This window comes from Anthonomus grandis, chromosome 22, assembly GCF_022605725.1.
Source record: "Anthonomus grandis grandis chromosome 22, icAntGran1.3, whole genome shotgun sequence".
Classification (NCBI taxonomy): domain Eukaryota; kingdom Metazoa; phylum Arthropoda; class Insecta; order Coleoptera; family Curculionidae; genus Anthonomus; species Anthonomus grandis.
The window spans coordinates 14306930-15322307 of NC_065567.1; the positions used below are offsets into that span (position 1 = coordinate 14306930).

Sequence of the window (1015378 nt, forward strand, 5' to 3'; positions counted from 1 at the left end):
CTCTCACTTTGTACCGTCGAGTCACGTATGTCCTACCCAAACTTTAAATAATTTCCTGTTACTATTACTTGGTCTTCGATAGCCACAAGAAACCCTTCAGTATTTTTTACATTTTTCAGGGAAAAGCTGATGAAGTCAACCAGTAGTTCGATGCCGCTATGTCGACATACTCTTGTTGAACTTCGTGAACAGGCCTTAAAAATTATTATCCTTAAAAGTTTCTAAAAAGTAGTTTAACTGCCATAACAACCCTCGTTATAAACTGTTAAACTGTTAAAACGAAATAAACTATTCCGCTAAAACGTAGGTTTAGCAATGACCCTTTGCAGCTGAACTGTATATTTTCAATGTCTTTGTGTAGGTCGTAAAAATCAATATACTCTTAATCTCTAAGCCTAACAACGAGCTTTCTATTTGTGAACCCAATAACCGCAAAAATAATCCAGCTTCGTAATTTAATTTATGGAAAAAAATCAGCTTGTGGGATAATCTGATTAATTTGTAAGACTCAAAAATACTTGAGAGTTATTAGAGGCTGTTATTTTATTCGACGCATATACTCTGGATTTTATCGACCTCAAGAGCCCCGGTTAGAGCCGAGCTGGGCAACGCTTGCGCTGCACACCTATTTGCTCTGTTTAGAGGTTTTAAATTCCAGATATCAGTAATACCCTGGTTCATTCATGATACTGTAAGCAGGGTAAGTTACAGCCTTTTAATTAATAGTTAGCTTTTACGCATTAGATTTTATTAGTGGAATTTATGTTCTTTCTACACATTATGAACATTTTAAAATATTTTAATTCTTGAACCTAAATAGGTCATTTAAGTTAAGTCTGCCACACCTTATTAATGCCAAATTTTTACATCTGCGACTGTTTATGATTAATAGTGAGCAATTTTAGGATTAAAAAAAACTCTATAATATGCAACAGGTAACATTTAATTTGTTTACAAAGTCGATGTTTTTTTTGTCCTGGAGCCATAATATTTTATCAATCAATAACTTGCTTAATATGCTAATTTATTGCTAAAAGTGTAGACTTATTCTAAGTTGCATAATTTTAGGCTAGATCCCGCTAGCGATTCAATATGGCGGTTATCCGCGCCATACTTTTTTGCACAATCACGATTTTCTTGTACGGTAGCAGCGTTTGCCAAAGCGACCTTCGAAGTGCTTTAGCAGCTGTAGATCGTCGCCAAAAGGAAATGGCTAAGCTTGAACAGCAAGAACAGTATGGGTTAAATCTGTATGACCAACCTGAGGAAATAGCATTCCTTAACAATCCTGCAGGTACATTCTAAAGTAAACATAAGATTTTTCATTTAAGCCTAGGTTGTCAGCCCTTTATACGTTTTAAATTATATTGAGGAGGACGTCATCGTAAGGGTCGAGCTCAAGAAAATAGTTATAATTTGAAAAATTCTTCTACTTTACTTCCTTTAAAAAAGAATGTCAAAATAAGATAAATAATTGCCGGGAGAGAAACTAAATAAAATAAATAATATTTTAATGATTTATTTTTATTTACTAGTTGCAAAGTTTTGAACAATCTACCCACTAGACCGCCCGTAGATGCTGAAGTGTGCATTTACAATCCTGCTTTGGTCGTATAAAACATTTGTCCACATTTATGTTGATTTTTTGTTAGGCTACATTTCTACATAAATTTCACATACACAATTCACAGTCCTAAGGCTGTGTAATGTAAGTGAATTCCTATTCAATAATTGAAAGTCAACGTGAAACAATTTTATTTGCCAATCATGTTGATCGCATTATATTATTTTACATATTTACTTTCATACAATTGGCAAGTAGAAAATCTTAAATCAATTCTATATTCACAATTCTTCCAGTATCTAATCAATTCAGATCTCAATAGGTGAAAATCGAGTTAATCTTCGTCATAGTATTTTCCGCCCTTAATATTTCCAGGTATACTGATATCTATAGTTTTCTAAACGATCTACGATTAGACCAACATTGATAGTGGAAATGATTCAGGTTTCTATTACGTAAAAACGTTTACGCGGTCAAAAAACAAATATCATAATTAGGATGCCGATTAATATTAACTTCTGCTAAGCGTTTTACAAAATTGTATTCGTAATTTAAAGTATCGTAGTTTTTCTTAATATTATACTTATCGCCAATTATCTGGCAATAAGATTCCTAGATAGATTAGCTTTGTAAATTATATCTACATAATATGATAAATAAATATCAAATTACCCTAAATTCAGTATCCGTTGTGATTTGATGTTCCACACCCTACCGAGAACGTCTTCTAATTGGCGTGACATCAAAAGTTAGTTCGAGACATTTGGATTCAAAAATAACGGAAACTATATAGCTGGCATTTGTGTTAGGAGAATTTTAGTGATTGGGGAGTATCTAATTCAAGTTATTTATTTAATTTAAATTGAGCTAATTTATTTTAATTGCTAAAGTGGCAGTTCTGAACAATGTAAAAGCAAGATCTGTAATGATTGAAACCACCAAAATCTTTGACGGATTTTTTTAACAGTTGACATATATGTTAATATGTAAAATGTAAAAAATTATAATCGTAAATATTTAATAGAGAAAAAAGAAATTTATTATTTTTATTCGGCTTAAAAAATTTTAACTCTATAATCCCTGAAATAGCCTGAAATATAACCATAGGTTAAAATGAAAAATGAAATGATTACTGATTTATTTTGTCATTTGATACTACTTATACAATAGAATAAGACAAGTCAGGAGAAAGAAACTGATAATCTTAATTAACTTGTTTAAAAGAGTAAAACTATTATAAAAAAAACCTAATTACACCCATCTAAAACTAAGAAACTATAATAACCACAAAAATACCAACAAACAGTACAAACAAAGTACAGACACTGATTAGGCAGGAGTGACAACAGAACTTATAATAAGACGTTTTAGTCTATTTTTAAATATGTTGAAGTTATCTAGTTGTTTTAACGAAGCAGGGAGTTGATTAAACAAGCTAGTTCCTTCTAAAACGGAGTCTTTTTAAAATAAACAAAGCTAAATTTTGGCTAATAAAGAGCATCCTGACATTTAACAATATATTTATTAAAATCACTTACTTTGGAGAAATGTTCTTGATTTTTAAATATGTATAACAATAATTTAAATATATAAATCCCGGGCATTGTTAAAATATTATATTTTTTAAATGTTTCACGGCAGCTCTCATTATATTTCAAACCAAAAATCAGTCTCATAAGTCTTTTCTGAAATACAAATACCCTTTGTGCCTCTGACCCCAAACAGCAACATGTGAGGTGAAAAGAGGGTACACTATACCATAGTATACACTCAGAAGACCCTTCATTCCTAGATGCCTTTTAAGGGTAAACAATGAAAAATATAGTCTAGATTGTTTGCTGCATATCTCGTCAATTTGAGCAAGAACAGATAGGTGTTGGTCTATTATGTATCCCAGAAATTTAACTGATGATTTGCAGACTATTAAAACAGTATCCAAAACCACCGAAAAACTCTGAGCCTCCAACACATTCTTTTAGAAACTTATGCATTTAGTCTTTTCCAAATTTATTATAAGGTGATTTCCCTCATACCGATCGTTAAACTTTTTTATAATAGAGCAGGCTTTGAATTCGATTTCCTCCATACTTTCTCCTGTAACTACAATGGTAGTATCGTCTGCGTACATGAACAATTTAACATCGCCAATGAATTCTGAGAGATCGTTAACATATAGTAGGAAAAGCAACGGCCCCAAAGTGCCACCCTGTGGCGTTCCAAGTTCGCAGTTATACTGACTTGAGAAATCATCACCCACTTTTACAACTAAGGATCTGTCGGTCATATACAGGGATCGGCATAAGTCAGTTAACTTCAAAAATAGTGCGAAGGCGGCAACGGTGCTTGCCTTACCGAATTTGTGCGATTTTTCTGTATCGTTTTTTTTTTTCTTTTTGATTGGTATCCAAATTGGTTAACTGACTTATGCCGACCTCTGTATGATATAACCCAATTCAGTACTCTACCTGGCACTCCTAATCTCTCTAATTTATGCTTAATAAAAATCGGGTTAATCGTTTCAAAAAAAGCTCGAGATAGGTCAAACAGAAAAGCCACCACACACAATTTTTTTTCAATATTATCCCAGACATACTGAATTCATTCAAGAGAAGCTGTTTCAGTAGACATATTTTTTCGAAAACCATGTTGCGAAGAATGTAGAATATTATATTTATTAACAAACCGTACTAATCTATCATGCATAAGCTTCTCAAATATTTTGGAGAAGCTAGTTAAAACGCAAATGGACCTGTAGTTCTCAATTCTATTAGGATCACCTTTTTTAAACATCGGAAAAACTTTCGAACACTTAAACTGTGTGGGAAGTATTCCCTCTGCCACAGAATTGTTCATTAATAACGCCAGGTATGGCGAAATTAAATCACAACACTGTTCTAAAATTCCTTTGGAAAATTTATTTCTTAAACCTTTTACAACCAAAGAGATTTTGTCTAAGCTTACAGGCTTAAAATAAAAAGTATTTGGTATATATTGTTGTGGGACACTATAATTTTTATTACTTAATTTTGAATTATCTAATCTGTTTTTTACTGAATTGGCGAAATAGTCCCGAGAAAATCTCCGAGAAACTCTGCGGTTTTTTTTATTATCTGTAATGGCAATAATAGAATCTTTGTTATTTTTTCTTTGTCTGCCCAACTTTTCATTTGTAATGTTCCAAAGCATTTTTGTTCATAAAATTATGAGATTCATAAAATTATTTTTTATAGAATGTAAAAATGTACGTACTATTGTATAAACACCCTATATAATATATAAATAACTTGTTACATTAAAAAAAAATTTAACTAGATAGTTTTTAAGCTTTAAGGTGATTTTATAAACTAATTACATGAATTATGTTTAATGAATTTATTTATTTAAAATATATTGCCTATATCTTGTTTATGTCCGGCAAAACTAACCGGTTTACAGGGGATATTTCTAGAGAGTTAAGTTTATTAGACATTCTTGGTTTTAAAATTTTAAACGACATTATACAACTCCCTAAATCTGATAGGTTACATAATCCGTGTTAAATTAATTGATGAAAAAAAAAACCTATCAGGCCGGCTTCGTGGTTTCTCTGGATGGTCAGTTGTCGCAGTCATAAACCCGTGGAATTTACATGGCAAAATGCTGCACCGCCAGGCAGGATATAGGAAATCCCATGTAATTTTTAATAGGGCCAATACATTCTTTCTCTAAAATAATTAGGGGAGCCAATATTTGACCCTATTAAAAATTACATGGAATTTCCTATGTCACGCCTGGAGGAGCAACACCCTATATGTAAATATACGTTTTATATTAATACGTTTGTTACTTATTAACTTTGTAAATTATTTTTGAAAAGACCACAATTGTCGATCATTCAGAGTTAATACGGACAGCAAAAATGTCGGTTAACTATCAAGTGACGTCACGCGCTGTATAGCTCTGCGAGCGAAGTTTGGACGCGAAATTTCAAATTGAAAAATGATTTTGGGTTTGGTTATCGGACAGGCTATTGAAAATTATGTTTTACGGTTTTTATGCAAAATTTCCTTTATATCTGGTTTGGCTTGAATTTGACCTATTTTCGATCGGTTACTTGCATCGCCCCATTTATTTACAACAGCATGATAAATCTAACGCTTTTTATTTAGCACACAGTTTTTCTAAATTTAACTATTAATTCGAGCACACATTGTCGATTGGCGTGTTTATCTGGATAAATACACACATAGTTTCTACGTATTCTGTAAATACTTCTCTAGTAAAATAGGATAGCAACAACACTGCCATGAAAGCACATACGTTTACTTTACTACAATATCTTGACTTAAATTTTACATGTGAAAATCAGTACGGTAAAGTCCAGTTCAGAGATCTATTAGAATCTCTGATGTGTCGCAGATGCCGCACTAACTAGTCCGTACGCCTATGTCGTATTTGTTGTCGCATGATATACATGTTTAAATGGCAAAATTTTATATTGTTTATCTATGAAATCATTTTAAATATACGTAAAACCGCATGTTTTACACTATTTTTTATTTTTCTTTCGAAAATGTCCATTTTTAGAAAGAAAATAATATCACAAGATTGATCGCGGACTAAAATCCAAGCATCTTACAAAATATTTTAAATACTTCCAGCACTCACAGACTTGTCACCTCTTTTTAGCCAGTCTATTCAACAAAGATAAAACACCTGCGTTCTGGCGATTCCTACTTTAGGCTGTGCAAGTGATTGTGTATCTCTCTCTATCCCACTGATTTTGAGAATTACGGGGCCGTACCCAGATAAATTTATGAGCTGTTTTTGTATTACTTTTGACGTGTTTTTAAAGAAATCTTTAAGGATGGGTATATCACCTTTAATAGTTGGGAGGGGAGGTCATGTGAGGTTATTATTATTTGATGGGTTTTGTCGGTTTTGCTTTTTACACGTTTATGAAAGTGGAGAATTTAAAATTTGGCCTGTATTCGTCTAAATTTTTTGCAGTTTTTACTGTGAGTAGGTGTGTTTTTTTTTATTTGTGTTTGTGCATTTGTTTTGGTATTATACCTAAAGACCTTAAAATGTTTCGACCCTGGGAAAATAGGTAGGAAAGTTTGGCAAATGAAGAGGAAAGTGTTTGTGCGGGCTTATGGAGACTGTGGGTGCACAAGAAAGATAATAACATTTGTGATGAAAACAATAAGAGTGATCTGGATAGTAATTTAGTTCTGATAGTTTATTTTCTGGTATTGAGGAAGCAAAAAGAAGCAAGCAAAGTACAAGCTACAGGGGAAAATCAAGCAGTTTTTAAACGTTATTGTTAAGTACAGACGCCATACAAATTTATCTAAATGTCTATAATAATCTAAGGAATGATCCTCAGTTCACAAACGATTGAAGTGCTTTGCAAAAAACAGCGTTTTTAACAGGGGTTCCCTATAGTACAATATGCCTGTAAAAAAAGGGATTAAAGACAGAATAAAAAGGAAAGATGCAGGACAATCAAAGGGACTTGACACGGATATTGCCAAATTGCTAAGAAAAGGTGTGTATTCTGAATACAAAAACAATGAAGTTCTGACCATAGAGATGGTTAAGGACACCTTATCAGCAAGGGACAAACATTTTTCAGTCTCAACCTTGCGGAGATCCCTGATAAAACTTAGATTTAAGCTTAAGATGGTTAACAAAAGAGCTGCTGTAATGGAATTGTCAGGTGGTGTATAGAATATTTGAAAAAAATTTTGGGAGGAAGGAAGATCCATATATTATTTAGCCGAAACATGGTATGATACTGACCCTGAAGTCCCTTTTTTCCCATAGTAAGAAAACCGTATTTTTATTAATTAAACAAGTTTAAAGTTTTGTTTTTTTCCGCTTACTGTCCACATGCTGATGTGCGAGATGAAGTTGAAATCCATAGCGGCAACAGAGAAACTCTTTCCTCCCTAATGGAAGAAACTGCTAAAGAACAAAGGCAAAAAACCAGAATTTAATTTTAATCTAATCTCTCCTATTATGCACAATAACTAAATATGAGGCAAACAAATTAATAAATATTACATTCAGGATGTAAAGTGTGTTTTTTTATAAGTAAAATTTGTGTCTTTTACATGCATAAGATATAGACAGCTAGATGTTTTTTTCTGACTACATATTTTTATCAAAAGAAGTTGGTACTAAATATAGAGATGGGGGTTTTCATGAGTATATTATTATATAATAATATGTCATAATATGTATTAATTAAAAAAAAACAATAATAAAGGACATTGAATATGGCAGCTAAAATCCTCATTAATAATTACCACCAAGTTAAAAGAAATCTCAATACCCAAAAAAAGGAAATATATAAAATTTGAAGACAAACCAAAACATTTTACCCTTTTGTGTCAAAAAGTAAATATTTAATGCCTTAATCCACAAAATAAATGGACCTAAGTAATTGGTACTACCTATTCTCTCATCATTTGGTATAAACACCCCACTGATGGCGCTAAAAACTAAACTTATTAAATTAAAATTTTTGGTTAAACTCATTTTACGTACTTAAATCTTATATTCAAATTAAATATTATTTTGCTATCAACTATCCTGAATTTCTAACTTAATAAAAATAAACCCAAAAATCCCGAATAATAAAGTTTTAAATACAAATAAATTTTAAGGCCGGACCTGTGCAACTTTTCACGCTTGAGTGCCTGTGACTCAGGTCAGACGTCTAACAAAATAGTACGTGGGCGCATGTAGTCAAATTTTACGAATCAAATGTATAAATTCTTTAAAAAATGCTTAAAACATTTATTTATTTAATGAAATGATTAAATATCGCTTAGAATATTACTTTATGACTCTTTCCACATAAAATTTTGCGATTTAAACATGCATGTCATGTGACAATACAAGTAACACCGGCACACGGACTATTCGCGGCACATCAATGATTCTAATAGATCTCTGAACTGAACTATATAAATCTAATTATTGCTTTTTCATATAAGTAAAGAGATTAGGTATATGGGGACTTATTAAATTCTCGACTACTGATATCAAATTAAATATAAAATTTAATAATATTTTTTATGTTATTGTTATTTTTACATTTTATCAATGAGCAAATGAACAAATAAGGGCGCCAACTTTAACTTCTAGAGAGCGGCTATCAAAACCATCACATCCCTGCGTGAGTCATGTTTGAGGCACTACTTCAATAAAAAAAAACGATCTAGCATGTTGTCTCTTAAAAATGTAATAAATTTTAACTTTTTAGATGGTCGCATTTATGATAAAGATTATATGGATGATGATGAATCTCTTAATAAAAGATTAAGGTCTGCTTTTAGAGAAAGGATGGATGAAGACCGTGAAAACAAACTGGAAGAATTTGCAAGAAACTTGTATAATAACGTTGAAAGTAACCGACTACCTAGTAAGAAGAATGGAATATTTAACAACAAAATATTTAGCTACTAAAATAATACATATTTTAGGTGGTTTGGACACGGGATACCTTCGTGAACTCTATAATCGTTATTATGGAAACGACGTCAACTATCCAGTTGAAAACTTGGCTAAAAGATATTATCCGATTTATGGTATGCAGAATGTTGGTTTAAGAAAGCGTGGAAGATTTGTCGAAAATAACGAAGAGTCCAGTTATGCAGTAAGTCTTATTAACTATACCTTCGAAGATTATCTTCCTTTTAATTTCAGATTCATCATCACATTCCCCGTCAAGATGACGACTCAGATTATCATATGGGAGGATATGCTCAAGATTGCGAGTCTGGTCATGAAAATCCATATGGCAATACAAAAAGATTTCTAGTTGCTAAAAGAAGTAGTGCTTCCAAGATCAACAAGGACCAAAAAAGGTCTGTTAAGAAGCAAACCGATCCAAAAGTTGAAAAAGACCTAAGCAATATTTTCGGCGCTGAAAAAAATACTGAAATTGAGCATAATAAGTTAGAGGATGTTGCTGCTACTACTCCCAAGACTGAAGCAAAGACCAATGAAGGCACATTACCTCCAAGAAAAATTGAGAAAAAAGACAAGCCCAAGATGGACCCTAAAGATGACTTAAATAAGGAGATTTTTGAACCAGTCGCTCCAATGAACGATAGATCTCTGACGTTAAGAAAGAAATCGATCGATTGGTCCGATTACTTTGGTTTAGATCGTCGTAAGAAGTCTGACCCATCAAAACAGTTAGACAAAGAATGGTATAGAAAAGTGAAAGTTTAGCTTCTTTTATTTCATATTTATTTATTAATAGGTTGATGGAGAGGTATCACAAAGCTGTTGCTCTAGCTCCAAAAAAACGAAATATGGAACTTCCCTTTGATTCTTTTCATAACCATGAATCGACTCCTATGAAAAAAGATAGTCTTCCTGATCTAGCAGAAGCAAAAATTGCTGAAATGGATAAGAAACTTGGTAAGCTGGAAGATGAAATTGTTGAAGATGCATTAAAATATACTGGAGCGCATCATGAAGAAGCTGATTCAAAAGAGGTTTAAGAAAATAAGAATTAAAAAAATTAATATGCTATTAAATTTATCTTAATTTTAGGTTCAACAAGTTAAGGATAATATTATTTCCCGCCTCGCTCAAGCCTATAATATTGAAAAGATGAGGAATGCCTTGGAAGAGTATAAAATGGAGGTGGAGAAAGCTCGTAAGGAGATTGACTTGCAATCAAAGGTCAACCGAGGGATATTTGCTGAGAATATCTCCGAGGAGAAAAGAGTGGCTGTGCCAAGAAAGGAGGCCATTGATGATACCAGGGATACTTTAGATGGTGACAATAATATTAAATGCACTCAGGGAGACGATTGTCATGAACAGACCTATCCTACACCAACTGATATTTTGGAAAATCATTTTGGCAATTTAGGTAAGGTTTTAAGCCAAACCAGATTTTTTTTTAATTGCTCAATTTGACAGAATGCCCCGCAATCCAGAGAGCTTGTAATGATGTTGCGTCGTTAGTCGGACATTATGGACATGTATTTGAGGCCGCCTGTAATATGCACCAGATGTGTTTAATTTGTGTAAGTTAAGCTCTAATTATTTTTATGTAGTTTTTTTTTAATTTCCTGTTCAAATTGATCTAACTAGAAAAATATTATCTGAGCAGGTTTTAAAAAAAGATTCTTTCAACTTGAACATTCTGTATTTATAAAATAAAAAAATTATTGCTAAAACTGGTATTTCATCATAACCTACATGGATGCAACATTTTATATCCTTTTACGTATTATGGATAGTATTAGTGGATAATTAATAATATTCATATAGATGCAAATACCTTGAATTAAGTAATATCATTCTTTTCATTACGATTTTAGAGCAACAACAGCTGGTTTTCACCCACTCGTCAGTGCAATATGTTATTTTTGACTAAGGCATTTGAACTCTGTTTGGGCAAAGAGGAATGCAAAAAAGAAGCTCGACGGTCACTGAAGTACCTGATGGATATCAACAAGTCCTTACAGGCTCAAGCTACTTTAACTGAAGAATGCGAAGTTCAATGCCCTGAAATTGATGTTTTCTCCAAATAAATCCCAAGTCAAGTAGCGTTTTACTAAATGTACACGGTTACTAAATAGTACATCTCAATCTTTTAAATCCCCTTCCACAATTGGTTTACACTGGGTAATGCTTTTATCGGCCAAATATTCATTATTATCTATCTAGGTGTTTAAACCCGCATAAATCATTTCAGTAACAACTTATAGAAATCTAAAAAGGCTCCTTCTCCAGATGAACTTAGCAGTTGTTGCTTTTAATTAAAAGAGAATATTCTAACCTTGTTGATCGTTATTTTTTTATGTTTAAAGTTTATTGTCTTGATAAATAGTATTACTGATTATATATAGAAAATAAATAAAAAAAATATATATTATATCAATGTAACCCTAATCGAGCTCATATCAAGCGTTAATATAGCATATTTGGTATGAGCGAAGATAACCTTAAATGTATAATTGTATAACTTAAAATTACATATTAGATTAAGGCAAAAAATACAGATTGTCGTAAGAGAGATAACTATTTTAAGATAAAGTTAAGAAAAAACGATCTCGCTGTCCTGATGTAACTGTATGACAATAATTTATATCAATCTTTATCGACTAATATCACAACATACAGGAACATTTTCGAATTCTTACAAAGAGATCGTTTTAAAGACGAATTTTATGAACGGAGATGGAATGGACTTTATTAGACTATATTACTAACTATTTCAATATATTTTAAATGTAGTGATGAGTTTTATTTCTGCTTGGGAGTCCATAAATCATATGTTGTAAAATTCCTATATTGTTACATTTTTCAGTGACCGAATATTAGGCATTTAAAGAGGAAAGTGTAATTTATTAGACTAAAAATATATTTAATTATCAGAATTATTACTGTATAAAAATTTTTATCTACATTACAAGAGTAACAATACACTACAATAATTTTTAACTTCGTATACAATTTACATCGTAGAATTAAAAAACCTGAAAGGGAATATTCGCTATACATATTTTCTAAATAAACCTAATATTATTATGTATTTTGGCCTAAATAATCTAGTTTTTATAAATAAATGTAATCTAAATTAAATTGTTGTCGCCAATTTGGGCCAGACAAATTCGAGAAGAGAACTGAAAGAATTACGAAAGCCCCTACAGGAGGAGTAACGATTTAGGATGAATTCAGACTAGGTAGTGAAATTCTTTTTCTCAATAGAACTTGCTGGATAGAAGGATAGGAAAGCTTTCTGTTCCTCCAATGAACAAAAGCTACTTAATGCTTTACGGCATAATTTTATGAAACTAATAAAAAGTGTCCAGTCACTAATGATAATTTTTTTAGCAAATCGATAAGCATCTTTTCCGAGTCATTCTCATTTTTCAAAGTATGCTAGTTAAATTGTTTGACAGATTGGTAGCGGATGAAATGCATACAACATTATCGTATAGAGGGCTGGTAGATGATCAACAGCCTTTGTTTTTTATCGAAGCCATTCTTCTGCAGAGAATCTTGCCGCATATAAGGTGGCTCTTCTGATGCCTAATTAGAGCAAAGTTGCAAAGAAGATGCCATTTATTGTGATTTTGCAATGACCTTTGATATGGTGAAAATTCTTTTCTTTAAATTGAGTGATTTTAAATATTTAGATACCTTATGATTTGGATTACTCATTTGGTTGGACTATCCAAAGGTAAGACGTAGGGTGCAAAATTTAACAATTTAACTTAAATGATTCATTTCTGCTGCCTACTATTTGCTTATGATGCTAAATACAAGATTTTCAAAATTTTGTATGTCACTGTAATGTATTTTGATTCTCTGTGGATATGAACTCAATTTTTTTTAAATATTTATAAGTGTTGTTTTATCGGGTTTTGTTGATTAGCTAGGATTTGCACAATGCTTTTTTTTAATCAATTTTGCTGTTAAAGTAAACCTTACATAGATTTATTATTCTACATTTAGTAATAATTTAGAATTAAAGTATAACTTTTTTGTAAAATGGAGTTTCTCGTTAATTTTTTAATAAATAAATTAACATACATATTTTATTTTAATATATATTGTTGATTTTTTATTATTACTTATTTAGTGAATTAAACATAGTTTATTCATTTTGTAATGGAATGTATTGTAAGATTATTTACCTAAATATAAAAGTACCCATAAGCGTAATATTTTCTACCCTTTCCTCTAACTCTTCTTAAAGTTTAACCCTCCATTAGTCGCGTGGATATTTGTAACGCTAAGAGTTGCGCGGATGACAGTTGTCATCCAGTTATTATTTTTCAAAAAATGATTTACTAACGAAAAGTTTAGTGGAAAAATTTTTTATTTTTAAAATAATGTTGGATAATATAAACTAATGAATCAACCTGATACACTGATTTGGATTTTAATAGAACTAAAATTAATTCTAAATAAGTAACCAAAAGTACTGTACTAAATTTAAGTATTTACTGATTCTCAACACAACTGGTACAAATATTTTTAAGGTGGTCTAGACAGGCCCAATTATTAAATTTCTAACACCATTTTCTGCTCATTTTGTTACGTTGCCTCCCACACTGATAGCAACGTCCTCGTGAACCGGTTTTATCAAGTTGTTGCACTGCGTCCTCCTGGATCCCAACAAGTAACTTAGCTCTTCTGCGAACCTCCCTTGGGAGGGTTTCGATGCTCGCCCTCCGTTCTATTTGTGGTTTTATTAGAGCCCAACTTAGATTTTCTAGAAATTCAGCTTTTGGTATTTGTTGTTGAAGCTGCACAATGGTGCCTATAGATACAAAACGAATTTATTGCCGCTATGTTCAGAAAATCATAAAACAGTACCATGGGCCATCGTTTTATACTGCGTTGCACGTTATTTTTTTGACACGATTGATCCAAAAGGTCAACCCCAACTTTTGTCATATTATAAAAAGTGACCATTTCTGGCTTTCGTGCTTCGCCTGTTGAAGCATCTATGGCTCCATCAAAATGCATTGTAGATAATATTAGAACTGCTTTACCTTTTTTGAGGCAGTAGGATACCAGACTACAATCTTTCTGAAATCCAAAGATTGACGAATTTATTTGTCGGCTCTTGTTTGGTAAAAAGTCTTTGGGTATTTGTCATCCTGTTGTACTGTCATCCACGCGACTCTTAGCATTACAAATATCCACGCGACTAATGGAGGGTTAAATGATCAAATACAACTTTGTGGAAAAAGTTAAAAAAAAATCGTACATGAAATAAATATTTTATTTTTTAACAGTATATATCTTGCTACAACCATCAGCTTTACCTTTTCTAGTGTTCCCAAACATTGACTTTTTGTTTAAAATACATATCTTACCAACAAAGTACGATAGATCGTTACTCGAATAACTAAAGCATTTCGAACTCCAAATAGTACTTTATCTAACTAAATTTGTCATTAACATATTTAATTTAAATGAAACTGGTAAAACGACATCTTTAGATTTTCTCAAGACTATGAGTTTCCAAATTAGGTTATCGTTTAAACTGTTTTATTTCGAAGAAAAAGCAAATCAAATTTCTCTTTACTTACTGCCTTTCGGACATTGTTGGTGATGTGTATATAGAAGTTTCCTAAAGCCTTAGCCTCCAATGAAAAAATATTGCTAATAATTTGAGCTAAAATAAAAGTACTATTTATTATACACGGTCATTCAAAAATTTTTCTTTTAATTAAATATTTATTCAATGACAGAAAACATTTTACGAAGTAGCACCAAAATGATTTTGTTGAATTACTTTTCTTTAAAATAACCATGTATAATTATTCGGATTATTTAATAATCTAATACGAAACTATGTTTATCTATTCTAAACTCTTTCTAGACAGGGCATACATTCTTTTATCTTCTTAAGCAAAAATAATAAACTGTTTTGAACTATATTTTGCGATATATAGAATGGGTCGTTTTAATATATCCACCCAAATAGCTTCGAAAGTAAGCGAGATACAGAAAAATGTTTTACACCAAAGTTGTTGAGAACAGAGGGGGTAATGTACCTGTGAAGGTAATTTTTCAAGGTCAGAGCAATTCTTATAAATAACAATCCTTATTTTTGATACAAGATTCGAAAATTATACGTCTACCACAACTTACTAAAAACGACCTTGATAATTGACTTCAAGATCGAGATGGTTAAGATTATTTGACCATTTCTGCTTGATCCATATGTTAAACTATTTTTAAAATAAACAGCTAAAACGATCTCAAGGTCAAAACGACCGTCACAGATTCATGTCTTCATTTATCCTTAGCAACTTTTGTCTTAAACATTTTTCTGTATCTCGCTTTCTTTCGGAGCAATTTTGGTGCATATATTAAAATGGACCATTCTGTATAATTTACCTAAATGACCTGAGTTAACGATTAACATCACTAAAGAAATCTATAATATCAACAAATTCCATACGTAATCTATAAAATATTGAATACAAAAAAAAATTATTGCCTTTTCTGATATACATATTTTGGTATGTTAATATCTATACATCTACATTTTAAGCTTTTTGATACCTATTCCTTTTAATTTACACACGGACTGCTAATATTTCGAAAAACTAATATTGAGGCGCAAAACTTTTTCAGCAATTTCATTACTCCTTAAAAAGCTATTGAAAATATATATATGGAAATATGTCAAAATAAGAAACAGGTTAAAATTAAATTAGCTTTTGTGAAAATTATCTACATTTTTATCAAATATTGTCTTATATAGTGATCTTATATTATTTATTAAAGTGATAAAATGAGGAAATATTGCACGAATCAGTCTTTTTTAGGCTTTTTAATTATAGAATATTATAACTTAAATATATGTAATTACAAGTAATGCTAATAAATCAAATAAGTCGGCTCCTATTAATATTCTATTAAAATGTCTTTAAATTTGTTATTAATAAAAAATCAAATTTAAACCCGTTAAAAATTATACAGAATAACAATTAAAGTAAAAGATCACTATATATAATAGGATAATATACCGTAGCGACTAATATTTGCGTCTAGAAATCATAATATTATTTGATTCTCTTGAACTGTCCGATATTTTTGCAAACCAAAGTTTGTTATTTGCAAAAAAATCCTTTTATGCTTAATCATTAAGTTTCGTTGTTAAATTAAAATATCTAGTGACATTTATTAATGGTAAAACTTACTATTTGTTAAAATATTCCTTCTATGCCAACTTCTTGATCATCACTTACTTCTTAAATGTCTAATTTTTTATTTATTTTTTGTTACTCATTTTGTTTAGTGAAATTTTGAATTCTTTCAGTTTTGTGGAAATTTAGCTGGCTTTAATATTGATTTATAAAAAAAAAATTATTTAAGAGTTTCTAAATTATTCAACAGCAAATAAAATGATATAATTTTAATACGATGTAACGATAATAATTTTTTAGGTAATATTATGATTTCTTTAGATTAGCCAACATCATATTATCGAATGAAATATAAAAGTTTAATTTTTTGTTTTATAATACTCATACATGGAAGCACATATAGCTGCTTAACCAACTTTTTGTCAAGTTTGACACAAACTACCAATTTTGCAATACTCATTTCTAAATGTGAGTGGCTGAGATCCTATAAACGATATTATTTACTTTAAAATCAACTAATACAAATTCTTTCTAGCAAATAACTATTAATTTAATTGACCAATTTTTGTTCTACAACGCACAAGATATTTTATTACGAAAAACAGCATGTAAAAAATAAAATTGTATAATATATGAATTTAAAAATAAAAGATAAATTAATATTCATTTTTAGTAATATCACAAGAAATTCAGTAAAGGTTGCTGTAAAAATAGTTTTAGATAATTAAGAGTTGGTGGTTCAGAATCCTTTCTAATTATATACCGGCAATTCTAGTATAATTTTGCCTACAAAATACTACAATATTTCTGAACAATTTACTTCTACTTTAATAATAGGTGCTTTTATTATTTTAGGGCTTAGAAAATATCTAAATCTTCTGGATATTGTCTTTTCCAGTAGTTACCATTTGAGATCCAATCTTCTTGTTGAGTATATGGGTTTATGCCCTGCTTAAACCATCTAAAATATTTATATAATGACATCAGCTAATCAAAAATTCAATTTTTCCTAACCTTGGTGACCACTGAGTAGCATTTTTGCTTTTTCTGCTTTTATTAGCATCTCTCTGCTTCTCCTCTAATCTAGTTTTTTCTATGGCAGCTCCATCAATATCTCCTTGCTCTAATTTTCTAATGTCAGGCCTCAATCTGGAGTCGGTTGGACAAATTACTTTTTCCATTCCTTGCTCTATTTCATTTAACGACATTGCGAATTCCGTAAATTGATAATACTAAAATAATTTAAAAATGTTCATTTTTTTATCAAATATTTAAAAGCAATAAATCTTAATACTTGTATAAAAAGCATATTCTTACATCTCCGCTTTGTGGAGGCCTTGGCGCTACTTGCCAAAGAGTTGTAGAGTTGGCTATCTCAATATTTATATTAGCATCACCTTTCGGCAGTTCTTCAGGGTCACAGTCATCAGCCTGCAAGAACAGAATTAAGTATTATTAAGTCATACTACCTATTGATATTGGAAGTTACTTCTTGCGTAGAATTTTGAGATTTAAATGTTGCTACTTTCAAGCTGTTGAATTTTTGCAGCATCTTTTTGGATGTGTGGGAGGGAGACTCATTGGGGCTCTTACTCCTCTGATCATTCTTCAGCTTTTGTTCTTTTGTATACTCCTCATATGAATTGTAGTCAACACATTTAATATACTCAGTCCATTTACCATAAATATGAAAGAGTTTTTGTTTACTAAATATTTAATAATTAGTATATTTTTTTATGATTCATAAATTACTTAATTACCTTTTGTCTGATATATATCCCTCAACCCTATGTAGGTTTTTTGAGCTACCGCCAGCTTGTTTGAATGTTAAATTGGCTTTATAGGTTGAACCATGGCTTATAATTTCCATATTTCCGCATTGCTCCATCCACATTTTGCCCATGATGATATTGTGAACGCAACAAGTGACATTTGTCCAGGTGTATGCTTCTTTCAGCCTATAAATTTACCTATTTAAAGATCTATTTGTAGTTTTTCTATATATTTTTTACATAGTATAAAGATAACACTAAGCTCAATCCACTTATTAAGTTCTTAATTAATTTCACTGAAGTTCCTATTAGAAAAAAACTAATATATTTTAAATAAACCAATAATATTCTTGGAATAAATTATGCAGAAAATTAGATCTACAACAGATATGACCAAAATATAAAAGTTAGGGTTAGTCTTTAAAAGTGGAAAGAATATTATAATAGAAGTATATAAATGAACTGAAATTGGAGTTCATTGAGTTACATTACATTAAGTATGATGATGACAAACTTTCAAGAAAGTATCAATTCTTTAATTACACAATCTTTACATTTACATGTGTATTAGTAAATCTATTACAAATATTCTGTAAAAGGATTAAGAATTATAAACAGAAGGTTGTTATAAAACACTGTGGATATAGGGTAGGTTAGATTAGATTACTTAATCCAGCATATCAACGCTACAGAAGGAAATAATTTTAAAAGTAGTAGATCTTTCTTATGCTTCAACTCAATCTGTTTTACAAAAGGGCAAGGTGTCAACTGAATAATTAAGTAAGGTGCTTGAAAATGTCCGTTTTTGTATTTAAAATTAGAACATGCATTTTACTAATATAAAATCGGAATAATAACCGAAATATTTTAGTCATATTTTCATGCCCACATAAGAAACATAAATGAGTTATTTCTAATGTGGGATTTATTAGGGTAAAGTACGAAGTAACTTACTTTGGAAATTCAACAGTTATGGTGCCTTTAGGTTGAATCTCGACGCTTTTACCCCAAAATTTTAATTTGGGGTGAATCGATCCATGAAAAACCCAATCATCTCCCCCCTCAGCATGAAATGCTGAGACAGGTGGATGGTGACTAACTTGCTCACAGACGATCCTAAAATCTTCCCTTTCTAACTCATAGGTTTCACCCAATAAGGGATTAAATGGTTTTCCCAAGCGCTCCCAATTAGATGCCAAGGCACTTACAGCAAAACCTATACAATATTTAAGGATTACGTTTTTAATTAAAATGTTGAAACATTCTTACCAATAACATATTGCAATCTTTTTAGTGGATCTTCTTGTTGAGAAGCGACTTTGAGTAGATGAGCATACTCCATGTATTCAGCCATCCGTTGGAGGAAACTCAATGGCTCGTTAAATACAACAGGCATGGTAATTTTACTTAGTTCTTTTCCTATGCAGTTTTTTAATACAGCCCAGATGTTGTAATCAGTGTGAAACATTGGTACAGGTAAAATAAGCCTAAAAAATATTAATATCAATTTTATAAAAATACATACTGCACCCTCAAGCAGAGGACAAGATCGGGTTAAAATTACATCTCAGCTTGTTAAAGGCAATTGAAGTGATACCTGATTAAATTCCTTTTCACTTTTTGAAGTATCTCCTTTATTACTCCCAGCATGGCACCTTGAAACCCGAGTTATAATTTAATTAAATCTAAGAGCTAACGAGGAACTTATAGTAAACAACTCAGAATTACTTTTTTTTACTGTAATGGTTACTACAGAACCTGATTTAAGTAACTTAAAAAACTTGTTTAAGTTTGTAGGTTAATATTAATACCTGTCTAATACTTAATTTTACTGTGCCTTTCTAAACTTCTGTGTTTCTCTAAACCAGCCAAGCACAGCAAAATGAAAAAAAAACTCCCTAGTTCACAAATTTAGGTCATTATTATTATGTGTGATTCAATTTAGTTTGGTTCTGAAGAGTTTCTTTTCTTAAAAAAGAGTATATATTAGACGGGATATATCTATAAGAGTATAAAAGAGAAAGGTAGAGATATTTTAGAATCCAATAAGTGGGTTAGGCTGCACAGTGAAACTATGGGATCTTCGCAACTACCATGGGATGAAATCGATAAAAAAATCTGAACTAGAAAGCTCTGCTTTCCTTTATTAGAAGGAAAGGTTGCCTGGCTAGGGTTTTAGAGGACGGTCAGCAATGACGACGGGGTCACTAGGGTTTGCGCAAAGGAACTTACTACCGACAACTACAAATTCTACTATGGCCCGCAAATGCACGTATTATTGTAGACTTGTATATATGTTATAGTGGTGACAGGGTGAATATAAAAAAAGGGTTGCTTTGACGAATGGTGATGATGTTAAGAAAATATATAATATATTATATCGGTGTAATATGGATGTAAATATGTTTATAAAATTACATATAACAAACCAAATTCAATTCAGAAAAAAAAAAAAAAAAATATATATATATATATATATATATATATATATATATATATATATATAGAAAAAATTCAACAATTCAGAAAAAAATATATATATATATATATATATATATATATATGTATATATATCCCGATTACAAGCTGAGATCCATTTTTGTTATACGATCAAAAACCCGAGATCCGATTTTCAAGATGAGATCCGTTTTCGGATCTCGCCTTGTAACACGTGTATATAGGTCGCATTTGAATGCTAAAGGTCTAAAACGACTTTTTTTAAAAAATTGTCCGGATCTCGTTTGGCACGATTATGTATATTATATACTAACATGTGTTCCGTCCTAAATCTCTAGGTGGCGCTCGAGCCGCCTTCCCCTGTGTGCTGTATTTCAGTTAAGACGAGATCCGTCAATCGCGGCAACGTTGATGAATTATTTTTTAACTGCAGGCGCGGATTTTTATGGGGCATTAGAAAATGAGCTTTGTCTTGAACTTGATGATTTGCAATATATAGGGACATAAATTATTATTTTTAGTTGCCAGCGTTTTCTAAAGTATATTACGACTAAGACGAGATCCATCAGACCAGCATGACTAATGTCTTTAAGCAGGTGATAAAAGTATAAATAGAGGAAATAAACTTTGATTCTCTAGAACTAGAACTTCTTTGCATAACGTCAAAAAAATTAACTGTTAAAACATTTTTAACTTATACGCTGCAGCTTTTATTAGAATCCGCCAACAAACAACTGCAGAGAAAGAAAATAACAAAATTTGAAATGTCAAATTGTATGTAGGTACCGACCCAAATTTAACATTTTTAGCTTATTTATAGCGCTCTTTTCCAAAATTAAAAATTTATTTTTTTTATGGTATGTTTAAAATTAGAAAATTTAAATAAAACAAAGTCAATTTACCACTAGATGGGTTGTGATAGAAATCAAGTAAATACGTCAAAAAATGAACACTTATGTTAAAATATTCTCGTTTTCTTTTTAACACTTCTTTAAAAAATAACACACATCAATCTTGATATAGAGGGTTGTCGTTTAATTTTATATTTGACAAAGTTCTGTCAATTACCTCCTCACCTCCAGCTAACCTCCCTTTGATACATCAATAATATATTTAAACGATATATTGTATTTTCACAAAAATGGACTTAATGAACAGTTTATTATCATACATTTTTACTAGTAAATCGCTTCAACTTGCATCCAATTTTTTTTTTGGTGAAATAAAATGGAAAAGTTTTTGCCATTTAAAATAATGTGTGACATAATGAGAGTAACCATTTGGCCTACTAAAGTTTAAGTTGATAAAATGTCTTTTATTACCACACATTTTTTTTGGACACTGTTGAATAAACATTTTACATGCTGCTTACAATGATGTGTCACACGATGGAGGTTCCCATATCATGGGGAGTATGACATATCAAAGTGAGGTTAACTGGAAGTGAGGTGTTTGACAGAGTTTAGCAATTTTTGAAGTTTAAAATATTTCTTGAAGCAATCTAAAATGTTGCCTATTGACCACTACGCTGACTCATCACAGTGGAAATTTAAAATGAGTATATTTTCTCCACAAGCTGAGATCTCGAATCTGTTTGTTTGCCCAGTTGCATTTCTGACGATATTCGATTCTCACGATATTTGTATACGTAGCAAGAAAGAGATAAGTCCTTTTAAAATAAAGATATTAAGTCTTTTAAAAAATACAAAACATAAACATCAATATCCATCTGATTCAACTTATTATTAAGTTTGTAAGTTGATAAACAAAAATATAAAAATCCTATAATTCTTTTAGGTAACGTGAATTATATTTTGGAATCAGATATATTTTGAACAAGTTTGAGATATTTTTTTTCTTAAATGAAACCTCTTGTATATTTTTGCATTGTCAAATTCACGGAATAATTTTGTACATATTTTATAAATAATATCCTTTACCTATCTTCAACTGTTTACGAAATAATTATGTTTAACTAATAATTATAATACTTTATTGCAATAGAAATTAATAAATTATATTAAAATTCAGGTATTTTTTCTTTATTTTATTTTTCGGACACGTTGATTAGCATTGTCGCTTGCGCGTTTTTTACAATAAAAATTTTCTATACGGGGTACCTCAAGTAGAAACTATGGCGTCAACATTAATTTTTTTAAATGGATTACCCTGTATATGATATTTTACAATTCTACGATATACCCTGAATACTTTTTGCATAGCACACCATAAAAGTCAGCGGTTTGTGAAATTTGACGTAATAGACTAGTGAAACATACCTATTAAAAAATAAAACTTTATACAATATTTATTTCAACTGATGTTCAATTTTTTGTCAATTCAATGCATTTTTGATGGACAAGTTTAATTTCTTGTTAAATTCTTGGCTTTAAATCATCAATATTATTTGGTCTATTCACATTAAGTTGGGATTTCAAATATCTCTATTAAAAAAATATAATCGGGTTACATCGGGTGGCCACCATTTGTTAGAAAAAGTTGCATTCAGAAATTGTCGAACAGCAATGGCAAAGTGAGGAGGTCTGTTAAAACCATATCTCGCTCGTTACTAGGTATGTCAGGCTCTTGTGGATCAAGGAATAAAACAACTAAAGCAGGGATAAGTCCAAACTATAGAAAGTCTAAATAGCGCTTTCCGTTGTGTTGTATCTTCAAAAAAAAAAACGGTCCAAAGATTCGATATTTCACAATACTTGCCCACATATTAAATTTATGATGTGGTATTGTTGGGTCAAATGAGGACTTTCGGTTGCCCAATATCTGCAATTTTCCCTGTTAACGTGAGTTGGGTTAACGTGTTAACTTGAGACCCCTGTAACTAAAATTTTCATTGCAGAGGACGTATTGAATCAAATGGACAACAAATTAAATATTACAAGTACAAATCGTTTATTTGTGAAAAGAAAAAAAAGAATACACTTTATGAAAACAGAAGACAGCATGACAAAAAGGACGGTTCATCGATTATAAAAAAAAACCGCTTCACATGCTCCTTATATTAAGGAAAGCATATGTAAACTATCCTATACATAACAAACAAAACAGCTAAATATTTCTAAATAATTCTAAATAATCATTAGTATTTAGTCTATGAAAGATTTATAACGAGCAGTAGTCGCAATAAATCTAGAATTAATTTTTATTTTCTAATGTCTTATGTTTCTTTAGATATATGGTATGCTATACAAAAAGTATTCAAAATATATCATAGAATTGTAAAATATCATGATATTCCATTTAGAAAAATGAAGGGTAACGCCTTCGTTTCTACTTGGCACCTTGTATAAAATTTCATTTATTTCCTTAAAATTTTTATTTAAAAAATGCCCAAGTGACAATACTAATCGATGTATCCAAATAAAAAAAGAAGAAAAAAATATCTTAATATAAAATTAATATGTTTTTTTCATCGTAAATGCACTATATAACCAATCATTTTAATTACCTGTCTCTGTAAATATTTGTATATATAATCTTTAAATAAGTGTTAATTATTTAAAAGTTTCAACTGGATTGTTAATTTAAAATATTTACAATACACTAAACTTCTGAGTTTTCGATTCTCTAAGTCTGCTTAGAGAATCGAAACAATAACTATCCTGTGATGAGGAAACTAGAACACACAACGAAGTTTGAATAATCTTGATGTCTAAATATTTGAATAGAGAACCTGTAAGTCAGTAGCAATGTAATTAATATGAATATCTTTCTTGTATTTTGTAATTTAATTAAAAATAACAACCTCCATTTTGCTCGGCCGGCAGAAGGTAGTCTTTCAAAGCACACATAGTATAAATCCATTGAAAATAAGTAGACTGAAGTTTTGAAATAAAAAATTGATTTAAAAAACTCTTAAAAGTGTTAAAATTAATTAAAATAATAAAAATACAAACATTTGAAAGGAACTCATTCAGATTATTGTAAACACTTCCAAGGAGAAAATTGCAGACCTTCTCCCGAAATAGCTTAAAGAAAAGAGAAAAGCGCTGTTCAATGTGTTCCAGTAAACGATTACAGATTTTAATTTTATACATTATTGATTTGTTAATCAACGTAGAATGGGGCATTTGCAATACTAAATTAGCAGCATTATACAAAATCTTCTCCTTAAAACTAACACACTTTTGAAAAGCCAAGAAGAGAGTGCTGACTACACAAACCCCAAAATCTTATGCCGTTTAATAATCTCGACTCGACCGGACTGAAAATACACCTAAGTCGATAATCTCAAATTGCATTCTGTGACGTCATCAAAATCGTGACAAAATACTTCTTCAAATGACTTAAATGTTGAATAACGCCTATTATTATAATGTTATGAATTAATCAGAAAAGTACATATTTTCTCGAAGACGGTGGGATAATAAAAGACCAACTTCAATTTTAATTCGATAATTCGAAAACGTGTAAAAAAGTATTGTTAGAGTAGAACATTGATCGCCCTGAATCCCGGCTATTACTTAAAATGCAAACATTTCAAACGATTGTGACAATTCCTTTTTTCTATTACTTTACAATTAATAGGTATTTTTATATTTTGCACATGTAATTATCAAAACATTTAATAACTAATATCAGCAATAATTAAAATATTTAAACTTCCAGTACGTAATTTCCAATATATAACATTTCTAAAACAAGAGTACTCAGGATTCGATATCATTTACTCTGATTGATCAATTTTTTTTGTGAGAAAAAGATTATTTTTAGAGTATAATTTTTTAAAAAATTAATCTAAAATCTTGCAAATAACTTATTACCAGAAAAAAATTCTAAAGAAGTCAATTTACGAGTAATAAATACAATGAAAAATCAAGCTACGTCAATAAATGAGTCGCCATATAAATTTACTTCATATTTAAGCCAATAATATTCCTTATTTTCACGGTAATCCTTAATTACCATAAAGAATTATACCTAATATTCTATGAAAGAAATGAACCAATAACCAAATTATCACAGATTTACGAGATTAATATATTTAACTAATTAAAAAAAAAAAGAAATTAGTAGTTTGTTTAGTTCGCCTTCATTAAGAAAAAAAATTCATCAATCCGAACACATAGACTTTTATGGGATCCGACCTCTTCCCTTAATATTATGGCACACCTATCTGATACATATAGCCGTAATGAAATATAAAATATTAGCGGAAGATTTTAAAAATATAGTCCCTGTTTAAATTACTTAATTATCGTCAGCTGCATTATCGTCACAGTATAGACCTCTTTGATTACTTCTTAATTTTTTGTTGTTACTCTACGTTCTTCTATAGTTTCCATTTGTATTAATACAAAAATAGTTTATAGTTAAACATAAAAGATTAACAAAACCTAATTTTGTTTTGCAAAATGGCAATAATTGATCTGGCAACATCGGTGGATCTCGCGTTATGCGGTGACTTTAATTATATACAAGGTCGGATCTCGAGTTTCGCCATATATTTAGTGGATCTCGGGTTGATATATATACATGGTATATATAAAGGGGTTGAAAAAATCTACCCCCCTCATGATCCCATTAATTGAACCACCTTGTTAAATATATAAACAAATTATTGCTTCCATATATTAAGGGCTTCAGGTGGATCTCAGGTAGTCCACGATATGATCGGATCTCGACTTGATAGAAAGAAGTGTATATATATATATTTATTCTAATTTATGGTGCCCAAAATCAATGCGCTCGGCAAACTGCTGTCACGTTTAACGCCAGTCATCCGGAGAAGATAACTTCGCACACGTATGTTTTGGACCTTGTTACTAAGTTTACTGAAACTAGATCTGTTGCAAATAAAAAACGTGATCATCGGCGAATTTTGGATGAAGCCGCTCAAGTTGAAGTTTTGGGTCATTTTGGAATAAATCCTAATACTTCATTACGCAAAATTGTTGCTGCCACTGGTATTTCATTAGGCTCTGTTCACACAGTTACCAAACTTCATAAATTTCATCCATTCAAAATGAAAATATTGCAAGAGTTAACCGAAGACGATTTCGATAGACGAGTTGAGTTTTGTGAAAAAAATGACTGAAGCGATTAATGATAATACTATTTATGTAGAGAATATCTGCTTCAGCGATGAATGCACATTTTATCTAAATGGATTTGTTAATAAGCATAACTGTAGATATTGGAGCAATGAAAATCCTCATGCATTTGTAGAAGGGCATACCCAGTACCCTCAAAAAATTAATGTATGGGCAGGCATTTTAGGAAATAGAGTGATTGGGCCATTATTTATTAACGGAAATTTAAATGGAGACATTTATTTGGATATGTTGGAAAATACCATCAATCCGCTTATCATTAAATCCATTCAAAACCAAATCGATGATGATGGAAACCCTATACTTGATAAGGCTGAAATATATTTCCAGCAAGACGGCGCTCCTCCTCACTATGTTCTTCCCGTTCGGCAATGGCTAGACGACGAGTTTCCAGATAAATGTATAGGGCGAAGGGGGCCTATAGAATGGCCTGCTAGATCTCCTGATATAACGCCGTTAGACTTTTTTTTATGGGGTCATTTAAAATCTATTGTGTTTACTCCCCAACCTGAAAGTTTGGATGAACTTCGTCAACGCATCATCGACAGCTGGCATGATATCCCACAACATGTTTTTGAAAATGTCCGTCAGGAATTTGAACATCGCCTATATCATTGTTTGGCCAAAAACGGGCAATATTTTGAACACTTATTGAAATAAAAACTGATATTCTCAGGTTTTTGTTTTCTATCTGAAAATTAAGATAAACAAAGATTTTTCTAATAGATCGTCAAAATAAAAGACTTTGAAAGACCTTTTAAACAAGCTATTATTCGATACCCCTTACCATTTGAAATTTTTAAGGGGATGACCCTGGGGGACAGAGGGTGAAAGGGGGGAAGTAATTTTAGATTAGAAAGTTGTCCCCCTTGACAAACCTTTTGACGTATTTCGGCGTTTTTTTTTTTTTTTTAAACAGTGGTTTTCGATAAATCCGTGGTGGGAAGTTTTCACATAAAAACCCTGTATAGTAATGAGTATTAATTAGCAAAAATGTAATGTATGTAAATGAGTAGAGTTATAGATATTGTAATAGATATATATGCATTATTGCTTAGTTTAAAATTTATTTCCTTGTTACCAGTACATGTATAAATTTATATATGCAAATTGTAAATAATATTTCTTAATAAATGTTTCCAAAAAAGATCGCGACTAAAAATATTACATATTCTTAGTCGAAATCTGTTACGGAACATATGATATATGGTGACTGCAAGAAGGCAATTGGTTCTGGACAGTTCAACTACAAGATGAAAAGGCGTAAAATTTGGTAAATTACCTTGTAGAAGAAATTACTTATAAAGGCGTAAGGGCGAATTTGAAGATAACAAATAATCGTTTGGATAAAAAAAACTTTGCTGGATTTAACCAAGGTCTTGGGTATAGAAATCAATATATTAATTTGAAATAATAAGTCTAGTCTAGTAACAGTCTTCCACTTAAATCTTGGCTATGAATTTTTATTGCATGAGCATTTTGGCCTCCATAAAAGAGACATGCCGGTTGACATACATGTCTGGCCAACGAAGGACTTACCTTAGTCATTGCAAGTCACTACAGCCTTGTAAGTCACTACTTACAAGGAGAATGATATACATCATTGACAAATTATTATTACAGATATCAGATTAGTGCATAAGAAAAGAAAGTTTATAGCAGTGTATACCCAACTACATTACGTTTGACAAAGGACCAAAGAACATTTCGGATGTTCTGCTTCAAATTCAGTTGATTTGATGCCATAGATATTGTGGAAGTGATATTATAGCTTACGCAAGTAGTTCGTCACCAAAAAGGCCCCCTGACACCAATGCTAATTAGATGCTAGTTTTAGTGTGTCTTTCAAAATATATACTGAAAGTTTGGTCAAAGAAAAGTAGGAAAAAACCTTAAGGCTTTTAGAATAAACGCCTCTATAGCCAATAAATAGTATCTATCAGTCGCATTCGAGTCTCCCGAAAATCTCACTATAGGTGGAGTCATCGGGTCCATATTTAGCCTCGTCATTCATGTTTTTATATCATTTTCTAGAATTGCGGATGTACAAGCAATTATGGCCTTCTTATAGGAACCAATCATAACAATCTTAATCTCCCTGGTTTACACTTATTGAATTAGAGTGTAGTAGTGAGCTTTGGCTCTCAAATACTAGCACTTGAATGAAATTGCAGAACAAAACATAACATTTTTGTTAAAGAAGTAAGGGTCATCAATCATGAACATCTGCAATGCTGTTAGCAATCAAGTAAAAAAAATTATTAAAGATTGTCATGGATTTATTTGGAAGAGAGATTCCTAGAAATTGCGTGCATAAGTTGAAAATGTTGTTTCTGAAAAACTGTTTCCTCAAGTTAAAAAGGGGGAACGACTAAAGAAAGATAAAGGATATTAGTATAATGACAAAAAAGTACATATCACGGGGTAAGCTTATACCAGCCTGGTGCGCTGGACTTAAGGGATATACTCATAGATAACATACCGCAAGGCATTACAGAAAGAAAAAGAACTGTTCGGCAAAATATAGAATACGTCAAGTTTGTTTCTGAGAGAAACAAGTTTTGGCGCAAAAAATATGATTAAAAGGTGCTTTTAATTTTTTATACGTTCGTGCTCACTCTTTTGTAAAATATGAAGCTTTGAAATTCCAGTAATACGTTTGACAGAAAATCAAAACTGACTTTAGAACATTGAAAGGCCTTTCATTGTTCTAAGAAACTAACAGTATTATTTAAGTAAATTCTCAAACTGCTATGCGGCAACCTCCATACAGTGATACAGGTTATCTTTAAGCCATTATCGTACAATCTGGAATATTTTCGGTATGACGTACGAATTCCGAATCATACGTCAATGATTTGGAATTAACTACTGCAAATTTTGCTTCTTATGTGCCTGCAGAAAAAAATTCAAAAAAGTTAAGTCTAGTAACTAAAGGGGACACTTAATTGAATCTTTTCTTCCAATCTAGCGTCCTGAAAACGTATGATTCAAATAGTTTTTATAATAGCACCTTTAGTGAAAAACGCGGAGTAGCTTCATCTTATTGGAAAATAAGTTCTTGTTCATGCAGGATCGCTTTTTACGATATTTGTTAAAGATGGTTTGCATTTTGTAATAAATCCAAATACGTTTCCTTTAAATTTCCAGGAAGGCAAAAACTACCTACGATGAAATTTCCAACAATAATACTATACCTTTTAAGGTGTTGTTGGTGGGTTTTGTGCACCACTCTTTCTAATCCTGTATAATAAAAATCTGTCTTTTTTGTTAGAAACAGGACCAATATTTAGCCACTAATTCGCCAACAATTTTTTAGAAACATGTTTGTCAGTAAGCCATTGGCTGTATAGCTCCACGACCCGATTACCACTTTTATTGTTTGGAAAAAGCTCACTAGTTTCTACTGTTTCTGCAATTGTCAAAACGGACAAATTTGAAAGGTTCACCAATTCCCAATCACTCCAATTATTAGTCATAGAAGAACTAACTGGCCTCTCTAAATGTCAAGTATGAATCCGAGAATTGTTTTCTTACTAAATCGATTTTTACAAACTATTAACCTACAGATCCATCTTTTTTTTAGAAAAAAAATTATGATGAGAGATGAGAGAGTTGGTGTTTTTGTTATATTTTCTTCGTCAAAACTTTCCCCTTAGAAACAAATTTGAGCTGTTTTTGGATCTAGCTGAAAATCTTTCTCACCCTGTATGTCCTTGGGGTACGTTTTCGGTGGGCCACCCTATATATATATATTGAATTTACAATTGCTTTTTATATTGAGATTGTATGTGACAATTTTTAATATATAGTTGATATCTTAATATTTAGCAATTGTGAAAATATAATAAAAGTAAAAAAAGAAATTAGAAATCTTAACTGAAACGGAATCTTTGTGATAAAAGGTAACATCTTAACGTAAATCTAAATAAGTGTTATTAATCATAGAATTTTATATGACTATTTTCTTAAAATTTTATAATAAAAAGATAATTGAGCATTATAATACTATAAGTGGCTTGGTACCTACTTCATATATTCGTAATTATATAATTTATTTAAATAAAGTCACCGAATTTAATTTTAAATCTAAAAACAAGCTCCTAGTATAAATGAACTTAAATGATTCCAGTTTTAAAGGTAATCATTTTTGTTGTCAAGGACTGCACTTAAACAAATCATTGAACTAATTAAAAAAATAATTAAATGTAATACAGGTAATTTTATACGGGTACTCTATAATATATTACATATAGTTAGACAAACTTACCATAAATGGTGCGTAGTGAAAATCATTAAAAGGGCGTTAATAAAAATTAACTCAAGGTCAAACTAATATTACAACTAACCTGTGCTCCTTTTTGCAGTTTTCCATCCTTCTTAGTATTAAGCCTTCCCAAAATCTTGCAATTGTACCTGGGCATTCGATTTAACTGTTGAATAGCTGAAAACACATATAAAATAATTATTATATCTTGATAAAACACGACTGTCTAAAGTACAATCATACTAGCAATTATTATTCATACATTAAATGCTGAGAGCTTTAAGTGTGATAAATATTAATTTATTGCTTTAATAAAAAATTATTAAATATTATAGTAACCAAATTTATTAAGGGTATGATATGCATCATCGTGATATATTGTGTAACCGTGAACAGAGCAGTAGCCCGCGCGCCGGAAGGGCATTGACAAAAACATGGTATTGATTTAAGAAGGCTAAATTAAATTTCTTTTTCTCACAGACTTACCCAATAAAAAATACAGCTCTTATCTTAACGGCTATTAAGTGAAATCGATAATTTTCCTATGCTGCAGGTTAGTAAGAAAAACAGGGTGTGATATATTATTTTAAGCAGGCAAAGTGTCAATTGATACTATCCGCCATTCTATAAAATCTGGGAAGGATAATAGGGAATAAACAAGAACGGATATAGGACTAACTTTGCTCGCCCTGGACCGAACAAAGCGACTGCGCGGTTTGCGTGAAATATTATTTTAAAATATTTTCTTTTCGTTTTTTCATGTAATGAAATAAACAAAATAACTAGGTAACATTTATTTAAGTAGATAATAGTGAAAATTATTAGTTCTTTACCCGTTAGGAATTAAATTAAACATACAGATTAAAAGATATTATTAAATCAATTGAAATGAAAATAATTTTAAAAGCAGATTGTTATAAGAAACTAATTTTACTCCCTGTACAGAATTCAGATTTAATACCATGATAATAAACAACAAAAGTTAATTGCGATTTTAGCATAGTGCATTCATCAACATTACTACAATCTGACAAAAACTACTGATCAAATCGTGAACAACAGGCCAAAACAGAGTAATGAGCTCTGTAACTTCTCAAAAATTGCCACAAAATTACAAAATTACTTGATTGAGTCACTCACTTGTCATAGGCTGGCTTTTGTCGATGATTTGAAGCTATATTTAAATGTATATGGTTTGGAGGATTGTGCTTTTTTTCAGAACTGCCTAAATACATTGGAGGTATGGTGCGCTGTTAACAGGTTAGGCTTGAATGCGGCTAAATGTAGTTTGGTCAGTTACTCTAGATCAAAAACACCCTTAAATTTTGATTACTTTATTAATGATACTATTTTGAGTAGATTAGAGCAAATTACTGATCACCGGTATCACCTTTGACTATGAATTTACATTCGTTCTAGTCTTTAACAACATACTCAAGTCAGCTCTAAGAAGGCTTGGATTCATAATTAGAAGTTCTCAGAGTTTTATTTTGGAATCTACGTTAAGACTGCTTTTCTGTTGCTTTGTGAGATCAGAACTGGAGTTTGGCTGCATTATATGGAACCCGCTCTATCAGAAGCATGTTGGTCTCCTTGAATCTGTTTAGCGTAGATTTGCTTTTTGGCCTTTAGGCAGGATGGCATATATCCAGTTAGAGGGTTTGATCATCGGCAACTATTGGAACGCTTTAATCTACATCCATTACATCTCAGAAGAATGATCTTCTCTGTAAAATTCCTGCATGGGTTACTGAATGGATTTATTGATAGTCCTGTACTTCTTTCTGGTGTACGTTTCATGGTGCCTAGGCTTAATGCTAGACATCCCCTTTCTGCCAAGGCCTCATACTAACATCCTGTTGAAATCAATATACAATATACAATATGCGCTATATTTAATCGGATCTGTCACATGTGTGATATAAATTTCTCTCCGGTTCATGTGATTGTTGATATCTTGGTGAATCATTACTCTTGAGATTAAGACCCATGTGTTTAAGTTATAATTGGTAGGTATATTATAGTTAATTTAATTTTGTTGAATATGTGATTATCTTGTTAAACTTTTATGATTGGGTTTTTGTATCATATATAATAGGTATTTGTTCTAATTTTTTGGATAACTTTTGAGATTGTGGCTTTACTTTTTTTTTTTTTTTTCGTTCTTTTAGGTTTGTTTTGTGACTTTTTTTTTACTTTAAACTACATTTTTTATTGTTTTGTAACTGTTTCCTGTTATTGGGCAAGTTGCCTGTTGGAAATAAAGGCTATTTATTACTAAAATCTCGTTGGATCGATCTAATTTCATATTTATAGTGTCTTATTAACACTTTCGCATCTCCAGCAAACTTTTCTTGGAAGTGAGGTTTGCTGGAGCTTTAGCGTTTTTACCGGGCGGGATATACGCGATACACACAGCAGCATAACCGGATTCACATAATTTTTTTTTAATTTAGGTAGTTAGAGACATTGACACAGAAACAATATCATGATTACTAATAATTATTTGTAAAGTTAGTTACTACATGAAACATCCGTCTTTTGAGAGCCATAAAGTGGAAAATGTTAGATTAAACTAAATACAATAAAATTATTGCTAGACAAATCATTTCAAAAGAAATACAAGTTGCCACGAGAAATCGGTGGATGTGGATCCTAGATTTAATGAACTTCTCAAAAAGTGCCTGGTTTCTGGAGAGGCAATAATAAAGCCTGTATTGATATTTAAAAACGCATATTGGCGTGGAGCTTTACCTTTCTGAAAATACCACGAAAAGGAGCATTTTCATCCACTGATATTCGAAATATTGATTTATTCAATTCAAAATTTAACTGGAGAACTGTTTAGATATAGTTTTATTGCGAGGCGAATGGTGTAAATATTTTGTTTCTATAAGCATTTCTAGAAAATGAGTAAGACTTTTGTTAAAATAATATAGAGTTGTATTGTTCCAAACTGTCCAATTATTTCTGTTAACTAATCCATTTAAGAAGAAAGTCAGTAAAGCCGATCCTGTTGATCAAATATTCTTGGCAATTCGCTGACCCATTGATTCGTAATATTGTATTGTATTGTCAATTGTATTGTATCATCTTTATAGCAATCCCCTTATACAAGTATTTTTATTGGAATATTCTTTTTTCATTTCACAAAGAAAAGATTTTCCCAATAATTTTTGGCAACCTCTGGAGATTGTTACTGGGATATTCGATAGGAAAAAAACTGACCTAACGGGTATGAAGAAGCCGATGATCAGCTGAACTAATTCACGCCTACAACAAAGTTATATATGATGCCAATTGTATTCTATGAGAAGAAGACGACCATGCCTGAAATTATCAATTGAACGTGTTTGCCTGATTTCTTTTATGTACTTTCTATATTATAGCAGAAACACACTGAAGGTAATTAATAATGTTATGGCACAATATAAGTCTCTCCTAGTCAGTTTTAAATATAAATCTGAATTTTATTTATTATTTTAAGTCACTTAAATCCTGTATTCTACACTTCTCTGGTATATTTTTATATAACATGTTTTTCTCCATAGGTAATATGTAACTATGAGGTACCTGTCTATCTGCAGGCCTCAACAAACAAAGTTGTCGTTTGTTGTCTTGCACATTGCTTAAAATGTTTTTTATCGAATTGGAAAAAAACTACAGAAATATAGAACTATCCATATCAACTACTTTACTTTCAAAAGATATATTACATATCCGTTCTCGTTTAAAAAAATAAGAGTTAATGCCGCCCTTGTTAAGGGGTTAAAAATGAGTGCTGGTATTTATGTGTAAATATGTCCCCTGACATATTTATTGACATTTAAAGTCGTTAATATTGCTGAACTCGTCTCTATGGACCACCGTATATATTTTCCAAACATGATACTATATGTCAATTATTAGTATGATGTTGACTCCTCTATCATGTTTACTAGTGGCGTATTAAATACGCAAAAGAAACATGGCTGTAATGTTAACAACAAAGAAAACCAATGCTTGTAAATGTTTTTAGTTGACAGATTGACAGTTGTCACAAGAAACTTTGCATCGTAACTATCGTAACTATGGTAATCCTAAAAAAATTGAAGCTCTGTACTAATACTCGCAATTTACGTCTCATTTTATCGCAGGAGTATTATTTAATTTAAATAATTATTATATAATGTCTTTTAAACATAAAAATAAACTTTTTAAAGACCCGATAATAAATTATTTCCAGTTGAATATAAAAATAGTTTTTCCTTAATCCATGCAATTATTAACATTCGAAAACAAAAATAACTTTAAGTAAAGTCTATAATATTTACCTTCAAATTCGTATTGTATAATATAAAGAAATAAACACCCTGTATATGATTGATTGTTCGTTATCGCTTTATGTCCACGTTAAGTCATTACCTGTAAAAGTAGACATAACAACCACATTATTGAAGTCTGCCGTAATAATCGCAACCCCCTACCATAACAACCTATTGTTAAAAAATAATCAGGCAATCGGTATGTACCTTAATGCCAAGTACATCTTAGTAGCAAATATAAACAATAAATGGTAGGATAACTAACGAAAATTGATTCAGTTAACCGCCAGATAAGCCCGAGTTTATCACTGGCAGTGGTCACAGTTCATACGGGATTGTCTTTCAAGCTTTAGGCTTTCAATAAATAGAAAATGCGTGACAAAAATCAAGAAATGTCAAGAAATTTAGTGCTTTCCGTGTTTACACTTTCTGGATTCTTTGTGCTTGGTCTTGTGTGTTTCTACAATACTTATAATATTTATTTACTTGAACAGGAGTTGTTAGCATTAAAAGTGGAACGTGCTATATATAAAAGTCCTTCATTAGTGGAAGGTCTTCATTCTGTAAGTATTTTTGTATGACTAAATATTTACTAAGCTAAAATATGGATGTTGATTTTTGGCAAAAAAATATTGAATGCAATTTTTTTGTGTGATTTTTTTATTTACTTTCATGCACTTACATACACTGGGTGAGGTTAAAAAATATATTTGATATGAAAGTTATTTTGAATCAAATTATAAATATATAATATACATATCTTTAAAGTTTAAAAAAATATAGCATCCCTTATTAAATAAATATATATATATATATATATATATATATATATATATATATATTTAATTTAAAAAAAATATTTCTATAATAAAAATGTCAATTATTCACTTTTTAATTAACTCAGTAGTATTTTTACTAATTCATTTTGTTTCATTTCTATGGTTTTTCCTTGCACACTATTTACTTTAAGTAACCCCAAAGGAAAAAAATCATGGTTCATGACCCGTCCTGTTGTCCAATCTAAAGGCCCCCCTTACCAATAGAAATTTGAGTGTTATAATACTTTTTGAATACCTCATCTACATTCGAAAAAACTTGGTAGAAATTTTGTTTTGAGACATATATTTTACAATATACAGGGTTGCTTAAGATTCGTGATTTTACCGTTAGCTACAAAAAACGCAACAAAGTTTATTTATAACCAAATGATGAAATTATTTAATATAATAGCATATATTATAATATGACCGAATAATAGCAAGAACATGCAGAAGGATGTCAATGAAATATTGAATAAAAACAAGAAGAACTAACTAATGAACAAGAGAGCAGTTGCATGATAACAAAATAAAATTCAATGAAATACTAGTATAATACAATAAAATATTCAAGGTTTTTTAAATGAATATTCAAAATGTCGACCTTGGAATTCCAAATATTTTTTAATCCATATACTGGGAGATTCAGTTGAGGCGTTTAATTTTAAGGCATCTTGCAGGATTTAACAATTCATCGTGAATGTTAAATCCTCAGCCATAATCGCACTTTGTATTATATCCTTCACAACATGTAAATTTTGTTCAGTTAAGTATTGCTCGTTTAGATAAAAGAGTAAAACATTCATGATATTATCTTGATCAGAAGCAGTATTTTCCGATTTCAGTTTTGAGCCATAATTAATACAATTCTCTTGTTTATTGGTTGTTCATCGGGAAACACTTTACTGGACCTTCAATTATTAAGTCACATTGTCCATAAATAATAAAGAACTTCATTAAGACATTATTTGATAGTTATTTCTTTCCATTTTAAATATTATTAAACTTTTTTTATCAACAAGACTAATTGTCAAATATTTATGTCATTTTTAATTATGATATTTCATGCCTATTTGCGTTAAATACTTATACTTAATTTCTATTTTTGGAATGCATCCAAAATTTCACATTTTTACGAATGCAGCTAGAGTATTAAAAATATTAATTTAGAGGTACATATGTTTCGAAGAAGTAATGGAAAATAATCATTAAATCGAAAGCCCTTAGAAAAAATGATACTTTTTTTTGTATAAGTGGCAACGCTGCACTTCTCAAAATATTTCAACTTATTAGATGACTAGCAAATACATGTTACCAAATGTTCAAATCCAGCGTCCCGATTTCTTCAAACGTCTATCCTACCTTTGACCATGATACACCTTGTATAATTGCGTTAAAAATATTAAGAAAAAGATAAGTTTCGATTGCGATTAAGCTCAGAAATCTCACAAAAAGCTCACAGAATTTATATAAATGACAAAACGCAACTAAAAAATTAAAATTGGCAAATACAGAGCAATATGTCATTTGTCACCCACAGAATCAGTGGCCGGAAATGTATGTGACTACTACACTATAATATATATATACTCTCAATGTAACCTCGCCACGACAAAAATGTATGCGGTTAAGAACTAAATTACGTCACACCTGACATCATCGAAGTTTTAAAGTTATCAAAGGATATAAACTATAGTGTTTTAGTGAAAGAAAGCTTGTTTCACTTTAAATCTACTTTTGGTGATTAACAAATAAATCAATACCCGATTTTTAAATTCATACATTGGAGACTGATATAAAGACGCGACATTAATCGTCATTTAATAACTTCTATCAGTATTAACTTGACTTAAGCTTGAAAAAACATATATAGAAAAATTATAGAGGATAATATAGCTTAAATATTTCTTATACATGAATATAACTTGAATGCTTTTTATATTTTGAATGGTTCTTTGTTGTCATGTGAGAATATTTTAATGCATGTTTAAGACTAAAAAAATCGGAAAACTCGTACCATATTTGTTACATACATATGCAACTTTCTTCCAAGAAACATTAACTGCTAAATTAGTCCAACTTGACTCCTATATGAATTGAATTAACCTCTCTTACATTGTTAATTTTTACTTTATGAATAACTATCAATCTATATTAGCGGTTTAGGAATTTTTAATTGACTTACTATAAAAAATGTGATTATTTTTGAACCCCTGGCAAACAAATAATTTATTAATATAAAAATATTTACTTGAAAAGTATATAATCTCACTAAAAAACTATATCCATTTTGTAATCCCAAGATTTTAAGATATATTGCTAAAAATATATGAATCAATATATAAGTTGGTTTGCTTTGTCTTTATTTTAAAATTTAAATATACACTGAGATTAAACTATAGATAAAAAAATTTTCAGCGTGCTTCAGAAATGTACCGTAATTGGGATTGTGATAACCTGACTTTTCTTGATAACGAGCTTGCTTTGTGATATAAAGCCATGAATTACACAATTAATAAAAAGTCCGTACTAACTGACTGTACTCAGAAAATAAATATAAAAAGGCATCAGACATTTTTGCTAGTCTATTAAATAGATAATATGCGAGCAATCATCAAATGGTGAAAAATTCTTCAGATATAAATTATAAAGGCAAGAGAAAAAGAAATTGTAAAGAAGAAAAAGAGCACCCATTTTACTATTATATGATAAAAAAATTATTAACGTGAAAAAAAGATCTGAACATTGGACAAATATAGAACCACGCACATTGATATTTGGCACAAAAATTTGCCTTATTGGTGATCGTACTTAATCTAATTGTTGTACAGGACGGATAAAAGAACAAAGTAGAACGATTTTCCACATAATTATGTTGTAACTGCACACATCTGCAAACATAATTTTAGTGCCTGGAAACTTTAGTTTCATAAAATACATTTTGCCATTATTTAACTAAATTAATAAAATGTAGTTAATGCACTTTACTTTATGTTGATTTGATCTCTGACCTACAATATATTCAAATTATCTAAATTTAGATAATAAAAGACATAAGATGAATACATTTTACAAAACGGCATCGTTAGTAATTAGTAAAATATACACAATAATTGCTATAAACAAAAAAAAATGTATTCTTTGACATCAGTGTAAATGACCTTCTTCTCAAACAAATTAATTAAGACTAATAAAACCAGTGTTATACTCACGCTTGTACTCGCACACTTGTCACGCACAAGTAAACAGATTTCTTAGAAATAGTTAATACGAAACAATAAATTGTAATAATTACTAACCATTATTTCTGGAAAAGATAAAGTCACAACATTCTTCGTTTTTGAAATTGTCCAATGTCGTTTGTTATAAATATTGATAACAATGCTGTATTTGTAAAGATACATAAATACGAAATAATTTAATTTCTTTCGGGTTGATGATAATAACTAGTTATATACAGGGCAAGTATAGTGGCAAGAAATATTTAAAAGGTATTGGCAGAACCACCCTGTTTATTTCTATTTATTTAAATATAATATTTTCAAGAAATCTATAAGACTGTGCGTAGGTTTATTAAGTTGCCTTAGCAATTAGCAAATTTTAAGTAGCTGGTCGGTCAACTCCTAAGCCTAAGGTAAAACGTAACGAACAAAAAAACCTTGAAATACCCTATTTAACGCTCATTATCGTATCTTATTCAAGAATCTAAAATAAATAGGTAATTTATTTTATAATTTGTTTTTCAGATAAACTTATTTTAAAAATTGAAGTTGTTGAACTTTAAGATATAGATAATCATCGAAAGACCAATTAAGGTAATAACTTATTAAAGTACCTCAAATTGGTCTGACCCAAATGTAGTATCTCGATACCTCTATTTTTGCTATATCTACTATTTACGTTTTAGATGAGGGATGTTTTGTGCGATGGTTACTTTAGTACCAGAAATAGCCATATTTGGCATGATGAAAATCCACACGCTGTGGCCCCTAAAAGATATCAACAACAATTTTCTGTAAACATCTGGGCTGGTATTTTTGGAGATAATATATTTGTTTATTTGTTGCCTGCCCGTTTGCATGCAGATATTTACCTCCATTTTCTACAAAATATTTTGCCTCGATTATTGCGAATCATTCCTATAAACATTACAAATAACATGTTGTTTCGATATGACGGGGGACCTCGACATTTTGGTGCAAATGTGCAACGGTGTTTAGATCAGCGTTCTCCTGATCCTATACCCCTATATGTTTCTTTGAGGTTATCTGAAAAGTTCGGTCTATGAAACGCCTATTCCTAATGAGGAAGATCTGCTAGCAAGCATAATGGCCGGCTGTACCTATGTAAAACCTATTCAATCAATCAATCAATCAATGCTTTATTGTCAAGAAATTGTTACAATTTGTAGACAAAGCTGTAAAACAAAAAAGACAAAAATACAAACAAAATACAATTAAAGAAAAGATAAACAAAACAAAATTAAAAAAAAATAAATAAATAAATAGAATAGAATATCTACAATATATACAGATTAATACAATTTAAAAATTGTAAGTAGTCAAAAATATTATTATAAAATATACAATTTAATGTATACAATGTCAAAAAAAAAAATCATTAAAAAATCTCTCTATGTTAAAAAAAAAATGTAAAAAATGTTTAAAAAAGTAAAAAATTATAAAAAATCCTAAAATAGCTACACAAAGCAGTATACCTAAACATGTACAGATAGTAAAAATACATAATCAGCTAGTGCGAAATTTCAAATCAATGATTACAAAAAAAAATCATTAACTGTGTAAAAAGCTCTCTCCAGTCAGAATGCTTTTAATGCTTTGCGAAATGCAAAAAAAATGTGATGGATTTAATTTCCAATGACAGATGATTGTGCATTTTGTTTGCATTATATAATATGGAACTTTTGATCAACTCTGAATGTGGGATAGGCAGGTATAGATCATGTTCCGTGTTTCTAAGTGGATAACTATGGGAAGGCCTATCAGGTGCGGAACCGTGTTTGCGTATTAGACAAACGGACTAAAATATGAATAAAGATGGAAGAGTTAATATTTGAAATTTTTTGAAAAAATGCTGGCATTGATTTCTGTATTTAAGTCTCAGTGTATAACGTAAAGCTCTCTTTTGTAGTCTCTTTTGTATGTACCCCAGAATGGAAGGGCGTATCGAAGGTGCGATTCAAAAAGGGCAACATAAACTGTTCTAGAAGGAGACAGGCTAAGCTCCTTAGAAATTGTTCTTAACGCAAAACAAGCGGAACTTAATTTTCTTGATAAAGAGTCAATATGTGTGTCCCATTTTAACGAGTTGTTAAGCCCTAAAAACTTTACAGAATCAACTTCGTCAATTATTGTTGCGTTACCAAGTACAAAAGATTGCAAGGTCTTTTTATAGGACAACATTTTAGTTTTGGAAATGTTGAGACAAAGGAGATTAGAGTCGCACCATGATTTGATAGTAGTTAAATCACTTGATACGGTTCTATGAAGTGTAGAAATATCCGGATTACTCCAGGTAAAACTAGTATCATCAGCAAATAGACAGACTTTACCGTTAATATTTAGATTAGCAATGTCATTGATGAAGATAAGAAACAAAATAGGGCCAAGTACGGAACCTTGAGGCGCTCCACTTTATATTGGCTTGCAAGAAGACATAGTCGAATCAATTCTCACAGCTTGACTTCTGTTATTGAGATACGACTTAAACCATTCAAAAGCCGCTCCTCTGAACCCGTAATATTGCAACTTTTTTAATAAGATATCATGATTAACACAATCAAAGGCTTTAGAAAAATCACAGAAAATTGTTGCTGTAGGGTGTTGGTTGTTTAAGCTGGAGTACACATTATTAAAAAGAGAAAACATAGCATCATTTGTGCATTTGTTATTTAAAAATCCAAATTGATGGGAAGTAAGTATTTTATATTTTAGCAAAAATGATAGAAGTTTTTTTTTACCAATCTTTCAATAATTTTTGAAAGTATGAGAAGAAGAGCGATAGGGCGATAGTTGGAAGACTGATCTTTGTCTCCTCCTTTATGTAGTGGAATTATTATCGCCAACTTAAGGCAGTTAGGAAAAACACCTTTTTGAAAAGACTGATTAATTAGAGTAATAAGATGACATAGTGTACATTCGGGCAGATTTGAAAACATTTTGAGAGTAAGTTCATCAATTCCAGAAGAGCCTTTGTTTTTGATTTCCCTAATTGAACTGCAAAGCTCTGGTAACACTACGGGCGTAAAGAAAAAACTGTGGAAATTCTCATTTGCAATAGGAAGATATGAAAGTGGATCATGGGAAGGAGTTATGGTACTCATTTAATTATTTGCCACATTTACAAAATAGTCTTACGTATTTATGAAAAAAAGCGCCCGGAATGTTCCAAAGAATTCGCGATTCAATGACCCAACGGTGCAATCTTTGCGTTGAAATAAATATTCGACATTTTGAGTAACTACTGTAAACAATAATTTATTTGTTAACAAATAAATAATGATTAAACTGCACTGCAAACAGCTATTCAATGAATGACCAAAATAATAGTATCAAAAACATTTTTTTTGGTCTAGTGCCCAAACGGTCATTTCCGGACATATATTTACTCAACAAAAATTATTGGTTTTGATGTCACCTACCACGGCTTGAAGTTTGTCGGTATATTTTTGGGACACCCTGTATAGTTCATTAAAAAAAATAGATCTTGTAAGTCTTCTTTAGACGTTAACATGGTTGGCAAAAAAGATAGATAGATAGTAAAATTAAAATCTGAATTCTAGTGAAGTTATATAAAAAGTTTCAGTCATTCGAAACTATCAGCGATCACGCATCTTTTTAACCATGTGAATGCTACCAACCAATAAGAGTGGTATTTACATCCTAAAGGTGATCTCCAAGAGAAGTTGGTATGGATGTTGCGGTTGGTAGATTCGCTTTTTGAAGAAATTTGTTGTTTTTTCTTATTGAGTATATTACTTGATGTTTTGGGTAAAAATAATCAAAACATAAGCATAGTAATCGGAGGTTCCCGTTTATATGGAGTAAAACTCACATATACATTTAACAGTTACGTATATCCATAATTAAATAGCAGTGTATAGAAGGATTGAGTTTTACATAATCAATCACCAAATTATGTTTAAACGGGTTTGAAACAATTTAAAATATTTAATTATAACTAATAAAGCATTGTCTTCTGTAGTTAAACGGTCGAGATTTTACAAATTTGCTAAGTGTAAATTACTGTTTAACTTAAGTTACCAGATTCAAAAATGTTTTCCAACATTTATGGGTTAAATTTTGCTCTCTTTTATCTAATTTAGATAATAGGATAAAAAGCGAATAATTAAAATCACTATATAATAAATCTTGAAAATGACTATTAAATTATTATGCATGAAATGCACCGGAAAAATAAACATCGAAGAAACAAGTCATATATGTAATTAGTTTATAGGAAATTGATAAAAATCAAGTATGTCTAAACTATTTTATTCAAACATTTGTTTTAATTAAACACTAGACCCCCAGATGAAACTCAACATTATGCGTTTCTGCTTAATCAGAAATATTTATTAGCTTTGTCAAGAGAAGAGAAGGAAAATGCATGACCATAAGAATTACTGAAACCATTAGAATCTGAACCATAGAGCAATTTGATGAGATGGGCTATCATTGCTTGCATTTTCCAATATCTTAGACCTGTATATTTTTTTTTTTTGAAAATGCAATCTATTGTATCCAAGTACAAAAGACTTAATAAATACAGTATTATTTATAAACAGTGCTTTTAAAATTTTAACCTATATTACAGTGCCCCATAATTATAAACAAAAAAAAAATTCTAAACAGATTTTAATTTCTGTTGAAAATTTTTGAAATCTTTTGATATTTCAGATTTTTGCTGAAATTTCATTATATATTTCACATGCTTGACATAAAGGATTCCTTAGACCTATATTAGTTTTTACTGTACTTTGGTATAAATTAAGTTTAGCTCTAATATTGTAACTATGCACACCTTTTATAATGTCTACATTAGATCTTAACTATTTAAAATTTTATATACTACTTTATTTTGCCAAATTTAAGCCGTATTATATTTTAATTTACCCCAAGTACCTTAAATTGGTTTTACATATTTAAAGTGCGAAAGAAAAAAAGCGTTATCAGTATTGTATTTTGTTTTGTTACTTAGATAGTGTCTGATTTGCATAAAAGTGAAATGATTGGTAGGATTTTATTTGAAAGGTGTTGAATATGTTATCCACAACTTAAATTTGTCTATTATTAAACCTAAGATTTAATGGTATATATCTTTTCCGAAGAGACATTATTAATTTTAATGCTAAAATCTTCTCTTATTGCTTTTTTTGTTTAAATATCAGATATCTAGTTTTAGCTCCATTGGCCATGTATTATGGTAAGGCCATTTAATGTATACATTTAAATCATCATTAACTAAGTTAAATAAATAATTTTCATTTGTTTCTGTATACGAAAACACAGTATCGTCAGCAAAACTAAAGTATCGCGCTTTTTGGAAAACTCCATACTCACTAGTAAAAAGATTATTATTAATTTTATCTAAGCAAACATACGGAGTTCTCTCGGATAAATATGACTTTATTAAATTATATGCCACTTCTCTAAATCTTATGTTATGTATTTTTCTGAACAATATGCATATATCCATTACATCGAAAGATTTACTCAGGTCCACAAACACAGCCGCAATTATCTTTCTATCATCCAGAGCTTTTGATATATAATCTACTCAATCTACCGTTGCACTTAAGGTACTACTATGCTCTAGAAAACCATATTGAACCTTAATAAATTTGTTAAATAACTAATAAATCATTCTTTTTTTTTGAGTCTTTTTCAACAATTTTGGAAAACATTCTTATGATAGATATCGACTTATTTATATCCTTTTTAGAGCCAGTTTTAAATATACTTTCGGAATTTTCAATTCCTTAGGAAACTCGCATTCATATATAACTTTATTTACCAAATTAATAACCACTTTTATTATAGAATTGATATCAGAAATAATGATAATAGAAATCTTGAAAAATCCAATATATATAGAATATTTCTTACGATACTAGATTTGTATATGTAATTCATCAATTAAAACTAAGATTTATCCTGCTTTGTCCCTAACATAAGTGATAAAATCCACTACCAACCAATGCCCTGCCTCCGCCACATTACCAAAAATCTCAATTATTATGCATACATTCAGATATGGATAAAGACTTATTTGTTTACAGATGCAGTCAGATGAAATCCAAGTCGCTCACAATTTATCGACTCAATCAACGACTAGGAAAAAGCGAAATATTCAGTAAGTTTCTATCTGTGAAGCCTTGCCTATACTATTTCAGTTTACAATCTATAGTAAATCGTATACTTACAAATGCAAACGTTTAGATCCACAGGAATGGGCAGATCCAAACCTCTACCCTCAATTCACTTAAATGGCGATACCTCTAATTATATCTTAGGAACCCATACTAACTTTAATGGAAATGGTCATCTTAGACATTTACATGAGGTTTTTGTCGACTGGAGACTTAGCCATTGGGTGGAGAAAACTGATATGCTTTCCCATTTTGGTTACCATTCTGGATATTTAACCATAAAGGAGCCGGGACTATATTTGGTATATGCACAGGTACAATAAATATTTCCTGTAATAATTTTATTATTTATTTTTATTTTCATTTTTATATTCTAGTAAATAAATTACTGAATTGCTGAATTACTAAATTGCACAATATTCATTTTTTTTAAAGTTTGGACATTTGGTATTACTTTATTTGAATATTATATAATAACTTTACATAAATACATTTATATCAAATGTAGAAATTAAAATAATATTTTTAATTTTTTATCATAACTTTTGCTTTTCCAACTCTGAACAAGCAATTCGTTTCGCAGAGTGGAATTAGAAATGTTTTACAATAGGTATAAGATAGTTATCCATGAAATTTAACTGAAACTTCTTTGAAGTTTATATACGATCTTGACCGATTTGGCTTATCTTGGATTCAGTCTCATTTAATACACCTGGCAGCTAGCACATTCCCTTACATCCAATTATCTCTTAAGTAAATGGCTTTCTATAATTAATTCCCAAGTAATCCTAACGATGATCTTAATGAAAGTTACTACAAGAAACCGCTGAAACTGAATGATCGAGAGTTTTTTTTAATACGTATTTAAGTCTATATTCTTACAAAAATTGGCTCGTTGGGTAGCTAATTGCGCATCTAACCCTTTCTGAACAATTTAATATTATTCCTTTTGTGATGTTCTTAGCAAATTCATCATGTATGTTTGGAGATACTTTTAGTGGCCGTTTCTGTATGTATTTAAAAGTACTTGTATTTGAAAAAAAATAGCATTAATATCAGCAATATATAACTTGTGGTAATCTGCATTATAAAGTTTTCTGACGAGAATCTCTGTATTACCGATCTTAACGTATTTGATATCAATGGACGTCTATTATTAATATGTTTATACTTTTAGAGCTTTTTTTTGCAATAAAATATATTTTACCGTGTAGTTTCTCCTTCCAGGCTTGTGGCTTTATAGGCTTCCGGCAAATTATACCTGAATTTATCAGTACATTATATTAAATGTCTTTTTTTATTGTGGTAGAGGTTACCGTTCCTTTTACCCAGATTTCTATAAATTTTATTAGGAATAACAATGTAATAATTCAGAATAAATGATCGTCTTTTATTGAATAAATATTACCTATTTAATTTTTTAGATATACTATTTAGATGTGCATGATCAGAATGGATACAAAGTCTTCAAGAACAGTGAAGGAATTCTTCAATGTACTGTCCAAATCCATTCACGAAACCAGAAGTTAAAAGGCAATACTTGCTTTACTATGGGAGTGGAACACATGTCAAGAGGAGACAGAATCAGCATTAAAGATATTACACAGGATCACTACTCCTGCTTTCAACCAGGAAAGTCATTCTTTGGTGCTGTTAAATTAGGAGATTTTGAAATTGAAAGTAATAGAGAGTTCTAGTCTTAAGATATGTATTTTATAAGTATTTATTGTTAATTGATCATTAGATATAGCATTTAGAAAAATCAGTTATTGTGGCTAGTATTTAGTGACATTCGGTGAGCAGAAGCCTGCCTAAAATAGAATTTCTAGATAATATATTATTATATTCTCATGCTACATAGTGCTACAATTTTTTCTTTTTTGGTATACTTGTCAAGTCGATAATACAAGAAATTTAAAATAGGTTGGTTTATACGATGTCATAATAATTTTGTAATAAAACATATAAAGCACATATATTCCCATATATTTTTAATAAATACAAAAAGACAGATAATATTAGACATAGCTATAATAACCAACAAAAAGCAGAACAAATAACATTAAAACGCAGATCTCCATAGAGAATATAGTAAAATACGACATTATTTGTACTATCTTTAATTATTATACTGGGGGTTAGCTTTTTGATAAAGCTAAATTAATAATTTCGAAAATGCCTAATAAAACTAAACTAAATAAAACAATAAATTCTACTAAAGGTACTATAGCTGTTAACAACAAAACAATAATAAAACAAACAATATATTGCACAAAATAATCTAAAGGGATTAAATAATGCCTATGTATTAGTTTATTCGTATATTTTATAAAATATATGATGACTTTTGTATCGCCGAACATTTAACTATGTTTTTAGTATGCTACAATAATAAAATATATTTTAAATATTCGGTAATACTAATAATTTAAAAGAGCTTTATCTTCATTCAACTTTATTTGAAAGGTCACTTTTTGATCAATTATTTTATTCAGTACTCCAAAAAAACATACTATGTATTACGAAATGTCTAAATTGAAGAGCTTCTGACGTAGATTAACAATAAAATATTCAAAGAACGTTTTTAGAGAAGAAAAATGGTGACTTGTTTAGGTATTTTGTTCCTCATCTACCTATTTAATTCTATCTACCTAAATAAATATTAAAAATAATTAAAATACCCTGCCTTAAACAATTTTCAAAAATTATGCACAAAAATAAATATAAGGCTGATAGTGAAAAAATATTGAATCTCTCTATCTCTCTCAACATTGTCAGCACTTAATTCGGTTGGAAACCTGGAATAATAATGGGCATATGATTATTAACAACATTATTTTGAATAAAAGAATGGTCAAAAAATGACATCCCAAGTTTGTGGGCGTTTGACATAGCATCAGGTACAGCAATATTATGTGAACTATTAAAAAAATTGGTAAAAGAGTTTAAATCCGTGGCAGAGACATTTTCTAAAGAAATATGTGTAGGCTCTTTAATTTGTGGCAATTGAACGGTAAGGTTACTTATTACATTAATTTTATTAGAGTGTGGAGGTACTGGCGGGGGTAATACTTGTGGAGTTACTGGTTGCTCAGTATGAACCCTACTTGAATGTAAAATAGTTTGATATCGATGCTTAAATGTCATATTACAATGTTCACAAGGAAATCTTCTTCTAGAATGCTTCCAATAATGATGCAATGTTAAAGAAGCTTTCGTATGGTATCGACTTATACCAGCATTTCGGCAAATCTTACATGTCAAACCTCTGCGGGTTACTAATTGTGCCATATATTTATCTACAAGTTTACTTATTCCACCAGAATTTTCAGTTGAGAGATACCCCTTCCACTTTCGTAGCTTACCACTAAGATGTCTTAGGACCTCTACTTCATCAGATTCCCAGTAGGGCACTACTACCTTCTTAGGCTTGCTTTGCTTTCTACTTCTCTTAGAGTAGCTTATAGGGGTTGGCAGAACCACAGGTTTCGTTGCTAAATTAGTATGTACTGCCATATGTGCAATAATACTATTTTGACTTTCAAATGAGGCGTCGCAAAGCTTACAAGAATATTTTCTATAGGGATCTACATTTTCCTTGATATCTTCACTTTTCACGGGAGATGTGGCGACGTGACGATGAGTAATTTGATGTGTCTCTAACGAGAGATCATCTTCAAATTCACAACCACACGACTGGCAGACGAACAAAGGGAGCTCCGTTTCTTCACTAACTATTTGTTCTTCTGCTTCTTGTTGACTTTGATCCACACCTCCCGCCTCAAGAAAATCCGATTGGATACGGTGAGTTAGGTTGACCCTAGTTGTCATATTTGCAGGTGTTGTATTGCTTCTTGCTTGAGCTTCAGATTCTTGATCAGAACCATCACTGGCTTCCATATAACTAAAGAGTCGCGCTGCTCCATGTTGCTTTGGAAGTGGACTTTTCCAAGATTTAACCTCAGTCTGGAGAAAACGGTTGTGATGAAGAATTTGAGCGGCCGCAGTGGTCAGATCTGTAGACTTCAGAATGCTTTGAGGTTGCCTTAAATAAAATAGTTGTTAAAATTAGGTGACAGTACAACATTTACATAGTAAGGTAATATTACCATGCAAGTAGGGAGTTCATTGTTAACATTTTTGAGTATAAATTTATATTTCTACAGGATTCTTTAATAAAAGAGTTAAATTTTTTTTAAAATGAAAAACTATTTAAAACTCTCGGTATTTCATTAATTTTATTTTGGCTACTGTACAAAGAAAGGTTGGATAAATCAAATCCGACCAAAATGAACAGTAAATTATGATATAATCATTTAAATTATTAATACTTACGTATTGTTTATGGATGTACCGCTACTACTACTAGAATTACTAGCAGCAGAGCTAGATGTTATGGTAGCTGATGGTGGAGATGAACCCCTGTTAAAACCATTAGCCCGGAGTATATTACTTGTGTTGGTAGGTATGCTCGATGTTACCGAACCAGAAGGCATGCCCGTTAGAGCTCTATTTCTTGACTCCAGTGGACTAAAAAGAAATGATAAAATATATACTTTTATAAATACTAACTAATATTCGTATTTTAAGAACAATGATAAATTGAACTAAATAATATAGCATATTTAATGTGGTTTCAACAGCAGCCACCTTTACTATGGATCTCATTCGTTTTGGGTACTTCGTACAATTAATAAATTGTATGACTCGATTAAAATATCATTATTACATCCAAGTTTTGATTACCTGTCAAAACTCCCGTCTTTTAACCTGCTATTTATATTATTTCGGATCCATGTCGGTTCTTTGACAGGTGACCAAAATAAATTATGTCTGTCGGAACGACCTCTACTTACTACTCAGCTATATTTACTTTAATAATAATTAATTTATTGAATGTTCTGTGCAATATTTATGTGATTATTTTTACAGAACACTAGATTATCTATTTACATTAATTCTATTTATGCGTAAAAAGGACTTGCCTTCATATATAAGGTATATCTGGTTGCGTGAACCATAACGACCTCGCACATGACCACATGACCTTGCTTTACTCAAAGGCAAAATGTCTGATATATGATGTAAAAGATAATTTCTTAAATAAAAACTTACTGTTGCTCCTGTTGGTGTGCTGTCATTTGTGCTAAATCATCAGCTAAGAAGTTACATTTTCCACATGCTCTTTTATTATGGACCTTTAGGACGTGTGTGGCGAGCCTTTCAGATCTTGCAGCTTTATAGTCACAAAGAACACAAATAAATGGTTTTAAATGAGTGTTCATATGTCTCTTTAGACACCAGTTATCAACTCCCGACCATGAACAATAGCAACAGCTAAATCGTTTTTCTCCCTTTTTTTTGCCGGATTTAGAAGTTACAGTTGCTGGTTTCCCTGCGATTGGTATTGTCTTTACCTCTGGAGGCTTAATAGCAGGTACTGTGGGGGTTCGCGGAATACCGCTAAAACCAGAAATACCTAGGGTGCTTATAGTAGATAAAGTATTGATTGCCTCCTGTTGTGCAGATACTACAGTAGAGTTTGAGTTATATTTTTGATAATAGCTCATGCCTGAAGCATTCTTAGGTGGATGTCGCCTAATTCTATTAAGATCATAAGGATGATCTCGATGCATTCTTAAAAAATGTTTTTTTACGTGATCAGCTCTATTAAACTGTTTTTGACAAACATAACACTGAAATGGTTTTTCTTCTCTATGAATATTTTCATGTCTCGTAAATAAATCCCTGCGATCAGTCGCATAGGGACAATAGGTGCAGCTGTATCGCTTACTAGTAGCACTGGAACCATCTGAAGAATTTCCTGATATTGCACTAGTACTTGGCTGACTTAAGTTACCTTGACTTGTACTGGATCCCGCCATATTTTGAAATTCGTCACTTGTTACTGTTTGGTTGCTTCCAGGCGCAGAACTCGCCTTAGTTGACCCGCTGCTGTTATCAATTTTTGATTTTAGCCTATGAAGAAACTTAACAATATCCTGCAGCACAGGGTTATCTTTGGTCAATGCATCACAAGATTCGTCGATGTTTATGTTATGTTGTCTTCCTAGATGTATTCTAACGCATCTTGCCCATGCACTTTCATATGAGCACTGAGGGCAGTGAAAAGCTCTTAAATTAGAATGAGTGCCAAGCCAATGCTCAGCCACTCTATTTAGATAACCTACGGACTCACAGTCTGCACATCTAAAAAGTTTTTGAGACGGGTTATATGTTGCAACTTTGGATTGGGTCCACTGAAGAGACTCTTCACTACTAATCCACTTATCTTCTTCCTGCGGAGCATTTGCCAGGGCTAGGCTCATAGTAGACTTATGAGTGGGAAACGTGGAATTCAAAATACCTGTTGCAGGAAAACCATTTTGCATTAAAGCAGCAAGTCCAAAAGCAGTTAAGTGTTCTTCTGGTTTAAGCATAGGAGGATCAACTTCATAATCAATGGGAGTTAGACCTCGATCAGTACCAGTTGAAGGTATTCTCTCTGTAGTAGATAAATCCGGCAAGGTCTCTTCGCCATACAACTTTCTAGTAATTTCTTTAAACATATCTTCGTAACAGTCTATGGCGCTGCCGGCCATTGGCATTGCAACTTCCATATTAGTTATAGCGTTTAGCTATAGGGCTTTAATCTAGCGAAATCAGCACACCTAAAAATGAAAAAAAAACAATATTTATTTTCGATAATACAAATGCTTCTATAGCTAAAGATTGACTTGAAAGAAATTTCAATGAAAATTATATGTGAAGATATAATTGGAAAATATACCTCACATTTATAAATAAATTATTTTACAACTGATTAAAAGTTCAAAAATTTTTTAGTCTCAACGAAACAAGGAAGATTTATATTTATCTATAAATATTGCTTAAGGAGAAAGATGCCTTTGAAAAGGCTTGGCATCTATTTTGAATTAATAGACTACAGACTAATATAACACTGGCGCCAACAAACCAAAAAAATATTAATAACTTAGAACCATATTTTACGCAGAATTTAAATTTATCTTAAACCTTTTGGCTTTACAAATGAAGACACTGAATCAATTCATGAAACTTAATTTAAAGATTTTGCGTTTTTTATATGCCATCTACTATAATACAAATCAGGGTTGAAGTTGGGAGTAAGAAGCCCTTGTATTTAACTTTTGCGCATCAAAAGCTCAATTGACAGAACATCACAGTAAATATCTAAAGTTAAAATTTTCTAATTTATAATTTTAACTGATTCGCTCCACTTACAACTAAACCTTATCACTATTAAATTTATCATCAGTAACTATCATCAGTCCTAGAGTGATATCAGACTGAAGTTAAAAATCTGGAAACATTCTAATAAATAGTTTCTGGAATTAATTGCAAAACTTAATTTATCATTAAGAATCGATCGTGCCAATTCCGAGTAAGGAGTTTCTTCTATTGGTAGTTTATTCCTATTTACTTTCTACGAAAAGCTGCTTAAATAAAACATTCTGCACATTTTTGTATAAAGTGAGACTCTTAGCCATCACATAAAGGCTATTTCATGCATCAAATAGCATGAGGATGAAGTACACAAAGCAATTGAAAAGCTTTTAGATTAGAGTATGTACCAGCCAACTCTCAGCCACTCTTACTCACACTTATATGTTGCAAATTTAAATTGGGCCCACTAAGGAGACTCTTCATTACTACTCAATTGATCTTCTTTCTGCGGAGTACCTACCAAATACTCCGATCGATCTCGAGTCACAGTAGACTAACGAGTGGAAAATGTGAAATTCAAAAAGCAGCAAGTCCAAAAGCACGTTAAAAGGGATTACCGCTTTTTTTCTGGAAATGCTCTATGATTTAAGGTCAGGAACGACATAATATATACTAAGCCCCAATGATCAAGTAAAACCATACCTGACCAGAAGGTCTGTAGACATATTCTGATAATGCCGAACAGAACATATTTTTATCAAAGACTGACATTATACCTACATTCAGGGCTGTATAAAACTGTTCGCTTAGGTGAAATAAAAGTGAGTAATAAAATGTTTCAGATATGGAAATCACACTTCACTTGAATGGATCAAGGCAAAATACGGGCTAGCAAAGACAGAAGTGAAGACAACTTTAGCCTAAATCCTCATTGGTACGTAATTACGGATATGTGAGGCTGTCAAACCTATCCGTTACTTTTATCTCATGCACTAGAGCCATGCGTATCCGTAAAATGACGTTATATTTTTACTCGAGTTTTTGGTGTTTACAGTTTTGACCTTCCACAATTGCTTCAACCTTTTTATGCCTTGATTCTAAAGGGGTTCTCGGATCCTATAGAGTTTTCCTGACATAAATGAATGAAACCAACATTTCGTCATCTAGTTTGCTGTGCTTTTGTCCACTAAAATTAAAATATTGTCCTCATTGGCGAAAAGCTCGGGGGTAAAACCCAGGTTCTCCTCCATATATACTTGGAAACTTTGGTGTTAATTTTGGGACTGACTATTAATTAAAAAGCCGCAATAGTCACATGTAAAATATGTAGAACCTGGTGTCGAACCCAAACTCGGCATTCTAAAAAGAATGGTACAAAATAACCAAAATAAGTTCGAATTAACCAACTTCAATCCGTGTTTTCCTTCACGTAGGTGCGTGAAACCTTTTGGACCTCTTATTAGCTGATAGCAATCACGTGGTCCCAACGGATCGGTAATTACCTATCAATGTGGATTCAAGCTTAGACATTATTTACAATATATCAATGCTCTCTATCGAAAGAAAGGAAAACCAAACAATGCTGCCACGGAGTAAGTGAGCCTTAATAGGATGCGTCTCAATAATAATATATATGTGACACTATTATAAATGTGAAAAAGAATATATAAATGTTGATTTTTTTCATAATCATTTGGACATTTGAGTGTAATATTTAGATTTAAAAACATGTGAGGGAACATTATGAGTATTTAAAATAAGTCATTAATCGTAAACACATACATCTGCCCAATAAATCCTAGTTGACAAGAACAAAGCACAAGGATCGCTTTTCCCCTCTTAGTGTAATCGATATATTGCAACAGGAATTATCATACATAGATATTAAGCCTTGTATAAACTATTGGTTGCTTAAAATAGATCTCGGGAAAGGAAAGACAGCTATGTTTTCACGAAGATAATAATGAAAATTTGGAAAATTTATATGCAAAATTGTTTTTGTTAAGACATGCATTGTTTATCTAACTTCCGAAAAGTCTTTCTTACGATTAACTAAAACTATTTATCTATTTTTTATACCCGAAAAGTAAAAAGCAAGTTAAAGGCAGAGAAACTTTTTTTGAGCAAGCATTTTTGGATTTATAACTAAAATTAAAAAGGCTTTAAACGGCAAGTACTGTTTAACTTAAATAATGGTTAGTGCTTTCTAAAGCATTGTATATTTTTTCAATGTATTATACAATATTGATGGATTTAAACATTAGAAATGACGTTAAGATATTCGGGAAGATCCATTAGAATTTCTAACGTATTTGTGCCATGTAACTTTAAATCAGCTTATTCATTTATATTGCTAATTTACTTTTCAATATGATATAGGACAAATACATAACATATTTTAAATAAAAGTCATTTTGAAACTTTACAAAAGTCTAAAATTGCTCTCAAAAACTAAAAGATATATTTTTAAAAGTAATTTTGTAGCTATACTTAATACAAAAGAAACATTTTAAAATGTAAAAAAATAAAATAATGTTTTTTAATTCATCATATGGTGGATCATACAATACATTAATTCAAATGCAGCTTATTTACGTATAAGCCAAATTATAAAATTTGCTGTTAAAAATTTGAAGTTTTAGGGTTAAGCGAGTTTTCTTCCAATATTTGCTATAGGTAGATTATATTGCATAAGAATAATTAAAATTTTATACGGTATAATAAAACAACTTTGAATAATAAAAAAAAACATAAAATATCAAAAGACAGTTATTTTTAACAAACGGCTTGTCAAAATTCGAGCTAGCGTCGGCACGTGACTTAAAATACACAGCGCGTCAATACAGTCAAACAAATAATATAAACAGTCTGACACTACAAACTAAGAGAGTTGCTTGCAACTTACATGGTTTTAAATTACGCTCCTAGAGCTCCAGAGGCTAAAATGACAGCTACATTCCGCCTTCTTACCAGCATTCCAAGAAAGAAAGGACGCTCTCAATTGTTGTAATACTAATAATTAGTCACGAACTTATTCGAGTTATTTACAATTCAGAGATATTAGATAGGCACTTTAAACACCGCTGTGTAGTGTATATTTGTCTTATCCACTTAATTAGGAAAAAATCAATTAAATTTTATGCGTGAAGGGTGCGTTTGGGGGTGCATGCAGGGCCTTGTGGCCCTGTACAGGATCGTTGCGTTGTCTGACCCACCCAATACTGCGGCACCCGTTGCCCGCGACCCGACGGGGTGGATGGCCCCCCTTCCCCACCCCCACCCCCCAAACTCTCCCCCTCCTCCAACCCGACCCGCCTGCCTACTTGCCTGCTTACTACAGGCCTGCAACCGTCCCCGGCGCGGCTTCTTCTGCTCATACAGGAGCGTCGGGGGTGGCGATCGCATGGATCAGGTCCACGCTAAATTACTGCTGAACTGCGAGGGGTGATTTACAATGAGGGTTTAAAGTATTGAACGAAATTAAAAATTCCGATCATTTATGATTAAACTTATTAATTCAAAACTGACAATTAAACCACAAGTTTGGAAAAATGCCTTGCTGATTTTTTTTCTAAAATGGTAATTAATTTTCATGACTTGCATTGTAAAATTTTGCCTTTAGTTACGTCTTAAGTAATGCCAAATAGGTATATTTGTAATGTACTTTTTAGAATGAAGAGTAATTATCAAAATAAAAATAAAATTGAGCGTTGACAATGTATCTTTAAATACGTTTGGAAAGAAATGAAGAAATGCCATTTTAATAAAAACAAACTAAATATATAGTATGACAAATCGAAAAACTCGAGATTTATTTAAAAAAAAACCTAGAACTACGAGATAAACAAATTTGCCTTTAATGTAGTCTCTTAGATCAAAAAAGTAAACGTAGACAATGTCGCTTTTATTAACAAAAACACTTCTGAAGGTAAAAATAAGGCATTAGATTTTCGTCCGATGCAATTAAAATAACAATGTCCAACTTATTCAGAATAAAGTAATTATAGGTATGTGATAAACCGAAAAATTCAACTCTTCATTGTTGCAACATCTATACATTTTCCTATACCGATTATAGGTTCGGCGCCTACCAGTTATTTCCACTAATTCGCTTCCTCGTTTCCTGCGCAGCCTAAGTAGGCGGCTGAAGCTTGCAGCACACCTTCATTAGTTCATCCAGGACCTTTATGCTTTCCAGATTATGAAGATCTGTATACTAGAGTGTTCTACAGAGTACAGGAAGGGACGGCTTAGAGTCTCCAACGCATTAATTGGAGTCTTGCGCCTGGAACTCGTTATGCTTAGGCATGCTAAACGTCTCACTGTATATATAAGGGTAGCGTGCAATATCTTAAAGGAATCTAAACCGTATTCTAAGCATACTTGTCGAAAAATTAAAATATAATGTGTGGATAGTTAAAACCATATTCTTAGTTCCATTATTAAGATATAGTATTTAAATTTCAAATTAATAAATATTTATTATAATTCGAACTGTGTTTTAGAATTACTTATCGAGGGTGTCAATTTGAAAACTCTTGAATTGGCTATATATTAGGAACGAAATTCTAAATAGAAAAACGCTAAAAACATTTTGTATAAAACTAAGGGGAAAGAAAAACGAGCATATTATCTCACCCTTTACCTCAGGACAGGGTACTCCCCTGTTGAAGCTCTTAAAAAATACTTTTCAAAGATACCATAGAAAATTACATTTCAGAAGATAAACTCTGTTTATCAAGAAAATTAATAAATGAAGACACAATTCTGAAATGTTTATTATTATTTAATTAAATTTTGAAAACTATTTCCGTTATTTTGAAGACAATAATAAAACTTACTTTCAAATTCTTCACCTACATTTACAAATGGTTCTCTCAATATAGCACGGCGTTCCTGAACTATTCTATACTGGAGTTGCTTAAGTCAATCAGCGTTTAAAATCTACAGATTTTAGGTGATCCCACAAAAAAAAGTCAAGAGGTCTTAAGTCCGGGGATCTAGGTGGCGATTTAATAGGATCTCTTCTTCCAGTCCACTGGTTATCTAACTATTTCATAACAGGAACTACATAATGAGGAAATGATCCATCCTGTCGGAATTATAGTAAGTGTTCTTCTAAAGATAAAGTTCCGTGTATCTGATCTCTGATTTTTTAATTCCCGCACTATTAGTGGTTCGCTAGGCCTCTAGTATTTCAGCATACATATTGCCATTTAAGCTTTCTGGTATAAATATTAGGTCGATAATACCATCTACCCTCTCTAAATACGTGTGGGTTCTCGTCATTTCAATAACAAGAGTTTTGCTTATTAATATATCCATTTAAATAAAAGGTACACTCATTACTGAAGCCAATCTTTTTAACTGGTCGAGGTTCACAAACTATAGTATTTCACAAACTGGATTCTTCTGTCCGGGTCATCGTCATCAAGTTCTTGCAGTATTTATGGTTTAAAGCGATGAAAGTTATAATATTTAAGTACTTTTCCTATTGATTCACTAGATAATCCAGTTGTTACAGCTGCTTGACTAGTTAAAAAAGTTGAATCAATTACAAACTGACCCAGAATTTCAATTTGCGCTATTTCGTCGACTAATTTCGGTTGTTTTCTCTTTTTATTCGTGAAAGAACCAGTTTCTTTAAATTTGGCTGGTAGTCGAAGGATAGCTTACATTTTGACATGGATGCTTTAAAACGTGGAGCTATCCTCAAGAAGCATTTATCCTGGGAACTATAATTGAAAAGAATGTCTACAAGTTCAGAACGTCTAGAAGTATTATATTTACAAATAATGTTTTTCTTTCAGCAAAAAAAAACCATAGCAAATAAACTAATATAAAATACTTACGTAGCCATAATTCTGAACATTTAATTTGAACAAAAAATAAAAAGGTTAAAAATGTGTTTTTATTTATTTTTATTTTTTGATAAACAGAGAAGAATTATTTGAAATGTGGCTTTCTATGGTATAATTATCTATATTGAACTCCCTTTCTTTTTAAGATTTCAGAGGTGTATTTCACCCTGTCCGAAGGGTTGCAGTAAGGCTGAGATAATATGCTTGTTTTTATTCTTCCTTCCTTCGTTTTATAGAAACTGTTTTCAGCGTTTTTTTATTCAGTTTTTCCTTTCTAATACTCGTATATAGCCATTTCAAGTTTTTAAATTGTGTAAATTCTCAGTTAGGATATAAACACTTCAACTTTGTTGAAAAAGAAGTAGTTTTCTTATTCGTGTGAGAATATTTGGATCGGACGTTTCCAGGACGATGGATTGGAAGAAGAGGTGCTATTGAATGGCCTCCACGATCGCCGGATTTATCACCTCTAGACTTTTTTCTTTGGGGTCACTTAAGAAGCAAAGTTTATGAGACTGAACTCACTTCGTTAAAAGATTTACAAGGCAGAATTGTAAATGAGTGTCTTCAAATCACGCCTGAAGTATTGCAGAACGTGCGATAACGCTTTGAGCACAATCTTTTTTATTGTATGGAGAATGGAGGTGGCCATCTTGAACATTTATTATAAGCTAACACTTAAGCAAATTCTTTTTAAATCTATTTTTGCGATAATTTTTTGAATGACAAGACTTAAAGTCAAAATATTCTGTAATATGATAGAGCTATCTCATTTTTTGTCTCATAATTTCATAATACTTGATGGTTTTGTCCTACTGCCTGGCATTGTTTTTCTTAAAAGTACCTTTAGTAGTCTATGATAAAGTAAATATATTTAAAATTACCTTTTAAGGTTTAAATGTGAAAATTTTAAAAAGTAGTTACTTGAATTACGTCAGACCAAGTACCCTTGTAAAGAGAATTAAAAGACCTTTCCAACGAGGTATCACTCGATCCCCCTTCCCATTTAAGATTTTAGGGGTAGTGCCACCCCCGCTTAGGGGGTTGTGGGTGGGAAAGTGATTTTGTGATTATTAAGTGTCTCCCTCGAAAATAAAATCGACGGGTCCGAGCGTTTTTTTTTAAAGTTAATGGACTGCCCGTAATTGGTTCTGTTTAGTCTCGTTTTCGATGCGCCACCCGGTATGTAAGTGTAACATTTCTAAAGTGATATAAGTCAAATATAACTGTAACCTTTTTTGACCGTTTTGTAAACCGTTTGACCATTTTATTACAAATTTCAAAGAAACCTAGTGTGATTTGTACATTTTCTTATTTATAGTTTTAACACAAAAAGACTTTCTTTCTTCATTTTTTTCAGTTTTTTATAAATTTAACTAATGACGTAATTTAATTGATAGTAAGAAAACTGGTATAAACTATGACCACTTATTTCGTGTTTTGGTAATCGTATATTTTTTATGCAATTTTGAAATGTTGTACCTTATGCTTAAGAAAATATTATTTTAAATAACTTTTCGCCATGACGCCGTCACTGTGACACAGCGTTGTTACCGTTCGCCTCCACTCTCCCACTCCTCCCCCACATCACCCTCCACGCAACCCCTGCCTCCCGATCCCTATCAAGAAACTAGCAACGGAGTGCTACTCTGCCTCCCCCTGCCTAACCCAAACTTCCCCCTTTCAACCTTCCCCTTGTCGATATCCCCCCACTTTTCGTTAGCGACAAAAATAATAGAGTGACACATTTCAGGAATATAGATGGTTTCGTTTGATTTTATTATCCTATGATTGTTCTATGATATATTTTTACAATAATTATGTTGATAGATATAATTACTGACGAATGTACGGTGGTAAATGCCATTTTAGAATTTTTATTGCAACGGTTGGGGAGTAACTTATCCCAAGTAACAATTTGCAGTCACCTAAGTTGACATTACTCTTTTTTTCACTAGTTGCAACGTTGTTTTTAGTGCAAAATTTAGTTGGTTTTGCAACGACGTTTATTTTTGACCACAAACTTCGACTGCATACTGCACATGTATCGCAACTGTTGTAAAACTCTGCTGTTTTTACAACGTATTTTTTTACTATAGATGGTAGCAGTAGTAATTTACACTTAAAACAACGACGTGCAGACGTGTACAATTTTTCGAATCAAAAACTCAGTAAGAAAGTAAGAACAACATTACCTCATCGTTAGCGAATAGGTATTACATTGCCTGATCGTCTGTGTTGAGCATTCTTTTCGCTATAGAGGGAGCTTTTTGACATGTTAAGAGTTTTAGGAAGAAGATGAAAAACAAAGGTAGAGAGAATAAGAGGAAGAAAAAATATTCAATTCTACATAACCTACTTAATCTATATTTTTATTTTTATAATTCATTTTTTGCTTGGAATTATTGTGATTAATTAAGGGCTCCTATATCTTACTTTACAGCCTTTCTTTACACAAGAGACTAACCAGTTTGAAAACAATGGTAAATTTTATAAAGTTTTATTTTTTAGAATTTATATAGCAGCAGCAGCAATGAGAACTCAGAATGTAATGTTAACATTACATTCTGAGTTTATATTTTTCGTAGACCTTATGAATTTTTTTATAATAGTTAAAGTTTTTGTTTATTAAAGTTTGTAAAAAAACGTGCTGCATACGCGCAACAAACTGCAAAGAATAACTGAAATATTAAAATTTTAGGTTAGGTTAGGTCCATCCGTTCTTCCTCTTGCTTCAAGCCAACCAGGGACAACGACAGCGGGTTTCTTATGTTCCGTTTATAAATTAAGTGCTTGTAAATCTTTCAAAACGGGTATTTTACCGTATAATTGGAGTATTTTTGGAGTAGCTGCTCACTGGAGTTCTATGGATCTATTAGTTTATTGGTTAAAAAGTAATTAATTTTTCTGTCGTTATGGCGTCCAGCCGTCCAAAGATCAGTAACTCTAAAAACGTTGCAAAAGCGTTTAGAAAGTTAGCGGGTAGTCGCTGCGTAACGTTGAAACCACAAAAAAAAATCTCTTTCAAATAGGTGTAAAACGGAGTTGTCTACGATTAAGACAACGTAACAATACAACGTTGCGTTGCGAATTTGCAACGTTGTCGCATCGAAAAATTGCTAACTGGGATATCATATTTTATCAACTGGTATTTTCTCCCAGAGTAAAAAATTTTAGATCCTTGGATGATTCTATTAACTTTACTTTCATAACTTTCTCTTTAAAGTTTACGGTGGAATGTTAAGTGATTTTTGTCTATATTTATAATATGGTTTTAGCATGAAATGAATTGTATTGGATTGTTGAACCTTAAAAATCACTGGCATTAACATTATTTATTAATTGTTATGAAATGAATTTAAATAAACATTCAGAAATATATTTTCATTGCACCCGAGTGGGAAGACTTTTTCACTGGTTTCTGATTTTTTAACCATTTTTGTTACTGCGGAAATAAATACTTTATCACAACTGATAAGGAGTTATTATATAGTTTTATTTTTTATAGTTTAAAGTAGTGATAATCTTTTTCTCAGATTAAGTTTTTTCTTGAGGTTATGCCTTCCTCAACAGTTTTAACCAGAAAAGATACTTCTATTAAATAAAATCCCGTAAATTTTTGGAATCAAATATTTGGTCGTTTTTTGTCGATGCTATATGGGAAGATTCAAATTTTTTTATAATATTACATTTTGGTGTTACCTAAACTGAAAATAGCTTTAGATTTATTTTTTCCAGACTATAATGTTAAATTATTTAATTTATGGTTTGTCAAAATTGCTGAAAGATGCAGTTCTGCTGAAGTGGTGGATATAGGATTAGTTTTTGGATATTATGAAGGAAATGGCAGCAAAAGTGTTAGGGGCATACTAAGCTACAAAATATTGAGACACACTGCCAATTATAAAAGGCAATATACAATATGGACTCATCACTTTAACAAATAAATTTAGGACGAATTATTAACCTAAGAGGTTTAGAACCAGGAGTATCTAAGGACCTTTATAAAATCTTAAAAATAGTAGACTTATCTGTATCATATCCATAAGGTTTTTTTTTTCTAGATTTTGATCAATGGTTGGGCATCCATTTTCAATTTTATTTATTAGCGAAGCATATTTTACTCGTCATGTGTTAGATCAATTAAAACTGTTCTCTTATTATATTGCCTAGAACCTATTCTCTACCTATTAGCACGCATTTTTTGACCCATTTTGACAAAATTGGTTGTTTTAGCAAAAATAGGTAGATAAATAAAAGACTTTATAAACAAAAGTCTTATGTTACTGCAACCTGTAGAGACTTATTACCTTCGAACTCTCTTAGAGCTCTTTATCTAAGTCTATCTTTTCGATTACACTCTAAAGGCGTGACACTTTCTCCTTCATGTATCTGCCCGATTCTATCTTGGGGTCTCCTAAAGTCTTAATTGTAAGCCTAAATAATGCTTTACAGTTATATTATAATTATTGTCTGTGATTTTTAAGGTTGTAAGGTATTTAATTTTCACTGTCCTGTAAATAGACTCACTATTATGTGGATTAAGTAACTAACTAAATGTGGATGTGTAGGTTTTTATGTATCTTTTAGCCTACCTTTTTCCTGGTATTTGAAATCACCAGCCTTGAGTTTGTTTTATCACCTAGTTTTTGACCTTAACCCAAAAGAGTCCTGCGGCAAAGTGTGCCCGCCTATTAATTTGTGGCTTTCCGGTTTAACCTAAACAGGAATCTGGTATAGTGCTAGAGTGAGTATATTGAACATAGACAGGACCTATACTATCCAGGGTACTCAGTCTTTTACTACCCTGGATCTGACCCTGTAAGAACTGATTGCTTTTAAGAGCGCTTAGATATCTGAATATACAAGTATAACTGTATATTTTTATGTGTATTGAGGTTTGAGGAAGACATTATGAACAATTGTTGTGATGGTATCATATACAAAAGGTAAAAATAAATGCAGCAGATCCTATTTAGGTAATTAATGTTTTTTATAAATTTTAACGCGTCTTAGGCCCGTAGTGGCGTAGTGACGCATTTCCGGACATGGGTTCCTATACTCAAATGGATTCTTCTGTTGCACTGAACAACCCCCAGAAGTTTTATCCCATAGTTCTGAAACACCCTGTATATCGTTACAATGTTAGTCGCTCTAGCTCTTTCTTTGGAAATGTACTACAAAAATAAAACAAAACACCCTTTAAACTATAAATCGGACACAAACCAACTAAGTTGTCTATCTGGAAATATTTCCAACTCCAAATTGGTAAACAAATTATGCCTAGGCATTACTTGAAATGATTAAACTAAAGAGGAAAACTTTTTCACTCGTTTTAAAAGTTTTATATGACATTCAAAAAGTTTGACACAAATAATACAAACACTTGTCTCCAACGCCAACTGCTAAAGATGCGATTTAAATAAATATTATTTTAAAAATTTTTTTGAAAAATGGTGATTATGTCGAAAATAGTTCCTTCTAGCGATTTTAATAAGTTTAATAACCTATTACTCATGAGGATGAAGTTTGCGACACGAGCCGCAGGCGAGTGCTGTACGAGTGAGTAACATCTTATTACATGCGTGTAGAATACTTTTCTACAACCTTTATAAAGAAACTAACTTCCCTTTAACGTACTCCAGGACAACAAACTTTTCTAAATTTTAATACTCAAATAATTTCTATTAATAGTATAATTTGTTAAATTATCAAGTAATGCGTCAACACATCTAACTGGCAATTATTTTAGTCATGGCCCTCTTTATAATATTTTTGTTTGGCTTTCTGCCTTTTTTTTAATAACATATATTAATAAATGTATAATAAAATTAATGTCAATGTTATGTTTATTAAAAAAGATAAACGCATATGATAAAACTGCCTTTGAGAAATATGCATATAAAATTATAAACGGGAATGAATATATCAAATTCCTGTGCCCGATTGTCAGATTTTCACACCCATATTGCAGTACATATTGGCAGTTTTATGGAAGTTTCAGGATTAGTAGGCATGAGTTGATAGTAAAGGCGTTATGCATCGTGTTTATTACCGACTGCTGTTATAAGTAGCTTGCTAACGCTGGTGCTCAGTAAAGGTGCTAATATGCAGGTAAATAAACATTTTTACTTAAAGATTGTTGATTTTTTTTGGATAGTGTTCTTACGTTGTTTAGATTATAAAGAAGGATTGAAATTGTAAAATAAAGAAGAATTAACCGGGAATCTACTGCCAAGTAAAAATGATTGTATCACAGAAGAATTTTAGTAAAATAAATTTCTTATCAGGATTATCAAATTATTAAATAGTTGAAAATAATACTAATATTATAATTAAATTAAAAAATGAATGATACTTCATAGTCAAATCACAAAAGCAAAAATTGTTTTGGACTTATAATAGTACCTACTTAAACAGTATATTTTAATAAATACGTATTTGTTTGTAAGACAAGTCAATAATGTGTTTCCTCTCCATCTAAGCAAATACATTATGCGGTTGGCTTGGACATACTCTTGATAAGGTGATTTGGTGAATCATGAGGTAGGTCACCTCAGGCAACCTGTGGAACATCATATTGTCGCCTTAGAGCAACAGTTAGATATGTAAAAAAACTGGTTTCGAGAGAAACGCAAATAAAGATGTATTGGAAATTCACTTATTAATATCTTTTTTATTCTTTACTTTCTTCCATAGTTTTTTAGCTTCATATTTGTATACCGGTCAACAAAAAATAAAGAGAAATAATTAAGGAAAAATAACTTGTTCTACCCTTGCACAAAAACATATTTAACACAGAAATTTTTACAAATATTACTCAGCTGATGTCCTGGTGGATCACTAAATTTGTGTTCCCTTTTATGATCAGTGATATTAAAACATACAAAATAATGCAAATTCAGCTGTTACAAGTTTGTAATTAAAAAAAAAATAATTTTTGGTTGTTAGTTGAAAAATATATTATACAAAGTTAACAATTTTAGCTTTTAATTAAAAAACGAAAAACATTACTTTAGAGGAAAAAACACACTACCTAACTCAAAAAAAAATAGCAAGAAGAATACTATAAATACAAAATTTACAATATAATTAAATATAAAATACGTCGATCAGGCATTCTCGATTAAATCATGGTACAAATAAAACTACACTGACCGAAATAGCAAAAATATTTTCTTCTTTCGGTATTATTCGCTTTTAAAGGTATTGGTAAACCAAATAAGTTTTTGTGTGGAACAGTAACTTTTATGATAATATTGTGACATTGTCATTGACAAAAAATACAAACAACAACACACCTACAAATAAATTACACCTGAACAGGTGTAGTAAAGAAAATGAAAATAAATAAAAATGCGAAAAATAGGATCTTGAAAGGCTGCCACTTCGATATGGGTAGAAGTAATTACTTAATATTCTAAAAACAGCATTCAGTGGGAGCTTTCAAATGATGTGTCGAAGACCCCCCTTTCTATTTAATTTTATTTTTCAAAATGGCGTCCCACCACCATTTTGAAGTTTTGCAAACTGACCTAAGAACCAAAATATAAGAGGGGGGAGGGGGACAATTAAGAGCCGCACTGTATATATACAGGGTGTCCCAACAGTAATGGGACATAGAACAACAGTACATTCCTTACGTCAAAATAATGTGATTGAGGTCATCTTCCCTTATCCTAACTTTAATAGTAACTGAAATACAGGGTGTCAGTAATATTTGATTTATCGTTTTTTTCTCATAGGTCCCCCACCAATTGACATACTGACATGAAATTTTAAACACACGAGTCTTTTAGAAAGAAAAATAAAATGTCGTCTACAGTTTTTGTATTTTCGGTAAAGGGCGCTCGTTGCGTTAGTTTTTACTTTCTTAGAACCCTAACTATTTTTCAGCCTCGTATATCGGTTTAAAAAGTATCAAAATAAATTCCGTTTTTAATTTTACATAAAAAATTGATACTTTATTAAAGTCGCTAGGAGCAACCATTAGCAAAAACACGAAAACTGTATGCAAAATTTTATTTTTCTTTTTAAAAGACTAAAAGACTCGTATGTTCTAAATTTCATGTCAGCATGTCATTTGGTTTAGGACCTATGAGAAAAAAACGATAAATCAAATAATACTTTGACACCCTGTATTTCAGTTACAATTGAAGTTAGGATAAGGCAAGTTGACCTCAATCACATTATTTTGACGTTTCTACTGTTATTTTATGTCCCATTACTTTCGGGACATCCTGTATAGTAAGTAAAATAGATAGTGACGTAATCCCTAACAAAGTTATCTCAAAAACTATCTATATATTATTGAAACTATGCTAGCTAACGTATTATGTATATATTGGTGAATATAAAGAGAAAACTGGCGAAGCTTTATAATCGATAAGGTTATATGTAGATCTCGATTTTAGATTTCCAATATTTTATTTTTAATGCTGATAGCGTTGATTGAATATTTGGGAAGATGCGCAACCTTATGGACGAAAATGTACCTTCAAATGTACCCGACAACGAGATGGCGACAGCGCTGCGTCGCTCTCGGTGAGCCTGAAAATTTTGCCAAAGGCGTGTGCCAACAGTTCAGTTCCTGCCTGCTTTGCATCATTCGCCCTGAAACATGCAAACAACATAAGTTTCTTTAAATCCCAGGGTCGAAATTAAATACTTTTTGAGTGGATTCATACCCGTGGAAATATGAACATTTTTTAATATTTAATAACACACTGCTAAAAAAATTAAGAAATATGCGAAAATAGTTTTTTGAAAAATGATATTTACATACAGAACAAAACTACTCAGAAGAAATTGTACGGAAATCTTGGAATGGTTTATATGTATAATTCTTATATTTTTTGTTCACTAAATAAAGAGAATTTTTACAAAATATGTAGTTATAAATATTGAATCAAACCTAACCTATTAATATAAGCTATTTTGTTTCCATTTTTCTCTTAGATATCTCAAATATTCATTTAACGGTTATAGTTACAAAATCATTTCAAAACTGTAATGCAGTTAAAATTGCCATTTAATAGGTAATTTTATCGATTTTTTAAGTCCTGAAGTTTTTTATTATGCATTTGAAAAAAATATAAACTTATTTATACAAAGAATTTTTTAATATACCTTTATTATTTCTACTTTGCATTATCCTACCTTACTCTATGCTTTCATATACTAAATAAAATAACTTTAACCAACGTTTTGATAGCCAAATCTAGAACCATTTTTAAGATTTAAACATGAAATAAAAACTAATGTAAGTAAAAAAAATAATATGTCAAAAAGTACTACTTAGCCACAGCTGTTTGTAGATCTCAATCTTTTTTATAATACTCATACATATAATACATATACACTCATCAACAGTTTGGTTTTTAATAAAGAATTTGTTTAATTTTGATAAATTATTTAAAAGTGACAAAGTACGTATATACATAAGTCATAACGTAAAACGATAACCGCTAGTCCAAAGACTGGACTAATGGCTAAACACTGTTTTAAATTGGGTTATCTTAGCATCATTCAAAACGATCATATTTTATTAATTTAATCATCATATTTTATTAATTTAATCATTTAACATCTATATTAAAATATTCTACAAATAGTATTACAATAATTACTTGACTATTTTATGTCAACAATGACGATTTTAACCACATTAAATAGAAATCAAAGGCTGAAAATTATTTTCGACTCGTCGAAGAATAAAATATTATATTATATGTATTATAAAATATAATATTTTATTCAATTATATAAATAAAATATTATATTATACAAATATTAATTTGTTTCCTTTCTTTTACGAGTTTGATAAATTGCTAAGAGAAATGTCATTTTGTTTCTTCATCTTCTTCTATTCATAATTGTTTTGCCCCAGCTAGCTTTAATTTAAAGTTTATCAATTGGAAGTAATTAATTTTGCTAACTCTTGGACAAAAAGCATAAAGCTTTAGGCCTATGATGATTTAAATATATTTGATTTGAACATTTTTTATCAACAATATTCGCAATACATGACTTTTTTATTGTATTAAAATTTATTGGATCTTCTCTGTACACACTGAATAATTTATTATTATCTTTAAATATGAGAAATGCCTTTGATGTAAAAAAACTCTAAAAAACTGAACGATAATTATTGTATAGCAGTCCTTGCCTCAATTCTTTAGTTTGACTTTTGTTTCCGTCACCAAATATCATAAGAAGTGAACCATATTGTCAATATATTAATGTATGCGAAGTTTTAAATCTTTATCTACCAAAAAATGGGAAGGAAACTACATTATGCTTACAAACAGTTACAATAGGGATTGTGAATAATATATGTTCATATAATTATTATGTGTTTAGCTTCAGGCATATAAGGTATTTCGTCCATGAATGCTTTCCCAGTATAATTAGGTATACAAATTTATTGGACTTATTTCTACAATAGGCTATCTTTATTCAAAAATGTAACTAGATGCTTATGTCGAAAATTGATAAAAATAAATACATATGCAAACAAATTTGTTGTACTTACCGAAAGAACCCGATAAAAAGGATTCTTTTGCGGAATATATTCTTAAAAAATAAAATTGCAGATATATGAAAGGAATGTGCATATACAAACTAACATAATTGTACAATAATTGTACCTATTTACACCGGCTTAATTTAAAAACAATTAATATACAGCTTTGATAATAAAATATAATCATATACCCTAAATGGACTCTGGGGCCGTCTGCGTCACCTCACAAGCAACTCGACTCGACTCGTCGCTGTGATGATTGCAGATTGACCAATCCTCGCGCCAATCAATACGCTCAATAACGCGTCGTTCGACTTTCGAGGGAAGAAGCACTTGTAAAGTATTTTTTTAAATCTGAATTCATTAGTTTTCCTTTTTATTTGTTTTTTAAAAAAATTTTAAAAACTTTTTTAAAAACATTGGATTACCCAAAATTATTATAATCCATAGACATTTCAGCTTAGTATGGACCAATTGTGCACCTCTATTGGGGGATGTGTGCTGTCTGGGTACGAAGAACATACAGGTGTCAAAACAGAATGAGTGATGTGTTAAATAGGTTTTGGCTTATATATATTCCAAAAATTAGTAGAGGAAAAATCATCAAAAAAGTCTCTTGATAAATATAACTTCAATTTCAATAATATTTCTATTCGTTATACGTGCACACATGAAAATGTAACTTCACCTTTCACCGATGAAGAAATGATAAATCATCACCCAGTCGGAGGAAGCGCTACGAAAGATGAAAACTACTTTCATCCCATAAGGTAAAAAATAAAACGTCAACAATATTACTTTGCTTGTAAACTGTATTAAGTCAGAAATGACAGTTATTGTCAATGCCGAACTTTTCAATATAAAAATTGGTATAACGTTCCTAGGACCGCCGCTGGATTAGATACGCTGCTGGATGAATACAGGGGGAAGTCCTGCGTGAGTCTCCCACAACAGCGTCAAATAATCAATATAAAATCCAGATGTTGAGGTTAGGCAGTAGTTTACAAAGTAGTCGAGCGAAGTGACGCCTGCATGTTATAGCATCTTAGCGCAGTTATTAGGTTGCGGCGCACCGTAAGCAAACGGGGACGTCAGCGCCACCGACGGACGTCAAATAAATCGTTAAGCGACGCGTCCGAGACCTTTTGACGCTACCGGATTCGTAAAATATGGGGCCCAGGCGCCCCATTCGGTCCCCAGTGAGTGAGTGTCAGTGCAGAGGACTAATGGCTGTCCGCTAAAACCGACACCAGGCACCCCCAGTGGCATGGGCTTAAGCGCGGCGCCCACGTGTGCCAGCCGCTCTCTTCATGGCCATTGATAAAGGTAACCGAACAAGTGACGTCACCGCCCAACCTAACTCTGCTTAGCGCTTTCTACTATCAGTCTTACTATATTATATTGTTTCCATTCAATCATCGTTATTTTTTTCGAACTGATTTACCATAAACTACAACTATTTCTTTATATCAAAAGCCATTAAATCCATAAAATATAAAACAGACGAATTATTCATTGGCGTCATAATGTAATAATTTAATAATTTTTTTCTTTATTACATTTTATTTATTAAAAGCAAATTTCCCAGCGCTGTAAATTGCTTGGATAACTTTGATGTTAAATGAAAATTTCAAAAATTTAACTTCCATTTTTACTTGTTTTGATTTAAACATTTACTTGCTTATGATAAAAATCGAGAACTCTCGCCTAAAGGATTTTTCCATTTATACCATACGTGATTTTTGTATAGCAATACATATTAAAATATTATACATCTAATATAAGTACATAAACTTAAAATAGACAATTATCAAATATAAGAATCATAAAATATATGGATGATGCGCTATGATGATATTAAACTGATTCCCCTCCTGGTTTTCTTTTCATTGCGATAAAGAGATTTAAACCTGACCTATATTATATACACTGTTACCCACAGTATGCAAATACTTCGTTAAACAGTTGCTTAGCTGGCTCTAATTTGTTTACTTAAATGGTTGATGTAACATCTGCTTTTACGCATTTCATACAGGGTATCTCGCGAGGTAAAGGACAAAATTTCACTACATGTTCTTTAACTAACTTTGAGTTGAAAATATCCTGTAAACATGGGTCCAGCAAATGCTTCCTTACCAAGATAGGATTTTTTAAATGTAAATGTGTTATTGTACCGAAAACTACAACGCCGAAAAATTATTAATACTAATGTAAAAATACTAATTGCAATAATTGTCCAAAGGGTCTGATCGCTTTTTCAATAACATACTGGTTATTACTTGCTCATTAGCGATATTATTAGTTTTACGAAGCAGTTCAAAAGTAATTTATTTGCCATAAAGAGTCAATACATTGCTAGAAACAAAATAAAGATACCTTTTCTACCTACCCTACCTCTTCTACTACTATGGTGCGGAGCCACTGTAACCACATTGTCTTCTTTAAATTGAAATATCCTCTATAATATAATATTAATATATTAATTATAATAACACTCTAATTATAGTAACTCATCGTAAGAACTAAAGGTAAATGAGTAAAACTAAGTGCAAATAAAAAAACACATAAGGGTCGACTAACTGATCTCCTAAAGAACCACACCAAACATTATCCGAATAATGGTGTTGCAAAATCCGTTTGATTGTTGCATGGGGATTTTTAAGCTGCCAAGAGTGAGTATTCCTTAAATTATTGACCCCGTGTCGGGAAATATCACCTTTTTAGTGAATTAAATATTATTAACCAAATTACGACGTGCAATGAGCCAAAGGCAGAATTGCATATGAGCGCCCAGATCAGTGAGCTGGCAGAACATAGACTGATTGCAAATGAAATGAATTGCAGATGAAACACACCAAATTTATGTATTATTCTCCATACTGACTGTATGTGCTCTGTTCTAGTAAAACTAGGGCAACGTAATACTTTGCGATCACTAGTTGGTGACCGTTCAACACTATCTAGTATAAGATATTGGACAGCTGCTGATGAACATATGAGAAAAACATTTAGAAATGATCATGTTGCTCTCAGTTGATTAAAAACCCTCGCAACCATCAAGTATTCTTCGATTTGGATGCCGGCGGTGGTATTTAACCACTGCTGCTTTACCTCTTTCAATATCCGTATACTAGCAGCATGTCTGCGTATTCTTCATTTGTATAAACAAACATGATCCTAATTTGTGAAAATTTTTATTAACCTGTGGCAACTACTGTAACAGCATAATAAACAAAAAAAGTATCCATGACAACAAATTAAAAAAAAGACATACATGGAACTCGGCCTCCTTGATGACTGATGTTAATAGAACATTTGCGGACATATATTCATAGGACATTGTCGACTCGAATTTACCGAAAGAACACGTAGTGAAATTCTGTTCCTTACCTCGCGAGGCACCCTGTATATGTTTATTGATAGCTTTATATGTTCTTTGGTCCTAAGTCAAAACTGGTTCTCAGAGTATTTTGATAGAAAGTTTATGGTATCGACTTAAATATTTATTTGGATAAAAATCTCTATTGCTATTTACGTTAGTTTCTCGATGCTAAAAATACATTAATTGTTGAAGATTTTATTCATGTGAGTCTTAATGTGTAACAAAAATTAATGGAAATGTATTTTAAATTTTATCTAGAATATAATATCGTCATTAAAATTATACAGCTGAGTTGTAACAGTCATTTTATTAAAACGTAATATATTCATATCAGTAGTAGATTATATCAAGAATAATTTCATGACAAGTTAGAGAATATAATTATAGTTATTATAGGCACTTAATTATTTTATCTTTTCACATGTTACAGTAGTATATTAACACACTAGAAGATATGTTAATTATTAATCATATTACCAAAAGGAAATGATCTCTATTACAAAAAGAATAATTTTGTAAGAGAGACCGAATAAAAAGATCACACAGGAATGTAATCGTAGATCGTTTTCTGATATATTGACCCGGATCGCAACTAAAGTAAATTTTATTTCCGAATAAAATAGCATATACTTCTCAGCGTTCATTCGAAAGGTGCGTGACCAAAAATCCAGTAAGACTAACTAAATTTTGTGTTGATCGATATAGAGTGTCGCATAGACTTACCGCAAAAGTAGCGTTATTAGGGAATATTGATATTGGATAAATAATTCCATTTATTTAAACACCGTCCAACAACCTTTCAAGCAAGATGTAAGTTGATTTAATCGAAAAACCCAACCGCAAATATTTTTGTGAGCATTTTCGATCGGTGTTACTCTATCTGATCGCTTTCATCCTATTCCATACCCGATGAATAAGCGACAGTTCACAACAGCAAATTCGAAAGCTCTTGAGACTAAGCTGTTTAATGAAAAATTATTTTAGCAGATATCGAAAATGTTGGTCGACAATGGGAGTGTTGTTTTTGTTGCTTTTTCTACTCATGGGTACCAAGGCACATGGCTGAATATAAAGTTACAGACAAACGGTTCACAATATATTTTACTGGCTTCAGGAAATTTTGAAGCATTTTCAACTTGAATTATATTAAGCATCTTCTCGTATTAATCAGAAAACGAGACAAAATTAACTTCCTAAATCAATAAAGCTAAAAAAAACGGTTCTTCCATATGCAGGTTTCCTCTAGGTTTATTAGCTTGTAATTCGTTTTTGACAAAACATTTTTAAAGTTGTGGTTATATCTTGGTTATTTTAAATCTCTCACGACAAAATCTTAAAACTGGAGGTTTTTCTCTTGGATATATTTGAGTTTCTTATTTTAAGTTTTTATTTCAGTTTTCTGTTAGTCTCTAGTATTACTTTACAGCCACACTTATTAATATATTCTTTATTTCACTTATTTAGCATAAATTTTAACTATATTGCCCGAAATTATTCGATTTAAATATTATAAGTTTTGTTTGGCAACCAAAAAGGTAACAACGGTCCATAAAATATTTAGTCTACATTTTATTATTAATCATAATAATAATAATAATTATCTATTACTTATTCATAATATTCCTGAGTTAATGAGTTAAATATTTGCATTTCGTTAAATTGTAATATTTAACTATTTGGTGAATGCAATAAAATAAACAATATCTATATTCTAAAAATAAATATACACCGATCTATTCCTGCGTTAATAGAAACTTTAAATTTTGTAGGTGAAGCCACGGGTTTTCAATAGTTTAATTTATTTCTTTCAAATAATGTAACATAATTACAATGTGGCAGTAGCTAAGATCCAGTTTATTGAACCTTTAACCTTGTCTGTGCGGACCGAATGAAAAAATAGGGTTACTTATTTAAAGATAAACAATATAATGACTATTTTTTCTATTTTCTTTTCTATTTTTATTATTTACCTTACCAGATAAATATTCTACCGTTAGTTGCTTTATTTTTACTAATGTAATTATTGTTATACATTATTTAATTATATTATATAATATGGTATAATATCTGGTGCCGTGTTAATATCTTATTATTTACTTAAATTTTACGGAACAGAGTGGCAAGTAAAATTAAACAAAACTACGAAGAAGTTATTCCTTCTTTCAACAAAAAGATTTTGAGCCAAATTTAATATTAATTTGGTACAATATGGCGACACTTTTTAGAAACTCTGTTATATTTTATGTTAATAATATGTAGTTCCAATAATTAACTTTCTACCCAAAAACTCTTAAGGAAAGTCACTAGAATCGAGTAAAAATCAAAATCAATTATTTGCGAATAAATTTCATTCACAGATCGCAAAGGAATGTGTAAAAATTATACTATGTATCTTTATTCTTACCATTTACCGACGTATGTTTATACAAACTCTTTTAAATGTTTTAAAAAGTTCCATCTATTTTTAAAGTCGATTAAAGCCTGACTCACCTGTATCTGTTTTAGCTTTGGAAATTCCACAGCTTATGTCTTCTTGTAGTTTCAACTTTTTAAAGTTGCTTTGTAAAAGTTTTAGTAAGCACGCGGAACTTAAATCAATTGTTCCAAAATATTAATATCAAAACCAGTTTGTGATTAAATTACAAAAAATATTTCTAAAAAAGTTTTTAAAACTATAGAAGCAAATATTCAAATCCAGACAATACCCCTCAATCAAACGTTGCATCCTAATTATTGGGTTGTATTGTCTATATTTATTTATACTAAAAAGTAACATAAAAAATTGTGTAAATCTTACACAGAAAGAAAATCTTACTCTGAAAGCTTACACAGAAGATAATAACAATATATTTTTACAAAGTTATTATTATTTTATTCACGATTATTCTAATCGGTTTATATTCGTTTATATTTGTACTTGAATAACATTCTGTTAAAATTCTAGGAATTAGTAGGAGAATCTTACTGGGTATATAGGGACCTGATTCGATCAGGTCGATCAGGTATGTTTATAGTTATGATTTGAGTACGCTAAATACTCAGTAAGTGATTAAAAATAGTAAGTGAAATTATAAATAAAAGGTTAGTGTTAAGTGTTCAAGTGTGCTTATTTATTGAACCCACGGGAAATCCGTAACAATCAGTGTCCGAAGTGGGATAAGAAAGGGTATTTTGCAACAAGGAGTATTTGGAGAGCGGAAATTAAAGGGGATCAGGAAAACGAATTTTCAAATATTTTTTTTTTAAATACGAGAAAGCAAAGTGCCGAAGATGGACCAAATAAATAGATTCATGATCGCATTTATGGATAAAATGGAAGAGCAATGACGACAGGATGAGGAAACAAGATAAGAGAAGCATGAACAACAGAAAAGATCCCAGAAATTAATAAAAGCTGCTTTTATAGGCGAACAAGCAGAAAAAAAAGAACAACAGAAAATAGAAAAAAACGGGATGAGGACATAAGAGACTGTGTAAACAACTTACGGTTTGCAATTACCCGGATAAATAAGCAACCTTTGGTGGATTGATTGATTTCTCATTGATCTGACTTCATAGCGTTTAACAGAATATAAAGCCTCAGAGACATTAGCCTAGAGAGAAAATTTGGCGACCAACATCAAAGGTAGGTATACCAATCTCAAGTAAAACCTCGACATGTCGGGAAAACTTTACAAGAGTCCGATGTAAGGCGCCTTATTCATCTGGCCTATCCAGGAGCCTCTAAGGAATTTCAGGATAAATTTGCTGCACAATATTTTGTAGGTGGCATTAGAGATCAAGAAATCTAACGAATGCTATGCATCACCAAATTTGTTCAGAGCGATTTTCATCGTAGAGAATAAGAGTGATGGTCTACAAAATCTATTTAAAGAGATATTTAAGGTAATAAGGCAGGAATTGATGAAGAAATTCAGCAACCTCCTTATCCGCCAAGGTAAGGGGTGGGTGTTGGCTTGTGAAGATTTAGGCCCCGGAATCATCTCCATCCTGAGAAGATCTGCCGAATGCCTGACCGTCGAAGGACAAGTTAATGAAAGACCGGTTGACACGGAGCGGTGTCCCTAATAAGATTAATCATTGTACGTTTAAAGATTGTGTTCTTATCTCGGAGAGTGATACTCCGAACTGGAGACTCGACGAACGTTACTGGGGAGATAAATGTTATTATCCGACTGGGAAGTCTCACTTTAAGTCACGAGGTATTGGTGGCTGATATGAGATGAGTTTATTTTCGGAATGGATCTTATTAAATATCACGGATTCTCATTTGACAAGAAGCTAAATATTCTTAGATTCGGTTCGGAAGAATTTATTTCGTTCAGTATAAGTCAAGGCGGAGCTGCTATGAGGATTGGGGCAGTAGATTCTGTTCAAGTGGGTGAGGATAGTGAGAAGATCATTTTTGGAAGCTAAAAGAAAAATTCTGGGAGCCGCATTGAATTGATACAAGGACAAGAGAATGCCTGTATATGCCTTGTGGCAAAGCCACTCGTAACATCAGAAGGTGATATTACTCCCCAATAGCCTTAAGCAAAAGTGACTTAGTTGCTTTATACCAATTAGTACGATCTGTGTCCAGATGCGAAGAAGGTTGCGCGATTTCCTTATCCAGGATTGGAAACTTTCTCTGGACGAATTGATGAAGCCAAGCAGTTCATCACCACCTGAAGGCACAATTCGTTATAATCAACATGCCTATGTTATACCATACTCTCCGTTATAATCATCAGGGAGTCAAACAGTCCATGGTCATCTCCAGGCATCTTAGTGATGATAAAGGGTGGATGAACTAGATTCTATGTGGACTATATGACGTCACGAAGAAAGATAGCTACCCACTTTCTATAATTAACGATGCGCTTTCCACTCTTGTAGGAACAAGGAGAGACAGGGAGAAAATTGCGTTTTCTACTGGAAATGGAAATTTGGTCTATGTAGTGCTTCCGTTACATTTGAAAAGGTTAATAGAATTTGTACTGCGAGGACTTCCACGCAAGATATGTCTTGTTTACCTTGACTATATTGTCGTAATGGGAAAAACACCTCGAAAATCTAAAATTAGAAACAAAAGCCCAGTTTAGATTCAACCCAAAGAAGTACTCGCTCTTTCAACAGATAGTGAATTTTCTTGAGCATGTGGTATCATCCGAAGGAATACAAACTGAACCGGGAAAAATTGAAAGCATAAAGGATTGGCCACGATCTCGTGATAAACTTGAGAAAAAGTTTTCTTGGATACTGTATATACTACCGAAGATTTGTCGAAGGATTTGAAAATATTGCTGCCCCTTTGTATGAATGAACATAAATCCAATTTGCAATGGAACATGGAGTGCCATCTTGCTTTTTAAAGGGTAAAGCTGCTCTGTTCCATTTCCATATTAGGATACCCGCAACAACAATGGAAGTTTATTTTGGATATAGATGCGAGCAATATTGGTATCGGAGGGAGATGCGCTAACACAAGTCCAGAATGGCGAGGAACGAGTCATCAAGTATTTTAGCAGTATATTGTAGCAGAGATTAATTCCCCCAAATACCTATGCGGACAAGAAATTCTGATTAGGGCAGACCATGCAGCCCAAAAATGGTTGTCGCACTTGAAGCAACCAGAAAGACCAATCACAGGATGATTAGAGAAGTTGCAGCCGTATAACTTTAACATTAAATATCGTTTAGGTAAACTGCATATATATAAAGTCTCTAAATTTGAGGTTAGTGAAGGATGGAGTACTGCTGGGTTAATAAAATACGGACGTGAAGATGATTGTATATATTAGCAATTCTTTAGAAGAAGGTAGGAGGGCAGACCAAGACTAAGATGGAGCAACATTTCGGATAGAGAGTTGACATTTGAGGCACTATGGGCACAGTGCGACTCACTAGTTGTCGAGGATGGAACTTTTTTAACTGCTTGGTATTCCCAAAACATGGACAACAGCCTTATATCCGCAATCCAATGGCATAGTGGAGAGATTCAATAAGACAATCGAAGAACATTTTTCCAAGGTGGTGGATAAACATCAAAACTATTGGGATCCCTACTTGCCACTGTTTATGCTGGTCTACAAATCTGCAGTTCATGATACGAACGGGTTAACACTAGCCCAGGTTTTGTTCGGAAAAGAACTTCGTTTACTATGTAATTTGGTGTTTAGTACCTCAAGCTAGGAGAAAGTTAGAGTGGAGCAAGGTGACACAGTAAGGACTCAAAGAATAAAAGAGAAAGCATCAAAGATGAGGCCAGCCTGGGAAAATCCATCTGTGTTAGTAAAGAGGATTAATGTTGTCGTCTATAGAATCCAGTGCAGCCCTTAGCGAAGATAAAGGTAGTTCATTTAAATAGCCTTGATTTATATGTATGTCAGGCTGATTGGGACGATGGATATTCTCTGTGGATATCCATTCTCTGTGGATATGGATATAGTCTGGTATCATTTCCTTGGCCTGTTTACATCTTCCTCTCCTCAAATTCTTTTTTGTTTTTTCCTAGGACCATTTATTAAATGCCTGGGAGATTTTTTTTTGTTAAGACCGAGACAAGGTTCGGGGCCTACGAATGGATTAACGGAATCTTGTCTTGCCAGTTCGTCGGCCCGCTTATTGCCCCCCTCGACATCCTGGTGTCCTCGGACTCACCTCAGTCTCACTTCCCTGTATGCTTCAAGCCTTTCCAATGCGTCTGCATTCCTGGACTAGCGCTGAGCGCCCCTGGGTTTCTGAATCGCCTTGAGGGCAGCATGACTATCAGACTAGATGCAAATCCTCCCGTTACCTTCCAATGCCTCTCGTTTGTTTGCTACTTCGAGTATAGCAAACACCCCCGCTTGGAAAACTGTGGTGTGTTTCCCTAGCGGAAAGGATTCTCCTGTGTTCGTTTTCATCCTGTACACTCTGGCTCCGACAGAATTGGTGTTTTTCATCATGCACCAATTCTGTCTCCTGACACCACTGTTTCAATCTCCCGCACGCGGCTTGCATCCGCTCATAGACTGTATTCACGCATTTAATAGTAAGTTAAGTAGTGAATAAAAGTTTAGTCTTAAGTGTTTAAGTGTGCCTATTTATTGAACCGACGGGAAATCCATAACAATATTATAACACTCAGTAATTTCAAAATAAAACTAATATATGAGTCATTTCTAAACTCAAAACTAACTCAGATTTAACTGAATATTATTACTGCAATACTGCTCACTCGCAATTTTGCATGGCTCTCAAAGCTTATTTGACAAGTTGGCACTGTCTAAATCAGATATGTTGTGGAATATCCCATTTACGTAAGTAGGAACACTAAGACCGATAAATATAAGTATCTTAGAACTGATTAAATCTATTTATATCACTAATAGTATTTTTACTTAACAATATACAGGTCGTGCCAGCTCAAGTCCTGGGTGCGAAAATCAATATATGAATTAATAATCAATTTAAGTCACAAGTTAAGATGTGAACAATAGTGATTTTGCTAATATCCTACTGCAGTACTACCTACTAATAGTACCAACCAAATTACCACAGAAATTGAACGGAGAGAAGGCCGACGGGAAAACATCGGATCGATGCCGAGTTGTGTAGTTCACTACGCAAAAATTTTCCCTCGGAGTGGACAGCGCAAGTGGGGATCGGGAAATATTTATTCTCTAACTTAAGGCCTTGAGTTTGCTTGTCAAGCTCTAAGGGTGAATTAATGCGGTTAGTTTAACTTATTTTCAATGATTCAGCCTAAACAAGTACTCTCCAAAACTATTTGAAAACATGAAAATAAACAAATGAAAAATTATAAGTTCATCATCTTAAAAATTAAGGTTTAATTAACCCCGTATGAAGGAAGTTTTGCTCCTCAAAAATTACCTGCAACGTTTCAGTTTGCAAAACAGCAAACTGAGACGTTGTTTATACATTTAAACAAAACCCTCCCGAAGCTAATTAGGAAATTTATAACATCAATTAAAATTTTGTATACAAATATACGTACATATATTATTATAACTAGAATTATTCTTTTGAACCAGGTTGTTTCAAACCTTTCAGAGGTGAGAATTAAAATAATTAAGATAATTTGATGCTCTACATCAGAATTAAAAATCCAAATTAGTAGAGTAATCAATATCAATAAAGCTAAATTCAAAAATTAATGATAATATAAATAAAACAGATAAATATTATCACTTGCAACGTCATAAATGAACGTTTGTTCAAATGAATTGTAATAACTTTTAATTGTAATAATTACTTGAAAGATGACCTCTTTAGAAAAATGTACTAACTAAAAATATATCAGAAAACTAGATTAGCGTAAATAGAAAGAAAAATACGAAGGAGGTTTTTGAGAATATCCACTAAGTAAAGCAGAATAAATTAAAAGATGGTAAATCTCAGACACGTGCTTCTGCTTATTGCCCTAATCGGCACAATTTAACCATGACACGAGGAAGAAAAAAGAAGGAAAAGCAATATGCAGACACGTTTATTTTTTTATTTCATAATATTTTTTAATTGAAATACTTTTGCTTCCGTGTGCGTATGCCTATTTCTGATAATTCTTCCAAAATTAGGCATGAAGGGGTAAAACCTTAAGTCGTGAACCATTTTATCATCCGTATTTGTGTAAAAGCATAAAGAACTTTTTACTAAATTTGGATTTTAAAAAGTTTATGTTTCGAATCACCCATTTAAAACTTGAAAACATTAATCAAGCGCGCTTGGGGCAACAGGAAAGAGGACATCTGCACAGCGTATCAGTCAGCAAAAATTTTCAGATACTATACTGTGTGTAAATTGAAAAGTTAACATTCCTATTATCTTGCTATCACAAAACATTTCAGGAAATACGAAATATTAATATTGAGCGAGTTTATTTGTTTTGGAAAATATTACACCTTATTATACTATCACTTAAATGTCAAATGAGGTCCCTCTTCAAATGGACACTGAAATCAAGACCTTTAAATCTGAATATTCTAATCATACTTAAAAACAAATCGGCAAAATATAAGAAATAACACTGCAAAATATAAGGGATCAAAAAAAAATTAAAAATGTAAAGATTTCTGTTTTCTGCAATATATAACAATTTCAAAATCCTAAAACAGAAGTTTTTTGTATTTAAGAAATATATAAAATAAATTTTTTGGTTACTATTCAAATATGGATAAATTAGGGTACAAATTTTTCCTGCAATTTTGTTAATTTTCGTATTGCCAAAATGGCGATATTTATTCTTCAAAACATGATAGGCTTTAATCAGTTTATTCATATAATAAAGTTTATTATATAAAGACAGTTGAACTTTCACCTTTACTAGGATAGAATAGATGACAGTAAATAGAATATAATAAGCTTTACTAGCGAAAAATATTCTATTTGATCAACAACTTTATTATATAGGGTGTCCCACAATCAACGTCACAGGCTATAACTTCTTTATTCTTGAATATATTTTTTTTTAATATAATGTATTTTTAATAATTATAGGACCACTACCCAAAATTACTCAAAAAAACTATCCCTGACAAATTCATCCCCTAAAAACCACCCCAACTTTTTTTTTCAAATAGCCGCACCAATATTTCTTCTAATGTTTAGAATGATTGTAAAATGTAGGAATTCAATTTCATAAAAAAATCATGTGTACCAAAATCAACGCAAAGCACAGAATATCTTTACAAATTTATTTTTTTCTCTATACGGGTAGCTATTGACAACTTCCAGTAAACTGGGAATGACCCAGACCGTGAACATTATCATTTAGATACAACAATCTAGCTCCCGTAACTTCAAAAGATAATTTTAAAATGTTTGCATCTATGCCATCTGTGTTTTTTAAGTTCTTAACTATTGATCGAAGTTCACCCATTGCCAGAGTTTGAATAAGTTTGTATGTTTTTTACAGGATCTTCATAGCTTTTCTTTCTTTGCATTCTCATTGAATTTTGTTGACGTATTAGATACTACTATGTTTCTTTCGGTTTTGCTTTTTTGTACGAGTATTTATTTCAGATCCAATTTCTGGCATCCACCAAAATTTATTGGCCCATTTTGTGTTGACAAATTTTTCCTGAACACGAGCATGCGCAGGAGCGTTTGTTTAAGGTACTCATAATGATGTCTGTCAAATCATTAGCTAAAATATTAATGTTAAGTGAATTTTTATACATCCAATTCATGTGGCTATAAGTTATATATATTTTTTACGAGGTTAAATTAGGCCCTATCATCTAGTGTTCTCATTATCATGTGATGGTTCCTTATTTTTGGAATAGTGAAAACTTCATGTGTGCCTTATGGTTTGTCAGTTACCAATAAATCCGATATGGATACTGAATCTTTGGTTACCTTTGTAAATACAATAATCTGTTGATATAGGCCTTGACAGAGTTTTGAATGGCCTTGTTGCCTTTGGTGGACTTCAAACATGCATCCTGTCTATTATTGCCTGATTCAGTTCGATGTCCAAATTTCCAACATTTAAAGCACTAAATGACATTTATAGGTCATCAAAACTACAAGACCTCCAATCTACATACGTTGACGTCATATTGTATATGTGACTTATCCTATAATCGAATATATTTTATGTTTTTATATTAATTTCTAAAATACCTGTATAGTTTCCACATCCTATGATGATACTTCCATTTAAAACGTGTTTGACTCGGGAAAACTCTAGTCCAAAAAGAACTGGGGTCTTTTTTTGTTTTTGTACCTGTTCTGTTAGATTGGGTTTGGTTTTTGCGTTAAATGATCACTACTTGTTCTTTCTTTTGCATTAAAACTTGGCTATAGGATTTCGTTTGGTCGCTAATCGATATTTAAACTTTTCTATTTTTTTCTCTTTTTATGTCCTCTTGTTTAAGCATCTCAATAATTAATGATTTATCTAGAATTGTGTTGTATTTACTTTTAATTAAGGCATCTTTTGTTGCTATTACCTCTCTTATATGATCTAGTGACTGATGTGAGAGACATTCACGGCTGTACAGAATTTCGTAACTTTTGCAACTACAACTAGTAGTAGTAGAAGTCAAATCTCAGTAGTTTTTACATATTTTATTTTTGCACATATCGCAATTAGATACTTCCGTTTTATCTCCACCTTTCTTTACTAATATCACATTTGATTGAGGTTATGTTACATCAAAAACAAAATTGTATGCTACTTTCAGCTTAGTATTTTTAATATTTAGCACATAGACCTTTTGATAATTTTTATTAATTTAAATATATTAAAAAATAAAATTTAGTATTTTGTTTTTACTAGGGTTAACATTAACTATGAAAGCTACAGCTCGACAGAGAACTTTGTGTGAACCCATTATCTTTTTGACTACAAGGAGAAAACGTATATTCGTTCTATATTGTTTCTACCTACTTGGATATTTTTTAGAATAATTAATAAAAAACTCTTTTCGGCATAAAATTTTAGGCCCTTTTTTTCCTTGGCAATATTCCAGGTAATCTTAATTGAGACTGGAGGAAGGAGGAGGACAATAGCTCTACAGTAAAAGCTTATCTATTCATAGAAGAGAGAACGCTTGTTAAATTAATAGATACGTCAGTTGGGTGTCCCCATTGAAAGCCAACTACGTCATTTTCAAAAGCCTTTGCACTTGCGGCACATACGTACCTATAAATTAAATGACGCGATATCCTCTGGTGTTCATCATTATTAGAAGCGGTTGTTTTTATGATGCTATTTTTAGACGCATGTGGCCCCAAGACAAAATAAGAACAAATTGCAACAAAGTATTCATTTAAAACTCGATAAATATTGAGTTAATAAAATTAACAAAATGCAAACCGTAATTTTGAAAATTTTTATTATACGTATTATAAGGTAAATTCAAGAAGTCGAGACTAGAGAAACTAAGAAAAATTTATTTTCTATATTTCTTTGAGTCTTTTGGCATATTTATTTTAAAAAAATCCAATACGAAAGTAAGACTACTGAATCCACCGGCGTCGCTTGTAGTAGCCTTAAGGTAATTCAGTCTTTGGTACGCTTAGGTTTACTAACAGATCATTTTAATATTTGCAGTTGTATGACAAATAACCTAAAACTTAATCTAATCTTTAGTTAGATCATTTCCGAAAAGAATATAGACATGGAAGAGTGTATCAAGGAGTTTTGTGGAATTATCTTAATTATTTCATCAGAAGAAGGGATCAAGTTTTGACGCAGAAACATCAACCCTCTAAGAGGGGATTATCTCCCAATGTTTTTTTTATGGAAATAAGGGTCAAACGATATGTTATTAAAAAGTGTTTTTAATTCGCTATACGTTGCTGTTTAGCTTTTAAAAATCGATCCATTCTCTTACAACATATGCAAACATTGTTTAAATTTTACTTAGTAAAAACTTTCCATAGTAGTCAAATGTATGCTCGATTGAGCATTACTTGCACTTGCTGCTCGCCAACCTCCATAGAGTGATACAGGTTATCTTCGTTGTCGTCCACTTTCCACTTATCCTGTCGTCCACTGGAACATTTATGACCTGACTTCGCGACATACCTCAATGGTTTGCGTTTGCAGAACTTTCAATGGGGCAGATGGAATACTGTAAACATTGCTTTTTATATGCTCCCACAAAAAAAATCAACTTTTAAAGGTGTTTAGTGTTTGCTTTGTGAAAAACCCTTGGATTGGTATCAGCCCAGTAACGACAATTGTCACGATTTACTAAAGCATTTAAGGAGAAACGACCCATCCGAAAAAGACCTATTAAATAGGAAATTATTATTGGTTGCTCATTTATTCAACATTTTGTAAGTGATTGACTTGCACTAACCGAATCTAATAAAGATAGAACTTATAATTTTTTAATATTCGTTGGACACTTTTATGAGTCACGCGACTGGTAACGAAAAATTGTATTTTACTTAACTTATCTTCATCGCAATTTTCTCTAATACTACATGGTAGGGTTACTTGTTATAGGCTTTCCTTTTTTTGGTATAAACAGAACCTGTTTCGCGAAACTTAGCCAACCATTCGCGAACACAGAACAATTTTCCCCAAAACCAGGTTTGTCAGCTGGTTAAACAGCTCTGCAACCCTATTTCCATGTTTTTGAGTGTTTTTGAAAAAAAGCTTAATATTTATTTTTTTTGCAATTGAGTATAACATGACAAATTTAAAAGGACAATAATTTTCAAATACTTAATACTATATTTTTAAGTGTCTTAATTAACACACATAATTTTTATAAACGACGCCATAATATGTCGGGTTATTATGTACTTTTTATTTAAAAAATTTTAAATCACCAAACAGTTTTACCACTAACCAAAACTCGTTATTTTACTCTCGACATGTGTTTCGCTAACGATGTTAGCATCTTCGGGAGAAGATTAAAACTTTGATTACACTACATTTAGAAAAAGTTTTAATATTCTCCCGAAGATGCTAACACCGTTAACGAAACAGATGTCGAGAGTAAAATATAAAGAGTTTTGGTTAGTGGTAAAACTGTCTCGTGATTTGAGTGTCACACCAAAGGTGCCAACCATAAGAAACATGACCGATGACTTAGAGGGTTGAAGGATTTGCTATAGAAAATGCATCAAAACTGCAACCCCTTGACTTGAAAATAAACTTGACTTGTTTTGGATCTTGCCGAAAAGAGCTTTCCAACCCTCTAATGCCTCATGATGTGCCATACTGTATGTATATAAATTTAGGGTGTTCGCTAATTGATAATACATGGAAAAAATCACAGCCTGCTTATGCAAAAATATGACGATTTAACTACTCTTACTATATTCAAAAGTTGATATATAACTAAAAACTAGGCCTATCAAAAATACAATGCAAAAAATGACCTTCTGATTTAAAACTGATTTAAAAGATAGCTGTTCGTTTTGTAACGTACGCGTGCACCATTTGTAAATATCTGCCGTAATTATTCTCTAATGGTGGAGGGTAAAATAGGTGTCTAGGTACTCGAACATTTCTGAAAAAGTGTGCTGGCGCTCCATCTAACATAAACAATATATCTTGACTTATATCCAGAGGAATTTTATCGTGAAAATTTGGTAATTGAGTTTGTAAAAATCCAAGCGTTCGCTTAAATTAATAAGTAGTTACCCTATAAATTGTTACTGATAACACAGATGTATTCGAATATTAAAAAAGACTTTTCTTATACCCACCATGTTTATAACGGTTTTTTTTTAATCGGAAATTATATTTTGTTTAAAAATAGTGGATATGTATCTCTTCGGCAACGACAGAAACGTACAAATTCCAACCTGAGTGCCAAATCTATTTCTAATAAATTTTGCACAGGTGTGAAATGATACGAATACAGACTATCTTCCTGAAAAATGTTACAAAATATATGACTTGCCTACTCCAGTTGTCGCGGCAATACGTCTTACGCTTATTCCCTGATTTTTCTCTATAAGGACCAGAAAGTCTTCTTTTTGACCAGAGTTTTAGGTTATCGGAATAACCAGGCGCCTTGTGTTACTCCGATAAGAACGAAAGGTATATTTTTCTCCTAATCTGACGTAAATATTATTTTTTCATTTAAGTGATATTTGAATACTTGCTACATTTTTGAATATCGTGTAAGGATACATATTTCTAATTTCTGCGATTTAAAACTTATTGTATCTGGATATTGTTGCAAACAAACGAAAAAGTTCAATTTATCCAACAATAACTAACAACCAAATAACAGTGAATACAATAACTCCAAAATGGTAACTTTGAGCTACTTTAATATAGTTTTTTATGACTTTTTTGTTTGATTTTCTTGAAGTTATCAAAAAAACTGTCCTATCTTCGTTAATATCACAACCACAATAATAAGCTTTGGTTATTGGATAAGTATTATTAAGTCGTATTAAGTATTTTTGTATAAGGATTTTATAACGCATTTAGTATCAATAATTAGCGGATACCCTGTATATATTGTAACCAATTAATTAGTTATTGCCAGGCTTATTTGCAATAATTGATTTCCGTAGCGTATATCTAAATTTAAATTAATGACATATCCAATAAATTTATTCGACATAAGTCGTTTCAATTATTAAATTGTTTCTCACTTTTTTTGCCTATCCCATTGGACATTTTGACGTTTTCATATTTTGACAAGATTTTTTAATTTTTCCTTTTGAAAAAGCCAATTTTTTAATAAGTTCCTTAGGATAGCATGGTTCAGAACTAATTAATTTACTTTTCTAAATTCGTTGAATATAACTTAGAATTATTCTTCAGTTTAATTAAAACTGCTTTACCATAATTATTCTACAAAAGTAACTATGCTAACAAGTATCTTTTGACGTCTTTGTTCAGAGACTATTTCAAGATTTATTGTAGGTAGTGAATATCTGTATCATAGCAACTTTTTTCATGTTGTTCTTTTTCTTGTATCAGAAAAATACGTTTAAATCAATTTTAGTTGATAACTTAAACGAAAAAAATTGTAACTAGAAAGCTGAACCTAGAAATTTATGATTTATTTAATAATTAGATGCAAATCTTGCATATCGCAAAGATTTAATTATTTCATTTATAATAAATGGTTGGTAATTAGTTTCCCTACTTACTTGCCTAATATCCAACTTTGTCTAAATGAGTCTTATCAAACACGAAATATAAGCTGCATTAAGTATTAGTACGAAACTCTGATCTACTAAACTCTATCTAAAAAATTTTCTATTAATCATCTAATCTCTTATATCGCTCTACTATAGATCGTACCGCAGCCGGATTTTGTACGTATAGTTAGTTATAAATTAAATGCATATACGACGAAGTTTTTGAGCTGTTACAGCAAACGAGACAGGATGTGTTAACATTAAAGCAGGATTTAGCAGGATGCAAGGAAAAAAATAATACCCTAAAAAATGCCGTGGAAGTCTTGAAATCAGGAAATCGAGTGCTTAGTTGTACTTGCTGCTGTATGCGACAAGATTCATCAGTTAAATGAGCATTTCCTACTATTCTTTCCAAATGAAATGTTGCTGATTAAGCATTTGTCCTCCAAAAATGAGACCATATTATAGTGGTGCGAAATGCCATGCAGTCTGATTATGCTCTAAAAAATTCTTTGAAGCTAGAAGTACATAATATAATATTAACTGTTAGCTTAAGTTCGCGTTCAGCACCCACAAAGTTATCAGTCAATATATTGGCGTAAATGCCTCTTCGTGAAATGATCTCTTCAGGCAGCTAAGAAATTCCTCTGAGGACAAATCTACTGCCAGTTCGAAATGGGCTGCCTTAGTGGTGAGCCATACAGGCATACATCTGTGTATATTACACCGATAATAATTAACCACAGTTCTGTTTTTAGCCTTTCCATTCTTCACAATAAAGGGTCAAGCGAATTCGATGCAATCTTACACAAAATGATTGCTGCATCTGTTAGTTCCTGTCTAATTAAAATAGTGGCAATACTAACTAATTCCTTTTTTCTCAAACTTTTAATGAATCTTAAACAAAAGGCAATCAACCTTTGTATTCATGTATATGAAGAAAAACAGTTTATTAGTTAGATCTTGTGTAAATGTGGTTAAGAGTACTAGAGAATGTTGTTTGATTTCCAGAGGATTTGTTATTTTAGAAGGCGCACATGGCCATTCCTGTTTATCACATTTTAAGAATTCAGGACCAAACGACCAAAGATCGCAATGATTTAATTTGTCGAGAAATGTCGGTTAGACTATTTCCAAATCCTTGAGTGGAATTATGAATATTAGACCTAAATATATAACTTAAGTTTATTTTATTTATTTATTTACCAAACATTGTCTAACAGGAATTTACCAATACTATGACAACAGTATTGGCGGTGATGGGAGCATCTTCACTGAGTTGTAATGAAAAATCTTCCCATTTCCCCCTTGTGGCAATATTAAGTTATCCACTGATCAACAGGTAAGCCCAATAAGCTTAGAGCTCTCAAGCGAAGATTTACAGTGTCCTCTAAGTGCAACATGAGATTCTTTATTGATTCATCAAATTGATTTATCTGAATATCAAAAAATGCTTTCATATGGGCCTGGATAATGACCCTTTTATTTTCCTATATTTCGCATCGGATATCCTAAACTACGGTATAATTTGAGTCAACTACTTGACTACTATATACTTGACTACTTGACAACTACCAAAGAAAAAAAAGTTTGGCAATTTAAGCATGATTTAAGATACGAGAACTTTTTAAAATATTACTAAGTGATGCATTGTAGCCACAGTTCATATGAACCATAAAATTCAGGCAACTTAATTTTGGGTAAACTAGAATTATGTAAAGGTACATACTGTAATTGTCAAAAAACGTATTTACAAAATTAGTAAAAGGTGAAAGTGCATCAAATATTTTTTTGGGTGCTAAGAAAAGACCTTTAATTTTATTTGAAATATCCTCTGGTAAAGATAAATTTTTTTTGTCTTGCGTTTCATTAGCCATTCTGATAAATTGCAATAAAAATTGTTAATCCAAAATTGCTATTAAATATTTGAATAGCTAATTACCGTCAGTATAATTAACATAAATTAAATTATGTTGCATGATCTAAATATTCCCATGAATATTCCAGATAAATAATAAAAGTGCAAAAATGGTTAAAATGTACGATGAATGAAAGTGTAGCATCAACAGCAAGTAAACATATGACACTATAATGCTAGGGTAAACAAAATATTCCTTTTGATTTAAACTTGTAAACTTAAATAAAATGATTTAAATACATAAAAATCGAAAATAAATCTATAATCGATCCACGAAGATGGCTCGATGATTCTCGTGGCGATTGTTGCATTGGCGATTGTTGGCATCCCTCATGCGATTGCTGGCTTTTGGCAAAATTGCTTCCTGTATGTTGATAATATGATTAAAATCTACCTTGATTGCTGCTTGTGTATAGTACGAAGAACCTGTTTATATTTTCTATTCATCTAACCAAGATTATATGTGATCCAGTCGGTCCAACGTTTTGCCGTGGGCTTTTTAAGGACCAGTTTTCTGGTTTTCTTGTTTCTTGCTCTCCTCAATAAAACAGAGTTTTTTAATGCAATTACATATTTTAATGAAGATGTAAAAATAATTTATATTCTAAGATTCAAGTGCAACGTGCACATACGACTTGCGTAAAAAAAAGTGACTTCGGACAAGAATGACAGACAGGCTAAGTGGCGGGGTTATTAAAATTATAGTTTACGTAAATGCATTGGCGGACTAATAAAATAATAAGGAAAGTCTAAACAGAACGTTTAAAAAAGTTTTGTATTTGAGAATAACAGATTTGTTTACAGAGTTTATGATGGCGCGCATAAAAAAAGTAAATTAGACAATTACATGGACTAACTTTTTTACATATGTATGAAAAATAAATGTCTGTCATGTGAAATAATAAATGTTGTTCATTATTATCATTAATATAAGTACTATTTTCTTATTATTAAACGCTAAAAGACGAAACGTTTTATCATCCATTTTAAATGACCATAAAAGTGGCAATAAAAACTGTTATTTTGCTCTATGTCTTTAAATCACTTTTTTTTTTAATTTCCGGCTTTTTAGATCCTAAAATATATGCAATATTATAATTTTTTAAACATTTTAACTAGCAAATCGCAAAATAGTTTTAAACTTCTCCCGAAGATGCAACATTAGAGTGAAAAAAAGTGTTTTGGATAGTGGTAATATAGTTTTGTGATTTGAGTATCAATTCAAAGGTTCTAGCCACAGGATTATTCTAATTAGCATAGAATTACGCAATTTTGCGATAATTTAACAAACCCTCGATATTGGGAAATTCTGCACATGACGTGACAATGTACGAAATAAATCAATATTCCTCAAAATGACACGTGTTGCTAAACACTTCTTACTAATCAAGGCTGAATGTTTCAACAAACAGAAAAATTTGGGTGCATTAATCCGAAGATCGCGAGTTCGAATTGCACCAATTTTCATTTCAATTACCCACGAAAATTGTCAGTTTCAAATTACACCTACAAATTTTGTTTTTAATTATTATTACAGTTCTTTTAAAGTACTAAAAATATTTTGTTTTCAGATGTCTTATAGCGTACCTGAGAGGGGCAATGTTCACTCTCCACCAACTTCGCTCCATTTAGCTGAGTGTGGCCCAACAGCAGGCCCCTCCTCTTCAAAGATCTCAGGAACTACACGAGTGCAGCTGCATACAATTTCGCGCGGCTGTAAAGGGCGCAAAGACGAAAAATTGGTATCGGCTCTAGCCACGTCCCTAAGCTCACGGACACCGGCACCAGGGGCCGGAACCCCGCCTGGGGCAACTGGCCCCCCGCAAAATGGACCTCAGTCTGGGAGCCCTCAAGGGTCGCAAACCAGATCTAAGCACTGCAGCAGTATGTTGTTTTGCTGCTGCTGCAAATGCCCTTGGTAAGTTCTTGAAAATAGATACACACATATCTATTAAATCACTTCCCTTAAATAAAATATCACAACTATTTCCTTATCAGTGAACATTAAAAATATTTCAACAAATGTTTGTGAAATTATTATATTTCTTACCACTTATAATTTACTAGGTTCTGTATATAAAATTGTGATACTTCATAAATTTGATTTCTATGACATGAAAATATGTTTGGAGGCGAACTAAAGGCGATTTTGATGAAACGATAATTTTTTTATCATACCAGATGATTAGACCATTGATTACAAATCAAAACCTAATTGGGAAACTCAATAGGGATATATAATCTTTATTTGGTAAAGCCAGATTTAATTATTAACAAGAAGCATCTCCTCACTATGTTCTTTTAGTCGGACAATGGTTAGAAATTATATTTCTAGATAGGTAAATAGAACGAGAAGGACCTATAACAACTTAAATAGATGGCGAACTTTATCTGGATATATTGGAAAATACTATCGATTCTCTATTCATCAAAGCTGCTTAATATCGTCTCAATATTTCTGATTAATCCGTATGTAATTAGGCCAGAGTATATTCTCGATAAGAAGCAGCTCATCAATTCACTAAGTACTTTCTGAGAACTTTAGATTCTGAGAACTTGCGGCTGTCGTTGGTTTGGCGGACTTAAATGTGGAAATAAGTGTGCTATCGTCCGCAAAGCTGTAGATTGGATTGACAGTGGTTTCTAGCAAATCGTTGATATATATCAAGAAAAGGCTGGGGGATAGAATGCATCCTTGAGGGACTCCAGCGTTAATGTTAAATTTGTCGGAGAGGTATCCATCGACGGCTACTTGGATTTTTCGTTGTTCAAGGAAACTTTTGATCCAATTCAATAATGAGTTTTGTATGCCGATTGAGGAGAGCTTGGTTCCTCCTGCCACACTCTGTCAAATGCCCTGGAAATGTCAAGAGCGACTGAGCGGGACTCGCCGTGCTTCTCCATGGCCTCCGTCCACAAGACGTGTGTGACGTAAGCGAGAAGATCGCCGGTGGATCTAAGGTTTCGGAAGCCGTATTGATGATCGCTGATTAGTCCAGATGATTCCAGATATCTTAACAGTTGTTGGTTGACTGCTTTCTCCATAATCTTCGATATTACTGGAACTAGTGCAATGGGGCGGTAATTGGAGGGCATCGTCTTCTTACCCTTTTTGGGTACAGCTTGCGCTCGAGCAGTTTTTCAGCTTGTTGGAAATTAGTCCTGCTTATACGATGCCGTGAACAGTCTACATAAGGGAGGAGTCAATTCGTCTGCACAACGTTTTAGTATTAGGGCTGGAATTCCATCGGGTCCAGAAGCTTTGTTGGTGTTTACGCTTTTAAGAATTTTATTTATAATTCGTTAGGGAAACGAAATTTCTCCCATCGATGAATTCACCCTTGGCAAATATGGCGGTGTTTTGCCTTGCGAGTGCAGAGTAGAATTGGACGCGAAGAGTTTACCCAGTAAGTTGGCTTTTTCCCTTGCTGTTACCGCGATAGAACCATCATCTGCTGTTAGGGGTGGCAAGGCCGACTTAGCAAATCCTTGACTAATGGCTTTCGATACCGACCAGAAAGATCTTGTTCCATTGGGGCAGTTTAGCAGTTTGTTTTTGATCCTGTTGTTGTGACTCTCTTTGCATTCATCAATAATCCGCTTGCAGCTATTTCTGGAGGCTAAAAAGTTCCTCCGATTTTCGATGGAAGGATGTTGACGCCATTTGCGTTATGCTGCGTTTTTAGTGTTTACTGCCTTTTTGCAATTCAGATTGAACCATTGCTTGTTGTTTGATCCGCATTTAGTAGAAAAAGGGATATAAGCTTCCATTCCTGCCAAGATCGTCTTTGTAATTTGGTTTGCACATTCTGAGATGTTATTGGTTCTAAAGCAGACTTCTTTCCAAGGGAATAAGCGATAAAATTCCCGAAGATGGTTCCACTCTGCTGATTTATAGTGCCATACCTTCCGCGGCATCGGAGGATCCTGCGTTTTAACCTCCAACTGGCAAGAGACTGTTATCAATTTGTGGTCCGATGTTCCTAGGGGGGCATGTACTTATACAGTGTACGAGTCAGGGTCTGAAGCTAAGACTAGATCTAGGAGACTTGCGAACTCGCCGTCTCGATCGGGGATTCTGGTAGGTTCCTCCACAAGCTGCGTAAGCCCGCATATGGTGGCAAATAGCTCAGCTTCTCGTCCTTCATCGTCGTTCTTGTTGCAGAAGCGCAGCCAGTTGATATTGTGAACGTTAAAATCACCCATGACGATGATTTCTGCGCTTGGTAGTCAATTTGCAGATGGTTAATGCAATCAACCAGGTTCAAAAAGAGCTGTCTATATTGGGTGTCGCTTGGTGGTCTGTAGATACAGCAGATAAATTTCGTGGCACCACTGGCTATTATTTTGAACCACATGACGTCGAAGTCCGCAAGTTCAAGCGTTTCCTCCCGCTGGCAACTCAAATCGTTCTTGACAAATACTGCCAATCCAAAGTTTAGTCGAAATCGGGTGTGTAGATCGTATCCAGGATAAATGAGGTGAACATTTGTTGTTGAAGGTTTTACCTTTGTTTCTGCCAATGCCAGAATGTGAGGCTTATTTGATTGCAGGTGTTGGTGTACTGCATTAATATTGGTGTTTAGGCCTCTGATTTTGCAGAAATTGATTTTTAGGCTTTTTGATCCGCCTGATGGACCCCCCTGACCAGCCTCCCGGAGATCCGAATGGGAGGCGAGTTTACCTCCGGAAAGTTTTGGTCGTGAGGGCGCCATAGATAGCAATAGATAGATAAAGAAATTCTAGTTCTTTTATTTGAGCTTATTTAATTTCTTTTCACTCGTTAACGTCAAAATTTAAAACCGGCTCCTAGAGCTATTTTTGAATAGTCGGAACAATAACTGTACCAATATTTGAACGACATTTTGAATATTTATAAAATTTGTATAGCAAAAGAATATTTATTTTATAAAATATTTTTTTGCTGCAGATAATTTTTTTTTAATTTAATTCATGGGAAAATTGATTCTTTCTATATAAATGACTTCTTAGTAACCTACTAAGAATTTGGAAGTTTGAGATGACTTTTGTTGAACAAAAATTGCATTTTTAATGTTTTAAACTTTTGAATGATTAAACGCTTGAATTAATAATTTTTAAATAATCGTCCACTCTCTCAATTCGAAATGATAATTTGTAGCTCCTCAAAGCATTGGGTAAAACAAAACGAAAATATGTTATTTGATTCTTATTCAAGAATTGGGCACTAAAATTGATCAATGTGACTTTACTACGATGGTTTTGTTATTATTATTTTTTTTTAATCTTAACACAATAATACACAAATACAACTAAAACTTGAAACGTATCTACAAAAATTAAATTTTATGTATAAAACCACCCTGTTGTTTAATGTAAAACTACATTAAATTATACGCAAAATAAGATAAAAAAAATCATTTAGAATGTTCAAAGAAGTTGGTAGAAAATTTGGTTTAAAGGGATTTAAATTGTTTCATTCTTTGCTCTTATTTCATTACATTTAAATTTATTTAATGAACATTGTTATTGCTATTTTTGACAACTTGTCAAAAAGCAATGAAGTTTTAACCAGCGTTTCATCGTAAAAAAGATGATGCCACTATTTTCAAATGCTGAGTATGCAGATATTAATTCTATTAGGAATATTGTGATGGTAATGGAAGAGCGGTGTTTCAGAAATATTAAAAATGTTTTCCAAGCCGACGAATACCAAATTACCAAAGTTTTCAAAGGAAGAACCTTTGGAACAAAACGTTTTAGACATTGTGCGTAAAAATCCTAAGAAAAGTATTAAAATAGATTCGAGAATAGTGGTAAAAGAATGGGAGCTCTATTAAGATTACCACGTGCTTCATAAAGAAAATTTATATCCGTATCATATCCAACATATCGAAAATCCACCTTCATGTCATTTCCAACAAAAATTTGCAGTCAGTGTTTGATGTGGCCTTATTGATAATTCCCTACTCGGTCCCTATGTATTTCAGCTACACTGAAATAGTTCTGTTTATTTTGACTTTTTACGAAATCTTTTGCCTGCCTTTGGAATGGTTGGGATGAATTTCCAACATGATCGTAATTATATTTATAACATTTTGGTATGGATGTACGGGAATACCAAGACAATCAATTTCTAAATCGTTGGATGATGGGGCGGTTTCTTGGTCGCTATAAGAGCCCCTGACCTAAATCCAGTAGACTATTTTTCGTATTGTTATTTAAGAGAAGCTTTATAGTGTTCCAATACAAAAAAATCAGCAATTAATTAATAAAAATTAAATATAAATAAGGGGTTAATACCTATTGCGCTGAAGTTAGCTTTAACACGTTTGTTAAAAGTTCAATTTCCAATTTGCATATACCTGAAAAAAGTAAATAAATTTTAGTGTCCTACATTTTAAAAATTTACTATAAACAATGTTTAATGTTTTTGTTTACTTCTATGGTATTCGTATTGTTTATTTCATTTGTTTAAATTTACTAGATACTTAAGTGTTTGTCTTTTTAAAAATTCAAAATTTGTTAAAAGAAAGTTATCAAGCCTTATAAAGCCACTTTTTTTCTATTTTAACAATTTAATTTATTGAAAACGTCACTAGTATGCATGTAAAATATACATTTACATATATACATAAAAATTATATACAATATAAATTAAATGCAAAAAAAGTGTAAACATAAATAATGAGTAACAAAAATTACATAACACTCAATTTATATTTTTTTTACCTATTTCTGTGGGCGTGCCAAATTATTTTTTTATGTTACTTTCTTCATAATTTATTGAAGTTTTATAAACAAGTATCAATATTAAATTTACAGGATGTTTTTTTTCAAGGGAAATAAATATTTAAATATTCTAGTTCGATTTGGAATTAACTTTTTGTAGATATACTTCTACCTTTAGTTTTACTGGTGTACTATGCCAGGAAAATTTAAAAAAAAAAATAATAAATATTGACGAAGTTAAAAGGTCTCTTATTCATGCAAAAATACCCAAAAGTACCCTTTATATTCGAAATAAAGTCGTATTGACTAATTTAAGCCCTCAACTCTTCTCAACACCTAAGTGTTCTTTAAGTATTTACATCACATACAAGCAAAGGTATGCCTTTTTTTTAGTTGGAAAACACAAAACATTTTCTCACTAATTCGTGTGCATTCGTGCGTTTTTTATTATATTTGAATTTCTTATAACTTATGTTTTCTTCTATAAGTTTTTTTTGTTTAACTTCGTGAAAAGAAAAAACACAAATTTAATTTCGTGTACTGAACAAGTTGTCCATTCCGAATACCAGCAGCAAAACTGCAATTTTCAATTCAATTTTCCTTTTAGGTGTCTTCTCGCAATGACACCGTATATGCATGTTTTAGAAAAGAAAAATAAACAACTTTTAATATAATCACCATATTGAGATATCGGTCATGCACTCTCGTGGTAGATATACGAAGTAATGCCAATACAATCCTGGCATATTCTAAAAATATATTTGCATTAATTATTTAAAATTTCATTCACTCGCGGTAATACGATGTTTAGTAGATACAGCCTAGAGGCAAGGATGATACTCGTTGTTTATTTATTATATTAGATTTGTGGCTATCTTCTCAATGGAAAGGTGTTTTTACAAGTATTTATTGTACTGCGCTACAGAAACAATATTTGTTTTAACGTGTTTATTAGACTCGATGTGAGTTTACCTGTGTTTTGTTTTTTAAGCTCTAAAGTGAAGAAAATCAACTAGATAATTAAACAAATTACTAATTCCATAGCATATATTTAATATCATCGATAAAATAGTGAGTATCTATAAATCAAGTAATTTATTTTTTTAGGACTACCTCAACAACCGAAAACAGGAATGACGAAAACGGAACTGCTAAAAATTCTACATCGGATTTGGACACGTGCGTTTCTCCGTAAGATTTTATGAATTTACAATCATAAACTTATATAAAAAAAAATAAGACGGAAAAAAATTTCTAGGGGGGCGATGGAGGAAATCCGTGTCACCATGGACGATCTTCGATGCTGGTCGAAATCTTTTGATAAGCTGATGAACAGCAACGGTACGTACTTCCTAACGTGTAAAAAAATAAACTTTAATTACATTTTTCTATATGTTTTCATAGCTGGGAGAAAAGTGTTTCGAAACTTCTTAAAAGGGGAATACTCCGAAGAGAACATTTTATTCTGGCTGGCTTGTGAAGATTTCAAGAAGCATAATGATCGAAGTTACATCGAGAGATGGTCCAGGCTTATTTATATGCATTATATTCATCCTGATTCATCTACTGAGGTAAATTTTAAATTTTTAATGGCATATATAAAAAGTTTGTAAAGCGGCGTTATTAATTAAAAGGAGTTTGACTTGGAGATAATACATTGGAGTCCAGGTTAAACATAATAAATTTTAAAATTAAACATTCAAACAAGAGAAGATGTTGAATGAACTGTTACAATTGTTGTATCACATAAACTTTGTAAAAATCTGAAAGGTTTTTATACAAAAAATCGTTTAAACTGTTAATGCCTTCTTGATTTTTTAATTGCAAACGATGATGATTTTTTTAAATTATATTTAGTTTATAATAGAAATATTAATTTTTTTAAGCGGATTTTAAAAATAATTATTCCAAAATGTAGGATGTTTTGAAGATTTATTATAACTAAGTATATAAATATACAAATTATATTAAAATTAACATTTTTTTTTGAAAATAAATCGCGTTTAAGCAAAGATATTTGGCAAGGAATGCTTGATTCTTTCAATTCTGTATAGAAAATAATAAAAAAATCACAAATTCATTTCAAGGTTGGGGTTAAGTGACTATTTTAACTGCCTGGAAGGAAAAAATTAATTAAATAAGGAGCTTGAAATGGCCTCAACTGCCTGGAAATTTAAAAAAACTGCCTAATTAATAGTTCCAACTGCCTAGAATTAGAAAGAGAAATAATGCCTACTGCCTAGTCTTAGAGCGAAGAAGTGTTTTAATTTTTCCATAAGAGAATGTTCTTCCAGGAACTACATGAAAACTCACTTCACCTGCTTGGAAAAACTTGAAAATTAACCTAAAATTTCTGGAAAAACGATTTTTTTTCCAAAAACTTCGAGAAACTGGAAAGTCGCTTCAACCGCCTGAAAATGTTAAAAAGTGACATTAACTGCCAGGAAGAAATAAATAATTATTCCAGGATCTTGAAACATATGAAAACTCACTTTAATTGCTTGTAGAAACTTTGAAAAGTTACTCCGATAAACGGAAAGCAACGAAACGTATAAACTTTCTTTAACTGCCTGGAAATGTTGAAAAAATTGATCCAAGTGCTCCTGGAAGAAACAAAATATTCTTCCAAGAACTTGAAATACTTAACAATTCACTTTACCTGATATGAAAAACTTGACAATTTCTATAGAAACTTGGAGCACATATAAACTTCCTTTAAGTGCCTTGAAATGTTGAAAAATTGACTTGAGTACTTGGAAGAAAGAAAACATTCTTCCAGAAACTTGGAGTGCATGAAAACTCACTTCACCTGCTTGGAAAAAGTTAAAAATTAACCTCAAATTCCTGGAAGAAACGATTTTTTTCCAAAAACTTGGAGCGCACGAAAAACCGCTTTAACTGACTGACAATGTGGAAAAGTAACCTCAAATACCTTGAAAAAATTAACAATTATTCCAGGATGTACATATCCATATGAAAACCCAATTTAATTGTCAGGAAAAACTTTGCAAAGTTACTCCGATAACCTGGAAGCCACGGAACATTTCTGTAGAAACTTGGGAGTACAAATAAACTTCCTTTAACTGGCTGGAAATGTTAAAAAATTGACCCAAGTGCCTGGAACAAACAAAACATTCTTTCAGGAACTTGGAGTACATAAAAACTCACTTCACACGCTTGGAAAAAGTTAAAAAATAACCTCAAATTCCTAGAAGAAACATTTTTTTTTCATAAAAACTTGGAACGCACGAGAAAAGTCGCTTCAACTGCCTGGAAATATTGAAAAGTGATCTCAACTGTCTGGAAAAAATTATTAAAAACAATTATTTCAGGATCTTGAAACATATGGAAACTCAATTTAATTTAATGGAGAAACTTGGAAAAGTGACTCCGACAACCTGGAGGATCTTAGAGTGCATAAAAACTCACTTCACACGCTTGGAAGAAGTTGAAAAATAACCTCAAATTCCTAGAAGCAACGTTTTTTTTCATAAAAACTTGCATCGCACGAGAAAAGTCGCCTTAACTGCCTGGAAATATTGAAAAGTGACCTCAAGGAAGAAATGAATAATTAAAAGACAACTAACCCGAACTACCAGATATTTAGGGTAGATTACGGTCCTGTTGTTTTTGCAAGCCTAATATTATCTATACTACCTTAGATATACAATAATACAAAAAATTGGGCCCCCTGGATTTATTTACGCATGCCGTCAAAACACTTCGTGGCTTAAGCAATTTAAGACTCTAAGACTAAGATTTTTTTTAAAAAGTTTTGTTTACAGAAAGGGTACATTAAACAAAAAAATTTTTGGATGAACCATATTCTGCACTAAAAAATTACAAAAAGGTCTTACTAAATGTCATTTTCAAAAAATTGCTATTCGAGAACTCTCCAATATGTCAGTATTGGTCCTCCTCAATGGGTTGTGTGTCAATGATTTGACAGTAAATTATAAACGTCCACGTGCTTAAATTAATGGAGGCAATTTGGGAAACAACTTTAAAAAAGTGTTTTTAATCGTTATATTTTTTATTTGATATAGGAATATAATAAAAGTAATTTAAAACAATATAAAAAAGATTAAGATTAGTTCGCGATAATACTATAGTACATTTTTAATATTTGTGTCTGTAAGTAAAAAGAAGCATAGGAAAATCGTGATATTCTTTTTTTTTTTGTTAAAAATTGGTTCATCCAAATTCTTTTTTGTTATAATTTAATGGATTTAAGATAAGTCTACTAAACAAAAAAATCTGAAAATCGTTCGGTTGCAAATTGCTCAACAGATAACATATTTTTCTAATTTTAATTTTAGAGATATCAGCATAAGAACCGATGTCTTTGAAGCTCTATATGACCCCGTTTTTGCGCTTTACTTAACCCTTATTAACTTCTTTATTTCGTTTCCCTTGCCTTGTCTTTCCGATTATTTTAGCACTTCTGTAACAAGCATTATGAGTACTTCCTATAAATGTTTCATGAGAAAAAAAAGGAAAAATTATAGGAAATTCCTTAAGGATTTATTTAAAATTTATCATCACGTAGTATTCCGTGTATGAGAAACAGTATAAAAATTCTCTATTCCTCATGTAGAGCTGTAAAATTATAAATAAAATTGAGTTTTTAATATGTCTGAAAAAGTGGGCGCGGGTATATACAGGATCTTAATCTAGGATTACTTACTAATTTACTAATTTCACTTTATATAGTATATAATGTATATTATAAAGTATAGAAAATAGCATATTTCTTAAATAAAGACTGTTTGGCTATTGCTACGAGGTGTTTGTTTGTACTCACTATGTTATACCTGTTGATAATTCCATATATAAATAGAAATATAAACGATGCTTTCGACATTTTTAAAGTTACTTATTAATGAAATAGGTCGAAAGTTGTTAACATTAAGCTAATCGCTCTTTGAGTCAATCGATAGATTTTATTAATAAAATGTTCTCCTGCCTGGAAATATACCAGTTCATCAAGCCTTATTAACTAAATGAGTCAAAGATTAAAGAGTTTCATCGATACCTAATTAAAGTCAAAGAAATCAAAAGGGCTTTAATTATTTGGAAAATTAATTACCATTTGTTTCAATTTCCAAGCATTTAATTTTGTAAAAGGAATTTAGCATGGTTTAGTTGGAAACAGAACGTAGTGCTTAATTGGCTTCAGATACAATAGAAGGTTTATCACTTACAATAATATATGTTTTTTTATTACGAGAATTGGTAAAACATTAAAAGTGTTTAGAAATAAAATTATTTTAATTTTCACAAGTATTTTTATTCATTATACTTTACAAGTCTTTTGAAATTTATTTGACAAATAGCTGATTTGTTTATAAGTGTGCAAGTTTTTCTTAGTTAATTTTGGAATTATGAATATAATTAATGTATTCGGTTTTTGTTTTGTTTCCTGATCATAAACTACTATTTAGCCAGATAAGGTTCGATTTAGTAAAAAAGCGTAATTTTAATTTTTTTTTGCAATTAGTTAGTGCCCAGCGCATCCCTGCACTCTTGGACCAGTTTGAAACTAATCCTGGGTGCTTGGATGGCCTTTAAGGCAACCTGGCTGTCAAAGTAAATGAATATTTCACTTGAAACATCGTCCAATATCTTCCAAGTGAAAATGTCCCAAACTGTATCGCTACAAAACACTCCAGGTCCTGAAGGCCATTCTTGAATTGTTTGCGTACCATGTACCAAACCCTTTCAAGATCTGGCCTTTGTATTAAAGCCGTTTTATTGGGCCATTCTCCCTTGCTTGCGATGTCGACCTTAAAGGAACCTTTAGCCATACAATCATGCTCCACCAATTTGGTGATAGACGTATGCCACGCTACCCCGGGTTCATGCTGCAATATAGCGCTATCCTTCATCCTTACATATAATGCCAGTGCCTCCCTCTGAATCCACTTTGGAATTTCCGGCAAACTCACGAGGTTTACCTGGAGTGTTCAGCACATCACCTGATGTGCTTCTCATCGGCCAGCCTTTGCAGTCTAGCCAGTTTTTTGCTGGGCATTATTTATTGATCAAGGCGGTACATAGCCAGTGTAGGATGTTGGACTTTATGCCCCAATTCCTACCAACTACCCTTTGAACTTGCCACAGAATGCTTTGTGGATTGCCTCGGTAATGTGTTTGTTCCATGTTAGCTTGCTCTCCAGGTACACGCCTAAGTTTTGCTTGATCTAAAGAGGTTTCTGATACATTAGTATCGGCCTGAGTCCTGCAAGCCTGTCTCGTTTTCGTAAAAAGTATCTGTTCTGTCGGGATTAACAAAGAGGCTCGTTTCCACGCATAACCTTTGCATGCTCTTACATGGGCTCTCCATGGGATCACTCACTACCTCACCAACCTATAGAGTATCATCAATTAATGATGCATAGCGTAATTATTTTTTATATTTTTAGTAGAATTTTCTTGTTTAATTTTTTATAGTAGTCATGTGTAAAATATCCTTTTTTTATGTCAAAGTCAATTTTTTTTCGTGGTATCCTGTGACCGTCTTCTAGATCTTTTCTACTGAAATGTTTAAGGAAACTAGTACTAAATCACCAAGTGTAAATCACGCACCAAAAAAAGTCAAAAGTGTCTTTATTATTGACTGCTATGCATCTATACATCAGTATAATATGCATCAATAAAAGTTTATTAACAACTGCATTATTTTTAAATAGTAAATGGACTTTGATATGTCCCTGCTATATTATAATTTATGTGTATTCGTTTTTTAGCATTATTTATTTCATTTTTGTAAAGTAATGACTTCATATACTTCCAGATATAAGAAAGTTGACTAAAATTTGAGCTTCTTTCTCGCCAAAGTAATGTTACGACTACTGATCTAGAAATATGTTATCTATTTAGATAATCTTTAACAGTTTTTGCGAAGTGCGCTGCCCCTTTATCCTGCATGAACACTATTTTATTAAGAAAGTTAAGTTTGCAAAATATATAATTTTTAAAATTCACGGTTCATATTAGATAGAAATTCGACTAACCCTAAAAAATTATTGCTTATGAAGCGGCAGGAAATGTTTATTTTAAACTCGCGTTGAAATGCTTGACTGTTTCTAAAGTTAAAGGCTTTCCTACGGGTAAACGTCGCCTCATCTGTAAATAACATTTTGTTTACAAATGTCGGATGCTCAGCTCTTCTAGTATGGTGGAAACGGGTAAATACTACTCCGGCTTTAAAATCATCCCGCAGTAAATTCTGAGCCGCTTTTAAAAACAGCAACTAAAAATCGGAATTTTCCTGTACCAGTTGTTAAAGAACAACTAGTATAAATAAGAGCTAATTCAGGATTTTCATCAATGCTATCTAAAAAAATTCTTGAGAATTAGAAAAAGTAAAATCAAAGTCAGAATATTTATTGGGCTCAACGTTTCATACGGGCAAACTAAATTTAAGAGTTCTTTAATTGAAAATAAGATATACCAAGAATAATTACAAATAACACTTTATTATTATTGGCAATTAACAATTGCATTACTATGTTTGTATTAAATAGTGCTTTCCTAAATACACTGTTTATTTTGACCACAACTGTTTACACTCTAATTACTTATAAGTCTATAATTGACAGATTGGTGCTTCCGAATTCCTGCTACAGCGTTCTTTTAGAGTTCTATTAATGTTGAACAGAAGACACTTGAAAAGTAATTCAAACCTGTTTTTGGTCATTACGCAGAAATACATTTTTCTATAACTTCTATTATAACTGAAAATTGCCTTAAAGTATTGCATTTCAAGAAAGGTTTTCAATTCAGCTACATCTAGATTATGAGCAAATGTTTATTTCTAGAAAGCTCGATTAATTCTAATATATTCATTTCTGGTTTACTATCTGTTCTAATATGCCTTATCTATGAAACAAGCATAAATCAAGAGAATTTCGATTCTTACCAGTGGTTTTTATGCCTTGCTAGAAAAACATAATCTTTAGGATATTAATCTTCCATTGATAGTATGCCGTCATTTTTATATGCATTATTTTTATCAAGATAGTTGCGGCAAGGAAAAAAATACATCGACCCTCTGTTGCGTCACATATCTAGTAACCTTTATTGTGAGGCTGTTAATTATAACGTATACGACATTTTTCACTGATTGATAATATGTATTAATGATCAATAAACTGTCATTGCTGTTTACAAAGCAGAATAAAGCAAAATAAAGTAATATTAAATAATAAACGACTTTACTTCCTGAAATCATCTACAATGTAACAGATAAAAGAAAAAAAACAAAATTCCTTACATTTACATCCAACAAACTCTAAAGAAGTAGTACAGGAAAAAAAGTAGAACTGGGAGTTATCGGCATAAAAATGAGTAGCAGTATTATTATTATTATTATTATTAGCAGTAGTATTATCAATCATCTGATATGTCATATAAAATGCTGAAATTTTTTGCTTGTAGAGGCTTTCTTTTTAGAAGAATATCTACATCCAAGCCAAGCCAAAACAAAAACATGAAAAATCTTTTCAGACAGTAGTGCATGGCTCTAATAACGTCTCAAAGATGAAGAAATGGAACGTTTATAAAACTGACATTTTATTGTTAAGGTTAACTTGATGGTTAAAGTTAAAGTTAACGTTTTAAATTTTTTTATAATACCGGCCCTAAGACCGATCCCTGTGGTACGTCTGATAAAACCCTTCGAGAAAGAGACACCTTATTGTTAAGCTTGACGCTTGTGATTTTTATGATATATTGATGTATACAATATTTCAGCAGCTTATTACTAATTACTTAATGAAAATTCTTGCAAACACTCATAACATACCAATATTCACAAAAGTCCTATTTGGTGCTGTTTTTAGAATTACCTGACCACCAAAAATAGTGAAATTAATCAATTAAAGTTTAGTGCAATTAAAAATTAGAAATTTGGTTTCGCGCGACGTTGCCACTTGCCACCCCTGTAATTAGGTTTTGTTTGTTGATACTGAAGTTGGACCAAGTTAATTTCTTCCTTTCTTCTTTTATTTATAAGCCCATTTCTTCTTTTATTCATTATAGATAAGTTTTATTTGAGATATATATGATATATGAGATATAATATATGAAATATGGTTTTATATGTTGCTTTATACAGGGTAATTTTTACGTTGATACTTTTTTTTAACTGTGTATAGAACTCGGTAAAATATACATTTTTTTCAAATAACTTTTTCGATACAGTCAAAAACAAGGGACATACAGAATAAAGAAAGTGAATATATGTTTGTTTTTCATCGTCTGTTTATGTTTAGTTTTTGCTCGAATTTTTGTATTATCGATCACGCATTGTACCGATCAGTTAGTCTTAGACACTTTTGATTTATTGTTGTTAATTTTAAATTTATAAATCCTAAAAATGGCACATCGTTGAAACAATGAACTTGTGGATATATTTCTTATTTATGGAGAGTGTCTTCAAAGTGCTGCTGCTGCTTCGGTATTATACGCAGACCGCTTTCCTTTGCGAAATCATCCTACACCCAGAAGTTTCATAATTCTTATTCAATGGGCTAGGGATACCGGCGATTTACGGGAACATCGTGGAGGGCATGCAGGAAGAGGAAGGAGACCTGAAAATGTTCATAGGGAAGAACAAATTTTAGGCAACATTCACCCGAAACGGAATTAACAATTTTCGATATACGCATGTTTGGTCTGTTGATAATCCCCATGCAATTCGCAGAACCAATTTTCAACACCGCTTTTCTGCTAATGTGTGGGCAGGAATTGTGAATGGGATACTTGTTGGACTATTTATCTTACCAGACCGTTTGACGGCCGATGTTTATTTGGACTTTTTGCAAAATAATCTGCCTGTTCTGTTAAAAGATGTGCCACTGAATATCAGGCAAGTTATGTGGCTCCTGCAGGATGGAGCACCTGCCCATTTTAGACAAGAAGTGAGCGAATTTTTGGATATAAGTTACCCAAATCGGTGGATTGACCGAAATGGACCAGTTGCATGGCCACCAAGGTCGCCAGACCTAAATCCATGTGACTTTTTCTATTGCGTGCCGTTACGGAACAGTGGTTACGTCGAGCAAATCGTTGTGTTGAAGTTAATGGTGACAACTTTGAACAACTTATTTAAATTAGAGAAGACCTTATTGGACTCATTTTATAACATTTTGGCAATGCAATTTTTTTGTTTTTCGGGTTTTTGAATAAAGTTATTTGAAAAAAATGTTTATTTTACCGAGTTCTATACACAGTTAAAAAAAAAGTATCAACTTTAAAATCACCCTGTATATGAGTTTTGAAGTTTCCGCTGGGGCGCGTTTTAATGGTACAGTAAGTTTGTTATAGTTATTAAATTAACGTTTCCTTTACTATAAGAGGTACAGTTATCGCATTGCTACTTTGGATGTTTTAATTTTATATTTACTACTTGTCATTGTAAAATTAAAACATCAAAATAAAAGTATTGGCTGATAAATTCTCGTGTTTACGTTTACCATCTGGATTAGATTAAATAAAGTTGAGCTTCCTTACAAATATCCATATATACCCGCAGTTAATGAAATTCTTTTGCTTTCTGGATTATCAAAGTTCTCGAGTAGCCGTCGCGTTTGCCATCGGATTTAAAAATAGAATAATTTTGCCAATAATTTATATACGGTTGGGAATCAAAAATATTTTACCAATACTAACGTGTTGCTGAAATATTTTCAACGGTTAGAGTTCAGATTTATTTAGAGAAATTAGAAATGTAAAGACTTAGGGCAGCTATAAGTTTAGACATTTAATTACTTTTAAAATAATAAATGATTATAAATTCGAAAGTGAATTATCCATATTAAATTACATGTGTCTCATATATAAAGTTTTAATTTTGAAATACATACACAATTACTACATAAAGGGAATTAAAAATATAAATATACGAGGCAACGACGGAACCATTGGTCAGGTTGTTACTCATTTATTTTTTAACGAAGAAATTGGAAATTTCGGTTGTCGATATAGTTTTCTAAAACTTACATGTAAAAAAAACATTGGCTCTGGTTTTACCGGAAATAGACTTAAGTCGATCATTTTAAACGGAACTCTGTATATTTTATTACGCCGGTTCGATGAGTAAAACATTCTCTTTTCAATGACGATAACAAATAAAATTGATAAAATAAAATAAATAGGGAACAATAATGATGAAACAATATGTTAAAATAGTATTTTTTTGTCATTCAATATGCCTGAGAAAATACTTATAGTTGCTTTTTTCAATTTTATCACAAGGAAATTGTCAAAATGTTCTCACCGAGGGTTTGAATAAACCATCTTTGATTAAACTATTTCATACAACAATAAAAAAAAAAAGTTTATTAATTAATCCAATTTCATTTTATTCTTTAATATACGATATTAATATTTTAACTTTTACCTTAATAATGTCAAATTTTGTACGGGAAATACGAGTTAAATTATTTACAAATTTATGTAAAGAGTAGAAAAAAGTGTAAGTATAATGCAAGTTTATTTTTGGAGAATAATTCTTAAAGAATCAGCATCAGCTCTGCGTCATTGTTCCTGACACGTTATTGTGTCAATCAAGAAATTAATGAGGTATCGGTATAACGATTAGAGCTTATCGGCTAATTTATATATTTTTAGCTTTCCAGGGCATAGAAAACGTTTTCTTCTTTAATTGTCATTTGTCAAGCCATACTTGCTATCTTATAACTTATTTAATTGGGTATTAAACTAGCTAGATAATTACTAAACTTATCTCATGCTAAATTATTGAAAAGAAAAAAAAATAAGGTTTAATTTTCGTTAATAGATGTCGTAGTATAATTTATGATTTAAAAATAGTATATATATTAAATTTTTTTGAATTTTTTTTATCATATAAAGCAGTTCTAAATGGTAAAATAACATGTGTTGTCGAAAGTGTTCTATTTTGTTTTATACTCGGATTATCAAACTTTTTTTACAAACAATTTTTTCAAAATTCTTTTGACTAGTTGTTTTGTATCAAGATATTTTTAATAATATTTTTTTAGTTACTAAATTTTAACTCTTTAAAAAAATTAGTCTTTTTCTAAATAGTTTTTGGGAAATTAAAATTAGCTTGCCTATTTAAAAGAAAAAAGAAGCTCATAGGCTCAAAGGCTCCAGAAACCGCATCGATTGATTCTGGAGAAAACTGAGTTTTCTCAGACTATCGATGTTGTTCCTGGCTCCTGGATATACAAAGAGATCTATAACACCACAAGTAAATTACTGTATTTATGAATTATTGGACTTAAAATTGAATTACATATAACGAAAAGTCTCATTAAAGGTTTAAGTTTATAATTCTTATAAGTACGTGAATAGGTTTATTTTCTTCTTCTTTTTAATATTTGAGCGTATGAGACAGTATTTATCAAACTGGTGACATAGTACCCTAAAATAGATAACTAGTTTATTGAATTGGTCACAGCAATATAGATATTATACTTTATATACGTTTGTGAGTTAAAATAGAATTTGATTTTTAAAGATTCCAGACCTTTATTCCTAATTTATAATAATATGAGCAGAATAAGAATGCAAATAAATTAGAATTATATTTTGTCTGCATGATTTGTTTGTATTTATATGTAAATTTTGTACATCTTTCGTTGTGCAAATGTCAATTTAAACGTATTACTCGAAAGGAATTAATATTAAAGGTTATAAAACTTCATATTTGCCATTGTATAAATATTTTTCTTTCATTGATTCTTTATTAACTGGGAAATGTACGTAGTAAACAAAAATATTCCAGATTTATTAAGTAAGGGTACGTTCTTCAATTATTAAGGGGATCTAGGTTTTGTTTACAAAAAGTTTTTAATGCGCTTATTAAAATTAAAATATTTTCCGCAGAATAAAAGAGAAACAAAAATTATAAAAAAGGGTTTAACAAACTTTAGATAAGAAAATGTTGTTTGTAAAATCAAATTTTATAATTTCACATCGTTATGCATTAAATTTATTATTTAATTTTAATGCAAGACTAATTTTATCAATTTGACTGCAATTTGCTAAATATCTTTATATAAGTTACTTACTACAATTTCTTAAAAATAACAGATAAATTTGCGATCTTTATTTGCAGGGTACATAAATAACATAAAATGAATTACAATCTATATGGAAAAAATATTAAAAAACACAAGATAATTAGGTGTGCACACGCGCATTGTCACTTTTTCATTGATTTCCTTACTTAACCGGTGCAAAAAAGACGTATAGTACGCCCCTGTTAATCAATAAAAAAAGGTTTGTTCTCACAGCAGTAAGAAACAACTTTTCGACAAATAAACATACGCAATAGAGTAAAATGCGTTTACACAGAAACTTATCGGTTTCAAATACAAAGTTTCTCATCTCATAGTCAGACTTGTTTTCGGATTTATTTTAAGCAAAGTGTCAGCGTATTCGTGTTTCCAGTCAACGCCGATCTTCTACATATGAACATAACATGTAATTTGTTGTTTGTGTTTTCACGTTTTGTATAATCTCTGACATTCATTTTGAAATTGTATTTTAAATTGTTGGAATGACCTAAACATACTCACTAAGGAAATGAGTGAATCGTCGGAAGAATCTGAACTATCAGAATATTCTGATTTCTGATTTTTTCTTACTTAACCGATGCAAAAAAGACGTATAGTACGCCCCTGTTACTCAATAAAAATAGGTTTGTTCTCACAGTAGTAAGAAACAACTTTTCGACAAATAAACATGCGCAATAGAGTGTCAGACAATCTCATAGTCAGACTTGTTTTCGGATGTATTTTAAGCAAAGTGTCAGCGTATTTGTGTATCCAGTCAACGCCGATCTTCTAAATATGAACATAACATGTAATTTGTTGTTTGTGTTTTCACGTTTTGTATAATCTCTGACATTCATTTTGAAATTGTATTTTAAATTCTTAGAATGACCTAAACATACTCACTAAGGAAATGAGTGAATCGTCGGAAGAATCTGAACTATCAGAATTTTCTGATTTCGACACAGACTTGAAGATCTACGTGAAGAACAGATAAGACCCAAAATCGAAAATATTTAGATTAAATTTTTTCCCAATTTATTATAATAGAATTTTCCAACCATTTTAGAGTAAGCCCAAAGGTAGCAAAGGTAACAAAACCAATTACAGAATTTTAAACTCTGTTAATACAATACACCTGATATAGGGTTGTATTGTAAATTTGTTTTTGTTTATGTTTTATTTATTTTTCCATTTCCCACTGGCATAAAAAACTAATATTATTTTAATTGTCTTCTTCTTTTAAATTGGACTTCACTCAACACGTGTTTCATGTTCGCACAGACGGTTTCAAATCGATCAGAAGTTATATTTTACGCACGTTAAGAATGTTTTGGAAACAAAGTTTTTTAAACTTGTTAGAAATTTGTACTGAGAACAAACCTAATGATGCCGCATCCATTCCAAAATACTGTGATTACATCATTCTTGTCTTGTTTGGAGCCCATTTGTTTCGAATTTTTCCGTTGACTGTCTTTTCGTCTCTGCAAAGTTAAGCCATGTTTCATCCCCAGTCATATACATATCTCCGAAGAAACTTCGCAATGGAAGAGCGCTAGAATTTCATTTAGTCCACCCACGATTGCACTTATTGTACTCATCAGCAAACGCTACATCCAATTTGCCGAAATGTTTTTCCACGGATAATTTTTCGCGCAAAATTAAGGCGGACAGTCGCTGATTAGCCGACGGCCTCAACTATTTCGCGCATTTTAATTCAGCACGTAAAATCAGATCCAGTTTTTTGTCAATATTTTCGGAAGTACTCACTTCCACTGGGCGCCCCGAACAAACTTGATCTTTTGTGGAATAACGGCTGACCACAAGCACAGAAGCAGATGTGCCATGAACTATATCCAACTGTATTACTCTATACAAAATAAAAATATTTAATCATTTTTCGAAATTTCCTTTTTTATTACTTGATGAATGAATTTTCCTTACATTATTATAAGCAGACAAAAGTTTTTAACTTTAATCGACAATAGAAATGGCATTACGTAACAGATGAACTGAAACTTCGACAGCTTTCTAGTTAATAGTACTGCCACATTAAGAAACACTTATTTTTCAACGCTACGTATGCCATCTTTTTGATTTTCTAAGATTCGATACTTAATGTAAAGTGTAAAGTTTATACACTATCGGACAAAAGCAGAGAAACTTTTAAAAATTAGGTATTTTATTTGAATATACCGAAAGTAATGCAGTTCTATACGTAGTAAAGATTAAAAATATTTTTAGAGAGTTTATTTCGATAAAGTAATAAACTATATAATGAAAACCAAGGTTATTTAGCAAATACTTTAAATACATACACATTAATAAAGGCGTCCCTTAGCAGTTATAGTATTATTTCCAAATGTAACTTTCCAAGATATTTGACAACACCTTTCTTCAGATTTCTAGTGAATCATGGTAATTTTAATAAATATTTACATAAATAAGGAATAAATGACTCATATATATGTAACTGTGGCAACCAGTCAATTGATGATTTGAACCATATTTTATTTGAATGTAAAAATAATATTGACGCAGCGATGTTTCTGCATAATAAATTGAAAGAGCTTGGCTTGCTTCCCATGTGTCATACTTCAATTATGGCAAATGTAATTGCCGACGATAGAATGGAGTCTATTTTCCTAAAATTTTTGAAATTGTCGAAAAGGAAAATTTAACTTGAACGTATATGCACTAGTTAATAATTTTAGTTACTTGGAGATTCCTTTGTTTTTTCCCTATTGTTTACCTACCTATCCAAGCCCCTCTATGTTTTGTCTTTTAAAAAATGTCCTGCATTGGCTCCAGAACGAGAAGCGTGTGACCCTGTCTAAAATCCCTAGTATTAATATTTCTTGCACTATTCCTTTTTTTATACTCTTTTTAGTAGATATAATGTCATACTACCCAATAGTATATTTTTTTAAATACTATATTAGCAACCTGTTCTATTATGAATGAGTTCCTATATTGGAACACGTGGCTAAATGTGCCAAGCACAAGGCCAAAAAACGGAAAAAATACCAAAGTTTATTTAAATAAACAAAATACTCTAGGGAGAAAAGTAGAAAAACCAATCTGTTTTACTAAATATTTTAAAATAATACTTGTTTCTAAACTAATAAGCAATAGTAGTTAGAGTATCCCTTATTGGCAATAACCTCGCGACATCGTTTGGCATGGATTCCAAAAGTTTCATAATGGTTTCTTCTCCAATAGAATTCCAGAATTCTTGCAAAACTTATTAGATCATTTTATTGCTGGTCTGATGTCTTAAACGCCGATCTAGTTCCTCCTAGACGTTTTTAATAACATTAATATCCGAACTTTGTGCAGGAGTCCACAACCCTAATCTTTTCTGATAAAAACCAATCTTGAATTCCCTTTGATATATGTTTAGGGTCATTATCCTGCTGATATATCTAGGTGAATAGTAAATTATCCTCAGCAAATGGTAGCATTACATTTTTTAGAATATCTAAATACACAAGTCGATTCAAAATACCCTTAATAACACGTAATGGTCCTATACCGTACCAAGAAAAGCAACCCCATATCATGCAGGATCCACCATCATGCTGTACAGTAGACTTTGTTTACTTTGGATCAAATATTTTGCCTTCTGGGCGATGTATCCACGATATTCCATCAGACCCAAATAAATTAAATTGACTTTCATCAGTGAAAAGAACTTTTGCAGTCATTGGCTCTCCAATGCACATATTTTTTCGAAAAGTTGACTTGGGCCTTCTGGTTCTTCCTGATGATTAGCGTTTTTTAGCGGCTCTTCTACTAAATAATCCTGCTTTCCTTAGACGTCCTTATATGGTCTTAGAACTAACGTTACCACCAGGCAATTTACTTAAAATTTAATTTGTTATTTGTAGGGATCAGACTGGGCAAATTTTTGTATGATCTTTTCATTTTTTTTGGTTTTTCTCGGGCGGCAATTTTTTTTATTGCTCTTTAATAAATTGCGTGTTTTAAACTTAAACATATTCTTGCTTATAACAGATTTACGCAAAGTAAGCATTTTACTCATGTCCACTTGTCTTACACCACTCTTTTGTGTATCAACTATTTTTGTACAAAGATCTTCCGCGAGGCATATTCACTAAAAAGCTATTAACAGATCTCACGTAAAGCGAAATAAACACTAAATTTGCTTAGTTCTTATGTGAGTTTTTTTATTTATGTCCAACTTAAAATATTCATACTATAAATAAACAACTGATAAAAGGAATGTGGAAAGTGATGAATAAAAATGTCATTATTAAGAGCGACAATATTTTTAGGAAATTTACATAATGAAGGTTTTTACAATGTTAGGAATCTGAAAAAGTTTCTCTACTTATGTCCCATAGTGTATTTTATAAGAAGCTTTGTTTTATTTTTCATAAATTTACTTAGATCAATGAAGCAACCAATGACCATACATTTCAAATACATTAAGTAAAAATTCCAACCAATAAAAAAAGAAAACTGTAGGATTTATGAAAAATGAGAGTGTCATCAAGTAATATGAAGAGTCTTTAACAAAAGTATTATACAGTGCATTCAGGATGAAAGGAACAAATTCATTTAAAATTCAGATGTTTTTTGTCTTCCATTTTTCGATTAGCATTACCACTTACGCATTATTTGTAATAAAAATTTTCTATAAAGGGTAACTCAAGTAGAAACTAAGGCATTAACATTAATTTTTTTAATTTGAAATACCCTATATATCATGACATTTTACAATTCTACGATATATTTTAAATACTTTTTATATAGCATACCATATGTCTAAAGTCAGTGGTTTGTCAAATTTGACATAATAAATATAAGATATTAAAAGATAAAATATTATACAATATTTATTGCAACTGGTGTTCAATTTCTTGTCCATTTACTTTAATGCATTTTTGTAGTCGGTAAATAACTTCCAATTGCACATTTTCAATCACTTGCGGATCGATATTCTAATCTTTTGTCTAATCTTTGCTTCAACATTATTAAATAATGAACATGATTTGGTCTATTCGCATAAACTTTGGACTTTGGAGAAAAAATACCGAAGTTTTTTGTGAATGAATTTATATCTTTTATCGTGAATCCAATGTATCATATTTCATATATTGTATATATTTCAAAGAAGATGTTTTCTGACTGGTTTGAAGTGTACAATCTGATTAAAGTAAGGAAATGCCTATACAAAATGCGATTTGATCCGTGAAATTTAATAATGACAACTAAGATTATTATTTAGCACTTTATAAGTCACAAAGGTAAAGTAGAAGAAAAGTGGAATTGGCTTTTTCTTTAATTTTGGGACCTCTCGGTAGCTGATTCCTAGTCGACTGATAAAGAAATCTCCATTTTGAAAGAAATTACAGGTAAGGAAAGTGAAAGTTTCCACGCGTGTATTATACTAAATATGAATATAAGCTTTTGGAAACGTGAGGTAGAAGTTTGCCTAAACTGCTATATTCAGTCGCAGCTCATGGTTTGCTCGAAAAGTGCAAGAGCATCACTAGAAAATAGTCGATATTTGGACACCTATAATTCCAATAATTACTATTTTCTAAATAGACAAAATAAATACTTCTATTTAATTGTACCTATTTCAAACGCGAGTTTATTATTATACATTTACTATATTTTTTTTTTAATTTTGATTAATACTATCTTAAAACCATGAGAAAATTATTAATAGCAATATTAAACGTTCATTATAAATTTTCAATTTAAATTATATCTCGTTAATTTCACTAGAAGACATTTAAATATAGAAATCACAAAATATTTAGTTTTCGTGTACATTTTAGTAGTTCGTGCTGTTATATCTTCTGGGTAATTTGAATTCATTTTCCATTCTAATCCAAGAATTTGAAGCGATTATTTCAGGCTATTTCTAGGTACTAAAAAATATATCTTATATTAGCATATTAATCTAATTATCTTATTGAAGAGCTTGCGCAGCACTGTAAATCTGGATTATTAAATAAATAAATAAATAAGTTATTATAAAATATTTCATTAAATTACGCTATTAGGAAAAAGTGATGTAAATACTGCCATGGCATTTTATAATTACTGTCATAAGCCGCTGCCAATTTATGGTAATTAAATTGTTTGGACATATTGATTATAAACCTCATACAAATTTTTATCAAGAAAATGAGCAAAAAACATAAAATATAGCTACTCAGTAATCTAGAGCACTCTCTGTTTTAAATTAAAAGTTACAATTAAGATAAATTATTTTTTATCTTTAATAACTCCATTTACCTAAATTAATAAATGTATAAGTAATTTTTGAAATAATTTAAAACAGAAAACTTATAATTTTATCAACATTCATTATCTTAGATAAACTATTTCATTTTTCTTAACAGCTATACGATACTACAGTGCATACTTATGGTGGCTTGGAAAGTTATCGAAAAACAAAAAAAAAGCATTATTACCACACTAATTAACTAAAAAGTTTATTACCATTTGGGCGGCCATATTTCTATTTAAATTAACTTGATTTATATGGTAGGTATCTTTGGATTCGCGCGTACGGGAGATAGTGAAGAAACAGCTGCAGAATCCGCATGCCGAAATGTACGACGAAGCTCAATTACAAATCTATACTCTAATGCAAAGGGACAGCTATCCCCGCTTCATCAATTCACAGATGTTTAAAAATTTGGTTCAACAAACGGAAAAGAAAGGCAAGGATAAGGTATCGGTAAGTCTTTTAATAAATTTTAAGGGGAAACTAGCCCTTGAGCTTATAACACGCATGCATATTTTCCTACTTCGAAGTATAAAAAAATAGATATAAGTAGATTCATGCGAATATAGAGCTTGGAATGTTATTAATGGGGTTTTATGTGTCATTATTAAAAGGATTACTGCGATTTTTTTTGTCAACTAAATTTCTAATTATTTTGTAAGATAATATGGGTCTATATTTAGTTCTGGATTCAGCCACAAAAAACTCCGTCATTACATACAATCGACCTACACTCAGTGGACACTCTGATGGGTGGAGAGCCTGGTCAGGCAAATCAATCTACACCTCTTTTAACTGCTGTTCTTCCTTCTGTTACCACACCGGTATCTGATTATTCAGAAAGGGACCAGGATACTAATTAAATTTTATTTTTTGTCTTGCCAGGTAAGGTTTGTAGAAATATTTAAAACGTATGTACAGGGCATTCAGAACCTATGTTGACAGAAAACATTTGGACGGTATTAAAGTTTTATTTGAATTCATGTTTTTTTTCTTAATAACTTCCTAAATAATATGAGTATTTAAGTCCATAGTCTGTAGTATTCCTTGGAGCGCAACCTTTGTGGCTTTTTACTATGTTAAGAGGTTATACCTTTTTTGTATGTGCTACTATTACATTTTCAAGTAGAAATTTGTTAGTATGTCAAGGTCGATACGAGCTAGCAAAAAAATCATTATGAAAGAGCCAATATAATAAACAGTTTTAGTGAACAAAGACAGTAAACCTTGTAAACAGTTAGCAATAACTGCCAATAAGCATTTTTATTTTGGCACTGTCAGTTGTCTATTGTATTTTTCGGCGAAGCGTTGGTGATTGGAATACCACAAATTGAAGAATCAGTTTTGATTGAAATAGAAAATCATTCGGTATATACAAGACTTTGGTATATGCTAAAAGAGTGGATTGGTTTTTAAAAACTACGCAGTAACGTAGAAATATAGTTTCTAAAGAGGGTCACTTAACCCCCATTTCTCTTTGAATAAAAAACTGAGGGATAACAACCTTACTTAAAGGGTTGAAGGTTTTGCCCATCAGTAATAAACTTGACGTGTTTTTGAATCTTGCTAAAAAATTCTTTTCCATCCTGTAATGTCTGGCAGTATGTTTTCGATGAGACACCTTGTAGGTATACGGGGTGATTTTTTAATATTACGACAAAATAAAAAAAAAAATCTATACCCGGTACTTCTATAAAGATTTTGAGAAGACGTTTATATAAACTAAACGTTTGCTCATAAAAGCTCTTTTGTTTGATTTATTTTAAGGCACATGTCTCTAAATTTTCGTCGCAATATTTAAAAAAACCCTGTATACTTATGTATGATAACTTTAATCTTTGTTATGTGTTTATATTAATTCTGTTAACTTAATATTGATTTATATTTTTACTAGGTACAAAACACAAATTTTGCTGTAAATATTTTGAATGAAACATAAATGTCTGAAACTTCCCACATAAGAGTATCATAGAAATATAAAAAAAACATGTTAGATTAGGTTTGTTCTGACTGGCGCACCTCCACTGCGACAGATCTATTGTGGCTCACTCGTAAGGGGTTTATACTTCCCCAAGTCTACCCTCTTTAAGAGTTTGATAATTTGATTGGGAGAAGCCTTCTTAATGTATCCTTCTTAGGTAAGGCATTACCGAAGGTTGCCTGCCTGATTCTCTCTAGTGCCGGACATCTGCATAGGATGTGCTCTGCAGTCTTGTCTTCCTCCATGCATAGTCTGCATTCGGCGATTTCCCCCAAACCAATCCTATTCATGAGGTAACGCAGTTTGCAGTGCATACGAAAGCCTTCACATGGTTGTGTCCTCGTAATCTCTCCCAGTAGCAATTATGTTTGGCAATTATGTAGGTTGTGTTTTGCCGTGTTGTAGCCAATGCCTGGACCTATCACGTCGGATTCTGCTCCTTTTTTGGATAGCTTGTCAACCGCCTCTTTTCCTGTAAGCCCAGCATTTCCCGGAATCATTTACATGTTTGTACCAAACATGTACACTACCAGAAACATTTCTGGTTCTTTTGTACGGTCATTCCTGAAGTGTTTCTAGTGCCTCAAGCAGATTTGTCAGACATGTTTTTAACATAACCTTTAAATGTTTCTGTGTTGTCAGGGTTCTCACGTAAAAACTGTGAAAAAAAATTATCACTGAAGAATGTATAAGAACATACAAAAAAATATGATACCTCAAACTGAAAAGCCACGAATTTAGTGCGAAACATGTTTACATAGAAATATAGATACTATTCCAAGAACTATGGAATAAAACTTAAAAAAAGACTTTTTTTAAAATTGATATAAATTTAATATCCTGTATTTAAATATACTATATGAGTTTTGCTCAGTCAAACAAAAAAATTATTCTTAAATCATACGTCCTAATATCAAAGATGTTTCAAGTAAATAGACATCAGAAGTATACTGAAATGCACAGGAGGTTATAGGAATTCAAATTAATTGTCCAGTTGATCTTCTTCCAAAACAGATATGCTATCTAATAAATAAAAACGCGTAGAATTTATAATATACAAACAAAATTATCATTTTATTATCAATAAAAATGAAATGGAAGCACTCAAATGAAATCAGTCTTAAAAATACAGTTTTCTTATTGGTTAATTTATCCCTAATTCTTAAAATCGTGAAAAATATTATTTTTTAAATTTTTAGTCGTTTGAATATACATTTTTAAGGTAATATAAAAAATTCAAAATTTTTCGATAAGACAGATAATCTAAGACATATAAAATTTTTTTAGCGTTTATCTACTACTTAACTTATATTGCTAATAGGTACTACTGAAGATCTCCCTATACTCCACCAATTTGGGATATACTGTAAAATATATTATACGATTTTCATAAATATCATTAAATTTAATATAAAATACTCAGGTATTTAAGTATGTATTTGGATTAGTGGCTTTGGCTATTAATTTTTTTAGGTAACTTTGTTAATTAAAACCTTAAACCACAGCGATTTATAGTTCTCAAAAAAATATATCTTTCAAAGATAATAGAAGGATAATAGGAATAAGAGTAAATGTATTTATTTCTTTTAATATTTATTTATACAGAATATTTTTCTATAAATGACTCGTCAAATTATTTTTCCTTTTTATTTGTACTGAATTGCTAAACAAGAAAACTTAAATGATTTTTATTTATTTACAAATTTCTTTAGTGTATGTATTTATTATTTTTTAATATATTTTACAGCGGCCTAACAGCAGATTTGGTTGTCGACAATAAATTGTATTGTGGACCATGGCTGGCATCCCCATTCATTAAATGGCTGCAATGGAACCCCTTGTATATATAATATTATTCTAAATTTCCTCTAGACCGGTTCTGGGATTACCAAGAATGCTTTTGCAACAAAACTGTATTTTTTTTTTTGAAGCATGTAATATAGGCTTAATTTTGATTTGTTATAACTTGGTAACGTGATTTCTTGGAACATAAAGTCCTATCAAAGGTCAAGCCTTGTAAAGAATATTTTTATTAGTTTTTGGTTAGTTTAAATAGCAAATGTCAGAATGAGGTATGTTAATGAAGTATGAACTTAATAGCAAAAACAGTCGGCCCTACAAATCGTAATGTATATTTTTTTTATTTAAAGAAAATGCGTTCATATAAAGAAAAGAGATTCTTTCAAAACTTTCTCACCTCATCCGCCTGCACCATTTTTTTAATTAATAGTTAAAAAACTGTATTGCATTTAATATTTTAAAGCCTAAAGTCTGTCACATTTCTTCAAAGAGACTGCTTATAGGTTACTTTAGTTGTAAAGAAAATTTAGTTTAATTTATTTATTTATATCTTTAAAACATACAATAAAGTATACCAGTTTTGATAGAGCTTCCCAGGCAACTGAAGTTCTTAATAAAATGTTTCTGGATTCATCCTGTGTCAGGTATCGCAATTTAAATAGCATGCTCCAGATATTTTGGATAAGCCCAGAAGTATTTCAACAATAACTATATTATCTTATTTTCATTTTATAAGTAGAATTTTAAAAGAAATACCAAGAAACTAAAAATAATTTAAGTCTCTAACAAATATCGATTAACTAAAATAAAAAGCAATTTAGCCAGCTTTGAAATTGCATAAACTAATAGTCAAAAGGCTTTAAAATCATTTACACTCGACCCCCTTTTCTATTTAAATATTTTTATCAGCGATAGGATGAAGTGATAAATATGTCCTTGAGCGAATTTGGCTCGTAGTTTAAAATATATATGAAAATTTTAGGACGATTACTTGATTGATTCTTGTGGGACACTTGGTTTATATATACAATATTTATTTAAAGTATTTTATCTTACTTACAAGAACTGAGAGAATATTCTGCCAATTTAACTTATAATAGATTATAAAAAATTTTTGACTTCTATTAGTATGCTTTATGAACCCCAAGATACTGAATTGAATATGACTGTAATGCATTTATAGTATAGTTAATTTTACAACAAGGTTAATTTTAAATGCGTTCTTAGTAATATTTTTTTTTAATTTAGTTACGTGTAGGTATTATCGAAACCAAAGGACTGTTGTATTTTTTTTATTTAGGGATATTCTTGTAGGTAGATAATAACATAATCGGAAAAGCAGGAATGAATATAGATTGTGACAATTAAAGTAGCATAAGAACAAATAGTAAAATGTTGTATTTATTTATTTGAATATTTATTTATAGTTTTAGGGTTTTGGCATGCACATAAAGTGCTTTACTTCTATTACTAGTGCCACACATTCCTTTGTATCAATAATAAATATCGATACAGCTTAACCAGCTCTAGTCAGAATTTACTTTCCGCGATAGAGAGCGAAGCAATACGGGGATAGCTCAGGATCAGTTTTTAAGTAAAAAACCTAGTCATTTAAAGTAAAAAAAGTGTATAACCTTATATTGCTCGCTCCTTATCCTTAGAAAATTCTATAGGCTATATGTATTATTAAGGTATATAAGCACATCTTCATTCTGGCAGTTTTCTATTTGCACTAACGATTTTCACAGGCTTAAACTTTAACGCTAACGGCGCCAATAATAATCTCTCTCTATTATATTTTTTCTAACAAGATGTCCCGAATAGAAATGATAAACACATATGCAAAAAGAAAACTGTTGTTTAGAAGTTTTAGTAATTTTTAGTTATAAAGTTGTTGGTGCCTTTGGCCAAAAAAAAACATAAATATTGAAATATTAGTAATTAACGGACCAAATGACTTACATTATTTTTTTTTAAATATTTTATATGTTATGTTCTTCAAAAACATGGGCTTCTGTAATGTTAATAATTTGAACACAGCAACCAAACTATAATTATTAAATAATAATTTTATTGTATCTTACACGGGTATGTAATTGTTTTTTCCTTACTACTTTAAATATAATTTTTAAAATAGTTTTCTATATAATAAATAACTTGCGATTATGTAAACTATTGACACTATTATAAGAGTTTTACCTGCTCAATTTTTTAGTAGGCCCTGTCTATCTGAGAAAAACATTATCGTGCACTGCAATATTCCAAAACAATCAGAGTTGTTTAAAATTACATATAAGTTTTTTCAAGTATTAATACACTTTATCCTGTATAGGATCTCGAATTAAAGTATTTTTGAAAATTTTAATGTGCATAGATATATACCTAGCGAAATAAAAATTAATAATATTATTTTCTGAATGTTTTGCGTAGAAACTCGAAGTGAATCTGTAATTTAGAATAAATTTAATAATTATTATCTTTTTAAACTTTTTAAAATTTTGAAAGTTGCAACATAATTTTTACTACTGTATTTGCTAAATGAAACCAAGCAAATCTATGGTCAATTAGCTTAAAAGCTATTAATTAATATGTTTAAAACTTTGCTGTCATGCACATTATAACAACAAAATATTTTCAAATTTCTAAAAACATTTATAGTTTTTTATAATATAGCATACAGGATTTGCAATAGAAACAGGAAAATTAGACATTTTAGAAAACGACAAGTTTCATCATTGATTTAATAAAAGTATTTATTAAATAGTAAATGATTGTATAGTTGATAATTTGTATAAATACTTTTATTTTGGCGTCGAATAATATGTTAAAATTTACTTATACTTTATTTACTTTTTACTTACATTATTTCTATAGAAAAGTTAGGAACTTTCCTAGCCGTAGCCTTTAAGTTTAAATATGAGGGGAAAAAGTAGAAGAAAAAAAAGTTGTAGAATGAGAAATAGGAAGAAGATGTAGTGAAATTTCCTCTGTTCTGACAATAGTAGCCCAATTTTTTTACAGTGGCCAGTAAAAAGTTGGACTCACATAAAAAATATTGTATTATTAATATTAATGTAGCCTTCTTTATCCTGCACCACCAACTAAAAAAATATTTAAACAGATGTCATAATGTTTCTAATATAACAGCCATTATTAAATGTGTAGAGTTGGATGACAAAATATTAAGAAAAAATATTCTAATTTCAATTTAACAGTAGTTACATTTAATAGACTTAATTTCGATAATTATCTATGAATTTTCAAGAAAATATAAAAAGGGTTGTTTTTAAGAATATAGTAATATAAATTTAATCGCTTAAAACCGCTATAAGAAAATGTTTTGTTTTGGCTTAAAATAGGATGTTTTATCTATTTTGCATTTAAAACGGTCAAACTACGTTACATTAAATATATGCGCATTAGTAGCGGCTAAAATGTCAACAAAAGAATTATAAATAAGACGATCTAACAACGTCAAGAAAGTCAAATTCAAACCCAGTTTTTGATAAATTTTTATCTTAGCATAGAGGAACACTAAAATACTTACATTAATTATACAGGGTGTCCGAAAAGTCGACGATAATACTGAAGGGGCTGATGGAGCAACTTATGAGCACCCAGAAAAACATAAAATAACCTTAGTAAAAAATCTATGGTTTTCGAGATATTGGCACTTTAGTGGAAGTCACCAAAATCCTACTCTTGGATCAGATTTTCGATTGTCACGCCTTAAAAATAGATATTTTTTAGAATCTCTTTTTAGCTATGCAACACTGAATAGCCATTTTACCGATAAAAGACAAACATTAAACTAAACGGCAAAAAAATTTAATAAAAAATCTATTCTAAAATAATGTATTACTTATTGTTATTTTTTAACTTTGAATTTGACCGCTCATACTGGACCAAAAAAATTGTACGGCAACCTGGCTAATACCTTAAAAACTTTGCTCATTTAATCTACTTTTTAAAATGACCTATGTTTTTTTAACAGTTTACTATTATTGTGTTATAATAAAAAATAACCCTAATTCACCTTATGATATCATTGTAAAAAAATTAAACAAATTTTTAAGTTATGTTTAAAATATTTTTATTTTACTTAAAAATTAAAAAAATCAAGAGCGAAGGTAATTCTTATCACCATAGCAATAAACAACAAACATTTTTGGAATTTAGTTTGTTGACAGTATTCCGTGAACTAACTACTCTTTTGCTTGTATCCTAACGTTTCTGTTACCTTTTGCTTTGGATTTGTTTTTGAGTTCATTTTCCTGCGGACTGTGTTCTTTGAGCTGTTTGTTTTATTGGTTAATCATTTATTATGCCCTTGCCGTATGCCGCCCAAGAATATGCAAACATGCATCTCATTTATGGTGAATGCAGAGGAAATGCTCTAGCAGCATCTAATCTTTATCAAGAAAGATATCCAAATTTGGCCCGATATCCTGACTATCGTGTATTTATTAATGTTCACCGCTCATATTCCGAAGGCAGAATACCTCATGCTCCTGTTCGAGAGGGAAGACCTCGTATTGATTATGTTGATCAAGTTTTAGAAGAAATTGAAAATGATCCGATTACTTCGGCACGAGCAATCGAAAGAAGAACAGAGATACCGAAATTGGTAGTAAACGACATCACTAGGCGATTTCAATATTACCCTTATCACGTTCAACGAGTGCAAAGCCACTGCCTCAAGACTACGAACCACGCCTACAATTTTGCCGCAGAATGTTGCAAAAAAATCAAGAGGATCCGAATTTTTTAAATAATATACTGTGGTCGGATGAGAGTACATTTAAAAACGGATGGCTTTATGAACATGCACAATTTGTACACTTATGCATTGGAAAATCCCCACTCTATTCGAGAAGAAAGGTCACAGTACCGATTTAAAGTAAACTTGTGGACCGGTATCTTGAACGGACGTGTAATTGGCCCATTCGAATTACCAGAAAATTTGAACTGGCAGGCTTATTTAGATTTTTGTCGAAACAATCTACCAATCCTTTTAGAAGATGTTCCTTTGGCCAGTCGCCGAATAATGTGGTTTCAAAATGATGGTTGCCCGGCACATTATGCCCATGAAGTTCGTCGGTATTTAAACCAAACATACCCCAACAGATGGATCGACCGACTTGGTCCAATTTTATGGCCTCCCAGGTCTCCAGACCTAAACCCCCTCGATTTTTTTTACTGGGGTTGCATAAAAGAAAAGGTTTATGCAAGACCAATAAATAATATTGCTGAATTACGGCAGCGAATAAATGATGCAGCCCAAGATCTTAACGCTGCCAGGAATGCAAGATGGATCAATAGGTCATTTATTAAAAGATGCCACGCCTGTATTCGCGTTGGTGGTTGACAGTTCGAACATATTATTTGAATTTTAATTTTTTTTAAGTTAAATAAAAATATTTTTTGAACATAACATAATTATAAATTTGTTTTATTTTTTTTCATAAGGTAGATTAGGTTTATTTTTCACTCCATCACAATAACAGTAAAGCTTTTTTTAAAACATATTGGTTAATTTTAAAATTAAATTAAATGAGCAAACTTATTAAGGTATTAGCCGGGTTGCCGTACAATTTTTCGGTCCAGTATGAGCGGTCCAATTCAATTTCAAAGTTTAAAAAATAAAAATAAGTAATACTTTATTTTAGAATAGATTTCTTATTAAATTTTTTGGCCGTTTAGTTTAATGTTTGTCTTTGATCAGTAAAATGGCTATTCAGTGTTGCCAATATCTCGAAAACCATCGATTTTTTACTAAGGTCATTTTATGTTTTTTTGGGTGCTTATGAGTTGCTCCATCAGCCCCTTCAGTATTATCGTTGACTTTCCGGACACTCTGTATAAATAATTTAGTTCTAAGCAAATTAAGCAGTTAAACATTATATAATATATATTTCCTTGATAATTTTTATGAAATGTTAATTAGCGAATCGAACCTAAATTCTGTACCTATTTCAAATAAATATTTGATATTGTATCTTTGCATATAGCCTTTCAAAAATGCAAAAATATAGAGATTCAGGATCGATCCGTAATGTTAAAAAAAAAAACTTTATATGTATGAGTCCAATTTTTTTATGGTTACTGTTTAACATGTATGTGCCTACATGTAGTTGAGAATTATTTTACCTTGTTGTCTATACATATAAATTAATGTTTCTTACCTTATCTGAACAGGGTGCCAATAGGTAGTTTCTTTGTTATATTATGTGTACAACTTGCATCTTATAAAATAAAATATAAGTGTTTTTATAGACGGACTTTTTGATACTACATTTACTATATTATATTTTCAGCAGTATCTAAAAGACAGAACAGGGTATAATTAAATATGTTTAATTGACGCCCATTTTCTACGTATTTGTACTTCTACCGATTTAGACCTTGTCGTTATCCATAGCTTCTAATATTCCATACTTTAAGATACCACGAATCGTATTCAGGGCTTTTATGGAAATATTATAATAGGATGCACATTTCGGATAATTTAAACAAGTGTGTTAATTATTGTTTAATAACATCAGCCTAGCGCTTTGTTTAACAATGTTAGGCAACTTTTTCAAGAGAAAAAGAAAAAAATTGCTGGTTCATGTTATAAAGATTTAAATTATTATGTTTGACGTAAGCCTTTAAAAAGGAATTTAAACGCCATGGTTATCATTGAATAATTTATTCCAAATTCTAGCTATAAGGATATACCAGAAAACAAAATGATAATATCTAAACCATAAAGAACTGAACCTCAGAAAATCATTTGAAGTTTCCATGAGTGGTTATATCGACATAATATGATAAATAAACACCAAATAATCCTAAATTCACCGTTGGTTTAAGTTGTATAAAGAGACGATCTAAATCATCTTTTGAAAAACAGATTACCACGCGCGGCCGAGAACGTCCCCTATCCTGACATCAAAACTTACTTGAGCCGTTCGGCTGCTGAAATAATGCATGGAAACCACAGAACTCGCGTTTGTGTTAGTCGTTTTTTAATAATTGAAGGGTATGGTATTCTTATTTTTCTGGTGATTTATTTGATTTAGATTGTGTTGATTTTTAATACTATCAAGACTGATCAGGGCTATGTGAACGCGCAATCATATAAAATGAAAAATGGTATGAGATAGATCAAGTTGTTTTATATGAAATGTAAAAAAGTAATAATATACAGGGTACTTTAACCGAAAATGCTATAACTGTTAAAATATATTTGTTGTATGTCCCCCAATTACACTGCCAAGTTGCCAATTCTTTGTATTAAAAGTTTTCCTATAATCCATAGATAATACTTCCCCAGGAAGTCCCTGTATAATTTTTTAATTATTTAAAAAATTTAATTTCGTTCTATTATCTTGCTTTTTTACTTATTATAATTTTAAAGTTTTGTAATCCACTCTAATGATCAAATATTATATAATATATATTATATCATATAATATTTAAATTTGTTGTATAACAATAATTAATACAATAAGGTTAAATTATCTTGTAAAAAAATTTAATACTTTCGAAATGTGATTTATTTTATTAATGATTTTTAGTCAGTTTTTTGACCTTTTGATTTTATTGAATTAAATTGTATAAAGAAATGCACATTAAAATACCTACGTTTGCAGTCTTTTATCCGCGTCATTAAAAAAAGAGGTTAATAAAAAACGTGCTTGCCTATTAAATATCTAATTAAGAATCTCTTTTTTTACTTGTCTTTAAAAACTTCTTCGGTTCTCATTAAGCTTTTTCAAACCATTTTTTTTTTGGGATCCTTCGGAACTTAAATAAACGTTTTAGCTATCGTCCTTATAGACGTACTGTTAGATTGAGGTGCTATACACTAATAATGCTTAGATGACACTCTTTTTGTCTAATGGCTCATCCATCGGAAAGTTTGAACAATATATATTTTAAATATTTAAAACATGTAAATTGTGGTAAAAACTTAATGCCCGCAGCATATGTTTCAGTTAACTAACAAGTGACGTCACCCCTTATCTACGGACGCCGTTTGAAGTCTAATTTTATGAATTAAAACTTTATTGTATTATTTTTTATTGCATGAAAATAGATACTTATAATAAAAAATAGTACTTTTCTTAGGATTCTATTAATGATGAAATACAAAAAATCAATTTTTTGCATTGTTGGTTGGTTATAGCAATGTGAATTTTGTGATAAATATTAAATTCATCATTTTGCTAAAAAAGTTTTAATCGAGAGCTACCGTTTTTGCGAATAATAAAACATAAAAATATTTTGATTTACTTAACTTCCTATAAATTATTTATATCAAAATTGGATTTCATATAAAAAAATACTTTTTAAATTAAATTTAGAACACATACAAAATAGTTTCCAAGTAGTATATAGGTTCCTAAAAATTTAACTTAATTGACATAGGGTAGGATTTTGTGTATCGCAAATAGCTTCTTGTGGCGAGCATGAATGATCCACAACTAAACCTCAATATGTAAAATCCAATTCTTTATTGGTTATGATTGAATGTTCTGGAACTGATACACAAGTTTAATTATAGTAGAAGAACGTATCAGTAGTATGAAGTGAAGTGAAACGCAATAAATATACTGAATATCCTCTTTAGAAAAAATAAGTACATGTTGTTTTTACTTTTTAAGGGCATTTTCCGGTCATAATGTCCAAATCCCCAACATATTTTTTTAAGCTAGAATTTTAATATAAAAATTAGCTTAAATATATAAGAGCAAACAAATAAAAGACTAAACATGGCCAAGGCATTAAAAATTAAATGATGAGTATCATACCAATGACAATCACTTTTCTATGGACTAGTATATAATATACTAAATATCCGCTATATATTTAAAATAGTTGCTCTAAAGATTAACATTTTTTGGAGAGTAAATTTTTTTTTAATAGAAAATATTATAGATCCAACTAGTTTACAGCAGGAAAAAGTTTAAATATCCAAATGATATAAATTTGTATGCTAATGCCATTTGACGGTTTTTTGCTTTAAGGAGCTTTTAGATTTCTTTGTTGGAATACAGCTAAACAATAAATCAACCCTAAAAAGGAAATATGAGGTATTTTCAATTTAAAAAAATAAACAATGTAACTATTATAATAGTTCAAAGCTAGGGTCAAGATTTGTAATCATTTCTCAAGCATGTGACAAGTTGCAGTAGCTGAAAGTTATTTCTTCATTTTCATCTGTTTTAAAGAAAGTTCACACTTCAGTAAATTTTGTTATTCAGTTGTATTTGTTTAATACAGTGCAAAATTACAACTTGACGCAGAGTACAGGGCACATGGTCTTTAAACCGAAAACAAATAGCGTGTATAAATGATAAATAAAAGAGGACTAAGGACCACTGAAGCATAATATATTTCACAATAGAGGATAGTATATAGTCTTTACTTCATTACATGTCTTCAATTCTGTAGTTTTCAAAACGCCTTAAAATTCCCTAAAAACCAATAATTACTTTACATTAATGATTGACGGTTTATATCAGCAACATTTAAAAAGACCATGGTCTGTAACTGGTATATAAGAATATTTTTCTCCTATATCCATATCAGTCCTTCTTCAAAAACATCAGGGCTAGTACCATTATTTATTGATTTAATATAATAAATTTAAATTTGGATATTTTTTTAAATATTTTAAGACCGTGATTTTAATACCTTAATAGTTTTATCGCTTATAAGCTAATAACCGCTAAACTGCATTGACCAAAGTCTGCTCAATAAGGATGCAGTAATGGAGATGTTTTTATTTTCGGTTCTTACATGCGAAGCAAATAAGAATTAAGTCGATGCAACTTTTGTCGATGATATTTTCTAATTCACCACCATACGCAGAATTCAAAAAAGCTTATTCTCAATGAATAATAATTCTATTTAATTTGACGAGGTCTTCTCTCCCAGATACTTGCAAGTTTTTGCTCCGTATGTACCTTTATCTTTTAGTTACTTTTTTTAAGAAGGTGTCCATTGCCAAAAAGCAAAACTAAAACTTTTGAAGAATCGCCCTGTACTGGATGTCCCAAATTTGAGAACGATCATTCTAATTTACCATAAAAGATACAAGGTCGGTTAAAACAAAGGCTTGAAAAATGTGTTAATGGTATATTTTGTTTCTTAAAAAAGTAGCAACGGTTTGCAAAAACTGCATATCGCTTAATTTGAAAATAACTAGATGTTTCGCAATTACAACGAAATTCGGACACCCCGTACACTGTTTATGCTGTTAAGTCCTTCACTGAAAATAACTTTTGTATGTAATTTCTGTACCATTTATACGCGGTATATAAGTTGTAACAGATTAAGGTTGTCTAAGAAAAATATTGGCAATAACAGTTAATAAGATTTAGAATATAATTGGAAATTAAGTAAAAATAAACCTCACATCACTAGTATTTCATATTTAATTAGTCCATATCATCAAACATAGCTTTTAAAATCTAGATCCTGTTATTTCTTGAATTCTTTTCTTTATTAACTACAGACTAAAATATTATTACAATTACATTTTATATGGTATATTCTAAGTAAAAAATCAGCCACGATCTTTCATATATATAAGAATAAAAATAAATGATCCCAATAAACAGGGTATTCTTGCAATTGCAAGGTAGCTAATACATTGTTTAATAAAAATTTATTAGAAACATTCACTTCTTAGAATAAATTTTATATTAACATCTAAAAACCCTAATAATAAATATATTTATTATCTTTAGATCTTATAATTGAAAGCAAACTATAAGCACCTACAGGGCGATAAAAGCTTGGCCTACTAAACTTTTATAGTTAACCTAAAGTGATTCTTTTTCATGGTGAACTTTACTTAACAACGAATTAAAGAAATGTAAATTTATGGGAGTGGCTGAAACCAAAAGTCCCAAAATGTAGGTTTGAATTATGTTATTATATTGTTTACTTTCAATAATTAAAAAAGAAAATTCTAAACTATTATTTTCCTCTGCAGTATAAGTTGTATTTATACATATGAAGGACAATGTTATAGCCTAAATTTGTAAAATATTTTACTATTTTAGGTTAAGTATTTGTTAATGTAGAGACATCAAGCACATTTCAAATCATCACTTATCGCTATCCGTAGAACCATGTGCGCTTTACACCGCGTAGAAATTAGTTTTATATTACGTAAAATATATCTTTATGAAACACTTAATATATCGTAAGTCCATAAAATTTTACGACACTCAGACAAAAAAACCGAAGTTCGTTTACGAATTAAGGCCCTCGCAGAGTCGCCGTACTGTAGGCTGCAACCATCAGTCCATAATTTGGTAACCAGTATTTTAACACATTAACGGCGATTTGATTCATAGTATCGACTGGTTAATGACGTTGATCTAACCTTTTCTTCCTTTCTTAGTAGTTCATATGTGTTTTATTCATAATCGTTTTTTTTGTGTTTTTATGGTCAGTGAAGTATCAGTAAAAGCCGCACTTAAAGTAGTGATAAAATTTAGTATTTTTTTTTAATATTAATCGCTAAGAAAAGAAATGGAGCAAATAAATATAATTGGAAATGTTCAATCTTATAGAGGATTTTTGTAAGGATAATATAAAAATCCTTGAATTTCAGCCTATGCAACGACCAATAGAATTATCCATATCAACCGTGTTTTCTCTTAAATTTTATATTATATGATTGGTGCAGTGGTCTGTTTATTATAATAGTCAAAACTTTAAAAAAACTCGTAGAAGTCAAATAGTAGAGGAAAAACCTATGGCATTAGTCAACTCCTAGACATTTGAGCAAATTATTAATATCTTTATTTAATACCGATGGTTTTACTATAAGCGGCCATTCTCTTAACTAAAAAATAAATAAATGCACTTAACATTCTAAATTTTTAATATTTTCTGTTAAAGAGATGGGACACCTCCCTAAAGCTAAAATTTACGCACCTTCCTTTTTTTGATCATTCGACGATATTATAAGAAAATATAAAATCAAATGGATTCGCTGGTTAATACAATGGCTGGCTATTAACAATATAGAAAAATTCAGTGCTAAGAACCCAACTTAACCCAAATTGATTGAAGAAAATAAAACTGTCCGTACAAAGTTATTTGTCTGAAAAACTTTTTCTATAGAAATAATTAAAACTAGAAACTTCAAAGTTTTTGGATATATCTGAAGAAGCAAGATAGCACACAAGAAAGTAATAAACGTAAATTGCCTCTTTAGAGGTTCTTTGGTTAACACGCCTTAATGAAAAGTCAGTACAACTGGACGCGGGGTAGCTGCTCACCAAATCGCCGTTACATTTCCATCAAATAAATCACCTATTCTTAATATTTGGCTAAAAATACCCGAATCAATAAGTCTGGCTGCAAGAAGTAGAAACAAGCCATTTTTTGGCGTCCTGAATAACTTTTACGTGTCTTACGACATGCGGTTAACCCACTCTAATTATTTTATCGGTATTGCTTTACGGTAAGTCTCGGCAGGGCCTTAAATATTTTATGACTAGCCCAGTCTCGGCAGGGCCTTAAATATTTTATCATTAGCCTTTACTACATTTTGAATTTTTTATTGGCCTACTCCAATTTATACATATGTTTATATTTCTCACTGGTATGCGACATACGTTGCGCTATATCTGAGAGAACCTTTACTTTTCTTGGAATAGATGTGATCTTATTACACAAAATCAATTTATTGCGCATGTTCGTCAATTGTCAAGTTGTACATTGTATTCAGGTACTGCATTATCTTGGCTTTTATGTTATTATAAATAAGAATTCCATAATTCGTAAAAACTGCAAAAAAAAACTTATGACCATTATTAACAAGTTAAGACCAAAAAGAAAATAAATAAATATTGATCAAATACAGAGTATAATATATGCCTGCCTGTTTGATCTTTCTATTAGTCATGGATCTTCTTTGCTACCTATCAGATTAGGTACATGTGTGCAATCTTTAATGATGTTGCAATGCAATGCAATTTTATAGACGTAACGTAGTACCAAATGATACCATCACGAAACGCCATTTTATGGGATAATAGCCAAAGTGGGAAAAAACGACTGCTATAGAAAACCAAATAAATAGCTAAGGGTGCCAAGGCATACATTATTAAGAACATCATGGGCTGAAATCCTGTATAACATTAGATACTATTTTTTTAATTTCAAACTATAATCTCTAATTTAAAAAAATCAAAATCGATATTGACATTTTATTTATGAAATTCTTAAAAAATTTAACGGTACGGCTCTATAATTCTACTAATAGTCCTAATTCTTAAATCTTATTCCATATACTAGTCTACGTATTTGCCCAAACATTAAAAAAAATCATATTTACCGCAGAAAATTTACAGACTGCTTTGTAAAAAAGATATATATCATTAAACAAAATTCTACTAACAAAAACGTAGTATAATCTTGTAGTGAAGTTATAAGAGAAGGTTAATAAAAAAAATCCTAAATCCTGAAGTCTCCACCACTCATAATTTTATTGAGAGACATGAATATTTTTAAATTCAGGCATTCAAAGTGTCAGTTTATAAATGTAATCGCTCAACTAGAAGAAGGAATGTCGAACGAACCAAATTAATCAGCGTTGGGTTCAAGAGCAATGTTCATCGAAATTAAAAATAAAAATTGATGCATTAGAATTATAAGTATTAAGTAGATAGTAAAAAATGGTGAGGAGAAAAGTGTCAAATGTAAAAAACAAGGAATTAAAAACCTAGTGAATTGACATGATTCTTATATAGGTATGCATATTTCATTCAAAAACTAACAAAAAAACTGAAAACATAAAGGAGCCTTCTGGTAGCAAGCCAAGATTTTTAACCAAAAATAAGATCAGTATTTAATTGTTCCTGGCTTTGTTATATATTATAGAAAGTACACCTATATACTTTCGAGTAATTAGGGCTGTTAAAAATTATATTTGTTCTTAAACTCTGTGTTTAAATAGAATACTTGTATTTAATATTAGCTTGTGAATATTTTATTTGTATGCTTAAAATATATAATATTCTTTTCTCACAGAGTAAATAATTTTCTTATGTGTAAGTGTAAATTACCGGAATATAACATTTAAATATGTAATATACTATCATTTAAAATATAAATGTACAAGTAAAATTCGTCATTTAAGCTACGTTAAAAACTACTTAAACCCCATTTAAAAAGAGCATATATAACCCCAAACATAAAACAGATGTCAGATGCCTAAATGACGTTTTTCACTTTAAGATTACGGCATATACATAGATAAGGTATATTTAAGGAATGGTTCAACATTTTTAATATACATGTAGATATATAAACTAACAAAGAATTCACAAAAGGAAGTTGATTCAACGGCAATAATTCTAAGCCTACTAAAAAAGTAAAAGGGTAATTATCATTCCCTTATTATAATTTTTCCATTACTTGAAAGAAAGCCAAAAATGATCGTGTCATAAAAAATTTGATAAAATAATTTTTATCTTAGCTGATAAAAAAAATTTTTTTAATTGGTATTTCTTTCGTTTGATAAATTAATAAAAAAAACTATATTGTTTTTGTTTTTACTGTGATTTCTTTTAAGCTTAGATTAAGTATAAGTATAAATTCATGTGAAAAAAAGTATTTAAACACTAAATGTACATAAGAATATAAGAACAGAACCTTCTTTTAGAAAGGCTAAATTGGCTTGAATGTGGTATGTATGAGTGAGAGAGAATATGCGAATAAATCTTTTTATTTAATGTTGTTATTAATTTTATATATATAAACCTTAATATATATATCTTTTCCATACTATAGTTCCTTTCACAGTTCTTTGGATATGATCTGGCTGTGAGCTAGAAGGATCTGTGAAGAACTATACCACATTTCTTCCCTTACCTACCAGCTTTTAACCAATGATTGTCAACATTGGTCTAAATTTTTTTTATTATGAAAAACTGTTAAATAGCCTAGAATATTAATTTAATTATATTGCCGAAAATATGGACGGTGGTAAACTGGTGCCGATAAGAATTAAATTAACTTTATTTAAAAGTAAAATAGCAAGCTTCATATAAAATAAAACTTTTTTTCTAATATTTTTTTTACATTTTCAATTACATAAATTAATTGATGACGAAACTTTAAAGCCACCCTATTGACGAAATGTGTTTTTCGTTCTCCATATCTTATAATATATACTGGTATTTCTATATTCATATGTTATATGCTGTTAGCAAATCTGTTTGAGCCAATTTACCGCCTCCATAAAATATATTTCAAAATGTGATAAACCACAAAAGTTGTATCTACTTGCAAGCAGACTATATTAGATATTACTCTCATATTTACATCTAGTCAAACACCCACTCTGATAGCACTATTACACAATAATTATAGTATTACACTAATAATCGATACACTATTGTAAGGCATTTAAATAAATATGAAATAAATACTAAAACTGTAGTTTTTAATTTAACCCTTATTTAGGTCGATTATTACAGCAGACTCTTTAAAATGACAAGTTTAATATAGAGTATATATGAAATCCCATACCAAGTTCAAGATGGTCATATTACGTGGTATGTCCAATTAATCATACGTCAAGTTACAGACGACACCGTTGAAGATATCAATTATATTAAAGAATTTCAATCAGCCTAAATGATATATTGATTTTGTATTTTTGTTGATTAAATTTTAAAAAAGTTAATGCTTTTAAACGGTATATTAACAGGTAATGAAATTAACCATCTTTGATCATTCGATCTTTTTTACTAGTTTGAGAATTACAAGCACCGTGTCTAATTAACAAGTTGTATCTTATCACTATAAAATTCATTAGTATAGACATAGATTTGATTTACACATTGCTATATTCACGTAGTATTCAGTATTATAGTCGGATCAATATAACAGGTTTCGATCCTTATAGGTTATTGGTATCGGATTTTGGATATTGGGGTTAAGATATTATATTATTTTATAAAAGTTTTTACCTTTTATAAAATTGTATGACCAGCATCTTTGGGATAATGGATGAATTTTTCGAGCTAAGATATATTAGGTTTAAAGTTATTAGTTAGGTCAAAGAGCCCTCTACAGAGACCCAATTTTTTAATAATAATGCTACTTAGGTTTCATTTTGGTGATTTTTTTTCTAGGTGAACAACGCCTTCTCCTCCTGACTGAGCGATGTACATCTTTTCAACCGCGGAGTTTGGGTGAAACATTTTATATTTTGTGAACGTTGTACGAATCTTACGATCAAGCGCTTGCAGTTCTGTCTTGGCCATGATTTTGTTTTTAGAATTTAACTTGGTTTTTAGCACGGTTTTAGTTCAGCGCATGAACAATTTTTTCCTTATTCCACCTTCCCTCCCGAAATCCAAGATACTTTTAAGTGTTTTCTGGTTGCCTTGTGGGTATTATTATTATTTGGTCTATCTGCCTAAATAACTTTGCCTTTCTCTGTGTGAACCACTTCACATTTGTCTATTGGGTTTGACCAAGTTACCTACGCAATTGCTCGGGAGTTTTAGCGTATAGTTTTAGAGGTTATTATCCGTATAAACTAAGTGAATGAGCTTTATTTGATCGTCCGATGCGTATGCGTGGGAACGCATACGCATCTGATTCTTCTGATCTGATCATCTGATACTTCTGATTGAATCAAACTGTCGCCCTAAAAGATGCCCCTCATAATTTTTATTTCTTGGGTTTTGTAGTTACTTGTTAAAAATGTGGTTGTCCAAGACTGCATAAATACTTTGAGAAGGTTGTTTTTTTACACCTATTCTGTTCCCCAGATAGGATTTCATAGTTTTTAAGGTGTTGGCCGATCTTTGTTGTCAAAATCCAGGCTAGAAATTTATTTGTTTTTGAAGGTGGTAGACAATGGTACAGTGAAAACATCTTGTCGGACTTGCATTGTCTTGTTTATTTATTGTAACACGACGTTTCGGTTGGTAAGTATCTCCAACCGTTACAAAATAATATAAATATAAAAAACTGACGTGTCAGTTTACCCTTGATAACGGTTGGAGATACTTACCAACCGAAACGTCGTGTTACAATAAATAAATAAGACAATGCAAGTCCGACAAGATGTTTTCACAGAAATTTATTTGACGGTAGTTCTTAGCTTCTTTCAGTTCTAGTGATTATACGTGAAATTTCCACAGTCCGATAAGGTGGAGCAGGGGTGAGGTCATTTATTTTTAAGTTTAGTTGGTTAGCTAGGACATCATAAGCAGAAGTTTTCACTTTCCAACAATAATTGTGTATCCAATTTTTAAGTTTGCGGACTGGACTGTCTCTGCAATGTCTCGAGCCCATTTGATATATTCCCTCGGCCATGGCTTACTGTTCGTTTAATCAGAATGAATTGGCATTGTGACTCATTCATGTGGATCAAATTTTTGGACCAGAATGCTGTAATTTGATCCTCAGTTGCTGTTTCTATTTGCATTTGCTCCGTTTATTAGAGCTGCCGATAAAATGGCTTTTGATTGCCAGAAAATAAAAGGTTTAGTTGGTATTTGTTATCTCGTGTGTGATATCGATGGATGCGGGTTCCTAAGGCCTTGTAAGGCCTAATCTTTTCTTTTAGTTGATGTAAATGGACAGCAAGATTTTTACGCTGGCGAGGATCCATACTCTTCAGCTTAACCCCTTTCGAGATCTGTTTCACCTTTCGCTTAGGCCTGTTGATCGGTTTTTCTGAGTGAAGGAATGCATGAATGATGGAATCTCGTCCCTGATTCTGTTTATTTTATCCTTCAGCCTTTTCTGCCATGCTGGGATTTGAGGTGTTTTTGCCCTTGGCTTATCAAATTTATACCTTTCCTACGTTCAGTGATTTTCCGAAAGAGCGCTGGCAGCGTAGTAAATAATATGGCTGGTTTCTAGAAGATTTTTACTAGGATGAAGCACGTTAGTGGAATAAATTTACCTTTCATATGGTGTCTTTTATCTCGGTGTTAAGGGTAATTTTGGATAGTGCAGGACGGTTTTGTAGTGGCAAGCCTCTGAATTTGGTTTCTTGTTTAGTTAGAAGTTCTTGTATATGATTTAATTCATCATCTGATTCTTGTATCGGGGTTACTACAGCATCCTGATTTTCTAATTGCGGTTGAATTTGATCCTGTTCCGGATGTATGCTGTCAAGTTTCTGCCTCTGGATTGACATACGGAGAGACCTTTGAATGGTTCTTCTGCATTGTCTGTTTAAGATGGAGTGTTCCAGGTCGAGGATATAGTATGGAATATTGTTCAAGGAACTACTGGATGGTTACAGGTAATTTTCGTATACGTTAAAAAATAAGGATTTAATTCTGTTTCTGAGACAATTATTTATAAAAAGCTCAACATTGATATTTCTAGATGTAAACGTTTTTTGAAAGATCACACAGACCTCTTGTTATTAAGAGATGATAAAGGTAATGTTTCTGTACTTATGACTAGGGACTAGTCGTCGTCCAAAATGAAAACTTCCTAGCGATGTAAAAACTTATAAATGTCATACTAATGAACCATTAAAATTAATAAGGTAGAATGGGGCTATATATTTTGAATAGTTCACATTGAATTTTAAGATGTGACTTTGCTTATTAATTTAACAAATTGCTTATTATAGCATTGAATCTGGAGATACTTAAGCTATATTAAGCTATAGATACCGTATATAAAAAAGTTTTTTATGATAATTAATCAACGTGATTTTCTTGCTCCTCTTTGGGGCAAATGTAACAAATTTTCCTAATGTGGTGATAACGATATATAAAAGAACTATTCGGGAAATTTAAAAAATATTTATTCAATTAAAATACGTTGTAAATTTTTTATAACTTTATTTCAATGAACAAAAAAAAATTAAAGCACATCAGTAAATTAAATTAAAAATGTAAATTAATACGATAAACGCTCACAACTAAAACAAAGCAAAATCATATAAAAAATGAACAGAAAAGGTAAGATTTATAACCAAATATCTCAAAGTGGGTATACTAAAATTAATACATACACACAAACTGGTTGGAGCAGAATTCTTAATATGTCTGCAAAAGAGATTTATCCTCAATTGTTGGCGAAATAAATTTTTTCTAAGTCTTCTTAACCATTTGTCGGTTTCCTCACTTTTCTCCATAAGTTTTCCAACATAACGGACAATTTTGTAGGAAATTGAACTAGAACCCATTTATTTTTCTCAAGAACTGAATATTCAAAAGAATGCTCTTCTTAAAATGAATTGTTCAGTTCTTCTAAAAAGGCTTCTTCATCTGATGATTCTGCATAAGTTGTAATCTCATCATCAGATTCACTTGAAGAGAAAGGTGTACGCGTGGCACTAAATTTACGTTTTTTAACTTGCAGTTTGTTTGGCTGCTCCCGTTCAGTAATTATCTCCGCACCAACCAGCCACTCTCCGTTCTGGTACCTTGGTCGACACTTGATTCTGTTTTACACATTGTAATAAAAGGTTTTAAATGTAACAATTGCCAATGAAGGCTCCGATTGACCATTAACAGCCCACTCGAACCAGGTTCATAGAATAAATAAATAACTGTGTCATTATCTTGAAGGTATTATTAGATTAAACATTTTGTTTCATCGCTTTAATGCCCCAGCGTCGAATTTTTCCTTTGGTATTACTTTGTCATCAAATAGCAAGATTCCAGCCTTTTTAAATCCATTTGCTCCGGGATCCCATCCGATCCTTTTCTTACCACTCCTTTATAACTTATATTATAATTTGTTGAATTTATGTTGTGTGCTCATGTTAATGTCAGATCACTTCTTAATAACTTTGATATTCTTAAGAATCATGTGGCGGGCCGGGACTACGGTGTTATTGGCATAACGGAGAGCTGGTTGTTTCAGGGCATTGACGATCAGGCTACTTTCATTGAAAACTACAACTTTGAAAGGCAAGATCGATACACTAGAGGTGGTGGGGTTGGTTTATATATCCACAACACATTAAATTACTCAATTATATATCGCGAGTGCGCTGATGCAATCGAGCATTTATGGGTTAAAGTAAAGATTGAGAATGAAATAATTATAGTTGGAGTTATTTATAGGCCGCCAAGGGGAAATTATAATGAATTTTTGTCAATGTTTGAGGACACTTTAATAAATCTTAACACATTATGTGATAAAATTTTATGTTTTGGTGACTTTAACGTAGACATGCTTAAGTTGGAGTCGAGTAGGGTTGATGACTTAAATGGGATTCTTGATACTTTTGATTTAAAACAGTATATTTCTGAACCAACGAGAGTCTCTAATGGTTCGTTAACTCTCCTCGATCTAATATGCTATAATTCGGATAATTTAGTTGACTCTGGTATTATAAATATACATATATCGGATCATTGTTTAACATACTGTAATCTACAACTAAATAAATTAAATAAGGAAAACAATATGTTTTCTTACAGACCTTTGACACGAATTAACTTTGATAATTTTCAGATTGATCTGGAAGGTGCACCCTGGCATCAAATTTATGATACTGAAGATATTGATGAAAAGGTGTCTATACTTACTAATCATATGCTTAATATACTAGATATTCACGCACCTCTTACTGTTAAAACTTGTAAAAATAGACCTTACTGTCCATGGATTACTGATAATATAAAAATAATGAAGCAACACAGAAATCGGGCTTTAATGCGCTTTCGAAAAACAAGAAATTTGGAACATTGGAACTATTATAAGCAGATAAGAAATTTTACCACCACCGCCGTACGTAATGAAAAAAAGGCTTATTTAAATAACAAATTTCAAAACTGCACTACTCGAGACAAATGGAAGGAGCTTTATAAACTGAATATAATAAATTACAAATCTAGACAAATTCCCGAACATCTAAAAAAAGTCGATGAACTTAACGACTGGTTCAGTCATTTAACTTCTAATATTACTCCTCCGACAAAAGAAACCTTCAATTTCTATAAATCTAATCAGAAGTTTCCACCATTATTTTCTTTTACACCAGTGGATGAAAATTTAGTATCAAATTTAATTATTAAACTTAAATCTAAGGCGTTTGGGCCTGATAATTTAAACACAACATTAATAATTCTTTTTTGTCCATTTATAATACCATTTATTACCCATATTATAAATAGTTGTTTGTTAAACTCGTACTTTCCAAAATCTTGGAAATCTGCTTTTATTTTGCCACTTCCTAAAAAAAATAATCCCTTAAATTATGGCGAACTTAGATCAATTTCAATTTTACCAGCCCTTTCAAAAATCTTGGAAAAAGTGATGGAAAAACAAATTACCGCCTATGTTACTGATAAGAATATTATATTACAAAAACAGTCGGGATTTCGAAAGGGATTTAGCTGTGTTACCGCTCTTACTGACGTCACTGATGAGGTTGTCGCCAGTTTGGACAGGGGTGATGCAATGATTTTAATACAGCTTGATTACTCTAAAGCATTTGATATGCTAAATCACGAACTTTTGATTAATATTTTACATTATTTCGGTTTTAATACTACAGCTACTAAATTAATTTTATCTTTTTTAAGTGATAGGATACAACGAGTTTTAATTGGAGAAGATAAGTCTAGGGTGGCTAGAGTAAGGTCTGGCGTCCCACAGGGTAGCATTCTGGGTCCTTTGTTGTATAGCATTTTTACGTCGGCTTTTATGGATAAATTGCAATTCTGTAAATACCATCTCTACGCCGACGACACACAATTATATTTGTCATTTAATGCTAGTAATATTGAAAGAGCTAATTTATGTTTGAATGCTGACCTTGCTCTAGTAAATAGAGTCTCGACAGATCATTCTCTTAAATTGAATCCAGCCAAGAGCGTGGCAATGTTATTTTGTGGTGATAATAGCAGAAGGGCGGTTTTGGATCATGTCCAGCTAATTCTTAATGGAGAACTTATCCCTTTTCATGTCTCAACTAAAGCTCTAGGCCTAATCATAGACGTCAAGCTGAAGTTCACAGATCACATTACAAGTTGTCTTAAGAAAGGATTTTCAATGCTAAAAAAACTTTACAAGCATAGATCTTATTTGTCAAAAGAAACAAAAAAAAATTTATGCGACTCATTAATTCTATCCCATTTTAATTATGCAGATACAGTATATGGACCATTTTTAGACTGCGCTAACTCTGCAAGAATTCAAAAATTACAGAACTCGTGCATAAGGTTTATTTGTGGAATTAGACGTAGGGAAAGGGTATCACATAAATTAGTCGATCTTAAATGGCTTAATATGTTAAATCGCCGAGAGTTGCACTCCATATGTTTTTTTTATAAAATAATAAAATTTAAAGCACCACCATATCTCTATAATAAGCTCAGATACCGTACTGACGTTCACAATATAAATATTCGCAGACATGACCTTTTGTCTATACCTTTACATAAGAAAGAAATCTTTAAAAAGTCATTTTCTTACAATATTGTGTCCAAAATTAATAAATACAAAATTTGGGATTTTTCTAAATCTACATCGGCTTTTAAAAAATCAATAAAAATGGTTCTTTCATCTAAACAAAATAATATTTAATGCATTGAAATAATTTATGTTATTTCTTTTTAATACTGACATCAGTATATCAGTCAGTAAATCAGTCGCCCTGGTTTTGCTCTCTTTTGTGTCGGGATTCCGTGTTTGGATCTGGCGCGCGTGTGGCAATATAAATTTTTATATGTATATTTTTCTCCACTATAAGAGTCTACAACAGAAATATAGTTAATATACCTGTACCCCTCGTTCCTCCTTTCCTGCCTCCTATTAGTAAATAATAAGTAAGCTAGGATAATTTAGATTTCTTTTCTTTTCGGTTAGTTATGGATGTAGGGTATGCATGCTACTCGTACAGTTTATAATGCGGTTCGCGATATTTTTTTTTTTAAATTATAAGTGTAATATTCAAGGTCTTAACAGCTCCTTCTTCTGAGGGTAGCTGAAACATGACCTTTATTTCCTCTTTACAGTTACATGTTGAATTAATATACACTGATGGATTTCTTTTTCTTTGTATTTATATTGTAAACTTATTTATATCTATGTGAGCATATGTAATATCTTATGAGGAAATATAAACAGTCTATTATTATTATTATTATTATTATTATAATACTTGGTTTAGTTTCTCCCCAAACTTCTGCGATAAATCTAGAAAAGATGTTTTTTGAGCAACTTTCTACCTATATTATGGCGTTGCACTTCGCTTTAACCGATCTAAAAACTACAATATCAAGTGATTGCAATAAGTGTGTTGTGTGAGGTGGCAACTTTACGTTTGAGATGTTTTCTTGGTTGCTAGTTAAACTATATACAGATGGTGCAAAATGTTAGGCGTGACCATCATAAAATAAAAGAACTGGTCTTGTCGCCCCTAACGCTGGAATAACTGTATTTTTAAAATAATTACAAAATATGTCACTGTCCATTCACCCTTATTTACTTGCTGTATAAGATTGGCCTGAAAAAATGGACTCAGGTGTTTGCCATTGGTCCCAAAGGCAGAAGCCTTTAAATATTACTAACGGAGGTGCCTTCTGCCCATTAGCACTTAAAAAAACAATGTAAACATAAGCTGCGAATGCTATTCGTAAATATTTCATTCAATAGTGTCGGATCAACGGTTACTTTTTTAAAAAATTGTACAATCAACGCCGAATGAAATGAGAATAGTCAACGCTACGCACTACATATTAAAAAAAAAACATTTGTTCATCTTTTCTGTGCGGCCGACCCAATCGACACAAGTTTGGAACTTTGACGGCTATGTATTTATGGTACCTACTCTATGAAGGTTCCTTTTGATGGTACTCGATATTTTATGCGACTTTGGTGACAAATTCAATATTACACATTTTGGTGGTATATAGGACTACACTTATTTCTTTTGGTCTCACACTCCTTTTGATGGTAATTTTCTACTATTTTTGACATTTTAATATACCTACTTTATTAATATTTTACACATGACTTACCCACAATGGCAAGTAGATCTTTTGGTGCTACTTACGAACTTACATACATTTGCTTACTTACATGCATTTTAATCAAGTATTCTGAGAAACCTAATTAAATTACATTGTTTTATTACCTTGCCTCTACTTTTAACAAATCTTTGACATTACTTATCTTTTGATTTTAACTATTTAAAATGACTAATTGCTTAAATGCAGCGGCAGGTTTTAACGCCAAACGTAGAAACTAATTTAGCATCTAATTCTAATAATGCTGAGTTAGCCAATATTAGACTCCCTCCAATAAACCTTCCCAAGTTTGACAGTTGACAGTATTTCGGAATTCTAGCTATTCTGAGTATTTGACAAATTAATTGGTTGTCTTCCCATGATTAGAAGATATTATAATAACAGTTTAAACATTAATATATATAATATTATATAATTATATAATAACAGTTTTAACAGTAATAAAGGTGTGTCTCCACGCAACAAAACGCTGCGCGTCGCTCGCACTCTGGACAGACCTTTACTTTATCTGCCTTAGGCTACGGTTACAGTGTAAGAGACTTCGCGCGAACAATTCTTCTACGCACGAGTTTGCGCGAAGGAAACAACCACACAAAAACAACTGAAGGTGGTTACAGTAGAAGCAAATTATTATCTATATCTTTTTTTTAAACAGATTTTAAGTTTGATATAAAATGGTGGCGCCTATACATCTCCATTTGGTGGGTATCTTTAATATTCGCGCCACGATTTAACATACTTAAAAATATATAATATGCCATTAACGCTATTGTTAAATCTAGACCGTAGTAAGCAGACATCTGTTAAATTATTTTTTAGTTTTTAGTGTAACTTTTTATTAAAACTTATAGAAAAAACATTAATTTTTTTCACTAGTAAAATGAATAAACATTTAAAAGTGACATATTACCATAATATACAAAAAAAATAACCCCCGTTTGCTTGATACAATATATTACAATATGTAGGTATGGTCTATATATATTAGCATATTGCTGAGGTATGGCACCTCCTTCACTATTAAAATATCCTTTAAAAGTTTCTCGTACACCATATACTAGTTAGTAGATCTATCGTTTCCACGCGTTTTGCAGTTATCTTGACGAGAATGTGACAGGTCAGATTGTAATATATTAGCTTGGCAGATACCTTGCCTGTCTATAATAATATTATGTAATAATCAAATAGTTTTCACTATTAAATCGACTTTATCAGGACGACATTCTATTGGTTTGTTTAGTAGTCTCCATTTTGATGTCAGTATTCCAAATGAACATTCTATAACTCTGCGACACCACGACAGTCTATAATTAAATATTTCATTTAAATATTACTTTTACGGGTACGCATCATCTCTTAATAAAATGCAGGGTAGCATCACATCAAAATTTGGAAGTTTCTGTTTTTCTGGTAATAAAAATCCGGTCTCTAACTGCTACCCTAATGTTGAAGATGCAAAAGTTCCACCATCGCTTTACTTTCCATAACCGCCCACATCAATGCAGACAAATTTGTAATTTGCATCCCCTTGTAGCACTATAGAAAAGTATTGCTTATAATTATAAAACATAGCACCTGACTTTTTAATAACATGATAATAATACCATAATTAATAACATGATAAGTGGAATTGAATTTGTACTAGAATTGAATGAGTAAAATGATAATAGAAAACGATTCCTTTGTAGGAGGTGGCAAGTGCTGTCGTTGTAACTTATCCCATATAGCTGTATAGGTTTCGTATATGATTTTTCTTATCGTACTATCGGACATTGGAAAAGAATAAGCTGTAGAACGAAATCCGAGTCCAGTTGAGAGAAATCTGAAACAAATTAAAATACATATAAGTTATGCTAGTTATTACAATACAATATTAATACTAATTATTATTTATTAAGCGAGAAAAGCAATATAGATGCTTAAATTAGTCTGTAATTTTTGTAATTTTTAAATACATTATAATACCCATTAGAGTGTTTTTTACTTTCAGGTGAAGTGGTAAAGTCAAAATGGAAAGGACTTCGACACATTGCGGCGAGAATATCAGAAAGTTGAGAAACATAAACGATTCGGTGCTGCAGGGGGCGTAAAAACCGATTACTCTTGGCCTTATTTTAAAAGTGAATATTTTTTGGCCGACCAAATAACCCCCAGACAATCTTCAGGAAATATTCCATTGTCTATTTAAAGCCAAGAAAATTCTTTATTGGAAGACAGTGAGGAAGAACCATCAGTTAACCTGTCTGAAAAACCGACTTCCATCGATGATCACCAGGATGATGTAATACAAGGTCTCCCTGCAAGGAATCTATAGAAGAGGAATTACCATCAAAAAAGTGTTGGCAAGAATGATTGTCAAGCAAGAAGCAGCCGACACGCTGTAATAAACAAGCCAGTAACTTCCAAAATAGAATGTTAGAACTGGAAGCAAAGAAGTTTTTTAAGCAAAAAAGAGTGGAAACGGTTGAACAAAAGGACTATGATTATCACTTTTTAATGGGCTTATTACCCTATCTTAGAATTGTGAAACCAGAAAGAAATCTTTTAGTGCAGTCACAGTTGCAACAAGTATTAATTAATGAGGTTATCATTAACTCAACCATTACAGCTCGCGTTTTTAAACAATTCGTCGTCTACCATTAATTCCTCAAGGCATTCAAGCCAAGTTTCATACGCTCCTCAACCTACCCCATCTCCGGCATTATAACAATCTACCCACTCATCTGATCCTTCTTCACTTTCGCCATTCTCTCCGCCTTCAACATCCCGCTATACCAATCCACCGTGAAACCCAGTTTGTAAAACCCAGGTTTATACCATGGAAAATCCGGCGTCGCAAGAATCGCAACAAAAAGTTTACGGTGTAGCAACATATATCACAAATTTCCAACTTTAAAATTTAGGTTGTGTAAGTACATATATGCCTACCTTAATGTTACTGTTAGCTTCTCAGATGGAGAAATACATTTTCTGAAGTTACATTGTTTCGTTATTTGCTCTTCTATTGCCTTCAATATATAGGAGAACGTTTCATAAGTCATATGGTAATACTCAAAAAATTGTTTTGGCTGGTTCTTCAATTTCGTTTCCCCATATCTGCCTCTTTCTCGGTCCAAAAAGGGACAGCATCCAAAACGGGCTTTTACTTAAATAGAACTCGTCCTCAGCATTCATATTAATTTTTTACCCGACTTTACCGTCGAGCCAAATAAATTCGCTTTAAATCGCGCGAAAATAGATGAAATAGAAACCACTTAGGCCCGGTTGTACAATGGGCGGTCAACAACAGTTCATAAAGATCTCCAGTTCAGCGGAATTAATCCGTTGTACAATGTCGGTTCAAACGATAACCTGCGGTTCATCTTGATCGTCCAATTTGGAGCGTTCAAAGGGAGTTCAAGCAAATTTTTGAGATTGAATCAATATTTAGTATATCATTTTGATATTTTTTATTTATGTAAATACAGCTGCCTTTCAATAATTATTGTGTTTGGTGTGGTGCTAATTTATTAGTTACTAGGTACCCTAGGTTTAATTTACAAACCATAAATATAAAAATGGATCCTATTTGGGAAGATATTACAGATGACGAAAATTTTCTGGAATTAGTAATTGTACACCCTAGATCATCACAGGTGTACAGTGTACATTTGGGATGATAAAGAATTTAAGACTAGATTTAGGTTGGAAAAGCAAGCTGTAAGATTCATAGTAGATAGAATTTCTGAACAAATTTTATCTGTTACGGACAAGTATGATGATTTGTATTAGTTCAATTACACTATTTATAGACTTTAAAAATACTTTTAGATCTTAGATAGAATATCGTCAGCATTTTTGCTTTCAATCTGAATAGCAATTGATTCTAAAAAATTTACAATATTTAGATTGAAAAACATTTAAAACAAATTAAAAAAACCTGCAGTAGCATCAATGTCATATTTTGATGTTACTCCTGTAAGTTGGCTCCCTAATATTTCATGGATCTCACTCTCGCTTGCAGTTATTGTTATAAATTTTTGCTTGGCCCTTTTTTTATATTCTCATACTTATTTTTTAGAAAAGTAACAGTTCTAAGGGGTTCTCCGAGAACACTGTTAAATTCCTGACAAACTTTCTCCAAGACCTCTGCTTTAATTTCATTATTGTTGTGATTCGTTTTCTATGCTTTCCTTGTATTTCTTTACTAAATTAATATGAACATTTTCTTCTCTTACAGAGAAATTGCTTGCCCTAATTTTTTTCTCCATGTCAGATAAGCAGACCCAAACGATTTGGCAAGCATCAAGGCGGCACGAAACACTTTTAAACAAATAACACTTCGGAATTTACGATACTTTTTGTGTTCAAAAAATCGGCAACAGACAAAAAACAAATAAGTAAATTAAATAAATTAATTTTAATGAATAGGAAACTTTTTTTTATGTGGCCATTGCAGACTTGAAATAGAACCTAATTTAACTAAACTTGTACTGAAACAACACACGAACTTCTGAACTACGTTCAACGAAGAACTGCAGTTTAGTAGAACTTACTGCTTGTACTGCTTGTACAACCGGGCCGCGTAATTCCAAAATATACTTAACTACAACGCTAGACGCCCTGCATTGGCTAGGCGAAAATATACTCACGCAGAACATCCCCGTCAAAAGCATACACGCCTATAACGCTAGTCTAGCTTAAGCTAACGCTAGTGAGAGTTCGTAGGTAGGTATACTTAACGTGACCATTTTTTTTGGGTGGAAGCTGGACGGTTATGGAATTTTTTAATTAAATTTAAAAAATTAATAGAGTAGTCAGCGGGTTTCGGACAAAATAAAAGGCCAGTTTTATTAAAAATTCGCCGACGTTTCGTATGTTTTTAGTCTTTTTCAAGGCTGTTTTAAAAAATTCCTGACCCATATGTTAAAATATACATATATAAAAATCGATTTCATTTTACCGTACTGTTTAAATACTTCAAAAAACAAACTGAATATCAACAACACGAAAAAAATTTCGAACGCGAAGAAAATTTTTTTATTATATATATACAAAATTCCGTAAATGAAAAAGTAGTCGTCATCAAAATCGACGGCTAAGGCGTGAAAACTTAACAGAGAATAAGACAGAATGACAGAGTTACTTTCGCATTTATAAAATAGTCAGGAATTAGAATTGGGCTGCTCAAGATTAGAATATTATTTTGAAATAAAAACATAGTTAATAGATGTATTAACTATTAATAATTATGATAAAAAGAAGAAACTTATTTAAGTGTTTGTTTAGATACAAGGACAATCTTATTATTTATTTATTGGATAACTAACTACAAAAATACTTATACAACTAAATAAAAAACATAAAACTAAAAACAGTTTCCAGTACCTTATTGAAATTACTATGGTGGCAAACATAAAACTTCCGGTAAATTAACTTCTTCAAGTTAGGCCACGAATTCCTCACTATCCACTGAGCTTTTGTAGCACTACAAAATTTTTGAATCCATTCAGTACAATGGCGACTGAAGTCCTTATCTTCCTCGTTAGCGAGTTTTAAACGCAACACAGCTTCATAATTCTTTTTTCGACTAGAGTTTGGAGTAATACTTTTAGGCTTTCCATGACCAGTAGCGCACTACACAAACGCGAAAAGTCGCTAACTACTAATTTTCACATAACATTAGAGCAACCCAATATAGTGCCTCGTGCGGCGCGTTGTCACCTTATATGTTTTTAACGGAGGTGTTCTACTAGAGCAGTGCTGCCCACGAGTAAAAAAAAATGAATTCGTATAATCTACGAGTACGAGTCCTCAAATAATGTATTTGTAAGTATTTTACTCGTAAGTAACTTTACACACGCAGTCTACGGGTACGGGTAGTACTCGTAAAAGTACGAGTAAAGAGTACGAATACTATTAAAAAACTGGAAAATGTAAAAAGATTTTGAAAAATAAACAAAATAAAAAAATATCTTTATTTGCCATAGTACAAACAGCTTTTTTTTTTTACACAGCACATAGTTTTTTTGATAAACATTATAATTTAACAAAAATAAAAGACACATTTTTTCTCTAAAAAAACTAAATAACGTTTATTTCTTAAATAACAAAAATATCACAACTTTTTGGGAAAGTTAGAAACTTGAAAACTAAACATAAATTCTTAAAATTAAACATTCGTAGAAAATAAGCACACTTTTGTATAATAGATTGCACAAACAAGTTATTCTTAAAACTAAACTAAACTTTTTAGTATCTTTATAAAAAAAAAAAAAATATCAAAACGCTTTTTGGCAATACAACTACCTAAAAAACTAAAAACCAAACATAAAATCCAAGCTAAACATAGTTCTTTAAAACGACGAGTTTTTCAAAATTGCCATCAGATAAAGCATGCCTCCTTGGACTATTAATTATTGTGGCAAACGCAAATAGTCTCTCAACGGGTGCGGAAGAGATAAGTGGAGTATTCAATTTAAATTTTTTTTTATTGTCGGGTAATCTTCAAGCACATTTAAATTTGTTCGCGAATCACTAATATACCTTAAATACTCTAATTCGGCTTGGTTTTTAATTAAATTTGCTTTTTTCGAAAAACTGGATTCAGTCTGAGGATAACTTGTCCCCGGAACGTTCTCATCAGCATCAGGTGCTTCAGAATGATCAAAATCAAAAAAATTATGTACAGACTCACAAGCAATCCTTTTAGAATTTTCACCTATATTTTTTTTATTATCAATAAAATGTTTTGCTTGGATTACCACCATTTTTTCTATTGATGTTAAACTTGGAGACAAAGGGTATGTTTTACTAATAACATTATATCAGTGTAACTTAAATTGAGGGTGTAAAACCGAAGCTATTATAGCGCTATGTACTTGTTCGCCTATTGTAAAAAAAAGTTTAAAGCTACTTTGCAATCCATCGAGGCATGCTTTAACTAACGGCGATGCGAATTTAAAATTGTTTTTTGATAGCTTGTCTAGTTTATTTTTTAGTGAAGCTTAACATGGTAGCAAAAGACCATAACACGCATTACTTTCACCTTGCAACACATCTAAAGCAGCTGCTAATGGTTCCATCACTTGACAATATTCTTCCAAATATTTCGTTCGTAAAAAGCTCGTTTTCAAAAAAAAACAATTCTTTAAATTTAACCGTTTAAACAAATCAATCATTTTGTTTTTGCCGTTTACAATTTTTTTAATGGAATCATAGTACGAATTCCAACGTGTGGCTCCAGGAAAAGAAAGTGTATGTCCCAGAATTTCTAAAATAACCTCTGAAGATTTCGGAAATGTCGGTTTCTTCCATAATGAATTGCATTTGGTCAGTGCCTGCGAGTGTCTTAATTTTAAAACAGAGTTGCCATTTATAGCTTTATTGCAGTCAGTAGTGCAAATTAAACTAATAGTGTGACTTGCACAGCGTAAATGATGGGGTAGTCTATGTTGTTGATAACTTTACCGTCATCTCCAATGATTTCAAATGTTATTTCCTCAGCCTCTTGATCATCAAAGTTCTCTTTATCGGACCCACTTCCACTACCTTCATTAATTTCGGTAATATCAAAAAAACTATCAGTAATAAGCATACCAGGTAGTGTAACTCCAGATTCTTTAAAAGACTTAACAAAATTTGACCCGTTATTGGTGACAGTTGCAACGATTTTATTTGTGTCTAATCCGTATCTTATATGTATATCTTCTAAAATACTAGCGATTCGATCGTATGAATGAGTACCTTTAAATCTCTGACAGGCCAGGGTCACTAATTGACGGCTAAAGTCGTCATTTATCCAATGGCAGGTAACCTCAATAAAACCTCTTTTTTCTCCTGATCATATGTCAGCCGTTGTACAAACATATTGAATATTCAATAATTCGGATTTTAATTTTGCTTGCCTTTCTTTGAATAGTTCTGAGATACGTCGAGTCAAAGTGTTTCTGCTAACCAATTCAAGATTAAATCCATCAAATAACTGTCTAAAACTTGGATTTTCTACTATTGATAATGGACTCATGGTGTTAATTACAAATCTAATCAGTCTATTTTCGAATTCTGTTTGATTTATTGTTTTTGGCCCTTGTTGTCTTGCAAAATATTTTTGCAAAATAGTTTACTGCTCAGCTGCAGAACTAGTTATTGCATTTTTTAATTTATTTTCCTTTTTAGCAGTTTCTTTTTTTTTTCATTTTTATATTTAATATACTCTGTATAGCCATTCTGATGAGTTGTTCTTAAGTGTTTGACGAAGTTGGTTGTGGTTATTACGGAACCCTTTATTTCTTTAATTTTTAGTTGGCAACTTTTACAAATCGTCAGAATATGGTTAAAATCTATAATTTGTTTGACCTAGAGAATATTTTTTACTTACAATCATAAAGCTCAAAAATAAAAGTAGTTCTTACCTCAAAAAATTTCCCGTCCAGAATGGCATTTTTTGCAATTCTTTTTCGGATGTTTTGCAGATTCTCATCATCGTCACCATCGGAGATATTGGGAGTTTCAGTAATATTCTCAGCCTCAGCTATATTTTTACAATTATTACGCTTGCGTTTTTTTTGTTGAAGTACTAGGTGTTACGCGTGTTACAGTTACAACACTCTCACTGTCAGAGCTACTGTAGTCGGCACTACTTCCACTTTCCATTTTTGTACTTAAACCTAATCTAATATAATACCTAAAAAGGTAAGTACCTTTTATTTAAATTGTTTTCAAAACATAAAAACAAAAACAACCAACCTTCTTCGTTACAAGTGTAGTGCTAAATAGGTATGATACGAATTTTATGATAATAGCTAGCCACAACACAATATCCTATGCCACCAGGTACAAAGCCAATATTATGTACTGTATGTAATTATACATAATATTCCAAAAAAAAAACGAAAAAATTGAACCGATAAAAACAGAATCATAAAAAGCGAAATTAAAGACTGAATCCATCTCCAGAATTGCCACCGTCCCCTCTACTCAAATAAATAAAAGTATATTAATTATTATTATTATTAGTATATTATTATTAAGTAATAAAAAAATAACAGAGACAACCAGTTGGTTGTCTCTGTAAATAACTCGGCACGGCCGCTAAAAAGTCAAAGCGCACCGCCACTATAGCGGAAAATTTCTTTGACGGGCGCCGCGCGATATTCGGCGGTAAACATAAACGAAATACTCGTATAAAATACTTGTATTCTACGAGTAGAATTTTACGAATACATTTAAATTTACTTAAAAGTACGAGTACGAGTATTTTTAAATAAAAATACTTGTAAGTAAAAGTCACGAGTAGTATTTTTTATCCGTAACCCAAATACGAGTAAAAGTATTCGAGTACTTGGGCAGCACTGTACTAGAGTATGTTTTCACTAGTGGCGCCCTTGCAACAATGGCGCGTTGTAGCCAAGTATGTTTTAGGCGGAGGTGTTCTGCGTGAGTATATTTTCGTCTGGCCAATGGGGTGGCATGCTATGGTGTCCAGCGCTGTGGTTAAGTATATTCTGGAAATACGCAACCGGGCCTAATAGTTCGCGCGAAGGATAGTTCGCGCAAAGTCGGTTGTGCTGTAACCGTAGCTTAATGTAACCGCTGACCTCCACTCCCATTTACGTTACGTGAAGAAGCACTGTTAGCTCTGGTGCGAGCAGCGCTCCCACAATCTAAGTTCACCATGCTATATGCAAGTGTCAAAACTTCAACTCCTTGTGATTAAACTCTATGGTGAGATCAGAACCATCAAATGTCAGACGCAGTTTTCCGAATCGTACAAATCCGATAATGGTCCGACCCTCAAGGAAACGTCATTTGAGTCATTTTTTTATATAAATTTTCATCCTACTTCTTTAGTGGGCTTTTCCGAGTATTCCGGCTATTTTTCCAATATTATTTGTATATGAATGCTGGGGTGAGGAAAATTCATTCTCTAACCTAAACAGTACATCAAGCAAAAAAAACATCCATAGTTGGAAGCTCAAGAGCACAGAGGAGCTAAATTTGGGTTTTCCCGGAAAATTCAGAACACGTAAGTTAATTAAATTACAAATGTGTTTTCCTGGGATATATTATACCTGGGAGTTACTAAAACCTCTAGAGACCCAATGTTTATCATGTTTTTTCGTGGAAAACAACATAATTTAATATACTTGCCTATGTTTCTATAATGATTATCACAAATCCCTTATACTTTGTACTTAGTTTTACCTATGTTTATTCCAAAATCCGTTAATTACAGCTTGGGCTTTGACCTCAAAGATACAATCTTTACTATGATCTGAAGAGAGTTTTTAAAATATAAGTTATCAAGCTATTTATTTATTTACTCAATTGCACACCATTTATAAATATTTATAAAATGCCATCCAAAAATAGTACAGGGGAGTTTATTTAAAGTATAATGAAACAAAATAACTAATAATATCCTTCCAAAAAAATGTGCAATGCAGACTATGGAATCGGAAAAAATGTTTTACTAAAATTAAAATAAATGATAGGTATAGTACTTATTTATTAATATTTACTTATCAAATTAAACATATAAATTATATTGAGATTCCCTACTAACACAGAAACATCATCTTGTAACAATTGAAACATCCAAGTAATAAAAAGTCAAATTTTACCCTTAGGAAATTTTGCTAGTAGGAAATATTAGGAACAAAACAAATATAAATATGAAAACAAGACATAACATAACATAAACATAACAAGAATTGTTATTTTAAAACTGACTACATAGGACTATCCAAAGCAGGTATTGAACCCAAATTTAATATTCAAGTCAAATTATTGTTAATAATTAGGTATTACAGTTTTATTTACTTAAATCATGCCTTGTGTCATCTTTATGCAATTTTTTGGTGTTATTGGAGATTTTTTTAGCCAGCGTTCTATTTTAAGCTCAGTTTTCCTTTTGCTTTTTCAAATGCTCAATTGGCCATCTAAAATGGAAATAGCTACATTCACAATTTGTGTATCAAATATTTAATACTTGGATCAAATGACATCATGAGGACTATTTTTTTTGCAGAGCACTAAATTTGATACCCGAATTTGATGCATTCCAAACAGGGTAGATTAATTTTTTTTTTGCTGTAAACTATAGTCAGATTACCGAATAGATGGAGTAAATGATGTGTGCGAAATATAGGCCCGCCCATCGATGTAACCTTGGCAGATTTAGATGAGAATTATGCCTACTTATTTTAAATTATTTTACCATACAGCTTTACTTTGTAACCAGCTTTTTTAAAAATATAATACGGTCACCTGTAAAATGGGTCCAAACCGATTTTGAGGTTGTGCCAGGTAATGATATAATAATCCCTTTTAAGCATAAGCCTTAAAAAAAATTATTAGCTTATTTTTATTAACTTTAAAAACACTAACACTTTGAAAGATTTAAGGTTATGTCCTATATTTCTTCGTCTAACTGATAAACTCCCTTCAACTGATATTTTGATCCTAGAGATAATCCTGCACTAATTTAACCCTCCAAATCAATCCATCCTGTAATCAGGGCTGTACTAAATAAAAATAGTCTATCATTAGCTCAGGTGGTCAATGTTGCCAAAGCCCATACCCCCACAACCTTCATACCAAACAGTTATGAACATGACCATTTCAATACTCTTAAATTTATAGGCTAAAATGTGGCGGTTCTCTGTAATGCATGACTCAATATTTGCCATCATAAAATATCTGGTGGATTATTTTCTGGTTCACCTCCTTGCTAAGACAAATGGTCCAATTAAATGCTGCTTGATGATTCCGGCCCAAATGTTACTGGATTCAAACTAAAATTGGTGATGATAACACAATAAACCCATATAGACATTTCCAAAATTATGCACTGCATTTATTTTCTAATTAAGAAAAATATTATTATAATTTTTACCAGTTATCATCAGGCGACAATAAACCCGTTCCAACGTTTTTTTATAAGGAATTCTGGAATTCAGACATTCTTCCTTGTAAAGCCTTTTAGCTTCCAGGGCATTACATTAAGTCTATATATTAGAAACATTTCACCATATTCAGAAAGTGGAAATTCTATTATGTCAAATAAATTAAATTAAGATTATAATAAAAAATAAATAAAAGAAAAATTACTGCAAATAAGTTTTTAAGTACACATTCTATGGCTAGAGATTTTAACTAAAAATATTTATGGGAGATTATAAATATATTGAAATCTTTCTTAAAAACTATAACACCAAATACCAACCCATCGCAATGATAACAAAAATCCATTACAGTAAAAGCTCTTTATTCGCGGGGTATACGTTCCGTAAATATGCCGCGAATAAAGAAACCGTGAATATGGAATGGTAATTTATATGGGATTATAAGAGATACATTCCTAGGTGACAAAATAACAAACAAGTACATACATACATATATAAAAAATTCATTTAATTGAAGTTTTTGACCATATTGATTAATTATCACCTTCAGGCTTCGGCAATGGCTTAAAGAAATTTGTAATTTTTTCTTACTTGGCATTTTTTAAAAGCTCTTTCAATTCATACTGATATTCAGCAGTGGCATTAGCAATTTGCCTCTTAAAAATAAGACTTTGTTCTATAGATAGATTAATTTTCATAAAAAAATCACAAAGTTCATTTGCCATTCTTAAACCTTTGCTAAGATTTTTTGAATTAAATTTCACATTTTCCAGTGCTTGTTGAAGCCTCTTCTTCAATACAACAATTTCCTCCAAGTCCGTTTCAGTCAAATCTTCATCTTGCCAAGCAACGCCTGAGTGTCACTTGATTCTATCTGTTCGAACCCATCTCGTCCTATTTCATTCGCAATTTCGGCTATGTTTGCAGTCAAAGTTTGAATTTGCACAGATTCTTTGTCATTTCCTGTAGTCCGAGCGGCCTGTGTCAAAGAAACCAATACGGCGGCGATATCATTTAACAATATACTTTGGGTATGTTGTAATAAGGTCAATTTTACTTTTTTATTAGTCCATTTGACGATGCGTTTACAAAGGATATTCCGTTGAATACTTTTTATCAATATATATGCACCGACGTACTGATTCGATAATAAAGAAATTTTTAGCCGCGAATATAGGAATTGGGTCGCATTTTTTTAATCCGCGAATAGTGAAAACGCGAATGAAGGAATCGCGAATAAAGAGCTTTTACTGTATTATTAAAATACACTGTAGTCCACCAAGTTATTTCTAATTTCAAAACCCCTTAGAATTCAATTAATTTTGGTGAAACTTTTTGTGGACAAATGAAACTTTTTTACGAATATATCTTTTACTTGATCCTCTGTACATTCTGATGAGAATGTACAGGGGGTTCAAGCAAAATGCAGATCTCATCACCATACTAAAAATTCATGCCATAGCTCTAAAACCTTTTAGAAACATGGTATAGTTATTTTTTGCCATCAATATTGTATAGTATAGTATATTGTATAGATGATATCTGGTACCTAAATGCATAAATGTCTAACTTAAATGCAGAGGATCTAAATTTGCATAAAGCATATCTAAGTTACCATTATTATATATCCTAAATAGCTTTATGATAGAGTTTTAAGCTTTTTAAAATTTTTTATTGTCATTTCTTCTTAACTTTCTAAAATCATAATTACTTATAGTCTAAAGGTTTAAAGCAAAGGGTTGGCCAATTTAAGTATAATTTAATAATCTCTTAGTGCATTAATATGATTTCATGCTTGGAAGTTTCCAATATATATATATCTATACAGGTAACGTTAAAGCAAATATAATATGCATTACCCAAAGAATTACATTACTGAATATGATGAACTAGGTTAAAGTATAGACATTCTAATGCCAGGGTTATAATTTTATATTTTTTGTACTGGATGACCCTTTTTTAATACTAATAGAATTTACACTAAGCCATTTGATTTTGTTGAGAATTTATTTAAATCTCTATTTTCTTATTTATTAGAATGTAAAAATGAGTATGGAAAAGTGAATTTGAATTCACATTTTCAAATTGTCATTTTGAATAAGTATATACAGGTTACTATGAGTTAAAAAAAAATATTTTCACGAGTACAATACTCACCTGGAGTTACTCTCCGTCCTATTTATTCTAACTCTTCTATTTTAAGATACTTTACAAATTATTAGCATGATTAGCTGAAAATGTCATTTACACTATATAAAATACTAGACTAATAGAGAGCACTCGACTTTTCTCTTAAATATGGGTTAATGGGTCAAGAAATAAGTATTTTAGAAATTGCAATGGGATAAGTAATTCTCAAATGTTTAAAAGTTAATGAAATCTTTTAGTCCCTAATTTAACAATTTTAAGTGTAGGTAGGAATAACAATGAATTATTAGTATTTACATTTGGACCCTATTTTTGTTTTCGTTATTTGTTAATTTTAGTTTTATTTAGAGTTTTAGTTTCTTTATAAATTAGCAAAAACCACATTTTAACCTATTTTTGGATGAATATCAATAATCTCGAATTTTAAGAAAATATTATATGGGCTTTATAAATTCGCCAGATTATGTCCAGTTTATTTTCGCGTTTATTCTTTCTACAGGTTGTCACCAATCATATATTTGACGAGTGAATTGAATTTCAGAGTAGAATGCTTTAGTATTTATTATAAAGGGTGGCTAAGCGAAAATGAAATGGTGGCCATGTCCGTCTCGTAAAGATTTTAAAAAGAAAACGCTCGGACATGTCAATTTAGATTACCAGGGGGAAACATTTTTGGAGTATAATATACCACCCCCATCTGGCATCCCTGAGCCAGGGTGGAACTAACCTCAAAAATTTTAAATGGAATAGTGGGTGAAGTTATACCTTGTTTGAAAGGTCTTTCGATTCTCTTTACGACTATACCTAGTTTAAAGGATTTTACTTTAGCGGTTCTCAAACTATTAATTATTTTAACATTTAACAGCATTTTTTGGAAAATAATCGCAATTCTTTGTCAAACTAATAACTTATAACAATCATACATAAATACTAAACAATGCTGAAAATGGCTACCGTTAACCTCCATGCAATAATACAGATTTTGTTCAAATCGGCGTCGCAGGAGTTATCTGTTGGCATTTATGTACTCCTTTCGCGCAATTCTTCAGTTGAAGATTGTTGGGTAGCATAGATTTTACTCTTAAAGTGACCCCACAGAAAAAAATCCAGAGGTGAAAGATCAAGCGACCGCGCGGGCCATTCAACAGAGCCTCTCCGTCCAATCCAGCGATCAGGATAGTTCTCATTTAAATAATTTCGAATAGCTATTGCGTAATAAGGGAGCGTACCATCCTGCTGAAACATCACCTCGCCTTCAACGCATTGATTGTTATTGTCATTTTCACTAATGTTCGTTATTGCCGGATCGATAGCTTACCTAAATAAGGAAGATTACCGGGTATAAAGTCCAATAATATGATCGCCGTAAATGCCACACCAAACGTTTAATTTTTGGGGATGTCGAGTATGTGCTTCGTGATAAATGTGTGGATTGTGGTCTAACCAATAATGGCAATTATGACGGTTTACAGTGCCGTTTAAGAAAAACGAACATTCATCTGAGAAGAAAATGAAAGAAAAACACATAATTGGGATTATTTAATGCTCTTTTACTAGGTATTTAACAGAACTCCAAGTGCCGATCCTCATCGTCTTTACGTCATGTAGGTACCAGCTTTATTTTATACAAGTGGAAATCATGAGTTTTAGAATCCCTTGTATACTTCCCTGATAGAGTGCTTAGTGTAAGATTCATATTAACATGTCCCAAAACCGCAACCTCTACAGCTTCGTTCCTTGCCGGTTTCTCAACATTCCTTTTTTTATTGACCACCGATCTTGTTTCTATGATATACTTTTTTTGCATGTTTCTATTTCCTTCACGTTCATTGAAAAGTTGATTGTTAGCAAAAATAACTATCTCTATTCTCTCTTGTAGGTTATAAACCATTTTGACTATTACTTTGTAACACGATAAACTAAAAATCAATGATCCTATTTCACCTTGACCAAGTTGAACTGTCCTCTAAGTGACATTATTATTTATTGTTTATTTGTAGTTTGACATTCTTATTTTTTTCCCTCCTAAATGTTGATTTGAACAAAATCTGGATTATTGCATAGAAGTTAATGGTGGCCATTTTTAACATTTGTGGGACTAGTGTTTATGTATGATTGTTATAAATTAATAGTTTGACAAAAAATTGCGATTTAATAATAAGGGTTTTTCCAAAAACCCAACATTTAATACATTTTTCTCAAGAATCTCTATTAAATGTTAAAATAGTCAATAGTTTGAGAACCGCTGAAGTAAAATCCTTTTAACTAGAAAGACCATTAAAACAAGGTATAACTGGATCTACTATTCCATTAAAGATTTTTGAGGTTAGTTCAACCCTGGCTAAGGGATGACAGGTGGGGGTGGTATTTTACTCTGAAAATGTTTGCCCCTGGTAATCTAAATTGACGTGTCCGAGCGATCTTTACGAGTTTTAACATGACCGCTATTTCGTTTTCGTTTAGCCGCCCTGTATATATAATTGGTATATCAGATGTGATAATAGTGATAATATTACCATTTTCTTTTAATGTACAATAATATATCATATTTCTATTAACGGACATTCAATCCAATAAAACGGTTTAGCAAAAACTTTAGATCTATATCGGGATTGATATTTTGAGTGCGATATACCGTATTGATAACTTATTCATGTTTTGCATTACCTAATTATGTTATGCTAGATTCGAGGCATTTTGCTGATATGTATCAAATGATGGTTCATTAAATCCTATTATTGTGCCTGGGTTTATTCCAGAATTATTTATTGTTTCATTTTATGGGCGGTTTTTGTGCTGCACATAATGCACTAGTGTCCAAATTTTTATAATCATATTGTCAAATCCCACCTTTATTCTTGTATTAAGTTATCTAGCGGTAACTTGTAACTAAGAGGAAGAAGTTTGTCTTTTTTAGTTGTTGACCAAATGATCCTCTATCCACAATGTTTTTTTTTTTTAATATAACATATACTTTAAAAATAAACTGCATATGCCTTCACCCATTCATAACAACTTATTAGAAGCATTAATTATATTTAAATCCTATTTTAAGGTCTATTCCTAGTCAGTTAATAACTTAGGTTAAAACCCGTCAGACAAAAGAAAGGTTATAAGCTAGACAAGCTATTTTAACTAGCAAAGGTTCACTTTAAATTACAAGGAATCTCATTAATTATTTTTGATTTAGCTCCGATGTTTAAGCTGTCAGCAAATTTTAACGACAATATTTGAGATATAATTTTCTTTATGGAATAAATGGCAACAGAGTGATAAACTGTGAAAAAAAAAGATTTTTTTTTTCAATTTATATCATATAATTTTGTATAAGGGGTTTTATATAAGAAGCTGTTATTACGACCCGTTATGATCATAGGATGTAGTTTAGAAGTCAAATATTCTTGATTTCATCATGGGGAGAACAGTTGGTTTGTAAAATTGTTTTTCGCATATGGCTTTTTTTGGCTGAAGTTGTTTCAAGGGAACAAAATATTTTATAGTTTTACTGATTTTCCTTCTTTTAAATGGTAATAAATTTCTCAAATCTTCTTATTTTAATTATCTCTGATCGGTCAGAAATTTATGAAATAAATGCGAAATAATAGATGCGTAATATTCTCCTACAATAATCATTTTTTTGCAAAATAGTCTTATAGTTTTCGCTTTATTCAAGTTTTTTCATAAAAAACAGGACATTTTAATTGAGTTGCTTATTCTATTGAATTTTAAATAGACGATACAATGTGACATGACGCGTTACCAAACATGCATACAAAGTACATATTTATAGGTAGGCTTTTATGGAAATACGATTTCAGGTGGATTGAGGTTATGGTTAGTACCAAAATTATCTAGATTTTGTTAGGGATTTTCTTTAGTTTTATGCTTTTCCTTTCAAATAGGTATTTTAAGGCATCGGATTGGTGCTAGAGTTGAATGTTTTTTCTGAATTTCGGCTCTGCTCCTTCATCATAACTTTAGCAACTAATTGATACGAGGTCCAGAAGTATCGCCTTCAGAACTAGTGGCATATGACAGCTATGTGGGATAACTTATATTTATCCGAAATTATTTTTCTCATTTGCAGTTGGTCCTGATACCGGCAGATGTGAAATTTAAAAGCAATGGTGTAACTTAATATTGATATTAACAAAGCCACCGCGAAGACTAATTTGAATAAATTTTCCAATAAAGTAATACTCATTTAAATATATAGTCACAGGAAGCTAATAGTGACGACAGTCGGATGTGCAAAATATAATTTGTTGTTAGCATATAGTATTATTTTTAAAAAATGACTAATATTAACAATGTGATTTATAAAAATACCTAATTTATTCAACTCGTATGTCTTTTTCAATTGACTCTAATTTTAGAGAGAGAGATTTTGACAGTTGTAGCCGCATCTCTTGAGTGAGATCAAGGCACTTGGAAGATGATATAAGCTGTTTCAAACTCAAAAAATGTTTTATTTTCAATATAAACATAGAAGTTGTAGACAATAAGAAAGACGTTCTCATTGCATAGCCAATACACTGGTTTGTCATGATATATTCCTATTCTATGCAGGTGTTTCCTTATACTTCCGTTTCAGTTTAACATTGCTTTTCAGAGTTAATTACTGAGATGTTTTAGTATTTTTCAAGTCAGTGACGAGAACACTTATATTTTTGGCGTGGTGGTTACTCGATATTTCATTGTTTCACTTACTTATGATTAATCTAAAATGATATACTTTAGTAAAAGTGATCTAAGAGGGAGAATTGTCGCAATAAAAAAAACACCCTGTATATAATTATATTTGGCTTATTAACTTTTAAGGACAGTAGCAAAAAAACTGCGGTATCACTTGGTTCGCGTCAGAAACAAATAAAATTTAATTTCGGTTGAGTTCCCAGTAAAAAAAAAATTCGAAGCTTACCAATTAAATTTACATAATTCTTTATGCAGTATCAAATCTCAACAGTTCAAGGATTTGCATAATATAAAAATTAATTATCGTTATACCGACACGTACGTTCATTTAGAGGATTTCGAAACAATTAAAACCTATCCTATTCAACTTTGAAAATTAATCGGATGGAGAGCGGATCAGTTGACGACTCTATGTCTGTGAAACAAATATGAGACTTTGCTGAATGTCGCCATGGTCACTAGCTGTTACCCACCTGAATGATAAACTAAAGTTGAGCTGGAATAAAATTAAATTTCCTTGGTAGGATCGTTTTAGCATTTGATTAATATCATGCGAATCCGAATTGCGTTAAACATTATTAACAGATCATTAAAAATTATTATAAAAGCATCACACCCAAATTAGTAATCATATTAAAATGCATACTAGACATATCAAACAATGTTTTAAGATTTTTTAGTTTCCATAGCAAAAATACTCATGAAAAGAATCCTGACCTCGATTTTAAACAAACATTTATGCAATAACACACATCATTTGTCGGTGACTCCGACTGCTATACGTATACTCAACTGGATATAAAATTGTTATTCCAAAAAACTTAAATATACCCTTTTTTGTGCCTAAAATGCCAACATAAATGTGTATGAAAGATATAACAAATAAAAATGTTGAACAGTTAAGATTCTATTTCATAAACGAGAAACATTTTATAACATTTATGGATTAAAGTGTAAAGCTAAGGTCCATGATCTATAGTATACCGCTAAATACGGATGAATTATATCAGTCAATTTGATTTTAATTCACGATCGCTATCCAATTTGTCCATGTGCCCCCGGAGTAAAGGCAAAATAATAAGACTTGCGCAAAATGTAATGTTTAGGAGGATTTCCGCCAGAGAATGCCATTTCAATGCCTTGCAAAGCACAGTATTAATTGTCATAGGCAAATAGGCAGATTGACTTGTTGCATAGCATGGCGTTGCGCCATTTTTTGAACGAGGGTATATATTTTTACCGTTTTTTCTTCTAAGCTTGGTTCAAATTTTGGACTTTATGATTAATTTTCTTAGAATTAGGCTTTATTCACGCAATTTCCGCCGGCTTGATAGAGACGAGACTATGGTAAAGTTTGATGTTTTAACCGGAATATATTTCTTTATAAACTTTTTTTTATCCTCATACATTGCATGATTTCATTTCTAACTTTGTTCGTTGATATTTTTTTTATAAAATAGTATCTGATTGAATTGTCTAGTAGACTGTTAAGCTTTTTATACAGTTTGAATTTACGGATAGCAGTTAAAAGCTTATTTAACTGTTGCATGCATTATTCATGAAATTTTGGAGGATGACGCGATTTGAATTTTCGCAACAAACTTTCTATTTTAAAAAGTTTTGAACAAAGTAGGGATTTACTTTTTTATAGTAAAAAAATAGCAGTATTCTTCGTTTTAGGTTTATTTGGAAAAAAAAATTAAATAAATATTCTTTTTGCGTTTGTGGTCAACATACCGGGTGATAATTTAAAAACTTGAAATGACCATATATTAGGAACGAAAAACTAAATAAAAAAATGCTGTTTCTATAAAACGAAGGGGAAACAAAAACAAGCATATTGTCTCACCCTTTTCTGCAACCTCTTGGACAGGGTGAGATACGAGTTTAAAATCTTAAATAGAAAGGGGGATTAAGTGATATTATATTGATGCCCTTGAAAAATGCTTTCCATATATCATAATATCATAGAAAGCCAGATTTCAGAACGTTTTTCTTTGTTTATCAAGGAAAATAATAAATAAAAACACCTTTGAAATTTTTATTAATATTTAGTTTAGTGTCGAAAATGAAATTTCGTTATTTTGAAGACAATATTAAAGCCTATTTTCGAATTATTCTGAATTATGTACATTTACAAATGTTTCTCCGGATATAGCAGGGCATTCCTGAACTACTTTATGCTGGAATTGCTCTAAGGACTTGGGTTGAGTTTTGAAAAAACATAGATTTTAGGTGACCCTATAAAAAGAAACAAAGAGGTGTTAGGTCTAGGCATATAGTCCATTCAATAGGATCTCTCTTCGTCCAATCCACTGGTTAGGATGATGATCATCCAACGAGGAGGTGCTCTATCCTGGTAAAATTGTAGTAAGAGTTCTTCTAAAGATACATTTCTATGTATATCCCTCTGATTTTCTAATTCACGCACTATTAGTTATTCAGTAGACCTCTGTAGTATTTTAGCATACACGTCGGCAATTAAATTTTCTGCTATAAATATGGGGCCGATAATATCATCTCCCAAAATACATTCATTTTCTAGGGGTACCCTTCTCTAAATACGTGTGTTCTCAGTCATTTCAGTAACGAAAGTTTTGGTTATTAACATGCCTATTTAAATAATACACATCACTGATCAAATATTTATAATCGAGGTTCTGCCGTAACTCTATCTTATTATTTCACAGAACTGGATTTTTCTGTGCGAATCGTCGTCACCAAGTTCTTGCAGTATTTTCAGTTTATATGGATAAAATGTATGAAATGTAAGTACCTTTCTTATTGTTTCACGAGATAATCCAGTTGCTACAGCTGATGACAAGTTGATAAAGTGGAATTCATTGCAGACTAATCCAGAATTTTAGTTTGCGCTATTTCATCGACTAATCTCTAGTCTCGGATTTCTCTTTTTATTTGTGACAGAAACAGTTTCTTCAAATTTGGCTGCTAGTTGGCAAACATACTCCGAGCTTATGCCTTTCTTTAAAACCTTGACTTAAGAAACATTCATTCTGGGAAGCATAAGTTAATATAATAAAAAAAGTGAATACACTTTTACGTATGCGGTACTTACTTTACTATTGTTACTTGTTGGTCTGTAAGTGCAATGCGATCCCAATACAATGTGTTGTTCGTTTTCAAGAACTGGTTCCGGCTTATCATATTATTAAGAAACCCTTCAGTTTTAGTCATCTTATAATACCGAAAGAGTAAGTTAATGAACTGACTCCATACGTATTAATAGCTTTAAATAAGTTTCTGCTTTTAAGACTTGTTTTAAGGAGTCGTCGCATTCTTGAAGTAAACTTAGTAGTCAGCTCATTCTTTATACTTCTATGGCCTATTCTTTGCGCCTGCTTCATTCCTAGCTACAATTTGTAGGATTCTTCTTCGTCCATAGAATTAATTATCTGACCGTTTTCTGTTTGAAAGTCAGCTGGTTGTAGTTTACCATTAATAATGTTCACAGTTCGGCACTTATCCAGTCCAAAGGTCATTCCTATATCATCAGAGAATTTTTCCACTATTTAAAGCATCTGATCTAGTTGATTTCGTGTTGTCGCCAAAATTTTTAAGTTAATCCATATAAAGTAAATGGTTTATTCTTGTTAGTTCTCTATTATCCTTTTTTAGGCCAAATCCGTACCTAGTTGAATTGAGTTGGCTAGCAGGCTGCATTCATAGCAAGGCAGAACCAAAGTGGACCGAAGGAATTCCCCTGAAATATACCCCTACGAATAGGAATCATATTAGTTCCAATGCAGTTTGGCACCTGAAGTTTTCTTGATGTTGTGAAATGTAGTGAAATCTAAAAAGGAAATTGTGGTTATCTATTTTGTACAATTTAAGTACATTAATAAGTCATTTATGTGGAACTGCATCAAAAGCTTTTCGGTAGTTAATATATGCCGCGAAAAGGTTTTTCTTGTTGTTAAATCCCTGATTGCAAACTACGGAGTCGATAATTAGCTGTTGTTTACACCCCATGGCACCTCTGGTACATCCTGTCTGTTGAGCTGCTATGATGCTATTTTGGTCACAATGTCTGTAAATACGTTATTTAATGCAAGATATAAATAATTAATTTATAGAGTGTAGGTAACCAAGTTACTAGCCGATATTTAGCCGGAAAATGGGCAAATTCTGAGGATTCATAAGCACGTCGTTAAGAGGGTCGGTCAGTTTTTGATGTGTTGACTACAGTTTCTTAATCCACAATTTTGGACGTGATCTGGGCCTGGAACTTTCCAATATATTCTGCAGTACAGTTTTCTATGTCCTGCGGTGTATATTATTAAGTCTGACGCATTATTTCCTCTACTCTTTATTGTACTTTTATGGTTCTGATACCTCCGATAGATTTATCCCTTAGCCGGCCAATGTCTTTCCTAATATCTTTTATCTTCAAACTTATTTATTATTTTCAATCCCAAGGTTTTAACAATAGCGGTAGCCGCACAGTAAATTATTAGATGAAGCTGTGAGTCTGAAGTGTCGAAACTGTAAGAATATAATCAGGTTATTATTATGAATTAAGGGAAAATATTTGTCGTTGATGTAGTTTTAATCATAAGGGGTAATAAATTAACAAGCATGCTGCAAATAAAAGACCAACAATATTGCTTTTTACATTTTTTTGTGAATAACAAAACTTTGTCAACAACTGTGAGGAATTGACCTTTTAATATCATTAAATGAATATTGTTTTTATCAGACAGAAGTACTTTTCTTCAGTTTGGACCATTATTTATGAAACAGCCTTTATATTAGAGTTATTATATAAAGGCTGAATATATGAATACAGGATTTGACGAATTTTCTTGGTATATGTCACAGTATCCTTTTGATTTTTTTGCCCTTACCGAAACCTGGCTAGATAAAAACTGTGAAACCCAATGTTTCAATTTGCCAGGATATAAGTTAATAAGACAAGACAGAGAGGGCCGTGGTGGAGGAATTGCACTATATATAAAAAATTCTGTAACATTTAACAACTTAAATTTGGCTTTTAATAATTTGGAAGTATTGGGCATATCATTCTCAATTAAAAAACGATCTTTCGCCCTTATTACGATATATCGTGCACCTGCCAATAGCATACCAGCTTTTTTAGATAACTTGGAGGATCTTTTTAGGTTAACTTTAAGTTTCGATTACGTAATTATAACAGGCGACTTCAATATTGATTTTTTAAAACAAAATACATATTCAAATAGATTAAAATTTATTTTAGAATATTTCAATGTTTCACAGCGTATTACAGAACCAACAAGAATTAACATGAACACTGGTCATGGTACCCTTATTGATTATATAATTTGCAGTAATGATTTGGTGTCATTAAACTCAGAGTCGCTTGCCATAGCAGAAACAATCACGGATCATAATCTGATTTATTCAATATTTCAATATGATAACATAAAGGTTAAAAAAAAATCAATGACTTTCAGAGTTTATAACAATATAAATATGGAAAATTTTATAAACGATGGTTTGCTTATAAATTGGGATCAGATGTACCGCCTTATAGATATTAATGACAAAGTGCAGTTTTTTAATGAACATATTTTACAGCTTTTAAATACACATGCTCCGACTAAAAATAAAATTATTAAAGAGAAAATATACTGTCCATGGATAACCGAAAATATAAAAACTCTTATCAAATTACGTGATCGTGCTCATAAAAAATATCTGAAAAGTAAATCTCAGCCTCATTTTGAATATTATAAACAGCTAAGAAACTACACAAAACATGCTATAATACGAGAAAAAATAACATTTTTTAATCAATTATCAAACAAAAAAGGACAAGAATTTTGGAGAATAGCAGATAAACTATTCTTAACTAAAGGAAAAAGATATCAAAACGAGCTACCTACTAACATATCAAATCCAACAGATATTGGCAATTTTTTAATACTGTTTCTACCCTACCTGATACTACAAGTAAAGAATGTATTGAATTTTATCAAAATAATACCATAAATAATATAAAACTTAATTTCCAGCTTTTGGACCAAGACAATATGATTAAAATAATCTCGACTATTAAATCAAATGCAACGGGAATCGATGGTATTTCTATAAAAGATATAAAATTGTGTTTGCCTTTTTGCTTAAGTCCTTTATTGCATATTATTAACGAATGTATTCTTCAACAAAAGTGTCCAAATGTGTGGAAAAGGGCAATTATTAAACCGATTCCAAAAAATTCAAATCCAAAAGAGCATAAAGATCTCAGACCAATTAGTATTCTACCAGCATCATCTAAAATTCTGGAAAAACATATTTTTAATCAAATTTCAAATTTTGTTGATAAACATAAAATTATCCCCGATTGTCAATCCGGTTTCAGAAAAAACTTTAGCACGTCTACAAGTTTGGTGGGTATTTTAAATGATATTAGGGTAAATGAGGAGAATGGTCAGCCAACATGTATGGCCTTATTGGACTTTAGTAGGGCTTTTGACACGATTAACCATGATATGTTATTGGCAAAATTAAAATATATTGGTATTTCAGAGAGCGGTGTAAATTTTTTCAAGGATTATTTGCGTAATAGAGACAGTTGTGTTATGGTGGTTCGGCAGTCTGAAAAGCATTACTCAGAATTTACACCTTTTAACCAGGGAGTACCTCAAGGCTCTATAGTATCGCCGTTACTTTTCTCTATTTACGTGGCTGATATGTACAAAGTAATAAAACACGCCACTTTGCAACAATATGCCGATGATTCCCAAGTTTATATTCCAATTCACCTTAATAATATAAATCTATTCTATCAAAATTTTAATAGTGATTTAATTAGTCTACATAAATACGCAGAAAATCATAATCTTAAGCTTAATGCCACAAAATCTAAAATTCTTATTATGTGCTCCAACTTTAATATAAGGCAAAGGCTCGAACACAACTTATCCTTAAATCCTATATCTATTGATAATACTTCAATTCCTGTTGTTTCCGAGGCAAAAAATTTAGGCGTTATATTTGACAGCTCTCTCTCTTTTGAATTACACATAAAAAATAAAACGAAAACTGCTTATTTACGTTTAAAAAAACTTTTTAAGTTTAAGCGAAATTTATCGGCAAAACAAAAGTACTTATTGTGCGATAGTCTTATTTTGTCATTGTTTGATTATGGTGACGTAGTCTATGGAAATTCTTTATCTTCACAAAATAAAAAAATTATACAAAAAGTCCAAAATTCCTGTATGAGATTCTCTTATAGTATCCCCTACAGAAACCATATATCGCCTTATCTCAATAATAATAAAATATTAAATATGAACAATAGAAGAAAGCTACATATGTATAATTTTGTATATCGCATAGTAAATAATAATCAACCATTTAATTTAAGAAGTCAGTTTCAAGAATTCGAACATGCGCATGCCACACGAAATAACGTTTTTATCGTACCATTGCATAGAAGCGCAGCATTTCAACGTTCTTTTAAGTATGTAGCTGTTCAAATGTGGAATAGCTTAAACAATGACATAAAGCAAATGCCCTTGGGAGCTTTCTCTGGTCAAATAAAATCTAAACTACTTATGGAACAAATAATTGGCAATTAATTCAAGTAGGGTAATATATAAAATGTGATAATGCGTATAATAACATAATACAAGAAATAGTAACATGTAACAGAAGATATACATGTGTATATAATATGCTAATTTTCAGTGGAATGTTCGGAGATTATATTTTAAAATCCCGTTTTTAGTTTTATTCTTTCTTTTTCCGCAACATACATACGTATATTTTTTAATAACCTAGGCCGATGCACGCATCTTGGGGTTATTTTTTGGGGTCTTTTTTCGCCTCGTCTGTCCTCTCTCCTTGCGCTCGTCCGTTGTCGCACTGCCGCTGCCTGTCTTAAAATCTTAGGTTAATTAATTCTATATCTTACTTTGCATTCCTATATACAAAAGTTATTTTTATTTTTGTAAAATTGTTTCTGTAAATTGTAAAGGGCTTTTTCATCCCTTCTTTGCTTGTGCTAACAAGGGAAAACGGTTTATAATCGAGAGAATAGTCCTATTTGTCAATGTAATTTTTTTTCTTTGTAATTTTTATTGACCTATAAAACTGTACATTTTGACAAATAAACCATTTTTGATTTGATTTGATTTGATTTGATTTGATTAGACAATTGGACAAGCAATTTTGTTCAGCTTCTTATCAGTTAAAGTCGTTATAAAATTATTCTCCATGGAAAAATCTCTTCGGAAATTTAGTATTCCTTCTATTCGTTGGGATCCGACAGTCTCCATATGTTTTCAATATTTCGTTAATAACTGCACAATCACTAATACTAACCCTAACTTAAAACTTTCTGCACTTTCTCCAAAGTACTTTTTTCAGATTCAAAAAATAATTATGTGTTTTCTACTTATAATTTGTATAAAATATTTATCTATATAATTAATAAAAACTCATTATTCCTTTAGATAAATTTTTTTTTTTCAGAAAATCATTTAGGAGCATTTAATATCAAGTTTAATGGTTTATGTAACAAATGTAAAAGGTATTTCTTTAGCAGATTACATAATTAATTATTCTCTTTTAAAATAGGAGCTGATCATACTGGAGGCGCCAGACGTGCCTTCGATAGCATCAACGTCAGACGCAGGCACAGCTACGCTGGCTCCGAGTACCTGCAGCCCCGATATGGATGACGTCAGTAGTAAGCGCCAGGCTACGAGGTAAGTGTATTATTTATGCTATCAAAGACTAAATTGCTGTTTTTTTTTAAATATTATATATATTCTTATATTTAAGACGGCGGTTTAATTTATTGTCAGGATCCACTATAGTTCTCTGATAAGTATGACTACTAATAGGAATACATGAAGCAAAAATGTTTCTTATTAAGGGTGGTAGATGATTAATTGCTTGTAACTTTTTTGCTTTTCAAGTATTGTCAGTAGACTTTGCCAGTATTATTAGTTATTTTTAAAGTGTATCTAACCCGCTCCGTAATTAAACATTTCGCAAATGAAGGTAATTCAAACTTAATGATTAGTTCGGTATTGTTAAATGTTTTGTTGATGTTAGTGACCGTTTTACCCATTGTTTAAATAGCTTACTAATAGTTTGAAAAATCATGACTAACACTATTTAGATTTACTTTTCCTAAAAAAAATTATACTTTTCTGATAGTATATAGTTTGGTTTGATTAAGTTGAGTTGTTTGCCGTTTTTATTTCTGCGTAAGAAACATGGCTGGATTTAATCAAGCCTGTTTGGATTTAATTGAGTATGTATTTAGGCACAAGCGTTGTTTCTAAAACATAATTTTACTACTTTATAAAGCTAAAACATACACATTGTTTTAAATCTATTTTTAGGATAAGTAGTTAGTATCCATTCAAAAATATGATTTGTAGTTTAGACCTAAATCATAATAAATAATTTAAAAATAGAATTATATATACCTTTGTACTGTTATAATAAAAAAGCGTTTTCTTTTGTAAATGAATTATTGAAATATAAACTAATCTGAATATCGGTCTTTTTAGGATATAATCACACTTTTTGTGCGTTATTAATTAATTCAAATTATCCGCTTTACACACAATAACGTTCTCTCAATAAAGATTTAGATATACGGACATATGGCAAAAAATATACTGAACCACCGGTGGTTTAGCGTGTTTAATTGAATAGCAAATAATTTTCGATTGACATAATTAAAAGTTGATCTGCTAAGGTTAAGTGTTGAAATGGAGCGAAAACTGTATTTTATATTATGTAAATAACAAAATAGTTTCTATTAAATTTACCTTGGATATAAAGTGCATACTGTTAATCTTCTTGGCAAACGTTAATTGTATTGTTTTTCTTTACGGATATTTAAAATAGAATTTTGACATATATATACTTACAATAATATATTCTTTTTTCTTTTTTAGGGTGTTTAAGAAAAGTTCCCCAAATGGAAAGGTAAGTACTCAGATTATGTTCATATTATTGAAAAAAATTAATACTCATTTTATTAAAATATTTTTTTTGCATATACATATTTATTCTAATATTCTATTCCATCTCTTAGCTTTAAGTTCTTGTACTATGTTGACGATATTCAAATCGTTATAATAGCAAATAGTTTTATTGGAAATGTTGTTAACATTCCTGACCTCTGTAATAGATTTGTTTCAATATTGGGAATATCAGACAAATAAATAGCAACTTAAGTATGGTACAGTGAAAATTACAATGATTGGCGACGACTATATAATGCTTACATTCTTAGACAATGCATCCATAATTAAAATATGAATGTTCAACATTAATATCACGAAAAGTAAGTTCCCATTGAGCTTTCAAAGCGTACACAACCTGTTAAATCAAAGTGTGTCCACAAAACAGAGTCGTACTAAGAACTTAAAATATTCTTCATACTGAGAACCCAACAACAGAGTAATAGAACCTTCAATTTTAATCGGTATCTCATCATTGCCAAGTAGTTTTGGTCTTTCGTCCATTACTAAACTGACTAAAGCTGAACACTTCTGGAATGTCTGCAGTATTTCATGTAGATACATTCAATTATTAAGGTATTTGCTAAATTCATATTTACTAAAACAGTAACGTAATACCCAACAAAAATAGGTACCTAATTATGAATTCGTTACAAAAATATAGATTTTACTTAAATATGTTCAGGTTATCCATGCTTTTTCAAGACGAAAATGGAACCAACAAGAAATAAGTGAACCTTTTAACAAAATCCTGAACTACTCGCTTAATATTCACTTACGTGATCAGTCCACTTCCTATAATGTTTAATGTACATATCTTAGTAAACACATTGTGTATTTAAAAACTATAAATACAGTCTTAAAAACGCGGAAATTAAACTGGAAAATCGCCTGTAAAGAAATAGGAAAAACACGCTAGTATAAACGTCAAATTGAATTAAAAAAATAACAAAAGGAAAGCATTTTTATTATCCCGAAGTATTATAGACTCTCGTCTTGTACAGACAAAGCGCATTCCTCTCCCCGCTATCCTCACTGAACTTGATTGCTGCAGCCTCACAAAAAATTGCTGTGAAAATAATAGAATTCAATAGCTGGGAATAAAAAACTAAACTGTGTAGTTAGCCTGATACAGTCATGAAATTAAACGCATAACACTAAAATTCAATATAAAACTTTTAGAGTATCTTGTTTAGAACGAGAATACGTAACATGTTATTTTTTATATCAAATTAATAACAATACAAAAAAGACAAAATTACCACTAAATAACATATTATCTGTTGAGATCAATAAAGGTCTTCTTTTTTGGATTTTACGTAATATCGATTAAAATGTATATTCTAGTTAAGTATAATACTAACCATGTGACAATTACAGTTTGCTACTCTGATACTCTATATACAGGATGACAATTTAAAAACTTTAAATGGCCTTATATTAGGAACGAAAAAATGCTAAAACAGTTTCTATAAATCGAAGGAGGAACAAAAACAAGCTCATTATCTCAATGCAACCTCTTGGACAGGGTGAGATATTCCCTAAAATCTTAAATAGAAAGATACATAGTCAAGTGATTCATCATCTTGAAGCTCTTGAAAAATGCTTTCCAATGATACCATAGAAAGCCATATTTCAGAAAATTATTTTCTGCTCATCAAGGTAAACGATAAATAAAAACTGATTTCAGTTATTTTGAAGACAATAATAAAGCCTACTATACATACATTTACAAATGTTTCTCTGGATATAGCACGGCATTCCTGAACTACTCTAAGCTGAAATTGCTCTAGTGACTCTAGTGACAGATTTTAGATATTGGGTTATCTAAAATCTGTGGTCAGAAAGAAGTCAGGAGGTTTTGATTTAGGTCTGGAGATCTAGGGGGGCATTTAATAAGGACCTCTTCTTCCAATCCAGTGCTTAGGATAATGATCATCCAATCATTGCCTATCGAAACGTACATAATGCGCAAGAATACATTCTCCATCCTGTTGGAATTGTAGTAATCGTTCTTCTAATGTTAAATTTGCGTGCATGTCCTTCTGATTTTACAATTCCTGCACTATTAGTGGTTCGATAGACCTCTGTAGCATTGCAGCATACATATAGTCATTTAAATATCTTGGTATGAATATTCTGCTGAAATCCAAGCGTATTCTGCGTTATTCCAAGGACAGTTTTGCTTATTAACAGGCCCATTTAAATCAAAGGTACACTCGTCACTGCAGCAAATATTTTTTCTAGTGGAGTTTCTGTCGTAATTCTATCTGTCATTATTTCACAATACTGCATTCTTCTGTCCGGGTCGTCACCAAGGTTTTGCAGTATTTGCATTTTATAGGGATAAAACCTATGAAATTTAAGTAACTTTCTTATTGATTCACGAGATAATCCAGTTCCTACAGCTGCTTGACGAGTTGAATTCATTGCAAACTTCCCCAGAATTTCAATTTGCACTGTTTCTTCTTATCGGAAACACAGTTTCTTTTTATTCGTGACAGAACCAGTTTTTTCAAATTTGGCTACTAGTTTTAACATTACATACATATTGACCTGGATGCCTTTCGTTAAAACGTTGACTTAAGAAACATTTATCCTGGTAAGCATAAATGAATACTAATATATTTAAAAAAAAATGAATACATGTTTAGGTATGCTGTACACCATTGTTCATAAGAAGTGCTGCTTTTCGTTTAAACCAAACAGAAAGTCAACTGTTCTTAAATTATTAATACAGTATAAGTTACTTTTAAAGTAAATTATGGGATAATAAAATGCGAATATTCATAAACAACGCTTTTTTTCGGAAAAAAAGCATAGCAAATAGACCAATACAAAATACCTATGGGTTTGACATATTTAGAATTCTTAAGAAATATGCTAGTATATAGGTAGCCATTATTTTGAACATTTAATTTAACAAAAAAAAATTTCGAAAATAGGTTTTCATTTATTGCTTTCCTTGATAAACAGACAATTTCCTGAAATCTGGCCTTTTATGGTATCTTTCTAAAGCATTTTTCAAGAGCTTCAATATAATGTATCCTCGACCTTCCCGTTCTGTTTAAGATTTTAGGTTAAGATTTATGATATAGCCCTGTCCAACTGGTTGCACATAAGAGTGAGATAATATACTTATTTTTGTTCCCCCTTCGTTTTATAGAAACTATTTTTTAACGTTCTTTTATTCATTTTTTCATTCCTAATATATGGCCATTCCAAGTTTTTAAGTTGTTACCCAGTATACATAGATGATAAATTTTTATGGGCAATATTTTATATATTTTTTTTAATTTATGAAATGTGCTATATCATAAGTCAAGTTTAAAAACATTGTTTTCTTTTAATTTTTATAAGTGACCGGAAGCGGACATCTGTGGCTTGTTTTAACCATGACAGCATTTTAATAATCGATCATTCAGGGAGGCAACACTTGGGGTTGGAAATTATACCCTTTTTTTATATCGGCAAAAGCTTTCCTGTTGCTTTGATTTATTAAAAGAATAAAAACACACAAACACGTGTCTGGTTTAAAGGTTTTACTACTTTTCAGTTTATAATATAATATGAAAATTGTCCCTTATAGCTTGTCGTCAATTTCAAAATATATTCTATGGAAATATTCTGGTGTTCAAATAATAAGTCTGACCCATATTATAGTCAGATAGGAAAAAAGAAAATTTGTATGGCAAATAGTTAATTCTGCCTATTGTTTAATACAGGGACAGTATTTTAATAAGTTTGTAGTTTTTTTTTTAAGTTTATTAAAGTAGAAACACTGCAGATCCTCTCTTAGGATGTTCATATTTTTCTGAAATCTTACTGTGTTTCAAATCTCATGTTAGAGCCGCGTAGCCCAGGCACTTTTATTGCCCAGCAGACAGCAGCGGCTGAGTTCCTCTATCATCGTGTTAAATACCCTAACTCTATCTTCTGCAGGCTCAGTCTCCTGTTGCTAGACGTTCTTGCTGCATATTCTTTCTAAGGTATTCAAAGTTTTTTTTTCGAGTTACTTTACTTATCTTTCGACCTAACATATTCTTAGCGAAAATGTTGTTTTTTTTGTGACCTGATCCATCTAACTGGGTAAAGAGATGAAGAAAAGCTGAGTTTATCAAAGATCGACATGACCATTATTTGCTTTCTAAGCTGGCATTACCAGTCACACTTACCACAATCAGTCATTTGATCTATGTAAGTAATTCCGAAAATGAAGTTATCTTTTTCTGCCTTAGTATTACATAAAGAATATATGTTATTAAGAACAGAAACAATAATGCACAGGACCACATAATTCAAAAATCAATAGAAGCTCTTTCCTTAGAATACTATTTTTGGTAAGTTACTTGTGCATTATTACTTTTGAAAAACATTAAAATTAGAACGTTTGGAAAAAGTAATAGTCCTAAATAAATTTATATGTATAAATTCACTCATATTAACTCAAAATATTTACCATATTTAAAGAGAAGTTTATAGTATTTAATTTCCGTTTCAGATAACGGTTTACTTGGGAAAGAGAGACTTCGTGGATCATATATCCCATGTGGATCCTATTGGTAAGTAGGGTTTTATTTAATTTTTAATGGCTCAAAATGAAATATAAAAATAGTAACTTCTCTTGTACTTAAAAAAAATACCAACAAATTAATTTAAATTGAATTATGAATATTCAAAATCGTTTTGAATGAACAGTGCCTTCATTTTAAAATTAACCACCCATAACTGTCTTAAAAAAAAACACATAAATTTAGATTTTCATAGAAAAGTTTAAATATCTTTAAACTGTAAAGAATATTTTATCAGTTTAATGCCTCAAGGCAGTCCCATAGTGTCACGAATCATTTTAATCTTACTTTGCCAAAAAAATTAATGCTGGTAAAAGTAATTTACAATTACAAATATGTTTGTTAAGTCCTTATAAAGTCAATGACCGCTTTTTACTTAATTTTTTTTTAAATGGTTGTAGGGTTACACATTGTAAGGGTTGCCCTATAGTAAACTAAACTTACTTGTAAATTTAAATTAACGTGTTTCTTTTTTAAATTATTAAGTTATCTGTGGTGGTTCGTTTTAAAATGCAAGCATTGTATAATAATACTGAATTTAGTTGAAGTTTTAAATGATGAATACAAAAAAGAAGCTACAGGTCAATCATTGATATACATATACATATCATAACATTTGATACCACTGTTGAGGGCAGTCCAACTAAATGTCAGTTTAATTTAAAAATATGATATTACCTTACTTTGGGCCAGGTAGCAAAAGCTATGAAAACGGATTTTATGGTCACTTTGCCTCCAGTTGAGCCATTTTTAAACAAGTTAGTAAACAACATAAAGATTTGGTAATTACCAATTATTTTTTACATTTAAAATTAAAAAAACTATTAAACTTGATGAAAAAAAATACAAAATAATAAGTGAACATAGGAGCATTTAAAATCATCAGCAAGTCCATATACTTAATATACATATTTGTAAATCGTTTTGGTTGTTTTTTTTCCTATTATCCTAGAATTTTTTTCAGACGGAGTAGTTTTAATAGACCCCGAGTATGTTAAAAATCGCAAGGTTTTTGGTCACGTGTTAGCTGCTTTCCGATACGGCCGTGAAGATCTCGACGTTTTGGGCCTTACTTTTAGAAAAGACTTGTATTTGGCGTCCGCGCAGATTTATCCGCAAGACGGATCAGCTTCGAATGCACCGCAATTGACTAGACTGCAGGTATCTAAATTATTTAAAATTCTGAATTAGAATTGGCATACTTCTAGAACTTTATTGAGTTTAATTAAATATGTTACAGTACAATAATGTAATACTGCTCTGACAAATAATTACATAATTATTACTTTAATAAAATAAAACGAACTATTGCGATATATATTAATGAATTTTTTACTGCTGCACTTATTTAAATTCGTACTAATGTAGTTCTTCGTTTAAAAGTAGTCAATACAATAATTTATGATAAGTAAAACAAAAAAATTAACTGCTGGCTAATGTAATAAATTCGTCGGTAATGTAAAAATATGTACTTAAATTAGATAAAACTATTAAAAAAAAATTACCAATTTTAATTAATAATAATTATTCAAATTATTTTAGTAACAGGCTATTAGTTTAGGCTTTTAGAACAATTAAACAAAAATATTAGTGTCTGAACTCTGTTGAAGCCTAGGATTTATTAATAAAATTAATTAAGAAAGGAAACATTTAAAAATGGAATAAAATCAAAAAATTATAAAATTTGTTACAATTACTTTGTTTTAAACTACAATTAAGGAGCCCTGTTTAAATTACTAAAATCATAACAATTAAAATGTTCCTCGTTATATGTATTTTATTTAACTTTTATTAATGTTACAATTCTGTGATGTTTTTTGCATTAAAAAAACCTTAAATGATACAAGAGTTTTCGAGCGTATGTAGGCTATTAACTTTTCAATTCGCGTGTTTATATCAAACTAGTTGCATATTACTCATGTTGAAATGGTGGTCGATGTTTAGTGTGAATAATGGTATTATCGTCAATAATACGCATAATGGAATCATTACAAATAATAATTATTAACTGAAAAATGTGGCTGTGACTATTAATGACTTAAATCGATGTTTTAAGTTGAATAAATATACATTTTTGTTACCGATTTAGTTATAAAGTATATTAAAATATAAGAATTCAAATAGACTTTTGTTAAAAATAATGTATGTTTAAATTATATTTTTTAAGGAATCACTATTTCGCTGGATAGCCCATATTGATATTGATTTTTAGGAACGATTAATAAAAAAACTGGGCCAAAACGCTTACCCGTTTTATTTCGAATTACCCCCCCATTGCCCAGCTTCTGTAACTCTTCAGCCGGCTCCTGGTGATACCGGCAAGCCATGCGGTGTGGACTATGAACTAAAGGCTTTCGTTGGTGAATCACAAGATTATAAACCTCATAAAAGGAATTCTGTTCGGTAAGCTTTACTACATTTTAATCCATGTTTTTTAACGAAAGAAGTTTATGAGTATTTATTTAAGTACGTTGCAGTACAATATATTGTAAAATTAAATTTAATGAATGCAGTCACTTTGAAAAATCTTATGTAGTTTTTGCTCATATTAGTAGTTATAGAATATAGTAGGTAGAGAATATGTTACTTATCTAATAGTTTTCGATGAAATAAATAATTATTAATACATTGACTTTCTTACCTAGATTAATTTAACAGAGTTTAGAAATTTTAATTGCTGAGTAGTAAACTTTTTTCAATATTTTTTAGACTGGCTATACGAAAAATTATGTATGCGCCCAGCAAACAGGGAGAACAACCGTCAGTAGAGGTCAGCAAAGAATTCATGATGAGTCCCAACAAACTTTACTTAGAGGCTTCTTTGGACAAAGAACTTTACCATCATGGCGAGAATATCGCTGTCAACGTTCATATTGCTAACAACTCCAACCGAACAGTCAAGAAGATCAAAGTTTCTGTTAGGCAATTTGCTGATATTTGCCTGTTTTCTACTGCTCAATATAAATGCACTGTTGCGGAAACTGAGAGCGAGTAAGTATATTTGAGAAGATTTTGATTATTATTGACCCGTTTGATTTATCATCTTGTTTGGTTAATTTTGGATCGGTTTAAAAGAGAACGAATAGCTAAGAATAAATGCTGATCATTATAGGTAATTAGCTGAATAACCAAGTGCATAGATTTATAAATTGTGAAGCTTCAATTTTTTTTTCATTTGTTCTTTGTAGTCGAAGAGCGAGCTACGCTGGGATTCAGTTTTGGTGCAGTACATTTTATGCTTAAAATGGGTTGAGCCCACTTTTACATTGAAAAAGTAAATATTTCAAGATAGATTGATGTTTCATTACTTTAAAATACAATGCAACACAGGCAAGTTGCAATGTCATTAAACGACAAATGAAGTAGCTTCAGGCCTTTACAGGGGTTAAAGCGGATGTTCTTTGAAGTGAAAAAGCGGAAGTTACAGTTCAGTTTTAGATTTAACAATATTGCTACAGTCATTTCCTCGCTTTGTTCTTCACGTGCATCAAACGAATATTACTCTTTCAATAAACTGCGAGTCTCTAAAATTAGAAACTTGGATTTTGGTGCAAATTTAACTGCAATTTTACACATAATTTCCGCGATAGACATACAATTTTATTTATTTCTGTTATCTATTACAATTAATTGGGAAGTTTATATTATCTGCGAGATATAAATACAAAAAAGCGAATTGATTATATTCGAAATTTTGATCCTACATCGTTCACAAGTGCCTGTACCAGACAGGCAAGTTCGTAGCCCATGAAATTTCCATTCAGTAAAGGCGAACTTGATTTCAGAACTTCAGTGTTTAAAATAATAACTGATTACGATATTGATTTCATAATATACACAACCTGAAACGTTTTTGAGATATGAACATAAACTATAGCATATATCTTTTCGACATAAAAACGCTTTTTCTTCTCTTTGAAAACTCAAAAAGTATTACATTTGATCAGAAATGGATTTCTGGTTCTAAATACATCAAATTTCATGTCTTTTTTTTCCTTAGTTTAATTTTTTTTGCTTCACGACCGATAAAAATCGAAATTTTAGAAAATAACTAAATTATCTAAGAAACAGAAATCCCATAATGTGTGTCTGTGTTCAAATTTACAAACAAATGTAGATTTCTTATATTAAAAATACTTTTGTAATATCACATTTGGTTGGAACTGACTTTGTACCAAGAAATATGGTTTAAAAACCTCCGTCATATTAAAAATAATAAGTTATTGAATATAAGTTTATTTTTCTTTTTGGGGTATTTTAAGCGTTGCACGATAATCAGGTTTTTAATATCCTTTCTCATATCCGCATACAACTTTATCCAGTTCAGGTTGCCCGATACCTCAGGGCTATACCTTGAATAAGGTATTCTACGTAAGGCCACTATTGGCTAACAATAAGGACAAAAGGGGCCTTGCCCTGGATGGTCAACTAAAGCATGAGGATACCAATTTAGCCTCATCTACTATGTGAGTCCAAAATTGTGGCAAATGGAATTGTATTATACGTTTGGCTAGACTTTGGTAACCCCAGTGTGAAGGTTTTGCATGATTATTTTTAAAAGGTTTTCAAGCAAATTTTATGTTTGCATTAATGAAATGTTGGATTTAATGCTTTTCAATTACAAGGTCATTTTTTAATAATATGTTGTTTAAATATTTTAGATTTGTTAATAAATTATTCTGATTTCTTCGTGAATGTGAAAATAATTGCGAAGAAATTAGAACTTTATGAATTCTTTTTTCGGTTTTTTTACCACAGGAAGAAGACTTAAAACATTTCTTAATATTTAGAAGCACTATTTTTTGATAATTTTATACATTTAAATGAAACAAATTATATTGAAATGAAACATTTTGATACAAAAATATAAGGGCAAACGAATACATCAGTAATGGAACCGATCATCTTAGTCAATACTATAGTCATCGCGGCGAACAGATAGAATAATAAAAGTGCGTGAATAACCCGTATTTCGATCCACCAGGTATAATCCGGTGAAAGGATTAGACTAACGGAGTTATTCTTGTATTTAGCACTGCCTAAATATTTTTTTAGATAAAAGACCAATTGCGGCAGTCGAAAATTATTGTTGATTTAAAGTACCTTTAAATTTTCGGCGTCATATAAACAGATAGTTCATTAAATTGATAATTACAGATCAAAAGGTAATTTGGCTTTAAAACAGAAGGTACCTGGTAAATAATTTTTTCTAGCCCTTGTGATGCGATTACCTAACTTCTGTTTAATTCCTACCAGGAATTCAGCAGCAGTAAAATGCTTACGAGAACGATTTCTGGGGGGGTGTTTACGCAGTATTGCAAGGAACATCGTTATTTTAAAATAATTCTTCCCAAATAACTCACAATTAACTGCAAAATTATGAACTGAAGTAACCCTTATTGGACTGTGAATCACCGGCTAGCAGGACTGCTCTGGCCTATATTTTGATTTTTCCTCTGGGTGGGAAATAATGGGTTTATTTTCTTGGACGATCTGAAATAATTCATTCCGTTCGACTAAATATATAAAGATCCCAGGCCAAAAGGTACCTCCCTTTGTGCATAAATCAAGCGTGAGCACTCTATCTGTTGGGCGCGATGACTATAGTTTGAAATAAAAAAGTGGCCTTGTTATTAGCAATATTCTGCGAGCTGATACTAAAATGTGTGTGTTTTTTTTGTGTGCGCATAGAGAGGGTTGCCCCATTGGTCCCGGCTTCACACTAAGCAAAGTATTTACTCTCACTCCGTTGTTGGCCAACAACAAGGATAAGTGGGGTCTAGCCCTCGACGGTCAGCTGAAACACGAAGACACTAATCTTGCATCCAGCACTTTGTAAGTTATTTTTATTTAGCTTTATGCCTCAAACTCTACTAAGACTTCAATACGGATATGTTTGGAATTTTTCCTACTTGTTTGGATGGGAGATGATCAGTTTTACCCAAAATGCTCTTTTACATGGATACTTACATTTTGGCTTGCTGCAAGTAAAAGAATCATTAGTTGACCAGCCTAGCAGTATTTAATTTTAGGTTTATACTTGAAAGTTTTAGATCAGCGCTGGGATCAAAGCATATTTCAATGTAAGTTGTAAAAAACCTTACCTTATAAAAAAACCTATTTCTAATTTATCGTTGTGTGTTTTTTTCTGCATCAATAGTCTGACAAACCCTTAGCACTTACTTTATGACTGATATATTATTGAAATGTAATTTAGGAACTTCAATAAAATTAGGAGCTTTGACCAAGAACCAATACTTTCTATTGAGTTTAAAACCTGAAATTTCTGCTGAAAACAAATATTAATTTTTACATATGTAAGTTTTGTTGTAATTTTGTTGGTTTTTAGTAGAGTTTGAGGCCTGCTTAGTAATTATTAGGTGTCAGTGGCTGTTTTGCACAGCTTTCTGATGTTATAGAATAGTTAATGTTTATTGTGTAAGCGTTAGCGTGAGTATGAGCTTTTAATATGTAGAAGAAAACATTACCAATATGTATATAGACATATGAGATAAAAGTGTTTTTATTATAAGGTTCGTTGCTGTATTTAAGAAAAGTTGTTCATTATTGAAATGTTTGTACGTTTAGAAAAGAATTGTGCATTAAAATTTTGGCATTCTCTCAATCTAATCAAAATGAGTTAACATTGTATATTTTTCTTTTCGATTTTATCGTAAAAGATTCCAAAAGGTATCATTAGAATCACATCCTCGATTCTCTTCAAACTGTATGTTTTCTCTACAATATTGTTTGTTTATTAATTTTAATATAATGACATTTTTTAATGTATAAGACCCATATGAAATGTTTTTTAAATTTCATTAAAAACTTTAGGACAGCAAAACTATTTAATATGCCTAAATGTGTGGATCTAATTCCAAAATTTAAAAGGAATTAGTATTAAAAGTTTTGTTTTTGAAGGAATTTGTTGCCTTTCCTTCTTTCGTACCTGCTGTCTTCATTCGCATTTGCTATTTTGCTCAGATAACTAACAAATCAAATTATTATAATTAATAAAGTTTGGGCTAATTTATACGATCGCGCACAAACACTCCCTCTTAACATATCAATAAACCATCCGTTAACGTAACAACTAAAACTGCAAATATAAAAATAGCTGAGAGACGCCAACTTTAAATTGTCGTGATAAGAAAAATAAGTAGCATCAAAAGTTAATGAGAAATTGGTACCTGCCTCGATTATATCTTCTAATATTTCTTATTTCTTAATGAGATAAAAATACTATTTTGTAGAGGAAAATCAATGGTATTCTATTAAAATATATATATCTTTTTAATTAAATCAGTAAATAATAATGCGTTGGATAAATATTAAACAAATCGACACATTTTGATTATTGAAACAGTAATTTGATAGATTTCCATTTATTCGCCTCTTGAAAACGGATTCTTAAATTTTTTGTTTGCTTAAAACTATTTTTCTATTCTATTGAAAACCAAGAGGCCAAACATAAACAAATGAAAGGAGTGGAGGGAGGCTGTGTAATTTTTAGGTTACCTTAACCTACGATTCCACTGCAAGTATGGACTATTTCTTCAGGTTCATTAATTTAAAGCGACGGAGTTTGCATACAGGATATTTATGTCTGACGTCTTGGTTTTTGAATGGACTATACTTACAAATCAAAATTGCTATTTTTGTGGTTATGCCTAAACTGAAAAACGAAGACCTGTAATAAATTATTTTCCAATGCTCTAAACATTTTAGAGTTGCCGACCCGTCACAACGAGAGAACCTGGGCATCATTGTTCAGTATAAAGTAAAGGTTAAACTGTGCCTTGGAGCTCTTGGAGGGTAAGTTAGTAACTATATGCCGGGTGACACAGGAAAAAGGGAACATTTACTCATAGAAAAACCCGATTTTTTTAAATTTTGAAATAGGGTGCCATGAAGGCGTTGAAAGTTTTAATTTTTAATCAAGTAATCACGGAAAAATATTATTCATTGTATTTTTTACTTGAATTTTTTACACGCCTATTTAAAATTTTCAAACCATATTAGTAAACACTAACATTTCACTTGACCACATGTCATGTATTATGTAATGTGTCAAAACGCAGCCTCATATTCAAGATATCAAAGCCTTCTATGCTATTTTTATTAATTAAATGCGTTTATTTATATGATTCAGTTTTTTTTTTCTTGTGGGCTTATTTATCAATTGATTTAAAAAATAATCATATCAAATTATACAGAAAAAAATTTCCATTTCAAAAGTGGTTGTTCCCAATAACGTGGTATTTAAAAAAATTAAGTAGCATTATTGTTCTCAGAATATGATTTTTTTGTATCGAAATACGTAATAGCATACCAAGTGTTTCATTTAAAATAAGAAAGTGTCAGGTTAAAACGGAAGTGACGGAAAACAACTGAATATGTAAAAAGATGCTCTTTGATAACAATTTCAATATACCAAATTTCATTTGTTTGTCTTGAAAAGTAAAATAGTTATTAAGTGTTCCCTTTTTCCTGTGTCATCCGGTATATCTTTAGGTTTTTATCTTCTTATGATATGGTTATTCATGCATATTTTGATCATTTACCTAATACCAAATACATAAAGATATTTATAGAATTTATAAACCTAGGGATCTGGTTGCTGAATTGCCGTTTATATTAATGCACCCCAAGCCTGAGGAAGAGACTATTCCAGCCTCTCTTACCCCATCTAGGCGGGTTAGTCGTGACGGTGAACACAATGTTCCCGTGGACACTAACTTAATACAGCTAGATACGTAAGTATTTATAATAGTAAGAATAACTAAAGGCATTTATTTGTTTAGAGAATTTCATCATTCATTCATTAAATCATATTGTTAACTGTGATTATTAATTATATTTAATTCTTTAGTGATGATAATCAACTCCAGGATCACGACGACGATATCATATTCGAGGACTTCGCCAGATTAAGGCTAAAAGGTGGCGAGACCGATGCATGAGCGGTTTCGTAATGGCAGGTACGGGCTAGCCTAACGTCTACCGTCATAACTATAAGTACTGAAGTACATATAACCTGCAAGTAGCAAGTTTTGAAAAATTTATCATCCGTATGTGTGTGTACCCCTAGTCATTGGCTGTTACCAGCCCTAACCAAAAAAAAACTCTTTGTTGTAATTGTTTCACGTAAAAAGTAATGCTTGTGGTACCCGGTGTCTCAGATTTATTTCTTTATTAAGGTGCATTGAGTTGAAACAAGAGAGAAACCTATTGTTCCCCTACATGTTCACTGATTCCAATAAAACATAATTTTACCACTAACGTCATGAGAGGTATTAATTGTTTTTTCATGTTTATCTATAAGGAATTACACTTTCTAAAACAACCTCTTAAAACTCTAATAGGTGGATTTAAATACAATTTGTAGATTTAAGATGGTGATGTTTTTATAGATGAAAGTAATAAGGCAAGTACAAAGATAAAATGTAAAAAGTTATTTTTTGTCATTGTGTACAGTATGTTAAGGTACGATCCGGGACACCCGGCCAAAAAGCATGTTATTGAATGTTTAAGATAATGCTGTCATATATAAATGTATTTTTCGGATTTTATTTTGTCCCAAGTAGCTCCTCAGTTGGTTCATTGTATGTTTGTATTTTATCTGAAAACAGCCCACTCCTTATCGCGTGGTACCGAAGGCCTAACCATCATCAACTTAATAAAAAAGGCACTTGACCATTAATATTAATGAAGTGATTGTGTTTGGTTTTTGGCATCGTTGTGCATAACTTCTTGAATTCAGATATTAATTAGCGTTATAATGTGTTGCTTTTTTATTGCTCATTTTAAATTTAGACCTAAGCAAAGCATACAATATACCATCTGAATATTTGTTAGATAGATTTACTTAAAAGTTACCCTACAAGATTTATATAACATATAGTCGTTTTTCTATTATAGTTCTATATGAAGTCAAAGCACCCGCTTCAATATTTAAGAAAAAAAGACTGAAAAAGAGATTGTACCAGGGTAAAGGAAGACGGAACATATTGACTTGTGTTCCTGACAAGATGGTATTTTATACTAAGAGCATTGTTTTACGTAGTAGATCTAACTAACCTTACTTACGAAGAGTAATTTTATTTTGAATTCATAGTGGGTTAGATTAGAATAATATCCTTCCTGATCGAACAATTTTCTAATGACATCAACGAATTTTTTCATACAAGTACCTGGAGTATGTAAATAGCGAGACAATTGATCGGTAAATCTAAATAATAAATAAGTATATTTATTACAGCTTCAAACGCTAGTTTTTAGTAGCTACAGAGCGCTTGCAGCATTGTCTATTGCTTTTTGCAATTTACAATGTTAAGAATTTGAAGAAGAAACTCATGTATATTTAAAGTACAAGATGAAAAATATAGAAATTTGGGGTATTTTGAGAGTAAGTATTTTTTCAATCATAATAAATATATTATGCTTATTTAATCTTTTAATTATTTTTGTTCTTAACGTATTATAACAATATATATTGCAATCACATTTGTTAAATTGTTGTTAATGTTGTTTGATTGTTGTAAATATTTAAATAAAGAAATTTGGACGATAGCAGTTAGTTAAAACGAACTGCAGAAGTTAATAAAACTGAAATTATATGATTACTGTTAGTATAGTTGGTTTTACTAAAACAGCGGAAAGTTCGACTTTTTTTATTTCTTACTTACAAAATATTTTCAGAATCCTGCATGACATCTCTCATACTGGTAACATCTTATATAAATAATTACATTATCTGCGTTTAATGGAATATGCTTGTATATTGGTTGAATATACTTTTTGGTATACTTACTCTGGGTGAAGCTGGTGTACAAAAATGTCTTACATGTTTGAAGTTTAAAGAGCTATTATGTAATGGTACGGGAGTGAGGTGATGTGCAGGTCTTCATATAAAAATATTAATGTGTTTTCGCAATATCAACAAGCAACTGTTTACTATTTTTTTTAATATGTGTATTTACATATAATTTTGTATTGGATAATTTTTTTTCTGGCGTAAATTAAAATAGTTTATGATTTTTTTAATGTTCTGTTAAAGAATACGTTATTCTGGCTATCAAATCCAAATAGTATGAGATAACATTTTGAATGTTAAAAATCGATTTGGGCGCTTGATTACAGATATGAGTTTGAATGGTTTTGCTGGTTAAGACTTGGGATTTTTTTCCTAAAAAACTTGTTCCTTAAGCAAGTGCATTTATATTTATAAGTAGTTTTTGTTCTTTTATACCAGTTTAAACCGTCCAGGATATTTTTGAAGAACAATGCATTAATAATTATCGTGCTTTTTATATCAATTTATATGAAGATATGTATTTTTAAAATGTTCTAAATGGGTTAGATGCAATGGTTTTTTTTTTGGTTATCTTTTTGATTTACTCGTCAAATAATTATCTTTGTGGTTGAGCAAATACTTTGTGCAGCCTATTTATAAATACGAAATAAAAAGCACGCTAACAATATCTTACAATGAATTAGGCAAAAATATGTAAATTATATTTCTATTCTTCGTATATGGTTCTTATGAATTTGAAAACGGTGCTTTGAACTTTAATCTAAAATATGAAGAATAAGTATCATCTTTAGTTACTTCTGGCCAGATATTTTCTAACATTGTATTTTCAAGACTTTATGACATAAATAGTTGACTGTAAGTTTTTAGATAAATCTTTTATTTTATGTAGTGCAACAATATATGTTTAGAATGATGTCTGCTTAGGATTTTTTGTCTGGTGTAGCCAAATGCGCTTTTTTTTTATTGGTTTTTGTTATGAAGTCTTGACTCAAATAATGCTTTTGTGTGCGAGTTGAAAAATGTTTGTACTGAATTTTTTTACAAGTATTTTTTATTACTTTTTTAAATGTTGCACTTTTATACTCGGCAAAAATTACTGTAACCATAACTTTATGAACTGTTTTTTAGATTTTTATTAGATTTATATACGTGAGAGGTCAAGATTGATCGTATTTTTGGGCTCTTGAGAACCTTAAGAACAGGGTGCATTTAACAACAATCGAGTTTTTATATTTACACGGGTTTTTTTTAACAACATTATATTTCTGAAAGTATAAGTTTTACTTATTTTACTGCCAATAGATTGCTTTGTAGTAGTTAGAACAAAATATAGTTTTATTGTATAGCATAAACTCTAAAGTTTCGTAAATTAGGAGGGTCGCAGGTAGCCCAAACCGACAAACTAATAGGTGTGATGCATTCACAATAAAAACGCATTTCTTGTAAATTCAAATTTGGTTTTTATCTAACTTTTTATCCTATTGGGAGAAAATGTTTATCACCAGGCAAAGATTACGCTTATTATATTTTAAGTGTCGTTTTACAGGTCAACGCCCACGATTCCGGGCTGTGATGAAACCTGTAACCATTTTTTTTGCACAGTATCTGTACGACTTCGAGGCTTCATTTTAACTAATTCTTATTAAATATAATTTTGATTGACATGTTCATATCTATTATTAGTTTGTTAGAAACTTGGAGCCTACTTAGGTTTAACAATAAAGGTTTTTATATATTTCTTATTTTATAGCAATGATCGTATGTTGTGGTCTATGATATGAAGGCTATTTTCTTTAAACAAAAATTTGAAAACTTAATGAGAAGTATATTGTTAGTTCAACATATCACACATTAGAATGAACAAAGGAAAAAATTAGGAATGAAAATGGTCTACATACTAAGTACTACCCAGTTTTTTGTAATTTTTTATTGTGATATTTAAAAAAAAATTATACACAATTAAGTAATTGATATTTTTATAATAATTGTAATATTTTTTGGACCGAGTGCCTTTGTGATAAAGTATTTTCTTCAGATCGTCTATTCGTAACTGTAATTTAATATATTGTTTTATCACAGTTAAGGTTTAAGGAAACTTTATAATTAAGCAATTCAGCAAAACTTCTTTCAATAAAAAATGTCCAGGCTCTTCACTGTTACTTTGCCTCTTTTTACATGTTAACTTTTGTTGAGAAAAGAAAAGCTGTATAATACATGAAACCTAGTATCTTCTGCGCTATTATTACTTTAAGCAAATATTTGGAAATATGTTCGACATTAATATGTATCCCTATACCCTAATTATATACCTACTAGTCTTATACTTATTGATAATTTAAGAAAAATTCATCACACTATTGTCAATTCGGAAGTCCATTTTATAAGTTTAGTCTTTCTTTTTATAGAAAATTAATAGTATACTGTTCTTATATTATATAGAAATCTTATTTATTATTTTTAATAATAAAATGTGTAACTATCCTGTATTGACGTTTTTTAATTTGCTTAACTTACTCAAATAAACTTAGCTCAACAGCGCGTTATCGTAAATATTTTTGCACCCTGAAAATAAGTAACAATAATTAAATCTAATAGGCTTAATCTCAAAAGCAGAATGGTAAGTTTTCTTGCAATGATTGTCGCAATTACTGAAAAGATGTAAGGGGATATTAATAAAATGCATATGTGATTTTTAGCATAAATACATAAAATTACATTATTAAATAATACGCGAGTTTCCACTGTCTCGTCTTATGATTTTCTAGCTTTATTGAAAAATGTTGCATTTCCATGAAGATCCCTCTTGATAATTTCATTTTTTACTGTTCAAAGAAAAAATAAACAAGATAAGTTTTTATCTTTAATATCAACGACTATTACCTATTGGTTTATGAGATAAATAAGAAATTAAATAGTTTAGTGGTCCTGACATTTATTCATCCGAGGCTGCATCTTTTTGAGAATGATTTTTACCATTAGGTAGATTATGTATAAAACTGATATGACTATGCAGGAAAAGGAAGACAAAAGCGTATTTGAAATTCAAACATTGATTTGATGCATTATATTGCTAAGCAAATTTATATTCCCACTCCAGCACTTAACTAAATTTTCTATGACTTGTAAAGGAATTAAGTGATAACACAATATAAATAAAATATTTTTTCCTCTTGAACACCTGGCTTATTAGTAAAACACATGGTTATAAGTAAACGCTAGTTTATTAAGACAAATTACACTATTTATATATAATAAGGTATTTACAAGAGTTGGCAATTAAAAATAATGACTTTCTTACCAAATTTCCTATATGCAATATAATTAAAGCATTTTTTTTCTGAATGAGTTTATAGAATTGATCACTACATATTATAGTGTTAAACTGGGACAATATTGTGCATTTATAAGAAATGCTAATTAGCATAGCCTTCACTGATTTGCATATTTTAATAATGATTGCTCGCAGAATGCAGTCTGCTTTATAATAATTAATAATACTAACTGTATCTACATGGAGATACAACCCTTACTGTAACTTAATGTAAGGGAAATAAACTAGAAATAATTCAACTAACATTAACAATAACCAAATTAAATGCTTTGTAACATGGTTTGATAATAGAATTAATGAATGGAAATGTAAACAATGATATACAATAGTTTATTATCACATACAATATATACAGAGAGGTTATATGGGAACTGAGATATTATTGTAAGTTACATACTTAACATACAAGGCACACTCTCCTTTGAAAAATATTAAGAAATTTAACTGACTGATGTTGTTTCCCATTTTAAAAAGCTAGCAACAGTCAATTAAATTCTTAAAATAGGCATCTTGTTTATATGTGGTTAAGTATTAACTAATCAGGCTTATGAATTGGTACTTTAGGCAAAAATTCTATCAGAATAACATATTCCATCATAGATGAAGAATCACATTGTTGCTTGCTTAATCTCCAATGGAGCCCCAGTTTGTTATATAAATAGCTGTTCTCCCACTCTAATAGCTTATTTAGGGAATGTTGTGTCTACAATAAAAGCAAAACAAATATATTTTAAAAAATCACTAGCAGAGAAGGTTTGCATAGTGACTGTAAGTGAGTTGATCAAGTTTATGTATAAATATGGATTTTCCTAGGTTACTAAAATAGCATGCCCAGTAGATAAAAAAATATAGGATAAAGTAGGAAATTAGTTGCACATAATAAAATGAAGCACTTACCCTTTTACTAAGACATATAACAGGCCATAATGAACAACCTAGGGTGCAACAACAACAAAGACATCCACAAAAAAGCCACTTAACATTAACTGGTAAGCTCTTCTTAAGTACTCCATTTATTCTAACAATGGTTTCCTTAAATTCTTCAGGAGCAACCCGTGAAACCAAACCACTGGGGAATTCTGTGCTGAATCGGTTACTTAGACCAAATCTACATCAAGATTTAAAAAAAAAAATTGAACTTTATACTTTTTTTCGTGCCATAGTGCAATTGATGAAAAGGTACTCTAAAATATTTAAAACTATTACTTACACTGTCATATTTCCTGCTCCTCGAATAACAACAGGATCAGGCACCAAGGATATATCAGCGGCTTCTGTCTCTTCATTATTTTCTATTTCTTCCTCATAGTAGATTGCATCAAAGCCTTCCATGTAGCTAAGAATTAGAATGAAACCATGTAAAAAGAATACTTTGTTACAGACAAAGTAATTGTTATATTGGTTACAAACAACAAAAAGAAAAGAAAATCAGTAAAAGGTTAGCAATATGAGAGTGAAGGCTAAATTTATTAATACCTTACCTACAGCTGGTGATATATATAAATTAAAATTATATTGGGTTTTCAATATACACTTTAGTAGGGATTAACGTTGTGATTGTTTGGAGATTACGACAGTCTATCGAAGTATTTGTTTTGCTTTTAGAATTTTTCACTACGCGGTTCGTAGTCAGTGACAAATATAATGAAAGAATAATAATAAATAATATTTATAAAATTCTTTTTGTTTATTGGCCAAAACATACACCAAGAGATGGCGCTTATTGTGACATTACGTACTCCGAAGGGGCTCTTAAGGCGTAAACACAAGCGTGCAGCGCCGTTTTATATCCCTTAACGGATCGAAAGAACGCATTCGTAATTACGTTACACCGCCAACCTTTATTAAAAAAGGGTTTAACGAAAAATTCATTCAGTCAGAAACCAAAAAAAAACAAGGATCATATACATCTAATGCTTAGTATATACATAAATATGAATAAGGGATTCAGCTGCATCATAATGAGCTTTCCCCAAAAGCAATACTTTTACTCTTATTCTAAACCCCTTGCACATATTCGAAAACCTAATACCCAAGATGGTTAAAGGCCATTTTAGCAAATTAAATCAAAGACTTTTTCATCAAAGTGCTCCTAGGAATCGTTAATCAAATATTATTTACTTGCCTTGTACCATATTGTCGAGTAGGGACAAGTAAATTGGAATGCTTCTTATAGACTGGGTTAAGATATTTTGTGAGATAAAAATTGGCTTATAGGACTGCCTATAAGATATTCTTTCGGAATCGTTTCGTACCCCTTGCCGTTGGTAGCTGAATCTATTCTCGTCGGTAGCCACGCCCGATGCATCTTAGGAGAGATATCAATGTGATTTAAAAATTAAATTTTAAAAGGTATCGATTTGAAAAATAGGTACATACCCGACGGTTTTCCTAAATCTCCAAATCGTATTGTAAAAGAGTCCTAAAATTAAAAACAAAAGCAGAAGAAAACTAAAATTAACCTGTATTCGAAGTTTTATACTGTTATGGCAAAAATAATAGTCCGGCAAGACTAACCGGTTTACAGGGACTATTTCTAGGGAGTTGAGTTTATTCGGCAGTCTTGATTTAAAAGTTTTAAACAACAAGAACAACTCCCTAGACCTGATAGGTTCCAGAAACCCTGTTAAATTTAAATGATAAAACAAAGAACTTATCTTCGTGGGTTTTCTGTATGGTCAGTTGTCTCAGTCACACTCACTCACTCAGTAGTAAAACACCTTAATTTAATTTAAATAGGGTGTTTATTAAAGTTGTAAGGCAAACAAAATCTACATGGAAAGTAAATATACATGATGGTATTAAAAATGTAAGCAAAAATAAATAAAAGATATATAATATAAGTTTATAAACTAAAGGTACCTAAATTCGTCAGTGATCACTTCAATAGCATTACATAATAAAGCGTAACATTGAATTGTTTTAATTTACATAATTATAAAATAAATATAACTTAAGTTTTAAAGTTAAAATGAGAAGGTGATAAAAATAATAAATTCATGTTAAATCATACGACAAAGAAATCAAAAGAATATGGTTAAGATCAATTAAAGAGGAAAAGAAAAAGACTAGTAAGCTTACGGGTAAAGTTCCATGGTGTTCTTCTTTCGGGGGCGAGAGCCCGCGATGGGTTATTTCTCACCACATAGGGCTTAAGGCATCATGTGGGTGGACGGGGCTAAGGGCGGCGAAATTATCTGCTTTTTTAGCTTCAGGGCGAAATCCTCATCACTGCTGGGTAATGGCTGGCGGTTTACAAATGCATATTCAAGGAGCCCTAAGAGATTTCTCAATGGAAACACGGTACACCAAATAAAATGTCACCAACGGTGAAAACTACTTACGAAGTTTCAAGAGGCATCGAACCACTAAGAACCATCCTGCTTCAAAAAATATTTGATTGAAAAGAAGAAACACTAATGAATTTTAGTTTTTAGTATTAATTTAGCTAAAAACGTGCTGGCGGAAAGAGATGATACTAGATTTATTTCACCTCACGATTAATCTCGTACTTGTAAAGTTTTGAAAGAAAGATTTATAACAAGGTCATTTTTAAATATTTTAACCAAATGAATAAAAGTTAGGATTCTCCAGATCCCGTCTAAAGCGTAATTAATCCTGTAACAATACTACGACTGATGGTACTTCGCAACATTAGCTGCAATTTGCTCCCAGTTATGTTAATGCTGCGGCGTTTATCTAATACAAAACCCAGAAAGGTGTTTTACTATTCTGAGCCATCAAAAACTTAAGATCATACATAATAGTTAGATGATTAAGCTGGCTTCCGCCATCATGTGGTAATAGAACACAAGTGTGGTAATAGAACCCCTCGCTCAGAATACATATCTATTAGAGATACAGTATACATACTAGAGACGAGAACATAAAAAGTGGTTTGAACATAGCAGCTTAAAGCGTAATCGTTCGCTAAGGGAACTCTGGGGACTGAAGGAAAAAGAAGAAAACTAATTTTGAGGTATTTATTGGCGGGGTTTCTATGTCGTTCAGTGTTCTTTTAACTTTTTATGTTTAGGATTCTATTATCCTGAATATACAGAGTGTCCCGGAAAATGTGGGAAATCTCGCGTATTTAAATAAAAGATAATCTTATTCATTATCAATAAAATGAACCGTTTTGGAGAAAAAAAATAATTAAGGAATCACTGTTTTATGTTAATTAGTTGATGCTTCTAGAATGTTGGCCCATTTGCTATTTTTTGTGGGTGTTTACAAAAAGGAAAGGCAGTGATAGCAAGTATGAGACAAGGACGGAAATAGAGTCGAGAGTCGAGTATTTTCTATGTATTTCTGGAGCAGGAATATTTGATATATCTTTATCTTCATTTTCCGTATTTTCGTCCTATGCCTTAACACCGTAAGAGTAATTTTTTGTATGGACAACACGCGAAAAAAGAAATAAAAGGTCGGGAAAGTAGCAGTGGAAGCGGAAGTGATGAAAATGACAACCATTATAAAACTACTCATGTAATGCCAAGATCATTGCATGCTAACATTGGACAAGCGTCACATTCTCCAGCAGAACCTGTAAATATGTATGTTGCCGACTATTCTTCTCCATCGACGTCCCAACAAACTTATGACATCAACATCGGTCCTGAAATTATAGTGGACGATGGCTATCATGAAAATGATCTGGGTCGTTATGTTGGGTTGGCTACCCAGCTATCTACGGAAAAGAAGAGGGAGTTGTTATAAAATCCTTGGATCCGGCCCAGAAATTACGATTTTGAAAATGATGCAACCCATTTGAAAAAAACATTTAATCATGCTTGGTTTGATCAATATGCACCATGGCTAGTATATTCCAAGCGACTAAAAGGTGCTCTTTGTAAGCATTGTATTTTGTTCCCTCCGCCCATCAGCACTATGAGAGGAATTTGGGATCATTTATGGTCAGGCCATATAGTTCAAAAATATGCATGACCTGCCTAAAGCATGCAACGATCAACCTTCACCTAACAGCGACTTTCTTGAAAATGTTCCTGTAGACATCCAACTGCAAAGTGGACACCAAAAAACAATCGATGAAAACAGACAAATGTTGTCATCAATTATTTCTTGTATAGTATTTTGCGGTACACATGATATGCCTCTTAGGGGAAAACAAACATATGTGGGTGTTTTACTAGATTTATTGAATTTGAGAATTAATTCAGGGGATGACAAATTAAAGAGTCACATGGAAAATTGCCATCGCAATGCAGTTTTCACATTGCCAAAAATACAAAACGAATTGATAAATTTATGTGGCGAAGTTAATAAGAAGAATATAATAAATGAGGTTTACAAGACCATGGCTACTTCTACGACGAAAGCAAAAGGAAAATCAGAGAAGAATTTGTAGGGTTCGTTGAACTAAAAGCACAAAATGCTTCAGCAATTGACAATTTCTTGATTAGTTCTAACCTCCCAACCGAAGATTGCGTAGGGTTTGGATTCGATGGCTGTTCTACAATGGCAGAGAAAGAGGGTGGCGTACAAGCCATTTTGAGAAAAAATATCCTCGTGCTTTATATTTTCATTGTTCAAGTCACAAATTCAACCTTGTTATGAATAATACGCAGTGCCATAATTTGGAAATACTGTAGAGGATGTTATAACGTTTTTCAGTGAAGTCGAGTACACGTCTAAACCTATCACGATTGTGTGAGACGAGATGGTCCGAAAGTCCATCAGAAAGTTTTCTCGAAATTTCCCAGAGCTTGTGAAATCTCTAGAAACGTCAATGGTTATCCGTAGAGGGAAATTATTCCACCAGAAAATCTGCATATCAGTTGCATTCAGCCATTACAAAACCAGTGTTTATTATTGATCTACAAACAATAGCCAAATATTCAGCAGTTTTAGAACCAGTAGATAGCGCACTGCAAGCTAAATCGATCGACATGATCTCGGTGGGGAAACACATCAAAAATATCAAGAACATTCTTAGAAATGACCACGAGTTTCCTGATGGAACAAGCAATGAAATGCTTCAAAAAAAGGGCGAGCTTTTGCAATGGATTTGAACATAGAAATTTCGGTTTTACGTCTTGCTCACAAGCAAACAGATAGAGGTCATCCGCCATCAGACAATGATAACGAATATTGGCTGCGTTCCCTGCAAATACCATACATTGATTCACTCATTTCATCATTGAATATTCGATTTTCCCAAGTAAATACTCCGGCGTTTGCTTTAAGTAAGCTACATCCCTTGTATATGACCAAGACCAAAACCAGCATTACAGACTTACACAAAAACGCAGAATCATTCCAAGAATTTTATAACCTGGATATCACCGGAGAACTGAACCTTAGCATAATTTATGGGTGAAGAAGGCTTTGTCAGATGATCAATTAAGGGACATAGAAGTAGCTGATCTGTTCAACGCAGTCAACATTTTTTACCATTTTACCCTGCTGTCAGAAAGGCATTCATTATTTTAAGCACTATCTCATGCACCACGGCGACCGTAGAACGCTTATTCAGTACGCTGCGAAGAGTTAAATAGAAGCACCATGGGTGAAGAAAAACTTAAGGTTTATGTCTGATGAACATACATCGCAATTATTTAAAAGAAAGCAGTGACTTTATTGAAGAGACTGTCATAAACAAATTTTTGCAAATCCGAGAAGATTACTGTTAATTTAATATACATATACCGGGTGGTGCGTCGCCGAGCGGAACACAGGAAAACCCATGTAAATTTTAAGGGGGTCAATTATTGGCTTCCTGTACATTTTATAGAAAAAATGTAAGATAACTTTTTGAAGAGACCAATCTGGCAAACCCTTGTGCCAAATTTCAAAAAATTTTAATAAGCGAATCTTGAATTATTCAATCGACGAAAAAATAGCCATAATTAAGTGGCATTATGCGGGAAACAGTTTTAGAGCAGTGTCTGAAATGTTTTCAGTTTATTTCCCCACCAAGCCCATTTCGTCCATTTCAACTATTAAACATATTGTCAATAAGTTCGAGTCCAAAGGTACCGTAGTAAATAATTGTAAATGTTCAACTCAGGATATCGAAAATAGAGCCGAAGAAAGAGAGAACAGAGATCTTAATATTCTACTGAGTGTGGAGGAAAACAAGATGGTTAGTACGAGTGTTCTTGGGCAAGAGGTAAATAAACATCATACAACGGTATTGCGCACTTTAAAAAAACACAAATATTATTCGTATAAATTCGAAAAACACCAAGAGCTGCAGGAAGGAGATGAAGAGCGAAGAATGGCATTTTGTTTTGAAATGATGGAAAGAACAAATAATGATACGAATTTTTGAATAAATATTTGTTTCACCGATGAATGTACATTTACCCTCAACAATGAACCAAATGTTCAGAATTGCCGGTATTGCAGCCAAGAAAATGAACATCGCTTTGTTCATATTCGGACACAATATCCCCAAAAAACAAATGTATTGGGGGAATTATCGGACACCATATCATTGGACCCTTTTTTATGGACTATAACCTAACAGCTGAAATCTATTTGGACTTATTTCAAAATCAAATTGGATCCGCCTTGGAAGAAGTTGTTCAGGAAGATCAAATGATCTGGTACCAAATGGATAGTTGCCCGGCTCATAATGCCCCTATGGTTAGAGAGTGCTTGGAAAATGCTTTTAACGACAATATTGGTCCGCGGTACTGGATACTTTGGCCAGCCAGGTCACCTGATCTTTCACCGAATGACTTCTCTTTGTGGGGTCATTTAAAAAGTTTAATTTATAAAAGTGTAAAATTTAAGAATCTAAACCAGTTACAAAACGCTATTTCGTTAGAATGTAATAAAATTTCCTAATATCAACTTAGTAACGTTAGAAATGAATTTTATGATCGGTTAGGATATTGTTTAGCTGTTAATGGGGAGTTGTTTGAACAATTGATGTTTTTATGTAATTCTGTATTTTTTTTAAAAAGTTATTGTATTTTATTTTATTTTTCCACACTTAGTAAAATATTAAGAGTTCTGTTCTCTCTTTTTTCGGATCTATTTTCGATCTTCTGAGTTAAACATTTACAATTATTTATTGCAATGTCTTTGGACTCGAATTTACTAACAATAGGTTTAATGGTTGAAATGGACCAGATAGGCTTGATGGGAAAATAAATTGAAAATATTTCAGATACTGCTATTGGTTTAATTAAATTCTAAGTATAATAAAATTATTTTTTTAATAATCGATAATAATAATTGTTATTGGTTTAACTTCATCGTTATTTTAAATATAAGTTTAGATAAAAAAGTAATGTTAACGTATCTTACTTTGAATGTATGGTTGTGAGATTGATAAAACGAAAAAAAAACATTTCTTGTATTTGGCTGTACGTCAGATTTTACAAAGCCTTATAACAAATTCAAGATTCGCTTATTAAAATTTTTTGAAACTTTGCACGAGGGTTTGCCAGATTGGTCTCTTCAAAAAGATATCCTACATTTTTTCTGTAAAATATACAGGGAAGCCAATAATTGACCCCCTTAAAATTTACCTGGGATTTCCTATGTTCCGCTCGGCGACGCACCACCCGGTAAATTATGATTATTATATATACAATATTTTGTTTTGTCAATCAGACTAATTAATAAAGGTCAATTTTCATGATTTTTTTGTTTTAATATACCCGACTGACCATCTTCTCGAAACAGGTATGAGCGTCCTCCTCCTCCTAGCAGAAATCCTGGGTGTGCCCTTGCATTCAGCATTTGTGAAGTTCTGTGTTTTTTCTTTAGTTTCTGGTAGAAAAAGGAAAAAGGCGATTTAGGTCGATCTTTTTACATGTAAATACCGATATTGACATAACATCATATCAAGGGGCAACCGTCATCATAAACGTAGAATAATAAAAACTCATTAAGAAAGCCTTGCGATGTGGTTGCCTTTTGCTCTAATATAGGGATGTTATCAATATTCATTTAACTTTGAATGTTGACTTCTTTAATGGAAAAAATGATTCATATTTTATTAAAGGGGAATAATATTATTTTGCGCCTGTCAAAACAAGTGACAAATTTTTATGATATTATAAAGTGTTTTTGCCATTTCTACATAAGCATTTGGCATTATTGCATCAGAGATGTTGCAATCAACTAAACGGCCCATAATTCCACGGCAATGCTAATTCAGTCATTCTAGCCTCTTAATGTTCTAAGGTTTCAGCAAACTTGCCTGATGTTTTTTGTACGGAAATTCACGGTCTGACGGTTGGGTTCATTCCACTGTATTTTTGTAGGTTAAGATTTAACAGGTTTGTTAGATATTCCTTTTATGTTCTGGTGTTAGCCCAATTCTTCTCGTGTTCTCTGTTGTTTATTTGGGTATTCCATCATCTATTTCGTTTACTTTATTAGATGTTGCACAACTAGAGGATTCATAACTCGGAGGTCCAGAGTTGATTAGAATTAGGTAGGTTCTCAGTTGTTTTAATGCTTTCAGTGCTGGGTTCAAAAGCTTTATTGTTTCCCGATCTGGGACTTCTTATACTACTCTATCTATTTGGTCTAGAGTTTTTTTAGGACATACTTGTTTCTCACTACGGCTCTCCGTTGCGTAGCCGCGTTGTTCTAATAGAACGAGTTGAATATTAGGGCATTATGTGGTGAACCTCCGTGAAGGTTTTTCCGAAATGCTATTTCTGTGAATCTGTGTCAAATCTTGTAATACAGTTTTAAATACGCATGTTGATATTACCTCTATTTAATTCATACCCTTGTTTTTCCTGTTTAGGTGGTGTCGGGTAATATAGGTTTTTTCCACCAAGAAGGCATTCCTACTGATCACAATTCTTTTGATAGACTTTGACTGTTTTCCAATGGTAAGGCATTAACCTATTCGGGTTGCTAGGCCGTAGTCTGCCATCTTATAAAATACTCAAAATGTATTACAGTATGTCTGCTGTCGCACCTCTGGCATTGATTATGTCATTCTTTTTCTTCTTTTCACATTCATTCAGTTAAGTTTGTCTTAAAAAATAACTCATATTTACAAAACTACGCTCCTCGAAAAATTGTCCACGAGCCACCACTTTTATGTATATCACGCATTACAATGTCATTAAACGAGTAGCATGGTTTAGTATGTAAACATAACAGGGCACGCAGTGTTAAATCACTGCGTTAGAATTAGAGCATCCGCCATTCGTCTGCATACGAACTGGGCTTTATCTTTTCAGCAATCCCACGAGGCGTTCCGACCGGATTTTCTTTTCACTTGACAGTTGACACTTGACAAATCATGATTACGAATTAACCTCCAAGGAGTAAAAATAAAATCCAAAGCCGGTGATTGTTTTAACCCGATTTTCATAATTCTTTTTCTCTTACATACAGACACAGAGAATATTCAGGTATAAACCGTTTGTTCAAAAGTGCAGATATGGCTCTAACAAAACCAAAATCTGAAATGACTGCAGAGGAGCTTCAAGCTAGAGAGGAAGAAGAGTTTAACACTGGTCCTCTTTCTGTACTTACACAGTCTGTAAAGAATAATACACAAGTACTTATTAACTGCAGAAATAACAAAAAATTGCTTGGAAGAATTAAGGCTTTTGATAGGCATTGTAACATGGTTCTTGAGAATGTCAAGGAAATGTGGACTGAACTTCCAAGACCTGGCAAGGGTAAGAAGAAATCAAAGCCTGTAAATAAGGACCGCTTTATTTCAAAGATGTTCCTACGAGGAGATGCTGTTATTATGGTTGTAAGAAACCCTCTCGCAAGTGGTAGTTAAGCTTTACTGACCCAAGTAATATTCACTCGGGATGAGGCAGACCTGGAGAATATTTGCCACATAGTTAATTTATGTTCCCTTACTGTTAAGAGATTTTAGTTTTAGTTTCACTTGTCTAAACCACTTTAGGCTTAAAATGATTTTTGATAAGTCTTTGATAAATAAATTTTTCTTTTTCTTCTTGTTTTTTTAATTATATGTTACATTGACATATTTTCCTGTAATTATAAGTTAATTGGACTATAGAAATATTTATGAAATAGTAGAATACTTTTGGGATGTGTGGGAAGCTAGCGTCCGATCGTATCCAGTAACCAAATCGAGAACGCAGCATATGTCGGCAGCAGCATTATAGTTCGCGCTTCCTGTTGTTTAATCAATAAAATGCCCGTATCTCCTGAAATTCCCAAGATATTTTAATAATTCTTTGACGAGATATTAACAATGAATACCTAAATCGAATTATGGTGCTCCCAAACCTCTTCAAACTAAGGTTTCGTTGTGAAAATTACTTTGAAAGTCAAATGTTAAAGAGATGAAAAAGGCTCTAACTCCCATATGATTTGGATAACACTTTTTTCTACAATAGATCATAAATATCTAAACCGACTTTACTTGGTTGCAAACCTCTACAAACGAAAGTTTTTTTGTAATATTGTGATCAACATCGGATATCGAAAGGAAAACGTCGATAAAAACATAGTCCAGCTCTAAATTCTATATTAAGCAGGTTATGTTTGTGATTTTTGTAAATAGAAACAAAATACAAACAGCATTCGGCTTGCGATCGCGAGACAGCTACATTACATTTTTGGAGGCTGTGTTTCCATCTTGTTCTACTAATTTATTTTCTGTTTGTGCGCGTGTAAAAGGTAAGTTGAGCTTACTCTAAGTGGTTAAAGCTTTCTACATACTAGCTTGCTTTTATTTGCTTTTTGGCTTAAAAATTTCCATTTTGTGCATGCTTATTTCCAATTACATTGCTTAAAGTTAAAGTATTATGAGTGAAGCAGGGGTGGCGGCCCCCCCCAGCCCATGGCATTAATGCCAAAAGAATGTGACCCTATAGATAATGGCAATGTTGATGTTTGTAGTATTTCAATAGAGGCTTCAAATACTAAAAAAAACAACCTTGAAAAAGAACCAGTTTTTTATTCTAAAAATGATACTGGCCCATTTCTTGTCTATTTAGAATCCACCGAAAAGAACCGAAAGTGGGTTTTAATGTAGGCAAATTTAATAATATTAAAATTGCTAGAGACATTTTTAACCTAAATCTGACAGACGTTGAAAAAATTAAAAATAAAGGCTTAAACAGAATCTCTGTAGAATTCATTAATTTTCTGTCTGCAAATAATTTTGTTAAAAACAAAACCCTGTTAAATAAGGGCTATAAAATCTATATTCCATTTAACTTTGTGACTTGTAAAGGGTTAGTCAGGCAAATCGACATAGAAATAGGCGAAAAAGAAATATTAGAATGTTCTAAAACTGATACCGGCATAGAAATTCTAGAGGTTAAAAGATTAAACCGAAAAATAATTAAAGACAAAGATATAACATATGAACCCACTGGCTCAGTTCTTATTACATTTAAAGGTGTTTGTCTTCCCAAATCCCTAAATATCTACAGACTGGAAAGACCCATTTCTATATACATCTCCCCTGTAATGCAGTGCTTTAGATGTTTATGGTATGGTCATACTCGCACTAACTGTAAAGGCAAAGAAAGGTGCTTCACAGACAAAAGCTGCCCCGAATATACTAGGCAAAAAAACATAAAAGAGTTAATGGCATTCGAAAATATTCCCTTTTTTGATGCAAGCGAAATTGTTAAAAAGACCTATTTGACACATAATGAATTTGTATATCATCCTTCTGACTTCCCTAATATTAAAAACCTAAATAGTCCTGAAAAGAACAATCTAAAAGAGAATGTAATCCAACCATCACAAAGACGAACCCAACATGCAAAAACTGACCCTATTAAAAGGTCATACCAACAAGTAGTCTCTGAAAATAATAAAAAGAAAAGAATAATTCATAAAGGTTATGATGTAAAGGCACATAATGATAACTTAATTTCCCCTAACTCTAGACCCCAAAAAGAAACTGCAGTTCATAGTTTTAATTCTCATGAATCTTCTTGGTACCCAGATGAAGTTAAAAGCATCATCGATGCATTTTTAAACATGTCAGAAAACAATAAAAGAACAATAAAAACCTTTTTATTCAATCAAAATTTTGATATGGATATTGATCCCGGCTCTCAGTCAGATTCATTTAACTAAAAACAATTTTCAAATTCAAATTTTTTCAAATTCAAATATGCTTTATTGTTTGAACAAAATATTGTTATAAACAAAGCTTCACCTAATCCTAAGGAGACAGAGTTACAAGGTTAAAATTATATTTAAAAATACAAGTTACAATGACAAAACAAAGTTAAACAGTTAAAATTTACATTTTTTTTTTTTTGAATTAACAAAATCAACTATATCTAACTTTTCTTAACTAAGTACAGCTCAACATTTAGGGATAAAAAAAAGAAAAACATTTAAAACAAACAGGTTAGGAAAAGAGCTAGGTCTCCCTTAATTAATTAAAATCTGATTGTCGTTCAAATATTCAGCCACAGAGTAATAAGCTCGACCACTCAGAAATCTCCTCAAGAGAAACTTAAATTTGATGAGAAATTTTGCCCCTCTAATGTCCTCTGGTAGGTGGTTAAAGATTTTTATACCTTCATAAAAAATTGATCTCTTTACCAAGGCAGATGTTGGAATGGGAAGCCGCAAATTATTCCGCTGGCGAGTGACATATCGTGGATTCTGTAGGACAAACCTGTATTGATGGGAGAAAATAAGGCATGCCACCTCCTGTATGTATAGGCAGTAGATTGTAAGAATGCCCTCCCTGATAAAATATGGTCGGCATGATTCCCTAGGTGATATCCCGCATATATAACGCACAGCACGTTTCTGTAGAATAAACAACATCTGTAGAAGATAGTTGCTTGCACTACCCCAAAAGCAGACACCATACCTGAAATGGGACTTTAATGATAGTAAATTTGCCCTGAACCACTCATATATAAGTTGAAGATCAGCCAACATGGCTATTCTCAAAGAGTCGGTATCATACCCATGCCAGAGAGGTGGTGTCGTCAGTAAAGAGCGTGAATTTTCCCTGGATATTAAGTCGGATGAGGTCATTAATATATAGGAGAAAAAGTATTGGACAGAAGACAGAAGGGATATTGGTCTAAAGTTTGATGGTTCAGCGAGGCTGCCCGTCTTATGAATTGGGATAACCTTAGCAGATTTTAGGCAAGCGGGAAAGGTGCCCATAACCCATGATGTGTTATAGCTTCAACAAGGACACTCAGAGAGAAGTCTGGCATGTTCAGGAGTATTTTGGCAGATAGGCCATCCTCCCCGGCTGAGTTTTTGTTTTTTATATAAGTCAATACCTCCTTAAGCTCAACCAAGTCTGTAGGTATAAAGAAAAATGATCCCTGAATACTGGTGCTTGATAAATAAGTAAGTGGATCTGTTGTTGGGAAACCCAAATCTTTATGGATTTTATCAGCAATTCCAATAAAAAAGTCACTTATATGACTAGCAGAACATTCAGGGACTGCCATGGAATAATTGCTGTATGATTGATGGATATCATTAACAATCTTCCAGCATTCTTTAGACTTGTTTGTGGCCTTATTTAGGCAATTTGAGTAGAAGGATTTTTTGGCGATTTTTATTAGTCGCCGATACAAAGACCTATAAGAGTTAAAATATTGATGAAAAGCTGGGCAATTCGTGAACTTTCTTGATGTGTGAAGGGATCTCAAATTTCTACATGAGTTTTAAGTCCCCTAGTTAACCATGACTTCTTTTTCTTTTTTGGTCTAATTTTCACCATGGGAAAAGAGATATCAAAGACGTTTATCAATTTCCAGTGGAAACACGACAATGGATCCGTCGAATTCAACACGCTTTCCCATCCAGCAGCCACACACGAGTCATGGAATCTGTCGTAGTACCGCCTGCTGAAAATTCGACCGTAGGAGCACTCAGCAGTTTTGGGGCATTTCCCTTCACTGATTTCACAGATCACTGCCTCGTGGTCCGACATGCCAGAATTCACAACAGTGCAATCCACCATATGTTCGGGATAATTAGTGCAAACATAGTCAATGGTGCTGGACTTTCTCTTCACATTAATGTCAGGAGTAAATAATTTAAAGATCATCTTTTGGAATCTAAGAAGTATAAACTCTAACAGGGGCAACTTAATAAACCTAATTTACAATGAAATCCCTGACATTTTTTTAATAAATGAATCATGGCTGAAAACCTCTGATAACTTTAAACTAAATTCTTACAACATAGTTAGGCAGGATAGAAATGATGGTTATGGCGGAGTGCTCACATGTATCAAAAATAATCTTATCTTTAAGACAATTAAATCTTTTTCTTCCGATCACGTACAATATATTATAATTGAGATAGGTAAATTGCAAGTGGTTAACTTTTATTATAACTCACATAATCACATTAATGAGGACATCCTTAATGATCTAATATCTTTTAACCCTAAAAATATTATTATAATGGGAGATTTTAACTCTCATTCTCCCTTGTGGGATAAAGCTACACCCAATAAAGGAGGCAGAATAATAAATGATTTTATTTCAAACAATGGACTTGTAATCATGAATGATGGTTCACCAACACTTTTTCAACTGTCCCTGTCATTGCCAAGTGCTGTAGACTTAACTATGGTAAGCGGAAATTTAGCTTTACAAGCAACCTGGAACACTATCAGGGATTGTGGAAACAGTGACCACTTTCTTATACGTTTTATACTTAACAACCATGACAATAATGATTTACACATCATTAGGCCCTATAATATTAGAAACTTCAAAAAAGTGGATTGGGAAAGTTTTCATGATAAAGTGTTAATAACCCTTTCAGATTTGAATTACAACCTGTCTTATAACGAATTAATTGGTCATATAAACATGGTAGCCGATCAGGTAATCCCAATTAAAACAGTTGGCACGTTTAAAAAAAGGGGTAATCCGTGGTGGGATGTTGATTGTACATCCTGGATCAGGGAAAGCAAAACGGCCATAGCAACTTTTAATAATAACCCATCAATAGAAAATTATATTGCAGCCAAAGGCCATAGCCATACTAGAAAAAAATTAAATGATAAAAAAAAGAAAAAATTTATGAAAGACTATTTTGTGAAACTTTAAATAGAAATTCTAGTATTAAATATGTTTGGAACAAGGTCAAAAAATTTAACAACAACTCTAAAGTAAACCGATTTAATGTTACAATTTCAGACAACTTTAAACAATTGATTCTTAATAATATGACAGTTGTAAATGTAGACCCCAACTTTAACTTTGTTCGGGACAATGATACTGAGAACATAAAGCATGTCACTAGTTTCTTAAAGCCAGAGAGGGATCCATCAAATCCCGAAAATTATAGACCAATTGTGTTATCTTCATGCGGAGCCAAAATCTTAGAAATTATGGTTAAAAATCGTCTAGACTGGCAATTGGAACATAACTTAGAATTTTCACATAAACAGACAGGTTTTCGCAAGGGAAAGGGTATATACAATAATATTGCATATATCACTTCATACATTACCCTTGCTTTTCAATCCTCCGAATCAGTTATTGCCGTTTTTTTAGATATCAAGGCAGCATACGATAACGTAAATATATACAAACTTTAGGACAAAATTAATAAGTATATATATTAAATTTATTTAAGTATATATAAAGCAGAAATAATTGCAATATATGATGCCATTAAAACTGCTATTAACCAAAAAATTAAAAATGCGATAGTCTTTTCAGATTCAAAGGAGCCATAACAAAACTCTGCAACCCTTCCTTTGCAGCTAACTCCGAACATTGGGTTTTGTCTACAAAAAGGCTGATTGTCACAACTAACAAAAATGATTATAACATCAAATTATCCTGGATTCCAGGACACTCTGGTATAACCGGAAATACGGAGGCAGATACTCTGGCCAAGATTGGGACAGACTTAAATATTCCTAGAAAAATGTTATATGACATAAAAGATATTTTTAATCCTCTTAAGCAAGAAATTTCAAACGTCTTGAAAAATAAATGGAAAGCTTTGGTTACATCGAAACATCACGGCTATGCTGGGGTTCAATCTACTTTTAACAGTAAAAAATGGTAGCCAATTTGACCTATAGGGATAGAAAACACGTTACAACAATAATTAGAATGCGCACAGGTCATTGCCTGACTAATGCCCATCTATATAAGATTAAAATGAAAGATAGCCCTTATTGCGACTGCGGTATGTTTGATAACCTAAACCACATATTTTTTGAATGCCCTATTAATAATATACCCGATCTAGACTTGTATAAAATCTTTGTATTGAAAAAGAAAATATCACCATTATCCATAACTCAAATTCTGTCTGCCCCCGACGACGAATCAATAGAAATAATCATGCGATTTATAAACATCAATAAGATTAAACTTTGAAGCTCAACTATCCAATACCACTCTTGTATCCTACAATCCCGCTTGTTTTAGTGCTTGGTGTGGTCCGTCATTCCGTTTGTTGTAATACTAACGTTTTCCTCCCGTATTATAGCCACAAACCATAAAGACAAAGCTATAGTCACAAGCTAAACAGAACGAGCAAAGTTGTAATATAAGAAGATATTTCGGAGATTCCTGCATGGTCCAGAGCCAGACATAGAAGGAGTCTCCCCCAAATCGGGCTGGCAATTGCCTTGCAGCAAAGCCATCAACTAAACAAGACAAGACAACAAGACAAAATACAAACAGAACATCTGTATTCCTTTCTTAAAAATCTTAAAATTAACACACGCAATGGCAAGTTCAAGCAAAGGTCTCAATAACTTCCAGGGCTTTAAAAAAGTTTTGGATCAGGCAAAAAATATTATAGTTCTCAGTGGCGCAGGAATTTCAGCGGAATCTGGTATTCCTGTGTTTAGGGGTTTAACAGGTATATGGAGAAATCACAAACCTACATCACTGGCTACACCAGAAGCCTTTACGGCTAATCCAGCCTTAGTATGGGAATTTTACCATTACAGGAGGTGTGTGGCATTTAATGCACCACCAAACAATGTAGATACCTTTTTTACAATTTTTTCTTTTAAATTTAAATTAAAGGTTTTTAGGCTCATCTTGCATTAGCTAAATTTGAGCAAGATTGCAAAACTCAGAATAAAAATTTTCATATTATCACTCAAAATGTTGATGGTTTACATCATAGAGCTGGATCAAAAAATGTGCTAGAACTACATGGGGCTCTGAGCAAAATCCGATGTACCCACTGTGAACAAGTAGAAGAAAACTGGGAAAATCCTATCTGTGAAGCTCTCAAAGACAGAGGGTAAGCTTTGTAAATGTTTAATAGACCTGTTAACTTAGTTAGTAAGTAACACATTTCTTACATCAGCCAATGCAAAGATTTTTATGTTTTAGTCTTTAGATCCCATACTTTAGTATTTTTTTTTAAGATGTACTAATTATATATTTATATGTAGGTGGATTCTTCATCTTTGCTATCATGTTAGTTGAATGATTATGCTTCTGCACCACTCATATTAGAGGTAGTTTCAAGTTGGTATTTCTATTTTGTCAACAATATTCCAAATTATGTTATCGAAAAAATTAGTTTAATTTTCATGTGTCTTTAAAACCTTTAAAAAATTAAATTAAATTTTTGCCGCCCAATGTCATTCTTCCAGTAAGTTTTTTCAAAAACATAGCGAAAAAGTGGTATAACTTGGAGAGTTATATCATTTTTCCTCGTAAAAGTTAACCAAATTTCACAAAACTGATGAACCAAAGAAAAATAATAGCTGTAGTATGCTTACTATGATATCTATTACTGATAAAAGTGTTCAAAAAATATAGAGCTTGGAGAGCAAAACATCACTACTACTTATCTTACATACTAAACTTACAGTAAGGAGAGTAAGAACAAGTTATTAAACAAATTAATCTTTATCAGCATCGGACAATGGAACACTGTCAACAGCATCTTCTTTTGTCAGTAAGTCCAGGAAGAACTGATGCTGAATCGGGGGAATCCACTGAAGAAGTTCTATCATATCTTATTTCATAGCTACAGTAACTGATCTAGGAGTATCATACAGTGGTTGTAAGCTTGCAGAAGAAAAGGAAGTACGGGGTCTTCCCTTGGCTGATTTTTTTAGATCCAAACTACTAAACTCCACATCATTATTCAATGTTTCCTTATACAAGAGTTCGTAAGGAATGCTGTCAAACTGTAGCCACTGGACTTGCAACCACTTGAAAGGCACTTTATTATTGTTTGTTTTACTTTTCGTGACTGACTGTTCCAAATTCTTAGTCAAAAAAAAATTATTTTGTTGCATTTCGTACACCTGAAACTTGGATTTTCTTGCATTGCGAATTACTTGAATCCAGTCATCTTTACTGTAGATTGAGGCCGGCTTGGCTGCCCTTTCGATGGAGTGACCAGACACCATAAACTTGTGATCAATCTTACTAACGTTATTATTAGGACTCTGAACTATCGCTTTCCAAATCAGTGACAACTTTAGGTTTCTGTTTTAACCAGTGCATCCATCACTGTAGGCAATGATATGGTCAAACACAGTGAAGTTCGATGTGTTTCGTGAGGCATGACCCGATTTCCTGAGAACCCCTAGAGGCCACTGTTTCATCCCAGATGTACATAAATGCTTGGCCAGTTAAAGTGTGATGAATACCCAAGTTATAAACGTACATATTACGCTTATAGTATGCATTTGATGTAGAAAGTTTGGGGAAAGCTAACGTTTTCTGAAGATCGAAGGTCAAAACAACAGTAGAGTCTAAGTTTCTTGACGTTTCTGTATCTTCCTTTAAGGCACTTCTTGCCCGTTCGGCTTTTCTCAGATGCAGCTGATGCTCAGTCTCTAGTTCTTTCTTTTGAGGTCCGTCGGGTAAAATGGATGTTTTAATTTTGTACTTGTCACACCTTGCACAAGTGTCCTTCCTAGGGCTATGGAACGACAGGTTGAATTCCTTATTGAATGCGTCCCTATATAGATATGTTCTTTAATAATTTGCTCCTGAGGTAAACCTTTTTCATCGCAGTATTGTATATACAAATTATATAATTTTCGAATGTTGAGATCAGGGCTTAAGAATTTCCTGTTTGTGTTATGAGCCCTGGTATAGTGACTTTCAAATCGCGGGAAAAGCCCAATATGTTCCCTCACAACATTAAGTGTTTCTTCAGATGTTTTGTGCACACATTCCTTTTTCCCACGAAGATCTCCTGATATATTACCCATTTCTTCCTTTTTTACTTTCTGTTTTATTATTTAAAATGTATTTGTAAGTAACAGACTTAGGCCCCTTTGATGTATCAGCCAGCTCATTAGGACGGCGTTGTTTCACGGGAACTCTTTGGACAAGTCCAGAAACATAAGCATTTTGTCGAGAAAAACTCCAAAAACGAGAAAACATGCCGTTTCTTTCCTCCTCGCTAAAAAAGTTCTTGCAACGCTTTACACAGCCACATGTGCTGTTTTCAAAACTCTTTGCAGGAATTATCATGCCTTTACCAGTAACATACTGCTTGCCGGTGTTCCTCAATATTTTTGCCTTGGTTTTCTTATGCTCGTTATCATGTCGCACACGTTTTTCCCTCTTTGTACACCATTTTCGTTACTATCTAAATTCAAATCACTCATTTGTTCCGTAAACAAAACCACGTTTTTCAACAAACTAAAGAAATAATAAAACTTTGATGCTATCTAGTCAACCACAAAGTACGCACTACGTACCATAACACTAAAAAAACCTGACTAAACAAGAAAAAGCGAGTTTAATAGGACCTGGCGCGACATCGGAACAGCGCGGTGCCTTGACTTATACCACTATTCCAGCGAACGAATCCATTATGTTGAGAGGAATAACGTTAGGAAGCTCTTATCTTAGCTAAGTTAAAATTTTGACTTATACCAGTTTTCGACTGAATATATTAGACCAGTAGAAAAATAATTAATGGTATAACTCAAAAATTAAAAAATACTGATATATACCACTTTTCCTCTGAGCGGCTCATCTATCAATTTAAATTAGATCAAAACAAATTTTTTCTTAAAATAATGATATGCATAAATATAGAGTAGAATAGCTAAATTTATGACTATTGCAGTCCGAAAACTACTATTAATTTCTAATTTTCTGTTATCCCGCTTCTATTATTATTAACTCACAGAAAATGTTCTTATCTCTTTAAAAGACAGGACAAATATTTTATTTTCTATTCACGTTTTAGCACTACATATTGGGTGAAGTTTAGTAATATATTTTTAGAGATCCCAATGTGACAGAGAAAAGCCTTCCACCTATAGATATTGCAGAGTTGCCAAAATGCAAAACCTGTGGAAAATTAGCAAGACCCCATATTGTCTGGTTTGGTGAAAATCTTGATTTAAATCTCTTCGAACAAGCTAGTAAGTATATCATCAACACCAAACCTTTTAATCATCTTGATTTATTGAAAGTACCATAAACATAATTATCCTTATATTTTATACCCTTTTTTTAGGGAATTTGGTGGAGGCTTGTGATTTGTGTTTATTGGTAGGAACTTCTTCAGTTGTAATGCCAGCAGCCATGTTTGCACCTCTTGTAGCAGAAAGGGGTTACCCTGTTGCTGAGTTTAATCTTAATGACGCATCTGGTCAAGAGAATTTCCAGTTTCATTTTCCAGGACCTTGTGGGACATGTTTGCCTAAGGCTTTGGGTTATGAAGACTAGTTTAAGTATTTTATAATAGATGCCTTTATGATGTAATTTTCCCAAGTATTAATATTTGAAAATGAATGTTAAACAGTCAACTGTTATAGAACAACAAATGTAAATAAATTATTTTTATTTATTTCTGAATGTTTTAATTAAGTTAAAATAATCTGATGATTATTTATCCAAATAAACACATTAATAGAGATCAATTATAATCAAATAAAACTCTCAACTAAGCCTTAAAATATAATATCTAATCAATTGATCCAAAACATGTTTAAAAAATAGACCAAAATCGTCCTAAAACATGTTTAATTTTTCTTTAAACTGTGTTAAACTCTATGACACTGTTATGCAACTCTCCTTTACAATCTGTTTAAGTCACATATTTTGCATACAATCTTGGCGAGTTTAGAGGATAAAAAAAAACAATAATTTTGTAAGATGCCCTTTTATTTCAAACAAAAAAATTACATTTTTTCACTTATTTATTGGACTTGCCGCCTTAGAGAGATGCTCGTTAGTTATTTAATGTATAATTAAATGAATATTGTTTCAAAGATTCGTTACCTATTTTTAACCGGAATATGATATTAAGTCAGACATATACACCAACGATTTAAAAATTATTAATGAATTAACGAATTTAATAACTAAGCGCTACAATAAAAATAGATTTAATATTACAGTTTAGATTACAAAAATACCAATCTGAGAATATGTTTAAGTTATGGCTAACTATAAATTAAATAATGGTATATTTACACCCTACAAGTGAAACTGGATAACTAAATCTTAATACTGTGTAATGTATGAAATTCATAGAAAGAAAAGGGTGGCAGTCGAAATTTCGGTGCTCTATATATTTTAATCTTGATGCAGCTCGTAGCAAATCTTTGAAAATTGTTCTTGTACCATTTTCAATTCTAAGTGCAGACCATTTTTTTCCAAGTGTTACACTTTCTGTGTGTAAACAAAAATCTGTTTTTTTAAATACATATATATTTTTTAAATATTCTGAAAAACATATCTTGTTAACCTCATTTCTAGATCCTCCTCTTTATAATGAATTTGTCTTCAGACTATTTCAATGTTTTTAAAACATATTAGACAAGCAAAATAGATTAGAAAATTCAGTTTTAATTTTTAACCCTATCTAATTTTTCAAAAGCAAATATCTTAAATTTACATTCATATTAATTTTTCTATTTGAGCGCTATGTGGTGGATAAGATCCAAGTCAATATGTTCTTCCGCTATACTTTACAATATATAGAAAATACGAACAAAAATTGTAATATAATGCCAGTTTCTGGGACCAAGAAGTAATACCGACTATATAAAATACCCGTAATATTATCAGTAAGAATTCATCATTTACAATACGAAGGCGAATATCGATTCTTTATCTTCCATAAATAATAAGTGCATTTTCATATAACAATAAAGGATTTATAAAACAAAATTAAGGTTGAAATTAAATTAATAACAATGTCCAATTAAAAAGTTTTGTTCTGTAGTTACTGAAAACTAGTTTTTCTGTCAAATGTACGTGTTCTTTGAGACTAAATTGAGAGCTAAGAGAATTGCGTCTAAAAGAGCATTTTGGTATTTAATACTAAAAGAAGGTATAATAAAGCCGATTTACTAAAAGGAATACTCATAGGAATATATATCACAGACTACATCTATAACATCAAAGACCTGCCTTTTCTCCTGTAAATCGCCAAATTTAGAACTTATTATATTACAAACTTACGATTAAATAGATACCTTGTTTATTCTTTCATATATCGAGGTAATCGATGTTATAAAAGAGTACAGTATTTGTACGGGTTGATTACTTTACCACAAATTTACAACTATAAAACTTTTTTAAAGTCAATGGTTTGAGAAGGGCAAAGGTGACTAAAAATAAAATATGTTCTATTGAAATTGTAACCTCTAAAAATATATATTATTTATACATACAATAAAGAACCTAAGGCTTATTCCACACAGATCATGCAATCCTTATACAATGTACCATAAGGCACTTTAGAATGCCTTAACTAACTCAACATTAATTAAAGTTATGTTGAAGGACGTTTAAATGAAGGTGGTAGATTACATATAATAGGATGGTTTTATTTTTAATTAAAGTATCGTAATGGAAAACACCTTTAACGTATCTGTAACTAATTCAATGTTAACGTACTTGCGGGGAAAATAATACAATACTAATAAAGAGGTTTTCTATTATGTTTATGTTTCTAAAAATGACAGCTGATTGTAATAGAATTAGTATATTTGATCTCTTTAAAATTAAATACAATTATGGTTTTCTTCGCTTATCCCTTTAGCCTTTATTAAATAAATCGGAGCAAAGTTATCACTGTCACATCAGGACCTTTTTACATTGGAAATACGGGTTAGGATACGTATAAATAAGTAAATGTTAGATATCCCAGCTAAACAAGTGATGCTTGACTAGCATATCTCTCACACCGTCTTTCAATGGCTGATTGTTTGCTTCTCTTTTCACTGGAAGTTCCCAATCCGGGTTTAAGTTAAACGAAAGCTGCGAAAGAATGCGCAATTCGCATTTTATTTGGACCCAACCCGGACTGTAAATAAATGACCATGGTTGGTACCTAAATAAAAAATAAATGTTAAATTCTAGGGTCAACGATTTAAGCTAAAAGAATTTACAGGTTTAAGTGTAATTTTTTGCTTTAAGTGTAATTACTTTACACTAATTTTTCCTTACCATTTTTGCACAATTTCACTAGAAGAACAAAGAACTTCTAACCAAAGATGCAGAACCTGCTCATTTAAACCTATACAAATTAGGGACCTCAGTTTAACATCCATTTGAGCATGTGCATTGTCGTGGGATAGATTAACTGCTTGGACACATCGGTACAGTAGCTGAAAACACTTCAAACTGATTATTACTGTCTCTAAAAGGAAATATATAATTTGATACATACTTCTTCAGGGGTCAGTACTTTTCCATCTTCATCTAACCTATAAGTTTTACATAAAATCAGTCGGCTGTATACAGAATTAAAATCTTTTTCAACTTCCTTAGTTGCAGCCTCTTCAATAAAAAGCCATGGATGGCATGGACTACCTAAAATGTTTTGAAAAGTGTTATTTCAATTTGAAGGCATCCAAAATTGCAGCATGTACCCAAAAATGTTGGACGCTTCATGCCATGTTCAAAGACTTGTTTTATCACAGGACAAAGCACTCCCCTCACTAAATCAGTTATTGTTTCAGATATGCTATCATCTCCAGCACTGCTATACTGTTTACTTCTCTCATCTAGAAGTTGTACAAATTTAGCAGGGAACCAACCTAAAAAATAATAATATAATTTTTATGGGCGATTTGTAATTAATATTTGAGCACCTACCTCTTAATCCATTAAGCTCTCCAACCCAACAGTGCTCATCTTTCTGACTAACAACAGTGATAATGTCATTTTTTCTAAAGCCCAATTCATCATCATCATGCCTTTCGAAATCCAAAAGAGCTTTTGCTCTTCTTTTGCGATTTTTTGAGACGTTAATATAATTTGCATGATCTTGAGCGTGACTTTCCATTGAATAATCTGCTACTAACGAAATCTCCGAACTAAGCTTTGGGTCTAACTGTAAGAAATGCCTAACCACCTACAATAGCAAGGAAGGCCAAATTAGGATATATTCTAATATCACGAGGAATTTAGACACTAGAATATACCTGTAAAATTGCTTCCCTGAGGTCTACAAGAATTTCAGTTTGTTTGATGTTTTTGCTCTTAATTTCCTCTTCGTTTGTTTCGTTGAAAAGTAGCATTTGAAATACAGACTTATTCTTCTTAACTTGTCGCCTAGAAGTAAAGTTTTATAATAGTTATTCAATAATAAGTAAAAAAGTCACACACAAGATGTGAATGTGAATTTAGTTAAAATTAACTATTCAAAAAAAAGTTATTAATACAACTTATTAAATATCCATTTGGTGTTAACAACAGTTATAAAATTGAAAGAACAAGAGAATTCATTGCTAACACCACTTAAAATCGAAAAAGATATTATTGACCTCTCTTTATTACCTTGTTCAAAATCTATTTAGTAGAATTGCATATATATTTTTTCTCGCTCATTCTGAAAACGCGTGTCCCTTGTAAATGTACTTTTATCAAAAAAGATATAGTGTTATCTTAAATTCAAAAGAGTTACTAGTTTGCTGACTTTAATAATTTTAGAACGGGATGACATTAAAATGTACGTTTTTAAGGTAAAGTTAAAAATGCCTTTTTGAAATAAAAAACTGTTTACCAAAATATAAATATCATTTATTTTGAATTAATTCTCTGCAAAACAATCAATTACAGAAGAAAAAAACAGTAAGCATGATAAATCATTCATGTCTTTGAAGCAAAATATATAGATCATACTAATCATATCAATTATTTACAAACCAGACAAGAATTGATTAATCTCTAGATGATAATTTTTTTTACATTTAGTAACTTACATTGTTTGTATACAAATTAAGATAAGTATACAAATTTATAGGTATTTATTTCAAATACATCTATATGACCAAATATCAAAACACTGTCCGCCATTATTTTTCTACATTCATATTACATTTAAGTATTCAAATATCAAAATAAAGAAAATGAAAATAATTTAAGAAAACTCAATGGCTTGCATAGGTATGATACAAAAAAATGAAATAAAATACTTAGTATTCTTATAATATTAATATTGGAAGTAATTTGCCCTGAAGTTTTATACTATCCTATGAAAAAACAACCAAACATCCAATTACAAAAAAATGCAGATGGTAACTGAAAAGTACACTATTCTAAAAAACATTAAAATCCTTTTCATCTCCTTATTTGATACTGGAAATAATAATGTTGTACTTATAATACTCGCGCACATAAACCTATACACTTTATAGAATAACTGTTTTCTTTTATTAAATTGTCATATTTCATGACCATGTTTAAAAAATTGCTACATTCTGGTGCAGATACTTGACATTGCTAAAAGTTCAATGACAAATGTCAACAGAATATATAAAATGAAAAACAATATATACCAATACATACAGATTTAACTATAAGAGCGGGTAGGAATAGTGTGCAAAAATTTACAAAACATAACCATAGAAAAAACAGATTTAAGTTGAACACAATGTAAATCTAAATTTTCTATAATAGTTATATAATAATGATGTAGTGTTACTGACATTCATATATCTTCGACAGCAGTATCCTTAGCTAGTGACAAACAACTCCAATTACCAAGAGTATTATCAAGGGAAAGTATTATACCATCGGTACGCCTTCTAATCACTAACTCAACATGCTTCTGCTCTTTAATACTATCTTTGTCTTTAACTTTTAATTCCCAGATTTTAATAACTCCTGAGAAACTACCCCCACACAAATGCTTTCCATCTCTGCTCCACAACAAGAGCTTTATAGATGATTCCTTGTTCTTAAATTCATGTATTACTTTACAAGATATTATATCCCACACTCTTATTTTTTTATCATCACTTGCAGCAGCAATACTATTTCCAGTTGGTGAAAATGCAACCGAGTAAATGTGTTTCTTGGCAGCATGCAAAAGTCTTACTGTAGTTCCTGTACTAATATTCCAAATCCTAACATTTTTGTCAGCTGAGCCTGTTGCCAAATATAAAGAATTTGGATGAAAATGTAAAGTAGTTACTGGTCCTGCATGTGCTGCAAAAACTCTCAAAACTTTTCCATTTCTAATATTCCAAAGTCTAGCAGTGTTGTCAGAAGATCCTGATGCAAGATACTTAGAGGTATCATTTATTGCTACTGAATACACAGAACTAAAATGTCCCCAAAGTCGTCTAAGGAACTTAAAATGTTTAACACTATATACACATATGGTTTTATCTGCCGATCCTGTACATAAATAAGTATTATTAGAACAAACTGTCATGCAATATATTTGTTTTGAATGGTTTACAGCCTTTACATATGTTAGAAAAGGCATAGTAGTATTTAAAAAAGCATCCTCTTTAAGTGGTAATGTCCACATTATGTTTTTTTCGGCCAATGCTGCCAGACCTATATTGCTTTTAAATATTCCACAGTTGATTCTATTTTTATTGTTTGACACTGTATAATTAGAAACATTTGCTGGTATTCTGCTTACTTTATTAATGACATTTTTAATTTTTTGTAACTTCGATATTGATTTGGTTTCATTTTGCTTACCATTGCAAATTGATGGCTCAGGTTTATCTACTTCAATGTCCATACGATCAGTCTTATTTTCTTCTGTTAGCCTACAGTCATTCTTACTATCATTATCATCTTTACAAGTAATTTCACCTTTAATTTGTGTGTTTTTTATCCCATCCTCAGCTATTACTATGGTATCTTCTTCAGGTACACTTGGCATTTCAGGTTTTTCTACAATTATTCTGGTCTCTACTTTTTTATATCCTTCTCTTTTTAGTTCTAGTTTCTTTCTTTCCTCTTCCATATATTTTAAATGCTTCTCAAATTCAAATTTATTTTCTGCTTCAATTTTTGCCTGCTTTTCCTTCTCTATTATATCATTCTTTCTTTTTTCCCTTGCATCTAACAAAAGTTTTTCACATTGAGTGTAATATTCTAACTCCTTTTCTTCCTCTTCTTGTAGCTGCTTTCTCTGTGTTTTAGTTAATATAGGTTTCTGATAGGGAATGTGTATCTTCGGAGATTCTCTCTTTACTTTTTTCTTGCAACCCTTTTTATTAAAAATTCGTAACTCAAACCACAACTGTAGAGCATGTAAAAGCATCACATGAGATTCTGATAAACTGCTAACATATTTCATAAGAAGTTTGGAAGAATCCTCTGATACATAATGTATAATTTTACAGGATCTCAATTTATCCCTTAACACCTCAAATGTTGGTATATCATCAGCACCATTTTCAAAACCATTCTGCACTACATCATCTGCCACATGTTGAATGGCTTTAAAAAAGTCTTTTATTGTTTTATCATAGTCCATTCCATCAACAAATTCAATATTAGTTCTATAGAATGTATTACTAGAGGCAATAGCTTCATGCGGCTTCCCACAGCTTCGAATGTCAATGTAGAAGTGACAAAATAACGGTCCAACAAGCATTTGAAGATCCTGACATACATTTTTCATGGTTACATTTTCTCTTAACCAGCTCACAAACCTTTGAAACATTATACTATACTCGACAAGTAAAGAGTCACTATCACTAACAAAATGATCCAGTACAGAGTTTGCTCTGCTGATACTACTATCCAAAACAGCTTGCTTCATTAAAGATTTCTTTGAGATATTTCTCGGTTTTGCATTCACAAGTTGCCTCCTGTGAAGATACAATGATATTGTCGCTTTTAATGTATCGTTTTTGGATTTCTTATTCTCGCCTTGAACTTTATTTTTACGTTTTCCATCATCCATAATTTTAGATACTAGATATCAGTTCAGTATTTTCGTAGCAAGCTTAATCAAAATAAACATATAACATATTTTTTTATTGTTGTTTACTCCCGTTACGACAATACGGGGTTTATTAAGGTTAGAAAATCAACTCGGTGTCAAACGTCAAAACCATTAAAAGGAGAAAGTTTTACGCGGGCAAAACATCTGTTCGAGTTGCGGGGGCGCTGGCGACAATAATTTGTTAAGGTTAGCGAATATTGACAGGTAAATCTTTAAATAAGTATTGACAGTGAGTTTGCTACTGTACGCATTGAATTTTTCTAGAGGCTGTGTTTGAACTGCTTTCTGCTAAAAATCTAAAATTCTTGCTTGAAATTTGGCTTTTTTGACTTGATTTTTAGCCTGTTTTTTTGCCTTCCGTTCTGTAGAAGCTTATAGCATTCCCTTGCTTTTTGAACAGACATAAGTGATACAGGGAGGGGCGGCCTCCGGTTAGACTTTGAAATTGAGGATCAAGAATTGTTGGAATGTTGTAGAACAGACAATATTAAAATTTTAGATACCAAATGACTTATAACTTAACTCAACAATCGCATGCACAAGACGTATTAGCTGCTCTCCAAGTGTTTTGCCTAATTTTGTTAGTTTTTCTTGTAACTGGGTGAGTTTTACTAAGTCTCAGCTTTAGTTTACGACCTACGCAGTCAACTGCACTTAGAAGCTCTAATACGTGGGCGATCCCAGTTTGGACTTTGAGACGTGGAGCAGTTCCGGACTTAGGATTATGACTAACAGAAGGAAATCTATTAGTTGCGGCAAGTGCAATCGTAACTTAACTAAGTTGCAATATAAGATCCAATGTGCTGGAACGTGTTCCAGATGGTTCCACAAAGACTGCTCTGGACTTAGTGCCGCTGAGTTCTCCGCCTATGATTACCGAAAACTGGGATTACCGAATTTGACATGTGTCAAAATGGCAAAATCCCAGAGCCATGGAGGAGAAGAGCAAAAATTTAGTTATCATTAAAATGCCAATAATTGTATCCTTCGAAAACCTTGCATTAAGAAACGAAATTTTGGAAAAAAGGAAATTAGTATCATTAGACACAAACATCTATAATATAAGGTCTTATGTGATATGTGATACGTGCTGTCCATGTCTTATGCCACACATAAATCGTATGCATGAGTTTTGAACCTTTTGCACTCTCCGAGACTGTGTTGTGTCCGGAAAAGGACCATAAACACTATCCGCGAAGTTAAAGTGTGATAGTACGAGTGCGTCACATAGTTCAATTTTGGTTTTCTTTTCTAAGTAATGCCTGTGAGGAAAAAGAGATTTAAGGCCGCAGTAGGATTTTTTAATACAAACTCTTGTGTTCAATTTAAGTTTAGTGTCGCAAATTAAACCCCGGTTTTTGGAGGAGTTTTTAAAAGAAATATTAGCGTTTCCGATACTAAGATCCAACTGGCCCAAGATATTTTCACGTAATTTATCATTATAAAATAATAAAGCCACCGATTTCAAAGGGTTCAACCTCAGCATGTGACTCTCGGACACCGCACAAAGCGCCCGAAAATCCGTATTTATTCCAAGGTTAACTTCTGCCGCGTTTTCTGGCTTAAAAGATTAATAAAATTAGACTAATTAAAATAATCATATATTTTGTTAACTTAAATAAATTAAAACTATGAAAGCTCAACTATCTACCAACCATTTTTCATTCCTAATATATTTCCCTTGTTGTTTAGAGTGCTTTTATGTATCCCGCTTCCATAATTATGTTGTGCTATTAACAAATTTGCCTCTATAATTTAACGTATAATAGTTATAGTATAATTTAAGTTCTGTCTTAAAGAAGAAGCCAGAGGTTCCTACATGGTCCAGAACCATACGGCTGGGTGTCTCGGACGAAGCGAATTGCCTAGCAGCAAAGCCATTAATACAGCAAGCCAAGCCAAGCTAAGCCAAGTATTGACAACACAACGTTAGATCAAACTAGAACGAAGTATTATTTACGCATATGTACCAAGTGTATGAAAGTACACTTTTATAAATTCAAACTGTGTTACATAAAAAATAACAATGCAAGGAATAATTTTGACCGTCAATCCTGGCAGTGCCACGTTATGAATGATCTAAAAACCCATGTACAATCTCCTTAAAGGCGATGCTTACAAAATTTTGCTCAGAATGCCATCCTTTCGAATACGATTTTTGTTTAAAAGTAATAAAATCTGGACAAATCTAGTGCAAGTAAAAGGTTTTAATGTGCTTCCTCACACTGCCAGTTATATTCGATACATTTTTGAGTATAAAATGTCAAGAAATCAAGTTCACGTATACGATTTGAACTAATTAACACTTGAGAGTAAAAATGTCATATTTCCTACGTACTGTCGCTTTAGATTTAATTACAACACCAAGATTCTTTTGAAATTTTCCGCAACTAAATATTAGATTTTAGACCGACCTGCTGCTTTTTAACAAAATCTAAAAAACCTCATTCTGGGTATGGAACGTCATAAATAATTGATGAGACCACGTTTCCTATAAAAATAGTGCAACAAAGTTTACGACTTTGAATGTGAAAATTCTCAAAAAATATCCTCAGACGTATTTACACATAGATTCTATAACTACAACTTCAACCCCCTAGCGCGGAGGCGGCATCCAATATTTTTCAAATGGAAGGGGCATTTTATGATACATCTTTTGAAAGGGCATTCACTATTCCTTAAACCTGATTTGCGAGATCCCACGGTTATTTTCCCCTTGATTTCCTTTTGTATGGACATCTAAATTTCTTGGCAAGCCTCAAATTTAAGAAACAAAGCTTTTTTTTTTGTTAATGACATTTTTTCCATTATGTTCGCATTACCTAGCAAAAATTAGTTTTAAATGTAATAAATGCAGTTTATTTCTAATGAAAACAAGAAAAATAAAAATGTGTTTTATTTTTTTTCCGTATCACTAAAATATGAGATATGCTTTTATTTCTATGTATCGCAACCTAGAAAATATATTAAGCATTGTTTATTTCTGAGACCAGGTTAAAAAAAAAGTTAAATATAACAATATTAATAGAATAACCAGAACTACAAATACGCGTAGCTGTATTTTACCAAATAAAAGTGCTTACAATGTAAGATATATTCTTGACAGTTTAGTACAACAAAATATTTAACTATAATTTTCAAAAAAAAAACATGAATTTAAAATAATAGATCCCACATCGTGATAAGTCTAACGTGCTTAAGAAGTATGGGCATTGTTTTTATTAGTATTACGGATCAATTTGTGATTTATGCTTCTGTTTCTATGTAATAGAACAAAAATGCTTTTCTTTTTTAGCAAGGTAATATATATTTTTTGTTATTTTCTTATTTAAAGCCATATAAAAAGTACCCTGTATATAAGATCTTTTTTTCTTTTATAAGTCTTTTCAACATATTACCTTCATTATATAAAGCATTTGATTTATTAAATTTTTATCTTAATAGAGCATTGAGACAATGCAAAAAAAGGTTTAAAATAAAAATAAAGCTAATAATAACGTTACTTGATAACCGCATATTTTTAGCATGTTCGTAAGGTCTCTAATAACTTTTAACCGCAGTAAAGAAAATATACTGTCAAAGAAAAGAAAATTTAAAAAAACATGTTTGCAAATATTGCGGTGTATCTATCACTAGCACAACTTTTTTTTTTAGAATAAAGTTGTCAATTACGACTGGTAGGTTCACTGTACGTAGGTTTATGTACAACTAGCTATATGTACATATACCGTAGTAGGTTGCTATGGGTCCACATAAATAACATATCAATGTTTCATATATGGAGTACTAGACTAAGCAAAAAGTGTTTATAATAGGGTTAAATTTAGACGTAGGTTAAGTTTATAGGACCTTTCTTTTTGGGCAAAAAATATTTCTATTGCTGTCATAATATATAGGATCGCATTTATTATTACTACTTAATTATCTTAAAGGGGATGATGCCACTTGTGACGCCGTGTTGAATAGCTTTTTTAAAAAGGAAACTGATGGAGTAATTTTCTTTTTGAATCAAATTAACCCTTGACTTTAATGTAAAAAACTGTTTAAAGGTATGAAAATTAAAAACAAAATATCCGGACCTTAAATGTGTATTTTATTTATCTTGAAACAGTTATCAATTCGTAAAAAACATCTGAATCATCCCACTTTTTTTTAAGCATTTATTTTTTTTAAGCGAAACGATAGTTCTTATGTCACCTTGTTCGAATGTTAGTTTTAAATGTAGGTTGATGGCACATTTTTTATTGACATTAATAGATTTAAAATAATTTTTTTAATGTTTAAAATTAAACTGAAACATTTCTGGTGCTGTTACTATTTTCGTTTTAAAAGATGATGAACAGTAAAAATATGTCAATTTTTGGTAAAAGAAAATATTTATTAGTTAAAAAACTGTTCAAAATGAAAGCCATTTACTTGCTGAAAAGGCCCTAAACAATTATAGAATTCCGTTTGTAAACTTCTTAAAACAATCGGTCTAATAAATTGAATTTCTCTGTTTTTGTTGTTCAATATTTCTGGATATTGTAGCATAGACTAACTTTAAGGTAAAAATCTAATGGAGTAAGGTTAGGTGACCTTGCTGGATATTCGATTGTCCCTCTTCCAATCCGTTTATTGTGGAACAAATTATTAAGAAATTGTGGCAAGATAAGCAGGTGCACCATCTCACTAAAAGTAGATACTTTCGTAAAAATTTCCACTTTCAGAAGGGAATAGTGTTAATTCTGATTTCAATGTGTTTTGTAAAAAATGCAAGATATCACCAGTTAAATTGTTTACAAAAAATATTGGACCAAAAATCCAATCTTCAATGATTTCAGTCTACACATACTAGTTTTTACTTGATATTGTGTATGCTGCTCGACCATCCACTTTGAATTTGTTCTGACATAGTAACGCCAATTCTGCTGGTTTACCTAAAAAAGAAAAACTATGCGATAGATATTTGCAAAAACAACGATCAGATTTCGGCTTAAATATTAAAACGGCATCAGAATCTACCTACGTACCTCTCCATTATTAGTAAAAGTGGCTTCGTTTGAAAATAACATCCAGTTTATTAGGTATTTGACCATTATCAACCAAATTCATCATGACTTTCTTCTGCGCAAAATTATAATCTAAGATCAGGATCATCCTCTAGCGGTTCCGAGACAGGTTTTTTGTTCGTTCTTCTGCTGACTTTAGAATTTAAACTGTTTTGCGACAACCATCATAATCCCGAGCTACTTGTCTTAATAAATAATTCTTGATAACTCGGTAGAATATCCAGTTTTGTATCCTCGCTTACCGATGCTTGCCTTTATCTAGGGATACTTCTTACATGTCCATGAGTTCTGAATTCCTTAATTTTACTCACAGTGCTTTGATTTGATGGAAGCAAATCAGGATGACTTTCTCGAAATAGCGCCCCAACTTAATTTTAAGTTCGCATCCGGTTCTAAACCCAATAATCATTAGATTTTTTCAATTTTTAAACTTTGTGTTTAATAAATACTAGGTACTTACTTTATCAAATAATACTTCTCTAGGATTACCTACCCATTCTTTTATTCGATTTATCTTTTTATTAAACAAAAATTTTAATTATTGTATGTATATGATATGTAAATTTTTTGGGCCAGTTAGGTCATTTTATAACGATTTATAACGAACGTCAGGGTTTTTAATTTTCATACCTTTAAACAATTTTCTTCAATTTAAAGGCAATAGTTAACTTGTTTCAAAAAGAAGTTTTTCCGAATAATTTTTTTCAGGACCGCTAGCGAATTTATCCCAGTTAGGAGTCCCCTCCCTGTATAGTATAATATCACTAACCTTGCTAAATGTTGTTTTGGCAAATTGGAAGCTGCTTCGGGATTTCCAACGAGTGCTCCTTGATCGGCCATCAAATATGCTAAGTGTCTTCTCCTATAAGTTTCTATCATCACGTCTTTTAAAGAACTCGTGTGCTCAATGGAAACCTAGAACAAATTATCCAAACCTGTTTTTTTAAATACAATTTCTTTCTACAAATTAGTACCTCCAATAGTTTATCAACATCATCAATATCCCCAGGTATATCTGAGAGTGCATTAAAAATCTGAGCAGAATTTTCCAATGTTTTTAACTTAGGTTCTTTTATTTTTAGCATAGCTAATGTAGCTTGAAACAGAACTATTGAGCCTTCAAAGAAAAATAAATCCCATATCCTAAGCAAGATTTTCATATGAACAACATTAGCATATAAAGTTAGAAACCACTGCATTGTGATTAATGACAGTTCAATATCATGATTCTTAAGGACCTCATCTGTATCAGGTAAATAGTTGGCGATGAGATTCCTTAAAACTTTTTGATCGGCTTGGATACCTGAAAAAGTGCAAAATCAGCCACTTCAGTTGATGGATTTGCTATTTAACATATACCATACCTAATAGTGTTGAGCTGTAATAAGATGCAGGCAGCAGATCTTCAACAATAGTCACCATTATCCAAAAAGCATTTTCTTCTTCCATAAACAAAAGCAAAGAAGCAGCAATTACGCCCAACCCTTGGCAGTACCTAAATTTATCTTTATACTAATAAGAAATAATCAATAATATATAAATACACTAACCCAATATCTGGATACAACCAAGCAACTCCTCTTAATATCCTTCTTAGCCTAGGAATCCCTGTACTATGTGCATGACTATAACATGCATTGGTCGGCATTATATGAGGCAGGTCTTTTTCTATTTGTTTGGAAGTCATTAGTGAGTCGCTACTCGACATTTTTACGATTTCTTTGTAGCCAAGCTCAGACTGTTGTTTTTTTACTAACGCACCAGACATTCGCATCCACACTTGAGGTCTTAATGAATGTGGAATTCCCAAGCGAATCTAAATAAATTTTTAAGCTAGTAAAAATAGCAAGATCCACCAGAAAATGTTGCACATCTTCAACAGCATCTTTGGGAGATACATCAGTTCTTTCAGAAATTTGTTGTTTTTTTCACGAAAAAGCATGGTTTGCGTTAAATTATATAGAAGTTTGCTTATTCTTTTCTTAATGTTAACAAGAAATTACATTTATTTTAATCTGATTTATGAACAGATCTTAAAAAATAAAAGCAATTTTGTTTTTAAATATAGCACTTATAGTTTCTTTATTGCTTTTTTTTAAAACAGTAAACGTAACGTTGAGTATTTTGTTTAGGAATTTTCTATGATTTTGTTTATTATTTTAAATAGGTGACAGGCACAGTTACTTATACAGTGCATCCGTAAAGTAGCGGATAAATTCAATGATTCATGAAATGAACTGTTTCTGAAAAAATGCCCGAACCCGTCGATTTTATTATTTGGTTTACGGTTTTTCTACATTTTTTTACAAAAGATATGGTACTAATGAATAGTGGTTACATAAGCAATTTTTAACGAAAAATGATGATAAAATGTAAAATTAAAAAAATACCTATCTAAATTAAATGTTTGAATTGAGGTAACAACTTGACATAACCAAGGGGATTTAAAAATTCTTTTTGAAAGTTGTCAATGACATCTGGGGTAATATTTCTAATTTCCTGGCGTATTTGTTCTTTTAAATCTCTCGCTGGTTTAGTGACTTACACTTTACTTTTTAAGTATCCCCATAAAAAGTAATTGAGGGAAGTTAAATCTGGCGATCTGGGTGGCCATGAACCCCCGTCTACCTATCCAACGATTTGGAAAAACTTCATCTAGATAATTGCGAACGGGTAAGCATAGTGTGGAGGGGCTCTATCTTGCTGAAAAAAAAGATCACGTTAATGCATGTCGGGTTCTTCCAAATCCGGATAGAAAGTTATCAGAGCGAGGATAAGATCATTTGGAAAAAGTTCAAAAAAGTAAAGTCCTAAAACTCTTGCTTCCACTATACCGCAGCACACATTGACTTTTTGAAGGTGTTGTGAATGATATTCTGTGAACCAATGAGGGTTTTCGGTCGACCATTATCGACAATTCTGTCTGTTCACATTGGCATTAGAGTAAACGTTGCTTCATCAGAAAATATTATCCGTTTTACAAAATTATTGTTATAATTACATAAGTGCTGATAGGCGACCAATCACGATGAGTTGCATTAAACAACTGAACCACCTCCTTTTGAGTAAGCGACATATCTCCGAAACCAATCATGCATAAGATTTCGATTCTTTCACGTTCGGTTAATTTTCTCATATTTCATACAATAACAGTAGGTAATAAAATGTAGTTACTAATAAAATGCAAGATGACACTGTTTTCGCCTCTCAAAAGGAATAAACCACTTGCAAATCTAAAAATACTTCAAATAGTTGCACCAAAATACATTCACTCTTTAGCACTGACAACAATAACGACAACAAGTAAAAGACCAACATTTAATTTAACCCATTAGATCCCACGGTACCTTTTAGTCAAAAAAATAAAAAAAATACACGTCATTGTGATAATATCTATATTCTTAACAAAACGATATATAAAACCTATATTCTAATTCTAAAGATAACTTACATGAGAGATTCTCCAAGTTAAGAGAACTCCAAGTTACCATTGTACTCAAATGAGTACAATGGTAACTTGGCAGACAAAACAACTTTTTTATTTTACAAAAGAAAACTTATTTTAATGAGAGTGATACATTATAAAACAGGTTCGTTCCAAACAAAGTGTTACTTGACATTTTATGCAAGCCCATCTAGCTCTTTGATGACACACAGTGCACCTTAATTGCTTTTCCAGTTTGCGTGGGAAGTGACCCTGTTTCACAAACCGTGATTTGCCAAAGCAATTCAAGTAATGCAACACAATTTGTCTTTGAAATCCAAGCAAATCCATTTTTTCTGCTGAGGCTAATTGATGTAATCTCCATGAATTTACAACTGACATATTCACCATATGGGTAAACAGGCACCACCACCACTTTTTACCGCGAATATTCATTCGGTAATTGCTGACTGCTTGGTCGTGTAGATCGACGCCTCCCATATGTTGGTTGTAAGTTTGAAATAAAAATGGCTGAGGAACATAATTTTTTTCTTTTGCAGCATTTGACCAACGTTTGACTCTTGACAAAGGTTCAAATTTGTCATAATTTGTTGCTAAAGTTACAACGCTATTATCCTTCCACCTTACAAATAAAACATGAGAATCACTATCATACCTATATTCATAAGAACCACGTTCCTTTTTCTGAAATAGTTTGTTGTTCGTCAGTGGACATTTTTTGGTCCTATTTTCCCTAACAGTGCCTGTGGCCCTCTGGCCTTTCTAGCCTTTCTCTGAGTGTTTTTAGAAGGTCAAAACTAGTAAAGTAGTTGTCAAAGAACACAGTATGGTCCGAAGGGACTGCAATGTTTTCTAAGAGGTCTAATACTACCGTTGATCCTAAGGGTAATTTTGAAGCTAAAGCGGGATTTGACGATTTGGCACCGCAATACGTATCAAAGGAATAACAATATCCTGTGGAGCTGGTCAACATCCAGTCCTTATAACCAAAACTGGTAGGCTTGCCTTTTATAAATTGTTTTGAGGGATGGTGCCCAAAATATTTCACCATAGCTTCATCTATTGAGAGCTCCTCGTGAAAGATGCCCCATTGCAAAAAAATTTTATTTAGAAGATCTACCAAAGAGCGCAATTTTGCTAGTTTGTCATTCCCGTCCAAATTATTATTATTGGCCAAATGAATATATCTCTTTATATCTTGAAAACGATTTCTAGACATGGAATTTGCTATAAAGGGCACGCCAACGTCTTCATCAAGGCTCCAATAGAGACGCTCACGGGAAAGCTTGTGATATCCAGTAAATAACAAAATTGCAAGGAACAATTTTATGTCTATGTCTATGCTCTATGTCTTATGTCTATGCTCTAGAAACGAAAAAGGCATGATTATTTTTTTGAGAGGAATATACGTTTGTTTCATGTACAATATGGTCTACAATCTTGTCATCAAATATTTTTTCAAAGATTTCAATTGGAGTACAATCCTGTAAGTCGCTTTTGACTATTTCTAACCGATCAGCGGCCCCAGGCGTTGATGGTAAAGATATATCAATAATATTTTCAGTCCATCTGAGTTCACTGGATTTTTCTTTTTTTCGCAACGATTGACCAGCATCTTCTAGTTTGATAGCTGCAGAGCCTTTTAGTAGATTTTGGCGCAAAACAGATAACGGCATATCCATTTCTTCATCACTAGTATCTTTATTCTCATCCACATAGTGTACCTCAATTTGACCTGGGATATCCCTAGGAAACTGGCTTACTTCATTTTCTTCAATCAAATCATCATCTATATCCTCTTCGTCAGTCTGACTGTCAGGATCAGGTGGTATTATAATAATATCAGCTGGAACGTTCTTATTTGTGGAACAGATATCTTCTAGGGCAGCTCCAAGCCTTTGATACCTTTTACCATAAAAATTTGAGGTGGGAATTGGCACATATGCATCGTCATCAAAATCCATTTTTTGTTATCAGTTCTAGCAATAAAAAAAATATTGTTAGGCGACAGAGCCAAAGACATATTTTCTATGTTTTTTTGTAAACAATTTATTAGACCATATTTTATCACATATAAATTTTTTTACTTTATAAAAATTAGGATCCAAAACATTTTTCTTAAAATAGACACTGTGAGTGCCCACTGTACTCAAATAAGTACAGTAAGGTTCGGGGGGCCATTTTGTGACAACAGAATTGTAATATTACTGGCTTACAAAAACAAATACGTTTTATGATCCCCTAAGACTATTATAATCAACAATGAAACCTAGTGATTTATCAAATGGTAATAAAAACAATAACTTACGTTGGGCAGTCACAGGATTTTAACACTAGTTGGACACTGACTATCGAAATCAACAACAACAAAATTCTGCATCGCGATAACCACATTTTTAAACGTCTACATGAAATTATACTTGTTTACAGATCCCTATATTTCACGGAAACTTCAAAATTCAAAAATAGATGTCAGCACTAAGTCTTTTTGTTCACTGTACTCATATGAGTACAATGGGAACGAATGGGTTAAAAAAAGTTTTTCGTTCAAAATATGTTTATGTAATCACTTTTCACCATGTATATTTCCACAAAAACCCTAAACCCAATATTAAAATCGACGGTTTTCGAGCATTTTTTTCAGAAACGGTTCATTTCATTTATATTGAATTTATCAGACTATCATAATGTAATAAATACCATTTGAGATAGCTTGTCCGTCCTAGGTATTCTGATGTCAACCTTATCCCAGGTTAGGTCTGAAACTTCTTTGTTATGAGAGAACTCTAAATGAGCTACCCATTGTAACCTATAAGAAATAATAGAAAGTGCTTTTAAACATGCCTTTCTTTATTCAGTTTTATAGAATAGGCAGGATACTTATTCAGCAGTTATACATTTGCTGTGCTTATTAATGTTTATGTTACATATTGTACGCACATGAATATATTTTAAGAATTGCTAAAAATATTTATTTTTCAAATGTATAAGACATTTTATTAAATAAACCAAATGCATTTTTATTGGTGAGACCCACAACCATATATAACTGCTGAAAAGAGATCTTATTTACCTATGTTGGGGGTCTTCAACCAATGGAATACCAAGAAGTTTGTTGGAGTTTTGTTCAGGGCCATCTTCTTCTTCAACGCGAAATCCAAATTCATCAAATCTTAAAAAAAGGGGGCTAATTAGATTTCTAACAGAGCATTTATTAGCAACACATGGTACATCTCAAACCACTTATTTTGTTCAGAATAAATAATAAATGTATGGGAACCAACAGTTAAACAAAAATATATAAGGTTTATTTATTCCAAGAGAGAGCTAAAGACTTGTTTCTACACTTCTGTTTCAAATAAAAATCTTGGTAAAAGGTGGGACCAAAAATTTTTTTTGTCAAAATGAGAAAAATTTACATGTAAAATTTTATAAAGTACTACTATTGATACCTAAAAAAGTACAAAAATCCCCAAAAACAACTTAATGACTAGAGCAGAAGAAGTAACTAAAACTGGAATAAAAGGCAACCTTAAATGTATTAAAAATTATTTAATCTTAAGATTTAATGAAGAAAGTTGTTAAAAAGTTGAACTCTATAATTCTCTTAAATATATAGGTCCTCTTTCCATCTTCTTTTTAATAAGAGAACATGAGATATATTTATGGTATATTGTGTATTTATTTAAACTAAGCATGAATTTTTACCTATATCATAATTGTGTTGTGATTATGTGTGCCTAGTAAACCATACAGAAACATTTTAGGAACATACAGGACTAACAAAAATATTTACAAGCATAAAACTACTTTACTTTCTAAAAGGGCTGAATAATTTATTGAACTATCAAATGAGTTATTTACTGACCCTTAAACGGTCATAAACATGGCTTTGTTAGTTCTAGTAGTTCACTTGTTTGGAGGCCCTGCCTGGACCCCAATTTAGGTTATTTTAATTTGTAAATTCTTACTTTTTTATTCTGACATTTTAATCTGTTTTGTTGTTTGACAATTAAGGGAGTCAGGCGAAACTTTTGTTATCTGGCCTTAACAATAACAAGGGTGTATTTCTTGAGATAAAAGTATATTTCTGGCATAAGTGTTTCAGACAGGTGTGTTAAATCCTAAATTAAATACAAGCAGTCAAAATTAAGAAAAACCGTCAAATTATATGATATTCTGGGAACATCAAATTGTTGCTTACATATCTATAAATAGTATAGCAAAAGAGAGATGTGGTTGGGCTTAAACAAATTACAAAACCTGCGGTCAGGATTGTCAAAGAATGGTTTGATTCTAATAGGATTTTTTGAATTTAAGCAAAACTGACACATTGGTTTTAAATGTGATGTAGCAGGTACTCTTTGGAATCATAATCATCTTCCTGATTTATCAATATCTAAATTTCTTGGAATAGTAATAGAAGGTGCACTTTGAGAATCACATAATGACGTTAAGCAGAAAGCTTTCATCAATATGTTTTACGGTTAGGGCCAACGGCGGAATTGGATGAGCATCTGGCATGGTTGGTGTATTTTTCATTATTTGAATCAGACTTGAGGTATAGTATACCATTCTGCAGTTCAGCTAATCGGAGTCTATTTATATAGTTTTTTTTTACAAAAAAAAGCAGTTCTTAACCCATCTGTTATTTTTAAGAATCGAGAGAAGATTCAAGGTCCAACTCCTCAATGGGTGACTTGCCAGGCTCTCAACTTGCCCCTATCAATATCAAAAACTACCTTAATAAAAAGACCCTTAATGAGGGACGGAAAATGTATAATCACTTGCCATCAAGACTTACAACAGTTAATCCTTTGAAGACTTCCCGGCACTTACTTAAAAGACTGCTTTTAGGCAAGGCATATTATAATATAAATGATTCTTTATATTTTAAGTTATTTTTATTCCTTTATTTAATTTAAATATTAAATTGAGTATTTTAATCTTTTATTATGTGTTGTCTGTCAATGATGTTTAAAATTGTAAACTTAGGACATAAGATTTATTATGTACAGATACTTATGCCTAGGTGACAATTTTTTATTTTTTTTTGACCAATAAAGTACTTCTTGAATTGAATATTCGTTTAAGACATATTATTAGCTATAGACCATTTTTGAAAGCTTTTGGTTTTTTATATAATTATAAAATATGGTGTAGGCTTATTCTCAAACATGTAATCGAATACTAGTACTAAAAAATGGTAAGTCTAGTTTAGCAACTTTTCTGAACATCATATCTAAAATTATGGGAAATAGCTTAAAATGTGTGTATAGTGTAATACAATCCTAAAAAGGGGCTCAGAAGTAACATAAATAGTTCTCCAGAACTTTTTAATAAATATTTCTATTTGGGCATTTTGAAAATTTGACTCTTCCAAGTACTGAGATCTTCTTCACCAATGTAACTTTTAATGAGATTAGGAACATCATAAATCATACTAAAAATATATCTAGCAGAGAAATATTTGGTGTGAGTGTACAATTAATGAAAACAATAAAAAACTTAATTGTTGTACCCCTTACAGAATAGATTAATCAATGTTTCAATGAACGGGTTTTTGCTGAATGCCTCAAGCTTGTAAAAATTTTGCTCAAGAAAGCTTTTTACAATGCCTGAGAATTCATCAATGTGTTTAATAATTAATGTTTTGATTTATTGTTCAGTAATCGGTTAAAGTTTTTAAAGTATAGTGTATGAATTTAGATATCTTATTTAAGTTTTAATCTAAGTTAGGTAATCTAAAGTAAGTTCTTAACTATCTAAGTTTTAATGTGCAACTAATGTTTTGCCGTATATATTGATTTTGCTTTGTGTATATGCTACTATGTGTTTTGCATGTAATTTATTGAATTGAAATGAATTTTGCAGTGGAGTATTGAAATTTCAAGTAGGTTTTTTTTTTCAAAAAAAAAATAATAATTTTGATATGTTGGAATTATAAGCCCAACACAGCTTTTCTAAAAAACCCACTTAAAACTATAGGAAAATAGGGTTGTAGGAAAGTGCATTGACACTAAGATGTGAGGAAACATTCCTATAATGTCATTTTATGATAATCAGAAAAGTTTTTACAGTAATATAAATTCTCAAAAATTTGTTTTCTAATATTTTTATAGGTGATTTGTGGCTTACCTTGGAAACACACATTTTAGGCTTTCTTTCATAATTTTAGTATAATTAAATGTCAAAATATATTTTTGTTTTCATTTGGAAAAGAAATTTCCATGTGAAAATTCCGATAAAATTACACATGAAAGTCAAAGTCAAAAAAAGCTTTATTATCATAATATATGGATATTCTTGATAAAGCTAATATAAATTATCCTAGTTCAAAACTAGTTCTAGTGAATATTATTGATTTTTCTGCGTTGTCAGATATCATTATTGATTGTAGATATTGGCAACGCCGCGATTGCCAGCTGTACTTTATCGTTTCGGAATGACACTAGTGAGGCCATCGTACGACATCTCTGGAGACGCGTGGAAGGTTAACTGATCTTCATGAACCAGGGTGTGTCGAGTATATAATGAGCCACATCGCCGCTAGGAGGTCAGTTGACAGTTCAGTTCAGCTCGGAATATTGGTGCAATATTTATATAGGACATAAATAGTAGTAAATAAGTAGGATGTAAATCAATATTTCTAGCAGTCGTGGATCAATATTTCTAGTGCTCGTGTTTAGTAGTGTTAGTATGTAGATAAATTAGTTTTATCCTAGTTCAAAACCTTAATTTTACAGAAATAGCACTACTTACAAACTATAAAAGTAGACTTAACACACATACATGTATTAGATATAAATAAAAGATATAAAATAGACAAAAAACAAAACATGAAATTAAAATATAATGGGGTAAAATATAATATAAAAAATATAAATATAAGTATATAAACAGCACACATAACATATTATCAGACAATTGCAAATAGAACTTACTAAAATGCTTAAAAACTTAAAATAAAGAATGGTAAGAACATTAAAAACTATCACAATAAAATTCATTTAAGCTATAATAGGGTTTACCAGCTAGCAATCTTCTAACTTTATTTCTAAACATTTTTACCGGGAAGGAATGGCGGACAGGTTATTTGGTAGATGATTGTAGATCTTAATACTTTCATAAACAATTGACCTTTTTGCCAATGTTGAACAAGGTATGGGTAACTGTAGTTTTGAGGTATTTCTAGTCATATGAGTGACATTGTTAGGCTGAAACCTGTGTATATTTATGGATTTATATATTTATGGATCATTGTTGTGATTTCGAGAACAATTCATCCATATAGAGTTAAAAAGCCTTGGTTTTTCAAAAGCAAAGATCATATCTCAACCTTGACTCTATTAAGGCATAGCACACTGATTTTGCCATTACACATCCTAACTCAATGGATGTAATTCTAACAGCAAAACATCCAGATGATACTTTCTTTAAAAGATTTATAATATGAGATTTAAAACTCAATTCAGTATCAACCATAACTCCTAAGAATTTAGTCTCAGACTGAGATGCAACATAAATATTATGAAGAAGCATAGCAATAGAAGGTTGGAATCACTCCAACATGTTTTAAGCCTTTTCCATAGCTTTAGGTGTGATTTTCAGGACAGTTGCTAAACTAGAATTTTACCTAAAAAACTATTTCATACCTGTATTCAGGTTGAGAGTTTGGATCCTCTTCACCTTTCGACTGCTTTGCCATAATTTCCTGTGGCCACATACTGGGAGTCAGAGCTGAGAAAGGGCCACCAGGAGTTGGAGTAACAAGATCTTCCACATTAAGCCCATTAAAGCTGTCTGAACTTGTATCTTCATCAGGTTCAATTGCTAATTGTAGCTCCCGTTTCTGGTAATTATGAAAATATGGTTTTTGCAAAATTACACTTATATTTTAGGTTATCTAAGTGCAGGACACTCACATTGTGATCTTCTTTGCCTACATATCCTTCATGACTTCTGGTTTCAAATAGGGATTTGGCCAAATCCATTGCTGAATAATCAAATTAATCAAAATAATAGATAACAAAATAGATGTAGGCACTTTGAAATGTCTAATTAAAAACTCTCATCACTACTAATTTATATGATTTCTTTCGAATATAATCTAATAAAGTTTTAAAATTATGCTCATGCAGCAGAAAAATAAAATCAACACAGAATTGTCAACAAATAAATTAAATAAATAAGGAAATTTTTCTAGACCACATAAGTTTACTTTTATGAAAAGTGGACAGCTGTTTTTGACATTGACACTTCCCATTATTGATTTTTTTGGTTTTGTGGGGGAGTATGCAATGGAAACTGTTTTGTAAAAATTAAAACAAAGAAAACAGTTCATACTATCACACGAGATGGCGCTGGCATTAAAAATATAAGCTTTATGAATCGGTTATGATTCACAAAACAAATAGAAATGGTTATCCCAAGTAGGTATCATTCCAAAATTAGAATTGATTACGCATCTACATCATACGGGAACACTCTAATATTGCATAATGCCGTATTATATATTCTTGAATATTATTGATTTTTCTGCGTTGTCAGATATCACTATTGATTGTAGATATTGGCAACGCCGCGATTGCCAGCTGTACTTTGTCGTTTCGGAATGACACTAGTGAAGCCACCGTACGACATCTCTGGAGACGCGTGGAAGGTTAGCGGATCTTCCTGAACCTGCAGGGTGTGTCGAGTATGTAATGAGCCACATTGCCGCTAGGAGGCCGGTTGACAGTTCAGTTCAGCTCGGAATATTGGCGCAATATTTAAATAGGACATAAATAGTAGTAAATAAGTAGGATGTAAATCAATATTTCTAGCAGTCGTGATCATTATTTCTAGTGATCGTGTTTAGTAGTGTAAGTATGTAGATAAATTAGTTTTATCTTAAAATTTTTGTGCATCGAGTATTTTAATCAAGACCTAACGAAGTAACTGATGTAACTAAAAACGTTACATTGGGGTCAAGTGTCGGGTGTGAATTGAAGAGCAGTCAACTGGACAGTAATACTAAGATTAAAAAAATAATGAGAAGTGAAATGAAATAAAACGAACTAAAGTGTGTGATAATGCTAAAGCTGGTGGATTTAAAAGTTGCTGAGCTGAAAAGAGAGCTAGAGGAAAGGGACAACTTTGTTTTTACCCGTCCAAGCGACAAGCGTCAAGGCTTGGAAGCTAAATTGCCGGGAAATTCTGCAAAGATGGCAGAAGGTTTAAAAAAAGAATTGAAGAAAAGTTCTGCAAAACTGGAAGAAAACTGTTCCATACTAAGAGAGAATTATGCCAAGTTGGAAGAAAAGATTTAGGAACAAAATGCCAATGTGAAAAAGGAATTAAAATATTCGCGTATACGAGTAAGCGACAAGCGTGTATAATTATTATTGGCGTTTTGGTCTTAACAGATTACCTAATAATATCCATTGTACCATTTGACTCGTTATAGTCTTTCAGTCTGAGTTCTGCAAGGAATAAATTGATTCAGATGAGGACGTGTACAATAACTTAAGTTATTTAGATCTATAATTTTATTAATTATTTCGATACGCCATGCCTACCGGCGCATGTTCCGGGTATTCCGCTGTTATCAGTCGCACAAATCCGGAAATTGATTGTCAAGGTTAGTGTGGCCTTGTGTTTCATCTCAAATGCGTTAAGCTTCCGGCGACCATCAATGATTTATCAACGGACTCGGGAATTAAATGGTTTTGCAAGGGTTGCTCTGCTATCAACACCAAGGTCGTTAGCGCCTCTACGGGGGCTAACGAAAAAATTCTACAAGAGCTCCTTAGAAAGGTCAACTTTATTATGTCTGATGTAGCGGCTTTAATATCAGCTCAGTTAGGATACACAGACTCGCTAAACGCTCTCTAAAGGAACTAGGTTTTCTTATTGGGAGTTACGTTCAGGATTGCATCATTCCATCATGTCATAGAGTTATCAGATATGCAAAGGGTACAAATACTTGAACCCAATCTAAAAATTTAGGTATAATCTAGACTTAGAATTTGAGCAAAACTCAATAATATTTGTCAATCAGCACCCTACAATTTTCTGTTTACTACCAAAACACCAAAGGCCTTAGGACTAAAACAGTAGACTTCTGTCATTTTGCCTGCACCGATTTATATATATGTAACAGAGTCTTGGTTAAATCCCCATGTTCTGGACTCCGAGCGGTTTCCTAGCAACTATAACGTCTTTAGACTTGATAGGAATGCAAACATTAGTGGCAAAAGTGATGGTGGCGGTGTCTTATTGGCGATTCGTGGCGTATGCCAAATGGAGATTGTCTCGGAGTGGTGTAATTCTAACACAATAATTGAAGACATATTGGTGAGCGTTACTTTGAAGGGAGGTAGAAAATTATGTCTCTCTATACCATGCACATACCTATTTAAACTTTTTATCTAAACTAAAAAATTATATAAGCACTCATATAAATAGTTTTTAATAATGGGCGACTTTAATGGACCTAATTTAATGTGATGTCAAAAACCGAATGGAACCGATTTATTTTACTTCAATAATCTAAAACAATTTAATAATGATTAACCACATTAGCTCACTGTAAAAATTTGGATCTAATTATGGCTAATTCTTCAAACATAGTTGTCAATAAATGTTTGTATCCCTTTGTGCCTGAAGATAGCCATCACATGTGTTTGGAAATAAATTTTAAATTAATATTCAAGAAAAACGTTGTTACTAATTCATATACAAGGTTAAAAATTATTTTTGTCTAAAGAAGTAAACACTAACCACGCAAATTTTCGCAAAAAAAATACCAAGGTTTGCCATTTAAAATGAAATTTCATGATCAAGAAAATTTCGAATTGTGTTGACATAGTGAACTTTTCTCAAAATATTTTAGTGGAGTACTTCTGATACACCAGCTTTAATTAAACCTAGGCAATATCAGGAATGTTTTGTAGTTACCAATATTGATAAGACTGACGTTAAAGCCGCACTTATATATATGAATCCGAAAAAGGAACCTGGTCCAGATGGATTTCCTTCATTTTTTCTCAGGCCTGTCCTTCTCTTTACATATCTCGTACAACCAATATTTGTCCAGCGGCATCTTTTCCAATATTTAGAAAATAGCTCAAATTGTGCCTGTATTCAAGCCTGGGTAAATAAATTCCGTTAAAAATTACGTGTCAATTTCCTTACTTAGTCACTTTGGTAAGCTATTCGAATCTTTACAACTAAAGCAACTATTTTTTAGGGTAGTTATTCACGTTAACCAACATGGCTTTTTCCAAAGAAGATCAGTAATAACCAACTTAATACCATTTATTTAAAGTGTAAACGAAAATATGAAAAAGGTCTGAAAACATGTGACATATACACCGACTTTTCCAAGGCTTTTGATAAGGTACTTCACTTTATACTTTTTATGAAGTGGGAGAATTTCGGTGTGCACGGGGCCTTCCTCAAGCTCATTTAAAATTACCTAACGAATCGCTTTCAGTATGTCGCCATACATGGAGTAAAGTCTTTTTCCACTATCGAAACTTTAGGAGTACCGCAGGGTTCTTATTTGGTACCGATATTGTTTTCAATCTTTTTTTGTAAATATCTTGCATATGCAGATGGTCTAAAAATCTTCATAACAATTAAGCGTATATCAGCCCTGCGATCTGAGCTTTTTAATTTTGAAAGATATTGTACCTTAAATAAATTATTTATTTATCAAAATTCAGAAAATCATTCGATACTCCTTAGTAGAAAGCCAGTAAAACACATGTGATGTCAATCTTGGAGGCACTACATTTATATATATGGCGTATATAAAGGGTTTTGGGTGTGGCAGTGGATTCCAAACTGCTCTTCGACATTCATATAGGAAACAGTTTCAGTTGTCAAACATCACTAATGTACAATACAATACAATTGTTAAACCAACCATAGAATATGCGAAAGTAGTTTGGAATCCGATGTACCACAAATATATTGACCAAATTGAAAAGGTATAACGCAAGTTTGTAAATATACTAAATTTCCGCTTTAATAGATGTAGAGATTTTTTCAAGTACTGTGATAATTTAAAGTTTTGTAGTATTCAGTCCTAAGAGAGTCTTCAAAACAATTCAGATTTAATTTAAATCTATAAGATCATTACCAATCTTATAGAATTCTCATATTCTCTGGGAAATTTACATATATACGTTAATCCTTATTTTTTGCGTAATAAATCAACCTTTAGCATCTCGAAGTATTCTTCAAACTATTTGACTAACTCTCCTTTGTTCAGATGCGCCCGTAGTTTTAATAATTTTCAACAAATTAATTTCAATTATGACATATTTTTTACCCGTCTGGCGTCATTTAAGTGTCACTTAAGGAATTCTACCTAATTTCGCAAGGAAATGTATATGACAAATATTGCCAAAAGTACAAAAAGTTCAGTGATATAGTCATAATTTTTAAGGATTTAAGGTGGCGCTTACATTATGCTCTAAGGCGCAGTTATAACATTGTTGTAATAATTCTTTAATTGCATGAAAACCGTTAATTATGATCCCCACAACATCACATTATGTTATTAATAACTGTACTACTGCAAAGCAGCATTGCCTCATTGTAAAAACAATGTCAATCAAATCTTTTTATCGGAACACAAAATCTATTTAATTTGGGTTGTAGTACTAATATGCTCTTCCGAATTGAGTGAGATGTTCAAACACCCAAAAATCTAATAATCTCTGCAACTAGTATGGATTTAACTTACATTCGATTTTATGTTTTTTTTAGGAAAGTACTGAACTGGCCTTAATAGAGTCGACAACCACTCCCTTTACAATCACAACATGACCCCACCCATTAGCTAAACTTTGGTTCTGCTAAGATTGCTGTATTGATACAAAAAATATGTTATATACGACAGAAACACTACAGGATCGAGAATGGAGCCCTGTTAGATGCGCTCTGTTGTAATATGAAGGCAGACCTGAAATAATATTTTGTGTTGTCTTTAGTGATCCTATTACCTTAAAGCTGTAAATATGCTTTGTGTTATATATGTGCTATTCTAACGTCCTCTAGAGCCCAGTACGCACTTTCAAATTTTCAACGATTTCTTGCTCATAAAACTAATTTATCGGTTTAAGAGTTTTCTCTCTTTATTTGAATTGATACAACTTAAAAAATATGTCGTTTTGAGAGATGGCGGCACAGATGCGACACAGGAACTATAGTGCCTAAAAATATTTAAAAGTTGCTAAAGCCAATATTAGCTTGATATAAACGTTTTTAATGTAGTTTTAATATCCCAGAACAACGTGTAATAATTTGATTTTAAATTCGTATCCTATAGGATCACGCATTAATGACTTCCCTTAAAATTACACCATAATTCACACTTTATGGAAAATTAATGTTATTGTTAATAATATAAATGCATAAAATTTGTCCATTATTGCAAACATGTTGTTCTTTAGTATTTAGGCAATATATTAATTCAAACCATAAATATAGGTTACATAAATAAATGCAGATAAACAATTTCTATGTCATTTCGAGGCTAATATAAATATATTAATATTTTGTAGTATCCAAATATTGTCGCACCTCAATGTAAGAGTATCATATCTTAAATTATAGTAAATTTCATTGACATTTTTAGTTTATACTTTTTTAAAGATTTTTTTCCAGATTTGAGCTATATACATATGTAAAATATCCCAGCTAACGACCATGTCCTATATATTGGCCACTTTATTACATTTTTCTAAAAAATAAGATTCTTAGAAGCCATATATAGCTGTTCTTAAGCTATATCTTAAGCTGTTAATTAAGCTGTTCACCGCTTTAATTCGTTCTTGATAAGTCAACTATCTGTAACCGTGTAAGAAACCACAACTTCCCTAAGAAATTATGCAATATTCTATTCCTTGATAAATATCTAAAATAATACTTTTATTTTTATTCCCGTTAACTTACGTAAAAATTTTAGTTCTTGAAGCTTTTAATCTTTAGCGTAGCCGTTCTTTTAACTCCAGTTTTTCTTTCCCAGTAGAAGATCTAATAATGTTTTTTCAGTATATTATAATATTTATGTTTCATTATTTGCTATAGTTAATGTTTTATTTTATTTTGTACATTATTTCTAATTTCACTGATTTTTTTTCACAAACAAAAAATTACTATTTAAAAAGGTAAATAGTAATTAGTAAAAGAGGCAATTAATAGTAGAGTATTAACTTGAACGGCCAGTAAAACATAAGGTTAAACATAAAATTTCAGAAATAAACATCCACAAACATAATAATATTAACAATAATAAGTAAAATAACCTTATAAGAAATGAATCAATGGCTTGACAAGAAAACGGCTGCGAAACAAAAGAACGGAAAGGAATAGTTAATTAGATACGATACTGACCATGCAAAACAAAAAAATCATAAACCTTTCGGTAGCCAATATAAATTTCTAAACGGCATTTGACTCTGGTTCAAATTCATTACTCTCGCTTCTCCATTCATTAAGCATCTACATAATAAGCACGGAGGGTACAGGATAGAAACGAACACGGGGGAATCCTTTCCGCTAGGGAAATACAACACAGTTTTCCAAGTAGAGCTGTTTTCTATACTTGGAATACAAACGGGAAGCATTGCGTTCCGGTCATGAGGGGATTTGTATCTCTGATAGTCAAGCTGTCCTCAAAGCGATCGAAAAGCCCAGGGTCTACCCAACGCCTGTCCAGGACTAAAAAAAACAATGGAGCGGACGTGGCGCGCACAATTCACATAGAAAGGGATTCAATGTGATTATTGTCATTTATTTGTTACGTAGTAAAGTAGGTAGTAAAGTTACAATGTTTTCGGATGACGAAGATGATCAAGATATGTTGAACCTTGTAAATTAAGCTAACATTCAAAGGCAAAGGAGTTACTGAATACATCCATTGTGGTTAGATAAAGAAAAAACTGGTGGTTCGTTTAATGTTATGCGGGAGCTCTATATGTACCCTGAATGTTTTCAAAGTTTCTATCGAATGTCTGTTCAATGTTTTTATAAAATACTAGTAAGGGTTTAGTAAGTGTTATTATTGAGAAGAAACCTACAAATTGAGGAGAACTTGTCAGTTCAGAGGAAAGGTTCTTAATAACGCTGAGGTTAGTTGAAGAAAATATATTTAAGTGAATTTATTTCTGTTTAATCTAAAACAAAAAAATAACGATAATGTTACCCTAATATTAAATATTGTATTGTATAAATATACTCAAATGAAATTCATCCGTGTTCCCGTGCGGTACTGAATCTAGATTTCTATTTACCGAATCTTCAATCCAAAATTAAGAACTATCCATTGGGACAGTAGAGGCTTCAGGAATGGCTGAGGATAGTATTTGCTCGGCTAAATTCAAAATTCCAATTTTGAAACGCCGCTTCTGAACAGAATTTATGGACTTAAAAACGCCAGGTCTGGGTCAGGAGGATCGATTGTGGCATTTGTTTGCGTGCTGTTTTGGATCTACAGCAATTGGATTTACATCTTCTTTCTGTAGTAGTGTTTTAGGTGCTCTCATTGCTATCGGTTGATCATCGATAGACGTACTGGAATATAGTACAGGTGACCGAGAGGAACAACTGGATAGAATGTTATAAGGTGAGAGTACATCAGCATTGGAGTTGTCTTTAGACTCATTAGATTGTCACCCCGTTTCAGCTGCGTGGTTGCTCGATGATGCGTCGGCAGACTCTTGATCCACGTTGCCTTTGCTCTTACAAGACTTCAAGAAAGAATCCAAAAAGGAAAAATGTGGGGCCAAATAATATTCTTTGACTCGTTTTGTTCCTTGTCCTGATTTTGTTTTTAATTTGACTTTATATTTTGAGTAGCTTTCTCGTATGTTTTTCCAGTGGTCTTTACACTCGGTTACTGAAACAAAAGTATAATTTCTAATGTAAATACAAGTATAAACATCTTTTGTTAATAAACACGAACATACTTGTACGTACATTTTTACTGAATTTATTTGATATTTTTTCCATGCTTGATCTTGTGCACTTCTATTGCAGTAATCCGACCTTTTATAGTCGTATAAAACTGCATACTGTTGCACGTCTTCACAGAACTCGTATTAAATAAATAATCATCCCGCATTTTACCAAATAGACAAAAAGAAGCAATATAAACCGCTGTTTGGTATATGGCATTTACCACTAGTGTAGGCATCGAAGTGACGTGGCGGTGGAGTGACTTATCACGCCTGTGTCACGCCATTTCCGTGGCACATGCGTCTACCACGCCAGTCCCACGCCACCCCCATACGCCCGTTCTATGTGAATTGCGCCTAAAAGTACAAAAAAGTATCTAACACCTATTTTATTGTGTTATATATTGTGTTTATAAGTGTTGACAGTGATCTCCGTTTACACCCATACAAAAATACAATTGTAAAAACTGTCTACACACATTAGCCATTTCGGGCGTTATTAATTGATATTCGCTAACAATTCTATTTCGAAGATTTTCAAGGGAGTCAGGCTTTATGGCCATGAGGGGCCCACGCCTGGTGCATAGAGGGTCGTAAATGGAAAGCACTAAGTCAACCGGAGCCGGAGTGTGCAGGATGGAAACGAACAGAGGGGAATTCTTGCTGCTAGGAAAACACACCAAAGTTTTCCAAGTAGAGGTGTTTGCTATACTTGAAGTAGCAAACAAACAGGAAGCATTGGAAGGCTATCGGGGGATTTGTATCATTTTACTCTGATAGTCAGGCGGCCCTCAAGGCGATCCAAAAACCTCGGGTCCGCTCAACGCTAGTCTAGAAGTGCAGAGATGCATTGGCAAGACATGCAGCACATAAGGAAGCACGACTAAGGTAGGTCTAGGACACCAGAGTATCAAGAGCAATGAAGGGGCTGATGAACTGGCAAGACAAGGGTTCATTAGCCCCTTCATAGACCAGCAACCATGTTTCGACTTTAGTAGAAGTATGTAGAGAGACCAAGGATATAATACCAGATCAAGCCGGTTCTAAAGTAAGGCGACTACTAAGAATGGGTCGACAGGGGATCAAATATTTATCCTCACTGAGCATAACTGCCTAAACAGGTGTCTACACGTTTTTGGTATAAGAGAAAGTCCGCTTTAGCCGATTTGCGGAACAAAAGAGGAAACTATATAGTACATACTAGGAATTTGCAATAGGTAGAGTCGCCTAAGACGAAGGAACATTTTTGGAACAATGCCACTCTAGCAAGAAAAAAATCTGGACGGCAACAACGTGTAAGTTTTTATTAAGAGGACGGACCGATTTAGTGAAGACCGTGCCTCGGAAATGAAGGTGTAAGGGTGGATGATTCTGGGGTTGTGGAAAAGGGACTTTTAGGCCTACGGGCCGAGCTCTACCTCCCCCATTTTTACTACTACTACTAATGATTAAATTGGAGTGCTCACGGTATTTTTTAATTTAAGCAGATTTTTAGTTTAAATATAAACCAAAATAACATTTAAAAAACTGTTATTCAAGTTTTTAAAATATTTACATAAAACTACTGAAAATGAAATTGCGATACTGAATCAAGGTAGAAAAACGATATCGATAACGAGTAATTTACAGTTAATATCTATTTAGCTGGCTAGAAGTATTAAATTTACATTACTTTAGCAGTTTCTTTTTAAGTATTTACCGGTGCTTAGAAATACAAATACTTTTAAAAAAGTATCTACTTTGCATATATATTTTAATTGAATGTGAAATAAAGCCAAAGATTTGAGAACACAAATAGTTTGAATTTATTATATAGGTATTATTTGTCTTGAAGTATAAAAAAGTATATGTAACAACTGAAAAATATATGCATATTAGAATGTATAAAATATGCGTAGCAGAATTTATCTCTCTAGCAATAAATGATCTCAATGATTTGTTGACAATAGTCACACTGTGCCGGAGTTAAACAGATGGTGGTTTCAGCGAAGTCCTCTCTTCGATTTAACCGATATTCCACCCAATTGTCTCATGCGATTATTGACATTCACAGTAATTAATTTTCTATAATGCCGATAGTAAGTTCTAACCGAACAGCTATTAATTTTCTGTTTAAGAGCAGCTTTCACAACGCCTGCGACTCGCCGAGATTTCGAGCTTAAGACTCGAAATTAAAATATTATAAAATAGGGACAGGAGCAGTTGATATTTGAATTTCTGGTAAAAGAGATTAGATTTTTAACTAGAAGTCATAAAAGGCAGAAGATTTTCGCAGTTTCAAAGAACGAAGAACGAATGTAAAGAAATCCTAAAAGGGAGGGTTATAAAATTAGTATTCTTATAAAAAAAGGATTTATGCTACTTTCAAATATATTAATTTTTTTCTTTATTTACGGGACCGGCCTATTTTATTAGTTCATGTTCATAAATAGCTTCACTAAAGTTTTAGATTCTATACCTCAAAAGTCACACTAAAAATTTACAAATCTACCGATCCTGAAAATTCGTTGTTTTTTCCTAATGTTTTTTATTTTTTACTTGGGAATAAAATCCTTGGGTAGCAGCAGTAGTAATCATATTGTTAACAATCTCTAGAACGTTTCATTTCAGTTGAAGTTAATGGAGTTAGTATTATGGACATTTTGTTTTGTTTAATTGCCTCGATTTTTAGGATCCTTTAATTTAAATATATCAGGTAAATTAAATCAGCCTCAATATAGTCTTCTATATAAAAAGAATGATTTCCTTTACATTGGAAATGATTTATATAAAATTTGGTATTTTAGTTTATTATTCAGGGTGAGTCAGGAGGAACGCACCTAGGTGAGTAGATAGGGTAGGTATTATAGTTATTCTACACGTGAAAATAATTCTAAAAAATGGATGATCTTATATAGAGTAATTCAACCGACGAACATTGGAAAACACAGCGCATCCCATTGAATTAAGCCTTACCATCAAAAAGCAGCGCTCTGTAGGGGCAGACCACCTTTTCCAAGCTACTCGAGGGACGAAAACGAATATGAACGATTAAAGGTCGGGACACACATATCCGCGCCGGGCCCGCACCGAGCCCGCAGCGCAGCACGGTTCGTGTCTCGGCACGTTATCTACCAAACTACACATCTGCGAGAGCGCACCGTAGCGCGGCCGTGTCAAATCGAAGCCGTGAGTTGACTGGCAGAAAAGAGCTGCTTTAGCGATTTAAATAATAGAGAATACGTTCCATATTTGTTTGTTTATAAGTGTACATTTAGTTTTTTACTTAACTAAAATTTTTAATAAAAATTTTAATAATTATTTTTTTCGTACCTTAATAATAGTAATATCGATAGGTATCGATATAAATCTTAACCTACCTTTTTTTTTATGGTAAACACAAGCACAAGAGGAAAGTCCTATGACACTCTTGGAGTGGTGCTTGCGCGAAGATATTTGTGGGCATTTATCTTGAATCGCTGCAGGTTGTATGCGTCGGGAAATATGTGAGGTGGAAGCCCGTTAAAGACCTTTTACCCCCAACTCCTCAGAAATCTTCTTCCACAGCCTATACTTAAACGTCCTATTTCTAGACCTTTAATTTTTTATATCATATAATGCAGGATAGTCCCTAACTTCCTCAATTAGTTTTTCTATATTCATTTTTTGCTTATATTATGTCTGCCGAACCCGCACCGTGTCCGTTAAAATTGAAATAAAACTATTCTAGCTCCGTGTGGACGTGGTACAGAGTCGCCGCTCGAGAACGGTGCGGCTATGTTAAGACTACTGCATCTAATTACAGTACTTCGGCCGTATTACTGTCCAGCGCTCAAAGGCGCAAGTAGCAAGTAGCAAGAGACCGCAAAAAAGAAGGGTGCCTAAAAAAGCACCTAAACCCACCTCGACCAAGACTTCAGCAACCCAATAGAAGGGGACGCAAAAGCAATAAAAATTGCCATAACAGACAGAAGCTTCCCCGAATCACACATCTCGGAGTAGCAGTTCAACGCTCTTAAGGATTGGCTTACTGGAATACTTAATAGTAGAATACTTGCCCTGCGGATCGCAGACAGCGGCCAAAATTGCAGGTGCAAGCTATGGTGGAGGAATCCTTCACATCATCTGCGTCGATGAGTTGACCAAAAACTGTAATTTCGGGGGAAAATGAGATCCCCTGGAAAGGAGCTGAACTCCTAATAATGGAGACCAGCAAACTCCCAAAGTAACTCAAGGTTGGTAGTTTAGTTGTTGCCAAAGTCCCATCGAGGAACTGAAATTACTGTGAAACAGGCTGGATGCACAAAACAACATCAACACTATTCTGTGGAAAATACCAGCTACAAGGGAAGATATATAGCAAGAGCTAGCTGGCCATTCTGGTCCTTTCGTAGCATAAAGTTGAGACTCCTGGGTAAGCCGCAAGAGAAGGACCCACGCCAGGAACTTGTGTCAGATCAAAAAGACAGACCCAACTTAAGAAGCTTCATAAGAAATGATGTAGAGGCCGCACTACTGTGGGAGGTTTGCGATAGGGACACAGCGACGGTCAAATTAAGACGGCGGAGAAGGTCTACGACACAACAATAGTATCAGCATACTTCCTGCACGATCAATAAGATGAACCACCTCCTACCACAGTTTGGAGGCTGGTAGACAGCAAAGATCGGACAACCTTCTAATAGGATGCAATGCCAATAGACTCTACACTATTTGGGTGGGCACTGGAACTTTAACACATACTTTAAAACAAGGCAAGGGATGCATTTGTGACTTTCTAATAAGATGGCACGTTTCATAGGGCCCTAGCTTGTCAGATCACAGGTATATAAGGTTCGAACTGCAATCTGCGGACACAACTCCGAGGATTTACAGGAAACCACGGAAAACGAACTGGAGTCTATAAAGATACACTAGGACGCAACCTGGATAACTGTCCAACGGAAACTAAAAACAACCTGGAACTTAAAGTGTTGACAGAGCAAGTGACAGAGGCTATCAGAGATGTATTTGAAAAATCATGTCCCTCAAAAAAACCATAGCAAACAGGGAACATCTCCTTGTGGAGCCAAGAATTGAGTGAGCTCAGGCGGACAGTAAGAAAACTCTTAAACAGACCAAAGAGAACTGGGAAGTAGAATCAATACAGACAAAGCTCAACCAGAAAAAATGATGCCATAAAAAGGCAAAACGACAAGGATGGAGGAAACTATGCAGGGACCTAATTGAGATATCAGCCTATGCAAGACTCCACAAGGCAATAGCCAAGAGGCCGCAACAGACTCTTGGTTCATGCATAAATTCGAAAGGAAATTATACGAAACCTATGAGAAAGTTAAATGGGCGAAACACACGTTTAAACCTTTTTAAAGTCGTCTGGGGTAGATGGTACTACTCGCGTTATGCAAAATAATGAGATAACGATCATAAATAACATCAACAATAATGACTGAAAAGACAGCATATATTGGCTGTGCTAGCACCAATATGGTGGCATGCGGCAGAAAGGAGGACTGTTATTTAGAAACTCAACAAAACACGAAGAACAGCGTGTCTGAGTATAGTAGCAGTGATGTCAACGATACCGACTACTGCCCTAGAAAAACTTGCTATCGGCTAGCCCACTAGACCTAGTAGTACAGGCTGAAGCAATATCGGAGGCAAAAAGGCTACTATCGAATGGCGTAACGATCATAACTAAAGTTGGACATAATGTTCTATTTGACAAGATACAGGACCTTGGGCGTAAAAACCAATTTATGCAGACTTAGGCAAGGCGGCTACTCACAGTATGGCAGACTGTGGTCAATCAATTGAGGATCGAGGTACCTGTAGCCATACTAGAGTATGGACAACACAGTAGGCAACTCATGCTGAACTTGGGCTTCGAACCAACAGACTTACAGGCAAACATAATAGGAATTCAAACCAGTGTCCAACTGATGAAAGAAGGGGCGCCAAGAGATCGAATTCACTTCGCACTCATTACAGGAAACCAGGCAGCAACAAACGTTTTAGAAGAGTTTGTTTACATGATACTTTGACTAGGTCAAAGACAGTACACAACTGCTGGGAGGATCTCGCCGATCTAACTAGAGGTGCTAGCTAAGAGATAGAAACCATTTTTCACATTCTATGCTTCTGGGAAGCATTCAACCAGACCCTGGGTAAAACCAAACTTCGCCAGAAAGGATAAGAACTTCACCACTGCACAAAATACTGGACTTCCTAGAAGCAAAAAAACTGATCATGTGGGAGTAAATCTATGACGCACAACAAAGCATACCACAGTGTAGGGAACCAACTGGGTCAAGTTTTCTTGGGTTTCACACAGTCCCACACCAGTGGTTTAAAAATTACCGGTGTTCATAAAGAATTTCTTTGCTGGCAAAAAATAAATTAAAATGTTTAAAATAGTTTATCGCTTCTTATCACAAAAGCTATAAGTTAGTGTTAGTGAGAGTGTCTTTCACCAGTGATGGCAGCAATAATAGTCACAACTCTCATGTATGCTCAGACAAAAATCCACACGCATTAGTCGAAACTAATTTTCAGCACAAATTTTTGGTAAACGTAGGTAGGATTAGGATGGATAGGTATTTAAAAATTCTATAATATAAAAGCATTATTAAAGCAAGTCCCTTTAAATATCAGAATATAAATGTATTATCAGCACGATGGATCTGCTGTACATTTCGCTCGTTAGATCAAGCAATATTTGGTGGAAGAGTTTCCACGACTATGAATTAGTCGTGGTGATGCTTTAGTTGGCCTTCAAGATTTAAAGACCTCACAGCACTGGACTATTTGAGGCTGGTTTAAAAATGAGATATATAAAGTGAAAGTCGACGCATTAGAAATGCGGCAGTGATTGTCAAAGAAAGGCCTGAATCACTTAAAAAAAGGAACAAGGGCTCGCAGACGCAGTAGAATGTGTTTAGAGGATAGGCGGTATTTTTAAATATTTGTTAAAATAGCGCTATAATTAACACCACATTAAGGTAAAAAAAATATTTGTAATTACGCTATATTTCAAAAATAAATGAAAATCGTATAAGAACATCAGATTTTTTAAAATTATTTTTACATGCCCAATACTCACCTTAAGTTTGGGGCATTCCTGCCTATTCACCCTGTATATATTACCAAAAGTACTACCACGTGTAGTAACAAAATACACAATCTCGTCATGTATAAAGTACCTCTTAATGTTTTTATTTTAACATTTTAAAATTCAATGAACACGCCGATGAAAATTTTAAAATAAACAACGTTAACCGTACGAAAATCTTTTAGTGTAAAAATGGGGTCAAACATTTTTTGTTACATTAACGTATAAATCTGGTATTTCCTAACACGGTCAATATGGTATCCATTTGACGCTGTGGTAATTTCAAAGACGATTTCGGGGTATAGTATGAATATCCCAATTTATCGTATTAAAGCCTGATCCGGATCTAGCTAGTGTAATAATAAACCTCTCGATAATGTCTATGTTCATTTATTTAACCTACGTCTGGTATAATGTACAGAAGGCTTATGGGCTTATGTTAATAATTGGTAAAGTTTAATTTATTTTAATCGCAGTATTATTATTACCATTATTTTTAATTCTTAAACTGAGAAGAATTTATTTAAGGTATAATAGAGCATAACATTGTTTTATTACATTTTGGAATTTAGAATTATTTGGGTATTAAAGGGCAATTTAAATACGAACAAATTACGAAGCTTCAATCCATTACAAAAAAAAGCTCAAAAAAGGCCGTCACATCACTTAAAGGTAATGTCGTTAGTACCCATACGTTTATCTCCACAAAGTCATCAATAAATTAAACAGAAGAGATATGTTATAACGGACTTTTGACTTCTGTTAATTTTGCTACCAAAAACCTAAAGTTCATCCTATCAAAAGCCTTGAAGAAGTCTGGGTTGATGCATTTCCCTGAACTTCCCCTTAAGCCTGTGTTTCATATAAACAAAAACAGTTTATATTAATTGTAGAAGTATATTGAGTAATAAACAATAAAATTTTGGGTCGCATATTACAGCTGGTTAAAAAGATGAGTGTGACTAAGCCGATACAAAACAAACAAAAAATAAAAACGTATATTATCCCCTATTGTAGAGCAACCATTTCGCAGGATCTTGATTTATATACCAACAAACTAATTAACAAAACTTTCTTACAAAATATATCGGGTTGTTTGATAATGAGGTCTTCAGTTAGTACTATAATTAATAATTCTCTTTCTCTATATAGGAAAACCAAAAAAATCATAGTACGAGGTAGGTTACGGTTATTTTAACGTATATTTTGCCACATTTACTTTGACCGAAAATTAAAAAAGAATTCTCTATAACAAAGTCTAAAGAAAGATTCTTTTTTACTTTACATCCTCCTTTAAAAGCCTGATTTTAATAAATTTAAAATTCCAATTCGTTTGAACGCTTGCAAAATATTCTACTAAATTAAAATAAAAGAGCTAAACAGAATTAATCATAAAATACCATATTAAAAATGCATTTAATAATAAACCTGCTGAATTCGCATTCCAAAATATACACGCCCCGAGGTGATTGATCGCTTTATGGGGTGAGACTCACGGCATTTCATATAATATGAGGGCTATTTGCCATTTAGCTAGACTGCACCTAAAGTTAACGTGTCTGTTAATTCCAGTATAAAAAACAGATATTGCATTTATTTCACTGGAGAACTGTCCGACACGCAAACGAGGATAAGCCCCGTTACTTTTTTTTTATCGGGTGGCCTGGCATCCGGAAAATACCCAAGCCGCTGTTGTTTTAGGTTTTAATGACGTGACAGCAGACACAAAGGATTAGAATTATTAATTATAGAATTCCGCAGTGGTCTATTTTACAAAAAGAAGTTTTGGAATATAGATCTTTAAGTAAGTATATAGTTTTATGTAATACCTAATTGCATACTAATTATGTTTGATAAGTGCGCTCCAAAGAATGCGCAGCAACTAAGATGTTTGTTATTGTAGTTACAAATATAGTAAATATAAAATAGCAAAACATAGTAAAAACTAAAGCAGGTAATAGAGGAGGTTATTTCTGATCAAAAGTTTATATAAGATGGGCGCGATTGCTCATTTTTTACTAATTAGATTAGCACAAGATTCATAATCAGTTAAAATGATTTTTTTTGCTAAAATAAGTTAATTTCTTTTCTGTGTTGTATACCTTTTTATAAACACTATAAATTGTATTATTCAAAAAAAATTAAAGATTTGGCGAAGTGGCATATAATATAAACTTTTTTACCTTTAGAAATATTTTTTAAATATTTTTAAAATTTTAAAAATATATCATTTTTCTTTAAAATTGAAGGCAGCTGCCAATTTAGACAATATTTTATTTTGGAAACGCAGATTTTATGCTTAAAAATTACTTTTTACTTATCTTTAATTGTTTCTCTCTAGCAAATATTTAAAACATGTTTTATCTAAATAATATTATTTATTTCAAAGGACTCTAAGTAAAGCTCCTGGAAATCTAATTTTACCAAAAAGCTCCAATATACCATTTTAGAGGATTTTAGCGTAGTTTTTAAAAACCTTCTGCCTCTTAAGTTTATCTATGATAGTTATCTACCTCAGGAGGTTAGAAGCCATTTAACGCATTATATAATCTAGAACTCGTTTTTTTATTTTTCTTTATTAACATAACATATAAAAATATGAGACATTCCTCTTTTCTTTATGTGTTCAAGAGTGGTTAGAGTTATAATGTCCTTTTTTAATGATGTTGAATGTCATACCTGAACATTGTAACCAAAAAAGTAAAATTATAAGATTAGTTTGGCTAATCAAAATCATTGCAACTTCTCGTAATTTGGTAATTGGATAATCAAATATAAAGTAATGGCACTGGACAATTTTTAAACAAAAATTGGTTCGAAAAAAACTCTACCGATTGATAGAAAAATGAAATTGTTTTTATTATATTCTATTTCCACATATAAAACTGGAAGATTTTCTGCCTAGATTACAAAAATATTCTTAAAAATCTTTATCTCTATTTCCTTCCTTTTATTTCCCTCTGCTATTTCTTCTAAATTAGGATACCTATTATAGGTCATATATTTCGACTGACATTCTTTGGTTTGGAAATAAACTATTTTTTTTTATATGTATATTTAAAAATTAGTTTGTAATAAATAAAAATATTTTAAATGTCATGTATTTCACTCATCAGTAGTGATTGTTGTAGGTAGTAGTAGTGATTGTGACAGGCTTTTAGAGCATTAGAACAAGCTGTATTAATATCTTACAATTAATTAATAAATTAATTGGTTTTATTTTTGAAAATTAGGTTAGTTTATCATTAGTCACATTTAATTCTCTATAATAATAACCCCCTTAGGGGACCGGGGTCAAAGAATAGTCTCCCGGTATGCTCTGCCTATCGTAAAAGGCGACTAAAGAGGCAACCTGGGCCACCAGCGTTAAATGGTGGCACACACCCATGAAAATAGAGAATAACCGAAGCTTCGGAGAAAGGCCGCTGGTCATCAAACCCCAACCAAGACCTAACCTGCTGAAGGTGTTGCGCAGGAATCAGTGCTCACTCAAGCAGAGTTACCGAGAGAGCGCTTAAAATGGACATCTGCCAGGAATAGATCTATAATGGGTATTTTCTTTAAGGTAACACATCTGAAGCAACAAATGATTGGTTACAGACAATAGCTACATGCTGCATTCTGCAGAAAATATCCAAATGTGAACGTGACTGAGCAGAGAGTCGCCGACCAATACCGCGTCATTCTTAGAAACAACTTGATCCCAGAAACTCGAAATAACTCTATTAAAAGGGAAATAAACGATCAACAGGTCTTAAATGAAGGAAGGGAAAATTTGCAGGACAATGCCGACCGCGAGAGAATAGAAGCGGAAGAAAACTTACATTCACCAGACCAAGCACCATTACCAGAGGTGATAATAGATGAAGAAACCCAAAATAAAGACCAGAATAATGAACATCATGATGAAGTGCATTCTAAAATCAGAACAGAAATTAGAAGGGCAATGGCAGAGTATGAAGGCACAAACTCCTCAACAAGACCAGCTCTTCCTAGAGTTAGTTCTTCCCGCAAATTGGCCATACTTTTTAATGCTGCTAACTTTATTATACCTGATTACACTTTTACAGTTACGACAGTTGAACAGCTTCATCTAAAAATGTACTCTCCGGCTACCGTTGTTATTAAAACCCTGGGATGAAAAATAATAAATGACCAGCAAAGTGTTACATGTAATGAAAGATCGACACCGCCAGGGAAAGGAGACTCCAAAAAAATTGAAGATATTAGGAACGACATTGGCGGGCTAAAGGAATATATTGGAGATATCAGAACCAGAAGAGTACAAGAAATAGTAGAGCAAACAATGCGTCAGACCTAACAACATATAAGTATAGCAGAACCCAGAAAACTGTACTCCGGAACAGTGCCTAGACACCCTTAAATAAAAGTTATCTATTTTTTCAGGTCACTTAAGAGATATAAATCCAGTAATAAAAGGAAATAAGATAATTTTCTTTTTGAACGTTCAGAGAAGCAATTCTATCGAAAGCAAACACTGCCATTAGTACTTACCCTAGTAAAGAAAACATCGAGGAGTTCTGGAGCAGTCAACTAACAACACCTAGTGAATGCAACCTCGACACAATGGCTGACTGAAGAACGAGCAAAGCGTCAAACATATCATCGAATTGCCTTTTTTAAGATTTTCAGTTAAGGAAGTGACTAACGTCATGAAAAAGCTATATAACTAGTAAGCTCCAAGCTCAGATCCCGTCTAAAATTACTGGATTAAAAAATTGTAGTCAACACATCAACAACTGACCGACCTTCAAAACGACGAATCCTCTGAATTTGCACGATTTTTTAACAAAAGGCACCACTTACCAAAACACTCTAGATCCGGGTAAATATCAGCTAATAACATGCTTACCCACACTCTATAAATGGCTTATTATTGTACTTAAACTGTACAAAATAGGTAACCACACAGATTCCTTTTTAGAATTCACTATGGCATTTCGGCGAACATCAATAAAACTTCAGGTGCCTTATGGTAACTGCATTGGAACTAATATGATTCCTATTTGTAGGGGTATATTCCAGGGAGATTCCTTAAGTTCATTTTGGTGCTGCCTTGCCATGAACCCACTATCTAGCCAACTCAATTTAACTAGGTACGGATTTGGCCTAAAAAAAGATAATAAAAAACTAAGAAGAGTAAACCATTTACTTTATATAGATGACTTAGGAAGGAAATCAACTAGATCAGATGCTTAAAATAGTGGCAAAATTCTCTGATGATATAGGAATGACCTTTGGACTGGATAAGTGCTAAACTGTGAACATTATTAAGGGTAAATTACAACCAGGTGACTTTCAAACAGAAAACGGTCAGATAATAATGCTATGGACGAAGAAGATTCCTACAAATATCTAGGAATAAAGCAGATGCAAAGAATAGACCATAGAACTATAAATAATGAGCTGACTACTAAGTTCACTACAAAAATGCGACGACCTCTTAAAACAAGTCTTAATAGCAGAAACTTATTAAAACCTATTAATATATATAGTGTCAGTTCATTAACTTACTCTTTTGGTATTATAGGATGGACTAAAACTGACATCGAAAAATTTACAAAGAAAGGCTAGAACACCCCTTACGAAAGTCAATAAGCATCATCCGCGTAGTGCCGTAGAACAAAGTACGTTACCTCGACATATGGGAGTTGTAAAAAAAAATAAAATTGATTGACCAAGAAGCAATTTAAGTGTAAATCGGTAGGGTAGAAAAACAAATTTAATTAGTTTAACAAATTTATTTTATTAAATGTTCAAAATGCGCGCCGTTATTAGCAAGACAATAAAAAAGCCTATTTTCAAACTTCTTACGAACATTGGCAAGGGTCTGCCCGCTAATTTCTCTGCATTCTTGAAATATTCTATTTTTTAAATTCTCAATACTCTCAGGTGGGGTTTTATAAACTTTGCTTTTTAAGTAGCCCCAAAGAAAAAAGTCTAGTGGGGTTAGGTCCGGAGACCGCGCAGGCCATTCGATTGCACCACGTCTGCCAATCCACTTTTCTCGAAAATTTCATCAAGCCACTCTCGAACTACCAAAGTGTAGTGCGCGGGAGCTCCATCTTAATCCGTATTTATGGCTCACGTTTTTATCTTGATACCTTTCATTAAATGCTCTCGCTCGCGGTTCTGCGAGCACACCGATCTTGAGCTCCATAAAGGAAAATTATTTCTATTCTTTCGGCTAGCGTATACACCATTTTATTAACTCACTGTTTTAACTAAACTTGAAAAATTGCACGCGTCAAACTGACAGTTTTAACAATAATAAATCGCCTGCTTTTTAAACGCCCTAAAAATGTAAGGTATTGCAGTGTTTTTTTGTACCTATTAGGTAGGTTTCGCAAAAAATATAAGTAAAATAAATACACATACAAAGTTATAAGACTGCAAAGATTTTTGCAAGAAATTTGAAGACACTCTTTTTTCTCTTACTTAAAAAAATAAATAATTTGCTTGAAATAAATGTACTGTTTGTTACCACACATTTTAACTTCTAAATTGCCTGTATTTTTTTTATGATCTGTTATAAAAAATGTAAGAATTTTAAAATGATGTAGGTACCACACTAAAAGTATTCATTTAAAATACCAAAGTTTGGCGTAAATAAAATATTCATTATTTCTAGACATTTTCGCTAACTATTTGCTTACACATTTACCGATTTTTTTTGGCACCGTTGAATAGAGAATTTTACGCTGCTTACTATGATGTATCACACGATGGGGGTTCCCATTTGACATATTAAAGTGAGGTTAGCTGGAGGTGAGGAGGTGATTGACCGAACTTCAGTAAATGCATAATTAAACGTCCCCCTGTATATCTAATTTGTCGTTTTTTTTTTTTAAGAAAGGTATTAAGGGTGGATCGTTTTGAATTGAAAGCACTGTATATGAGCAATAGAAACATTTGTTCATCACCGATGTTCAATGACAGCTTCGTCCGCATTTGAAATTTTACTTTAAACTGTTATTCTTCATGTAGCCATTTTAATTTAGAAAAATATACTTAACAATTTATGGATATTTAAAATTAATAATTACCTCCTAAATAAATTAATAAAATCAGCAGTTATTATTATTTCAATAGTAATTATATATCAATAATAATAATAATAGCTACTACCAAATCAACTAAATAAAACTATTTCTGCATTAAGAAATTTTAAAGATATGGTCACTTCAAATATTTCTAAGCAATATGGTATAATCTTACAATATTCTCATAAAATATAAGATAATGCAGGAAAACTGGATTTCTTAAGGCATTTTCGAATAGATATTTCGCAATATTCTATTTTAAGTGATTTATCTATGTCATTAAATAGATTAGTTAATGGAATTTTGAAACTCTACTCTCTCTAAGACTAACAGCTCGATTTAGCTCTATATCACGTATTTTTAAGCCTGTCTCTAATTTAATCTGTACAAAAATTTTACTGACCTTGGTAAGTGTAATATATTTTATTATTATTAATTTATGCAAAGAAAAAGTTTATTTTGAATAAACTATTTAAATTTAATATTAGAGTTCCGTAAATAAGTGCTTTTTTCTCGTTTTTAACAAAATTTTCAATACAAATTGAAAAAAGTATTAATAAAGCAATTATGGCAAAGCGAAACAATTGAATTAAAATGCAAAATTGTTAAAGCTTTTAAGCCAACTATCACATGTTATCCTGAAAAAATTGACTGGCATATAAATGGAATTTAATTATATTTGATTAACTATCCCTCTTCCGAGCCAATGAGAAAACTGCAAAAATAATAATTGTAAATTTGCTGTTTAGTACTGCGTACACCATATTATTTTGTAGGGCGACATGTATGTCGTTAATTTTGTTTAAAAGTGATTGTTTATGAATCAAATTTAATAGATTATATATAAAATATTGGGACGCAGAATTTGCTTTCAAAACGGAAAATTAATGACCACATTTAATGCACGAGTTAAATTTGGTCATTGCCATAGTAAAAGATAAAACTATTAGAATTAAAATAATATTAATAATAATAATAACTTCAATAATAAAATTTGTTAAATGCACTTAGTACTTTATTGTATAATCGGAAATAATTCAATATTTTGTATTATTAATTTTATTGTATTATTAACATTAATTTTAAAATTTGCTTTGATGAAACATTTCTCAGAGCGCTTAAACTAGAAATAATACCTGCGTTATTTTTCGCCTCTAAGCATTGTTTACAGTGTCAATTTATACAGAAAAGTAGGGAGAAAAGGAAAAATTCAAAAATATTACATATTTGGATGCTCGTCGTTAAGTGCTTTCGAAAGTCATGGATAAGGACAATCAAACTGAAGATATAAAAATTATTTTATTTCTTTAAAAACGTAGAATAATATAAAGGAAAATTTCCATCCAAGAAGATAACGCGGAGTCAAGCAGAGCGACACAGCGAAATTACGGTTACAGTTGTCGACATGTAATTGTGTGAAATCGATACACATAATATAAGCAAAGATAATATAAAGAGAGCAACACATATTATAAAAAAATCCATGGGAGCATTGCATAGATGCGCAGCATTACGGAATTGGCTGTGTTTCACTATTTTATATGATTTTAATGTTTAGCATTTTCATAGTTTTTATAACAAGTCGCTGATTTATTCAATTCAAAGCTTGCATGAATGCCAATGATGAATATTATAATTTAAGTTGTGTATATCAAATTCTGTATATAAAAAATATAGTTATTATTCAATCTATTTCAGAATGCTCTGTTCTACTTCTCTTTTTAGTGTTATTAAAATCTTTTACGTTTTTTGTGTGTTATTAAAATCAACTGAATATGTAACTCAAAATTAATATAATAATTCAACTTTTTTAACTTTTAGGTAGCTTTGGAATTGGGTTCTTTTCTAAAATCGAGAAAACATTAGTTTATTCTATGGCCATTTTGATTTATGAATATCATGTTCTTCTGATAGTTTTTTGGAAAAATAGATGTTATAAATACAATATCTTTATTTGATTTTCTGCTTTTTCTCCGGAAAAAAGGCGTGGAAAAATATAAAATCCTCAGATGATAACTGGTGTTAGGGATCATAAATACTGCAAATACGTCCTGCAAGTATCCTAAAAACGCCTTTATATGTCTCCGATGATGATTGGATAGAGTATTGAGACATCGATCCGTTGAGATATGTTTCCGCTATATTATCTAGGTCAAGCTCCGACATTTCGAATTTAATTATTTATTAAAGATTTGATTGTTGTTGAAATTTTATAATTGCGAGAACTTAATATCTTAAGCTAAATAAAATCTTGCCTTTATTTCGATATTGTTTTAAAGCAAATTGTTTTACCGAAAATCTCCTTATTGCGGTTTTTATAAGTTATCAACGAAAACAGCTAGCAGTATTTTCAGATCTTAAAACAAGCTTTCGATATGATAACGTAATCTTGCTATATTATTAAATGAACTAATTTATGTGAGACCTTCGGAATAGAAAACTTGCTACTGCAGTTCTCCAAGCGAGATGCTAAGATCCTTTTTATTTTTCATTCACGTATTATCGATATAAATGGGTTTCAGAAAATTAACATGTTCAACATATAATCTAAATATACATGGTGTTCTGTTGATCATGTTACAAACTTCTAGGGCAGATAGAAAACGTCAAAAGAAACACAAAAGTTCATCTAAACATGGGTCCGGAAAAGCTTCCTCAGGGAGCTAGAGCTCTTTGAAAATCACCTTTAAAAACTAGTTTTTTTTTAATAGCTCCGGAACTACTTTAGCTGCCGCAACCAATTTTGGGAGGTAAATTATTGTTATTACTTTTATTCTTTTGAAACTACTAAATAAAAAAAATATTTACCAGGGGCTTCAGAATCAGGGGGGTATTTGGTAAATTTAGGCCCATTTCTTTAAGACTTTAATTTCTGCCCGTTTGGGCATTAGATTATGATGTTCCTATGCTTTTTACATAAAAAAGGTGCTCTTAGTAAAAGTCGGTAAATGGTAAATATCACCGTTTTTGTGAACATTGACGAAAAGCAAGTTATGAGATACAAAAATGAATTACCTATTATTATTAATAAACAATTAAAAAAAAAATCTGGCCTAAATAATAAATAAATGTTTAAAAAAAGTTAAGGTAGCCACTTTATTAAATTGGTACTCAAATTAATTAACTGTCACTTTAATTACCTTGAGGCATAAAATGTTTAAATGATTTTAAGTGTAATAAAAAACCAACAAATTAACAATTTTAGAAACGTAAACAAATTTTATTAAAGATTGGTATTACAAAAATAAACTTAAAATATTAATTGCTCAAAATGCCGGCCGCCACGATCGATACATTTATTATATCTACGCACCATATTATGGTTGACGTGGTTAAAAATATCAGGCGTGGTTTGGATTACTTTAGCAGCTGCGGAAATTCTGGCCACCAGGTCTTCTTCTGACTCGACTGGAGTTTCATATACGAGACTTTTCATATGCCCCCAAAGAAAAAAATCTAAGCGTTTAAAATCTAGTGAGCGTGCTGGTCAGGTGACAGGGCCTCCGCGGCCAATCCAGCGCCTTCCAAAATTTTCATTTATAAACTCGCGGACAATAAGTGAAAAATGAGCTGGCGCTCCATCGTGTTGTAGCCATAAGTTCTGTCGCATATTTAGGGGCAGATCATCTAATAGTTCTGGCAGTACATTTCTTAAAAAATTTAAATAAATATTTCCCGTTAAACGAGGAGGCAACATAATTGGATCAATTAAGCGTTCTCCAACAATGCCGGCCCACATATTGACCGAAAACTTATGTTTATAGCTCCTAAAATGAATACCATAAGGGTTTTCCTCACTCCACACATGATTATTCTTAGAATTAAAAATGACTTCTTTTGTAAATAAAGCCTCGTCAGTAAAAAGGACATATTTTGGAAATTGAGGTTCTTCTGTACACCGGTCAAGAAACAACTAGCAAAAATTCACGCGGAGCATAAAATCATTGGGTCCTAATGATTGCACCTTTTGCAGGTGGTAGGGCCGAAGAAGCTGTTCCTTAACAACGTTCCATACCCTAACATGATTTACATGCATCGCATCAGCTACTGCTCGAGTACTTACTGATGGGTTATCTTCAAATCGCTAAAGCACTTCTTCCTCAAAATCCAGGATTCGGATGTTCCTTTGCGCGCCATTATCTTGGCGTTTTATTTTAACGGAGCCAGTCTCCCTGAGCCGTTGATTGACCCTTTCAAAAAGTGTGTGAGCTGGGATTCGCCTTTCGGGAAACCGCATTTCATATAGTCGAGAAGCAGCTCTACCATTACATCGAACTTCCCCATAAATTAAAAGCATATCGGCGTATTCAGCAAAAGTGTAATCTTCCATTACTTAACCGTAATAAAAAGGGAATTAATATCATGTAAAAAATACTGACAGTGACAAATTTAAAAAATAGTGACAGTAGCAATGAATTAGCATTATTATTATTATTAAAATAATTAATTCAGGTGCTGTATCTTAGTTTGGCTTTAGTCAATTTCCACAAAAACGGTGATATTTACCGACTTTTACTAAGAGCACCTTTTTTATGTAAAAAGCATAGGAACATCATAATCTAATGCCCAAACGGGCAGAAATTAAAGTCTTAAAATGGTCCTAAATTTACTAAATACCCCCCTGATTCTGAAACCCCTGGTAAATATTTTTTTTATTTAGTAGGTTCAAAAGAATAAACGTACTAACAATAATTTACCTCCCAAAATTGGTTGCGGTAGCTAAAGTAGTTCCGGAGCTATTAAAAAAAACTAGTTTTTAGAGGTTATTTTCAAAGAGCTCTAGCTCCCTGAGGAAGCTTTTCCGGACCCATGTTTATATGAACTTTTGTTTTTCTTTTGACGTTTTCTATCTGCTCTAGAAGTTTGTAACATGATCAACGGAACACCCTGTATATGTCATGTTTAACAATATTTAATACTAAAGACAATGAAAAAATGCACATCACTTAAAATATTAAGTAACATATAAAGCACAAATATTAATTTAAGATACTCGTAATAAAACATAACCTATAACAAAAGATATTTTAAAATCGTCATTTAATAACCTTAACAAATAATGTATTCTTCAATTTATTGATAACCAGAGATTCCAATAAGTCTATGTCTGGTTGTCACATTATAAAATAAAGATCTATAATAAATGTAGCTTAAACCAAAATAAACTATATTTAAGTGACCCCTTTAATTTATATTATGGATGTATAGGGTAGGAACCTTTGGTGTGAAACTCAAATCACGAAATAGTTTGACCACTAATCAAAACTCTTAATTTTATTCTCGGCACGTTATTCACAAACGATATTAGTATCTTAAAGAGAAAATTAAAACTAAAACTACTTACAAGTGGTGATATATACTAAAGATGTAACTAATGAACAAAAATCCAATGAAGCATGGTTGAGCACAGTTTAAACACCAACTAAACTATAGAATTGATAAACTTTCATATGCATCTAATTTTCGACTGTCATTAAGTGGTTCAAGTAATTTCAAGTTATCTAGTCGTACAAAATGGCCAGTATATAAAACAAATTCAGCCAAACTTAAATTTTCAACTCTTCCATATTTCACAATCGTTACAATTATTAATCTCATAGATTCCCGGACTTTTCAAAGCTCTTCATTTTATCTTGTCGGTTTCCTAAAAGAAAAAAAAATTAAAATATAAAAGTATATTAGGTACATAATTAGTAACTTTAACCATTGTTTTCAACCTAAAATGCCAAGCATGCTGTTCCGTCAAAGCGGAATGGTTATTTATTTATATATATATTTTTTTCTTTATTGGGTCTTGTGTTTAAATATAATTAACATGAGCCTTATTGGTTTTAAATTCTAATCTTATTCTAATTACTGGCCTTTTATCGCGTCATAGTGAGACAGCCTTATTCTTTGACCGAGAAGAGTCGCACGCATCACCAGGTAGTACTGCACCGAATTTTGATGCAGTCGGAAGGAGCGCAAAAACCTTGAACCAAATAGGTTGCTCTCATATACACACATATTTTTTCGCGAGTGAATTCCAAAGACATAAAGTGCCGGCGCGCTTTTAGGCAAAATAACCCTTCGGAGGTGAACCTGTGGAACAAGCAGTTTGAATTGGATAGAAAAAGAAGCGACAGCAAGGTAGGCCACCACTTTAATAGGGTTGTCTTAACCGTCGTAATATTTCATTCCACCTATAAAAATACAGTCCACTATTTTAATTTTACCCCTTATTTTTGGTCGCTTCGATCGCGGATTTGGATTTAAGATTTATTGCATATATTTAGCTAAAAATTACATCCAAAACGTGTATTTAATAAATAACTAATGTGTAAAAAACTCATGGTCAAACTGATATCTTATCGGTAAACCTCATGTTAGACATTTTTTTGGTAAAAGATAGAAATTCCGTTCTCGGGTCAATCTAATCATACCGTCTACCTGTCTCTCTCCTCACATCTAGCGTCTCGACGTTTCACGTCGCGTTGCGCGACAAGTACACCACGCACGGTGACGTCCGCTGTAGCGCCGCTGTCGATCGTCCGTCTTTTATATTGATAGTGTCACGATCTTTATACAGAGTGAAATCAGGTCTACTCTTACTTTATAGTTATACATCGCCCTTCATTATATTTATATCAATATTTTATGACTTTTCGGTGAAAGATTTGGTAATTAATCTTATTACTCCCAAATATTAAACCCCCTGGTTTGCCAAATCTTCTCTCTCTCTTTGTGCTAGGTACTCATAGGCGATATTTGCCTCTCTCTTCTTATATATGGTATTATTTGTAATATTACTCATAATATCTCGCGTAACTCCCTCAATTGTTTTGATTATATATTGTGACAGTTTCTCTCTATTTGCTATACCTTCTCAGAAATGTGTTGCAATTTAGTGTATCAAAACAATTTCATTTATATGGCCTTATCTATCTCTCCTTCTCTTTAATGCTCTTAATATCTCTTGATCTCTCTATACCTCTGCACTTGCGTGAACAATTTTATAACTAATTTAATCAACTATACCCTTTACGCTTAACGTATAAAATAAATATACAAAAATAAATCAATTTTTTGAATCTCTGAGTTTATAGCTCTATATCAATTGGTATAAGTAGCTTGGTTAATTTCACCTTATTAAGCAATTTTTACTGTTTAATCAAAATAAGAAAAATAATAAACTCCCTTTCTCATTTTGTCTAAAACTTTGTTTTTTGCTCAGTATTGCTTTATCTCGGGTTAAAAATATTTTAATCCTAATTTAATTTTTCTTCTTTTGCTCTCGTTAATATGGCTGATAAAAAGCTGAGAGGCCTTATTGCTGAACGTGATAGTGCTGTTAGCCGCTTAGAAGAAATCAAAGTAGTTGCTGATAATGCCATTAATAATGTACGCCTTCATACACAGTTAAAAATTCGGGTCAAACACCTTGAAGGGATTGTTACTGAATTCAATAATCATCACGCCTCCATTTTAAATATTGTCGCTCAGGGTGATGATGATGATTTGGCGAATCAAAAGGCTATTCGAAAACATTTTGATGAAAATTTTTATTCAATTCAAGCAACTTGCGCTGAATTGTTTGATAATACTGAGCAAGGGGCAGAAAGGGCAATCCCCAATCATGTTAAATTACCTAAGCTGGAACTTAAAAAAATTAATGGCACTGTCCGAAATTGGAAGACTTTTATCGACCTTTATGACTCTATTATTCACAATAATTCAAAGTCTTTCCAATGTAGAAAAATTTACATACCTCTTAAATTGCTTAGAAGGACCCCCACTAAGTATTGTACAATATACTCCTTTAACGCATAATAATTATCCCATAGCCTATAATACATTGAAGGGTAGATATGAAAATAACCGGTTAATTTCTGTTAGTCACTGGCGCGAGATTGAAAATTGACTGGGAAGCTTTCGAACGAGCATGATGCAAAATCTCTTCAAACTTTATTAGATACGTTTAATGAACATTTAACTGCCATTGAGAATATGGGTCACCCTGTTTCACAATGGGATTTTATTTTATTTTATATGCTGTTTGATCGCCTTGATTCAGGCACGGCTACGAGATTCGAGCTCGAATGTGGTAAGTCTCTTGACGAGATTGATAATACGCATAAGCATTTTGAAATTTTATTAGACTTTCTTAAGAAGCAGTGTATCGCATTAGATACCGTCTCAAGCTCTTTTAAAAATGTAAAGCCTAGTACTTCTAAATATATAAAACAAACAGAAATGCCAAAAAGAACTTTTGTTGTTAGTGCTGCGTCATGTTACTTTTGCCACAAAAATATTCACTCAATTTATAAATGTTCAGAATTCTTAAGTAGAAATTCCCACGAAAGATATAAAATTGCAAAAACTAATAAATGGTGCACTAATTGCCTTGGTTTAAAACATAACTCTCTTAATTGCTCATCTCGTCGCCGGTGCGAAAAATGCTCCAAGCCTCATCATACCCTTTTACATCATGACTCCTTTGAAGTTTCTCAGCCACCTGCCGTAGAGCAGGAATCTTCTCCAAATTCTCTGCCTGTTGCCTTGACCAATATCAAACCACACAAAAATACTGAAAGCTCTGTTTTATTGGCCACGGCACAGATTCGGGTTCTGGATTCCCAGGGTCAATTTATCAATGCGCGAATCTTGTTGGACAGCGCAAGTCAAGTGAATTTTCTTACAAACAAATTATGTAAACGTTTGGGCCTGATCAAACAACCTCTTTCTCTTTTTGTTAAGGGCTTAGGTGATACTGTCTCAAATGTCTCTCATGAAGTGACATGCACCTTCACTCCTAAAGGTTTTACGAACCACAGGTTTTCTCTCGAATTTGCCATAATTCCGAAAATTTGCGAAAATCTCCCTTCTTCTGATTTACCCACAGACTGCTTTCCTCCCTATTTATTGATTAGTTTTAGTTAACAAAACAACTAAAATGCTTATAAAAAAACTTTATTTTTCTTACGATTTTTTTAAAATATAGAGTTGTTTTTTAATAGAATTTAAAATTAACAAATTGGTAGTTTTTATTAATAAAGGTACTGAAAAACATTTTAATACCGTATATATTTATCTCCAATGTTTATCCAAGCTTGAATCTCCCCATACTATCTATGAGATTAGAGATATGCTTTGAGGAATATCATGCCATTTTTCCCGAGCAGCATGAACAATGGGCTCTTGTGTGCTGCCATGGATGCCTGGCGATAGTGCCGGCCAGTCTGAACGATTCATGTCTTTCGATTCCAGATACTCATTTACAGCTCTGTTATGGTGAGGTCGGGCATTATCATCCATAAAAAAGTAAGCCTCGCCATAGTTTAACGTAAGGGTCTAGCATCTCCCGCATGTATCTGTCACCAGTCATTGTGTCTTAAATATAATTCTGTGCCACCATTAGACATGATACCAGTCCAGAATATAGTAGTTTCTCCTGCAAAGAGTGGCCACTATCCATAACGAGCTAGGTAGCTTTTGTTCACTTCCTCCATAAGCGTATCCGATGACTCTCCTGCACTAAATAAAAAAAAACAACTTGTTTCGCCAGAAAACACCGAGTTTCAAAACTCTGCAGGTATATGCTCTTAATGGTCGGCGACACCTCAAACTTGTCGTCAGTATCTCTTTGGAGTGCTGGTAATGCCATTGTTGGGTTTCTTCGGTTGGTTATAAGAAAATAATAATTATGGTGATGATTTGGTACACCCCTCAACTACTTCTCGATGTATAATATGAAGACAATTATTCTAAAAATAACGATTCCAAGTGCGCGACACATCATTTTGCCAAAGCCCATCTCTATTAGCCATGAACCTTTGAGAGTGGCTTTCTTTAAGTAAAGCCACTATTTTTGCATGGTCAATCCAACTTATGACCTATAGCGGCTACATTTCACGTGAACTCGTGAAATACTTAATTTATCAAATTAAGTATCTTTTTTTATTAACCTATTAATAAAACCAATAATGGAAAACTTGTTTAATAAAAAAAAATTTTGTACATTTTTATCAGGTAACTAATATGCAACAAATACAAAAGACAATTTGATAAATAAGAAAAAATTGTGGACGCTAAGGAATTTCTTCGTACAAAAACGAGGTGATGTAAAACTTTTTAATCTATATGTATAATCTGAGTATGTTCTCAAAAAATTATAGATTGGGACATATAAAATAGAAAAATAGAAGTACTTTTTTAAGTTGCCAATATCATTAAACAATCAACACAAATTTTTCTTTCATTGAAACTTTGCCAGCGTTCGTATGAGGTAAAATGCTTAAAAGGTCTTTTATTAAGTGAATAAAATTTTAATAAATCTATAATATTTATTTAATATATTATTACAGTTAGAAGAATTTATAATATTTATAGTTATTTGCCTTAGGGAAAATTATTAAAATGAGTGGCTTATTTTTATTATTCCTGCGAAGTGTTTAAAAAAATAAAGAGTCTAAAATATACCGATCCTATCGATAATAACATTTATATTACTTTTTAATTAATTAAATAATCACATAACAACATTTCTAATAAAATAAAACTTTCTTAAATGTCTAGACCGGGGAAAATAAAGGTTAGCCTTAAAAACTTTTTATCTTTTTGCATAATTCTATGCTTGTGCTACTGTGCTCATACACTATGAATAGAGCATCTTTTCTTTTTTTAGTACACTAATAAATTTTTGTAGAGCACAAAAGAATACATTATAAAACCAAATTCCAAGAAAAACGACAAAGAACTGCACAATTTAGATTTGAATTCTAATAACATGAATGCTACAAAATTAAAACATTTAATTTATAATGTAACAAACAATTGCCTTTGTAAAATAATATACCAGTTTCATTACTTCGCATAGCATTAAACGAAAATGTAAAGTTTAAATTTTTCATTTGTTTGGACAGAACGTTCCCTAGGTTTCTTTAACTTAACGTTACCTAACCATGTTATTTAGTCAGCGGGTTCTTGCGATATACAATTTCACATTATAGTCTACAATACACTATAAAATTTTTAATTTACAACTAAATCCCATCTCCATAGAACTATCTTATAAAGGGTGTCACCAGAAAAGCATCAAGGAAATTAGTTACTAGTCCTAATAGTTAACAATCTGCATTTGTCAATTACTCTTTTAATAAAACAAATTTTAGTTAGTAAGGTATTCAGGTAATTGTATTTGTTGCCTATTAATATACATCTTGCAATGAATATTTTATTAATTCATCAAAAATAAACAAGTTTTCTAAAATTTTAACAAGCTATTATATCCAGGGGAAAGGCGTCAATAATCATCAAGGATAATCTCGTAGAGGGTGGCAGGCAACTTTTAAATATTTATCAATTTTATTAGTAATTAAGAGTTAGACTATATAAATGAAATAATCTATACTATTGCTTCCAATGACTTGTAATATTTTTATTATAATTAATTATTTAATTTTTTAAAATAACAAACATAATTAACAATTTACAATAAATAAGCCATTATAATAAATAGGACCATGCCTCGATTACGAAACCGTTAGCACAGGTGCAAGCCTGCATGGCAAGGCCTTTTTTAAAAAAACGAATAATAAATAAAAAACAAAGAATAGCAATAACTATTAATCTGGCCAATAAAACTATTTTTTCAATAAAAAATTATAATAAAACAGTTTTTGTTTTTTATGATTTTTTAACACATTAATTGTACTTATTTCAAACTAAATTAAGCATTCCATTTATGTTTTTCAAAGAGACAATTTTGAATATACAGGGTGTTTAGGAACTATGGGATTAAACTTCTGGGGGTTGTTCAGTGCAACAGAAGAATCCATTTGAGTATAGGAAGCCGTGTCCGGAAATGCGTCACTAAGCCACTACGACCCTAAGACGCGTTAAAATTTATAAAAAATATTAATTACCTAAATAGGATCTGCTGCATTTATTTTTATCTTTTGTACATGATACCATAACAACAATTGTTTACCATCAATGCTTATCAATGTCAATTCTCAATGTCATGTTTAAAAAATTTATAGCTTACAATTTTTAAACATTTATTGCTAATGGAAAACTTTACCAATCAAGAATTGGCGGATATGCATTTGGCATACGGAGCAACAAACTGCAATGCACGAGCAGCATCGCGGTTGTATCATGAACGTTATCCCGAACGACAGCATCCTGGATTCAAAAAGTTTATTGCGGTTCATCGGCGGCTCGCTGAGACAGGCATGTTTAAGACCAAGATGCATGATACTGGTGTTGCTCGAACCGTAAGATCGGTCGAATTGGAAGAAGAGATGCTTCAGCGAGTTGCCGATGAACCATCAAATAGCACACGTGACGTCGCTAAGAATATTAATACGAGTAACGCTTCTGTCTGGCGGGTACTACACGAGCAACAACTCCATCCTTACCACTTCCAGAAAGTTCAAGGTATGACTGCAGCCGATTATCATCCTAGAGTTCAATTTTGTCGATGGCTTCTGGATCACATCATTGCACAACCAAATTTTTTACGATATGTTTTGTGGACCGATAAAGCCTCTTTCACAAGAGACGGTATTTTTAATAGTAGGAATAGCCATGTTTGGGACGAAGAAAATCCTTATGCAATTTTTCCAAAAAAACATCAGAATCGTTGGTCTGTCAACGTATGGGCAGGCATTGTTGATGATTATTTAATTGGGCAATATCTTCTACCGGAACGGTTAACAGGACCTATTTATCTACGTTCCTTGGAGGAAGTTCTCCCAAAGCTCCTTCAAAATGTTCCACTAAACGTTAGACAGCAAATGTGGTTTCAGCATGATGGAGCGCCGGCTCACTTTGCTGTACAAGTACGCGAGTATTTGGCTCAGCGGTTTGGGCACCGTTGGATTGCCAGAGGTGGAGCAGTTTCTTGGCCTCCTAGGTCATCCGATTTAACGTCGCTCGATTTTTTCTTGTGGGGACATGTAAAGTTTTTAGTCTACGAAACTCCAGTAGAATCAGAGCTAGACTTAATTGGACGAATAACAGCAAACGAGGATCAAATTTTTAGTGTAGTCCGCCGAAATCATGTGCGGCGTTTAAGTCGGTGTATTGAGGTTGGAGGATGATATTTTGAACAATTGTTGTGATGGTATCATATACAAAAGGTAAAAATAAATGCATCGGATCCTATTTAGGTAATTAATATTTTTTCTAAATTTAAACGCGTCTTAGGGCCGTAGTGGCGTAGTGACACATTTCCGGACATGGGTTCCTATACTCAAATGGATTCTACTGTTGCACTAAACAACCCCTAGAAGTTTGATCGGATAGTTCTGAAACACCCTGTATTTTTTAAATCCTCTCTTATTGAAAATTAACTAATTACGAAACTTAAATACGATCAGTTTCTATTAAAAGATTGAATTAAATTTTTTTTAGTATATGTGTAGGGATTATTGACTTTTTAACAATCATTCAGATAACCGTGGATAAAAAAAAAGATAAAAACGAAAAAAAAAAGAAAAAATATAAAACAGTAAAGAAATCACCTGTGATGTGAATCACAATAGTGACTTATATCGGGGTTATATAACTTTTCTTGATGCGCACTTAAATGCGCAGTAACTCACACTTTTATTTCACAACTCATAAAAGTTAACATAGAGCTCTGCGGGATTACATTTATGTAACTAGAGTTACACATTAATTAAAATACCATAAGCCAAATTACCAAGCTTAACAATTCTTCAAAGACACCAAACAAATTTAAATATCCTCCAGAACAAAATATCACTCAAATTTTAAGAACAAACCATACATAAAAAAAACTACTAGAGTTCTTAATAGTAAACCATGGAAAACACTAAAGGTCATAGGTTAGTCAAAATTGTTTAACGAATGAACATTTTTTTGGTTGATTTGCTCTCAGAAAGTAGAAATACGTGTCAGAAAGTACTACCTTTCTTTTCTCTACTTCCTGACTAAAGGAATACACTAATAAACATATTCTTTTGTCATTTAACTTGAGGTACTAAACTTAATTATATTCACTCTGATTGATGTTGTATCATACAGGTCACATATGTTAGCCTAGTGTAGATATTTTGTTTTCCCATCCAAACTGGAGGTACGCTGATTGTTTGCTTCAGTTCCACTCCTCTGCAACATATGTATAATAATTCTGCTATAGGTAACGATTTTACTGTAATTATTTTTATGTAAAAATTAAATTGACAAACAATAATTACTAAAAGCTTAGAAGTTATGATATAAAAATCTTCAAACCAAAATAAAAATATTAATAAAAAAAAACGACATAAAAGGTTTTTAATCTGGACCTGTGCAGATGAATACTCTATACTATATTAATATGCAAGAGTTCACCATTATAATATTATTTTTGTTGTATTATAACTGTAATTGTTTGCATAAATACACCTTTTGAATTAATACTTATATGTAAAATTATTAAAAATACACACATAAAAATGGTCTAGGGTACAAATATGAAAAGCCCTTTGATTTAAGATGAAAAAATTGGTTACCAAGGTAAATTGTGTGTATTATTTGTTGGATATTCCTGTGAACATACCTTATCACATGCATCATATTATTAAGTTACTGTTGTCTTTAAGGGGTATTAGCTAAACTAAAAACTCTATTTAGTACAACTTTTGCTGCCAGTGCAGTAAAAACTTGTTTTCATAGCGCATGCATAGTCAATATGCAAAAGCAATATTTTAATCGTAAAATTTAGTTACAAGCTGTTGATTTAATACAGAACTCTGTTTTTGCATCAGTTTACACTTGATAATGGTTGGAGATACTTCCTAATCGAAGCGTTGAGCCAAATTTAAAATAAAAAAATTAAAGTTTTTTTTTTAAGTTTTTGATCCACGTGCTACAGAATTAGGTCAAAATTTTGTACTTATGCACGCCAATGCAGGTTCATATGTTGCAAAAGCCACTAGAAACATTTCGTAGCCGCAAAATCTTCAGGTATTGCCATGGCTTGGGCAAGCTCCTAATTCAAATTCTATCGAGCATGTTTGGGACATGTTGAAAAGGCGTGTTTGAAAATCAAGAAATAGTGTTCCAGAAAAGAAAAGAATTGCTAAACAAAATGCAATGACAGAGCAAAATGGCATTGACAATTTAATCAGGAGCATACCAAATGAATATCGAGTGCTATTAACAACAAGGATCGACATAAAGTCTAATAATAAAAACTTTTTTTTTAATAACTTAATAAAACCTTCATATTTTACTTCTTTAAATAGTTATACATTATTATTCTTCCGGTTTAGTGATAAATTTTTGTATTTTTAATTATTTAATATTCAGCAGTCTTTCCAAAATTAATTCAGCGCTTAAGTTCAATATTTTCCAAATAAATTTTCAAATTTCCATTTACTTGTCTTTAATGCCTTTTCCCTATACACTATTTTGATGTGTGTATAATATATTTCTAATTATTTCAAAGGTCTTGAACCGCTTGTTATGTTAGGAATAAAAATATAATATATAAAGTACATATTTAGTCGTACAAGTCTCTTTGATAAAGAATTTATTATTTTTACATGTAAAATCTTTACTGTCAAAAGACGATACCGAATTCTTTAAAAATAACAGGAATTAATCTGGAAATCTTTAAATTTTAATAGCAGTCGTCTTATTAAAATCCATTAGCTTAAGACCTTTGGAAGTATTATTTTTATCCTAACAATGACAAATTGTTGAAACCAATTTGAGCTAATTCTTCATAAATATGAATGAAAGTTTTGTTTTCATTCTTTGCTGGGGATTACTGTATTGTTTTCGTCTTCGTACCGTATCACTTCAAGCTTTCTTTGTTTATTTATATACGAATTAGGCTCGTGAATAGCTTAGTGACGCTTCAGAATAATATCTCTCGTATTTCAAGTAAAAAATATTTAGTCTTATTTAAGACTTCTAAATTGAACAATAAAAAATGATTATTATATATTACAAGGAAGTTTGGTAATTTAAAGCTTTGCGATGCGATTTGGCTCCAATTTTAATTTGGAATTTCATATAGGCTGCAATTATACATATATGTATACACCCTATAACCTTTATTAAGTCCTAGGCAATCTAAATTTCATATTCTGTTTTTTACAGAATTTATGTTACTAAATGTCCTGTAAAATTTATAGCAAACATAAATTAACCCTTATTGAAACCCCTATATTATCCAGATCTGAACAGTAGAGAAGAAAATATATTTTGTCTCATTATATCCCTATCGCCACTGCCAGAGATCACTTGGGTGGGTTGTAACTGAAGTACGGTAACTAAATTTTCAAGTTAATGAAAGCTAAACAGTTACGTGTTTTCTTTCTAAACACATCTATTTCAATTTAATTATGGAAAGGACATGAGTTGAAATCAATATGGCTAGTAGGTCGAACATCAGTGCTATAGATATATTAATCCATAAGTAAACTTAGGTACTTTTGCAATAATTTTATTATAGGATTTAATAAAATGTTGGCATCTTACTGGTATTCTAGTATATTGTAGCTCTCATAGTATATTAATCAAATTTAGTTTTAAAAAAAATTAAATAAAAATATTCTTAACCAAGACGGCTATATTTCGGTAATAAGAGGAGAAGCAAATATAATTAGTAAAGAAACGTGACTATAAGACCATTTATCATATCATGAGGCTATCTTAAGAAAATGTAGTATAATTTCACAATCTAATACTAAGCGTTTGGTCAAATAGGTAGATTATAGATTATAGACAAATTATAGATATAATTGCAATTCTGTTTGGACAACTCTATCCGAATTACAAAAAACAAACGACAAATAAAAAAAAAGCGATCTTCCAGATCAAACAAATTCAAAGACTGTTGCTAAGGTTATAGAGAAACAGTAAAATCAGGTAAGAATCAGCGGTCCCTGAAAAGAACTTGCCCAGTTTGAATTTATCAAAAACAGAAATACTATGGATGCAATATTGATTGCTCTATAATCAAGTCTTAATAATGGGGAAGTAGCTGCAGTAGTTTTATTTCACCGTAAAAAAGTGATTGATGGTTTAAACCAGAAAGTGCTTTTAAATAGACTTGAGTTAGACTTTTTGAGGTAGACTGGTCTACTTTTACCTTTCAGCTGTTAGCCATGTATGTCTGAAGGAAATAGGGTTTACATTATTGCCGGTGCATCCCCAGGATTCTTATAGACCCGACGGCTATTTCTTTTGTAGATTAATGATCTTCCTATGTTGGATATTTCAGGTTCCTTTAGTGTATTTGACGACACACCAATATTCTTGAAGGACAGAACTTCTGTGCAACTGGAGGCAAAAGTAGAGAATGATCTAAATATTGTGAAACGCTAGTGGGATTCTCAAATTTGTCAAAAAACATTTAACCTCTCAACCAAAAACAAAACGTCAAATAAATAATTTTCTGGGAATTCAGATAGATGAATACAAATTCTCTGATCACATATTGTCATTAACTAAGCAGAACAGTTATGAAATCTAGGTGGTGTTTCATGCAATAGCAACAAATTTGGCAGTTAATAGATATTATGCCCAGTTTTGGATACAATATAGTGTTTTTTTCTAAAGATATTTTTTGTGGGGTATTTGTTTAATTTTGACTTCTTACATAAAAGACAAGTAATACGAGTAACTGCTAAATCAAAACTAAGAGATTATTGAAAAATTTTATTTTATCTCTTTAAGGATTCTTAACCTGGCTTCTTTATCTTAGAAATAATGCTCTTGATTCATGGGAAGTTTGGTTGCAAGACCATGGCAGCCTGAAAAATTAACCAACACACTCAATTATAAGCAACATTATCAACCTACCTAAATTAGCATCTGAACTCACTACACTCCTAAATATTTACTCAGATCCCATCATATTCACTTGGAATTTTTGTAATCTATGGGACAATATTATGTAATTTAAGAAAAAAAATTTTGTTTGTAAAAACAATCTTTGGCTTCCTGAGGTACCCAAAAATGACAAAGAACCAATATTTTTATTTTCTTAATGTGCTGAATGCAATAAGACAATCTAAAAGATCGTACCACTGTTCAGTGCCCAAGATCTAAAGAATCTTGAGGCCAAATTTCGGTCTAAAATTATTGTAACGACATTGGCAATTCCTCGAATACCAATTCTTCTTCATCATTCGAGAATCACACAACTGAGCATACCACACAACGTCTCTGGAGACGTGTGAAAGGTCAATGAATCTTATGAAATCATAATCAGGAGAGTATATAAGGAACCTCGATCCTGTATATATGGAATTCATTAAACTGATTCACCTTAAACCGCCTCAATTTGATGGTACTACACCATGGAACATTTATCAACGTTTGAAGCGGCTTGGTCATTCAGGAAGAAGGTTGCTGGTCTTAAATTGGCCTTGAAAGCAGATGCTGTTGCCATCCTGCAAAGAGTCCTCTGATGAACAAAAAGTATACGACTACCTAGTGAGGCATTTGAATATCCAGATGTCCAGGAAAGGATCATGGAACGTTTGGCAGTTTAAACATTTGTGAATGGACTCCGTAATGGTGAAATGAGGTAGGTGTTATTTCTAGCACATCCACCTAAACTAAAAGATGAATTAACAGGAGCCCTTAAATTCGAGGATGCCAAAAACATATCCAGCAAGTGATTTCAGGAGAGAGACCAACATTGAGGAGAGGGGATCATTAAGCGGGAACGATAATGGAAGACGTAGCGGCCAGGACCGGAAGTTAGGGTGTCCGAAACGTGACGAAGCAGGTCACATAAAAAGACACCCTCCAAAATGTTCCACTTACGCCAATCTAAGGAGGGTCGGGAAAAGGCGGTCGTCGGCTTGTATTCAGTAAGCCGTAGAAAGAAGACTCTGTCCGAAGGATTTCAAACATTGTCAGCGTCCCTGATAGTTAGCAGAATAGGTATCTCATAGAAGACAAGAGGAGGATCCCGATATCCAGATAATCCTAACTTATATAAAAAAAGAAAAAAGGCAACTTGGGAAAAAGTATCCAGGTATTATCCAAATGTCAAGTCATATTCGGCACAATGGAACCCTCTAATTTTGGAAGATGGACTCTTGCGGTAGAAAGTAGATGACCACGAGGGTAAAAAGGAAAGAAAGCCAATCGTTGTGTCTAAATGTCGGATTTCAGAGATGCTAGAGGAATTCCTTTCCGGTAAGTCAGAAGACATCTTGAAGTCATAAAGACCCTGGGAAAAGTGAAGGAAAGACTTTTACTGGGTCAATAATATAGGATACATAATACATACATAATACATACATAATACATACATACGACACATTTATCTTAGCCGACTGGCTCCTTATTATGGAAACCGCAAAGATGCTGAGCTGTGGCAAATCTAACCAGAGTCAGATTTGACATTCGACGAATTCATGGCTCCTTATTGTAATGGCCAAAAGAGTCGGTACAATATGACCCGCGAAGTGCAGCTTAGACCTGTTTCCTGTTTCAAATGATTATGCCCTGGCACATTGTGTGGCTAAGGATTTACAAGCGTTTGGAGGAATAGTTGAGGTTTTCCGTAGAAAGTTCGGACAAAATTCAAGAGCTATATTGGTAGCTGCGCAAGTACTAAAAATAACTAATGAAGAGACTAGTAGAAAGATCTTCTACCTGGTTAGCCAAGAAGTGTCACATCAGAAGTCGAATTATAAGGACTTTTGAACGCTTTGTGTTCTCTAAAAGAGTAGTTGCTTGTTTTTTATTTAATTTTTATCCTGACAGATGATTTATTTTATATAGTCCTGAGGATTTCATAGAGATCCAAACGTTGACCCAGTTATATGTTCTGATAATCTAAGAATCTTTATTTCGAATCAAATCCAGCAACGTCGAATAACTCAACAATAAAACTAATTCTGCTTTTTTTTTTAACAAATCGCCAAATATGTGAGAAGCTAGGTAGAACGGAGGCCAGAAATTGGCGAGAAAATCTCATTTTCTGATATTAAAATTATGTCTGCCATAAAGACCGTTAGTTGTTTAAGATTTACTCTTAATAAAAAGTGATGCTTTAAAAACGGCACTTTTAGTATTTTCAGTTTTATGTGACCGATGCTGCAATATTTTCTTAAACGTCACTTTCATGCCTGGGAATAAACAATCTAATCTATTTTAAGAAACGCAAATTTTAATTTTTTTTAAATCGTCAAAGTTGTATAAGTGTAATTTAACAAAACAAACATTAGATATCTCAGTACTAAAGTGAAATAAAGCAATTGACATGACACTTATAAAACTTTAACCAAATTACTTTAAGTTATCGCAACTAAAAATGCCTCATGGGGGCCGAGTTGTCTCTGTGTATGGCAGTAGTAATAATTTTCATGGTGTTAATAGTAAGTAAATAAATATGGATTTTATTTTATTTTCAGAAAATATTAAATACTATTTTTGTCAATATTTGCGAATACACGTTCGCTCCAATTTCGTATTAGTTTTTGAAAATGCAATTACTGGCTATTAAAAAATAAAACTGCTTCAAATGCAGTACACCGGCTTTTATTAAAGATTGTTAGATTACCACCTGTACCAGCAATTTTCAAGGCTTTGTAAATTGCAGTATTTAATTTTCGTAGCCAAATTGGTTTTTTATTTAATAGCCTAAAAAACAGATAGTTTTTTTAATGAACTGAGAGGATCGAATATGGCTACTACAGTCCTAATTCATAAGTCTGGTGAGAGAAAAAATCCTAAAACTAAGCCCTTGCTTTATTTAATTAGTCCTATTCACGACATATGTTTGGCCATCGATATTAGCATCTTCAGGAGGAGATTGAAACTGATTTACTAAATTTGCTTTTCACCTAAGCAACTTCATTGAAAAACTAAAAAAGATATGACTTTGAAATTTTTAGAAAAAGACTTTTTCAATTATAGAATGGATTCCAGAACTCCGATGATGCAATATTTCATTCGAAAAGTTAAGTACCTCCTGGTTTAAGAAAAAATATATTCTTTCTATACGACTAATGAATATTATAGCTGTACTTTTAAGATATCTTGTTTAAAATAAGAGAAATCAATTAATTACACACATGCTCAAAATCTAGGAATATTTAAAATTTTACCTAACTATTCATTTTTCGATCATCTTTTTTTTTATTTCGTATTTTGCATATGCAAATTATATCTCAGATAGCTAAATATTTTTAAATTTTATAAACATACAACATAACCTAATACAAAACATAACTTGTCTTTAATAGTGTCGTGATATCATGTTCCATGTTTTATAAAATAATACGTTTAACAACTTTTTCATATCATAATTCCATCTTAAAATATGATAGAAAGTTTACTTATTATTATTAACAGAGATTAGAAAACATCTCGTATAATTTTCAAATGTTAAAAACTCAGTTTTCTGAAATAATTAAGCCGTTTGCTAAAATACATACACCAATTGGGTTGGGTTACCAGAGGTAATTTACCGAAAAGTTTCTGCTGCTAATTTATTGCTAATAGGTTGTTGATAGCAGTCTATATTCCTTTGATTATTTATTCGTGTTGCGTGACTCAGTTAAAAAAAGGGTTCTCCCCTAAAGAATTGTAGCAATTAGACCCCAAAGGCGGTAGCTTTTTAAATACCTTACCATGCTCCCTCTGATTTAATGAAGTGTCGCGTCATGTAAACTTGGTGGAATTGAAGGCTCTTATATCTTTTTTTTATGGAGATTAATTTTTGGGATGGGCGCATAATAAGTACCTGTCAGAATTAGACTATGGCGGTATTAAATATACTTTTACTCATTATACAGGGTGATTCATTAAGAATGGGCAATCTCTGAACTAGAGATACTACACCCCAAAATATGGCGATTGAGCTTAACATGTCGTATACAAATGTTGCAGGTTTACGAGATACAGGCTATTTAAAGTTGGAATTTTAATTTAAAATTTCTTAATAATTTTATAATTTTAAGCAGTATCGTGTTGAAAATTGGCGACTTTATGTGTTTTGACATAAAAATTACGAATTTTGTGGTAAATTTAGCATTATTTATACAGGGCGTTAGATACACCCTGTTACTTACAACATATATTTTTTGCCTAATCAGGTATGGCTAAAACGATTAGAAAATCTCAAAGGCAGTTCAATTTTGAATAAAAAAATCTATCAGCTTTTAAATTATTTGCATTTTTATCCTTTAAATTACTACTATGCTGAGTAACAACAGTAAAGACAACAAATAACAATCAGTAACAATATTAAAAGGAAACAAAGTAAATGCTCAAAATGCCCGCCTTCCACTTCAATACACTTTGTAAGGCGTCTCCTTAAAGATCTTTGAATATTAAATAACTTTTGTTAACTATTTTTGATAATATTAGCAGCTTCTTAAATTATCTATCGTAATTCTTCGATGGAATTAATTGTATCTTTGTAAACCAAGTCTTTTATGTGTGACCATATTGAGAAGTCTAAAGGGTTTAAGTCTGGACTTCTAGGTGGCCAAACAAATTTACTGCCACGCCCAATCCACCGGTGAGGAAAATATTCATTTAGGTATGGCTATAGTGGTACATCATCTAGTAGTGGATTTTAATAGTTCAAGGAAGTTTAAATAGAGGGGCCCGTTCAGATTAGGAGAAAGTTCAAAAGGACCAATAAAAAAACCAGATATCGGACCACAACAAATATTTATCTTGAATTCATGCTGAAAATGTTGTTTCTTTAGAACATGTGGATTTTCGGAGTCTCACAATGATTATTTTTTCAATTTAAAACACCTCGTCTAGTAAAATTCGCCTTATCGGTGAAAAGAAGGTCATTAAAAAATTCCTGGTTTTCGGATTGTTTATCTAGCATGAACTGAGCAAACTGTAGGCGAACTGGTAAATCTTGAGGTAGCAAATTTTGGGCAGGAGTATAATGATATGGACAGAGATTCTCTTTCTTAAAAATTCTCCAGATAGACGATTGGCTTATTCCTGTTGCCGTACTTAACCGATGAGTACTGAGATCTGGATTTTCCGAAATACGAGCTAAAACCTCTTCTTCATCATCGACGTTGATATTTTTTGGAGCACCATTTGAGGTTTTAGGACAAAAACACCCTGTTTTGCCTAGGAATCTGAATAGTTTGTGATTGAGTTGTCTTCAATTTGGGTATGATTCTAAATACCTTCTGGCTGCACCAAGTCCACTATAATTCATATCACGCATTTCACTGTTGGAATATTCATTATGACGTGGCATTTTGTTATTTTAGAATTTTTACTGCAAATAATACACTCTTACTTAGTTGTCATATAATTTCTTTACATGAAAAACTGATAAGTGCTGACACAAGACTACTTGAAAAAAAGTCAAAGCAATAACGGTGGCTAGTTATAGATTTGAAAGATGAAAAGGCTTTTTTAAAAAAAATTATTTTAAGAACGTTACAGCGTTGTGACTTAACTCTACTAATGCTTAAATCTATCTGATTAAAAACGATACAAATTACTTCTTAGCTAAAGTAAAAATGATAACATTGCAAAAGATCATATTCTATAAACTAAGGAATAAAATATACTATAGTAAGGGGTTATATGTTATATGTCATAACTCCTCCCTCCTAAGAAACGACCTTACGGATGGTACAGGAGTGGTGAGGTTATATGACGATTTCTGAGCAGGATTTCATCATAGATTCGTCTGGATGTGGGCTTCTCTTAGATATTCTTGGCATCAGGAATTTCTGCACCATAAAGTAGCTAATTATTGCTACTAGCAGAATATAAAGTAATACAGTATAAATGCTGGTTCTGTGGTAGTATACAGGTTGGTTCAGGGCCCGGTCAAGTCTTTGATGCTGAATCTCGATGGATTTATGAAGATGTTTGGCTTGATTTAGGTCCAGTGAGCTTAATTCCAAATTATTGAAGAGAAAAGGTGTAGCTTCATTGCCAGGCGGTGATAGGTTAATTTGAGGTAGTTCGATGTTTTTGTAATGGGTTTCTGGATCCTTGTAATTTTTGATGACAATATTTCCGACACGAATTTCACAAGTAGAATCCAGTTCTACGATGTAGGTGCCATTTAATGGGATATTGTCTTTATTGGAACCACAAGTCTGGATAGCTGCAAAAGGTCGAGGTACGATTAGCATCCATTTTCCTTCTTCCAGTTTTTCTGCTTTGTTGGTAGTAATTTGGATTTTCGTCTGCTGGCATTGGGATATTGATTCTCTGAATTTTAGCATCTGTACTTCGCAAGATGCATCTTCGTCTATAGGCAAGGGGTTAAAGTCTTGGCAAACATATTCGTTGGTGGTGATCTTCCTGCATGGTTGGTTGGATTTTGAATACTTCAGCTCATTAAGGATTAGGTATTTGGTTTGCGGAAATATTACATCGTGGAAAGTTTTTGAAGGTGTAGGTAGAGGATAAAGGTGGTACAGTAGATAACTGTTCTTCTCTACGATTGGCATTTCGATGATAAATATGACTTTATTTCCCTTTGCGTAACTTTTTATATGAAGGACTTTCTCAAAAAGAAATACATTTTTTAAAGTTGGATCAAATGGGAGTTTACCGGATGTTAAACTCGTAGAAATTAATTGAATTTCCTTAAATAAGTCTTTTGGACTAATGATCGATAGATGAAAGGTATTTAATTTTGAAAAAGTTATTGCTATTTGAAGATCTTTTAAGACATCATACATTTCTTGTAAGAATGTGGTAGCATGAGATAGCTTGCAAAAGAAAGAAATGCTTATCTTCAAAACTGATTTTGTTAAGTCTTTAGACCTCTTTTTGAATTAAATAACAGGATGTAACTAAGGCTCTATATAAATAATGCTAAATTCACCACAAAATTCGTAATTTTCATGTCAAAACACATAAAGTCGCCAATTTTCAAGACGATACTGCTAAAAATCACAAAATTATTAAGAAATTTCAAATTATACAACATTTGTATAAGACATGTTAAGCTCAATCGCCATATTTTGGTGTGTAGTATCTCCAGTTCAGAGATTGCCCATTCTTAATGAATCACCCTGTATAGATTTGTCCGTAAAGTTTTTTCGAATATACCCTGTAGTTAAAGGATTAAAGCTCTTAAAGTTATTTTCTATACCAATTATGAGACGGTTAACAAAAACCACTGTTGATTTAACAGTACCCGTATGCTTTTTAATTTTATTGGCATTTCACACTTTAAATCCATACAAAAGTAAAAAGGCCATGTGCTTGCAGTTAACACTCTTTGGCTTTCATTAAGCGTGCTTTAATTGTTGGGGCTGCACTTCGTTTCTAAAATGTTATTTATGACACCGTTCAAAAAGCTGAACTAGTTCTTTGTGCTCGACTATAAATCGTTAGGCTAAAAATGTTACCCTTATTAGAATTACGTATCGGTAGATAAATAATCCCCTTAAAAATAATTTTTAAGAGTGGGATTAAATAAATATGTTTCTTTTTGTACATAACATATATTATTAAGCTCTGAACAGCATAAGCGCATAGCATTTGAGTTTAGCAAATGTATCAGAACCCTAAACGTAATTATTTTATTCCTTTTTATTAAGTTGACAATTTTTCTCATAAATCTTAAAATGGATGCGACAGAGCATCCTGTTTGTCAGAGTATAATTTATTTTCTAAGCCCATAAAAGCTACTGGGAAATTTGTCTTCTTGTTTGCGTTAAATCTATCCTAGTTTTAGTTTTTCGCTTTTAGGTGTGGATGCTGAGCGTTTTCTTAGCCCCAATAAATTTTCAGGCGAGTTAAGGCTTCCATATTTGTAAGTACTTTTTGATTAATACTTTGTATTTGAAACTTTTGCTACACCCGCACTACCAGATCGATATACTGTATACTTTAAAATATGGCTTTTAATTTTAGATTAGTTACTGTCCACCACTTAAACGATGAACAGATAAAATAATTTGAAATTTTAAATCCAGATTACAGTGTGACTTTAAAGCCGATCATTATGTGTAAAGGATATCCTTATGGGAAGAGCAATCGAAATATAAAAGAATACAATATTTTTTTGATCAAGTAGAAGCAAATATCTTTAGCTCTGTCACTCCGATTTACAGAATTTGTTCTTTATTTCTTCATTCTCCCTGATATAAACTGACAGGACCATAATTATAAAGTGGTTATCTATATTACAAAGCTACCTATGATATTAGTAACCTATATAAGTCGAAATACCCTCGTATATATCGAATATTTATAAAAATGTTAATAAAATTCGTCAGCTTTTTCTTGTATGTTAAAACGTATATGACTTTGCGATACCTGTATTAAAGCAACATTTAAGCCATTATTTTTTATTCTCATCCATATTTTAGTTATCTCGAAGTTTTTATTGGGCGATTATTGTAATTTTCTATCGCCAATAAAATAACCGATGCGGACAGGAAAAAGGCAATTCGATAATTATGGAGAAAAGTGGCCTTTGCCAAAATCGACTAAAAATGGTCGTGATTTTTGCAAAATAGATAGATTTGCTTATATATTTTTTACTAAAAGTAGCCGAAAGCCAAATTTTATCGTTGGTGTTAGAAGTTCTGTCGTCGACTGCATTTTGTCACTTTGCAGATTAAGCATTGTCCCCAATCCAACCTTATCGTAGTTATCACTAAACTAATCGAAAACCGGATTATTCTAATGATCTGAAAATTGGACAAATTGACACGTATTCCGTATGCCGCCGTGGGTGACATAGTAGTTGACTTGATAATACTCTTACCGTGATAAAAATTTGCTCACTCTTAGGGAAACATATATTCAAATCTACTCATTTTGCAAAAAACTCGACCATTTTTCGTTAGTTTTGACGCTATTTTCCATAATTACTGGCAATTGTTCTGAACACACTTTCAGGGGAATGTTACTGAATTTTGCGAAATTTATCTGTTCCAAATATCCTGGATAGTAAATGTTTTAATAAAATATATACACTTTTAATCAGTTACTTTTCTATTATGAAGACATATTTCAGTGAAAGACTGAAATTTTACATAGTAGTTCCAAATTCAACAGAAACAGTTTCTGAGTGAGAAGCTCGAGTTATGGAGTGGGATATCGTCATGCGTGATATTTTCATAATTGTTATTAACAATCAAAAAATTATGGACAAGTTGTTAAGGGAGGATGCCTGCAAATCATCAGTGACTTTAAAAATGTTTAGTTTTAATTGCTATGACTAAAGAATATGCGATAGAAGACATAAGTTTAGGAGACTTTAAATGCAGTGCATGTGAAATGTGAGTCTGTGAATTTTCACCGTCAACGGTCAGATACTGTAAGTAATAATGTAGCACCAAGAGGTATCAAAACTATTGTAATAAAAAGTCATCAGTAAAAGAGGCACAACCTAGTTTCAGTATATTAGTGTTTGTGGTCGGAAAAATCATATTTCATCTGAATGCATGCAATCATATTCCATGCCATTATTTAAATAAACATATATTACTTCAATGCAGTTTTGAAGTCAGTAAAAACTTCCAATTGCATATTTCACTCTTGCGGATCGATAAGTCTAATTTCTAGTCAAACTCTTCTTGCTTTAAATCAGCAATAATACGGTCTATTCATATAAAATAGCCAATAAGAAAAAATTTAATGGGGTTATATCCAGTGACCTTGGTGGCCACTTCATCAATCCTTTTCGTCCAATCCATCTGTTAGGAAAAGTTGCATCAAACAATTGTCAAATGGCGATGTCAAAGTCAGGAGAGGCCTCATCTTGTTGAAACCATATCTCGTTACTAGGTATGTCAGCCTCTTGTGGTCATGGAATAAAATTACTAAAAGAGGGATAAGCTCATACTGTAGAAAATCCAACTAGCCATCTCCGTTTAATGTTTCTTAAAAAAAAAAGGGTCCAGGAGTCCTTTTAACGTAAAAGTGGCCTCATCAGAAAAAATAATATTTCGAATGAAATTTTCATTGCCATTGTTGGCCTCAGGAATCTGCTAACAAAATTGCACACGGCGGTCAAACAATTCATATGATCTTCTAACAATTCAAGTATCAGTTGTACTTTATAAATATAAATATTTATTTACACGAAGTTTTTTTGCCACGGACCCTACTACTAATTCAAATTCCTGGAAATTGTACTAGTCGCAATATAATGATTATATCTCCAACAACTTCTGCTCGATCGTGTTGAATCTAAAACTAAAGCACTACAAACGATTTCTTCGCACCGTTCTCCTGGACCCTTTCAATAAGTAGGTCTTAAGCTTTAATGTGACAATTTTCACATTCTTGCAGCCAAAAGATGTCTCAAAATTTGACACGACATTTAAAATAGTTCTAGCAGAAGGAATCGGTCTATTTTTAAAATTTGCTGAGAATAAATCCTTGCATTGTACTGCCGAATTGCCTCCATAAAACCATTTAACCAATTGAACTTTTTCGAAAGAGGTATAAACAGCCATAATAATAAATATTTAAAAAAATTAAAATAGAGCATTAGGACTCAACAGTGCAGTATGCAATCACACAGCAAAATGAGGTCTGCTGATTGTGCCGTGCCGAACATAGCAAATCAAATGATCGGAATCCGCCCCACCGCTTATCAACCAGTAAGTAAGCGAGCAGCGTTGTTGCCATTTATTATGCCTATGTGTAGTCTTTTATTCGCCAGTCTGTATATCGAATATTTATAAAAGTATCCATGAAATTCCTCAGATTTTTATATATATTCCTTATATGGTTTTACGATGCCTGTATTAAAACAGCACTTATGGGTGTTCAGATTAACAGTTAACAGTATAAATAAGAAGTTTTTTTTTGTTTACCAGAAAAATATTCTTTAGGTGGGTAATTCTTGAGTATTCTTTGTAAGTTGGAAATAATTTAATACAAAGAAATTTATTTTTTATGGTATGAGACAATTTTGATCGAAGACAATACTTTAAATATATTTGGCGTACGTCAAGCATGGAAGATTGGAGTCTCTCGACCTGAGAAGTGACGTAAGTGTGTGTTTTTACTTAAAGAATATGACCTACGTCCTCCAAGAGTTGAGTATTAAACTCTATTGGTACATCCATTGCTCTTGGAGTGAGACGGTGGAATTGAAAGCAAAGTTTTCTTGTAAGCAACGGTTTTGATGGCAGTATCATCCGCATATTGAAAGATAGCTATTGCCTGGATCAAAAGATTGCTCAAGTGCAGGTTGAACATTCTTAAGCTCACTAGACAGCGGAGCGTGGGGTTATAAGATGCAAAAAAATCTCTCGCTGAGTTTACCTTTACTAAAAATGAGGACGCAGAAACTGGTATAAATAACGAGAGGAGCCTAGACCATAACGGACTCCTAATGAAACTCAAGAGATGCAAATGAAAAAAAAACAAATGTCTATGGCTTTCTAATTACTAACTCATAAAAAAATAATAATTGAAATAAAACCTCTTAGCCAAAATTTATAAAATTCACGTATAAGCTTGAAATTACGTACCTACGCGGAAGCACGTTTAGACTTTACGAGATATTTATAATTATTACTATGTATTTTATTAAATATATTATACGCCTAGTCTTTTTTTCTTTGGGCGTAGAAATATGTGTTTTAACCCTTTTAAGGCATATTTTTAAATTTCGAAGCTATTTCATTTAAAGCTGAAAAAAATTAAGTGATAAGATCTCAAAAACATTAAAAATAAACCAGATAATTTTTCCATTTGGAGAAAAAGGAATTAGTAGGTGGTATCATCATGATACCACCAAGCACTAAAATTATACAATGCAGATATATCTGAAACATATATTTAATTAAGATAATGTTATAAAGAGGAGTTTAAACTAAAAACATACAACTTATTTGCTATGATATTTTTCAAAGCAATTTTTTTTGTCAGTGAGACACAAACCGACATTGCAAGTATTGCAGGACCATCGTGTATGGTGTTGTTCCGCTTATGTGCTGCAAAATGCACATCTTCTCGAAGACGAATGTTTTGGCATATGAGCAGCTTGGTCTGTGCGCTTTTCGAGAGGAATATTTACTTTAAATTTGTTAGAGGGCATCTCAGTTCTTGGTCTACCTCTTCGGGGATTTTCAGAAGCTGCACCAACCAACCCACTTGTTACACACAAACGAAAACTTTTCAAATCTAAGGATTTTTCTTTACACCTTTCAGTGTATAGAATATATGCATTGACTATGGTGACATCAACAAAATGCCACATAATTCTGTGCCACCATTTTCGACTTTTTCTATCCAGTTCATAGGTTGATTTTAGCATATCAGCTTTATCAACATATCCCATATTTTCATTGTAGTCTTTTATAATGATAGGGCATGCAATCGTTTCTCTCTCCATCCTTTTTGTTTCTCTCAACGGTCTCTATTATTCCCGGTATGTGAAAATTACTTGTCATTGCAACTAATCTTTTATCCTTCCACTTCCAAAATGTGATCCCGTCATCTGTTACTCGAAAGTCACCTCGTTTCAATGCTTTGTCTTCTTTCACATCAGTTGGTATTCCTACACGATTTTGCCTAATTGTTCCACAGGCATATATTTTATCTAATTTTAGTTGCCGCAAAAGCACTAAAGAGGTAAAATAGTTATCAAAATAGACCAAATGATGACCATTCACTAATGATCTTGTAAGGTCAGTTACCACCCTGGCACCCAAATGTTTTTCTGCATTTTCTCCAATTTTTCCCGTATAAATTTGAAAATGATCTACATATCCACTCTCCGATGCTCTAACCCACACTTTATACCACGCTTGATCGGTTTATTCAGCATATACTGGCGCAGGAAAGATCGTCCTTTGAATCTAATCATTGATTCGTCGATGGAAACATTTTTCGTTGGTTTATAATATTTCGCATAATTTTCTGATAGAATCTGTAGAATAGGCTGGACTTTGTATAACTTATTATATTGAAAATCTCCGCGTTTGGGCTGCATTAGATTATCATTCAAATGAACGTTTCCTAACAACCAATCAAATCTTGTTCTGGGTATAAGACTTGAGATATAGTTATCCCGAAGCTCAATTTGCGTCGACCAGAAGTCCTGATAAGAGGGTAGACGCTTTGTTCCCATGAGTATATTTATCGCAAAAAATATCTTCATTTCCATAGCATTCCTAGGTGTGAAAAGTTTTCCGGAACGGGCGCTTGCTTGTGTTGCGTACAGGTTGGTTTGGAAGACGATGTGGTCAAATAAACTGTCCGGAAACAGACACAAAAATACCTTAACAGGGAGCTCAATGTCATCTGATATATTGCAAGGTCCAGAATCCTTGGTAAATTCTTGGGGTGCCGTGTAGTTTGTTGCAACTTTTTTCCAAACAAATTTATCTAAACTGAGTTTTTTCTGCAAATCTGAAAGGGGTATGCGGTCATCGTCGTTATAAGAACTATCACTATCAGAGGCCCTCTCAGGATGAATACCAACATTATCATTTTTATTAGTGGCGTGGTGCACATCTACATCAATGATATCTTCATCTGACCCATTTTGATCATTCTCCGATTCATTTCCTGAAGGTATGTCCTCAAATATATTTATGTACTCTTCATATCTCATATTTTCAAATTCTTTGTAAGACATTTTTTTCTCTGAAACAAAATCCCCAATCAATTAGTCACTTTCCCCTAAGCACCTAACTTATAATTGAATCAAAAACAAAAGTATACGCCATACCAACAACATACTAGCCCATCAACCAATATTCTAAATAGTTTTTTCCTCGATTTCCATCCCGCCGCAAACTTCACAATTATCGAACTGACGGCAGAGCAACTAACCCAGCAAAACAACCAAGTTATTCAAAAACAAAAATATATATCCTCAAATTACACAAACACACCGCCAAACATACAAAGAAAAAATCCAAAATCATCGAAAATATTAGGCATTGATTGCTTTGTGGTATCAATTGACACCACGTTAATTTTATTCAAAGCAACCAATTAAAATATATAAAATCACTTGTGCCTATGATATATCATAAAACAAATACCTAATACAATAAAATATGGTACTTACCCGCCATTCTTATTTTTTTAAATAAACACTCAATTTATGACCACGAACGGTATTGACCTTCAAACTGCAAACACAAATCTATAAATGTCAAAAGCTGTTAGCAACGGCGTTCCATTTAAATTATTTTTTTCCTACTAGATGGAATATAGTGCTACTTCTTATACGGTGGTATCGGCAGATAACCGCAGCGCCGTGATAAATTATTAAAAAGGTGGTTTCATGGTGACACCACAAAGCTTGAAAGGGTTAAAAAGCAACAGAACATCATAGGCATAACATAAGGTAGAAGAAAACTGGAACTCTAGAGGAAAAATAACTCATAAATAAACTCATAAATAATCATTAAAAGCCAAAAATAAAATAAATAATATTCATTCAGGTCATTTAATAAAAAGCATTTAGTTAAATAAGTTTTTTAATTAACTTATCAAATGTTCAAAACTATTTCTCTAAGTTGAGGTTCACAATTACCGGCCCAATTATAAATACATTTCTGACAAATAAGAAAAAATACTCCAACTAGGCATCATGTGTCTCTAGTAACCCAAATGGAAAAATTAAACATGTGTTATTTAAAACTAAAGCACAATTATATTTGACACATATAATATATAAAATACTTAAAGCTTCATAATGCTTTAAGGTTTTGTATAAAAATAAATAAAATATTATTTGAAAATATAATTAATTATGATTTTCAGACTTATATGGACAACCATTCTAGCGAACCGTATTAACTTTTTTCGCTGTAAAAAGGCCAGTAAATGCTAAATTAATGTGCCTTTTACGATAAAATATTACCTGTAACAATACAGTATAAAATGTCAGTAGTTCCAATTGACTCTACCTCATTAACTTGCACTGTCGTTTAATCGCTTCGCTCCATGCCGCTCCCCGTAATATGTCAATATTGGACGTGAACAACTTATGAATAAGGAAATTGTAAACACGAAGTTCCAGGTATGTACTTAACTGTAACGTCTCCTGACCTGATATTTGCACTTAGGTAACGTAGAGAAAATCGCACGCAATAGAAATTCTCCATCGCAATATAATGTAAATTAAGCAGCTTTAATGGAACTATTTGAAAATTGATACATCAATGACAAAGGCTTGCTTTGAGTTTAAAAGGCGTAATTTTTAATTACATTAATCATATAAAATTGTCAGCTCAAATAAGCAGTTTCATAAGCAATAAAAATATTTAAAACTAGGTATATTAAATGATTTATAAGATTTTAGAGGAACTATTTAATCCTGAATTGGTTATAGCTACAAAAAATATTGATATATTTTTTTCGTTTTTTTCAATATTTTTGAGATTGTTTTTTACATTTCCATATTAATATTAGTTGTCGATCCAGTTAAAGCGATTTCTTTATTATTTGGTTTAGGCATTTCCAAGCAATATTTCTCTAAATTTTTATTGTTCATCATGACAAACGAAAGTTGTAGATGGAATTTTCATTGCTTAATTCTAAAATCTTAAAAACAGTTAGCTAGATAAAATTTACGAAAATTATAGCTTTCCATCTGAAATCAATACTGACTCCTGCCATAATTATGCTTGAAATTCTGACAATCATTTATTAAAGCCTTTATCCACGTTCATACTTATTAAGGCTTTTAAGTGTCCAGGGAAGTGTTACCTGATAAGATTTGAATTTAGGAGACCCAATACTAGATTAATGTCCATATGCCTAATAGAGTATTTTCGATATAAACTTATCCATTGGAGAAAAACACAATTTCCAGAAGATCCAGACACTATTAAAGAAACTAAACGATGATATAGGAAGTAGGTTAAACAAATTATGATTCTTATTTATATATCCTCAGATCAGTCTCAGAATCAGAAAAATATTGGAATAAGGTATGTTTTTCTGGTTTAATTTGGCAAACCATTGGAGAAAAACATAATTTTTAGGAGATCCAGACACTATTAAAGAAACGAAACGATGATATAGGAAGTAGGTTAAAAAAATTGATTAAAAAAGTTTGAAACAACTAAAAATCAGATATTAAACATATTAAAATTACGGTTTAACATGATGGCCCGTCTTTATTAGAATGGCTCATACAAGGCTGTCAGGAACTGGAGTATATAAGTGAAACTGATCGAGCAAAGACTTTCCCACTGAAAAGATAATATTTGGTAGTGGTGTTTGCTAGTTTCTACAAGAAAAAAAATTAAAAGGCGCCTGAAGAAGGAGATTAGCTACTCTGATAGCGAGGCAGCCTTAAAGGCCATCCAAGCACTCAGAACCAGTTTCAAACTAATGCAAGAGTGCAGAGATTCACTAAAAAAGTTGAGTAAGAGAAAAATCTCCGTAACTCTTGTTAAAATCGATTCTTTTATTGCAGAATATATTTTAAGATCAATAAACGAATGTTCACGTAGAGCATAATAGTCAGTTTATGTAGTACTAGTGTTGTGAATATATTCAGAAACTAATTGTAATTAATAAACATACAATTTTTCAAATTCGTGTTATCTGAGAATGCACGTAATTTATTTAAATTTAAGGCGCTGTTGAACATTTTAATCTAGGACATATCTATTTATTTATAATAACAAGAGGGGATTTAAACTAGTATATATGAAAATAAGGCATATATTTCAAAGGAGTCGAGGATTTTTCGTTTATCTATTCCAATGACACCCCAAAGGCGTCAGGCAACACATTCAAAAAATGTGTACAAAATATGTATTTGGACAAGTAAAGCATTTTCCATCGGATCAGAGAATGTTCAAAATTTAATATTCTATAAATGTTCTGTGTTCTATAAAGTTATTTCAAAAAGATTTTATTAAAAATAAATTTAGAATATTTCGATACTGGTTAAATGTAAGTGAAATATTTCTTAAACGTTTGATGGCATTAGAGAATATTTTTAATTAGATATTATAATGAGTACGTTTCTCTTAACCATCTATGTTTAAACCAAGCCTTTTCTTTATATTATATTTTTTGACATATAATATTCCTTAATTTCGATACGCCCTCGATATGCTTATGTACATGGCGTTCCTTATCGAGACATACTATAATGCATATATATTAGACAGATTGCAGTGGGAATTGACTCCAGTTTCTATATTTGACTGTTTCTTGAAATTACCGGAGACCAAACAGAACGCAAGAAATCGAAATTTATTTACCGGTTTGCCTTATCCGCTGTGCCTGCCATTTTTCCTAGTTCAGAATTTCTGTCATTCATGCGAATTATCTGAAGCCACTTTCTCACGGAAATCGATTTGCATTTTAACCATATTTCAGCATCTGTTAATTTGTGAAAAAAGAATTTCACCAAAAATATTACGTCAAAAAGCTTGCACTTATACCATTAAATCAATAAGTATTAAATAAATAAATAAAAAAATAACGCTTAACAGTTACCCACTACCACTCAGAAAATACAAAAATCCAGATAGATTAAAAAAAAAACAACAAAAAATTGAAAAATAGTTATTATAAGGGTGTAGGTATACCACAATAATAAGCCCTAAGAAGTTAAAAGTTATAGGGGTAATAGTAGGTAGAAGAGTAACAAGAAGTTAGTAAAGTAATATATTGAAGATTTAGCAAGAATATTGCTAGTTGAACGCTCGAAGTAGAATGTAAATGGGCTTCTTAAATTTTGCCTTGCAACAGTCTTACACAGTCTATTTTGTTGTTCAACAACTTAAACAAAAATGAAAAGGCAATCATTGTTCTGCGGTCCTCCAAACAATATACATTAAATCTTTCCAATAAGATAGCTGACGGATTTCTCTGTGCTGGATATATACGATCTATACACGATATATACGAGAGGCATTAGTGTAAATTTGATAGATAGGATATCAAATAATTACAGCATATTCTTTACTTACATCTAACAATAAACTTAAATAAAATTTAAGTTTTTTAGTTTTAAAATGCTTTGCTGTTTCTTAAAATAAAACCCACTGATTTCGATGCAAAAGGTATTGTTTTTTTTATATAACGCCCAAATCTAGAGTTTATTTCATACTGCTGATTTATATTATTTTTTTTATAGAATATAAAACGATAAATATTTTATTTATTTTATTTACTGCGTAAGTAAAATATTTCAGATAAATAAGGTATAATTTTTGTATGTAAAATTAAAAAATGAAATTAGTTTGATACTTTTTAAACCAATATACGGGGCTGAAAAAAGTTAGGGATCCTAAAAAAGTAATGCAACGAGCGCCCTCCACCGAAAACGCAAAAACTAAAATAGGCATTTACAAAGTAGGTTGTAGAAAATCCGACAATTAGGGTAGGACAAATAAGTAAGGACTTACAAATACAGAAATCGTCCTTAGAAAAACGCCACAAGAAAAATAAATATCAATCCCATCAAGTTCAGTTACGTCCACATTACCAAAAACATTGATGATATTAATTAAAACATTATAAAAAAAGTTTAGTCACAAAAATTGCTCTAAATATCTACCGTTTTGATCCAAACACCAATCGACCCTACGTGCGAAAGATCTAACAGCATGAAGTGTCGTAAGTGTAATACATCTAACATTTTTTCTTGTATACGCTCTACCATATCTTACCTAGTTGTGGGTACAATACAACAAACTTCAAATTTAAAACTTCCTCATAAGAAGAAATCCAGAGGCGTTAAATTCGGTGTCGCCATACAGCGGGGCCTATCCTGTATAAAGTTTAACATTGACATCCAATCCATCTATTACCAAATTGGTATTCAAGATGTCGGTTATTAGAAAATTTTTCCGCAACTCCTGAAGCCAAATAACAGTTGCCAAGGCATTTACCGATAACGTAAACCATATTATTACTAATTCTTACTGAAAGTATTAATTTTGACACAAATTTACTTAACATGAATGATCATCATACAGTGCATCCCAAAAGTTATGTCTAAATTCATTTAAAATTCAGGGGTGTGTTCGAAAAAAAAACGCTCGGACCCGTCGATTTTTATTTCAAGTTGCGCATTTTTTTACGTGAAGTTGTATATACGGGGTTGCTCAAAAATAAATTACGACCATCAACTTAGATTTTTCAAATGAAAGCACCTTTTGAAAGCACCTTTTTTTTATTTCATTTTTGAATTTCGCGTGGAATTCTACGTATGTTTCATGCATCATATCCTATACCTAAAGTCGACAGTTATCGAAAAAAAGACGACCAAACATTATTATTGAAGTTCACCTTATGAGTCATCTTATCTCTAGTTTTCTTCTCAAAAAAGGAAACGATATTTTTAAAAAAACTTTTATTCAGATTGACAGCAAGTACTACTAACAAATGAGCTGCATATAATTGGTTTCACTCATATTTATAAGATATTAATATACTGACTATGCAATTACGGGAATTAACAGTAAGCAATATTATACAAGAAATATACGTTATACAGGGTATATAACTCCTCCCATGCTAGACGAAAGCATATCTTAAAGGGTATGTTTTCGTAAAATAGGGTACAGTAAAAATACTTAAAGGTCTAAACATAAAACGTAAAATAAAACATTAATCTTAAAATCTAAAAATAGGGTAAAACAAACCAATATAAAAATATAAAAGGATATAAAATATAAACTAAGTATAACTAGACCATAACACTTTCAAAAATAGTGTCTTTTGGGGTATTAGTTTTCTCGATAGGTCTTAATTTACGCACTGAACGAAACTTTTTCACTGTTAGATATAAAATAACTAGTACAATGAGAATGTAAATGAAAATAGTCCATACACTAGTCCTAGTTAAGGAAATGGGTGACGTAATGTCTTCAAGGCTTCTAGCTTGGCTTCTTAGTTCTTGTTGGATTTCATCGGTGGCTTTAAGATTTACTAGTTTCAAATCAATAGAAGGTGGATTGAATACAGGCGGCTTTTCTTGTACATCTTTAGTCCAGTTGAAGGTAGGAAGACTAACTTTCTCGTACACTAATTCTGTTGGCTCGTATGATTCAAAAACCATTGACTTTATTTGAACCATGCAGTTTTGCGGGATTTCCATCAAGTAGGAACCTTGGAGGAGTTGGCTTGACTCGGAGTTGCCACATTTGACTTGGGCGACTGTGCTCGTAGGGGTGGTAATTGCCCAATTACCGTTAACGATTTGTACGGCATGTACATCGTGCAGGTGAATCGCAAATGGATGGCAGGTGGTAGTGGTTGACCTTAGGGTAAGGAGCTCAACGGCACATGGCGGGTGGTCCTCAATAACTCTGCTATGAGTGTTCTTGCATAGAAATTGGTTATCTTGGACTTCTGGACATTTCTCGTCTTGGTAGAAATAACTCGTGCTGCTCAGCGCAAGATATTGTTTAAATGGTAAATTGACAAGAAAAGACTCATTACTTGGCACTGGTAACGTTAATAACTTATAGTATTGAAATGTAATTTCACTAACCAGTGGAAGCTCAAGAATGAAAGTTATTTGAAAGTCTTTAGCGAGGCTTTTGACTTGGATTAGTTTTTCTAAGGTCAATATTTTCTACGTTATCACTAAGGGGTAATTTATCATTTTCATTAAGGTGTTTATTTAATTCCTTAATTTTAAGTAGCAATTCATCCGGATTAATAATCGAATTAAGCAAGATGTTTGTTTTCGAAAATGTCAAGGCAACTTCGATTTTATTTAGGGTGTTGTAAATTGATTGGTAGATTGATGTGATTTGACTAGTTATGACGAATATTCTTAAATATTCATGCAGTTGAACATTATGAATATCGTGTCGCTTAATTGATTCCTCTATTTGAAGGATCCTAGATTTTAGTATATGTTCGTTATGAGTAATGTTAGCGATGATATGCTTAAAATTTTCAATAGTTTTGTCTAGGAGCGAAATACGGTTAATCGCATCAACTTTTAGTTTATTTTGATTTGATTGTAATAATCTTATATTTTGATATATGTTCTCAGCATCAGTTTGGTCTAAGTTTCCAGTGATGCTTTTAATAAAAGAACCCAAGGGGTTAAACAAACCTCTTTTCCGTCTATTATTAGGAGAAACATAAGGAAATATTTGATTTATTAAAATATCAATATTTCTTTCCATAGCATGAAGGGGTGTTAATGAATTAAAGTACTCGGCGTGATAAGTAGTACTGTTTTTTAAGTTAAATGATAGGGTTTTAGTGTGGTTTTTAAGAGATAGGAATTCATTGATTATTGGTTGTAAATCTATAGTTTGGACAAATGACCAATGATTTGTAACTAACTGTGCCGTTCCTAATTTGAAAGGCAACATTCCTGGATTTCCGTTTAATTCGTGGAACTTGACGTTGATGGTTCCGTAGACGGTCCAGGTCCATCTGGAAGAAGAGAGACTGATTTAGTCTCATTGACATGGATTATTTCCTTCTTGTTATTTCTAGGGTTTTCTATCTCTAATTTGCTATTTTCTAAAATTTGAGTAACTGTAAAGGGGCCTAAGTACCTATCTTTGATTTTACCAGATCTTTTATCTGATTTCTTATAGATTGTAGAACCTATTTTGGGGACTTTTGTAGTTTTCGATTGGTTAACTCTATCGATAATTCGTTGTTTGAGCGCGGTAGATTCTTTTGCGATTTCGTCGTATAAAATCTGCGTTTTATTTTTATGATTGTGTATATATTCTGTATATACATGCGATGCTATTAAATTCGTAGGGTCTCTGTTATCGGTATGACCGTGAACTAGCTCAAAAGGGGTAAAGTTAGTACTCGAATGGATTGTACTATTATAAGCTATAATCGCGTAAGGCATTAGTTTTACAACATCGGCGTTAGGATCAGCTTGACGCAATAAACGAATATGTTCGATTAGCGTGGAGTGTAAGCGCTCAATAGGTGAATTAGATTCGTGATGACTAGGGGTTGTAAAGTGAATTTCGATGTTATGGGCTTTAAGAAGTTCTTTAACAACTTCGTTCTTAAATTCAGATCCATTGTCTGATACTATAAGTTTCGGTACACCTAGAAAAGAGAAAATTTTAACAAGTTGTTCGCAGCAAGATATTGCGTTTCCATTGTATGGAAGAGCTTGTGCGAATTTAGAAAATTTGTCTATAAAGGTGAGAAACTTAGTATTCCCTATGATAAATGTATCTACATGGGCAATTTCAAAGGGTTTACTTGGTGTTTCAGTTAAGACTAATGGTTGATCTGGGGGTTTTCGATTATATTTTGCTCTTTGGCAATATACACATCGATTGATATAGTTGATGACGTCTTTCTTTTGTGATTTCCAATAGTAATTGGCTTTTAAAAATTTAAGTGTTTCGTCGATTCCTCTGTGATTGGTCTTTCCTTCGTGCCTATATTTAATCATGAGGGTTCTTTCGTCCTCTTTTACATTGTTAACCAACTTAGTGCATTCTATTAACCTAAAGTTTCGGAAATGGTTAACTAAGGCTTGGTGGAAATATTTTCTTAACTCTTTAGAGTAGAAATATATATAGGAAGGAGAGTGATTTAAATGTTCTTTTAAGAAATTAACAATCTGTGTCATATTTGTTGGAAGAGTTGCATGTACAATTTTATTCCCATCAAATATTTCATGGTCAATTTTAATGTAAGTTGGATAGGGCGATTGTTTAACAATAAATTGATTTAATTTATTATTAATAATCTCATCCAATAAGGTCATTGTCGTGTAATTCTGGTCCGAATTTGTCGTGTGTACGGTGTGTATCATTTCGTCATTCGCAATTAAATTATCTTGGGTATCAGGTTGCAATAGTGGGTCATTGTTTTGTTGTTGTGTTGGGTCAGTATTTATGGGATTTGGTGGACGAATTTGAATGTTAGACAAAATCTTGATTTTGGGTGATTTTGGCTTTTCTAAATTAGTTATAGTATTCTGTACTAATTCAGGGTCCAGTGAGTTTGGGTGAAATTGATTTATGTTGTCGAAGAATTGTGCAATGTCAAAGTCTATGTCGCCTGGGCTATTTATTATAGACTCAGTTTCAATTGCGTTTACCTGTATGCGAGAGAGTGCATCCGCGTTTGTGTTTAAGAGTCCTTTTTTATAAATTATGTCGAAATTGTATTCGTCTAGTTTACATTTCCAACGCATTAATTTACTGTTAGGCTCTCTGAGATTTGCTAACCAAACTAAAGGTCTATGGTCTATATATATGGTAAACTTTTGACCGTATAAATAAGGTCGAAAATATTTACAAGCCCATACTATACCTAGGAGTTCTTTCTCGATGGTACTGTAGCGTTGTTCGGTTTCGTTTAAAGTTCTCGACGCGTATCCGACTGGAAGGTCTTGGGGTACAATTCCTTGTGATAGTACGGCGCCTAAAGCTACGTTAGAGGCGTCTGTAGTCAAGATAAACGGTTTTGTAAAGTCTGGGTATCTTAGAATGGGTGCATTTATTAACAGCTCTTTTAGATGGTTAAACGAGTTTATGAAGTTTGGCGAATGTTTTACTTTTGCATTTTTCTTTAGACAGGCGGTCAGGGGTTTACAGATTTTCGCGAAGTCTTTAATAAAGCGTCTATAGTATCCGGCTAGACCTAAAAATGACTTAATGTCTTTTGATGTTTTGGGTAAGGGGAAATTTTTGACTGCGTTTATTTTGTCGGGGTTAGGTTTAATTCCGTCACTAGTAATTTGATGTCCAAGGTATGCAACTTCTTTGCGCAAAAATTCGCTTTTGTCTAATTGAATTTTGAAGTTGGCAAGTCTTAGTCTTTCAAAAACAGATTTTAATCTGTCGATATGCTCTTGTAGGGATGTAGAAAAAATGATGATATCATCAAGATATACAAGGCATATTTCGTTGTGGAATCCGCGAAGGACGTTATTCATTACGCGTTGAAAGGTCGAGGGTGCGTTTTTTAAACCGAAGGGCATTCGTTTAAATTCGTAATGTCCTGTGTCTGTTGAAAAGGCGGTTTTTTGGATGTCGTTTGGATCCATCTCAATTTGGTGGAATCCGTTGGCAAGGTCTAAAGTCGTGAAGTATTGTGATTTTCCGAGTTTGTCTAAAATGTCGGATATGTTGGGTAACGGGAATTTTTCGTCGATAGTCTTTTCGTTAAGTCGTCTATAGTCGATGACTATACGCCATTTACGTTTACCGGACGCATCCATTTTTTTTGGGACTATCCAAATTGGACTACTCCATGGGGAGAAGGATTCTTGAATAATTCCGTTTTTTAACATTTTAGAAATTTGGGAGTTGACTTCAGCTTTATGTACATGGGGGTATCTGTAAGTTTTGGTGAAAATAGGAGAATCTTCTTTTAAGTTAATTGTGTGTTTGATTTGGTTGGTGAATGTCAAGGGAGTATTTTCACAGTAGAAAATATCTCTGTACTCGTGACATAAGGTTCTAATGGCTTTGTACTCTTCAGAGTTACAATGGCTAAGCCTTAAGTTTTTTAAGTTTTGTTTTTGTAAATTATCCATATGCTCGGTTAATTCACAATCAGTTTCCATTTTTTCAATAAAATGAAAATCTGGTTCATCTAAGATTTCAACTTCTACGCGTTTTAACAATGTTAATTTAATGTCATTCTCAGAAGAATTTGTAACAGTAGTAAATGCATAAGAATCAGTTATGCTTACTAAGGCTTGAGGCATTTCGGCTGGGCCAAAATTCTTGTAATTAATAATGCCTACTCCAGTAGTGTAATTCACTGGAATTTTTACACGTTGAGATGTTCTCGCGGGAATTATTAATTTGCACGGTGGACAGTCTGTTAACTCGAGTTCTGGTGAACTGGGTTTTGGGAAATATAAAGGTAAAGTTACATTCTAAGATTGTAATGTAGAGTCTTTTAAGTTTATGTTAGCTTTTATTTGTGTGAGAAAATCTATACCTAATAATCCGTCAAATCTCGAGGAAAAGTCAAAAAGATAAAATTTATGCTTTTCGTTTGAGTTAAATGAGGCGAATATAGGTATGTTTATGGTTTCATTATGGTTGGATATTGCGTGGGCTGTTTTTACAGAAAATGGTTCATAAGCTATATAATCAGGGTAAATTTTATAAGCTAATGCAGGGTTAATGAAGCTTTTACCGCTACCAGTATCTATAAGAAATTTTGCATTAATTTCCGGTAGATATATAATGGGTAAGTCGGTATTAGGGTGTATATTTAGGGGAATTACGTCATGTTGTTGGGATTTTGAACCTCTTGAAAATTTCTGTCTAAGGGGAAATTATTTATGGGGTTGTAACTATCATCGTACAACAGAGATTCTTCGGGTCCGTTCAAAGATTGATCATAATAATAATTATCATAATTACTATTGCCTTGCGGGTAATAGTCGACTTCATCATAACCTTGATCGGGGTCGTAGTTATTGGATTGACTAGAACTTGAAGGGTAGTTGAACTGATTATTATTAGGATTTTCTAGCATAATTTGAGGTTGCTTAAACTGTGGTTCGTGTGATTGGTTACGAACATTGGGATGAACATCTTCAATTTGATATTCAGGTTTCTGTTGGGTTTGAATAGGGTGAGCATGAATAACGGTGTTGCCGGACGATGTGTCCATCGGCTCAACTCTTTGGGTGTAAGGCCTGACAACTGAGGATGTTGCAGGGCGTTTATTGTTTTGGTTAAAGTTATTATTATAACTGCGGTTAAAATTAGGATTATGATTTGTGTAGTATTGGGGTTGAGGCGGCCTTACTGGATAACCAGGATGAAATGGCTTGGGTTGTTGATTTCCAAAAACATTTTGGTTTTGTGTAAATCTATTATGTCTAAATGGATTTGGTGTAGCAAAATAGCGATGATGGTTATTAAATTGGTGTTGTCTAAATGTGTTTTGATTGGTGTTGTGATGTTGTGGATTTTGTCGTTGTTGTGGAAATGTTTGATGTTGTTGAGAGGGTTTATACTCAGAATTTCTTTTTGAATAACTCATAAAGTTTTCTTCTTTTTGAGCTAAGCACATAGCTTCTTCGAGTGTTTTGTGGTCTTTTAGGCGTACTACTAGTTGCATATGGTAGTTAAGACCATTAATGAAAGTTTTTAAAACTAAGTTAGAATACTCTTTAATTTTAAGAACTTTAAGGTTGTTTTCATCATTACTAACGTTAATTTTCGAGAATAGTAAGCTACGTATATCCTGGAGCCTTATACCAAATTGTTGGGGTGACTCTTCTTTTCGTGGTTTACAAGAAATAATATCTTGGACTATACAATCTATTGATCGTTGGTCTGCAAACGTATTAATTATGGATTGTTTAACATGTTCCCATGTAGTTAATTCTACTCGGGATGCTACCAAATCAGCAGCTCTACCAGTCAATTTTGTTAGAATGGTATCGAATAAGCAAGAATTAATAGTTGCATTAACATTTGTTGTGTCTTGATGATTTTTAATAAAATTTTCACAGGCGGAAATAAAGCGGTTAATTTGCCTGGGGTTACCATCGAATGGGGGGATGTTATCGGCTTGGAACCTAATTAACGCATAATTTGGTTCTGGCATTTTGCTATTTTAATGGTAACACAAAAATAAAATAAGTAACGTAAAGACGTTCAAATACGACAAGAAAATAAAATTGAATTCTACTTGAATTCTACAAATAAATCAAATCAATAAATCGATCAAATAAAATAAATCAAGTAAATCTTTCAATACTATAAAATATCAAATCTTCCTTGTCAAAATAACAAATAAACAAAAATCAATGTACTTACGACAGCAATAGAATTATCTTCATTCCAATAGGACGAGCGATGCTTGTCTCTTCCCTGGAGGTTAGTTATGAGGGTCGGACGATGTCTGTTCTTCACCTCGCACCAATAGGACAGTTTCTTCCCTGGTCGTGAGCCCTTTGCCAATGCACTACCGAATCTCGAATTTTGTTTTTGGGTATACACCATTAATCGTTGAAACGAAAGCGAATTGTAAATTTTCGCGATGAAACTTTTTAATCAACCCGCTTGGTGTATCCTACCGACTGCGCCAGTTTTCTTCTCAAAAAAGGAAACGATATTTTTAAAAAAACTTTTATTCAGATTGACAGCAAGTACTACTAACAAATGAGCTGCATATAATTGGTTTCACTCATATTTATAAGATATTAATATACTGACTATGCAATTACGGGAATTAACAGTAAGCAATATTATACAAGGAATATACGTTATACAGGGTATATAACTCTCTGAGAATTTTTATACAGAGCAAAATTCCATTCATTCGTGTTTTTTTATTGTTGGCTGGTGACCGTGTATTTTCATAGAAACTGTATGACAGTTGCACGCCAAACAGATATTGTCAAGTGTAAAGTGTACGAGCAAAGTTGCGGTTTTCACAATGGTAAAGTTAACGGAACGAGAAAAAATAGAAATTCTGTGCATGATTGGGTTTGGTGATAGAACACGTACTCAAAGAAAAGCTGCTCAATTATTCAATGAATTCGGTCATGTTAGAGATCTGCCGAAATCCGGTCGTCCTGCTCGAGATAAAAATGAACAACTTGACGTTTTGCTTTCTTTGGAAGAAAATCCATGCACTCCTCAGTCGCAGATTGGGGCAAATTTACACATGGCGAAATCTATAGTTCACCGAACAAGCACAAATATCACCCCTACAAAGTTATTCCGGTGCAAGAGTTATTTGATGACGATTTCGATAGACGAAATGAGTTTTGTGAACGCTTACAAAACATGTGCAATCTAAATAAAAATTTAGTAACAAATATTGTTTTTTCCGATGAAGCCACGTTCTGTTTGAATGGTAATGTGAACAGACAAAATTGTCGATATTGGGCAACAGAAAATTCGCATTGGATGATGGAGGTAAACACCCAGTACCCTTTAAAACTAAATGTGTGGTGTGGAATAGTGCGCGGAAGAGTAATATGTCCCTTTTTTTTTGAACAGACTTTAACGGGACAAGTGTATCTCAATTTTCTTCAATTTGAATTAGTTTCAGGATTACTAGCTTTATTTTCAAATCCATTGGACCCAGCCTATCCTGACGAAGAACTAATTTTCCAGCAACATGGCGCTCCTCCGCACTATGCTGCCACTGTGCGTACATTTTTGGATGACCTTTCCCAATCGGTGGATAGGAAAGAGAGGTCCCATCGAATGGCCTGCTAGGTCGCCTGACCTAACACCAATGGACTTTTTTTTGTGGGGATATCTCAAGTCGAAGGTATTTATTAATAGGCCAAATAATCTAGACGACTTGAAAGAGAGAATTCGCAGAGAAGTGCGCGCCATAACTCCGGAAATAATTGAAAATGTGCAACTAGACTTTATTGATCGCCTTGGATACTGTCAGGCCGTGAATAGCAACCGAGAACTGTTGACTTTAGGTATAGGACATGATGTATGAAACACGCGAAATTCAAAGATTAAATTAAAAAAAGTGCTTTCATTTGAAAAAACTAAGTTGATGGTCGTAATTTATTTTTGAGCAACCCTGTATATACAAGTTCACGTACAAAAATGCGCAACTTGAAATAAAAATCGACGGGACCGAGCGTTTTTTTTTTTCGAACACACCCCTGAATTTTAAATGAATTTAGACATCTTTTGGGATGCACTGTATATTATAATAATTGAGGTACGTCACACAATAAAGAATAAATGAATCATGACCAACTTTTTATCTAACTACGTAAGAAATATTTTCGTTTTTTTTAATAAGATCATATATATCATCAGGGATTAATATTACTTGTCCTTACTACTATTATTTAATTATGGTTATTATAGCTATAATTTTTTTTTCTTTTTAAAACTTGTTCAAAATAGAATTGAACAGAGTGACAGTGATTCCCTAAAATATCTATTAACTGTTTTCCGCTGTAAGTGTCGTAATACCTGAAAAAATGCATCATTCTTCCTTTAAGAACAAATTTTAAGAAAACGGTTAGAGAGAAAGGCAAACTTGTTGATATTAAATTGGAGATAAAAGAATGCACTATCAAATCGCGTTACTAGATATATGGTGCTCTATTTAAAAAAAAAGCATAAAATTGAAAATATAATTATTTGAGTAACAATTTTGATCACCCCGTATAAAAAAGAATAAATTTTGGAATTTCGAACGATAAAATGAATTTTGCCCAAGACTTCATATTCATTTTGATTTTCGTCAAAATGTCTTTAAATTATTAATAACCAGGCAACGTCGCATTTTAGGGCAAATCAGTTTTAGGGTTAAAGAGAAAATCAAATGAAAGACCAATTTGAAAAAAAAGCAAATTATGTATCACGCTTTTTTGGAACACAGGGTATTAAAAAAAATCAACCAAACTAATTTTAACAAGTAGCTCCTTGAACTCAGTTAACATTCCCTCTATTAAAGGCTTGTGCAATTGAGCGCCGCGATATTAAATGGACTATTTACACTATACAGGGTACAGTGACAAGGCATGCAGACAATCGTTAATCGTATCAAAGGCCTTTGAGTAATCAAGAAGTGCAAGTACTGTAACGTTGCCCCGATATGTGCTTTCAAAAATATCATTAGATACTTTACCAAGAGCTGTAGTTGTATTCAGCCCACCCCTAAATCCACACTGAGTTGAGGTAATAGTTTGTTATTTAAAAAATAATTGTGAATTTGTTTGTACAAAACTTTTTCACAAATTTTAGACGCTGCTGGCAAAATATTTATGGTACGCATGTCAGAGAAATCATTGGGATCAACAACTTTAGCAAGTGGAATGCCACTAGCGCTCTTCCATGCAAGAGGGAAATAACTGTTTTTAAAACAATAATTTATTATGTGAACTAAGAAAATATCAATAAGCGGACTACAGAAGCAAAGTATTCTTAGAGAAATATCATCATCACCCATGCAATCTTTTGGTAGCTTGTCCAAAATTGTATTAACTTCCTTAGTGTCTGTTAGCTTAAAGGAGAATTTAGTAGTTGCGTTAAAAATATTAGAATTAGGTATAGAACTTTATTTTATTATTATAATTATTGTGATCTACATTTTGAAGTCCTGTGTCTTCAAAAGTCTTCCTTTTTTTGGGTTTCAGATAAAATTAGCAAGCAACTGTTTCTACATGAAAAGTTTTTACATAAAAAAGATTTTTGAATAAAATATAAATTCATGAAGTTTTTATTTTAGTTTGACGTAGTTATTATAAAATTTGAAACAGTAAATGTAACACAGATGCGAATTAGCATTAAAAATGAAAAATTATGAGGTACGCTGACAGGCACTAGCGACTGAAGACATATTAATAGATTTTTAAAACGTCTGGGCTAGGAGAAGACCCGTTTTACGAACGTCTTCCACTTTTGCCGAGACGATAAAATTCAAGTGAGTGATTTGTTTACTTTAGATGTTACCGCTATAATAGGCCTTTCATTGCCTCTGCGATGTTTCTTTAATATATTGCTTCTGGCAGTTTATAGTATGCTCAAGTACTTACGTACATTTAAGTCGCACATAGTGTTTAGAATTTATTGGAATTTGTTGCCAATATATAACTTTTTTTAAAGGAGATGAAAGCACTAGAGGCTCTCTCGAAAATCACTCGAACCTTTACATAGGAAATCGTTCAGGAAAAACTTTGCTTCAACTTCTTATTTTTTAAATATTAAAAAAAAGAGTGATAAGGTTTTAAATAGAGGTTAAAGGTAAATTGTTTTTTCTTATATCTTTAAAAGTTTTAATAATTTAAAAAAAAATTAAAAATAAACTTTAGAGATTTCTTCAAAATGAGGTGATTAATATTTTTTCTACAAAATAAAAAGTTAATCAAACTATAATCAAATTAAATAATTTTCTTGTAAATAAAAATTACAAATATTTCTAATATCATAAATTGTCTTAAAAAAATACAACACACACCTTTATATAAATAATACTTTCTTCTCACAAATTCTCCTCTAAAATTACTACAGCAATTACAAGCGGTTGTAATAGCTACTAAAATATAAAATCCCTATTATAATTTTAGGTTAACAATATATTGATAACTGTTTAAAGAATATTAATAACTATATCTTACCAAAATGTGACAAACTTTCTAAGTTAACCAAGCGTTAAAACTATAACTACAGCATTAAATATCATGTGCAGACTTTAGCAACAAAAGCCATTACCCAGCACTTTATTATGATGTTATTCAATTAAGATTCTCAGTTTTATCCGTTTATGGGAATCAAAAGTACTAAATATTTTTTTTAACAACGGGCTTTATTTTTAAGCTTTTAAAATTAATAATAAAAAGTAGAAGTATAATTCCCAAATGAAAGATAAGATACCTCGAGACTATTCCTGGCACAATTCTTGTAAATCGACAGGCGTTATACCCATTTTCCAAAGAACAGGCGCACCGAGATACTTTCGCTTGGTTCGATTGAAAACGGGAGATACACGAATTTAAGCAATTTATAACAGAATACGTTCACTAAAACATTTATGCGGCTTTAAGCCAATGCGGAAATTGAACCAGTTTGCTCAAATAGACCTATAAACTATTTGATTTTCTATTATTAGAAGGATTAAAGGATAACTTTTTTAGATTACAATCTGAACGCATCCTTTTTAATAACTTATTGTTACTAACTGAATTTTAGAGTTCTATCACTATGTTGCAGTAAAGTAAAAGAGATTACCAATATATAAATACATGCATAGTAGAAGTATTAAAAATGTTAAAAGCTAGTTGTAAGGTTTGGGAATCTATTCTTATAATATCTAGAAATCTAATGATATTTATTTTATTATTAAACCTATAAAGACCTTTATTACTTTTAGATAAATCTAGAAAAAACTGTAAAATACTATACCATAGCTAAAATTAATATGGTAGAAGTTAGTAATATCTAAAAATTCAGTCTATGTATAATTTAGAAGCTGATGCAGTTTGTATATATTTAGAAATTATTATTGTTTTAAATATTTTTAACGACAAGGATTTTTTTTGTAGTGAACTTGCTCTTTTATGTGTTGTTATTTTCTTAAATAAACTTTAATTAAATCGAGACTGGTAATTTTTGCAGGGAAACAGACAATTGGATTGACTGTAGGGTGAATTGGTTCATTCTTGATACTTCCATACTCACGTATAAACATATTGTTTACATTAATGTCAGATAATTATCAGACATTAATGTATCAGATAGTTATGATGGCATTATAATGATAGTCCCTATAGCCGAATTTACACGTGTCAAGTAGCTAAAGCAAGTTACTAAATCAAGTTACTAAATTTAGTTGCATTGGTGTAAACAACTTGATTTAGTACTTGCGCAAGTACCTAATTTACTAAGATGTTTAGTCAAGTAAATAGAAACAATTTCTATTTACTTGAGCAAGTTGTCTCCCCCACCTTTGCTTTCTAGAAACTAAACCGCGGACTAAACAAGTGTAGACAGGTTTTTTAGTCGAGTTCATAAGTACAGACTGCGACGTAGATTTTTCTTTTATTTGTGGCGTGTTTTAAAAATGTCTCGTTGGAGTGAAGAAACAACAATAAAATTTGTAGAAGAGTATCACGATGCTTATGGGATACAAGGGCTACCATTTACAAAAATAAACAAGCTCGGGACTCGGCGTATAAGGAAATTGAGGAGATCATGGGGATAGAAGAATTCGGAGTGCCTGAAATCAAGAACAAAATACGGGCGTTGAGGTCAACTTATTCTCAAAAAAGAAAATAAGGGACTTTATGAAGTCAGGAGCAGGATCGGAGGATATTTATGTCCCCAGTGTAAAATGGTTTAAGAAAATGGACACATTTTTACGTAACGTAGAGGATAATAAGAGGCCTACGCAGGATAATTTCAATGTAAGTGTATTGTAGTAGTGTTCATATTATAAGTAATTAATCCGATATACGTGTTTTCCCGTCCCGTAATCCGTAAATATCAATTTGTTTATATAAAACCCTATAGAAAAATAATAGAAAATCATTTCTTAAAACTCTCTTATCCTAAGGAAAACACGTATACCGAACAATAATTTCCGTATTATATTATTTATATTAAAGTACAGTCAAAATACCATCCGTTGCTGCCATGGCCCCGCACCTTCGCCCATAAAGTACTGGCAGAGTCGATCTCGTAGTTTTCTTGCACATCTTGAAGAATGATTACCCCCTAAGGTTCTTATTGACGACAAGGGAGTATTAGTTTCATTTCTCCACGAGCCTAGTCTAACCTGACCGCTTTCTATATCTTCTTCATCTAACGATCCACTTGGTGTGTAAGTGTTATGAGAAGTGATTTGCAAATAATTGTGTATTGCGCAACGAGCCTTAATAATTTTGTTCGAAGTTTCTGGTAAGCATGCCATAGGCTTTTCAAAAATGCGAAATCTGCTAAGCAGAATTCCGAAGCATTTTCTACTATTCGTCTTGCCCGCGAAAGGCGGTAATTGAATAGTTTCTGATTTTCTGAAAGTGCTACTTTTGAATACGGTTTCATCAAATACGTTTTCAGTGCAAATGCATCGTCACCTATAATGAAACCACCATGTGGTAATAAACCATTCTCTAGGGCTTCAAAAGGAGACGATTGTTGGAAAACTCCAACATTTATATAGGAAAAACAATAGTTGTCATCTACCAGAGCTAACAAAATAATGCTGTTAGTACCCTTATAATTAAAGAATTTACTGCCACAATTTGCCGGTGCATGAATCGTCACATGTTTCCCATCAATCCCACCGTAACATTTGGGGAAATTCCACTTCAAACGAAATCCCTTCTCAATAACGTTCCATTCTTCTTGGGACTCCGGCACCTAAAATAATATGAAATTTACTGCTGGTTGTATTATCAGTATTACGTACAAGTATTTGAGTTTGGCTAATACGGTACAAATATTTTTTTCTATTTCAGATACAACGCGAAGAAGAAGTTAATAAACAAAAACGAGAAAATGAAGAAGAAATAATGGCTGCAAGAAACGAAACGTCTCAGGAAGTACCGCAGAAAAAATTGAAGCAAGTTACTGCAGTAGTTAACGACCTAAAAAAAATGAGCGAAACTATGACACATGAACCTGCCAATGAGCATGAATACTTTTGGTCGGAGTGTTGCTGCACAATTAATGACGTTAACTCCTCTTTCCGCTATACAAGCACAGGAACGCATTCAGTCTGTTCTGACAAGCTTTAAACTACAAGACCTCCAGGCCCAGAGTAACCAGTACGACATATATGCAGATACCAGTAGTGCTCACGCCTCATCTTCCATCTATATACCGCTGCAGTCCCCTACATATTCCGACATGCATTCTTCGCACAGGGATGGATCCACAAATATAAGCCGTGCAGAATCAGTTGCCGATGATACTGTACGATCACAGATAATAGCAAAAGCTTTTAAGCTTAACATTTAACATGTTTCGTTCATCAACAACTTTTTCGTAATAAAAATATTTAAAAATAATACAATGTGATTTCCAATTTTATTCTAGTTGGGATAGTTGATCTCATTACAGTGTTTCTTTTTCGTAATTTGAGGAGCAATTTGAGCTAACAAAATGTTCTTTAGACATCCTCAGCCAATTTGTATATTCTGGTACGTCTTCAGCTGCTAATTCTCTTAATAAAGTAGATGAAGCACCATATATTTCTCTTCGACTCAGCCATTTTCTCACCCAGCAACGTTTCTTTTTGGTTTTGTTCATTTCTTCTGCAAGTATTTCGCATAACTCGCCACATACTTTTAAAATACAATTTTCCGATCATGTTTTATCAACACTAAACAACAAATCATGTAAACGCTCACAAAAACAAAAGGACTAAATTTTAGCTACTTGATTTAGTAACTTGCTTTAGCTACTTGACACGTGTAAATTCGGCTTATGATCTGCTTCTACTGTACAAACCCGCATAAAAAAAAAATAATATTTTATTTTAAGTAGCAAATATTTAATAGAGCACCATTGACGCGAAATCTGCTAGTATTTTCCATTAAGTTGTTGAATATATGTTTTTCTAGAAGGGTTTCTAAATCTCAGGCTACTAATAAGGTAATCAACTATCATAAAGTTATTAATGAGTTTGTGGTAAAAAGTTATTCATAAAATCACGCTACGCTGTTACAAATACTGCATTTGACATATCAATCTAATCTCATAGCCAATATTATGGAAAGTGACATCCAAAAGTAAATATTTTGTGAATTTTCTTTATACCTTATTAATATTATAAGCATATAGTCTAGAGTTACCTATACCGCATTATGAAACAGTCCCAAATTAAAGAATTTTAAGTTATCAGTAATCAGTAAGCAAAAACTGTTATTATCTTATCAAATTTTTGACACCTTTTGATTATATTATTACTTTTGTTGAGGTATACAATGTTATACATTTATTTATCTTGCTGAGTAGAGAAGTTTGTTGGTCCAGCTCTACGAGTGTCAAATTTTAAATTCCATATCTTACATACTATACCTTTTCGATGACTCGTTTTCGATTCGACTTGTTTTTACTGCAATAGTTTACATTTAAGTTTAAAACCTCTTAATCGTATTTTAACGCATCTCCGTTAGACGACGAAAAGTGACAACTATGGACAATATTTTTTTTATATAATAGTTTTTCTAAATCCAGTGACTCCGAAAAATCCCCGAGTAAATTTTAACTGACTGAGTAAATTTAACCATGTATTGATTATAAGAAATACTCAATTTGACTGCCCGGATGGAGATAATTGCATTTAGTAGTGTTTGTAAGTCGAAAATGATACCATTTATATACACATTTTCCAGAGATCTACATTTTTCTAACATGGAACCTAATTTTTCATTTAACCATCATCAACTGCAATCTCCTACTTTATGCGAGATCGTTTAGTATAAGGTCATTAAATATTCCAATACTTAAGGATTTAGGACAAATATTTATCTGCTGTTTTATGAATATAATTTAAACAACGGAACAAGAAAATTGATCATTAAAACCAATTGACTTCATAGTTTAAAGTACAATTTGATAGACCAATCTGTTGAATGCTTTAGGGAAATCTGCTTAAATAGGACTAATTTATTGTTTTTTTATAAAGGTGATGAAAAAAAACCGTGCTGGTTGATTATTTCAACTAAATAGAACATTAAAATATTTTAATCGAAATTCTTTAAAAAAATACTTTTGTATGAGAAAATAATGTGAAAAATGGATTTAAAAAAATATTAAAAAAAACCATACACACATTTTAGCATTTGAATGGGCCCATAACAAATAAAAGCCATTTAATCCACACAAATTGTGAGATTTAAACCATTCACAGAAAACAAAACGTTCAGCTGCAGCTTTTTGTGCAGTCATTTTTATACTTCGACTTGATAATGGGCCGAGGCCAGACATGAAAGTGCTTCTCTATTAATCCCGCCGGATTTCACTTATAAAAAATATATTCCCACTGTGCGGTGTTAATGTTTTACTTTTAATTTTTGCCAATTAGCTCTAAATGTACCGTGTGTGTCATTCATCACAGTAGCTAAGTGTCCAAACTTAGTGGTTTAGATACATGATATACATATACAGTAATGTAAAAAAGTAGTAATATTCAAATGGTCAAAAGAAACATTCATTTTCAACTTTTTATCATCATTAAGTTCTATAACGATCTAAAATATTTTTTTTATACAAAAGAAATATGTTATTGATATAACTCCAAAAAAAGTGATTTTAAACCAAGATAGCAAAAATGATCTTTAACACTAAATCTATCTGATGGACCGAAAAACGATATACCTTTTGAAACCTATATGCTTTATGACAAGGGGGTAATTTCGCGTTGAGTGAAGCAACAGTATAACTCCAGCTTTTATATCGTTCTTCCACCCAATGTAGGAATATTTCGCGTAAGCTGCTTCAGTCGGTAAGTCTGTCAGTTGCCATCTTGTTTTTTTTCTTGATGTTGTTTACTAGTTAGCAGTCACGAGTCACGGCCAGTTTGCACTGTATTCGATTGATCCTAAACTTTTGAGCGTAAATACCTACTTGCTGATAATTTCACTAAAAATCATAATGTCTAGCAATAGTAGTAGTGAGAGTTCTAGTACAGATAGAGGAAAAAGTAGCCGAAAAAGAACATGCCCTGAAAAATGAAAGCGAAATGAAAGAAAGAAGGCTCGTCTTCTTGGAGAAAAATATACAACTAAAACTGGCAAAATAGTCGACAAAAAGTAAGTAAGTACAATGAACTCTTAATATTTGCTTAAGTAATCAGGGAATATTTTTATTTAAATCACAGAAAATGTACATTCAAGTTTTTTTATACATTCTATTCTACCAACAGTTTGTATAATAATATTCTTTTTTTTTTCAGATGTAAAAATAAATGCATGTCAAAACTTACACCGGACGAAAAAGAAGCAGTTTTAAGAAAAGTTTATGAGAAAGGTTCAAAAAATGAACAGGATGTATATTTGCATGGATTTATGGATTTTAGACAAGTAGCTAGGAGGCGACCAGATGGGGAAGATAGGAAGAAAAATAGGGAAGTGACTTTTTCATATTACATACGGAATAATAATTTAGAGAGGCAACCAGTTTGCAAGGCAGCTTTTCTTAGTCTGCATTCAATATCAAATTCTAGATTACAACGACTAAATAAACTCTTGGTTGCTCAGATGTCACCTAGAGACCTACGTGGTACACATAATAATCGACCACATGTCTTAAAACCCGAGATTATTACGAAAATACAACAACATATTGAATCGTTTCCCTATAAAATCTCTCACTACAGTTCTAAAGAAGTTCACTATCTTGATTCAGCTCTAAAGGTCAAAATTATGTATAATCTTTTTGGAAAACTACACCTGAACTTAAAAAATACAGTAAAATATGAATTTTATTTAAAGTTCTTTAAAGAAAATTTTGCATTGAAGTTTTGAAGGCCCCAAGTTGATGTGTGCAGTCAATGCGAAGAATTAGGTACAAAACTTAAAGACCAAAATTTAAATGACAACGCAAAGAGAGTGGCTGCTGCCGAGCTAATGATTCATAAGCGCAGGGCTAACAAATTTTACTCCAAACTTAAAGAAATAACTGCTTTGTGCCACGAGCGTAATGATGTTGGTGGAATAGTATTTGACTATATTCAAAATATGCCTATTATACCCGTCCAAGAAATGATTTATTTAAGACAATTGTGGCTGTATTGATTTGAAATACATTATTTAAAAAAAGATACTGGGCACTTTTATACATATCATGAAGGTCAAGCTGCGAAAGGTCCAAATGAAGTATGAACATTCATAAACGATTATGTGCAGAAAATGCCTGCAGAGATTCAGGAGCTTTACATATTCTCAGATGGATGCCTGGGCCATGGAGAACCGTAACAACACCGTAGTGAGATACTTATTGGTTCTTGCAGCTTCAAAACGGTTTCGTAAAATTCATCAATACTTTCCAGTGCGTGGTCACTCTTTTTTGCCATGCGACAGAGACTTCGGCTCGCTCAAGAGAGTTATAAGAAAATATGATAGAATCTATGTTCCAGAGGATTACGAAAACATGATACTTTCTTGTCGCAAATTAAAACCATTTACGACGACAACAATATGCTTTACAGATATAATCGAGTATAAAAACTGGTGGCCCAACCACTACAAGAAAACTTGTCAATCTTCCGATGAAAGAAAAGCTAAATTTGCAATATCAAGTTTGATATTGCATTGACATTGCCTGTAGTTACAGGCAATTCATTTATGACAGTTCCGCACCCGGGTACATAACTAGCGACTATATTGGCGGAATTGTCACAAGAAATTTCAAGTTAATCAAACCTAAAGCAGTCCCAACTTTACCGACTGCGCCTGCATACTCAAAAATGTTACCGATCAATGTAAAAAAAATCGAAAATTTGAAAAAGGTTATGCAATATATGACTGGAGAAATTTTGGAATTTTTCTGCCATATACCGTCATTGGAAACCACCAACATGGATGCTGAAGACTAATGGCCTTAAAATATTAATGTTTTTCGTGTTATAAGAATCAGGTTTTGTAATGTATGTTAGATAGTATTATAAATAATAAATAAATAAATAATATCTTTATTTAGCAAGAAGCTACATTCAATAAAAATATAGGTGATATATAAATAAACTAAAAGTGTAAATTGGCTATAACTGTATCAGGACACTCCGGTTTGTCCATGGATGGTCTCGGTAATCCAGAAACAGCATCCCGGTTCCAGAAATATCCTGTCAGAGGTAGACCATAAATTAAAACTAGACTTAACCTAAACATTATTTCCTTGCCCTACTAATTAAAAGCACAGTTAATTATTGTTTGCCTTATAGTAATAAAAATAATGTCGACTCAGGTTGATCGAGTCGGTTCGGTTGCAATCAGCCGATGACACACATTTGGTACTTGGTTGACCTTGCCGACTAGACACATTGGTCCCCCCGTGTAATACTTAGAAAGGCTTCGGTAGTTCCAAGAAGCTGTAACCAGTATCCCGGTTGGCCCAAAAATACCCAGTCAACAGATAAACCAACAATCAAGATGATGATTGGAGCGGAAACAATGCATACTATAGTAAAACTTAATAAACTACATAATTAAAATAAAATAATAAAATAATAAACACAATTTTACTTATTCATAATAAATTTTCTCAAGAGCCCTCTGAATTGATTTAAAGTAATACAATTTTTGATGTTAGCAGGCAAGTTGTTAAATAGTATTAAACCTTTGTATAGAACTGAATTATGCATTTGGGTTGTGTTACATCTGTCGACTAGTATGAAGTCTATACGATTTCTCGTATTATAGTTATGTATATCTCCAAAAACTCTTAATTTATTACAAATATAATCGGGGAGCATCTGATGTTTTAATTTAAAAATAAACAAATAAACGTTATACAAAATTCTTTGATGTACAGACAACATATCTAGGACACCCAACATAGAGATAACAGGCGTGTAACGGTTACAATTTAGAATCAGTCTCATAGCTCTATTTTGAATTCTTTCCAGTTGGTCAATTCTATACTGTGGTAAGTTAAACAATAATGTTGAACAGAACTGTAAATGAGGAAGAGCAATGGCGTTGTAAAGTTTTAATTTGATGTACATTGACAAATTTTTTCCAATTCTTGTGATAAATCCAACTTTTTTTGAAAATTTTCTCATTACATAATCTGCATGAGCATGGAAATTCAGATTGGCATCGAAAATTGTTCCCAAATATTTAATTTCTTTGTCGTACAAAATACTTTCCCCATTCACAGAAATCTGTACATTGCCCATGTCTATAGAACTTAATCTAGATCTCTTGCCAAATATACAAAACTTGGATTTACTTGCATTTAAACTTAGTTTATTTCTACAGAGCCAGATGAATAAGTTATTGAGTTCAACGTTCATGACCTGTTGCAGTTGATGAATATCTTTACCCACCACATACAACATTGTATCGTCCGCAAACAACACCACATTACACCCCCGCACTACCTCCACCATATCGTTAACATACAATAAAAATAGCAAGGGGCCCAAGACCGTTCCCTGCGGTACACCATGCTTTACATTAACACTTTCAGATGAACTATTTTTGTACATGACTCGCTGAACTCTACCACTTAGATAAGATTGTAACCACTTCAATACATTATTTTTAAGGCCTAACCGTTCTAATTTCCTAATTAACATTTCTCTACTCACGGTTTCAAACGCTCTCTTAAAATCCAAAAATACAGCAAGTACTAGATTATCAGAGTCAAGGGCCTTGAGAAAATTATCAACTATATTAATAATGACAGACTCACATGAATGATTCTCACGGAACCCCGATTGGTTAGGCACAACTATTTTATTTATATTACAATGTTCGAGTAGCTGTTCCTTAACACATACTTCAAGGAGCTTCTCATAAATAGGTACGGTGTTAATTGGCCGAAATTCATTACACAATTTAGTGTTTTGCACTTTTGGAACAGGAACAACAGTAGAAAGTTTCCAGGCTTGCGGAAAAATCCCAGTACTTAAGGATGTATTGATAATATCCAGAAGACGATCACCCACAACATAAGCAACATCGCAAAGAACCTGCTTGGAGATGCCACTCTCCCCACCACCAACGTTTTTTAGATTTTTAAGTATTTCCTTCATTTTAGTCATCGAAACTTTATTAAATTGTGTCAAGGTTTTCTGGACTGAAGGTGGTTCAATGAAATATGTTTGGCCATTTGCTGCTGGTGGAATATCTGCAAGAATAAGATCAATACTATTCACGAAATAATTATTAAATCTATGTGCAATATCATCCTCCTGTGTAATGATTTCATTTTCAAACTTTATTTCATTAGGCATGTTTTGGGTTTTTCCTGGCAAAAGCGTCTTCAGATTTTTCCAGAGTTCTTTTTGATTATTTTTATTTAGATCTATGGTATTCGCAAAAAATCTATCCTTTTCTACTCTTATCTTGCTTACTATGTTATTTCTTATAGCTTTATATTCATTCCAAACGTTTTCGTTGTTTTCTATGGCAGCCCTTTTATATAATCGATCCCTTTCCTGCATTTGCTCCCTTATATCTTGAGTTATCCATTTTTTATCAGCATATTTCTGTTTTTGCACAATTTTAATCCTTGGGCACATACTGTCAAGAATTGTTCTAATATCTCTGACAAAAGTATTAGCTAGTAAGTCAACATCTGAACTATTTCTATTCCAATTGCATGTAAGCAGTTCTTCCTGAAGTTTATGGCATTTGTAGGTCTTAAAAGACCTAGTATAACTTACTACATCCATTGGCTGTTCCTTCGATTGATCCATAGAAATTGATATAATAGAATGGTCACTAATTTTAGGAGTTTGATGGACTTTATGCGAGAGAGATTTGTCATTTGAAATTAAATAATCGATCAGAGTCTGACTTCTTTGGACTATTCTAGTTGGAGTCTTAATTATTTGACTAAACCCATTGGTATAAATGATACTTAATAATTTGTTACTATAAAAATTGTTTTTTAATAAATCAAAATTAAAATCCCCAAGGATAATGTTGGTGCCATTAAATCCACTAACTTTCTCTAAATATCCCCCAAAAAACTCTATAAATTTGGCATCTTGTTTCTGAGGCGAATGGTACAGAACAGAGCACAAATATTTACCTCCACCCATAGATAGCTCAAAAGACAACAGCCAGACATAATCATCAATAGACAATACAGACCCCACCTTATATCTAATATCGTTTCTAATAAGGGCCAAGACCCCACCTGTTCTACTGTTGTTACTAGTGCATTGCTCCAAATTGTACCCATCAACAATCAACTCACATGGCTCAATAACCGGGGTTACGTGAGTCTCACTCAAAAGCAAGATCTTAGGCCTCCAATCATTTACTAGTAAAATAATGTTATCTTTGTTGTTTAGATAACCTTGGCAATTAAAATAAACAATGTTGGTGTTAAGTGCAATATTTAGGTCTAATTGCTACTTAATATATTTATTCCTTTGTAACTCTTCAATTCGCTTATAGGAATCACAACTAGTTACATCCCAAGAAACGTGATTGACATTTAGCCTAAGACCATACTTTTCATTAGATACTACACAATTAATACACTTAACGCTACTTACATTACATTCTTTAACATCATGGGATCCACTACACTTTGCACACACTTTATTTTCTTTACACTCTTTCAGTAAATGACCATACCGACAGCACTTGAAACACCTTCGGATACCATATTCGTTGAAGACAGGACAACGGTTCCAACCAATGTTCATCTTCTCCTTTTCAATAAACACTGCATACGTGGTAGCATCAACTTCCAAGATCATATTGAACTTTTTGTTTACGATTTTAGTTTTTCTCACAATTTGAATTTTCCGGTTTGGAGATTCTGGAACATTATTTTGACTCTTTATTTTGGCCAAAATTTCATTATCTGATAGGTTGTACTCAGACTCGTTAATGCCCACCACCTTAATCCTGTGCTCTAAAAGTTTTGGTACCTCAACACTGTAGTTGTCACCCATGTTGTTCTGGATCTGCGACTGTATCGAAGTTAGCTCCTTCTCATTGCCACACTTAATGATAACGCCGCCACTTTTGGTTGCTTTTCCTAGAGATAAACCGGCTCCAATAACAGTAGGATTGACTTTCTTTCTCAAATCCTCCTTCACTTGCTTTACATCTTTCTCCGGACACTTTTGCTTTACAACCAAAACTTTGCTATCATTTTTGGTGCCTATTGCTGCAGCATATGACAACTTGGAGTTCACACTTGATGGGGCTGTTGACGGCTTACATTCCTTCAGGCTGGCAATTTCACGTTTCAAATTCTGGTTTTCGTTTAACAGGAGATCGACTTTTTGATTTAACTCGTTAGTTCTACTGACTAAGAGCTGCAAGGTGGCCATAATATCTCCTACATTATCTAAATCAATAACAATATCATCTGTGCGGCTTCTTTTCCTAGCGCGCTCTGTTTTGTATGTAAATTGTAACAATTTACAAATTTGCAACTCTGTTTGTCAATTAACATTAAGAATTTAAAGAATTTAAAATGTTGAGCTGAAAAACCGTATAACTCCTAGTGACTTTCTGTCCCGCATCTTAGACAAAAATAAATTTAAAAATTTTTTATTTTATATTCGTTTAGAGAACTCGATTTCATATAACTTTGCAATGTTGAAGACTCTTGTAAAATAAATACTTTTTCCATAAAACAGTTTTTTGTGATTATCTCTAAACCACATTTTTGGAGTTATATCGTTATTCCACTCACCGATTCATATACACGTTGGCGAATAGAACACTACACATAGGCATTATAAATGGCAACACCGCTTCACGCTTACTTTCTGGTTGATTCCAATCGTCGCGGCGCGGCGACTTCCGATCGTTTGATTTGCTATTTTCGGCGCGGCACAATTAGACCTCATTTTGCTGTGTGACTGCATACTGCACTGTTCTTAATACGCTATTTTATTTTTTTTAAATATATATGATTATTGCTGTTTATATCCCTTCCGAAAAAGTTAAATTGAGTAAATGGTTTTATGGAGGCAATTCGGCAGTACACTGCAGGGATTTATTCTCAGTAAATTTTGAAAATAGACCGATTTCTTGTGCTAAAACTATTTAAAATTTGAGATATTTTTTTGCCTTAAGAATGTAGACATTGTCTTAAAAATGGTGTACAGCATAGCTGAACGTGTAGACATTATTTTTATTTCTGGCGCCCACGAGACATTTTCTCAATGCTTTAACATAACGCATTAAGGTCAAAATGTAAGCTCGGAGTATGTTCACTAGTAGCTAGTATTAACTAGTAGCCAAATGTAAAGAAACTGGTTCTGTCACGAAAATTGAACAGAACAGCGCAAATTTAAACTCTGGGTCAATTTGCAATGAATTAACCTTTATCAACTATTTAAGCAGCTGTATCAAGTAAATTATCTCGTGAACTTAGAAGAAATGTACTTGAATTTTATAAGTTTAAGCTTATAAACTGCAAACACTGCAAGAATTTTATATACTGATATACTTTTGAAATTCGCCAGATTTTTATATGATTTGTTTCTTCCGCTAAAGCAATTCAAGTACTAGTATCTACTACCAGGTTCTCCTTCAACATTCTGAAGCACGCTCCTCTAAGTCATCACCGTCCAAGTTTGTTCTTCCAACATACGCATAATTTAAATGCAAATATCCTATTTCTTATAATCAAGAATTAATTTTCTAAAACAATTTTTCTCCCGGCAGACGTCTGTTGAGAAAACGAGCGACATAAAGGCGCCTTGCTTCGGCCGTAGCCGATCGAGAGTTTTAGCCGTGACACTGGGTTCGTGGCGTCAAAATTGAAGCCGAGATTTGGTGGCGCACGCCGTACAGTGGAACGACTAAGTGGAGATACCACGGGATCTAATATTTTACATTTTACAAGATAATATTTTTTTTTATTATTACGTATTTTTAGGTATATGATAAATGTTTTAAATATTTTTTATTATTTATTTTATTGAAGAAATATACATAAACGGTGTTTCAAATTCGTCTACCCTCAAAATACGAAAATGGATAACTTACCCCAAAGATGCACATTATTTACTTGTAAAAGAATATGCCATATAAAAAAATATATATATCATATTTTATGTGGTTTTGAAGATTATTGGAAAAAAACAATTTTTCAAAAATTTATTCTTGACACTTTTGTGGGTTATCTTGGTTGCTATGGGAAAGTTTTTACATTGCTGTATTACTTTTTCGTAAAAATATTAATGCCGAAAACAAAATTAGGTAGGTACCTACGCCAAATTTTTGTTGCTTATTTAAAAAAAAATTATTCTTTTTAAAACTCAAAGCGAGTATCAAAATAGTTTGGTAGTTTAAAATTTTAAATGCGTAATCTTACTATAAACTACAATAATAACTGCAGTAAAATATTATTTCGAATCAACGCAAAATATGTGCCCCAGCGCGGAATTTTTGCCATCGCGATGCGGTCGTCGCCTCGCATGATTTCGGCTTCTGTTGTGAGGTATCGATGGAAGCGGGGATAAGTGTCCAGGCTAGAACTATCGATCGGCTACGGATCAAGCCGCTGGTATAGTTAGCTCAAATTCGAAAAAAAACAATTTTTGGTGAAGAATTCGATACGGGGGGGTATACCCTAAAAATGAAAAATCCAAAACTTTGAAGGTCCATATCTCGGCTTCTATGGGCACTATTGGGAAAATTCCAATGGTTTTGACTTAGTTTAGTCCTTCTGAATCCAACGAGACCATCCGCAAGGTCGTAGCTCTTATACTAGCTGAGATCTCGCATTTTTATTTTTGGGCTCAAAAACGGGGTCCAAAATTGACTTTTTTCCGAATTTTCAAAGTGCTATAATTCCACTTGTTCTGGTCAAATTCCGTTATAATCCGGTGTTTTCGTAATGTAGGTGATGGGAATAAGCCGCTGATAGAGGTTTCTATAGCGATTTTTGAGTTTAAAGAAAATCGATTTTTCGCATTTTCAAAGTGCAAACTCCCTTAGTTTTTCTCGAAACTCAATATAACCCGGTGTTTTCGTGTTGTAGGTGATGGGATCAAGCCGCTGGTATAGTTAGTTCAAATTCGAAAGAAATCAATTTTTGGTGAAAAATTTGATACGGGGGGTATACCCTAAAAATGAAAAATCCCAAACTTTGGAGGTCCATATCTCGGCCTTTATGGGCACTATCGGGAAAATTCCAACGGTTTTGACTTAGTTTCGTCCTTCTGAATCCAACGAGACCATCCGCAAGGTCGTAGCTCTCATATTAGCTGAGATCTCGCATTTTTGTGGCCCATTTTTGGGCTCAAAAACGGGGTCGAAAATTGACTTTTTTCCGAATTTTCAAAGTGCTATAATTCCACTTGTTCTGGTCAAATTCCGTTATAATCCGGTGTTTTCGTATTGTAGGTGATGGAAATAAGCCGCTGATAGGGGTTTCTATAGCGATTTTCGAGTTTAAAGAAAATCGATTTTTCGCATTTTCAAAGTGCTATAACTCCCTTAGTTTTTCTCGAAACTCATTATAACCCGGTGTTTTCGTGTTGTAGGTGATGATATCAAGCCGCTGGTATAGTTAGTTCAAATTCGAAAAAAATCAATTTTTGGTGAAAAATTTGATACGGGGGGGTATACCCTAAAAATGAAAAATCCCAAACTTTGGAGGTCCATATCTCGGCTTCTATGGTCACTATCGGGAAAATTCCAACGGTTTTGACTTAGTTTCGTCCTTCTGAATCCAACGAGACCATCCGCAAGGTCGTAGCTCTTATACTAGCTAAGATCTCGCATTTTTGTGGCCCATTTTTGGGCTCAAAAACGGGGTCGAAAATTGACTTTTTTCCGAATTTTCAAAGTGCTATAATTCCACTTGTTCTGGTCAAATTCCGTTATAATCCGGTGTTTTCGTATTGTAGGTGATGGGAATAAGCCGCTGATAGGGGTTTCTATAGCGATTTTCGAGTTTAAAGAAAATCGATTTTTCGCATTTTCAAAGTGCTATAACTCCCTTAGTTTTTCTCGAAACTCATTATAACCCGGTGTTTTCGTGTTGTAGGTGATGATATCAAGCCGCTGGTATAGTTAGTTCAAATTCGAAAAAAATCAATTTTTGGTGAAAAATTTGATACGGGGGGGTATACCCTAAAAATGAAAAATCCCAAACTTTGGAGGTCCATATCTCGGCTTCTATGGTCACTATCGGGAAAATTCCAACGGTTTTGACTTAGTTTCGTCCTTCTGAATCCAACGAGACCATCCGCAAGGTCGTAGCTCTTATACTAGCTAAGATCTCGCATTTTTGTGGCCCATTTTTGGGCTCAAAAACGGGGTCGAAAATTGACTTTTTTCCGAATTTTCAAAGTGCTATAATTCCACTTGTTCTGATCAAATTCCTTTATAATCCGGTGTTTTCGTAATGTAGGTGATGGGAATAAGCCGCTGATAGGGGTCTCTATAGCGATTTTTGAGTTTAAAGAAAATCGATTTTTCGCATTTTCAAAGTACTATAACTCCCTTAGTTTTTCTCAAAACTCATTATAACCCGGTGTTTTCGTGTTGTAGGTGATGGGATCAAGCCGCTGGTATAGTTAGTTCAAATTCGAAAAAAATCCATTTTTTGTGAAAAATTTGATACGGGGGGGTATACCCTAAAAATGAAAAATCCCAAACTTTGGAGGTCCATATCTCGGCTTCTATGGGCACTATCGGGAAAATTCCAACGGTTTTGACTTAGTTTCGTCCTTCTGAATCCAACGAGACCATCCGCAAGGTCGTAGCTCTTATACTAGCTGAGATCTCGCATTTTTGTGGCCCATTTTTGGGCTCAAAAACGGGGTCGAAAATTGACTTTTTTCCGAATTTTTAAAGTGCTATAATTCCACTTGTTCTTGTCAAATTCCGTTATAATCCGGTGTTTTCGTAATGTAGGTGATGGGAATAAGCCGCTGATAGGGGTTTCTATAGCGAATTTTGAGTTTAAAGAAAATCGATTTTTCGCATTTTCAAAGTGCTATAACTCCCTTAGTTTTTCTCGAAACTCATTATAACCCGGTGTTTTCGTGTTGTAGGTGATGGGATCAAGCCGCTGGTATAGTTAGTTCAAATTCGAAAAAAATCAATTTTTGGTGAAAAATTTGATTCCGGGGGTATACCCTAAAAATGAAAAATCCCAAACTTTGGAGGTCCATATCTCGACTTCTATGGGCACTATCGGGAAAATTCCAACGGTTTTGACTTAGTTTCGTCCTTCTGAATCCAACGAGACCATCCGCAAGGTCGTAGCTCTTATACTAGCTGAGATCTCGCATTTTTGTGGCCCATTTTTGGGCTCAAAAACGGGGTCGAAAATTGACTTTTTTCCGAATTTTCAAAGTGCTATAATTCCACTTGTTCTGGTCAAATTCCGTTATAATCCGGTGTGCTCGTAATGTAGGTGATGGGAATAAGCCGCTGATAGGGGTTTCTATAGCGATTTTTGAGTTTAAAGAAAATCGATTTTTCGCATTTTCAAAGTGCTATAACTGCCTTAGTTTTTCTCGAAACTCATTATAACCCGGTGTTTTCGTGTTGTAGGTGATGGGATCAAGCCGCTGGTATAGTTAGTTCAAATTCGAAAAAAATCAATTTTTGGTGAAAAATTTGATACGGGGGGGTATACCCTAAAAATGAAAAATCCCAAACTTTGGAGGTCCATATCTCGGCTTCTATGGGCACTATCGAGAAAATTCCAACGGTTTTGACTTAGTTTCGTCCTTCTGAATCCAACGAGAGCATCCACAAGGTCGTAGCTCTTATACTAGCTGAGATCTCGCATTTTTGTGGCCCATTTTTGGGCTCAAAAACGGGGTCGAAAATTGACTTTTTTCCGAATTTTCAAAGTGCTATAATTCCACTTGTTCTGGTCAAATTCCGTTATAATCCGGTGTTTTCGTAATGTAGGTGATGGCAATAAGCCGCTGATAGGGGTTTCTATAGCGATTTTGGAGTTTAAAGAAAATCGATTTTTCGCATTTTCAAAGTGCTATAACTCCCTTAGTTTTTCTCGAAACTCATTATAACCCGGTGTTTTCGTGTTGTAGGTGATGGGATCAAGCCGCTGGTATAGTTAGTTCAAATTCGAAAAAAATCAATTTTTGATGAAAAATTTGATACGGGGGGGTATACCCTAAAAATGAAAAATCCCAAACTTTGGAGGTCCATATCTCGGCTTCTATGGGCACTATCGGGAAAATTCCAACGGTTTTGACTTAGTTTCGTCCTTCTGAATCCAACGAGACCATCTGCAAGGTCGTAGCTCTTATACTAGCTGAGATCTCGCATTTTTGTGGCCCATTTTTGGGCTCAAAAACGGGGTCGAAAATTGACTTTTTTCCGAATTTTCAAAGTGCTATAATTCCACTTGTTCTGGTCAAATTCCGTTATAATCCGGTGTTTTCGTAATGTAGGTGATGGGAATAAGCCGCTGATAGGGGTTTCTATAGCGATTTTTGAGTTTAAAGAAAATCGATTTTTCGCATTTTCAAAGTGCTATAACTCCCTTAGTTTTTCTCGAAACTCATTATAACCCGGTGTTTTCGTGTTGTAGGTGATGGGATCAAGCCGCTGGTATAGTTAGTTCAAATTCGAAAAAAATCAATTTTTGGTGAAAAATTTGATACGGGGGGGTATACCCTAAAAATGAAAAATCCCAAACTTTGGAGGTCCATATCTCGGCTTCTATGGGCACTATCGAGAAAATTCCAACGGTTTTGACTTAGTTTTGTCCTTCTGAATCCAACGAGACCATCCGCAAGGTCGTAGCTCTTATATTAGCTGAGATCTCGCATTTTTGTGGCCCATTTTTGGGCTCAAAAACGGGGTCGAAAATTGACTTTTTTACGAATTTTCAAATTGCTATAATTCCACTTGTTCTGATCAAATTCCGTTATAATCCGGTGTTTTTGTAATGTAGGTGATGGGAATAAGCCGCTGATAGGGGTTTCTATAGCGATTTTTGAGTTTAAAGAAAATCGATTTTTCGCATTTTCAAAGTGCTATAACTCCCTTAGTTTTTCTCGAAACTCATTATATCCCGGTGTTTTCGTGTGGTAGGTGATGGGATCAAGCCGCTAGTATAGTTAGTTCAAATTCGAAAAAAATCAATTTTTGGTGAAAAATTTGATACGGGGGGGTATACCCTAAAAATGAAAAATCCCAAACTTTGGAGGTCCATATCTCGGCTTCTATGGGCACTATCGGAAAAATTCCAACGGTTTTAACTTAGTTTCGTCCTTCTGAATCCAACGAGACCATCCGCAAGGTCGTAGCTCTTATACTAGCTGAGATCTCGCATTTTTGTGGCCTATTTTTGGGCTCAAAAACGGGGTCGAAAATTGACTTTTTTCCGAATTTTTAAAGTGCTATAATTCCACTTGTTCTTGTCAAATTCCGTTATAATCCGGTGTTTTCGTAATGTAGGTGATGGGAATAAGCCGCTGATAGGGGTTTCTATAGCGAATTTTGAGTTTAAAGAAAATCGATTTTTCGCATTTTCAAAGTGCTATAACTCCCTTAGTTTTTCTCGAAACTCATTATAACCCGGTGTTTTCGTGTTGTAGGTGATGGGATCAAGCCGCTGGTATAGTTAGTTCAAATTCGAAAAAAATCAATTTTTGGTGAAAAATTTGATTCCGGGGGTATACCCTAAAAATGAAAAATCCCAAACTTTGGAGGTCCATATCTCGACTTCTATGGGCACTATCGGGAAAATTCCAACGGTTTTGACTTAGTTTCGTCCTTCTGAATCCAACGAGACCATCCGCAAGGTCGTAGCTCTTATACTAGCTGAGATCTCGCATTTTTGTGGCCCATTTTTGGGCTCAAAAACGGGGTCGAAAATTGACTTTTTTCCGAATTTTTAAAGTGCTATAATTCCACTTGTTCTTGTCAAATTCCGTTATAATCCGGTGTTTTCGTAATGTAGGTGATGGGAATAAGCCGCTGATAGGGGTTTCTATAGCGAATTTTGAGTTTAAAGAAAATCGATTTTTCGCATTTTCGAAGTGCTATAACTCCCTTAGTTTTTCTCGAAACTCATTATAACCCGGTGTTTTCGTGTTGTAGGTGATGGGATCAAGCCGCTGGTATAGTTAGTTCAAATTCGAAAAAAATCAATTTTTGGTGAAAAATTTGATTCCGGGGGTATACCCTAAAAATGAAAAATCCCAAACTTTGGAGGTCCATATCTCGACTTCTATGGGCACTATCGGGAAAATTCCAACGGTTTTGACTTAGTTTCGTCCTTCTGAATCCAACGAGACCATCCGCAAGGTCGTAGCTCTTATAGTAGCTGAGATCTCGCATTTTTGTGGCCCATTTTTGGGCTCAAAAACGGGGTCGAAAATTGACTTGTTTCCGAATTTTCAAAGTGCTATAATTCCACTTGTTCTGGTCAAATTCCGTTATAATCCGGTGTTTTTGTAAAGTAGGTGATGGGAATAAGCCGCTGATAGGGGTTTCTATAGCGATTTTTGAGTTTAAAGAAAATCGATTTTTCGCATTTTCAAAGTGCTATAACTCCCTTAGTTTTTCTCGAAACTCATTATAACCCGGTGTTTTCGTGTTGTAGGTGATGGGATCAAGCCGCTGGTATAGTTAGTTCAAATTCGAAAAAAATCAATTTTTGGTGAAAATTTTGATACGGGGGGGTATACCCTAAAAATGAAAAATCCCAAACTTTGGAGGTCCATATCTCGGCTTCTATGGGCACTATCGGGAAAATTCCAACGGTTTTGACTTAGTTTCGTCCTTCTGAATTCAACGAGACCATCCGCAAGGTCGTAGCTCTTATACTAGCTGAGATCTCGCATTTTTGTGGCCCATTTTTGGGCTCAAAAACGGGGTCGAAAATTGACTTTTTTCCGAATTTTCAAAGTGCTATAATTCCACTTGTTCTGGTCAAATTCCGTTATAATCCGGTGTTTTCGTAATGTAGGTGATGGGAATAAGCCGCTGATAGGGGTTTCTATAGCGATTTTTGAGTTTAAAGAAAATCGATTTTTCGCATTTTCAAAGTGCTATAACTCCCTTAGTTTTTCTCGAAACTCATTATAACCCGGTGTTTTCGTGTTGTAGGTGATGGGATCAAGCCGCTGGTATAGTTAGTTCAAATTCGAAAAAAATCAATTTTTGGTGAAAAATTTGATACGGGGGGGTATACCCTAAAAATGAAAAATCCCAAACTTTGGAGGTCCATATCTCGGCTTCTATGGGCACTATCGGGAAAATTCCAACGGTTTTGACTTAGTTTCGTCCTTCTGAATCCAACGAGACCATCCGCAAGGTCGTAGCTCTTATACTAGCTGAGATCTCGCATTTTTGTTGCTCATTTTTGGGCTCAAAAACGGGGTCGAAAATTGACTTTTTTCCGAATTTTCAAAGTGCTATAATTCCACTTGTTCTGGTCAAATTCCGTTATAATCCGGTGTTTTTGTAATGTAGGTGATGGGAATAAGCCGCTGATAGGGGTTTCTATAGCGATTTTTGAGTTTAAAGAAAATCGATTTTTCGCATTTTCAAAGTGCTATAACTCCCTTAGTTTTTCTCGAAACTCATTATAACCCGGTGTTTTCGTGTTGTAGGTGATGGGATCAAGCCGCTGGTATAGTTAGTTCAAATTCGAAAAAAATCAATTTTTGGTGAAAAATTTGATACGGGGGGGTATACCCTAAAAATGAATGAGGTATACCCTAAAAATACCAAACTTTGGAGGTCCATACCTCTGCTTCTATGGGCACTATCGGGAAAATTCCAACGGTTTTGACTTAGTTTCGTCCTTCTGAATCCAACGAGACCATCCGCAAGGTCGTAGCTCTTATACTAGCTGAGATCTCGCATTTTTGTGGCCCATTTTTGGGCTCAAAAACGGGGTCGAAAATTGACTTTTTTCCGAATTTTCAAAGTGCTATAATTCCACTTGTTCTGGTCAAATTCCGTTATAATCCGGTGTTTTCGTAATGTAGGTGATGAGAATAAGCCGCTGATAGGGGTTTCTATAGCGATTTTTGAGTTTAAAGAAAATTGATTTTTCGCATTTTCAAAGTGCTATAACTCCCTTAGTTTTTCTCGAAACTCATTATAACCCGGTGTTTTCGTGTTGTAGGTGATGGGATCAAGCCGCTGGTATAGTTAGTTCAAATTCGAAAAAAATCAATTTTTGGTGAAAAATTTGATACGGGGGGGTATACCCTAAAAATGAAAAATACCAAACTTTGGAGGTCCATATCTCGGCTTCTATGGGCACTATCGGGAAAATTCTAACGGTTTTGACTTAGTTTCGTCCTTCTGAATCCAACGAGACCATCCGCAAGGTCGTAGCTCTTATACTAGCTGAGATCTCGCATTTTTGTGGCCCATTTTTGGGCTCAAAAACGGGGTCGAAAATTGACTTTTTTCCGAATTTTCAAAGTGCTATAATTCCACTTGTTCTGGTCAAATTCCGTTATAATCCGATGTTTTCGTAATGTAGGTGATGGGAATAAGCCGCTGATAGGGGTTTCTATAGCGATTTTTGAGTTTAAAGAAAATCGATTTTTCGCATTTTCAAAGTGCTATAACTCCCTTAGTTTTTCTCGAAACTCATTATAACCCGGTGTTTTCGTGTTGTAGGTGATGGGATCAAGCCGCTGGTATAGTTAGTTCAAATTCGAAAAAAATCAATTTTTGGTGAAAAATTTGATACGGGGGGGTATACCCTAAAAATGAAAAATACCAAACTTTGGAGGTCCATATCTCGGCTTCTATGGGCACTATCGGGAAAATTCTAACGGTTTTGACTTAGTTTCGTCCTTCTGAATCCAACGAGACCATCCGCAAGGTCGTAGCTCTTATACTAGCTGAGATCTCGCATTTTTGTGGCCCATTTTTGGGCTCAAAAACGGGGTCGAAAATTGACTTGTTTCCGAATTTTCAAAGTGCTATAATTCCACTTGTTCTGGTCAAATTCCGTTATAATCCGGTGTTTTTGTAATGTAGGTGATGGGAATAAGCCGCTGATAGGGGTTTCTATAGCGATTTTTGAGTTTAAAGAAAATCGATTTTTCGCATTTTCAAAGTGCTATAACTCCCTTAGTTTTTCTCGAAACTCATTATAACCCGGTGTTTTCGTGTTGTAGGTGATGGGATCAAGCCGCTGGTATAGTTAGTTCAAATTCGAAAAAAATCAATTTTTGGTGAAAATGTTGATACGGGGGGGTATACCCTAAAAATGAAAAATCCCAAACTTTGGAGGTCCATATCTCGGCTTCTATGGGCACTATCGGGGAAAATTCCAACGGTTTTGACTTAGTTTCGTCCTTCTGAATTCAACGAGACCATCCGCAAGGTCGTAGCTCTTATACTAGCTGAGATCTCGCATTTTTGTGGCCCATTTTTGGGCTCAAAAACGGGGTCGAAAATTGACTTTTTTCCGAATTTTCAAGTGCTATAATTCCACTTGTTCTGGTCAAATTCCGTTATAATCCGGTGTTTTCGTAATGTAGGTGATGGGAATAAGCCGCTGATAGGGGTTTCTATAGCGATTTTTGAGTTAAAGAAAATCGATTTTTCGCATTTTCAAAGTGCTATAACTCCCTTAGTTTTTCTCGAAACTCATTATAACCCGGTGTTTTCGTGTTGTAGGTGATGGGATCAAGCCGCTGGTATAGTTAGTTCAAATTCCGAAAAAAATCAATTTTTGGTGAAAAATTTGATACGGGGGGTATACCCTAAAAATGAAAAATCCCAAACTTTGGAGGTCCATATCTCGGCTTCTATGGGCACTATCGGGAAAATTCCAACGGTTTTGACTTAGTTTCGTCCTTACTCTCACGAGATGTGTCATCCGCAAGGTCGTAGCTCTTATACTAGCTGAGATCTCGCATTTTTGTGGCCCATTTTTGGGCTCAAAAACGGGGTCGAAAATTGACTTTTTTCCGAATTTTTTAAAGTGCTATAATTCCACTTGTTCTGGTCAAATTCCATTATAATCCGGTGTGTTCGTAATGTAGGTGATGGGAATAAGCCGCTGATAGGGGTTTCTATAGCGATTTTTGAGTTTAAAGAAAATCGTTTTTTTCGCATTCTTAAAGTGCTATAACTCCCTTAGTTTTTCTCGAAACTCATTATAACCCGGTGTTTTCGTGTTGTAGGTGATGGGATCAAGCCGCTGGTATAGTTAGTTCAAATTCGAAAAAAATCAATTTTTGGTGAAAAATTTGATACGGGGGGGTATACCCTAAAAATGAAAAATCCCAAACTTTGGAGGTCCATATCTCGGCTTCTATGGGCACTATCGGGAAAATTCCAACGGTTTTGACTTAGTTTTGTCCTTCTGAATCCAACGAGACCATCCGCAAGGTCGTAGCTCTTATACTAGCTGAGATCTCGCATTTTTGTGGCCCATTTTTGGGCTCAAAAACGGGGTCGAAAATTGACTTTTTTCCGAATTTTCAAAGTGCTATAATTCCACTTGTTCTGGTCAAATTCCGTTATAATCCGGTGTTTTCGTAATGTAGGTGATGGGAATAAGCCGCTGATAGGGGTTTCTATAGCGATTTTTGAGTTTAAAGAAAATCGATTTTTCGCATTTTCAAAGTGCTATAACTCCCTTAGTTTTTCTCGAAACTCATTATAACCCGGTGTTTTCGTGTTGTAGGTGATGGGATCAAGCCGCTGGTATAGTTAGTTCAAATTCGAAAAAAATCAATTTTTGGTGAAAAATTTGATACGGGGGGGTATATCCTAAAAATGAAAAATCCCAAACTTTGGAGGTCCATATCTCGGCTTCTATGGGCACTATCGGGAAAATTTCAACGGTTTTGACTTAGTTTCGTCCTTCTGAATCCAACGAGACCATCCGCAAGGTCGTAGCTCTTATACTAGCTGAGATCTCGCATTTTTGTGGCCCATTTTTGGGCTCAAAAACGGGGTCGAAAATTGACTTTTTTCCGAATTTTCAAAGTGCTATAATTCCACTTGTTCTGGTCAAATTCCGTTATAATCCGGTGTTTTCGTAATGTAGGTGATGGGAATAAGCCGCTGATAGGGGTTTCTATAGCGATTTTTGAGTTTAAAGAAAATCGATTTTTCGCATTTTCAAAGTGCTATAACTCCCTTAGTTTTTCTCGAAACTCATTATAACCCGGTGTTTTCGTGTTGTAGGTGATGGGATCAAGCCGCTGGTATAGTTAGTTCAAATTCGAAAAAAATCAATTTTTGGTGAAAAATTTGATACGGGGGGGTATACCCTAAAAATGAAAAATCCCAAACTTTGGAGGTCCATATCTCGGCTTCTATGGGCACTATCGGGAAAATTCCAACGGTTTTGACTTAGTTTTGTCCTTCTGAATCCAACGAGACCATCCGCAAGGTCGTAGCTCTTATACTAGCTGAGATCTCGCATTTTTGTGGCCCATTTTTGGGCTCAAAAACGGGGTCGAAAATTGACTTTTTTCCGAATTTTCAAAGTGCTATAATTACACTTGTTCTGGTCAAATTCCGTTATAATCCGGTGTTTTCGTAATGTAGGTGATGGGAATAAGCCGCTGATAGCGGTTTCTATAGCGATTTTTGAGTTTAAAGAAAATCGATTTTTCGCATTTTCAAAGTGCTATAACTCCCTTAGTTTTTCTCGAAACTCATTATAACCCGGTGTTTTCGTGTTGTAGGTGATAGGATCAAGCCGCTGGTATAGTTAGTTCAAATTCGAAAAAAATCAATTTTTGGTGAAAAATTTGATACGGGGGGGTATACCCTAAAAATGAAAAATACCAAACTTTGGAGGTCCATATCTCGGCTTCTATGGGCACTATCGGGAAAATTCCAACGGTTTTGACTTAGTTTCGTCCTTCTGAATCCAACGAGACCATCCGCAAGGTCGTAGCTCTTATACTAGCTGAGATCTCGCATTTTTGTGGCCCATTTTTGGGCTCAAAAACGGGGTCGAAAATTGACTTTTTTCCGAATTTTTTAAAGTGCTATAATTCCACTTGTTCTGGTCAAATTCCGTTATAATCTGGTGTGTTCGTAATGTAGGTGATGGGAATAAGCCGCTGATAGGGGTTTCTATAGCGATTTTTGAGTTTAAAGAAAATCGATTTTTCGCATTCTTAAAGTGCTATAACTCCCTTAGTTTTTCTCGAAACTCATTATAACCCGGTGTTTTCGTGTTGTAGGTGATAGGATCAAGCCGCTGGTAAAGTTAGTTCAAATTCGAAAAAAATCAATTTTTGGTGAAAAATTTGATACGGGGGGGTATACCCTAAAAATGAAAAATACCAAACTTTGGAGGTCCATATCTCGGCTTCTATGGGCACTATCGGGAAAATTCCAACGGTTTTGACTTAGTTTCGTCCTTCTGAATCCAACGATACCATCCGCAAGGTCGTAGCTCTTATACTAGCTGAGATCTCGCATTTTTGTGGCCCATTTTTGGGCTCAAAAACGGGGTCGAAAATTGACTTTTTTCCGAATTTTTTAAAGTGCTATAATTCCACTTGTTCTGGTCAAATTCCGTTATAATCCGGTGTGTTCGTAATGTAGGTGATGGGAATAAGCCGCTGATAGGGGTTTCTATAGCGATTTTTGAGTTTAAAGAAAATCGATTTTTCGCATTCTTAAAGTGCTATAACACCCTTAGTTTTTCTCGAAACTCATTATAACCCGGTGTTTTCGTGTTGTAGGTGATGGGATCAAGCCGCTGGTAAAGTTAGTTCAAATTCGAAAAAAATCAATTTTTGGTGAAAAATTTGATACGGGGGGGTATACCCTAAAAATGAAAAATACCAAACTTTGGAGGTCCATATCTCGGCTTCTATGGGCACTATCGGGAAAATTCCAACGGTTTTGACTTAGTTTCGTCCTTCTGAATCCAACGAGACCATCCGCAAGGTCGTAGCTCTTATACTAGCTGAGATCTCGCATTTTTGTGGCCCATTTTTGGGCTCAAAAACGGGGTCGAAAATTGACTTTTTTCCGAATTTTTTAAAGTGCTATAATTCCACTTGTTCTGGTCAAATTCCGTTATAATCCGGTGTGTTCGTAATGTAGGTGATGGGAATAAGCCGCTGATAGGGGTTTCTATAGCGATTTTTGAGTTTAAAGAAAATCGATTTTTCGCATTCTTAAAGTGCTATAACACCCTTAGCTTTTCTCGAAACTCATTATAACCCGGTGTTTTCGTGTTGTAGGTGATGGGATCAAGCCGCTGGTAAAGTTAGTTCAAATTCGAAAAAAATCAATTTTTGGTGAAAAATTTGATACGGGGGATATACCCTAAAAATGAAAAATCCCAAACTTTGGAGGTCCATATCTCGGCTTCTATGGGCACTATCGGGAAAATTCCAACGGTTTTGACTTAGTTTCGTCCTTCTGAATCCAACGAGACCATCCGCAAGGTCGTAGCTCTTATACTAGCTGAGATCTCGCATTTTTGTGGCCCATTTTTGGGCTCAAAAACGGGGTCGAAAATTGACTTTTTTCCGAATTTTTTAAAGTGCTATAATTCCACTTGTTCTGGTCAAATTCCGTTATAATCCGGTGTGTTCGTAATGTAGGTGATGGGAATAAGCCGCTGATAGGGGTTTCTATAGCGATTTTTGAGTTTAAAGAAAATCGATTTTTCGCATTCTTAAAGTGCTATAACTCCCTTAGTTTTTCTCGAAACTCATTATAACCCGGTGTTTTCGTGTTGTAGGTGATGGGATCAAGCCGCTGGTATAGTTAGTTCAAATTCGAAAAAAATCAATTTTTGGTGAAAAATTTGATACGGGGGGGTATACCCTAAAAATGAAAAATCCCAAACTTTGGAGGTCCCTATCTCGGCTTCTATGGGCACTATCGGGAAAATTTCAACGGTTTTGACTTAGTTTCGTCCTTCTGAATCCAACGAGACCATCCGCAAGGTCGTAGCTCTTATACTAGCTGAGATCTCGCATCTTTGTGGCCCATTTTTGGGCTCAAAAACGGGGTCGAAAATTGACTTTTTTCCGAATTTTCAAAGTGCTATAATTCCACTTGTTCTGGTCAAATTCCGTTATAATCCGGTGTTTTCGTAATGTAGGTGATGGGAATAAGCCGCTGATAGGGGTTTCTATAGCGATTTTTGAGTTTAAAGAAAATCGATTTTTCGCATTTTCAAAGTGCTATAACTCCCTTAGTTTTTCTCGAAACTCATTATAACCCGGTGTTTTCGTGTTGTAGGTGATGGGATCAAGCCGCTGGTATAGTTAGTTCAAATTCGAAAAAAATCAATTTTTGGTGAAAAATTTGATACGGGGGATATACCCTAAAAATGAAAAATCCCAAACTTTGGAGGTCCATATCTCGGCTTCTATGGGCACTATCGGGAAAATTCCAACGGTTTTGACTTAGTTTCGTCCTTCTGAATCCAACGAGACCATCCGCAAGGTCGTAGCTCTTATACTAGCTGAGATCTCGCATTTTTGTGGCCCATTTTTGGGCTCAAAAACGGGGTCGAAAATTGACTTTTTTCCGAATTTTTTAAAGTGCTATAATTCCACTTGTTCTGGTCAAATTCCGTTATAATCCGGTGTGTTCGTAATGTAGGTGATGGGAATAAGCCGCTGATAGGGGTTTCTATAGCGATTTTTGAGTTTAAAGAAAATCGATTTTTCGCATTCTTAAAGTGCTATAACACCCTTAGTTTTTCTCGAAACTCATTATAACCCGGTGTTTTCGTGTTGTAGGTGATGGGATCAAGCCGCTGGTAAAGTTAGTTCAAATTCGAAAAAAATCAATTTTTGGTGAAAAATTTGATACGGGGGGGTATACCCTAAAAATGAAAAATACCAAACTTTGGAGGTCCATATCTCGGCTTCTATGGGCACTATCGGGAAAATTCCAACGGTTTTGACTTAGTTTCGTCCTTCTGAATCCAACGAGACCATCCGCAAGGTCGTAGCTCTTATACTAGCTGAGATCTCGCATTTTTGTGGCCCATTTTTGGGCTCAAAAACGGAGTCGAAAATTGACTTTTTTCCGAATTTTTTAAAGTGCTATAATTCCACTTGTTCTGGTCAAATTCCGTTATAATCCGGTGTGTTCGTAATGTAGGTGATGGGAATAAGCCGCTGATAGGGGTTTCTATAGCGATTTTTGAGTTTAAAGAAAATCGATTTTTCGCATTCTTAAAGTGCTATAACACCCTTAGTTTTTCTCGAAACTCATTATAACCCGGTGTTTTCGTGTTGTAGGTGATGGGATCAAGCCGCTGGTAAAGTTAGTTCAAATTCGAAAAAAATCAATTTTTGGTGAAAAATTTGATACGGGGGGGTATACCCTAAAAATGAAAAATACCAAACTTTGGAGGTCCATATCTCGGCTTCTATGGGCACTATCGGGAAAATTCCAACGGTTTTGACTTAGTTTCGTCCTTCTGAATCCAACGAGACCATCCGCAAGGTCGTAGCTCTTATACTAGCTGAGATCTCGCATTTTTGTGGCCCATTTTTGGGCTCAAAAACGGGGTCGAAAATTGACTTTTTTCCAAATTTTTTAAAGTGCTATAATTCCACTTGTTCTGGTCAAATTCCGTTATAATCCGGTGTGTTCGTAATGTAGGTGATGGGAATAAGCCGCTGATAGGGGTTTCTATAGCGATTTTTGAGTTTAAAGAAAATCGATTTTTCGCATTCTTAAAGTGCTATAACTCCCTTAGTTTTTCTCGAAACTCATTATAACCCGGTGTTTTCGTGTTGTAGGTGATGGGATCAAGCCGCTGGTATAGTTAGTTCAAATTCGAAAAAAATCAATTTTTGGTGAAAAATTTGATACGGGGGGGTATACCCTAAAAATGAAAAATCCCAAACTTTGGAGGTCCCTATCTCGGCTTCTATGGGCACTATCGGGAAAATTTCAACGGTTTTGACTTAGTTTCGTCCTTCTGAATCCAACGAGACCATCCGCAAGGTCGTAGCTCTTATACTAGCTGAGATCTCGCATCTTTGTGGCCCATTTTTGGGCTCAAAAACGGGGTCGAAAATTGACTTTTTTCCGAATTTTCAAAGTGCTATAATTCCACTTGTTCTGGTCAAATTCCGTTATAATCCGGTGTTTTCGTAATGTAGGTGATGGGAATAAGCCGCTGATAGGGGTTTCTATAGCGATTTTTGAGTTTAAAGAAAATCGATTTTTCGCATTTTCAAAGTGCTATAACTCCCTTAGTTTTTCTCGAAACTCATTATAACCCGGTGTTTTCGTGTTGTAGGTGATGTGATCAAGCCGCTGGTATAGTTAGTTCAAATTCGAAAAAAATCAATTTTTGGTGAAAAATTTGATACGGGGGGTATACCCTAAAAATGAAAAATCCCAAACTTTGGAGGTCCATATCTCGGCTTCTATGGGCACTATCGGGAAAATTCCAACGGTTTTGACTTAGTTTCGTCCTTCTGAATCCAACGAGACCATCCGCAAGGTCGTAGCTCTTATACTAGCTGAGATCTCGCATTTTTGTGGCCCATTTTTGGGCTCAAAAACGGGGTCGAAAATTGACTTTTTTCCGAATTTTTTAAAGTGCTATAATTCCACTTGTTCTGGTCAAATTCCGTTATAATCCGGTGTGTTCGTAATGTAGGTGATGGGAATAAGCCGCTGATAGGGGTTTCTATAGCGATTTTTGAGTTTAAAGAAAATCGATTTTTCGCATTCTTAAAGTGCTATAACTCCCTTAGTTTTTCTCGAAACTCATTATAACCCAGTGTTTTCGTGTTGTAGGTGATGGGATCAAGCCGCTGGTATAGTTAGTTCAAATTCGAAAAAAATCAATTTTTGGTGAAAAATTTGATACGGGGGGGTATACCCTAAAAATGAAAAATCCCAAACTTTGGAGGTCCATATCTCGGCTTCTATGGGCACTATCGGGAAAATTCCAACAGTTTTGACTTAGTTTCGTCCTTCTGAATCCAACGAGACCATCCGCAAGGTCGTAGCTCTTATACTAGCTGAGATCTCGCATTTTTGTGGCCCATTTTTGGGCTCAAAAACGGGGTCGAAAATTGACTTTTTTCCGAATTTTCAAAGTGCTATAATTACACTTGTTCTGGTCAAATTCCGTTATAATCCGGTGTTTTCGTAATGTAGGTGATGGGAATAAGCCGCTGATAGGGGTTTCTATAGCGATTTTTGAGTTTAAAGAAAATCGATTTTTCGCATTTTCAAAGTGCTATAACTCCCTTAGTTTTTCTCGAAACTCATTATAACCCGGTGTTTTCGTGTTGTAGGTGATAGGATCAAGCCGCTGGTATAGTTAGTTCAAATTCGAAAAAAATCAATTTTTGGTGAAAAATTTGATACGGGGGGGTATACCCTAAAAATGAAAAATCCCAAACTTTGGAGGTCCATATCTCGGCTTCTATGGGCACTATCGGGAAAATTCCAACAGTTTTGACTTAGTTTCGTCCTTCTGAATCCAACGAGACCATCCGCAAGGTCGTAGCTCTTATACTAGCTGAGATCTCGCATTTTTGTGGCCCATTTTTGGGCTCAAAAACGGGGTCGAAAATTGACTTTTTTCCGAATTTTCAAAGTGCTATAATTACACTTGTTCTGGTCAAATTCCGTTATAATCCGGTGTTTTCGTAATGTAGGTGATGGGAATAAGCCGCTGATAGGGGTTTCTATAGCGATTTTTGAGTTTAAAGAAAATCGATTTTTCGCATTTTCAAAGTGCTATAACTCCCTTAGTTTTTCTCGAAACTCATTATAACCCGGTGTTTTCGTGTTGTAGGTGATAGGATCAAGCCGCTGGTATAGTTAGTTCAAATTCGAAAAAAATCAATTTTTGGTGAAAAATTTGATACGGGGGGGTCTACCCTAAAAATGAAAAATCCCAAACTTTGGAGGTCTATATCTCGGCTTCTATGGGCACTATCGGGAAAATTCCAACGGTTTTGACTTAGTTTCGTCCTTCTGAATCCAACGAGACCATCCGCAAGGTCGTAGCTCTTATACTAGCTGAGATCTCGCATTTTTGTGGCCCATTTTTGGGCTCAAAAACGGGGTCGAAAATTGACTTTTTTCCGAATTTTTTAAAGTGCTATAATTCCACTTGTTCTGGTCAAATTCCGTTATAATCCGGTGTGTTCGTAATGTAGGTGATGGGAATAAGCCGCTGATAGGGGTTTCTATAGCGATTTTTGAGTTTAAAGAAAATCGATTTTTCGCATTCTTAAAGTGCTATAACTCCCTTAGTTTTTCTCGAAACTCATTATAACCCGGTGTTTTCGTGTTGTAGGTGATGGGATCAAGCCGCTGGTAAAGTTAGTTCAAATTCGAAAAAAATCAATTTTTGGTGAAAAATTTGATACGGGGGGGTATACCCTAAAAATGAAAAATACCAAACTTTGGAGGTCCATATCTCGGCTTCTATGGGCACTATCGGGAAAATTCCAACGGTTTTGACTTAGTTTCGTCCTTCTGAATCCAACGAGACCATCCGCAAGGTCGTAGCTCTTATACTAGCTGAGATCTCGCATTTTTGTGGCCCATTTTTGGGCTCAAAAACGGGGTCGAAAATTGACTTTTTTCCGAATTTTTTAAAGTGCTATAATTCCACTTGTTCTGGTCAAATTCCGTTATAATCCGGTGTGTTCGTAATGTAGGTGATGGGAATAAGCCGCTGATAGGGGTTTCTATAGCGATTTTTGAGTTTAAAGAAAATCGATTTTTCGCATACTTAAAGTGCTATAACTCCCTTAGTTTTTCTCGAAACTCATTATAACCCGGTGTTTTCGTGTTGTAGGTGATGGGATCAAGCCGCTGGTATAGTTAGTTCAAATTCGAAAAAAATCAATTTTTGGTGAAAAATTTGATACGGGGGGGTATACCCTAAAAATGAAAAATCGCAAACTTTGGAGGTCCATATCTCGGCTTCTATGGGCACTATCGGGAAAATTTCAACGGTTTTGACTTAGTTTCGTCCTTCTGAATCCAACGAGACCATCCGCAAGGTCGTAGCTCTTATACTAGCTGAGATCTCGCATTTTTGTGGCCCATTTTTGGGCTCAAAAACGGGGTCGAAAATTGACTTTTTTCCGAATTTTTTAAAGTGCTATAATTCCACTTGTTCTGGTCAAATTCCGTTATAATCCGGTGTGTTCGTAATGTAGGTGATGGGAATAAGCCGCTGATAGGGGTTTCTATAGCGATTTTTGAGTTTAAAGAAAATCGATTTTTCGCATTCTTAAAGTGCTATAACTCCCTTAGTTTTTCTCGAAACTCATTATAACCCGGTGTTTTCGTTTTGTAGGTGATGGGATCAAGCCGCTGGTAAAGTTAGTTCAAATTTGAAAAAAATCAATTTTTGGTGAAAAATTTGATACGGGGGGGTATACCCTAAAAATGAAAAATACCAAACTTTGGAGGTCCATATCTCGGCTTCTATGGGCACTATCGGGAAAATTCCAACGGTTTTGACTTAGTTTTGTCCTTCTGAATCTAACGAGACCATCCGCAAGGTCGTAGCTCTTATACTAGCTGAGATCTCGCATTTTTGTGGCCCATTTTTGGGCTCAAAAACGGGGTCGAAAATTGACTTTTTTCCGAATTTTTTAAAGTGCTATAATTCCACTTGTTCTGGTCAAATTCCGTTATAATCCGGTGTGTTCGTAATGTAGGTGATGGGAATAAGCCGCTGATAGGGGTTTCTATAGCGATTTTTGAGTTTAAAGAAAATCGATTTTTCGCATACTTAAAGTGCTATAACTCCCTTAGTTTTTCTCGAAACTCATTATAACCCGGTGTTTTCGTGTTGTAGGTGATGGGATCAAGCCGCTGGTAAAGTTAGTTCAAATTCGAAAAAAATCAATTTTTGGTGAAAAATTTGATACGGGGGGGTATACCCTAAAAATGAAAAATCGCAAACTTTGGAGGTCCATATCTCGGCTTCTATGGGCACTATCGGGAAAATTTCAACGGTTTTGACTTAGTTTCGTCCTTCTGAATCCAACGAGACCATCCGCAAGGTCGTAGCTCTTATACTAGCTGAGATCTCGCATCTTTGTGGCCCATTTTTGGGCTCAAAAACGGGGTCGAAAATTGACTTTTTTCCGAATTTTCAAAGTGCTATAATTCCACTTGTTCGGGTCAAATTCCGTTATAATCCGGTGTTTTCGTAATGTAGGTGATGGGAATAAGCCGCTGATAGGGGTTTCTATAGCGATTTTTGAGTTTAAAGAAAATCGATTTTTCGCATTTTCAAAGTGCTATAACTCCCTTAGTTTTTCTCGAAACTCATTATAACCCGGTGTTTTCGTGTTGTAGGTGATGGGATCAAGCCGCTGGTATAGTTAGTTCAAATTCGAAAAAAATCAATTTTTGGTGAAAAATTTGATACGGGGGGGTCTACCCTAAAAATGAAAAATCCCAAACTTTGGAGGTCTATATCTCGGCTTCTATGGGCACTATCGGGAAAATTCCAACGGTTTTGACGTAGTTTCGTCCTTCTGAATCCAACGAGACCATCCGCAAGGTCGTAGCTCTTATACTAGCTGAGATCTCGCATTTTTGTGGCCCATTTTTGGGCTCAAAAACGGGGTCGAAAATTGACTTTTTTCCGAATTTTCAAAGTGCTATAATTCCACTTGTTCTGGTCAAATTCCGTTATAATCCGGTGTTTTCGTAATGTAGGTGATGGGAATAAGCCGCTGATAGGGGTTTCTATAGCGATTTTTGAGTTTAAAGAAAATCGATTTTTCGCATTTTCAAAGTGCTATAACTCCCTTAGTTTTTCTCGAAACTCATTATAACCCGGTGTTTTCGTGTTGTAGGTGATGGGATCAAGCCGCTGGTAAAGTTAGTTCAAATTCGAAAAAAATCAATTTTTGGTGAAAAATTTGATACGGGGGGGTATACCCTAAAAATGAAAAATACCAAACTTTGGAGGTCCATATCTCGGCTTCTATGGGCACTATCGGGAAAATTCCAACGGTTTTGACTTAGTTTCGTCCTTCTGAATCCAACGAGACCATCCGCAAGGTCGTAGCTCTTATACTAGCTGAGATCTCGCATTTTTGTGGCCCATTTTTGGGCTCAAAAACGGGGTCGAAAATTGACTTTTTTCCGAATTTTTTAAAGTGCTATAATTCCACTTGTTCTGGTCAAATTCCGTTATAATCCGGTGTGTTCGTAATGTAGGTGATGGGAATAAGCCGCTGATAGGGGTTTCTGTAGCGATTTTTGAGTTTAAAGAAAATCGATTTTTCGCATTCTTAAAGTGCTATAACTCCCTTAGTTTTTCTCGAAACTCATTAAAACCCGGTGTTTTCGTGTTGTAGGTGATGGGATCAAGCCGCTGGTATAGTTAGTTCAAATTCGAAAAAAATCAATTTTTGGTGAAAAATTTGATACGGGGGGTATACCCTAAAAATGAAAAATCCCAAACTTTGGAGGTCCATATCTCGGCTTCTATGGGCACTATCGGGAAAATTCCAACGGTTTTGACTTAGTTTCGTCCTTCTGAATCCAACGAGACCATCCGCAAGGTCGTAGCTCTTATACTAGCTGAGATCTCGCATTTTTGTGGCCCATTTTTGGGCTCAAAAACGGGGTCGAAAATTGACTTTTTTCCGAATTTTTTAAAGTGCTATAATTCCACTTGTTCTGGTCAAATTCCGTTATAATCCGGTGTAATCGTAATGTAGGTGATGGGAATAAGCCGCTGATAGGGGTTTCTATAGCGATTTTTGAGTTTAAAGAAAATCGATTTTTCGCATTCTTAAAGTGCTATAACTCCCTTAGTTTTTCTCGAAACTCATTATAACCCGGTGTTTTCGTGTTGTAGGTGATGGGATCAAGCCGCTGGTAAAGTTAGTTCAAATTCGAAAAAAATCAATTTTTGGTGAAAAATTTGATACGGGGGGGTATACCCTAAAAATGAAAAATCCCAAACTTTGGAGGTCCATATCTCGGCTTCTATGGGCACTATCGGGAAAATTCCAACGGTTTTGACTTAGTTTCGTCCTTCTGAATCCAACGAGACCATCCGCAAGGTCGTAGCTCTTATACTAGCTGAGATCTCGCATTTTTGTGGCCCATTTTTGGGCTCAAAAACGGGGTCGAAAATTGACTTTTTTCCGAATTTTTTAAAGTGCTATAATTCCACTTGTTCTGGTCAAATTCCGTTATAATCCGGTGTAATCGTAATGTAGGTGATGGGAATAAGCCGCTGATAGGGGTTTCTATAGCGATTTTTGAGTTTAAAGAAAATCGATTTTTCGCATTCTTAAAGTGCTATAACTCCCTTAGTTTTTCTCGAAACTCATTATAACCCGGTGTTTTCGTGTTGTAGGTGATGGGATCAAGCCGCTGGTAAAGTTAGTTCAAATTCGAAAAAAATCAATTTTTGGTGAAAAATTTGATACGGGGGGGTATACCCTAAAAATGAAAAATACCAAACTTTGGAGGTCCATATCTCGGCTTCTATGGGCACTATCGGGAAAATTCCAACGGTTTTGACTTAGTTTCGTCCTTCTGAATCCAACGAGACCATCCGCAAGGTCGTAGCTCTTATACTAGCTGAGATCTCGCATTTTTGTGGCCCATTTTTGGGCTCAAAAACGGGGTCGAAAATTGACTTTTTTCCGAATTTTTTAAAGTGCTATAATTCCACTTGTTCTGGTCAAATTCCGTTATAATCCGGTGTGTTCGTAATGTAGGTGATGGGAATAAGCCGCTGATAGGGGTTTCTATAGCGATTTTTGAGTTTAAAGAAAATCGATTTTTCGCATTCTTAAAGTGCTATAACTCCCTTAGTTTTTCTCGAAACTCATTATAACCCGGTGTTTTCGTGTTGTAGGTGATGGGATCAAGCCGCTGGTATAGTTAGTTCAAATTCGAAAAAAATCAATTTTTGGTGAAAAATTTGATACGGGGGGGTATACCCTAAAAATGAAAAATACCAAACTTTGGAGGTCCATATCTCGGCTTCTATGGGCACTATCGGGAAAATTCCAACGGTTTTGACTTAGTTTCGTCCTTCTGAATCCAACGAGACCATCCGCAAGGTCGTAGCTCTTATACTAGCTGAGATCTCGCATTTTTGTGGCCCATTTTTGGGCTCAAAAACGGGGTCGAAAATTGACTTTTTTCCGAATTTTAAAAGTGCTATAATTCCACTTGTTCTGGTCAAATTCCGTTATAATCCGGTGTGTTCGTAATGTAGGTGATGGGAATAAGCCGCTGATAGGGGTTTCTATAGCGATTTTTGAGTTTAAAGAAAATCGATTTTTCGCATTTTCAAAGTGCTATAACTCCCTTAGTTTTTCTCGAAACTCATTATAACCCGGTGTTTTCGTGTTGTAGGTAATGGGATCAAGCCGCTGGTATAGTTAGTTCAAATTCGAAAAAAATCAATTTTTGGTGAAAAATTTGATACGGGGGGGGTATACCCTAAAAATGAAAAATTCCAAACTTTGGAGGTCCATATCTCGGCTTCTATGGGCACTATCGGGAACATTCCAACGGTTTTGACTTAGTTTCGTCCTTCTGAATCCAACGAGACCATCCGCAAGGTCGTAGCTCTTATACTAGCTGAGATCTCGCATTTTTGTGGCCCATTTTTGGGCTCAAAAACGGGGTCGAAAATTGACTTTTTTCCGAATTTTAAAAGTGCTATAATTCCACTTGTTCTGGTCAAATTCCGTTATAATCCGGTGTGTTCGTAATGTAGGTGATGGGAATAAGCCGCTGATAGGGGTTTCTATAGCGATTTTTGAGTTTAAAGAAAATCGATTTTTCGCATTTTCAAAGTGCTATAACTCCCTTAGTTTTTCTCGAAACTCATTATAACCCGGTGTTTTCGTGTTGTAGGTGATGGGATCAAGCCGCTGGTATAGTTAGTTCAAATTCGAAAAAAATCAATTTTTGGTGAAAAATTTGATACGGGGGGGTATACCCTAAAAATGAAAAATCCCAAACTTTGGAGGACCATATCTCGGCTTCTATGGGCACTATCGGGAAAATTCCAACGGTTTTGACTTAGTTTTGTCCTTCTGAATCCAACGAGACCATCCGCAAGGTCGTAGCTCTTATACTAGCTGAGATCTCGCATTTTTGTGGCCCATTTTTGGGCTCAAAAACGGGGTCGAAAATTGACTTTTTTCCGAATTTTCAAAGTGCTATAATTCCACTTGTTCTGGTCAAATTCCGTTATAATCCGGTGTTTTCGTAATGTAGGTGATGGGAATAAGCCGCTGATAGGGGTTTCTATAGCGATTTTTGAGTTTAAAGAAAATCGATTTTTCGCATTTTCAAAGTGCTATAACTCCCTTAGTTTTTCTCGAAACTCATTATAACCCGGTGTTTTCGTGTTGTAGGTGATGGGATCAAGCGTAGCCGATCGAGAGTTCTAGCCGTGACACTGGTTTCGTGGCGTCAAAATTGAAGCCGAGATTTGGTGGCGCACGCCGTACAGTGGAACGACTAAGTGGAGATACCACGGGATCTAATATTTTACATTTTACAAAATAATATATTTTTTTACGTATTTTTAGGTATATGATAAATGTTTTAATTATTTTGTATTATTTATTTTATTGGCGAAATATACATAAACGGTGTTTCAAATTCGTCTACCCTCAAAATACGAAAATGGATAATTTACCCCAAAGTTGCACATTATTTACTTGTAAAAGAATATGCCATATAAAAAATATATATATTATATTTTATGTGATTTTGAAGATTATTGAAAAAAAAACAATTTTTCAAAAATTTATTCTTGCAACTTTTTTGGGTTATCTTGGTTGCTATGGGAAAGTTTTTACATTGCTGTATTACTTTTTCATAAAAATGTTAATGCCGAAAACAAAATTAGGTAGGTACCTACGCCAAATTTTTGTTGCTTATTTAAAAAAAATTATTCTTTTTAAAACTCAAAGCGAGTATCAAAATAGTTTGGTAGTTTTAAATTTTAAATGCGTAATCTTACTATAAACTACAATAATAACTGCAGTAAAATATTATTTCGAATCAACGCAAAATATGTGCCCCAGCGAGGAATTTTTGCCATCGCGATGCGGTCGTCGCCTCGCATGATTTTGGCTTCTGTTGTGAGGTATCGATGGAAGCGGGGATAAGTGTCCAGGCTAGAACGCTACTAGATTGGCTACGCTTCGGCGCGATTGCAGTTTCCGAGCCAGTATATTAAATGTATATCAGCCATTCTTGATTTGAATAGTTTACAAGTTTACAAAGTAAATAACAACGTGACACCTGTGAAATAACAAATTCTGCCAACTTTTATAAATTTAAATTGTTATTTAGTTTCCTTGCTCAACTTTTATTTTTATGATCAACTACATATTAGAATTTCAGAACTTATTATATTCTATAAAATGTTCTAGAAATTAAAGCATAAATTACAAAATAAAATTATAATAGCAAAAACGACTAGTATTTTTAATTTTTAATAATTTCGTTACCTTATCTCTTCTATATCATTCTGAGTCTAGTAAAGCCTAGCCACTAAGACATTAAAATCGAAAAAAATAAGTTTTTTCATAAGTAATTTTTGTGACAAATGATCATTCAGCTAAAAAGTAGTGTGTACCATCTAAAAATTTTTTTGGTGTGCCACTCAACATAAACAAAAACAGGTGTTTGTATCCAAAATTTCAAAAAAATCGGCTGAGCTGTTTAGGAACTACAGAGTGAACAAGTTTTTAACAAAATACGAAAATTACCCTGTTTGTAAAAAAGCCGAATTGATCAATGTAGATATTTCGGTATACCCCAGGCATGCCTTATACTCCACATAAGTATAGAGGGTCGCGAATCATCCCGTTTTTTTCATTAAACTCTTAACATGAAAATTTTATTATTTTTCAGTTGAATAGAACTAGTAAAAGTTTTAAAAATTCCTACTAATCTTCATTAAAAAGTACGCTTTTGTATTATACAAGGTGTCCCAGAAAATGTTGGAAATCTCTGGAATTTAGGTAAAAATAAAAAAAAAAATATTACGGAACTTTCCTATAAAAATTTCCTATAGCTTGTTAAAGGAGTATCGGCTACAGCATCATAAATTATCACAATTCTGCATTTTATTTAAATCTATTTATTCGGCAAAACATTAAAACGCAAATGTGTTTCTTTAGAAAATGACATTATTTTTTTATGTATTCGAGTAAAATGTTTTAAAACAATTTTTTGTATCGGTAAGACATAACTTACCGTCGCATTTTTTTCACTTAAGTCGACTTGTACACTTTACACAGAACTTGCCTCTTCCTTTGCGTGTATGTACTGGCCAGTGAGCGTAAAAGTCGAATCTTGAAGCGGAATTGAGAATTGAGTTGTATAGAAGATTCTATATTATCAGCACTTAAACGCTTCCTTCTGGATTCTTTGCAACATCTGGATAAACCCGATATGATTTCTAGTCTAAATTTTTTTAGTGGAGTGTATTTACTTTGTAATGCAAAACTGTCCAACCTATACGACGATTAGGCATTTACAACGCACACATCTAAAAAGTACCCAAATATGGTAAAATACCACCTGTTTGCTTTATATGTAGTTTTATAAAATCCCATTAACGCATTAGCAGTATCTACCCACCCATATGACTGTTGTATTACTACTGTTGGACAGGGCAGATCTTTGCCTTTGCAGCTCTATTATATCTTTTTAGAGAGTTTACAGGCTCAATTGCGAAAATTGTACTACCCAAAAGTACACCTTTGCTATCTGCCCATTTGACAATTATAAGGCCCTTGTCCTTATCGGTTCTATAGTGAAAGGCTCCTCTTCCCTGTTTTGCTAGGACCTTATCTGTATTTATAGGGCTACCATAAGGCTTTATATTCCAAACTGGTCCCTAAGATAAATAAAAAGTGACAGACTTGAACAATAGTTGTCAAAAAAAAATTGTCGAATTATTTGGTTCATGAAGAGATTTTAATAAAGCTTTATTTTGTGATCAATTCTTGCACCAAATGCCATTCAATTTAATTTTGGGTTAGTTCATTTATCCAGCCACGAAGCTTTTCAAAGGTAGTTGCATCCTGGTAAGGTATGTCCAAAAGGTACAATAACAAAAAATTTGTAATCTTGGGGCTAAGGAAGGTTACATCCAAAAAACACAAGAACTACTACAAGACAGTTTGACTTCCAATGAACTACCGAGGGACCCTACCCCCTGCATTCAGATAATAGACAATAATTTAATAAAATCACTCAAAACAAAGAAAGAAATCACTGATATCGAAGCAAAATTTATAACGCATCTTGTCCTAAATTGTATTGTCTTCCAAAAGTACATAAACCTAATATTCCACTACGTCCTATTGCCAGCTCCATTAATAGTATCACATACAACCTATCAAAATTTCTATAAAAATTTTAAAAATTTGCTTTTGAAGACTTAAATAATTATAATATAACAGGTAATTTCACATTTATAAATGCTATTAATGGTTTTCAGTTACCCAACGATCACATTTTAATCTCCCTTGACGTGGTTTCATTACTTACAAACATTTCGCTGGATCTTATCACAGAAATATTAAACGAAAAATGGGATCTTGCAGCACCTCACACTTCATTATCGAAAAATAATTTTTTAAGACTAATCAACTTTACTTTTAATTATACTTACTCTAGTTTTAACAACAATTTTTATAAACAAATTTTTGGTACCCCAATGGGTTCACCCATAAGTCCTATTTTAGCCACTATTGTTTTAGATTTTCTATTAGACAATACTATCCCCAACTTACCTTTTATTTATAAATACGTATTATTTAATTTGTGCTTTTCCCCCTGATCAAATTAAAACCACATTGAATTTGTTTAATTCTTTTAATCGAAAATTACAATTTACAATAGAAATAGAAAAAGATCGTATCTTACCTTTTCTTGATACAAAAGTTATCCGGACTGATGATAATACAATTATTTTGGATTGGTATCAAAAAAGTACAGCTTCAGGCAAACTTATAAATTATTGGTCATATCATCCTAACAACCAGAAATACAACACAGTAATCGCTATCAAAAATAGGGTGATGCATAAGTGATGAACAATTCTTATAGAACAATCTTAAGAAACTTTTCAATATTTTCATTAACAATGGTTATCCCAAACATATTTTAAATAAACTAATATATAACTCAAATATATTTGACGAACCAACTGAACCTCAAAATTTTCAGTTAAAATATAAAAAACTTTGTTTTATTAAAGATTTATCTCTTATTTTTGAAGAAAATCCGGGGGCCAGTATAAGAAATGTGTCAAGAGTCACACATATCCCTCGCTCTATAGTAAGTGATTAAAAAAATTACTTATTGTTATGATAGTAATTTAATTTTTATTAGATTGGAAGAATGCTAAGATCCCAAGGGTTACATCTGTTTCATTACCAGCGGGTCCAAGATTTAGAGCCAGACGATTTTCCGTTGAGGATCCAATTTTGTCAATGGGTAATTAATAATCAAAACTTAATTCCTTCCATTTTATGGATGGACGAAGCCACTTCCATACGAAATGGTTCATTTAACATGCATGATATGCATTTTTGGGCAGATCAAAATCCAAGAGCCATAAAGCGTAGTAATTTTCAAAGAAGGTTTTTCGGTAAATTTGTGTGCGGGATTAATCGGGGACATTCAGAGAATTCTCTTTATATGATGGAAAATAGTCTTGTGGAGCTTCTGGAAGAAGTTCCTCTTATCTTACGCCAAAACATGATTTTTTAATAAGACGGAGCCTGCTCATTTTGGTCGCAATGTGCGTGAGTGGATGAGTAACCATTTTCCTGAACGTTGGATTGGTCGAGGTGGTCCTATAAATTGGCCTCTTCGATCTCCAGATCTAACTTCGTTAGATTATTATTTATGGGGACATTTAAATGAGTTGGTATATGCCGTGGAGATAAATACCCGTGAACAACTGATGCAAAGGATTAATTGGGCTGTTAATGAAATAAAGAGAAATCCATTTTTTGTTTTAAGGGCTACTCGCGCAATAACGCGTAGGGCAAGATTGTGTCTTCAGCAAAATGGAAACCACTTTGAACATTTGTTGTAATTTGTGCTTTTTTGTTTGGTGTTTTTGTGATTTTTTTTTACGTAATAAATTAATTGTTCCTTTTTTTTACCTATTCAATTACATTAAAAAAAAAACAATTGAACTTGAAAAACAATTTTTGATCTTAAATAAAATATTTGTGATAGTCTTAGGTCATGATTTAAGATGCTTTTTAATTTTATTAACTGTTACCAAAATAACTTACGCGTTCTCTTTGCAAAACATTTACATCTAATTTTTTCGAAAACGGAAGCTCCTATCGAAATTAGACAAGAGCACCTTTTTTATGTAAAAATGTTTGTTCTTTTCAATTCTAATACCAAAATTATCACGGAGTTGCTAGAAAAAAAGTTTTAACAATTTAAACTTTACCGACCACTTATTTTACACGACGGTTGCAATATTTTAACAAAAACCAATAGTAAATGTTGAAAATTTCAAAAGATTACAACTAGGCGTTCCGGATATATTAACAAAAAACCATCTTTAACATGATTCATAAAACACCCTGTAACTTAAAAACGATGCACTTTTGAACCATACTGTATATGGACTTTTTGTCTTATTTTTAGACAAAGATGCGGCTGGTAAAATATTGCGATGTAATTTCGGGACACCCTGTATAATACCTTTACTAATCGAAACCTCTTCTCAAAAACTAAAGAGACTAAAAGACTCTTTTTACTAGCAATGTGATATATAAAATCCCGTGTTTAGAATGTCAAGGTTGTTACGAATGTTCCTGAACATTCTCAAAAAACAGGACATCGATTCAATTATGATCAAGTTAAAATAAATTATTAATAATTAATTTAACTCGCCTTACAACTCTACTGCAAGAATGTAATATTTCTTTAATATTAAATTCATGTAATATTTATTTAATATAAAAATATGTGGTAGGTTTTTGTAGAAACCTTGTAGAGATATTCAAATACTACGGTAGAAGAAATTCACTCATACAAATGATCTACTACTAAATAGTACTAATAAGCCACATAAAAATATAGATTTTATTAGGTAGGTAGGTAAAAATTTCCAAATATATCCAATAAAAGAAGCTATATTATATTGCCCTCCATATTAAATCATGCATAAGAAAAAGTAAATACTCAAAATATTATAGAATTTCATATATTGAAGGCAACCGACCAAACATTAAATTTTCCAGGAGCTTTATAAAAATACCTTCTTGATGAAAAAATATGATTGTCAATAAATATCTTTTTTTTTTATATTTTTTCTCAAAATATGAATTTCTGGGTTAACTTTCCTGTTTTGTCTACTACATCTCTGGACTTATTATATAAAATGTAGACATAATAATATATAATTTAACAAGTTTTCATTTTATTTATTAGTACTTATGCTTTTTAAGATCTTATTTATCAATAAAACAAAAATGTAAATAAAGAATTTGTATTGCATAATAAATTAAAGAAACAGTTGTGACAGATTAGGAACTCCTGACTAAATTTGAAATGCGTACCTACTAATTTTAATAACTTGATCCTATTAGCAAGGAATTATCAAATAAGATGCTTGAGAATTTTATGAAACTCGGAAAATCTAGAAATACACACATGAAAATGTTCTAAGGGACAAAAAAGGAGTCTTATTTTAGGACAAGAAAATTGTTTTCTAGAAAAAAAAGGATAAATTGATTAAAACATTTATAGATCACGGGTAAATTTTATACAATCTCATTAGCAATGCTAATGAAAAAGTTATGACACATCTCTGCATTATAAATATTACTGTATGAAGTAAAAAATGAATTAGACTTAATAATATTCCACATAGTTACCTGTGGGCTCTTAGAATGCTTTAGGTAGGGGTTATAAGCTATTTTTTTGTTTTACTATTATTAACTTTTATGTTGATCATTTGTTTCATGCTGTAGTACAAAAATTTAGGAATGAATGTGAGATATATCCTATTCATATTAATTAAAATGTAAAGCCTCTCTCTTTGCTCTTTTAGCCTATCATTACCAGTAATTCTCCACAAATTGTTGCCTGCTAATCTAGATTTCTACTGTCTAATCTAGACTTAAGTGGGAAATAACGCTCAACTGAGTCTACAATAATGAATTTATAAATAATTTAATATAATTTTCAATTCATATATTAGAATAATTACCAAACTACCAGTCCACTCTTTCAGAGGTTATAGGTCTACAATTAGTTCTCATATTAGAACTAAATTTAGCATTTAGCCTATCGAAATTATATACTAACACTACAATATATAATTTATGATTAGGAAGATGGTGGAGATCGAAAGACTAATGTATTATAACATATTAATGCTCTATTATAGAGATAATCTTGGATAAGCACTAGATTTGACGTCTCAAACTAAGATCTTTTTGGATGTATTTAAAGAAAACAAAAACAAGTATAAACTTATACCACTCATTAAAGCCTTTAAAATGAGGTATCACAAAAAATCTGTTAATTAGTTACCAACAGATAGTACTCTGCTTGAGTTTTACCTTTTTGTACTCGTTTAAAAATTAATGGAATGAGAAAAATATAAAGAATAGCACTGTGTGTATATACAAGACTAACAACTCTATGCAACTATTTGATTGTTATGAAAATTCAATGATAGTCGGACAACATGTTTACTGACCTAGATAGCCTTGTTTATCATTTCTTTGTTTGTTTGGGTTAAATTATTACGCTTTAAGCGTCTTTATTTCTAACAAAAAAAATCCAATAAATATATACATTTATCGTATACAAAGGTTATGCTGTAAATCCTTAGCCCAACAATAAAATTCATTCCAGGAAATTTTATTGTAAAAAAGATGTGCTTAGGACATAGCAAAATGTCGTATTAATTTGAAACACACACGTCACGGCAATCTCTGTGTGTTGTAATAATACTCTAAGAGGCTAAAAGCTTTATTCCCTTTCCCCCTGTTTCATTCATCCTTCACAAAGGGAATAATATTGTTCCATTGTGTTTTCACGCCACATTTGTAAATATATGTGCGTATATGCTGACTCTCTAAGATGGCGTTACAGTATTTCTTGCGTTTGTTATCGTATCATGTAAGTAAATTACTTAAAGGAACCATTTAAGTTAACCTTTATTGATATATTGTTTCGCCTAAATTAACTATAAGTTTACTTTGATGTAATATTGTATCAAAGTAGTAGCGGCGGTTGTATTAAGAGCCATAAGTACTTAGGTCAAAGCGTTAAATATTTCTATGAAAGAGCAATCACTGTGATATAATTTTGAAAAATATGTTTAAACCATTGTTGATCATACTTTTTGTTCTCATTATTAGAAGCTTCAAGAAAAAATAAGTTTTTCCAAACTTGTATATACATTTTACCAAAATTATACTCGTATATGAATAGATAGATGATCCCGTAAAAACTAATAATGTAAAAAAATTGGTACAACGAACATGATTTTTTCGTTCGTAATAAGCACGTTTTTTTAGGTTAAAATGTGCCCATTATTATTGTTGACAATAATTTTTTTTGTAATCTTTTGAAAGTCGTCTAAGACAAATCGCATAGATCGCCTAAAGAAAATTGACACAAATATAGATGGTGAGCATCTTTTTTATTTAAATTGAATAACCATAAATTAACATAAGTGCGCGATCGATGCAAACATGGACGAAATCTGGGATGATCTAGTACCCAACAGCACTGGGAGAATCGATATTCATATTGGGCCGGAACTGTAGATTAGAGACATCATTTCATATCAAGTTCCTTGATAAGAACAAAAAAATGTAATATATACCGCTTCTTATACTTAGAATGCTGGTTTTTGAAATTACAAATCACTTGAACCATACCTTTTTTTGCAACCAATACATTTTCTTACCTTTTTTTCCACAATATTATGTAACTTTTATTAAAAAAAAATTACAAAGACTCTTTGCCAGATTAGGCTGTCATAGGAAATAAATTTCGTCTGAATTTTTACGTATTATTTGGCTTATCTGCCCGCTTTATGTTGAGTTTTTGTAGCATTCTAATTCAAATTAGCCAAATAGCCATTTATTTAATATTCCATTATAAAATGAACTATATGAAAATGTGTAAATAAATAAAATGCTGCCTAAAATAAAATGAAGAATCCTTCCACAATCGATCTTTTACAAACACTCAGTGTCAAATCTGATGATTCTTCTTTCAAACAATCTTTAATGCTTTGTTTGCCGTTTAACATCTCATAAACAATTTACATGATGTTAAAGTGGCCTTCTTAAGTTCCACACTAAAGATTTATTTAGACTTAAATTTGCTCTATTTCCAGTATGACTATTATTAGAATTAAAAGTGGTTTTGCTTATTCACAGAACCAACTGAGTAATAGAAACTTTACTAAAAATAAAAAGGTCAAGTAGCTATTAGGTAGAAACTATGCAAAAAATTTACCCGTAAATGCAATTTATAAACCTAAATTAATTATAGCATAAAGTTTTAATAATAATAATTAAACATATTTAAGGTATTGTTTTTTGATTGAATTAAATAATTCAAAAGTTTTAATAGGCAACTCAGACGTAACAAGCTTTTTATTTTTTTCATAAAATCCAAACGGTAAAAAGAAAGAAAGAAATAAAAGAAATTAGATAATTTAATAAAAGGTTTTGGTCCTTAGGATATAAGGAAAATCAATTGAATAAATTTCGTAAAAGAAAAATGATATAAGTGCAATTTATTTCGATTTTACTTTATACTTTCACTTAATACAATAATCTTATTTAAAGTGAGTAGTCTCATTTTCTTTTTGAGTGGTATAAGAAAATGTTATTTGCATTAAAATATTTTTGCCGTAGAAAAGAAAAATGATAACCTTGACTATTGGGTTGTTTATTTTTGTTTTTTAAGAATACTAAAATTTTTTGTCACTATATTATACTAATATTAATAACTTGTTACTTAAACTTTTATTGAATGAACAAAAACCTAAGCTGTTTTAATCCATTAAGAGTATACTTATACGAAAAGTTTTTAAACAAATACTTTTGATAAATTGTCAATATTAGGATTTGTGAAAACTTCGAAAAGCAATTAATAATATCGAATTATTATTTATATTCAAATAATTACATAATAACTTATTTTTGCATTTTGTATCTAATAATATAGTAATTATCATTTATAAAGTAAATTATAGATAACAGAGTTAAAACATGTCTAAATTCGATGAATAAGTAAAATATAAATTACGAGTATTTACAAAGAACTAAAAAAAGGGATAAAGAGAATAAATTTATTGTACCACTTTCCAAGGTTTTAAGTATGAGCCTATGCGATACGCATGCTTGCCGCTGTCATAAGAGTTTATTTGTAAAGCAGTGATACCATATGATGGAAATTGCGAAACTGTTACATATATGCCCAATTATAAAAAAAATTAAGGCTTAATCCTAATAGCTTAAGGTTTCTGATAATTAAGCATTTTGTTGCTTAAATAGAAACATTGGTAAATTGCCTATGCATATATTGATTGCATCCTAAATGCAAATCCTAAAAAGAATACTTTTTGAGAAAAGAAATTCTTAACTTTGGCTTCTAACTTTGCCGCCTTAAACATAAATTACATGGAAAATCCCTTTCGTATTCGATAACTCAAGTTTGGAGCATCCGAATGATTTTTAGGGATAAGGGATTTGAGGGGTGAAAATGTGTGTAGGTTTTGGGTTAAGATTCGTGAACATTATATATTTTATATGAGTTCATTTAATTGGTAAAAATCATTTTTTAAGCAAATACATTTTGAATTCAACGAGACCATTCGCAAGGTCGTAGGTTTTATAATTGCCGAGATATGGCTTTTTTGATGCCCATTTTTGGCCTTAAAAACGAGGTCGAAAAAATACTTGATTTCTTAATTCTGCTTGGATTCCCTTATAACCCGGTATTTTCGTGATCTACTTAATGAGAACAATCCGCTGGTATAGTTTGTTCGAATTCGAAAAAAAACATTCTGAAAAAACCAAACGAAAAATGAAAAAACCCAAATTTTGAAGGTCGATATCTCGGCTTCTATGGGAGCTATCGGGAAAATTATAACGGTTTTGTCTTAGTTTCGTTATTCTGAATCCAACGAGACCATTCGCAAGATCGTAGCTTATACGGTAGCCGAGATATGGCATTTTTGGTGCCCATTTTTGGCCAGAAAAACGGACGTCGAAAACGACTTTTTCAGGATTTTCAGGAAGTGCTCTCATTCCCTTAGTTCTGCTCGGATCCTGTTATAACTCGGTGTTTGCGTAATCTAGGTGATCAGAATATGACGCTGGTATACTTAGTTTGATTTCGAAAAAAATCAATTTTTGGTGAAAAAATTCGATACGGGGGGGTATACCCGAAAAATTAAAAAACCTAAATTTTGAAGGTCGATATCTCGGCTTCTATGGGAGCTATCGGGAAGATTCCAACGGTTTTGTCTTAGTTTCGTCATTCTGAATCCAACGAGACTATTCGCAAGATCGTAGCTTATACGATAGCCGAGATATGGCATTTTTTTTGGCAAACTTTGAAGGTCGATATTTCGGCTTCTGTGGGAGCTATCGGGAAAATTCCAACGGTTTTGTCTTAGTTTCGTCCTTCTGAATCCAACGAGACTATCCGCAAGGTCGCAGCTTTTACCATAGCCGAGATATGGCATTTTTGATGCCTCAAAAACGAGGTCGAAAAAATACTCGATTTCTTAAATCTGCTCGGATTCCCTTATAACCCGGTATTTTCGTGATCTACTTGATGAGAACAATCCGCTGGCATAGATAGTTCAAATTCGTAAAAAAAAAAAAATTTTCTGAAAAAAATCCAAACGGGGGGGTATACCCGAAAAATGATAAAATCCAAACTTTGAAGGCCGATATCTTGGCTTCTATGGTAGCTATCGAGAAAATTCAAACGGTTTTGTCTTAGTTTTGTCTTTCTAAATCCAACGAGACCATCCGCAAGGTCCTAGCTTTTAGGATAGCCGAGATATGGCATTTTTGATGCCCATTTTTGGCCTCAAAAACGAGGTCGAAAAAATACTCGATTTTTTAGTTCTGCCCGGATTCCCTTATAACACAGTATTTTCATGATCTACTTGATGAGTCGAGAACAACCCGCTGGTATAGTTAGTTCGAATTCGAAAAAAAAAAAAAAAAAATTCTGAAAAAAATCCAAACGGGGGGGTATACCCGAAAAATGAAAAAACCCAAACTTTGAAGGTTGATATCTCGGTTTCTATGGGAGCTATCGAGAAAATTCCAACGGTTTTATCTTAGTTTCGTCCTTTTGAAACCAACGAGACCATCCGCAAGATTGTAGCTTTTACGATAGCCGAGATATGGCATTTTTGATGCCCATTTTTGGCCTCAAAAACGAGGTCGAAAAAATACTCGATTTCTTAGTTCTGCTCGGATTCCCTTATAACCCGGTATTTTTGTGATCTATTTGATGAGAACAATCCGCTGGCATAGATAGTTCGAATTCGAAAAAAAAAATTTGTGGAAAAAATCCAAACTATCTCCCTCCTAGGTCACCCGATTTAACGTCGCTCGATTTTTTCTTGTGGGAACATGTAAACTCTTTAGTCTACGAAACTCCAGTAGAATCAGAGCTAGACTTAAACGAATAACAGCATCATTTGAAATCATTCAAAACGAGGATCAAATTTGTAGTGTAGTGCGCCGAAATCATGTGCGGCGTTTAAATCGGTGTATTGAGGTTGGAGGAAGACATTTTGAACAATTGTTGTGATGGTATCAGATACAAAAAGTAAAAATAAATGCATCAGATCCTATATAGGTAATTAATATTTTTTCTAAATTTAAACGCGTCTTAGGGCCGTAGTGGCGTAGTGACGCATTTCCGGACATGGGTTTCTATACTCAAATGGATTCTTCTGTTGCACTGAACAAGTTTAATCCCATAGTTCTGAAACACCCGAAACACCACTATCTTTATGTTACCTAATTTATCTAAGTTACAAAATTAAAAGAGTATTAAAAAATAACATCTAGTTTCATGGGTTTTCTAATTTCATTCTGACTTTATTATGACATCAGTCTAATTTATAATTATATTAGCTAGCTTAAATTAGAAGTAAGTTAATAAAGATAATGTATTATTTATTAAAAAATTAATAATAAATTCGCCTTTAAATATAATACGTTTATAGTTTTTACCCAAATATTTTTGTGAAGTAGCAATATTTAAACTTTTTCCATAATTCATTATTACTTTTAATCAGCTTTTTACTTAAACAGACCGCATACATTCGTGGGCGCTAATTTTCACAGAAGAAAAAAACGAACCAACCTGATAATTACTTTAATTTTCGTGGTAAAGTATTTGACTTTCGGCTTAACTTTAGGTAATTAAAAACCAGTTCTTCCAGAATTCATTTTAAAACTTAAAAAAAAAGTCTAAAGGTTACTGAAGGCTTCAAATATAATATAAAAATTTTCTTGATAACTTCATTTTTTTCTGTCATAGTTGGTACAGTTAAAAAAAATGGGTAAAAGTGATGACCACTTCTGCAGTTCTTTTTAGATCCATATGTTCCAACTTTACTTATGGTAAAATTCCAAGCCGTCATTTTATTGCTATTGAGATGTGAAGATATGAAAAAAGTTAGTCAGGCTAATGTCGCTTTGGTATTATACAGGTTGGGGAATTAAACGTTCCGCATTGTCTAAAATAATGGTAATTTGTCGATAAGTGGTATTTGCTGTTTTTATTTTTTACAGAATACCAGTAATAAATTCTTATGCTATAAATAATATATTTTATAAAGTTTTATGAAAGCAATTAGGAGCACAGTGTAAGGATATATTTTCAAATACATATAAAAATAGACTTATTCTTTGCGACAAAGCAAATAAATACTTTAAGCCTAGTTTCCAAGTTTGAGACATAATTTTGTTTTTAATGTGGCACTTATGAAAAGTGCAATAACTTTTTATCAAACTGTTTTAGGAGCAAGAACCACTGGTAAAAATGGTTTGTAGTAAAATAGAAGTGTATTCAGCACGATCAAGTAGATTATGAGATGGAGAGGAAGTGGCTATGGACCATAAAACTATTCCGAATATTTAGAAAAAGTAAAGGTAAAAATGTTTAAAATATTCCAAAGCTAAGAAAATATTTCCCGAAAACCCAAATAAAAGAAAATTCCATTTTACCAGAAACTCTTTCGGAACTACGAATTTGCATTTATGATTATTTAGCCAAACAATGAGGTCTACTTAAACCTCTTCTAATTTTGTTTAAAATTTTTTGAATTTTTTTGAGTTTGTTTTGAATTTTTTTTGTTAACATTATTTTTAAGAGTTTTAATTTTACTTTTATTAAGATAACGCTTTAAATTTCATTGTGCAAAAGACAGCATAATATACATTTTAAGATTACGATTCTATATGAGTTGATGTAAGTAAAACCTGAATCTTATCTCGAAAAATATTTTAGAAATGCCTGAAATTTCGCGAAATGTTTTGCAAAATTTTATAAATAAAGCAAGAAATACAGTTACCCCGATAACAGTCAGACTCTTACTAATCATAGAATAATATGTTAGATTAGACAGAAAACTCCCATCAAAGCCAATAGAATACTGAACCGTCAATTGAATGTTGCGCCCTCTGAATGTCGAGGAGTAGTATTAATCTGGAACGAAAATAGGTTTCTGACGTCATAATAGAGGGAAATTTAAAATTTGATTATGGCATCAAATTTGAATTTCGCCCTATTATATCGTGCGCTTAAAATTAGTTGGAAATCTGTGCTTCTTTCGGAAAGTATAGTAGGCAGATTAAAGGACTAAATTAGGACTTTTTTTTGTCTCTCTAATAAGCAAAGTCTAAGTCTTTTTCTATTTGTATCCTATAATTTCTAAAAGGCCCATACATTGCCTACTAAATACTTGGGTCTGGATCAATTTATACAATAAAAATTAACAGTGATAGAAGAAAGTCTCTTTTGTAGGGATTACATGTTGGTCAGCTTGATTAGTTCTATTATCGTCTGCTGCTCTATAAGATCACAAGTGGTCGGTGCTTCATACATTTAATTCACTTATAATAAGCGGACATAATGTTTTTGATTTCAAATATATTGCTTAAAATGTCATTTGGCCACAAATTAGCCTTTTTGAAGTTAGATGGTTTGCACTTTAAGCCATCGATATGCAGTAATTCCATTTTAAAAACACCTCTATATTTTGTACTAATTTGTAGCTTCTTTAGGAGGAAAGAATGTGGAAATTAAATTTTTACATTAGGAGACATATAAATTAAAAAAAAAGGACTATATATATATATATATATATATATATATATATATATATATATATATTATATATATAATATATATACATAATAAAGTAAGCCTAGAAACTTTACTTTTATAGGCCTATACAAGATAAGTTTAACATCCCTAATAATAATATTGAGCGATGCTGTCATATCATATAGAGAAAAAATATATATATAAAAACTATATATATAATATATAAATATATATATATATTATTATTATTCGTAGTTGAGTTAGCGTCATACTTTGGCCTAAATGATTCATTTTTATGCAAATTTCATTCTTTTCCTTTTCGGCCAGTGAATGCAAAATATTCCGCAGATATTAAAAACAGCTTCAAAATAAATCTACAGACTAAAAGGAAAGAAACCTACAACAAAATATGCAATTTTTTTTTTATTTTTTTGCCCTCAGTTTATCATATTTCTATACTTCATTTTTCCTTTGCCTCCCTGGCGATCAAAGCTGTTTCAGAACTGCTCGATAATTTCTTTTATACTCAGTTGATCTATCGTAACACTGAATGTTTTTTTTTACTGTTGCTAAAAAAACAAAATGTATGCTAATGTCAGTAATGCAATAAATCAAACAATTTATTATTCTTAAAACGTTAAAAACTCAAGCCAATAAAATCTGACAGCAATATTTCAAGAAGATGGATATCACCTTTCTATATGCCCTAGATCCCATTTATCGATTTTTAAAATATTATCTAAAATATTGAAGCATAAATTTATACTCCATATTCCTATATTACTTATAATATAACTGTTCTTAAGTAAGATTCTTCTGTAAGATATTTCCTATTTATAATTTTAACCAGGTCGGTTACTCTAGAACCTCAAAAAGTGCTTATGAAGATCTGCCATTAAATAAAAAAACATATTTTTTCAAGACAAAATTACTAATAAACTGGATAATTTTTTTGAAAGCATCCACAAAAAAATACAGAAAACTCGATAAGCGAAAAGCCAAGAAGAAACTGCTGTGCATTGCGTTACCACTCATACTCCTATTCGTTATACTCTATTTTAATTGGTCGGCGCCTACATATTATTATATTTATCTATATATTATTCTTAGACTATTCGAGAAAACCATTATCAAGAGATTGCGCTGGAAAGGACCACAATTACCACCGGAATACAATTTGTTTTGTTTAACGTTTTAATCAGTTTTAGTGAAAGTTATTCCATTAAAAATTCCTACTGTTTATTTTATTGGTATTTTAAAAGAACAAATGGGTCATAGATTTTTTTTAACATTACCCTCAAAGAAAAACAGAATATTAAAGGTTCATTAAAAAGTGGGAATTCAAATATCTGTATAGATATATCAAAAGTAGTATTCTAAATAAGTCCCCTTAACGAAAATTTGGAAAAATGGTATTTGACGAATTGAACGCTGTATTCTAGAAAATACGATGCAAAACTGCTCTGTCGCAGACTTAAAATCAATTTAAAACTAAGCTTGCATGTAAAAAGCTGTATTTCATATTGAATTCTAAATGCAAAACTGTGTATTTGTAATCGGCTAATGGCGTCGCTTCTTTAGTCTTTAGTGTTTTATTTTTTAATTAAATAACCATACTTCTTGCCGTCATAGATATTAAAGTAACAGCTTGTAAAACTGGAAAAGGTAGGAAACGGACCGTAAATAGAGACAAATGGAAAAGATTGAAGACGAAAGTGTAATAATAAAATAGGTAATTAAAAAGACGCATTTTTCTGTAATTACTCTTTTAAGTTACTTTTTTTAATCGATTTTTTCTCAACTTTATCACTTTTTTTTTGTAATTACTTGCCCCAATACTAAGTACCCCTAAGCAAGAAAGCTTGTTTTTCCTGTCAAAAACAATGAATGATTTTTAAGAATTTCATAGAGCTCTTTATTCCACATTGAATGTTTTGTCCACCATTGACATAACTCAACATTTACATCCAGCCAGACGGTTCGGACGGCAAAAAAGAAAATACTTTAGTCGCAAGAAAACAACCACATTTAACAGTTTGCAAATGATTCTACAAAATGTTAACTTTAAAACAGTGTCAACAAAAGAATATATCCCGGTGCGTAAATATAATGAGCTGGTTACTATAAAACTTCAAATTAGTTGTAACAAAAACAAAACGTTTCGGCGTTATTGAAAATTCTCATACGACTGACACACAGTGTCGTCTGTCACTATATAAGGCGTTAGTTAAAATTAGGATTGCGACGATGTCGCAATGATGTTCCACCTGAGAAATATTTTAATGAAAAAAATGTTTCTTAAACAAAAGAAAGATTATTTAACTAACAAATAATTTACAATTTAGGCCTAAACTAATTATTCTCTAAAAACCATTTTGGTTTTCGAATAAAACGTCTAATGCACAATACTTTCTCCTATTCGAATTCTACCTTCTTACACGCTTCTTATACTGATTCGTCTGCTTATTCCATCACTCCATCACATTCTAACTGAAACAACCGCTAAACTGGTCGTAACAATTCGCCATTTTGAGTTTTAACTCTCACTAACCGTAATAATCCACCCAACAGAGAAATCATTCCCGATTAATACTAATTGTCCTCCTTCCATTGACATTTACCAGCTTTATTATTTGAATTTTGTAGTTCAAGGTTTGTAGGTGCCGCATACGTGCTGAATGAGTTTTATTAAGTTTATCGCAATCTGGCACATTAGCATTGGTTTGCTCGTATAGAAACATAGAAAAACTAAGTGGTTCAAGATCTTGACAATCCTCTTGACAATCACATACCAAGTACCAGTTAATATCATAAGTTTTTTTATAGTCTAGGCAAATATTTAGTACTATATGCATTAACTGTTTCACAAATCCGATTAGTCTCTCAATGAAACCACCTCACCATGACGCACTCAAGGAATTAAAACTCTACACTATACGTTGGGTTGTGGTTTCTGGAGTTATTTCGTCCTAATCTAAATTAGCGAATGCATAAACAGCACCTATAAAGTAAGTTGGTCTCGTTGTCGGTGTTAAATACCTTAAGGCACACGCGCCTCGCGACGAACCTACGGAGCACCTAGTGAGCTCTAGATGTACTAGTGCCACGCGTTCGTTCAATTTAATCCGGCATTGTTCATTCTGGACTTGAAACTTTCAACTTGAATCCTCTTTAGAGTAAATATTTCGGCATAATCTAGTTCTTTTGCTGTGAGATCACCACTTTTCCTCCCAACATTCTTACAGTTGTATAAACATCTGTGAATCCATGCTCATCATTCTTACTCATTTATTCGGTGAAGTCACTATTAAATAATGACTTCACCGGATTTTTCTACTTTTCTTTAACTACCTTTTCGTTGACGCATCCATTTTCCGAAGGCCAATGATCCGAACTTTCGTAAAGTGACTCAGGTCCTTCCCACTATCTTGATTCGAGTTGATGCTTTGATTCATATACACGGAAGGGAAAGTCTGCCGGATTACAAGTACCTGGAAGGTAATGCCATTCAAAAGGTGATATTAATTTTTGAATTTCAGACACACATTAAAACAAGAATATGGCTTATACATTACGTTGAATACATTGTACTCTAGTTGTCAAATCACTCAAAAATTAGGAAACTATCAAAATTGGTAGCGACATTTTTAAAATTTTGTACAGCCTACTGCCTATTGGTGCCGCTATAAGTTGGAGATAAACGTGGAATTGTTAACTTCCAGATTGGTGCAGCCCTTGACTTGCTGGCCTTTAGATGCAAATTAACTTAAATAGTTTGTACTCCACGACAAAAAACAACAGAAGCATCTGCATCACTGGACGCGTCACAGTATAATACTAAAATATTTAGAGTCAGGTTTCCCACATACAAACCAACGGAAATTTTATCATAAGAAGAAGCAGAAAGTCATTGGAACATTTTTTAAACTTTCTGGCTTTTGACTTTTCTTTTCTTAACGATATAATTCGTTAATCTCTGCGGCCTGATTTTCTCAAAAATTTCGTAGCCACAAGGCGAGGTGAATCCAATGAGACCGAATACCTTTTAAACTATTGACAAAAGTTTTATGTTGGTCACAGTTTTGTCATTATCTTTCCACGAGATTGTATTTAAAATGATTGTTAAAACATCACTTTTTGGATACCATTACAAATCAAAGACGGACACGTCATCTTCTTCGTGACTTCGACTTCCCAGAAAACTCCCACACTCGTAGCTCAAACTGTGCCTCTACCATCACCAGTAAAGATTCTTTAATAAAAATGGTTAATATATGGTGATTTAACACGCTGGCCACTCGTAAAAACTTTTAGAGCTTTTAAGTATGGTGTCTTTAGTATATCCACATCCTGGTCATGAAAAACTTCTCGTCTTTTTCAGTGACGGCCATTTGCAAAAAGGCCTTTTTAATATTGAAGATCATGCCAATTTGGTTTTCTCGAAATCTCACAAGAAGAGCAGGAATCGACTTCATTATATTCACACCTTTTTCTAGGTATTGATTGAGAGAGATTTCTTTTTCTTAAGCTGATGCGTCAAAAACAGGTCAAACAGCAGTCGTCGGACTTTCTTTAACGGCCGATCGATGTGGTAAGAAATGTCATTGACCATTATCACCATCTAGTTTCTGAATAATATTCAACAAATCCGAATCTTAAAAATGTCATCGTCATAACGCGAGAATAGATTGTCGCGTTCCAAAGCTAGTAACTTTAGTAGGTCTAGATGACCCTTTAACCATGGTAAGGCTACTTCATACCTCCCTTCATAATTTATGGTTAGAGTTTGTGTAAACAACTATTTTGCTGCTAATGCTGCTTCCTCTTTTAATATTTTTTCAGCCGGCTGTTGAATCCCCAATACGTCTAGCTGCGAAAGTTCAGTAATCGAGAGATTTGTGAATAGTGTTGTCACAGTCATCGTGCGACTACTTGGGCTTGGAACTTTTCCTTCAAGTGTCCAACCTCAATATGTTTCATAAGTCACAAGTCCAGTTTTTAGTATTAAACGTTTTCCAGTATACAACGTTCCAATGACATCAGCACCCAATAGTATCTCAATAGGTCCTTGACCATAAGCTTCTGAAATTTCGACATTTAAGCTGATTAACCCTTGTAACCGTGGTCCTTGAAAACCGGGAACAACCTCATTACATATAAAAATTTGATCCAAGGCTTCGAATGTGTAACTGTAGTTTCGTTAAAAATTGACAGTGATAAAACTGTCATAGCAATAATGGCAATTGTTCCACCAAAAAGACAATGCACCATATTTTCTGCACAAAGTCTTTTTACTTTCTCTTTTAAGTTGAGTGCTGAGGCGAATGACTTTAGTACATAAGAGCTTTAAAAACCAGTATAAATAAGTGCTTAGACATTTTTCGAACAGTTGGCTTGAAGAAAAACATGTGTACTGGTCTGGTTAGATACCTTTTCATAGTGTTTTCCCCTTGTATCTTCTCGACAGGTTCCACAGGTGATTTTTGGCAACTAAGTTTTGGCACATTATAGGCACATTAAGAAAATCCAAAATATATATTATACACTTTTATACACTTTAATTGCGTGCGACATTTTCTGGGATGTCGCACGCAAGGGATGGCCAATCTTCAGACACCTAAAACATGCCCTTTTTTTAGATAATTTTTTTTTCCTAGCCTCCATTGTCATTGTGATATAATTATTGGGAGGTATTCTTTTAGCCTGACATACTGTTTTCTACACAGTTATCCATCAAACGAAATTCCTCCGTAGCTAGATCAATTTTTTGTTCGTTTTCCACCTCAGTAAAAATCCAAACGATTTTTTATTCTCATTTCAAGCGAAGTGTTCAAATTATTGGATGCAAACGAAGCTCTTTGCCAAGTTCTTGCGGTAAACACGATTCCATGGTAGGTATCAAGAGCCGTTAACTGCATTTTCATTTTGATCTTGTAATTCAGAAAGACCAAATCTTTGTTACTAGATTGCATTATTAATAACTTATTTCAGTAATTCGATCTTCGCGGCCGAACCTAAACATGATGCACTCGATGATGTTTTCATAATTTTCTTTGACAACCGGAAAACTTTCAACGATTTGACGTGCCTTACTACCGGGTACAGTGGCCTGTAAAAAATATTCGATTTTACCGCAACTATAATCAATCTCACTATCCCCGTATATTTTCCGAAATTGCGACCAAAAGCTCGCTATGTTGACGGAATATTGCAGTCATATTGTTTAAATTGAATTTGACGTAAAATAAATTTTCGCTTACCGCTACTGTCCTCTGCGCTGCCGGCTGCTGAGTTATTACCAGACCTAGAAATCGCTTGAAAAGTCACAGAATTAGTCTCATCTTTACAGTCATCATCTTTCAGCTCCTAATTGTAATTCGGTGAATCTTCGGTAATATGCATGCTATTTATTTCTTCTAAAAGCTGCTCCTCCTAGATATCACTCTCTAATTAGCTGTCGTGATCACGTTTCAATGTGGCACTACAGGCCTCTTTTTTCAAATGAAGGCCTAATTCGTTAGTCGCTTTAGTGAAGCTATTACGAAGTACTTTTCTATGGTTTTTTGCAACTCCATATTATTAGATGCCTTGCTCGATTTCTTGCCAAGCCCTTATGTTTGTAAATACACTTTTCAATATAGCGGAATGTCAAAAACCTTTATACCTAACCGAATAAAGAATTGTTTCTTGCCCGTTCTGTCACGGTGGCCACTTTTTATGTTGTGTCCACCGTTGATATAACCAATCAATCAATCAATCAATGCTTTATTATCATAAAATTTTAAATTTTGTCGACAAGGCTATTATTTAAATAAATCATACAAACAAAATATATACAAAGAAAAAACAAAATATACAAATATATAAAAATAAAAAATACAGCAAAACATACAAAAAAACTTAACAATTTTATAAATTGTTTGATGTCAATCAACATTTCCTTAAAATCTATAAAATATATATACATTCACTTATATACAAAGTCGGCAAAAAAAAGCAGGCACCTGTTTACAAAAACATTATTAGCAAACTACTAATTTGTTTACATAATATACGAATATTATTTATGTTCATTATCATAACAACATAAACAAATTAACCAGTGTTTAGGAAGCGCGTGCTTAAAATTACATAACATTAATTATAAAAAAAAAGTATTTTACTGTGTTAGGCTATAAGGCTCTCTCCAGCAAGTATGATTTCAGAGCTTTCCGAAATTTGGTAAAAGTTGTTATTGATTTGATTTCAAATGGGAGATGATTGTGCATTTTTTTTGCATTGTAAAGAATTGATCGTTTAATTAGTTCTGATCGTGGGGTTGGTAGATAAAGATCGTACTCTGCGTTTCTAAGAGGATAATTGTGAGATGGCCTTTCTGACATATCTGATGAGTGCTTGCGGGTTAGGCAGACGGATTCAAATATAAATAAGGAAGGAAGAGTTAGTATTTTAAATTTTTTTAAATATTCCTGGCAGTGAGTTCTGTAATTTAGTCTTAATGAATAGCGTATAGCTCTCTTTTATAGCATAAATATGCGTTCAAATTGAGTCGCACCACACGTACCCCAAAACGGAAGGGCATATCGAAAGTGCTACTCAAACAGGGCATAATAAACTGTTATAGCCGTTGCTAAACTTAGCTCCCTGGATACTGATCTCAGGGCAAAACATGCAGAACTTAATTTTTTGGATAAGGAATCGATGTGGATATGCCATTTTACAGAGTTGTCTACCATCAGTCCCAAGAACTTTATGGAATCAACGACCTTCATTCTGTTGTTATTAATCACAAAAGGTTGCAATGCACCGCCAAATAATAATACTTTAGTTTTTGAGACGTTAAGGCACAAGAGATTTGAATCGCACCACCATTTAACAGTGACTAGGTCACGAGATATGGTTCTACGAAGAGCCACCATATTTAAGTTGCTCCAAGAAAAACTAGTATCGTCCGCAAAGAGACAAATTTTACCATTTATGTCCAGATTAGCAATATCATTTATAAATAGAAGAAACAAAATAGGGACTAAACCTGAGCCCTGAGGTACCCCGCATTCTATTGGCTTGCACGAAGGCGTCATCGAATCAACCCTAACAAACTGATTCCTGTTGTTCAGGTATGACATGAACCACTCGAGAGGTGTTCCTCTAATTCCATAGTGCTGCAATTTATTAATTAGGATATTATGGTTTACACAGTCGAAAGCTTTAGAGAAATTACAGAAAATTGTTGCTGTAGAAAGATGGCTGTTTAGGCTGGAGTATATATTATTAAAGAGGGACAACATAGCACTTGTTACTGTATTGATGCACTTGTTACTCAAGAATCCGAACTGATGCGGGGTTATAATTTTATATTTAAGCAAAAAGGATAAAAGTCGTTTCTTAACCAGTCTTTCAATAATCTTCGATAATGTTGGGAGAAGTGCAATTGGGCGGTAGTTCGAACATTGATCCTTCTCGCCCCCTTTAGGTAAAGGAATAATAATTGCCGTCTTAAGGCAGCTTGGAAAAATTCCAATTTGAAGAGACATATTAATCAAGTTGGTAAGATGGTTTAAAGTGATATCCGGGAGATTTGAAAACATTTTGAGCGTTAGACCATCAGCCCCAGATGAAGATTTGTTTTTTAATGTCTTTTATTGTGCTGCGTAGTTCTTCTAATGCTATGGGTGTAAGAAAGAAATTATGTAAATTCTCATTAGCGAGATATGAGAGAGGATCGTGGGAAGGAGTTACGGTATTCATGAGATTTTTGGCTACATTTATAAAGTAGTTGTTTAAGTTATCCGGTGAAGTGGGGATTGTGATAGATGGAGAAGCCTTATCCCTTAATTCATTAACAATAGACCAAGTCTCCTTACCAACATTTCCAGAATTAGAAATCCTTTTATTGTAATAGAGGTCCTTGGCTGCCTTTATTGTTTTATGGTAAATTTTTTTGTACAACCTTACGTAATCGTGGAAGAACATACTGTCTGAGAATTTTTTTAAGTGTGATAAGGAGCGTATATTTTTAGAAGACAAGCGTAAGCCTTTAGTAGACCATGGTTTTTTTTGTTTAATTTTGATGGGTCTAAGAGGAAATGAGTTGGATGCCAAATCAGACAGTGACTTTATAAATCGAGAAAACTTAGTGCTAACATCATTAGATAGGAAGTCCCATTCCGTTCTTGGACATAGATTTTTGACATTTAGGAAATTTTTTTCCCCAAAGATACGGCACATTTTGCGCGGGACTCTTTTATTTTTGTGATTTAGAGAAAATTTAGTTAACACTGTTTCATGATCGGAGAAACCTGAGTTAAAGACAGTTGAATCAACGAGTTCCCGATCAAAGGTTGATACGACGTAGTCAATGATACTCCAAACCCAACCCAACCCAACCCAACCTAACAGTTACATCCGGCCCGACGGTTCGATTCGAAGGGATTTTATAAAATGTTAATTAGAAAACAGTGTTAATAAAAGAATACATTCTGGTGCGTACAGATAAAGAGGTAGTTATTGGAAATTCTCATACGATACCCAGTGTTATCTGTCAATATATAAGAAACGAGTTAAAATTAGGTCTGCGACATTGTCGGGTGTTGACCAATCATCGAATTTCAGTTTTACGTTAAAGAGTTATAACAGTGAACAAATTACAACAAGGAACATATATTTTTAAATTTTGTGAGTGATGAAATTCACTAAAGAAACGATCAGGGATTGTCGATAAAATATTTTACTACAACTGTCAATAAGGATAAACTAAGAGTATGCAAGAAGGCTTTTCTGGGAATTACTTATTTTAGTGCTTTTTCGAACGAATTATTAGAAACTATTACGGACGACATTGAACGGCGAGGCAGTGACACAGTGGGAAACAAAAATGAAACCATAAAAGCTGCCATAAAACAATTTATTGAAAACATTTAATGCAAGCAAAACCACTACCAAACGGAGAAAACTACGCCATTTTTTACCTTGTGATCTAAATTTTGTAAAGCTGTGTAAGCTATTCTGTTCAAGAAACCCTAATTTCAGTGTATAGAAAAAATTATAACTTGAGTCTCGAAATCCCTTTAATTATTTCACTTGTATTCGCTTTAATGAACTTAAGAATGCTAAAGGCAATGATACAAATATACAAATAATGATACAACGGCGTGTATATAAACTTAAAATGAAGGCATTTTATGCTATTCTTTAGACTTGAAGGTATCAAATACTTTTTATTTGATTGCCAAAAAAAATTTAGCTTTACCCAAGTTACCTGACCAGAGTGCCTATTTTTCTTAGCAAATTAATTTGTACAATTTCTCAGTCGTTTGTGATAATTTAAAACAAAATTATCGCCATATACTGTTTCGTCTTATGTATGGTTAGAGACTGAGTACTATAAAAATGCAAACATTATTGCTTCAACAGTGTATAGTACATTAATAAAGTATAATTTCAAGGAGAGTACGAGGAAAATTTTGCTCTTTGCAGATGGCGGAGGGCAAAATAAAACTTTCAGTGTAATTAGTGTGTTAGCAATCTGGTTAGGTGACAAAGCACAAAATCTTTTACCACCATAAATAAGAAAGAGATATTAAGAAAAAAAGTATCATCCTTAACCATTCAGAGTACGAAGTAATGATTGAAAAATACTCGATAGTTTGGAAGCTTGGAAATCGTTGGCAAATTTTTGCTTGGAAGGCAGAAGTATGTCAATCATTAAAGAGGCCTGCTTAATGTAGGCAAATTGATTTCAAGGATAAAACTTAAAGTATCGAATTCAAATTGTAGAAATAAGATTTTCTTCTTTTTAACTGAATAGGCCAATGAATACAAAAATGACTTGGCAAATTGCCATTTATACTTTTTTTTCTTCTTAATTCCGGGTCTCAAAATCGGCAAAAAATACGGTTACTTATTTATGTAAAAAAAAGCCTGCCTAACTCCGATTGCGCATTTTAATTATTAGTTTATTGGAAAATAGTTCAAAGTATAATAATGAAAAATGAAATCAATATATACTTAATATTACTAATCAAAAACTCAAGTCAAGAGATAAAGTTTAATACGATTTGAACAAAGAAACTAAAAATTTAATTCAAAAACAAAAGAATAGTATGGTAATGCAATTTCAGTTCGAATAGGGCATTCAAAAACTCAGAATAAACGAAATAACATACTTCTGGACAAATCTGGCATAAATACTTTGCCTTTTATACTAACGCCTCGTCGATGTCGGTCGGCCCCTACAAAAGTCTAAATTGGCTTAGTCAGAAACGGGTTACGAGAGCGAAATTCTATCAAGCAGGGCCTCAAATCTCTTGGGCCCGCTTCTTAGCTCGGCTCAAATTGAAGAACTAAGGTCAGCAAGTTTGATGGTTCCTGAAAATACCTATCTTTTTACGAATTTAGGCGTAAGTTCTTGGTTTTATAAAATGTATGAAACTAAAGTTAGAAAATTAATTTAAATTCATGTTAATTATTAAGTCTTCTAAGTAAGTAATCTGTTGCATTCTGCAAAACGAAAATCCAAAAGTTGCCCTCCTATTTTTGAGTATAAATATTACGAATTTTACAAATTATTCTTTAAAAGTGAATAATATTGAAATTAATAGCTTCTGGATACATACTTCATCTCCAAAATAAATATTTATTCCTTAATAAAATGTGACATAGAAATTTAGTACATTTGGGGTCGAAAGAATTTTCGACAATAGGGGTTATTATTAAAGTTCTCTAATGTCTGACTTGAGGTCTGTAATGAGATCTTCAAAAATAGCATTATAACCAAGCATTTTGGTCATCTATGGGTTATGATTAAGCCAATGCCATAGTTGAATAAAATAATTGATTTTTTTTTCTTGTAAAAAGAATACATGCCCGAAAATACGTAAAATAAACAAAAATTAGAAGAAGATTGCAAAAAACCATAGCGATATTTTCTTAAGATACCAATGGTTTTTTCACACTGTTGACTTTCTCAATACAATAAATGAGGTCATTTATTTAATAGCTTCCAAAATCTTAAAATTTTTTTAAATATTTTTCGAAATTTAAAATTCTTAAAAATCTACTCAGATTTTACCGAAACAAAAAACAAACAATTTCGGAAGACAATGCGTAAAAAATAAAACAACCTTAATAATTCCAATTATAGTTTCATAATCTCGACTTTCTAAACCAAATAAGGTCATCCGCAAGATCGTGCCTCTAATAGTTTTCAAAACAAAATTTTGAGGCGAATTTTGGGTCATCTAAAATCTATAAAAATAAGATTTCGAATAGATTTTTAATACTTAAAGATATAGTCAAATTTTATGATTATCCGATAATTTTATAATGGGACAAAAAGGACACTTTTAATTTAAATTAATAATAATTTTATAATCTATAAGGTGAGATGAAGCCCTCACGAAAAGTCCTCTTTACTCCTAAAGTTCTATCCAAGATAACATACTTAGCGAATCCGGTGTTTTCGTCATCTATGTGTGAAAAATGCCTCTATCTGAAGGTACCCAAAAAATATACAATAACAAAAAAAACCAACCCTAAAAGAAGATGGTTAAAAACAATAGTTTTTTTGGTACTTTTCACGATTCTGGTTGTCTAAACTGTCTGAACTCGTATTTCTAAAGACGTGAGATCACCTGAAAAATCGTACGTCTTATAGTCCCTATAATCTAGCAAATTCCTAAAGTAAATCATAAAAAATCCAAATTTGGGAATTTTCAAGTTTACTACACACCTTCAGTGCAATTGTAATTTCACTTAGAAATTATAAATTGTTAAACAAAGTTAAATTTTAGACATTGTTTGTTCATGAATTCATATATGAAAAATATATAGTTATAATTATCAACCCCAATTTTCAAGACAAGCGTGTATTTATGTACATTTTAGTTTTTAATATGAAAGGGCTTTAGAAAAGTTTTATTGTGTTCGATGTAATATACGTCCGCAATTCAACAAAGCTTAACGGGCAATTAGGTTTATGTTTTTGACAGCAATAATACCGCCAAGAGAAAACAAAACAATTCGTTTTTAAAATTACTGCACAATTTAATACCTAGTGGAATATGCGGGATACCACAGTTCATGCAACTTTTTTTAACATTTCTAAACAAAAAAGTCCTGTTTAATTAAACTATTATAGGTAAGCGAAATAATCTCGTTATGTATTACTAAAAGGTCTAAACCAAAAACCACCTCTTTCTGTTTTCCGAGTGTTAAGAGTGTCCAGTGTAATGACATTTTTTGCTAACAACTTTTGAATTAATTTCAAAATCCGGAAACTCGTGTCACGTACTATCATTATTCGAACCTCTAAAACTTGCATGTGACTCCGGGCTCGGCGAAGTTTCTCCAAAGCTAAACGGTTTGAAATTCAACTTCCACTTTTTTATGGTCTAATGGATATTAGTAGTAAATGGGGCAAAAGTTTAAGATACAGTTGGCTGAGAGTCATTAGACAGCAGCGAGGATAATATTTACAGGCCTATTAAAACATCCTGCTAATATGCAACTCTCTGCTATTTTCGTCAATATTCTAGGAAATTTCATCTAACATTACGGTTCCAGCCAATCTATCACTTATGAATCATACGCAAAGGGTATACATTAGTAGGAAAAAATTAAAATGTATTATATATACTAATATTTAAATACACACATAAAAATGGTCTAGGGGACAAAATAATTAAAAGACAATTAAATAAAAATTTGAAAATATTAAATTCCGCACATCTGCATAACAATAATTTATTTAAAATATGAAAATTCAACGTAATATACTGAGGGATTAATTACGTACGAAAACTTTAAAAAGTAAAATATTGAAAATTAACAACAGTTAATAGAAAAGAAAAAATCTTGTTAATAGAGTATCACACTACATACAACTATTTTGTATGCTCCTAATTAAATTGTCAGTGTCGTTTGGCTCAATTTATAGCTATTGCTCTTGCATGCAGTTTAGCAATTCTTTCCTTGTCGGAAACCTGATTCGCTGATTTAAAATACATATCCCAAACGTCTTTAATAGGATTTAAGGGGATTCAAAGGATTCAATCACAAGGATTCCGCAGATCATGACAACACCTGAATATTGTCTTGCTGTAAAAAGTTTCTAGCGGTTCTTGCAATATGCGGACGTATATTGTCGTGCATAACTACAAAATTCTGACCAAATTCGGTAGCGCGTCGATGAACAATAGGGTCCAGAATTTGATCCTGATATTTGTTGGCTGTTAAAAACACTTCAGTAAGTCCAGACCAAATCAAAGTTCCGTTGGTACTTGTTAACTTCTTGAATGGTTTGCAAGCGAGATGATTGCCACGTGTTGGTCACACTATACGCCTTCTTGATTAGGTAGTAAAATGCATGCCGATTCACGCTCTTACCAGTTCTGATGTTCCTTGATCCTAATTTCCTTGCGCAATTTCCATGTTGTAATACTGAAGTTCTAATGGAACATCTGTCGTAAAGATTGTTTTCATGCAATCTATTCCTTAATGTTTCAGCAGTGACACTAACGTTATGAGTATTTTAAAGCTTATTTCTTAGCTGGTTGGCAGGAATAGTGGGATTCGTAAAACATGGAGGCAAATCAATCTAGGTTCCCTGGCTCTTGTTGGGTCAATAAGTTTTTCTCTTATATCACCAGTCTCTTTAAATTTCTGCAGCAACATATACGATGGTTATACCATCTTGTGTCATACCAACAACTTTATTTCACAATCAAGAAGTTGCTTTTGAATGTTGAACATATTGCACGCACAATAAGAATAATATTTAACTATATTGGTAACAAAAATTGCACATTTTTGAGTATATTGAATACGCCTTAAAGAATTTAAACTGTTTACTTACTTCTAAGGACTTTTTTGACATATTGGTATTAAAATATGTCAATGTGATTTTTTGTACAATATCACATTGATGTTTTAATAAACTCTACATACCGAAGATTCATTGTGTTGTAAAATGACTGTATTGGACGAAATTATTTGCACAGTTAATGTTTCAATGGTCTTAAGGATTTAAGGTCGATAAACATATTACTTTAGTACTGTCTAAATTGTTAAAAACATATCCTTTAGTAAAGAGATGCAACAGTTGTATCAAGTTAAAAAAAAAACTCACTTTTAAAAGAGAGAACATAAGTAATCATAAAAAAATTATTACGATAGTAAAATTAGGCCGTTTGTGCCGCACCATGAAAAAAAGGCGATTCAAGCCAATCTTTAAACAAGTAGCTACCGATACTGTTATTATGTAATACAAGGGAGAACCGTCATCATAAACGTAGAATAAAAGATCATCAAAATAAACCTAAATAAAAACTTAAATGTGAAGTTAAACAAGAATTTCTCTATTTTTAAATTCAAATATTTAAAAAAAAAATACTTATGTACTAACAGTCTATAAAACTCGAGTTTTGTCAATGGTTTTTGTTAACAGGACTGATTTTATGTATTTTTGTTGTCGTGACAGAAGAATGACATATTAAAATGTTAAAAGTTTGTATCTTAAAACATAAATTAATAAAAAATCTATAATAATTTTAAAATATTTAATTTTTATAAAAATGTTTTTTATAAGATAAATACGTTTACTCTAATGAAGTATGTTAGAAAAAACGCATAAAGAGTTCATAAACGGTAATATATATATATATATATATTTCAAGCATAATTTATTAATAATGAATATTTATCATGTACTTATTTTTTTGCGACGTCCCTGGTAAAAATTCATGTGTCGATAGCATCAACAATGCGATCGAGCGGCATTGGGATGATGTTGCCCTTTTCTGTAATATACGTTGTCTACATTCATTTAATTTTGAATATTAAATTTTTTGTATATATTATCTTATCATATTTTATTTAAAAAATTGCTTCATATTTTATTAAAGGGGAACTATAGTATTTTAGCTAGTAGGTAAACTTTTAGGATATTATAAAGTATTTTTTTGTCATTTCTACATAGGCATTCGGCATTATTGCATAAGAGATGTTGCACGCAAACAAACTGCTTACAGTTCCACGGTAATGCTGATCTAGTCTTTCAATCTTCAAATTTTTTTTTATTTATTTTGGAGTCAATGTTCTTAATAGAAAAAGTCTATCAATTAATTAATTTTAAACAAATAAAAAAAATCCATCCTTAATATAAGACCTACGAGAATTGCAACTCATATCAATCAATCGGTCAATCAACATGACAAGAAAAAATCGACCAGAATCAAGAAAAGAGTACATCCAATAAAAGAAACTTATAATGAAAAAAGTAGTCTCGAAAGAAAGGAAGTACTAGAGCTATAAAAATAATACTATTTAACTACCGTTATTGAGTGATTAGAAATAATACTGATATAGGCTTGTGTTAAATTTTAGTTATAATTTTATAAATAATAAGAGAAAGCGTTCTAGTAGACAAGCTTCGTTAAATTTAATTTTTGTACCGTTACTTTAACTTACTAAAAACATTTTTTATGATATATATTTTTATGAAATATAGCGTCTTAAAGTCCTCAGTTAAAGTTTCCTTTTTGCCCTAACGTTAGGTTAAAAAAAACATTGATTTTCATATATCAGAATAGATTTTAAAAACGTAAAGGCGGAATCTTTTGAGACGTGAATACAAATGACACTCTATAAATGTAAGGGTGATGCCTGATTTTCCTAAATCCGCTCTTGTGGGAAAATAGGGTTAGAAGTATGGAGATGTCAAATTGTAAAATGAACATTTTTCTGAAATTCGAATATTTAATTTGTCGAAGTATTTTTTTTTGGTTTCATGGCATCATGTTATTATCAAAATGTAAATACGTTATTTATTCTCATAGTTTTTGTACTTTTTTGCTGGTATTTTGTAGTTTAAGTTGATTAGTTAAGTTTATTTACGGTTCTACTTACGTTTAGTTTATTATGTTAACCTATAGTGTCTAGTTTATCTTATTTTCAGAAGTGCCACTTAGACCCCAATTTAGGTTATTTAGGTTGTGTTATATGTTTATGTTAGGATTGTCAATATTCCCTTGGGTATATTGATCCTTATTTCATGGGTATTTAAAAAATATCGTGTTTCGTAACATCTTCGTTAACTTAAATAATTTGGGTGATTACCTTAGAAACAATTAAACGTCAATCAAGGCGAATCAGGTTTGAGTTTTTGAGGTTGTCAATGAAGGTGTGTTGTAACATAAAAGTGTATCCCTGGAGTAAATGTGTTCCAGAAAGGAGTGTGTTTCTAAATTTTGTTATAATTGGTGTCAGAAGTAAAGGATATCTATCTATCTAGTAAAAGATCAGAGAAAAGAACAAGAAGAACGAGACAAGAAACATCAAGATCTGATCAAAACTTTGAGACCTGAGGAAAGAAAATGACGAGCGAGATGGAAAGCAATAACACCTGATAACGGCCGTGAAAGAAGACTCGCTAAACTTAAAATGCGCTCTTTAAAGATAAGAAAAAGTTAGAAGAACAAGAGGAACGGGACCGACAATAAGAAGAACGAGATTCACAACTTCCAGGAGATCTTGAGATATTGAATGAGCTTAAGGCCGCTGCTAGCAAAAACTACCGGGATAATGCAAGAAAATGCAAGCTATGCCTAAGAGGAGAAGCTACAAAAATATTAAGAATTATGCAATCTGAGTAATATAAATCTGCCGTAAATGTGAGAAGATAATGAATATAGGATCAACTCATGCCATTATAAACCCGAAAACCGTAGCTCACTGTAAGATTATACCACCATCAAATTTAATCCCGATTTCGATTTTTAAACTACTTGAACCTTAGATACTACCGATGCCCAGCAGTTTAAAATAAATATACATATATAACAGAATATTGACTACGAGAACTGAAGAGATTTTTATGAGATGCAAGTGATCTACGGATATTACCATACCATTAAATTTAGAGCTGTTAGTTGATGTCACGACTAGAGGAAAAGAGTGATAAACTATTTTAATTGAGCCCATGGAAAGTTGTAAAGTATATCAACGACTTTTTCCAGCAAAGATGTTATCTATGTACAAGAAGTCTACTGTTTTGGTTCAGCGTAGTGAATTGCGATATCTTATTGAAGAAAATTAAGATGTGGTTTTCTTGCACCATAATGATCTAGGAAGTACTGATTTGGTGCAGCATTGAATTAATGCTAGAGACAATGCTCCGATAAAACAAGCACCTCGAAGGATTTAATAACTTCACCCTGTATAGATAAAGTTTCCTTAATGCTTTAAGAAATGAGGACACAAAAAATCATAGAACTATCCCAGCGTCCTCGGACATCTTCAGTTCTGCTAGTAAAGAAAAAGGACGTATCGGACTATCAGGGACTGAATGATATTACCAAGAAAGATAGTTATTCCCTACCAAAAATTAACGACATCCTGGATGCGTTATTAGGATCACAATGGTTTTCAGTGCTCAATAGGAAAAGTGGATATTGGGAGGTAAAAATGCACCCTGAAGATAAGAAAAAAAGCGTATTCTCGACAATTGACACAATCTGAAATAAGGCTTTGGCAATTTATAGTCATGTCTTTTAGGCTCTGTAATGCTCCCGCCACCTTTAAAATGGAAACTAAGTTACGTGGAATGATTTGGTAATCATCCTTACTTTATCTGAATGATGTCAGCATTCTGGGGAAAACATTTGAAAATCATTTAAAGAATATTCAAAAGTACTTTTTAAGCTCCGAGATGCCAACTTAAAATTAGGTCTTAAACAATGTTGCTTATTTCAAAAAGAAGTTCGATACTTTAACCATGAAATATCAGGAAATGGTGTCAATAGATCAGCTGACAAACACCTTGCATTTCAAAGGGTGAAGATAGCAAAGTGCACATCTTCAATTTTATCGTATCTGATTCATGGACAAACTCTAAGTTTGGATACAGATGCAAGTGTTGGAATTGGAGCCACCCTATCACAAAAAAATGGAGATGGTGAGTAACTGATAGCTTATTTCAGTAAAACGCTATTAAAGCCAGAAAGAAACTATTGTTTTATCAAACGAGAGCTATAAGCAGCAGTAAAAGCTATAGAACATTTTCGAAAATATTTGTGTGGTCAACGATTCATCTCTTGAGCTGATCATGCTTCTCTGACATTGTTCTGGGATACTTAAACTGATATGGACTGTTTTAGTTCGAAAACCCTGAAGGACAAAAATCCTGGTGAATCTAAGGATTTCCAAAGTGTCACTTTACAATAGAATATAGGAAAGGTGAATATCACCAAAACGCGGATGCTTTATTCACAAGATCTTGTACTAAAGCATGTAAACATTATCTTAAAAAGGAATCAAAACAACATCCAGAGATATATTTACATGCCATCAAATTGGCCTTACGATTCTGAAGAGTGGACACAGCTAGTTTAAACCAGAATCAGTGTGAGGACATTTATGTCTCAAAAAATATCAATGCCAGAATGGAGATATCTTTCTGACAAATCTCCAGAATTAAAAGCTTACTAGTCTGAATGGAATTCGTTGGTTATACAACATGGTAGATGGAAAATAAATGACAAATGTAAAAGTCCTTCCTCAAAAAAGGATTCCAGAAGTTCTTGATGCTGTTGGCGGTGTGTGCATGGCGGTGTAGGCGGAGTTTGAGTTAGTAAGCCCTTGGCAAAAGTAAGAGAATGGTTTTACTGGCCGAACAGTCATGAAGATGTTAAACGCTGGTGCCGATAGTGTGAGCAATGTTTGTCAAGCAAGGGCGCAGGAACCCGGATCAAAAGAAAGATGATGCAGAATCTTGTTGATGCACCCTTTGAACGAATTGCTATAGATGCACCAGGACCTTTTCCTACTAGCAGCTCCGGAAGTCGATATGACGTCGTTGCTATGAATTAGTTTAGTTAGTGATCCGCGGCCTATTCCATTTCAATAGAACTAGATATGCCGACTTGACGTTCCCAGAGAGATACATTCAGACGAGGGGAGGAACTTAGAATCACGAATATTTCAACAAGTATGCCAGTTGCTGGGAATTAATAAAACTCGCACAACCCCCTCTATATCAGTCTGATGGTTAAAAGATCTAATCGCACGTTTGAAAACTATTTGAGAATTTTGGTAAACTCTAAGCAAACCACCTGGGATACATCTCTACAAGCATTCCTATTAGCATATCGTTTTTCCATCCACAAGTTTACTGTAAAAAGCCTGGCAAAAATTGTCTTCGGTGATAAACTTCCATTTTAGGGAGACTCAATAAGACTGAAACCCTTGATGAGTACGTCGGCCATCTACAACAACGTTTGCAAATAGTCCACGAACAACCATAGCAACTTCCTCTTAAAAGTACAGAATGAAAGCACGTTGTGACAATAAGGCGCATTTTACTGCTTTTAATTTTGGAAATAGAGTTCGGTTATACTATCCACGGCGGACGAAGGGCAAGTCACCAAAGCTTTAAAAGGATTACGAAGGTCCATTCCATGTAGTCATTAGAATCAACGGAGTGGTGTACCGTATCCAGCAACCTCCGACAACGAATTTGAGGATTGTACACATTGTCCGGCTAGCGCCTTGTCTTGACTCAGGTGCCTCCCTCTTTGATCCTGGAGGTGTTAGTTGATCGGGACGATTAAACTTGAAAGGGAGCAGTATTATGAAAAAGCAAGTTGTAAGTTGATTAGTTAAGATTATTTAGGGTTCTACATAAGTTTAGTTTATTATTTTTACATCTTGTTTGGGGGCTCTATTTGGGCCCTCATTTAGGTTACTTAGTTTATATTAACGAAAATCCGTGCATTTTCAATTTTTTAGGATTTTTGTACTTGCTCGCTTTGACTATCGGTATTCTCTTAAAATTATTGGTCTTTGTCACCAAATTCATTGTGACTGCATTTCATGACATTTTAATCACTTTAGTTTTGACACATACCTTGGAAACAGTTAAATGACAGTTAGAGTCAGGTGAGAATCTTTGACGTTTTCAATAAAAGTGCGTCCCTGGTATAAAAGAGTATTCCTGGAGTAAGTGTCGTCCAGAAGAAGTTTGTTACAATATTTATAATTCGTTAAAATATGTACAATATCTATAATTTTCTTTAGAGTAGTGTTAGCAAGGTGAAGTATCTAAAATATATAATTTTATGAAGAACTGAATGATCTTATTTATGTAGTTTTTTATTCAACATCTAAAAAAGAATTCAAAATTCTCTATTGTACCTAGTAATTCAATTGTGACTAGATAAATCCTACTACTTTGACAATTATAATATTAATATTTTAAATTTAGGTAATTAATTCATTAAACTATTCCTAATTTTTTTTGTAGTTTTTATAGTATACAAGAAGCAATATTTAGAAATATATCAAGATACCTGTTAAAACAGGCTTTAAATTTATCAAAATAAACAGCAGCTTGTTACCCAACTTATTATCTATGTATTAATAGCTGGTAAGGTTCTTTGATTTATTGGCTTTAAAACTTTAGTCGTTATACAAAGCTAAGAACACATTGTCTAGGATTTGGCTTTGAAATTATATTGCTAGAATGGCTGCTGTTATTGGCCATTAACAGTGTTTAACTCTATTGACATTTTAACTGCATTTACCGAAAATTACCCGAATTTATCCATGAGAACGCATCGTTCTTTTTTATGTCCTTGACAACAGATAAGTGCTTTGTGTAAGAAGCTTTGTCAATGTTCTAGTAAATATTTTTATCCAAGGATTTAGTTTAGTTTGTAATATATTTTTGTTAAATTATAATTTTTATTGCCTTAAAAAATATTACAATTTCAATTACAATGTCAATTATCCATTAAACTATATTTGCATGCACTAATCAAAAAAAGAGGATGATTAATCTCGTATAAGTTAATCAATTTAGATTATTTTATTTTAAAGGCAGGATAATTTTTATGAAAATGTAGACAAGATGATGGTCTTTATAAGTATGAGTACTTCGATTTCTGCCTGCTGAACTTCTACGTTTAAGCAATTATCCGAAGCACTATACTTAAATCCGGCTTCAATGCATTTATTTTTTTTGTTTACTATAATATTTTTTGTCTTGCATTCTCATTAATTTAAAGATATTTTTATTTAAATGTGTAATCCTTAGGACATTTCTTGTGCACTTTAGAGCATATATCGATTTAATAATACTAAATGTTCCTTCATTTAATCTTTCCATCTAATTGATTCTTAATCGAAGTTGAGGAACATTAAACCAACTAATTTACATTCTTCATGATTTCATAAAACAGGTAAAGATTATATTGGGTTGATTATATTGATTCGATTATTTATATTTGTTTGATTTTTTATTTATATTGGTCATACTTACTACAGTTAGAAGAAAATTCAAAAATGAAGTCCGACGATGCAAAAGAGACTGCTGGCGCAAGTTCTGTGGAGAGATGGAATCTCTCTCAGACACAGCCCGTCTTCTGAAGCTACTGGGCTCTGATAGGAAAACCGAGATAGGATGCCTAAAGAAAGGTGAACTGTGGACCTCAAACAAAGAAGAGACCATCGAGCTTCTCTTTAAAACTCACTTTCCTGGAGAAGAAAACGCTGCACCTTGGGGCGAGGAACCAGATCCGGAGCCGGACTTGAACCTCGCCAAAAACATACTAACAAACGAAGCCATAGCTTGGGCAGTGGGTGAGTTTAGTCCATATAAGGCTGCGGGACCTGACGGAATCATACCCACGATGTTGCAAGTAGGCCTTGAAACCACACATCCTTACTTAAAGAGAGTTTTTGAGGCCAGCATTGTAATGGGGTATGTATAACATGAAGGGCGGCAAATGTGGTCTTTATCCCAAAACTGGGCAAGAAAGACTACCGTCAACCAAAGTCCTTTAGGGCAATAAGCCTGACTTCATTTTTACTAAAGACTATAGAAAGGCTTATAGACAGGTATATATCAGAGGAGATTTTAATAGAATCGCCACTACATAGGAATCAGCATGCCTACATGAAAGGGAAGTCAACGGAAACGGCACTTCACTCTGTAGTAAGCAAAGCTGAAAAAGCAATAGAGAACAAGGAAATAGTACTTGTTTTTTTTCTTTGAAGTGGAAGGAGCATTTGATAAGGCAAAAACAGACACTATCTGCCAAGCCCTCTGAAAGATCAGTGCTACACTGGGAGACTGTCGTGTCGAGGTCAAGGTGAAAGGCGACTGCCCGCAAGGCAGTTGCCTTTCGCCACACCTTTGGTGCCTGGTGATGGACAGTCTCCTCAGGAAGCTAGAACTTGAAGGATTCTATGCACAGGCATACGCGGACGACGGACTAGTGATGGTCACGGGTAAATTCGTGAACACAGTTTGTAAGCGAATGCAAGTCGCGTGCAGGATAGTGGAACAGTGGGGTCGGGAGATAGAGCTGTCGGTCAACCCCGAAAAGGCCGAGCTCATTCTCTTTACTAAGAGGCATAATTTGACAGGCTTTAAACCTCCCATTATGTATCAGACTCGCCTAACTTTGAGGCAGCAGGTCAAGTACTTGGGAGTCATTTTAGACAGCAAGCTTACGTTTAAAACTCACGTAGAGCAGGCAGCAATTAAGGCAACGGCCCTAATATAGCAATTAGGGCGAACAATAGGTACAAGATAGGGTCTTAAACCCCATGTTCTCCAGTGGCTTTATACCGCAGACCGAGGATCTCGTACGGATCCGTGGTATGGTGGCCAGCCGTATTGAAGGTCACCAACGTCCAAAAGCTGACCAGACTGCAAAGACTGGTCTGCTTGGGAATTACTGGAGCTATGAGAACAATACCTGCGACACCACTAAATATTCTTCTTGGGCTACCGGACCTCCCAGTCTGGATTGAGAGGGAGACCATGGCGGCGTATAAGAGGATGAGAGATAGTGGAGGGTGGCGCAATGTTCACTTAGGACAAGGCCATATGACGATTGCTCTCAGGATGTGTAAGAACATACCAATTCTGACATCCAGATACACTACAGAAAGTGGCAAACTAAGGTTAAAGAAGGGGTTTCAAGTCGAAATCCCGACAAGGGACGAATGGTCGGCGAACCAAGTTAAAGAGCCAAGTGGTTTCCAGGCCTGGTACACGGATGTATCATGGATGAAAAGCACCAATTCAGCCGGAGTGTACAGGATGGAAACGAACACAGGGGAATCCTTCCCGCTAGGAAAACACACCACAGTTTTCCAAGCGGAGGTGTTTGCTATACTCAAAGTAGCGAACAAAGGAGAGGCATTGGAAGGTGACGGGGAGATTTGCGTCTACTCCGATAGTCAAGCTGCCCTCAAGGCGATTCAGAAACCCAGGGCCTGCTCAGCGCTAGTCCAGGAATGCAGAGACGCATTGGAAAGGCTTGCAGCACACAAGGAAGTGAGACTGAGGTGGGTCCCAGGACACCAAGGTGTTAAGCGCAATGAGCGGGCCGACGAAGTGGCAAGACAAGGTTCCGTTAACCCCTTCGTAGGCCCCGAACCTTGTCTCGGTCTTAGCAAAAAACAAATCTCCCAGGCACTTAATAATTGGACTTGGGAAAAAACAGGGAAGAATTGGAGAAGGACAGAAGAATGTAGACAGGCCAAGGAAATGATACATTTTCGGAGCAACGACACTCCAGCGGGAAGATCTTAAAGATCTGGACTGGGACAACGTGCAAGCCTTTATTAGAAGGACGGGCCGACTCAGTGAAGACCGCGCATTGAGAGTGGAGGCGCAGGGGTGGGTGATTCTGGGGTTGGCGAAAAGGGACTGCTCAGGCCTTCTTGCCGAGCTCTAGCTCCCCCACCCTTACTACTACTACTACTACTACTATATTGGTTTGACTGAAAGTTTAAGCGTTGATTGAATAATGGGTATATATATTCTCAATCAACGGTTTTAGTATTGCTGGAAATGATATACAGAGTTTTGAATACAGGTAGGTGAGAACCATTTCTTCGCAATGGAGGTTTTTCTTATTTTGTCACTAGGAGGCTTAATTATTATGATCAAAAAATGCGTTTTTTTAAACCATCTATTAAAAAATTTCAAAAAATATATACGCTGATATTTTTAGTAGCGAAGAACAAAAGTCAATAACTTGGAATCATTTAATAATAAAAAGTTTGGGAATATTCTATGTTCTCACAAATAAACTTTATTTTCTTAATAAGCCGTACGTTAAATCGAAACATTTATAAAAAACAAATGAAATATTTAAATTCCATCAATTTTTTTTCGGAATAACGTTTTTGTGTATGTCATATAACGCAAAAGATATTTAATTAAATTTTTTTTTTATTTCAAATATTCTCGTATTGTTATTTCGGGGAAAAATTAATTATTTCACTTCAACAAAAATACTACAAAAGTAATGGGATTTGTAAAAACATAACTTTTTTACGTCAGTTTCATGATCCCCAAATGTTAAATGTAGTAAACTAACGTCGGCCATCGATTTAACGCATGTTGTGTATGATACAAGGGCACACTTTGGCAATAAATCCACTATATCTGGGAAATAAAAAATCGCAGAAAAATATATAAATGAATTCAGTGCACTTTAAAAGAGTCTGCGATAGTCGAAAAAATCTGTTTATTATAAAAAAGACAACAAAAGTATCTTTTGACCACTTTTACGCTCTCAAACACAGCTTGCAAAATTCCTTATTCTGATATATATTCGAATTATCGGTGATACTGAATTATGCAAATGTGCGGATTTAGTGGATTTTGAACACCATCTTTTAGGCTATAATAATATTACACTTATCACTTACATCTACTATATAGCAACAATATCAGTAAACCATTTAATGTAAATTACCTTTTATCGTTAGTAAATAGCTATGTAATTGTCCAATGGTTGGCACTTTAAGGCAAGTTCTATCTTTACATCCGATTTTTAAGCCTTTCAGTTATTTCTTCTTAATATTGAGATAAATTTTTTAAATCACCATAGATATCATTTTCTAAAAATGAAATTAGATTTATAGTAAAAAAAGTCATATTTATTATAATTACATAAAACTATAAAAGGGACCAATTGCCCAATGATTGGCATCCACATTTGCCCAATTATCGGCACCTCTTTCTTCTTTCAATTTGTGTGCGTAACAATAAATAGGTATTTACCATAAATCAAAAACCTAATTTTACGTAGTCTTTATTATACCAAGGTTTTTTTAGGAAAAATTATAGCTATACATATTTTGAATTTAAAACACAAACATTTTTATCATATCAAATATATTTAAATGATATGTAATATTTTGAAATACTAATTATAAATAAAGTAAAAAAGTCATGACAATAAAAAAAAATATTTCTTAAATTTAATAAAAAAATATAACTTGGACAGTATCTAGATTAATAATTTAGACCACAAAATAATAAAAAAAACAGTCTAACTGCACTAAAATTGTATACTACATTTTTATAGTTGCGGTTGTATTGCCATTTAAGATTTTCGAGAGGGAGGTTCTGGGGGTAGGGGGGTTGAAAGGGGCAAAGTGATTTTTACATAAAAATTGTTCCCCCTTGATAATAAAAATTGAAGTATCCTAGCGATTTTATGCAAACCTAACCCCTTTCGAGATACTAAGGGTGGGAAGTTTTCAAATTGACACCCATACATAGCAATATAAATATTTATTACAGAAATGTCCGATTTAGATAACAAAAATAAAAGGAAAGGAAAAAATGAGAAAGAAAAAAGAAAAATTCATTGGAAACATTTTGGAGACCATTTATGAATCTAAAGGTCGGCGCTAAGTTTAATTAGCCTCGTTTGTAGATTTCGCATTTTTAGAGAAATAACTAAAATAAGCATTTTTTAAATGTATTTTCAATTTTAAAATAATAGACCATTTCTACAAAAGACTGTGTGCTTACATCTGACTGTAATTAGTAAAGGATAATAATTTAAGCTAGATAGACTAGATATAGATTTAAGATAATATTAAAGTTAAATACGTGTCTTGTGTTACAGATATATTCCTTTTCAGATTCCAACTTTTTTTCTATCAATTATATTAATTATATATTCTGAATAGAGTATTATCTGAATTAATAATTTATTATTACTAAATAATGTAACATACATCCCAAGGGTATTTACTAAATTTCAGTAAATATAATTAAAATGAGAGCAGTATCTTTACCAGGTAAATAAATACATCTTTTCCTGGTGTGATTGTGAGCCTCTAAATAGAGTTTCCTGTTATCGTCGCATCTCCAATCGACAGTGGAACAAAACCCCCGTTTAATTAATTTTCGACTATACCGTGGTAATGCGGTTATGCCCTTGCTCCGATCGAACCATTGCGGCATGTTTTGATGATCACTGCTTAAATTAAAGTGACTTATACAACTGATGTTCTGTTTTAAAGAAAAATAAGAGCTAATTATTTAATTGAATTATATGATAAAATATATTTATTTTCTTTATTATGATGAGATTCGGATATAGAAAGTTTAAATACACGCATCAAAATGGTCCAGGAGACAAAGGTATTAACAAACAATTAAAAAAAAATTCGAAACTTATTTCGAAAATGTTTAATATAAACACATCTGAATTCATTTTTGAAACACTGCTGAGTATTTACCTATCAAAAACATAGAAACCCATCGTAATTAGTATCGGGTAATTAATAATGTATTTTATTATTAAATTGAAAAAAAAATTAAAAAAATTCGTAAAACTTTTAAAGAAGTGAAACATCAAAAATTTAAAGAAATGTTAATTGAAAACAAAAATCCTGATTCTTCAAGTGCACTATTACTCCTGTTCTTAATAACAGCTCGAATCTGGCATATTCCTTACTAAATTATCAATGTTATTTTGTTCAGTTTATACTCATTGCTCTTGCATACAATTTAGCAACTCTTCCTTTGTCTAAAACACTATTTCTTGTTTTTGATACGTATTTTCAACGTATCCCAAACGTGCCAAAGTTTTGGAAATTTTGCTCAAGAATCGTATCGATTGACAACTAGAACAAGATCCGAATTTTTAACTATATAGACAGGGTTCCGCAACAGAAATTGCATTTATAGAGTGTATAATAAGGTACAAAACATGAAGGTGCCTGGTCGGATGTACAATGTAGTTTATAGAATTTTTACAGAATCACTCATGTATTGTAGGAGTAATAAGGGGCCACTCTTGGGTCCAGTACTAAGACGTACAAGTTTGCGACAACAGACCTAGAACACACGAGAAAACTACTGGCTCCTCAACTAATTTCCAAATTTTAATAACTACCAATTATTTTGTTATTCAAATCATAAATAATATTTGATCGAAAATACTTTATTGACCTGAATTTTGGAATAAAAATAAAAACCATATTTAGTATAATATTTAGTATATATAACTAAATTTCAAAGCTATAGGCCATACATAACCCTATTCTAAAGAGGTGTAAAATTTCGTTAAAAATGTTACAATATCGATTTAAATATTATGAGTGGTCCTATAAAAATTATAAAATGTAACTTAAAAAAGAAAGATATCATGACATCATGTTATGTTACGTCATGATATCATGACAAATCTGCCTCACCTTTAAACTATAAATTATCGTTACGATTACCAGACAATCTTAATATTTACATGGCTGAAACGACTGCTATTTATAATGCTGTAAAAACTGATTTTCAGATTCAAGGGGAGCAATTACAAAGTTCAGTGGTTCTTTTTTTAAAGCAAATTTTGAATATTGTGTTCTTAAAAAATGTTATTTGCCATGAGTAACAACAATGGTTATGACTGTATTGGATTTCCAGGCTATTCAGATATACTAGGCAACAATGAGGCAGATATCTTGATCAAAGTGGGAACGAATTTAAACATTCCTAAAAGAATGATTTATGATATTCAGGATATATAGTTAAATCAGGAAATACTAAATATATTTAGGGACAATTGGAAAATCTTAGTGGTAACCAATCATCGTAGATATGCTAGGGTATAACCCATATTTACTTGTAATTACAATTGTGTGTTTACAATTACCTCTAATACACTCACCTTTATCAAATAACCATGAAAAATAGCCCGTTAGATAGTGTGATTGTGGTTCATTTGATGACTTGGATCCTATTTTCTTTGAGCGCTCAATTAATCGCATCATTAATTTTTACTTAAATAATATCTTTGAATCAAAAAGAAAAATATCACCATTATCTATAACGGATATTCTCTCTGCTCTGGGCCATGAAACAATAGAGATAATGAAAACATCTTGTCGGACTTGCATTGTCTTATTTATTTAATGTAACACGACGTTTCGGTTGGTAAGTATCTCCAACCGTTATCAAGTGTAAACTGTTATAACGTTATAACGGTTGGAGATACCTACCAACCGAAACGTCGTGTTACATTAAATAAATAAGACAATGCAAGTCCGACAAGATGTTTTCACTGTACCATTGTCTACCACCTTCAAAAACAAATAGAGATAATCATGCAACTCATAAACATTATTCAGATTAAAATCTAAAAGTTAAATTTCCAATAACCTCGAATTTTCCAGTTGCGCATTAATGAACAATTTCGTTGAACAATTTTGTTTCCAAAATTTGATCTCAATTTTAATTTGCTGTTAAAAACTCTTATAGAAAATAGATTAGTCCGAAAACCAGCCAGAAGTCCAGCCGAAAAACTTCATCATCATTGATCACTTGATCATCTTGTCAACTTCTTGAATGGCTTGCAAGCAAGACGCTTTCCCAGGGGTTTGCCATAGCTTTACCCTTTTTGAATCAGAATTTACATCAAACCTTGATTCATCGATAAAAAGAATGCATGCCGATTCACGCTTTTGCCGGTTCAGATGTTGTTCAGCCCATGCTAATCTGCTTGCACGATTTCCACAGGATATTACTGGAGCTCTAACATAACTTCGCGTCGGCTAGAATTTTTAGCTTCTGCGACGTCGCGTATATCATACTAACATCTTGTAACTGTGTCTCATGATCAATATGTTGCATTTAGATAGTGTTTATGATGCACGAACAATTAAAACAAATTCTCAATACATTGGCAGCAAAAATTGTATGCAATACATTTTTCAGTGTAAATAAACATTGAAGAATTTAAAGTTTTTATTTTTCAGTTGCAGATTTATTTCGAAGCGAAATTACTAAAACAAATATTTCTTAGTACGACAATAAGAGAATATAATTCAATTTAATGTACTTTTGGATCATATCGTTTCACTAAAATACTTTTTCAAAACTTAAAGTATTTATGAACTTAATGGATCCTGCCTGTAGAATAGAGTGCGTTCTGCTCTCCATTTTCAAAACCTCCAGGGGGAACTCAGGGCTATACATAGTTTAAGCACTCTACTGTTAGATCTTATATATCCTAAAAATAAAGTTTGTTGCTTTGGCAATTGAACAAACTTTTCCTGTTATTGAACTAAATCTGGTTCTTCCATAAAGATTTAGATAATATCGTTGACATTATAGGAGTAAAAATTATACTTATTCATTCTTTTTATACTAATTTACATTCCACCAGGGTTTAATGTTCTTAAATTTTAAGATATTATATATACTATATATATAAATATAACATATACAGGGTGTTTTTTAGAACTATGGGATCAAACTTCTGGGGGTTGTTCAGTGCAACAGAAGAATCCATTTGAGTATAGGAACCCATGTCCGGAAATGGGTCACTATGCCACTTCGGCCCTAAGACGCGTTAAAATTTATAAAAAACATTAATTACCTAAATAGGATCTGCTGCATATTTTTTACTGCATATTATTTTTACCTTTTGTACATGATACCATAACAACAATTGTTTAAAATCAACGCTTATCAATGTCAATTCTCAATGTCATGTTTAAAAATTTTATAGCTTACAACATTTATTGCTAATGGAGAACTTTACCAATCAAGAATTAGCGGATATGCATTTGGCATACGGAGCAACAAACTGCAATGCACGTGCAACATCGCGGTTGTATCATGAACGTTGTCCCGAACGACAGCATCCTGGATACAAAAAGTTTATTGCGGTTCATCGGCGGCTCGCTGAGACAGGCATGTTTAAGACCAAGATGCATGATACTGGTGATGCTCGAACCGTAAGAACGGTCGAATTTGAAGAAGAGGTGCTTCAGCGAGTTGCCGATGAACCATCAAATAGCACACGTTACGTCGCTAAGAATATGAATACGAGTAACGCTTCTATCTGGCGGGTACTACACGAGCAACAACTCCATCCTTACCACTTCCAAAAAGTTCAAGGTATAACTGCAGCCGATTATCATCCTAGAGTTCAATTTTGTCGATGGCTTCTGGATCACATCATTGCACAACCACATTTTTTACGATATGTTTTGTGGACCGATGAAGCCTCTTTCACAAAGGACGGTATTCTTAATAGTAGGAATAACGATGTTTGGGACAAAGAAAATCCTTATGCAATTTTTCCAAGAAAACATCAGAATCGTTGGTCTGTCAACGTATGGGCAGGCATTGTTAATGATTATTTAATTGGGCCTTACCTTCTACCGGAATGGTTAACAGGACCTATTTATCTGCGTTTCTTGAACTCCTTAAAAATGTTCCACTAAACGTTAGACAGCAAATGTGGTTTCAGCATGATGGAGCGCCGGCTCACTTTGCTGTACGCTGAGCCAAATACGCGAGTATTTGGCTCAGCGGTTTGGGCACCGTTGGATTGCCAGAGGTGGAGCAGTTTCTTGGCCTCCTAGGTCACCCGATTTAACGTCGCTCGATTTATTCTTGTGGGGACATCGTAAAGATGATCGACAGGCGTAAAGTCTTTAGTCTACGAAACTCCAGTAGAATCAGAGCTAGACTTTATTGAATGAATGACAGCAGCATTTGAAATCATTCAAAACGAGGATCAAATTTTTAGTGTAGTCCGCCGAAATCATGTGCGGCGTTTAAATCGGCGTTTTGTGATGGTGCATCAGATCCTATTTAGGTAATTAATATTTTTTCTAAATTTAAACGCGTCTTAGGGCCGTAGTGGCGTAGTGACACATTTCCGGACATGGGTTCCTATACTCAAATGGATTCTACTGTTGCACTGAACAACCCCTAGAAGTTTTATCCCATAGTTCTGAAACACCCTGTATATATAGATATATCTCATATACAGAAGGCGGTCCAAAATAAAAAAGGATATTGAGCTATCCGATAAGTAATACTATTAAAGCAGTTTTCAGAAAATTTCCCTCATTATAGACCTTAATCACTTACTTATAATTTATTGTTTCCTTTTATTGTAAAGCACACATTGAATACTAAAAGGATAGACTTCCCGCTCAATATAAACATTGAAAACATGCTGACTAATGGGACTAATTATAGGATAACTATAATTACTCTTAATACTTATAAGAAAAGATTATCTCTTATGAAATATTATTCTCTGATATTATAAGAGAATTCTACGTCATCTCACATAAGGGACTTCATCCATACTTAAGGCAAGTTTATTGTCAGAATCGAAAAAAAAAGTTAGCATTTTTACCAAGACTGATGTGATTTTTTTATTTATTATAAATACTAAGATCAATTATAGCACACAAGTATCATTTGACTATTTATTTATTACAACCAAATCCAAAACTTTTTCTCTTCACGCGCAGTCCTGGTTAACCAATTTCTTATAACCAGTATTAATTAAATCTCTAATTAATTCTCCTAAACTTTTAAATTCCTAATGTCAATCTCTTTAAAATTGGGGACCTTCACGTATTTTGGTTTTTTCAAGAAATTTCAACAAGACTATATGTAAGCTGATCCGTCAAATCATACATATTGTGATGCAATATATCTCCTAATATGTCTTTATTTGATAAAATTAAGAAGTTAGTCAACAACTAATAATGTATTAAAATATTATACCCCAAAGCTAAAATTCTTATGGCCTTAAAAACCCCCTACCGTATCCATCTAGATAATCGTGTTAATGTAGATACGTACTTAATATAAAATCATTACTCGGTAATTTATTAATCTAAAAATTGCGTTCAAAGAGAATAAATTGATATGTACTAAAGAGTTTTAAGGTAAAAAAACAGATAAACATTACACGGTTATATTTTCCTTAGATTTTGGTCGAGTGCTCAGCTTAACCTCTGTTTTATATACGTATACTCGCTATTGCACATTCTATGCATGAAATTACAAACTGTAACTATGTCTAAAATAACTAGCTAGCTGCTGCTATACGTTCTTTAATGCTCATCTAACTGCCTTCTTGAATCATTCTCTTGAGATTTGCAAATAGTCAGTAAATACTAGTGGCCAGATCTGGAGAATATGCTGGGTAGCCAAGCAATTCAAAGCGCAATTTGCTTCATCTAAGTTTAGTTTTAATCGGTTTAAGACGTTATCTAGTGCATTATCTTTGAATTTTTCTCTTTCATTTTCTTCAGTAACGATACGTAATATTCAGTGTTAAGGGTGTCAGCTGGGGTACTTATTGAGTAACGTATTATTTGCCTTTTAAATTTGTAACTTTTTAGCATAATCTAGTTGCTATATTTTTAATATGCATTGTATATTTATACCTGTCGATATTTTTAAAAATAAATTTAAAAATTTCATGATAAATTTTTTTATTTAATCTTATATTTTCCGGCAATACGCATCTGGAGCTTCGTGATTAGTACATCAACTATACCTTGTATATAAATTATACATGCCTTAAGTAGGTATATAATTTGCTTGATTAAGGGTGCATTGGGTTACAGGTATTGTTTCGATGTATCTGTCAATATCTGCATGAATAATTTTGTATAAATAGTAATCCGACAGAGGTGAAATGTAGATATCGATACTCGATAGATATGTGTATGTTATACTCTGGTGTTAATAAACTATATTTATGTCTTTTGATATTAATGGAATCTGTTTTTAAATTATCTTTATTAGATGAAAAATTTGTGTTGACTTTAAAATAACTGTTTCAATTTTAAGGGGATTAGAATATTTTTTTATTTATTTATACAATGTATGCATTTAATTGTATAAAGTAGGATGTATTTAATTACTTAAAACTTGACACACTAACTGCAAAAAAATTTAATATATTAATTAAATCATTTAGGAAGGTTATGTTTTCAGTATTCCTGGTACGTTATTATTTCATAAAGTTCACACATAAAAATTTATTTTAATGAGTTTGTCTTTAAAAGAATGGAGTTTTTGTACGCTAATTTACTATAAGCTTTTAATTTTCAGTTTCATTTTAATAAAAATATAATACAGTTACACAGAAAGTATTTCCTCTAATTAAAAGACACGCTTAACATGTAAAAATGTTATTTTCAGTTGTAAATAAAAAAATCCAAATTGTAATTAAGCCTAATTGTTATACATTCCATCCAGCAGAAGGTTTATTTGAAAATTATGATAAAACAGTTTGTTATATTGTTTCTACTTTAATAAAAATAAAAATAATTCTAGAAGGCAGCCAATTATAAATTTATTTTTTAATTAAATTTAAAGTTAAAACAAATTCAAAGTTTCCTTGCACTAAGAGTTGAATTAATTTACATGGGGGTTATATTATGTTTCAAATAATATATGATTTTCTTTTAGACTTATAATCTAATCTAATCTAATCTAATGGTATAGGATCTAATCTAATGGTATAGGATTCTAAAAATAAATTGCATAATAAAAAAAATTAGTAAATTGAAGTAAGTATATAGTGGAAAAAAGTTTTTTGATGGTTAACTAATAAATAAAACCGTAACTTTGAGAAAACGTTATAGATTATTATTGGAATAATTCCATCTATTCTACCATATGTTACATTAATACGAGGTACATACATTGATTATTGTTTATAAAGTTAATAAGTAGCAACAATTTTATTTACCTTACTTCATAAGTTTATTGTGCCTTTAACATTGTAAAAGCAGATTGATAAGTTTAAAAAGGATATATACCGGTATGAAAACCAAAGGGCTGATCGTAGGAAATACATGTATTTTAATATAAATTTGCACATCCTCTCTTTTTTAATAATGTTTCCTTCTGCAATGAGTGCGCCGATTGCTCCCAAATTTGGCCCACTTTTCATCTCGCACCGTATCAATTTTTACTTTCAACAAAGAGTTGTGCATAGTCAATTTTAGTAAAATCTACGGTTCTCGGAATCATCTATAATTTAAAAGAAATTGATGAATTAGAATTAGTGAATTACATAAACTAAAGCAGATGCTATTTTATGAAGATTGTGCAAATGGGGATGAAAAATATATAGAGAATATTTGATTTACTAATGAGCCATCCTTTTGGTGGCAACCGAAATAAAAAAAAATTTTAAACTTGTAAGGGAACAAAATATTCCTACTTTTCGGCAATTAAATATCAAGTTGAATGAAATGTACTTAGACCATCGAAAAACTAGAATCACTCAACGACAACTTTATTTGAGTTCAACATGTGCGCACCTGAGCACATGTTGAGGCTGTTTGGTTTACCAAAATATTCACCAATTCTCTATTGTCAAGTTTACACACATTTTCAAAAAAGTTTAATTAACATAATTGTGTTGAATTTTGGATTAAAAATGAAAATAGATATAACTTATTATAAGAGCAAAAATAACATCTTCGATCCAAAAAAAAAATATATTAACTTATTTATTCCTAAAACCGCTTATAAAAAACTAGCTGAATGCCCGAGGCGTTGCTCGCGTGAAAATAAAAGAAAAGTCGAAGAAGGCCTTCAATAATAGAAAAATGCAACCCACAATACACAAAAATAAAATCCGAAGCCTCGCCTCATTGATAGTACATGCAACCCACAATTGCCACGCCGTTTTTCTTAAGGTCAAGGGGCGCGATTAATATAATAGAATTATTATAAACTCAAGACACAAATAATCTTAAAAATAATTTGTTAGATGCAGAGCGAGCGGTAAGACTGAGTCGAGTCACCTCTCGCGTATCAGTCTCGCATGGACCCGCCTTGTTGTTATGTCTACCAAAATATAAATAAATTTTTTCAATCGTATTTATTAATCAGTTTTATGCCGCTATGCGATATTTATCATATCGCTAACACCCCTTATCGGTGGAATTTTAAAAAGTTCGTTCGTATCCGGGGCCTACAATATAAAAAAAACATTGTTGCAGTTAATTTTTTTTTTCTTAAGTTGATGCCTGCGACTCGTTGGTGCGGGCAGTCTCCGTTCAAACTCCGAAGCCACGCACCCTTAGTTCTCGAGGTCACGGGTAACAATTTTCCCATTTTTTACCCCTTATGGGTGGAATTTCGAAAAATCCGTTCTTATCCGGTGCCTACATTATAAAAGGAACCTGTTGGCAAAATTTCACGTTTCTAGCTATTGTAGTTTGGGCTCTGCGATGATGAGTCAGTCAGTCAGTTGCTGGTTGTGAAGAAACAGTTCTGGGCTGTGGTAGTTCGTCATCATCAACTTCTTCTTCATTAAATTTTGCTTGTGAAGACTGTGATAATATATCGTGTTCAGTTTCACGTTCCTGGGACAACTCGTCAGCATGAGAGCTATTTCCAGAATCTTCTATATTTCCTTCTGTCACCTTAGGTGTTAATATGTGTTTCAAAAACAGCATTGCTTCAAAATGACACCATGTGCCGTTGTACCGAAAGGCGTTTTCTCCTTCGTCTCCCGATCGGGATTTGGGTATTTTGTTTAGCTCCTTTTTAAATCTGTCCCTAATATTCTTTCATTTATATTCTTAATATTCTTAATATGCGCGGCATGTCATATTGTCAAATGGCTTTGTGTTTACACTCGGCTTTTGTGAAGTTCTTTTTATTTAGTTTTTGGTTAAATGGGGAAAAAGGTCCCATTTAACTGTTTTTGTGAATTGTTACGATGGTAAAAACTTGTGCGGTTTGTGCCGCCCAACGGAAAGATGGCGATTCAAGCTGATCTTTTCACAAGTAAATATCGATATTGTCATAACATCATATTAAGGAACTACCGTTGTCATAAGGTGCTTTCATTTGAAAAAATTAAGTTGATGGTCGTAATTTATTTTCAAGCAACCCTGTATATACAAACTTTACGTACAAAAATGCGCAACTTGAAATAAAGATCGACGGGTCCGAGCGTTTTTTTTTCGAACACACTCCTGAATTTTTAATGAATTTAGACATAACTTTTAGGATGCACTGTATATACCAGTAACACAGGTATTAACTACTATATTTACTAGTTCTATGTTATGTTAAGCCTTTTTTTACAAATTACAAATTAGTATTGCCATGTTATATATTTGACAAGTATAAATCACTTAGCTCCTAACTTTGACATTTTTCATTTGCTAGAGTAGGTTCAATTTTTATTATTAAACTTTGAAATCTTGTCCTGAGCCAAATGGCAGTACCCTACTAGATCCTTATGAGCTTAAAAAGTATATCTAATAAGGAATTGCTCTCTTTCTGTTAATTTTTTATTACATTCTTCTATTTGAATCGGAGTATTCTTAAATTCTGTATAGGGCCACATCCAAACTTAAACTTATATATATTTCCTCAGATGTGTAAATTCAATTTCTTTTATTTTAAACCGTTTCTGTTATATACTTAAGTGAATTATGAACTTCATAATGATAAAAAAAAACATAATTTCAAATTGCATTATTATAAATAATTCAATAAAATTGAAGGTTCTAAGTCTAAAAGACCCTATGAGTTTAGTTAAGTGTATAGTTCCTTAAGGATTCAATGGTACTATAAAATACTGCTAATGATGCTAGAAATTATGGCTAAGAAGCTAAATTGAAAACAATATTTATTTTAACCGTTCTTCCATTTAAGAGGAATCTTCTTAAAATACGTAAGCATGTTTTTTTCTTATATCTACGGAATTTTCTTTTTTTTTTTAATTTAGTACAAGTGAATTAAGTAACTATTAAGCTCTACATGCCTACATGCCAGCAAGCAAAGTCTTAAGTCAAAGAGAGAGGACACAGAACTCAGGGTTGATCGGACATCTCGATCGTACATAAAAGGCCTGTATGGTATTTAGGGTTATTTCATGGAAACGAAATTACCGATCGTAGGAAAAGTGAAGCTATCCAAAGTTCTATAAAAAATCTCGAATCTCTTCACCCATATGCAGGATTACGATAGGCCAGATTACGTTTCTTTTCCAAAGTTTTTCGTGTTTAACATACCTTGGCACGAACCTCATCTAAATTAGGGGACTTGACACTAGCTATAAATTTTCTCCGTGATATTTCCTGAAAGAAAAAAATCATTTAGATACATCGGGAGATCCAGCAGACCATTTAATAAAACCGTTTGTGCTAATAATACAATGAGTGATATAGCTTGTAAGTAGCTGCTAAACAAAATTTAAGGCTGCTAGGTCGCCTGATCTAACACCAATGTACTTTTTTTGTGGGGATACCTTAAGTATTTGCTAATAGGCCTAGTAATCCTAAATAATCTAAGACCTAAATAATCTAGACGACTTGAAAGAGAGAATTCGCAGAGAAGTTCGCGCCATAACTCCGGAAATGATTGAAAATGTGCAACGAGACTTTATTGATCGCCTTGGATGTTGTCAAGCCGTGAATGGCAACCATTTTGAACATTTAACTTAATTTTTGTTATTTTTTTACTTGTTACATGAATCGTCTTTTTTTCATAACTGTTGACTTTAGGTATAGGACATGATGCATGAAACATACGTAGAATTCCACGCGAAATTCAAAGATAAAATAAAAAATGTGCTTTCATTTGAAAAAATGAAGTTGATGGACGTAATTTATTTTTGAGCAATCCTGTATATACAAATTTCACGTACAAAAATGCGCAACTTGAAATAAAAATCGACGGGTCCGAGCGTTTTTTTTTCGAACGCACCCCTGAATTTTAAATGAATTTAAACATAACTTTTGGGATGCACTGTAGTACTCAACTCATTATTTTTATTTTAATGTTAAACGTCACATCACACTCATACATTATAATACTAAATAAATTGCAACCAATAAAATTTCTCGTTTTCTATGAATATAGAAAATTCAAAATTAGGAAAACTAATTAGTTGCTCTAGTGGTAGACATCAAGAGGATTCATTAGGCTATTATGTAATGCATAACAAAAAGGGATGTTTTAATCATAAAGCAGGTATTAATATTTAGATAATTGCAATATGTATGAATTTGGTAAAAACAGCTTGAAAAGGATATTAACTATTTCACTTCTAATTAAAAAAAAATTAGTTTTCGGGTTATGTCTTTGTGAAATGATGATGTAATAATTTTCAGTGTACTTTAAATTATTATTTTAATTCAAACTATTATTTCGATTCGAATAATTTTTTTTAAATGTCCGTTCAAAGTTTATCCCTGTATTAAATGATGTTTTAATATAGGTAACACGAAAAAATGTTTAAATTAAATATCTTTTGTATTCATCCCTTCAATACCCAATCGAGAAGCTTTAAAAACGCGCCAGGAATTTTTATTGAAAATTCGCAGACTTGTCTTCAACAGTTCATAAATAAACCGAATATAAAGGTTTCAAATGATTTTTAGAGCTTTATATAGATTTATTACCTTTAACCAAACCATAAAACTTCCTTATAATTCTCATAATTGGGTAATAAAAATGCGAAATTTATGAATCAGGTTTAGCATTGTGACGCCTAAGAATAACCATTAAAATTTCCAAGGCGATCCTAGTATCACGGAAATATTCAGCTGTAAAGGATATATTACCTTGTTTAAGAAGCTGCAATTATTTTCCACTTTGCTATTTCGTATACGAGTGTTGAATATTATTTTACCTAGAAAATAGTTTATTTTATACGATAAACGTAAAATCTAACTTAATTTGTAAAAGAATACCGTGCCAATTAAATTTTGTATAAAAAAATTATTTCGTACAATAGTGATATTGAAAGAAGGGAGTGTCATCACATGTATTTGTTAAGATCCGCGAGGCAAACCTGCAATTAAGTCTAAAAAATGTTGCTTATTACAAAAAGAAGTTGATACTTTCGTCATGTCATATCAGAAAATGATGTCAAGATTGATTCAGATAAAGTAGAAGTGAAGTAATGTCATTCCGATTAACCGTCTTCCGATTGGACAAACTTTTATGTTGGATACAGATGCAAGCAATGTTGGAAATGGAGCTGTCCTTTCACAAAAATATAAAGATCGGGAGCAAATGATACCTTATTCCAGTAAAACGGTATCAAAGTCAGGAAGAAACTATTGTCTGACCAAGATCAAACGAGATCAACAAGAGCTATTGGCAGCAGTAAAAGCTGTTGAACATTTCCATAAATATTTATATGGTCAACATTTTATATTTTTATCGGGGAAACTCAAACAATCATTCAATCAATGCATTCAAACATAATGTCTTCGATTTAAATTACAATGCGATATCTATAAAAATATAAAACTCTAGTTTTTGTTAGTAAACCACATATACATAGTTAACAAATTACTTTGTAAACTTCTAAGAAGGAAAACACTTTAAAGAAAACATCAAGCAAAGTCAATAATATTACCTCTCGCGCATTCTAACCTTGATGCGGTTAATTTTCTGCCTGAAAAGAAAGGAGTTTCCAAATAAGTTTTTACCTCGTTCTCGCACTCTCGCGAATTTTTACGTCAACCTTTAGGGTCCCGCAAAAGACCTAATTTTTATTTCATTTACGCACCCCACTTTGTGCCGTGGTTAGGGATGAAAAGCCCGCTTTTCATCTGTCCACAACAGATATATTCAAAATATATCATGTACATGAGGGTTATGTGGTACAACAAATAAACAAAAAAGAAAAACTTAGTTATATAGCCACCATAAATCTTTTATATTTCATGCATTTACTTTAAGAACTTTAAAGATAAATTTATTAAAATTATGATGTTTTAAATTATGCCACTACCTGAAGTATTAATATTCATATAAAAAATTAATATAATACCCGTGCAATTTCTTCTTTATTAATAAATTAAACCAATACATAATAATAATTACCTTTATAATTAATTCGAAGAATATACGGTTATGGAAATGCAAATGCGTTGATTATTTTTGTAGTTTTGCTTTTATTTTGTAGCTTAAGTTGGCTAGTTAAGTTTATTTCTTCGGGATTAAAACTGTTAAAATAACTGTTTTTAGCAGGTTCAAGTTAGTCGTAAAACTGTTTTGGGATTTGAGGGTTACACCAAAGACTATTAAGGTTAAATTAATTAGTGCAAATGTTTTGTTGCTGAAATCTTCCAAATGCCTTTCAGACTTTACAAAGTTTATTATCTCTTAAAAATAAATCTCATTTTGTCAAAAAAAGCTAATTTTTTTTGCTAAACAATGTAGCAATTTAGAGTGAAAAGCATATACAAGTCTTAGCAAGATAACTTTTAGACTAACTAATTTAGAGTATTAAGCGTGGAGTGATGTTGCAAGAAATAAGTTAGAGCTTATAAACCATAAATATATTAGTTTATATATATGTATAAGTTATACGGGGTGTTTGGCGGAAGGTTAGCCAAACTTGGTGGGCATATAGATAGGCTCAGATAGAAGATATTTTCTTAATAAACTTGTGTTCTAAAAGTCTCGGATTTTTTTATATCATTGATTTTGTGTTATTTTTTTTACATTGTTATTGAAAAGTTGTAATATTAATTTATAAAAATTTGCGCAGAAACCTAATTCATATTTTTAATTAAAAAATGCTCAACTCATTTCAAGTTCCTTTGATTTTTTTATATTTTCGGATTTTAGAAAAAAGAGGTATGTTGCATCTTAATAAATTAAACATTATATACATACAATTTTACATTATATAAGAGGAAAAATTACTTAATGTTTTCTATTAAGTTAATGAATAAGGAGAAGCAGAAACTCAATCTTTCTCATTTTAAATTGCGACTAAAGGTGACCAATTACATACAGTACTCCACTCAGTTCAGAACTCTCGATTTGCATTTTGGCAGTTAAAAATTGTCCATACATATGCAGACCATCGACAGATCAGAGCCCAAAATTTTATTGAATTGTACGACCGACTGAAATCTGTGGAGAAAAATTCTCAGCTTAAATCGTCCGTTTCCGCCTTTAAACCAGTTAGAAGTTTTTGTATATCTAGTAAATATGGCCGAATCCAATAATGCAGTATTTTTGAGTGGATTTATTGATATTTATAGGCAATTGCCATGTTTTTGGAAAAAAGAAATACAATATACAGGGTGGCCTATCAAAAACAGTCCAGCAAGGCTTAGGCCCTTGCTAAAAAATTTAAAAAAATGCTCAAACTCGTCGACTTTTGATTTAAGGAAGACATTTTTTTGGGGTGGTTGCAACCCCCTTGGCGGAGTTTGCAACCACCCTCAAAATCTTAAATAGGAGTGGAGGTCAAGTGATTATTTCTGGATAAAACGTTTCCTGGTAGATTGATTGGGAGAAGGGGTTCTATCGAATGGCCCGTGACATTACCCGATTGATCTCCTCTTGATTTCTTTTATGCGAACATCTAAAATCAAAAATTTATGCCACTCAACCTGAATCGTTGAAGATTTACGAAATCGCATCATTCATGAATGCCAATAAATAACACCCGATATTCTTCACAATGTCCGGGAATACTTGGAACAGTTGTATTAATGTATGGAGGTAAACGGTGGATATTTTCAACATTTAATAAGATATTGCGTAAGTATGAATCAATAAAATTAAATTAGATTTCTCTGAAACTCGCAGCTCACATTTAAAAAACAAAGCGCTATTCTAAAGAAAATTAAATGCCCTTTCAAAAGATGTATCACAACATACTCCTTTCTATTAAAAAAATAAGGGTGAATGTTCTCCCCCCGCTAAGGGGTTGAAGTTGTGGGGTTAAAAATTTAAACAAAAAATCGTTTTTCTAAAATCAAAAATCGACGGGTGCGAGCGCTTTTGTTTCGTAAATCAAGAACCTCTAAAAACTAGCGGTAAAAGTAAAAAACAATGGTTTTGTTTTAAAATCTTTGACAAGCTGTCATACTGCGAAAACTCAAGTTATAATTATTATAGCAATTTCAAACTTGGCAGTTGTAACTAGAATAAAAAGACCTTTAAAATCCCCTGCCAAGGGGTTGATGTTGATGTTTGATATTGGGTAATAGCTAAGGAACTCGATAATTTCATAAAAATATATTATCTTGGCCACTTCTTTCATTCAAAAAGATTTTTTTTCTCAAAAAATTTAACGTTATTTTATGATTCTTAGTACGAATCTGATAACATATTAATTATTTTCTTACCAACGATAATTTATGTGTATTTCTTATTGAGTTATTGGTTATATTATATAGTTAATATATACTTTTCTTCTAATTTAAGTACCACTGTTTTAATAAAAAATAATAACAATAATTAAAAAAAAAGGTTTATCTATAAAAATGTATCATTTAGATAATAGAAATTTAGTTAGTAATATAACTTTATTTAGTTGCCTTACGTTGTGACTATGCACGAGTTACCATTTTATGGTCTTTCTAAAAATAAACTTAATATTTTTATTTATTGTTTCAAAGAAAAAGGGTAAGTCTAATTTAATTTAAATTCCAATATCTCCTTCCGCTAAATGCCAAAACAATAGACCACATTTTCCTCAAATTGTCATGCTACAAGAATGAACCGACAGCACCAAGTATAATAAAACTTAAAATAACATTAGGGATTTACAAGAAGACGGTGACGTGCTTATTCCGAATAACGGCTGTCTTAGATTATCGTCCAGGTGTTCTTATTCTTTCCTTCAGTTTCTGGTTTCTGCTGTTTTCGGAAAACTAACTCCGATTAAAAAAAGGGGGACTTAAATTGTTTTGGTATTTTAAATTATGTTTACATGTTATGCACTGTCGAAACAAACGTGTTCTTCGATTTGTAGAAAAGATTTTCCAAACTTTGGAAGGACGAAGAATAATGTTTGAATAAAAATACGTTTAAAAAAGTAGCTTTAAATTTATTTTGTTTGGAAGGAGTTTAAAAAAAATCTTATTGCTACTGATTATACTGGCATAACCTACCAAAGCCGACTATTGCAAAGGTAATAATAGTCTAAGAGCTGGCTACGTAGGTCGACGGGTCACTCGGTAAACGTGAAATTTTGTTATATACAGGCTCGGTTGTTACTGACATAGCAAGGGGCAGACCGTCAGAACTCGCCCTGGGCGGATTAAATGAGGGTAGGGGGTTGAACATGTAATTTTTTTTATGAAAATTTATTGATTAGGTACAAAGCTGACAATTTGCACTAGTATAGTAGACGACATTAGAAAATAGGAAAAAAATTGTCAGAAGTCTACGCGGAAGATAAAGGATCGTCAGAAGTCAGTAATATTGCAAAAACTTTCGCAACAATTTTGTCACTAGGTACACTTCTGACATTTTGCATACTTATTTTATAATTCAAATTGAAATAACCTGCAAGTCGTCAGAAGACCAGGGGGAAGAATAACGGAGATATTATTAATAATATGAGCATCGGCGCTTCACTCCACGCTTCCACTTTCATAATATCTCGTATTTTAATTTTTTTGTCATCAGGTTCACTTCTGACAATTTGAGAACATAATTTACAATGTTTGAACATACTATTGCTCAATTGTCAGAAGTAAATTTGGAAGACATTGCTAATTATTAATAAATTAATAATTCAAAGAATGAAAAAAATTATTAATTTTATTTCATATTATTCATATTATTATTACCGCATACTTATACTAATGAATCGCGAATATTAATACTATAATTAATTTTATTATTATATTATTATTATATTATTATAATTAATCTATATTTCGAAAATAAAATTAGTCTAATCCACATTCCTTCATATCATCATCAAATTCAAAGTCATCATCGCTGATATATGTGGTTTCGTCATCGTCAGCTGAAAGTACAAATCAGTAATTTAGTTGAATTTATAAATTGTCAAAAGTAAATTCAAAATTATCTTCCGACTATTCACTGTCAGTGAGAATATCTTTGACTGATGGTGGCAATTGTGGTCCTTCAAACCAATTGAACTCATAATTGGATCCATCCAAAGTCCATCCGCAATTTTCGGCTTCCAATTCATATGAATAAAAAAACTAAGTCGCGTTTGTCCATAATATGTTGGAGATGAAATGAGCCTTCTCTATATGTTGACGTAATTCAACGTAGCAAGGTGGCAAGCAAGAACCATCGAAATTTTTCAATTGTCTTTTTTTTTTGAAAGGGCTCATTTATATTTTTTATCGTATAGTTTCGGTGAAATAATTCATATCGGAGTTGATTAACTTTCTGGCGTGATTTAATACCGCACATGTTACAGACACGATTCAATGACAAAAAAAGTGTTCTCGTTATTGGCGAATGCATTTTGTATGCAATAGACTATTAACTTAGAGTTTATAAAGACGTTGCTTACTTTTTCCGTGGAATGCGGGATTAAAATCGCATCCGGTCAAAGCGTGAAATCCCGGTAGTGCTCTGCACAAGTCTGATCCAAGGGATTCATGTAGCGCATTAATATCAATAACGTGACGCTTATCGGAAATACCACATTCGATCCATACTTTAGATTTAATTTTATGAAAATTATCTTTAATTAGTTAATTTACCTATTTTTTTCAGGAAATGTCAATTCGGCATATTTTTGTAGGTACTTCTTTGGAATTGCCAATTTTTAGAACAAATTGAATGGTACCCATGAGTTTCAGTCACATGTTCAGGAAGATCAATGTCGCCGTATTTCATGTGCAACGCTTTACGAACTCATAGCTTCTCTTGGCATTGTTTTAATTTTTCTTTAATGAAAATTAATATTTTATCAGGCACATCCTTACATTGAAATACGCAGAATATATCCAAATTGATTTTGTATATCTTATATTATCAATATACTTTCAATACAGAAACGTAAATATATTTGATGATAAAAACACGCTAACAATCTGTACGCTTCTATATCTTAGCTAAACTGCCGCTCGTTCCCCTCATTCCTCCAAAATGTGTCACTCTCCCTTCCAGCGAAAATAATGCCCTATGATACATAAAGCTATGTATGATAGACAGAGATAAATAAAGAGAGACAGAGAGCAATAGAGAAGATGTTCAGAAGGGACCGTATACCTCGTCAGGTACAAAGTACTAAATGACACAGCGACAACGCTTTAGTGGAAAATTTCCAAATGGAAATGTAAAATTTTACCGGTATATTCAAATATCATATAGTAATATGAATAATCAATAAACATTTAAATTTTCTAATGAAATAAAATTAATTTTTTTTTTCATTTTTTGAATTATTAATTTATTAATAATTAGCAATGTCTTCCGAATTTACTTCTGACAATTGAGCAATAGTATGTTCAAACATTGTAAATTATATTCTCAAATTGTGAGAAGTGAACCTGATGACAAAAAAATTAAAATACGAAATATTATAAAGGTGGGAGTGGAGGGCCGACGCTCATATTATTAATAATATCTCCGTTATTCTTCCACCTGGACTTCTGACGACTTGCAAGTAATTTCAATTTGAATTATAAAATAAGTATGCAAAATGTCAGAAGTGTACCAAGTGACAAAATTGTTGCGAAAATTTTGCAACATTACCGACTTCCGACGACCCTTTATCTTCCGCGTAGACTTCTGACAATTTTTTTCCTATTTTTTAATATCGTCTCCTATACTAGTGCAAATTGTCAGCTTTGTACCTAATCAAAAAATTTTCATAAAAAATTACATGTTTAACCCTCTACCCTCATTTATTCCGTCCAGGGCGAGTTCTGACGTTCTGCCCCTTGCTATGTCAGTAACAACCGAACCTGTATATAACAAAATTTCACGTTTACCGAGTGACCCATCGACCTACGTAGCCAGCTCTCCGTCTATAAAATTATTTCGAAAAGAGTAGTTTTATTGAGGATATACAGTTGTTATTGAAAAACATTTTATGTAAGAGGTATTTTGTTTATTGATCTAAATAAATATATGTAGGAGGTGGTGATAATAATTTAGAATATATTAAAGTAAATAAAAGATTTTTTTTTGTTATTTCTGGTTCATTTTGATACATATAAATTTTATTGATATGATTCAACTTAATGCTATAAGTGAATAAAATGTGTATCAATTTGTATAGTATAATAAATTGTTAAATATGAACACACTTTTCAAGTTTGTGTATATAGGGTGGCCGATTTGATTTTTTAGTTTATTCTAAAAATTAAAGAAACCCATTTTTTTTTTTTAAATCACTGGTATCAACTATTTCTTCATTTAAATGTAATAAATAGCATTATTTTTACATTACGTTCTTTTATATATGAAGGGCTTATTATAAAAAATAGTTTTCCCTTTACAATGAAATAATGTTTTTTTAATTTTCAAAATAAATAATTAGGTCATGATTAATTTTTAACACAATTTTTTCATCTAATAACATTTTTGCAAATACACGTTTTTTCAGACAATCCAGTAAAACTTTGTTGCTATTTGAGCACTAATTTATGCCTTTCTTGAAATACCTAGGCATGATTAAAGAAGTCTCGTACTTCTCTCAATTATTTTCAAGTTACATAAATCACCTTGTTTATTCGTCGATAAACGATGTCATTTGTAAATAAAAAAATTACTTACAAACAAATTATACTCCTTCGGTTGTCAACAATAAGGTGTTTCAAAACAATTTGTATAATACAGAATCTAACCGTATATTGTATATTTTAAAATCAGTTCTTCAATCTGTTTAGGCTATGATCCTATCGTGATTACATTTTAACCTAATGGTGTTATTATACGCTCTATATTGTCCCTAAGCCTTCTATCGAATCCTGTGGCTAATGTTACGTAATGTATTTAATCTAGCATTGCACTTTTCTGTACACATTAATTATGCAATTTAGGTGTTTAAAAAAATAATTAAATTCTCCTTCGTCGATTAACAAGATTTTATTGGTTATATACACCTCTTGCGCTTTATTTTGAAGTCAATTTATTGAATTGTATTATTGTTATATAAAGTCTTTATTTAGAGAGAATCTTTGTGTAAAATTAAGGCTGCTCTGCTTTAATTAAAAAGTATTAGTTCACTTAAATGCGATGCATTATACAAACCAAATAATAGCATAAGGAAATACTATTAAAATAATTAAAAAAATAAAGTATAACTAAAATAAAATAATTAAAATCAAATTTGCTGTTTTGAAACACTGGAGACCAAAATGATCAAAATCTGCTTACTATAGGTTTATCAATTATACCAAGTACTAAGGACAGCTCGATATAAGATGCTCTGTCAATTACAGTGAACACTGCTTTATGAAGAAGTTGTATGTATGCCATAATCGTAAATGTTTACAAAGCTATGATTAATATATTAATTACCTATACAAAAGCAATACACTTCAGTCTGTTGCTAATTAGGAAGCTTTCCATCTATTAATAATAATATATTTTTAAGAGATTTTGGGACCTTCATGGATTTATTGGAGTGATCAGAATTGATACCGTAAATATTTTACATTTTCTATAGAAATTTGGACTAATCATAGACAGATGCCTTTTATGACTTTTGTAGATCTTAAACGAAAAATTCAAAATCTATTCCAACTTTTAAAATGCATACATTTTCTCTTTTAATGAAGAAAACTAATTTGTTTTACCAAAGTTCAAAATCAATATAAGTTGATCTAACTTTTCTTAGCTAATAATTTAAATATACTCTTTGAAAATACTCAGAAATTCATAATTTTAAGTTGTAAAGGTGAAACTCAAAACTAAATAGGACTATTTATTTACCAGACGAGTTAATTAAAGAAAATTTAATTTTTTTAAATTTTACTTTAAGGAATGATTATAGGTATGATTCCAATATATTTATACCTGGTATCTAATATTAGTCAGTTTTGTGTTAAAAATTGAGATACCTAAACTTATTGTATATTCATCCCATATATTCTTATAATCCTTAATCGATTAGAAAAAATAAAAAAACAGATTTTCTAATGGTTTAAATTAAATATAGATATTCTCAGATAATTGACTTTAAGCCCACGGTAATGGTAAGCTTTTGTAATAAGTTGCTCTAAGCTTGCATCTTTAAACCTGATAATGGAAAGAAGATTAGCGTATATGCTGCTAGAATTAACACATACACAGATTCACTTAACTATATCTCTCAACGAAAACTGAATTATATATTTTTGGCCTGTAAATTATTTGTTTACATGTTCTAATTTTTTTATAAAACTTTATATCTAATTTTATTAAAAAAAAAAGGAGTAAAAAGACCCAATTATGAAATATCCGTCTTTCCAAAGGGGTGTAAAGGTATAATTAATCTTTTTGTAAGATTAACAACTTGCTTTAAATAAACGGTGTTTAATAACAGCAATTAAAATCAGCAGGCGGCGAGCTAAGAAATTGTTTTCTTGCTACTTTTCTTCGCAATTTCCGGAAAAAAATAGAAAGTTTTTGCCTTGTTGTTTTTACGCAGACTATGGCACTAACTCAACCATTGCTTAAGTCGTTAAAACAAAGCATCATTATTTAAAAATAGCAAATAGCTACAGTAAGAATGCATTTCGGTTTAAAAAGCGTGTTAAACTATTTTTAAATTCAGAATTTCTTAAAATTCTTTTCAGTTTTAAAATGGTAGTTTAATTATTAAAGCCTTTATTACAATAAACGATATAATTATATAAATGCACACATTCTGTGTTTTCTTTATTTAATTCAAACTCCATTGCACAGACGTAGCTAACGCAGTTTTTAATAAAATTATTAAAAAAAAGAAATATTAGTTAAAGACATAATAAGTAAGTAATTTAGTGTATTTAAAATCATGATACAATTTTGATTATTCAATAATAAAAAAATTTTAAAAAATTTTAATATTCCAACAAGTAGTTTTCTCTACGCGGTTTTCTGAAAATTAAAAAGTGCGTATCTTTTCTGAAATAACTTAATTTTTATATAATAAGTTGATAGTTTGGTCACTGTGATGTGTAAAAAATCTTCATATCGTTTCTTTATAGCTTAAAATAATTAAGTACATCAGTTTTAAGCAAAATTAACGAACAAGCGTTCTAGGTAAATATTTATGTAATTCGTGCAAAGATTACAAGTGGAAAAAAACGACGAGGATCGCTGTTCAAACGTAGAAATGAAAGCGCAAAGCGCTTTGGGGTTACGAAATTGATCGGCGTTTTTGCCGAGTTTCGCATATGGGTTAGAGTAATTTCTGACAATAGCATGTTACAAAAAGTAGGTTTTAGAAGTAGAAGAATTTAGGGGTCGAAGTAATTTCAAGGAATATTTTAATTCTGACTGTTATAGTGCTTGGCAAGGGATAATAGTTTCTTGCCGTAAACTGAACAAAGTAATTTTAAAAGGATATATTTGAAGTAAAAATATTTTGATTAATTAACTGGCCTTATCTTAAATTTTAAATGCTAGGTTTTTTATATACAGGGTGTTTTCAAAGTTAAGTGATTTATTTTAACGCTTTGTAGTGTCGAACTCGTCAAAAGGAGTTAATATACAAAAATCACCTATAGAAAAGTTGCATAATAAAACAGGTATTTTACATTATTATTTTAAAAAGCTTCGAAAATTAAATTTTGGTGTTCACGAATTAAAGCGTAAGAATTTTTAATGCGCTCTTGAAGTTCTTCCGGAGTATATATACTGCTCCGTCATGATACACCAATTCTTTTAATTAACCCCACAGATATAAATCGCAGTGCTTTTAATCTTAAGAGCAAAAAAGCCACGAAATGGTTCCATTGCACCAAATTTGTCTATTCGAAAACTCACAATTTAGAAGTGTTCATAAACTTCTCGTCAAACATGCGATGAAGCCCCATCATTTAGGAACCATATATTTTGTTTCACATATAATAGAGAAACATCTTCTTATAATTGTAGCAGATTGTGTCGAAGGAAATATAAATAAATTTGACCACTCCGGTCGGCGTTCAAAATCCACCCCGCAGTTCCCCGTCTGCCCGGTGCACCAGGTCTGGTGCACATTTATTTATCGATGTATACCGAGCGCGCCAAGCTCATTTCAGTTTTACTCACATTTCGGTGTATAGGGTGGAGTTAAAAGAAATAGTTGTGGATTTTATTGATTGTGTGGAGAATAAAATATCTAATCAAAATATTTGTTCAGTGGATGGTTGTGAAAGTCGAATGACAGATCAGATATCGTTTTTTAGGTGCCCTAAGGATGAAGGAAGGTATGTACCAAATATAGATTCTATTATAAGTAAGTTTTAATTATGAAAATGGAGTTTTAATTATCTTTATATTACTTTAACTCAACCTTCTATTTAATCCTTTACAAGGGATTAATATTAGTATATGAATATTGCAAATATAATAATTATTTATTTAATTACCCAACTAACATTTAAAATAACTCGTATAAAAAAATAATAAAAAATTATAATATATTATGCTTGGAAAAATCCCTAGGATTTATAGGATCTCATAGATACGCGGATAATACAATGTTATAACCGTATTAGAATTTGTAGTTTATTTTAATGACAGTTTTACAAATTCCTCAAAAAACCGAATTCATTCGTATGCTATCCCATCGTAGGGATAAGCACCTACCCAAAAAGGTATGTTTTTTTTATAAATTCAAACCTAATTAAATTATTTTTTATTGATTTTAAATTAAAACAATATAGGACATATTGTAGACGATGCACATTTTCCTAAAGCCAGTGTTGATGCTATTGTTCAGACAGAACCCTTCAAAGTAAATGAGCCAAAGCAGCCGTTACTAAAAGGTAAGATATTTATTTAAATCAAAATACCTATAATATACTAAAACGTATAAATAGTCGTTATGTTTTTGTAACATACCAAAATAAAAATATTGCGCCTTATAAATCCATCGTAGATTTGATTATAAACGACATAAATTAGTTAAGTTTTTCATATAAATTGAATACATAATCTAAACTAGCAAACTTAGTTGCAGGAACCCAAACGTCAGTAAAACTTTTAGCAGATACGCCAAGAAAAGTTTTACTAAAGGAGACAATAAAAACACTAGAAAAAAACTATTACTACCCACACTTGCAAAAAAAGCCTTGAAACAGAAATTACGATGGATGACGTTCTAAAATTTTTGGAATCAAATTTTTCTGAAGAAACATGCAATCTGTTAAAAACTCAAATGTTATTGCTGAATAAGGACTCAAAAGGACGCAGGTATACCAATGAATTTAAACAGTTTGCTCTAAGTGCGTTTTTTTTGGGTACAAAAGCTTACAAAAAATGTCCACAGTTTATCTTCTACCATCAAGATCTACATTAAACCATTTTACGCAATAATGGGTAATACATCCAGGTTTTAACGAGTTTGTTTTTAAAGTAATTGAATGTAGGATAAAAATACCTCTGCACCTGTTAATTATTTAAAAGATATTTTATTTGAAACTGTCCAAAGGATACGCAAAACCGTTTAAATATGTTTGGGGTTGTATCAGATCAGGGTACTAATTTTCAAAAACTAGCTTAAAGTTCTTAAAACGTTTTTGCGTTAGGATATTTAGATAATGTCGAAACAGCTATAGTCGGATTACCGAACAGATGGAGTAAATGATATGCGCGAAATATAGGCCCGCCCATCGATGCAACCTTGGCAGATTTAGACGAGGAGAATTATGCCTATTTTAAATTATTTTACCGTACAGCTTTGCTTTGTAAGCAGCTTTTTTTAAAATATAATACGGTGGCCTGTAAAATGGGTCCAAACCGATTTTGAGGTTGTGCCAGGTAATGATATAATAATCTCTTCTAAGTATTTTGTTATGTAAAGTTATGTTAATATATTGGGGTTTACCGAAAAGAATGCAAAATTATGCCCGAATACCAAATTTTATAGCCATAGGCCTACTTTGATTTTTACAAATTTCAATCTCTAATAATTAAATATGAATAAAAAAATTCATTGGTACACAAAACGTAAAAATTAAAGTAGGTCTATGGTTATGAAATGCGGTATTCGGGCAAAATTTTGCATTCTAAACAACCTTTTCTTATAAACTTTTTTTATATCTTGCCTAGAATTACTACTTTACCCTCCACTTTCCCTACTTATAAAATTAAAAAAAATGTTCGTATCAAGGCAAGCTTGATTTAAAAAAAATAATAAAATGATACATTTTATTTTTTAATCAAGTAGGGCTGGATGCCAAACGGTCAAATTTCAGCCACAACATTTTTTGTCATTTTCACGTATAAATTCGCTCATCCTGGGACACACTGTATATTAAAAATATTTATTACCTGCTGCTTCTGCTGTAAACTGGACTTTTTGCACTTTGTTGTATGCTGGATGCTCGTCATCACATGTTTTATATATGTTCATAATCACCTACCTTTTCAGCAACTTAAAAAGCGCAGAAGGAAATGCTTTAGTATATGTAGCTGGATATTTATTTAAAAAATGTCTCTCACGTCACTCTTGTGGTATATGCAATAATTTTGCAACTGAGTCAAATGCCCTGTTTAATGAAGAGTTATTTTATTGTAAATTAAAAGCATATGAAAATAATACCTTATTTGGTGGCCTAACCATACCTCCAAAAGACATTATTGAATACATAATAAAATTAGAAAGTATTTTTGTCGCTGAATTTAATAAATTGTCAGCGCAAGAAGCAATTGGCTATAATCTTAAAAACTATTTTCTAACATTACCTTTAAGCATCCCTGTAATGAATTTCCCATTGACTATTTTTTAAGTTTGTAAATGCCGATATTAAATAAGAAAAATCTAAAAAAAAAGGTAAAGATGTTTATGTAAGCAAGCAACATATTAAAACATTTGTAAATACTCCTAGTACTAATGTATCATACTAAAATTTTTTATATAAGTTGATGTGTTTCGTATTTAGGTTAAAAAATATGTTTAGAATGAAGTTATTATATCAATAAAATGGTCAGACTCTCCGTCCATTTATAATATACCTTTTAATAAAACTTTAACCAGTCTTTGTAATTGTAATGTTTGTTTCATTTACAATAATAACCTATATACCTAGTTTTATATCCTACAATCCCAAATATGTTCATGACCAAATAGGTACAAACAGGTAAATTGATGCAAATATGTACTCGTGTATTGGTATTAGGAGCCTATGGAATTTTCAGCGTTCCCCTACACCAAGGTAAACACTATCAATGGCCAAGTTTTGGCTTTTATTACCCCGGTCTCCACACTCGTTTTACAGCTCACACCTGCAGAAGCGGCGCGTCTTTGTACGATGATTTTCAAAGAGCTGGCGCCGAGTGAACCAACTTGTATTATATTCTGTAAACTTTGATTTGACCAATCAGTCGAGGTAGAAAAAAGTAGAGTCCAATAAGTATGCGGCCTCGTCTGTACTTAAAATTAATTAAAAAAAAAATTAATAAAGTAAAATTTTCATTTCCTCCGAACTGTTCTAAAAACCACTGGAAAATATAACTCTTCTAAAATGATCTGAGGGTTGTAACGCTTGTTCCTGTTGATAATGATAGGGGTAATAGTACTCTCCTCGTATTATCTTCCACAATTTACTATAAGAAACTAGAACTTATTAATGATAAAATATTTTTAGAATTTATTTATGTTTTGGCAGTGGCAGTGATCGAAAAAAGTTTGCAATTTCTAATAATAAAGCCCAGCATGCGAGTAGCTCTAGAAATAGTATCTTCGATGTGAGGGATAAAAGAAAATTTTTTGGTCAAAGGTAACTCCAAGATCCTTAAAATAGGTAGACCTTGCCAGAGACTCTCCATTAACTGAGTAATTAAAGACAACTGGACTTTTGATTCGAAAGTAGCTGGACACATTACACTTGGAAATATTAAGGTTAAGCCGGTTCACCACTGCAAGTGCACCAATGGTGTACAGTATTGATGTTTTCTTGCAGTTGACCACAATCTGATATAGAGTCAATCCTATGGAAAAGCTTTAGGTCATCAGCATATGCTAACCGAGAGCAACTGAGGGTGGAGATCAAGTCATTAGCGAAAACGTTAAAGAGAAGGGGGCCCAAGTTAGAGCCCTAAGGAACTCCAGAGGTGGGTGAAAAACAAGCAGATCTAAAGCCTTTGACCACTACAAACTGAGAGCGGTCAACTAAATAGGAGTTAAGGAGCTTTATCAAGCGATCGGAGATTCCAAACTGGCGTTCAAGCTTATTTAATAGGATGAAGTGGTCAATCTGGTCAAAAGCCTTTTGAAAGTCTGTGTAGATAACATCGATTTGACCTCTATCATTAAGTGCTTCGCACACAAACTAAGAGAAGAATGCTAGGTTTGTAGTACATGAGTGGCCAGAAACAAAGCCATGTTGATCGTTGGCAACCATGTACTTAACCTTGGGAAAAATTAATTTATAAAGAACCAACTCGAATAACTTTGAGAAATTGCACATAATGGATAGAGGGCGGTAATTCTCTATTGTTCTAGCATCGCCCTTTTTAAAGATAGGGCAAACTTTGGCTTGCTTCCAGATATTGGGAAAAAATACCTGTATTCAGGATCAAATTAAAAATGTGGAGCAGAGGGTCTGTAAGTGCAACAGAGCAGTCCTTAGCTAAAAAACTAGGAATTAGATCTGGGCCAGAGGTCATTTTGCTTTTGAGACACTTGCTCGCCATTATAATGTCGGTAGCCGCGAGCGCGACGGCGTCTATGTAAGTTAAGGGAGGTTCAGAGACGACAGGATGATCGCTGTGAAGTGAGTTCGTGTAATAACTCTTGAAATAATCTCCAAAAGCGGGCACAATGCTGTCAGGCGTATTGTATGATTGGTTAGAAAGCTTCATTGAGCCGGGGATTTGAGACTGATTACGTTTGCTTCGAATAAAAGACCAAAATTCACTCGGATCGGAGGTTATTTTGTTCTCAATACTATATATGTACATTTTGTAGGCTTGTGCAGTTAGAGCTTTAATTGTCTTGCGCAGAGATCTAAATATCTCTAGATGATGATTAGACTCGGAAATCTTAAAATCACGAAATGCTCTTTCCTTTTTATGTATATTACGAATTATGTCCCCCGAAAACCAGGGAGGAAAACGTCTTTTACGTTTTACCTTGAAGGGTACCGCTCTAGCGAAAGTGTTGTTCAGTATATCATAAAAAACATCACATGCAGAGTGGACGTCCTGCTGCACCATGACAGGCGACCAATCAGTATCTAGCAGCAGCTGATACAAAAGCGGAAAGTTAGCCTTTCTAAAATTAAATTCCTTTATTTCAGCTTTATATATTTATAATAAATACATTCTTGTAGTATAATAGAGTATTAAATATTTTTCTTTATGTATAAGCCTACGCCACCACCCCGAGAATTTCTGTCCAGTCTCACAAAATTATAGTGTGGTAAACTAATAAGATGACGCTATTGTTCTGTGCGAGTATGTAATCTCTAAACACATCAAATTTATTAGGTAAGGAACGTGCATTTATATGTGCCAAGGAAATCATAGTAAGAAGAGAATAAATAGGAGAAATAAAAAAAAGAGAATGAAAAGGAGCTTTGAAAATAAACACCAAAGAGTTCCCAGAAAACAGAAAAAAAAATTATCAAAGTTCACACCAAAAATTCTTATAGACACAACCCGTGCATGCATACTATTGTTTAATTTGTGGCTTTTTCTTAAAAATAAGTTTTACTGACATAATGGATTACAAGATTAAGAAATAAAACAAGCTTAAGAATAAGAATAATAATAATTAGTCTAGGAGAAAAGTCTTACGTCAACACCATAATAAATATTTTCCTGCAATTGTTAAGTAACTCCTGTTGTTGAAATGATTATGTGAAGGGCCTCGAAAATTGTCATTTCATAATTCCTCTCAATTTTCACTCCAAAAGATATGTCACGTACTACGTCATTACCCACTGAAATGAATTTTTTGGGACAGCTTTTTATTTAAATATATTCATAAACTCTTTATCTTATCAACCCCCGTAGTAATTATAAAATTGGAGTTTTACTTACTTATACGAGTAAAGTATAGCTCTATAGGTAAAAGCTAACATTTTGTATAATTTTTCGTTAGACAACCTATCGCGCTTGGCTTACAAATTAAACTCAGTCATTGAAATGTGTTTAAATTAGTAAACAGATTGATTTAGAAGTGCCTGCACGTTTTAAAGCGGACCTGATTGAATAGGATTTTACCTTTTTCATATATTAAGTTACAAGAGAAATTTTGAATTAGTTAATTAATGTTACATTATGTTACGTACGGATCTTAAATGGATTTTGTTTATCAAGTTAAATAGGTTTTACAAAATTTTTTCTGAATTTAATGAAAAATTTAAAGAATGTGTTGGGTTTTCTTATTTTTATTTTGAAAACTGCTATATTGTAGTTATGTAATGTTTAAAATTTGAGCACCACGCGGTTTCCCGATATTGCACATCATTGTTTATACATCGTTTTTCCACTGCTCGGCGACAAAAAACTTCCGTGCTGATAGTCTTTGAAAACACTAGCGCCACAGATAAGAAAATGTCCAGCTGGACCATGCTGCTATTCACAACGTAATATCGAATCGATCCGGAGATAATACTCTTTTATTAACTGTTTTTATTCTGAAATCCTGAAAATGCCATGTCCACCGCTAATAATAGCAACTATGGAAAATCAAATATACAAGATATATTAAAAAGTACCAAGTAGACTTATAGCCAGCTTATAAATATAAAAAAAAGTAAAACAGCTAAATAAAGCAAAAAAATATATTTTTCTCTATTAGATATTTCAGGAGTTCTTTATTTAGTTTGATTCTTAGTAACATTTAGTTTAATGTAATTATAATGAACTTTTTGCCATTTTTGTATACCTGTTCCTTTCTTGGATTACAATAAAATATTTAAACATCAAACAACGTAAAAAACGTTGAAAAACAATAAAAAATATGCGCAAACATTTTCTTGTTTTATTTTTATGCAATTTTAATTTTATATAAATATATGGATTACCTTAAGAATGTTAGACGTCCTAAAGTCATCTTTCCGAAAATACCCGGTAACTTAAAGACGTCTCACATGTTATGAAAAAGATATCTATTAGACTTTTTAAAGATATCATTGTGCTATATAAAATGAAAAAGTTTGGAAAATTCTAAATCAGTTCTATTTTTGGATAACAATAATTTTAAAAGAATAGTGACAGTCAAAGCAAACAAACATCAAAATTTGAACTACATACCAGAATTTAGAAAAGAATAATCTAAAAAACCTAAATCGGGTTTCAAATAGCTACTGAAAACTACACCGTAAAGGTTAAGCGAAGTAGAATCATAAATAGACTTAACTAATGACCTATACTATAAAATAAGGCCAAACAATACAATAGCTATGAAAATAAGTAACGAATTTAGATGTTTTGATAACACTGTCAAGTTTGATCGTTCCTAATAACCTTCATATCCAGAATGAATAATAAAACCTAAAATCCGACCCTGTCCCAAGGATTAAACCGCTTGGCTCGCACCTACTTATGGACTGTTTGCAAGCGCTTGATGTTTGACATACTCTCTAAATCCTGTCGGGTCTCCCCATAAACAAAGTTCATCTTAAGACACTATTTATTGGGCTTAGTAGAGTTGTGTATGCCAATAAAAATGGTTGTATATAGTTTTCCCTTCGGACCAAGTTTTTGGTTCCTTGGCTGAGGCCAATTTCTTGTACTGTCAGCACCAGCTTTCAATAATTTGAGAATTGTTCAATCAGTAACACCTTTGTCATTTTTGTCAAGGCTTACTGATCTTGATATTCTTCAATCTTAATATATTGTTGCACCAGCTTTAAGCAGGCCTAAGTTCATAACTAAAAACGTTCAAAGCTTCATTCTGGAACCTATATTTAAACTGGTGTTTTGTTGCTTGGTCAGATCAAAGACTGCTTAATAGAGATCTTCTCAGTGTCAATCGATGTTTGGCGAGTAACTGGATTACAGATTCGATAGTAATTACTTCATTAAAGGATTTGATTATTGCCAATTACTGGGCCGTTTTAATATATATCCCTAGCAACCACTAGCACCTCAGAAGAAAAATATTTTGTGATAAATTGTGATTCTCCAGATGGCGTTTAAAATGTAATTAATACTACTGTAACAACTCCCCCTCTTCCCCCAAGAGAATTACTAGAAAAGTAATTCTCATGCGAAGAGAAGTAGGCATCGAACTGGAAAGGGAAGTAAGGAATGTGCGAATAATCTAATTAATATTAATTAATAATAATCTATTTAATTATTATTAATCTAATTAAATTAATAGTCGGAAAATTAAAATTTTAAAGTGACTTACTCATTAAATAATAATACTATAATAACCAACGAAATACCAAACAACACAAATTTTCTAGTAATTCTGATAGAATTCCTAACCGGATGTCCAAAACGCTTCAAGTGGTAGGCCTTCACCAGAAACTTTACTAGAAAAAAAAACAAACAAGGTAGCTACTATCCAATAACCACAAACACATCAAAATACCCAGTCCGCACAGCTTTGAAGAAAGAAACTCGATTATAAATAAAAAATATAAAATTATATTAAAATTGAAAAATTTAAAGAACTAATAAGTAAAACACAGAAAACATACGTCCCCATCAGTAAGCAAAATAAATAAGGTCTAGTCGGAATCGGAATCAACGAGTAACCCTTCGTGTGAGAGTAATCTGTTTTGATGGTTTCATTTGTATTCCAATAAACTTTAAATTAGGTTATTTTATTTTAAATCTTGGTAGTCGAAGTTTTTCAAATTTTATGTACTTCCTTGATTTTTGTCAAGTTATTTGTCCCCATAGATAGAACTAATGTAGAACTTTCTGACGATTTTCAAATTATGAATCCATGAATTTTTAAAAGATTACTACGTTTTTTATCATTATATCAGTTTTTGTTGTTTATCTTGAAAACAATGCAAAGGTGCATATTGAACATGAGTCAGGTAAGACTGTGTTTTTTACATAAGAGTGCTGCTGACAGGAATGTGTCTTCAAGTTCTGTTAAATTTGGCGTTAAAAGTGGACAAATTCATTCAACTATTCTATCACACTGAGGTTGTAAGAAGGTTGTGCGGGTAAAAAAATAGACAGTCATCACAAATTCTTGACATAAAGAGTTGGAGTCCTGATAAGAGTGTGTTCCATTACAATATGTTTAAGATGATTTTTTAAATTAGTTAATGTTCAACCACTCATGTTGGTCTTATTTATTTCGAAAGAGAAGGTCTAACAATTATGGCTTTATCCCAATAAATCTCTAAATATCGGATGTTTTCAAACAAAGCAAAATTGCTGTTTAAATAAAACAAAGTGTGGGCGCCAATAAAGAGATTTATAATGAAGGAAAGCAATAACTGGATATATAATGTAATATCGATTTCTATTTTGTAGCCAGAATAATCTAATGACAAATTAATGTTTTAAAAATAATAACTAATCCTCAACCTACCTATCCTCAACCTACCAATGTCTTTAAAGCTATATTAAGTTAATTTATTCTAACTTATGCTAAATGACATTTTTTACATGTAGGACTTATTCTTAAAATTATTATTTATAAAAGTTTACGGCATATATTATGTTTAATTTTTAAATCTTTCTTAACTGTCCTCTTTTTCTATTTGTGTTTATGTCCTAATTAATTCTCGCTGACGAAGACAATAAGCAGAAACGCGTGTTAAATGCGAAGTTAATAAATCATCATTGGGATCTTGATAAACAAAACTTCATTACTGATATTTTTTTCTGGTGTTAACACTTTTAGCGTTAAATTTAACAGCCATAATATGTCTATTTAACTAAGTAACAAAAAAATACATAATTTATCATAAAATTGATCTGTAATCTTGTACCATATCACACGCTCACACGAAAGATTCATTATCAGATACCCAAAAAAAATCACATTTTCGAAATATTTTTACATTCCTCCCTCATAAACATAAATACCGGGCATTTTATTTGCGCGTCATTCCCAAGCCTTACCATGCATTACTTATCATCCCGAGAATGTTCCCGGTGACATCCCTCTTTTAAATCACACTTCATTAAGTCATTAAGTACCACGCAGTAGCGCATTAAAAATAAAAAAAACGCATAGTAAAAGAGCACGGCTCTTCCAAAAATACCACAGGGGCACCCCATTTATGTATGTACCTGAAGGAAAAATAATAGATGACTGTTTAAATCGAGGCCGTATTTTCCTTAAATAGCTTGCCGAAGAAATTTAACGATGTTTCATAATTTAATCCTTATATATTTTTTTATTGATGAGTATGATTATTAGATTATTTCAAGCATGGAGGTAATTTAAGGTTAGATGTTAAGGCTAATAGTAGCCTAAATATAGTTATTATATATAGGGTTTTCCTGACATGACATAAATAAAAGTTAAACCTTAACATATTTCTTGTTATTTAGCGGTTTATTTCCATGAGCCGAGGATCATATTTTGGCCTGTTAGACTTTTTTAATATGCTTTCTTTAAAACACATCTCCGTAAAGATAAGAACTATACAGTTTGCAATTTTAGTTTATAAAGTAGTAAATTTTTATTGGAAGAACTATGGATGTAAATGTTGCCATTACTATAAATAATATATAATATTAGCCTAATAGTTTAATGAATAATATACAGGTTGGCGAATAGAAGACTACACATTTACAGGCATTATAAATAGCAACACCGCTTTTCACTTAAATTCTGGTTGATAGGCAGCGCGGCGGATTCCAATCGCCTGATTTGCTATTTTCGGCACAGTACAATCAGCAGACCTCTTCCGAAAAAGTTCAGTTGATTAAATGGTTTTATGGAGGCAATTCGGCATTACAATGCAGAGATTTATCCTCAGTAACTTTTGGAAATAGACCGATTCCTCGTGTTAAAACTATTTTAGATGTCGATGTCGTGTCAAATTTTGATAATGTAGAAGTTGTCACATCAAAGCTCAAGAACTACCTATTGAAAGGGTCCAGGAGATAGAACGGCGGGAAAAAATGGCTGGTAGTGCTTTAGTTTTGGATTCAACATGATCGAGCAGAAACGTTGGAGAGGAACTGGATATGTACCATAAAACTGTGACGAGTATTTAAAAGAAACATGGATACAAATATTCCAAAATTGAGGAGGCATTTTCTCGAGATCAGTGGCGAAGAATGGAATTTTGTAAAACCATGATGAAAAAGGCAAATAGAAATTAAAACTTCTTAGAAAATATTTTGTTTTCATATGAGTCCTCTTTTTCAGTACATGGTAAATACAATCCATACATTGTTCGTTACTGGTCTCAGGAAAACAAGCACAGAAGTTTTCAGTTTCGTACTCAGTACCTTCAAAAAATGAATGTTTGGGCTCGTATTTTGGGCGACCATATTATTGAGCCATTTTTCATTGATGGTACTTAGAACGCCAAAAAATACTTTGAGTTGCTACAAAACCAAGTTCTTCCTGCCGTTCAAACTCCTCCCTGATATAGATCCGGGATCAGTCTATTTTCAATAAGATGGCTGTCAGAGTTAAAGTTAACGTGTTAGAGTAAAATAATTTTTAACAAATACTTTTCCTAACCGCCTCATTAGTGGGACTGGCAATATTAAATGACCTCGAAGATCTACCAATTTGTCATCAAATGACATTTATTTGTGGGGTTATCTTAAGGAGACTATTTATATACATCATAATAGTAAGTCAACGAATTTAGAGGAGTTAAGAAATAAAATTGTTGAACTCTTTTGGAAGAGACAGCTTTTGCGATAATAGGCTAACCTTTTATTTATCTAACGAACGAGGTCTTTTCGAGCCTTTTGTTTAAATAATTATTTGCAAGGTTTATTATTTAGAGTTTTATTTTCTATTTTTTTTAATAATGTTTACATTCTATGTTTATTAGAGTTTATATTTTATTTTAATAAGAACAACGCTTTATTTTTAAGTTTGCAAAGCACAACATAAAAAAATTGTAATTACGAATGTATGCGGGTTTTACACATGCAATTCCTGCATTAGAAAAAATTTTAACTAATGCCGCGTAATATTCTTTAAAATCTTGCCGGATTTAAATTAAATCGGGCCCGAACCTCGAATACTAGCGTACTGTCGCGACGGCGGCATTACATCTCGCCTGTTAGGAATTTTATATGTGTAGTGATCCATTCGCCAATCTGTATAATTATAAATATGTAATAATAATTATAGTAAATGCAGCTCGATCTTTAAATAAAATTAACGAACTTAAACATGATAGATGAAACATTGAACTATTCCTCCTGCATCATCAACACTAGGAGAAAAGTCACTGTCGAATATATGGGTTTTTCTGATGCCATATGCGTGAAAAGAACGAGTTGGTATTCAAGAAGGAAGAATTTGATATTCTTTCTTATAAAACCAGTAAGATTCGTTAAAAATGGTAGTATATTAATGTTCAAATGTTGTCAGGATATACACTGCATTCATGATGAAAGAAAAAAATTCATTTAAACTTCAGATGTTTTCTTTTTTCTTTTATTTATCGAACACGTCGATTAGCATAGTCACTTGCGCTTTTTTTGCAACAAAAATTTTCTATACAGGTGCCTTAAGTTAAAACTATGGCGTCAACATCCATTTTCTTAAATGGAATACCTTTGTATAGCATACCATATGCCTAAAGTCAGTGGTTTGTAATAGACTAATAAATCATACGACATTAAAAACTAAACATTTATACGTTATTTATTGCAACTGATGTTCAATTTGCTTTTGCAATTGTCCATTTACATTACATTTTATTGCATTTTTCCAATTGCACCTTGTCAATCACTTGAGGATCGATTAGTCTAATTTTTTGTCCAATTTTTTGCTTCAACAGTATTAAATCATCAACATTATTTGGTATATTTACATAAACTTTTAACTTTAAATAGCCTCATAGGAAAAAGTCCAATGGGGTTATATCCGGTGACCTTATAGTGGCCACTTAGGTGGCTATCGGTCCTCTTCGTTCAATCCATTTGTTAGGAAAAGTTGCATTTTTGCAGAAATTGTCAAACGGCCTATGGCAAAGTGAGGAAGTGCTCTATCTTGTTGAAACCCAGTCTCGATACTCGGTATGTTAGCCTCTTGTGGACTGTGGAATAAGTTCAAACTGTAGTAAGTCCAAGAAGCGCTCTTGTTGTGTACGCACCAGGTGCATAAAACCAATCATATTTCAAGATAAATACATTTTATTAAAAAAATATGCGTGAAATGACAACTAATATAATAATTATTCTCACAAATGCATAACAAATCGTTATTAAGTATGTTCTAAAATTAGAAAGTGTTCGAAAATAACAAGGTCTAATTACGATCTAAGAAATCATATAAAAAATTAATGTTGGAGTCATTTTTACTTGAAACACCATGTAACCAAAATTTTTATTGCAAAGAACGCACTCAATCAAATTGACAATAAATTCATTGCAATAAATGTAGAGTAAATTTTAATGTTTTGATTTCATATGTTTTGTTAGTTTGTTACGTCATATTTGACAAACCATTTACTTTGGGCATATGGTTAGCTAAACAAAAGGTATTCAGAATATACCATAGACTTGTAAAATGACATAATATACAGAGTGTTCTATTAAAAAAATTAATGTTTATGACATAGTTTTTTACTTGAGGCAAGATAGATAAATGGATAGGGCGAAGGGGGCCTATAGAATGGCCTGCTAGATCTCCTGATATAACGCCGTTAGACTTTTTTCTATGGAGTCATTTAAAATCTAATGTGTTTACTCCCCAACCTTAAAATTTTTAAGGGGATGACCCTGCGGGGCAGAGGATGAAAGGGGGTGAAGTAATTTTAGTTTAGAAGGTTGTCCCCCCCCTTTGACAAACCTTTTGACGTATTTCGGCGTTTTTTTTTAAACAGTGGTTTAAAAAAAAACGCCGAAGTTTAAGTTTTCAAATGAACACTCTGTATAATGTTTTGGTGAGACTTTATCATAAATTTTAAATCTGATATAAATATATACCTTTATATTTTACATATTATAACACTTATGAACTAAAGACACTATTCAGGAAAACTCAAAGATTTTTTAATAAATAATACTTCGCTCTACTTAAAGGACATAGTTTATATATAAATTACAAATAATGTTAACAATATATTATATTTTTTTATTGAAACAATAGCTTTTTTTAATTTAATATATTTTTAAGAAAATTAAGATCAGTTCCTTACCTTATTAATTTTTTCAACTACTTCACGTAAGATATTTTAAAATAAAAAAAAAATGTTTTGTTTTATGCATAGACATATTTGTTTATCTAGGTAGTAGTGTTATTCACAATAAAAAGTAAAAAAATATATTTTAGTTCAAGAGATAGTTTAGTCATGTACAACAAAATTCAACCGATAGGTACTTAAAACAGTTTAATTTTTTTTAAAAGTCAGTTTTTTTGTTAGAATAGAATAACTAATACAAAAATATTTTCTGTATGATGTTATAATCTTAAAATAAGCCATCATGAGAATGGCACGTTTAAAATAGAAATGTAATTACCTTATCATTTTCCTAGTCAGCTTGGGCATAAATGCTATCGTTTTACCCGCATTTAAAAGACATATATTATACAACCTTAAATCTGTTATCAGCCCTAATTCTCAATTTATACCTTCTAAAAATGTAACGATTTCCGAAAATTCATTTTTATCTCTCAGATATTCGCTTGAAAAAACATATAAATTTTAAATTAACATTAGGCAAAGAGTTATTTTATTTATATCCATATATTTTATGCGTTTAATTGTTTTCTTTTTTAAAATTCAAATTATTAATATTTCCTGAAATTCTTCTATGCCATAATCGTTAAAGTTACTATTACCACTTTCCAAGGAAAACTATATTTGCATCATATTTTATAAAGAAATGGACAGTGCGATAATATGTATGCACGAAGTGTTCCATTAATCATAGTATCCGAGAGAATGAAAAATTTTTAGTCGAAGTTTTGCGATAAAAAGTATATAGTTATTAAAAGGATAGGTTAGTCGGAATATTCCATAAGTTGCAAGGAATTAAAAAAAAGGAGGGACTTGCCAAAAACGTGTTTCGGCATACTGCCTTCTTCACGGAAAGAAGACCAAAAAAAAGGAAAAATGTAGTCAGCTCTAGTACCTCCGGTTTTTCTTTACAACAAGAAAAAATGGTTTTTAAATATACATATAATAAAATACAGTTTTATTAATATCGTTTTTCGTTATCGTTACTTTATCGCTTTAATGTAGTTTGTTCGAAACTTTTTCTTCGGCAGATAAATACCACTTAATTAGGCCTTTAATTTAAGGTACAACAAAGATCTTGGTGCCAATTGAAATTTGACAGTTGAGGTAAAGATCACTTAAAGGTAAATTATTTCATGGTAAAAATCTGTTATACTTACTGACAACGATAATCTATGAATATTGGAGCAGTTCCTCCAACCTTAATAAGAGTTATGCCAAATCACGTTTTTCGAACTGCTTACTCTATTTTGTTACATATATACATTCAAATCTAAATCTTCTAGAGTCCACCAAACGTCATAGTGAGCTAATTAAAGGTCATGGTATAACCAAATTCATATTCGATATTTTCATGCGCACTAATTAATGCCGGTTTATTTTAAATAATTTTTATATTTTTCAGATCATGTTTCTTAGACCTGGCCTCACAATCATATTGTTAATAAAGTTATTGAATTGCAAAACTATAATCTTGAAAAACTATTAGCTTTACCTAAAATGGAGTATAAATTTTCTTATTGTTTCAAGGAAAGCAAATGATTTTCTAGAGCATATTTGGGGTGAACTTAAGGCGGGAGGGGAATGATTTTAATACGTAATTTATATCAACCTCCTAGAGGGTCTTAACTTAAACTTATTTAAGAAATTTAAATCGCATCAACAATAATCGATTTCAGATCGATATTGGGTCCATTCCTTGGCATTTAATGTATAATATGGAAGATGTAAATAGCAAGGTAGATTTTTTTGTTAAATATGTATTTCGGGTTATGAACTGGCACGCACCTTTGAAGACCGTCATTGATAAAAATAAACCTTATAGCCCTAACTAACTCGAAAGAACAAGCAGACTAGAATTTGAGTAGTCAGTTATAAGCCATAATACCATAATCTTACTACTAGTGCAATTAGACCAGAAAAAAGCCAGCTATTTGATATTTATCTGACCTACAGATTCGAAAATTGTACTAATATGGAAAGAGCTGAAAAAATATTTCTTACAAAAAGGATAAACAATATTCTATATATTTACAAAATGTGAATGAGGCAAATATATTTTTTAAGGGCATAGATAATAATAACGCAATTAATGAAAAGAATAAATCAATGGAAATAAGTCAATGTTATACATTTCCCTAAAATAAAAAAATTAACGGAAATTAAGCAAATGCGTTCTATATCGATTCTTCCAGTATTCTCAAAGGTACTAGAAAAGGTGATGGAAAACTTAATATTGGCATATTTAAACAAAAGCGATCTATAGCCCGAGCATCAATCTGGATTCAGTAGAGGTTATAGTCAGTTGTGCCACTGCTTGATATATTTAAGGCCTGGCTTTGGTAATTTAGCTTTTGCATTCGTCACGTTATTCTATACCCTTCATATATCACAAATAACTAATAATCTAGCATAATGTACATATATCATTGCTACGCAGATAACACGCTGCTTTACTTTTCGTTTAAAAGTTCTGTGAGAAATTATTGCTAATCAATGTATTAACGAAGATTTAAATACATTATATGTTTAGCCCCAAAAGCTGCTTTTATAAGAAAAACCTACTAAATCAATTGCAATTTTTAGTGATAACTACCGGGCATATATCTTGGAGAATTTAAATTGTTGTGTAAACAATAATGCTATATTGTTTAAAACATCTGCTAAAAATTTAGGGCTGACACGTTTATTACTGAAAATAAACATGTGACTCTTAAGTTAGTAAACAGATATTCTGCTTAACAATCTAAAATTTTTAATTTTAGGGCTTTTCTGTGATTCGTTGCTTTTATCACCATTAAGCTTTTGTCACACGATCTACGGCCTCTGTCTTGATTATTTTAATGCAGCCAAAATTCAAAAAGTTCAAAACTGTTGTCTAAGGCTTATTTATGGGCTAAGGAGGAGAGATCACATATCTCATAAGTTAACTGAAGTAAACTGGTTGAGTAAGCACTGCCGACCAGACTTTTTTTAATTCCTAAATTCAAAACACCTCCATATTTATTTAGACAAATTTAATTTCGTATGAATGTGTATAACCTTAATATTAAGTGAAGGAATCTTCTCATCGCATTGCACAATAAAGAATTATTTAAGAGATATTTTTCATTTTCGATTTCTGATTATATAAATAAATTTAAAATTAGCCGGTTTGATTCTTCCGACCTATATGTTTTCGTTTTCGTTTTCTAACCAGATACAACTATAATATCGAATTAGGTATATAGTTTTTTTTGTGAAATAATCTTCAATACCAACCTAAATAAATTGATTTGGGGTCTTTTTATGGGTATAGCGCGGAATCATAAGTGTAGGAAAAATCCTCTCTCTATTCTTTTAGTATTGATGCTTTTTTTTGCTTTAGGTTCTTTCGTACAAGTAAGTGTTGATTATGTGATGTAATTTAATATTAACTGTATTCAATCTCTAGTATTTTTCTAAGCAATACCTGGGCTTAAACAGAATTCAGGCACTATTTCGTTAAATGGTGCTGGAAGGTATGTATAATAAATACAATTTATACTTACTACTTTGCTATAGCCGATCCACAAGACCCGTTTGAATACAAGATTGTATGGAGTAGCCCTCCTCTCTAGACACAGTTCAAATATAAAATATAAGTGAGTTATATAGGGTGTTTCAGAACTATGGGATCAAACTTCCAGGGGTTGTTCAGTGCAACAGTAGAATCTATTTGAGTATAGGAACCAATGTCCGGAAATGTGTCACTACGCCACTACGGCCCTAAGACGCCTTAAAATTTAGAAAAAAGATAAATTACCTAAATAGAATCTGATGCTTTTATTTTTACCTTTTGTATATGATACCATCACAACAGTTGTTCACAATGTCTTCCTCCAACCTCAATACACCGATTTAAACGCCGCACATGATTTCGGCGGACTACACTAAAAATTTGATCCTCGTTTTGAATTATTTCAAATGCTGCTGTTATTCATCCAATTAAGTCTAGCTCTGATTCTACTGGAGTTTCGTAGACTAAAGAGTTTACATGTCCCCACAAGAAAAAATCGAGCGACGTTAAATCGGGTGACCTAGGAGGCCAAGAAACTGCTCCACCTCTGGCAATCCAAGGTGCCCAAACCGCTGAGCCAAATAGTCGCGTACTTGTACAGCAAAGTGAGCCGGCGCTCCATCATGCTGAAACCACATTTGCTGTCTAACGTTTAGTGGAACATTTTCAAGGAGTTCTGGAGAACTTCCTCCATGAAACGCAGATAAATAGGTCCTGTTAACCGTTCCGATAGAAGGTATGGCCCAATTAAATAATCATCAACAATGCCTGCCCATACGTTGACAGACCAACGATTCTGATGTTTTCTTGGAAAAATTGCATAAGGATTTTCTTCGTCCCAAACATGGCTATTCCTACTATTAAAAATACCATCTCTTGTGAAAGAGGCTTCATCGGTCCACAAAAAAATATCGTAACAAAATCGGTTGTGCAATGATGTGATCCAGAAGCCATCGACAAAATTGAACTCTAGGATGATAATCGGCTGCAGTCATACCTTGAACATTCTGGAAGTGGTAAGGATGGAGTTGTTACTCGTGTAGTACCCGCCAGACAGAAGCGTTACTCGTATTAATATTCTTAGCGAAGTCACGTGTGCTATTTGATGGTTCATCGGCAACTCGCTGAAGCACCTCTTCTTCAAATTCGACCGTTCTTACGGTTCGAGCAACACCAGTATTAGCATCTTGGTCTTAAACATGCCTGTCTCAGCGAGCCGCCGATGAACCGCAATAAACTTTTTGTATCCAGGATGCTATCGTTCGGGTTAACGTTCATGATACAACCGCGATGCTGCTCGTGCATTGCAGTTTATTGCTTCCTATGCCAAATGCATATCCGCCAATTCTTGATTGGTAAAGTTTTCCATTAGCAATAAATGTTTAAAAATTGTAAGCTATAAAATTTTTAAACATGACATTGAGAATTGACATTGATAAGCGTTGATTTTAAACATTTGTTGTTATGGTATCATGTACAAAAGGTAAAAATAAATTCAGCAGATCCTATTTAGGTAATTAATATTTTTTATAAATTTTAACGCGTCTTAGGGCCGTAGTGGCGTAGTGACGCATTTCCGGCGTGATTTCCGGATATGAGTTCCTATACTCAAATGGATTCTTCTGTTGTACTGAACAACCCCCAGAAGTTTGATCCCATAGTTCTGAAACACCCTGTATAAGAGATATATAAGAAGTTTTGCAGGTTGTCCAGAAAAGCCTTTCTTTAAACAGAATAAATTCAAATATGAATTTTTTTCTATAATAAATGCCTAAATCTATGTTCTCATAGATTGAGTTTTTAAGATATTTCTATTTTTAAATTTTCATAATATCAAATGCTTAAGCTTTTAAATTTAAAAGCTTATTTTAATGAAATATATGTTGCTTAACTTTAAAAATTCTATATTTTAGTATGTTTTATAAATGGTTGAAATCTATTCTATACATCGATTAGTTAATTTCTTAAAACCTTACGTAAATTTGATTGAAATTACTTTTTATAGATATTCTCACAGATACAATACAAAAAAATGTCTTATTATATCTGTAATATTTTCTGCTATTGATAAGTATACCAGTCATTTTTTCTCGCTACTTTATATCAACACCATAATATTACTTGGTCATCTTAATATTTCATATTTGAAATACTCACGAGCCCATCTGCTATTGCAATCCGAACTTTAATTAGAAAATAATTTGGCAATTCCCTTGAGACCAGCAAGAAATTATTACTTGTTTGCAGCATCGTTTGTAATTAGTTAAGCAATTTTCCAATTATGTCGAATCTGTTAGAACAAGAGTAGAAAATATTTGAAATTTGTGAGTAGACTGGAATACCGTTATTATTTTTTATTACAATAAACTAATAATAAATATTTAGTTTATTTTATATATTATTTATTTATAACTTCTTTTCCATTTTAGTATTTTAAAGGGTAGACCTTTTTTGCGCTATTTGAAGGCACAGTTGTCACTCTCGTTAATATTTTTGAGCTTGCAAAAATATTATAAAGAGCAGGTTTTTAGTTAATTATTAATTAGTCGGAAAAGTTAGGTTCGCTAAGCTTAAAGGAAGATATAGTGAGGGTCAACAAGCCCTTAAAGTGAATCGTTTTATCGAAATCTTAACTAATTGGCCTATCAAAGCCGTCGTATTTAAAAAATATATCTGACAACAAAAAGATCTAGTTCTATGTAGATCATTTTTATAAATTTACAAACAATGATTTGTCCCTTACCCCTCCCCCCTAATCATAGTTTTACATGTTACATGTTTATACAAACTTCATAAACTAAGTTCCGAAAAAAAAATCCAGATTAATTTTAATTATTTTCATTATTAACGATAATTAACTTTCGTACTTGACAATTCGTATTCGTTCGTACTTGACAATTGCTAATACTTGGTCGAATATGTAGTATTAAAACGACTGATATTACACAGAGTTTTGAATGGTTCGTTATATTTCCTGGCAACAATATTGTGATACAGTACCGTATTTAAAACATGTGAATCGCGCTGAGTCAGTGATTTAATTTTAAAAGGAGCGCGTGCTTTGTATCATATCACAACATTTCAATTTATCGACCGCAGCGCTACCACTTTGCTCCATGCCTTCAAAACAGAGCGTCTTATCTTTTAAGTGGAGCTCAGAAGCTAAGGCTGTAAAACCAATATCAACAAAATTGGACGAAGCATCTTAGCGCTGGAAAACTTAAGGATTATGGTCGCTGAAAAAACTGATACCAGACAACATGCAGCGTTAGTTATCAATGAAATTCTCTTATGATTTGATAGAGTTTAGAAACGGTTACAAGAAAAGGGAATCAGTTTCACTTATGTACTGTGACAATTTTAAGTATTGACAGAGAAACTGAATGATTAAAGAATTGACTTGTGCGACCGCTCTTTTTGCAAAGCTATAGAAAAATGTAACGAGTAGGGAGTGAGTACCGTCATGAGAATTTAAAGAAAGCGAAATATGCCAAGAGAAACATCTGAAGATGCTGAATTAAAATTAGAAGAAGAAACGTGACACTTGCAGCAGAAGTTCGAAGAACGTTTTGGTTCTCTTCGTGACTGAAAAATAAACTAATTATATTAACTTCCTAGCGATTCATATAAAAATACATTTATATAAGCAATTTCTTAAAATAGAAGAACAATGTCAGATTCTTGCCGAATTTTTTCCAGATAACTCGAACAAGGAAGACTTGTTCAACGATATTCAAGACGTCCTAGTTTTATTTAAAACAAAAACGAAGAAAAAAAAGTGCAATTTGTATTTTTGCCTGACCAGCTTTTCTTATATATTTTGTCGATGGGACCCGAAGCTTATAAAACATTAGCGACAGCTTTGCAAATATTACTAACTCTACCTATTTGAGTTGCTTTCTGTGAAAGATCATTCAGCAAACTCAAATTAATTAAATCTTATTTGAGATCAAGCTAGGTTAACAAACCTTGCAATTCTCTCAATCGAAAATGAAACTGCCGGAATGTTGGCTTACGAGTATATAATATGTACGTTTGCGGCGATTAAAGCGAGAAAAGTTACCATTTATGCCACTGCCTGTTGTAACTTTTGTCTGTATTCTTAAGCCTTTATATTTAATGTATTTTTCATTGCACCTGTTTCACAAATTTTTATGTGTGTGATATTCAAGATCGATTAATTAATTGTTTGCCTATAAGTCTTGTCTACTAAAATAGTTATATAGTCAATGTTGGTCAGTTAAGGTAATACATCTCTATACTATTCTATTTCTTATATAATAAGGGACTTTGGCAAATATTGTTGTGGAACTGAAATATATTTTTTTTACATTTTCCAAATCTAAATCTATTCATAAAAATAAATAGTTATTTATATTAGAGCTGTTCTGGTATCAATGATTGACCTCATATGATATGAACCACCCTTCTTTATGGTCTTTGTAATTGTATCGGCGCCAACTGATTGAATAATTAAAACTGCAAATAAATTTAGGTTTCAAAAATACCTTGTGATGTCATTTTAATAATTTAAAATTATTGAAAAGGTAGTTGAACGATTTTTTACATTGGCTATTGTTTAGCCCCCCTTTTAATTTAAAATCTTAAGGTTCTTAAAAAATTTAATATTATAAACCAGCAGATCAACATTTCCTTAAAAATAAACTTGACGTATTATCGCATATTTTTAGTTTTCCTTTCCTAGGTACCAAAAAAGCCGAAGACTATCCTCCACTTTAGATTACTTGATCAATATACTTTTTTATAGGCACTTTTGTTTTATGCTTATTGGTCAAATATGCTCATTAATATTTCAGCCCAAACATAAGATTCTTGTTAGCTGATGGAGGTTGTTTCAATAATATAAAATTAATATAAAATAGGAGCGAAATTATGAATGGAATACAGTTAATATTGTAAAATATTTTACGTGATGAAGAAACACCGGTAATAAAACGAATTGGGCATATTTAAATTTTTAGCACAAGAATAGACTGACTTGAAAAAAAAGGGTTAACTTGCAAAAGAAGGTTTTAAATTATCAATAAAGGTTTTTGCACAAGTATATTTAATGCTAATTTGCATACTAAAAAACATTTTTTTTCCGCACAGTCTAATCAATATTTCAATAATATAGACCATGTTTCCCCACGAGATTATACCGTGAGAAAAAAGTAAATGAATATTAGGTCACATATGCAATCCAATATGGATTTTGATTAGAAGTAGGTTCATCCGTAATCAGTGCTAAAATATTTATTTCCGCCTTTGTTTCAAAATGAACTTAGGCGTCATCTAATAGCCGTGTTTCAAATCATATTCAGCTTACTGGATCTAAAAATAAAATATATACCTGCAAATAATTTGTCTCGTTTTCACTTATTACTATGACGCTTTAAAACATGAATTAAAGTATCTGAAGCCGAGAAAGTAAACCACTCATACAGCTATGAATTAAAAAAATGTGCACAAAAATTTAATCCATAACTTGTGCATAATTCAAAATTCAGCACTTCACCTAACAGCTCGTTGACACTAGTTATAAACACCCCTGTTCGTGTACAATTTTGCTTATTCCGTAGTTATAATATTAACAATAATAATCAAGGGCCATAGTCAGTTGACAGATCGTTATGTACACTATTGTCCCAAAACAGAACTCTGCGAAAAAAAATTCAGCTTGATTAGATTGTGCCCCATTTACAAAAACTATTTGAAATCTGTTGCTCAAATAAGATTTAATAAGTTGACATGAAGATAATGAATGAACTTTGTCACTAGCAAACTTTGATTAATAATACCAAATACCTTAGAAAGGTTTGGAACAACTAATATATTGATTATTTTTTTAGAATTTTGTAGATTCTTTTGTCCCATGAAAACCAACAATTTTAAGAGAATACTGACAGTCAAAATAAGCAAGGATACAAATTCTAGAAAATATAAGATAGAGAGATTTACAAGAATATAACCTAAATAACCTAAATTGGGGCCCTCAAACAATCTGAGCTAGAATAATATATTACAATATTTTTGTAATATATTAATACATTTGGCCATATAAAACTTTTTCGCAAATTTTGGATAATGCAGGCGAAATACTTACTATTGGGAGGTCATTAAATGATACAGAATTAGCGACATTTAAAAGCGGCTTTCCGATGGAAATTTTCCATTGATTAGGGAAATAATGAGTTTCAATACAGCAATTTATGAAGCGACATATATATTTGTCAATAAATGGGCTGCAATATGTAACTATTATAGGAGATATTTTATCTGATCCCGTTATTTCTGTCTTAATATTGCAATTGTAAAAGAATCTCTTCTATTTTTTCTACAGTTGTAAGCTGAAAGAAAAAATTCAAAATTCCTTTAAGTATATTTTGTATATAGTAATTAACCCTGTCAACATAACATAACTTCCTAAAAAAAAATTGAAATAAAGATATTAATGTCATTGGGATTTGACAGGTGACCGCCGTAGATGAATGCCGTTGTTCTAATTTTTGCATATATTAAATTCTTTTAAATTAATCCACATGTTTTGAGGATTATTCTGTCTAAAAATAGAATCTAAATGAACGTTTTTTTACTTTTCTAATAGCTGACAACGTGTGATTACGCAGTCTCTTCAAATTGAGCCAGTTCTCATTGACTTTTTAAAATTTTTTGACAATTAGTTCTCAAGAAATATGAATAAATGTCAATAAAAAAAGACCTTTTTATGAATTAAAAAATAAAAAGTCGAACATCTATTTTAATAAATGTTAAAAGTGATCTTCGTTGACCTCTATACAAAAATACAATTGTTGTTCAGAACATCTGCGCACATTAGCGAACATTTTGGGTTTTATTAACTGACATTCGTTAACAATTCTATTTTGAAGATCTTTAAGAAAGTTAGGTTTTGTGGCAAAGACTTTGGTTTTTAGATGACTTAAAAAAAAATAAACGTGCAAGAACCGGGAGATCTAGCAGGCCATTCTATGGTACCTTTCCGGCCAATCCATCGTCCCGGAAATTCGTTGTTCAAAAAAAGGCAAATAATGTGGTGACGCCCATCTTATTAAAGCATCAGTTACTTTTCTAAAAGGTTATTATCTTGTTTAAGTAACTTAAGTTATTCTGGGATTGATGGCATCCGGCAAAAGTTTTAAGTAATTTTCAGCATTAAGATTTTTAATAATAAAAAAACGTCCAACAATATGATGTCCCAGGATAGTCCATACATTGAGTTTTTAAGGTCACTGCGTTTGTGTTTCTCGAAATAAATGAGGATAAGTATCGGTCCAGTATCGAAAGTTGTGTCTGGTGACTTCTCCATATCTAGTATCCATCTCCATATCTCCATCACTAGAGTACTCACAAAATTGTATGCGACGATCAAAATCATCTTAATTAGGCTCATGTACTAGATTAATTTTGTAGCCATAATATTTTTCTCATTTTGAAATTTTGTGAACGGCACTTTTAGATACGCCAGATGCAATAGCAAATTTTAGAACAGATGTGTTAGGGTCTATCTCAACATAACACTATTATTTCTGCTATTTAATTTTTTCTGTTTTGAACTGCCTCTATTTCTTAAAAGTTCCTCATCAAATCCATTACATAAGGATGATTTACCCTTTTATCCAAATGACTACCATTAAAAGCACGTGCTGCTGCTCGTATTTTGTTGATAATAAAGACGCATCAACTCAACTTCTTTCTTGCAGAGTACAAACCATTGTTATCAATATCGTCAGGGTTAGACTAAACAAATACTTTGTGTTACTGTTGTTAATACTTACTTTAATAAAGTCTCGATATTAAAATAAGAATAAATAAACCAACAAATGTGTCGAAATATTGCATATTTTGACGTTTTATCAAAATAACTTGATTTTTCGGAATTATATTTTTTTTATCGATGGATACCCGGATGACCCGAATAACTAAAAGAGAAACAAAATTTATGCAAGCAACAAAATTGCTAGATTTAAACTTTTAAATAATGTCATTAGCCATGTTTATTCATGATTCTTGAAAACGAATTGATAAAATAAAAAAAAATAAAAACAAGGCTAAGTACAGAATAAAATTACCTTTAATTCAAGGTATTACTTGACCTCTGTTCCTATTTAAAAAAATTGACATGTGTGCGTTGGAGGGTAAGGATATGACGTCAGAGAAATGCATTTTCTATGAATAAATATCCCCCTCAATATTAAATTTAGCGTGTTCGGTTTTTTTTGGCTAAACAATTTATTTTTGAAGATTTCTGGACTGTTTTGTCTCTTTTTTTTGACATTCTGTATAATTGGAGCAAAACATAAGTTATAATTGAAGTTAAAGTGTAACTATATTTCATATTTCCATTTTATTAAGAGTAATCATTGATTGCATTTTGTGGATTTTACCTCTATAAATCAGAGATTTGGTTTTTAAACTGTGCAAATACCGTGAGTTGTTGGAAATGGTTGCCTTTTATTACGATAGCATAGTCTAAATTGTCTTTACAGGAATTAAAATAATCGAGTTAGTAATTTTCAGACTATGGCTTATATTAATTCTAGTATCTCCAGTTTCGACATTCCTAACCTTTCGCAAACACCCTGTATAAAAACAATTTAAACTATAGTTGCTCATCAAAAAAATTTAAAAAAAAAGTAATTTTTTCGATAAAAATGTATTAAACCGCATTATGCACCGTGACTAAGGAAGGACCTGAAAAGCACATCAGATAAAGACATGGTTTAAAACTATCAAATGTCAATAGGGTAGTAAATGCCTCTTAAAAGGTAATAGGTAAAGTCTACTTTAAATACTAATTATTGATAATACTCAAAAACTAAAATGCAATTCTCCAAAATAAATGCATTTTTCGTGAAGGTTGCGATGATAACCTGTAGCCATTAAACAAAACAAGATAAGACTGGTGGTGGTTGTTTGCATATCTACAAAAAGAAAGTAATTGTTAATTGCGCCGTGGTTTTGTAAAACAGGAACTGGTTGGGTCCGTCGCATCCCGTATCGCACCCGGCAGAAATCAGAAATCAGAAGACTTCGGGACTCCGGCGAGTGTGCCAGAGGGAACACTCCATTCGGTAGCGCAAGTCGGGATCGAGAGGCGCTCCGGCTCGGGAAATTATACGCGCGTATTTTTGTAATGTGTGACAATTATTTACGGTGATTCGAATAATGTTTATGTCGGTGTGTCTTTTAGTTTTTTGTGTTTTTAATATCGTCAAAACTGGAAGTGGTGGTGATGTGGTGCCGGATATTCCTATGATGCCATTACCAACTATTTTCCCTTCTGTTAAACCAAATAGTGTACCAGGGTTTCCAAAACTTCCTAAATCTCCTGACCTTTTTGGTAAGGTAATTTACTTTAAGGCATGGCTATTATATTTATATGAAAATTACTATAGGTCTTCGAAATATTAAAAAAATAGAATTTTTCGAAGCATTTTTATTTCTGCGTCACAAAAAACTGTCACTATATTTTTAGCAGGAAATTATTCGAAATCGGAATATTAATTATTGTAAAAAAAATTATTCAGACCGTTTTCATACTGATCCGTAGCTTTATCCCGCCGGGGTCATTAATTCTGGATTGAGATAATATTATATTTATAATTGCAAATGGTTTTATAATAGACAATTTATTTTTTTCTTAAATTTTAACAGATCAGATATTAGTTTTATATTTTATAGAAGCTTATGCTATTTAAAATTAATTTTTGTTAATAAATTTTCACTGTCTGGGAGGGATCTTTAAAACATCAAGCCAAATTTTTCAACAAAAGACGTAGAGAAGTTAGAACAGCAGTTTCTATTAGCATTGATTTCTTGATAATATATCTTTTTGATATCAAACATTTTTCAAAAAGACTAAATTTCATAAATTAAAATGTGAAGGGATGAATTAGGAAATTATGAAACCATGAATTAGGACAAAATTATCAAAAAATTAAAAAAACAGGAATATGATAAAACAATTTAGAAAAACAAGATCTAGAAAATAAAATTTCAATGCAATCTATTTTAAAGTACTTTCTTATATTATATGTGCTTTTGAGAAAATCGCTAATTGCTGTCGAAATAATTTCAGTAAATACAACCAAGAAAATACGAAAAAAACACAACAGTTATTTGACAAAAAACTCAATTCTGATCGTAATTTTCTGTCTGATACTAATTTTATTCATTTCCCTTCTGATTAAGGGAACGCAAATTGGACCGTTTCTATAGTTAAAATGATTGGTTTGTAATTTTAAAATATTTGCGGCTGTAAGAGACGTTTTAGTGGAAAACGACTAGAATATTTTCAATTTTGCCTAGTCGATGTTGAATGCTGATTTGATTTTATGAATTTACGAGTTATAATTGTTGTTTATTATTAGGCATTTTGACTAACTGCATTTATAATATTTTTACTCTTTAGATTTGAATAATATTAAATATTGGTTGTTTATTAAATGATTCAGTTTCGCCGTTCGCTGGGCAACGGTTAACAAATAAATGACGATGTGTTTTCTATAAAAGGACAAATGAGCTTATAGTATATTATTTTTATCTATAAAAAAAAATAAATGCATTTCGTACTATACAGTGCATCCGTAAAGTAGCAAATAAATTCAATAAAAAAGAAATTTTGAACGAAAAATCATGATAAAATGTAAAATTAAAGAAATACCTATCTAAATTAAATGTTCGAATTGAGCACCGTTAACAAGCTGAAAATAACCAAGAGAATTTGAGAATTGTTTTTGAATGTTGTCTAGAATAATATTTCCAATTTCCTGGAGTATTTGTTCTTTTAAATCTTCTAAACTCGCTGGTTTAGTGACATACACTTTACTTTTTAAGTATTCCCATAAAAATTAATCGACGGAAGTTAAATCTGGCGATCTGGATGGTCATTCAATGAACCCTCGTCTACCGATCCAACGATTTAGAAAAACTTCATCTAGATAATTGCGAACGGGTAAAGCATAGTGTGGCGAGGCTCCATCTTGCTGAAAAAAAGATCCCGTTGGTGCATGTGGGTTTTTCCAAATCCCAATACAAAGTTATCAGAGCGGGGATAAGATCATTAAAAAAAAAGTCCAAATACCTCTCACCAGTGAGAGTGTCATCAAAAAAGAAAGATCCTAAAAATCTTCCTTCCACTATACTGCACCACACATTGATTTTTTAACGGTGTTGTGTATTATATTCTGTGTATCAGCAATTCTGGCTGTTTAGAATAAGCGTTGCTTCGTCAAAAAATATCCGTCTTACAAAATTATCGTTATCATTACACAATTGTTGCATTCCGATAGCTCTTGCAGTAAGAATATTTTATAAGGGTGGAACTTTGCTTTTTTCAATACTATATGCACAGTAGATCTTGATAAATTAATATTAGAAGCCGTGTCTGTGATTGTGGCTTTGGGATTATCTTGGACCATTATTAGCTCATTTTAACTCATCTTCTTCAGTTATTGAAGCTCGACCAACTTTTTGAGTATTCCGAACAAGCCCGAATTCACAAAACTTTGCTTTAACTCTGCTTACTATGCTTTGGCTAATAGGCGACCGATCAGGATGAGTTGCATTAAACAACTGAACCACCTCCTTTTGAGTACGCGATATATCTCCGAAACCAATCATGTACAAGATATCGATTCTTTCACGTTCGGTTAATTTTCTTATATTTCATACAATAACAGCAGGTAATAAAGTGTAGTTACTAATAAAACGCAGAATGACACTGCTTTCGCCTCTTAAAAAGAATAAACATCACTTGCAAATGCATGAAAATACATTCACTTTTTGATAATGACAACAACATTTAAAAAGATACCAATATCTAATTTATCATCATTTTGCGTTTAAAATTGCTTATGTAACCACTATTCATTTGTACCATATCCTTTGTAAAAAAAATGCGTTTTTTCTGATTCAAATTTTCATTCGTTCTGTTTCCACTTAAAAAACATATTGATGACGTCATATCTTCTTTTTGAGTTACCCTGTATATTTAATCTCCACGTAGAAAAATTCTAAACCCAATATTAAAATTGACGGGTTCGGGCATTTTTTTTAGAAACGGTCCATTTCATTTTTATTGAATTTATTCGTTACTTTACGGATGTATATGTACCTAGTTAACTTCTACTTTAAATTTGCAATATTCTTTTGTTTGTAATATTAATTTATGTATTAAAGTTTAATAATTTTCTGATTTATAGATTTTTTGTAAAAAGTGATGAATGACAATGTGACAATGAAATTTCATTGGTTTATGACACTATAATTAAAAATAACATATAAAAAAAATCAAGATTAATGGCCAAATTAAAAGAAAGCTAAATAAAAGTAGCAATTGAAAGTAAGTAAATATTTTCTGCGTTCCACTTATTTTTAGCTATTAAATAATTGGTGTATATGTGTGTGTGTCTGTGAATATATTTTATGGCTTTGGTAAATCACTTGCCCATCATCTTTAATTAATTGATTTTTGTTTAATACATACAGTAGTGGCCAAAAGTAGATAGACAATGTAATATTTTCATATAATTTTTTAAAGATTTACCCACAGGTCCCCTACATTTTAAATTATTGTTATTGGTAAGACGCTCTATAAAAAGATACCAATAAATTTCAGTTAAATATTATGCTTGCTATCAGATAAAGCAATAATTTAAATATAGCTGGTCAAAAGTAGATAGACAAAAACAATTTTGGAATTATTTTTTGTCTAGATATTTATAAAATAAAATTAGTATAGTATTGCTTCTCTTTAACTCAAGGTGCAACATGCCATGCGGAATTAGATTCTCTCTTGATTTAAAACAACGCATTATTAATGCATATCGCGCGGGTGATCGTCAAATTGATATTGCTCGTAGATTTGATGTTAAAAGAAAAGCAGTTTGGGCAATTATCAAAAGATATGAAAGGACAGGATCATTAGAGCCAAAAAATAAATCTGGTCGACCAAAAAAAATGGACATTAGAGCTGTACGCAAATTAAAACAAATTAGCCAGAATAACCCTTTCATGACTTCTCGTCAAATTCAGATAGAATTACAGGCTCTAGGGATTTGTAATGTGTCCTCAAGGAGTGTAAGACGAAGGTTGGTAGAAAGAATCTATTTGCACGTAGGCCAGCAAAAAAACCATTGCTTTCAAAAAAATCGCTTAGCCCGATTGGAATTTGCCCAACATATACACTGGACAAAGTATGAATGGAAACGTGTTTGCTGGAGCGGCAAATCGAAGTTTAATTTGTTTAATTCCGATGGAATTTAATATGTTAGACGTCCTTCTGACCAGCGTTTGAATCCCAAGTACACAAAACCCACAGTTAAGCATGGAGGTGGATCAGTGATGGTTTGGGGTTGCTTTTCAGGTTATGGAATGGGCCAGTTACATCGCATAGCGGGCATAATGGACAGGTATATGTACAGGGATATTCTCAGAGATGTTATGTTGCCCTATGTCGAAGACAATTTACCATTGAGATTCCAGCAAGATAATAACCCGAAGCATTCCTCCAAAATTATGAAGCAATTTTCGAAGAAGAAAAAATACCAGTTTTAAAATGGCCATCCCAGTCACCCGATCTTAATCCCACCGAAAATTTATGGGAAATTGTAGATCCTGATATTAGGGATACAAACTATTCAAATAAAGGTGAATTATTCGAACGGTTGCAACAGAAATGGAAAAATATTGGTTTTAAACTCATAGACAATCTTATTGAATCAATGCCACGTAGATGTTAGGCTGTAATAGACAATAATGGGTATTTTACAAAATAGTAATATTGTAGATGGTTTAGTTTGTAATTTAAAAAAAATATTTCGAAAAAAAAGAGTATTGGTTATTTTTTAAATTTGTCTATCTACTTTTGGCCATTACTGTATGTTCGAAGTTCCATAGATTCTTAATTGGATTCAGATACGGCGACAGAGAAGGAAACTTGTTATTTTGGGTTAAGGGACTGCGAGAAATCTACAAGGTGCCCTTCGATTTTAAAGGTTTCGTTACTGCAACCCTAAATTCTAATTCAAAAGTCATATTCTAAATGAACCCTGAAAAAAAAAATTCGAATCAGTAGGAGAAATCCTTTTCATAATATTTTGTACTCTTTTAGTGAGTTTTTTGATCCCTGATTTTGGTTCAGCAACGAGACGACCTCTTACTATAAAATTTTTAATCATTTTTGAAATATTACTTATTACGCTTGGACAACAAATCTCCCTACTTGTGTAGACTTTAGCTTATTCCTAAACAAAAAAATCATACGCACTATGGATTGAAGAAAGAACGTTGTTACGGATAATAAAATGATAACAGGATAAGCTCTTTAAAATACTTCATAAGTAAGGAAGCAGAACAATCAGATTAATACTTATCAACGCAAGTTCCTGCTAAATGATTTTGTCAGGGACAGACTACCAGGAAAATATTAAATGTCTCTTTTGTTCTTTTGTTAAGTTTTTTATTGATTACTGTTGCATCAAAATGAAAACTGAGCTAAAGTGACCTTACCAGTAATAATAATAATAAACAAAATTTATTATTTTTCATGATAAATTTAGAATAATATGTACAGAAGCTAGTAAAATGTTCTTAGAAAAATCACATATTTCGTTAGCCGAGTAATGGAGAACTGGAAATGCTGAATGTCTTTGTTGTGCTTATCTGTTTTTATAAGCCTAACCATATGAGTGTTATATCGACCATTAATGGTTCTCTTGTAATTGACAATTATTTCATTATGGAAGCGTAATTTATTTTCTGTGGCATGGATACACAGCTATAGAGGCTAAGTTGTAACCCAGTTCTAGGGCTACTGAGAAATTAATGGTAAACATTCCTTGATAATGGAATTAGGTTAACTCTAGCCACCATTTTAAGATCGTTCCATATGGTCAACAGTGGTAATTGGCTAAAGACTATCTTACAGGATTTAGGTACCTGTTTAATTAAATATTATGTGACTGTAAAGAATTATTTAAAAAAAAATCAGGTATGAGTAAACAAATATCATGAACACTTATTAAATGTTCCAATGGAATGGTCTTGAATCTGGATTTTTTCATATTTTTTAGTTCTTATAAAATTTCTAAAAATACAGAAACAATTCAGAATTTTTTGTTAAAAAACTCGTTTATTTCATAGAAAGTACAAATTTGTTTTACAGTAATTAAGTATTAAAAGTAAATATATATTACGCGTGCAACTAATAAAATCAATTGAATAATGTATTCGCGTAATAAAATCTGATTTAATATCCAATCCACACGAATTATATTTAATTAAATAATTTATTTATTTATTATCAGCATACAAGTATGAATGAGCCAACAAGGGACCTCACATGTCTAATATTCTTGTATTTATCATAATTTATTGACGATTAATTAATCCTATATAAACATTGAATTAAAAACTTTTCAGTTTATACCACTTGTATACCATAACTAATTAATCAAAAACATTTAGAAAAATTACCACTTGTTTACTTACCATTTATATCGAGTTTCGGAACTAATATTACATGTACAGTGCTTTTCTTTTCTGATTAAATTAAATTGAAATTATTGAAACTAACCTCAATGAATCCAATATGGAAATAGTGCTCTACTGCATTAAGCGAGATATACAGATCGTATTATCGTGAGCTACGTATTACCCAAAATAATGGCAACACCGCTTGGTTGCGGTTGCAGGCGGCGGAATTTATCGTTTTTATTTTTTGAACCGGGAGTCAGCAGACCTCACTTTGCTGTGTGCACGTTGCATTAATAATTTTTGAGCGTTATTATCGTGTTTTTTTCACTATGGATGTGTATACCCCTTCCGAAAGAGTTCAATTAATTAAATGGTTTTATGGAGGCAATTCGGCAGTACAATGTAGAGATTTGTTTTCAGTGACATTTGAGAATAGACCGATTCCTTGTGCAAAAACGGTTTTAAATGTGGTTACAAATTTTGAGACATCTTTTTGTCTTCAAGATTATAAAAAATGCCACAGAAAACGTCAAGAACCACCTGTTGAAGTGGTCCAGGATATAGAACGGCGGGAAGAAATGGTTTGCAGTACCCTAGAACTTGATTCGACACCGTCCACTAGAAGTGTTGGAGAGGAACTGGGAATGAACAATAAAACTGTTGCTCGTATCTGGAAAAAATATGGGTACAAATGTTTCAAGTATTCAATAAACTCAGGAAATATTTCCTGAAAACCAGTGGTGAAGAATGGAATTTTGTGAAACCATGATGGAAAAGGCAAACGAAAACAAATATTTTTTTAAAAATATTTTGTTTTTTGATGAATTTTCTTTTCCATTACATGGCAAACACAATCCTTCAGTTTCCGTTTTCAGTTTCGTTCCCAGTATCCTCAGAAATTTAATGTTTGGGCAGGTATTTTGGGCGACAATGTTATAGGGCCATTTTTTATTGATGGCACTTTAAACGCCCAAAGTACCTTGAGTTGCTGCAAAAACAAGTAGACCTGGGATCGGTTTATTTTCAGCAAGATGGCTGTCCTGCTCATAACGCGGCTAGGGTAAAAGAATTTTTAACGTATACTTTTCCTAACCACCTTATTAGTGGGACTGGCGATATTAAATGGCCTCCCAGATCTCCAGATTTGTCTCCAAATGACTTTTATCTGTGGGGTTACCTTAAGCAGACCATTTACAAGCATGAATTTAGTAGGCCAACAAATTTAGAGGAGTTGCGAAATAAAATTGTCAAAGGTGCCAATTCCATTTTACCTGAAACTCTTTTGGAGGTGCGAAATAGCTTTTACGATAGATTAAGTTTTTGTTTAGCGAAAGAAGGCGGTTTATTTGAGCCTTTTATTTAAAAAATGATATGTTGTTAAGTTTGTTTATTAGAGTTTTATTTCTGATTTTTTATTATATTTTTATCAGAGTTGATATTTTATTTTTTATTAGAATAACGCTTTAATTTTCATTATGCAAAACACAGCATAATAAACATTTTAAGATTACAATTCTATGCGGGTTTTACACATTGTCATGTCTGTAAAACCCGCATTAGAATAAATATTTTAAAAATGCCTGGATTTCCGCCTGGGATCCAGTTATATTTTGGGACATATTGTCGCCGAACGACGCAGCTCCCACGAAAGTCAGATGTTTACTAATCCCGTCCTCGGGCCGGCCGGGGCGGTGCTCTGTCGCAGGCACTCGTACACGCGCGACTTTCGAAAATTTCGCCTCTATGCGGTTTCCTATATGTAACGAACGAAAACACTATCTGTATTTTAAACTATTTACATCGTAATTCTATGGGTCGCTGAATTAACTTTCGCCTTGCGGAATGGCCAACTCGATCTCCGGACTTAATATTATTAGATTTTTGCTTAGCTCGAGCGACTCAAATTTTATAAAACTAAATCTGCATCTATTTTAGAAGAACGCAAGAGAACAATAGAAATCTAATAAATTGATGTTGTGTATGATGGTATTTGACGAGAAGTGTTCAATGAATAATTTATAGACAGGGTTTAGTAGTTAAAGATCATAACCTAAGAATCCAAAATATTTTTTTTTCAAAAACTGAGTTATTGATCGAACCACTGATACATTCGCGTAAAGAAAAGCGAAAGAATTTACCAAAATAATTACATACTACAATTAGAGATTAATGATAATTACTAAGGAATTTAAAGTTATGCTCACCATTATGAATAAAACAATAGTTTCTCTAGACCAAAATATATATAAACATACCATAAACTACCTCCCTTAATTTTCAGAGATCTTGCAGCAAATCCGCAAATCTTTGAAAAAAACAGATGTAGATTGAAAATAGATTACTGATTATCAATTTTTTCCTCCAACGGTCAACGGCTAAAGAAGTTCTCTACCCCGAAACGACTTATATTCATCATTCACCAGCATGTGGTTATTAAAGTAAACTATAGAAGATATATTCTTCATAAAAATATATATACAGGTAGTGAAAGTAAAAAAAAAAGAAAAAATAAATAGGAGCTAACAGGCAGCATGAAGAGAAAAAAACATAGCACCAACATTAGCGAAGCACATGCTATGTAATACCTTACCCTATTAGCATGGAAAGTTAAGTGACAAAAAATTTGGTTTTTTCACGTACACTAAAAAAATGCAAATTTATTTCTTTTGTCATTTCTGCATTGTCACAACCTGTTTTTATTAACTACTATTTCTTTAGTATTATTTTCGTGTTTCTGTTTTATTTTTTTTACAAAAATAATTGTTGACCTGTTTTTTTCCGACTTCTCCTTGCTTTTCGTGAAATAATTTTTGGAAATATTGTTGTTGTCTTCAGTTTGCTCTTTGAGTTTTAAAATTGATTTTTGTTACATTCATTTTGTATTTAGTGTATGTCCTATTCCTTAAGTTATCATTATTTTTTCTTTCTATCTAATCTTTTACTTTCAGTTAGAATATCTGTTTATTCCCCAAAACTGCAAAAATCCTTTGCATTTAGTGTTTTATTTACAGTTAGTTTTATTCAGACAATACTTCTTAATTTTTGTTAAGCAATATATGTTTAATTAGTAAATGATTAATTTTATTTCGTAAATTGCTTTTGTTTATATATAGGTTACAAATTAGGTTTTTCTTATCCTCGATCAATATAAAATGATTTTCGATAAGTACTTGTAAATTAGCTTCGTTGATTGTTTTCACTAACTTGTTTTGTTTTTATCAAGTTTTTATATTTTATAGTTTATATTTTCACGGACGCATGGTTATTGTTTGTTTTATATAATTCTTGCACATCATATTCATTAATCTATCTTCTTAGTGTTTTGAAATTTAGTGCTTTTATTGTTTCACGTTCTTGTCCACTTTTTTACTTTAAAGAGGTTTAAGTCTTGAGAAAACTTTTTTATGAAAGAGTTTTCATTTGCCTTCATCAATTTTTTCCTTCTAACTTTTTACGACGTATTTTGCAAAAAGCACATGGTTTTATTTCTTTATAACTTTTGCTTATACAGATAGTGTTTTCGTTCGTTACTTATAGGAAACCGCATAGAGGCGAAATTTTGCAACGTCGCGCGTGTACGAGTGCCTGCGACAGAGCACCGCCCCGGCCGGCCCGAGGACGGGATTAAACATCTGACTTTCGTGGGAGATGCGTCGTTTGGCGACAAAATTTCCCAAAATATTACGCGAAAATCCAAGCATTTTTAAAATATTTATTCTAATGCGGGTTTTACAGACATGACAATGTGTAAAACCCGCATAGAATTGTAATCTTAAAATGTTTAATATGCTGTGTTTTGCATAATGAAAATTAAAGCGTTATTCTAATAAAAAATAAAATATCAACTCTGTTAAAAATATAATAAAAAATCAGAAATAAAACTGTAATAAATAAACTTAACAATGTATCATTTTTTAAATAAAAGACTCAAATAAACCGCCTTCTTTCGCTAAACAAAAACTTGACCTATCGTAAAAGCTATTTCGCACCTCCAAAAGAGTTTCAGGTAAAACTCCTCTAAATTTGTTGGTCTACTAAATTCATGCTTGTAAAAGGTCTGCTTAAGGTAACCACACAGATAAAAGTCATTTGGAGACAAATCTCGAGATCTAGGAGGCCATTTAATATCGCCAGTCCCACTAATAAGGCGGTAAGGAAAAGTATTTGTTAAAAACTCTTTTACCCTAGCCGCCTTATGAGCAGGACAGCCATCTTGCTGAAAATAAACCGATCCCAGGTCTACATCAGGTAGGATTTGAATGGCAGGAAGAACTTGGTTTTGCAGCAACCCAAGGTACTTTTGGGCGTTTAAAATGCCATCTATAAAAAATGGCCCTATAACATTGTCGCCCAAAATACCTGCCCAAACATTCAATTTCTGAGGATACTGGGTACGAAACTGAAAACTTCTGTGCTCGTTTTCCTGAGACCAATAACGAACAATGGAAAGATTGTGTTTGACATGTAATGGAAAAGAAGATTCATCAGAAAATAAAATATTTTTTTTAGAATATTCGTTTTCATTTGCCTTTTCCATCATGGTTTTACAAAATTCCATTCTTCGCCACTGGTCTTCAGAAAATATTTCCTGAGTTTCTGAATACTTGAAACATTTATACCCATATTTTTTCCAGATACGAGCAACAGTTTTATTGCTCATTCCTCCAGTTCCTCTCCAACACTTCTAGTGGACCGTGTCGAATCAAGTTCTAGGGTACTGCAAACCATTTCTTCCCACCGTTCTATATCCTGGACCACTTCAACAGGTGGTTCTTGACGTTTTGTGTGGCATTTTTTACAATCTTGAAGACAAAAAGATGTCTCAAAATTTGTAACCACATTTAAAACCGTTTTTGCACAAGGAATCGGTCTATTCTCAAATGTCGCTGAAAACAAATCTCTATACATTGTACTGCCGAATTGCCTCCATAAAACCATTTAATTAGTTGAACTCTTTCGGAAGGGGTATAAACAGCCATAGTGAAAAAAACACGAAAATAACGCTCAAAAATTATTAATGCAACGTTCAGTAACACAGCAAAGTGAGGTCTGCTGACTCGTTGACCGGTTCAAAAATAAAAACGAAAAATTCCGCCGCCTGCAAGCCGTAACTAAGCGGTGTTGCCATTATTTTGGGAAATACGTAGCCCACGATAACACGATCTGTATATTACAACTGGGATTACAACTATACTTGTAAATATCTTCTCATTTTTTTGTCTACTTTTTCAGTCGCTGGCAACCGATTGAAGGCTAGCTCTGTTTTTAAAGAAGATTTCTAATAATAAATAAGTATGTCTAATATAATAGTATAGATGTCTAATATAAAATAAAGCGTAATAAGGATTTAATAGTTTTATATTTTAAGGCATGACAAATCTTACACATTATATTAAATTTAGTTTTTGTATGATTTTTTAAAATTCTCTTCGCTTAGCTATTCTCTCTGCTTGACCTAAATTACTTCATGGCTTGCGTTTGTAAATATAAGGATCTTCGGGTTCCTTCCCTACCCCGAAATACAAGCTAAGCAGAAATTTATAAAACGACATTTTCTTTTTGCCTCATCTAAGGTTAAAAATAAATAAATTTAATTTATTGAGCGGATTTAAACCCGGAACCTTTTACATGCAAATTGGATTCCTAACAACTACGCTAGGGAAACTGAAAAATAAATTTTTAAAACTATTTGAATTATATTGTGATTTCTTGTTTGTCGTTGGTATTTTTTTTAATACAATGATTCAAGCAAAATATTTAAGCGCTTGATTTAATGGTATTCCTTATATTCATTAAAATGATATTAAAATTTTGACAAATTATGAATGAAAGTATTAACTAAATATTATATTTAAACTAACTAAAAACTATGCCTTATGACCCGGATCTTTTGAAATTTATACTTTTAGGTAACGTAATTTTTACGGGTTTCCGTTAATTTTCAGAAATCAAAGCCATCAATATTTAAAATACACATATATAAAAACGTAGTTTATAAGTGTTATAAGCGGAATAAAAAGTACACTGCAAAATTGCAAAACTCATCACCGTCCAATCTTGTTAACATGCACAGTCTCGGCAAAAAAGCGGGATTGCTTAAAACAATGCAAGTTTAAATAAGGCATATAAGGCATTAAAAAACATCTATTACATTTTCTTTTAGCCCTACGCTTTTGATATACTGTTTTGCATAATGTATGCACTTTAATATGGACTGGGTGTTTATGGTATGTAGACAATTTTAATAGCCATTTATCCCGCTATGTTCCAAGGCGGTAAAGATGTTAATTTTAAGCTTAAATCAAAAAGTTATATCGTTAAAGTTTTCTATTTGGTTTCAATTTTTATGTTTTCTTCGGATAAACATATATAATTAACGTATTAATTCGTTTTTAAAAATGTATAGTATATTCAGTGTACTTAAAATGATATTCATATGAACGTAGTAAATACGCTCATATAATCGGTCAGCAATGTATATTAATATGTAACAGCTTTTAGCTAACCAACCTTGAAAAATATTTATTTCGGTTGTCTTTAATACCGTAGTCCCCACTTTATGAGTAAAACCGACAAATATATGTTTTACGAAGGAGAATTAAAGGGTCGTCTGATGGCTTTTAAATACGATATTTTAGTACCTAAAAGATCCCACTTATGGCGGTTTTAGCTGACCATCAGGGACGCTTTTAACAAAAATGTGATGAAAATTTGGAAACTTGGGAAAGATAATTAAATCTGCTTTTTTATTAAGCACTTCTTAAAGACAATCTGCATATTTTTTTAAATACTTTTTCGTGTTAATGTTTTAGGCACCCAATTTACAAATAACAACGCAACGTTGTATTGTTACGTTGTCCTAAACGTAGAGACAACCCCGTTTTACACAAATTTGAAAGAGATTTTTTTGGTTGTCTCAACGTTACGCAGTGACTACCCGTTAACGTTCTAAACGCTTCTGCAACGTTTTTAGAGTTAGTGATTTTTGAACGGATGGACGCCATAACGACAGAAAAATTAATTAGTTTTTTAACTATAAACTAATAGATAACTCCAGTAGGCAGCACTTCCATTGATTTTACATAATCCATATCAACTTCAGATAAGCTAGTTATAGGCATTTTTGCTTCCATTGCAAGTTTTTTTTGCGTCTGTAATAAGTTGCAGAATATGTAAAGTCCTTATATCTCTTAATTTTTTAAAGCAAAACAAAAATAATAAATCCCAATAATTCCAAGCAAAAAATTAATTATAAAAATATAGATTAAGTAGGTTATGTCGAATTGAATATTTTTTCTTTCTCTCATTCTCTTTACCTTTGTCTTTCATCTTCTTCCTAAAACTTTTAACATGTCAAAAAACTCCCTCTACAGCAAAAAATGCTTAACACAGACGATCAGACAATGTAATGCCCATTCGCTAACGATGAGGTAACGTTGTTCTTACTGAGTTTTTGATTCTAAAAATTATACACGTCTGCACGTCGTTGTTTTAAGTGTAAATTACTACTGCTACCATCTATAGTAAAAAAATACGTTGTAAAAACAGCAGAGTTTTACTACAGTTGCGATACAGGTGCAATACGTCGAAGTTTGGTCGAAAATAAACGTCGTTGCAAAACTAACTAAATTTTGCACTGAAAACAACGTTGCAACTAGTGAAAATAGGAGTAATCTCAACTGCAAATTGTTACTTGGGTACTGGATTAATGTAAAACCAAAAATGGTTTCTTCCAAATACTTATAGTATAATTCTACACTCTCAATCAGGCTTTCGTGAAGATTTTAGTCAAATTTTGAGTAGGCAAAGGGAATGTAAAAGAAAAAGCCTTCTTCTTCTTTGAAATAGGGTAACATAAAAGTTGATTAAGTTTGACATAAAACAATACGTGTTATTAAACGCAATAAATATGAAAGTCAATAATGGGAAGGTATGAGAGAGATGGTTAGCAATACAACTAAAACATTTAAATTATTAACCTGAAAAATTATAGCTCTGAATGCAAGAAGTATAAACTACTTTATAAAACAACGTCGGAAGCTTTTAAAAATATGACAACTTTCCGACTATGTTTAACTAGGCCATAAATAAGGCACAGTTTTTCATAATTTAAACATCATCGTCATCAGAAAGTTGTCATATTTCCAGGTATTATCAGCGGTATTTAATAATACAGGTGCATCTTCCATATTTTTATCTGTTAAAAAGTAAATATATTATGTCTTATGCTAACCATCTCTTTCATACATTTCCATTTTGCGTTTGTTGCGCTTTACGAGAAGGATAATTGTATTTGCATAGTAACCTTTCCTTTTGCCTTCTTTTAAATAAGAGGTCAAAGATATAACCTGTTCGTAGTACGTACAAACGAATTTCGGTTTTATGGGATGTAAACAATTTTTTTTAAGTTCCAAATATCTTTTTAAGTCACGTTTTAAGTAATTAAAATTGTATTATTAATATAATAAGTTAATATAAGTAATTATAATTTATACATATATATTAAATTTGAAATGTACTGCATAGCTAGCTGCTCCTAATTCGATGGTATGAATTAAAGCGACTCCATAATTCTATTATAATTAAAAGAAAGCAAGACAACCCTTAAAAGATTTTTAACAACTATTTTTGGTAATTATTTCGACAATTTGAATTGGGATACATAAGTTGTATCATTATCCTATCCAGGTCCTCATATACATTATATTAAGTTATTCTTGTTGATTCTTTGTGTCTTGTCTTTGGCAAACTGACAAATGTATTCAGTACATTTTTTGCTTTCAGTGTAGTGAGAATTTGTTTAAGATATGCGTGACGCAACAGAAAGAGGAAGACGTACTGGTAAAATACAAGCAACCAAACTTATACATTAAAAGTTTATTCAATTTCACGAATTTCGAAACCTTAATACCACCAATTAGCTAAGCAAGCGAGCTTCAAAAAGTTTATAGCGATATTGTCACTGCTCAAACAATACGGAATAGTTGACATGAAAACAATATTCATGTCCGTTAGAGATTTCGCATGTAAATCGCAAGAAGACTAAGATGGGCCAAAGAACATCAGAATTACCAAGACCATGAAAAAGACTTTTTACGGATTTGGTTCGGCGACTAGTTTTACGTTTTAATTTAAGAATGCTGAGGAAGTAACGAATATCTGACAACGCATCTCGCTTGCATACCATTTAAGAAGTTAATGGGTACCAAGGCGAAACTTTGATGGTTTAAGCTGAAGTTTCAATAGTCTAATCTAGTCCATTGTAGGCTAATAACAAGCGAATATCGAGATAAAATGTTGAAATCCATTATTTATTGACCCGTTACAGAATTTGGTAAAAATTTGTACTTAGGCGCGACAATGCACATTCACATATTGTAATAATTGCTAGAAACCGTTTGGAGCATTAAACCTTAAATCCTATCAAGCATGCTAGAGAAATGTTGAAAAGTGGTGATTTAAATCAAGGAATGGTTTTTGAAATAAGGAAAGAATTGACTAACTATAAGCAAGAACCATGACTGCAAATTGAGCAAAACGGCATTTGAAAATTTAACTCGGAGTATTCCATATAGGTGTCGAGCTATTATTAACAATATTGTTGGTCATATTATTTATTTATTATTTAAATTGTATTATCCAAATTTCCAATATTTTACTTCTTTAAATTGTTATAAATTATGAATCCCCCGGTACACTAAGATGTTTCAAAATTGATTCAAATGTATTTAATTTCAATATTTCATTTTAATACCTTTGTTAGCCAATTGCGGAACAACATTATTCTGGTTGGCTGTGGAAGTAGTCACGAGCATTCTTGAATGTTTAGGGCTTTGGGAAATCATCTAGATATGTTAGAACTTGTAATAAACTCTTTATCAAATATAATCATTTTCAACCTTATTAAGGTTATTTTTAAAAAACAAAGGCTTAAATTAAAATTTACTACGCATATTTTAGATCCTCTAAATTACTTTTTAGGGAAGATTTTATGTATAATTTTGTTATTGGATAGGCAACGTTACGGCAATAAGCTCGGAAAATTAAAAAGGTGTAACCAATATAAATATCAATCCTCCATTATAAACACTTTAACAAAATAAACTTGTTTAATACTAGTTCATTTATAATCTGACTGGTGATACCTATCAGTTCAAATATTAAGATATTCTTTTATATTATATATTTCATCTTATAATAGGATGTAAACATCCCTCTTCAAGAAAACACTAAAAATATAGGTCTTTAATCACTGCTTCTGAAATGCAGGATCAAAAAAATTTGATTAACAATTCTATAGCCGACATACTTTTATATCTCCATTATTTTCAACAGAAATTACATTGGGTTTAATTTTATTTTTTGGAAAATGTTTGAGTATTTAATGCTATGATAAAAGTTAAAATCTATATTATTTGATAAATTATAAATAAGTTTGTTTTAAATATATATCTTAAAGAAATAGCATAGGATTTGTTTTAATTAAAAATGATACGCAGTCTAGTTTTCGTCCACATCACAACCATTCTTTTAGAAATTACTGGTCTTTTGTCAGCTGGGAATTGAGGTAAAGCAATTGGTACTCATTGAGCAAGGCCTTGAATTCCTCTGTTTCGGCCAAACAGCGTTAACGTTTTTTTCAAAATTAATTTAAACTCTCGCTGATCAAAGATTTGTCCTTTGTGATGGTAAGTCTGATCTTTACATGTTAGATCTTCTTTATATCTTCTTGTTAGGCCTGTGTACTTTTTATCACAATCATTATAATTAATTTTATAGATCACCTATTTTTCATTGGTTAAAATTATTTCTTTCGAAGTCCTTAAAAACCCTATCAAAGCCTTTTGTTAAAATAGGATGATGTGGTATTGCTTATTTTCATTTCAACGAAAGTTTGCTTATTTTCAACTTTTTTAAACTATAGTAGAGTTTTTAAGATTAATTTTAAACTTTGTTCTTCGAACTCTTCTTCTCTAGCCTGTATCTATCCACTCTTGAATGTAGGCCTCTTCAAGTGCTTTCCATGTTTGTCTATCTAAGGCAGTTTGGAGCCAGTTTCTCCCTGCTATTCGTTGGATGTCGTCCCGCCACCGCGTTGGTGGTCTTCCCGCATTTCTTTTTGTGGCTCTTGGGCGCCATTGCATGATTTTCTTAGTCCATCTAGATGGGTCTTGCCTTGCAACGTGACCTGCCCATCTCCATTTTAGTTCGGCTACTCTTCTCATAACATCCGTTACCTTTGTCCTTTTTCGAATCTCATCGTTTCTAATGTGGTCTCTTAAGCTAGTTCCCAGCATGGCGCACTCCATGGCTCTCTGGGTTGTTCTGAGTCTTTCTGCGCTCCTCTTTGTCAGTGTCATCGTCTCGAGTCCATACGTTGTAACGGGTAATATGCAAGCCTCGTAGACTTTCCGCTTAAGATTAATTGGGATTTTAAAATGTATCCTAGTCTTCCGAATGCTGCCCAGCTAAGTCTTGTTCTCCGGGATATTTCGGCTGTTTGGTTTTGTTTTCCCAGTCTGACAGCGTGGCCCAGGTATATGTATTCCTCGACGTTTTCGAGAGCGTGGCCTTCTATAGTTATTACTGTTTGTTCGTTGGTCATTATTTTGGTTTTGTTTAGATTCATCTCGAGTCCGATTTGTTTTGATGTTTCTTGCAGTTCTTCCAACATATCTTTTAGCTCGTTGATGTCATCACTAATGACAACAATATCATCAGCAAATCGAAGGTGACTTAGTCGAGCTCCATCTACGTTGATACCTTTATTTCCCCATGGCAGCTTTTTAAACGAGCTTTCCAGTGCCATCGTGAAGAGCTTATGGGATATGGTATCTCCTTGGCGGACCCCCTTTTCTATCTTGATCTTATTTGTTGATGCTTCTTGGTCACTTGTAGTGTAGCGTTGTCGTAGATGTGTTTTATAAGTTTGGAGTATCTTGTGTCAATTCTTGCCTCGTCCATTGCGTTCAGGACAGCCCAGGTCTCGACAGAATCGAACGCCTTCTCGTAATCGACGAACGCCATGTGCAGAGTTATGTTATACTCGGAGCATTTCTCTATTAGAGTACGGACGGTTTGTAGATGGTCATTTGTACTAAATTCCTTCCTGAATCCTGCTTGCTCGACTGGTTGATAGAAGTCAAGTTTATTTGTCAGCCGGTTGGTCAAAACTTTTGTGAGAAGCTTGTACAAGTGTGAAAGAAGACTGATCAGTCGATAGTTTGCAATATTGGTGTTGTCCCCTTTTTTGAAGATTAAAACAACCTCAGCATTTTGCCAAGATTCCGGTATTTTCTCTTCGCTAATACATTTGTTTAAAAGGAGACAAAGGGCATGCTCAAGCGCTGCTCCTCCCATTTTTAGCATCTCAGCGGTAACGCGGTCTTCTCCAGGTGCTTTCCTATTTTTCATTTGTTTCAGGGCCTTTCTTAGTTCGCTTCTATTTAATTCTGGTATATCTTCGGATCCAACGTTCCGAATTTCTTGCCAGGCGATGTTTGGTTTAGGCAGGGTTGATGTACACAAGTCCTTGTAGAAGTCTTGAATGACATTTATTACACCTTGTCTATCTGTAACCGTTTCCCCATTTTTATTTTTTATTTTAAAAAGTGTTTTCCTTCCTCCAGACATATTTGACCTGAGTACTTTCATGTTTGAGTTTTTTTCAATAGCTCTTTCTATTAGCTGATTATTATGAGATCTTAGGTCTTTTCAACATTCTCTGTTTATTGTCCTACATATCTCCCTGTATTCATTTGAGCCTCTGGCAGTTCTTTTCCTTTGGTTTATTAGCTTCAGTGTGTTTGGGCTTAGTTTGGATGGTTTTTTTACTTTGTACTTACAGCAAATTTTCTTTGTTGCTACCTGGATACTGCTCGTTATGGTTGTTGATAGCTCGTCCAGTTCCATTTTCTTCAGGTAATTTAAGTTTTGCAGTTTGGCTTCTAGAATAGTTTAGTATTCGTCTACCTTTGACATCAATGTTTCAGTGGTTGGATAGTTTCCTTTTTGAACCATCTTTTTCCTTTCAGCTTTAGTGTTGATTAGCAATCTTGTTCGGACCAATCGGTGGTCGCTGCCTATATCAAAATAGTTTAAGACAGACGCATCTTGGCATATGTCTCGTCTGGTGGAAAATATATAGTCTATTTCGTTTTTTATTTGTCCATCCGGGCTTCTCCAAGTCCACTTTCTCTGGGGGGTTTTTTGTAAAAGGTGTTCAAACAGTATAGATTCTGGTGTTGGAACTAGCCTATCAATAATCCTATTGTCATAACCATGTACCCTAGCAATTGTTTTCATGTCTTTTTTTCTTTATCTAATAAACGGATTCTCAGGCCGACATTTACTAAGAATACTTTTTTTACAAGAAAAGATTGGATAATTATAATTTTTTACTAGAACTTTATTATACAGGGGTACAAAAAAGTTTTGGCATTTTTAACACATGCAATATACCACAGGTGGCGCTCTCTGCGAGGTATCGCAAATCGTGAACGGATTTCAATTTCTCGTTTCAAAAAACCCCCTCACACCAAATTTTAATTAAATATCTTATGAAACACTCGACTTATTAAAAAAATTTTGATAAGGTCGCATACCAGGGGACTCAAGCCATTTTCGGTGGGTCCACTTGCCCAGCAAATCCTTCATTGATGCGACCACTACGCATTTGGCGATACCAATTGATACCATTGGGGCCCATAGCACGCAGGTGGTCTTCTTGATTTTGGCATCTGCGTGATCGTATCAGGAAAGTTTGGAATCTAACTTGATTCCCAGAAATTGATTTGTCCTGAAGTATTGTAGCTGCACGCAACCTAGAGACTTAATAGACAATACGATTTGGGATCTGTAAAATTATTTTCTCCAGGTTTCGGAATGAAGACGAATTTTACTTCACGCCATAACTTTGGGACGTAGCCCTGAGCAAGGGAGGTCCTGAATAGTCTGACGATTTGGGGGGTTAGTACTTCTCACCCGTTTTGCTAAAGGCATGGTTTTAATCCATCTATGCCCGGAGATTTGACGAAAGGGCAATGACTTATATGCCCATTTCACCTTTCTCGTAGGTAATTATTCTTCTAGCAGTCTCGTACTCTAAACGAATCGAAGTCCGAGAACAGCTAGGAGGATCGCGAGATGAGTTAAAGTCTGGAAAGTCAGTGCGCAGAATGACCTCTAAGGACTAATCAATAATAACAGTTATTAAGTTGTTCTGTAAATCTATAGTGCATTTGCTTTTGTCAAACATGTTAACCAAACTTAAATTTAAAAAGTATTGGAATCTATTTTTTCATTTAACTCAAAACGGTTCATGCAGAGCTCAGCTGGAAAAAAAAGACAGGCAATTATCTATAGCTGTAGCCTCAAGTTGTTCAGAATATGAATTATTGTATTAAAAAATATTTTGTAACAAGCAAAGTTTTATTATTTGAATTGTTTTTTGGATATTATTGAAACCGTTTTATCAAAAGTTTATTCAGATATTCCGATGTTTATGAAAGTATTATGAACAACTTGAGGGTACAGACACGGGTAATTGCCTTTTCCCCTACCTAGCGGAGCTCTTCATGAACTTTCTCGATACATCGTTTGGTCTAATTTTTTCTAAGTAGAAACAGATTTAATAAAGAAAAAAAAAATTAAAGCAAACTTTATCGCATTTCAAAAAGAGGAAAATAAGCTAAATTTCATTGTACTATTATATAATCTTATCTTGACAAAAGGTTTTGATAGTGTTTTTAATGACTTAGGTCTAAGAGTGACCTTTTAGCAAGCGCAAAAAATTACATAAACAGCAATGAAGAGTTCGAGATCTATGCGATTAATTATGACGACTATGATAAGAAATACATAGGGCAAACAAGAAGGTTGTAAATATATTACTTAAAATTGTTGATATATTACTTAAAAGGTTGTAAATGTCAAGTAATGTGAGATTTAAAGAATATATGCCTCATGTGAAATATGGAAGAGTTGGAAAGTCAAGTTTTGATTGAACATGTTTTAAATACTGGCCACTTAGGATTCGACAACCAAAAATTACTTAAGCTAGTGAACAAAATTCGAAACTTAGATACGTACGAAAGTTTAGCAATATTAAAAAATAGAAAAGCTATTCTTAATAGGAACTAAAAGCTATTCTTAATCCCACTAGACCATATAGTCAATTTTATAGCTTAGTTAGTGTTTAAACTTTGTTCAGGCCTGTTTGGGTTTTTGGCTTTGTTAGATACATCTTTAGTATATAAGACCACTTGTAAGTAACTGCGACTGGAGTACTAGGCTGCTACAATTTTTTTACTATAATTGCACACGTTTGTGAATATTAAATATGTTTCCAAATATTTTTTAAGAAAAGAAAATTAGGAGTTGTTCTAGGTGATAAAATAACATTTTGAGTACAAAAAGAAAAGCAAAATTAGCGATGTAGTAATATATCTTCGCTTGTTTTATGAAATAATAGAAAAAATTATGAAATAAAATATTTTAATAGTTATTAATTTATTAAATCAATGATTTTCGTACATGTATAATAAAAACTATTAAAATAAAAAATTATTTGCTGGCTCCTTAATTTTGGCAAGAGTTCATAAGTTAAGAAGATATTATCTAACAATATTTTTATCGACATATACCACTTAGATTGGATGGATAGCTAGTATTGGCTATTTTGACTTCTGAATTATGTTTTAAAAGCTATCTGAAGCAACTTTTTTTTAAATACACATCAGTTAAGTACCTCACGTTAGTACACATTTTTATTCGGAAAAAGTGTTGTGAAAAAGTTTTATAATTAACATATTTCCACGAGCATGACAAAGAAAAAAAACATTAAAGCAGAACATCTATCCCTCTATTAGAAAACATTTATTATATAAAAAAAGAGGACGCGATGGTACACACCTCGGTCTTTTTAATATTATAACGAGAGTGTATTTAAGTTGGTTAAGGAGTGCCTCGTATCAAACTACTCCAGATGACGCCGGACGAAATCTTGGAAAGATAATTACGGCAGAAACCATATTTGCTTTATACCTCTTTAGGTCTCCTGGAAACTTTGGGGAATAAGGAAAGGGGTGCAACTAGCAAGTGGGTATATAGCAGAACATTTTTACGACCTGGTTTTCTTGATCTAGTTAATATATCCTATATTAGAATCATACGTAATGATACAAAATGAGTAAATTAAAAAATTTGTAGGCATAATAATGTTGCATCTAGTAAGTGGAGTTATAATTGTTTGGTCATTATCTATTGTCAATATTTTGGTGATTTCATAACATGTTTCTTCTTACTTTGTTAAACGGTTTAATAGACGGCTCGATATTTATTTCGGCTTCTTTTGTTCACTAGGGGATTAATTAGATAAATGTTCACATTCGAATAAAAATAAAAAAAACATGGATAACGGATTAGACGAGAAAATCTAGCAAAAATTTAAAATATTTACACCGACGACGGCGTGTGATCTCAGAATTGGAGACTACGTATAGAAGTGAAAGTGCCAGGCATAAATTATTAATTAATCATAATAAAAAACAATTTTATCACCATAAAATAACAAACTGCGAAAATTCTAGTAAGACAATGTAGTCTATCGTGTCTGAGCTAAATAACAATAAAAAAATATATATTTTTTTGAATGTAATATAGAGAATAACGGCTTATTAATTATAAATCCTATAGAAGTAGCTAAGTATTCTTGCCATCATCAGACTTGAGTTACTTAACACATACACAAATTCTAAACAATAACCCTATTGTAACTTTCTTTTCAAAATATATTTCATCTAATATCCAGAATATTTCTATTGTATGGTTTTTATAAATGTTATAAAAAATAAAATGAAAAATAAAAAGTCTGGAGGACCTGATGAAATTCTGTTATCTGTATTTAAAAATACCGCGGAGGCTTGCATCAGACCATTAACATATCTCATTAATATGTCATTCGAAAAGGGAATATTTCCAAACTCATTAAAAAATTGTAAGGTTATTTCTGGAGGATCATCTGATTTGAGAATTTTAGGCCAGTTGTTTTAACTTCCTGTTTTTCCAAAATACTGAAATATGCAATGCTTGATATGCTTGATAGCTTATCTAATAAAAAACAAAATATTTTCGGAAAGACAACCTGGTTTTCTGTTGGATAGATACTTCGTCTGCCATTTTGTCGTTTTTATCTAAGGTTATCAATGCACTTGAGGAAGGTGAGCGCCCTGTGGGGAACTTTTGCGACATAAAGAGGGCGTTTGACTGTGTCAGCCATGATGCTTTGTTGTGCAAGATGAAATCATACGGCATTAGAGGTGTCGTCTTAAATTAATTCGCCTTATTTTTAGTATATCGGACACAATACGTGGAAATAAGGAAGAAATGAATTCATATTATTCAAACATATTCACACTAATTTGAGAATACTTCAAAATTCGGTGCTCGGGTCTGTGTTTTTTTTTGTTTTTTTTTTTTTATTCATTAAACGGGAAACCCCCATTATAAAAAAAATAAATTATAAAATACAGTTATGTCAATAATTAATAATCCTTACTTAAACTATTAAGAGTTTAAGTACTTAACTAAAAAAAAAGACTCTAAAGTAAATAAACAAAAAAAAAATATCTTTGTATTAACTAATAGATTAGGAACATAAATTCTCACTTGGTTTACCCATCAAACAACATATTAATTAAAAATATTAATTGAACAATACTAAGTATTCAAAATTTTCATTAAACTACCCTTAATAGACCCATATAAATTGCCAAAAACATCTAGCCTCTCCTCCCTATCCAAAAAATCTAGAGATCTCACCAAAAAAGAGTTTTTACTATAATTGGTTTTATGGAACCCAATATGAAATAAATTATTTTGTCTAAGTGTTCTCTGAGGAATAGAAAATTTAACCTGGGAAAGTAAATCCGGACAGGATATAATACCATTCAACAACTTATAGATAAAACAGATGTCAAACATTGTTCTTCTTTTATCCAAAGACAAAACTTTAACATAATTCAATATTTGGAAATAATCATGATTAGCAATAAGATCCAAATTAAACATGTAGTTATAATATCTTAAAAATTTGTTTTACACACTCTCCAGTAATAACTTATAGACATTATACTGGGGAGTCCAGATATACTCAAGCTGTGATCGTACCAATCCCACATATACAAATTTGACAGCCTGCAATGATAACCCATCACAATTTCTAAGCGTAAAACCCAACATTCTATTAGCTTTTACTACTATTTGGTCTATATGATTGCAGAAGTTTAATTTCGTGTCAAACAGTATTCCTAAATCCTTAGCAACATCCTTTAATTGAAGTTTCTGGCCGTTAATTGTGTAAAATGATGGTATCCTACTTTTTTTCCTATGAAATGAAATTTGGAAGCATTTATTAATATTCAAATAGAACAAATTATTTTGGCACCACAGAGAAAGGCCATCAAGATCCCTCTGTAAGAGGCTGATATCAAGTTCATTCATAATAACCAAGAAAAGTTTGAGGTCATCAGCAAACATTAAAAATTCACAATACTCCAAGACATCCCTAAGGTCATTAACAAACAAACTAAATAGCAAAGGAGAGCAGTGTCCGCCTTGTGGCACTCCAGAACAAACTTCAATCACCCTAGATATAAAATTACCAAGTTTAATCACTTGCTTTCTATCACTAAGAAAGCTAAGCAACCATTTTAGCAATCTATCAGAAAAACCTACATTTCTCAATTTTTCAATTAATAACAAATGATTTGCCTTGGAGAAGTATATACAGCATCAATTTGATACCCCCTCTCCAAGGCATCTGACAACTTGTTGTGGTATATGAGTAAATTTGTAAGAGTGGACCGACCACCTCTAAAACCATGCTGTTCCTCAACAATAATTTCTCTACATTGCCAATTTAAATGGGCAAACATAAGGCTGTCAAAAACCTTGGGGATGGACGACACTATGGACACACTACGATAATTACTGACATCATCCTTCGACCCTGATTTAAAAATAGGAGAAATATAACCTTCCTTCCATATGTCTGGAAATGTTCCAGAAATAAGAGACAAGTTAAAAAGTTTACATAGTGGCTGTGATAGTGCATATCGACAGTTTTTTAAAAGAATATTGGGGATTCCATCTGGACCAATCATTAACTTATTAGGCAAAGCCCCCAGCCTATCAAACACCTCAGCCAGACTTATGACAGGACAGACATATTAATCTGGCTAAAAGACTTTTCAGGTGGGGTTGTGTTTGCATTTGAATAGACCGCAGAAAAGTGAGTAGCGAATAAATCAACAATCTGCTGACCATCAGTTGCAACACTATTATCTAAAAACATTTCCCTTGGTACAATGTTAGATGCTCTTTTCTTATTAACGAACTTGAATTTTTCGGTATACTAGTCAAGTTCTCATTCAAAGTAGCAAGATAATTTCTGTAGCACTCTTGACTTAACCTTTTACACTGAGCTCTCAGAACGGTTAATTCAAGATAATCTCTTTCATCATGGGATAGTTGGTATTTTTTATGCTTACTTTTTTTGAGAAATACCAATATTCTTAATTCGGTAAAAAAATATGGAGGAAAGCTAGATGTCTTATTTTTTTTTTGAGGCACAAAACATTGTATACCAAAATTTAAAATGTTATAGAACTCTGACACCATAATGTTAATATCGCTATCATTAAAAATAGTATCCCAATTTATAGAAAAAAAATAATCATTTAAACCCTGATAGTTCCCATTTTTAAAATCAAAATAAAATTCCTCAACTTTAAGTGAATCCAACATTACATTGTTGTCTACTCTAAAATTACAGGTATAAGAAATATGATGAATTGAGTCATAAAAAAGTGGATCTGGAGACTTAAAACATTTCATGGCGCTATCGTTGGTAAACAGAAGATCCAGGAACACATCCCTGCTATTTGGCATATCAATCATTTGGTACATATTAAAAAAACCATATATTTGTGCTAGAAACACGGCTGGTGAATTTGTTGGACAGTCTACTTGGACCCCATTATGAGCATTTGACCAATGGACCCCTGGCAAATTGAAGTCACCCGTCATGTAAAACTTAGTGCTAGGATACAAAGAACAGATTTCTTCAATTGTGATGCAGTGATCACTATAGATATCATCAGAGGACCCTGGGGGAATATATACACCGCCAACACCAAAACTTGATTCTGAACATTTACATAATAAAAACAGCTATTCAAAGTGAGATTCTGTCTTTTTAATGATTGAAGCTTGTATGTGATTTTTTACCAGTATTAGCACTCCACCACCTCTACTTTTTGATGTAATCTGTACATATCTATTAGCACGAAATATACTGTAATTACAGCAACTAAGTTCTCCCGAAAGAATGTCCTCATTCAACCAACTATCCCTAATAACAATAATATCATAACTTGAACAATCCAACATTAAGTTCAACTCAGCAATTTTGGTACGAAGCCTTCCCACATTCTGGTAATACATTTGTAATGGGGTATTGGCTAGTTTTTTCTCGTGTTACGTGTGTTATCTCTCAGGCTGTCTTTCCTTACAACCTTGGGACATCTATTAATGTACCTAATGATGTAACTATCATTTTCTTCGGCATTCCTCTCTTGCAGCTCAGTTTTTACCTTCCTAAACTGGTCTCTTTGCATCATTGTCTGATCTAGATTAATGCTGTACTTAGTCCCCGACAATTTTTTCCTAACTTTTAATACCTCTTTAACAAAAGCCTGTTCAGTACAGACCACTTTTAATGGCCTGCATGAGCCTGTCTTTTTAGTACCAATTTTAAGAACTTTTTCAACTTTATCGAGTCCTCGATCCACCTTCATCAGCTTAAAGACATCTTGTAATGTTTTCCTGTCATCTTCGATTCTATCAGTTAAATCGGTTCGATTAGACTCATTTGCACCATAAATTAATAAATTTCTAGATCTAGTTGATCTTTCCTGCATCTCGTTGAATAACTGCTCGGTAACCAACTCAGCAGATTCATGCTTACACTTCTGATTTTTTACTGATTCCAGCTTCCTTTTTATAACTTCAATTTCTTTCTTTAGCTCTCCCACTTGTCTTAAAAGGACGGGGGCTCTTTTAAATGCTTCTCTGCATGGTTTACAGAAATACATCATAGTTCGTTTCTGAATGACAACAGCCCTTAGCTCTGATGCATTTAACCCTGTGCACCCTTCCGTGTTGTGCATAGCTATGTGGCAGCTGTCACAAACCACTATTTTAGATCCATCTGGTATGGATTCATTGCAAGTGTTGCATAAATTGACCATATTTCCTATATTTGTAAATTTATTGCCTACAGATTTACTGTATAGTCGTTACTATATACGCGGATAATACATCAGCCCTCGTTCGACAACAAAGTACAGAAAATATGCACATTACTGCGGGAAAAGCATTGCACGAGCTAAATAACTGGTTTACTCTAAATGAACTTTTTCTTAATACCAAGAAAAGAAATCATATGTTTTTTTGCACTCATCAGGGTCTATTAAATCTTGATTTTGACATGCATTTAAGCAATAATAGTAGTTTCTTGCAACGTCAACAAACAATAAAGTTTCTTGGCTTGGAAATTTCTTGGGAGGCACATTGCAATGATTTGGCATTAAAATTTGGTAGCCTTTGTTATGCCATAAGAAATGTTAGGTCTTTATGGATAAAAACCAGTTAGTTTGTGTATACTATGCGATAATCCACTCTAGGGTTCTATACGGGATCTAGTTTTAGGGTTTTTCAGCGTATGCGTGTGATGTATTTATTGGTTAAAAACAAGTTATTAGATGTAAGGCGGGAGGACCCCCTAAAACTTCCTGTCGATCGCTTTTTAATCACTTTGAGATTTCAACTGTTCCGTGTATGTATATATTTCAAGAGTGTTGATTTGTTTTTAAAAATCTTAATTTATTTTTGACAAATGGTTTTTTTCATAAGTATCCAACTAGACTAAGAAATGATTTATCTTTGTTGCGTACTAGATTAACTGCTTGGAAAAACTTTATTCTGAAAATATGCCCAAAAGTATTTAATAAATTGTCAAATGACATAAAAAATTTCAATAGTTTGTCCACATTTAAAAAGAAATTGAAAGCTTTTTTAGTTTGGAAGTGTTACTATGATATTAAGATTTACCTTTCGGAGTAATAACTAGCTGTAACGTATACACGTTCGGCGGTTGAAAAATTTCGAATATGATTTTTGCGTAATGTGTAAGAAGGAGACGGAGTAGAGCGAGAACAAACTTGGCTCCACCCTGGGCGGCTATCGCGTCATCGTTGCGCTTATCAGTCCGGTTAAAGTTCGGTTGCAATTCCTCCCATACCTATGTACGTGTTAGCCGATCATGTTTACAATTTATTTCAACCTTTGGTACGATGACGGATACAGTAATAAAATAAAAATGGTTTTCACTGTTGATCAAAAGATTAATATCATTAAAAAATGGTATTGTCATGCGGATAGTGCAGAAGAAGTTGTCGGCCGTTTTATATTTGCATATCCTGATCAGCAAGTACCTACTGCTAAATCAATTTATAATATCTGGTATAAGTTTGAGCAGTCGGGATGTGTAAATCGGTGTGCAAAATGTTCTAGTGGCGATCAGGAACCTCGTCGAACATCTGACGCTAGGATTGAAAAGGAGGTCAAGGTGTGTGCTTTTGTGGAAGTAAGTTAACCTTGTTCTAGCTCCCAAATTTCTGAAGAATTTGATATTCCAAGTCGTACAGTACGTGATATTTTGAAAAGAAATAAGTACAAAACCTATAAAATTAAAAATACTCAAGAAATTTTTCCAGAAGACCAAATAAAACGCTTGGAGTTTTGTGAAACCTTAAGAGAAAAAATTGATCAAAATGACGACTTCACAAGTAATATTTTATTTACAGACGAGTCATCTTTTTCTCTTCTAGGTCGACATAATTCTTCAGTCGTGAGATATTGGTCTCGGGAAAATCTACATTTGAGTGTACCATTACGAACTCAATACCCGCAAAAGGTAAATGTTTGGGCTGGTATTTTAGCCAATCACATTGTAGGGCCTTTTTTATTAATGGTACCTTAAACTCTGAGAGATATTTATTTTTATTGCAACAAAATATTATACCCGCTGTACGAAAGATGGATGTTAATTTTGAGGAAATTTGGTTTCAACAAGACGGATGTCCCGCTCACAACGCTAGACAAGTGCAGGACTATTTAACAAACACTTTTCCTGAACGGCTTATTTCCACAAGAGGTACCATACCGACATGAAAGAGCCGTTAATTTGGACGAATTGCGACTTAGAATTATTAATATTTCTAGGTCCATTACACCTGAAATGTTAGCCAATGTACGTAGAGAATTTTACGACAGGTTGGGATACTGTGAAGCCCAACAAGGAGGTGTATTTGAACACCTTATTAAATAATCCATTTAATTAGAATTATTATTTTGTTTAAGAGTTATTTTTTATTTCATTTTAGAATATTGTATTTAGTTTTCACCAAAGGTTTTTAGGATTTGAGCATATTAAAGTTGTTTTTTTGACTTGGGATTATGAGCACGTTAAAAAACAACATAAATTTTTATCTTTCGTGTGCACGTAAAATTCCAATACTTGATTCGAGGCTAACCTACCCATCTCCAAGCGCTTGCTAAACATCACCGCGAGCAAGAAGTCGAAATTAAATTCACATTGCGAGCGGTACGGAGAATCGGCATCGCTATCGGTGGGAGGTTACCGATGCAGTCGTTTTCTGTCTACTCTCTATCTATTAGGTCTAAAGCCAGCCCCAGACGATGTGTGTATTCGGCGAATGTACCTTCGTACTGCGGCTTCGGCTACCCTCCCACACGCTGCGGCATTCGGGATATATTCCACATCGCATCTTTATTGGCAAACGTTCGCCACAGGGCCTCTGAATGAAAACAAAATAGGCAAATAAGTGTGCGTAGCTAAGCACACCGTCTGGGAGCTAACGCGAATGAGCGCGACCTCCTTTGATACGTGCCCTAAAACCGACAGCAGTTCGGATAGCGGCCGAATGCCGAATGATACACGCACTTGACTTCCCACACGCTCCGCGAAATACCGCGTATGCCGAACGTTCGCCACATACACACATCGTCTGGGGTCGGCTTAATACATTAAAACTCAATCCGTAAGATTCAACTTGCCAAACGTGTATATTTATTTCTGTTACTGTTTTATATGCTTAATGTTTTTGAGTATGTAAACTAGGTTTGGTGATTATGGTGATTAGATAATAGTGTAAATTTAGTTATATAATGTTTGAAATTTTGGCTTCTTTGAACATGGAGGAATTCCATACACTGTATTGTGTCAATTTTGGATAACTTAGATTTAAATTTGAATAGATGCAAAAAATACATTTCAATACTTTCCATGAGTTTGATGAATGATGTGTTTGCCGTGTTCGACAAAAGCAAATTCATTAAGCATATTGATAATTTTGTTAAACAACTCAATAACTGTTTGCCATCTATTAAATTTACCTTTGAAAAACAAATAATCAACTTCAATTCTTAGATATTCTTGCCATCAAAAATAATAATCAGTTACCATTTGATATTTCTGGAAAAGAAACGATTACTTTTGTATGCATAACTGGTGACTCTAAACATTGTTTTCAACATAAAATGGCTAGCATGCATTTCTTGGTACATCGTTTGGTCTCATTTCCTCTAAGCAATAACAGATTTAATAAAGAAAAAGCAACAATAAAAACAATTGCTAGGATCAATGGTAAAGACGATAAGATTATTAAGCTGATTGGAAAACATAGGTTTAAAGTTAATCTTAAAAACTCTACCACATTTCAAAAAGATCAAAATAAATAAACTTTCGTTGCATGACTATATGATCCATGACGAGAGGCTTTAATAGGGATTTAAAAGATTTAGGTCTAGAATCGTCTATAAAAGTTCGGCCAAGTTACGAAATCTTCTAGGAAACTCAAGAGATAAAACAAAAACCAATGAAAAGTCTGGGATCTATGAGATTAATTGCAACGATTGTGATAAAAAGTACATAGGACAAACCAGAAGATCAATTAATCTCAGATTTAAAGAGCATGTGAAATATGGAAGAATTGAAAAGTCAAGTTTGGCTGAACATGTTTTAAATGCTGGTCACTTTGTAGGGATGTATAACTTAAAATTACTTAAACCAGTTATTAATAATAGAAAATTAGATGCATACTAAAGTTTAACAATAGTCAAAAAGCAAAAGAACATTTTTAATAGGGATAAAGGTCCAATCCCTTATAATCAATTATATAGATTAATTAGTATTTATGATTTGTTCGGTCATGCTAGAACATTTTCCGCTCTATTAGTCACATCATTAGTATAAAATGCCATTTGTAAGTAGTTTTAATCTTCTCCCGAAGATGCTCACATTGTTAATGAAACACCTATCAAGAGTAAAAAAAGAGTTTTGGTTAGTGGGAAAACTGTCTTTGGAAATTTTATATATTAACCTGTTTAGAACCTTTTGTCTAATGGTTTTCTAAATTTTTTATTTCTCGGTCATACTATTTTCTTCCAATTTCATTTTTACCTTCAGATCCAAATTATTTTATCTATAGACCTATTTAATAATAGAATTAATTAATTTTTAGTTAAATTATTAAAGAGAAATAGTTAGATATTGACAAATGATATTAATTAAACTCTTATTGAATTATATGCAAAGACTTTCTGTGTCAAAAGCTTTTAATATGCTTTGAGATATTTAGGGATCTATTATGTTGCTTATGATATCATTTTATACAGGTACTTGTTACCTTAGGGCCCTGATGAAGCAATAAAATTATTGCGAAACGTTGGCCAGTACATAAAGTGACGTTTATTTTTATTCCTTCGATCCCATCCCACAACTAAACTCAAGATTTCAAACCTATAGGATCGCAACTAGAATTTATTATTATACAGGTACTGTCCTTAATTAGGCATATTATTATAATTAAATGAATTTTGGAAAGAGCTGAGAACCAAAACGCTAATTAAATGGGTTGGTTCGAATTTACCTAAATAAGTATATATCTCATTGTTAATACTATCGCATATGGATAATGATAACACACTACTTAAAAAAAAATCCTTTATCCGCAAAAGTAGGAAGATATTTAAATTTATCGTTTTTTTGTAAAACATTTTTTATTTTTATTATTTATTTAAAAAAATCACTATTTTACTTAAAGGCGTCATGCATATCAAGCTCATATTGAATGAAAGTTTAAGTCCTACTTGCTCACAAAATATTGATAATAAGACCCTGATGGTTGCCAATATACACATCCAATACATTTCTTTTCTCCTGGCTCCTACTCTTTCTCTAAAAAAAATTTTAACGTTTCTTTACAGGGAGTTTTGTTTGCTAAACTAATATAGTATAATGATAGGCGATGCCTATGAAATGACCATAATAGTAACTAAAGTTTTTTTTGGATTTTTCTAACTTGAAAGTCCTAAGATATTGAAACATAATTTATACTTTTATATGATTTGGATTAATTATTAGAGGTGGTCTTTTTAAATCACAACATTTTTTTATAACTCTGGCGACTTTGTTAGAGCTATATAAAGCTGCACTTTGTGGCCGCTAGCTTTCTTTATACCAAACAATAAAAGAAATAGTGGGAAATAGACAACAGAGATTTTACTTCTTAAGCCTTTTTCATTAAACGTTCCTTTTAAGCTAAGAAAGGTGGAAATATAAAATTAAAATTGCTACATAAAATCTAAATTAATATCTTAAAAAATATTAATTAACGGCATTTATATAATAATGAAAAACTGTATTTTTTCCTCCTGTCGCTATGATTGCCAATTTTATCATATCTAAAATAACATATCATGTTTGAGCTACAAAACTACATCATCATAGTAATAACATCAGTATTTTAAGACCTATCAATATTTTTTGCCCTTTTCTAATGATTTTTTGTGCAGACTGTAAATATTGATATCAATTTTAATCGGTACACTCGATTTTTTAATAAAATTTTGTATTTGAATTATTATGCATGTACCGAATTGTGGGTGAAACAGTTATTTCGCTTTTAAAAATGAACCAAGGCATATTCTGACATAAAGCAAAATAATGTTTTATCTGAAGATGTCTACTTTCGATGTAAGTAGAAACAAGTAAATTAACATGATATATTTTACTTATTGTAACCAAATTTGTTTCATTAATCTAATTTCTGCCTTAATTACTCGGTTAAGAGTTAAGTTTTGAACTTGAGGTAATTTTTAGACGGAACAATATTTCTTAAAACGTAATTGTGTATTGTTTGCCTAAAAAGTTCCTTAGGAGATTGAGAAAGTTGTTTAATTAATGATTCATCACTTAGTATAATCTTTGGTAGGTTGTTTCCTCATTAAAAGCCGGTACAAAAATTATAACTTTCTTGGCAAAGAAATATCATTAAATAATTGAGAAATATTACAATGAACGGTAAAAATATGGAAAAAATTTAATAAAAAAAAACGAAAAAACGCTTGCACATGTCGATTAACATTTTTGGTTGCGCATTCTTTTGAACAAATAGGATTTTACATATAGGGTGTCTCATGTAGCCGTGGTTGATATCAACTTTCTTACTTTTAATGAAATTCCCTATATGTGATTAAATTTTTGGATTGCACAAAATTATAAATATTTGGATGATCACATGCCATACTTTTATTTAAGTGTTTCTAAGATACGCCATTTTGAAAATTGCTGTTTTTATGAATTTGAAAGTCTCTAAAACTTATTCTACTAAATATAGAAAAAAACGGATTTCACTTTTCTGTTCTTACTTTTTAATTCCTTTTTTTTTTAAAACAAATAACCTAAAGTATATGTCAAAAAATATGGAACACTTAAAATTGTTTAAGTATCTAATAAAAAATAAGCAGTACTTGAGTTATAAAAGGTATATTGTCATAGTAAGTATATTGTCAAATATGAGTTGTATCACTGCGTATTTAAAGTAAATATGGTTCTTTTAAATGAGACTCAACGAATTGAAATTTCAATTTTTATTGGATATGGAGGTAAACAAAGAACGCAAGAAGAAGTTTGTAATTTGTTTAACGCAAAATATCCGGAAAGAACCATTGCAAGTAGTACAGTAAGTAAAATTAAAAGAAAATTTAGAGAAATAGTGACAGTGAAAAGTCGTATACGGCCAGGTCGTCCGAAAATTAATGAAAATGCAAGAATTAATATTTTCTTAAAAGTGGAAGATTTCGTCTTCTGAAGTAGCCTCAAGTGATGCTGTTAGCCAACGAACAACATTGCGTATATTGAAGACAGAAAAATATCATCAATACAAACTTAGATTACTTCATGAGTTAATTGATGATGAACCTAATCGCAGACTAGAATTTTCTAAAAATTTGATGGAATATTGCAACATAAATCCAATAATCTTCTTTAAATCCAAATCAGCTTAATATGCCAAATCTATTTGGTTTTAACAGGATGGTGCCCTACCTCAGACACGCAAATATTTGAATGATGTATTTCCCGGATAGTGAATTGGTAGGAGGGGTCCTACGTATTGGTCTGCAAGATCTCCAGATCTCACCCCTGGTTTTTTTTCTTTGAAAGTATTTAAAATCAAAAGTTTATAAAGAGAAACCGCGTGATTTAGATGATCTACAATTTAAAATTAGATATGAAATTAGTCACATTAACAAAAATACTCTTAGCAATGTTTTGGATGAGAAGCGTTTTTCTAAGAAGTTAATGGCGGGCATTTTAAACACTTAATAATTAACACAAAATAATTAAAATATTTAATTCGTTGGGTTACATTTATAAATTTATGTACATTGATTTTTTTGACATATATTATATTTTTTATGTATTCAGAAAAAAGGAAATAAAAAGTATGAATAGAAAAATGAAATTCGTTTTCTTCTATTGTTGTAAGTTTGAGTTCATAAAAACAGCAATTTTCAAAACTGCGTATCTTAGAAACAGTTGAACAAAAGTATGGCATGTAATCAGAATGTTTATAATTTTGTGTAGAATCCAGAAATGAATCCATTATATACATGGTGTTCTATTAAAAAGTTGGTATTGACCGCGGCTACATGAGACGCCTTACAAATAGTATACAATATACAACCAGTATACAAACCAAAATTATTAATCGACGTGCGCGAGCGTTTTTTCGAACATGCCCTCGATTTCTGTATATTTTTTAATTAGTGTTTTAAGTTACAATATTTCTTTGAAAGTCAGTATTTTGCTTTAAAGAATTGTTAAGCCATTTCAATTATTTTCTAGTAAATTCCTGCTGAATATTTTATTTGATATAAACCTTTAAACCATGAATAATGGAGTTTTTTTAATTAAATAAAGGGTTTATACTGTAAGTGTAAAAATTATGTTTGAAGCTAATGAACACAAGGTTCATTTAACAGCAAAAAATTATTATTAATTTATTTGTTTTATTAAAATAATATCTAATACTAGTGGCCAATTGGCATCTAATAACTTAAGTTTTTAGTTAACTTAGGTTAAGGTGTAAATAGTACGACTATTATCTGAATATAATGTCAGTTAAGTGACAGTAATATAAAATTTAACAGTAATCTTTAACAGTATTATCAAAAAAAATATCAGAGTGGTATCTATAATGTCCAAAATTTAGACTAGCTCGTTGACCAAAATAATTCAGCAAATCAACAGACTGGAAGTTTAATACATAACAAGGATGATCTCTTTAGCCAGTAGTCGTCGACATTTAGATAAAACCTGTATAGGTATTAAATAAGGACCGAATTTCATGACATTTTAATAACTTAGTATTAGGGCTATCACCATCTCCCTCTGCTCACCAGCAGGACAAAAAACGACATTTTGATATTATGGTTTCAATCATTTACTTATTTTCATATTTTTATTCAATTTAACCATTTTATATATGTAAGCGGATTTCTTAAAAAACATCTCCATATCGCCAGAGAGCTGATCCAGCAGAATTGCCGAGCACGGCAAGAGGCGGGAAATGCGAGGCGGTACTTCTCAGTCCCCGGCCTGACGCGCTCGGGAGAATCAAATAAGTTAAATTGTCAAATTAAAAGTTGGTTTTGTGAATTTAATGACTTTTATTTAAAGGTATCAACCCCAAAATATTACTACTGTTTACGTCAGAAGGGGGATAAAAGAACGGATTAATTACTGTGTACAGTTTAGTGTTAAATCGAACATTATAAAAGTCAATAAAAACTAAGTTGTGGTGCGAAGTGTGAAATGGCGGAAGGCAGCGAATCTGTGTCCTTTCGGCAAAATGAATGTGATAGTTCTGAGGAGGAGTCATCTGCAGGTTCCTCTGCACCCTCAAGAAAACTTTTAGTTTTAATTAGTTTAATTGCTGCCCAATAGCAACAGCTTGCTGAGTTGGCGCGTCAATCTAAGTTGGCAACGTCGACACAGCCAACGCCCAGTGTTTCGGACAGACGCATCAACACGCACGCTCCTGCCGTCGATACGTCATTTCGGGTTTCAAACTTTAACCCAAATGAGTTGTATGATAAACAAACATTACAGGAATTCCAACGACGCCGTTTTGCCAAGAAGTGCTTAGTAACCCAAATACCGATCCAGTCTATAAAGTCGTTGACAATATGATTGTAACCAAAACAAATCCTCCTAAGTGCTTCGTGCCCATGGCCGCGCGTTTGCTTACGATGCGTTTATACCATGACCTATCCTCTCATATTGGTTGGGACAAGTTTAAGTTTAAAGAACAAGTTTAAAGAAAATACGAGAACATTTGTTTTGGCCTAGTATGGGCAAGTGTTTAAAAAAATATATTAGGAATTGTAGAGCATGCGTACTGGGGAAATCACACACTGGCCCCCGACATGAACTTTGGCAGCATGGGGAAAAACCAAATGATATACTAGAATCATGGCATATTGATCATGCTGGCCCGTTAGTTAATTCAAATGGTTGCACACAAATCCTAGTAATAATACATGCATTTTCAAAGTTATGTCGATTACAACCAATTCCTAAGAAAACATCAGAGTATTCAACACGTGCCTTACTGCCAGTTTTTGAAGAATTAGGAAAACCTCAACGCATTATTGCTGCCAGAGCTGCTGCTTTTACTTCAACAATTTTCAAAAATTTCTTAAATGACCAAAAAATTGAACTCTACCACATTGCAACCGGCGTACCTAGAGGAAATGACCAAGTCGAGCGTGTTATGAGAATAGTGTTTAATTTATTAAGAGCCAGTCTTACCAATAAAAATTATAACACTTGGACTACCGCAATAGCAGCAATAGAGGATAATTTAAATGCAACAGTCCATATAGTGACAGGCTGCGCTCCTTGCGTTCTTCATTTTGGTCAAAATCCTCGATTAAGGTCAACACAGCAACTTTTAAAAGATATTTCATGTAATGATTTTGTCGACGCAGACAAGGCTGTTTCCGACGCCAGGCTTCGGATGCGAGAAAATGCACGTAAACAAGCCCTGCATTTTAATGCGTCTCGATACTCTGCCAAATTGTTTACTGTGGGAGATGTAGTGGCTATTGAAGACTCACAGCTGGCTGGCGGAGGAAAGTTAAAACCAAAATTTAGAGGTCCTTTTGCAGTCAAAAAGGTACTACCCAATGAAAGATATGTCTTGCAGAGAAATGGTTAGCGGACCACTGTAGCTGCGCATGATCAACTAAGACCATGGCCTTCAGAGGATTAAAATTAAATGTGAGTATTTCAGAAAAATTATTTTTTTAAATGTTTCAACAACTAAATTGTTTTTGTGGATCTACCAATAAAAAAAAGAAAAAAAGGGAATCTGGAGGTAGTGGCAACTCCACTATGCTCGAAAGGTAGCAACTCCGCCTGTGGTAAAAACAAAATTGAGGTAGTGGCAACTCCACTATGCTTGAAAGGTGGCAACTCCGCCTGTGCTAAAAAAAAATAAAAGAAAAAGAAAGAATCTAGAGGTAGTGAGTGGCAACTTCACTACGCTCGAAGGGTGGCAACTCCGCCCTGGTAAAAAAAAAAAAAAAAAAAAAAACTCATCTAAATCTAAATGGGCAATGATTAATGACATTTTTACAAAAATATTATTGTTTAAAAGAAAATTCATAACAAGAGATCTGTTGGTTGTTTTCTTTATTTCAGTTATTGTTTGACGGCGCGAGAACAGGATGGCCGTGTAAGCGGATTTCTTAAAAAACATCTCCAGATCGCCAGAGAGCTGATCCAGCAGAATTGCCGAGCACGGCAAGAGGCGGGAAATGCGAGGCGGTACTTTTCAGTCCCCGGCCTGACGCGCTCGCGAGAATTAAATAAGTTGAATTGTCAAGTTGGCAAATTAAAAGTTGGTTTTGTGAATTTAATGACCTTTATTTAAGGGTATCAACCCCAAAATATTGCTAGTGTTTACATATATAAAAATTGCAGTACACATAACAGTGTTGTATAAAGAAAAAACTCAGAATTGGTCCTTAAAATTAAGAATTTAAAATTCCTTAGAACATTGAAAGGCCAGAATAAGCATTGCCGTGGAACTATGGGCAGCTTGTTTGCTTGTAACATCTCTGATGCAATGATGTCAAATGCTTATGTAGAAATGGCAAAAAAATATACTTTATAATATCATAAAAATTTGTCACTTATTTTGACAGAAGCAAAACAATACTATTCCTCTTTAGTATAAAATGAAGCATTTTTCGCCATAAAATATTATAAAATACTCTATAAGGAATTCGATATTCAAAGTAAAATGAGTTCAGGTTACGTATATTAGAGAAAAAGGCAACAACATCGCAACGCCGCTCGATTGTATTGTTAATTCCATCGACACAACTAATCCTTACGAGTGACGTCGTCAAAAAATGTTACTTGATAAATATATATTATCATTAGATTGGCTTTAAATTGTAAATAATATTACCGTTTATGAACTCTCTATGCGTTTTTTTAACGTACTTTATTAGAGTTAAGGTACTTATCCAATAAAACGCATTTTTATGGAAATTAAATATTTAATAAATTATATAGATTTCTCAATAAATTTTTATTATTCTACGTTTATGACGACGATTGGCCCTTGATATGATGTTATGACAATATCGGTATTTACTTGTAAAAAGATAGGCTTAAATCGCCTTTTTCCTATAGTGCGACACAAGTTTTCACTATCGTAACAGTTCACAAAAACCCCCAAATGCATCTTTTTTCATTCAATAACTAAAGAAAAAACACTGAACTTCACAAATGCCAAATGTAAATTCTAATTTTAGCTTTTCAATGTTTTAAGGAAAATTCCGTATTTTATAAAATTACTTTATTTATGGGTAAACAGCACACTAAGAAGGAAGTTCTCTTCGACTATTTTAAATTTATATAGATAACTAAATCCTATCGAATGCTTGGGAAAAGTCTGCATTGATCTATTTCTAGATCCTAGATTATTTTCTAGTGCTTCATCAACGGTTTTCTCCTACGCAAGAATATGAGTTTTCTTGAGGTAATGACTTAACTTTTCGTCTTCTTAAGGCACAGTTAGCATTTTTAAAAGTAATGATCTCAGGTGCTAGTAAAAAGATCTATTTTTCTTTTTCGAAATATTCGGTAAACCTTTTTAGTACATCATTATGTTCATTAAAGCGACTATTGTGGTGGAAAATATGATTTTATTACACAACGTGACGATTTTATAATGTTCTTAAAACCTCATGAGGAAAAGCGCGGTCTCGATTTCAGAAAAAGCGTTTTCAATAATTATCACAGCATTAATATTTCATGGGACTAAAACCGAGAGAAAACTTGCTAAAATTCTGAGCATGAAATAATGAAGTCTGGACTGTAATGAGAAAATCTATAAGTTCGTGATAAAAGTTTTAGAGTTAGCTAATGGCGTCAAAGATTATAGTAGTGTAGATAGTAAATTTAATGCGTTCATACTTCACCCTAATGGATACCCGGTTACAATTTTAGATGCCTTACTAACAAACTCAATCATTTGAATTTTAGAAAATGCCTGTTAGATATTTGGTTTAATATAAAAAATAATTTTATTTTTTTATGCTAAACCTACTAGAAATAATATTAGTAAAAAATAACAGGATTGTTTTAATTGATTAATATCACAAAATTTATGTTTTTTAAAAAGGATATATTTTTTTTCTGACTATAAAAATAGACCATAAGGCCTTAGGAAATATTAACTTTGTAAAGGAAACCCGGTCACACTATATTATATTTAATGCCGCCTCGCCGAAGCTTCCCTATTGTTAAAATTATCTAGAATATAATAAATTTACCGACATATCAATGTTGAAATTCATAATAGGATTTTTCCTTTAATAGAGTCTAGTTTATCTGACGACCCCAATTTTAAAGGAGTTACCATATTTTTTAAACTAATTTATAATGTATAAATATGATTTTAATTTTAATGTCACTAAACAAAATATACAAAGAAATTTAACTGTTAAATTGCAAGTTTCTTAATAGGCTCTTAAAAATACGAGCTTAATGTGGAAACTCTTAGCGGTGTAATTTAGGCCAACAGTTGTCAGAAACCTCTGTAATAGTGCCTCTAGTTACTTATGGGTTTCTAAATTACCCCTGTGAGCTCCTAATATCCTGAATTTTATATCAGAAAAGTTAGAAGTAAGGCGCTGATAGGGTGAAGTAATTTTAAAGACTTGGACATTAATTGATTAAATTGTTCAGAGGAATGTTTATATTGAAATAATTAAATTAAGCAGGTAATAAAAATTTAGAAATTATATGGTTTAAGAACGACGTGGCCCATCAAACTTAACTAATTAATATTTTGAGAAACTTTTTCATTTGAGGACTTATGAGTCGCATAAGATAGACTAAAACCTATTGAAACCCAATATCTTACTCGCCCTATTAGATATAGCTTTTACCTGATCCACAAAGCTTAATTTATCAATAAAACGTATATCCAAATCGAAAATAGATGTACAACGTTGCAGCTTAGTACAAATAGGGTAATCGAACTTGTAGTCGTATGTAGTGTGCAAGTCATCCTGTAAAGCAATATACATAATCAATAATATTTTTCTATTGAAAAGTATATTTTTAAATCTTTTCTTTTCTGGTGAAATAATGAATCAATTCATTAGTAATTATGTAAGGCATGGTCCCTTCGAAATACGACTACATACAGGGTGGCCCATCGAAAACGTACCGTAAGGCATTACAGGAAGTGAAAAAACTTTTCGGCAAAATCCAAAAATACAAGTATGTTTGTCAGGGGGACAACTTTTGACATAAAAACCATTTAAAAAAAATCAACCCCCTAAGCGGTGACATTATTTAATTTTTTTCAGATAGGACGGGGGGTCAAATGGTACCTTTTTAAAAGGGCCTTGTCATCCCCTATACAACGCTGCTTAGTTTTTAAAAATCGAGTCACTCGTTCAAGAAATATGGGCTCTTGAAAGTTAAATAATAATGTGTGACGAAAAATGCAGAAAGCGATTTAATGCTTACCATGTTAATCAAGTAAATTCTCGAAGTGCTATCCGCCAACGTTCCTAAAGTGATACAAATTATCTTCAAACCGTTGCTGAACGTTTAGAAGCATTTACGGTGTCACTTCGCGACATACGTTAATAATTCTTCTTCGCAACTCTTCTAATGTAGCAGGTGGGGTTTTATAAACTACGGATTTTATGTGTCTCGACAAGAAAAAATCTAAAGGTCTTAAGTCGGGTGACCGAGGTGGCCACTCAATTGCGCCACGTCCTATCGAGCGTCCTGGAAATCTGTCATTTAAATTGTTGCGTACATTTAAAGATAAGGATTATTGGAAAATCAAATCCTGTTCATTGTATGTGCGGTCCTCTTCTATGATATTTGTAAGAGCTGGGTCGATGGCATTTTGTAACAAATCTAAGAACATATCGCCTGTTAAATTTCCAGGGAGGAAAAAAGGGCCCACAATGGAATTTCCAAAAATACCAGCCCATACATTTAACTTCTGTATGTGTGTGTTTCGTGGAAAATCCTTGGATTGCTCTCAGCCCAATAACGACAGTTGCGCTCACTAAACCATTTAGGAAGAAAGAACACTCGTCCGAAAAACACCACATTAAATATGAAATTATCATTGTTTAACGCTCGCTCCCTCATAACTTCCTAAAAATGCAAGCGACGATCAAAGTTGCCTTCATTCAATTCTTGCACTAAGCAAATTTTAGAGGGATGGAACTTCAATTTCTTCAATACCCTTTGGACACTTATTCGAGACACACTCGTTTCAATGGCCAATTGTCTTGTATTTAGCGTACTATCCATTGCAACAACCCCTCATACTACAATCTCCAGAGCTTCATGAAACCCTGCATTTTCAATATTCCTCTTTCTGTTATGAAGTGAACCTGTTTCGCGAAACTTTGCAACCAATTTCCGAATAATTTTCGCAGAAAGATGTTTTTTAGGATGCCGTTGATTAAATAAATCCGCGACCCGATTTCCACACTCTTTAAATAAATTTCAAGATTTAACAATTTTTAAACACTTTAACCAAAAACCAGCTATTTAGCAAAACTACTTGACCTAATTTAATTGTGAAGAAAGAAACCGGATATTTTTATTCACTAAATATGCCTAAAAAATTTGCCGCAAAATTGACAAGTTCATTTAAAAGGCAAAAAATTGGTTCTCCTATTCTTACTCCTGAAATGATTAAATTAGTGTTTTTACTTAAAAATGTGTTCTATGTGTTCTACTGAACTTAAGAGTGCTGACTGTGAGAGTTCAGTCTCACTCTCTCAATATATTTTAATGATATTTTCACACATTATTGTTCAACTTTCAAGGGCCCATATTTCTTGAACGAGTGACTCGGTTTTTAAAAAGTAAGCAGCGTTGTATAGGAAATAGCAAGACCTTTTTCAGGAAGTATCATTTGACCCCCGTCCCATTTGACAAAAATTAGGGGATGTCACCCCCGCTTAGGGGGTTGAGTTTTTTGAAATGGTTTTTATGTCAAAAGTTGTCCCCCTGACAAACATACTTGACGTATTATTGGATTTTGCCGAAAAGTTTTTTCCCATCCTGTAATGCGTTGGGGTACGTTTTCGATGGGCCACCCTGTATATTGCCTGGCTACAAAATAGGTTAAAAAATCGTAGTTTGGTTTTTTAAGATTAAAGTGTTATTGAGCCCATCAAAGCCCTTTGAAAAATCTAAATAATTATATTTAGATGATTCTGCTATTCTGTCTTTTCTATAATTTAAGTTATTAAAGTTAAATTCATAAAAGTAGACCTGCCTTTTAGAAAGCTGTGTTCATATATTGATAAAAGCAAATCATGTTCTCTAAGCCTTTATTAAATAACAGAAAATTGATATTGGTTTACCGGTATGAAAATGACACCGTCGACCATAGGAAATACATGTATTCAATTCCTTCTACCGATTTGTACGTATTTTTAGTATTATTTGCTCAATCCCAAGCAAACAACTTTGGAAAAGAAATTATTCCATACATATCTATCATATCATAATTCCGTATATTTCTTTCCAAACAAGCGGTACAGTACCCGCGTTCTGTGAATGGTTCCGAAAAAAGAAAACTTGTTACTATCTACTCCTGGTATTTTAGATCTTCTCCTTCTATTATTAGGAAAGTTAAAAAAATTGCCAGAATCTGATATAAATTTGAAAAGCTTCCGATTGGCTGAATCCGACCCTGGAACATTTTCTTTACTTTCTAAACATTAAAAATTGTAGATGCCAAAAAGGTATTTATATAAGAAAACTTTTTAAAAATCGGCTAAGCCGTTTAGGAACTACAGGGTGAACAAGTTCTTACCAAAATACGAAAAACACCCTGTACGTTGGTAATAAAGCCGAATTGATCAATTTAAATATTCATTTCGTTATACCCCAGGCGTGGATTTTGGCCACTATTAGCTTGTACCTCAACCGATTTATTAATTTTTTGTTCAGTTAAATAGACATTTTAATACTGCTTAGAATAATATGTAATACGATGGAGGTTCCTATTTGACATATCAAAGTGAGGTGAGGAGGTGATTGACAGAACTTTATGATATAAAATTAAATGTCCTTCTGTATATCGAGATTGATGAATTTTTTTTTAGTTATTAGAAGGGTTCGTTTTGAAATGAAAGCGCTGTATGTAGAGAACAACAATTTTTTTAAACTTTTTGGATGCATCATTGACTGTACTATCAATTAAAGATTAACATATTCATAAAAAATGTAAGCACTCTACATATATTATGTACAGGTAAGTAAATATTATATGGTATATATACATCTGGTAGAAACACAAAGGCTGTAAGTAATTTTCGTGTTAGCGGATTTTCTTCCACATATAATTTCTCGTCATTTAATTGTCCAATCTTGTTGAGGGTACGCACATGCCTGCAAGTTTGACTTAACAGGACCGCAATGCGTTCATTAAAGTCTCGTAACAGCCGTATACCGCTTTTCACACCACATAAGAGAATGTTTTATGGTCCGTTTTGGAGTAACAAAGCCCAAAAATACATCTTGGCAGGCAGTATAATTTCTTCGTCGCTTTGACAATAAAAATATTGAAAAATACCTTTGGAATTTTAATTATGACACTGACTGATATATTTATCCCTGGAATATGCAACTTTGCGTATTATTCTTCATTTATTTTTTATTATGTAAAAGTAAAATATTTTGCATGATTTATAGAAAGAAACAGTTTGAGCCAATTAAAATTGAAAGGAAAGAATAGCTTAGCTCTAAAGCAAATTAATGATCTTAAGACGGAAATCTTCTGAAAAAAGTGGAAATGATTTTTTGGTATCAAAGGCCTTAAAACACCATTTAGGTTGCTCATGGTTTTTGCCCTTTTTCTTTGCTTGCCACTTTAGAGTTAATCAATTTTTTATAATATTCGATAGTAAGACTAGAGTGTATTTATAGATTTAAGTGATATTAAATTCAAGTTCTGGAACATTATTTACAATACTTGCTTTAATGATGAACATTATACATTCTAATTCGTTTAGAGCATATATTAAAACTTCAATTTAGTTTGATAGTTTAGTCGGTTTGAACTCGATTTCGATTTCTTTCCTTGGCCTGCCTTCGAAAATTCCTTTAAATATTAGGTTTTAACGATCAATTATTTACGCGTTTTATGAATAGGGTGTTAAAAATAAAATAAGACCAAGACGAATTTCGACATTTAAGGCAGTCACACATAGATATGTACACTATTAATTTATATTTAAGAGTCAAAAATTGTAAATTAAAAAAAACTAAATTTAAAATTAAACAGACTAATGCAATAAAAAATATTACATAAATTGATACACTTTTTTTAAAACTTTGGTTGATCTTTGCTGTAAAACCTTAGAAACCGAAGGTGGAAGCCGTCACCAGTATACTTGAGTGTGGTCTATTAATAACAACTTTTCTGTAATAATTGAAATCTGCTTTTATTAAGAAAAAAGCGGATTTGCAACTCTGAAGAGTTACAATATTGATTACTTCTTCGTTCGTTGTTGTAGTTTGTTTGCCTTTTCAGTCACGCTATTCAGATTATGATCCATATCCCCTAATTTAAACTTGGCAATTTATAAGGAATAATGCGGCATGACACCTTTCATATACTACATCATATGCTCTCGAAGGAAGCCTGTAAACATTAATTTCACCTATTATAATAGAGTATTGTTCTCACTAAAAACAACATTTAGAAATTTGTTAATTTCTTCTTACAAATTACTAAAAGATTGAAAGCGGTTTACATTTAACCATACCAGTAATATTCTTAATTAATTCTAGTATTTTAGTTTTTTTAATTTAAATCTAATAAGAAACATACATAAATGGGTCTTATAAGTGCTTTACAAGTATTTAAAATGTTTAGAAGTGGTTTTAAAGCATTTGATTTTATGGTTTTAATGATACTGTTAGCGCTTTCTTCATCAAGAAGACTTTTGAAGGACATACCAACATCAGCATCCGATTGGCACTTGCATCAGAGGGACTTCCTGGTGACGTGGATTCTTTGCGGAGGCTCTACTTTCGGTACCATGATGCAATAAATGCCTTCAAAAAATCAGAGAGAGTCATAGCAATTATTATTCTGGTGGATCTCCTGCCAGGAATAAGAATTTTTAAATCACTTGACGCGCACAGAGGATCAAGCACCCTCTGAAATAGTGGACAATGGCAAGCTTAGTATTTTCTCTCTAAATATTCAGTCCTTAAGACATAAAACTAATGATTTATTTCTTTTACTAGAAGAGCTTTATTTTCCAGAAATCGTTGCCATAACTGAACATTGGTTGCATGTTCGTGAGCCTGTGATGGTGGATAATTACACTACAGTTGCCAGATTTGATAGAACAAATCTAACTCATGGAGGTACTGTCATATTATCTATTAGCAACGACTTTTCAATGGTAACCAGTTCGATAATTTAGTTTCTGAAAAAATATTTGAATTTTCCACTGTCTATAATAATAATTTTGACCTTTACGTTGTTTGTATTTACAGAACACCTGATGCTAACCTTAATGTTTTTTCCAAAAATTACTAAGCTTGCTTCAGTCTCTGCCGTTAAAAAGCAAACTCATTTTATGTGGCGACCTAAACACTGATTTTTCCAGTGTGTGTGCTGCTCAAGAATCTCTCCAGTCCATTTTCGACTCTTTTGACTTAATAATGCACATTAAATCACCTACCAGAATAACTAAAACCAGCTCTAGTACAATAGATTATGTCGTACCTTCCTTTGAGCCAGATTTCGTCGATTATACTGTCTTAAGCTCAGGTTTCTCAGACCATGAAGCAGTGTTAACAAAGTTTTCCATAACTAAATCTAAAAGTAAAAGTGTTCCACGCAAATTAGACCGTATTTTCTCGGATAAAATTTTTTTACATTTTAGGCACCTTTGTCAATCAACTGACTGGAATATTCTCCCTGACGACGTTGATTCAGAATTCTCTAGATTTGTAAAAACGCTATCTAGTCTTTCTCACAAATCCTTTCCTTTGAGACCTCTTAATAAGAAGCAACATAACCCCTGGTCTACCCAAGGCTTGCGTACATCTGCTAAGAACATGCGCTTATTATCTGATCTTAAGAAATTTTCAGACAGCGCTTTTTTTCATGAATACGTAAGACTTTACAAAAAGATTTATCAGAGAACTTTAAAAGCCGCCAAGGATATTTACTATAATAGGAGACTGGCTAAATCTAAAAATGTGGCTAAGGAAACATGGTCGATTGTTAATGCTTTGAGAAATAAGCCTTCCTTGTCGAATACTATCTCCACTTCATCTGAGAACCTTAATGATTATTTTGTAAATAATTTAGTGAGTACCATAACTCCTTCCCATGATCCATTTTCATATCTTCCCATTGCAAATGAGAATTTCCACAGTTTTTTCTTTACGCATTTACGTAGTGTTACCAGAGCTTTGCAGTTCAATTAGGGAAATCAAAAACAAAGGCTCTTCTGGAATTGATGGACTTACTCTCAAGTATATGTTTTCAAATCTGCCCGAATGTACATTATGTCATCTTATTACTCTAATTAATCAGTATTTTCAAAAAGGTGTTTTTCCTAACTGCCTTAAGTTGGCGATAATAATTCCACTACATAAAGGAGGAGACAAAGATCAGTCTTCCAACTATCGCCCTATCGCTTTTCTTTTTACACTTTCAAAAATTATTGAAAGATTGGTTAAAGAAAGCTAAAATATAAAATACTTACTTCCCATCAATTTGGATTTTTAAATAACAAATGCACAAATGATGCTGTTTTCTCTTTTTAATAATGTATACTCTAGCTTAAACAACCAACACCCCACAGCAACAATTTTCTGTGATTTTTCTAAAGCCTTTGATTGTGCTAATCATGATATTTTATTAAAAAAGTTGCAATATTACGGGTTCAGAGGAGCGCCTTTTGAATGGTTTAAGTCATATCTCACTAACAGAAGTCAAGCTGTGAGAATTGATTCGACTTGATGTCTTCTTGCAAGCCAATACAAAGTGGAGTGCCTCAAGGTTCCGTACTTGGCCTTATCTTCATCAATAACATTGCTAATCTAAATATTAACGGTAAAGTCTGTCTATTTGCTGATGATACTAGTTTTACCTGAAGTAATCCGGATATTTCTACACTTCATAGAACCGTATCAAGTGATTTAACTACTATCAAGTCATGGTCTAATCTCCTTTGTCTCAACATTTTTAAAACTAAAATGTTGTCCTATAAAAATACCTTGCAATCTTTTGTACTTGGTAACGCAACAATTGACGAAGTTGATTCTGTAAAGTTTTTAGGGCTAACCGTTGACAACTCGTTAAATGGGACACACATATTGACTCTTTATCAAGAAAATTAAGTTCCGCTTGTTTTGCGTTAAGATCAATTTCTAAGGAGCTTAGCCTGTCTACTTACTACTACTACTACCGTTTATTTTGCCCTTTTTGAATCTCACCTCCTTTACGCCCTTCCATTCTGGGGTACATGTAGTGCAACTCAATTTGACCATATTTTTAGACTACAAAAGAGAGGTTTACGTTATACACTGAGACTGAAATACAGAAGTGATTGCCAGCATTTCTTAAAAAAATTTCAAATATTAACTCTTCCATCTTTATTCATATTTGAGTCCGTTTGTCTAATACGCAAACACGGTTCAGCATCTGATAGGCCTTCCCATAGTTATCCACTTAGAAATACGGAACATGATCTATACCTGCCTACCCCACATTCGGAGTTGGTCAAAAGTTCCATATTATATAATGAAAAAAAAAATGCACAATCATCTGCCATTGGAAATTAAATCCATCACATCTTTTTTTTGCATTTCGTAAAGCATTAAAAGCATTCTTACTGGAGAGAGCTTTTTACACAGTTAACGATTTTTTTTTTGTAATCATTGATTTGAAATTTGGCACTAGCTGATTATGTATTTTTACTATCTGTACATGTTGAGGTATACTGCTTTGTGTAGCTATTTTAGGATTTTTTATAATTTTATACTTTTTTAAACATTTTTAACATTTTTTTTTAACATAGAGAGATTTTTTAATGATTTTATTTTTTGACATACATTAAATTGTATATTTTATAATAATATTTTTGACTACTTACAATTTTTAAAATGTATTAATCTGTTTATATTGTAGATATTCTATTCTATTTATTTATTTATTTTTTTTTTAATTTTGTTTTGTTTTTCACTTCTTTAATTGTGTTTTGTTTGTATTTTTGTTTTTTTTTTGTTTTGCAGCTTTGTCTACAAATTGTAACAATTTCTTGACAATAAAGCATTGATTGATTGATTGATTGATTGACTTAAATTTAATTCTTGATTGCCATTATTCCATTTATTTTCATTGTAAAAATTTAATTTGGTTTGTGATATATTATTGTTAATTTGGTTAACGCATTGAGAAAAATAATTATTTAGGGCTTTCGGTATTGTTTGATTTAGATGTAGTTTATTAGCATTTTTCCAAAAATCACGATTTTTTTTGCAGAAAATGTGTTAAAATATGATATTTTTTCCCGCTGAATAGCATGTAGCATGTTTTGTATAGTTTCTCAATTGCCTATAATAGTGTAGTGCTTTATCTCGGAGTCTCATGAGCAATTTAATATTGTCAGTTATCCAGGGAGAAAATGGTTTATTTTTAATTGTTTTAGTCTTAATTGGCGCATGTTTGTCAACTAAACAAATTATATTGTTGTTAAAAGCCACAAGTTTATAGTTAACAAAATTTAGGTAATAGATACTATCCCAATTAAGTCTTAAACCGTCATGCTCAAACAAATCCGTATTAATAATACTATAATTCCTACATTTCATTTTAAAATGTCCCTGTTTACTTTTAGGAAACTCAAGACAACAAAATACTAAGTTGTGATCACTAATGGTTTGAGGTAAAGACAACGAACCGACCCCATTAATTGGGAAATGTTTAGGAACACCTATTTATCTTATTAGAGTCTCCTATATATTTTTTAAATTTCTTAAATATACTACTTATCCCTAAGTATTTTATTATGACCCATGTATATTCAAACATCAATTTTTTTAGAACTTAAAAGTAACCTCTGTTCACGATTCGAACTCGTGGCATTATATTTACGGTACAATACGGTGCTCAGAAAACCTACAAAATTATGCATTATAGCGTGGCATTCTGACGAACTTGCCTTTTTCTATTACTTAATATTAATTTTTTATAAACATCTTACTGTTTGGGTTTTAGTTGAGCTATATTATATTGCAATATCTTTAGCAGAGTGCATTTGACTTAACGCCAGTTATTACAGCCATCGACAATTTCTTGATACAATTATTCCAGTAATACAAAAAGAAAATGATCATTCGCATCACTAAAATACTTCATAAATGCTAATTAAAATATTTGGTGCGAAATGGTCCCAATTTTTTTTCAGAACCTCAGTCATTGCAATAACCTATAAAACTATTAAGAAAATTTAATATGTTAATTTCTTCTTAAGTTAAGGAGAGACGTTAAGGAGTTAAGGAGAAGACATCATGAAAATTTTTGGTTTTTAAGTAAGGTCCTGTCGTCATTTTTCTCCCTGACAATTACTAAATTGAGCGATGAGACCATACTGGGATTTTTTGTCTCAATTTTTAAGAAAAAATGCCCTAAAAATAAAAAGGGTTCTTTAATTGTTAACATTTTTAATATGATTATATTAGATAAACCTATAAAAGGACTTGAATTAAGACTTATAAATTAAAAATTGATATAATATTATTTTGCTATATTACAATTATTAAAAAGCATAATAGGGTTATAAAAGTCAAGATACCAATCTTTTTTTAGTAATTACTTGTAGTAGATTTCTATGTATTAAAGTTTTATACCTAATTTTAATTTGTCTTTTAATTTTTTTTCTAAAGATGCCTAATCATTAAAGTGGAGTTGATCAGTTTTTAACGAATTTAAAAACTTCTGTTAACTTTTTGCTTAGAAATTAAATTTTTCTTGCTAAAATTTCATATTTAAAATATATCGACTATTTTCACTTTAAAGCGTCATGATGAAACTGCTCTATTTAGGAAACAAAGAGAAATTTGACACAGATATCTCATTTTATACAAAACTTTTAATGAGAAATATAGAATTACTTATTATTTTATAGTAATATAGTAAGAACCGGAAAAGGTTAAATAGGTCTTTTAAAGTTTACTGTTATCCTTTTATTAAAACTTCTGTGTTGCTAACAGCCGCTAAGTTAAAGATAATATTAAACTATTTGATTGCTTCACAGCTTTTAAGAAGAAACCACAAAAAGTTTTAAAGCATTGTTAGCTTTATTTTAAATATTTATTTTTTTATAAAGTTGTAAATTTTATTAATATAAAATCCTATTATAATCATAAGCTGATTACATAAGCGAATTTTAGCTCCTATGTTGTAACATAAACTATAGTTAAAACGATTAATGCTATAATATTTTTGGAATGTTTGGAGCAAAGTCATAAAAATAACAGGTCAAACTTTTAAGATATATAAATTCATTTATTTTCTTTAAAAGAAGTTCTAAATTATAAAAAAATAGTTCCTAATGACCCGGTAGGAACATGGTTAATTTTTCTAGAAAGTAGATAGTAAATACAATATTTTTACTCCGAAATAAATATAAAATAAAGATAAACGAGATATTTTGCAAAAAATAATCATAAAAATATATGTTTAACTGTACTTAACAATATCAATAAAAAATTACGTTAATAGACGTAAAAGCAGGGTATAAAAAGATATAAAAAGGTATATTCAGTTGCGAGTATTACCGTTGATATCCGGTTTTTGGCGAATATATCAAACAACTATAATTATCGTCATTAATCTTTAAAAAATCTCATTTCCTAGTACACGGCCGATGGCGGTAATGTAACAAATTTTTGTAAATAATTTACAGTTAACGTTCTACTTAAAGTTAACCTATCCCGTCGATCAATTTAAACAAGATAAATTAACTCTCCGTACTCTAAAGAACCCTAGAGATATATCCCTGCTATTTTCATTGTAGTTACGGGAATTAAATGCGCTAAATAACGAATTTATTTTTATGCATAGTTCATCGATTATTTGGTAGTTTTATGTTTATAAATATAAGACAGTTCATTTTCAATTTCGTGTTTGTGACCCAATATCTTCAATATTGCGGAGGGTTGTTGGGTGGGGTCAGAACTATTTTTTACTAGGTATTTCTGACCCCACCCAACAACCCTCCTCAATAAAGACAGTTTATTTTTAATTTTAAGGACATCGATGAATAAACATGTTTATCATATATTTATAAATATGTTATATTAAGGAGAATATTGCGCTGCCACGAAAGAAATTTCGCTTTGCACTGAATTTCGTATAACTTCTATTTATTTACATTCCAGTAACTAAGGAAAAACCTTATTCAAAGCTTTATATATTTAACAAAATTGGCAAAGAGATAAATAAGAGACAGCAAATATCTAATTGAGTTTTATTCTGAGGTAGATTCTAGATTTTCGAAGTAAACAAGAAAATATCCAAGGCTTTTAATTAATCAAGTAATATAATTTAAGTTCCCCTCGGATTCTATTCTGCTACGTTAAACAATATAAAGTTACTGTAAAATTACTTACTTTATGATGTACTTTATAGGTTAGCCAGAATTTGAGGCTTTAAAGTTGGGTAATTTTTTATAAATGCAAATTTTGTCGATAAACACCTTTAAATTCGTCATAGAAATACCTCTCAATGTATATAATTCTCCATATGTTTTTCGCTGGCAAAAATCTTCAGAAACAGCTAAAAACTATATGTATTGAAATTTATACATTATTAGGTCTAAAACTCACATTATTCAGCTTTCAGGTTTATCAACTTTTCGTACTAAGTATTCGGTGATTAACTTTTATTTACTGGTATCAATGTTATATAATAAATTTAACTAATATTTACCGTGAAATGGATCATTTTGAACAAAAAACTGCTTCTAAGAATAGATATTAATTTAAACAAAAATTGTGTTAAAAACATCAACTTTGGTTCTCTCCAACCATTTTTCAGAATTTGTTCAAACTTATCAGTACCGTACTCGGTGAAAGAATGTACTAATGTAACTGCGTGTACCATTTAATTTTATTTAATATATTTGATGAAAATAGCAAAGCGTTTAGCATTAAAATATTTAAAAAGGGAATCCAAAAGATTGCCTATACAGCCTGAAACATCCTGTATAAAGTTGGCTATTAACTCGAAATTTTTTACAACATATAAACTTTTTGGTAATGATACAGAAAATGTTAATAAGAATTCAACTGCATAAAACATGTATCTACACTTTCAGAATATTGTTACAGCAGTGCATTTTCCAAGAGTCGTTTCACAGAGATATTTTTTGGAATATTGAATTTTAACCCTGCTGCTATACGGCTGGACACAAATTTCTGCCGCTTCAAAATATTCGACAAGGCCGTTTGTTTACGACAAAAAACAAATTTTAAATGCCTTCGTTGCAATGTTTCGCTATTTGTAGTTTGACTTTTTTTGGGTACTGGCAGCTCTGTCAGCCACGTGGCTCTTTTTTCTAAGTCTCAATAATAAAAAAATACTTTTTTATACAGCATAGACATTAGACTACATTAATACTTTTTAGGGAAAGATATTGCTCGTAAGTAAGAGAAATAAAATCCCTCTTAATAATGCTTTTTTTATGCATGTACGGTTCTTAATACTTTTTAAGAAGTTTTATGAAAAAAAAAAACAGTATCTAAGCAGTTTGTTTCAGTTTTTTTAACTATATAAAAGATTACCAATACCAATTTTTTAAATTACATAGAAAATTATGTTTAATTAGTCATAAATTTCCTCTATAAGTTATTCACACAGATAATTTCATAAATTAAAAACAAGACCATTAAACAGGAAAATAATTCTTAATATTTTCTTGCCTTCAACCTTTGTAATGTATTACATAAGTTATATAAGTTGTAGAAGTCCTTAATTCAAAGAATTGCATAGTTAGAGAGTTACTTCACATTATTAAAAATTATTTATAAAAAAATGTTTATTAAGTTTTACAAAATGTTGTTTTTACAAAAAAATTTCGTTTTTACAAAAATTGTTCAGAATTGTTCCCATAGGCGGATCTGCGACTCTTCCCAAGCTTCAAAAATTAAATCCTGATGTCCACGAATTAAATCACAACAATTTTCAATGCGCTTCTCAAGTTCTTCCGCAGTATTTACTGCTTCATCATGATACACTAACACTTTCAATTAGCCTGACAGAAAAAAATCCCAAGGCGAGAATTCCACTCTATCTATGTCCTATTCGGAAACTCATTTTTAAGTTGTTTATGAATTTCTCGTCTAAGTGAAGCCCCATTATGTATGAACCACATATTCTGTTTCAAATATGAAGGAACATCCTCTTGTGGCAGATTGTGTCGAAGAAAATCTAAGTAAATTTCACCGGAGAAGATGGAAAAAAGTACACTACAATAAGCACACCATTCACCACGCCAGTCCAAACATTTAATGAAAACCTATGTGAAAAATTAGATAAATTTACATCATACGGATTTTTTTCTGGCCAAACATAATTGTAGAAATTTTGCACTCCATCTCGTATACAGTGACCGCCTAAAGTTCCGCATAAATTCGATAAAAATTAGAGACATGATTTTTTGAGAAAACGCTCGGACCCGTCGATTTTTATTTTAACTTGCGCATTATTTCACATAAATTTTTGTATACAGGGTGGAACAAGAAAAAAGATATGACATCATCGGTAATTTTTTTTAATAGAATGCTATATTTTTTATTGTATTTATGAAGTATAGGCGAAATTCCAAGCAAGTTTCGTATAACACACCTTATCTCAAATGTTTCAGAAATATTTACATTTAACCAACAAGAAAACAAATAAGTACGTCTATTTACAAATTAATATAAAATCGAGGATAAAAATAATGTTATAAACACTGCCAATTATTTCTATTGCCATGGTTGCACTTATAAAGAATCATCAGAATAAATTATGGCTAATTTAACGGAAACCCAAAGAATTGAAATTTTGATGATGCTAGGGTACGGGGATCGAGTGCGCACGCAAAAAGAAGTAAGTGAACTGTTTAAAGAAGTAAGTCCCCCGGGTAATGAATTGTGAGAAAATCTATGCACTCTTCAGACTCTCCGGATATGAGAATTAAGTTATTCGACGGTATTCTTATAAGAGCTCAAATGTTATAATGTAATCTTCAATTTTATCTCGGTAGAATATGGACGTACATACTAAAGTTCCTAAATTGCAATCTATTTTCTTTACGAGACATCTAGGAAAGATAGGGTGGAATCTTTCACGGGTTCCATCCAAATTAGATTTGTTTTTATATTTATATTTGTTATTGAGGTGTTCTTAAACTTACTGTATACAGTGCTTTTATTTTAAAACGAACCACCTTTAATAACTTCTTTAAAAAAAATACGTCAATTTTGATATCTAGTGGGATGTTTAATTTATACTTGACTTGATATACCCACCTCCAGCTAACCTCACTTTAATATGTCAGATCGGCACACTCATCGCGTGATACATCAGGATAAGCAACATTATAATGTCTATTCAACAGTGCCAAAAAACTGAAATCGGTGAATGTAGCAGCAAATAGTGAGCTAAAATGTCTGGTAATAATGAATATTTTATCGACGTCATACTTTGGTATGTCTAATGGCTATCCTATAGCTTGATCATCATTTAAAAGAGTATACAATCTACCACCCAACGGTATACAAAAAGTGTAACTATTATGAATTTTGCTTTTTAAATACCCGCAAAGGAAAAAATCTAGTGGTGTTAAGTCTGGCGAGTGCAGGCTATTCAATCCCACCACGTTTGCTTATCGACATCCCTCAAAACTGTTTATTAAGCCACTCTCGAACTGTCAAAGGGTAATGCCGGGGAGCTCTATCTTGTTGGAAATACAAATTATTTTCATTTCATATTTATCCACTATTTCCATTCACTTGATTTTCCAAAGATTGGACGATTAAAGGATATATTGTATTTTCGAGGAGGTCTAAACAAATTTTTCCAGTTAAATTTTCTTTAAAAAAATGACTCGATTATTTCGTTACCATAAATTGCTGCCTTTACATAAATTTTATCAGGATACTGAGTATGATCACGTCGAAAAAGGCGTGGATTTTCATTATCCCAGTATTCCAGTATCCCAGGTTTATCAGTCTATTTTGAAAAAAATAGTTAACAATAAGGTCCTCGTCAATTCGCTGGCTCATCAGTTTGGAGAAATCAATTCTCCTATTAAAATGTCTTCTCCTAGTTATTAGCTAAAAGGATTTGAATGTTGTAGGGGAAAAAACCTATTTTTTCAAATTTTTGTGTAGAGAACTTTTGTTAACCTATTTGTAGTTTAAATCTAAGTAATTGAAAGACTTACAAATGAAAGACTTTAAAATTACGAAAGAGAAAGAAAATTATATATGAAAACTAGTCAGCTACTATAGTAGAACATGCTGTTATTTTAATTAAAAAATTAATTTAAATAGAAGATTTTACAAAGTAAGTCTTTTTACACATTACATTGATTTGCAATGCAAACAATTAGTAAGCGACAATAGCAAGTAAGTGACAACCACCAATATCTATAAATAAACTAGAAGCATAATATATATTAATAATCCAATTAGGATCAAAAAGCTACAAGCTGATCTCACTTTCCTACTTTCTATAGCAGTAGTCCTATAATTTAGCAGCGAACAATGGCGTCTGTAATGAATCATTTGTCGACTGTGCTATAGCCAAGACGGCACATTTCACGTTGGAAATTTATTTAGAAGAGGAACAGAAGACCCGATTCGACGACCAGTGACTCTAGAGCAGGACAACGATTTATAATATTAAGTCTTGAATTTTTTTATTTCTTTGAATATGCAAGCCAAGTGCCTAAATTTTGTCATCTTTATTATACCTGAAGTATTGGGTTACTAAATATGCTATTGCTTTATTTTCAAGAAAATTAATTAATAGTTATACCGAATAACAGGGTAATTGAAAAGGTCAGTAAATTAAATTGAAAATACCATCGGCTTTAGAGCGTCGCTCGAAAATTACTTAGGTTTACCTAGCAGTAAAAGGTGACAAATAGCATGAAATAAGAGTAAAAGGCATAAAACACGCTGAGGGTTGACTAATTACTTTTAAACAACTAAAGGTCAGGATGAAACAAGCATTTGCATAAATAACTTATTTGCAGACAAGATTAAAAAGCGCTGTTCTGAGATAATGCTTTAATAGAATAGCGAAATCTTCTTTAAATCTGCAAATAAAAATAATGATATTACGAGTAATTTCTTAGAAAAAGGTTTTAAGACTAATAAACTGTAATGTAAAAAAGCTTAACCAGTTTATCCACTTAGTCTATTCTAAAATAGTCGGGTGTATTAGTAAAAAGTAAAAAAAAATTATCATTATATAAACGTTAATTTATTTTAATTTTTGATTTAAAGTTACACACACACTATACATATATGTATATATAGTGTGTCTGAAATAGTGTATCTGACTCGTCGTCTGAAATATATTTCCAGCAAGACGGCGCTCCTCCTCACTATGTTCTTCCCGTTCGGCAATGGCTAGACGGCGAGTTTCCAGATAAATGGATAGGGCGAAGGAGGCCTATAGAATGGCCTGCTAGATCTCCTGATATAACGCCATTCGACTTTTTTCTATAGGGTCATTTCAACTCTATTATGTTTACTCCCCAACCTGAAAGTTTGGATGAACTTTGTCATCGCATCATCGATAGCTGCCATGATATCCCACAACATGTTTTTGAAAATGTCCATTAGGAACATCGCCTATATCATTGTTTGGCCAAAAACGGGCAACATTTTGAACACTTATTGAAATAAAAACTGATATTTTCATGTTTTTGTTTTCGATCTGAACAAATTAAGATAGACAAAGATTTTTCTAATTTTCTCGAAAACGAATCGACCGATTTAAAAAAATCAAACGTCAAAATAAAAAACTTCGAAAGACCTTTTAAACAAGCTATTACTCGATACCCCTTGCCATTTAAAATTTTTAAGGGGATGACCCTGGTGGGCAGAGGGTGAAAGGGGGCGAAGTAATTTTAGGTTAGAAAGTTGTCCCCCTTGACAAATCTTTTGAGGTATTTCGGCGTTTTTTTTTAAACAGTGGTTTTAACGATAAATCCGTGATGGGAAGTTTTCAGATGAACACCCTGTATATTAATATTATTTATTAAAAAATATTAAGATGTTAAATTATTGATATATATATGATATATTTAGAAATACTGTAACGTAACTCAAGATTACACTCCTTTGAAACACACTTTCTCCATAAATATCAGGAATACACTTTTATTTATTGACATCATCAAATTCTAAAACTTCCATCTCGCGACTTGCCTTGACTGTCATCTAATGCGTTGACTGTTGACTGCGAACGTAAACAACAAATCTGATTAAAATTATAGGCAATAATAAACAATCAAGGAAATCGTCTATACCACGTTTAGAAAATTTAAACTACTAGGTTTAGCAATAAAATAACTTAAATTAGGGTGCCCTCAAACAAGATAACTACTACAAACTAGACCCTATAGGTGAAAATAACAAGCTAAACATACGTAGAAACTTAAGTTATCAACTATGAGAATTAAAAACGTATACGAACTACATTTTTATAATTATTATAATTAATATATATTAATTCTTCCTGATGCAATACTGTGGTTGAAAGTCGTCCCTGTTTCTCAACAAGACCTTCACTTTAATTAATAAAATAAAACATAGAGTTAAATCTACGCCTTAAAGAAAGTTATCATTAAAACTTAAAATCAATAGACACACTTTTGCGTATCTTGTAGTTATGTTATATTAATTTTTCTTGAGATTTCGCGTTTTTTTCGAAAAGGCGACTAAAAAGTAAATTAAAGCTGAATACTCTCTCAATTACTTAAATTGTATTTGGATCCATTGCTACAGCAAATATGTTGCTAATTGCTTTTTTTAGTACATATTTACATCGACAAGCTAACTCTAATCAGAACATTTTTGTTTTAGCTGAGAATTTTGTTTTTTCTGCTTGATGTACAAGTTTTCAATGAACTTTAGGATATATGAACAAATGTCATTACTTTAACTGTACAAGGATATCATGTATTTGTCTCACACATTTGACGGGCTCAAAAAAAAATACGGCTTTTGGTTATGGTCAATGAGTCAGAAGTACTGTCAAAATAGTGAAGTCGCCACCGATTTTAACATGATATACTGCATTACATTCATGCGAAATTTATGTACTTTTTATCGGTAGATTTTCTAATTAAATTCTTGATATATTCTGTTAAGAATAAGAATAAATTGACGGATTAAAGTTCACTACTCACTAATGTAGCTCACCTGGAGTCTATTCGGTTGACTGAACAGGTGATATCGGGGAAACGTTGTTTCATATTTTTTGTTTGAGCAGTGCTCCCTACTTCTTACCAGGGCTAAACAATCGCAATGGATATCTATCATTGTATTCTCGTTCTTTATGCATAATCTGGCAAACCAAACGTAAGCTCCATTCTTGGTTGACGCTCATAAACGTCAGCAATGGGTCAATCTAATAGCGTTAAGATTCACGTTAGTGTCTACTTTTTCGAGCAAGTTATATTCCCATATTTCCCAATCTAGGGTTTGATCAATATATGAATGATGAAGTACTATGGTTGTACATTTGGTCTAGCGGCTATGTTGATTCCAGTTTGAGTTCCAGCCAAGTTGCTATTTGATGCAGAATATCGCCTAAATAATTTAAGACTTAAGATCTCAACTTATAAAAGCAAAGAAAATATGCAAGGATGCATAGGTGATAGCACTTCCATAGCAACTGACGTCTGTGCAGATTTAGATCTATGCAATTTTAGATACTGATGAAAGCATTTGCTGCAAATTTCTGTTTTGGATTATTAATAAATAATTCTTTACTAATACTTACATACTTTTAAATTTTACTCCTAGACTACGATAAATATTTATGAAAAAAGGAAGTATTGTAATAAAATTTTGGAAAAGTTAGGCTACACAACAAGCAGGTATTGTTTGAACAATAACTTATTAAGGAATGTTTATATTAACTGATATGAAAATAAATGTCTCTTATTATTTATAAATAGAAAATATTAATAAATAAGTACTTAAAAAAATAAAGCTTCTTTATTAATATTTAAAGTTTAAATAGAATTAAAACACACACAAAACACAACATTAAAAAAATATGATGAAGGATGTAAATGTGATTTCTGTGGTCAGGTGTTAGCCTTTTAAAAATTCATAAATATATTTCTTGTAATGCCTTTAATAAATTAATTTAATAATGTATATATATATAATAATTCTATGCCTTTTAGGCAAAGAATAATAAATATGCTTTAAGTAATAGAATAACATTTTCAAAAATCATATTAAGTATATACTGATAAAAAAATGTTGCTTTGAAGCCTGGTAATTATTTTATAACATACGTATACCATGAAAGATTCAAATGCACATTTATAAAATGAATGTTTATTAAAAAAATTGAAAACATAACTTTAATAAATATTTATTATTCTGCGCTAAATAAGTATGCAAAAATGAATCATATTTAAAAAAAGAGCCGGAGGTTATGATTTTTACAGGAACCAAACTTTGGGAAAGTAAAAACACTCAAGCTGTATTTTAAAATGATGTTGACTACTGTTTATGAGATACAAATCATAAGATTGTATATTTAAAATAAAATATCTTGTAGAGCACAAAAACTGACAATAACCTGTAATTTACTATTAATTTATTTGTTTCCAATAATGATAGAAAAAACATCAAAATCAGTTTTATTTATCGAGAGTAGTCGGAATATTTTGAATTTCAAAGGAGTCTTTAAATTGAGCTTTAAATTACTTAAGTTTACCATAATTTAACCAATCTTATATCCCTTACGCTTCGGAAAGCATCGAATCCTAATGATGAGCCTCGAATTTGAGCTATATTAAACATTATTACTATGCTTGTGTAGTTTGTGTACTTATCTATATACTCCTACTGGGCATAATTATACGTACAACTAATGAAATCGCAGTAGAACAGAGATATTTATAGATTGCTTAAATTACAATTTGAAAACCTCTATGCAGTAATTCAAGATTTTGAACGTTTATATTTATTAAAAAATATAAAATTTTGCCCCTGTTATATGCAACCTATTTTTTAGGCTTAGTAAAACCGACTCTAGATTCATGTTTAAAAAGAGATTTACTTCCATTTCGCTTGCTTCACTTCTGGCGGCTATATTTGTTTTAATCAGGCTTCATTAAAAAATTCAATGAACAACCTTTCAATTTTAAAATAAATATTTCTTTAAAATTATGCACCGAACTTCGTTATTCTTTCAATATTCAATAGGGAAGGAAAAAAGCTGCAGCGATTTTAAAGCTTTTTATTTTTTACTTTTAAGGTTAATAATTTTTATTTAGTAAATGCTTTTTATTGAAAAAACCAGGATTTCTTTCGAAAGTTTTTAATAATTCGTAATTTTTACCTCCTAGTCCAGTTATTGAGGTTTTAGTGTAAATTCATCAATAAAACTTAAGCTGCCGTCAAAATTGTTCACATTTAGATCTACTGATGTATTAAATTCGTTTATATTACACTAATTAAAGGGCGGTCATATTGGCTCTTATTTTTTGATGTCATTGACTGCCAAATTCAACATATTTAAATAAACTTGTACAGTTAGATTACCATAAATAAATAGCTGACCCATAACAGTATGCCCTAAAATTTCAGTCTAAACATTTATTTATTCTTTAAATTGAGCCTTTATTAGATCTAGTTCCTAAAAATAAATAAGCAACTTTTCGATTAAAAGAATGTAGCGTTTTTATTTTTTTGGTTGCTTTTATAATGTAATAATTTAATATTGTATGAATAGTACTGAACGCGACATCTAGTGTCTAGTTAATGGCATTGTAAAATAAGAAATTCTAGATGGCGCTAGCTGTTCTTCCGGTTGTGATTTTTCTCTCTGCCACGTACGCCATGCTCAACTTTTACGTCTTGGCATTTTCGATATCGGGCTGTTGTTGCCATTGTTTTTCCTGTTATTTCAATACTTTGACTTTTGGGATTAGATTGATTTCCGTTCTTGCTGCAACCTAAAGCTAAGCAAAGCAACGTTAAATTGTCAATTCTTATAAAACTGCGCCTGAGCGGGCACATCCATCGAAATCTGGGTACCTCCCAGAAATTACGTTTTGGCTTTCTTTCCAAATAGTGTGGTCTTCAGGTTAGCAATTTCAACTTCTCGAGGTTGAGATTCGACCTCATGCTTCCCTCATGGCAACACTAACCATGTAATGTGAAAGATTACTTTAATACACTTTATAAAATACCCTCCAATATCTTAAGGTAAGCTTGGTTTCTTCGTTAAACGTTTTCTTATGGTTTTTAAGGCCACCATTTTTAAGGTATTTCACATGGTAATTTAAGGGTCTTATGCCGGGTCATAAACTAGATCTTATACCGAGTCATAAACCAGATCGTATTCCGGGTCCTATACCAGATCTTAAGTGAGATCTTAGGTAAAGATGGCTCGGGATGGCCATTGCAAGACCATCCCGAGCCATCTTTAGTGCTGTTTCCATTTCCCATCATAAATTAGAGCTTTCTCAGGATTTATTGCTTCATCATAACTTTATTGATTGGGCCTTAGTCAGCTGCTTTCCTTAAATCTGCACAATGGGTTAGCAGGTCAAGGAAGATAAAAGAATCGTGTAAGCAATATCATGATTACTGATTTGTTATTTTGATTTTCGGACTAGTCATATTGGCTAATTATTAATTATTCTCTAAGTTCTTTCTTGATAATTTACATTGCAATGTAGCTTACATATCTACGTAAATAATAATTTATTCAATACCATTTAATCTCACTATCCGGATTTTCATAGAGTATTATTATATGTAAGCAACCGCACTGGAAGGTATATTTATTTTTTAATTTGATTTAGTACATGTTGTACAGTGTATAGTGCGGTAGGTTACTGACTTTGGCCAAAGGCGTAGTTACATACTAGCGTTGATTGAATATTTGGGGCCAAATATTCAATCAACGATACTAGCAAGATATTAATTTTTTTAATGTTTTAGAACTTTGGTGTATAAAGTTTTAATTTCAGGGCTTGGCCTTTTAACAAGAAAGATCATTTCCTTCATCTTCTTCAACGTTTTAATCCCCTTTATTTGTATTGTTAGTAACAAACCAATCATGATATCAGAATCATGATATTTCTAGAAGCCTTGTTGATGAAAGTTGTAAGAATAATGATGAGTATGCAAGTTATTAACTAAAAAATTATGCTTATTAATCATACTGTTAAAAATGTATTTACACAGTTAAAATATTTTTAGGAATTAGGAACGCTTTCTGAAATTCTAGAATTCTCTCATCAATACAATAATAATATCCCTAAAATCGTTCTTTGAAAGTTTAAAGGAAACTTTAATGATTTAATAATTGGAAACTCGTCAAGATGCTTTATAATTATTTTATTCCGGTTCCGGTTAATTTTGTATTGAATTTTAATTAAAGTATTTTCACCTTTAAATAAAGGTAAATTTATTTAAAAGTAAATTCTACTAATTAGCTTTATTGACTACTTTTTTCTCTGTTTTTCTGTTCGTCGATGCGTGTTTAGCTTCAGGTTTATTTTCGTAAATCAAAGACAGACAATCGCGCGTCACATAATAATTAGTTCTCGTTCAGTCAACAAGAATCAGCTTACTTAAAAACAAAATGGTAATAATATCAGTTTTTAACTATTACTCTTAGGAAAAATGGATGACTATTATCAAAATATTAGCTTGCATTGAGTTTTCGAAATACAGCTTTCTTTAAAAAATGTATTTTGGTATATTGAAAATAAAAGGCGGTAATTTCTCCCATGTTTTTGTTGTCACTGCTATATCGGTCATCATCTTGCCGGTTTTTCAAAAGTGTAAAATTGAAGAGCTCGATGAAAGGCTTGACCTTAACCTAACTGATATGGTAATGTTACTTACTTGCCATCAGATAAATTTCGCCTTTAGATTAGACTTGAACACCTCCTTATTTGGAGTCGCTGGATGGTCCTGAAATGGCTTGGGCAAATGTTGATCTAGGTGGGGAGAGTAGGTATTGGACCATCGTAGGTATTATAGAAGTATTAAGCTTAGGTGGACTGGATGGCTGTAGCTTGCCTTGCCAGTTCTGAAGTGCCAAAAGTACTTCGCATAAAAATGCTAATGCTAATTTCCATATGGCAGAACCAATACTAGATCTTAGACTAGCTCAAGTTATTGACACCTTTAACAATCTCACAATATCCATTTTATTTTCTGTTAATTTCTTGCATTCTTCTATATGTCTCTCATATATACCAGCGAACTCAGTAATGATTTTTGCCTTTTAGTTGTGCCTTTTTAGTCAATGAAATGGATTAACCTAACATCTATTGTAAATAATTTCAACTTATACAGGTCCGAAAAATAGCAGATATTAACGTATACTATGTCCCAAAAAGTGTGGAAAATCTCTCGGATTGAACTTTGCTATAAAAAAAATTCCTATAGGCCCTCTCTATGAAGATATGGCCCCTTAAAGGCTCTGGAAACGGTTTTTCTTGAATAACTTTTGAAGTACTTGGCATAATTGAATGAAAATTTTACGCGATCAACACTATTAGGGACCGATATGATAAAGACTCTGAAATAATAGATTGAACATATATTGAATAAATTGAAAAAATATGGATAGAATGAACCTTAAGTTTTGGAGAAAAAAAAAAAGGAATCACTATTTTATTTTAATTAAAAAAAAAAAACGTTTTTTTTTCAGCGATGTGGTAGTTATTCAAACAACAGAGAAGTTCCATCTTAAGTGGTTTAATCTAAAAAAATACATGTTTTTGAAAATACAGTGTGTTTCTTAAAAAAAAACAACCTGAAAAAGAATGCAAACGAAAATGTTTTGCATCTTTTTATCTGCATTTTTTTTCTAAATGAACCATTCTTGCAAACGTTTCACAATAAACACAATAAACAAATACCTATCTTTCAAAAGTTGCCATTTTTCTCATTGATTTTTGGATTTTTGGTGAATTTTATTTGAATTAAGTCGAAATATGCAATTCACGTTTATTAAATATGTAGATTATGATGCAAAAGCAAAAAGGTTGTAGGAAGAAAGATTTTCTAATCGCACTATTCCAAATCAAAAGACATTTCAGCGAACTGACCAACGCCTAAGGGAAATTAGTAGGAAATTCCATTTACAAAGGTTATATTTATGATTTTCTTTATTGTAATTTTAGGTTAATAATAAGTTTTGGAACAAGCGCTGAGGCTCGTCAGAGAAAAACGGTACGTATGGTACAATTGGAAGAAAATATCTTGGATACTGTAGCTGAGACTCCTTCAACGAGCACTCGAAAATTAACCGCTAAGCTTAATATACCAAAAATAATAATACATAAAGTTCTTCAAGAACTGCTGTTATAACTATATCACCTACAAAAACCTCATGAAAAATCACCTGAAAAATCCTCATGAGAAGCCTCATGCGTGTTTCTCATCATTGGTAATTTTTTGGAATGGAGAACTTTATTTGGCGTTTCCTTTTGGCGAGAGATTTCCTATGTTGTTCGGGATACCCTGTATATCAATTCTATAATAGTTAAAATAGTACCCCTAGTTAAAGTAAAAAATCATAATATTTCAAACAAGCAAAACATTTGAAACGACAATAAAGTAATTAAAATTAAACATGTTTTTATGGTATTGTCAGGTAACAATAGACTTCTGCGTTTGACGCGGTAAATAATTACTGAAAATTAATGATCTGCAGAGAAATATATTATTGAAAAATAATAAACTGTTAAGATATTTTTCTTTTACAAACTGAACTGGCTAGTCATTAACAGTAAGGAATAATAAAACTGAATTATTTAAAGCATTAAAGTTGTAGTGGTATAATGGTAATTGTAGTTGAAATACTTCCTTTGTCCTTTGAAAACTTTTATAAAAGATTTCCTCTTTAAATGAAAAAGTAAAATTAAAATTTGAGCATTAAAACTGAATCAAATTAAAATGCATTTAAGTATGATTTATGGTTTAAATAGGGAAAATGCTGTTTTAGGAAATATATTCAAATTAAATATTTATCTTTTGATTTACTAGATACTGCAATACACAAGGATATAATTAATAAATAGCTAGATTGGTTGCTTTTCGAAATAGTAAAATCAAGAATTTAATTAATTTAATATTTCCACTAAATCAATAAAGGCCAATCAATCATCATTCAATCAAGCCATTTTCTGCTTTCGACAGAATTGAAGAAAAATATAAAGTTTAAACGATTTATTATGGATTTTATACAACTCTCACTGAATAATGTATCATTATTACACGAAGCACCCATTCCAGACTATTAGTTTAAAAAAAATTAGTAATTTAAAACAATTTATCATGAACAATAGAGCATCGAATGTGGTTTTTATTCGCGAGTCGATCTGCTAAATTATTCAGGGAATCTGTCTATACTCATTTGAATTTATTCCTAAAATTGACAGATAACATTAATCATCACCGTTGTAAAACATTAATCAAGAGGCAACGAGTATGTCATCGCTCTTCTGCGTGTATAAGGGAGTTAGTAAAAAATACTGGTTTGTTATATATAGCATATTGACAAAATATCTTTGTAATGAACACAACATAATAGTGATGGCCCCGAGCTTTATACTTGACGCGTTTAATGATATATGCTTTAGTCAGTGATTTTTCTTTGTCCTGCCAGTTATGATATAAGGTGTAGTCTTCCGTGGAATAAATATTGGTCTAGAAGATTTTGAACGTTTTTATGTATTGTCTGTTTATTTGCTAAAAGAGGTTTTATAGTTGGATAGTGTTAACGTACAAAGAACCAAGCGCCAAATTTTAAAGTCTTATCAAATTTTAAAGTTTAAATTTTCCTAAAAGTAGAGTGTCTGCGTATATAATGTAAACTATCTATAGTCAAATAAAGCTATAATTGTAAAAAAATGTTGAAAACTTAGATATTTTACGGATGGTACACTACTATTATTATTATAATGCGATAATAAAAAGGGAACCAAACGCCTGGTTTCTTTGCAAAAACTTTCTTTTCTGAAAAATTTGGTTTTTAAATCGCATGTTATTTAAAGGCCGTAAATGTTTGGTTCTTTATTATTAATCTTAAATAGGCTATTTCTGGATTTCTTTGATCTCAATGTACATGAAACATAGGATGGTTCTTTTTTTAAAAACGAGAAAATAAATAAAAAGCATTTTTGAAAAATGGTAAAATGCAAATAATTCAAACCCTCAAATTTCTCTTAAGCGGGAAAAATTGTTAAAAAAATAACAGCTTGCTTTTTATGAGTATAATTTATACAAAAATATTTAATTGGTGTAACAAAGTTAATTAACTTGAAACGTAAACATTTATTTGGCATTTTCTTCGGCCTGATATGTAAAAAAAACATTATTGCGTTAAAAAAAAATAGTCAAATCCAATATATCCATCAATATCGTCAATAATTTCTTCGCCAGTGATAAGCGACGTATAAAAACTCTGATCTGCCTCGGGAATAAGATGCATAACGGATCTTATATCATTAAGTTTAGGCGTTGAAATTGGTTTGCTTTATAAAGTATTGGCAATAGTAAACTAAATACTTCTGTCTGTTTACCCTTATGTTTTGGTTTAATATCAACCTCTACAAAAGAATCTTGATCATGTCTGAATTTAAAAAATATACTATAAGGGGAGCTTTTATTAAGTTTTATTTCCCTGACGTCAAGCCAGTTAATTTTTTCCCCAATAGTATCTTTTTTTCTATTAATAATATGTTTTTCTAATACTTCGGAAGAGATAAAATCATTCTTAGTCATTGTATGTATTTATGAATGGACTCTTTTTTCTTGAATTCTTCATGACATTGACGTAATCCTGTGGCGTATATAACCTTTGCTGATATTTTAATGCATTTTCAATGTCCCCAACATCCGAATCGTTGGGTAAGAAACTATGGCCTGGTACCAGAAATTTCCTGCTTATATTTTGCAAAGTTGAAGAGTTATTTAAAATATGTTTTAGTATTAGACAAAGTTTAATATTACGGTTCTGTCCACCACAGGAATCTGACCATAAATCTGTTATGTTTTTTTCCAAAAAATATTCGCAGTAGTTTTTTATGCAAAATCCCACTTCTTGCGCACCGCGACCAGCAGTACCTTCTGTCCAGAGAAAACAGTAAGATTTTCCTTCTTTTGCCGATCAAATACCCAAATTATAAAGCCATAACTGGCGTTTATAAAACATGATGTTTGTGGGGATTCTGGGTAATGGCAAACTTTTCTCTAGGTCAAAAGAAATCGCCTGTACATGAAAATTTTCTCTTGCCTCTTTAAAATTGGTATTCATTTTTTCTGTAGCCAGTTCGGCAGCTTTTAAATGACACTCAAGTTCTAGTTTTTTATCTGTATTGCCTGAAGCCGATTGAGCAACTAGAGTGTCGCACTTGTTGCATGTATTTTTCTTTAACTTCTTCCTGGTAATGTTAAGCTATGTGTAAAATATTTTTTTATAGGTGGATAGGCTTACCGGATTATTAACCTCTACTTTGTATAAGTTATACATTGTTTTTATAATCATATCAATAGGAAGATATTCTCGGTCAGTTTGTTCACGCCTATAACGGGACTTATACTTAGGAATATTTTTTATGTGGCCTACTACTGTTTCTCTTTGCACTTCAGAAATTTTATAATGGTTTTCGTGCTTACCACGATTATCTTTCAGTTCCAATTTTCTAGACTTTTTAAGAACTGTGTTCATCCTTTTGGTTGAAATATTTAGGGTTCGAACAAAAAAAACTCTGCATACCGAAAAAAAGTAATATGTCCTAGTAAAATTTCTATTTGTATTTCCTTCAATGCGTCTTCTCTTTATTTGGTGTTCCTTCACTGAAGAACATATTATTGAATTTTGAAGAGAATACAAGCCAGTTTTCCAGAATTTCTCGAAAATAACTTTTCGCTCTTCCTGACTAATTTTATCGTAACACTTATCCAAACAATTGCAACGATGATTGACAAATTCTTTTTTTTCTACGCGTGACCCTCTTCTTGAAATATGTGGTAAGTTTAAATTTTTTTAAAACTTACGACTTTTATCTGTTTGTCCAGGGTGTTTTTCTTTGCGACCCTTTCTTGGTCTACCTTGTTTGTCTGGAAGATTATTATGATTTTCTTGCTCTTCTTCTGAAGAGTTTGAGGTCGAACAAACAAAGTCATCAAAGGATCTCGATCATCTTCGACGTCATCCTCAAAATTTGCATACTCTTCCTCATCGACTACATATTTAAGTTGCGATGCTGAAGTGGAAGGTTTATCTTGAAGAATCCTAAAGGATCTTAAAGAATCTTATTGTGGAAGGACGCCTTGGCATCTTCGTTATCATCCTCAATATTTTCGTGTTCTTTCTCATCGACTACGTATCTAAGTAGTTTTGCTGACGTAAAAGGATACTAAAATAATAAAAATATATATCAAAAATTCCTTGGCTTGGTATTTTTTCGGTCATACATAATGTTATTTATACTTACCTTAATATTATTATCAGAAATAGGCAATTCATTGCTATTAGGTTCTTGATCACTTTTTGGCAAAAAAGGTTCTATTATGGCACAAACATCCTAAAAGACAGAGAAAAATAAAGTATTCTAAATATTTTTATTTGTATTTTTCAGTAATGCCTGAACTCCTTTATTATTTACCTGAGTGGTATCTAAGTAACATAAGCGAAGATCCTAAACAGCTAATCATTCTGGTCGTTATTTTCATTTTTTAATTCATTTAATGTAGTAGATAGAGATTTTAATAACATGTTTTAAATATATTTGATGGCCGCATCATATACTTACCTGATTATTACAAGAAATTATTTGTGTGACTTCTTCTTCTATAGGTTCGATACGTTGTCCAGCTGAGATCTTAAATAAAAAACATCTTATTATTAAGGAATGAAGATAATGTTATTATAAATTTTAAAAACAACATTTTTGTAAAAAGATCCAAAACACACCTAAACGGAACCAACAGCCATATATATCAAATTCTCGGTTTTAAAGAAGGAACCACAGATATACACAGATTTAGGTTATAAAGATAGAATAATGTTAAATCCTTTACTTACCTCCAAATTTTCTTGAGCTTCTAGCATTTCCAGCACTGCAACATCTTTTTACCCCGAGACATAACTAGTTTTTTGATATTTCCTTAAAAAATTAACTAAAAAATATCATTAACCGGCACTGCAGTAAACAATACTTGGTTCTTTCTTTTAAAATGGAATTTTAATGATGGCTGTCATTGTAAACGGAACTTTTGTCACTAGATGGCCGCAGTTTTGTTTTCGAGAGTGTTTAGTAATTAAACCTGTAGACATAGTATTTGTTCACCCAATTATCCAGAAAACTCGATTTCTGCCAAATGGCGCTTGGTTCCTTGTTCGTTAACACTATCCAGTTGTTGTTTGGGATCAATTACTACTTACCATTCAATTATTAGCCATTTTATAGTACTAAAGATAAAAAGGTAACGCATGAAATTCATTGTATATAAATTGAAATTGTATAGAAATATGAAATTCATTGTTATTAAAAAAAATTACTTAACTTATGCGAAAGATTTGATTTTTAAGTATACAGTTATATAAGTATTAGATTTTCATTACTTCCTCATTTGGTTTTTCTTGTGAAAGCTTTTTAAATGCTTTTGAAGAAAATGTCTTAATATCCGATTTTTCACCTATCAAGGCAATTCCACGAATCAAATTTTGTAGCTAAACATTAAAACTTTTAAGGTTTTCATTCTTTGATATAAACATATTGTCGGTTTTAAAAAACTAAAAAATAAATGAGTAAAATTCGGTTTCGTAGTTTTAAAGTTTTAGGCAAGCGTAAAAGTAAACAAAAAATTACAGGATCTTGTAAAGTCATTCCATTAATGACCCTTGATTTTTCACTCCGAACTTAAGGTTATTTCGTGCAGCAGCAAAAAAAAACTTTTATTTAGCGGAGTAATAGTCAGACCGGAAACTTTAACGATAAACTCCATACCTGCTTAGATCTAGTGTTGGCTGCCTGGATTCAATTTAATAACAATTTAATGTCTCCTGGTATTTATATTCTCTGTAATTTTTTTAAACTATTAAAAAAACCTTTTTTTAACTATCTCATTACAAGTCTTAAAGGTATTAAAACCGAATTTCTTTCTTAATTGCTCTTTAATTTCCTTGATATAATATATTTCATACAAATTACACAATCATAAAATTAGTTTTATTTTTTATTGAAAATAAAATTTTAATTAATTGCAATGCATTTTGATAAGCAAAAAAATAATGCTTATCAAATACTAAATAATATTTTGTCGATATATTCACAAAGTATGTTTAAGTCCGTCAATGTAGTAGTCGTGCACTTGAGCACAAATGTTTTCTACTTCCGAAACAAAACATACTTTAGTCTACCCTTAACTGCAGCTTCCTGCTCCTAATCTCAGAGTTTAGCTGTAGCGGCTAAACATTTCCGGATGGTATTGTATAAAAGGCATTATTTATTCTCTTAAATTGTAGCGTTTTAACTTTACAGATAAAATCCTGGTTTATATCTAGGCCGTCGTTTGAGTTTCAACTTTAAATTGTAATATTAAGATCAAGCTTTCAGGGTGAATCTTTTTGCTAATGCTATAAGCCAAACTTTATAGCTCAAATAGTCAAATGTCAAAATATTTATGGGCTATGGTATGGTATGCATCAATTGAAGGGGCCATTTTTTAACCAATTATAGGTCGTTTATTTAAATACGTCAATTTGAATAGTAATGAGACAAATTTCTAAGGTGCACAGGTAAAACATTGTAAAAATTAATACTCTGTTATGCCAGCTTCGTGTATATACCTGCTTAGTAGCAGGAAGTTCATGACTTGGCATAATCATTTGCGAGTGTCCGATTTAGTTAAAAGGATTGATTGCTGACAAAGAGAAAAGATAACTTGCAAATTGCCTATATAACAGAAGCAAGGTGTTTCTATCTCTAGTGAAATAACCATAAATGTCTCCGTTTTTTAAACAATTTTGGATGTTTTGGTTTACGTGCATTAAACCCTGATAAATAAATATATACCTTAGTGTAATCAACAACATGTAGCATATTCGTTCTCTTTAAAGATTAACTGAAGAAATATTGTTTTGACATCTATTGTTCAATAAGCAATAATTGCATACTCGCTATATGAATGAAGCAGTACAAAATATGATGTATGGAGTACTTCAACTGGTACACTCTTGAAGATATTACCGAGGACATTAAGATGGTTTTCCATATTTCTTGGCAAGGGCACTAATGTGCAAAAACTCTAATGAGAAATTTGACCTCAACTTCACCTTAAATACTTCTAAAAATATCATTTACTTAGCTTTTGTGGCATTAAGTAATAGCTTATTGGAGGCAAATTATTGCTGGGCTTGTACTTGTATTTTACACAGTAGCATAACTTCAGTTGAAGAATCAGATGAAGTCAAGATGGTAGGCAGTGTAACTCTATCCGCTGATGCCTATTTTGTAGGTAAGATTCTTTATTATAAATACTGCCAGGAGAATGTAAGTTTTATTATGTTTGTATAAGCAGTTAAAAATAATATCAAACATTAATGTCATAATGTTTACAACAATAAGACAACAATCGCTGAAAACATCGAACAATGTTCTCACAAGCGGTAAGTTTTTTCGAAAATGTTTTATTTAATTTTTTTTTGTAAAATCGTATACAATTAGTTATTAGAAAAATTTAAATATATATGTGAAAAAATATTTGCCTATAATTTAATATCCTATGCCAAAATACATTTTAATATGTTTAAATTTCAATAAAAAAATTATTATAAACTAATATTTAAGAGTAATAAAGTTTTTTACGAGCATTTTAGTTGTTTTCTTAATTAAAACTAATCATAGTATTTTTGCCAATAAAAAAACTTTCAAAAATTTATGATGATGCAAATCATTTAAATCTACGTATAATATAAAACATCATAAAAAATGTCTTACTGCAACTGAAAAAAATATATAAATAAAAAAAAGCTATTCTAGCTTCTATATAAGTATCCAACGTACAATGCGAAGAGCCTAAAAAGTTTTTTAGACTTCCAAATTAAACTCCATGCGTATGTCCACTCTAAGAGCTGAATTCATTTACATACATTTTATATTTTTGTGGAGGAGAGCCCTTTTAAAAATTTATAGGTCTATCGCGAACTAGAAAACTAAAGAACAGTAATTTAAATTAATTATTAATAATATTTTATTTATAAATTTAATTAAAATAAAATTTTTTTGAGTAGTAAATATGACTCAATTTATTTATTTAAAATGAAAAAAAAAACTTATGAAAATGGATATAGGTATTTATATAGTTAATTTTATTTAAAATTTGTAATATATTTTTCGAAGAAATTGTAATTTTTTAAAATATTTATTAATGAAATATATAAATAATAAGTTTATTGCTTAACAAAAACCTTTTTTTTATTTATCAAATATGTTCACTATTTGACTATGTAAACAATCGAAGCAAAGTTAACCTAAACCTAATCTCTATGTTAATTTAAATAATCCGTTAAATAAGCAAGCGGCACTTTTTCAGGAGTTTTCATGACATAGATTAGCGATTTTTTACAGAGAATATTCCTAGGAATTTTAACATATCAGGCAATACTATGCTTAACTGATCAAAAGTAAAGAAAGGAGGTTGCGTAATATTTTATTGTTCTTAGATTGATCGAGTCGATCCTATTATAATATAATTTCAAAATCCAATAGAAGAACATGGTTCATATTCAGATAATAAGTATCAAAGTATAGATGTGTCTTCAATTTTAAAGAATATAAATTTTAAGAATCTTCGTTGTTCCTTTTCAATGACAGTTATACTGTAATATGTTCCTCATATATGCGATGCCACATAAGAAATGCAGACTTGAGTTTAGATCTTACTATTGAAGAGTATAAAAGTTTTAGTATTTCTTCTTTAGAAAATGAGGTGCCACATCTAGTAAAAACTTCAAGCATCTTTAATGATGAAATCATCATTACTATGATCAACGAAAGATAATTGCCTATCCATTAGTTTTGTATCAAATCTTTGTATCATTTACGGTAATCACCAGCAAACATCACCAAGTGATTGATGATTGAAACTTTGGCACTTAGTAAAATCTTAGCACAATAAAAGGCTAGAATTAGCATTGCCGTTGAATTATGGGCAGTTTGTTTGCTTGTAACATCTCTAATGCAATGATGCCAAATGCTTATTAGAAATGGCAAAAAAATACTTTATAATATAATGAAAACTTGTCATTTATTTTGACAGTCCCAAAATAATACTACTCTTCTCCTTTAATAAATTATAAAGCATTTTTTAAATAAAATTTGAAAAGTTAAATGAATGTATATAACGTATATTAACGAAAAAAGCAACAATATCGCAACGCCGCTCGATCGAATTGTTGATAACACAAGGAATCTTTACCAGTGACGTCATCAGAAAGTATTTGCATGAGAAATATTAAATTTATTAATAATAGAATATGCTTTAAATATAAACAATATTACCGTTTATGAACTCTTTATACGTTTTTTTACCATTAAAGTAATATTTTACAATTACTTTAGATTTCTTAAAAATTCATGTTTTAAGATACACATTTTTCTTCCAAGATAATAAAAAAAAATCCCATTAATAAAACCATGGATAAAACTCTTTTTTATTCATTATAGCACTAAGTATTTTCAAAAAAATATTTGAATTTAAAAATATAAAGATCTTTGTATTTAGCAAAGACATCACTTTCAAGTTGTTATTTAGGCTTATTTATATGAACCCCTATTCTACATTTATGATGACGGTTCTCCCTTGGCATGATGTCATGGCAGTATCAGTATTTACTTAAAAATTGGATTAAATGATTCTTTTCCCCTGGTGCGGCGCCAACTACACACATTTTTACCGTGGTAATAGTGCACAAAACACTAAAATAAGACTTTTTCCTTTTTTATCAAAAAATTAAAGAAAAAATACAGAAATTTACAATTGCCACATGTAAACACAAAGCCATTTGACAAGATGACGTTTCGCGCATCACTGAGCTCTTGTTTGCAATGTTGCCAGTCCAAGTTTTTTAGAAGCGGCTTTAGGAATAAAAATGTTAGTAATTTATTTTGAAGGGGTTATTTTTGCGCCTACGATGGGATATATCTATTTTTACTTTTTATATTTAATCCAAAATCCAACAAAAATTATTTAAATTAATATTACTATATGAATGTGTATTAATATATAGCCGAAAATCCTCTTTTGAAAATGTGTGTAAACTTAAATAACAGGAAGTTGGTGAATATTTTTGTAAACAAAACAATGCCCTATACCTAAGCACATGTTAAACTCATTTAATTACATTTAATTTACTTACTCCAGTTCTGGAAAGAATTAAGTTAATATTAAAGCATAGCTGAATCTTTAGTAGCTTTTTATAATGGAATTTAATTTTAAATCATCTATAAACAACCTGATAAATTAAGTTAATAATAAACCAATATCATTAAAGAAAACAGAACATAACAAAGAATCTAAATTCGAGTACTCCAAAAGTAGTCAAAAATATCCTTAAGAGTAATCACTATATACATACTGTTTCCTTTCTTTAAGTGGACGACTCAAGTAATCGTACCATTAAGATATTAAATCCCATCTTTAGTATTTTAGAAAGAAGTATCCTCTATCAAAAGCTTTTAACTTTTGTACATTTTTCTAAAGACTTAGATATAATATGTGAAGTTTCAGCCAAATTAGAGATTGTAACTGTTACTCTCTCTAACGGACGTTACTTTTTTCGCAACAAGTGTCGTAGTTATCTCTAACTATCAATATTATATTTATTCTTTTTAAATACTACGCCATTGGCTTACGCAAAAATAAATAATCATAATCACCATTTTTCACTTTTGTCAATTTTTTTTTTATTTAAATAACATACATGCCAAAAAATTGTTAAAATAAATCTATTTCGCTTTACTCGTCACCAGAGAATGTATTATTATTATTTTAAACATGACAACATTGATGTTTATTAATATTGTTTTAGTTTATTAACATTGATGTTATGAGTCCAGGAAAGTTCTTTTGAAAACCTAATGGCATACCATTAAAAACTCCCTAAAAAAATTAGAATCTAGCGAAAATAACAGTAAATAAAAAAAGAAAAAGAAGCTAATAAACAAAAGAAAGTGTATACTCTGATGATCCTGTTTGATATAGATTAATCATCGTTTGTCCATGCCAGCAGCATTGTCGTATATTTGCCTCGCAAAAAACTGTCATATTCCTCAAGAACAAATTTATAAAATTTGAGACATATGTAACACACGAAAGGGCAATGTAAAATTTTCCTAATTTACGATCTCAGGGGCTTTTTTGAGGTGATTTGAATGATTTACAGCGGCTCTAGCTTTAAATGTAGTATATGCTATTTTAAACTAAAACTGTAGGTGTTTCGATTAATAATGTCAATATTTTGTCTGAGTTGCATTGATCGAAATAAGTGATAGTCAGGAGGATCCAAGTCTGTAGATTACGGCGGGTGGAGAAGGACATTCCATTTGATGTTTTCCAAATTTTTTAACACATTTTGCAGCATTTTCATGTTGAAATATAAGTTTATTGTCTCTTTTGGCATATTCTGGACGTTTTTCCTTTAATGTTTCACTAGGTTTTAGCAATTCATAATAGCAACACCCTTACTATCCCACCAAATATAAAGCATGATCTTTATGCCGTGCTTTGGATAATCAAAATAGATCAACATTTTATCACCTATCGAGGCTAAAAAGATTTTCTTTTTTGTCTGGCAAGTATAATTTCTTAAATGGTTTTGAGCGTTTCAATTTCTTTCTTCTTTTATTCATAAGGAACTGAACTGCTTTAATGATTTAGTTGCTTCTTCATCCAGTAATGCTACCAAATTTACATCAAATTTTTTTAGCTGACCTGGGCCATTTTTGACTTTCATATCGAAATTGCCACTTTTGAAGCTTTGAGACCATTGTTCATAAGTTTCATGGGTTGGAGCACATCTTATGTAAGTTTCAGCTATCAGATAACTTTTAGTAGCTGTTTTATTCATATGAAAAAATGTATTAAGGCTTCAGCGCCAAACGTCATTTATTTGTATAAATTTCGACATTTTTGATGCAAAAAACATCTATGTTGTTGCAACATGGACAAACCAAAACAAAACGGCTTTGAATCCCATCTGTTTACCCTTCAAAACGTAGTAGATATCACTTGTGTTGATCTGCTAATATATCTGTAACGCCGTCTCTAACTAAAGTCGGCATTATTAACCGAAACACCAATTATATAATAATATTGTAATTATTTTTTAGTTTAATTTTTTTTTTAATTCTACTTTTGATTTTATTTTAAATTTCAATTGACTAAAAAAACAACTAGTGGCAATTTATGTATTAAAGATACCATTAACACAATTGACTGAAGGTGTTGCGCGTCAATGATGTTAGGGTGCACCACTAGCCACGTTTCAATAGCGAATATTACGGTTAAACTCGAAAATATGTTTATATACGGATATTGAAAAATTAATTTAATAATTTTTTGTTTCTCATATGCTTTATATTTTCAAATAAGTAAACATGAATTTTTGACGTTTAATTTTTTTTAAATATTTTCTTAATCATAACTATTACTTTTCAGACGTAGATTTTTTACCAAATATTTTGGAGTAAAATCTATTAGAGTCCATTAATAAATAAAATCTATTAGAGTAATTAATAAATACCCAGAAATTAAATTACTAAATCATATTATTATCAACATAATTTTAGGGTGACATATAAAGGCGGGAACAGACTAAGCAAACATTGTTGAGCAACAGTTGATCAACTCGTGAGTTGGCTCAATTTATACGTGTTGCTCAACAGTTGCGCAACTGTTGACAAACTGTTGCATGATGTTCGCTCCCGAGGCGGTACATCAAAGGAAATATTGACCAACAGTGCGTCAACAGTTTCGCCAGTGTATACGTGCGCAAACTTGTCAACATGCGTTTAGTTAAATGTAGGCATTCGAGAGCGGTACATCGGCCAAGTAACGTTCAATTCATTTGAAAATGTCGCACGATTGGTCAGAAGACCAAGTTCTAAATTTGATAGAGCTTATAAGGGAACATTCAAATATATGGAATCCCGAAAATGAAGCTTATAAAAACAAAAATAAACGAACTGACGCATTCAATATTATAGCGACCGTTCTAGAACTATCCCGAGAAGAAATTGAGAGGAAATGGAAAGTTCTGCAAACCCAGTTTAGACGGGAATGTGCAAAAAGCGTCACAAAATCTGGCCAAGGAACAAATGAATTATACGTGTCTCGTTGACATACAAGAGATACTTAAGAACAAGTAAGTAAATTTTTTTATTTCTTTATAATGAAAAATATTATTTTATTCCATTCTATCTTGCCAAGGCACTCTTCCATGGCCTGAAAAATAATGTGCAAATTGTTCTCGAACTTCCTGTGCTACTCTGGTTGATTTTCTACCAATTCTATTTAACTTCATAAATGTAGATGAAGGTTCTGGTTCGTTTCGCCAAGATCCATGAACCAAAATGCCCGTTGAAACATCTTCATTGTCATAGGTTCCAGGGGGAGCATAACAGCCCATGATTGTTTTAGTATTTTGTAAAAAAATTATGTTAGTAGAAACATGTAAGAACAATTATTTCAGCAGTAGTAGGTTGCAGTAGTGCTTTCGCAAAACTCGAAATACAGACGACATAACGCCAAAAGCATTTTCCACTACTCGTCTTGCTCGCGATAATCTGTAATTAAATGAGCGTTGGAACGTCCCCTTCAAATGTTCGCCGGGAAATGGTTTCATCAGGTTCTCCTGTAGAGGAAACGCATCATCGCAAACAAATACAAAAGGTGTTGTTCCGTCCTGTTGTCCTGGCAGGAGTTTTTCAGCTGGTAAATTTAAAGTCCCATCATTTAGTTTCTTCGCGAAAAGTGTATTTTTAAAAACACCACCATCTGAAATTCGTCCTTGACATCCCACGTTTACGTATAAAAATCGATACTTTGCATCTACTACTGCCATAAGGACAATACTAAAAGTGCCCTTGTAATTATAATATTCGCTTCCACTTCTAAAGGGGCATTATAGTACGACGTGTTTACCGTCAATGGCTCCTAAGCATTGAGGAAAATTCCATAAGTTTTCATAGTCATCGGAAATTTTGAGCTACTCTTCAGGTGAATCTGGTAACTGAAAAAAAAATCATTATTTAAAAAAAGGATATCCAACTAAGGCCGCAATTGTTCATTAAGTGCCCTATGACCTCCCAACATCTAAATATGTACTCTACATATTATTATTATACCCATACTATAGGCATGTATACTTTGTTTCAGGACTTGGAAAACACGCAATACGAGGATTCATCAGAAACTATCCTTACTGAAGGTTCCTCAAGCATTCTTCAATTACAGCAAGCAGAAACACCTCATGAGACAGTGAAGCAGTTGGCAACAATAAGAAAGAACAGTTCTGGAAAGCAGTTAAACCTTTCGGATCCTCATAATATTGGAATAGAATCAGAACCGTCACAACGAGATACCGTAAGGCAGTTGGTTCCAGTAGAAAAAAAACCTCGGGAAAGCGCCCAAATTTGTCCCAAATTTATCCTCAAATGGATGAAGCTTTTAAATCAATAAAAACACTTACAGAAAATCGAAGAGTAAGGGATACCTTTGAAGTATATGGAAAATACGTGGCAAATAAATTAAGAACGTATGATACATTTGTTCGAGCTGATGTAGAACATAAAATTAATTGCGTTCTCCATGATGCTGATATGCGAATACTTTATGATTCTCACGGGCAGTTTACTCCAAGAACAACGAATTTGCCACTACCAACTGTATCTCCTGTCTCAAGTTCGCTCTCTTACGCACCAGCTCCATCTCCTTATTATACATCAACAAGCATTCGACATCCTTCTGATCAAGATAGTCCAAATGAACATAGCTTTATTGACGCCCTAATTGGATCCCAAGCGGATAACTCTACGGACATTTCCTAAAAACTATGTTACGTTTTTATATGTTTTTATTTAATTAAATAAGGAAAAAAGAATATATCTGCCAATGCTTCTATAAGGGCTTTGCAAGTTTCAAGAACAATAGTACCAATTAGCCAGTTTAGAAATTTGAAATAGGTACATTAGACTGACATATGAATCTCCAGTGGCTAAAAACCTTAAAGTTATCATTAATCTTGTTTTCACGCATATGGCTTGCCGAAAGTTGTGTATTTTTTTTGCAATTTTAGGTCCAATCATGACGATGAGACTTTCAAATGCGGTTGCATGAACTCGAGTAAAGTTTTTGAATAGCATTTGGTCTTCCATTCTTAGTTCTGGTAAAAACTTCCGTTTTCTGTTTGCGAATATACTTCTTTGCCACCACCGTCGCTTTCTGCAGTTACGCGATTTTTTAATTTTCATTAATAAAGACGTGCACCATGCGAGTAAAGCATCATCTTCGTCGCACATTTTGGCTCGACTGAACGAACTTTTCAGCAACAAGGTTCGCCGATGTTTTCCAACAATCATCGACGTTTGTTTGCCAACAGTTGATCAACTCTTGCTCAACAGTTGTTCAGCTGTTGCTCAACAATGTTTGCTTAGTCTGTTCCCGCCCTAAGAAAAATGGTTAAAAGCCAAAAATACAACTTATTATTAAAAATCATTAAAATGATTTCTCTTTCCTAAGAAATAATAAAAGTGGGGCGTCATTAAATTTAGAATACTATTTTCTATCGATAAATCGACATTATGACATTTTTCTGATGATATACTTTAAAAATTATAAATCGATGGTAAGGGAATACGTCAAAAAATTAACAGTCATTTAAACTACTTACAAAGTTATTTAGTCTGCCCATTATCCTGGTCCATCATAAATACCATGAGTCTTAATAGGATAAAGATACCTATTCACCAGGCAATTAAAAAGTAAAGTTTTAATTTTATATTTTTTCTTTTTGAACCAATAACATCCGCCAAATGACGAGTGTTATCTATATATTTTCTCGATTTAAATCTATAGAACAAATGCTTTAAGATGAAAAATAAATTATTTTAGATTAAAATAGAAACGGTTAGTCACTTGTCATTCCATTAAAAATGTAGTTTTACTTAATATTCAATCAGAGTTTAATATTTATTTTCAGATTCGCCATAAAAGATTACATAAGGTTATGCTTCAGCTTTTTTTCCTGTAAACATTTTAATTTAAATTTTAATTTTCTTTAATTTGAATTTTTGTTGTCGTGTAGTAATCTTTTATTATATACCTCAGATATTTTAATTAAAAACTTTAATCAGTTCTTTAGAACCTACATTTTTTTAAATCGCGTTATGATTTATATTTTTATATTTCCTTCAAATTCTAGAGATCTATAAGTATGTAGATGTATGAGAATTAAAATTGGGTTATATACGTTGGGTTATAATAGGCTTACTGACTACTTGCATGTGCAAATGGATGGACTGGAAAATTTGCTAGCTATACTCGTATTATAAATACGTTTATCAGAGCTATTGTATTGGTTGGCAGCTTTGCATTAATGTAATGATGTATGCTACAGGTCAGAAAATAGATGCCAGGCATCAGGTTTCTAAACTGACCCAATTGGACACAATGGCAACGTATATCAAAAAATTATACTTAAAAGCAATTTACCTTTCTACATTCCCGTATTTGAATCTGTAGTATTTCTGAGTAAGCTGGCCTGTATAACTTTCAACATAAATCGTTTAAATTAGTTTCCTCGTTGTTTAATAGATGTCTACTAATAATTCCTTTTTTATTCTTCATTGTTTGAATTTTTCTTTAATGTGTTTTTTTTTTTTAATTGGAAAAAAATATTCCTATTATATAAACGCGTAAATACATTGTTCACTACTCATTCCTTTATGATAATTTTTAGTTTTTTGTGCCTGGAAAGGAGATAATTAGACTATCTACAATATAGTTTAAATAAAGCAGTAGTTATTCGCTATTGCTTTTAAACTAGTAATTTGGATCTCTAAAACTTGGATTATATTTAAATTTCTGTGAACTCAAATTTCATTTGTATAAACTATATTGCTCCCTTAACACCATACGCTAATAATTATTTCAAAAGAGAATATCGTAGGCACTACTTATACGTAAACGATTTATTAGCAGCTTCGCTCACTTCCCTAATATGCTGATTAATTTTAGAATTAAATTCTACTTCCAGTTCCATGAAAACATGTATTTTCTACAGCTATCATATGAAATAATGAAACAAATGAATATAGGAAATATTAATTATAAGCAATATATTATTTTGCAAATTTAAGTTATAAAACAAACATTATGACATTGCTATTATAACTATTACTTTCTCATAAATCACAAGAAGTTCTTCAATTTAATTTTTAAAACTTTTAACAAACGTTATCAAATTTCATAATACGAACACGAATATGCATAGAAAAATTCTTTAAAACTAAAACTTTTATTATAATTTTAATAATAAGAAATTTAATTTTTCAAAACTTTTTAAAATATTTTACTGCAAAGGAATGTAAACACACATTTTCCTGATGATTTTTACGCATGATCAAACGTTTTAATAAGAATTATAATCCAGAATATAAGTATAGAAATGGAGAGATTTAAAGAATAACTGTACAGGTCTTACTAGCCATGATCTTATAACTATCTTTACTTTTTTTAAATGCTTACCAGTTAGTCAAGTAAATAATATTTAGTATTGTCTCTATCTAAAACGTTTTCGAACATTTTAAATCTGTGGAGTGATTTAGTCTTCCAGTAATATTGCTTCTGTGAAAAATTGAGGGTTTCTTCTAATCTAGAAACGCTTGATTCAAATACTGATAAACAGTTATATAAAATAGGCTAGCGCACCGCCAAGTGCATATAATGTAATATGCACAACAACTGAAATGATTTACTGTGCCATTTAGGAAAAAGGTGCACTCATCAGAAAATACACATTGAAAACAAAGTGACGATAATTTATTATCTGTTCAGTCACACAATAATCGCCTGTTAAAATCGTCTTCGGTACGTTCTTGTATCACATGTATTTTGTATTTTTTTCACTATATTTTGAATGCTGAATACTTCTAATCCCCAACATTCTTATCCTCACTGTGGGTTCTTGATGACATGCCCTGAAATTACCACTTCTATTACTTCATTTATTACAGTATTACATATTTTACGTTTTCTATTAGCTACTGTCCCCGTTTTTAGAAATTTTTGGACCAGTTGGAAAATATACTTCCGATATACTTTCACCAATTTCGATATTGATTTTTAAAATAGTTGGGCAGTTTTATTTTATTCATTGTTCGCAAAAAAAAAGTAAAATAATTCGCCCCCTCAGTTATTGAAACCATTGTCATTGATATGCCACTATCTATAATGAAATCAATCAAACCTCCTTTATCGAGACCAAATAATATGATTTGAAAATAATACTTAAAAGATTCAGGAATGAAACTGGAATTGCTAAACAAATTCCTTTTTTTAATCTAAAATATGGTATCACTCGATGCCTCGTTTTGTTAAGGATTTTAGAAGTGAGTCTTATTCTATGAGCATTTTGTAAATAATTTAGATTGCCCAATTTTGCTTTGCATTTTCAAACTGAACCCTGCATCATTTTAATTACATTATATTATCCTGTTTTTGATAAAAGTTTAACTGAACTGGTGGCAAAGTTCTTTTCCCTATCTAATGCACTTTTACTGCGTCAAACCGCGTATATATACTAGGCTTCATTTATTTCAATATTAAACTTTAGATGCTACTTTGACTGAAAAGGGCTTTTTGGTTACAAGTACGTAAGCCTTTACCTTTAGCTATGTATATATAAGTGTACATGCATCAGTGAGTTTATACATGGCTAATGAATATAAACTTGAAATATATTTTTTTTAAGTTTTGTTATTCGCTTTAAGAATTTATTATTCTGAAAAGATTCTTGGCGTTAATTTTCTGTTTTTAAATGAAAACAATCGTTTTTTTTCTTATTTATATATAAGAGGGATAGAAATTGACTTTGAACTTACATTTTTACATTAGGTTCTTTTTTGTAATTAAGTAAAGTAGCATGAACCAAGCAAGGGGTAATAAAGGAGATTTTAAAATATCAGTAGAAACATCTCTCAATTGAAAAAAATATTTAAAAAAATTACATTCTACAAGTTGCCTTGCTGGATAAAGTCTTTTGACTTGATAAAATTGTGAAATCATTAAAATATACTGTTCTAAGAAACTGCTAATATAAATATATCAGAGCCGACGAGATAATACTAGTAAACCATTCCCAATCCTTAAATGTTTAGTTATCAAAATAATTGAGGGGGGAAATAGTTTTTTAAGTCATTGTCATTTTGGAATGTAAATTTTAGGGATATTTACCATTCCGCATAACGCATCGTTATGTTTCTCAATATGTTAACAGATTGACTTGTCCATTATGCCCTTAATTCTGTAAATAGGACCGATTTCATAGGCTGAAAATTAGCCCCACACAATGATACTGCTGCTACCATGTTTTACAGTAGTAGCGACGTACTCTGGGTCAAGCCTTTTCTCTGCAGGACGTCTTACAAATCGTCTTTTATCATTTGAAAATATAAGATTGAGATTTATCAGAAAAAGGTACCTTTTTTCATATGTGGGTGGTCCACTTTTGATAAAACCTAGCAAATATATATTCTTGCGTCCCTATGTTGTTTAAGGTGCCTGTCTAAGTTTTCGTGGCTTTTCTTGGTCGACCACCAGCTTGAAGGTCGTAACCCTACATTAGATTCGGTAATTTTTAATAGTTTTTGATACAACGCCTTTTCAAATTCCAAATGTAGGTGATATCCATACTTGCTTTTTCCCAGATAAATAGGCATCTATAATTTTTTTGTTTTAGGTCTAGTGCATAATGCACACCATGCAGTATATTTTAAATAAATCCTCATAACTGTAAATAAATAACATTTTGGCCTGGCAAACAAACATATTTTTATAAAACATAATGTAGGGAATTCAATATAAACAACTTATAAAAATATTTTAGAAGTAGCTTTAATTTTATCCGATACTGTATATGAAAATATGCTACTATAGAAAGGCAAATTAACAAATTTCCTTAAAAGAGCTAAGTAATTTACAAAAAGCAAGCAAACCATATGAATTATCAGTCAAGATAATTCCCTAATAGAACTTCAGCAAATACTTTTCTGTAAAAGTCACAGATATCAAGGACTAGGAGGGTAGCCCTCCAATACAAACAGAACTTACCTGGTGTACGACCAATCAAGGGTCAGGGCCGGACATTTCTAATGACAAGCCATGGACAAATACTGCCAATGGATTGGGAATTAGGAATTATTGAAGTTGCACCCATTCTATGCTATATCATATATATCCAAAAAAGGAATACTCCACCTAAAAACAAACTTATATAATCATCTCATCAAGCGATCATAAAGGTAGGATCATCAATAAAATCAAATCTAGACTAGAAAAAGATTAAATACCCAAGAGAATGTAACATAAAATAACCCTAGAATCGGTACTGGGTATGAAGGTCATAATGAAAATGCAAATAAACCAGCCATGAAAATTGTCTAGCCATTGCCGAACTGGAAGAACATAGTGAGGAGAAGCGCCGCTCCATCTTGCTGGAAATATATTTCAGACGACGAGTTTCCAGATAAATGGATAGGGCGAAGGGGGCCTATAGAATGGCCTGCTAGATCTCCTGATATAACGCCGTTGGACTTTTTTCTATGGGGTCATTTGAAATCTATTGGGTTTACTCCCCAGCCTGAAAGTTTGGATGAACTTCGTCAACGCATCATCGACAGCTGCCATGATATCCCACAACATGTTTTTGAAAATGTCCATCAGGAATTTGAACATCGCCTATATCATTGTTTGGCCAAAAACGGGCAACATTTTGAACACTTGTTGAAATAAAAACTGATATTTTCATGTTTTTATTTTCTATTTGAACAAATTAAGATAAACAAAGATTTTTCTAATTTTCTCGAAAAATCGACCGATTAAAAAAAATTAAACGTCAAAATAAAAGACTTTGAAAGATCTTTTAAACAAGCTATTACTCGATACCCCTTGCCATTTAAAATTTTTAAGGGAATAACCCTGGGGGGCAGAGGGTGAAAGGAGGTGAAATAATTTTAGGTTAGAAAGTTGTCCCCCTTGATAAACCTTTTGACGTATTTCCGCGTTCAAATCCGTGTGGGGAAGTTTTCAAATGAACACCCTGTATATATATGAGTACGCGGCCAAACTCCATGCGGTAATTCTGGGATTAATTTCAAGATGAAAAGTTCACATAATTATAGAAAGAAATTAATGAAATGAAAATCCAGAAATACTTCATTTTCAAGATACAGGGTGTCAAACTTTTTTCTAAAATTGATTTTTCCTAAATATCCTAATAAGCTTTCAGTCCATTTTGATCAAATTAAAAAAAAAAACTATTTTCAGATCTACCCTTTAACTTTTATTTCAATGAACTAAATTTAACAATAAATAACACCAGACCTATAATAGTTGTTGAAAATGCCCTTCTTCAACCTCAATGCAAACATTAGCTCATCTTAACATTGATTGCCGAACTCGTTGAAACATTCCCGGCGTATGTCTTATTTGATCACATAAATCCTGTATTCATTGGGTTAATTTTTCTTCAGTATTAACTGCAGTTTTTTAAAAGGGACTTTCAATGCCCGCAAAGAAAAAAATCTAACGGATTTAAATCCGGTGACTTGGGTGGCCATGACTGTGAACTGCGCGCCCGATCCAGTTTTCTCCAAAAGTTGCATCCAAAAATTGGCGAGATATTATGCTGGTGAGGTGAAGCCCCATCATGCATGAGCCATTTTCTAATAGTCCAGGTAAAATAAATTCCAAAAAGTTACAATATTCTTGACCATTTAATCTCGGGGCTACAAACTGATGCTGAAAATTAACTTCTGTAACCGCATGGGGATTTTCTTCAGCCCAGATATGATTATTGTGAAAGTTCATAATTGAATTTCGGGAAAAACACGCTTCATCGGTAAATAAAATACGGGATAGCAATCTTAGAGACGCTACCTGTTGCTGCAAAAGCCAAGTACAATAAACAACTCGTTGAGAAAAATCGGCAGGTAATAAGGCTTAAACACGCTGTATGTGGTAAGGATACAGTTGATATTCTCTTAAAATCTGTCATAGAGTAAAGTGAGAAATATTTAATTGTTCTGCAATTTTGCGTGTACTTGTATCCCGGGCTACGCTCACCTTCTCTTCGCTATTTTTACTGTGGCAGGTCTCCTAATTACAGCAGCCGACCATTGAAATGTGCCTGATTTGCACAGCCTTTGATGTATTCTCACAAATGTCTGTCTATTTGGTATAATGCGATGAAGGCATCTTTCTTGATTAATGCGCCTAGCCGCTCTAGAATTGCCTTCAGCCATTCCATAAACAAAATGCCTATCGGCCATTTCTGTGTTTGTAAATTGAACCATTTTCCAATATTAGATTAATACTCTTGGAAACACTTCAAATAATTGCAATCGTTAAGTACGCATGGTTTTAAGTAAGTTATGTCAAAGTAAGATTTGTTTGAACAGCAATTGTTTTTCCGTCCATGGCAGTCTTATTTTTTGTTACTTTTAAAACATTGCTGTTATAAATTATATATTTATAGCGGTTATTTTATGGTGATTTGTCTTATCAAATATAGTTTTAATCTGTGCGAAAACATTCAAGCGACGACTTTCGTCTAATTTTCATTGCTTAATTAATTTGGTGGTTCTAATATTTTAATATGTTATTTTCCCGGAGACATGCAATAAAATGCTTTTAATTTTTGTATTTCGCAAATGAAAAAAGATATGTAAGAAACTCAGGAGACAATAAAAAATATTTTAGCTGCTTAATTCGAAACAAATAAAAGAATTTAAAAAAAGTCTTTGGCGCATAATTTTTTTATCAAAAATATTGGTTAGGGTGTCTTCCGGGACGCCCCTGGACACAATAATTTTAATCTAATTGGGGCTAAATTAGCCTTTTACTGCCCTTAATATCACTGTTAAATTTGAACAAAATCGACTGAAAGCTTATTAAGATATTTCGAGACATATGTTTATGTGAACTTTTCAATCAATCAATAGATAAATAGATGAATGACAATAATGGATGAATAGATAATATTACCACATATTAAATTAAGTATTAAATGAAGAATCAAAAACATAAAAGTATACTTTTTGTTCGTTTTTATTTTTTGATAAAAAATTTATTAAATTTATTTAGAGCGATCAACGATAAAACTTAAAGATTTCAAAACTATATTTTGCTTTTGGGCTCCGGATTTAAGTATTAAAAAGCATAAAAAGGTCCGCTGTGGACCGTTTATAAATAAATTCAAAATTCTGCTGGACGGCCCAGCATACGTATAAAGCGTTGCGTATTGTTTTATCATTAATATTTACACTTTTAATTTCATACTCTGTTTATTGTTTTAGCATTGATCGTTCTTATATTGTACTATTTAATACGTTTTGAAATATTGCACTTTGATTTTTTTTACTTTTGAATTGAATTGATTTTTTACATTAAACGATTTTTAGTATCTGAAGACAAAAATGATTTTTAAGAATTACCCTGATATGTGTAAGGAATAACAGAAATTGAGGAAAGTATTTTTTATATCTCTGTATTTTATCTGGGAGCATTACATTTTAAATCTCGTATATTATTCAAGTTATCATAACTTATTTTTGAAATAACCTTCCACAATTAACGTTACGGCTCTAGCGATTTCAACTTCATTTAGGTATACTCTACGGCATATTCTTTTACCTAGCACATTATTCATGTTTTCACTGTAAAATTTTAACTAGGACTGATAAAAACAGGGGCAAAGTTAATATGTATTAAAGTTTATACAGTGTGGTGACTTTACCTGGAATAAATTCAGTTAAAACTAATCAAAATTTATCTCGCAAAATTCCTGAAACCCGTCGATTTTTGTTTATTTTTTTTTCACATTTCAAGATAGTTTTTGTATTTTTTCACCTACAGGTCCAAATTAACCCCAACTTTTTTTTTTCAAATGGAAAGCTACTTTTTTTAAACTCTCATTGAAAAGAGCCCTTTTTCTTGATTAAATTGCCCTATTTACTTTTGTGATTATCTAAAGGAGAAATACGAAAAAAAACATTAAATTATTAAAAGTTGCGTTTAATGTATAAGATGCTCCATTACTTTTACAACCATTTACTTGTTGGCAAAGCCCAAGACGATAATAAAATTCGTTTCTGACATTTTCTAACACTTCAGGAGATATTTATCGGATTTCTTGCCTTATACGTTCTATGAGTTCGTCTAGGTGTCCTGGTGTGCTCATATAAATTTAACTTTTTAAATGTCCCCACAGAAAAAAATCAAGTGGGTGAGATCGGGAGAACGTGCCGGCCACTCGAATGCACCCCTTCTATCAATCCATCTGTTTGGAAAATTGTCATCTAAATACTGGCGTACATTAAGGGCATAATGTGGGGGAGCACCATCTTGTTGCATCCAGATTCTTTCATTATACAAATCTGGATCGAACTGACTCGGATATAAGGCACGTAAGACTGAAACTAGTTCATGTTCAAGAAATTCTAGATATCTTTCCCCAGTTAAAGTATCATTGAAGAATATGGGCTCTATAACTTGCCTGCCAATTATGCCAGCCCAAACATTAGTTTTCTGGGGATATTGTGTATTAGTTTCCACCTTACAAAGTGTGGGTTCTCGTCAGACCAGTAGCGACAGTTCTGCTTATTAACATGGCCATTTAGGGTGTAGCCCCATCAGAAAAAAGAATCCACTCCGAAGATATGCGATTTTCGTCAATGGCGTTCATCATTAATTCACAGAACTGAACTCTGCGATCTGGATCATCTTCCAATAACTCTTGAAAGGGTTGCATTTTATAAGGTCGTTTGTTTGCACTTTTTAACATTTTTAGCACAGATTTATGATGAATAGAGTTTTCGCGAGCTACTCTTCTGGCTGCAGGTACCGGATTTTCTTCCATCGCTAACAATACATTTAATTGGGTGTTTTCATCATTTTAGAAGGCCTTTGTCTTGAAACATCCCTCACGTGCCCAACTTCTCGAAATCTGCTTTCGATTTTACTAACCGTACCTTGGTTAATCGGTGGCAAATCTGGATATTTCTGCCTGAATAAGTGGACAACCTCTAGCTGAGTACGACTTCTGTCCCCATAACCAATCATCATTAAGATTTCGATCTTGTGGGATTCGGATAAATAAGGCATTTTTTCAAATTAAGTTAACTCATTTAACAACTGGTTGAAATTCGCTTTGACAGTGACACTACAACAATGTCAGGAAATGTCTCGATACCAATAAAATGAACAAACACGTCAAAAATTTACCAACACAAAATATTTCGAGACTTTTAATAATTTAATGGTTTTTTTTTTTCGTATTTCTCCTTTAGATTATCACAAAAGTAAATAGGGCAATTTAATCAGGAAAAAGGGCTCTTTTCAATGAAAGTTTAAAAAAAATGGCTTTCCATTTGAAAAAAAAAGTATGGGTTAATTTGGACCCCCCCTGTAGGTGAAAAAATACAAAAACTATCTTGAAATGTGAAAAAAAATAAACAAAAATCGACGGGTCTCAGGAATTTTGCGAGATAAAATTTGATTAGTTTTATCTGAATTTATTCCAGTTAAAGTCACCATACTGTATAGTAATAAGTATTATAATATAAAATACGTGGAATATAAGCTTATTGAGTAGGGGCTCCTTTTTCGTTTTAAGTGCTTTACATTAATAAAACAGCAAATTAAAATGAAATATCAAACCTCTGCTGTTAATCAAAGCAATAACGCATCTCTAGCTAGACTCATGCGGGATATTTATCAATAACAGCTACAATAAGTTCAGCTGCAACTTCTTGGTGTATATTTCAATTGAAAACGGCTCTGGATCCATGCTCTATGGGATTCATATCTGGTGGCAGTGTGATGTGGTTCAACATTTGAGATGAGAAAAGTCCAACAGCATGTAGTCACTATCCAAAGGTATGATTTATAACAATTTTAAGTGAATTATTGGAGTTCTTCCACCAAACATTATGTATTGCTAGAGTTTACATCTTAGTTCTACCGCAGAAAGAGGCAACTTGAATAATTATTTCAAATTTTTATCTCCTGTCCAAAGTCCCTTCAAACTCTTAAGCGATCATCGCTGATTAATCACATACACTCAAATGATGTGATGGTCGCCGGTGACAAGATGAACTAAACACTTTTAGATTCATTCCTTAATAAGTCCAAAATAATTCCAGAAATGATTTATAAGTCCTCTCAGGGAATTCAAAGGAATTATTTTATATTTCCTGCTTTCAGAAAGAAAATTATGTAATTAGAATGAGTAAAATTAGGTTTGTTGGATGCTAAATAGTCGATATATCTAGTCTTACTTGGTTGTACAGTCCTAATACCTAGTTTTACACAGTAGTTTTAATTCTTAGTTTAATTGTCCTGAATTGTTGGCTCAGATGTTGCAGTCTTTTATTTTAAAATAAAATAATTCTAAAATCAAGGAATATACTTGCTTGAAACTATAATATTTATATATTATATATTTTTTATAGTAATTAGATTGTGCTTAAATATAATAAAATCGCATAGTTTGTCGGCAAATGTTAATGATGTGAAGCCACAGATGCTTTCTATGAATTAATTGGCAATATATCTTCTAAAACATAAGAAAGATTACATCAAAAGCTACTTTCTATTATACCAACTCTTTTATAGCGACAAATCGGCATAGCTCGGAATAATGTTCAGCTTATTGGCTAACTGGTATCGAGATAGAACTCGTCCTTAGGCATATTATACTTTTATTGAACAGCATAAAAGCGTATATTTATTTTGGAATAAATTAATATGGTTATAAATAAGTTTGTTCTCTTATCAATAATCATATTCTATATATCAATTTTTTAAAGAATGAAATAGTAAGGACATATACTTTTGGGGATGATGATCCCCATTTGTTCTTTAAATACCAAAGTAATTGAAATAAACAATCAATACAAGTGCAAACAAGTATTATAGGTTACAATCATATAATAACAGATATAACATTAAACTTACAAAGCATAATAGTTCATGTTAATATTAGTTGGTAACACGCTGAGGCAAATTAATTTGATAGCAGCATACGCCTTAATGAATTGGGCCACATGCCGATAAAATTAGTAACATTTAGCTTCTAGGCATACATCTATTATTTTGTAGCATGAAAATGATTTAGTTTCATGTATTTTGAAATTACACCATTATAGTTACACATCCTCACATTTGTTCGCAATATACTCGTATTAGTGCATTGAAAGTTAAGCACTAAAATTATTGATAAAAATAAAATAAAATATAAAATTTTTCCTTTTGCAGCTTTCTGCTACAGTAATTGCAAAAATAAAATAATTTTATTCAGCTCTATATTTTTATGAAAACTGTTCGCAACATCAATATGTATTTTGAACCTAGCTGTTTTTAATTAAAAAATTAAATAAAAATATTACATTGTGCCAAAAATAAAATTTTCTTTAAAATTTATATTTATTTGAAAAACTTCGTGTTTTGCTAATTATACTTGCAGAGCCCACTCATAAGGCAAACCTATAATGCTTACAATTCTATTTATTCCACTATTAACTTGCTATAAAGGAATAAAAGAAATATATTTTCCACTTCCCGGCAATTGGAAAAAATATAATATTCCTTTCCGAAATGCTGCATTTATACATTTGTATGTAAGTATTACCATATGTCAATCGCAAGCATAAGCTCAGAATGCAATTTCTTTTGAGGAATATGCCGGTAAAATGATATTTCTTTAAACTTATTGCACCTCACTGCAGTTTTAATTTCGTAGCAGTTTATACAAATAATATAATAACAAGAACACTATACAGGGTGTTTCAGAACTATAGGATCAAACTTCTAGGGGTTGTTCAGTACAACAGTAGAATCCATTTGAGTATAGGAACCCAATTATGTCCGGAAATATGTCACTACGCCACTACGGCCCTAAGACGCGTTTAAATTTAGAAAAAATATTAATAACCTAAATAGGATCTGATGCATTTATTTTTACCTTTTGTATATGATCCTGTTAATCGTAGGTATGGCCCAATTAAATAATCATCAACAATGCCTGCCCATACGTTGACAGACCAACGATTCTAATGTTTTTTTGGAAAAAATGCATAAGGATTTGATTCGTCCCAAACATCGCTATTCCTACTATTAAAAATACCGTCTCTTGTGAAAGAGACTTTATCGGTTCACAAAACATATCGTAAAAAATTTGGTTGTGCAATGATGTGATCCAGAAGCCATCGACAAAATTGAACTCTAGGATGATAATCGGCTGCAGTCATATTTTGAACTTTCTGGAAGTGGTAAGGATGGAGTTGTTGTTCGTTTAGTACCCGCCAGACAGAAGCGTTACTCGTATTCATATTCTTAGCGGCGTCACGTGTGCTATTTGATGGTTCATCGGCAACTTGCTGAAGCACCTCTTCTTCAAATTCGACCGTTCTTACGGTTTGAGCAACACCAGTATCATGCGTCTTGGTATTAAACATGCCTGTCTCAGCGAGCCGCCGATGAACCGCTTGAACGAAACGAATGAATGAAACTTTTTGTATCCAGGATGCTGTCGTTTGGGATAACGTTCATGATACAACCACGATGCTGCTCGTGCATTGCAGTTTGTTGCTCTGTATGCCAAATGCATATCTGCCAATTCTTGATTGGTAAAGTTTTCCATTAGCAATAAATGTTTAAAAATTGTAAGCTATAAAATTTTTAAACATGACATTGAGAATGGACATTGATAAGCGTTGATTTTAAACAATTGTTGTTATGGTATCATGTACAAAAGGTAAAAATAAATGCAGCAGATCCTATTTAAGTAATTAATGTTTTTTATAAATTTTAACGCGTCTTAGGGCCGTAGTGGCGTAGTGACGCATTTCCGAACATGGGTTCCTATATTCAAATGGATTCTTCTGTTGCACTGAACAACCCCCAGAAGTTTGATCCCATAGTTCTCAAACACCCTGTATACCAAACTCACATTCTACTATATGTAAAGGACGATGGTTCCATACGTCATACTTGGCTACTAAATTGAAAACAATTATGATGGGATATAGATCAAATTTATATTTATCATTTATTAGCAAAGATCAACCACATAATAAAATCACTTACAAGGAAGTAAAAAGCTCTCGAGGAACAAAAATCCTTTAGAACAATCACCAACTCAATATTTAATAATCCAAGAAGAAATAATACCAAACTGGAAGAAACATCAGCTAAAAAGCATAAATACATCCATAACATAATAATGATAGCAACAAGAACGATCATATAAACAACACACTCATAAAATAATATGCACATTAGAGAAATATATAACAGAACAATCCAAAGTATAGATGCTCAGAAGCCAGAGAATGACAAAGAATATTATTGAACAAATTAAACTTACATAACATCCAATATTTTTCACCGGCAACAGATTAAACAAACTGCTTAAGAAAATACAGCATCTGATCAAAAACAATATTGAGAATCCAGAAGTAACTTAATATACAATTAAATATAATATCGCGGTATATATTACCAGATCTAAAAGAAATAAAGTCTAAAGAAAGAAACCGACTATATTCTATAGAAACTTAGAAGAATTTGTAGCCTTTAGTTAAGAACCTAATAAAACAGATATAAAATCACCAAGTAAAGACGAAATAACAATAGAAATAGAATATACTGTTTAATAATACAGCAATCAGTCACCAAGAAGTGAAATTAAATTAGAATATGATAATTCCAACAGACAGAACAGTCGCGTACAACAGATCAGACATATTATTCATTAATTCTAGATAAAAACAGAAGTACTTATCGATATCATAAAATCAGTAGTAGGGAAACTATAACAAAAAACTATAGAAATATACAACGCTGCTGATTGAAATGAAGAAACTGTGGAAATATGATAAGTGGAAAATAAACCTTTAGTTTCTCGTAAAATCTATATGGTTGGAACATAACTAGTTGCTGATTTTGGAGGGTACTACCTCACTAATAAATATATATAATATATATAATTTTAATAAAAATAATACTAGCTCTAATGCTCAATTATTTAAAAAAATAGAAGAAACTAGATTTATTTACGTATTTAGACAAAATATAAACCTAAATCTCATTAGATTTAATTCAATCTCAAAATTCTTATTTCTAATAATTTATTTGAGGTATAATAGTTTTTTTTATATACGTACAAGTCTGACTTTAAAATTAACATTTATGACTTTTATTTATGGCTTGAATAACAATTTCACAAAGTAACAAAAAACAAATAAAAATTACCTCTTTTAATGTTAAAGGGCATAATCCGAATTTAATTCGATAATAGAAACGACATTAATACAATATAATCCCGTTGTTTAATTAATTTTAATAATGCCTCTTTTTTTAGCAAGAGATTCCATGTCTTATTAAAATCTACCAAATACGTAATTTTCCTTTAGTTAACGTAATTTTGAAATGAAGATGAAATGAAATGAAATGAAGTTTCTTTTTTTTTTCGAGAAAGCAGACCAGTTTGTTATATTGATTTTTGAAAGTCATTGTGCGTAATGTAAGTTTTATGTTCATTTATTGTTTTTGGTAATGGTCTTCAGGTAAAATTTATTATAAGGAATTTTTTTATAAAATTGTGCTTATTGAAATTATGTTAAATTTTTATCAGATTTTTTATTTCTACCTTTTTTTTGGATACTTATTTTAATTTTATTTAACATGAAAACGGTAATAGATTTAACTACCGAAACATTGGTTCAAGTTTTAAGTTTCTTATTAGAAAGGATAGACAAAACCTTAGCTAATCGGTATATCCAAAATTCTCCCTAATAATGTTCTAAAAGTAAATATTATTAGGGCAGATGTATAATATATCACTAAATGAATTATAAAGAAGGAATATTTATAAACAATGCTTTTTTGGGCAAAAGAACCATTACAAAATACCTACGCGCTTGACTTGTTTAGAATTTTGAAGAAACATGTCAGTATACCGGAAGCCATCATCTTGAAAATATTTATTAAATAATGATTTTTTAAAACTTTTTTTTTAACGATTTTTAAAACTGTGTTTTCATTTATTGTTTTTCTTGATAAGCAGAGAAGCATGTGGTTATCAAATGCCAATGTGGCTTTGTATAGTATCATTGGAAAGAATATCTTAAGAGCTTCAAAATAATGTATTACTTGACCCATCTTTCTATTTAAAATTTTAAGAGAATTTTTTTCATCTAAATATAGCATTTTGAGTGTTTACATTCTGACCAAGTATATGAGCCCTATGAGAAAATAAACGTAATAAAAGGATACATTTCGATTTTTATTAATAAAATTACTCTAAAAGCCTGGAAGAAAAGCTCAAATTTATTTAAAATTTCTAAAAGAGTGAAAATATTTAAAATGCCAATAATAAAATTATAAATTTTTCTAAAGATCTTGAAGTATTAAAAAATTCTTTAAAAACCTACCAAACAAAAAAACTGAATCCAAAGCCTAGAAGAATAAAATTACGTCTCTTAAAAAGTAATACTTATTTCAGATGTATTGAAGGAAGTCAAAATTATAAAAAGTAAATAATTTAGCCGATTTATAAAATAACTTTTTGTAAGCATGTTGTTAAAGATATAAACTTTTAACTGGTAGAATATATCTTCATTAAAGGACTAAAAATTAATATTTAGGACAGTTTAATGAATCTGTGATAAGATAAAATGACGCCAAAATACAGATCTATTCTTGTAGGCAAATATAAAACAAAATTAGGAACAAAATGACGAGACATATTCCAGTAATTTGTGTAGTCGAATAGTTGCGTAACAAAAAAGTTGTCAGTTTTCGGGCGCCCTTAAACAGAACTACATAGACGTTGACCTATTTATAACAAAGGGCCTCCAGCAGCGCTTCTGTAATGAATCATCCACCCCAATACTCTTATTCTCCAAAACGACGACATATTACCGATTCAAATTTGTTCTGAAGAGAAAAGCGAGCTAAAGAGAGCAGTCGAGAAAAAATTGGCACCATGATTAATGTGCCATCATGGGACTTAATTGTATTTTTGGCTTAAATAGATTTTTTTAATAAAAAAACTGATCCCTGCATTTTGTCCAATATCTAACAAGCTTATAGCAATAGCTAACAAGCAACAACGTCAAAATGCTTCCTAATAATAAAGTGGATGACACGTAAATGGCTTCTTTTCATTATAACATTTTTTGACTTTAACTTGTTGAGCTTTGTTTAATTTAAAAGTTTTAATAGAAAATACTGTATTTTATATATTCTATTTCTTTTTGCAAATTTTAATAGAGTATACAAAAAGAGTATAGTAATCATATACAAGGTAACACTTTTAATATGCCTATATTTGGGACAAAGATATATCGTATTTTAACGGATTTTCGTAACGAAGGTAACAGGTCTTAACATTTTTTAAATCTTTTCCACTAAAAATTTCCAAATGGTCATTTTTTTATTTTGTTATAGTCTCTTTCTATAAATTAAGTAGAATAAAAACATTTAATATTTTAATATGCTATAAGATGTATATTTATTCTTTCTAAAGTGATACCATTTATTCATTAATCATACTTTTTCAGCTTATATGTATATAATTACTGTTAAAAATTATTATGTATATATATTATTATATTACTCTTAGAAATGACTTTATTAGCTAGTTTATAATTTTTCATATTAATAATTAATAGATGTCGGTCAACAATATGAACAAAGTAAGAATTATGTCGAAAGTGCCTCTTGACTCTTCGACTTGAGACTTATGTATTATAAATATTATTAACATAAACTTTTTTCGATTTACTTGCTACGTTAAAAACCATAGTTACAGAAAATCACACAAGATACAGTATACAGGTTGGGGAATAGATCATTACGCAAAGAGAGGTGCTTAAGGACGAAATATAGAAAGGTGGACGCTTCCATTTCGTGCGCTCTATAACTAGCCTGCTAAGCCGTTGTTTTTTAGTGCGGCATTAGTAAGTGGCTCACTTTCAAGGTAAGTATATATATAGCAACTGTATTACTTGCAATAGAATTTAGCAAAATATTACGCGAAAGTTCAGGCTGTTCCAAAATATTTTTCTAAAGCAGGCAGGGTGCAACCACTCATAGAATTGTAACCGTTTATTATGCTTGATAATAAAAACCTTATTTTCATAAAAATAAAATTAAACCTCTTAGAAATAAACCTAACAAAAATTAATGCTTTAAATAAAAGACGTAAACAGACTTGATTATAATTATTAAACCGCATTATGTTAGCAAAACAGCTATTTTCTTGAAAATAGACCAATCTGAAAGCTAAATCAGAAAGGATTTGAATTACAAAAAGTTGCTTTTGCAGCAGCTTAAGATATTTTGGGACTCAAGTTCCATCAATAAGAAATGGCCCTATAATATGATCGCCCAAAATACCAGCACAAACATTTAATTTTTGAGGATACTGAGTACGTACTTGAATAGATCTGAACTTATTTTGCTGAGAATAATATCGAACAATGGATGCATTAATTTCGAACGTAATGAAGAAGAAGATTAATAAATCATCATTTTCCAGATGTAAAAATTAAATATTTCGAAAAAAAAACTAAATGCATTTTAAATCTTTGATGGTATCTAAAAAGTTTCGTATGGTAAAAATAAAAGAAAACCTTAACAGCTCAATAATAATAATAAATGCTTTATATTAAGTAAAAAATTCATATACAAATCCATATCAACGTACAGCGAGATCTAGCCCAAGGTTACTCTATGTAATCGTACTAACAAAAGAAATAACAAAAAACAATTCACTCGAAATAATGAACATCCAATAGCAATCCAAAAATAAGAAGCACAATTAATACAAAAGAATACTTTTAAATTATAAAAACTTGCAGTTTTCTTGGAGGTTTGTGTTCTGGTGAACATGAAGTTGAGAGTGGCATAATTAACTTGCACTTGCATCCTGATTTTCAACATCATCATCACTTGTAACAGTTTTATGATCCATACCCAGTGCGTTTTCTATATTTTTACTTAATAGTGTTGCTTTTACTTCTAGGGCACTAAGACACTATTTCTTCCAGTCGTTTTGGACTTTTCAATAAAAGGTTCTTGCGCTTTAGTTTAAAACAAATGCCTTCATCTATAAAATCTGTGAAATTATTTAGAAATTTGACCTCATTCGGAGGGAGTGAGTGCAGCATGCAGTCATATATAAAAATAAGGCATTCCGATAATTTTATTGTTTCTCTGTAAAAACTAAATACAGCAAATATCTATCAGACGACCGTTAGAGGCGGCTTATAGACAAAAGAAAGCGATATTGGCATTATCTAATTTTCCAACTTGTATAAATGAAAATGTTGATATATAAGTCGAAAAGCTCAATCTTTATCTTATATCATCATCTCAGTAAAAGGTATCATAAAGAATGCTAATAAAATGAATTATTTTTTTTATAATTATATACAACAAAAATATTATTTCCAGAATATCCAGATAGTAGTATAGAAATGCAAATGTGATCTACCCCTTGTGTTATTCAATGTACAGTGTAAAAACTTAATACTTTTTTTAGATGATATAAAATAAAATTTGTTTTTCTTGAACCATTATTTATCTAATACAGTCATGGACAAGAGTATGGAAATATTTTTAATTCAACAATTTTTTTAGCACACTCATTTGTCAAAAGAGTTGAGACTTAGAATTGTTGATTTAAAAAGACAAGATGGAAAGCAGTGCTTTAGAGCAAAAAATTTGGGTCTAAGTGAAGGGATTGTTTCAAAAATTTTGAAGTAAATTGGTAATATAGATAATCAGCCAAAATCAGGTAAACTACCCCGTTTGGCAAAAAATGCATTAAAAAGATTTAAATCGCTAACGCGCATAAGTTATCATCCCAAATTTGTGCAGAATTTTCCGAAAACTTCAACACAATTATAACAGATCCAAATGTGAGAAGGCACCTTTGTGAAGTCGGATTGTTTGGAAGAGGCATTTAAATTGGACACCTCAAAACTGGGGTACAGTGCTTTGGAGTGATGAAAGTAAATTTAAAATATCAGGTCATTTATTCGAAGGCCTGTAGGAGAAAAACATTGACATTAAGTACCAAAACTCTACTGTAAAGCATGAGGATGGTAGTATTATAGTCTGGGGATGCTTTTCAAGGTCTGGAACGGGTCCGGCGGTAAAAATAACTGGAAAAATGGTTTGATTTATATACCGCGACATATTACAGGATCATCTTATGCTGAAGAAGAAATGCCTCCTTTTTGAAGATATCAATAAGATAATAATACCAAATACTCATTCCGAAAAGCGTTGAATACCTAGAGTGGCCTTGGCAATCGCCAGAACTAAATTCGACTGAACATCTTTGGGAGCATTTGGAGTGGAAATTTAAGGAAAGAATACATAATAAATATCATTTATGGGAGGTTCTACAAGATGAGTGGAAGAATATTCAAGTTGAATTGTGTCAGAATCTTGTAGATTTAATGTCAAGAAGATGTAGGGAAATTATTAGGGCAAAGGGTGTTTCGACAAAATATTGAATTTTGCTCTTTTAATTTGTGTTAATTTAAACATTTTTGTAGTCTTTTTATACAGGGTGTCCCGTAATTAATTGGCCATAGGTTAATGTAGGATACCTGACATGAAAATAAACCGTTTGAGCTCAATATCGCTTAGCAAAATGTTATCGGTTTTCGTTCTACAGGGTGTTCAAACTAATTTTTTACCAAACATTTATTGAAATATTTTGGAATCCACTGGACAGATTACCCTCAAATTTAGCGTACTCTTATTATTTGGGATGAGGAACACGAATATGATATCTATTTTCCCATTACCACTAGATGGCGCTACATACAACAACATTGAGTGATTAAAATGGTCATAACTTTTTTGACCTACCTGTATGCACATTTGCGAATAAAAATAATAAAACAGCATTCAATTCTAGTCAAAAAAGGTATACTTTTTTGATCTCTAAAAAGTAGACCGTATGAACAAATTACTATCGGAGTTTTACAAAGTAGGCTTTGCCTAGGATGAACACATCATAACTACGATCTGTCAAGGTGAAGTATTAATAAGTAAGTCTTTAATTTGGCTAAAGCTCGTGTTCTTGTTGTGTTATTTTCGCTTAAAAATGCCGCGTCACAATGATTTTTCTAATGCTCAGATGCGGGATATGGTATGTGTATATGCTCAAGAAAATTTTCGTAGTCGAAGAGCAGTGCAGCGTTATTTAGATCTGTATCCGGATAGAAGGCAGCCAAATCATCAAACATTTAAAGCGTTGTACGATAGATTAGGCGAAACGGGCTCATTTCGTTCAAAAAACGTAAATGCGGGAAGACCAAGGATAATTGGAGCAGATATGGAAGATGAAATTTTGGTTCGTGTTATCGAAAATTCTGAAACCAGCATAAGACGTATTGAGGCAGCCACCGGTGTAAGGAAATCTTCGGTGTCCAAAATTATACGCCAAGAAAAACTGTATCCGTATCATTTCACTCCAGTTCAAAATCTTCTTCCTCAAGACTTTCCTGCAAGACTCAATTCAGTCAATTAAGAGAGCGCCAATTGAATGATCCATTTTTTTGTAATAAAATTTTATTTATGGATGAAGCCACGTTCACAAGGAGTGGTGTTTTTAATTGGCGTAACAATCATATCTATTCGATAGAAAATCCTCATGCTTTCCAAGAACACCATTTTCAACATGAGTTTTCAATAAATATTTGGTGTGGTATCTTTGGGGATTGTATTGTGAGACCGTTTGAATTGCCAGCTAAGCTTAATGGAGAACGTTATTTAAATTTCTTGAGGAATGATCTACCCATTATTCTAGAAGATGTGCCCCTAAATTTAAGACGTGATAGTTGGTATATGCACGATGGTGCACCGGCACATTATTCACTGCAAGTCAGAAATTACTTGGACGAAATTTATCCTCATAAATGGATTGGTAGAAGTAGAGGTAGTGAATATCCGTGGCCTGCGCGTAGTCCCGATCTTAATCCCTTAGATTTTTATTTCTGGGGCTACTTAAAATCACTTGTGTATAAAAATATTTCGAAAACGGTCTACTTTTTGGAGATCAAAGAAGTATACCTTTTTTGACTAGAATTAAATGCTGTTTTATTATTTTCACTCGCAAATGTACGTACAGGGAGGTCAAAAAAGTTATGACCTTTTTAATCACTCAATGTTGTTGTATGTAATGCCATCTAGTGGCAATGGCAAAATAGATATCATATTCGTATTCCTCATCCCAAATAATCAGAGTACGCCAAATTTTAGGTTAATCTGTCCAGTGGATTCCAAAATATTGCAATAAGTATTTGGTAAAAAATTAGTTTTAACACCCTGTAGATCGAAAACCAATAACATTTTGCTAAGCGATATTGAGCTCAAACGGTTTATTTTCTTTTCAGGTATCCTACATTAACCTATGTCTAAATAATTACGGGACACCCTGTATATTTGTTTAAAGAGTTTTTTTATGTTTCACAAGGTCCCATAGTTTTAATTTGTTTTAATAATTTTCATTTCTAGAATAAAAGTTAATTTCTTTAGTAGTCTTGGTTTATATTTTGATATAAAATCGGTTATTGTTAACCAATAATTAAAGATATAGACGAAAAGAAAATCTTTCCAAACTTTTGTCCATGACTGTATAGGTTCTTGAAAATCATCTAAACAAATGATTATTACAAAATTAAAAGGATTTTTTTTTAAATTTTGTTTAACTAAAAAAATATGTTAAGATTTATTATAGAAGGCAACCGTTAAATAACATGTATTCTTAAAATAAATAAAATCCTGTATATAATTTTTTATTGTTAAATTCTAACCGTACATGTTGACATTTTTTTCGGGTAGACTCTAAAACCATAAACATTAGGTTAATGGGTCTGTTTCGGTGAATTAAATGCACAAGGGTCCCAAATACAAAATAGGCCATTCAGCCCTACTCGTAACTAACGATTGTAAAATTTAAAAGGCTTTTAGTTATGGGAGTTGAGGCCAGAATTATTATTCGAAAACAAACTAAATATAATTACTGCTGAACGATCCCTCAGGATTTGTTGTTGTTTTCAAGTACCTTTAGCGATATGGATTTAAAATTATATGAATGTAATTATTTCTATTATCAAAAAAACGTATCGCTATTTATACATATATTACTATATTATTAAACATGTATTAATTACTACATAATATTATTATGAAAATGTAAATACGTTAATTATTCTCCTAGTTTTTGTACAATTTTATTAGTATTCTGTAGTTAAAGTTGATTCGTAGGGTTTCTTTAGGGTTCTACTTACGTTTGGTTTATTATTTTTATCTATAGTGTTTAGTTTTTAAGTAGTTCATCTTGTTCGAGAGCCCCATTTTGGCCCCAATTTAGGTTATTTAGGTTATATTATTGTAAATCCCTGTAGTTCTAATTTTCTAGAATTTGTATACTTGCTTGCTTTGACTGTCAGTATTCTCCTAAAATTATTGGTCTCTTTGAGCAAAAACAATGAAGATAATTCTAAATATTTCGGGAACTGTTCCATCGGGTTTTAAAAAGGACGCGCTTCGTGACAATTCATTCAGTTTTAATTGTTTAGTCAGTTTTTACCTTGGAAACAATTAAACGACAGTCAAGGCGAGTTAGGTTAGTGTTTTTGACGTTGACAATAAAAGTGTGTTCCCGAATTTCGTTACAATTGGTGTCAGAAGTAAAGGATATTTGGAAGCTCATTTTAGTGGATGCCTTTAACAAGAAGTCAGGCCAAGATGGGGACCGAAAAATTGATGGAGCTGTTATTAAGGAAGTTTGACGAGCAAAAAGTAGAACAAGAAGAACGAGACCGCAAACAAGAAGAACGACCGTAAACAAGAAGAACGAGACCGTAAACAGAGGGAAGAACAAGAAGAGCGAGACAAGAAACAGGAAGATCTACTTAAGACAATTAAATCTGACCTGAAGAAAGAAAATGAAGACCTGATTCGAACCATGAACTTTCATGAATTTAAAAGATAATCTTAAAAAGGAGCAGGAGGAACGAGACAGAAAACAAGAGGAACGAGTTTTACAACTCAAAGAAGATCTGGAGAAGAATCAGAAACAATTAATGACTAACTTTGAAGCAACAGTAGAAGAAGAATTGGGACAAGTACAAAAAAAGATCCAAGAACTAGAGATGAAAGTAAAACGGACTCCTCTTTATCCCGATCCTGGAATGCAAACAATGATGAAAGTAAAGCCACCAAAATTCGACGGCAAAGAAGCATGGAGTACCTATTTAAATCAATTTGAGGCCGCTGCTAGGGGAAATCGCTGGGATAACGAAGAAAAGGCAATTAATCTTAAGCTAAGCCTTAGAGGAGAAGCTACAGAAATATTAAGAATGGTGCCATCTGAGGATCAGCTCAATTTCGACGTACTGGTGCGTACCTTGGAGATGAGATACGGTGAAGCCCATCTACAACAAGTGTACCAGGCTCAATTGAAATCTAGAAGACAACAACCCGAGGAAGGACTCCAACAGTTTGAGGCCGACGGTGCTCGATTAGTAAATCTGGCTTACCCTTCAGCCCCAACAGAGTTCCGAGAACAAATTTCTATAAATTGTTTTATTGACGGAGTTCGAGATCCAGATACTAACCACGCTCTAAGGATGGCTCATCATAAAAGTATTTCAGAAGCTTTGGCCCATGGACTAGAGTATGAGGCAGCTTTTCAAGCAACTAGAAAGCAGACACGAATAAGACAAATCAGAACTCAGGAAAGTGATCTCGAAGATCGCCTAAAGAAGATTGAATCATTATTAGCAAGGAAACCTAAAAGACCATTGCAATGCTGGAATTGCAATGAGGAGGGGCACCTTAAACGTCAATGCCCAAAGCCTTTAAGAGATCCAAGGAACCAGGAAAACTTCAACTAGTTAGCTTTATGGGGCGCAAGCTGGCTGGGTGCTACCAAGCCCCACGTATAAGACTAAACCGGCTGCCACATCCTGAAGAGAGCTTGGTAGTACCGGGAAAAATATGCGGCCGTGAATGTGAGATGGCAGTGGATACAGGATCAAGTCATACTATCGTGAAGCCGAACATCGTAGCACACTGTAGGCTTTCAGCACCACCCAATTTAATTCTGAAGTCTGCAAATGGAAAAAGGATCCCGATTCTTGGATTGCATGAAGCTACAGTCGCCATTGGCTTAACAACATTCCAACAGCCAGTACTAGTGGCAGAAATCATGGATGATGTCATATTAGGATTAGATGTTATGAATGCTCAGCAGTTTAAAATGAATGTATATAACCGGATATTGACGACGAGAAATGAAGAGATTTTTATGCATCACCTATATGAAGATAAAGTAAATACCAGAGTCGTTAAGTTATTCAAGGATATTACCATACCAGCAAATTCAGAGGTGGTGATTAATGCTACAACTGGAGAAAAAGAGGCAGAAACTGTTTTGATTGAGCCCATGGAAAACTGCAAACTATATGTTAAAGGAATTTTTCCAGCCAAGACGTTATCTACGCAGAAGAAATCTACTGTTTTGGTTCGAATGGTTAATTTAAAAGGATATGATCAACACCTGAAACAAGGAGAGAACATTGGGGTATGTTCTGAAGTAGTGGCAGTCATGAAAAATGCTGATAGAAGTCGTTATTCAAACAGACCTTTTCCTGTATGTTTACAAAACCTATTTGAAGAATCATCTGCTAATTTAACCATGGACCAGTGTAGTAAATTACGACGTCTTCTTGAAGAAAATCAAGATGTGTCTTCCTTGCACGATAATGACCTGGGAAGACCTGATTTGGTGCAGCATCGAATTAACACTGGAGATAACAAGCACCTCGAAGAATTCCGATAGCTAAACAAGGAGAAGTTTCCTCAATGCTTCAAGAAATAAGGACACTATCACCAAAACTCCAGTTTTTACCTTGGAAACAATTAAACGACAGTCAAGGCGAGTTAGGTTAGTGTTTTTGACGTTGACAATAAAAGTGTGTTCCCGAATTTCGTTACAATATGCTAGATTGAGCTCAAATATCTCTTAATATGGACAAACACCGCAGTTTTAGAGAAGTCCTAGAGTATGTCGATTATTGTATATTATTTTTTATGATAGTAATATTTTTATAACAATGCCCAAATTTCTCGCACAATGAACCTTAGTAGCATCATCGAATTTAGATGGTATTTAAATTAGCTTTTTTTATGGAAAAATATCATGTAATTCAAGTTCAAGTGACTGGAAAGGGTTTAGTTTAAGACTGTGTGTAGCATAAAGTTGTTAAGAAATGATCTTAAATTATTAAATAAAATGCGTTTAAGTATTCTCGACTTTTAAGTTAGAAAAGATGTAATTCGCAAATATAGGCTCGGATGTCAATAATAAAAAGTGATACAACAGGCAAAATCTGCATTTCCTCAGAAATACTGTTAATTCATTATCTTTTAACATCCGCTGTCAAAGTAACTTCATTAATTCCACAGACTTGTTTAAAAAGCTAGATAGTTGAACTTTTCTAACACGTAACGTATCTTTAACATTTTCGTATTATTTGCTAGTAAAATCTAATTTAATTTCTCTTAGTTCAACATCTTTTAACATTTATCGATCTCGGTTACTAGCAGAGGCTCATAGGAATATTAATTATTATTTATATTTAAGAATAAATGTAACTTGATTCATAAAGCTGTTATTTTGTTTCTTTACTAAGTTTCCCAATTATATTCTTTTAGAAAATATTGGATTATATTAAAATTTTAAAGCTTTGTGTATCACATCAAAAAATACTTTTAAACTTTACGATGAATAAGTTCTACGAAATTGAGTGGAAGCATGTTTCTAGACTAACAAAATACGAAACAAGTTTTCAAAGAAGCTCGGAATAAAAATGAAAGCAAAGTTTTTCCGCATGCATGCTTAGTTTGCCTAAATTAAGGTTTTATGCCGTAACGCCAATGTTGTTTTGGAAAACATAGCAAGAGACATTATGAGATAACTGGCTAGCAATGCTTTTCTCAATATCACGGGGCAGTGAAAATTACCGTTTATAATTTCCGCTCTGTAATAAAAAATACAAAAGTTACGTATATTACGAAAACACCGGAGTTGCTGATATTATCTCGAGATGAGTAATAATTTAAAAATTTAAATTAAAAACCCCAAGTCTCAGAGATAAAATTTATCTGGCAATTTTATGGTATAGTCTGGTAAAATAAGAACCTTTTAGCCATTAAATTTAGTTCATTTTATCAATTTTAGAAATCTTTAATTAATATTCAAGGTGAATTATATTTTATAAGAGTTCTTAAAAACTCAAATGTTGAAAGTATGATTTTGATTTTCTAATTAATTTATTATTAATTTTCTTATCATTGCAAGTGAAGTATCTTGTTAATTCCCAATAAAAGCCCTCCTAAATTGATAAAAAATTTCGGTAGCATTTGAGGATAATTTTTTTCTTTTCTTGCGCAAAGGAGAGGCACCTTTAAGAAATTTGTTACTTATGAGAGTGTAGCTATAAAGCATTTGAAAGAATTAGGTTTTAAAAAAATGCGAACTAGTCAGGGTTAAATTTTTTTAGTAAAAAATTGTAGTTAAAAATTAACATACAGGAAAATAATGCATACAATAATAGACTAATACATGTAAAATACTTACTTGATTGCTTAACCAATTTAAATAACGATTTAAGATAATATATCTTATTCAAAAAAGTAGTCCATTTTTCTCAAAGAGACCTCTTGATAATAAAAATTCAGAGATTAGAGGGACACAAAAAGATTAGAGGACACCGAAATTAATGTGAACGTCAACATTATTTTTATTTTGTATGTATTTATTTTTGTTTTAACTTGAATGTTTGTGGTGTTAATCCAATAGCTTTACCGATCTGATGATGCCTTAGGGCGAAACACGTAATCATTTTTTAAAAAATAAACATCTTTTGAGACCATTGACGTTGTGTCCCTCTAATCTCTAATATATCTTATGTTTTAACCATTTTAATTTTAGAGAAAATTGGATAACGGTTTCTGTTTTAAATGCGATTGTGGTTTTAATTGAAACGTGATTTTTGAAAAAGGCTGACATATAGCAAACATATGAAATAAGACAAGAGAAATTTTTAACAGAATAATATTCATTTAGCTTATATTATAATTTTTTTCTATATTATAATTATATGCTTATAGGCATTTTTATCATTTTTATATTATAACTATATAATTTTTAAAATAAAAATATTAAACACCATTCCTAAATAGAAATTAACTATAATCATAATAAAGGCCTTAGAGAATTAATGACTCAGAGCTAAATTTAAAATAACAAATGTCTAAACCTGCCTTTAAGACAAATTTATTATTAATAAAATAATAATTTTTGGTAGTAGTGTTTTTCCAATATTTCGGTTCTTATAATTTCATGAAAATGAAAAGGAAAAGGAAACAAATACAACACGCTTAAGTAATTAGGCTCTAAACACCTAATTCTTACTAGGAAAAATAAACCCATGTAAGGTAGCATAAATTGATGTAAAATATATTTTAATAATGGTACAATAAAACTTAATTTATAATAATGAAAATAATTTTTCAAACAATGTCTTAATGAAAATATATTTGTATAATAAGGATTTTATATGCATTATGCTTTTTATATCTAATATGTTCTTTATTCATCTATCAAAAGTAAGTAAAATATTTCAAGCTCGAATACACCTTTTGCAAAACTGTTATTAGCATCATGATATTTTCTAAATTGTTTCCACCATTTATATACAAAGCATTACAGTTCTATTATCTGGGCTTGTATTTCTGTGAAAATGTTCACACTTTCAACTCCATTTCACCAAATAATAAAACAATTTGTTTGAGGTAAGTGCGCAAAATATGTGAACATTAAGGTCTATGTATCCCAGGAAATAACAGCAATAAATCATATTCTCTTATAAGGCATATTAGAATGAAAAGATGAGAAGCATACCAAGATGTCTAAATGTATTTAGTATATGTCTATATATCTTTGTTCTTATATATAAAAATACTACATTTCACAGTGTATTTTAAAATAAAGGGTGTTTTTTTTAGAGGAGAACTTTAAATTGAAATTAAACACAAAATATTTTATTGATATGAACGAATTTGCTTTTATATTAAACAATTTTTTTTGGCATTAATATTTAAAAATGATTTCGGGCATGTGACCCCCATGGCTGGCGCATACGTGGCGTAATCTAGAGGTCCAATTTTCACACACTGTCTTTCCAGTACTGCAGGCTGTATTTCGGCGAAGTGTTTCGGGTTTATCAGCGTAGACATGCGACTTAATATAGCCCCAAAGAAAATAATCTAATGGCGTCAAGTCGGACGAACGAGCTGGCCAGTTTACAAGTCCATTCCTTGAAATTATTCGTTGCTCGAATGTCTCTTATAGTAAATTAATTATTTAGCGCACTGTATGGCACGTGGCACCGTCCTGCTGAAACCACATGTCTGCAACGCCTGCAACGCCTGCAACGGCTTCCAATTGAGGCACAAAAAAGTTGGTTATCATGTTTCTGTATCGCTCACCGTTTACTGTAACGTTCTGACCATCAGCATTTCTGAAGACATAAAGACCAATGATTCCACCGGCCCATAAAGCGCACCAAACGGTTAGTTTTTCTGGATGCTATGGTTTTTCGCCAATAGCTCGTGGATTCTCATCCCCCGAAATTAGGAATTATTGATGACCATTTATTTCAAGTTCAGTGAGTTCGTTAGTTTATGCCAGTTCCCATGGAAGGCACAAAGCTTTAATTTTTTTCACTTTAAAATATTGATGCCAAATGTGTATATATTATGCCAGTGTAGATATTAGCACAACCGTTCCCTGTCTTTTTCGATTTGTTCGTTTAAAAGATGCTGATACCTTGGGTATTGAAATGATGCTTTCCACGGAAACCCGGCTACTGTCTAGTATATTATCTTCTTCTTCATTTGGAGTTATATGGAATGGTCCAGGTCTGTCCCTGTCGGGATTGTAATTCGGGATCATTTCATTCAGGGATGGCGGTTGTTAATGACGCAGCGAACATCCAGTCGGGAAAAACATTGGCGTTAAACGGATGGATTCCTGTTTTTTTGAACCCACTAACGGCATTTTCCATAGTTGCACTGCGTTCATAGGCTTCAGAAAATAGCTTTCCTACTTGAAAAGGAGATACAGTGCGACCTGGATTATTCTTGAGCCACTTTGTAATCGCTTAATTATAATAGGCAGATTGAGGACCAAAAAATGACATATCCAGGGGTTGTAATCGGTGTGTGCAGTGCGGAGGAAAGCAAATCATTAGGACACCATTTTCTTTAGCCAACATAATAACTTTCAATTGTTTGTGGCTAACGTGACCATCAAGCAGTAAGAGGGTTTTGTTATTTTGAGATGAATGTGTAAACTTTATAAAATGTTTCAGCCACTTACAAAACAGGTCACCTGTCATCCAGCCCGATTCTTGACACAAGCCCAATATCCCCAGCTGGTGCGTCATCAATTAACTCTGGCTTTCATTTTTTTCGAGAAAAAATCAGAGCCGGTGGCACAAAATTACCTATTGGATTCATAGCATAAACTATAGAAGTGTGTGCCCCCCGTTCTGCACTTGTAATGGCACCAACCTGCTTTCTTCCCTTTGTGGCCATAATTTTTTGCAGACGTTGAACCGTAGAAAGCGCAGACTCGTTCGTCAACATTGTAGATACGGTCAAAGGTTATGTTATGTTCCGCTACTGTATGTTCCAATAAATTGAAAAATTTTTCAACTTGCGGCTTATTGAAACCCTGCGCACGAGCTGCTGAAGTGGCTTCCGGTGTTCTGAGTGAAATGTCGGGATTGCGCCCCCTAAAGCCCACAAGCCAATCCCAGCCAGCCTTTTTCTTAATCCTGTTAAATCTGTGGGGTAACTTCTTCCTTTCAGCTAATTCAAATGCCAATTGCCTGACCTCTGTTGTGTTCAGGCCAAACATGCATCTTTCCAATTTCTTAATATGTTACACTATCTCGCGTTCAAGTTCTGCAAAAAATGTAGGTCCATAACGACCCAAGCCTTTTAGAGAACCTTTTATTCTTTTATTTTTATCCTCTTCCCTTCGTCTAAGTTCGTCGCCGTTTTGGACTGCTTTAATAGCTTCGCTCATGCTTGCCTCACCCCAATTTTGACGCGTCGATTTACGCGTATACTTTCCAAACATATTATCTGAAATCATAAAAACATAGGCATAGGTTTTAGCCTAATGCCTATGTCGTTTTACACCAACACTGTGTATGTCATTTTACCCAAAGAATAAGTGTTTTAGAGATGACCCAAATACTTATAAACACAAAAAAAACGGGGTTAAATCACATCAAAATAAAGAAAAAAGTCTATTTTTTTACCTGGACTATTCGTACTTAGGCTTATTGTACTTCATCAAGTGATATCGAGAAATTAGGAAACCACAGAACAATGTTTTCAGGCTCGGAAAAAGTTTTTTTCGGTATTTCTTAAAAACACGTGTATTCTGCCCCGCAGAGTAGACTCGACTGAGGTCACAGCTGCAAACCAGTTATATTTTGTCATTTACGACAGCGTTGCCACGTCTCAAACTAGAGAAGTGGCCGGTATGCCATTTTACCCTAGTATGTCATTTTAGGCCAGTTTCCCCTACATAGCCATTTAACCAAAAGTGTGCTTCATCACTGAACAAAATTTTCATATGAAATCTTCTTCAACAGCAATCTTCCCTTCCGCCCATTTAGCTAATGTACGGCGCAAAAGATGATCCTGGGGTTTCAACTCCTGGACAAGTTGAATTTTATATGCTCGCAATCCGAGATCTTTGCGCAAAATTTTCCATAAAGTGGATAGACATAAGTTCACTTGTTGAGAACGACGATGAATTTGGATCATATGGATCATTATCAACACTATGCTGCACAGCAGCTATCGCTTGTTGCGTGCGCACTGTACGGCGTCTTACGGGATGCGTATTGTCGACTAGAGTAAAAGTATTGCGAAAACGATCAACAGTTTCTCGAATGAATCTCTCTGAAGGACGATTATGAGCACCATAAAACTCACGTAATGCCCAATGTGTTTCTCGAATAGAACCAACCATGTCTTTCAAAATACAGTTGAACAATTTGAAAACGTTGCTCCGACGTTAGTCTGTTCATGATGAATTGCCAAACCAAACTAATCTAAACATTACTCAGAACTGTCAGGTCGGCTGTCATAAAAAACAGTGTTGCCAAATGAAAGTTCTCCGCCTCTAAAAAAACACCCTTTTGATCTATTATTTCTAGACTAAGACTACACATATTTTACAACTTTTGACAATTGGTTCATCTCTAATTCAACATTAATTCATCATTTAACACGAGCTTTCTTTAAGTTCTTACTCTATTCATTATTTATTTTTAAGAAATAAGTATATTTTTAATGTGTGTTAAAATTTCTAAATCTTTCAACTTTAAATTCACTCTACATAATTATAATATTAAAATTTTATATTAATAAACAACTCATGTTTTGCAAGACAGTTTTTTTATTAAAATTGCTCTTCTAGTGAATTGTTTTATAAATAAGAAGTATTGATACTACACCTGATACTAGGCAAAGGTTTATATCTAGAGACAGGGCAGATGCCCTGCCAATAACACCTGTGGTGTATACTGCTAATAACACCTAATTCAACAGGGTCGTTCTAGTCCGATACGGGGATGTATAAGGCAATTTCTTAACCTGTTCTTCTGGTATATATTCTTTTTTATTTTATAACTGAAGCAAAAAAGTACCCGAAAGTGGCCTGGAAACCTTAAAAAAATATTTTAGGAGTAAAGGATTCTAAGACACATTTAAACTAAAATATTAGTATAGAAGTTTCAAAAAAGTTTATTTTTAATTTTTTTTCTTTTCAATTTTTTTTATTATTATTTAAAATATTCCATGACTGATTTGACTAATTGTTTTAATTTATTTATTAAATTTTAATTAAATTACATTTTTTAAGTGTTATTTCTAGTAATAAAACCTCTATAATTAAATTTTCAATCTCAACAACTTATCGAAACTATATCGAAATAAATGTAAGCCACTTATCTTTTTTCTGCTGTATGAGTTGCCTATTTATTATTTCATGCACTTTAAGCTTTGGGTATGGGTAGTAACTAACAATAAAGGCAAATAAAAAATTAGGGGGTTTGGTGACTTTGGTGTACTAGATACAATATAGTAAATTTTCTTTTATGTAACAAGTGTGTAAAATGATCCTTGTTATTATGAATGGGAAATTTGTCAATTCCCATGAATATAAAAATGATTTTACATACGTGTTTAACAAATTTTTTTATACCTTCGAAGGAAAGAAAAAAAATCAAAAATACCAAATTACTTTACGCACTAGTGCATAAAAAGTGAACTTTTGAAAACCATGGGAAGTGTGTAAAGTGGCGTACGTTACGCACGGTAGTAGGAAAAATTTAATTTAATGTTTTAATTAAAAAAAAAATATATATACAGGGTGTTACTTAAAGGTATGTCATAATTTAAAAGGGAAATTCCTGGACCGATTTTAAGTCGAAAAGTTCAAATAAACATTGGTCCTAAAATGCTTAGTTTTTAAGATACAGGGTGTTAAAGTTTTATTTTTTTTTTCGTATTTAATAAATTTTTAAAAATACGGTTCAAAATATTGAACTGAATTTTGGCACAGGATATTATGGCATAAAAACACATTTTTTAGATGTTCACCTACTTTTTTTTAGCAACCAGTGGCGTAGCTATAATGAATTTTTAAAACAATTTTACAAAAAAAATACTACGCCATTGACTTACGAAAAAAATTATAATTTTATCTTAATTATCAATCAATTATAAACAAAAAATTCCTCCATGACTTTTGCCGTAAATCTTACCGTTTGGGTGTAATCGTTAATTAAAAAAACGTCTTTTATGCATAAAATGCATCTTTAAAACTTATGGAAATAAATCAAGTTAGCTTTGCTCGTTGCCAGAAATTGTTTTTTGTTGTTTTAAACATTATTATGTGAACATCTAAAAAATGTTTTTTTATGCCATAATATCCTGTGCCAAAATTCAATTCAATATTTTAAACCGTATTTGAAAAATTTATTAAAAACGAAAAAAAAAATAAAACTTTAACACCCTGTATCTTAAAAAACTAATCATTTTAGAACCCATGTTTATATGAACTTTTTGACTTAAAATCGGTCCAGGAATGTCCCTTTTAAATTATGACATACCTTTAAGTAACACCCTGTATATATATATAAAACACAAAAAAAAACAATTATCTCAATAATGATTTTCAGACAATTGATGATAAGACTAGGACGCTTTATTTATTGAGACTTTATAATTTAATTATAAGCCTGTTAATTCTGCAGTTTAGCGGCTTTTGTTAAAACTAACGAAAAACGCCACTAAGAGTGGCGGAAAGCCAAATTTTATCACGAAGAGGGTGTTATCACACACTAAATCACTCACTATGGGACATGAATAGAATAACGTCATTAGAATAACCCTGTATTCGATTAGTTTTGTCAACAAATAGGTTACAACTAAGGTGAGGTTAGGTGTGGTGTTGCCAGTTCTGTCGTCTACTGCGTTTTGTCACTCTGCAGCTTCAGCCTTGTCCCCAATGTGGCTGACTCATGAGTGCCTTCTCTAAAGTGGTGAATTCACTCTATATTTTTTTAGTCACATGAAATGTTAGGTATTATGCGTAAAATAAATTCACAAAAACTGTTTTTACCTTTTCTTGCAACTAAATCTGTTATTTTCGTGCAACAAACATACCGAAGACACCCATAATGTATTATTATTTTGGTAATTTTTAGATTTTGGTCCGAATTCAAAATAATATGATTCCGCAGTTTAGCGGCTTTTGTCAAATTTGGGGTATTTTCACCGGTTTTCTTTTTTAAATAGCTTAATTTTATCTGGAAAAAATTAATAAAGTGGCGAAAGGTGTATTTGCAAATAGTTTCTTGATAAACAATGTGAAGTACTCACAAATAGAGGTAAACTGATTTATTTAAATTTTTTGCTGTTTTTTTTGCATAAATTAAATGACAGTCGCTATCTGTCAAATGGGTTTTTGACTCTGGGAGTATGTGTGCAGTATTTTGGTTTGTTCCATTTTTCTATCACCGCGAGGGGAACATAAGGCGCCGCGCACAGACCATAGATATACCCAACCCAACCCAACCCAACCCAAAAGCAATTCTTAAATTGCTCAAGCACCGCTCATCAAATTTTGCGTAGTTTTACAATTTTTTTTTGAATGACCTAATTTTACCCAAAAAAAATTAAAAGTGGCGGAATGATACGATATAATTCGCCGCGAATATGTGAATTTTGATAGAACTTAAAAAAAAGAAATTTTAAAAATGATGTACTCCTAAAAATAAATTTTCAATTCAAACAAATTTGTGTTTATTACATGTAATTAAAATTTTAAGTGATTATATTTAAGTGAATTATATGTTATGATAATGAATGACTAAAAAAATACAGAGTGAATTCTCCACTTTAGAGAAAGCCAGACTGGAGACAAGGCTTCAGCTGCAGAGTGACAAAACTCAACAAAGCCGACAACAAAACTGGCATCACCACACCTAACCTCACCTCAGTTGTCACCTATTTGTTGACAAAACTAATGGTATACAAGGTTATTCTAATGATTAATCGCGTCCTATAGTGAGTGATTTAGTGCGTGATAACACCCTCTTCGTGATAAAATTTGGCTTTCCGCCACTTTTAGTGAAAAATATATATCGAAATCTACCCACTTTGCAAAAAACCCGACCATTTTTCGTTAGTTTTGACAAAAGCCGCTAAACTGCAGAATTACCATAAGCCTCACTTAGTATGCGTTTTATTAGAAATAATAGTGATCAATTTTAAGAAAATTGGCTACAGGGTATATAAAATAATAAAAAAAAAAACTTATTTTAGTTTTAATTTAAGTTACCAGCCTGTAATTTAGAAACTCCTTATTTTTGAATCAATCAATCAATCAATCATTACTGTTTTAAATCGACCAATAATCAATTTGTAAAACCACGATATATAAGTTTTACGTATAAAATGATGTATCTGTTTACATTTATTGGTTTTATATAACTAACTAAAAATAAAAGTTCAGAAATTTTCGCAATTAATTAAATTTTATTAAATACGTGAAAGTTCTATATTTCTGAACCTTTTTGATACCAAACTTTGGTTATTAAAGTTCACTGGAATACTTCAATTTATTACCTAAACGTGTTTCATTAACAATATATATAATCATTTTTAGAAGCAAAATAAATAATTGATGGTTAAAACTTTTTTCCGTAATTTAAATATCCATTATTTCTTGTCATAATAACAATTTAAATTAAAATATATTTAAGAATAGGTTAAAAACACAATAAGAAGTTCTATTAACAATATAACTCTCCTAGATGCAAACTCTGTCATTTTGCAGTTTGTTGCCATTTGTTTGTCGGTTTTCATTTATTGCAGTTGCTACAACCAATATTATTGAAGTCCATTACCAGACCATCACCAGTTTCTATTAGTAATTACCCCGGATGAAGTGCAATCTGATATAAGTTAAGCTAATTTGCATTCACTCGAAAGATCCATCCGGCCCTTTGATAACACTATCCAAGGGAATCTGCATCCATTGCGTGCCTGATTCCATTAGCACACAATGTCAAGTTCAAATAACACTCTATTTTGTTGTAAAATTCATTGTTTTTTCTCGTCTGTTTTGGGTAAAACAGAATTTTATTTTTTGCATAAATGAATAAAAACACATTTAGAAAGCGTATAAAAAGCACAAAGCTTAAAATATGATTACAAACCTTGGCATGGAAATGGCTAATATTACTTTTTAATTTTCAATTATCCGTTTTAAGGTTTTGTAACAGAATGGGATATTTTAAAATGAACCAGATTTCTTCATACAAGGAATTTTGTACTAAAAATAAGAGGTTTTTTTAGGAAAAAAATCGTTTTTATCATTTTAAGAGATTACGATTATTTATACTTTAACCTAGAAATACAGGTTTAAATATGATTAATAGTATTGTAACGAAATTCAGGAACACACTTTTAATGACAACGTCAAAAACTTTAACCTCACTCGCGTTGACTGTCGTTTAATTGTTTCCAAGGTAAAAACTAACTAACCAACAGTTGTGCGGGTCTTACTGATTATATATATATTTGTAACTCAAAGTTCGTTCCTAAGTCTAAATGTACAGTGGCTACTTCTTGGTTTGCTATAGGATAAATCTCAGGCCACATACTAAAGTCATCCATAGCAATTTAGAGCATATCAAGTTTCGGAGCTGCTATTATTAAAAGCTCCTGGTATCTCTATGGCAATTCGTTAAAAGGGTGCACTGATCTGGGTTCTTGGGCCCTTGCTTCACGAACATTGCTCATAAAAATTGAAAAATTGAATCCAAAATGTCGTCCGCCAATACCGCCATCAACAGCTTCAAGAACTTTGCGTCAGATATGCCTTTCTTTTTCGTCTATGCTCAGACTCTTTTTAACAATCAATCTTGTATAACCAGTGAATTCCATTAAGTCTAGGAACCTTTTAGTTCTGGAGATTTGTAAGGAATATCCTTCTATTCTGGCTTTGAAATTTCTTGAGACTTTCGTTCATAAATATGGTCAAATACTGTCATCACACGGATCCAAAACTAAACTAGCTGCGTTTCACTCTTCAGGATTGCTAATGCTAAGACGACGACAAGCAAATATCTCTGGATGTTATGTTAATCCCTTTGTAAGACAATGCTGATATGTTTCGATGTAGAAATTTCTGGAAAAACCAGCTGGATGAAGCGTTTTGGTGATATTTGCCTTTTCTATCTTCTATTTTCAAATGATATTTTTGTAATCGTTGAAGCCACGTTGCTATTTCTTCTCCAGGGTTTTTGAACTGAAACAGGTATTTCAGAGGAGCATAATCAGTTCTAAGGATGAATCGTTGACCATAAAAATATTTATAAAAATATTCAATAAGTTTTACTGCTGCTAATAGCTCTTATCTAGGCTTACAATAAATCATTTATTTTTTCCGGTTTTGAAAGCGTTTTACTGAAGCAATCATTTACTTGCCATCTTCATATTTTTATAAAAGAATGGCTTCAATTTCAACATTTCTTGTATCGCAAAATTTTTCCTTATCTTGTGAGTGCATTTTTACCTGCCAGTATCCACTCTTCAGATCGAGCAATAAGAACCATTATGAACCGATAGCGTATTCAAGGCATTATCACGTCTTGGCAGGGGATAACTGTGTTTAATGGTAATGTCACTCAGTCACCAATAGTCTACACAAAATCTGGCAGGTCCGTCCTTTTTCTCTACTAGTACAACCGAAGAAGTTCAAGGATTCTGGGATGGCTTTATCATTTCTGGTTCCTCATTTCTTGAAGTATTGAGGAAACTTTACCTTGTTTAACTAACTAATATTGAAGGTGCTTATTTTGTAGAAGCCAGAGAAACAGAAACAGATGAAGGCATATTTAACTTTCTTCAGGAAGACGCCGCAATGTACTACACTGGTCCATAGTTAAATTGTTAAAAGAGTCTTTAAACAGATTTTGTAAGCATACCGCAAAAAGTCCCGTGGAATGACAACTTAAATTAGCACTTTTTATTGCTGCCACTACTTCAGAGCATACGGCAAAGTTCTTTCCTTATTATAGTTGTTAATATTATCCTTTGAAATTTCCCATTCAAGCCAAAACAGTAGATTTCTTTTGAGTAGATAACTTCCTTGCTTTACATTTTTTTTTGACTATATACTTTACAGCTTTCCATGGGCTCAATCAAAACAGTTTCTCCCTCTTTTTCTCCAGTTTTGGCATTAACTACTACTTCTGGTACACTAATATCGTAACATCTTAGATGACTTAACGAATTTGGTATTTCCTTTATTTTCTTGTAGGTGGTGCATACAAATTTCGTCAGTTCTCGTCGTCAATATCCGGTTACATATATTCATTTTCAATTTCTGGGTATTCATAATATCCTTATATGACATTAATAATTAATTCTGCCACTAGTACTGGCTATTGGAATGTTATTAAGCTGATTATGACTTTAGCTTCATGTACTTCAACAATCAGGATTCTTTTTCCATCTGCTGATTCCAGGAGCAAATTTAGTGGAGGAATTTGGAAATCTTACAGTAAGCTATAATGTTGGATTCACAATGGTAAGACTTTATCCTGTATGCACCCCCATTTCACATTCACGGACTCATATTTTTCCCGGTACTACCAAGTTTATTCTTATACGTGGGGCTTGGTAGCACTCAGGCAGCTTGCACCTCAGAGAGCTGACTAGTTACAATTTTCCTGGTTTTTTGAGTCTGTAAAAGGGTTGGGATATTGACCTGTAATGTGTTTTTCACCAATCGCCAATGCCTAGTACAAGCCAACAGTGGAATGGTGTCTTAAGTTTCAAGCTAAAAATGACTCAAGCTTCTTCGGGCGGTTTTTTAGATCACTTTCCAAAGTTCTGATTTGTCTTATCCATGTCTGCCTTCTAGTTTCTTGAAAAACTGCCTCATACTCCATTCTATGGGCCAAAGCTTCCAAGATGCTTTTACAGTAAGCCATCCTTCGAGCATAGTTAATGTCTGGATCTCGAACCCCACGACTTATAGAAGTTTCTTTCCGAAACTATGATGAGGCTTAAGGGTAATCGAAGAATATCTGCCTCAAACTGTGGGCAACCTTCGTCGGGTTCTTGTCTCCAAGATTTCAATTGGACCTGAAACACCTGTTGTACCTGAGCTCTTACCGTATATCATCTCTAGGATACGCACCCGTACGTCGAAATTGAGCTGATTCTCAGATGGCTCTATTCTTAGTATTTGTGTAGCTTTTCTTTTAAGGCGTGGCTTAAGATTGATTGCCTTTTCTTCGTTATATCGGTGATTCCCCTAGTAGCAGCCTTAAACTGTTTCATGTAGGAACTCCAGGCTTTATTACTATCGAATTTTGTTATCTTCACCTTCATAATTGTTTGCATTCCAAGATCGGGATAAACACTGTACTGTATCTCTAGTTCTTAGATTTTTTTTTATATTTGCCCCAATTTTTTTTCAACTGTTACTTCGAAATTGATATATATTATTAATTGTTTCTGTTTTATCTCTAGATCTTCTCTAAATTTTAAATCTTGTTTTCTGTCTCGATCTTTATTTTCTTTCTTTAGGTCATACCTATTTAATGGTCCTAATTAGCTCTTTATTTTTATTTATCTTTAATAAATCTTTCTCTTTCTTGTCTCGTTCTTCTTAATTTTCTTTTTGTTTCTTATCTTGCCTTTCTTTTCTTTCTTTATGGTCTCGTTTAACTTGTTCTTTTCTCTGTTTACCATGTCCTTCTTCTTATTCTAATTTCTGCTCGTCAAACTTTTTTAGATACTTGGCCTGACTTCTCGTTAAGGGCATCCACTAAAATGGGCTTCCAAATATCCTTTAATTCTGATACCAATTGTAACGAAATTCAGGTAGCATTCAACATACTTTTTTATTGACTACGTCAAGAACTCTAACCTGTCTCGCGTTGCGTGTCGTTTATTTGTTTCTAAAGTAAACAATAGACTTTTCAACACCCATGGAACAATTTAAAATTTTCTACATTGTTTTTGCCGATGGAAACCAATAATTTCAAGAAAATACTGACTATCAAAACAAGCAAATTCTAGAAAACTTAAACAACAGGAATTTAAATTACAATAATATAATCTAAATTGGGACTCAAATGGAGACCTCAAACAAGATGAAATACTAAAAAAAAACAGACACTATAGCTGAAAATAACAAACTAAACATACCTAGAACCCTAAATAAAATTGGCTAGTTAACTTAAATCACAAAATACCAGTATATCAGTACAAAAATTAATAATTAACGTATTTACATTTGCATAAAAGTATTATTAAATTATTTCTTTAATTATTACAATTGCTAGAAAAAACCGTAGGATATATAGTATTAAAGTTAACCGATGAGAAGTCAAAGGTTAAAAGTCTAACATCTTATTCTAGCAGAATCTTTCCTGTTTCTAACCTACCGTGACGAAAATCGAATCTGGGTCAGACCTTTTTAAAGCCCATCGGTTTTTTTTGGGCTTTTGTAAGTCTTCCCTCATAGGGAGTAAAGGTGTCGTAGCTAGCCGTTGTCTCTTCCGATGAAAGACACAATCAGTTTTCTGAGAGGTTCCCTACATAAAATTCACTTTAATTTATGAAGCCGAATTACATCTAATCCTTTTTATTGATTAGGTCTTTATTGCGTGATCCTTCTCTTGCCTTTTTAAAATATAAAATGGCATTATTTGCCCTAAATAAATTTTTTAAAGATTTTTATTTTAACAAGAATTTACAAAGAACTATATATTGGGTTGAACTTTTTCATTTGATATCCATATTTAAGGTATTTTATAAAATAAAGGCAGATAAAGAATTAATATTGGATTCCAAACTCTTCCGATACGATCACACATATACCAGAAAGACTAAAGTATGTTCTCTCGATCTTTCACTTGACCTACCCATGTATCGATAAACCTCTTTTTACACACGAAACTATCGTTTAGTGACCCTGTATGATGTAGAAAGTTAAAAAAAATATAATAATATAATAATAAATTCTGTGAAAGCATATGGACTTTGCGATACAAGTCGAGGAAATGAGAACTGCATATAGAGTATGTTCTTCTTAACCTATTTAAATATAGCTTTACTTTACGACCTGCATTCGTTAACAAGTGGACTATCTGGAAGACAGGCTGCCAGAAAATAAACAACAGAGCTGACGAAAGTTTCTATAGTTTGTACCGGCAGGACCTAATCACCAAGGAAGCACGCACTGGCTTCTAAGGTAAAAATATTAAAAAGCTATGGAACAGGATATTTTAAATCGGGGAGACTAGAATCTGTTCGGGTCAACGGTTAATTGAAAAAGTGAGCTCTGAGCTTCTATTGGACTGCATAAAGTCTTAGAGGTACTGATGATGAAGGGTCACTACCTTGCTAGATAGGGAACGGTGAAACTGCCAGTAGACCCCGAACCTGTAATAGGCATAGCTGTCTTTTTTTCAGCAAAACTTTTAGTTTACCCAGCGATATAAATTTCTCAGCCCAGAGTGCCTCATTGGATTTTCCAAAGCTATAGACTTTAAGTAAACTTCAGTGAGATATGACGAGTCCATCAATAGCTCTATATACAAAGACTTATTATTCAAACCCAATATTTATTAAATTCCACATATACTTAATTAGTTTTTTATTAATGTACATATGACGTAAAAGTTTAAAAAAAGTACTTGATTACAAATAATTTTTACATCTAAATAATTAGCAAAAAAACAGTACCTTTTTTGAACAGTTTTTTTTGTTGTAAAATTTTCCAAAAGGGGTTAATTTACAAAATGTAGTATCTGACAAGATTTATTTAAAAAGTAATTTAAAAATTCCAGGATCTATTTTAACTTTGGGAATTCTAAATGGCTTTTTCTCTAAAAGGTACAAAGCATTATTGAAAACGTCTCGTATCGCATGAAGTCCGACAAAATAGGAGTAGAGCACCTATAATATAGTTTTCTTAGGTAGCTGATATGTTTAACATATAATAGAAAAACATAAAATAATTGCTTTGAAATTAAATGTCAATAAATTTGAATCGAGGTTTTGCTTAAAGTGCATAACTTAATAGACTACGCATTACTTATAACAAACTATTATGACAAAACTAAAGAGATCAGTAAGGAACATTAAAAGTAAAATAAAATATATTATTTTTATCTGTGAGATGAAATAGTATATATGTATAATATGGGATTTATTAATAAAAAAGCAAGATACTGTGAAACCGGATTCCTTGAGTAAATATTAAAACAAAACTGCAACTGGACTACGAGTACAAGGCAGAGAACGAGTTGCTTTTAAAATGCAAAACTTTAAATTAATATTTTACTTTTATATTCGCTCCAAAAAATAAAAATGAACTTATGGAAATGAAGTACTACTTGGTAACTTTATAATGCTAGATATTTTATATTTTAGTTATAATTGTTTTTCTTCAAAACGCCACGTATGAAACATCGAAACTTATATTATAATAAAAACCGTTTCTCTACACTATTTATTCAAGAGAGCTCGCTTTTCTCGAGTTTTATTTACAAGGTTTATATCTTCAGATTAAGTTATAATTAATATAGTACATACCAAATAAAGTTAGAAACCAGGAAATTAGTTGAAAAGCTCTTTAAAACATTAAGGAAAAAATAAAGGAAATAGTTTATAGCCATATATTATTATGTTTTCCATACAAAAATGATAAAATATATGTTAGTTATAAATTGAAAATTAGTATGATTATAATATTAAATTTCATAGAGACCTACTATATTATTCTTATAGAAAACTTTTAAAAAAATGCAATACTAGGCTAATGCCTATATTACTTACTCAAGTAAATTGGAATTAAAATTTGACAGAAAAGAGAATTTAAAACTAGTTGTTCAGAAACAAAATGCAAATAAATTTGAAATAATTAAAAAACTTCACTGACTGCTTCAACGACAGCTTAATTTTTGAATTTTAAATAATTTTACAGCAAAACACTTTATTTCAGATTATAAAACAATTTTGAAATAATTTGCATTTATATTACTGATTTGTGTTTATTTTTTTTTTCAAAAATGCGAATTAAGCCAGTAAAGAAATATATTTCCATAGCATAAATTCAGAAACCAAAAAATAGCATTTTAATAATTATTTGTATTTATAATTTTCGGTATTTCCAGCCTGTAAGAAAATAAATGTTTAAGATGTACTTTTTACAATTTAAAAAGTAATTTAGAAATTCCCGACTTTTTTTAACGTTAGAATTCTAGTCTTTGTACTATTTTTTTTTATCAAGCGAACAAAGTGCCAAAGGAAAAGTCCCGGCCAGTAGAGTATCCGACAAAATTGGAAAAGTGGAAGTCGAATTTCTAAACGTTAGTCCTCAATGAAGTTGCTTTGTGGTAACGATTAAATTTTGCCTTTAATTGTCTTCATTGAAAGAAAATGCACTTTTTCTATTAAAGGAACATTTTAAAAAGTTAACCTAAATTAAAACTAAAGTTAATACGATACTAAAAATATATCGGTGTAATATTTTCATATATGAACGTACCAAAAATATTTACGCACTACTTATAATACTCGAATACCATAGGGTGCACCAGTGGCAGTATATTTAGTAAAAAAAAAAAAAAGTATCTGCATTTAACGCAGACGATTTTTAAATTTTTTTAGGACTTCTTTTTATTTTATTTATACAGTTAAATTTGTCTAATGCGTTATCAAATGCTCTTTAGTTTTATAATAAATATCTAAAAATGCATTTTCAATATATTTCGAATCACTTGCCTTTCCCCTAGGCTTGATATTTTATTTATATATGCTGAGCTTTTCTTTAAGCTTAAAAGAAAATGCTTCTCTCCGCTGCATTTGATCTAAACTGGAAAATATTGTACCTAAGTTTTTAAGTCCCTTTCATCATCTCCTAATGGAAGTAGGTTATAATTTTAACATAAGCTCGAGGATCTTGCGGTTTAGGAATAAGGCAACAAAAAGAGACGCTATTAGAGTTATTTCTCATATGCTCTTATGATGAATCTAAACAATATCGGTGTGTAATATATTTCGTCAATAATTCGTGAATAATTGTAGGGAACTAACAGAATCTGAAATCACGCTGATCAAAAAGAACAGAAGATCTTTTTAATTATTTTGTAACTTATTTCAAGAGCGTCTCCACTTATTGCTGTCTGTAAAAGGGTATCGCTACTCTGGAAGATCGTCTCGATGTTTGAAAAAATTTGATTTGATGAACACAAAAAAGTTGCCAGCATATTAAAATATCCAGAAAAAAACACTAATTCATTATCAGCCTCAAGTGACAACATAATGCAAGAGTTTATTGTTTTTTTACGTTGAAACTCAAAGACATTGAGCCCAAATGTCCACAAATATCTTCATTTCAAGCAAGCTATTAGGAGATCTGATTTATTAAAATATCCAGAAAAAAACACTAATTCATTATCAGCCTCAAGTGACAACATAATGCAAGAGTTTATTGTTTTTTTACGTTGAAACTCAAAGACATTGAGCCCAAATGTCCACAAATATCTTCATTTCAAGCAAGCTATTAGGAGATCTGATAGCAGTCAGTAGTATAACTAGAATTGGAATACTTAATCGTAACAAAGAGTATAGGTCATAAGCCTCTTAAGATTACTATATCCAACCAATATCATGTTCGGTCTAGATTTGCTTAATTACTTTAAAATGGGTACTTATTTATATTATCACGATATTGTAAATACCGAGAAATCAGCTGATTCTCCGTCATTCTGGAATGACAAGTAGTACACCGCATGACTTCTTGAAGGTGGGCAAGAATAATCCGGAACAGCGTTCAGTCGAATATATAAGAAGCTGCGTCGCCGAGAGTTGTGATTTCAGTAAAGTAAAATTCGAAATATTGGCACCAGATTTAAAAAAAAAATTATATAAACACATGAAAAATATATTTAGTAGTCGTGAGTGATCGTGTTTTCAAAGTTAACTTTGTAAATAAATTAGTTGACCATGTTCAATTATTTTAATTCACACCTGATGAATGAAAAAAATGCTACAATGTTAAAATGTGCGTTGTTAATGTATCAAGACTCAATGTCCCATTTATTAATATCATTATATTTAAATTGAAATTCGGTTATATTATCTATAATTATACATCTGAATTAATGATGGACGGCAAACATGGATTACTAAAAAATTGTATGAGCATATTAGATTTAGAGCATTCTCTGAGAGCAAACGGTATAAAATTTAGTAGGATGCCCCAGTTGTGCTAATCGTGATCGCGCAAAAAATGGCTAATTTTATTCTTTGATTATTTCGATATAAAATGGCTTCCGTACCGTTATTTGAATCGACGTTAATAATATTTTACATCGTTGCAAACTTAACACAAATATAAACAAATATGCAGCTATTGTAAATAATTTTTTTAGTCGCATATTCGACTAATAATTTAGTTTTACTAAGTAGGAATTAATTAAAATAGTAAAAATAGAATTATATCATGTAAGAACATTACACTCGTAAACTATAGAAATAGTCATTACGCAGTTATTTCTTATTTATTTCATTCAAGCACTTGTAACTTAAAATTAGTTATAAATGTTGGTACCTGACAACCTTGTTTTGGAAAATTTTAGGAACAAAACATTTTTTTAATAAAAAAAATTTTCGGTAAACCTTATAATAATAAATGACCAATACTTTTCGAGCTATTTATATAAATTATTTATAATTTTTTGTTGTCTGTTCTGACTAGAAAATAATTATCAAAATCATATTTAGCATCGCAAAAAACATTAAATAAGATGTTTTTTTAGCCATCCCGCTAAGTTTTGTACCTTTTGCTTTCAGAGAATGGGTCTCACTATAATATATGTGAACTTAGTCAAATTATTATTTTCAAAACAAATAAACGTTAGTTAGACCTAGTTTCTAAAAAGCTTAAGATTCTGTTATTTAGAGACACATTTACTATTCAAAGATACGCATCTATATAACGCTCTGGTATTATGAAAACTATACCACGCCGCTATGATTTTAAATTCAATATACCAATGTCACAGTCAAGTATTAGAGTCCGTTCAGAGGTGTTTCTTAAGTTAATAAGCTTTCGAAAGGATGGAGCGTAACCTATGATAGGTCTTAGGTTTTTATGTTCCTCGCATATATTACAGACTCTTTGAATTTTTTGTATAAATGTGTATATGTATAAATTATTTTTGGTAATCCATTAACCATATTTAATTTAGGCAGTGGTTTTTTTCTAAACCGTTGTTATTGCAAAATACTTTTTTTATTGTTACAGAATTATTTTGTATTTCTTATTCTTAACTGTATAGTTACTGCAAATAAACTGTTATTATACAGATTTCATGCCAAGCGGCATCATACTCCCATCTGGATTAGGAGGACCAATCACTTATCCCGAATGTTCTAGATTTTAGACGGATTAGGCTCTGTGGGGACCCTTTGCTTGTTGAGACTCCTTTCTAAGGTATTTATTTATTTAAACCGCTACACATGACAACCTACTTAAATACATAATACTTAATAACAAATTTAAAGCTAACATTTGATGTAACTCCATAAAAACTAGAATATGTCACAGTGCTCAATAAACTTTCGGATAAATGCTTTATCAGCTGTTGCTTTATGTTTTTGATCAGACTTTTTAAAATTGCCCATTTTTAATACAATAAGTAGAACAATGTGCACTTATTATCTTTGAATCTGTTCCAAATCCATCTTTCATAATCTTTTCGTTTTATTCCGCCGTTGTAAGTTCTTATTGACCGGGAAAGCAATATCAATAAAAGTCGTTTTTCTAGAAACTTCATTAAAAGTAAGTCAGATCTAATATAATTTACTTGCTGGTTCTTCTCAATTTCAAGCATCAGCTCCAGCATATATAACTACCTATAATATGCGTGCCATATTCTATCGCTTAATCTCGTTGAAATAACTTGATCTCGTATATTCAAAATCCTTTAGTTTTAGGAAAATGCTGCCTCGAGGTCAACTAGTATTTCGACACGTCGTCATACTTTTATCGAATTTTGTTGACTTGTTTCTCTTGTTAGTGATAGCTACTAACAATAACATAAGGTCATCCATATAAAATAGATAATTAAGCTTGTCTACTTATCTATTGTTATTTTTAATACATAGCTCCGATACTTCTAGTTTGAATTCTGCTTCTAGTGAGGAGCTTGAGATTAATACATGTCCAACAATTACTATAATGAAAGGAAATGCTGCACCGCATCTAACGCCATTATAATCGATATAGGTTCCTAAAATGTTCTTCTGGGGCCGTATTTTCAAAACCGTGCGAGAATCTTCGAATGCGAAAAAAGTGGAGCGGCAAAATTCGCACACGAATTAAAAAGTGCAATTTTTAATTCGTGTTTTTTTGAACAGCATTCGAAATTTCACGCATTTCACGCATTCAAAATTCGCATACGAACATGAAATGTACTGGCAACGCAGCAAAGTCGACTGCTATTGGAGGCCATGTCAAACGGGATGAAGACGATAAAGATTTTTTAACCTAACCTAAAATTTAAGTTTAAAAACATCAGGGAATTTTAGGTTTTTTCATGGCATTTCTTGGGTTTTTCGAATTGACTTTTTTTAAGATGGATTCAAAAAATAAAAAAATATTGCGGTTTTGTGTCGAAAAAAAAAGAACTAATTTAATTTATGGAAGGGCACCCGGAATTAAAGTCGGTAAATTCCCCAAGATGTTTCAGCTAAAAGTGCACAAGCCTTGTGGATAAACGTAGCGGACAGATTACACAGTCTCTGGAGCACATCAATTCCATCGTAATAGGCTTGCTTAATCTATATAATTTATTAAATTGAGCATCGGAATACATTTCAAATGGGTCAAGAAATGAAGAGTACATCCTATTCCTTCTATCTATATTTGATTATTGTTTTTTTTTAACAACTAAAAAACACTACGAAAATACTCACAAATTTAAAATCAAAACAAGACAAGTAGCAGAATCGCACACAAACTTTGAAATTCGAATGATATATACCCATTCGAGACACCGCATGCGAAAAAGTTTGCATAAGAAGCGGTCGAAAATACGAATATCGATTTTTCGTGCGAAATCCTCTAATTTCGTATGCGAATCAAAGATAAATGGTTTCAAAAATACTGGCCCCTATTTGTTCTGTTGTTCACAAAGTCAAAGTTCTTTGCAACAACATGTCAAAGTCATGCTCATTTTATCTCAAGCCGGACGTGTTGCCGGTCTTTGAGTACGTGTTCTATCACCGAATCCAACTATGCACAGAATTTCTATTTTTGCTCATCGACTTTAAGTATAGGACATGATGCATAGTTGAAAAAATGAAGTTGATGGATGAAATTAATTTTTGAGCAACCCTGTATTTACAAACTTCACCTACAAAAAAACGCACCTTGACATAATAATCGACGGATCCGAGCGTTTATGCAAAAAATGCCATCGCCTAACTTTAAATGAATTTTGACATTAGATTTGGGATGCACTGTATATGCGTTCTATAATGCAGGATGTAATTAGCTTATATATGTTGGGCGCAAAGCCCGAAAACGGCCAATGGCCGTTTTTTTTGCTCAATCCTAGGATTGGCTTAATTAAAACGACCAAAACCCGAATTTTATTCCAATTTCGGGCTTTGATCGTCTCCAACCAGCCAAACTTAGGATTATGCAATTACGAAACGACCAAAGCTTAATAAATTCGGTCCGACAACACTGTCGCAAAAGATTTTGCACAGCGTCGGCGTCGCAGACCGTCGCATTGAGTGTCAGTCTGAGCCAGTGCGTGAATCGCGTTAACACGTGTCTTAGTAGTGCATTTTGTCTGATATTTACGATGTCCGTTGTAAGTGAAGGAGAATTTAAATTGAAATTAAATGCCTATATCCAGGAAAGTAAACTAAATACATTCATGTTGACAACAGAAAAGTACAATGAATTATTATCCGATACAAAAGTTTCTTTAACTAAAAGAAGGCAGGGAGAGTTGCTTACATCATTAGATTATCGCAGAATTAAGAAGTACGATATTTTAACCATCGGGGATGTAGACAAACTTATAAAAAAGCGAACTTCTAGTGAAGAAGACATAAAATATTTTTGCCATATAGATAAAGTGTATGAAATTATTCATAAAGCCCACATTGATACGGGGCATAAAAGAACTCGGTGCATGGATAAGGAGCTTAAAAAAAAATACTGTAATATTACCCGTGATATAATTGATATTTATTTACGCTTATGTGGACAATGTCAGTTGAAGAAAAAACAGAAAGGAAAAGGGCTTGTGGTTAGACCAATTTTAAGCAACAACATGAACTCAAGAGGGCAAGTAGACCATATAGATATGCAAACAGAACCAGACGAAGACTACAAATTTATTTTAAATTATCAGGACCATCTGACAAAATTTGTGTTTCTAAAACCTTTGAAATCTAAAAGAGCTGCAGAGGTAGCTTACAATCTTTTAGACATTTTTTGTATAATAGGTGCTCTTTACATCCTCCAATGTGACAATGGAAGAGAGTTTACAGCAGCTGTCATTAATGAACTTGCTGATATGTTTGAAGCTAAAATAATTCACGGCAAACCGAGGCACTCTCAAAGCCAGGGAAGTCTAGAAAGGGCAAACCAGGATGTTAGGGATATTTTGGTATCTTGGATGGCAGATAACAAGAGTACTAATTGGGCTAACGGATTGCGATTTCTTCAACTAAAAAAAAACAGATCTTTTCGTCCGTATGAGGCTATGTTTGGGGTACCTATACGTAATGGCCTATTTGATTCAAATATACCTCGTGAGGTCCTTCAAAACATTACTGAAGAAGAAGAGTTGGAAAATATAGCAAATGAAAATTCTAACGCAGACATCTCTAGCGGCTCAGATGTAGAAGAAGAAAATAATGCAGTATCATACAAGACATCAAGCGATGAAACCAAGCAAAAAGAAGTAAGTGATATTTCATTTCTTTTCGTACAAAAAAAATAACAAAACTTCATATAAGTAAATTACTGTTTATACAAGGTGTTTGGAGGGTGAATCGCCAAACTTAAGGAGGGGGTAGAGCATCTGAAAAAAATGGAAAAACTCCTTATAAGGATTTGCCTGAAAATGCTTTATTATGGATATACAGGGTGTTAAAGTTTAAAAAAAGCTAAATTCCTGTAAATATATGCGTGGAATTACTTCGTTCTCGAAATAAGTACAGGGTATGAAAGTTAGCTTTTCGTTAAACTTTAACACCCTGTATCTTCATAATAATGCATTTAGAGGCAAATGCTTATAGGGAATTTTTTCATTTTTTTTGAAATGCTCTAAGTCCTCTTTAAGTGTGGCTACTCACCCTCCAAATCATGTATTATGTAGGCAGATTATTGACCAACATGTTTTTTTTAGTGTACGTGTACACCTGAGAGGTCATGTATGCTTTGCACTCGGCAAGAAAAAATTTCCGAAGCACGTAAAGCAGCCTCCGTTTCCCAGAAAAGGCAAGCCGACGAATTGCTGCAGAGATCCAACAAAAAATTTGCTCCTGTTAGTATTGGGCAAAATGTTTTGGTTAGAATACCAGATGTAGACAGAGGACGAGCTGCACCAAGAAACGTGATGGCTGTTGTTATGGAATGGAAAGAAGACAGTAACCTCTACAAGCTGGGAACATCATCAGGAGTACTTGAAAAATTATACGCAAGAAACGAGTTCCAAGTAGCTGATCATAGGTTCATAGACATGGTGAATGTTCCAGAAAAAAAATTAACGCTAAGAACTGTTGCTGCTGAAGATTCTCAATCAAAGCAAGGTTTTGTAAGATGTGGTTGTAAAAATAATTGCGCAAACAGAAGATGCAAGTGTCTAAAAAAAGGAGTGAAATGCAACTCAAAATGCCACTCATCATTAAATTGCAGAACTAAATAATTAAAAAGAAATAATAATAAAACAATACATGTATTTGTTTTTTTAAGTTCATATACATAATCATGTTCTTTTGATATAGAAGCTTATACAATTTATGTTTACTAATTATTTCTTTTTTTTTTAAGTAGCCATGTGTTATGTAGGTATCATGTTTATACGTACGAAAAAATAAATTGTGCCTTGCATGATGACCTCTCTATATAAATATTTTTATTGCCAAATTTATGCCAAAAAATTTCTTCGGACTTGCTATAGCCTTTGTAAAATTTTTCTTTTTTAATAAAATCAAAATTAAAACAAATATGCACGACTTTTTGCACTTAAAAAAGAGGGATTGGTTTTTAAAACGTTACATAAATTTATATTGATTCGCTAAAACAAGATGTACAAGTACGTCAAGCTTTGGTTATATCCTAATTATCCAATCTTAGGTTTGGCTGTTTAGAGACAGCCAAAGCCCGACATTAAAATGAAATTCGGGGTTTGGTCGTTTTAGATAATCCGATCCTAAGATTGAGCAAAAAAAACAGCCATGGGCCGTTTTTGGGCTTTGCGCCCAACATATACATTAAGTAGGCAAAGTATTACATAGTTAATGTTTTGAAGAATCTCGAGTATAAAGACTGTGTTTTGTGAATAAATAGGACCTACTTTCATGAGAACCTGTGGCATATTTTAAAGATCTAAACATCATTCAATAGGCTATTTGGTATGTGGTCTATTGGCCAGCTTTTTTTGTAATATTCGGTACCTGAAGAATGAAAATTCTTCAACGTCGAACGGTTCATACCCAAACCAAAATTTCTTAAGTAGCTACCTTCTATGAGAAACCTTAAGCCTTCGCTAGAACATTTTTTCTAAATGGTCAAAATCTTCATTGCTTAGGATTCTGTTACTAGACGTTTGTCTTCTTAACTGACCTATAAATAAAAGTTTTTCTCTAAGTGTATCGAGGCCTTAGACAGGACTACAATTTTGAGGTTACTGTTGCGCAATTGTTGTGTTCGATGCATTATATTTTTTACTTTTCTCTGCACGTTTCGGGATTGTACCCTTCCGATATATTCCTTTAGCTGACCTATGTATTTTTCTGAATATGATATTATTATTATTATTATTGTTAAAACAAAAGAAAATATATTTTAGCGAAGAGATGGTTTTGAAATTTTAAAACTATTAAATAATAAAATATAAGTTATTTGTGAATTATGCGACACGCGCATATTTTTTCTAGATTCAACTAAATCTAAAAGGTTTTAAATCCTGGACCCTATAGCAGCTTTTATTGAATAAAAATACAAAGAGATTTAGTTTAGGATTCCAGCCAACAGTTGGTGACGATTCAATATCGACTTTTTATGTTTTGCATATAATATTTTTATAGAAAAAAATGCAGAATTCTTATTTAAGAAGGAAGGTTTTTGGTGAAATACTTTTATATTACAAAATTCTATTCTCATACGTATATGAATGTGTTTTCCCCGTTTTTTAACTCCTTGTATATGTAAGTTACTGCCCTTATTAAAAAGATTAAAAGATTATGGTTTTTTTTATCATTTCTAAATGGGAATTTAAATTTTACATTATTTATATTAAGAGCCATGCCATTTTTAATTATTTATTCCCTTATTAAACAATACAGTTATAAATATGATGAGATTTTTTACGGTAAATTTGAAGAATTTAAAAAATTATTTGACGTAGGTGTAGGAAGTTACATGCATGGTGTCATTAAGAGTTATAAGGTATCATAGCTTAACAATGAATAATTCAGAAGCAAAACTTTTACGCCACGTGTATAATAAATGAAATGTTTATCTAAGATTAAATTCTTAACTATAGAAAAAAAGAAGTGCCATAACCAGTCCTCTCTACAAATATATACTATATATAACATTTATTAATATAATTTAAAAACTTATTAATAATATTTTTTAACTTGTCTTTTATTTAAATATTTTAAAGATATTCTGGAATACACTCCTACACTTTACTCTTATGTCAGGAACACACCTTTACTGACAACGTCAAAAACTCTAATCTGATTCGCGTTGACTGTCGTTTAATTGTTTCCAAAGTAAAAACTCACTAAACGATTAACACTGAATAATATATCTCGAAGCGCGATCTCCTTTAATGACCCATGGAACAATTTAGAAATGTTAAGAATTTTTTACATTGTTTTTGACACCATAGGTAAAAACATTAAACTAAATGTAAGTAGAACCCTAAATAAACGTAACTAATCAATTTAAACTATAAAATAACAGCAAAACAGTGGAAAAGCTAAGAGAATAATTAACGTAATGACATTTTTATAACACTGGTCCGTTCTCGAGTTTGATCGTCCCACACTTAATCAATCAACGCCTTCAGATAAGGCGCTAGCCGGCCGATGTTTATAATTTTCATTTTCGTCGTTGGATGTCGCTGAATCCGGTACACCACGTCGTTCATTTCTGTCACCACATGAAATAGACCTTCCCAATCCTTCTGGAGCTTTGGTGTCTTGACCTTTGTCCTCCGTGGATTGTATAATCTGTCTCTAGTATTAAAACCAGTAGAATTTGTCTTTATGTCATAAACTGATTTCATTCTGTTACTTTCTAGATGAAGTTTATCCCGTGCCTCCTTATGAACCATTTGTAAACACTGTTGTAGATTCTCGACGTACTCCTCGAGGGTTTTAGGCAAACGTACACGAAGTTCATCACCAAATATATTTTTTGTAGGGCTTTTTCCAGTAGACTTTTGGATAGAAGAACAGTATACCGATAGGAATGATTATATTTAAGTATTCCAGTTGGTTTGCTTTCAATTTACCATAATTCTCGAATAGGTTTCAAATGTTCGATTAAATTTTTCGACTATTCCACCAGACTAAGGGTGTAGAAAAGTTGTGCAAATCTTATTGATTTCCAGTAACTGGCACTTATTGGAATATTCGTGATTCAAAGTTTCTTCCTTGGTCTAAATGAATTTCTCTGGGAATATCAAATCGGAATATCCATTTCTGAAATAGCACTAAATAGTACAAAAACTATGAGAATAATTATCGTATTTACATGTTCATAACAATATCCTATATAATATAATTACTTTAAATATTATTTGGCGTTTAAATTAATAAGAAAAAAATTAATAAGTTGGCCTTATTCTTGCCAAACTGTCCTTTGGCTCTGTTTTGTTTTCATTTAGTGCTGACTTTTTTACATGAATGACGCTGGGAAATATTTTTAAAAGTTTCAAGACATTATCCACCTAAATCAAACATTTTAAAGCTTTGCTTACAGCATAGTGCCATAGGGAGACATATTCAAACGTGTCACCTGATAAATGTTACCATTGATATTTTTACGAAATTACCTGCAAAAGTTTGTTATCATATTTTATCCCAGGTACATATGAGTAATCGAAAAATAGGAGTTTTGCAGATTTATTACCGGGCATTTGGGGAAGTGACTAGCCCCTACATTTATCATTTGTTTTTGTCCTTTTAAGCATAAGTATATATATATGAAGTATTTATTAAACATACAATAAATATTCAAGGAGTTTTTTACCTAAGAAATTTCTAAAAACTTATTTTTTTACGATTTTTTAACTCTCGTTTTCCACAGTATGTTCGATATAAAGCGGATTTTTAAAAATTATCAATAATATTTGAATAAAATAAAAAAGTATATGCAGTGATTTTGTTATCTGTCTCCTTTATATTTTAATGCATGCAAATAAATCCGTGATTTAAAAAAGGGGTTTCTGATAATTTTAATTGTTATAGGCCCATAAACCTATTGCTGCTTTTTTAAAAATTTTCGAAACAACTATAGGCACAAGACTGATTAATTTCATTACTTCCAATAACCTGTTTAGTAAAAAAAAACAACACGGTTTCTTAAAAGGCAAACAACACAAACTGCTATTTTTGCATTAATTGAAAACATTGTAGAATACTGAGAAAATGGTGAACTTGCTCTTGGAATGCTTTTAGATCTAACCAAAGTGAATGAATCGTTTGAAGGTCAGTACTGTTAATAAAAAAGTTAGAGAAGTATGGCATAAGGGGTAATGTAATACAGTGGTTTAGGTTTACATTAGGTTTACATAACAGAAAAGAAATAGTAAAAATATCAAAGGATGGGAAACCAGGTTATTTAAACATTTATTTAATGATATAGGAAGGCATATACACAAGGCAGCATACTTGGTCCGGTTGTTTATAATATTTATTAATGATCTTGATCCCCTAATAAATTCTCTTAGCCAGAAAATTGTTAAATATGCTAATGACGCTAATATTATTATTACTGGTAAATCATTAAAAGAATTACTAAATAAAAGAAAAGAATTCTTTGACGAGATCACATACTGGTTTGATACAAATAGATTAATTTTAAACAAAGAAAAAACAAGTATTTTAATGTTTTGAAAAAAGCAATGTAAGATACAAAAGCCTTTGCAAATGGAATTTGACAATAATAGTCGGCCATGCACATACATTCTTTCGTTTCAAAAATCGTGGCGTGTTAAGATGTGACGGTTATCATGCATGAAAGAACGGCATGGTAAAAAGACCGTCAGTACCATACACTTGAAAAAGTATCCAAATGATTTAGCATGTGATTGCGCGTGGTACATCAGTGTCAAGGGAAAAATCGTATGTGTCTAGGCAAAAAGTGTCATTTATCGTGTCGTTTGAAACTGCATGTGATCATGCACAAATTTTCAACGTGAAATTTCGTTCCGCGACGAGTTACGCTATGCCTTCGAGTAGTTCGAGTTAATTTTCGATGTTTGTGGTTTGTTGACTGTGAAATGAATAAAAAGAGAAAAATTTGTATTGTTGCATATGCGGTTCTGGCCGTGGAAACCACGAAAAATAAAAAGAAAAAACGACGTATATGGCAGAAAAAATGGCTGGCTGAGCGAGAAAAATATAGTCACATGTCGCTTTTGCGAGAATTGGGAGATAATGATCCAGGCGACTTTAAAAAGGATGGAGAGCAATACATTTGATGAACTTCTGAGTTTAATGCGACCATATCTTAGTAAACAAGATATTGCAATGAGACAAAGTATACCTGCAGATCTATCGACTTATAACCACTCTTCGTTTTCTTGCTACTGGACGTAGTTATGAAGATCTTAAATTCACTACAAGAATATTTGCTCAAGCTTTAGGACGCATCATACCCGACACATGCAGAGCTCTATATGAGGTATTACATAAGGATTACTTGAAGGTACGTTTAGAATATTTTTTTTATTCAAGCTTATATCAGTTATTTTACATGTTAAAATACGTTGAAAAATCTGATACCAACTGTCCTGCATTTTGTGGCTGCTCCTGAGGTTCCAGACTTCCAGGTGATGGTGCTGGTGAAGATGTTATTGATGATAGCAAACTGGGCGAAGAAAAAGTATTTCGATTTTGAGACTGAAGGTCGAAAATACTAGTGTCTTTAGTTAATTGATTTAGAGCAGCTTTATGTAATATTTTTGTAATCAGGGTTTCAGCGTACATCTGTTGACTCTTATACAACTTTCTAGGTTTTGTGGCAACAAATTTGCCGAAAGCTGTACTTTCTGATTCTTTATCACAGTTTTTCAATGCGTCCTTCGTCTTTGCTCTTTTGACAGGTGTTTTAAAAATCTGTAAAATAAAAAAATCATTGTATGATAAAAAACATGCCGTATGAGAAGACTAACTAAAAGTTGAAGACGTTTTAGTCAGTTTTATAAAAGTTAATACAAGTTGGAACGTCAACAATTAAAAAAAAATTGATTGATTGGTTTTATTAATTCTAAATAAGCTATTTAGCCAAAAGGTTCAAAAATACTAGTAATAATAATAAGCCTTTATATAATAAGCCTTTATTTCCAACAGGCAACTTGCCCAATAACAGGAAACAGTTGCAAAACAATGAAAAATATAGTTAAAAAAAAAACACACACACAAACAAACCTAAAAGAATGAAAAGAAAAGAAAAAGAGTAAAGTAAAGTCACATTCTCAAAAGTTATCCAAAGAATTAGAACAAATAACTATTAATATGATATAAAAACCCAATTATAAAAGTTTAACAAGATAATCACATATTCAACAAAATACTAGTAATACCTACTTAACAACATTTTAATAATTTTGCTGTAACTTAATGAAAATAAATTTCGTATTGATTCTTTTATTTCAGATGCCGTCAAGTGAAGACGATTGAAGAATCGTTGCTGAAGGCTTTAACTCACAATGGCAGATACCAAACTGTGGAGGCGCCATCGATGGAAAACACATTCGCATATTTCCGCCACCAAATACAGGCACATTGTATTATAACTATAAGAACTTTTATAGTATTGTGTTAATGGCGATCGTAAACGCAGAATATGAGTTCTTGTATGTTGATGTTGGAAAAAATGGTCGACTATCGATGGTGGAGTACTAGGATACACAACGTTTTTCAGACATTTAATTTCAGATCGACTTAATTTGCCTCATATTACAGATACTACTGCAAATTTAAACTTCGTGTTTATAGGAGATGAAGCTTTTGCTTTACATGATCATATTTTAAAACCATTTCCACAATGGGATCTTACTCATGAAAGGCGATTATATAATTACAGATTATCAAGGGGAAGAAATGTTGTTGAGAATGTTTTCGGTTTGATTGCAGCCAGATTTCGAATTTTGCATACGCCTATAAACGTTGCCGTTAATAAATTTTGTTACTTTATAATGGCTATATGTGTACATAACTTTCTAAAGAGAAAAGCAAGATCATATGTTAGTGGGAATGCGTTGGATTCAGTAAATGCAACCTCTCACGAAATCAATTACAATGCCGAATGGCGAGTAAGTGAAGTACAACATTCATTGCTTTCACCTTTTTCCTTCTCCTTTCTAGAAGCAGCACGTGGTTGTTGTTCTTCAACTGAAGAAATTTGGCTATTTTGTGTAGCGTTTTCCTCAAGGTTATCACCGGTCTCAAAAGCAAAGGTCTCTTCGGAGGATGACGGACTGTTCGCCATAGTATCAACACTCTCTGTAGGTAACTCATGTTCTCGGGTAAACATTAATAAATCGAAATACCAGAGATTTGCACCTTGCGATAAAATTGCACTAGTGCATCATATCCCAAATTTTTTAAGTTTCTATTCACATACTCCTTCGATTTCACTTTCCACAATGCTGGATGAGACCTATAGATCTCTATGAATTCTGTTAAGAATTCTTTGGTGGCGTGACGCATATCAGTGATAATAAAAATCTAAAATAGCAACTACTTGAAATACGTAGTAACTTTAAAAGACCCTGACGTGGTGTGGAGTGTGGGTACAGAACTCGACGTAAGCAGTACTCCCCACACTCCAACGGAATGCACGTTTAAAATCTCCTCCCGATCTATCATTTTGCGTGCGCATAACGAGGCTCATGATTTTCCACGTATTTTTAGAGATGACACGATAAACCGTGCAAAATAACGTCTGTGTATGGCTGGCTAATGATTTAAATGTAAGCGAAAATGCCAAGATGTTAACCATCAATAAACACCTTAACTGGTCATATTGTATAAACCAGCTAATAAAAAAGTTAAATTCTATTTGTTATGGTATTAGAATAGTTGGAAAATACATGAATGAAAAATACTTAAGAACTCTGTACTTCGCTAACTTTGAATCTATTGTTAAATATAATATAATTTTTTGGGGAAAAGGTAGCATCTTACAATACGTTTTTATTGTTCAAAAAAGGTTGGTAAAAATTGCAAGAAAAATTGCAAGACAAATGGGTTTTCTTCAAAGTTGTAGGTCAGGCTTTAGAGATTTTGATATTATGACCGTAATTCCTTATATATATTTGAATGTTTAATGTTTTTTTTTTTAAACACCTTTTCCAATCAAAAACAGAGCATAATTATACCACAAGGACATTAAACTTTCAGTATCCACTTTATAAACTTTCACTAATAGAAAATATCCAAATTATGCATGTATAAAAGTATTAATCTAACATCAACTAATATATAATAATTAAATATATGTATAAACTCTCTCCAGAACACATAAAAAGAATTGTATCAGTTGGAAGGTTTAAGGTTGTAATTAAGGATTTGTTAGTAAAGCTGGAGCCTTTCTCTTTAAGACACTATTGTTCCCAATCCTAATGCATGTTTTGTTGACATTATTTCATTTCATGTAATTCTTATGTGATTTGAAATAAATGGAATATTATTATTATAATTTTATATGAAGTTTTAAAAGAAAATTCCTAATAAGGTAATTTAAATATCTTAATAAAATAAAATCTTAATTAATAGGGTCTTAATCAAAAGTTAGGATTCTCCAGATCCCATTTAAAGCGTAATTAATCCTGCAACAAATAGAGATGCAAGCCTTAACCCGATGAACTAATATAGTTTTCAATTAATCAAGTAGACTTAAAGATACAAAAAAAAGAAAAAGAAAAGAAGCAAAGACTATATAATATAAAGAAAGAAAGATTATTAAGAAAGCATATACAGGGCGGCTGTTAACCCTTCGCTACTCGCGCGGCGTCTAGTAGACGCCATTCATATTGTTAGCCTAAATTCTAAGTTTGGACTGATAGCGCTGTCAGCGGTCATGTACCTTCCACATGCATTACGATTATTTGCCGGCTTGCATGAGAATAGTCTATGTTGAAACGCAGTGAAGTTATTAGCGAATTTTTACATGTGGAGTCTGTCAGACGCCGCGCGAGTACTTTTGTTAAAATATTGTTCATCGATTTTTTCGCAAAATGGTAAGTTATAACTACATATTTGTATTGTTTTGTAGTGTTTAATAAAAATTTTTTATAGTCAAAGAGATTTTTTGATCCACTTGTTGAAAAAGATGCAGAAATTCTGCGGGAATTAGCTGAAGACGACAGCAATGTATTGTCGGATGCTGAGGATAGTGAAGGTGAAGAAGACGCCGTAGAAAATCAGTTGGAAAGCTCAGATACAGAACAAGAAATATCTAGTGAAGATGACGAAGAGGTGGAAGAACCAGTGGTTAAAATGATATTGGGAAAAGATAAAATAACAAGATGGAAACTACAGATGCCTGTTCAGAACGTAAGAACTCGTTTACATAATATTGTCAGCCATTTGCCTGGGGTCAAAGGTGCAGCTAGAAATGCAAGATCTGTTTTAGCTTGTTGGAGTGCTTTTTTTGACGACGATATATTAAACCTAATTGTCAGTAATACTAATAAGTATATTTTTAGTAAGAAGGATTCATATAGCAGAGAGAGAGACTACAAGATAACCAACTTGTCTGAAATTAAAGCATTTATTGGTTTGTTGTATATGGCAGAATTCCATAGGAATAGTCGACTAAACACAGCAGACCTTTGGGCTATTGATAATTCTGGCATTGAGCTTCTCCGAATAACAATGTCTCGAAATAGATTTCATTTCCCCATGCAAAATGTGCGGTTTGATGAAAAAGAAACGCGGAATGAACGGAAAATCTGTGACAAGCTGGCTCCTATAAGAGACCTTTTTAAAATGTTTGTTGAAAAGTGCCAACAAAATTATTCTGTTGGTGAGTATGTCACAGTCGACGAAATGTTGCTACCGTTCAGGGGCAAGTGTTCATTTCGACAATACATTCCGAGCAAGCCATCAAACTATGGTATAAAGATATTAGCCCTTGTTGATTCTAAAATGTTTTATACTACCAATTTGGGAATATATGTTAGGGTGCAACCTGTAGGACCTTACAAAGTTGACAATAGTGCTATATCTGTAGTAAAAAGACTATGTGCCCCACTGAGTGGTAGTGGAAGAAATATTACCGGCGACAACTCACTTGCTTCTATTCTCTAGCATGCACCATGATTCAGCCATTGATGTTACAACTGGTGAAAAGAAAAAACCTGATATCGTAACTTTCTACAATGAGACAAAAGTGTTGACGTTGTAGATAAACGTTGTGCCACTTATTCGGTGTCTAGAGACACTAACCGCTGGCCGATGACAGTTTTTTATTCAATGCGGAACCGAATGGAGGGGAAGGGACGAGTAAGAAGTCCAGAATGGAGGCTTCTGGTACCCGGAAAAGGTGTTATATTTGCGGTCGGAAAAAAAATCGTATGACTAAATATACCTGTATAAAGTGTGAAAATTATATTTGCCTAGAACATGCAAACTACACCTGCCACTCCTGCAATTAAAAAAATTATTGATTTTATTTTTTTAAATTTTATATTATTTTATTATGTTACTCATCGATTACTTTGCAGTTTAAATTATTATCTTGAGTTAAAAATGGTTATATTAATGTCTCTGTTATCTTGGCATTTTATATTATTTGATTTTGTGGACATTACATATTATTATCTGTTCAATATTGAAATACATTTATATAAATTAAACCCAGTTTAATTCGTGAATATTTCATTATATATCTTATTTAATATCTTTGTTTAATGTAAAATAAATATTTACAGTAATTTTGGACTTTTTTTCGATAATACAAGAGGCAATCACATATTAGTTACCTTGGCGTCTCTTAGACACCGCGCGAGTAACGGCGCGGCGTGAGGAACTATGACGCGGTTAATGGAGGGTTAATCTTCCCCCTTATTTTTTTAATATGTTTATATAAAAATTTGAATTTTTGCACACATCATTAGCAACCTACTACTTTTTGATCCCTAGCCCATTTTGCAAAACTTCAAAATGGCTTCCTGCCGCCATAAATAAAATTAAATAGAACGGGAGGTCAAGCAATACATCCAAAGCTCCTAGTGTATAGCTTATGGTCTTAGAATATTATTGTCATTACTTCTACCCACGGCAAAATGGCAGGCTATCAAAATATTCTTTTTGGCATTTTTCTTTTCTTTTCTGTTTAGGTGTAATTTGTTTGTAGGTGTGTTGTTATTTTGTCAATTATTTTGATAAAAGTTACTGTTCTACACAAAAACTTATTTGATTTACTAATACCTTTAAAAAAGAATTATACCGAGAGAAGAAAATATTTTTTCTATTTTATTCAGTACAATTTTATTTGTACCTTGATTTAAATTTCACTGTATAGACGAATAATACCGGGTGATGCGTCGCCGAGCGGAACATAGGAAATCCCATGTAAATTTTAAGGGGGTCCATTATTGGCTTCCTTGTACATTTTACAAAAAAAATGTAAGATAACTTTTTGAAGAGACCAATCTGGCAAACCCTCGTGCAAAGTTTCGAAAAATTTTAATAAGATAATCTTGAATTATTCAATTAAATGTAATTGAAAAATTACCAAATTTTTGGTTCAGGTAAATCCAAACGGGAACCAGTAAAATGAATATTGTCACTGACGTGAGGAACATATTTTTCTTTAAATCGTAGGCTTACAAAACATGACAAAATTTCGAAAAAACATTATCTGCTATAAATTTTGACCCTAAATCAAATGGTAATATTAAGAAATTATTTAGAAAATCGGAAAGCGTAGTTTTTGCGGGCTTAGGGGGTTATTTGGTGAATAGCTTTTTTGAAGTTTTTTTCATCGCAATGTGGATTTAATTTTTGAAAACTACATATTTTTACCAAAAAAAAAGTACTCCTGATCACATCACCTAGAGCGATAGTTCTCGAGAAAATTGGGGGTAATGAGTTTGGTCTGACGCATTGCTAACTGGTTAATCAAAATAAACTTCTGAAAGTTATGGCGTTTTTAAAAGTAATCAAATTAAAAAATTTAAATGTGGCAATTAAATAATTAATTCAAAAATTAAAATTTCATGATGTTTTAAAATATCTTGCTTTAAAAAATTAAATAAACCAAATTTTAAAATTCCTTATTCTATTACAATAGATAAAAATTAACAACTAAATTAAATCAAACCCAACTATTTTAGAAATATTTTATAAATTAACATTATACACTTTGGTTTTTAAGCTTTAGTTATCACGCTAATATGTGATGTCAATCAGATAACCGATTTACCGTAAACGTTTAATATTATGCACAATTTTTTTAAATATAATTGGCATTAATCCTCCAATTTAAATAATAAAAATCAACTGTGCAATTAGCAGACTAATTGGCCTCAGTTAGAAATTTTGAAGCGGTACGCGATAAGATCTTAAATTACTAGGGTTTCTCTGGTCCGTTTTATATTAAAACGCTCAACAAAAATAAGTTATAATGTTATATCCACAATGAAGCTTCTAGCCCGGAGCTTATCTCCGTTTCTTTTATACAGAGAGATTTATTTTGCATAAGTAGGTTTATTTCAACAATATTGCTACCCCAACTTAAGCGTCATCAAGGCCGAAAGGTAATATTTTATATTCAGAAGCTACGGCATCACTTTTATTATTTTAATGCTATTGCCTTTTGAGAAATGCGGGCGTTAAAGTACTGAGGCAGTGACGACATGATCTGAGCAATGAAAAGAGGTAAAGTCGAAAAGTTTCGGAGAGTGGAAGTTTAGTAGGTTTATTTATCACTACAACAAAACTCGTTCTCTCAAATTAAAGGCTAAACTTTAACTTGACGGAAATGTTAAGTGGGCATGCTTTTATTGAGTTTCGGCGAAAACTATTTAACAAGAACAAGCCTCGCTATGAAGTTTTTTGCAACGGTTGCGCTTTAATCCTTTTAAAGTATTAAACTTAATGCGTTCACAAAAATAAATTATATAATTTCAGGATATAGGTACATTTATGTACTATTTCATATTTTTGTTTATGTAAGCTGAACAAGGATTTGAAGTAAAAAATTTTGCATGCACGTACACATGCTGCATTTCAATTAAAGCCGGTCCTAAACACCAATCCCTTTTGAAACAACAAATGAATATTCGGTGCGGCGGATTTGAAAATCTGCTTAACCCGAACATTTCTCTTCTGCAGTATTTCTTGGCATTAAGCAAACCTCAGGGTGCAGTTGTATCTCCAGATTAAATCCTTAATAACATAATTTATTTGTTAAATTTCTATATCCTGATATAGATTACAATAATAAGTATAAATATGAACATGCTAACATATATTTGAGCTTATCACTATCTTGATGGAACGTAATTGCTTTTGAAATCGAAAATTGCATTTTTTGTGTTCGTGGTGAAAAGTACATTTGAGAATAATTACCAGAATAACAAATCGACAATTCACTAATACCTTATTGCATGAAATACCTGTAGAGGATCCTAAAGTCAAAACACAAATTAATTCTTATAATTTTATAAAAAATCTGACTAAATATCTATGGAAACAAAACCCCATCTACCATCTAGAAGTAAATAATGAAAGACTATTAATAAAGCATATATAGAAGAATATAAAATAGCATATGCAATATTATGCATAAGGAATGAGGCATGAGAAAACAACTACACAGGGTGTCATTGAAGTTAAACACAAGTTTAACAAAAATTATGTTAGGAGCTAACTATGCGCGTCAAAGCCCACCTATCTTTGATAAAAACTTTTTACACACGAATTTCAGTTGAAAAAATTGAAAACAGGAAACTTTTCAGTAGAGATTAGAGAGATAAAGTCTGTAATGGTGTAGTCTATAATAGCTCTAAACCACCCCATAAAATTTCAATTAAATACTCAATAAACCTTTCCCAAAGAAAATAAAATCCTTTGAATCCATAAGCCCATTATTGAGATTATATCTAAAAATAAAAAGAAGCCCACAAACAAATAAACAATGGAAAAGAGCAACAACAGTGCTGGAAGCGAGTCCGGAGGAAGAGAGTGCGAATAAGTCAAGTTAGTTTTAGATGACGTGATGCTCGAAAAGAATGTACATCTTTTCGAAAAACTATATAGTCATTTTAATCATAATTATGAAAACGAAAGATATATCGTTACGTTGTCTAAAATAAATGGCTTTATGAAAGCGTAATTAATAAATAATACCATAAATTACAAAAGTTTCGACCCAATAAATATTTCAATTTTCAGTGGTGCCTACACGATTATTATTAGGTACCAGACCATCCCAAATTAAAGCATCTTAAATGCTTTAACTTGCCTAGACCGCACTATTATGCTTTGATTTATATGCTGTTTTCTATTTTATTCAAAAGTTGGTTCAGATTGATTCGTTTAAGTTTATAGTAAATTAAGTTGTTTTATCATGACACTAATGATTATTTATTTTAAATCGAGACGATATTTAATGTTTATGCGGTTTGCCTGCAGCCACTGTTTTCAGGCCAGAATACTCGTGATTCAGGCGGTTTATGTCAGTTTACAGAAGTCGCTTTGTGTTTCTGCCGGACTTTCGTATCTGACTTAGTCTAATTTGTGCCAATATAAATATGCACAAGTTTGCTACAATTGTGCCTACTTAAAGTCATAATAAAAATTTAGTTAATTTTTCTTTATGAAACATTAATAAAAATAAAAATTATGTCTTTATACTGTAGTATTATATTGCACTTATATAATACTACAGTGATATTACAGTATAATATTAATAATATTGTTATTTATCATTTCATTACTTACTTAATAAGTCTATAAATACAGATATATTTTGAATAGAAAAGTGTAAAAATAATTTCATTATACCATTACATTATTATTGTTTATTACAAATTCTTTAACCTAATTTTTTAATAAAATGCTAAATATAATATAAAGAGTGTCAATTTTATTATTAGAATTCTGTATTGTGTTTTAATTGCTATTTTGAAATTTAATAAAATGTTTACAAATTTATTCTCTAACGAAGACATTCATTCGGTCCGTACTTAAGATGTTAATCTAAAAATATTTGCGCAGGGCACTGAGAAAGCGTCGGACTGCTAAAAATTGGTTCTTGTTTGAGTTTTCCCGAAGCGGCTCGAACATTTTTATTTAAATTTCTGGAAAACTTTTGTGGCTGATTTATGTTTCTTGAAGTTAAAGGTAAGAAGTTTAAAAGAAATAAGTTAGTTTTTGAAAAGGACTTTTTCAACTTATCCTTAAGGTTAGTTTATTTGTCAATTGTCTGTTTTATTAGATTAATTAATTATTATGTGATAATTCACCTAGCCTACTACTAGATTGAGGTTTCGTTACATAACTATACAGCGTGTTTCAGAACTATGGGATCAAACTTCTGGGGTTGTTCAGTGCAACAGAAGAATCCATTTGAGTATAGGAACCCATGTCCCGAAATGCGTCACTATGCCACTACGGCGCTAAGACGCGTAAAAATTTATAAAAAACAGTAATTACCTAAATAGGATCTGATGCATTTATTTTTACCTTTTGTACATGATACCATAACAACAATTGTTTAAAATCAACGCTTATCAATGTCAATTCTCAATGTCATGTTTAAACATTTTATAGCTTACAATTTTTAGACATTTATTGCTAATGGAAAACTTTACCAATCAAGAATTGGTGGATATGCATTTGGCATACGGAGCAACAAACTGCAATGCACGAGCAGCATCGCGGTTGTATCATGAACGTTATCCCGAACGACAGCATCCTGGAGTACAAAAAGTTTAATGCGGTTCATCGGCGGCTCGCTGAGACAGGCATGTTTAAGACCAAGATGCATGATACTGGTGTTGCTCGAACCGTAAGAACGGTCGAATTTGAAGAAGAGGTGTTTCATCGAGTTGCCGATGAACCATCAAATAGCACACGTGACGGCGCTAAGAATATAAATACGAGTAACGCTTCTGTCTGGCGGGTACTACACGAGCAACAACTCCATCCTTACCACTTCCAGAAGGTTCAAAGTATGACTGCAGCCGATTATCATCCTAGAGTTCAATTTTGTCGATGGCTTCTGGATTACATCATTGCACAACCAAATTTTTTACGATATGTTTTGTGGATCGATGAAGCCTCTTTCACAAGAGACGGTATTTTTAATAGTAGGAATAGCCATGTTTAGGACGAAGAAAATCCTTATGCAATTTTTCCAAGAAAACATCAGAATCGTTGGTCTGTCAACGTATGGGCAGGCATTGTTGATGATTATTTAATTGGGCCATACCTTCTACCGGAACGGTTAACAGGACCTATTTATCTGCGATTCTTGGATGAAGTTCTCCCAGGACTCCTTGAAAATGTTCCACTAAACGTTAGACAGCAAATGTGCTTTTAGCATGATGGAGCGCCGGCTCACTTTGCTGTACAAGTACGCGAGTATTTGGCTCCGCGGTTTGGGCACCGTTGGATTGCCAGAGGTGGAGCAGTTTCTTGGCTTTCTAGGTCATCCGATTTAACGTCACTTGATTTTTTCTTGTGGGGACATGTAAGGTCTTTAGTCTTCAAAACTCCAGTAGAATCAGAGCTAGACTTAATTGGACGAATAACAGCAGTTTTTGAAATCATTCAAAACGAGGATCAAATTTTTAGTGTAGTCCGCCGAAATCATGTGCGGCGTTTAAATCGGTGTATTGAGGTTGGAGGAAGACATTTTGAATAATTGTTGTGATGGTATCATATACAACAGGTAAAAATAAATGCATCAGATCTTATTTAGGTAATTAATATTTTTTCTAAATTTAAACGCGTCTTAGGGCCGTAGTGGCCTAGTGATACATTTCCGGACATGGGTTCTTATACTCAAATGCATTCTACTGTTGCACTGAACAACCCCTAGAAGTTTGATCCCATGGTTCTAAAACACCCTGTATTATTAAAATACTTTTTGATATTTCGTAAATTATTATGTTAATCAAATCTATTTACTACGATAAGGACGTCAATCTATAACAATAATTGCTACTACAGAATAGCTTACGCAGAGGGCTTTATTCTGGACATTATTCTGCAAAAGGATAAGTTCAAGCATTCGCTTTGCAAACGCATGCAAATGGTTTTTCAAATAATAGAGAAATAGTGTAAAATATGATATTTATACAGGGGATTATAGGGGAGGAATGATGGATATTTTGGTATGTTGTAGTATTTAAAATTCTGAACAAAATAGTTCATATAAAGATATATTCTAATCTCAATAGTGGCTCAAATACAGCTACTTGAATTTAATGCTAGTGTGAGAGCATGGCAATTTTTATTTATTAACTTTCAATACAAATAAATGAAAATTCACTGTTAATACTTCAGCAGACTTCTCAACTCTAGGAATAAAGAAACTTCAAGTGTAGTTCTTTGGTGGGCATCATGACATTCCTTAATGCGGGCAACACGATGCAAAATTAAGGATTAACTCGTCTCGAGTATTTACTTTTTCTTGATAAACTTTATTTTTCAGCCATCCTCACAATCCAAAATCTAGGGGCTAAGGTCAAGGCGACATTGATAGCCAAATGATGGGACCACCGCGGCCGATCTAACGTCTTGTGAAAGTTTTCATTATTCAAGTATTATGTCACTTGGCGGCTGTAATATAGAATGGCTGTAATACCCTCTATTGGTATATTGTCTTATAAAAAAATTAAATACAAGGCTTCTGTAAGACGTTGTGGTAATACAACGGGTCCAAGAAACATTCTGTCAATAATTCCGCACCTCATATTTATGGAAAATCGATATTGGAGTTATATTCAGTAGCGGCATGTGAATTTTCATCAGACCACCGATGCCAGTTATAGGTGTTCTTAATACCGTCGCGACTGAAGGTTGATTCATCAGTGAATAGTATTGATAAAATTGATTGAGATTAATGATTTACCCAATGACAAAATTCAAGTCTACTAACGAGATCATTGGGTTCCAGGTGTTGAACATGAAATAGATGCCAACCTTACTCATGTAATGTCCGCCATACCTTTACGTGAGGAGCACCAATGCGTACAACAATTCTTCGTGTACTCGTACCAGGACTACGTTCCAACGATTCAAGGATCTGTTTTAATTCATCCAAGTTTTGTTGATTTGCGTGTTCGAATTTAAATCTGCTGGGTACACTACCAGTCTCACGCAGATCAAGACACGATTAAGGAATCTTGGGCTCGGTAATCGAAAACCATATTCTCTACAAGATGCTTCGGCACTTCCGTTGCAGGCACCATATCGGTATATTTTGAGTGCGTAGAGACCTGTGGTCATCATTAACAATTAACATTGACAATTTATGATGACAATAGTGTAAATGCTAACTGATTAATGCAACTGTCATCCATGACGCTATTTGTCGTTCACCGCCCACTTAATCAAGAGCTAGACCAACTTCAAATAGCTGTATCTTATATAGCATTTATTGACATTAGGATACATGTTTATATGAACTTTTTTATTCAGAACTATGAATAGTAAAACATACCAAAATATCCACCATTCCTCCTGAAATACCCTATATATCCTATATTTTTAAGGTTTAAGATACATATAATAACCTATATTATATGTATCTTAAACCTTAAAAAGATATGCTATCCAGTAAAAAAAGAAAACTAACGTTTTTACCGGTTCCTAAACTGTCAAGTACATCACTAAGTTTTGCTTTGGAAAACAAGTACCCTAGAGTACTCCATGCCAAACTAAATTATAAACTCTCAAACAAAGAAAAAATAGTAAGCATATATTTAATCTGAGCAGGGTAAGCACACAATCGAAAGGACCTGATCCTCACCCCCAGGATAGGTTATATAGATCTATATGTGCAGCGCTATTGTCTGAGACTATAAAGTAAATCATATCACAATTTGTCGAAAACTAGACTATGTTTAAATAATCTCATACCTCAATATAACGGGAGTCATAAAAATCACCCCGACTAGAGGCTTGTAGGTAATGCTGTCTGGATATTTAAAGAATGTCTGCTTACTCGCAAAGCCGCCCTCGTTAACTTGTGCTACATAACGAAATTGGTTCTCTTTCGTTTCAACATCACCCTCTGCATGTTATGATACAGTCTACGACAATTCTAAAAAAAACTCAAATTTAGAATTAGCAATCAATTAACTCAGGAATAATTTGGGAGATAATAATTATCATGGTGAAAGATCGAATCAGCAAGAAAACCATAGACCAATAAGAAAAATAAAAAGTTGAAAGCTTGCAAACATTTACCCCAAAATCCCTGTTTAGTTTTACTTACTTTTACACTGATAAGTGTAAATTCAACCACCTTTTTAGATTTGATGGTGCCAATTTTGTATAAAAGAAATAAGAGGAATGTATGACTCCTCGTACTACGGTAAAATATGGGAGTAGAAATAGCCTAGTCTTGGGTTTTATGGCTGAAAACAGACTGAGAAATTCTCATTTCATTGAAAGTTTAATGGACAGATGTTGCTGTATATAAAAGCTGAGTATAAAAGCAGAAAAGTTTTTTTTTTTTTAAAGTTACACGAAAATTATTTTGAACAGAATAATGAAGTTTGAATAATGAATATTTAATTGTAGAGTAAAAATGATAACATAAAGCAATTTCAAAGAACTAATAATTTAAATATTTTAGCACATGTTCAAATAAGAAGATAACAAAGATATTTTTTTATTATAATTTTATATACCCATTTTTAGAAATAAATTTTGTCGAGCTTTTCCCAATTTATATCGTAAATAGTTTTTTTTAATCCTTTTATGGCTTTTTTTGTTTTAAAGTTAATCATTGGTTTAACCCTTATAAAGTTTGAAAATGTCATAAATTTATCCAGCCAATTTAAAAGTTGCTCACTTTTGTAAGTGTCGATCTGACCCCCCGTTATAATAGCTTTAAAATGTATTTTTAATTTTAATCGTAAACTTTTTTAATGTTTCTATTAGTTTATATCGATGTTAATGTATTGCTGACGTTAGTTTAAGTACAATTTTGTACTTATAGGCCATATCTATCAAAGACAGAAATTACTAAAATCGTAAGTTATAACTTATTTAAAAAATTATAAAATAAAGTGTAACCAGTTTAGGTTAAATCACCCTATAGCCGTAAACCTTTATGCAGATTTTTTTGAATAAATTTTATAATTACCATGAAAAAGGCATTATTCTTGTAAAGCTATTTCAAAGTAATTTATAAATCTAAACAGAACTTTTAAAAATCTGAAAGTAAAAGAATTCTGTCTTATTACACCAGAAAATGTATTTAACTGGATTTATCGTTGTAAAGATAATATCTTTGAGTTAAAAAGTTTTATAATTCAGTTAACTAAATCACTTAAGTCGTCTTTGAATGTAATTCCTTAAAATTATATTCCCTTAATTTTCCAGTTTATGAATCCACTTTTGCTGCGTTCTAAATTAATTATTATTTCAAAAAAGATATGTTTGCCCTTGTTTTTGGCGTACCACTAATAGAAACTGCTATGCTCTAGACAGAAACATAAATACAAGTTTGCGGCAAATTTTAATATAGGGTAAAAGTGAAATAATTGTTTATTGAAAAAAGGTGATTTTTTGGAACATTTTACTGCTCTCTTTTTTTTACAGAATTTCAAATTATTGTCTGTTTATCAGGTATTTATCAGTTAGGTTGAGACTAAGCTGTAATGCAGATTACTTTGGTAAGATGATTTTAATAAGCAATAATGAATATAAAGCCTAATTTGCCTAAAGTAAACTATAAGGAACCAAACCAAAGACAAAAAAAAATTCTTTTTTACAAAAGATTCTTTTACAATATTTTATAAACAAGTCCTATTGGATATACAAAACTCTAAACGAAATGTTAACACAAAACTCAACATCATTCAAGAAATATATCCATTGTGTGTGGGCTACAAGTTGAGTTAGGCCTCTAGGGAATACTGTAAGACACTTTAGATGGAATTTGTGGCAATCTTTTTTTTGTTTTTGACCTACAACAGATAATACAGCTGGGTTTTATAGAAAATAATAAGCTCAATAAAATTTGCGATGTAGAGTAATACAATTTCGAAGCACTTTAACATTTATTCTAGGAATATTTCTTTTTTATGAAAGGATATAATTACGTAATGACTGTTTTAAGTTAGTTTTTAATCAGTTTTATCAACAAGCAGGTAACAACTGAGATCAAATTGGGTTGGTTGGGGACAAGACATAAGCTGAAAAATGACAAAACGTAATCAACGATAGAACTTGCGATACCCCAGCGACTCCTAAACCAACCCAACAATACTGTAAAGAATATAAGTACCAATGTCTTCTTAGCAGCTCATTTGTTTCTTGGTCTCAAGCGTTTAACCTACGAACTTTTTAGTTGCAATTCTGTTATGTATCTGTTTTGATCTCAATAGCATATGTCATCATTTTTTTTAAGCAGGCTATACATATTAGCAGTTTCTCGGTTAATTATTTAGATACTATTGCAACTCCATTAACTTATCAATCCCATGTAAAAATTATATTTTGCTTAATGTTTTGGAGATAAACAGCTATTTTGCATTTTTAGGTCCTTTAAATATTAAGGTATAGATAGTTAATATATCTTGTTGATGGATATTGTGGCCATGTTAAGTTTTTGAATGTTAAAGTTTAGTAATCTCTATAGCAATCGTATGTAGATTATCAATATTCCCTGATAAGAGAACCACATCGCCATAGCCAATTTTAATCTCTTCACTTCGGAATGTTTTTTTCCTATTAGCTTGTCTGCAAGTCTTTTTCCTAAAAAAAGCTATTATATTAAATTCAATTGACTTGAGGCCATTTGGCGAAGATGAATATCACGTCAACCGATTATGATTAAAACCATTTCCAGCGACATCTTATTTTTCAACAATTGCACGACAGCGCTTCCACTATCTTTAATAACTTAAATAGATAATTTGATAGAAAACGTTCCTCTATTTATCCTTAAATATTATACAGAACGATGTGGATCATGAATTTTAAAATATCACATTTGTAAATGGATGAAAGCTACATCTATAAATCACTATAACTTTTAACTATATACGACTACTATCAACCATATCAAATAGTTTTTATTTTTGTATTCGATATGTACTATGTATTAGATATGTACTGTTAAGTTTTTAATCCTAGTTATATCTAACATTCATGCAAGGCATAAATTCATCTTGCGTGTCAAAACTTGTGCATGTAGTAGTGTGACCTAAAGCAAACGACACTAAGTAAAGCCATGCTAGCAAGCTGTATAGTTTCTTATGAAAGTTAATATTTATCTTCTTATGTATATCCAACGTTAACCTCCATATTCGAGCTATATTATATATTGAAATAGGATAATGAAGTAAGAGGTATGACATGGATAAAACATTTTACCCTTACATACGCTCGTATTATTACTTGTATTGAAAACTGAAGATGAATAGTTATTATTAAAGTAAATTATCAATAGTCAATTGCGTTTATTTTCGACTTTTGATGAATTTACAATTGCATGTACTCAGGATGTTTAAAGAATATTTCATTTAAAATAGTAAAGGAAGTATAGATGATTCAATACATGTATGAATCCAGTGCCTCGATTAATTCAAGTAGACAAAAAAATTGGTCGCCTAAATGTTGAGTTTAGCAATGAAATAGGATATTTTCTCATGAGTTTCGCCTACATACTGCTACACGAAATACAATATGAACTTGAAGCTTCCAAAAGTATTTTGTCGTTGATAAGTATTTGAAAAGTAATTTCGAGGTTCTGTCGGTCATATTGTTTATTTAGGAAACCATTTATAATGACCATGGCAAGCGTTTGGTCAATTTGGCCAGTGTTGGATCGGAAAAAAATAGTTAGGAGACTCGGCTTCCTTGATATAGTGTTTTAGATCCTTGAAGTGGTAATCATACCAAAGAAGCTCCGTATTAACTCTAAATCAAGTTGTTCCTTAACAGCCAACGCAATTACTCTAGGGACTAGTGAGTTTACAATTGACATTTTTTGCCTGAATAGTGATGCCATAATACATCAGGATATTGATCTCTTCGAGTATGTCTTCTGCACACTAACTTGAAAGTCCCAAAGTTAGGTCAGTTCTTCGGTTGGTAAGCATGTCTAAGTCATGGAAGCTATTATTTTGCCTCATAATTGACTTTTCCTACAATTTAATTTTTTTTATGGTAAATGTATCTGTAGCTTTCTTCTTTCCAATGTGTCCATAAAAGTTATAGCAGGAAAAAAAGAAATTTGCCCATAGAGTTCCACATATATTAAAAATATGACTTAGAAAGACTTTTTCGATTAGGCACTCTATACTTTTAGATACTTTCTTACTCCGAAGATATTTAATAGTATTCTAAGCATGTGCGATTTTGGAAGGGATGATAACTGATTGGCATTCTTCCGGAATAAATCCTTATGAAATTTAACAATATGAACCTAAAGATTTCACTTTTTTAAGAATCCTTGGTCTTTCGAAATTATTTTTTTTTATCCTGGCTTCGGACCTTTGTTTAAAGTTTTAATGTGTTGGTAAAAGAAAATCCTGGATAATTTCCGAAGAGCAAAGATAAATATGAGGTTAAATGCCAGCAACTGCAACTATAATCAGTAGCCTAAAACAGGATAAATCCAGAAATATTTTATTAAAAGCTGCAGTTGCATGTGATTGGTTTTTATCGAGGAAAAATGGTTAGTTTTAAACCTAAACCTTTCAAATGATTGTGCTCTTATTTAACTAACTGGTTTAACTAAATCCAAATCAACAAGAAAAAAGGAGTTGGGATTTAGTGAACCTTTTTCCATATGGAAATATACCACATCCAAAACTTTTTTAACAAAGGGCCGAATAAACTTGCCACTGAGTTTATATGCTTATCCCATGATGTAGATATTATTAGAAAACCTCCAAAAAGTCGAAGTATGGCAATATATTTATATCAGTTGTGCTTAAGAAAAGCTCACGAAAATAGAGAAAAGATGAATATAAATGGAATTTAGGCTCACCCGGTTTGTTTTATTGTTCGAGAGTCTATAAAAAAGAAATAAATATTCGGGAAAATATGATTGTATCGGTTCGCGGCCTTATTATACAAAGTTCAAGAAAAATGATGAATATACTTTTTTTTATAGGAAATCTGGAAAAGGGTTTCTTTTAGTTAGCTAAAGTAATAAATTTTTAATACTTTTAAGATTTTTATTATATTTATTTATCAGTTTTTAATGCAATAACAAATATATTATTTACTTATAATATTATATATTATATATATTTTTACTAATATACATATATTAAATGAGCTTAGTTAGAAATCTTATAGAAAAGTTAAAGACTTTTCTTTGGCTCACTTATAAAGTCTATTACTTAAAACTACTAGACCATTTATCAATGAGTTTTTTAGTATTACAAGTAAAATTTTTATCATTGGATTACCATACAAAGAATTGAAATTAGAAAAATGATACGTCTATATAAAATAAAATATTAACTAGCTAAATAATAATATATAATTAAATTACTAATATAACGGCACTAAGTTTTTAGAAGTAAGATGATGAATTATATTAAAATAGAAACCCTACCTTAATAATACAAAAGGATAATCATTTTAATATTATAATACTGTAGGATATTATATTTTTTAGATTCATAAGCAAATGTAGTTTAATACATTTGTAATTTATATTTTAATTTTCAGTACTAACCCATTGTAATTGTATAATATAAGTAATAATTAAAATCCATTAGATATATTTTTTTTATTATTTTTTTTTTAGGTAAGTGAAAAATGTACATACTGCATGTCGATGGAAAAATCTGTTGTATGCCAATGGAAAAATTTTATGGCCCATAATGGCTTGCAGCGCACAAGCTCATAAGGTAAATGTTGTAAATTTCCTAGTGTACTCTTTTTTTAAGATCTAGAAATATTAATAATTCACCAAAAAGAAACATTTTAATAATTTAAAATATAGAAACTTATTTCAATACAGTTCTAGATGGGTTTTTGCGTACTGTCTCTTCTCTGGAAATCATGTTACAAGCATGTTCTATGGACGGGTTCTATGTCTTGTGAATCCCAAGCAGTTCACAAGGTTTGTGAAACAGCTTGGATTTGAAATTCCATCCTTGATGAGAATGCAGCTCTAGGGGGACCCTAAAGCTAATGAAAACATTATTCACTAGTTGGGAAGGCTTCCGGCCATTTACATCCTGGGATGTATTTATTTCCCTTGCCCTTGGCTTTGGGAAATGGGAAATATATCTGTTATATCGAAAGATTCCTTTTTCGAATGGCAACACGACGTTATACTTCTTTGTCCTACCTCTAGATCCCGTACCAGGGCTTTGAGCTGCACAAGTCGGACATTTTTGGTACCATGATTTTATACTTTCACGGTAGTTAACCCAGTAGAACCTCTCCTGGATTTTATTCAGAGTGTAATTTACTCCAATGAGCTCCACTTGCTCTCCTCCAAAACCTGAATAACTTTCTTCCTTAAGAACATTAACGGTTTCTTAATAATTTTTCCATCAGAGCTTTCTCACACTCTCATTACCAACTCATCCTCGATGGCTAGTGAGTCTCACTGCATAGTGCCTTAAATGTCAACCCTTCATCTGAAACGTCACTCCACTTCGGTCTTGGTCTGCCGTCTTTCTTCTCCTAAAGAATTGGTGATATGTCTTGGATTTCGTGATCTTTTATTAACTTTGCCTTCGATGGTCAGGCTTTCGGCAGATTTTTTTCAGGCTTCTGATGGAGATAATTTTGAGACCTTTAGAAACCAATACCCGCCTCTTAGTGCTGACTGTATTTATTTTTTCTGATTTATTCAAGAGATTCTGTGATTTGGATGACGAACGAGATCGCATCTGGACTGGATATATATTTTTTAACCAAAAATATATATTTCAGTAAATCTTTGGATCATATGGCATAAAGTTTTAAGCCCGCATAAGTGTAAATTATATTTTAAATAAATTATATTTATTTAAAATTAAATAATAGGATTAAACTTTTTATTTAAATTAAACGATTCTACTATTATAAAGTGCTTTATTTCATATTTAAAGAAAAAGCTCATCTAATTTTATATTTCTAGATCTACATTTTATTGCAGAACCATTAATAATATATATTTTTAAAACTGTAGGGCTAGTTCATAATTATTAGGTATATTCCAGATATTTAACATTCTGATTCAGTATAAAGTTTAGTGTGCTTTGGTTAATATAATCGCTAATGTATTCTTGCAGGATAAAATTAGTTACAAAATATTAATTTCTAATTAACGATTTTTTTGTTCCATAACTGGTTTAAGCATTAAATAAAGGGTTAAAATACCGCTACGTTAGAAAATCTATAAAAAAGAAATCCCATAACAAATGAAGCTAGAAACGCGAAAATGAACTTGAAAAGTAAAACAGGCACCATCGTTCGTTTATTAAATTTTAAATAAGAAACATGATGTTAACTTTATCACGGTTGCGTGAAAATGAGTTAATTTATTTAACAATCGTGATTTTATCACCTAAAAATGACTCCCTTGTACTTATTGACGTAAAAAGGCACCCTTAGTTTACTTTAAACAATTTTAATATCAAGATTTGCATTTTGGTGTGTATTAAAATTCTTCTATTGACTGGTTTCCTAATTTGCTTCATATGATATAAAAAGATCAGAGAATGGGATAGGGCCTTTTAAAAAAGCAAGTTTATGTAAGTAAAGATTACGTAAATTGGTCAATTGTTTTATACTAAAAACAGTTTTTTTTCTTTAATTTTATTTTTGTAAACAAAACATACATACAATAAAAAGTATGAAACATTCTAGACAACTTAGTCTTTATTTAACTTGGCATATGTGTGTTGTATATTGGTGTTGATAAAATTTTATATAAATTCGAGCAATCTAGTAGCAATAAATTTGAGCTAACGAAACTTAATACTACAGAATAAATCTTGATTTTCGTAAACCTTTTACGGTTTATTTTTGGAAACATGTAACAATTAATTACATCTAGTTCGGTAAGTGGGTTAACCCAATTTATATGCACATCTTCTGAGGTTACTAAGCTCTTAGTAATAAATATATCTGTGTGTCTTAAGGTTACCTAAGGCTTGCGGCGTTAACTTAATTTCATTTTACTCCTTTATCTTTATTTGACTTCTTAAATAATTAATGTTTAGAAACAAATCTCGCAAGCCAGGTATGCCTATATTTTACACAGTAATATTAAATAACAGTAATAGTGTATAATATCAAGATATTTGTTATAATATTTTATATTTCTATAATGAAACATTTTCTCTTGAAAAAGTATTGTTTACTTAATGCTACTCTATAAAATGTCATATCAAAACTGACAACTTTTGACTTCTTTTCATTAATCCATCGCTTTAACTAGAAATGAGAACACTTTAGCTAGAATCAACATTAAAAATTAAAATATTTACCATTTCACTTTGTCTAGATAAGAAAAAATGGAAATTAACATTGTTCTAAAGAAGGCTTAAATATCAAATAGGTAATATGATATATTTCTTTAAACAAATATATCAAACTTTTTTTTTTATTAATTAGCAACTCAAGATTACTCATAATCCATCCAATAAAAAGCTATTTAAATTAGTTCGTTTCATGAAATTTTGCCCATAAATAGATATAATATTATTTATAAAAGAGGCGAGGGTGAAAATCTTTAAGTAACTCTAAAGAATCTTTGTAAACTCGAGTAGCGTGTAGAGAATCAGTTTTCGTATTACTTGGTCATATTTAGATATAAACTAGGTAGTAAATCTTTCATTCAAAGAGCTCAAGTGCACTCTGAAAAATAAATTATTTTTAAATTTTATTACACTTTTAACATAATGGTGGATTAAAATCGCTTTCCTTGTAATGTAATTTTACATAATTTTTGGTGATTTTTATTGCTTATTTTTATTTTCTCCTTCCACAAGGGCTAGATTTTAAATATCTTTTAATTAGAGTACAACGTAATAATTCTCTTATCATTATATGAAAACTTATTATCAAATAATAGTTGCCCACGTTTGGAAAAGTAATAGCAATGTCTATTAGCAAAACTGTTAGCTTTATTTGTTTGTTCGTCATTGCAATTTTGGTACATAAAGGAAGAACTAAATTCTAATTCATTAGTTCAAGTTCCAGACTTAGCATGGTCCTTTGTGAGTGCCCGATATAGTTTTTAGGTTAGATTTTGTTAATAATACATACATTTTGCTACTACATGGCTACACTGGACCCATGCCCAAAAAAAGCGTCGCATCTTTAATCTTACACAATATGTAGTATTTTTAGAGCCATCATTATAGCTCGACAAATAACTGCAGAGGCTCTAAGATGAAGATGAAAAGTCAGATTTTTTACCAAATATTACTAATAACTACTCTTTTTTTTTGCAGTTTTTAAATAAATGAATCTATTGAGAATAATAAAGAAAATGTATTTAATAATAAATGAAAGTTAGGAAAATCTCGAGATGAAGAAATACAATAAAGATGGAAGTAATGAGGAGAAAGCATTGGAAAATTAACAAAATTAAACAGATTTCAAAGAAAAATAGTTAAATTAGTGTAAAATTATAGTAGTGTATAATGTCAATGCAAAGTATTACTCCAGAAGCCGAAGTATTTTTCAAATCTGGAATTATATAATAATCACGTTTAAAAATTACCTTAAACTATGTTAACGATATTGGCAACACCGCCAATACCTGCTGTTCTTCGTTATTCCGGAATAACACAAGCGGACATAGCACATGACATCTCTTTAAAAATGCGTGGAAGGTCAGCAAATTTTTCGGAACCATGGTCTCCCGAGTATAAAAGGAGCAGCGCCGCTGGGAGGCCGTTGACAGGTCAGTTTAGTTCGGAGTATTGGCGCGATATTTAAATCGGACATAAATAGAAGTGAATAAATATAGTGTAAATAAATATTTCTAGTACCGTAAAACCCCATAACATTGAACACTTTTCGGCTTTTGAAGATTTTTAACAATATACAATAGAGAAATAGTATTGTAAGCATATTGGGGGGACCAACAATACCTTTAAATATATAGAACAAAATGTTTACATTTAGGCAAGTAACACCCTTTTTTTTTTAAAAATAGGGTGTTTAGTGTTATGGGTACAGAGACATAACTTTGAAGGAAGCTTTAAAATCACTTTAATGTTCAATTTATTGCGCCGTAATTGTTTCATTGAACAAAAAAAAGCATATATTATGGGTTAATATTTTGTGTATCTACATAAAAAAACTTGCAATGAAATTAAACACTCATAAAATTATTAATAGATATTTATTGAAATAAACAAATAATGAATTGTTTAACAAAACGCCTGTGAAAGTGAAAGGACCTGTATGATAGGACCCCTGTAAGAAAAATTATAGTAGTAATAAAATATTATATCCAAAAAGGTAATAAAAATAGTAATACCTATTAAATATTTCCTAAATCTTCATTGAAAGTAAAATGCCCCCTAAACTCTGTAGGATTTCTTAATGTGCATTTTATTTGGCTACAATCAATAGAAGATTGTCTTCCACTTGAGGGAAAATAAAATTTGAGGGTTTTTGCCCATATCGCCGAAGACAACTCACTTTAAAGCCGCTTTCATCCTTGGAAATGATTTTTGAGACGAACACTTTTTTTGCCTCCTTTTTTGTTCCTTCGTTGTATATATAATTGTAGGCAGGAAAATCAGAAACTGTTTGAAAAGAAGGGCTGGGTTGTAGGTTGAAGTCTCTAATGGAGTGCAAACCTTTGATGTCTGCCCAGGGGACTTCGGTAAAACAGAAGCTAAAGAAGCACTTTCTTCAGAGCTGCTTAAGTACAAGGTTTCTTGTTCCTTTTGGACAATTGTGAGAAGATCTTCTTCTTCCGACGAGTCCATATACACAATATTGTTAGAATCGCTGCTATCGCTTTCTTCTGACGAGACTGACGATCGTTTATGATTTTTTAAAGCTTGCTTTTTGTTTTCCAAAGTTTTTCTGGTAGCTCCTTTGCTGGTTGATGGGATGTTATTCTGTGGGGTGAGATCTTCAAAGGCGATACTTTTTCCAGGAGCTGCGTCTATTTTAGACCATTTTCTGGCAGGGGCATTGGTATTTCTTTTTCTGTATCTCATGTTCATTAACATATTTAAAACGACATTCGAAACCACCTGAGAACTACTAGGATCATTATTTTCATTGGACTCTTTCGGAAACCGACCTAATACTTCCTCAGGGTTCCATAAATAAATCCTGCATTTCTTGAATCCGGATACCAAGTTATCGGACTTGCAATCTGGTGCAACAGCATCACATAACGATTTCAATAATCGAGGAAATATTTCTTTTGGTAACACTTGCGACTTTTTTTTTAGCGACTGTTTCCATGTATCTAATATGGATCTCCACTTTCGCTTTAAAGGCCCATAAAAGGCAACATCTAGCGGTGAATGATGTGGGTAGAATTTTTGGAAAGATAACAAAATGAAATATTGTTTTCTTGAACTGCTCGCATTACCTCTTCAGAGAAATGACTTGAGAGATTATCTCCTATAAGCACGACTCGCCCTTCAATGTTTTTTCGAAAAGGTATAAATGAATTTAGGAACCAATCGGCAAAAATAACGGCATCAAACCAACCGCTCTTACTGCGATTATATCGGGTATTTTTTGGTCCTCCTTCAGTCCAGGTTTGCCACAGATTTTCAGCCTTATATACTACGTACGGTGGGAGTATACGTCCATCCGCAGATCCACAGAACATTACGGAAATGCTACTTTTCGATGAATCTCTGATGCGTTCGGGGTATTTTATGCCTTTTGGAAAAATACATTTTTTCGTCCCCGGGTCATCTGACAAATTCGTCTCATCATAATTAAATATCCTGTTTGGAGGTAAAGGCACACCGTTTTCAAAAACTATTTCTTTTAAATTGGTAAAGTATTGCGCCATTTTCTCAGGTGTTATGCTTGCCTTAGATTTTTTTCAAATTTTGACAAATTCTTAAAGTGAGATCATTTTTGTGTTTCTAAGAAATCTGAGACACCACTTCTTACTGGGCAACTTATTTTCAGGCAGTTGAGGAGCATCGATTCCGTGCTTAAGGATTAGTTGCTGTACCAAGTGAGACAAATCTGTATAATCAAATGGAAAACCGCATTCATATATACAAGTAGGACGTGTTGCACAATAGCATTTTCCAATTCTACCGGAAGGACAAATGGTTTTCCAATTTTTCCAGTGTGGCGGTTGTTTAACTTATTGGACAATGTGCCTTTTGGAAAACCGTATTGTTTACTCGCCTGACAAAGGCTAATTCTTTTATTTTTTATCATATTCAGCACCTTTTGAAGATTTTCTTAATCTTCGGCATTATTATAGCGCCAGTATTTACGTTTTAGATTTTCCGCCGACATTAATGTAGTCTAAAAGAAAAAAAAGTCCTCTATTAATATTACTTCCTTGTTTTAAAAATGCACCCTTAACCCATGAACAGCCGTTCAAAGTTATGGGCAGTTTTTGAAATTTAGAGGTTAGGTTATAAAATGTAACTTTAAAAATATTATACGCCAAAATTCAAGTTTACCCATATACTTACGGTTTTATAAGACCCTAGAGCTCCCAACAAATACAAAAAAAAGTCTTTACAACAACTGTGTGGTCAGATGCAAGTTAAAGTTTTCGCACTACAAATTTACCGGCATTTTTAGACAAACCGTTCAATGTTTTTAGGATGAATAATATAAATCGAAACGTCCAATGCGCTGAAGGAATGTATTCGTGTAGGATTGGTCTAACGTATCGAACAGTGTTTGTCGATATTATAAATTATCTAGGCGTGATGTTAGAGATAAAATGTTTTTATGGCTTTTTGTTCAAAGTTTTATGACCGTTCAAAGTAATAGGGTTTTACGGTAGTCATAAGTAATAGTCTTTAGTAGGGTAAGTATGTAATAAACATTGGATCATGTGGAAATTCTGTAACTTTAAAATGTCATAGTAAGAGTAACAGGAATAAAATATCAGATTAAAAACTGCAACAACTTTTAAATATCTGCTCTAATGTACTTCACAAAATAGCAATTCTATTTTTTTTGGCCATATTTAATGTTTAGTCATCATCAAAACGTCAAATCAAAACATCTTTTAATTAAATGCTTGTTCAACTAACAACAACTATTAGCAAAGTTAAATATTCAAGGCGCCACCGAAAAGTTAAACAAGTTGGATTTTGAATGCAGCATCCATTTTGCAAATATTAGGTTTCGTAGTGAAACTGCATTTAAAAGACGTGTAAGTACCAAAATTACATGATCTAAACAGACAAATATTTGCAATCTATCAATGTGCAAACTACAGCTAGTTCCGAATAAATCGAATAACGAAGAGAACGTAATGATTTAATTATTTTCGGGAACGCGACGTTCTGCACTGGAATCGATTTCATGGCACCTTAAAACAATACGTGCAGTATTAATTAAGTAGTCTTATCAGGTTTGGTAAAACGATTGGCCTCAATGTTTTTGGTATAACTGTCATAAGAGACTAATTTTTATAGCTACTAGGCAAACCATAAATTTATTTAAGTTAACATAAATATTAAAAAGTATATTTTTCAGCCTGCAATAAAAGTATTATAAAAGAACTCTTAAATTTATACGTTAAAAATAAAATATAAACTGGATTTTAAATAACAAGAATAAACATATTAACTGCTTTTCAATTTTCCATGGAAATATAAATTATTTTATGTTTCAAATAACTATGTTTGATTACATGAATGGTTTGTGTTTTATGTTTAATTTACTTTTAAGCAATATATATTTACACTAATAAATTTAGCACCAGTAAATTTGCACAAACACCTATTAAAGTTACAAAAGCCCAAATAAATTAAATGGAGCTGTCGAAGAGAATTAAAAATCTTAAAAAATATTAGTGAAGAAACTAAAGAAATTGCATAAAGTATAAATAATATTTACTATAAGTTACAAGTTTTCTCTGTAAGGTACAGGTTGGTGTAAACACCACCTTGGTTGGTGTAAGCTTAAGTAGGCCTATTGTGCGATTCTATGGACAGAGATAGGGAACTCTCCATAGCTCGTCAGCTAGTCCAGTGATTCAACAGGAGCAACTTTACCGAGAACTTCTGACCTCTATAAGAGATGTATTATTCTTGTTGTTGTTATATTCCTTGATCCAAATAAAATATATACTTTTTTGGAGGAAGCATCCACAAGGATGCGGTGTATTGCTGCAATAGTTCTCACAGAAGGCATGGTTTAGACAGCAGAAGAAAATGCCTGTCAGTAATCTGTGTTCAGCCTTTTGTGAGTAATATTCCTAGAGTGCAACGAACTGTTAACCTATAAGCTTTAACATATGTTGAATACTGCATCAATTATTATTTTATATACTCTTAGTTTTATTACCGCTTAATATTTTATAAAAGTTAACGCGATTTATAAAAGTTAATTTTTTAAGACCTTCAAGTTTCCTATAATTATTTAACTTTAGAGTAAAAATAATATTTAAATAACCGTCTAACTAAACAATTTTTTGAGGAATAAAATCTAGTTATATAAAATCCTAAAATATTATCAATTTTATTACTTTTATAATAAAAATACTCTCCCTTATAAACCATTTATTCTTTGAGGCTATGCTCTTACTTCATATCTAATAGAAAACTTTTACCATATAATAATATTCAACCTGAACTTCGTTTTATTGAAATATCCTGGATTCAAAATAAAATAAGTATTTGGCAAACACCATTTACGGTTTGACCGAATTCGATAAATTTAACTCTCAACCGCTTTACGGCGTTTGAGAAGCTCTTTCACAAACTTACGCGATTTAAAGGAGACAGCTAATTAGACGTTAGATGTTTTCACTGGAACGTCTACAAGCGTAGACGAGGAGTAACTGGATCGCAAATGATTGCAGTTACATCAGAGGGTTATATTCCAGATATTCAACAGAATACTTAATAAATAGACAGATGGAGAGCTGGAGTTCTTTGATAATAATTTGTTAGTTTTACGTTTATCAGGTTCTTGACTTGATAATGCTAAATTTACCCTAATGTAAATATTATTACTGAAATATATAAAATAAATTAGTAATAATTATTTTAAGATAATATTTATATAATTTTTAACCAAAAATTATACCAAATATATTTTTGAAGTAAAACTTCTTTACGCACGGTTGAGTTGGGGAGTAAGCTGCCAAATGCTTTACGAAAGTGTTACGAAAAGTGTGATGTGGGCGAGGCGAATAGTAGTTAAGAAGGAGATGTGAGTTAGTGAAGATAAAAAGAAAGAGAGTTACGGTTCGTAGATTACTGTAGGAGCAAGAACATATATACATACATATAATATATACAGATCGTGTTTTCGTTCGTTACTTATAGGAAACGGCATAGAGGCGAAATATTGCAACGTTGCGCGTGTACAAGTGCCTGCGACAAAATGTTTCAAAATATTACGCGAAAATCCAGGCATTTTTAAAATATTTATTCTAATGCAGGTTTTACAGACATGACAATGTGTAAAATCCGCATAGAATTGTAATCTTAAAATGTTTAATATGCTGTATTTTGCATAATGAAAATTAAAGCGTTATTCTAATAAAAAATTAATCATCAACTCTGATAAAAATATAATAAAAAATGAGAAATAAAACTCTAATAAACAAACTTAACAACATATCATTTTTTAAATAAAGGGCTCAAACAAACCGCCTTCTTTCGCTAAACAAAAACTTAACCTATCGTAAAAGCTATTTCGCACCTCCAAAAGAGTTTCAGGTAAAATGGAATTGGCACCTTCGACAATTTTATTTCGCAACTCCTCTAAATTTGTTGGCCTACTAAATTCATGCTTGTAAATGGTCTGCTTAAGGTAACCCCACAGATAATAGTCATTTGGAGACAAATCTGGAGATCTAGGAGGCCATTTAATATTGCCAGTTCCACTAATAAGGCGGTTAGGAAAACTATTTGTTAAAAATTCTTTTACCCTAGCCGCGTTATGAGCAGGACAGCCATCTTGCTAAAAATAAACCGATCCCAGGTAGGATTTGAATGGCAGGAAGAACTTGGTTTTGTAGCAACTCAAGGTACTTTTGGGCGTTTAAAGTGCCATCAATAAAAAATGGCCCTATAACATTGTCGCCCAAAATACCTGCCCAAACATTCAATTTCTGAGGATACTGGGTACGAAACTGAAAACTTCTGTGCTCGTTTTCCTGAGACAAGACGAACAATGGAAGGATTGTGTTTGCCATGTAATGGAAAAGAAGATTCATCAGAAAACAAAATATTTTTTAAAAAATATTCGTTTTCATTTGCCTTTTCCATCATGGTTTCACAAAATTCCATTCTTCGCCACTGGTCTTCAGGAAATATTTCCCGAGTTTTTGAATACTTGAAACATTTGTACCCATATTTTTTCCAGATACGAGCAACAGTTTTATTGCTCATTCTCAGTTCCTTTCCAACACTTCTAGTAGACCGTGTCGAATCAAGTTCTAGGGTACTGCAAACCATTTCTTCCCGCCGTTCTATTATCTGGACCACTTCAACAGGTGGTTCTTGATGTTTTGTGTGGCATTTTTTACAATATTGAATACAAAAAGATGTCTCAAAATTTGTAATGACATTTAAAACCGTTTTTGCACAAGGAATCGGTCTATTTTCAAATGTTACTGAAAACAAATCTCTACATTGTACTGCCGCATTGCCTCCATAAAACCATTTAATTAGTTGAACTCTTTCGGAAGGGGTTTAAATAGCCATAGTGAAAAAAACACGAAAATAACGCTCAAAAATTATTAATGCAACGCGCAGTAATACAGCAAAGCTACAACATCTACTTATGACTAAATAATACTTACATTATTAATACTTACACCTATACAGTAGGTGAAATACGATTTATAAAATTTCAAATAAAAGTCATTTTAGCAGATAACGCTACATACATTTTATGTGTAAAAAATAATAAATTAACAAACTTATAAAATAATAAAACTATAATTTTTCACATAGAAAAATATAAAGAAACATCATAGAATAAATAAAATAATTTATGAATTAATATTACCTAAACTTTATCGGAAAGAAAGAAAACCGAAAAAAGTTATTGGCCCAAAGTACACGACACATTCTGTATTACTGTTCAGGCCTAAAAAGAACTAGGCTATCCTATTTTTTCTACGAAAAAAACCCTTAAATGTTTTTGTGATGATTTTATCTCTTATGAGTCACTAAGGCATGCTATTATAAATTTCTATTTAAAAGTATTTATTCAGTAAAAAAAATTGCATCCAGACAGAAAATGGCATTTAAACTAAAATATATGGAGTGATCAATATTGATTGTTCGCACAACAAGCTGTCACCCTCATATGTATTACTTGCTCTTGATTCGTGCAAACATTGGAAGAAGCAAATAGTATGTGTTTTTGTTTAGGTAAATATTATTTTTACCCTTGAAAATGGATTTGACATAGTGCAAATATATTTCTATGCAACATGGCGATAAAAAAAACTTATTACTATAATGGCTACGATCATTTTATTCTAAAAAATTATCCCATAAAATTAAGGGCGAAAATAAATTTTACAAACATTACTTTTACATACAAGACACTGGCTGTGTCCATTAGCTTCCTCTCAATTTTCGGTAATTATGATTAATCGCCATCTTAAGTGTGCTACAACAGTTTTAAAAAATATACGATTGTACAATTTTTTTTTATTGGTTTAAAACTTATTGCTACTAAATTTTTTGAAAATTAGTAAATAATATTGGATATTTAAATACTTTAGATTTTGCATTACATTATTGTCTTCTAATAAATATAATATGATCATTTATAGTTCCAATACCACATTAAATGGTTTTATAATTAACATTTCTAATTATTCTCGATTCTAATAAATAACCATTTATTTATTAGTTTAGATCTCGATTTATATAATTAATTTAATTTATATATTTTTACTACTTGTTAATATAGCTGTTGTTTTAATTATTTGCTTTAATTTAAAAAAAAAATAATCCATACGAGCGATCGCGAAAAATATAATAAAAATAGTTTCGTTAAATTTCGTAAGAATAATTAAAACTATTGACCTAATTTAATAAGTATAGATGGAAAATGGAATTTTAGTCATATTTAAAGGGTTTTCTATTAAACCTGTTATTTGACCTAAAACAAAAATATCACGTTTTCTTATACCTACCTATAACTTTAAGTGCTTACTGGAGGAACATTCCATGGATATAATTTAATTTATTTAGTAAGGAACTACTATATTCTTATACCAATCTACAGCGAAAATTCAATATTAGTACACAATTGTCATACAAATTCTAACTATGATATTACTGGGCTAGCAAGAATTGGTAAATATCAATTATATTATCATTTATTAATGTTAATATATATGATGTGAGGTTTAGAGAATGAAAATCGAACATAAACTATCAAATGGGATTCAAATAGGGTCAGTGTGCTCGACATATTTCAATATATTACCGTCAAGTGTATGTATCAGAGATAGTTTAAGCAAAGGCTAATCAATATTCTAATAGGATTGTAACCCTCACCAAAAATTTATAAAATGCATGACCTAAAAAAAGCTTCTCTTAAAATAAAAACAAACTAAAAATAATGCAAAAGTTTAATACGGTAAAATTTGTTGTCAACTGATAAAAAAATATAAGCGTAAAATTCAAACGCTTAAAACGTAAAGAACTTTATTAATTGTTAAATTTTCCCGACAATGAAAAATGGAAGATGTGCCTCATAAAGCTTGAAGTAGCTATATAAAGTTTACTTATCTAGAAAGTTATTGCCTACAGATTTTAGAATATACAGCATGACCTATACTCTTTCCATTTATATTTATTCGCAGGGGTAAAATAAAGCAAGGCTAGGTATTTCCCAAGGAATAAAGGCATGAGTAAAATTAAGGGCATGATTTTATTTACCGCCGATCTTTTAATTAAAAATTGAGCGAATACCTTTTTGACTTTATACTCAACGCATACTGACGCTACTTTTCCTTCAATTGAATTGAACTCTCTACTAAAGGATTTTTAATTTTTTTGGTAGAATTTTGATCATTATTCATCTATATTTTACCTTGATAATAATTATGCCACAAAATGCGTTAACACTTTTTAAAATATTTTTATTTGATTTAAACGTCAAATAAATCGTTAATGATATAAGCTTTAATTATTACATAAGATTATATATTATATGATTATATGTATATAGTAAACAAAAAATTGAAAAGTTAGTGCTGAAACATTACGGAATGTTATTATCTGTTTAATTTATTATAATTATTATTTTGAATTGTTTAATAACTTGAATTTTTTTAGCAATTGAGATGCGTCTTGATATTATAACATTAAAAAGTAAATTCTGGGCTTTGTTTAAATATTTGTTCTTGTTTTTTTCGGTGATTTTATGAAAGCATAACTAACATATCTCCATTCTGATTATTCTTCTTGAATTATTTAATCTTTTGTAAATTTGTTTAACTCATATAGGCTTAATCAGTTTATAGATTGGATCAATTGGATCTAATTTTGGTAACTTGTTTAGAAAGATGCTATTATAAGGGTACAATAGATATATATCAGTTCGTATTTTGTAAAATAAATTGAGATATTAACGCACTTCAAGAAAAAATTATAAGCATTCGTGACTATGAAAACTTTCAAATTATAGATTTTGTTGATATTTCTTTACACAATTTCTCTCACTTACCTGCTATGAACCTTATACAACCTTATTAAGGTTGATTTTATAACACATTCCCATGTTGAGTTATTTAATAAAAGTATCAGCCTTTCACCTTTATGTAATAAAATTCTAGAAAAAATTGTGTGACAATAGCAATTGAGTTTTAGAATTAAAATATCTAAATAATAAAATTTATTGTTAAATTTTAAATGGAGAATCCTCTCGCATATTGTTGGTTTTAGCGGATTAAGTATTGCAAGGCTCCTAAGCTATCATATTTGGTAAATAATATAAAAAACATCAATTGTGTCTTCAACAAGGCTTTAATTTCGGTAACCATGAAAAGGTGCTTTATACAACAACAGCAAAGAGACACAAATTTAAGTTTCAGTGAGCATGTTCAAATTTACTTAACCCATGCAACAATAAAATTGTTGTATGCACATGAAAATGTTCCTATTTACGTTTAATTTTTGATAAAGTATTCTAGCTATTAAACCAATTTCTGAAAAAATGAAAACGATTCACTAGATTTCAATGAGCGAAACTTGGAAAATGTATTTGTTTGTAAGCTTTACACAGAAACTCTCATAACCGGGAACAAGCTTGAGTTTCTCATTGATCTGCATCGGCTACGCCACCAAAATTATTTTTTACTTTCTGCTTCATTCTAGATTATAAGAAAGCATCGCTGTCTGTCGGCTAAATATCATTTTTTTTGTAATAATGATAATATTGTATCACGTGCCAAGCGGCATAAAACTATTGGAGCGCATAGTCACTTATCCAAGATATCTGAGAGATCAAGCTTTGTGCGCAGCTAACTTAATGTAATGGGTTAACTAACGATAAATCAAAGCAATAATTGCTCTGATTTATCGTTAGTTTTCGTATGTGAATTATTCACATATAGAGTAAATATTTTAGTTAAGGACTTAGAACACATCAAAGTTCGTGATGAACTTTCAGGTATGTGTCGCTTAACCTCTAGTAAATTGGTCCGAAGTACTCCTGTTATTGGTATAATCCGCACTTCTCTCATTTGCCATTGTCTTCGAATCTGGTGTTCTAAATCTTTATTCTTAACCATCTTTCATTGTATTTCGCTTTTAAGATTTTTTGTTAGCACAGGATAATAATATTATTAAGAGTTGTTTTCACAGAAACTTTATCTATTAAAGTTAAGTTGGGTCTATTATTATTTTTTGGCGAATCTGTAACTACAGTCCGGTTCCAGTACTATTTATGTTCGTCATTTATATGTTTCGGCTTTGAGGCATACATGTAATATGTGTACGTTGTCTATTCGAAAAGGTTTAGTTTTCCTTCTAGGTTTTATTGGAATATTCTCACTACTAGATTAAGTCGCTTTTTATATTCGGTTGGCGCCAATATCTGACAACCTTCCATCATATGGCATATGGACTCTATCAGATCGTATTGCTTCATGAACAACTTCAAATAGTCCTTCGTTTGAGAGGCTTAATCTAAAAATACCTTAGTTTCAGGGAAAAGCAGCGTGCCCTCAGGTCAACTAGTTGTTTAATGCTGCAGAGTCCGCGTACTATCTTATTAACTTTATATCTTATTCTGCTTGGTACGATCATAGGTTTGAATCTGAGTTCACGAAGTTTAGGTGATTTCGATGTTTCAGCCTTTTAAAAAAGATGATTGCAATTTGTAGATATTTTCATTCTGTTGGAGTCGCTTAATGCTTTAGATCAGATTTCTAATACCCTTGCTGTTAAGCTGAGAATTATTATTATTATAATTCTGTTTTAGCTCGCTGATAGCAGTGTTGTCAATTTCACCGGACAGTGTTAAAGGGACAATTCCAGTGGATGAAATAACTAGAGGGAGTATATATACATTATCTTGCCTCCATTGTTGTTTTATCTCGTGAGCCAGATCTGCGTATTTGGCAAGTTTAGTGTTTGTCGTTTCTAGGACATTATTGGTATTTGGCACTGCTATGTCAATTAGAAAGGTTTTCTTTTGGGCTTTGTTTATTAAGATTATATCTGGTCTGTTTGAAGTCAGCGTCCTATCGGTCAAAACAATTCTGTCCCAGTAGAGGCGAAAGTCGTCATTTTCAAGTACAGTTTCTGGTTTGTACTGGTAACAGGGGCAAGTTTCGCCAATTAGATGAAAAAGTTTTGCCAGTTCTTGATGAATAATTTTTGCCACACAGTTATATCGGAGCAGATATTCGGCAGCTGATAGACATGTGCATCCTGATGTTATATGTTGAATTGTCTCCGGTACGCGCAGGCATTTTCTACATTGATCGTCGATTACTTTCTCATCTTTAGTAATGTACTTAAGGTAATTTCTTGTAGCAATCACTTGGTCTTGTATAGCCATCATAAAGCCTTCAGTCTTAGGCAATTGATCTCCACGAGTCAACCAGTAGTTCGAAGTTTCATAATCGATATGTTCGGCATTAAGTTCGTTAGGATGCTTTCTGTGTATTGCCTTCTGCTTCCATGTGTTAACTTTTAGGGCTGTGTGCTCTGATCTTGTTACAGTAATCTGTTCTGCTATACCTGCACGAAGATTCAAGGGTATGTATCCGCTAGCACCACTGCTCTATGAAGAGAAGAGTTTTCCCTCATAGTGAAGAAGTATTTCTGAAGATCTGCTACTTGTTTTTTGAAGAGAAAAGAAATATCAGTTAGTCCTCTGCCACCCTTGGATTTGGGAAAAGTAAGTCTTTCGATGGCTGACTGAGGGTGGTGTGCTCGAAACGTCGTGAGGGTTATTCTGGTCTTCCTCTCAATCTCCTCTATATCATTCTTTGTCCACCTAATGACTCCAAAAGAATACGTTAAGACAGGGATAGCGTAGGTATTAACCGCTTTAATCATGTTCTTACCATTCAGTTTAGTTTTTAAAATTTGCTTAAGACGATTAATATATTCCTTTTGGAGGTTCTGCTTCATTTTCTTGTGCTCTGTATGGGCTGACTGACTGATGCTTATAAGTTTCCCCTTCTTCCATAGCCCGAATGAGACTACCATCTTGTAATTCAAAGTTGTTGGTGTTGTGTTTACCTTTGATAACTGTTTGAGTTTTGCATTTATCGATACCAAAGCTCATTTTAATGTTGTGGGAAAATATTTCATTTGTTCGCAGCAATGAGTTGACATGTGTTGATGTCCCAGCAAAGACTTTGATATCATCCATGTACATTAGATGTGTAATATTATATAGGTTTTCCCTGTTATCTTTAACGGTAAATCAATGTTGACTTTGATTAAGCATATGGGAGAGAAGATTCAGAGCCAGATTCAACATTATTATTATTATTATTATTAGATTTCAAGCCAAATGGCAATTGCACTGCCCCCTGGGGAAGAAGGGATCATTCACGTATCCCAGATATCTCAGATATCAGAAGGATGAATCTCTGGTGGAGTCCTTTCCATGTCAGGCTTTTTGGTATTACTCCTGTTGTTGACACAATAATTGGAATTGTCCGCACTTCACTCATTTTCCATTGTCTTCGTATCTGGTGTCCTACATCCCTGTACTTACCAATCTTTTTATTATGTTTTGCTCTTAGGTTGTTATTATTGGGAATAGTTACATCAATAAGGGTTATCTTCCTAGAAATTTTATCAATTAGGATTAAGTCAGGCCTATTGTTACTTACTCGTTGGTCTGTGAGTACAGTGCGATCGCAATACAGTGCGAACGCAAGTTACTAATTTGCTAGTTAGCTGCTTCTCTATGCCGGTCATTCCTCTTCCTCCCATATGTCGTTCTACAGCACTCTACGAATGATGCTTATTGGCTTTCGTTAGGAGTATTCTAGCCTTTCTTTGCAAATTTTCGATGTCCATTTTACTTCATCCTATAATACCAAAAGAGTAGGTTAATGAACTAACTCCATATGTATTAATAGCTTTAAATAAGTTTCTGCTGTTAAGACTTATTATTATTATTATTATTAGGATAATATGTAAGTGTTTTTGTATTATAGTTAACCTGACCCCGTATATATTTTTTTCTGTGATAGCTAACCTTTAAAGTATTAAGAACCGTGCATTTGCCGTCACCATTTTGTACACTTAAATGCTTGTCCTTGTTGCTTTATTTTAACGACAAAGTCCTTTTTAATTTTCTGTGAAGAATATTTGGTGAAACGTTGTCCACTTTTCATAAATCTGGACTTGAAAGATTGTTTCTTGTATCCAATAAATTAACCACTCCGACGGACCAATTCTTGAGACGTTAACAGAAATAATAGACTTTAATGTCAATATTTTTATAAAATCCATCTAATTTTAAAAATATATTAATCCTTGGAGTAACAGTAACTTTTGTAGTATTAAATAAGAACGATTTATGCTATGATATTTGCTTATCTTTAATTTGACTTTACCAGAAGGGAATAAAATTATATTTCTTATACTTCAAATTCGAATATTTAGAATTTTCTAATATTTTTGTAAAGTTTATGACTTTTTTCCTACCTTTTATAAAAATATATCAAATTAAGTTTTTCAACTTATGTGAGTGCTTTATATTACATTTCTCAATTAAATTTTAAATTAAACGGTCTCTTCATCCAGAAATTCATTCATTTAGTGTTAGCAGCTCTTGAGCCAATGCAGGCTATAAGGTAGAGGATATTTGAAATTTCGTGCTTTTATTTTTTTATTGCTTTTTATTTTTATAGACAGCTTCATAATCAGCTGTCTTACTTTTTTTATTTTATAGCTCTCTATGTCCTTATAGTTAAGAATGATAAAGTTATTAGATATCGGTAGATAATATCATTAATTTAATTGACAAAAAATAACTAATCCGAGTTGAGCAGTTTACAGTATAAATCTTTTGCAGCTATTTCTATTGTTATCGTACTTAACAATAAAATAAATTAATATTTAACATTGCATCGATTGTGCAGCAGGCTGTCAAAAAGTTTGCATTTAGTTTAAAGGAGAAAGTTGAAATTATTTTATATTAACAGATTAAATTACTTTAATTTAGGACATCCCTTTAGAGTTTAACGAATCAATAATATGTTTTACGTAATACAATATATTGATATTTTAAGAACTATTTTTATTTAGAATAACAAATTGCAACTTTTCCTGATTCTTGTTGATTGCCGCTTAATTGTTTCCAAGAAACAACTACAAAACTTCAAAGATCACGAAACGCGATCCCTTTTAAAGACCCACGGAATAATGTGGAGAGGCTTAGGAAATTTCTATACTGTTTCTGCCGATGAATACCTGGATGGAGGATATAAAGTCTAGATAATTTAAACTGCCAGAAATTACAATATACTAATCTAAATTAAGACATGCTATCAAATAAAATAAATTACTAAAAATTAGATTCTGTAGGTGAAACTACTAAACTAAATAAACTAAGTAGAACCCTAAATAAGCTATATGATTATGATTTGAACTATAAAATTATTGCAAAATAGTACAACAACTATGAGAATAATAAAGGTATTTATATTGTCATGATAATATTTAACAGTATTATAAATTTTAATTATGTAATTAAAAAAAAAAATAAAACTGTTTAAAACTATCTAAGACTATGTTATTATTGTTTAAAAAAATGTTGACAATATTTGCATTACGCCAACTTAATTTTTAATGAAACAACCGAAAAATGCATACCTAAGAAAAAAAGAATGAAGAATTGGGAAAAAGTAAAAGAACGTATATACTACATACAAAATAAAATTACTTATAAAATTAATTGGTGCTAGATAGTTTTGGACGGGGTATAAGAGTGAAAAATCGTTTAATTAAGATTCGTGGACGTCGAATCGAAAATCAAAAGTTATATACGAAGTAGAGAAGACAAAGATCTGCAACTTTTTTAAAACTTTTCAACATAACTTAAAATTTTTTAAAAGAACGCAAAAAAAAAATTTCTATTTTCAATTTTTAATTTCCAGAAAAAATTTAAATTTGTGTGAAACTAAGCATAAACGCTTGATTTAGAGTCCTAAATAACCATTCCAAGGTATTTTAATTTCTCGGAAAAAATAGAATTATCGTAAAATGAATTCCTAAACTGACTGTTTTCATCGTAGAGGGTTCGAGAACCACTCATTTTCGTCATTATGGAATCTGCTTCAAAAAATAATACTTATTGTGGAAAAAACTGAACAATTCTATTGCGTGAATCGTGTGCCGAAGGACCACCAATTTAAATGAAATTGGACTCTATGATTTATAACTTATTTCATTTTAAAATTTACAAACTAAATTAAATTCTACGTCATTTCCTATACCAACGAACACTGTCGATGTATTCGTTCTCTTCGTTACTCTCGCGTCAATGGCGTCATCATCATCGCTCCCACCTCACCTCACCTCACTTTATTTGGTTTACAAATACCTTTAAAAGCGAATAATCCCGAAATGAGAAAATTTTTTTGCTATTTCGATCAGTGCAATTTTATTTGTACCTTGATTTATTCGAGAATGCCTGATCCACGTCCCCTTGCTGAAAAAATTGAAATTTCATTTACGGTGGAAATCGTAACGTACATGAGACGGAAAGAATTTTTAATGTTCGCTTTCCTGACCGTCCAGTATGTCAAAAGTATATTCGCGAGTTAATTTGAAAATTTACAGAGACTGTTAGTGTTGCCAGTAGGAAAACTCCAGGGCATCTCGGCAATCTAGAAGAAATACAGGTGGATATTATAGTAGCTACGTTAAGAGATCTAAAACAATCTGCTTCTACAGTTGGTGACATGTGTGATGTATCTTCTGCTACTATGAAAAGGGTACTTAAAAAAATAAATTTCATCCGTATAAAATTACAACGCTTCATCAATTGACAGAAGATAATCATTATTGAACGTATGCAATTCTGCGAACTAATGATCGAGAGAAAAGGACGCCAGCCTGCTTATGTGAAGATCATTTGTTTCAGTGATGAATGTACTGTTTTTTTTGAATAGTAATGTTCATAGATAAAATGTCCGTTATTGTAAATCATAACCCACATATTTCGTGAAACACACACACAATACCCAGAAAAAATAAAACAGGCTGGCATATTAGGGAATCATTAGGAAAAATTTTACAGGGGATCTTTACCTAAACATGTTAAAAAATGTAGTAGAGTCACTGATCCTTGAGATCATTGAAGACAGTCCTCATGAATTTGAGTTGGAAAGAATTTTTACTTTAGCAGAAATGTTAGAGAACATTTGACTAATACTTACACTAATCGGCGGATTGGCCATCGACGGCCTACCGAGTGGCCAGCCAGATCGCCCGATCTTACACCTCTGGACTTCTTTTTATGAGGCTTTATTTTGAAGTTTTGCAAAATGGGCTAGGGACCAAAAAGTAGTATTTAGGTTGCTAATGATGTTGTGCCAAATTTCAAATTATTTATATAAACGCATTTAAAAGGGAAAAATAAGAGCCGCACTGTATAAAAAATAGATTTATAAAAGTAACGATATAAATATTTTAGATTTTGTAAAACAAAATTAATTTAGATAAAAAATTTTATTTATCCATATGGCCAATCTCATAACCTCGCTTGTATTATTTTTATTTGAGGTATAATAATAACATTGAGGGGATTGCTGGCTGTTGTGAGGAATTTTTAAATTAATTTGGATTAAAATAAATAAATCTCTTATATAATTTATTTCTAGCAAAATCTGCAAAACCTTATTGGTTAAAGTTAATTATTTTTGCGGCTTAAAATTATGCCAGGATTAAAATCCATTATAACAAATCAATATAGGTAGAAAATTAATAACAATACTTACTAGCCAAACTTTTTGGTTGTCTTATGGTCTTTGTTAGGGTTGTCGAGTTATTTGTTTTTGAATAAAAATTAATATATTTTTGGAGCTTGTTTCCTATTAACATTAAAACTAAATATAAACAAATAATAAATACATGTTTACTGTTTTTTGGTGCTGATAAAAAGGAACTTGTTCAAGTTACTGTTAACAAATTCAGTTTGTTGGATCAATTTGTGAACATTATACAAATAAATTCAAATCATTCTTGCTTTATTTCCTTCCAAATAGGTGATTTATGAACTTCAGCCCAAACAACTCTATACGCTAAATTCTTCCCAATTGCGTTTCGTGTTGTATCATGTCAAGTTATTAGCTTTTCTTTAAGTCCTGGATTGATTAGCTGGAAAAATGGCGGCCTTCACCAACGAAAACTTGCAAATATCGTTTAAATGTATGGCAGACCAGATGACAATAGAAGAACTAGAAGCATGACGATTGTACCAGGAGCGAATTCCTGGGAGAACATTGCTTAATATCAAAGTGTTTTATAAAACTTACCGATGTATCTACGAGAATAGAAATGTAAATCGTAGTAAACCAGGTTAATCCAGTATTAATCAAATCTATCCCTGCAAATATTGGAAGATGATCCCACTAAAAGTACTAGGAAAGTTGCTGCTGATTTTAATTTGTAGCCAAGGAAGGTTTGGTATGTCATGTACCTTGAAAAAAATATCATTTTCGTTGTATTGGGGTTTAAGGACTTTTTGTTGTTTTCTCTAAAATAGTGATATTAAAAATCATCATTTTTGAAAAGCATTCTGTGGACGGACGAATCCAATTTTTTAAAGTAGTGTATAATAAATTTTCACAATTTGCATGAATGGTCTAAAGGGAGGAAAATGCACACTGGAAAAAATAAGTGTCTTGTCCTGAATTGTTGCCTAAAATATTAGATGCAAACAGTTTTCTACATTTTTCTTAATAGTAGATATTCCAGATGACAGGCAGATTCATTCCCAGCTAAAACGGATGTCCAGCTTATTTCTGTCAATACTTTTCCAGATAGCTGAATGGCTAGAGGTTTACCAATTCCGTAGCCTGCTTTATCTCTATAGAGTTAGTTTATACTGAAGAAAACGTACCAAGAGGGCATTTAATAAAAAAGGTTCAAGAAGCTTTTTAAGTCAGCAAGGCATGTTATTAGGTTACAACTACCGAAATACGATGTAAAGCTTAATGTATTGTGCTCAACAATGGCTCTCACTTTGAAGACAACTTACAAATAAGAATTTTTTAATAGTTTATTTTATTTAATTTATTTTCATGATTTTAATTTTATTTCTCTCACTAACATGCATAATCAGTTTTTTTTCTTTTACTTTTTATGCCAACTTGGTATTCAAATAGATTTTAACTAGGTGTAATATTATATTTTACTATTATTAGAAAACAGGCACAGAAAATATTTTTATTTTAATTAGAAATTAAAAATCTCAAGAACAGTAAGACTTTGTACTCAGGGGTGATAATTTAAAAAAACTCTAAATAGTCTGCTCCATCACCTCCCAGAACTTTGCATGGATCTTCTAAATCCCTTATATTAGTTAAACATTTGGTTTAAGATATTTCTGCCAAAATTGGTTTGTTTCAAACAAATTTATAGCAGTATTTAAAAAATTTGGCAACTAAATATATTTGGGCTGGCAAATCAATATTGGTATTTCCTTATATTACAAAACAGTATTTTTTTATGACCTGATTCTTTTGAATTTTTTTTTTATGAAGCTCGCGTTGAATAACGGAAGGAGTAAATTTGCTGGTGATTTACTGGGCGTAAAACGAAAAGAGAAATGAGAAATGAACTTGTGGCTTTTTGTATCTGCTGAATACTGAGCCGCCAGTAAAAATTATTTATCCTTTTTAAAAATATATGAGAAACAGAGTCATTTGCGTTTTCACCAAATTAATAATAATACAGAAAATCTTTCGTAAATGCATATTGATTATTGTTTTGTGTTATTTTTATTGAGATCAAGCAATTTTAGCGAAATTAATACATTTGCAGAAGGAAAGTTACATTATAAAATGAAATTGTTAATTTCCTTGGTATATGCATTACAATAATTCAAAATAAACGATTTTTATAATATATTAAATTCCTTGTGGGACAACCGATATAAACTATCTATGTATATTAAAAATACGATATTTTCCATTCAACAGTTTTGCCTCACCCGAAATTTCCTTTTTTTATCAGCAAAAATAGATTAGAAATTTATTAATTGATTAGTTTTAATTAATAAAACAAATAAAATTCTTGCAACAAAACTACTATAAATGTTTTAATACCGTGGACATCCACCTCTAGCATTTATGCAAAAGCTGGGACACGCCTGCCCATATTGTCTATGAGATCGAATATATGCTGTTGAGGAATATTGTTCCATTCTTTCCTGAGCAGCCTAGGATAGTCCTGGTATAGTCGTGGTATAGTCGTAGGTGAATTTCTGCGTGCTGCCACGGCCCTAGAAAGCATGTCTCAAGCATGCTCTATGAAATTCAGGTTTGACGATACTGCAGGTCGGTCCAAACGAATGACGCCTTCTGATTCATACTCATTTACAACTCTAGTACGGTGAGGTGGAGCGTTAGTATAAAAATGAAAGCGTGACCAACAGCTCCTCACCATAGTCTAACGTAATGGTCTAGAATCTTCCTTATGTCACTAGTAATTGAGCCTTGAAAATACATTAATTTTGTGCGACCATTAAACATGATATCAGCCCAGAAGTTAGAACTTCCGTCTGCAAAGTATTGTACGGAGTGTGCATAAGAAAGCTCTTGACTATCCTGCGTTAAACAAGTTCTTGCTTCAACTTTAAAAAACATCGAGTTCTAAAATTCTGCAGGTAAAGCCATGTGCCCTTACGTTTACTGTAGTCGACGAACATTGTGCTTAGGTTGTAGTCCAGGTACTCTTAATGATCGGTGGCACTTCAAACCTATTGCCAGTATTGGCGTCCGCAATTTAGAGACCAATATTTGAAGGCATCACGAATATCTCTTTGGGTGTTGGCATTGCCATAGATGGGTTTCTTCAGATGAATATAACGATTGTGTTGTTGATTAGTTACACGCCTTCTAGCGCTTCTCGGTCTATCATAAAGAGAATTATTTTACAGATAACGATTCCAAGGGCGAGACACATCACTTTGTCAATCTATTAGCCACAAACCTTTGAGAGTGGCCTTCTCCAAGTAAAACCACTATTTTTGGGCAGTCAATCTCACTTAAGACTTGTCTAGGTTTGTTTTTACGTGAACTTGTTAAATGTAACTGTCTTGACTTTAATAAAATCTTAATAAAGTCAGATTTATAATCGGACTAAAAATGGAACTTACAAAAAAAAATGTAAACGGGAAAAAAATTGTCGGGAAACAAATATGCGATAACTACGAATGAAAAAGAGTTTGTTCATTTAAAACATGGTAATGTAAAACTTCTGTATCTATATGTATTGATATTAAGGCATAAAAACTTTTTTTAACATAATCGTCTCGGACCTCGCATATCCAATTCATTATAAATTATGACATGCAAATCCTTGCTTTCGAGTTTCAGATATTTATTGCAGTTAGGGGATTTACCGTAGTGCCATGTGCATTTTCAGTATTTAATATACCTTTAATTTTTTATTAAGGGGTACCATAAAGTCGGATCAACGCTAAAAATATTATTGATAATTGGAGTAAGTTAAGAAATAGTTTAATTCTAACAGTATAGTAAAATTATTGATTTGCATTGTTAAATTATTTAATATCGCGCCAATATATATTTTTGCGTCGTCAGAGCGAGGTAACTCAAATCAAATGAAGAAACTAATGTTTTCTAATTTTTTTAAATAAAATAAAATCACTTCTAACGTATATTTAATTATAATATGCTATATTTAAACCATGTTATAAATTTTTTAATCATTAGTAAAGTTTACGGCTCTGGTACGGTGAGGTCGAGCGTTAGCATATAAATGAAAGCGTGACCAACAGCTCCTCGCCATATTCTAAGGTAATGGTCTAGAATCTTCTTTATGTCACTAGTAATTGAGCCTTGAAAATACATTAATTTTGTGCGACCATTAAACATGATATCAGCCCAGAAGTTAGAACTTCCGTCTGCAAAGTATTGTACGGAGTGTGCATAAGAAAGCTCTTGACTATCCTGCGTTAAAGAAGTTCTTGCTTTAACTTTAAAAAACATCGAGTTCTAAAATTCTGCAGGTAAAGCCATGTGCCCTTACGTTTACTGTAGTCGACGAACATTGTGCTTAGGTTGTAGTCCAGGTACTCTTAATGATCGGTGGCACTTCAAACCTATTGCCAGTATTCGCGTCCGCAATGTAGATACCAATATTTGAACTCCTAAAGCATCACGAATATCTCTTTGGGTGTTGGCATTGCCATAGATGGGTTTCTTCAGATGGTTAAGCGAATATAACGATTGTGTTGTTGATTAGTTACACGCCTTCTTGCGCTTCTCGGTCTATCATAAAGAGAATTATTTTACAGATAACGATTCCAAGGGCGAGACACATCACTTTGCCAATCTATTAGCCACAAACCTTTGAGAGTGGCCTTCTCCAAGTAAAACCACTATTCTTGGGCAGTCATATGCGATGAATACGAATGAAAAAGAGTTTGTTCATTTAAAACATGGAAATATAAAACTTCTGTGTCTATATTATTTATTTATATTAAGGCATAGAAACTTTTTTTAACATAATCGTCTCGGACCTCGCATATCCAATTCATTATAAATTAAGACATGCAAATCCTTGCTTTCCAATTTCAGATATTTATTGCAGTTAGGGGATTTACCGTAGTGCCATATGCATATTCAGTATTCAATATACCTTTAATTTTTTATTAAGGGGTACCATGAAGTCGGATCAATGCTAAAAATATTATTGATAGTTAGAGTAAGTTAAGAAACAGTTTAATTCTTATAATTATAGTGTAATCTTAAATTAATTATTTGCATTGTTGAATTAATTAATATCGCGCCAATATCTGTTTTTGCTTCGTCAGAGCGAGGTAACTCAAATCAAACTTAGAAACTAAGGTTTTCTAATTTTTTTTTAAATAAAACAAACTCACTTCCAACGTATATTTAATTATAATATGCTATATTTAAACCATGTTATAAATTGTTTAATCATTAGTAAAGTGAAAGCTTGTAAGATTCTATGGCATAACTAATTTATATTATATAGGTTACATTATAAATAGAGGTACAGAAACATAGAAATATTTTATGAGTATTAAGTTGCTTCTACCCAAACGAGCTTAATGCTGCATCTACTCTGTGTTAAGCTTACGGCTTTAATCTATTTTACGTTGTACTCCTGTATTATCTAAAATAATTTGTCAGCACCAAAATTGTCTCTCACTTAGTTATTGTTTCCTAGAGCGCCTCTTTGTATTATTAGGACTGTTTTAAAGATTCATTCTGCAGATGTTATTGCTTAGAAAGATTTATTGCATAAGTTAAGATATATATCAGACAAAGCTTGTGCATTGCGGTGGTAACAGAGATTTGGCTTAAATAAAATGTCGGTTGTGGCTAAGTTTTTTTTTGATGAATTTTGTACAGATCTAATTTTCCACCTTTATTATAAGTTTGAGGGTAAAAAATAGAGGAGTACAAATGTCAAGAATATATTTTCTCTGGATGTATAATGTGTATATATTGAAAGAAAATTATAAGAAAATATAAATAGGATAAAATCCTTTAAATCCAATGGTCTTATACCTTTTATGATTATCTATTCAAAATTGAAAAATCGTTCGAGTGCCGGAAGCATTAAAAACTGCAGAAAGTTTAGTTTTCATTTTATTTATATTTTGCAACCTAAAAGCAAAAAAAAAAATTCACTATATGTACATATATACCGTATCTGCTTTAATTAGTGTTTTAAAAGCTCACTTAATTAGTTTTCGCTGTGGTATTTTTCCATCCAACTTCGAGCTATTTAATCGTTCCATAAAACTTTTCATAGTATGGGAAACAATTACTGAAATTGCATCTTGACCCAAATTTATTAGCTAATTGGGCTGTTAATATGCTTAAGTACCTTCTAGAAGCCGGTTAGAGATTTAATATATGGTTAAATTGGAATTAGGTTCAAAAGATAACCTCTTAAGAGTTATATTTAATCACTGTAAGTTTTTATCGACTTCTTGAATGTGCATAAAAATCGTCCAAATATCGATAAAAAACTACGTTACATAAGACGACGACTGGTTATGCCTATATGTTTGACAGTCCTTATTATGAAATTCTTTCCTCTCGTCAGAGTTAACTAAAGCAGACTTGGACCAATGACACGCAATCCACAGTTTGATCATCCGTGGAAGATGTTCGTAACGATGCAGACTTTCACAGAACTCTAGCTTTATCACTGTTAGCTTAAGGGAAAACATGGCACTCATAAAAACCAGCAATAATTTTAAAGAAAATAAATAAAAAATTAGGAATTTTCTTAAAATTACCAGATGACATACAGATCGTGTTATCGTGAGCTACGTATTACCCAAAATAATGGCAACACCGCTTGGTTGCGGCTTGCAGGCGGCGGAATTTTTCGTTTCTATTTTTTGAACCGGGAGTCAGCAGACCTCACTTTGCTGTGTTACTGCACGTTGCATCAATAATTTTTGAGCGTTATTTTCGTGTTTTTTTCACTATGGCTGTTAATACCCCTTCCGAAAGAGTTCAACTAATTAAATGGTTTTATGGAGGCAATTCGGCAGTACAATGTAGAGACTTGTTTTCAGTGACATTTGAGAATAGACCGATTCCTTGTGCAAAAACGGTTTTAAATGTGGTTACAAATTTTGAGACATCTTTTTGTCTTCAAGATTGTAAAAAATGCCACACAAAACGCCAAGAACCACCTGTTGAAGTGGTCCAGGATATAGAACGGCGGGAAGAAATGGTTTGCAGTACCCTAGAACTTGATTCGACACGGTCCACTAGAAGTGTTGAAGAGGAACTGGGAATGAGCAATAAAACTGTTGCTCGTATCTGGAAAAAATATGGGTACAAATGTTTCAAGTATTTAAAATTTCAGGAAATATATCCTGAAGACCAGTGGCGAAGAATGGAATTTTGTGAAACCATGATAGAAAAGGCAAATGAAAACGAATATTTTTTAAAAAATCTTTTGTTTTCTAATGAATATTCTTTTACATTACATGGCAAACACAATCCTTCCATTGTTTGTTATTGGTCTCAGGAAAACGAGCACAGAAGTTTTTAGTTTCGTACCCAGTATCCTCAGAAATTGAATGTTTGGGCAGGTATTTTGGGCGACAATGTTTTAGGGCCACTTTTTAGGCCACAGTTTTATTTCTGATTTTTTATTATATTTTTATCAGAGTTGATATTTTATTTTTTATTAGAATGACGCTTTAATTTTCATTATGCAAAACACAGCATATTAAACATTTTAAGATTACAATTCTATGCGGGTTTTACACATTGTCATGTCTGTAAAACCCGCATTAGAATAAATATTTTAAAAATGCCTGGAGTTTCGCGTAATATTTTGGGACATTTTGTCACCAAACGACGAAGCTCCCACGAAAGTCAGATGTTTACTAATCCCGTCCTCGGGCCGGCCGGGGCGGTGCTCTGTCGCAGGCACTCGTACACGCGCGACGTTGCAAAATTTCGCCTCTATGCGGTTTCCTATAAGTAACGAACGAAAACACGATCTGTATATAGAACCAGATATAAAAGATTTTCTTACTAATCATATGAGATGACATTATATGTTATATTAGTCATAACGTGCGAGTAGTTCTACTAAAGCATCTACAGAACTTATTTATGTGGAAAATACCTCCCTCCTAAACCTGGACGATACACAAGTTTTTTAAGGAGAGATTTTAAGATCAATATACACAGTGTGGTAAAATCAAAACGACATTCTATATTTTGGAGTTTAGAAAATAATGAACAGCATTTCGACAGTTAAATTATTTTCATTCTATTAACTTAACCACTAAAAACAAACTGCTTGAAAAGTTTTCGATTTCTTGTAGCGTCGAAAGGTAGAGGGTGGTACGTTTTTTAATTAACACCCTCTAAGTTACATGTTAATAATAACATAATTTCTATATAAGCTATATATGTCATAAATTCTTTCTCGAACCTCTCCCCACACTTACCTGGAGTATAAAATCATCTGTAAGCTCGCAGTATTTGTAGCGTTTACTTATTTAATACTTCCTGCAAAATGCCGATAAAATTACCTTTATTTTGCTACTGCATTTTTTGCAAATATTTAATCGAAAAACCAAAAATAAATGATTGTCCACATCGTTTCAGGAAATTTTTTCAAAATCAATGATGAATATTTTCCAGGAAATTATCGGCACGACCTCCATTTACATTTGAAAATTCTTTTATTGAGAAATTGCCAAATCATAAAAAATAACTGTTCTTTTCGAAATTATTTAGCAGCAGTTAAAATTTTGTCTATTAATTTCATGTACGTCCATATGCAAAAATGTAATGGGTTAAAGTGTGGATTTTATGCGGGTTAAGGTCTTCGACTTTGAAGTCATATGCAAGAATAAATAACAATAACCAACAAAGATAACAATAAGAACACTACAAAGGGTAATAGGTACCATTACCAAGTGTGTAAGTTTGAATTCTTATCACCACTCATCAAAGTAACTGACTTTGGTGAGTGGATGTTGCCTCGTATTTTTTGCTAAAATGGAAAAGAGTTTTAAAATTGAGCAACTTGATGCAATAATACGAGTGCATTGCATTTGACAAGTCAAATTTAAGCCATAGTTAAAATGCCATAAAGTGCGAAGAGAAAGGCATTAATTAGCTACAATTCCCGGAGATTTACTTGAACTTCCTTGCCTATCAAATAGAAATTAAAAAGAAGTAAACTAAAACAAAGCTGCATTAAGTAATTGAAGGCTTCACAAGTATCAAAAATTTATAAACAGCTACAATGTAATTAAGATTTTAATTAAAAATCATTGTACAGTAAACAAGGATACAGTAGAAACTGTTTATTACTAAATATATAATTACGTGTAACTAGCGAAATTAGCAAAGAGCTCTAATTCAAAAAGTAGCTCTATTGCCCTAAACACGTAGAGTTATTGACAAAGCCTTATTTAATCTAAGTCAGTAAAATTTAGAAATAGTAGATATCAGAAAGCAAAATAGAGTTAAAATATTTTTTTTTCAAATCACATACATATCCGGACGGAACATCATTAAAAAAACTCTTATAGAATATAATATGCCTTATAGAAACTAGAGTGTACGTATATATGCCTAAGTTTCTTATTCGAAGAGGAATGTGAATAAACATTGTCTCACCTACATATGTAAACAAAACAACTTATCACTTGCTCTGAATGTGGAATAGACTAGTGCTTGCGCTTTTTGAACGCCATAGTTATTATTTCAAGGATATATAAGGAACAAACGGTAAAGATTCTATTTTGCAGAAAAAAATGCTGACAAGATTCACGATACCTCACTCTTCATAGGCTTCTAATTGATTTTTCACACAACAAATATTGTATTAAAGAGATAGTGGGCATGTGATTCCTATAAACCCCATAGCAAAGATGTGACTTGACAAGGGTATGATAAGCATTTTTTGGCATTTAAAAGTCTAAGTTAGTCAACCTGATAACACCCTACTTCATACTTTAATTATGTGTTCCTAGAATTATAGTCTGCAATCATTTGTCAATTCTAAAGACTTGTAACACTGTCGAGTTGAACTCGGCCTTTTATTAATAGTGACAGAATTCATTAAAATAAAATCGATTCGCAGTGAACCATGCCCTAATCATAAGCCATCCAAAAACATTTTCAGTTGGTTAATGTGTTTTCCATGCCAAAAGATGATGGTGTAATCTGGAAACATATAGTAACCCCACCCTTTATGGGGAGCAAGGAAAGGTCATTAACATAAAGAAGAAACACTAACTCTCAGGACAAAACCTTGGAAAACCCCTGTAATAGTCTGTAGTTCTTATACAGACTTATTAGGTCAAAGTTTTTAGACTCTTATAGGAAAAACCATATCTCTTCAACTTCCTTAACAGTATTCTGTGATCCACAAAATAAAAAGTCTTGGAAATGTCACAAAACAATGTTGCAGCAACTTCACCGGAATTAATTGCGCCATAAAGAAATTATAGAAACACAAACTGTGCCGCGCTTAAAATGTTAAAACTTTTCAAAAAACAAATCATTGTCACCTTCACCAATCTTTCAACAATCTTAGATATGGTAAGGAGAAGAGCTATAGGTCTAAAATTAGACGGACTACTGCAGTTTCTCCCCTTATTGTTCCATAAACCGGAACAAGAAGTGTTTATTTAAGGTAATAGGGAAATATATTTTAAGTGAGAGACTCATTTAATGCCTGAAGGGCATTGGGTGCTAATGCCGAGAATATCCTTAAAGAGATGCGATTTCAACCTGCTGATGTTTTATTTTAAATTTTTCTGATAACATATCTGATATCCAAAATATTATTAGGATTAAAGAAAAATGTCTCCTTCACATTTAAATGACTCATATAATCATGAGCCCTATATGTAGGGTAGGGTGGGGCTAGTTGAGCCGGATTTGGAAAAATGAAGGGTCATGTTGTTATTATTTAATATAAATAATTAAACATTTTAGGGATGTATATATTTGTTTTTAAAAAGCAATTAATAAGTTTGACGAAATATTGTTTTATTTAGGTAAAAATGACTGTAATATGGCTGGGTACAGTTGCCTCAACTTACCACACATATGGGGCAACTTGAACCGACACATGGGGCCAGTTGAACCACACAAACTAAACTAGCATAATGGCTGGTTAAGTCAGTTTTCTGATGAAAAATAAAAATCTAATTTAAGAAATAATTAAAAAAAATTATTACCAGAAATAAATTAAACATTTTGGAAATTAAAAACTAATCGCTGTCGCAGTTTATACACGTATAATATATACTAGTACCCGGAGTGCACCTTAAATGAGCCCATTTTTTGCAATTGGAACACTGTATCCATTCTTCACCCGGAACACTATCTATAAATGCTGCTAGGCACATAAACATTCATCATCTTCAGACTCAGATGATGGCAATGGGGAAAAAGATTTCTTATTTATTTTATGCTGTTTTATGTTCTTGGAAAACTTGTTTTCTTTTTCTCGAGCAACGACTCCTAGATTCTTTCCATCGTCTGAATGTAAAGAAGTAATATTGGACCGTCGTTCTTTAGTTTTCAATAGTGTATTACCTGAGTAGGAAACATCTGTTAAAATAGCTTTTTTAGCAGCTTCTTTCTTCTTTTTGTCTACTTCACCAAAACTTTTTATTTTCCTTTTGCTTTGTTCTTCAGCAAGTGCTTCTTTTTCTGGCGTGTCTGTCAAAATCGCGCAAGCTCTCTTCTTTCTCTGGTTTTGTGTTTTTCTTGGTCCTGCCTTAGGCAAAGGTCGCAAGCTTTCAGGTGAAAAAACTCCAGTAGATGTAGATGGTATGGCGTTGTCATCAGGTGTTTCTGGAGCTATGGCTTGGGAAGTGCTGGCAGAAATGCTGTTATTTTGTCGACGGCGGCTGAGATATAGATTCGGGAACTGGACGATCAGTCACATATGATGGCGCGAAATCTGTACCAGAAAATATATTACGATTATAAGGATATATATACCCTTTTTTGAAAATCCATTTATTATATTGGAACTTGTAGCTCCTAATGGCAAAGTTGTGGCAACAATTTGTGGTATTTCGTATATGCTAATTGTCTATCCGGGGTTGTTACGAAGCCATGCATCCTGGGCAGAAGCCAAATACTTCTTGAAAGGCCCGAAGACTGACACGTCCAGTGGCTGAAGTTTGTAGGTGCAGTGTGGTGGTAATGAAAACATTACCACTTCGTTGTTCTTTGCATATTCTACGGTCTCAATTGATAAATGTGATGAATAATTGTCCAGTAAAAGTAAAACAAGAGACTTCATAAAATCATAAAATTCTAAATCAGTCACCCAACCATTTGCATTTCCTGCACCGATGCATTCTGGATGACCGTTTGAAATAAAATATTGTTAAAATTTTTTTCTGGGAAAGACAAACATGGGTGGTATTGTATTACCTATTGCTGATACGGCGGTAATTAGGGTTACATTAGTTCCACGCTCTCCTGAAGTAACAGCACCTATGTTTCTTTTTCCCTTCGCTGTGACTATTTTTGAAGGTTTTGTTACTGTAGACACGCCCGTTTCGTCTGTATTCCAAATTCTTGATGGCGAAAATTTATATTTGTCTATAACGTTGGCAGGTTTTTCGAAAAACATATTACCATTATGTTTATTGAAAGAGGTTGCTTTACCTAAGCTTGTCGGTTCTGGTTTTCTTATTGAGAGCTGAGGGTTTCTCTTTAAATAAGCCGTCAACCAGTCCTTTCCTGCCATTTTATTTATCTTCCAAGGTTCAGGAACGTTTAAGTTATATTTTGTTGCACATTCGAAGGCTAGGCGTCTAACATCAATTGGCGATAGACCATAAAAAACGGATGCCAATTTGAGCAAGTAGTCTCTAAGAATTTCTTCTTGCTCTAAAGAAAAAACTTGACGAGATGCAATATATCCCATTGTAACTTCGTCTGGTCCATCTCCACTCTTTAATTGTTTTATATATCGGCCCAGTGTCGTTCGATCAATTCCAAATTCAGTTGCTGCGGTTCTAATACTTTTTTCTCATTTTCAACTGCTTTTGCTGCATTAAATAGCTGCTCTTTTGTCGCCTCTCCACGTGCGGTCATCCTCTTGTAAGTACGCATCTGCAAATAAAACAGGAATATAGCAAAAATATTATTTTATACATAAAATAAAACAAATACATAAAAGGGGGTTAGTTGAGACATGTCTCAACTTGCCCCGTTAATTTTGGCTCAACTAACCCCACACACGTTTTGGAACAATTTAACACATAATAAAAAATGTATTGAGAATTGTTATTTTTTAACTAAATATTATTAAAATAACACGATTATAAAAAAATATTGTATTTACTTTGAAGTCCACAACTTTAAAATAACGAAGTAGGACTAAAAACACATTCAATATCGATTTTTTACTTTCGCGTGCAAAAATAGAAAATTGACGATACCTCCGCTTTAACTGCTGGAGATCAACTAAATTCATGAGATAAACAAATACGGCCGGTCTACGTAGCTTCGTGTTCACTCGGATTCCTTAAAAAGTGTTAGGTTTTTGTCATATGGTGCGTGGATCAACTAGCCCCGCCCTACCCCACTAAAAACATCCTTGGTGAGTTTAGAAGCAATGTTACAGTAGTAGAATTTAGTGTATTTGCATGTAAATTGGAATTCAATGGAAAAGTTGTGCAGATTTCTTCATCAACTTGTTCACAATATGCCATGACTCTTTTAATTTATTTGGCGACTCATCAATTATTCTACGATAATACAAAGCTTTAGAAAGAGCAGTAGTGTTCCAGTAAATCCTCCTATAATTATTAAAATAGACCAGAAAGGAATCATTATTTATAGAAAATTTACGCATGTAATGCAAGGCTCTAATATTTTTCCCTGAAACTTTTAAGCCCCTGAGGCCCACATGGCTTGTTTCCCTTAATTTTTTTATTAGCAATTGAGAATGCTTTATTAGATTTATTCAAGGTAGAAAAATTAAAATATTTTTGTCTAACTTTGCAAATTTTTGAGACCAAAACTTTGCAAAGTTACAGAATGAACGTAGAATATAAATTTAAAAAACTAAGAATGTATATAGGAATATAGGAGTAGAGTAGTACAAACCTACACCAACAGCCAGGTACCAGCAAAAGGATTAAAAAATCGAATTAGCTGAGCCTAAAAATACTCTTAATAAACTAGCGATGAGCCATATAATCATCATTAACTGGATACCAGAACATATAGGCTATAAGGATAATAAGAAAGTCATTAAACATGCCGATAAGCAAGGGACTCAAAAATGACGGACTCAACTCATATCATGCTAATGAAAGGAAATTGACACCTAAATCAATTCTCTAAAATTATCCAGCTTTATTGTCACAAAGCAAAAAATAGCTGGGCGACGATATCTTCAGAATTCTACCAATGAAATTATTTTGCTATGGAAATTTGACACAATCTTAGTGATTATTCAGGGTGTTAAAATAATCTAAAGGTGAACATCCTTTAAGATCAGCATCTTATTTTGTAGTACCCTGTATACCTGGATGTTTAATATCCATGCTTGAATAAAAAAGAATATTAATGTTAAATTGTTATTATTGGCATCAATAGAATAATTGACTGTTAGTTTATTAAAAACTAACGATATATTTTGCTATCTTATATTAATAACCAGTAGCAATCCCTGATTTATTATACCATCCCCGCCAATGAAGGTCTTGGGTGCAGAAATCAATGTACTCGCTTGCAACAATGAGTGTAAGTTATAAGTTATAAAGAAACGCTATCTCGGGGAATCGGAAAAGCACTGTCATTCTTCCTTTAAGATAATAGTTTTAGTAACTAGGTTAACCATTTTACATCATTACTAACCATTTTATAATTATAACAATTTCTATATTGATTATAATTATAAAGTAGTTTGCCAAGCTTAAATTTGTAACTTGTTTGTGCCGATTCCAGTTAGTTCAATATTCATTGGAAATTTAATCAAAATCCAATATGCGAAAATATCGTCTGCGTAACGAGACTAATTCACGTGATCTGACGAGGCTTAAAAGATCATTAAAGAGTTAGTAATGTGATTGAGTAATTTCTAATGAGAATATCTAAGAAATTAACGTAAATAACGTCCAAAGAAATAAGCCTTTTCTTCTGAAGAAAATATTGGGGAAAATAGAGTTTCCTAAGAAGGGCCTAAAATATTATACACTCTACGAAGCGTTTAAACACAAAGGTAAGTTATTAAAATTTTAAGGAGATAACATACAAAGTTTATTACATGTATAAGGGATTTGATTAAATTTATTTAAGTTTATATATGACACTAACCTGCTTAACGTTCTAAAAGTCAAGGCGTTTCGACGTATAAGTTATTAAATATAATAAATGATATAATTAAGGTGAGCTATTTCGCTATGTATAATGTTGCCTTTAATAAACTTAGTGAAAATATTATATGTTGAATATAGACGAAATTATAAAGTAACGCCAAATTTTAATATACAAAAAATGTAGGATATAAAGCAGGAACAAAAAAATAAAAAGCGCCGTATAAGCCTGCTAAATTTGCTTTGATAAAGTTACGCATATGGAATATTGTCGGGCTGCTATGAAAAAAAATTACGGCGTTGATTGCCAGGTTTAATAATTTTTCCCGCTCTCACGATTTTTATGAAACCACATTAATCAAGTATTTTTCTTTAAACATTTCCAGGTTTTCCTAAATAGTTTCATATAGGAAACTAAGTTGCTGGGAAATAATGAAATAAAAATGGTTGATAATAATTTGATAAAATATTGACGTAATTATAATATTATACGCTTAAATATGATATATATTTTTATCTAGTGAAACATCCAAGTTATCCAAATCGAAAATTAAAGCCATTGAACTCTTTTATCGGAGTTGTAATATAAACTTATGGCAATCATACCAACAGCGCCGTATTGAATAGCATATACTTTAATTATACCTAATATAATGTATAAAATATGTCCATCTAAAATATAGCGACCACTGAAAAAAAGTTTCATCCTTCTAGTTTTTTGGCTATTTCAGTTACAAAATCTATTAAAATGGCACCTAGAAAAATGTGTACTACGGCAGTAAAGATAACTTTAACAGTATCTCTAACTGTAGCAGCATAGTAGTTTTTCATAAAGTATTTTTACTAGACTAAAGAAATGTATTTACAGAAATAGCATAGTCAATTAGCAGATACGGTAAAAAACTTTGGTGATATTGAAAAGAAATTTTATTATTTAGAAAATCAAACCTCTTTTAAGTGATCAATTTTTCAAACTAGTATACTCGATTTTTGGTTTTGCCAAGCCCTTATTCTTCTAATACCAAGTAGATTACTAAGTCACTTGTTTACTATAGTGGTAATATTTTTCAGTTATTTAGAAAAGAAAATATTATTTAAGTGAGCTTTATTAAATGCAGGAAAATGATTTTTTTCTTTAGGTATTTTTAGCAACAACTATATATCATATTAATGCTACTGCTTTTTCAAAGATATTTTTTTTGTACAGTTTTAAATATAATAGGGGTAATATTAAAAAGTAATTATGCGATTGCGTATGAAGTGTGTGTATTATATTACAATATTGATAGTTGCTTGCAAAAAATTATTGAATTTTTTATTCCTAAAACCGCTTCTAAATGATTTGAAATGGCAATACCACAAACAAAAGCTCATTGATGCGCGAAATGTCATCTTGTTAAACGGCTTTATGTTTACACTCGGTATTTGTGAAGTTCTGTGTTTTTTTATTTAGCTTTCGGTTGCAAAAGAAAAAAGGTCTCATTTGAGTGTTTTTGTGAACTGTTATGATGGTAAAAACGTGTGTTGTTTGTGCCGCATAATAAAGAAGTAAATTGATGCTATGACAGTATCGGTATTTACTTGCGAAATGTATATCAAGGGAGAATCGTCATCATAAACGTAGAATAGGAGATCAGGAAAATAAACCTAAATAAATGCTTAAATGTGTAGTGTATGTGAAATACAAAAATCTTGAAAGTTTTAAGTTCATTTTTTGAAATTTTCTAATATTAGGCTATAAACAATAAAAAAATTACTTTTGTTCATGGTTTTATTATCAGGAGTGATTTCATGTTTTTTTGTTATCTTGACAGAAAAATGGCATATTAAAAATTTGTATCTTAAAACATAAATTATTGAGAAATATACAGGGTGTTCCGTTAATCATGTTACAAACTTCTAGGGCAGATAGAAAACGTAAAAAGAAAAAGAAAAGTTCCTATAAACATGGGTCCGGAAAAGCTTCCTCAGGGAGCTAGAGCTCTTTAAAAATGACCTTTAAAAACTAGTTTTTTTTTAATAGCTCCGGAACTACTTTAACTACCGCAACCAATTTTGGGAGGTGAATTATTGTTAGTACGTTTATTCTTTTGAACCTACTAAATAAAAAAAATATTTACCAGGGGCTTCAGAATTAGGCCCATTTCTTTAAGACTTTAATTGCTGCCCGTTTGGGCATTAGATTATGATGTTCCTATGCTTTTTACATAAGTAAGGTGCTCTTAGTAAAAGTCGGTAAATATCACCGTTTTTGTGGAAATTGACTAAAACCAAACTAGGATACAGCACCTAAATTAATTATTTTAATAATAATAATAATGCTAATTCATTGCCACTGTCAGTATTTTTTACATGATATTAATTCCCTATTTATTACGGTTAAGTAATGGAAGATTACACTTTTGCTGAATACGCCGATATGCTTTTAATTTATGGGGAAGTTCGATGTAATGGTAGAGCTGCTTCTCGACTATATGAAGAGCGGTTTCTCGAAAGGCGAATCCCAGCTCACACACTCTTTGAAAGGGTCAATCAACGGCTCAGGGAGACTGGCTCCGTTAAAATAAAATGGCAAGATAATGGCGCGCAAAGGAACATCCGAATCCCGGATTTTGAGGAAGAAGTGCTTCAGCGATTTGAAGATAACCCATCAGTAAGTACTCAAGCAGTAGCTGATGCGATGCATGTAAATCATGTTAGGGTATGGAACCTTGTTAAGGAACAGCTTCTTCGGCCCTACCACCTGCAAAAGGTGCAATCATTAGGACCCAATGATTTTATGCCCCGCGTGAATTTTTGCCAGTGCTTTCTTGACCGGTGTACAGAAGAACCTCAATTTCCAAAATATGTCCTTTTTACTGACGAGGCTTTATTTACAAAAGAAGGCATTTTTAATTCTAAGAATAATCATGTGTGGAGTGAGGAAAACCCTTATGGTGTTCATTTTAGGAGCTATCAACATAAGTTTTCGGTCAATATGTGGGCCGGCATTGTTGGAGAACGCTTAATTGGTCCAATTATGTTGCCTCCTCGTTTAACGGGAAATATTTATTTAAATTTTTTAAGTAATGTACTGCCAGAACTATTAGATGATCTGCCCCTAAATATACGACAGAACTTATGGCTACAACACGATGGAGCGCCAGCTCATTTTATACTTATTGTCCGCTAGTTTATAAATAAAAATTTTGGAAGGCGCTGGATTGGCCGCGGAGGCCCTGTCACCTGGCCAGCGCGCTCACCAGATTTGACACCCTTAGATTTTTTTCTTTGGGGGCATATGAAAAGTCTCATATATGAAACTCCAGTCGAGTCAGAAGAAGACCTGGTGGCCAGAATTTCCGCAGCTGCTGAAGTAATCCAAACTACGCCTGATATTTTTAACCACGTCAACCTTAATATGGTGCGTAGATACAATAAATGTATCGATCGTGGTGGCCGGCATTTTGAGCAATTAATATTTTAAGTTTATTTTTATAATACCAATCTTAAATAAAATTTGTTTACGTTTCTAAAATTGTTAATTTGTTGGTTTTTTATTACACTTAAAATCATTAAACATTTTATGCCTCAAGGTAATTAAAGTGACAGTTAATTAATTTGAGTACCAATTTAATAAAGTGGCTACTTTAACTTTTTTTAAACACTTATTTTTATTTACGCCAGATTTTTTTTTAATTGTTTATTAATAATAATAGGTAATTAATTTTTGTATCTCATAACTTGCTTTTCGTCAATTTTCACAAAAACGGTGATATTTACCATTTACCGACTTTTACTAAGAGCCACCTTTTTTATGTAAAAAGCATAGGAACATCATAATCTAATGCCCAAATAGGCAGAAATTAAAGTCTTAAAGAAATGGGCCTAAATTTACCAAATACCCCCCTGATTCTGAAGCCCCTGGTAAATATTTTTTTTATTTATTACGTTCAAAAGAATAAACGTACTAACAATAATTTACCTCCCAAAATTGGTTGCGGTAGCTAAAGTAGTTCCGGAGCTATTAAAAAAAAACTAGTTTTTAAAGGTTATTTTCAAAGAGCTCTAGCTGCCTAAGGAAGCTTTTCCGGACCCATGTTTATATGAACTTTTGTTTTTCTTTTGACGTTTTCTATCTGCCCTAGAAGTTTGTAACATGATCAACGGAACACCCTGTATAATAATTTGAAAATATTTAATTTGCATAAAATTTCTTTTCATTAGGTAAGACTTTATTCAAGTACGTTAAAAAAAGCATAGAGTTCATAAATGGCAATATTGTTTATATTTAAAAAATATTTAAAGCATTATACATTATTAATAAATATTTATCATGTTAATATTTCTGACGCCGTCACTGCTAAAGATTTCTTGTGTCGGTAGCATCATCAAAGGGATAGAGCGGCGTTGTGATATTGTTACCTTTTTCTGTAGAATACACGTTATGCACATTGCACATTCATTTAACTTGAATATTTTATTTAAAAATAAAATATTTTATATTTTAATAAAAGGGAACAGTAGTTATATTTTCTGCCTGTAAAATCAGTGACAAATTTTTATGACATTACAAAGTGTTGTTTGTTGTTGCCATTTCTACATAAGCATTTTGCAGCATTGCATACTTCCAGATTTATCCCGCGTTAAGTAAGTTAGATACTGCGACTAGTCAGTATATTTTTTTTAAAACTCTAGTTGCCGCTGGATCTTCTCTATTAAAATAAATGCATGAAAATGAAAAACAAATTAAAACTCCGAAAAATGTATGTTATACAGTTATTAAGAATGGTTCATTTTGAAATAAACGCACTGTATAAATAGATATTTTATATTCCTATTGAAAACATTAAAAAACTGTATTTTTTCGTGCTTTTATTTCAAAATGAACCGCCATAATCATTTTACAGAATTTATTTTATTAAGTGCTCAAAATGTGCTTCCTTATTTGCGAGACAATATCGCAAAGTCTGTTTTGAAATTCCTTGCAAAAATTGGCAAGTGCTTGTCCGCTAATATTTCTACATTTGCGGGTAATTTGATGTTCTAAATCATTTATATTTTCAGGTAGGGTTTAATAAAGTTTACTTTTTGAATACCCCTAAAGAAAAAAAATCTAGTTTCATAGATTTTCATTATCCCAGTATGCCACTTATGCCGGTTTGTCCCAGTCTATTGAGAAAAAAAAGTTGACTTAACACTGAAGCGGATGTTCTTTACTAAATGGAGGTCCTCGACAATTCGCTGGCATATTAGTTGGCAAAATTCAATTATTTGGACTTAATGAACTTGCATCATTTCAGTTTTTTGGCGAAATAAGATTAATTAATAAGCAAAAACTATTTGTAATTTAAAATAATGTATGATGCAACTATTTGACCTACCAAAGTATAAGTTGATGAAAAATGAAAAAAGTTGAGAAATGTCTTTTATTACCACAAATTTTTTCTTACTATCGCTTATACGTCAACCGATTTTGTTTTTTTTTAGGTTTGGTTAGATAGAAAATATATGATTGTATACCGTTTAAAATGATGTATCACACTTAGTTTAGGCATTTGAAACACAAACGTTTGAGGTCGATAAAATATCCATAATTTCCAGACATTTTTGGTCACTATTCGTTGGTACAAGAGCCGATTTAATATTTTTTACACCGTTGAATAGAAAATTTAATGCTGCTTACAATCATGTGTCAGACGGTGGCGATTCCCATTTGACATATCAATATATATCTAAATTCACGTGTTTTTTTTTAATGAATGCACTGGACATTTTTTTAATCATGCCTCTAAGTTCATATTTTATCAAAACTCTTTAGGTGCTAGGTCAATTCCTCTTAAGTGCACTTTTACAAAGTATAGAGTAACTGTACAACATCACGCAACATGGATTAATACTTCTCAATACTTCTCTGGTCACGCAATTGCCCCCGTCGCCGTCGATGCCAAAGCGATTGCGGTACGTCTGAGGCCAGACAAGTGCATAGAGTAAGAAAAATAAGAAGAGGCGTTAAATGATTGCTTGTTTCCAACTCCTTGTTTTAAAACTGAACAGATTGAATAGTTCCAATCACCATAAAGAGTATATAATAGTCACTGGTACTAATAGTAAGCATCTATCAATGAAAGTGCCTACTGTGTATTTTTAATTTTCGCAATTTGTTTTTTTTCGCAGTTTTGTTTTCTTCATACATAAGGTCAGGAAAATTTGAAAATAATAATATTATCACAAACATATATTTTATTTTACTTATTTCCGAACAAGTAGTATGTAATAGGGTAAGTCTTTTGTTTCAGTAAACAAATTTCAAGATTTGGAAAAAAGTAACGGTTGAATCCTCTGGAACAAAATGTTCATGTTGATAGATTTTTCCTTACAAGGTTTTGATTTTTCGTTGAAACAGTTTATTTAAGATAATCGTTTACGTAATCACGTAGCGTAGCGTATACAATTACGTAGCAACATGTTCGTTAGTTATGTTTTAGTTAAATAGTAAAAATTAGGAAAATGTACCAATTTTTCTAAAAGTGTGTTATATTATTTTACAATTTGATGGGGGTCAGAGAGGTTTAAAACCGTATTTTGCTCAAACATCCACATATTTTAAGCTAATGTAATCTTTTTGTTCCCACTTATAATTTACTTAATATATTGGGCAATGAATATACCTGCACCCGTTAAATTTAAATCTCTCGCATATTAGATTCATCCTAAAGTTAAGTAAGGCTTTTTATTGTAGAGGATGATTGGAGTTAGTCGTGGATTGGTGATATATCTTAAGATCTGTAGCTTTGATCTAATGTTTAAAATTTGCAACAAAATTAGAGCTGCATTTATCTTTATGCGGTCAAAGTCGTAATAGAGGATTGATGGGGTGAAAAAGAGGTTTAACCTGCGAAAAAACATTTTTTTTTCGATAACTTGTCAGGAAAAATGTTTTCAATTTTCGTTCTAATAGCGAAGGAGCTACAATCCTAAAAAGACGGGTCTACTAATCGACTATCAAGAATAAATATCTTATAATAATTTTTTTTTATTTAAAAATTATTTATTTCAATATAACTCAAAATGCCGGTTCAGGAAGGAGATTCAGGCAAAATTTTTGTCGAAGTAGATGCTAACGGCAAATTTGAAGCATTTGGAAAAACGCATCAATTAAGTATAATATTATTACATGGCATTTAATTTTTCGTCCAATTAAAAATATATATCCTGAAGAATCCTGCAAAATTAGTAAATAGTTAGTATCTTGATATCTTTAGTAATAGGTTGTATTATTATGTAAAAAATAATCACTGATATTTTTGAGTTGACACCGATAGAAAGCCATTCTTAATCTTCAGCTACACTTTTCTGTCAGGAACACACTCTCTTTGTGGACAACATCAAAACTTTTACCGGACTCGTGGCGACTGTCGTTTACTTGTTTTCAAAGTAAATAAAAAAATTAAGTAAATAAATGGTCTCTTTTAAAAACCTTTGAAATAATTTAGAAACGCTTAGAATTTTCTACATTGTTTGCCGATGGAGGTCAATAATTTCAACGGAATACTGACAGGCAAATCAAGCAAGTATACTAATTTTTGCCAATTTAAACTACCAGAATTTACCATAAAATAACCTAAATTAGGGCCCTCAAATAAGATGCGAACTACTAAAAACTAGGCACTATATGTAAAAATTAACCTAAACGTAAGTAAAACCATAAATAAATTAAACTAACGGTTTTTAACGATATTTGTAAATTAGTTTTCATTTTCTCGAAAAAACCTTTTGTTTCGGATCATAATTTATTTGACCATCCTTATATTTTTAAGTCTGTATCGTCTTTACATTTCGTGTTACACTAATAAAGATAAAGAACTCCTTGAAGATTTAGAAATGTATTTATTTATATATTTATTGGCCAGAATAGACTAAAACCATAACCTAATGTAACTGTAGACGTAAATAATTTTCACGCTTAAATTTGTAATACTTTGCATGGTTATGTTTTCAGGTTTAAAGTTTCCTTTGAACTCTCTATGAGAATCTTTATCATATTTAAAGCTCGTTGTTGCGTTAAAATTAATAATAACTAGCTGGAATAAATATTCCTATACACGTAGTGCTTTCAATGAGAATGTTTTCATGTTTAAAGCTTTTTACGCTTTAATATTAAAGCATTGTGTATATTATAGGTTATGGATTAACAGGTTTTAATTTTTTTTTTAATACTTAAGGTGTTTTCTATTTTATATATTTAAGGATTTTAGTCAATCTTAATGTTTATTTTGCAAAAGCAATTTATATATTAATTTATGCTTAGTCGATTATATACAAAAAGTAATCATTAATTAAATTATCGTAAAATTTTCTGCTATCCAAAGAAAATAGTTCCAAGCGAGATCCAATATCATACAGTTTAATAAATACCAAAGTTTCTTAGTTTTCCATTGAGTTATAACATTTGAAGTTTACTGAAAAGGGGAAATTCTGTACCTATAGAATTTTCATTCAATACACTATAAGATATAGGTTTGTTTTCATCGTGTAATGTACTTCACAATACTAACGTGAGTATTATTTATTATCTTGAATTAATAATAAATAGATTATTATTTTCTTTAATTATATTAAAATAAAATGTTGGTGTTATATTAGTCCTTCAAAACGGATATAAATAAATTCCTTACTATCGACGAATATCAAATTTAATTCTTGAAATATATTAGACTCAGCATATATCTAAGTTTCCTTAAGAATTATATTTTCTGTTATAAAGATTAATTATTGTGTTGATTATTTCACGTTTTGTATTATTATATATTAAGTTAAAATAACAGTAAATTGTTTGTCATAACCTCTAGACTCTATCGAGACCATATAAAAACCACCAAATCCTTACTGTATTTGTCTGGACAAGGCCCTACGAACGGTAGTAGTTAAAACACTCAATGATGAACAGGAATTGGAATAGTACGCTACTGGCCTCCAATCCTCCACCATAAAAACATACAAAAAGTCATACTCATTGAGGCGTTTCGAACTCTAGTAAAACCTTGGTTTACTGGTGCCAAAAACTGGAAAATCTTAGGGCTGAGTTAATGAAAGCTTTTAATAAAGCTTTCATCTTTTTTTAATAAAGCAAAAAATGTCTGAGTACCGGAGAACAGGTACTTTTATTGGAGCCACTTCAATCAATATAAAAACGTTATAAGACTAAAGTAGAGAGAAGCATGGCGAGCATACTACAAGAAAATAGAGAAATGTTGCGAGACTCCACAAAGCTTTCAATAAAGACTTATGTCCGAAAATAGGCAAGCTAAGTAGGAAAGATAATATCACATTTACTGCCAAACTCTTAAACAGCACAAAACCATACAATTTCCTGATAGCACTTCCAGAATTACGAAGATAATACTTGCCCATTGAATAATACACGAGGACAACATAAACTGGGCACTTTCCTCATTCTTTTAGGTTAAACTCCCAAGATCTGACAGCATCTATTTAGCATTACTTCGGTGGGACCTGGAGCAGCCGAAACTGGTAAGAATATTCAAATCATCTTTAGCGCTAAGATACACCCCTAAGATACGTAGTGAAGCAGAGTTGTGTTTCCTTCTAAACCAAGGAGGCTGGACTATACAACTTCCAAAGCTTATCTTCTTATTAGACTATCATCCTTATGCTTGAATAAGAGACATATACAGAAGAATTAAGCACGTATACAGAATGTGCGAAAGTTATATAAGAGATGAAATCCTGTCTTCGGGTTCAACCAACCTAACCAACATGCATACACTCCATGGGACACTCAGTGCCAGGGCGGGTGGAAAAGCCGATGGATTATAAAAAGTCCACCCTGGGTGTATTTATTTATATTAAAGATGCATTCGATAAAAGAACTTTCTGTAAAATAGGCCAGTCGCTAAAATCTCGAAACACTCCAGACAGTGATCGAGTGGTTTTTCTATATGCTTTCTGTTTCGTTATGAGACGAGGAAATAAAACATAAAATCACATTTTATTGAGCCTTAACTCTCAATCCTAACCTAACCTCCCTCACTCTTAGTCATGTCCCCCGTTCAACTAGCCTTAGTCTAATATAATATCTTTACTTGGTTATTCCGCTTACGTGCTAACACAATACTTTCCAAGATACATAACAGTGTGCACCAAGGGCTCTTCACAAGGAGAAGTGCTACCACCTCTACTGCGGAACATGGTTCTGGATAGCCTCCTCATCAATAAAACGCTACACAAGCAACATAAAGGGTATTGGTAGCAATCTGATGGTGGGTGTTACAAATATCTATTTGAATGGTTCCAAAACTAAAACAGGTTTGGGCTGCGGCATATACTACCCCAAAGAACTCTAACTAAACGCAATGTTAGAGTTAGGCACTATACCAAATGTTTTCAAATCGAAATATACGGTATAATCCTAGCGACAGAACAAATAAACGGTAGCACCGTTACTGTTAAAATGGTAATTATCCTCACACACTGCAGACACGCCTCAGGTCGGAACTGATGCAGAAATGCCATCACATCCTCATGGAAGCTTCTTAAATAAAGTGAAAGTCACCTGGATCCTGGATCAAGGGGCATAACCGTAGAAAAAAAAACAGGGCCGCCGACTCCCTTGCCAAGAGGATCGCCGGTCTTCATCCAGTAGAGCCGCAGCCCTTTGTGAATCTTATTATGGTAAATATCAAAGAGTTAATAAAATATTAGACAGGCAAAATGTTGAGGCAATCCGCAAATTGTCGGTGACAAAAGGGAAACTATGTCTTACAACAGGCATCCTAACTAGTTACTGTCAATTAAATGCCCATCTTTTCAAAATAAAACTAAGCAGGAGTCCACTATATAGGGCAAGCAACCATGAAGAGGAGACGACGGAGCACACACTTTGCGACTGCCCTGCTCTCTTTTCAATACGTAGCAGCATTCTAAGTATATCCCCCTCATTCTTTGAAGAGATCAAAGGGTCCTTTGGCGATGTTGTCGTTCTCGTTGATTTGCTGGACGGGATGTTGAGCTAAGAGAGAAATTCCTTACGCCTTTACCAGAGGTGCATAATAGGCCTAGACAGGCTTAAATGCAGTGCAAATGCAACCTTCTGCAATTACAGATACAGAATAGTAAAAGGTATTCTAATAAGGACAATGCAATTTTATTACTCATGAACCCTAATTTTTTTTTTCGTTTTTTGGCCTTGTGCTTGGCACATTTAGACACGTGTTCCAATATAGGAACTCATTCATAATAGAACAGGTTGCTAATATAGTATTTAAAAAATTATACTATTGGGTAGTATGACATTATATCTAATAAAAAGAGTATAAAAAAAGGATTAGTGCAACAAAGATTAATACTAGAGATCTTAGACAGGGTCACACGCCTCTCGTCGTGGAGAAACTAAAAAGACAAAATATAGGGGTGCTCGGATAGGTAGGTAAACAATAGGGAAAAACATTAAAAATAAAAACTTAAAAGAATACTGAATAAAATGGAAACGTCTTTCAATGATTACTTAAATATCAGTTAATACTTTTAAATGCAACCAAATACCATGTGGAGACATGCGAGCTCTATGACTAATCGCAAGTTGAATTTCTTCAATTAGAAACCAATTAAAAACGATACACGAACGCACCACTTCTGCGTCTTGTTGCCAATTTATAAGATATTAAAGAAGATAAGATCATTGGCAAACTATTAACTTTTAATTATATCTGGCAGTATAAAAAATATAGTTATTAGATATTATAAGTTTAGAAATCATGTTTCAATCCTTAAAATTTGTTTGTATTTTATTTTAAGAATATATAATATTCAATTTTATAATAAAATAAATTCCCTCCCAGCTCAATTGCAATTTTGCAATTAAGCTGTAGAAAATGTCGAAGACTTTTCTCCGAATTACTTTCATAGCCAGCTGGTTCGATAGTCATACAATATATAGCTCGTTTTATAGGTTCCTTTTTATTAAATAGGTCTTAAGTAATACTTCGAATACTGCTTTCGGGCTCAACTAAAAATGGTGTAATAGCTTCCTTTTAAATAGAGCCTTAACTTGCATTTCAAAAAAATCCTTCAAATTTAAGATTAGCTCTGGGAAATACTGTAAAACTTTTGCGTAATAATTGTCGAGCGTAATATTTTCATAAAAGACTTCATTGATTGCTTACTTATCATATATTTGAAACATGCTACTTTAATTTTTTTTTTATTTACAAATTTTTGAGCTCCAAGATAATACCAGTGTCACACGCCTGGCCAATGAAAGCCTTGAGTGCGAAAATCAATGTTTTAACTTAAAACGGTAAGTCTTTATCACAAATTAAACAAAAAAAGATAACATTTCCTTTTTTCCTCCTCCTCTATTGATGAGAAGAAATTTGACATCTGGTTGTCTGCCTAAGTTTATGTATTTGTTGGCATTAGGCACCCTATCAAATAGGGTGAACAGCGATTCCGAAGAATGCGATGCACAAAAGCCAAAATAAAGGTCAACGCAAAATTTATATTTCCGAATTTTATGTATTACTTAGGTAGTAGTGCTGCGATCAAACTTTCGTCGTTCGTATACAAAGCGCATGAAAGAATTTTGGGACACTTCAAATTCAAATTCAAAATACTTTATTTGCCTACAATAGAAAGAAAAGCAATTCTAACTAAAAGCTATTTGCAGAAGAAACACATAGTTTTCTTTAGAGAAAATGGATGGTACCGCGATTTTTAAAACCGTTGACACCTGGCATTAAGTATGCCAGGAGTGATACAACCTTACTACTACTACTACTAATACTTAACATTTAATAAACTTAGAAGCTTAATAGTACGAACGGCTGAAGAAATATCTGGTAAAAAATCGTATTCATCAAGAAAAAGAAACAAAATAAAAAGTTACATGTATGGTGCGCAAAAGGTCGAAACTGGCTCGGTGGTACCCCGACCCTGTTTCTTCTTTTAGGTCGCTCATTTTTATTATTGACTTGATAATAGCTTTTTTCCAGATATCTGGAAAATTTCCCTTAAGAATGCAACAGTTAACAATATTGATCAATGCAATAGGGCAAACATAATCTTTTTTTTTTTTTTTTTTTTTTATGTATGGTAAACACATGCACAAGAGGAAAGTCCTATGTCACTCTTGGAGTGGTGCTTGCGCGAAGATATTTGTGGGCATTTATCTTGAATCGCTGTAGGTTGTATGCGTCGGGAAATATGTGAGGTGGAAGCCCGTTCCACAAAAAAGATGTTCTCCACATGAATGAGTCCCGATACAGCGACGTCCTTGGGGTAAGCAGGTAGACTCGATGTTGATGAGCCGCAACTGCTAGACGCGTCCTTCTTGCCGGAACAGCCCTGAGTGGAATCAGGCCTGCCAGCTCAGAGGAGCACTTATCGTGATAATAACGGTACAATAAACAGAGATCAGCCACCTTTCTCCTGTGCTCCAGATTATCCAGACTCTTTGTCAGTTCTGGTTTGTCGATAAGACGAATAGCTCTCTTCTGTATAGAATCCAGCAGGTTTAAACTAGGCTTGGGTGCAGAGCTCCAGACATGGGAGCAATACTCGAGGGAAGGGCGTATTTGAGCCTTATAAAAAGTCAGCAGCTGTTCTTAAATCTTGTATGGAAATGTTATCTTCCCATACTGCATTTGTCTTGATTTTATTTACTATATTAATGGTTGTAGTTTTATCTATATACAACAGCTTACCAATATATATTAAATATGTTGGGGAACCATAAATTAGCGGGTATGGTAGTTTTAGTACAGGGGTCAACTTCCTTAAGACATGCGGATTCGAAATTCAAGCCAACCAGGATTCTTACAACTTTCTCTTTGTTTTATTAATTTTTCGCTTTAAGTAGTAAACTAACAAGGATGTGGTTTCATAGCAGACTATCATAATCAAATGTATAGTAGTAAGTATACTTATAACGAATTTCCATTGTACAAGCAAACCTACAAAAATAATTAAACATTATATTTTTTTCTGTAAATTTGTAGCCCTGAAGAAGAAAATAAACATTTTCGGAAGCTTGGTGGTAACATAAAAGGCATTTTATTTTAACAATAGCCCTCATCAGGACCGATACCTCACGAAAATTTTGAAATTAACATTTTTTAAGGTAAAATGAAAATTCTGCAGTCTCCCTTCACTTATTTAAAATTTTTTGTTATTAAATTTTAAAATGTAACTAGTCGGCCAAGGCTACCCTCCCTCTATATACATACATATATATAATTTTTTTTTCTAGACATGTAAGGATGTCTAGTATAAATCAGGAACGTATATGTATACGTATACTTTGTGCCCTTTTTTTTCCTTTATAAAAATACTTCAATGTTTCGATAAGGGTTTTAATTTCAGGAGTATTTTTAATGATATCGAGATATTTAAGGAGAACATTTTAAGCGGATTGCACAAACAAGTAATTTTAAAAGAACATAGGTTCAGTCATATTCTCCTTGAAATATAGGTAGTAATAAAGCTGATTTATTAGTAAAAGACAAGAAATATTGTTGACGTTGCAAAAGTTTAGTTATTGCCATGTATAGCCTTTGGGTCGGATTTCATGTTTGACATTTATTTGGTCGAATATATGACTTATCACCAAAAGAATCTCTCTTTTAGCTAGGGGATATCTCTTATTTTAGGTTTAAGTTTGAAAGTAATGTGCCTCAAACTACAGGATAATTATTTTTTGGATTTGGGTCAATTACATAAATTTTGTAAATGTTAAAAATGAGATACTAGTAGTACTATAGTGGGATACTTAATCCTTAAAACCATGTGTTTGTTTTAATAGCAAAGTAATAAGAATCTTAAATAATAATAAAATATTTTACTTACTCATATGTATGTATGTATGTATGTATGTATGTATGTATGTATGTATGTATGTATGTATGTATGTATGTATGTATGTATGTATGTATATACTCGAGTGACTCTACTAATAGTAACTATCACTTAAAGATACGCAGGAAATTATTTAATTATTTGTCTTACTAACAAACTAAATTTTAGGAACTACGTTTTACGTAATGAGTAAAGTGTTTCAATAAGTTATTTTATACACAGTTTAATTAATAAAAGAAATAAATAATTTTGAGTTCTATAATTTTAAATAAACAAAATCCATTAATTACCCTTCTAGTCTCTTCTTCAGTCCAGAAGGCAATCTAAGATATGCGAGTCAGTTGGTTTAAAGTTTCTACCTCCAAATTCGAAATTCCGAATTTCAAACTAGACAGACCTTACTTCGCGGCCTGTGTGTCAGTCGCAAACACATTTGTCCATTATAAACTCTATAATTGAGCCTTTAATAAGAAATAATATTTCCATTAAATTTTATTGAGTTGTCTTCTTATGCTTTAACTAACATTTAAATATATAAGTGTAAAGGGAAATATAAATAATTGGTTATATTCCAATAAACGGCTTCACTTAGGGAACATTAAGTCTCTATAAGTTGTTGGAAAAATTATTTCATGTGATTTTTGCTTCATTACCGCAGCCTCTTCGGTATAAAATGTTGCTTACTACTCAATGCTTAAGATGCTGGATAGTATTAAATCTTGTTTCTTATACAAGACCTGTAATAAATAGGCATTGGCAAAAATTACTTTTTATCGAATATTGTAAATAATTATTATTTTTGGAGTATTGCAGTCGCGGTTCTTGCTATTTTGGTATTTTGATACATATTTAATCTTGAGTTAGGGTTGATATTTAGTCTTGTGACTTATAGGTCTTAGCACGTGTAACATATTTTGTATAGAGGTATTAAAAACTCGCTTTTAGAGATTTTTCATACATAAATATTTACTTCGTCTAATATAAAACTGCGTCTCGTATACTAAGAATATCCCAATTTTCATCTTTCAGCCATAAAATATAAGAGAATTTATTGATATTATCAAAATTATTGCTAACCTACATCAGAATACTGGTCACACCCATATTAAAGCGTAAGAGAAGCCTAAGCACGTAGTAGAAAAGCCTCTTCCACTTAAAGCTTCCAGTGTTCATATATGGAGAAACCTAAATTCCGACCATACGATGAAGCATATAAAGGAGGAATCATAAAATTAAATTCATGCAATAATTTAGAGTGAACTAACATAAGTCATATTTACAATAATATTATTTAGTCTTAAATATCTATCTATCAACCTTCCAAACCATCGGAAGCTTTTGCAGGTTCTGTGAGTTTTTGCTTTAAGAAATAATTCTCGTAAACAGGATGTGGTGTCTCACTTTTGGATTCTCTTCGATTTCATTTTAAAATTATCATAACTGAGATTGATGTGTCGGTTAAAAATTTTAGTAAATTAATATTAATGTTTTCGTCGAGATAATAAAAATACGCCTTTAAAAAGCAGTGATTCCAGCTGTGCGAAACATAAAGAAAGCAATAAAGGCTAACCTACGAATAAATGTAATCAATATTTTATTTACTATATCAACATTCTTTTTGATCTTGCGGTAAATCGTTATCTGCGGTTAAACCATACAATATAAATATATATTCAAGTCCTTTATATTGGTCGCTAAAATAAATCTTGTAAAATATTGTACTAAGGCAACATACCAATATACATACTGATAAAACACATAGCCAGTTTAATACGTTTTTATACTTTATAGGGCTTTTATGAATTATGATATAATCATATGGTCTAAATAAGTAATTTATATTTTAATCAACAAATGCATTTTTATATGTGCTACTTTATTCAGCTTTTATTACTATATATCGGTGTTGTTTTTTGTCAAATTACAAGCCCGTGTTGCATATTAAAAAAAAATTTAATAGGCAGGACATCTCTTCTATCAGACACCCATAAGTATTCCAATTTAATCTTTTACTTCTCATTCGACCAGTCATTAAAAGAAGACTAAGTTTTAGTTTCTTTATTACCCAATAGACTCATCGTTGTAAGTACAGCCCGATTAAATTTATTTATCTGCATTTTATTTTCTGTCTTATTTCAGAATCCATAAAAAAGCTTGAAGCCCTTCCTAAAAAATTTAATCAGGCTTGGCTTATTCTCGTTTCTGGGAGATGAATAAAAAGATCCTATAAAAATACTTTCGTCTCAAGAACTTTGAGTTTGAGGTACATATACCGTGGCATCTAGAATGAGGTTCTTTCGTTTAAAGGTATAGTGAAAAGTAGAAATGAGTCATAATCATTTTGAGTGATAAATGGTAAGAGACTTTAGATTGAATTGTGTATATAGATCGCTTAAAAAATCCGTTGTGTCCGATCGAGATTTTTCAGAAGCCAATAGCATTGGGAAAGTCAATGGAGCACCGTCTCTAACTTTATATCGCTAGGCTAAAAGTAAAAGCTGCTAGGATATTTCAACCTAGCGCATGAGTGCTCGGCACTTCCCAGTGACGTGGTCTATAGTGCATTAATCCTACCAACATCAACGACACTCCGGGTTGTCTGTAATATGGGTGGCAATATGTGAAAATAGCGTGAAAATGAAGTCCACTAAAATAACACACACACATATATACAACTAGCACACACGCAAAATACCACTGCTGAATATTACGTCTACTGGGGGGCAGTTATTGTTTGGGAATATCAATATAGGAATTTACTTATTTACTATATTTATTTGTCCTCTATCCATTGGCCTCTGAAGCCATTTTGCCTAAATCCCCATGTATAATAGCGACAAGATTGAGCCCGAATACCTTCACCAATGGCTATTAGTGATGACGGATTCCTCTACACAGGTTGGCGAATAGAAGACTACGCATAGGCGTTATAAATGGCAACACCGCTTCTCGCGTACTTTCTGGTTGATAAGCGGCGGGGCGGATTCCGATTGCTATTTTTGGCACAACACAATCAGCAGACCTCATTTTGCTCTGTGATTGCATACTGCAGTGTTGAGTCTTAGAGCTATTTTAATTTTTTTGAAAAATTTATCATTATGGCTGTTTATAGCCCTTCGGAAAAAGTTCAATTGAATAAATGGTTTTATAAAGCCAATTCGGTAGTACAATGCAGGGATTTATTGTCAGTAAATTTTGAAAATAGACCGATTCCTTACGCTAAAACTATTTTAAATGTCGTGTCAAATTTTGAGACATCTTTTGGTTGCAGGAATGTAGAAATTCTTAGATCAAAGCTCAAGAACTTATTGAACTTAAGTTTCCATGAGATAGAACGGCGGGAAGAAATGGTTTATAGTGATTTAGTTTTGGATTCATTATGATCGAGCAAAAGTATTGGAGAGGAACTGGGTATGCACCATAAAACTGTGACGAGTATTTGGAAAAAACATAAATACAAATATTTTAAATATTCGGAAATTTAGGAGGTGTTTCCTGAAGACAAGTGGCGAAGAATGGCATTTTGTGAAACCATGATGGAAATGACAATTTCTTAAAAAATATTTTGTTTTCAGATGAGATTTCAGAGATTCCGCTTTTCTATTGCATGGCAAATACAGTCATTCCATTGTTCGTTACGGGTCTCAGGAAAATGAGCACAGGAGTTTTTGAGTTCCGTACTCAGTACCCCCAAAACTTAAATGTTTGTACTGGTAGTTTGGGCGACCATATTATTGGACGACTTTTAATTGATAGTACTTTGCACGCCGAAAAATACCTTAAGTTGCTACAAAACCAAGTTCGATCTGCCGTTCAACTATTTCCTGATGTCGACCTGGGATCAGTCTATTTTCAACAAGATGACTGTCGCCGATCCCGGTAGTACCGTGGGCAAAGCGTTCACGATGCAATCGTGTGGTCTCGGGTTCGAATCCCGACATGGGCATGGTTGTTTGTGTTTGTCTTATAAAAACAAAACACTTGTGGTTCGAAACCCACGTTAAACTGTAGGTCCATAAACAACAATATTGGGCGGCCGTCGAAATACGACGCGAGTCCATTGTATTTGAGGAAGAAGAAGAAGAAGATGAGTGTCCTGCTCATAATGTGGTAAGAGTAAAAGAATTTTTAACAAATACTCCTAATCGCCTCATTAGTGGGACTGGCAATATAAAATATTAAATGGGCTCCAACATCTCCCGATTTGTCATCAAATGACTTTTATTTGTGGAGTTATCTCAAGGAGACTATGAACATCATAATAGTAGGCCAACGAATTTAGAGGAGTTGAGAAACAAAATTGTTAAATTTGCCAATTCCATTTTACCTATGATAGCCTAACCTTTGTTTTGCTAAAGAAGAAGGACTTTTTGAGCCTTTTATTTAAAGAATTATATATTATATTATATATTTAATAATATTATACATTATTTATTATATATATATTTAATTATATATATTATTATTGTTAGATTTATTAGAGTTTTATTTTCTGTTTTTTTATAATGTTTACGTTTTATTTTTATCACAGTTTATATTTTATTTTAATAGGAACAACGCTTTAATTTTTAATATGCAATACAGAGCATAAAAAATGTTTAATTACAAATCTATGCGGGTTTTACACATGTAATTCATTGCATTACACATGTAATGCAATGCTGCGTAATATTTTTTTTAAATTTTGCCGCAAAAGAAAGCCCCCACCGACGTCAGACGCTTACTAAAATAAAATTCGAATAATCGAGCTCGAATCGCGAGTACTACCGTACTGTTGCCGCGGCGGCGTTGTAACATCTCACATGTTAAAAACTTTATATGTGTAATAATTCATTCGCCAATCTGTATACTTGATTGTTAACGTGGGACTAAATCGAGTCTTGAAAGTGGTTTAGTATATCGGTAAATTATTATAGTAAATAGTAAGTTCTATTTTGAGGGCCTTAGTAGAAAAGCCGCAACTAGTAAACTTATGTATTTATATTTTTTTATTATTCAATTATTCTGTTATATAAAAAATATATAGTTTTGTATTTGTTATAAATTTATTTAATTTTTCTTTTATTAAAAAAGAATTAAGATTTCTCTATAAACCAAAAATTATGTTATGGATGGGTCAGATTTCAGTGCTTGAAAAATAAGTTGTTTTTAGTCATGGCTTTTTGTTAATGAATTTGCCATAAAAACAATTATTAATGATCTTAGTTTGAACCGTAAAATGCAGATAATTAAAATTAGGCATGGTCACCTCGAGCGTCTAAATGGTTACAGAGAAAGAAGAAATTATTAAAATTGGTTATGTAATTATAGAAAACTAACCCGTGCAAAAACAATTAATTAAATTGCATTACCAATACGATACAGTCTAAAACATGCAGCAGACGGGCTTTTTAACCAAATAACCGCCACTAATTTTAAATAAATTGTTTTTTGTTTGCGTAACGGGACATTGTTTGGTGTGATTTTGTGTTTACTTTTAAATATTACATGTAAATTGACAAAAATATTGTGTGATAAAATTCATTATATTATGTTGCGAAAAAGCATACAACAAATAATACTTATATCCACACTTTTAAAATGAATATTTTCATTTCGTTATTTTCTTTTAAATTTTAACGTAAATTTTATGCTTTACTTGTTTCACAAAGAAATGAAAAATCAATTTTACCTCCCTGCAATTTCCATATAAAAAATAAAACGTCACCATAGGGAACGTATATGTTAGGAATTTATGATATAAATCAAAACGTTCTCGAGGGCACAGTTGTATCGCTCGCCCTAATCGATTTCTTTTAAATATGCACAAATAAAATAAAATGAAATAAAAACTTGAAAGATTCAAAACAAAAGGTGTTGTTGTTAACAAAATAGGACCTTAGGCTGTGAGGCTTTTAGTGATTTATTTAGGAGAACAGGGAAAGAATTTTAAGTAAGTCAAGAAAACACATTGGAAAAGTTGGTAAGCAACGGAAAATTATAACTTTAAGTTGTTGCTTGCGAAATTTTATGAAGCGCGTCTAGAATATAATGAAACATAATTTTGTTTTGTAATTACGTCACGCAGTTTTTAATTGAGGCTAACAAAGGATACATAAATACTAGGTATATATTTTTTTACCGCCATATAATAATATTATTATAATGTAATAACGTGTAAAAGAGGATAATAAGAAAATTTCATATATACATAAAAATTATCTGAATGAATCTTAATTTAAAGGACACAGAAAATTTCCGCATCAGCAACCAATAAATAGCTGGCTTTTTTCTTGATAGGAGTTAAGAAAAAAATACAAAGAAAATACATAAAAAATGTTTATTAAGAGCTGTGTTGGACAGTTCTGTAGCAAAATACAATTTCTTTATATATTTTTCTAATTTAAGCAGAAACTCCGCGTTATAATTTGAATGAAAGGTTTCACTTTAAATAAACATTTTTACATTTTAATTTAAGATTTTAGGATAACTATGGATCTTATAAAAGCACTTTTAAAAAGTGAACAGAAGCTAATTCAAATAAATTTGCTGCAATTTTTAATGATAATTTAATTCAGTTTTATATTTATTATCCTTTCATTTATTCTACTATTTATTAATATTTATATACAGATATGTAAAGCTATTATATAAAATAAATTAATCTGAAAATAACCAAGTATTATGCATCATCAAAGGTTTTTAAGAAATATATACAATATAATTCTTGACATAAATTATCTAGCACAACCTACGAGTATACTTATCCTAAAATGTTATTAGAGAAAAAGCTGTATTCCTAGTAGTGCTAAAATTATAAAATGATTTTTTAAATTAATTTAATCTATATCATTTATAATTTGATTCTTCACGTAGGTTTAGGAAGGGTAAAAATTATTTGATGTTCTGCTCATTATATCAGAATCCTACTAAAATATTTAAAATTATAAATAAATTCCAGTTAAAGTCTTATTGATAGAACGTCTTCTATTAACCATAATCATTAGTTTTCCATTTTATTATTTAGGTTAATCCGGATAGTAAAAAATTACTTAAAGCTCTAACTTTGAATGTTTTTATGTATAATAGAATTATCGATGTATGGTATTGATTTTTCTTGTTTAAACCAGTGAAAGATAAATTCAGCTTAAAATCAGCACTACTGTATACTTACTTGTAGTTTAGAAGTTTTGTAATTGCTCAGTTATGATTTTAGAAATTTAACCTGATTCCAAGCTTGTGTGAGATGCACAAATTTATTATACATATCATTTAGGGTGACACCAAACCTGGTATCCATGCTCTACATAACCAAAGCGTGTAATCTAAGCTGAAACTGATCAGATTATTTTCCGGATCAATGAAAGATTTCTATTGGTAATTTTTTGTTTAAAGGCACTGGCGCGTCGTAGTATATTGCCGGCTTTGTCAAAAATGTTTGAAAAGATTTTGTATAATCAGACGTAGAAATTTGTTGTTAAAAATATTTTATCGGATACGCAATGCGGTAAAAGTCCAGTGAGTCAAGCACAATGCTATGCCATAAGATGGACAATGGACGGAGTGATTTGTGATTTACATCGGCGGCGTTGTCAGTGATGGCAATGTCAGGTAACGTTGGTTTACAGTTAATACGAAGGGAAATTAATTAATCATTCAAATTTATAATAATTAAGCATGTACAATGCTGACTAATATTTTTCTTATTCTGAGATCTTATGTTAGATGGAAACTTCGGACCTCACCGACTTAAGGTAGAATAAATCAGAATTCCCATAAGTTGTTCTGGGAACTTCCTTAGCCATAAAAACTTACTAAAAATATATAGGAGCTACTGAATATGAGAATGTTAAAGCTACTAAATATTGAATATATTTAAGTTTAACCCAAATGTCAAATCCAAATTCCAAAATCTTCTTAGTCAGAGTCGACTCGTGACAGCGTCCATGAAAAAATTTAAAACATTTATAGGATATTTCGTCAATGTCGGTTGGTTCCGAGTACACTCTAAAGGATTTACGGGATTTATTAAGGAATTATAAAAATGTTTGGGGATTTATCGCGATTTTTGAGGATTTACGGGGACTTATGAGGATTTATGGGGATTTATAAAGAATTATTAAGGATTTACAAGGGATTTAAATCATATGTTTATGTTTGACGCATGCACATAACATATTTAACGTGTGGCAACAAGTCTGAAACAGCAGGCGCCGGCGCCGCTAGCTGTCGAGTTACACCGAGAGTTACACGTGAAAACGCATAGCATTGTTAAATACACCTTCGCATCAAGACAAGTTAGCAATTATACTCAGAATATTATCGAACGAAAATATGACATGGAATTGTAACTACAAACTGTTCTGAACAATTTTGAGGCAAATTTAAGCAATCAAGAACCCAGATGTCCAGATCATACCAACTCACCAAGCCAACTGTTGACCTGGTTGTTTGACTTATCTGTAAAAAATTCAAGCCAGTCAAAATATCGGAATGCATATAATGACCCAATAAAGTACTTCTCGTTATATTTATTTTATGTAGGTGGTCGGTTACTTTATGAAACGCTTTACGAAAATATGAGAGGCAGTTTACCATCCATAAGCTGTTTAAATAAATTTATTGCCAAAAATTCTTTAAACATAGAGGAAGGATTTTTTGACTATGATGGCATTTGTACGTTTATGAAGCAAAGAAATTTACCTAACGTTTTATGGATCAGCGAGGATGCAACTAGAGTAACCAGCAAAATTGAATATGATTCGAGGACTAATAAGTTGGTTGGTTTTACTATGCCATTGGTAAATGGAATACCTGCAAGAGACTCGTTTTTAGCAACATCTGCAAAAGCAATACAGGACCACTTTAAAAACGCTACCAGGTCAAATTATGCATATGGAATTATGGCCCAACCCACATCACAGAACGCGCCAGGATACTGTCTTGCAGTGTTTGGCACAGATAATAGATTTACAGCAGCCGATATTACAAAAAGATGGCAGCATATAAAATTAAATTTTAAAGAGCGAGGTGTTATTGTATTGGGTTTTGGCTCAGATGGGGATACACATCTTTTAAAGGCAATGAGACAAGGCGCTAAATTATGCTGTACCGAAGTCCTGCTACGATCCAAATGGAGGTGGTTTCAAGCTAATTATAGTACAGAAGATGGTACTTCTTATATTCAAGACACGGTACATATAGCAACCAAGTTACGGACTAGACTGCTTAACCCTAAAATCAAGTTAAAGTTCGGTAATGTTTATGCAAGTTCTAAACAACTGGAGCAATTAATTGCAGAGCACTCCAAAGACAAGCACCTGTTGACATATTCTGATTTAAAATTAGAAGATAAAACGAATTTTAAAGCAGCAGAGAAAATATGTTCAAATAACGTTATTAGCTTATTAGAGCAAGATTCAGAGAATTCAGGTACTGTTGCCTATTTGAAATTGACGCGCTTAGCTACTAGTTCGTTTTTAGATTACAAAATGGATGTCAGAAGTAGAATCTATTTAATTTGGTACTGCGTTCTCTTTCTTAGAATTTGGCGTAATAAAAAAGTTTGGTGTAAATAACAAATACAAAATTGGAGAACATTTTATCTCATCAAACTGCTATGCTTGTATAGAATTAAATGCCCACTCACTAATTAATATTATAATAAACATCCGCGAAAATCCACTTTTGTCAAGCGACATGTTCCTAACAGTACTTTTTGGAAGCCAGAATTGTGAACAAACTTTCAGGACTACCAGTTCTATGACCTCCACATATTCTACAGTGGTGAATTTCAGTGTTAAAGATATTTTGGGGCGTTTAGATAAAATCAAGACAGTAAACCATATTATAGATGATCTCAAAGATATCATTGTATTTCCAAGGGAAAAGAAACATCAAAAGAAAATTAATATTGTCACCGAGAGTGAAACAAATTTGCTAGGAGTTACAGATCTAAAAAACTTAGCAGTAGATCGTGCAATGCAAGACGCTCTAATATGTGCGCAAGAACTAGGCATTTCTGTCGAAGAAAATAATTTGTATTATTCCGCAATTCCACCAATAACAGACATTGTAAAAGATGGAAGTCCAGACGACGAGGAGGAGATGCAGATAGATGATAATATAATTGACATTAAAGATGATAATTCATGCAATGTTTCACTCGAGATTTCACCTAATGAGCTGCAACACTACAATTTTACTTCTCTACTAGTAGAAACTGAACATTTTAATGGCGATGACTTAAACAATCCAAATAGCCAGTTATTTAAGGATGTATGCGATATATCTCATATTGGAGTTATGGATAACCTTATTTTGAGAAAATATGATCAAGAATTAATGGATGAAATGATTGAAGAGGGTCCATATATCAGAGTCACTATCGCTAATAAATCAAAAATTATCAGAAAGTCATCGCTAAGTTGGTTGCTGGAGGAAACTAAAAATAGGGTTAGTACAGACAGACTTAATCGGTTTGTCGTAAGAACTACAGGAAGACATGAAAGGACTAAAAAAGAAGGAAGGAAAAAAATATTTTATCAAAATCTCCATCAAAATATAAAGAAAAATACAGAAAGAGAAGTTAGACAGATAGCTCAGATAGTTCGGAAGATACCTCGATCATAAAATACGATGAGAGTCCTGATACAGAAACATTTTCTGAAGATGATATCGATATGGAAACTAATGTAAATAAAAAGAAAAACCTAAAAGAAAACGCACAAAAAGATTTCCCCTACAAAAATTCTAGTTTATCCCTCGGTTTATCCGTAATTTTAACTTCAGTAGAGATTGCTAAATCTCTACTGAAGTAAGTTTAAATGACCTGGGAAACAAGACATATCAAATGTAGAAATACAATATATTTTTTTCGGACCTATATTCATAGAGGAAAATAAACTGGATATTTTCCACATTGGTGAAGATGTCTTAAAGCAGATTAATATTAGTTACAAAAAGAAACAGCAAAACTGTTTAGATATTAGTTAGTTTTAAATGTTTGTTTACCTGTTATATCTTACCTCGTAAGGGCACTATTTAAAAATAAAAAAATTTAGTTTTTCGAATGCGTCTTATTTTATGAAAATCCATCCCAAATCATAAAGGTATTGCTAAATAAGTAGTGTTTATGCTAAATATCTAGTTAAAAACTAAATAAAAAACAGACTATATTAAACAAAATTATCAATTACTAAGGTTTTATTTTGGATTTATGGGGATGTATGGAAATTTATAGAAAGTTATGGAGATTTATGTGGATTTATAGGGATTTATGGGAATTTAACAGGATTTCTGGAATTTTTAGAGGGATTTACAAGAATCTATGGTGATTTAATGGGATTTAATAGCCAAAAAAGAATTATGGTGTACAACATTCTGGGCAGATATTTACCCCTCGGTTGGTTCTTATTTTGGAAGGTATAAGAATATTTTTCTGCTATATAAAAATTATACAATTACAAGCCTTTATCACTTATCACATCAGAGTATCATAGCATTATATCAAAATATTTATACCTACTAATTAAAAATAGTGGTTAAGCAGGAACGAACAAAGAAAACATCAAAAAGACATACAGCAGAAAGGGTGTCTAAGAAACCAATAAACATATCTATTAGAAAAGCAGCAAAGATAATAGAGAAAGGGCAGAAATGAAGAACTGTAAGAGTTTTTTAACGGATTTTCAGGATTTTTAACGATTCTCTACATCAAGGGCAGAAGCAGACAAGCAGCTTCGGAGAGAATCCGTAAAGTTGACAGAAACTTCAACAACCACCATTCGAGGTTATGCATCGAAGATCAGCCTAGAATGTCTCCTACGCACCAAAAATTTCGTATAATAAATCCCCCGTGAATGTGGAGAGTCATACATAGAGGATACAAAGCCACAAGAAGTCAGAACAAAAGAACATTGGAAGTGGATCCGATCAGCAGAGGTTATCAGATTAGGAATAGCAGAGCAAACGTGGTGCAATGGTAACAATATACATCGCACAGAAGAAAAGATTTTATGCAAGGAGCAAAATTAAAAGAAAAAGAAAATGCCTAAAAGCAACTTACATCTCACAAAACCAAGTAATCTGTAGTCAGGCCAGTATTAATGTTCCTAACATCTGGATACCTATACTGTCCAAGATACTGCAAGATCTAATGCGCTTCATGGATGACAGATGTAATATACCTCTATTTGCACCTGTAGTATATACGCCGAACGTCATTTTATATTCAAAATAAAGAAAATGGAAAGTCGAAAATTAGATTTTCCTATTTTATTAATGTCTAACACTTTAGTAATCCTCTAAATCCCCTTGTGTTAGGAAATTGGGACTGACTGAAACTAACTGATTTTTTCTTGTGAGTTATTTCTCCCGGGTTTTAGTATACCTAGAACCAATTATAGATTCTTTCCTAATTCTTCTAAATAAGAAACGGAATTCTTATGATTATTGTTCGAAATATAATCTTCTCATAGATACATTTGCTTTCTGTTTTTATTTCATAATATTAAATTTATTTACATTTTTCTTTAAAAATTGATTAAATTTATGTATTTTTTGAGGTATTATTTTGATCAATTTATAAGCCATAAATATTTGATACTAAAATATTAGCTATATTTGTTTTTCTAATTAACGTTAAGATCGCAGGACGAAGTACAATTAAGGCGTAATAAACTCTATCAGTATATTACTCTTATTGGTATTTTTGATTTGAGGTTAATATAGCTTTGGTAACTGCTGCCTAACTCGATATCGGGATTGTTATTTGGTTATACTAGTGCTGACGGTTTATCATTACAATGTTCCTATTTTTCTCCCATTTAACCTTTTATAAGATATATAGTCCCAATAACACTGTTTTGTTTCATTACGGCGATTTCGTTTAATAAGAAAAAACTTTTTTTAAATTAAGGTTTGGCAGTTTAGTTAGTACTAAGTATGTTAAGTTAGGATTCGAAAACTATTTTAATATAAATTAGACCTCCTTTAAAAAAATAATTACCGGGACCATTCGCGTTTGTAAATACGTCAAATTTTGCAGTAACGTGTATCTTTTTTATGGCTTAATGTCTTAATTTAACGCTAAATAAAGACTAATAACGGCACTAAAGGTATAAGGAATATTTCTACTATATATTTAAATTTTTATTTTAAGGCTATATGTAAAAAACTTGCAGAAAAAGAAAATATCTAACCTCCTTAATGACTTCCTCATTACCGATATTAGGTGTGTTAGTATCACGTTAAAATTATGGTAACTAAACCTGAATGAACTTCTATAATTACAGTACATTAATTTACAGCTTTAAAACTAAAGTACTCGTGAATATAGAATATTCAAAAACTTATGTCAAAACGCTACACTGTTCAAAACTTTATCGAAGAGATGAGAATCTGGATTTGTACATTACAGAGCGCTAAAATGCTTATGACAGGCAATTTTGATATCTTATTTATTCTGAGTAATTTAAATCTTATCAATGTTTTTTTTATCAGCAAAAAAGGGTTTAAGGGTACACTAAAACTCTAATTCTAATTAATTTAGTTTGACTAGTTTTTTCTTCTTTAAGATTATTTTTAAAACGTCATTTTGGGTTGTTTTTTATTATACCAATTTATCTTATATTATTACCCAAGAGCCACATTTTATACCTGAATAAGCATTATATCTACATATGTATACTTGTAATTATACAATTTACCCTGGCCGAAATATTCAAAAAAATGCATATGCTGAAACAGTCCGTAAAAGGAAAATAAGTGAATTAATTAGACCAGTGATTGGATATTCCTCGGTTCAGTCTAGTTTCATTTTTTAATTGCCGCAATATTGTCTATTTTTTGTATTAGATTTTTACATGTATGTTTCCCTATCCGCTAGTTTTACGTTTATTTGAAATAGTAAGATGTAGTAAAGATGAGTAATATGAAGAGTAGATTTTATTTTAGTTAAGAGCCTTTCTGTAAACGCAAAAAGGTAATTGCCAAGTGCCTGTACATGTGGAACGAAGTTTTTTTTTATATTTTAAATATAAAAAATTAAATATTTTAAAAATAGTGGAATTTTTTTTTAAATCATAAAATCTTACTATAGTTTTTAAATTTTTTTAATTTTTCGAACAAAAGCGAGTTACCTTAAGTTTTTTCTTTAAATGAAAAGTAAGTAAAAATATTTTATATTCTTTAAAATATATTAGTGTTTGCATTCATTTCATTTATTTCACATCTATTTAATTAAGTTAAATACTTAAATGATAAAAATGCAAAATGCAGATAGATTATCTAAGTTCCAGTGATATTTTTTTCTTATAAGGTTATTATTAGCTGGGCTATGAATAGCTCTGTTCTTTTTTAGGTAAGTGAATAAATCATAGTAATTTTTATATTATCCATAAGTATATTTATGAAAGAATACATTAAACCAATTATCGGGTTTAATGTATTCTTTCATAGATATACTTATGGATAATATAAAAATTACCATTTTTTATTCTTTTATTTTATTATTTATTCACTTCGAGTTCTAAGTACTAAAAGCAAAATTATCAAAGTTTCTTTGTAGAAAATTAAATTTTCTTTCCTTTCTCAAAGACTTACTATTCGAACAGTTAATTTCTAGCTTTCGTTTTTTGTTTGATAAAAATTAATGACTTGACAAAAAAGCTTTTTGTGAAATAACGTAAATAATATTCACCTATAATCAAATTTACTGAAAAAGAGATAAATGCAAAATGTTTTGAAATAAAACGCGACTAACCAGTGACTGCGTTACAATTACTAAATTTTTTTTTAAATATCGACAAAATTTCAGAAGTAATTAAAAGGCCGGTGTAAATTAATGTGTTAGTGGAAATGATTTACTATGCAATCTTAGGAGGCATTACATAAAAAGTTTTACATCAGCTACAAAGTTTATAATACCTGTGCGGCTAATCTGTGCATTTGTTGCCACTGCTTTTCAGCATTTCAGCGACAATATTGTCAGATATAGGAGGTTTGTCACTATAAAGTTTACGTAGAGCGGCTTTTACTTCGTATTCTGATATAGGCGATTTACGTTGCTCAATGTTTTCCTTATTGCTCTGCGCATTTTCTTCTTTTAAAGCCTTTAGATTCTCTCAGTATTGTCACCATCATTCTATGATTTATTTTTTTGTTGTTAACCTAGCTCCATATGTATCCCTTATTGGAAAGTTGTAAAAAGATCTCGAGGCTGGTTTGAGTAAGCATGGTTGCTAATCTCTTCGCATATTGATGTTATGTATAGGTTTTAGTTTAGTAGTAATCAAAAAATACTTATTACGTTTCTGGATCCGTAAAATTTTCTTTTTAAGACAGTGCGCTTGACGTATGTTTGATACTAACGACAAGTAGTAGATTACTTTACGCACTACTGCGTGTAGTATTTTAATATTTAAATACATTTTGGTAGTGGCAAAAAATTAGTATGCCTTCAATCTAGAAAACACCTTTTTTTACTGATTAAGATTTACATTCGCAAAAAATGCTTCTCAAATTTGTTGCATACATAATTATTATATAATAAATGTCCGAAAAGTTAATTTTCTTTTTTAACCAAAAAAGTTTTTTGCTAAATTTGACAAAATTTTAAGTCGGGAGATGCCAAAATGAGTTTTAAGGATGTTAAAAATACTTATAAGGGTGAATTACTTCTAAAAAAGAACAGTCAGCTATATAAAAAAGCAGTTGGATAGGATGAAATTTCAATAAAGGATATCATATTATGTCTACCCTATATTACGAACCCCTTAATAAACATATTAAACACTTGTTTTTTAGAGCAGCTTTTCCCATTAGCTTGAAAAAAGTATTATTAAGCCATTACCTAAAAAACCAGATCCGAATGGCGTCAGACCGATAAGCATTTTTCCAGAAATATCAAAAATCATATAGAAATTTATTTAACAACAAATATGTCTTTTTGCAAAAGAAATGCAGATAATACCAACTTTTTTTTTTCAGCACGCCAATATGCTTTGTAAATTTTTTAAATTCTCTAGCTACTAGTCTAGTCTAGCTACATGCCAATATGGCCTCCTTTATTATTTCCTATTTACGTGGCAGATATGAATAGTCATCTACAATGTCTTATACAGATTTAAAGATTGACACATTTGGCAAATAAGCTATATTTGAATTTCCTAATTATCTATAAATATAAATTAAATGGAAAAAAATTAAGCAGAAATTTATTACATTATAGATGGTTCAATATTCTTAATTTTTTATTTGTGATTTACACATTTTAAAGTGTAAAATCTTGTTCATCTAACAAATAACCTAATCGCATATACTTTTTACATATATATTTTAAATATTTAATAATAATACCTAATTGATAGTTTATCAATTTAAATATTCCAAAGCACTGCTTAAAACCCAATGCTTTCAATTTCTTTTCATTCGTTTCAACTTGCTGGCGATTATCGATATTTGATTCAAAAAATGGCAGCATACCTACGCACTAATCAGCGATTAGAATTTACACGCAATACACGCTCGCGGGGAGTGACTCCTATACTATTCGACAAGACGCCGACGTCTTCTCGAGGGGCGTGACTTAAAGATGCTTTGAGATCGGCGATTTCGCTTTATAGTCGGATTACCGAACAGATGGAGTAAATGATGTGCGCGAAATATAGGCCCGCCCATCGACGCAACCTTGGTAGATTTAAACGAGGAGAATTATGCCTACTTATTTTAAATTATTTTACCGTACAGCTTTGCTTTGTAAGCAGCTTTTTTTAAAATATAATACGGTCGCCTGTAAAATGGGTCCAAACCGATTTTCAGGTTGTGCCAGGTAATGATATGCCAAACGGTCAAATTTTAACCACAACATTTTTTGTCATTTTCACGTATAAATTGGCTCATCCTGGGACTCACTGTATATTAAAAATATTTATTATTTTCTGCTTCTGCTGTAAACTGACTTTTTGCACTTTGTTTTATGCTGGATGCTCGTTATCACATGTTTTATATATGTTCATAATCACTTCCTTTTCAGCAATGATCAAATGTTTTCGTACTCTCTTCTTGGGGGGTGACAATGGGGGTGTACGTGGCGCGTCAGCCATTATTTGTTAACAAACAAATTAACAAAAAAATAAATACAATCTCAACTTTTTAATATTGCGAAGATTCAAATATAAAGCCGCTTGACTAATAAAATTAAATAAAACTCCAAGTCATGACCCCTATCGAGGCTCTAGGCCACACCTCCGGCGCAGAACGATCACGTGACCACTTCATCTGTTCGGTAACCCAAGTATAGTTTCGCATACGGTTATGTTTAGTCTATATCAGAAGTATAAATAATTTTATAGCAAGGACTTAAAAGCAGTTTTAGTTTAGGTTTTTGTCTGGGCTTTCTTAAGGCTTTATCTTGTAATATTGTCTCGTGTTAGTTTAGGGTTTAATTTACATTTTAATTTCGTTCCTGAAAAAAAATGTTTTCATAAAACTCATAAATAATATCTTGTGAGTGATTGATTTTTTGTTTTAACTGAATCCGAATTTTATATTAAATACCAACTTTAATAGGATAGCGAGGGCACCGTAGCACTTAGCTCAGTTTCTTCCATTAGCATAGACGCCTACTGCGTCGACACAACATGTATTACCTCCACTAATGTCTATATATATTTTAACTTAGAAATATATAAATTTTGCCTCCACTATCTTAACAAGCATATAATACAAACTTTGGTTCAGGAGGCATCAGTGTGGCTTAAACCTAAAATTTTTCTCTAGGTAATAAAATAGTTTTATGGTAACCTAATTTATATATAGATTTTTTAGTACCCATTTCGTAAGAAAACTGAGAATCTTACTAAAAATAAAAGATATATATTATACTAGTAAGCACACAATTATGTATTAAATATATTACGTGCAATGTATAAATAAGTCTAATGTTTGACACAAATTTTCATTTATATCAGGTTTGTATCATTATACAATCAAGTCACGGCTTTGACTCTATCTTGCCGCCCTTTTTTCATTTGCTGGATGCACCGCAAAATCTGAAACAAGCCAGTGTAGGTGTGCGGGTCAATAGAAAATGAGAAAGCATTCCCGTGTTCAGCTGGCAAAAACCAGACAAAATTACCTGCAGGTTTTAAACTGACATGCTGGCGAAATTTATTTAACTTTGGACGTCTATAAAGTAACTCGGGCATGACTAAAAAAATACTAAAGTTACTTGCAACTAATGTTGTTTCCACAACAAACTTTTTCAGGTATTTTCTTCGTACGCATCTTCTGAACTATTTTTAAGGGACAATCTTGTTGGTTCTTTGTTCCTTTTAGTGGTTTTGGTCGATTATTTTGGTTGTGGCTTGATTGTTCTTCGCAATTCAGCTTTTCTTTTATTTATTGTTATTTTGCCCTTTAAGTTGCTCTCAGTACAACAAACCTAACCTAACCTAATCTCATACCAACACACGGGAATCAAATCAGTGGCATGGCCGAAAATAAAAATCTATACCGCTCTTGACGAGTGAAAGATTCTATACACAAAGCAGACAAACATTAAATTAAATACTCATGGACAATAAAAAGCAGAAAAAACAGACATATCATTAAAAATTGTTGCTTTATTTATTTGATAATTGAAAATAATCTATATTATAATTTATTCGAAGAATGAATGGAGCATTTGCTTTATAATAAAAATTACATTAAATGACAAAATAAAATGCTACAGTGTTTTTATTTATTTCCCTTGATAAGCACAAAAGAATTTTCTGGATTTCTATAGTATCATTGAAATGCGTTTTTCAAGACCTTTAATATAATGTATGACTTGACCTCCCCTTCTATTTAAGATTTTAAGGGTGTATATCACTCTTTCCAAAGGGTTTCATATAAAAGTAAAATAATATGCTTGCTTTTATTCCTCTTTTGGTTTATAGAAACAGTTTTTAGCATTTCTTATTCAGTTTTTTGTTCCTACTATATATGGCTATTTTAAGTTTTTAAGTTGTCACCCTGTATATATATCAAAATATATATATATATATATATATATATATATATATATATATATATATATATATATATATATATATATATATCAATAAAAAAAATAACAAAATAACAAATAAAAATAAACAAATATTGCTCTAATAAGAATATTTGCTTTAAATAAAGTTCTAAATTATAATTATGTTATGAAGAAAAATTATATGTATGTTCCTTTTATCTCTATTTATAATATATTTTTATAGAAATTTGAATAAAATTAAATTTCTGAACAGTTGTTAAGCCTGGTTTCCATATAAAATATTTTGTTCTGTTTAATGAACTAACATAAACATCCAATCACAAAAATAGATTTTTCAATGTAACTAGTTGTTACATAAAAACAATTTTAAAAAAATGTTAAAAATAAACAATTTTTATTTTTTGGGATACCTTGAAATATCATCAACGTATCTTAATTCCAATTTGAAATAAACTTAATGATAGGGTTTATAATAATGCTAATTATGTAAGTTCGGATGATGTATTTAGTCTGCTGATCCTAATCTTTTTTTCCTAATATGGGTTAATAAATAAAACAAATTATAGATGAATAATAGATTTAATAAATATTAATAACTATAATTTAAGTATGTGGAAGCATAACTCTAATATAATTTAAATATAGTTGTTACTAAGGCTGCATTAAGCAAATTTTTTCGGATTTACGTATTTTCTTAGACTACACAACTGCGGCAATTTTTCTTTAAAAAATCGAAATTCAAAAAAAAATGCATTGATTTCTTATGAAATATTAATTTCTTTCGAATATTATAAAATAATTCCATTGAGTATTCTTAGTAAATCATTCGAATTTTTAAAATTTCCCGTATCTTTCCTACCACAAAAAATAATTTATTATTTAACCAGGTTAAATTTTAAGCTGTGAGCTTGGATAATAATTTCTTGCAAATTTTGGATGGATTCTCGTTAATTCTACTTTAAAAATTAGGTTTACATTTACATTTATAAACGCAGATGGTTGAAACAAAACTAAATTCGTAGGTCACTTTATTTTTATCTATTGCATCTATTTAATTATTAGTTGAAGTTTAAGTAGATATGGCGGGAACTAATTAGTTAACAATAGGATGGCAACATTATAATATTAAAAGTAGTCATTAACTAGTCAATTTAAAATTTATTACGTTGCAAAAAAAATTTAAAAAAAGAAAGTTTCATAAATAAAATCAAAATACAAAATAAAAATTATAAAGCTCAAGTATACAAATGATTTTAATGACTCAACTTATTTCTAATATAATTTACACCCATTTAATTAAATAGTAATTACTCTTATATATGTATAGTATTTTACATACTTTTAAATGCATACTTTTAACAACCCTTTAGATTTAATTAAAACATTCTATACTGTATTAAATAAAGAAGAACCTATATTTTTGTCCAGAAACTCCAGGGAAAGGTCATTCTAATTTTAGTTTTAAAAGTTGTACGCTAAAGTTTGACAGCGCTAATGAAATATTCTGTCGTCTCGTTTTTAACTTTTAATTTCATTTTTGTTCTAGTTGGAAATTTCCCTTTTTGTCCATTTATCTGAGAGCTTTTTTTTTCTTATTCTCGTATGTAACGGTACCTTAAAAATAGTTGTACTTTTCGTATTTGTTTTCATCCTTTTGAAAAAATCATGTCTTTGTTAAAAGGACAACGAACATAAATCCGGTAAATAGATAGATTGCCCTACACACTGAAACCGCCATTCCTCTCTAAATGGGCTCCTACACAAATACTTCGATTGGATAAAACTTTACCGCTTTAGAAAATCCAGGCTAATCTTGCCGTCCTCTAGCTCCTGAGGGTTTCATGAAACTAGAGGTATTTTTATTATAGAAAGCATACAAGAAAAATAAAAGAAATCAAATATATTATTTTAAAATATTTTTTTTTGTATTTCTGAAATGCACTCTTTTATGTCATTAAGAGAATATATGATAGACAAATCATAATTTCACAAATCTATCAAATACAGAACTAAAAAAAGTATAAGTACCATCAATAACTTAATGACAAATGGCCTTCAGTTAAAAATTAATATTTTAATATATTAGCGTATATTAAATCAGGGTAACTATTTTTAGAATAACATATTTAATTACTGATATCCTTAGTAGGAGAGGTGGACCACTCGCGATATCTCGGAAACCGTGGCAACAGTGCTTGCGCCGGTGTAGAATGATGCAATAACATTAATTGTTGATCGGTAGTACAGCTACTCGCGTGTGTGTGCCGTTTTTTAAAAGTTATCGAGTTATTTTGTTCTGAATCGTCATCGAAATTTTGCATGGTTTTTTTCTTTGAACAGTTACTTCACTTGAGGTAAGTCTTAAGTTACGTTTTAGACATGTAACAGGCAAATATGTATTTCGGCATGCACTTAACCTCAAAAATAGAGCGGTCACATGTTTATTTGCTTGAGGATTTACTGGTCCATCTATCCTTCTTTTTTAGGACAGACGGACCAGCACGGGATAGGAGAGATGGACCTATGTATAATAAATAATTGTTGTTTTAGGATAATAATGCCCAATCAGTATACTCGCAAACGAAATGTGCCCGAAAGGGGTTCTTGGTCTGCAGAGGACTTATGTTCTGCCATTATTGCAGTAGTGTTTGGCGAAATGGGTGTTAACGAAGCAGCAAAAGCATTCCACATTCCAAAAACTATTTTTAAACGCAGACTTGCAGCTAGTAATATAAATAAAACCAATTGTTTAGGCCCTGGCAGCTTGCTTGGGAGAAAAGCAGAGGCCAAGCTCGCTACCCACATCCAAAAATTACAGAAAAGAAGCTTTGCACCGACTAGACAGGAAGTACGCATAATGGCCCATAATTTGGCTGAACGTCTTGGATTCAACATAAATTTAATCGGGAAGATGGTGAGTAGATCTTCATACTTAAAGACTAGCTAATTATTGACTGAATTTTTAGGTAAAGCTGGTAACGTATAGCTGCTTCAATTTTTAAGACGGAATTAGCGCGAGCTTTGGGAATGTCTAAAAATGTTGTAGACAACTATTTTAAAGAACTCGATGCTGTACTTTCTGAGAATGGTTTGTTTGGCAGGCCTGGCAACATTTACATAATACGGACGAGACAGGTCTACAATTGAACACGCGAGCTGGGCAGGTGCTGGCTAAGAAAGGATCGAAAAGTATACCTTCAATTAGCCCAGGTAAAAAGGGTGAAACGATTACAGTAGTTGCCTGCTGTGATGCAGAAGGAGTTTATTTGCCTCCTTACTGCATGGTTCAATGCCACCCGGCTTACGTGTATGCATGTCAGAAAAGTCAGCGTACGTGACATCAGAAATTTTTCTGGATTGGCTACAGAATCATTTCTACCCTAGAAAAGCACCTGGAAAGGTTTTGCTAATAGTAGATGGACACACTTTCCACACGACTAATCTTGACACGTTGCAATTCGCTGAGGATAACGACATTATTATATTTTGTTTGCCGAGTCATACTACGCATTACTTGCAGCCGCTTGATCGGGCCTTCTTCAAGAGCCTTAAGGGGCATTATTACGATTCGTGCAGAAGGATGATCAAATGCAGCCCCACTAGGAAGTAAATCGATTACAATTCGGCAAACTTTTAGGGAAAGCCTAGGGCAAATCGGCTACAGTCAGCAATGCCGTATCGGCCTTTCGGGCAACAGGAATCTGGCCTTACAATTCGGATGAAATACCCGATTACGCTTTTCTAACGGAGCCACCAAATGAGGCTGCATTACATTCAAGAGACACATTTGGGGAACAAGGTGTCCTCACAAAAGTGGCAACAGAAACTGTTTTGCAAGAAATTTGTTCTCAAACTTTTCCTCGCGAATGTGACTCACCTCAACCAGGCCCTTCTGGAATGCAGCAGAAAAGTGTGGAAGAACCTAATGAAGAAGAATTAACACCTGGGAAACTACTTCAGGAGCTTTCTCCTGTGCCTCTTATAACACCAACAATGAAAAAGGCTCGTGCTAATCTAGTAGGTAACTTAACATCACCAAGTTACATGGCTCGAATTCGCGAGAAGACGCAGAGACAAACACGTCAGCTTAAAAGGCAGAAGAAAGAAGAACCTTCCAAGAAGAAATCACCAAAATCTACTAAAAAAGTGTTGCAAAAGAAACGGAGGCATGAGTCTACCTCTTCAGAATCTGATGAAGACGTACTTTTGGATGATTCGTCTAGCGGGGAAGAAACCTTTGATGACTTAGAAAATCAGTGCGTCGGGTGTCTTGAAGATTATCGCCTTACAAAGAAAAAAGAGGACTAGCTACAATGCATTATCTGTTCTAGATGGCTGCACGAAGGTTGCGCATCCTACACCAACACATGCCAACTCTGCGGTGCCGCCCCCATTATGAAAAAGGGGAAGAAAAAACTAAATTAGTGTACACAAGATCTCTTTCAAGACTTTCTAGCAATGAGCCAATTTAAGTTTTCAGTTTTTTTATGTTTTACATTTATTTGTCAAGTTGCATTCATAATTAAACTGTGTCAAATAGATCACCAACATATATATTTACCTTGCATTTTTATTTAGAGATTAATTCTTATAAATTAATAATTTATTGAAAGTTTTCTAAAAGATGATCCATCTGTCCTACTATGGTCCATCTCTCCTATAGTCGGTGATCCATCTCTCCTATACCCTCTAGGAGAGATGGACCAATTTAAGTTTTTAGTTTTTTATATCTTATAATTATTTTTTAATTTGCATTAATGTTTAAACTGTGTCAAATAGAATACCAAAATGTATGTTTACGTTGAACTTTTTTGCAAAGGTTTATTCAAAAAAATAAAGTATTTTTTGCCAGTGTTTTGAAAGGTGGTTCATCTCTTCTCGATTTACCCTATGTATATGGGATTTTCTTAGATATTCTAATTTATTTTTCGAAATTATATTTATCATTAGGCATATTGTATTTTTCGTTATTATTATTCACTATTGGTTATGGATGTATATTCTGTGGATATTATTAACTTTTCTAATAGACCGGTTAACCATACTTTCATTCTCTTTTTTAGTCTTTGGTTTTACTTTCAAATGTAAATCTTAGTAAATCAATCGACCAGGACAAAATAAAATATTTCTTATTCCATAGAGCATGATTTTTTTTTAAATTTGGCATGCATTTTTTATGCTCTAAGGTACACACCATTTTTTTTCAAAATGCGTTAACTTTCAGTGCGTCTATTTTGTTTTTTTTTAGTTTTAGAAATTTAAGCAATTAGCTGGAGAAATGCATTCACTGGAGACAAAAGAAAAGATGACCTTCGATAATCTTCTAGAAGAAACTGTCGAACCCTTAGTTATAACAGTGAGAATGTCTGATTCGGATGAAAGCGATGAAAGTAATAAAATGTGTGATTTATAAATTGATTTTTTTTTGTATATTTCGTAAATATTTTTATTGTAATATATGTAAATATGGTTAATAAATTAAAAGATCCTTATATTTATGTACCTTTCTTATAAATGACAAGATATGTTTGGAGAGTTGCATTTTTTATTGGTTGGTATTAAAAAAATTAAATTTTACAACAATTTTTTAAACATTTAAAAAACAATCAATTTGCGGTATTAATCAAATTTTTATATTTCATTTTATTTGCCATATTTTTATAATGAGGCTTTTCCGCTTTTAAGAAATGTTTCTTGTTAATTTAATAAATATAGGTTATACCTACCAACCATACTTTTTCTAAAAATCTTTATCTAATAGACAATAGATAAAATCTAACATTAGTTAGTACATTATTATTAGTACATTTTTCATAACAGATAATTATTTAACTTAAAAATTAAAATCAATATCCATAGTCGGGACGACACTGGCAACCCGTTTGTCATAAAAATGAACTCGAAACCATTGTTCCGAATTTTACGACCTATTGTATTTGAGACCATACAGGACTTGTCCACTTAAAATTGGTAAAAACAGCCTGGTTTATCATTTTGTTACATGTAGAAAAATGGAAGACTCACCCTATATTTATGCTACTTCTGCATAAATAATGAGGCACTGTGCTCTCACCAAAAAGGAAATAGAGTATAGAATATATACTAAAGTAATGCGAAAATCTGATCCAGCAAATCTGGCTTTTCCATTGCGGTAATTGCAATGGAACCATCCTTCCTATTCAATGGTGGAATTTTTGCTCTTCAGTAACCTTGACCAACTGCTTTTGCTACAGACCAGAATTATCTTGATCGATTTGAGCAATTGAGAAGATTTCAGGTATCGATCATCTGTTTGCACGCATTTCTCAGAGAAACAAAGTTGACACGATTTACAGAGCTTAGGTTCTGGCGCCACTTGCGATAAGGAGCATTTTTGCTGTCGACTGCCTTGGTGCAACTTTTATTGTACCAGGGTTTTCTTTTGGAAGAGCCACTTATAAACCCAACATCTTGAAAAGTGTTCGAATTATAAGCCTCCATATATGTCAAAATCACCTCTGAAATCTCGTTCGCACACTCTGAAGGATCATTAGTCCAGAAATAGACAGTTCCAAAGAATCGAAGAGAGGAACTATTTTAAATGTCTCCAGTTGGCCGATCTATAATGTCAAACTCTGCAAGACATAGGTGGATCCTAAGTTTTCATTTTTAGTTATCATTCTTAACTTGCTTGCAGATCGTCCATTTTATCAGCAAGGTCGGTGAAAAGCCTTCCACTATAGAAGGCTTTTGGAGGCATAGGTAGATCCTGTAGCGCTGATGGGTCTGTAGAGGAAACAGAAACAATTTATGGATATTTAGGTTATTTCAAACCACATAACATAGAACCTTAGGGATCCCAGAGTCTCTCCCTGCTGGCAAGATATGTCGCTTCTAATGAAGTTGCACCTAAATCGGGTGTGGAGGTCGCATTCAAGATACAACATATGATCTGCTTAGTTGTTTTCGAGTTTATTTTTGTCTCTGCTAAAGCTAAATTCTTGTGCAGACTTCTTACAAAGATCGATGCTTAATTGTTTCATGCCTAATGGGCTCTTAAGATCAGCTTTCATCCGGAGATCTGAACGAAAAGCTATTATGCTCCCGAATTATTTTGATCCAATAGTCATCATGCTTTTTTTTTTCTTTTCCACTCCGGAAACCGGACGCAATGGCCTGGTGATGAAACTAATTGACGTCGCCTTGTCATCTTAATCCTATGAAATCGTATTGTATTAATTATAATAAGATTTGCGTTCATTTTATTATTCACATCTACCACATGGATAATACAATTAATACAATTATTAACTTCTGAATTATTGACTATATTGTTGGTTTTTACTTAATGATTAATTTGCCGCCCCTATCCCAAACGATAAAAAATAAAATAGAAAATCAGTTTAGGCAGAAAAGAAAATATAAAAAGGTATCAGTGATGAAATCGAATTGGATATTATGCTTAAGAGAGAATCCACATAGTTTTGGTCAAACAGCAGCTCTTATATTTAATGATTTTGATAACAGCATGTATTTTTGCGCAGAAATTATGGCAAGGTTGAATGCCAGTGAAAACTAAATAGAACAAGTTTAATTTTCTGATGACTAAATATATCACAGTCATGCTAATTGGAAAAATTGTCGTTCTTAATCTAAGAACTAACTAAAATAGGTCTAAAAATCTTCACTGCATAAAACAAAATGTACGCAATACCCTAAAAGTCAATGTATGGGCCGGAATTGTTGGAGATAATAGTATAGGTCCATTTTTCATTGATAGTAATTTAAATAGCATAGGTATTGAGCCAGAAAATCTCCAAGTTCTAGCAAATACCTTAACCGAGAAAATTTCCTATGTAGAAATATTTCACAAGAATCCTTCTATGGAAATACATCAAAAGCAAATACAAAACTGAACTTACCAATTTAGCTGATATAAAAAGATTTACACTTGCAGTCAGTTATTCCTGGGTGTGATGATTAGTAACGTGACCAGACTTTTTTATATAGGAGCAGGATGTTGCTAAAATGGCGCAAGAGCTGATGGCGAATATTTTGAACATCTTCTATAATAACATTATTGTTTTATTCGGTTTAATAAGAAATAAATAGTATTAGTTATTAGTTTTTCTAAGAATTTTAAAAATTAATTAATATATAAAGCTTCTATTGAAGAAAAAGAAACTGGTACTTGTATTAGCCTCCTATTAGATCACGAACTATGCAAGAAAAGTTTTTGTAAAATAAATGCCCGACTAACAATATAAATCGATCTGTCTCCGTTCCCATTTATTGTTTATCGATTTTATTTCATTTGAGTCACATATACTGTATATGTAATACTATAAACTTATTAAAACATTATTTTTAAAACACTTATAGAGATAAAATACTTAAAATAATTACATTAGAATATAAATAATTATGTTATATCTAACAAGAAAAAAAAATTGACACATAATACTATTCAACAAGATTTAAAATATTTGTTGAAAGACATTATCTCAATTACTACAAGTGTTGCTTAAACTTCGTATTTATAAGTACGTTAAAGGATGCGTAAAATGATCATATAGGTAACAAGTTTAATTAGTTCGGACAACCAGGTAGCCTTAAGCACAATGTCAAATACTGGTGAAATCAATAATAATAGGGAGACCTGCAAACATCCTCATGGCCGCGCGATCACAATCCTGTACCAAAATTGCGCTAAATTAAAAAGCTAATATTTAATAAACTTATTTTTTGCCTTTTGCTGATATTTTGTTTTAATTTATTGGCCACGCTTTTTCCAACTGTTTTATATATAAAGCTATAATTTTTATTTGTTTTCCAAATATACCAGTAATCATTCGGTTATTTGGCTTTTTTATGGCTGTGTGACTTAATTGTGAAAGTTTGCACAAAAAGTGGAGTTGTAAGTTGGTTGGCTTTATGAGCGTTAATGTAATAGTAATGTTTTTTTTTTGTTATCTGATACAAACATGCTTAAAATCTAGGGATATTTAAAACTCTAGCTATTAATTTTTTGACAACTATTTCTTTCTTACCTTAATTTATATTGAGCAGTGTACCACGGTTCTAGCAATATTTATTAATATAAATTTATGCCATAAACTCATATGTATATATTTTACTCACAAATATTTTTTTTTGATTTGATACCTAAATATACAATATCGATAATCTACAATATTATTTGTTCTTTGTCAAGTCTAGTACTGCAAAGGTGTTTTTAAAATTGTTTAAATGCCCGCCGGCAGACCTCATGGCATATCGGAGTGCACGTAGAAACTTGGCGAATATACCAAAACAGTGTCTACCTAATATATAAGGAGCTGTCGCCGCTAGGAGACAGCAGAAAGTCCAGTTCAAATGCTAATATTTTTCCGATATTAAAATAGAAAAAAATTATAGGGAATAAAAGAGCATGTGTAATAGGTGTGTAATAGATAAGTTGGCTATTTATTTTTTATTTTTGTATGCAGTGTTTTAATTGACACTTAAATGAACAAAAAAAGCTACAATAAACTTATAAATATTACACCGCAAATCCAACAGTCATACTTAGGATTAATACAATAGGATTACCTTATGAAGCAGTAAGAAGGTTCTTCAAATTAAATAAGTTTCGCATGTCTGAAATACAAGTTCTTCAATGATGAGTTTTTAGAAGAATTGAATTTTTGAAAGAATGGGAAATTTAATAAGTCATAATCCAAATTTAACTTAATTTTTATTGAACAAAACGTATATAGTTAGCTGTATTTAAATGTACATGGGTTAGTACTAGATTAGCTAATAAGAGAATGAGATAGAAGTGCTTTACAATATCATTTTGCAACAGGATCTTGTTCACGGTATTGGATAGTGATTATCTGAAATGTTTCTTATAAATAATTAAAAAGCACCTGCTTGATGACCAATACGATTACATTATATTTTTTAGATTTCTCACTTTAAAGATCGCCTCCAAACTCGAATGATTTAGAAGCGGAAATAAAAGCAGCATGTTACGAAATTCAAGTTTTTCCAAACGGTTAAGAGATAATTTAAGACTAGACTTTATTAAGTGGCCTACACACTCTCGGTTGATGCGACCAATCGTCGCAATAACGCATAAACTTTACTATGATATCTATATTTATACGAATCATCAAAATAAAAGTATCAAAATGACTCAATAATACACTGCTTTTTAAGACTTGTCTATTAAAAAACTAAAAACTCAAAATATTTTCTCAGCCTGTTTCCAAACAAAATCATAACAGTAAAAATCTTTTATCAGCACATCAATACGATTCCATGAAACCCATCTTAAGTACCGAAATTAATAACCAGCTTTCAATAAATATCGGGTTACCACTTGATGACCGGTGGGTCGGTGTCGGGCCATATTTTACTTTGCCTGACAAAAGAGAATGAAACGATGAAGTTGACGATTGGATCTCAGTTCTTTGATAATAAATTGAAACGAAGTAAAAAGACGGATCGAGTCAATGCATAGTGCTCATTATACGTTGATTCGATTTGTATAAATCGAATTAACACATGTTCTGAATCACGTTCTGAGACAGACAGTCTGTCTCAGAATAATCGACATTCTTTTGAACATTATTTATTTATATAAAAAAATATTTATTTATTTATGTATTATAGTAGCTCTTAATATTTTAACGACTTATTTCTTATACCCGATATATTTAATAACTAAAAAAAGTAAGTGGATATTAATCTTAAAAAGATAATTGAATAACCTTTAAAGCAAGAGGCTACTTTCTCTATCTCTAGAGGGCTGTTGTCGTTTCACTCAAAATAAGCGCATAAAATGGTCCTCTGACAAACAAAGTTTACATATGCTTTTTTTTAAATTTTTATAGGGACTGAAATATAAAGTGTTATTCAGTTTTAAATTCATACCCTATAAAGTATCTAGATAGTGATCTGTCCTTTTGAAGAAGCTTTATTAGATTTACGAATTTATTCGATACATAATTTTGTCTTAGATATAGCGGCGGAACGCCATTTTGAAAAAAATCGTTTGAAAGCTCCTGCTAAATGCTTTATGATCCTAGTCATTACTTATGCAATACCCATAGCAAAATCGCAGCCTTTCAAAATCTTATTTTTCGCATTTTTATTTTCTTTACTACACCTGTTCAGATGTAATTTGTTTAAAGGTATATTGTTATTTGTAGAGTTTGAATTGAAATTTGACAGGAGACCTTTACTTAAACATGTTGGAAAATGCAGTAGAACCACTAATCTTGAGATTCTTGAAGACGATCCTCATGAATTTGAGTTAACAGTTTTTCAACAAGATGTGGCACCGCCTCACTTTAGCAGAAATCTTTGACTTACATGTTAGATATATAGAGAATATTTGACTAATACTAACACTAAACGGTGGATTAGTTGTAGAGGGCCTACCGAGTGGCCAGCTAGGTCGCCCGATCTTACACATCTGGATTTTTTTTATGGGGCTACTTGAAACAAAAAGTCTACGTCACCCAGCCAGAATCTATTTTCGAACTATGTCTAAGAATAATTGATGCATGTCGCAATATTGATGTTGCCACTTTCCAAAATGTTCGCGAAGAGTTCTCCAATAGATTATTTTACTATCTTGAAGTTAATGGTGCGCATTTTCAACATCTTTTATAGTGAAATAAATATTTCTGAGTTACCTAAAGTTTTAAATGAAAATAAAAATGCTAATAATAAGATTTTGAAAGACTGCCATTTTGCTATGGGTAGAAATAAGGACTTATTATTCTAGGACCATATAGCATGTAGTGGGAGCTTTCAAACGATGTATCGCATGACTCCCCTTTCTATTCAATTTTAGTTTTGCAAAATGAGCTAGGGACCAAAAAGTAGTATTAAAGTTGCTAATAATCAAATCAAATCAAAATGTTTTTATTTGTTAAATATTCAAGACCTAACATAAGTACCGTAACATGGGGATACTTTGATCAATTTTTTTCTACATTTGGGATTCTAGCTACTCTAATTTGGTTTTACATTAATTAAAAATAACCTTAGCAATCGGTCTTATTTGGTAAACATCCTACAAATAAATAAACTTAAAAAATAGAAATACAAATAGAAAAACTACATATTTTAGAGAAAAAAAAATAAAAAATCATGTGATCAAAGACATACTTAAGTTGGGGATACTTTGATCATCAATTTATTTTGTATGGATTTGTAAAGCCCCTTTTAAAAAGTGCCTTGAATTTAAAAAATGTTTTTAAATTGTAGATTTAGGCTATACAAAATACAAAAACTTAAAATAAGACCATTTTATTGATAAAAATAGTTTTCTGTTAATAAATAGTAGAAATAAAAAACTCGCTTTACTTAGAAAAATATATTTAGCAGTAACATATTATTAAGCATAAACCGTTTCAGAAGTATTATCATTCATTTGAAAACATAAACAAAAGAAAATACCACTTCGAAAATACATTAAAAAAATATTATCTAAACTTCAACGACAGGAATGCTGGAAGAAAATTCATAATAAACATTCAGATCTTCGTCTAATTTTTCTGTGGGATTGGATTGAATTGGAATAATATCCTCATTTCTGATCACAGAAACATCATCCGGCACGAGTTTAAATTTGGTTTTGTTTGTACTAATAGCTTTAAGACCGGTAACTAAAATCTCGGGATCTATTTCAGTTATCTTACATAGATATTTGTAAGTTTTTTTGCCACTCTACGAAGAAAATTTTGTCAAAATATATTGGCCAACTTCATATTTATCAAGCTTTTCTGAACGTAAAGGCTGTTCTGAACTTTTATTGATTTCCTGTCGAAGCTCCAACAAGTTCATATCGTCTTCGCTGTCAGAAATATTATCCAAGACTGTTGTAGGAAAACTATATCCAGGTGTGATGTTATCTTCCTGAGCTTTTACTGATGCCGTAGATATACTACAACCAGGTGCAACAGCTAACCGTTTCTTCTTCCTTTTTGGTTGATTCGGATCGCCAAATCGCTGCTCCTTTAACGTTGTAGTAAGGGCGCTTTCTACGTCAGCAGTAGGATCTATGGCATCGATATCCCGGGTTAATTTTTTAGAAACTTGTTCTCGGTCTAGAGGGTAAATACCAGAAGCACTAAATGAACTTATTAAATTACGTTTGATCGCTGATTTTATTAAAGTATCAGACTTCTGTCGTGGAAGTCTTGCATCCATGTAGTTCAATGTCTTATTTAGAAGATTAGCAAATGTGTCTTTAGGAACCGTTGAGAGTCTTAAGTTTTACAACTTCCATTCTGAAAGTATAGCTCTCCAGGATTCTTTTAATGGCCTGAAAAATCCGACGTCAAGTGGTTGACAAAGATGAATCGATTTTGGAACCAAAGAGACGAAATCAATTTCATTTTCTGCACACAACTTCGTAACTTCGGGATCCATATAGACAGATAGGTTATCGTCAATTAAGCCTTACGCCTATCTAAACGTTTTGCATGGGGAAGAAGACTGCTTAAAAACCAATAGCGAAATGTTGCCCCATCTAACCATCCACTTGGTGTTCGGTTAAATCTAGTCCCTAGACTGCAACATGGCTTGTCACAACACGGGAGTCTTTTTAAGCCACCCTCTTTACAGGAGTCATATAAATGTAGACTTTTAAAAATCACGTATGGAGGTAATAGAGTCAGCGGGCCCACATATCATAACGGTAGTGCAACTTTTTGAGTGGTTCATAACCTTCTCAGGGTATTTTAGGCCACGCCTATAAACACCACGTTTTTTCCCTGGACCATCGGAAAGATTCGATTCGTCATAATTAAATATATTTGCACTGGGAAGATCTCTTATTACCACTTCTAGATTATCATAAAATATATTTAAAGTTTCTTTGGACACCGCAGCCCTCGCCCTTTTTATTTTAGTAGCTAATCTTTGCCCGTAAGAGTCTTTGTGCCTGTTAAGAAAACTATATGTCCAATTAACACCAGGAATATTGTTTTTAAATTGATTAACAACATCACCCTTTTGGTCTAAGTAATATTTGGCCAGCATCCTTATGTCCATGAGACTTAATGGAAATCCCCAGTCTGCACATTTTGAAGCCGCCTTCAGTATTGCTATTTCCTCGTGTTTGGTAAAAATAGTGGCACGACTTGGTTTACTAATATTTTTTATTCCTTGTACTTATTATAGAGAGTCCAAAAGGAATATTAAATTGCTTTGAAGCTTCTCGTATTGAGCATATACCATCCACCACTACTTTCAATGCACGCTCCAGCTTTTTAGGGGTATAATATATATAATGTCTGCTCCCCAGCACCCTTTTATGCTCGCGAGGCATTTCTGGAAAGAAAAAATAATAATAATTTAATAATTTCTGGAAAGACAATTATAATATATGTTTATGGGGCAACTTTGATCAAGCGATCAACGTTACCCCGTGGAACAAATATGGTTCTATAAATAACCCTTAACTTAAATTTCACTAAAATGTTTTTAAAATCTACTAAGTAATACACATTAAAGTTAATACAAGAAAGAACATAATGGTAATAAATGTACTTACCTTTAGAGCCTTGAAGTTATCTGACTTACAAAAACAGAGCAAACCACGTGTAGACTTTATGATAATATTTTTTAACATCGATGCACAATTACGGCGGTCTGCGACTCTCAACTAACTGGCTTAACTAATGAACCAAGCAGATGTCCAGTTTCATTGTCATAGTGTGGGAAATGGTGGGGGTATGACGGCGCAACTATTTTAGGAAGATTTGATCAAAGTTTGACCCGTATTTAAAGTATCCTCATGTTACGGTAACAAAAAATCACAATATAAGCAAATAAGGTCTTACACCGCTATTGTAAAACCGATCCATAAGATATCCATCATAAAGCATAACTGTATGGTACAGACCTTAAAAGCTAAACCTATACTATTGTGTGCCAAATTTCAAATTTTTATATAAACGCATTTAAAAGATGAAAGGCGCACTGTATAAACAACAACATTATATACCACATGTCTAAAATAACATAAGGATATAAAATATATGCCGATTATGTTATACACTGCTTTTTTTTCTCAAGATTGATATCCAAAATTATTGCCATTATGATGGATGGATGATAGCAGAGAGCAGGTGTTTGCTGTCCGTGTATGATTTATGTTCCAAACATTATGAAAATGAGGATATAATTATAAATTTTTAGATATTGATCATGATAAAATATTACCATAAATGTTTGTCACTTGGATTGAAAATTAACTGAATATTGGAGATTTTAATAACAATCGATAAATTTATATATAAAAAAAATTAAATTTACCATATACCTTTTAAGATGCTTTGTATTTATATATTTTCAGAGGAAATTATAGTTATTAAGGCATTTTATATTATGGTTGATTTCAGCATTATACTTATAATGTTGAGGGTTCATTCGCAAGTTTTGACATAAACTAAGGAAATATGGGGTATAAAAAATAATTCTCAGCAAATAAACTAACTAATTATGATTAGATTAAAAAAAAACACATATATAACACGACCTCAAGCGAAGCTTGTAGCTTACTTAAACCCTCGATTCTACTTTGAGATGTCTAATAAAAGCAAAAACAAGTAAGGGGCGACGAAAAACAGGCAAAAACAGATCGATAGTTGAAAAACTAGACAAACCTTCTTTGGATTCTAAAGGATGTCGTGACGTTAATTTTGATCATTTGATGTTTCTTATATAGTAAAGCACGTTTTATTAACATTGGAAAACTTGGCTATAAAAGAACAACGTTATATTAATTTTTTGCGTTAAAAATTGTCTTTATATGCAATTAAGTTATGCCATTTTGAAAGACAAATTTGATTTCTAACCAGATTTAATAGTTTGTTTCTTTAATAAAAAAAACATACATTAATTATTTTAAAACTGGATAGTGTATAATCGATTTTATATATGAACAAATTATAAAAGTTTACAAAGTGATATTCTCTTTTTAAAAGTTGTGACAAACTTGTGAGTTATAACTATAAAATATTAAATAACATTATTTTTATTCTATTTTTGATTAATTTTACTAAGCTTTATGGCTTAAAAAATCAAAAAATAATTGTTTTTTATATTGATCTTTAGCTTTTTAAGCAGTCCAGTAAGATTTCCGCCAACATCCCCTTAGGGGGAGTGGCATTCACCCTTATTTTTTTATATATCTTTTGAAAAGGCATTAAATTATGCATTTTTCTTTTAAAATGCGCTTCGAAAAAATTTTGATTGAGGGCCGACTTGCCGAAAAATTAAGTTTAATGCTATTGTTTAGTAATTAGATTTTCAGAGGTCTTCACAATAATAAAGTAAGGCCAATAAAGTAACAAAAAATCAGATAAATCAGGTATTATCGCAGGCCATTCAATAGCATTTCTTAGTGCGTAGCCAAGTGACATTAAAAAGAAAGTTTAATGCCTTTTCAGAAAATGTATTATAACTTATACCTTCCTGTCATAAATGGAGCTTCATAAATAAAAGAAGCTGATATGTAAAAACTATTAACTTGGAAAACTATTATAACAATATGATAGCCAAGATTCAACTTCTAATTTTTAATAGTTTTAACGACAAAAACTCACGTTTTTACAAAAGATATTATGTGTAATAGCCCTAGTAAATTTTTATTGAGATAATATTTAAATCTGCCATAGGGAGACACGTCTAAGAATCCCTTAGATTATTCTCGCCAGATGGAGTAATTCATTAGGGAAAGGTTCCTTGCCATCGTCTTTTTAAGATATGCCTAACAACTTAGGGAACAGGCGGGTAATGGTAATTTTAATTTAATACGTATTCTCTTAATAATTTAAATGCGGAAATTTTACATGGATACTTCATTTTTATTTAAAATGCAATATTTATTTTAAATAAATTAAAAAAAAAGAATAATTTAGAGAAAGCTGTTTTCTAATTTTGCGTTAATTAATGATAATTTTTTTTGGATTATTGCTCTTGATATTGCTATTTTATAAATTCTCATTTTGAGGGACAAAGATTAGAAGTGCCAGTAATTTCAGTATATTTTGTCTAAAAACAAGTAACACAAATACATACAATATAAATAAATAAAATCAAAATCTAAGTTTGGATAAATGGGCTTTAGCAGTAAGTAGATTATTTTGAATGAAAATTAACATAATTTACTACTGGATTTGTAGTCTTTTTTTTTTCGCGTAATATTGTGCATTAACTATTGTTATTGGTGGAAAACGAATGAAACAATACATTTCACAACATTCCAAACCAATAAATAGGGTAATAAAAACTATCATACTCATAGAACAAAACCTTTGTGTAAAAAAACATAAATAAAAATGCAAAACCGAGCAAGAGCTGAAATATTCAGGCGGAAAAAATATGAACGTAAATGGATTTGTTTTAGCTAATTGAAATAGGGATCAATGATGATATAGTTCGAATCGTATAATCAGCAATATGTTTGGTTTAGAAACGCCAAATCACGAATCGATGGATGTATTATCCTATAAAAATAGGTGCCGATTTTGCTGACTGCTTATATTTGCTTTGACTATATCAGATTCCATATTTTTATTTTCGGGAGCCCAATAATTTAAAATTTGTTGTAGGTGAAAAAACAATATAGTATGAAAAACAACAGAATATAAACAGCAACACGACCTATTAGCAAGATTATGTTATCAAAAGCTGGCCGGAAAACTAAGTCAATATAAAAGGTATCATATTACAAGTACATTCCAAAGCCAATACTCGAAAATAACGTGCACAAATTATACTGGTACTGGACTAAACCTACAGGTGAGTGAGTATTTAGATAAAGACCAAAAAAAGATTCTAGCAAAACCTCATAGAGATTGCTCTCCCGAACAACAATTATTTAATAGCGAAACACCACAAAAAAGATCGGTAAATGTAAGGATTTGAAACACTAGATTCAAAGACAATGAGAAAAGTGCAGACTGTTCCAATAATAGGAGTCATTTTGATAAATCTAGAACGGAAATATGAAGCGACAATTAAATCAAGGATCCGTGCTACGTTGCTTGTACTCCCAGGGCTTAGAAATAATAAAATAGTACCGTATAAATATGAACTTCCAACAGTAGTAGAGAACGAGGTATCAAAGGTCTACTGGGATGCATGAATACCAACCAACTGACCGAAAAATTGTACCCAATAAATTAGATTTAATATTTCTAGCCAAAAAGAACCAAATGGCTTTATTAATTGATTTTGCTGGTGCTCTTGATAAAAATATAGATAAGGCATACAATGAAAAACGTCAAAAATACCCATCGTTGGCTGACGAAGTAAAAAAATAAAATAGATTATTAGAACAATGACTATGGAACACCAGTATATATCACACCAGTCATTATAGCGAGATATCAAGATGAAACAGAAATCACTGACATCACATTTAAAACAAATAAATAATTTACAAAATCATATCCAAAGGAGTTAAAACACAATTGGTAGCCTTTCAAAATTTGATTTCTAGCATTTTTATTTTCTTTACTACACTTGTTCAGATGTAATTTGTTTGTAGGTGTCTGGTTGTTTGTAGAGTTTTTTTATTTTTTTGCTTTTTTTTATTTTTTGACATTGACAAAAAATACAATCTCTGCAAATAACAACATACCTATGAACAAATTCTGTAATAGTACAATCTATTAGTAAAAAATATAAAAATTCAAAAAATTAGATTTTAAAAGGTTGCCATTTTGCTATAGGTGGAAGTAATGACTTAATATTTTGGGACCATAAAGCAATCAGTGGGAGCTTTCAAACGATGTATTGTATGACTCCCTTTTCTATTTAATTTTATTTTTCAAAATGGTGTTCCGTCGCCATTTTGAACTTTTGCAAAATGAGCTTGGGACCAATAAGGAGTATTTAGGTTGCTAATGATGTGTGCTAAATTTAAAATTTTTTTATAAACGCATTCAAAAGATCAAAGGGGGGGCAACAATTAAGAGCCGCACTGTATAATAGATGAATGAGATAACACATGAGAAAGAAAATACTTAATCTGCCTACATCTTTTTTACCTACATATTTTTTAATTTTGTTAATTATTCTTGTTTTTTGTATTATTTTATTTTGTAGTTTAAGTTGATTAGTTAAGTTTATTTATGATTCTACTTATATTAGGTTAAATATTTTTATCTACAGGATCCTATTGAGGGCCTCATTTGCATCGTAATTTAGGTTCATTTATTATAATTCCTGGTAGTTTAAATTTTCTAAACTTTATTTTCTTACTTACTTTAACTGTCAGTATTCTCTTGAAATTATTGGTCTCCATCGGCAAAAATAATGTAGAAACTTCTAAGCAGATCCAAATTATTCCACGGCTCTTTATAAGAGTTCACGTTTCATGACAGTTTAATCAGTGTTCTTGTTTTTTTAGTATTTTGGAACAATTTAAAAATAGAGAGTTAATGCGAGTTAAGTAAAAGTTGTAATCTGATGTCAATAAAAATAATGTGCTCCTGACATAGCAGAGTAATCCTGGCATAAGTATGTTCCTGAGTTTCGTTAGAATACTAATCCCCACAATAAAATGTAAAAAAGTTATTTAGATATAATATAAAAAAAACAAATTTAATTATATTGCATAATAAAAATATAAAAAATTAAACCTAAACGTTTAATATAATTGATTGTAAATAAAAAATTAAGGCTTTTTTAATTTTTTACAATATTGAAAATTAGAGTATAAGTATATATATCTACATGAAAAAATTGTAAGCGAAAGTTATTATAAAAATAAAACACAAAATAATATAAACATATAACAAATATATAAATTTACAGTTTTCTAGTAGTTAGCTTGATTTAAGAGTTAAGCTTTAATTTTAAAACACCAAATTTTGGAAATTTTCTCTCTAACCTCTAAACCAAGACCAAAATATTAAGAGAAAATTTAATATATTTTCATAACTTTCCTAACAATATACAATATTAACAATTTATTAACTATTTCGTATAGATTCATAAACGCAATATTATTATACCCGTATAATGTGCTTCGGTCAAATTTTCGTATATTTTAATATGTTATATTTATTTGCTTTTTACTTAATATAAACTGATAGTAGTTGTAGAATGGCACTTATTTACAGCAGATATTAATTAAAGGTCACAATTATTATTATTCCAACTATTACAGCTATTGTATAATATAACTTTCTATTAGTTTTCAGTATTCTATAATTTTTAATAAATATGACATATTGATCTAACGCCTAAAATAATTATTTTATCTTAAATGTATCATTTAATTGATTATATTGGAATTTCATACATTTTACCGCAAACGAAAAAAAATGTTTATGGGAAAAAGGTATATTCTACAAATCCTATTGGTCAGTACCCCTTTTTTGAGGCAAGTAATTATGACCATATTGCTTCGCTTTTTTAGCTGGATTCTTTACAAATGTTTCATTTGAAATTGGAAAGTCAATCAGCATTGCATAACTGGATGCCTATTTTATATTGGAACAAAAGGTTTTAATTTTTTTATGGCATGTTTGTTTGGAATTAATTTTTTTTTTAATCTTTTAATTTTTAATTTAATATCATTTTTTCTTACTAAATACTCTTATAGATATTAAGACATTGAGCTTCGCGTGCCCACCGGTGGGCATTTCGAGTTTGCTTTCTGGGACCACATGCCCACCGGTGGGCACATCGCATCGCTTATTCAGGGACCGCGTGCTCACCCGTGAGCATGGATTACATTGATTCTGCCTATATCAAACGACGGTCTGGTCCCAGGATGAGCCAAAAAATATATTGGGTTGGGCAGTTTGGATAGTTTAGGTATTTAGTTTATAAGAGTAGAAAAAAACAACATTTGAGTTAATATACACTGTTATATTACCTTAAAACAGAAAAAATACTCTTATGTAACCAAAACTTAAAATACCGTAAAAATGACTAACCTAAATATAATAAACCTTACTAAAACGACCTAACGTTTGACGAAATACACAATGCCACAAAGACACTGCTGACACTAAAGTTTTAAGCCAAATGTTTTTGGAAGCAAATAATACAAAGGGGAATATTACATGGTCCACAAATTGTATTGACCTTTTTCGCATTTTTTCGGGCGTACGCAGCATTGTGAGCCATTGACATGGTGCTGTAGCATTTAGTGCATCTCTTACGAGTAACTTGTTTTTGGCCTTCCACTTCCTTCAACGTGCAGCGTTGCGTTCTTGACGTGGAAGGACGAGAAACAGTATTAAGTTTTTCGTCGTTTTCAATGAGACCTGAAACTACCTCTTCTTTGAAAGTGGTGATGCTGATTTTTTTCTTGTTAATTTTATTGTAAACATGTAAAGCATTTACTATTGTTGTAGCAGTAATGAGATGAAACACTAGGCGTTTGTACCATTTTGAAGTTCGCCTTAGAAAAGGCGCGTATGCTGACATTTGATCCGACAAGTCGATAAAGGCCTTGCCCTGATTATAGTCAACAATTACTTTCGGTTTAATAACTTCCTTTTCTTTCTTTGCTAAAGTAACGGTAGAATCATCGTGTTTGGTGCTTAGCATGATGACGTCTCTCTTATCCTTCCACTTTAGGACTACAGTTTTGTCATTATCTTGCCGAGCTTTCCACCGATTATTCCACCTCGATTCAACTTTTCCTTTATTACTTCCTGAGGATTACCTTTGCGGTTTGCTCTTATTGTACCACCTAAATGCATTTTGCGGTCAATCAGTCTTTTGGATAATGATACGCTCATGTACCAGTTGTCAGTGTAGAGTGTGCGGCCACTGTCCAAAAGACGTTCCATCAATTCCATGACTACCTTTTCAGAAACTGCAAATTCACTTGATTTTTCTCTGCCGATATATACTTTGAAATCCCAGGTGTATCCTCCAGATACACACAACTTGAAAAGCTTTATACCGTAGCGGTTTAGCTTATTGGGTATATGTTGTCTGAAATAAATGCGTCCTCGAAACGGGACGTTACTTTCGTCGATACAAATGTCTTTTTCAGGCATGTAGGAGGACTTAAATTTCTTTTGCAGCATGTCAAGAAATTCGGATATTTTGTAAAGTCGGTCATCAGAGGGTCTGTCCTTCTCATTATCGCTTACATGGAACATGCCCAAAATATCTTCAAATCTGTTTCTACTCATAATTGTGGGTATGCGATTTTGGTACAACGATTTGGTTGACCAATAATCCCGTAACTAAGACATTGGAAGAAGGCCCATCCATAATATAATGCCAAAAAATTTTCGCATTTCCACGGGATTGGTATCCACCCATTTCGGCACCTTGGCCTTCCAGTTTGGATCTGCTATTGCCGCAGCAATTTGCTGTGAAGCAAACCTATTGGTTTCAGTCACAAATAGATTAATCATCTCATCGTCGATAAAATAGTTAAAGAATTCAGTTGGTTCTTTCCCTGCAAAGTCTGCACTAACAGCTGGAACAACACCAACATTCTTAGGGCTTTCACTGAAAGACAGTCGGTCTCCTTGAACGTGATCCCATTTTTGCTTAGTAGTTAAAGTCGCTAGAGGTACGTTATCGTCTAGATCTTCGTCTTCGGATAATAATATGCCAAAATTACCTGAATTATTACCGGATGAATCGTTATCGGATGATAGATCAGTTTCAACAGGAATAAAATATTTGTCTGCGATCTACGAATCATCTGAAAATCCGGTAATTTTGTCTTCTATTATATCTTTTGACTCGTCGTCGGACAGATTCTCCAGCTCCTTTACCAACTCCTGATCCAATAGATATTTCTTAGCCATATTTGCTTAACTCTGAAACAAAAAAACACATTAAAGCTAGTGTCCACGAGTGGGCATTCGGTCCCAAAATGTAAAATAGCATTCTGGGACATTCGGTCCCAAAATGTAAAATAGCATTCTGGGATCACGTGCCCACCCGTGGGTCACCGCAAAAAAATTACAAAAACAACCAAAAGTCGACAGAGTTTTGATCCACAAACAACATAAACTGCAAAAAAATAACTATTAACAAAAAATAGCCAGAATGAAAATTTGATCCCTGGAAGTAAAGTCCAAATGCCCACCGGTGGGCACGCGGGGCTCAACGTGTTAAGAATGTTTTGATTTCTCTTTTTTCTTTTACCATCTTGAATATCAGTTCTTTGTCATACAATCATCAATCAATTAAGGCCTGCGTTCTTGTATTATTATTTTACATAAAATAATTATTTTTGGAGCTAACTATAACTAAGTAAAATCCAAATGCCCACCAGTGGGCACGCGGGGCTCAACGTGTTAAGAATGTTTTGATTTCTCTTTTTTCTTTTACCATCTTGAATATCAGTTCTTTGTCATACAATCATCAATCAATTAAGGCCTGCGTTCTTGTATTATTATTTTACATAAAATAATTATTTTTGGAGCTAACTATAACTAAGTAAAATCCAAATGCCCACCAGTGGGCACGCGGGGCTCAACGTGTTAAGAATGTTTTGATTTCTCTTTTTTCTTTTACCATCTTGAATATCAGTTCTTTGTCATACAATCATCAATCAATTAAGGCCTGCGTTCTTCTATTATTATTTTACATAAAATAATTATTTTTGGAGCTAACTATGTCAACATCCATTAGCCAATACCGGTTTAATATTACCAATTTTACTTCACCAGAAAAAAATTAATTTAATCATTATCCAGATTGTACATGTTTTAAACTTAAGTAACTTACGAAAAGTAACTTAATTTTAAACTACCTTAATAAGAATTAAAAGGAATGGAGAAGTATAAATCTTTTTCACACTTCTCAGTTATTTATTATTAAATTTTAACATCACTTTTGAGACTTACTGTACATATTCATTTATAACTACAAACATATATAGGTATAGATTTATATCACGATTGGCGAGATTTCTTAGTACTAATCAATGTATTTTTTTTACAGAACATATTCGAGATGCAGTATTTACCGATGGAAATTCTGCGTTCGGTAAGTAAATAATAAGGTTTTTAAATTAAAAAAAAAAATTAATTAACACATTATATATGGCCCCGGCAAACTTAATGCTAAAATCCCATACCGGCAGCATTAGTAACTAACCGGTAGCCAGTATTAACTTTACATTGGGATGAGTATATTTTTAAGCCATTGTCTTATCTTTATTCTTGTCTAATTCTAAAATAGTAGTTAGTGCATACATCTGATCTAAAACAAAAAATCGGTTATAAAAAATCATATTTTAATTTTATATTTTCTGCCCAAATAATCAATGAGTAATAAAAAATAGTAAGCGATTGCAAGTGAAGTAGTAAATAAAAGTTTATGTTTAGTATTCAAGTGTGCTTATTTATTGAACACTCCAGGAAATCCGTAACAATATTAATAACAGCTTTTAGTCCTATGCTTTTAATAGTTTTTCTTATACGGGAATTTATGACGAAGCTTTTATGCAATTTTCTAAACAAAATTCTGAATTCCTATAATTGGTGTAGTATTATTAATACGTCTTTTCTTCATGTATTCGTTATTGCAACATCCTATTTTTTTCACTACATTCTTTACCATTTACATTCTCATTACATTTTTCTTTGTATCTTAAATCCAGGAATGAAACTTTCATTGAGCAAAGAAAAAAAAATCGGCATCAGTGTCATTCGGATTAGTGCTATTAATAAGCTAGTCCTCGTGAGAAAATTGCTTGCTAAAATAAATAAAGGAGGTCTTAAGATCGGAATAATATAATTTTCGATTCTAATGTTGTGTACAGACCAGCTAGACAAAACAAAACATTTATGATTCGAAACAAAGCGCCGAAAATCCAATACATTCCAGCGATATATTTGTTTCGTTTTTTTTTTGTTTTATAATATAAAAAGTCTTTTCTCCAGTCGGACAAGATTAAAGAGTCTGTGTTTTGCGAGTTGTCGGCACGATGCGGATAGTACGTACCTATTGACAAAAGTAGTACACCAGGGAGATCACGTGAACTTAATGTGGTAGAATGGTTGATCTTAGAACACTGAAAGACTAGAATTAGTAAACAACAACTTTGTTTGAGTTCAACATGTGCACAGAAGCAAGGAGGTGAGTTGTTACAAACATATTCATCGATTCTCTGTTGTCATGTTTACACACATTTTTAAAAGAGGAAATTTTCAGCTATATATCAACGCATATAACAATGTTAATTTAACTTGTTGGTGGTAGATTTTAGATTATAAATAAAAAATAGAGATAGATATGTCTTATTCTAAAATTAAAATTTAAAAATAACATATTCAAAGCAAAACCAAGATATTAACATTCTTATTCCTAAAACCGCTTCTAAAAAATTTAGAATGGTAACACCGCAAGCAAAAACTGATGTCATCTTGCGAAATGTCATCTTGTCAAACGGCTTTGTGTGTAAATTTGTAAATTTTGAAGTTCTGTGTTTTTTTCTTTAGTTTTTGGTTGAAAAGGGAAAAAGGTTTTATTTGAGTGTTTTTTTCTGTTACGATGGTGAAAACTTGTGCCGTTTGTGCCGGACCATAGAAAAAAGGTGATTCACGTCGATCTTTTCACAAGTAAATACCGATACTGTCTTAACATCATGATACTGTCATCCTAAACGTAGAATATCAAAAAATTATTAAGAAATCTATAATAATCATAAAATATTTAATTTCCATAAAACTGCTTTTAATTAGATAGGTACCTTTACTCTAATGAAGTACATTAAAAAAACGTATAAAGAGTTCATAAACGGTAATATTGTTAATAATTTAAAGCATAATCTATTATTAATGAATATTTATCATGTAAATATTTTTTAACGACGTCACTGGTATATTCCTTGTGTCGGTGTAATCAATAATGCGATCAAGCGGCGTTGCGATGTTGTTGCCTTTTTGTCTAATGTAGGGACGTTATCTGCATTAACTTTGAATATTAACTTCTTTATAGAGTATCTTATCATATTTTATTAAACAAAATGCCCCATGTTTTATTAAAGAGGAACAGTAGTGTTGTTTTATGCCTGTAAAAATGAGTGACTAATTTTTATTATACTATGAAGTGTTTTTTGCCATTTCTACATAAAAATTTGCATCGCATTGCATTAGAGATGTTGCAAACAAACAAACTGCCTATAGTTCCACGGCAATGCTAATTCTAGGCTTTCAGTGATTTCAGTGAACATTAAAAAAACTATTCTTTATAATAACATCCCATTATGGTCCCATTACAGGATTTCTAAAGCTTTTGATACCGCAAAAAACGAGCCTTTGTTACTGGTATAGTGTAAGTGAATATCAGCGTGAGTCATTAACTTCTCAAGATTCTTCCTGATAAATAGGAGGTATAGTAATTTATATGGGTAGAGCGACTTAAATCAAACAGTACATCTTAATTCGTATTAGGAACATACGTATTGATAATTTATATAAGCGTTCCTTAACATGCAACAGCCAGGTCAATCCTGTTTGTTCCTAATCAATTTAACACCGCCCACTTCGTCAGGTCACTGCGTAACTGATCAGATGTAATACAAAGGCTGGATAAGCTGCCATCAGAAAAATAAACCTAGTGATTCCTGTCTGTTATGTATAACTGGAACAAGTTATTACTTGATTTGTTAAAATCTATAATTGTCGAGTTTTAAAGAATTATGCTATACTTAACACATTCCAAAGATCTTAACAAAAAGCAACATTTTGCCTGAAAGTGGAAACTGCACTCAAAGGCAAATATTTCAAAAGTTGTAGTAGGCGTATCTACATCCAGGACTACATTATTCTTTACTGTGGTGACAATCACTAAAAAGAGATAACATGAGATTTTGTCCCTCTATTTATGACTAGAGGGACAAAATCGTCACTCATCACGGTAGCGCTTGTTATGATGTAACTTTGCAACGTCTACCAACTCTTCATACTGTAATTCTAATAATCTTTTTAATCGTAAACATTGATCTTGATTATTTTTTTCCAGGTCTTGTTTTATTGCTATTGGTTTTTAAATCATGACAGTGATTAAAGTACAGTTGATTGTTTCAAGTTGAAAGAATTGTGTCATGCCTAGTTGTGGAAAGCCTTCTTCGAAAAGCTTTTCGCTTTGTACTTTTACTGACGTTTTGTTCCATTTTAATAACACGAGACATAAACATCATGTTAAAGCTGTAAAAAATATTATAAAGAATCATTTGAATTCATTACCGTAGCTTTAAAATGTTTGGATTAAGATATATGTTATGAACATCTACTTCTTGATTTTGTCATTGGCTATATATATATTACTTTGTAATTCAAATTAAAAATTTTAATTTGCCATTATCAAAAATTACAAAACAAATGTATATATGATGTAAATGAAATAAGCAAATAGAAATGTATCTCGATTATTAAAATCATTTCTCAAAAGTACCTCTACGAGAGGCATTTTTAATACATTAAAAGAAAGAAAGCAAAAAAAAAAACTTACGGAGAAAAATTTCATTAAATTTATAAATAAAACAATGTATTTGTATTATGTACAGAGGTCAGGGGTAGGCGACGACTGAATCAGGAAGCACAATATGATAGTTAATGCAAAACGAAAATGTAAGTGTAGACTTGACCCAGTACAGCCATATGTTAAAGTTATATGCCTATATATTAAAGTTAAAAAACTTAATAAACAGAGACTTGAAAGAACCCAGTTCATATGCAACTCAATAAATATGTATTTATTATTATACTTTGAAAAATTATTCTACAATTAAACTGTAACGTAACTGAATGATTTTTGAAAAGCTGCTGTTTATATTGAGGAACCTTAAAAATAGTAGGCTGTCTAGTATTATGCTTGTGTCCATGCGCATTAAATTTTCTTAGATATAGTGGGCTTCCAGACTTTAACATTTTTTTATATAAAAGAGTACATGTGATTGTTTTCGGGGCGTTACCTGCTCTTCATCAGAATCACTTTGCTCGCAATCTGCTTGAGGAATAATCCCACTGGATTTGGCTTACCCCCAACAAATTGTCGCATTTTTACTTGGCCATGAAAAGGAATCATTTGTTCGTCTATTGACGCTGTTTTCGTTCGTTTATTTAAACGGCATCCTCTTTGCACCATGTCCAATAAAGGCCTTACCTTCCAGAATCTATCTATTATTTTTTCTTCATTGGTAACCCTCTGATCTTCTACAAGTTTTACCCGTGATCGCAATATAAAGTACCGATTTCTTGAAATTGTGTCTGAAACAATGGGTACTCTTGTACTTCGCACCCAGTACATCCTTATTCTCGGTAGACCATAAATTCCAATCAACATGGAAGCTCCAAAGAATTTTCGCAATTCATATTCAGAAGTTTTAAGGGAACGGCCTGTCTCAATAACCTCACGCATATTTGTGAAAAGTGCCATTTGTTCAAAGAAAGAATCAGAAATGTATTTTCTTAGGTACATACTTGGTTGATTTAATTGAGTGGAAATGTTCTCGTTTTTAAAGTTAAACTGGAATGGTTCAAATTCCCGGACACGGGACCAAGTTTTTTCATAGCCTGGTAAATAATGGGCAAGAGGCTCGTCATCCGAAGAATCACTCATATTATCTGCCATCTGCATATCATCTATACTTTCTAATCCATCCTGATGATTAAGGTTAATATTAACCAAATCCAAGTCTACCACATCTACTTCATCCCCACTCTCCGACGATAAATCGCCGATATCTGATTGGTCTAGGTCCAGATTAAGAACTAATTCTTCTAGTTCGAAGCTGGTTAAGGCCCCTAAAAATTATTTCATAGACGAGTGACGAAATAATGATGTTCAACAAGGCAAATAATTAAAAAAACCCAAAATATGATTTTATATTTAACACACAAATTCCTAGCAATTCATTTATTTTTGTAATCTTAGAGACCCAAGATATCACTTGTGATACCTTTACTAAGTCTACCATTTGCGGCACGATTAGATTACTAAGAGAGAATTTTTTTATTACACATGTTCTATGTACTACGTACCGTCAATATATAACAATAAAGAAGCAAGAACAATATTACTTACTCTTATTTTGGTTAAAAGGCATAATGATGCAACGTGCACTTGCAAATGTAAACAATACACTAACCTAACCTCACCACTACAGCGTGCGTCGGCGAAATAAAAATGTGTGCGCATATTTGGCTATGTATCATTTATGATACCATCGGGAACTGGCGCCTAATTGCTTCAGCGCGCCGAAAAAAAAATTAAATCCTCAAGTATCATATATGATACCTGGAGTCTGAGGAGGATAATAGACGAAACTGAAAATTTAATTGCGTTATTCTAGATCGCATCACCATAATCAAGCAATGATAATATTAAAGAGTTTCACAAAAAATATTTGGTTTCACTTGGTAAGTGACACTTTAGATTATTTAAATGTTTTAAGCTCATGAAAGCAGTGGTCATGTGTGAAAAGTGGTCTACAAACTTTAGAGAAACGTTCTATGTTATTTCTCCTAGATCCTAGAAATAAGAATATTTAAAAAATACTTTCATTTTGAGCCTTGGCATATATATGTTAGTTTTTTATGTCGGAATTAAACTGTGTTTGTGAGTGTAGTAATAATAAGACTCCTAAAAGAGATCCCTGAGGTACCACAGTAGTAACAGAAATAAATTTATATTTTTAGTATAAGGGGTGAGAATCAATCTCAACGCATTAAACTCTGCTAGTCAGGTAGTATTTTAGCAAGGCAATTGAAGTATTAGAAAAACCAAACAAATTTAATTTAGCTAGCAGCATATCATGATTTAGTGTGATTGCCTCACTAAAATCAAGTAAATATAGGGCTATTGTTTATTATTGTTTATTGTATATAATTGTTTTTGTTCTTCATATCACTCATAAGATTTACAAGATAAGTGGTTATACTACATTTTTTGCCAAACCCGGACTGACATTCAGGTATAATTTTATAGGAATTTGAAAATGAAATAATTTGAATATACATGTGTCTCTCTAGAACCTTAGACAAAACAGGTGAAATATTAATAGGGTGTAGATCTTTAGCTTCTTTGGGGGTTTAAAACTTTTGCAAATAATTTAATGATAGATCTTTTCCACAAGTCTGAAAATTGATTTTCTAAGATACAGGAAATAATAATAATAATAAAAAGAGGTTTGCTAAAGAAAGGAAAACAAGTTATTAGTACTAAATGAGTATCAATTTAAGCTATAATATCTTTTAAAGTAATTTCGTTCATAAGATTAAAATTCAGTAAATTGGGGAAATTGACGGATTTATTATTTTTCCTTGCACGTAATTTATTGTATTTCATTTAATTAATGAAACAGCAAAGAAGTTATAGAGTACAGTTGTTTCAGAAAATATGCAGATATTATTTTTTCTTCGTATAAAATTTTACTTATTTACGGTATCCCAAAAGGGCTTTCCAGTTTTAGATAAGTTGGGGAAATGGCATTTTTCTCACATATGACAGCGTGTTTGGTTTTTTTTTTAATTACGATAGTACTAGACAACTACCACTTTTAGTTTTTTAATTCTTTGGTGGTGAAGTCTCTAGTAAATCTCTTTTATTGTGTCTTGCCAACTCTAAACCTTCATATTTATTTCAGTAACATTAAGAACCTCATTTGTATTTATTTTGTTATTATTTTAATTAAATTTTAATATTGCTCTAGAAACTTATTCTAGTTATAACCTTTTATATAGAAACTTTGTTTTTATGAAACACTACAAACAAAAATAAAAACGTTTTGAAATACTAAAATCTTGCCTTATTGAATTTCCAGAAAATTAGTTTATCTCTGCCCTGCACGAGGCTTCTTGTCTATTTACTTTCTATTGCCTTTAAATTAGTTTTGGTTTTGTGGACGCTAAGCATTCAATAGTTTTTTTGTTTCTATATTAAGTTTCGTTATTTTTAGAAAAATATATTTTACCTAAATATATTCAGGATGTGTAAAAATTGATATTCAACCTTTAGTACTCTCAGTATTAAATTAAGGGTTAAGAGAAAAACTGGCATATTTCTCGTTTAGACATATAACTATTGATAAAAAAAAGAGAATTTTTTTTGAAATATATTAAAATTAAAATAAAATGTATATAACAAAAGAACTATACCACATATTCTATATGTATTTTAATTAACTACTTTCTATAGCATATTTTAATTTATTAGATTCAGAGCAGCAGGTTAACAGCTAAAACAAATTAGGATTTAAAAATATATTAAAGTTTAAATCTGCCGATCAAAATACATTTTTCAGTAATAGAGTTTGATTCACGAATGAAGTTAATATTTTTATGTAAGTAAAAAAGTCCATTTGGCACTTCAAATGTTCATTAAATCATCTCTCAAAGCTTTTTTATTTTACTTATTTTTTAAGTATTTTTTCAAATTCCTAAATTAATAGTCTTTTTTACGTTCAAATGTATGTACTCAGTCAGAGGAATGGAAGCCTTCATTCTACTTGATTCCACCTTAATAAATTTAATCTCTTTTTTATCGACGTTTACGATTTAGTTTACCTTTTAATCAAGTTTGCTTTCCAGATTTTCTCTTTAGCCGTCTTATACATTTTCTATCCAGGTACCAAAGATTTTCCATTTTAATTATTTATATAACAAATCATTTATAGCTTCTTAAAAAAAAAGACGTCAATTTAGATATAAAGAGAAATCAATCACCTTCTTACCTCCAGCTAACCTCACTGTAATACGTCAAATGAGATCCCTATCATGTCACACATTGTAAGCAGCCTTAAAATGTCTATACAACGGTGGCAAAAAAAATTAAATCAATTGACGTACCAGCAGATAGTAAGCTAAAATGTCTGGTAATAATGAATATTTTATCGACGTCATACTTTTGGTATGTCAACTGGCTATCCTATAGTGTGATACATCATTTTAAATGGCATATATAAACAGTAAGGTTGTAAAAAGGTGTTTTGCGTGCATTATATAGACCGCAACCAACAACTACAGGCGTCATCTTTTATTACTATAATATTAACAGAATCCCACATTTTAACTTCTAAAACTAAAAAGGGATGATCAAGCAGATTCCAGTAAATCCCAAGTGAAATATGACGGCTACCGTCGTGATGGATGATTACTTTTTCCAAATATTCTTTTAGCAAATCTTTTTAGCACTATCATTTGCTTTGTTGGTCCCAAAGGGGGTTTTCGCTTGGAAGTTTTTTACGTAAACAAGTTTTGCTTTTATCTCAATCATTTATTATTATTTTACATGACTGTTTGGGCTGTGTATATTATGGGCATTAAGATAAATTTTGGAAATAAATTAGCCCTAAAAGGTGAAAGAATGAAGCATATTATGTTATATGTTTTTAAAATCGAATAATATTAAGTATTAATTTTTTTTTAGTATTATTGTCCCTCACACCATATAAAATAAAACATTTATTAAACCAATAAATACATTTTCGAAATGTAATTTAGATAGTTAAAAATTGTTATTTATAATAAATATATAATTTATTGCGAGCAAATTTTGCAATAAAATTACACATTCATCGAGAAAACTTTAATTACTTTTAAGCGGTTTAATTAAAAAGTAATAATTTTGGTAATTTTTTTATTTTACATTGATCAAAAATATTTTTTTATGCATATCTTTTATTGATTCTTTATTATGGAGTTAAGCTGCAGCGTAGGTATATAAAATGTTCCTCAAGGAATATTGATCGAATCATATGATATTACTATTTGTCTTAATATCTCCTTATAAAATTAGTGTGCAAAATTTGTAAATCACACGAGGTGTTTTATGATTAAACTTGTGCTAATTACCTTTTTGCAATAACATTTTTTACCCAAGTGTTATTGCAATTTATAATTTATAAGATCTTTTATTTTATAGCAATATATTGGGTCTTAATGGCAAATAAATTTCCTCCAAATTTAAAAATTTTCTGTTCACTACTAATATTTCGAATGATATCGAAGGTTCATCTTCAGGGTTCGATAATAGATATAGATTATAGAAAAAGAAGATAGAAAATGCGAGTACCAAATTGAAATATTGTCGCAATCAAATTGTAATTTCGTTTCTCTTACACGTTCAAATTTTACTAAATTATTACATCTTTTTAAATATTTAATATAAACAAATTAAATTAGAATTTATTAAAACAGAGTAACTAGTTCAGTATTTTCATATTACTAATACCAATATAATAATAAGAAATTTTATTTAAAAACCGGAATTTATTATTGATTTATGGTAATAACTCCCTACTTTTACCTAAATCCCGCGAAATTTTGCAAAGTGCCAAAAAATTCACATACTGTGAAATTTCTACATGTTGAAAATGACGTCATTTAGCAATTTTTATAGACCGTACCTACTTAAAAAAATCATGAAAACCGTTGAGTCTTAAATTGCTTAAGTACCAATATAACATTTATACGTAAATGTTAATATACATGTCATCGAGTTGCAGTTAATCAATTTAAAAAAAGAAAATAGGAAAAAATTAGAGATACAAGTATAAACTAAAAAAGTAGAGGAAAAAGTGATAAAAAGACTTTCCAAAGTCGTAGTTTTCACATCTTAAACTTTCACTCGGTAGAGTAAAATATAATTCGAAAAGTGAGCAAAAAAAAAAGTTTGCTGTAGTACTTTCATGGGCAATAATATAATAGCAATGGAGAGACAGGTGCTTGTCTTTGTTCACGACTGCACTAATTCGAAATCATCCTTACCCACAGACCAGCCTCACTGAGCTACCTTTTCTGCTGAAGGTATGGAGAGGCTGATTGATCGGTATATGCCCACAGGATAAAAATACCTACCAGACTGGCAAATCCTGGCTTTTGTTGATGCATTTACCTCGAAGTGTTTAATAATACTCCCTCGCAGTTATATGTCGGTCATTTGAAAGCCGTGGCTTGAAATCCTGGCTGATCAAATATATAGACCATACTTTCCTAGCGCTATGTATCTGCCGACCTTAATAGTGAGGTTATTAATACAATAACGACTGGAGGCTGCCCTTAGAAACGAATATTGTATCCATTTCTCTAATATCTAGTCGTTATTAGGCCAACTCTGATAGTATTTTGTCCTAGATCTGGGCCAAAGATGATATAGCGTATTGTGGACTAGAGGTATGTACCTCTTGGAGGGGCTATAAGGATTAACTCATCAAAAAGCAGAGCCTACTTTTCACAATAGGTGACTTTTGTGTACTAAAACAGACTAAGCGCAGCTAACATACTCTAGGACAGTTCTATTTCTTGAAGTAACATGAGATTCCAAACTCTCCTGCAAGGAACATGCAGATATCAGTATTAAATGGAGCACCTATTCCTCTTAAGTTTGCAGGAGTGATTTCGATAGTACCTGGAGTCTACGAGGCGGGGCTAGCGTTTAGTCGCCCTATACGTCTAAAGCAAAAGTAGCAGGAACGGAAAAGCTTCTATGGCACGCAGAGAGGAGTGGCACTAAGCAAGAAAACCATTTGGTAAATGGACGGCTCTAAAAAGGATGCTAAAGCTGATGCAGACTTGAAACTGTTGAGTTGAAATACAGACACAATATTTGAAAATGCGGATACCGCAACAAAGTCGTTTCAGTTTGCTTGGATAGTAGAGCCGCTATTACCGAAGCGAAAAGTTTGCATGTAAGAGACACCTTCTGGAGATGGAAGCACTTGGCATGACACAGACTAAGACACGTATAGATAGGCTTTCTGCATGTCTCACCAACCAATTATATCGCTTAAAAGGACGATATTTGGCTAGTGACGGGTGTTTTAATCGGACCTCATACTTAAGAAGCCACGTTCACATCCTAGGTGTTGCGGATAATCTTGTTGCTATTGGTAGGAGGAAAAAACTGCAGACCACATCATTAGGCAGTGTCCAATGCTCATAATCGTTAGGTTCAAATATCTGGGTAATACTTACAGTTCCAGGGACATAAAATTGGCTTGTCTAAGGTCATTTGCTGCTGGTAATCTGTGTGATACAAAGGTTTCATGAAAAGATATGTGATGTGCACAACAGCTTTCTTGGCTATCCACTGCCACAATTCAATTCAAATCTCAAACATGAAATAAACAATTTATTTCTTCTATACTATCAATCACTTGAATATATGATAAATAGAAGTTTATTAGGCATACACCTATTAACAATAATTAAAGGCTTATTTATGATCATTCTACTCTTCTACAAATAGTTAAGACTAAAAGTAGGATTACTAAAGAATATAAAAAGACTTTATCAAATGTTTCTGTACTAAATATAGAAAGTTTTTATCGAAAACATTTAGAAAAATAAAATAAGAGTAAAAAAATTTCAAACGATTAAATGAATAAGGTCCCAAACCACTAAAATCTTATTTGCAAGGGTTTAACAGAATGATGATCTATAGGAATTTTTATCCTATTGAGGCTATCCTAGGGGATCACTTAAGAAGGAAATTAGGGGATTTTCTTTTCCTTACTATATCGAGGGCGCTGCTGTAAATGTTTTGGAAATGTAAATATATAATATGCTATTACGTTCTGAGATTTTCTTTGAGTGATTTAATAATGATTTTTTTTTAACTTTTTTGGGCAGTATTTTGTAATTTGTAAAAAAAAGCTTGATACGTGGTTAGAAGCTACACATCATCAAGAATATCCTAATTTTGTAACTTAAATGTAATACTTTTGATATTAGAAAAATCGCGTTATTGTGAGTGGTCAGAGGCCTATTAACATAGACGACTTTTAACATTCGTTAAATTCTACTAGAAAATACTTAACTTTTGTAATAATATTTAAAAAGGATAGCTGAACGCCATTGGAACATCCAGAATGTCCCGAAATTTCTCATCTAAATATAAAAATTGTGATAATAAGGAAGAATCGTGTAGCGAACAAGAGAAGTTGTTTTAAGGTATTTTTATTCTGTAATGAATAGAAACTGATTTTTGTAGAAAATGGTGATACTTATAACTAAACAAATATTTCATTCCAAGCAAGTTACTTCAGAAAGTTCTTTATTTAGCTCTAAAGTAAGCCCTATAAAATGTCTAAATTTGATTAAAGAAGACACATGCATTTGCAATTTAGCTATAAACTGTTCCTCAACGTTTAAGGCTATGTCTAAAAGAACTGGAGTTTAAAACTAAAACAAGTTGAATTAAGGCTCGTATTTAGGCAATCTTTTTTCTAAAGCTTTCCTAAATCTCGAAAACCGATCGTTACTTATCTTACTTACTACTAAAAATAGGTTAAAGGTAAAATTTATTACCCTCTTGTTAGCACCCTAATCCCTAATCAGGTTTACGAAAGCATTAGCCTAATGAAAAATTTATTTTAGAAATATATCGCCTCTGTAGCACGTTTTGTGTTTCGATTTTATCCTGAAGTTGACTCAATTTTGAGCTAATGCGATTTTTTAAATTTACGACCATTGATAAAGTATATTTAAAAATAATTTTGTGAGAATATTTTTAAACCGTAAAATCATTAGTTAGGTTTTATTAAAAAAAAAGAGTAGTAAGGCTTTTTAAGTTGTAAATAGAATTTTAAATTATTATATACTTATAAATATACTCTTATGTAAATATAATTTTAAAGTATAATAAATAAATAATATCTTTTTTATATTCAAATATTTATAGGTGAAATCTAGCCTAGGGCTAATTAATTTAACCTATAATTTTACAACATACTTACTTATATAGATACTGATAATGAGAACAGATAGACTATGTAAAAACTACGAAAGCCATAAAAGTTGTTTTAAGTGGAAAAACAAGTATTGATAAACAAGAAAATTCAAATTAAAAGGAGATTTTCCGTAACGTGACAAAATGCGATTTTGGATTTATGTTAAAACCAGCAATAGACCTGCACTTAAAGCATTAAAAGCAGCACACAAAATTAAAAAGAAAGCTTCGGCCAAATACGTAACAAAAATGAGAAACCGATAATTAATTCATACACCTTAGATCGACACCGTGCACACTTCTTCAAATATTGAATTGTTCACAAGATAAGCAGAAGGGAAGGTATCAAGCAATCCTAGCCCCAAAACTACTAATTGATGACAAAAAAAAAGATTCTCTAAACGCAATCATTCAAGACTGCAAATCTTTTTCTCAGACTCTATTTTTTCTTAAATTAAACATAAATCTTGTGAAGATGCCGGCAAGGTACTCCCTGGCAGCGAACATTGAGATAAGGACTGTCATCATGACTCGGCATTTGAGGGCATCTGTTTACTCAGACGTAGACCTGCAAACTCTAAGAATATCTGGTGAAACAATAGCACGGAAAAACACTATGACACTACGCGCCGGTTTCTTTGCAGGGCAGAGCGCTCCAAACTCTTCCCTGAGTGGGATGCATTCTACGCAGCTTAAAGGCAATACAAAAAGATAACAGAGAGTACAGAGACTCTAAAAGATATTACTGGTTCTGCGAGGATATTGAAAACACATACCATTTAAAGACCCTGGAACTAAGATAAGGTCGCTGTTACTCTCAAATGGCAGCTTTACAATAAATAATAATAATAAATGACTTTTATTAATCAGATAACAATATTTTTACAATTTTAAAACAACTTGTTTAGTCGCCACTTGGCGCAGTCTACCTAATAGCTACTCTACTGAAGTAAAGACCACAAAATTAAACTAAGTATATTATGGCACAACCATAAAAAAATCATACAATCTCCTCTCTACCCCACCCAATTAAAAGAAACAAATCACAATAATTATATAGAAAATTAAAGTAATAAGAAATTCCTTAGCAAAAATTGTTTATATTTAGCCTCAAACTGCCTATCAAAAAGCGAGGCAAGATCAGTGCGAAACCTTGGCGGTTATGCTATAAATGCACTTTCCAAGCTCCAACTTTAGCAGCACTCGGGCTCCGATTTGTATCGAATACGATACTTCTAGAAGTATAATCACCTATTAGAAGGCGAAATGTGTAATCAAATCATTCCTCCCCTTCAATCCTCCAAAATGGGTTAGATCTATTTGCAGCACACATTGTCAAACTTTGGAAGACTTCTCTTGTTCAGGACGTAGCCCTGAGCGAGGGCGAGTAATTGCGGGAGGTAAAAGTTATCTTTGTTCCTAAACCAGGAAAAAAATTATTACACAGACCCCGAGTCCTATCATTCAATCAGTTTTACCAGTATTTTCCTGAATACGATGGAGAGGCTGATTTAATAGATACCTGAAAGAAAGCATCTTGGTTAAAAGGCTACAGCACGAGCAGCAATTCGGGTTCCATGCCAACGGTCCCAGCTAGAGCACATGAGACTTTATTGAGCCTTCTAGCCCCTAGAACTTGTGGTGCAATTCGAGGCAATGAAATCTGCGCATAGTATACATGCCTTTGATGACTTGGTAATACAATTTGATTACAGGCCGTACAGGAATGCCCTCTCCTTCTGATGGGCAGTAAATATATGACATCTAAGACACTGGATAGTAAGGGTTTTATGACTCATATCCCAGACAGAGAGCATACACTTTTATCGGTCTTCATTGCTAAACAAAGAAATTATCTTGTTTACAGATGGCTTTAGAATGAACAACAGAGCTAGTCCCGGGTTTTATAGTGGGAAACTCTATATCAGGCAAAGGAATTTTATCTAACCAAGAAATAAAGACAAATTCTCCAATCGGTCATAATAGGCAACACTAACGACTTTTTTCTTATTTTCTAATGAATAATAACAGCCTTGAAAATTATGGCATCGTTTTAGATAAAATTTATAATATATTTCAAAGTGGGTCTTCCCCACAAATAGTTGATATATATTTTTTTTAGTTTTTCGTAGAGAATCTATATAAGAACACTTGTAACACTAATGTTTAATTTTAAATTAGTGCTTGAAAAGAATGTGGAAGCACTGGAAAGATTTTTATTTATTCGATGCAACCCTTCCCCCTGGCCCAATACGTCATTATCTTTAACATTTAACAACCATATCCGCCACATAAAGATATGACCTAAGACGGATCTTTGAAGTATAGCAAAAGTTATATAAGAGGTATTTGACAAAGCTTGTAGGTAGATGTATAACAGATGTACTGTGATGCTTTCGGTAATCGGCCTGACCCTGCAGATTCATGTTCTTTGGAATAAAAAAATATATATATTTGTGAGTGAATAAACTTTTCAGAAATGTTATTAATGGACTCATTCATAAGGTCCCAGTAAATCTTTACACTTTTAATTTAAAGTAAATGCGTTATAAGAGAAGTCTTCCAAACATAAGAAAAAATCCCCTTTTCAGCAAAGCTCTTCAACGCAATGACAGAGCATATTTTGAAGGCTAAAGTCTGGTCACTATCACATGCATTAAATTTACGACCTAGCAAGACTCACTACTTCATAGTCAGTGATCTGGTGTTCTCATGTTTCGAAATATTTATTGCGTCCATATCATCTATCCCTCTCTCCCGAGGAATTTCTCAGTCTTAGTTTATTTATAGCTTTCCATAATTTTTTACTATAGAAAGTTTGTTGCTATTTTGTTGAAGTCCCTTTTCGATCTGATCATACTCACCAGTAAATTATGTAGCTGCTTGTATGGAATAGCCAAGCAATTATTCTCGTATACTTTAATAAGTCTAACGTCGATTTTATTATGAATAAATGCCTTATTTTTTTCTTTCATAAGAAGCTTATTAGTAAATTGAAGACTTTTCATTTTAACCAAACAAGTCATTTAAGATATAATGTGTTAGCTGGTTATTATTTTGGCAGCAACATCTCTGCGAATTCTTTTGTAAAAGATTATTATCATGCTAATTATTTGAAGAAACATTATATGTCTTTATTTCCGTAGTAATTGCATAGCCATAATATTTCTATTTTAATTAAGCCATTTATTATTGGAAACTCAGATAATAATATTTTGTATTTTAAATATGTAGATTATAATATCATTGTAAGTTGACAACATGTTAACCGCCCATTATATTTTTTCTAATATATTGATTATCTTTTATTATTATTAATAAAAATAAAATTGTAACTTATTCGAAATTTGCTAAATTGCACAAAACTACAACGCGAAGTATATTCTTTGCTGAGTTTATAATAGTAAGTTTCGAAACATGCCGGAATTTCTAAAGGCAGCAATATACGTTGTGGGTTTCATATGTATGTAACTTAAACATTCTATACGATATTAAAAAAGTTTCAAGTGGTAATTTAGCTTGAAATTTCGAGCTATTGAAGTTCACAATTGTACAATATTTAGTCTATAAAGTGCTTCTGAAGTTGTTGATTTTAAAAAAGTCTTTACAAAATCGCTAAGTTGTTCTTTTAGTTAATTAAGTTTACACTCTAGAATGGCTTAAAATACATCATAAAAGGCATTTTTTGTAAATTATTTAATACCTAATTGCTGGAACTAAAAACCCAGGCTTACAATACGTTCCTAATTCGACAACCCGAACCTGATAATATGTGACTCGTGTATAGCATGTGGTTTGCAAGTGGTGTACTAGCGAGAAAGCCCCGAAATTATTTGCTCCTATTGTACTGCAAATGCTACAATGCATATATATCGTTCTAAAGTAGGTCTGAAAGTGGATAAGCTGGACTTCAAGGAGATTTGATTTTAACAGCTGTCAGAATCGGATGTCCCATAAATCCAATTTAACTTATACATTTTTATAATATAATAAATTTTGAAAATCCTGTCAATTAAACTAAATATTACAACTGGAAATTTTTTTATTCGAATCCAGTTAAGTTATGCATTTTCATTTCAAATTAAACTTCTTTAAAGGGCAGTTAGTAACCCAAAAATATTAGATAGAGAGTAGTTTGATGAAAATATTTTCATCTATAAATGTCTTATTTATATAATTTTTGTCATACTCTTTTTTTTTCTTTGAAAATGAATGGGCACTCTAGGCATTTCTTTTAAATTTAAAAACCAATACGATTTTATTACTGGTTGCCTTCTATTAGAATCACTTCACAAAAAAATAATTATGTGAATCATATATTCAAATATATACGTGTTTTTTAACATGTATATCGTCTTTAAAAAAAAAGCAAAATGTAACTGAAACGTTTGAAGTCCGGAAGGTCTTCTAAAGTATTTGCATATCTTTTTTTCTTAAGATAAATTTGAACTAATTTTACTATTATAGGGGAGACCGGGGACAATTGAAACAGGCGACGGTTGAAACAGTCGCCATTTTTTTTAGACGCGAAGGTAAAAACTCGTGTACGCAGCCTAACAACGTTTGACTAATTCCACATTTCTGCTCGACAGTTTGAAACTAGCAGTTGAGCAAAATGGGTGTGTTTACGCTCGGCTCTCTTATTTTATGTCAACAAAGTAATTTTTACGTTTCATCTGAAAAGTGTGGAAATAAGAAATTTAAGTGTAAGTACACCACTTTTTTGTCTTTAATCAATTTTTTTATGTTTTTGCTTAGGTTTAGCAGCCTAAACTTGTTAGTTTTAATTAAAGAGTTTAAAGAAAAATAATATTTTGCCAAAAAAAAACCTGAAGGGGATAATTAAAACAAGATGTAAATAATTTTACTGGGACGGTTGAAGCATAATTTATAGAAGGCTTTTAGTATTATTTTGCGTAAACTGATTAACTGATTATAACAAACTCTCTGACGGCTATTATTTTTTTATAGAATGCCACGTGAAAGGGTCAGGGAAACAAATAGAGGTACCAAATACAACTTGGTTTACGAAAATGCATATAGGGAGGTTATTGAAAATGGAGCATCCGTAAGGTCTGCGGCAGATTTGTTTGAACTGAATCATGTTACATTAGGCAGATTTATTAAGAAAAAGAAAGAATCTATTGAACAAGGGTCCACTGAAACTATAATAATGGGATATAGGTGCGCACGACGAGTATTTAACGTTGAGCAGGAAAAATCCATTGTTAAATAAATAATAAAGGCATCTCAAATATTTTACGGTCTATCGCTAAAAGAAATACGTAAACTGGCCTACCAAATAGCCGTTAAATATTCATTGAATATGCCGAATGCATTGACTAAAAACTCATTGGCAGGAGAAGATTGGTCTTCCGGGCTTATGAAACGTAATCCTGAACTATCAATCCGTTGTCCCCAGGCTACAAGCCTTTCAAGAGCGACCAGTTTTAACCCAACAAATGTACAACTTTACAAGTAAGTAAGATATCAGGATCATTTCGTTCGTGACGGTCCACCTGGGTGCATTGGAGTAGGAAATGCTAGTGTATGGATGCAAGAAGATGAATTCTTGCTATACTTAAGACACTTTCAAAAACATACCTCAATTGAAAATAAACTTTTGCTTTTAATAGATAACCATCAATCTCATGTAAGCATACCATGCTTGGACTTTTGCAAAGAAAACGGCATTGTTGTCCTCTCATTTCCCCGATACTGTTCACATAAACTACAACCTTTGGATCGATCGATTTATGGTCCATTTAAAAAAGCTGTAAATTTAACTTGCGATTCTTGGATGAGAAACAACCCAGGCAAAACGATGACAATTTATGACATCCCCAGCATAGTTAAACAGAGTCTCTCTATGGTTTTAACACAATCTAATATTGTTGCTGGATTCCAGTGCACTGGTATATGGCCGTTTAATCGAGATATTTTTACGGCTTTAGATTTTGCTCCATCACACGTAACTGACAGACCTGCTCCCAAAAATTTGCAGTTAAATATCCCCCAAGAAGTCCAGGCAGTAGGTTCAAGAGAGAATAAAGATTTAAGCAGCACTGATTCTTTTCCAAAATTAGTAAATTCTAACTCTCCAAGAGCGTCAACGAGCGGAACTGTTTCGTTAGAGCCACCAAGCACCCCGCCTCCAGTTGCATCTACAAGTGTCCAGTCAGCCTGTAACCTCTCTTTGGATGTGTTTTCACCTGAGCTAATAAGGCCGTTACCAAAAGCTCTTCCTCGGAAAACTACAGGGAAACGCAAAAATAGAAAATGCACCATTAAAACGGACCCACCAGAAAAAGATGCTATTCAACAAGAATATGAAGCAAAAAAAAAAAAAGTGAAAAAAAAATTGGTGATCCAAAAAATACATCAAAAACACCAGTGTCCAAAAAAACTCGTCAACAGAATAGTCAGGACGATAGCAGCAGTGAAGAACTATGAAGACTGTTTTTGTCTAGTATGTTTGGAATCGTATAGAAATAGCCGTTCAGGGGAAAAATGAGTGCAATGCATTGATTGACACCAATGGTCACATGTAGAATGCACTCGTCAAGAAGATTTGTATATCTGTCATATACATGTAGAATAAATATTTTATATGTGTTAGAATATGTATATGTTAGAATAAATATTTTACTTTGCTAATTTATCTTTATTTCAGCATTAGGATAATTAATATGTTGTTTAAAACTTTTGAATAAAAAATTTGGTTTTAAGTGTAAAAATTATATGTATCAATGTTTTTTCTTCGAATTTCTAAATTTAATGTTATTTCAGTATTAACATAAATATTTTGTTAATTCTTAATGGTGTTTCAACTGTCCCTGGTATGTGTTTAAACTGTCCCCGTCTCCGGGACAATTGAAACAATATACAAGGCTATATGTTTCCTTTAATATCTTACAGGCATTATATAATAAGTAAAATAACCTGATTTAAAATATACAAGGAATTAATAAATGTCCTTGTAAAAAATTTTTTAGCTGTAAATATGATTTTCTCCAAGAGAAATAAATATTTGGAAATTGTTTCAATTGTCCCCGGTCTCCCCTACATTTATGTTTCTTATAAACAGGTTTATTTCTTATGTTTCTTATTATTAGGTTACATTTTCAAAAATGTTTTAATTTTTTTAGTATGGGTGGTTAAGCAGAAGGGCATTCATTTAGACTTCATCAGCCTGCATATTCAGAATAAATAGATAGTTTTAAATTTTTATTTCTTTAATATTGGAACTTTGTGTGGCATGAATAAAGGCTTTTTTTATTTAATTTTTGTAAAAAATTATTTTAGTTATCTTATAATTGTTCCAAATTTTATATATATTTTGATATAAAGTGTATTCTGATACAATATATTCTGAAACTATTGACGACAATATAAAATGTCGAAACAAACGATGTAAACACAAAAGCTACTTTCTTCTAAAATAATAATTTCTATTCTTAATTAATCGTTTTAGATCAGAAATAATAAGCCATGATTGTTTTTTGCAAATTTCATAATTTATCAAATTTTTGCCTAGTCTATCAAACGTATTTCTTGTTATTTTAACTATGTATTAAAAATTAGTGATAAAGAAGTAAGGAATTCCACAATATCACAAATGCATTTTGAGATCAATCAGTTGATAAATGTACCGAATAAATGCACCAAGAATTAAAAACCTTTTTTTAAAAAGTTTAATTTATAACCATTACATAAACTTATACGATTTGTACAACACGTTGTTTTTTATTAATTTCTTTAAAACTTTAACCGTAGTTTAGAGTAAAAATCTCAAAATTGCAACTATAACCTATTTATAAAAAAAATACTTATTTCCTTATTAGTCCTGAAAGATATGTCATATGTTGTTAAAATGTAATATAATATCAAATTAATTCCGGCTTACTGGTGATAAAAACAATAATTAAACCAAAATTGAGGGAGCTTTTGTCTAATTAAGAAATTAGAGGAGAAGCAAGTGCATGCAAATTCTTGCGCGCACTTCTCCTAGCGCGCGGCTGTATGTTAAGTTTTAAACTAATTAATTAGAAATAAACCTTTCAAGCATAAAATGTATTGTTCCCTTATTTACTAAATAGAACAGCAGACCGCAAAGGGTGGATGACGTTACTTTATCTTTTAAATCATTAATCTCTCCGAATGGACAAAGAAGAACGCTAGATACTACATATCACGTGACTTTTGAATGAGTTAAACTGTCAGTTAAATGGACCTGTATTAGGCGCTGGAATAGGACAGATTTAGGACATTTATTTGTTACATACACACGTGTTACTTTACGCGTCAGAAAAAAGATTTTTGCAATAATTTTCAGTAGACAAAATAGTTGATGTTTCTATTATTAAAATATAAAAATCTTTCATTATCTAGGATTTCTAAAATAATATGTATGTGTTCATTTAATAGAATTTAATAAGAAACAAAGTCTAATATGGATCATATTTTTTATAAAATGAATTCAAAGTTATGTTATTTTAAACCGAAGCCACTGATTTTGAAATCATCTATCACAGATCACTATTCAGTTTTACTTTATTTGGAAACAACTGAAAAATAAAATTTTACTCCCATAACAAAGAAAATTGAATATTTTTAGGCAAATGTGTTTGTTAGTCTGATTAAAAACGTATCCTGGACTGGAGTTTTTTCTGATACTAATCCTGAATCTGCGGCTTTAAAATTTATCAGTATAATTAAATACTTTGCAAATTCTACAAAAACAAAAAAACATGAATTGCAGAGGAAATTTTAGTATGTATAAGGGAATGTGATAAGTAAAAACAAAAGTTTATACAACAAAATACTCATTTTTTTAAAAAATAAATATAAGCTGAGAAGTACATCATTGATAAAAAATATAAAAGCAAAATGTTACAAGCAAAAAATAGATAAATCTAATATCAAAGAAACATGGAAATACATAGATGAAACCATCAGTATGCATAAACATGGATTTAATTTATTTCTTACAAATATCGATATAGAAATGGCTGATAAGATCAAGCAAAATCTTGATAATCAGGACCAAAAAACACCATCCTATAAAGGCAAATGTAGAGATTTGATATTTTTGTTGCCAGTAGATTAACAGGAGATAAAATCTATTATAACTTCTTTAAAAAATAATAGTAGTCCAGGATATGATAATATAACCAGCCTGACAGTTAAGCTTGTATCGAATGATATCGTAAAGCGAATGTACCATATTATTAATAATATATTCTCAAGTGAAATTTTTCCTAACGTATTTAAAAAGCCAATTATTATCCCAGTTCATAAACAAGCTAACGCACTTGATATGAATAATTATAGACCAATGTCATTGATTGGTAACTTTGCTAAAATTGTAGAAAAAACTATTAAAATACAACTTCCTACACATTTTAAAAAACATAATATAACTTCTGAGTCGTAGTTTGGTTTAAAAGAACGGGGTTCAACAACAGATGCAATTTACAAAGTTACTTATTTTGTTCAAACGAGCTTAAATAGTGGTCGGAAGCTTTTGGGTATATTTTTATATTTAGCCAAGGTTTTTGATACTGTAGATGATAAGACTATGCTTGAGAGTTAGATGGTTGTGGAATAAGAGGTATTTTAAATAGGTTAGTAGCAAGTTATTTGGATCATAGGGTTCAGAGTGTGAGAGTGAATGGAGTACTTGGTGATGAGAGTGTGTTATCTGTATGTGTACATTAGGGTATTATCAGTTGCATTTGCAGATGGTGGTGTTGTCGTTGCTGACAGTACTTGGAAAAATACAAAATGAAGGGCAGAGCTCTAATGAAAATTTCAAATAGGGTTAACTTAAACTATCTTACCCTAAATATTGTCAAAAGAAAATGTATGTTCCATTACTATTACGTGTCAACCTGATATTGAAAGCTTGTATATTCATTCTTGTGCTGATAGTAAGAGCTGTAATACGGCTATAGAAAAAACTTCCAGTATTAAGTATCTAGTGGTTTAAATAGATCAGCATTTAAAGTGGGATATTGATGTCGATGTTTTAGTAAATAAAATTCCTAAATTGCTTTATAAATTTTATCAACTAAGAACTTTTTTAAGTAAGAACACTTAATTACAAGTTTATCGCTCTTTAATCGAGTTACTAATTTGATATATAAGACATAAGAAAGAAAGAAAGAAAGAAAATGTGCTATATTACGTAAGAATAATCTTGTGTACAAGCATCCTACAAGCTAAAAAAACAAAACACAAATACAATTTCAAAACTTGACAAAACAATGAACAAAATTAAACACAAGAAGATAAAACTTTTTGAACATACTTAAATTAAAGATAACTAAATAAAACAATCAATTACTAAATAAAGGTAAACTTGTTGACAAAACTAGAGAAGAAAAAAAGAAAACTTTCCAACATGTCCAAGGTTAAAACCTATCATTAAAAAAGTCATCCAGGTTATAATATGCCTTAGCCAATAAAAGCGACTTTAATTCTCTTTTAAATTTCTTAACATCCGATATATGTCTAACACACAGAGGAACATGATTGTAAATTTTTTTACTTATGTAAATTAATGAGTTTTTGGTAAGGGAAGACGTAGGAATAGGTAGGGGAACATCATTTACACGACGAGTCAAATGGCCAGTGTCAGAGGGTAGTTTGGAAATTTTGTGAATAATAGAAATTATAGAAATTAATAGAAATTATTTCTGAAAAATTAAAAAAACATATCCCAGTGAACGAAGTGTTCGAAGAGACTCCGGTGCTTGATTTTAAGTCATTGTATATTCTAGTTACATTAGAGTTTATGCATGGACATACAAACTTTTACTCAACAAAAGATCATACGTATAAAACTAGGACTTTTTATTCTTTACTTATTTCAACAACTATCGCCAAATTTAAAATAAAGTAGGTTACAATATAATTGGCTTTGTTATTTCACTAGAAATTCGTAAGGATGCCTTAAGTCTTAAGTTACAGATGCCTATCTATTTCCTCTAAAACTGCCGTTTAATAGGGATTTTCCTAGTGCATGCGCTAAATAGTTAAAAGCTACAACTGATATATCTTGTGACTCTCGGGAGTTTCTTCCAAACACTGATGGTTATAAGATACTACTCAAACTAGATCAAAAGACGAGAAACATTTTCAACAAAACAAAACAAAAATAACGGTTTAATTGTTGCTAATAATTGTTTATAATTAATAAACTTCTAAATCATTGCCGGTTTAACCCTATTTTGACTGAGATGTATAATAATTATTTCAAACAATACAAAATCGATTATCCTTACATGTAGTTAGATTAACTTAGTTATCAATTACTAATACGTTTTACGCATCAAATCATTTGAACAGATACACAATTTGCTTTCTTGTTTAATTGAATTACTATGATAGTATGTACGCTATTCTAGTAACAAGAAAACTCGTAATAAGTTACATATTTTTAACAATTTATTTAATGATATAAAAGTTATAACTTTTACATCTTATTTCTTTTAAATTAAATAAATCTCTAAAACACTAGTCATTGTCGAAACACAACTTTTCATCTCCTTCAACAATTTTTGTACTTTTCTATTTTCTTTCTATATTTTTTCTTCTCTCATATAGTAAAAATTAAATAACATTGCTAAAAGAGTACAGAGACTAGTTATCATATGTTAAAAATATAAAACAGCCTATCAGCATTTTCTACTCTTATCAAACCATACTTTCCGTAATCAAATAAGTATTTTATATTATTTATTAATAAAGTAGGATACAAAAAATAAGGCAAGAGGAGGCTAGACAGAACAGTACACAAAAGAAGAGAAAGAAGCTAAAATCGATGTGAGAGCTCGCCTTAAGATAAATATTTATTTAAGAAAATATAAATATTTTGAAAAAATATTCTTAAAACAGTTTATTTTTAAAAAGGTTTTTAAAATAGTAATTTGAAATGCTATTATTAATTAGAATTCTGAAATTCAATATTTTATTAATAATATGAATATATCATCCTCATAAGTACTGTTATGCTAGAAAATGCCTATAATCTTAATAGTATTGAGAATTAATATCTATCATGGAAACCCTTACAAGGTAAGTCATTATTATTGATTTGCCCTAATATAAACTTAAATGTTTGCGTTATCAAAAGGTTTTATTTTATTCATAAGAAATTAAAGTTTAAAAACTACTTATACACGTTTTCTCATTTTGAGATACCAACTTTTTTTTCACGTCCATCAGGTTGCTTATGCGACAACCCGAAGATTACTGAATATTTTATTATTTGCGACGTATCATTCTTGTCGCTTGCAGGAAACAAGACTAGATAATGTTAAATCGAGGCACTATTTTATTTAGAGAGCGAGAAAACAGAGTTACGTGTCGCCACATTTTAAACCTTTTATTTTGCTTGCGATCTGACTGCAAAATTACCCGAGATGAGCGAATTTTGTTTCCAATCTCGAACACGTTTTGTCCTTGTTCGTTCAGATTTTGGATTAAATGAAATATGAGATGTTTAAGAAAGAGAGCGAATTTAAAAGGCCATAAAAAAACCTTAGATTTAACAGTTATTTTAAAAGATCTGTATATGCCCAGGTGATTGTGAAGTATATAAACGGAAAATTGCTTTTCAAAAACTAGGTGTATATCGTTATTTCCGAACTTTAAAGTAGGACCAACGTCGACACTTTAACCAAAGCATTGGCGCGATTTACGAAAGGTTCGCGACTTTCAGCATTTATACGAAATCCAAGTGCACTCAACAAAATATATCCGACTAAAGCTATTATAATGACTACATTATGTTAAATAAGAGTTTATAGGTAAAAATTGCAAGATTTGCAATAAAAACACTTGTGTCACAGCATAGCGGTCAATATCTACATTGGCACGTAAATCTCGGTAAGCGGCGGCAATGGAAGTCCTTTTTTTGTCTTCCGGAATCGTGGAATATCACACAGAGCCACGTTTGCATTTTAAAAGCGATTTTTCACTAAGTAGATTTGCTGAAAAATGGTTTTTGATTTTAATGTAATTCTTTAGCTTTCATATGTTTAATGCACAGATGTATTTATAGCAAATCACGAATTTAAATAAAATCAAGGAATTAAAAGACTTACTATACTTATGTTATACTTAAAATTTACTATACTTATGAATTTTTGCCCAGTAAAAATTTTGGGTTAAAAAAATTGACTTTAATAAATTGAGGAAATGATTTTTAATGGTGCAAAGGCTTAAGCTATTTTTATTAGAATAGTTTTTTTTTATTAAATAAAACATGTTATACAATATTTTTTTAATAAATGTTTAAAGACGTTTTCATTAAAATCGTATCATTAACCTTAAAACTCTTAAACATGTCATGTCTTTACGATATTTGCATATTCCTACCTAAAAAAAAAGATTAACCATGAGTATTAATTTATTATGTTATTCATAGAACGGTCACAGCTTATATAGCGCTGAAGCAATTAGTGCAATAAATGACACAGGTTTGTACAATACAAATTATGCTTATTTATTACCTCTATATAGCAAAATCGAACAGTTTTATAGTTTTGGCTACCTTCATATATACTTAATTTAACTTTATTTACATTCACTCACTTCTTACTAGAATCGGGCTTTTACTCTAATCACAATAAATTAAGTAGGTACTTTAACCTATTGCATCAACACACGACGACCGTCACAGCTATAGATAATTATAATTTTAACGGTAGGTTTTAACTAGCTTCAGGGTATAAGGGCATTTACGGACTTTCATTAAGAGTATACAGATAAAGGGAGTATTAGCCTAAACTTGGTTACTAATCATATTAAGAGAGAGTTGCCTTAGTTGTGCTTGTCTTGGGTATTAGAGAAAATAGGGGAAGCTGTATGAGTTAGTGTCACCACGATTGCTACTCGAGCCTCGACTCATACACTTTCTCCGACAACGATTCTATTCATCAGTAGTATAATTCTGGGACCTGTAATTTGTTACGAAAAGAAAAGTGAAGGTAACTCATGTTGACCGTAACAGTAAGACAAACTATGTACTACAACTTTTAGGGTAATATATATTATAATTGATTATCAAAAGTCATACTAGTCCTACAAGTCATACAAGACCCATACTAGGTTTTAAGGAGTAAAGAAAATAGGAGTAAATGATGAATAACTTATTATTTCGAACGTGACTATGACTCGCGACTCGACGTACACACTGCATTTCGGCGAAAGTGACTCATCTTGGCTATATACTGATGATTGTAAAAACTAAACTTTCATCGTATGACTTTTTTCCCAATTTATTTACTTAGGTGGTTTGAATTGTCGAAACAGTGGGCTGCCAAGGCAGTTATGCATATAGGTCTCCTGATGGACCCGTCATGCCCCACCGGGGGTTACCAGAGCCCAACGGCCTTAGAGAAACCGATAAGGCTTTCTGGTCTGAAGGACTTAAAGTCACTCGGTACACTGAAAGTGTTACCCAAGCATTTCAACCTGGCGCGCGTGAGTGCTGGGCACTCCCCGACTGTCAACGGTCCCCGATGGTCAACGGTTTCATCCTCCTCACAGCACCATCGGCATTCCGGGTTGTCCGCAATACCGATAGTATGGAGATGGCTTCTTAAATGCCAGTGACTGGTTAAAAGACCTGTCACTAGCCGAATTTCGCGTCTTTTTAGGCGTAGTAGATTTTTGGTGAGTCAGGCAGAGGGCCCACCTATGTGCGCTTTGGCTTGTCTCATACCAGGGGACTCAGTCCATCTCCGGTGGGTACACTTGTCCAGCAGACCTTTCATTGACGCGACCGCAACGCATTTGGCGATACCAACTATGGGTTTCGGCCCCATCGGCACATTCGCGGATCCCAGTCTGGCAAGAGAGTCCGCTTCCTCATTACCTGCATGGCCTGCGTGGCCAGGTATCCAGATGAGCTAGACCCTGCAGCCAACCCGCACCAGTTTTTTCAGGACTTTTATGAACTCTAGTACAAGCTTGGAGCTAACCTTTGCGGCCGTGATAGCCTTAATGGCAGCTCTGCTGTCCGAGCATATTGATACGACTGTATTGCGGTGTCCGCAGCTTAGGATTTTCTGTCCGCATTTTAATACAGCGAATACTTCGGCCTGGAAGACAGTGGCGTGCTCCCCCAGCGAGTATGCCCTACTGGTATGTGGGATCCCACCACAAAGCCCTGATCCAGCTCTGTTATTCATTCTAGAGCCATCTGTGTACCAGATGGTCCCCCTATTTAGCAATGCAGGTCTGTTGCAATGCTGCCACTCCTCTCTACCTGCAATGTGCGTCACGAATCCCTCGCAGTCCACAGTCACTGGAGCCATGCAGTCACTGCCCATCAGAAGGAGAGGACATTCCTGTATGGCCCGTGACCAAATTTTTGCATGACCGGTCTCGCCAGCACGTAGTTCACCGAGGACGTATAGCCTGTACGCAGTCCTCGCAAATTGATGTAAAATGGGGCATGAGAGCTAACAGCCTGACAGTTTCAGACAGATGAAAATGTATGACTTGTGCTTATGGTATTAGCGATTAAGAGTTACCAATTAAGATTGACTGCTTGATGACCTCTAGGAACTTTATAGGATCGATTATCTCTCAAAACTATGGACACAAATCTAATAAGAATAAATATATATTATAATAAAGAAATTTTTTGCAGCGAAGTTTTTTTCGTTCCTTAGGATATATCAATTGTAAGTTTTTAAATTATCCCCTGTATCCCCTGTCTTTCATTGCGATTCAGGAGTTAAATCGAAATACTCGTATACTTATAAAAATAAAGAATAAGTAATAAATACCTTACAGACCATAAAAGTGTCACCTTTAAAATCAGGTATATATCGTTAAAATAAGAGGACATTGGAAGTGGGTCGAGGATATAAATCGCCAAATTTATAACACTTATGGCTATAATACAACGTGCGACTTCCATCGCACCATTCTGAATTATGAGAAAACATAAAACTCCCTAATCCTGTAAAAGTGCCATTGGAATCATGTATCTTTGGGTAAATCCTAGATTTGATAGCCCTTATAGAGCTTCAAGGTAAAATTGAGACGAGTCACTTTAGTGTTACAAAAAAAACTCTGCCTTCTTTAATATAAAAGCTAAAAGTTGAAACTCCTTTTATGATAGCAGATAAATAAGGAAATAGCTTGTGGATCTTTTTAGAAGTATGCGCAAATCACATAACATATTACAACTATAGTATTCTTATTTTATCATTAAGCAGAATGTGGAATAAGAATTTCTGCAGATTCTAGTTAAGTTATTTTAATTAGTGTAGACAAAATCTGAACTAAAAATTATTTAAATAACAATAATCTCAACAAAAGTAACTTTTGACTTCGGCTGCTGATTTCTTCAATATTTTCTAACTGAATTTTGAATAACTTCTAATACACCTATTTACAAGTCACATATCACACCTTCTATGAGAGTTACATATATTCCCTACAACAAAAATATAATCAATGCATCAAATAAATTTACAGGAAATTTTTTGACTGCACTTAGCTGTAACTCTTCACAAATTACATTTTAGTATTGCCCATGCTAGCCCGCTTCTTACAAGCTCGTAGAAGTTTATTATTATCTAAACATAAATAGATATAATAACTAACTTATTTTATTGGGTGTTACGTCACTATTTTAGTAAAAATCATTTTAAAAATTCTTTAATTCTCATATGCTCACTTATTAAAAAGAAAAAGAAAATAGACCTGTGCACGTATTTAGATGAAATATGAACATTAATCTATAATGACTTTCCTTATATTTATTTTAATCTAAGTTGAATAATAAAGTATACTACATACACTAATTTACTTAAGGTATAATAAATTTTTAGGAGGTGAGGTGTTTTTATCTGTCGACCTCTGAGCTCGTTTCTTCTTTTCAATATCCTATCTAACTTTATTTACTTTTTTTATTGAAATTGAAGAACGACAAAACTAATTTATTGAGTAAAAGGACTTAATTTTAACCAACGTTTCGGTAGCAAATCTACTACGACCGTTATCCAGGTAAATAAAATTAAATTAAATTATAAATATAAAACTACTTATCTGTTTTTTTTTACTCTTCTCGCCTAGTTCAACATGTTTTTTTTATTTACTTTTTAAATATATCAAGTTTAATAACTATTGAATTATTATTGATCTTATTAACAACAGTGGTCTTTATTATCAATAAAATAAGTCTGCTAGAGCAGCAGCACGTACTCTTAATGGTAATCATAATTTATTGATTTGTATGGAAGTTCCAAGAAATTGGGTCAGTACAAGACAATAAAAATTAAGTTTCAGTGAGAAACAAAGTGGTAGAAATTGCAATGTGAGGGCCATGTTAAATTAAATAATGAGATTAAACCAAGTACATCTGTTCGAAAAATTGCTATTGCATCTGGCGTATCTAAAAGTACCGTTCACAAAATTTGTAAATTACACAGCTATCATACATACAAAATCAAACAAGTACTTGAGCTAAATGAAAATGATTTTGATAGTCGTGTACAATTTCGTTAATACTTAAATCGTGAGAGAAATTTGCTGTACAAAGTCTGTTTTTTGGCCGAATGCTGCCATTATTTACATGGTAAAGTCAATGCACCCAAGAACGATACTAATTCTCCTTTATTTCGAGAAACACATACAAGGTTGTAAAACCGCACTCAGGTTCTGTATTGAGTTTTACTAGAGCTGGTTGATATAGAGGTAAATATCAAAGATTTGCATAAATTGTTGCAAGATTTATTAAAGCAGAACCAGACTATTTAAGAAGAAGTCCACTAGAACTAAGAAGAACAAATCCAGGCAAGTAAAGTCGAAGTTTTTAATGAAAATAACCAATTACTAAATGAATATAACTTTAAGCTAATCACAAGACTTACGGAACTGGAACACACAGTATTAATGCATAACATAATCATACACAGACTAACGCAAAGCACTTGAGAATATTTGAAAGTAACATGTGAAGGCTGGTATACTGGGAGATCATTTTGTTGGACCTTTTTTTAATAATACAATTCTTAATGATGAAAATTACTAAGAAATTCTGCAGGATGCCATTAATCCCAGAATAACTGTGTTACTTAAACAAGATAGCCTTCAAGAAAATTAATTGATGTTTCAATAAGATGGAGCATCACCACATTATGCTCCTGCTGTTTGTCATTTTTTAAACAACGTATTTCCTGGACGATGGATTGGTTGGAGAGGCATTGTAGAATGGCTTGCTAGATCTCCAGATCTTACCCCTTTGGTTTTTTTATGGGGTCATCTAAAAACTACGGTCTTCGCGACAAAGCCCGAGTCCTTTGAAAATCTTCGAAATAGAATGGTTAACGTATGTCAATTAATAACGCCGGAAATGTTATCTAATGTGCTCAGAGATTTCGAACAACAATTAAATTTTTGCATAGAGGTTCACGGAAATCATTTTTAACATTTAATAAAATAGGTGTTCGATAATTTTTTTTTTATTTAAAATAAGGTTTTTCCACAAATATTCATTCTTCTAGAGAACGAGTTAATTAAATGAAAAAATTTAAATAGGCCTATATAGATAATAAAATTACCTTTAATTTTAAATGGATTACGCCACCCCTTTTCCCAATAAAAAAAAATTACGCGGGGTTCTGGGTATGAGGGGATGACGTCGGAGAAACGCAATTTCTGTTAATGAATGTCCTCCTCAGTATTCAATTTGATATGTTTGGCTGTTTGTGGCTAAACAATAATTGTTTTGTCTCGGACATCATGTACGATAGCGCAAAATAAAACGTGACAAATTTTGTATCTCCTTTTCGCACAAATTAGGTTACTTAGTAAACTAAAACGAAATTCGTCAGTGATAAGAGCCAAATTTTATTTTATACCCGTATATTTTTATTCCATGTACTCTCTCTATATCTTTATGTAAGTGGCATTCCTCAAAATATTTTTCAGGCTCTAAATACGATCTCATATAATATAATCTAATAATGATTGTCATATAAATAATGATTTATTACTGTTCTTACCGAGATGGGTCCTAATTGTTTTTCAAGTTGCCGACGTAAATCAGTCGCAGGGAGTATAGGATTCCTGTTTCCATGCAACAATTTGACACTCTACTTATAGCACTTTGTGCTGTTCTCATCTCAGGGGGTAACATCCACCTTCCGCAACCCCGCTTGAAACATCGTTCCTTTAGCGTTGCCGGTGTTTCATATCTTAAACGCAACTTCTAGAACTAAGAAAACATTTAAAAATCTAAGCCAAAAAAACCTAGTTTATTTACATATAGTGAGATTTACTTATACAAAGACGATTTTAAAAATATCATATCAACTAATTTTTGCAATCTCTATATTACTCAGCTTTAACGTATTTTTTTAAAGCAAATCACTGTATAACCATAGTTCATATTAACCAAAGTTCGATAACCGTTACCTGTCATGTACCGTTACCTATTCAGTCGCTGAGACGTCCTAAATAAAGGCTAAACGACGTCGATGAGACGTACTAAAATAAAGGCTAAAAGACGTCTTAAACGGAATTGAAAAAGACGCCTGGAAGACCTCAAATATTCATAGGGACCTTTGAGGACTTCTTAAGTATAAAAAAAAAACATTCTTATTCGAATTTTAAATATATATTTATTTATTTATTTGTAAGTATGCCAAAAATAAAACAAACATTCTTAGGTTAATTTTCTTTCTTAAGGTAACATTCTGTATAAATATACTGATAACTTTTAATCCTTATATACTTCGGGCAGACATTAACTCCTGAGTAGTAAATATGACATCTTTTTAAAAACAATGTAGTTTTCTACATACACTTATTCATACATATATATATAAAAAATCATACGTAACATAAATATAATAAGGCATAAACTAATACAAATTAAAGCTTTTAGTTCTTAACTTAAAATTTCAAACTGGCAAAAATATAATTAAATAACAAAATGTGAAAAGACTGCCGCTGCAAAAAGCCATAGGAAGTAAATTACTTTTGTTGCACAATATGGCCGCCCACCAAGTCCATGAATACATGGCAGAAGCAAGTAAAAATGCTATTAAAAAAAATCTATATTTAAACCATTAAAGTATAAAATAACGTACCTGATTTGATTCAATGTAGACATTTGCTAAGATGGTAAGCATGTTCAACACACAAAAAATGTGAAACAAACACCGAACACAAGAGGAAATACAACACCAAACATCGTCGGTCGGTAGCGATGGTGAGGCTAGCGCCATGCGCCACCTGTACCACCAATTGCATATCTTATTTTAGTCACGTGATCGATTACTGAAAGTTAACCCTCTTTGGGTATTAATCACGAACTTATAAATATACCTGGACTGCCAATTCAATGAAAACTAAGTAAGATAGTTGCGTTAGATCTGTGATTTTTCTAGTACTTTAAGAATTTCGTTAAAATTTATGAAAGAAATCAATCCTCACCTAAAATGAGACAAAGTTTCATTCAACTTGGAATGGATGCATGCACTTGAAAATATATGTTTTATTATTCTGATAATCTTGAATCTTATAAATCCTAATACCATGAAAATCATGACATTCATTTAAATTTTTGCTTGTATTTACTTAACAAATTCAGTTAAAAACACTTTTTTTTCCAATTTTACTATTACGAGTTTAACTTTCCTTCCATGTACCTTTATTCTGTACCTTTTTTCCTTTTCACATTAATAGGTACAACCATCTATAAAAATCAAAATATAGATGATCTTATGAGGATTTGTAATTATAAAGGGTTTATATAGTAAAAATATATCATTCTGTCAACAACTCAATATATTATTCTATTATAAACAACACAGACGGACAATTCACAATAATTCGGTTTTGAGAAACTGAACGAAATACCTTTAAATAAAGATGGTGATACATTATTTACGTATTAAATAAGGAGAAAGATACATCGCCTGTTCCAGACGATATACCCAAGCGTCGTTTACAAATCGCCAAAAACTAGGCAATCCGCTATACTCACACGTCAAACGTCAGCATGGTCAACTTCATTACCGTTATTTAATATATTTTTTGTTGGCAACACTAAAAATTTTCAGAGTGACCAACATCAAAAGGACACAACCACTATAAAAATGGCGGCCACCATGCAGTGGTCATTTTTGGGTATCGTGGCCATATGCATTAGCAGTCCAGGTATATTTATAAGTTCGTGGTATTAATACACTAAGCCGCCTTAATGTATGTTTGTTGTACAAGGAATATGGTGCAGGTGAACGCAGGTTCGGTTCTCGACATTGTTGATTCTTTTTTATTTTTTTTACTTTAAAATTTTGATTTTTTTTTGTTAATGAATTATGTAATGAAAAAAAATTAATATTGTACATGTACTAAAAGAAAGTCATTTTAAAGACCACAAAGTAGACGCCATTGTGCATGAAGAATATGAACGAATAACCTGAAATTACCAATCAGGACGACATAAGAACGTCTTTGACTGACGTCAAAGTAACGTTCCTAAAATGATGGACCGGTCGCCCGGACGTTAAAAAGTCTGTCGGCACCTAAAAATAAGTTCGCTTAACGCCATTTGACGTCATCTTGTTACCTGGGTTATTATATGGGTAGCAAATGACATATTGATCAGAGTTCGCCAATTTTGAAATGTTTATTTGCGTTTTATCATTTAAGTAAAGCAGTTGTTTTCTTAACCAAAAAATTTTTTTTCTAAAATTTGTTAAACGGAAATACGCATTTAATGTATCTAAATAGGTATACTAAATATTGACACGGTAATTTTTTAATTCAGAATATTTTTATTGAATGGGAATATATAAAATTCGGAACGCTTAATTATAAAATTTATTTGAAATGAACTACATGCATCTTTCAAAATAGGTAAAGGTATATTTAATAAGTGATGCAAAATTATACTATAGTCCAAGAATTAGATTATTTGCTAAAAGATTAGCATATTTATTAATGGTTCTAAAAGTTTTAACTAGTAAAAGAGGAAAAACTTTTTTTAATTAACTATTAAGAAGAATTTGCTCGTTTTAAATTTTTATTTTTTCCCACTATAAAAGATATCGCTTATATAAAACCCAGTTTTTATTCTAAAGTTTCTGTGCTGGCGGCGTAATGAGATTTATACATTATATTCTTGGTGTTTTGAAATTTAATTTAAACCTGTGCATTTTTTCAGTTTTTAAGTATCATACAGTTGAAGTAAAAAAAATTCTCAATGACTCTTAGTTTTAACAATTCTTTATGTTAAGTTCTTTAAAGTAACTTTAAGAAGCTGTTGACATTAAGAGGAAGCATATAAGCTCAAATTCAGTGTTTACACAAAAGTCTTTTAGGTCTTATTTTGTTGTACTATATACGGGAATATCGTAGGACTACAATTACCTTTGTCTTCTCTTCTGTATTTGATTTTTATTTGAATATATGAGGCTAATTTGTTATACGAGCAAAATTTTACGTCAGCATAGTTATATTATGCGAAAGAAAAGAATTAATAAACAAATGTAAATTTTTTTCGACTATCATATATATTTTTTTAACTGTATCCTGATTTTTCCACTTGACATCATACCACATTCTTATTTTCAAAGCAATCCTCTATACAAAAGATACATAATAATCCAATGCCTTTCACGTAGAGTGAAACTTCGTCGTATTATTTGGAATTCAGAATAAGGTAAGGTGGTGCATCTGGATCGGGGTGTATTTCGATAGTATATCTTCAAGCAATATGCCATGATATACATTTTTAAAAGTCTAAAATATTTTTATTTGTAGACACACTTCGTAACATACAGGGTGATTTTTAACCTATGCGCATAAACTTGGGAAATGATAGCTGATGAGTAATATTGAAAAAAAAATTAGTAAAATATTTTTAGTTTTGGAGATATCCATATTTTTTTAAAATAAAAAACGTGTATTTTGTAACGTGTTTAATTTAAACTAATTTAAAGCAACTGTTCGAAGTTGTTTCCATTATTTTCGATACAGACTTGAGCTCGTCGAATCCATGAAGACGTACATGCACGGGCCAAACCAGGCTGTAGGCGAATTGCGTCACTGGCAGCGTTTATGCGATGTCGTAGCTCTTACTCAGTATCAAGTTCGTTTACATACACCATTGTTTTCATATGACCCCTCAAATAAAAGTCTAATGGATTAAGGTCAGGCGAGCGAGGGGGCCACCCAACTAGACCATCACGGCTTATCCATCGTCCGGGAAACACACGATCTAAATGTTGTCGCACTGGTCGTGAAAAATGTGGTGGAGCACCATCATGAAGAAACCACATGTTCTGCCTAACGTTGAGATTCACATTTTCAAGGAGCACTGGTAAATTGTTGCGCAAAAATTCTAAATACCGAGCACCAGTCAAACGATTTTCCAGAATAAAAGGTCCGATGAGCATCCCGTTCAGAATTCCAGCCCATACATTTACAGAAAAACGTTGTTGAAAGTATGTTCTCCGTGTAATATGCGGATTTTCCAAAGCCCAGTAATGAGTGTTATGAAAGTTGAAAATTCCATTGCGCGTAAAATTTGGCTCATCCGTAAACTAAAATATTCATGGTAAAGTTTGGGCTTAACTGCTGATGATGTAACAACCACTCACAAAAGTGTACTCGAAGCGGCAAATCTCTTGGAAGTAGAGCTCGTACCCTCTGCACATGAAACGGGTACAGCAACTCGTGCCTTAAAATTTGCCAACTTGTAGATTGCGATATTCCAAATCGCGCTGCAATTGTCTTAGTGCTAATTCCAGGTTGTTCTTTAACTTCTAAAATATCCTCCTCCAGATTTAGAATGTGCCTAGGTCTAATAGCTCCGCCATCTTGTTCAGGCCGCGGCCGGAAATTGCCAGTTTCTGTACCCCGCTGAATAACACGTAAGAAAGCCCCACGTCTCGGGTAATATCTTCGGGGAAATCTTTGAGACAGATCAGCTGCTGCCACTGCATTCTGATGCGTTTCTTCGTAAACCAAAACCATGTCGACAAGTTCTTCGTTTGTAAAAATGTGCGTCAAATTACATTTGACGCTTTTATTTTGTTCGTGTGAAAATAACGATCGAAAACGATCACAGCCACCAATAAACTAAGTACTGCTAAAGATTCCAAACAACAAATTCCAAACATTATGACTTGTTTACTATCAGTTATTAATAAACAAAATAAGTTCGTCTGATACACGTTCTGTTGACATTTCTTTAACTTTATTTCGGAAACCAAAAATATTTTACTAAATTTTTTTCTCATTATTACTCATTATTGGTCTTCATCTACCATTTCCCAAGTTTATGCGCATAGGTTGAAAATCACCCTGTATTTATGATTTTTTAAATAGAGTAAGGGTCTCCTAAGATCGTTGTTAAAAATATTATAAAAAATGCGTCAAAATAAACTCCATATTATCATTAGAATTTTTTTTTAATCAAATATTTTGACCTTAGTCTTGATGCCTCAGTTATGATCAATGTTATGACATGAAATTAAATACAGGTAAAATTGGATATTCTATTTGGCAACAATAATCAAATCAACTAACACAAACTACATAGTAAAATAATATGTTATATGTTATTGTATATAGTAAATCTTTTTTCTCTCTCCTCCTTGGATTGACCTTTTGAACTAATCAAAGAAAAATCAAATTATTGATTAGAGTATCTATTGCACTGGAAGTAAGCAATTACAATTGTTTAATAGCTATTAAATTTACTGAAAAAGTTCAGTCAAATACAAACTTTTATGAAACTTAACCTAAATTAAGTTTTGATAAAGCTTAATTATAAATATTACCAATAAATTAAATTAAGAAAGTTTTAGTATTTGTATAATTTATATTCTATTAGTTCTGACCTAAGTCTGAGGCCTGTCAAGAGAATAAAAACTTAATGATAAACTTTATTTTGTATACCACCCTAAAAGTTTATCCGAACGTTAAGACCTTGCGGCAGCCTATTTCACTCCCTAATTTAAGTTCCTTGTGGTTGAAATGTTATTTTTTATGAGAGTAGATAAGGGCCTAATTACTATTCGTCTTAGTTCATGTCCATTAAGTAAGACCGACTGAATTGCTTACATTAGCAAGTACAAGGTTCCCTCTTAATTTATTGTGAATCCTACTGGTTGTCGTCTGAGATTTCTTTAATTCATGCTTGTTATAGTGTTTTGCCACTTTAGCCTTAACAGCTGAAGTTAATTCGGAAGGACAATTGCTTTAACAACTTTCTTAAAGGGGAATTGAATATTTATGATGTTGTTAAGTACGTAAAGAGGGGCAAATTTATTATGCGGTGAATAATATATAAATAATTTAAACATTTTCTACTTACAATATTTTATTAAATTAACGACTTTTACCTTTACCATACTACTTTACTATATCCTTAGATACTTTTACTATAAACCTTAATTATATACATCAAATAAAACCGTTTTTACCACTTTACCAAAAATGTTTTCATAATGAAGTTTGCATCTGCAGTAAATAATGTGAACTGAATTAAGAGTACTAACAAATGTATTATATTATCATGTCGTATATTTGTTACTCTATTTATTGAATAAATATAATCGTCATGTGAGGGCATTTTTCCAAGTAGCTTAAATTCTTCTCCCTTTAGGAGTGTTGATAATCTATCCTGTTACTACCCCATTTCATTGCTTTCTATGCTGTCAAAAATTATAAAAGAAATAGTAAGATCTAGAAAGAGGAACTTTCTTCAAAAATATAAATTGTTGAATGTTAGTTAATTTGGTTTCCAAAATAATAAAAATAATGATGATGTATTTTTTAAACTTCTTGAAAGACTGTACCTGGTTCAAGCAATTCGGGGTGAGAAAACGGCATTGCTGTTCTGCGTTTTCTCAAAGGTCTTTGACTGTGTAGATCAAAGAATGTTTCTGCAAAGGCTTTGCCATTACGGTTTTAGCGCTACATCTTTGAGATGGCTCAAGTCGTATTCAATTAATAGTAAATACACACATGCTTAAAATCTAGGGATATTTAAACTTTGACTATTAATGCTTTGATAACAATTTCTTTCTCACCTTAACTATGTTGACTAATGTAACACGGTTCTAGTATTATTTATTAATATACATACAGTGCTTTCATTTCAAAACGATCCACCCTTAATAACTTTCTTAAAAAAAAAAAAAAAAAAAAAAAAAAAAAAAAACACGTCAAATTAGATACAGGGGGACGTTTAATTATGCATTTACTGAAGTTCTGTCAATCACCTCCTCACCTCCAGCTAACATCACTTTAATATGTCAAATGGGAACCCCCACCGTGTGATACATCAAAGTAAGCAGCGTAAAATTCTCTATTCAACGGTACCAAAAAAATGAAATCGGTCAATATGTAAGCAAATAGTTTGGTACTTTGGTATTTTAAATGAATACTTTTAGTGTGGTACCTACATCAATTTAAAATTCTTACATTTTTTATAATAGATCATCAAAAAAAAAAAAAATACAAACAATTTAGAAGTTAAAATGTGTGGTAACAAACAGTACATTTAGTTCAAGCAAATTATTTATTTTTTTAAGTAAATAATGTGTACCGTTATTTGCGAGAAAAAAGAGTGTCTTCAAATTTTTTTGCAAAAATCTTTGCAGTCTTATAACTTTGTATGTGTATTTATTTCACTTATATTTTTTGCGAAACCTACCTAATAGGTACAAAAAAACACTGCAATACCTTACATTTTTAAGGCGTTTAAAAAGCAGGCGATTTATTATTGTTAAAACTGTCAGTTTGACGCGTGCAATTTTTCAATTTTAGTTAAAACAGTAAGTTAATAAAATGGTGTATACGCTAGCCGAAAGAGTAGAAAGAATAGAATAGAAAAGAATAGAATATTTCCTTTATGGAGCTCAAGATCGGTGTGCTCGCAGAACCGCGAGAGCATTTAATGAAAGGTATCAAGATAAAAACGTGAGCCATAAATACGTATTAGAATTGATACGAAAATTAGAACAGACGGGATCGATTTGCAGTAAGAAAAAATATGAAAATAGAGTTGTCGATGAAGCATGCCAAGTTGAAGTACTAGGACAATTTGCTATGGATCCAACTTTGTCTATACCAAAGGCCGCAACACTAACAAATATTTCCACTAGTTCCGTATATAAAGTTAAAAAAAAAAAGTTCTTTCCTTATAAAATTCATATTCATGAACTTCATGAACTCGGAGAAGATGATTTTGATAGGAGAATAAAATTTTGTAAAGTGATGTGCCAGCGAATTGACGACGATCCCCATTTATTGAAGAACATTTGCTTCAGTGACGAATCGACCTTTTGTTTTAAATGGCCTGGTGTACAGACATAACTGTAGATACTGGGATAATGAAAATCCGCATGTTTTTCGGGAAGGCCATACCCAATATCCCCAAAAAATTAATGTTTGGGCAGGAATTTATGGGAATGAAATAATCGGGCCATTTTTTTTTGGAAGAAAATTTGACTGGCGAAATGTATTTAAACCTTTTAGAAAATGCAATATACCCTTCCATCATCCAATCTATGGAAAATCAAGTAGATCAACATGGTGCTATATTATTGAATGAAAATAATATACATTTTCAGCAGGATGGAGCTCCCGCGCTCTACACTTGTACGTCCCCCTGTATATCTAATTTGACGTGTTTTTTTTTTTTTTTTTTTTTTTTAAGAAAGTTATTAATGGTGGATCGTTTTGAAATGAAAGCACTGTATATGACTTAAATTCATCTGCAAATATTTTACTCACAAAAAAACTATTTGTTTAAATTCTTTAAATATGCCTAATAAATATTTTAAATTTTAATATTCATAATTCATTTATTATAGAAGGTCTGGAAGAATAAACTTACTAATATTTTCGCTCTTCGCAAATCGTAACAAATATAGTGATTTTTAAGTTTAAATAATAAATAACAGTGACAGCAAGTGATTAATTGTATCCAGCGTATCATATCATCTTAAATAATCCATTCAACCGTTAAAGTTCAACCTAATATTATTACAATATTTTATAATGGTTACATAAAATATTTCATTTGAAAATTTAAATCCACTTTGTAATTTAAATAATTCAATATCCCTAGATTTTGAGCATGTTCGTAGTACGTTAGGGATCTAAATGGTTTATCATCAAGATCTTGCATTGAGCATGGGGTTCCCCAAGGTTGGCTAACTGTTTTTTATATACATTCAAGTTTTTCCATTAGTATATATATAAGTGATTCATTTACATTTGCTAATGGTAAAATTTCGTCTGAGAATGCAAATTGTACCAAAAAAAACTTTGAAATATTAAAATTGGAAATAATGAATTTTTGACTGAAGAGTTTATAACTCATGCTGATATTCACTCATATTATACTAAGCACAATAGCTCCTTGGTACCGAGGTAAGTAAATACATCCTTCATGGGCAGATCTTCTTATAGGCAGTTTTTTAATGTCTTGTCTGTTAAGAATCTGTCCGTTACTGGACTTACGGCCAAGATTAAGGAATACCTAGATAAAAATGCCTTTTATTTATTTGAAGATTACCACCAGTCCAATTTTCTTGCTTTGTACTTTAATTCTTTCATACCTTACATAGTGTGTAATTTTTAGTCGCATTGTTAGTTTTGATTTTTGTTGGTCATATTTTTTTTGGATATGCAGCCAGTTTATCCATGTAGTCATATAGATTATTTTATGGATTGTTAACAATTTCGAACTGAAACCTAAATTGAATAGTCACAAAAGACCATGTTTGAGACTTGAACCCAGGGTCACATGCTGTAAGGCAGATAATATACCCACCGCGCAGCCGGAGCCGGCAGTTTAGATAGGTTTTATTGCATTTTTCAGGTATTAGTATTTGAATATTATATTTGTTGACTTGTTTAAATAAAATAAATATAATATGGCTGGAAATAAATAGATATTAATACTTTAAGGGATGCCATTGATCGGAATATTAGAGCAGTAAAGTGGTGTAACAACAACAGGCTAATACTGTTTACACTCAATTTTGGATTGACTATTCACACTAGGCTAATATTTGGAAGGTATGCATATATGGGCTGTTGGGAGAAAATTCGCATAGGCATGTTATGCAGTTAGGATAGCTAAAATTGATCTAGGCAATAAAGTTATAAAAGAAATTTACTTTGCTTTAGTTGAATATAATTTGAGATATAGAATTTTATGTTGGGTATTTGTCATTGCAAACCCTTGTTTATTCGGTATAGAGGATCCTGACTATGACCTGCTTATTTACTCAGTTCACAGTGGATAGTGTATGTAATAAATATAAACATGGGGTTTCTAATAATAAGGTTTATAGGATTTTATAAAAATAATCTTGGATTGTCTATATTCCAAATCATCATTAACATATCCATAATATGGTCGCTGTTCTTTATAAAATAATTTACCATGATATTACAACACAATTTTTCCATAGGTTCGTGTGATTAGCACCAGATTCGTTAAAATTATATGACATTGGTTGATTTTGAAAAAATTGACTTAATTTTAATTTTTCATATTTGCCTTGGCGCTCATAAAAGTAAAACTTAATTCTTAACATAATCAGACTAAGTTGTTACGACTGAATTCAAAAAAACCTGCATTGAGGAAAATAGATAAAAAAACCAGATATAGTATACAAAAATTTAAAAATATTTTTTCACAAAAAATATTAATGGCTTAGAGTTTTCTCTCTCAAAAATATTCAATTCAAAATCGGCATAAGGACCAATTTTAAAAATAATATCAACAGGGGAATACAATTTTTGAAAAAAATTAGTTTTAAACGGGTAGTTTACTCTATAAATACAAATCTAAGGCGTTTAGAAATGTTTGCTTGTTTTCATCCATGCGGAACATGCCTTTGAATTTTGTTGCAATAGTTAAAAATATTCTGTATATTAAAATACAAATTTCTCATTTGGTTATATTTTAAAAGTATCTGTTTTTATTTATTAATAATTAAATAGAAAACTAATGCTTAGAAAGCTATATAGATTAGGTAAATTTACTTTGATCAAAGACATCATCTAAACTTTAAAAAAGCTTTTTCACGTGAACTTACAATGATTCTTAAAAAATTTTACCAGATTATAATAAAAACTGTCCATTACTTTATCATCAAGTTATTCGTAAAGAGATTTATGTTTTGTTAAAGTTCTATTGTAATATTACCACAAAAATCATTAACTTAAAACAGTTCTTTAAGATATTCGAGTGTTTCTGTTATTTCAATACTTGTAAATAGAGAAAACACGGTAAATGAAGTTAAGTTGTTTATAAATAAATTAGTGGCTTTTGTTCTTGATTTTTAACAAAGTTATTATGCGACAGTTCGCTATCTCAGCTTATTATAGAATTGCAGAGTGTTATCTTTAGCGAAACACGTGTCAAGAGTAAAATAAAGGTTTTTGGTTAGTGGTAAAACTGTCTCGTAATGTGAGTGTTAAACCAAAGGTTCCAACCATAGGACCAACTTTTGTTTCGCAAAAAATATCAGATAAGTATGATTTAAAAACTGCTTCTCCCAGGTTTCCTCTTATTTAATAACAATTTTTACTAGGAGCTATAGCTAAATGTATAAAAAGTAAAAGAATTTAGATATTTAAAAAATATATTTTTAAGTTATATCTATAATTTTAAATAAAATAAATAAAAATATATTTATTTCTACAACAATGTGTTTTATTAAACGTATTCATCAATAAATAAGTATGTACCTATTAGTAGTATTACTATTCACATATAAATTAGTAATTAACATTTAAGCAAGGTCGTCTCGGTTACCGATACCGCTTTGCTCGCACTCGACGGTAAAATATGTTTGTATAGTTCAGTTCAGAGATCTATTAGAATCTTTGATGTACCGCAAATAGTCCGTGTGCCGGTGTTGCTTGTATTGTCACACGACATGCATGTTTAAATCGCAAAATTTTATGTGGAAAGAGTCATAAAGTAATATTCTAAGCGATATTTAATCATTTCATTAAATAAATAAATGTTTTAAGCATTTTTTTAAGAATTTATACATTTGATTCGTAAAATTTGACTACATGCGCCCACGTACCATTTTGTTAAATGCCTGACCTTAGTCACAGCCACTCAAGCGTGAAAAGTTGCACAGGTCCGGCCTTAAAATTTATTTGTATTTAAAACTTTATTATTCGGGATTTTTGGGTCTAGTTTTATTAAGTTAGAAATTCAGGATAGTTGATAGCAAGATAATATTTAATTTAAATATAAGATTTAAGTACGTTAAATGAGTTTAACCAAAAATTTTAATTTCATAAGTTTAGTTTTTAGCGCCATCAGTCCCTTATAACAAGTCAAGTCTCTTTGCTTTGCAATATGTCAAGTTGGAATAATGTATTGACTACTGTTAACCCACTGCATAGCTTTCATCAAATAGTATTAAACAATTTTAACACTGCTTTTCCTGTTGTCAATATTAAGAAACGAAATAGAAAACCTTGATATACTAAGGGTTTACGAGTATCTGGGAATAATATGCGCTTCCTTTTTTACATTAGGAAATACGCTATGAACAATGCAACATTTTTAAATTATTATAACGGATACCGCAAGATTTACAGAAACTCAATCAGAATGGCTAAGTGGACCTACTTTCAAAGAAGGATAAATAATTCCTCCAACAGAACATTTGACTGCATTTTTAAAATAAACTTTTACATTAAAAATCATCTGGCTGTCTATATTTTATGCCTTTAAAAGACACAAGTTTTACTTATAAAAAAAAACACACTTTACACCCTGAACGTATTTATTAATTTGTTTGCCTCGTATTTAGTTATTATGCATATTAGGAGAGATTAGATAAAAATTAACAAAAATAAATGCGTATACTAAAAACTAAAAATCTTATACAAAACACTACATTTTAGGTATACTGGATCCTAAAACTACAGTGAGGATACTAAATACTTTTATAAATTTAACCACTCTTTTGAATCTGGCCCAAAAAGTTAATACACATTTTGTAAATTCTGTTTTTTTGCCATTGTTCTTTAGCAGTTTCTTCCATTAAGGAAGGAAACAGTTTCTCTGTTGCCGCCATGGATTCCAACTTCATCTCGCACATCAGCATATGGATTCTAAAGCATTACATTATATATACTTTATTGTGTCGCTGAAGGACAAACAGGGGCAGTAAGCTGAAAAAAACAAAACTTTAAACTTGTTTAATTAATAAAAATAGGATTTTCTTACTATGGCGAAAAAGGGACTTTTTTCCACGAGGAAGAAGCAGTCTTCATTGTGTTGCTGAAAGACAACAGGGGTAGTAAGCTGTAAAAAACAAAATTTTAGATTTGTTTTCTTATTAAAAACAGTGTTTTTCTTACCATAGCAAAAAAGGGTTTTTCCCAGAGAATGGTGGAAGAAGCAGTCTTTATTGTATCACTGAAGGACAACAGGGGCAGTAAGCTGTAAAAAACAAAATTTTAAACTTGTTTTATTAATAAAAATATGGTTTTCTTACTATGGCAAAAAAGGGACTTTTTTCCCAGAGAATGGAAATCATACATCAATCATAAATGTATCATATCATGTTTCGGCTAAATAATATATGGATCTTTCTTCCTCCCAAATTTTTTAAATTTTCGTCAAATATTCTATACACCACCTGACAATTCCATTACAGCAGCTCTTTTGTTAACCATCTTAAGCTTAAATCCAAGTTTTATCAGGTATCTCTGCAAGGTTGAGACTGAGAAATGTTTGTCCCTTGCCAATAAGGTGTCTCTATGGTCAGAACCTCATGGTTTTTGTATTTAGAATACACACCTTTCCTTAGCAATTTGGCAATATCCATGTCAAGTCCCTTTGATTGTCCTGCATCTTTCCTTTTTATTCTGTCTTTAATTTTTTATTTTTACAGGCATATTGTATTATAGGGAACCCCTGTTAAAAACGCTATTTTTTGAAAAGCACTACAATCATTTGTGAACTGAGTATCATTCTTTAGATTGTTATAGATATTTAGATAAATTTGTTCTTTTAAAACTGCTTGATTTCCTCTGTAGCTTCTACCTCCCTTGCTTCTTTTTGCTTCCTCAATACTAGAAAATGAACTATCAGAACTATGTAAGTCTAAATCACTGCCCAGATCACTCTTATTGTTTTTATCACAAATGTTATTGTCTTTCTTGTACACCCACGGTCTCCATAAGCCCGCACAAACACTTTCCTCTTCATTTGCCAAATTTTCCTGCCTATTTTTCCAGGGTCGAAACATTTTAAGGTCTTTAGGTATAATACCAAAACAAATCCACAAACACAAATAAAAAAACACTGTTCCTCACAGTAAAAACTGCAAAAAATTTACTGGAATACAGGCCAAATTCTAAATTCTTTACTTTCATAAACGTGTAAAAAGCATAACCGGCAAAACACATCAAATAATAACCTCACATGGCCCCCCTCCCAACTATTAAAGGTGATAGACCCATCCAACAAGTATTTTAAAGGCGATAGACCCTACCGTAAAGATCTCTTTAAAAACACGACGAAAATAATACAAAAACGGTCCAAAAATTTATTTGGGTACGGCCCCGTAATTTTTAAGTTCAGTGGGATAGAGAGAGATACACAATCACTTGCACAGCCTAAAGTAGGAATTGTCAGAACGCAGATGTTTTATCTTTGTTTAATAGACTGGCTAAAAAGAGGTGACAAGTCTGTGAGTGCTGGAAGTGTTTAAAATATTTTGTAAGATGCTTGGATTTTAGTCCGCGGTCAATTTTTTGATATTATTTTCTTGTGATATTATTTTCTTTCTAAAAATTGACATTTTCGAAAGAAAAATAAAAAATAGTATAAAACATGGGGTTTTACGTATATTTAAAATGATTTCATAGATAGACAATATAAAATTTTGCCATTTAAACATATATATCATGCAACAATAAATATGACATAGGCGCACGGACTAGTTAGTGCGGCATCTGCGACATATCAAAGATTCTAATAGATCTCTGAACTGGACTTTAATATTATACTAAAACGGTACGGACGTTTTGGTAGGTGCGCGGTAGACCAAAATTGGTTTTTTTAACCTTAGCAATTAACAGAAATTTGCGCAAATAGTAAAAAAAGTGGCTTTGCCACAAAGAGTTTTCATATTAAGTTAGGTGATATGTTGCCTCAGGCACCCTCTGTTAATTACTTCTTCTATAGATAAAAGAAGTAATTAACTTTAATTAGATTCTATAGACTGGAATCTGGGGTAGACTTTAAACAAAACAGATTGTCGTTGCATTAAAGTACACTATATATATATATTTATATAAAATTTAACGTTGCCCAGTTTAAACCAATCGTCAAATTAAATAAACCATATAAATGTTGAAATTAACTTTATTTAAGCTTACACTTTATTCGCCTGTTTATTTTCAATGCACTTCATTTAAGCTGAAAATAATGATTATTTTAAACTGAATATTTTTAAACCGCGAAGGGCTATAATTAAATTTTATTTGCATTTTAGTTTTTTTAAGTACTGTTCTATTTTATTGATATTCGGAATAAATTTTGTAGGCACGTATGTGGTTACAACACACGATCTAAATTTCAGCCACTGCGGGTTTGCAAATGCATCCCATTTGTCAAAATTTACATTTCTGTTCCAACTAAATTATTTACTCAACTTTGTATTTAAATGTCATTTGGCAAATATACGTTTGGGAGTCTTATTTAACTAATAATTATAATATAAACCTCTCATAGATCGAACCTTTTGAATAAAGAAACAAGTAATACTAGCATGCTAATAATGAAAATACTAAAGCATAAATTATAGAGAGAAGTATCAAACGCGAGGGATTAACTGTTTAAGTATAAAACAGTGTAGTATATTTTGAAAAATTAAATTTACTGTTTTCGAAATACTACGATAAGTAAAGCCATTTTGAATATCAAGAAGCGGAAAAAAATCTTAAACTGAGACCACTAAACCATATTTGAGAATATACCTCATGATATCAATCATTTTAGTATACTTATTAAAATTTAACTTATACTAGCTAAAAAATTTAAGTGTTTCATTGACTTGTAATTGATAAGCTGAGCAGTTTCAATTCAGTCAAAAGCAGCCCTCTATAATTTAAAGCAGACTAATGTAAGCAGTTAGTATAGGATAGTTTGGTTAGTTTTGGTATAGCATTGTTATTTTAGTTTGTAAATAGATTCCTAACAGGACTTAAAATTTTAACCAAAATCAAAATCTTACAGCTCAGCTGAAGGTGTTGTAAGGTCTGGCTTCCGCTCAAGATAAAAAAGGAAAGTTTAAACTTAGAACATTGAAAGGCCTTTCAATGTTCTAAGAGTTTAAAAAAGAACCAGGGAGGAGGCGGGCATTTTTTTGCCCCCAGAGGGCGAGAAAACAGACTTATTCGAAGTAGTCGAAGTAGAAAGCCTTAAAAGTAAAAAGATCTTAAAAATCCTTAAAAAAACAATAATATTGAGTATAACAGCGGCCCTGATAACTTCAGAAACTCCCTGTATATGCCACTAAATAACTTATCCCTAACAGGAAAGGGAAAGAGTACTGAGCAAAATAACTAAAATGGTTGTGAAAAATATAACAAATTGAGCAGCCAAATATAAGCTAAATATAATCTGATAAAAATACAACAAGAAAGGCTGGGCCTAGCTTTTAGGAAAAAGCCCATAGGGCCATAGAAACCTCACTAACTCAGAAAAAGAGAGATAGAATTCCACTCATACTTTTTTGAGGAAAATAAAAATTTAAACCTTATTCTTAATAGTTTTGACAGGATTTTATAAGCTTTATTTTAATTAGTTGACCTACCATAGAAATAATTACACAAATAATGCACTGCGTGATATGCACTTTGTTTATGGACTAGGTATCATTATCCCAATAGCGTTATTTCCCCTTAATCTATGTTTAGTATTTACTCGTCGTTTGCATAATCGTCTAAAAGAACCTCTCAATGAAATCCAGAAAAGCCCTGCCACAAGCACTAGCTCCGATGTTACACATTAGCTATTTTACAGTTTGGAATGTTCTTAAAAGGAATCTTTTATACCCTATCATATTCAGCATGTGACATTTTTGCCGGACATTTCTCCAGAGACGCAATCATGAATTTTCATAACAATTACATATTATGGTGTAATGAGAATACACAAGCTGCGTCGGAAAGCGGTCGGGAACACCTGTTTTCGCTTAATACTTGGATCGGAATCATTGAAAACTTTCTGATTGGTACATTTTTTTACCGCGAAGGTTAACTGGACAAGTAGATTTCTTGAAAATGATTTGGCAGCACTGCTTGAGGAAGTTCCTGTTTAGCTTAGACAACGAATGTTCTTACATGATGGTGCTCCAGCACATTTACTTTAGTTTTTTGACAGTGTTTAGATATTAAGTACATATCCAAATAGTTGGATAGTTCGGGAAGATACTTAATCTTGGCCTCCGCGGTCTCCCGTCCCGCTAAAATCCGCTTGATTTTTTCTATGGAGCCACCTTAAACATTTGGTTAATAGAACTGCAATTGGAAATACGGAGGAATTGCGGAGTCGCATTACAGTGTCTTGTGAAATAACTCGACAGACCCTTCGAATTTTGCAATGTATGGTAGACGCTTGTATGGGTGTTCAAGGTGGCCACTTTGAACAACATTTGTAATTTTGTTAAGTATTTCTTGAAAAGATAATTAATAAAAAATTGCGTATTTTATTTCGAGGAGCGAGACCTATCATTCTTAAAATGAAATTCCAGTTCCGTAAAAAAATGCAATAAAATAATGACGAGATGACTTTTAAACAGAAAACGGTCAGATAATTAATGCTATGGACGAAGAAGGATCCTACAAATATCTAGGAATGAAGCAGGCTCAAAGAATAGAGCATAGAACTATAAAGAATGAGCTAACAACTAAATTTCTTAATAGAAGAAAATTATTTAAAGTTATTAATACATATGGAGTCAGTTCATTAACTCACTCTTTTGGTATTATAGGATAATAATAATATAAAGAATAATTAAATAAAAAAGTTTTTAATTTTTTTCGTGCGAAAACCGTGTATTAAGCGAAAAATGATCAAGAGGCCAGATATGCTCTAACAGAAATAAATAATTCAATATTTATTATCATCAAAAATATTTTTTATTTCAAGGAAAACCAGTGGCGTACCCTTTTCTCCTAATAAAATATTAAGTTCAGTTCAAGTCGACATATACGCCAATAGCGAATATAAAAACTTAATATGTGTGTAGGAAAAACGCTATAAATGCATAAAAACTGCATACCAAATTTCACATTATAAAATTTATCGAAAAAAGTAACTTTTTTTCTTTCAACTTTTTTCAACTCCACCCTGTAGTGTAAAATCGAAGACGTTTAGGACATCTATCGTCACACGAGCTTCTTTGCTTTTCGTCCAAGGGGCACACCCTCGAATTTTGTCGCAATATCGAAAAAACACCCTGTCGTGGAGAGTTTAAAAGTATATAACATTGACAACATTCGATAAATTGGAAAGTGTCAGTCAGATCATGCCATTGCAAGGCCAAACCACCTTGTCTAAAATGCAAAGGCGAATATCTATGCAAAGAATGTAAGAAAGAAAAGCCAACACCGGCTATGTAGTGAGCTATTGGCGCTATCCGAAACATTCGAATTTTGTAAACAACGAAAAAAATTCAAGGAGCTTTGCGAATATTGCGAAAAAAATGCCCGGCTTGGACATTACATATAGAGAAGTGAACCCTGTTTCGAACGTTTTGGCGGGCATTTCGAGCGTTCCAAGAAAGCAAACGGAGATCTCTATCCAAAACGACTAGAAAAATAATCTTCTGATATATGCTTAGCTTACCAAACATCGTCTTGGATAAAAAGATCGAAAATCCCATGATTAAACTTAACAAACTACATGGAAAATTAAATTGAATCAAACTGCTGCTGGGAGTCGGTTAATAAGCCTCTCTTCGCACTTTGAAACAAGAAGCATCTAAATTTCCTCTATCTTAACAGTGAGTCCAGAACAGAACAATCTTAACATGCGATACCCTTGTTCCACTGTTTTAAATGTTTCTTCATTAACAACGTCATTTGTCACCTCCTGTCAATTTTGCCAAGCAAGATGGCCGATATACGATTCCGATTTTCACCATTCAAGCTTCGTACATGTGGCCTTCAGCCTTCTTTCTTACTACGTCGACAAACAGGTTAAAGACGAGGGCTCTGATTGGTCGGTCTGGTCACGGGGCACGAACGCAACGCGAAAATTGTTTTGTTTCTTCGTCTCACATTTAAACCATAAGACTTAAGGAGCGCGTGGAGCGGGACCGATAGAATAAGTTCGTGTTTAGTCATTATATAGGGTCGCCTTAAGAGAACTATACAAAAGCAGATATTACACTGAATAAAACTAATCTTATAATATTATTAGTATTAGTAATAATAGTAATTATCTATTTAATTGGATGTTTAAAAATACCATTGACTCGTGCCTATTTTAAATACATTGGCATACAGTTTACCTAAATGCATTCTCCGTGATATATCTATCCCCTATGAAAAAATTATGTGGAGATTAAAGAGGTCATTTAATAATGCTCTTTATGGTAATGAGTGATCAGTAAAGGGAGGCAACCATATTCGCATTAGGAGCCGTACAATCATCTTGTTCGTAGAAACTTTCATTTAAATTGATGTTAAGCTACCGAAAAGTGAGAATAACTTTTTTCCTTAAAGGATATCTTCCAGAAGAAAAGGACATATAATTGACCATGCATATTTATTTTCTATTTAGTAACCTACCGCTACAGATAAATGTCCATGAAAGTGAAAGAATTTTCGTCATTGAACAAGATATTTTCTATGATTTGTAGGTAGAAGTCCATTCTTGAATTTCTTGAAGTTCACTTATCATCATCTGAGTTTACACTACATAGCTGCAATGTTTACATAAAATGGGTTTACATCACGACATTTTCTATGAACTGTTTATCCCTGTTTATATACGTTTCGTCATTAATTGAAAAAATTGTTTTATCCTTTTAAGGTATTTCTTGGGTTCTTTTCTTAAAATATTCCTCGCTGTAGGGGGCTTAATATCAGAAATATGTTTATTGCTACAGGGAAAGTAACCCTCGATGAAACTACAAACAGCAAGTTCACGAAAGTCTCTTTCTTTATTAATCGAATAGATTATTCGACATAGGCAATATTTACAATAAATTCATAAAATTCTATATTTTTTATGCTTATGGAATTTACTGAAATTGGTAGACTTTCAAAGGAAAATGTAAACCAGTAACCCATGTACCTGAGTAGTACTATTTAATCATTTAATTTTTCAGGACGTGTCAACTTAAGGAAGCCCGCGCTATTTAAGAAGGGAACGTTTCTGTAGAATAAGCAGAACTTAATTATAAATCGCAACCACAAGTATTTGACAGATTGCTGGACTGAGCAGTTTATTTTTTTTTGTAATTACAATGAGACCTTTATTATCCTTGCATTTTTATTGCAGTTTCAAAAACATACTAATGGTACGAGTGTAAAGTAGAAGGTTACACTGCGGCAGATTTTTTTACAGTAAGAGGATACCTAAGCTTTTTTATAAAGATCTGAATCAAACGACAAGTTTTAAAAGTTGCATAAAAAGGCCCAATAATTTGCAATAAAATCCAATAAACCAAACTTATTAATTTATCTATTATTAAATATTTTAACTAAATTAAATATATATTTATTTTAATAACAGCAATTTATTTAGTATTGTCCGTTTAAAATTTAACCATGTACTGACATTAATTTCCCTGTATTAAACAAAATATTCAAAACAAAAATTCTTACCAGCATAATATTTTTGTATGTAATGTATCGGCGTTTTTTTCTTAATAATTTATATTGAATCACGCAACAGTGAACTATAAACCGAGCAACGGAGGCGAATTTCCAAGGAGTTTAATTTAATTTATTTATAGTTCGTTAAGTAAAATGGAATCGTTTATGGAATAATCCGGTTAAAAAATATGTATTTATATGTTCAATATAATCTGGATTATACTTCCACTTAGATGGCCTACCGATTACCTAACGATGAATATAGCACGACATTGGGCGGCTTAAAGATAAATCATGGAAGGTGGAGTTAAATCGTATGCTTTACAAACCTCAAACCCTTGGCAATACATACCATAAAATATCGCTTGAACAGGTCTACAACGATTTGTTTATACGCAAACATTGAAGCAAAGCTAAAATGGCCAAACAAATTAATAAAAGGCGAAGTATTGCTCAATGTCTTAGAGATTTCTTTTAGAGTTTATATTATAAAATTATAATACTTTAAACAGGATGTCCATTAATTAATAATATTATACAATAACGACAGATTCCTCCATTATATGTTTAAGACAAAAGTTATTATTAAGAATATTGCAGGATGTCACAAGTTTAAAAAAAATAAAAAAACTTTTTACATATTTTAAGTATTTGATTAAAATGTGATAATAGACACCTCCTATAACAGGTTTCTCATTTATAAATCTTTTCATAGCTGTAACTTCAATAGTTCAAATGATTTTAATGCTTGTTCCATTTACTCCTACTGCAAGAACATGCACTTCACAAAGAAATTCAAAAGTTAAAACAACAAAGGGGACTCCTCATATTCATATGGCCTTTCTCATATTCATACATAAAATGGGGGTAGGTAGCGTTCTAATGAATGACACAGTGTGCGAGTTTTTATGATAAAGAAAAGCCAGGCTCTCTCTCAATATTTTCCTGAGATTTTCCGATATTTTAGGTGCTTCTAATATTAGCCTGTAAGAAGTTAACCTATTTGGCTTTCTTAAATTTATCAGAATATGAAAAAGCCATATTGTCACAGTTCAAAATCCAAAATTGATTGCTTATAGATATATTTTTAACTAAAGGAATAGTTTAGGTCCTTAATTATTTTAATAACAATATTATGGTAATTTTGCTAACCAAATTTTTAATGTTTTTGTGCCAAACGGCAATATGATTTTCATTTACGTTTAGTTTCATATTTAAAAATCATGCAAAGATTACGTGAATATTTTATTACTCTTATTCACACCATACTAGTAAGAATCTTTGTTTGCTAGACTTGTATATCCTAGAATTAACATAAAACTACATAATTTTAAAGCCTTCGAAATATTGGATTGATTTTAAGTGAAGTTTAGTTTATAAGAACCAAAGATTGAATCACGTGTATTCGTTATAAAACATTTATTATAAAACTTATGCTTATAGCAAATTAAAATGCTAAAACTAGATATATCTTGTTCTATGTTAATGTACCTGCCTTAACTGAATTTTGGTTATTCTAAATTTTCATTTTATTTTCAGCACTCCTAATTGGAACTCTTCGGACATTTCAAAGAGCAGGGTGTGATAATGAAGTGGTGACCCTAAGGTGCCCTCCAGGCACAAGCATCGCCATTCAAGTGGCTCAATATGGAAAATCCACCTCTACCGAAGGTCCATGTGCTAAGATGATGTCTACGAAATCTAGCTTATTTCCTGAAATTTATGATAAGAAAGTTTGCTTGCTACCCAGCTCAATCCAGGTCGGTATCCACTAGTAGGGATATTTTATAGAATGTTTTTACTCACCAACATTACATGCACTACCATTCCAAATATAATTATTAATAGAGGCAACGCACAACTTTACAGAAAAATAGTCGTATCAAATTATAATTTATATCACATAAATACGTTATGCACCTTAAAAACTGCCTAAGAATATCGAAATATTTTAAATTTTTATTTGTTCCCAATTGAAAGAAATGGAAATTACAGATTCTAACCTAGATCATTCCTAGCTTATTACAACGCAATTATCATTTTTTGGCATATGCTCTCCGCATCATCATTTGTGCTGGTAGATATGTTTTCAACCGAGTTTTCCTCATCTCTTAAGATATTTAAAGAAACTGTCATCGATATCCGACTTAACTGACTCAAAGCATGCTATAGGGTTATTTTCCCAGAGTCCACTAGCTTCTTCAACAGCTTCAGAAGCTAAAATAAAAGCATTTCTCCTTGATTTAGATGATGGTGACAAAAGCTTTTTGCAGAGTCCTTGATACGTAATATTAGAATACTTTCCAAAAGACCAATATCAACACAATAAACTTAATGGACACTTTTAGTGTAATTTCTTTAATAACTTCTTATTCTATGAAACATGTTGTTCTCTAGTGTCACTGCTTATGATATGATATATCCTTATGTATGTCTTACGCATTTTATATACATAATTGGTCAATTTCTTTCTTGGGTGCCTATATAACAGAAAATCAGAGGCAAATCTTAAGTAAAGAGAAAACAATAATGCTTCATTGATTCCTCAATTTCCCACATTACGCCGCATGTCGGGGCCTTTTCTTCATTCAATTGGAACTGAGCTCTAGTTAGTAGTTAAGAAGTAAAAGAAACACTATCCTTTTCTTTTTAACTTGTGATTTATTATTGCAAGTTAATACATTGATTTCCACATTTAAGACCTGAGTCGGTCAATTTACTAATATAAAACATGTCCCAAAAAGGGTATAAAACAAACGTAAGATATATGAATCGTTAACATCCTTGATAAATTTAATTTAAAATTTTATAAGGGATATATGCTAAAACCTTCCTAGTTGCTAATTTACCAAATTACTGTCGTTTAATTAACATCTATAATATCTAGTATAACTATGAACATAGATTTAGCACTTATAGAAGAAAATTTTATTATTATTACTTGTTTATTATTATTTTGTTCCTATTCGGGTTCATAAAAATAATTTTTTAACATATTTCAGTGCTCGTAAATTAAAATTATTTTTCGACTTTTAATACTTTCGGGTATTATAACATTTTTATAAAGTAAAAAAAATTAAATAAACCGTCAACAAGAAGAGACCAAACCAGATGATACTTTCTAGTCTTTTAAACTTATATGCATATGATACCTTTAAGTATGCATGTGTAACGTCAGCACAACATACTAAATTAAATAGTGTTTAAATGTTATAGCATAAGGTTTAATAAAAATAGAATTAAGAGCTATTATGTGACAATCAATAACGGTATATGATATAAACTACATGCAAATATTTGAGTGGAAGACCGTAAAAGATCGTTTATGTTGGGGCAAAGCTAATGGGCCTAATTTGATGCTTATTTTAAATTATCATTTAAAAACTAAAAAAAACATCCGAATAATAATAATAATAATAATAATAATAGTTTGCTTTATTGTCAGATTTACATTTTGTTTTTATAGACAGCTACTGAAATAATAGAAATACAGAATTCACATTAAAAAAAAATGTAAATACATATAAATACGTGACATGCATCTTTCTACAATAAAATTAAAAATATACATACGCCGCGCCGTCAAAATATTATAGTACATAGTCGTAGTACAAATAGCTTATAAACAAGTTGAATATTTGGAGAAAAGTCAACATTTTAAATAAATGAAAGTTTAAGGTTAAATACTATTAAATAAATAAATTTATTTTTTTAATAATCTGTCTAGCAAGTATAATTTCAAAGCCTTGAGAAATGTGAGAACAGATGATAGGTAGAGGATGTTTTTTGCATAGCACAGAGCTTTTAACCAACTCTGATAGTAAGGCTTCAATATTAAACTCATGCTCCTCGTTCCTAAATCTATAGTTGGAAGATGGCTTTTCTAAAATTGCTGATACATGCTTTTGAATTAAGCATATTAATTAAAATATATATATATAAGAAAATATATTTTATATTCTATAAAGAATTTTTGTCAGGGAGTGCTTCTATTTAGTCTCAGTGAGTAACGAACAGGTTGTTACCAAGTTTTCCTAAAATCATTTTTAGCTGTAACAAGAGCACTTATTAATAACAGAGAACTATTTAAATAAATACCAAAAAATACAGCTAAATTATCCAGAAAGTCATTAAAAAATGTCTTGCCTTAAAAAGTGAATTAAAACTTTTTTAACAATCCATAATCATTTATTTTCGATTCATTGTATGTATTAAAAACTAGGCCTACAGGCCCACCGAGAAGGGGCGGAGAATGGGGGGAATTCTCCCGGGCCCGAGGTTTTTAGAAGGGCCTGGAATTCTGAGGCGGTGATATTCTCTTTTTTTGCAAATGACATGTTTGGAATTCGATTTGTAACTTTAAAAATACACTCGAAGCTGTTACCTTACAGTGCAGTCTTATGTTTAGCTCTCACTCCCACGATTTTCTGGTTTATACACTTAAAAACTTGTTCGCTTCGATTCATTGATGATTAAGTTCATTATTTACGGATTAATAGATATTTATAAGAATTATTGAAACATAATATTTAATATTCAATGACGAATCAACAGCTTATTTTTTGTTGAAACTATTACGATTAGACGAAGTTTGTCTAATCCGAAAATTGATAATAACCGAGATACAGGATGTTAAAATTTTAATTTTATTCTCATTATTTCTTAGTCATTCATACAAAAAGGAACATCAGCACAAAATTCGGTAATAGAGGGTTTTTTGGTGCCGAAAAATTCGAATTCAATGTTAATTTATGTGTAAATCCTAAAGAGCGCAGTCGGCGACGTGGATTTTTTATAGAAATCTTATAATTTCCATCAATATTACTCAAGAAAGGACTATTTTTGTCGATTTTGCAGACGTCAGCAACCGTTTTTGAGATAATTGAATTTTGAATGCTTCAATTTTTGATTTTGTTCAATTAATGAATAGTATGGAAATAAGGTGTCATAGTCATGTGTTTTATAGACATCATACTTTATTTAATTGTTAAATATGTGTTACATACAAGAATTTATTAGTTATTATAATATGATTACATAAAAGAATATAGACAAGAACAAAACGGTAATGTCAACAGCAATATTTTTTTTTATCTTACAACAAATGCTAAAGGTGGTCTCCGTTAACTACTATACAAATTATACAGGGTGTCTACTAAACATGCGGAAAATATTTAAGGGATTAGTCCTTGGACTGTTCTAAGGATATTTTGTCCTTTTATGATTTTTGATGAAACTCTTTGTTTCGAAGATAGGCTGCGAAAAAGAATTTTGACAATAACAATTATTATTATGTATTACCAAAAATTACATGTAATGTTTCTTAATCTACAAGAAATGACTACCCCCTGATGCAAGATCTTCTTTTCATCCCGAACTCTTTCAAAAACACCAGGATCGTTTCTGCTTGCAATTAACCGATTTCTCAAATCTTTTACATCTTTCACTGGAGTAGTATAAACTAATGAGTTTAGGTGTCCCGATAAGAAATACTCGAGAAAAATAAAGAGGCCATCCGTGAGGCCACCTAGAATAATCCAGCGATCTCCTTATGTTACTGTAAAAACTGTTGAGCCAAAATGCTAAAACGCACCTTGTATTTCTTGTAGCGGCATTTGTAGACGGCATTTGTTCGAAAAAGTTACGGTATACTTTGCCAGTAAGTCTTCCTGGCAGAATTACCGGTCCAATTAGGAAGTCACCTATAATTCCCACCCAAACGTTTAACGAGAACTGAATATTGAAAGCGATCTTCAAGCACTTTATTTTAATTTTCTTCTTCCCAAACATGGTTATTGTGAAAATTCCTTATTGCATTTCGTGATAAACTAACTTCATCGGTAAAAAGAATAAGAGTCAGTAATTGAGGAATTTGAACCAATGTGTGCAAAATCCATTGACAGAATATAATACTTGGAAAAAAATCTGCTAGAAGAGGTGCCTATTCCCGTTGTATGTGGTATGTGGTAAAATTCTCTATTCAACGGTACCAAAAAAAATGAAATCGGTAAATGTGTAAGCAATAGTTAAGCGAAAATGTCTAGAAATAATGAATATTTTATTTACGCCAAACTTTGGTATTTTAAATGAATACTTTTAGTGTGGTACCTACATCATTTTAAAATTCTTACATTTTTTATAATAGATCATCAAAAAAAAAAATACAAGCAATTTAGAAGTTAAATGTGGTAACAAACAATACATTAAGTTCAAGCAAATTATTTATTTTTTTAAGTAAAGAATGTGTACCGTTATTTGCGAGAAAAAAGAGTGTCTTCAATTTTTTTGCAAAAATCTTTGCAGTCTTATAAGTTTGTATGTATATTTATTTCACTTATATTTTTTGCGAAACCTACCTAATAGGTACAAAAAAACACTGCAATACCTTACATTTTTAAGGCGTTTAAAAAGCAGGCGATTTATTATTGTTAAAACTGTCAGTTTGACGCGTGCAATTTTTCAATTTTAGTTAAAACAGTGAGTTAATAAAATGGTGTATACGCTAATAAATAGAAATAATAGAAATAAGAAGAATAGAAATAATTTTCCTTTATGGAGCTCAAGATCAGTGTGCTCGCAGAACCGCGAGAGCATTTAATGAAAGGTATCAAGATGAAAACGTGAGCCATAAATACGTATTAGAATTGATACGAAAATTTGAAGAGATGGGATCGATTTGCAATAAGAAAAAATATGAAAATAGAGTTGTCGATGAAGCATGCCAAGTTGAAGTACTAGGACAATTTGCTATAGATCCAACTTTGTCTATACCAAAGGCCGCAAAACTAACAAATATTTCCACTGGTTCCGTACATAAAGTTGAATAGAGAATTTTACGCTGCTTACTATGATGCACACGATGGGGGTTCCCATTTGACATATTAAAGTGAGGTTAGCTGGAGGTGAGGAGGTGATTGACAGAACTTCAGTAAATGCATAATTAAACGTCCCCTTGTATATCTAATTTAACGTGTTTTTTTTTTTTTTTTTTTTTTTTTTTTAAGAAAGTTATTAAGGGTGGATCGTTTTGAAATGAAAGCACTGTATAAAGACAAAAGCATTTTCCAAACATTTTTAAAATTTGGCTTTTTTCCGCCATTCTCAGAGCTAAATTAAATTTTGTTGAATGCATTAAAAAAAAATTAAGTGAATTACTACTAGATACGACTAGGACGATATTTTTTATTACTCAGTGGCAATATTGAAGCACTGTCATTATTATAGACAGATTAGAAACACTGTTCTAGATGGGCTTGTTAATCCAGCTTAAAAACTAGCCAACAAATTAGTCAGATAGTCGTATTACTGACCAATTAATAAATGATAATATATATAGTATACTTCAGTTGCGATAAACATAGTAACTGTGTATAAATTCATTAAATTGATAACAATGTTGTGCTGTGTAATATCATTATAGCAGCTTTAAATCAGACAAGAGAATAATAATTATATGAAGTAATAATTCATATTTATATGCTTTCAAGCCCATAAATATTTAGATTTGCTATGCTAAGTGTTCATTATAAAACAAGGAGCTTATCCTTTAAATTTATGTATTTTTCATTCAGGCTTTTATCTGAACTTGTAATAACTGTTCGCAATTAATTTATTTTTTCTGTGCCATTCATCTGTTGTGGGAAGATAAAAAAAATATATACAGCTTCCATGCCGCAAAAATAACTTAAGTAAAATAGCGCATCTAAAACAGAAAAATAAAACTATAAGGGAAACAAACGCCAACATTACAAAGCCATTGGCCGTAGGCTCCAAAGAACATTCATCTTTGTACATTTGAAACTTCTAGTGGCTCAATATTTTCTCGATGTCGTTGGCAATGCAACAATTTTTATCATTTTATGGAGAATATTGGCTGTGCTTCTGTTCTGAAAAATACGATTTATTAAATAATCTTTTTGTTTGATACTTACACTAGGAATTCGACCCAGTTTTTAAGAAATATTTTAGTACTTTACGATACTTTATTTTGTAGCAGATATGTATTCTTAGATTTATTCTTTAAAATAATAAATTTATTACATGGTTTTAGTCACTAAAATGTTTTAAAAATATAAAAAAAGGTCTGAAGATCGCATATTCTTAAGGTATATTCTTAAAAACAAGCCGACTAAAGAACCTTTTCCTAATCCGAGATTACTTGTCTTCGACGTTACACGACGTTAGGATGTAAATTAGGGCATTAAAACTAGATTTTTTTTAAATTTATAAAGTTTTTTAAAGTATTGATTAAAAAAAATATCTTCTATACTTTTATGAAATCTGATAAAGTTTACGACATATTTAGGTTTTTAGTGTTGTGTGATATGAATCCCAAACCTTTTCTTCCAAAATATATTCAATATTTTTCTTCCTGTCGAACTTTGTCTGCAGAAATTGTTACTAACCAAAAAAAAATTTTATATTAAAAAGTATTTATGTTTTGGAATAGTTAGTTAAAAAACTTGACGCCCCAAAATTTCTTCGAAAAAGAAAATATTTTTTTATATTTGTGTATATTAAAAAATATGTTATTTTTTTACAAGGTTATTCATATATTTCTTTTAGATGTAAAAATTTGCAAAGTATATAGGTGCCAACTTTCAATTTATTAGGATTTCTAATTTAACAAAAAATCAACTTAAGTGAGAAAAAAAAACAACATTAATGTTCTATGTAACCGCCTCTGTTCTGGATGAATGGATTAACTCGCATTAGCATTGAGCGAATAAGATTACCTCATTTTGAGGAATATTAACTCTTCCAGTGCCGCCACAATTAGATCCTGAAGAATTATTGGTAAATTTGGCCTCCTTAATATGGCTTTCCAAAACATATATAACAGATGCTTAATCGGATTCATGTCCGGCGATTGTGCTGGCCACTTCACTCGCTCAACATCATCTTCAGATAACATATTTTGGTTTCTTTTAATACGATGTGAAAGGGCGTTATCATCCTTAAAATTGAAATTTGCTTCAAGTTCTTATATCGGGGGGGAGCTACTAGTCTTATCCTCCTGGGACCTAGCGTCCATTTAAATGGACATGCTAGTTTTAGGTTTCCAGTTTCGTTAATTTATTATTTAAGCAGCTTAGACCTCGCATCCACTACGTTGGACACTTTGGTGCTGCCGCCCAGTCCGATTCGGTCGACTTTAATAATTGTGCACATGTGCTGGGAATGAGTTGTTTGTTTTCTGTTGTAATGGCGGCTGCACGTGGTTCGCGTTATGATGGTATGTAGCCTATTTTTTAACGTTTTGTAATGATTTTTGTGAACATTTTTATTTGCAAATGTTTAATAGACAAATTTGAATAACATTACAATAATAAAAAAATTAAATAAGTTGTGTATTACCCTAAGTTATTCGCGTCCATTTAAATGCACATTGGGTCTATCTCATGCACATTTTAAAATAACTCATAAAATTTATTTTAGGAATTTTTGGCAATCAAAGAGTGCTTCGGCCAGGGGAAGATGACGAAAAATTGGAGCAAATACTAAAAATCATTGGAAATGATGACTCTGACATTGAAATGTCTGATGATAATGAAGAAATTCAAACTATGGATAATTTAATGTAGAGAGAAGAAGAAATAATTAATGAAGAACTAGTAAGCAGCAGTGAGGAGGAAGAAGAAAAAGATAGATCTTCGTCAACAAGAGAAATATTTTACTGGAACCATTATGAAATCTCGTGTACCAGCGACAGCAAATTAAACTTCGGAAAGAATGATGGCCAAGATAGGTACAGGCAGCTCGGAACAAATTGTAAAACAAGATGGCGAAATAGTAGTTGTACAATGGTATGATCTGAAATCTGTACTTTTGGCATCTACTGCTCTAGGAATTCAACCTAGCGATGAGTGTAAAAGGTGGTCTAAGAAAAACTCTAAATACATTCAGGTTAAAAGACCTTACGTTGTTGCTAAATACAACGATTGTATGGGAGGAATAGATTTGATAGACCGAATAATCAGCTATTATAGAATTCGAGCCAGATCAAAAAAATGGACTGTAAGGGTCATTTTCCATTTCCTTGATCTAGCAATGGCTAACTCATGGATTTTTTATCGAAGAGATAAAAACATATTTAAAATCCCTCCACGCAAAATACAACAATATTTAGATTTTAAAATCGAAATTGCCACTCAACTTTTGACAAATACACCCAACCCACAAAGTGAATCCCAAGAAAACATCCGAGGTGTAGGTACTAGAAGAAATCCAGAGGGAAATATCTTTGTCGATTCACCGTCATCGTCATTAGGCACCGAAAGAAAACAGAAAAAACACTTTCCAGAAATTGCCACAGACTTTCGGTTAGATGTAAAAATGACTCTTGTGCCAAAAAAAACAAGTTTTTTTGTAATACATGCAACACATTTTTGTGCATTACTGCCAACAGAAACTGTTTCATGCGGAGTTCCATAGCAAACAAATTTAAGTTTACATTTATTTTCTGCGTTTTCATAGGTTTAGACTGAAATGTTATTGAAAAAAATATATATATATTAGGAATTTTTGTTTAGGTTAAGACCCAATGTCCATTTTAATGGACGTCATGTATCTGTCAAAGTAAGAAAAAAAATAAAAAAAGTTATGAGTAAACAATGTTTATTTATGTATTTTTTATTATATTTAAAAGCCTCACAACCCTAACTTAACAAAAATATGTCCGGGTCCCAGGAGGTTATAACATTTTTTAGGTAGATGTTTTTGGTATGCGAATAAGTGAAGTGCGATAACCATGCATAATCGCTCTTCAGAAAACATAACCAATTGGTAAGGGACCACTTCTTGGGGAAAGGCAAACGTGCTGCACGTCCTGGCTCGCTTCATACTGGCTATCACTCGTCAGTCTAAATCGATACTCACCTGAAAAAAGGACATTTTTCCATTGAGGTAAAAGTTCTGTGAATACGTCCCCATGCTAAGTGGCCAGCTTTATTTGCTCTAGTAAGCCTCGGCTTGAATTGTAGGCCCAGAAATAAATCTTCGATTGCATCGAACACAATTGGAGAAATATCGATCCTCCTTTTCATCTGTAATACTATATACCCACTACTAGGATTCCTACTCAAACCTCCAGTTTTTCGAAACAGTTGCACCAAAGTCTATATATTTCAAGAGTTGAAATATATGGACTTTGGCACTATTCTGATAACAGACATCGTAGGAATGCCAAGCTTTACTCAAATCTTATGATTTGATAAGTTCCGTTCATGTAGAGCGATTGCTGTATGTTTCAAGTTAATTGACGTTGATACAGAATTGGACATCATTAGGATCAGAATAACATTTCTTATTTAATAATAATTAAATTTTATTTTATTTAGAAGGATTAAAATGTTTTTTTTTCACTTTCTAGGAATAATTATTTATAAAGGAAGGCGAATTTTAACAATCATCATACTCGTATTTTTTAAACCAAATTCATGATTTTATATATCTATGAATGAATTCGTTTATTTATACAATAAAAAGTGTTAATTTTTTAATTAAATCCTTCTAAATGAAAAAGTGGATACACTTTTTATTGCGACTACACTCAACCCTTTTTCGCATCGTTAAACAATAATAAATAATAATATTCATGACTTAAATCTAATTTTTAAAACCGACTTTTGTATGTAAATATTTACAGCATAGATTTGGCAAAAAAGTTAATTTTGCCCTTTATTCAAATATAAATCTTCTCTTTTTAATCCTGCATTGGATTATACAGAATATTAACATTTTTTTGGCTTTGAAAGCACACCCATAAAAAAGCGTTTTCATGTTCCTTTTAAAATATATTTTTTAAGTTTGTTTTCTTTCATTTTAAACTGGGACATATTTAAGTAAATAACTTAAGGTTGGTTTATTAGCTTACACAATTATTCATATTGAAACAAAATTCAGGGACACACTTACTTCCGTAATACACTTTTATGTTACGAAAGCACGTTTATTGATAGAGTCAAAAACTCTAACCTGACTCACGTTGACTATGGTTTAATTGTTTCCAAGATGTCACGAAACGGCCCATTTTTAAAGTCTTTATAAAGAGAATACTGACACTTAAAGCCAGCTAAATGAAGCCCTCAAACAAGATGAACTACTTAAAAACTAGACACTATAGATGAAAGTATTCAACTGAACGTAAGTGAAACCCTAAATAAACCTTACTAATTAGCTTAAACTACAATAGACGAATAAAATAGTACAAAAACTAGAACAATAATCAACGTATTTACATCAAAACAATATTTAAAAAATAATATTACGTCCATTATCCAGCTTCCTTATTATTTCCTACATTAAACCTGTCTTTCATATTTTATCTGAACATCTTATTTTAAAGCATAAAGAATAAAGTCTTATTCTAAAAATAAAAAAATCTCAACAAAAGACAATTTAATTCTTTCTGTGAAATGGCAAGAAACCTCACCGTAAAGTAAGTGAGTATAGATTTCTTTTAAGAAAATGTTGTTTAATGGTCTTAAAGAAACGCTTTGTTATTATCGAAGTAGTAGGGAATGGTTTAAGTCTTTTTTAATCCTTTAAATGGATTTTTCTATCCGGAATAATCCAAATTCTTTTTTAAACCACTTTTTTTCTAAAGCTTTAATGAACTATCTAAATAGGTTTGGTTTGAATAAAGCAATGAAAAGAGCATTTAACGGGCAGTAATTATGCATAACTCAGCTTTCAGTAGAGGTTTTCGATAAGAAGCTTACGTCTTAGGAGTTTGAGAGCGGCTAAAATAGCTCTTGAAACTTCACCTTCGTAAGGAAAAATTTTAAAATTCATTCTCTCTCGTCACTTTAATGTACGTGTATACATACGAACATTGGTACACAAAAAGGACAGAATTTCAACAATTAAACTTTTTAAAACTTAATTGGTTCGAGTTCATCGCTTGATATAAAAAAATAAAATTTTCTTGTTTTAGCAAAATAAATATGTATGTGATTATTCATAAGGTTATTTTAAGAGAAGGGTGGTGATCCGGGAACTGCATCGATCAACTATAAGAAAACTATAAATACGAGAGTAATAATTTGGCAACGTAATAGGGCCAGGAGAAGCCATAAATCCACAATACACAGAAATGGTCTAGAGGATAAAACTGTTGAAGGACAATTAAATGAAAATTTAAAACTTTATTTGAAAAATATTGAAATCAAATATATATATATTTTTTTTGGAAAGGCTGTTGATCATTTATTTATCAAAAATACAAACACGGAATCGTAGTATACTATACGATTAATAATGAAAAATAAAAACTAAATTTAATAAAAAAGAAAAAGTCCCTGTTTTTTTATAGAGTGTGCATATGTAACCCCTGTTTTTAATAAAAGGCCGACATCTCTTTGGCATGCTCTTAATTATTTTGTCAATTACGTTTTGTTCAATTTGTAGTCAATGCTCTTGCATACAGTTCAGCAACTTTGCCTTTGTCTGGAATACTACTCCATAATTTAAAATACATCTTTTTAATATATCTCTGATATGCTCGATAAGATTTAAGTCGTGTGAGGGCTTTTCTTGAATATTCTGCTGCTTCAAAAAGTTTTCAGCGGTTCGTGCAACAACGTACATTGCCACGTCGACAATGTTCAGAAACGATATTTTAACCAAATTCTGTAGCGCGTAGGTAAGCAATGGAATTCAGAATTTAATCCTGGTATTACTTTTTAATGAGAACCAGACTAACCCAGAAACCTAACCAAATTTCAGAAGAAAACATCCAAATTTCGCCTTGGTACCTATTAACGTCTTGAACTGTTTGAAAGTGATACTTGCAAGGTATTCAGTACTATTCAGTACATTCAGCCTTCTTGAATAAAGATATAAACCAATCCATGATTTATCGGTAAAAAGAATGCATGCCCATTTACACTCTTGTAAATTCTACTAATCTTTAATTAACTAGTATTTATTGTTTGAGCAGTGACAATAAAGCTATGAATATTTCGAAGCTTACTTCTTGGCTGGTTGGCAGTAATATTCGGATTTCGTAATGCCTGAAGGCGAATAAACCAATCATTTATAGGTTTTCTGGTATTATTCATGGTTTAAAAGCTATCACTGTTTTTGTATTTTTCATAAAAATAGTGCCTAGAAGCATGTAAGTTTTCATAACTATTATTACATGCATAATTGCTACTGTCGCTATTTGGAAAACGATAATTGTTTATGGTGTTTAAGTTTTACATACAAATTTTTGCGTTTAAATTAATGCTGCTATAAAGAACATCTACGATCAAAAATTAACATCTATCAAAAAAAGTTACCTTATTTAATTGAGATTCTTATATAGTGAAACATTTTATTATAAGAAGAATAAACATAACTTTTTCAAATAATTGTTAAATATGATTAAAGAAGTGCTGCATTTTAATAAACAAGGCCCTCAATTTTTAACAAAAGAAATTGTGGAATAACGAAAGAAGTTTTAAAAAACGGGGATTTTTAATATACACAATTTACGTTATCGGGCCTATGTTTTTTCCTAAATGGTGAGAAGTGATCGTTCTCAGCATCAGTTTTCATTCAATCTGTGAGCGAATGAACTGATTAAACATAATAATGATTTAACGGCGAGGATTAGTTACATTTGCTTGCAACATAACTTAAACGATTTACTTAAAACATTATCTCTACCAATACGCCCAGACATGCCGCGATACTACTTTTAATAATCGATGGATAGGAAGGCGAGGAACAATCCAATGGCCACCGCGTTCACCTGATCTGAACCCCATAGACTTTTTTCTATGAGGATACTTCTAAGACCTTGTTCTCATAAATAAAGGGCAGACTGAAGTAAAACTACAAAAAAAATTAGATAAGCGGCCAACGTTATTTCCAACGATAAAAGAGCCTTTCGGCACATAAAAAGTAATTTCATCCGCCGTTTACATTTTAACTTAGATAATTATACAGGGCGTTTCAGAACTATGGGATCAAACTTCTAGGGGTTGTTCAGTGCAACAGTAGAATCCATTTGAGTATAGGAACCCATGTCCGGAAATGTGTCACTACGCCACTACGGCCCTAAGACGGGTTTAAATTTAGAAAAAATATTAATTACCTAAATAGGATCTGATGCATTTATTTTTACCTTTTGTATATGATACCATCACAACAATTGTTCAAAATGTCTTCCTCCAACCTCAATAGACCGATTAAAACGTGAGCACATGATTTCGGCGGACTACACTAAAAATTTGATCCTCGTTTTGAATGATTTCAAATGGTGCTGTTGTTCGTCCATTTCGTCCAAGTCAAGTCTAGCTCTGATTCTACTGGAGTTTCATAGACTAAAGAGTTCTTCCTCCAAGAAACGCAGATAAATAGGTCCTGTTAACCGTTCCGGTAGAAGGTATGCTCTAATTAAATAATCATCAACAATGCCTGCCCATACGTTGACAGACGAACGGTTCTGATGTTTTCTTGGAAAAATTGCATAAGGATTTTCTTCGTCCCAAACATGGCTATTCCTACTATTAAAAATATCGTCTCTTGTGAAAGAGGCTTCATCGGTCCACAAAACATATCGTAAAAAATTAGGTTGTGCAATGATGTGATCCAGAAGCCATCGACAAAATTGAACTCTAGGATGATAATCGGCTGCAGTCATACCTTGAACTTTCTTGAAGTGGTAAGGATGGAGTTGGAATGTCGTGTAGTACCCGCCAGACAGAAGCGTTACTCGTATTAATATTCTTAGCGACGTCACGTGTGCTATTTGATGGTTCATCGGCAACTCGCTGAAGCACCTCTTCTTCAAATTCGACCGTTCTTACGGTTCAAGCAACACCAGTATTAGCATCTTGGTCTTAAACATGCCTGTCTCAGCGAGCCGCCGATGAATCGCATTAAACTTTTTATATCCAGGATGCTGTCGTTCGGGATAACGTTCATGATACAACCGCGATGCTGCTCGTGCATTGCAGTTTGTTGCTCCGTATGCCAAATGCATATCCGTCAATTCTTGATTGCTAAAGTTTTCCATTAGCAATAAATGTTTAAAAATTGTAAGTTATAAAATTTTTAAACATGAAATTGAGAATTGACATTGATAAGTGTTGCTTTTAAACAATTGTTGTTATGGTATCATGTATAAAAGGTAAAAATAAATGCAGCAGATCCTATTTAGGTAATTAATGTTTTTTATAAATTTTAACGCGTCTTAGGGCCGTAGTGGTGTAGTGACGTATTTCTGGACATGGATTCCTATACTCAAATGGATTCTACTGTTGCACTGAACAACCCCCAAAAGTTTGATCCCATAGTTCTGAAACACCCTGTATTTTGAATTGTGATGCCTAACAGCAGTAAAATTCCCTTTGTACATTATTTTATGATAGGTTATAGGGTAACTGATTTTTGTCCAAAAACGATAAGCTAAAAAAAATGTCAACAAAAAAGACTTGCATCACTTATCTGATAGTATTTTACCATATAAGAATCTTCATTAAATAAGTAACATTTCCAGATAGTTGTTAACTTTTTGTAGTAAATTTGTTTCTGGCAGCGTCACTTAAAATGTAAATAATTTGTATGATAAAATTAAACATACTGAGAAATTATTTTTTTCTTACTACTGAAAGAAACAATTAAGTATCCAAATTATATTTATGAAACAGTGCACTCTTTAGGGCCACACTCGCACCATATAACAACCAAATAAATTAAGATATTCTTGCTATAATTGTTGTTGTACATAATGCATGAAACGATTTTTAAAAAGATCAGAAAGACTGTAATAACTTTTAACCCAATAACAATCGGATGATAATATATGTATATCGTTGTTTTTTTTTGCAAATTACCTTCTCTATCGCTTCCTTTCGTTTGGACGTCCACTTTTGCGACACCCTATATATATTTTTCTCTCAAATCGCCAGTCTATTCAAATCCCTGCTACAACTTCCCTATAGTGCTCTTACTAGAAATTGCAGCTTTTGCTACATCCCGGATAGTCATACTACCTTATATCATATTAATTATATTAAGCTTGTAACTGTGTTCTACGATCAAGAATTTGCCTTTGCATATTGACAAAATTAAAACAAATTCTCACTACACTAGCAGCAAATATTCTACTGAATACATTTTTCAGCTTACGAATTACGCCTGCAATAATTGAAACTATTTATTTATTATCAGCAAGAATAACTGAATATAATAAATGTAGTAAGGTGTGTTCAAAGCAATTCCCTTATAATCCAATAAATAATAAACAAAATTTATCGTGGATATAAATATTTTTAAGCCCATCAAAACATCCAACTTAAAATAGTTTTTTTAACGTCTGTTTTTTAAAACCACAATTTAACTAATAAACGCCTAAAACTTATAAGCATAAATTATGCCACAAAAACCTGAATTTCGCGCCCTAACTACTAGGATGTTATTTTTTAGTTGGATTTGGTAGAAAATGACGCATTAAATATGGCGTTTTAGGGGTTGTTAAATTCGTTTAATAAACTTGAAACTCACGTTTGAGTTTCATAGAAGATTAAACTCTACAGATAATTTTTTGCAATATACTGATAATTTATGCGAATATTTAAGACGTGTTTTCCTAAAATAGTTTTTGCAAGAGGGCTAGCGAATTTATTCCATTTAGAGTCTCCACCCTGTGTATGGTATACGTCATACATTATATGCCAAATAATACCTTTAGTTCTTCATCTACTTTTCTAATTTCTTTCAGTTGGTCCTTTTTTTATACTAAATTTTATAGAAATAATACGTAACATCCCCACCTTTAAAATGCAATGAACTGGTGTTCAAAAAAATTAAACTTAGTCAGTAAAAACGCATTAATTGCATTTTCTGATAGATTTTTTCTTTTTAACCTAAAACAATTAAAATTGTAGAAAATAAAATTTTTAAAACAAAAATCCATAAATAAACATCATTTATCAAAACAGTATCATCTGCTTCAAGTGGCCGTCAAAAAGCCATCCTAATAAGTCTCAATAAATAGGAAATAACAACAATACACAATTCCAGGAAATAGTCCATCTTTTCTTAAAGAGACCGGCTTACTTTAAATAGTAATGAAATAAACTCTAAGTCACAGGTCTCACATTTATTAAATTAAAGTCAGAGGATTACACGTGTTTCGCCCATACTAGGCATCCTCAGATCCACTTGTATATTCACTAATAAAAAGAACAAAAGAAGAAGCAGAGAACAACAAGATACAAGTCATGGGTAGAAATTAAGTTAAAATTGCTAAAATCGAACGGAGACTAGTTACTACATATTCAAATTAAATAAACAAACAACTCTACTTTGTTAATTTTTTCGAAATGCTGTATTTTCAGTACTTATACAGTACTTTCGAAATACTGTCATCGTTTATGGCCATTCATTTGAGAATAAAACAAAGGTGGAAAGTACTAGGGTACTGAGCTTGTGACTCTACTTGCAAAACCCACTAATAAAGAAAATTAAACTTTACATCAACAGTTTTAGGATTTTATAATCAAATCTTTGTGTTAACTTTATTCAAAATTGGTTATCTTCAAAATAGTACAGTTCGGTTTTGTAAAACCAAGATTACTTTGATAACCAACTCCCTTCTTAGTTAGTTATATTTTTTAAATTCAGCAAAAACAGCATTTCTTACTAGTATATACCTATAACCATTATTTGCATACCCTATCATTTTATTAGTCTCATTTTTAGCATCAAACTTAGATTTTAGGTTTTTTTAGGTATATGACAGTACGCTAAACAGACAGAAATTTAAAAAAAAGTTTCAAATGGAGTTACATTTTCCGTAGAAACAGTTGGTCTACGATTTAATAAATAACTTGCATGAGGCATTCATTTCCTTAAAGTGAATTCGGCAATTCTGATTGCAATAATACCCTTTCTTATGCCAATAGTATCCTATTGAGGCGTTAAGCAATTTCTAGGTTGTGTGGAACTAAGTACCTAAGCCTAATACTTTGTATTTACAAAAAGCAATAAACTGATTAGAACAGGATTTATTGGCATTATGGAATTGTAATGAACCAATCATATGACCAGTTAAACTGGTAACAAAAACCTTATACTTCTTAAAACATTTAAAAATTTCACATTTATAAATGTGAAAAATATGCAAGCAAAATAGGCCCACAAATGTCATTGTGCACCATCTTTAGTCTAACTAACCCTGTTTGTCAACCTTGTAGATATTCAAAATGGTAAACAAGTAATTTTTAACTGACTACAAATAGAACAAATTTCTAATTATCTGGTATTTAAGTTCGTATGAATTTCCTCAACAAAGCCTTTCTTAATCAACTTTTCAAAATTTTGATTGATATTTTTCTTTCTACCTTTTACAGGTATTTTATCTTTATAAATAAAAACTATATAAGGAATGGTTTTCAAAAATAATTTTTAAATTGGTCTTTTCTAATTTTTGTGCTGATAATAAATTATGTCTCAGATTTTGAGTAAATTATATATCTTTTATCTCACCTGAATATATTACACGTAATTTTACCTTAATACCTGCTATTGTTGTAGCACTTAAAGTCTCACTATTTTTGGAAACGGTAGTTCCTCTTTTAAATTTCTAGCTTTATAAAAGAATCTATCACTATTTACTGGTCAATCGCACCAGCGTCAATAACAAATTTCAGAAATTTGTGATTATAGCACTTTCTGTAACTGCTGAATGTAATGTGATCTTTCTTATTCATTTCTTGTTTCGTTCTCGTTTCTCGCATGCATATTTGCCTCTCGATTCAACCAAAATCCTTTCTGAAATGTCCTGTATCTTTTTACTATGTTTTTCTGTGTATCACTTGCTGCCTGTATTTTTCCACTCTCTCTGTGTACTGTTACAGCTATGGTATTTCTAGGATAATTTTCTTTCATTTGTAGTTCTTTCGTTTGTAACGTTCTTTATGGCAGACCACATTTGATATGCCGTATTCTCAAGGTGATTAGAGACTTGCTACATGCTCGACAATAATTGCTTCACCTTTTTTGACAAGTTTAAGCTGGTGCTCTGTTGGGTTATCCATTTCACTGTCAATAGTAGATATTACCCCAATCTGATCAAATACTTTTTTTTATCCTGAACAATTGTTAATATTTACCAACCGTCTAATTCCATACGTTTTGGTTTCGGAATGTGGACATTTTTACTCAATGGAATTCCTATATGCAATAACACAATAAAATTTCCAAGCTCAGATACGGTTTTTCCTATGGGTCCATAACCTGAAGAGTGGCTAGATACGTTAGATAGGCTACTAAGCTAACTAATGAAGAAAATCAATATCATGGGGAAAAATATTTATTTCACAGGATTACTTTTTCACCATTTTTTTTATTGATGCCAAAAAGACAAACTGTCAGTAGCGACACAAAATATGTAAAAATTCAGGTAAAATAAGGATACATTCACAAGTTATGTAGCTGAATAGTTAGATTGTTATTTTTGGCAGGAGGCTGTATGGCTATAATCCGCATATTTTGCCCAGGGTTTAAAATGCGATACCGCATAGACGTACGGTTTAAGAATTAATTACCTTTAGGACACTATTTAATTCTAGTCTGTTAAATTTATATTGAAATCGTCCTTACCTAAGATACTTAAGTTTTAATTTTCATAAATATTTATACAGGGTATGTCATTAAAATAAGGGATTTTTATTATTATTTTTTTAAGTACATACTATGTCACCATATCACCATAATTTCTAATTAATTTTTCCCAAATTTTCCTGTTTCTCAAGCAGACTTTTCAAAATTCTTGTTGAGAAATGTATTCTCATGTTTGTCTAATTGGAATTTTCAGTTCTTGTCCATTCAAGGTTGGTGGACGGGTTTTATAAACTTTATTTTTGATAGTCCCCCACAGAAAAAATCCAGAGGTTTAAAGAGACCTAAGGGGCCATGATATAAAAGAACTACTGCGACCAATCCCTTATTTTGAAAATTTTCATCGAGCCTTATGGATCGGACCGCCATCTACCTAAATATACCATTTTTCTAACTTAACGGCAAATCACGAACAGCATCCAAAAGCCCCAAAAAGGGTCCAATAATACAGTCCTCTAAAATACCACATTGCACATTTACTTTATTAGAATATTGATTTTGCAATTAATTACCCAGTAAGGATTCTTATTACTCCAATACCTAATATTCTGAGAGAGTACTGTCCCGTTGGTATAAAATGTCGCCTTATCTTGCCGCTTTGGTCTTTGTAAAATTCAGTCTGCATGGTTAAATAGCACTCCATTGTTTTCTGATTATCTCTAGTTATAACTTGTGCAAAAACGTTGATTTAAACGGTTTAAATAAAACAGATTTGAAATTATTAGTATCCTCAAGGTAGTTTACTTTTGAGTGGAGAAATTTCAAACCCCATTACGTACTTTTTCCTGTACCTCTGAACTCCTAATGTTGATAAAACATTTGGTTTACTTCAGACATTATGGTATACATGAGTAAGGAGGATTCAAAATAATTTAACAGTTTTGAAATTAATTGTGTTCTCAAGGTAGTTTACTTTTGAATGGAAAAATATTAAAACGTAAATCTATGAGGTATCCCATTCTTTATCTGAGCAAAATGTGCGCCTTATAGTCGTACAATCTCCTACCAAAAATGAAAAAGATCTCTCAACAAATAACCAAGATAATGGCTTGTATCTTAAATAAGGCACCCTGTATAGAAGATAAATTTCCTATATTAAGTGAAATATATCAAAAAGTAAATATTTAAATACCGAGTTATATGTTTAACGATGTTTTTGGAAAGCTTACCTAATTTTTCATCAACTTGATTAAAGACTTTCTCTCGTCCTCTAATATTTGTAAGGAAGCGTACGAACTCTTTCAGCTCTATATTGCCGCATCTTTCTTAATATTCAATCAAATTAAAAGAAATTGAGTTTTGTTTAAAAGGGCTTTTTAGGATAATTGAAACTTTAGATATAAAAAATATTTTTTTTTAATAAAATAAGTAGATAGTGTTCTTAGCAAGTATTCAGCTCTTTATTTATTTAAGCAGTTTGAACCATAGTCATAGATTTTCTACGTTTTATTCAAAGATAGATTATATTTTTAAAAAAAGAGTCCCATTATTTAGCTATTATAATATTCTCAATAAAAGCCAGCAGATGGTCACAGTAAATGAACCAAATAAATCAATGTGACAAACTGATAAATTACAATAATTAATACAGGATGTAGTTCTGTATTATATATTTATATATAGTTCTAAACAGGTAAAAGAATTGGTCACATTATACCTATATTTGCAAAACGCAAATCCCATGTGCATAAATCATGTGCATTTACGGACGGTGTCACATTTACCCGCCGAAGTGCATTTAACTATCGAAATAGTCATCTATGGGACAATTAAAATCCCTATTTTGTTTGCTATTTGTGACATCCAATTTAAGTTAAAGATAAACAGGTATTCATATTATTTATAAGTTTCTATATATTATTTACAAAAAGGGTAATGATTTTAATTTTATGACTCCCTTATAGCAAACACTAGAAAGACAGAAACACTGTTCTTATATATTCAAAATTAAAAAATAGTCTATTTAATGAATAAAATCTTATTACTTGTTAATATTCATCTTAACAATGGTATTGCTATTATGTTAAATCTATAAACGCATGCAACATGCATTGCCTTTATGGTAAAATCATTTTAGAATACTAATCAGATTAAATGCACCGCTAGTTTAACACCCAATTAGGAAACGAGAAGTCATATATAACTCAAAGAGCCACAAGGGAGGACACTATATGGGTACACGTTTAGTAATTTTTCGGTAAAGATATATTAAGACGAGCAGGAAGTTTGTATTGTAGTAGTCTATTTGATTTTTTTTTTCATAATCCTATTGTAGCAGTCTATTTAATAATTTGATTCTTCTTGCTGCCAGTGTAGTAAGTATTTGCTTTAATTGTACGTACAATATCGCCAATACCTAGTGAACCACAGTAGGAGCATCTGCGATCATCAAGAAGCTTTACATTCTACCAAGAGCACTATAGGAAGGTTGTGGTAGACAATTTGCTGAAACAGAATTTGGTGAAAGTGTTGTAACTATAAACGATAATTCACGTTTGCATGCTGCAAGAACTGCTAGACACTTTTCGGAGCGCAATAGCCACAGATTGAGCAAAACAACATTGACAATTTAATTAAAAGCATGCTAAATAGATATCGAGCTGTTACTAATAACAGATGTGGTCATACACCCTATAAGGACTTTTTCTTATTATTACCTTTTCTTTAAATGTTGGTATGTTGCATTTGCATTATTTATTTTCTTAAATGAAGTATTATACAACATTGATCCCCGCTATACTCTAGTATTTCTAAAATGAATTGAGATATTTTTAATTTCAATATTTTCAAATAAATTTTATAATTTCCATTTAATTTTCTTTTAATGCGTTTGTCCCCAAGATTATTTTGATGTATGTATTTGCTAGCAATTATGAACTTACCATAACCATAAGTAAGTCTTACTATTTTACTATAGTAAGACTTATTTTATTCGCTGATCAGTAGTCCATTCCAGTATCATCAGTCCATATCAGTAGTCAATATTAGACTGTCCCTTTTCGACTAATTGCCAGGATAAAACATAAAACGTTTTATCGTATGAGTTGTTTGAGCGGACAACATTTACAATTTTCATCTTCGAAAGCCACTTTTCGGGCATTTTTCTTGTGCATAGTCTATAGATTTCACTAGTATTCAAGCAACCTGTAGCGAAGGTCATCTCAGAAGATAATTTTTGCCACGCTTCTTCGGATAGACTCTTAAATAGATGATTATAGTCGAATTACCGAACAGATGGAGTAAATGATGTGCGCGAAATATAGGCCCGCCCATCGATGCAACCTTGGCAGATTTAGACGAGGGGAATTATGCACCGGAGTAATGTTAGCAACGGAATACCAGCAACGGCGGTTACCGGGTGGTCACGAGTCGCGCGCGATGTCGAAGCGGCGCTTATGAAAATTGATAGTTTATTTAACACATGCAAAACTTTAGATGCATTAAAACTTCCATTAGATGCATTTTCTCAACGCAAAAAAATCCTCTTTACTAATTTTATTATGTCGGCACAATTAAAAAAATTATGAAAAATTTTATCGGAAAAAAATTATTTTAAACTCAATATAAGTCGTTTAAAAAGCAAAAAAAACACCGTTGGTATGGTAGCAATTTGAGGATTTTTTTAGGGATGACAACTCAATATCTCTACTAACTTACTGGATATACCGTTTGAGAAAGTCAAACAATTTTAAAAAACTACTTTTTCTAAACTAATTTTTTTACTATGATAAAAGAAGAGTCCAAATTCGGTATATTCGACATTTGAAGGGTAAAAAAACACCGTTGCTACGGGTAAAAAATTAGGATTTTTTTAAGAATGATAATACGGTATCTGTAGATACTTACTCTATATGTCTTTTCAAAAAGCCGACGTATTTTAAAAAACTAGAATTTTTTTAGTTTGATAAAAAAATAGACCACATTCGGTATATTCGACATTTGAAGGGTAAAAAAACACCGTTGCTACGGGTAAAAAATTAAGATTTTTTTATGAATGATAATACGGTATCTGTAGATACTTACTATGTATGTCTTTTCAAAAAGCCGACGTATTTTAAAAAACTAGAATTTTTTTAGTTTGATAAAAAAATAGACCAAATTCGGTATATTCGACATTTGAAGGGTAAAAAAACACCGTTGCTAGGGGTAAAAAATTATGATTTTTTTATGAATGATAATACGGTATCTGTAGATACTTACTATGTATGTCTTTTCAAAAAGCCGACGTATTTTAAAAAACTAGAATTTTTTTAGTTTGATATAAAAATAGACCAAATTCGGTATATTCGATATTTGAAGGGTAAAAAAACACCGTTGCTAGGGGTAAAAAATTAAGATTTTTTTATGAATGATAACACGGAATCTGTAGATACTTACTATGTATGTCCTTTCAAAAAGCCGACGTATTTTAAAAAACTAGAATTTTTTTAGTTTGATAAAAAAATAGACCAAATTCGGTATATTCGACATTTGAAGGGTAAAAAAACACCGTTGCTAGGGGTAAAAAATTAAGATTTTTTTATGAATGATAATACGGAATCTGTAGATACTTACTATGTATGTCTTTTCAAAAAGCCGACGTATTTTAAAAAACTAGAATTTTTTTAGTTTGATAAAAAAATAGACCAAATTCGGTATATTCGACATTTGAAGGGTAAAAAAACACCGTTGCTAGGAGTAAAAAATTATTATTTTTTTATGAATGATAATACGGTATTTGTAGATACTTACTATGTATGTCTTTTCGAAAAGCCGACGTATTTTAAAAAACTAGAATTTTTTTAGTTTGATAAAAAAATAGACCAAATTCGGTATATTCGACATTTGAAGGGTAAAAAAACACCGTTGCTAGGGGTAAAAAATTAAGATTTTTTTATGAATGATAATACGGAATCTGTAGATGCTTACTATGTATGTCTTTTCAAAAAGCCGACGTATTTTAAAAAACTAGAATTTTTTTAGTTTGATAAAAAAATAGACCAAATTCGGTATATTCGACATTTGAAGGGTAAAAAAACACCGTTGCTAGGGGTAAAAAATTATTATTTTTTTATGAATGATAATACGGTATTTGTAGATACTTACTATGTATGTCTTTTCGAAAAGCCGACGTATTTTAAAAAACTAGAATTTTTTTAGTTTGATAAAAAAATAGACCAAATTCGGTATATTCGACATTTGAAGGGTAAAAAAACACCGTTGCTAGGGGTAAAAAATTAAGATTTTTTTAAGAATGATAATACGGAATCTGTAGATACTTACTATGTATGTCTTTTTAAAAAGCCGACGTATTTTAAAAAACTAGAATTTTTTTAGTTTGATAAAAAAATAGACCACATTCGGTATTTTCGACATTTGAAGGGTAAAAAAACACCGTTGCTACGGGTAAAAAATTAAGATTTTTTTAAGAATGATAATAGAGTATCTATAGATACTTACTATATATGTCGTTTGAAAAAGCCGACGTATTTTAAAAAACTAGAATTTTTTTAGTTTGATAAAAGAATAGACCAAATTCGGTATTTTCGACGTTTGAATAAGGGTAAAAAAACACCGTTGCTAGGGGTAAAAAATTAGACAAGTGTGTACGCAGTGGAAATTTTGTTGTCTAGAATTTTAATTTGGCCACATTGTTTTTTTGTGATTGAGACGCTTACGCTAAACACGCGGATCGTTCAGATCCTGCTAATAAGTTATTTCAAGCGTGTGTGCGAAAAAGAGACAGCTGATGCAATTGCGTAATGTTTAAGGTAAGGCAATGCGTTTGTTGTTACACTAAAGGATGCCGACGCGTGTGTTCATTGGGTTTATTCTATAACGAACGCTTTATTATAACTTTTGTTTTTAATTTACGTAAATTTGTTTTATTTTCCTTTGTTTTACTATTTACTCTACTATTTTTTAGTTACTAATTATTAATTTAACATATTTTTATTTATTTTAATTTCTATTTGCTTCTCTTACAAATTCTTTTAATGAATTACACATGTCAGATACTTTTGGTAGTTTATTTAATAAAAAGAAAATGTTTTTAATATTATTATGAAAATGTAAATACGTTAATTATTCTGCTAGTTTTTGTACAATTTTATTAGTATTGTATAGTTAAAGTTGATTCGTAGGGTTTCTTTAGGGTTCTACTTACGTTTGGTTTATTATTTTCATCTATAGTGTTTAGTTTTTAGGTAGGTCATCTTGTTTGAGAGCCCCATTTTGGCCCCAATTTAGGTTATTTAGGTTATATTATTGTAAATCCCTGTAGTTCTAATTTTCTAGAATTTGTATACTTGCTTGCTTTGACTGTCAGTATTCTCCTAAAATTATTGGTCTCTTTGGGCAAAAACAATGAAGATAATTCTAAATATTTCGAAACTGTTCCATCGGGTTTTAAAAAGGACGCGCTTCGTGACAAATCATTCAGTTTTAATTGTTTAGTCAGTTTTTACCTTGGAAACAATTAAACGACAGTCAAAGCGAGTTAGGTTAGTGTTTTTGACGTTGACAATAAAAGTGTGTTCCCGAATTTCGTTACAATATCTTATTACCTAGTGGTTCAATTAATGCCAATTAAGGCCAAATTCGTACAAAAAAAAGGAAATTTTTATATAATAAGTGTAATAATTGTAGAGGTTCTTTTGAGATCACAATAACACAATTTAAAGCTAAATAATGATTTTAGAATTAATATTGTTAAATTTATAGAGCGTCAGTACGCATATTACTTAAAAGAAAGAACTAAAAAAAGTTATAATGCTTATTTGTTTTTTGTAAAGTCGTATCGCATCAAAAAATACACATAGAACATACATATATGGTTATTGTGGCCATTATTATTGTGAAACTTTTAAACTTGTTTGTCATTTAAGAAATTACAAAGAAGAATGCTCGAATTATATTTCTAATGTGTTTAGTTCTAATTTTAATTTTAAACATGCTGATTATTTGACTGGGCAAGTAAGGAACTTAAAGAACTTTATTAGCAACTCATTTTAGGGATATATATGACTTCTTTATAAATAAAAATAAAAAATATTTTAAAACCTAATAATATTTTCAATTTGACAAGAAATTTGCAGGTAAATAAAAGTGATGGGGTCTATAAAAATATTACGGCGGAATTTTTATCACAACTTGATCGCAATTCTGATAATCGCTTTGATATTTTATGGGTACCATCATCTGGAGTATATTCAGTTTACTGGCAAACATCTTACTGTATATATTTTCAGCAAAAAACAAAATGACTTCTTAATATCCTCTCACTGGTAGTATTGTCCAACATCATGTTTCAGATAGCAAAGCGATTTTTTTTGAAAACAGAATTTTGTATTATATGGTAGGAGTAAGAGTAGGGTTCGCTAAAGAGGGAAATGAATGCGTATCTCCAGTTTTTAAAATGATTTGATCCCAGCGAGATTATGTAACAATTCAAACTGGCTCAATAAATTTACATTTTTTTTTGATAAATATAGCGGAAAATGGCCAATTTTTTATACGGTTTTAACTGATTTTTCTTTAGCAGAAACTCATGCAGTATTTTTATTATTTAACAAAATAAGTTTATTACAATATATTAATGATTTTTGGTTTAATTATAGGGTCAGAGTAAGCATATCAAATTTAGAATCTAATAATATTACAAAATACCCAAACCAAAGCACGAAATCTTTAATATTTGCAACATTAAAAGCAGCCGCAACAGTTTTCCCTAACAAAACTTAAATATTATACTAAAATGTTTATTAAATATAATTAAGAAAATTTTCATAATGTGCACAACAAATCTGAATAGGAGTAACTGGACTATTGACATGTTTATTATACAGGGTGTCTCACGACGAATAGACGCGATCGATGTCTCGGAGACTAATTTTTCAAAAATTTTGAAAATTTGGCAACATCGCATAGTCGATGGGGGCCACACAACGAAAATATTTTGACAGTTGTGACGTTTCCGGTTATACCGGAAGTAGGTGTCAACTTCGTTATTTTTAATGGAATACCCTGTATATTTTTTAGCAAGAACCACTTTAAAAGACTATTTTAATATTTGGCTTAAAAAAAGGTATAGGGGGGTCAAAAACTAGCATTAAAAATTGAAATGAAAAAATCATTAAAAGTCAACTTTTTTAAATGAAAATCCCTTATTTTTATAATTTTTTCATAAAGATAATTAAAAATAAGGTTAACTTTATATAAGGTTATCTAGTCCGAAAATTGATAGTTTTTGAAGTATTGGCAGTTTAAATTTGGCCTAATGTTAAAAGCCGTATAATAGTAGTACACGGCTTAAGGATTGTTGATTCGTTGACCATGACGGTTGTCATAGTAACCGCTACAAGCAACAGTAAGATAATGAATTATAACAGAAATGTACACTTTTTAATTACTTATACATTTAATGCATAATTATAATCCATTGTCTTACTGCCGCTTCCAGCGGTTACTATGACAACCGTCATGATCAACTAATCAACAATCCTTGAGCCGTGTATCTATACGGCTTTTAACATCAGGCCAAATTAGGCCTTCATCGACTGTGCCCTGTTGCCAAATTTTCAAAATTTTTAAATAATTAGTTTCCGAAATATTGATCGCGTCTATTCGTCGTGAGACACCTTATATAATAAACATGTCAATAGTCCAGTTACTCCTATTCAGATTTGTTGTGCACATTATGAAAATGTTCTTAATTATATTTAATGAACATTTTAGTATAATATTTAAGTTTTGTTATGGAAAACTGTTGCGGCTGCTTTTAATGTTGCAAATATTAAAGATTTCGTGCATTGGTTTGGGTATTTTGTAATATTATTAGATTCTAAATTTGATATTCTTACTCTTACCTTTGCTGAACAAAAGCTGTTGGAATTTATTTTTTTTAATGGAAGCACCTATTGTTTTAAAATACTGATTTGGAAAAAAATTTAACAGAATCACAAGAAACAAAGCAAACAAAAAACTAAAAATTTTTTTAAAAATCCTTATTTTATTTTGAATTTTTTTAAATATTTTATTTTAATCCGAGAAATGGTTAATTTACAAATGTGCAATGGCGGTGTTAGTAAATTAAATAATTTTTTTAATCCGACATTGTTATCGTATATTATTTAACATTACTTTTCTTACCTACCTCTTTGGTTATCTGTTCCTACTAGAGGTCGTTCCAGCAATGCAAGAGGAAAAAATTATTTCAACTATATAAAAAATTATCTCTTGCATAAAGAACTTCAAAAAAAACCCGTAGTGGATTCTGTAGAAATGTTAGAGAATATGTATTGTCCTGCCATAAGACTATAATGTTAGAAATAAATACAAAATCTTGCGCTGTAAATAAAAGAACAATTGAAATACCGGATGAAAAATGGTGCAAGTGAGTTCGAAGGAAAGATTTATACTATAAGGTATCAGGAAGTAGAAAAATACTAAGCCTTAAACAGTTCTCAAATACACACATGAATTCTTCAATTGTCGAAAATACCAATTTGGTCTATTCTTTTGTCATACTAAAAAAATTCTAGTTTTTTAAAATACGTCGGCTTTTCGAAAAGACATACATAGTAAGTATCTTCAGATACCGTATTATCATTCTTAAAAAAATCTTAATTTTTTACCCCTAGCAACGGTGTTTTTTTACCCTTCAAATGTCGAATATACCGAATTTGGTCTATTTTTTTATCAAACTAAAAAAATTCTAGTTTTTTAAAATACGTCGGCTTTTCGAAAAGACATACATAGTAAGTATCTTCAGATACCGTATTATCATTCTTAAAAAAATCCTAATTTTTTACCCGTAGCAACGGTGTTTTTTTACCCTTCAAATGTCGAATATACCGAATTTGGTCTATTCTTTTATCAAACTAAAAAAATTCTAGTTTTTTAAAATACGTCGGCTTTTCGAAAAGACATACATAGTAAGTATCTTCAGATACCGTATTATCATTCTTAAAAAAATCTTAATTTTTTACCCCTAGCAACGGTGTTTTTTTACCCTTCAAATGTCGAATATACCGAATTTGGTCTATTTTTTTATGAAACTAAAAAAATTCTAGTTTTTTAAAATACGTCGGCTTTTCGAAAAGACATACATAGTAAGTATCTACAGATACCGTATTATCATTCTTAAAAAAATCTTAATTTTTTACCCCTAGCAACGGTGTTTTTTTACCCTTCAAATGTCGAATATACCGAATTTGGTCTATTCTTTTATCAAACTAAAAAAATTCTAGTTTTTTAAAATACGTCGGCTTTTCGAAAAGACATACATAGTAAGTATCTACAGATACCGTATTATCATTCATAAAAAAATATTAATTTTTTACTTCTAGCAACGGTGTTTTTTTACCCTTCAAATGTCGAATATACCGAATTTGGTCTATTTTTTTATCAAACTAAAAAAATTCTAGTTTTTTAAAATACGTCGGCTTTTCGAAAAGACATACATAGTAAGTATCTACAGATACCGTATTATCATTCTTAAAAAAATCTTAATTTTTTACCCCTAGCAACGGTGTTTTTTTACCCTTCAAATGTCGAATATACCGAATTTGGTCTATTTTTTTATCAAACTAAAAAAATTCTAGTTTTTTAAAATACGTCGGCTTTTCGAAAAGACATGCATAGTAAGTATCTACAGATACCGTATTATCATTCTTAAAAAAATCTTAATTTTTTACCCCTAGCAACGGTGTTTTTTTACCCTTCAAATGTCGAATATACCGAATTTGGTCTATTTTTTTATCAAACTAAAAAAATTCTAGTTTTTTAAAATACGTCGGCTTTTTGAAAAGACATACATAGTAAGTATCTACAGATACCGTATTATCATTCATGAAAAAATCTTAATTTTTTACCCCTAGCAACGGTGTTTTTTTACCCTTCAAATGTCGAATATACCGAATTTGGTCTATTTTTTTATCAAACTAAAAAAATTCTAGTTTTTTAAAGTACGTCGGCTTTTTGAAAAGACATACATAGTAAGTATCTACAGATACCGTATTATCATTCATAAAAAAATCTTAATTTTTTACCTGTAGCAACGGTGTTTTTTTACCCTTCAAATGTCGAATATACCGAATTTGGACTCTTCTTTTATCATAGTAAAAAAATTAGTTTAGAAAAAGTAGTTTTTTAAAATTGTTTGACTTTCTCAAACGGTATATCCAGTAAGTTAGTAGAGATATTGAGTTGTCATCCCTAAAAAAATCCTCAAATTGCTACCATACCAACGGTGTTTTTTTTGCTTTTTAAACGACTTATATCGAGTTTAAAATAATTTTTTTCCGATAAAATTTTTCATAATTTTTTTAATTGTGCCGACATAATAAAATTAGTAAAGAGGAATTTTTTGCGTTGAGAAAATGCATCTAATGGAAGTTTTAATGCATCTAAAGTTTTGCATGTGTTAAATAAACTATCAATTTTCATAAGCGCCGCTTCGACATCGCGCGTGACTCGTGACCACCCGGCAACCGCCGTTGCTGGTATTCCGTTGCTAACATTACTCCGGTGAATTATGCCTACTTATTTTAAATTATTTTACCGTACAGCTTTGCTTTGTAAGCAACTTTTTTTAAAATATAATACGGTCGCCTGTAAAATGGGTCCAAGCCGATTTTGAGGTTGTGCCAAGTAATGATATAATAATCCCTTTTAAGTATTTTGTTATGCAAAGTTATGTTAATATATTGGGGTTTACCGAAAAGAATGCAAAATTATGCCCGAATAACGAATTTCATAACCATAGGCCTACTTTGATTTTTACAAATTCCAATCTCTAATAATTAAATATGAATAAAAAAATTCATTGGTACACAAAACGTAAAAATCAAAGTAGGTCTATGGCTATGAAATGCCGTATTCGGGCATAATTTTGCATTCTAAACAATCTTTTCTTATAAACTTTTTTTGTATCTTGCCTAGAATTACTACTTTACCCTCCACTTTACCTACTTATAAAATTTAAAAAATGGTCGTATCAAGGCAAGCTTGATTTTAAAAAAATAATAATATGCTAAATTTTATCTTTTAATCAAGCAGGGCTGGATGCCAAACGGTCAAATTTTAACCACAACATTTTTTGTCATTTTCACGTATAAATTCGCTCATCCTGGGACACACTGTATATTAAAAATATTTATTACCTGCTGCTTCTGCTGTAAACTGGACTTTTTGCACTTTGTTGTATGCTGGATGCTCGTTATCACATGTTTTATATATGTTCATAATCACCTACCTTTTGAGCAATGGTCAAATGTTTTCGTACTCTTTTCTTGGGGGGTGACAATGGGGGTGTACGTGGCGCGTCAGCCATTATTTATTAACAAACAAATTAACAAAAAAATAAACACAATCTCAACTTTTCAATATTGCGAAGATTCAAATATTCGAATAGCAGAAAATTCAACCAAAACGATCTAAAGCCGCTCGACTAATAAAATTAAATAAAACCCTAAGTCATGAACCCTATCGAGGCTCTAGGCTACACCTCCGGCGCAGAACGATCACGTGACCACTCCATCTGTTTGGTAACCAAAGTATAGTATACCAATAAACGTGAATTAATCATAAATCAATAACAGCTTTCTAGAGTCTTTACATACTTAAGCAGAGTGGCATTGGTTGAAGATATTTTTAAGAGTAAAGTCAGTGCAATCTTAGGCATGTCATGCAAAATAAAGCTAAGTGACTTTTACAATTTCATGAAAATATTTATTCAATTACATTTCTTTTGTCATGTTACAAGAAGATATTCAAAGGAGGTAGAGGAGTAATTCGGACGAATATGCTGGATGCCAAAAGACAGTGGCTAGAGAAACACAAGAAATTGAATGAGCTTACAAGGCTCGGATCGGTTCTTCAACCCACATGCCTTGAACAATTCTTGGAAATGAGGAATTGGATAATAAGCGGTAAGGGTAAATAGGCCAAAGATCTCTCGGTTCATTTAAAGGCTAAGGTAGTCTAGTTCCACTTTCAAGACAAAGACATTATAGTAGGTGTGACTGGAGTAGTTGCACGGTAGACCCGACTGATACCTGCATCTATTTAATGTGGTGTAAGTCTGATGTGCCTCAGTTGTGGCAGAAGACATGGCTTTTGTGTTAGGCCACAGGTATGCTCAGAAAAGGAGATACATTTTTAATATCTTAATTTTTAGCAGAGGAGAAATAGGATAATCTTAGCGACGAGGGCTTGCTTTCTGTTAATTATGGCGAGTAACGGAGTACTTAATTCTTTTTAATGCTTTATAATGTTATAATGTTAAGTTTTGCATTACTTAATTAATTGTAAAACAGATAATTGTTAAACTGATTTAAAAACAAATTCATTTCAATTTATACTACTATTTTAACAAAACCAACATTTTTATCGTTATTGTTAGGGCAGGTCCAGTTTAGAGTTAAAAATATAGCATACGCATTCTAAAACAGCAAGCCGGCCATTTTAGTTGGGATAATTTCTGCCTAGGGAATAAAGAAACTCGTCGCATAATTGTCGCCATTTAAATTTTGTTCAAACGTCCCCAAATATTCTACCAGCGAGAAATACAAGCGTTTAGCCACTTTACAACTAGGCCATGTAATATTAGGGAGCGTTGCCATATTTGCGCTACCCGAAGCGTTTAATGTTTTTATGTTAAATGTTAAAACAAAAAGTGATAATTAAAGTTAAACTACTTTTAACAAAGTTTTACATGAAGTTCTTCGAATATTTTTGAATTTTTAAATGAACAAGAGATATATAAAATATAATTCTTAAAAAGAAGTCAGACTATTTCTTTTTCCAATATAATAATTAACAATGAAATAATTGTGAATAAAAATACAAACTATAAAATAACTTAAAGATGTGGAATTGCTTTTGATTTAAATAAAAAATATAATAAGATAACAAGTTTTTGTCTCCTAGACAACAAAATTAAAAAAAAAAGGTTGGTTCTATTATTAATTTTATGGTTACATATCCGACCGTACATTCTTTTTTATTGACAGAAAACTCGTTAAAATACTTCACAAAATACTAGTTAAAATAAAGAAAAAAGTTGTGTAATTTGAAGAATAAAATGGAAATTTTAATTAAAAAATGCTGCTTGTGTTGAAAAAATAGGAGCCTAAATAACGGTTTAGAAAATTATATTTTCAAATATGTGCTTTTTCGAATTTGTTACAGGTAAGTATTTTAAAATCAACTTTTAAGTAAACTTAAAAAAATATATATTAATTACCATTTGCCTTAAATAAAAATCAATAAATGCTAAAGCGATTTAGTGATGAATGTAACGGCTTCAGATTCATAATATTACAATTTAAAGCTAAATTCATAATTATTAACAATCGAGTCTGTTTTTGTTCGTTTATAAAATTCTCATGATTTAAAAAAATTAAAAAAAATATTTAATATACATATAATATAGTACTTAATTCATTTCAAATTTACCTTTGGCACAAAACTACATAAGATTCGTTTATGTAGGTTGGAAACTTTCGCTAACCAAATGTTTGTTCGTGACTTCTAAGCAGTTACAACTGTAAGCTCCTGCATTGCATTGAAACTTTAGGAATAGTTAGTTTCGAAAATCAATGTTTTGGGATTTGAGTTTGACCATCTAAAACGAATAAAGTTGCTAAGTAAGAAACAATAGTCTACCATTACGAAGTATCATGTTACAGTAACAATGCAAAGCAATTTTTACTACAATTTTTTCCAATGTTATTAAATTGGTCGTTTTTATAAATACGAAAAAAATCAAACTGACCTTATAATGTTGTAAGTATATTCTCTTTTGTCACCTGGTTGAGCTGCCTTTCCTTTAACAGCTTCAAAGTTTTCAAATCTTGCTCTTGGAAAATGGAAAAATTTCTCAGAAGGCAAGAAGCGGATTTTGCATCACTAGAACAACGCTTTAGAAGATCAAGGCATTATGGGTTGGCGTATTATCTTGGTGAAGCAATAGAACTCGGACTTTTATAAATCAGGTCTTCCTTTTCTCACCTTGATACCGAAACAGATAATTAGGACTAATCAATTGTTATTAATTTATAACGTTTCTTGAACCAGTTAAAGCAGTCAACATTTTCTGTGCGAGATAAATGTAAATTTCAGTAGACTTCGCAATCAACAAACAATTTTACAGGCTTTTTAATAAAATAGGCTCAAATCAACTTTCTTTGCCGTCTTATCAATCAGAAGGAGAATCTTTCCCATCACTTAAAGAGATCAGATCACTAGAACTTTATTGAATTTCTAGGTTGGCGAAACGACTTCTATACTTTTAGGATTGCGGAATTTGATGTACGGAAATTGCTGTTTTAGCAAATTTAAATCATAAGTTAAAAAGAGCTAGAATGATAGCATTTTTCCTACCTTCCTGTCTACTAACTGGAGCTTGGCTCAAATTGAAAATCGAAAAGGTAGAGAATCGATAAAAAAACTGGCAAGTAAATCGATTGATTGATGTGTTATGTGCGTTAGATACAAAACAACACATTCCCTCCTAGCTTCAACATTCAGCATAAATATGAAATTATGAAGCATTTTCTTTTGCATCTAATGCCTAGATATTTCAGCACCTAACAGAGTTAGAATATGGTTAGCTAATATTAGGCCAGAATTTATATACTGGTTCTTCATGTTTTATTTGTCGCAATGATGACCAGTATTTTTTTTTTTTTAAATGTGCATTTTTTTTATGGTAAACACAAGTCCCGATACAGCGACGTCCTTGGGGTAGGCAGGTGGACTCGATGTTGATGAGCCGCAACTGCTAGACGCGTCCTTCTTGCCGGAACAGCCCTAGGTGGAATCGGGCCTGCCAGCTCAGAGGAGCACTTACCGTGATAATAACGGTAGAATAAACAGAGATCAGCCACCTTTCTCCTGTGCTCCAGACTATCCAGACTCTTTGTCAGTTCTGGTTTGTCGATAAGACGAATAGCTCTCTTCTGTATAGAATCCAGCAGGTTTAAACTATGCTTGGGTGCAGAGCTCCAGGCATGCGAGCAATACTCGAGGGAAGGGCGTATTTGAGCCTTATAAAGAGTCAGCAGCTGTTCTGGTGTATACACTTTTTTCGTTTTGAAAAGCACTCCGAGTTTTTTGGAAGCCGCCCTGGCGACCTCGGCAACGTGGTCATGCCAGGACATACTGTTGGTAACGTGACCTCGACTCCTAGAAGATGTAAAGATGATTTCATTGGCAATGTTTTCCCTGTCATAACCAGCTCCGGGCCACTAAGGTTAGTCTTCATCGTAAATACTGCAGCCTGCGTTTTTTCAGCGTTAAAATTGACCAGATTGTTACCGCCCCACTCCAAGATTGCTTTAATATCGTTGTTGGTTGAAGCTACTTGTTGCTGCCTAAGATTCTGAGAACTTGCGGCTGTCGTTGGTTTGGCGGACTTAAATGTGGAAATAAGTGTGCTATCGTCCGCAAATAAGCGTCCGCATTGAAGACTGTCAATCTTACTTTCAGTTTGTATGATTGTTGCTCCTGATGCTTATTTATATACAATATCAGCCTGTTTTTTTAACTTTTGCAGGCACAAGTCGGACATGTTTCTCTGCTCATTTTTTATATTTGCCTCAAAATAGAGTTTGCAAAACTTAAGTTATAACTAGTTATCATCCGTGATAACTAACTAGAATTTTTTTCTTTTATTTAGCAGATTTGCTAAAAATCGATAACCTTCTTTGTAAAATCTTGATTTAAGGTAATTATACGAACGTAAAAAAATAATTAATCGTTATCAATTAATTAGGCTTGCACCGATATGTTTATTTCAACTTTTATGGTCAATATATTACAAAGATCTTGAGATTTTTAATTATATTTTTCATTTTGAATCAAAACATTTATTTCTAGAGCGCAACAATTTTGAATGCTTTATTTTAATATTTTGCAGTTTCCAAATCTCTCATCAGTAAAACTGCCAACAGTAAGGCCTTTGTTAAATTAATCTCTTTCATTTTATCCCTTTGATAAGCGCTCAAAGAATGTGTCTCAATGTAGCAATTAAAATCGTGTTTTATAAAAGATATTATAGCTTTATTACATAGAGTAGTAATAAACAATTAAACTGATTTTTAGGCTGTTTTGATAAAACCAGTTTTTTTTTATTTTAGAGCTTTTTATAGCTAATAAATAGAAGAATTGAAATGACACGCAGTCACCCAGAAGTTATTTTATATACAGGAAAAATCTTATTTCCGTATTTGCTTGCACAAGTAATTTTGAATGAATCGAGGCGAATATAGGACATACAAGGAGAAGAAGGTCAAGTAAGATTACGTTTTTAGCCATTCGATTCTGGCCTATTCCCTAAACGAATGAAATAAAATTTCAGCCAGATATAGAAGAAAAAACATTTTGCCTGCCGTGTTCAGTGGTTTGCAAAGATTTTTTTTTCCTTTTTTCCCAAAATAGAAATAAATCATCTCTATGTTTCTTAAATAGTGATTATCCATATTTTTGTATTTTACTTGTGTATTTATACATAGTAGAGTAATTCACACTTCTTTTAATATAAAAAATCGATTAACAAAATACAAATCCAGGAATTATTAAAAAAGCCAAAGGTACAGGAGGTTCATAAGGAAACTAATCATTTCCTTTTTTTGGTTTTTCCCTTACGATCCGAAAATTTAAGTTCTTAAAAAATCAAAAGCAGATCAAATACCATTTGATAATAGTAAAATGCTCTTCGCATTAGTCAATTATCTATTTTTTTAAATCTCCTGTTTCCGAAACATTATAATATGTTTGAGTGCATGACATTTTTGGTCAAGCTTTGTTCATAAATGCACTAAATCTGATTAAAAATTTACGTAAAACAAAATAAATAAAACTTCAGTTAGGCAGACCATGGAATTTTAATATTAACGTGGTCAAAATGTTTTGTGTTTTTTTGTTAATATTCAAATATAAAGCTTTCTCTCATCGCATTTTGCTCGCTAATATTTTAACCTGCTATAGACGCTAAATGATGTGTAACATAAATATTTTTTTGAATAAAAAAAAACCTAAAAATTATTTTGTGTTATACAAAATATTGTTGTGGTATGATCAAGTATTAATTTTGATAATTTGATGAATTTGAGGTACTAGACCTATATAGAAAAAAGTATATTTTCAAATATAGTAAGTATATTTGAAAAATAATTAAAATTATTGTTTAATAGGATTGTAATTATAGAAATTAAAAAGATGATCTTAAAAGTTCTTACTCTTCACAATTACGACCTCCACAAGAATAACTGGGTTTTTTGAATATCTGGTTTTATAACTTATAACTTAAATTTACCATTTCAGCAGTGTTTCAATAATAATCTTTTAGTGCGTGTGTCGCTATAAATTTTCAGAAAGGAGTAACTCAATCTTCGATAACTATTTAATAATTTATCATGTTTTTATCTAATGAATATTATTAATTTAATGTATAAAATGCACATTTAGTTTAATCGAATACGGGAAACACATTTTCTACGTATATAAAATCAACTCTTGGGAGAAATTCCTAAAAGTGTTTTTTGAATTTAAAAAATTTGCCCATTGCTGTTTGCAAATCGCTCGTAAGAGAAATAATTATATTGGAAAACGTTTAAGAATCTGCAATATATTCTTGAAGCAAATTTCTAAAAGCGGCTCAACTTTCATTTAGCTGTAATCAGTTATGTAAGAAATTTTGGTTTATTTAGTATTTAGAAGTGTCCCTTTAACAAAAACTACCAAAATTTTTCTGCGGAAGTGCATCGATCATATACAATTTTTATACTTTAGAATAACTGAATGTTTTTAATAATTTTTTTGGCTAATAATTGATTTCAGCTAAACGAAAATTGGTTCAGTATTCAGTTGGGTTGGATTGGTTTGGTTTAGTTAGGTTGGGTGGGAGACATAATGAACTCACTTTAAGTTGGGTTGGGTTGAATTTGAGTGAAAATAAATATTATATAAAACCCAACTTAACCAAAGGATTTATGAAGAAAATGATGCATTTCCGCAGTGTTTTTAGCATATTTATATTAATAGTAGATTTCAGCTAAACGAAATGTGAACCCTACAAGCTAATGTTTATGCCTAGTAAACTAAGAAAAAAATAAAAACTATTTGAAAAAGAATGTGGACTTGAAAAAAACGAGAAATTTGATTATTTTTCACATTAACTCTAAGCATTTTATATTTCATTTTAACCAAATATCTAACCAATAAAATATGAACTTAACGTTCTAATTTATCCTATGATAAATATTAAATTTATTTGTAATAGTCCTCACTATTATAAAACAGGTAAGTTTATAGACTTATAAACAGTAAGGGTATAAAAAGGTGTTTAAAAAATAAACAATTTAATCATTATTAGAAAATAACAAAAACTGTTTTGGAATTCCTTGCGAAAATTGGCAAGTGTTTGTTTATCCGCTAATTGAAAATGATTAACATTTTCAGGAGAAATTTTTAAACTTTGCTTCTCAAATACCTCCAAAGAAAACAACCTAGTGGTGTTAAATCTGGCGACCGTGCGGGCCATTTAATTGCACCACGTTTGTTTACATCTCTAGAAAATGTTTATTAAGCCACTGCCAAATCGTAGTATAGGGGAGCTCTAGCTTATTGGAAATAGAAATTATTTTCATTTAGATCACAACACCATTTTCATCCACTTGGTTTTCCAAAGATTGGACCATTGAAAGATATATTATATTTTCAAGGAGGTCTAATTAAATTAGTGCAGTTAAAATTCTTCTAAAAAAAATGGCCCGATGATTTCGTTTCTGCCCTTATATTAATTTTTCCAGGATACTGAGTATAATCCTCTCGAAAAGGCTGTGAATTTTTATTATCCCAGTATCTAGAGTTATGCCAGTTGACTCGTGACTGAAGCAGATGTTCTTTAGTAAATAGGAATAATCATTACAACTTCTCCTATTAAAATCGTCTTCTCCTAATGGTTGAAGGATTTGAATTTTGTAGAGAAAAAAACTTATTTTTTTCACAAAATTTTCTGTACAGAACCTGTTGAAATATTAGCTAACTCTGTGACTTTGGGGATAAATCGCTTCCACTAGCATAATTTTTTTTGTCGAAGTAAGATGGAAAATTGTTTGCCATTTAAAATAATGTGTGGCACTCTGAAGCAACCATCTGACGTACCAAAGTTTAAGTTAATAAAATGTCTTTTACTACTGTAGCGTTTTATTTTTTTCAAAAAAATCATTATTTTTTCCTTTTTCTCTCTTAAAAACCCAATGATGACGAGAAACAATTACCATATAAACAAAATACTATGTCCCAATGTTAGTGTTTTTACATACTAGTAGTACCGACCAAGCTTTATAAATTAAATTTTCCACAGAAACCAAAAGCACCCTCACTGTGATTAAATTTTTTCGCAATTGAGTTTCGGTAAATCACTTAAATCGTTTACACTTGTGAGACTTTTTCAAATACCGTTTACACTAACAAATACGTAGGAGAATAAATTTAGCAAGATTTTTCTCCACTAAGGTCGGAGCAATTTTAAAAAGTGCCCGGGTTACACTACTTAACATTTTGGTAATAAGAATACCGGAACATCTCAACATTTTTTTTTTCACTGAGGATTTTAACTTAATACTATTTGCAAGTGAGTTTCACGGTCAGTGGTCGAACTTAACCTTGCACTTTTTTACTTATGCGATATGCATAACAGAGGTGGGATTTGTTTACTTGCATTTCTAGTCTGTGTTTTATAATACTAACCACTATTTCGTATAAATCTTGATCGCTTGTTACACCATATAAATGACTATAACATTTCACTCAAAAGACATTTCACTCAAGAGGCACTCTGTCGCAGATTGAAAATTCGGTTTTGGGCGATTTTTACGTCGTCGTGTAATACTTGTATAGGGGCTTTACATACTATTACTATCACTAAGATCTGAGCTCAAGATTAACAGGCTGAATTTAAGACAAATTGTCACTTATGTTTGTTGGGTGGTCATGAACAACAAATTCTTCACTACTCTAATGCTGCTGCGTCCACGGATAATAACCACTTCTCACAAAAACTTAGAGACATAAATACTGCACGAACATTGCCAAATTCAACAGACAGTACCAGTTTGTCAAGGCGAGCCATCTGAAGGTTCCGCCCACTGGTCATGGAATAGTGTTGTAACAATAGGGCTCGAAAGAATAGTATTAAATAAAGCAACATTGCCTTTACCACAACAAACCAAGACATTACAATAACAACAATAAGGCTTTTTTAGACTACAGAAAGTAATATGAATCCAAAAAAGTGCGTATGAACATAAATAATAGAGATACTTCTATTATATAAATATTTCTCTTATACGTGGTGACTTTAACTGGAATAAATTCAGTTAAAACTAATCAAAATTTATCTCGCAAAATTCCTGAGACCCGTCGATTTTTGTTTATTTTTTTTCACATTTCAAGATAGTTTTTGTATTTTTTCACCCACAGGGGGGGTCCAAATTAACCCTAACTTTTTTTTTCAAATGAAAAGCCACTTTTTTTAAGCTCTCATTGAAAAGAGCCCTTTTTCTTGATTAAATTATCCTATTTACTTTTGTGATCTAAAGGAGAAATACAAAAAAAAAATAAAAACCATTAAATTATTAAAAGTTGCGTTTAATGTATAAGATGCTCAAAATGAGCACCATTTACTTGTTGGCAAAGCCCAAGACGATAATAAAATTCGTTTCTGACATTTTCTAACACTTCTGGAGATATTTGTCGGATCTCTTGCCTAATACGTTCTTTGAGTTCGTCTAGGTTTCCTGGTTTGCTCATATAAATTTAACTTTTCAAATGTCCCCACAGAAAAAAATCAAGTGGGGTGAGATCGGGAGAACGTGCCGGCCACTCGATTGCACCCCTTCTATCAATCCATCTGTTTGGAAAATTGTCATCTAAATACTGACGTACATTACGGGCATAATGTGGGGGAGCACCATCTTGTTGCATCCAGATTCTTTCATCATACAAATCTGGATCGAACTGACTCGGATATAAGGCACGTAAGACTGGAACTAGTGTTCCAGTCCAGATTTCTAGAACTCATGTTCAAGAAATTCTAGATATCTTTCCCCAGTTAAAGTATCATTGAAGAATATGGGCCCTATAACTTGCCTGCCAATTATGCCAGCCCACACATTAGTTTTCTGGGGATATTGTGTATTAGTTTCCCTTATCCAGTGTGGGTTCTCGTCAGACCAGTAGCGACAGTTCTGCTTATTAACATGGCCATTTAGGGTGATTGTAGCCTCATCAGAAAAAAAGATCCACTCCGAAGATATGCGATTTTCGTCAATGGCGTTCATCATTAATTCACAGAACTGAATTCTGCAATCTGGATCGTCTTCCAATAACTCTTGAACGGGTTGCATTTTATAAGGTCGTTTGTTTGCACTTTTTGAAATTTTTAGCACAGATTTATGATGAATAGACTTTTCGCGAGCTACTCTTCTGGCTGCAGTTACCGGATTTTCTTCCATCGCTCACAATACATTTAATTGGGTGTTTTCATCGATTTTAGAAGACCTTTGTCTTGAAACATCCCTCACGTGCCCACCTTCTCAAAATCTGCTTCCGATTTTACTAACTGTACCTTGGTTAATAGGTGGCAAATCTGGATATTTCTGCCTGAATAAGTGGACAACCTCTAGCTGAGTACGACTTCTGTCCCCATAACCAATCATCATTAAGATTTCAATCTTGTGGGATTCGGATAAATAAGGCATTTTTTCAATATAAGTTAACTTATTTAACAACTGGTTGAAATTCACTTTAACAGTGATACTACAACAATGTCAGGAAATGTCTCAATACCAACAAAATAAACAAACACGCCAAAAATTTACCAACACAAAATATTTCGAGACTTTTAATAATTTAATGATTTTTTTTTCGTATTTCTCCTTCAGATAATCACAAAAGTAAATAGAGCAATTTAATCAGGAAAAAAGGCTCTTTTCAATGAGAGTTTAAAAAAAGTGGCTTTCCATCTGAAAAAAAAAGTTTGAGGTAATTTGGACCTCAAAGGTGTAGGTTGAAAAAATACAAAAACTATCTTGAAATGTGAAAAAAAATTCACAAAAATCGACGGGTCTCAGGAATTTTGCGAGATAAAATTTGATTAGTTTTAACTGAATTTATTCCAGTTAAAGTCACCACACTGTATATTAATTATTCATGACAGGTAGCAAGTTCTTATTAATAAAGTGCTAAAAAATGGTGGCTCTTTATTCTAAAAATAGAATATCAATTAAAATAATAAGAGGCATAATTGGGTTATAAAAACTTTCATTATACATTAGCGTCCTTTCTTAATACACCGAAAATATTTGACTTGATTTCGAAAATATTAGGCTAATTTTAATGTTTTATTTTTAATTAGGTATTAACTTCTAGGTATCTATTTTATCAATTTTGATACATAGATTTTTAATTAAGGAGCAATGACCTCTAAGTAATAAAAGTCTAATGAGATCAAAGAAATTGCCGAAACATTGTTAAGCAAATAAGAAAGTCTTTTATTTGCCCTCTTGCCTTCTCCCATATTTTAGGTATTCTAATGTTTTGTAATCTTATAATTCATCACATTAAACCTAAAATATACAATAAAAAGTTTAAAAAAATAAACTAAATTTAAGTTTATTTCTTTTATGGGAATACTATACTAGCCATGAAGCGTCAAATATTCTCGTTATTTTATATTATACTATATTCCTTTTAAAATATAAGGATATTTGAACTTGTCCGAGAATGCCTAAAGCAATTTTAAAAGACAAAATGTCAGGAATTTTCTGTGAGGTAAAGCGGCCTTCTTCTAAGGAATAGATTAAAATATTTTTCTGCCGTCATTTTCAAATATTTCAGTTTTCTTTGTCGTGTCTCCGTCGATATAGAATATTAATTCTATACAATTAGAGTACTACAATTTTCAAAACTATTATAAAATAACTCTTTTATTGTAAAAGATGTCAACATTTGTTATCCTTTTTTTTGTAATTTTTTCAAACTTTGAAATGAAAAAAATTGTAATCTTAATGCCGAAATAGCAGATACGTATTTTGTATATGACCATGCTAATGAAATAAATGGATTGTGAAAAGTGCTTAGAGGATTTGACTAAATTCTGTATAGACCGGTCATTTCATTTTTTTAACAATAACATCTCTAAAGTTATGCGGGAGGTAATGAGTTAATTTTTTTAGCAACCTATGTATAAATATTATAAAGTTGCAAAAGTCGTCAGAAGATATGGCCTTATTATCATTAATTTTTTGCAAAATTTCAGTTTGAAGGTAAGTGGTTTTAAGCAAATATTTTTACTACTCCTTATAAGTCACTATACAAATTAATTTAGAAGCATTCTGTATAACTGAGATCAAACAAAACCTGGGATGTTAATATTCTGGGATCTATTCTGATGCAATAAAACGATATGAAGTAAATTTGCCTATACTAGGTTAATTAAACTACTAATTGAGATCCAGCTTGAACAATTTAATGATGTGCGGCAGAAACCTAAATTCACCGAAACATTTCAACTTGTGGTTGCAATTTATCATGCTTAAATTCTCGAAATTATAGGGTAAATTACATGAATAATCGTAAAATACTTCAGGAAGAGCAAAACGACCGACGCCCATTATACATGAGTTTGCACTTTTATTAAAGTTTTTTCAGGAAAGATAAATATAGCATAAAATTTGTTTAAAAAAACAAACACAATATAAATTCATTTTAATTTATGGAATTAAAACTAGTTAAAGCAGACAGCAATCTTATAAAAGAACTTCCTTAAAGAAGTTCACAACTAATAAAAAATGACGTAGTTGATTACTGAATAATACTTATTTTACTCCCTGTAAGTTTATAGTAGAATAGTAGAAGTTAGTAAATCTGATTTCAGTTTGCGGTTTCTTTTGTGCTAATTTTTTTTATCCTAACAATTTAAACTTATCAAGTAACCTAGTTAGCTCCGATAAAGCAAACATAAATTTATAATATGATTACTAACCCAGATACTAGTTCTTATTTCTACCTATTCCTAAATAAGATAAGAGATCCAGGTTAACAAATGCAAAAAATAATATTTATTATAGGATATAGTAATATTAAACTATGGATATTCTAAGAAATCCCGCGTCAAACTTTCACTTAAATTACTAACCAAGTTAAGTCTTAGCATTTGATGTTTATATTACTGATTCATTTGTCAAGAAGTAAATTTAAAAAAAAAAAACTAGTAATCTTGACTTTCGACAGCTTTTAATGTATAAACGGCGGACTGACTATCCTTAATATATAGGTTGGTAAATAGAAGACTACATATTGATGTTATAATTGGCAACACCGCTTTTTTCTTACTTTCTGGGTATTAAGCGGCGCGGCGGATTCTGATCATCTGATTTGCTATTTAAGGCACGGAGCAATCAGCAGACAACATTTTGCTGTGTGATTGCATACTGCACTGTTGAGTCTTAAAGCGCTATTTTTCAAATATTTATCAGTATGACTATTTATACCCCTTCCGAAGAAGTTGAATTGATTAAATGGTTTTATGGAGGCAATTCGGCAGTACAATACACAAATTTATTCTCAATACATTTTGAAAATAGACCGATTCCTTATGCTAAAACTATTTTAAATGTCGTGTCAAATTTTAACACATGTTTTTGCCTTCAAGAATGGAGAAATTATCACATCAAAGCTCAAGTACCACCTATTGAAAGGGTCCAGGAACGGCGGGAAGAAATTGTTTGTAGTGCTTTAGTTTTGGATTCAACACGGTCGAGCAGAAGTGTTGAAGAGGAACTGGGTCTACACCATAAAACTGTGATGAGTATTTGGAAAAAACATGGATACAAATATTTTAAATATTCCAAGACTCAGGAGGTGTTTTCTGAAGACCAGTAAAAAGAATGGGATTTTTTAAAACCGTGATCGAAGAGGCAATCGAAACTGAAAATTTCTTAGAAAATATTTTGTTTTCAGACGAGTCCTCTCTTTCCTTGGAAGATTGGAAGGATTGTATTTACAATGCAATGTAAACACAATCCTTCCATTGTTTGTTACTGGTCTCAGGTAAACGAGCACAGAAGTTTTCAGTTCCGTACTCAGTACCCTCAAAAGAATGTTTGGGCTGGTATTTTGGGTGATCATATTATTGTGTCATTTGTCATTGATAGGATTTTAAATGACGAAAAATACCTTGAGTTGCTACAAAACCAAGTTCTTCCTGCCGTTCAACTCCTCCCTGAGAAATATCTGGAATCAGTCTATTTTTAACAAAATGAATCACAGCTTCACAGCTCACACTGCGATTAGAATAGAAGAATTTTTCACAAATACTTGTCTTAATCACCTTATTAGTGGGACTGGCAATATTAAATGGCCTCCAATATCTCCCGATTTGTCACCAAATGACTTTTAGTTGTGGGGTTATCCTAAGGAGTTGAGAAACAGAATTTTTGAGTTTGCCAATTCAATTTTATTTTAAACTTTTCTAGAAATAAGAAACAAGTTTTACAATAGGCTAACCTTATGTTTAGCTAATGAAAGAGGTATTTTTCAGCCTTTTATTTACAGAATTATTTAGAGTTTTATTTTCTGTATTTTTATAATGTTCATGCAAGTTCCTAATCTGATAGATTTATCATATTTTGGTTACGAAGTTGTGATTCCGGTGATACAGCCATTTATGTGGACCCACTGTATAAGTCAATCTCTTACCAATCCAGTAGTCCTACCTGCTTGATGAACACAAATACCTTCCTGAACTTACTTTCCTAATGCATGCAGACCATTTACAGAAACTAAATAGAGGCAGCGGCCTGTATGTATACTCGTATATCTGTCTGTATCTAAAATAGAATATTCCAGACACCAACTTTGTTTAAGTGATCTTTAAATCTGTAGTAGCTAAAATTACAATTTTTTTTCTTGATTGAAGTTAAAGGGCGTATTTTAAGACAAATTCTTTCGGTCTATTTAATGATGCTTTGGCCTGACGCGTTCTTTCCGATGTTATCATACTTGTTTATTGCATTTATTTTTGTATAGTGTCCATGATTATTAGAAGAATTGATTGTAGTTTTATGGGTGTATTACTGAAATTCTTTTTGTGCAGCATATTTTCCATTTTTTATCCTTGATTCCACTGGATCTTTTTTTCATTTGACAATTGTAGTTTCATTTGACAATGACCCAAAACTTCAACTTGAGCGGCTTCATCCAAAATTCGCCGATGATCACGTTTTTTATTTGCAACAGATCCAGTTTCAGTAAACTTAGTAACAAGGTCCAAAACATACCTATGCGAAGTTATCTTCTCCGGATGTCTGGCGTTAAACGTGACGGCAGTTTGTCGAGCACATTGATTTTGGGCACCATAAATTAGAATAATTGCCACTCTTTCGGCTAGTGTGTAAACCATTTTGGATGTAAAATCTTCAATTCAACAAATAAATTTTCACTATTCCAAGACTGTCATTAATGTAACTGACGGCAAAATAAATTCTTTATTTTCCTTAGCAACTATAAATAACTAAGCAGGTATAACAATAAATACAGTTCGCCCAGGATATCTGTGTTGATGAAAAGAATGCGGAAAAAAATGTTATTTAGTTTTTTCCACGTCTAATCTTCGGAATTGCTGTTTATGTTGGTAGTTTCCGTTTTAAATTATAAATGAATTTTAGATTTGGCAAACCCTAATGGGTAACATTTTGAACACTTATTGAAATAAAAACTGATATTTTCATGTTTTTGTTTTCTATCTGAACAAATTAAGATAAACAAAGATTTTTCTAATTTTCTCGAAAACGAATCGACCAATTTAAAAAAATCAAACGTCAAAATAAAAGACAAAAGACTTCGAAAGACCTTTTAAACAAGCTATTACTCGATACCCCTTGCTATTTAAAATTTTTAAGGGGTTGACCCTGGAGGGCAGAGGGTGAAAAGGGGTGAAGTAATTTTAGGTTAGAAAGTTGTCCTCCTTGACAAACCTTTTGACGTATTTCGGCATTTTTTTTTAAACAGTGGTTTTCGATAAATCCGTGGTGGGAAGTTTTCAAATGAACACCCTGTATGTGTGTACTATATAAACCTTTCTATAAGTAGTAATATAATAATTTAAAATTAACTTAACTAATAAATTATATTTAATTAAAATCAAAGTTAATTCTACTCTATTCGTAAGCTAAAAATATGTATAACATAATATTTGCATATTTGTATTACTATTCTGACCTTTTGTAATGGATAGTAAATATATATTAGAAAGGATCTTTTTTATATAGAGGCACTTTGTCAGCAACTATAATTAATATATTTTCTTTCAAAGCTTTTAACTCAAAACTAATTCGGACAGTCACAAATGCCTATGCCAAGTCTCGGACTCTCAAACTCAGGGCCATATGTCTGATATAAAGGTATACAGGTTGGAGGTTCGATCATTACAATAGCTGCCTAAAAGTGAAATAGGCAACAGGCACGCATACATTTTATGCGCTCTCCTACTCGCCTGCTACATTGTTTCCTGTTGTTTTTTGGCCCGACGTTAGTGAGCGTATGACTTTTATGGGGGCAACTGTATTACTTGCAATAAAATTTCGCAAAATGTTAGGCCACAGTTCACGCATTTTTAAGATATTTCTAATGAAGGCTTGATATATCAATGTACAACCCACATAGAATCGTAATCTTAGAATGTTTATAATGCTGTACCTTAAATAATAAAAATAAAATTTAAACACGCCCAAAAAAACCAGCCCAAATATTTAATTTTTAAGGATACTAAGTACAAAGTACTAAATATTGAAAACTTTTATGGTAATTTTCCCGAAACCAATATAGGTTATTCTTGCTTCTAGATCCTTTCTATAGAAGGTTCCTGCATGTTAGTGTCACATTTACAACAATTTTAAAGACAAAAGCATATCTTAATATTCGAAACCAAATTTCAAATTATTGTTTTTTGCAAGAAAGCGGTCTGTTTTCAAATGTAATTGAAAACAAATCTCTACATTATACTTTCGAATTGCCTCCATAAAACCATTTAATAATTTGAACTTTTCCGGGAGAAGTATAATAAAACAGCCATAATAAGTCGGAAAAAAAATAATGAAGCTTTAAACTTCAACAGTTCAACGTGCAGTCATATAGCAAAATAAGAAATGCCGAAATTATTATTGTTCTGTAAAAAATAAAAATAGTAAATACTGATCAGATGACTGGAGACAGCTGCTCATATATCTTCAATTCCCCATCCTATAAATTCGCGGCACTGCCAAGCCGATAATGTGAAAGGTTGTTCCTTTCTCTTATATTTTACTTCAGAAATATGTAGGTGCTGTTTTAATATTAAAATTAAAAAAAACATTTTATTCATAATTCATTCTAGTGCAACAATTTTTAAACTGCATTCAAATTTCTTTAGATATTTGTTGTGTTAAGTAATATTAATTCAAAACAGCAACAATTGGATTTTAGATAGCTCACATTATTAGAATTATTATTTAATAATAATGTGAAAATTTATAATGATTACAATTTATAAATATAGTCATTAGTGGTAGGCTTTTTTGGCTATTTTCTTCTTTATTAGTTTATTTTAACAATATATTTTATAATTTTATAATGACCCTTTTATTTTTATTTTATGTATTACGGGTTATTATTTATTAAGATTATTATTTTTCAACCCGATATATTTAAAATAATATTGCTGACTATGTGCCATATATTTTTTAATTAAAAATTGACTGACTTTCAAGTTCATTTTATTAAGCCCGAAGACTTGGCTACAAGACAAACGAAGCACACCGACTAAAATGTGTATAAACGCATTATAATCCAGACTGTCAACTTTTCGTTTATTATGGTTAACAAAGTTAAAGTAGTTTTCAAACATTTGAATATATGTATAATCATATTCCAGGGATTAACCTAATGCTTTGTTCGGTTTCCTCAGTTGCATATAAAGTTAATAAAATTTTCCCCAAATATTCACCAAAGTGACCATAGGGAGCGCTAGAGATAAAGTCATTATTAGTTAGAAGGTACGAGTAAGTTAACGTTTCTGCTTGTACGAACGATTTATTTTAGATTACAATATAGTTTATAATACATTTTGTTGAATTTAATTTCACATGTTTGTGATATATTCATGATATATCATGATCATATTTTCTTAAAAACCATTAGGAGCGAAATTCTATATTTTATCCTTTTAGGATGTTACAAATTAGAGTTAAGAAAATTGAATATATCGGTTATTTCCTCACCAATTTTTCCAAGAATATTTAGCGGCAATGGTCGACAATTGTAAAGCATGTAGCGTCACTTAAATTTTAAAAAATACTGAGCATGTCATTTTGATTACTGAAGTAATGGCGAATTCTCATCAGGTTCTCATCAGGTTAACGAACTGAGACCGTATTTTTGATATCTCGTATGCAAAATAAATACGTATTTTAAAGGTTCTTTCATGTTGTATTTGCAAGTATGGTTATATATGAAATAATATGTTTTACTATGGGACCCATTCAGTATTTTTTTAATTTACAAACTATATTTATATCATAAAAATGGTAATTAAATTCGTAATCATGAAAATACTGTATATATAGATGTGACACTATGAAAGACGAGTTTTTCATTTTAGCATGGATTTATTCCATTATTATTTTTGCTTTTTATAATTTTTTTTAGTGCAGTTCTGTGTAAATTGTTATATGACGTATTCTGCGTAAGATGCTTAAAGCTACATTAAATGCCTACAGTATCAGTGTTGATCATAAGTACTTTTAAATCGTCCTGATACCTTTTTAATTTCGCTTCTTTCTATCCTTTATTCAGGGACTCATATCACGTGCACAGAGATATCCATCGCTTTTGATAAATGGATGTTTAACGTTCTTTTTTTTTCTTCTCTTTTCCCCCATGAGAATTAAAAGAGCGTTTGTCGTTTGTTATTTCACCTTTCGATAAACACAAAAAGTAGGCTAACACAAATCCAAAAGAATAATGGTAAAAGTAACTTAACATAATATTAAGTGTATAGCCAGAAATACATTTTAAAGGATTCCGTATACCTTAAGGGTAAAAATAGTTTGTCTGGCAAGTTCGCTCAAACCCTGGAAAAGTTAGTAACGTGTAAGTTTAAAGTTGTCCCTCTCTCTGATGTATATTTCATGCAATGTGCAGATTGTTGTGCCGTTTTTGTAGGATAGTCAGGTCAAAGGGTGTGAAACTTAGCCTTCTTAAGAAATGTAACAGAAACCAAGTCTGCTACCCATCTTCTTTTGATAGGCTATAGTTTTTCGGTTCTTAAAGATATGTCGGTTATTCACCAATGTCAGAAGAGTTGAAAGCTAGACTGTGGTTAGTCTGATTTTAGTTCAATTGCTATAGTTTAGTTCAAGTAGATAGTATCATTTTTGGACCATTCAGGTAATGTTTTTAAACTTAGGCTTCTTTCCCTGAGTGCGAAATATGTCACCAAAATCTTAATGGACCTTTAAGTTTATAAGAGTTTTGAGAGCGTGATTTCACGTTTTTTCTTTATTTTGTTTTAAATTAGCAATGTTTTAAACCCTCTTTTTTAATTTATTAAATATACAAAATGCAAACCCCGATTTTGATTTATATTACTATAGAATATATTTTCTATATTTGACCACGTTATTAATATAGGTGATCTAAATATAAATTATTTTATTCTAAGCAATCCATTAAATGAGTGCTTTGAGTCATACTTCTTTAATCAAATCTTGGACGAACCCACAAGAATTATTAGACATAATGGCACTCTTATTAACCCTACCTTTGTCAGCAAACCTGAGCTTACAATCTGATTATGAGTCTTTCTAGAATTGAAACTAAAATCTATTAAGGCCCCACTGAAGTTCGTAAAATAAAGATGCTATAAAAATTTGTTTCAAATTCTTCAAATTAAAATTATCGACAAAAAAATTCTATATTTTTCGAAACTCTTATATAATATAATACACATGCACCAGTAAGAGAAATTTAAATTTACAGAATTGCAACCAATTCTGTACTCTGAGTTAAAAATGAAGTCAAAATCGCACAAAATAAAAAACAATTTTAAAATTAGTTTTTTATCAAAAATAATAATTTTTACAAATATATGATGAATACTTGCTTGCCTCACATGCACAAGAAAGCTATCTATCTGCATAGAATAAAGCCTGTTTAACTTATAAAATTAGATTATGTATTTACTGGACAAAATCAATGTCTTTTAATATTAATTATGGTGATCATCTTGCGCATCCCTTACATAATCTTTTACTTTTGTAAGAGACATACAGGCTAGTATATAAAGGCTTTCGCTGTTTTTGTCAAAATTACTGAAATTTTTGACAATGATTTTCAATATTATTTTATTTTATAACTTGAAACTTGTGGCGACTAATAAGTTATTTTTATTTTGCTTTTGTTTAAAGAAGAGGTATTCATTTTTGCTTAAAACTTAATTATAATTAATGCTACTTTCATATTTAAAGGATATGATGAATAGCAGAAGACAAGGAGTCGTCTTTTACTATTTCTTAGCTAAATGAAGTTTTCAACTTCAACTTTTTGATTTTGGCAGCTTTGGTTGTAACAATGGTATTGCACCTTAAGAGAGCAAATTTTAAGAATATTCAACTTCTTGTTGTTATTATTATTAGGAATTTTTTTTCCATGAAGTAAAAAATTAAATGTTTTAGTTTTATACAACTATTTTCACTCTTTTGAGATTATATTTTATTCTGCCCACTAATATCTTAAACCCAACATTAACATAATAAATACAAACCTCTTCTACAAGAAAATGAGTTCAGCTGATCTGACTGACGGTACCTAGTATGCCTTGTTGCAGACGGTCATCGAAGCCTGCCAAAAGAAGCGCATGTGCAAGTTCCAGACTTCACCCATCACTTTTGGCGGTGACCCCTGCCCTGGAATACCCAAGTACGTCGAGGTAGCCTACAAGTGCAAACCATGTAAGTAGATCTTCTTTATTAAAAAAGCTTAATTTCAATATTAAAAATAAATTGATTCATACGACTTTGGAACAAGGAATTGTTCATGATCAAATCTCAACTATTGATAAAAGTATTGATTTAAGTCATGAATGAATTTCTGCTATGTTCTACAGCAGGTTGGTTTAAATAAGACACTTTTTGCGCATAGTGACTATCTATCTATAATATTATTATTGATGTAAAGGCCTAATATGGAAAAGCATATACGAGTATAAGTTGCTTGAAACTAAGTCTGCACTAGAGATGCAAGATTCGAGAGTAATAAAATTAGTAAAGTTGTCACATTTGTTTTGTTAATTATCGTGAACACGTTTTGTTAAAAAGATTATATGAATCTTTAATTTTAAAAAAATTAATTTAACAATAGAGCACCAAGTTATGAGCAACTGTAGATGAAGATAGAAATTAATACCAAAAATAGAATATTTAAATTCACACGATCTTTCGCAGGATGACGATTTTGAAAATGAATATTCGGCAAAGCGTAAAGAATGTTGACAGCATTTTGGAGTATTTAAAATGTTTACTGAAACCGCCTTGTGGTGACCAGAGACGTACCACCATAAAATTTCTATACAGATCGTGTTTTCGTTCGTTACTTATAGGAAACCGCATAGAGGCGAAATTTTGCAACGTCGCGGGTGTACGAGTGCCTGTGACAGAGCACCGCCCCGGCCGGCCCGAGGACGGGATTAGTACATCTTTTTGTGGGAACATCTGACTTTTGTGGGAGCTGCGTCGTTTGGCGACAAAATATCCCAAAATATTACGCGAAAATCCAGGCATTTTAAAAATATTTATTCTAATGCGGGTTTTACAGACATGGCAATGTGTAAAACCCGCATAGAATTGCAATCTTAAAATGTTTAATATGCTGTGTTTTGCATAATGAAAATTAGAGCGTTATTCTAATAAAAAATAAAATATCAACTCTGATAAAAATATAATTGAAAATCAGAAATAAAACTCTAATAAACAAACTTAACAACATATCATTTTTTAAATAAAAGGCTCAAATAAACCGCCTTCTTTTGCTAAACAAAAACTTAACCTATCATAAAAGCTATTTCGCACCTCCAAAAGAGTTTCAGGTAAAATGGAATTGGCACCTTCGACAGTTTTATTTCGCAACTCCTCTAAATTTGTTGGCCTACTAAATTCATGCTTGTAAATGGTCTGCTTAAGGTAACCCCACGGATAAAAGTCATTTGGAGACAAATCTGGAGATCTAGGAGGCCATTTAATATCGCCAGTCCCACTAATAAGGCGGTTAGGAAAAGTATTTGTAAAAAATTCTTTTACCCTAGCCGCGTTATGAGCAGGACAGCCATCTTGCTGAAAATAAATCGATCCCAGGTCTACATCAGATAGGATTTGGGTGGCAGGAAGAACTTGGTTTTGCAGCAACTCAAGGTACTTTTGGGCGTTTAAAGTGCCATCAATAAAAAATGGCCCTATAACATTGTCGCCCAAAATACCTGCCCAAACATTCAATTTCTGAGGATACTGGGTACGAAACTGAAAACTTCTGTGCTCGTTTTGCTGAGACCAATAACGAACAATGGAAGGATTGTGTTTGCCATGTAATGGAAAAGAAGATTCATCAGAAAACAAAATATTTTTTTAGAAATATTCGTTTTCATTTGCCTTTTCCATCATAGTTTCACAAAATTCCATTCTTCGCCACTGGTCTTCCAGAAATATTTCCTGAGTTTTTGAATAGTTGAAACATTTGTACCCATATTTTTTCCAGATACGAGCACCAGTTTTATTGCTCATTCCCAGTTCCTCTCCAACACTTCTAGTGGACCGTGTCGAATTAAGTTCTAGGGTACTGCAAACCATTTCTTCCCGCCGTTCTATATACTGGATCACTTCAACAGGTGGTTCTTGACGTTTTGTGTGGCATTTTTTACAATCTTCAACACAAAAAGATGTCTCAAAATTTGTAACCACATTTAAAACCGTTTTTTCACAAGGAATCGGTCTATTCTCAAATGTCACTGAAAACAAATATCTACATTGTACTGCCGAATTGCCTCCATAAACCCATTTAATTAGTTGAACTCTTTGGGAAAGGGTATAAACAGCCATAGTGAAAAAAACACGAAAATAACGCTCAAAAATTAGTAAAGTGAGGTCAAAACACAGCAAAGTGAGGTCTGCTGACTCCCGGTTCAAAAAAAAAAATCGAAAAATTCCGCCGCCTGCAAGCCGCAACCAAGCGGTGTTGCCATTATTTTGGGTAATACGTAGCTCACGATAACACGATCTATATATAGCCAGACACTGGCCATGCATAGAGTACTTTTTATTAGAAACTTTCAAATATCTACTTTCTAATTTTTGTTGTGCTGTTTTGAAGTTTTGAAATAAGTGCGCTATCGATCAGTGTAAATATATAGAAAGTCGAAATATATCATCTATTTTTTATGAAGATACCGACATACAATTATTGCAGTATATACTAAAACGCAAAATGTACAGTGTTAGGGTTTAACACGTAAAGCAAAAGTTAAAGATTACATATTCCGCCCAACTAGGCTATTATCATACCAACTAAATAACAAAAGAGATCACAAGGAAATGTTTCACAAGAAAAACTTACAAAGGTTTCCGCCAATGGGTTCATCTAGTAAAACGATATGTTTCTGAAGATTTTACGCTTTCCGAAGATTTTAAATTTGGTTTATTTCAAAATTGTGTTATGTCGGTTTTAAATGAGAGCCAAATGGATGAATATTGTTATATGGAAATCGTTGGGCGGTCAAATGTTCTCTGATTTTTAATTTAAAACTTCGGTCAGTTTTATTCACATACTTTGAGTTACACAGGGAAGTATATAAACGCCACTTTCGTGCAAGGTTTCAGGCTTAATCTTCATGAAAAAAATTTCTTAATATTATTTGTAGAGCTATAAATAATTCTTACATGATCAGGTCCGCTTCCAAAAGCATTTCTCAATTTAATGTGCCACCCGGTCCTAATTCTTTTGACATTTTGGCTTATTAATTTATTTATAAGAGATTTTGTATAGGCATTATTTATCGCTGTTTGAAAGACTTTCATTTTAAGTCTAATATGACAACTTATAAAAACCTACATTTGACTGTAAAAACTCGAACAAATTTTAAGAAAACCTCTGCAAAGACTTTTTCTTTTAATGACGTAAATATTAACGTAAGTTTTTTAAGTAATGCTAAAAGTAGAGCTCCATATTGATACCCAACTTAGATTCAATAAAGACTTTTAAAAAGTTGCTTTAAAGAAGCTATATGAAAGTTAAAGTTTTCTATGCCAATTAAAAAATTGTCCTTTAAGAAAAAAAAAATAGTCCCTATGATAAAAAACGAATTTTATATAGGTTTGTTGTAACATACTAAATTTGTTTATCACTGAAGACAACAAAAAATGTGAAAAGGGACAAAATGTCAAAATGTGTTTTTTTCGTACATTATGAAGCTGAAGTTAGTAAAAACTGCTAATTCGTTTTACTTGACACACTGCATTAAAAAGTGCAGCTTTTTAAACTCTGGAGAGTGCGTAAAGTATGTTTTTTTTTCGCACGATTATAGAAAAATTTACTTTAAAGTCTTTTAAAGCGTAAAAATAGCCTGAGAATAAACTTTGCCCTTTTAGTTCCTTTCTTCCTATCTCGGTCTCTATATATATGGTAAGTATAAAGACCTTTTATCGAATATTGTAATAGCGTTCTTTCCTTATTTTATTAAATTTATCTCCATCAAATTTTAATTTAATAATTTGAGAAGCAAACATAAATTTAATGATTGAATTTATAGAAAATTCAATACCGCACTTATTAAAATATTATCTATTGATATTCATATGACGCTTTCTATACATGGCATATCTTTACTGAATACATTATTTTTAAAACTAAGGTTAAGTAATAGTTTAAGTAAAGGTTAAGTTTCCCATATCCGTATGCTCAACGACCTCAGTCATATACATCGTAGCAATATACCGTTTGATGGGTGTAAGTTAAAACACTCCATACACAGAAATAGTTAACCGACCTATTACACAAGAAGCACATTAACTCAAAACTACCATTTATTTCGTTTTAAAATCGTGCTAATATTGAGACTTAAGGTGATTTTTCATGCATCCGTCATACGATCATACGACGGTACGAAATCGTTTCTATTAGTGGAAATACTAGCTTCTTATTGGTCAGAAAATGATATTATTTTTAAATTTATTTGGTTTTCATGCATCCGATATCCGATCGACGTCAGTACGAAATTATTTGTCATCTGTCACTATTTTTGCCTTATTTACTGTCAATGTCAGAATTGGCGTCTATTCTTTTAGCTTGTCTAAATGAGATTCGAGCTTTTCAAAGTGTTTTTGTTTGTATTTGTGCTGGTTGGAATACAATCTGGTTGTGGCCTTACGAATATCAAATTTAGTATTTATCAATACCAAATTCAATAAATTAAGATGGCAGAGAGATATCCAGATCAGTCCGTGGAGGATGAACCAGTACTAGAGGTAAGAAAAGAATCTTTAGATAGATAAGCTCCCAGGATTCCCTAAACCTGCCGCTGTCCCTTACTACAGTGATATATTGTTGCTGTGCATTTTAAAGTTGAGTGACTGAAGACTTGTAATATATACATTTGTGATTTTCAGATGTCATCCAAAGTTATTGAGTACACTGTGGAGGAACTCCTCATTTCATGTGTTCAGGCAAGACCACCGCTGTGGGACTCAAGGTTGGACCTAAAGGAAAGGAGCAAAACGATTAGAGACAATATGTGGCTAGAGATTTATAAGGAGTTTGGGGAAAATCCAAATTTTTCTCTAGATTTTCTCCAAAAAAAGTGGAGAAATCTAAGAGACACATATGTGCGAATTAAAGGGGAGTATCTTCCAAGTGGGTCAGGAGCAAAAAGGAAGAGAAAGTGGGAATATTTTGATAATATGTCATTCCTCAATGACACATTGAGTTTCCGGCCCACTGTATCAAATGTCCCACTACCAAGGGAGTCACCCTCGACTTCAGCTGTTCCATCACCACTGACATCTCCCATTAGTGGTGATGAGGGGAGACATAGGCAAAAGGGTAGTCAAAAGGCTAGTCAAAATGTGGTTGAAGGAGCTATTTTAAAAGCCCTTGAAAAAATCAATGAACCTGTACAGATATCCGCCCCAACAATGCCAGATATTAATCCAATCTGTCAGAGAATATCTGATATGTTGGCATTAATGCCTCAAAAGGAGAGAACTCTTCTTGAAATCAAGCTGCTGCAAGTGGCATATGAGGGCAGCAAAGAATACTTGTAAATTATATTTATTTGTATATGTATTATTTATATTTACAAGATTCCAATTTAGTTTAATTGAATGTATATTATATGTTAATATTACAATTAAATTAAATTGTAATCATATTTCCTAATTAAACACATTGATTCAGTTTTTCACCTTAGTTTTACTACTTTAAAGAACTACCTATCTGTAATAAAAAAATGTCTAGTGCAATAAACTATATATTTTTAGTGTAGTATTGCTCATAGTAATAACTTAAGTCTATAAGAAAAACAGTATAACTTATATTAGTACAAGTATATTGAATATAATATATATATACCCTCGAGTTTAATGAAAAAGTTTACATTATGTTCATATCAATTAAATTAAAGAACTAAATATAAGCTATATAACTCCAGAATAAGGCAATGTAGACCATCTTCTCAATAAATGCAAGAACACCTACTGAAACAATTTACAAAATGTGAGATTTACTTAATTTAAAAAAAAACAATCTTATATATAAAATAAAATATAACTTTAAAAAAAATATTTTATAAGGCTCATAAAGAACCTAAGATTAAATGAAACCAAAAAAATATCTATATACTATATTAAATGATTAACATACATAATAGTTTTTATAAGGGAAATGTACATTTAGAATATTAAATGTAGAACCAAATAAATTTAATATAAACAACTAAATAATGTTCTCCATATAGGTACAAACTGATAATATTAGAAATAGATTACAGTCTTTATTAAGATTAAGATGAAAAAGTTACTAAAAGTAATTAGGCCTTCATTCCAGTTATTTTGTAACTGTTAAGCTATTTATTCCATTGGAAAGTGACTGCTCCATCTTCCATAAAATATTTTTTTAATCTGTTCCTCATATTTTCTGCTGCTCTGCCATACATATTAGTGCTTGTCCTGTTTACAGGCAGGAGGTTTAGCCTAGGTTCACGTCTCCAGTCTCCTTCAATAATATTTCCTTTTTCATCTTCCCTATCAATAATTGTGGCACTACAATACTGCTTTTCTTTATTTTGCTCATTATCAATTATGAAATTGTGTAAGCAAATTGTAGCTTTCACTATGGCAATTATGGTTGGTTTACTAGATATAATAACATTTCTATATATTCTCCAACGAGCAGCTAGTATCCCAAATGCGTTTTCAATCACTCTGCGCCCTCTAGAAAGCCTAACAAATTATTTTAGTTATTTTTCAAATCTAATAGTAAAATAAATTGGTTCTACCTGTAATTAAAAATTCTTTTATCTTGTGGCAAAAATTTTCCAGGATATGGACGCATAATATAAGTGGATAGGGGAAAAGCTTCATCAGCAACGATATAATAATTTAAAGGATCTTTATTATCTATCAAAATAGAGGGTTCTGGAACATTAAGTGTGTTTTCTAAAAGCCTTTTTCCCATGTTGGAGTTTTTAAAAATCCCTCCATCACTGTGTCTCCCTTCACTGCCAATGTCAACCATTATGAATTTATATTTAGCATCACATAATGCTAAGAGAACAATGCTATGAGATCCTTTATAATTATAAAATGTTGATCCTGAATTTGGTGGAGCCTGTAAGTATTTAAAAGACATATAACTTTAATATCGTTTATTACTGTTAAGGGAAATACAATACCCACTTGAATTACAACATGTTTCCCATCAACTGCTCCAATGCAATGAGGTAATTGCCACCTTTCTGCAAAATTACCAGCAATATTTAGCCAGGTTTGTTCATTTGGAATACAGAGCACTTTGTCACTTAATAAATCCCACAAAACATTGCAAGTTTCAAGTATAATACTTGATACTGTACTTTGAGCAATTCTAAATGCATATGAAAGAGAGACCATACTATCGCCACTAGCAAGGTACCTGTAAATAAAATAGTACAATTTAAGTTTTCCTTAAATGTATATTAGAAGTATTTACACAGTGAATGCATAAAGAATAAGTTGTATAGAAAATTAAATAATGAAGCAATTAATAAAATTTATGATCAATACTTGTATATAATAGGTCTGTCAATTTTTAAGAACCTTTTAATGAAAATATTTACTTAATAATAAAAAAGTCATCTTATACATGCCTTAATGTAACTGCAAGTCGTTCACCACTAGATATTGGCTCTCTTACACAATAGAGTTTTGTTAATTTAGGTCCCACAATATTTAATAGAGTATTAAAAGTCTCACATGTCATTCTCAAATAATTAAAATATTTTTCTGTGTCTGAAAGTCTCATTTCATTAAGTAATTGATGGTAGACACCTTGTTCCTTTCGTTTCCTGAAAATATCTCTGATCTAAAATCGTTTTGGGGTATATTTTCTAGAATCCTTTTTGGTATACAATAAAAAAAGAGATAAAAGCAATACATTTTTTCGGCGTCGCTGCGTCTCTATAGCCAAAATCCTTTCATTTTGTACCTAATAATGTAATAATTATTTGTGGTCCATAGTAACATTTTTTTTCTACCTTTCTATAACGATCCATATTATATTATCCTACTGATTTATAAAAAAACACCAACAAAAAATCCTTTGAAAAATAATAAAAACTAGAAGAAATTTACCAATTTTACAATATATAACGACAACCAACAAAAAACGTAAACAAAATGTCATGTCATAGTTGTCCGATATCGTATAAAAAGTTAAATTTATTTCAACTTCATCCGATGACGGAAGATTTCTTAAAATTTTCGTATGGAAGATGGTGCGAAAATTGTCTAACCAATCAGAGTTCCGTCGGATCATCGGACCATCGTATGACGGATGCATGAAAAATAACCTTTAAACTGAACTATACTCTATTTCAGAAGTGTATAGAGCAATAAACTGGGGAATTCCGTTCTGTTTGGCTACATTTCGTGGTAGTTCATAGGCGCAGGTACTTATAATATTTATGAATTTAATTTTCACGGATTAAATGCCTTTATTTTGAAAGAGATTAAATACTAAATAAATACTTTTAATCCTTTTGTATAGGTACCTATCTTTTAACGCTTTGTAACATGCAAAAATGGGGTCAGGTAATATATACAGACTATAAATACTTTTAAATCATATTTTAAACGTTAGTAGTCACTGCTACGCTGTAGTGTAATCACAATATTATTATCCCAATATTTAAAAAATTGAGGTATTCAGTCCAACGAAAAGATGTAATAAAAATTCTCCACTATCGCTGAGTGAAAAAGTTATTATTTTAAATGTACATGATTGCATAAAACACGATTACCCTAGTTTTACTGTGCAAGAAATTGTTGAAAAATGTTCTCGAATGAGTGGAATTGGAAAGTCCACCATTTTCAAATTGTTGCGGGAAAGAAAAGTAGCAGGTCAAGTGGAATCTCCCAAGCAAAAGCCAGGACGACCTACAAAAGTCCTATATAGTAGTGAGGGCTCCTTTTATAATAGGTGAACCACTGTTCCGGAACATCTACGTATGTCCCAAAATGTCGTGAGGTGTGACCGCCGCTCGCTCGAGAGAGCTGGTATATTCGCGGCTGTTAAGATAAGAATAATATTATTTTCTGTCAAACCATAAATTCCTAAATATTCGTTAACTACAAATCTGCTGCTGCAAATGTAAACTTTTTTTTTTTAATTTGTAAAAGGGAATTCTGCAGAAAGATATCATTTAAATTATTTTGTTTGTCATTTATATAATGTTGCTCATAATCTTATTCTAAATTATTATATTATTCCCAATTACACAGATATTTCCTTTTCGAAAATGTTATGTCGTATAAAATTCTTCTATTCTCATTTGATGTAAGAATACATTTTAAGAAGTAGGAAGTCATGTACTGTAGGGTAATATAATTTTTTGGCGATTGATTGAAAAACATTTTAAATACAGTAAAACGTTTATCGTCGAATAGGCGTGTCTCATTATTGAAACATAAAAAAAAATATTTCCAGAAATAGGACACAGGTGAGGAAAATAAAGATAAAATTCAAATTTATTCGTTCTGAAGTAAATCTATTTCATATAAAAATAAAGTAATGCAAAAACTCTCTTAAAAGAACCCTAATTTAAATTTGGCACTGGTAACATAGCGCTGGAAAAACTTTTAAGCCCGAATGATTAATAAGGGCTCTTCAGTAAGACGATCCTTCGCCCTTATATTATAATTTATTGCAGAGTGAGAATCAATCCATCTCTTGTGGTTTCTGGCCACAGCTCGCGATTATTATGCAACCGCCGATTCATTACGAGAACTGTCGCTTCCACGAATTTCCTGTCAGTGTATGGTTTTCTAGTTTTGATTTAGAGTATTTTACTTCGAAACGCATTTCTCCATTTACATAAGTATTCATTATAAAATTACAATATATTTCAAATTGCATAAGATTTTTTGACAAATATTTACCAGCGTTGGGTAATGAAAAATTACTACTATATCTCAATTCGAAAGTAATTACAGAACTGAGCATTGATTATAATGACTTCCTTGCAAATGACTTCCTTCTGGGCTGCAAAGTTGTTTACTTTCGTATCTTATCGTTAAAATTTCAGAAATACCTTACCAATATGCTCACACCCTTATTTTATATGCCTTACCATAAGCAAAGTATAGCTTCTGACTTGTAAGATAACAAAAAAAGGAAAATCTTGGGTCTGGTGGATGGATCTACAGGAAACATAAAATATAACTCACTAACTTCTTCTTCTTCATATACAAATCCACCTAATAATTAAGAGTATACAGGTGTAACAAAATCTATAGAGGTAACAAAATATTATATTAATATATTATTAACTTGCACATGCCGCTAATAGGGTAGATACATTTCTGCAGCTTATAAGAAATCATAAATAAGTTCTGATTAAATAAAGACAGAATAACCCAAGACCAAAGAAAACATGAAGAATTAAAATATTATAGTAAAATCTTTTTAAACATTTTAGGGCTTTTTTGTTTTATTATTTAATTAAGTAAATATAACCAAGCACCTGTTCATATGACACTGTCTTCTGAGATCGAGACTTGAGCTTTATTGACCTTGGGCCATTTTGTCTTTTCATATAATGCCCCACAAGCATAAATGACAAGATATATAAAAAAGAAAGTTTGTTTGCCTTGTAAGTAAGTTTGGCCCAATTTATCTCCCATCACAAGCACGCAATTAAATTTCTTATGCCCTGAATATATGTTACCCAACCAATAAACGCTAGTCTTACCCCAGTAAATGCAGCACTAGTGGCAAAGTGCTTTTAGTGCTGGAAAAGTAACCGTAACTAGTCAAGTAACAAAAACTGAAATATATTGAGCCAACAGTTTCTTACCAGCACTAAAATACTCAGCGTTACATTGCTAAATGGCTAATAATATTCATAAAGGGGCTGATGAATATGTTATTATTTTTGGGCAATAATAATGAGAAATGGGATGTACAATAGTAAACAACTATAATTTAATATAACATTTTAACAGTTAACAAGTGATTATATTAGAAGTGTTAATTAAATTTCACTTGTCGATATGTCAAAAGGTTTTATTTGTATATTGCAATGAATTTGTAATCCATTTTTGCAAAAATTTGAGGTAGATACAACGGGTGGAATGCATAAAAAGTAGTAGATGCTAATGCTTCGCTAAAAAGTATTTACTTTGTAGCATTTGCTGTTACATAAAAGTATCTACTTCGCCTATGAAGTAAATACTACACTGTACGGCCCAAGAGAAGTACCTACTACTTAAGAGAAAAGTCTACTAGTGTCGCAGTAAGCGCGTGTCAAAGTTCTCAAAATTGACAAGACACTTGTCAAAACTCGTTTTTCTATCAGTGCGTCTATTAGTATTAAGTGTGTTCGTGTAATTCGGTTCGGATTCAAACTTTTTAAAAGTTCAGTGATTATAATACTGGTTTAACTATGAGTGATTCTTCAGATTCCGATGCAACAAAAGAGCCAGTACAAGATAAAAACGAAGAAGTATTATTTGTTACTCTACTCGAAAGTCATCAAATTTTATTTGATAAAAAGATGACACCAAAAATTAAAAACGAAAAAGAAGATGCACTAAAAAAATTAACAACTGGTTTTAATAAAATAATGGGAAAAAACCTAGACACAAAACAAATTTTGAAAAAGTTTAATAACATGAAAACAAAAGTTAAGAAAATAGTTGACTTGAAAAAAACTGGAAATAAAAGAATTGTACTGACGGAATGGCAAAAAAAAATTCTACGACTTATGGAATGTAGGAGAAAACCTAGTTCTACACAGAGTACCAGTTGCATGTCAGGCCGGTGTAAGCAATGAGATTGATGTTTCCTTCCAAAACAGTGAAGATGACTTCCTCAGTTCTAAATCTGGCTCCAAACAAGTTAAAGTCATGACACCTAGGTTCTAAAGCAGCTGATAAGGAGGAGACACTTATTCAACTACAAAAGACCTGTCTACGAAAACAAATTGAAGCAGCCGAAGCCCAAATTTCTGCTTCTCGAGCTCAACAGTCTTCAGCCGAAGCTCAGGAACGGGCCCGCAATTGCATTGGTAAATTTTGTCAAAGCTGGTGGGCAGTTAGTTGGCTATTTAATTAGGCGGGACATGTTGGATTATTAACAGGAATATAAAATCTACGTATGAACCCATAACTTAAATATAATATGAGGTGTGGTATCCATTTATTTCTTTTATAGTTTGATATTTTGTCACAAACTTAAAATTGAAATAATTAGTTTATTTAGTTGTTACTTTTTTATACTTAGTTTATTATTGAACATTTCATAAGTTACCTATTTAGTATATAATTATCATTGTTGATTAATTGCGCTGGGTTCAAATAAAAAAATAAAATAAAAAAGTTAGTTAACTCACGATGAAAAAAAGGTAATTTAGTGGACTGTAAACACTTAATGAAATTAACTAAAAAACTTGGAAAACGCTGTTGTGAGACCTTACCTTCTATTATCGGTGGACTCTCACGAGATGTGTTCTACACTTTCACGCTAGCGATTTTTCGGTGTTGAGTCGCGACTCTAAACTGTTTGACGATTAGAGCTCGAATGTGTCGCGCACTGTTTAAGGCCTCAAAACGAGGTGTTGAAATTCAACAAAAAAAATAAAATATTTAAAACAAATGAAATACTTCCTTAACAAGGTGAGTCAACCAAAGGCATTAAATTTAACTAAAGAAAAATACCGAGTGATAAAAGAACAAGAATTAATATGAACTAAATAAACTAAATGAAAATTAAATGAAAACTTAACATACCGCCCACCAAAATGCATTGCATTTTTCAGTCCTCCGAAAGTGGCAAAGGACAGAGCTTCACCACAGGTCGCTTTAAAGTCCCATTACTAGTGCGAACAGTAACAACTCTCACTATTCCATCTAAACCTGGATGTACCTCAGTTATGCGGCCCATTGACCAATGCAGAGGAGGGGCCAAATCATTGCGAATTAAAACTAAAGTTCCTGGTGAAAGATTACCACTGGATTTATGCCACTTAGCACGTTGGTGCAACGTATGCAAGTACTCACCAGACCAACGACGCCAAAAATCTTGGTGCATTTTTTGAAGCATTTGCCAACGATCCAATTGACGAACGGGAAGTGAGTTGACATCCAATTCAGGAGGAACACTCAGAGGTTCCAGGGTCAGGAAATGACCCGGGGTTAGAGCAGTCATATCATTGGGATCATTACTAAAGGGTGTAAGAGGTCGCGAGTTAAGAAAGGCTTCAATCTGAACCAATACAGTATTTAGCTCCTCATAGGTCAAACACTGCATACCAATGACTCTGTATAAATGAGTTTTTACAGATTTCACTCCGGCCTCCCACAATCCTCCAAAGTGGGGCGCAGAGGGGGGGTTAAAATGCCATGTTATACCTTCAGATGCGGCGGATTTTAACATAAAATTATTTAACTGCTTGGATGCACCAATAAAGTTGCTACCACAATCGCTGTACAAATGTTGGCAGCGACCTCGGCGAGCTACAAATCGTCTCAAAGCAGCTAAGAAAGCTTCCGTAGATAGACTGGATACCAATTCTAAATGCAAAGCTTTAGTCGCAAAGCAAACAAACAAACATAAATAGGCCTTACTGGTACGACAGCCGCGGTAACGAGACATCATGACATTGAATGGACCAGCATAATCAACGCCGGTATGAAGAAAAGGTTTTACCTGTGATACGCGGGATGCAGGCAAATCACCCATAGGAGGTTGAATTGACTGAGGCCTACATCTAAAGCATCTAACACATTTACCAAGAATACGACGAATAACGGCTTTAGATGACAATATCCAAAATTGCTGTGTAATAAGAAACTGAACACTCTGCACACCAGCATGAAAATACTTTAAATGAAAAAAAGTAACTACAAGCCTTGTAAACTCGTGATTACTGGGTAGGAGAGCGGGATAGTTATTGTTAAAACTTAAAGAATGTTTTAATCTACTACCGACACGTAGTATCCCAGCACTATCTAGGAAAACATTCAATTTTCTAAACGCTTTCGAAGGTATTTTATTTCCTTGAATTAACATTATATCCGAGGAAAAGGTTTGCGACTGAACATGTCTAACCAAAAGCATTAATGCATTGTGGAGTTCTACCAAAGTAAGGTTACCCTCATATTTTTTGCGGGGCAATGAAATATTATGCTTATAGCGAAGAATATAGGCCATAATGCGTTTCAGTTTGTCGAGCGACGAGAACCTTGAAATAAGATTATCCAGAAAACCCTTAGAAGAAAAAATTGAGAGACATGTTTTCTTTTCTTCAGGTAAATCATGTGAAGTTGAAGGAGTGTTTATGAAGGGGATCCAGTTGCGAGTTGAGCTAATTAGAAAACTAGGACCCGCCCACCAAAGCGAACTATTACATAACTCCATAGGGAGCAAACCTCTAGAACCGAGGTCGGCTGGATTATTCTCAGATGAAACATGATGCCAACAAGATAAAGGTAATCTTTCTTGGATAAAAGAAACGCGGTTGCTAACAAAAGTACTCCACCGATGCGGAGAAGCTTTAATCCAAGAAAGTGCTATTGTAGAATCACTCCAGGCGTATATTTTATTGATAACAAAAGATGTTTTATAAATATCGTAAACATGTGATAGCAAACGAGACAATAGCACGGCCGCACAAAGTTCTAGACGTGGTATAGAAAGTGTCTTTAGTGGTGCAACTTTTGATTTTGCACAACTAAAACGAGTGGTTGCCTGACCGTTAGGTAGTAAACTACAAAAATAAATAACGGCACAGTAACCCTTTTCGGAGCTATCACAGAAACCATGTAGTTCCAAAGTTTCAACAGGAGAATAGGGAAATAGTAGGCGAGGAATTTTGAGGCTAGAAAGGGTTAAAATATCGCTAACATATTGTTTCCAAAGATTAAGAATATCATTTGGAGGCGTTGCATCCCAATCCAACTTTAAATTCCACAAACGCTGAATTAAAAACTTGACGAGAAACGTTAAAGGTGAAAGAAAGCCCAGTGGATCAAAAATTTTTGCCAAATTAGATAACAATAGGCGTTTAGTACAACCCCTATCCACAGAGTTAACGAAAAATTGAAACACGTCAGAGGAATGGTTCCAATAAAGACCTAGAACTTTTAGCGGACTTTCTGAATCAAAATTCAGAGAAATGTCCTCATTATACAAATAAGAAGGGGGTAAATCAGCTAGCAAGCGAGGATCATTGCTACACCACTTTCGAAGTTCGAACCCTCCTTTCTGCAGCATCAGTACTAAGTCTTTTTGAAGTTTTCTAGAATCTTCAATTGTTGATGAACCTCCAGTTAGATCATCAACATAGCATGAATTTAAAATAATTTGCGAGGCCTCAGGAAAATTATCCTTTTCCTCTTCAGCCAGAACAAACAATGACTTGATAGCCAAATAAGGCGCGCATGTTAGTCCATACGTTACCGTGAGAAGGCGGTAATCAGCTATAGGTTGATCTTTAGAAAAGCGCCAAACAATTCTCTGATAATCAGTGTGGGCAGGGTTAACGATAATTTGCCGAAACATTTGACGAATATCCGCTAGGAAAACAAAGCGATGAATTCTAAAACCAAGAAGCAACGCAAAAATGTCAGCTTGCAATTTCGGGCCAGACAGAAGATGATCATTAAGTGACATACCACCTGATGGTTTGGCAGAGGCATTGAATACGACACGAAGCTTAGTAGTGGGACTTGAATCCTTTAAAACACAGTGATGTGGAATATAGAACGATTTTTTTGGGATTAAATCTGAAGATACTAATTCCATATGGTTCTGATCTAAATATTCCTTTATAAAAGCAGCATAATCTGCATAAAGCTTCGGATTTTGCTGTAACCTGCGTTCTAACGATAAGAAATTGCGAAGAGCTAATTCTCTACTTCCATAAAAAATAGGCTCATCACCTCGGAAGGGCAAGGAAACCACAAATCGGCCATCCCGATTGCGATACGTAGTTTTACGGAAAATATTTTCGCATTTCTCGTCCTCAGGAGATAAAACTTTGACATGTGGTACTTCTTCAACTTCCCAAAACTTCTGCAAAGTATCATTAACTGATGCCTGATAACAGAGAAGCGATTGTGTAGCGATAGGTGAAGAGTTGGAAACCGTTTTACCCATCAATATAAAACCAAAAACAGTGTTAATTCCCACTGGCTCATTATAGTCACCGGTAAGCCTACCCTCCAGTAAAATATAGGGAAATAATGGAGCACCTATTAATACATCAATAGAGCTAGGAGTATCATAGAAAGGGTCAGCCAAGGACGCGCTGCGTAAATGAGGCCAGTTTGTGGTAGAAATAGGATGACTAGGTAATAGCCCGCAAATTTTTGGAAGAACTGCAGCTTCCAAATCAAAATTGGGAGTGAATTTATTACAAGGTCGAATCTTGGTAAATACACTTCTTGCACAGTTTTGTACATGAGCTTCTCCAATACCTTGAACGGAGCAAGGCGTCTTATAGGAAGTAAGTCCAAGACGTTTAACACAATTTTGTGAGATAAAGTGAAGTTGCGAGCCAGAATCAAGCAATATTCTAATTTTCTGAAACGTTCCTGACCCATCTAACATATCTATAAGAGCCGTAGAAAGCAGCACATTACTAGAATTATAATTGTTAAGGCTACTCGCTACCAGATGCGAAGAATTGGTAGACCTGGAGTCCGCCTGAGAGCTAGATGGTTGATCATTGTGGATGGAGCTGGTTGATGAGAGTGCGGGTGGTGTAGTACTGCTGCTACTACCAGAAAAATAATTTCTCTCAAAATGAAGTAAAGTATGATGTTTTTGTCTACATTTATGACAAACATGCGGCGATTTACATTCTTTGACAGAATGACTACTACTTAGGCAATTTAAACACATTTTCAGCGATTTTACAAGTTGGTATCTATCATTAGGAGTTTTTGTTAAAAAGATAGGACAACGATAAACAGAATGTGCTGTTTTACAAATAGCACAACTGCTAGATTTAGATTGCTCAGTGCCTAGAAGAGCAACCTTGGAATTTGAGAAGCGATCCTCTCTCTTAAGTGATTTTTTATCTTTTTCATGAAGGGCTGAGCAAACATTGTCGAGAGCGGCACAACGCTTATGTAGATAGGTTGTAAGCTGTTGAAATGATGGAGTAGTATGTGAATCATATTGCAATTCGAATTCAGTAGCAATAGAAACATGTAAGCGTTTAAGCAACATCTGAACCAAAATGAAATCCCATGAAGCTACAGGAAAGTTAAGATTTCCTAATGCAGCAACATTATCAGAAAATGTATCCAAAAGTTGTCTTAACTCGGCAGGATTCTCAGTTGTGAGTTTGGGGGTATTTTCGATAGCTGCCCAGTGTGTGGCCGCAACTAAACGAGGGTTTTCATATCGCTTAACTAGCATTTCATAAGCGGTTGTGTAATTGACATCTGTCATCGGTAACTTCTGAATCAAAGTCAGAGGCTGACCACGTAAGAAACTCAAAAGATAATTAAATTTTTCTATGTTACGCAAAGTACTGTTATTATGAATCAAAGCATCAAACATATCCTTAAAAGTGGCAAACTGTGTAATATTTCCAGAAAAGGATGGAATCTCTAATTTTGGCAGTGTTACATGGGACTGATTACTAGATGATGAAGACGAAGTATTTGTAGTCAATGATTCTCCAAACAGCTCAAAATAAATCGATTTAATATACCAAAAATCTTTTTCAAATGAGCTTCGTACCGCGTCTTGTTCGGTGAATTGATCCTCATCATCTAGAATGCAACCAATGACAACGTTATGCTGCTTGAAAAACTCAGTTCTAATTGATTCCAAAATATCATAATTCAATTTAAAGATTATATGTTGGGAAGTGTCTTCTTTAGCACTTCTCGATATATTAAGAATATCCGATAGACGATTAAATTCAGTTTGTCTAAGAACTTTGGCTCTTTTCAGTTTATCGGACATCCTACTATATCCGAAAAAAAAACGAAGAAAACAGAAGAAAAGTTCAAGGCAAGAAACGGAGTCTCAAGACCGACTTTAGACCGACTATAAAAAAACGAGAATGATGTTGCGTATACAGTACAAGCAACAATTAAAAAACTCCAATGAATGAACTTGTGACACCCTGTTAAAACCAATATAAAAATGAAACCTATTGGAAAAAAAGATGTGCACTGTTTACCTTTAGATATAATCCTGCAAAAGAATTCAACTTGAAAAACGACCTGTGTTGATTTAAACGATAATTCATAAATTCTTGTTAAGAAAATATGAAATGTTCGCGATCGATATTTAAACTATCTGCAAACCAACTAAAGATGAAATGAACAATGCAATGTATTTTTGAAATTAAAAAAGAGAAGAAAATTGATCAACTAATTAATTGTACTTTTTAAGCCTATATGATTGAATTAACTGGGCGGTTTATTCTATAAAATTATAAGTTAATTTTCAAAAGGCCAAAGTGTGAATAGCAAAAATGCGGTTCGAAGTGACCAAAAATAATGTTGATTAATTGCGCTGGGTTCAAATAAAAAAATAAAATAAAAAAGTTAGTTAACTCACGATGAAAAAAAGGTAATTTAGTGGACTGTAAACACTTAATGAAATTAACTAAAAAACTTGGAAAACGCTGTTGTGAGACCTTACCTTCTATTATCGGTGGCCGAGATTTGCGAATTATCTACACTTTCACGCTAGCGATTTTTCGGTGTTGAGTCGCGACTCTAAACTGTTTGACGATTAGAGCTCGAATGTGTCGCGCACTGTTTAAGGCCTCAAAACGAGGTGTTGAAATTCAACAAAAAAAATAAAATATTTAAAACAAATGAAATACTTCCTTAACAAGGTGAGTCAACCAAAGGCATTAAATTTAACTAAAGAAAAATACCGAGTGATAAAAGAACAAGAATTAATATGAACTAAATAAACTAAATGAAAATTAAATGAAAACTTAACAATCATAATAATAATAACTTAAATTATTAGGTATGTTAGTTATCATTACGAAAAAACTCAGCAACTCCATTTCTGCGCTGTGTACCTTGATTTCGAATTTGTGCTTGATTACCCTCTGGCATTACTTCATTGGGATGCTGAACTTCCATCTCAATTCGATCAAAATCATGGTATGGATCTTGTAGATATTTAGCTATATTGTGAAGTACAAATGCACTCACAATATATTCCGGAATGTTTTCAGTTTTTAGGCGAAAAGTATACTGGAGCATTGGAAAACGCCGTTTTAACTGACCAAAGCAGCGCTCTATGACACATCGTTCCTTTGCATGGATTAAATTATAATTTTCTTGCATTGGTGTAGTTGGATTTTTATATGGTGTCAATAACCACGGGGCAACACCATATCCTTCATCACCTAATAAAGCTGCTTCGTGCACATTATTATACATAATTCCATGCACTATCGAGTTTCGCCAAATTCGACTATCGTGTACGGAGCCTGGCCAAGATGCATCCACACTTGTAAACATTTCTCGGGCATTACAAGTAGCTTGAACATTTATTGAGCATACCCCTTTTCAGGAAACAGTGCTTTGATTGACGTCTAGATCAACACCAACTCCTTGCTGAAATCCAGGATCTCCTGTAAGAAAAGTTATTTACATTTTTCAAATTACAAAGTTAATTTACTAGGAACATCTAAACTTCTCAAAAAAACCTCCATTTTCCGAGTCGGTGACTCCAGTTTCCACCGGTTCATTATCATCTTGGAGAAAATAATGTGCAAGCCACTCTACATTTTCTCTGTTAAATCTGAAATACCAAAGCGTGATTAGATGATTGGGATAGAAAAATCTATTAAATTTATGGTAATTACCTAAATAATTTTCGATATAAATCGTCATTTTCTCACGTCTCTTCTTTGTTTGTATACTTTTTGACGATGCACATCCATAAAAACTGCAATTTTTTATTAAAACACTTTGATTGCTGGGGCCGAAGTTTGTCAAACACCAACTTCATTTAAACTGCAGTAAATACTACTATAACTAGTAGATACTTCCAAAGCATAGCACCTTCTTCTATGTATCGCGTACATAGTAGTATATGCTACAGAGAGTAGTAAATGCTTCATTAGTGTAGTATAAACTTTAGAAATGTAGTACATACTTGAAGCATTAGCATATACTACTTTTTCTGCATTCCACCCAATATCTATTTTAAATAATTTTTTCGTTTACAAAAAGTATTTTTACTTTATTATTAATTACTTAATTACTAAAAGTATATTTACTTTTATTTTTATATAAATAAAAAACCAAAGTTACGTTTATTCTCTTTTCATGCCTATTTTTTTTAAATCGATAAGATGAATGCAGTATTTTTTTAAAAAATTAAATATACTTCCAACTGCGGAATTTTATTGAAGAAGTATATTTTTTATCGATAATTTTTATTGTTTTACTTTAAATAATGAATTACTTTAAATAAATAAAATAATTAAAATTCATTTATTCGTCCGACTCTCAAAAATATTTTGGTAAAAATGTTCCAAATAAAATATCCAATTTAATAATCCAATAAATACTAAACTTGTTTTATTTAAATGAACTATATGCCAGCTTTGGAGTTTTATTACGGAGAATTGTTAATTGTTTTTTTAAGGACAATTTTCATTGATTTTTTATTTTTAGTAAAGTTAATAAGATTTGTTTTCCTGGCACTCCACATAAAACTAAAAAGCTAAGAAACAAGTTTTTTTTTCAAAGGTACTACAAATACACTATAGTATTTTATTGCCGGGAAGTATGTATTTTATGATGTGGTCTTTATTGGGTTACTTTTTAATTTAAAATAATTAAAATTTATTTATTGTTACACTTAAAAAAATATGAACAAAGCTCTAAGCAAAATTAAAAAGCCGATAAACAGTATTTTTCTTTAAATTTATATGAACACTAATTATAGAATTTAAATAAATAGAGTATACATAGTATTTTAATAGTAAGTCTTGCAAACCGTGTCAATTTTATTGCCTTGAGAAATGCGTGCAAGCAGACAATCGATACCTGCAAAAAAGAATAATGAGAAAGTGAAGAACAAACTTCTCAACTCTAGTTTGTTTTTAACTTTTTTGAGAGGCTCGGACTTTATCAATTAGCCAACCAACCAACTAAAATAACAAAAGGCTCATTCACACTATTGGATTACTTTATCACAAACAATCATCATCTAGTCTCAAGAGTTGACGTGCTACATGAGGGTGGGAGTGACCATGAGTTAATTTTGTCATATTTAAACATTAAAAAACAAAAAAAGAAATTTTATTTTGTTCAATTATAATAATTTTTAGGCTGAACTGAGGTCGATCCCTTGGAATAATATATTTTCTATTAACAATATTGATGGAAAAGTTCAATATTTGTCTGATGATGTTTTGAATGAGCAAACTGGAATAATTTTAAATGTCTTAGAAATATGGTCACAGTGGCAATAAGAAAAGAAAAAAATCATATTTTTCCCTTAAATTCGAAAATAAAAACTCTAAGGACCTTTGGGCTAATTTAAAACTCTTAAATGTTGGTACTACGAAAAAATGCGCCTTAATTACTTCAGACTCTTTGAGTGATGTCAGTTAAATAAATAACCATTTTATAGATTCAATTGCCGACCTACAACCCGATCAAGAACAAATGGACTTTTATAAAAAAAAACAGATTCAAAGAACACTTAAATTTTAGCTTTGCTTGTATTAATGAAACGGAAATTCTAAACGCTATAAAAAGCGTAAAAAGTAAAGCCACGGGAATCGATGGGATAAATATCCGTACTATCAACTTGTGTGTGCCATTTTTACTGCCATATCTTGTGCATATTATGAACTACTGCATTAAAAATTCAGTATTCCCAAGTATGTGGAAAAAAGCAAAAATTATTCCTTTGCCTAACCACTCCAATCCAGTCTCTTTAAATGACATCAGACCAATTAGAAAATATTTGAAAAAATTTTAGATAAACAGCTCCAAGATTTTCTTGATGCGACAAAGATTTTGCTCCAGAATCAGTCGGTTTATAGAAGGGATCACAGTTGTAACACTGCGTTGTTGAGCATTACAGATAACATAGTAAAATCAATTGATAAAGGGTTAATAACTGTTCTTTTTTTACTGGATTATTCGAGGGCACTCGATACCTTGAATCATGATTTAATGTTATCTATCTTAAGTTACATAGAGTTATCACAAGGGTCGAAAGAATTATTTAGCAATTATCTTACTGGCAGGGAACAAGCGGTGAAAAATGCGAGGGTCATGTCAAACTTTTTGAAAATAACAAAAGACGTGGCTCAAGGTTCTGTTTTGGCACCGAGATTATTTTTAATTTGCACCTTTAAGTATCTATCTACATTAACATCGTGCTTACATCACAGCTTGCCGATGATACACAAGAGTACTTATTTAGTTGGGAGAAAAGCGAGCAGGCCGTCGCAGCTATTTATTTATTTATTTATTTACGGAATTCATTTACAAAAGTGTTACATGGCATACCCATACAAACATATATATTTATATACAAAACCATCTATAAATCAAGGAAAGGTGTAAATGAGTTAATTAATTAAAGCCCCTATAAAATAATATTCTTTAACTGCCCCTTAAAAGATGTAATCCTAGAGTCAAAAAAGCTTATCTGTCGTGACAGACCATTAGCACTTCGAGCCATTCGTGTAATTGGCTCATTAATACCATAATTGGTACGGTGGAATGGGACTGAAAATATTTCTGATTGTCTATTCATTCTAGAAGGCACCCTAAGTTTAAAAAGAGACAATAAGTCGGGACAATCTATAGTAGCATTTAAATCCTTATGCATAAAACATAAGTCGAGTAATGTTCTTCGTGACTCTAATGTGGGTAGTAATGTAGGTATCCCTGACCCACTGATAGTAATACTCCTGTCTCCTGTAACCACATCTAAAAGCAGCCGCCCTTAAAAATTTATTTTGAGTTTTTTCAATCTGCTTAATGTAGCAGTTATATGACGGGGACCACACAATTGAGCCATACTCCAAGATGGGCCTAACTAGAGAGCAATAAAGTAATCTAAAAGTAAACAAAGACAAATCAGTTGTAGACCGTTGGATAAAACCCAGCATTTTCATTGCCCTACCAGTCACCTGATTGATGTGACTTTTAAAGGACAACCTGGAGTCAATAAATATTCCTAAGTCAGAAACCTCTGTTTTGACACCAATTGCTACATTATTTATTTTATAAAGAAAAGCAATAAGGTTTCTTTGCTTAGAAAAAGTAATCTTATGGCACTTATTGATATTAAGGGCCATTCTATTCAAGTGGCACCAATCAAAGAACAAATTAAGATCTTTTTGCAGGAGCACAGCATCGGAAAGGGATGTGATAGGCCTAAATAGCTTCACATCATCAGCAAACATTAGCACACGACAATTTTCAAGTTTCCAAACTAAATCAATCAAAAAGAGGCAAAACAAAACAGGGCCTGAGTGAGAGCCCTGTGACACCCCAGATAGCACCAAAATTTCAGAGGAACATGTACCTCCAAGATTAACAATCTGGGTTCTACCTCTGATGAATCCCGAGATCCACTGAAGAAGAGGCCCCACAATACCTAAAGCCCTAAGCTTCTGCAAGAGTACCCCATGGTTAACCCTATCAAAAGCCTTGGAAAAATCTGTATATATTGAGTCAACCTGAAGTCCTTTTTCCAAGCTGCGGTAGAGGTAGTTGACATACAGCACCAAATTAGCATCAGTAGATCTGCCTTTTATAAATCCAAATTGCTCAGGATTAAATAAAGATTTAAAACTCCAGGCAATCATATGACTCTCCAGGCAGTCAAGCAGCTTTGGCAACTCAGATTGGTTACACACAGCTCGATAATTGGAAATTTCATTTCTACTACCAGATTTAAAAATAGGTTTTAGAAAACTTCTCTTCCAGTGGGATAAGAACCAGTACCTAGAGATTTGTTAAAAATGAATAGTATTGGTTTTGTAAGAACACAAACATATTTCTTTAGAAAGAATGCCGGAATCCCATCTGGTCCAGAGCAGAGCTTATTCTTAGAGGAAGTAATAACCTCAGAAATATCCTGCGTTGACAGAGTTAAATTGCTCAGACAAATTGATTTATCAAAATCAAAAGATGGTATGTCATTGATTTGCTCATCCGAATAGACCGATGAAAAGTATTCTGCAAACATATCTGCAGTATTCGAGATATTCATACTAATCCTGTTATTGTATGTCATTCTGGAGGGAAGGCTAAAACCAGTTCTTTTAGTTCGAATATATGACCAGAAGTACCTCGGATTGCTAGCGAGATTCATTTCCACCTTATTAATATATTGTTGATAGCACAACTCTCTTAAGTACTCACATTGATGTCTCAAAAATACAAATTCATCATATTCCTGCTGTTGACCACTAATTTTAAACTTTTTGTGAATTTGTTTCTTTCTTATGATCAAACTGCGAAGCTCTGAAGAAAACCAACATGGAAAAAAAGAACTTTTGTACCTCTTTAGAGGAATAAGCCTTTCCATTGAGGAGTAGATCACATTATAGAAAATTGAAACTATGACATCAATAGATGTCTCTCCCAAAAACAATTGATTCCAGTCTATCCCAGCAAGACAATCATTAATTGCTATGTAATCTCCCTTACCAAAATCATAAAAATATTCCAATTAACTATGACTCTTAGCAGAATCACCGATTTCTCAAATAATTATATTTTCTTACTTAATATCCATTAATAATGACCGTGTTGAATTTAAGGCTGAAGTAAAAAGCTTGGGTTGATTGTAGATCAAGATTTGAAATTCGTTTCACACATTAATAAGTGTCTACAAAAGGGTTTTATTAACCTAAAAGCGATTTTTCAAAATAAATATTTTTTGCCCAAACAATCTTACGTGATTCACTTGTGCTGTCACACTTTAATTTTTGTGATACCGTATACGGACCATGCATTACAGCTTTTGACAGCACACGCATGCAGAAAATGCAGAATTCTTGTTTTCGTCTTATCCACGGAATACGAAGATTTAAACCAATAACTGGATGGATAAATATGAGAGGTTTGTTCACTCTATCACACTGTTCCATAAAATAATACTATAAAAGTCACTACCTTATTTGCATAACAGAATAACTTTTAGGACGGATATCCAAAATGTTATATAAGGCACAAAAATATTTTTTCCATTCCTCACCACTACACCACTTTCTTCAAAAAATCTTTTTCGTATAACATTGCCTTACTAATTAACAAAGCATTAGATGATTTAAACTTACCAGCAAAAAAAATTAAAGAACACGTCGAAAAAAATATATTATCTACATATTTAGACTAAAAGTTGTTTGTAGAACACCATATTTAGGTACCACTAAAGCATGATTTTTCATATTTGCAATGCGTTTTATTTTTTTTTGTGATACATGTCCAGTTAGCAAATAAATTCCAGAGATGAGAAATAGCTAGTTAGCACAATTCATATGTTATCCAATTCAATTAGAAATTATTTAGATAGAGTAACTTTAGAAATTAGCTTTAGTTTTAATTTTAACAGACGGCTGGAGGGTAGTTGCTTGAAGCAGTCTCTCTCTGATCGAACTGAATCTCGCCTAGAGTGGCATATTCTTACAAGTGTTTTTTTTTTTTGCTGAATAATGTCTTTGGAGTTCACCAACATCATTAGCAACCGTCGGTATGGTTTTCAAAAACGTAGGTCTACTGACGATCTGTTTGTCTGATCACGCATGTTTGGACCCAGGCTATCAAGAACTATGGCGAATCTTTCTAAATACATAAGTTTATGCAACCATTCATTCCTTAATCAAACAGTTTACTTGAGCGAGCTTTAAAACTCATAACATTTCAACAATCTCTCTATTTAAGTATTTGTAATATTAATATAGAATGTTTGAATTTATCACATCAGATTTAATGTTACGAAACATAACATTAATTAACACAAATAGATCTATAGCCCAAAGTGTTATCCACTACAAACCAAGATAGTTATTGATCGCACCCGGAGAAAACCAGAATGCTATTATTAACTTAGGCTAATATAATACAGAGAAAGCATGTATGCGCCAAATTACCTACACCACCTGCATTTCTAACTAATAGTTATTCTCGGCCTTTGGGCCTTAGACAACAAAGCATCTATACTCAAAACAGGATTACACTAATTTTTTTCCTTATCTTATGTTAATCTTGGGATGTAAAGATCAAATAAAGTTCAAAAAAAATAAATTACCATTTAATATCTTAAAAGCGTGGATAAGAAGGGAAACACACTTTCTCTAAATAAATATTACGAAGACTCCCTAAAGTATTTTTAAGGGCCAAGAAACACATTTCGTTTTTGTAAAATGGACACTAAGTGCTTTTTTTTGTTCACAACAAGCTTTTAAATAGTATAGTAAAATTCCCATTTAACTAAAATATTTATCTTTTTATAATAACACATTTTATCACCCTTTTAATATTTTTTAATGATTATTATCATTTATCTTTATATTTTTTTATAAAATATTAGAGTTATAATATCTAGCAACAACAATGTATTGCTCTAAAAATAGCCTAATTTAGGCAGAAATGTTAGTTAAAAAATTCTCCGATATTCCGTTTCAATTTAATTTGACTCTATTAAAAAATCAACTAGGCAAGTTTCAATTTACAACCAATATTGCTCCAGTATTATTATATGGATTGAATTGTAACCTCAAAAGAACGTAATATAATCTGGTAATTCCTAGTCGGGCTACAATTTGTCAAACTCTGACATTTAATTACGGTGCAATATTAGCGAGTAATTATTATGTACCATCTCGGTTAAGTAACAAAATGGTTATTGACATTCCTCTAGAAAAGTTTTTTTTAATGTGGGTACATTATTACTAATATAATAAATGAGTGTACAAATAATTATTAGTAATAAAATTAAGATCATTGATGTTTTAATTTGAAAGCTTATTTTAAAAACAGGCATATCACATAATATTGCTCTAGAAATAGGATTTGTGGATTTGTCTTTTGGTTCACTACTACTACTTGTAGTCTTTTACTAGTCATAGACATTGATATTTCATTCGTGTCTTTTTTAGGGCATAGATTAATCTATTGCAGGTCACATTTGAAAAGATTTTGGAAAAGCGGCTAATTCATTAAACAGATCACCATTTTCATATATTTAAAGATTGCAATTTATCGACATACGAATGTAAAAACTTATGGAAAACTGTGTGGCTTATCTTGGAAAACATGGGGGTACCTAAAAATATGATTATTTTTCTTTCAAATCTCTACAGCAGTTGCAAGAAGGTCAAGGTCAACAACACGGTACATATTATGTATTATGTATATACTAGATCCAATTCCGAAATATTTAAGTTAAAAATGCACATTTGGAGACTCGAAAATTTATAAGCAGCCGTATACTTACGCTAGTTTGTCTGTCATATCCATCCATTATGGTGTGTAATTTTTTCTGGACCAATAGTCTGATTTCTGGATCAGGAGCCAGTGACATCCGAAGACGTCATACATATTATGTAGCTTGTTGTTGACCTTTACCTTAATAAAATTTAAGTCTAAATATTGAATACCGAGCGCCCAATTAAAAAATGGCATAACGAAAGTCGCATTATTTTGGCCCACTTTATATGTGGCCGGCGGGTTGGCCTCCTTTTTCCGGACACCCTGTAGAAAAAAGATTAATTCAAATCCTTTTTGAGCCTTTTTCATTTCTTTAACATTCGACTTTTTAAGTAATTTTCACAAAAAAACTTTAGTTTGTAGAGGTTTATAACCACTATAAATCAATTTACTTATTGATTGTTAATATCTGGACAAAAAAATATTGAAATTCCTTGTGAATTTCAGGAGATACGGCCATTATATCGATTAAATAACAGCGGGCGCGGACTATAAATAGCTTGCTGGCAAACGACATATGCTACGTTCTAGATTTTGGTTGCTGGCTATCGTTGCTGTGTTATTAGTCAGCAAATAAATGGAACTTTTAAAGAGTACATTTTTACCTATAACAAAATAAAATACATTAAAAAAATATGTAGTGGCTTAAGAAAATTATATTCAATGAAAAATTGGAAAGTTGATTTGACATCATTGTCTGAGAGATGGTGAGCTCAAACAACCTCGCCTATAGTTTGCAGCTAGGCTTATTCTAGGCATTCAATGTTCTAAGGTTCTATTCCTGTTGAGCTGTAATTCTTACCTCCTGAAGCGTCAAAGTTAGGTGTTCCCTATTATGGATCCTTTTTGTGAACATAATTCCATACATGTTCGATCGGATTCATATCAGGAGAGTTGGCTAGCCACTCTAATCTCGTAATATTTCCATATTCTAAAGCCTCTTGTACCCTTCTGGTGCGATGGGGCCTTACATTGTCATCCATAAATATGAAATTGGTCAACGTTTCCAGTTTCTTCGTATAAATTTACGATACGAACTACCAAAATTCTAAGAACGATAGAAATTGCGTGATGACAAATATTCTTGGTGCAAAGCCACTATTCTTGGTCTATCAAACAACGAAATTACATTTTCCGGCATTTTCAGACAAAATATACATAGAATGTGAATAAAATGTCTCTGGTCGAGAATACACACTTTCTTAGATACAATTTTTTGTTCTTTGGAATGCAAAAACAACATAATGGTATCTTTTTTGACGATGTGTATTAGACGACGAAGTATTAGGGATGACTTATCACAAACAAAGATAGTTCTGATGGAAAAATCAACTCAAATATAGAAAGACTCCGCAATATCTGCACTGTTGTGTCTTAAAGCGCTATTTTATTTTGTTTAAATATTTGTCATTATGGCTGTTTCAAAAAGTTCAATTGAATAAATGTAGTGCAGTACAATGCAGGGATTTATTCTCAGTACATTTTGAAAAAAAACCGATTATGTGTGCTAAAACTATTTTAAGTGTCGTGTCACATAGTTTTGCCTCCAAAAATGTAGAATCTGTTACATCAAAGCTCAAGAACCTATTGAAAGGGTCTAGTAGGAAAGGGTCATAAAACTGTGACGAATATTTGGACATAGATACAAATATTTGAAATATTCCAAAACTCAGGAGATGTTTGCTGTGGTGAAGAATGGCATTTTGTGAAACCATGATGAATATTTTGTTTTTAGATGAGTCCGCGTTTCCATTGCATGGTAAACATAATCCTATTATTGTTTGTTACTAGTCTTAGGAAAACGAGCACAAAAGTTTTCAGTTCCGTACTTAGTACCCGCAAAATTTTAATATTTGGGCTGGTATTTTGGGCGACCATATTATTGGGCCATTTTTCATTGATGGAAGAATTTAGAGGGACATTTAAAATTTTATCTTGTTCCAGGAGCAGCATTTAATAATATTTAATAGAGTGTAAAACGAGACCTATCTTGTACTGTTTTACATGAGTTTGCACTAAAAGGTTAATTCGTCTGCAATCTACACAATTATATTATTATAAACAATCAAAAACAAAAAAAATCTATGTTATTTTCGTATTTTTTTAAAGGCGAGCTAAAAGCAATAACATTAACTTAATAAAAAAATATTAAGTGAAATGGCTATTGGAAACTCGAAAGAGAATTTAATTTTCTACTTATTCATTTCCATTTTAAAAAGTTCTCTTTTTGGTAATTTTTTAATATAATACACCGATTTAACATTATAATTTATTTTTCCTCTCACTGGTTTGATTTTATCATATCTTAATTGTTTTTATTTCAGAGAATGTTATACTGCTGCGCTAGCGTTAAGAATTGTTTTGTCAATAGTTGAATTAACTTTTTTACGCTTTCGAAATTTAGTGATTTAGACGTAAATTTAAATTCTAAAGTAAAAACAAATTCCCCTTCCAAATGGTTTGTTTTCATTATATTTTCAAGCGATTAGGATTCATATAATTTAATGCTCATTTAAATAGAAATAATACCTGAAACAAAGCACAGGGTTTTTTTAAATATTTAAATTTATTTTTTACCCGTTTTAGGATTAATTTATCCGAGCGTTGCTTTATTTATTTGGAGAGAGCGGGCTTAGAATAAATGGCAACTAGTTTGTTCAAAGTTATCGTTTAGAAATCTATTGAAACGGAATAATTATTTTGGTTTTACACTATATACAGTTCAGACAGCTCTTAAAATATTAATATTAATTCATAGAATATTATATTTTTGCCAACAAGGTGACTCTGAGTAAATAAGGAATATATGGCATTATTGCGAAGTAGAAGGGCATATTAGTTTACTAAGGTTCAAATGCAAAACAATCATTCATACAAGTGTCATCTCGTCTAAAAGCGGTATTTATTTCCAGATTTTTCAAAATATCCAATTTTTATACTTGAATAACTTTAATTCTATCCGATAAAGGAAAGTTTAGATTTCTGATTTGGTGACCTCAATATAAATGTCAATGTTTTTATAATAAATAATTTGAAATTGATGCTGTCTTATACGAGGGCGAATATTTCGACCTAATTGTCTTACATACTTACTTAATATACACTTTATGTCATATTTACCAGAGAATAAAAATTAGGACAGCTTAATAATTATTTTCTTTGTTATTATTGTTATTATTATTATTACTATTAATTCAGGAACACACTTTTATTGGCAGCGTCAAAAACTCTTTGACATTGACGTCGTTTAATTTTTGCCAAGATTGATTTTTGTTAAAATATTTATAATTTTAATGTGAAAGTTAAAACAATTAAAAAAGTTAAAATTTAAAACAATTTCTCTCTTCAATTTCTTGGAATAAAGTCTGTTTTAGGACTAATGATCCTTCAGTGTATGCAAGCGAGATTTCAGAGGTGATTGTGGCAGATATGGAGGCTTATATTACAAATACCTTGAAAAGGCAGCAAACCTTGGTCTAATAAAAGTTGCACCACGCTTTACTAATCTTGTCAACGTTGTTGCCTTGAGAAATGCTTGTAAACAGATGATTGATACCTGCCAAGAAAACTACTTATTAATTTCCCAAATGAATCAAGATCGTTCATGTCGGTAGTAAAAGTTGGCCAAGATTTCTGTAAATCAAAAATTCCACCAAAGGGAAGATGGTTCTATTACAATGACCGCCATGGAAAGGGTATACTCGCTTGGTCAGATGTTCGCATCAAACTTTACCATAGACCTACAATGCAAAACACCAACTACTTTGCCATGAAAGGCTTCTTCGATACCAGAGACAGTCTTTCGTCGCAGAAATATTAAAAAAGTTCTCAAAGGGTTGAACACTAATAAGGTCATCGGCCCTGTTGGAATACCGCTAATAGTATTAAAAAAATGTGCGGTCATTCATATCGGTGACTGGAAACTGGAACGCAGATTCAACCGATACCTAAAAAAAGAGGCGATGCCCATCAATTATTATCGGATTACTTTAGTTCCAGTAATCGCTATGCAGAAACTTGCCGCAAATTTGAAAATACTTGGAGTCCAACCACATCACTACCGACCGTCAATTTGGTCTTCCGGTCACAAAAAACACACGAGCCTCCTGATAATGTGTTGGCCTATGTCACGAATAAACTGGGGCTATCGAGAAATATAATAAATTCCGTTTAATAGCTCTGAATATTTCTCCTAAACAAATTATTTTATGGATTATCACCAGTTCTCGTACCACTCAGTTTATCGTGGATGGATACATCTCGCAAAGGTTTCAATTTAACGCTGGTGTCCCTTGGGCTTGTATTTTGTCTTCATACGCCCTTCCTGTTACATATCTTTTTTTTGCCGCCCTTCCTCCTCTCTGTCTATTGCACAAATGGTACCTATATTAATGTAATTGATATAGTAAATTATTACACTATATTTTTTTTGTTTTTAGCTTTTATATGTTTTTAGGGTTTATTGACTTATTTTCTAAATAATTATAATTGGAAAAGTCTTTTTTCTTCTTTTAGTTGTAATTAGGTTAGTATGTTTTAACGGTCTGAGCAGCACATGCGCGCTAGCTCGTGTATGTGTTATCGGCTGTTTTTATAATCGCAGTTCAGTCCGCATTACTCTTAGCATTGTGTAAATTCTTGTAATAAAAAATGTAATTTTCTATGTACAATGTTTAAGTGGTAATAAAAGTATTTTGAATTTGAATTTGAATATCTACTACCTTGCTGCTGACTAATTTACTACTTTGCTGATGATCGTACATTGGTACACTAGTACACTGGTGTCTTCCTTCAAGTCGCCCAACCAGATGATATCAGCTGACACCTAGTACCATAGGTATTGCTAAGTAACAACTATAACATCATTTTGAAGTGGCTTGAGTGCAATCAATCAACAGCTTTTAACGAATAACAACGAATATGTGTCATTCTTTCATCATTCGAGAGATCTGCACTCAAAGACACTTTGAAGCTCCTTGATTTCAACCTCGTCTTTCCCGACCATTAGAAATTACAGAACTTTAAGAGAAACATACAGCCACATTCCTAGCACTGGCGCTACTCGTAATACTAGAGTATTATAGAGTTTGCTACTTCTACTACCTTACCAGTGTAGTCTGTAAAAAAAAACAAGCATATTTTTACTTTAATTATCATAATATTTTTACTTAAATAATATGATAAACTTAGGGACCCTACAACGAAAGTTGTAATAATTTCAGTATTCAATGGAAAATTAGTAAGAATAATAAAATTTAATATAACCTTTGTAAGGCAAAATGTGCCTTACTTAATTTAAACTTTAAGAAACATATGACACTATTGATTTGTGATTTCATCTTTTAATTTTACGTAAAGATAAATTGATAAATGAAAAAACGCCTTCAGTTACAAATTGAAAACTCTCTTATGTGGAAAATTATAAGTTAAACAAATGAAGTACATTAAAAAAATCAATAAATTTAAAGTAAATATTTTACTGCTGTTTCCGTTTCCCTACAAAGCCTTATTAAAACTTAAATATTAAAGGCGTTCCAAAACCAACGCGAATAAATTTGCATTGAATTGGTAAAGGAAAGTTCGCAGCGAACTCGTTGCGGAATCCACAGAAAGCCTCACACCAAAGCGAATGTAATCGCATTGTTTACACGATATTTTCAAACTATAGAGGGATACAAGGTGGGTTAAAGTATGGCAAAACTGCGAAATGTGATGCTGAACAAAATGCCGTTTGGGAATTTGAAAGGTACGACATACTGTTGAAAAACCTAACAGTTCATTTTTTTTTTTTTATTAAACAAAATCATATTAAAAAATGTATCAAAGTATTCTTTTGCACATTTGTGTCATCAAATTTAAAATGCTTCGTTGTTTACTAACTTCTATAAACTGTTATGGCTAGGATTTTAACCTCATATTGTGAGTAATAGGTTTCAATCCTGCACACCATTCTGGTTTTTCATGATTGTGAAACCCACTACTCTTGTGTGATAAAGCTACATTTTAGTAAATCAGAAAATTAAAAGAAGCTTGTTAATGACCTATTAATCAAGACCCTATTTATCACAAACTTCTACTCATCAAACTAAAGTTTTACGATCCAAGTAACATTGCTTTATGTTTTTTTTAAGAATAAAGTATCAATATTTCATATCAATTGGAAAAGAAATAGAATTTTTCTTTTTCCAACATTTTTTTAAATCAATCAATTTTTAAACAATTGTTTCATTATATCTGACATGCATTGTATAGTTCTCCAAGAAAGTGTCCTTGGATACCGCAATACGTCATCTTACTCTGCTTGGAAAGCAGAGTCGCTGTTAAGGCTAATATGGCCTTAAAGGTTCTAGCTCCTCCAGTTAGTGATATATGCAAGTTTTTTAATTTGTCAATGGCACATGTGCAAGTGCGCTCATATTCATACTTAAGCTATGGTAAATACACATTATTATTTATATAATTATTTATTTATTTATTTAAGTACAAGGCTATTCCACAGATCCTCCAATGACAGGAAAGTACCAAATATCTTAGTGAATTTAAAAATGCAGGTAAGCGCCTTGCAAATTCTTACACTTTCACAAAACCTTACAAACATACAAAGAAATAAACCTAACTAACGTTATTTGATATCAATAACATAAAAATAAATATAACAATCATAAAAAAACAATATTTAAAAAACATAAGAAGATGAGGACAATATAATAAATTTCCTTGCAAAATTAGGTAAAATCTAGTGGTGCTTAAATGACGCCAGACTGGTGTAAAATACGTCATCATTGAAATTAGTTTGTTAAAAATTATTAAAACTATGGGCTTATCTGAACATAGGCGAGTTAGACAAATAGTTTGAAGAATATCTCGAGATGCTAAAGGTTGATTTATTACGCAAAATATAAGGATTAACGTTAGTATTTAAATTTTCCAGACCGTAGGAAGAGTCTATTAGATTGTTGATGACCTTATAAATTAAAACTAAATCCGAAGTGTTTCGATGACTTTCTAAGGATCTAAGACCATAAAATTTAAACTTATCACAATAGTTAAAAAAATGTCTATGTCTATTAAAGCGGTAATGTTTAAACTTGCGTTGTACTTTTTGAATTTGGTCATTATATTTGTGATACATCGGATTCCAAACTACTGTCGCATATTCTAGGGTTGGTTTAACAACTACATTGTATAACAAAATTGATGATATTTTATTACTAAAACCCTTTGTATTTCGAGATATAAAACCTAGATTTCTTAGAGTTTTTAGAACAATATTTTCTATATGAATAGTGAAAAGCAGTTTAGAATCCAATGCCATACTTAAGTCGTTAATACAGTCCACATATGTTAAGGTAGTGCCCCCAAGATAAACATCACATTTCTTTTGTGTTTGAACTGATTTTTTACTAAAGAGTATCGAATTTATTTAAGGTACAATACCTTTCAAGATTAGAAAGCTCAGATTGCAAGACAAGAAGATCTGATATCTGCTTAATTGTTGTGAAGATTTTTAGATCATCTGCATATGCAAGATATCTACAAATTGAAAAACATTGACGAATGTCATTTAAAAAGATTGAAAACAATATGGGTCCCAAACGAGAGGCCTGCTGTACTCCTGAAGTTACGATAGTACAAGAAGACTTTACTCCATTTATGGAGACATACTGAAAGCGGTTCATTAGGTAATTTTTAATGAGGTGCATACCGAAATTCTCCAACTTTATGAAAAGTGTCGGGTAATGAACCTCATCAAAAGCCTTGGAAAAGTGTACATGTTTCATGTTTGAATAAATGGTATTAGATTGATTATTACCGATCTTTTCTTGGAAAAAACCATGTTGATTAATGTCGATAACTACTTTGAGCCTAAAAAATAGTTGTTTCAGTAGTAAAGATTCGAATAGCCTGTAATTGCCTGTAATTTTTAACACAATTTATTTCATTGGGTATTTGGGTATTGGGAAAAATGCCGCTGGACAAACATTGGTTGTACAAGGTATGCAAAGGCTCGAACAAGCTAGGACAGGACTTCTGGACCAGGTCCCTTTTTAGGATCCATAGATATAAGTGCGGATTTAATACATATTTAGTTCTCTTATAAAATCTAGAGCATCACAAATACATTTAATAAAATGACAATGGTTACATGTTTCGCTCGACTAGAGCATCATCAGACCTAAATAATAATTAAGATAATGTAACCCGAAAAAAGGAAAATGCAACAAACTTACCATAACATGCACAAAACACTTAACATATAAATAAATAAAGCTTACAATAAATTGGCACTATCTATGTACAAAGAACTTAACTAAACAATCAAATTATTATTTAGGTCTGATGATGCTCTAGTCGAGCGAAACATGTAACCTTTGTCATTTTATTAAATGTATTTGTGATGCTGTAGATTTTGTGTTTTTACCTTTTATAAAAGTGTATGACCAGCATCTTTGGGATAATGGATGAATTTTTCGAGTTAAAGTTCACTAAGGTCAACACTATTTGAAGCTTCCTGATCTTTAAATTTAATCATCAGCTCTTAGTATTTTTTTTGTTGTGAAAAAAAAAAAATAACGAATATTTAAAGTCCTTGACAATGTTTTTTCGGTTTTATAAACCTGCTTCTTATAGTCACTGCGTATATGAAGTTTTGCGTAAATTTGAGAAGTTGTCGAAATCGGCTTTTTTTCGGTTCAGTTTCCACATTTTATATATACATATATATATGTATATTTCTTACTCCTTCCAATATTTTATTTATAAGTGTAGACCATCAAACCTGCCTAATATCTGGATAATACCAGACCAGAGCACGTCATTGGCTTTTCTAAAGAACTCTTGGCATGACGGTCCATCAGCCATTATGTACAACAGTCCCCTTAGCTACGCTATTCAATTCAACCTTGGACTGCTCTATATAAAATAATATATAGTTTTTTCAATTTTTCCATCTTTTTATTATACGGTACTCCATTTCTGCAAACTCTTTAAAATACTATTTATCTTTCTAGAACTTATTGACTTGTTTTCAACAAAAACACAAAATCTCATGAATTTAAAACCATGAGTACGCCAGCTCATATATTCAATATATTCAATATTGTGATAAATAACTATAAAGAAATCAAATGCAGTAAAATGCATATGATTTCTGCTAAGACATTTGATTAGAGAAGAGTGTAATAATACTTGGCTGAGAAAGTTTTCAAATATACACATAAAATGTCACTTACTCCTTAATTGTTTATATTAGTCTCTAGATCATTTATGTCGAATAAATAAATGATCTAATAAAAATATGTAATATAAAACATATAAATCTAATTGACAGGTCTTTAAAAGTTTTTCTCTAGCGAAGTCTTTTTTCCTATCTATGTAAGATATTTATTATTCTATATAAATGAAGTTGTAATTTTAAACTTATATAGAAACTAGGGGTAAAGTGAGAAGTTGTCCTAAATGAGTCTGAAAGAAGAAAAACTGGTTAAATTAACGATCAATTCAGTTTCTTTGCTTGGAATTAACGATGTATTTGTGAACTTTGTCTTTGAGACTTCGTATTTTGAAAAAAACACTAATAAGACTTTTATAGATGCATTAATTCCAGTAATAACTTAAATTTTAAGTTAAATTAAAAAATAGATTGTTGCATATTATTGTTACGCTATATTTATTGTTCAAATTCCATGGAAAAAAAAATGGCATTTCTGCATATATAGTGCTTTCAGTTCAAAGCTTAAAACCGTTAATAACTTTTTTAAAAAGAAAAACAAGTCTATCTAGATATGCAAGTAGATGTTTAACTTTATATTTGATAAAGTTCGGTCGATCACCTCCTCATCTCCAGCGATCTACACTTTGATATGTTAAATGGGAACCCCCATATGTGTGACACCTCATTGTAAGCAGCATTAAAATATCTAATCAACAGTGTCAAAAAAACTAAATCGATTGACGTACCAGCAACTAGTAAGCTTAAATGTCTGGTAATAATAAATATTTTATCGACGTCATACTTTGATAGGTTAAATAGGTATCATATAGTGTAATACGTCAGTTTAAATGGCATATACAATCTACCATCCAACTGTGTATAAGAAATGTAAGTTATGCATAAAGTCTGTTTTAAAATTTCTCACGAATATTGGCGAGTGTTTGTCCGCTAATATCTCTACATTCGCGAGTAATTCTATCCTTAGGGTTTTATGAATTTTACTTTTTAAATAACCCGAAAGGAAAAAATCTAGTAGTGTTAAGACAGCCATGCGAGCCATTCAATTACACCTCGCCTGCCAATCCACATCCCTGGAAACTGTGCAGTTAGCCACTCTCAGACTGTCAAAGCGCGGGGAAGCTCCCTCCTATTGGAAATACAAATTATTTTCGTTTTGTATCCCAACAGCATTTTCATCCACTTGGTTTTCCAAAGATTGGACGATTGAAGGATATATTGTATTTTTAAGGATATCCTAAATAAATGTGTACAGTTAAATTTACTTCCAAAAAAAATAACCCGATGACTTTATTCACTTTCACTTTTTTTAACTTTTTTTTAAGAGATTATTACCGTTGGTTCGTTCTGGAATGAAAGCACTGTATATACAAAGAAGACATATTTGTACTTTTGTTCTGAAATGATCTTGTTTTATAATTTATTATAGAAACTTTATAGATTATGGGAATTTTATAGATAATGGAAAACTTTAATTATTTCGGGATTGTTTTTGGACTAATATTTGATCTTGATCGCGTCGCCGTAGCAACTATAGAGTGGAATTCAATGGAGTGAAAAATCATATTTACTTAAGTTATGCAAATATTTTATAATTTGGTTCGATCGATTTTGAATCGTTTTTAACTATTTGTTCTAAAAAAAAATAATAGCAGTACCAGATGGCGTAACTTGTTGTAATCTCTAATTACCAACATAAGGAATATTAGAATTATCAAAATTGTTTCCCTCTATCAAATAAATTATTTACGATTAAAATTTATTTGTTTATCTCTTTTTTTATTATTATTATGATTAGATAATATATCTGCAAACCAAAATCTTGTACAATCACAAATTATAGAAACATAAGACAGGGACAAACATACTTAGACTATAACACGAAAAATGTACACAAAATAAATAGTATATAGATTCCTAACTTATTAGTACATACACGATTTATAAAATTAATTTTATTATAGTTTTTTTACATAAATTCATAAATTTTATATTCATATTAAATTCATTTTTCAATTCCAAAATATAATGTAATACTATTCCAAGATTTCCTTGGAATAACAGTCTTAACAGCTCTTTAACAGTCCTTCATAAATTTAGGCAATGGCCATCTTATTCTCTCTAATAAAAAATTATTAATATCATCTAATTCTGAATTAAAATTACAGAGGAGAGTTGTACTTAACCCCATCTTAATTATTTTATTTAAGTTGCCGTGACCTGTAAAGTCTTTTATATTTGTAAAGATTGTAAGAATGTAAATTTGCTTTTATAAAAACATGTTTATTTATAAGCTGGTGCTCCAATAATGTTAGGCCGAACTTGGAAATAATGAACAATATTCGTTTTAGCATAAATAATGTATTCCTAATGATATTTATTCTTAATTGCTCTTTTTGCGAGTGTGCGAGTAAAAAGTCGTCGTATTTTTGTAATGCCTCTAAAGGTATGTCATCAGTTACTGCTTGTTTGGTGATTAAATCTGCCATTTTATTTCTAATATACCTTCGTATCCCTTAACCCAAATAAATATAATTTCTATTTGAGCCACATATAACTACATTTTTAAAAGCAAAATGTTTGTATTTTATTTTATTTACTAATGCTATTATTGATTTTTTCAAATAATTTTTGACCAAATTTTCTGTATTTTCTTTTTTCTCAATTCTTAGGGTGATGCTAGCTTGTCATATAAATTAAAAAAATAAGTATTGGCTATTTGCTACTAAAGCAATTATACCAATATGAGACTTATCTTAAAAAAACAAAATATTGCTCATTCAATTTATTAAACTTATATTTACTTGATTATGGAGATACAATTTAAATTGATGCAATCACTTTTGCAATATCAAAATTAATTCAGAAACTCTAGAATACGTGTATGCGTTTTTGATTTAATATTCCTTATAGAAATCATACAATCAACCATTAAAGACATTATGTTTATTATTTTGTGGTCCTTTTGTAGCCGATGTCTGTTTTGCCTACCCTTATATAGTTGTATTTTCTTTTTCTTTGTTATCATATTTTTTTTCTTTTTTATCTGAAATATGGTATTATACATATTTTCCAAATAGTCATTCTCAGGATCTATCACAGGTAACTCCTTGCTAAGGTGTTAACAGTAACAGCGAACGGTTTTCTTAATTGAGACGCACTCATATTTGCCTAAACTGTGTCGAACATTGTAATCGATACCTTTTTTTTGACAAATATACGCTTTTTTCTTTCTTTCTTTCTTTCTGTAAACAACTCAAAGAATACCATAATTGATCTCCAAGATAAAGTAAAGTAATAATAACCTTTTATTTTCCGCCACTTTACCTATCTGGAGCAATTAGTAAAATTAACGATTAATTGGGTTTTTCACTTGAAATTAACGCTATATTTTTAAACTTTGTTTTAGTAAACTTTGTAAAAAACTTTTAAACTTAATAAACTTTTTTTAGAAAGTCTGTAACGAAACAAACAGCAATTAACTTTTGATAGAGTATAACTTTTTATATATTTTTATAACACTTATTTTAATAAACAGCCATTTTCCTATAAAATGACGTTTGCAGCATTAAATAAATCAGTACTTAAGAATTTCGCAGGGAAGGTGCTTAAAACAGCTTTAGTTTCCAAAACAAGGAGTATTATGGTAAATATAAACTTTAAGCTTTTCACGTATATGCACAAAAGAGAAATAATATTTATGCTTTTTGTTACAAAATGAGCATATTTTTACCCTTCTCGTAGGAATTTTTTCTAATGTAATTTGTGTCAAAGCAGAATTTTTTTGACAAACATTATGTTTAAAGTTCTATCGACACAAATGTAATATTAGTTAATTTGATGGAAAAAAGTTAATGACTTTTAAGCTCCTATATGAGTTACGCCGTAACCATTTAAGTTATGCAAATATATTATATTTTATATTCCTAAATTATGTCTTTAAATATATTTTGTAAGCTTTTTGGTTAAATATTATCCTTGCACAAAATTGTTATTAGGATTTGTTGTAATTTTAGATGTATTTCATTAAGATTGGCTTATTAATCGCTTAGGCTTGATATTTTTATATAATATTTGGTCTTTGTTAGAAAAATATTAAGCTAAAATATCAATAAAATCTAATAAAGAAAAAAATTAAATAACAAATAAAAAATAACACAATCGGTATCTAAGATTAAGTTACATTTTCAGGCAATATGTTGAATTCATATGTCAGATACAGATTTTCATATATATTGGTTTAACGACCTTATTTTAACTTATTAATTGTATATTTAGGGAAAAAGTAGCCATTTAGGTTAAAAAAAAATTGAAAAGACTCACGCAATATGCACTAAACCCTGATTTTTATTTGTGGGTACTTTATTGCTTTGAATAGTGATTTGAAACTATAAAAGATATAAAATATATTTGGTGGAAAATATGCAAAATCCCTTAGACCATAAGCTTCCGAAAAGGACATTACAAAGCTAATCGTATAAAAGTCACATAAAGTTTCTTCGCAACTTGCTTTTTCCGAACACTTAAAATCTAAGTTGTTTTGCATCTTTAATATATCCTTTAATTTAAAATGCATTTTCTCCTTCTTGTTTTAACAATATCTTACGGTTCTAAAGAATTTTTTAAATGTTTTATAGTATCAAAAGAATTTCCATTTGCATTTCGTTTTAATTAAAAATAATTTATTTAAAGATATAATAAAGATTCTACAGGGTGTGGAAATTACATGTCAGGATTTTAGAGGATGATTCTACATAAAAAATTAATGCAGCAAACTTCTATAAATTTTTTTCAAAAACTCAATACAGGGAATTAAAAAGAATATTTTTTTTCTTATTTTTTTTTAGTGTACTGATTTTCGCCAAATTTTGCATGTATGTTACTAGTGTTTCTTTGTATTCACCCTATTCAATTGCCGCTAGTCGTCAATGACAAAAGGCTTAAGCTGTCCTTCACCTTAGGAAAATGACTTAGAACTTTTTTGTTTTATTCTTTTTATGAATTTGGATGTCAAATTAGTAAAGAGCATTAAAAGATCCTTTAAAAAGGTGCTCTTCTTACATCATCGTAGAATTAACGGTTTCTGAGAAAAACGACTTTAAACATTTACGTATGTTTAGTTAGAAATTTTGATTTTCAAAATTAACAAAGTAAGCCTTTAAACGAAATGCTTTAGTTTCCATAGAAATGCGTTATGACATTGTATTATAAAATTTGATAGATAATATTATCTGCAATTTTGATAATTTTAAAATCATTAAGATTAAAAACAAGATGAATAATAGATACCGTATTTTATAATTTAGCAAAAAAGATTAAACGACTTTCATAAAATGAAAATATTAAAAAATTATGGGAAATAAATAAAATTAGAAAATAAAAAAAAAAAAAATATACAGGGTGTTTCAGAACTATGGGATCAAACTTCTAGGGGTTGTTCAGTGCAACAGTAGAATCCATTTGAGTATAGGAACCCATGTCCGGAAATGTGTCACTACGCCACTAATGCGTTTAAATTTAGAAAAAATATTAATTACCTAAATAGCATCTAATGCATTTATTTTTACCTTTTGTATATGATACCATCACAACAATTGTTCAAAATGTCTTCCTTCAACCTCAATACCCGATTTAAACGCCGCACATGATTTCGGCGGACTACACTAAAAATTTGACCCTCGTTTTGAATTATTTCAAATGCGGCTGTTATTCGTCCAATTAAGTCTAGCTCTGATTCTACTGGAGTTTCGTAGACTAAAGACTTTACATGTCCCCACAAGAAAAAATCGAGCGACGTTAAATCGGGTGACCTAGGAGGCCAAGAAACTGCTCCATCTCTGGCAATCCAACGCTGCACAAACCGCTGAGCCAAATACTCGCGTACTTGTATAGCAAAGTGAGCCGGCGCTCAATCATGCTGAAACCACATTTGCTGTTTAACGTTTAGTGTAAAATTTTCAAGGAGTTCTGGGAGAACTTCCTCCAAGAAATGTAGATAAATAGGTCCTGTTAACCGCCCCGGTAGAAGGTATGGTCCAATTAAATAATCATCAACAATGCCTGCCCATACGTTGACAGACCAACGATTCTGATGTTTTCTTGGAAAAATTGCATAAGAATTTTCTTCGTCCCAAACATGGCTATTCCTACTATTAAAAATACCGTCTCTTGTGAAAGAGGCTTCATCGGTCCACAAAACATATCGTAAAAAATTTGGTTTTGCAATGATGTGATCCAGAAGCCATCGACAAAATTGAACTCTAGGATGATAATCGGCTGCAGTCATACCTTGAACTTTCTGGAAGTGGTAAGAATGGAGTTGTTGCTCGTGTAGTACTCGCCAGACAGAAGCGTTACTCGTATTCATATTCTTAGCGACGTCACGTGTGCTATTTGATGGTTCATCGGCAACTCGCTGAAGCGCCTCTTCTTCAGATTCGACCTTTTTACGGCTCGAGCAACACCAGAATCATGCATCATTTTGATCTTAAACATGCCTGTCTTTGCGAGCCGCCGATGAACCGCAATAAACTTTTTGTAACCGCGATGCTGCTCGTGCATTGCAGTTTGTTGCTCCGTATGCCAAATGCATATCCGCCAATTCTTGATTGGAAAAGTTTTCCATTAGCAATAAATGTTTAAAAATTGTAAGCTATAAAATTTTTAAACATGATATTGAGAATTGACATTGATATGCGTTGATTTTAAACAATTGTTGTTATGGTATCATGTACAAAAGGTAAAAATAAATGCACAGATCGTATTTAGGTAATTAATGTTTTTTATAAATTTTAACGCGTCTTAGGGCCGTAGTGGCATAGTGACGCATTTCCGGACATGGGTTCCTATACTCAAATGGATTCTTCTGTTGCACTGAACAACCCCCAGAAGTTTGATCTCATAGTTCTGAAACACCCTGTATTTAAATAAAAATTCTAGTTATAAAACACGTGAAACTTTCAAAAAAATATCTACAGCGATTTTATTTTATTTTAAATATGCATATTTAAATAGGGTATAATTATTTTAATATTTGATATATTTATAAAAGCCAAATAACTTTAATTAACAAAGTATAAAGATTAAATTTATGTTTTAGTCACCTAAAAGGGTATGAATTTTAATTTTATAAAATGTAATATAAAATTTTTTAATTTAAAATACTGCCCTATATTGCCCTATATGTTTGCAATCATAAAATAAATATTATAATGCTTTATGATAGAATATACTAAAAATATATTTTATTGAAGTGAGTATTTATTTTAAATAAATTAATATGTTTAGTAACTCTATAAAAATAATATATATAAGAATATAATTGGTATTATTTCGAGTTACAATTTCTCTTTTGTAAATTTATTAAGAATAAATAAAAATATAATCGATATGACACGACGTAACTTAACAAATAATTTTTATTTTTTGTTTCACGAGAAAAGAGTGGCATTTTCTGCCCGAACAATATGAAGAAAGTTATACTTGCCCTGAAAGCCAAATTGAATGCAATTTCGCGCATTTTTTCTTTTCCTTAATCATTTTAAATAAGCCCACAGTGGTTTTACAAATATCCAACAACCCTTCGCAAGGTAATTAGGTAAAACACAAACAGCTTTCGAAAAGTTTATTTTACGCCCTTCAGAACACATTTTTAATTAATATAATTTACTTTTTGAGGGTAAATTGTGCTCTTAAACTTCGTATATTTTGCTTCTTTGTACTGTTACCGGAACATTAAATTAATGTTGATTTTCCAAATTTTGCTATTTATAGATCGACATTTCGACTGTATTTTGATACCGTTTCTTGTTCTTCCATAATTTGTTTACCATATATTTTGTTGGAGGTTGATCTCATAAAAAAAACGTATAGGTAACGAAAGTATAATAAAATGTATTTATAATTTTGCATTTTGGAATAACATTTGAGACTTTACTGAAATATATTTTTACATTGCTTTGCAGAAGGTTAGAATTTATTTACTTCTTTACTTACAGTGATATCATGTTTTCAAAGTTATTTAACCACATTTGCGATGTTGTTTCACAATCACGTAATCAATTCTAGTAAATATTACAGTAAATTTAAAGTTTACTTGTAAGTTTACTGTGTATTATTATAATCTAATTATTATGTGAGTCATAAAATACATAACTGGATAAGTTTCTGATTAAATTATTATGTAACGCTATCTTTAAATTTTGGTTTTATTAATCTACGCGATGATACGGTTAGCAGGTTCCCTCATAAAATTATTTATGAGGAAGGAAGTCGACCATTATATGCTTTTAAGTGTGTTTTAATTCTTATTCTGATTTTTTAATAAATACTTTTAAAATTCAGATTTGAACAATGTGACAAGAACATTCATCTAAATAAGTCTTAATAATATCATATAAATAATATTGAGAAGATATATTACATTCTTACGATCCACCCTAATTACTTAATGTTTTACGTAGGAAAACATAGGCAATACGATAGTTATAAAGCATAAGTAAATATGGATTTGTTGACTTAAACGTCTGTTGTAATAATTCAAACAGTATCTAAAAAAAGATAGGAAATCAATGAAGAAACTTACAGGTACTTTCAGTACACCGACAAACCATTGACTCAAGTAAGTGTATAATTTATTGGTATTTTGACATCAATTTTTTTTTTTTTTTTGGGATATTGCAAGTAATTTTTGTTTTTTTGTTTAAGCGCATAATGGTCCGAGAAAACAGAAGGAAACTTCATTATTGTGATACGACTATTCTTAATACGTTTAAAACTTATGATTTATCCTTTTTGTTCTCGGCATTTATTGAATTTTTTTATTTATGTTAATCCTTATCTAGATTAATAAATCTATAGGATCATCAATTTAAACCAAAGACTATACTTTTTCTAGTAGGGTACGTGTTTTTTTTCTTCGTTTTTAAGAGCTTCAAAGATTTTTTACCAATATACATTTGATAATATTCTTTAAATAAGTTTTCTTGCCTGGTCTGATTAGGATAATCTTAGCTGGAGCATACATACATACATACATCTTCAAAAATACTCAAAAGCAATATATTACTTTCAAACCAGTTTTAGGTATAATTATATAATTACGACAAAATTTTACCCTTTTGAATTAATCTTAAAAAAAATATATTGCGAGGAATCGATTTATTAAAAAAAATATGAGCATTTAACCAAATAAGCCGGCATTTATATCCAAACACAAATTATATGCTTATTGAATTTAAATAAGAACTGTACTCAATTTTCATGCGGTTTATCTGCAAGTGCTTTTCCTAGGTCAGAATACTCTGCAGAAATGCAACTCAAACAAATTTAGTTAATAAGATTTGAAATAGAATATGAAGCAGAATGTAAAACAGCAATCAGTAAAGAATGTGTTTTAATGATCGACACATTTTTAACATAAAAATTAAACACCACTAGCAAGTATCTATGTTGCGTGCCGAAATACCCGTCGGTCATCATGGTCAACATGTAACAAATTTATAGGCAAAATTGTATGTTAAAGAGAGAACGATGATTCACCAGTTCCTCGATTTTACACTTATACATGCCACTGAGATGGAAAATGCAATATGCCTCACAGTTGTATATTTCTCTGCCTTCTCTACGTTTAACTTGGGTCGAACTTTAGTGAGTAAAGGAGTTTAATAAACGATCTACAATGTACAGAAACGTACAGGGTCTTTCCCCATATATGGACCCCCTCCCCCTACAGGGGGTAATGCAAAAAGTTAAAAAAAAAAAATTTAATACAAAGCTTATGGGGTTTTACTTTAAATTTTTGAATCCAATGTCAAAATTTTTTTTCGTTTAGAAACGTCAAATTTTGACAGATGATCAGTTTTTTCTTATGGAACACTCTGTATATGACTTCATAGTTAAAAAGAGCCGAATTTTTTGATTTCAAATATATATAGTTTAACTATATTTTATTAAATCGTTTCGGAAATATCGGGCTCTAAACTTTAAGAAAATAATATATTGAAGATCTTGGTAAGCGCTGCATTGTTATTGTTTGGCGTTTTTTTTAAGATAAATGAATTGAGTAGAAACAATAAAAGAGACTTATTATTACTAAGGTGATATTTAGCATCTTTTTGTTGACAAGGATACATTATTTTAACAATTGTTAAACCTTAATTTAGACGTAATTATAACTATAACTGCTCTATATGACCACCACCATTATCAATACAGTTTATATAATCCTGCTCAATTTTGTGTATTGTATTCCTTATAAATTGTCTATGATTTTGATTGATATCATCTATCGCGGTAATAATTTTTCTGCGGAGCACCTCGACATTTTCAGTTCTCTGTTCGTAAACTTTATTTTGCAGGTAACCCCACAGAAATGAATCAAGAGGTGTCAGGTCTGGACTGTTTGTTGGCCAACGAATTGGCCCAGTTCGTCCAATCCACAGGTTATATCTCTCATTTAAAAATCTCAAAACAGGTAACACATTATGCGGTGGGGCACCATCTTGATGCCAAACTTGCTCGTATTGCCTTATGGGTAGATCTTCAAGTTTAGCTTCAATTTGATAAGTAAGCATCTCTAGGTATCTCTCTCCCGTCAAGTTGCCGTTATAAAAAATAGGTCCTATGACCTGCTCATTTAAAATTCCACACCATACATGTAGAGATTGCCGCCCTGAAAACTTAATTTCCCTTGTTATTCGGGGGTTTGTTCTTGACCAAAAGCGAACATTTTTTCGATTGTAGATGCCCGCGGTTGTAAAGGTGCACTCGTCGGTCCACAAAATTTTTGACTTGGGTGTTCTAAAAAAAAATTCAACATTTTTGATGGGCAATTTGAGGGAGACAAAGGCCCGAACATGATAGCGTAGATCTAAATGTATTCAAAAATTAGTAAAAACTTACCTACCTTCGAAATATAGCAAGATATGTAATTCTTCTTCTGGATCGACAAGAACTGCCCTTTCGACGTTTTCTTTGTAGAGTTTTCCTGATGCAAAATGCTCGTTCTATATTTTTAAACGTATTTTTTGCCGGAATGGCACGTAAAGGAAAGGTTCGACGATTCCTCTCTGGCGGCATTTGCCTTATTATTATTTTTATAAAATATACGGACGATGTCACATTTTTCTTCATCACTGCACGGCATTTTTTAACATTTATGGGTAAACAAACAAGAAATGACAATGTCATCTGAGTGATTTGTTTTTTAATAAATGTCAAACAATAACAATGCAGCGGCTTCCAAGATCTTCAATTAATTTTTTTTTTAAAGTTTGGATAAAACATAGTTAAAGTATATATATTTGAAATCAGAAAATTCGGCTCTTTTTAACTATGAAGTCATATACAGGGTGTTCGATAAGAAAAAACTGATCATCCGTCAAAATTTGACGTTTCTAAATGAAAAAAAAAATTGACATCGGATTCAAAAATTTAAAGTAAAACCCCAAAAGTTTTGTATTAATTTTTTTTTTAACTTTTTGCATTACCCCTGTAAGGGGGGGTCAATATATGGGGAAAGACCCTGTACAAAATCATTCTCGTTTAAACTTGTAACTTGCAAGTCAATACATCAGTTTCCGCACCCAAGATCTTGAAGACCCCTAAAAGACACTAGCGTATATTATTAATAATAATAATAATTGTTATTATAATAAATTTCTTATTATTATTTCGTAAATTTACAATATTTTGTACAAATTTAATCAGCGATACTTTTATCGCTACCAGAAAAATAAGGCGCAGTCTAGCTAAAGGCGGCTACTCCACTGAACTCCATTTGTCCTGACTGAAACTAAATAGTAAAAAAAGAAAAAAAAAACAAAAAATTAACAAAAAAATACATATTTCACAAGAATCCATATCACAGGCTGAATAAATATTGAAACTTTAGTTTAAAAGATTTTTCATTAAGTATTGTTAATTCAATAGGCAATGAGTTTTATAGCTTAATGGCATAAAAAGTGAATGAACGCTGAAACATAGCAGTCCGATGATGAAGCATTGTTATCCTACTGCAGCATCTGATATCTCTGGCGTGAATATTGAAGCGTGTTTATATAAATTTAGATTTAGAGGCTAGTGGTATCGACGGGTTTAATAGAACCCTGAACAAAAAGTTACCCATATGCAACTCCTACGCCTGTCCATCTTTAACCAGTAAGTTCTTTAAAAGTATGAGAAATGTGATCATATTTTCATAATCCAAATACTATTCGTGAGCAGGTATTTTGTATTCGATTTTTATGAATGACCTCTAAGCACGGACCGATAAATAAAATTATAATAATTGAAATTGGACAGGACCAGAGACTCATAAAGCATCCTGCAAACATGAAAATTAAGAAGATGACGAATATTGAATAAAATTTTCAATGATAAAAATGATTTTTGAATTAATAACCTTGAATATTCACGAAATCTCAATTCAGTATCCAGAACAATACGCAAACTCTTTACACTATCAACCTTAGTAAGAGACACACTATCCAGGTTAATATCCAAATTAGATTATATATTCATTATAGATTCCAAAGACGATTTATATCCAGATTCAATAAATAAGGTGCATTTAAATAGTCCTGATGCTGAAAATGAATATTAACTTAAGTGTCATCTACAAAAGCTTGCAATATATAAAAGATTTAAGTATATCAGAAGTGTAGATAATAAACAACAGTCGCCCAGAATAGAACCTTGAGGCAGTCCAGATAAGATCTTAACCTCATCAGAAAAAAAAAATTGAAAATATTTTTTGAAATATATTTTGAAAATATGATCTAATGAGCTCGACCAACTGATTCAGAAATCCATAATATTTAAATTTTGCGTCATGATCAATCATGACGTATCGAATGCTTTCGAAAAATCTAAAAGAACAAGTGCCGTTGACAATTTCTTATCTATTGAGGCCATTATGTCATCAGTGACGGTGGCAAGGGCAACTCCAGTACTTTCTAAAGTCTTTTCTAAAGCCACAATGATTTTCTGAAATAATTTTATTTTTATTTCAAACTGGCAATATAACACCCATTCAAAAAATTTTGATAAAACTGGTAGAATACTTATTAATCTCAGGTCGCTAAAGTTCTGTAGATTTTTTACTTTTAGTAAGGGTTTACCTACCGAGATTTTCCACTAATTAGGAAAATAATTCTGTTCTATACAGGAATTAATTATGTAAGTGATAAAAACATCCAAGAATGGACTGCAATACTTTAACATTTTGGCATTAATTCCATCTACCCCTGAAGCATTGGTATTAATACTAAGAATAATTATTTTATTAATTTATTCTATTATGAGGAAGTTAAATTAAGAGAAAATTAAATTGCGTTATTAAAAATATTTTGCTCATAGAAGCTTCTTCTAAAAGAGAAATCAGAATATTTTGAAAAATTCACTAAAAAATGTGCTTATACCATTAGGATCAATTAAATTATTTGGAACGTTTAAGTCCTTTTTTAGACACACATTAAAAGATCTTAGCATCTTCCAAGTTTTTAAGTTTTTTTCAAGACATGCGTCATTTAAATATGATCTTTTTTCCCTTCATATCACCGATAGTGTAAGATTTCTGAGCCTTTTATAGTGATCCCATGCAAGTATATTATTGGTTCTCTTAAATTTCCGCAATGCTGCATCCCTTTGCCTCATAAAAACTTTTGTATTATTATATTTAATATATATTTAAAATTTGAATAAAGTAAAATCTTTAAATCACGATGTTAAAGAATTTGGCTCAATTAATAGATTAATGTTAAAATCGCCCATATATATTATTTGTTCAACAGGACAGATAAATGTGAATATATTCTCGAAGTCATTTATTAACGCTTTAAAGTTGGTATTGGGTGGACGGTAAAATACAGAAAAGCAATAAAATTTATTTCTAATTTTCAATTTAAAAATAAGGTATTCTAAAAATGTATAATATAAGTCTAATGAAACTACATTTGGACAATAAACATTTTTAACATAAACCGCAACACCTCCGCCTCTACCTACCTGATCCCTATGGATAGATAAATCCATATTTTTAAACTCTAAAAAATAAATCACCTTTAAAAATAGACTTTATATTAAAATTAGCAACAGTGAATATAAATAAAATAACAAAAACATGTGCATACAACGATGACACTTTCTGTGTTACATCTATGTCACTAGAAAAGTATCGTCCACTGATTTTCCAAATATGACTACAGCAACTAGTCACAAATGCCCCTTAGTAATGATATTATTAAATAAGTAGGTTATAGTTTTAAATTAGACTACTTACAATCTAGAGGAAAGCATTATTTATTATCAAATTTTTCCCTAGCTGCAATTTAAAAAGCTACAAAAGCAATCTAGTTAACTTAAATTTGTATATTTCAGATGAGTTTCGGAGTAAGACGGTATGCGAAAACGAACGTATACAGCTTAAGTGCAATCCAAATCAGAGAGTAGCCATATATAGTGCGAGTTATGGAAGGACCCAGTATGAAAGCGTTCAGTGCCCTCAGGCTCCCGGCGTCCCCGAAGAAAGTAAGTGCCAAAATTGCTTTTTATTTGTATTATACTTATGCTGTTTGTGATGTTCTTTTGGATATATGTCCGTTCAATTAACTTTAGTCTATAAACCTTAAGCCAAAGAGACTTTGTTTCTTAGTTGAATTTTTAGAGTGACTCTTTTTAACGGTTATTTTAGTACAGACCTCGGATTCTGTACATATTAGCAGATAGAAGAAAAGTTTAAATCAGCAGTTTTGCATCGGAGCACTATATAAAACTAATTTTAACCACCTTGAAGATTTTTACGTCAACGTTTTGAATTTTTGCAACCATTATCAACTTTAGTTTTTTATATGGATTCCACATTGGATTTTTACTTACGTTAATAAGATTTTCAATTTTGATTTCAAAAACTCTAAAATTCGGTTTTAGATTTTTATTTATGCAGTATTTGTAAAAGATAACATTCTTGCATTAATAATAGTGTTTTAATAGCAGATTTAAACAGCTAATTTCAAACTGTTTGAATCTGCTATATATTCCGAGATCCCTGTACTAAACATAATAAATCACTCTGTATACATTATTTTCATGTTTACGTTATGTTAATCAGCAAACAAAAATACATTAACTCTGCGTTTCTCGTATTTCCGAGAATACAGAAATTAGATATAGGAACAGTGCGGATCTTACTTCAGGCACTGTGTACATATAGTTGCAATCAAATATATAGAACAAGAACAATATAAAATAGCATGGTTCGATGAATTTGTGACGGAAAAGCAGGGTTTCTCATCAACCAATTTTCTAACTGCTTTTGACAACTTTTATAGAGAACAATTTATTAAAAATTCTCAAGCGCTGACAATATAAAAGTTTCAAGAACGGGCGTATTTCAAATAGATAGAGTGGTGTTTGGAGACAATTGAAAGATGCAAAACTTGTTTTTGTAAACACCCGAGAGGACGTAAATATTTTATCATAAAACTAGCAACTTTAGCTATAATTATGCTAGTTAAAGTTACGAGTATTTTAAAGTTTTTAATAATAAATACATTTCGGAAGTTGCATTAATTTTTTTAAGAATAGATAGCTGTATTTCTCGGAAACTTGTGAATATCAATTTAAGTTATTATGACAAATTGATTGCCATTAAATTAAATTATTCAAAAGCCTTAAACATAGTGATGACTTCTACTAGCTAGAGAAATGAATTAAATATATCGCATAAGATTATTGATACAATAACTAACAAAATTAATCTTTATGAATTAAAAAAATCAATTTATACAAATCTCGTAGATATAAGTATATCTCCATCAATTTTTTTAAGCCCTTAGCTGAATTAAGAACAATTTATATAATTCATTATAAAGCTAATAGTAGTATAGGTTTTTTTATTTAACACTAAAGATAAAAGAAATCCACTACCCAAAGATTATATACAGAACTTTGTAATGTGATTCCTGCAGTTGTACTTGTGAGGTACTACAAAGAAATAATAAGTCTAAGTCACTATTTAAAAAAAACGATAACGTTTCCAATACTGCCCTCTACCGTTGATTGAAGAGGCGTTCCCTTTTCAATCAACGCCTCTACTTACTACAGATCAACCCAAATTGAAGATGTAAATCGCATTACATTTTCCCTCTAAGCGTAATTTCAGAATCGAAGAATATAGGAATAGATGGAGCACTGTCGTTCTCACGAAATTAACCAATATCTAGGTCCATAATTTTCTACTACATTATATCTAAAAATATTAACCGTTTGTGTTTTTTATGAAACATCTGCTTTACTAACAAATTGAATAATAATCGATTTTGCCATAAAAGAACCTATATTATTTTACATGAAAGACTTAAAACTATTAAATATTATTTGTTAGGCTTTGTTACTCTAGTCTAGTCTAATTAATCTAGTAAGTTCGCTGGTCTAATACAAAAAATGTTTAAAAATGGTCATCTTTTATTTTCATTTTTTGTGTTTGCTACAATGGCTTCATTAACATGTGACATTATTACCAAATTGGTAAACAAATTATGCCTAGGCATTGCTTAAAATGATTGAACTTGGGAGAAAAAATTTTTTACTCATTTTAAAAGTTTTATATGACATTCAAAGAGTTTGACATAAATAATACAAACACTTGTCTCCAACGCCAACTGCCAAAGTAGTAAATAAATATTATTTTAAAATTTTTTTTGAAAAATGGTGATTATATTGAAAACGCTTGCTCCTAGCGACTTAATTATAGTATATATTTTTTATGTAAAATTAAAAAACGAATTTATTTTGATACTTTTTAAACCGATATACGAGGATAAAAGTTAGGGGTTCTAAAAAAGTAAAAACTAACACGACGAGCGACCTCTACCAAAAACTGCATACGAAATTTTATTTTTCTAAATAAAAATATAAATAATATTAAAAAATCTAAATTTCAAAGAACTAATGAAATCAAACTTTAGCATGCTTTTAAAAGCGGTGTAATGATACTTATGGCTGTAATTTATCTATGGAGCTTGTCAGCTACCCGGATAAACTGGAGGCAATCCGCAAATTGTCTTTGACTAAAAGGAAGCTGCGTCTTATAACAGGCAAATGAAACTAAGCAGGATTCCATTATATGGGACATGCAACTATAAAGATGAGATATTGGAGCACATACTTTGCGATTGCTCTGCCGTCTCACTAAAACGCAACAGAAATCTGAATGTATCTCAATCATCCCTTGAAAAAGCCAGAGAGTGCCTTAAGGTGGTGTTCGCATAAACCTCTGCATTTACAGATACAGCTAATATTATAATTTATAAGGTTAATTGATTCGTGAAATTTAACCTAAAAATACTATATATATATTTTTTATGTAAAATTAAAAAAGGAATTTATTTTGATACTTTTTAAACCAATATATAAAAAGGTTAGGATATTTAAAAAAGTAAAAACGAACGCAACGAGCGCCCTCTACCAAAAACTGTATACGAAATTTTAATTTTCTTTTTAAAAGATGTCAGTATGTCATTTAGTTCAGGACCTATGAGGAAGAAACGATAAATCAAATAATCTTTTGACACTCTTTATTTCAGTTACTATTAAAGTTAGGATAAGGCAAGTTGACCTCAATCACATTACTTTGATTTAAGGAATCTACTGTTGTTTTGTGTCCCATTACTTTCGGGACACCCTGTATATGTCCAGGGGTGTCAGGCACTTCCAGAGCATAACTTCCAAAGCCCTGGTTGGTATGGTTCTGATTGTTCCCGTTATGTTGAGGCAAGCCATTCTATGAACCTGGTCTAGTTTCCGACGAATTCTGAAGATCCAAATAAGTACCTTTTCGAAGAAGCACCAGGTCTTGCCTATTGTCCGCCTTCTCTGTTCGGAAGAGGCTAACTATAACACTATAAAAAGCTTACTAGGTAATCAATATTTTCTTAAACTGCTTACCAAATTGGGTTTTAATATTTTTTTTGCCCTTTGTCTTAATTCAAATGTAACATAAATTATATGAAACACTTTTAATTTCATTTTCCCTAAATAAATTTTTTAGTATTTTAATTAAAAAGGTTATAGTAATTTAATTATAAGACAAATAAGAGAGAAAACAACGTGATCTCAATATGTGATTATATTCAACCCTTATATAAACATAATCTAATATAATTACTAATTTTTCTTTAAAGATATTTTAAATTAGTTAAGACCGCCCAGCTGAGAATAATTTATGTTTCGGCTGAATTGAGGCCGCTGGGGCTCAATATCAGGCTCATTAAGTTTACTGGGAAAGGGTTAATTTGATATGGGTACTGTACACAATATTTGATAAGTAGAAGTCAGTTAGATTCACGGCCTAGGGAGCCAAATAAAATGAATGGCTTCCGAAGTAGTCCGTCGAGTTTTAGGGGTAACTGCCTCGGTCAACTGTCGCTTGTTAGTTCATAGGTATAGCCGAAACGTAAATATGACCCGACAGGATGACCACATCTTAAATTATTTCATTTATCTTTTTGGGTTTTATGAGGGGATAATTTAAAAAAGTTAATAACCGGTCCAAGTAATACATAATATAAATTCATAATCGTTTTCAGTAATAAAATTTAGATTTTAATGGGCATATTGCTAATAAATTTAAAATAAATTAAAATGCTAATAAATTAAAAATTAAAAGTTTTACTTAAAATTCATGCCGTTTTCATTATCTTTAGGAAATTTGTAGATATAGAATTTTTTGCAATAACTATTTTTATGTAAGTATAGCATGATGTATGTATGTATACTTTTTTGTATAATAAAAGACTTTTACCGGTTTTAGCAGTTTTGTTAGTCCATTTATTTCAAAATTTCGTTCTATAACTTTTCTCTGTGTGAAGTTAAATATATGTATTTCCTAGTTAACACATTGAGTGCCACCAATAATATGATTATTTTTATGAACTTAGATGTGATTGTACATAACTAGGCACAAAAAATTAAACTTTTAGATATTAGATTTTTGTCTAAATTATTCCTAAAGCTGTTGAAATCGCATTCTCATTAGGATTCAGGCAGAATTATACCTTGTTGTTGAGTGAGTTTTCTTGCACATATAGCAGATTAACTATTTTATATGGTACTTTAAATGTAATTAATACGGTAAGTTCTGTTTAAGTTATTACTTAAAACTCAAATATTAATATAACTTAAGTACCAATGGTAGTAAAACGATAATTCGTAGTGGTAGTCCATGTTTAGATGATGATGGATTGACTAACGTCATAAAAAAGCTACATAAGTGTAGTTATATGTAGACGTTAGTCACCTCGTCAACTGAAAATGGTAAAAAAGCCATTTGATTATATGTTTGATGCTTTGTTCGTTCTTCAGTCAGCCATTCAGTGTCGAGGTTGCATTCACTAAAAGTTGATCATTGAGCGTCCCAGAATTCCTCAATGTTTTCTTTAGTAGAGTAAACGCTAATGGCAGTATTTGTTGGTGAAGTATCATTTTCAAGTAAATGATCTTGTTTCCTTTTATTACTGGTCTGCTTCACATAGCGCACGATGAATGGCTGATGTTTCTTAAGAAAAAGGATCGAAACTTACTAATTTGCTGAATCAGTTGCTTCCCTATGTCGGCCATTCGTCTTCCTCCCATACGTCGAGGTAGCGTAGTTCATTCTACTGCGCGGGTGATTCTTATTGGCTTGCGTTAGGAGTAATCTAGCCTTTCTTTGCAAGTTTTCGATGTCCGTTTTAGTCCTATCATACCATAATATTAAGTTAGTGAACTGGCTCCATATGTATTAATAGCTTTATACAAATTTCTGCTATTACGAATTGTTTTAAGGTGTCGATACATTCTTGCAGTGAACTTAGTAGTAAGCTCATTCTTTATAGTTTTATGGTCTATTCTTTGCGGCTGCTTAATGCCTAGCTATTTGTAAGATTCTTCTTAGTCCATAGCATTAATTATCTGACCGTTTTCTATCTGAAAGTCACCTGGTTGTAGTTTAACGTTAATAATGTTTACAATTCGGCACTTATCTAGTCCAAAGGTCATTTCTATATCATCAGAGTATTTTTCCACCCTGTTAAGCATCTGTTCTAGTTGATTTTGTGTTACTGCAAGAATTTTGTAATCATATATATAAAGTTAATGATTGACTCTTGTTAGTTTTCTATTATTCTTCTTTAGACCAAATCCAAAGGACATGCTTATACCTAACTTTACTCTTACAGAAAAAAGAATTTCGCACAAAAAAAACAGAAAATTTTCTAAAAACAGTAGGAGTAGCAAACTTTGAGACAAGTTATTGATTTTTTTTATTTTCTGTTTGGATTTTTTAGGCGTAATTTTTAAAGCCTTACGGGTTCTTTCTGGTGTTTTTTAATTTAGCACTGCTATTAGTTAATTGCACGACTTTTTTCAATCTTATGGAAGACTTGAAGTCGCTGATAATTTCATTTGTTCATGATTGAAATAGGTATATGTATATTACCTAGAAACTGTTTAGTGGATTGGCTGGATGTCTATTTTAGTTTTTATACCTTATATTTAATATTTTTTTGTCTGTATAGTCAGAGCAATTATGATTATTAGCTATTTATATGATACTATTAACTTTTGCAATGTAATCTCTTGAAAAATATGATTGTTACATGTCAATGTTACGTTAGAATAATTTAATATCTAATAATTTTAATATTCTATTTTACTCATAAAATGCCGAAACCTAAAAATCGATAGTACCATTCCTTTGCTCAGAGTATGCATAGATGGCATTGGGTACTGGTAGTATTGGATACTACATTGGTTATTTAACAATGGTTTTAGGCAACCATCTACGCATAGTGTTTAAGGTATATACTCTCTATATTGTAATGTGCTCATTGTTGGGATAACTATATATTTTGTTACTTAACCTTAGATTAAATAGAGGTTTAATGCTATTAAGGCTCTAATAAATCTACTGTTATTTAATCCGCTTTTTTATGATGTCCTTCATCTGATATTTGTTAGAAATCGGCTAATTGAATAAAATTGAAACGGACTTAGAGAGGTACCTAGTATAAGAGGGGAAATTGAGGGGAACTAAGTAAGTTCCAGAACCACCAGGAAGGAAGGTTGGTACCTTCTTCATATAAACTGTTCATTCTTATAAAATGTGTTATCTTTTTTATTGAGCAAACTTATTTATTCCCACTGTCGATACACACGAGTGGATTCACTATTTTAAAATTCACAATCTACCAGCACAAGCTGGCCAACTGTAAACCCTCCCAAGCTAAACCGTAAGAGCTTGTCAGCGGGTCTCAGCAAAGCTGAGTAGTTATATGGTGTAACCAAACGTGACATCATATGATGTATTAACCAATCTATTTCTAAGAGAATGAGAAATTGTTTTTTTACGTTAAAAAGAATGGCCTGATCAGTTTATGTTAATTTTCTGCAAATACTGAAAAATTCTTTCTTTTTTGATACATTTCTGATGATATTTCTCTTTATTGATAATTTAATGTATTTAATGGTTAACATATCATCAAACGTCAAGTTTTATATTTTATTTTAAGAGCACATCGTTTACATATCTTCTCTAATCAACCACCTCATGTATGAAACTAGTTTGTAATTTTAAAAATATTGTTTAATCGAAAACCAAATCGATCAGAAATATAAAGAGTGGACCTAATCGCAAAATGCAAAAAAAAATTACCGTTCAGTTAAGGTAATTAAATATCAATACTTAGGCAAGAACTTTCTAAAAGTTCTTTCTCAAAAAAAATACGTTTTATAAACTGACCTTAAAAACGCCCTTTCAGTATGCCCGAAAATAAAATAACAATTGTATTTAGCAGCATTTAAAAAGTTCAGTAATGTTACTTTGCGGGAAACAAATGGTAACTAGCTTTCTTCAAAATAAAACGCCCATTAGTATTTCATCACTCTCCGCAAGTCGCAAAAATAACATCGTCTTACAACCGATGCTACGAGTTTTTTTCCTTTTCGGAGTCCGAAAATCAGATCTCAGTAAGAATTCCACCTAATAACCCGCAAAGCGAAGTATTCGAAAATGCACTAGATAAGATACTTGAGGTAAAAGAAAACATTTTTAAAGCCTTTAAAATGCTGAGATGAGTTTAAATCTTCTTACGTTAACCAAGATCACTAAAAAAGGAAAAACATCAGCTTCCTTTAGAGCTTTTCAGTAAATTAAGGTAGTATTTTATAGACCGTTTTTATTGGCGCGCGAAAATATGTCTTGTAATAATACGCGTTTAAATTTTTGGACGTTACGGTTTTACCAGTATTGGCAGCGTGAAAATAATGTCATCCAAACTATAGCTATATTTCTGACATTTTATGGGGAATGAACTTTATTTTTATCGGACGGGTGGTAAACAAGCCGTCATTTCCATTTCTATAAAAGGCGCAGTTAAAACTACACTACTTAGTTCCAAATGTAAACTTTGGCAACAATGTGGATATTATTAGAGTTTCTGTAATCGTCTTCTAGAGACTTGCAAGTATGAGATCAACAGTATTAAGTGTTATGCCTCTCCGTCAAAACAAATACTCATACAGAATATTATTATTGTACTAATTAAGTCGATTGATTATGTTCTCGTCATTCTTTTTAACTGCGATGCAGTTTTTGCGATCAGCTTTTTTCAAAATATTTTTCTTAAAATTATGCAAAGAAGTAATTAATTTTACATTTATATTTTGAATCAAATACAACAAAGGTCTTCACCCTAAAGATTTTTAATCCTATTACTGACGGTGCTGTTATAATATAGACCGAATTATTATATTTTCTTTAAAATTGTTTCCTGCATATTGGATTCTCTGATTTTTTCTCTTTATGTTGCTGATATGAACCACTGTCTTCAACATTCTAAATGACACACATTAAGAAGATTTACAAGAAGAAAATTATAATCTATGAATAAATGCCTTTAAGTTATGCGCAATATTTTTCTTGCAGAACAAATACCATGTAAGAAATTAACTGAAACTTTAACAACTAATACCAGAGAGACAAATGTGCCAATAATTGCAAAAAAAAAGATAATTTGGTAGTCACATTTGACTGAAGCCTAAACTTTACCTTTCACATTTAAACTAAATTTAAAATCGCTTACGCTTATTTAAAAAATTTATTTGCTTTGTGAGTTTCTGTTACTGTCTACTTAACTATACTTAACTATAATGATATTGTGTATCTCTGCTAATATACCCTATAGGAAGGACAAACCACATTTTAAAACGTAATGGGATATGGCATATAAAATAGATATAATTAAATGTATACAATGAATAAATTAGAAGAGCCTCCATACTTAAAAAAAGCATCCATACTTAAACAAGGGATTTATTTTTTTAACATTATACAAAACAATAAATCCACACCTGTTCAGAATTTCACCGGAGAAAACATCGAATTTAAAAAAGTCTTTTCAATATATTGGAATACACATTTGGAACAAGTTGTCAGTTAATATTAAGGACACTTCACCAATAAGATTTATTGTATTTATAAATGTAATACTTTTAAATTGTCAAACAACCTAAATGTATAGATCAATTTGGAAGAACTTTTTTTCTCAATATTTGGGAAATTTATATTAGTATTTTGTGTCAATTTTGATCCGGCCGGTCTGGCAACCATCAGAAAATATTTATATATTTTTAATGAGTTTCAGAAGCGGCCTTGCCTTTGCTTTTTTGCTTGTTTTCGTTTGTTTTCACTGCCCATCTTCCTACGTACTTCTTATATAACTTTTAAGGATATTTAATTTTCTTATTATATTACTATTTTTTAAGCTTATTTCTTCTTTAAAATTAGGTTGAATAATACAAGATTTTTCAATTTTAATTTTAAATTTATTTCGGTGCTTCTCCGCACATTTATTTTTTTATTAAATATGCATAATCAAAATTAATCCCTTTTTAGCCGGGTATCATTGCAGTATCACTCGCTGCTCTCAATCCTTAACATTCGGCTCAAACTATAACAATTTACAATTTCTTACAACTTACTGCGGCTTTAGGAATATTATAAAAGCTCAGATTAACTAATTTCACATGACTCCGACTCTTTTAATTCTCTGATTAAGGAAGTATTACGTTTTAAATTTCGGATTAAGATTATTGAACGAATAAATAGAAAGAATAGTATAGCAGGATTGGGACCTGAATTAAAAACTTATTTTTATCCAGAAGAAGTGCTGACTTTTGCAAGCAAAGATACATTCACAAATTGTGTTTTCATATTACACCAACTCAACATGAGTATAAGAGAGTTTTTTAAAAATTAACAGCAATAATTAATTTTAGGGCACTACAGCCATTTAAATTATGCCTAAATTTGGAAGTTAAGTTCCGAATTAACATAATTGAACGAATAGCAGTAAAATTAATTAAGAGAAAGTATATTATATTTTATAAAAATATACAGGAATACTGAGCTCCACACGTTATAGAAAAAATTCCTGTTAAACTAAGAGTTTCGTAAGATTTATTTTCTTTCCAATTTATATTTCTTTGAATACCTTTCCGACCTTAGATACCTTATTTTTTTCATGTTTAAAGGCATAGATGTTAAATGGTGCCATGGTATAAAAGTCAAAGCGCATCACATTATTCAAACTTAAAATAAATTTTAATAACAGTAATAATTAATACATTTAGTTAGACACAATTTCCTAACTATATGATAAATTAGGCAGGCCGCGATAACAAAAAACTGTTTGAATAAGGCAAAAATAAACCTGCGTGGCATAGCCCCTCAAAAACTGAAATTAAAACCCAGTACATATCCAAAATAAATACATATAATTTGGGATTATAATTTCATGTGCATACAGATGTATAATAACTAACTGAATAATTTAAAACATTTAAATAAAAAAATAAGGCAAGCAAGGGGTAACATGTAGACGTACGGAAAAGGTAAAATATGTACGAAACAAGTATTGAAATAAAAGTTATTTAAAACATCTAAGACGGTCGGTAATCGATTCGGCGAACAATATTTTATGTTTTTTTTATTTTAAGTATCCATATTTTCTGCGATTCTTCATATTTCGGATCATATTATTCTGTAGGTAAGGAGAAATATGATTTATAAAAGGAACTTGATATGAAAAGCGCATTCAGCACTTCTAAAGCTTTTGTAATGAATAGACACAATCTTCAGTAAGTGAAACAGAGTAAAGAACATCGTAGTCAAACAGGAATGAATAGAACAAGTATGTTGCACAAATACAATTTCATCTTAGAAGTACAACAAACATCAAACAACAAATAATTTTGTATGTCATGTAAAGTTTTCTTAAAACGCTTGTTGGCAATTTTGAGTTTATTTCTTATGTATAATCAAGGGATGCTCCTTTTTGACATCTTAAATCACCGGTATTTGAGTGTTATGAATTTGTGTATCAAAAGGTCGACTAAAATCTAGCAACTCAAAATATGTTATTTCCCGGTTCCCTTCATTCATTGTACATTTATTAAGAAGGTTTACTAGACCCATTGTGGTACTGAAGTTCGTCCTAAAACCGTATTGACACCTCGGAATTATATTATAAAAATTAACAAAATGATAAATTTGTTAATGAATAAATATTTGTAAAATTTTAGACCCCAGTGGTAATATACTAATAGACTGAAGGTCCTTAAAGTCTTTGAGATCATTAACTTTTGCTGACGGCCGTATGATAGCTTTTTTCCAGATTGTGAAAAGAATTAAATATACTACTATCTACATATTTACAATATTTATTTATGGTTTTATACTTATAAGAAACTAAATAAGTAAGTCCTTAGGTAATACGAGTCCTGCCCAATGCCTTTAGAATGTCATGGTTTTATTATTTTAATTAAAGTTCATTGATCCATTATTAAAAATTTTAAAAAAGAATTTACATTGGAATGACTATTTGTTTTATAAAGTACTATTATTTAGACTAGTTAAGAAATCATTGATAGCTATTGCATCTGAAAACCACCATCACGTAAATTCAGAACTCTTTACACAATTACTCATATTTTTGAGAGAATAAGTTAGAATATGTAATTTTGTCTCGGGCAATAACATGGTACGTGTAATTCCTAAATTGCCTATAGTATTGTAGGTGTGCTTACATTTTCTCTTTCATATTTTTATAGTGAGCCTTATTCCTTTTCTTCATAAGAAGTTAATTATTATTTGTAATCCACGGTGTAAATGGTCTTTTCGTAACATTTTTTGCCAAAATAAGAACATGTTTGTTCACTAAGAACAATATAATTTTATTAAATATGTCAATTTTTTATCAAGATCATATGTACAATATATTTGATCCCACGGTTACCTATATTGGTTGAAATTATAATTTTTTCAGATCCAATGACCTTAATTCATGTTTTGAAATATGAATCTTGAATGGCGCCACAGGTACTCATTTTAAAACAAGGGCAAAAATGGTCTTCTACCAAAAAATATAACGGAATAAATAGAAACTAAGGTATTTAACTGCAAATACTTTTTACTTTGAGATATTAACAAAGACTACTACTATATAGAAATAGCAACCGGTTAAGCCTATAAAAGCAGAAAAAAAAAATTTACTTAAAATGGGTAAAATGAGATTCTGAACAATACTAAACTGTACAATATTTTTTGAAATACTAATTTAACATGCTAAAGGATAATAGGAACACAAGTAAAAATATTGAGTGCCAATTTTGGGAAAAACACTTTCAGGTCAACCAGATGATCCAAAATTGAAGATTGAGAATGAGCGTGTTGGCGTTTTTTTTTAAGTTAAATTCTTCATATTGTTTTTTGTTGCTGTATTGCTTTCATATCTAATAAATAATCGTTAAATAAAATTCAAGTTACCGCTAAAAAAAGTAAAATAAGCCTTGTTAAATTCTATAAAATAAAAGATAAGTTTATATTTTAATTTTTTTTTATATTGTTATGAAAATTTAGATGAGTTTGTTTAGAATTCTAGTTTTTTGTTCTAGTTTTTAAGTAGTTCATTTTGTTCAAAGGGCCCCATTTGGGCGCCAATTTAGGTTACTTAGGTTATCTTATACTCCCTTGATTTGACTGTCAGAAGAAATTATATACAAAATTCTGAACATATCTAAATTTTTTCATGGGTCTTTAAAAGGGATCGCGTTTTGTGACATTTTAATCAGTTTAATTAGTTTTGTTGTTTACCTCAAAAACAATCAGACGACAGTCGATGCAAGCCAGGTTAGAGTTTTTGACGTTGTCAATATAGGTGTTGATTTTCCTTTTTGATTCCTTTTTTTTCTAATATCGAGACTATGGTTAAAGTACTAAATAAATATTAATATAAACTTAAGTTTAATAATTTGTACGAACTCCATATTAAAATTCATGTATTTTTGTTATCTATATTTATGACCATTTTAATCCCTAGTACCTCATTTTATATTATAACTAGCTATGTATTCATTTGACAGTTTAACCGCTGGAGACTAAAACATTATTTTTAAGCCCTTATTTTAATTAAGGTTCACATAAAAATGTAAGAGCCTTATTTAGTTAAGCTCAGCTCACATTTATGTTAAAAACGGGACGGCATGCTTGTTAGTTAGAATAAAAAAAGGTTCGCTGATTTTCTCTGGAGGTTTGTTAAAGTAGCAGAGTAATGAATATTAAATATTAGGATACACTCGGATAATATTTAAGAATAAGTTAATAAATTAAAAGAACACGTTTTATTAAATGTAATAATACAGGGTAGTTGAATCAAACAATTAAGGACTTTTCTCTTCTTTATTTACGATGTATAGTTTCATCGTGTCAAAAAAAGAAAAGAAGAATCTTTGAATTGAACAGGTCAAAACATTGCAGTTTTTAACCTCAAAACGAAGCCTAAGAATTAATGTGTATATGTAATTAATTCTATTAATTCTAATAATATTCATATGTAATTAATGAACATTGGAAAATACGCTTAAACAAAGCAATTTTTTTTTAAATTATTTAATTTCGAGTGGTTTATCCAAAAATTTGTAAGGACAAAGAGAAATTGATTTTATTTAACTGCGTGAGCTTAATGCTCTTTGGAAGATAATTATATAAATTAATAGAAGTACAAAAATTTGTGTTTTATTTAAGCGATGTTGAGGTAAAACCATTAGAGACTTTATTCTAGTGTTATAGGAATGAACATTTTTATGAGTAATATATTTAGATAGGTTGTGTTTCGCATATAACAAATATTCAAAAATAAAAAGTACAGGCCCTGTTTTTAGTTGGAGTTTTTTAAAGTGAATCCTACATAATTCAATGTATGCCAGCTTTGCAATTACCCTAATTAAGCTTTTTGTTGTTTACAAACACTTAAAACATCCGCAGATTTTCCCCAAAACAGAATCTCATATAGTAATTGCCTCTGAAATATCCCCATGTATGTTGTTCTAGTAATAATTGTTTGATTAGAATATGTTGCTAGTTTCCTGATTAAAAAGGTTAATCTTGCAAGCCTTAATGATAGTTCTTGTATGTGTTGGTTAAAATGTCAATCTTTATTAAAATAGTTACAAGGTACGGATTGAAATTTAACAGCATTTTATGAAATGTTATTGTCAGGCCTTTTTTTTTATATTAAATAACAATAAATTTTTACTAAACCACTTTTTTTTGACCAGTACTCCTTCTGTCAGTATAACCAGGCAGGTCTCAGAGGAAAATGCATAAAATGTGGTATCATCCGCATATTAAACTGTAGTTACAGATAATTATTTTTTTATTCCATATAGGGATAATTATTGAACCAGTCGATGTCTTTAAGAGATAGGTCATAGGAAACCGCAGTAAGTATTTCTTTCCTTTGAAAGTCACCCATTATATTCACAATAAACATTTGTATGACATCAGATGTGGAAACATCCTGTCCAACTGAGATGTTGCCAAACTGAGATGCTGAAGTAAATAGTTTTTGGAGAAAAAAAGCTAAAATGTTGTTATTCTTTTTGAGATTAATCAAATCAGATACCTCTGGCTCAACAAAAGGAGCAAAAAAGATAGGAACAGTATTTTTTTCTGAAGCCTTTCCTACAACTCCCTTTTTATTAAAATTTATGATTTTTATAATATCTAATGGCAAATATGTACACACGTTATAACAAACATTTGCTGCTGCTGATTTTTTTTTTAATTTTTTATATTTTACCTCATTATTATTTTCCAATCTTTTTCAAATTTTTTTGATTTTCCATTGGCAGTACTAATTTTATTTTTCAAATAATTTTGTTGTTTTTAACATTACTTTAAAAAATGGATTTTAATGTTTTCAATAAAATTTTTATTTATATGTGAATTACTGTTCGAAAATTAAATAAAAATAACATAACTGTCTGTGATAGATAGATAGGATCTACTTATTTTGTCTATCTTATTTGTTACATTTAATTAAAATTAATATTATTTTCATGTATTTAACATTTATAAATTTTACAAATTGTGATAAATGTACTTGATTTGATTTAATTGATTTGTAAAAGAACAAATTGGGAATATATAAGTAGTTTTTTATTGCGGTTAAAGGTTATAATTTTTTTTGTAAATTTATTTATGAACATAAGACGCATTTTGCTAAATTTCGTTATGCTTGTGGCATTACTTACATTTATAATTTGAGAGAAATTCGTCAATCAAATTAAATTTACTTTTCCTTGTTGCAGTTGTATTCTAATAAAATTAATATTCTTAATTTCAATAGTACAGATTTCATAACTAATATCTTTTGAGGCTACATCAATATAACATACTTTAGAAAAGTTTAAATATTCTTTTGTATATATGCCGATACGTTCATTTGGTCATAGTCACAACAACAATTTGCCAGGTTGTAGCCATACTGATGATCGCTATTTATTGGCCAGACTGAGAGGCCCTTCCATCTTAAAACCTCTTAGGCTATTCCTTGCCTATCTGCATGATCAACCCTCCAGTGTATGTTTTAAAGGACATACCAACACCAGCATCCGATTGGCACTTGCATCAGAGGAACTTCCTGATGACGTGAAAGCTTTACGGAGGCTCTACTTTCGGTACCATGATGCCTATGGTATTGGTCCAACTGAAGTTGAAGCAGACTTAATCATGCACATTAAATCACCTACCAGAATAACTAAAACCAGCTCTAGTACAATAGATTATGTCGTATCTTCCTTTGAGCTGGTTTCATCGATTGTACTGTCTTAAGCTCAGGTTTCTCAGACCATGAAGCAGTGTTAACAAAGTTTTCCATAACTAAATCTAAAAGTAAAAATGTTCCATGCAAATTAGGCCGTATTTTCTCGGATAAAAATTTTTTATTTAGGCACCTTTGTCAATCAACTGACTGGAATATTCTCTCTGACGACGTTGATTCAGAATTCTCTAGATTTATAAAAACGCTATCTAGTCTTTCTCACAAATCCTTTCCTTTGAGACCTCTTAAAAAGAAGCAACATAACCCCTGTAGACCAAGGCTTGCGTACATCTGCTAAAAACATGCGCTTATTATCTCATCTTAAGAAATTTTCAGACAGCGCTTTTTTTCATGAATACGTAAGACTTTACAAAAAGATTTATCAGAGAACTTTAAAAACCGCCAAGGATATTTACTATAATAGGAGACTGGCTAAATCTTAAAATGTGGCTAAGGAAACATGGTCGATTGTTAATGCTTTGAGAAATAAGCCTTCTTTATCGAATACTATCTCCACTTCATCTGAGAACCTTAATGATTATTTTGTAAATGTGGCAAATAATCTAATGAGTACCATAACTCCTTCCCATGATCCACTTTCATATCTTCCCATTGCAAATGAGAATTTCCACAGTTTTTTCTTTACGCCCGTAGTGTTACCAGAGCTTTGCAGTTCAATTAGGGAAATCAAAAACAAAGGCTCTTCTGGAATTGATGGACTTACTCTCAAAATGTTTTTAAATCTGCCCGAATGTACATTATGTCATCTTATTACTTTAATTAATCAGTCTTTTCAAAAAGATGTTTTTCCTAACTGCCTTAAGTTGGCGATAATAATTCCACTACATAAAGGAGAAGACAAAGATCAGTCTTCCAACTATCGCCCTATCGCTCTTCTTCCCACACTTTCAAAAATTATTGATAGATTGGTTAAAAAAAGACTTCTATCATTTTTGCTAAAATATAAAATACTTACTTCCCATCAATTTGGATTTTTAAATAACAAATGCACAAATGATGCTATGTTTTCTCTTTTTAATAAAGTATACTCTAGCTTAAACAACCAACACCCTACAGCAACAATTTTCTGTGATTTTTCTAAAGCCTTTGATTGTGTTAATCATGACATCTTATTAAAAAAGCTGCAATATTACAGGTTCAGAGGAGCGCCTTTTGAATGGTTTAAGTCGTATCTCAATAACAGAAGTCAAGCTGTGAGAATTGATTCGACTATGTCTTCTTTCAAGCCAATACAAAGTGGAGCGCCTCAAGGTTCCGTACTTGGAACCGTTCCCTATTTTGTTTCTTATCTTTATCAATGACATTGCTAATCTAAATATTAATGGTAAAGTCTGTTTATTTGCTGATGATACTAGTTTTACCTGGATTTTTTAACCGGATATTTCTACACTTCATAGAACCGTATCAAGTGATTTAACTACTATCAAATCATGGTGCGACTCTAATCTTCTCTGTCTCAACATTTCCAAAACTAAAATGTTGTCCTATAAAAATACCTTGCTATCTTTTGTACTTGGTAACGCAACAATTGACGAAGTTGATTCTGTAAAGGTTTTTAGGGCTAACTGTTGACAACTCGTTAAAATGGGACACACGTATTGACTCTTTATCAAGAAAATTAAGTTCCACTTGTTTTGCGTTAAGATCAATTTCTAAGGAGCTTAGCCTGTCTACTTCTAAAATAGTTTATTTTGCCCTTTTCGAATCGCACCTTCGATACGCCCTTCCATTCTGAGGTACATGTAGTGCAACTCAATTTGACCGTATTTTTAGACTACAAAAGAGAGCTTTACGTTATATACTGAGACTTAAATACAGAAGTCATTGCCAGCATTTCTTCGAAAAATTTCAAATATTAACTCTTCCATCTTTATTCATATTTGAGTCCGTTTGTCTAATACGCAAACACGGTTCAGCATCTGATAGGCCTTCCCATAGTTATCCACTTAGAAACACGGAACATGATCTATACCTGCCTACCCCACATTCAGGTTGGTCAAAAGTTCCATATTATATAATGCAAAAAAAATGCACAATCATCTGCCATTGGAAATTAAATCTATCACATCTTTTTTTGCATTTCGTAAAGCATTAAAAGCATTCTTACTGGAGAGAGCTTTATACACAGTTAACGATTTTTTTTTGTAATCATTGATTTGAAATTTTGCACTAGCTGATTATGTATTTTTACTATTTGTACATGTTTAGGTATATTGCTTTGTGTAGCTATTTTAGGATTTTTTACATTTTTTTTTTTTACATAGAGAGATTTTTTAATGATTTTTTTTTGACATTATATACATTAAATTGTATATTTTATAATAATATTTTTGACTACTTACAATTTTTAAATTGTATTAATCTGTAGATATTCTATTCTATTCTATTTATTTATTTATTTTTTTTTTAATTTTGTTTTGTTTTTCTTTTCTTTAATTGTGTTTTGTTTCTTTAATTGTATTTTTGTGTCTTTTTTGTTTTACAGCTTTGTCTACAAATTGTAACAATTTCTTGACAATAAAGCATTTATTGATTGATTGATACAGATCCCAGTAGGCTCATTCAATGCTCGTATAAATAAATGATATCTATGTTATACTTTTCCACTCTATCTGATAAAAAATTTACTAAATTATACAGGCTCATTATATTTTGAAAATATATTTTAAGGGTATCACATCAAGTTGCATTACCATTGCTCTGATTTTGTATTTGTGTAGAGAATCGATTTAAGATTTGAGTTGGAGGATTTGGCTGATCCTCTTGTCGCATTTCTAAAAAGCTATAACTAAAGCAGTGTTTTGATAAGACGATATCGCACAATTTTAAATTGTATGTAAGTATTCCAGACGGTAACTCAGAATTATTGGAGGCGGGCGTTCGTATGTAAGGATTTAATATAAGTCACAGTCTGTATAATAAAAAAATAAATAGGCGCCACTTAGTTTTGTTAAAACTAAGAAAACTTCAAAAATTGAATATTTTAATTCCTGTAAAGACAGTCTGGACAATGCTATGGCAAGAAGAGACAACAGGTCCCAACAATATATATTAATTAATTAATTAATATTAATTTAAAGTATACTATAATAAACATTAAATTAAATAGAAAAATTAAATGCTACAACAATTTATATTATTTGTACTGTTAACAATCTTATGCTGTTACTCCTTATTAGGCAAATTTAAGGTAAACCTAAATATTAAGCAAGGCAGTAAAGATATTTGTGACTATTTTATAGCATAATAATCCCCAATTAAGTATCATAAATTTCAAATAAGCATTTCAGTTGTCAGTACTGCAATAAAGTCATAGATCCTAATAAAATATATATCAACCTTATAACATAAATAAATAATAAACATGAAACTTTTTGATTTTCTGATTTAGTAAGGAAATAATAAAGTTTTTTTGCTTTATGAATGCCAACTCCGAAGCGGAGATGACAATCATTACTCTTTAAATTTTACATGAAAAGATGACGAAGTTATAACTTGAAAATATTTCATGCAAATATTGACGAACGGAAGCTGGATCATAGCTTTTTGGAGTATCATTGGCTGGAATATTAAATGGCTTTGGAATATTAGTAAAGTAACGTTTAAAACGGAAGGGGAAAATCTAAGTAAGGTATTCGGTGCAAATACAATATTTCTAATATTTTACGGTTTAGCCTATTTATATTCCAGGATTATTCTCAAAGAGACCCACAATTTAATAATTGAAATAAAGAAAAGCCAAGGTCTCGTTAATGTGTAATTGAAAGTTATACGTCAAAGATTATACGTGTTTTGCCCATCATTAGCCATATGTAATCGATTATATATAATAATTTCGCTTACCAATAAATATAAAGCAGCAAACACACAAATAAAACTTTAAAGTGACATATCGTCGTAAAATATACAAAATTAAAAAATAAATATATAAAAGTTACGTCTATTGTAGCTTTGGATTATATAGTATAAAAATATGAAAAATTGCAAAGCAAATTAATACATTACTTTTGTTTAATTATTTTTATACAATATAATAACTTTTATACTCTTATAATTTGGTAGCGATTAATTTAGCCGTATAGACGTTCCTTGTATATATTTGTTTAAATGTTTTCAACTTTGTATATTGACGAAATGATTAATGAAATTCCGTATATTACTCTTTTTATTTAAGTTTTAATTTAGTATGTTAAATCATTTATTTTACGATACACACACATCAAAATAGTCTAGAGCAAAAAATTAGTTTCCAAGATAGATTGTGTTTATTATTTATTAAACATGCCTTTCAACCTATATCATCACATTTATCAAATTAAGTTGTTGATATTAATAAAATAGTTAAAATTCTTCAAGGCGTATTTAGTAAACTTAAAAATGTATTTAGTATAGTTTTTGCTTTTAGTGTAGTGAGAAGTTGTTTTAATTGTGCGTATAACATGATCAATATGCAAAGGCAACATCTGGATAGTGAAACACAGTAAGGAACTGTTGATGTAATACAATCCCCCTGGCCTCTTATTTCAGAGGGATGATTGTCACCGACCACATCATACTGCAGCGCATTTTATTGAGCATACATCAGAGCGATGTATGTAATGGATTTACATGCTCTATGTAGCCAATTTGAGCGGTAAATATTTCTTGCTGCATAAGAAGGATGCTCCCGCATAGGCCATAAGTGGCCACAGAATGAACAAGTATGACAGACTTGATAAATAGTTAAAAAGACAGATGTGTACACAGCCCTAGCAAGACTTCTAAAGATAAAGACCCCACTTGTCATCCTTTTGGCTACATCGTTGCAGTGACTTTCAAAGTTTAGGTTCAAAATTAAGTAAAAGGATTCTAAGATTCACTTTAAGAGTTGTTCATATGAGTATGTTGTCCTCCCTTTTCTATAGTCACAAAGAAAAAATGAAATGACAATGAGATTCTTAGCTTTTGTTTTGTTAAGATTTCGTTGATTCGCAAGAAACCAGTCTCCTACTCCATGAATAGGATTTTCCATACTTTATCTGAAGCTATTGTGGTTTTAGAAATTTACAAGAAACCTGGTGTCATCGCAGGCATGTAGAGTATAACTTGCATTCTGGCATGATGATAATAAGTCATTTACATAGATGAGAGATTACATATATGGGGACCTGGGGTATACCATATCTTATGATCCTTTCTCCAGACAATCTCTTTTAAATATTTAGACTAATGCCTCTCTACTAGATAGTTATTGAACATATTACAGCTTGACTGAGAAACTTCATAAAAGGCTAGCTTATGAAATAGAATTAAATGCAGCCTTGGAGAGGTAATGCTCCTATGAAGTCACCACATCCAGACCTTCTCACATCCCTAAGATCAAATTGTTCATTAATGAGCAGACTCTTAGACTTAAAATAACAACCCAATTGATCCTATAAAAGTACTTCAAAAATCTTGGAAAAACAGGGATTAGAGTGGTGGGTCGATAGCCATTGGGTGAATATATATTGCGTATCTTGAAAATGGATGACAATATTTGAAAACTTCAGAATATATATTTTGGATACAAGAGTTAAATAACTTGGTTATTGGGATAATATTCTTTCGTTTCTTATACTCATAACCAGAGTTTTATTCAAGCGATATATATCTCTACTACACCTACTCTTTATACCCTGTTTTGCCCTCATAAAATGTGGTCTCATGTAATGAAAACAAGGTTATGGTTTACTAGATTAGTTTCTTATAGATAGGAATCAAAAGATCTATTAGCATGAGGAAGCGTCACGATATATTTATCGGCAACATCTGCAAGAAAATTGTTTAAATTGTCAGGATCGGTATTAGTGTGCTCCCGTGCTCTCCGAGTTTTTGAAGATTTATTTATTACCGCTTATGTTACCATGTTGCGTGCATTTTTTATGTAGTTACGATTAGCGCTTTTCTTGGCTGCATGGAGTAAATATCTGTAAATCTGTTTCAAAGACTTCATTCGAGCCTCAGCAGAGGACAGTCTGACGTACGAACCTGATTTGTAAGAACCTTCAGTTCATTTCGCAGCACTCTCTGTTCATGGCCATTTGAGGTCCCTTGCCCGACTTAAACATTGGAAATGCTGCACTAAACTTTGATGGTTTAGGCTAACGTATCGCTATGTTTTCGGACTAATCTTATTCCCATTGGAGGGTTTTCAACAGCACTATATGGGGATCAAATTCTGGAATCCACGCACGTCCATCCACGCACTACAGAATTTAGTGAAAATGTTACACTTATATCCACAACAGTGAACGTCCACCCATTTAGACATTTTGGAGCAGCGTAATATTTAGGTATTGCCATGGCCTACGCAATCTTCTGGCTTAAATCCTATCAAACACATTTGAAATATTTTTAAAAGGCTTATTTTAAATCAGAAAATAGTATTCCAGCCAACAGAAGAGTTGTTAAGCTGTATGCAAAAGTAATGGCTTCAATTTGAGCAGAAAGACATTGCCATTTTAATTCAGAGCATGCCAAATACATGACAAGGTGTTATTGACAACAGGGATGGTCATACACTTTGTTCATAAGAAATTTTTCTTTTCGATTAACTTTTTTTTTAATTTTGGTATTTCAACTTTTTCATATCTTACTTTTTTAAATTGCCATACATTATTTAATGTAAATCGTACTATATGCTACGATACATTTTTTGTTTTTGATAAATTATGATTTAGCAGTGTTTCCAAAATGAATTAACATGTATTTAATTTTAATATTTTCTTCAAGTTTTCTTCGCTTAAGTTATTTCAGTTCTTCATATATCTTATACAAGAATTTGAGTCTCTTTTTGGCATAAACTTATCATTTATATCATTCAAGTTTTATAATTTTTACTAAATGAAAGCATCTAAAAAGCTTGATGATAATTATAGGGTGTCCAATAAATAATGCTACAAACTAACAAGGAAAATTTGGCAAGACAAATATTCTTTTTTTATAAACTTTCCTCGTAAATAATCTTCAGTAGAGATACCTACATGGTTCCTAAAATTAACTGAATATTTTAAAAATATTTAAAGGTGAATGAGTTTTTTAATTTTTTATTAATGTGTCGGTAAGTGTATCAAAGCTAAAAAAATAATAAAAAATGCTAAAAGCAAGGATTTTAAGGGGATCCTTTTTTCAAGTATTTTACGTCATGAGCCAGCCCCATAACGGAGATACTGATTATCCCAAAGTTGTATACAAAAAGTTGAAAAAGATTATAACTTCAAAGAAATAATTCGCCCCAATGCTGACGAACGGATAGATTATAACTTGTTGGCGCTATGTCTTTTTGAATATTAACGAAAGAACATTTACTTGACGAAACGGAAAGAACCTGAAGTATTTACTAAGTTATTTAAAGAAATGTGATTTTTTTATGGTATAATATTTACCGTTTAAATTATTTTTTAGGAGCTTTAAAGAAACTGTAGTACGAATGCATCTAAAAATACTCTCTCCCGCACAGCTAAATCCAAGTACAAAAATTAAAAATTTACTTTGACACTTATACCAAAATTTAGTAGATATTTACTTTAGATATTATTTATCTTAGCACGTAAAATGTGTGTAGTCGTTTATGAGTATAATTCATAGTACATAGTGTATACTAAACGTAAATATCTTAGTACATAATAATAATAATCCAGATTCATTGTATAAGGCACAAAAACTTTAAACAGTCGAAATGATTAATTCCAGTTATTTTTCTTATAACCAAGATGCAGGTTCTATCTACAACCTACATTATATTATCCTTTGAATTAACACACCATTAGGTGACCACATAAGGTGAATAATAATAGTCTATTGACCGTACACTGTGGCACACTATAGTCTTCTGCGTAACCCAAATTCAATATAGATAGCATCTATTTTTACATGTTTATATTATAGAAATGACTATTATGTAAAGGATAATAATATGCCAATTTTAAGTAATGTATTAATTTACCCTTAGTATATCGTAACCAATGGAAGAAGCTATTTTTAGTAAACCTTAAAAATTATTAATTCGGATAAGCTCAAATGAAAAAGTTTTTAATTTAATTTAATCCGGTTTTCATGGCTTTTAGCAACCAACAAACGTTTCTGCGTAATTTGAGCCCAAACTGTAATAGGACTGTAATTCGAGCAAAACTTCTGCTCTATTCGGGAAAAAAGCCAGCTTAAGCACCGACCTTATATATTCCTGCAATTTTCCAAGCCTGCTGACTTGCAGTTCACCTACACTATTGGTATAAGCTAAACACACACTAACTAATTTTTTTGATTATATTTATTATTTGTGTTAAACAATTAATTACCAGTATCTAAAAAATATTCTTCTTTTGAAAAATGTAATTTAAAAACCTGCTTTGGCATCGTTAACTTCGTCTTTTTATTTTACGATTAATCCTGAATTTAATTACAGTGTAATTTAATCCAAAATTAAAAAATAAACATTTTTAATAATATTGTTATAAATATTATATCGAATAAAAATATTGTAACGTTTTGCTTTTCTTTTATAATTATAATTCACTATTTGTATATTTATTTGGTTTAATTATCGCAAATTGCTTTATCGATCCATCTTGCAAAAATAAGTTAAACATCTTCAAGGTTTTTTGGAATGTTTTAAACGTCACAGATCTATTTCGTAAAGATTGGTAAAATGTATTCCTGAAGCATTTCTTTAGTCATATTCCATTACAAGCTGTCACGAGTAGATAATCTGGACGCTCAACTTAATAAATGCCTTCAATCAGAAGCCAGGTGATGACAAAGTTTGAGGTACAAGATAAGAAAGACAAAGCCTCATATTTAATCAATCATCAATCAAATATGCTTTATTGTCAAAAAATTTGAAAAATTTTGTAGATAAAGCTATACATATAAAGCAAAACACACAAATATAGAAATCAAAATACAAGAACTAAATAAATATATACAAAACTGGGTACAAAAGAAATAAAAAATCTTATAGAAATTTACCAATACAAAATATTGCTATTCTACATCATAAAAAATTTAATAATTAGCCATTGCGTGCATGATACTCAAAAATTAATATTAAAAAAAATCATCTACTGCGTATAAAGCTCTCTCCAGTAAATATGATTTCAAAGCATTGCGAAATCGAGGAAAAGATGTCAATGATTTAATTTCCAAAGGCAGATGATTGTGCATTTTTTTAGCTCCGTAAAGAATAGAGCTTTTTATTAATTCTGACCTTGGGATTGGCACCTCAAAGATCATGCTCTGCGTTTCGAAGTGGATAATTGCGAGATGGTCTATTAGGAATTTCTGATATATGCTTGCGAACCAAGCAAATAGATTCAAGAACGAATAAAGATGGAAGAGTTAATATTTTAAATTTTTTAAACATTTCTTGGCAGTGAGCTCGACTATCAAGTCCTAGTAAATAGCGAACCGCTCTCTTTTGTAATTTAAAAATGCGCTCAAACTGAGTCGCACAGCATGTGCCCCAGAATGGGAGGGCGTAACGAAGATGGGACTCAAAAAGGGTTCCAATACACTGTTCTTGATGACGAAAGATTTAATTCACTGGAAACTGATCTTATGGCAAAACAAGCTGAACCTAATTTTTTAGATAAAACATCGATATGTAATTCCTACTTCAGAGAGATGTCAACAATAAGTCCCAAAAATTTCACAGATTCAACAACGTCCAAGCTGGTGTTGCTAAGTACAAAGGGTTGGATAGTACCGTTATAAAATAAAACTTTAGTTTTTGAGATGTTTAAGCAGAGAAGATTTAAATCGCACCACGATTTAATATCGATAAAGTCTTTAGCAATAGTTGCATAAAGTGCCGCAACATTAAAAGCAAAAGAATAAGAAATGAGTATTCTGAAAAGGTGGTAAATCTAAAAGAAAACCTAATCTAAAAAAATAAATGACAAAAATGTGATTTACTACTGCAGGTACCGAAAATGTAACAAGGACAAGAAACACAAAATTTCAGACAGGCTTTAAAGGGAAATATTAGAACAACAAAGTAAAGAGCTATTTTAAGCTTGCCTTAATAAACTGGTAGTAAAATCTTATATCTGATCATCAATTTGTACAGGTTGTTTCAGAACTATGGGATCAAACTTCTAGGGGTTGTTTAGTGCGACAGTAGAATCTATTTGAGTATAGGAACCCACGTCCGGAAATGCACTACGCCACTACGGCCCTAAGACGCGTTTAAATTTAGAAAAAATATTAATTACCTAAATAGGATCTGATACATTTATTTTTACCTTTTGTATATGATACCATCACAACAATTGTTCAAAATGTCTTCCTCCAACCTCAATACACCGATTTAAAGGCCGCACATAATTTCGGCGGACTACAGTAAAAATTTAATCCTCGTTTTGAATGATTTCAAATGCAGCTGTTATTCGTCCAATTAAGTCTAGCTCTGATTCTAATGGAGTTTCGTAGACTAAATACTTTACATGTCCCCACAAGAAAAAATCGAGCGACGTTAAAACGGGTGACCTAGGAGGCTAAGAAACTGCTCCACCTCTGGCAATCCAACGGTGCCCAAACCGCTGAGCCAAATACTCGCGTACTTGTACAGCAAAGTGAGCCGGCGCTCCATCATGCTGAAACCATATTTGCTGTCTAACGTTTAGTGGAACATTTTCAAGGAGTTCTGGGAGAACTTCCTCCAAGAAACGCAGATAAATAGGTCCTGTTAACCGTTCCGGTAGAAGGTATGGCCCAATTAAATAATCATCAACAATGCTTGCCCATACGTTGACACACCAACGATTCTGATGTTTTCTTGGAAAAATTGCCCAAACATGGCTATTCCTACTATTAAAAATACCGTCTCTTGTGAAAGAGGCCTCATCGGTCCACAAAACAAATCGTAAAAAATTTGGTTGTACAATGATGTGATCCAGAAGCCATCGACAAAATTGAACTCTAGGATGATAATCGGCTGCAGTCAGACCTTGAACTTTCTGGAAGTGGTAAGGATGGAGTTGTTGCTCGTCTAGTACCCGCCAGACAGAAGCGTTACTCGTATTCATATTCTTAGAGACAACTCGCAACGGCAACTCGCTGAAGCACCTCTTCTTCCAATTCGACCGTTCTTACGGTTCGAGCAACACCAGTATCATGCATCTTGGTCTTAAACATGCCTGTCTCAGCGAGCCGCCGATGAACCGCGATAAACTTTTTTATCCAGGATGCTGTCGTTCAGGATAACGTTCATGATACAACCGCGATGCTGCTCGTGTATTGCAGTTTGTTGCTCCGTATGCCAAATGCATATCCGCCAATTCTTGATTGGTAAAGTTTTCCATTAGCAATAAATGTTTAAAAATTGTAAGCTATAAAATTTTTAAACATGACATTGAGAATTGACATTGATAAGCGTTGATTTTAAACAAATGTTGTTATGGTCTCATGTACAAAAGGTAAAAATAAATGCAGCAGATCCTATTTAGGTAATTAATGTTTCTTATAAATTTTAACGCGTCTTAGGGCCGTAGTGGCGTAGTGACGCATTTGCGGACATGGGTTCCTATAATCAAATGGATTCTTCTGTTGCACTGAACAACCCCCAGAAGTTTGATCCCATAGTTCTGAAACACCCTGTATATCTAATCACTGAGATCTATACTAGATCCAACTGAAATCTAGAAGAAAATAACTAAACAATATTTTGAATAAGTAGACAGCTTTGCTTTGCCCAAGGCATCAGACGATGAAAGTGGCTCAGGTCTTTACTCTAATGTCTTATTTCTACTATGTTTTAGACTACACTTTTTATACGGTTATGAACCCGGGATAATTTACCTTTTCAGCTGCAGGTATCGTAATTCATGTTTCAAAACATAATTGTTGGATGGTGCCACAGTACAAAAGTGGAAACGGGATATATTACTAGTTTCAGAGCCAGTAACCTTAATTCATTTTTTGAACCATGGCTTTTAGATGGCTCTACAGTACAATACAATACTTAAAACTACAATATTTTCCCTTATTGCACTGTACACACTAATGTTCCACTAAATAGTTTTATTTTGAGTTTGTCTGCTGAGTTACATACATTATCTAACTAACATATTAAGGATAATATAGTTTCTCAGTAAATGGCTTTTTTCACATTAATAATAACATTCCGTTATTACAATTTCAGATTAATTACTACAGCATTTCCTTTTATTTCAAACATGTTCTGATTGCGAGAATTATTTTCTTAACCATAAATACAAAAAGCCTATCTAAGCAAAATTCAATTTCATTCTAATTATTTAAATGATAAGATATACAAATGTTGTTATAAAGATATACAACACCTAAATTTGATTAAAAATATATATGTTCTCTAAAACTTTAGAACTGAATAGTAAACTAGTGGCATTATGGTTAATAATGCAGCGTACATCTTTTTGTCGTATTATAATCGTATTTTTTTTTACATACGTCATATATTTTTGTTCTTATTTTAATAAGAAACTTTCTTCATTAAACTAAAGTTTATTGAGTACAAGATTACTCTGAGAAATATTAAATTGGCGGTATAAAAAGCTCTATGTGCCAATATTGATATGCCCCATGACAGATGGTTATTTATTATATTATGACACCTATCTTTTGCCGTATTTGAAGGGTCTGAAAAAAAGTTACCTTAACATAAAAGTTTTAGGTTATTTATATTTTTATCTTTCAGGAATGCCAAAAGAAAAATAATGGCCTTAGAAAATATTAAAAGATATCTTGATATGATGCATAGTTTAAATAAAATTTATTAAAGGACCTTAAATATTCACGTTTAGTTAAACTGATTTAAACTATTTTGTTTTCATTGATTTACGGTAAGTTCAACTAAAACAAATTCTGTAAATTAAAAATTACTTATACCAAAATTAAAATTAAGCATGATTCGTTTGTTATACATATTATTAAAAATGGTGTCAATATACTCAAGTCACTGACTCATATTGATGCAGCCAATAAATATTATTTTACTATTTCGAAAAAATATGAAGTACTCATATTACTTTCATATTTTATTTTTCATTCTTAATTGCTGTTGGGCATAAATACTCTCACGAGATGTGTAGTGACAGATGTCTTCTTTACGGTTTGGCACAATAATAGTTTATTATATAATTAATATTCTTTCTTAATATCATTGCCGATTTCAAAAATAATTAGAAGTTCATCATTAAAAAAAGGGGATATACTTTTCTCGCATATTAGTTAAATTACCAGCGACCGTGTTAGGAAAAAACCTCCCACATATAAGATTAGTGTTTTAACTAAATACTACATAATGAGATAATTACTTAGATGTAAAATAAAAATACACCTTTGTTCTACTCTATAATGTTATTAGACATTACTTTATTAGACAAAAAGGGAAAAAAAAAATTTAAACGGCTTGGATTTTATTTAACCCCACATCCAACTTAACCTTAAAACTCAAAAAAATATAACTGAGTGACTAAAATATTATATTAAATTATATGAGCTAATCATTTAGGTGCTTTATTATTTTGCATCTTCTTTTTTACTTTTAATTTAAGTTTTTTAGTTTCCAAGTAAGTTGAAGCTAAAGTATAGTGAATGCTTAAATTTCTAATATTCTTTACGATAATCAGCCCTTTTAGCGTCAGTCCTTTAACTTTCCTTTTAAATTTCCTTACCTTATAATATGTATAGCTCTCTGTCTTTAATTACAGTTTTCTTTAGAAGCTTTAAATATAGTTACTTTTAAAGCTTTATGCAACGCGGCTATTTAATTTGGGATTTCGGGAATTTTTTCTCCAAGGTAAAGAAATATCCTTTTTATCTTTACCTACTTATTGTTCCGCATGTTTAGTTCCACAATATACACATATTTCTTTAGTTCTATAAACACTATAAACTTATGCAAAAAAACCTTTTAATAAATTAAACAACATTGTGAAAACGTGTTCCATGCGGAGCTCTACTGATGCACTCACGTCATCATATCCAAAGTGACTATTTTATTACGAGTTCTGTTGCAATGGAAAATGCAATGCAAAATTCAGGGTGGTACTTAAAACTTTAAAGGACTTTATCTTCATCAGTTTGAGTGCAATACGAAAACTAATTTAAAAAAAAAAGGAATTTTAGTTTGGCGTGCTATTAAAATAAATTACCTGAGATATATAATGTAAATTTATAACAAATATGATAAGTCAATAAATAATAAACAAGATTTTGTACAATAAAATGTATATCGTTTTATTTCTAATAATACTAGTAGCTTTTCCCTATTTCCACTAAACTCATTTCATATTCAATGTTATAGGTGTTTAATTATTCATAAGAAATAAATTATTATAAGTATTTTTTTAATTCATCGTCTATCAAAATACTGCTTATTCATCACAATTTTTAACTTTTTGAAATAATCAGAAAAAAACCTTAATTCTTAAGCTTGAAAACGATTGAAGCTTTAAAATGAAAAAAACACATAAAAATTTACCCAAAAATAACACTAAAACTTTTTCATACAGTTTTCATTAAAAATTTCTTGTCGTGTGTGTCCCAACATCCCGTTTCTCTTAAGAAATTCCCGAGACGGTCCTTTTAGTGATAAGAACTTTGTTATCATTATGATGTGGTTAAGGGCACGACCGCTAACTTCGACCTTGTGATGTCGTCCCATAATCTTGTAATCTCCTTATCTTTTCTTTCAGCACTCCCACGTATTATATAAGTTTTAGGTACTTAGATAAATCTGAACCATCATAGGAGCGCTAAATTTATTCCTAGCGGAGGCAAAAGATACCCAGATAAATAGGAATCGATATTCAATTTGATTTAACTAAATTGTCTTCATTTTTTTTGTTTTTTTATTGGAGTGTAAGCTAAGGACTTGAATCAAAAAGGTCATAATTCAATTGGAACATTTTTTCTTCTTAACGTGATTTGAAATATAAACAACGCATTACAGAGTTAAAAGCTTTAATAATTTTAAACGCAAAATTAATTAGACGATTGGTTATATTTTAAATATAATTAATTACTGTATCTAGTCTAGTTATTACTGCTGTCTGATTGGTCGTTATTATAATAAACAAGGTTTAATTTTATTTATTCATACTTAGCTATTTTCTAATCTTATCACACTTATTATCACAACTATTTGTCTCATACGACGTAAGACGTCTTGAAAATGTTCTTCGTGATATTTTGCAAATGAGAAAGTCATAATAATAAATTACATAAATTGCTATCATTGATATGATATAGGTTCTTTTGCTGTTCATCATCTGATTAATAAACATCCAAGTGACATTATTTAAAACTTTATTATAGTATAATATTTTAAAATAATTATTTAAACTATATTTTTTTCATACAAAACAATTCGTGTTAAACATTTTCCTTCTTTTTTGAATTAATTACTCATTTTTGCTATGAATAGTCAAACAATACTTATATACACCCTTGTGATTGCCCACGCACAAACAAATGTGCGCGAGCATACCACATTTATCGAGAGCGCATCATAAATGTTTTGCGTATTCTGCTTGGCGTGGAGCCACTTCCTGATATTCGTGCTTCTGTACGCGCGCGCGACGTTTGATTGATGCCAAGTAAAATATTTATCATACTTTATTTTCTTGGTTTCCTCAGAAACACGGATCAATAGGTACCATCCTTATTTTTTCTGATTTTACTATTTGCAAAATAACCCAGAACCTCTCTTTATTAATAATATCTAGTGAAATAGTCGTAATGATTTTTGTGTAATTAGTTCCAGTAGCTGCAATTTTGTAGAAACAAGACAATATCTATGTTGAATTGTATTATACTAACTATTATATAATTAACCTTAATACCAGCCTACATAATGTAATGAAAGATTAACACAAATAGAACAATGAGAAAGAATGAACAGAAGAAAGTATAGATAATTGTTTATTCCATGTGAGGATACCAGACGCTTCTGGAAATTTAAGCGTGCACAAGCGGTGTTATCACGCAGATGGATTACGCTTACTAAGTAGGTTTGTTTTATTTTTTCCTTAAGTAAAGAGATCTGGGAGCTGATATACTTCTGTAATCTGTTGATATAAACTGCTGCAATAATCTGCTAAAATTTACTAATGTACCTCTACCAAATAACTAGCACGTCGTAAAAAACCATACATGAAAGGATACGGAGAAGATTGGCAAGAGTTTTATTACGGAGAACTTACAGACGAAATTAAATATTTAATGAATCATTTATAATAGAGATACGAGAATGTCATAACATGACAGTTCAATGATAGTTTAGGCATATAATTCCAACGAAGCATATGAACCTTATTTCTGTAGAAAATATAGCTTGACCCATTAGTTGACTTGACCCTTGACCAGAAATTAGAGCCGATTTCACAAATTAGTGGATCGGTTCACTCCTGTTCGCGTCCCTTTTGTTTTTTTTTCTCATTTTGCCTTGATTTATTGATTCCCTGCCCTGAAGAAGTCAAAAAGCGGAAATACGTGTCGGCTATCCTTCTTCTGCTTTCCGTCCTACAGAGTGTACGATAACCCTGCAGCTAACCTTCGTGGCCCTCTTGCAAGCTATAGTTTTCAATAATATCATCAATTTTAGCTTCGATACTGTGATAGATGTGGTGGCGGATGTAAGTATATCCGATAATATTAGCCAAGTAGCTTATTTTTAAATTCCCTTTTTCTATTAGTCTAAAAGTGTGTGAAACCACAGATTAAAACTTTTAAACTAATTACAAGGCAAGGTAAACTTAATTTTTATAATCTTATTGAAGCCCAATTATGTGATACTATTGCTTCTGCAAGCCTTAATGTAGAGATATTCGAGTATGGTTTTTTGCAGTCTTTTTCCCAAAAAAGTTATCTCATCAGAAAGCACGAGCTAGGCCTACCATCTTAGATGCATGCTGCAGCACCTGGGCCTTTTTATTCGGTTAACCATGCGACTAAAAAGGCCCATCCGCTTCACAATAGGCCAGGGGATGGAAAGAAATTCAAAAAGATGTAAAAAACTCTTTGAAAGAAGCTATTGACAGAATTATTCAAATATGAAAAAATCCAATAAAAAGCATGTGGAATATAATTAATTTCCAGAGAGCTCAAAAAAATAGGACCAAAACATCTATTGACCCCAACGAATTCAATGAGTTCTTCTTTATCATAGCTATGAATCTGGTAAATGACATACCTCAAGTCAACTCTAATTACCTAGAGTATCTTGAGAGCTTAGATGATGTCACGCCATCCTTCTCTTTAGAGGAGGTGAGCTACAATATTGTGAAGGATGTCATTATTAAGCTCGCGGACAAAAAAACCTCTAACATTTACGGATTTACGGCCTCACAGTGTCTTTACTAAAGTCGATAAAAAACCTTATTGTTTTTCCTCCCACTGGATTGATAAATCTATGATTCTGTGAGGGTTTTCCCACTAAATTAAAACTGGGGATTGTTAATCCAATTTTTAAATCGGGAGACAAAGAAGACACCATAAACTATAGACCCATCTCTATCCTACCATCAATTTCTAAAGTTTTTGAGAAATGTATGGCCAATCGAATTGTTGCCTATTTTGAACAAAACTTCTCTCAGATGGACAGTATGGTTTTAGCGCTGGGAGGGACACCACTGTTCGAAAATATTAAGGGTGCATTTGAAAAACTGGCATATAAACTGCTCCGTCTTGCTCTTTGACCTCAGCAAGGCCTTTGTCTGTGGGTCTCATAGCATCCTCCTCGGCAAGTTTAAACACTTTAGATTTCCAAAAAATAGAAGAAATTCAGTCGTTTCTTCAAAATCGTAGACAGATTGTAAGACTGGATGCTGTATAGTCGGCTGAATAAATAATATTGCTGTCCCAAGGACCAATCCTGCGTCCTGAGTTAAAACATTTGGTCAAGTATGTTCTCTATGGTGACGACTCAGCAATCACACTGTCCGGCTGAACCTGCTTCCGAGACAAACTGCTTCTCAATAAAGAGAACACCAAAAAACTGACAGTTTCTAATAATTCCAAAATAGATTTGAAACTTATAAATTAATTAGTTTAATTAAAAAATCAACTATAATGTTTGTAAAAAAACTTCATTGCTCTTAGGGTTCTTTAATACAAAAAAAATAATAAAAAATACAAATTAGAATTAACAAATTGATAGTTCTTGATTTTTTATGCATTTTACCAATGATTCTATTTATATGATTGCGGTCTTTTTGAGTGGCTTTAAAATGCAGCAATAGCTGAACGACAGTATGCTATTCGGTATCCAGATCGCCTTCATTATAGCAGGAGAATATTTCCACGCTTGGTAGAGCAACTAGGCGATACAGAGAGGAGGATTTGGACTTTTAGTCGGCCCAGACTTAAAAGGCGTGGCTGTACTGAAAGAATGAAAAAAGCATTATTAATGTGTTGGGCGTAGAATTGAATACGCGTATTGGAACGCGTATCGGGCGTAATGTTCAGATTTGAAAATAGCTCGAACTACTGTTCCAAATACAGGGTGTTTTAGAACTATAGGATCAAACTTCTAGGGGTTGTTCAGTGCAACAGTAGAATCCATTTGAGTATAGGAACTCATGTCCGGAAATGTGTCACTACGCCACTACGACCCTAAGACGCGTTTAAATTTAGAAAAAATATTAATTACCTAAATAGGATCTGATGCATTTATTTTTACCTTTTGTATATGATACCATCACAACAATTGTTAAAAATGTCTTCCTCCAACCTCAATACACCGATTTAAACGCCGCACATGATTTCGGCGGACTACACTAAAAATTTGATCCTCGTTTTGAATGATTTCAAATGCTGCTTTTATTCGTCCAATTAAGTCTAGCTCTGATTCTACTGGAGTTTCGTAGACTAAAGAGTTTACATGTCCCCATAAGAAAAAATCGAGCGACGTTAAATCAGGTGACCTAGGAGGCCAAGAAACTGCTCCACCTCTGGCAATCCAACGGTGCCCAAACCGCTGAGACAAATACTCGCATACTTGTACAGCAAAGTGAGCCGGCGCTCCATCATGCTGAAACCACATTTGCTGTCTAACGTTTAGTGGAACATTTTCAACGAGTTTTGGGAGAACTTTCTCCAAGAAATGCAGATAAATAGGTCCTGTTAACCGTTCCGGTAGAAGGTATGGCCCAATTAAATAATCATCAACAATGCCTGTCCATACGTTGGGCAGATTCTGATGTTTTCTTGGAAAAATTGCATAAGGCTTTTCTTCGTCCCAAACAGGGCTATTAAAAATACCGTCTCTTGTAAAAGAGGCTTCATCGGTCCACAAAACATATTGTAAAAAATTTGGTTGTGCAATGATGTGATCCAGAAGCCATCGACAAAATTGAACTCTAGGATGATAATCGGCTGCAGTCATACCTTGAACTTTCTGCAAGTAGTAAGGATGGAGTTGTTGCTCGTGTAGTACCTGTCAGACAGAAGCGTTACTCGTATTAATATTCTTAGCGACGTCATGTGTACTATTTGATGGTTCATCGGCAACTCGCTGAAGCACCTCTTCTTCAAATTCGACCGTTCTTACACCAGTATTAGCATCTTGATCTTAAACATGCCTGTCTCAGCGAGCCGCCGATGAACCACAATAAACTTTTTGTATCCAGGATGCTATCGTTCGGGATATCGTTCATGATACAACCGCGATGCTGCTCGTGCATTGCAGTTTGTTGCTCCGTATGCCAAATGCATATCCGCCAATTCTTGATTGGTAAAGTTTTCCATTAGCAATAAATGTTTAAAAATTGTAAGCTATAAAATTTTTAAACATGACATTGAGAATTGACATTGATAAGCGTTGATTTTAAACAATTGTTGTTATGGTATCATGTACAAAAGGTAAAAATAAATGCAGCAGATCCTATTTAGGTAATTAATGTTTTTTATAAAATTTTAACGCGTCTTAGGGCCGTAGGGGCATAGTGACGCATTTCCGGACATTGGTTCCTATACTCAAATGGATTCTTCTGTTGCACTGAACAACCCCAAGAAGTTTGATCCCATAGTTTTGAAACACCCTGTATACTAAAAGACCACAATTGCTTATCGCATATTCCTTTTTACTATCATTTTCTCCTTGCATATGTAGGCAAGTCCTTATATTTTAAGGCTATACCTTTACCATAAATCCTACACCAAGCCTGCGAACATGATTTTAAGCGTAGAATTGATTTTTGTCAATAAATGCTAGAAATGATTCGTAAAAACAGGGTTTTTTGTCATAGATTCTGCGGATTGATGAAGCTTCTTTTAGTAGCGATGGTAGAGTCAACAGACATGATATGCATTATTCAGCGAGATTGTTATTCATATATGAGAAGTTCAGCATCAAGGCCGATGGAGTGTAAACGCGTGGTTTTTTTCATGGCACATTAACCAGCAATATTTTTTAATAAATGTTTTGGCTATTTTAATAAAAGATAGACGGATATCCAGTACATTTTTTTCGTTTTCTGCGGGATCGGTAATATTTTTTTTCAAGAGCGCTTGATCGGAAGAGAAGGTCTATTTCCTTGGCCGCCCAGGTCACCCGACTTAACATGTCTTAACTTTGACTATGGAGTCGTTTAAAAAATATTGTGTATCAAACTTCACCTTCACCTTTCCATATCAAACATGATATGGAAAACAGAATCCGTGATGCCATTGATCAAATGTCAGCTGATTAAATCGAAAGCTTGTTTAGAATGTGATGGAAAGCAGTTTGAACTATCATCGAGGTATTAAGCTATTAATTTAAGTTCTGACTCGACGCGTTAAAGAAAATTAATTCGCTATAGCTTTAAAGCGAACAAGGATATCATCGCGTTCGGGTTTCGCAATATTTTTGCAAATCTATTTTTCAAATATGATGTCAAAAATATATATAATTTGAACTTTTTAAGTAAAATGAAAAAAACTGGAATTATTACAAAATGCACCCTCTACCTCTTTTATTAGGAATGAGATCGGATTTTTAAAACAGCTACATTGATCTTACCAATAAATTTTAAATTGCTAAAGTGCTTTCGAATTTACACCGATTTTTACAAACCATAATTTTTCAGTTTTTTTTTTTAAATTAAATTACAGGATAAAGCAAATTAAATTAAATAAGGCCGGCGAACTTTTTAACCAGGTAAATACTTGCCACCCCTTGCGTTAGCGGATGGAGTATTGAGATATATGAGAAAAGTTGCAGCATAGTCAATACGTGAGGGGTTGAACCAGTTCTTTTTGCAATAATAATTTATCTTATCCCAAAATACCGATTCCTGGGACGTTTATTAATTTACTTTTAGCCCTGGTCGTTTATTTCTCACTGTCTCGGCATTGGTCACAAAAACAGTCCATGTATTTGAACTATTTCGCTTGCGGCTAGACGAGCCAGAAAAAGCGAAACATGGCGTCGGCTTGGATTTATATTGAAGTATTTTAACTCCATATAGGAAATAAAAAATTCGGAAATTCATCGAACGTATCGTTGCAGAAAAGTTAGTATTGAAAATACGGTCAAAAATGTCAAAAAATTTAATATTTTCCTTACAACTCCTATTTAATGGTCACCATTAAAGTCATGAGAGAGACACGTTTTGACATAGAAAACAAGAGAAAACGTTGCATTGACTTTAGGGGTGACAACCCTCTAAGTAAGGGTGTCATCCCGATTTTTTTTCAAATGAGTAAATTGATTAATAAGTAAGTTTTAAAGCTAAATTCATTTTATTTGTGTATTGTGCACCAATCGTATTGTTGGTGTTTCAAAGCTCCATATTAAAAAAAAAATGGAATTAGATATTATTTGACCGTCATTCCGATTTAAAAAAAAAATTGAAGGATAATACCTCATTTCAAATTCAAATTCAAATTCAAAAACTTTTTATTTATCCCAAAATAAATTACACTTCATTTTTAAACATAACAATAATCTCGGTTGATGATAAATAAAGGACTACCCTGCGATTAATAAACCGATTCACAAGTCTGGAACTTTTTCAGAAATGTGTAGAGCGCCCCAAAAACTAAAACCTATAAAAAACTAAAACCTAAAGAAACAAAAATCACTATTTATACTTAACAATAAAGTTAATAATTTTCAGTTTATGACAATAATTTTGGTATCCGGTCAAGCACAAGAACCCCCCATAGGTCACTAGGAGAATAGCACTAATAATTCATTATTATTTATAAATTGGACTGACAGAGAACGCACAGATCTAGCCACAAATAGTCAGATAATTTCAACATTTTCTCACATTTTCATTAAATTCTCACATTTTCATTAAATTTAGAGATTATTAGAAATTATTAGAAATTTCTCTAAATTATAGAAATTTAGAGAAATTTAGAATCATTTATAGATTTAAGTAAAAACTTGTCCTCTCAGAAACTTTCAGAAGTAATTTTAGATCTTTCCAAAAAGTTTTTTCCCGCTCTGTAATAGGTCGCGGTAGGTTTGGATGAGCCACTCACTAGTCACATCTAGTTTCGCTTAATTTAACAACTACATATTAATTAAATTCAACAATATTATGCATTTTGGTCAGTATGGTTTCTGGGCCATACTCTCCAAATACTAACCTGTCAGCGTCTCCTGAAATCCCGTCAACTTGTGGTTATCAAGGTAAGCTAATTAGTAAACAGTTAATAGTGCGAAATAAGTTCATCACTTGAATATGGTATATATAATAAATATTATAAAAATTAAATAATGGTTGCTTTCCATATCAAATGTTAGACTTCAATAACGTAACTAAAAGGTTTTGCTACAACATAGCTATATACAACTACTACACTATTCAAATTATACCTTTACGCACCTGATAGTCATTATATTTAAAAGATTCCGATGCTTGCGAAATATGTGATACTTTTTTTAAGAAGTATAACTTAAATGTCGTGGAAAAAGCCAATGCTTAGTTGACATTGCTTCGTGAACAAAAAACTGAAAAAGCTTTTGCTATAACTTAAGAAAATAGTACCACTATCGAAAATACTTATACTTCTCATCAAAAATTAACATATACTAAAATGTATGTTAATTGTCCTGCTGTAACTTTAAAATATATAGAGGATGAACATTTAAAAACTTCAAATAGCCATATATTAGGAACGAAAAACTGAAGGAAAAAAATTTTGATAAAAGTTTGTATAAAACAAAGGGAACAACAATATATAAGTATATTATCTCACACCCCTAAGATCTTAAATAGAAAGGGGTGTGGAGTAATGCCCTATTTTAAACATTTAATAAAATAATAGTAAAATATCATAAAAATGAGTTTTCATTTAATGTTTTCGCTTTCTTACAGTGATATTGATGACAAGCATCTTTCAAGAGAACTCCCTGTCCAAGGGGTTACAGATAACGGTGAGATAATTTAATTGTTTTGGTTCCTCCTTCGTTTTATATAAAATATTTTCAGCATTTTTTTATTCAGTTTTTTGTACGTAATATACGACCATTTCAAGTTTTTAATCGATCATACTGTATCTAATATACATATCATTTAAACCAAAATCTATAGCATAACCCAGGCGGCAGAACAAATAATCAGTAACGACATTATAGAAAAATAATTATCCACACAAACTACGGCTAGGCAGTTCTTATCAAGTCCATGCCTCACGTCAGAACTAGTGCACTAATGATATCGCAACGATGATATCGAGAAATTTTGATTAAAAAGTTGAGCAGTTAGGCATTGGGGGGAGTATTATGGTTAAAATCCTATTTATGTAATAGGGTCCAATGAGTAAAATATAAAAATGTTCTTCATGTTGCATATGGTGTTTCCCAGGGAACGGTCTTAGGTCCACTATTGTTCATTCCTTATATCAACGATATGGTACATGCAATAAAAAAGTGTAAAATAAATTTATTTGCAGATAAGTGTAATGTAGTAGGAAGGAACCTACATGGGATGCAAGCAGACGTGAACGGTGACCTTTGTAATTTATTCGAATGGCTCTGTATAAATAAATTAAGCTTAAATACAAACAAGTTTGAATTTTGCGTTTTTGCAAAGAAATCAAAAACTTGTCAGGCTGACATGAATAATGTGCGGATTATTGTGAATGGAGAAAAAATTTTATATGAAAAGTATAAGAAATACAATACAAGAAATGGTACAGATTTTATTTTGGTAGATAGATGTAGAACCAGTCAAATGCTCAATACTGTTTTATTTAAGGTCCTAATTGAGTTTAATAAGCTTCCTTAATGACGTCAAAAGTTATGATAATTTGAACCAGTTCAAGTGGTACCTGAGAGGATTTGTTTTGAATAAATGTTAAAATATTGTGAAATTCATTTTATTCTTGTCTTCGTTACTGTTGTTGTTATATTTTGTAGCCATTGTATATGTAAAATTTTAACTTTCGTTTTAAGCTCACAATTTTATCTTTACCATTTTATATTTACAATTTTAAACTTTTTTATCTTTACTATTTTTAATCTAGATTAGTTGTTATCCCTTTTTAATGTTTAGTTTTTCGTGTTTCTCAAGGTTTTTGTATTTTTTTTTCTCCTTGCAGCTTTATGAATTTTGTAGTTTGTATATTTTATATACTTTTTTAATACGAGTTTTTTGTATGTAGCTATTATGCTAAATAAACGATATTAATATTCTTATAAATATATAGATATAACCAAAATTTTTTATATAAAAATTTAAGTAAAATCTGTATTGTTGTGACGAATTCATAATGAGTTACTGATTATATTGGGTATTACGTCACTTATAGTAAAAATCAATTTAGAAATTTTTATCTCACACGCTCAACAATTATTGAAAAGAAGAAGAAAATAGACTTATTCACGTATTTAAAAGAAATATGAACTTAAATCTGTAACGATACCGTTCGATATACTTAATTTAATTTAAGTTCAATAAGTTTTAAATACAATAATTTACTTGAGGTATAATAGATTTTTTTTTTATATACCTAGGAGCTGAGGTTCAATCTATTAATCTCTGAGCTCGTTTCTTCTTTTCAATATCCTACCTAACTTTGTTATGAATATTATAATTAAAAAACGATAAAATACAACAAGAAGACCTACTTTTTTTAAAAAAATAGTTAAATTTGGTTCAAATTAGGTATTTTTAAAAAAAGTACGGTTCAAATTAGGTATTTTTAAAAAAAGTAGGTCTTCTTGTTGTATTTTATCGTTTTTTAATTATAATATTCATAACAAAGTTAGGTAGGATATTGAAAAGAAGAAACGAGCTCAGAGATTAATAGATTGAACCTCAGCTCCTAGGTATATAAAAAAAAATCTATTATACCTCAAGTAAATTATTGTATTTAAAACTTATTGAACTTAAATTAAATTAAGTATATCGAACGGTATCGTTACAGATTTAAGTTCATATTTCTTTTAAATACGTGAATAAGTCTATTTTCTTCTTCTTTTCAATAATTGTTGAGCGTGTGAGATAAAAATTTCTAAATTGATTTTTACTATAAGTGACGTAATACCCAATATAATCAGTAACTCATAAAAATTTAAACCAAAATTGATCTATCTAAGCTTGGCATTACTCAAATCGTGGTTATGTGTGACGAAAGAAGAACCTGGATATGTACATCGAAATTTTTTAGTAGTTCGATTATCATTATTATTTTTTATTACTATCGATTATTACAAAAATAGAGTGTTTTATGCATAGATTCTGGATAATTAATCAAATATTATTACTGTAGACTTGCTTTTATTATTTCTTATTTTTGCTAATAAATATTATTAAAAATATATGTTTTTTTTGTATTTCTCTGATTTCTTAAAATGTTTAATCTGATACAATTAAACCTAAATCCTTTGCTCGGCTACACTCTAAAAGGTCTTAAGAATTTTATCACCCACATTGATGAACGGTCACGTGTTTCAAAGAAGATATTGAACAAACGTTAGCAGCTCGTAGCTGAAATTTGCGACTGCAAGTAACTATTTTACTGCTAATGCATTACTAAGGAGGAATTGTTTTTCTAGTAACCACTTAACTGAAAAATCACTTTGCCATTAAGGCGAACCAGAGTGGTATATTTTTTTAAATGATCGTAATTACCTTAATGGTATCTTTTTTAACACCTAAGTGTTTTAATATATAATATGTCTAAAAAAATGCTAATATCTAATTGCTTTTATTAAAAAGACGCCCAAATAAAGTTTATAATTCTTTTTATAATTTTCTTTTTGTATATGTATAAAAGGCATCACTGCAAAGATATAGACATAAGATTTTTTAATATTGTGTGTTTAAGAGGTATTTTTCCGCCAATTCTGTTATTATTAATTAACCTATTAATATTTTTATTTTTATTAAATTTTGACAGTTTTGGTAAAAGAGCACGTTAGGGAATTATTTAAAGGTCTTTAATAATAGCGAAACAAAGAAAAATTCTACATTTTATACACAAACTGACTAATTATTTATGCATTAACTGTATTATTTATACCTGTAAAAATAATTAAACTTTATACCGTTGGCCATATATGTATATAATATAAATGCGTTGTTTGACTATCCTGAATTTTAATAGACTTCCTTTCAGTTTTGTCCCAATTAAAAAACTTTATTCAGCTCCTCCCTTTGAATATTTGCAGTGAAAACTGAAAGAACCATATAGATTTTTATTTATTTTTCGTTCTGCTTTTATAGAAACTGTTACATTATATGTAAAAAATTTAATAAAAGAGAGCTCTTATGATTTCTTACCATTTTAGTTATTTGATTTATTCTCGTTTTCTCAATCAAATATTCTTTTAAAATCATGTATATTTTGTCAATATTCACGATAACTAATATATCAAATCAAATTTTATTCAAAATCAAATCTAATTAATATTTATTTAAGTAATGGATGTACAGCGGAATTTAATTTTAGTGTGCACTTATTATTTAGGATTATTTTAATGTAAATATTCATATAACATCTTGGACATAAAAACAAATAATATTAAACATAACATTTTATGCAATCGTGAATTTTGTTTATGATTTTATTTTGTGGTTTAATGCGCAGTTTAAGGATAACCTTTGAAGAACTGTATCTTTGACATTGTGATTTTTAACATTTTTGGATAAAATTTCTATACAAAAAATAAATTTGTTGAAGAGAACTATTTCTGTTTGTAACATTACTATCATTACATATTTTTTTACTAATTAAAAATATACGGAAAGTTGTGCGACAATCTGCTAATGCTAATTTTCAGTAATTTAAAATTGATTCTACAAGAGCTAAATCAATCATATTAAGATTTTTTTCTCACAATTGGCTTTACTAATAGGTTCTGTAGGCTTGGTAATCTTGTAGATATAACTTGATCAACAATTGAACTGGATAATTTTAAAATCCGTAAAATTAGCGTAACAAAATGTTATAAATAAATCGAGTTTAATACTATAAATATACATATATTGCCAACTGTTTATTGCCAATACTATTGATATGCGGTTTTTTTTTCTCTTAAATAAAAAATCTAGGAATTTAGTCTAAAGACCTGAATACATCAGTCGTATAAAAATGCTTGTACTAACCTTTATAGTGGTATTGGTATCAAGAAGTCGCAGTTTACTCGCAGCAACATTTTGCCACTACGATGATCAGAGCTAGTGCAACTCCAGCAATTAGTCCGTTGGATAAATGAAGGCAGAACTCAGAAGAAGTCTAAAAAGAAGTTGTTATGCGGCTAAATGTCTCTGAAAGTGTCCTAAGACCTGCGGGGAATCGGTATGTAGCATCCGGATCTACACCGAACAGACGTGAGGGAATGCGAAAACTAGAGGAAGACGGCTCATGTCGAATATTAGTGTGGAGGGAAAGAGGACAGCGCTATATTGAAAATACCACGGTTCCAACCAGTCTTTTTGATAGTGGATTAATTTGCGTGTGGGGAAGCATACAGTGCTTTTATTTTTAAAAAAAACCACCCTTAATAACTTAAAAAACACGTCAAGCTAGATACATAGGAGAACGTTAAATTTTATATTTGACAAAGTTCTGTCAATCACCTTCTCACCTCCAGCTAACTTTCCTTTGATATGCCAAACGAAAATCTCCATCGTGTGACACATCATATTCCTCAGGAACATTTGTGAGCAAGCGTTTGTTCACTAATTTTTCTACATTTACGAGTAATTCAATCTTTTAAATCATTAATATTTTTAGGTGGGGCTTTATAAACTTTGCTTTATAAATACCCCCAAAAGAAAAAATCGAGTGGTGTTAAGTCTGGGGCTCGTGCGGGCCATTCAATTACACCACGCCTGCCAATCCGCATCCTTGGAAACTGTTTATTAAGCCGCTCTTAAACTGTCAAAGCATAGTGCGCGGGAGCTCCATTTTGTTGTAAATACAAATTATTTTAATTTAGTATCCCAACGCGATTTTCAACCACTTTGTTTTCCAATGATTTTTCGAGGAGGTCTAAATAAATTTCTACGAAAACTTTCTTCAAAAAGAAAATGATCCGATGATTTTGTTGATGACCATAAATTCCTGCTGATACATAATTTTTTTTAGGATACTGAGTATGATCCTCTCAAAAGAGATTAAGAAAAGCTGACTGACTCGTCACTGAAACAGATATTCTTAAGCAAATGACCCCCATTTGCAAATAATTTGCTGGCATATCGGTTCGCAAACTTCAATTCTTCTATCAAAATCGTATTCTCTTAGTTGTTGAAGGATTTAAAGTTTGCATAGAAAAGACTTTTTTTTAAACATTTTGTGTACAGAACCGGCTAAAATATTAGTTAAATTTGCGACGATTTAATTTTTTTGCACTGTTGTATAGATATTATAATGATTGCTTACAATGATGACGGGGTTTCCTATTTGACATATCAAAGTGAAGTTAGCTTATTTGTGGTGAGAAGGTGATTGTCAAATATAAAATTAAACGCCCCTCTGTATACCTAGATTGCCGTTTTTTTAAGGGTGGTTCATTTTAAAATGACCATGACTGCCATACGATATCAGAATAGAATTAATTAAAAAAAAATTATTCATAATAATGCCTGCCCTCACCGTGCGAGCATTGTATACGATCGCTGTATCATTGTAGAAGCTCATGGTATTACAAGAATGTATTGGCAACCGTGTTTACCTAATATTAATTGCATTGAGCATGTTTGGACTAAAATATCTAAGTGGTTAAACTGACTCCAACAGCCAGCCCAAGGTTTAGACGGATTGGCTGATGAACTACACGCGATTTGGGAACGCTTATCTTAGCAGTTCATCTATACTTTAATAAGGAGTCTTCCAACTAGGAGTCACAGCACTGAGGTGAACTAGGAGTAGTCCTACACGATACTGCCGTTTTATAGGGATAGTATGAAATGTGTAATAATAGAACTTTTATGTTCTTTTATTTATTAGTTTATGTGCTATTGTTAATTTTTTCTTTAAGGATTTGTTTCGTTTGGTTCCTTTATGTGTAATACAACATGAAATAATAAAGATTTATTTATATTATATGATTCTTAAATATACTGACAAAAAAATAATTAGATAAATTTGTAATTTGCACTTAATAAATTTGTAAGCCACACTTCATTGTTTCATATTAATATACTACTATAAAAACATAAATATGTTAATTATTCTTATAGATTTTGTAATATTTTTCTTTATTTTCTAGTTTAGGTTGGTTAGTTAAATATATTTATAGTCCTATTTACGTTAGGTTTAATAGTCTCACTTATAGGGTCTAGATTTTAATAGGTCAAGTTTTAGTGCTTTGACTGTCAGTGTTCTCTTGAAATAATTGGTCTCCATAATCCAGAACAATGAAACTGTTGCAGGCATTTTAAAATTATTTCGTGGGCCTTTAAAAGGGATAGAGCTTTAAGAACGTGATATTTTAATCAATTTTGTTTTTTATCTCGGAAACAATTAAAGGTAGAGTCAAAGCGAGGCAGGATAAAGTTTCGTAATGCATTGTTGAGAATGAAAAAAAGTATTGCTGCTATAGGATTGTGTTTCTGAATTTTGTTACATCTGGCGTCAAAGGTAAATGATATTTGGGACCTAATTAAATAGATGCGTTTAATCTGATGCTTAGACTGAAAAGTTAATAGAGTTTAGTTTCAAGAAGTTAGAGAAGAGGAAAATAATGAAGACAAAGAGTGAGACAGAATACAATAGGAACCTTATAAATATTATATAAAATTTTAAAATTTAAAAGAATATTTTGAAAAGGAGCAGAAATAATGAGACCGAAAATAGTAAAAACGAGATTTCACAGCTTAGAGGTCTTGAGACGTAACAAAAAGAATTAAGGATTAACTTCGAAGCAACAGTTGAAGAAGAATTAGGGCAAGTAACCAAAGCTCCAGAAGGATGGAGAAGGTCCATTTCATGTCATGAGAATCAACGACTTTGTGTACCGAATGTACCTGACAACGAAGATGAAAATCGTAAATATCGACCTTCTAGTGACCTATCATAACTCAAGTGGCTCCATCTTTGGCCCAAGAGCCGATAATTGATTAGGATGATCAAACTTGAGAGCGAAGCTGTGTATAGTGGAAATGTAAATACGTTAATTATACAGGGTGTTCATTTGAAAACTTCCCACCACGGATTTATCGAAAACTACTGTTTAAAAAAAAACGCCGAAATACGTCAAAAGGTTTGTCAAGAGCGACAACTTTCTAACCTAAAATTACTTCACCCTCTGCTCCCCAGGGTCATTCCCTTAAAAATTTTAAATGGCAAGGGGTATCGAGTAATAGCTTGTTTAAAAGGTCTTTCGAAGTCTTTTATTTTGACGTTTGATTTTTTTAAATCGACCGGGGAGTGAACACAATAGATTTCAAATGACTCCATAGAAAAAAGTCTAACGGCGTTATATCAGGAGATCTAGCAGGCCATTCTATAGGCCCCCTTCGCCCTATCCATTTATCTGGAAACTCGTCGTCTAGCCTTTGCCGAACGAGAAGAACATAGTGAGGAGGAGCGCCGTCTTGCTGGAAATATATTTTAGCCTCATCAAGTATAGGGTTTTTATTATTTTGATAATAATATGTATTTTGATGAAAGTTCGTTCAGTCTAGGCCTTTTAATAAATTTGAAAAGATTACTGGTTAATGTTACGGATCTATAGTTGCTGAGATTTTTTTGTCTTCTGATTTAGAAGGGCTGACAGTTACTTACCTTATTATCATTGGAAAAATATCAGTTTCAAATTGATTATATGAAAAATTGCTTTTATGAATTTTTTATCATTGTCTGCACTATTTTTAAGGATAACTGCACTGGGCAGCAAAATTAACGCACCTCTACTATATTTTGAAAAAAAAAATTATAATATTGATAACATATTTTTGTGGCTAAATTAGGTATATTCTTATTCGAACATAATAAAAGTATTAACAATAGGAAAAATGTCAAAAGAATGTAAAAAAAAAATAGAAAAAAAAACAAGAACATTTAAAAATTAAAAAGAATATTAACATAAATAAAACTAATAAATAACGGGTATTTCCTTTCCTATTTCGAATAACAGCACTGCAGCGATTATTCATGCTTACAATTATGAGCCTGAACTCGTTTTGATCTAAATTATTTCATATTTGGACAATATCGCCAGTGAGTCCATATAAAGTGGTAGGAGGGTTAGGAAGTTTTTGAAAATGGCGGTAGATCATGAGCCACATTCTCAATTGGAATAAGATCAGAACTATTTGCTAGCCAATCCATAGTTTCAATTCCAACATCATTAAAATAATTTTGAACAATCTGCAACAACAAATCTGAGAATTTTGAATCAACATGCGGTCTAGCATTATCTTGCAAGGATCTCCCTTATGTACCTATCAGCTGTTAAACTGCCATTATTAATCGCCACCAAGTCAGTACGAGCAGTTAAAGAGATTCCTCCCTAAAACATACCTGACCCTTCACTAAATAATCTGGTGTTTTGAAAGTTAAATTGGGCATTACTTTCATTTGGTCTTCGATAAACTTTTATACGTCTATCTGAGTTGAGAGAAATTCTGGTTTCATCTGACCAAAGAACTCTTTCTCAGTCTTCATTAGCCCAATCGATGGGCTCCCTTAGCAAAAGTTAACCATGCTCTACGATGCTCTGGGGTCAAAGCTGGTCCTCGCGCAAGGATTCTTGGTCCCAGCGCGAGGACAGCTTGGTATCAGTTGAAATTCTGAGTCCATCTGCTTCCTGTAGCTGTGTCTGCAGCAATCTTCCTGTCCCAAATCTTGGTCTTCCTAAATGCTGACATGTCTCCCTATAATGCTCAATCATACAGGAAACGGATGTATGCAATACATCAAATCTCTCTTCATCCCTCTTCCAGTAAAATGACTGCCTGCGCACATTCTTCGGCCGTCAAATTTCTTGATTGATGCAATTATAAATCCATAATAAACAATATCTCCACTGTACCTCACAAATTTAAATTTTCAGTACAAATGATAAATTTTACCAATAAAACTTACAAGGGAAAAAGGTATGTTAATTCAATTTTTATCTGGAATTCCAACAAAATAAAAATAAGACAAACACACTTAAATAAAAAGAAAAAAAAAGTAAAATAACGACCTGTATAAATTTAGAATGTCTGTAATATGGCAGTTTAAAATAAAAATAAATATTTCAATTTTTTTTTGCAATTTCCACAAATAATTCGAAATAATGTAGTGGTGCGTTAATTTTGCTGGCCAGTGTATTTTCTTTTTCTTATTTTTTTTTTTTTGAGATAGGATCTAATAATTTTGTTCATTATAAATTAGTTCCTTTTGACTTAAGTAATTATTAGTACCATTAGTCTCAGTGGTTTCATGCTTAAAAGCTGATTACCATTACTGTTTCATACTAATATAGATAATATAACATACACAATATATAATTTAAAAAATGCATAAGGCATGCTAAAAATGTCCTTTAAAAATGGTCTACAGCGCTTACAACGCTGTTTAGAAAACTAAGCATCCGATGTAACTAGATTAAAGTATATATTACGATATTTCTAATTAAGGCCTACAGAGATTTTCATCACAAAGCCAAAAAGTAGAAAGCCGTCTTGGCAAAGGTAAAATATAGCTGTAAAAAGATCAAAAAATTCTTTGAAGTAAGTAATTTTCTTATGGTAATAAAACGCCTTTATTTTTGCAGCTTGTTTAGCCAGCTACGCCACCGAAACAGCTATGCAACTATGTCACGGTAAAAGACGATGCGAGATGGCAGCTGATATAGGCACTTTCGGCAGCCCCTGCAGGCCACAATCCAGGACTTATTTGAAACTGGTTTACACTTGTGGTAAGTCAAAATAAGGTTAGGAAGTTGAATTTTAAAAGCAAAGCCTTATGAAAATACGGTAATTCATCTCATATTAAAAGTAAAACATCTTATATTTTAATTTTATTCATATACTTAAAAAGATAACAGTAAGAATACAGTGCCTTGTTTATTACAAATAATAAACCACATACTTGAGATAAAAGTATTGCGACGAAACATAGTACAAGAAACTTTAAATTATCCTTGTTCGTGGTATTTATGACATGATTCTAGACATTTTCCCTATTTGCAAAAAGAAATTCATATTGCATTATTTTACGTAAAACCTCCGCAATAATACTGAAAAACATTATTTGCGGTCTAAGCGTAGATTTCTTTTTTAACGTGAGTATGGTGAAACTTAAAAATATTGAATTGTAAAAATACTAATTCTTTAAGTAATTTATAGAGAAATCAGTGTCTTTATTATGTTAATCCATCCCGCAAATACCGAACATTTTGAGGATCAAGATACCATTTTGCAATTTGACTAATAACGCTTGTAACACACTAAGTCTTTCACACTTCATAACGGCTTAATCAACAACTAGCGGAATGCCCACGGCGTTGCTCGCGTGAAAATAAAAAAAAGTCGAAGAAGGCCTCCAATAATAGTAAATTCAACCCACAATACACAAAAATAAAATCCGAAGCCTCGCCTCATTGATAGTACATGCAACCCACAATTGCCACGCCGTTTTTCTTGAGGTCAAGGGGCGCGATTATTATAATATAATTATTATATAAAACCAAGATACAAATAATCTTAAAATGATTTGTTAGATGCAGAGCGAGCGGTAAGACTGAGTGGAGTCGTCTCTCGGGTATCGGTTTCGCATGGACCCGCCTTGTTGTTATGTCTACCAAAATATAAATAATACAGAAGCACTTTTTCAATCATATTTATTAATCAGTTTTATGCCGCTATGCGATATTTATCATATCGCTAACACCCCTTATCGGTGGAATTTCAAAAAGTTCGTTCGTATCCGGGGCCTACATTATAAGAAAACATTGTTGCAGTTAATTTTTTTTTCTTAAGTTGATGCCTGCGACCCGTTGGTGCACGCAGTCTCCGTTCAAACTCCGAAGCCACGCCCCCTTAGTTCTCGAGCTCACGGGTAACAATTTTCCCATTTTTTTACCCCTTATCGGTGGAATTTCGAAAAATCCGTTATTATCCGGTGCCTACATTATAAAAGGAACCTGTTGGCAAAATTTCACGTTTTTAGCTATTGTAGTTTGGGCTCTGCGATGATGAGTCAGTCAGTCAGGACAAACTCTTTTATATCAACAATATAATCTCGTTTAAAGTTTATCCTTATGATATATTTCCCAGCAACCTTTGAAAAAGATTAAGAAAATAAACATCGATCACCTTGGATGCATGTAAGGCATAAAATAAACTACGAAAAATCCAGAGACACCTCAATAAGGAGTTGCATATTAGGACCATCTTCTCTGAGGAAAAGCTTTGAGCCTGTTAAGGGATTTTAATAACAAAGAACATAGGTGAAGACAGCGTCATCATGCGGACCCCAATTTTATTAACTGCGGCGTCATGTCGGCTTACTCAAACATCGTGTTCAATATGTAAATATAACTTTTGAGCTAGAATAAATAGGCTGATATATGGAAATCGATAAAACCTTGTGACTTTTATGCCAAAGTCTTTTTTTGGCATAATGCCAGTTCAGCCATACAAGCAGTCGCATTCTTATATCATAATTTGTTCTTTCAATCGACCCTGCAATCTCTGGAATTCGAACTCAAAGGTGCACCACTGCTAGGCAGGTATCCACCTGCCTAGCAGTGGTGCTCGACCAACTGAGCTTCCAGAGCCAGCCAAAGAAGTGTTATACTATGTAAAAAGCCAATTTATCCCAGATGCTTTTATATTAACTATCTATTGTCTAAATGATTTTTGGTGCAGGGTTTGTGATGAATATCCACAACTTGCCACAGAAGCTTTAAATATTCTTCTGCCCAACAACGTATTTGTGTGAAACGGGATTTTCAGCATATACAGCTACAAAAACAAACTACCGCAATAGACTGGATGCCGAACCAGACATGAGAATTCAATTCTTTTTTCTATCAAGCCTGACGTTACCCAGTCGATGAGGAATAAAAAACAATTAAATGCCTCGCATTAAATGAACTTAGTGTTATCATTTGCTTACTAACTCACTACTTACTGTATCTAAGTATCTTTTTTTGTATGATTATTAATAAACAATTCACATATAACTGCTTTTGCTTTTAGTTTAGAGTTTAGGGTTCCGTTAAAAATTTAGTTTTTTAAAAGGGTTCCGTCACGAAAAAAGTTTGAGTAACACTGACCTATCTATACATATTACGATTACATACGATAGGCTTGGAATTACATTTTAAGAGAAAAATTGGAAAATGGTCTCGTATTTAAATATGAATAACGAATAAGAACTGTTTTAGATATTTTACGCTTCATCAGTTAATCGATCATATAAGCTCTATTTACGCAAAGCGGCTAGAACACGATTAGAGGCCGATTAAATTTGATTTACCTTTGCTTCCTCAATGAATATTGATGGATTTTATTAGCTAGCCAGGTATTATTACTTTAAAAACGAACACATCTTTAGACTGTTACAAAATAAATGTATTTCGATATAGTTATTGATAATAAAGGGCTTCATACAATAATCAGTGTAAAAATATTAATTCTCGCCATTGTCTCGCAATGATTATCTATGGCGCCATCTAAGAGACATGCTTCAAAATATGAATTAAGGTCACCGAATCTAAAGACTTAAACCATTCGAACAAATAGTATGTCCCGTTTTCACCTATATATAGGTAGCTGGACAGAAAAGTTAAACTAAAAAAAGTTAAAGTAGTTTTAAGTAAGTGCCACTCACAGAGACCCTCCATTCCCTATAATATAGTGAAACAGATCTTTGTAGAAATAAAGATCTTAAGGCAAAAGAATATATTTTACAAAGCATACAACTCATCTAGTGACTTGTATGATCTGCATTGTCTGTCCATGCAATAATTTATTAAATCCTATTATATTAGTTTTAGACTTATTATCATAGGAGACTTTAGTCTAATGCAAGGAAATTTAATGAAGCATATTGAATTCCTTTAGCACTTTTTCATTTTTTTCTTACAAAATCCACATGTTGTCCAAATCTCGACTATGTTTTTAAATTAAACTATGTTACACAATTTGTAGCTTTTTTAGTTTTTAATACTTATTGGTCTGATGATGCGTCATTAAGAACCGCGAAACTGGTCATGATTTGTTTTATTTAAAAATAAATGAGAAAATGATTGTTAAGCCACAAATAAAATTTGTTGTATCATCACTTATTAATTAATAATTAGCGGAACTTCCAAATACCTATTTGTAAATCTGTAATCTGTATTCTGGTAATTTTAGTGATGTAAGTAATTACAGGAGTATTTGCACGCCATCGTTTGTGTTAAAACTTTGTTCAATAGTGTTGTTTTATTATCAATTAAACTAGCTCAAAATCTAGCAAACTGCTTAGCCTCGAGTCAATATACTTTCATACTTTGTAGTATCCAAAGTTAATGAGTTATATGTGAATTGTTTAATAATCATATAAAAAAAAATAGATACAGTAAGTAGTGAGTTAGTAAGCAAATGATAACACTAAGTTCATTTAATGCGAGGCATGTAATTGTTTTTTATTCCTCATCAACTGGGTAATGTCAGGCTTGATAGAAGAAAGTTGAATTCTCATGTCTGGTTCGGCATCCAGTCTATTGCGGTATTTTATTTTTGTAGTTGTATATGCTGAAAATCCCGTTTCACACAAATACGTTGTTGGGAACGGCAGAAGAACATGCAAAGCTTCTGTGGCAAGTTGTGGATATTCATCACGAACCGTGCACCAAAAATTATTTAGTGAAATTGTTTTAAACAATGATTCCATGCTTGTATCCGATGTCATTTTTAGAAATGATTCATAGATCTGATTTGACATATTTTCAGGCTTCTGCAATTTAGATGAAAAGGTTAGGTTTTGAATCCATGAGTTTATTTTCAGTTTTGTATTCTGTTCTTCAGGAAAGTAAGATTCAAAAGTCCCTTGCAGACCATTGAGATATTGCACCAATTCAACAAATATTTTATTTTGAAATATTTCTCTATCAATCACTAAGACAATGGTGACTAAGGAACTCACTTAGAAATGAACAACTGTCGACTTCTCTCTTACCAAAACAAGTAATACAAAAATCTAATTTTCTTTTAAAAGCATTTATTTTGTTGTTAGCATTGAAAACTGTTGTCTGTTTTCCTTGTAGTGACAGGTTTAATTCGTTTAGTTTTCCAAACATGTCTGCTAAAAATGCTAGTCTAAATAACCTGCTTTTATCGGACAAATGGTCTTTTAAATTAAAAGGAACATCTGTAAGAAAAGCTTCTAATTCTGTTCTTAGTTCAAAAAGCCTTGTCAAAGTTTTACCCCGAGACAACCATCTCACTTCAGTATGGAGCAATAGTGTTTTATGATCGCTACCATAATCTTCACATAATATTGAGAACAATCGGGATTGTAGTGCACGTGACTTGACAAAATTAATTATTTTTACTCATCAAGAACCAATTTTAGATTTGGTGGCATTTTCCTAACCGCGAGTGATTGTCTATGCAGGATGCCGTGGCTGGAACTACAATTTGGCGCTTTAATTTTTACTCGTGATATTGCTCCTGCTGTTCTCCCTGTCATTGCCTTGGCTCCATCGGTACAAATATCAATGCAATCCAATCGAGTTGGTTTTCTTCAAAAAATATATTAATCGTGTTAAAAATTTCTTCTCCAGTTGTGTTAGTAGGCAGCGATGAGCACATAAGCAAGTCTTCTTCGAGTGAATGTTTATATGGATATCGCACAATTACTAGCAAGATGGCCAGTCCAGCAACATCAGTCGACTCATCCATTTGCAAGACGAATTTGTTATTTTAAAGCCGTGAAACCAGTTCTTGTTTTATGTTTGCTGCAATATCCCCAATTCGGCGAGTAACTGTATCGTTCGAAAGCGGCACTGTAGAAAGATGCTTTACAGATTTTTTATCGAGCATACATTTTGTTATGTCTAGCACACAGGGTTTTATTAGCTTTTCAGCGATAGTGTGCGCTTCTCCTGCTTGGGCAATGCGGTAACTAACCAAATACGATGCCTCCGTGGCCTTTTCATTCACAGTCTGAGTCGCATACGTCATAATTTTTTTGGGTTCTTATTAATTGTTCTTTTTTACGTAGAAAAAATTCTTTACTTTTGTTTTTGAAGTCGGGATGTACAGCTTCTAAATGTCGGCGCATCTTAGCAGGCACCATCGAACTATTAGGAAGGAGTTTGCTGCACAACATACAAAGAGGTGAGCCGTTGGAATCAACAAATCCGAGATTAATGTATGATTTGTCATACTTTCGTTTTTTCACCTTCAGTGTGTCATTAGATGTCTTACTACTTGAACTTGAAACCATAAAACTAGAACTTGACGCTTAATAGGTCGGGCATTTACTTGATAATACTCGTACATATATGAAATTTTCGTATATGTACCAGTAACACCACTACCAACTTTATTCTTATAGGATCCACTTTAATACATGCATTCATTTATTATGACTGCTGGCGGAGCCCTACCGGAGATTTTCGCGGAGCACCGGGGCTCCGCGGAGCAAACTTTGAGTAACGCTGTTATAGAACATAGAGAGAGGAGGACGAGGGTACTGACTGTTAGGATAGGCCAGAATATAATTTTGTTTAAATTATTTAAAAAATTGCATTTTTATGACTCTGTTTCTAATTAAAATTAATTATATTCTACATATATCACCCTACATGTTACTAATTAACTCGTTGCTTAATACATGAAATGGTATTTGCTTTATCTTTCATACATCGCTTTTAGAGAATCGCTTTCTGTAATTGTAATCTAATTCATTAGTAATCATAAAAATGTAACTATCCCCAAGGGTATTAAGAGAATTAGTACTAATATTTTGTTAAGAAATTATTATCCTTAATTACTACCGTTTTAAAAATATTTTCTAGCATATTGTTTTTTAATCCAAAAATTATAGAATTCAAAACGGAAAAAAGGGGATGTTGTAATGAGTGTAAACTCTCTATTAATGTTAAAATTAATCAAATATGCCTTATCCAATACTTTTTTGGTAATAAAGTTAAATGGAGATATCTATTGGGGTTTTCCTGGAATGGGGCATTATATATTTTGCAATCTACCTGCATAACATAGATGCGATTATGTTTGAATATTCTTCAACCATCAGTATATAAGAAAACTGGTACAAGTGGTTTATTAAATTTATTCCAAACATCGTCTATTTGAATTTATGAAAAAATTTTAGTGGTCATAAAAATAGTAAATAAAAAAGTCCGAGTTCTATTTTAAATTTGAATAGACTATGTTTCAACTATAATAAACTTCTGGAGAAAATAAAAGTTATAAGTTAGTATCCTACATACAACACACTGGTTGAAATAAATTATATCATATGGTCAGCCATATTTATATTACATACGTTATACTAAAATAGGTAATCATATTGTGATATAATACTCTGAAGGTAAAAAATATTTTTTTTTAATTCAAGTACGTCCAAAAGATGTTTTTGCACACTTCAGATGTGTGCTGGAATTATCCACAGTGAAGCTTAAAAACTTGTTGTATCTCAAAAGCCGGAACGGTAGTGCAGACATAAAAATCTCCTGCAAAAATATATTTAAAGTTAGAACGCTTGTTTTTGATGTGTTAGAGCTAAGCGAGTTGGCATCGCACCAATTCCCATAAAAGATCATTAGTGATACACTTTTGGTGGCAAATCGTTCACATAGATTGATAATTTATTGCTACTTTAAGTAAATGCAATTATTTATTTTAAATGTGTTTGTAACACTATTTTATTTTATATTTTATATATAATTAATAATTTAAATCGCTAAAATATTTTTTTCTACGTTTAAACATGTTTAAAAAATAATGGAATATATCATATTTCATTTTTATAATAGGGTTTGCCAATGATTATATTTCTTGTTTTATCTACTTTTGCTAAGCATATTAATGTAATACACAAATAAACTATAATATAATCGAGCCTGCACTATGCTAAACTCTACGTTATATTCCTAAACGTCATCAATTTCTTGAGAGAACTTTGCATAAAGAACGCTTCTTTGGATAAAGAAATTTCTACACATGCATCACAGTTACCTCAAAGTAACTGTAACAACTAGTTTATCAAATTTGTATTATCTTTTTTTAGAGCAGAAGACATAATTCAAATTACATTTTCTGCCTTAATTTTTTTAATCACGCTTAATTAAAAGACTCACTAGTGAAGATTGAAGTGAAAGTCCGGTTCTATATTAAAGATGCTTTGAAATTTTGGCAAATTATTGTTTCACAAGCTTGAGAAGCAGACTTGTTGCTTGTGGAAAATCATAAGAAAAAATAACGAGCAGTATCACGGAAAAGCGTAGTAGAGACAGAATCTAAGGAGCTTTTAATGTCAAATTAAAATAATAAGTCAAATTAATTAGTTTTAAAACTCTACTACTATAAACTTTACTTTTCAAACACACACATTAAATTGCTATACGTCTGCTGATCCACATTCCTGGATAATTTGAGCCACTTCTGAACTGCCAAACCAGAGGAGCTTTATACTGTTGAAAATGCAAATAATTTTGATTTAGACATAACAGCAATTTCTTTTATCAGAACATCATTTTTATTCTCTTTATTTTCTTAAGATTGGACGATAGAAGTAATTTCATTGATTTCTTTACGCTAATATCCATATCGTAACATAAAGTTTTTTCGGGATATTGAATATGCGCTTTTCAAAGAAAGGTGTCTTAGTTATTGCAGTGTCCTTTTGTATCAGACTGCAAAGAATTTTGCGAAGATTTTCAAAACAGACTTATTTATTTTTTCTATTTTATATTTTATTTTCTCGCAAATTTTGATGCACATTTTTGATAAAACAATTATTTGAACTCAATTGAGTAATGTAATGTAATTCAGGACTACACTGACTCTGGCCACTTCAATCTCAGGAGCGTATTCTTCTGTTATTGACCATGTCACAACTTTCATCTGACTGATTTTCATAACACTACTCCCCTGTCAAGTTTGATCACTCCGATCAATCAACACCTCCACGGACAAGGGTAAGGCGCTAGCCGGATGATCTTTACAATTTGCGTCTTCATTGTCAGACGTCGCAGATCCATTACACCACATCGTTGATTCTGGTGACCATTTGGAATGGACCTTTAGAATTCTTCCGGGACTTTAATGACTTGCGCTTCTTCCTCCGTGGATTATATAGCCAAGCTCTGTCCCATGAATTAAAACCGATAGAAGTCGCATTTATATCATAATGTGATTTCATTCTGTTACTTTCTAGGGGAAGTTTATCCCGTGCTTATTCATGGAGCATTTGCAAACGCTCTTGTACCTGTTTGTAGCCTTGCCGGGTCTCCCAGTAATAATGTCCTAAGTTAAACTAATTTCATCACCGAAGAAACTTTCACCGGGCTTTTTGCATACTCGTGGATAGAAGAACGAAATGCCAATAGAAATGGTTTTATACAGGTAACTCAATCTGTTTGCTTTGAGTTTACCACAATTCTCAAATAGGTTTCAAATGTTCGATTAATTCTTTCAACCATTCCATTAGACTGAGGGGTAGGAGGATTGTGCCTTCGGAGCTACTAATAGGAACAGGTCCTACATCTATTTCAATTTGTTCAAAGCGTGAACCAACAAGATACTGCATCATTGTTCTTTTGGTCCAAGTTCTTTGGCTCTTGCTTAACAAACTTACAGTATCACGTTCAACGTCTTCATGATTGTTCAGCTAGTAAAACCTTTCTCTTATTTTTGCTAGCGTCTTACTTACTTCAAAGTATCCTCCGTCAACACGGCCATGGACAGCTTCAAAAACGTCTGGAATTGGTTTTCGAGAAAGGACTGTCAAATATATCTTTTTTTCCATCTACGCTCTCTCAGACTTTTTTTAATAATCCATCTTGTATAACCAATGAATTTCATTAAGATCAGTAAGCTTTTAGTCTGGAGATTTTGATCAGAAATATATTTCCATTCTGGCTTTGAAATTTCTCGATATTTTTCGAGTCGTCACACTGTTCCTGGTTTATACTAGCTGCGTTCCACTCTTAAGAACTGTTAGTGCCAATACGATAACAAGCAAATATCTGGAAGTTTTTTCGATTCCTTTTTAAGACAGGTCTTCTGTATAAAGCATCGGGGCTTTTTAGTGACATTTACCTTTCCTATGTTCTATTGTATATTGATTCTGGTAAGGTTTTGAGAATTGAAGCTATTGGCCTTGCTACCTGTCCGTCAGGGTTTTTGAACTAAAACAGCCATTTCAGAGAAGCATGGTAAGGTCTAAAGATGAATCATACAAATTTTTATAAAAATGTTTAATAAGTTTTCATTGCTGCCAATAGCTCTTGTCTGGTCAAACAATAGTTTCTTTCTGCCTTTCATAGCGTTTTACTGAAATAAACTTACTCGCCATTTTTCTAATTTTTATGCAAGTACGTCTCCAATTACAACAGTGGATGCTTCCAAAATAAACGTTTTTCCGGGAATGGCATGCGTTAAAACTGGAGATGTGCACGGTGCTCTTTTTAACCCTTGAAACACTTCTTCATAAACTGCTGACCAACTAAATGTCATCATCTTGAGGTTTTACACGGTTAGCGACATATCTTACAAATCTTCTATAATATATAAAGGGCCAATAAGCCATTTAAGTGTTATTTGTCAATGCGTCGCAGCCAATTTATTGCTTCTACTTTATCTAGATCAGTCTTCACACCATTTTCTAATAATATGCGATAGCCATTTGACATATTCAAATCTAAGGTTCATGAAGTATGGTTGAATAAACAATTTTATTCTGCTTACAATAATGTGTCACACGATGTTACGATTGTTTTTTGTTCTCTAAAATTGAATTATTTCTTATTTTTCCTAATTTAGTATTAAAACAGTTCTTAAAACTCTGTAATATTTAAAATGTATGTTTCATCTAAGATCTGGCTTTGGTTTAAATATATTGAAGCAGTAATACATTTATATTTTTTGTAAATTACTAAAATGTTTAATGTTGTATTTTATTGGTCAAACAGCTAAAGAACACGTTTTGATTATCTGTTAATTAAGTACAATGTTTTCCTTTCTTTAATATTTAAATTTCACTATATGAGCACACTTTGCTTTTTCAAGAGAATTTAATTAATTATTTTTAATTAAATTTTAAAGTTTAAAATGGGAAAAAAGTACTCATTTAGTATAATTACCAGATGGTATTTAACTGATTAAAAACCTATTATTATACTCTAAAAATAATAATAATTTAAAAACTTGAAAAGGCTATGCATTAGGATCGAAAAACTGAATAAAAACGCTGACAATAATTTCTATAAAACGAAGGGGTAACAAAAATAAGCATAATAATTTTTTCTTAGCTACAACCCTTTGCACGGGGTGAGATGCACCCCGAAAATCTTGAATTGTTATCTAACTCTTGAAAAATGCTGTCTATTGATACTATAGAAAGCTACTTTTTGGGAAATCATTCTCTGCTTATTAAGGAAAACAATAAATAAAAACACTATTTGGAATTTTTTATTATTATCTAATTAAATGTTGAAAATAATTTTCGTTATTTTAAAGAGAATAATAAAAAAGCCTACTTTCAAATTTTTTACAGATGTTTCTCTAGATATAGCACGGCATTCCTGAACGATTTTGTGCTGGAGTTGGCTCAGGTTGCGTTTTCAAACACCACAAATTTTAGGTGAACTTCTTCCAATCCACGGGTTAGGATAATGATCATCCAACCACTGCCTAGTGGGAACTAAATAATGAGGAAGTGCTTCATTCTGTCGGACTTGTAGTAAGCGTTTTTCTAAAGATAAATTTCCATATATGTCTCTAATTTTCTAATTCACGCACCATTAGTGGTTCGATAGACCTCTGTAGCATTTTAGCATATATGTTGGCATCCAAGTTTTCTGGTTTACCGTCTATGATGGTATTGGACCGATAATACCATCATAGACGAGGCTCTGCCGTATTATCTGTCATTATTGCACAAAACTGGATTATTCTGTCCGAGTCGTTGTTACCAAGTTCTTGCAGTATTTTAGTTTATATGTATTATACCTATAAAATTTGTGTACCTTTCTTATTGATTCGCGAAAGAATCCAGTTGCTACAACTACTTGACGAGGTAATAAAGTTAAATTCATTGCAAACTGACCCAGAATTTCTATTTGGGCTGTTTGGTCGACTAATATAGTAAAAATTTTTTTTATCAGAAAAAAAAAAGTTAGAGATTACAGTATTCGACATAATTTAATTTAATAAAAGAGGCAAATAGGAGTGCATCTCGGTTATAAGAAATCCGTTCCACAGTAAAGTGTTCGCGAGGAGTTATTACTGATGATGGAGGACTAATTACAAGGATTTTATCCTTGAAATGACTACTTCGGAAATATATGCAATACAATAATACAGTTAAAAAAGAAAAAAATATATATTAGCTATGACAGATCTAGTTTCTTCAAATTTTGCTACTAGTTGGCGAAGATAATCCGCCCTTACATTTTGACCTGGATGCCTTTCGTTAAAACATTGAGCTGTCCCTTGAGAAATATTTATCCTGGAAGCAAGAAACCAACATAATGTTTACATGTTCCGAGATGCCGTAAGCCATTTTGTTCAAAATAAGAAGTGCTCCTTTTCGTTTAAATGGAACCAAAAGTCAACTGTTGTTAAAATAATAATAATGGTACAAGTTACTTTAGTAAGTTGTTGTTGTAAGTAAGTCCTCTGATAATAGAATGCACGTATTTATAAACAACGCTTTGTTTTCGATAAAAAACCATAGCAAATAAGCTAATCCAAAATACCCACGGGCTTGAGATGTTTACAATTTTTAAGAGACATGACAATAGAACATTTTGAAGATTTAATTAAATAATAATAAAAAATTTCAAGAATGTGTTATTATTTATTATTTGCCTTAATAAGCACACAAGAATTTTCTGAAATGTGGCTTTCTATAGTATCATTGGAAAACATTTTTTAAGGGCTTCAAGATAATGTATCACTCGACTCCTTCCTATTTAAGATTTTATATCTCACCCTGTCCAAGGGGTTATAGAAAAAGGTTAGCAATTATGCTTGTTTTTGTTCCCATTTCGTTATATAGAAACGTTTTTTTATTTAGTTTTTCGTTCCTAATATACGTATCGCCATTTCAAGTTTTTCTTCTCCTTAACTTCTCTTCAGGAGAACTGTAACAGGTAATTTATTAAATTTAGGTTATCTAAGATTTGAGTTGGAGTAGAACAGAAAATTCAAATTATATTTTCTGTCTCTATTTTCTTTATCCATATTTAATTAGAGTAAGATACGTTTATGTCAAATTTACAAAAAAAAATCAAATTCAGGAGTGATCTTTGGGTGACCATCATAGAGATTTTGGAAACCGTAGAAGTTACAAGGCCAGTTAAATTAAGATAAAGTCGCGTAAATTAGTGTTTATTAAAATGTCAGTCACAAATTTTAAAAATAAGAATATTTCCCGACATAATCAAGAAAAAAAAACGTAGATTTAAAGATTTGGCTTAAATCTCTTTATTTTGTTTAAATTATTTTTTTCTCATGTACTTGGCAAAAAAATTGAAAAGTTTTAATAATAATATATTAACCTCATATGCCAGTAAAAACTTTTCGTGACTAAGAAAAAATACCTATTTACTGACAGTGATAAATTAAGTGCCAACATGGACCGCTAGCAAGAATGGAAAAAAGAAAAAATATTACCGTGTGGATGACAATATAACCATAATTGTATATGAATAAGGGGTTTTTAAATTATATATGCTTAAGTAAAAAGAAAAAAATTAATATTGGTAATATTAATTGCAGATATTATTTGCTTTCAAATAATAAGAATCTTTCTGTGATTTACTTATTATAATTTAAAAAATGGTCTAACCACTTTACCAAAACACTTTATTATTTACACCTCTACAGTTGTCTTATTTGTCTTATTTACTTTAAACAGCATTCTTAAATACTTAAAAAAATAACTAAATAAGAAATCTCATAGAACACAAATAAGTCTTAAATCCTAATACATATTTTACATATATATTTCTTGGATTGTCCAAACGGTCTTCTTATTTAAGTGACTTTGGAACACTATTCGCAGGCATAAATCTATTTCGTTCTATCAAACCTTCTTGTCAAAATGCGTGGTGCAGTTTGTGAAGATTAAAATGTGGTTGCATTTCTTAGATTTACTTTACATGTAGGTCGTCTAATAAATGTAACTGATCTGTGAATTAAGAAACAAAAACTAGCCATTTTATACTAAAAATAAATTTCAAAATATCTTTGTAAAAACTGAAATGAAAATTGAACTTAATAAAGATTAAAAAAAAATATTTCCAATAAAATGAAGTAACTCTCTTATTATGCCTCTTTTGTATCGGTAATTTTTGCTGTATTAGCTTCTTTTTACGAGTTCTCCAAAGTATTAAAATAAATGACTCAATTGTTGAAACCACCCTGTATGTAAACAAAAACATGCCTACTGTTTTTAAATAAGCTTAGTTAGACAAACTTAATCCAGTCCATGCCTAGCAATGTTGTAAATAACTTAATTTAAATAGCTAAAAGTAATTATCCTGAAACCATAGAACATGCCAAAGCAAAATTTTAAGATAATCTTGTAGAGCTTAGAGATAAGAAAATGTTAATCTAATGTCTTTAGATGGAATGGGCAGATTTAAATATTAAATATATCCAAATACTGTAAATGAGATCTCTTTATAGTATTTACTTTTATATTATATTTTAATTATATTTAATAAATCGCACATTTAAAAAAATATTTTACAGGCAATGTAGTTAGTTTTAAAACAAAACTCTAATTAAAATCATTTTACCGCAACGATGTAACTAGGTTAAAACTAATGAAATAATGTTTTTCATTTATTCAGTCGCTGCCGTTTGATAAGCAGCAGCATTTTCATTAAAAATCGCATAATTTGAACATACTATCACATTCTATTGAATTACTTTTCATATGTAATTTTTTTACTCATGCAATAATTCACACAATTATGGTTGCCTTATAGGCCTCATGCTTCAATTAGTTCAATTACTTATAAATTTGATTAAGTCCTCAATGTTGAAGTCGTCAGTTAGTTTTTCAATTGTATTGGTATATAAACATTTAGTATGAATATAGCAGAATATACGGACTGGTCCCTTTTTAAGTGGTAACTTAAACATTGAACAAAGAGTTGCCTCACTTAGAAAAGGCATTTGTTTTTAAATATTTTATAAAAATGGCGATTTTATTTTAATTACTTTCTTATTTGCTTTATAATATTTTTCCCCGGATCATTTCCTGTTCATTGTAGGTTTAATTCTTTTATCATTCACTATTCCAGCTAACTGATAAACGCAAATATTACACAAAAGCAGTTGAAGATAATACCTTTATTAAGCACAAATTAAAATTAGGTATAGAATCTAAAAATATAATAGAAATAGGGAGTTCCATAAAAACATAATAATAATTATAGAAATACTGCAATTAACTGAGTATCGGGATATTTCTTGTGATCTCTTATAAGGTCTCCATTTTGCCAAGTATCATCGACGATGGAAATTGTCAGCAACTTGGCATCTTTCTCCTCTGCTCGTTGACAATACTTGCAGTCCTATGTCATGACGATTGGCCTTTTGCATCGAACTGCCTTGTTTTGGCAGGATTAACATGCCTTCTAGACGGTGTTTGCTTACTTCTGGTTCTGGAGGCTACGTCCTCCAATCGCCTCCCTTATTATCCTCAAAATCATATCATGACCGATTTCTCAACGTCGTTTTCTCCTGGAATCACTTGCTGGACATGAACTGGACTCTTGTTCATGTTCTTGGCAGCTTCAAATTCAAAAGCCCGTGTTAGTGCATCTACTAACTTAAGTGGATGTGCTAGTATTTATTTTATAGAAATATGGGTTAGCTCAGGCAGTATTTTACCAGAAAGCCTTGCACCGATAATAATTTATTCCAGAATGTATATATTTACCTAAAAGTTATGTGGATTTTAAGCCTTACCTATGGGTTATTGGTAGCTTTTTATTATAAACATACATAGATTAACCAATTTAAGAGTTTCTAGACGTTAGATGTCGAATAGGTTGAACAAGTCCTCCGAAGACTGTTTGTGATCCCTGGTCTTTGCTGTTTTCACTCCTGGTGATTTTTAGGACAGTGAGGAGTAATGAATGTCAAGAGTTTTTCGTCACTAAAATTTATGTATTTTAGCTATTTTCATAAAATTTTCTTTGATTTTATATACACTGTTTACATCTCCTTTTATCAAAGTTCTTAAGATTACAAACCTTAAAACTGCCTAAAAGAAGAAACAAGAATTGTTATGCAGAAGATATGATAAGCTATAGCATAGTTTTCCATAATTTTCCCGAAAAGCCCGTTTTCTTTAGGCACATGTAGTCAACACTTGTCCACCTGTTTTCACCTAAAATACCTGGTTTTAGTTACGATATAATGTCACGTTATGTTTATTCGTACCGTCTTCTCGTTTGCATTGTTTTTACCCGAATACTGGTCCCGAAAATGGTTCGTAAACTTTCTTGCTGTAAACGTTTGCTAAATTTTTGCCATGGATGTAAAAGGCTTACCAGGCTGGGGCATTCCGATTCCGAGTACCATTCCAATTCCGATACCGACATTTATTGCAGTAGAGTCGTACCGTACCGTAAAAGCAAAGTACACAGTATTTTCCCGTTGTTCACTAGTATTTCTTGCCATTATTTACCTACAAATCCTGCCGCTTCTGAGCATAGCGATTTTCATTTGTCATCCTAATATATTAACAATTATTATTATCGATCCGCCTCGTTCCGTTTTATTTACTTTTAAAACTGTTGTTTGAGCCTAGATTTCTTTGGTTTTGTAAGGCAAGCACCAGTCACAAATGTTATTAACTGGTGCTTGGGTCTATCTTTCTTCGGTTTTGTAGAGCAGGTAGTAAACGGCATATATTGGGAAAAAAACGTAAAATAATCCACATTACGGCTTAAATTCTTTTCTAATTTTAAATGCTTGGAAAACGCAGGTAATTTAATGTTTTTTTGAGTTTTTCTTTGAGATTTATGAATTTGTACTAGACCATTGCGCTTCGATTTATTTACTCTTGAAACTGTAATTTGGGCCTATGTTTCTAGGCCTAATTTTCTGTTTTGTAGGGCAAAGAGTAGACGCGTTTAGTAATTATTGTTTGGGCGTATCTTTTTGCGGGCTTGTAAGGTAAGTAATAAGCGAGTTCATGCGATGTTTAATTACCCTTCTTACTGGGCAGGGGTAAATGTTGACATGTTTGATTCATCATACTTTGAATGTTGGTATTGAGTTTCTGGCTTTGCTACTCGAATGCCACCTGCATACCTAACCACGTTCATCACCCTTTCCCTTTAATCATATCGCTTTCAATTTTGCTTTGAATATAAAATGCTAGTGTTTGCGTAAAGAGGAGAATTGGAAATTTAACATTCATAATAAAAAAGCACAAAAATAACTTATGTAGCAAAAATTATGTCACTTAAATGATGACCACCATTTTCTCTACACTATACGAGTCTCCTGGACAAGTTAGTCATCAGACTCTCTTCAAAGTTTAGCGCGGGATCTCACGAATTTCTCGCCGAATGTTCTCGTTCAGTTGGTTCAAATTATTTGATCTGTCAACATAAACTCTTCCCTTGAGGTACCCCCATAAATAAAAGTCACAAGGGGACAAGACGAGGGCTTCGCTCAACAGCATGTCGAACAGCTTCAATATTAGTAGGTGTTCTAAGCGTTCGAGGTGATCCTCCTCTCCTTCTTGTTGTTCCAAAAGCAGTGTTCTGAAACTTTCGAATCCACAGAAGAATTGTGTTTCGAGAAGGGATCGCACCGCGAGGAGGAACATTAAAGCGTATACGAAAACTCCTTTGTGTTAGAATCACATAATCATTAGTAATTCATAATCATCTGTATTTAAGCATAAAAAAACCTGTTACATTATTAAGTTGTCATAATAAACGTTAAATCACTACCCGATTTCTTCACTATTTAAAAGCATACCCGACAAGTAATTGAGGACTCTAAGCTTCTTTAATTACTTAGAGTGGCGTCTGAAGTTTTTTTTGTAGATATAATCATACAGTAAAGATTTAGGAGTCGAAGTCTAACACATGTAGTCGAGAAACCCCGCTACATGTGTTAGACTTGTTTCCGGTATGACTGACCATAACACATCTCTAAATGCCTCACCAGGTGGTTATAGACCTTTTGTGCTTCGGGAGTTATCTGTGAGGGCTAACGCAAATTCAGTCGCAGTCTATCCAAGATGACCAACTGTTTACTTTTGCAGCTGCTTCAAACTGATTCTGATAAATATTCCATGATGTAGTACAATCAATTTGAGGCGGTTTAAGGCGAAACAGCTCAACCGATTTCGTATTAGCACAAATTTCATTCTTGTGGTTCACCACTGAAGCTATACAGGGCAGCTTATCGACAACTTCTTGAACCTCTTAAATGCTCCCAAACTCACTTTTTAAGTGGATATTATTTTCCAAAATATTTTTATCCAACCTGGCATAAATTTTTCTTACTGTGGCTCAGTTTTGCAGATTCTTTTTTTCAACTTTCTTCCATCATTTTTCTCGTATTTTTTAGCAGTTTAGCATCCAGACTTTGCAATATTTACAGCATTTTTATTTCGGTCATCGCCTTTATTTTCCGTTGTCTTGCAATCCTTTGCCTGCCGTTTGATTTTCAGCTCAGCAACTTTTAAATCCACTAGCCTCAAATCAATTGTCCTATTATTTATTTTTCACCAAGGTCCTGTTGCCCAATTCGCACCCCAAACCTGATACCGATGTATCGTTTTCACCGTTCGTTAAGATGAATTAAAACACTCGATGCACAAAAGTAGTTCAGTAATCACTAATCAACTGATTTATTTTACACGTACACACTTAGCATGATTCCTTAAGACTACTAGCAATATTTATTTACACGGTAATTATTTACTACTATTTATGTCGATTTAAAAGTCGCGCCAATATTTCGACTTGAACTGATTTCCCATCGGCGATGGGCTCCTTATATACTTGCCAGACCATGGTTCCGGAAGATTCTCCAACCGCTTGTTTCATCGCAATGATTCAGGAATGACGAAGAACAGCTAATATTGGCGGCGTTTCCTATATCGTTACAATATATAAAACTGAAGTAAGTAACTATACTTACGTTAGGAACAATCTATATTATCAGAAATAGAAGTATTTTAAAACATATTTGTAGAATAGGTTTACTGAAAATTGTTAAGAACGGATTTTTGAGTAGAAAAATGTCAATAGTTTTTCTCTATTATGCCTACTTAAATAAACCTTCAATTCGTTTCCGATCGAAAATTAATATTTTTTGATAAATACAGCTGCGACTTCACGTCTTAATTTAGAATGACAAAAAACGTTAAAGCGCCAATATGTTTCCAATGACAACCAATAAGCAGGGAGCAGTGTGAGCCATTTACCAATACGATAGGTTTGCGACCAGGATATTTTAAAAGATGTATTAAAGAGGTAAAATTCTGTGATTTTCCGTTTGAAATGCTTGTTCAAAATGGTCATACATAGGCGATATTAATGAATGAAGTGCTTTTATAATATATATTATATAAAAATATAATAATAGCCGTATTTTTATAGATTTTAAATGAATTAAAAATATTTCGAAGTTAATTCCCTTTTCTATATTTGATCTGCATTTGGTCTCATAAAAGCATTCGAGATTCAGGCCATAACGGAATTCGGGATTTTACATTTTGTCATAACCGATCAACAACAGTCAATTGGGGTTTATATTCAAAATTGCTGCGAGGAGTAATACTTATCTAATTAACAATTCATCGTGCGATGAATCACTCAACTCAAGTTCACCATTTCATCACTAATTCGTGGCTTTCATAGGGAGATATGATATAAAAGTAAATTTTTATGGTTTCCACCGCATTTTACGTACCCTTCATCAAATTGCAGTCGTAGAAGATTCGTATGCTTGGACTATAAAAGTATGCCAAAAAAATATGTAAAAGGTAATTTTTTACTTTTAAATTTGACTTTTTATATATTTTAGATAAGCCTTAAATTGAAATGACGAAATAGTTTTACCATTAATCAAAACTCTTATTTTTAAGCTCGACATGTATTTCACTAACGATAAGAGAAGATTAAGTTACAATTAAGTTACAATTAAATTACAAATACAGTTTTAATCTTTCCCCAAAGATGTGCTTGTTAGGAAAACACATGTCGAGAATAAAATAAAGAGTTTTGGTCATCTATAAAACTGTTTTTGTGACTTAAGTGTCACATCGTAGGTTCCAACTATCTTGAATCGAGTTAAAATATATTTATAATTATTACAAATAAGGATTCTTATCGCAAATATCCACGATGCTTAGCTTTTATAACCAAAAATGAATCAAAAGTACATTTTCTGAGTTTCTACCTCATTTCCTTCAATACCCTTAAAATCTTACTTTAATGATGTAATAACGAGTAATACAGAAAAGTACAATTTTTTTAGCCACTGGCGTGACCTTTTCATGCTTCTAAGAAAAAAATAATTTAATAAAAAAATAATAATTTTGAAATTCCCTTTACATCTGTGTTTATAAACTGATTATTTATTGAAACACTTCCGGGTGCTGCAAGTATATGGACTCAGGGCTTCTGGTGTAGACGGCGCGGCGTCTCCAGCATCGTTTCATCTGAATGTATAATGCAACAGCGTCGAAAGCTCCAGCCGGCAAGACATAACATTGTTGGTCGGCTAAGTCGAATTCTTTGAAGTACAGCATTTTGACGCCTATACTTAGGAGTGTCGCAATTACGCAGCTCGCAACCCCACATAGATTGCAAGTGTGGTATTTTTTTAAATGTCAAGCCGGTTTTTCCGATAGCTCTTTAAGTAAAAGATAAATATGCAGGAAAAGTTCTGTGACAATGATGTCTTTAGTTAAATTTTGACAATGTATACTTTTTCGACGAATTCATAATGAGTTACTTATTTTATTGGGTATTACGTCACTCATAGCAAAAATCAATTTAGAAATTTTTATCTCACACGCTCAAAAATTGAAAAGAAGAAGAAAATAGACTTATTCACGTATTTAAAAGAAATATGAACTCAAATCTGTAATGACACCGTTCGATATACTTAATTTAATTTAAGTTCAATAAGTTTTAAATACAATAATTTACTTGAGATATAATAGATTTCGTATATAATTAAGTATATCGAACGGTATTATTACAGATTTGAGTTCATATTTCTTTTAAATACGTCAATAAGCCTATTTTCTTTTTTTTTCATTTTTTGAGCGTGTGAGATAAAAATCTCTAAATTGATTTTTGCTATAAGTGACATAATACCCAATAAAATAAGTAACTCAATAATATTGCTCCGAAAAAAACTTTATTTTGCGACCGTGATAGATCACAACCTATTTAACTATTGTTATTGCAGTGCATTAACCCATTTCGATTTGTAGAATAATACTGATTTTTATTTTTTTTAATTGTTAAATTTATTCTTATCCGTCTAATTAAAAATACTGGAGAATACTGTTTTCAATCTGCCCCCAAATTATATTTTTAAAGGAATTCCATTATTGACTTACTTAATAATAATAATAATAATAACGTTTATTAATCCACATATACATATACCGTCTATTTCTAATATTAGCCTGATGATGAATATCAGCTCTAAATACCACCCTATCCAAAAGATATTGTGGGCACCTCATCTTAAGAATATTGTAGCAAAATACCACATAATGTAACTCTATCCTCGATGACATATTAAGCCACTCAAAATCTTTCAACCTGTGCGACACTCCATATGGCCTGCGAATACCAAAAATAAACCTTATACATGCATTTTGCAACTTTTGTATACGTTTTTTATCTCTGTTGTCTAAACAAGGGCCATACACAGTATCACAAAAGTTAAAATGAGAAAGAATGAGAGAGTCGCACAGCATTCGCGCGCGAGGAGCTACGGATATAAAGTTTAAATCCTACTTCAAATCTTAATCCTACATCCATGTACAAACCGACATTTTTGCAAATATTTTGCTTAATCACAATATTTGAAAACTCCTAACCAAAATGGTTACTGGGAAAATTTAATTGGATAAAAATTGATAGGTAAATCAGATTAAGCATTTTTAACAATTTTTGTCAAGTAGTATCAGACCTGTCATAAGAATGTCCGTTTGCATGCAACCGCCATTTCTCTATAACTTTGTGTTCGGTGGAGTTCACCGTTGTAACACAGCATAAGCGCAGCTTTATGCCTCAGCATTCTCTATTATCAGATTTACTTATCTCTTATGACTGATAATGTTAGATAAAATGACATGGTGTAAGCGGAGTTCTTAAAGGTGATCGAATTGATCATTTCGTTATGCTTAAAAATATACTATACACTATACACTTTTGGTTTTAGCTCAGCTCTTACTTTATTTTTGAAGTACTTAGTACACCATGTACGCATATACACCAGTACGACAATTTGTGTTATATAATAGTTTTAAATTTGAATTTTATATGGAGTAATCTGAAGTCAAACATGCTATTCTTATTTTTTTTGAACGATCTTAATACTGTTTTAGCATGTGACAATGTACTTTTTGCTGAACTTAAATAATAGAATTTATTTTCCACGTATTAGTAATAAACTGGAATTAAATATATTGAAAGGTAAACGTATGATATTTTCTATTGTTTTATAACTTAGGTTTCTAAATAAAAAATTATAAAACTTTTCGAAATATTAATATTAACTCTAATATTCTTTTCTATTCATAGGTGCGGTCAAATCTTGAGTATTCTAGTCTATTATCAGGTTCATACAGATTCTTTGGAAGGTGTCCATGTTAAAAATTATTGACTTTGTGATTAACTTATCCTTTTGTAAATTATTCTATTAAGATTACATCGGAAAAAGAAATGAAAAGCGTTTCTAAAATTGAAAATTCTCGACTTTATATTATTGTATAAAATTGCTATCTATAATAAGTGACAAGTTTCTTGGACTTGCGGAAGTAAAAGTTATAACCTATTTTCACAAAACATAGACATTTAAAGTCGGTAGTTTAAACCCCTTGTTCTAAACTGGAATGTAGCTACACTTATACTTAACCATCCGCAGAGGGAAAGAAACGATTACTATAAATCTTCTAAATTGAGTAATTCTTAGTCGGCTGTCCTTTTTCGCTTTTTAACGAAACTCTATGGAGCTGAAAGAAATTAATTTTTCGCCTTTTCGGTACAGTTAATTTTCTCGGTGAGCCAACGGCTTTAATAATGCATGAGGATGCATATGACACAAAAATACACTTGCTTGCACTCTAACACAATTTGACTTGCATTAGTTGATAATATTTATATCAACCACCAAATACATCTTAAGTCAGCTACAAGTGTTTTTAAATAACGTGTGAAAAAATTAAATTTTGTTTTAATTTAGGTTCTATGGAATAAATTTCGTTCACAACATGCGATTACAAATTCATGAAGGTTTAGAGTTGGCAATTGTATGCTACACATAAATTCAAAAGTTTTCCATCACCCTAAATTCCTGAAAGTTTTCGCCCAAAAGAGATAGAAACTTATTTATTAATGAGTTTTAATTAAGAAAATAACCAAAATGCTTGCAAAAACAACTTTATTACTATTTAGATTTTTTTAATTATAGGGTTATTTTTAGTGCAAATTAAAATTGATAGTTTCTCTCAATAAATGTACGGGAAAGCTTTTTAATACCGTGTATTTCTACCTTCAGCGCTTTTGCAAACTTAAAAATGTCTTCCTATACTAACTATGAAATTGTTGATATTATGCTGTTGAGGAATTTTGTGGTATTCTTCCCGAGCAGCATGAACATCTCTTGTATAGTGCTAGTTTAGTTGGGATTCTGCGTACTGCTACTGCCCTAGACAACGAAACAGACAAACAAAATCTTCACCAATAACTCCTCGCCATACTCTGGCATAAGGGTATAGAATCTCCCTAGTGTATCTGCCAACAGTCATTGGTACCTTGAAGAAAAATTAATTTTGAATTGAATTTTCGAAACAGTGGGCCTGATGGACCCGTCATGCCCCACCGGGGGTTACCAGAGCCCAACGGCCTTAGAGAAACCGATTAGGCTCTCTGGTCTGAAGGACTTAAAGACACTCGGTACACTGAAAGTGTTACCCAAGTTTTGAACCTGGCGCGCGTGAGTGCTGGGCACTCCCCGATTACATGGTCAACGGTTTCATCCTCCTCACGACACCATCGGCATTCCGGGTTGTCCGCAATACAGATAGTATGGAGATGGCTTCTTAAGTGCCAGTGACCGGTTAAAAGACCTGTCACTAGCCGAATTTCGCGTCTTTTTAGGCGTAGTAGATTTTTTTGTGAGAAAGGCAGAGGCCCCACCTATGTGCGCTTTGGCCTGTCTCATACCAGGGGACTCAGTCCATCTTCGGTTGGTCCACTTGTCCAGCAGACCCTTCATTGACGCGACCGCAACGCATTTGGCGATACCAACTATCATCGGCACATTCGCGGATCCCAGTCTGGCAAGAGAGTCCGCTTCCTCATTACCTGCATGGCCTGCGTGGCCAGGTATCCAGAGGAGCTGGACCCTGCAGCCAACCTGCACCAGTTTTTTCAGGACTTTTATGCAATCTAGTAAAGGCTTGGAGCTTACCTTTGCGGCCGTGATAGCCTTAATGGCAGCTCTGCTGTCCGAGCATATTTATACGACTGTATTGCGCTGTCCGCAGCTTAGGATTTTCTGTCCGCATTTTATTACAGCGAATACTTAGGCCTGGAAGACAGTGGCGTGCTTCCCCAGCGAGTATGCCCTACTGGTATGTGGGATCCCACCACAAAGCCCTGGTCCAGAGGCGGAAGGCTGAGCAGAGTCTCAAGCGCTCTAGTTGGCGCCGTCCGCATGGACCCGTTATGCTAAGACATGCAAGACGTTGGACTGTCCAGTTGAGCACGAATTTTCGCTTTCTCCGTACATGGCCACCAGACGATAGCCCCGTATGTGGGAAGAGGTCTCAGAATGCGCGAGTAGATCCAGTGGAGGATCTTAGCAGACAGACCCCAGGTATTGCCGAAAGCCCGCCTGCAGGACCATAGCGCGCAGGTGGCCTTCTTCATTCTGGTGTCTGCATGATCGTACCAGGAGAGTTTGGGATCTAACTTAATTCCGAGAAATCGAACTGTCCTGGAGTAATGCAGCTGCACGCCACCTAGAGATATAACAGGGGCATGCCCAAGTTACGTCTCCTCGTGAGTAGGATCTCTGCTTTTTTGGGGTTAATCCTGAGACCTCCCGAGAGGCACCATATGTCCACCATACGCAGGGCACTCATCACAGGGCTCCGCATTGAGGCATCGTTCCCCGGGCAAAGGATTACCAGATCATCAGCGTAGGCCTGTGTGTATAGGCCAGCATTGTTTCAAAGATTTATCAGGCTGTCGACCACAAGGTAGGAGACAATACTCCTCCCTGCGGGCAGCCCCTAGCCGCCAACGTTTCGACAATCTCGTTGTTGAGCTGGGCAGATACATGACGTTTCGAGAGCATGGCCTCTATCCAGCTAACCAAACAGGGTTCTGAGCCGCGGCTCTCGAGTTCTTGGCAGATTAATGCGAAAGGGGTGTTGTCGAACCCCCTTCAATGTCTAGAAACACACCCAGACAGGCCTTGCCACTACCCAGAGCACCCTCCACCTTCCTCACGAGGTGTTGTAGGGCCAGGTCCGTGGATTTGCCCGCCTGGTAGGCGTATTGGTGCACATGCAGTGGTTTGTTGACCAGGATGCTTTCCTTAAGCTACCGATCAATCAGCCTCTCCATCGCCTTCAGCATAAAGCTGGTAAGGCTGATAGGTCGGTACGATTTGGGATCTGTAAAATCGCTTTTTCCGGGTTTCGGAATGAAGACGACTTTCACTTGACGCCTTATTTAGGCATAAATGAAAGAAAATCATCTGTCCATCATAAAAATTTATACCAAAAACACCCATATAAAAGAATATTTTCGACTTTCGATATTTTCCATTCTTAGTCATCCAAACTTCTCAATTCTGTTACTTAATTCTATTGCAGGATCACAATTCCTAGAATCAAATATATATATAGCAAAACTTTTTCTAGATATTTTCTTAAGTTTCATTTCAAGCAACAATTTTTTGACTATTATTAAATGAAAGCATTTTTTCCGACTAAAACATATCAACACGCTAAATTTTCTGTAAAATTAGGTTAAAAAACCGTCCAGGGAAATTTATTAAATCCTTTCCAGACTACTAAGCGTATACTGCGGCACTTAAAAAAGGATAAGATTGCTTTGTGTGTGTTGACGGCGGCAGTCGTTTTCATCTTTTTAAAAAGCTAAATCTTTTTCTCCAAAAATTGATAGAATTGCTTATGTCCCTCTAGGCGTATAAAAGCCCTAAAAGCCCTAAAAATTTTCCGTTGCTGTGTTTTTATTTAAATGAATGCCTTTTCTGAATTAAACTGAATTGATTTTCAACAGCTTTTATAGTAGTTAAGTCACTATACAGGGTGTTTTCAAAATTGAGTCATTTATTTTAACTGCTGTAGGACTCCCTAAAATTAGTTATTATACCAAAAATCACCTCAATTAGAGTTGCAGAATAAAAGAATAAAACGTTAAAAATTTGAAAAATAAAAATTTTAATAAACAAATTGTTTGATATTATGAGCGAATGGCGTGTAAATTCTTACTGTTTTTTTGTTTACTGCTTTTAAGGTTTATCAAATTTTGTTTTGTTGTATGGTTTTTAATATGAATATTTGGTTTGATCAGTTGTATTACAATACGTATTGCATTTGCCTGCTTATTTTGTGCGGAAAAAAATGGTTTAGGTTTAGGAAATCAATGAACTAGTGGACGTAATATGCAAAGTGCGAACAAAATGCAGATTGTATGCGGAAAGGTTTCCTTTAAGCAATCATCCGGCCTTATATACGTTTGTAAATTTAGTTATTAGATGACTAATAGAGAACAACGAGGGGTCATGCTAGAAGCCGCTCAACCTGAAATGTTACAAATTAAGAATAAACATTTTAGAAATAGTCGAAGATGACCCAACAATGAGTACTAGAACCATAGCAATTCCAATTAAAATTTCTCATGGTGACTTGTGGAAGACAATATAAGAACAGTATTACAAACGTATCAAGTGATACAACCCAAGATCGGTACAAGCGTTACAACCTGAAGATTATCCTAGAAGAATTATGTTTTACCAATAGCTTTTAGAACAGTTCGGCAGAAATGAATATTTTTCGAAATTGATTTTGTTTCCAGACGAGACCACATTTATACGAGATGGAGTGGAAATTACCACAACAATTATGTTAGGACAGTAGAAAATCCGTATGCTTTAAAACTTTAGTAAATGGCGTGCTTGGATTGGACCCTACTTTTTTCGCCTCGAGTGACCGGTAAAATTTATTCATATTTTCTTCGGCACAATCTGCCACAATTATTAGACGATGTTCCTTTAAATATGACAGAATGTATGGTTTCTACATGATGGGGCTCCACCACATTATAGATGAGAATTATTTCCGAATAGGTGGAGAGGACCCAGTGGGTTCATTTCTTAGCCTCCTGGCTCCGCAGATTTAAAGCCTTCCAATTTTTTTGTGGGGGTATTTGAATTAGTTGGTGTATCATGATGGATCAGTTAATACTGCGGAATAAATTTCACAATCGAACAAATGGTTATAATTTGGACCAGTTCTTGCAGAAACAGTAACGATTTAACTTAATAACAACTTTTAAAAAAATAATTTTCAATAATATGCAGTAACTCTTTTATTATGCAACTTTTATATAGGAGATTTTTTATATATTAATTCTTTTGACCAGTTCAACAAGGTATTAAAATAAATTGCTCTAGTTCAAAAACACCATATATATAATCTATAATATAATTATCAACATTACCTAAGAAGATAAATTTAAATGGCAAATCTAGGTATAACATGTTGTAAAAATGTGTTCTTCATTCGTTTTAAACTCCCTCTTTAATGAAAATAAATTTAAATATAATTTAAAAAAACCATTTTTCCCACAGTAAAATTTCTTTTTTTGGACATGGCAATAGAGACTCCATTTATAGGGCTTGGTTGGAACCTCTCATTAAAAGATGACTTGTATGAGTGTCTCTTGTTATGTGGTCTTGTTAAAAGCATGTGGCATTGTCGTCTAATATGTCCCTTTGCGCCACGGTTTCGGCGACCAATCGTGTTTTAACTGAGAGAAGCCGTTTAATTATTACCCAGGTCTGGTGATGGCTTTATAGGGTGAAACATGTAACCTTAAGTATTTAAATTAACTTATCCATGATAAAGTAAAATAGGTATGTGTGTAAAATATGATGTAGTAAATTACTTTAGAATAGTAAGATTTTTTGGAAGTATTCTTCTGGTACGACTAGGCTCATATCAGGAAAAAGAAGGCAATCTAAGTGCTTTGGAAATGACGAAGGAAACTTCGGTAGTACCGAAGTTTGGGGTTTGTTTCATAAAATTATTAATGTCTCCAATTCTCTATGAGATCCACTTATCTATCGTTAAACCTCTTTCTATATACGAGGCTGTTTTTTGGTGACCCTGCATGGAGAAAGCACAAATTCGAGTGTAACACATACATCGTGTTGTGTGCAAACGGCCTTAATACGAGCACTTGAGACTCACTTGAGACTGTTTAAACTTCCTTCCAAAGACCTTGCGATACAATTCGAGTCCATGAAAACAATGTACAGGCTATATACCAATAATGAGCCATGATGGTAGAGAAGACTAGCCATGTTAAAATGTGATCGCAATTCAAGGCTGTCCTCTCTTTATATAGCATGTGCGACAGTCGACTATAAGGGATTTGTGTCATATAAAGAGGCAGAGAAGAATGGCAGGGTTCTACTAAACTAACAATTGGGGCATCTGGTTCACAGACGGGGCCAGAATGAACGGCAGGTGCAGGTTTCTGTGGTAGGACTCCATAGACCAGCAGGGCCTATCCACTGAGGGAGCACGCTATTATAAAGCTAAAGAATTCGTTATATAAAAATAAGCATAGGGAGTATTAAATTGTGAAAACCGCAGCTTAGTCGTTTCAATGTGCTAGTTTCAAGCTTGCACTTTTCTGTGTGATTGCATACTGCACTGTTGAGTCTTAAAGCCCTATTTTAATTTTTTTTTATTGTGTTGGAGAGGAACTAGGTATGCACCATAAAACTGGGACGAGTATTTGGAAAAAACATGGATACAAATAATGTTTTAAATATTTCAAAAGGAGGCGTTTCCTGAAGACCAGTGGTAAATAATAGCATTTTGAAAAAACCATGATGGAAAAGGCAAATGAAAATTAAAATTTCTTAGAAAATATTTTGTTTTCAGATAAGTCCATAAGTCCTTTTTTCTATTGCATAGTAAACACAATCCTTCTATTGTTCGTTACTGGTCTCATGAAAACGAGTACAGAAGTTTTTGAGTTCTGTACTCAGTACCCTCAAAAGTTGAATGTTTGAGCTGGTATTTTGGGCGACCATATTATTGGGCCATTTTTCATTGCTGATACTTTAAACGCCGATTTACTACAAAACCAAGTTCTTCCTGCTGTTCAACCCCTCCCTAATATAGATTATAGCTAACCTTTTGTCTAGCTAAAAATTTAGGTCTTTTTGAGCCTTTTGTTTAAAGAATTATTTGTTAGGTTTATTATTTACAGTATTATTTTTTATTGTTTTATAAGGTTTACATTCTATTTTTGTTGGAGTACATATTTTATTTTAATAAGACGCTTTAATTTTTAATATGCAATGAACATTATAAAAAAATTATATTTACACATCTATGCCGGTTTTACACATGTAGTTCCTACATTAGAAAAATATTATATTAATGTCGAGTAACATTTTTTTAAATTTGCCGTAAGCGATACAGCCTCCACCGACGTCAGACGCTTACTAAAATAAAGTTTAAAATATTCGAGCTCAAACTTCGAATACCAGCGTCCTGTCGCGGCGACGGCGTTGCAACATCTCGCCTGTTAGAAACTTTATATGTGTAGTGCTTGATTCGCCAATCTGTATAGCTGTCACCTCATTAAAGAGTCTGTTCAACAGCAAGACACTCCAGAGATAGACGGAATCACCTAGTATAAGGAAGGCGAAGGCACACATAGCTGGTCCCTCTGTCTGTCTCAGCAGACAATTACTACCTCTACATCCGAGGTATTGGGGACAACTACAGATACTGCCGACCAAGTCCCATTGCTTACACGCGTTCGGTTCACATATCGAGGCAGTATATCAACTTTGACTAGCGGCATAACATTTCTCAGCCCAGAGTGTCCCATTTCTAAGGTTATGTAACTCTCGATTAAATATGATTGAAATTTGTATCGTACACTTAAATAAAATGCAGTACGTTTTTATCATATCTTTGGAAATCATTGTTATTTTACCGTCAGAAATCATTCAGTGATGTTAGCAGCAAAAATTTGGATTTGACTTTAAAATATTCAAATATTTGAATTAAAGCTTTTAATCGGAGTTACTTAAAGCAACTATCACTATTTTTATAGACAATAGCACTTTTTCCATCCATAATTCAGGATATTAATACATTAAGTAAAAACTTAATTTTTGAAGACATCATGTACGTTTTTCTTCCCCTATTCATTATTTTTCTAATCCCTTATAGTAGTTTAAAACTTGAAGCATTTTTAATCTCCCAGCTTAACTATACAGGGTGTTTCAGAACTATGGAATCAAACTTCTAGGGGTTGTTCAGTGCAACATTAGAATCCATTTGAGTATAGAAACCCATGTCCGGAAATGTGTCACTACGCCACTACCGCCCTAAGACGCGTTTAAATTTAGAAAAAATATTAATTAACTAAATAGGATCTGATGCATTTACTTTTACCTTTTGTATATGATACCATCACAACAATTGTTGAAAATGTCTTCCTCCAACCTCAATACACCGATTTAAACGCCGCACATGTTTTCGGTGAACTACACTAAAAATTTGATACTCGTTTTGAATGATTTCAAATGCTGCTGTTATTCGTCCAATTAAGTCTAGCTCTGATTCTACTGGAGTTTCGTAAACTAAAGACTTTACATGTCCCCACAAAAAGAAATCGAGCGATGTTAAATCGGGTGACCTAGTACGCCAAGAAACTGTTGCACCTCTGGCAATCCAATGGTGCCCAAACCGCTGAGCCAAATACTTGCGTACTTGTACAGCAAAGTGAGCCGGCGCTCCATCATGCTGAAACCACATTTGCTGTCTAACGTTTAATGGCTGTTTAACATTTTCAAGGAGTTCTGGGAGAACTTCCTCCAAGAAACGCAAATAAATAGGTCCTGTTAACTGTTCCGGTAGAAGGTATGGCCCAATTAAATAATGATCAATAATGCCTGCCCATACGTTGACAGACCAACGATTCTGATGTTTTCTGGGAAAAATTGCATAAGGGTTTTCTTCGTCCCAAACATGGCTATTCCTATTATTAAAAATACCGTCTCTTGTGAAAGAGGCTGCATCGGTCCACAAAACATATCGTAAAAAATTTGGTTGTGCAATGATCCAGAAGCCATCGACAAAATTGAACTCTAGGATGATAATCGGCTGCAGTCATACCTTGAACTTTCTGGAAGTGGTAAGGATGGAGTTGTTGCTCGTGTAGTACCCGCCAGACAGAAGCGTTACTCGTATTCATATTCTTAGCGATGTCACGTGTGCTATTTGATGGTTCATTAACAACTCGCTGAAGCACCTCTTCTTCAAATTCGACCGTTGCTACGGTTCGAGCAACACCAGTATCATGCATCTTGGTCTTAAACATGCCTGTCTCAGCGAGCCGCCGATGAACTGCAATAAACTTTTTGTATCCAGGATGCTGTCGTTCGGGATAACGTTCATGATACAACCGCGATGCTGCTCGTGCATTGCAGTTTGTTGCTCCGTATGCCAAATGCATATCCGCCAATTCTTGATTGGTAAAGTTTTCCATTAGTAATAAATGTTTAAAAATTGTAAGCTATAAAATTTTTAAACATGACATTGAGAATTGACATTGATAAGCGTTGATTTTAAACAATTATTGTTATGGTATCATGTACAAAAGGTAAAAATAAATGCAGCAGATCCTATTTAGGTAATTAATGTTTTTTATAAATTTTAACGCGTCTTAGGGCTGTAGTGGCGTAGTGACGCATTTCCGGATATGGGTTCCTATACTCAAATGGATTCTTCTGTTGCACTGAACAACCCCCAGAAGTTTGATATCATAGTTCTGAAACACCCTGTATATATCCAACCATATTAGGTAGACTTCTCTTCGTAGTTATTACTTTTCATATTTCAAGTTTATTTAGACGCATTTTTTATAAAGACGTTGATACTTGAGATGATGTCAATCGGTTATTGTACGCTCCTTAAGTTAAATCATAAAACAACAGAGGCATGAAAAAATTAGCTGGCTTTTTTAAAATTTTAAATGTTCGAAGCTCTAAAAAATATTCCTAGCTGTAAAAAAAGTTATGTAAAATTGAGTAGTTTAGAAAAGGTTCTTATGCCCAAACAAGCATAGATTTTATGAAATTAAAAACGATGACGAAACTCAGTAAAACTTAACAAACTTATTGATTGCTGCTAAAGAATCAAGTTTTATTAGACATTTTCCTGCTAGAGGGATAAAAGAGCTTTCCCGCAGCCTAAGCATATAGGAAAATACGAGTATGCAACCGCCGTTTCGAGTTTTCCTTAATTAACGAGCCCCGTTTATTCATTTGGCTCGTCTATTTTTGCTTAAGCACACGAAATAATAAGGATAAAGTTTTGTTTTTTCTTCAGTTTTAGTGAAGTTTGCAATTAAAGACGATAAAATATTATTTCATTTTAAAGCCTACCGGAAATTGGAAACAACATCATGTAAATTGTACTTACGCTATTAAAATATAAATAGCAATGTTGTGTATAAAACCAAAAACCAGATTAGACTCAGTATTGATTACCGCTTATCAATAACTTAGCTAGTCTATTGAACAATGATAAAATTGAAGTACTACGATGAAAGCAGGTTAAATGGATCCAAATTAAGTCCATTAAATTACCAAAACCATTCCCTTTAGGAGCAGTTTGTCACTAATTGGTTATGTGGTGGCTAACATACGTATAATATAGGCGCTGCCGGACATAGTTCATGTTGGTCACCTGATAAGCAATGTAAATTATAGGTGGCAACATTGTGACAGGTGAAAAGCAGGAAATTTTACGGGTATCCAAAATAAATTATGTCTGGCGGTCGCTGTCGTTCCTGATGACGAGTCAGCTTTTAAGGCACCAAGATTTTCTTAAGAAGAAAATGAAAATGTATGTACATTATCAGAGAAGACTATAAGAAGATATCTAAATAAGCACGACATTTTTCAAGAAAATCGACACCCGGCCTTTATAAGATCGTAATGAGAAATTTTAGTTTGGGACAAGGGTAATTCCCAAATCTTATACTACCTAAGAGAACATTAATAGAATAATTAAAGGTCATTTTAATAGAATGGAGCGAAATAAACTGATATCTTATCCAAAAAAAGTTTTATCCGTAGTTGAATGAAATAGAACCAACGAAAGAGAACTTAAAAGGATGATATTGACCTGGTTTGCCTAGGCATTGTACGACGAGCGATATTAGATAAAAAGGATGTACAGTTATAAGTACTATTAAGAAGTTTATGACATAGTAAGAGATCATGTATCCTTATGAGAGTTGATGGAAATCAAGTGAAGTTCTTCCTTGCTAGAGGCCATCATAGTCCAATTCATAATGCCTATTGAAATTAAATGCTATCAATGTAAGAAATTTTCTTTGCACACTTTTAATGGGAGACGCAAAAACATTATAACACGGGGACCTGACTTTTGATCCATTGTCATGTGACAATGTAGACAATGTAAAATATTAAGAGATCACTGTTTTCTAAGGATCGCAAAATATTTAACCATTTATCATCTGGCTTAAAGTCGGTTTTCAAGGTCTTTCGCCGTCTGCTTAGGTAATTGCGTTTGAAAGCAACTTGAAACTTCTTGAGCATGGATGAAATGGATGAAAAATGGATTTATACAATTTTAAATTTATATGTTTAGTTTTGTTTGTTTGCGTTCATTTGTCTAGTAATTTTTCTTTTTTATTGTATTTTAATGGCTATTGTAACTTTAACATTTCGTACAGTATAAATAAGATAAATTCTTATGTTAATAGTTGGTTTTTTATATATTATTTTAACTCAGTATATTTATATATCTATATATTTATTATGCTTTGTCAACAAAAATGAAGAATTTATTTTGGATATTATTTTGAATTTGAAAAATATTAATATAATCACAATAACGTTTATTTATTCCATAATATTTTAATTAATACTTTAATTGATGGGTTCGAACCACAAATTTAATATTTATTGATCAAATCGGCAACATTGCATGCTTTAGAACATCAACAAGAATGTATGTCTTTTATTCAGAGCGCGTGCTATTCCCAATTATATTTTCTTAAGAAGATATCCAGGGAAGTGGGTTGAGAAGCGGAATAAAGTTCTCTGCGCTTTGCGATATCTAACCATTTGATATCTCTTAATTTATGAGTTCAACTATTGCGTCTACGTATTCCGAAGATACGTAAATCTTATTGTCTTAATACGTCGTTTTGTTTGAATACTATTAAGAAAAGAGCCGCAATCCATCGAGTCACAAAAATTAATGTAAAGCAAGATTAAAGATTTGTATTTTTTTTTGGTCTCTTGATTTAAATAATATCGATGTGGATACAGCATTTGTAAAGTTGAATATCGAATTAAAAAGTTTTTTTCAATTAGGTGCTAATATTTTTTTTACAAAACATAATTTATCTTCCATTGTTAACCCTAAACCTTTTGCCTTATTTTTAAACATTATTTTCTTATTATTAATTTTAAGTATATGAACTTACTGCTGAATAGCTACCCAGTGCAAAGAGCATTGCCACAGATTTTCTTAAAGTATCATTAGCATAAGAACAATACTTTTGTAAATATTATATACCGGGTGGTGCGTCGCCGAGCGGAATAACTTTTTGAAGAGACCAATCTCTTGAGAATTAAATGTAATTGCAAAATTAGCAAATTTTCGGTTCAGGTAAAACCAAACGGGCACCACTAAAATGAATATTGTCACTGGCGTGAGGAAAAGTGTCAATAAATCAGTGACAGTCGATATTTCAAAACAAGTATGAAGTATTCAATCGACGAAAAAATAACCATAATTAAGTGGCATTATGCGGGAAACAGTTTTAGAGCAGTATCTGAAATGTTTTCAGTTTATTTCCCCACCAAGCCCATTCCGTCCAATTCAACTATTAAACGTATTGTCAATAAGTTCGAGTCCAAAGGTACCGTAATAAATAATTGTAAATGTTCAACTCAGGATATCGAAAGTAGAGCCGAAGAAAGAGAGAACAGAGATCTTAATATTCTACTGAGTGTGGAGGAAAACAAGATGGTTAGTACGAGGGTTCTTCGGCAAGAGTTAAATAAACATCATACAACGGTATTGCGCACTTTAAAAAAACACAAATATTATTCATATAAATTCGAAAAACATCAAAAGCTGCAGGAAGGAGATGAAGAGCGAAGAATGGCATTTTGTTTTGAAATGATGGAAAGAGCAAATAATGATAGGAATTTTTTAAGAAATATTTGTTTTACGGATGAATGTACATTTACCCTTAACAATGAACCAAATGTTCAGAATTGCCGGTATTGGAGGCAAGAAAATGAACATCGCTTTGTTCATACTCGGACACAATATCCCAACAAAACAAATATATTCGGGGGAATTATTGGACACCATATCATTGGACCCTTTTATATGGACTATAACCTAACAGCTGAAACCTATTTGGACTTATTTCAAAATCAAATTGGAGCCGCCTTGGAAGAAGTTGTTCAGGAAGATCAAATGATCTGGTACCAAATGGATGGTTGCCCGGCCCATAATACCGGTATGGTTAGAAAGTGCTTGGAAAATGGCAATATTATTGGTCCTTGGTATCGGATACTTTGGCCAGCTAGGTCACCTGATGGCTTGTGGGGTCATTTATAAAAGTGTAAAATTTGAGAATCTGAACCAGTTACAAAACGCTATTTCGTTAGAATGTAACAAAATTTCCCAATATCAACTTAGTAACGTTAGAAATGAATTTTATGATCGGTTAGGATAATGTTTAGCTGTTAATGGGGGATTGTATTGTTGAACTTTTGATTAATTGATGTTTTTATGTAAAATAGTAAAATATTAAGAGTTCTGTTCTCTCTTTTTTCGGATCTATTTTCGATCTTCTGAGTTAAACATTTACAATTATTTATTGCAATGTCTTTAAACTCGAATTTACTAACAATAGGTTTAATGGTTGAAATGGACCAGATAGGCTTGATGGGAAAATAAATTGAAAATATTTCAGATACTGCTATTGGTTTAATTAAATTCTAAGTATGATAAAATTATTTTTTTAATAATCGATAATAATAATTGTTATTGGTTTAACTACATCGTTATATTATATAAAAGTTTAGATAAAAAAGTAATGTTAACGTGTCTTACTTTGAATGTATGATTGTGAGATTGATAAAACGAAAAAAAAACATTTCTTGTATTCGGCTGTACGTCAGATTTGACAAAGCCTTATAAGAAATTGTTTGCTGGTGGCTGGTGTCTGGTTTTACCTCAACCGAAAATTTGGTAATTTTGCAATTACATTTAATTAAATAATTCAAGATTCGCCTATTAAAATTTTTTGAAACTTTACAGGAGGATTTGCCAGATTGGTCTCTTCAAAAAGTTATCTTACATTTTTTCTGTAAAATGTACAGGGAAGCCAATAATTGACCCCCTTAAAATTTACATGGGATTTCCTATGTTCCGCTCGGCGACGCACTACCCGGTATACACACTGAGATAAGAAGTGTTACATCCAAAAGGAATAACTTCTTCAACTTAAATTCAATTTTTTGGCAATGATTCACACATCAAAAATGAAACGATAACATTTGCAAGAATTTTTATAGACAAGTAATAAGAAAAAATTTAATATTTAGTTTGGCGACCCGTAGCTGAATATATTCCTGTATACTTCATAGCACAGCACAGACAAAATAAGCTGTTCGATGTCTGGTTGCAGCACCTCATTTCAAGTAATTCAATCTTCGTGGATTAGCTGCCCTCTAGATAAGACAATAAAGTGACTGTTTGTAGAACATCATCAACATAACACGCAGCAGTCATATTACCTCGAGCAAAGAGAAGGGCTACAATAGCCTCCCAAATGACAGTCAATGTCACGCTGTACTCTACAGTCTTACCTTTCTATCTAGTGCCATCTAAATACCTAGACAGAATCGCGATTGACGCAATTGACGACAGTGGTCCGCAGTCAAGCACTAACCCTGGACGGTATGAAAAAAGTCCAAAGGCTGGAATGCGACGTTAGAGTATATGTATACTAGCACTCTACCTTCTTCACCAAACTATTGGTGAGCGTATATGTGACGCGTAATGGTCTCGTAGGGCTAGTTGTTAATAGCGCTTACCTTCACGATCTCTAACATGATAAAAATCTCTAACATGGTCATAATTTTAACGTTTTTTCAAGGCATTTGCTATGCTTAACTAGCAAACGATACTACTACTATAACTAGATATTGACGAGCAATATCTAGAAATAACTTTCTTCACAAAAACTAAGAGATCAAGTTCGAAAAATGGTAAACCAAAGCAAAGATAAAACTTTATCGTTGCCGAAAAATCAAGTAGAATTATTCCTTCTGGTTATAACTCTTCTTATGTCAAAATACAACCCAGTAAAACAAAAAGTATGGCTCTGTCTGAGATATTCTCTAACTCAAACTTTTTAGACTCTTTTTGTTAGATACCTATCCTATAATTTAGAATGTGAAAGTAATCTAAAGTAAAACAGTATAAGGACAGATGCTTTATTCATATTAAGAGATTGAATTATATAGTCTGTAACGTCGACTAATGCTTTTTCCATGCCGGTCTAAAATCCGATTATTTTTTTGGTAAAATATTCGTTTGCTTTAGGAAAATAATAATTTGAACGCCATTACTTTCATTTAAAATCGTAAAATTGAACAAAGGTCATTGAATTATTTAAGCTGCCTACATTTAGATAATGGAATTTAATTTGCTTATCTGAAAAGACCGGAACGTAGGTATACAGTTTTTTTAATATGTGTCATGAGGAATTAAAAATAGAACACAAAATAATATTAAATTTCAATTTAATTTACCTTTAGCAATTGCATTCGACTTAATTTTTTGAATTATTTTTAAGATATCGTTATTAGTTACGAAGTTCAACAAAAATTTGTATATTATTATGCTTTTCGATACTTACTTAAAAGCCTGCATATTACTGAATAATATTTTAAAAATCTACGAACAATACTTTTAATGGCAAAATCTTTTTGGTAGAAAACATTATTAAAAATGATTTTATTAAAGGAAATTAAAACATGAAAATATTTTGCATATTAATGTTCTCTTTAGGATTTTTTATGTTCTGTCACATATCTGTATTATCTTCTAAATAATATTATAATTAATTGTTCATTTACATAAATAGTGCCGGAATACCTTATTAAATAAGTAACAAAATGATTCTGTAATAACAATATAAATTTTACTTAAGTTTGTTATGCTACATTAATCTATAAAATATTTTTTTACAATTTCGAAGAAAATGTTGCATGCGAAGTAAAACAGATATATAAAAGAAATTTATTCAAAAAGTGGGTTTAGACTTGAGAGTTGCCATGATGCTGCACTTGGGAACATAAAACCGCACATGTCAATATAAAGCTTTGGTAGTATAAAATGATTTAAAAGTTGAAAAGTGTCATGTTGAATCCTAAAAGAAAATAACTGCTTAGCTAATAAAAGCTATAATAATCGCTAGTTAAACGCCTATTTTATTTTAAATACAGACCTACCATTAATAATGTTGTAAATTTAATATGTTTAAAATTCTATATTTTATGTTGATACGACAATCGTTAAAATTGTATCTTTCCATCTGCACATGTTAGAACAAAAATAATAAATTTCGTGTTTTGAATTTTAAGCTTAGTTTACTTCTATTTTTACTGGGAAATCCTATAGATTAATATGTAAAAAAACTGGATTATTTTCATATGTTCTAATAATTAACTGAATCGGTCATATACAGATCGTGTTATCCTGAGCTACGTATTACCCAAAATAATGGCAACACCGCTTGGTTGCGGCTTGCAGGCGGCGGAATTTTTCGTTTTTATTTTTTGAACCGGGAGTCAGCAGACTTCACTTTGCTGTATTACTGCACGTTGCATTAATAATTTTTGAGCGTTATTTTCGTGTTTTTTTCACTATGGCTGTTTATACCCGTTCCGAAAGAGTTCAACTAATTAAATGGTTTTATGGAGGCAATTCGGCAGTACAATGTAGAGATTTGTTTTCAGTGACATTTGAGAATAGACCGATTCCTTGTGCAAAAACGGTTTTAAATGTGGTTACAAATTTTGAGACATCTTTTTGTCTTCAAGATTGTAAAAAATGCCACACAAAACCTCAAGAACCCCCTGTTGAAGTGGTCCAGGATATAAAACGGCGGGAAGAAATGGTTTGCAGTACCCTAGAACTTGATTCGACACGGTCCACTAGAAGTATTGGAGAGGAACTGGGAATGAGCAATAAAACTGTTGCTCGTATCTGGAAAAAATATGGGTACAAATGTTTCAAGTATTCAAAAACTCAGGAAATATTTCCTGAAGACCAGTGGCCAAGAATGGAATTTTGTGAAATCATGATGGAAAAGGCAAATGAAAACGAATATTTTTTAAAAAATATTTTGTTTTCTGATGAATCTTCTTTTTCATTACATGGCAAACACAATCCTTCCATTGTTCGTTATTGGTCTCAGGAAAACGAGCACAGAAGTTTTCAGTTTCGTACCCAGTATCCTCAGAAATTGAATGTTTGGGCATGTATTTTGGGCGACAATGTTATAGGGCCATTTTTTATTCATGGCACTTTAAACGCCCAAAAGTACCTTAAGCTGCTGCAAAACCCAGTTCTTCCTGCCATTCAAATCCTACCTGATGTAGATCTGGGATCGGTTTATTTTCAGCAAAATGGCTGTCCTGCTCATAACGCGGCTAGGATAAAAGAATTTTTAACAAATACTTTTCCTAATCGCCTTATTAGTGGGACTGGCTATATTAAATGGCCTCCTAGATCTCCAGATTTGTCTCCAAATGACTTTTATCTGTGGGGTTACCTCAAGCAGACCATTTACAAGCATGAATTTAGTAGACCAACAAATTTAGAGGAGTTGCGAAATAAAATTGTCGAAGGTGCCAATTCCATTTTACCCGAAACTCTTTTGGAGGTGCGAAATAGCTTTTACGATAGGTTAAGTTTTTGTTTAGCGAAAAAAGGCGGTTTATTTGAGCCTTTTATTTAAAAAATGATATGTTGTTAAGTTTGTTTATTAGAGTTTTATTTCTGATTTTTTATTATATTTTTATCAGAGTTGATATTTTATTTTTTATTAGAATAACGGTTTAATATTCATTATGCAAAACACAGCATATTAAACATTTTAAGATTACAATTCTATGCGGGTTTTACACATTGTCATGTCTGTAAAACCCACATTAGAATAAATATTTTAAAAATGCCTGGATTTTCGCGTAATATTTTGGGACATTTTGTCGCCAAATGACGCAGTTCCCACAAAAGTTATATGTTTACTAATCCTGTCCTCGGGCCGACCGGGGCGGTGCTCTGTTGCAGGCACTCGTACACGCGCGACGTTGCAAAATTTCGCCTCTATGCGGTTTCCTATAAGTAACGAACGAAAACACGATCTGTATATTGATGATCCGTAGATGATTACTTTGTTACTGATGTCTTTATTTTATACTTTTCCTTTATTTACTAAAATTTCTTTACGACCCACTCCAATGGTACACATCAAAAAGCTTCATCCTAAAGTAAAAAAGACTGACTTTTACAATTTCCTTTTTTTATATTAAATATAAAAAGGGTGGATGGTGAGTCTCTTAAAACTAACAAAGATTCTGCAACAAATACCTATTATATTGGAACATTCGCACATTCTTTAAAAGGCTCTTGCATATCCAAAATTAACTACATCACTAGCATAATATAAGTGGAATATGTATGTATATAATTCTGGAATCCGTTCTTTCAACAAAAATAATGGGTACATCCACTTATGGGATAAGACAGAAGGAGGGAGAGTATCCCAAGAAATAGCATAGATGCAAAATATATTAGATGGTAAACTAAAAATCACACACGTGTAATCCTTTACTCATGCACCGGTCAAAATTATAATATTGAAATTAAGTGTACATTAACGAATTTAACAGATTCTAAGCATTTATATAATTGATCATACATTTTTGGTTTCTGATGTTTCAAAATTTAGTCCTAGTGATCAAGAATTTGAGAACATAGAACCAGCGCCGTGAACGTGTGCCCAAATTTACACCTAACGGGTAACAACTAGTCAAAAAAAAACACAAACTAAGAAGCCTTTCATGGTTCTTAACGTAAATACATCTGATATTTATTTCCACTAAAAAACTTGAAGAGATGTTATGTTATTAGGAAAAAAATTAATACAAGCGAGAGCCTAAAATAAACTGGATGCGGTACCAGCGAGAGGAACCTTGGACATCGCAATTCAAAACAACTTGAAATTCAGATGTTGCTTTCTCAAAAGCTACAATATCAACGAAAATTCTAAAGTTTATCGAGAAGCATGATCTGCTGTACAAAACTGCAACTGTGACCGAGGCTATGCCCATTTTAAAAACTTACGAATAGAGAAACCCGTTATGCCATAAACTGATCTGAATAAAGAAAATATTTCAGAATTAAATGACGATGAACCTACATTTAATGACGCCTACTCATTAATTTTTTTTGTAATATTCGTAAATATTTTTTAACAACTGTAGATAAAAAGTAATAAATGTTTTATTTTTCGCTGTGTTTTCTATTCCACTTATATAAGATTTCAGAGCCAAAGTGGATAAAATCCATTAAATTCTTATTAAAATAGGGTTAGTTACTTTAATTCCTAATTTTAAATTTTCATATCAAGATGAAGATTTAAGTTCGTCATCCTATTAGAACTCTTATTCTCTCTATTCCTAATAAAAAGTTTTAATATATTTATTAAACATATCAGTTACAAATTGATAATTTACTTTTAAATGGTAATATATTTCCACATCAACACAGCCAAATAATGAAATTCCAGCTGCCAGAAATGTCACTCCAGAAATGATCGGCGTGTTATCGGTCCTTCGTTTCAATAAATCTGATTTAACACCTATTGCTAGCATGGATGGAAACATTAAACGCCGTGTTAGATTTATGATGAAAGTTCTGTGTCAACTTTTGGAACGATATGTGATTAAGCGACGCTCGCTGGCGCTCCGCTTCATTATGCGATTAATTTAAAAGCTTTTTGTTTCGAAATTATTTTTAATATTGTTAACTTTAGGTTTGAGCTTAATGGAAATGAATTTTTTTTTCAGTACCAAGGATTGTATTGAAAGACACTTACGATGGTCCACCCGAACCGGATGAGCTGGATTATAATCCCCACGAATATTTAGATTTTGAAAATTTTGAAAATTATGATAACGAGAATGAGCATATGGGAGAATCTGCCGCTTCTCCTGGTTCGAAAGCAGACTCCAAAGAGGTTTTACACGAAAATGCTACTGAAGAAGATGATCCTACTACTGAGCTGCCCAATGTATTCTGGTTTGGTGAGTTCATTAAAGAAATAATTTAAAGTAAGCTTATTCATCTCCAAGTATTATTATTAATTTATTTGACAAATTTCAAGAACATTTTCTATTAAATACTAGGAGCATTTTAACTGATGCAAAACATTTTCATTACAAATATTTAAGAATAATAAGCTATCCAGGAGATTGAAGGGCTACTAGTAATTTGAACAATGGGTTTACAAAATGTTTTTTCCAGAAATTCATCAATTACACATCATTTATGCAGGAATTGGAATCACCATCATTACCTTTGTAATGGTATCAGCATTAGTTATACGATATTTATATAAACGACATCAACGCACCAAGGATAATAGCAATAGCTATGCTGCAAGTGGATCTGAAAATACTCTTCCGCATGGATTTACTGATGAAATTAGTGAGGTAAGGATTAGTTAAAAATTGCAGAAGAAGAAATAGTTAAGAAGTTAGTAGTTAAGAAGAAATAACTGGTATAACAAATTGTGTACTGTACTAACTAGTAAACTCGATAATGATCATGGCGTGAAACCCCGTATTTCAAATTTAGCCTTTGGATAGGGAAACTTTAAGTGAGGAATCCAGATTATGTTTCTTATAAAGATATCCAAGAAGTAATATCTTGTATATCTTAGAATTTCTGTAAATGCTTTGAAATTTTATTTTCCGACAATAGTTTTCTACATTGCTATATCAATGAACTAGCTTAATAATCGAAACTATATTTGAATAGTCTTTATCTCTAGACGTTGGATCAATCGAACATGTGTGGAATACATGAGAAGAAGACTAACTTCACAAACTTTATTAGCTTTTTGAAGCATTACTACCATTTATAGTCCTGTATTGCTTTAATATTTTTCCACCTTTAAAAATAATATAGTTTTGTCAAATGCAATGTTTCTGCCGAGAATTAATAGGCCAAAAAAACCATTCTGAAGATACTAGATACAATTTTTTTCATTTGAAGAAAATGGTAACTCATAATTATAAAAATTTAGCTTTTTATTCTTCGGTTGAAAAATGTAATTTACTTAAATGCAATTTTGTCCTAGTTGTGAAAAAAATATACCAAAATAGTTTATAGACTTTTGGCTGTCAATCTAAAAACATTTACATGGAAGTAACAATGTAAAGTTCTTGCCTAATCTTTCGATTTAATTTCAGTAAAGTCTTAAGAAATTAGTATATTCTAGAACAACCGAGAACTTGGAATTCCACACAAGTAGTTTGGATTGGTAATTTTTTGTTAATTCGTATTTGCTTGAATAGTTTACTTCCTTGACTATAAATTTCTATTCTTATAAGATTCTTTTTAAATTCAGCATAATAGCATATGTTTTTAAGCAGGGCTATTACATGATGCTAAAGTATCAAAGTAAAAACGGAATAAATGTTTCTTTTTCTGTACAAATCAGGTGATCTTAAATTAGTAGCATAATTAAAGCATAACTTTCATATGGTGCTATAGGTACCGAAACAAGAAAATAAAAGAATGTTCTTACACTTATCACGGAATAAAGCTATTCCTTTATGAAAAACTATATCGGAATGAGTATATTAATGGTAATATGATAAAAACGGTATTTTAAGAGGTTTAAATTTCCACCTATAATTCCTTGACTTTCCATATGTTTTCATCTAGCAAAAATAGATTATAACAAAAAAAACACCCAAAATATTTGGTTTATGATCGATGAAGAAAAATAAAGATGAAAAGCACTCTGCTGAAAAATATGCTATGATTAAGAACTAAAATGAATTACGCCTTAAAACGTGTTTTTGGACGACAGTTACAAAATGTGTATATTCCGATGAAGCTAAAAATATTTATTCTCACCTTCATTTCGAAATAAGCACATATAGGGCCATCTACTTATGCTTTAAAAAGTGAAGTGTTTAAGGTCTCTGGAGCCGGAAAGGTGAACTTTTTAAAAAAATATGAATTAAACAAAAATATAAGAATTAAATTAATTTTTTAAAAAAAGTGTAGTTTGTGCAGAACTCAAAAATACTCATAGAGCCCTTTCCTTCGTCTAATTACTTGGGGCTCAAATCTCTCTACTGGTTTAGAATTTTGCTTATTCCACATTTATAAAATCAATATAAGGAAGCAAAGCAAAATAAAATCTATTGCTATTTTCAAAAGCGCTGAGCAGATGTTCATTAAGTTTACGCTGAATATAAAATTTGCATGCAGACTATTGCTAATTGTCAAGTAGAGCATAGAGTTAACTTATATCTTATATAACTATATTGAAATTATCAAAATATTAATCTGTTTATGCCGTATCGATTAAAAAGGGGAGAATTAAATAGATTAGACAAACGGTGTCAATATATTATTAACCAGGGACACAGGGACATACAGTTCATGTATCCCTTTAGGCTGTAGGCCTTTTATCCCCTCTGAAAATTGCCGACACTGCTTCTTTTCCCTGCTCTGCTCGAGTTTATTATATAACCGGCGATCTATCGCATATGGTGTATAAAAAACCCCTGTCCGGGAACATTAAAATGCCCTTTCGAGAGTTGGAGAGCAAAAAAATTATGTTATAAAAGCGTTCAAAATATAAAATCCGCATAACTCAAATTTTGAGAAGCGATGAAACGTGGGATAATTTATTGCGTAAATTATGATGTGATAAATTAATATCAAGACATTTCTTTTTGTTTGGCTTTTCATTTATTCATACGTAATCTATACTTGACCTCGAGAAAGTGCTCTCAGGCAATCGAAAGGATGTTGAGTATAGTTTTACTTACACTAACGTAATTCGTGTTATGGTATTAGACTACTTACTTAATTAGACACTACGAAATCACTACGAAAGATCTCGAGCAACGTATGTGCGAACGTAGATAGACTCACGATAAATGTCGTATGTAATATATTATGAGATCCTACACTAAAATATGGGATGCCCTGGTACCTAATAGTAGTAGGGACGTGACTAATAATGACAATACATATCATTTGCATCTAGATTAAAGTAAATTGAGATTATAAGTTCTCTACTCAGTAATAAATGTCAAATTTTTAGCACCTTTTAGATGTACTCGGTGAGGCTCCTATTATTTGATATGGAATTGATGGTACAAACACAATTATATTTATTTAACGGGTTTAAACAGACTCTTAAATTTGATTATTATCAAAATTCCACAATCTATATACTTATTATTAGTTTACTATACTGACTATACTAGTCAATGGCACTATTAAGCCCAGTTTAAACCATTAGATTTCCATGAGTTCCATGAGATTCTAAAGTTGTCTTTAGAAGCTTTGCTACCTAAGGAAAGGACCTTTATTTACTCATTTTTTTTAAAATAATAAATTGAAATTTATGATCTAATAATATTCAGCATACAATAATCCTGAGCTACCATCTGCAAGACCTTCAAATATACAAATATTTTTTATTCTAGGTTGATGCTGACATCGACTTACAAACCACCTTACCACTTTCTATACCATCCGTAACCATCCACCGTCCATTACCACCATGCCTACCAAACATCGGTCCATCCATTTCCGATGCAGTACGTTTTGCTGAGTATCCAGAATTTCCTCGCCTGCCTTCGCATACTCGCACCTTTCGCGGATCTGCTAGTGGAATTTTGGAAACTGAAGTAGTTGCAACTCGCCCGATTATGTGTGATGCCAGTACGAGTCACACTAGTCAATATTATTATGGATGACCCGAGGTGACGGGGAGTGACACCATTCCCCGTAGGAGCATCGAAATCCAGCGAGAATCCGAGAGGCGAAACAGCAGTTTCGCTTGTCAGGAACCGCGTACCTATTGTTTTTAATTTTGTTAATTTTGGATTGTAAGAGGCACAGAATAAGAATTAGTGTATTCCATTTATAGGTAAGAGTGCAATAACTGTTGAAAACTGAAAGGTGATAACATTTGATATAGATAGAAAATACCTGCTCGAGGGTTCTCATAGTTGTCCAGAAGTATTTAGCAATCAAAATCACTTTCAAACTTGGTAAAATCGTAACGATTGCTCTTATGTTCTTGCTTATGTGGGGTCTTTTTTCAGAAGGAAAAAAATACTAAATATCATTCTAAAAAGTACTTTTTTGATATATAGTTTGTATACAGGAGGTCAATTCAAATATTAAAAATTACTGCAAATTAAAAACATTTTTAAGCGCAACAGAAACCCTACACAAACTCCATATAAAATAGTTATTTTTTTTCATAAGGTGTTCAAAATGCATTTAGAATTCTACTCTTAGTCTCGTACAATGAGTAATAATCTAATACATAATGAGTCCACAAATATTTTGTCATGAGTAACAAATCTCGACTTTCTATCAAAACTGCAAGTGATTTAAAAATTTTTAATTAAAAATCGGAAAATGTCATCGGCCATTATATTATACATTTTCAACCAATCCGCTAAACTGGAGGAGCATGCATGAAAACTTGGTTCACACGAAAGGTTTAGTGGTACTTAGTCTTGCTGAAAATATTTTATATTTTTATTTAGGTCTAAGAAATTTTCTGGTCAATATGAAAAGTATACGTAAGTTTTTGAATAGGTTAACATGAAGGAGAAAAATGTTATTTTTATTTTCTATTATATCGTCAAACCCTCTTTCAGATGTATATTTTAATAATTTAAAAACCGATAAGAGAAAAGAGCTATTTGCTGACTGATTAATTGGTAAATCAGTAAAATCACTCCACACATTTTTTTCCATGATTTCAAAGCGCAAAAAAAATGTTATATGTTTTATATTTAAATTTCAAGCGAATAACGAAAAGGAAAAATTACTCCCACTAGTTCCGCTTGGCTAACCATTAATATCACTGCCCAGATTAAAATTTTCTAAAGCACACAAAGGGAAGTTTTTAGTCAAAGGCTTAGAATTGTTTAGACTTTTTCCCACAAAAAGAAAAACAAGAGAATTTTTATATCAATTGCCAAAGTTTTAATTTTTATCTTTTCCAAGCAGGAAAAGAAAAAAATATTTTTTTATCGGTTATAGGCTATTGAATACTCCATACTAAGAAGTGATGATATCTGACAAGCTTTTCACACGAACCTTTTCACCTTTTGAAACAAGATATGTACACTCTTTTTCACATAACAAGCGTATCGAAAATTGATTCTCCGATCTTGAGGGATCAAAAAATAAAAGTGGATTCCTGCTAGTCGAATGTAAAGTACCTTAACGTGGTTGACGTTTTATTTCTTAACTTTAAGTGAAAAAGGAAAAAAAAACAAATAGAATACTATGCATTGAAAGCTTATCACAAAATGGATGGGGCCTTTTAACATTTGAAACTAAAATTGTGGTTTTAATTAAATTATTATCAAAAATTCGTACAATCGTACACATGCACACAAATTGTTATAATATAAGCGATGAAATAATTTTAAAAAATTGTAAACTTTTTTATTAAAAATAGTTTATTAAACCTAAAACATCAACTTAAAAAAATGTTATAACAAATGTTCAATTATTTCTCTGTAAGCCGCTAAGCAATGACCCAAATGGTCGTAAAACTCATTTCTAACATTCCCAAATAAATAAACTGAAACTTTGTTACATTCCATCAAAATTGCATTTTTTAAGTCTTCGAGATTTGGATAATTATTATCCTTGTAAATTTTATTTTGTAAATGGCCCCGAAAAAAAACATTTCCATTGAATCCGTTATTTAGAGATTCCCGAACAGGAAGCGTAGTATGCGCCGGGCAACCATCCTGACTATCCCCGGCAAGATCATTTAAAGTCGACAAAATTTGTTCCTCAAGTAGTTCTAAATAATCATTTGCATTTAAATTTAGATTGAGAAAGCGATGGTCCTAAAATGTGGTTTTTAGGAGCATTATTTGAGTTCGTATTGTTACATATCTATGCTAATTTTCTTTATCCCAATACCGATAACTTTGAACAATAGGTTCATTTGAAGTTGAAGAAGTAGTCCATACTTGCAGTGGAGTTAATATGTCAATGGATAACTAAAAATGCTTCGGTCATCCTCCACTAAATTTATTTAAAAATTATTAATTCTACATGTTTCGGACATATAACATGTCCATCATCATGGATACAAATTGAGGGTTTTCCTCAATACATGTTAAAGCTATAGTGCCTCCGGCAAGGTCAAAAGGTTAAAACAACTAACAATGAATAAAAATGGCTTATTAGGATGCCTGAAAAAGGGACTAAAACTGCATCTACATAAACATTAAAATTACATGATTACAACACTACGATCCAAGGTCTAATAGGTTCATTGTTTAAAGTAAAAGTGCATTCATCTGTGAAGCAAATATTTTTTATAAAATCCCTATCCATGTTTACTCCTTCCATCATATCCAAACAGAACTCCTTCCATATCTGTACGTGAAATATTTCTGTTTTTTTTAAGTCTGAAATGCCGTTGTATGATCAATACCCATAATCTCTCCAAGATTTCTTGCACTTATTTTTCCTTCATTTTCACATGTAAAGAAACCTACAAGTTTCTATAATTTTCTTCATTTTCTGGCCTGTGATTATTGTTTTGTTCATTGTTTGCCTCACATTTGCAATTATTTACTACAGTGCCCTTTTGCTCAAATTTTGTAACAGTTCTATTAACTGTTGATTTTTCTGGTATCTGCTTATTTGGAAAAAGGCTGCAAACAAGTCTGAAATTTCTCGGTTACTATTGCCTTGGTAAAACCATTTAATCATAATTTTTTTTTTGAGTAGTGTAACTCATAGCTGAGTTTTTTAATCTAGAATTTGAATGCAGTGAACTTATTACGACAAATTATTTAATGTTCATCACCAGTCAAGGTAATAAATTTTGGCTGGCACACCTGTGAATACCAGGCAATAAAAAAAAACAAATTTTGGTAAAGATTTTTGACTAGTTACTCCAAAATTGACAAATTAAAAATAATTAAAGTTATTTTGTTGGTTGCAGATTTTGGTGCTCTTTAAATAATTGTAATACATTTTCTCTCTGAAATAAGTACTATTAAAAATTTCATAGGATGTCCTGCCCAGCGGTACAACAGCCTATATATGGCCTAATATATACCTATATATATTAGGCCGGTATTATACGGTGGGCGATGCTTCATGAAAAATTAATGCAACAAACTTCTATATAATTTTTTCGAAAACTCAAAATTAAGAAAGATACAGGGTGTTAAAACAATTTTTTTTAATAACTTTTTTTCCAGTATACTGATTTTCGCCAAATTTTGCATGCAACTTACTAGTGTTTATTTGTATCCACTCTATTAATTTGACGCTAGTTGTCGATGACAAAAGGCCTAAGCTTTCCTTCACCTTAAGGAAAATGGTTTAGAACTTTTTTCTTGTTTTTTTTTTTAATTTATTATACAATGTTGGTCTTATTTTTTTTTTAACTTTTTAACCACAAATATTAACCATAGACTCTTAATGTAATTACATAAAGCGATGATGGAAATAAACTTTTAACTAAGTTTATAGGTTTATTGTTTCGGAAACGGATAAAATAAATTAAATTTTAAATATTAAACGGATATACAGGGTGTCCGGAAAAAGGAGGCCACTCCGCCGGCCACATATAGGGTGGACCAAAATAATGCGACTTTCGTTATGCCATTTTTTAATTGGGCGCTCGGTATTCAATATACAGGGCGTCAAAATGAGAAATATAAAATCGTTTTTTTTGGTGTAAGTCGACTGTTTCATGAGGTATTAAATTAAAATTTGGTGTAAGGGGGTTTTTTGGAACGAGAAATAGAAATCCGTTCACGGATTTGCTATACCTTGCAGGGGGCGCCACCTGCGGTATATTGCATGTGTTAAAAATACCAAAACTTTTTTGTACCCCTGTATAATAAAGTTCTAGTAAAAAATTCTGATTACCCAATCTTTTCTTGTAAAAAAGTATTCTTAGTAAATGTCGGCCTGAAAAACCGTTTATTAGATATCTTCATTTAAAAGTCTAGATATTTCTTTCAAAACAAATTGGCTGACCTCGGGCACCAGTAACTTTTTACGTACTCTTAAAGTGACAAATCTAAACGCTTCTGACGCTCTTAACAAGCTTCTCAATTACTCCTGAATCTACATTTTTTAAATACATGTTTGTATTTGGCGTGTTTTCTTACAACTTATAAAACCATAATGGCTCATAGACCAAGAAATGTACCCTTTTCCGAAATGGCGGATATGGTTTTGATGTTTGGTAAGTTTTAAATATTATTGTAAACAGTAAATACCTGTAAATTCTCAACTAGGAAAATGTTTCTCTAATGCTAGTTTAGCCGCTAACACTATGCCCAGACATTCCCAAACCAATTTCATCCCAAAAGAAAATATTTTTTAAATCTGATTAACCGCCTAAGGGAGACTGGAAGTTTCAACAAAAGACGGTTCAACCAGGGTAAGAGAAAGAAATTTTAAGAATTGTCGAAGAATCACCAAACATTAGTACTAGGGTTTTGGCCACATAACATTTTACGGAGTCAACAACTTTACCCATTTCATCTTCAAAAAGTACAGGGTCTTTTACCCGACGAATGTGAAATGAATAATAGAAATGTGGATTTTTTAAAGGCGATTCTGTTTACTGACGAAGCCACGTTCACGAGAAACGACATGACAAATATCCATAACGCACACATATGTGCTGAAGAGAATCCTAGGGCCATAGTTGAGACACATCATTAAGTAAATTTTAAAGCCAATGTGTGGGCAGGTGTTATGGATAACTTTCTTTTAGGACCTGTCATTTTACCAGGTAATTTGACTGGTGATTCATTTCTGTTTCTACAATACTGCCCGATTTGCTTTGTGATTTGCCTCTAAATTTAAGACAAAATCTTTGGTTTCAACTCGACGGTGCTCCAGCTCATTTTGCTATAAATGGGATATAGGAACTATTTTCATCAAGTATTTCTTAATCGCTGAATTGGTCGGGGTCGAGATGCTTCTGTTCCGTGGCCACCCCGTTCGCCCGACCTTCCACCTTTGGATTTTTCCGATCCGATTTTAAACGAGGATCATTTAAAGGAAAGAATCATTGCAGCTGGAGAGCATTTCAAGTTGAAACAAAATATTTTTCAAAGCCTTTATTTTCTTTAATAAAGAGGGCTCGTATGCGTATACAAATGAATGAAGGTCACGTAGAACAATAGTGTATAGTGTAGGGTCATTATTCTATGATTTTTATTATAATAAGTAATTTAGCATTAATTTAGACAAAAATATGTATGTTTATTTTGTTAACTTCTTAAAATCTATCTAGATTTTAAAATTAAGATATCTAATGAATGGATTCTGAGGCCAACATTTACTAAGAATACTTTTTTTACAAGAAAAGATTGGATAATTAGATTTTTTTTACTAGAACTTTAATATACAGGGGTACCAAAAAGTTTTGGTATTTTTAACACAGTCAATATACCGCAGGTGGCGCTCTCTGCAAGGTATAGCGAATCCGTGAACGGAATTCAATTTCTCGTTCCAAAAAACCCCCTCACACCAAATTTTAATTTATTTTTTTATGAAACACTCGACTTACTTCAAAAAAAGGATTTTATATTTCTCATTTTGACGCCCTGTATATTGAATACCGAACGCCCAATTAAAAAATGGCATAGCGAAACTCGCATTATTTTGGTCCACCCTATATGTGGCCGGCGGATTGGCTTCCTTTATCCGGACACCCTGTATTTAATTAAATCCATAAATTTTTCAAACGTATCGTTTATATCCTTTCAGGTTTTCAAATCACAGTAAACTTAATATACATATATGTAATCACAACAATTGGACAATGTGTTTTTTTGTATTTTTTATTGCAGATGTAACTCATCTTGGATTTTCATTTTCAGATCCGTTTAAATAAGAACAATTTGAGTAAAAACGTTATTTTAAATATTTACTTCAAAATTAGTTTCCCTTAATTAACCAATAAAATCAAGCGTCTGGAGGAATTAAAGTTTATTCTTCTGTGGTTAATTTTGATGAATTTAGTTAGTAAAACTTCTAAAGTTGTTAACAAATTCAACGCTTATTTTATTTTACCTTTCAACTAGTTCATCTTTGTCTTAACATATTTCACAGGAAAAGCTATGTTAGCAAGTTCAACCAATTTAGCTAAGAAGGTTAATTCCGTTTAACTGACTTTATTAAGGTTTAAAATTACAAGTTTTTTTTATTTTAAGTAGTTAATTCAAATCATACTTAACAGGTACTACGGCAAAGATAAAAAATATACTTTTAGGCTCCTTTATATAAGCCAATGAGGAATATGAGTTTATAACTAATTTTATAAGTGTGTCGATTATTAATCGAAAATTAGTGGAGAAAACATACTTACAATATCTTATAAAAGCTTAAGATATTCTTATCCATAGCAACAAGGTGTAACTAAGCAGAATTTTTAATAATTCAATTAGCTTATAATAAATTCATTTAGAACTCAAAACCAGTTAATCACCCGTAATAATTTAATCTTCATTTCATGTTAAATTTACATATTTAAAATGTTCCATTATTATTGTAAAACGTTTTGCTTTCAGTTACCGGACCTCATGAATGTTATAATGACACATGTTAATATTATATACATTTAATAATCAATAACAAATTAAAATTTTATTACAAATATTTATATCCCTAATTACTTTTTGAAAATATAGGTACTTATTTTTGGATATAAAAAATTCTAAACTTATATAATAGAATTAAAGACGAATTTATTTATTTTAAAATCTGGCTTAATAAAGTTACTTAAAATAAAATAAAGGGTTGATTTTTCTAAGTTTTCAACTTCGTTGAATAAAATACAACATAAAAGGTTTACACCCCACCCCGCCTCTAATCTTAAATAGGATTAGGGCTCCAGTGACTGTTTCCTTACTTACTAAAGGGATATCTAATTCTATTTTTACAGCTTTTTTAGGGTCCATGCGAAATTCGGTCAGTAGGTTAAATAGAAAAACTTTCTTTATATAACCGGTGCTATTTTATTCTGTAAACTAGGCACTATTGCCAACTTATTAGTTATTTATTAATCTTACGGATTTGCTTAAATCATAGATCATAGAAAGATATTTATTTTTTATTCTGATAAAAAAAGTGAACACACAATCACAGTGAACGTTGTGATTAGAATTTTGAAGTCCTTAATTTCCTTATTAATAAGTATGCCCGTTTAATAGAAAAAAATAAAATTCTAAGAGAAGTCATTTATGTCATAATGCTTCATTACATATGGATTCAAAACTTTGCATCACCTTATTTTTATACGCAAAAACTCTTTAGCGTCTACAAATTTATGAGGAGTTATTTATCAATGTTGATCTTTCATATTCGCCGCATATTTGTTGCCTGACAAAAATATTATTTTCTTTTACATTTTGTTAATTTTTTTCATCCATTTTGGTTCGATTATTCGACAAGACAGCTACATTTTAGAAGTTCAGGTGGAAAGACGCCTTAACATGTCATAAGATTGACGGTGCAAGAATAGTGGCTTTACTTGAAAAAGTCAACTGTCAAAGGTTCGTGGCTAATATTGCTGCAATTTGGCAAAGTAATATGTCTCGAAAATGGAATTGTTATCTCCAGAATAATCTTCTTCATGATAAACCAAGAAGCGGTAGAAGGCGCTTCAATAAGAGAACAGTTATATTCACTTAATCATCCAAAGAAACTTCGTCATGTCGCTCTTTAAATTGCAGAGGCGAATACTGTCCATAGGTCTAAGGTGTCGCTGACCACTAACAGTACCCCGACTACAATCTGAACATTTAAGTTCGTCAGCTACAGTGAGCACAAGAGCACATGGCTTTACCTGCGAAATTTTGGAACTCGGTGTTTTTTCTGACGAAGCAAGAGTTTGTTTGGTTCAGAGTAATCAAAGTATACGGGTATAAATAGAGCCAATAAGAAGTTGCCTAGCTTGCTCGCGTACCCCCTATGTTGCAGCAGAGAAAATTTGCAGGAGAAAGTACTATGTTCTGGATTGGTATCGAAATATATGGTCGCACAGAGTTAATTTATATTCAAAGTACAATGACACGATGGAGATTCTAGACCCTTACACCAGACTATGGCGAAGAGCTGTTTATAAGGCTGTTTTTAGGGATAATAACGCCCTTCACCGTGCCACAGCTGTAAATGAGTATCTGAAGTCGGAAGGCATCAACCACTTGGACTGGTCCGTATTATCACTAGACATGAATTTTAAAGAACATGCTTGCGACAAGCTTTTCAGGGCAGTGGCAGCCCGAAAAATCCCACCTAGGACTTTACAAGAGTTTGTTCGTAGTGTCGGGATGAATGGAATAATATTCCTCATTAGCATTTCTCTAATCTCATAGACAGTATGGGCAGACGTCTCCAAGCTTGCATAAATGCTAGAAGTGGAAATACACGCTATTAAAATTTTCAGTATCTTTATGAATAAAAACTATCAATTTGTTAATTTTAATTTGTATGAAAAAAAACTATATTTTAAAAAAATCTTCAGAGTAATGAAAATTTTGCACTAGCTTTTTACTTAATTAAAACTAATCAATTAATAAGTTTCTAATCCATTTTTGTCGATAAAATAATCTTTAAGGAACTTTTAAATCTATGTGTATCATGAAGACATTTAACATCTTAAAACTCTAATTAGGTCAATCCGATTTATAGCTTTTAAATTAATTTATAATCTCTATAATATAATATCTCTATGTCTTGACATATCTACGTTTTAACTTTTCAATTTGATCCACTTTGTAAATCATAATAGCCAAAAAGTGAGCAATAATGTAAATAAAACTCAACAGGAACGACGAATATTTATTAAACTGGCGTAAATAAAATTATGTCGTTTCCATAAGGCCGCATTTTACTCTATGAAAATTACTCTTGTGCATCATTAGACTCCAATAAGACCATCATGTACCGGTGTATTGGGGTCTGATGGCGGTTTTGTTGAGCAAAACATGTAACATCTTAATTAAAAATATAACAAAGATTGACAAAAAATATTGATTTGAGTTTTACACGTTAAATTTTTCTTTTAGAGAAATTGTATCTTTGAGAAATGTGGGTGTTTTTTTCGTGAAACAAGATACAAAATTAACTGTTTAATTTGCGAAGTATTGTAATTAACTTTTTATCCTATATTTTAATCTGGTTTAAAAAAAAGTTGCAAGCCTTCGTAGAAAGGGTTAAAGGTACCTATTGCTATAATCGTTACTGGAAAAATTTAAGGTGTTCTTAATACTATTTACATACAGTGCATCCCAAAAGTTATGTCTAAATTCATTTAAAATTCAGGGGTGTGTTCGAAAAAAAAAACGCTCGGACCCGTCGATTTTTATTTCAAGTTGTGCATTTTTGTACGTGAAGTTTGTATATACAGGGTTGTTAAAAAATAAATTACGACCATCAACTTAATTTTTTCAAATGAAAGCACTTTTTTTTTATTTAATTTTTGAATTTCGCGTTTTTTCAATTTTCAAACTAGGATGCTGCCATGAATGCGTTAAAAGTTTTAATTTTTAATCAAGTAATCACGGAAAAAATAGTTTTCATTCTATTTTATTACTTAAATATTTTACACGCCTTGTCCAAACAAGTATTTTTAACATTCACTTTATTTTTTTTAAATAGAACATTATACCACACTCAACCTAACCCCTTTTAAAATGCTGTTTCTTCCTATTAATTTTATATGAATATTTTTTATATCGGTTAATTAATAAGCCCTTTGTAATGCGACGACTGCCTATATTTATTTAACTGACATAACACATCATATTTTGTCAAATGACATATTTGACAATAAAACAATAAATTTTTCAGTGTAAATTTTTTTACAATATTTTAATACTACGTATTAAATTTAATTAATTTTAAGTTAAAAAGAAAATACATTCTGTTAACACTTACCTACCATAAATATAGAATTTGTAGCTACACGCAAACGGTAAACAAAGCAGAAAAAATGCATAATATGGTAAAAAAATATTGGGCTTATTTTCAATTATTTATTCTAGTATCAAACTTTTTACTTGTATTTTTTACCACCTTGTTGTATAATGCGATCTCTGCCTCTAAATTACGTTTTCTGCAACCTTTTCTAATAATTCTGTAATTATGTTTTGAAAAGCATCCGAAATTGATTTGTGATTTCCGTTGTAATTTCTGTAGGTCCAGCACCTTAGTAAAATATTCACGCTCTTACGTACCCCCGCACAAAAAATTTAAAACTGTCAAATGGCCCTTGGGGTCCAGAGATTGGATCATGAGTAGAAATAACTCTTTTATCAAACTGATACCGTAAGTGTTCAGTTACTTCTCTAAAATTATGTAGAAGCGCACCGTCCTGCTGAAAATACATATTTCTAAAAATTGCTACAGGAAGAAGTTCTAAATTTTCTTCAATTTTAATTCTTTAATACGGCAAATATCGTCCACCAGTTAAAGCGCCATGAAAAAAAGTCAGTCTGATAATATGTGTTCCGATAACTTCTGCCCAAACATATATCTCGAGTCGTTCTTAAAACTGCTTAAAATTAACAATTCTCTGATACCATTATTTAATATTTTGTCGAATATTGTTCGAAAATCGAGACTTATTACAAAATTAATTCAGCAGAGGTGACCTTTTCAATAAGGTATAGTTCAAAGATTTTTTATCGACTCTCTACTGGCATTTAATTTCATTGCAGGTTCTCCTCCAGAAACTATAAGATTTATATTGGAGCGCTTTTACCGTTCTTTAAGGTCTAAAGTAAAATAGTCGATGAACAAAAATAGTCGACTGATTTATTTACTACTAAAAATTATCACTTGCGCTTACTAGAATATATTTTTATATACTACTATTTAAATTCGATTTAAATATGGCGCCAATATTCCGAACTGAACTTAAACTGAACTGTCAAATGGCCTCTTAGCGGCGACGCGGCTTCTTATATACTCAGCAGATCATTGTCTGGAAGATTCTCTAACCTTCCATGCGTCGCCAGGGATGTATTGTGCCCGCTTAAGTCATTCATGACGAAAAACAGGTGGTATTGGCGGCATTTCCAATCTCGTTACAATATTAATGACAAGTATAACATCAATCTTAGCTCTACATTTAAATGCTAAAAATACGTGTTTGGATATTTTAAATAGGCGTGTAAAAAACTTAAATAATAAGATACAATGAAAAATAATTCTTCGTGGTGTTCTGATTAAAAAAATTTAAACTTTTAAAATGTATTTTTTCTAAGATTATAAAAGAAAAAATACCAAATGCGGTATTATAGTTATCAAAATATTATTTTCTGTCAAAATATGCCATATATAAAATAAAAAAGTTATTGTCAGTTTCGTTTAAACCTTAAGTGACGAAAAACAAGTGAATAGGTCCAAAACTGCTTTTGTAGCCCTTATATTTAGAGTTTCACTACAGGTAAGCCAAATTTCATTGCAAAGTGGTCAAATCAGAGCTCTGCAGTTTTATAAATTAAAATGTCATTAAAACACTAAAGTAAATAAAATATTGTTTCACAGCACAAAACGAGGCTCAAAAGAAAACGTCAATAATGAGCTCTTGTCTCTTTTTAGAGTTTGTCAAAATTAAAATATAATTTATAATTAATTTTTTTTAAATAGATTTATAATTACTTGACTATAATCCACCATTTTTTTATCCCTCCGGAACGCTAGTTTCTTATAAATTTAGCTTAGCGGTTGGCAGATTTTTTTTTCAAATTTACACTTAAAAGTTACGGAAAAATTGACACACGACACAGGCTACCCCGTGTACATATATACTTAAAAATGAAAGCATTCAGCAAGTGATTGAGAGCATTTTTAAATCTATTTTTGAATTATTTTCAACTCTAGGCAGGTACTTATTAAGTAGATCATATATATTAAAGTAAGGTTGAAATCGTCCCAAGAGAAAGAGTTTAAAAACCTATATAAATGTACATATATTATATATATGAAGTGCTTCAGAGTTGTGAGGGCAAAAGTCAAGAAGATTCCTCTCTGACAAAATATCGAAAATTTTTACGCAACTTTTATAATTTATTTAAACAATTATCATATCCAAAGATGTATTAAGCAAGCAAGTAGATTATCGCTAAAAGAAAAAGCCCTGTTTTCTACAATTTTTCGGTCATTATTCAGAAATTGCTGTTGGCGTTACAAATACAATACACTTTTACAGAACTAAATGATTCTTATAATAATTCTTATAATGGTCGAACAGTCGAATGAATATATTCTCGAACATGCCCATAAGCAGAGTCACTTTATTTGAATTAAATATTAAAATAAAAAAAATTAGCCTTTAAAGTTATAAGACCTGGAGTTGCTCTTAAAAGAACTGATTTAACTGTTGTTAATAGTTCATCCACAAGTACTCGTACATTTATTAATCGTTTGAGTTTTGAGAGAGTTCTTCATGAACAATTTGGAAGAAATAAAAAGCTATCGTTTGGAAGAAATCCCCTCTTTGATTCAGCAAACTGAATGGCGTCGTGTTTTTTCTGGCAGTATCTTTGTAGCCTCAAATCTACACACTCAAGTTATTCTAAACTGGAGATTCGTATTTTCAGTTTTAAACATTATATTTACCGATAAGGTGCTTTTTGCTCTAAATACATCTAGACAGCTTTAAATATCATATTTAGCAACGTTCCTGTTTAAATAGGTGTTCGCAACTTATAACTGATCAATTGGCTGCGACCGCCGTTTTAACCGATATTGACTATTTAGTGTTTTCCGTAACACTCTCCCAGGCCTCTTAATTGAAATCCTGATAAATTCCCGGCGTTAAATTATATTTTTGCCAAAATCCTGCAAGAAGATATTTCTTCTGCCGTTTGCTAGGTCTACTCCTTTTCGGTATGTATTTGCTAACTATTTAAGTAAAACATAAAAGCTTTTTATATAATCGGCATCTCGGAAATGATGCATTGCCTGTTTTTCATATTTTATATCAAGAACCTCTGCTTTTGCATCACAATCCTGAAACACCTTGTCCTTACAAGTGTGTGCGTTTGAATATATCTAATATACAGCAAAAATGTATCCCTTATACGCATATTACTGTAATAGACAATACACGCACACACAAAATACTTTATCATACTTGTATACGTATGCTGTAAACACATCGATACATTTACAAGTTAGTTATATTATCTAAGTTACGTAAACCGTTATTACTTGGGTTAAGCTTTAATTCGGTAAACATGGTTGAGTAAGTACCTAAACTTGTTTCATTACTTGATATGGTGTATATGTTTGTCTGTGATTGTTTAAATTAATCTATGTAGAATGTTGATTAAATATAGAAAACATTGATGGCTCTATACTCTACTGAAGCATCTTAAAGAAAACGCTGCCTTACGTTGGCGCGCAACATATTCTCTCAGCTATGGTGAAAATATTATCTTGGGTACCCGAGTTGCTACTTGGTAATTGTTTTTTTTTTTGATAATTTAAAATTTGAAAAAATGCATTAAAAGAGCAAAAGGCGCGTGACAATCAAAACCCACTTCCAGCCGTAAAACGAGATCCGTTTTGACCAAAGTCAAAAAAAGTTGTATACTTCCAAATAGTTTTCCCAAGAGACAGTTTTTATAGATTGTCTTATATTCGCTTAGCCAGTCTTACTTGGCATTTCTAAAAATTAGATAAAATTATAGGATTAGATTTTAAAGACATGTATGTTTATGAGTACCTTCTGATTTGTACCCTTTCCCACAGAACGCAATGCAAGTTTTTGAGATCGATTGTCTTTAGCAATACGCGTCGAACATCGATGTCTTTATATAACATGTCAAACATACAGAAATACGGCATATTATTATATATCTGTATATTCTTTCCGCAAACATCATCTATCATATTATTATATTCATCATCTTATAATAAATATAATAATTAGTATTGGTTTCTAAGAAAAAATATTCTGTAAAAATTCGTTATGTAAAAACATTTTATATATTGTATAAATAATTTTCGCAGATAAACGCAGAATATTCCGACAGCTCTACAATAATGTATAATTCTATACATACCTACTTATACACAAAATAAGGATTTAATTTATTATATTTATAAAAATACCATTTTCATATTAAACGTCAAATTAATACGTAAATACCAACTTTTTATTTTCAATGTTTTTGTGGCATCCATATGTTTTTATTACGCCCGTCTCTAATTGAATTGATCTGATGATGCCGCCCTAGAGGGCCGCTAGAGATGCTTCAGTAGCGTATATACTGTAAAATTTAGATATTATATATAATTAAACTTGTAAAAGGTAGAGGTTCCACGTTTAAATGTATATATGGCACATATTTTAAGAGATGATAATATTCTATAAACGTTCACTATTGATCTATGGTGTATTTTTATTTTTTTTGCTTTGCTCATTGATGATCCACACATTAAAAAAGAAACTAAATTACAATTTTAATTTTTAGTGTTCTATAATTTTTCACAATTATATGTGCTTACAAATACAAAATATTTTTTGGTAAAAATTAAAATGTTTTCGGTCCAATTTTAGTAGAATAAAGTGGAAATTCTGTATATAATAATGCAAAATTACTTTCTTATATAATTCTTATCTTAAATATTAAGTATCAGGGAGAATTATTGGTAGGGGCTTTTATATATATACAGTGTTTATATATTCACGATGAAAAGAACAAAATTTATTTAAAATTCAGGTATTTTGTTCTTGTTTTATTTTTTGGACACATCGATTAGTATGGACACTTGGGCATTTTTTAAAATAAAAAATGTCTCTACAGGATGTCTCAATTAGAAACTATGGCGTCGACTTTTTTTCTAAACAAAACACCCTGTATATTAAGACATTTTACAATTCTATGATATATTCTGAATACCTTTTGTATAGCAAAACATAAAAAACCAATGGTTTGTTTACTATGACGTAACACACTACCGAAAGTTTCTTTGCAATGAAAATTTAGGTTACAAGGTTTTTTGGTTACTCAGAAAGTAAGTGGACCTTATTATTTCCGAATAGTTTCCAATTTTAGAACCTACTCGATAACGGTTTGTCATGCATTTGTGAGTATAATTGTCATATTAGTTGTCATTTCACGCATTATTTTTTAATAAAATGCATTTATCCGAGAAAGAACAAAATACTCATGATGATTGGTTTTGGGGACCGGGTGTGTATACAACAAGTCTGTAATGTATTTAATGCTACTCATGCTAACATACCTAGTGACGAGATATGGTTTCAACAAGACAGGGCACCTCCTCATTTTGTCATCGCTGCTCGAGGATTTCTTGATGTAACAGATTGATTGGAGGAAAAGGACCGATTGAGTGACCACCAAGATCACCGGATATAATCCCAATAGATTTTTTCTCATGGGGCTATTTAAAGTCCAAAGTTTAGGTGAATACACCAAATAATGTTGATGATTTAAAGGAAAGAATTTAACATGGAATTAGACTAATCGATCCGCAAGTTGGATGCATTGAAGTAAATGCACAACAAAATGAACATCAGTTGCAATAAATATTGTTTATTTTATTTTTTAATGTAGTATTATTAGTCTATTACATCAAATTTGATAAACCGGTGACTTGAGTCATATGGTATGCTATACAAAAATTATGCAGAAATATAAAATGTCATGATATACGGGGTGTTCCGTTTTGAAAAATTAATGTTGACGCCGCCTCAAGTAGACACTACTTGAGGTACCCTGTATAGAAAATGTTTGTTACAAAAAACGCGCAAGTCAAGGTGCTAATCGACGTATTCAAGAAATAAAAGAAAAAATTTTTAAATGAATTTGTTATTTTGATCGTGAATGCACTGTATATATTTGTCAATTTGGTGTTTTAACGGAGAAAGTAAGATAACAAGAAACTACGATTATTTATTGATTTATTTCGACTTGATACCCGTTATATGTGAGGTATATAAAATAAATTTAAAAAAAACTCGGAACTTGTCACTGGGAACATTAAAAGTCAAAATTACTGGTAATAACTCTCAGGCTTATAATTTGTAAAATGTTACAACACGTCCTTTATTATATATATGTAGAATTTTGAAGTTCGCCTACATATGTAATAATTTTAATTTTAATATATATTAATATAATTTTTGTTCTACTTACTTCCGTTTCAATTTTTCGAATCTTTATAAGTTTGAATAGTTTGCCTTTGCGGCTCCGAATATTCTTTTCTCCGAATATAAATTCTTGACTGACGGAATAAAGCCATTTTTATAAAAGGTAAAAAACACGAAATCTACAGCATCACAAATACATTTAATAAAATAACGAAGGTTACATGTTTCGCTCGACTAGAGCATCATCAGACCATAACATGCACAAAACACCTGACATATAAGTAAACAAAGATTACAATTTCTAATGATGATGTTCTAGTCGAGCGAAACATGTAACCTTCGTTATTTTATTAAATGTATTTGTGATGCTGTAGATTTCGTGTTTTTTACCTTTTATAAAAGTGTACGACCAGCATCTTTGGGATAATGAATGAATTTTTCGAGTTAAATAAAGCCATTTGTTTATTAAAAACTATATTGGCAGGCATATGTTTTTATTTAGAGTATAATAGGTGTAACATTATGCTCTAAATCTAGAGAAGAAACAATTTTTCTCTTAAAACTTGCCATTTCTCACTTGTATCTGCTTCCATCTCCTTAGAGATCTTAACTAAAGTATCGCATTTTTATTTTAAATATAAACATTTTGCAAATTGTAAGATTGACTAACCTTTTCATATATTTCATAAGTCTCGCTTTAAATACTCGATTCGGTTTAAAGATACTTAAAGACTTTTTTTAATCCTACATGTCTTTAAATAAATCATTTTACGTATTTTGCCTATTCCTTTTATTTTAGTAACAAATATTGCATCCTTAATTTAAGAATTTCTTATGATATTCTCTGTTTTAATTGGTTAGCATTGGATCTCTCGACAGTCATTGATTTATGATATAATTTATTTTAACACATTGTGTTCCTAAATATCGTGTACAAATTAAAAGGCACTACTTATTTTAAGACTAAAGTTTCCTAAGGCCCGCAAATGCTTCGTTCCCTATTTACAGGGTGTTTTTTTTATCGGTACTGTAATTTGAAGGTATTTAATTCAAATTTAGAAAATAAATTACTCAATAGGAAATACATCATTTCACATTGGAGAAGATAGTCAATATCTACAGGGTTATATTTTTCTTAAACCGTGCTACCTTTTCCTCCTCTTTGTGATGCGCCGCTGGAAGATTCTAAATTGCGAAATATTTATTTTTTTCAAATAGGAATAAGAAAACTCAGTAGTATTTCTTATTGTTGTCGTGGGTCATTAAGTATATTCACCGATATTGTAAGCACTGGTAGAGGTTTGGTGTAGTAATAGAGAAAAAAAGTCTAGGCTATTTAGATCAGGGGAGCTAAGGGGCCGAGACAGAGAACCATTTCGTCACCTCCGCTTGTTTTGGCATTCTTGGTTTAAAAATTGCATAGCCAAAATATGTAAATTTTTAAACAAAAAAAGAAATTTGTGTTTGAAAATTTGCCTATATGATTCACCAGTTACTCGACTACGTAAAAAAAAAAACAATTAAATAATCCTCAATTATAGCACCGCATACATTTAATGAAACTTCTCCTAAAATTAGGTTTCCACAATTTTATGAGGATTTTGTTGGATTTGAATGGTTGTTGTAAAAATTAATGGTTTTTGTAAAAGTTCTTTAGCTTCGTCAGTAAAGACGAGCGACCATACAATCAAACTTGGAGTTTCTAAGCTATTAAGGTACTATTTGCAAAAATTAATCCTTAGGGCCAGAGATAAAAAAGAACTACAAGAAAATTGAAGTGCTGAAATAAAAATAGTATTTTTTTGTTCAGTACTTTGTAGATCGCTAACGAACCATATGCGGACCTATGTTTACAGAAAACTTTAGTCCTAGAATAAGCAATCAACAGAATTATTCTTCGTTTGTACATCATGTTTAGACGGACGATTCAACCTTTGTTCTTCACTGAAAAATAAATTGTCTATCCACTGCCATACTGGCATAAAATAGTGAGAAAACTTTTATAGTAAACTATAGACTTTCATCAAAATAGAAACTTGCAACGCAAATTTTCTTTGTGTCTTAAAAACTGAGTAGATTAGGCAAAATGGTTTACGGTATACCTAGATCAAGTTTTTGGTCATTCGGATGGCTTTTGTAATGGGTTGCGAACCATTTTAATGTATCCATTCAAATATAAAAATTGTCGCAAATAGTAACATTACAGTAAACCCAGTAAATACACTGACATGAGTAGGACATGAATAATTGAACACCATCAACATTATTTCACGAAAAATATGACGTCAATATGACTTTATATTGACGTAATAATGTCACATTCCAGAGACGTCAGCTGCGACGTCATTTTGACGACAACTGCTGACGTTCTATTGAAGAATTTTAAAGGAATGTAAATGAATTAAATAAGGGTGGAAATATTTTAAATGAAGCAACTAAATTTCTTTAATTTAGTTAATTTAATATGGCATAAAGTTACTTCTTTAAATAAGTACGCGGGATAAGGGTACCAATTTTTATGCACAAATATGCGGTTATTAGAAATTTTATCTCTATTATGTTCTACAATTTTCCCACAATATGACAAAAATTTATTAATTATGCTAATTTGGTAATCTCTTTAAACTTTTTCCATTTTTAAACTTTCGTGTTTTCATACTTTCGATTCTATTTCGGTGAATGATTTAGTTACTATACCTTTATGTTTAACATATCGGTAAATTCTTAAATTAAATGAAAATTTAGGAAGTTTATAGGAGCATTGGGAAATGTTTGAACATTTAAGTATCATATGAAAATTGCAAAGATTGGCTTACTATTAAAAATAGATGTAATAAGTTTCAAAGGATGGCTTTTCTTTTGATTTTATAAAATGTAATTCTCAAAGTGTGCTTAGATAATTATAAAGTTAACAATTACGCTCAATTCCAAATAGACATCTTAAAACACTGTGAAAACCATTCTATTTATAAATAAATTCATCAAGTTAATATTGACTTTCTGTACTGACGAATAATGCTCAAATAAAATCGAGTTTCATAATAGCAACCCAAGAATTAGACTTATTGTTAGCGAACGATTAACTGTAACAATACTCTTTATATCAATCGGATTTCCATATAAGCATAGTGGCTATACAATATACGAAGACTGGGAATTCAAATAAGGTAAACTGGATATCTAAAACTAATTGTATAATATTCTCTTATATATATGCAGCAATGATTTTTCAGCATGCTAATCTCATTCATTGTAATCGATGTAAAAAAAAAAGATTTTTCAAACCCTATGGATATTATCAACGTTATTTTGTAAATATAAATGTAATTATTAATGCAATTGTTAATAAAGTAAGTGTAAATAAGCTAAGAAATTTATATCTTCTGTTACCCGAAATGCTGAGATTTTTTTAATAATTTGAGCAACTTAAAAATGTAGTACATGTACCTATAATGTTGGTACCATTTAAAGGAAGAAAAAACTTATAACCCCATATATTTTATAAACAATTTAAAATGAGACTCCATAACAGGAATTTAAAAACCCTAACAATTTTATTGAATTGCTTGAATTATAAATAAAATTGTTAAAAATAATACAATAAAAAAATTGTATCAAAACCCAAAAAATTGACCCGTCAAAATCTAAGAAATAGACAAATTTTGGTATATCGGCATATTTTGATTTGAGATATATAACCCATTAAAACTGAAATGACCGAAATACCCTGAACAATGTATAATATACACATAATATTACAATATACCAATAAAGTATTACCCCTAAACAAAATAAACTTATTTTTCTGTTTGATAATAATATTATGAGAAACATCTTTATATTGTTTTTTTTATTATTAAACCTTAAATTTGAAATGGTATCGGAAGATAAAAATTTTCTTTTAGAAATCATATAAACTAACATTTGTATATAGGTAATTTTTTAAACATTGTAATATAAATGTCCACGCCAACCTTTGAATAAATTCTTTTCCAAACTTTCTCTTTCGCACTTTCAAAATTAACTTAAAAATTCATTACTAAGGTAGGGAGAAAATAAAGATCGCATGTAATTTGGTGTTCGCTTGTTTATAATGCAAGGCGAAGGCGAGGTTCAGGCATCTTTTATTTTCTTTGCTCTAGATTAATATACTATTTTTCTTTTTTACCTGGAAAAAATGCAGTTTTTGTGTGCAAAAAGGACCAAAAGCTCCACATATTCAGTCAGTAAATTATGAACAAGTTGAAAAACAAGTGCATTCTTTTGTTATATACAGGGAGTTTGAAGAGTTACTGTACATACGGGTGGTGATATAGGACACCTAAGGGTTTAAGAAGGATTGAGCGCTTGAGTTGGCCAATACGACTTTATTACGGCCTTGTTGTAGTCCCTGTCGCTTCTTCAATAGTTTTTTTTTATTTTGTTGGCATAATACACTAGTACGACTAAAATTTGAAGTGTATCTACAAAAATTTAATTCCAGCATCGGATTGAAACTGTTAAATATTTGCACGTCCGAATTAAGAAGTTGGTAATAATAAATTAAAAGGATTTACATTTTTTTCAACTCTTTGCTCTTATTACATTACATTTAAAATATTTAAATGAATTGTGTTTAAATGGATTATGTATTGTTGTCCATTCATCCCGTTATCCTCTATTATCCTGTTATCCCGTGTTATCATTATGTTACTGATTGTCTTACCTAATTCATCCAATTGGTTCTAGACAATCAGTTTCTAAATCATTGGATCGGGCGAGGTGCGCCGGTTTCTTGGCGGCTAAGATCTCTGACTTAAGCCTAGAAGACAATTTTTTGTTGATTTATTAAAAATAAAAGATTTATATAGCGTTCCACAAGTAGCAATTAAGTTACCTTGTTAATACCTAATGCGCTACTAAAGTTAGCCTAACACATTTGCTCTGAAACTTTACTAAAAAAAAGTTTGTATCCTTTTTAAAGCTCTAGCTCTCCTACCCTTACGACTACTACTACGTTTCATCAAGCCCACTTATCACAAGTTCTAGAGCTGCAATAAAAAGTGAGAACGCGGCACCCTGTCGTAGCCCATTTTAAATATTGAACGATTCTGACGGTATTCCCCCAACTTTAACTCGGGCCTTGATTCTAGGATGCAGATCTTCGTCAGATTAATGAGTTTATTTGGGAAACCGTTTTATTTGCAGAAGTTTTACCATGATAGTTCATAGGCCGTATAACCATTGCTTTTATAGAATTTTTCTTCCGTTGAATATCTGATCTATTGTCCTCCCACTTCGGAACCTACACTGATAATCCCCAATACACCTTTTCGCAAAAGGAATCAGTCTATTTAGCGGGCGATTAAAAAGTATTTTGTATCCGCAGACAGTATAGTAAGATACCTCTATAGTTTTGGTACACCCTTTTTGAACCTTTCTTATGAATTTGTATTATTACAGCCTTTTGCATTCGTTTGGCATTACCTCTTGCCTCCAGATAGATTTTATAAGATTGTGTATTTGGTTTTTCATATTTGGTCCACTCTGATTTATAAGTTCTGCTTAAATACCATTTAGGCCTGGTGCCTTTCTATTTTTTAATCTTTCGATGGCTTTTTATATTTCGTCTACAGAAGGAAAAAAAAACACTTTTCCTTATTTTACGTATATTATTCTTTTACCTCCTCTAACGGTTTATTTGACTTCTCCATATTTAAGCTCTTCAAAATATTGTTTCCATCGCTTGACTATTTTTTCTCTTTATGTGCGTTCATTTCCATTTTGATCTTCTACCAAGACAATTCTGGCTTAAAAACCAATCCGTGTTTGATTTAATTCTTAATAGTTCAAGTTGTTTCATATATTTTTCCTTTTCCGCTTGATAAATTAATTAAAGTTCTTTTTTAGCGGATTAGCCAGATACTTTTGTTTATATTCCTTTTTCATTTTAATTTGTCATTCACAATCTTTTTCTTAGGAGGGGTAGTCGCCCTAGGGTTTCCCATGCACCTGTTTGAATTCTTTCTTTAATATATGTCCAGTGTTGGTTCACATAATAAATATCGTCACCAGTATCTATCTGACTGCTCAGAGCATCAAATTTATTGCTTATTTCTATCTGATAGGTCATCTTAACTTTGACTTTATGAAATCAAATCCACAGGGTGTTTTTTTTAGAACGGAAACAAAGGGATCCTGGAATTGAATTTTTGTAGATACACTTCTAGCTTTAGTGCATGCTAAGGCAAATGGTATGTCTAAATAGTTATAAATCAAAAATAAGAATCAAATTCATTATATCTGTTGACTTGTTACCAATCGTTTTTGCTAGTAGCAGTAGCAACAAAATTAAAAAAAACTATTGACGAAACTTAAACAGTCAATTCTTAACAGCTCAATGTACCCTATGACCACCTTAAGTATATACGCTAGGTCCTGGAACATCCTGCTTATTTCACATTCTACAACCTCATCTATCAAGCATAAAGATTTAAGATTGGTGTGGCAGATGATATATCTAAATAGTTACAAATCAAAGTAAGAATCAAATTCATTATATATCACTGGTAAAACAGTAACTAATATAAGGTGAGTGAAAGATATATTGTCAAGTAATCAAATTTCTTGTTAAATGTATATGGAGTTAGATGTTACCAATCGTTTTTTAAATTATTACCCCTTACATATTAATTAAACTAGTTTATATATATTTGCATTTGAGATTATGTTGGAATAAAACCTTGACCCAATTCTAGCCAGATGCTATTTTACTGCCATATTTTCTCAGGTAAATATGGTGCCAAACTAAAACATGGTGTCAAATATTTTAACAGCTGCATCATTAGAATTTGCTTTTACACAAGTCATACATTTATTCGTAAAATGAATTTGCGTTTCCAATTGATCGTTTTGTCTAATATGAATTATTTTTATACGACTTGATATAGTTAGTTGAACGTTAAATTATGTACAAAGATATCTCAGCATTCAGACATATATCTAGATAAATAGTGTTTTCGATTTATCTGAACATTTCAATAAAACTAATCAAGACACCTATATAGCGAACCCTTCAGTCTCAATCATCTGTTGAGAATATATCGAATCACACGAATACGGAAATGATGCTTAATCTATTCATTACTGAAATTCATTTATTTGACATTAAATAAAATTAAAGCTTTGAAGCACAAAATTCTATCTGATAATAATTAAAGTTGCAAAGATCAAATTCCTGACTGCTGGTACTTGGTTTTGCAATGAAAAAATTTCATAATTAAGTATCCTATTCATTAGTCCTGAACGCCTAAAGAAAAAACTTGATGAGTTGCCCCAAAATATTGCTATTTCGTTTTATCAGCCTGCATAATAAAACGAAAAATATACTTGTATGTAAATCACAATATTCGCAAAATATTAAACTTTAACATTAATTTATAACAAATCGTACAGGGTAATTGAAACAACTACTCTATAAAGTCTCATAATTTTCTATATAGCGCATTCATCAAGTAAAATTAACCTGACGTACATCATTTAAAGTTCTGATGTAAATGTTTTTAAATATACCTATGTGATAAAATAGCTTAATTTATAACCTAGCGTTAACAATATTTTGTTTGTTATATGAATCCCTTAAATATTATTTTTTTTTTAATATGTATATACTAAATAGGTATTATATTTCTAGGTATTATGTTTCTATGTAAATTGATGTTATATATTTTTCCTTTAAAATAAAATGGTATTAAATGTATATGGATGTTTTTTATTTATTTTTTTCTATGTGGCGTCATGACGCTAATAACTGTCAAAGCCTATATTGATTTCAGAATTAGAAAAATTAGCTAGTTCGTCGCATCGTTACTATATAAGTGTATAGTTGGACATCTAAAGAGCCGCGATTTTCAATATAATTTAAAGTATAAAATAACCTGAAAACCTTCCTACATCGGCTGAAAAAAAATCAGGTTAACATTCAAAAACTTCAAGGATAGTGTATGTATAATTTAATTTTGATTGAATGTTCAAGTAAACATGACAAACAAAAAATGGTCAGCTGGCTATGTGCCAGGACCATCAGCTAAGAAAGATGTTTCGTGAAAACCTATTTCGAGCACTACTATGAGCGACAAATACTTTGGGTGATTGTACCCTTGAAAATTGAGTATTATAGTTAACTGGAAACAAGAAAAATGGCCAACTGGCTATATGCCAACCATCAGCTAAATCAGTAAAAGACTTTCCGTGGAAACGAGGACGAAAAATCGAAGTTTAGTGATATTATCGTAAATCAAAATCAAATATACTAGTTAAGATAAAAGCGGAAAAAATCAGATGTTTATTAATGTGCTAGCAAAGGGTGTTTAGCGTCATACATTTTACTAGTATGTCGTTTTTTTTTTATTTACAGTATATTGATCGCTAGTGTTGTTGATGCTAGTGAGACCAGCACTAGACCGCCGTAATAGTATATCATTCGGAGAGTGTATCACCAAGATTTTATACAGTGTGGCGCAGAAAAAATGGTATATAATTTACCAGCAGATTCCTTATAACAAAAAGAGGTTTAGTTAAATTTTCCTAGTCCGAAAGTCAAAGACAACCAAGATACAGGGTGATAAACTTAATGTGATTTTTTTGAATTTTTGCAATAAATTTAGCTTTTATTCTTAATTTTTAAAACAAAATTTGGAATGTTTTTTCTGGTAATTCTTAAAGTTTAAGAGAGCGCCACCACCAGCATTTTGACGGCATAATTTAATTTTTTGGTTAAAATATGCATTGTGCAAAACATTTCGATATATTAACATTTAAAGTTTGGAAGGGGCTTATTAATCAACCAAAATTTGGAAATGACTACACTACAAATTTTATGTATAGTATTGTTGACTCTCCTCACAACTATTTTAATTAGTTTTGCAGTATATATTTATTTCCGCATATTATATTTCTATAACTTTTACACTTAACAGTGTACAATGAAATGCCTGGTTTCTTACCTCCCCCCTCTTTGCCACAGCTGGGTGGAGGGAACAATTGTTTAATTGTGCCTGTGAAGATTACTAATGGACTGTATTTATTTAATTCAAATTATGCTACTTGCTCATACAAAATATGCCCATTTAGTCGTCAACAGTTGTTCAGTATGAAAGGTGTAAATTTTGCTGTCCTTACATATACTTAATTTAACCCTATTTACACTCCCTTTTGCTTCTTAGCAGATAACACTGCTCATTTCTTACAAACTAGTAACAATGGTGCTTATACTCTAATCACAATGGCTCAAGTACTTTAACCTATTTGATCAACACACGACGACTGAACTCGTAACTAGAGATATTAATATCCATAAAGATTTTTCACTGGGTTCAGAATGTAAGGCATTTACGGACCATCGGACACTAGGTCTCTTAAGAGTGTAAAGATAGAGACCCGTTTTTTGGTTATTTGGGATTATGGACGTAAACATAGTCACTAAAGGTGTAAAGAGAGAGAGAGAAACCTTTCTCGGGTATTAGCGGTAGTAACAGAAATAGGGAAAATTCCGTAAGCAACTTATACTGCGCGACTCCAACCGCCACTTGACGTTCTTTTCTCAACAAACTTTCTCCGACAGCGATTTAACTCAACTGGGTACTGCAACTCTTGGACCAGTAATTCTCATAAACCATAGCTTAAGACAGGCCGAGTTCTACCGCTACTATTAAGGTATAAAATTCAGACGACAATAACAAATAATATTTATCAAAAGTGTCGGTAAAGGATCTGTAGGTGTTTTTACTCTATGTTTCAATGGGTAGATAAAAATTATGTAGTCAATAGTGGTAGGTGCCCCATACTTAATTCTTAAATTGTAAAAAGTGTACTTTTATAAATTAATTAATTTTTATTTAATTTACATAATTTATATCTATCCAAGTACCCATCATGTACTAACCATGCCCGACGCTGCTTGACTTCGCTGATCCGCTGCCTATTGTGTATTACCAAAAATAGTAATCATGTAGGACCAAAACGAGGGTCAAAAACGATAATGTCTTTATCCATATCATATTCACTGACACAACTGAAAGTTGTTCGTTTCTTATCCTTGCGATGACACAAACATCAATTTGTTTCAATAGAGTGATTTATTTTTATAAATAGTTTACATTTATTTCTATCTAAAAATCTCACTAAAATAAATAAAATAAAGTAAATAATGAGCAAAAATAGATAATCTAAACGATATCACTTTGCAAAATATAACCATCTTTCTCACACACATACAAACAAATCCATCATTCACACCAACAAGCACCAGCACATCAGTGGAAAAATTATTAAATATCTTTGAATATAGCCCTTATGGCAACTTAGTAGCACAATGTTTACAGAGTCAAACCAAGGCAATTTAGACAAATACTAAGTAGAACAATTGCATAATATGCCAAAGCTTGAAATGTGGTAATTTTAGCAATCACTATAATCTCACATCTTTCATATCAACAAATTGGCAAGTTTCCTCTATAAAATATGAGCTACAAATATGCTTTTCCCCACTAATATGCGCCTAAATAGGTAAATCACACCCTAAACCGTGTAGAAAATTAAGCAGGCCCTCCAATGTCGTGTTGGTAGCGCCAAGTCAGGTACTGAGCAGCCTCAGTCATCTGCCTTAAAGAGGTGGTTAATCCAGCTAAATGTCTTTGAAAGTCGTGAGCGATTCTTTCAGTGCGACATTCTTCTTGCACCACTTCTTCAATTCCCGAGTCGTTTTCATTACTGCTTCCAGCTTCAGATTCAGTGTCGCTCATTCCTGAGGTAGATGCTGTCGAGGCGACGCTGACTGTTGATGGTCTGCGAATATGGCCTTTAATAGGAAGCTGTGAAACTGAAAGTAACGAATAGTAAATTAGTGTGACATCAAATTAAAAAAAACGGGCGTAACGAGTAATAAGAAAACGAAAGGTAAATAATAAAAGAGTCGTTTAGCTAAAAACTGATTTTAAGGCATATAAAATCTGTTGTGGTGACTAGGGAATTAAAAATATATGATAAGTGTATTATAAGAAGCGAAAATAAAAAAACTTTAAATATAAGGCCTTAAAAAATCTTTTAACAAAAAATCTCTATGTTTCTGTGATATTTTCGCAAAGTAAATAGAAATTGACACTGGCTTCAAAATCTATGATCTAAAATAACCATTTTGATGGGCCAACACTGGAAGACAACTTCTTCCAAAGAAGACTGACTAAGAAATTTAAATATGAAGCAGTTCTATGTTTACATTAAAAAAGTGCCATTCCATGTGATGTCTTCATTTATTTCCATTTGTTTCCATATAGGTACGGCTGAACTGTAGCATATTGGACAAGCTTCTGATTAATCCATTTAAATACGGAGGAAGCTGACTTTCTGACTTTATAATGTTGAGTTAACAAAATTCACCGAAGTAGAAAATTCTGAATAAATACTTAATTACTTAGGTAGACTGTTTGATTTCAAAGAAAACAATATTCATTTAGCTAACCTAAATAAATGTTCCTTAAAACAAACAATTCAGATAAGTTGATTAAACATAATTAAATGTGTAATTAAGAAGGAATACACTTGACTTTATTTTAAAGAGACACTTTATAGTTGCTTTGCTCCACTTTACCTTTTTTATTATAAATAAAAACTAGAGATGTGTACGATGATATAAAAAGATACATAATCAACGTGACATCATTCGACCCAAGGTTTATGCGATTACATTGTTTCTCACATATTTTTTATTAAGCTTTTATTAAGCTGAAAACCTTGCAAATCTAATATTCTACAAAATATGCATGTGAGAAATCTTATATTGTTAGATAACAAGATATAATTTTTTAAAGTGGTTATAAATTCATTTAACTACTCTTAATCATTGCTTTTGTTCTTCTAAAATAGGCACTCTATGAATAATGAAATGTAAACTTAGGTATATTTACTTGGGTTTTTAGAGTAATTTACACAAAAAAAAATGAAACAGGGTTAAATTTATTAGAAAAACATAGGTTATTACATCTATACTTATAATGAATAAATTGGTTGAAAGAGAAATAACAGTAAACAAAAGTGTAAATGTTTTCAAAATACAACAAAGCTTGAGAAATGGGATTCTCCTTTTACAAGACTTATCCCCTAAAAAAATACTAAATCAAAATCATACGGTATTCGAGACGATAATGACTAATAAAGCAAATAACACCATTTCATAACATAATCGGGTGATCCTTAATAGCATTTTTTCTGATAATTGTATGTCTTAGAATTCTATCTAGTATGTTCTAATAATGATAACCCTTGATAAGCTCACTTGAAAAATCATTTTATTATATAAACGAGTTAAATGACGAGAATAATGCGTATCTTAATCCATATGTAAATTGTATTAAGAATTTACACCTACCTAAAGTGGACTCCTGAGTGTCTTGGATTTGTTGAGTTTGACCGCCCCAGAGCAAACCATCTTTAACGTTCTTCAGCATACTGTAAATCTCGAACAAATCGGTAGAATCAAGAGTCTGCTGGATCGAGTGTTTGCTCTTGTTTTTGCCGTTTTGTTTGTCGCAAGTAGGATCCTGGTCATCTCCAACTTTTAAGTCCATCAATCGGCATGGGACGAGGATAGTCTCATCCATGACGTTGACGGTCTTCACAAATTTCTCGATGATATTCATGATACTGTGGGATGAACTCTCTGTATCATCGTTCCGAGCGATACGGCGCAAGCAATTTCTAAAAACAATGGAAACAATTATTTAGACCTAAAATAAATAGATTTAGAGTGGGTAATGTAAAGTTCAGATCTTTTTTTTAAGAGTAGTAGAAGTCATTGTAAAGAGACTACATATGACTCTGATTAGAGTGTTTACAAATCGTTTATTCAAAAAACATTCCAACAACAAAAACCTATAATTTAACAAATATATTTTTTTGTAAGTTAAATCAAATTAGGACTAGTCAGAAATACTCCAGTTAAGTCTAATAGGCTCTGAATAGTGTTAAATGAACGGATACTAGCGTTTAAAGGTGGTACGACGTGGGATCTTTTTTAATGAAAGGACATGCAACAATGGAACCCGCCTTTAACCACTTTATGTAGATTGCTCGTGTTAAAAATATCATGACTTTAATTGACATAATGAAGTTGCACCCAATAATTATATTATTAAAACCCTTTCACCAAAAGCAATAATTATGCGTGTAATACCAATACCATTTATATATACTACACGGCAATAATAAAAAGGACATATAGACAAAGTTATTACGGTGATCATATTTATATATAGATTTACATATGTATACATTTTATTGTACCAAATAAACGCAAAATATGCAAATATAAAAATTTTATGCGCCTTAACATAATTACGATGTTTCATTAAAAACTTATAAATTTATGAATAGCAAGCACACGCTTGTGAATATACTAACAGCTTTTTAGAAGTTTAAATATTAGTGTTTAGTAAATATAAATTAGTAGATAATACTAATGACCCTGGTGCTTTTTCTTCCTAAACGGTTTATTAAATATTTACTACGGAAGTCAACATTAATTTTTTTACCCTTACATACCCCAAAAGTTCTTTTAAGTATTTAAAAAAACAACATTGTTCGAACTTAATTCGAAATATGGACGACCAATTAAATTATAAGCTCCTGTAAATATAAAGAAAATTTCCTTTTATATGAGGAATAAATAAATTTAAAGAAATAAATTAAAAAGCACGGCTTGCAAAACTCTTATTGATAAATCTAAATCCTTTTTCTATACTCTCACTTTGAGACATTTGGTGTCTTGAAATGACCTAGACATAGCGAACTTTGGACTACGTTTGGCAATTATAATAATTATGTTTCTAATAGTTGAACACATGCGGTATCAAAGTTATAGCTGAATTTAAATAAAAAACACTGCATTTTACGACGAATTGGTTCACAATTTAGTAATGCAATTAAATTTAAACGATAAAAACAAATGTCGGAAATATTCGTTAATTGTATTTTTAAATTGAAACAAATGTGTTTTTCTTTTTTTCAAGAACTTTCCATTATATAAAACAATTTAACTAATGCATTTTTCATTGGGCATTATTTCGGTAGTTTACAGTACAAAAATATTTTTCAAAATAATTACCTAAGAGAAATGCGAGTGAGGTAAATCGATAAAAGATAGTAAAATAATAAAATATAAATTTAAATGTAATAAATTGTTAATTGATATCTATTCTTTTAAAAAGATTGCGGTTGGAACACTATACACTTTTTTTTATTTATATTTTAAGCTTAAAAGTAGGTATATAAAAATCCTTTGTTTATTTAAAATGTTAAGAATTATACTCGGTTTCCACAACTTTCTTAATTTTGCCCAATATTCATTTCATAGTAAGATTCTTATTTCACAAAGATCAATTTATATCGACACATCGGTGTATTTAAATAGCCCGTACCAAATAAAGTTCGATGCACATCATCAATCGAATATATACAGCGTTGCCGGATTTCATATTTTTTCTTAAACCAAAATCTGTAAACGAATAAGTGACAATTAACTTACTTAAATAGTTATATAAATGTTAAAACTACAGTTTCGGATTGCAAGTTAAGAGTTTAATGCGTAAGAAAATACAACATTAATTTAAATGATAAAACCCTACTTAAGAAATGTCAAAAATAAAAAACAAAGACAAAACTTCACCCTCATTATACAGGCTCTTGGACTAAAAATTCCCATATTCAAATAAGGTGATTTTTTATTATGGCCTTTTAAAAAAAAGATACTAAGCATTTTAGGAAGACCAACTTTTTGAAATAAAAGGGTACTTTCTGGGCCCCTTTAAAGTATGAAGTACAGAAGAGTCAACTCAGTCCAGAAGACACCTCTCTAGAAGGCACAAGCTGTATTAAGACTGAATATTTTATTATTTTTATAAAATTGATATAAAAATAAATTTTTAAACAATAACTTTTAGCGTGTATTAGAAATTACTATTTGAATCAATTAGAAGTGAATTTCTTTTAAAAAGTCACCTCCACTTTAATTGTTAATCAAAATGCTATTCTCAGATAAAAGATTTTGTATAGAGCCCCTAAAAGTAATTTTTAGTGGAATCGCAGTAGTTGGTTGGTTTCAGTGGGGTTTTGGATTAAAGAAACTTTTTCGAAATCGTCAAGTTAATGAAAGTATACCAACAATAGATGATCGGAATTTGATGTAATGAAATATCATGAGAAAATAGTGTCTTTGCAATGAAAGAACCCAAGTTAGTTAAAAAAAACTATTAATTTGACTTTGTACAACAAAATAAGTGTGCCAGTTGTTTCTGGAAATATATTTTTGTTATGCACCTAAAAGTTTAATTAATTTGCAAACAAAATTACAATATTACCTGAAACTCACCTTTTTCGCATCTATCGTTGCGAAATCCTGTATATTTAGCACGAAAATAATTGATTAAAGTATAACTAATTTATTTAATTAGACATAATAACCAAAGAAACAACCAACTAATCCTTTATACCATATCACAATCTAGTCACTCTCTCTAGACATTTTCTCACGATAAAACAATTACACGTGATGATCAAATGCAACTATAAGTAAGATGAAACCTTCCACTTGTACTTTGACAATGAAGGAAAGTTCCACCAGACAAGCACGCGTTTTCAATGATAAAATTTGATAAGACCAAAAATAAAAAATTATCTTTTACGGCATAATTAATCTTTGATTCGTTGACACCGCATGATACAATGTGATATAAATATATAAAATAATCTTCTCCAAAGAATGCAGTTAATGCAGTCACCCGAAATTTTATCAATGATCTCTCTTATTTTCTTTAAAAAACATGAAAAAATGCGTAAAATTACGCATCAAAGTTTCATATCAGGTTTTATAATAATGGTTGGAAGATATTTTTCAATTAGGTAAAACTTAGGTATTAGATAAACTATATGTTGTAAATATAAGTTATACAAGGAATAGTGATGTAAAATTCTCGAGCACATAATTTAAAAGAATGTTCCCTGAGCACGAACGAGCATGAACGAGAATAAACAAGCATAAACGAAAAAAACCTGAGAATTTATGTTTGGGATGTGGTAAAGTATTAAAAACTTATTTTTCATGATTTTTTTCTCAAAATGCTCAATATTCTCCTAATGCTTTGTAAAATACCGACACTGAATTATTGTTCTAACTTTATAAAAACCTTAACATCATAATATTCATAAATCCGGATAGAATAAGAATATTCATCATAAATAACCAAATATTATATCTAAAGGGGTTTTTAAAGAATATACAAGAATTTATGTTACCGATCAGGTTTGATATTATATTCTTTAAAACTGAGCATAGTTTGTGTGCTATGCTATGTGAATACAAATACAAAATAGGTAAAGTAACATGAAAATAACATGAGAGACGTTTTATGATTTAAGAAGTAAAAAGTAACTCGAAAACTCGCTTTATATAAAAAAATAAACTGCAATCTGCAATAAACCAAAAATACAGTTTTAACCTAACTCAGGTACTCTAATTGTGGATCAATATCAAGATCAAGAGTAGTTAAGCCCATCGAAACTTTCTGGCCCGATGCTACTATTGGAATCGAAATCGTGAACACTGTAGGCCCCGCTCTCTTCGTCATCGGACTCATCAGTCTCTGAACTCTCGTTTTGTTAAACGCAACACAAAGTGAACAAAAAATGCATAAATAACATGCAAAAACTACAGTCGGCATTGCTACAAAAGAGACCGGCCGTAATATTCGGCCGTCAAACGTTCGCGCACGAGAGAACGATTTATCGGGCGCGAACGTGCGCGAATATTCGCCATAGCACGAAGGGAACGTTCCTTCATTTACATCACTAACAAGGAATATCTGACCTAATTGTTGATTACTGGTTTAAGGTTTCCGCTAATTCTTATAAAAATGTGCAAATATCGTTGCATCTGTAGAAGGACCTTAAAAATGTAGGTTGGATAATCAATATTAACCAAAGCATTACCCTCAAAATTTTAGTGCTATTATAAAGATTTTATATGAAAAAAGTACTCAAAGAGACCTTTTTACAGCAAGACGTTTCCAAAAGTACATTTATTGGAATAGACGAGGGAAAATTGCCAAAAAAGGAAAAAAACACTCTTTCATATTGTAACTCCTCCGCGTTCACTTGCTATCATTGAATATATTTTGCTTTAAAATTTGTTTTAACAGCTATCCGAGCAAATTAGGACCCAGACAATTCGACGCTAGCCTTTGTCTATAAATAAAATAATAATTAAGATAAATATATATAATATGTATGTTGCTTTCATTTTTTAAAAACAGATAGAGTATTTGGGATGTGTTTGAAGTTTGCGATGATTTGATCATATTTCGATGTTATTAGAGAAAGATATATTCTAAAGCCCTGCATATAAACACCCTGTATATAGTTTTTTTTAATTTATTTTATCTGTAATAAAAATTAGGGTTATAGTTATTATTTATTATCTATCGTGTATATTATATATTATTTGCTGTAATATGTAGTTCTCTTCATAGCTCAAACGCCATGTAGGAAATAAATTATAAGGATTTATTATTTTTATTTATTCATGAACATTGTTCTACCCACTCTTATTTCTATATATAAGGGCCTATAAAACATTAATTGGCATAACAAGGCGAAGCACAAAACTTCCTTGGAAGGTAATTGGAGCTCAGAAAATTTCTGATTTTTTTTAAATTTTGTTTGTTGTATTCTTAAGGATTGTACCACAACATGAAAACGAATTAGGGCAAAGTACTGTTTTTCTTTAAGTTCGGCCTGTTATATATTTTATATATTATTTTTATTTATTCATATACATTGTTCCACCGACTCTTATTTCTAAATATAAAACATTAATTGACATAATAAGGCAAAACATATCTGAGTTACTATATATAGACACAGGGCAAACTAAATAAAAGAAATTCGTAAATAATTCAATAATAAGGCTCCATAATAAAATTACCCAAAATTATCATAATATAAAACTGGTAAAAAATATTAGAAAATCTAACCGGTCTTCTAGTACTCCTGGCTTTTGTAAAACACTATCACATACTTTATCATCATGACTAGATAAAAAAACCAACATGTTTCCTAAAAAATAATCGAGTTTTTCAAAATTGATTATTTGATAAACCGGCAAGACCAAACGACTTCACGTTACTACCGTATACTAAACCCGTTTAGTATATGGTTTACGTTAAATAAAAGCGTCCTCCATAAGTGGGGATAGGTACGTGATAAAATAATCGGCAGAAGGTATTTAACGATTTGCTTAATTGATATCAATCTATATCTGTTTTTTAGTGTGTTTTTATCCGGAAAGTTCCCACTGGGTTTTGATAAAATAAGGTCATTATTAAAATAACTTAAAGTCATTATTTAAAGTCATAACTGTAGATTATGGAAAATCCCCTTGGGTTATCCGAAAAAAGTATTTTGTTTAACATTTAAAAATTTAAATAATGGGTGGAATAGGACGGAGTCACCATTTATTAGACAGAGGTGATTTTTGGACTAATCAAATATTTTCTTCATGTAAATGCGCAAGAAAACCGAAACAGGGAAAATGCTGAAACAAATGAGATAGCCCTACTAAAAAACTATGAAGTTAGAAAGGATGAGGATTTTAGTTCAAGAGCACAAGGTAAAATACAGGATTCCTGGACGATTTTATGTCAGTCATATCTATTTAGTTTATCCATTCCAGTCAAACTTTCCAGAAATACGACGAATTTTATAAACAGGGTACAAAACTGAGTAAAAGTGAATATATGAGTTCCAACCAAACGTGTGAGAATAACATATGAATTTTTAATAATTTTTCACTATAAAAACAAGATCAAGACAATGAATGAATAAACCATATAAAATTCATTAATACAAAGTTCACTGGATTCAAGGATCAATGTTATTTTGCTTTCAGATATGTAGATATTATACTCTATTGTTTAGTGCTTCTTAATATTCGGAATTTTTTGTATCGTTTAAGTAATGAAATTAGTTTTGTCATTAAGTTTTTTATAAGTGCTTTACGTAGAAATTATTCGGTAAATTACATATGGTTGGGGCGTGTGAACAAACAGTCCAGCCTAAACATTGCTACCTTTATTAACGCCAATTTTTAACGATTTTTCTATTAAAGGCTAAAAGATTCATTTTTCTCTGCAAGTAACTGTTTTGACTGAATATAAATTTAACTATTCTGTTTAATGGATCTCCCCAATATATATCATGAATTTTACGTTTTTGTGGGTTCACTCTAACAGGAATATCTGCGAAAAATTTATTATATGACACTTTCTTATTCATATAAAATTTGAGAGGCGATCTTTAAGCCGAGGAAAATTTACGACCACTTTTAGGGTGGAATTTTGAACTCGCAGACACAGTGTTTTATTAAATAAAATAGTTGAAAAAAATATTGCAATCTTAAAAGCAGGTAAAAGCAGGCTCATGATAATGAGATTTTTCCATGGTGTTTTGTGATATCGTGATATATATGAGAATTGAATTTCTTATTATGAATTTTTGTATTTTCTTAATTTCCTTGGAGTTTAGTTATTTAATAAATGTACATGTAAAATTTTCGTAACTATCCAACAAAAGTAAGAAAATTATCCACGTGTAAATAATTATTTTTAAAGCAATTTTAAAAAATGTAAAGAAATCCAATCAACAAAATTGCTAAATATACTAACTTCCTTGCCTCCTTAGCGGCTTTAACAGCTTCGCACATAATCAACATGATGATACAATAATTATTAACCTCACAGCACCACTTCGCGACGAAACTGCAAAAATTCGTAGTCAAATTCTAGTTTAAGTAACCCGGAAAAAATACGGCAGTAGGAGGGGGTCGGGAATTTTAAATATTAATGTTTGTTACGTAAAAAGAAAAAATAAATTAAAGCGCATGCACATTTCTTTATTCATAATTGTCATTTGTATTGTTTTTATTCATTTGAATTTTAAAAAGTTGTTAATTATTCGAATATAAATTAAAATTTCATTATCCACATGTCCCAATTCTGTAACCTAGGGTCTGGGCAAGATTTAATTGCTTTTTTTTAACAATAAAATTGTTTGGCATTAAATTGAACGTTACTTTTTTTATTTCAATTCAGGGCCCCGAACTGTGGATAACCCAAAATTGAACAAAAGAGTTCCATTACAAAAATGAAGCGAGAAAATAAAAGCCAGCAAGTAATTATTTTTTGTTTAAATAATGAGATAATTACTATTAAGTAAATTAATGCTAATGCAGTTAATAGGTTTTAAAAGATTAATATCGAAGAGTTATTCTGTTTTTTTTTCTTGCTTTGTTTTAGCTTTGCGATTTATAAAACGTTAAAAAAGCAAAATTAAGTCAATTTTAAATTGTAATTGTAACAAAAATTTGGTTTATATAGGCTATTTAAATTAACATAGATTATTTACCTAATGTTTTGCCCAATTTAAGTAATTAAATTGTAGTTACGCGCATTAAAAATTGTTAAAAAGCCGACAAGCAAACAAATTACATATGTCATATAATTATAAACACACTTTTCTATTAACGCAAATTATGTAAAGCTAGACAGCGATTCAAAAACACGATTGTAATGTTATAATTTATTTTAACATATTTCCTGTTTGTGCAATGAATACCGTCTAAATGATAAAATTCTCATAAATGAAAATGGCATTTGTAATTATGGCGAAAACGGAATTGCGCATGTGCACTCTTCAAGATCTCAAAAACGAAAATTATTTTCTTAGTATTTTTTGGTGTTTTCATTTTTGATTTAATAATAAGCAACAAAGCCGGTTATAATTAGTGTTAATGCTTAATGTTCAATAATTAATTATTGGTAGGATTCATATTGTTGAATTCTATGTCGCCATATACAAAATGTTCACATTCTTTAAATCTTGTTTCGTTTTTTTAATACATATATCCTTACAATAATGAATAAATATATTTGTTCGTTTTTTTAAATATATTACCGTTTAAAATAGCGAACCAAATTAATTTGCAATGAAAAAAATACTTTCACCACAGGAATATGTTATCCAGGAATATGTAATAAAGTAGTTCTTATAAACAAAGTAAAACTCGAAATCAATTGAAACAATAAAACTTTTTAATGTTTAATCTAAACATCTCATAAGGTTGATTTAACAGGCTACACTGTCCTAAGGATCCATTAGACTCAATGGTATAATTTGCATGTAATAGCGGAATGTAAAAAAATTGCCAAATTTCATTAAAATCCATCTTTAAACTACATTAAAAGCATTTATTAAAAAAAAAAACAAATCCAAATTATTAGCTCGATTTTGTTGTCTATTTTTTATAATTAAGTACTATTTTTCTTTGTTTAGAGTAGTTATAAATTAGTACATATGTAGTTAAAAGTATACTATAATACATATAAACTGCTCAACAATCGAACTGGATATTTTATAAATTACCGAAATTTGCCTAAAAAAATAAAATTCATCAAGTTGCATTTTATGCTATAAGTAAATCCTGTTGATAGCAAATATTTTTTGTCGTTTCTTCCTTTTTTTCATACATTCTTATCTCTTTTAAAGAATTCGGTTTCAAAATCCTAACAATTTAGTCACATAAAAGTGCTTGTAGAGACTTTATTATTCTCATTGTTACCAATAAATCTCTTCACTTTCTTAAAAATAATGGTTCTACGACGGTTAGAAACAGTGCAACTCGAGCAATTAGTACGTTGGCTGCAGGAGGGCCTAACTCAAGAAGAAGTTGCTAACCGGCTAAATGTGTCCCAAAGTGTCGTGAGTCGTGCATGGAATCGATATGTAGAGACTGGGTCTGCAACTTACAGGCATGGTGGAGGCCGAGAACGTGCTACAACTCATGCTCAAGACTGCTATATAGCAGTAACCTCAAAAAGAAATCGAACATTTACGGCTTCGAGAATTAACAGCTATTTAAGGCATGCTACTGGGAGGGTTATTTCTAATCAGACTGTTAGAAGAAGATTACATGCGTCCAATTTAAAACCGGCCTCACACGACCGGTGTACTTGACAAGTACACCAATACTGGTATACTTGGCAAGTATCTCAGCTCAACACACCAATACACAAGCCATGGCGTTCACACGACGTGTGCATTGTTTGTTGATGTTGCTGTTAAATGTTGGTGGTAGTTGATGTAGGTGTTATATGAGTGTCGGCCATCATGAATAGAATTTGTTCTGAAAATGTCGTAGCTGCTGTAGCGTTTGTGGTTATGAGTGGCTGTTATTTAAAATTAAAAAAAAACAACTTAAGAAGAGAAGATGGTGGATGGTATCTTTAAATAGAAGTCGAGAAAGGTAAGTAGTTACGTAAAAGGTACCACTTTATTAAAAAAGTTTTATTTAACTGATTTGACCGCCTGACTGTTGTCAGCATATACGAGTACATATATACAGGGTGACAATTTGAAAACTTTATTTAATAAAGGACGGAATGTTGACATCAAAGATTCTTTTTTCTTTTTAGCTCTTTAATTGAACATTCAACACTTATTTTGTCTTGGATTCTTTTCCAAGCATTATTAACTGCATTGCGATTTTTATGTTCTAAATGTTTTACGTACCTTATGACGGATTCGTTTTCATATAAATCCAGAAACTCTAATACTACTTCGTTTGACCACTCCATTTTCAAATGTCAAACGCAAAAAAAAACCCAGTTTCTAGACCTACAGACCTACTCCCTACAACATTAGAATACACACTATTTAGTATGACGACGCCAAAAGGCACAGGCATACTACAGCTCGTGTAAGCGCAACCACAAGTATAGAAATGCATGGACTGGTCAAGTGTACCAATAATGGTAATCCCTTTGACTGGCGATAATTTTACCAGTATTCACCAGTCACCAATAATTGTACAAGTAAACCACTCACACGACATGGAAAGTATTCGCCAGTGACAAATATTGGCCAAGTATACCAGTCGTGTGACGCCGGCTTAAGAGCCAGACGACGTGCCACACATCCACGGTTGACGGGGAAACATCGTGCATGCAGAAATCGGTGGTCAATAAAACACAGTAATTGGAATTTTCAAAACTGGAGGTCTTGTATGTTTACGGATGAGTCCAGATTTCGGCTACATATGTGTAATGGTCGAATTTTGGTGTGGAGGGAAAGGGGACAGCGATACCATGAAAATTTGATGGCGCCCACTACCCTTTTTGGTGGCGGTTCAGTTTGCGTTTGGGGAGGCATATGTTTCGATGGCCGCACCGATTTAGTGGTGTTAAGAAATGAAACAATAAACGCTATACGATATAGAGACATTATTATTGAGAACATAATTGTACCATTTTTTGGTGCAATAGGCGAAGAATTCGCTTTAATCGATGATAATGCGCGCCCGCACCATGCGAGAATTGTCAATGATCGCATTGAATTTCATGGCATTACCAGAATGGACTGGCCACCACATTCACCCGACATGAATTGCATTGAACATGTATGGGCCGAAATGTCTCCAAAATTAAACCAGCTCGAACAGCCACCTCTAACCTTAGAACAACTAGCCAATCAATTACCGGAAATATGGCAAAACATTCCTCAACACTACATTAACAACTTAATAAGAACTATTCCAAACAGGGTGACAGCACTAAGACGAGCCAGGGGTGGACCTACGAGGTATTAATTTTCATGACAGGACTTTGGAGCACGCTTTACAGGGTGTAATTTTATTTTAATTTTTCCTGTTGTGTGTTAAAAATTTAAATTTTTTAGGAGATATATGTTTATTTAATTTTATTTGGGGCTATTGTGAGTGAACTTAATAGAAATTTATTAATTACATTTAATTTTGTTTTATTGTAAATCATTGGCAAACTAAAATTGCAGATTTTTATAATATCCACTTCGATTGTTGAGCAGTGTATATAGTATAATCTAATTTTCGAATATCCTTACCTTAAAGGTATTTTATTTTATTAATAAAAAAATTAAGACGCCACGACCAAAAATATTTATTGTAGACACCATGACGACTATACTTGTTCTGCAAATCATTGCGATGTACACATAATTGAAACAAGAATTAAAGGGAAATCTATTTTATTATGAAATTTGGATTGTATGAAATACACTGCATATTTTTTTGTAGAATATCCATGAACATCTAAAACTTCTTGTGATCTTGACACAAAATAAACCAAGATATGAAGTGTTTTACGAGAAATTTTAGATTACTCGGATTCGATGACATTAAACAGTTACTAAGTTTATAGCGAAACGCATTGGAATACGGCACTCGAAGACGTAATGGGGTTTACTTCTAGGTATTGCAATGTCTATTTATATACAGTTATATTTTTTGAGCAAACTTTTACCATCTTGGACGCATGTTGCGGATCACTGTGCAATTGAAAGTTCCATTCAATAGCACGTCTTCTTCAAATGGTAGAAAAATCGGGCTTAAAAAAAACACCTCCAGACCAGTATTGGAAATATTTAAGATTTTTCAGTCGACAAAAGTTTTCTCCTAATTTTAAATAATTCCAAAATGTTTGGTTTAAAATCAGATGAAAAATAACGATGCTTGGTAGGACTAATTATTATTTAACACGATATTTGTACTGCAAAGACTGAGTACATTTTTCCACCAGTAGCAATTTTAATCGTATACTTATACTATATACAGAAAGGGGTAATAACATTAATTATGTAATAACATGTCATATTTTATACAGTCTTCCTTGTATTATTATTAATTTTCTAATAAATTTTACGATGATAAAAATTCCACTACTTTTTACTAGAAAATTCTATGCATATTTATAACAGGACATTGTATTTTTATATCATTGTGATGTAAATAAACAAAATCATATAAAAAAAGAACGAGAAACTGGTTTCCTAGGAGTTCGGTTCACTTGTTTTAATTCAAACAAAACAGGTAAACGTCCACTAACGTAAATAAACTTAAATATAGGAAGGTTTTTATAGTTGCAATTATAAAATATTATGCTGGCATAATTACCAGCAAAATTAAAATACTCAACAATTCTATGTCAAAAATTACACAAAAAGCTTTCACCGGATTTGTATTAATAGACCACATAAGAAAATTTGACTTTATAACGAAAATGTTAAAATTTTGTAACCACCGAATACCAATGGCTTTTAATATTAAACGCATGCTCATTTTATTTAAAACGTATTAATTATTAGAATTTCTACATTAGTCTTAATTAAAACAAACCGTAAATGCAACTTGTTTCAGTAAAAATTTCCCTTCTAGACAATTTGCCGTATCTGAATAATTTAATCTATTGTTGTTTAACACTACGCACATGGATTATCATAAAAATGGCAAAAAATAATATATGCACAAAACGTCATTTTCTATTTATTTTTCATTAACATTTAGGTTTCTGGAAAAAGGAGGATACTTACCCAATCGAATAAAAATCAAATGACCTTGACGCTACTTTCGCCCCCTGTAAGTGGATATATCAACAATATGAGTTTTGCCGCCCTTTTGATCTGGCAATAGTATTTTAAGCAATAGAAAAGCAAAATTTTTTCTAAAATGAATTTGCAACTATTGATCATTTCTTTGGGGAACGATTTTGTAATAAATTTATTTGCTTCAGCAAGTTGTTCAATATCTATAAACTTCTTGGCTAATTGTTCGTGACCGCAGATGCTATTTATGCCAAAGATTAAAACTTAAAAAATACCACCAGTTTAGACCTCCGTAAGTATGTATATTTCACAATCGGCTTGCTTAGTATATCTTGCAATATCCTCTTCTTCAACAGTTCTTTCCTACGCATTCAATAGATTTGCTCTTTAATACTGAAACCACTTTAGCAAATCGTCAATAATTACAGATTTTCTTCTTGTAAGTTGAAGGTACTTTTAAACAAATTCATTAGATGCTATATACTGCTGAATTGACTACTTTCAATGTGTCCTTCCAATGTTTATTTCTCATACTGTACTTCAGGTTCAGTGGAGCAAAACATTTGGTACACCGGTCTTTACCACAGTCGTTATTTCGCAAAAACTTATAGTAGATAGACCATCTATAAATTTGGGATTATTAGAGAGTTAAAGGCTAACTTATTTTATTATTTTTTCACAAATATTTCCATTTGTTATTTATAAAGTAAAGCCTCCAGCAGAGAGTGTAGCAGGTTTAGGACTTAAAATAACTGCTCATCTACCATTTATGATTAAAAATATTACTTACAAATATAATGGAATTTCCGAATATTAGATATCATATTTTTATCTTCTACCTCCGTATAAACCTCTCATTAATGTTGTCATAATTCATTAATAAATTTACCACCTTGGATCATCAAACACGTGTTAAGATTTAAATAAAGTGGTAAAACCTTTTTTATTCAAATTTAGGCACCTGGTTGACAATGAAATCAATTATTGATGGTGAAATATAAAAAATATTAACACAAGCGATTAAAAGTAATAATATAAAGAAGCAAAATTAAAAATATTATCATATATTATCAATGAAAACATCACTAGCAATGAGTTATTTTATCAAAATAAGTTTTAATCAAAATATTAAAATATTGACTATCGCGAGCAAAAGTCAACAAGTCGATCGATTGACTTGATCGTTTGCTCAGACTTTTACCGTCTCGGGCCTCCTTTACGAATTAGTGTGAGTTAATTAATAAATACGCTCTAATGCTTTAAAGAACTCAGAGAGCGGAATAATAAGATAGAATTTCGATATATGAATAGTGACTTTTCTAAATAATCCAATGCGATTTTTAGATTCGAAGTAAAAATCTTTTTGCAAAATATTATGTTTTAAAGTTCATTTGAAAATCAAAGCAATTCATCATCATTTAAAAACCGCTATAGTAGCTAAATAGTTGTTTAATCTATATACTTTTATTACCTACTACATGTTATGACAAATAATGCTTTTAGAATCTTACTCATCAAAATTCCACTATGATATGTTTAATATTAATTACGATTTCTTGAAAACTGACTAACATAAAAATATATATTATCAGTAATATTATTAAAACAATATCGTCAATAATTTTTGTTGTTTAAAAACGCATGACAACTGATTTAATGTATGTAATAATACACAACCAAATTTCTGATGGTAAAATCGCTCAGCTCTTATAAACATATATTTACCAATTACCTCATCAGCTTTGAACCAAAATTATATTATTTATAATGGTAAAAAAATAGTTCACAGTCATCACCTTCCACAGTCACTTTGGAAGATTGCATCTTATAAATTGTTTAGAAAGAAGGTGAAGATTATGTTGCAAACTAGAGCATTATTATAGGGTGGAGGAGTATTTTTCAGACTCAAGTTTAAGAAATTTGGTGCCTTGACTCTTTAACTTGTATGTTCCATTGTTGCTCTTTATTTCATCTATACTATGATCATGTTTTTAGCATGTTAGAAAGTTTTAATTTGTTTTGTTTCTTGTATAGTTTTAAATTTGAAGTTTTTTTATTTTGAATGTGCAAAGTAGATAAAACTTTCAAAAATATTGTGAAAACTGGACGATGATATCTTTGCTCCTGTTAAGGCGAATTAAGGTTTTTATAGCGCACCGAGTCAAAATTTATGTATCGTCATCTAGCGTTCGGTAGCATTTTAATCTTCTTAGTCGAGAGTAAAAATAAAGAGTTTTGATTAGTGGTAAAACTGTCCCGTAATTTGAATGTCACATCAAAGGTTCCAACTATAGGACTATGACTTATTATAAAAAAGAAATCCGTTAATCAATAATTGTCCTAACAAAATCAGATAAACTTCCTTTGATTCTGTGATCCATTAGTTTAAATATTCATTTATTAATTATGACAACAGGCTGTATCTTATTTAGAGCTTAAGAAAACAGCTATATAGCAATTTTCACTATACATACTAAGGCCGAACGCTAGATGGCGGTACATGAGTTTTGACTCAGTGCGCTATAAAAACCTTAATTCGCTTTAACCCTAAAACGAACAAAGATATCGTCCAGTTCTCAAAATATTTTTGAAAATTGTATCTACTTTGAAAATACACCAAAACTATACCGTTCAAGTCGAACTTTTTGAGTAAAATGAAAAAAACTGGAATTATTACAATTTGCACCCTCTAGCTCAGTAAAGGGTAGGAGGGTAGTAATCAGATCGGACATTTTAAACAGCATTTTTATCTGCTAAAATCGAACTAGTGGTTTAGAATTTACACCGATTTTAATGAATACACTTTCAATAGCTCTAACCCCTAGTATCCTAAACCAAAATGGTAGAGAATTATTTAGGCTTTCTAACAGTATTATCAAAATCATAGATTAATATATAAGTTTTTAGAAAAAAAGATGCTTTTCTTACTTTATTTTTAGTTGTGCTCTGCAGAATCTTCTTCTAACCACTTTTAAAATTTTCGACTATTAAATTCCACTTTAAAGAAGATAACATTGTTGGATGGCAAAAGATAACAAGTTGGTACAATAAAAATTAAACTTTATGCTTGTTAGAGGTTATACAAAATATGCGTAAGTTCATACAAAAAGGATTTAGCCTTGTTAATACCAGTTCCTTCAAAAAAGTAAAATGAAGATACCTGGGGAAATCCCTTACTAGCAATCTTCAGACATGACGCATGTACATACCACAAGGACTCAAGGTAATTGTTAAAAAGAATTGGAAACTTAAGACGCGCCTTTACCCCGACAACCTTCACGAAGTCAAAGAGGTTTACGTGAAATTGTTTCTTAATGTAAAGAGCCAAAGGTTATTGACACAAATAAGTGCTTCTAGCAGAACAACTAAACTTTCTTAAATGTTTTTCTTTTAATTCATTGCAAAGAAATAACTTTGGCCTTTATCAATTTCAAAACACAAAGATCATACGGCATTATTATACAATCCTTCCCGTATTTTGTTTTCCTACGAATATTCCGGAATATATTCCTTAACAATTAATTTTATCATTAAAAATACCTAATATTCGTAAAGTCGTACGAAACTCAATTAACATTTGCGTCAGAACCTCGAATTTGTAAAAAAAATACAATTTGTAATTAGGTTTACATCCATTTAATGTCTAGAATTACTACTAAATACTTCCAGAATTAAAAAAGTATAATATAACAACGTAAGATTGTCAGAGCATGAACAAATTAGCAGCTAAACGTCAATAATTAGACCCGAAACCTTAACGTATGATGACCTTAATTGTTAAGCTTTGATTTCATCCTTTTTTCTACCTTATCGCTATTATAGGGCAAATCCTACTTATCTTCGAAAAGATGCTCCTAAGTTTATTCAATTTTATTATAGGGAAATTGCAATAAGTTTTTTAATATACATCATATTTTTAAATAGATAAGTCCTGAGGATGATATAATACAGAGCGAAACGTTGACCAAATATATATTTTAATATTTTAAGAACCTTATATTCCGACCTAAAGTCCACAACGCAGTAAAACTTAATATACGTCCAAATATTGATCTTTAAGGAAAGAGCGAAGGCTCTTGTTTGACTTTACGTGTTAGACATAACTAGACTTTGCTTGACCTTGGGAATTTTTTTAATGTTACCTGTCATGACAAAAAAAACTGAATATTATATGTAATAATATATAATTTAGATCAATCCTAATAAGTCCTTCACCTATATTGATCATTCAAACATATCAACTTAATATTGGTTATTTAATGTAAGTATGTAATTAGCAAATGGATAAAAGAAGTGCGTAGATATAATTTAAAATGATAGCAAAATAAAAAGAAAATATAAAGTAAAATGAGACTACTCAGATCTCCCAAAAGATATTGGACACTTGAAATTAATTATTAATAACACAATTAAAACCCACAACAAATATATTTTTCCCATCACATATATCAATCAACAAGATTCGTACTTTGACATCGCTTTAAGTATGTCTGGCTTATAATATATTCTTTAATTCTTAAAATACAAAAAATATTATGTTATAAGGTGTGTCTTAAAATTATACAAGGTGTTTTTTTAAAGCACAACGCCAAATGGTACATGGTACACCCTATATACTTTTGAATGTTTGGGTTAAAATTTACAAAATGAAAAAGACTAAAAAGGGTATATAACAGTTAATCTTTTTAATAAAAAACAAAAACTAGAGCCGATCCATATTATAGAACATCTTAATAAGAGTAGTAGAAGACTAATAGTTTTTTATGATAAAATATTTAGATTCAGAGTGTCTAAAAAAATTAATGTGAAGTTGCCAATATTTTGATATACTTATATCATTTGTAGTGTTAATTTTATACTCTAATGATAAAGTGTTAAAAAAATTAAAACCAAATATGGCTTAGCATAATTTTCAAGCATACAAAAGTATATTGGCATATATGTTTTTGGCTTTAAAGCAACAACCTGTATAATTTAAAACATCTCTAGGTTGTTAAACTTTTGACTTTATAAAACATTTTTTGTAAATATTCATTTTCAAGTTCAATATATCACATGCTTATTAAAATATATGTATAATTATTTTTAAGGTTTTTATGCCTATACTTTTTAAATCCATGTAATAGTATTTCAAGAATGAGTCGATCAACTATAAGTAACTGTTCTGAATAGACTGACAAGGATGGACAAAGTCTAATAACCTTGGCACTACTTTTATATGTAAGATCACTGGCCTATTTCTTTCGTGATTTTTAGTGTTCCCATTAATCATTTTAACAGACAAGCTACATGGTGGATAGTGGATACCCATTATACATAGTTTTCATAATATTTTTAGAACTTTGATAGCATTAGTCAAATACATCTTGGATTGGGACTGACAGGATTCCACGCAAATAATAATCAGGCCATAGCAGTACATTTTTAAGTACTGTTAAGTACTAACATACAAAATTAAGTACTAAATACTAGACGATTTTCCAAGTACTCGTTGTTATTTTCTAGTATCTCCACTAATGCTGGATGAATTGTATTTTGTAATAACTCCAGGTACATCTCTCCTGTTAAATTGCCAGGTAAAAAAAAGGGGCCTATGATATGTTTACCAAAAATGCCAGCCCAAGCATTTAATTTTTCAGGATGTTGTGTAAGCACCTCACGAAATATTCTGGGATTTGAATCAGCCCAATAGCGACAGTTGTGACGATTCACAGTACCGTTTAGGAAAAAGGAGCATTCGTCAGAAAAACATACATTAAATAGAAAGTGTGGATCATTGGCGGCTTGTTCAGATATAGTTTCACAAAATTGTACTCGCCCATCAAAATCGTCTTCGTTTAGTTCTTGTACGAGATGCATTTTGTACGGATGAAACTTGTTGTTTTTTAATATCTTCTGAATGCTGCTTCTCTTAATACCAGACACGGTTGATAACTTCCTTGTGCTCAGTGTAGGATCTTGCACAATATGGCCTAAAATAGCTACTTCTGAAGCTTCATTCATCACTGAATTATCCATTTCGCGCTTTTTATTAGCCACAGACCCAGTTTCCATAAATTTTTGAACCAATTCCAAAATGTACTTGCGATGAACCTGTCGATTAGGGTGTTGTAGTGTGTTAAAGAGCTGGACAGTTCTATTAGCATTTTCATTGTTCGCCAAAAAAAGATAAATTATTTCAACTCTTTCAGCAAGTGAATAAACCATTATCACACTCAATGTTGTAACTAACTAACTAACTTTAAAGAGCTATTTGTTTGACACACTATGATCTAACAGCAGTAATTGGCAACCACTATTAAACTTCAAAATGTTGCTATAATAACGGTCTCAACAATAACCAAGAGTTTCCTTGCAGAATTGGCATAGATACCTACGGGTATTAAAAAAAAAACAACAGAAAGTACGGTTCACAATGTAGGAGAACAAAATTTTTTATATTTATTTAACTGCTAAATTTACAAGCATTTTTTTCCATAAAAAATGTTGACATGTTTTTGTAACTTTTATTAGCCACTGTATCGACTAGGCAAATAGTAACGATTTAAAACTTTAGGGTTATAATCCACATAAAAATACCTTCAAAATAAGGTACCACTCGACCCCCCGTTCCGTTTAAAATTTTGGGAAACTAGCAAAAAAATGGTTCCCCCTTGAATCAAAAATTGACGGGTCCGAGGAATTTTTTCGCAAATGTTCTGAGGGACCCAAAATAGGCTCTGTTTCGTTTTCAAATGGCCACCCTGTATATACAGTCAACTCCGGATATAGTGAACTTAAAAAATACATCAAAATAGGTTCACTATAGCCGAAGTTCACTTTAAAAGAAAAACAGCATGGTGTTAATTTTAGAATATGTATGTATATCTATTTTAATCATTAAATAAAATAAAGATTATAACTGGCTTTTATTATAAGGATAAACAGCACATACAGTTTTTATAACACATATATGTATTAAAAAATTGTCATCAGAAATTAATTTGAAAAAAAAATCTTTTCCAGTATTTTGCTCATGTTCATAGTATTAGTACCTATTAATTTTCTTAAGTCAATTAACAAAACGATGATAAGAAAAGGCAAAAGTAAACTTAACTGAAAGAAAACGCCATTATAAAGCAAGAGAGCCTTAAAGAATAAATCAAACGCAAATATCCGGCTAACATAATGTACTTTGACCGAGAACGGTACTTGCTTGAAAGAGAAATTATTGAAAGGTAAAAAGTAGGTTCCGTTTGTATGCCGAACAATATTAAGCAGATACAGAGAGGTTCAGAAAAAAAATTTAGAATAAGTGTAGGTATGTAAGTCTTGGGATAAACAGGCAGGATAAAACCGGCATTCATTTTCTAAGGCATTTATTAGTTGTCCTAACGTTTGAACTTACCCCTAAATCAGTAAATTATACTAATACTACATATATTGTAATCAAGATACAATATATGCCAAATTCGTTATAACTCTTTCACAAGAACACAACAGACCAGTTAACTACCTGTCTTATCAATAGTACCACTAGCACAAAACTGAATTAAAATTACAAACAAAGACAAACCTCGTATCGCGGCAACACATTAAATATTGCGTAAGAAAAACAATAAATAAAGCAATCTTACGTTTACAACAAGTGTCAATGCAAAGAAGATCGCGACGAGTAGATTTAAATTACAAAAAAGGTGACCATTGCACAGCCTGATAACCCCGAAATTCTTGAACCTAAAAGACAATGTCAAATTATTGCTTAAATCTTTCTGTGGTGACTGTGTATGCTTTGAATAACTAATTTGACCAGTCATGCCTACGTTAATAATGCCTGAAGGCGTACATTCGATTTCTGTATAATGAGTTGATGAAAAAATATAAAAATCTTATAATTCAAAATCTACCATAACACGGAAACAAACACACAACCAATAATATTAATGATAATCGTAGGTCGCCAAGCCAAAGATTGATAGAATTGGACATAGAAAAAATCCTTCGACAAAATTACATAGAATCGTATATCTTACTAATATTTAATTGGGAGAAAGTGATCTATTTTAAAACTGAAAAGAAATACATAAAGACTATGCCTATAACATTTGGGAAAAAGTTTGTTGAATAAAAATCTAGGCACTACTTTTAGTCAATCAGGCTAAATCCTGTAGAAAGAGAAAACATATATACTAAAATTTATATAAATTTCATGCTGTCAAGTATATTATCATAACAGTATATATTAAAAATAATTTTTTTAGCTATAATTTTACTCATAATTTTATGTTACTTGAAAGAATAAAACTTATGATTAAGAGTACCAAAATTGTGGGATAATAAAATTATAATTATAAAAGGATCTTTTACAAGGAAAGGTTTTATCAGGGGGATCAAAGATTTATTTTTATTTCTAATATTTGGCAATATCTGTTCTTGACAGTTTAAAGACTTGTTGGTGGTATTGAGAAATTTGTGGAGAAAATTGGGGAGATGTAGTTGTATCCAGCTTTCCATATTAAGCCAATTGTAGTAAATACAATATCATGAGAAAAAGGCAATTTTTTTTTTATTCAACCAATAAAAATATTTAAGTGACGTATAATTGAATAGAATTTATTTGCGTGCGAGAACATTATATTAAATCAAGACAGATATTCACATAATTTTTTAACATATTACATAAAAGTCGAATAAGGGAAAATAATCAATTTTATGACGAAAATAAATGGAAAAATTTAGTCTAGTTGTATGTGATGCCATTCTTGAGTTGGCAAAAAAGGTGGCCATAAGAAAACAATAAATTGTATGAGACAAACTGATAGTCTTAAGTTCTAATAATTAGATGTAATATGCATTTTTGTATTAGAAACTCTTCTTACTCTCTCAATGTTTGTCTGAATATTTTCATTGTAGTAATAATTTAACTTATATTAAAAATTTAGTTATTTAACAATGGTTACAAATTAAGTATATGTTAACCAAACAACATATTACGATGTTTAGAAATTTGTTTTTTAGTTCAATAAAATTAAAGAAAATAATATGAATTTAATACTGTAATATATTATGATAATGTATATTAAACATGAAACAGTAATAAACAAATTTTCCTATCATCTATTCTATAAACATCTATGATAACCATGCAGTCAATCAAATATGTTGTTTGTTTTACTACTACTTTTTATATACAAAACTGCTTATTTTATTGAATAATGTTTCTGCAACTAAAACGTATAGTGTCAACAATAAATTAATGTTAAGGAAAAATCTATTCTGAAGTGGAGGCAATATAATATTGAAAAGTTAGTAGGGGAAGTCTTTTCTCCGCAAATAAAATGCTAATCCCCTAATTTCAGGAGCGATGCATTTCGGCAAGTGTTCTTTCCATCATCAGACTTGAGTTACTTAACACATACACAAATTCTAAACAATAACAAACAATACTTGTCCATTCAACTATTGTTTGTTATTCACTATATAAAAATAATAAATTTTATTGTTTGTTATAGTTCAAATAATAAATTAATGCTTCAAGGTAATATTATTAAATTTAATAATTATGTCATAATATTATGCAAAATTTAAATTGTTTGATACAAATTGTTATCAGTGGTTTCTTTACAGTTGTGTATAATAAGCATAATTCCAGCTAAACTATGGAAAAACCACACTAACTATACTTTTTATATCTTAATAGACTTGTTTTTTTGCTTATTTAAAAAAAGAAATGATTATGGTGAACTTGAGGGTAAAATTAATTTAATTATTTCAAAACTAGAATTGAAAAAAGTTCAAATATAAACTTTTGTCCTTATCTCATATTTTTTTTCATAATTTTATATACAGATTCAAGTTTACCCACTTCAAAGCATTTTAATTATTTTCTTTATTTTTAATGTTTTAGAATGACTTTCATGATTTATCAGCTGTTATATATAAATAATATAGAATTATTTTAAGGATAATCCAATACAAAAAATAAATAAATAAGAGATTAAAGTGTTGTGACCACTTATTTTTATATTATGTCTAAATATGTTTAATTAAAGAACCAATGAACCTATATGAGGTTGTACAGGCCATTAAAAAACTAATCCAAGGTTCTGAAGACAAGTTTAAAGATATAAAATATTTTTTAGCTGGAAAATTAACAAATGTGCATACAGTTGTGGACAAAATAATAGCAGTATGTGCACAACGAAAAGAAAAATGTATTTTTATTGGGAAATTAGAAGTAAAGCAAACACATTTTTATGTAATAACACAATAACATAATATACATTAATATTAATAAATTAAAATAAAAAAGAAATTTATGTATTTGTATACTAAAAAATAAAAAAATATATCTCTTATAGTATGGTCATAATAATAGCGGTGTTCAAAGAAAAATAAATTTATTAAAAAAAACTATTTTAGAAAAATCAAAAAAAGTGCATTTTCAATTTATTATGGTAAAGCCTTTGTTAGCAATTAGTGCTTCAGATCATTGTTGCATAGAGTTTACAAGTTCTTGGCATCTCGATAACGGGATGCTATGTCAGGAATTACTAATAACTGTCCAGAGTTCTTATTGATTTTTTGGTTTCTCATGTAACGCAGCATCCTTAATGTCTCCCCGCAAATTCTGGATAGGATTAAGATCTGGACTCTGCGCAGGCCATTCTAGCATATTGATGTTGTGGTCAATTAAAAATTGTTTACAGAGACAGCTGGTATCTTTCGGATCATTATCATGCATGAATACCCATTGAAGTGGCATTTCATATTCTGCAAAAGGTAGCATAACCTCCCGTAAAATATCGACATAAATATGAAATATTTTTTATCCAATATATTGGTCCTACCCCATAATATGAAAAACTGTAACCCATATCATAATTTTAGAGCCACCATGCTTAATCGTCTTAATGGTGTATTTAGGTTGATAGGCGGTATTCAAAGGGCGTCTAACGTATGTTCTACGTCCTGTATTACCAAACAAAACTATTTTGCTTTCATCTGACCGTAAAATATTTCGCCATTTAGACGCAGGTCATGCTAAATGTTACTTTGCAAATTTTATTCTGTTCTTAATTTGTCTTTTATTTAACAATAAAAGACTGTCTGACCTATTTAATAATAATGGCACTTTTCGGGGGCTTCTGGCAAACAAGTTAGCTTCTCTCAATCGACGTCTTATAGTTCGACTGGAAACATTCAGTCCTACAAGGTCTTGGAGTTGAGAAGCAGAGGCAAATGGGTTTTTCATCCAGGCTCGAATTTAAAGTTTTTCCTGTCTATTTGTAGTTTTGCGTTTATGACCACGGATTTCGACTTGGGAATATGATTTTCCCTAAGCGCGTAGTTTTTTTATTATTTCGCGCTTTTCTTGCGAACAATGCTTATTTCTACCTTCTATCTTTCTAAAAAAAGTGTATTTTCAGATCATAACCACAATATAAAGTGTATCAAAGATACCAGTAGATTAGAAAAACTCATCAAATTCTTAAAGCATCCAATAACAAATAAATACTGCTATTATTTTGACCACCTAAAATTCAGGTCTCACTACAACTGGATAAAATATATTTGTTATCAACTTTTAAATACAGGTAGGTACTTCTTTAGTACTTTGTTGGTTGATATTTTTAGAACAAATATTTTGTTTTGGCTTTAGAATTTGTGCATAACAACAGGTTTGGAATGTGAATATTTAATTTTATCCAAGTACTGCTATTATTTTGACCACAACTGTACATACAGACTATCAGTTGGTTATTTTCATAGATATTTTCTTTTGCCTCCAGTATAAATACAAATATTTTTACCCAGTTTCAATCAACTCACAATTAGACTGTAAAAATGATTATATCCAAGAACTTTAAAAATATAGGATGATTCAATATTAATTGCAATTAACAATACTTAACCAGAAGCTGCTTTAAGAAAGAAGGAGATCCTACACCACTGTTTCTTTTTAATTCAAGCTAAATATAATTTGTTTTTTACAATAATAATTAATATTTATTTTTTACCTGAATTTTAAACTTTATAGACTATGAGGTTGTTATAAATTAATTTCCAACTTAACAATTAACTATAACTCTCTCTACATCTCAGAAACATAAATATTCACTGGTAAATATATATATATATATATATATATATTCACTGTTACTTAAAATTTAAATATAACAGTAGTGTTAACAAATTGCATAAAACTGGAAAGGTATTTTAATTTAAGGATCAAGCAAATTTGGTACATAGTAATGCTTTTCTATAATCAATGTAAGCAATGTCATAAGCATAATTTAAAAAAAAATATTTCAATATGGTATACAGTGTTTTTATTTCAAAACAAACCATCCTTAATAACTTCTTTAAAAAAAAAAGAAAAAACAAACATGTCAATCTAGATATCCAGGATGTTTAATTTTACATTTGACAAATTTCTATTAATCACCTGCTCACCTCCATCTAACTTGACTTTGCTGTGTCAAAAGGGAACCCCCATAGTGTGACACATCATTGTAAGCAGCATTAAAACTGCCACAAAAAATTTAATCAGTTGATGTACCAGTGACCAAAAATGTCTGGGAATAATGGATATTTTATTGACCTCAATTTTTTGTATTTCAAATGGCTACCCTAAAGGTAATACATCATTTTAAAGGGCATACAATCTCCCATCTAACCAAATTGAAAAAAATAAAATTGGTTGACACATAAGCGAATAGTAAGCATGTGTGGTAATAAAATACATTTTATCAACTTAAACTTTGGTAGCTCAAATGATTGGCTCATAGTGCCATTTATTATTTTAAATGGTAAATAATTTTCTATTAGTTAGTTTCTCGCAAATAATAGATGCATATTTAAAAAAAAAATATTTGGACTCAATGAACTGTTTATTACCATACATTTTTACTGGTAAATCACTTCAACTTGCATCAATTTTTTTGGTCAAGAAGAAAGCCATTTGAAATTCAAAAGTTTGAGTTGATAAAATATCCATTATTCCCAGACATTTTTGATCATTATCCGCTGGTATGTCAACCAACTTAATAAATACTGCTTACAATACTGTATCACATGATTGGGGTTGCCATTTGACATATTATCAAGGTGAGGTTAGCTGGTGATTGATAGAACCTTACCATATGGAAAATGGAAAGGCTTTGAAACATCAGGCAATTAGCAATAAAAGATACTCTATAATATTTAGTTTAATTATCTCGAGTTTTTTTAATTGATCCTTATAGTTGTGACCTGCAATTCAAATTAAAAAGATTTATTTACAACTAGTTTTACTCAGTACTGTTTATTGCAAAAAGCTATAAAAAGAAAAATATGTTAAATGTATCTATAAAATATAAACCCATATAAAAAATAGTCAATAAAAATATGAACAATGGTTATGTTTTGCCTTACCTGACATTAAAAAGTTAATGTGTGAATTATTTTTAAAAATATGACTCACAAACTTTGGGATTTGAAGAATTATGAGTCAAAAAATCTAACACCAAATATGAGATTATGATTAATATACAAACAATTAAAGTATAAGAAAGGAAGTGATTATGAAATTCTATTAAGGATATTAGTTTTTTCTTTTAAGTTTGGCATTACAAAAGCTTTTAAAGCTTAAATGACTGATATTGATATTATTCAATAATTATGTTGAAATGGAGAAACTAATTACAACAGTACACTAGAGTATGAGTTGGCCAACTCAAAAAAAATTAAATTAATGTGTGTGTAGAAGTGCAGTTCAGGCTTGCCACTTATTTTAATTTTAATCAAAATTTTATAAACTGGTTATGTCAACCTTATATAAAAAGCTTATCATAACCTATTTTTATGTATTAAAAGTTGTATCAAGTATCTGCATTTAAAAATCAATTGGCATCAGAAATGATACTTGAGGTACACAATGAGATTTTACTAAATCATAATTGTTACATATCCCAGTATATACAGGGTGTCCCAATAGTAATGGGATAGAACAACAGTAGATTCCTTACGTCAAAATAATGTGATTGAGGTCAACTTGCCTTATGCTAACTTTAACAGGAACTGAAATACAGTGTGTCAAAGTATTATTTGATTTATGGTTTTTTTCTCATAGGTACTGAACCAAATGACATAATGACATGAAATTTAGAACATACAAGTCTTTTAAAAAGAAAAAGACAATTTTGTGTACAGTTTTCGTTAGAGGGCGCTTGTTGTGTTTTACTATAGTTGCACTTTTAGGTTTTCATAATATGTGAATCACTTAAATTTACTAGATTTTTAGCATTGCAATCCTAAATAAAAAAATATTACAACTTTTTTGTTAATTCTTATATCATAACCAAAGTAAATTTAAGTCATTTATGTCTTATGAAAACCTAAAAGTGCGATTATAGTAAAAACTAAAGCAACAAGCGCCCTCTAACGAAAACTGTATACGAAATTTTGTTTTTCTTTTTAAAAGACTCAAATGTTTTAAATCTCATGTCAGTATTATATTGGTTCAGGACCTATGAGAGACAAAACGATAAATCAAATACTACTTTGAATTCCCCTGCATTTCAGTTATTATTAAAGTTAGAATAAGGCAAGTTGACCTGAATCACATTATTTTGACGTAAGGAATCTACACATTAGTTTGACGTAAGGATACCTTGTATATATTTATTAATAATTTGTAGGTAATGAACTTTAGTGAAATGTCAGAAAATCAATTAATTTTCATCAAGTTGTGTTACTCTATTGACCTAAATTTCTCTGTAATCCTGATCTTTGCTTTTAAACATTAGGTATAGTTGCCTCCAACAATATTCTATTTTGCAATTTCTTATTCTTTGACAATGATATGTCATCCCTGCAAGTATGCGGGTGTACCCCAGGGTTCTGTTCTTAGACCAATATTGTTCCTGCTATATATCAATGATATCTCTTAAATTCCAATTAGGGGCAAATTTACTATCTTTGCGGATGATACAACATTACTTTGGCATGACACTGACACCAAGAGGTTAAAGAATATTGTTGATGAAAATTTAATTCTTGTAAAGTCTTAAAGATTAACTTTTAATATTTCTAAAACTAATATTTTAACTTTTAAATGTAACCTTGGAACTGTCAGTTTGCAAAAGCTTGGTCATCATAACCCTCCTCGGGTTACAATCTCCAAACAACCTTCTCTTTACCTCTGCCTATCCCAAAAAGTGAGCAGATTAAGTTCTCTTTTGTGTATGGAGGCAGAAGGCTTTTTAACCACCTACCCCTTTATATAAGGCTAATAAATTGTGAAAAACTTTTTGGGAAAAATATAAAGAAACTTTTGCTTGCTAAAGCATTTTATTCTCTAGACGAGTTTTTAAATACAATTTTTTGACAGTGAAGAGTTTTGCACAGCGTAATGTGACTTCTTACTACCTTTTCTTTGGGTGTGTTCTATATTCTATGTATGTAAGAATTGTTAAAATTTTTATATTTTTGTAAAAGATTATGTTGTCAACTATCATTAAGGTCTCATATAATGCTTTGTTAACAGCAGCTGATGTTACGTAACAATAAAGCTATTTTTGACTTTTTTTTTTTAAAATGGCACTTAAGGCCATTGATATGAATACAAAATCTAACCCACATAGTAAACTGCTTGTTACCAAGTTACTTAAAAAATACAAGGCTTTCAAAAAATGGTTTAAAATTATAAAATGTAATGAATCAGTCATTTAATAAAAAGTGTCTTTTTATTTTACTTTTTTTGATATAGGTATACATATATAGGCAATTTACCTACAGAGATTCATAGGCAAGACTAAGGAGAGTTTTTTATAAAAACAGCCCTGGTGTTTTCAAGTTTATTTAAAACTGATGGCTTATGCATAACACACAAGGAGGAAAAAAGAACTTTCTGATCCCACAAAAACATTTTGTATCAAAAGTTTTAGCAAAAGTAGACTATTGATAAACACAGTTTTTACAAAAAATATATGTTACCACTTGAAAATATCATCATGATACAGTTCTAAATTTTGTATTCATATTTTAAAGGAAATAATTTTGGTTTATTTATTAAATGTAGGTAGGTACTTATATTATTCACAGTTTTTTCAACTCATTAAGAGAAGTTTCAATAAATAAAGACTTTCAGGCTTAAAGAGTTTGTAACTTATTGAGCGCTCTAGTTTAAAACTAAACTTCAAACAAGAAAGGTGCATCTATCATGTCAAACCTATTTTTCACCTGGAGCAGAGAAAAAGATATAACCTTATATCTTTTTAGAACCCAGAAAAAGCGTCAGAGGTCAATCAATTCATTGGGAAACATATGCCATTATAACACCAATAAGTCACACTAATCTAATCATCCTTAAGCATAAACCAATTTGTAAACTAAATCAAGCAACTGATAAATAAAAGAAAAAGCCATTAAACTTCTGATGGTATTTTACTGCAAAATCTAGAAATTCTTACAAGTACCAACAATACTTGGTAGTATAACAGCTTGTGCAATCCTGATCTCATCAACCTAGTGTGATGTGGGTCTAGGGGTAAACCTCAGATGCAGAATAAAGAGAAGAGACTCATAATGGATATAATAATAGATAAACTAATGATGATATTTTCTGTAAAGGCAAAATGGTTTATATGAAGTAAGCTTGTAGATATTGTTTACTATGTATTGATTATTATAGAAACCATTTTTTTAGGTTATATCATTAAAAAGATTAAGGTGAAGGGCTAGAGTATAACACTGTTGTAATAATTATCTTGATTATGTCTCAAATGAGTTCGTTTTGTGTCAAGGTATATACCAAACAAGTCTGTTTACATAACACAACTTCATAATATAGCTTATGGCCTTTAAAATATGTCAATACAATAATTAATTGTAGGTAAAGAAGTTGGCTTTCACCTCTATAAGGATTAAGAATAAACAGCTTGAAAGAATAATGAAAAGTCTAAAAAGGTACCTGCTATTTTCCAAACTTTGGCTGATTTTGTCCTGGATTGTCGTGTCCATTGCTGTTGAATTGTGTTCACCAGTTAGAAAAACCATCTAGAAAAAATAGGTTAGGAAGAGGAGCGGCTAAATACACGACTCACGGAAAATGAACGTATAAGAGATTCAGTAGACCCGAGTTTATTTTGATTTAAATGCAAATTATTCGAAAACGACAATAAATTAAGGACTAAAAAATGCGCGCGGTAACGCAGACCAGGATCTCGGTCTCAACTCAAAACTGAAATAAATTTGTAAATTAAAAAAACTGACGATCCTGCCGCTCCTATTTGCTGACAGCACATCGTCTGACAAAACCTGACGAATCAAATTCGAGCATGATACGCTAGGGTGGGGTCGATAGGAGAAACCTTCACAATTCTTTTACAAACCGCCAATATTCAAACTTTTATTTTGCTATAATTTGCCAAAATTAAATTAGACCCACAATTCTTTGGGTACCTAACTGGTTACTTAATCAGCTGACCTCAATGTCAATGGGTATGGTCCAGTTAAAGTAAGTTTAATAATGCTGCACCTACTGGCGGTCGATGCGATTCAAAACTTATCACCCCATATTTAAGGCCAGCAATTGGTTGAGTTAGACGCCGTCTGACATGCTTGATTGGTCCATTCAACTTATTATTTTCATGAATGACCTGAAAATGCATGACCTGAAATGTATTCGAAATAAAGAGAGGAAGATTCTAAAAACTGTTATTTTTTTTTGACTGCATGATTGTATTTTGAGTATGTATTATGAGTATATTTTGAGAATGTCTGTGCCTTTTCTCTTTGCATGTATCTTCTTACACAACACGAGGTCAGGCGCTTCTCCACATTCCCTTTTGCAGAACATCCTATCTACTAAACAGTCCTATAAATAGAATAGCTTCTACAGTGAATAGATTTGCAAGAGATCTTGATTTTTTCAGTACATCTTTAAATAAATTTAAGTCGTCAGCTAGGGCAACTATCTTGGGATAGTGCCCTACTCCCACTCTTTGGATTATGTTTAGTACAGTATTGTTTATTAGTATTATAGTTTTTACTTAAGACTACTGTTAATTATTAATAAGTACTTGAAATGTTATATACGTTGATGAATAAATAAATAAATAAATAAATAAATTATTTTTTTAATTAACCCGTTTTTGCCCGAATTTACGTAAAAATTTAATACTTGTATGCCCGAATTATTCAATTTCTTTAAAAAAAAGTTATTTTTTACTTTTTTTTAATTATTTTGATGTATAACGTTAAAATTTTGTATAAAATATAAAAAAAGTGTTTTTGCTTACTTTTAGGTGTTTGTTCCAATTTTGGAACACTGGGAATAAAAGACACCATGACAAAGTTTATCTTTTAATATTATAAACATAGCAATATAAAAAAAAAATAAATAATATTATAAACTAATAATAATAAAAGGCATAAAGAAACAAAATATGCTTATACAGCATGAAAATTTTTAAAACATTGTTTATGCAGGATATTGCACTTCTCACACATTTTTGTCGTATTTTTTTTACATAAAGCACAACGTCCTTGTTTTAGAGCAAGAACCATCCAGTGATTCAAACCATCAAATCTCATGTTTCCATGTACCCTTTCAACTAAAGGTTTAGATGATTTTGGTCTTCCTCCACCAACACAGGGTTGCGCATACTTTTTCAAATAAAGATTGGTAATCTCTCTTCTGAATTTTAGAAAATCTACTTTCGTATAATTTGGCTGCCGTCTATATATCTGCCAAGCATTATGCATCATGGAGTCTAAGCAGAATGCAAACAATGGCCACCACCATTTTTTCGACCTCACACTAATCCTATAATTATTAATGTTTTGATCCAAGCGATCTAAACATTAATAATACTACTAACTACAATAGCAAGATTTAATAGAACTAATTTATCTCATGGGGGCACTATGATTATGTCTATAAACAACGATTTTTCACCGGTAACTAAGTTTGATAACTTTTTATCAGAAAAAGTATTTGAATTTTCCATAGTTTACCATAATACATACGACCTCTATATTATTTGTGTATATAGAACACCTGACGCTGACTTACAGACTTTCCTTCAAAAACTACTAAGCTTGCTAGAATCCTTGCCCTTTAATAGAGGTAAATTAATTTTGTGTGGCGACCTTAATATTGATTTTTTCCAGTGTGTGTGCTGCTCAAGAATCTCTTCACTCTATTTTCGTCTCAATGGGTATAGTAATGCATATTAACTTTCCTACCAGAATAACTAGAAATAGTTCTAGTACCATCGACTATGTCGTGTCATCTTTTGCTCCTGAACTCGTAGATTGTACGGTTTTTAATTCCGGATTTTCTGATCATGAAGCTGCACTAACTAAATTTTCCATAAATTCTAAAGGCAAAAACACGTTACGTAAATTAGGCCGTGTTTTTGGCAAAAATAATTTCTTACAATTCAAGAACTTATGCCAAACGGCTGATTGGGATTTTCTTTCTGACGATATAGATAGTGAATTTTCTGGTTTTATAAAGTCTTTATCAAGTATTGCAGATAAGTCGTTTCCTCTTAGACCTGTCAAAATTTAACATCATAAGCCATGGACCACTAAAGGCTTACGTGTTTCTGCAAAAAAAATGCGCTCATTATCACACCTGAAAAAATTTACAGACAGCGTATTTTTTCATAACTATGTCAAGCTTTATAGAAAAATGTACCATAAGACTATAAAAGCTGCAAAATAAAATTCTTACTCCTCACCAATTTGGATTCTTGAGTAACAAGTGCACAAATGATGCTATGTTTTCTCTCTTTAATAGTGTTTACACCAGTATAAATAATAATCATTCAACAGCAACAATTTTTTGTGATTTCTCCAAGGCTTTTGATTGTGTAAACCATAACATCTTAATTGACAAATTGAACCACTATGGGTTCAGAGGAACGCCCCTTGAGTGGTTACAGAAATCAGCTTGTAAAGGTCGATACGACGAAGTCTTCTTGCAAACCAATAGAATATGGGGTACCTCAAGGTTCAGTCCTGGGCCCTATTTTGTTTCTGATTTTTGTAAATGACATGGCCAATCTTAACATCAGTGGAAAAATCTGTCTTTTTGCTGACGATACTAGCTTTACATGGAGCAATCCGGATGCTAGGGCACTACATGCTACTATTTCTAATGACTTAATTACCATTAAATCGTGGTGCGATTCTAATCTTCTGTGCCTAAATGTCTCAAAAACGAAAGTCTTATCATATAAAACTACTATTCAACCCTTTGTACTTAACAACACCAGTTTGGACGTTGTTGAATCTGTGAAGTTCTTGGGACTTAATGTTGACTACTCCCTAAAATGGGACTTGCATATTGATGCCTTATATAAAAAATTAAGTTCAGCATGTTTTGCCTTAAGATCAGTTTCCAGGGAATTAAGTTTTCAAACATCAAGAACAGTTTATTATGCCCTTTTTGAGTCACATCTACGTTACGCCCTTCCATTCTGGGGCACATGCGGTGTGACTCAATTTGAGCGCATCTTTAAACTCCAAAAGAGAGCAGTTCGGTATCTGCTTGGACTTAATAGCAGAGCTCACTGTCAAGAAATCTTTAAAAAATACAAGATACTTACTCTTCCCTCTTTATTCATATTGGAATCTATTTGCTTAGTACGCAAACATATGTCAGAAATGCCAAGTAGGCCGTCTCACAATTATTCACTTCGCAACGCAGTGCATGATCTTTATCTGCAAACCCCTCGGTCCAAGTTAGTAAAAAGCTCTATTCTATACAGAGCCAAAAAGATGCATAACCATTTGCCTTTGGAAATTAAATCAATTACTTCTTTTCCTCGATTTCATAATGCTTTGAAGGCATACTTTCTGGAAAAAGCCTTGTACGCAGTGGAGAATTTTTTTCTAGGATAACTTTTTGGGTATCACACACACACTGGCTCTTTTTATGTCTTAAAATAGAGAATATATTAGTTTTTTTTTTCTTTAGTAAATGAATTGTACTTTCATTTTGTATTTAATTAATTTACTGTTATTGACTATTGTGTTTATTTTTATTGACATTTTATACATCATGATGTATATTGACCATGTACATTGTTTTTGTACAGTTTTGCATGTATTTATTTTGTTTGTATATTTTATTTTTATTTTGTGTGTTTTGTTTTGTTTTTATATGTTTTTTGTTATTAGCTTTGTCTACAAAATTTCTCTAATCTGTAATTTTTTGACAATAAAGCATATGATTGATTGATTGATTGATTGATCTACGCCTCCCATATTTTTATAATATTGTGCTATAACAAAGGGTTGAGGAATGGGTACTTTTTTATTTTCAGTAGATACCCATCTATTGGCATGGCATATGGGATTAACAGGATCACATGAACTAATTGTCAACACAGGACGATTATCGTTCCACGATGTAATGGTTACCTCAGTTGTTTTATCCGTCATATTGAGTTGTTTTTTTGACATCCAAAAAAACAACTCAATTAATTCCATATGTTGCCTATTTTTTTGCTTTCCCTGATAAGGATAAAATTGAATTAAATATCCACATTGATCGCACAGAGACCACAACTTATACCCATATCTAATAAGTTTATTTTTAATGAATTGTTTAGCGCCATATCGTCCAAAATAAGGTACCATATGCTTTCGTCAATACTTAATTTTTCGTTAAGAAATGCTTGACTTAAAAACCGCTCATTTATCATATCAAACAATGGACGCATTTTTGTAAATTTATCTTCTTTATCTAGATTCGAGTTATCTGCACAATGTACATATTTTTTAATCAAATCAAACCTATTTCGTCTCATGGCATTGACTATTGCAGGATTATAGGTATCAGCATCTGTTTCCCATAACATGCGCCACCTAGACACTTGTAGATAACCCAAAACGAATAAAATTGAGACAAAACATTTTAGCTCATCAATACTAATTCCAAAGTTATGATTACCTTTTTGATTGGCATAAAGGATAAACATATCTTTCAAATAGTTACAAAAATTCAAATAAAAAAAAACTCTCGAAGCAAGTTACCGCATGAGGATATATATTCTCTCGACCGACTATAGGAGAAATAAACTGCGGAAATTTTGGATCTAAATCGCGATTGTCCCAGTCCCTTTCAAGTTTTCGTCTCGCTTCTGGAAGTCGTGCCAGAGGAATATCGTCTTCACTATCCCATCCTTGATCCTGAATAGTATCTTCTTCCAACTCATCACCTATAGACACAGCACCAGTTGGTCTAAAAATCCTTACACTGGCTTCAGCTGCTAACTGGCGTCCACTTAAATGGTCAACATCTGTAGCTGGCGCTTCATCATCATCTGAATCTTCTTCTGAATCTAACCCGTCAGCTGGGGGAGTGATAAAAATATCTGCAGCCCAAAACTCTTCATTTTCAACTAACTGCGTTAACTGTTCTGTAGTGTAGAACCTGTAAACAAAGTTAAGCTATACGGTGTCATCCAAACCCAGTGTTCCATTTTTGGAACATCAAAAAGTGAAGGGGTGGGATAAGACAACTATATTATTTATTTTGTTGTAATACCTCACATATTGTTAAGAACAACCAAACAAATAATGGTAATATATTTTAAGTGCAAATCTAACAAAAGGATGAATGTAAATACTTACTTTCTGGAGGCCATTTTATGTGCACTGGTACACAAAAAAATTATATTGCTGGGCGACGCTTAAAAAGATGTTCTATGATCTTACAAATGCGCGTTGTCATGTCCAAAATCATACTAAATCGAAGTGGACACCTCAGGCGATATTAAAGGTTTCAGATGGCGGCGAGAAGGGGGTAAAAGAGATGATGTTCCATTATCGAACACCGGGAACAACTCGGATGTGTTAATTATGGAACACTGGGCAAAAACGGGTTAATGTAGAGTTGGCTGCTTAAAGTTCATGTCCTACCAACTCTCTATAATAGAGGGAATACCTTTAAGTAAAATCCTACCCTGGCAATCGTAAAACTGATAAAGTAATGGATATTTAAATGTTAATAACGTTACTCCACACAACTATAAAAAAAATCTATGAATCAATATTAAACTTTAAGTACAAACTAAAAAAATCTAATGAACAAAAGAAATAAAATTCATCTTAAGACAGTAGGCGATAAAAAATTGAATGATACAAGTTAGTTTTAATTCCCACTAATAAGCAATCTCCTGCCAATTTGACAAATTTGGTCTTGTATTTTAATTTAAAAAAATCGGAAATATATGTATACTATACACGATTTTGATGAATACTCAAATGGAGACACTGGATGGGAATATAAAGGGACCCATATCTCTCCAACCGGGAGCACATGTTCTGATGTAACAGTTTAAATATAATATCAAGTTCATTATACCTTTCAGTTTGTTGTTTTTCGTATTATCGGGAAAATCAATAAAAAGTCAGAGAGTAAGAATAATAAGGGAATATAGAAGTAAAATGTTTCTTATTTTTCTGACTCTATGTCCAAAAAACTATAAAATTTATTTAGAGCACACCACGAACTTAATAAATATACCTGAACTGCCAATTCGAAGTAAATGAAAAGTAAATGACCACTACTTGGTGGCCGCCATTTTACGTGATTGTGTCTTTTCGATGTTGGTCACTCTGACAAATTCCAGTTGTGCCAATTGTAGGGAAATAAAACAATTAAAGTTTTTGAGAGCTTATTTACAAAGAAAAAATAGAAAATTATATTTAGTTAAGAAATTCGTTAAAATTTATAAAAGAAATTAGTCCTTACCTAAAATCAGACAAAGTTTCAAATAACTTGGGATAGATGCATGAACTTTAAAATATTTTATTATTCTGATAATCTTGAATCTTATAAATCTAAACTTAAACTTATCTTGAATCTTACCATGAAAATGATGATCTTCAACAACTCTATGTATTCTTCTATCATACACAACCACGAACTTAATAAATATACCTGGACTGCTAAAGCATATGGCCACGGTACCCAAAAATTACCACTGCCTGGTGGCCGCCATTTTTATAGTGGTTGTGTCCTTTTGATGTTGGTCACTCTGAACATTTTCAGTGTTGCCAACAAAAAATATATTAAATAACGGTAATGAAGTTGACGACGCTGACGTTTGACGTGTGAGTATGGCGGATTGCTTAGTTTTTGGCGATTTGTAAACGACGCTAGGGTATATCGTCTGCTACAGGCGATATAGCTTCCTCCTTATTTAATACCTGGATAATGTATCACCATCCTTATTTAAAAGTATATGGTTCACTGTTTCTCAAAACCGAATTATTGTGAATTGTCTGTCTGTGTTAATGATAGAATGATATATAGAGTTGTGAAGTTGTATAAACCCTTGCTAATTACAAACTCTCATAAAATCATGTATATTTTGATTTTTATAGATGGTTGTACCTATTAATGTGGAAACACTATACATAGAAGGAAAGTCGTAACAGTAAAAATAGAAAGAAAATAAGTGTTCTTGAATTTATTAAGTAAATACAAGAAAAAATTTAAATGAATATCATCATTTTCATGGTATTAGGGTTTATAAGAATTAAGATTATAGGAATAATAAAACAAATATTTTAAAGTGCATGCATCTATCCCAAGTTACTTGAAGCTTCGTCTCATTTTAGGTGAGGATTACTTTCTTTCATAAATTTTAACGAAATTCTTAAAGAAAAATCAAAGATCTCACGCAACTACCTTAAATTCTTAACTAAATGTAATTTTCTATTTTGTATTTGTAAACATAACCCCCCAAAAACGTTAATTGTTTTATTTCCCTACAATTGGCACAACTGAAATTTGTCAGAGAGATCAACATCGAAAGGACACAATCAGGGAAAATGGCGGCCTCCTTGTAGTGGTCATTTACTTTTTATTGAATTGGAAGTCCAGGTATATTTATTAAGTTCGTGGAGGAGACATATGGCTTTCTCAATCAATTCGATATTAAATAAACCAATTTGAACTTGTAAGAGTTTTCGTTGTAAAGTTTAAATGTTGATTGGCATTAAAACCATGTTTTTTTATGATGGTTGCTTTATTTAACAAAAGCCAAGGCAACCTCCTGATTAAAATCGAGCATAAGTTGTTAGGCGCTTTTTAGCATTCTATCATTGGTAAGTTGGTATCACGCGATGAACGCGTAAGTTGATAAAGTTAAAATATAGGTTTTCATGGCACCAGAAATATCGTATGACTTTGAATTTGTTACGTAACGTTGATAACATTTGCATACGTTTGGTTATATTTTTTGTATAAGTTTTAACATCAACATTCTATTATAGGGAATGCTTTTTTCCAAGGATGAATACATTCAATATTTCTATAAATATTGCAACGCCAAAAGCTTACTTTACGTGGAGGCATATTAATATGATTTTGGATATGTTAAGTAAGAGTAGACCTTAAGTAGTGCGAAATCGTCGCCAATGTCATTTTGCCTATTTGGCATGTTACAGTATAATATCTACTGCCAATTTTGAAAAAAATTATTATTGAATCTACTAACTCATTTTTTATATAGCGGGTTAACTATATAAATTTAGTTAAAGAATATAATCTAGTAAGCACTAATTAATAACGTTGATAATATATTTAAGCAATGTAATAGTTAAAACTTCTTTTAATAATAGGAAATCTTTTAGATTGCGTGATGCCCAACCACATAAATCTATCAGCTGATTTTGTTTGACCTTGATATTCATAACATTTTAGATAATAAATTAATTATGAAGTGTATGCCCTCTTATCTAATGTAATTTTTATTTTAATATAAATGTGTATCATTAAAAAGAGGCAGATATATATTAAATATACCAACTTCATTTAATAAGTAAACAAACAGGACAAGTACTTTATGGAATGTAATTTTTAAAAAGTACTATCTAAAGCTCTTAATATATAAGGTAAGGTATGTACGGGGTGTCACAGAAGACAGGGGGAAACTTTAAGGAGTAGATTAGAAAACAGCGAAACAAAAATGTTTGTTTATTAAACATATATCAAACATTTTTATTAAAAATATTTCAATCATTTGCTTTAATACCCGGGGATAGCATCTGCATGAGTACTGCTTGCCATTGCTATTATTCTTGCTAACAAATCTTCCTCATTATAGGTGTATGGTTAGACTTTTGGATTAACCCAAAGGAAAAATCTTTAAAATATGGTTTTTACGAATTAGGAGGAATATGTTTAGCATTCACTTCTCGCAACTCCTTACAGTTATAAGACATTTAAAGTTGAATATTTAGTTATTTCTAACAATAAGGTACCTGTTTTAGTGCTTTATTCTCAGATTGATTGTTGGTACAACAGGATCTTAATTAGCTTCAACTTAGTTTCTTATTAAACACTATATTCAAATTTTGAACATATATGAAAATGAATTGCTTAAGTCTTCAAATGAATCTTAAAATCTACATTTTGGTAAACACTCCAAAAAACATAAAAGTGAGCCACGTTGTAAAATATCAATAACATCAATTCTCCTTTTGCATGAGGTCATATTGATTTCACCATAGTTTTGAAATTTTTGCGGAGAATTCTTTGGCAATATTTGCCTTCACTATTTTGCTTTGAATATTTTTAAATAAGTCTGACTGGTAGCCTGGCGCAACCACCATTATGTTTTACTCAAACCTATATACTCAATGGTAATAATATTATTATTTACCGATATTTTTTTATTTTTTGGACAACTTTATGTCCATTACTGCCAGACTTAAGTTGATACAAGAAAAGTAATTTTATCAATTAAGAATAATATGTGCTAGATCTCCGGCTAATCTAATAAATTTAATAGAACTGCATGATGTGAGTCTTATACCTACAAATGACATTAAATGGGATATTTGCTTTTGACGTAAATGCAAATTGATGAGTGTTTAATGACACTTGCGAGAAGTTATGATTAGAAACAGTACATGAAGCGACGTTTTTACATGTAAACGTCACGAAAGAAGATTGAATAATCATAAAAAACACTTAAAGCAGAGTTTTTAGTGTTATTTTGTATTTGCTAATTTTAAACGCAGATTTATGTCATCTAGCCATGTCGTTTATATAGATATAGTAGAGTTTTTCATTTTCTACTGAATAATTAGCCGTCAATTTATAGAGTTCATTACTTTTAAATAATCTATCTACATTGCCTCAAGTGAAGCCTCCCAGTTGAGCAATTTTGTTCCATTTTTGTTTTTGATTTTTATCAACGAAATGTCCACAAGTATTGGCAGTAAGTTTATATTGTTTCTACTAATGCCATAAAGATGCACCTGCACACAAATTTGATGGGCAGATTTGATTTGAACACTTGAGAGGATTTATAAGTGCAGTAAAGTTATCAGACTCGCACTTAACCTTCAGAAATGTAAAAACATATGTCAATTTCTTTAGGAAACAATGAGACGTTTACGTACCTAATGATATAAAACTTCTAAATTGTGACTCTGTGATCTAGATACCATCATAAGATCCTATTTAAAGATCCTAGGCGCCATAATAAGATCAACAGAACTATTTTCTAATACTTCAAGCAGAACCATTTTGTTTAACTTCCTAGTAAAATCACGCCTTCTATATTAATCTTTATTGTGGTTTTCTAATTATGCAGTGCATGATAACAAGCTTTGTATATGTCAGTTTTAGGATGGATGAGGTATGCTATATGAGAGAGGATTCAGTCAGCAGTTAGGACTTTCAAGGTTTAACGCAGAGTCTCTTCTTCAATGTGGTATTTGTGGGAATTTAGTGTTTGTTTTAAATATGCAACAATGAAATTGATTCTTCAGATTTCTTTTCAGCTTTGAACTTTCGTGTTCTTTTGATTTATACATAATGTATTTTATCTTAACAATCATAGCACCAGTTTGGCCAAGAAGGAGCTCATATATAGAGCATACAACTCAATGATGTTTAATTACGGTTCAATGATTATACGGTTCAAGGTTCAATAATGTTTAATTACGGTTTGATGTTGATCTGATTGGAATGATTTTGAATAATTTCAAAACTGTTCTTTCAAATAGAATTAGATTCTTAATGTACTACCCAATATATATTTTACAATGTACCAGTTAGTAAGTTTAATCTTGTTATTTCTTACATTACAATCTATTGTATCATCATCAGTCTACGTTCCATTAATTGTCTTATTATTAAGATTTGTTTCCTGTTTATTGAATGCAAGATCAAGACTCAACATTGAAAACCAACCTATAGACACTAAGTGTTTCTGCTTTCTCAATAGACCACCCAGCGGTACCTACTAAAGAAGACTTTTCTCTGATTTTGATGATAAAATCGATAATCATCCAAGTTCGGAAATTGTTATTGCAGGAAACTTAAACGTTCACAAGATCAATTAGTTGACGTATGCTAAAAAGACTGATGTTGAGGGGCAAAAAGCAGAAGACTTTAAGATTATGCACGGCCTAGCGCAGCTAATACGAAAGCCAACTAGAATCCCTGATAGACATGGAAGCTTTGCTAGCCTCCTGGATCTAATTCTCGCGAGACATCATTGACTTGTACAATATTAGCGTACATGCACCACTAAGAACATCACATCACAAATTAATAATCGCAACAGGTGAACTAGAAATAAAAACTCAGGATTTTACCATGCCGCGTAAAGTTTAGCATTATAAATCAACCAACTGGTAACATTTTGAACAGGTCCTCTTCGTTTTCTTAAAACGATGTGTGTTTCAGGACCAATTCTTGAGCATATGTAAGCGAGATTTCAGAGATGATTTTGGCAGGTATAGAGGCTTATATTCCTAACACCTTGTAAAGCTCTTTAGCCAGTAAACCATGGTTCGATAAAAGTTGCCCCAAGACAGTCAAAAACAAAAATACTGCTTATCGCATTAAATGGTGCCAAGGCCCAAACCTTGTAAATAGTGTCAATTTTATTTCCCTGAGCAATACGCGCAAGCAGACGATCGATACCTGCAAAGAAAAATTTAATGAGAGAGCGAAGAACAAACTTTTTAATTGCCCAAATGTATCAAGATCACTTTGGTCTGTAGCAAAAGCAGTTGGCCAAGGTTTCTGTAGATCAAAACTTCCACCATTGACAAGAGTAGATTTGTAATGATCGTAATAAAAAAGGCAGACTCGCTGGGTCAGATGTTTGAATCAAACTCTACTATAAACCCACAAGGAAGGCTTCTTCAATGCCAGAGATAGCCTTCCGTCACAGAGATCTTATTAAAGAAAAAGTTCTCAAGGCCTTAAACACTTTTAAAGACAGGGGCCCAGATGGAATATTGTCCATAATATTAAATTCGCGGTCGTGCTGATACCACCGTTATGCAAACTGTTTTCTCTTTCATACGGAGGAGTCTGTTTCCTGTTGACTGGAAACTTGCGAGGATTCAACCGATATCTGAAAACGGAAAAAAGACGAACGTTATCAACTACCGTTCAATTGCTTTAATCCCGCAAATCGCCGAGATAATGGAGAAACTTCTCAACTAGCAAATTTTGAAATTTTGCAAACCTGGAGTCTAGCAACATCATTAGCGATCGTCAGTTTATATATACAATACTATATACGTGATTGACATATATACTATATACGTGAAAATACTGGCTACATAGGTCGCCAACAGATCTATGTGGATCTGTAATCTATTGGTCTATGTCACGAATCTTTGGACCGAGGCTGTCGAAAATTTTGGTGAATACCGTACAATAGCTCTGAATATTATAAAGACATTCGGCATGAAAACCTCTTAAACTAACTGTATTCTTACGGTCTGTCTCCAACTCCTTGCTTGGCGAAAACTTATAGAGGTTTCAAACTAAGGCTGGTATGGCTCAGGGATAGGAAATTATTAATGCCAATGTCCACATAATTTTGAGTAGGGTGAGTGCAATCTGATTGCACTTAATGGAGTATTGCATTTAATGGAGCTAAAACTCAGACTGCTGTATTTATAAAGAAGGCTGCCTCTGCCACCCCAAGCCTTATTATGCCCGGGTTTACTTTGCCGGAATCTTTGTCAGTTCGCTAAGTTCGCTTATTAGGTGCGAAGGCTAGAAGCATTGTGTGGTCTTAACATGGTCATGTAGCGGGAATAGCTTAATCAGCTTCTCATCTTCCTGGGGCTCTTTGTACAACGAAAAGGCTGTGTATACCACAACCGCTTTTAACGCTTTACAAGGCTCAGATTTGTCCATCTGTTTAGTATTGCTTTCACGTATGGAGTTCTGCATCCTTTGAAGCTGCTTTGAACACACTTTAAAGCTGCTTGGTTCCATCTAAAATACTCTTTTTTGTGGAGAAGTGCAAGTCTGCGGAATCAACTCCTAAAACACGTCTTTCCTGAACATTACAACTTGCAAAACTTTAAAAAAATATCCGCAGACTTTTTCTTTCCCACGAGTCCCGCTCAATACGGTTAGGAATAGTCTACAATTTAAGGAACAAAAACTAATATATAAAACTACTAATTCTTCTAACTAAATTATTCAATTTATGTTTAAAAAAAAATATCCA

The 1015378-nt window shown here is 31.8% G+C and overlaps 17 protein-coding genes and 1 pseudogene across 30 annotated transcripts; 11 read left to right on the forward strand and 7 right to left on the reverse strand.

The window, feature by feature from the left end:
- Positions 1 to 545: 545 nt before the first annotated feature.
- On the forward strand, positions 546 to 11817 carry LOC126749157 (uncharacterized). Its single transcript, XM_050458832.1, has 9 exons — positions 546 to 700; positions 1069 to 1294; positions 8820 to 8978; positions 9040 to 9212; positions 9263 to 9771; positions 9825 to 10062; positions 10121 to 10445; positions 10496 to 10602; positions 10900 to 11817. The coding sequence occupies exons 2-9, from the start codon at positions 1093 to 1095 to the stop codon at positions 11110 to 11112; spliced, it is 1926 nt and encodes a 641-aa protein (XP_050314789.1). The 5' UTR covers positions 546 to 700; positions 1069 to 1092; the 3' UTR covers positions 11113 to 11817.
- A 2490-nt stretch (positions 11818 to 14307) lies between these two features.
- On the reverse strand, positions 14308 to 39153 carry LOC126749158 (oxysterol-binding protein-related protein 2). Of its 3 annotated transcripts, none has more exons than XM_050458834.1 (9): positions 39102 to 39153; positions 30850 to 30944; positions 19242 to 19459; positions 18927 to 19188; positions 17961 to 18158; positions 17690 to 17906; positions 17518 to 17631; positions 17215 to 17432; positions 14308 to 17161 (listed from the first exon to the last, which is right to left on the reverse strand). In XM_050458834.1, exons 2-9 carry the CDS (start codon positions 30873 to 30875, stop codon positions 17059 to 17061), a joined length of 1356 nt encoding a protein of 451 aa, XP_050314791.1. In that variant the 5' UTR covers positions 30876 to 30944; positions 39102 to 39153; the 3' UTR covers positions 14308 to 17058. The 3 variants fall into 3 exon arrangements, with proteins under 3 accessions (XP_050314791.1, XP_050314792.1, XP_050314790.1); XM_050458835.1 differs by lacking the exon at positions 39102 to 39153 and adding an exon at positions 35081 to 35099; XM_050458833.1 differs by lacking the exon at positions 39102 to 39153 and adding an exon at positions 31254 to 31417.
- LOC126749159 (uncharacterized) lies at positions 35295 to 47254 on the forward strand. The gene is made up of 4 exons (XM_050458836.1): positions 35295 to 35634; positions 45191 to 45264; positions 45351 to 45594; positions 46705 to 47254. The coding sequence occupies exons 1-4, from the start codon at positions 35443 to 35445 to the stop codon at positions 46975 to 46977; spliced, it is 783 nt and encodes a 260-aa protein (XP_050314793.1). The 5' UTR covers positions 35295 to 35442; the 3' UTR covers positions 46978 to 47254.
- A 394-nt stretch (positions 47255 to 47648) lies between these two features.
- On the reverse strand, positions 47649 to 55730 carry LOC126749155 (protein charlatan). The gene is made up of 4 exons (XM_050458825.1): positions 55392 to 55730; positions 50396 to 51951; positions 49616 to 49810; positions 47649 to 49325 (listed from the first exon to the last, which is right to left on the reverse strand). The coding sequence occupies exons 2-4, from the start codon at positions 51898 to 51900 to the stop codon at positions 48062 to 48064; spliced, it is 2964 nt and encodes a 987-aa protein (XP_050314782.1). The 5' UTR covers positions 51901 to 51951; positions 55392 to 55730; the 3' UTR covers positions 47649 to 48061.
- A 14164-nt stretch (positions 55731 to 69894) lies between these two features.
- LOC126748416 (regulator of G-protein signaling 17) lies at positions 69895 to 134996 on the forward strand. Of its 4 annotated transcripts, none has more exons than XM_050457651.1 (8): positions 69895 to 70198; positions 91302 to 91648; positions 97549 to 97632; positions 97682 to 97782; positions 97846 to 98012; positions 116023 to 116214; positions 116445 to 116646; positions 119490 to 134996. In XM_050457651.1, the coding sequence occupies exons 2-7, from the start codon at positions 91302 to 91304 to the stop codon at positions 116622 to 116624; spliced, it is 1071 nt and encodes a 356-aa protein (XP_050313608.1). In that variant the 5' UTR covers positions 69895 to 70198; the 3' UTR covers positions 116625 to 116646; positions 119490 to 134996. The 4 variants fall into 4 exon arrangements, with proteins under 4 accessions (XP_050313608.1, XP_050313609.1, XP_050313610.1 ...); XM_050457652.1 differs by having other exon boundaries at positions 116023 to 116208; XM_050457653.1 differs by having other exon boundaries at positions 97700 to 97782.
- Positions 134997 to 138494: 3498 nt separating this feature from the next.
- On the forward strand, positions 138495 to 146323 carry LOC126748136 (uncharacterized; annotated as a pseudogene).
- Positions 146324 to 153168: 6845 nt separating this feature from the next.
- LOC126748487 (beta-arrestin-1) lies at positions 153169 to 190131 on the forward strand. Of its 5 annotated transcripts, none has more exons than XM_050457745.1 (12): positions 153178 to 153541; positions 170850 to 170980; positions 172190 to 172220; positions 176760 to 176820; positions 177794 to 177990; positions 179042 to 179232; positions 179539 to 179820; positions 182521 to 182664; positions 184558 to 184644; positions 185439 to 185585; positions 185702 to 185810; positions 186751 to 190131. In XM_050457745.1, exons 2-11 carry the CDS (start codon positions 170946 to 170948, stop codon positions 185790 to 185792), a joined length of 1266 nt encoding a protein of 421 aa, XP_050313702.1. In that variant the 5' UTR covers positions 153178 to 153541; positions 170850 to 170945; the 3' UTR covers positions 185793 to 185810; positions 186751 to 190131. The 5 variants fall into 5 exon arrangements, with proteins under 5 accessions (XP_050313701.1, XP_050313702.1, XP_050313703.1 ...); XM_050457746.1 differs by having other exon boundaries at positions 189192 to 190131; XM_050457747.1 differs by adding an exon at positions 181152 to 181295 and having other exon boundaries at positions 153530 to 153541; positions 185702 to 190131.
- A 716-nt stretch (positions 190132 to 190847) lies between these two features.
- Positions 190848 to 192659, reverse strand: LOC126748618 (cysteine-rich hydrophobic domain-containing protein 2). Its single transcript, XM_050457972.1, has 4 exons — positions 192458 to 192659; positions 192187 to 192312; positions 191874 to 192084; positions 190848 to 191679 (listed from the first exon to the last, which is right to left on the reverse strand). The coding sequence occupies exons 2-4, from the start codon at positions 192306 to 192308 to the stop codon at positions 191512 to 191514; spliced, it is 501 nt and encodes a 166-aa protein (XP_050313929.1). The 5' UTR covers positions 192309 to 192312; positions 192458 to 192659; the 3' UTR covers positions 190848 to 191511.
- An 8553-nt stretch (positions 192660 to 201212) lies between these two features.
- LOC126748768 (small nuclear ribonucleoprotein Sm D2) lies at positions 201213 to 201897 on the forward strand. The gene has a single exon (XM_050458214.1). The coding sequence runs from the start codon at positions 201364 to 201366 to the stop codon at positions 201715 to 201717; it is 354 nt and encodes a 117-aa protein (XP_050314171.1). The 5' UTR covers positions 201213 to 201363; the 3' UTR covers positions 201718 to 201897.
- A 283-nt stretch (positions 201898 to 202180) lies between these two features.
- On the forward strand, positions 202181 to 212693 carry LOC126748767 (NAD-dependent protein deacylase-like). Its single transcript, XM_050458213.1, has 5 exons — positions 202181 to 202589; positions 208386 to 208888; positions 208942 to 209156; positions 212126 to 212265; positions 212361 to 212693. The coding sequence occupies exons 2-5, from the start codon at positions 208628 to 208630 to the stop codon at positions 212570 to 212572; spliced, it is 828 nt and encodes a 275-aa protein (XP_050314170.1). The 5' UTR covers positions 202181 to 202589; positions 208386 to 208627; the 3' UTR covers positions 212573 to 212693.
- Positions 212694 to 214776: 2083 nt separating this feature from the next.
- Positions 214777 to 236794, reverse strand: LOC126748511 (small G protein signaling modulator 3 homolog). 2 transcript variants are annotated; one of them, XM_050457789.1, is made up of 14 exons: positions 236483 to 236794; positions 236213 to 236409; positions 231631 to 231729; positions 231258 to 231366; positions 226663 to 226928; positions 226477 to 226607; positions 226087 to 226415; positions 225882 to 226027; positions 216286 to 216415; positions 215957 to 216215; positions 215731 to 215898; positions 215529 to 215671; positions 215306 to 215466; positions 214777 to 215189 (listed from the first exon to the last, which is right to left on the reverse strand). In XM_050457789.1, exons 1-14 carry the CDS (start codon positions 236549 to 236551, stop codon positions 214994 to 214996), a joined length of 2403 nt encoding a protein of 800 aa, XP_050313746.1. In that variant the 5' UTR covers positions 236552 to 236794; the 3' UTR covers positions 214777 to 214993. The 2 variants fall into 2 exon arrangements, with proteins under 2 accessions (XP_050313746.1, XP_050313745.1); XM_050457788.1 differs by having other exon boundaries at positions 215306 to 215475.
- LOC126748512 (uncharacterized) lies at positions 217158 to 221072 on the reverse strand. Its single transcript, XM_050457790.1, has one exon. The coding sequence runs from the start codon at positions 220017 to 220019 to the stop codon at positions 217794 to 217796; it is 2226 nt and encodes a 741-aa protein (XP_050313747.1). The 5' UTR covers positions 220020 to 221072; the 3' UTR covers positions 217158 to 217793.
- Positions 236795 to 438791: 201997 nt separating the features above from the next.
- Positions 438792 to 943321, forward strand: LOC126749218 (uncharacterized). Its single transcript, XM_050458903.1, has 9 exons — positions 438792 to 439069; positions 690747 to 690791; positions 744909 to 745129; positions 796888 to 797026; positions 847893 to 848042; positions 896889 to 897032; positions 939043 to 939279; positions 939500 to 939687; positions 942715 to 943321. Exons 1-9 carry the CDS (start codon positions 438895 to 438897, stop codon positions 942985 to 942987), a joined length of 1572 nt encoding a protein of 523 aa, XP_050314860.1. The 5' UTR covers positions 438792 to 438894; the 3' UTR covers positions 942988 to 943321.
- Positions 580241 to 581855, forward strand: LOC126749219 (piggyBac transposable element-derived protein 4-like). The gene is made up of 2 exons (XM_050458904.1): positions 580241 to 580344; positions 580403 to 581855. The coding sequence occupies exons 1-2, from the start codon at positions 580342 to 580344 to the stop codon at positions 581414 to 581416; spliced, it is 1017 nt and encodes a 338-aa protein (XP_050314861.1). The 5' UTR covers positions 580241 to 580341; the 3' UTR covers positions 581417 to 581855.
- On the forward strand, positions 669372 to 671314 carry LOC126749224 (uncharacterized). The gene is made up of 2 exons (XM_050458912.1): positions 669372 to 669729; positions 669782 to 671314. The coding sequence occupies exon 2, from the start codon at positions 670713 to 670715 to the stop codon at positions 671121 to 671123; it is 411 nt and encodes a 136-aa protein (XP_050314869.1). The 5' UTR covers positions 669372 to 669729; positions 669782 to 670712; the 3' UTR covers positions 671124 to 671314.
- LOC126749222 (uncharacterized) lies at positions 801385 to 802516 on the forward strand. Its single transcript, XM_050458906.1, has 2 exons — positions 801385 to 801583; positions 801725 to 802516. The coding sequence occupies exons 1-2, from the start codon at positions 801533 to 801535 to the stop codon at positions 802376 to 802378; spliced, it is 705 nt and encodes a 234-aa protein (XP_050314863.1). The 5' UTR covers positions 801385 to 801532; the 3' UTR covers positions 802379 to 802516.
- On the reverse strand, positions 803067 to 804249 carry LOC126749221 (uncharacterized). Its single transcript, XM_050458905.1, has 3 exons — positions 804011 to 804249; positions 803611 to 803942; positions 803067 to 803554 (listed from the first exon to the last, which is right to left on the reverse strand). Exons 1-3 carry the CDS (start codon positions 804221 to 804223, stop codon positions 803179 to 803181), a joined length of 921 nt encoding a protein of 306 aa, XP_050314862.1. The 5' UTR covers positions 804224 to 804249; the 3' UTR covers positions 803067 to 803178.
- Positions 943322 to 969489: 26168 nt separating the features above from the next.
- On the reverse strand, positions 969490 to 1002103 carry LOC126749223 (mid1-interacting protein 1-like). Of its 4 annotated transcripts, none has more exons than XM_050458907.1 (3): positions 1001821 to 1002103; positions 971797 to 972125; positions 969490 to 970251 (listed from the first exon to the last, which is right to left on the reverse strand). In XM_050458907.1, exons 1-3 carry the CDS (start codon positions 1001904 to 1001906, stop codon positions 969968 to 969970), a joined length of 699 nt encoding a protein of 232 aa, XP_050314864.1. In that variant the 5' UTR covers positions 1001907 to 1002103; the 3' UTR covers positions 969490 to 969967. The 4 variants fall into 4 exon arrangements, with proteins under 4 accessions (XP_050314864.1, XP_050314867.1, XP_050314866.1 ...); XM_050458910.1 differs by lacking the exon at positions 1001821 to 1002103 and adding an exon at positions 979142 to 979298; XM_050458909.1 differs by lacking the exon at positions 1001821 to 1002103 and adding an exon at positions 977453 to 977616.
- Positions 1002104 to 1015378: the final 13275 nt, after the last annotated feature.

Excerpts from the sequence above, each read along its gene's own strand:
- LOC126748416 (XM_050457651.1), top strand. The coding sequence starts at position 91,302 with ATGTCTTATAGCGTACCTGAGAGGGGCAATGTTCACTCTCCACCAACT. Across the intron at positions 97,783-97,845 it reads TAAGCTGATGAACAGCAACG|CTGGGAGAAAAGTGTTTCGA; the intron begins GTACGTACTTCC and ends ATGTTTTCATAG. Across the intron at positions 98,013-116,022 it reads ATCCTGATTCATCTACTGAG|GTATCTTTGGATTCGCGCGT; the intron begins GTAAATTTTAAA and ends TTTATATGGTAG.
- LOC126749222 (XM_050458906.1), top strand. The coding sequence starts at position 801,533 with ATGGCAGAGAGATATCCAGATCAGTCCGTGGAGGATGAACCAGTACTA. Across the intron at positions 801,584-801,724 it reads AGGATGAACCAGTACTAGAG|ATGTCATCCAAAGTTATTGA; the intron begins GTAAGAAAAGAA and ends TGTGATTTTCAG.
- LOC126749159 (XM_050458836.1), top strand. The coding sequence starts at position 35,443 with ATGCGTGACAAAAATCAAGAAATGTCAAGAAATTTAGTGCTTTCCGTG. Across the intron at positions 45,265-45,350 it reads AGGAAAAAGCGAAATATTCA|ATCCACAGGAATGGGCAGAT; the intron begins GTAAGTTTCTAT and ends GCAAACGTTTAG. Across the intron at positions 45,595-46,704 it reads TATATTTGGTATATGCACAG|ATATACTATTTAGATGTGCA; the intron begins GTACAATAAATA and ends TTAATTTTTTAG.
- LOC126748768 (XM_050458214.1), top strand. The coding sequence starts at position 201,364 with ATGGCTCTAACAAAACCAAAATCTGAAATGACTGCAGAGGAGCTTCAA.
- LOC126749155 (XM_050458825.1), bottom strand. The coding sequence starts at position 51,900 with ATGGAAGTTGCAATGCCAATGGCCGGCAGCGCCATAGACTGTTACGAA. Across the intron at positions 49,811-50,395 it reads GCACACCAACAGGAGCAACA|TCCACTGGAGTCAAGAAATA; the intron begins GTAAGTTTTTAT and ends ATTTCTTTTTAG. Across the intron at positions 49,326-49,615 it reads GGTACATCCATAAACAATAC|GCAACCTCAAAGCATTCTGA; the intron begins GTAAGTATTAAT and ends ATTTTATTTAAG.
- LOC126749158 (XM_050458834.1), bottom strand. The coding sequence starts at position 30,875 with ATGGAAAACTGCAAAAAGGAGCACAG. Across the intron at positions 19,189-19,241 it reads AAGATTGCAATATGTTATTG|GTTTTGCTGTAAGTGCCTTG; the intron begins GTAAGAATGTTT and ends AATATTGTATAG. Across the intron at positions 18,159-18,926 it reads ATAACTGTTGAATTTCCAAA|GCTGAAAGAAGCATACACCT; the intron begins GTAAGTTACTTC and ends GTAAATTTATAG.
- LOC126748511 (XM_050457788.1), bottom strand. The coding sequence starts at position 236,551 with ATGGATTTGGCCAAATCCCTATTTGAAACCAGAAGTCATGAAGGATAT. Across the intron at positions 215,672-215,730 it reads GAAGCGTCCAACATTTTTGG|GTAGTCCATGCCATCCATGG; the intron begins GTACATGCTGCA and ends AAAACATTTTAG. Across the intron at positions 215,190-215,305 it reads AGTGAAATTGTGCAAAAATG|GTACCAACCATGGTCATTTA; the intron begins GTAAGGAAAAAT and ends TTTTTTATTTAG.
- LOC126749224 (XM_050458912.1), top strand. The coding sequence starts at position 670,713 with ATGCAGCAGAAAAGTGTGGAAGAACCTAATGAAGAAGAATTAACACCT.
- LOC126748512 (XM_050457790.1), bottom strand. The coding sequence starts at position 220,019 with ATGGATGATGGAAAACGTAAAAATAAAGTTCAAGGCGAGAATAAGAAA.
- LOC126749218 (XM_050458903.1), top strand. The coding sequence starts at position 438,895 with ATGTTTATGTCGGTGTGTCTTTTAGTTTTTTGTGTTTTTAATATCGTC. Across the intron at positions 797,027-847,892 it reads AGCCTACAAGTGCAAACCAT|ATGAGTTTCGGAGTAAGACG; the intron begins GTAAGTAGATCT and ends TGTATATTTCAG. Across the intron at positions 897,033-939,042 it reads GAAACTGGTTTACACTTGTG|TACCAAGGATTGTATTGAAA; the intron begins GTAAGTCAAAAT and ends TTTTTTTTTCAG.
- LOC126748767 (XM_050458213.1), top strand. The coding sequence starts at position 208,628 with ATGGCAAGTTCAAGCAAAGGTCTCAATAACTTCCAGGGCTTTAAAAAA. Across the intron at positions 208,889-208,941 it reads TTAATGCACCACCAAACAAT|GCTCATCTTGCATTAGCTAA; the intron begins GTAGATACCTTT and ends AAAGGTTTTTAG. Across the intron at positions 212,266-212,360 it reads AAATCTCTTCGAACAAGCTA|GGAATTTGGTGGAGGCTTGT; the intron begins GTAAGTATATCA and ends CCCTTTTTTTAG.
- LOC126749223 (XM_050458907.1), bottom strand. The coding sequence starts at position 1,001,906 with ATGGTTTTTCTAACTGGTGAACACAATTCAACAGCAATGGACACGACA. Across the intron at positions 972,126-1,001,820 it reads CAAAGTTTGGAAAATAGCAG|AAATTGCTTGCGCCGTATCG; the intron begins GTACCTTTTTAG and ends CATTGTTTTTAG. Across the intron at positions 970,252-971,796 it reads CACTCAGGAGTCCACTTTAG|TTTCACAGCTTCCTATTAAA; the intron begins GTAGGTGTAAAT and ends CGTTACTTTCAG.
- LOC126749221 (XM_050458905.1), bottom strand. The coding sequence starts at position 804,223 with ATGGTCTCTCTTTCATATGCATTTAGAATTGCTCAAAGTACAGTATCA. Across the intron at positions 803,943-804,010 it reads GGAAACATGTTGTAATTCAA|GCTCCACCAAATTCAGGATC; the intron begins GTGGGTATTGTA and ends AAATACTTACAG. Across the intron at positions 803,555-803,610 it reads AAAAGAATTTTTAATTACAG|GCTTTCTAGAGGGCGCAGAG; the intron begins GTAGAACCAATT and ends ATAATTTGTTAG.
- LOC126748487 (XM_050457747.1), top strand. The coding sequence starts at position 170,946 with ATGGATGACGTCAGTAGTAAGCGCCAGGCTACGAG. Across the intron at positions 176,821-177,793 it reads ATCCCATGTGGATCCTATTG|ACGGAGTAGTTTTAATAGAC; the intron begins GTAAGTAGGGTT and ends AATTTTTTTCAG. Across the intron at positions 177,991-179,041 it reads CGCAATTGACTAGACTGCAG|GAACGATTAATAAAAAAACT; the intron begins GTATCTAAATTA and ends ATTGATTTTTAG.
- LOC126749157 (XM_050458832.1), top strand. The coding sequence starts at position 1,093 with ATGGCGGTTATCCGCGCCATACTTTTTTGCACAATCACGATTTTCTTG. Across the intron at positions 9,772-9,824 it reads AAACAGTTAGACAAAGAATG|GTTGATGGAGAGGTATCACA; the intron begins GTATAGAAAAGT and ends ATTTATTAATAG. Across the intron at positions 10,446-10,495 it reads AAATCATTTTGGCAATTTAG|AATGCCCCGCAATCCAGAGA; the intron begins GTAAGGTTTTAA and ends TCAATTTGACAG.
- LOC126748618 (XM_050457972.1), bottom strand. The coding sequence starts at position 192,308 with ATGGAAGGCTTTGATGCAATCTACTATGAGGAAGAAATAGAAAATAAT. Across the intron at positions 192,085-192,186 it reads GGAGCAGGAAATATGACAGT|ATTTGGTCTAAGTAACCGAT; the intron begins GTAAGTAATAGT and ends ATCTTGATGTAG. Across the intron at positions 191,680-191,873 it reads TTATATGTCTTAGTAAAAGG|ACACAACATTCCCTAAATAA; the intron begins GTAAGTGCTTCA and ends CTTTTATTGTAG.